Source organism: Macrotis lagotis, chromosome 4 (assembly GCF_037893015.1).
Source record: "Macrotis lagotis isolate mMagLag1 chromosome 4, bilby.v1.9.chrom.fasta, whole genome shotgun sequence".
Classification (NCBI taxonomy): domain Eukaryota; kingdom Metazoa; phylum Chordata; class Mammalia; order Peramelemorphia; family Peramelidae; genus Macrotis; species Macrotis lagotis.
In genome coordinates, this window is record NC_133661.1 from 266,184,749 (window position 1) to 267,227,313 (window position 1,042,565).

The following is a 1,042,565-nucleotide window of genomic DNA, read 5'->3' on the forward strand; positions in this document are numbered from 1 at the left end:
TCATTTTTATGAATTAGAAATGTAAAGGAAAATTATATTTCAGACCTATGAATATCTATGATCAAACAAGATAGAGAAGATGAAGATAAATTTAACTTATTTAATTACATAAAATTTAAAAGGTTTTTCACAAACAAAATTGGTGTAGCAGAGATTTGAAGGGAAATAACAGGTGGAGATAAACATTTTAGGAAGTTACTCTGATAAAATGTCTAATTTAACATGTGAGACTAATTCATATACATCATCATAATATTTCCAATTTATTAATGATGAAAAGACATGAATAGGCATTTATTAAGGGAAAATATCCAGCATATTAAATGGCACATTTTATTTGTTTATGTTTTCATCCATTTGCATGTGTATATTTTTAAGTTGCAAAATTCCCTTCCTCTCTCCCTTCCCACTCCCCTACCCCAGTGGCAAACTGTAAAGTTAGCATTATACATACATATTTTTGATAAATAGGTTTACATATTAGTTATTTTCAGTATGAAGAATTAGGATTTAGGGGAAAAGATACTTAAGAGATAATCTCTATAAAATGTTCATCAGATTTTTGAACGTTATTTTTTTTGCATTTTTCTTTGTTTTATTTTTCTTCCTCTGGATGGGGATAACATTGTTCTTACTCAATTACAGTTGTCCTAGGTCTCTGAACTGCTGAGAGGTGCTGCTTCCATCATGGTTGATCATCTCACTATGTTGTTAATGTGTACATTGTTCTCTTGCTCAGCATCAAATCACATAAGTCATTCCATGCTTCTCTAGAGTCCAACCATTTCTGGTTTTTAATAGAATAATAATAGTCCATAGTATTCATGTACCAAAACTTGTTTAGCTAAGTCTCCAATTGATGGGCAGCCCTTCTATTTCCCGTTCTTTGCCACTACAAAAATTACTATGAATATTTTAGAACATGTGGGACTTTTACCATTTTTTATGATTTATTCTAGATAAAGGCCTAGAAAAGGAATTGCAGGGTCAAAGAGAAGGAATATTTTTGTTTCTCTTTGGGCATAGTTCCATATTGCTCTCCAGAAAGCTTAGATTCATTCACAACTCCACCAGAAATGCATCAATGTCCTAACTTCTCCAACATTGATCATTTTCCCTTTGTCATCTCGACCAATATTATAGGTGTGATGTGATACTTCATTGCTGTTTTAATTTGCATTTCTCTAATCAATACATATTTGGAACATTTTTTAATATGATTGTATATAGTTTTAATTTCTTCATTTGAAAACTATTTATTCATATCCTTTGACCATTTGTCAACTGGGGGATGACTTGAAACTTTATAAATTTGATGCAATTCTCCATATATTTTAGAAATGGGACCTTTATCAGGACTCCTAGTTGTGAAGATTGTTTCCCAGTTTTCTACTTTCCTTCTAATTTTGGCAGCATTGATTTTTATTAGTGAAAAATCTTTTTAATTTAATGCAGTCATAATCATTCATTTTGCAGTTTATAATGTACTCTAATTGTTGTTTGATCATAAATTTATCACCTTTCCATAAATCTGATATATAATTTCTTATTCTATTAATTTATCTATGGTATCTCACTTTGTGTCTAAATCATGTGCCCATTTTGCCCTAATTTTGGTAATGGTGTGATTGAATGGCACATGAAAAAAGCTCCAAATCACTAATAATTGGGGAAATGTAATTTAATATAATTCTGAAGTTTAATCTAATATTCATCAGATAGATAAAGTTGACTGAAGTGGAAAATGATGAATTCTGAATGGACTGTGAGAAAGCAGGGCATGTATTCAGCAAAGATGTGAATATTTATAAATATTTTAAGAAAGCAATTTGGAAGTATAACAATACTAGGCATAATCTTTGTTTCAGAAATATTGCTCTTAGGCCTTTTTAAGTTGAAAGCAAGCAAAGAAATAGGAAAATAACCATTTTCGTATTTCAAAATTTCTATAAATCAAAAGTATTTTCACCAGCCATGCATGGGAGAACTTTATTTATTAAATGTCCATTTCATGCCCTGTGGAATTATGTTCAGTTTTTTATGGATAAATTATTAATTTTTTTTAATTTACAGATCTCTATACTTTGCCTTGTATAATAGCATATTCCTTGCTCCCTCTCTACTTCTTCATTAAAGTAACTGCTAAATCTTGTATGATCCTGAATATAGTTCCTTTGTTCTTAACTACCAAGTGCTGAGTATGTATTTAAAATCTTTCTTCACACTTGCCATATTTTGTCTCTTCTAGACAGTTTTGTCTACAATAATTCCAGGAGTTTTCGTTTGGAAGTTTCTTTTGGGAGATAACTTGTGAATTTCTTTTTGCTTGTTTGTCTTCATTTTTTTACCTCTATTTCTATGAGTTCTGCTCAGTTTTCTTTACTGATTCTTTGAAATGTGATCTTTTTTTTGTTTTGTAGGAGAACAAATTTGGATTTGGAATACTTTGTATTGTTTCTACTTCTTTAAATGTTTTAACTTTTAAAATATATTTCCTTTTCCTTCATAGAGCTATTAGTTTCTACTATTAGTCCTGAGTGCAAGATAAACTTTGGGCACTCTTGTGTTGTAAGTCTAGTTCAGAGTTCTTGGTATTATATGAATTACTACTGAAAGAGGTCTCCTTGTTGGCTTATGTCTGGGGCTGAGAAATCAGAACAATTATTTGGAAATTTGTGGTGCTGTTTTCATGCTCCTCACTTGAGATGTTAACCTGATCAATGATTGTCTACAATCTTCTCTGGGCTAGCCTGCCTTGGAACTATGCATGCCCCATTGAATGAGAAACTATTTGATTTTGACTTAGGTCAAGATCTTTTATCTTTGATCACTTAGGGGTATATTGAAGCTATGAATTTACATAAGACCTCTGGAATCTGAGACCATGATCCTGGCCTACTTCAGTTAGAAAGTTTCTGCCCTGGTAATTTGACAGTATTTATGATCTTGACCTGGAAAGATGACTGGGTAGTTTCTTCTTCAATTTCATATTTACTATCCAGTATAGAGTTTTTCTAAGATTATCATTAGAGTAGTTATGGAGGAGCTGGTATCTAAAGCTTCTTCCTACTCTGCCGTCTTAGCTTGTCAAAACTAAAAAACACATTGTGAATATAAATAAATTGGACATACTTAAATAATTTGATCATTTGAATGGAAAACCATGATTCGAGAGGACCAATGAAGAAGACAATCACATACTTCCTGCCAATTCATAGGAGTTCAGCAGAACCAATACCTAATTTTATGTTGAGTTCAGTCAGTGTGAACTGGTTGTTAAAATGGTACTTGTAATCAAGGCTCTCTCTAAGGTGGGCACCTGGGTAGCTGCCCAATGTGGAAATCACAAATTTACATTTCTTATGCTTTTGTCATGGTCATCTGCAAAACAGCATTTTCTAAGCACCCATAATAATTTTTATTTCTTCCATAGGAAAATAAGATTGACAGTACTATGCTTGTAATATTTATTCATTTATTTAGTTTTCACATTACTACAATAGTCTTGTAAAAATATACAATCCCTCCTCCTTCCATAAAGATAGAGAAACCTCAAGAAAAATAGAGTGAGAGAAAAAAGAAAAAAATGAACTTCAGTCTGAGTTCAGATGCCATTGACTCTGTGTCTGGGATAGATTCCATTCTTTATCATAAGTCCCTCAGAGAAATTACATCAATATTTTTTCCCACAGTTGCTATTGCTAATTATATTTCTCTCCATTCTATTCCTCTCCACCCCCATTTACTATATTCTCTCTCTTCCTTTCACTTTGTCCCTCCTGAAAAAGTCTTATATTTGCTTACCTTCTCCCACAATTTTCCCTCTCTTTTGTCATCTACACTTTAGACCCCTCCCCCTTCCCTTTCTCCCATCCCTTCCCTCTCCTTTTTCCTCTAGGGTAAAATAGATTTCATTGCCTTATTGAGTGTGTATGTTGTTTCCTCTTTAAGTCATTTCTTTTTTTTTAAGAGTTTTCAAGGCAATGGAGGTTAAGTGGCTTGCCCAAGGCCACACAGCTAGGTAATTATTAAATGTCTGAGACCGGATTTGAACCCAGGTACTCCTGACTCCAGGGCCGGTACTTTATTCACTGTGCCACTTAGCTGTCCCTCTTTAAGTCATTTCTGATGATAATGAAGTCTCATTCATTCCCCTCACCTTCCACCCTTCTACTCCATTGCAAAAGCCTTTTCTTGACTCATTTGTGTAAATTATCTTCAGCTACTTTACCTTTCCTTTCCCTTTCTCCCAATATATTCCTTTTTGTCCATTGATTTGATCTTTTTAATATCCCTTCATAATCAGATCTCTCCTGTACCTTGTCTATATATACTCCTTCTAATTGCCCTAATAAATGAGAAATTTCATATGAGTTATCAGTATCATCTTCCCATTGTAGGTTTACAAATAGTTCAATTTCATTACATCCCTAATAATCTGCCCTTCCCATCCACCCTCTCTATGCTTTGCCTGAGTCCTGTACTCGGAGATCAAACTTTCTGTTTGTTTCTGGTTATTTCAAAAGGAAAGTTTGTAAGTCCACCATTACATTGAATGTCCATCTTTCCCCTGAAGTAAGATACTCAGTTTTTCTGGGTGGTTGCCTTCTGGAATATCATATTCCAAGCTCTTTAAGTCCTTAATGTCAACATTGGTAAATCCTGTGCAATCCTGATTGTAGTACAGTGATATTTGAGGGTTTTTCCACTTTTGGATGCTTGTAGTATTTTCTCTTTGAACTGGTCATTCTGGAATTTCTCTATAATATTCCTGGGAATTTTTTTTGGGGGTAATATCTTTCAGGAGATGATCAGTGAATTCCTTCATTTCAATTTTACACTCTGCATCTAGGATATCAGAGTATTTATCCTGGATATAATATATTTTTTAGTTTTTTTTTCAAGACAATGTGATTAAGTGGTTTGTCCAAGGCCACACAGATAGGTAATTATCAAGAATCTGAGGCCAGATTTGAACTCAGGTACTCCTGACTCTAGGGCCAGTAGTCTATCCACTGCACAACCTAGCCGCCCCCTGGATAATTTTTTAAATGAAATCTAAGCTTTTTACTGGTCACTATTTTCAGGGAGTCTAATTACTTTTAATTCATCTCTTCTAGATCTGTTTTTCCAAGTCAATTGTTTTTACAATGAGATATTTCACATTTTCTTCCAGGTTTTTCATTCTTTTGGTTTTATTTTATTGTTTTCTTGATTTCTTACAAAGTCATATTTCCAATGACTCCATTCTACATTTGAAGGAATAATTTTCTTCAGAGAACTTTCTTATCTTTTTTTCCCTCTGGTTAATTCTTCTTTTTAAGGTGTACCATTTGACCTAAACTGGATTTTAACATATTTTTTAATTTTCTTTTGTGTTTCCTTCATGAAACTGCTGATTTGGTTTGCATGATTTTCCTGTATTGATCTCTTGTCTATTTTTCCCCTACCTCCCTTATTTGAATTTCAAGATCTTTTTTGAGCTCTTTCATGGCCTGTGACCAGCTTTTCTTTTTCTTGCTGGTTTTAGATATAGAAACATTGACTCTGTCATCATCTGAGTGTGTCTTTTGATCTCCATGGGACCAAAGTATTTATCTATGGTCATATTCTTTTTCTTTTGTTGTTAACACATTTCCTCAGCCTATGAACTGGTTTTAATGCTCTTCCCAAGTTTTTGAGTGCTTTGGGGATAGCTTCCCCAAGACCTTAATTCCTTTAAGGTCTTCTGAGAGGTTCTGACTTCTCTCCTGGCATGTGGACAACTATAGGGTCTTCCCTCTGCCTTGGAGCCGTGAGGAGGATTCCTGCTTGGCTATGACAATATGCAATCCCAGACTATGACCTGGATTTGAGTATGGACAAAGAAACAAAGTCCTACTCCAGAGATAGTGGAGATATCTCAACAATCTCCCCAGACTCTTTTACTGTCTGTGGGATGAGCAATCCAGAGGCATTTTGCTTCCAGTTACTGGGGTGGGGCTGATTTGAGGCCTGAGCTACACTGGGATCCACATTCACTATGGTGCAGCAGAGTTTCCCAGGTGACTTTCCAAGTTGTCCTTGGAAATCCCTGGATTAAGAGGTCTGGAAACCACTACTGCTGCCACAAACCCTAGAGTCCTGCTGGATGTTCATGGAAGGCTGGAGCTCATTTACTCAAGCTTGGCAGGGCCAGGGCTGCACTGGGACCACTTCTAGTCCTGGTGGAACAGAACCCTCTCACAGATCTCCCAAGTTGTCTTGGGACAGAAATTTGTTTCACTTAGTCTTTCTGTGGGTTCTGCCACTCAAGAATTTGGTTAGAGTCATAATTTTAAGATATTTGGACTGTTTTGGAAGAGAACTTCTGGGGATTCCTGCTTCCATGCCATCTTGATTCTGCCCCAATATGTTTTCATTTCTTAAATCTTCTCATACTTTTGATGAAATACTACATTTTAATTTCCTTATTTTGTTATTTCAGTAAAAAAAATATTTAATGGTAAGAGAAAAATATCAAATAATCAGGGGTTGACATGATATCAATTTTTCCACTTTATGTTGCAGTCAAAATTCACCTGAGATATTATGTTCCCTAATGTTCACTGAATGGTGAAGCTAATAGGAAGTTTGGATACAGCAGACTAATAGAAATATTAATTTCAAGGACTATATTATTGCCCATTTTGGAAACCATGCAAGTAAAAGAAAAACAGAGTTAGAATAGATAGAATGAGTTTTGGTTCTGCATATACTTTAGCTGCTGTTGTCACATGACTGCTTTTGCTCCATAAGGATATGTTTAGCTACTGTGAGTAATATAATACAATCTAGTTTTGTGTAACTTCTTTATTCCTCTTATATGAATAGAAAATTCATGAAATATTAACCTAAATTTATTTATATTTTTTTGTAAATTTAAAATGGTCATTAGGACAGAGAACCAGTTGTCAATTCATTTGAAGCCTAACACTGCTCTTGACAAAGAAATAAAGGGATAAATATTCAGAATGAAAAATACATTTTTGGACATGCCAAAGTCTGTATTTGTTTTATGTAGTTATGTGTGTTTTAATAAGTTTTAGTTTTTATTTCTTATCTCTTATAAGGAGATAGATATAAAAGGGGAAAATTAATTCTCCTTAACTGAAATAAAATTTATTTTAAAAATAAAACAAGGTTAGGGATGATTTCATGACATCTGTCAACTTCATCTCTTAATCTTTAAATTCTTTTTATTCTTCATGTATAAGGGGGTAAGATGAATAATTTTTCTATATTCTTGACTTTTATTAAAATATTAATACTTTAAATGAACAAAAATAAAGGATTAAGGACTTCAAGGGCTGAAAATGATCTAAAGACTTATTTTGTCTTGGCCCATCATTTTACAAATGAAAAAAACTGAGGTCCAAAGAATTTAATTTACTCTTAAACAAGATATTTTAGTAATGTGTAAATAAATTAAAGAAATTTTTTAAGGATTTTGCAAGGCAAATGGGGTTAAGTGGCTTTCCCAAGGCCACACAGCTAGGTAAAAGAAATTTTTTTTTAAAAAAGTGAATGTAGTGAGTCTTCAGATTCTGAATGGATTTTCTTTTGTTTGGTTTTGTTTGGTTTTCTTCCTCTGGATGGGGATAGTGTTGTCCAGAGCCTATCTAATAGGGTTGTCCTAGCTCTCTGAACTGCTTAGAGAATTCTTCCTGGGTTTTTATTGTATCTTTAATCATTCTAGAACTATGAACTGTGGCAGTCATGGGATTCAAATAAATCAACAACTGGTTTTCTGAAGTTAACATAAAATTAGGTATTGGTTCTATGAAGTGACTGAATCCCACCACTGAATTGTGGGTGAATCTCAAAACTCTGTCTTGAGACTTCTTTTTGATCCATTGCCTCTTATTTGGTGTTCTCATCAATGCCCATTCTTAACAACTATATCTATGCAAATAACTAAAATATCAAAATATTCAATTCTCTCCTAAGTTCTAGACCCATACTATAAGCTGCCAGTTGGTTATTTTGATTTAATTGTCTCATGGGGATCTCAAATTCAACATGTCCCAAGTTAAGTTCAGTCTCTTTTTTATTCCTCCTTGATACTTCCTTTTTTACATTTCAATACTTCAAAATATTACTAAAGGTACTATCATTCTTCTAATCCCTAAGGTTCATTAACCCAATGTGAACCTTAACTCCTCACCTCTCACTCCACATTTCCAGTCAGTACTCAAATCTTGACATTTTTGACTCTAAAACCTTTCTAATGAACTTCCCCTTTATTCCCACTGTTTCCATGATAAGTCAGGTTTTGACCACTTGAAATATTGTAATAACTCATGATTGATATCCCTACCTCAAATCTCACTCCATTATAATCAATCCTCTGTAAAAATACCAAAATGATTTTCCTAATACTTAAGTTTATCATCATGTTCTGATAATTACCTACCCCTAAATAAACTTCTATCTTTCTATTATCTCTAGGATCAAGTATAAATTATACTGTTTGTCTTTCAAAATTTTTTTCATCCTGTCCCCTTCTTAATTTTGAGTATTTTCCACATTACTGTCCTTCATAAATTATATAAGCCATCCATTTTGACCTGTTTGTTTTTCTTCCATATACCATCTCTTTGCCTTTATATTGTTTATCCCTCATTCTTATAATGTTTATCATCCTCATTTCCACTTTTTTGAATCCCTGGATTTTTTCAAGGCTCAGCTCAATAATTATGTTGTGCAGGATTCTGTTTCTAGTCCCCCTATCAAGAATTGCCAGCCCCTCCAGGGTGACCTTGTAGTTACTTTAGTTTTTGCAAGGCAATGGGGTTAAGTGGCTTGCCCAAGGCCACACAGCTAGGTAATTATTAAGTGTCTGAGGTTGGATTTGAACCCAGGTACTCCTGACTCCAGGGCCAGTGCTCTATCCACTGTGTCACCTAGCCACCCTTTGTAGTTACTTTATATGTACTTTATAGACAATCCTAGATCTATAAACTATCTCCCTACAGTGCTTGGCAGGCTATGATCATTTTTGTTTTCACTCTGTATCCCTAGTTTTTAGAGAGGATCTGCTTTCAATATATCTTTGTTGGCTAATTGATTTACTTAAAATGCTGGTGCTTCCCTCTCCCTCCTCACCATAAGTGGTATGTTTATATCTATCTATATAGATATTCACATACACAGAACTAGGTCAGTGCTGGTCTTGGAAATCTGACTTCAGAAATTACTAGCTATGTGAACCTGGAAAAGTCACTTAATGTTGTTTACCTCAGTTTTATCATCTGTAAAATGCCAGAGAAGGAAATAGCAAACCATTCCAAAATCTTTGCCAAGGAAATCCCAAATGGGGTCAACAAAGAATCAGATATGAATGGAAAATGTATACATATATACAAAAATATTTCATGGATATGAGATTGATTCTGATTATATCCCTCTAAAATTCCTTAAAACTGTGCTTTAAAAACAGCTAAATAGTGGATTTCATGTGCTGTAAAGCTTCTATTTAATTCTTCTAACATGTAATAAGAAAACCATTGATCTAATAAATAAAACTAAAAGTTGGTTTTATGAAAAAACTAAAATAGATAAACGTTAGTCTAATTTTAAAAGGAAAGAAGAAAACCAAATTCTCAATATCAAAAATGAAAAGAATGAACTTAGCACCAATAAGGAAGAAATTAAAGTGATAATTTTAAGTTATTTTGTTCAAATGTTGGCCAATAAATTTGACAATCTAAGTGGAATTGGATGAATATTTTCAAAAATATTTTCCAGATTAACAGGAAAGAAAATAAAATACTTAAATAATCCTATTTAAGAAAAAAGAAATTGAAGAAACTATGAAAATACTTCCTAAAAAATCCAAAGCCAGATGGATTTACAAATGAATTCTACCAAACTTGTAAGGAACAATTCATTCCAATTGTATATAAAAAGGAGGAGTTCTGCCAATGAAACCAATATAGTGCTGATAAATAAACCAGGAAGAGCCAGAATAAGCAAAGGGAAATTATAGGCCAATCCCCCTAATGATTGATTACAAACTTGATGCAACAATCTTAAATAAAATTATAGCAAAGTAATTATAAAAAGTTATTGTTATGACTGTGATCAGGTAAGAATTATACCCACTACTCAGGGTTGATTCAATATTAGAAAACAATCAGCATAATTGAATATATCAATAAGAAATAAAAAGAGAAACTCTAAGATTATCTCAACAGAAGCTGAAAAAGCATTTGAAAATATATCCATTTTTAAAAACACTATTAAAAACACTAGAGAGTATAGAAATAAACGAGTTTTCCTTATAATAATGAGTATCTATCTAAAACATCAAGAAATATTATATGTAAGAGGAATAAACTAGGAACATTTCCAATAAGATCAGGGATGAAACAAGGATGCCTATTATCATCACTACTATTCAATATAGTATTAGAAATGTTAGCTATAACAACAGAAGAAAAAAAGACTTTGAAGGAATTAGAATTGGCAATGAGGAAGCAAAACTTTCACTCTTTGCAAACTATATAATGTTACACTTAGAGATCCTTAGAAAGCAAACCCAAAATCTTCTTGGAAACAATTAAAAAATTGAGCAAAATAGCAAGATAAACACACATTAATCATTAGCTTTTCCATATATGAACAATAAAATCAAAGGGCAAGAGATAGAAAGTTAAATTTCATTAAGAGTAATTATAGACAACATGAAGAAGTAGATAATCTACCTCCCAGAACAAATTGAGCAACTATGTGAGCATTATAACAAAATGCATTTCACACAAAAAACCTGATCTAACCAATGGAAAAAACATCATTGCTAATGATTAGACTGAGATAATATAATAAAAATGATGAATCTATCCAAATTAAATTACTTATTCAGTGCTTTACCAATCAAATACCAAAAAAATCTATTTTACCGAGGTAGAAAAAATAGTAAAAAAAATTCACCTGAAGGAATAAAAGTCAAGAATATCAAGAGAATTTTAGGGAAAAAAGCAAAGGAAGGTTTTCTAGCTATATCAGATCTAAAACTATATTGTAAAATTGTTGTTATATAAATTGCCTGGTACTGGTTAAGAAATAGAGGAATAGACGAATAGATTAGAGCAAGTACAAAAGAAACTATAGTAAATGACTATAGAAATCTACTGCTTGATAAACCAAAGACATTAGATTATGAGAAAGAACTCATTATTCAACAAAAACTCATGGGAAAACTTGAAATAGTATGGCTAATACTATATACACCTATATCTCATACCCTATGACAAATAAGGTCAAAATGAGTAAAAGATTTTGAAAAAATAATATAAGATTTAGACGAAGAAAACATAGACTAGTTAAGAGGTCAAGAAATCCTCTATCTCTCAGATCTATGGAAATTTATGACTGAACAAAAATTGAGAACATTATAAATTACAAAATGGATGATTTTGACTATATTAAAGTAAAATTTGCCTTAATAAAACCAAGGAAGCCAAGGTTAAAAGGAAAACAGAAAGCTGAGTAACAATTTTCACACCTGATGTTTCTAATTAAACACTCATTTCTAAAAGAAATTGAGAATTAAATCAAATGTTTAAGATTTCAAGTTATTCTCCAGTTGATAAATGATTGAAAAATATGAAGAGGCTGTTTTGAGATAAAGAAATTAAAGCTATATATAATCATACTAAAAATTTTCTAAATCATTATTGATTAAAGAAACATAAATGAAAAACGTCTATGATGTTCTTCTACCTCACAGTTATCAGATTGGTTAAGATGACAAAAAATAAAAGGATCAGTGTTGGAGACCATGTGGGAAAATTGAGACATTAATATATTGTTTGTGGAGTTGTGAATTGATATGGCCATTTTGGAGAGCAATCTGAAACTATGCCCAAAGAGCAATAAAACTGATACTTGACCTTTATTCAAAAGAAATCATAAAAATAGAAAATGTCTCATGTTTGTTCAAAAATATTCATAGAAGTTCTTTTTGTGCTGGCAGAAATTGGAAATTGAGGGGATGCCCATCAATTTGGGAATGACTGAAAAAGTTACGGTATATGAATGCCATGAATACTATTGTTGAGTAGCATGAAAACATTACATAAACTGGTCCTGAATGAAGGGAGCAGAACCAAAATCACACTGTATACATTAATGTGAGATTATCAGCTATGATGGATACAGCTCTTCTCAGCAGTTCGGAGTCAAGGACAACCCTGAGAAACATGCTATGGTCAATGCCATACAGAATCAGAGAAAAAAAGCTCAGACTCTGAATGCATTTCATGTTCACCTTTTTAAAACTACTTTTATGGTTTTCATTCCTATCTCATGGTTTTCTTTCTTTCCCTTTAGTTCTAATTTCTCATACATAGAATGAATATTAGGTAAATAGGTTAAACAAAAGTATACCCATACAGCTTTTACCAGACTGCCACCATGGGAAAGGGGAGGAAAGGAAAGGTGGTAGTAAAATGTGTCACTCATAAATTTGCAATTGGATAAATGTCAAAAGACTACCATAGTATGTAACTGGAGAAATAAAATAAAATTTGATTAAAAAAATGACTGAGAAAGATCTGTTGAAAGAAGCTAGGAGGGGAGAGCGTTCCACCACTGGAATGGAGCTATTGGAAATTCAAGAAGTCAGTTTCACTGACTTGCAGAATATATTAGACATCAATAAAGAAAAGAAGGCTTGAAAGGTAGGAGGGCCCCAGGTTAAGTAGGACTTCAAAAGTTAAAAAAAATTATTTATTTCATTTTAAATTTATAAAATAAAACAAGTATTTCAATAGCATAGCAGAATAAAACAATGATTAAAAATGAAAATGCAAATCTATTTTTCACAACTTTGCTTTCTTTTTAAATATTTAATAAAGTTTACACGTAGCTATTCTTTTTTCTTTTGCTTTTTTCTTCTCTACCCCACTCTACTACCCTGGAGATGGCTAGTATTAGACACAGAAGTGTATATATGTGTAAAATCATTTTGTGCACACTTCTATTTATGAGTTCTTTATATGATTTTTAAAAAAATTAATCCTAGAGGTATTATAAATCTGCTGGAGTTTATTGAGTAGTGGATGACATAGTGAGATTTTGATAGGTGAGTAGAGAATGAATTAGAGTAAACAGAGACTTGAGGGAGGGAAACTAACTAGAAATTATCATTCACTCTTTTTTTGATAACCACTAGAAATAGGGAAATCACCACATCCTGATACAGCTTATTATATTTTCAGATCACTCTATTTAGCAATTTTTTTCTCTTCATTGGTTTAATAGCATTATAATATCAATTAAAAGTCATAGAACATATAAAGTCCTATTAATTATATATAATAGTAAGCTCTTTTCTATTTTTAGTGACCTTTTTTTTTTTAGGTTTTTCTTTGGCAAATGGGGTTAAGTGGCTTGCCCAAGGTCACACAGCTAGGTAATTATTAAGTGTCTGATGCCGGATTTGAACTCAGGTACTCCTGACTGCAGGGCCGGTGCTCTATCCACTGCACCACCTAGCCACCCCTTAGTGACCTTTTATTTTTGTTACTTTACCCCACTAAACTCCTCATCATTAAAACTAAATTTTTTAAAGATTTCTTTTCAGCATGAATTCTAGAGAAAGGCATTGTATTCACTTTTAATAATTTTAACAAACATAAAGTTTATAGTAAAGGACAATATAATTGGATCCAATGGTAAAGAGAAAAAGACCAACTTGTTTTCTTATCCTTAAAATATTTTTGGATCCTCCACAGGTGAATAAATTTAGCTTTTCTTTTGGCTAATGAAGCATCTGTTTATCCTCCTATCCTTAAATGACCTTTATACAGCCTCTTTTCTATGAGAGGTTTTATGGCTGGCAGCTTGTTCAAGTGGAAATAAGAATTAATCTGGAATTAGTATTATACCTATTTGAAAGTCTTACAAATCTCCATACTCTGTCTGTCAAAGAAAAAAATCCACAAGTGAAATATAAAAGATCAGATAGGGACAAACAAAATAACAGAAAGCCACAGTGGATCAACTGGATGTGTTAAAAAAAAGTTGTTCATTATCCAAATCTGTCTTTTGTGTTCAATGAGGTAATAAAGAAACAATTAACATTAATAGAAATTTCCTGTAGCTCTATCAACTTACTAGTTAGGGAGAGCATATGCTACAACTTATATTTGCTAAGTCCTTAAAAAATACTTGCTGTTGAATTGACTTTACTTCCACTGGTGAAAAGCACGCTAAAGAGTATGGCAATAAGTAGTTTGCATGGACCCCACTAGTCCTTCATGGCTATCATTCAAAGATTGAGAGAAACAGGTTCTCATAAACAAGCATAAACCTTTTGAAACTATCCTATCTACTTTGCCAGAGGTAGAATGAATTAATCTTAAATATGTCCTAGACTAATAGCATCTAAAGTAGGGTAGAAATGAGCTGAAAATTAAATTAAAATTATTTTGGGGGACATTCCTTTTATTTATTGGGAAACCTGTTTTTTAAAATAATTACTTCATATGAATCATCAAAGTTTCAATTCATGAAAATCCAAAGTTCTTTAAAAATGATAAATGCACTGTTAAAGTAGGCTAACATGCTTCTAGTCTAGAACAGCAGGAAAACTGCTTAATACGTACACCTTGCCTGGGGCATGAACATGCCCTTTACTGATTCTGTTCTAACTTAAAATAAGGCTCGTAAAAAAGAGTCAAACCAACTGGGAACTTATTTCTCTGCCTTTCTCAGTCATTGAAGCAAATTTCCCAACTATCTGGACTTTTATAAGCACCTGGGTAAACAGGGATTATTAATACAGAGTCACAGAGTATTTTTAAATTTTATTTTGCTATTTGTATTTCAGTATAACTGATTTCCTTTATAATTCTATGTATTTTATTTTGTGAATTTAAAAACATTATTCTGAGGAGTTCATTAACTTACTTAAACTGACATCACAAAGAAAGTTTAAGAAACCCTTATCTAATGTGTTCATTGTTTTCTTTAAGAAGTTATTTACACACTAATAAATAGTAACTCTTTTCTGATGATTAATAGTCTTCATTCACCTGATTTGCCCGTCAATTCCACCTGACTTGAATTTTTTCTTTCTTTTTAGTTTATTTATTTCATTTTTAATTTTTTTTCCCTCAGCTACATTGGAAAAGCAAGTTTCAACATTTACTTCCAAAACTGAGTTCCAAATTCTCTCCCTTCCTCCTACCTCACCCCCCCCCCATTGAGAAAGCAAGTTACTTGGTGTAAGCTAAAAATGTGTAGCTATGAAAAACATCACTGCAAATAATCACGTTGTAAAAGTAAATATTCCCCCTACATCCACAAAGAAAGAGAAAGATCAAGAAAATAAAGTGAGGGGAAAAAAGTATGCATCAGTTTGTATTCAGCCATTATCAGTTCTATTTTGGGGATGGATAGCATCCTTTATCATTATGTCCATCAGAAAACTTGCCTCAATATTTTTCCCCACAATTACTATTGCTAGCTGTATTTCCCTCCATCTTATTCCCCTCCCCAATTTATTCTATTATCTCTCTGCGTTCACCTTGTCCTCCTCAAAAATATGTTACATCTGACTGCCCTCTCTCAAAATCTTCCCTGTCTTCTATCACCTGAACTTCCCACCCTCTGTCCTCTTTGTCCCATTCCTTTTCCTTTCCTAAGTTCCTCTAGGGTAAGATAGATTTCTGTACCCAATTGAATGTGTATGTTATTTCCCCTCTGAGCCACTTCCAAAAAGTGTAAAGTTTCACTCACTCCTTCTCACCTTCCCCCTTTTCCACTCCACTGCAGAAACTATTCCTTGCCTCTTTTAATGGAAATAATGTAGTCCATTCTATTTCTCCCTTCACTTTCTCCCAGTACATTCCTTTCTTACCCATTAACTCCATATTTCTAATATATTATACCTTCAAATTCAGCTCCCTCCTGTTCCTTATCCATATGTTTTCCTTCTCACAGCCCTAATAAATGATAAAGTTCAAATGATTTATCAGTATCATCTTCCCATGCAGGAATACAAACAATTTAATATTGAAGCCCCTTATAATTTTCCCTTCCTGTCCATTCTCTGGATGCTTCAGTTGAGTCCTTTACTTGAATAACAAATTTTCTGTTCAACTCTGTCATTTCATCAGGAAAATTTGAAAGTTCCCTATTTAATTGACTGTTCATCTTTTCTCCTAAGAAAGCATGTTCAGGTTTAATGGGTAGTTGATTTGTTTTTTTAAATTTATTTTTATTAACGATATTATTTGAGTTTTAGAATTCCCCCCCCAATCTTACTACCCTCTCCCTAACCCCCACAATTGAAAGCAATCTGTCAGTCATTACTTTGTTTCCATGTTGTACCTTCATCAAAATTGGGTGTGATGAGAGAGAAATCATATCCTTAAAGAAAAGACAAGAAGTCTAAGAGGGAACAGGATCAGACAATAATATTTCTATTTTTTCTAAATTAAAGGAAATAGTCCTTCAACTTTGTTGAAACTCCACATCTCCTTATCAGGATACAGATGGCACTCTCCTTTGCAGACAGCACCAAATTATTCCTGATTGTTGCACTGATGGAATGAGCGAGTCCTTCAAGGTTGATCATCACTCCCAAGTTGCTGTGTGGGTATACAGTGTTTTTCTGGTTCTGCTCATCTCACTCAGCATCAGTTCATGAAAATTTCTCCAGGCTTCCCTGATATCCCATCCCTCCTGGTTTCTAATAGAACAATAGTGTCCCATGACATACATAAACCACAGTTTGCTAAGCCATTCCCCAATTGAAGGACATTTGCTTGATTTCCAATTCTTTGCCAGCACAAACAGGGCCACTATATATATTTTTGTACCAGTGATGTTTTTACCCTTTTTCATAATCTCTTCAGGATATAGACCCAGTAGTGGTGTTGTTCAGTCAAAGGGTATGAACATATTTGTTGCCCTTTGGGCTTAGTTCCAAATAGCTCTCCAGAAGGGTTGGATGAGTCCACAGCTCCACGAACAGTGTAATAGTGTCCCAGATTTCCCACAAACCTTCCAACAATGATCATTATCCTTTCTGGTCATATGGCCAATCTGAGAGGTGTGAGGTGGTACCTCAGAGAAGCTTTAATTTGCATTTCACTAATAATGAATGATTTAGGGATTTTTTTCATATGGATTGCTTTGATCTCCTCATCTGAAAATTGCCTTTGCATATCCTTTGACCATTTTTCAATTGGGGAATGGCTTTTTGTTTTAAAAATATGACTCAGTTCTCTGTATACCTTAGAAATGAGTTCTTTGTCAGATTCATTACTTCTAAAGGTTGTTTCCCAATTTATTACATTTCTTTTGATCTTGGTTACAGTGGTTTTATCTGTGCAAAAGCTTTTTAATTTAATGTAATCGAAATCATCTAATTGGTTTTTGGTGATGTTCTCCAACTCTTCCTTAGACATAAACTGCTCCTCTTTCTATAGATCTGACAGGTAAACAACTCCTTGATCTTCTAATTTGCTTATAGTATTGTTATTTATGTCTAAGTCCTGTAAACATTTGGATCTTATCTTGGTAAAGGGTGTTAGGTGTTGGTCTAATCTAACTTTCTTCATACTAACTTCCAATTGTCCCAGCAGTTTTTATCAAAGAGGGAGTTTTTATCCCAATGGCTGGACTCTTTGGGTTTATCAAACAGCAGATTACTGTAATCATCTCCTGCTTTTACACCTAGTCTATTCCACTGGTCCATAACTCTATTTCTTAGCGAATGCCAAACAATACCTTAGTGTAATGAGATTTACCCCATTCAATCCCCTCCCTCCTCCCTTCTCTTTCTTGTCCCCCTTTTTAAGGATGTAGTTTTTTTAGATAATTCTGAGTCATAGAAAATTCTGAGTGTCTGCCACTTCTAGTTCAGTATATTCTACCTAATACAGTTAAAATTCCGGAGAGTTATTAGAGTCTTTTCCCCAAGTGGGGTTAAAGCCAGTTACATCCCTTTAGATAGCAGTCTCATGAATAGGTCATGAATATCCATCATTTTCAAGCTAGGTATATTCTCTTTGTTAGAGTAACAATTCTCAAGATTTATGAGAATCTTTTTCCCCATGCTGGGATATAGCTAGTTTCAACTTACTGGATACCAGTTTTTCCCTTTTACCACCCCCCTTTTTTTTTTACCTTTTCATTTGTCTCTTGAACCTCCTGTTTGATGTCCAAATTTTCTATTTAGCTCTGGTCTTTTCATCAGGAATTTTTGGAATTCTTCCATTTCATTAAAAGTCCATCTTTTTCCCTGGAAGAGAAGGCTCGGCTTTGCAGGAAAGTAGATTCATGGCTGCATCCCAAGCTCCCTTGCTCTTTGAAATATCTTATTCCAGGCACTCGATCCCTTAATGTTGATGCAGCCAGGTCCTGAGTGATCCTTATTCTTGCTGTGGCTCCTTGATATTTAAATTGTTTCTTTCTGGCTGCTTGCAGGATTTTCTCTTTTATCTGATAGTTCTGGAATTTGGCCACAACATTCCTTGGTGTTTTCATTTTAGGATCTTTTTTGCAGAGGGGATCGAGGTATTCTTTCAATAACTACTTTACCCTCCAATTCCATAATATCAGGGCAGTTTTCCATCACTAGATCCTGTAATATTAAGTCCAGGCTTTTTTTCCGCTTCAATGTTTTCAGGAAGTCCTATAATTCTCAGGTTCCCCCTCCTCATTCTAGTCTAGAGGTCAGTGGTTTTGTTGATGAGGTATTTTACATTTTTTTTTCTATTTTTTTCTGGTTTTTGACTTTGTTTAACTGACTCTTGCTGTTTCATGGAGTCATTAGTTTATGCAGACTCCATTCTTTTTTGGGGGGAGTAGTTTTCTTCATTAAACTTTTGCAACTCCTTTTCCAATTTGGTCAATTCTACTTTTGAAAGAGCTTTCCATTTGACCAATTGAGGTTTTGAGAGAATTATTTTCTTTTTGCATTTGCCCAATTGAGGATCTGAGAGAATTATTCTCATTTAGTATTTGTCCAATTGATGATGTGAGAGATTTGTTCTCATATTGTAATTGTCCAATTGATGATCTGAGAGATTTATTCTCCTTTTGTATTTGTCCAATTGTACTTTCTAAGTTGTTGTTTTCTTGTTGCAAGGTATTAATTGTCACTCCTAAATTTTCCAGTTGATTTTTAAGCTCCTTTCTTATTTCTTCATGGAAGTCTTTCTGTGCTGAAGAGTAGATCATATTCTCCTCATAGGTTCTAAGTCTTTCAGAGTTAGGGTCTTTCCCTTCCAAGAATTTTTCTATGGATCCACCTTTCCACTGACCCTTCTTCATTTTGCTAAGACCTTGAGTTGGGGAGGGGTTGGTTCACGGGGCCTTGGGATCACTAGAGGCTTTACTCACTGAGTGCAATTTCTCTGACTGGCCAGTAGGAGGTGTTGTTTGCTTTCTCTGGTGTGTCTGTGACCTTGATTGAGGCCTTCTCCCTTTGCTTGAAGGGAGGAGTTGGAGCTATTGAATTCTTTTGCCTTCAATCAATAGTGCTCTTTACCCTGGCCTGAGGTCATTCCTCTCTCTTTTGTCAGGTGGGCTGGTTCTTCTGCTCACACACTTGGGCCTGGAGCAGAGTTAGTCTGCAAAATTGTGTTCTGGGAAGAGGCCTCAGTAGCAATGGAGGAGTGGACTCTTGAGTTCCTCAGACCAGAGGAGCCCAGGGATGGTGTCCACTGCTCTACTGCACTGGAACTCTCCCTGCAGCCCTGTCCGCAAGCTCCTGGTGGACAGCACCAACACCAGTGCCTTTGCTCCCTAGTGGACTCAAGCCTCTGCCATCTAGCCCCATCTCTGATCCAGCAGGCTCTTGGACCCTCAGACTCCTGGCTTCAATTCAGCTACTAATCTGGTTGATCCAGGGCTGATCCTCCCTCTGAGCCCAGACTCACCCGCCTGAATTAATCCAGTGCTGCTGGGGGAGACAAATCCTGAGGTAGATGTTCTTTCTCCTTGCTTTTCTTTCTGGGTTTTGTGGGTCAGATTTCTTTTAATAGGTTTGTTTCATATGATAGATGGGGAAAGATCAGGAGACTTCAGAACTGGGCCTGTCTTCTCTCTGCCATCTTGGTTGGAATTCGGTAGTTGATTCTTGGTTGTAATCCAAGATCTTTTTGCCATTCAAAATATCATATCCCAAACCCTATGAGCTCTTAATGTTGAAGCTGCTAAATCTATAGTTCCACAATATTTGGATTGTTTCTTTCTGGTTGCTTTAATAATTTATCCTTAACTTGGAGATTCTGGAATTTAGTTATAATTTTCCCAGCAGTTTTTATTTTAGAGTCTCAGGAGGGCATTGGTAGATTCTTTCAATTTCTATTTTACCCTCACTTTCTAAGACAGCAGAGCAGTTTTCCTGTATTATTTCTTTATTTTTTGCAAGGCAATGGGGTTAAGTGGCTTGCCCAAAACCACACAGCTAGGTAATTATTAAGTGTCTGAGGCTGGATTTGAACTCAGGTACTCATGACTGCAGGGCCAGTGCTCTATCCACTGTGGCACTAGCCGCCCCCAATTATTTCTCAAAAAATGACATCTAGACTCTTCTTCTTTTGATCATGACTCTCAGGTAGTATAATAATTTTTAAATTATCTCTCTTGGATGTCTTTTCAGGTCAATTGTTTTTTCAATGAGATATTTCACATTTTCTTCTAGTTTTTCATTCTTTTGGTTTTGTTTTACTGTTTCTTGATTTCTCACAAAGTCATAAACTTCCCTTAGCCTCCATTCAACATTTGAAGGAATTATTTTCTTCAGAGAGATTTTATATCTCCATATCTCCTTTTCTACCTGGCTAGTACTGATTTCTAAGGCATTCTTTTCCTCATTGGTCTCTTGGACTGTTTTTTCCATTTGACACAAACTGACTTTTAATATGTTATTTTCTTCAATATTTTTGTTATGTCCTTTCAAAATCTTCATTGAGCTCTTCCATAGCCTGAGATCAATTCATTTTTCTTGGAGGATTTGAATTCAGAAGATTTGGCTTTGTTATGTTCTTAATATGTAGCTAGATCCTCAATAAGATCAAAGTAATTGTCAGATTTTTTCTTCTATTGTTTGCTCATATCCCTTTGACTTGATTTTAACTCTTTGTTTAGATAGGACAATGTTTCCAGGGTATAGGACATAGTGTCGCCAGCTTTTGAGGTTTTTTGCAACTGTGTTTAGGGACTCTTCCCAGAATCTTGCAAGCTCTGTATTCCACGAGGCTCTTAGGAGACTACTTTCCTAGCCTGTACTCTGATCTGTGGATGACCATAAGCACTTCCATCTGCTCTGGAACCCTGGTATTCTCCATTGCAGACAGCCCCAAATTGTCACTGATTATTGCACTGATGAAATAAGCATGTCCATTCTTCTTTAAGAATATGCCATACATATACCCCAGTTTGCTAACCCATTCCCCAAATGAAGGACATTTATTCGATTTCCAATTCTTTGCCACCACAAATAGGGCTGCTATGAATATTTTTGTACAAGTGATGATTTTACCCTTTTTCATCATCTCTTCAGGGTATATACCCAGTAGTGGTATTGCTGGATCAAAGGCTATGCACATTTTTGTTTCCTGCTAACTTTCTAAGTTGCTCTTGGCAATCCTTGGGATGAGAGATCTGGAAACTGACACTGCTGCCATGGACCAGGTGTTCTCATGGACCCAGGGACCTGGATGACTGGAGCCCTTTGCTCTGGCAAGGCACTGGCTGTGCTGCAAGCCTTTTCTAATCTAATCTAAATATACCCTTCCTGTAGATTTTCCAAGTTGTCTTGGTCTGGAAAATTGTTTCACTCAGTCTTTTTATGGGTTCTGCTACATTAGAATTTCATTACAGTCATTACTTAAATATATTTGGAGTGGTTTGGGGGAGAGCTCACAGGGGTTCCTGCCTTTACTGCATCATCTTGGCTCTACCTTCCCTTATACAGAATTGTTGAAAATCACCTGACCAGTTGCTTTGAAGGTAAAGTCCCATTTCTGTAACCCTATATCATTTACAAAGGATTTGTCCATAGGAAAACTTGAGGCAGTGCAAATATTATTTTCCTCTTTTATAAAGATAAGAATACTGAGGCTCAGATCTATATCAGATTGAGACCCTGACAAACTTCATACTTTCAGTCATGAATGCTATCATTTTGGCTTTGATGTTTTGCTTTTGGAGCAATAGAAAGGAATATGCACTTATATAATATACAATTTTATATGATGGACACCATGCTAAGCACTTTACCAATCTCATTTAATTCTATGAGGCAAACAATGTTAAATGATTTGCCCAGAGTTCTACAGCTAGTGTCTGAGGTCAAATTTGAGCTAAGGTCTTCTTGATTTCAGGCCTGGTGCTTTATTCACTGAGACATCTAGAGTTGGATGATTATTCTCATTTTACAGTTGAGGAAACTGAGCTATCTCAGGTTTAAATGACATATTTTAGGTTTACACATCAGTTTGACTTCATCCCCCAAGCTGGTGTCAGTCAAAGGCACAAATTTTACTTATGAATCTGGTCTTTATCACAACAAAATCCAGTTCTTAGTTTTCTTCTTTTGCAGTTCATTGACTCTTAATAGATATCTAGAATCTCTTAGCCCTAATGATGTTCCAATGACAGCTGTGAGTTGTTAGTTTGTAGACTTGCCTGAGGTCTGCAAAACATAGTGCCATGATGGTCTGATTAATTCCAAAATTGTAAGATTGAACTTCTGAATTTTAAATAGAGTTCTGAGCTGAAATTAATAGTCTTCCTCCCTCCGCTCCCCCATCCCTTCTAAGTCATTGATAAAGAGAATCTGAGGCAGTCTTTTTTGTTCCAGGAGTGGTAAGAGGACATAAGTGGTTTCTTGACTGGTGAATTAAAATGTATAAACTTTTCTTTGGCATATGCTCAGCACAATATAGTATCACAGAATTTCTGAATATCATAATCTCCATCAAAGGATGGTATGCTTAAAGAACAGTTAGGAGTAGAGAGGGGGAAGATTATGCTAACTGCACAAGTTCCTCCCAGCTACCTTGAAGTTGTTTCTTCAAGGCTATATATTCCTTATAAAGCTTTTGTGTCCCAATAACATACTTAGGTTCCAGTGAAGTATTAGAATTTGAGAAAGTAACAATATTCTCAGAATCTCTTGACTAGAGAGGGAGTTTACCTTCAGGCAGAGAAGCATTCACTCCCAAGGTGTTAAGCTGATGTTTCACGCATCATCTAAATAGGTGTAAATACCATTTGCAGGGTTAAAATTTAATTCCTGAATTTTGCTTTTCCAGGGCAAGATTTCTTTGAATAAGGTCTTTTTTTTAGGTTTTTGCAAGGCAAATGGGATTAAGTGGCTTGCCCAAGGCCACACAGCTAGGTAATTATTAAGTGTCTGAGACCAGATTTGAATCCAGGTACTCCTGACTCCAGGACCAGTGCTTTATCCACTACGCCACCTAGCTGCCCCTGAATAAGGTCTTAATTAATGCTTTCAATTTTTTTTCAATCTGTTCAGTTTATCCTTCAGTAACAAACTCCGTAATGAATGAGGCAATTTGTATTTGATTTTTGGCTGTTTATAAACAGAACAAAGAGTAGTGTGTAGTAGAGGATAGCAAGTCAGAATACTTGGGTTTAAGTTCCATTTCTGTTAAGTGATTTTATGAGGTTCTATAAGACACCCCTTCTTGAGGACCCAGGCAATTTACTAAATTTAAAAATTGCAGAGCAGGTGAGGATTTACATTACTAAAGCATTTAGCATTGGTGCAGCTGTATGGCAATGAAATCATAGGGTTGGCTTAAAAAAACATGGAATAAAACTTTGTACAAGACAGTTATTAGGGATAGAATTAGTATAAGGACACTTTTGAACTCACCTCTCTCTGGATAATGGTATCCATAAAGCTTCTGGGAGTGGGAATCTCTAACAAGATTAGTACTTGAGGAGGAGAATCGAAAAGTCTGGGCAAAGTCTTGGAATGACAGCTGATGAACCTAGGGCATAGAAATAAACCCTGTTGGGTATTGCATCCTTTGGATACCATATTTGTATAAGCCTTGATTCCCTCTATCTATCATCGTCATTGTCTTTTCAAAGAGCTAGTTTATAAGAAGAAAGTCCTGGATTTTCTACACAATGCTAAATTTTGAATGAGAGATAGATTTTAAGTAATACATGATCTTTTCAGTTAATTTATATATCTATAAAATAAAAGAAAGTGTCATGAAGAAACTACCAGAAATTGAAAACGCATGTGCTGTTTGGCAACAGAACAATATTTTTCTGTGGACTTCTTTGTTCTTTCTTCCTAGTACATGTTTTTATGGAATTGCATATAGAAATGAGATGTATTACCAATTTTGTATCCCTGATACATGACAAAGCATCCTGCTGTCTTTTTTCAGGTTAATAATCACAACAAAATGTGTAAGAACATTTGGCATGCTAATTAGGTGCCATCAAGGTTAGAGAGAAGCCTGGTCCATTCATGAGCCTCTGGTATTAACCCAGGGGTACTCATCTTCTATGGGATGGATCCAACTGGAAATATCTCTGATTTATAATTACGTTAGGAAATCCTTCTGGGTCTGAACCCAAACGTGGATTTCTTTGACCCTAAGTTCAAACATATCTACTAAATTAATTTGTTTTACTGATAATTGAGTATTTCCTAAATGTAAGTCAGCCATCAAAATACAGTTATAGTTACCCTTTGTGAAAAGAACTTCTATGAATATATAGGGAAAAACTACAAAATATCATTTGACTAAAATTTTGCTGGTCCATGTTTTTTTAACACAATAACTAAGATTTAAGTTTAAATCTTTTCCATTTCTAAATAACTTCTGACCTAGTAATTCTGGATTTCAGCAGTTGCAGTATTCTACCATGGATATTGTGAAGCTTTTCTCTATTAGGGGAAGTTATATAGGAAAGGATGAGAATTCTGCAGAGCTAATTCATGATCACAACAGACACAGGAGACAGGGATAAAACCCTGTGGAGGATAATGAAAACAATATGGTTACTGCTTCAGTTTATTAGCTAAAGATCCTGAAAACTGAAAAGTGGAGTGTGACAAATTACATTTTGGATAGGTTTTTGCAAGGTAGATGGGGTTAAGTGGCTTGCCTAAGGCCACACAGCTAGGTAACTATTAAGTGTCTGAGGCCAGACTTGAACTCAGGTACTCCTGACTCCTGTGCCAGTACTTGATCCACTGAGCCACCTAGCCACCCCCATTTCATTTCCATTTTGACACAAAATATTAAGCACTGTGAATAAAGGGGAAAAAATTCAGTGTAAAAGACTTAAGGTGAACTTATTGTTCAAATTAAAGAAGGCAATCTCATAATTAAATGTACTTTCTTTTAAAGAAAGTCAACACTTCTTCAAACTTTATTAAATAACTTGATTGAAAAAATTAAGACATTTGTTGAGACAATCATAAAAACCTTTTCAATAAAGCAACTAGGAGGGTTTAATGACAACAAAGAATGCTAGCAGGACAATCTAAGAAAAACTGCTTAAAGAAGAGAATTAGGCTCAATTTGTGCTTTAATATCTCTGAGTTTCAAGCATTATCTCTTGTAGTTATTTCTGTTTAACTTCCATTGAGAGATAAGGGTCCAGTCTGAACATAAAATTTTTCAGAAGAGCAGTACTTCTCAAAGGGAAACAGAAATAAACAGACATGGGGCACATATGGAGTGTGAAAGAAGATAATGTGACATAATGGATAGTGAGTATCCTTGGTTTTAAGATTCTGCTTGTGGAAAGCTCTAAGTAAAGTATCTGGGCTCTCAGTATTCAGAAATTGCAGCCCATATCAGAAATTCTCTCTACTTGTGAGCAGAGATCTGGATTTTAGGGAGAAGGCAGATTCTGCCTCCAACTTCCTAACAGTACTTTTCCTATCCCAAAACTAGATGATTTGTTGTCCAGGGTGTTGCTAAGCTATGTTTTCTTTCTTTTCCACAAACACCCTAATATGTTCATTCTCAGTTTTTTTTTGCATGAGAATTCTAATTCTTCTAGAATGAGAATGGCATCAAAAAAGTCTAGCATCTTGTAATCCTGCTATCTGCTCATCTTTCTCCATTTTTAAATAGATGGTTAGTTGGGCAAAAAGTTAGACAAAATAACTCCTAAGAATTGCTTCATTGGTGGTACATATGCTATTTTTATTTCTAGTGCTAGCAATTTGGTTTTCTTCTTGTTTTTAACCAAGTTAAACAATGGTGTATCTCTTTAATATATTTCTTAACAATGACAGATCATAGTTGTCTTTGTTAGTCCTACAGATTTTTTGCTCTCAATTTTAATCTCTCCTTTGAAATTCTTTATTTCTATTTTGATTTTTAATAAGGGATTTTAATTTGTTCTTTTGTTCTAGTAAGTTGAATATCCAAATCATTTATCAACACTTCATTTCATTGAAAATCACATTTACAGATATGCAATTTTCCCCTAAGTATTGCTTTTTCTGCATTCCATAAATTTTGTCAGTTTCATTGTTGCCATTCTCTTTAATGAATTATTTTATTTTTGCCAGTTCCATTTCTTCCTTTCTTCCTTCCTTCTTTCCTTCCTTCCATTCTCTCTCTCTCTCTCTCTCTCTCTCTCTCTCTCTCTCTCTCTCTCTCTCTCTCCTTCTTTATTTTTTTCCAATTACATGCAAAGATAGTTTTCAACATTCATCCTTTCCTCAAGCTTTCAATTTCCATATTGTTCTTCCACCTTCCCTTCCCTGTCCTCTTCCCATGGAAACAAAAAATCTGATATAGGTTACTGTACACATAAAATCGTGTTTAACATATTAACATATTAGTCATGTTGTGAAAGAAGAATTAGACCATGAGGAAAAAAGAGATCCTAAGAGAGAAAGAAAAAAAACAAAAGAAGTTTTGAAAAGTGAACATAGTATGCTTTGCTCTGCAACTGAAGTTTTGTCTCTAGATGAGGATTGCATTTTCCATAACAAGTCTCTCAGCATTGTACTTGACCACTGAACTGCTGAGAGAAGCTCATTCATCACAGCTGATCATCTCACAATGTTGATATTAACGTGTACAATGTTCTCCTGGATCTACACACCACACTTGGGATCAATTCATACAATTCTTTCCAGATTTCAAAAAAATATATATAAATATTTTATTTGTTTTCAAATTATATAAGCAATTGTAGTTCCTACCTATCATTTTGTAAGGTTTAAAATTTTACAATTTTCCCCCTATCATCCCTTCCTTCTGTCCCCCCCACACACAGACGGCAATCTGATACTCATTACATTGTTTCCATACGATGCATTGATAAAAATTGAGTGTCTTGAGAGAAAAAAAATAGCCTTGAGGAAGAAATAAGATATTAGAGATAACAAAATTTTTTAGTATATAAAACATTTTTTTTTTAAATTTGAAGGTAATAATCTTTAGTCTTTGTTTAAACTCCACAGTTCTTTCTCTGGTTTCAGATGGTATTCTCCATCACAGATACCCTAAAATTGTGCCTGATTATTTTACTGAGGGAAAGAGCATGTACATTAAGATTGACCATCACATGCTGTTAGGATGTACAAAGTTCTTCTGGTTCTGCTCATCTCACTCAGCATCAATTCATGCAAGTCTTTCTAGGCTTCTCTGAAATCCCATTCCCTCCTGGTTTCTAATAGAACAAAGCATTCCATCACATACATATACCACAATTTGTTAGCCATTCCTCAATTGATGGACATCCCCTCAATTTCCAATTTTTTGCCACCATAAACAAAGCTGCTATGAATAATTTTGCACAAGTGATGTTTTTTTTTCTTTTTCATGACCTCTTTAGGGTATAGACCCAGTAGTGGTATTATGGGATCAAAGGCTATGTACATTTTTATTGCCTTTTGGGCATAATTCCAAATTACTCTCCAGAAAAACTGAATCAGTTCACAGCTTTGCCAACAATACATTAGTGTCTCAGATTTCTCACATCCCTTCCACCACTGATCATTGTCCTTTATGGTCATTTTGGCCCATCAGAGAGATGTGACGTGGTACCTCAAAGATGCTTTAATTTGCATTTCTCTAATCAGTGAAGATTTAGAGCAATTTTTCACATGACTGTGGATAGCTATGATTTCCACATATGCAAATCATCTTTGCATCTCCTTTGACCATTTGTCAATTGGGGAGTTTGTTTTTTTATAAATTTGACCCATCTCTATATATATATTTTAGAAGTAAACCCTTTGACAGTAATGCTAGATGTAAAAACTGTTTCCCAATTTAATACCTCTCTTTTGATCTTGGTTACAGTAGATTTGTTTGTGCAAAAAGCTTTTTAATTTAATACAATCAAAATTATCCAGTTTGTTTATAATGATCTTTCCATCTTTTCCTTGGTCACAAGCTGCTTCCCTTTACATAGAACTGACAGGTAAACAATTCCTTGTTCTCCAAGATGGCTTACAATATTGTCTTTTATGTCTAAATCCTGCACCCATTTTGATCTTATCTTGGTATGGGGAGTGAGATGTAGATCTAATCATAGTTTCAGTCATGTTATCTTAGAGTTTTCAAACAGATTTTAATCAAAGAGAGAGTTGTCATCCCAGAAACTGGGCTCAAATAGCAGATTACTATAATCATTCCCTGCTGCCTCTGTTGCATGTAGTCTATTCCGCTGATTCACCACTCTATTTCTTATCCAATACCAGATAGTTTTGATGACTGATGCTTTATATTATAATTTTAGATATGGTAAGGCTAAGCCACCATTTTTACACTTCTTTTTTTCATTTAATCATTTGATATTCTTGATGATTTGCTCCTCCACATACATTTAGTTACAATGTTTTTTTTATCTCATTAAAGTAATTTTTTTGCAAGTTTGATTGATAAGGCACTAAATAAGTAGTTTAATTTAGGTAAAATTGGCGTTTTCTATTATTTGAGCCTGGTCACTCCATGAGCAGTTGATATTGGCCCAGTTGTGAGAAAAGTGTTTTATCGTTGTTTACACAGAGTTTCTGAGTCTTCCTTGGCAAGTAGTCTCCTAAGTATTCTATATTGTCTGAAATTATTTTAAATGGAATTTCTCTTTCTACCTCTTTCTGCTCTATCTTGCTTAGTTATATAGAAATTCTGAGGATTTATAAGAGTTTATTTTATATCTTTAGAAACTGCTAAATTTGTTGTTTCTATAGCTTTTAGATGATTTTTTAGGGTTCTCTAAGTACACCATCATGTCATTAGCAAAGAGTGAGTGTTTCGTTAACTTCTTTCTCAATTCTAATTCCTTCAATTTCTTTTTCTTTTCTTATTGCTGAAATTAACATATCTAATACAATATTGAATAATAGTGGTGATAACGGACATCCTTCTTTGACACTGATCTTATTGGGAATGTCTCTAGCTTATCCCCATTGCATATAATGCTTGTTGATGGTTTCAGATAGATACCAATTATCATCATAAGAAACAATCCATTAATTCATATGATTGCTAGTGTTTTTGGTAGTAATGGGTGCTATATTTTGTGAAGGGGTTTTTTCAGCATCTATTGAGATAACCCTATGATTTCTGTTAAATTTGTTATTGATATAGTCAATTATAATAACAGTTTTCCTAATATTGAACCAACCCTGCATTCCTGGGATATGTCCTGCTTGGCAATAGTGTATTATCCAAGTGATAACCTTCTGTAATTATTTTGCTAAGGTTTTAGTTAAGATTTTTGGATCCATATTCATTAAGGAAATTGGTCAATAAATTTCTTTTTCTTCTTGATTTAGGTATCAGTACCATATTGGTGTCATGGAAGGAAACAGGCAGAGTTATGTCTTTGTCTATTTTTCCAAAGAGTTTATATAGAATTGAAAAGAATTGTTTGATAGAATTCACTATTGCATCCATCTGGACCTGGAGATATTTTCTTAGAGAGTTCAAGAATTACTTGCTGTGGGGCGGCTAGGTGGCGCAGTGGATAGAACACTGGCCTTGGAGTCAGGAGTACCTGAGTTCAAATCCGGCCTCAGACCCTTAATAATTACCCAGCCATGTGGCCTTGAGCAAGCCACTTAACCCCATTGCCTTGCAAAAAATAAAAAAAAATAATGACTTGCTGAATTTCTTTTTTCTGAGATACGGTTACTTAATTATTTAATTTCCTCTTTATTTAACAAGGGCAACTTTTATTTTTTGCAAATATTCATCCATTTCACTTAGATTATCAAATTTATTGATATACAGTTGGTCAAAGTAGTTCTTATTTATTGGTTTAATTTCCTCTTCAATAGTGTGCTCACCTTTCAGTCATGATAATAGTAATTTGATTATCTTCTTTCTTTTTTTAATCAAATTAACCAAAGTTTTATCAATATTGTTTTTTTCATAAAACCAACTCTTTTTTATTAGTTTAATAGTTTTCTTGCTTTAATTTTTATTAATTTGTCCTTTAATTTTGAAAATTTCTAATTTGATATTTAATTGGGGGGTTTTTAAATTGGTCTTTCTCTATTTTTTTAGTTGCATGCCTAGTTCATTGATTTTCTCTTTCTTTTATTCATATTAACATTTAAATATATAATATATTCCCTAATAACTGTCTTGGCTTTATTCTAAAAGTTTTGGTATGTTGTCTCATTATTGTGATTGTCATTAATTCCATAATTTGTTGTTTAATATACTTATTCTTTTAGAATGAGGTTATTTAGTTTCCAATTACTTTTAGGTTTATCTCTCCATGGCCCACTATTGCACATGATTTTTATTGCATAATAGTCAGAAAAGGAACTATTCACTATTTCTGCTTTTCTGCATTTGATAATGAAGTTTTTATGCTCTAGTACATGGTCAATTTTTGTGTACGTGTCATGTCCTGCAGAAAAAGAGTGTATTCCTTTCTATTGCAATTCAATTTTCTTGAAAGGTCTATCATGTGTAGGTTTTGAAACATTCTATTTACCTCCTTAACTTCCTTCTTGCTTCTTTTATGGTTAAATTTACCTTATTCTGTGAGAGTGAGGTTGAAGTTGAGTTTTGCTGTCTATATATATATATATATATATATATATATATATATATATATATATCACTTGGTGCATACATAGTTACTATTGAGATTGCTTTATTGTCTATTGTACATTTAGGAGGATATAATTTCCTTCCTTATCTCTTTTGATAAGATCTGTTTTTGCAGCTGCTTTTCTGAGATAAGAATTGCTACTTATTTTTACTCCAAACTTTTATCTTTATATGTATCTTTCTGCTTCAAATTAGTGTCTTGTAAGCAGCATTTTGTAAGATTCTGGTTTTAATCGACTCTGCTTATATTTTATGGGAGAGTTCATTCCATTCACATTCAGAGTTATATTTCTGAACTCTTTATTGCCCTCCATGCAATGTTTCCCTCTATGTCTATTTTCCCCATTTTTCACTTTATCCATATTTCCCAGCATTTTGCTTCTGAATACCACCTCATTAAGTGTGCTTGTCCCCTTATAACCAACCTCCTTCCTTTACTTCTCTTTTCCCATTATCACTTCTTCTTTCCCTTCCTTCTATGTGTTCCTCTTTGCCTACTCTCTCCCCCTTTTCCCTCTTAATTATTGAAAAGTATGATGCTTCTGTGCTCACTTTGGCAGCAAATATAATAAAATTGGAATAATACAGAGAAGATTAGTATGGCCCCTGCGCAAGGATGATAAAGTAATTTCAATATTGAATATATATGCACCCAGTGGGACAGCACCCACATTCTTAGAGGAGAAGCTGAAAGAACTACAGGAAGACATAGAGAGCAAAACGCTACTAGTGGGAGACCTCAACCTCCCACTATCAGATCTACATAAATTGAATCATAAAATAAACAAGAAAGAAGTTAAGGAGGTAAATAGATTGTTAGAAAAATTAGATATGGTAGACTTATGGAGGAAACTGAATGGGGATAGAAAGGAATATACCTTTTTCTCTGAAGTACATGGAACTTATACAATAATTGACCATGTACTAGGACACAAAAACCTAATAATCAACTGCAGAAAGGAGGAAATAGTCAATGCATTTTTCTCAGATCACAATGCAATAAAAGTCATATGCAATACTGGGCCAGGGAGATATAAACCCAGAACAAATTGGAAACTGAATAACCTCATTTTAAAAAATGAGTGGACCAAAAAACAAATTATAGAAAGAATTAACAATTTTATCCTAGAAAATGATAATAATGAAACAACATACCAAAACCTATGGGATTCATTCAAAGCAAATCTCAGGGGATATATTATAGCTCTAAATGCTTACATGAATAAATTGGAGAAAGAGGAAATCAATGAACCAAATATGCAACTAAAAAAAATTAGAGAAAGAACAAATCAAAAATCCCCAAATAAATACCAAATTAGAAATGATGTTGCCTATGCAGTCCAGGCCTTGCTTTTGCAGAGGTTTATTTCCCATTTTGTGTATAGGTTATTACTTAGCATCTTGGCTTCATCCGAGAAGACTAATTCCCTTGAAAGTCTTGACCTTTTGTTTCTCCACATGAATTTAGTTACTATTTTTTCTAACTCATTAAAGTAGCAATTTGATTTGGGTATGTTGTCATTTGGGCAATTGACATTTGCCTAGTCATTTAGTTTTGATTTTATTTGTGTGAAAAGTGTTTTATAGTTGTTTACATAAAGTTTCTGAGTCTGCCTTGGTAGATAGACTCCCAGGTATTTTATATTGTCTGAAGCTATTTTAAATGGGATTTCTTTTTGTGATCCCCTAACCAGCAGGGGATCCATTTAGCTCAGGAGAGAACAGAAACACATATTCACCTGGGTGGGGAATACCAGAAGGACAACTGGCAGAGTTGGTTTATTGAAAACAGACAGCAGATCTTATAGAAGAAAAACACAAAATTAGCATACAGGATAAAAACAATGATGTAACTTTGATATGGGCAGGAATTAACCCATCAGGTTGTGACCCAAGAAGTTCAGAAACAGAGTTTATAGAATAGTGATGGCATGAATGATGCAGTTGTGTTATCAAATCAGAGTTCCATGGAAGCTTTCAGTTCAAGGCTTACCAGAGCTTATGTTTTCCGGTTATAACTGGCCTCTTGACACCAAACTCACATGAGCAGACTCTACACTTCCCTCTTTTCTGTTTACAGAACAAAGTCACAAATCCCCAACCTGATGCTCAACCTGTGTAACACGATCTTGAATTCTATTTTTAATTTTTTCCCACTTTATTATATTTATTTTTATTTTTGTACAAGTGATGATTTTTATACATTAATAAAAATATTCTTATTTAAGAGTAAACATCACACCCCCTCCCCAAAAATATATACCCTCATGAGCAATACATGAAAGAGAAAAAAGTTAAAATTATAATTAAAAAATAATAATAGGGCAGTGAGGTGGCGCAGAGGACAATGCACCAGCCCTGGAATCAGCAGCATCTGAGCTCAAATCTGGCCACAGACAGCCAACAATCACCCAGCTGTGTGACCCTGGGCAATTCACCCAAACCACATTGCCCTGCAAAAACCAAAAATAAAATATAATAATAATAATAATAATAATAATAATAATAATAATAATAATAATAAATGTGCTTCAGTCTGAGTTCCAACACCACCAGCTCTGTTCTGGGTGTATCACATTCTTTATGATAAGTCCGTCAGAAAACCTACTTCCACATTTTTCCACAGTTGCCATTGCTGATCGCAACTCCCTCCATTCATACTTCCCCACTACCATACACTATATTTTCTCTCTCCTTTCACTCTGTCCCTCTTCTTAAATGTGCTATAGGGTGGCTGATTGGTGCAGCAGACTGATCACCAGCCCGGGGGCCAAGAGGCCCCAAGCCCTCCTACAATCCCTAAAGCCCAGCAACCACCCTGCCCTATGGTGCCAGAGAGGCCATCCAATCCCAGTCCCTTGCAACAAGTAAAAAAGAAAATGTGTTATATCTGACCACTCTCCCCCATGGTCCACTCTCTCCTCCATCACACACATCACCCCCTTCCCCCTGTCCCCCTTCTCTCCTTCTTATTCTAGATGCCTATACCCCATTGAGTATATATGCAGTTTCCTCTCCAAGCCACCTCTGATGAGAGCAAAGGTTCCCTAATTCCCCCCTTGCCTTCTCCTTTCCATATCATTGCAATAGCTCATTGTAATAAAAAAATCTTATTATATTAAATATCTTAGAGTATTCTACCTCTCCTTTTAGTCATTGACTCCATTTTTACAATATATTATATATCTTCAAATTCAGCTCTCTCCTGTTCTTCATCTATAAAAGCTCCTTCTACCTGCTCTATTAAATGAGAAGCTTCTTATGAGTATTATCAGTAACATTTCTCTATGCTGGAATACATGCAGTTCATATTCATTAAGTCCCTCATATTTTACCCTTCTCCTCCACTTTTTATACTTCACCTGAGTCCTGTATTTGAAAATCAAACTTTCTTTTCAGCTCTGGCCATTTTAACAAGAACATTTGAAATTCCCTGGGTTCACTGAAAGTTCATCTTTTTCCCTCAAAGAGGATGTTCAGTTTTTCTGGGTAGTTGATTCTCATTAGCATTCCCGAGCTCTTTTGCTTTCTGGAATATTATATTCCAAGCCCTACTTAATGTAGTGTACTGCTTAGTCCTGTGTGATCCTGACTGCAGCTCGAAACAAAAGAGAAGCATAAAGAATCAATATAAGACATAATTGTATAATACTCCAGGCCCAATGCCCCAAAAGAATGCAATGATGAAAACACTCAATTATCTTATTGGCTGTCTTTTCAGGAATCAAATGGCATTGGGAGGTTATTTGGATGTCTTTAGCCAATTTACACAAATCTTCAAAACCAAAATAAAGTTTTTGAAATGAGAGAAAAACAACAAATGTTCAATATAATAATTACAACAAAGCTGAAACCAGAGATAATATCATGTAACTATGCACCAATTATAGGTAGAAAATACAACTAATCATACAATTTGTTGCTCAAATCTATATATTCTTCCCTAAAACAAATTGTTTATTACAGAAGTTTGTAATGCATTAATCAAATGATAAAGATTTTCATAAAGTTTTCTGCTGAGCCTTAAATGTTCTAGTAATGTTTTCTGACAAATCTTGAGTAAATTTTGCTTCTATCTAATCCTTATTCATAACTTCTTTATATACACTTGCTCAAATAATGCAATTGTAGCAGTTAATATTATTTCCCTCTTTTTCTCAGTAACGATCATAAATTCTTCTATATGGGGTGAGATACTATTTAAGTCAGAAAAATTATATCTAATTTCTCAGCAGCTTTTCTTTTATATTTCCAATAGTAACTTTGTTATATCCCAAATAAATTTTCAGCTTCCCCTATCAAAAAAACTTCAGTCATGCTTTTCTATCCATAGTATAGTTGTTACCCATGGAAGGTTTTGCACATAAGTCGAATATTCAGTTCCTTTTGTGGTTCCCAAATTGGCTTTCCTCTTACATGTTCTGTTCTTCTGTCTCTTGCTACTGTATCTTATTAGTGATATATAGAAATGCTGAGGTTTTATGTGAGTTTATCTTATATCCTGCAACATTGCTAAAGTTGCTGATTGTTTCAAGTAGTTTTTTGTGGTTCATTTTCTAGGATTCTCTAAGTATAACATCATATTTTCTGCAATGAGTGAGAATTTTGTTTCTTAATTAGCAATTCTCATTCCTTCAATAACTTTTTCCCTCTAATATTGCTGAAGCTAATTTTCTAATACAATATTGAATCATAGTGGTGATAATGGGCATCTTTGTCCATCTCTGATCTTATTGGGAATGCTTCAAACTTACCCCCAATAAATAAATAAACAAACAAATAAATAAATAAATTATATATATATATATATATGTATGATGCTTATTAATGCTTTTAGATAGATACTGTTTATCATTTTAAGGTACACTCCATTTATTTCTATGCTATTTAGTGTTTTAGTAGGAATGGGTGGTCTATTTTATTGAAAGTTTTTACAGCATTTATGAGATAATCATCTGATTTCTGTTAGTTTTGTCACTGATATGATAAATTATGCTGATAGTCTTTCTAATATAAAACCAAGCATGCATTCTTGGAATAATGGTAATGAATTCACCTTTTTCATTTTTGATAATAGTAATTTGGTTTTCCTCTTCCTTTTTTTAAAATCAAATTATGCAAAAGTTTATCTATTTTATTGGTTTATTTTTATAAAATCATCTTTTACAATTTTCTTGCTTTTGATTCTATTAATTTCACCTTTGATTTTCAGAATTTCTAATTTGGTATTTAATTGAGCATTTAAAATTTTTTTTCAGTTGCAAGCTGTGTTCATTTATGTTCTTTTTCTCTATTTCATTCATGTAAGCTTTTAGAAATATAATATTTTCCCTAATAACTGCTTTGGTTGTATCCTATAAAGTTTGGTAAATTGGCTTGTTATTGTCATTGTATTCTATGAAATCATTAATTCTTTCTATGATTTGTTGTTTGAATCAATCTAGGGTCATCTCCAGTCATCCTGATTCATATCTTGCTACTGGAACTAGATGATTCTGCAGCAGAAAGTGAGTCTGGTGACTTAACACAGTTTCTCCCTCACTCAAATCCAGTTCACATGCTTGTCATGGCATCACCTGCCTGATGTCTTGGTCTTCTTCAAAAATAAAAGACAAACATTATTCATTCTGTCTCTTCAAGATTCATTATTGCACAGGATTTTTGTTCCATTATGGTCTGAACTGGCTGCACTGAAAATTTCTGCCTTTCTGCATTTCATTATGAGGATTTTATGCCCTGATACATGATATACTTTTTTTGTAGGTACCATGAACTGCACAAAAAGCAAAAGGTATATACCTTTCTATCCCCATTCAATTGTCTCTAGAGGTCTATCATATCTGTTTTCTAACATTCTATTCACCTCCTTAACTTCTTGTTTTTTTCCAACTTACCTAATTCTGATAGAGGGAGATTGAGGCTCCCTACGAGTATTCTTTTACCTCATTTAGCTTCTCCTCTAATAATTTGGATGCTATATGAATTGGTACATACACATTTAGTATTGAAATTACTTCATTGTCTAAGTTACATTTTAGGAGTTTATTATTTCCTTCCTTATCTCTTTTAATGAGATCTATTTTTGCAATTGCTTTGTCTGAAATAAGGACTGTTGACCCTGTTTGTTTCACATCAACTGAAATATAATATATTCTGCTCTAGCCTTTTATCTTTACTCTGTGTACATCTCTCTGCTTCAAATGTGTTTCTTCTGAGCAGCATATTGTATAATTCTGGCTTTTATTCCAGTCTGTTATGTGGTTCCATTTTATGGGAAAATTCATCTCATTCAAATTCACATTTATAATTACTAACTCTTTATTGTCCTCCATGCTATCATTTCCCCAATTGTTTTTCCCCTTCTTTCTTTTTTTCCATTGTTTTGCTTCTGAATATTGCCTTTGTCAGTGTTTTTCACCCCTTCTATCCCTTTTCATTCCTTTTTGCCTTTTTCACTTATTCCTTCCTTCTCTTCTATTATTCCCTCCTACCCTTCACACTTTCACCTCCTAATTCTTGAAATGTAAAATTAATTTCTAAGCTCAACTTAGTCTGCATGTTAAGGCTGTTTTGAGCCACATCCAATGAGAGTAAGGTTCAATTGTTTCTCCATTATTTGTTTTATTCCATCTATTGCAATAGGTCCTTTGCATCTCTTCAAGTGATATAATTTACCTCATTCCACTTCCCTTTTCCTCCCATCTCTTTACAGTCTCCCTTTTTTAAAAATATTTTTAAATCAATCCATCAAAGTCATGGACATACATGAATGTTCATACCTTCAGTTTAAATATATCCCCTATAACAGCATTACAGTTCTCAAGAGTTATGAGAATCTTCTTCCCAGGTGGGGATATTACCAGTTTAATCTTATTAGATTAGGTTTTTTTTCCTGTTTATTTTTCATGTATCTCTTGAATCTCCTGTTGAAGATCAAATATCCTTTCATCTCTGGTCTTTTCACCAGGAAAGTTTGAAAGTCACCTATTTCATTAAATGTTCATCTTTTACCCTGAAAAAGAAATCTCAGTTTTTTCACATCAAATTATAATATTTTATACCTTACCCCCTTTTCAAGTTCTCTCCATGGACACACAATCCCCTTGAACCAAAGCATCATGCAAAGTCAATTCATTTCATGAAGCATTTGTAAAACTTCCATCAAGTATACACTCTCCCACAATCCCCCCCCCCCTTAACTCTATGGTACTTAAACCCTCCTTACCTAAAGTATATATTAAAATGTAATCTCTTCCTAATCTCTTTTTTAAAGAAAAATTTATTTAAGAAAATAGGGTGAAGTGACTTCCCAAGTACACAGAGCTAAGCAATTATTAAATGTCCAGGGTTGAATTGGCCTCAAGCCCTCCTGACTCCAGGGCCAGTGCTCTATCCACTGTGCTATCTAGGGGCTCCATTCTTCCTAATCTCTTTATGTTCAGTCCTTTCAAATAATTTCCCACCCAATAACCATGGTACTACAAAGTTCTAAGTAGTTCAGAGAGACCTAGAACCTCTGAGGAGAATATAATTTGGTTTCCTGGCACAGGAATATATCCTTGAAGAAATCAGGAAGGAGTTTAAAAATCAATTGGAAAATTTGGGAGAGAAAATTAACACAGTGCAATAAGAAAACAAATCCTTGGAAAATACAATTGGACAAATGCAAAAAAAAATAATTCTCTCTGAATCTCATTTGGTCAAATGGAAAACTCTTTCAAAAATAGAATTGACCAATTGGAAAAGGAGTTGCAAAAGGTACATAAAGAAAATTCTTCTCTACAAAAAAAGAATGTAGTCTGTGGAAACTAATGACTTCATGAGGCAACAAGTGTCTGTAAAACAAAACCAAAAAATTCAAAAAAAGAAACTGTAAAATACCTCATCAGCAAAACCACTGACATCAAAAATAGATCAAGGGAAGTAGAATTCATGCCAGAAATGCAAAGTTTGTTCAATATTAGGAAAACTGTTAGTATAAAAAATTATATCAATAACAAACCTATCAGAAATTAAATGATCATATCAATAGATGCTGAAAAAGCTTTTGACAAAATACAACACCCATTCCTACTAAGAGAATATTGGAATAAATGGACTGTACCTTAGATTAATAAGCAGTATTTATCAGAAACCATCAACAAGCATTATATGCAATGAGGAGAGGCTAGAGGAATTCCCATTAAGAAAAAAGGTGAAACAAGGATGTTCATTCTCACCATTACTAATCAATATTTTATTAGAAATGTTAGCTTCAGAAATTAGAGAAGAAAAAGAAATATAAGGAATTAGAATTGGAAAGGAAGAGACAAAACTCTCACTCTTTGAAGATGACATAATCGTAAACCTAGAGAATCCCAAGAAATCATCCAAAAAACTACTGGAAACAATTAACAATTTCAGCAAAGTTGCAGGATATAAAATAAACCCTCATAAAGCCTCAACATTTCTGTATATGACTAGGAAGATGCAGCAGAAAGAACTAGAAAGAGAAATCCCATCCAAAGTAACCTTCGACAAAATAAAATACCTGGGAGTCTACTTGCCAAGGCAGACTCCAAAGCTTTTTGACAACAATTCCAAAAATATTCTCACACTAATAAAATCAGATTTAAATAATTGGGCAAACATCAATTGTACATGGATAGGTAGAACTAGTATAATAAAAATTACAATTCAAACAAAACTAAACTAATTCTTTAATGCCCTAAAAATCAAATTTCCAATAAATTACATTAATGAATTATAAAAATTGTAATAAAATTCATATGGAGAAATTAAAAATTGATAATCTCCAGGGATTTAATGGAAAAAAAGAGAAAAATATGGTGGATTAGCCCTAGCAGATTTAAAATGATATTATAAAGCATTAGTCCCAATATTGTCTGGTATTCACAAGAATACCAGTGGTGGATCTGTAGAATAGACTAGGTGGAAAAGCAGGAAATGGTTATAGTAATCTGCTGTTTGATAAACACAAAGAGTCCAGCTATTGGGATAAAAGTTCTCTGTTTGATAAAAACTACTGGAAAAATTGAAGTTAGTATGAAAGAAACTTGGATTAGACCAATACCTCACACCATATACCAAGATAAGATCAAAATGGATACAGGATTTAGACTCAAAAAACAATATTATAAGCAAACTAGGAGATCAAAGAATAGTTAACCTATCAGATCTATGGAAAGGGAAACAATTTATGATCAAGGAAGAGATGGAGAACACCATTAAGAACAAACTATATAATTTTGATTACATTAAATTAAAAAGCTTTTGCACAGACAAAAACGTAATTAAGATCAAAAGAAATGCAGTAAATTGGGAAATAATTTTTCAACTAATATTTCTAACAAAGGACTCATTTCTAAAATATACAGAGAACTGAGTCAAATTGTTATAAAGACAAGCCATTCCTCTATTGACAAATTGTTAGCAAATGACAAATTTCCATTTTTTTGCCATCACAAATAGGGCTGCTATAATTAATGTACAAGTGATGCTCCCTTTTTTTTAAATCTCTTCAGGGTATATAGACCCAGTAGTGGTATAGGGTCAAAGGGTATGCACATTTTTATGGCCCTTTGGGCATAATCCCAAATTGCTCTTCAGTAAGGTTGGATGAACTCACAGCTACACTAACAATATATTAGTGTCCCAGATTTTCCGCATCCCTGCCAACATTGATCATTGTCCTTTCTGTTCATATTAGCCAGTCAGAGAGGTGTGACGTGTTATCCCAGAGATGCTTTAATTTGCATTTATCTAATAAGTAATTATTTGGAGTAATTTGTCTTAAGACTATGGATTGCTTTGATTTCCTCAGCTGTAAATTGCCTTTGCATGTCCTTTGACCATTTGTCAATTGGTGAATGGCTTGTCTTTATAACAATTTGACTCAGTTCTCTGTATATTTTAGAAATTAGTCCTTTGTCAGAAATACTAATTGCAAAAATTGTTTCCAAATTTACTGCATTTCTTTTGATCTTTGTTACAGTGGCTTTGTCTGTGGAAAAAAAAAACTTTTTAATTTAATGTAATTAAAATTATCTAGGTTGTTTTTAATGATGTTCTTTATCTATCCTTTGGTTATAAACTGTTTCACTTTCCATAGATCTGACAGATAAACTACTCCTTGATCACCTAGTTTGCTTATAATATTGCTTTTTATGTCTAAATCCTGTGTCCATTTTTCTTACATTGGTATAGGGTGTAAGATATGGGTCCAATCGAAGTTTCTTCCCTACTAATTTTCATTTTTCCCAAGAGTTTTTATTGAAGAGAGAGTTTTTATCCCAATAGCTGGATTCTTTGGGTTTATCAAGCAGATTATTACTGTAAACATTTCCTGCTATTGCATTTAGTCTATTTCACTGATCCATGATTCTGTTTCTTAGCCATTACCAGACAGTTTTGATGACTAATTCTTTATAATATAATTTGAGATATGGTAAGGCTAAGTCACCTTCTTTTGCACTTTTTTTTATTTCTCTATAGAAATTACTTGCAACTCTTTCTAACTCATTAAAGAAATTTTTTGGAATTTTGATTGGTAGGGCACTAAACAGGTAGTTTAGTTTTGGTAGTATTGTCATTTTTAGTATATTAGCTTGACCTATCCATGAACAGTTGATGTTTGCCCAGGTATTTAAATTTGATTTTATTTGGTTGGGAAGAGTTTTGGAATTGTTGTCAAAAAGCTTTTGAGTCTGCCTTGGCAGATAGACTCCCAGGTATTTTATTTTGTCTGAGGTTACTCTGAATGGGATTTCTCTTTCTAGCTCTTCTTGCTATATCTTGCTATTCATATATAGAAATGTTGAGGTTTTATGTGCATTTATTTTATATCCTGCTACTTTGCTAAAATTGGTAAGCTTTTCTAGTAGATTTTTAGATGATTTTTTAGATGATAGTTTTTTTGGGATTCTCTAGGTATGCCACCAAATTATCTGCAAAGAGTGAGAGGTTTGTCTCTTCCTTCCCTATTCTAATTCCTTCAAATCCTTTTTCTTCTCTTATTGCTGAAGCTAACATTTCTAATACGATATTGAATAGTAGTGGTGATAATGGACACCCTTGTTTCAACACTTGATCTTATTGTGAATGCCTCTAGCCTTTCTCCATTGAATATAATGCTTCTTGATGGTTTCAGATTGATTCTGCTTATTATTCTAAGGAACAGTCCTTTTATTCTTACAATATCTTGTGTTTTTAAGAAGAATGGGTGCTGTATTTTGTCAAAAGCTTTATCAGCATCTATTGATATGATCATATAATTTCTGATAGGTTTATTGTTGATATAATTGAATATAATAACAGTTTTCCTAATATTTAACCAACCCTGCATTCCTGGGATGAATCCTACTTGGTCTACATGTATTATCCTAGTGAAAACTTGTTGTAATCATTTTGCTAAAATTTTATTTAAGATTTTTGCATCTATATTCATCAGGGAGATAGGTCTATAATTTTCTTTCTCTGTTTTAACTCTTCCTGGTTTATGTATCAGAACCATATTGGTTTCATAGAAAGAGTTAGGGAGAGTTCCACCTTCCCCTATTTTTCCAAAGAATTTATATGGAATTGGAACCAATTGTTCCTATATAAATTCATTTGTGAATCCATAAGGTCCTGTAGACTTTCTCTTAGGGATTTAATTGAAGGATTTTTGAATATCTTTTTTCTGTGATAGAGTTATTTAGGTAATTAATCTCCTCTTCATTTAACCTGGGCAACTTATATTTTTGTAAATATTCATCCATTTCACTTAGATTGTCAAATTTATTGGCATAGAGTTAGGCAAAATAATTCTGAAATATTACTTTAGCTTCTTCCTCATTGATGGTGAGTTCACCTTTTTAATTTATGATACTAGCAATTTTGTTTTCTTCTTTCTATTTTTAATCATATTGATCATAGGTTTATTAATTTTATTGTTTTTTTCATAAAACCAACTTTTAATTTTATTTATTAATTCAATAGTTTTTTGCTTTTGATTTCATTAATTTCTCCTTTAATTTTTAGAATTTCTAATTTGGTATTTAATTAGGTATTTTTAATTTATTCTTTCTCTAACTTTTTTAGCTGCATATTTAGTTCATTGATTTCCTCTTCCTCTAATTTATTCATGTAAGCATTTAGAGACATAATATAGCCCCTAACTGCCACTTGGTGTGAATTCCATAGTGAATTCCATTATTGTCATTATCTAGGATAAAATAATAAATTATTTCTATAATTTTTTGTTTGAGTCACTCATTCTTTAAATGAGGTTATTCAGTTTCCAGTTCATTCTGGGTCTATATCTCCCTCACCCAATATTGCATATGACTTTTATTGCATTGTGATCTGAGAAAAATGTATTCACTATTTCTGCCTTTCTGCAGTTGATCAAGTTTTATGCCCTAGTACATGGTCTATATTTGTATAAGTGCCATGTACTGCCAAGAAAAAGGTATATATTCCTTTGTATCCCCATTCCATTTCCTCCATAAGTCTATAATATCTAGTTTTTCTAAAAATCTATTTACTTCCTTATCTTTTTTCTTGTTTATTTTATGATACAATTTATCTAGATCTGAGAGCAGGAGGTTGAGGTCTCCAACTAGTAGAATTTTGCTGTCTATTTCTTCCGTAGTTCTTTCAGCTTCTCCTCTAAGATTTTGGATGTTATCCCATTTGGTGCATACATATTCATTATTGAAATCACTTTATTATTCATGGTACCTTTTAGGAGGATTTAGTTTCCTTCCTTATCTCTTTTAATGAGATCTATTTTTGCAGCTGCTTTGTTTGAGATAAGGATTACTATCCCTGCTTTTTGGACTTTAGCTGAAGCAAAATACATTTTGTTCCAAACTTTTACATTTACTCTATATGTATCTATCTACTTCAAATGAGTTTCTTGTAAGCAGCATATTGTAGGATTCTGGTTTTTAATCTACTCACCAAAGACTATGGAAGACAAATCTTGAGGTAGATGTTCTTTCTCCTGGCTTTTCTTTCTTGGTTTTATGGATCAGATTTCTAAGAGGGTTGTTTTATATCATAGAAGGGGAAACTTCAGGAGACTTTAGAACTGTGCCTGTCTTCTCTCCACCATCTTGGCTGCAAAAAAAAAAGATGCAAAACATCTTAAATAAAATCTTAGCAAAACAATTACAACAAGTTATCACTATTATATGATCATATGATTTCTGATAATTATGGTATGGATATAATTAATTATACTAACAGTTTTCCTAATATTGGGATATTAGGGATAAATCCCACTAAATCATAATGTATTATCCTAGTGATAACTTGCTTCCCCATAAGTCATATTTTTTTTAAAATAACCATTCCCCAACTGACAAATGCTCAAAGTATATGCAAAGACATTTTATAGATGAGGAGATCAAAGCAATACATATTCATATGAAACATTGCATTAAATCATTACTTATTAGAGAAATACAAATTAAACCTTCTCTGAGGTACCACTTCAAACCTCTCAGACTGGCCAATATGAAGAGAAAGGATAATGATCATTTTTGGATGGGTTGTGGGAAATCTTGGACATTATTACATTGTTGTTGGAGCTGTGAACTCATCCAACCTTTCTGGAGATAAATTTGGAACTATGCTCAAAGAGCAATAAAAATGTGCATACTCTTTAATCCAGCAATACCACTACTGGGTCTACACCCCAAAGAGATGATGAAAAAGAGTAAAAACATCACTTGTACAAAAATATTCATAGCAGTCCTGTTTGTATTGCCAAAGAATTGGAAATTAAGTAAATATCCTTCAATTTGGTAATGGCTTAGCAAAATGTGTCATATGTATGTCATACAACATTATTATTTCATTAGAAATCAGGAGGGATGGGAATTCAGGGAAGCCTGGAGGGATTTGCATGTACTGATGCTGAGTGAGATGAGCAGAACCAGAAAAAAACTGTACACCCTAACATCAACATGGGGGCTATGATCAAACTTGATGGATTTGCTCATTCCATCAGTGTAACAAACAGGGGAAATGTGAGGCTCCCTGCAATGGAGAATACCATCTGTATCCAGAGAAACAGCTGTGGAGTTTGAACAAAGACCAAGGAGGACTATTATCTTAAATTTAGAAAAAAATTGATATCTTATTGTCTGATCTTGCTATCTCTTATACTTTATGTTTCTTCCTTAAGGATATGATGTCTTTCTCATCACACTCAATTTGGATAAATGTATATCATGGAAACAATGTAAAGACTGACAAATTGCCTTCTGTGGGAGGTGGGGGGAGGGAATTTAGATTTGGGGAAAAATTGTAAAACTCAAAATAAATAACACCTTAAAATTAAAAAAAAGATTTTTACTTCTATATTAATCAGGGAGATAGGTCCATACTTTTTTTCTCTGTTTAACTCTTCCTGGTTTAGGTTTCAGAACCATATTGGTGTCATAGAAAGAGTTAGGCAGAATTCCAGCTTCACTTATTTTTCCAAAGCATTTATGTAGAAATGGAACTAATTGTTCCTTAAATGTTTGGTAGAATTCACTTGTGAATCTATCTGGTTCTGGAAATTTTGTTCTTAGTGAGCTCAATAATATTTTGTTTTATATATTTTTCTGAGAGAGTGTCAATTAGGTTTTTAATTTCCTCTTCATTTAATCTGGGCAACTTATATTTTTGTAAGTATTCATCCACTTCACTTAGATTGTCAAATTTATTGGGTTATATTTGGGCAAAATAATTCTGAAGTATTACTTTAATTTCCTCCTCATTGATGGTGAATTCATGATACTAGCAATTTGGTTTTCTCCTTTCTTTTAATAAAAATTGACCAGAGATTTATCAATTTTACTTGTTTTTTGATAAAACCAACTCTTGGTTTTATTTATTACTTCCATAGTTTTCTTGCTTTTGATTTTATTAATTTCTCCTTTAATTTTTAGAATGTTTAATTTGGTATTTAATTTAGGATTTTTAATTTGCTCTTTCTCTAATTTTTAGTTGCATATTTAGTTTGTTGATTTATTTCTCTAATTTATTCATGTAAGCGTTTAAAGATATGATATGTTCCCTGACATCTGCCTTGAAAGTATCCCATAAGTTTTGGTATGTTGTATCATTATTGTCATTATCTAGGTTGAAATAATTAATTGTTCATATAATTTGTTGCTTGATCCACACATTCTTTAAAATGAGTTTATTTAGTTTCCAATTAGTTCTGGGTCTGTATCTCCCTGGCACAGACTTGTGCATGATTTTTATTGCATTATGATCTGAGAAAGATGTACTGACTATTTCTGCCTTCCTGCAAATATCAATAGGTTTTTTATGTTCTAGTACATGGTCAATTTTTGTGTTAGTGCCATGTACTGCAGGGAAAAAAGTATATTCCTTTCTATCTCCATTCAATTTCCTCTATAGGTCTATCACATCTAGGTTTTCTAATAATCTATTTACCTCCTTAACTTCCTTCTTGTTTATTTTATGATTCTATTTATCTAAATCTGAGAGCTGAATATTGAGGTCCAACACTAGTAGAGTTTTGCTATCTATGTCTTCTTGTAGCTCTTTCAGTGTCTTGTATAAGTATTTGGGTGTTGTCCCATTGGGTGCAAGCACATTTAGTATTGAAAGCTCTTTATTGTCTATGGTACGTTTTAGGAAGACATAGTTTCCTTCTTTATCTTTTATGACAATATCTATTTTTGCAGCTGCTTTGTCTAAAATAAGGATTGCTACCCCTGCTTTTTTCCCTTTAGCTGAAGCAAAGTATACTTTGCTCCTACCTTTTACCTTTTCTCCATATGTATTTCTCTACTTCAAATGAGTTTCTTGTAAGCAGCATATTTTAGGATTCTAGTTTTTAATACACTCTACTATTTGCTTATGTTTTAAGGGAGATTTCATCCCATTCTCATTCAAGGTAATAATTTTTAACTCTGTATTGCCCTCAGTGATATCTTCTTCTGTTTGTATTTCCCCCCTTTATTCCCTTTTTCCATATTCCCCAATGTTTTGTTTCTGAATACCACCACTTTTAGTGTTTTTGCCCTCTTATATACCAACCCCCTCCTCTTTTTCTCCTTTCCCTTTTCACCATCTTCCCTTCCTTCTGTTAGTTTCCACTTTTATCCCCATCCCCATCCCCCCTCCCCTTTTCCCCTTTCAATGCTTGAAAGGCAAGATAAATTTCTTAACTTGAATAAGTGTGTCTAAGTTATCTTTTAGCCAAGTCTGATGAGATGAAGATTAAAGTGTTCTTACCTCCTCCCTTCTTCCCCTCAATTACCCCATTCAGTCTCCCTCCAACCTCTCTTCTTTTTACTGCCCCCTTTTTAAGGAGGTATTGTTTTTAAATTATTCTGAGTCATAGAAATGTTATGAGTGTCCATCACTTCTGGTTGTATATATTCTTTTTAATACAGTTACAGTTCTCAAGAATTATGAGACTTTTTCTCCCAAGTAAGTATAGAGCCAGTTTCATCATATTAGATAACAGTTTTTTTAACCTTTTCATGTGTCTCTTGGGCCTCCTGTTTGATGTCAGAATTTTCTATTTAGCACTGATCTTTTCATCATGAAATCTTGGAAGTCTCTCATTTCATTAAATATCCATCTTTTACCCTGGAAGAAAAGGCTCAGCTTTGCCAGGTAGTGGATTCTTGGTTGCAGTCCAAGCTCCCTTGCTCTCCAGAATGTCTCATTCCAGTCCCTTTGATCCCTTAATTTTGTAGTGGTCAGGTCCTGCATAATCCTTACTGTGGCTCCTTGATATTTAATTTTTTTTTCTTTCTGGCTTCTTGTAGGATTTTTTCTTTTATTTGATAATTCTCGAATTTCACCACAACATTCCCTGGTGTTTTCACTTTTGGAAATCTTTCCAGAGGGGATCTATGTACTCTTTCAATAACTACTTTGCCCTCTTTTTCCATGACATTAGCCTATTTTCAAACACTAAATCCTGTAATATTATGTCCAGGCTTTTTTCTCTTCAATGTTTTCAGGAAGATTGATAATTCTCAGGTTCTCACATCTTGATCTGTTCTCAAGGTCAGTGATTTTGCTGATTAGGTATTCTATATTTAATTCCCTATTTTTTCAATGTTTTGTTTTTGTTTAACAAAATCTTATTGTCTCATGAAGTCATTAGTTTCCACTGATTCCATTCATTTTTTGAGCTTTTTCTTCATTTATCTTTTGCACCTTCTTTTCTTGAACGACTTTTCTATTTGCCCGAGTGTAGTTTTGGGAGAATCATTTTCTTTTTGCATTTACCCAATTGAAGATGTGAGAGATTTATTCTTGTCTTGTATTTGTCCAATTGTATTTTCCAAGGAATTGTTTTCTTCTTGCGAGACATTAATTTTCTCTTGCAAGGTGTTGATTTTTCTCTTGAATTACTTTTCTCAATTTTTTCCCATTGATTTTTAAACTCATTCCTTATATCTTCTAGGAAATCTTTCCACATTGGAAACCAATTCATATTCTCCCCAACAGTGCTAGATCTCTCTGGGTTAGAATCTGTCTCTTCTGAGTATTTCTGCATGGGCCTATCCTTTTCTCTGGCTTTTTTTCATTTTGCATTGGCGGGGGTGGACTGTCTCTCAGAGGTTTGCTTTTGAAGATCCTAGAGGTTGTGTTCACTTGGCTTAGTAATTCCAAGGGCTGGTCAGTAGGGGGTGGTGTTTTCTTTCTCTAGAGTGTTTGAGGTCCTCAGCAGCATGGTCTGCATGGCCCTTGAACCCTGGACTGGGCCTTGGGGGAGGGAGGTAATCTCTGTTGAGTGAACTCTGTTACTCTGAGGGGGTGGGGGGTTGTTTTTTGTTTGTTCTGTGAAAAGAGCTCTGCTGAAAGTATGGAGCTCAGGCCCCTAGCCCAGCTGGTTCTTCTCCAGGTGTGCTCTGAGACTCTGTGCTGGAACTCACTCTCCCATAGCTCCTTTTCCCCCAGCCAAAGACTTTGCAGCTAAAGTTGTTGCTTGCACTTGCCACTCACTGAAGTCTCTATGGCTGAGGCTAGCCCTCTGTCTTCCCTCATCTGCTGTCCTCTGCTCTTGTCTCTTGGTTCACCCATGGTCCCCTGAGACAGACCTTTTTGGTAGGTGTTCTTCTCCTAGCTTCTCTTTCTGGGTTTTGTTGATCAAATTTCTGTTAAGAGGTTTCTCTCATGTTATTTTTGAAAGGAAAGAGGAGCACTTATCACAGTTCCTGTCATTTTTCTGCCTTCTTGGCTGGAAGTTAATTTACTTTTTTTCATTCCTTTTCCAGCTGGTCAATTTTGTTCTTTTGAAGAGCTATATTCTTTTTACAGCTGATTTTTTTTTTTTACTTTTTATGGAACTGATTTCTTTGTTCAATTTTTCATAATTTTCCTGCATTTCTTTTTTCCATTTTTCTTCCTCTCTTCTTTGGTTTTTAAATTCTTTTTTTATGCTCTTGTATGAGGCTTTGGATTTGAATCCAATTCATTAATTTCTTTGAAGCATCCCATGTAGGAGTCATTCGCCTACTGATAAAATAATAAAAGGATATGAATAGACAGTTTTCAAATGAAGAAATTAAAGCTATATGAAATTATGTGAAAAATGTTCCAAATCATTTTTGTTTAGAAAAATGAAAATTAAAACAACTATGAAGCATCACCTCACAGTTATCAGATTGTCTAAGATGAAGAAAAGGGGAAATGATCAATGTTAGAAAGGTTGTGGGAGGATTGGAACTTTAATGCTTTGCTGGTGGAGTAGTGATATGATCCAACCATTCTGGGGAGCAATATGTAACTATGCTCTAAAAGCAATAAAACTGATCATATCCTTTGACACCAGCAATTCCTATATTAGACCTATATCCAGAGCAAATCATAAATAATGTGAATAGTCCCACATCTTCCAAAATAATCATAGCAGCTCTTTTTGGAATGACAAAGAAATGGAAATTGAGGCAATGTCAATCAATTTGGGAATGGTTGAACAAGTTATGATACATTAATCTTGTCCTTTTTTGGTGGGACCTATAGTTTTAATGTAGGTGTTAGAGGCTTCATTTAACATTGTGTAGGGAAAAGCTATGGGAGCATACTAACTTCAAGCCACCATCTTCACTCTGACCTGGAAGTCCTGAAAACTCAGGTTTTTTGGATAGTTGATTCTTTTTTGTAATCTCCTCTGCTGAATATCATATTTCCAGCCCTTTGATATTTAATGTTGATGCAGCCAGATTCTGTTTTATCCTGACTGTGGCACCTTTGTGTTTGAATCACTTCTTTCTGTTCACTTGCAGGATTTTCTCCTTGAGCTGATTATTCTTGAGTTTGAGCTCAATATACCTTTTAATTTTTAGATCCCTTTCAGGAGGCCATCAATGGATTTTATTTTTTAATGATCTATTTATTTATTTTCACATTTCTTCAATAATCTTGTTGTGAAAGTAAAAATAATCCCTCCCTCCTGGAAAAGACAGAAAAATCTCAAGAGAAAGTGAGAGGAAAAATGAAGTGAGCTTTAGTCTGTGTTCCAACACCATTGATTCTATCTCTGGGATTTGTTTCATCCTTTCTCATGAGTCCATAAGAGAAGTTGCTTCAATATCTTTTCTCAAAGTAGCTATTGTTAAATCTGTATTTCACTCCTTTCTATTTCTCCTCATTCATTTTATTCTCTCTTTCCTTTCACCCCATTCCTCCTCAGAATTGTGTTGTTTTTGACTACCCCTCCCATAATCTTTCCTCTCTTCTATCACCCACACCCCCTTCCCCCATCCCCTTTCTCCCATCCCTTTCCTCTCCTTTTTCCTCTAGGGTAAGATAGATTTCTATACCCTATATTTCTATAACATCTATTGAGTAATGTTAGGGACTGTTGTGTGTGGGGATACTGTGAATCTTCATCACCTGCTGCCCTTGAGCACCAGAACTTTTTGTTACTAAGTGTCACAGGAGTGGGAGTGGATTAGGTACTGGAGGGGATATTTAAGCACCTGTATTTTGGCAAATAAATGAAGACCTTGATGTACAAAGGGAGAATTTGTCTTCCTTGTCTTCCACCCCTTCAGTGCTCACCTGGGGAAGATTGAGGGAGTCCAGAAAGGGACTCAACATATGACATCCAGAAAGAGACTCAACAGAGTGGAATTGTTATTTCTTCTGTGACCCAAATCTAATGAGAGTGAAGACTCACTCATTCTCCCTCAGCTTCTCCCTCACTTCACTCCATTCAAAAAGCTTGTTCTTGACTCTTTTACATGACATATCTTCATCTATTCTACCTCTCCTTTCCCTATCTTCCATCATTCCTTTTTCACCTATTGACTCCATCTGTATAATATATTGTACCATTATATTCAGTTCCCTCCTGTGCTTTGTCTATATATTCTCTTTCTAACTGCTCTTATAATTGAGACAGTCCATAAAAGTTACCATTATCTTCTTCCCATGCAGGAATACAAACAGTGCAATATTATTAAATCCCTCATAATTAGTTCTTCCTGTCCACCCTCTCTATGTTTCACCTGAGTTCTGGTGATCAAACTTTCTGTTCAGCTCTGGCCATTTCAACAGGAAAATTTGAAAGTCCCCTATTTCCTTGAATTTCCATCTTTTCCCCTGAAAGAGGATGTTCAGTTTTATTGTGAGATTTATTCTTGGTGGCAATCATAGTTCTTTAGACTTCCAGAATATCATATTCCAAGTCCTATGATCCCTTGATGAAGATGCTGCCAAATCCATTGTAATCCTGAATGTTTCACCATGGTAACTGAATTGTTTCTTTCTGGCTATTTATAGTATTTCCTCTTTGACTTGGGAGTACTGGAATTTGATAATAAATTCCTGGGAGTTATTTGGGGGGATCTTTTCCAGGAGGTGATCAATGGATTCCCTCAATTTATATTTTACACTATGATTCTAGGATATCAGGGCAATTTTCCTGTAGAAATGCTGTAAAAATGAAGTCAAGGCTCTTTTCCTGGTCTTGACTTTCAGGTAGCCCACTAATTTTCATATCATATATGAGGGAAGATCAGGAGATGTTTAGCACTGTGCCTGTCTTCTCTCCACCATCTTGGCCAGAGCCCAATAATTTTAAAATTGTCTCCTGGATCTATTTTCCTGGTCAGGTGTTTTTCCAACAAGAGATTACACGTATTTTCTAGATTTTTAATTTTTTAAATTTTGTTTTATTGTTTCTTGACTCCTCACAAAGGCATTAGCTTCCCTTAGCTCCATTCTACATTTGAAGGAGTTGCTTTCTTCAAAGAGCTTTCTCATTTCCTTTTCTATCCAGTCAATTCTGCTCTGCAAGGCATTAATCTCCTCATTTTGTACCGCTTTTTTCCATTTGACTTTGACTCTGCCTCCAATGGATTCTTTCAAAGACTATTTTGCCCTCTGGTTCCAGGTATTCAGGGCAGTTATCCTGGAGGATTTCATGAAAAATAGAAGCCAAGTTCATTTTTTAAAGAATTTTTCAGATAGTTCTATAATTCTTAAATTGTGCCTCCTGGATCTATTTGCAAGAGCAATTGTTTTACCAATGATATATTTTACATTTTCTTCTATTTATTTCCATTTAAACTTTTTAAATAGATTCTTGATGTTTCATGATTTCAATAGCACCCAGATATCCCAATCTATTTTTCAAAGAGGAATTTTCTACATTTAGGTTTTGAATTGCCTTTTACATTCAGTCATTCTATTTGTCCAATTGTGTTTTTGAGGGTGTTATTTCCCTTATGCATTTATACAATTGTTCTTTTAAAGGATTTGTTTTCTTCTGTCATATATTTTTGTTGTAAAGATACCAATTTTCTCTTGCATTTTTCCAAATTTTCCATTTGATTTTTAAACTCTTCTGATCTCTCTTCAAAAAAGTCTTTCTGGACTGGAGACCAGTTCACATTCTCCTTTGAAGCTTCACATATAGCATCTCTTCTGACCTCCTTTTCTGAGTTAGTATCCTTTCTCCAAGATAACATTCAATAGGCCATACTTTTTCTTTGTCTTTTTTCATTTTGGGATGCTAGCTTTCCCTATGACCTTGTGTTGGAGGAAGGGTTGGTTAGCAGACATTTAGTTTTGATATTCCTAGAGGCCTTGCTTACTGGGGTTAGGAACTCCAGGGAGTTACGCAGTGGACCAAACAGTAAGGAAAGTCAGAAGTTTTCTCTGGATTGCCTGTGTTAGGAGAATCAAAGACAGACTCCCTTGTCCTGGGACTGGATCTGGGGTGTCCTCATGCAACCCAGTCACTGGACCAGGCCATAAAGCCTAGAAACAACATAGAAACACACCAGAGGGTCTCTCTAGAAATTCAGCACTTTTGCCCACACTGGGACCTTGGGGAAAGGTATGAACACCCAGGGCTGTTTCTGTGTTTGTAATAGATCCTCCCACAGATATGCTGGGGGCTCACTTGGGAAAACCAGGGGCTCTAGGCCCAACTATCCAGACCAACCAGGCTGTCCAAATTAGTGTCCTGGGCAGCTGTGCTGGAGTCTACCCAACCTGTCCTGGAGCACTCCCAGTCTTCCCACCCCACATGCTGTTGCCTTTCTCAGGTTAGTACCCTACCTCACCCTGCCACCTGTGCACTGAATCTCTGCTCTCTACCTGGGGCATTCCCATGCTCTCCCCATGACAGGCTTTTCTGTAGGAGGTTCCCCTCTGTTCTTTTTTTGCTTCTGTTGATCTAAAATATTTTAAATGACTTAACTCACGTTGGTTCTGAGGGAAATCCAGGATAGCTTATAACAGTGCCTGGATTCTCTTCACCATTCTTTCTCTTCATATTTCTTGATTGTTATTCAGTATGGTACCCCATTTAGTTCTTTGCTGGAGTATATATCATGGAGCTGGGTTCCACTATTATCATTTACACCTCTAACTTAACCAAAAATCTAAAGTTACTGGTAAATCATACTATCAAGTTAATCGTTCACTCTTTTTCTCTCTCTGTGCATGATGTTTTACTGAACAATTGATCGTTAATATTTCAATTATGTATAAAATGTACAAAATACGTATGGACTATTATGTTGTCAATGCATTGGTTATTTGAAAGACTCAAGCAAAACTCCCAGGCACTGCAAATAACAGTTCAGAAAATGAAACTTTAATGGAAATTAAAATATCCTTTAACAATTATAACCATGTTACTCATACCTATAAATAAATATATTAATTGTTAGATTCAACCTGCAATTCAATATTTAAAAATCTAAATATGTACACACACACACACACACACACACACACACACACACACACACATATATATATATATATATATATATATATATATATATATATATATATATATAAAACAACACTATATATGTATTTGGAATATGTGTTTTTTACTCAATATATATGTGCATGTTTATACAAATATTTACATTTATATACAAATGTATGTTTGTACACACTTATATGCGTGTTTTCATTTTGCAAATGTGTTACAAATGAACAGGAGCCTTGAAGCCAGAGTGGAATGGAAGATTGACTTCAAAACTTGCAGTGCTTGCAATGACATCAAACTCTTTACTATGATAAATATATTTTTTTCACTGATATTCTCTTGTTCTGTATAGTTTTGAAGCAATATTTTAAAAGAGTAAAAACCTAAAGCACAATGGAAACTTATATGTATCATTATAAGTAGACTGCAGAGTACACCAGCACTATATGAAATATACTATTAAGGTGTTGTGATATCCAAAAAAGAAATTGGACTACTCATGGAATGAAAGTGAAAGTTGATTTATATGTGGCCTAAGTGGTTAGGTTATTAAAAGGACAAAAAGAAAAATCACCTCAGCATGTTGTATAGAACCTCTATGAAAAATTCATTGCATAGTATAGTAAAGAACTACATGGACTGAAATGGTGAGGAGAAATTGTTCACAGCAATGAAATCCAAAAACAAAACAATATACCAAAGCAATACTACAAAGAGGAAAAAAGACTTTTGAGATCACAGAAAGGAGGAATCACTTCAAAATACCATCATTTATAAAAAGATTTATGAAGGATTAGGCTTTTAAGAATATTAAGAATATTAATATAAGATAGGAAGATAAAACCAAGATGGTTCTATAAAGGCAGGAAGCCACCTAAGCTCTTGCCCAAACCTCTGCAAATACCTCTAAATAGTTACCCTAAATTCTTTAGTGGAAGAACCCACAAAAAAGATGGAGTGAAACAATTTTCTACAAGACAACTTTAAAGATCTGCCAGACTGGTCTGTTACACTGTGGTTAGAAAGGACCCATAGCACAGCCCAGACATTGCTGAAGCAAACTGGCTCAGTCATCTAGGTGCCATGGAATCCTTGGAGATGCCTGGTCCATGGCAGCAGTGTTGCTTTTCACACCTCTCAACCCAGTGATTGCCAATTATCAGGGAACCACAGTCAGGCTAACACAAGATTTAAAAGTGTATACATTAAAGTATTGTATTGTTTGAAATATGATATTCCAGAAAGTAAAAGAGCTTGGATTACAACTAACAACCAACTAACAACAAAACTGAGCATACTCTTTCAGAGAGAAAGATGGAATTCAATGAAATATAGTACTTTCAAACTTTCCTGTCTAATAGATCAGAGCTGAATAGAAAATTTGATTCTTAAATTCAAGACTCAAGTGAAGCATAAAAAGGTAAACATGAAAGAGAAATCATAAGGGACTTAATGATTGTCAAACAGTTTGTGTTTTGGCATGGAAGATGATACTGATAACTCATATGAACTTTCTCATTTGTTAGGACAATTAGAAGGAGCATATATAGACAAGGCACAGGAGGTGAGTTAAATATAAAGAGATCGTATATTTATAAAATGGAGTTAAGGGATGAAAGAGGAAGGTACTTGGACAAAGGGAAAGGGGGAGGTAGAATGGGGCAACATTTCATATTAAAAAGGAAAGAAAAAGCTTTTGCAGTGGAGAGGAAGAAGGGAGAGTTGAGGAGGAGTGAACTAACCTTACTTTCATTGGAATTGACTCACAGATGGAATAACATAAACACTCAATTGGGTATAAAAATCAATCTTACCCTATAGGAAAATAGGAGGGAAAGGAATGGGGGAAAGGGGGAAGGTGATAATAGGAGAGAGGGCAGATTGTGTGAGCAGGTAGTCTGAAGAAAAAACTTTTGAGAAGGGACAGGAACAAGGTGAAAGGAGAGAGGGAATAAAATAAAAGAATGAAGGGAAATACGGTTATCAATAGTATTGTGGGGAAAGCATATTGAAACATTTCTCTAAGAAAGGTCTCATTTATCAAACATAGAGAACTGAGTCAAATATATTTTTAAATGTTTTTATTATATATATATATATATAAAATATATATATATAATATATATATGTGTGTGTGTGTGTGTGTGTGTGTGTATACAAATTATACATATATAATTGGTTTTCCAACTACATACAGTTGTAGTTTCTACCAATCATTTTTTGCAAGTTTTTGAGTTTTACAATTTTTCTCCCTCCTTCCCTTACTGACAGAGAGACATCTAATATAGGCTTTACATTTGTAACCATCATAAACATAGATCAAAATTGAACCTCTTGTGAGAGAAGAATTGATTCCAAAAGAAAAAAAGAAAACATTAGCGATAACAAAATTACGTAATATATAAAACTCTTAAAAATTGAAGATAATAAGCTTTGGTCCTCAGTTAAACACCACAGTTGCTTCTCTGGATATGGATGGTGTTATCCCATCACAAGTCTTTTAAAATTGTCTTTTTACTGCTGAAATGAACAAGTCCATCATAGCTGATCGTCACCTCATGTTGTTCAGTTTAACTTATTTCACTCAGCATCAATTCAATGCAAGTCTTTCCAGGCTTTTCTGAAATACAGTCCCTCATGATTTCTTATAGAACAATGGTATATATATATATATATATATATATGTATATATATATATATATATATATACATATATATATATATCTATATAATTATTTGTTCAGTCATTACCTCATTGATGTACATCCCCTCAATTTCCAATTCTTTGCCACTAAAAACATGATTATTTTTTCATGATCTGAGTCAAATTTGCAAAAAAAAAAATGAGTCATTCCCCAATTGATAAGTGATCAAAAGATATAGGCAGTTTTGGGATGAGGGTGTCATTATTATCTATGGCAATATTTTTAAGAAATTTTCTAAGTCACTGTAGCTTGAAAAATGCAAATTAGAATAATTCTAAGGTACTACCTTATCCCTATTGTATTGTCTAATAGGACAGAAAGAGAAAATGACAAATGGTGGAACTATGTCTAAAGGGCTATAAAACCAAGTATCCTTTGACCTACCAATGACACTACTAGGTCTGTATTCCAGAACAGATGAAAAATGGAAGGAAATGGACCTGTATGTATAAGGATATTTATAGCAGTTCTGGTCTGGTGGCAAGGAACTGGAAATTGAGAGAATACCCTCAGTTGGGGAATGACTGAATAAATCATGGTCTGTGATTATCATGAAATGTTATTCTGCTATAAGAAGTGATGAGCAGGTTGCTCCCAGAAAAACCTGGAAAGTATTACCTGAGTAGATGCAATGTGAAATGTACAATATACAAAGTAACAGCAATATTGTAAGGTGAATGATTATGAATGATTTAGCTTTTTTCAGTAGTACTGTGACACAAGACAACTTTATAATAAAGAATGCTTTCCATCCATAGAGAGAAAATGCATGGTATCTGAATACAGATTGAAGCACATTTTTTAAACTTTATTTTTCTTGAGATTTTTTTGGGGGGTCTATGTTTTCTTTCACAACATGTCTATTATGGAAATGTTTTGCATGACTGCACATATTTACCTGTAATAAATGACTTCTCTTCTCAATGAGGGGGATTGAAATGGAAATAAGGGAGAAAATTCTGGACTCAACATTTTAAAAATGAATATTAAAACTTGTTTTTACATGTAACTGGGGGAAATAAAATAAAATTTTAAAAAATATTAAGAGGTAGAAAGGTATTTCCAAAATAACTTCTCTTCTTTCCATAATCTTTACCTTTTTTTCCTTGTAGGATAACATTATTTAGATTTGATATTGGTCCAAATTCTCCACTTTATAGATAAAGAAACTAATTGCATTGAAAGTGATGCTAATTGCTCAAGGTCACAAGAGAAGAAAGTTTCAGAATTGTTTTGAACCTCTGTGATATCCAACATTCACTCCATCACCCCCTTCCCAACCTGAAGATAGTTTGAAACTCCTCATTTTCTTAATTCTTATTTTCCTCCATTTTGCTTCAAAGTCTAAGTTCAATCCAGTAATCATTATTAATCACTTAATTAATAACTCAATTATGTACAGGATTGCAACCTGCCTTCAAGCAGAAACTTTGCTTGCACAGTTTGTATTTAACATCATCTTGGACTTTATTATAGTTAGAATTCAATTTGTTCATAATTATTGATATATATTTATGTCTAGAATGATCTCCATGCTTCCTATATTATTTATATATCTGATAATTAAGTTTCCAACACATCATATTGGAATGCACACTTTTTTAAAATAGAAGCATTACTGTACTTAAATACTTTAACCTTGTAGAGATAGTCACATGCTTAGAATAGGTAGTGATTTTTGGTGCTTCTAGACTGTAAAAAAGATGCTGATTATTCAATATCATGTGGTAGGCAAAATTAGTAGTAAGACGATGGAGGAAAAGAAAGAAGTGTGGCAATGGCTTAGAACTCATCATTTCATTTTGACAGGTTTTTTTGTACTTATATGCTAGGCAAGATTACATGACAGCCCAAACTCATCTCCTTGAGCAGAAATGTGTTGTAATTTGAATTTTCCACAGAATAGAGCTTAAATTGATTCATTTTCTTCAAGAGATTTTCCCATTTTTAACATTATCAGTAAAGTGCAACATTGTTGTGCTGCCTGTACAGAAAGCAGCTAGAGCATTAGGAATACTGATATCCAGTTAATTTTTTCTATGGTGTTTTATGTTGGACAAATTGTGTTCTCTAGTCAGGCTAGCTTCATTAAATGGATTACTCTTTCCCATTCCTTATATCTCCCCTAGCCCTATCTTTGGCTCCACATCAGTATACTTTCAAAGTTTAGCTTCCTTTTGGCTATGCACTTAGATTCATGGCAAGAAAAAAGGAGAGATAATCTTAACAATATTTCCAGGGATATATATCAAATAACAATTTGAACTCTGTTGTGTTTATCTATTTTTGTTCATTCTTTCATGTATTAGTTTTATCAAGAGCTGATAAATTTGAACTTCCAGCTGACAGTTCAGGACAGATTTATTTTTAGGTTTTTTTGTAAGGCAAACGGGGTTAAGTGGCTTGCCCAAGGCCACACAGCTAGGTAATTATTAAATGTCTGAGACCGGATTTGAACCCAGGTACTCCTGACTCCAGGGCCGGTGCATTATCCACTACACCACCTAGCCGCCCCTCCAGAACAGATTTTTAATGGGTTCCAGATGCTAATCCTTTATGAGAAAAAAAATTCCTATAGGATTCACTTAGAACATGACTCCCTTCTTATGAATTAACATTTTTAAAGGACTAATTTATTCAACAACCAAAAAAAGGCAAAATGTTCTTAATCCAAATTTGCCCAAGATTTTATACAAATTTAATGCTACTTTTAACATCTGTATTCCTGTAGTCCCTATAGCTGGGGAGTCAGATATTTATGGTTAAGTTTGGTATTCTGATCTTTTTTAAGCCTAAAGTAAATATGGTATCTGCACTAAATCTGGCATCAGTATGGTAAGATCTCTAGAAAAGAAGTGCACACTAAATTGGTTAAGAAAGACAAAACTGACCCAAAGTTTTTAATGTGTTGATCAGTATTAGGCTCAGACTTGTGCCTGCTTCTTGAATCCTTGACAAGTTGGGAGATCCAGTCTCAACAAAAGCAAAAAATACCAACAACTCAAAAAACAAAGACTAATACCAACAAAACCCTCTTTTCTCTAGCCAGTTATAGGACATTTTTAATATTAAGTTTTGTATAATTTATATTAAGAAATTGCATTTGTTTGTAAAATAGGCTAGAATCATGGTTATGTTAGCTGTAGAAGAGACAATGCAGACTGTCTAATCCGGTCTTTAATCTCTCAGGTTAATTTCTTTTTTTTTGCTTTCTTATGAAAAAGTCAGGGACAGGCCAATCCCAACTATTAAGAAATGTGCATTATGTAAATATAATAGAATGATACTGTATTTTATATCTTCAGAATTCTATGTGGTAGGATTGTCTGAGAGAGAGAGAGAGAGAGAGAGAGAGAGAGAGAGAGGCTTTTTGTTACATAAGAAGCCATTCTTCTTAGACAGAATATCAAAGAATCATAGCATTAAATTCAACCAATCATTTCACATATTAAAAACCTGAGTCCCAGGGAGGTGATGTGACCCACAGCAATAGAGCTAAGAGCTGAAGTCATGTTATTGCAAATGTAGTGCCCTTTCTGTATGATACATTAAAACTCTTTTACACTTAAATAAGGAATATTCTCATATTGTGAATCTGTTGGTAATTTTCATTTGACATAACAGTTTCTCAATTTATATAATTTCACAGAATTTATGCCCCTTCTTACCTAAAAAAATAATTCTTGATATAATAGACTTGACTCTTCCAAATTTTTATTTTAATAGGGTTCTATCTAGGTTTTTAAGAAGATCAAAAAATAGAAAGCCATAGTGAAAACCAGATTGTATCTCTATGAACTTAGGATATTTCTTAGGCCTTGTATGAATTGACTTATTCTTAAAAAGAATTTTTTTTTTACCACTCAATTCAATATTGTCATCCATTAATTCAAGATTAATATATATATAGATATAATTAACTAAACTAATAACTATTTAATAAAGATGTACCCTCATTTTATTTAGTTTTTGCAAGGCAAATGGGGTTAAGTGGCTTGCCCAAGGCCAGACAACTAGGTAATTATTACGTGTCTGAGGCTGGGTTTGAACTGAGGTACTCCTGACTCCAGGGCCAAGGCTCTATCCACTGCATCCCCTAGCCACCCCTGCACTCTCATTTTCAATGGTTTTCCATAGTTTGACATTCTTACCATTATGACTTAAATCATTTTTGAAATAAAATTTTTCTTTCATTAATAAAATACAATTATATAAATTTATAAATTTTATGTCAAGGGGGCAGAATTGGGGAGGTGTATCTGTTCATTAAGTTCATTGTTTTTCACCATTTATTCAAAGTCCATTGATAAAAGAAAGTCTAATTCCAATTATGAATAACAACCCATAGTTCAGCAATTTAAAAACAGTGATGCTAGAAAGTGGATTCAATGAATGATGTTTATTTGTTCAAGAGAAGATTATTAAAGACTGCTTATCTCAATGTTTACCTGGAAGTTTAATGTCAAGTTCATAAATTTCCAAAAGAAAAAGACTGAAGGGGAAGGTAGGCAAAAAATAAATCAATGAACAACAGATATCATGGCTTTCTTTTAGCTAAAGTTCATAAACAATGCTGAGTTTCCTCAGGGAGTGCTTAACCACTGTGCTTTTATTGTTTTAGAAAATTTGTTCTCAAGAACTTTCAGGTGGAACTTTTAGAACACTTTCACAAAGTAATTCAAAATGCTCTGTAGTGCTTTGGATTTCTTTACAAATAGTATCTTACTAGGAATTCTTCCACTTTTAAATAAAGATCATTGATAATGTATTAGAGTTTGATCAATCTAGAATAAGCTAGAAAACTTTTAAATAACATCAAGGGTAAAATTAGAATGTCTATTTTTCACAACTATTATCTAATAGGGTTCTATAAATGATAACTAGAAATAAAGCAAGAAAAAAATAAAATATGGGCAAAGAGGAACAAAATTATCATATTTTGCAGTAATTTGATAGTAAATCTAGAAAAACTAGAGAGTAAACTCAAGATTAATTGAAACCTATTAGAAAATCAAGCAAAATGGCAGGCAACCAAAAAATTCATGTAAATCATTAGCACTTCTGCATGTTACCAACAAAATTCATCAGAAAGATGTAGTAAGAATTCATTAAAAAAAATCCCTACAAAATGTAAAAACAACAACACAAGATTAAAGGACCAAGATTACTCTTCCATAATGCTATTAATTCACACTTCTAGTCATTCCTCTGCAACCTTATTTTTTCCATTCCTTTTCTATAGAGCTTCCATTTTATTTACAATATTAACTTTTACCCTTGCTTCCTTTTTTTCCAGGTATTTTAGCTGACTTTTGAGTCTAAACTACTAAATCTTATTTTGATTTGTTTGTTGATATTTTTTTTTAATTTTACCTGTAGATGTTATATAGTAATTCCCTTCTTTTAGATTTGTGTCTTGAGAGTGACTGTTTCTCATATTTTTCTTTGTTATCATTGTCTTTGCTTCCTCATTTATCTAGTATTGAAATAAGACTTTGTATTAGGGCCATGTTTAACACACTTCTGGAATGAATGTTGAGGACTTGTTTGGTTTTCATCAGTATTTTCTCAAGTCTTGCTACTACTTTGTTTACTAAATACTGTGTTTTTCAAGGACTTCGGGTCAAGAAATACAAACTTTTGATATTTCTTAAGTTGTTTGATCTAGGGTGATGCTTGATTACTTCTTAATGGTCTAAGCTACAAAGTTTCTCAACTGTATTTTGAGCCTGGACTATACAAGTACAGGTTTGTCTTTGATTGAAGCTGCAGAAGATGACTATCAGACCTATCATCTATTTTCTAATGGAAAGTATCTCAGGTTTAGAAGACCAGGGTTATAGGTTGCCCTTTGTCAGTATTCTCTGCACTGTATATACATATATATATATATATGTATGTATACATATATGTATACATGTATGTATACATATATATACATATATATGTGTATATATATATATATATATATATATATATGCATGTATATGTATATATAGTACAAATCAATCTCGGTGGATTGAATTTGCAGATCTGTACTGAAATTGTAGCAATAGAACCAAGATTTCACTGCAGTTCTTGCTGCCTGTTCAGCCCAGGTTTTATCCATATTGGATCTGAAATTCTACTGTTCATCCTGTTTTGCAGTCATAGACTCCAATCCAGTCCTCAAACTTGTAAGCTCTGTGTATATCTTGTAAGATGGTCTCATTCCAAATACTTTACAGGTGTCTGATTGTCTCTTTATGTAGACCAGCACTGTTTAAATGACACAATATGATTTCTTAGATTTCTGATGACTACTCAATGAGATATTCCTCCTTGTTCTTTGTTGCAGAAATTGTGGATGACAGCTAGGCTTTACTACTTTTTCTTTGCCATCTTTGCTGAAGTGGAGATGCTCCCTGAACATTATGTTACAAATAATGTGTCCAAAATGACAAAACAAGAAATACAACTATCAAACAATCTATTATCTGATTTAGAAATTGAATAACCAATCAATAAATTGCTAAGCAAAGAAAGAAAAATAGTGAATTCTCTCAAACATTTAAAGATCAACTAATACCTATGCCCCAAAGAATACTCAAAAATATAGATTAAAAACAAACTCATTTTGTGAGATGAAATGATATTCAAATCATAGAAAGAAAATTTTCACAAGGAGACTACAGAAATGGGGCTTAGAAATAATAGTTGACATTTTATTGATTTTAATATTTTTAAAGTTCTTTAAATTATCACATTTCTATCTCCACAAAACCCCTGGGAAATGGGTGCTATTATCATCCTCCTTTTATGCAAATAATGTAGATTAACTTGTTGCATACACAGAGACTTTCTCTTAGCCCCTTGCCCTCCTTCTTCTCTACTCTCCAATAACTAATTGTAGTATGTGAGTATACAAATACACACATTTATGTATATACATATACATATGTCATCTATAATCCCTCTCCACTGTAAAATATTTTCTTTGTTTTTCTTTATGCGAGATAATATTCCCCATTCTTAAAAATATTTCACAGGGCAGCTAGGTGGTGCAGTGGATAGAGCCCTGGTGTCAGGAAGACCTGAGTGCAAACCCAGGATCAGATAATTAATAATTGCCTAGCTATGTCACCTTGGGCAAGTCACTTAGCCCCATTACCTTTAACATATATATATATATATATATATATATACACATATATATATATTTTAAAAATGATATTTCACATATTCTTTTTTTATTCTTTTCATTTTTAGTGCTTCTTGATATCTCATATTCATTAACTTCCATTAGCCTAATTCTAATTTTTAAGAAAGATTCTCTTCTGTGAGCTTTTTTATTTCCTTTCAATTTGGTCAAATCTGCTTTTTAAGGCATTCTTTTTAAAATTTTTTGACTCTTTTACCAGTTGACTTATTATTTTATTAGATTATTATTTTCTTCTACATATTTGTGTATTTTTTTAATGAACTGTTGATTCTTTTTTCATGACTTTCTTGCATCACCCTCATTCCCCATATTTTTCTTTCACCTTTTGGACTTGATTTTTTAAAATTCTCTTTGAACTTTTCCATTTCCTAAGATCAATACACATTTTTTTCTTTGATGCTTTGGGGATAGCACTTTCCAATTAGTTGTCTTCTTCTGATCTTTGAACTTCCCTGTTGCCATAGTAACTTTCTCTGTTCAAATTTTTTTCTATGTGTCTTTCTTTGGTCATTTTCCAGTTATTTCTTTACTTTTAAATTTTTATTAAAGTTGAAATTTGTTGCCAGATTCATTTAACCTGGAAGAATATTTCTCCTCCAACCTTTTATGTGTTCTGCCATTTAGAATTTGTCTTAGAGGTATTATTTGAAGTTATTCGCAGGGGAATTTGAGAAAGTTCAGATAAATCCTTGTCTTTTCTTCTGCCATTTTGCCTCTGCTTCCCCCCAGGTCCCAGCATAGACATAGACATAGACATAGACATAGACATAGACACAGACACAGACACAGACACAGACATATACACAGACAGAGACACACACACACATATATATACATATATATATATATATATATATATATATATATACAAATATATATATACACATATACAAATGTATACACATACACACATATATATGTATACACATACACACATATATATATACACATATACTAATATATACATATATATATACATATATATATATATATATATATATGTCTTAGATCCTAAGTGAATTTTTGCAAGAGCTTAAATAGGTCTTGTTTTAATTTTATTTTAATTTTCTAATTGTATGTTTTGGTTGTTGTAGAACACTGACCTATTTGCAAATTTATGTTATGCATTTTTTACCACCCTCCCTTTCCTCATCCCTTACTTGGTAGTAAACAGTATGGTAAAATGTTTTCAAGTACACTTCTGTTTAATATATTTGGATGTTAGTCATTTTGTTTATGAGAAATTAGAACTAAAGGGAAAGAAAGAAAACCATGAAATCAGAAAGAAAACATAAGAAAAGTTTTTTAAAAGTGAAGATAGTATGCATTCAGATTCCATGGTGTTTTTTTTTCTCTAGATAGGATGGCATTATCCATAGCAAGTCTCTCAGGATTGTCTTTCATCTCTGAACTATTGCTAGAAGCTGTATTCTTCATAACTGATCATCTCAAAAAGCTATTGCTCATGTACTTTTGGTTCTATTCCCTTCACTCAGCATCAGTTTATATAATTTTTTCATAATATTCATGATTTCTTATAGAACAATAGTAATACATAGCATTCATAAACCATACCTTGTTCAACCATTCCACGCATGATGGACATGCTCTCAATTTCCATTTTTGCCACTATAAAAATAGTTATTATAAATATTTTTGAACATGTGGGACTATTCCCACTTTTATGATTTCTTTTGGTTATAGACCTTTCATTGGCATTTTGCTCCTTAAATGTTTGTTAAAATTCAGTTGGGAATTCATCTGGGCCTGAGGATTTTTTCTTAAGAACTTTATTGATAGGTGTTTCAAAGTCTCTTTTCGGGGGAAATGGGGTTAAGTATTTTATTTTGTCTTCTGTTAATCGGGGTAGTTTATATTTTTTCAAATATTCATTCATTTCACGCAGATTTTCAAAGATTTTTGGCATACAGCTGGGCAAAATAGTTCCAAATTAGCTCTTTAATTTCTTCCTCCTTGGTGCTGAATTCACCCTTTTAATTTTTGATTCTGGTAATTCCTCTATCTTTTTTAGTCAAATTAATCAAAGGTTTGTCTATTTTTATTTCTTCATAGAACCAGCTCTTAGTTTTATGTATTAGGTCAATGGTTTTCTTGCTTTCAATTTTAATAATTTCTCCATTAACTTTTAAGAATTGGATTCTTGGATTTAATTGGAGATATTTTTAGTTGTTCTTTTTCTAGCTCCTTTACTTGCATGCGCAATTTATTTATTTATTTTTTAAGGTATATTTCAGTTTTGAGTCTTACAACTTTTCTCCCAATCTTACCCCCCCCCCCCCATGGAAAGCAATCTGTCAGTCTCTATTTTGTTTCCATCTGTACACAAATTGAGTGTGAAGAGAGAGAAATCACATCCTTAAGGAAGAAATAAAAAGTATAAGAGATAACAAGATCAGACAATAAGATATCTGTTTTCTTTCTAAATTAAAGGCAATAGTCCTTGAAATTTGTTCAAACTCTGTGGCTCTTTATCTGTATATAGATGATATTCTCCATTGCAGTTGTTGCGCTGATGGAATGAGCAAGTCCATCAAAGTTGAACATCACCCCCGATGTTGCTGACAGGTTGTATAGTGTTTTTCTGCTTCTGCTCATTTCACTCAGGATCAGTTCATGCAAATCCCTCCAGGCTTCCCTGAATTCCCATCTCTCCTGGTTTCTAATAGAACAATAGTGTTACATGACATACATAAACCACACTTTGCTAAGCCATTCCCCAATTGAATGACATTTATTTGAATTCCAATTCTTTGCCACCACAAATAGGGCTGCTAAAAATATTTTTTTGTACAATCCATGTTTTCACCCTTTTTCATTATCTCTTCAGGGTATAGCCCCAGCAGTGGGATTGTTGGGTCAAAGGGTATGCACATTTTTGTTGCCCTTTGGACATAGTTCCAATTAGCTCTCCAGAAAGGCTGGATGAGTTTAGAACTCCACTAACAGTGTAATAGTGTCCCAGATTTCCCACAACCCTTCCAACAATGGTCATTATCCTTTCTGGTAATGTTGGCCAGTCTGAGAGATGTGAGGTGTGGTACCTCAGAGAAGCTTTGATTTGCATTTCTCTAATAATTAATGATTTAGAGCTATTTTCATATGGCTATGGATTGCTTTGATCTCCTCATCTGTAAATTGCCTTTTCATATCCTTTGACCATTTGTCAAATGTGGAGTGGCTTTTTGTTTTAAAAATATGACTCAGTTCTCTGTATATTTTAGAAATGAGTTCTTTGTCAGAATCATTAGTTATAAAGATTGTTTCCCAATTTACTACATTTCTTTTGATCTTGGTTACAGTGGTTTTATCTGTGTAAAAGCTTTTTAATTCAATGTAATCGAAATCATCTAGTTGGTTTTTGGTGATGTTCTACAATGTTTCCTTAGTCATAAACTGCTCCCCTTTTGATAGATCTGATGGGTAAACTAGTCCTTGATCTTCTAATTTGCTTACAGTATTGTTTTTATGGCTAAATCCTGTAACCATTTAGATTATATCTTGGTAAACAGTGTTAGGTGTTGGTCTAATCTGAGTTTCTTCCATAACAAATTCCAATTATCCCAGCAGGTTTTATCAAAGAAGCAGTTTTTATTCCAATAGCTGGACTCTTTGGGTTTATCAAACAGCAGATTACTATAATTGTCTCCTGCTTTTGCACCTAGTCTATTCCACTGGTCTACCTCTCTATTTCTTAGCCAATAACAAACAGTTTTGATGACTGATGCTTTATATAATATAATTTTAGATGAGGTAGGGCTAAGCCACCTTCTTTTGCACTTTTTTCATTAGCCTCCTGGACATTCTTTACTTTTTATTTCTCCATATGAATTTACTTACAATTTCTTCTTACTCATTAAAGTAATTTTTTTTCAGAATTTTGATTGGTAGGGTACTAAAAAGATAGTTTAGTTTTGGTAGAATTGTCATTTTTATTATATTAGCTCTACCTCTCCATGAACAGTTGATATTTGCCCAGTTATTTAAATCTGATTCAATTTCTGTGAGAAGTGTTCTATAATTGTTTTCAAAAAGTTTCTGAGTCTTTCTTGGTAAACAGACTCCCAGGTATTTTATATTGTCTGAGGTTACTTTGAATGGGATCTCTCTTTCTAGCTCTTCCTGATGTATTTTGCTATATATATGTATATATATATATATATATATATATATATAAAAGTTGAGGATTTATGAAGGTTTATTTTATAATCTGCAACTTTTCTAAAATTGCTAATTTTTCCAGTAGTTTTTTGGATGATTTCTTGGGATTCTCTAGTTATACCATCAAGTCATCTGCAAAAAGTGAGAGTTTTGTCTCTTTCTTTCTAATTCTAATTCCTTCTATTTCTTTTTTTTTCTAATTGCTGAAACTAACATTTTTAATACAATATTGAATAGTAGTGGTGAAAATGGGCACCCTTGTTTCACCCCTGATCTTATTGGTAATGCTAATTATTTTCAGGGACAGTCCATTTATTCCTACACTCTCTAGTGTTTTTAGTAGGAATGGATGCTGTATTTTGTCAAAAGCTTTTTCAGCATCTACTGATATGATCATATAAATTCTGATAGGTTTGGTTTTGATATAATTGAGTATAGTAACAATTTTCCTAATATTAAACCAGCCCTGCATTCCTGGGATAAAACCTACTTGATCATAATGTATTATCCTAGTGATAATTTGTTGAAATCATTTTGCTAAGATTTTATTTAAGATTTTTGCATCTATATTCATCATGGAGATAGGTCTATAATCTTCTTTCTCTGCTTTAACTCTTCCTGGTTTAGGTAACAGTACCATATTGGTTTCATAGAGTTAGGCAGAGTTCCATCTTTCCCTATTTTTCCAAAGAGTTTATATAGAATTGGAACCAATTGTTCCTTAAATGGTTGGTAGAATTTACTTGTGAATCCAGCAGGCCCTGGAGACTTTTTCTTGGGGAGTTCAATGATGGCTTGTTGAATTTCTTTTTTCTGAGATAAGGATGTGTAAGTATTTAATCTCCTCTTCATTTAACCTGGGCAAACTTATATTTTTGTAAATATTCATCCATTTAAATTAGATTATCAAATTTATTGGCATAGAGTTCGGCAAAATAATTTCTAATTATTACTTAAATTTCTTCCTCATTGGTGGTGAGTTCACCTTTTTCATTTTTGATACTAGCAATTTGATTTTCTACTTTATTTTTTTAATCAAATTGACCAGAGGTTTATCAATTTTATTGGCTTTTTTCAAAATACCAAATTTTGGTTTTATTATTAATTCAATAGTTTTTTGCTTGCAATTTTATTAATTTATCCTTTAATTTTTGGAATTTATAATTTGGTACTTAATTGTTTTTTTTTTAATTTGTTCTTTCTCTATTTTTTTAGTTGCAGCTTTAGTTCATTGATTTCCTCTTTCTCTAATTTATTCATGTAAGCATTCAAAGATATAATATATCCCCTGAGAGCCACTTTGAGAGATTCCAATAGGCTTTGATATGTTGTTTCATTATTGTCATTATCTAGGATAAAACGGTTAATTCTTTCCATAATTTGTTTTTTGTTCCACTCATTCTTTAAAATGAGGTTATTCAGTTTCCAGATGTTTCTGGGCCTATATCTCCTTGAACCAATATCGCATATGACTTTTATTGCTTTGAAATCTCTATTTCTACCTTTTTGCAGTTGTTCATTAAGTTTTTATGTCCTAGTACATTGTCAATTTTTGTGTAAGTTCCATGTACTACAGAGAAAATGGTACATTCCTTTCTATCCCCATTCAATTTCCACCATAGTTCTACCATATCTTGTTTTTCTAACAATCTATTTACCTCCTTAACTTCTTTCTTGTTTATTTCATGATTCCATTTATCTCGATCTGAGAGCTGGAGGTTGAGGTCTCCCACTAATAGAGTTTTGCTGTCTATGTCTTCCTGTAGTTCTTTCAGCTTCTCATCTAAGAATTTGGATGCTATCACATTGGGTGCATATATATTCAATATTGAAATAACTTTATTGTCTTTGGTACCTTTTAGGAGGATAAAGTTTCCTTCTTTATCTCTTTTTATGCTGTCTATTTTTGCTGCTGCTTTGTCTGAGATAAGGATTGCTACCCCTGCTTTTTCACTTCACCTGAAGCAAAATATATTTTGCTCCAACCTGTTACCTTTATTCTATATGTATCTCTTTGCTTCAAATGGGTTTCTTGTAAGCATCATATTGTAGTATTCTGGTTGTTAATCAACTGTGCTTTTTGCTTACATTTTAAGGGAGAGTTCATCCCACTCACATTCAAAGTTATGGTTACTATATCTTTATTTTCCTCCATTGTATCATCCCTCTGTTTGTATTTTCCCCCTTCCCCCCTTATCCGTATTCCCCAGTATTTTGTTTATGAACATCACCCCCTTCAGTGTGTTTGCCATCCTATATCACCCCTACCCTTTCTTTCCCCTTTCCCTTTCCTTTTCCTTCTTTTTGTTAGTTCTATTTATCCCCCCATTCCCCCTCCCTTTCTCTATCCCCCTCCCCTTTTCCCCTTTTAATAATTGACAGGTTAGATACTTTTTAAGTTAACTAAGTATGTGTAAATTGACTTTAAGCCAATTCTGATGAAAAGAAAATTCAGGTGTTTCTCATCCCCTCCCTTATTCCTGTCTATTACCATAGGTATTTTGTACCTCTTAGTGTGATGAGATTTACCCCATGCAATCCCCTCCCTCCTCCCATCTCCTTCTTAAGGAGGTAGTGTTTTTTCTATCATTCTATTTGAGTCATATAAAATTCTAAGTATCTGTCACTTCTAGCTAAGTACATTCTATCTAATATAGTTAAAATTCTTGAGAGCTATTAGAGTCTTTTTCCCAAGTGGAATTAAAGCCAGTTACATCCCATTGGATAGCAGTCTCATGGATAGGTCATGAATTTCCATCACTTCTGGTTAGGTATATTCTCTGTGTTAGAGTTACAATTTTCAAGATTTATGAGAATCTTTTCCCCCATACTGGGATATGGCCAGTTCCAACTTATTGGATAGCAGCTTTCTTTCTTTTACTCCCACTTTTTTTTAACCTTTTCATGTGTCTCTTGAACCTCCTGTTTGATGTCCAAATTTCCTATTTAGCTCTGGTCTTTTCATCAGGAAATTTTGGAATGGTTCTATTTTGTGAAATGTCCATCTTTTTCTCTGGAAGCAAATGCTCAGCTTTGCAGGATAATGGATTCTTGACTGCATTCCAAGCTCCCTTGCTCTTCAAAATATCTTTTTCCAGGCCTTTTGATCCCTTAATGTTGATGGAGCCAGTTCCTGTGTAATCCTTACTGTGGCTCCTTGATATTTAAATTGTTTCTTTCTGGCTGCTGGCAGGATTTACTCTTTTATGTGATAGTTCTGGAATTTGGTCACAATATTCCTTGGCCTTTTCATTTTAGGAACTTTTTCTGGAGGGGATCAATGTATTCTTTCATTAACTGCTTTGCCTTCTGATTCCATGATATTAGGGCAATTTTCTATCACTACATCCTGTAATAGTAAGTCCAGGCTTTTTTTTTCTCTTCAATGTTTTCAGGAAGTCCAATAATTCTCAGATTGCCCCACCTTGACCTATTCTTGAGGTCAGTATTTTTGCTGATGAGGGTTTTACATTTTCTTCTATTTTTTTCTATTTTTTTGACTTTCTTTAACTGGCTCTTGCTGTCTCATGAAGTAGTTAGTTTCTGCAGACTTCATTCTTTTATTTAGGGAGTAGTTTCTTCATTAACTTTTTGCAACTCCTTTTCCAAATCGTCAGTTCTACTTTTGAAAGAGCTTTCCATTTAATCAATTGAGGTTTTCAGATAATTATTTTCTTTTTGCATTTGCCCAATTGAGGATCTGATAGAATTTTTCTCATTTTGTGCTTGTCCAATTGAGGATCTGAGAGATTTGTTCTCATTTTGTATTTATCCAATTGTATTTTCTAAGGATTTGTTTTCTTGTTACATGGTATTAATTGTCTCTCCCAAATTTTCCAGTTGATTTTTAAACTCCTTCCTTATTTCTTCAACTAAGTCTTTCTGTGTGGAAAACTAGATAATATTCTCCTCAGAGGATCTAGATCTCTCTTAGTTAAGGTCTTTTCCTTCTGAGATTTTTTTCTATGGATTCATCTTTTTGCTAACCTTTCTTCATTTTGCTAAGACCTTGAGTTTGGGAGGGGCTGGTTCGCAGGGACTTGTGATGGCTAGAGGCTTTACTCACTGAGTGTAATTTCCCTGGCTGGGCAGTAGGAGGTGTTGGTTGCTATCTCTTGAGTATCTGTGACATTGATTGATGCCTGCTCCCTTAGCTTGAAGGGAGCAATTGAAGCTATTGAATCTTTTTTTCCTTCAAACAATAGTGGACTTTAATTGGGGTGAGGTCATTCCTCTCCCTTTTGTCAGTTGGGCTGGTTCTTCTGCTCATACCCTGTGCCTGAGGGAGAAGTAACCTGTCTTTGTGTTTGTTTTGGGAAGAGGCTTCGGCTGCAATGGAGGTGTGGACTTAGAGTTCCTCAGACCAGAGTAGACCAGGGATGCTGTCAGCAGCTCTCCTGCACCACCATAACTCTCCCCTCAGCCATGTCGGAAAGCTCCTGAGGGTGAGCACCAACGTAAGTGCTTCTATTCCCTAGTTGACCCAAGCCCCTGTGGTCTAGCCCGACCACTGATCCAGCAGGGCTGTCTCTCAGGCTCTCAGACTCTTCAGCTTCAATTCAGGAGAAAATCTGGCTGATTCAGGGCTGATCCTCCCTCTGAGCCAGGATTCACCCACCTGTAATTGCCCAAGACAAATCCTGAGGTAGATGTTCTTTTTCCTGGCTTTTCTTTCTGGGTTTTTTGGGTTGGTTTTCTGTTAAGATGTTTGTTACATATGATAGATGGGGAAAGATCAGGAGACTTTAGAACTGTGCCAGTCTTCTCTCCACCATCTTGGCCAGAAGTCCTCTGATACTTTAAGGTTGTAATGGATAAATACTGTGTAATTTGGATTGTGCTTCCTTGCTATTTAAATTGCTTCTTGGGGTGGCGCAGTGAATACAGCACCGGCCTTGGAGTCAGAAGTACCTGGGTTCAAATCCTACCTCAGACACTTACTAATTACCTAGCCATGTGGCCTTGGGCAAGCCACTTAAACCAATTTCCTTGAAAAGTCTAAAAAAAAATAAGAATAAATTGCTTCTTTTTGGCCACTGGCAGTATCTTCTTCAGTTGAGAATTCTGTAATTTGACTACAGTGTTTATTGGAATTTTCAATGTGGAATCTCTATCTAGAGGTGTTATATATCTTCTTTCAAGGATTATTATGTGTTCTTTATCTTGAATATTAGGGTCATTTCCCCTGATGATTTCCTGAAAGATATTTTCCACACTCTTTTTTTTAAATCTAGTAGACCAATATTTTCATAAATTATCTTTCTTGGATTTTTCACATAATTTGTTCTTCCCAAAAGGTATTATACATTTTCTTCTATTTTTTTCAGCCTTTTGATTTAGTTTGATGGAATCTTGATTTCTCAAAGACTCATTGATTTCCCTTTGTCCAGTTCTAATTTTTAGTGTTTTATTTTCTTTGGTTAGCTTTTGTATTTCCTTTTTTAGTTAATTGCACTTTTCAAATGAGTCCTTTCCTTTTTCCATTGATTAACTTTGCCTTTTGATGAGCCGTATTCCTTTTCCAGTTGGTCAATTTTACTTTTTGATGTGCTAATTCTTTTTTTTTTTTCAATTGGTGATTTTCATTTTTAAAGGAGTTGCTTTCTTCAGTCATTTTTTTTCATAATTCTTATTCATGATTCTCATTTATTTTTTACATTTTTCTTCTTCTTCACTTCTTTGGTTTTTGAAATCTTTTTTAAGCTCTTCCATGGGGTTTTGGATTTGAGTTTCTTTCATAAATTCTTTTGATACTACCCATGTGGGGAAGTTTCCAATACTTTCTTCTTCTGAGATGGCATTTGATCATCTCAGTCTGAATAGTATCTTTCTATGTTTAGTATTCTTTTTTGGTCTTTGTGCTCATTTTCATAGTTTTTGTCCTGGGATTGGGATCTGGTCCCTGGTTTATTGCTTACCAAAATGTGGCTTATTAGCCCAGGTGTTACCTACAAAGAGATCTTTTTTTTATTTTGTTTTGCTCAGTGTAGTGAATTGTTGTTAACCCAGTTCTGTCAGTTTCCCCAGTGTTTCCAGAGCTTTGAGACCCACTCTGCTTGCCTGCTGTCTAGTTGAGCAGGGACTCAGGCTGCTATGTAGGTGAGTCAAGACCTGGGATGCTATCTAGTTACCAAACCTTTGCTGGTATCTACCTGTCAAGACTTGAGCAACAATCTAGCAGCACCTGTTTCTTGGCATGTGCAGTGACTACTGCTGCCTTTCCTCCTCTTCCCACCTATGCTGGGCTATATTTCTCCTTTATACTCAAAGAGACAGACCTTTACTGAAGACCAGACTATACTAGTGTGTGACCTCCAACTTTTGAGTTCTTATAGCTAGATAAATCTAACTGCAAAATAAATAAAAAAGAAGTCAAGGACATAAATAAAATCTTAGAAAATTAGATATAATAAAATTATGAAGAAAATCGAATGAGCATAGAAAGCAATATGCTATTTTATTAGTATTGCATGGCACATTCCAGAAATCAACCATGCATTAGGGCATTAAAACCTCAATCAAAAGCAAAAATATTAAGTTCAACTATTTCAGACCACAGTGAAAAAAATGGAATTTAATACATAGCCATAGAAGCAAAGATTAAAATGTAATTGTAGGGACTGCTAAGTTGTGCAGTGGATAGAGCACAGGCCCCAGAGTCAGGAGTACCCGAGTTCAAATCCTGCCTCAGACACCAAATAATTACCCTAGTTGTGCCTTGGGCAAGCCACTTAACCCTATTAACTTGTAAAAACCTAAAAAAATGTAATTGTAATCTAATTGGTCTAATTCTATGGAATAAAAGTTTCAGATAACAAAATATAAAAACAATCAAGAATTTTATTTAAAAGAATGACAACATTGTGAAATTTGAGAAATCTATGGCACTTTTCCTAAAATTATAAGTAGCATTAATATAAAACCAAGAACAAACAATATCTGTAATGAAAATATATTGAAATATTCCCAGTAAGATTAGGATTTTTAAAAGGATGTTTTTTAATCACTGTTATTATTCAATATTTTATTATAAATCTAGCTATATCAATGACAAGAAAAAGAAATTGAAGAAATAAGCATCGGCAACGAGGAAACAAAATTATCACTCTTTGTAGATGATAAGATATTGTACTTAGAAAACTCTAGAGGATCAATTTAAAAACCAGTTGAGAAGACTGGGGGGGGGTGGCAGAGCCAAGATGGCTGTGTGAAGGCAGGAATTCCCAGAAACTGATTCCCCCCAAAAACTTCAAAAGCCTTCAAATTATGACTCTTGCCAAAATTTAGAGGGACAGAACCCATATAAGATTGAATGATACAATTTCCCAGTACAAGACAACTTAGAAGTTGTGCAGGAAAGGTCTGTTTTACCAGGACTAGAGGTTGCAAAAAGCTGCAGCGCAGCTACACCTGCAGTGCACCACAGCAGGGCTGGGAGCCTGGGTCTGTGGCAGAAGGGGTGTTTTCCAGACCTCTTGGCCCAGGGATCATTGGGGACAGCCAGAGGGGTGGTGAGAGAACCCTGCCACACCAGAATGAGTGCAGAGAAGAGCTCCAAACTTAGAGCAGCCCCGTGGTGAGAACTTGTTAGAGTCAGCAGAGCCACTCAGCACTTCCAGAGATTTCAGTCCATAGATAGTAAGGGAGTTGGGGAAGACTGCAGAGGTTTATCTGCTGTCCCTGGGTCAGGACTCACATATTTGTCCACATTCATATCCAATTAGCAGTCTGGGCTCCCACAACACCATCCTTTCTTAACACCACTACTGGGTCTGTACCCTGAAGATATGAGGAAAAAGGATAAAAACATCACTTGTATAAAAATATTTATAGCAGCCATGTTTGTGGTGGCAAAGAATTGGAAATCCAGTAAATGTCCTTCAATTGGAGAACAGCTTAGCAAACTGTGGTATATGTATGTCATGGAACACTATTCTTCTATTAGAAACCAGGAGGGATGGGATTTCAGGGTAACCTGGAGGGATTTGAATGAACTGATGCTGAGTGAGATGAGCAGAACCAGAAAAAACAGAAAAACACTGTACACCCTAACAGCAACATGGGAGTGATGTTCAACCTTGAGGGACTTGCTCATTCCATCAGTGCAACAATCAGGAACAATGTTGGGCTGTCTGCAAAGGAGAGTACCATCTGTATCCAGATAAGGAGCTGTGGAGTTTGAACAAAGTGCAAGGACTATTCCCTTTAATTAAAAAAAAAACAAACAGATAGCTTATTGTCTGATCTTGTTACCTCTTAGACTTCTCTTCTCTTTAAGGATATGATTTCTCTCTCATCACACCCAATTTGGATCAAGGTACAACATGTAAACAAAGTAAAGACTGACAGAGTGCTTTCTGTGGGCCGGTGGGGGGGAAGGGAAGCAAGATTGGGGGAAAATTGTAAAACTCAAATAATATCTTTAATAAAAACAAATTTAAATAAATAAATAAATAAATCTAAATAAGTAAATAAATCTAAATAAATAAATAAATAGATAAATAAATAAATAATCACGTAAGTAAGTGAAACTGGAATAAGATCTGCACATGTCAAGCTAATATAGAGGACACTGATGAGAATTTTGTCAGCAAGTGGATCAAGGGCACTTCCCAATGCTGATTTCTGGTTGGCCCAATTTCTAACAACAAATCCATCCAACAAATCAGTTAGGCCAGCTAAAGCAAAATCTCTAGTGCAACATTAAAATCTTCTTCAATAATCAAATAACCCAAAACTGGGTCCAAGGCAGTTCTTGTCATTGACAATAAATTTGGGATTGCCCATGAGTTTTTATACAGGCTGCGGGGAGGCCGCTCAGGCGCCGAGTCCAAGGCCCCGCTCTCGCCCGCGGCTCCCGGCCTGTGTCCCGGGGCCCCCGGCCCCCGTCTGGAGCTGTGTCCCCTCTGGCTGCACCCCACCAGCCGCAAGGCGGCCGCGACGACCCCACCGGCCCAGGGGCGCGGCCGGGAGCAGCCCCCAGTGTCCTGGCGGGAGGCTCCAGCCCCAGCAGGAGGCGGCGGGGCCAGCGACCAGGACGGGTTGGAGCCGGCCGCGGGCGCCAGCCATCAGTTCCTCTAGCCTGCCTGCCCCGGGCGAGGCCCCTTGCTCCACACACAGGGCGCCGTGGGCTCGGGGGGGCCAGTGAGAGGCTGCGGCCGGCGCCCCGGAGCAACCCCAGGGACCCCCGGCTCAGCCAGGTGGGCAGCATGGCCCCGGAGGCGGCGGCTGCCTGGCCGGGCAGCGAGCCTGGAAGTCGGCTCAGCGGCGGCAGCGAATACAGGCGTGGGGGAGAAGCTACTCCATGAAGGCGCAGCGCCCAGCGCCCTCTTGCCCCGCTAGCCCCGGGGCGAGGATGCGGGCTTGTGGGCTTCGGACCACCCCTGCCTCGGGCCGGGCAGCCTCGAGAGTAGCTATGTAATTATTAAGTGTCTGAGGCTGGATTTGAACTCAGGTACTCCTGACTCTAAGGTCAGTTGCTCTATCCACTGTGCTACCTATCTGCCTCAAATATATTTCTTATAGCAACATAATGTGGTATTCTGGTTTTTAATTCATTTTACTATCTACTTCCATTTTATAGAAGAATTCATATCATTCATATTTACAGTTACCAAATCTTTATTTCCCTCCATGTTAATTTTCTCCATTGGTACCTTTCTCTTTCCTTTCCCCTTATTCTTCGTCACCAATGTTTTACTCCTTCTCCCCTTTAACTTTTCTTTTAAATTTTAACTTTCAGTTTATTTTCACTTATAACTTCATCTTCCCTTATATTAGTTCCTTCTTCCCATTTATTCCCCAGTCCCAACTTCCTTAAAGCATAGGATAGCTTTTTAAACTCATTTGTAAATGTATGCTAGTCTGTCTGGGCCAGATCTATTGAATAGGATTTATTCAATGTTCACAACTTCCCTTCTTTCCCTTTATTATAGTAGGTCTTTGTGTTCTTCATCTTCACTGATACCTAGCCTTCTTCTCTTTATGTTTTTTTGGTTTTAACCCAGTCATGTTCTTTCATCCCCTTTGTCACAATAAACTCCTTTTATCTGACCTGATAGAAATACTATCAGTTAAAGTGCTATCAGACAAACAACAACCAATCCAGGGTTGATTGATCTATTGATTGATTGATTGATAAGCAGCATTGCCTCATAGGCACTAAGTACCCCTCTCTTATATCTCATTTGAAGTACTCTTTTCAATCACATCAAATTATAATCACTTTATACCTCACACCCTTTCCAAGTACCCTTCATGGACACACAATCCTCATTAGACAAAGTATCATGCATAATAATATTATTTCATAAATCATTTATAACCACCATTCCCCCCAAAAGCACACTCCAATTGTAGCCAAAATGTCAAGGTAAAAAACTCTTTTCATGATGTTTTCATTTCCATTCCCTCTGAATACACTTTCTCCTTCTGTATCTATTGTACTCCTACCATAGTCCATAGCCCTCCCCAACCAAAACATTAGGTACATTCTCTCCCAAACTCTCCCCTTTAGCTAACCCAGTGTGGTACTTAAAACCTCCTTTAAGACCAACCCTTCTTAGTAGGTTTCCACCCTCTTCCCTATGGTACTACAGACCACTATCTAGTAAAGTTACTTCTGATTTAATTAAATATAGATTCTCTAAGCACTGTAAATACTGGGACAGCCTGAAGGTATTTCTTGAGAAGTTTCCATTTGATTGTAAGGTATGAGAGACATTTGCACAGGACAGACCAGCATAGGATGCCCTCATCAGAGAAATTGCTCAACTGAGTAAGATAGAATTAAAGTAGTTCAAAAGATAAACAAGTCTCATTAAGTTTAGAGTAAAGACACCAGCTTTTCACCTATGCACAGCCTGTGGTAGAATATTCTGAGCTCATATTAATCTGATGAGTCACAATCTAATGCATTGTAATTTGTCTCAAACATAGTCGGGTAATTTTGTTCTTCCATAGAAGGGCAAGAACCAACCATACCCAAATCCTTGAAGTACAATCTTTTCAACTATATTCAACCCTTTAACTATCCTAAGAGAAATACAATTCTCAAGAGTTACAAGTATTATCTTCCCTTGTAGGACTGTGATCAAATTAATTTTCTTCCCTAACTTTTTTTCCCCTTTCCATTTAACTTTTTATGCATCTCTTGAATCTTGAATTTGAAGATCAAATTTTCTGTTCAGTTCTGGTCTTTCTATCAGGAAATTTTGCATTTCATTTAACAACCTTCTTTTCCACTGACAGAATATGCTGGATTTTGCAGGGTAGCAAACGTTTGGTTGTAGTTCAAGGTCCTTTGACCTCCTAAATAAAGTATTCCAGGCCCTCTGAACCTTCCCTATTGAATCTGATAAGTCCTATGTAATTCTGATTGTGTTTCTTTTGTATTTAAATTGTTCATTTTTTCTTATTGCAGTACATTATCCTTTATTTGAGAATTATGGAATTTGGTTTATAATAGTCCTTAAAGTTTTTATCATGGGGTCTCTTTCTGGAGGTGTTCTGCTTATTCTTTCAAGGAGAATTTTGTCTTCTTGATCTAGTATATTGCATTGGTTTTCCCTGATAACTTTCTAAAAGATATTTTCCAGGTTCTTTTTTTTTGAATCTAGGTTTTCTGATAGGCACATAATTCATTAATTACCTCTAATTACCTCTTCTGGATCTATTTTCCAGGTGGGTTTATTTTTCCTAAAAGGTACCATATGTTTTCTTCAATTTTTCAGCCTTTAGAGTTTGATTGATGGAATCTTGGTGTCTCATAGATTCATTGTTTCAATTTGTTCAATGAAAATTGTTAGAGTTTTGTTTTCTTTAATTAGCTTTTGTGTTTCCTTTTCCACTTCCTTGCTTGATTTTACTTTATGATGTGTTGCATTCCCTTTCCAGCTTGTTGATTTTATTTTTTGAAGAGTTACATTATTGTTCCAGTTGGTTATTTTTACTTTTAAAGGAGTTGATTTCTTTAGTTCGTTTTGCATAATTTTCTTGCATAGCTTTCATTTTTTCCCCATTTTTCTTCTACTCTTCTTTGTTTTTTAAGGCCAATTTATATGTTCTTTTGAAACTTCCTATGTCGGTAAGCTTTCACTGCTTTCTTCTTCTGAAGTGGCATTCTTTTCACCTCTATCTACATAGTAATTTTCTATGGTTAAACCTCTTTTAGTTATTTTGGTTGATTATTTGAGCTCTGCTCCCAGTGTTCAGGGAGTATAGACCCAAACGTTTTGTACTTGGGCTGGGATCTGATCCCTGGCTCATCACTTGTCAATATGTTGGCTATGCAGTCCAAGCATTGCCTATAGGTTTCGTCCTTTAAATCCAGGCTCTGACTGTTCATTAGTTTGTTCCCAAGGCAATCCTGTCTTTTGCCTCAGTATTCTCAGGATTCAAATTTTGCTTGGGGTTGTGAACCTCCCTTCTGGCTTCCTATCGAGCTACCAGGACCTGTGCTGGTGTCTAGCTTCCAGGACCTGGACTGCACTGTGACTAAAAGCCTCCTGCTGGCTTTCTTGCTCTCCTGCCTAGCTGGGCTTTACTTCCTCTTCCCCTCCCCACTAAGAGACAGACCTTTACTGAAGATCCTCCAAGGAGTCTACTGTGGAAAACTTGTTTCAATCTTTTTTTTTTTTGGTGGGATCTGTAGCTTTAATGATTGTAGAGGAAAAGATCTGGGAGCATGCTAGTTTCAAGCTGTCATCTTGGATCCACTTCAGAAGTCTTGGTTAATTTTACTTTTTAAGTAATTGGCCCAGTTGAACCAATTTTAAGGGAATTGATTTCTTTTTCCATTTGACCGATTTCACTTTTAAAGGCATTGTTTTCTTTCACCATTTTTCATAATTCTTTTGCATGACACATTTCTTTTCTCCATTTTTCTTCTTCCTCTCTTCTTTGGTTTTCAAATTTTTGAACTTTTACAATATATCATTTTGAATTTGAAACCAATTCAAAATCCCCTTTGAAGTTTCACATGTAGGTATTTTCTCACTGTTTTCCTCTTCTGAGATAGCATTTTTATCATCCCTTTCAGAATATTAGCTTTCTACAATTTGTACTTTTTTTTCCTGCTCATTTGGATAGTTGAATTCTGCTCCTGGGGTAAAGGGGGCACAGTCTCAAGCTTTTTGTGCTGGGATTGGGATCTGGCCTCTGATTTACCCTTTCCTTATGATGTTACCTATGGTGCTTCAGATGCTAGTGGTTTATTCTCTGCTTTAATGCATCCTAATGCAGTCCTACTAGTTGCCCCAGTGTTCATGGGGTTTGAATTTTAACTTCCACTCTGTGATTAGGACCCTCACTGTTGGCCTGCTTCATTGCTTGCTTATTGAGCCAGACCTGAACTGCATTGTAGTTAAAAGACAACTCTGTTTCCCCCCCCCACACACACCATTTCCAATTCTCCCATCTCTGCTGAGCATACTTCTCTTTTATCTAAATGAGACAGACCTTTATTGAAGTTTCTCCACAATATTTTGAGTGTAGAACTTCCTTCACTATTTTTTGTGAGTTCCGTTACTTTAAGGTCTGTTTAGAGACTTCATCTAAAATTACTTTGGGAAAATCTCCAGGAACCTTGTGTTGCCATCTTGACTCTACCCTTAGAATGAACAATTTCTACCAAAATTCCATTTAAAAGAAGATAAAGAGAATTTGTAGTATTCTAGCATATTGTAATCCCATATTTAATTCATTTAATTCTGGATTTTTCCAGTCCTGTTTGGTATAGTCTTTTGAATCTAAGTAGGTTTGTCAATAACAAAGAAACTCTCAAACAATTTATAATTTTTGTGTACCGGCAGCACATTTAGTTTCTTATGGGAAAGACTTTATGGATGCCCTAATAATAAACCATAAAATTCTTGTAAGCCATAGCTATATTATACAAATCAATTGTTTAATTTTCCAACTTTCTAACTTTATCCAAAGAGCACAATTAAAACTACCCAGTAATTTTCCAGTGAAAAATGTTCCTGTTCATTCCATGGGCATGGGTAATTTATTTTAGTCCTATTGATTCCTTTTGCCTCCTAAAAAGCTAGATTGAAACAACAACCATTAAAGCTTCCAGAGCTTTTTAACATCTGGTTATGATTGCAGGCAATTGCTCTATTCCTTATTCCCAAGGCTGCTTACACCATCACTGAGAGTACCTTCATTAGCCACCTACTACTCTCTATTCAGGCAGCACCTGGGGAATGGTAGGCAAAAAAGATAAGAAAATATCTGCAGGCAAAGCCATGATTATTGGCATTAAATTACTTATATCATTTAGCCACAGTGTCTACTCCCTAGTGAAGTGTGAGGGAACATAGACAGTTGCACTATTTATTACTTGGGATAGTCATGTCTCTCCATATTTGGTGAATTAGTTTCATTCATTTTATAAAAGTCAACCAGCATACAGGCCTCTTTTGGTCTGAAAACTTTATAAACATAAACCTTCTCTAATAATAGAGACAAATATTTGAGTAATAGGAGAAATTTGCTGGTCTCCAACTTTCTCTTGAATTCAATTTCTCCAAACCATTCCATGTTTGCAGGTTACAAATTATTGACTACATATCCCTTTGCTTCTATAATTATCTTAGTTTCCTGAAGTTGAAAACACACTTTTGCCCTTATTTTCGGAATCAGGCTAGGGACTGAACTTGAGATATTATTGACATGGAGAACTCCTGGATAAGAAAACTTCCTTTGCCAGTGTAGGCTGGAATCTACCATATTTCCACATGTATAAGATGCACCTTAATTTGGGGACCTGAAATTTGAAAAAATCAAACAAACAAACTATTATGTAAAGTTATTGAACTCAAGTTTATTCATCATGAAATTCACAGACCTTTTGCTCATAGCTTTCAAGCATCTTTTGGGCAAGTCTAGTGCATGAATTCATGCTCAGTCCATTCTGATTAATGAACCTGAAGCCCCAATTGTGTCCTTCTTTGAAATCAGTCACTTCTTTTTCATCAGAAATTCTTCTTTTCTCCTGTTGAACCATTTTATGGACACAGGAATTCCACTGGCCCTTTGTTCTTCTATCTATCTCTTCACTTCCCTCTCTAACTCAGGCCATTTGCCTACTTTGCCTCTCATGGTCTTCTTCTGCCAAGGAGTTTTCAGGAGGGTTTCTTCTTCTCAGAGCCCTGCTTGATTGTTTTCTCAATTGGAGGAGGACCAAACTGACTTTCAGAAGCATGATTTCCATTCACTTTTGCAAACTGGATCACTTTGAACTTAAACTCAGCACTGTACAAAAATCTTTTCTGAACCATTTCTGGGGAGAACATGGCAAAATGTAACCTAATATATCAATAACAAATGGGAAACAATGAATGTAAAGATAATAAGTGCAAAAAAGTGAGAACTGCAAGTAAAAAAAAAATCTACAACTACTGTATAAGATGCTCTCAGTTTTTAGCCCCAAAATTTTTTGAAAAGAGGTTAGTCTTATACATGGGCAAATACGGAATTTAGTAACATAATCTCAGAGAGTTAACTCCAGGCATGGCAAGTGATTGCCTAAGGTCAGACAGTTAGTATGTGTCAGAGATGAGACCCATATTTTTCTGTCCCTGTAATATGCTAATAATTTTTCCTTTGATTTTTTCTTTTTTAAATAATATTTCATTTTTTCCTAATTACATGTAAAGATGTATATACATTAAATATAAACATTATGAATCAATATACATTAAATATAAACACTGAAGAATGTTTAATACATTTTTTAAAAAATTTGAGTTCCTATTGTTTTCTGTTCCTCTCATATCTCGCCCTCCCTGAGATGGTAAGCACTTTGATATGGGTTTTAAAACACACACACACACATACACACAAATATATATATAAAGCAAAATAAATCTAAATATTAGTAATGAAAGAAGATAAAAGCCCAAAGAAGAAAAAGCACAAAAAAGTGAAAAATAGTATGTTTTGATTTTCATTCAGACTCTATAAGTCCTTTCTTTGAAAGTGGGTAATATTTTTCATCATGAGCCTGTTGAAATTGTCTTAGATCATTGTACTGCTGAGAATAAATAAATCATTCACAGTTGCTCTTAATGTAATATGACTATTACCGTGTTCAATATTCTCCTAGTTTTGCACACTTCACTGTACATGAGTTCATATAAGCTTTTCTAGATCTTTCTGACATATCTACTCATTATTTTTTACAGCACAATGCATTTCATTCTTCTTTCTTTTTTTAATTTAAGGCAATGGAATTAAGCAACTTGCCCAAGGTCATACAGCTAGGCAGTTATTAAGTGTCTGAGACCAGATTTAAACTCAGATCCTCCTGACTTCAGGGCCGGTGCTCTGTCCACTGTGCCACCTAGTTGCCACAGTGCATTTCATTCTAATCACAACTTTTATAATCATTGACTGATTGATGGACATCGCCAAAATTTCCAATTCTTTGCCATTACAAAAAGAATTGCTATATATGCATACAAATACAAACACAAATACATATATATATATATATATATATATGCATATAAATACATACATATATTTGTATAAATAGGCCCTTTTTGTTATAATAGCAAATGTGAGAGATGTAAAGAGTACACCAGATTTGTTTTAGTTTCATATCAATAGTAATTTAGAGTCTTTTTTATGACTAAAGATAGATTTGATTCTTCATCTGAAAACTGCCTGTGTCCTTTGATGATTTATCAATTTAGGAATGGCTTGAATGCCTATAAATTTAACTCAGTTTTCTATATATTTGAGAAGTAAAGTCTTTTTTCCCAAAGCTATTTCTTTAAAAGTTATTTTCCAACTTTTTGTTTTCCTTCTAATCTAGACTGCATCAGTTTTGATTGTGCAAAAACAATTTAATATAACTAAAATTATCCATTTTATATTTCATGATGCTTTCTAGCTCTTGTTGATCATAAATTCCTTCCTTATCCATAGCTCTGACAAGAAAACTATTCCTTTTTCTCATAGTTTTATTATATAATCACTCTTTATGTCTAAATCATGTACATATTTTGACCTCTTTTTGGTTTACAGTGTAAAATATGAATCAATATCTACTTTCTGCCAATTTTCCAGGTTTCCCAGCAGTTCTTATTATTTAATAAGTGAATTCTTCTTCTGGACAGCAGAGCCAAGATGATGTCATGAAGGAAGGAATTCCTGGAAACTTGTTCCCCCCAAAACTCCCAAACTATCAACATTTAGTGGGGCAGAACCCACAGAAAGATTGAGTGATACGATTTCCCAGTCCAAGACAACTTAGAAATTCTGCAGGAAAGTTGTTTCACCAGGACTAGTGTTGGAAAGAGCCACAGTGCAGATGCAGTGCAGCACAGCTAGGCAGGAGAAAACTAGCTCCAGCCTTCCAGACAAGCTGCAGGGTGCCTGGGCCCATGAAAGAGGGGGCAGTTTCTGACCTCTTTGCCCAGGGATCACCAGAGACAGCCTAAAGGGGTGGTAAGAGAACTCTGCTGCACCAGTGTGAGTGTGGAGCCAAGTACCAACCTCAGAGCAGCCCTACAGTGAGAATCTGCAGCAGGAATTCATGAAGCCACCCAGCAACTCCAGAGTTCCCAGTCCACAGGTGGTAAGTGGGTCAGGGAGACTACAGAGGTCTCTCTGTTCTCCCTGGGGCAGGACTCTACTGTTCACCCACACTCAGATCCAGGTTGCAGTTTAGGTCCCCATAGAGGAGCAGGGATACTCCTCACAGCTTCAGGGAAGAAGGCAGGATCTGTGGTCATCCACATACCAGAGCACAGGCCAAGAGAGTGGTTAGAGATTCTCATAAGACCTTGGAGGAATTATGGTCCCTGTGAGGTGTCCCAAAACCCCCCCAAAGATTTTTAAGTGTGGTAAATCTGACATAGACTAAGTTAAGGAGAAAACAACAGAAAAAGAAGAATCTGACTATGGAAAATTAATTTGGTCCCAGGGAAGATCAAAATATACACTCAGACAATGACAAATTTGAAGTTTCTTTGTCCAAAGCCTCCAAGAGAAATAGAAAATGGGTTCCACCAATAGATGAACTCAAAAAAGACTTTGAAAAACAAGGGAGGTAGAGGGAAAAATTAGGAGGAGAAATAAAAGTGATGCATGTAAACCATGCAAACCATATCAGCAGCTTGGTGAAAGAAATACAAAAAAAAATACTGAAGAAAATATCATGTTAAAAACCAGTCTAGGCCAAATAGGAAAAGGCAAATGAGGAGGAAAATGACTTAAAAGCAGAATTGGCCAGCTGGAAAAGGAGATTAAAAAAAACTCTCTGAAGAAAATAACTCCTTCAGATGTAGAATGGAGCTAAAGGAAGCTCATGGATTTGCAAGAAATCAGGAAGAAATAAAACAATACCAAAAGAAAAAAATTAGAAGAAAATGTGAAATATCTCATTGGAAAAACAACTGACCTCAAAAACAGATCTAGAGGAGATAAATGTAAAATTATTGGGCTACCTGAAACTAATGACTACCAAAAGAGCTATGACTTCATTTTTCAAGAAATAATATAGCTAAATGACCCTGATATTTTATAAGAGAGGGTAAAAATAGAAATTGAGAGAATTCACTGATCACTTCCTGAAAGAAATCAGAAAAAGAAAAACTCCCAGGAACATTACAGCCAAATTCCAAAACTCCCAAGTCAAAGGGAAAATACTAAAAGCTGCCAGAAACAAACAATTTACTACAACTTGTAGTAGCACTACAGTCAGGATTACATAGGGTTTGGCAGTGTGTATATTTAGGGCTCATTGGATATTCCATAAGACAAAAGAGCTTAGATTAAACCAAGAATCAACTACACAGCAAAACTGAACATCCTCTTTTAGGGGAAAAATATGGACTTTCAATGTAACAAGGAACTTTCAAACTTTCCTATTTGAAACAACCAGAGCTGAACAGAGAGTTTGATCTCCAAAGCAGGACTCAGGGGTACCATAGAGGAGGTGGACAAGAAGGACTAATTATGAGGAATTTAATGATGCTGAACTGCTTGCATTCCTGCATGGGAAGAAGATACTGATACCTCATATGAATCTTTCCATTTATAAGAGTAATTAGAAGGAGCACATATAGGCAAGGCTCAGTAGGAAGTTGATTAAAATGGTATAATATTGTATAAAGATGGAGGAAATACTGGGAGAAAGGGAATGGGGTGGAAGAAAGGGCTAAGATATTTCACATAAAAGAGTCAAGAAAAAGCTTTTGCAAAGGAGTGGAATGGGGAAAGGTGAGGGAGAATGAGGGAACTTCTATTCTCATTGTACATGGCTCAGAGAGGAAATAACATACACACTTAATAGGCTTTAGAAATCTATTTTACCTTAGAGGAAAAATGAGAGGAAAGGGATGAGATAAAGGGGAATGGGGGTAGGGGAAGGGGAAGGGGAATAGGTGATAGAAGAGAGAGAAGATCCTGGGAGAAGGTACTCAGACACAATACACTTCTAAGCAGAGACAGGGTGAAAGGAGAGAGAGAATAGAATAAACGAGAGTGGGGAGAAATAGAGTGGAGGTAAATACTGCTAGTAATAGCAACTGTGGGAAAAATATTTAATCAACTCCTCTAGTTGACTTATGATAAAGAAGACAACTTCTCCCAGGGAAAGAGCTATTGGAATCTGAACACAGACTGAAATACACTTTATTTTCTCTCTTACTATTCTTGAGGTTTCTCTATCTTTTTTTGGAGGGAGGGGAGTTAATGTTTACTCTTACAAAAAGATTTTTGTAATAATATAAATACATATTGTAATAATTTAAAATACATAAGCCAAATTGTCACTCAATAAAAATAGCAAGTTCTTGTCCCAGAAGCAAGCATCTTTAGGTTTATCAGATATTAGATTACTATGGTAATTTGTGTCTTGTGTGCCTAATATATTCTACTGATATTTCTTGGATTACCTGTTATTTTTAATGTTTTGTATTTTTTTTTATTATTACAGAGATCCATGGTTTGGAAACAAAAGAATTTAAAATAATTAATTGGTAATGATTTTGTGTCTTTAAGATTTAATGTGAACAAGTATGCCCTTGTTTTCAATAATGTTAAAAATGGAATTAAACCTTAGTAATCACTGAGACTTATCATAGCACAATGCTGTGAGCTAAATATATCAAGTGCTATTATCTCCAGTGTTCAGAAAGATTAAGTTACTTACCTTAATTTTCCTATGACCAATGTAATGGGAACAAAACTAATTTCAATTATCACTTTTTTCCTGTGGAACAACAAGTTTTAGCTTTTCTCATTAGCATATTTAGTGAGCCTTATTCCTCTCAGGGATTGGGAATCATTACAAATTTATATGCCTGATATACATTTGAGTTTACAAGAATGCTAGGGTTCTCAGATAATTTTAGAATCTGTTCCCAGATCTATATATCTAGCATTAATTTCCTTCTCCTTTGATCCAACCTAACATCACCAAGTGGGCCTTGGAAATCTCAAACTGGATGCCCCATATACATGTCAAACTCACTATAACCAAACATAACTCATTATCTTTCCCCACAAATCCTCCCTCTTCCTATCTTTCTTTTTACTGTCAAGAGAATTGCTGTATTTCTAGTCATCTATGTTCTCAAGACTATTGTTACCCCTGACTCATCACTTTAACTCAACCCTAATCCATTGCCAAATTTTATTGTTATTACTTTCAAAATGTCTTGCTTATTTATTCCCTTCTATGTACTCACAAAATCACTATCACTGTTTAGATTCTTACTACTTTTCTCTGGATTATTACAGTAGATTTCTAATTAGTCACCTTGTATAAAATCTTTTCTCACTAGAACCTAGCCTCTACTGAAATGTCAAAGTGATTTTCCTAAAGTATGTTATCCATCTAATTCGTAAAATCAAGGGATTTTCTATTCAAAGACAAATATAAACTATGTTATCTGACTTTTAAATTACTTCATAATCTGATGCCTTCCTTTACTTTTAATTTTTAAAGAATATTTCTTTCCCCTAAAATTATTCTGTGATCTAATCATATTGGCATATTTGTTATTCTGCATCCATTACTCTCCATTTCCCCCACATTATAAATTTGTATTAGCCTCCAATTTATTTAATCTTGACACCTTAAATGAGATCTCAATCAATCAATCATAGGCTTTACATGTGAGAGATACTTCCAAACGGAATGACATCAAATATATGTATAGTCAGGTCAAGAAAATTTGGTCATATTCCATAGGTCATTTTCATACTGATTGAAATCAGAATCGTTATAGAAATTTTTAGCAAGATTGGCCAGAGAAAGTCTTTGTAAGGCCCTAAGAAGGTTGAATGTCCCTTCATTCCATCAATATCTTATGGCCATTCTTTGATAAGTTGACAATAATGTTTGCATTGACAGCTAGGGATGAATTAGAGGTAGATTTGTCATGCTTAAGGGGAACTTCTTAAATACTGCAGGAATGAAGAATTTAACTTTTTGACAAAATGAGCTCTCTAAACTAGAACCTGGACAAGTGACTTAACCTCAAATGCTTCCCCAAATTAATAAAATTAATTATTCAAAAAAATTCCTTAAGTGTGACTGATAGTTTCTCAATTGATAATCACAAGGTAGAAAACATGGTGGTGGTGATTTGAGTCATTGGTATTAGAGAATCTCTCCTGACTCCTTACGGACTCCTGAGAAGAGATTTAGCTTTGCTCTAGGACCCTAGATTCATCCCTGACAAAGACAATTAGGAGAAAGGTCCTTTGAAATTATATGGATTATACCTGGAATATTCTCCCTTTACAATCTGTTTTATTTTTCCCCAACTTCCCTCAAAATGTAATTCAAATTCTCCCTTCTACAGGAGGTCTTTCCCTAGTTCCCTCTTCCCAAACCTTATCCAACATCCTACCCTTCAGTACCCTAAATTTCTCCTTGTTTACCCAGTCCTTTTAGCATAAGACTTAGTTTATTGAATGGAATTCAAATAGCACAAGACTTTGAATCAAAATACCTGGATTCAGTCTCCTTTAACATTCTCTAGCTGTGAGTCACCAAATAAATTATATCGACCCTTTCTCTATCTCTTTTCTTTAATCTATAGAATGTGAAGAATAATATAGCCCTACCTTACTCACAGGGTTGCCACAAAAGATGCCCTTTGAAAACTAAAAAGTAAGAATGGCAAATTGAGGGGATGCCCATCAATTGGGGAATAGCTAAACAAGTTATGAATGCTATAGAATATTATTGTTCTATAAGAACCCATAAATGGTCAGACTCTAGAGAAGCATGGAATAACTTATGGGATCTGATGCTGAATGAAGGAAATAGAGTCAAGAGAACAATGTATTCATTAGCAACAACATTGTGATATGATGAACCTTGACGGAATCAGCTCCTCTTAGCAGTCCAAAGAGCTAGGATAATTGTATCTGAATGATTATGGACTATATTATCCACAACCAGAGAAGAAAAACAAAACAAAACAAAACAAAAACAAAACACACTGGGGAAAAAAACAACCCTTCTGAATCTGATGAAAGTTTTATAAAAATTATGTCTTATGTATCTCTTTCCCTTAATCCTGATCCCTCATGCCAAAAATTATTAATTTGCAAACTTGTTTAACTCTCTCATATATATACATATATATATATATATATGTACATACATATACATATATATATATATATATATATATATATATATATATATATATATGTATGTATACTAACCTATCTATTCCCTGCTGAGGGGAAGAGAGTGGAAGGGAGGGTGAAGGGAAATTTTGTAACTTGAAAATATGCATGAACATATGAATGAAAATAAATGAATATATTTTTAAAAAAGAAAACTATAAAGTACCAATTAGTAGTCTGGCAGGACTTGAACTATGGTCTTCCCAACTCAAACACCAGCAGTGAAAAGTTTACTGAATTTGGAGTCAGAGAATTTCCAAAATACTGTGTGACCCTAGATCAATTACTCACCCTCTCTGAGTCTTAGTTTTCCAACATATAAAATGATAGAGCTTAGATAAAATGGCCTCTAAATTTGTTCCCAGCTCTAAATTTGCAGTTCCATATTTCTCTTTCTACAATGCTATTCTCTGTATCCACAGAGGTGGAATTTTAAATTTTAAATCAAATTTTCAAGTAACTCAGATTTTTTAAAGCAATATTAAGCCAACTCCATTATTTTCAACAGTGTTAGATAATCAGTATTGCTCTATTATTCCTTGGATAAGAATGGACACAACTATCTGGGCACAAATTGTTAGGTACTTATGCAGGGAAAGATTCACTGCTTTTAAAGTTTGGCTGAATAGTTAGGAAAATGGAAAACACTATTATGTACTGCACCACAGTATATCCAATATTCAATATAGAAGCATTTCATCCTAAGGGCAAGGAAGCATAAAAGACACTTTAATTCTCCATTTATGGTAAGATTGGATTAAAAATGCAAGAGACTGATCTAAAAACTAGCAAGAATGGAAAATAACCAAGTGAATTTAGTTGAGTATTTATAGAACCAAGCATATTTTATTCTTAATAGTTAGAAGTTTAATGCATTTCAGAGTCTGAACACAGACCTACACAGAGAGAATCAAATACCTGATTGACAAGATGCCAACACATTATGACAGTTCCTGAGCCACCTGACCTGAAACATTTATACAATTTTTAAAAGTGCACAAATAGCAAATTTCTTCAATGCTTCCAGCGTGGCAGCCTTGAACTTTCAAATTTGTCACCCATAATCCCACTGGACTCTGCTACAGTACCAAACGAGTGCATTAGTTAGCAATTTTTTTAAATGGGAAAAGTTTAAACATCCCCAGGTGCTCCGATTGTAGAAACTTTAATTTGTGTGCCAAGCAGCAGAAAAGTCATCAGCCATGAAAAGACAGGTCTAAACCACTATTATTAAGAACAATGAAAACCACCCACAACCTAACATGTTCCAACTATTTCGAAACAGTGATAATATCCCATGATTTCCCAAATGTGTGGACATGGAAAGCAGCTGGTGTTTTTTTTTTCCAAAGATGCAGATGGTAATATTTGGTGATTATGTCTAAGGGTACTTAAACAGTATGAACATTCCTCTGAAATCTAATAAGAAATTATCCACATGTCATCAGTGGTTTGGCAAGTAGTCCCTGGTATCAGTGATAATGCAGACAGTCCTAAATTTTTTTCCTTATCTTCACAAGGTATTATGAACTAGTTTGGGATGAGATATCTCCTTGCAAGGGACTGAGGAAGGTCTTGATAGATTTAGTCAAGGCTGTGAAAGGATGTCCTAGGAAAGAGGGATTTGGTGTCAGAGGGATAACCTGAGAGTCAAGTTTCAGGGTCATAGACTTATTTGTTCCATTTAAACAACAATAAAACCATTTCCTAATAAGTAGGGCTTTATAGAAATGGAATGGACTTTCTCAAAGCCCCTTATCCAATTTTGCAAATGGAAGCTGTACCATCACTTTTCAGATATCTTGTGAACACAAATGCTTTTAAGTCACAGATTTAATTAGTTGATGTCTGAGGATACTTCCAACTCTGCGATGCTGTGATTCTGGACACTGAGGCAAAATTAATTTTTTATATGCTAGGAGAAGACTTTTGAGAATTTCAAAAGCAATCTCTTTGTACTTGTTTCCTCACTAGTAAAATTTAGATAACAATATAGCCCTATCTTCCTTTCTGAAATTTCATTTTGTCATGCCTAGAATATGCATAACAATAAAACCCTGCCTTCAAACAGAGTTGCTTTGAGTGAAATACTTTCCAAATGTAAGGTGCTGGTATTTATTTTCCCAATGGTGTCCATAGGGAAAGTAGAGAATTTTAAAGAGTTGAATTTTCAAATACTCAAGAAGTTATGAATTCTTAGAAATCCCCCCTACAAAGGAAATACAAAACATATTTATAAATAGGCAATTTCATAAGAGAACATTAAGCAAGAACTTTTGAGAAAAGGGGTTCAAATTTGAAGATTAATTTATAGTAATTGGAATTCTAAACTGGGAGAGTGACATCATGAATGAATGGACAGAGTTCTCAACTGAAAGAGCAGTGCCTTATTTTTCACCATGTTGAATAATACATTTAAGCATAATAATTTTTCTATCATAGACCATAGAAAAGGGAACAGATGAAACTTTTCTCACTATTTTTATAGAGTGACCAGCTGCCAGTCAGAAACATGCATATGAGAGGGGGAGGTGAGGTGGAGGGCAGTTAGGTGCCACAGTATATAGAGCAATGTCTCTCAGGTTTAAGGACCTGAGTTCAAATTTGTCCTTAGACATTTGACACATACTAGCTGTGGGACCTTGAGAAAGTCACTTAATCTCACGAAAAACAAAACAATGAAATAAACTTTCCATACTCCTAAATAACCCACATCTTTGTTAGAAGACACCATGCAATCACTATAGACCTCCCCAAAGAAGTCTTATAGTGCCTGTGTTCCCTAAACAGAAAATCAGTTGTATTCTGGTCACAACTCTTTGACAGATTCACTTTAGAATCTTGTCTTAGATTTTTAATACACAAAAAGGTAAGTTAATACTTCTTTACCTAGGAAACAGGGGAAGAGTAGATGAAAAAAATATTTGTGAATACATTCAATATCATAAAGTTCCATGTACATAAAAAGGTAGTAATTAGTATTATCATTTATAATGGAAATAATAGTAATTAAATCTCAAATGTAACAAAAGTCTGATATGACTGTAATATTGAGATCAACCAGAGAATGGCTCCCACAGGGAGCCCTGTCTGCTCCCAGCGTGGCCTAATGGCAGTTGCCTGGAGGCTGTGCTGGGGTTTGTAAAAGTTGGTAAGAGTAAGGACTACTTCAAGAGGTAGCAAATGAAATTCTGGAGAAGGAGAAAGGGAAATGCAGATTATTATACATGAAAATATTTAGTAATCCAGGACAAAAACAAATACAAAACACAAAATACAGGATGATCATCCAAGTCACCAACCAAGATATCTTCCAGATTGCTTATGCCCATATAGCAGGGGTTATGATGGTCTGTGCAGCCGATGCTCATGATCTACCAAAGTATGGTATGAAGGTTGGCCTGAAAAATTATGCTTCTGCTTACTGTACAGGCCTGCTGCTGGCCTTCAGGCCTCTTAACAGACTTGGTGTATATAAGATTAATGAGGGCCAGAAGGAGGTGACTGGAGATGAGTACAAATGTGGAAAGCATTGATGATCAACCTGATGCTTTTTACATACTACCTGGACATAGATTGCCAGAACTACACCTGGAAACAGCTTCGGGGCCCTTAAGGGAGTAGTGAATGGTGGTTTGTCTATTCTTCACAATACCAAAGTAGGATTTAGAAAGCAAGGAATTCAATGCTGAAGTACATCAAAAACATATCATGGGCCAAACTGTTGTAGATGATATCTGTTATCTTATGGAAGATGAAGATGCTTATAAAAAACAATCCTCACAGTATGTAAAGAACAACATAACTCCCTACATAGTGGAGGAGATGTACAAGAAACCTGATGCTGACATCCCAGAGAATCCAGTGTATGAAAAGAAACACGAGGGAAGTTAAAAAAGAAAATATGGTATCACCCCAAAATGTCCCTTGCCCAGAAGACAGACAGAGTTGTTCAGAAGAAGACGAGTTTTCTCAGACCCCAAGAGCATGCAGCTGATGGTTAAAACATCAAAATCTGTCATTTTCTATGAAGACTTTCAAATTAAGCCAATAAACTTATTGAACAACAACAACAAAAGATCAACCAGGAAGAGAAAACAATATGCCCATATTTCATTACCATGTATTTTCATATCTCTCATAAATGGGGGATGGAAAGATATATGTAATGAAAATATTGTATATACATAATACTGTGTATAAGAATACTTTTACAGAGTCTAGGATAATTCCTGAGAAAAGCTGATTCTTATTTGTTTGAGGGGATTTAAGTGATATAAAACAGTATTTGAAGAAACTACTCTGGTAAACTATTATGGAATATGCAGGGACAAATTGAACTGCTCTATTATAGAGCTCTTTCTGAACCACATGATAAATGATTTTGTGGGACTGACATGAATGATATTATTTTCTTTCTAGATACTTCAGATGCAATTTCCATCAGATAAACATTATAATTTTCAATTTTTTTTTACCAGAAACTCTTCCAAATATCTACAGATAAGAGTAAAGTCAAAATAAAACTATCAAATTCATGGGCTACATTTAAATATACAAAAAATAGACAATTTGAACAAGATTTATATAAAGAGAATAAAGGTGAATTGATTTAAAAATAAGTACATCAATTCTGGGATTTCCTGGGTAGGGCCAAAATGGTGGAGAGAAGCTAGGAAAGCTTCCAAAGCTTTTCCCAAAATAACTTTAAATGAAGCCTCTAAATAGACTCTAAAGCAAAAGTGTACAAAAAGACAGATTGAAACAGTTTTTTAGCTCAAGATATCTTGGAGGAACTTAAGGAAAGATCTGTCTCACATGGCTAAAAGGGGCATTCAGTCCAACATAGAAGGAGGAATTGGGAAGTCAGTGGGTGGCTCTTAGCCTTAGTACAGATCAGTAACTAAAATACCTTATCCAACTTCAGCAGGCCAATGGTTCAGCAAGACAGGAGTAAGGATCTCAGTCTCAGGATGGAAGGCAAATTTTGAGCCCTGGAACACTGGTGCAACAGGTAGGACAGGGTCAGGCTATTCTAATGCAAGGAGTAAGCCATGAACAAATGAAATGCCAGTGTGGAAAGCTAGGCACAAGAACAATGGTACCTAATACAAAAATGCTAGGAATTGTACACCCTGTGACCCAGGAGCAAAGCTCAACTTTCAAAATGAGCAAAAACCAAAAAGGGCACATAGAAAGCTATTATGGTGAAAGGGAAGACTGGAAGAAAAAAGTAGTGACAAAATGTCTGCAGGTGAAGCCTCAAAAGGGATTAGGAATTGGTCTCAAATCCAAAGGTCTTCTTGGAAAAGCTTAAAATGGATTTTAAAATTTAAAGAATGGAGGAAGAAGAAAAATTGAGAAAAGGAAAGAGAGTCAAGCAGGAAAATTATGAAAAGTTAATGGAAGAAAACTCCTTTAAAAGTAAAATTGACCAACTGGAAAAATAAAAATTCCTTTAAATATAAAAATAACAAACTTGTAAATAAAACACAAAATTAATTAAAGAAAATAAAATCCTCAAAACTAGAATTGGACAATTAGAAATTATTGACTTTATGAGACATCAACAATCTATCCATCAAAACCAAAAGACTTGAAAAACAGAAGACAATATAAAGTACCTCTCAGGAAAAATGACCAACCTAGAATACATTCCCCTTCAGGACACTTTAGGTCAATTTTCTTCAATTATTTCTTCATGGTTTTTATGATCATAGCTTTCATAAAAGTCCAGTTCTTCTTGTGTTTTCTTTTCTAGGTCTCTTCTCTGGATTGCCTGTTTTTCTTTTGAGGTGTTTCACATTCTATTTTATCTTTTCATTCTGTATATTTTGTTTTATTTCTCGGACACTCATAACTTCAGTGATTTCTCCTTGCCCAATTCTTCTTCCTCATAATTAGTTCTTCTCATCCATCTCCTCCAAGGTTCACCAGAGTCCTGTATTTGAAGATCAAACTTTCTGTTCAGCTCTGGTTGTTTTAAAAGGAAAGTTTGAAAGTCCCCAGTTTCATTGAAAGTCCATCTTTTCCCCTGAAAAAGGATGTTCATTTTTGCTGATTCTCTGTTGTAAACCAAGATCTTTGGCCTTCTAGAATATCATATTCCAATCCCTACAAGCCCTTAATGAAGAGGCTGTCAGATTCTGTGTATTCCTGACTATTGAGGCAGGGTAGTTGAATTGTTTGTTTCTGGCAGCTTTTAGTATTTTCTCTTTGACTTGGGAGTTTTGGAATTTGGCTATAACATTTCAGGAAGTTTTTCTTTTGGGATCTCTTTCAGGAAGTGACTGGTGAATTCCCTCAATTTCTATTTTACCCTCCACTTTTAGGATCTCAGGGCAATTTTGTTGTATTATTTTTTGAAAAATGAATTCTAGGCTTTTTTCCTGGTCATGACTTTCAGATAGCCCAATAATATTGAAATTATTTCTCCATGGATCTGTTTTTGAGGTTGTTTGTTTTTCCAATGAGATATTTCACATTTTCATCTAATTTTTGGCTTTTTGAAAGTTTTATTTCTTCCTGATGTCTCTCAAAGTCAACAGCTTCCTTTAGTTCCATTCTGCATTTGAAGGAGTTATTTTCTTCAGAAAGCTTTTTATTAATCTCCTTTTCCAGCTGCTCAATTCTGCTTTTTAAGGCATTCTTCTCCTCATCTGTCTTTTGTTTGGCTTTTTTCCATTTGGCCTCAACTGGTTTTTAATATATTATTTTCTATAGTTTTTTTGTATTTCTTTCATCAAAATGCTGATTTGGTTTTCATGATTTATCTGCATTGCTCTCATTTATCCTCCCAATTTTTCCACCATCTCCCTTAATTGCTTTTCAGAGTCATTTTTTTCTTTGAGCTCATCCATAAACTGAGCCCACTTTCTATTTTTCTTGGAGGCTTTGGCTACAGAGGCTTCATAGAAAATTACTCTGAATTTTCCATGGGAGCAAAGTAATTTTCTATGATCAAATTCTTATTTTTCTTTTGTTTGTTCATTTTCTCAGCCCAAGAATAATTTACCACACTTCCAAGGTTTGGAGGGGGGGGGGGGTTGGGGATACCCTGCTGAGACCCTTATTCCTCCAAGGTCTTATACTCTCTTTACTGTGCTTTGATATATAGATGACCACAGGCCCACTCCCCTGGAACTGTGAGGAGGGTCCCTGTGCAGCTATTTTAGTACTGAAGCCCAAACTTCAACCTGGATCTGAGTGTGGGAAAACAGCAGAGTCCTGCCCCAGGGAGAGCTGAAAGATTTCTGCAATCTCCCCCTACCCCCTTACCATCTGTGGGCTGTAGGCTGACTTCCCCGATTCCTGCTGCAGGTTCTCACTACAAGGCTGTTCTGAGGCCAGTGCTCCCACACTATGTTGTAGCAGCGTTCTCTCACCTCCCCTTCAGACTTTCCCGATGATCTTTGGGATGTGCTGTGCTGTAGTCATGGCTTTTGTCCAACCCTTGGTCACAGTGAAACACACCTTTCCCATGGAACTTCTAAGTTGTCTTAGACTGGAAAATTGTATTACTCCATCTTTCTGTGGGTTCTGCCCCTCTAAATTTTGGGTAGAGTTTTAATTTGATGGCTTTTGGATTTTGGGGGAGGGAACAAATTTCAGGAAAATCCTGCCATTACACCACCATCTTGACTCTGCCACCCCATTTCTCATTTTCAACGAGTTATTTTCTTCCTTAAGGTTCTGAATCTTCTTTTCCAAATGGTTTACTTGTTTTTTACAATCTTGTTTTTCTTGTATTGTTCTCATTTTCTTTTTGTTTTTCCTCAGTTTCTTTTACTTGATCTCAAAAGATATTTTTGAGTTCTTCCCTAAATTGTTTTGAGCAGGTTGACATTTAATGCTATTCTTTGAGATAGGAGAGGCTTTTTTCTTTTTTTGTTGAGAGGCTTTTTTTTTCTTTCAGGTTCTTCATCTGAACACAAACCCTAGTCTTCTCTATTTCCATAGTAAATGTCTGTGGTTTGGTTCTTTCTCCTTTCTCTGTTCATTTAAAATGTTTTTAAACTTAAAAAAAAATTAAAAATTATCTGTTTATTGGTATATTTACCTCTAGTCCTGCAGTTTGAGGGATGGTGCCTCTGGCCCCAGTAGCTTTGTCCTGGGTCCAATCTCTGCACTCTTCTCACCCCAAGTCATAGCTGTTGCTCACCCCACCCCCTTCCTTGTACTGTTCTGGAAATTATCTTACTCCCTGAGAACCTTCCAATGACTATAATCTTTAGTTCTCCTCTCTGGTCTAGAATCAAGACCAGTAACTCAGTTCTTTTTTATGTGTCCACAGCCAACAGTGTCCCTGTACAACTTCCACACTCACTGGCCATGTGTTGGTTCCTTCTTGTCTAGGACTTTGGCTCAGCAACACAGCTTGATCTGGCATCCATTAGCGATAAGGGTTCCCTCCCACTCATCAACCTAAATTCCTACACTGTCCAAGAGGTGAGAATTCCTGTGACTGAGAACAAAAAGGCTACCTACCCCACTGTCCTTAGGGCTCTTTCAGCCTGGAATTGTTTACCTGCAGAAAGAATCTCTCAGTGATCTTTCTTCAGACCTTCTCCAGTTTCTCAGGAGGACCACTGTTCTGCTCCAACTCTTTTCTGTCCTGAAACTATGCCCAGGGTTCCTATTTCCTTACAGTTGCATTCTGGTGTGCTAATACTCCTCATCTCACTGACCTAGGAATAAGATTAAATTCAACCTCCATACTACAGGTGGACTGAAGCTTCAGAAACCTCTGCTGCCATTTCAGTTGCCCCCAAGGTCTGCTGATGAACTGAACTGAACTCTAGTCTCACCTCTAATGGGACAGACCTTTCTTCCTAACCTTCTAAGTTGTTTTGAGCTAGAAAATTTTTTCCACCCTGTCGTTTTGTGAGTTCTGCTTCAAATTCATTTTGAGGCATTATTTAAAGTTCTTTGGAGGGGAATTTTGGAGGATTCAGACAATTGCCTGCATTTTCTCCACTCTCTTAGTTCCCTCATTCTTGATAGGATAATAGACTGGGCTCCCTGAACAGTCTCTAATAAGCAAAGTTTGGGACAGGATGTATTAATAAAAGTGACAGTTCCCAAATTGTGAATGTGTTGGAATACCTTTGTTCTATAAGAAATCAGCAGCAGGGTGATTTCAGGAAAACCTAGAAAAACTTACAAGAACTTACATGAAGTTGAGTGAAGTGAGCAGAACCAGGAGAATATTGTACACATTAACAGAAGCATTGTGTGATGAACAAGTATGATAGAACTGGCTCTTCTCAGCAGAACACTGATCAACAATAAAATGAAAATATTTGTGAATGCCATCCACATCCTGAAAAGGGTCTATGGAGTCTGAATGAAGACAAAAGCATAGTTATTTCACTTTTAAAAATTTGTTATTGCTTTTAACTTTCTCATAGTCCCCCCCACCTTTCTCTGATTCTTCTTTCACAACATGACTAATATGGAAATAGGTTAAACATAACTGTATATGCATAACCTATTTCAAATAGCTCATTGTTATGGGGGGAGGGTAGAAAAATGTGAAACTTAAAATCTTAGGAAAAATGAATGTTCAACAGTCAATTGGATTCTTGATCAAAGTGAAAATGGTGACAAAAAGCTAGGAAGCTCCTGGAGATTTCACAAAATAACTTTTATTCAAGACTCAAAAATTCTTAAAGTAAGAATCCACTAAAAAACAGTGAAGACCTTTTTTAGCTATATATTTTAAAGGAATTTCAGAAAATGGTCTGTCTCACCTGCATAAATGATATACAGTCCAGTATAGACTGCAGCTTATCAGGATAGAGGTACAGCAGGCCAGAAGTGAGGATACCAAGCTTAGATCAGAGAGCAAGGTTCAAGCCTTGGAATTCTAATGAAGCATTGGGCTAACCTAGCACAGAGAGCAAACCATGAACAACAGAAATGTCAGAGTGGAAAGCCAGATTTCTGGTCTTGAAACTATACACGCTATGTAACAGGAGCCGAACTCAACTATCAAAATGAGCAAAAAATAAAAACAAAAAAAAGTGCTAACTATTGACAGCTATTATTCTGATAAGGACAATAAAAATGCCATCTTAGACAAGGAAAGCAGTAACAAAATGCCTAAAAGTGAAACTTCAAAGTGGTTAATCAATTAGTCTCAAATCCAAAAAGACCTCATGGAGCAGCTCAAAAAAAAGATTTTAAAAACCAAGAAGAGAGGAAGAAGAAAAATGGAGAAAAGAGTCATGTAATACAATTAAGAAAAATTCATTGAATGAAATAATATTGCTAAAAGTAAAATTGACCAGCTGGAAAATAAAAATACAACTGGAAAAGTAAAACAATTCTTTTAAAATTAAAATTAATCAACTGAAAAAGAAAACACAAAAACTAACTATAGAAAAAAAACTTTAAAAATAATAGCTGGGCAAATGAATACAAACAAATTGAGTCAATAAGATTCCATCAGACATAAAAAAAACACCGACAAAGTAGTAACAAATATAAAGTACCTCTTTGGAAAAATGTTCAACCTACAAAATAGATCCAGGTGAGAAAATTTATGAATTATTGATCTATCTAAAAGCAACAATCAGAAAAAGGGCTAGACAATATCTTTCAGGAAATTATCATGGAAAACTGCCCTAATATCCTATAACAATAAGACAAAATTATCCTTGAAAGACTTTATTGATCACCTCCAGAATGAAATCCAAAAACTAAAATGCCAAATTCAGAATACTTAGCTAAAAGAGAAAGTTCTGCAAGTAGTCAAAAAAAGGAATTATTTTAAACTCCATTGAACCACAGTCAAGATTGCACAAGACTTATTAGCTTCATCATTAAAGGATAATCTGGAATATGATATTCTGAAGGGCAAAGGAGCTTGGATTACAAACAAGAATCAATCACCTTCCAAGGGTAATTGGAAGTGGAAAGCTAAGTGGAATAAAAACCAAAATCCTTTAATATGTCATATAACATGGATCACTAATAACAACACTGTAAGATGATCAACTATGATGGATGTAACTCCTCTCAGCAGTTAGTGATCAAGGACAATTTAGAAAGGATTAAGGAAAATGCCAACCTGCATCCAGTGGGGTGGGGGGTAAGGGGAGGGGGGAGGGAGGGGGACTATGGATTCTAAATACGGAGCAAAGTATACTATGTTTACTTTAAAAACAGTTATATTTTTCATTTCTCATATTTTTCCTCTTAATTCTAATTCTTCTTCCACAACATGACTAATATGGAAATATAGTAAACATGATTATACATGTACAAACTAAATCAGATCATTTGCTGACCTAGGAAGGGTTTGGGGAATGGAGGATAGCAGGAAAATGTGAAATTCAAAAACTTGAAGTAGGATAAATGTCATAAACTATCCTTTCATATAACTTTGAAAATAAATAAATTTTAAAAATAAATAGTTGAAGTCATATTTACTATAATTATAAAAGTATAAAAGTAAAATAAAAGAAAATACCAGTTCCTATAACTATTCTTTTTGTTTTAATTTTTATTAAAGATATTATTTGAGTTTTACAGTTTTCCCCCAATCTTGCTTCCCTCCCCCCTCCCCCCCCACAGAGAGCACTCTGTCAGTCTTTCTGTTGTTTCCATGTTGTACCATGATCCAAATTGGATTTGATGAGAGAGAAATCATATCCTTAAAGAGAACAGAATTCTCAGAGGTAACCAGAACAAATCATAAGACATCTGGGTTTTTTTTTTCTGAATTGAAGGGAATAGTCCTTGTACTTTGTTCAAACTCCACAGCTCCTTATCTGGATACAGATGGTACTCTCCTTTGCAGACAGCCAAAAATTGTTCCCAATTGTTGCGATGATGGAATGAGCAAGTCCTTCAAGGTTGAACATCACTCCCATGTTGCTGTTAGGATGTACAGTGTTTTTCTGGTTCTGCTCATCTCACTCAGCATCACTTCATGCAAATCCCTCCAGGTTTCCCTGAAATCCCGTCCCTCCTGGTTTCTAATAGAACAATAGCGTTCCATGACATACATATACCACAGTTTGCTAAACCATTTCCCCAATTGAAGGACATTTACTGGATTTCCAATTCTTTGCCACCACAAACAGGGCTGCTATAAATATTTTTGTACAAGTAATATTTTTACCCTTTTTCCTCATCTCTTCAGGGTATAGACTCAGTGGTGGTATTGCTGGGTCAAAGAGTATGCACATTTTTGTTGCCCTTTGGTCATAGTTCCAAATAGCTCTCCAGAAGGGTTGGATGAGTTCACAGCTCCACCAACAGTGTAATAGTGTCCCAGATTTCCCACAACCCTTCCAACAATGGTCATTATCCTTTCTGGTAATGTTGGCCAATCTGAGAGCTGTGAGGTGGTACCTCAGTGAAGCTTTAATTTGCATTTCTCTAATAATTAATGATTTAGAGCATTTTTTCATATGGCTATGGATTGCTTTGGTCTCCTCATTTGTAAATTGCCTTTGTATATCCTTTGACCATTTGTCAATTGGGGAATGGCTTTTTGTTTTAAAAATATGACTCAGTTCTCTGTATATTTTAGAAATGAGTCCTTTGTCAGAATCATTAGTTGTAAAGATTGTTTCCCCATTTACTACTTTTCTTTTGATCTTGATTACATTGGTTTTATCTGTGCAAAACCTTTTTAATTTAATGTAATCGAAATCATCTAATTGGTTTTTAGTGATGTTTTCCAACTCTTCCTTAGTCATAAACCATTCCCCTTTCCATAGATCTGACAGGTAGACTAGTCCTTGATCTTCTAATTTGCTTATAGTATTGATTTTTATGTCTATGTCCTGTAACCATTTGGATCTTATCTTGGTAAAGGGTGTGAGGTGTTGGTCTAATCTAAGTTTCTTCCATACTAACTTCCAATTATCCCAGCAGATTTTATCAAAGAGGAAGTTTTTATCCTGGTGGCCTGACTCTTTGGGTTTATCAAACAGCAGATTACTATAATCCTCTCCTGCTTTTACACCTAGTCTATTCCACTGTTCCACCACTCTATTTCTTAGCCAATACCAAACAGTTTTAATGACTGATGCTTTATAATATAATTTTAGATCGGGTAGTGCTAAGCCACCTTCGTTTGCATTTTTTTTCATTAAGCTCCTGGCAATTCTTGACTTTTTATTTCTCCATATGAATTTACTTACAATTTTTTCTAGCTCATTAAAGTAATTTTTTGGAATTTTGATTGGTAGGGCACTAAACAGATAGTTTAGTTTTGGTAGAATTGTCATTTTTATTATATTAGCTCTACCTATCCATGAGCAGTTGATATTTGCCCAGTTATTTAAATCTGATTTAATTTGTGTGAGAAGTGTTTTATAATTGTTTTCAAAAAGATTCTGAGTCTGTCTTGGCAAATAGACTCCCAAGTATTTTACACTGTCTGAGGTTATTTTGAATGGAATTTCTCTTTCTAGGTCTTCCTGTTGTTTCTTGCTAGTCATATATAGGAAAGTTGAGGATTTATGGGGGTTTATTTTATAACCTGCAACTTTACTAAAATTGCTAATTGTTTCCAGTAGTTTTTTTAGATGATTTCTTGGGATTCTCTAGGTAGACCATCATGTCATCTGCGAATAGTGAAAGTTTTGTCTCTTCCTTCACAATTCTAATTCCTTTAATTTCTTTTTCTTCTCTAATTGCTGATGCTAACATTTCGAATACAATATTGAATAGTAGTGGTGATAATGGGCACCCTTGTTTAACCCCTGATCTTATTGGGAATGCCTCTCGCCTCTCCCCATTGAGTATAATGCTTGTTGATGGTTTCAGATAGATACTGCTAATTATTTTAAGGAACAGTCCATTTATTCCTACACTCTCTAGTGTTTTTATTAGTAATGGATGCTGTATTTTGTCAAAAGCTATTTCAGCATCTATTGATATAATCATATGGTTTCTGATAGGTTTGTTATTGATATAATTGAGTATACTAACAGTTTTCCTAATATTGAACTAACCCTGCATTCCTGGAATAATTCCTACTTGATCATAATGTATTATCCTAGTGATGACTTGTTGTAGTCATTTTGCTAAGATTATATTTAGGATTTTTGCATCTATATTCATGAAGGAGATAGGTCTATAATTTTCTTTCTCTGTTTTAACTCTTCCTGGATTAGGTAACAGTACCATATTGGTTTCATAGAAAGAGTTAGGCAGAGTTCCATCTTTCCCTATTTTTCCAAAAGAGTTTATATAGGATTGGAAGCAATTGTTCCTTAAATGTTTGGTAGAAGTCACTCGTGAATCCATCAGGCCCTGGAGATTTTTTTTTAGGGAGTTCACTAATGGCTTGTTGAATTTCTTTTTCTGAGGTAGTGTTGTTCAGGAATTTAATCTCTTCTTCATTTAACCTGGGAAACTTATATTTTTGTAAATATTCATCCATTTCACTTAGATTATCAAATTTATTGGCATAAAGTTGGGCAAAATAATTTTGAATTATTACTTTAATTTCCTCCTCATTGGTGCTGAGTTCACCTTTTTCTTTATAATGCTATCAATTTGGTTTTCTTCTTTCTTTTTTTTAATCAAATTGACCAGAGGTTTATCAATTTTATTGGTTTTTTCATAATACCAACTTTTGGTTTTATTTGGTAATTCAATAGTTTTTTTGCTTCCAATTTTATTAATTTCTCCTTTGATTTTTAAAATTTCTAATTTGGTATTTGATTGGGGATTTTTGATTTGTTCTTTCTCTAATTTTTTTAGTTGCATGTTTTGTTCATTGATTTCCTCTTTCTCCAATTTATTCATATAAGCATTTAGAGCTATAATATATCCCCTGAGAGTTGCTTTGAATGAATCCCATAGGTTTTGGTATGTTGTTTCATTATTATCATTATCTAGGATAAAATGGTTAATTCTTTCTATAATTTGTTTGTTGGTCCACTCATTTTTTAAGATGAGGTTATTCAGTTTCCAATTTGCTCTGGGTCTATATCTCCTTGGCCCAGTATTGCATATGACTTTTATTGCATTGTGATCTGAGAAAGATGTATTCACTATTTCTGCCTTTCTGCAGTTGATCATTAGGTTTTTATGTCCTAGTACATGGTCAATTTTTGTATAAGTTCCATGTACTGCAGAGAAAAAGGTATATTCCTTCCTCTCCCCATTCAGTTTCCTCCATAAGTCTACCATATCTAATTTTTCTAACAATCTATTTACCTCCCTAATTTCTTTCTTGTTTGTTTTATGATTCGCTTTATCTACATCTGATAGCAGGAAGTTGAGGTCTCCCACTATTAGAGTATTGTTGTCTATGTCTTCCTGTAATTCTTTCAGCTTCTCCTCTAAGAATTTGGGTGCTGTCCCACTGGGTGCATATATATTCAATATTGAAATGACTTCATTGTCTATGGTACCTTTTAGGAGGATAAAGTTTCCTTCCTTATCTCTTTTAACACTATGTATTTTTGCTGCTGCTTTGTCTGAGATAAGGATTGCTACCCCTGCTTTTTTTACTTCAGCTGAAGAAAAATATATTTTGCTCCAACCTTTTACCTTTACTCTATATGTATCTTTCTGTTTCAAATGAGTTTCTTATAAGCAGCATATTCTAGGATTCTGGTTTTTAATCCACTCTGCTATTTGCTTACGTTTTAAGGGACAGTTCATCCCATTCACATTCAAGGTTATGATTACTAATTCTTTATTGCCCTCTGTGCTATCTTCCCTCTGTTTGTATTTTTCCCCCTTTTATCCATATTCCCCAGTATTTTGCTTTTGAATACCACCCCCTTTAGTGTGTTTGCCCTCCTATATCACACCCTCCCCTTTCTTTCCCCTTTCCCTGTTCCCTTCCCTTCCTTTTATTATTTCCCCTTATTTCCTCCACTCCCCTTCCCTTTCTCTGTCCCCCTCCCCTTTTCCCCTTTTACTTCTTGAAAGGTTAGATGTTTTATAAGTTAACTGAGTATGTGTAGATTGACTTTAAGCCAAGTCTGATGAGAAGAAGATTCAGGTGTTTCTCCTCTACTCCCTTCTTCCCCACTATTAGCATAGGTTTTTTGTACCTCTTAGTGTAATGAGATTTGTCCCATTCAATCCCCTCCCTCCTCCCATCTCTTTCCTGTCCCCCTTTTTAGGGAGGTAGTGTATTTTTTTAGATCATTCTATCTAAGTCACTGAAAATTCTGACTGTCTGTCCCTTCTAGTTCAGTATATTCTGTTGAATAGAGTCCAAATTCCTGAGAGTTATTAGAGTCTTTCTCCCCTGTGGAGTTAAAGCCAGTTACATCCCATTAGATATCAGTCTCATGGATAGGTCATGGATGTCCATCATTTCTGGCTAGGTATATTCTCTCTATTAGAGTTACATTTCTCAGGATTTATGAGTGTCTCTATCCACCCCCCATGCTGGGATATAGCCAGTTTCAACTTGCTGGATTGCATTTTTTTCCTTTTACTGCCCCCCCCCTTTTTTTACCTTTTCATGTGTCTCTTGAACCTCCTGTTTGATATCCAAATTTTCTGTTTAGCTCTAGTCTTTTCACCAGAAATTTTTGGAATTCTTCCATTTCGTTAAATGTCCATCTTTTTTCCCTGGAAGAGAAGGCTCAGCTTTGCAGGAAAGTAGATTCTTGGCTGCAGTCCAAGCTCCCGTGCTCTTTGAAATATCTCGTTCCAGGCCCTTTGATCCCTTAAAGTTGATGTAGCCAGGTCCTGCGTGATCCTTACTGTGGCTCCTTGATATTTAAATTGTTTCTTTCTGGCTGCTTGCAGGATTTTCTCTTTTATCTGATAGTTCTAGAGTTTGGCCACAACATTCCTTGGTGTTTTCCTTTTAGGATTTTTTTCTGGTGGGGATCGATGTACTCTTTCAATAAGTACTTTGCCCTCCAATTCCATGATGTTAGGGCAGTTTTCCATCACTGGATCCTGTAATATTAAGTCCAGGCTTTTTTTCTCTTCAATGTTTTCAGGAAGTCCTATAATTTTCAGGTTTCCCCTCCTCGATCTATTCTCAAGGTCAGTGGTTTTGTTGATGAGGTATTTCACATTTGCTTCTATTTTTTGATTTTGTCTTACTGACTCTTGCTGTCTCGTGGAGTCATTAGTTTCTGTAGACTCCATTCTTTTTGGGGGGGAGGAGTTTTCTTCATTAACCTTTTCCAGTTGGTCAATTCTACTTTTGAAAGAGCTTTCCATTTGACCAGTTGAGGTTTTGAGAGAATTAATTTCTTTTTGCATTTGCTCATTTGAGGATCTGAGAGAATTATTTTCATTTTGTAATTGTCCAATTGATGATCTGAGAGATTTATTCTCCTTTTGTGCTTGTCCAATTGCACTTTCTAAGGTTTTTTTTTCTTGTTGCAAGGTATTAATTGTCTCCCCCAAATTTTCCAGTTGATTTTTAAACTCCTTCCTTATTTCTTCAATGAAGTCTTTCTGTGCTGGAGACCAGATTGTATTCTCCTCAGATATTCCATGTCTCTCTGGGTTGGGGTCTTTCCCTTCCAGGAATTTTTCTATGGATCCACCTTTCCCCTGACCCTTCTTCATTATGCTAAGACCTTGAGTTGGGTGGGGCTGGTTCACCTGGGCTTGGGATCTCTAAAGGCTTTACTGAGTGCATTTTCTCTGGCTGGCCAGTAGGAGGTGCTGGTTGCCCTCTCTGGAGTGTCTGTGACCTTGGTTGTGAGGCCTTCTCCCGTTGCTTGAGGGAGGGAATTGGAGCTATTGAATTCTTTTGTTTTCAATCAATGTTGGGCTTTACCTTGGCCTGAGGTGATTCCTCTGCTGGGCTGGTTCTTTTGCTCACACACCTGGGCCTGAGGCAGAAGTAATTTGCATTTGTTTGGGAGGAGGCCTCAGTGCAATGGAGGCGTGGGCTCAGAGTTTCTCACACCTGAGGAGCCCAAGGATGGTGTCCACAGCTTCCTGCACCAGACCTCTCCCAGCAGCCCCTTCCCCAAGCTCCAGGGGGACAGCACCAACACCAGCGCCTCTGCTTCCCTGCAGACCCAAGCCCCCTTCATCCAGCCCCACTGCTGATCCAGCAGGTCTGGCTCTCAGGCCCTCAGACTCCGGGTTCCGATTCAGCTGTTGGTCTGGCTGATCTTCCCTGGGAGCTCAGACTCACCTGTGGGTAGTGAGCCAAGGCTGCTGCGGGAGACAAATCCTGAGGTAGATTTTCCTCTCCTGGCTTTTCTTTCTGGGTTTCCTGGTTTAGATTTCTTTTAAGAGGTTTGTTTCATGTGATAAATGGGGAAGAGATCAGGAGACTTTAGAACTGTGCCTGTCTTCTCTCCGCCATCTTGGCCGGAAGTCCCTTTAACTATTTCATGGTTTATCAGACTTTATATCCTTATATCCTTACATGGAAGCATTCTCATCTCTCTTGTGTTCAGCCAAACCTTGAAATAACATAACCATTTTTCTATTATAATATAGAAAATAAGCCAAATAGACAAATAAGAACCAGATCGATTTTAAAAAAAAAGCTAAGCAAGAGGTTCAAAGTACAAAACACAATGAGAAATCAATAAATCTTCCATAGTTAAAGGGAAAATTAAAAAATAGCTAAAAATTCAAATGGTGTATAGAATTTGAAGAAGCAAAATACAGGGCAAATCAGAGAATGAATCCAAGACATTAGTGAAATACTGTTGCTTTTCATTTTCACAGCCCACAATATCAAGGAGATGATGCCATGACAAGCACATGGATTAGATTTGAGTGAAGGAATGCTCTGCTAAGTAACTGGCCTCATTTTCTTCTTGGCTATCTGGCTATGAATAAGGATGATTGAAGATGTCCCTGGATGCAAGGAAATTAAGTGTAAATGACTTGCCCAAGGTCACACAGCTAGGTAATTATTAAGTATCTGAGGTCAAATTTGAAGTCAGATCCTCCTGACTCCAGAGACGATGCCCTATTCACTGTGCCACCTAGCTGCCCAACATCCTGTTTTTTTTGCTCCTCCTTTTCTGTAGGAAATTTATTTACTTTGTCTCTTTTTTGTAAAGTCATCTTTTAATCTGTTGCAATCTGCTTTCAGTTACCATGAAAGTGTCTATTACCTGAGTGATACCTGTCTTAATGCTTTGGAGATGAGTGTTCCATTATAGTCATAAAATAATGTTAGTATTATATTGGTATTAAATGTAGGGAGCTTCATTTTGGATGGAACATCAGACAGTAAGAAAGCATAGTAATTTCCCAAAGACAATCCACAATATAAAGAATATAGAGAGAGATAGAGAAGCTTGACTGTAGGAAGGCAGAGTGAAGGAGGGAAAGTCAAAAATATCCTCTGCACAATGATTTCCACAACATAAGTGATATCAATAAAATTACAGGTCAGGTCCAATGGACAGTGTCTATAATATTCCACCAAAGTTAAATCATACTTCCTCTTCCTTCTGTTAAACATTAGCAAATGGCAGATGTGGAAAGTGATATACCATAACTCTCAATTCTGCCATTCTGTTATTTTACCTCAATGTCTTCCAAGAAATTCACTATTTAGAGATGAATATTTAGATCTTTTTGTGGAAATGTCTGTTTTATCAAAGCAAAATGAATAATCCATATTCTCTTTGTCTACCTCCCTCTCTGTTTCTCTCACTTTTCCTCTTTCCTCAGATTTGTATACACATATATTAGAGAATGTGGATATGTATATATTTCCCATATATGTGCATATATATGTTTATTTCTGCCTATCAATGAATCTATCTAGCTATCTATGCATCTATCTATCTATCTATCTATATATCTATCTATCCATCTATCTGCCTACCTATCTATCTACCTATTTACCTGTTATGTGTTTCTGTCAGTCTGTCTGTCATAAGGGAGATGAGGAAGAGAAAGAAGTTAAGCAGTAACCTCTAACAGGCATATCTTAACAAAGAGAAAGAAAATTCTCTAAAATTTGGGAATAGTTTGAGAATTTCTTCTGTTTTCTGTAGCAACTCAGTCAATCAAGGCCTCCTCATAAACTCCTTCTAGAGGATAAGTATTTAAAAGGTACATATAGCCCAGAATAACTACTTGTGCTAAAAGCTGCTTGGGAAGATTTTTGGTTCTGGGACACTGTCGTCCCATTTCCTTCTTATAAAGCTGAAGTGTTAAACCTTCGGGAATACTTGTAACATGCAATTCAAAGTTTCTTTTCATACACCATTAAAAAAATCAAATTTAGTATCTACTGACCTCTTTCTGTAGTAAACTGAGTTTTCCAGAGCTTTGAGCTTAAGTATAATGCTATGGGTGCTAGCCAGATGGAATCAATCTTTCCACTAACTTCACACTTTACACTTTTTTTTATCATTTTTCATTCTGATAGTGATATATTACTTATAATAATGGGAATCTAAAATTAAATTAAAATGGAAATATATTATAGAAAGTCATCTTTTTAGCACCTCAATATCAGAACCAGGCTGATGATTTTCTGAAGACCATGAAATCAGGGAGGTTACAACTGCCTTATTTGGATTTGAGTGAGGGGAGGCTTAGCAGCCTCACTTTCTCCTCCAGAGTCATCAGGGTTCAGTGGCCAGATATGAATCAGGACAACAGGAGATAGTTCTGGATATACAATCATAGTTAAGTGACTTGCCAAAAATCACACAGCTAGTAAGTGTCTGAGGCTGAATTTGAACTCAGATCCTCTGACTTAAGGACCAATGTTCTATCCATTGTGCACCTAGCTGACCCAGAACCAGGAAGATCTGGGTTAAAGTCCCAAATCTGAAACATACTATGTTACCATAGGAAAGTCATTTAATCTCTCAATCATATTAGGTAACTTTAAAATGATGTTTCCAATTTGTGTACTTATAAAGAAAATTCTTACCAGGAATTTTCTCTGTCAATGTAAACACAACTCCAATAGCTATCCTTAGCTCTTTATTTTCAAATACACATAGGTCCTGATTTGTATGACTAACAAATCTTCTGAAGTTATCTCATTATTTGAATTTGAAAAATTCAAAAAAGATTGCATTTTGATAATGGGGATGATAATAATAATAATAATAGCATTTATATGTTGCTTTAATGTTTACAAAATGATTTAAAATATTAACTAATGTTTTCCTCACAAATAGTCTGGAAGGTAGGTTCTGCAATTATTCCCCATATTAGAGATGAGGTACCTGAGGCATAAAGAAGTTAAGGGTCAAGTATACATCTGAGGTAATTTGAGTCTGGTTATTATCTATCAATTATGCCACCTAGAATTGCATATTTCTTTTGCCTATTTTATATAAATATAATTTCTAATAATATTTATTTTACTAAATACAGTCAATTCAGGGGGTTCATTGTTCTATATAATGTGTAGTATTAAATTATTTGTGCTCTATGTTATTATCAATGCCAACTCATGTTAGCAGTAAATAAAGGATATTGAGCAAATTCAAAATTATGCTTCTGTTTGGTTCTATTGCTAAATTAATTAATATATTCTGAATTAGTTTTAAGAATTAGTCATGGGTGGGCAGAGACAAGATGGTGCATGAAGTCAGAATTTCCCAGGAATTCCTTCCCCTCCAAACTCCAAAAGCTATCAAATTATGACTCTAGTCAAAATTTGGAGGGGCAGGACCCACAGAAAGACTGAGTGATACATTTTCCCAGTCCAAGATAACTTAGAAGTTCCGAGGAAAGGTGTGTTTCACCAGGACTAGGGTTTGGGAACAAAACCTGTGGCCACAGCACAGCACAGTTCCAGCCCAGCACAGTCCAGCCCAGCCCAGTCCAGTCCAGAGATCACCGGCAACAGTTTGAAGGGGCAGTGATAGAACTCTGCTACACCAGAATGAGTGTGGAGTGAAGAGCACTAGCCACAAAATCTGCAATGGAAATCTGGAGAAAGCAGCCTGCACCCACAGAGACTGTAAGGGGTTCAAGGAAGACTACAGAGATTTCTCTGCTCTCCCTCAAGTTAGGACTCTGATACTAGCCTACACTCAGATCCAAGTTGGAGTTTGGGCTTCCATACTAAATAGCAAACTGGATCTCTCCTTATAGTTCCAGGGTAGAGGCAAGTATGGGGGGAGGAATCTACACATCAAAGCCCAGGCAAGAGAGCATAAGACCTCGGAGGAATAAAGGTCCCAGTGGAGTGTCCCCAAAAATCCCCCAAAGACTTAGAAGTGCTGTCTTGGGCTGAGGAAATGAGCATACAACAGAAAAAGAAGACTTTGACCATAGAGCATTACTTTAGTCCCATGGAAGATCAAAACATATACACAGATGACAACAAAATCAAAGCTTCCATATCTAAAACCTCCAAGAGAAACAGAAAAAGAGCTCAGACTATAGATGAGCTCAAAAAAGACTTTGAAAAGTAATTAAGGGAGATAGAGGAAAAATTGGGAGGAGAAATGAGAACAATGCAAATAAATTGTGAAAACCAAATCAAAACCTTGGTGAAACATATACAAAAAAATACTGAATAAAATAATATGTTAAAAAGCAGTTTTGGCCTAAGGGAAAAAAGGAAAACAAAAGGTAAATGAGGAGAATAATGCATTAAAAAGCAGAATTGACCAGGTGGAAAAGAAGATATAAAAACTCTCTGAAGAAAATAACTCCTTCAAATGCAGAATGGAACTAAAAGGAAGCTGATGACTTTGAGAGAAATCAGAAAGAAATAAAACTCTTCCAAAAGAGCTGAAAATTATAAGAAAATGTGAAATATCTTATTGGGAAAAAACCAACCTTTCAAAAAACATCCAGGAGAAATAATTTAAAAAGTATTGGGGTCTCTGAAAGCTCCAATCAGTAAAAGACCTTAGATTTAATTTCTCAAGAAATAATTCAGCAAAATTGCCCTGAGATCCTGGAAGCAGGGGGTAAAGTAGAAATTGAAAGAATTCACCGGTCACCTCCTGAAAGAGATCCCAAAAGAAAAACTTCCAGGATTATAGCCAAATTCCAAAACTCCCACATCAAAGATAAAATTCTAAAAGCTGTCAATTCAACTACCATGATTCCATAGTCAGGATTGCACAGGATCTGGCAGTTTCTACATTATGGACTCATCGGGACTGGAATATGATATTCTGGAAGGCAAAAGATCTTGGTTTACAACTGAGAATCACCTACTCAGGAAAACTGAACATCCTTTTTCACGGGAATAGATGGACTTTCATTGAAACTGGGGACTTTCAGACTTTCCTATTGAAACAAGCAGAGCTGAATATAATGTTTGATCTCCAAGTACAGGACCCTGGTGAACCATAGAGCGAGTGGAAGAAAAGGACTAACTATGAGGAACTTAATGATATTAAACTATTTGTATTCCTGCATGGGAAGAATATATTGAAAACTCATATGAACTTTCTCATTTATAAGAGCTCTTAGAAGGAGCATATATAGACAGGACATAGGAAGGAGTGTCATATAATGGTATAATATAGTAAAATGATGGAGTCAATGGGTGATAAATGAAAGTACTGGGAGGAAGGGAAAGAAGATGAAGAAGAAACTAAGAAATTTCAAAAAGAGTCAAGAAAAAGCTTTTTTAATGGAGTGGAAAGGGGTAAGACAGGAGGGAATGAGTGAACCTTTATTTTCATCAGAAATGGCTCAGAGGGGAAAAGCATACACACTTACTAGGGTGAAGAAATCTATCTTACCCCAGAGAAAAATGAGAAGAAAGGGATGGGATAAGGGGAAAATGGCAGGAGGGAAGGTGGGAATAGGTGATAGAAGAGAGAGAGAGAGAGAGAGAGAGAGAGAGAGAGAGAGAGAGAGAGAGAGAGAGAGAGAGAGAAATGAATAAGTGAGAGTGGGGAGGAATAGAGTGGAGGTACAGCTAGTAACAACTGTAGAAAAAATATTGAAGCAACTTCTCTGGTGGACTTATGATAAAGAAAGCAACTCACCCCAGAGACAGAGCCATTGGAATCTGAACACAGACTGAAGTACATTTTTTTTCCTCTCTTTCTATTCTTGAGGTTTCTCATCTTCAGGGGAGGAGGGTTTATGTTTACTCTTATAACACATTCAATTTCGAACAATGTATAGCATGAAAACAATGTAAAGACTATAAGACAGCCTTCTGGGGGGAGGGGAAGGGGGGGGAAATTGTAAAATTCAAAGCCTTACCAAAAAATGATAGGTAGATACTACTATTGTATATAATTGGAAAACAAACAAGATGTTAATAATAAAAAAGAATTAGTCACTGAAATTCATTTCAAATGAGTGCCACAAATCTAACAATTATAAATGGTATTGTAATTCAATTACTTTGCAGGCTACTGGAAAGAGGAACCACATTTTATTTCTCTTTATATCTTAACATTAAGCATAATAACTTTCACTGGAGCATGTACCAAAAACTTGAGTTTCCCTATTGGAATGGAATAGGACTTTCAAACTCTTGATAAAAGATATGTACAATTTCATATTTCTCTCCCTGCACTCTGATGGGTCATTGTCAAAGAAGTTTGTTCACTGAGCCAGGAAGAGAAGTTTATTCAAGTAGATTTTTTTAAAGTGACTGTCCTTACATGGTCTCTATTTCCACGTCTCTTCCCATGGAGCACGTAGGTATGTCTCTACAAGCTTTTCTCATGGACTTCATGTGATAGGTTTGGAGAAAGGAGAATTCTTCTCTTTGACACACAGTTATAGAAGCTACTCCCATATCAGTGAGCATATATGATATGAAACTGAACCCTGAGATTCTCTTGGTCTTTTCTGCTTTTCTCTTCCTTTCTCTAAACATAAATGATTGAATAGAAATTTTGATTTAGGTACATTTGAGATGTTGGAAGCTTCTGTATCTCTCAGTTGGCACCACCTGCAGTGCTCAAGGGACTTCCTGCAGATACTACAAGAGAAGATGGGTATTAACAAGTGAATGAAGACATGTGAGTACTTAGCTTTCTGAAGATATATTCTTTAAGGGAGTTCATATAATGCAGATAGAGATGAAATAGCTTTTCAGCAATGCCACTTCTTGTTTTAATGGGATCAAACTGAGCTGTCTTGATTCCATATCTAGTGGACTTATCACTCTAACAGTATATAGCAATTTTTATTTCAGGTATTTTTTCATACTTGAACTAAAATAACTCAGTTCAAGTATTAACTTTTCCATTCCATTTCAAAAATATCAGATGAAATAAATATAAGAGGGATCAGAAAGATACTCAATATGCAATGGAAATTAGATATAGGCCTGCTATTTTTTCCCCTATGGAAAATGAAGTTTTAAAACAAAAAAAAGATGTTTTCATATGTAGCTCATAGGATAATTCCTTAATGCAATGAATTGGATAAAAATTTGAAACTTTAAAAAAGTGAGTCAAAATGCAGTGTGGAATATATAATGTCATTTGTGATTTTCCAAATCAATATGCTGATCCATACATTTCTCACTGCTATCAAGCACAGTCCCAGATGTAAAAATAAAATATCCTCAAGTTTGAGTCCCAGGCTCCATGAATTCTTTGGATCATTAATCTTTGTTCCAAGGTTGGAACTCTTGGGATTTAGGGGGATTTTAACCATCCCTGCCCATATATCCCTACTCACATGTAACTGCTTTGAGTATAAAACTTCTGGGAGGATATAATAGAAGTTATGGGTTACTGTTTCAAGTTTTTGTCAATGTAGAGTAGACCTAGGAGTCTTTCAGTTTTAAAATTTTATTTTTTTTAAGAAGGAAACAAATAGCAGTCCTATATCTGGTCTCCATAATATATTGTGTGTCTTTCTGATCCATTTTGAAGATATTAGGCTAGAAACAAACATAAGTTTTAAGTGATCCCCACCCTCCTCTCTCCTTCTGCCCCTCATCCTAGACTTTAGGGTGAGATAATTACAATGACATTAAAGATTAAATTGAAATATAATTCAGCAATTTAGTAACAGTTTATTCCCAATTGGATAAGTAATTTTGAACTCCTGATATAATCCATTTCAACATTGTTATAGAACACAGTCCAAATCCAAAACCCCTCTCAGGCTCCCATCACCAGGCTGCCTGGCTTTTATAGATTTTTGTTCCAACATTAGAAACACTTGGGATATGTGGGCATCTCATCTGGCACTTAAAACTGAGAGGGAAAAGTAGCACAGAAAAGAAACAACCACTACAGGCCCAAATTGAATGAACTGTGATCTTCACCTCCTAGGTACAACAGAAAAGAGAATACAAACCAGAAAGAGAGCAAGTATCTCAGCCTCACTAGGTTTAAAGTCTCATTTTGTTCTCTTACTACAATTGAAAAAGGGTAAACTCTCATCCACAGGGAGCCAGTTGATGGAGTAGAGTAGTAGGGCTGGAGTCAGGAAGACCTGAATTCAAGTCTGGTATCGGTTATTTACTATGTGAGCCTGGAAAATTCACTTAACTGATTGCCTCAAATTCATTATTTATAAAATGAACTGGAGAAGGAATTGACAAACTGCTCTAATGTCTTTGCCAAAAAAATCCCACAAAACCCTAGACAGGATAAATGACTTGCTTAAACTCATATATATAGCTAGCAAATGTCAGAAAATGGGCTCAAACTGAGTTTTTCTGATTCCATTTCTTTTTTTAAGAAAGATTTTATTTATTTTGGGTTTTACAAATTTTCTCCCATTCTTGCTTCCCTCCCCCACCCCCACAGAAGTCATTTTGTTAGTCTTTACATTGGTTCCATGTTATAAATTAATCTCAGTTGAATGTGATGGCAGAGAAATCTGATTCCATTTCTAATGGATTTAACACTCTAATAGTCTATGGCAATTAATTATTAATTTTTTTCATGCTTTAACTGAAGCTGCTCAATTCAAGTATCACCTTTTCTCTCCTACTTCAATTATATCAGATTAAGTAGTTAAATCTAATCAGTTTTGTCTATGTCTTTCTGCTTTCATCCTCTGAATTCCTGTTCACATGTAGGTTCATGTGCCTTCCCAAGTCAATGAAACTTGTTGAGCTCTTCTTGAAATAAATTGTATTTTGACTTTGAAAGGTTCACTGAATATGTAGCTCTCACATTTTTTAAATTTTCACTTTTTGATTTCAGGAGCTGCTTTTGAAGCCCACCTCATCTTATAAACTCAGCCCCCTCACATCATACACTACACATTCACTGGAATGAAATAAAATGCAATGCCTAAATGTATAAACAGTGAGAAAGATTATTATGATATCCTCAAAGTCATTTCTCTAACATTAACAATTTTCATGTCCAAGAACATCCATTCTTAATAATTCAATCCAGTCTCAGAAAAAAGAATATTTCCATTCACTAGAAATTAATAAAGAGTATTTAATGTTGGCCTCAGAGTCAGGGAAAATCTGGGGTCAAATCTTACCTCTGTCATACTGGCAAGTCATTTAACATCCCAATGCTCTTGGCAACTCTCTATCAACAGCAGAGAGAGTGCGTAGAAACTTTGGTTGAGGGAACTTTTCACCAATTAAATCAAAGATGTCATGTTGATCCTTTATTTTTTACTAGTGATAAGTCTATAAATATGATGTTCATGCATGTGTTTTTTTCAATCATTTTTTCCCCTGCTAGCAGTAACTATTTTAAAATGAATAATAGATCATTAAACTTTCTGCTGTATGCCATCTGTACATTTTCATTCCCAGACAGAAAAATCTATTTTCTGGTTGAAACCATAAGGAAAGTGAAATCTCCCTGTGCAAGTACTTAGTTCAAAGACACAGCATAGAACAAGTAGTTGGGTTAAGCTGATTTCTAGAAGACATCACAAAACAACTGGGATTAATTTCATGCTGAAAGTTTGACAGAATTTGCTAATGAAAAATTATGATCCACACACACACACACACACACACACACACACACACACACACACACATATTTGCATAACTTTTTGAATCAAGTTTTTTTAAAGGGGATAAAAGAAGACATTGCCCCTTCAAAGAACAATAGAATATGATTTATAATGCTAAGGTCCTCTGTCTGAAACTACTATGTAATTTCTTACTTTTCATTTGTTCTATGTTTATTCTAACCATAAATATTCCTGTGTGTGAAATGTAATATACATGAAATGAACTTTAAAATTAATGTTAGAACACTAAATTTCCAACTATTTCTACCTTCAAATCCAGACAAAGAAGTCATGCTTTGGCAAATAACTATAATTAAAGAAATATCCCTGTGTGAGAACATATTTTAGCTATAGTCATGTATAATTTATATCTAAATACCATTTATAAGTATTTCTACTCTAAAGGGCTATTGATATCTTATCTACAGAGATGAATTATAAATTAAAATCAATATTGATAAAGATAAAGTTCCCTGAAGAGAGAAACTGCCTTAATTATAGGATGAATTTTCTATCAGATCTGAATATATTCAAATTACCAATAGCAGAAAGTTTAATTTTCTAAAATCCTTTTAAAATATTATATATAATACATATATATACATATATTATATTATATGAAGATTTACATGTATATTTGGAATAATATAAAGACAACAAATGCAAAGTAATTACAAAGGAAAATATAAAAAATTAAAATAAATAATAGCTTTTGAGATGTATAGAGAGATATTTACAGATACAGATAGAAATATAGATATGCTTTTAAATGAGATATAGAAACAAAATAGATTTGTAGATATAAAACCTTAATAGCAAAATTGCATCAAGGTTTTTTGAGACATGTATATACATTATAAAAGTGTGCATATATATATAATATATATAGGTATATACATATGCACACATTTGTTTATACACACATGTATAAATGTATATTTATGTGTACACATAGAAACTTCTTGACTCCCCCATTAGAAAATAAATTCCATGTGAGTAAGAATTGTTGCATTCTTCATACTTTCATCTCCAGCTGCTAGTACATTACCAGGAATTAGCAAGAAATGCTCACCAATTGATTAATAGATTCATAGAATATTAGTAGTGGAAAGGAGTTGAAAAGTCATCATATACTATATTATTTTATAGAAGATAAAACTGTGACTCACAGAAAGGAAAAATTTCGTGTATTCGCACAAAATTATTAAAGTATTTCTAAAAATCTTAATGGGAATAGGAATTTTTATGGGATTATAAATTTAGAGTTAGAAGAGACCTGAAATGTCATGTAACCCAACCTGCTAATTGAAGTTTCTGAGCCCAATACAGTGCAGATAGATTCAGTGACTTGCCCAAGGTTATATAAATGACAGACTCAGAATTAGAACTGAAGTGATCTGATTTGGAATCCATTAATTAATCAACAAGTATAATAAACACTGGGCTCAACTCAACATTTATTCTTGGATCCAGGGTCTATAGGATCCAGTTAAAGGGTTCTTTCCCAATAGAGAGACATATTGTTCTTAGAGACACAAGGAGACTCTGAATCTGCAGGACAGTTAAGTGGTTACCTGATGATCTTTACAAGATATTTTCTATTTTGAGCACTTTGCCACAATGGAGAACTGTAGTAACCCGTGACTACTAGATACTGCCTTAAGGGTTTGTCTGCAATGAAGTGCACATGACTTGCTTTGTGAAGGTCACTCACTATGACATGTTGATGCCAGGAAGTTGAAATGTATAATAGCATTCTTTGCAGTGGTTCTATTTTGAACATAAAGATGGTGTCACTAATGGATGCTAAGTGATGAATATATTCACTTTGATTGCTTTTTTTTAATGAAATTTTTCAAAGTAATTTTCATAAACAAAACAAATTATGTTAATAACTATTTGACAACTAATTTCTGAAAACCTACTGCTTTCATTTAATTGCTGAAGAATAATGACTAGATTCAATATAGAAGCATGTAATATGAAAGATGTAACCTCAGGGAAAAATTCAGAAGTTAAAATTTTTGCACAATATTAATTTTATAATTATAGTTATTTAATCTTCTTGATTATATATTCTCATAGAAGGGGTCAGTAATATGGATAGAATGCTTGGCTTTGTAATTTATTCATCAAGTGTAATATTAATAAAGATAAATAATAATAATGATAGACTTCCAGTCAAGATAGTGGAGAGAAGACAGGCCATAAGTTAAGATCTCCTGATCTTCCCTCATAAACAATATGAAACAAACCTCTTAATGGAAGTCCTATTGATGAAACCCAGAAAGAAAAGCTAGGAAAAGAACACTTACATCAATAAATGTCTTCAGGGATCTGGGGTATGGCAAGTGCAGAGTTCCAAAAACCAGTGGGAGAGACAAGAGCCAGACTAATCTAAGATCAGCCCCAAGGGCTTTCTCTGTGGGAACCACTTCTCTAGGAGAAACAACCAGAGAGTGGAGGTATGGCCATGGGATTAAGGATCTGGCACTTACAGGAAGGACTAGAGGGTAGGTTCTAGCATCTAGCACCCCCAACTGGTTGCGATAAGATATTACATTCAGTGAAAAGATACACCAAAACCCCCTACTAGCCAGTTACAAATAATACACTCAGTGAGCAAAGCGTCCAGCACCCTTTACAGGAAAGCTGGTGATATTACACACAGTGAGTAAAGCCTCTAGGGATCTCCACACCAAACCATTGTGAAGTAGCCCCTCCCTCAACACAAAATTTTAAGAAAATGAAGACAGGACAACAGAAAGTGGGGAACCAGAGAAAACTTTCTAGAAGGAAAAGAACCTAATTCAGAGAGAGGCATAGAACATCTGACAAGAATATGATTTTATTTCTAGCACAGAAAGATTTCATTGAAGAAATCTGGAAGGAGTTTAAAAATCAATTGTAAAATTTGGGTAAACAAACCCAAGAGAAGATTAACATCTTTCAACAAGAAAACACATCCTTGGAAAATATAATTGGTCAAATGAAAAAAAAGGAAAAATAATTCTCTCAAAACCTCAAATGATCAAAGGGAAAACTCTTACAAAAATAGAATTGATCAATTGGAAAAGGAGTTGCAGAAGGTAAATAAAGAAAATTCTTCCCTAAAAAATAGAATGTAGTCTATGGAAACCAATGATTTCATGAGACAACAATAATTTGTTTAAAAAAATGAAAAAATAGAAGAAAATTTTAAATACCTCATTAGCAAAACCACTGACCTTGAGATTAGATTGAGGAAAGAAAACCAAAAAATTATTGGTCTTCCTGAAAACATTGAAGATAATAAAAGCCTGAACTCAATATTATAGGATTTAGTGATGGAAAACTGCCCTGATATCATGGTACCAGAGGGCAAAAATACTTATTGAAAGAATACAGTGATCCACTCCAGAAAGAGATCCTAAAATGAAAACACAAAGGAATGTTGAGGTCAAATTCCAGAACTATCAGATAAAAGAGAAAATCCTTCAAGTAGCCAGAAGGAAACAATTTAGATACCAAGGAGCCACAGTAAGGATTATACAGGACCTGGCTGCATCAGTATTGAAGCATCAAAGGGCCTGGAATGCAATATTCCAAAAAGCAATGGAGCTTGAAATGCAGCCAAGAGTACATTATCTGGCAAAACTGAGCCTTCTTTTCCAGGGCAAAAGTAGGAGACTTCCAACTTTTCCTGATGAAAAGACCAGAGCTTAATAGAAAATTTGTACTTCAAACAGGAGACTCAAGAGACACATGAAAAGGTAAATTTTTTTAAAAGGGGGGAGGGGAAAAACTGTTATCAAATAATTTGAAACTGGCAAACCGCTATGGAAAGAAAGACTTTAATAACTATTGAGAATTCTAACTTTAGTAGAGAGAATTTAATTATGCAGAAGAAATGGACACACACGACTTATTCTAGAAATTGTTCAATAAGATGAAGCTGGATATATCCTTCCCTGGGAGAAAGACTCTAATAACTTTCAATAATTGTAATTTTAGTAGATAGAATAACCAGAAGTGATGGACACACACAGGACCTTGCTGCAACTCAGATAGAATGATTTAAAAACAATACCTCCTTAAAAAGGAGGACAGTAAAGAGATGGGAGGATAGAGGAGACTAAATGGGGGTAAATCTCATTGCATTAAGAAGTACAAAGAATTTAGTACAAGAGAGGGGAAGAAGGGAGAAGGTGAGAAGTCCCTGAAACTTACTGTCATCAGATTGGTTTAAACTTAATATATACTCACTCAGTCAAGTCAGTAAAATTATCTTACCTTTAAAGTGTTGAAAGGGAAATAGAGGAGGGGGAGGAAAGGGGGAAGAAGGAAGGGAAAGATGAAGGTGTAAAGGAAAAGGCATAAAAAGGGGAGGGGGTTGGATATAGGAGGGAAAACACACTGAAGGAGGTGGTATTCAGAAACAAAATACTGGGGAAAATGGCTAAATGGAAAAAAATGAAAAAATATAAAGAAAGGAAAGATAACATGGAGGGAAAAAAAAGAGTTACTAATTGTAACTTTGAATGTGAATGGTATGAAATCTCCCTTAAAACATAAGCAAATAACAGAGCGAATTAAAACCCAGAATCCTACAATATGCAGCTTACAAGAAACTCATCTTAAGCAGAGAGATACATAGAGAATAAAGGTAAAAGGTTGGAGCAAAATATATTTTGCTTCAGCTGAAGTGAAAAGAGGAGGGGTAGCAATCCTCTCAGACATAGCAGCTGCAAAAATAGATACTATTAAAAGAGATAAGGAAGGAAAGTACATCCTCCTAAAAGGATTATAGACAACAAAGTAATTTCAATATTAAATATGTATGCACCCAAAGGTATAGCATCAAAATTCTTCGAGAAGTTGAAGGGGTCACAGGAAGACATAGAGAGAAAACACTACTAGTCGGAGACCTCAAAGTCCAGCTTTCAGCTTCTGATAAATCTAACTATAAAGTAAACAAGCAGGAAGTTAAGGAGGTATATGCACTGTTAGAAAACCTAGACATGATAGACTGATGGAGGAAATTGAAGAGGGATAGAAAGGAATGTACTTTCTTTTCTGTAGGTCATGACACACAAAAACTGACCATGTACTAGGGTATAAAAACCTAATAATCAATTGCAGAAAGACAAAAATAGTGAATATATCTTTCTCATATCATAATGCAATAAAAATCACATACAATATTGGACCAGGGAGATATAGAACCAAAACTAATTGGAAAATAAATTACCTCCTTTTAAAGAATGAGTGGGTAAAACAACAAATTATACAAAGAATTAGTTATTTAATCCTAGATAATAACAATAATGAAACAAAATACCAAAACCTATGGGATACACTCAAGGTGGCTATCAGGAGATATATTTTATCTTTAAATTATCATATGAAAAAATCAGAGAAAGAGGAAATCAATGAATTAAATATGCAACCAAAAAAATTAGAGAAAGAACAAATTAAAAACTTGCAACTGCAAGTTTTCCAATACCAAATTAGAAATTCTAAAAATTAAAGGAGAAATTAATAAAATAGAAATCTATTGAACTAATAAATAAAACCAAGATCTGGTTTTATGAAAAAAAAATCAATAAAATTGATAAACCTCTGGTCCATTTGATTAAAACAAAAGAAAGAAGAAAATAAAATTGGTAGTATCATAAATGAACGAGATGAACTCACCACCAATGGGGAGGAAATTAAAGTAATAATTCAGAGTTATTTTGCCCAACTCTATGATAAGAAATTTGATAATCTAAATGAAATGGATAAATATTTACAAAAATATAAGTTGCCCAGGTTAAATTAAGAGGAAATTAAATAGCTAAATAACCCTATATTAGAAAAAGAAATTCAACAAGTCATTATTGAATTCCCTAAGAAAAATTCTGCAGGGGTAGATGGATTCACAAGTGAATTCTCTCAATCACCGAAGGAAGAATTGGTTCCAATTCTATACAAACTCTCTGCAAAAATAGGTGAAGACAGTACTCTGCTTAATTCTTGCTATGACACCAATATGGTGTTGTTATCTAAACTAGGAAGAGTTAAAACAGAGAAAGAGAATTATAGACCTATCTTCCTAATGAATATGGATGCAAAAATCTTAAATAAAATGTTAGCAAAATGACTACAACAAATTATCACTAGGATAATACATTATTACCAAGTAAGATTTATCCCAAGAATGCAGTGTTGGTTCAATATTATGAAAACTGTCAGTATAATTACTTATATAAATAAAAAAAACCTATCAGAAATCACATGATCATATCAACTGATACTGAAAATCTTTTGAAAAAATATAGTACCTATTCCTACTAAAAACCCTAGAGAGGGTAGGAATAAATGGATTCTTCCTTAGAATAATAAACAGTATCTATCTGAAACCATCAACAAGTGTTATATGCAATGTGGATTGCCAGAAGCATTCCCAATAAGATCAGGGATGAAACAAAGATGCCCACTCTCACTACTACTATTCAAAATAATATTAGAAAAGTTAGCTTCATCAAAAAGAGAAGAAAATGAAATCAAAGGAATTAAAATAGGGAAGGAAGAGACAAGACTGTCACTCTTTGCAGATGACATGATGATATGTCTAGAGAATCTCAAAAAGTTTATCTAAAAACTACTAGAAATAATTAGCAAATTTAGCAGTTTCAGGATATAAAATAAATCCTTATAAATTCACAATATTTTGATATATGACTAGCAAGATTCAGCAGAAAGAGCTAGATGGAGAATGTGATGGAGAATGCCAACTCTATTGTAAGAAAGAATCATGGAGTTTGAACAATGAACAAAGACTATTACAAATAATTTAAAAAAAATATTGTTTTACTTAAACCTGCTAATTCTGCTATATTTTAAACTATATGTTTCTTCCTCATTACATTCAGCTTAGATCAATGCATACTATAGGAATAACATAAAGATTAACAAACTGCCTTCTGTAGAGATGGGGGAAGGGAAGCAAGATTGGGGGAAAAGTTGTAAAACTCAAAATACATAAAACCTTTCTAAAATGTAAAGAAAATAATAATAATAATAGTGATAACTATCTCTTTTTCTGCATCTGGATCTTTCCCCCTTTTTATGATCTTGTTTCTTTTTTTTTATTTACACACTACTAAAATGGTCTCGTAAGAATAAACATAACCCCTCCTCTTCCCATAAAAATAAAAATCCTCATGAGAAACAAAGTGAAGAAAAGTGCTTCAGTCTGTGTCCCGATACCTTCAGCTCTGTCTCTGGGGTGGATTGCATTCTTTTATCATAAGTCCATAATAGAAGGTTCTTCCATATTTTTTCACAGTTGCTATTGCTGATTGTCATTCCCTCCATCATTTCTCCCTAATGCCATTTATTATATTTTCTCTCTCCATTCACTCTGTTCCTCTTGCTATGGGACAGCTGAGAGGCACAGTGGACAGAGCATTGGGCCTGGGGCCAAGAGGCCCCAAGCCTACATCCCCCCCAAGACCTAGCACCCATCCATTCCTGTGTTCCCAGACAGACCATCCAATCCCACCACCTTGCAAAAAAGTAACAAAGAAAACATATTATGTCTATTATATCCTCTTCCATTATCTACCCCTTCCTCTATCGCCTACATCCCCACTTCCCTCAATCTGTTTCTCCAATCCCCTTACTCTACTTTTTCTTCTAGATTTGCATGCCCTATTAAGCATAAATATATATATATGTGTGTGTGTGTGTGTGTGTGTGTGTGTGTGTGTATGTATGTGTATATATATGTGTATATATGTGTGTGTGTATGTATATATATGTGTATATATATATATATATATATATATATATATATATATATATATATGTAGTTTTCTTGTAGTTTTCTTTGCGAGCCATTTCTGATGAGAATGAAGGCTCTCTCTCAATCCCCTCACTTTCTCTCCTTCCATACCACTGCAAAAGTTATTTCTTGACTCTTTTACAAGAAATATCTTAGTCTATTTTACCTCTCCTTTCCTTTCTCCCAGTACATTTCATTCTCACCCATTGACTCCATTTAAAAAATATATTATTCCTTCATATTCAGCTCCCACGTGTGCCTTGTCTATATGAGCTCCATCTTACATCTCTAATAAATGAGAAGGTTCATGAGTATTATCAGTTTCATCTTTCCATGCAGGAATACATGCAGTTCAGCATCATTTAATCCCTCATTATTTACCCTTCTCATCCACCCTCTCTATAATGAACCTGAGTCCTGTTCTTGAAGATCAAAGATCAAACTTCCTGTTCAGCTCTGGTCATTTCAACAGAAACATTTGAAATCCCCCAGTTTCATTGAAAGTCCATCTTTTCCCTGGGAAGAGAATGTTCAGTTTTGCTAGGTAGTTGATTCAAAATAACTTCAGATAATATAAAATACTTGGGAGTCTACCTGCCAAGGCAGACTCAGAAACTCTATGTAAACTTCAAAACACCTCTCACAAATAGAATCAAATTTTAAAAACTGGGCAAGTATCCATTGCTCATGTATAGGCTGAGCTAATGAAATAAAAATGACAATTCTAACCAAATTGAACTACTTATTGACATGCATACCAAAAATGGTATAACATACTATACAGACATGTTTGACTGCAAAAGGAGATTGCTTGCTCATGCAAAGAAAATCCCAGAAAATAGAATGCCTGTTTGCATATTCTTTTTTAATATCCTAAGAAATATAAAAGAAATATTAAATGCCTTAATTCTAAATATGGAATGAACTTACTCTATAGAGTATATGTGAAAATACATGCAAAGACCTGCACTGGATGAAAAGACATGGAAAGAGTGAGATTTTCATTCAAAAAAGAAGCATATGCACTGATGAAATTAAGTATTTATCTTAGCATATATTCTGAAAGTTGAATCACCTCTAATTACTTATGAATACCACCAATAAATTCAAATTTTTGTCTCTATTCCATTCCATACTATTAGCAAACTTTTGGGTTTAAATGAAACAAGGGCACAGAGGAGTTAGGAAAAACTACAATAATAAATTGGCACTGCCCTAGAAAATAATATACAAAGGAAACAATATGACAAGAGAATGATGTAAAAAAGATAACAAAGATTCTCCTCTGGTCACTGCAGGGATAATTATCTTTCTTCCACTTCAAATCAGCAGGTTCCCAAGAGATCATTCCTATATGGGTAGGCTCTTTCCTTTAGTGAAAATGAAGGGGGAAAAAACTTCACATTCAAGATTTAGAGACATTTCTAGGGAAAGAACTTGACTTATTATGTTCATGTTTTAATTTTGTCATATTCAATTACTGTAGATTATGAGTCATGACAGAAAATTAGAGGTTCCTCTGAAAGCTTTGAGATATTCCCCATCTTTTTTTCCTGTGTTTATTTCTTCTTTGCCCAGATTTTTAGCATTAAGTCAACTCAGCAGGAAATGTGCATCATTATTTTATACACAGAACTTAACACAATGTTGGTGCTCAATTAATTATAATGAATGTTCTCTATCAGTGTATAGGATACACATGAAGCTCATAACCTACCAACACATCACTACTGTGTTCTATTGTTTTCCTCTCAGCAGCTTCAAACCATATTCCTGGTTCTTTTCTTCTGCTTCCCATTGATCTCAATCTCAGATACTTTCTCCCTGATTCCTCCCTTGACTTTACTTACTTATTTATTTGTTTGTTTGTTTATTTATTTATTTTAGGTTTTTGAAAGGCAAATGGAGTTAAGTGGCTTGCCCAAGGCCACAGAGCTAGGTGATTTAATAGTGTCTGAGGCCTGATTTGAACTCAGGTACTCCTGACTCCAGGGCCAGTGCTTTATCCACTAGGCCACCTAGCCACCCCTCCCTTGACTTTAAATTAGAGTTTGTGTTTTCTTTGAGTGTCATATATATTTGATCTCTGTCAAAGTGGGATAGGGAGATATATGGATATTTAGAGTAACAGAAAATGCACAAAGGTTGAACTTCCAAATATCATACCTCGCTCACCCAGGTCCAAGTTAAGTCATGATAAATACCTTTCTAGAGAGATGTACAATAATGATTTTCTAACCTACAACTTACCTCAGTGTGTTATTAATATAGTGTAAAAGAAACTAATGCATAAAAATTAACAATTAAATTCCACGAGTCTTCAGAGCTGATAAACTTGGGAATTTGGCAATTAATGCAGAATGGATGAACTCTTAGCTTCTTTAAATGTACCAATAGTAGAAATGTGATTCAGTGGAAAAATAATGAATCAAACTACTTAGGTAAAGATAAAAAAAAACTTAAATATTATGGATCTTAGTTTCTGTGCTTTAAAAGTAAGAGTTAGATCAAATGAGTTTCAATTTACACTGTGATCCTATTACCACAGATTCCAAGATTCAACTTTGCTTAGAGGTTTTGAATAAAACAGAGAATTTATCCTGTCTCAAATGGGGTGCAGGGTGTTTTCAAGGGAGACTAGAAGTTTGGTGTGAGGGCTGCTGAGCCCTTTTCAGAGCTGCTTTCCAAGTTTGATGACCACCTGAGCCACCTAACTCTTACCTGTGGCTCCAAAAAGTTATAGCATGTACAACATCCACATCCTGGGCAAAGCATTTCAGCCGGCAGGCTAAACAAGGTTCAGGGTAACATAGAGAGTCTCAAGCTCCTTAGGGAGTAGTGGGGAGTGTCTACTCCAAGTATGCAAAGTCTTTCACTGGTGGAATGGGCAGATGAGACCAGTTCATTCCAATAACCATGAAGCCAGTTAAAGTAGGTACTGTGGAGCACTTAGAGCTTAGAAAGACATCGAAGATGCCAAGACCATCCACTGTAGCTGCCATTACCAGTTTTGACTCTGCCTTGCTATACTGGATCATGATGACTTTGTACAGCCCTAACTCACGTAAATCCTATTTACCCATCCAACAAAAGACATAACCATTCCCTGCAAGTGATGAAGCAGCAGGTGCAGATATACTGGGAGTTGTAATCACAACCACTCAAGTGGCCCAGGTCATAGGTTGTTTCCCCACTGAAAGCAACAGTGAGATTCGTCTGCTCCCTTGGGAGACTGAGCAGCCTTTTTAAGGATCACACTGCTCATCTGCTGATATGAGGAATGGAGCAGAAAGAATGCCCTATGTTATACTTAGAGAACCTGAGAAAATCATCTAAAAACCTACTTGAAACAATCAACAAATTCAGCAATGTAGCAGGCTATAAAATAAACCCACATAAATCTTCAGTATTTCTATATATAAACAACAAAGCCTAAGAGTAAGAGATAAAAAGAGAAATTCCAATTAAAGTAATTGTAGAAGAATTGACAGAATAGTTAGAAAGATACTGTACTGGCAGGTGAGAAATGATGAGAGATTGAACCAACATTCTGACTGTGTGAGTGGAAAAAATGGGATATATATGAGAAAATTTGTGAAGTTATAACTGTCAAAATTCAGAAATAAATTTGAGTTTGAGAGTTAGGAATTGAGGATGACACTGAGGTTATGAGCTTCAATAATTGGGATGATGCCATTATCTGCAACAGGTAAATTTGGAACTTCATCTTGATTTTTTCTTTTATTTTAATCTTTTCTTTAAGTGGGTTTAACTATTTTTTAGAAAGATTTTAATTATTTTCTATTTACATATCACTAAGCTATTCTTGTTTAAGAGTAAATATAATACCCCCTCCCCCACAAAAAATAAACTTACACGAGAAATACATTTTTTAAAAAAGAGAAAAAAATATAGACAACATTAAATACTTATGAATCTACCTCTCAAAGGAAACCTAGAAACTGAATGAAAACAATTGCAAAGCACTTCTCATCCAAATTAAAGCAGATCTCAACAAGTGGAAAAATGTCAATTGCTCATAGTTTGGTTTGAGCTAATATAATAAAAATGACAATTCTACCCAAATTAAATTACTTATTCTGTGCCATACCAATCAAACTATCAAATAAACTATTTTACCGAGCTAGAAAAAAATAGTATAAAATTCATTCAAAAGGTTAAGAATAGCAAGGGAACTTATGAAAAAAAAAGTAAAGGAAGGTAACCTAGCTATACCAGATCAAAAACTTTACTATAGAGCAACAGTCATCAAAACTCCCTGGTACTGGTTTAGAAATAGAGTAATGAATCAATGTATTAGGATAGGTTCAAAAGAAATAGTAGTAACCAACTGTTTAACAAATCTAAAGGCATTAGTTTCTGGGATAAGAACTCACTATTTGACAAAAATTGTTGGGAAAATTGGAAAATAGTACAGCAAATATTAGGCACAGATCCATATCTCATACCCTGTACCAAAATAAAGTCAACAGGATTTATATATAAAGTGCAACACCACAGATAAATTAATAGATCAAGAAATAATCTATCAGATCTTTGGAAAGGGTAGAAATTTATGAACAATCAAGAAATAGAGTACATTATAAATTGCAAAATGAATGATTTTTATTATTTTAAATTAAAAAGGTTGTGCATTAATAAAAATCAATACTGCCAAAATTAGGAGGAAAACAGAAAGCTGGGAAGAAATTTTCGTAGACAGTAGCTCCAATAAACGTCTCATTTCAAAATATATAGAGAAATGCATCAAATTTGTAAGGTTACAAGTCATTTTTCAATTGAGAAATGGTCAAAGAATATAAACAGACAGTTTTCAAATGAAGAAATTAAAGCTATATATAATCATATGAAAAAATTCTCCAAATCATTATTGATTAGAGAAATGCAAATTCAAAAAGCTATGAGATATCATCTCACATCTATCAGATTGGTTAAAATGACAAAAAGAGAAAATGATCAATGTTGGAAAGGTTGTAGGAAGATTGGGACTTTAATATATTGCTGATGGAATTGTGAACAGATCCAACCATTCTGGAGACCAATATAGAACTATGCCCAAAGAGCAATGAAACTGTTCATACCCTTTGTTCTAGCAATTCCAATACTAGGCATATATCCAGAAGAAATCATAAAAATGGGAAAAATCCTACATGGTCAAAAATATTCATAGCAGCTCTTTTTGTAGTGGCAAAGAATTGGAAATTGAGGGAATGCCATAAATTGGGGAATGGTTGAACGAGTTATGGTATATGAATGTTAAGGAATACTATTGTTCTATAAGAAACCATAAATATTCAGACTCTAGAGAAGCATGGAATGAATTACAGGATTCTATACATTCTATACATTAACAACAATATTGTGAATTGATCAACTTTGATGGATGCAGGTGTTCTCAGCAGTTCAGAGAACTAGGACAACCCAATTAGACCATCTATAAACAATGCTATCCCCATTCAGAGGAAAAACAAAACAAAACAAACAAAAATCCCTTCAGAATCTAATGAACACTTCATTCACTTTAAAAAAATTCTCTTATTCATTTCTTTCCCTTACTCCTAATTCCTCATATTGAAAATGACTAATCTGTAACCATGCTTAATACAAATGTATATTCACTTGACTGTCAGGCAAAGGAGGGGTTAGGAAAGGAGGGTGGAAGGAAATTATGTAACTTAAAAATATATATGCATATGGATAATTATAGAAAAACTTTGACAATATAATTTTGAAAAAATAAAATATCAATAAAAAAGAATAAATACTTTCAGATAAAAGAAAGAAAGAAAAGGTACCTTAAAAATTTTCTGCTTACCCAACTCTGGTAACAGATGGAGATCTCACAGTGCAGTAAAGGTACAAAATAATCTACAAAAATTTCTTCAAGGAAGATTTCACACAACATAGGTGCATGGAATGTGCACACACTCATAGACAACACAAGATCCAATAGACCTGAAAGATGAACAGTTCTTGTTGCAAGAGAACTCAGCAGCACAAGTGAAACAAGGTCAACAAATGAAGGCCAGTTTAGTGAAGTCAAAGCTGGATACACATTTTTCTGAAGTGGCCGAATTGAAGGGTATCACTGTAAAGCTGGGGAAGGTTTTTCAATCAAAACTAGTGTAGCCAATTCTTGAGTACCTACCAAAAGGAGTGAATGACAGGCTCATGACAATTTGATTGCTGCTTCCAGGAAAACCTCATGACACCAACATCAGCACCTATGCTCCCATTATGATGAACACTGAAGAAGTTAAAGAAAAAATTTTATGAAGACCTGGAGACCCTTATTATGTGTCAAAAGAGAACAAGCTTATAATTCAAGGTAACTTTAATGTGAGAGAAGGTTCAGATTACCAGACATGGCAGGGAGTCCTTGGGAGGAATGGAGCTGGAAACAGCAATAGCAATGGTCACCTACTACAGAAGACTTGCACATCTCATGATCTCCTCATTACAAACACTGTCTTCCACTTACCTAAACATAATAAAGTTTCCTGAATGCACCTCATAGCAAACATTAGCATCTATTAGATCATGTGACTATAACAAAAGACAGATAGGATATGAGAGTGACAAAGGCAATGTGTGGTACAGATTGCTGGATTGATCACAGACTCATCCTCTCTAATATTCACATTCAATCAAAGCAGGATCTTAAGGCAAGATGAATACTAGAAGATTAATGTCAAGAGATTAGAGTGTCTCTGAGTGGGAGCAGTTTAGTGCTAACTTGAAGAAAAATTGAGTCAACACACAGCTGGTAACTGGAGCAGAAAAAGAGTGGGCAGTTTTCAGGGGTTTGGTGTACAGCCCTGCATTTGTTCATCTTGCCCAGAACACTGGGCCCAAACACCAAGATTGACTTCTCTTGAAAATAATGGTGAAATACAGAAGCTGCTAAATAGAAAACAATTCCACAGGGTTTGCCAGCAGGATAGTTCATCCATTTCTAATAAGGCAGCATTTAATTTCATCAAAAGCAAAGTACAAGTGACACTTAGAGAGATGCAGGCCTCTTGGTTCAGTAAAAAGGTAGGTGAAATTAAATTTATTTAGATAGGAACAAACCAAAATGCTTTTTTGATGGCCTGAAGGCTATTTTATGAACCAAAGACATATGGTACATCTCAACTACACAATCCTGATGAAAGCACATTGATTAACAATAAAGACATGATCCTAGAGCGATGGGCTGAATACTTTCATAGTGTTTTTAATGGATCATCATCAATCAATGCAGAAGCCACTGACCATTTAATTCAAGTTAAAGTCAATCAGTTCCTAGCTGAAGTTCCACTGAAGAAGAGGTTTTTAAGGCAATTAGATTGCTTTCAAGTGGCAAATCACCTGGTTCTGATTCTATTGCAGTTGAGATCTACAAAATGGGGGCTCCATTGCTCATCCAAAAACTGATTGAAATTTCCCAGATTTTATGGCATGAAGAGATTCTGCCCTAAGACTTCAAGGATGCCTCCATTGTCCATCTCTAAAGGTAATGGAAATAAATTTTCCTATGACAATCACAGGGGTATTTCTCTTTTAGTCACTGCTGATATGATAATTGTCAGAGTCCTCAAAAGCCTGATCCTTCACCTAGAAGATGGTCATGTCCCTGAGAGAAAATTTGACTTCAGAAAGGTTAAGGAACAGTTGATATGTTGTTTGCTGTGCAATAACTCCTAGAAAAATGTTAGGAACAGAACTGAGGTTTGTATTCAATATTTATAGATCTGACCCCATCAATCATGAGGGCTTATAAAAAATTGTCAAAACTTGGTTACCTGGAGAAGTTCATAATCATTAGATGTCAGTTTCATGATGGCATACATCCCTGGATTCTGAATAGTGGACAATGCTCTTGAAATTTCCCAGTCACCAATGGAGTGAAACAAAGATGTGTCCTTGCTCCCATATTTTTAGAATGATATTTTCAGTCATGTTACCAAACACCTTCACTGAGGATGAACTTGGCCTCAAGGTCAGGTACCATACAAGATGGCAAATTCTTCAACCTGAAAAAGACTACAAGCCAAAATGGAAGAAGTATTGGTTCATGATCTTCTGTTTGAAGATGATGGTGCACTCAATGAATCCTTTGAAACTGATATGCAACAAAATGTGATTCTGCTACTTGTGCTAAGTTTAGTCTAATAATTAATACCAAGAAAACACAGGTGCTCCATCGGTCAACACCACACTACCCATATGTGTAACCATCCATTAAAGCAAATGGAGAAGTTCTAAGAACTGTTCACTTATCTTGGCAGTGTCCTTTTCAAGAAGGTACACATTGACAGTGAGATTGACACAAGCATTGCTAGAGTTAGTTTAGTATTTTGGAGGTTCCAAAAGAAAGTGTAGGAGAGAAGATATATTAGACTGACTACCAAATAGAAGGTGTACAGAACTGTTGTGCTGACCACAAAGTTATATGCCTGTTAAATTTAGATAGTCTACCAGCACCATGCCAGGAATTTGAATTGTTTCCATTTAAATTGTCTTAGGAAGATTCTGAAGATGATCTGGAAGGACAAGATACCAGACACTGAGGTCCTTTCTTGAGCTAAACTACCTAGAATTCCAACATTACCACAGAGAGTGCAACTGCAATGGGTTGCACACATTATTTGAATGCCTGATAAATGCTAGCCCCCAAAAAATTATTTATAGAGAACTCACAAAGGACAAGCTCTCACAATGAGATCAGAAGAAGCAATACTGAAACACCTTGAAGGTCTCATTGAAGAACTTTAGAATTTATTGTAATGCATGGGAGATGCTGGCACAGGACTGCCCAGCATGGTGTACCCCTCATCAGTGAGGGGGCTGCATTCTATGAAGAAAACAGAATTGAAGTGCCTCAAAGTAAACATGACGTATGTAAGTCTATAGTACCCACCCCAAGTGTTCACATGGACTATTTGGACCCAACCTCTGGTGGAACATTGTGAGATCATATTCATCTGATCATCCACAGTGAGAAATATTGCAATTTGTCTCAAATATAGTGATGTTATTTTGATCTTTTTCGATGACATAGGACAAGAACCAACAAACTATTTTTGAGACAGTCCTTTTATCCTTTAAATCCTTTCTAAATGTTGACTTATCTTGAACCATGTTTGCACATTGAATTATATAACATGTGTTATAATTTGAAATGTAAAAATGTAAATGTAAACTGTAAAAGAGCAGTTTAGCTTATGATTTTGTCCTTTGATAGAGAAAACTAGTCTTTTCTGAATTACATTAATTTAGCTTTCAAAATGTAAAAATTATTTAAAAGGAAAAGTATACAGGTTGCGATTTTTTAAGAAATGCAACAAAATATATAATACACAAGGAACTGAACCTTTATAGGTGCATTTGAAAAAGGAGATGGGAAGTCTTGAAGCATTAGGCAGAAATATTGTGTAAAGCAAAAAGTCATCTCTGACATGAAGAATCTAGCCTATAGTGACTCTCCGTATCAATAATTCCACAGAAAAACAAAAGCAGACTGTCACAATATGGGGATTGTCTTTCATTTAAGCCAAAGTAGGTGGCCACCTAAGTGATGTGATCTCAGTTTTCTGGAAAACTTTTATTTCCTTCCCCACCCTCTGATGTTCTCACTGATGTTTAAAATATCTCCTAAGATTTTTTTTTAGCAATTAATGTCAAATTTACCTAACTTCCAGAATTTTCTTTTGACTTTCTCAAATTTAGGAATTATTTTTGCACATTTCTAGTCTTCTGATACTTTTTCCCCTTTTAAAATGCTTTCTCAAAGATTACTAAGAGAAATTGTAAATCATATCTGAAGGTTTTTCAGTATCATGGAATATAATTTGATTAGGGGTTGAGAAATAAATTTATTCTAAATAGATTCTATCACTTACTATCATTTTTATGGACTAAAAAGGATTTTTACTTCTTTCCCTTGTTAAGATTATTTTCTTCTGCAAAGGTGGGAACAAAATACTTAATGTTTCAAGAATCTTTAATCTTGTGATTGTAGATACTCCTTCTATCATAATTTTTCATTCTTATACAAATATTTGTTTTCCAAATATATACAATAGTGATTTCTGTCTATAATTTTTGTAAGGTTTTGAATTTTATAATTTTCACCCAGCCTTCCTTCCTCCCCCTTTCCCCCATAGAAGGCAATCTGATAATCTTTACAATTGTTTCCATGCTATGCATATATATCAAAATTGAATGTGTTGAGAGAAAAAAAAAAACATATCCTTGAGGAAGAAATAAAATATTAGAGAAAGAAAACTTATTTAGTATATAAGACAATTTATTATTTAAAAAATTGAAGGTAATAATCTTTGGTCTTTTTTAAAACTCCATAGTTCTTTCACTGAATGCAGATGGTATTCTCCATCACAGATGAGTTCATTAAGGTTGATCATCCCTACAACATTAGGGGGTACACTGTTCTTCTGGTTCTGCTCATCTCACTCAGCATTAATTCATACAAGTCCTTCAAGGCTTCTCTAAAATCCCATCCCTCCTGATGTCTAATAGAACTATAGTGTTCCATAACAAATTGTGACATATATACATATATATATATATATATATATATGTCACAATTTGTTTAGCTATTCCCCAGTTAATAGGCATCCTCTCAATGTCCTATTCTTTGCCACCACAGAGGGGATATAAATATTTTTGTACAAGTGATATTTTACCATTTTCTATGATCTCTTCAGGGTATAGACCCAATAGTGGAATTGGTTGATCAAATGGAATGCATATTTTATTGCCCTTTGGGGATAATTTTAAACTGCTCTCCAAAAAGGTTGGATCAATTCACAGATCCACTAACAATGCATTAGAGTCCCAGATTTCCCATATCCCTTCTAACATTGATTATTGTCCTTTCTGGTCATATTGGAGAATCTGAGAAGTGTGAGATGGTACCTCAGAGATGCTTTAATTTACATTTCTCTAATCATTCATGATTTAGAGCAATTTTTCATATAACTATAGATAGCTTTGATTTCCTCATCTGCAAATTGACTTTGCATATATCCCTTGAAAATTTGTCAACTGGGGAATGACATATTGTAATCTTTCTAAGTAAATGTTCATGAAATACTATGGCTAAAATCCATCACTTTGTGTTTAAACCCTTATGAACTTCTCCACACACCTAAGTTGGTCTTTGAACAACACATAAATAATTAATTGCAGGAATCAAAAAGAAAATCTTTTCAGTTTGATATGATGAGTCAGAGTTTTTATTAACTGTAATTATTTTTAGTAACCAGTGTAACAAAAAAATCATGAAAGATATAAAGGTAGAACACAGAGGTAAATGGAAAATATGAGTGGAACTTTATATATTCAAAGAATTGAAACAAAATTTGGAGGTCACCAAGTCTAGCCAATATTTCAACAAGAATATCTTCTATAATAATATTTCTCAAAGCTTTGTCTGTGGACTTGGTGGTTCCTGAGTTAATTTCAGGGGTTCTTTGAGGTCAAAATTATTTCAAATTAATATGAAAAAAAATTTAATATTTACTAAAGTAAATATCAATAGATATAACCCTAAACTTTGAGATCAATCAGTTTTAAGCATGTAAAGGGATGCTTGATATGTTGAGAACTAACATGACCATCAAAGTTTAATCAAACTTCCCCTTAAAGTTTCCAATGATCACAGCCCACTAATTTAAGAGCTGCCAATTCAACTTCTGCAGATCTCTCATTGTTAAGAATAATTTAATTATCAGTTATTGCTTTTTATTATCATTATTATTGTAATTACTTTTTCACCAGGTGAGAAATTTCTTTTGATACAAAACGCAACTTTACACTAGCACAAAGTCTTAAAGAGCTTCTTGGGAAACTGAGAGGTTAAGTAACTTTTCCTGGGCTCACTCCACCAGTAGGTGTCAGAAGTAGAATTTAAAACCAAATCTTCATGACTCTGGGACTAATTCTTTATCTACAATTCCTTCCTTCATATTTAATTATTTTCCTTACATTGTACCTACATTTCTTGGCATCTTCCCATTCACATCTATTAGTTCTGCCTCTGCAGCCAAACAGGAGAGCTCTATTTTCTCTCTTTCTTCTGTAAATGCTAACCCATCTGCTCTAAGCAGTGGTTCTAACTCTCTCTTGTTCATTCTTGCTCTAAATAGAGCTACAGTGCTTTGTTCATTTTCAGTTTTCTCAAAAACAAGTTTTCGTAGGATGAATTGGAAATAAGACATAAAAGTGCTGACTGCTTTAAGAGGTAGAAAGAGAAGAGAAAATGAATGAGAAGGAAATATATAAAATATGGAAAAGTTTAACAACTTTGTGGAGTGTTTCCTCTAGTTATAATCTTGTCATATAACATGTATAAGAATGGTACTTCACTAATCATGATCTTTGACAAAGATTTCATTTTGGCACAAAGCAAGCTTTTCTCATTATGATATTAAGCACTTTTAGCAGAAGCTATGAACCAATTTCTCTCAATGACCCACTTGTTTATCAGAGTATAACTAATGTTTTTCAACAGACCATTGCTATTTCAGAATGCTTTCTTCAGCATAAATATTTGGAACACAAAATTCTGATAAAGAAACTTTGGCAAACTTCAGACTTTAAGATGTTTATAACATTTATCTCCTGAAAAATTATTGTAGTTGAAGGCTATAGCCACAAGTTGGTCTTATGGGTATGTGTTGTAGTAAGGGCTTTTAATTGGATATTGATCTTTCCAGCCACATCCATAAATCCACATACAACATTAACCATCAGCAGCATCTTCATAAATGAGTGACAGGAATGAAGGTAAAATTTGTATCCTTGCCCACATTTAGTAAAATATCATTAACTAAGTCTTGAATAATCATCCTGATTTTATTATGTCTTTTTGGACTTTGCACAATAACATTAAAAACATTTCCAGGCAAATTCCAGGCAAATATAAATAAGAAGTCATGAGAAGTATTAAATCATACCAGTAAAACACACTTTAGCTAAATATAAAAGATGCATCATTAACATACTAGTTATATGTAGATGCTGTCAATTTTAGTAAAGAAACACTCATACTTTTTTAGCAGTTAAAATGATATAACTTTTAAATATTCCATGACACAGAATTTTACTGAATAAAGAATGGTATTTCTCCTGATTAATTTGATTACTATGATTTCTTCTTAATTCTCTGCAGTTTGGACTTAGTCCTTATCATAAAACTAACACTGCTCTTCCAAAAGTATCAATCATCTCTCTCAATTGTTAATTCTAATAGTTTATTTTAAATCTTCATTTTTTTTAGGTTTTTGCAAGGCAAATGGGTTTAAGTGGCTTGCCCAAGGCCACACAGCTAGGTAATTATTGTCTGAGGCTGGATTTGAAATCAGACACTCCTCACTCCAGAGCCAATACTATAATAACTGCCCCCTTTTTTTAAATCTTCATTTTTCTTGATCTTTCTACAGTCTTTGATACTAACATCCCCCATATACTGTCATTCTTTAGTTTTTAATAATACAATTTTCTCCTAGTTCTCTTCTTATCTGTATGAACACTCCACCTCATTTTCCTTTAGGAGGTCTTTAATTAGTTCATATCTGCTAACATGAGTGTCCATCAAGTCTATGTCTTAGACAGGTTACTACCTTCTCACTTTATTATTTTGCTAGATGATCTCATCAATTTTCCTGCATTCAATTATATCTCTATTCAGATGGTTCTGAGTTTTATATACATAGCACTAACCCAATTTTCCAGGCCCTCATCTCCAGCTCCCTATTGGACATTTAAAAAAAATCTTAAATTCAATTTATCAAAAACTGAATTCATTTTCTTTCCCCCAAAGTCTTCCTTTCTTCCTAATTTTCCTAACAACCATAATAATCAACCCCTGAATTACCCGACCTTCCTATCCAAGTGTCATCCTTAGCTTCTCATTCTCACTCTCCATATATAAACAGTGGTCAAGTCCTGTCAATTCTACCTTTGCAGCATCTCTACATGATCATTTCTTTCTTCTGATACTGCTACCACACTAGTGAAAGGTTTTATCATTGCATACTTATACTATTGCATTGGCTTAACAATTCCTTTTCCTATTTTAATCTTCTTTCCCTTCCGGTCCAACCATCATTCAACTGTCAAAGTTATCTTCCTAAGTACAGATATGACCATAACATCCTCCTATTTAGTCAATCACAACGGTTCCATGTTACCTATGGGATTAAACATAAACCATCTTTGTTGTTTTTAAAATCTTTCTTCTGTGGTTTTCTATAACACAATCTCTCCTTTATAGGGTTCTTACACCTTACTCTCATCTATGAATTGGTCCAAAATCATTGATCTGGTAACAGTGACTTCCTTGCTTTTCCTTGCCCACAAAGATCTATATGTCCTAGCCACAGAGTTGGTCACAGTGAACACAAACTCAAACAGAGTGTCTTTTTTTCAAAATTAGTCATATGCATGGAGCCACTACTATCCCAGAACATAAAGTGCTAGGGGATAAATTAAGAGATCTGAATCTACAATCAGACAATTGTGAATTTGAGTCAAGGGAAGGGTACAAGGAGATTGAACAATAGATTGACCACAGGAGACAAATAACCACCTGGAAATAATTTCTGTAATGCAGTGAACTGAAATGAGTCAAAGCTATTTCTACAAGGCTTCAAAAAGATAGCAAGATAGCAAGAATAAGTGACTTTTTAAAAAAAATAACTATCTTCCATTCTTATTACAGAGACAACAATATTGCTTTTAAATCATATTATATTAGGTGAATAAAATGCTGATGTTTGTCCTTCATTTGCAAAGATGGTCATGACATCAGGGAGGTGATGTAATGACAAGGAAAAGGAATGGATTTGAGTGAAGGGTTGCTGTGCTAAGTCAACAGCCTCACTTTTTCCTCAAGAGCCAGCTGAATCCAGTGGCCAAGAATCAGGACAATTAAAGATTGCCCTGGATGTGAGGCAATCAGGGTTAAGTTACTTGCCCAAGGTCACACAACTGGTAAGTAACAAATTCCTGAGATTGAATTCAAAGTCCCATCCTCCTGACTCCAATTATTCTATCTACTCTAGCTACCTATTCTATATCAAAGACATGTGATACTATAGAAAAGTGGTAACTACTGTTATCCCATATGTTACACAGTTCCTCTCTTGTTAATGTCAATAGAAATGGAAACTCCCCAACGTACTATATTATGCACTCTGAGTGAAGAATATATTGGTAAAGACACTATGTTCTTCTTAGGAACTAAATCTCTGAAAATGCTGTGAATGTATCGTGCATGAACCCAGAAAATAAGAAATCTATCATAGTGTGGACTCCAATGTTGCACTTTTTGCTCCCAATTTAAAATTTTAATTGATATTTTATTGTTTTCCAAATACCTGTTTTGAAGATTTTTCAACATTCATCCATATGCATATGTATATTTTTGTTACAAAATTTCTTTCCCCCCTCACTTCCCAACCTCTCCATCAGCAGGGAAGAATCAGATTATTGTTGTACATACACATTTGTGTTAAGCATGTTTAGAAATTAGTCGGTTTTTGGTATAAGGAATTAGGATTAAGGGAAAGAATTATATAAGAGATTTTTGTTTAAAAAAATGAATGTGGCACACATCAGATTATGAAGGATTTTTTGTTTTGTTTTGTTTTATTTTGTTTTGCTTCCTCTGGATGGGAACATTGTCCATAGCTTGTCTAATGGGGATCTACTATCTCTCTGATCTGCTGAGAGGAAGTGCATCCATCAGGAATGATCATCACACAGTGTTGTTGTATAATGTGTACATTGTTCTCTTGGTTCTCCCTTCTCTCATTTTCAGATCTTGCAATTCATTACATGCTTCTATAGAGTCCAACCATGTATGGTTTCTTATAGAACAGTAGTATGGCATAATATTCATGTATCATAACTTGTTTAACCATTCCCCTCAATTTCCAATTCTTTGCTAATTCATAAACAGCTGCTATGAATATTTTGTAACATATGCAACTTTTCTCACTTTTTTATGGTTCCTTCTGGATATAGGTCTTGAATTTGAATTGCTGGGTCAACGGGTAAATTTAAAATTTTTTATTGATGTCTCTGGAGGACCTGTATATAGACTTGAAGACAACATTAAAGTCCTAAATAGAAAGAGGGGAGGAACTGTATCTGAATCATATTGGGACTAGACTTCCTGAAGAAAGTAGGGAGTTGCGTTTTCTCCCAAGATGAAGCAATGAGACTTTCAGAAATTCTAGATGTTTTTGAAACCAGGAGACCTTGATATTCCTGTGGTGAGAAGTACTATATTCAACATATGGCCCTTCCACCATTTATTCAGTTGGTAAATCTCTAATACCCTTTTCATTCCCCTAGCCTGTAGAACCTTATTAAGAAACCAACAGACTTCCAGTCAAGATGTAAGGTCTCTTGGCTTTCCCTCAGAAATAATATGAATCAAGCCTCTTAACAGAAATTCAATTGACAAAACCTAGATAAAAGAAGCTAGGAGAAGAACATCTACCAACAAGGTCTGTTTCAGGGGACCATGGGTGAGATGGGATCAGAGAGCAGAGAGCTGGGGGCTGGAGTGAGACTCAGACTAACCTAAGATCAGCTGTGGAGGTTTTGACTGTAGGAGCCACTTTCTGAGAACCAACTAAACTGCAGAAGCCTTGGCTGTGGAAGTGGTGGTGTGGGGAGCTGCAGCCAGGCTAGAGGGCAAGTTCCAGCACAGAGAGTTATAGAGTGTGACTGGACTCTGATTTGCTGGGTTCGGCTAGTCTGGAGGACCAGAGGCTCCATACTTTTATTTCAGAACAAACAGTTAACAACCCACCCAGGCTCAGCTTTTGGGCAACAGAGCTCCCTCAGCAGAATAGTGAGATTAACTACCTCACTCCAGGGTGCAGCCCACATTGTTGAAGGATAAAAGTATCCAGCTGCACCACCCACCCCATCCAGGCCTAGGGAGAGGGCCTCAAATTGAGGTCAAACACACTCCAGAGAAAGCAATGATTACCCCCCAATGGTCAGCCCATTTGAAATTACTAAAACAAATAAGCAAAGCCTCTAGCACTCCCTACTGACTGGCCCCCTTGGTGATACTAAACCTAATTAGAAAAGCCTCTAAGGATCTCAACTTCAACCTTCTTCACCAACACAAGTTCTTAGGAAAATGAAGAAAGGCCATCGGAAAAGGGGGGCGGTCCATAGAAGTCTACATAGAAGTCAAAGACCCTAAATAAGAGAAATATAGCATGTATGAGGAGAATATTATTTGGTCTCCAGTCCAGAAAGACTTCCTTGAAGAAATCAGGAAGGAGTTTAAAAATCAATTGGAAAATGTGGGGAAAGAAGCCCAAGAGAAAACTGATACCCTGCAACAAGAAAACAAATCCTTGGGAAATACAATTGGACAAATACCAAAAGAAAATAATTTTTTCTAAACCTCAGCTGGACAAATGGAAAACTCATTCAAAAATAGACTTGACCAATGGGAAAAGGAGTTGCAAAAGGTAAATGAAGAAAATTTTTCTCTAAAAAAAAGAATGGAGTCTGTGGAAATTAATTACTTCATGAGACAACAAGAATCTGTTAAATAAAACCAAAAAATGGGTGGATAGGTGGCACAGAGGATAGAGCTTCAGCCCTGGAATCAGGAGTACCTGAGTTCAAATCTGGCCTCATACACTTAATAATTACCTAGCTGTGTAGCCTTGGGCAATCCACTTAACCCCATTGCCTAGTAAAAACTAAAAACAAAAAACCAAAGAATATCAAAAAAATAGAAGAAAATGTAAAATACCTCATCGGCACAAGCACTGACATGGAGAATAGATCTAGAAGACACAAATTAGGAATCATTGGGATCCCTGAAATTATTGAAGAGGAAAAAAGCCTAGACTCAATATTGCAGGATTTAGTGATGGGAAATTAAACATGGTATCATGGAAAAGAGTTATTGAAAGGGTAAGAATACATCAATCCCCATATCAATAGATGCCGAAAAGCTTTTGACAAAATGCAGCACCCATTCCTGTTAAAAACACTAGAGAGTGTAGGAATAAATGGATTCTTCCTTAGAATAATTAGCAGTATCCATCTGAAACCATCAACAAGCATTATATTAAATGGGGAGAGGTTAGAGGCATTCCCAATAAGATCAGGGGTGAAAAAAGAATGCCCATTATCACCACTACTATTCAATATCATATTAAAAATGTTAGCTTCACTAATCAGAGAAGAAAAAGAAATTGAAGGAATTAGAATTGGGAAGGAAAAGAAAAACTCTCACTATTTGCAGATGACATGATGGTCTACCTAGAGAATCTCAAGAAATCATCCAAAAAACTACTGGGAAAAAATAGCAATTTTAGCAAAGTTTCAGGTTATAAAATAAACCCTAATAAATACTGAACTTTTACATATATATATATATATATATATATATATATATATATATATATATATATATATATAAAACAAGATACAGCAAGAAGAGCTAGAAAGAGAAATCCCATTCAAAGTAAACTCAGACAGTATAAAATTATAAAATATCTGGGAGATTATTTGCCAAGACAGACTCAGAAACTTTTTGAAAACAATTACAAAAGATTTGTCACACAAATTAAATCAGATTTAAATAACTGGGCAAATATCAACTGCTCATGGAGAGATAGAGCTAATATAATAAAAATGACAATTCTACCAAAATTAAATGCATGTTTAGTTCCCTACCAATTAAAATTCCAAAAAAGTATTTTATTGAGTTAGAAAAAGTTGTATGTAAATTCATATGGAGAAATAAAAAGTAAAGATTTTCCAGGAATTTAATGAAAAAAAGTGCAAAAGATGGTGGCTTAGCCCTACCTTACCTAAAACTATATTATAAAGCATCAGTCATCAAAAGTGCTTGGTATTGGCTACGAAATAGAGTGGTGGACCAGTGGAATACACTAGCTGCAATTAGCGGGAAATGATTATAGTAATCTTCTATTTGACAAAGCAAAAGAGTAGAGCTATTGGGATAAAACTCTCTCTTTGATAAAGACTGCTGGGAAAATTGGACGTTAGTATGGAAGAAACTTAGATTAGACCAACACCTCACACCAACATTGATCCTCATATCAATAGATGCTGTAAAAGCTAGATAAGATCCAAATGGTTATAGGATTTAGAAATAAAAAAAATACTATAAGCAAATTAGAAGATCAAGGACTAGTTTACAATTCAGATCTATGGAAAGGGGATCAGTTTATGACCAAGGAAGAGATGGAGAACATCACCAAAAACAAAGTAGATAATGACTTTTGCATTAAATTTAAAAGCTTTTGCACTGATAAAACCACTGTAACCATATTCAAAAGAAATATAGTAAATTGGGAATCAATCTTTACAACTAAAGATTCTGACAAAGGACTCATTTCTAAAATATACAGAGAACTGAGTCATATTTTTTTAAAAAAAGCCATTCCCCAGTTGACACACAGTCAAAGGAAATGCAAAGGCAATTTACAGATAAGATCAAAGCAATCTATAGCCATATGAAAAATTGCTCTAAATCATTAATTATTAGAGAAGTGCAAATTAAAGCTTCTCTGAGGTACCACCTCACACCTCTCAGACTGGCAGATAAGACCAGAAAGGATAATGATCATTGTTGGAAAGGTTGTGGGAAATCTGGGACACTATTACACTGTTGGTGGAGCTGTGAACTCATCCAACCTTTCTGGAGAGAAATTTGGTACTATGTGCAAAGGACAACAAAAATGAGCACACCCTTTTATCCAGCAATACCACTACTGTTTCTATACCCTGAAGAGATGATGAAAAAGGATAAAAACATTACTTGTACAAAAATATTCATAGCAGCCCTGTTTGTGGTGACAAAGAATTGGAAATCAAGTAAATTTCTTTCAATTGGGGAATGGCTTAGCAAACTGTGGTATATGTATGTCATGGAACACTATTGTTCTATTAGAAACCAGGAGTGATGGCAATTCAGGGAAGCCTGGAGGGATTTGCATGAATTGATGCTGAGTGAGATGAACAGAACCAGAAAAACACTGTGCACCTTAACAGCAACATTGGGGTGATGTTCAGCCTTGATAGACTTGCTTGTTCCATTGATGCAATGATCAGGGACAATTTTGGGCTGTCTGCAATGGAGAATACTATCTGTATCCAGATACAAAGTCACGGAGTTTGAACAAAGTTTATGGACTATTCCTTTTAATTAAGAAAAAGTAGATATCTTATTGTCTGATCTTTTTATCTTGTATATTTTTGTTTCTTCCTTAAGGATATGATTTCTCTTTCATCATACTCAATTTGGATCAATGTACAACATGGAAACAAAGTAAAGACTGACAGATTGCTTTCCATGGGGGGTGGGGGGGAAATTAAATTTGAGGAAAAATTGTAAAACTCAAATTAATTCTTTAATAATATAAAAACTGTCCTCAGGGGAAAAAAAGAATGCATTGATCCCCTCTGGAAAGGGATCCTAAAATGAAAACACCAAGGAATATTGTGACCACATTACAGAACCATCAGATGAAAGAGAAAATCCTGCAAGCAGCCAGAAAAAAATAATTTATATACCAAGGAGCCACAGTAAGGATTATAGTTGGATCTGACTGTATCAATATGAAGGGATTTAAGGACCTGGAATTCAATATTCTGAAGAGCAAGAGAACTTGGAATTCAGCCAACAATTTACTATCTGGCAAAGCCTTCTCTCCAGGGGAATGTTAGACATTTAATGAAATAGGACACTTCCAACTTTTGCTGATGAAAATACGAGAGCTAAATAGAAAATTTGGGATTCAAACAGGAGACTCAAGAGACACATGAAAAGGTTAAAAAAAGGGTAAAGAAAATAACTGCTATACAATAAGATGAAACTGGCTATATCTTCACGTAGGAGAAAGATTCTAACAACTCCTGAGAATTATAACTCTATGAGAGAGAATATACTTAACCAGAAATAATAGTCACTCATGACTTAATCGTGACTCTGATTGAATTATTTATAAACACTATCTCCTTAAAAAGGGGGACAGTAAAGAGATGGGAGGATGGAGGAGACTGAATGGGGTAAATTACATTATATAAAGAGGTACAAGGGAACTATTGCAATAGAGGGGAAGAAGGGAGGAGGTGAGAACTGCCAGAATCTTACTCTCATCTGACTTGGCTTAAAGTTAACATACACACACTCAGTTAAATTAAGCAACTTATGTTTCCTTTCAAGTATTAAACAGGGAAAGGGGGAAGGGGGAGGAAAAGAGGAACTAACAGAAGAAAGGGAAGGGAGAAGGGGTAAAGGGAAACGGGAAAGAAAGGAGAGGGGGTTGTATATAAAGGGCTAAACACACTGGTGGTCGTATTCAGAAACAAAATACTGGGGAACAAAGATAAATGGAAAAGGGGAAAAATACAAACAGAGGAAAGATAACATGGAGGGCAATAAAGAGTAATTATAACTTTGAATGTGAATAGAGTGAACTCTCCTATAAAATATAAGGGAATAGTAGAGCAGATGAAATACCAGAATCCTACAGGATGCTGCTTTCAAGAAACTCCTTTGAAGTAGAGAGAGACATATAGAGTAAGGTAAAAGAATGGAGTAAAATATATTTTGCTTCAGGTGAAGTGAAAAAAGCAGGGGTAGTAATCCTTATCTCCGACAAAGCAGCTGCAAAAATAGATCTCATTAAAAGAGATAAAGAAGAAAACTACATCCTCCAGAAGGTACCATAGACAATGAAGCAATTTCAATACTAAATATGAATGTATCAAGTGGAGTAGCAAACAAATTCTTAGAGGAGAAGTTGAATGAGTAAGAGGAAGACATAGACAGAAAAACTCTACTGGTGGGAGGCCTCAACCTCCCACTCTCAGATTTAGATAAATCTAACCATAGCGTCAACAAAAGTAATTTGAGCAGTTAAATAGTAGAAATGTTAGATTCAGCAGTAAGAGAAGAAAAAGAAATTTAAGGAAGTAAGAACTGGGGAGGAAAAGACAAAACTCTCACTTTTTGCAGATGACATGTTGGTACACCTAGAGAATCCTAAAAATCATCTAAAAAACTACTAGAAAAAATTACAAACTTTAGCAAGGTCACAGGACATAAAATACACTCTCATAAATACACACCATTTCTATATATGACTAGCAAGTTAAAACAGCAAGAGCTAGAAAGTCAAATCCCATTCAGAGTAACTTCAGACAATATAATATACTTGGGAGTCTACCTGCCAAGGTAGAATTAGAAAATTTATGAAAACAATTACAAAACACTTCACACACAAAATAAGATTTAAATAACTAGGCAAATATCAACTACTCATGGTTAGGCCAAGCTAATATAATAAAAATGAGAATTCTTAAACTACTTATTTACTTATTTACAATCAAAATTGCAAAAAAAAGTACTTTAATGAGTTAGAAAAAATTGTAAGTAAATCCCTATGGAGAAAGAAAAGGTCAAGAATTTCCAGGGATTTAATGAAAAATTTGGAAAAGAAGGTAGCTTAGTGCTACCAGATCTAAAATTATATTATAAAGCATCAGTCATCAAAACAGTCTGGTATAGGCTAAGAAACAGAGTGGTGGATCAGTGGAATAGAGCAAGTGCATAAGAGATAGTAGAATATGATGATAGTACTCTGCTGTTTGATAAACTGAAAGACTTCAGCTTCTGGGATAAAAATGCTCGTTTCAATAAAAACTAATGGAAAAATTGGAAGTTAGTATGGCAAAAATTTGGATTAGACAAACACCTCACACCCTATGCCAAGATAAGATCAAAATGGATTCAGGATTTACACATAAAAGACAATATAATAAGCAAACTAGACGATCAAGGAATGGTTTACTTTTCAGATCTATGGAAAGGGAAGCAGTTTATGACCAAAGAAGAGATGGAGAACATCATCAAAAAAAATCTAAATAATTTTGCTTACATTAAATTAAAAAATTTTTTGCACAGACAAAACTAATATAATCAAGATCAAAAGAAATGTAAATTGGGAAACAATTTTTGCAACTAGTATTTCTGGCAAAGGCCTCATATCTAAAATATACAGAGAACTGAGTCAAATTTAGAAAACAACGAGCTATTCCCAATTGACAAATGGTCAAAGGATATGTGGAGGCAATTTACAGATGAGGAAATCAAAGAGATCCATAGTCTTATGAAAAGTTACTCTAAATCATTATTGAGTAGAGAAATTCAAATTAAAGCAGTTCTGAGGTACCATTTCACACCAAACAGATTGGCCAATATGACCAGAAAGGGGAATGATCAGTGTTGGAATGTATTTGGAAAATCTTTGACATGAATACATTCTTGGCAGAGCTGTGAACTCATCCAACCTTTCTGGAGAGAAATTTGGAATTGCACCAAAAAGGGCAATCAAATGTGTGCACCCTTCCATCCAACAATACCACTATTGGGTTTATACCCTGAAGAGACCATGAAAAAAGAGTGAAGACATCACTTGAACAAAAATATTCATAGCAGCTCTGTTTGTGGTGACAAAGAATTGGAAATTGAATGAATGTCCACAATTGGGGAACGGCTGAACAAATTGTGGTATATGAATGTTATTGAGCACTATTGTTCTATTAGAAACCAGGAGGGATAGAAATTCAGAGGAACCTGGAAGAATTTACATAAATTATGGTGAGATGAGAAGAAACAGAAGAATATTTTATAGCATAACAGCAACATGGGGCTGATAATCAATTGTAATGGACTTGTTCATTCCATCAGTGCAATAGTAAGGAATAATTCTGGGATATCTGTGATAGAGAATATTATCTGTATCCAGAGAAAGAATTGTGGAATTTTAACAAAGACCAAAGACTATTACCTTTAATTTCTTTAAAAAAAAGTTATCTTATAAAATTTTGTTATCTCTTTCATTTTAATTTTTTACCTTAATGATATGATTTGTTTCACACACATTCAATTTACATTAATGTATAGCATGGAAAAAATGCAAAGACTATCAGACTGCCTATTTTGGGGGTGTGGTAAGGACAGCAAGATTGTGAGAAAAATTTCAAAATTCCAAAACAAATAAATAAGGAAATAAAGTAAAAAGAATCAGCATTCCAATAAAATCAACTGTTAACTTACTTTACTTTTTTTTCCTCTTCAATATTTCCAGGAAGTCCTATAATTCTCAGGTTATCCCTTCTTGATCTGTTCTCAGGTCAGTGGTTTTGTTGATGAGGTATTTTACATTTTCTTCTATTTTTTTCAATCTTTTGGTTTTGCTCAATATAATTTTTTTATCTCATGAAGTCATTTGTTTCCACAGATTTTGTTCTTTTTTTTAAGAGATGAATTTTCTTCATTTACCTTTTGCAACTCCTTTTCCAATTGGTTAATTCTATTTTGGAAGGAGTTTTCCATTTGCCCAAGTGTGGTTTTGAAAGAATCACTTTCTCTTTGCATTTGCCCAAATGAGGATTTGAGAGAATTATTTTCTTTTCGCATTTGCCCAATTGAAGATCTGAGATACTTATTCTCATTTTGTATTTGTCCATTTGTATTTTCCAATGATTTTCTTTCTTATTGAGAGATGTTAATTGTCTCTTTCATTGCATTAATTTTCTCGAGTTTGTTTTCCCAACTTTTCCAATTCATTTTTAAACTCTTTCCTAACTTTTTCCCAGGAAGTCTTTCTGGGACAGAGATTCATATTCTCCTCAGAAGTGCTAGATGTCTCTGGGTTAGAATCTGGTCTTTCTAAGTATTTCTCCGTGGGTCCCCCTTTTACTGGTTTTTCTTCATTTTTCTAGGATCTTATATTGGGGGAGGGGCTGGCTCACAGAGGATTGCTTTTGAGTATCCTAGAGCCTTTGTTCACTTGGCTAAGTAATTTCAAAGGCCAGTCAGTAGGGGGTGCTGGTTTCTTTCTCTGAAGTGATTGAAGCCCTCTCATAATCCTGGAGGGATTGAGGAGGGAGGGAGGAAGGGCAGCAGGGTCTGAGTTGATCTTGAACAATGGGCTGGAACCCAATCTCCCTTTCAGCTGAGTGAGCTCTTTAGTCCACACCTGTGCCTGAGGAGGTGGGGTTGGGGGGCTGGCTACCATTTTTCCTGGAATGCTCCAAAAACTATGGAGCTCAGGTCTTGCACTAAACTGGATTATTTCCAGGCATACAGACCTCTCCTTCTCCTGGACAAAGTCTCTGCTGTTAAAATTGGTTCTCAGTCAGACTCTTAACCAAAATCTCTGTGGCTTTCCCACCTCTCCCTTCCTCTCACCCCCACACCCCCATCCCTGTGCTGACCCTATGGTCTCCTCTCCCAGTTCACCCATCGTCCCCTGAGACAGACCTTGTTGGTAGGTTCTTTTCCTAGATTCTTTTCTGGGTTTTATTGATCCAGTTTCTGTTAAGAGGTTTCCTTATTTTTGAGGGGACCCTGGGAGCACTTGACACATTGCCTGTCTTGTCTCTGCCATCTTGGCCAGAAGTCCTTACTTTACTTTTTAACTGCCTCAAAAATGAGTAAAGATATCTTAGTCCTTGTCTTTTGTTAAATATATGGAATAAGGAGGAGAAGTAGACTCTCAATCTCTTGGACCTGAAGGCATGGTAGAATTCATCTTTAACATTAAGTAGAGAAAGCATATGTTGTTTTATTTAATTTCTTGTTATTTATTTACAATTCATTTAAGTAAATTTCTTTTTCTTTATTTCAATGTCTTGTGTTTTATTCTGACAGTCAGAGACATTGAAGGAAACTGGGAATTTTTGAGCTATAGATTGTTATAAATTAATATTATACCTGACTGTAATGCTTCTGGGACCAAACAGGAGTGTTACACACCATACTACTTCTAAGACCCCATTAAGGGAAGAGTTTTAGTTTGCTGATTCATATTCTAAGAATTTTGAACCTTCATGTTATTTCAATCTTGATAATAATGAAAATAATATTCTAATTGACAAGCACAAACATGGCCAGAACGAATGTTTATTTTATTTTATTTTATTTCATTTTGTCTTTTAAAGATTCTATTCTAAGTTTGGTAATGGTGATATTAGGGAGAAGTGTTATGTCATCCCTGGGGGCAGGAAGGGACTGGAAATAACATAGAGAAGAGAGGCATCAGAAACTGCAAGTATGCAGCTAAAAATCTAGGTTAGATAACTTTAAATGTCATAAAGTGACTGCTGCTCAGCTATGGAGAATAAAATCTTCAGTCAGCAAATATATATCCTAACAAAACACCTTTTAAATATCAGTAACCAATGTCTAAGGTAAATCAAGTAACAATATCTATTCCTGTTAAAAGGAAAGCATGGTCATAAACCAACCTTTGTTTTTTCCTATTTTAAATTAACAGGTGAGGAAAGTTGGCATTGCTTTTGCAACTACATATGAATGGAGAGTAGAGAATAGCCATGTTTTTGGATTTTTTTCCTTTAATGAGATTTTCTGCTATGATAAAAGGACCCATCTAATGTAGATTATAGTAACATCGGGAAAATGGTTTTCTGTTCTTCCCCAACTTTTAGCTATCAAATTCATCTATACCAAAAGGATATAGTTTTATAATCATCATTTTATGATTCCTGTATCAAAATGATTTTTCCATTGTAAATTATCTTTTGATATAATACTTTTTAAAAAATTAACTAATTTTCAGGTCTTTAAAATAGGATATTCCCCCCTTTTTGAGCAAAAATTATTTATAAGAAAATGATATTCCTTTCCAAAAGAAGTTAGTGTTGACTTTTAATTATTTCAAGAATTAAAATGTGAAAAAGTCAGGAAATTATTCTAAGTCATGTTATTATCCAAATGTAATAAGTAACACTCACCTGTTCACATTGATGAAAACCTTTCTCTATGATACTAATTTAAATTATAGAAAGTGAAAATAATCCTGAAAACCTGGTTGTCATGGCAACAAAATCCCATAAGAAATGATGCACATCTGCATCTCAGGGAAACTTCATGACATGATTTCACAGACTCTTCAACCGCCCACTAAAGCCCCATTTTTCAGATTGCCTTTCATTTGGTTATTTTAAAAAAATCCACTTGATGTAGGTCTTCAACAAATATGCTAATCTGAGCAGGTAACTTGTTACAAATTCTCCAGTCCTAACAAACCTTCTTCCATGCCTTTAATGACTACTTAGTATTTTAGTGAGAGCAAATTATTGAGTCGTTTGATCTGTTATTCTTTACAAAAGTTTAACACAATTTTAATTTATTCATACAATTGTAGTTATAGCAGAAATATTAAAGTTTAATTTGCATAGTATTCTCATTTCACATTTTAGAAAAATGAAGAATAATGTCCAAGGGTTCATAGGAATTTGATGATGTCAGAAGTGGCATTTGAACTCAGATTCTCTAACTCCAGAATCACTGCTTCTGTAGATTTGTACTCACTTTTGCAAGTAACAAGAAAACTGTTTTCTGAGTAAGTCCTGAATATTTGTCAAAGTAAAGTTTTCAGAGTGTTTTTTGGTAGGAAGAAATAACCAGAACATATTCTTTATATTTTAGTGTGTTATAATGAACCAGTGGATTTCAAGTCTTAGGTTGTCACTAAAGTATGTTGCAGTGTTTATTTGTGTGACTTGTTAGTGTCCTTAGTTTTGCTGCTTATGTTGGAAACAGGAAGGGAGAAGGAGGAACCCAAAGAGCATGTGATTGAGGAATCTATTATCAGGATCAGGTTACAACTGGAAACCACTGGACTTACTACAGTCCTTTTCCCAGTTCTTAAAAAAGCAAAGTATTCCTGATGTTGGGTCATGAGTCTTGGTTTCCCAGCCCTTGGTCTCTAGGTTCCTTAAGAAAACTTGTTAGTAGATGCAATTATAGAAAATACTCTACCCATTCCTGGACAATAGCTGATAGTCTAAATCAAGGTTTCTTGCCAGTTCAGGTTTGGATTTTAACAAGAAGAGGAATAAAGAAAAACATACAAAGAAGCTTGAAAATGAAGTTTGGTGCTTTTTTTAAAAATTAGCAATATTCACAGTTCAGGGAGCTATAGGAATATGGTATCACCGAACCTGGGCTTGAGCAATGACTGGATTTATACTTTTTTGTTGTTCAATTTTTTCCATTATATTTAACTTTCATGTACCCATTTGGAATTTTCTTGACAAAGGCACAGGAATGGTTTGCCATTTTGTTTTCCAGCTCACTTTATGATGAGGAAACTGAAGTAAATAGGGATAAGCGTAAGGTGTTTGAGACTGAATTTGAGCTCCTGCAGGAAGATGAATCTTTCTGAGTCCAGATCCAAGACTCTACTTTTTTTACCACCTAAAAATCCTTGCTGTACCTTTATCTATATCAAGAAGAATGTGAATTTTCTCTGAGGAAGATTTAAAATGACTCAGAGGACTATAATTGGGGCATGGTAAACCTTGAGCTCTCCTACCTATTCATAATGATTTGGTATTCTTTTTTATTTTCTTTTGAAATTTTATTTTAATTTTTCCAATTATATGGCAAGATAATTTCCAACATTTCTTTATTGCAAGTTTATGAATTCCACATTTTTCTGCCTCCCTTCCCTCTCCTCTTCCCATGGTAGTGAACAAGCTAGTAAAAGTTGTACTTGTATAATTGTGCTTAAAATCATTCGATATTAGTCATGCTGTGAAAGAGAAATTAGAATAAAGGGGGAATACCATGAGAAAGGAAGGAAAACTATAATAGAAGTTTTTAAAAAGTGAACATAGTATACATTACTTTGCTTTCAGAATTCATAGTTTGTTCTCTGGATGTGGAAGGCATTTTCCTTGGCAGTTCGCTGAAAATTATCCTTGATCACTGAACTGCTGAGAAGAGCTGCATCCATCATAATTGATGAGCTCACAATGTGGTTAATGTGGGCAATGTTCTTTTGATTCTGCTCACTTCATTCATCATCATTTCATGCAATCTTTCCATACTTCTTTAGATGACTTGGTATTGTTGTGATATAGAGGGGAAATGGAATATTATTAACTCCTATATAAATCGTTAGCTGTATAACAACCAAAGACAGGACAATTAAGCTTTCTTGGAAATTTATTTTTCTGTAATCTAAGGACAACAGTACTTCCATTGTGAGGAGATTACATTTTAAATCTCAAGATACTAAATAAATATTAGCTACTCTCAATGAAACCAAAAACAGCTAAAAGGTAAGAGACAGAATGAAAAAATAATGCTTTGTTGTGAGGTTTTCTTTGTTGTTTAGTTTAATACTTTGCTTTTTCTAATAAAATTAAATCATAAGACCATCTGAAAATGAAACTTTTTGTTATTTATATAAAAAAGTAGATCCTAAAGTCTGATATTTTAAATTGCATCTCAACAAGTTATTGAGTGAGAAATACTGCTGGTAACTTTCAATGAGAGAAAGAAGGAAATAGAGCTTCATGAAAAGATTAATAATAAATGAAAATTATTTAGTGCTTTAAAGTTTGCAAATTACTTCGATGTTTCTTGATTCTTTTAAAAAGTTTGATCTTCATCATTATCCTTATTGTATAGATGAAGAAAATGCATCTCAAGAAAGGTCAGTAATTTTCTCATTAACATACCTCTAGTCAGTATTAGAAGATTTGAACTTGGATTTTCTTGGTTCCATCACAACACATTTTCCAATTTTAATATAAATGATCTGTGCTTTGGGCAATATCCTGAAATAATAAAGTCAAACATTATTTCTAGTGCTAGAAATATCCTCTAAGATCACAATTGAATTAAATAAAGTCTATTGACCAGAAATCCTAATGAAAGTATTGGTTAGAGGGACCAGAGCCAAGATGGTGGTGTGAAGGCAGGAATTCCTGGAAATTCCTGGAAACTCCTGGAAACTCTAGACAAAATTTAAAGGGAGCAGAACGCATAGAAAGACTGAGTGATACATTTCCCAATCCAAGACAACTTAGAAGTTCCACAGGAAAGGTCTGTTTCACTGGGATTTGGGGTTGGAAAGAATTGCAGTGCAACTGCAGTGCAGTCATAGCACAGCTCAGCTGGGCCAGAGCAAACCAGCTCCAGCATTCCAGGAGCAGCCTGTGGGGCACCAGGTCCCTGGGCTTGCCTCAGAAAGTGGAAAAGGGGGCAGTTTCCAGACCTCTTGGCCCAGGGCTCACCCAGGACAGCTTGAAGGGGGTGGTGAGAGAACTCTGCCACTCCAGAGAGGAGCAACAGCCTCAGAGCAGCCCTGTGATGAGAATCTGCAGAGGGAATCAGTGGAGCCACCCAGCTCTATCAGAATTCCCAGCCTACAGATGATAACGGGTTAGAGGAGACTGCAGAGTTCTCTCTGCTATCCCTGAGGCAGAACCCTGCTGTTTGCCCACACTGAGATCCGGGTTATAGTCTGGGCCCCCATACTACCAAAGTTGAACAAGATCCCTTCTTATAGCTTCAGGGAAGAGGGGAGGGCCTGTGGAATTCTACAGACCAGAATACAAGCAAGAGAGCAGTCAGTGCCTCTCATAAGATCTTGGAGGAATTAAAGTCCTTGTAGGTTATCCCAAAAAGCACCCAAAGCTTGAAGTGTGGCAAATGAGTCATAGGCTGAGGAAATGAGCAAACAACAGAAAAAGAAGAATCTGATCATAGAAAATTATTTTGGTCACATGGAGGATTAAAACACACACTCAGAAGATGATAAAGTCAAAGCTTCCGAATCCAAAACCTTCAAGAGAAATAGAAAATGGGTCCAGGGTATGGATAAGCTCAAAAAATATTTGAAAAACAATTAAGGGAGGTAGATGGAAAAAATGGGCAGAGAAATGAGAGCAATGAAGATAAATCATGAAAACCAAATTAACAGCTTAGTGAAAGAAATACAAAAAAATACTGTAGAAAATAATGTTAAAAGGCAGTTTTGGGCCAAATGGAAAAAGCAATCCAAAAGGAAAATGAGGAAAATAATACCTTAAAAAGTATAACTGGCCAGGGGGCAGCTAGGTGGAGCAGTGTATAAAGCACCGGCCCTGGAGTCACCTATATCTGGGTTCAAATCCAGTCTCAGACATTTAATAATTACTTAGCTGTGTGGCCTTGGGCAAGCCACTTAAACCCATTGCCTTGCAAAAAAAATGCAATTGGCCATCTGGAAAAGGAGGCATAAAAGCTCTCTGAAAAACTAACTGCTTCAAATGTAGAATGGAACTAAAGGAAGCTGATGACTTTGTAAGAAATCAAGAAACAATAAAGCAATACCAAAGGAACCAAAATTTAGAAGACATTGTGAAATATCTCATTGGAAAAACAACTGACCTCAAAAACAGATCCAGGAGAGATAATTTTAAAATTATTGGGTTACATCAAAGTCATGACCAGGAAAAGAGTCTAGACTTCATTTTTCAAGAAATAATACAGCAAAATTGTTCTGAGATCCTAGAAGCAGAGGGCAATAAAGAAATTGAGGGTATTCACCAGTTACCTCCTGAAAGAGATCCCAAAAGAAAAACTTCCAGGAATATTATAGCCAAATTCCAAAACTCCCAAGTCAAAGAGAAAATACTAAAAGCTGACAAAACAAGTAATTGAACTACCATGGCTCTATAGTCAGGATTACATAGGGATTTGGCAGCATCTACATTAAGGGCTTGTAGGGCTTGGAATGTGATATTCTGGAAGGTAACATGTCTTGGTTTAAAACCTAGAATCAACTACTCAGCAAAACTGAACATTCTCTATCAGGAGAAAAGGTGGACTTTCAATGAAATGGGGATTTCAAACTTTCCTATTGAAATGACCAGAACTGAACAGAACATTTGATCTCCAAAACAGGATTCAGGTGAAGCACAGAGGTGGTGAACAAGAAGGACTAATTATGAGGAACTTAATGATGAGGAGGGAATTGATTATAATGGTATAATATAGTTTAAAGATGGAGTCAATGGGTGATAAAGGAAAGTACTGGGAGGAAATTAAAGGGGAGGAAGAAGGGGCTAAGATATTTCACATAAAAGAGTCAGGAAAAAGCTTTTGCTTTGGAAGTGGAATGGGGAAAGGTGAGGGGGAATGAGTGAGTCTTAATTCTCATCAGAAATGGCTCATAGAAGAAATAACATACCCACTCAATAAGGTATAGGAATGCATCTTATCCTAGAGGAAAAGTGAGAGGAAAGGGATGGGATAAAGGGTAAATGGGGGGGAAGTAAGAGGGGAGTAAGTTACAGAAGAGAGGTGGGAGGATACTCAGATACAACATACTTCTGAGCAGGTACAGAAAAAATAGTATAAATGAGAGTAGGGAGGAATAAAGTGGAGGGAAATACAGCTAGTTATAGCAACTGTGGGAAAAATATTGAAGCAATGTCTCTGGTGGACTTATGATAAAGAAGGCAACTCATCCCAGAGACAGAGCTGTTAGAATCTGAATACAGACTGAAGTACACTTCCTTCTCTCTCAAAAAGAATAAAGAAAGTATTGGTTAATTGAATAGCATATTGCTTCTTAGTCTTTTCTGAATCTTCATGACTCTAAGGAAAATACTGTTCATGGGGCTTTTTTTTTTTAGTTTTGGCTTTTTTTTACTTTTGCTTGACAAAGGAACAATAGTATTTTGCCATTTCCTTTTCCAGTGGATTGTCAAACAGAGGTTAAGTGATTTTACCCAAGGTCACACAGCTAATAAATGTCTGAATCTCAATTTGAACTCCGGTTTTCTTGATTGCAGGACTAAGCCACATGTTGTCTTCTTAGAGGATTATATGGTCAAAACAAAAAGAAGTTTGGAATAATTTGGACATTCTTTCTTTTAAGTTTTTCCCTGAAATGTTGATATTTGGATTTAGACATTCAACTTAAGAAAGATGAATGAAGCTCCTCTTCCTCTCTCTCTCTCTCTCTCTCTCTCTCTCTCTCTCTCTCTCTCTCTCTCATCAGACTTATGATTTCATTGTTATGTACAGAACTCCCACTGAAGAAAATTTCTCTATCAATGCATATCAACCCTTGCTCTACCACTTAAAAGAGATTATTGCTTAGAGCACAGATTGAACACTTTGCTTAGTCGTACACTTACACTTCCATTCTATGTCAATTTGAATTCAGGTCTTCCTGACTATAATGCCAGTTTTTTTATCACCAAAATTATACCACTTCTTGAGAAATAGATTCCATTCTTAAATATTTATGCATTTTCTCAATTTTTGGATAGAGACAGAGGTTAAAATATCAAAAACTTATTTGTGTCATAAGGGGAATTATGTAGGACTCCATTTATATCTATTTTAAATAACTTATAGAATTAAGATTACTTATTCCTTAAATATTTGATAGAATTCCCTTGTAAATCCATCTGGTGCTGGAGATTTTTTCTCAGGGAGCTCTTTCATTGTTTGTTCATTTTTTTTTTAATAAGCCATGGCTAATCTTTGATTTTCTCTTCTATTAATCTGGGCAATTTATAGATTTTGTAAATATTCATCCATTTCATTTAGCAATCTAATTTCATATTTGAGCAAAATACCTCCTAATAAAAGTTTTTATTTCCTTTTCATTAGTGAGGCATTTCATTTTTAATAATAGTAATTCTTCTTTTGAAAATAAAATTAGGGGCAGTTCCGGCCAAGATGGCAGAGAGAAGACAGGCAAAGTTCTAAAGTCTCTTGATCTCTTCCCCATCTATCACATGAAACAAACCTCTTAAAAGAATTCCGATCTAGAAAACCCAAAAAGAAAAGCCAGAAGAACAGCTACCTCAGGATTTGTCTCCCGCAGCAGCCTTGGACCAATGCGGGCGGGTGAGTCTGGGCTCCAAGGGAGGATCTGCCCCGGATCATCCAGATGAACAGCTGAATTGGAACTGGGAGTCTGAGGGCAAGGGAGCAGACCTGCTGGATCAGCGGTGGGGCTGGAAGAAAGGGGCTTGGGTCCGCGGGGAAGCAGAGGCGCTGGTGTTGGTGCTGTCCCCCTGGAGCTCCGGGACCAAGCTGGGGGAAGTATTCTGGTGCAGGAGAACAGAAGACACCATCCCTAGGCTTCTGGGGTCTGAAAAACTCTGAGCGCATGTCTCCATTGCACAGAGGCTTCTCCTCAAACAAAGGCAACTTACTTCTGCCTCAGGCCCAGGTGTGTGAGCAAAAGAACCAGCCCAGCTGAGGAATGACCTCAGGCCAGGGTAAAGCCCACCATTGATTGAAGGAAAAAGAATTCAATAGTTCCAACTCCTGCCTCCTGGCCTCCCAAGCAAGGACACAGACACTCCAGAGAGGACAACCAGCACCTCCTACTGGCCAGCCAGAGAAACTGCACTCAGTAAAGCCTTCAGCGATCTCAAGCTCAGGTGAACCAGCCCCCCCCCGCCCCAACTCAAGGTCTTAGCATAATGAAGAAGGGTCAGCGGAAAGGAGGAGCCATAGAAAAATTCCTGGAAGGGAAAAACCCCAACTCAGAGAGACCTGGAAGCTCTGAGGAGAATAAAATCTGGTCTCCAGCACAGAAAGACTTCCTTGAAGAAATAGGAAAGGAGCTTAAAAATTTGAGGGAGACAATTAATACCTTAGAAAGTACAATTGGACAAACACAAAAGGAGAATAAATCTCTCAGATCATCAATTGCACAACTACAAAATGAGAATAATTCTCTCAGATCCTCAAATGAGCAAATGCAAAAAGAAATTAATTTTCTCAAAACCTCAATTGGTCAAATGGAAAGCTCTTTCAAAAGTAGAATTGACCAATTGGAAAAGGAGTTGCTAAAAGTTAATGAAGAAAACTCCTCCCCCCCAAAAATAATGTAGTCTACAGAAACTAATGATTCTATGAGACAGCAAGAGTCAGTTAAACAAAATGAAAAAATAGAAAGAATAGAAGCAAATGTAAAATACCTCATAAACAAAACCACTGACCTTGAGAATAGATCAAGGAGGGGAAACCTGAAAATTATAAGACTTCTTGTAAACATTGAAGAGAAAAAAAGCCTGGACTTAATATTACAGGATCTAGTGATAGAAAACTGCCCTGATATCATGGAATCGGAGGGCAAAGTAGTTGTTGAAAGAGTAAATCGATCCCCACCAGAAAAAGATCCTAAATTGAAAACACCAAGGAATGTTGTGGCCAAACTGCAGAACTATCAAATACAAGAGAAAATCCTGCAAGCAGCCAGAAAGAAACAATTTAATTATCAAGGAGTCACAGTAAGGATCACGCAGGACCTGGCTGCATCAACTTTAAGGGATCCAAGTGCCTGGAACGAGATATTTCAAAGAACACATGAGCTTGGAATGCAGCCAAAAATCTACTTTCCTGCAGAGCTGAGCCTTCTCTCCCAGGGAAAAAGATGGACATTTAAGGAAATGGAAGAATTCCAAAAATTTCTGATGAAAAGACCAGAGCAAAACAGAAAATTTGGACATCAAACAGGAGGCTCAAGAGATGCATGGAAAGGTAAAAAAAAGGGGGGGGTGGCAGTAAAAGAAAAAAATGCATTCCAGTAAGTGTAAATTGGCTAAACCCCAGCATGGGGGTAAAAGAAAAAAAGATTCTCATAAAACTTGAGAAATGTAACTCTAACAGAGAGAATACACCTAGTCAGAAATGATGGATATTCATGACCTATCCATGAGACTACTATCCAATGGGATGTAACTGACTTTAACCCCACTTGGGAGAAAGACTCTAATAACTCTCAGAAATTTTGACTCTATTCGACAGAATGTACAGAACTAGAAGGGAAACTCAGAATTTTCTATGACTTAGACAGAAGGATCTAAATAAAAAACACTACCGCCCTAAAAAGGGGGACAGGAAAGAGACAGGAGGAGAGAGGGGATTGAATGGGGTAAATCTCATTACATTAAGAGGTACAAAAAACCTATGGTAATAGAGAGGGAAGAAGGGAGCAGAGGAGAAACACCTGAATCTTCTTCTCATCAGATTTGGCTTAAAGTCAATCTACACAAACTCAGTCAACTTATAAAACATCTAACCTTTCAAGTATTAAAAGGGGAAAAGGGGAGGGCGGATGGAGAAAGGGAAGGGGAGTGGGTGAAATAAGGGGAAATATCAAAAGGAAGGGAAGGGAAAAGGGAAAAAGGGAAAGGGGAAAGAAAGGGGAGGGTGTGATATAGGAGGGCAAAAACACTGAAGGGGGTGGTTTTCAGAAACAAAAGACTGGGGAATATGGATAAAAGGGGGAGAAAGGGGGAAAAATACAAACAGAGGGAAGATAGCACAGAGGGCAATAAAGAATTAGTAATCATAACCTTGAATGTGAATGGGATGAACTCTCCCTTAAAACGTAAGCAAATAGCAGAGTGGATTAAAAACCAGAATCCTAGAATATGCTGCTTATAAGAAACTCATTTGAAGCAGAGAGATACATATAGAGTAAAGGTAAAAGGCTGGAGCAAAATATATTTTGCTTCAGCTGAAGTAAATAAACAGGAGTATCAATCCTTATCTCAGACAAAGCAGTAGCAAAAATAGATAGCGTTAAAAGAGATTAGGAAGGAAACTTTATCCTCCTAAAAGGTACGATAGACAATAAAGTCATTTCAATATTGAATATATATGCACCCAGTGGGACAGCACCCAAATTCTTAGAGGAGGAGCTGAAAGAATTACAGGAAGACATAGACAGCAAAACTCTAATAGTGGGAGACCTCAACCTCCTGCTATCAGATCTAGATAAAGCGAATCATAAAACAAACAAGAAAGAAATTAGGGAAGTAAATAGATTGTTAGAAAAATTAGATATGGTAGACTTATGGAGGAAACTGAATGGGGATAGGAAGGAATATACCTTTTTCTCTGCAGTACATGGAACTTATACAAAAATTGACCATGTACTAGGACATAAAAACCTAATGATCAACTGCAGAAAGGCAGAAATAGTGAATACATCTTTCTCAGATCACAATGCAATAAAAGTCATATGCAATACTGGGCCAAGGAGATATAGACCCAGAGCAAATTGGAAACTGAATAACCTCATTTTAAAAAATGAGTGGACCAAAAAACAAATTATGGAAAGAATTAACCATTTTATCCTAGATAATGATAATAATGAAACAACATACCAAAACCTATGGGATTCATTCAAAGCAACTATCAGAGGAATATATTATAGCTCTAAATGCTTATATGAATAAATTGGAGAAAGAGGAAATCAATGAACTAAACATGCAAGTAAAAAATTTAGAGAAAGAACAAATCAAAAATCCCCAATTAATTACCAAATTAGAAAATCTAAAAATTTAAGGAGAAATTAATAAAATTGAAAGCAAAAAAACTATTGAATTAATAAATAAAACCAAAAGTTGGTATTATGAAAAAACCAATAAAATTGATAAACCTCTAGTCAATTTGATTAAAAAAAAGAAAGAAGAAAACCAAATTGCTAATATCATAAATGAAAAAGGTGAACTCACCACCAATGAGGAGGAAATTAAATTAATAATTCGAAACTATTTTGCCCAACTCTATGCCTATAAATTTGATAATCTAAGTGAAATGGATGAATATTTACAAAAATATAAGTTGCCCAGGTTAAATGAAAAAGGAATTAAATACCTAAACAACCCTATCTCAGAAAAAGAAATTCAGCAAGCCATTACTGAACTCCCTAAAAAAAAATCTTCAGGGCCTGATAGATTCACTAGTGAATTTGACCAAACATTTAAGGAACAATTGGTTCCAATCCTATATAAAGTCTTTGTAAAAATAGGGAAAGATGGAACTCTGCCTAACTCTTTCTATGAAACCAATATGGTACTGTTACCTAAACCAGGAAGAGTTAAAACAGAGAAAGAAACTTATAGACCTATCTCCCTTATGAATATAGATGCAAAAATACTAAATAAAATCTTAGCAAAATGATTACAAGTCATCACTAGGATAATACATTATGATCAAGTAGGATTTATTCCAGAAATGCAGGGTTGGTTCAATATTAGGAAAACTGTTAGTATACTCAATTATATCAACAACAAACCTATCAGGAATCATATGATCATATCAATAAATGCTGAAAAAGCTTTTGACAAAACACAGCATCCATTCCTATTAAAAACACTAGAGAGTGTAGGAATAAATGGACTGTTCATTAAAATAATTAGCCATATCTATCTGAAACCATCATCAAGCATTATATTCAATGGGGAGAGGCTAGAGCCATTCCCAATAATATCAGGGGTGAAACAAGGATGCCCATTATCACCACTACTATTTAATGTTATATTAGAAATGTTAGCAGCAGCAATTAGAGAAGATAAAGAAATTAAATTAATTAGAATTGGGAAGGAAGAGACAAAACTCTCACTCTTTGCAGATGACATGATGGTCTACCTAGAGAATCCCAAGAAATCATCTAATAAACTACTGGAAACAATTAGCAATTTTAGCAAAGTTGCAGGTTATAAAATAAACCCTCATAAATCCTCAACTTTTCTATATATGTCTAGCAAGAAACAGCAGGAAGAGCTAGAAAGAGAAATCCCATTCAAAGTAACCTCAGACAATATAAAATATTTGGCAGTCTATTTGCCAAGACATACTCACAATCTTTTTGAAAACAATTATAAAACACTACTCACACAGATTAAATTAGATTTAAATAACTGGACAAATATCAACTGCTCATGGGTTAGGTAGGTAGAGCTAATATAATAAAAATGACAATTCTACCAAAACTAAACTATCTGTTTAGTGCCCTACCAATCAAAATTCCAAAATATTACTTTAATGAGTTAGAAAAAATTGTAAGTAAATTCATATGGAGAAATAAAAAGTCAAGAATTTCCAGGAGCTTAATGAAAAAAAAAGTGCAAAAGAAGGTGGTTTATCCCTACCCAATCTAAAATTGTATTATAAAGCATCAGTCATAAAAAACTGTTTGGTATTGGCTAAGAAATAGAGTGGTGGACCAGTGGAATAGACTAGGTGTAAAAGCAGGAGAGGATTATAGTAATCTGCTGTTTGATAAACCCAAAGCAGGAGAGGATTATAGTAATCTGCTGTTTGATAAACCCAAAGAGTCAGGCCACCAGGATAAAAACTCTCTCTTTGATAAAAATTGCTGGGAAAATTGGATGTTAGTATGGAAGAAACTTAGATTACACCAACACCTCACAAGCTTTACCAAGATATGATCCAAATGGTTACAGGACATAGACATAAAAAACAATACTATAAGCAAATTAGAAGATCAAGGACTAGTCTACCTGTGAGATCTATGGAAAGGGGAGCAGTTTATGACTAAGGAAGAGTTGGAGAACATCACCAAAATCCAATTAGATGATTTCGATTACATTAAATTAAAAAGTTTTTGCACAGATAAAACCAATGTAACCAAGATCAAAAGAAATGTAGTAAATTGGGAAACAATCTTTACAACTGATTCTGACAAAGGACTGATTTCTAAAATATACAGAGAACTGAGTCATATTTTTAAAACAAAAAGCCACTCCCCAATTGACAAATGGTCAAAGGATATGCAAAGGCAATTTACAGATGAGGAGATCAAAGTAATCTATAGCCATATGAAAAAATGCTCTAAATCATTAATTATTAGAGAAATACAAATTAAGGCTTCTCTGAGGTACCACCTCACACCTGTCAGATTGGCCAATATGACCAAGAAGGATAATGATCATTGTTGGAAGGGATGTGGGAAATCTGGGACACTATTACATTGTTGGTGGAGCTGTGAACTCATCCAACCCTTCTGGAGAGCTATTTGGAACTATGCCCAAAGGGCAACAAAAATGTGCATACCCTTTGGCCCAGCAGTACCACTACTGGGTCTATACCCTGAAGAGGTGAGGAAAAAGGGTAAAAACATTACTTGTATAAAAATATTTATACAGCCCTGTTTGTGGTGGCAAAGAATTGGAAATCCAGTAAATGTCCTTCAATTGGGGAATGGCTTAGCAAACTGTGGTATATGTATCTCATGGAACACTATTGTTCTGTTAGAAACCAGGAGGGATGGGATTTCAGGGAAACCTGGGGGGATTTGCATGAACTGATGCTGAGTGAGATGAGCAGAACCAGAAAAACACCATACACCCTAACAGCAACATGGGAGTGATGTTCAACCTTGAAGGACTTGCTCCTTCCATCAGGGCAACAATCGGGAACAATTTTAGGCTGTCTGCAAAGGAGAATACCATCTGTATCGAGATAAGGAGCTGTGGAGTTTGAACAAAGTGCAAGGACTATTCCTTTTAATTTAGGAAAAAAAGCAGATAGCTTATTGTCTGATCTTGTTACCTCTTAGACTTCTCTTCTCTTTAAGGATATGATTTCTCTCTCATCACACCCAATTTGGATCAAGGTACAACATGGAAACAAAGTAAAGACTGACAGAGTGCTCTCTGTGGGGGGGGGGAGGGGGAGGGAAGCAAGATTGGAGGAAAATGTTAAACTCAAATAATATCTTTAATAAAAATAAATTTAAATTAAAAAAATAAAATTATCCGATTGTTTTTTCTATGTTAATGTGTTTTTTTTACAAAACAAAATCCTAACTTTATTAGTTCAATGTTTGTTTAACTTTCAATTTTAAGCATCTCTTCTTTGATTTTAAGGGTTTTTATTTTGGTTCTGAAAAGGAAATTACTAACTTGTTCTTTTTCTATTTTTAGGTGCATGCCAATTTGAATAGTTTCCTTTTGGCTGCTTGAAATATTTTTTTTTCTTTCAACAAAGAGCTCTGGAATTTTGCTATAACATTTCTGAAAGTTTTCATTTTGTTATGTTTTGATGGTGATCATCAAATTCTTTCAACTTCTATTTTTGCCCTCTGATTCTAGGATATTGGGATGGTTTTCCAAATTGATAATGTTTTGAAATATGTTGTATAGGCTTTTTCTTTAATCATGCCTTTTAGGTAGTTCAATCATACTTAAATTCTTTCTCCTCAATCTATTGTCCAAGTCAGTTGAATTTTCAATGAGACATTTCATATTTTCTTCTTTTTTCTTCTTCTTTTGACTTTGTCCTATTATTTCTTGATGTGTCATGAAGTAATTTCCAGTTACCTAATTCTAATTTTCTTAGAATAATTTTATTCAGTGAGATTTTGTGCTACTTTTTTTCATTTGGCTAATTTTAATGTATTATTTTCTTCAGTTTCTGTGCCCCAATTTTCTATATCAAGCTGTTGATTGTCTTTCCACAATTTTATTTCATTCTCATTTCTTTACTTAATTTTTCCTCTTCTACTCTTATTTTGAAAATAATTTTTAGATCTTTCAATATTTTTGTTGGATTTGACTCAATTTACCTTTTTGGAGGGTAGGAAAGGTGCTTATAGCTATTTGAGTTTGTGTCTTAATCTTCCCTACTACACTGTAGTTTTTTTATGCTCGAGTTCTTTTTATTTGTTATTGTGGTTTGTTTATTTTTTCAAATTTATTTCTTGGCTTAGAACATTATGTTAAAGTTGAATTCTTTTCCTAGCAAAAGGGGTTGAGGAGTACTGTCCCAAGATTCATATTTTTCTGCACTACTATTATCAGAGCTATTTCTGGGGCTTTGGAAGTTTTGGGTGATTCAAAGTGATCTGACCTGGGTGGAGATTTGGTCACTATTCTCCTAATCAGTGCTCTAGTTGTTATTCAGGAAGAGCTCCTGATCCTTTGTCATTATAAGAACTGCTCTTCAGGGTCTAATTCTCCTTTGGCATTGCAAGCAACTTTACTCCTCATGTCCACTACTGTCTCTTGACAAAAAGTGCTCCTCTCTATCTTTGAACTGTGACTTAGTGCCAATCTGAGTCTAGTTCTGCTTCCAGTGCTAGCACAGAGGTCCACTCTAATCTGTTTTTGACCAATTGTCGGGTCCTCTTACCATCTTTGACTTGAGACCCCAGAAACTGCTGCTGATTCTGTCACTAGCACATAGTTCTATCACTGGTCTTGCATCCATATGAATTCTGAGCAGGCTTCCACTCCATGTCACAGATCTCTCCTTCCAACTTTCTAAATTGTCTTAGCCTGGAGGAATATTTTACCCTCACCTTTTGTTGACTCTGCCACTCTAAAATTTTATTTGAAGTAATATTGTAAGGTTGTTTGGGGGGGGAAATGATGGGAAAGTTCAGCTGAGTCCTTCCTCTGCTCTCAGAAACTTTTTTTAGGTATTTTGCAAGGCAAATGGGGTTAAGTGGCTTGCTCAAGGCCGCACAGCTAGGTAATTATTTGTTAAATGTTTGAGACTGGATTTGAGCCCAGGTACTCCTGACTCCAGGGCAGGTGTTTTATCCACTGTGCCATCTAGCCGCCCCAAAATGTAGGATCAGAATCTTTTAAGAAAAGGAATTATTCTATATGTTAGGGAGTCTGGTTGATATTTCTCCTACCACACAGGACTTTGTTTAAGCTAATTTTATTTTATTTTATGAGACAATTGTACACATAAAAGCCAATCATCTTTCTTTCTATATATCTTAGAAAACAGTTTATATTTTGTAATTACATCTTCTAATACTAATGATAAGAATTTGAAAAATAAAAAAATTGTCAATTTTTTATTAGCATCAGTTGTTCAAGATGAAGAAGCGAAATTATATGAAATATTTATTAGGCCCTCCAAGTTAAGCCTGCAAGCATTTTGATATTTGATTGTAATGCAAAGGTAAAAAAAAAAAGATTAAGATGGGATAAAATATATGTGAAAAATCAGAGTTGAAGAAAAAAGTGAGAATGAGGATTTGTAAAACGGAAGCTTCATTGTTTGTTTGTATGTCTATGTTTGTGTGTGTGTGTGTGTGTGTGTGTGTGTGTGTGTGTGTGTGTGTGTGTTTGCGAAGCTTGTGCTTAAGGATATTTACTCTGAAGATATAAACAAAAGCAAAGTACAGCTATTTCCCCTAATATCTCAGGAGAATACTCTCCCCTCTAGCACCCTGATCTCTGTGGGGAATGGATTTAACTTAGTTCAGTTCTTACAGAGCATTGATACTAAAGAAGACACTGCTGCTGAAGTACATCTGAATGCAGCTATCACTGAGCTGGGTCATCCTGAAGGTCATTCCTTACTTCCTAATCCTTGATTATAAAATCTGCCTGGAATGCTGGTGAATTTGAGTCTTCTCCTAATCATTTGGAAATTAAAAGGCTGTAGGATTCAGTTCTTCACTTAAAATTTTGGGAGTGAAGGGAACCAACATAAAGAATAAAGCCCAACCAAGATCTCTTTCTTAAGATCAAGTTCTCTTCACCCTTGTGCCATGTATTTCTATTTTGGTTTTGTTTGTTAGTTTATGGTTTTTTTGCAATGCAGTGGGGTTAAATGACTTGCCCAAGGTCACACAGATAAGTAATTATTGTGTCTCAGGCCCTATTTGAACTCAGACCCTCCTGAAACCAGCTTTCGTACTCTATCCACTGTGAATCATGGTATTTCATTGAATTCCATGAGTGAATGAGTTGTCATGCCTCCAGAAATGTAGAAACTATATGATGAGGCAAGCTAATACTCATTTTTTTTCTCATTGTGTAAACTTTTTGAGAAAATAATTGTAAGATTATAGTCAATGAAAAGAAATTCATGTGCATGATCACACAAAACAAAATGCATTCTGTTTTAAAATAAAAATTTGTTATTTATGAGTCATTTATTATTCATGATGGTAAATACTTAATAAATTTTATATGTATAATATGTATGACATAATCATGTGCTTATATAGTATATTATCTCAGAACTGATTGGAACTAGTAAAAATCAAGAAGAAAGTATAATAATGGAAAAATAGGGTGTATTTAAACAGGTATTTGAAAATCAAACTAAGAAATACACTGAAAATTGACTTTGACATTAGTTATAATTTTTTGCAAAAATGTTTAACCAATGTAATGTCCATCAGAAAGAGACCAAAAGAACACAGCAAGTATTTCAGTAAACAAACATCTTTTCCAGAGATGGCTACCAAAGACAACAACATATGTTACAAAATGCAGGCATGCTTAATAATAGCTAACTTTTTTATAGTACTTACCATGTGCCAGGAGCTGTCCTAAGTACTTTGAAATTGGAGGTGGGTGCCACTATAATCTCTATTATATATGTATATATATATATATATATATATATATATATATATATATATATGAACTGAAGCATGTAAAGGTTAAGTGACTTGCCTAGAGTCATAAAACTAAAAAATGTCTGAGGTTAGTGTTGAACTTAGTTCTCTCTGACTCCAAACTCCACTCTAATCCATTAATATGCAAGATACTCCAATGAGTTTTAAAAAACTTATTATCTTTCAGTAGCTACGTGCTTATGGTTGTACTTGAACAGCAGTCTACAAAATATTTTTGCTATTAACTCTTTACTATTACTATATAATAACTTATCACAATCAGTATGATCACAATGTCCACCAAGAATGAGATCTGTTAAAGGCCAGAAATGCTCACATAGAAATTAATTACATTGATTTTTTAGTTTTCCCTAGGGTTTAGTTCAGAGACAGAGTTCCTTAATGGAGTATTTCTTAATCCCCTTAATGTTATTGATTTTCTATAGCCCTCATTTCAAATTACCTTATATTTGTTTATATATATTTTTTATATTCTTCAGTTGTGCCCATCTCTTAGTGTCCCCATTTGAGGCTTTCTTGGCAAAGATACTGGAGCAATTTGCTGTTTTCTCCTTCAATTTATTTGAAAGATGAAGAAACAGAGGCAAATTAGGTTAAGTGACTTTCCCAGAGTGACATATCTAATGTATCTAAGGTAGGATTTGAAGTGACTCTAGCACCAGTGCGCTATCCACTGTGACACCTAGCTACTCTAACTTATGTATGTACATATTTTATATCCAAATTGAATGTAAACTCTTTCTCTTGAGTCCAAAAGGTTAGCATAGTGTCTTACTCACAATAGGTGCTTTGTTAATTTTTATTGAATTGTTATACTTCAGAACCAGATCCATTGAAATATAAAATCAGATACTAGATGATATCACGTAACTCCCCTGGAGAGAGAACTTATTCATCTAATAAACTGAATTTGAGTGCAGAATACACATAGTTATATTTTAAAACTGTTTAGAAGAAACACATTCTCAATTTCTAATTTGTAGCCCTTGTAACATGGGATCAAAGAAAAAAGTTGAATTGTGAACAAAACAATTTGGTTTTGAATCATGATTTTGTCTTACTTGCTGCTTGACACTGAACAAATCATTTTATTTTTCTCTGTTTTCTGTGGGGTTTTTTACTTCTCAGTTTCCTAATATCTAAAATGGATATGACAAAATTTATATTACCTAACATGAGCTGTTATTGTAAAAATAACATTATAAATAATAAATAGATAAATTCATGTTATTATTAAAACATACCTTCTCTAACTAGCTAACTTTGAAAGAAGATTGGATGATACAGTGAAAAGATTTCTGGAAAGAATGTCAGGAGATTTGCATTCTTATCCTATCTTTCACTATCTATCTGACTTTGAAATCATAATTCACTGCTCTGAGCCTCGGTTATCTTATTTCTAAGTGAAGGCATTTGGATAGATAATCTACAATATCCTGCTAGCACCAAGATTCTAGGGTCTGCCCTCCAAAAGAGGTGACAATTTTTGCAAAGTGAATAAAATATTACATATGGAGTCAATATGATATGGGTTCAAATTTGCCCTCAAAAACTTACTAGCTTCATAACCCTGGGCAAGTTGATTAACATATATTTGACTCAGTTACCTCAATTGTAAAAGAAGATAATAATAGCACTTACTTGATAGAGTTGTAGTGAGGAACAAAGAAAAAAATATTCGCAAAGTACTTAAGCACAATGCCTAGCACAAAGTAAATGCTTAATAAATGCTTGTCTCTCAATTTTCATTCCATTTCTGTTGACATCTTTCATACTTAATTGTACTTCAAATTCCACATTGAGTCCTTAGGTGACCTAAGAGTTTTATTGCAAAGTGTCTTAAAGAATCACTATCTCTATACACTTTACAAATTCATTATTAATATATTTAAAAATTTTTTACTCCCAAACTTGTCAGTCAGCTGACAGCCTGTGAAATGTAAGACAAATCTGGCAGCAAGAGGTAAAAGCATGTTGAGAGATTGAAGTCTTCTCCCCAAAGGCAATAGAGGTCTTCATAATAAAGCATTCAGGAACAGATCAGCACCTGACATCTGGATTCTATGACAACTGAAAACTCATTCCTCCCTCAATTAAGAGAGGTAAGTTTACTTGGATTAAAATAAAATCAATTAATCTACTGCTCATACAGAAATGGCTGTAGGCATTTCTCAATAATCTTTATTAATCGGTTTAGAATGAAAGCACCTTTCATTCACATCAAAGCATACTTTTTCTGAGGTGTTTTTCACTCATTTCCCATCCACAAATACTTTAGGCAAAAAAGAAGGGTACTTTTATCTCAAGTACCAACATTTGAGTATTCCATACGTTTTTCATCTTTAAACTCTCCTTATCCACTGATGTTTTTCCCCACAGTACATAAAATTATTTTCTTTCTCATCCTTGAAAAAACAAAACAAAAACCAAAAACTTAATTTGACCCTGCTTCTTTCACAACATTGTGCTATATCTCATTTCTCCATCATAGCCAAACTACTAGAATTCACTTTTTTCATCCACATAACCTTTTTGAACCACCCATCTCTTTCTTCATCCAGGGAAAGGGAAAAGTAGGTCAACTAATGACATCTACAGATGAGCTATAAACAATCTTGATAATATTTGTTTAAAGATATTGGTTCATAGAAGGAATTCTGAGATGATGGTGTATTTACACTGAGACTGCTTGAGAAAGCAGAACTATGATATAGGTTTCCTCATCAAAATAAGAAAAATAGATCGCAGTACAAAATTCAGAATAACCAATTTAAGCATGGTATAACAACTGTCTTTCTCTCCTAATAATACATTGGGATAAATATTGGTATTTCTCGGAGTCATCAACTCTGAAAGTCAGCAAGTTAATTAGTAAAAATGTCAGCTCCATTAGCAAAGGGAATTTCATTTAAACTCCTCTGAGTTTCTGAAAAGAACAGAGTACACATTGGTCCTGAAAGATTTCCCAAAAGCTCACAGATTTGAACAAATAGAATTCTGTGATCAGTGTTATCAATTTAATAGCACCAACATGTCTCACCATCTAGCCTACTTATTTTTTCAATCTTCTCACAATGTCTTTTTGGTTGTAATCTAAACAGGACTCGTTGGTTAAATTATTTTCTGTATGTAGATGACTCATTATGTAGGTGCCTCATATAGCTCTATGTGTCTAATCACATTTCCTTTCCCAATCTTGACTTGCTCATCACTAACTATAAATTGAAAATTTGTAACTAGATGTTACATAAATATTGCAAACTCAACTAACAGAAATCATTATTTTCTTCCAAAATTACCTGTTTTCCAAACTTACCCCCTTTTTTTGAGGTTAAACCATTCTTCTAGTCACCTGGTTTACAGAATTGGAATTATCCATAATTTTTATTCCCCCTCAATTAATATTAACCAATCTGGTACAAAGTCTTATCAGTTCTGTGCCCAGGACACCATTCAAATCTATTCCCATCTTTACACTGATATACCCACTATCCTAGTTCAGGTCTCCATCACTTTGATTTTTAGGAAAAAAAATAATTGATATATTTTTCTTTCACATTATTTTTTTCTGATTTTCTTCCTTCCCTTCTCCCCTATTATGTGAACTGTTCATTGTACAAGAATAAAAAAGAAAAAATAGCTTTGCAAGATCAACCACAGATTAACTTTATATGAAAGTATTTACAGTATGTCCATCTCTGGAAAGAAGAGAGATAAGTATTTTCTTAAGCCTTTTCTGAGGCCATACTTAGTCCTAATAATTGAATTATTCAACTTCATTTTGTTAATTTTGCTCTTTTTATTTACATTTTCAGTCACTTTCTTACACTTTTTGCTTACTCTCTAAGTCTTTCAATGTTTCTCTGGATTCATTTTTTTTTGTTTTCATAATAAATATTTCATTTATATTTCCAGCTACTAACAATCTTATTACCAATCATGTTTCTTTACAAGATTTTGAGTTTTACAATTTTTCTCCCTCCTTCCCTTCCCTCCCCCTTCCCCTGACAGAAAGCTAACTACACTAAACGTAGATCAAAATTGAACATGTTGAGAGAGAAGAATCAGATCCAAATGGTAGAAAGAAAGCATTAGAAACAACAAAATTACATAATTCATAACACAACTTTTAAAAATTGAAGGTAATAAGCTTTGGTCTTCATTTACACACAGTTTCTTCTCTGGATATAGATGGTATTTTTCCATCACAAGTCTTTTAAAATTGTCTTTTTACTGCTGAAATGAACAAGTCCCTTATATTTGATCATCACCTCACCTTGTTGTTTGTGCGTATAATGTTCTTCTGGTTCTGCTCACTTAATTCAGCATCAATTCATGGAAGTCTTTCCAGGCTTTTCTGAAATTCCATACCTCATGACTTCTTATAGAACAATACTCTTCCATCACATACATATTCCACAATTTGTTCAGCCATTCCCCAATTGATGGGCATTTCCTCAGTTTCCAGTTCTTTGCCACCACAAAAAGAGCTGCTTTGAATATTTACTACATATGGGATTTTTACCCATTTTCATGATCTCTTCAGGACACAGACCCAGTAGTGGTATTGTTGGATTATAGGGTATGCAAAGTTTTATTGCCCTTTGCACACAATTCCAGTTGCTCTCCAGAAAGGTTAGATCAGTTCACAACTCCACCAACAATGCATTAGTGCCCCAGTTTTCTGACATCCCTTCCAATATTAATCATTATCCTTTCTAGCCATATCGGCCAATCTGAAAGATATGAAGTAATAGTTTATAGATGCTTTATGTTTCTTTAATCAATAATTTAGAGCAATTTTTCATATGACTATAGATGGCATTTATTTCTTTGTCTGAGAATTGCCTTTCCAAACCCTTTGATCATTTGATCAATTGGGGAATGACTTCGTTTTTGTTTTGTTTTGTTTTGATTTTTTTTTATAAATTTGACACAATTCTCTCTATATTTTAGAAATGAGTCCTTTGTCAGAAACATTAGTTATAAAAATTGTTTACCAATTTTGATTTACCATTCCTTTGGATCTTGGTTGCAATGGTTTTGTTTGTGCAAAACCCTTTATAATTTAATGTAAACAAAATTATACAGTTTGTTTTATACAATAGTCTCTTTCTCTTCTTTGGTCATGAAGTGAACCCCTTTCCATAGATCTACCAGGTAAACTATTTCTTCTACTCCTAATTTGCTTATAATATTGTCTTTCATGTCTAAATCCTACACACATTTTGGTATAGGGTGTGAGATTTTGGTCTAATTGTTGTTTCTGCCAAACTTGCAGTTTTCCCAGCAGTTTTTTTCTAAGAATGAGTTCCTATCCCTGAATCTAGGTTTATCAAATAGTAAATACTATATTCATTTACTGCTATTTCTTTTGCACCTAATCTGTTCCACTGATCCAACACTCTATTTCTTAGCCAATACCAGACAGTTTTGATGACTGACCCTTTGTAATATTATTTTAGATCTGGTATGGCTAGGTCACTTTTCTGTGCATTTTTCCCATTAATTGTTTCATTAGTTTCTTTAACATTATTGACCTTTTTTTCCTCAATATGAATTTAGCTATTTTTTCTAATTCACTATTTTTTTGGAAATTTAATTGGTATGGCATGAAATAAATAATTTAATTTAGGTAGAATTGTCATGTTTATTGTATTAGTTCAACCTACCCATGACCAACTGATATTTGCTCAATTATTTAGATCTGATTTTATTTGTGTGAAGTGTTTTATAGTTGTTTTAATGGAGTTTCTGAGTCTGCCTTGGTAGGTAGACTCCCAAGTATTTTATGTTGTCTGAAGTTATTTTAAATGGGATTTTTCTTTCTATCTCTTGATACTTTATCTTGTTAGTAATATGTATGGAAATGCTGAGGATTCATGTGAGTTTATTTTATATACTGAGACCTTGCTAAAGTTGCTAATTGTTTCCAGTAGTTTTTTAAATGATTTTTCTAGGGATCAATACCATCATCCAATCTGCAAAAAGTGAGAACTTTGTTTCTTCATTATAGATTCTAATTCCTTAAATTTCTTTTTCTTCTCCTACTGCTAAAGCTAGCATTTCTAATACAATTTTGAATAATAGTGGTGATAATGGGCATCCTTGTTTTGCCCCTGCTCTTATTGGGAATGCTTCTAGAATGTCCCCAGAACATAAAATGATTGGTGATGGCATCAGATAAATACTGCTTTTAATTTTAATGAGCAATTCATTTATTCCTGTGCTTTCTAGTGTTTTGAGTAGGAATGGGTGCCATAATTTATCAAAAGGTTTTTCACCATCTCTTGAGATAATCATATGATTTCTGTGAGGTTTCTTATTGATATGGTCAATAATGATGATAGTTTTCCTAATATTGAACCAACCTGCATTCCTGGAATAAATTCTGCTTAACCATAGTGTATTATACTAGTAATAACATGCTGAAATTGCCTTGCTAATATTTTACTTAAAATTCTTGCATCCATATTCATAAAAGAAATTCGGCTATAAGTTTCTTTCTCTATTTTGACTCTTCCTGGTTTAGATATCAGAACCATATTGCTACCATAGAAGAACTTTAACAGAGTTGCTTCACCTATTTTTTTCAAATAATTTATATAGAATTGGAACAAATTGTTCCTTGATTGCTTGAAAGAATGCACTTATGAATCCATCTGGCCCTGGAGATTTTTTCTTAGGGAGTTCAGAGATGGCTTGATGAATTTCTTTTTCTGAAAGAGGGTTATTTAAGGATTTAGTTTCCTTTTCTTTTAACTTGGGCAATGTATATTTTTGCAAATATTCATTTCACTTAGATTATCAAATTTATTGGCATATATTTGGGCAAAATAGTTCCTAATTATTGCTTTTATTTCCTCCTCATTGGTGGTGAATTTAACTTTTATATTTTTGATATTAATAATTTGGTTTTCTTCTTTTTTAATCAAATTAATCAAAGGTTTATTCTTAATTAGTTTTTTCATAAAACTAACTTTTGCTTTTTATTAGTTCCATAGTTTACTTACTTTTGATTTATCAAATTCACCTTTAATTATCAGAATTTCTAATTTGATATTTAGTTGTGGATTTTTAATTTGCACTTTCCCTAAACTTTTTTAGTTGGATGCTCAGTTCATTTTTGCCTCTTTATCTATTTTATGCATGTAAGCATTTAGCAATATAACATATCACCTAATAACTGATTTTGCTGTATCACATAAGGTTTGGTATGTTATTTCATTACAGTCATTGTCTTGGATGAAATCATTACTTCATTCAACGATTTGTTGTTTGATTCACTCATTCTTTAAAATGAGATTATTTAGTTTCCAATCAGTTTTAATTCTCTCTCTCAAGGCCCTTTGTTACACATGATTTTTACTGCATTATGACCTGATAACTGTGCATCAATATTTCTGCTTCTCAGCATTTGATTATAAGGTTTTATGCCCTAATATGTGACAATTTTGCATAGGTTCCATGTGCCATGGGAAAAAAAATGATTATTCCTTTCTCTCCCCATTCAATTTTCTCCATAGATTTATCATATCTAAGTTTTCCAACATTCTATTCACCTCCTTAATTTCTTTATTTTTATTTTATGGTTGGATTTATTCTGAAAGAGGGACATTGAGGTTTGCAAGAATTAGAGTGTTGCTGTCTATATCATTCTGCAATTCATTAAGTTTCTCCTCTAAGACTTTGGATGCTATACTGCTTGGTGTATACATATTAAGCATTGAAATTACTTCATTTTCTATGGTACCTTTTAGGAGGATATAATTTTCTTCCTTATCTCTTTTAATATGTATTATTTCTTAAGATGCCATAATATATTACATACTAAAATTTAGTTAGTCATTCTGCAATTTAATTGGTTATCTAATTTCTTTTTCAGTTCTTTTTGTTCATAAAAAAAAGAAATATTTGGAAAAGTTAGTTGGTGCAGTGGATAGAGCAAAGGAGGACCTGAGTTCAAATCTGACCTCATACTAGCTGTGTGACCCTGGGCAAGTTGTGATTAATCCTTATTGCTTCATCTTCACCCCCCCCCATGAAAATTAAATACTTAAGATGCATATGACCTTAGTTTCAATTTTGGAGCATATTCCAGAATCAGAATATCTTGGTTATGTATGATTATTTTAATCACTATTAAGAATAATTTTCTGAGGTGGCTAGGTGGCACAATGGATAAAGAACCAGCCCTGGAGTCAGGAGTGCCTGGGTTCAAATCACATCTCAAACACTTAATAATCACCTAGCTGTGTGGCCTTGGGCAAGCCACTTAACCCAATTTGCCTTGCAAAAAAAAAAAAGAATAATTTTCTAATCTCCAATCCCTTCCAATATATTGACTCTTCCCTTTGTGCTTACAAATATGTCTGAGTCATCCTCACCTCCTGTATCTACTTAAATATATATATATATATATATATATATTATATATGTATATTTGTAATCTACATTCAGTACCTCTATATCTTCTTCTATTCTAAGATTAACTCTCTGAAATCTGATTCTGATCTCATCACTCAAATGAAACTGCTTTTGTAAAAGTCACCATTGTTCTCTAAATCACCAAATATAATGGTCTGTTCTCAGTTTTCACACTTGTTTTCTATAGCACCGATTATTTATCACCCTCTTACATAAGTTCTCCTCTAGTTTTAGGAATATTTCATCCTTTTGATTTTCCTTCTCTTATCTTTCTGACCTTTCTCAGTCTCCTTTCTTAGTTCATCAACCTTATCATGCTTACTTCCAGCTGCAATGCAGTATCCTAGTCTGCATCTTTTTTCTTACTTTTCTTTCACTTATTGACCTCACAAGCTCCTATGGACTCAATTATTATCTTAAGGCAGCTGGTTCCCAAATCTGTGTATCTGGTCTTAGTCTCTCTCCAGATCTCCAATCCCATATGAGCAATTGCCTTTTAGACATTTTGAACTGAATGGCATATAGGCATTGCAAGCTCAGTATCTTCAAAACAGAAGTGATTATCTCCCCATACCCCCTCTTCCAATCTCACTATTTCAGAGCCTAAGTGTCATACTTTACTCCTCATCCTGACCCACCCCACAAATTGATCTTACTTCTTCATAAGCTCTATGACTTAATTTTTTCTCCCTTCAGACAACTATGGTAGATCAGGCCCTAAATCCTCTCTCATCTGGATTATTATCATAATCTACTATTTGGTCTCCCCAATTCTAGTTCCTCTCTATTCCCATCTATCATTCACCAATATGGTCTTGTAAAAGTTTGATGATATCATCCAGTCTATCCAAAAATTTCTAATGTCTCTTTCCTACTTATTAAATCGCATATAAATTTTCTTATTTTCTGTTTAAACTTCTTTTCTACCTTTCCAGTGTGATCGCCACTCAGTAAGTTGTACAATCCAACCATACTGCCATATTTTCTTTCCCATACATACAGCACTTCTCTTATCTTGATGCTTTTGCACTAACTGTCCACATCTCTGGAGTGCTCAAGTCACATCTTATGCAGGAGGTCTTTCCTGGGCTCCTCAGCTATTAGTGCTTGTCTTTACTTTTGCATGAAGTTAAGGGAGCAGAACTAGGAGAAGATTGTTCATCAGGTTTTTTATTTTTATTTTTTTATTCTTCAAACAATATTGTTTACTGTATATAATGTTTTATTGATTCTGCACAATTTACTCTTTATTATTTTTATTTTTAATTGATATTTTATTTTTCCAAATCATCCAAATACATTCCAAATACATGGAAGATTTTCAACATTCATTCATGTGCATATGTATATTTTTAAGTTATATAATTTCCTTCCCACTCTCCCTTCCCACCTCCCTCCCTTCAGGGGCAAACAAGTGAATATTGTACATGCACATTTTTGTTGAACATGTTTATAATTTAGTCCTTTTCTATTGAGGAATTAGAATTAAGGGAAAGAAATACATAAGAGAAAATTTTTTTTTTTAAAAAGTGAATGTAGTGTTCATCAGATTTTGAAGTTTTTTTTGGTTTTGATTTGTTTTGTTTTTTTTTTCTTCCTCTGGATGGGGATAGCAGTGTCTGGTCAAAGAGGATTGTTCTAGCTCTCACTGAACTTCTGAGAGAAGCTACATTCATCAAAGTTGATCAGTTCATAATGTTATTGTTCATGTGTAGAATGTTCTTTTGTTTCTGTCTGCCCTCTTTGTTCAACATCAGATTCTGTGATTCATTCCTTACTTCTCTTGAGCCCAACCATTTATGGTTTCTTATGGAAAAATAGTATTCTATAACATTCATGTACCACAACTTGTTCAACCATTCACCAATTGATGGGTATTCCCTCAATTGCCAATTCTTTGCCACTACAAGGACTGCTATGAATAGTTTAGAACATGTGGAACTTTTTCCATTGTTTTTATGATTTCTTCTGGATATAGACCTAGTATTGGAATTACTGAGCCAAAGAATATGAAAAAAATTATTTCTTTTGGTGCAGAGCTCCATTTTTCTCTCCAAAATGGTTGGATCAGTTCACAACTCCAACAATGTATTACAGTCCCAATCCTCCCACAACTTCTTCAACATTGATCATTTTCCCTTTTTCTCATCTTAACCGATCTGATAGATATGAGGTGACACCTCACAGATGTTTTAAATATGCATTTCTCTAATCAATAATTAATTGGAGCATTTTTAATCTGAATATATATACATATATATATATATATATATATATATATATATATATATATATATAAATTTCCTCATTTGAAAACTGTCTTTGGCCATTTATCAGTTGAGGAATGTCTTGTATCCTTATAAATTTGATGCAATTCAATTTATATTTTAGAAATTAGAACTTTGTCAAAACTCCTGGCTGTTAAAGTTGTTTCCTAGTTTTCTATTTTCCAATTTTGGCAGCATTGATTTTATTAGTGCAAAAAGTTTTTAATTTAATATAGTCAAAATCATTCATTTTGTAATTTATAATGTACTTTTTCTTGTTTTATCATAGATCTGATAGAATATTTCTTTGGTCTATCAATTTATCTATGGTGTCACATTTTATGTCTAAATTCTATACAGATCTTTGGCTTACAGGGGGAATTTGTGTACTAGAAAGATACATGAAAAGAGGGTAAGGTAAAAAATAATTATAATTATAATTTGATGAAATTTGAGTCAACACTGCTTATCAAGAAATCAAGTAAACAATCTGTGAATTTTTTTTAGGTTTTTTCAAGGCCAATCGGGTTGTGACTTGCCCAAGGCAACACAGCTAGATAATTATTAAGTGTCTGAGGTCAGATTTGAACTCAGGACCAGTGCCCTATCCACTGTGCAACCCAGCCACCCCATGCAATTATATCTTGATAACAACAGGAACTTATCAAGAAATCAAATAATCAAGTTGTGATTGATACCTAATTAATAATTTTAGAGTGATAAATAACACCAAGGAAAGAAGCACAACAATTTATAATTTTAGAGGGAAAGAAGGGAAATGTGAAGGCTGAGTAAATTGTATTCGATGTATTTAGCCCAGTGAGGGAATAAGATACATTCTTGCTTGGATTTAAAAATATTACTTAATGTTCAGGGAAGGGGGAAACTGGGAAAGGGAAAGATAAAGGAAAAAGGGACTGTTATACAAAAGGAAAGTAAGGTATAAATTAATAAACTGAAAGTTAAATTTTTAAAAGAAAAATCAAACTGGGAAGGTAGTAAAATTTTTGTGAAGAGGAATAAGAGAAAAGGAAAGTGATAAATGTGAATGGAGAAAGATAGCATGGAGGGAAATACAGAATTAGTAATCTTAACTGTAAGTGTGAATGGGATGAACTCTCCAATAAAATGGAAGTGGATAGCAGAATGTATCAAAACCCAGAATCCTACAATATGTTGTTTACAAGAAACAAATATGAAACAGAGAGATACACACAGTGTAAAGATAAAAGGTTGGAGCAAAATATATTATGCCTCTACTGAAGAAAAAAAAATTAGGGGTAGTAATCCTAATCTCAGATAAAGTAAAAAAAATCAATCCCATTAAAAGGAATAAGGAAGGAAACTACATATTCTTAAAAGGTACTATATCATTGCTAAACATGTATGTACCTAGTGGTATAACATCCATATTCCTAGAGGAAAAGCTGAGTGAATTAAAAGGAGACATAGACAACAAAACTTTAATAATGGAAGGCATCAATCTACCTCTATCAAAACTATATAAATCTAACAACAAAATAAACAAGGAATAAATTAAGAAGGTGAATTAAATCTTAGAAAACTAAGATATGATAGACCTCTGGAGAAAACTTAATGGGGATAGAAATATTATACTTTTATCATCAGTACCTGGTACCTTCACCAAAATTGACCATGTACTATGGCCCCAAAACCTTATAATCAAATGTAGAAAGGCAGAAATAATGAATACACACTTCTCAGCCCATGATACAATAAAAATTGCATGCAATAAAGGGTCAGAGAAAGATAAACCAAGAACTGATTGGAAATTAGGTGACTTAATCTTAAATAATGGGAGGACCAAAGAACAAGTAATAGAAATAAGCAATAATTTTATCCAAGAAGATGATAATAAAGAGACATCATACCAAAATTTATGGGATGCAGCCAAGGCAGTTTTGATGGGAAACTTCATAACTCTGAATGACTATATGAATAAAATAAAGAAAGAGAAGGTAAATGAATTAGATATGCAAATAAAAAACCTAGAAAAAGAACAAATTAAACATACCCAATTAAATACCAAATTAAAAAATTCTGAAAAATCAAGGGAAAATTAATAAAATTGAAAGCAACAAAACTATTAATCTCATAGATAAAACTAAGAGTTGGTTTTGTGAAAAAAAAAACAATAAAATAGACAAATATTTGGTTAATCTGATAAAAAAAAGAAAGAAGATAACCAAATTACAAAAATTAAAGGTGGGAACTAACTACCAAAGAGGAGTATATTAAAGAGACAATTCCTGGCTACTTTGCCAAATTGTATGCCAATAAATTAGATGACTTGAATGAAATGGATGAATATTTACAAAAATGTAAACTGCCCAGATTAACAGAAGAGGAAATAAATTACTTAAATAATTTCAGAAAAAAAGAAATTGAAGAAACCATAAATAAACCCTCTAAGAAAAAGTCTCCAGGTCCAGATGGATTTACAAGTGAATTTCAAGGAACATTTAAGGAACAATTAATTCCTGTTCTACATAAACTATTTAAAAATAGGATAGAAAGGAGTTCTGCCAACTTTTTTTATGACACTGATATGGTGCTAATGCCTAAACCAGGTAGAACAAAAATGGACAAAGAAAATTATAGACCAATCTCCCAAATGAATATTGATGCAAAAATCTTAAATAAAATTTTCACAATGAGACTTCAGCAAGTTATTGTCAGGATAATACACCATGATCAAGTTAGATTTAAACTAAGCAGGCAGGGATGATTCAACATTAGGAAAACCCTCAACATAATTAAAAATGTCAATAGCAAAACCAACAGAAATCATTTGATTATCTCAATAGATGCTTTTGATATGGGATTTAAAAACACTAGAAAGTTTAGGAATATATGGATTTTCCTTTAAAATAATCAAAGGTATCCATCTAAAACCATCAACAAATATTATATTTAATGGGAATAAACTCAGAGTATTTCCAATAAAATCAGGGTGAAACAAGGAGGTCCATTATCACCAATACCACTCAATATAGTATTAGAAATGCTATCAATAGCAATAAGAGTAAAAAAAAAAGAAATTGAAGTAATCAGAATTGGCAATGAGGAAGCAAAACTTTTACTCTTTGCAGATGATATGATGGTATGTTTAGATAACCTGAGAAAATCATTTAAAAAACTTGAAACAATTAAAGAATTCAGCAAATAGCAGGATATAAAATAAACTCACATAAAGCATCAGCATTTGTATATATGAACAATAAAGCCCAAGAGCAAGAGAGCAAAAGAGGAATTCCATTTAACATAATTCTCAAAAACATTATATACTTGGGAACCCACATCCCAAGACAAACCCAGAAACCATATGAACAAAATTATAAAGACCTCCCCACCCAAATAAAGTCAGATCTAAATAATGGGAAAAAATGTCAAATGTTCATGGTTAGGTCTAGCTAATATATAATAAGAAAAATTACAATTCTACCCAAATTAAATTATTTATTCAGTGCCATAGCAATCAAACTACCAAATAACTACTTTACCAAGCTAGAAAAGCTAATAACAAAAATCATCTGGAGCAACAAAAGGAAAAGAACAGCAAGGGAACTGATGAAAAAAATGTAAAGGAAGGTGGTCTAGCTCTACCAGATCTAAAATTATACTATAGAGCAGCAGTCATCCAAACTGCCTGGTACTGGTTAAGAAATAGAATAATGGATTAGTGTATCAGGATAATTTCAAAAGAAACTGCAGCAAATGCCTACCATAATCTACTATTTGACAAACCCAATGACATCAGCCTCTGGGATAAGAACTCACTTTTTGACTAAAATTGTTGGGACAACTGGAAAATAATATGGCAAAAGTTAGGCATAAGTCAGCGTCTCACACCCTATACCAAAATAAGGTCAAAATGGTACAGGATTTTGACATAAAGAGCAATACCATAGATAAATTAATATACAAAAAATACTCTATCTGATCTATGGAAAAGGTATAAATTTGTGTCAAAACAAGAATTTGAGCTCATTATAAACTGCAAAATGAATTATTTTGACTATATTAAATTGAGAAGTTTTTGCATTAATAAACTCAATGCTGCCAAAATTAGAAGGAAAACAGAAAACTAGGAAACAATCTGCATAACCATGAATTCTGATAAAGGTCTCATTTCAAAAATATATAGAGAATGGCATCAAATTTATAAGATCACAAATCATTCCCCAATTGAGTAAATGGTCAAAGGATATGAACAAATACTTGTCAAATGAAGAAATTAAATATATATATATGTGTGTGTGTGTGTGTGTGTGTGTGTGTGTGTGTGTGTGTGTGTGTATAATCATATGGAAAGATGCTCCACATCACTATTGACTAGAGATATGCAAATGAAAGCAACAATGAGGAATCATCTCGCAACTATTAGATTGGCCAAGATGAGAAAAAGGTTGTGGGAGGATTGGGGCATTGATGCATTGCTGGTGGAGTTGTGAAAAGATCCAACCTTTCTGGAGAAGAACATAGATCTATGCCCAAAGAGCAATGAAACTGTTCATTTCCAATTCTGATTCTAGGTCTATATCCAGAAACTTTAAAGAAATGAGAAAATCCTACATGTTCCCAAATATTCATAACAGCTCTTTTTGTAGTATCAAAGAATTGGAAACTGAGGAGATGACCATCAGTTGAGGAATGGTGGTCAGACTCTAGAGAATAGAATGACTTAGAGAATCCAATGCTGAGAGAAGGAAGTAGAACCAAGAGGACAATGTACACATCAACAACATTTTGAGATGAACAACCTTTATGGAAGCAGCTCCTCTTGGCAGTTGAGAGAGATAGGACAACTGCATTTGACTGGTTATGGACTATATCATCTCTATCAGAGGAAGACAATCAAAAACAAAACAAAACACACAGAAAAAACCCTTCTGAATCTGATGAACACTTTAAAAGATTATCTCATGTATCTTTCCTTTATCTTAATTTCTCATGTCAAAAATTACTAATTTGTATACATGTTTAACAAAATATGTATGTAAAATGCTAACCCTACTGTTACTTGCTGAGGGAAGTGGGTAGGGAAGGGAGGTTGAAGGGAATTTTATAACTTGGAAATATGCATATACTATGTGGATGAAAATAAATAAATCAAAAAATAATTTCTGTACCATTTTGACCTTATTTTGGTATGGAGTGTGAGATGTAGGATATGCCTAGTTTTTTCATACTATTTTCTGAAACTGGATTAGAACTCCAATATTCCTGATTACAAGAATTTTGTGTCAAATAGTGGGTTCTTGTCCCAGAAGGTAATGTCCTTGGGTTTGTCAAACAATAAATTACTGTAGCCATTCATTTCTTTTGAACCTATCCTAATCCACTGATTTAACTCTATTTCTTAACCAGTACCAGGCAGTTTTGATGACTGCTGCTTTATATTATAGTTTTAGATCTGGTAGAGTTAAGCTATTACCTTCCTTCACACTTTTGTAAATCAGCTTCCTTGATATTCTTGACCTTTTGTTGCTCCAGATGAATGTTGTTACTACTTTTTCTAACTCTGTAAAATATTTGATAGTTGGTTTGGTGTGGCACTAAAAATGTGATTTAATTTGGGTAGAACTGTCATTTTTATTTAATTAGTTGGACCTGTTCATGAACAATTGACAGTTTTTTCCAGTTGTTTAGATTTGACTTTATCTGGGTGACAAATGATTTGTAATTGTGTTCATACAATTTCTGGGTTTGCCTTGATAAATAGATTCCCAAGTATTTAATGTTGTCTACAGTTACTTTAAATGGAATTTCTCTTTCTATCTCTTGCTGTTGGGTTTTGTTGTACATATATCTATATCTATATCTATATTAAGGATTTATATTAATTTATTTTCTATCCTGCTACTATGCTGAATTTGTTAATTGATTCAAGTAATTTTTTAGATGATTGTCTCAGGCTTTCTAAGTATACCATCAAATCATCTGCAAAGAGTGAAAACTTTGCTTCTTCACTGTCAATTCTGATTCCTTCAATTTCTTTTTCTTCCCTTATTGCTAGTTCTAATTCTAATATTCTAATATTTCTAACAGTTCTAATACAATATTGAGTAGTAATGGTGATAATGGGCATCCTTGTTTCAATCCTGATCTTATTGGAAATGCTCTTAATTTATTGCCATTATATATAATATCTTTGATGGTTTTAGATAAATACTACTTATTATTTTAAGGAAGACTCCATATATTACCATAATTTCTAATTTTTTCAATAAGACTTAATGTTGTATTTTTATCAATCATATAATTTCTGTTGGGTTTGCTACTAGTGCTTGTCTCACTGACATTCATATAATTCTTTGTTTAAAAAATACTTCAGATATATTATCTCATTTTATCCTCATAGAAACTCTTGGAGGTAGATGCTTGGAGGAGTTAAGTGATTTGCTCAGGGTCACACAACTAGTAAATATTTAAGGCTAGATTTAAACTCAGTTCTTCCTAACTCCAAATTAAACACTCTTGTCCACAGCACCACCTAGCTTTCTCTGTATCTCTCTCTCTCTCTCTCTCTCTCTCTCTCTCTCTCTCTCTCTCTCACAGATGTGCATGTGTGTGTATATTTTTATAGAGACATGTATGTGTGTATAAATATATATATATATCTATATATATATATATATATATAGTCTATATATAATCTATAGTTACATTTGTCTCTTCATTAGAATGTAGACTTCTTGAAAGAATAACTGTTTTGCTTTTGACTTTTTATCCTCTGGACTTTTATATAGTGCCTACTACATATTGATGTGATGTGATGTTTAACTTTCATTCTTGAAAAAGACCATGAGGTAATGCCATGACAAGTACATGAAATGGATTTGAGTGGAGAGGGGTGCTATGCTAAGTCACCAGGCACACTGTCTCCTCCAGACATCTGGGTCCAGTGGCCAGATATGAAATAGGACAACAGAAGATGACCCTGGATGTAAGACAATCAGGGCCAAGTGACTTGCACAAAGTTGGTATCAAGGGTCTGAGACTGGATTGGAACTCCCATCTTCCTGACTACAAGGCCAATGCATTAATTACTTTTTGTTTTAAGACATTCATTATTGGTTGGTACTGCAACTAATTTGATTATATCTTTCTATTGTCCTTTGGATCATTTGTAATTTTGACTTTTATGAAATATTTTTCCATATGCATAATTTGGAATATTCTGATATTAAAATAGTATTTTTTGGGGGGCTTTGTTGCAGGCAGCAGAATACCATCCATAAGCTGGGATATCTAGAGAATCTTTTTATATATAGGGAATTCCTATCACACACTACAATCTATGTAGAATATCCTCTACTTCATAGTGAACACCTTTGGTAACTATATGTTTTTTTCTGCTTCATACCTTATTTGATATTGGTATCAATGTCATAACAGAGGAATGGAAAAAAGGTGATTTCTGTAAATGCACATATTAAGAGATTGCATACAATCTTAATATATAATTGTGAGACACTTTGTGATAAAAGGACTTTTATTTCTGCATTTTCCTCATCTGGAATAAGTAATGTTCTTTTTATCTTGGAGCAGATTAAAAATGGAGAGCAACAAAAAATAAATGAACCCTGTAGTGTTTTGTATTTCATACAAATCTTTTTAAAAATATATTTTTGTTTATTTAAGGCAATGGAATTGAGTGACTTACCCAAGGTCACACAACTAGGCAAGGATTTGACCTCAGGTCCTCTTGAATCCAGGGCTGGTACTTTATCCACTGTGCCACCTAGCTGTCCCCTATTTCATACAAATCTAATCATGTAATTTTGTAGAGAGTTATATTTTACATAACATCAGTAAAAACCACCTGTTATTTTCTTGAAAGACAAACTTGAAAGATACATAGGTAACTGATAAAAATTTTAATGGTATAGAAACTAAATATAATTGACAATAGTTACTAGAGACTATCAATTGCCCTTCCAGCAAACTCTAATTCTCACTATCCAACTGTTCCCCCAAGGAATCTTAGCATCCACCCTACCTCCAGACATGGTAACTTATACTCTACTATCTACTTTCTACTTCCTGCTCTGGGCATAGTAATCGAATCAATACCACTACTGCTTCTGGAATCAATATGAATTGACTGCCTTATGAACCAACTCTCCATGAATTTTGATTCCTCAAACCAAAACTCTTTTCCCTGGTCAAGAATCCTCTCTCTGCATGTTATATTTTCTTAGTTGACTATAAGTTCCTTGAGGGCAGGGACTATTTCATTTTTATATTTGCATTTTCAGCACTTGGTGAAAAATATCACTTTAATAAATAATTTTTCACACATAGAAATAACCTTTGGGTTGACTATGTCTACATGTCAGGGATATGGTTTATTAGAGAAGAAAATGAAGTCCTGGTTTTAGTGGCTTTGAATTATCTGCATGCCATTTTCCCACTCATTGTCTATGGGAGGGGGTTTAAGAGATTTAGTGTTTAGTGGTTGAAATAGCCAAATCCTTAGTCTACTTGATAGTTATTGAGCAAATGACTATTTACTGACTTATCAAATATTCTTTAGAGAATAAAATTGGGAGGTACATAAAATGCTTAGTGTGAAAAAGGATTAGGTATCTGACAGGGGGTTGAAGCTCCTGGATGAAGAAGTGGAGTCCAAAAAAGAAAAATTTCTGAAAGCCTTAATTAATTAGGAGAAGGATCTTGCTCTAGGTTCTAAAATGTTTGATGCCTAAGACTGAATAATGTTAGAAAGATTAAAGACTGTTAAGAACAAGTAGACAAGACAGGAGTATCTAAAGGTGTATTTTTACTAGTCCCAAATGGAGGTCTTTTCTGAAAGAATTGGAAGAATAGATTTCTTTTTTTTCTAGTTTTTGCAAGGCAATGAGTTTAAGTGATTTGCTGAAGGTCACACAGTTAGGCAATTATTAAGTGTCTGAAATCGGATTTGAACTCAGGTCCTCCTGACTCTAAGGGCCATTGCTCTATCCACTCTGCCACCTAGCTGCCCCCAAGAATAGATTTCCATAGAGATGAGGAGGAAGTACATTCGAAGTAAAGAGGGCATACTGCCTGAATATGACAGAATGATCAGTGCAATTATACTCCAGGGAAATGTCACAGCTCTGACAAACAGTAAAGTTTTGTCTTCTCTGCAATAACAGAGTTACTGGGAAATAAACTGGCTTGGTAAACAGACACAAAGCAAGCCCTTCTCCTATTAGCCCTTCCTCAATTCCAACAAAACAAAACAAAAAAAATAGAAACTTCTCCTAGTTTCCCACATTAAAGATATTTCCATTTTGAAGAGTTGGTTTTGCCTATAACAAGTTATGGGAAGTAATAATGCTTCTATTAGTCATAACAAAGTAATTTCTTTAATTTGCTAAATTTTAGAAGGTTGTAGGAACACTTTCTGACAAAATATTAGGCTATATACTACATATGTGAAGTTCTGACATAACAATTCTCAAACACACTTAGAAATGTCCATTAAGATCTTAAGTTTATAAAGTTTTATTTTTCAAAAGAAAGGAAAATAATTAAGAAAACATATTGTATTCTTGTATCTTTTCATCTTCCAAACTTTCATTAACTAGATTTAATAAATTCATTCCTTGGGGAAGGGCATAGATATTTTGAAAAATCTTAAGAATATTTCTCCTAAATTTTTTTTCTGTTTTCCCAAAGTACAGAGGTCTATTATTTCAAAAGGCTTAACAACAGCTTGAAGTTCAGGCTCATTATACAGAAACATTTGAGAAAGACCCATAGAGCACACTGTAAGTTTATAAAAAAAATGAATACCAATATAAGGGAGGTTAAATGTTGTTTGAAGGGAATTCTATGGGAGGCAAGATTTTCATTAATTCAGTTCTCCTTATAGTGTCTTGCCTCATCCCCATTCTGATTTTCCTGGACCTGAATCTGTACTGTTTACTCAGGCATATTAAAACTTGCTTAGGGGCAGAGCCAAGATGGTGGAGAAAAAGTAGTGACTGACAAGAGCTCTTCCCCAAACCATTCACAATATCTTAAATAATAAGTCTAACCAAATTATAGAGTGGCGGAAATCCAGAGTGCCTGAAAAAATTTTCCAGGTCAAGACATCTAGGAACAGACCCTTGGGTCTGTGGTCTGGTCCAAGGCAGCAGTGGAAGTTCCTAGACCTCTCAGTCTAAGGATTGCCATGTATAACTTGCAAGGTCAGCAGGAAAATGCTGCAATAAAATAAGAACAGAGCATGGCCCAGTCCAGACCTTATCTCATCCTTGGCCCTAGGAGACCAGGAGCAGGACTCTGAAGTCACTGGACAGTTGCTACTACCATACTCAGTTCAGGGAAGGTGAGGGGATCAGAGTAGATTGCAGGTGTTTCTTTGCTATCCCTGAGGTAGGATTCTGTTGTTTTACCCATATTCAGATCTAGGTCAAAGTCTGGGACCCCAGTCCCAGGAAGAAGAGCAGAAACACAACAAAGCATGCTTGGACTTTTCTAAGAGTTCTAGGGAAGAAAGGATCGTTAGTTGTCATACATAGACCAGAGCACAGACAGGAGCATTTATCAAAGACACTCATAAGACCTTGGAGGAATTGAAAATTTTCAGGTCCCTAGAGGTATCTCTGAAAACAGCTTTGAAAACCATCAAAAGCTTCTACCCTGGAAGCATAGCCCCAATTTAAGAAAGAGTTAAAATTAAATCATAGTCTGGGGAAATGAGTAAAAAATAAAAGAAAAAATCCAACCATAAATAATTATTTTCTTCATATGGGAGTTCAAAATACATGCTCAGAAGAAGATAACAAAGCTAAAGCTTCTGCATCCAAAGTCTCCAAGAAAAATATGCAATGGTCTTAGGCCATGGAAGAACTCAAAAAAGATTTTGGAAATCAAGTAGGGAAGTAGAGGAAAATTTGGAAAGAGAAATGAGAGTTATGCAGGAAAATCATGAAAACAAGTCAGCAGCTTGGTGAAAGGTACTGAAGTAAATAACATCTTAAAAACCAGTTTGGGCCAAATGGAAAAAAGTGGTCCAACAGGCCAAAGAGGAGAAGAATGCCTTAAAAAGTAGAATTGACCAAATGGAAAAGGAGATACAAAAGCTGCCTGAAGAAAATAATTCCTTCAAATGTAGAATGGAACTAAGGGAAGATTATGACTTTCTGAGAAATCAAAAAAAACCCAATAAAACAAAACCCAAAGAATGAAAAATCTAGAATAAAATGTGAAATACCCCATTGGAAAAAGAACTGATCTGGAAAACAGATCTAGGAGAGATAATTTTAAAAATTATTGGATTTGGGAAGCTAGGTGGCACAGTGGATAGAGCACTGGTTCTGGAGTCAGGAGGACCTGAGTTCAAATCTGACATCAGACACTTAATATTATCTAGCTGTGTAACCTTGGGCATGTAACTTAATCCCATTTCCTTACAAAAAAAAACCCTAAAATTATTGGATTATCTGAAAGTCAAGACCAAAAAAAAAAGTCTACACATCATTTTTTCAAGAATTTATCCAGAATCAAGTAAATGTCCTTCAATTGGGGAATGGCTTATCAACCTGTGGTATATGTATGTCATGGAACACTACTGTTCTATTAGGAACCAGAAGGCATGGGAATTCCGGGAAGCCTGGAGTGATTTGCATGAACTGATACTGAGCAAGATGAACAGAACTAGAAAAACATTGTATACCCTAACAGCAACATGGGGATGATGATTTAATGGACTTGCTCATCCCATCAGTGCAATAATCAGGGACAATTTGGGGCTGCCTGTGATGGAGAATAACATTTGTATCCAGAAAAAGAACTGTGGAATTTGAAAAAAGATCAATGACTATTACTTTTAATTTAGTAAAAAAAAACTGATATCTTATTGTCTGAGCTTGCTATCTCTTTTACTTTGTGTTTCTTCCTTAAGGATATGATTTCTTTTTCATCACATTTCAATTTGGATCAATGTATACTATGGAAACAATGTAAGGACTAGCAAATTTCCTTCTGTGGGGGTGGGGTGGGGGAGGGAAATAAGATTAGGGGGAAAATTGTAAAACTCAAAATAAATAAAATATTTTTTAAAAAAGAATTTATCAAGGAAAACTTCCCTCATAGCCTAGAGAAAGAGAATAGAATAGAAATTGAAAGAATTCACTAATCTCCTCCAGAAAGAGATCCCACAATGAAAACTACCAGAAATATCATAACCAAGTCAAGGAGAAAATATTACGAGCGGCCAGAAAGAAACAATTCAGATATCGTAGAGCCAGAGTCCGGATAACACAAGATTTAGCAGCTTCTACATTAAGAGGTAGTAGGTTTTGGAATATGATATTATGGAAGGCAAAAGAGTTTGGTTTACAACGAAGAATCAACTACTCAGCAAAACTGAATGTAAATTTTTAGGGGAAAATATATATTTAGTAAAATAGGGGAATATTTCCTGTTGAAATGACCAGTGTTGAACAGAAAATATATTTTTCAAATCCAATACTTAAGTGAAACATAGAAAAGGTAAACAGGAAAGGCAAATCAAAAGGGACTTAATAATACTGAACTACTCATATTGCTGCATGGGAAGATGATACTGGTAACATGTAAACACTCTCATTTATTAGGGCAGTTAGAAGGAGTATATATAGATAAGGTACAAATGGGAAGTGAATTTGGAATGATAATATATTAAAAAAGATGGAGTTAATGGGTGAAAGAGGAATTTACTAGGAGAAGAAAAAATGAGAGGAAGTTATTTAACATAAAAGCGTCAAGAAAAAGCTTTCACGGGGAAGTGGAAGAAGGGAAAGAAGAGGGGGATGGAGTGAGTGAGCCTTATTCTCATCAGAATTGGCTCAAAGAAGGGATAATATACACCCTCAATTGGGTATGGAAATCTATCTTACCTTACCCTAGAATAGGAGAGGAAAGGTATGAGAGAAAGGGGATAGGGGGGAGAGGTGTAGGTGATAGAAGGGGGGAAGATTATGGGAGGTGATAGTCAGATGCAACAGAATTCTGAGTAGGGACAAGGTGAAAGGAGAGAGAGAGAGAGAGAGAGAGAGAGAGAGAGAGAGAGAGAGAGAGAGAGAGAGAGAGAGAATAGAATAAATTGGGTGAGGAGGAATAGGATGGAGGGAAATAGAGTTAGCAATAACAACTGTGGGAAAAAATTGAAATAAGTTTCTCTGTTAAAGACATCATTCCTCAAACATAGAGAACTGAATCAAATTTATAAAAATTAGAACTATTCCCCAATTGATTAATGATCAAGAGATATGAATAGTTTTCAAATGAGATTATCAATGCAATCTATTAGGTCATTTTTTAAAAGTTTCACTCTCACTATTGATAGGAAAAATGTTTGTGGGAACAGTTCTGAAATATTACCTTATATCTATCAGATTGGCTAATAGAACAGAAGGATAAAATGACAAATGTTGGAAGAGACAATGATGCATTATTGAAGGAGTCAACAATTCTGTTGAGCAATCTGGAGCTAAGTCCATAAGCTATAAATCTAATGTTCTAGGAATGTTCCTACTAGGTCTATATTCCAGAAGAGATTAAATATGGGAAGAAAAATCTTCATGTAAAGGGATATTTATAGCAACACTATTTTGGTGAGGGGATGTCCAGCAGTGGGAATGGCTGAACAAATTGTGGTATGTGACTGAAATGAAATTCTATTCTGTTATGGAAAATATTAACAGGATGCTCTCAGTAACCTTACATGAGCAAAGGCAATGGCAAAGTACTTTATACAAGGTAACAGCAATACTGCATGATAAGCTGTGAATGAACTACCTTTTCTCAGCAATGCTGTGACCCAAAAGAACTCTGAAGGACTTGTGATACAGAATGCTATCCATACCAGACAGAGTTGATGTTGTCTAAATACAGACAGAAACATGCTTTTTTCTCATTTCATTTTTTCTTGAGGTTTCTCATTTTGGGGTGGGGGCAGAGGATGTTTATCACTCTTAGAACATGGCTGTTGTAGTAATGTTTTTTCATGACCACACATTTTTAATCTATGCAATGTTCCTTGCTTTCTCAATGAGGGGTAGTGCAGTGAAAGGAAGGGAGAAAATTTGGATCTCCAAGTTTTGGAAGTGAATGAGGACGTTTGCAGGTAACCAAGGGAAAAATTAAATTAAATTTTTAAAAAAGCTTCAGCTGCCCCAGGGTTTTATGAATGATTTTTTCTTTGTCTTTCTTTCTGATTCTCTCTCTGCCTCTCTGTCTTTCTATCTCTCTCTGTCTCTGTCGGTCTGTCTGGCTCTCTCTCTCTCTCTCTCTCTGACTCTTTTACACTCTCCATGTCTCTCCCCTCTCCTCTCCCTCTTTCTCTGACTTCCCCTTCTACACTCTTGATTCTCCAACAATTCAAAATAATTTTCATGCTAAGAACTATCTCCCAGTTCTGTCTCTATTATGAATTCCTAATTCCTAAATACAATGATTGGTTCTGGAGTTATTGTTCCAAAATTTTGTTATTTGATTTTAAAATTTTTATTTCAATTGACTGGTAGTAAGCTATGCTCCTCAGAAGAAAGACATTACAAAAATATGTACTAATATGTATCTCAGAGGAAAAATCCTTATAATTTAACATATTCCTCAAAGAATAAGTATTATGAAAGTATAAAACAGCAATAGCTAAAATAATCTGTCCAATAGCAATTGAAAATAAATCTTGTCCTTCATTAAACCTATGACAATTTTATACTGGGGGATGATCATAAATTTAATATGAATTGACAAAAAAAGACTCAGTTTCACACACACTCAATAAAATGCACTTTTTATTTTGTATCAATGAAAAAATATCAACATTTAAATAAAATGTGGAAAAAAATCAAAGTTGATCCTCCCTGATAAATTATTTGTGCTAAAACCCAGAATCCTTTTGGGTTAGAAATTTCTACCTTCCAATTCTTTTTCAAAGTAACTCTTTTTCTTGCTTACAAATTTTAATAGAATGATCACTGCAACAAACTTCCTAGAAGTGATCTTGTGTGGATCATATATTTCCCATATTAGTAAACCACAATCACACTAAGTTAAAATGTCACATTCCTTCAGCAACCTGTGACAGGTCAACAGAGCACAGAAAAATTTTGTAACACATTAAGATAGCATTTTGAGTAGAAAAATAGTCAGTTTAGTCCTAGTCAATATTCATTCACAAACTTTTGAACAAAACATAAACAGACTTCAAGCACAGCAATCATAAAAATATCTTAGATGGGAACCTCATATTCTTCCACTGGTCAGAATATAAGAAAATTGTTACTCTGGAAATAGCCTCTTAGAGGCAGGGACACATATAACAACATTCCCAAGTTTCCACTAAGTAGTAGCAATGACAAAACATTTCTGGAATTTGCAAAAGTCTCTAAGGTAGCATTAATGCCATACCCAGGTTTTTGCCCTAAAATATACAAAAGGTAGTAACTTGTAAAAATCAAAAAACACAATTATCAAGTTCTCAAAAACTGGATTTTTAGATTCACCGCAAATGCCCTATCCTTCACTGCAGTAGCTGAGAATCAGGTATTTAGACCATCACTGCATATTCTATAATCTGCATTTTAATTTAAATGTTTGAAAATATTCCATACTGTGGTATCTTTCAAATATTAGTGGAATGGTATTTGTTTCTAGAATCTAACTTCTTATCATGTAATGCATGCTCTGTCTTATTCAAATATCTCTGCAGGCATTTGAGGGTTGAAGTAGGTTAGTTCTGTGATTCTAATGCCACCAATCCCAATATAATAGGATCTCTCCCATCATTGTACACATTCTGTTAGTAAACCAAACTGTAGAAAAGACATATGAAAGCATTCCCTAATATTGTCAAATTAAGAGCAAGCTTAGTAAAATCAATTTTACATCTTTGTTCAATTGGGTTATAAAATATTTTACATTAAACTCTTTGTTAAAATTGAAAATTAATTGGATCTGCCACTCTGATGGCTTACTATCTGAACTTCAGGTCTTTCTGCCTGGATGAATCAAGCCTTCTCTGATAATGAATTCCAAATTATTTATGTAAGAATTTTTTATATGTGATATCCATACTTCTTGTTCACCAAATATCATGAATGCTCCCATTTGATTAGCAATAATTTGGTTGATAAAGTTTCAGAAGTAGAAAATATAACATGAGACTTTGAGTAGATCTAATCTAAAAGAAAAAGGGGAAAAAAACCCTCAAACCTTTATGACATTAGAAATTTTGGATAAAGGGAACTGAGAAATAATGAGGATAGTTTATCATGGATTCTGCACAAAATTTGGCAATTATCCAACTTTTTTTTTATAATTGAACAATTATTTGCTTAAGTTGTAAGAAGAAATCAGCCTTGTTAATTCAGATTCCAGATTGGAGCTTGAATTTAGCCCCTACACATTAATTAAATACACTTACTTTAATTATACAAGTGACAAATTTCTCCTCTCTGTGTTGTATAACTTCAATCAGAAGGAACAGATGATACAGTTGGACTTTTCATTGCATCCCTATGTTAGTAGTTACCATAGGTGTTCTATGACTTCATTAATGCCTTCACAAATATTGACAGAATGTAAAAGTGGCCTTTTAAACCTGAACAGAATGTTTAGGATAATCTGTCCAAAGTCCCTTATTTTACAGGTTAAGGAAGCAGACTACCAGAAAAGTTTATTGAATTGCCTAAAGGAATAAATGTCAGAGCTGAGATTCAAACTTAGGTACTATGGCTGTCTCCAAGGCTTTGTAGAATTGTGCTAGAAACAGAACACACACACACACACACACACACACACACACACACACACACACATTAGACCTCCTTCTAGTCTTTTTTTTTCTTTTTAAAGTAGGTAGAAATAATGGAGATTTTTGGTTGTTGTTATCTAGTGGACTAACTAATGTTATCACAATCTAATTTAAGTTAAAGATATCACATAGCTACATTGAAATTTTAAGTGATCCCACCCTATTCACATACACATATATACAAGTACATATTTTTATAATCACAAAGGATGGAGAAGAAATTCAATAATTTCTAAAACTGAACATTTTTTAATTTGGGAAAATTTATTTGGACATAAAGATATTAGTAAAAAAGTCGTCCATTTTATTTTGGAAATAAGACCTGTGATTTGCCATTCTAAACAAAGCTATTTCAATTAAAGTGCAGGTTTCATAGTTGTTTGGCAAATGTAATGGCATTATTGATATCAATAAAAATGGGAGAATAATACTTAATTGATCAAAATTGAAATCTGAAATAAATAAATGTAGCATTATGGTCTCTAAGTTCCAAAGCTTGACCTAATTAAAACTTTGCCTCCATTCAATATCTGGTTTTTACACTAAATACTTAGTGACCTACATGACCCTTTAAGTCCTCTCCCTTAGAAACCAAGAGGATAGGAACCAGTACTAGAATCTAGGCATCAACACAAATTTCTCTTAATTACTTGTTTTTCTATGTTCAGTAAAGTTCAATAATATGTCAATGATAAAGTGGCTATCATGGGGATGTAGACTTAGGTCTTTATAAGGAGTTCCTTACATGGTTCCTTCCTCTTCTCCAAAAAACCCAAATCTTTATGAAAAAAAAGTGTTTTTTCTTCAAAGTACTAGAGATGTTTAAGTGGATTTTTTTCAATTAAAAACAAAGTATTGTTCATGATTTCAACTGTCAATATTAAATTCTGGCATTAGCTAATCCACATAGTTTTTCTCATTAGTAAAATAGGACTATTTTGTCCTAGTGGGTAATACTAGCCTTGCTTGCAGGAAAATTAAGAATCAAATCCCACCTCTGGTCTATGTGGCAAATCAAAAGAAGTCCAGAAAACTATGGGGAGGAAGACAGACAGTTGTTGGCCTATTTTTAAGGGAGCTCCTTACACAGATAAAATAAAAGGACAAGGTTTTACAAAGATCAGGTATCCATATTTTCCACAGCATATAGTGGAAAAAGAGAAGAGTTTTGTTGTTTGGTGGCTGAAGGACTAAAAGGATGAGAAAGGACTAGGTTAAGAAAATAAGAGAATTTAGTACTAGATCTCATACTCATAAGGACATCTAGATGAGACCTTGGATAGAATGCTAGGCCTAGAGTCAGGAAACTTACCTCCTTGAGTGTCTCAGACACTTGTTAGCCATGTGATCCTGGGAAAGTCACTTAACCTGGTTTCTTCAGTTTCCTCATCTATAAAATGAGTTGGAGAAGGAAATAATAGAACACTTTGGTATCTTTCCCCCCAAAAAAATCCTATATGGAGTCTTGAGTCACATAAGATTTAATAACAAAAGCAAGTGGACTTATAGAAGGATGCTTTATTTCCTCTGCTAATGACTAAAATGTTAATTATTCTGTATAAAATATTTTTCTGATTGAAATTACTAATGATTAACACTGGCACCATTATGACAAATTAATTTGCTCAATCTAATTATATCTCATTATTTTGTTATTAAAAGATTCATAGAATTTTAACATTTTTCATCTAAACACTTGTAACCACAATTCTTTGATATGTGTATATATGTATATGCATGTATGTGCACATGTATGTACACATGTATACACACAAACATATATACATGTGCAGACAAATTGATAAATTAATAATCTTGGGACTATAATCAATAATTGAAATAGAAGCACAATTGATAAATTCTAAATTCTAGTCCTAACTACATTGGCTGGTCCAGTGTTCTGTATATAATAGGTGCTTAATAGGCATTGACTGATTGATTAGTTGCTCTGTAAAATAATTTCAATATCTGAAATCTTTGAGATTGAAAAAATAATGCAAAACAAGTTTTTAGTAAAATTATATTAAGTAACTTCTTAAAAATCTATTTGTTTTAAAACACCTATTAACCATATGCAATAATGAAAGTTCTGTTCCTATTCTTCATTGTGATATGTAGATGAGTTCTCCAAGGTTAAGTCAAATGGAATTAAAGTTATATCAATTTCTACCAAGCTGGAAGCAATTCTAATGTAGACCCAGTGATGGGCAGTATATCTGTCATGCAAGGATCAGACTAGTTAAGTTCAAAATTTGTGATTATCTTGAAGGGATTCACAAAATAATCCATTCTCCCTGACTCCAATTCTATAGTAATGGAGATGGGTAGGTATGGAGAACTTTTGGAGATATAATACTTTTCTGAGAAATATATGGTGAAATTAAAACCTGGCAATGGTGAGGACACTATTGAAATAAGCATTTATTATATAACTGACTTGAAAAAGGAATTTTAAAGAAGCAAAAAACTTCAAAGGAAAGGAACATAAGCATGGATTGGATCCAGTTGATAGAAGGATGACCATTTAGAAAAATAATGGTTGGTAGAACATTTCATTTTGAGTGACTCTTTTTAGAAGAAACAGGAATAGAAAGCCTGAACATGTGTTTCTTTTTGTGTGGGTGGTCCTACAGCATCATTATTAAGAATTGAAGCTGCCTTGCATTTTAATGAGTTAATTTGGGGGAACATCTCACATATGGGATATTTTTAAGAAGTAGGTTGAATAAGGGTGGGTGAAGACAAGGTTAGAGATAAACTTATGCAATCAAGTTATACTGTGCTTTGATATTTGTTTTGGAAGTCCTGTAACTTTTCCAGACTGAATAAACCTAGAAAGAAATTTCCTCAATTTAAGATTACTGCAACCTTTGAATAAAATATGGAACCATCCAGCAGAGGAATGCATTCTCTGTGTTTAATTTTTGTTTCATATAAATGCACCATTTCTTTGAAGGCCAATGCCAAGTCTTCACTCTAGTTGATATTTTTTACTCTCCCTTTCCCCAAATCATGTACAAACTAGTTTGAGTGTTAGGATGGTTATCAGATTCTTCCCTTCCTCTTCACTTTTATAACTCTTCTACGATAACACTTATAGGTATAATAAAACATGTGGTTGTATATACATGGGCCTATTTTGGTGTTCTTCCACAGTTGACTATATGAAGCCAAAACTTTGTCTTTAATTTGATGGCCAGTTAAGTGACTGCATTATTTATGTATTTAAATAACAAATGTAATTGTTTGGGGCAATTATTTGACAGTAGATAGGGGCATAAATATTATTAATTCAGAAATAAATTTAACAGTTTTATGATAGCTTAAAGAAACACTGTCAAGGAATCCTTAGAGACTTAAACTTTACTCCCTTTAAATATGATGATTCCAATATTAGTTTTTTTATCAGCTCTAGATTTTTCATCAAATTCAAAATGATATAACCATAATTCATCCATTTATGCATTCCATTTTGAAAGATGCTACATTAAAATGATCCAATAAGAGTTTTAACTATCCATTCTAATGTATATAGGCTTTCACTGTGGTTTTTTTTGTATATTGTCTTTTGTTCTTTAAGTAAAAATTTCATGACTCTAGACTTACTAGTCTCCCTCTTAAGACAATTGAGTTACCCTATTAATTATAAAAAACACAGTTAATTTTTCAGCAGAAATACTGCACACTATTCAAATGAATTTCATTTAATGTACTATACTATACTTTACGTGTGTAACTTACATTGCTGTACTAATCACATCTTTATATTTCTTAGCTTTTGCTGGGTTATCTTAAAGTTCTTCCTCATTATGCATGCATACATACATTCACATTTGAGTCTGTGAAACACATTTACTTTTAAAAAGAGTAATTTTTCAGTGAGGAGTTAATAGACTCATTTTATTTTTTAATGAGATCACTACTTTGTAACTACTCCTGGAACCTAATTTACTTTAATTCATTTGACAAAAATATAGGAACAAATTCAATGGTTTGAGGATGAGGACGTTTTTAAGAAAGTGATTTTATTGTAGCGATAAATGCATAGACAAATTTGCGTATTTTTAAGTTTTCAGAATCATCTTGGTATTGAAACACCTAAAGAAACTACCTGCTTAATCCATAGTAAGCACTCAAGGAAGGCTGAAACACAAACTTGTGAGAATATAAAGTAAAAATACTAAGAAATATAACTCTGTGAGAAAGCAGATTATCCTTCCCTGAACACATACAAAAAGTTAGTATATATATATATATATATATATATATATATATATATATATATATATATATATACATATATATGTACCATTGAATAATTTGATCATATGGAGGAACAAAACACAAATATTCATTTGGCTTTCTTAAAGGACCACCATACCTTTCCCTCATCTTTATTATGTATTGCAAATTCAAAAACCCAAATATTTTTTGTCTTATGAAACTCTTCACTTGGCAATTTCTGTTCATCATTAATTTCTCATTAGAGATTTGAGTGAATTTAAATTAAATTGAACTCTTCCATCTACTCATAATAAGTATTACTCATTATGCATCCGCAAAATGGAAAAAAAATTGTATTGCTGTCTCTGGTCTTGGAATATATAGATAACTCCCACTATTTTCTAAATCAATTTCTAAAAAAATAAAACATTTTAAAATTATAATTCTTATATGTGATGATACAAGGAGAAAGAGGGCATCAGTTTCATTTTAATTTTCACTGATAGGGAATTTGAATTAAAAAGACATAAAGTAGCATCCAAAGTGATACTTGTCAATTTGAGACTAAGTGTGAGTGGTTCAATTGTCTTTCTCAACTTCCTTCCAAAAGGGAAAAACACTCTCCCAGCTCTCAAGAGTGGGTCCAGAAACAACCGAGATATTATATCCCCCAAATACTAACATTATCTTTTAAAATCAATATTCATGCATTATGTAAATATTTTAGGCAAATGTTCTCTTTTCCTACATGAAATTTTAGAAAAGAAAATCAGAAAAAATACATCATAAATATGTCAGGTAATGCTGTTAAACTGAAAACCCATCATTTCAACAATGACCAGTCTCTGAGCTCTGCAAAAGCAGTGTCTGCCCTATGGCTTAGGGCAGAAAAATGACTAAAGAGATTACTTTGTATTTTTAATTTTAAGAATCAAATGTCCCAGATCTCACAGATAAATAAACTACTCCTTGATTTTAAATTAAGCATTTGGTTTAAATATACCTTACATCTAGATCTCTAGGGGAGAATTAATTTATAAAATGATAGTCAAGTTGGTAAAGTTAATATTTCACATTAATTTTTGTATAATCAAGGACTAATTTAATCTTTTCCTGCACAAACTGGGCAAGGGAAAATACAAAACTTTGAAATTTTCATTTCTTCTTGCCTTAATCTCCAAAAACATTATAGATAACATAAACATACATTTGAACAATAGGTTTGATTATACCATACAATCTTTTTTTTTAAGAAAGTCTTTATAAAATGAAATTCATGTTTTGATGGATCTTTTGCACTTCTTGCATTAAATGCAGCTCTGACTGATTGCTTATCTATCTTCTTTGTATCTCTCTTTAGACCACATTTTCACAATATATTCTCCTACAGACAGAGGATACTTGCCTATTTATGATAACTTAGCTCATATTTTCATGTTTTAAAAATATCACTATTATATTTTAGCTACTCATTCAGGTTATAGTAAATGATAATATACATTATAATAGAAAAATATTGAAGATGTATAAGTTACTTTGGAAAAGTTGGAATTTTCGGTACACAGATTAACTCATATTAGTGTGCTGGTCAGAAAGATATAGATAAATAAACATATATGTATATCTTTTAAAAAATTTTCTTTATGCACCAAGAGCATTTGTAGAATAAACCATGCAGTCATTTGGTACCCCTGAAAGAGAAGTTACCACTTATGTGCTGATTGAGGCAACACAGAAAATGTTTTCTATCATTATTGCACTTAAATATGTTTGTGTTAAAGCAATAGGCAGGAACTGTCCTTCCTGGAAACCTAAAGGAAAACTTTATATACAGTGTTCAGTGAACACATGCGGTCAGCACCATGACCAGGTCATGCAAAGAAAGGAGATGACTGGGAAGAAACACCCAAGGGTTCACTGAAGAGCAACTGATGCTACCTTTTCTGCATGAAACCCCAGAAGGCTCCAGTACCATGATGTTCCTTCTACTCAAGGACAGAGAATGTTTTCTCATACTCTCCTTCCTGATGTTAATCAACTATCTAATCCTGGAAATAATTTGTAAAGTTGAACATTTCATGGACTTCAATTTAGGCTTTTGAGCCAGTATACATGGTAAAAAAAAAAAAAAAACAGGAAACAGGAAGGAACACATTTTTTGGACTCAGATTATATTTTCTACTTTTTCCCCCTATTAAAATTTCAACTCTGTCTCATACATAGTTGAAATCCACACATGTGTACACAAAAACTCTCTGTCTCTTTCTCTGACTCTGTCTGTCTGTCTGTCTCTCTCTGTCTCTCTGTCTCTGTCTCTGTCTCTCTCTCTCTCTTTCTGTCACATACATACACACACTCCATACTCACAGATCATGAAAGAATTATAGATTCACAAAATGTTAGCACATGAAGGAACCTTTGAGACCATCTACTACATTCCCTTTCCTTTGCTGATGACAAAGCAAACGATTGGATATGATTAAGTTATAATATGGGAACAAACCAAATCATACAAGCAAAGGAAAATTATTATTTTCTATGTTAGAATTAACTCCTTCTATCATGCCTATAGTATATATTGTATATCATATATTAAATACTATAGCCATAATATAACTTAATATTTCACCTAAAGACCTTCTTATATCAATGGAAGTTGTGTGTATAAAGAAATGGGAATATTACCTACAAACTTTAACCTTGCAAACTTAATGAAACTTTTGGGATAGATAGGCACATATTAAACATACAAAGGAATGGATTGGCTTGTTGAGATGCATGCCAATTTTATTTGTAGATTTCTTTGCTTCATAGAAGACATGCAACAAGAGTAAGCTAGGAAGTAGAGAAAAAATGTATAAAATATTAATCTATTATCCCAAACACCTCATGTCATTAGCGGTATAATATTAACTTTTTAGTACTGCTTTACAGTTCTCAAGTCAGACTGATTTTATTTGAATATTCTTCCTGTAGATCTTAACAGATTTGCTTGGATTGGAGGAGAGGGAAGGTAGAGATTGATCATAAAAATTTGAGTACTGCCATCTTTGGTTCCACTGTCAGCTTTTCTGTGCTATAAAATGGGTATGGAATATAGATGTGTATATGTATGTATATATACATTCTATGTATATTCTACACATGCCATATACACACATGTGTATATTCATATACATATGTATGTATATTAATGCCACACATCAAAAGCACATACCATTTACATGCATTAATGCAGAATATTTTCCCCTTGATACATACATCTAACTGACACTAATATCACTTAGAAAACTCAGCTATGCACTAAAGGTAAACACACTCCAAAGACCTATGTAAAATACATTGTTTACCTCATCAAAAAGAAATTAATTTATTCCTTTGTGTCCTTGCAGTGAATATGTATTTTGGTGCTAATTATAAATATATATTTCATTTAGTGATTGACTATATGCAGCTCCTTGTGAATTTTTTTTTGTAGTTATAATAGGCACTTTCTAAGAAGAAGATTTTTTGACCAAAAAACAAAAGAGAATTAAAAATTTTTACCTTTCCACTAGCGCATCTTTATAACACTGTGGTCAACTAGCAGCAGAATCAAGTTTGTGTAAAAAGAAGAATCTTTAGAAAATTTTGACTGGGAAAAATGTTTACAGGAAAGCAGTTCTCTGATTTGAACTACCTTTGATTTCTAAGCCTCTACTTTGAGCTAGGTTGTTTCCTTTTGTTTGTTTTCGAATCACTTACCTATAGACATTTTCCAAACTAATAGGACTTTCCACAGGTGCTTCATGCTAAATTCTTATCCTTTGTAAATTACAATTATACTTTTAAAGCACAACCAAGAGCTTACATTCATTGTAATATCCTCATACCTAAATCTGAGATGCAAATATTTTATTTTCATTTAGTGTCATCATGTTCAAATTTTGGAAAGCAATATTCAGAACTATTCATATCCTTAGAAAAATCAGATTATCTAATGTAAATGCTAATAAACCCTTACATAACATAGTACAGTATTTCTATAATGACCTATGCTATATTCATAGTTTAATACTCTGGTTGTGGGTAAGTAAGTTTAGAAGAAGATAAGTATTCTCTAAGAAAGGCAGTGGTAGCCCTCTCTTATGAAACTATCTGTGATTACTGTAATAAGGGGAAAAGGGGGAAAAAAGAGAGGAGTAGCTAAAAGAAATACAGTCCATGTATTAGACCACTCATAAGGTCTTCCAACATGGACTAAATGATTGACTAATGGGGAAAAGAAATTATAAAATGAGATGAACAGTTTGAAAAAGTTAACTTTCTCATTGGAATTACTGTATAAATCAAACTCAAAAGAATACTGAATAAATGAGAACTTATCCTATGCCAGCCTGAGGTCAAAATACTCATGATAATCCTAGCAGGTTGGACCCTGATTTTTTTAATAGTACATTGCCTCTGTTAAACAAACAAAAATCATCCTTTTTATTGTATAATAGATTATAAATAACTGTCAAGTGTGCATGCAGTCAACTGCATATTATACAAGCAATATCTAAGTTATCAATAGTCATCTTCTTTGGCAGGCCAGAATCCAGCTGGACATGCAATATTTACATATCAAAATCCTTGTTATATTCAAGTCGTTGTGAAAGCAAGTGAAAATATATATGTATATACTATATATACACACGTATATAACTGTATATACTGTTTCAATATATTAACAAATATATATGTATATATAATATTAAAAATGAATTTCATCTTTTTCAGATTCTGGTGACTCAGGCCTTGAAACACTAAAAATATCCTGACAGGGTATTTGGGAAGATGCCTGGGGTGGTACTTGGGATTTGGGAGAAGAGGTCTGGGGCATATTCTTTTCAGAGAGTAGTTTCAAAATTTCTGCCACCTGCTTTTCCAGGGCAGTCATTCTGCAGCTTAGCAGGTGAATGTCATCTTTGAGTTCATGTTTGACTTCCTGCAATGTGGTCTGTAAGGCCTGCTCGGGAATGGGATAAAAGGGATGTTTTGCATCAGCCTGAATAGGACTGTGCTCCAGTGGGCTCCTAGTTTCACCAGCTTTATCCAAACGGAGATCACTTTTTGTTATTCCACTGTCACAAGAATCTGTTTTCCTTAATGGGTTTTTGGTCACACTGGTCTCCGAGTCGCGACATTTAGGGTCATCTGACAATAAACCCATAGATTCAGCCTTTGTGACATTATTCCAGTCTTCCTTTTTCTCTTCATGGACACCCACATTATTCTTCAATCGCAGCCACCCTTTCCCATTTCCATTTTTCATTCTCATGGGACTGTTGACTTTGAGACACTTTGGATCAGTACTACCATTTGGTTTTAGTTCCATTGCATCTCGGTTGTTCTGTTTTAGGGACTCACTGGTTTTCACATAAGCCAGAGAAGTCTGGATAGGTGTGATCTGAGAAACTGTGACCACACTGGTGCCAGTGATGGAAGCCCCATTCTGTAAAGAGCGGCTCTCCACCTGAAGTTGGTTCCTTTCTGGATCACTCTGAGTTGATCCTTGATTTCTTAGCTCCTTCTGCTGTTTGAACTTCTGGAATAGCTTCCTGACAGGGTGGTCCACTGGAATACTGAGGGTTACCTCATTTTTCTGTCGCAGACGCTCCTCTTCTTCCTTTTTCACATCACTGATTTTACGGAAAATAATCTGTCAAGGAAAGGGGGGAATAGAAAAGTTGATTTTAAGAATTAAGTTAACATATAATTGAGTAATAATCATAATATAATTAGATATTGTTTGGAAAGGAAAGATCCTAAATATATAATAATGGTATTCTTTGCAACATTTTTTAAATCAATCTACAGAATATAATTAAGTGGAAAATTCAAGATAATTTAAACTTTAAAATGGGAGAAGCAGTGATTATGTTCAACACCTTTATATTTGAGAATGGAAAATATTCACAGTATATTCATTATATTTAATTCGTGTTATACTTATATTCACATTTTATATATACATATATATATACATATATATATATACATATATATATACATATATATATGTATATATATATATATTCTCTTTAAAATTGCCTGGAAACAGGGGCGGAGCCAAGATGGCGACAAGAGAGGAAAGTCTCTTAGGCACTCTCTCGTAAAAACTTTGAAACTAAGGACTTTAACTAAATTTTCAAGAGACAGAACCCACAGAGGGACCCAGTGAGGAAGTTCTCCTACTCAAGGTAACCTGGAAAAGAGCAGAAAGGCTCTGCTTCCCGGGGTCGGAGGGGTGAACCACCAGAGGGGTGGCCCACCAGAGCAGAAGAACTTCAGCCTCCCAGAGGCAGCCCCAGGGCACTGGGAGCTATGGCTCCCAGCAGTGGGGAAGTTTACTGAGTTACACCCCTGGGGAGCACTGGGTACAAATTGGGGTAACAGTGGTGGACCTTTGCCAGAGTGAGCACAAGAAGCCCAGCCCTCAGGGCACAGAGAGAGCAGCTTGGTGTTGCTGCATCCCAGATCCAGGAAACAGAAGTAGGTTGTGCCAGTAAGCAGGAGCCCCCAGGGCATGAGCCCATTGAACCTAGGGAGGGGAGTGAAGAGAGAGACTACTGAGCTCTGTCCTCTGTCCCTGGAAGAGGACTCTGGGGCTCTGAACACATTCAGATCATGATTACAGTCCAGGCCCCCCCCATAGAACATCAGGGCCACCCCCACCTCAGCTCCGTGGCAGGGTGGGGCACATATGGTCATTCACAGACCAGGAAGGAGGACAGAGCCTCACACACTGAGACCCTTTTAGGAGTGTCCCAAAAGCTGAGGAAGCACCCCCAAAACAGGCTTAGGCTGGGAAAATGAGCAAGCAGAGAAACAAGAGGAACACCATTGAGAAATATTTCGCATATGAGCCTAAGAAGGATCAAAACACTCAGTCTGAAGATGAGGAAGCACAAGCTCCGACATCTAAAGACTCCAAGAAAAACAGAAATAGGGCTCAGGCTATGACAAAGCTCAAAAAAGACTTTGAAAATCAAATTAGGGATTTAGAAGAAAAACTGGGAAAAGAAATGAGAGAGATAACAGAAAAACATGAAAATGAAGTCAGCAGCTTAGTCAAGGAAAGCCAAAAAAATGCTGAAGAAAATAGCATGCTAAAAACCAGCTTAGGTCAAATAGATAAAACAGTTCAAAAAGTTATTGAGGAGAAGAATGCTTTAAAAAGTAAAATTGGCCAGATGGATAAAGAGATAAGAAAGCTCTCTGAAGAAAACAAATCCTTCAGACAAAGAATAGAACTCAGAAAGATTGATGAATTTAGGAATCAGGAATCAATACTTCAAAACAAAAAAAAAATGAAAAATGTTAAGAAAATGTGAAACATCTCATTGAAAAAACAACTGATATGGAAAACAGATTTAGGAAAGATAATTTAAAAATTATTGGAATACCTGAAAGTCATAATCAGGAAAAGAGCCTTGACATCATTTTCAAAGAATTACTACAGGAAAACTGCCCTGATATCCTAGAAGCAGAGGGCAAAATAGAAATGGAGAGAATCTACCGATCCCCCTGAGAAAGAGATCCCCAAAAAACCAACCCCCAGGAATATTATAGCCAAGTTCCAGAACTCCCAAGTCAAAGAGAAAATATTACATGCAGCCAGAAAGTCACAATTCAAATATGGTGGAGCTGCAGTCAGGATCACACAGGACTTAGCAGCAACTACATTAAAAGCTCATAGGGCTTGGAATATAATATACTGGAAGACAAAAGAGCTTGGAATGCAATCAAGAATCAACTATCCAGCAAAAATGAATGTCTTCTTTCAGGGAAAAAGATGGATTTTAAATGAATCAGGGGAATTTCAAATGTTCCTTTTGGAATGGCCAGAGCTGAACAGAAGGGTTGATCTTCAAATACAGGACTTAGGTGAAGCATAGAGATTGGAGGAGAAGGGGAAAATATGAGGGACTTGATGATGATGAACTACATGTATTCCTGTATAGAAAAATGACACTGATCATACTCATATGAACCTTCTCATTTAATAGAGCAGGTAGAGGGAGCTTTTATAGTTGAAGCACAGGAGAAAGCTGAATTTGAAGATAAAATATGGTGTAAAATGGAGTCAACAGGAAAAAGGGAAATGTAATGGGAAAAAGAAAAAAGAGAGGGGGAATAGGCCAAGATATTTCATATAATGAGATGTTTCTTTATCACAATGAACTATTGCAATGTTATGGAAGTGGGGAAGCCAAGGGGGAATGAGGGAATCTTCACTCTCATTAGAGGTGGCTAGGAGAGGAAACAGCTTGTATACTAAGTGGGTTATAGACATATGGAGTAAGAAGGGGGGGTGGGATAGTGGAAGGGGGGGGGATGTGAGTGAGAAGAGGATGGACCATGGGGGGAGAGTGGTCAGATATAACATGTTTTCTCTTTTACTTCTTGCAAGGGGATGGGATCGGATTACCTGTCTGGGAACATAGGGCCAAGTTTATGCTGGGCTTAAGGGGTGGTAGTGGGGCTCGGGGGCTCTTGGCCCCAGGTCCAGAGATTTTTCTGCTGTGCCACTCAGCTATGCTACAGCAGAGTCAGAGTGAAAGGAGAGAGAAAATATAGTACATGGTAGTGGAGAAATATGAAAGGAGGGAGTTGCGATCAGCAATGGCAATTATGGAAATATATGGAATTAACTTTTGCGATGGACTTATCATAAAGAATATGATCCACCCATGACAGAGTTCTTGGTGTTGGAACAAAGACTGAAGCACATTTTTTTATTATTATTACTTTTTGGAGGGTGCAGGGCAAATGGGGCTAGGTGGCCCACCTGGGGCTGCATAGCAGGGTGATTGTTGGTTGTCTGAGGCCAGATTGGGACCCAGGTGCTCCTGGCTCAAGGGCCAATGCTCTGTCTGCCACCCAGCCACCCCTACTATTATTGATTTTTTTTTTATTTTGGGTTTTTTTTCCTTTTTTGTTTTTTGCAGGGCAGTGGTCTTGGGGTGGCTTGTATGTCACACAGCTGAATGATTATTTGGTATATTGGGCTGGATATGGGCTCAGGTGCTACTGGCTCCAGGGCTGGTGCTCCATCCATAGGTCCACCTGGCCATACCTACAATTATTACTATTTTTTTAATTTTAATTTTTTTCTCTCCCCTTTACTTTATCGCTCAAGTGAGTCTATATTTTTGGGGGGAGGGGGTATTTTATTTACTCTTGAAAAAGAATATTTTATTAATGTATAAAAAATATTATTTATACAAAATGAGAATAAATAAACATTGAAAAAATAAAATAAAATTTCCTGGAAACACACTAATGTATTTTAGCTAGTATAATGTGGTATCATGCACAACTGAACCACCAGACACCTGAAATCTCTCATTGTAAGGGTCCTGTAGAATCTACAATATATAACAACTAAGAAGATAAAGAACTCAAGGTTTTCTCAAAAATGTTTGAGTTTTTTGACTTTCTTGAAAGAAGCATCAAAAGGATGTCATTGTGTAGCAGATGAAGCTTTAAACTCAATCTCAGGATTGAGATTTCTACCCTACCTTCAGCAGTTACAACCTGGATAATAAACTTCTTTGAGCATCAGTTTTCATATCTATAAAACAGGTTACAATATCCATAGACAATGTGACATTGTATATATATATATATATATATATATATATATATATATATATATATATATATATATGAACTATTTCAAAATATTTGGCACCATATCAATATTGCCTTTACTTTTACTACTGATTTTTTATTGTTATGAGTCCTTTTATATGTTTTTATACCATAAACAACAGCAAAATACAGTTTTCCCAGAAAAAATGCACAAGACAAAGGAAAACAAAACACACCACACACACACACACACACACACACACTCATGTGTGCATGCTGAAACTAAGAATATCAGTCTGCCAGAACTAAGCAATACTGTAAAAAAGATTTCTTATCTCCTGATTCACTTATTGCATATTGCAATTGTTACCCCCATATATGGTCAGTTTCTACAAGAGTCACCAGAATTTTACTCTTCTTAAATTTTATGTGCTACCTTCAAGCAACCTCATGTGAGAGAAAGATTAAATTCCCTATTAGGATTATTTATGGGATCTTCCTCAATACCTTCCCCTCAAAGAAAAAAAATACCCTGCAACAATTCTATTAAAAGGATAAAATGGAAAACATTACAATGCAGAAGTTATTAATCTTTTTGACCCTTTGGAAAAACTGCTATAGTCTTATAGAGTAATGATTTTGATGCTTACGATTAATACACACACACACACACACACACACACACACACACACACACACACACACATATATATATATATATATGTATATATACATACATATATATATAGTAATAATTTTTTACCCCAAAATAAGTTCATGGATTCCCAACTTAAAGACAATATTTCTAATGGGTGTGAAGATGAATAGATCTGAATCAACAGCAACTTTTATACTCTTCCTAAACCAACTCTCTATAAAAATTGAACACTGCACCCTGAAAAGTGATACTCTCCTTGTCTCTAAGAGTATCCATATATGATCCACATAAAGAGTTGAAGCAATTTTCCAACTTTGCTTCTAAAACAAGTTTGATTCCTCAGGAACATCCTGACAACATTAAGAATCTTAACCAATAAACTTCTATGTGGTCAAAGTAGCAAAACTCAATTCAGGGCACATCTAGGCTAATGTTATCTATCCTCTGCAAGGCAACTGACCAATTCTGGTCCTCAATGAATCTTTATAAGAAATTTCATTGGCTAGAATAATGAGAGGTAGTAATTAGAATAAAGAGGAGGGGAAGGAATGATAATTACCTTTAGAGATCTTGGTGATATGAACATAATATAGTGAGATCCAATTTTTACTCAATCAATTCTATACATCTCTGAATATATTGTTTATTTGTCAATTCTGTGCAGCTTATTTTGTAACAATATTTTATAATACATAAACATGTCATGTGAAAGAGAAATTAGACATATTATGTTACACTGGAAGGGTGAACCAAGACAAAAAGGTAGAAGTTACATAGAATTCAATTTGGGAAAAATCTTTGAATAATTATATCAGTTCATATGTAGAATGACCTTTTTCAAAACATGTCTTTGTTTAGACAGACAGACAGAGAGATGCTCAAATGATTTTATCTACAAGAAATGGAATAATTAATTAAATGAACAGAAGACTAAATCAGAGACTTCAGTTAAATAGTGCAGAATACAGCAGACTCATGTGATCCCTGAAAGAAAAACTGAAAAGGAAGGATATTCCAGAAATAGCTTTCATTTTTTTCAAAGTTTCAGCAGCTTGTGTACTTGATATAATTTTGTTCTAAAAAAACATTTTCCTTCATTGTATGGAAAATGAAAAATAGTACATAGCATATATTAAACAAATCACAACTTCTCATACTTTAAAATAGTTTGCTAATCTTTTTGGAATCTTTTCTTTTTTTGCAGCCAGCATCATTATAAGATGGGACTTTTTTTTTAGGTTTTTGCAAGGCAATGGGGTTAAATGGCTTGCCCAAGGCCATACAGCTAGGTAATTAAGTGTCTGAGGATGGATTTGAACTCAGGTACTCCAGGACCCGTGCTCTATCCACTGTGCCACCTAGCTGCCCCCAAGATGGGACATTTTTGAGCATTTTGGAAAATACATTTATAGTGACAGCAGCAACCAAACAATGATAATGGACATTACCAAACAGAGGAAAGTTAGTGATGCTTTAATCCTTGCCTCCAACTCTATAAGTGAACATTTTCTAAATTAAGATAGATGGGCAAAACATAGCTTGTCAAGTGGTAATAATAATAAGGTACTTTAAAAAAATTCTCTACATTAATAATTATCTTTAAAGGGAGGCATCTTTCCATTCAGGTGACACATGAAAATGAGTCTTTTAAAGATATAATATTAATCTCCAAGTCTGACATCAAAGCTCTCACCCTTTAATTATGGGCCTTTCAGAGGACTGACATATCTCTCAGTCTTCCTAAGTAAACATTATTTGTACTAACCCTCCAGAATGTTAACACCTCATGACAGGCCAGTTATAAACATAGAAACACTTTTTTTCATGGGGGGGGGCAGGGAGTAAGGGGAGCAAAGCAAAAGAAGGATATGTTCAGAAACATCACAATTCCCAACTTGAAGAATACCCAGGCCTAATAAATGGTTATAACTTGGAAATTTATCTAATCATAAAAATTTATGAATTTTTTGGCAAATTAACCTAATTTCTGACAGATGTTGAACTCAAACAGATACAGCTTATGATCATGACTGTACTGAAAAGTGATTTTTAACAGACTTATTTTTATTATTTTATTTAATTTTCAAGTTAAACCATTTTTTTCAATACTAAATAAGATTTTTTAAATGCAACCTAAATAATAACAGTAACTGCTGAGTATAGCCTACCTTCTCAGTTCTATAAAATGCTTACTTTTTTAAATTTTAAATTATTTTCTTATTTATTTTTCCAGTTACTTGTAAAGATATTTTTCACCATTTATTTTTTTTCCAAAATTTTCTTCTTGTCACCCTGCCCTCCTCCCCCAGTATAGCAAATAATCTGAGGTAGCTTATACACAAACAATTGTCTTACATATATTTTCACAGTAATCAAGTTATGAAAGAAGAATCTAAACAAAAAGGGGGAAAGCACGGAAGGAAAAAGTAGAAAATAAATTTCAAAAAATGAAAATAGTATGCTATGATCTGCATTCAGATTCCATACTTCTTTGGAATTGGATGGCATTTTCCAACACAGATCTTTTAGAATTTCCAATTCTCTGTCACCATCAAAGGAAAAAAAGAAGAGCTGCTATGAATATTCTTATAAATGTTAATTTTTCCCATTTTGTGATCTCTAGTAGTGATATTGCTGGATCAAAGCTTATGCAGAATTTTTTTGCCTTTTGGGCATAGTTCCAAATAATTCCCAAAAATGGTTGGATCAGTTCACAATTCCACCAAGACTGTATTAATGTCCCCCTTTTCTCACATCCCCTCAAACACTTACCATTTCCCATTTCTATCATGTTAGTTAATTTAAAAGGTATGAGGTGGTACCCAAGAGTTGTTTTAATTTGTATTTCTCTAATTAATAGTGATTTAGATAATTTTTTTCATATGACTATAGATAGCTTTTATTTCTTCATCTGAAAATAGTCTATTAATAGCCTTTGATCTGAAAAAGAAAAGGAATACATTGTAACCTTATAAATTTTACACAGTTCTCTATATTATAGAAATGAGATCTTTTTTCAGAAACACTGACTATAAAAATTGGTTCTTTTCTATCTTATCTTGGTTGCATTTTCTTTGTTTATACAAAAAAACTACAATTTAATGCAATCAAAATGATCTATTTTTGCATTTTATGTTCTCTATCTCTTCTTTAGTCATAAATTTTCTTTATCTCCATAGATTTGACAGGTAAACAATTCTTTGTTCTTCTAATTGAGTTATGGTGTTACCATTTATATATAAATTCAGTACCCATTTTGACATTATCACGATATAGAATGTTGCCATACTATTTTACAGCTTTCCCAATAGTTTTTGCTAAATGGGGAGGTCTTGTCCCAGAAACTGGAGTCTTTGAGTATATGAAACAGTAGATTAGTATAGTTATTTACTACTATGTTTTATGACCTAACTTTCTCTAATAATCTTAGCCAATCCCAAACAGTTCTGATGATTAGGCCAACTTTCTTTGCATTTTTTCATTAATTCCCTTGATATTCTTGATCTGTTGTTCCAATTAACTTTTATTATATTTTCTAGCTCTATAAAATAATTTTTGGTTGTTTGATTACTATGGCATTAAATAAATAGATAAATTTAGGTAAACTTATTTTTATTACAATAACTTGTCCTACCCAGGAGCAAGTAACATTTTCCCAGATATTTACATCTGACTATATTTGTGTGAAAAATGTTTTGCAATTATATTCAAATCACATCTGGGAATATATTGTCACATAGATTTCCAAGTTTTGAATGGAATTTCTTTTTATATCTGTTGCTGATGGATTTTGTAAGTATTGCCTAGAAGTGCTGATTATTTATTTGAGTCTATTTTATATCCTGCAACTTTGCTAAAGCTCTTAATTGTTTGATGCAGTTTTTAAAGTGGATTCTCTTAATTATATCATCATTTCATCTGCAAGGAGTTGTTTAAATTTATTTTCTTCTCATTACTAAGGTCAACATCTCTAGAACAATTTTAAATAATAGTGCTGATATCCAGCATCCTTGTATCACCCTTGATCTTATTAGGAAGGTTTCTAGTTTATTCCCATTGCATATTATGTTTGTTTATGGTTTTAGATAGATACTGCTTATTAATTTGAGGAAAAGTCATTTATTTCTATGTTCTTATAGCAATGAATGCTGTATTTTGTGAAAAAAACCTTTTTAACATTTATTGAGATAAATGATTTCTGATAGTTTTATCATTGCTATGATTGATTATGCTGATATTGAATGGAACCCTAATATTGAAACAGTGTGCATTACTGTTCAAAGTCTCACCTGGTCATAGTATATTATCCTGGTGATAGTTTGCTGCAATCTCTTTGCTAATATTTCATTTAAATTTTTTCCATCGATATTCATTAGGGAAATGGATTTATAATTTTCTTTTGCTGTTTTAGCTCTTCCTGGTTTAGTAAGCACCATTTTGGCATCATAAAAAGAATTTGGCAGAACTTCTCTTATTTTTATAAATAGTTTATATAGAATTGAAATTAATTGTTCTTTAAATGTTTGGCAGAATTCACTTGTAAATCCATCTGACAAAAAAATCTGGAGATTTTTTTTCCTTAGTAGTTCATTGATGGTTTTTTCAACTACTTTTTTTCAAAAATGGAGTTTTTAAGTATTCTGTTTTCTCTTCCACCAATATGTGCAATTTATATTTTTGTAAATATTTACCCATTTCACCTACATTGTCAGATTTATTGACATATAGTTGGGCAACAATTTTTATTTTACCTCTCTTATTTGGTTTTTAAAATCGATTTTGAGCTCTTTCAAGAGGACTTTTTAGACATGAGACCAATTCATTTCCACTTCACATTTAGACATTTTGTCACTGCTTTTTTCTTCCCTCTCACCATAGTAACTGTTTTGGTTAGGACACTTTTTGATTTTTGCTCATTTTAAAAGTGAGTGCTGACTGTCTAAGAGGGATCATATTACCAAGTTTTTTGTGCTAGAGGCCAGAGGTCTGGGCACTGGTTTTCCTCACTGGGGTCTCAGGTGCTGGAGGCTTGCTTCTTGTGTTAGGGTCAATGAACCCAATCCTGCTGGTTACATAGGCATTCTGAAGTTCATAGTAAGCCTTCTGTGATATGACTGGGGCTCTCACTGCTGGCCTGCTGTACCACTGACCTGCTGAGTCTGATCCTATGGTCCTTGGTTACTGATCTGCAATATGGCTAAGAGTTTCCAGTCCCAGCCTGAGCTGCACACCCCCTTTTTTCCCAAGTGAGACAGACTTTTCCTGGCATCCCTTCAATATATCATGAGCTGAAAAGTTATTTTAGTCTGTCTTTATGTGGGTTCTGTTATTTCCAGGGTATGTTTAGAGGCTTCATTTAAAGTTCTTTCAGAGGGAAACTGGGAAAAGCTCAGGAATGTTCCTTGCCTCTCTCCACCATCTTGGCTCTGCCCAAGAAGTTCCTACAAGTGTTGTTCAAAAGATGTTTAAAAAATAACCACAATAAGATAAGCATCTTTCTGTACAGTAACACTGATTTAAACTTTATTATTTCTGGGAAATGGTAGCTATCATAGTAAATCTAAATATAAAGCACAAAAATACAAATTTATAAAACAGGCAAATGAGGTTGTGATGATTCACATTGCCAAAGGGATTCTTACTTTACAGAGGGATTCACTGCATACTTCAAACCCTCCTGGTGAAATTTTAAAAATGATATGATTTATAGAATTTCAACTAACAACTTTTCAGGAACATATCTTTTATCAAGGTAAATACACTTTCAGTATATTAAACTTTTGTCATATTTAGAGAAAATGGTTGAATGAATTCCCTTAGTAATCTGCAGTGATTGTTTTTGTCACATTGCCAACTCCTGATGTAGATTAATAAAATATGAAGTCTTCAAAGCATCAATAATATAAACAAGGAATGAATTTTATGTATTACTTTTTTGCCAATGAAATGAGTTATTATTTGTTTTCAATTTGGACCTCTGCTACTAGAAAAATAAGTCATAACTATTCTATCATCAACAATATTACCATCAATTCCTATGGGTTTGAATTCTATTTCAGATATTTATTTGCTGAATGCTTCATTTAATGTTTTTCAGTCTCAGTTTCCTAATTTGTAAAATGAAGACAATTACTTTATAACACTTACAAAAAAGGATTGCTATAATCATCAACTAAAATTACATAAATTGAATGCAAAAATTTGAAAGTATTACATAGATGTAAGACATTATCATTTTCATCATCACTCTTACATCTTGCTGTTCTCCTAAAGCATCTCAGTCCAATGTAATGATTGAAACAACTATAGTGATACACAATGTCCATTTGTCACTGGTAACAGTGTCAAATAGGCACTCAAATATATTGTTTCTTTTTTTTTAAGGATGGGCATCTCTCTTGAAACCTATGTTGCATTTTGGGCTCCTTCATGTGATAAAGGCTCTGATTTTTATCCAAAACAAAGAGAAGAGGAAACAGGAAGTATTTCTTCTGAAATATTGTAGCATTAGAGTGTATCCAATAGAAATTAAAATATTTTGAATTATGTCCTAGGCAAAGTATCAACAAGAGAGGATTACATTTGAACCTGTGAATATAGGATATATAGTTTGACATATATAAGTATCTGCACATGTGTGTATTTAAAGACAAATAAACAGATTATATATAAGCATATATATTTCTATGTACATACATTTACATATAATGAGATGGTGGTGATGTTTCCTGTTTGTCACAATCTCCTTTTAACTTCCTTTTGCTCTCTATGTAATTTTAAAGTTTCCTTTCTGATTTAATCTTTGTTTTCTTTTTCCATCACTACTACCTTACGTCCACCCCACAAACTCTGCTCCCTCTCTTCTAATTAAAGTTCTACTTTATCAGAAATGAGAAGAATCAAGCAAAAGGTATTTGTATTTTATTGATTGTATCATAAAATATGTCTCATTTTGTACCTACAGTCCATCTAAGATGTGGAACATGGAAACATGTTCCATTATGTGTTCTGATGTGATTATTATTGGTCAGTTCTTAAATTTATCAAACTAAACCTACAAATTCTGTAATCATTGTAGAAACAATCCTCCTGATTCTGCTCACTTCACTCCATATCAGATCATACAAGCTTTTCTAGAATCTCTAAATCCATCCCTTTTGCCATCTCCCATAGTATGAAAAATTCCATTACTTGCATATATCCTAATTTTTTTAGTTATGCTACAATTGATAGCTATCTAGTTTTTTTCTAATTTTTTCCTTTAATAAAAAGACAACAGTAAAATTATCAGGCCCTTTCTTTTTGTCTTCGCTGTCTTTGTTCTATAGTACTAGAAAAAGTATTTCTGAATCAAAGAATAGGTAGTGACTTTTTGGTATTGTTCCAAATTGCTCTCCAGAACAGCTGAAAATATTCAATACTTTACTAAGTGCATCATTGAACTTTTTCATTGTAGCTCTTCCAACAATTATCTTCATTTATAATTAGGAGAATTTACTCATAAGATTGCTGATAATATGAATTTCTGTCCTTGAATATTTTTGACCATTTGTCTATAAAGAAATTTTTTGTTCTCATTTATTCAGATCAATTTTACAAATATTAAGGGTATCCTAATTTTATCAGAGAAATTTCTTGCAAAAAAAGATTTTTTTCCTCCCTCAACTATTTCCCTTCTAATTTTATCTCTTTCTTTTGTCTAAGAGCACTCCTACACATAATTGGAAAAGACATCTTCCATTCTCCTCTGATTTACTTATATACTTTTTTTTAATTTAGATTTATATGTAATCTTATAGATGATGAATTGGGCGATTTATGGATGAAAATGGAAAGGAGATTATAAACATAAAAAAGTAATTCCACAAAAACATTTCAATAAACTGTTTTCTCCATCAAAATAGAGGAACCACCATACTTGAGTTCTAACATCACAGTCCTTGAGATGTTTATAGACAAAGTAGAAATAGAACTACAATTAGCTCATATATATTTAGAGGAAATCATCCCTAAAGGTAATCCAGTGAGAGAACTGAGAGTCTAATATGCAAAGTATCTGAAGTTTGGAAAGATACCAAAGGTGAGATATAGGATGAGAAGTCTCAGATCTTATTAACAGTAATCAAATAATAAATAATAATGAGTATGATAGCATCATTAATTTCCAACCTATATGGCTTCTTTCCATCTATAACAAATTCAACGAGAGTATTTCTAGGAAACAAGCAGATTTTCATAAGCAATAATCATTGATTTACTATGTTTACATTTCACAATTTAAAATGTTCAAGATATAATATTGTATTGAGTTCATTATTTGATAGGTTAAAAAATCCTTATGCAATATATCATATATCATATATCAAGATCATTCAAGACTCTTTGAAAGATATAATAACAAAAAAAATCTCTGTTCGATGATCCTCTGATAAGAAACCTCAGCTGAGTCATAAAACAGGAAAACCTATAATCTAAAGAGTATATAATACAATGAAGGAGGCAATCAAGTCCAAGTGAAAGAGAAATTCCCTGAAGATTATGAAGTATTCCCAATGTTCTTATTTGTGAATGACATTAAATTGATTATAATAAGCCTCAAGACAATAGTCTCCTGGAAGAGATCAATAAAGGTTCAAAGAAATTTGAACTGTACATCTAGACAGAATTGGCCAAGTGGATGAAGAATATCATTTGACTATATTTCAAGATGGATGAAGAAAAAACCTGGAGAGCTTACCCAATACCTTGTAATAGAGAGTACAGATGAACAATGAACTATGTCCAGAGTTGAAAAGGAGGAAAAAAACAGGCTAAATTACTATGGGGAAAATTCAAAGTTCTAAGGAATTTTGGTTAGTGTGGGGATTTGTTTTGTTTACTAGATATACATATATGTGTACATAAATTTGTATATATATGTGTGTGTGTGTGTGTGTGTGTGTGTATAACCTTATGAAAATAAAGGCTGATCATTTCAGTACTATCAAGCCATAATTTCTCAAGTATGTCAAATAATAGTGTTAACAATGGAATCTACACTTTGCAATTGTTTTTTACTTGCTCTTGAAATGGTTTTGAAGAAAATAATAGGTTTCAGATTTTAGGTAGATAATATGTAACATTTTGGACAATTTAGGTGGCACAGTGGATAGAGTGCTGGACATCCAGTCAAGAAGACCTTAATTCAAATTTGACCTCAGCCTCTTCCTAGCTATGTGATCCTGGGCAAGTCACTTAAACTTATTTGCCTCAGTTTCCTCATCTGTGAAATGAGCTGGAGAAGGAAATGGTAAACTATTCCAACATGTTTGCCAAGAAAGCTCCAAATGGGATCATGGAGAGTAGGAAATGACTGAACAACAAGAAAAATATTAAGATAAAGGCACACTTTACCCATGCTGGTGCTTTTAATCAAAAATATTTTTAATCAAAAGATTTTCTACATCTATTGATATAATAATGTTATTTTAACAATAATGATTATTATGATGATGATAACAATAATCTCTACCATCTATAATGCATTTACTATTTGTTAGGCACTGTAATAAATACTTTACAAATATTAACATATTTAATCCTCACAACATCTCTGAGAGGTAGGTGCTATTTCAGTTGAGAGACTTAAAGAAAATAGAGATTGAATTAATCCCTTCCTAACCTCTCCATGATTGAGATGGTATAGAGGGCCATGTTGCCTCCATGGAGTTGGGAGAAATATCTGTCAAGTAAATGTCACTTTATAAAAGCTAATAGACTTTAAGAGGTTACATATAACTGAAGTCTGAGTTGGAGACGTTAAGATGGGATTAGTTCAAATCCTTTAGAACCTTTATCACACCAAATTTCAATCCAGAGACAGCACTGCCCACTTCTTTTAGGATGGATCCAGGGATCCTTGCTCCACATGCTGACTGCAATGTCTAGCCAGGATTGCTGCTCAAATCATATGCTCATTTACCAATTAGAGACTACATGAACCTAGATAGAAAATGCAGGGGTAAAATCCCCAAACCATTTCTCCCATAGACTCAGAGAAGGAAGAAAGACACCCTAATGAGCCTTTCTCCTCTCACATGATCTAACCAACAGTAAGTAAAGCAGACCCTTCCTCCAACAGATTTGAGTGCTGTGAACCCAGCATTGGTGCTATCAAGCTATTTTGAAGACACCAAAATTTCCAGCAGCATAGCCAATAAAATATAAGGCTGCCCCCAACTATGTGATATGTATCCAATAATGTTCCAGTTTTCTAGTTTCCTGGAAGCAGCTCTCTGGAGACCAGGTAGAAGATGTAATCTTATATCACATGTGTTTCAGCTACCGCAGCTCCACTACAAACATAATAAAATTTCACAGGTAACTTTCTAAACTATCTTCCTTGCCTGTGATTCCTTCTGGCTTCCCTTTTGTTATTTTTCTCTTTTGTAGAGAGCAGGGGTTGCCTTTTCCAGGTTACCATCTCACTCTTGTTCCCCTCAAATTGAAAAATAAAAAAGTTATAACAAATTTATATACATATATATATATATAGATAGATAGATAGATAGATAAATATAAATATGAAACAAAACAAATCCCCACACTAACCAAGTTCAAAAATATGTTTCTCATAGGTCTCCTGAATCTATAACCTCTTTGTCAGGATTTAGGCAGTAGTTACTAGTCATTTCATTGATAAGAGTTCCTAAGTCTTTCAAAGTCTCTTCTACTTAATTTCATGTTCTCTTTGTCTTTCCCCTTGTTAGTAATTAGTATATATATATATATCCAAAAATTTACTAAACCACATTCCTAATCATTTCTAACACTCCCAAATTCTCTATTTCCACAGATGGCACCCTCATTCACTCACCTATTAATTTCAATCAGTTGATGAGTTGTCTAAAATCTTTTAAATCTATTCTCTTTGATATATTTTCCTGTGAGAACAACCTTAGTACAGTCCTCCTAACTAGGACTCTTGTCTCTTATCTAAACCTTTTCTAATCTATCCTTTATACTGTTCCCCAAGTAACATTAGTAATATACTATTCTGATTACTTGATATTTTTCTCAGAAAACTTTCTGGTTCCCTGTTGTCTACTTAACGCAATGTAATGGGGGTGAGGGAGGTCTATTGCATGCATAGAATGCTAGAAGAGATGGCATCTCTAGATGAAAGATTTTAGGGAAAAGATGGAGTCTCTTCGCATGAAGGAGTCTAGGTAGGGAGCTTCTATCAGGATAACTGAGATTATATGTAAGGAAAGTACTTGAAGAAATTGGAACATACATAGATATTATATAACTGGTTCTACCCAGTTAACACATGATGAAAAAATGATCTTTTATTGACTTCAAAGTCATTCAAAAAACCTTTCAGCTTCTGCCTTCTTTTCCTGGACTTAGCCCATGATCTTGTGAAATTTGAAAGATTGTTCTCCACATCTGGAATGCCTCATGTCCTAATCTCTAATTGTTCAAATCTAATTTCAGGTGATATCATATAGCAGTTGTGCATTTTCTCTCTGTCTCTCTCTGTCTCTATCTCTCTTTCTCTGTCTCTCTGTCTCTCTCTGTCTCTGTCTCTCTCTCTCTCTCATATCTCTGCCTCTTTATCTCTGTTACTTTCTCTCTATGTCTTTCTCTGCCTTCCTCTGTCTCTCTGTTCTCTGTTTCTCTGTGTGTGTGTGTCTTTCTGTCTATCTTGTTCCCCATCCATCTCTGTATTTCTTAATCTTCTCTTTTCCTGTCTCTTTTTCCCTCTGTTTCTCTCTCATCCTCTGTGTCTCTGTCTTTTTTCTCTGTCTCTGTCTCTTTCTGTCTTTGCCTTTTTCCTCTTTCTTTCTGACTGTCTCTGTACATACCTACATATGTAAGATTTAATTCAATAGGCTAAACTGTAAAAATCAAGTAAATTGCCACCAATGGTACTACACTTTATAAAAATTCAATTGGTAGTGTTAGAAATGAAAAAAAAATTATTTTAAAACATAGGAAATATATGCAAAATTTATCCACTTAGTGCAAATACCACAGAGTGCATTTTAAAACACAAAATGAAAGATTGATTTTAAAGTGCTTATTATTTCTAAGATATTTATATTAACTAAACTCTAAAATGGCTTGCCCATGATTTGTTATTATTACATCATATGAATATACCTTACAAGTTTTCTTCTATTGCAAAAAGTTAGGATTATAATAGCCATTATTTCATGCCAACCTTTTTAATGATTCTGAAACATATTTTGTTTACTTCTTTATTGAGAAAGAACAACCTATGAGAAAGCAATCTTTGACCTATTAAATATTGAATGATTTCCACAGAAGACAACTTCTAGATTTCACTATGTAACAAAAATGACTGGTAAATGGGTAATTAGTGAAAATTTTTAAAAATAATAGAAATGAAATAGTTGCTGGGTTTTTGTTGAAAGGGGGGAAAAGAAAAATATTTACTACTTTTTTGGCTACAAAAAGAAGTTGAACATTATACAATTATACTTCATTCTATCTTACTTTTATGTATTAAATAGCCTCTTGCCATTTGCATCTATATACATATATATATATTATATATATATTTCTTAAATTATTATAAAATCTCTTTTTAATACATTATGGGTTTTCTGGAGTTCACAAAACACATGACTTTTAGGCTTTTTGTTTGTTTGTTTTTTAGAAATCTGCAATTACAAAAGGAGAGAATCTATGTGTGGTTCTCAAAGGTAGGTTTCATGAGTGAGAATAAAATGAAAGGGGTGACCTTCAAGTTTCTACTGAATAGCTTTTCTCTTGGCAATAACAGCCCGGTGACACATGTATTTGACTGCTCACCAGGTACTTAAGGGTTGAGGATTTTTTTTGTCTTGTGCCCAGTGGGTGACTGAATTTCCATTGCACATCTTCAGCATTAGGGAGAAGGAGGAAAAAGGAATCAGACTGTGATTTCTGTTCTTGCTGCACATTCAGTGTTGCCATGTGTAACCATCAGCATCATTTCCTGGCAGCAAGGAGGTCCACTTAAGCTTTCCTCTCCTGTACTTCATTACATTCTGCAGTGCCCACATTAAGAGGTTTAATTTATTTAAACAATAAAAGCTTCTTATACTTAACAGGGTAAGTACCGGTTAAGCTTTCCATTTCAGAAGTAGGACATTAGATGATCAAAATGATATCAGAAACTAAGGGATGTGTGCACATTGAAATTTAGTGAAGAGAAGGAAAAAGCCATTTGTTTAATGGTAAGGATTTAGAGTTACACATTTTACAGGGCATGGTTTTCCCCTAGATGACCCTCACTTTCCAGATTTGTTCATCTAGGGATTTTTTTTACCCAAACATGTAATTTCATTAGAGCAGGCTATTCTTAGTACACAAACTCTCTCTACCTTTGCACATTGTTCATTCATCTGTAATTTACAGTCTTAAAGTTATTCTTGAGGACAGTGGGGAAAAAAACAATCATTTAGTAAACACCCACTAGGTGGAAAGCAAAATATTTTACAAATATTATTTCATTTGACAATCATGTAATTGTGATTTACTTGTAGTTATATAGAAAATGATTTGTCAGAGGCAGGGCCCAGATTTTTCTGATAGTGAAAGATTGTTAGATTTTGTCAGAGAATGGATTGAAATCCTGGCTCTACAAATCACTATCTAAGTTATGTTGAACAAGTGTATGAGTCTCACCTAAGTAAAGAAAATTCACAAGCTAGATCAGTTCAGTGGTATCATAGTAAAATAGAAATGAGGCCAGTAATCCAAGCACAAGAATCCCTGGGGGTCACATATAAGTTTTTGATATTTAAGTTTTAAAATGTAATATCTATATTTTATTATATTTTCATTTATTTTGTTAAATAATTCCATTAGAAAATCACTTGGAAGTGTTGGGTGTGGTCATATAGCTACATATTTGACACCACAGGACCTCCTTTTGTATCTAATACAAAAAAGCCAAAGTTATTCAAAATTCATGGTAGCAAGTTAGTTAGTCTACGTCATTTCACTCCTTTGGGTCCATCTGGTATAGCTCTTTTTTGTACTTTCTTTTTCAGCCTCAGCTACAACTTCTCAGATCAACCCTTTAATTCTAGTACAATATAATCTACTTGTATATATTGACCACCTACTATGTGTCAGGCTCTATTAGTATGTTCTAACACAAAGAGATGATACCTTTCCTGATATATTTCTTAACATAGATGATACCAGTTGCTGTGGAAGTTGGCATTTCCATAATTTAATTTATAAAACAATTTAGGTTTGCAAAGTGCTTTAGAAATATTATCTCATTTTTTCTTCATATCAATCCTGGAAAGTGAATTCTTTCATTACAGTTGAGAAAACTAAGGCAGACAGAGAAGTTAAGTCACTTGTCTAAGGTCAATCACACAGCTAGTAGGTGTTTGAGGCCAGATGTGATCTCAAGTGATCCTGGGTGCCTCTCTTAATGCTATCTAAAGTTCAGATTGGTTATAATATTAATAAATTTGTCTACATGTTTTAAAATGCACAAGTGAATTTCTTCAAACAATGTCATGAAATCATTATTCACTTTATTATGGTCCTGACCAATGATTTCATAAGTTTCGGGAACTCCTGGTATGGAAGTTCCCTCTATTAATGTGGACCAAAAATTATAGTATCAAAGAAATATTTACACTCACTGAGAGGTTAAATGACTAATTCCTGGTCTTTTTTCAGTATGTATTTGAGGTAAGACATTTAAACTTAAATCTTCCTATCTCAAAAGTTGTTCTTCTGCCCATCATATCACTGTGCTTCTCATTAAGGCATGCAAGTATCATCATTCCCCTTGTGTAGATGAAGAAAATCAGAATTAAAGAATAGTTTGAATAAAGGTACATAGCTTAGAGAGTATCAGAGCTAGGGTTTGAACCCCAGCCTCTTTCTCTGAATCCAGGACTTTTTTCTTGCCATACCACAATATATTTAGAAATTGATCCTGGGGGCAGCTAGGTGGCACATTAGATAGAGCACTGGCCCTGGAGTCATGAGGATCTGAGTTTAAATTCAGTCTCATACATTTAATAATTACCTAGCTGTATGACCTTGGGCAAGTCACTCTTAACCTCATTGACTTAAATAAATAAAAATTTTAAAAAATTTATCCTGGTGTTGCATCCTGTAATGCCAACTAACAGGGAGTCTGATGATGGAAAATCTGAGTCTCATTGGCTTAGATCAATCAGCTATCTGTACTAATTTTAGAATTCCTATGATGGGTCTCCAGAAACTGAGGTTATTTTTGTAGGGGCAAAGTGGTCCAAGTCAAAAATAAAGCAGATCAAAGGCCCCATTCTGTTAAGTAGGAAGATCAGCTCTGTGATTAGCCTCTGTACTTTCAGCCTGCAAGAGATGTGAAGATCAGTCTTGTCTACAAGAAGTACATAAACATCTGTACATGTACACACTTGCACATACATTCATATTTATAATATATATGTGTATATATATATATATATATATATATATGATCCAGTGTATATGATCCAAACTTATTTATATTTGTTAATAAAATATATGTCTCTATATGCTCAAGGATGTGCAGTGTGAAAAATCAACTTTATTAGGAATGTGTTTAACTTTTAATGTTTTCATAATTTAAACTCAGAAATCTTTATCTCCCTAAGACACAATTTTAAAAGCTGCTGCCCTCTAAGTTAAATATCAAAGCCCCTTATTTTATGTTCTAATAGATTAGTGATTCATGGAATAGGGATGAGAAAGCTGAACAAGCTGTGGTTGGTCAAGGTAAATTTCACACACTTGATCCTCTTGCAGATTTTACTTTAGCATCTCCACATTTCATTTTCTGCTGGGTTGTTTTGTTTTGCTTTTAATAAAGGAAAAGTTTATTAAGCACCAAATATATTCCAAGAACTGTTCCAGATGCTCCACAACTATTATCTCATTTAATTCTTACCCTGGAAGTAGATAGTATTATTATCCCTACTTTACAGTTGAGGAAAATGAGGATGATACAGATTAAGTGACTTGTCCAGGGTATCTGAAGCTGAATTTGAACTCAAATCTTTCCAAATCCAGATCTAGAGTTCTGTTCATTGTGTCAACTACCTACTTCATCTTATTTGACCTATTTGCTTAATGGTTCAGTTTGTAATCACAATAATTAGGAGTTATTAAATTCTAAGTCACAACATGTCCACAAACATATATTACAAATTATATTAGACATTGTATTAAGGGTTGATAATACAAAGGATTTTCAGGGAACGAATGGAGGATACAACATGAAAAACAACTGTGTCCAATAAGCAAAGCACAAGGCAACTTAGAGATAATAAGCATAGGAAAGTCACTACCACTAAGTGGACCTAGGAAAAGATTTTTGTTATACTTTAAACATTCCAGTGTAATACAAATCCATGGCACTCAGAAATATTGACTTTTTTTCATTTTATGTTAAGTACCTCAATGTCAGACAAGTTTTCTTATAAGATTTAAGCAAGATCTAATAATTCAGTTGAACAAAGACAAAACCAAATTTATATATGTACTCCTTTGTTCAGAAGCTAGTCACTACATTAGTTAATGTTATCAGCCTTGAGGTGTCTGAATTATATTTAAAAAGCCTTTCCCAGTCCCACTTAGTGCTAGTGTGTTTCCTCTGCTGATTATCTAAAGTTATCATGTACATTGTTTATTGAACTACAAAACACAAAATGGGACTGTCTCAAACTACCTTTAGAACAGGTCACAAAATTTTGAATGCAGTTTCCATACACTTCGTGCTAAGTTGGGCTATTAACTAACTTTGTTTACCTAATTAAAAAAAATATTTCATCTAATAAATCTAATCTTTTATCTAAGAAATGAACTATATTTTAAAATAACATATTTAATTAGAATTATGGTCTTTCAGTATTTCACAGTGCTTTCAAGGGATGTTCTATGACAGGATGCTAATTATCGTTCCCTGAATGTGTCCTACCTCCTTCCCACTAGCTGTTGAATCCCTCTCTTCCTTCAATTCTCTACATGGAATGTTTTCTGATGTTTTTCCCCAAAATCTACCCTCCCTCCCTAACTTCCTTGTATTTAACTATCTTGTCATGCATGAACACATACATTCACTTACTGTCTCCAATGACTGAGTGCAGATTCCTTGAGAGATAGGGATTATTTCACTCTTCATATTAATATTCTCAGTGTCTAGCCCAATAACTAGAACATAGTAGTAATTAGAACTTAATGATTGCTTATTGATTTAGTTGAAATCATACATATTTAAATGTTCACATAGTAGGTACTTATATGTTCATTTAATGAATGCAATTAGGAAAACTGGATTTTAATTTTGCTCACATTGTTTTTTCATATTTCTACTTAAGGAAAATTAAGGCCAATTCATTATCTTTCTATATTCTTAAGAACAACTGAGGTTTAGTGGTCTATGAACAGAATTAGAATAGGAAAATTAAGAGCACTTCATTCCATTCTTTTTTTTTTTTTTGGTCTGAACTGGTAATTTTATTTCTATAAGGAACTTCAAGTCTGCAAACTCTCTCCACCAATGAAAATACATATGAGGACATGCTCATGGAAAGTTGCCTGAAGCAATAAAGAGTTTGATAACATAGATAGCTTGTGATAGAGGTACACCTCAAGATTTAAAGCCGGGACTTTATAACTCTAAGTCTGGCTATTATTACACTTTAAAAATCTCTCTAAAAAGAGTGTGGAAAAAATTAGGCATAGATCAATATTTTATACCATTTACAAGAAAAGGAGAAAATGAATATATAACCTACATATAAAAAAGATTTTATAAGAAAATTAGAAAACACAGAACATGTTACTTATAAAACATACGGATAAGTGATCAACATAGAAAGTAAAGTTAGATATAAAATGGAAAAATCATAAATCATAATATAATATAAAATAATTATATAATAATTATAATATAACATATAATATAAATTATAAAATGTTTGTACAAATGAAACAAATGTAGATAAGATCAAAAGGATAGAAGAAAATTGGGAGAAGTGCCTAAAGAAAATGTATAAGATAAAGCTATCATATCTAAAATATATAAAGGATGTTGTCAAATCTATATGAATATGAGTCATTCCTCAATTGGTCAATGAATGGTTATAGGATGTGAACAGGCACGGTTTCCCAATGAAGAAATCAAAATTTATAGCAATATGAAAAATGCTCTAAATTATATTATTGATTAGAGAAACGCAAATTTAAAAACCTTGAACATATTATACCTGCTAGATTGGCTAAAATAATAGAAAAGTAATAAACTTTGAAGGGGATGTGGAAAAATTGGAACACATTCAATGTTGGTGGAATTCTGAACTGATTTAACCATTTTGTAGAGTAATCTGGAATTAAGTCAAAAGAGATATTGAACTATCTTATAGCCCTTGATAAATTTGGGCAAATTTGATCTATTCCCAAAGATAATTAGAGGAAATCAAAAAGAACATAAATATCAATGCTAAGATGTTTATAACAACTCTTTTTGTGGTTGCAGAAAAACTGGAAATTCCCCATGAATTGAGGAATGGTTGAACAAGTTGTGATATATGATTGTGATAGAATACTACTGTGCTAAGAGAAATGATGAACTCTATGATTTTAGAAGATGGGAAGACTTACATGAAATAATGAAGAGCAAAATGAACAGTAATATTGTTGTAACTGTGAGTGAATAAGTTAATTTGACTAGCACAAATAGTCAAATTAACTTTAAAGAACATATAAAGAAAAATTTTATTTGCAGCCAGAAAGAATTGATAAATAGTAGTATGTATAGAATAATTTTACATATTATATATATATTTTTGTCTAATTGAAGTTTGCATTTGAATATTTGCATATTGTTGTATATTTGAAAGAAACATCAAGGTGTACAGAGTAGATTTACAGTATCAAATGTAATCATCTTTTTATTCCTGTCTTATGGAAAAACTTGTTTTATTAAATAATTTTGAATAATTTTTAAAATCTCTTTATAATATAGAGTAAAATAGATTAAAGTATTTGAGAAATGCAAAAAAAGATATCTTCAAGAAAGTAATGACTTCAAATTAGAAACCAGCATTTTAGAATTAATGATACCTAAACATATAATTATCTAACTTAGTCTGATAAAAAGCCATTTATACCAAAGCAAATCAACAATTATGATGGCTCTATTAATACAAACAATGGCATATTAAAAATCATTGGATCTATTAATCTTTTCTTAATTATTTTCCTTATTCTTCACTGTACTAAGCAAAAAGAAACATCTTTATTTAATTTCTATTCTTATTATATTAACATTGAAACAAAAGAAATCATGAAAAGAGAAGAGTAAATAACCTTGAAACTTGATTTACTTCTCTCAGGGATACAGTGTGATTAGGTAGGAGGAAAGTTAAATTTAGAATCCAAAACCATGAGTTTGAACCCTGATAATACTGCTAAATGACCTCTGTGATTTTCACTTCTATGGATCTCAAATATTTGTCAAGTGATTAGACAAGATGATCAAACTCTAAAGTACCTTTTTGAACTATTATATGTTTACTTGTTAGACTATGAGAATGAAATTAATAAACAAGCACTCAATAAGCATCTACTGTGTGCTAGACATTGGAAATAGAATTTAAAATAATACATATTCTCTGGAACTTTTCATCCTTTGAAATCACTCAGTCCACTCAGGTGACAGTATTCACAGTCAAATTATTTCATTTGACAGTTTTTTTATATATTCAACATTTACCTCAAAGTTATTATAACTACAATAGAACAACAACTCTGGGTTTCACTTGGTTGTATTTCAAATACTTCATGATGCTTAATCATTAAGCTGGCTCTTACACTGACTTCTTTTGTCATGGTCTGTCATATTTCCATGGAGTACCCCTATATAACAAGTTTCTGGAATGAATAAATTTTTCTGATCCCAACCTTCTGACCTCAAAAATAAAATTCCAAAGAGAAAAAAAAAGAAAAACTCAAAGAAAAGAATGTAGATTTATTATTAAATATGATACTCCATGGAAGTATATCAAATTTTTATTTAATTATTTTTACATAAATACCAGTTGTATTTTAGTTGTATCTAACATTTTGTGATGCCATTTGAAGCTTTTTTGGCAAAGATATTGTAGCAGTTTGCCATTTTCTTCTATAGTTCATTTTACAAATCAAGAAACTGAGACAAATAAAATGAGTTGCCCAGGGTCACATAACTAGTAAGTTTTTGAAACCAGATAAGAATTAAGGAAGATGAGTCTTTCTGACTCCTATCATTGCACCTCCTCTCTTACCTACATATAATAGCTAATATATTGACATATATTTTGTTGTAATTAATTATATACTAAATATTCTACATCATATCATAAATAGAATGGATATGCAGCTAGATATGTAACATGTATATTTAAATTTAAATCATATATATATACATACATATATATATATGTATATATATATATATATATATATATATATATATATATATATATATATACACATGTACCAAATGTGGGAAGAAATTCGCCCATTTACCTTCCTTTAAATTTGAGTATTAATATACTTTATTTCTAATGATAAATACTCCCTTTGAGCCTCTGACTCTTAGTACTTGTGAGATAAAGGCCAAGTCACTTAAGAAAGGAAGGAAAAAACAATTTGTTAAACACCTACTCTGTGATAGGCATTATACTAAATGATTTTACAAACATTATTTCATTTGATGCTCACAATAAATCTGGGCAATACGTATTATTTTAATTCTCATTTGATAGTTGAGGATACTGAAACAGAGGCTACATGATTTGCCCAAGGGTCACTGAAGTAGTGAATGAGGTCAAATCTGAACTCAGCTCTTCTCTACTCCAGATGGTCGAGCTGCCTCTTAAACTCCCTGGACTTCAGTTTTCTCATTTATAAAATTAGAGGCTTGAATTGAATTACTCAATTAACATTTATTAAGGATCTTTTAGGTACCAGATCCTCCACAAGCATCTGAGGATCCTTTTAGCTCTAAATCCATGATCTTAAGACTTATTTGGCTGTTAATTACAGTTTTCAAAAGTGTTTAACTAAAATGTAGGAAATAATTCCAAAAGCTTTGATATGGGGGTGGCTAGGGGGTGCAGTGCATAGAGCACTGACCCTGGTGTCAGGAGTACCTGAGTTCAAATCTGGACTCAGACACTTAATAATTACCTAGCTGTGTGGCCTTGGGCAAGGCACTTAACCCCAATGCCTTGCAAAAACTAAAAAAAAGCTTTGATATGGAGTTAAAAGGCTTACTGTTGAAATTAATTCCCAAAGACATAGATGAATATGATTCCAAGTACAGAGTATGCACCTTGAGATGTAATCAACACAGATATTTTTTTTCTAAATAGCATTACTTTATCTTTGAGATAGCCAAAAGAAAAAAACTTACTTAGAAAAAGTGAGTCAAGAGCTAGTAATTATTTTAATTATTCAAGACCAATCAGTCAGAATCCACCATGGACAGATTAGGGAATTTCAAATCTTCTATGAAAATTAATATTCAAATATTATAATATTGAGCTTTTTCCCTCAGCTGTTTTCCCCCTAAACTCAGAATCATGCATACTATAGTGGTGGTCATGATTGTTTTCTCAATTGACATTTACTTTTCAAATACCCTCTAATACATCCCATCATTTGATGATCCAATCTCTAGTTTGAAGATTAATAATAAGCTACAAATTTCCACTACCAACAGGAAGAATTTTTTTAATATAACCCCTTCCTAGATGTTGCTATAGAATCTATCTTTGTCCTACTTATTCCAATTTGAAAGTAAGTAAAAACAAAACCTTACAAAAATGTAGTTCTCCCCATTAGGAGGGTACTTTTGCTCAAATTCTCTCTTCTCACTATATTCCATCTCTATCTACTCACTGAATTGGTCTCTTTGTCTCTGTCTCTGTCTCTCTCTCACACACACATACACACTCATAACAACATACACACGTACATAACTATGTACACATACATCATAACACATACACATGTATACAAATATAAGCATTTGTAAGCACCTTATGTACATACAGAATCAAAGAGCCTTGATCACTATTTCCTTTCCCAGAATAAATTCATTAGTCCCTGGAAGCATAAAGGGAGGTTTGCATTTAATTTAAGATGAAATTTACCTCTCTGCAACCTTTGCCCATTTCTGTAGTTCTTTCTCCTCCTCTTCTTTCTCCTCCTTCTACTCCATTTTCTCCTTTTCCTCCTCTTTCTTTTCTTTAAGTTTTGTTTTCTGTGGCAAAGCATGTTTTTTTTTATAGACCAACCCTTCAAATACTTGAATATAGCTTTCATTTGATTGCTCATATTTTGTTCACCCTGGTAACAATTCATCAGTTTGCTTCCAAAAGAATGTTACCCAGAACTGAAACAAAATTTCAGATCTATCCTAACCTATCACCTTCTGTCTAGATACCATATTTTTGAATGAAGTTTAGTATTTTTGCTTTCTATAATAAGATTCTGAATCATTTAATACATAATTTTTCTATGTTGTATTCTAGAATAAAGTGTTGGTTCTTTGAAAGAAGGAGTGACTTTAAGCCTTCTTTGTAATGGCCATCATTTAGCATAATGCCTAGTATATGTTAGAAACCTGCTAAATATTGAATGCTTTGCTCTTTGCTGAATTTGAAATCAATTAAACAACCAGATTTTTAAAAATTTAATTAACGGCCCAACTTCTACGAGATTGTACTTGTGGACTTGAGTAGGAAATAAGAATCATTAGGAAGAATAGACTATTATGACACATAGATGTGTTATTCTTAGATTATTTTCTTTTATCATTTCTTTTTTTATTAAAGATTTTATCTATTTTGAGTTTTACATTTTCAACTAATCTTACCTCCCTCCCCCACCCCCAGATGGTAATTTGTCAGTCTTTACATTGTTTCCATGGTATACATTGATTTTTCATTTCTTTAAACTTGATTCACTTTTTCTAGGAGAGCAATTTCCTTTTTAAGTGGATTAAGGCAAATGAATTAAATTACTAGAATAAAAAGAGGGGACAGAATAGAGGGAAATGCATTTAACAATCATAATTGTGAATTTGTTTTGTTTCTCTGATAAAGGCCTCATTTCTCAAATATATAGAAAACAGTCAAATTCATTTATAAAAATAGAAGTCATTTCTCAAATGATGAGTGATCAAGAGATACGATGTTTTCAGATGTAATCAGTTTTCTGTAGCTAAATGAAAAGGTGTTCTAAGTCAGTATAGGCTAGAAGAATATAATCAAAACAATTATGAGATACTTCCTCATTCCTGTTAGATGGGGGCAGGGAATGAAATATTGATTAGTGGGGTTGTGAACTAATTCATTACTTAGAGCAAGTTGAAGCTATGCCAACAAAGGGTTTTTGGGCCATGCATACTTTTTGACCAAGCAATGTCATAATCGCCATCCAAAAAAGAGATAAAAACAATTGGAATAAGGACCTTTATGCTCTTAAATATTTGTAACTTCTTTTCTGGTGACAGGAAGTTGAAAATTGGGGTGGGTTGCCCATTAATGGCTGAACAAAGTGTGCCATGTGATTGTGATGGAATACTATTGTGCAATAAGAAATCATGAGCAGGATGTTTTCAGAAAAATCTGGAAAGACATACATGATCTGATGCAAAGTGAAATGTACCATGTAAAAAGTAACAGCAACATTGTAAGAATATATGCTGTGAAAAATGTAGCTATTCTCAGTTATACAGGATAATTATAAAGGACTTAAGATGAAAAATGTAATCCATCCCCAGAAAATGAACTGATTGAAGTATACTTCTTTTACTTTAATATTCTTAAGGGTTTTTGGAGGGTTGCATGATTTTCACAATATGACTAATATCAAAATAAGTTTTCCATGACTATACATATATTACCATTATCAAATAGCTTGCTTCTTCTCAAAGAGTGAATGAGGGGAAAGGAAAAGAGAAAATTTGGAACTAAAAATTTTGAAAACTAATGTTAAAAATTGCTTCTCTATGTAATTGATGGGGAAACTAAATACTAAAAATTTAAAATGCAATTTGTTTTATATTTTAAAGGGGGATGGAGCCAAGGTGGCAGTGTGATGGCAGGAATTCCCAGAAGTTCTCTTTCAAAGTACTTCAATAACCTTAAAATTATAAGTCTAACAAAATTTTAGAGAGGCAGAATGCACAGAAAGACCCAATGAAACAATCTTTCAGGATAAGATAACTTAGAAGATCTGTGAGAAGACTATGTTCTACCATGGTCAAAAGAAGTAGTAACCCAGCAAGGGTCATGTTGACCAGAAAGAAGGAGTTCCAGCTTTCCAGGGACAACACAAAGGGGACCTGGGTCTCTAGGGGCACCTGGGCCTGTAGCAGCAGAAGCAATATCCATAACTCCCAACCCAGAGATCCCTAAGCACAACTTGGAAGATCAAGGGGAATAGTTTGCGAGAGTGAATATGGAGGCCAGGCCAGTGCAGTCCCATCCTCCAGAAACCAAAGAAGATCTGTAGAACCACCCAGGAGGGATCTGCCTGGTAGCTGCTTCCTGAGCACTCAATCCATAGATGGTAAGGGGGAGGGAGGAGTCTAAGATAGGACTGTGCTGTTTTAACCCTATTCAGACCCTAGTGGAAGTCTTGGGCCCTCCTATTGTCACAGAAGAGAGGGGACCCTCTTCATGGCTCCAAGGAAGAAGGGAGTACTTGTAGTTATCACACACCAGCACATAGGCAGAAGAGCACTCAACGCCTCTCATAAGATGTTGAAGGGACGGAAGACCTTGGGGAATGGTCCCAATAACACTCAAAAACATGGGAAGGGACTTCCAGACAAGATGGCATAGAGAAGACAAGCACTGTGTTAAGTGCTTCTCTTTCCCCTCAAAAACAACATTAAATAAACCTCTTAACAGAAATTTGATTGATAAAACCCATAAAGAGAAGCTAGGAGAAGAACACCGACCAAGAAGATCTGTCGAAGGGAACTCTGGGTGAACTGGAAGACAAGAGGAGAGGGTTAGTGAAGGGACAGTAGCTGGGGGAATCCAGAGGGCCAGCCTCAGTTATAGAGACTTTGGTGAGTGGTGGAGTGCCAGATGCAACTTTGGCTGTAGAGTCTTTGATGGGGGAAATAGGAGCTAAGGGAGGGTGACTTCCAGCACAGAATTTCAAAGCATGCTTGGAGAACAACCAATTGGACTGGGAATCTGAGCTCCATACGTTCAGCAGAGCCCTTTGCCCAGAACAAGCAATAAACAACTCTCCCCTCCTTCAGGCTAAGGGGAAACAAGAGAGTCCACTCAAGGGAAAGAGATTAATTCATTCCCCCAAGGCTCAGAAAATTATTCAAGGTCACCTCTGACCCTGCTGCTGAGGACCCCAAACACTGCAGAGAAAGCAACCAGTACTCCCTACAGGTCAGCCCATGGAATTACTAAGCCAAGTGAACAAATCCCCTAGGATCTTCAAAGGCAAAGCTCTGAGAGCCACCCCCACAACATGAGATCCTAGAAATATGAAGAAAGGCCAATGAAAAGGGGGCCCATGGAGAAGTAGATTCTAACACAGAGAGATCTAGAGCTTCTGAGGAAAATATGAATTGGTCTTGAGCCCGAAATATTTCCTTGAAGAAATCAGGAAGGAGTTGAAAAATCAATTGGAAAAATAGGGAAAAGAAACTCATGAGAAAATTAATACCTTGCAACAAGAAAACAAAACCCTGGAAAATACAATTGGACAAATACAAAATGAGAATAACTCTCTCAGATCTACAACTGGGCAAATGCAAAAAAGAAAATGATTCTCTCAAAACTACACTTGGGCAAATGGAAAACTCCTTCAAAACTAGATTTGACCAACTGGAAAAGGAGTTACAAAAGATAAATGAAGAAAATTATTCTCTAAAAAAAGAATGGAATTAGTGGAAACTAATGACTTCATGAGAGAAAGTTCTACTAAACAAAACTAAAAGATAGAAAAAAATAGAAAATACCTCATCAGAAAAACCATTGATGCTGAGAACAGATCAGGAAGGGACAACCTGAGAATTACATGCCTTCATGGAAACAATGAAGAGAAAAAAATCCTGGACGTAATACTACAGGATTTAGTGATGTAAAATTGCCCTGATATCATGCAACCCGAGGGAAAAAAATAGTTAGTGAAATAATACACTGATCCCTTCCAGAAAGAGATCCTAAAATGAAAACAGCAAGGAATGCTGTGGCCAAATTCCATAACTATCAGAAAAATAAAAAAATCCTGGAAGTAGCCAGAAAGAAAAAATTTAAATACCAAGGAGCCACAGTAAGGATTTTTGCAGGATCTAGCCACATCAACTTTAAGGGATTGAAGGGCCTGGAATGAGATTTTCTGAAGAGCAAGGGAGCTTGAAATGCAGCCAGGAATCCACTATCTGGCAATCCTAAACCTTCTCTTCCAAGGAAAATGACAGACATTTAATGAAATGGGAGACTTCCAAAGTTTACTGATCAAAAGACCAGAGCTAAAAAAAATTTGAACATTAAACAGGAGACTTAAGAGACACATGAAAAAAGTTTTAAAAAAGGTAAAGATAAAGAAAAACTGCTTTCCAATAATATGAAACTGGCTATATATGCACTTTGGAGAAAGAGTCTCATAACTCTTCATAATTGTAACTCTATTAGAGAGAATATCCTTAGAAGTGATGGACACTCATAATTTTTCTGTGACTCATATATAATGATTCAAAACCCATATCTCCTTTAAAAGGGGGACAGTAAGGAGATGGGAGGATGGAGGAGACTGAATTACATCAAGAGGAACAAAAGACATATTGAAATGGAGGGGAAGAAGGGAGGAGGTGAGAACTACCTGAATCTTCATCTCATCATATCTGGCTTAAAGTTAACTTAGACATATTCACTTAAGTTTATAAACTTATCTTACTTTTCAAGCATTAAAAGAGCAAAAGGGGAGGGGGCAGGGGGTGGGAGAAAAGGGGAACTAACAGAAGGAAGGGAAGAAGTGGAAAAGGGAAAGTGGAAAGAAAGGGGAAGGGGTTGATAAAAGATGGCAAATACACTGAAGGTAGCAGTATTCAGAAACAAAACAATGAGGAATATTCATAAAGGGAAAAAGAAGAAAACTACAAACAGAGGGAAGATATCATGGAGGGCAATAAAGAGTTAGTAACTGTAACTTTGAATGTGAATGGGACAAATTCTCCCTTAAAACATAAGTGATTAGCAGAGTGGATTAAAAAACATAATCCTGCAATATGCTGCTTACAAGAAACTCATCTGAAGCAGAGAGATACGCGTAGAGTAAAAATGGAAGTCTGGAACAAAATATATTTTGCTTCAACTGAAATGAAAAAAGTAGCTGCAAAAATAGAGAGCATTAAAAGAGATAAGGAATGAAACTCCAGCCTCATGAAAGGTACCATAGACAATATAGTAATTTCAGTACTAAATATGTATGCACCCAATGGTATAGCATCAAAATTGTTAAAGGAGAAGTTGAAAGAGCTACAAAAAGGCATAGACATAACTCTACTAGTGGAAGCCCTCAAACTCCTGCTCTCAGATTTAGATAAATCTAATCATAAAATAAACAAAAGGACATTAAGGAGGTAAATAATGTCTTAGAAAATCTAGATATAATAGACCTATGGAGGAAATTGGATGGGGATAGAAAGGAATGTACTTCTTTCTCCTGTAGTACATGGCACTTAAACAAAAACTGACCATGTAGTAGGACATAAAAGCCCAATGATCATGTTTATCAGATCACAATGCAATAAAAATCATATGCAATATTGGGCCAGGGAGATATAGACCCAGAACTAATTGGAAACTAAATAACCTCATCTTAAAGAATGAGTGGATCAAGCAATAAATTAGAGAAAGAATTAATCATTCCATCATAGATAATGACCAAAAATGAAACAACATACCAAAACCTATGGGATACACTCAAGGCATCCGGCAGGGGATATATTATATCTTTAAATTCTTACATGGATAAATTAGAGAAAGAATAAATCAATGCACTAAATATATAACTAAAAATTTTACAGAAAGACTAAATTAAAAATCCCCAATTAAATACCAAATTAGAAATTATAAAAATTAAAGGAGAAAATAAAGAAATCAAAAACAAGAAAACTACTGAACTAATAAATAAAACCAAGAGCTGGTTTTATGGAAAAAACAATAAAATTGATAAACCTCTGGTCAATTCGATTAGAAAAGAAAGAAGAAAATAACATTGCTAGTACCATTAATTCAGAATTATTTTGCCCAACTCTATGCCAATAAATTTGACAATCTAAGTGAAATGGATGAATATTTACAAAACCATAAGTTGCCCAGGTTAAATGAAGAGAAAATTAGAAACCCCAATAACCCTACCTCAGAAAAAGAAATTCAACAAGCCATTATTGAATTCCCTAAGAAAAAAATCTTCAGGGCCAAATGGATTCACAAGTGAATTCTACCAAACATTTAAAGAGCAATTTGTTCCAATTCTATCTAAACTCTTTGAAAAAAAATAGGTAAATACTCTTTCTATGTCATCAATGTGGTGTTGATACCTAAACTAGGATGAGTTAAAACAGAGAAAGAAAATTATAGACCTATCAGCATGATGAATATAGATGCAAAAATATTAAATAAAATCATAGCAAAACAATTACAACAAGCTATCACTAGGATAATATATTATAATCAAGTAGGATTTATCCCAGGAATGCAGGGTTGATTCAATATTAGAAAAACTGTTAACATAATAAAATATCAATAATAAACCTATCAGAAATCATATGATCATATCAATGGATGCTGAAAAAGCTTTTGACATAATACAGTACAAACTCCTATTAAAGACACTAGAGAATATAGGAATGAATGGATTGTTCCTCAGAAAAATAAGCAGTATCTATCTGAAACCATCAATAAGCATTATATGCCAAGGGAAAGGCTAAAGGCATTCCCAATATGATCAAGGGTTGAAACAAGAAGGCCCATTATCACCACTACTATTGAATGTTATATTGGAAATGCTAGCTTCAGCAATAAGAGAAGAAAAAGAAATTGAAGGATTTAGAATTGGGAAGGAAGATACAAAACTCTCATTTTTTGCAGATGACAAGATGCAATACCTAGAGAATTCTAAAAAATCATCTAAAAAAGCTCGTAGAAATAATTAGAAACTTTATCAAGGCATCAGGATACAAAATAAACCCCCATAAATACTCAACATTTCTACATATGACTAGCAAGATACAGAAGAAAAAGCTAGAAAGAGAAATCCCATTCAAAGTAATCTCAAACAATATAAAATACCTGAGAGTCTACCAGCCAACCAGACTCAAAAACTTTTTGAAAACAATTACAAAACATTTCTCACACAAATAAAATCAGATTTAAACAACTGAAAAATATCAACTGCTCATGGATAGGTAAAGCTACTATAATAAAAATGACAATTCTACTAAAACTAAAATACCTGTTTAGTGTCCTACCAATCAAAATTTGAAAAAAAAATTACTTTAATGAGTTAGAAAAATTTGTAAGTAAATTTATAAGGAGAAATAAAATTAAAGACTTTCCAGTCATTTAATAAAAAAGTGCAAAAGAAGGTGGCTTAGCCTTACCAGATCTAAAATTATACTATAAAGCATCAGTCATCAAAATTGTCTGGTATTGGCTAAGAAATAGAGTGGTGAATCAGCAGAATAGATTAGGTGTGATAGCATAAATTGATTATAGTAATCTGCTGTTTGATAAACCCAAAGAATCCAACTATTAGGATTGAAACACTCTTCTCAATAAAAACTGTTGGAGCAATTGGAAGTTAGTATGGAAGAACCATAGGTTAGACCAACACCTCACAACCTATACCAAAATAAGATCAAAATGGATACAGCATCTAGACATAAAAAACAAATTGTAAGCATGTTAGAAGATGAAGAAGTAGTTTACCTGTCAGATCTATGGAAAGGGAAGCAGTTTATGACAAATGAAGAGATGGAGAACATCTTTTAAAAAGTTAGATAATTTTGATTACATAAAATTGAAAGGCTTTTGTACAGACAAAACCACTCTGACCAAGACCAAAAGAAATGTAGTAAATTGGAAAACAAAGGTCTCATTTCTAAAACATACAGAGAACTGAGTCAAATTTTCAAAAAAACAAGCCCCAATTTACAAATGGTCAAAGGATATGCAAAGGCAATTTGCAGCTGAGGAAATCAAAACAATCCATAGTGATAAGAAAAATTGCTCTAAATCATTACTTATTAAAGAAATGAAAATTAAAGCATCCCTGAGATACTACTTCACTCCTCTCAGACTGGCCAATGTGACCAGAAAGGAAAATGATCAATGTTGGAAGGGATGTGGGAAATGTGGGACACTAATACATTTTTGGTGGAGCTGTGAGCTCATCCAACATTTCTGGAGATCAATTTGAAATAACACCCAAAGGGCAATAAAAATGTGCATAGCCTTTGATCCAGCAATACCAATACTGTATCTATACCTTGAAGAGATTATGAAAAAGGTCAAAAATATCATTTGTGCAAAAATATTCATAGAAGCCCTGTTTGTGGTAGCAAAGAATTGGAAATTGAGTTAATGTCCTTTAATTGGGAAAAGACTTAAATAAACTGTGGTACATTTGTGTTATGGAACACCTTTGTTCTTTTAAAAACCAAGAGGGATGGGAATTCAAGGAAGCCTGGAAGGATTTGCATGGACTGATGCTGAGCAAGATGGGCAGAACCAGAAAAACATTGATACCTTAACAGTAACATGGAGGTGATGATCAACCTAGATGGACTTGCTCATTCCATCAGTACAACAACCAGGGACAATTCTGGACTATCTGCAAAGGAGAATAATATCTGTATCCAGAGAAAGAATTGTGGAGTTTGAAAAAAGACCAAAGACTAGTACCTTCAATTTTGGGAAAAAATTATCTTATTATGTAATTTTGTTATCTCTTATACTTCATTTTTCTTCCTTAAGGATATGATTTCTCTTTCATAACATTCAACTGAGATCAATGTATACCATAGAAACAATGTAAAGACATAGCCTTCTGTGGGGGTGGGGGAAGGGGAAAGAAAGCCAGAATGGGGGAAAATTTGTAAAACTCAAAATAAATAAATAAACTCTTTCAAAAAAAGAAGGAAAAAAACATGGGAAATACCTCAAAAAACAGGGCTTGGAATGTGGAAATGAGTTAACAGAATAAAAGAACCTGTCCATAGATAAGTACTTTGGTTCCATGGAGGATTAAAACACACACTCAGAAGATGACAAAGCTCAAGCTTCTTTATAGAAACCTTCAAGAAAAATAAGAATTGGAGGATGGAGCCAAGATGTCAACAAGAACTGATCGTGTCTTGGGAGCTTTCTCATAAAACTCATAAGCTAAGGACTCTAACTAAATTTTCAAGAGACAGAACCCACAGAGGGACCCAGTGAAGCGGTTCTCCTACTCAAATTAACCTGGAAAAGAGCAGAAAGGCTCTGTTCCCTGGGGTTGGAGGGGCGGCCTACTAGAGGGGTGGCCTGCCAGAGCAAAAGAAATTCAGCCTCCTGGAGGCAGCCCCAGGGTGCTGGGAGCCCTGGCTCACAGCAGCAGGGGAGTTTCCTGAGCTACTCCCCGGGGGAGCACAGGGCACAAATTGGGGGAAGAGTGGAGGGGCCTCTTCCAGAGGGAGCATGCAAAGTCCAGCCCTCAGGGCACACAGAGAGGTGGCCAGTGCAGCCCACTTGCAGGAACCAGAAGCAAGCGAAGCCCATAAGCAGGAGCCCCCAGGGCATGAGCCCAGCTCTGCCCCTGGAATAGAACTCTGGGGCTCTGACCACATTCAGATCCTGATAGCAGTCCAGCCCCCCCCCCCCATAGAACAGCAGGGCCCTCCTCCATCTCAGCCCCGTGGCAGAGGGGGGGAACATATGGTCATTTACAGACCAGGATGGAGGACAGAGCCTCACACACTTGTGGGAGTGTCCCAAAAGCTCAGGAAGCACACCAAAATCAGGCTCAGTCTGGGAAAATGAGCAAGCAGAGAAACAAGAGGAACACCATTGAGAAATATTTCTCATATGAGCCCAGGAAGGATCAAAATACTCAGTCTGAAGATGAGGAAACACAAGCTCCTGCATCTAAAGACTGCAAGAAAAATAGAAATTGGGCTCAGGCTATGACAGAACACAGGAGAAAGCTGTATTTGAAGATAAAATATGGTATAAAAATGGAGTCAATAGAAAAAAGGGAAATATAATGGGAGAAAGAAAAAGGAGAGGGGGAATAGGCCAAGATATTTCAGATGAGATTTTTCTTTATTACAATGAGCTATTGCAATGATAAAGAAGGGGGGAAGGCAAGGGGCAATGAGGGAATCTTCGCTCTCATCAGAGGTGGTTAGGAGAGGAAACAGCATATATACTCAATGGGGTATACGCATCTGGAGTAAGAAGGAGGGGGGAGACAGGAGGAAGAGGGGTGATGTGAGATGGAGGAGAGGATGGACCATGGTGGGGAGAGTGGTCAGATATAACACATTTTCTTTTTTACTTCTTGCAATGTGATGGGATTGGAAGGCCTGTCCAGCATCATAGGGACAGGTGGATGCTGGGCCTAAGGAGTGGTATGGGGTCTCAGGGCCTCTTGGCCCCAGAGCCAGGGATCTGTCTGCTATGCTACTCAGCTGCCCTACAGCAAAGTCAGACTGAAAGGAGAGAGAAAATGTAGTACATGATACTGGAGAAATACAAAAGGAGGGAGTAGTGATCAACAATGGAAATGGTGGAAAAATATGGAAGTAACTTTTGTGATGGACTTATCATAAAGAATGTGATCCACCCGTGACAGAGTTGTTGGTGTTGGAACAAAGACTCAAGCACATTTTATTATTATTATTATTATTATTATTATTATTATTATTATTTTGGTGGGGGTGCAGGGCAAATGGGGTTGGCTGGCCTGCCTGGGGCCACATAGCAGGGTGATCATTGGGTGTCTGAGGCCAGATTTGGACCCGGGTGCTCCTGGATCAAGGGCCAATGCTCTGTCCACCACCCAGCCACCCCTATTATTATTATTACTATTCTATTTTATTTTGGGTCTTTTTTTTCGTTTTTTGGTTTTTACAGGGCAATGGAGTTCAGCTGGCTTGCATGTCACATGGCTCGGTGATTGTTGAATGCACAGGGCCAGATGTGGGCTCAGGTGCTCATGACTCTAGGACTGGTGCCTCATCCATTGCGCCACCTGTCCATACCTACAATTATTACTATTATTGTCTTTAATTTTAATTTTTTTCTCTCCCCTTTACTCTATTGCTCAAGCAAATCTATATTTATGGGGGGAGGGGGTATTTTGTTTACTCTTAAACAAGAATGTTTTATTAATGTATAAAAAATTTATTTGTACAAAATGAGAATAAATAATAAATTAAAAAGATAGGAAACTATGGATATGGAACACTGCATATACTGACAGATTTGACTGATATGTTGGTGGGTTTTGCTGAATTGCTTTCCTCCTTTCTCTTTATTATTCTCTGTTATTTTGCTCTTAGTGGGGAAAAGGGAAATGAGAAAAAGGAAGACATCTTTTCTATTAGAAAAGACTGTGATTCAAAAATAAAATATATCAATTAAAAATAAAAAAAATTTAAAAATTAAAAGAAAAATAAGAATTTGTCTCAGGCTATGGAAAAGAGACCTGGGAGAAGAGGGAATGTGTAGATGATAGAAGAGAGGGAAAATTGTGGGAGAGACTAGTCAGATACAACATATTTTTTTTTCGGTGGCCTTCCCAGGATGGTGCAGCTTGGTAGTCATTGGATATCTGGGGTGGAATTTGGGTTTGGGCCCTTCTGGTTCCAGGGCACTGGGCTCCACTGCACCTACGACTTGGCTGTGACACAACACAATTTTAAGGAGGGACAAAGTGAAAGGAGAGAGAGAATAGATAATGTGAGAGGGGAGAAATGGATGGAAGAAAATACAATTAGCAATAACTGTGGAAAAAATATTGAAACAACTTCTCTGATGGGCTTTTGACAAAGATGTGATCCATCAAATACTCCATCAGATCTATGGAAAGGGGATAAATTTATGACCAAAGAAGAATTAGAGCAAATTATAACAACTCCAAAATGAATGATTTCAACTATAATAAATTAAAAATATTTTGCACTAATAAAATCAATGCTGCCAAAATTAGAAGGAAAGCAAAAAAGCTGGGAAACAATCTTCACAGCTAGGAGTTCTGATAAAGACTCATTTCTGAAATATGTAAAGAATTACATCAAATTTATAAGGTTATACATCATTCTCCAGTTGATAAAAATGTCAAAGGATATGGAAAAACAGCTTTTCAAATGAAGAAATTAAAGCTATATATAGTCATGTGAAAAATGCTCCAAATCATTATTGATTAGGGAAATGCAAATTAAAACAACTACAAGGTATTACCTCAACCTATCAGATTGACCTAGATGAGTAAAAGGGAAAATGATCAATGTTGGAGAGGTTGTGGGAGGATTGGGACATTGATGCATTGCTAGTGAAGTTTTGAATGGATCCAACCATTTTGGAAAGGAATATGGAACTATGTCCAAAGAGCAATAAAACTGTTCATACCCTTTGACCCAGTAATTCCAAATCTAGGTCTCTATCCAAGAAGAAATCATAAAAAATAGGAAAAGTCCCACATGTTCTAAAATATTCATAGCAGCTTTTTTTGTAATGGCAAAGAATTGGAAATTGAGGGGGGGATATCCATCAATTGGTGAATAGCTAAAGAAGTTATGGCACACGAATTCGATGGAATATCATTGTTCTATAAGAAATCATGAATAGTCAGACTCTAAAGAAGCATGGAATGAGGTACAGGATCTGATGCTGAGCAAAGGGAGTAGAACCAAGAGAACAATATACACATCAACAAAAACATTGTGAGATGATCAGCCTTGATGGAAATAGTTCATCTCAGCATTTCAGAGAGCTAGGACAACTGTAGACCAGTTATAGACAATGTTATCCCCATCCTGAGGAAGAAAAACAAAAGAAAACAAAAGAACAAAAACAAAAACAAATACAAAAACTGAATCTAATGAATACTTTATAAAATTCATCTCTTATGTATCTCTTTCCCTTATTCCTAATTCCTCATACCAAAAAATTACTAAGTGATAAACATGTTTATATAAAATGTGTATATACAGTGCGGACCTGATTATTCACTGCTTACAGGAGGTTGGGAAGGGAGGTTGAAAGAAAATTTTGTAACTTAAAAATATGCATATACATATGAATGAAAAAAATAAAAAATAAATGACCAAAAAAATAATGTGATTCATCCTAGCAAAAGAGCTGATAGTTATTTGAATACAGATTGATGTAAAATTTTCTTTTTCTTTTTCTCTCACTTGATTTTATGTGAGTTTTTCTATTTTTGCGTGGGGAGGGGAGATTATGCCTATTCTTACAACAAGACTATTTTAGTAATGTATTAATAAATAAATAAATCTTTTAAAAAATATTAAAAAGTTTGTAATCTCTTTAAGAGGTACTTAGTATATTACCTAGTACAACAGTTGGTGCTTAATAAAAGTTTACTGAATAATTGAACCCATACTTGAACAATTTATCCAAGTAGTTGTTGAATTTTTCCTAAAAACCTCCAAAAATGATTAATCCCCCATTTTCCCACGTTACTGAATATACACTCAGGTAGCTTTAATTAGTATAAAGTTTTTTTTTTTCGCTAGCTTCAAATTTGCCTCCTTATAGTTTTCTACATTTGCTACTTGTGTTTCCATTTCAAGAAAAACAGAAAGGGTCTAATCTCTCTGCAATATAAGAATCTCTGAATCATGTAGTCCTTTAGAATTTTTCAGAAGTAATAAAAAAGCAGAACCTAGGAATAGCTTAGCAAACTAAAGGCATGATCAGAAATGATGAAATGATCACTATCAACACATAGTCATATGCACACACACACACACACACACACACACACAAACACACAACACTGATGCTAATGGGGCCTTAATTATCCCCTCTATAATCCCATTGAATTTTGAAAATCAAAGGTAAAGAGATAACAATAATTGCCTCAGATTTCCCCATTTTAGAAATATCAATCCTAATACCCTTAGTTGGGAATGGGGAAATAATGTAGGGTGGAAGAAGAAGCACATTCTCACTTGTGATGTCATGAATTCTAATAGTAACTAATTATTCTCACTAAGTGCTAAACTATATTGTTTTCTACCACTGAAATACTCCAAGAGCTGTAGACCTAGATGAAACTTCAGTACTTTCTCAATTTGGAACACTGGTTAAAACCCTGGTTGCCCCATCTTCATTATGTTTCTCTGTGTAAACAAAACACAAATTTAATCATTTACAAGAATGAAATAAAGAGTAATGAAAATTATAGACAAGGGTGTTAGACTTTAATTTCTTGAAAAAACTCATTATTTAGGAGGATGTTATGTGAGTATTACAAAGAATCAAAGAATAGACAAAGTACCTAATGACAGTTTGGATTAATTAAGAAAAAATGTTTTGTTTTGTTTTTTTGACATAGTTACTAGACCAGTAGTTAAGGGGAATACTAAAGACATATCGTTATGAATTACACTTGAATAAAGAAGTTGATATAGTCTCAATCTTTGTTTGTAGATATACTAGAAGGCATGAGTCAAATGATTATAGATTTATAGTATGTAGATGTGGAACTGGATTGATGACTACACTAAAAAATGGTCATTAATAAATTTACACTGATAAAGGGAATGGTATCTAAAGAATTTTCCCCCTGGGTTCTTTGGTGGTCCCCAAGACACTCAACCTTCTTATTAATGTCTTGGATGAAGACTTTGATGGCATGCTTATTAAAAAAGTAAAGTCAAAAGTGAAAAAATAAAATATGAATAACCATAAAAAAGCCTTATACCTAGGTTCAAGAAATCAACTACGCAGCCCAAGATGGAGGAAGTCTTTCCTGGTTTTTAGAATCTGAGATTCTCTAATAGGTATGCTACTTTAAGATCTACCAAAGTATTAATGGCAATTACAGAATCATAAATTTAGAGTCTGAAGGGATTTCAGAGACAATTTATTCTTTATTATATAGTTGAGGAAACTGGGTCTCAGTGAAGTTAAGTGACTTGATCAAAGTTACACACATTTTTCTTTCTTTCTTTCTTTCTTTCTTTCTTTCTTTCTTTCTTTCTTTCTTTCTTTCTTTCTTTCTTTCTTTCTTTCTAAGCAATGGGATTAAGTGGCTTGTCCAAGGCCACACAGCTAGTGTAAGTATCTGAGGCTGGATTTGAACTCAGGTACTCCTGACTCTAGGGCCAGTGCTAGATCCACTGTGCCACCTAGCCGCCTCACATATTTTAGACCTCAATTAGGGTTTATTTTTTTTACTCACCCTCTGATTCCATAGTCAATAGTCTTTCCATTGTAGCATTTTGAGTCACCTGTGTATATTTTTCACATGAAGAAATGGAAGCTTAAAGAGATTAAGAGATTTTCCATGGTAACCAGATAAAAGTAATACTGCTGTTCAGTCATTTCTGACTCGTCATAATCTCATTTGGGGTTTCCTTAGCAAAAATACTGGATTACTTTGCCATTTCTTTCTTGAGTTCATTTTATAAGTGGGAAACTGAGATAAAGAGGGTTAAGTGACTTACCCAGGGTCACACTACTAGCAAGTATCTGAGACCAAATTTAAACTCAGTAAGATGCATCTTCCTGACTCCAGGCCTGGTACTCTATCTATTGTGTCATCTAGCTGCCAATAGAAAGTATTAGAGACTTTAATAATATATAGATTATCTGAAATGGTCTATCCTTGCTTTCCTATATCATATTCCTAAATTTGCTACAGAATTTAATGCTTAAGTCATAGGGGCCAATTTATCCCAGACATTTTAAATAAAGCACTTGAACAAATGGATAGCCTTAAGAAGAATTTAGATAAATTTGTGAAAGATTCATAACTCCTGAAGGGAAGTCATAGACATTTAGGGGAGTATATCACTAATATCAGGTTGATCTTAAAAAGGACAACCATTTTCTACTTTGACTAATTTTATAGTCTTAAAACAGTTGTGACTGTGTCTTTGTGTCTGTGTGTGTGTGTGTGTGTGTGTGTGTGTGTGTGTCTGTCTGTATGTCTTTTATACCTATGGGAGTTATAGGAAGCAGGGATTCATGGGATTACAAGATTAGTAAACTGGTACAAGAACTTCTATGGTGACATGGAGAATTGGAATAATACACAGGACTTGGAATCCCAAAGATCTAGGTTTGAATCTCTGCTCTGCCATTTACTGGCTATGGAACTCTGAAAAAGGTCACTTTAACCATATTGAGCCTCAGTTACTTCACCTGTAAAATGGGGATAGGAATACCTACTTCAAGAACTATTGTAAAAAAGTATATATTTTTGTAAAGTTTGAAGCACCATAAAATATAAATTATTAATATAAATTTTTCCTTTTAATAAATATTAATGGGGGGCAGTTAGGTGGTGCAGGGGGTACTGGCCCTGCAATCAGGAGTACCTGAGTTCAAATACAGCCTCAGACATTTAATAATTATTTTTGACATGTCACTCAACCCCATTGCCTTAAAAAACAAAAATTTAAAAAAAATAGTAATTGGGTTCACAGTCATAGATGTTCCTGAAATGGAATATGCATGCATGTGTATATAATGTATCTATAAACACATACACATACATACATATGAGGGAGTGTGTTATTATTTGGCATATAAGAGAGCATTTAATGAATTGAGAGGAAGAGAAAATTTGCTATAGTACTCTATAACTGCCAATGGAACATTACTTTTGATTTGTGTTCTCAGTGTAATGGTATTATGTAGCTAGAGCATAAACACAAAATTTAATCAAAGGAAAACCTTTTAGCGGAATAGGAGTTTTAGTGACTTTTGTATGTGGGGTGTTAGTGTGTTTTACTATCATCATCAGACCAATAGAAGCTCATTTTCCTTGACAGACCCATAGAGATGATATGAATGTTAATCTTGTTTTATATCTCCAAGCATCACTTCCTCAATTAAGTCAGATCAGGTCAATCCAAAAAGACAAAATTAACATTAAGAAGGAAGAGTATAGTCCATGAAGGCATATATCTGTAATAATCCCAATGTTTGAAAATCTGTCTTCCAATGTACATTCACTTAATATCATTATGTCTCAATTTCCTTATCTGTAAAATGAGATTAGGATAGAAAACCTATAATATCCCTTCCAGCTCTAAATCTATGCTATAGATGCTATGTCAATAAAGTAATCACAATGGTGAAGAACTACTTGTCAGAATAATAGTAATATAATTAATTTTTTTCATAACACTTGAATGCTTTCAAAATTCTTTACATACAAATCTCATTTGATAAATGTAAGCAGCATCTAAATTTTTACAATGCTTTTTTCCTAAAGCAAAGGCTATATGGTATAGTAGTAAATTGAAGAGCAGCATAAGAAAAAAGAAGATCTGGATTCAATGACTACCTTGGATATATGCTCTAGAGCACTGAATATGGCACCTCTCAGTGCCTAAAAGTCATATTACAATTTCAACATGGTTAATTCTTATTATGATGCTACTGTTTCCATTTGGGACTATTTAGCCTACTCCCTATGTTCACTCTTGCTATTTTTCCCAAATTTCTTCACTAAAAATGACTTTTTTTTTATCCAAACACAGCATTAGACCTCTTCTGCCTTCTGTTTAGACTATGCAGGTAGTTCATAGTACAGTATTTTATAGATAAAGTCACAACAAAAGACCTAATTCCTTGTTTTTCGTTCCTTTACAGGATTTTCTTTTCTTTTTCCTAAGCACATTTCCACATTTGTATATTCTTACAAATTCCAAGTGTAATGAAGGATCTAACATGAATGTTTATACTTAAGTGTGTCATCTGTCCAGTACATCTGAGAATACTTTAAGTCAAAAAATCATTTATGAAGAATAATTAGAGTGACTGAAATTAATATTCATTTAATAGCAAAGCCTTCTCCCTTTGTCTCTTTAGAATAATACATAGTTTAAAATAGCAATTTAAAATAAAGAACTCATGGGAAAGGTTTAATAATTTTATTTCTGATTTCTATTATTTACTTAACTGAATTTAATCTGCTAATTTTCACACCCATTTTTATTAAATAGGTATTATCTCAGCATGTTCATTTATAGATTCATGAAATAAGGAAACTTTTAAATGGGTATAGCATGAAATTGTTCTCTGCCTCTTCTATGTCAAAAATTATAATCTTAAAAACTAAAAATTTGGTTTGTCCTAAGGAAATTCGATGATAGATGAAATAGTATCCACTCCTTAAAACTCTTACAAGTATCTTCAAGTGCCAAAAGGGAGAGCAAGAAAAAAGTCTTGCACTACATTTTCAGACTACAGGATGATTGGCTGTAAGAGACTATTCTATCATTTACTAGGAGAGGGAGAAGAAAAATGTGTTCAGTAAAAGCTCATTAAAATACAAGTTTGGAAAGACCTTCATCACACTATGTTATAGGTTACCTGTGATATATTGACCTTTGTTCACATACCATGGCTCACTCTTTTAATAAATTAGGTCTCCCAAACCAGCTGTCAATTATAACCAGGACTGGCTTATCCTGCCTTTGAATTAAAAAAAACAACTTTCCTATCCCTTCTACTACCTGACTTTTTGTCATTTTGTTACCTCCTCATACCCCTACCACCTCTGAGAATAGCTCACTATATTGTAGAGTTGACTACTCAGTAACAGCTCTACATAAAAGTTTTGTAAAAAATAAGGCGAAAAGCTTGGATAATAGGATTTCATCCTATTTAATATTATTAAGATTTTTTTTAAAGATTTCCTGAGCATTTCTGTTACTATCTCATAATTCTTCCCTATGTGCACCAAAAAAATACAGTCTAGAAATGTACATTTTTTTTCTCCAACAGTTTAAATAGATAGAGTGAAATTGGGACTAAAGATACCCTAAAGGAAAACAGAAGAATTTTTCACTTAATTCTGTAAAATCTCTCCACAGTGATTCATTTAATTCATTGGCTTTTTTTTGACACGACTATTAACCAGCTTTAAAAACCATACAAATTGGCAGCTTGATAGAATATCCTTTCTCTCTCAGAAGCCATGAGACAATTATTATTGATTTATATCTTCATGACAAAGAGTTTTGTTACTTAGAATATGTTTTTAGTTAAATCATTAAATCGACAGTAGGAAAAGAACATTTTCGAAATCTGTGGGTTTAAGATTTTGAAGAAATATTTTTAGAAGCAATTTTCATTGTTAAGTCATTTCAGTCATGTCCAACTTTTTGTGACCTCATTTGGGGTTTTCCTGGCAAAGATACTGGAGTGGCTTGTCATTTCTTTCTCCGATTCATTTTACATATAGGAAAACTGAGACAAACAGAGTCAAGTGACTTGACTAGAGTCACGCAATTTGGAAGTATCTGAGGCCATTTCTAGAGGTTATCAGGACAATGAGTATTACTGATTCCATGTCCAGTGTTCTATCTAGCTGCCATGGATTCCTTATGAGTCATGTTCTTTTATTAAAGACCATGATGGTCATATATTCTCATAGTCAGTTTTGTGTGTTGAAAAAGAAAGAAGAAACAAGGATTGGCAAAGAATTCTTGATACCCCAGGGAGGTTGAATTTTGCTATTCCCTTTAAATAATTAAAAATATCTTCCCCTACAGCTAAGATAAATTTAAAAAAATGACAAAGTATGTTGGAAATTCGACTCTCTCTTTCAAGCTTTAAGGGTAGTAGAGATAGGGAAAGGCAGTTAAATATTCAGCTAAATTTGTTGATGTTGACATTCACACAGCAGAATAGAAGTTAAATGCTATAACACAAACTAATATGGAGAAATGTTCTTGGGAAGATGAAATTCTGCTGAAGAAACTGAATCTTTTGGGATGTCATGATATCCAGGATGAAGAGGAATTGAAGAAGGAAATGACAAACTCATTTTAGACCTCTCAAGAAAATTCCAAATGGAGTCATGAAAAGTCAGACATGACTGAAATAACTGAAATTGCAAAAGAAGGGGATAAATTGACACATTATTTGGGAGGAAAAAAGTAAACAGAAAGCACAGACCCTTTATACCTGATCTGCCCCTCCCCTCCCCTTGAGATAATCATTTGGGAGCTCAGGAACTGAATGAGAATCTTATTGATACTGAGATTCTTTTTTTTCTCTTTATTCATTGCCCCCCCACCTCCCCGAGGAATCGAAAAATAGAAAGGATAGCAAATATTAGTAAGTTGCTTAAAAAAGAACAGTAACTAGATATAGCTTGTCTTGCACAATTCCTACAGGATAAATAGACCTCCCTTCTTGTAGTAGTAGTTCAGCAGGTTATTTTATTTAACTTTGTCCTTACAAACATACCAACTTTTAGATGGAAGATATATCTATTTCCATACCTTACAGGAAACATTGCCTGAGGAAACTTAGTCTCAGGGAAAATGACAATATCATTTAGTAGTATTCTTTGGATGTGAATTTCTATTTTCATAGAACATTGAGGTCTGTCACTTCCAGTTACCATTGTAAACTCTCTAAAATTAGATACTGTTTCATTTTTTGTCTTTGTGTTCACAGTGCCTTCGACATATTTAGCACTTAATAATAAAATACAATTTATTTAAGTAGATACCCAAGTTCAATACTTAAAATAATTTTCACCATTTCAAGTCCAACATCTTCATTTTGTAGATAAAGAAACTGAAGTGCTGTGACATTAATTGACTTGCACTGGATCATAAAGCTAGGAAGAAACTGAGGCAAAATTTGAACTTGGATCTTCCTCTAAGTCCTATCCTCTTTGTCATCTTCAAAGAGGTGGGATGTATCTATCTATATGTGTGTGTGTTTAGACCTTTCTTTTGAATATATTATGGTCTACTAATGTGTTATATTTCTTATCTTCTTTTCTAGGTTGAACTCTTTGAACATGAAAACTATATCTTCTTTCATCTTTGTATTTCCAGAACCTAATATAGCACTTTAAATATTTTTAAATACATAGTTTTCAGGGACATTTTCTCTGCCCAGGTAGATTGCAACCTCATCCGTATCTTAGACAACTTTATTCATATTAATTTGACTAAATCTTAAAGTTATCTGGTGTACAACACTCTAATGATGATTATTAATCACCAGATATGTATTTGAAGTCATTTTTACTTTGGTAAGACCTGCTTGTCCTCCACATGCATAGTGTTTGAGAATCCTGGAGCAATCTGCTTATGATATTGATATTGATGAGATCATAGATAAGACAACCCCCTCAAGCAATGTAGATTGGCAACTGTTAAAACCCAATGATATGTCTAGGGCTATGGAGAGCTGATAAGACTTCCCCAGGATCAAGCAACCAGTATGTGTTAGAGCAGGGACTACAACTCACAGTTTCCTCACTTTGAGAATACCTCTGCCTCTCCATATTGTATTTAGCACATTCTTACTAATGCATTGCCAAGTTGGAGTTTTAACTGAATTACCTTAAAAAACAGATTGATCAAAAAATAACTCAAGTTATCTACTAAAGGGCAAATGGACGGCACAAATGGATAGAGCTCTGGACTTGGAATCAAGTATACTCATTTTTTTGAGTTCAAATCAATCCTTATACAAATCATTTTACCCTGTTTCCCTCAGTATTCTGTTCTATAAAATGGAAGAAGGAAATGGCAAACCACTTCTGTATCTTTACCAGGGAAAACCCTCAAATGGGGCTGGTTACAAATAGAACATGATGAAAATGTCTGAACAACAGGCAAAACAGAGTTTTCTATAATTTATTTAAAGTCTTTTTTTTTGGACTGCCTGTTGAAGCTTTTAGCCACCCAAAAAGTAGAATCATAGTTATAGAAAGAGCTTTAGCCTTGTCTTTGAAAGACTTAGTCAATGAAATAATTTCAATTATGGGGAAAAAAAGTTTGCACTGAAATCCAGGGATTTATTCTTCTTTTTTAATTTATTTATTCTTTTTCCCACAGCAATGCATAGTTTCTGTCTCATACTGGGCCCTCAAATGCAATGTACACATAAGCACAGACTCTTTAAAAGGCCCTTTCAAGTCAGGAAGAATTTATTTAAGAATCCATCAGCCAAGTCCTAACAATCTAATTGTTCCTTTCCTGTATCTGTTAGTGAGTCATAGTAAAAAGGATAGTTTTCCTTCAGTGTTTTATTTTATGTTCTCTCTGCTTACATATGGAAACCATGTTCTTAAATGTATAACATAAAATACATACTTACAAAAAAACTAATTTAATCTAATACATTTATAAAAATATATATTTATTAAAGTCCAAGGACCCAAAATTAAGAATCTCAGTAATGCAGATATTATTGCATAGAGAATTGAATTCAGTGCTTGGATTAAAGAACTGAGTTTAAAGCTAGGTTTTGACATTTACTAGTTTTGTAAAAAAAAGTCACAATCTCTATGTGCCTCAGGCTAAAGGACTTTTCTTTGTCCTTATTCCCTCTGCCTGGATTGCCCTCTATCTTGTCTTTGCTATTGAATTCCTATTTCCTTTAAAGTCCAACTGAAATGACACCTCCTTTGTGAAATCTTCCCTGATTCCCCATCAGTCAGAACCTTTAGCCTCAGACATGACATAGAACTGCTGAAGGAAATTTCGATACCGAAAGTTGCTCACTCTCAGAAATTCATAGATCCTCCCTATTTTCTCATTTTAAACATATTTCCTATGGGCATTTAAGTTGTAAAGTGGACAGAACACTGGTCTTGGAGAAACGAAGACAGGAGTTTGAATCCAGCCTCAGACACTTGACACTTAAACTGACTGTATAAGCTCCAGATTCAGACATTTCATATTTTTGCCTCCTTAAACATTCTATGGTGCCATCAAATTGGCCTCATTCCTGTTTCCTGACCTCAAAATTCTATTAACTATCTCTATGGCCTCCATTCCTAGAATTCAATCTGCCCCCCCCCCCCAATGTCTTAGAATCCCTGGCTACCTTCAAAGTTATAATACTTATATAAAATAATTTCAAGACCTCCCCTATTTTTAGTGTTCACTCCTTCCTAAATTGTCTTGAATCTATTTACCCCCCCCATTAGAATGTATAGAATGTAACTTTCTATGTCCCTAGCACTTAGGACACAATCAAACCATATAGACATTTCAATAAATAATTGCTGAAATGAATTTACTTTACAAGACTCAATAAATAATAAAGAGCAAAGTGGTCTTTGGAACTAAACAGGCATTTTACCAGATCCATGAATAAGCAAGGATAATCTGACAGTGGTATAAGAAATAAATTACAGATGGAAAAAGTGTGAAAGCAGGAATAATTGTGACAGAAAATTATTAATATAATTAATATAATGATGAATTATTAATATCAAATATAATATGGACTTTCACTTCCTTGATGATCGTATTAGTTTCAGAATTTCAGTAAGGGCTTTACATTCCTACTTTAAGGATATTTACTCTTGATTAAGTTGAATTATACCACACCCTAATTCCCTCTCAGAGATTTGTAAAGAAGCCTAGCTCAAACTAGGAAATGAAGAACCATCCTGAGTTCAGGAAAAGGCACTCACCAGAAGGAATTGTGATAACTATTAAAGCAGCTTTATCAGTCCTGACTTGTGATTTGTTCAATTCTATAAATGTGTTTTTCCAAAATTCTACCTTGGATGGAATTTCTAATCTGTCCCCCCGCTAAGAGAACCCTTGAAAATAAAAAAATTACTTGACAACTTTCAGCAAACTTTAGCAACTTTGACAAATTAACATTAGCAAGTAAACAGAATATAAATTAAAGCGACATAAATAATTAGCATTTTTATATGAACAATAAAGTCCAAGTGCAAGAGATAGAGAAATTGCATTTAAAATAAGTGTAGACAAGACAAAATACTTAAGAATCTACCTCCTTAAACAAATCCAGAAACTACAGGATCATAATTACAAAATACTTTAGACACAATTAAAGTCCGATCTAAATAACTGGAAAAACATCAACTGCTCATGGTTAGGTAGAACTAAAATAATAAAAATGACAAATCTACCCAAATTAAGTCATTTACTCTGTGCTATACCAATCAAACTATCAAAAACACTCCTTCACAGAACGAGGAAAATAGCAACAAAATTCATCTGAGCAAAAAATGGTCAAGAATATCAAAGGAATGGGGGGGGGGAGGCAAAGGAAGGTAGCCTAGCCATACGAGATCTAAAGCTATATTATAAAATCTCAATCAACAGCATTGCCTGGCACTGGTTAAGAAATAAGTGAGTGGGTTAGAGTAGGTACAAAAGAAACAGTAGTAAATGTCTATGGTAATCTACTACTTGGCAAACGCAAAGACATTTGCTTCTGGGATATGAATTCACTATTAAACAAAAACTTCTAAGAAATCTGGAAATAGTATGGCAAAAATTTATCATAGCACCACATCTCAAACCCTATAGCAAAATAAAGTCAAATTAGGTATAGGATTAAAGGGTAATACCATAGACCAATTAAGAGATCAAGAAATACTCTATGTGTTGGATCTATAGAAAGAAGGGAAATTTATGACCAAACAAAAAATAAAGAACATTATAAATTGCAAAATGGATGATTTTAACTATATGCAATTAAAAAATGTTTTGCACTAATAAAACCAATGCAGCAAAGATCAGAAGAAAAACAGAAAACTGGGGAAAATTATCACAGCTGGTGTTCTTGATAAAGGACACATTTCTAAAATATATAGAGAACTGAATCAAATTTATAAAATTACAAGTCATTTCCCAATTGATAAACAATCAAAGATATAAACAGGGAGTTTTCAGATGAAGAAATTAAAGCTATACATAGGCAAAAGAAAAATTGCTCCATATCACAATTAGAGAAATGCAAATTAGAAGAACCATGAGGTAACAACCCACACTTATCAGATTGGCTAAGATGATGACAAAAGGAAAATGATCAATGCTGGAGAGGATGTAAGAACAATGAGACATTAATGAATTGTTGGTGGAATTTTGAACTATCTAACAATTTTGGAGAGCAATCTGGAGCTATGCCCAAAGAGCAATGAAACTGATCATAGCCTTCGACCCAGAAATACCAATACTAAGCCTCTAATCAAGAAAAAAAAATATTAAAAAAACAGCATATCTTACAGGTTTTAAAATATTTATAGCAGCTCTTTTTATAGTATCAAAGAACTGGAAATTGAGGGGATGCCCCTCAATTGAGGAATGGTTGAGCAATTTATGGAATATGAATGTTATGGAGTATTATAATCTCAAATTATAAATAAATTATAAAACTTCAAAACAACATGTCATGACTTTGGGTAAAGGTTTTGAATGATGGAGAATCAGGGAAGGCTTCATGGAGGATGTTATCACTAAAGATGTTTTTTAAAGGATGAACAGGAATGAAATATCAACAATGTATAAGGTAAATGTGCTAGCTTATTTTTATATGAATTTTGAAAAAGCAAAGCATACTTTTTTTGAGAAAATCTGATGAGGAAACAGTCTGTTGCATCAATATTTCTCCCTACTCCCACAATTAGTAACTATTTTATTATATCACTTCATACACATGCACATATTTTGTACATCCATGTGCATATATGTATGCATGCTCATGAAAACACATTCAACTATTATTGAAAAAAGGAGTATGTTTCAGATTGAAAGTAAAATCACAGATGGGTAGAACTGAATAAGCTAAAGGAAGCTGTTACGTTATTAAAAAATCAATTCAAATTGAATTTGAAACACTAAAGATTAAGTTAGGATGCAAAGTTAGTTTTTTCCTTAGCTTGTTGGTTTAACATTTACCAGAGACTTGGATTGTGGTGGTGGGTTTATGTCTTTCTTATTTTCCCAAAGTTTCCCTAAGTGTTCACCAATAATGGTAAAATAAAAATACTATGTGGGCATGAAATTTAAGCAGATTAAGTGTCTAGACTGTCAAATCTAATGGTTAAAATGATCCAGGATAAGTCTCTACTAAGTAGAATTCTTAAAGTGTAGTTAGTAAAATAAAGTTAATCTTAACATTGGAGAAAATGATGAAATCAAGATTATCAAAGTATTTAATTTTTACTTAATTTTATTCATATCAGCTGGAGCACAATGGGTAGAGCTCTGTATCTGGACTTAGGATATTTTGGGTAGAAATCCAACATTAGATATTTACTATCTGTATGACTCTGGGCAAGTTACTTACCTGTTTTAGTTTCTTCATATGTAAAATGGAGCACATGTAAAATAGTATCTACATACCAGGTCTGGTCTGAAGATCAAATGAAATAATATTTACAAAACATTTAGCACAATCCCTGATATATAGTAGGTATTTTATAAATGTTTATTCCCTTGCCCTAATATTTCATACACACTTTGAATGTGCTGACAATCACTTGACATAAAGTTGCAAAATTGAGTTTATTACTCTAGGATTTAATTTGATCCAGAGGTTATTCTTTAATATCAAGAATCATTTTGGATTTTAGATATAAAATATTACCTCCTTTACCCTATAATTCTGTCATTTGGACTTGTCCAGTTGATGAGATGAATGTCATCATTGAATTTTATGCCAGTGCATAATAGTCTGCCTGGTGAATCATTTTTGCATAGTTTCATTTGTTTAAAGTCTGTGGGTGAAGATGACAAGCTTCTTCAGTCCCAACAAACAAATTCACCCAAAATGTATCACTATTTAAAGGGAATATTTACTTTGTTCTAATTTACAACATATATTTAATCAAATGAGTACACTGACCATCCCCATCTGATCTTTGAAGCAATACTTTATTTTTCTTCAATTATCTGGAGAGGCAATTTTATATGAATTCAGAAAGTGAAAAATCAGACTCCATCAGATTTTTCTCTGGAAGTAGACAACATTTTCTGTTATGAGTTTTTTCAGAATTGTCTTGAATTAATGTAATGTTAAGAATAATTTAATAACTCAGAGATGATCTTTATACAGTATCATTGTTATTATACAGTGTTCTGGTTTTGTTCACTTCATATCAGTTAATATAACTCTTTCCAAGTTTTTCTGAAATCATCGTGTGCATGTCTTGTAGCCCAGTAATATTTCATTAGTCATATGTCAACACTTGTTCAGTCATTCCCCAATTGATAGGAATCCTCTCAATTTTCTATTCTTTGCCATAGCAAATATAGCTACTATAAATATTTTTGTGCAAATAAGTCCTTCTTCCCTCTTCTTAAAATATTTTTGGGATAATGACCTAATAGTGGTATTGTTGGATGAAAGTCTGATTGCCCTTTGGACCTAATTTCAAATTGCTTTGCAGAATGATTGAAAGAGTTTACATTACTGCCCTTATTTTCCTATATCACTTCACAAATTTGCCATTTTCTTTTTTATTTCATATTAACCAGTTTGATAGATTTAAGGTGGTACTTCAAAATTGTTTTAATTTGCACTTCTTCAAGCAATAGTAATTTGAACATTTTCCCCCTTATCTTTTTAATTAGATATATTTTTTGCTTTTGCTTTGTCTGAGATCATGGTTCCTGCTTCTGTTTGTTTCCTTGGTATTTTATGTTTGTTTCCTTGGTATTTTATGCTTCAGTAGAGGCATAATAGATTCTGCTTCAACCTTTTACCTTCACTCTATATATGCCTCTTTTCCTTAAATGTATTTCTTATAAATATCATACTGTAGATTCTGGTTTTTAATCCATTTTGTTATCCACTTTCTTTCTATGGGTGATTCACCCCATTACCATTCACAGTTATTATTACTCTCATCCGACTTTTCCCCTGTTTATACTTTTATACTTTCTCTCTCTCTCTCTCTCCCCTCTCTCTCTCTCTCCTTTTACCCTATTCTATCCCTCCTCAGCAGGCTTTTTCTTCTGACCACTGTTCTTTAATCTGCCCTCCCTCCTATAATCTTTCCTTTTCATTGCCTCCTCCTCACTATAGGGTAAGATAGATGTCTATAATTAACTGAGAATGTATGTTATCCCTCACAGAGTCAAATCTGATGAGAATAAGGTCCAAGTGATGTTCACCTCTCTCCTTTACCTCCAATGTAATAGTCTTTCATGCCTCTTCATGTGAGATAATTTATCTCATTGTACTTCTACCTTCCCTCTTCTACAATTGCAATCCTCTTTCTCATGTCTTAATTTTTTATATCATCCTATCAAAGTCAACTTATACCCATAGCCTTTGTCTATTTTTACATCTTCTAACAGCTTTAATAATATTACAATCCTTAAGAGTTATTGTCATAGCAAGTAGGAATACAAACCATTTACATTTATTGAATCCCTAATATTTTACCTTTCTGGTTTACCTTTTTATACTTCTTTTGAATCTTGAATTTGAAAATCAAATATTCACTTTGGCTCTTATCTTTTCATCAGGAATTTTTAAAGTCCTCTGTTTCATTGAATACCCATTTCCCTTTGGAAAAATTATGCTCAGATTCACTGGGTAGTGGATTCTTGTTTGTAATCCAAACTCCTTTGCATTATGGAATATTATGTTCCAAGCACTCTAGTCCTTTCATGTAGAAGCTGCTAAATTTTGTGTGATTCTGACTGTGGCATTATTATATTTGAATTTTTTTCTGATTACAGTATTTTGTTCTTGAGAGTTCTGAAATTTGGTTAAAATATATTCATGGGAGTTTTAATTTTAGAAACTTTCAGGAGGTGAAAAGTGGGGACTTTTTTTAAGAAAGACTTTATTTTTAGTTTTACAATTTTTCCCCCATTTTGCTTCCCTTCCCCCCCCACAGAAGGTAGTTTCTTAGTCTTTACATTGTTTCCATGATAAACATTGATCTCAGTTGAATGTGACGAGAGAGAAATAATATCCTTAATTAAGGAAAATAAAGTATAAGAGATAGGAAAATTACACAATAAGGTAACCATTTTTTTCCAAATTGAAGGCAATAGTCTTTGGTCTTTGTTCAAACTCCACAATTCTTTGTCTGGATACAGATGATATTCTCGATTTTAGATAGTACAAAATTGTCCCTGGTTGTTGCACTGGTGGAATGAGCAATGCCATCAAGGTTGATCATCACCCCCGTGTTGCTGTTAGGGTGAACAATATTTCTCTGGTTTTTCCCATCTTGCTCAGCACCAGTCCATGCAAATCCTTCCAGGCTTCCCTGAATTCTCTTCCCTCCTGGTTTCTAAGAGAACTAGTGTTCCATGACATACATATACCACAGTTTGTTAAGCCATTCCCCAATTGAAGGACATTCACTTAATTTCCCATTCTTTGCAACAAAAACAGGGCTGCTATGAATATTTTTATACAACTGATGTGTTTACCCTTTATCATAATCTCTTCAAGTTATAGACCTAGTAGTGGTATTGCTGGATCAAAGGGTATGCACATTTTTGTTGCCCTTTGGGCATAATTCCAAATTGCTCTCCAGAATGGCTGGATGAGTTCATAGCACCACCAACAATGTATTAGTGTCCCAGATTTCCCACATCCATTCCAACATTGATCATTGTCCTTTTTGGTCTTATTGGTCAATCTGAGAGGTGTGAAGTGTTATCTCAGAGATGCTTTAATTTGCATTTCTCTAATAAGTAATGTTTTAGAGCAATTTTTCAGATGACTATGGATTGCTTTGATCTCCTCACCTGTAAACTGCCAATGGATATCCTTTGACCATTTGTCAGTTGGGGAATGCCTTGCTTTTTTGAAAATTTGACTCAGTTCTCTGTATATTTTAGGAATGAGTCCTTTGTCAGAAGCACTAGATGTAAAAATCATTTCCCCATTTACTACATTTCTTTTGCTCTTGGTTACAGTGGTTTTGACTGTGCAAAAGCTTTTCAATTTAATGTAATCAAAATTATCTAGTTTGTTTTTAATGATATTTTCCATCTCTTTCTGGGTCATAAACTGCTTCCCTTTCCATAGATCTGACAGGTAAACAACTCCTTAATCTTCTAGTTTGCTTATAATATTGTTTTTTATGTCTAGATCCTGTAGCCATTTTGATCTTATCTTGGTATAGGGTGTGAGGTATTGGTGTAATCTAAGTTTCTTCCATACTGACTTCCAATTTCCCCACAAGATTTCATTGAAAAAAGAGTTTTTATTCCAATAGTTGGATTCTTTGGGTTTATCAAACAGCAGATTACTATAATCAATTTCTGCTATTACACTTAGTCTATTCCACTGATCCACCAATCTATTTCTTAGCCAATACTAGACAGTTTTGATGACTGATGCTTTATAATATAATTTTAGATCAGGTAAAGCTAAGTAACCTTCCTTTCCAATTTTTTCCTTGAATCCCTAGATATCCTTTACTTTTTATTTCTCCATATAGATTTACTTACAAATTTTCTAACTCATTAAAGTAATTTTTTGGAATTTTGATGCATATGTCACTAAACAACTAGTTTAGTTTTGATAGAATTGTCATTTGTATTATATTAGCTCAACTTATCCATGAGCAGTTGATGTTTCCCATTATTTAAATATGATTTCAATTGTGTGAGAATTTTTTCATAATTATTTTCAAAATGTTTTTGAGTCTGCCTTGACAGGTAGACTCCCAGGTATTTTTTCTTGTCAGAGGTTACTTTGAATGGGATTTCTCTTTCTAGCTCTTTCTGCTGTATATTGCTAGTTATATATAGAAATATGCAACTAAAAAGTTAGAGAAAGAGCAAATTAAAAACCCCCTATTAAATACAAAATTAGAAATTATAAACATTAAATGAGAAATTAATAAAATCAAAAGCAAGAAAACTATTGAAATGATAAATAAAACCAAGAGCTTGTTTTATGAAAAAAAAATTGATTAACCTTTGGTCAATTTGATTAATAAAAGAAAGAAGAAAACCAAATTGCTAGTATCATTAATGAAAAAGGTGAACTCATAAACAATGAGGAAGAAATTAAAGTAATAATTCAGAATTCTCTTCCCCAACTCTATGCCAAAAAATTTGACAAACTGAGTTGAAATGGACAAATGTTTACAAAAATATAAATTGCCCAGATTTAAATGAAGAGGAAATTAAAAACCTAAATAACCCTATCTCAAAAAACAAATTTCAACAAGTCATTATTGAACTCCCTAAGAAAAAATCTTCAGGACCAGATGAATTCACAAGTGAATTCTACCAAACATTTAGGAACAATTGGTTCAAATTCTATGTAAACTCTTTTGAAAAATAGCTGAACTCTGCCTAACTCTTTCTATGACACCAATATGGACACCTAAACCAGAAAGAGTTAAAACAGAGAAAGAAAATTATAGACCTATCTACTTGATGAATATAGATGCAAAAATTTTAAATAAAGTCTTAGAAAAATAATTACAAGTTATCACTAGGATAATACATTATGATCAAGTAGGATTTATTCCAGGAATGAAGGGTTGGTTCAATATAAGGAAAACTGTATATTTATTTGTATCAATAACAAACCTATCAGAAATCATATGATCATATCGATACTCAAAATGTTTTTGACAAAATACAGCACACAGTCCTACTAAAAACACTAGAGAGTGGAGGAATAAATGGATTGTTCCTATGATAATAAACTGTATCTATCTGAAACCATCAACAAGCATTATATGCAACCTGTTTAGGCTACAGGCATTCCCAGCAAGATCAGGAGCAAAACGAGGATGCCAATTATCATCACTACTATTCAATATTGTATTAGAAATGTTACCTTCAGCAATAAGAGAAGAAAATAAAATTGAAGGAATTAGAATTGGAAAGGAAGAGTCAAAACTCCTACTCTTTTCAGATAACATGATGGTATACCCAGAGAATCCCAAAAATCATCTAAAAAGCTACCAGAAATAATCAGCAACTTTACAAAGTTGCAGGATATAAAATAAACCCTCATAAATCCAGTGGGGACTTTTAATTACTATTTTACTTTCTGGCACCATAATGTCTAGGATATCTACATTCTTGATAACTTCTAGAAAGTTGATATCCAGATTCCTTTTTAATCATGATTTTCAAGTAGTCTAAATGATTCTTAAATTACTCCCCCTAGATCTATTTTCTTAGGTTAGTTATTTTTATAATGAAATATTTCACATTTTCTTCTTTTTTCTTCTTTTTATTAAATTTAATTGATTTTTGATGAGTCAGGTAGTCATTACATTCCATTTATTCACTTCCAGATTTTAAGGAATTATTTTCTTTAAATAGCTTTTGTCTCACCTTTCCCAAAATACTAATTCTATTTAAGGAGTTGTTTTCTTCAGTAAATTTCTGTACATCTTTACAACTTCCTTTATAGCTTGTTGCCTTTTTCTATATGACTCCCACTTTTCTTAAATTTAAGTATTTTATTTATTTATTTTTCCAACTATATGCAATGGTAATTTCCATCAATCAGTTTTTGAAAGGTTTTGAATTTTATGCTTTTTTCGCTTTCTCTTCCCCCTGACAGAAGGCAATCTAATCTAGAGTATACATATAAATGATTCTCTTGCTTCTTCATTTCTTTTTCCACTTTTCTTATAGCTCTCTGATATATTAAATCTTTATGGCCTGAGATCAATTAATATTTCTCTTTGAGAATTTTCATGTATTTTAGCAAATTCTCTTTTGAGTTTATGTTTTGATCTACCCTGTTACCATAGTAGCTTTCTAAGATGAAGGGGATTTTTTTGGTTGCTTTTTACTCATTTTCCAAACTATTTTGTCACTTAAAATGACTCCTAGCGATACAGGGGCAATGTTGTAAGCTTCTTGTGCTTGAGGTCCAGGGCCTGGTTTCTAATCTGTTGTGCCAGGGACACTGTGTCTACTTATATCTACTACAATGGGGCTGTGGGCTGACTACCTACCTGGGGCTCTGGAGAGTTAAGGCCTTACAGTTTGCCCAGTGTGGTCTACTATGTCAAGACCATAGGATATCAGTTGCTGATCTGTGTGGGGGCTACTAGCCTCAACACTGGTGTGACTGGATTTCATAGCTCTCTCTTTTTACTTGATTGAGAATTTATCTGAAGTTCTTCTAAGGTGTGTTGGGTTGGAAAATTGTTTCACCTTGTCCTATTGTGGGATTTGGCACTCTAGAATTCATTTTGAGACAATATTTAAAGTTGTTTGCCAGGTAATTTGAATGCACTTGATCAAATTTCTATCTTTTCTCTGTCCTCTTGACACTGTCCCCAGTGATTATTTTTTATGTAATATAAACATTCTCAGCTTTTATCTTCACTACTGCATTCCATCATGAAGGCATGTCCTTTTCTAACAAGGTTTGTAATCATTTTTGACACAATTTAATTAAAATTGATGATGACCTGATAAAAAAGTTCCAAATAGAGTAATATTTTTTCTAAATTTATCAGGTTCCCCTCTGATTTATTTTAAATAATGGAAAATATTCAAGTGATTTTAGATATTATAGAAGAATAACAACAGAAATGACAAGATTTAATTTGAGTTTTTAAAAATTCTTAGTTACTGATATTTTCTTACCCGATAAACAGACACTTTTTGGTATTTAAAACACAAACACACATACACAAGTCAAAATTTGTTTTTAAACTTTACCAAAAAGCTATTTTTATTCTTACATTTCAGTAAATGAGTTACAAAATCATAGCATTTATGATATGAGGAAGTACATTTGAACTAGATTAGGGAGGATGGATTGGAGATGGGAGAATGGAGGCAGTTAGAAAACTAAAGTTATCATCCAGGTGAGGGTTAATGAGAAGTTGAACTAGAGTGTTTGGAGTGGAAGTTAGAAGAAGGCACTGAATGTCACCCACAGGTCCACTTTAGGTAATTTCACAATGGCCCAGAGACATTCTAATATAATTAGACCAATTACTAGTGTGTTCTATTGCCACAGATATTTTGATTCAAGGAGTTGCTGTTTGTTTAAGCCTCCTCAGAATCCCTTCTCTACAATTAACAATATCTTCTAGTAAATAAACTGCTAGGAAGAATGGTAAGACAGCTTTTGTAGTGATACATCTTTGACAGTATATTTAAAGATCTTATTTAATTCTCTTACTTCATTGGAACAAATGTCCACCGGCAGACCTTACTTTGCTTTTTCCTTCAGGGAAATCAGCTATCTTATAATGAAAGAAGCTGTTGGGTTTAGGACAGGAAAGTTTCCACCCTAACCCTTTTACCCCATATACAATCCACAATAAAAGAAAGTATTGTTGTGATTTCAAGTTATCCCACTTTATTATTTTTAGCTGTAGAGGTGGAGTTAAAACTGAACAATCAGAACTATTTTAGAGTTAGAAATTCAGTACTATAGATTCATAAAAGCAAATATACATACTTACATCCCCTTTGCTAGGCAACAGCACACTCCATGTAGGTCACCCTACTTAAATACTTACAAAATCAAGTCTCTGATTTGGATTTGGAGGAATAGTAGTAGGAGGGGATGAAGAAACCATGAGCAAACATTTTCCCACCTGAAATGCACACTGAGTGGCAGTATGACTATTTTATCCATATAAACTATCTAATTTCCATGAAATTTAAGGATCAGACTTTAGTATTTTTCAAGGCTTTTCAAGGTGATATGTAGAAATTTGAAGATATATTCCTTGACTTTAGTCCATGAAAATAAAGATTTCTACCATCATATATCCTCGTATGTATCTACAGCAGAAATGTATTTTTCTACTAAGGTGTGTCATCGTTGGAAAATATGTTATTCAACAGTTTTCATCTTAGACTTTGTTTGCTAAGGCACTGAGCTCTTCCTAACTTTTTTTGTGGATTACAGCCTTTATTTGAGAAGCATGTACAAAAGGATGACTTGAACACTTGAAATCAAATTTCAGGGGCGGCTAGGTGGCACAATGGATAAAGCACCGGCCCTGGAGTCAGGAGTACCTGGGTTCAAATCCGGTCTCAGACACTTAACAATTACCTAGCTGTGTGGTCTTGGGTAAGCCACTTAACCCCATTGCCTTGCAAAAATGAAATCAAATTTCAGATACTAAAAGAGTAAAGTGAATTTAGTGTGCAATTTTTTTGTGTGTTAGCAGAAACAGGAAATGATGAGATTTATACTAGGAAAAATCCTTTGTCCAATCATTCAACAGTTTTCAGACCCTACGTAACTTTGTCTATTTTTACGAATATTGGATTTGATTGGGGAGAGGGGAGATAATGCATTCCACTGTCATGACTGAAAAAAGTGAATTGTACCTTCTAAAAAGAACAACAACATAAAAAGAGAAAATTCTAAGGATGCAGTAATAACTGAGTTTTACATGTGGTCTTAAAGTTGTTTGCTTTTTTTTGTTTCCTTTTGCTTTGAAAATGAATATTCCTATTTTGCCCAACTTGTAAGTGCATTGACAATTCATGGGTCCAAATCCCAATACTGATCATCATAAAAATTTTACTGAGGCTTAGAAAGGTTATGAACTTAGTTCAAGTTCACCTCTCTATCAACTATGTCACATTCCTTCACACTGTCAAGAGAGATAGAGCAACTATATTATGCCCAAAGGTAGCAATGAAAAAAAATCAACATTAATTTGGATAAATCAAAGGGCATAATAATTTAATAACAAGAAAAAGTTAATTTAATTATAACATAATAGTTATGTGGAATTTGTATGTTCTCTTCTCACAGTTAGATAAATATAACAGAAAAACACATGAAAAGGAAAATATAAAACTTCAAAAACTTTTGAAGAAACCTGAGCTAAAAGACATATGGTGCTTTCTGAATGAGACCAAAAAAGAATGTACATATTTTTCAGCATGACATGTTGTATCTTTACAGTAGAAATAACAGTAAATAAATACAAAAGAGCAAATATACTAAGTACTTTTTAAATAGAGTATTAAGAGAAAGTCACTAAATTATACAGGAACACAAACAAAAGAAACATTTTAATAATGGCATCTTGCCTACAGAACAGATAAAAGAGCAAACCAATGGAGCAATTATTCATTGTGCAAAAGAGAATGATAATAATATCATATACTAGAATTCTAAAGGTGTAGTCAATAAACATTTATTTTAGTATAACTATACTGTTCCAAACACTGATGTAATAATAGTGTCTGTACCAACAATACATATATATATAAATATATATATATATATATATATATACATATATATATATGTAGGATATATTGAAAATTTAAGCAACAGAGTGAAGATTGCTATGGAATCTACAGAGATTAGAAAAGATTTCTTATAGCTGGAGTTTAAAGCAAGCCAAGAAAGCTAGGAGGTGGAGATAAAGACAGAGAGAATAGCAGGCAGTATAAATAGTCAGTAGAAATGCCAGCAGTCAGAAGATAATAGATTATCTTATTTGAGGAACAATAAGGAGGCCAGTTTCACTTAATCTCAAAATATATTGTGAAATTTAAGGTGTAAAATGACTAGAAAATTTATGAGATTGAAGAAGTTATAAAAAACTTTGAGAACCAAAAAGAGGATTTTATATTTGATTTTGAAGATGATAAGAAACCACTTAAGTTTAAAGAATACATGGTTAGATCTGTTTTAGGAAGATTGGCTTTGCCTGTTAAAAAAAAAAAAGAATGGATAGAAGTTTAAAAAAAGACTTACTGAAAAACCAACCAGAATACTATTACAATGGACCAAGTCTGAGGGAAGCACAAGAAAAGTGGCAATATCAGAAGGTAGAATATGCAAGATTTATTACAAAGATAGAATCAATAATCCTTGGAAAGTGATTGGATGTGGCTGCTGAAAGAGAGTGAGGAACTGAGTTTGACATTTAGATTTTGAGAATAGGTGACTGGGAGAATGATAGTTTTCTCAGCGTTATTAAGGAAATTTAGAAAGGAACAGATGTCTAATAGGCAACTGGAGAAGAGATTAAAGATCATGAGAGAGGTTAGATCTGGATAAGTAGACTTAAGAATCATAAGCTTAGAGATGATAATTGAATCCACAGGAGATGATGAAATAACTAAGAAAAATAGTATATAAAGAGAAAAAGGCAAAGGACAGAATTCTGTGGGAAATCCATAGTTAATAGGCGTGACTTCAAGCCTTGGGTGGTGAAAAAAATAGGTTGAGAACTAGGAGAGAGAGAGAGAGAGAAGTTTAATGAAAATCTAAAGAAAAACATTAAAAAGGAAACGACAGTAATTTACATTGTCAAATACTGAAGAGAAGTCATGATAGAAGAGGACTGAGGAAAACAATCATTAGATTTGGAAGTTAAGAGATAAAAGAAGGTTCAGCTTTCTGTTGAGTTTGGAACACATACTGTATGTAGGTAGTTAAAAAGAAAGTGAGAGAAAAGGAAGTAGAGGTACCATTTGCAAATAGACTTTTCCAGAAGTTGAGCCAAGAGGCTGGAGAAATATGGGACATCATTCTTGGTAAAGATGTGAGGAGTTTTTGAGGATGAGAGAGGTATGGAAATGTTTTTGGCAGTAGGGACTTAGCTAATAGATAGAGAGAGAGATTGAAGATAAATCAGAGGAATTAATCTAGTAGAAAAGACAGAATGGAATGGAATAAGTAGTTGCATGTAGATGGGTTAAGCTTGACAATAAGAAAGGCTCTCCTTTAATGTGAAACATTACTGAAAGAGAACTTAATTGATGAAGGCCTCTCAGTATTGTGTGATGAGAGGAGTAGGGAGAGCTCTCAGCAGTTGGGTTCAATGTTTTCTATAAAAACATGCTGTGTTTAGAAGTGTAAGGCAGGGGTGGCTAGGTGGTGTAGTGGATAAAGCACCGGTGCTGGAGTCAGGAGTACCTGGGTTCAAATCCAGTCTCAGACACTTAACAATTACCTAGCTGTGTGGCCTTGGGCAAGCCACTTAACCCCATTTGCCTTACAAAAAAGAAAAAAACTTAAAAAAAAAGAAGTATAAGGCAATTAAGTATCAAATTAGAAATTCTAAAAAATCAAAGGAAAAATTAAAAAAATTGAAAGCATGAAAACTATTGATCTAATAAATAAAACTGAGTTGTATTATGAAAAATAATAAAAAAGAAAAACCTTTAGTTAATCTGATTTAAAAAAGAAAGAAAACCAAATTGCCAGTATCAAAAAGTAGTGAACTCACTACTAATGTGGAGGAAATTAAAGTGATAATTCAGAGCTCTTTTGCCCAACTGTAGGACAATAAATTTTACAATTTGAGTGAAATGTATGAATATTATCAAAATATAAATTACTCGGATTATCAGAAGAATAAATAAAATACTTGAGACATTTCAGAAAATGAAATGTAGGAAACTATATCTTATTCTCCAATATTCCCCTTTAAATGCTCCAAGAAAAAATCATTAGACCCAGATGGATTTAGAAGTGAATTCATCCAAACATTAAGGAAAAATTAGTTCCAATTCTATATAAAATATTTTTAAAAATAGAAGAAATTCTGCCAGACTACTTTTATCACCCCAATATGGTGTTGATACTTAAACAATAAAGAGTAAAAAACAAAGAAAATTACAAATCTATCTCCTTTGTAAATTTTAAATAAAATTTTAGCAAAGATATTAGAAGAAGTTATTACCAGGATAATACGCCATGATCAAGTAGGATTTATATCAGATAGTAAGAGATGGTTTACTATTAAGAATATAATAAACATAATTGAATATATCAATGACAAAACCAACAGAAATCATCTCAATAGATGCCGAAAAAGCTTTTGACAAAATATGACACTTGTTTCCTATTAAAAATACTGGGAATAGGGATCAGCTAAGTGGGGCAGTGGATAGAGCACCACCCTGGAGTCAGGAGGACCCGAGTTCAAATTTGACTCCAGACACTTAATAATTACCTAGTTATGTGACCTTGGGCAAGTCATTTAACCCTACTGTCTTGCATAACAAAAAAAAAATTGGAAATTTCCCTTAAGATTATAAGTCTTATTATTACATTATAATGTAATAGGGATAATTCAGGAACATTTCCAATATGATCAAGGGATGAAACAAGAATGCCTATTATCAATACTATTATTTAATATAGTTGTAGAAATATTGACTTTAGCAATAGGAGAAGGAAAATATATTGAAGGAGTTAGAATTGGCAATTGTCTTTGCAGATGGTATGATGATGAACCTAGAGAACCCTAGAAAATCAACTAAAGAACTCCTTGAAACAAGTAACAACTTTAGCAAACTAGCAGGATATAAAATAAATGTTCATAAATCCATCAACAATTCTATATATGCACATCAAAGCCCAAGGACAAGAAATAGAAAAAGAAACTCCATTTAAAAGAACTATAGAAAACACAAAATACATGGGATTGTACCTCCCAAGAAAAAGCCAGAAACTATAGGAACACAATTACAAAATATTTTTCACAAAAAAGTCCAATCCAAACAATTTGAAAAATGTCAATTGCTCATGATTGGGTTTAATTAACAAATTAAAATGACAATTCTTTCCAAATTAAATTATTTATTCAGTATCATACCAATGAAACTAACAAAAACTATTCTGCAGAACTAGAAAAAATAGTAGCAAAATTCATCTGGAGCAAAAAAACAGTCAGGAATATCAAGGGAACTGATGAAGAAAAATACAAAAGAAGGTGGCCTAGCTGTACCAGATCTAAAACTGTAGTATAAAGTGACAGTAAACAAGCCTTACTGGTACTGGTTAAGGAATAGAATAATAGATCAGTAGATTAGAGTAGGATCAAAAGAAACAGTAGTAAATGATCAAGGTAATCTACTATTTGACAAACCCAAGGACATTAGCTTCTGGTATAAGAACTCAGTGTTTGACAAAAACTCCTAGGAAAACTGGAAATAGTATGGCAAAACTTGGCATAGACCCACATCTCACACTGTACATCAAAATAAGGTCAAATTGGGTGCAGAATTTAGACATATAGGTCAATACTATAGATCAATTAAGAGATCAAGGAATATTCTATCTGTTGGATCTATGGAAAAGTAAGAAATGTATAACCAAACAAGAAAAAGAGAACATCATAAATTGAAAATTGGATGAATTTAAAAGTTTTTGCACTAATAAAACCAATGCAGTCAAGATTAGAAGGAAAACAAAGCTAGGAAACAATTTTCACAACTAGTGTTCCTGATAAGGGACTCATTTCTAAAATATATAGAGAATAGAATCAAATTTATAAGATTACAAGTCATTCCCCAATTGATAAATGACCAAAACATATGAACAGGCATTTTTCAAAGGAAGAAAAGATATATATATATATATATATATATATATATATATATATATACACATATATGTATATATATTTATATATACATATATATAGTCAGAAAAGATATGTATAGTCATATAAAAAGATATATATATATATATATATATATATATTCACATAAAATGATTAGAGAAATACAAATTAAAACAACTATGAGGTACCACTTCACATCTAGGAGATTGGCTAGTATGACATAAACGGAAAATGATCAGTTTTGGAAAGATTGCAGGAATATTGGGGCATTAATGCTCTATTTGTGGAGTTATGAATTGAGCTAATAATTCTGGAGAGCAATTTGGAATTATGTCCAAAGAAAACTGATTATACCTATTGACCCAACAATACCAATACTAGTTTTATATCCAAAAGAAATCATAAAAATGAGAAAAGTCTCAAATTTTCAAAAAATATTTATAGTAATTCTTTTTATAGCAGCAAAGAATTGGAAATTGGTGGAGAAAGAAAATGGCTTGAGGATAGCCTCATAAGAAAAATTATATTTTGAAAACATATATATTAATAAAATTTTCAAAAGACTACTAATTCAGTATGCATTTTTCCAAATAAAAAGAAAATCAATCAACAAACTAAAATAAGTACAAAATAAAAAGTTTTGAAAATTTAGAGTAAAAATATAAAAGTATGGAAATGATAAACAAACCTAAAAATTGGTTCTTTGAAAAAAATTAGAAAAATCATTAAATTTTTGGCAAATGGTTAAAAAAAGATGAGAAAAACAAATTACTCAAAAATCACAACAAATATAAGAGATATAAAAATAATTATTCTAATATGCTAAACAAAATTTTAAGTTAGCCAGATTGAGAATTTAAAAGATATGGAAGATTCTTTATTTTTTAAAGGTTTCCAAAACCTGTTCTTTTTTTGTCCTCCAACTCTCTGCAATTGCAGGAGAGAGAGGAGCAGAGGGGTGGAGCAGGGGCTTGAGGTTCTAGTCTCCTATTTCCCCCATCCTAAGGGCCTCTTCTCAAGGCTCCAGCCAGCATTTCAGTTTCCTTCCAGGAGTGGCTCAGACAGGAGACCAGGCCCCCCAGGTCATCCGCTCAGTCTGAAAGCCAGGACAGAAGGAACCAGTCTATGCCCTTGGACATGGCTCAGTCTCAAGTAAAGGGGTAGTTGAGAGCAAGGCCTATCTTCCAGGGGAAAGTGAGTGGAGTAAGGAGGCTGTCCTCAAGGCAGGAGATTATTTAAATTGCCAAAAAACAGAGATACTAAACAATTCAGTTTTATAAAGTGAAATTGAGTGAGCCATAATTATCAAAGAGTTGGTTCACATTAGTGGTACATTTTATCACATATTTGAAGACTAATTAACTAGGTTATAAGTATTCTTTTAAAATGAGATAAAATGCATGCTACAATACACATCATTATGATATAAATATCACCTGAATACATCTGGTAAAGAGGAATAAAGTGAAGAAAAATTCTAGATGCCAATTTCACTTGTGAATATTGATATAAATTTAACTAAAATCTTGTTTCCCCCAAAAAAGATGACATCATATTTTTTAAATTATTCTGTGACCAATTTGTACTTCAAATAGAAATTCAAGACAATTTAACATTAACAAAACAATGTAATTAGTTATGTTAAAAATAAGAAAATATGATTATATCACCAAATGAAAGCTGTTGATAAAGAGAACATTGATAGAAGGGACATTTTTAAAATATGATTAATTTTTTTCTAAAATCTAAAACTAGCATTATTTGAGCTGAGAAAATAATGGAAGCCTCCACAATAGAGGAATTTTTTTTTAAAAAGAGGCTCAGGACAGCTAGGTTGCCCAGTGGATAGAGCACCAGCTCTGGAGTCAGGAGTACCTGAGCTCAAATGTAGACTCAGACACTTAATAATTGACTAGCTCTATGACCTTGGGCAAGTCACTTAACCCCATTGCCTTAAATTTTAAAAAAATGTTAAAAAGAGGTTCCCTGACCCTACTAGAAATACTCAATAAACAATACAATTTAAGAAAAAGCATAAACTGGAACAATGAAGAGGTGAAATTAGCAACTTTTTGCAGATGACAAGATTTACTTAGACAACTAGAGAATCAGGAAAGTTAATTAACTTAAAGCTATAGCAAAGCAGCCAATTAAATCCAGAAAAATAATTAGCTTTGTTATTTAACAGTAACAAAATCCATGAAAAAAACTAGAAAAAAAGAAATTCCTTCAAAACATCTTAAAAATGAAGAAAATAAACAAAGTCCATCTACCAAGACACAATCAAGATAGACATAAATAAACAAATTACAAAAAAATTTAAAAAACAAAAAATAAATAAATTACAAAACTTCAAAAGAAATAGAATTTAATAATTATAGAAATTTTTGATGTTCATGATAGAGCTCTGTTGGTATCACAGAAATGATGATGCTACTAAATTAATATAATTTATGAATTTAGTGATATAACAATGAAGGCTTCAAATGATTACTTCATAGGACTCAACAAAATATTCAATAAATATTCATGGGGGGGTGGGCAGTGCAGCTAAGATGGAAGCATGAAGACAGCATTTTCTGGGAATTCTTTCCCCAAAAAACTCCAAAAGCTGTCAAATTATGACTCTAGCGAAAATTTAGAGGGGCAGAACCCACAGAAAGATTGAGTGATACATTTCATTTTCCCAGTCCAAGATAACTTAGAAGTTCCACAGGAAAGCTGTGTTTCACCAGGACCAGGAGTTGGAAAAAGCCCCTGGTTGCAGCACAGCCCAGGAACAGCTTGAAGGGGCAGGGAGAGAATTCTGCTACACTAGAATGATTGTGGAGTGAGGAGCACTGGCCACAGAACCTGCAGTGAGAATCAGGAGAAACCAGCCTGCACCTCCAGAACACAGCCCACAGATGATAAGGGGGTCAGGTGAGACTGCAGAAATATCTCTGCTCTCCCCTGGGGCAGGACTCTGCTGTTTGCCCACACTCAGATCCAGGTTGCAGTTTGGGCTTCCATACTAAGATAGTCAAGCAGGACTCCTCCTTACAGTTCCAGGGCAGAGGGCAGTGCTGGGGTCATCTACATATCGAAGCACAGGCAAGAGAGCATAAGAAATTGGAGGAATAAAAGTCCCAGTAGGGTGTCCCCCCCCCAAAAAAAAACCCCAATGCCTTGTAAATTAGTCTTGGGCTGAGGAAATGAGTAAACAACAGGAAAAAGAAGAATCTGACTATAGAGAATTACTGTAGTCCCATGGAAGATGGAAACACATCCTCAGATGATGACCAAAAAAAAAAAAGATTTTGAAAAGCAATTAAGGGAAGTAGAAGAAAAATTGGGAGGAGAAATGAGAAAGATGCAGAAAAATCATTAAAACCAAATGAACAGCTTGGTGAAAGAAATACCAAAAAATTACTGAAGAAAATAATGCTAAAAACCAGTTTAGGCCAAATGGAAAAAGCAAAACAAAGGGCAAATGAGGAGAAGAATGCCTTAAAAAGCAGAATTGGTCAGCTGGAAAAAGGAGATAAAAAAAGTTCTTTGAAGATAATAACTCCTTCAAATGCTGAATGGAATTAAAAGAAGTTAATTACTTCACAAGAAATCAGGAAGAAATAAACTCTTCCAAAAGTCAAAAAATTAGAAGAAAATGTGAAATATCTCATTGAAAAAACAACTTACCTTGAAAACAGATGCAGAAGAAATTATTTAAAAAATTATTGGGCTATTTGAAAGCCATGACCAGGAAAAGAGCCTAGATTTCATTTTTCAAAGAAATAATACAGCAAAATTGTCTTGAGATCCTAGAAGCAGAGGGTAAAATAGAAATTGAGAGAATTCGTTGATCACCTCCTGAGAGAGATCCCTAAAGGAAAAGTTCCATCAATATTATAGCCAAATTCCAAAACTCCCAAATTGAAGAGAAAATTCTAAAAGCTGCAGGAAACAAATAATTCAACTACCGAGGCTCCATAGTCAGGATTACACAGGATCTGGCAGCATCTACATTAAGGGCTCATAGGGGTTGGAATATGATATTCTGGTAGGCAAAAAATATTGGTTTACAACCGAGAATCAACTACCCAGCAAAACTGTACACCCTCTTTCAGGGGAAAAGATGGACTTTCAATGAAACGGGGGACTTTCAAACTTTCCTATTGAAACAACCAGAGCTGAACAGAAAGTTTGATCTCCAAGTATAGGACTGGCAAACCATAGAGGGGGTGGATGAGAAGGACTTACTATGAGGAATCTAATGATATTGATCTGTTTGTATTCCTGCGTGGGAAGAAGATATTAATAATTCATATGAATGTTCTCATGTATAAGAGCTATTAGAAGGAGCATATATAGACAGGGCACAGGAAGGAACAGAACATAATGATAAAATATAATAAAAAAGATGGAGTCAATGGAGTCAATAAAGGAAAATACTGGGAGGAAGGGAAAGGAGATGAAGAAGAAGCTAAGAAATTTCACATAAGAGTCAAGAAAAATCTTTTTCAATGGAGTGGAAAGGGGGAAGGCAAGGGGAGGAATGAGTTAACCTTCATTCTCATCAGAAAGGCTCAGAGAGGAAATAACATACACACTTAATATGGTATAGAAATCTATCTTATCCTAGAGAAAAAAATGAGAAGAAAGGGATGGGATAAGGGAGGATGGGGGAGGGAAGGGGAGGAATAGGTGATAGAAGAGAGGAAAGATGGAGGGAGAGGGTACTCAGATACAATGCACTTTTGGACAGGGCCAGCATGAAAGGAGAGAGAGAGAGAACAGAATAAACGAGAGTGGGGAGGAATTCTCTGGTGGACTTATGATAAAGGAAACAAATCACCTCAGAGACAGAGCCATTGGAATCTGAACAAAGATTGAAGTACATTTTCTTTTCTCTCTCTCACTATTCCTGAGGTTTCTCATCTTCTTGGGGCTGAGGGGGTTTATGTTTACTCTTATAGAAAAATTATTGCAATAATAGTAATAATAAATTAAAGTTCACTAGAAAAAAGAAACCAAGAGGGATGAGATTTCAGAGAAGCCTGAAATGACTTGCATGAACTGATGTTGAGCAAGATGAGCAGAACAAGAAGAACATTTTATACACTAACAGCAACAAGAGGTTGATGATCAACCTTAATGAACTTTCTCATCCCATCAATGCAACAATAAGGGACAATTTTAAAGTACCTGTGACAGAGAAAGAATTGCGGAGTTTAAACAAAGACCAAAGTCTATTAGCTTCAGTTTTTTTAAAAAAAATGTGTCTTATGACCTACATAATTTTGTTATCTCTAATATTTTACTTCCTCCTCAAGGATATAATTTCTCTCTCAACACATTCAATTTCAATCAGTAGCATGGAAACAATATAAAGATTATCATATTAGCTTCTGTGGGGAGATCAGGGGAGGGAAGGGAGGGGTAGGGAAATAATTCAAAACCTTACAAAAAACTACTACTGTATATAAATGGAAAACAAATAAAATATTAATAAAAGGAAAAAAATTAATAAATATTAACTGATGATGATTATATATGATTATATATATATATATGCTTCATGCAGTTGAAGAGAAATAAACAGTTAAGTGACTGTAAAAATACCACAAATTTCAGTATTGCATTATACTTTATAAGAAAAAATGCATGATTTAAGTGACCCATGAAATAACTTTTCCTATAACCATTTTCTTATAGTTCAGAAACAGTTAGCTTCTTCTATATTTTTCTCTGTTTTCATGCCACTAGTTACATATCTGGAAAACACAGAAGCCTGTCTTTCTAAGAACACTGGAGAATTTTCAGTCTCCTGATACAGAGGGAAATAGACTTTCCTTTCTTTTTTGAGCACACAGAGGTCTTAGAGGGAAATAGACTTTCCTTTCTTTTTTGAGCCCACAGAGGTCTTAGTTTAAAAAAAATGTCATTTTTGTTGGTATTACCTATAAATATTTTCTGACCACTTAAATAAACAGGAGAATCTTTCCTAAAAGTGCTATTAATATATAATAATATGAGCTTGTAAAAGAGATCATTTCTCTATGCAACAAGAATAATTAAAGATCATCTTATTAAACTGGCATTATACCAGTAATTTCCTATTATTGACAAACATGACTATTTTATATATAAAACACATAGTAATCTCACATTATAAATAAAGTATGGATTTCTAAACTTTTTGTGCATCATGGACCCCTTTGGAAACCTGATGAAGCCCATTCAATAATATTTTATTTTTATTTTATATATTTATGTATTATATTATTTTAAAATGCATAGAATAAAATATTATATGAAAACAAAGGAAGAAAAATTATACTGAAGAACAATTTATCTTCATCTTCATCACTGTCATCTCTCAAACCAAGTTCAGGGATAACAAGATTAAGAATCCTTGCTCTAGAGTATGTTCAAGGTCATCAAAACTGAGTAGGTAACTGAGAGTTCCTGACAGTTATATTCATTGTATATGTAGTCCTTCAAGACTGACATTAGGAGCTGATACAATACTTTATGTTCAGATGTTGAACCAGCTTGCATTTTTGTTCATTGACTCTTTCTGCAGGAAGCTTTTGACTTGGCCATCACTAGCAAGTGATGTTTTTTGAAGGTCAAGAGGCAAGCTAATTAACAGCATTTCTAGTTCCAAACTCTACAGCCTTTATCGTTTACTCAGAGTGCTTTGCTCATTATATCTTCACTATAATCCCTTACTTAATTTTCTCCCTTTTCAAATTTCCTTGTACTATATTTATGTTCATGTTAGTTATCTCCCTCTCCAGTAGAAAGTAGGCTCCTGGAGGACAGGGTCTATCACAAACTTCTTCTTTTGTTAATTATCTGTGCACAGTAAGCAAAGTACTCATGCTCCAAAAATGTTTGTTGAATTGCAAATTGACCTAAAAAGTAATATGTGTTTCTCTTAAAAGGCTATTACCAGAATGATACTCCTGTTGGGAAAGACTACAGAATGAAAGCCAAAATTGGAATTTTGTAGGTTTGTTATTAGTTTTGGGGACCTGTGTGTGCTGAGCCAGATGATCCCTAAGGTCCTTCCAACTTCAAAATCCTAAGATACTTTCCCATAATAATGTGACCCAAAAAGAACTAATATATTCTTGGCACATAAAACAAATATATGCCCCATTATTTTCTATGTTGCATCTTCTGGTGAAAAGAATATATAAAGATATTTCTATGTCTCATATGTAGATAGATACATTCATATATATATATATATATATATGTATGTATGTATATATACATATATATGTGCTGCATCTATCTCTGTCTCTAGTCTAGCTCTATCTCTATCTCATCTCTATACATATATATGTGTGTGTGTGTGTGTGTGTGTGTGTGTATTTGCACAGTCATCCAATTATGTCCAATTCTTTGTAACTCCATAAAAAATGTGTGTGCAGAAAGCTAGAGACTGGTAGATCTAAAATTATTTCTATATAACTGGGTAAATTAACATTCCTTTAAAACTTTAATGAACATCCTAACCCAAGAAGTTGGGCTGGGATATGTATATCCTTCCTCTCTACAAATTCCCAAAGCTTTTACTACATGGCTGGGTACCTTGAGGACACTTTAATCAATTTTAAATCAAGGAGTCATTTTCCTCCCTTGCCTTTCCTCTCAGAATTCTCAGTGTGTCTAATCTTATTGGAAATCAATGAAATTTTTTGCTGTTCTTTGTGAAATACTCTGATGTATGACTTTACTTTTAGCATCATTTTATAATGTATACTTCTATATAATAAACAGTTATGGAATTGATGGTAGATGTAATAGAAATACTGGGATTATTTAAATTTACATCAATTTCATTTCCCATTTTTCTCATTGATATCTGAACCAATTAGGAATGCCTAACTGTTCTCTTTAAACTAACCATAACATTCAATCCCCATTTTCTCTCTTTGAACCTTAAGAATTTAATTATACTTCATTCCTTCTTCAAATCCATTAATAGACTGACCTGAGTTTAAATTCCACCTCTGACATTTAATAGCTATGTGACCTTGGACAAGTCTGTTTGCCTCAGTTTCTACATTTATAAAATGAGGAAATCAATAACATCTGCCTCCCTGAGTTGTGAGGATACAATGTAAGTCACTTTGCACAAATAATAATTATTACTGTTATTATAATTTGTGGCCTGCTAATTTCTGCTGTTTCTTTTATTCTGTAATAGTATCTATACCAATGTGTCTCATACAACTCCTTCCACATTTGTTTACCACTAATAGTGAAGGGTTTTTTGTTTTTATTTTTATTTTGAACTATAATTCTTGATTGTGAAGGAAATTCTTGTATGAAAACTTTTTTATCTAATATAGATCACCAACTCAATGGGAACTCAGAGAAATGACTGTGACCATGATGATTGAGCAGCTTTGTATCTGAAAGCTAGTCTTGATAAAAGTCTTCCTGTCTCTAAGACTAATCCTTTCTCTACTTAGACTTATTTCTCCTGACCTGGTTTTAGCTGTTTGAAAATGCATCACAAGAGAGGAAATAACTTCTGATGAAATTCTTAAAGTGCAGTTTAAACAAAAATGTACTATATTATTAACCATAAACATCAGAACCATACTGTGGGCTGTAAGTCAGAACTAGAGGATCCCTTCATATAAATCAAATTTCTGTCACATTCTTCAATAAAAGACAAATGTGGGACAAAGTAATGAAGACTAAGCCCTCAACTGCAATGCAAATTAAAACTTCTTTAAACCTACACTACTTGTAAGATATGTCCATATAGTTGATTAATTTTTGAGATTAAATTTTGAGATGAGTATTCTTTTAAAGTACAAAAGGAAAATAAGCTCTTTGAATTGATTATAAAATGAGTAGAAGGATTTAGAGAAATCCAAGAATGCCATGACTTCAGCAAGTTTTATTTACCCTTCTATTAAAAAAAATATATATATATATATATACATCTTTACACACACATATATATGTATATACATCCATAAAGATGTATAGCTACTGAAAATGTAAGATATTGGTTTTCAATTAATTGTATTTTTATATTAGAAATAATCTTGAGAAATTATTAATTTTAATATAGTCCATTAATTTATCCTGAGGTTTTTTAATAACATACTTATCTTAGGAGGCCATTAAAATTCATATTTAAAATAATACATAGTAAATTTTCCTACTTTTTTTCCTCTAAGAAACTAAAAAGGAAGCTTATCCTTAAAATGATGTAGCTCTGCAAAGATAAATCACATTTCTATCTTTATCCTCTATGTTGTGACTGGTTATTACCATTATTACTAGCAGTGAGAATGTAATACTACATACCCTTTTCCTTAGATTGCAAGTAAGAGTGAGGTTCCTTGAGAAGGAGTTTGCAAAAGCTGTGTAGAAGTCCAGGACTTTGAGCAAGGCTTCCCGCTTGATGATATGTAAGTCACAGTAAGTCAGTGCCCGGACATTGGCACAAGCATGGGCAAGGGTAGTTTCCTTCCAGAAAATATCTCCAAACACATCACCTTTCCCTGGAGAACAATACAAAGGAATTATTTAGTTTTTTTAGGGTTTTTTTTTTTTTTGTAAGGCAAACGGGTTAAGTGGCTTGTCCAAGGCCACACAGCTAGGTAATTATTAAGTGTCTGAGGCCGAATTTGAACCCAGGTACTACTGACTCCAAGGCCAGTGCTTTATCCACTATGCCACCTAGTCACTCCAGTACAAAGAAATTATTAAAGTAACCCATATCTACTCCCATCTGTGTCCTAATTATCATCTACTAGTTAGTCTTTTATATTCTACCTTCAAAGAAAATTTAGAAGCTGAAAGTCTGCTATATTTAAACATATAGCTTTAGACTATTTAAGTACAAACCAATAAGGATCAACAATCATTGACAAGAAGATCCACAGATAACTTAAAAAACAAAACACAGCTTATTTTACCAGACAATGGATAACCTTACTAAATTAAACATCTTTCAACTTGCTCAGAAAATTTAAATTCTGCTCAGGGAAATGTTGTGTAGTAGATAGTCTTAGAGCCAACAATCTAAGGCTATGTTTGATATGCAGTGGCTATGTCACTTAACCATAGCAAACCAAGAAAAAATTTTAGAGTTCGAAATTTGAGTTTTCAATCTGCACTTTTAGTGGGAGGTGAGGAAGAGGGTAAGTTTCCTACTCTGAATCATAGGTTCTGATCTCCAAATGAAAAAGACATATGGCCCACGAGGGGGAGGAGAAAGCGTGGCGGCAGCGGTGTTGATCCGGCTCCCGGGCCTGTCCGAGCGCCGCCCTGCTCCGGCCCCCCATGAGCCAGGGCGCTGCCGCCGCCCCCCGCCCCCCGCGCCGGCGTCTATGGAAGTGATGGACGGGCCCCTCAACCTGGCTCATCAGCAGAGCTGGAAGGCAGACCGGGCATTAGCGGCAGGGAAATACGAAGAGGCCATTTTGTGTCACCAAAAGGAAGCCGCATATCTTTCTGAAGCCATGAAGCTGACACAGTCTGAGCAGGCTCAGGTATCACTGTTATTACAAAGGGATAGCCACATGAAACAACTCCTGCTTATTCAGGAGAGGTGGAAGAGGGCGAAGCGGGAGGAAAAGTGGAAAGCCCAGCAGACTCCTGACGGAGCCCCCCATCTTCTGGCAGCCTGCAAGCCACTGATGGAGGATGGGCCTGAGGGCCAGAGTGCGCCCAGGGTGCAGCAGGCTCATCCCGCCCCGGTGCCAGCCGTGCTGGACAGGGATCCAGACACTCTCCTTTTTCTCCTTCAGAAGAGGAAAGACCCCACAGAACCGTGTCCTGGCAGCAAAGTCCCAAAAGATGACAAAACCACCATAGAAGAGCAGACAACCAAGATCGCCGACCCGAAGCGACACGTGGAGTTTCTTGTGGCCGACAACGAAAGGTTGAGAAGAGAGAACAAGCAGCCCTGCGCAGAGAAGGCCGGACCCCAGAAGACCCCCCTCGAGAAAGAGCTGGAGGCTGACGCCGACTTTGTGGAGAAATCTGAGCTGTGGAGCCCCACGGAGACTGCCTCCGGCCCCTCCACCTGGCTTCCGAACCCTTGAAAAGCCAAGGACATTCCCATCCCCAACCTTCCTCCCTTGGACTTTCCATCCCCCGAGCTCCCGCTTCTGGAACTCCCCGAAGATATTCTGAAAGGAATCATGAGTAGTTAAGTGGATGGCCACAAAGGGGCTCAAAAGGTGGTGGTGAGGGAGAGGCGATCAGACAACCAGAGGGACACCACGAGGCTCTAGGGGGTCCACTCCAGGTGGAGGGTCACCAGATGGACCCCTGGGGGAGAAGAGGCCTGGCCGGCCACGGCATGGAGAAGAGTCACGGGGAGGCCCACGCCATCTGGGGTGTGGCCGGAGTTGTGGGAGCTGGGGCGACTGCATGGACCCCTCCGGTTCTTCCCATTCCAATCAGGCTGCCCCCAGAAGAACTTTGCAAGCAGCAGTTGATTTTCCTTCTCTTCACTTCAGGGTTATGCTCTACGTAATAATTGATCCACAATGCAATAAAGGATAATGTGGCCTGGTCTGGGAGGAGGCTCCTGTCCTGCCTGGATGCATGCCCGGCTTACAGGGGTGAGTCCTCCACGGGCCACGCTGTGCACTCCTCCTAGCGTGGCGCCAACCTCCAGACTATCAAGAGAAACATTTCAACTTCCACTTTATGAAGAAAGGAACCAAATTATTAGTTCTGCTTTTTTTAATTATCAGTTTACATAATTAATCAGGGTGCATCTTAAGTTTTAACTTTGAGTTTGCTGTATTAAAATGTTATGCATCATTTACAAAACACCCAAGGAATCCTCCCTTTGTTCTGAATGGTGCATGAATGGAAGCAATGCTAGTTGGCAGTATTTGATTGCAAGAAATCAATAAAATAATTGTTTTATTAAAAAAAGAAAGAAAAAGACATATGCTAGATACTGAAGATATAAAGATAAAATTAAAAAAAAAAAACAAATGAACAAAAGACAAAAGAGTAGTACCAGAGAAGTACCAAGGTTTTAAATTGAGTAGCTGATAAAATTCTTATCCTTATCCTCTTCTTAATCCTTATCCTTATCCTTCTTATCCTCTATCCTTAAATTCTGATGGAGATGATACTGAGTATAGCTATACCTTGTTTAACATAAATTCAATATAGATAAGAACTCAGGTCTTCCTGACATCAAATCCCATATGATATTCACTGTGCTACCTAACTGCACTCACTAAAAATTTGATACAGTAATGAAATTCATCTTAATAGGAGAAGCAGTCATTTTTCTTTTCTACAATTGATAAAATCAAAATGTTTGCCATTTTACTTTATAATTTTTTTAATCTAAGGGAGAAATAGATTGAATTATAGAGGCATCAGCATAACATGGAAGCTAAAGTGTGTTGGGAATCAGTAGACCATCATTCTCAGCAAGGTTCTGGCAATTAATAATGTGACCATATAAAACCCTTACAATGAGGGGGGCAAGATTAAGAGAATAGAATGAGAGTCAGCTTTTTTTACCTAGTTTATAAAACTTACATCCTCCAAAAACAGCTTAATATTGTGATAGAATAAATTTTCAGTGAGAAAGTCAAGGTAGAGTTACTGGGAATTAATTTTCTAGCCCATTACTTTATGAAGCTAGAGAAGTCTATAGACCCTGGGGAGGGCACTGACTAGAAAATCATAAATTTGGGAACAGTAGCAGCAATAGAAGGAATAGTCTAGAATGAAGTGATGGTAAGGAGGCTCAGACTGTATATCAGCATTGGAAGCACTGGGGCAGGAAAAAACCTCTGAAAATTTCTTAATCAATTATGAGAGATGGAACAAATATTAGTAGGCAACTCAGTCATCAATTACTAAATTCTGGGCTGAAATTCTAGAGGGGAAATGAGCATATTTACAAAGTGTGAAATGAGTTCCCAAAATTTAGCTCTATGTCTGTGATTCTGATGGCAAAGTGAGGACTATGTTTGAAATTTAGCCATGCATATTAACCTTCAGTGGAATAATTAGGCCAATATTCAAAACAAAGATCGAGCCAGGAGGTCAGTTTCTCTTAGCATGAAGAACCTCCCTTTTGACTAACTGCATCTAACAGCAATCTTCTGAAATCCAAGCACACAAAAACCAATATACCTAAATCTAGGGTAGGAATTTGCAGAACTCTGACTAGTCTCTCCCTGGATCATATCACTTTAGAAGCACCAGAAACTTGCAGGCATCCTGACAGAATTATGAAAATATCAAAAGATTAAAAAAAGACAAACTCTGGGTCAGACATCACTTTTTAGAAATAGAGACCTAAACTAACATATAAACAAATAAACAAAACTTCCCAAGTAAATTATTTAGAAGAATGAATGAACAAACACACACACACAAAAAATCCAATCATAAAGAGCTACTACAATGTCAGGGAAGCTCAAGATACAAACACAAATAAAAACAATGATTTGAAAGCTTCACAGAAAAGATTCAAATCAAAATTCTGATTGGACACAAGACCAATAGGAATTCTTAGAAGAATTACAGCAAGAGATTAAAAATGAGCAAAAATATATTTTGTAGACTAAATAGGAGCAATAGAAAAAAATAAAAGGAGGAAAAGAAATGAGTCTTAACTAAGAAAGTAATGAAAAGAGAATTAACAACTTAGAAGAGGTAAAAAAAATCAGTGAAAAAGTAACACCTAAAAATTAGATTTGGACAAATGCCATAAGACAGAAAAAAAGAAAATGTGAAATATCAAATAGGATAAATAACTGACCTGGAAAGTATATTGAGGAAAGATAATTCAACAATCACTGGGCTACCTGAAAGCCATGAACACAAAATGGAGTTTAGAAATAATATTTCAAAAAATTATAAAGGAAAACTGCCCAGATATTTTAGAACCATGAAGGAAAGCAAAAATTAAAAGAATTCTTTATAGAAATGAGTAACCTCTTGAATGAAATCCCAAAGTAAAATCTCTCAGGAGGTCACTATTAGAACAACTCAAGATTTAGTAGCTACCACTTCAAAAGAACAAGGAGTGGGGAGCTGGAGCATGCTATTCCAAAGGCAAAAGAGCTAGGAATACAACCAAGAAAAACTTACCCAGCAAAACTTAATATAATCCTACAGGAAATAAATAGGCAATCAATGAAATGCAGATTTTTTTTTTTATCCTGACTTATGAAAAAATAAGAGTTGAATAGAAAATATTCAAACAAGGGACTCAAGATAAGTACTTAAAAGGTAAACTGAACAAGATATCCCAAGGGAATAAATAAGGATAAATTATTGACACTCATATTGTTAGGGCTTAAGATGCAAACCCCCAGAATCTTAGAGTCCAATTAGGCAGAGGACTGGTGTCATTTGATTATGTTGGGATAAACTAAAAAGATAAGGATGAGAAATAAACATGGTCTAGGAGAGAGGATAAGAGAAAAAAGAGAAAAATATTTAGCATAAATAGGGTAGGAAGGAAGAGCCAAGATGGTGGAGTGAAGGCAGAAAATTCTGGCAGCTTTCCCGCAGACCACTCCAAACACCTGTAAATAATGACTCTATCCAAATCCTAGAGTGACAGAACTCCCAGAAAGACTGAATGAAATGATTTTCCAAACCAAGAAAACTTGGAAGATCTACAGAAAAGGGCTGTTACACCAGGGTTAGAAAAGGTTGCCAGAGCAAACTGGCTCCTGTATTTGGATAGCAGCCAATGGAACATCTGGGTCCCTGGGGGAACCTGGATCTGTGGCAGTGGGAGCAGTTTCTTGACCTCTCACTCCAGGGACTGCCAAGGGCAACTTGGAAGCTCAGCAGGAAAACTCTGCCCAACCAAAGCGAGAGCAGAACCCAGTCCAACCCAGGCCCCTATGCAGCCCAGGTCCCAGGAACCAAGAATAGGCTTGTAGAGCCATGCAGCAAGGGATCCACCTGCTTCAAGAGTGTTTAGCCCACAGATGATAAGGGGGTTGGGGGAGAATGAAGAGGTCTCTCTGCCGTCCCTGAGGCAGGACTCTGTTGCTTTGCCCATACCGAAATCCAGGTCATAGTCTGGGACCCAGTCTCAGGAAAAAGAAGCTTTACTGTCACAGCAAAGCAAGAACACTCCTCACAGTTCCAGAACAGAGAGGAAAGCTTTTGGTCATTCATAGATCAGAACACAGGTCAGGAGAACAGGCCAAGTCTCTCATAAGACCTTGAAGGAAGTGAGGTCCCTGGGGGTAGCCCTGAAAACAGCTGCAAAAACAATCAAAAGCTTGAAAAAGTGTGTCCTGCACCCTACTAATAGAAACTCACCTTAACAAAGATTTAAAATCCAGTCATAGATAGGGAAATGGGCAAACAACAGAAGAAAAAAATATGACCATAGAAAATTGCTTTGGTCCTATGGAGTGTCAAAATATACATTCAGAAGTTGACAAGGTCAAAGTTTCTGTGTCCAAATCCTCCAAGAAAAATATAAATTAGTCTCAGGCTATGGAAGAACCGAAAAAAGACTTTGAAAATCAGGTAAAGGAGGTGGAAGAAAAATTACAAAGAAAAATTACAGCAATGTGGTAAAATCATGAATACTAATTAAACAGTTTACTGAAAGAGGTACAAAAATTACTGAAGAAAACAACATCTTAAAAACCAGTTTAGGTCAAATGGAGAAAGCAGTCCAAAAAGTCTTTGAGGAGAAGAATTAGCCAGATGGAAAAGGAGATATAAAAGTTCTCTGGAGAAATTAATTCTTTCAAATGTAGAATGGAGCAAAGGGAAGCTGATAACTTTGTGAGAAATCAAGAAACAATAAAAACAACTGGAACTGGAAAAACAACTGGCCTGGAAAACAGATCCAGAAGAGACAATTTAAAAATTATTGGGATACCTGAAACTCATGACTAGAAAAAGAGCCTAGATATCATTTTCCAAGGAAATAATCCAGGAAAGTTGCCCTGATATCCTAGAAAGCAGAGGGAAAAACAGAAATTGAGGTCATCCACTGATCATCTACTGAAAGAGACTCCAAAATAAAAACTCCCAAGAATGTTACAGCCAAATTCCAGAACCTGCAAGTCAAGGAAAAAATAATGCATGCAGTCAGAAAGAAATACTTCAAATGTTGTGGAGCTACAGTCAGGATAACACAAGATTTAGCAGCTTCTAGATTAAAGGCTCATAGGACTTGGAATATGAAATTCCAGAAGGTCAAATAGTTTGAATTAAAGCAGAGAATATTCCCAGAAAAATTGAAATACTCTTTTGGGGTTAAAGATAGATATTCAATGAAATACTGAACTTTCAATGAACAGAGCTGAATAGAAAATTTCATCTTCAAATAGAGGACTCAAGTGAGGCTTTGAGAGGGAGGACAGGAAGAGCAAATTATGAGAGACTTAATAATGTTGAACTGCTTGTATTCCTGCATGGAAAAATGATATTGATAACTTAGATGAACCTTCTCATTTAATAGGGCAATTAGAAGGAACATATATAAACAAGACACAGGAAGGTGTTGAATATGAAGATATAATATATTATAAAGATGGACTTAATCGGTGAAAAATGAATATCCTAGGAGAAAGGGAGAGATGGAATGGGCTACGTTATTTCATTTCAAAGAGGCAAGGAAAACTTTAGTAATGTATTAGAAGAGGGGACGATGAAAGGGAATGTATGAGCCTTCACACTCATTGGAAGTATCTCAGAGAGGAAAAAACATACACAACCAAATAGGTACAGAAATCTATCTTACTCTAGAGGAAAAATAGAAGACCAAAGGGATGGGAGAAAAGAGACTGGGAGGGGGCCAGTGTAGATGAAAGAAAGTGGAAAAATCATGGGAGAGGGTAGTCAGTATAATATGCTTTTGAGGAGCAACAGGGAGAAAGGAGAGAGAGAGAACAGAATAAAGGGGGGGTGGGGAAAAAGAGGACGAAGGGAAATACAACTAGCAATAGCATATTGCTATTACATAGAGGGGAAAAATATAGAATAAATTTCTCTGATGGACTTGTGATAAAGAATGTTATTCATCCCAAAGACAAAATTGATTGTATCTGAACAAAGACTGAAGCACCAGTTTTTCTCTCTCAGTTTATTTTTCTTGAGGTTTCTCTTTTGTTGTGGGGTGTTATATTTACTTTCACAATATGACTATTGTAGTAATGTGAAAAAATAAAAGCAAAATGCTTTAACAAATAAATAGGGCACACAAGGAAAAGTTTAGAAAAATAGAAAGAGCAGAGGCAGCTAGGTGGCATAGTGGATAAAGCACCAGCCCAGAAATCAGGAGTACCTGGGCTCAAATCCGGTCTCAGACACTTAATAATTACCTAGCTGTGTGGCCTTAGGCAAGCCACTTAACCCAGTTTGCCTTACAAAAAAACCCTAAAAAATAAAATAAAATAGAAAGAGCAGGGAGGAGGGTAGAAATCAAAACAATCCCATTCCCATATAAACTAGTACAAAAGTGGAAGGATACCATATTCTGGCAATTGGGTGCAGAAATTAATCTTGCCCAGCAGAAAAGTAGAAGGCCATTAAAAGAAAGTTATTAAAGAGGAGGAACAAGGGTGAATAAGAGGACAATGAATAAGAGAGACAGTGGTTAAACTTTTGTGGAGGAGACAGGGTAAAATAGAGAAGGAAAAGTATAAGAGAATCAGATTTAAAGAAAGAAACCATAATGGAAAGTATGAAGGGAATTCATTCCACAAAACATAAGAAGACATCAAAACAGATTAGAAACCAGGATCCAGGAATATGCTGTTTATAAGAAACGACTTGAAATAGAAAGAAACAAATAAAGTTAAGGGGTTGGGACAGAATCTATTAACGTCTTCTGAAGAAAGTAAAGGCAGGGGTACTAATTATGATCTTAGACAAAGCAAAAGCAAAAAAATAACCTCATTAAAAAGAGATAATCAAGGAAAATAGATTTTGATGAAAAGTGAAATTAGAATGAATTAATGTCAATATGGAACTTATTTTCATTAAATGATGTAGTATCCAAGTTCTTAATGAAATGTTATGTTAAATGAGTTACAAAAATAGACAATAAAACTGCACTAGTAATAGAATTCAACATTCCCTTCCAGACTTGGATGCATCCAACCACCAAATAAAATTTAAAGAGACTAGAATAGAATTTTAGGTATAGTAACTCTCAACTAATAATAAGTGGGAATAGAAAGGAATATAACACAGTCATGCATGACACCTCAAAAAATATCACCATTAAAACTTCACAAAGCAAATACAGAAATTCAGAAACTTGAAGTATATCTATTTTAGTAGATTTTATTTATTTTGAGTTTTACAATTTTCCCCCTAATCTTGATTCCCTCCCCCACCCCCTACAGAAGGAAGTCTGTTAGTCTTTAAATTGGTAAACATTGGTATACATTGATCTCAGTAAAATGTGATGAGAGAGAAATCATATCCTCAAGGAAGAAAAATAAATTATAAAAGAGAGCAAAATTACATAATATTTTTTAAATTAAAGGTAATAGCATTTGGTTTTTGTTCAAACTCCACAATTCTTTCTCTGGATATAGATGGTATTCTCCATCAAAGATACTCCAAAATTTTCCCTGACTGTAGAACTGATGAGATGAACAAGTCTATCAAGTTTGATCATCACCGTCATGTTGCTATTAGGGTGTACAATGTTTTTCTGGTTCTGATCAAATGCAAATCCTTCCAGACTTCCCTGAATTCCTGTCTCTCCTGGTTTCTAATAGAACAATATTGTTCCATGACATAATATACCACAGTTTGCTAAGCCATTCCCCAATTGAAGGACATTTACTTAATTTCCAATTCTTTGCCACCACAAACAAAGCTGCTATGAATATTTTTGTACAAGTGATATTTTTACCCTTTTGCATAATCTCTTTAGGGTACAGACCCAATAGTGGTATTGCTGGATCAAAGGTTATGCACATTTTTGTTGCTCTTTGGGTATAATTCCAAATAGGTTTGAGAAGTGTTAGATGGTATCTCAGAGATGTTTTAATTTGTATTTTTCTAATATGTAATGAGTTAGAGCAATTTTTCATATAACTATGGATTGCTTTAATTTCTTCATATGGAAATTTTTTTAGTTTTTTTTTTCAAGGCAATGGGGTTAAGTGGCTTGCCCAAGGTCACACAGCTAGGTAATTACTGCTGAGGCCAGATTTGAACTCAGGTACTCCTGACTCTAGGGCTGCCTCCTCTGTAAATTTAAGTGTATCTTTTTCTGACTATAATGAAATAAAAATTGTGTTCAAAAAGAAGGGTTAAAAGCATAGCTTAAAAGTTAACTGGGCAAGCCACTTAACCCTGTTTGCCTTGCAAAAACCTAAAAAAAAAAGTTAACTGGAAACTAGATAAGCTATTCCAAAAGAATGAGGATGCCAAAGAATAAATAAGAAAAACAATCAATGACTTCATTAAAGATGATGAGATAAAAAATACAGTCAAAGCAATACTTAGGCAAATGTTATCTCTTGATTTTATAAATAAAAGAGGGAAAGATAGGAATTGATTAGGCAACTAAATAAAATTATAATAATAATAAATTAAAAATCCCTGAACAAAAGTCAAAAGTACTACAAAAGAGAGATATTTGCAAAGTAAAAATCAACAACTATTGAACCAAAAAATAAAACTGAGTTGGTTAAAAAGAACAATAAGACAATATATAAACCATTGCAAAATCTGATTTTTTTTAAAACAGAAAACTAAATTATCACTTTCAAAAATTAAAAGGCAATAAAAAAATTAATTATTTGTCTAAGAATATGCCAATAAACTGATAGTCCACTGATAGTTACATGCCCAAATGGATAAATATAAAAATGTAAGTTGTTCAGATTAACAGAAAGTTTTCAGGAAAGGAAATTGAACAAGTTATCAGTGAACTCCTGAGGAAGAAAAAAAAAATGCCAGCAAGAACAGACCAATTTTTGTCTTGTTATCTAAATCAATGATATTCAATACAGAGAAAGAACATTATAAATGTACTTTCCTAATGAATATTCATGCAAAGATTTTAGATAAACTATTTTCAAGGAGATTACCATAATATATTACAAAGAACATACATTATGACCCATACTAGAGTCATACCAGAAATGCAGGACTGACTCAATATAAACAAAACTCCAAGCATAATTGACAATAATAATAAAAAAAATCATATGGCTATGTCAGTGGATGCAGAAAAGGCTTTTAACAGAATACTAAATCCATCTCTGTTAAAATGTATTAAAAAAGCACAGTAATAAACAACTTTCCTTGAAATGAAAAATAGTAAGAATCATCTCTATTAGGAATAAATAGAAACCTTCCCAATAAAATCAAGGGCAAAACAAAGATGCTCATTCTCACCATTAGAGATGTAGTAGAGCTACAAGGCATATCAATAACCCTGAAAAGGAAATTATAGGAATAAACATAGGCAAGGAGGAAACAATACTTCCACCTTTTGCAAATAATATCATGATTTAGAAAACACTAGAAAGTCAAATAAAAAAAACTAATCAATGCAATTAACACTTCAATAAAGTTGAAAATGTTTAAAAGAACCCCCCCCAAAAAATCAATATATCTGTACATTTTCAACAAAATCCAGCAGGAAGCATTAAAAAAAAGAAATTCCATTTAAAATACTGATAGTATAAACTACCTAAGATACTACCTGTCGGCATACACAGGAAATTGCCTGAACAGAATGACAATAATACCTAAGGTAATGTATTTATTTAGTGCCATATTAATGAAAATGCCAAAGAATTACTTTGTAGAGCTAGAAAAATAATAACAAAATTGATCTGGAGAATCCAGAGCAAGACTAATGGAAAGGGATTTTTTTTTTGCATTGTGAAAGAATGGTGTCTAGTTATAACAAATCTCACACTATACTTCACAGCTGTAATCATGAAAATAATTTTTCACTCAGGTAAGAAATGGAAAGACTGATCAGTAGATCAGATTAGGTATAAAATATACAGAAACAAATGAGTAAAATAATTTTGCATTTGATATACCAAAAATCCTAGTAACTGAAGCAAAAATTAACTATTGATCAAAATTGTTGGGAAAACTTTCAATAATTCTAGCAGAAATTAGACATGAAAAATGTCTCATAATATATACAGAGATAAGTCAAAATGGATGTGATTTTAACATAAAATTAAGCAAATTTGTGTAAAGAAGAAATAACCTGTAAGATATATGGATATGGGAGAAGTTTAAAATCAAGTAAAAGGACAAAAAGGTCCATGGGATCAAATAATAAAATTTTGATCATTTAAAATTTAAATGTTTTTACAAAAATAATTTAAAATTAGAAGAGAGTAATCTTAGCAGCAAATTTCTTTAATAAAGATACAATCTCTAAAGTATATAAGGAACTGAGTCAATTATACAGGAAGAAAGTCATTTCATAATGGATAAATGATCAATAGGCAGTTTTCAGATAAAGAAATCCAAGTTATCAATAGTTATGTGTAAAAAATATGCTAAGATGGCAGAGTGGTTCTAAGCAAATTCAAGCATAGCAGAACCCAGAAAAAGACAGAATATAACAACTTCCCTTTCTAAGACAACTTAGAAGATTGTCAGGAGGAGTCTGTTGCAACAGGCTGAGAGAAAAGCAGTCCAAAACAGGCTACCTAGCACAGACCAGGAACCAGCAAACTGACTTGAGGATAGCAACGATCATTTCCAGACCTCTCAGCCCACAGAAGTTAAGGGGATCTGACAAGTCAAAGACAAGATTTTTGCATTGCCTATATTTGTTCTGGGCCACAGTCCTGGCTCTTAATCCTGGGTCTCTTGCACAGCTTAGTTTATGGCTACAAAGGATCAGGGACCCTGGTCACAGTTTTTAGGTTGGAAAGAGTGCTTGTGGATGATCGCACATAATCCAGTGCACCCTACAGATGATAGTAAACACACCTCTCCCTAGATCTTTCAAACTTGGAAGAGTCAAAAACTTACAAGTCCCAAGAATTACCTCTGAAAACATTTGCCAAAAAATTTAAAGCTTGGGACTGGGCCCCTTCCACTTTGGAAGTACAGTCCCACTTTAGTACAGAGTTAAAAATCAAGAAATAGAGTGAAAAACAATTGAAAAAATTAAGACCATAGAAAATTACTATGGTGATAAGGAAGGACAAAAGAAGATCAAAACACCAACTCAGGGAAGACAACAAAGTCAAAATTTCTGCATCCAAAGCCTCAAAAATATGAATTAGTCTCACACCATGGAAAAACTCAAAAAGACATCACAAGAGGGACATTTTGACTTGCTTGTGACTTGGATTTAAATGCACAAAGTCATCAGCCTCACCCTCTCCTCCAGAATCATCCAAGCCCAGGGGCAAGATAAAAGTCAATGTGACTGGCAAAGGCACAATAAAAATAATTTGGAGCTTTTAGCCCCGCTCTAAAAAAATTACTAAAATGTATTTATCCTTCAATCCAATGACACTGCTATTTTCTATATTCCAAAGAGATAAAATGAAGAGGAAAGGAATCTTTAAACATAAAAATAATTTATAGCAGCTCTTTTTTGTAGTGGTAAAATGTACTATGCATGAATTTGAGAATAACATCAAATTATGGTATTTGAATGTGACATAATATATATTGTACTTTAAGAAACTGTAAAAATAATGCTTTCATAACAACCTGTAAAGAGCCATATGAAATGATGAGGTGAGTAGAACAAGGAGAAATATCCATACAGAAATAACAATATTATAAAGAAAATCAACTTTGAAAGACTTATAAACTCTGATCAGTATAATTATCAACTACAATTCTAAAGAATTCATGATGAATCATCCTATCCAACACCAGATTGAGAAATATGAGCACAGAATGAAAATTGAGGCATGTGTATCTTTAATTGAAAATATTTAATGCAGATATTTGCTTTGCATGACTATAGATATTTTAAGCAGTTTTATTTTTCTTACTTTCTCAATGGATGGAGGACTTTGGAAAAAGAGAAAGTTTGGAACTTAAAAAAAATCAAAAGTCTATGTACTATTAAAAATAGAAAGAAATATATTTTTAAAGCTACTAAGCCTCTTCTTTCTCAATTCAATATAAATGAATTGAAACTGATGACTTCTTAAGATCTTTTTAGTCAAAGAACTAATTCTATGGTACCTTCTACAAGTTACTGACTGCAATTAGATTTATCAAAAATTATTTGCATGGTTTTCATTTTTAAGAGAAAATTAAATCCAAGGCTCTCACTTATATCACAATGAAACCCTTTCTTCCATGTGCTGCTATAACACTAAAAAAATTAAAAATTAGATTTGTCTCTACCAAAATAAGTTATCCTCTAACCTAGTCACCAAATTTTATAAAATTTACATAATATTTACCTAGTATAGATTCATGTTTAGCCTATAGGGTTGCATAAAACATGATCTGGTTAAGATTTATGTTGAAATTGTACTTATGTATATATTTTCACATTCTTTATTTTGTTATTCAATTAATAGTCAACTTCTGAGATACTGGGAATTAGACTGTCATTAAATTATTCAATATATCTAACTAGCTTACTTCTTCCAGGCAGGTAGAACACACTTATGCTGAATAATCTGTTGATCTTGTATGAACTTGTAAATGTACATAGGTTTCATACATCAAAGGCAAATTTGAACCCTTTCATTCATACTGAAAGGTCTGCCCTTGTATTTCAGACATTTAGAGAATCAGATACTAGTTTTTAGGTCAGCTCCTACTATGACCAAATACTCTTTGCTATAACTATTTGAAGAAAAAAGAGAATTAATTTCTTTCTATAAATCTAAAATTAGTATTAAGTATAGCACTCAGCATGAAAGATGTTGTTTGTTCTATTTATATATTTCTCGGTTCCTTGCATCAAGTCTTATGATATATATCACCGTACGATCATAAGGAACAGGACAGCAAGGTAGAAGTAATTTCAAAATGTTCAAAAATGGTAAGGAACTGAAAAGTACTGAAAATATAGAACAATTCTTCCATCATTATTAGAACACTACTTTAAAGATGTCTGTTTGTCATAATACCAGAAGTGACAATTATAAATTATTCATTGAGGTAAACATTTAAAAAGCAAAATTAAGCAGGAAATTACCTTTGGTGCCAATAGCTAACCAGTAATATCAGTGAACTATTGACTCTATAGCATTTGAATCCAGTTAACATATGTAAAGTGCTTTGTAATCCTTAAAGTACCATAAAATTCTATATTATAGATGATATATCATAAATCATAGATGTTAGATATCCTATTACATATTATATATCACAGTTATTCAGATAAATTGTTAAGGATTCAAGAAAGATGTTTAATGATATATTGCTTAGATAAAATTCAAATTTATGAGAAGTATTTCTCATATTAATAACAATTGCCTGTTTTCCTATCAATGAATCCATTTTGCTTAATAATTCTGCCATAGCACATCATTAAAGATTGTGATTTCATTAATTCTGCTACTTCTTTTGATATCATTCCCTTTGTGTCTTCATGAGACTTGATAGAAATTTGCTATAGTCAACAAACTCATCTAATGATCTAAAAAATAGACTTGCACATACATAAAACTGTACTGACCAGAAAAATAACAAATTGAGCAAATTTTCTTAGTATCTCATATTAACTGGGAAGGAATATTCATTGTGTGACATGTGTAGGGCAACAGGATCATAAGTTTACAAGTACAAGGACTTTTCATAGATAATTTTGTTCAACTTCCTTACTCTACCTATGAGAAAAATGAATCTCAGAGAAAAGTGACATTGAAAAATGTCATACAAGCAATAATTGACAGTTGAAATTCAAATCCAAGTCCTCTGACTACTAGTTCAGCATTCTGATACTACTGATAGTACTACTTTTCAAATGTCACTAATTAAATTAATTTTAAAAATATTCTCAGATTAAGTTCATAAAAGCACCTACCTTCAAGCATGTCATAGTGTTTTGAATATGAACTTAAAATCAACACAAAATTATTTTATTGAAAACACAATTATGTGTACAGTACTGGGAAAAAAAATCACCAAGCATGCTAGGAATATACTGCTTCGAAAACATTTATCTTTCTAAAAAAACAAAACAAAACAATTCCAGACTAGGTTAACTCAAAGAGCTTAAAATATGTGCACTGTTATTGTTGTTGACGTTTATTTCCTTTGAACAAGAAAACAATAGATAATGCAACCTTATCTAAAGCTCATCATATTACTGCTGAGGTCTAGGAAAAATCATAGTAGCTGTTACATTTCAAAATCCTTTCCTCAGTAAAATGAGGAAAATAATGCCTCCCTATCTAATTCTAGGACTATCAAATGAAATGATAAATATGAAGGTACTCTGAGGAATATATAAAATTCTATATAATTGTAAGCTACTATTATTATCATTGTTATTACAATAAGAGGTGTATGACTAGACATATAGGAGAAATAATTTGATTAATTATGCAACAAAATTCACTGAAACATGAATCACTTCAAAAATTACTTTTGAATATTATATCTTTCAAGGGACAGAGTCAAGATGGCAGAGTTCAGACAGGACTCTTCCCCAGACCACTCCAAATACTTTTAAATAATGATTCTAACCAAATTCTAGAGTGTTAGACCTCACAGAAAAACTGAGTGAAACAATTTTATATCCCAAAACAACCTGGAGGATCTTCAGGAAGATTTGTTGAACAAGGGTTAGAAAGGGCCTGCAGTCTCTGAGGTACCACCTCACACCTCTCATTGTCAAAAAGGACAATGATCAATGTTGGAAGGGATGTGGGAAATCTGGGATACTAATATATTGTTGGTGGAGTTGTGAACTCATCCAACCTTTCTGGAGATCAATCTGGAATTACACCCAAAGAACAATAAAAATGTGCATACCCTTTGATCCAACAATACCACTACTGGGTCTATTCCCTGAAGAGATCGTGATAAAAGGTAAAAAAAAAAAATCACTTGTATAAGAATATTCATAGCAGCCCTGTTTGTGGTGGAAAAGAATTGGAAATTGAGTGAATCAATTGGGGGATGGCTGAACAAATTGTGATATACGTGTTTTATGGAATATTACTGTTCTATTAGAAACCAGGAGGGATGGGAATTCAGGGAAGCCTGGAAGGATTTTTATGGATTGATGCTGATCAAGATGACAAAAACCAGAAAAACACTGTACACCCTAACAGCAGCATGTGGGTGATGAACAACCTTGATGGACTTTCTCATTCTATCAATGCAATAATCAGGGACAATTTGGGGGGACTCTGCAATGGAGAATACCATCTCTATACAGAGAAACAATTGTGGAGTTTGAACAATGACCAAAAAAGACAGTTCCTTTAATTTTTTTTTTTAAAAAAAAGCCTGTTACCTTATGATTTAATTTTGCTATCTCTTATATTTTATTTTTTCATTAAGGATATGATTTCTCTCTCATCTTCAATTTATACAATGTACAGCATGGAGACAATGTAAAGACAAACAGACGGCCTTCTGTTGATGGTTGGAGGGAGGGAAGTGAGATTAGGAGAAAAATTGTAAAATTCAAAAATAAATAAATAAATATTTTTTCTTAAAAAAAGAAAGAACCTGCAGCATAGCTTGGGCTGTGCCAGAACTAACTGGCTCCAGTCATCCAGGAACAGGATGTCAGATCCCTGGGTCCATGGCAGCAGTGATGGTTTCCAGATCTGGCTATTTGGGAAGGTCAACAGGAAAACTCTGTTACACCAGGGTAAGAGGGGATTTCAGTCCAACTCAGATCTCAGTGCAGACCTGGCCCCAGGGACCTAGCCATCTGGCAGCTTCCTCCAGACTGCTGAGTCCATCAAAAGTAAGGGGGTTGGAGGAGACTGCAGAGGTCTCTTTGCTATAGCTTTGGCTAGACTCCATTGCTTTATTCATATTCATATCCAGTAGCAGTCTGGGGCCCCAGTGTCAGGAAAAGAAGCTGAAGCACATCAGAGCTAACTGCCTGGAGCTCAGCAGGGACCCTCCTCAAAGCTCCAAGGCAGAGGGGAATATTTGTGGTCAGCCACAGACTAGAGCACAGGCCAGAAGAGAATTTGGAGCTTCTCAAAGGAACTTGGAGGAATTGACAACTTCTGGGTCTCTGGGGGGGGGGGGGTAGGGGTGGGGAAGGGGATACAGTGTCACAGAAAATAGCTGCAAAAATCATCAAAAGCTTGGAAGTGGGCCTCCACCCTGGAAGCAGAAGCCCACCTTAACAAAGAGTTCAAATCAAATCATAGGCTGGGGAAATGAACAAACAGAAGAAGTAAAAGTCCAACCATGAACAGCTACTTTGTCATATGGATGATCAAAGTACACACTCAGAAGATAATAAAGTCAAAGACTCTTCATTCAAAACCTCCAAGAAAAATATAAATTGGTCTCAAACTTTGAAAATCAACTAAGGGAGGTAGAGGAAAAAATGGTAACAGAAATGAGAGTGATGCAGGAAAATCATGAAAGCCATTCACAGCTTGGTGAAGGACATAAAAAAAAATGCTGAAGAAAGTAACATCTTAAAAAGCAGTTGGGTCAAATGGAAAAGGCAGTCCAAAAGACCACTAAGGATAAGTGTACCTTAAAAAGCATAATTGACCAAATGGAAAAGAAGATACAAAAGCTCTCTGAAGAAAATAATTTCTTAAAATGTAAAATGGAACTAAGGGAAGCTGATGACTTTGTGAGAAATCAAGAAACAAAACAAAACCAAAGGAATGAAAAACCAGAAGAAAATGTAAAATATCTCATTAGCAAACAACTGCCCTGAAAAATAGAACCAGAAAAGATAATTTAAAAATTACTGGATTACCTGAAAATCATTAGCCAAAAAGTGTATCTGGACATCATTTTTTCAAGAAATTGTCCAAGGAAAATGCCCTGATATCCATGAAGCAGAGGGTAAAATAGAGGTGGAAAGGATCACCTTTGGAAAGAATCCTGCAATGAAAACTGCCAAGAATATTATAGCAAAATTTCAAAATTTCAAAGTCAAGGAAAAATACTGCAAGCAGCCAGAAAGAAACAATTCAAATCTCATGGAGCCACAGACAGGATAACACAAGATTTAGTGGCTTCTACATTAAAGGATTGTAGGACTTGAAATATGATATTCCAGAAGGCAAAAAAGCTTGGTTTATAGCCAAAAATCAACTACCCAGAGAAACTCAACATGACAAGAACTAAACAGAAAGTTTGTTCTTCAAGTATGGGACTCAGGTGAAGCATAGAGAGCATGGATTGGAGGGGCGAATTATAAGGGATTTAATGATGTTGAACTACTTATATTCCTTCATGGGAATGTTGATAACTCAAATGAACCATCTCAATTAATAGAGAAATTATAAGGAGCATATATAGACAAGGCACAGGAGAGAGCTAAATATGAAAGTATGATACATTATAAAGATGGAGTTAATGGGGGAGAAAGGAATATAGTGGGAGAAAGGGAAAGTAGAGGGAGAATGAATAAGTCATTTCACATGAAATTAACAAGAAAAACCTTTGCAGTGCAATAGAAGAGTGGAAAGATAAGGAAAAGTGAGTGAGCCTTACTCTCTTTGGATTTAACTTAGAGAGAAAATAACATACACACTTAACTGAGTATAGAAGTCTATCTTTTCCTAAAAGAAGATAGAAGAGGAAAGGGATGGGAAAGGGGATGGGTTCAAGAGCTATGAAGAGTTTTAGATGAGGTTATCAATGCAATCTATTTAAAATACATTTTAGAAAAGAGCTCTGCCTCACTATTGATAGGAGATTGGAACAATTCTGGGTACTTTCTGAGGTACTGCCTTTTGGATTGAGAAATGGGACAGAATGAAAAAAAATGACAAGTATTGGAAGGGATGTAAGGAAATTCAAACACTGTTGCAGGAGTTGTGAAATGATTCAATAATTCTGTAGAACTTTGGAACTATTGCCAAGAGGCTATAAAACCATACCTACCCTTCACTATAGCAGTGACATTGCTAGGTCTATATTCTAGAGGAGATGAAATACTGGAAGATAAGAATCTATATGTATAGGGATATTTATAGCAGCTCTCTTCTGGTGGTGGGGAGCTGGATACTGAGGGGATCCCCAGTGGTTGGGGAATGACTGATCAAATTGTGGTATGTGATTAAGATAAAATGAAGTTATGTTATAGGAAATGATGAATAGGATGTTCTCATTAAAAACTTACATGAGCAGATGCAATGGGAAATGTACCTTACACAAAATAACAGCAATATTGCAGGATGATCAGTTATGAATGACCCTCCTTTTCTCAACAATGCTGTGACCTGAACTTTATCTTATGATAAAGAATGCTATACATCCCAAAGACAGAGCTAATAGTGTCTAAATATAGACTGAAGCACTTTGTTTTTTCATTGTATTTTTTCTTGAAAATTCTCTTTTTTTGTGTGGGGGGGTACTTTATGTTTACTTTTATAATATGACAATTGTGTCTTTCATGGCCACACATTTTTAAAATACATCAAGTGACTTGATTTCTCAATGAGGAAGACTGGGATGGGAGTAAGGAAGAGAATTTGCAACTCAAGCTTTTGGAAGTAAATGTTGAAACTTGTTTTTGCATGTAGCTGGAGGAAATTTTTAAAAATAAAAACAAAAACTATGTTTCATCTCCTCAGGTATATGAATAGAGCTTTCATTAAGCACTGAGTAACGATTTCAACATTGACAAACCTTCTAGATCTATGACACAGGTCAATTAGTTGATTAAGTAACTCCTCAATTGGCAAACAAGAACCCTCTGCTAAGCACTTTGCTTAGCTTTGGAGATATGAAGACAAAACTAAAATAGTTCCAGTCTCCAAGGAACATATATTCTATTGTGGAAGCAACATCTTCATATAAGAAAATACACCCAAAATAAAATGTAATGAAGGAACATTAGCAGCTAGGAAGAATCAGGAAAGGCTCCATGAGAAGATGGGCTTTGACTGGAATGCAAAATGCAAAAAGGCCACGGAAATGTTACTGTTATTGCTATTCTACATTTGAGGAAACTGAGGCAGACAACAGTTATATGATGTACCCAAGGTCTCAGAGATAGTAAGTGTTTGAGGCCAGGTTTGAATTTAGGTCTAAGGAAGTCATAACACTAAGAGTGTGTCAATATGCTTTTTCAAAGAATGCAGAAAAGGGATCAAATAGCCAGTCTGTCCCTTTAATTTGTGAGTGAATTAGCTAAGTGTAAAATGCTGCATAAACTTAATTTATATCTATCATGTTTCAGCAGTAAAGACACAGGAAGGGTACAAAGAAAAAAAATCACTGAAGGAGGGCTTGGGAAAACCCTTTTAGATCTTGAAAGTGTGAGTCACTTGACTGTTAACAATGAGGAATGAAGGGAGACAAGTATTTATGATAGCAGTGGTCACATTTTCACAGATTCTCAAAATAGCAAAATATTATTCATTCCCATCCAATTCCTTCAGAGTGAAAGTAAAGGGCAGACTTCAAAATATAAGAATTATCAGTTTTCTGAGAAATTAGAAAATATTTACTATATATTGAAATTTTTTCTCAATAAAATCTCTCCTGAATGAAATTCACTTTATGCAATTACAAATAGATACTTCGAATCCATTATTTATATCTTATAATTTCCATCTTTTAATTTTTATGACATTCCTTCCATTAACCTATGGATGAGTTCAGACAAGAATTTCATACAAAACAGCAAAAACCAATAAAAATCAAAATAAAAAGTCAAAACTATTTCTTACTTACAAAGTTTCCTAAGTTACTCTAATGGCCAATATACATTAAAGAAAGAAAAGGAACACTTGTAAAAATATGAAAAAACATCTTGGGAGTAAGGTTCTATTGTTCCTGGAAAATATAGGGCACTTCTATGTTCTCCGTTATAGCACAATATACTTGTCAAGGCAATGAAATACCCTGGCTATTTCTGCTACGCAGATGGATCTTTTCATATTAGCTAATTACAGGGAAGGAATTAAAAAAGACTGGAAGTCATTAAAACATATTACATATTATGCATAATTAATTTATTTCTGTACTCAGTGCTTTATAAGAGAAAGATTTTTTAAATGATAACATTGTAAGAGAAAGGAACTTCAAATGGGGAAAAAAATTGAAGTACCATGGGCATAATGACATAGACAGAACAAGCTCTTAAATTATACTTCAGACTAATAGATAGACCTATTTAACTGTCTAAGTTATTCAGTTCCCATTTATATATATATATATATATATATATATATATATATATATATATATAAATATATATATAAATATATATATATATACTGCCTCAGGACTTCAAGTTGATATTTATTCATCTTGGTCAAAATTGATTTTATACAATTCAAATAATAACTTTGCTTTCTCATGGTACCCAAAGTTTCCAGTATTTTATATATATGTATGTATGTATCAGTATGAATGAATTACTTGAGGCAGGGTCATAAGTAGATGGTTACTGCAACACAAAAAGCTCAGGCAAGAGGTTATGATTCCCTATACAAGAGTGATGGCCGGGTGAATAAAGAGAAGACACCAATGACAGAAGTTGTGTAGGTAGAAATGAAAAGATCTGAGAAAAGATTTATTATATGGGATGAGTAAGTCTATGTGAGGAGATGAGTGACACTGAAATTAACAGCCTGGGTGACAGAGAAAAATTATCTTTTTAGTTCTAGAAAAGCTGAGAAAACAGGAAGCTTGGTGGGGTGGTAAAAATAATGAATTTTGGTAAAAATTAGAGTTTTATATAATATATATATATATGTGCATATTTATATATCTGGGAACCAGCTACATAGAGATGATATTTGAAGCCATGGAAGTTGATGAGATCACCAAAAGACAGTATAGATGGAAAAGGGAAGCTGTACAAAGACATAGCTTTGGGAGTTGTCTAGGATTTGGGGGCATGGCCTAGATGAATATCCAAGAAAGGAACTAAGATGAGTAGTCAAATGAATGGAAGGAAAATGCAAAATACATTCCTTTAAAAAAACTCTAGAAAGGAGAGAATTAGCAAATTGATTTTTAAAACTCTAATTTCAGGACCATAGTATTGGAAGAGATAGAAATAATCAAATCTAAACCCTTCAGGGTTTACATTCATTCTATGAAACTTCAACATGTGACTGTCTGACATTTTCACAAGAATAAAGTTTCAAAGAAACAGAAAAGTGAAGTGAGCATCTGGACCTAGTAGTCTCCATTACAGTTTTACCTTCCCAAGCACAATAGCTACCTCAATAACCACTGATTTTCTCTAATCACCCCCTTTATCTGTCTTTTCTCTGTCATCTTGACTCTGTCCCTGGTGAATTATTTTCCTATGTAATATAAACATTCTTCATTATGTTCATTACTACTACTATTTTCTTAATTCATGTGATTATGTATTGTCACATGCTGAGAAGAAGCAAAATATAATGGATCAATAATTATGCCTTAGGGGCAGCTAGGTGGTGCAGTGGATAGAGCACTGGCCTTGGAGTCAGGAGTACTTGAGTTCAAATACGGCCTCAGACACTTAATAATTACCTAGCTGTGTGGCCTTGGGCAAGTCATTTAACCCTGTTGCCTTGCAAAAACCTAAAAAATAGAAAGACTAATGCCTTAAAGTAAGGACAACATAGATTCAACATTTATCTCTGATATATTCTTTTTATGTGATAGTGGGAAAAATAAAGAGAAAAGAATTGATTTATATTGGTAGAGGGAATCTCTTCACCTGAGATTTCCCTAAACCAATGGAATTGTATGTTTAATTCCTATCCTATCCATGTCATTTGATCAGGTAAAAGCCCCTTTTTATTCCTGCTTCTCTCCATGAATTCAATCAAGTTCAGTTATGCCATCTCCATCTCTTTATATCCCTTTCTCCTATCATCTTAAATGTTCTTTCAATTCTAACATTCTATGAAAACAATAAAAAAATCTTTTTGACATTTAGAAAGAAAAAAGTGATCTGAAAAAGTATTAAAAATATATTAGCAAATAATGGAGTTTCGGCATTACAACGACTTAGAGGGTAGAGTGTCACTTGTATTCATCAAATAGGACAAATTTGCACAAAGCCAAAATCAGGCAAAATGTGAAGGCAATTGCAAACTTCTGCTACTGCCTTTCAAAATGAACCCAGAAACCATTTCAGTCAACAAATACTTGATATTACTGCCAAATGGAGAATCATACTGCCCATGAGCAACACCAGTTTAGAATATAAAACATTTAGAAAAGACTATAGAGAAGAATGATGAAAGATGATTAGCTGTATCAACTTAAAAGAGGATAAGAAGGAATGGAAATAAAAATAAATCTCTAGAAATGTTGATATCAGCTATTCATAAACCACATCAGCCCCTTGTCCATGCATGGATGAAATGGATCCACTAGATTTGAACTCAGATATCTTAGTTCTTGATTTATGAGAAAAAGTAAATATGGAGTATAAGAAGCAGTTGAGTGGAATATCTGGATCATCTCTAACATTCACCAAGTACATTAATCTCAAAGATAAACAGGTTTCAAAGCACTGTTTTTTAATAAGATATTTCAGAATGGGGATAATTCCAAAAGAATGGAATAAATTCAAAAAACATTCTTGTTCTACCCCTTCCCACCCAGGAAAGATGAAACAGAGAATGTCAATAGTTGGTTACCAGAGGTCTCCTATCTGACTTTATGATTTTAGTCTTTATGAGAATCATCATTCTTCATGAATTATAAGAAGGAACTATTTCAGCTTTTGCTAATGATTTTCCACAATAGATCACTTCATTCTAGTCATACAGATGATAGAAATCAATATTGAATTTAAGATCCTCTGCATTCATGTTGATTACAAAGAAGCATTTGAGAAGTAGACTGATACATAGCATATTATTATAGTATTCTATGATGCATGTACATATATCACAAGTGTTTGCTTTTGTCTTGGAGGATATCCTGCACAAAGTTTCAATGGTTTTCCAGATGCTGTGACTTATAGCCTACAGACTATTATGTTCCATATTTGTCAATTACTCCATCTTCAGTACTGATTTTGATGAATAGATTCAAATAAGTTAATTATTTTTCAAATGCAAGTGTTTTTTATTTTTGCAAGGCAACAGGGTTAAATGACTTGCCAAAGTTCACACAGCTAGGTAATTATTAAGGGTCTGAGGTTGGATTTAAACTCAGGTACTCCTGATACCAGAGCCAATGCTCTATCTACTGTACCATCTAGTTGTCCCATTATCGTTTTAATAAAATATATGTATAATATAATATAATGATAATTTATATAATGTAATGATCATATAATACATAATGATAACTATCATTATAATATATAATTATCAAGGAAATAAAATAACATTTCTCTGCTACATTTGACCATAAAACAAAATTCATTTCATAAATTTGTCCTAATATTTCCTTCTTCAAGGAACAGAAGTCATCTTTTCACATAGCCACACCTCACTTTATTCTTGAGGTTTCATTTATAAGAAAGAATGATATGATTCCGGTTCCATCAACAGTGTGTCCTCTAGTCTCTTGACAAGGATGGCAATATATAGCACAAATTACCAAACAAAGTTTGCCCATGATATAAAAACTATATGAATCTTAGTGCCTTCTCTCCTCTTTCCCCACTACTTTATTAACATCATGACAGAACTGAAAAGAGAAGATGACATAGAAGTGAGATTCACATTTTATTTTTCTTAATTATTATGGCCAATAATACTTCATAGCCAGTTGGTCAGCCTGTGGGTAATGTGCCTTTCAGTAACAAGGTAAGTTGGTCTCAAAAACACATAAAGAATTTAAGTAACTGGGCAAACATCAACTGCTCATGGATAGGTAGAGCTAATATAATTAAAAATGACAATTCTACCAAAACTAAACTACCCGTTTAGTGCCCTATGAAACAACATTCCAAAAATCTACTTTAATGAGTTAGAAAATGTTGTAAGTAAATTCATATGAAGAAATAAAAAGTCAAGAATTTCCAAGGATTCAATGAAAAAAAGTGCAAAAGTAGGTTGCTTAGCCCTACCTGATCTAAAATTATATTATAAAGCATCATTCATCAAAATTCTCTGGTATTGGCTAAGAAATAGAGTGGTAAACCAGTGGAATAGACTAGGTTCAATAGCAGGAAATGAGTATAGAAATATGCTGTTTGATAAACCCAAAGAATCCAGCTATTGGGATAAAAACTCTTTCTTTGATAAAAACTTCTGGGAAAATTGGAAGTTAGTATGGAAGAAACTTATATTAGACCAACACCTCACACCCTATATGAAGATAAGATCCAAATGGATACAGGATTTAGACATAAAAACAATACTATAAGCAAAGTAGATCAGGGACTAGTATATCTGTTAGATCTTTGGAAAGGGAAGTAGTTTATGACTAAGGAAGAGATGGACAACATCACTAAAAACAAACTAGATGATTTCAATTACATTAAATTAAAAAGCTTTTGCACAGACAAAACCACTGTAACCAAGATCAAAAGAAATGTAGCAAACTGGTGAACAATCTTTACAACTAATGTTTCTGACAAAGGACTCATTTCAAAAATATGCAGAGAACTGAGTCATATTTTTAAAAAAGCTATTCCCCAATTGACAAATGGTCAAAGGATATGCAAAGGAAATTTACAGATGAGGAGATCAAAGCAATCCATAGTCATATGACAAATTGCTCCAAATCATTACTTATTAGAGAAATGCAAATTAAAGCATCACCTCACACCTCTCAGACTGGCCAATATGACCAGAAAGGATCACTGTTGGAAGGGCTGTGGGAAATCAGGGACCCTATTACATTGTTGGTAGAACTGTGAACTCATCCAACCTTTCTGGAGAGAAATTTGGTAACTACGCCCAAAGGGCAGCAAAAATGTGTATACCCTTTGATCCAGCAATACCACTACTAGGTATGTACCCTGAAGAGATGATGAAAAGGGTAAAAACATCACATGTACAAAAATATTCATAGCAGTCCCTGTTTGTGGTGCCAAAGAATTGGAAATCAAGCAAATGTCCTTCAATTAGGGAATGGCTTAGCAAACTGTGGTATATGTATGTCATGGAACACTATTGTTCTATTAGAAAGCAGGAGGGATGGGAATTCAGGGAAGTCTGGAGGGATTTGTATGAACTGATGCTGAGTGAGATGAGCAGAACCAGAAAAACACTGTGAACACTAACAGCAACTTGGGGGCGATGATCAACCTTGATGAACTCACTCATTCCATCAGTGCAACAATCAGGGACAATTTGGGGCTCTCTGCAATAGAAAATACCATCTGTATCCAGAGAAACTACTGTGGAGTTTGAACAAAAACTAAGGACTATTACATTTAATTTAGAAAAAAACTGATTATCTTATTGTCTGATCTTGCTATCTCTTATACTTTATGTTTCTTCCTTAAGGATACCATTTCTCTCTCATCACATTCAGTTTGGATCAATGTATACCGTGGAAACAATGTAAAGACTGACAAATTGCCTTCTGTGGGGTGGGGGAGGGAAGTAATATTAGGGGAAAATTATAAAACTTGAAATAAATAAAATCTTCATAAAAAGGAAAACACATACAGAAGCATAGTTAAAACTTTACCAAAATGGTAGAAACTACCAGTGCTTGTACTTCACTTGCATAATATAACAACTAAATGTCACCTTCACACCATGATGAAGAATGAGAGTAAAAGTTTACTTGGCATATCAATAATAATAATAATAAGTAATGTTTATGTAATTCCTTAAAGACTACAAAACGTTTTCAATTTCTATCACTTTTGATCCTTTTTTTAAGGTGAGGAAACTGAAGCAGAAATACATTTTATAGATGAGGAAACTGAAGTGGAAAAATTAATTGATTTGCTCAGGGTCACACAGATAATAAATGTATGCAGCAGAATTTGAACACAGATCTTCCTAATTTCAACGCCAGCACTCTATCCATTAGTACATGTTACCAACAATAACTATATCTGGGACAAACATTGTAAATAACAAATTAGTTTGATCCAGAAGTTCCTATCAAGATGAGAGAAAACATTTTGGGAATTTGTGCTTTTAATAATTTAAATTAATCATCTGTGCAAAAACCAAACAAATAAAACCCCTTTTAAATGCAAATGTTCTTCTACTGATAGTATGATTGTGAATCTTAGAGCATTATTATCTCAAAAAATAAGCATGTCATCTGAAAGGCAATGGAGAGATGGATAATAGGCATATAGAGGCCTCAATATTTCTATTGATAATATATGGACAAGCAGTGGAAAATGAGTCATTTATGTAGCAAAGTCAAATGATTGCCTAAATTCTTACCTTGTAATCATAAATTATAAAAGAATAGAGGTATGGGTCTCCAGAAGTTTAAATAGATATTTACATGGAGCATCTAATATAAAAAGTGTATAAATAATTGAACAAGATAAAAAATGTAGGTATGTGACTACCTACACCAATGAAAAAAGTACTAAGGACATCACATAACTATTAAAATACTATGCAAAAAGTTCCATTATCCCATAGACCACTGGACATATGCCTGATTGCCTGGAATAATTAATTTTTTCCAGAGAGAAATAGTGAACAAGAGAATAGTGAGATGGGTGATTTCCATGCATTTCATTTATTAGGTGCCAAGATAACTCTATATTTCATTTTGATACTTCTGAGTGAAAAGAATTGAATGCCTCTTAGAAAACAAATTGTGATAGATTTGTGATGAAAATAATCTGATATCCTAAGGTATCTTCGTGTGTCTTCATTGTATCACAGCAGTATATAGGAACTATTTTATTTTTATATAAAAAGAAATGTTTATCTCTTATGCTTCACTGAGCAAGTAATTGTCCAGCAGAGATAACTACTCTGGGAACACTAAACCTAGAGTTGTCTCCTCATATTCAGAATAAAGTTGTTGAGTTAAGGCTGTAATTAATAAAATAACCAACAAAACTAACAATATGTGAACATTTAGTTACAGTAATTCATTCTATTGGTATTTCACCAAGCTTTAGATTTGAGATTATCTTCCTCCTTTGTTAGATAGAATAAAAATGAAAAGCCAAATCCTATTTTGACCTGTGACAGTGGATATTTGTTTATTTTCTTCCCATGTCTTTAAGTAGCCCCAGAGTGCTTTTTGTCTTAATGTATTCCCTTTCATCCAAAAGAATTTTCCTAGGTAAATATGAATCTTTTATAAGGAATTAAATAGAACTACTATACTGCAGTAAACAAAACAAAAAATAGGAACTGGACATTTCACATTCCCAAGTACCAGCTCTGAAAGACTATGAGTGTTGATATAATAAAAACTAAAGCAAACCAATCTCTGAAAAACATTTAGATACAACAAAAATATACGTTTTAGACAATTAGGGGACAGTTTTCAAACTCTTTTCCTGGATATTTTTGTAATTCTTCCTCTCTTAAAAATTTTGAATAGTCTCTGCAGTACCTGATTTTCTCATTAAGACTCATTTTTTTTCTTTCAACAATGAGTTTAGTGTAGTTCTTTGCTTATTTCAGGTAGATTGAAAGTTGTTGTTATTGTTGTTTTGAAAGTTCATTTCTAATATTTTCTATTCCTAAAACACACAAGTTAAACTCTAATAACTAGAAATAAAAATGTATTTTATAGAAGTTTGTATATTTGTTATAGTCATTCAAACATTTCTGACTTTTTGTGACTCCATGGACCATATCACACTAATATTGTCCACAAAGCTTTTTTGGCAGATACGGGAGTAAATTATTCTCTCTCCAGTACATTAAGGCAAATAGAGCTTTCCCTGGGTGCCATATCTAGGAAGTTTCTGAGGCTACATATGAACTCTTCCCAAGTCTTCCCAGCTCCAGGCCCAGTGCTCCATTCACTGTGCTACCTAGTTACCAGTTTACAGATTTTGTACATTGCCCTTATTGACAAATGTTTAATGGTTTAAGGCCAGATACATTTTGATGAAATTTATGCATTAGAAATATTTGTTAAAATGTAATTGACATTTTGGGGTTCTAGCTATGTATATAACAAATGATTAGGCTAATTATCAGGGGAAAAATCACAGAATTTTGGAATTATAAGGGGTCTTAAAGTTATTTGGTGTAACCTAGTGGCAGTTCAATGCTAGACCAGGAGTCAGGAAGGACCAAATTCAAATCTAGTCTCAGTGAATTAGCAATTATGTGTTCCTGGACAGGATATAACCTCTATCTCCATTTAATTAATAAAAATCCTATAATTATTAATAGTACCTAACTCCCAGGATCTTGGCAAAGACAAAGTGAGAAACATTTTGAAAACTGCTTTGCAAACATAAAAGAGCCTATGCTAACTATTGTTATTTTTGTTACTGTTGATATTAACTTTTAACCCTTCTATTTGTCATCTAACAAATTATTATTCAACTTCTTGACTACTCTCTGAGACAGTCAAGTTTCATTGTTAATTCACTGTTAAAAAATTTTTGAAGTTAAATTCTATATCCTGATAATTTCCACCTGATGTCCTATTTATTTCCATTAAAGATTTGCCTATCACCCCATTTTTACCTTTTTAAAAAAAATATCTACATCAAATTCAATATCTTATTACAGATTTTATATTTAAGATTACATATAATTTTTTTTAAAAAAAGACTACATGTACCTTTCACAGAGAATCAACTGAATATGAAATAGTAGGAAGAAGAGAGGATTCAAAATTTGGTTTCAAGTCCTGGCTCTGATACTTACTGTATAATATGGGGTCAGTCATTTAATCACTCTGGGTCTCAATTATCTTATTTATGTGAAATAGAGATAAGAGTACCTTCACCATAAAGTCATTGTGAAGAAATAGTTTATAAATATAAAGATTATACAGATAATTAATTATATATTATATATAATTATATACAGATAATAGATAATAATATAATATCTGTATATAGATAATAATAGATAATAATGTTATAATGATATAAATAAACATACATTTCCCTTTCATTTAGTTTATTTTATTCAAAACAAATTTCCTTTATCCCTTTTCTTTTAGTAATAAAAATACTAAATGTCTTTATTATTGTCTATATGCTCATTAGTGTGTTCTTTATTTCAGCAAATCACTTTTTCCTAGTTGATATTCAGAGGATGAAATTAGTTTTCAAAGATGTTCCAGGAAAAAAAATACTATCATCTCATCTAAAATGAATGTAATTATCTTGTGATCACTCTTTTATAGCAGCTCCCCATAATTATCTCCTTCCTACTTTACCACTCAGGTCCAAGTCCAGTTTATTTCCTTTTTATGTGAGTATTAGGGAGACTACAAACATGATAAAAATTTTTTAAAAAGACTGAGAAAAGAAACCTGGCCATATCTGTCATTATCCACCTTTGTATCTTTAGACCTCTACTTCCTTATCTGTAAAATGCAAAGGTTAGACTGGATCACTCCACAACTCTCTTATTTCACTAATCCTTCCTAAAATTAAGCAATAATTGTGGTGATAAAGTATTTCCATATTACAAGTATCAGTAGCCTGATAATGTGCATTCTCACAAACCTGTAAAAACCATATTTAAGCATTTTTCTTGTTCTAAAACCTGCTTTATCAAGTTATTTGACCCTTGATTAATAGTAATTTTCTTGATTCAAGACTCTTATCTGTGTTCCAATAAAATCTATCCTTCAGGGGGGCGGCTAGATGGTGCAGTGGATAGAGCACTGGCCTTGGAGTCAGGAGTACCTGAGTTCAAGTCTGGCCTCAGACACTTAATAATTACCTCACTGTGTGGCCTTGGGCAAGCCACTTAACCCCATTGCCTTGCAAAAAAAGAAAAACTTAAAAAAAATCTATCCTTGATCAAGAATTCAGTTTCCCAAGTCACCAAAGGCAAATTCTCCTTTTAGCAAAATTGAGACACAAAATACTAATTATATTAGAAAATAATACTCTATTATATCAGGAAAGCTCACAGTACCTAAAATAGCCACCACCTCATCATCCTGTATAACTTCGAGGGATCCTGATACCACAAAGCAGAGGGCATCCACACTTTCTCCAGCATGGTAGATGAGGTCTCCTGGAGCACAGTGAATTGTTTGGAATTCCACTGCCAAGGCGCGAAGGCATCCATCACTGGCCAGTCGGAAGGCAGGATGCTCATTAAAAACCTTTCGATTCAGATGCACACAGATATCTGCTCTCATGTCCTTTGGACAAATGGAGAGGACCTGAAGATAGTGAAATATGAAAGAGAAAGAGACAGAGGAAAGAGACAGACAGAGTCAGAAACAGAAACAAAGAGAGGCATAGATCAGAGACAAGAGAGAGAAGCAGAGACATACAGATAAAGTTTTGAGGTGGGAGGAGAGAGAGAGAGAGAGAGAGAGAGAGAGAGAGAGAGAGAGAGAGAAAGGGAGAAAGGCAAACAGACATAGGGAGAGAAACAGAGAGAAACAAAGGGAGATATAGATAGAAAAGGGAGAGAGGAAAGGAAATAAAAGAAGAGAAGAGAAAGAGAAGAGTGGAGAGAAGAGAGGAAAGGAGGGGAGGGGAGAGGAGAGGAGAGGAGAGGAGAGGAGAGGAGAGGAGAGGAGAGGAGAGGAGAGGAGAGGAGAGGAGAGGAGAGGAGAGGAGAGGAGAGGAGAGGAGAAGAAGAAATGGCCACATCACAAATACAGATAAATATGTAAATATCATAAACATTTTAGAAGTACCACCACCAAATATTATTTTTTGTTAATGTTTTAAAAAATATTTGTAGTTGAATATATATTCAAATATATTAATTTTAATCCATATTAGAGGTGAATTCATATTACCTAACTAAACAAGGACAGTATACAGCCAAAGTAATTTGGCATGCTGACACTGCTGACATTGTATGACTACCTATATGCTTCCTGCTATGTACAAGAATTTTTCCCCTAGAAGATGAATTCCTGTCTAGGGAATAAAATGGTATTTAAAAGCACCATGGAGGGCTTAGGCAGCTGGAAATGTCAGCAAGATAGGCAAATCTTTTTTGCAATCTAAGCTGAGAACATTGTATTCTCTGGCTGTAAAGGACTGCCAAGGGCCTATGCTTAGAAAACTGAGCGACTGAGAAGCAGGCCTTTATTGTTTATAGCTCTCAGGCAGGAAATTAGATAACAGATAAAAATGGAGATCATATATAATTATAGTCATAAGAATATAAGGAAAATGGAGGGTCTATTCAAAAATCCCCTTCAGATAGAATTGCACAAATCCAATTTGAAATCCTCCCTCAATGAATTATTCCTCTTATGAAATATCTTTACAGTTAATTTTTACATCTTTATATCTAAATCTATTATTTATTTGTTTTAACATTCTTTTCTTTTTAAATTTTGAGTTCTAGGTTCTTTTCCAACCTCCCATCACTACCTTACTCACTGAGAAGGCAAACAATATAATGCCTGTGAAATCATGTAAAATATATTCAATATTATATAAATCACAAAAAGAAATAAAGCAAAGTGAATACTTTAATTCACACTTAGTCTTCAATATCTGTCTTTCTGGAGCTAGCATTTTTTTTCAAGTCCTTTGGAATTTTCTTGATATACTGTCTTTCACAATTGACAAAATTACATACAACACTAATGCTACTGGGAACAATGATCTCCTAGCTCTTTTTACATTACCTTGCATCAGTTCATACAGTTTTTATCATTTTTTATGACACTACCCCTTTTACATTTCTTATAGTACAAGAATACTCCATCACAATAATATGACATAACTCATTCCCCAATTGATGAACTTCTCAATTTCCAATTTTTTTACCACCACAAGAAAGAGCTACTATAAATATTTTGATGCATATAGGTTCTTTTCCTTTTTCTCTCATCTTCTGTGGGAAAATTACTCTTCATATCCTTTGACCATTATCAACTGGAGAATGACATTTTTTTATAAATTTCACTGAATTTCCATATATTTGATAAATGAGAATATTATTGAAAAAAACTTGCTGTAAAATGTTTTGATATTACTTCATTATGGTTGCACTGGATAGAGCACTGGACTTAGAATCAGGGAGACTCATCTTCATTTGTTCAAATCTAATCTCAGAAACTAATTGTGTGACTTTGGGCACATCACAACACTCATTGTCTCAGTTTCTCATCTGTAAAATGAGTTGGAGATGGAAACATCAAACCACTCCAAAATGGGTACATGTAGAGTCAGACCAAATCTGCAACAATAGAAACAACTTTCCATGATTATCTCTTTCAATTAGGTGTAGTTTTTTTTTAATTGCTTTAAGATCATGATTGTCACTCCTGCCCTCTTCACTTCAACTGAAGCATAATAGACTACTCTCACCTTTCACTTCAACTCTGGATCTGACTTTCTGTCTCAAGTATGTCTCTTGCCCTGGACATATTGTTAGATTCTAGTTTCCAATATATTCTTCTGTCTGCTTCCATTCTATAGCTTAATTGATACCATTCATATTCACAGTTATCAGCACTAAGTATTCATTTATATCTATTATATTTTCTTTTGTTTCTTTTCTCTTTATCCTGTCCCTCCTCAAAAGTTTATTTTGGTTTTGGCCACTGACTCTTCCAATTCACCCTCTCATTATTATTTCCTCTTTATCTCTTATCTCCCTCCCCTTCTATTTCCATACTGAATAAGACCAGTTTCTATACCCAACTGAGAGTATGTAGATATATTCTTCCATCTTTGAACCAGTTCTGATTGAGAGTGAGGTTCAAGCATTACTGCTCATCCATCATCATCTTCCCCTCCACTATAAAATCTCCTTCTTTATGTGTCTTTTCCTTGTGAGAAAATTTATCTCATTCTCCCTTTCCTCTTCTTCCAATGTGTCTCTTTTCACCCCTATATTCACTTTTTAAAGATCATCCCAACTCAATCAGCTCAGACCTATGTCCACCCACATTTGACATATTTGACTGTCAATTTGTCTATTAATCTTAGGTTTTTCCATCGGGAATCCTTGGAAGTAGTCTATTTCATTAAACATTCATTCCCCCCCCCAAAGGATTATACTCAGTTTTGATGGGGAAGTAATTCTTGATTGTAATCCTAGCTCCTTTATCCTCTAAAATATCACATTCAAAATCTTCTCTTCCTTTAACATGGAAGCTGTTAAAACTGACTGTGGCTCCAAGATATCTAAATCTTTTTTTTTCTGGTTGCATACAATATTTTCCCCTTGAGCTATGAGATGTGGAATTTTCCCTTTAAACTGTGAGCTCTGGAAGCTTTAATTTATGAATTTCTTTCAACTAGTGATCAGTAATTGTTTCCATCATTATTTTACCCCCTGGACTTAAGATATTGGGACAGTTTTCCTTAAGATATTGGGTTATAGGTAGGGCCAACCTGCCTCTGCTTTCCTGCTTCATGGGCATGGCCCTCTGAGGCTCCCAGTGCCCCAGCTGGGGTGGGGAGCCCACCAGCAGCCACAGCGGGTGGCCCTGAAAGCTGGAAAGCACCAGCACCCTGAAACAGAAAAGCATTGCTGTGGAGCTCTGAGAGACTCATTAGGGCCCTTCCTCTTCCTCCTCTCCTAGGCTGCAGGGACCCCAATGGGCAAGTGGGGCTTTGCATATGGGAAACAACTTAAAGCAGCTTCAGACTGACCTATTCCATGGATACTGTTGATGCTGAAAATGCAAAATGAATGTCCTGCAAAATTTCACAAAGGTAATTCCAGCCTAACGTCTTTCACCTAGATGATTCTCAGTCCAACTTGTCCATCTACAATGTCTGTCACAGGTTTATCAACTGATGTCCTGATTCAATTGCCTGGCCATCCAACAGCTCTTCCTATTCTGGCCAATAGGCATTTTTCCATCCCTTTTTTCCCATTTGGAAGTTTCATGATGTTCTGGGCTTGATGTAATGAACACAATATTATCCACAAACAGGAACATCAGAGCACCCCATTGTCCACTTTTATTCTCTATGTGACATCTTCCATGACATCTACATGGACCTTTTGTGAGCATCCTTCTTAAATTTTATGCTTTGTTTGATGTTAGTAATTGAAGTATTATCAGCAGAATCTCTGCATTCATCAAGGAATATTGTAGTATCTTAATGTACTTGCAAGAGACTCCTTTTTGGAAGAAACCATTAAGTGGTGATGTTCTAATCTCTGAAATCAGAAGCTTCTTTATTGACCAAAAGACACTAAATATAGTGGAATCTTATCTTCTTTGTATCTTTTGGACAATTGGGTGACTGTAAAGATATATGATGTGCTGTAGGAAATCTTTTGTGATTGCAGATGGGTTCATTGTTTTCAAGTTCCCATGATAAGTGTAGAGCATTCCTGCAAAAACCTCATACTTCCTCTTTTGTTTCATTTCATTTTGTCCTTTTGTGTGACTTGAATTAGATTTTTTTTGGCATTAAGGAACCTAAGGGTCCAGGTGTACTTTGAGGTGAAGGTGTTAGTCATGGAGTCTAGACAGAGTGAGGGCAACACAGAGGGTGAAGAAGTGAGGAAAGATGGACACCCAGCCTCTGAAGCCAAAGTCCACTTCAAAGTGACATGATTCAACATGGAGGCCAGTGTCAAGCTAGGGATGCAATCCATTCCAATTGTCACAGCTTGCACCATTTACCATAATTTTTTTTTCTGTGACACCAAATTAGATACATATGACCCTTACCTCATAGCCATGCCAACCATTTACTTGGCAGGTAAAGTGGAGGAGCCACACCTCTGAACAAGAGACATCATCAATGTCTCTCATAGGTATTTAAATCCCAAGTGTAAACCTTTGGAGTTAGACTTTTGATTCTGGGAACTGAGGGAAAGCATTGTTCAGTGTGAATTACTCATGTTGAGAGGTTTGCATTTCCAGATCTCCATCCAACATCCCCACAAATATCTGCTCCACTACCTTATATCTTTAAAGAATTGGATGAACCATCATAGCTGGGAGAGGACTCCCGTCTCTTTGACAGCCTGGGCTTTGCTGCAGGATAGCTATCACAGAGCATTGTGCCTTCAGTACCCTGCTCAACAAATAGCTGTAGTGGTGCTCAATCTTGCTTTGCAGTGCTATGGAGTGGAGGTGCCTGCTGATTCCGAGGCAGAAAAGTCCTGGTGGCAGGTTTTTAGTGAAGACCTTACCAAGGCAGTCATTGGTAACATTATGTCTGACCTGATTCAGATTTACACAATGGACACAGAAATCCCTTAATTCATCCAAGGAGAAATACACATTTGCTTTGTTGGAAGGTTGGATTTGACCAACTCAAAAGGTTCCCAACTTCAAAAAGTAAATAAGTCACAGGGAGCAGCTTTGCATTAGTAAAGCGGGAAGAACTGAACTTGAATTGCTTTCTGATCATTCTTCAATTTTTATGTGGTGGTGCAGTGGTTGGCTGATAATAAGCATTCCCCCCTGCACAGGTTTGGACCTTGTTGTGTTTGGATATGAATAGGTCCCTGTTGAAAAAAGAATGTATTGTGTTCAGTTGCCTTTTCAGTTGCACCTTAGGAATTTTTGAAGATGAAACTTTTGAATTTGACATCTCTTCAATAAAACAAAGACAAAATAGAATACTTGATTGTGTCCTTTGGGATATATTTTCAGTCATACCTAAATTTAATCTTGTAAAATAAGTGAACAGTATTTTATTTTACATAATAAAAGATGAAATTTTTTTTTAAAAAAAAAGATATTGGGATATAAGTCCATGAAATATGCCTAGGCTCTTTTTTCTGTCTATTTTTGATTAGCACATTCACATAGTAAATTTGGGGGGGGGGGTTGTGAGGCAATGGGTTTAAATGACTTGCCCAAGGTCCCACAGTTTATCTGAGGCTTATCAGATTTGAACTCAGATTCTCCTGACTCCAGGGCCAGTGCTCTATCCACTGCATACCTAGTTGCCCCTAGTCTAATATTTTTTTCCTCTCCTCAAACTATTTTATGCTTTACCTGCTTTTCTAGTGAGGTATTTCACATTTCCTTTATTTTACTTTCATTCTTTTGACTTTGTTGATTGTTTCATTAGTTTCCATTACCTAATTCCAATTTAAGAAATTATTTTCTTCAATCAATTTTTGTACCTCTTTTTTTTATTTGAGCCAATAAAGCTTTTTAAGAAATTATTTTCTTTGGTGAATTTTAGGTTTGTTTGGGGTTTTTTAGAGGGTATTTTCTTCAGAATTTGTTGCCCTCCTTTTGTCAAGTTATTAATTATCTTCTCATAATTTCTTGCATCATTCATTTATTTTCTCAATTTTTCATCTTCCATTCATAGCTTTCTTTAACTCTTCCAGGAATTCTTTCTGGCCCTGGGTCCAATTGACATTTTTCTTTGAGGCTTATAGTTGTTTTCATATTCATGTCTTCTAAGCTTATATTTTGGTCTTCTCTGTCACTTTAGCAGCTTTATATGGTCAAATTTCTTTGTTATTGATGATGTTTATTCATTTATCAGTCTATTTCTTCACATTGAACTTCATTTTATGATTGGGGAGATACTATCTCATGCTTCAGGTTTTTACATGGTATTGGTTTCAGTGCTAATTCAGGGGACCTGCATATTTTCAGTACTTCCAAGATCACACCTGGGAAAGGTGTGATCACTTTTTTTCTGGTATGCCCTCTGACTTTTATCCAAAAAGGGCCTTGATTCCTGTAGTTATAAATAATCATGTTTCTCTTGACCCCAGAACTATGACCAGGTTCCCTGTTCACATGCTACTGACCACAGACACTGTTCCTACCCTAGAATTGCAGCCTAGAACTATACATGGACAGAAATGCTGCCAATCAATGCAAGCTGCCTCCAGTGCCAGGAAAAGATCCCCTGTAATATCTGTCTGATCATTTGCATAAGTTCTTTACTATTTCTGGGTTGAGACTTCCCAAAACTGCTGTTATTGGAATAGTAACTACCTCCAAGCCTACCCTGGTGCTCCTGTCATATACTCTGAACCTTTGCAAACTCTATTGTTACAGACCTTTCTTGTGGACCTCTTCAGTTTTCTTTGGCTGAAAAAAAAAGTTTTCCTCTGACATTTTGTTGATGCCCTACAAAACTTGATGTAGGATGATATTTCAAAGTTATTTGGAAGGGAATGTTGGGAGAATCCAGCTGATTCTCTATTATACCATCTTAGCCCACTTACATCTAATTTAAATCCCTTGTTCTACTACTTGTATTCTACTGCTCTTTTTCTTCTTTTGACAAAGAAAAAGGAATTAAACATCAACATCCCATACAGATTTCACAGCTAATATTGCAATCATTATTCTATTCTAGTATTACCCCATTTCTCTGTCATGTGGGAAGTAATAATTCATTAGCTTTTTTCATTGGCTTTTCCATTAGAATTCAATGTTCTTTATTTTAGTGATCTTTTAATTCATCTTATTGCAGTAATTGTGTTCACCGTCCTGTATCTTTTTTAATATAAGTATTTTATTTGTTCTCCAATTATATACAATAGTAGTTTCTATCAATAATTTTTGCAAGGTTTTGAATTTTACAATTTTCCCTCCTCTGATAGTCTTTACATTTGTTTTCATGGTATACATATAGCAAGATTGAATGTATTGGGAGACAAAACAGACACATAAGAAAGAAAATATTAGAGATAGCAAAATAAAAATTGAAGATAATTGAAGAAAAAATTGAAGATAAAAATCTTTATAAACTCCACAGTTCTTTCTCTGGATACAGATGGTATTCTCCAATGCAGATCCCCTAAAATTATCCCTGATCATTGCAATAATGGAGTGGGCAAGTCCATCAAGGTTGATCATCACTTCATCTTATTGTTACAACTAATAAAATTTTGTATTTTATGTTGCCTCTTCTGTCTGGGGATCAAACTCCATAAAAGAAAGGCCTTGGAGACCAGGGGCTATGTCAGATTGTGAAGAAGTTCTGAGATCTACTTCATTAGAGAGGTCCATGGACCCTTTAATAAAATGCTTCTAGCTTAGATTTCTTAGTGGTTTTTCTTGCAGATTGGACCATTTTAGACCCCACATTATCCAACCTGTACCTAAGATATAGGGACCTGCTCCTCTACCATGAGACAGATCAACCTCTACCTCTGACAATCCCCAGTTTCCTTCATGGCTCAGTTCAGGTGCCTTCTCCTATATGAGACTGTCTTGAATTCCTCTTTCCAAGAAAAATGCTTTGTATTTATTTGTCAAGCTGTGTTCTCCAAATAGAACATAAGCTCCCAGAGGACAGACACAGTTTCACTTTTGTAATTTAGCATGGTACCTTTTGTAAGGGTAACTATCTCTATTGACTTGAAATTGAATTGTTTCTTCTTTAAGTATAGACTGGAGCAGATGGCCTCTGATTTCTTTCAACTGTTATTCTGTGAAAAAAGTGTATCTATACTTGCATATGTGTATGTGTGTGGTTTTGTGTGTGTGTGTGTGTGTGTGTGTGTGTGTGTGTGTGTGTATGAGGTTAGTGTGCATAGTAGACAGTGACCTATAAAACTTCTTTTCGGTACTTCTTATTCACAAACCAGAGTGACTTAAGGTCTCAGTAGATTTAGGCCAAATCTTTCAACATTTATGACATTTCACAAGTCCCTTTACCCCTGAAGCTTCAAGTTCCTCATTTATAAAATCTATAAAAATTCTTGACTTTGTGAGCAATAATTATAATTTTCTTCCTCCTAAATCTTCTACCTTCCCCTCCATCCACACACTAGATGGAGGATTTTGAAGCTGATGTCTCAGAAGACCTAGGTTCCCTTCTGAATGTCAAATTTCTAAAATTTATCTTCTGCTGAAGGATGCTCTGTTTCTGCAACCACATAACTGTTTGAGTCTTTGAGCAGAGCATGAAGGCAGAGGAAGAGGAGGAGAAAGTGTGCCCCTGTCATGACTAGGTGCAAGGGGATGGCCTGCCTGCCTGAGACCTCTGATGAGAAGGGGCAAGGGCAGGGCAGAGGAAGGTCGATTAGGGATTATCCAAATTAATATCATCATTTTAAAGAAAATGAAACTGAGGGGAACTAAAGGAATGTGCCTTGCCCAAAGGTGTGGTGATGCTGGACTTAAAGTGAAAGACTAGAAGGGAGTGGTTCAGGAAAAGATCAGAAGGAAGGAGGAGACATAAGGAAGGGAAGGCACAAAGAGGCAGAGGGGACAGGAGGTGGAAGTAGAGGGAGCTGGAAAAAAGTTATGTGATTGTTTCATAACAAAGCAGTAGCTCTACCTGGGAAAGGCTGGGGAAATGAGGAGTGAGCCGGATCCAGGAAATAGGAAGCAGTATGGATTGGTAGAAACTACTACCATTTATACATACATATATATATATATATATATATATATGTATATATATATATATATATATACATATATGCATATATATATGAAAACAAATAAAACATTTATATTAAAAATTGAGATGAAGCAGATAAGTGAGACCTTGTCTTCATGTCTCCTGGAAATGACTTCTAAGGTCTATTTCAGAAATACCAAGAAGAAGAACTAGAGGAGAAAAGGATATTCTTGGTTATATTCCTAATTTGGGATCTCTCAGTAACTTAGTTCTGACTCTGGAGGACTATCTCATTTAAACTGTGACCCTTCATCCTTTAGTGGTCTCTAATCTCCACTAACCCCTGATTTTTAACCTTTCACTGACTTTTAACTTTTGATTTCATGGACCTCCAAGTAGAAGTTTGGAGAAAGGGTTGCCCTTATCAGTGTCTGCAGTATCAGAGAAAGACTTGTCCCTGGTTATGAGATTCCATGAAGAGAAGAAGATTGACTGTGAAGGGACACTTGTTGCAGGATAGGAGTGAGACTGGAAACATCTCAGCACAACCTTGGGACCAGGTCCTAAGAAGTATTGCTCCTTGTGATGACCCAGGGAAACCATGTCTGGCTGGGTCTGGCTTAGCAACCATACACCAACCATCTAGATACAAGACTGATACATGTTGGGCAATGTGGCCATCTCTATTTCTAATGGGACATCCTTTGTGGGAGCGGGTGGCTGCCTCATAATGCATGGAGCACTAGGAGCCCAGGCATACCAGTTCAGCTGTCCCTGATTAACAACTGAGTGTTGGATTTTGCATGCAAAGATGCACATGGTAACGAAGTGGCAGAGCTCAGCACAGAACTGGAAGGAGACAGAAACCCTCATTCCTGGACCCCACACAGCCAAATCTCAGTGATCTCTGCACCAAGCCTGTAGCTCATGGTCATTTTGCACAACCTCATCTGAATAATAGAGATAGACTATTCCTTGCACATATCGGAAGATAATAACCCAGAACCTAAGAATATCCTGAGCATAAAGATATGATTGAATCCCCAGAAGCCCTAGATCAGCCAAGTCATAGGGAAGACAGAGGGATCAAATAGGTCAGACAGTTTGCTACCCTTCAGAGAACACCCAGGTGATCCCCCACCAGTGTTCAGAGCCTGGTCAAAAATTCCCCCATCATTGATAAGTTTGCTCTGGGCACTGGTGTTGATCTCCATAGTATAGCAAATATAAGGGACCAGCAGCTTAAACATAGGGCAAATCCCTGATAGACACCTCATGGTGATTGCAGCAAACATGACAGCCACCAAATGGGCCCTCAGTAGATGTGCTTGCAGCTCATGCAGCTGAGTGAGAATTTGTGACCCAGGCCTTGGCCAGGAGCCAAATGAGGGAGGGATCTGAGGGCAGGAAAAGTGGTGGGACTGGAGAGTCAGAGAGGAAGGCTGGAACTGAATGATCATAGGTAGCAGTTTCTCATCAGGTTCCATCTTTAACATAACTAGGGGCACAGTCAGATCTTGCCTCTCTACCTGTATCACACTGGCCTGGATTCCAGCCAGCAAGGAAAAATCAGCTTTAAACAGGCAGCCCTCCTGGAGGACATATATTAATCTGAAGTCAAGATTCAAAGCTTAATGTAGAACAACATTTTTAATACCAGAGACAATCAAAGAATCAACATAAAGAACTTAAAGAGGAGTCCAGATTCTAAACTTTACCCAGACCCACAAAATATGAAGCCTGGAAGGCATCTTAGAGATCATCTAGTTCAACCTCCTCATTTTACAGTGAAAGAAACTAAGTCTCAGAAAAGCAAAATGACTTATTCCTGTCTCCATCTGCTGCTTCTTCTTTCTTGTTTATCTTATTATTCTCCTTGCTCCTCAAGAAAAAGAATAGTAGGTTCATTTTATTGTTATGTTCTTTCTTGTGTTTGATAGCTCCTCAAGATTCCCCCACAATGTGGTTCTGCATAAAGGCTGACTGTTGAATTACTATGGTTTACGTCTTTTCCAGTTGAGAAAAATGTTTATTTTTCCATTATATTAAAAAAAAAAGGACATTTGTATTTTGGACCCACAGTTTCTCTTTTTGCATGCTCATTCAGAGACCTGTTTCTTAAAGACATTTCTGAGTTGGCTTCCATTGTACTGTATCTTGACATTGTTTATTTCTCTCCATATACATTTGTACAATTCTTCCCAGGTTTTCCTGAATTTTCATGGTGGCCATTTGTTATTACACAATAATATTGTGCTAAAATAACTTGAAATCATTTTTCCACCATCTCCCCAATTGATAATCTTTCCTTCTTTGTTTCAAGTTTTTGCTACAATAAAGATTGTTGCTATAAATATTTTGGCATGTATTCAACTTTCTATCTTTGATTGTCTTTGAATATATGCCTACTAGTGAGATGTCTAGGGAAAGAGATATGGACAATCTAGACTTTTTTGCATAAGACAATACTAAAATCCAGAATAATTGTACCACTTTTTAGCATAGAGTCAGATCAAGTATTTTAAGAATCTACTACATTTTGTTAATCTCTGGCAATATGCAGAAAAGAAAAAAAATATTCCTGTCCATAAAAAGATTATAATCTAATGGAGGAGATAACATGCAAACTAGGAACAAACAAGATATGTAAAGCATAAAATAGAGTTAACCCCAGGGGGAAAGTACCAGCATTAAGGGAGATTTGGAAAGTTTCTTGCTGCAGATGGAAATTCAGTTTAGAAGCTTGAACTGAAGAAAGACTCATAAATCAGGACACAGAGATGAGAAACATTCTAGGAACAAGTGACCCTCAGTGAAAATGTAAGTAGTTCAGAAGATAGAGTGTATTTGAGAGGAACATAAAGGATTTCAATCTCATTGGATTACAGAATACATAGCAGAAGGAAAGTAAGATGCAAAAAGCCTAGAAAAGTAGTAAAATGGTAGGTTATGAAAGACTTTAAAAGGCAGAATGCCATCACTATGCCTGCTTTTCCACAGATCCTCCAATATTAGATGTTGCCATCATTTTGTATCTTTATCAATTTTCTTGTTGATGCATGAAACTTCATAGTTGTTTATTTTTAATTTTTTCTTCCTAAAGTCCATTATTATTGCTAGGCCTTCAGTATAGATGAAAAGTTAGCATCTTTAATCTATACAAAAAAATGAATTAATTTAATTTAAGGGCCACATGTTAAATTTCCCTTAAGATTCCCTGTCTCAAACTGAATCACGTAATCAATGATCTATACCTGAAAAAGAATGTCTATCCCAACATATCTATTCAATGATCATATAGCCTCTGCTTGGAGAACTCTATATGGGCAAACTCACTTCTTCCTGAAGCCATGTATTCTAATTTAGGCAGTTCAAATTGCTAATAATTCAAGTTTAAAGTTGCCTCTTTTTATCTTTTAATCAATGTTCATTAGTTCTGTCCTCTGAGTCAAACAAAATATGTCTGAACACCATTTAACATGACAGACTTGCAAATGATTGAAGAATTATCATGTAACTACAGGGTCCTCTTTTTTCAAACTTAACATTCCCAGTTTTTACAGTTCATCTCCATATATTCAAAATCCTTAATCATCATGGTTGCAGTCTAGATGCTCTTCGGTTTATCAATAAATTACAGTGGTAGGCTGGAATTAGTCCAAAGGCCAGAGAGAAGATGCCCTAAATGATCTCAGGGACAGGCAGAGAAGCTTCAGTCAGGGGATATCAGGTGGGGAAGAATTGAGTATTTAAGAAGTGACCTGCCTGCTCCTTAGGAAGTTCTTAGGACACAAGGAAACAAATATGCAAGCTGCTTTAACCAAGGCTACACAGACTTGGGAAGGTCACAAGGAACCATGTTAAACAAATGTAACTATCTTGACAATATATATTAGTTAATCAATGAACATTTATTAAGTATCCCCTTGTGCCAGGTACTATATTAAGTTCTAGGATGCAAAGAAAGATAATTCTTGCTTCTCAAGGAACTCACAATCTAATGGGGGAGGTGACATGCAAAATAACTATGAACAAAGAAGGTATATATACTTTATATTGGAAATCACCATCAGAGAGCAGTCACTTAAATGAAGAGGGAACAGAAAAGGCTTTATGCAGCTATGGGATGGCCCCATCCAAAAATCACAATTTAGGACATTTCTAGAGTTCTCACCTGTGGCTTCAAGAAGTTTTGCAGCAGCAACACCATAATAAAACTGTCTCTGCAGACAAACTAAACCAGGTTGAGGGGAACCAACAGACTTCAGACCATGGGTGAGTTAGTTGGGCAGTTAATTGTTGCAATAATTAGAGTGATAGACCTGGAGTCAGAAAGATTGATCTTCCTCCTTTCAAATCTGGTCTGACACTTACTAGATTTTTTACCCTGGACAAGGGTCAAGCCTGTTTGTCTTAGTTGTGTCATCTGTAAAATGAGTTGAAGTAGGAAATGTCAAATCACTTGAGTATATCTACCAAAAAGAACAACAACAAACAAACAACCAAACAAAAACCAAATGGGGCAATGACAAACTGTATACAACCAGAAACAACTGAATAACAACGATAAAGTGTTTTTTAGGGGGTTTTTTGCAAGGCAAACAGGGTTAAGTGGCTTGCCCAAGGCCACACAGCTAGGTAATTATTAAGTGTCTGAGACTGGAATTGGACCCAGGTACTCCTGACTCCAGGGCCGGTACTTTATCCAGTACGCCACCTAGCCACCCCAACGATAAAGTTTTAAAGCCTAAAGGATTTCTTTAAACTGAGACTTACAGATATGATCTGATATTAATATCCATATGTGGTCAGACAGATGGAGATTACAATGGGACTCTTGCCTCCCTTTTAATTAAAGTTATGACTCTCCTTGGAGTACAAATCTCATTTTTTTAACTTTGTAGTTTACTGAGACCCCTAGATTCTGAAAATGAGCACAATCCATTCAATATTTCCTCATCCTGCATACTTTGTTTTAATTTTATTTAATCATCTCTGTGGTTCTTTATTAAGGATATCCTTGAGTAGTTTCAGTCAGATGAAATCCTAAAGGCAAAAGTTTTATTTATGTCTGTGGAAAAAACATTTATCTTTTGGGGAAAAAAAAGTGCTCTAAATTCTCATGAAAGATTTTAACATGTGGTATCCTATCCACAACCCCATTATGTGTTTTCCTGTCTTCTCTCAAGGTGTCATAGTTTCTATTCCTGTGTAATGATTTTTCTGCTTCTAATATCTTGTTGGAAATTAGTCTTAGAGTCTGAATAGTATAGGAAATAACTTTTAGTTACTCTAGTTTTTAAAAAAAGTGATTTTACTTCAGTTCCATTCCATTACCTGCAGTATGTTTCATTTTAACTTAACACTATGGCTTTCTAATGGGCTCAGAGAACAGTTATAAGACATTAGTATTGGGTGGCATAGAAGATAGGGAAGGTAGTGAAAAAAGAATAGTACAAAGCACATTTAAAACCTTAGCTAAAAGTAGATATTTATGTTGAACTTTTTAAAATTGAAAATACAAACAGCATTGGAAAGGGAAAATATTCACAGTAAAATATGGCATAGAATAATTTAATGGAGATATGGATAGCCCTGTTACTATATATTCACCTTGTGAAATTTAGTTGTTTTAAGATTCATTTTTGTAATAGAACCATTTTATTCCCTTTTAATTCCCACTTTTAGGATTCATGTTGTAAATGAAATCTCTGAGTGTTGTAATTTCTGCTTCTTAATAACACACCAAAAGGGAGTTTATATTACTTAAGTTCAAGAATTTTTCTTTTGACTCTACCTTACCAAACAAATGAACTCGTTTATTATTTTGATTGATGGGAAGTACTTGCTGTCTGGATGCCATAAAATAACACATTAAACCCAAGTGATGAAATATAACAAGCAAATGCACATATAGTAATCACTAGTAAAATCCCCTTCTAGCCCCAGAATCATGGCAGGTGTTTTAAATCATCCTGCCTTTGCCTGAAATGTAAATGTCCTTTGAGCATGTGGGTTTGCTACATTCCTCTTGGAAAATGAGTTAAGGATTGTAGTAGTTCATAAAAGCTTAAATAAAATGGAAAAAATCCTGGTTAAAAACAAGAATAACAGGATACTTTGTGTCACTGGTCCCAAGTTCAATATTGACTCTTGAATAATTCAATTGATCATAGTTATATTACTATGAGAAGCAGTGTGTGATAGTGCAAAAGTAGTGAACTTGAAGTGTGAATGTATTGGTTCGAATTTGGCTTGGCCACTTAACAATTCTATGATCATGAACAACTCATTAGCCACTGGTTTTTCATCTATAAAATGGAACAGTAATATTTGTGCTACCTATTTCAAAGGGCATTTGTGAGAACAACAGTACTTTTCAGACTGTTATATAAATGTGAAGTACTTGGATATGGATAAAATCAGATATTTGTCATTTACTACCTATGTGATTTTGTCCTCCCTTTCTGCATCTGCAAAATGAAAGTTGGGCCAAATACACTTTACAATCCACTCAGCAATAAATCAAGTTACTAATTTGAATGTAAAATTACTCCATTAGTAGGAAAAAAATTCTGCATTGATTTTACCTTTTAATTGAAATGAGCAAAGTGATACAACGTGGATAATGATTTAGACATTTAGAAATATTGATTTAGAAATTAGAAAATTATATTCAAACTTCTGAATTCAAAAGCTAAAATTCGTCTAAAGTCCATTAAAGGTTGATCTAAAGTCTAAAAAGAGTTTTTTGCATAAACAGGCAAGAATGATTACTGGGCAGAGGGAAATAGTAATTTTGCTAAACAGGATTTCTTGTTTTTCAGTGTCTTTCCTCTTCTCATTCATGACCAAAAGAGAAAGAATAAAGGGAGGTTTGGAAATGAGGAGCTAAGAAATTCACTCCCCCCCAAATCATAAGCTGGTTGTTTAGAAAAGTAATGAAAAAGTTAATAATGATCACAGGTACTTTAGGTGTTAGAAATTAAGTAGAGAGCAACAAAGTTATGAGACAGATAGGGGTCACAATGGAAGGCTCATCTTCCTGAATCCAGATTTAGCCTCAGATACATACTAACACATGACCTTGGGCAAATCACCTAATCCTGTTTGTCTCAGTTTCCTCTTTTGTAAAATGAGCTAGAGAAGGAAATGGCAAACCAATCCAAATATCTTTGCCAAGAAAATCTCAAATGGATTCAGGAAGAGTCAAACACAACTGAAACAACTGAACAACAGCAACATGGATTTGCAAGTCCTTAAACAAAAGGGCATTCTCTATTGGAAACTCTGTTTAAAAATCAATTAAGTAATCAAAAATTAAATTGTGTTCTAGACATTGACATTGTAAAAAACATTTCTTTCTTTAGAGAAAGTGCTCTTCTGTCCAAGGTTCAGAAAGAAGATAAATTTTCCCTTTTTCTTTTGTTTCCTTATTAGTTTGACTTCTGTGGGGGTGTTAATAGTTTTTGCTTTCTAAATAAGAAAAGCTATAGAAAGTTTCAGGAATGGTTTCATCATACTTTGAGGAAGAAGCAACACCTCAGTTAGGAATTCCAGTTGAAGTCAAAAGTTGGAATTATGAATAAGGGAATGTTCTCTGCATCAACCATGAGATCTAAGATTAACATCTGGAATAGATCACATCTCAGTATAGACTAATTTTTCAGTAGAGACTACAAAAGAATGGGGAATAAATCCAATAATAGCAGTATGATGAAATTTCAGACGTTTTCTCTAGAAACACAGAAAATGTGACTTGCCCTTCCACAAAAAACTGGTGTTGCATTTGTTCCTAATGGTTGTGCTCCTATAAACACATGTAGCAAACACATGCATTTCATATGCAGCTGTTCTATGCTTCTTGTATAGGCAGGGTTTAAAAAAGTATTCAGCAGACAGTAGGTGTTTAATAAATATTCATTTTGATCAACTGATTCTTGCTGAAAGTATTAATTTCTAGGACATTCTCTCCAGGTGTGTGGAAGAAAGGATTGGTGGTTACTTTTCTTACAGTTATGATTTTTTTAAAATGTTTTGCTTTATTTTAATTCATTCTTTAATTTTTTAGTTGCTAATTTTCTCCCCTGTCTCTCCCCTGTCCTCACAGTGTTGTTGTTGATGTGTACACTGTTCTCTTGGCCAAAACTATTTACTTACAGACTTTATTCCAATTTGTCTTCTGAGATGGTGTTTTGATCTTCTTTATCAGCACAATAGCTTTCTATAGTTAGAGTTTTCCTCTGTTTCTTCCTCATATTTGACCTAGTTTGTAGATTTTAAGACAGAGCTCTACTGCTAGACCATGGGGCAGGCACTGCCCAAAGTGGATTTGGGGTCAAAGGTCTATGCATTTCCAAGCATTTGGAACCTCTGTTCTGGTGTTAGGGGCTTCCCTGGTCTAGTTGTGCTGCTATGTTGGGGTTCAGGGTCTCACAATTTGTAAATTGCTAATCTGATTGTTTGTTCCCACTGAAGGGAGGGGGGGTGGGAAGGGAACATGGAAGGAAATTTTGTAACCTAAAATAATTTAGATAAGAGTGAAGTTTAAACATTCCTATTCCTCTTACTTGTCCATTTTAAAAGATCTTCCTTGCATGTCTCTTGTGTGAGATAATTTCCCTATTCTTCCTCTTCCTTTCCACTTCTCCAAAGGCATCCCTCTTCATCTTCTTCTTTTTAAATCATTCAAACATAGTCAACTCAACTTCATGCCCTCTAAGTAGATTCTTACCTACCCTAGATTTGACAAAATTCTTAAGTGTTACATATATCAGCTTCCCATAGAGGTATGTTAACAGTTCAATCTTTTTAAATCCCTTATGATTTTTCTTCTATGTTTATTTTATACTTCTTTCTTAAGTCTTGTGTTTAAAGGTTAAATATTCTACTCAGTTCCAAATTTTTCATCAGGAATGCTTGAAAGTTCTCTTGTTTTTATTGTTTTTTTCCTAAAGGATTATATTCAGTTTTGATGGGAAGATTACAATTCTAGCTCTCTTGCCTTTCAGAATATTATATTCCAAGACCTCTACTGGGGTAAAACTTGTTAAAACTTTCATGATTCTGACTATAACTCCATAAATGGTTTCTTTCTTGTTGATTGCAGTATTCTCTCCTTGACCTTTAAGACCTGAAATTGTCTATCATGTTTCTGGGAGTTTTCATTCTGGTATCTCATTCAGAGTTGAGCTGTGAATTCTTTCACTTGATAATTTTCCTTGATAATTTCTTGAAATGTGATATTTTTTTAAAGAAAAACTTTCTTTATTTTGAGTTTTACAATTTCTCCCCTATTCTTGCTTTCCTCCCCCCGCCCCCCACAGAAGGCAGTCAGCAAGTCCATTAAGGTTGATCATCACCCCCATGTGAAATGTGATTTTGTCCAAGCTCTTTCTTTGATCATATCTTTCAACCAGTTCAATAATTTTTAAATTATCTCTCCTCAAACTAATTTACAAAGTAGTTGTTCCACTGAGATATTTCACATATTCTATCTTTTTTCGTTTTTTTATTTTGTTTTACTTTTTATTTTTTCTTAACAGTATATTATGAAGTCATTAGTTTTCAATTGCCGAATTCTAAATTTTAAGGAATTATTTTCTTCAGGGAGATTTTGTATCACTATTTCCACCTGACCAAACTTGTTTTTAAAAAGTCATTGCTGACTTTTGGTCAATTATTTTTAACCTTTTTTTGGGTGAGCTCCCACACTAGTGCCATAGATTTTTCCTTCCTACTTCCTAAATTGTCTTGGACAGGGGAAAAAAAGATCACTTTTGGGGGACTGTGCTGCTCCAAAATAGGATGTGAGTTTATTTTAAAGTTGTTTAAAAGGGAATTATTGCCAGAGCTTTGATCTAGTGCTTCCCCTACTCTATCATTCTGGTCCCTTCTAAAAACATCTTTATAACTGTATTTCAAAGATTGCTTTGAAATAATTGTGTCCTCTGGTTGACCAGAAAATATAAAAATGGAAACTTAGCTCTGGTTTTGATTGTCCTATAGAGCATTTCAATGGAATATATTCCATTAAGTTGAATTCTATTATTCCTAAAATCATATTTCCCTAATAGATAACCCTCAAAGAACTTAATTGTCAAATAAGGAGAAATGATCTAATAAAGAATCCACTTCTTTTTTTATAAATGATTCTTTGTTCAAGTAATCAAACCATGTTTATTAAGCACAAATTATGTACCAGGAACTATATTAAAAACTGGTAATACAAAGCAAAGGAAAAATTACATGTTTGTTGATATGAAATTTAAAATATTCTTTAAATATATACAGAGATGTGGTCTATTCCAGATATTAATCTTAGGCCTCATGACCTAATATCTTTTCCAACATACCTTATTAGAGAGTGATCAGGGTAAGGAAGACAAAATATACACAAAGAATAGTGAAAAAAAGCAAGTACTGTGTAGCTGCAATAATAGATATTGACCCTAATCCTCCCCACCCCCATTTATGTTTACTTTAAAAGTGAAGAACTATCAATCTTTTTGATGAATGCATAATTTGGATTAAAGTGAGATAGAGTGTCATAAAATCCTCAGCCTTACTCTTTCTTCAGTTGTCTTTTTGTTATGTTTGACTCTTATTGAGCCAGTTTGGGGTTTTCTAGGCAAATATATGGTTTGCCATTTATTCTACATCTCATTTTACAAATAAGAAAGTTGAGGCAAATAGTTAAGAGACATTTATCCAGGATCACACAGTTAATAAATGTTTGAGTCTGGATTTGAACCTAAGTCTTCCTAACTTAATTGTCAATGCAATATTTACCATGCCACCTAGTTGCTCCCTACTCAACATAGTCCTCTACAAAATTCCTATTCTGATACCCTCTTTTGATAAAGGAAAGACCATGGGTTCTAAGTCCATATTGAAAGAGACTATTTACCATTGAGAAAAGATTTGACAATGACCTTGATGAGGGACAGTTTGTGCTGTATGATTACCAACCTAGCTAGTTTCTGAGAGGGTCATCATCAAAAGGCTAACCCCAAAGTGACAAATATATCTTTATTTCCTTAATGACAATGAATCATAGAGGATAAGATAGTAAGGAGATCAAATACCAATGACTAAAATTATAAATATTTTAAGAAGAGATTCAGAGTTTTCATAAGTCATTTATAAGCATTTTACACAGCAAAATATTTTTAAACATTATCTCATCTGACCCTCAAAACAAGACTTTAAAATAGGTAGCATCTGCATTTTAGGGATGAGATCACTAAAGATCAATGAGATTAATTAGGAAGCTTGACCAAGGCTGTCCACATAATGTGAGGTGAGAGCCAATATTCAGACCTAGATTTTAAATATCAAGAATATGTCATTTTTACTTTTTTTGCAAATTCAGTTGCTATCTTTTAACATCATAGTAATTCTAAAAGTACCATCTCTTTTCAGACCTAATAATCTTGGTTTTAAACAAACAAAATAATAGTAAAAGTTAAACAAAACCACTGCCAAACAGATCATTTGTGAAATAGAGGAGAAGTAACTTAGGGAGAGCTCTCCCCAAATTATATCAAATAGAAAATCAAAATTTACCAAACTCAGCAATGATATCAGGATGATAATTGAAAAAACTCATCTCAAGTTAATTCCAACAGAAAAAAAATAAGACCAACTCATTCACTATCCTCCCATAACCACATGACTAATACATCCCTTCTGACTGTTAAAGTTTTAGTGTATTATTTGTAGTTGATTTTTTGGCAGCAGGGGGCAGTCAGGTAGAGGTCTTAGTTGTCTTAAAGCTCCATTGACTGAATTTTGTATTAGCGTAAGGCATTACTGATTCTATTTTTATATGTAAGGTTTTAGGCATAAACTTTTTTTTAAATTATCCAGTAGGCAGTATCTCAGACAAGGGATAAATTGCACCACAAGCAAGTTGATGCACCTGCATCATATAAGCCCCAAAAATTCAAGAAGAAAATATATAGTTATATCAGACTTTGAAACTGGTTATGAGAAAACTGAAGAGGAAGGAACAGATCAGGAGGGCAGTCCTTGGTCCAACTGTTTAATGTTTCATTAAAGGAAACACTTGAAAGCAGGAAAGAAGAAAGGTGTAGGAGAGACTTAATTTTAAAGAATTTTTTTAGAGTTCCCCCTTCCTTGTCTCAATAAACATTGTCCTGAAGAACACTCCAGCAATGAGTGATCATCCTTCTGGGGTCAGCTTAGAAACTAAAGAAAGTCAGGTTCACATTAAAAAAAAATCAATGTTATAAAATGACAGGTAGAGAATAGACTTCATTACTGAAACCTCATGGAAAATTACTGTAGCTTTGTCTCAATTAAGCAATCTCCCTGCTCCAAAGACACAAATATTATACATCTCTATTGATATCAGAGAAGAAAGAGAAGGCAGTAAGGGTTTGATGAGGAGTGTGACAGTAAGGAGATTTCAGAAGAAAGGCGATTGACAGTAAGAAGTATACTTACAGCAAGGACATTATAGAAAAAAATCAAGCTAGAGAAAAATGGCAGAGAAGTGAATAAGAATTCAAAGAATACAATAACAACCTCCTAATCTCCTCAAAAACTGAGTGAAAATTTTCAGAGGAAAGTGAATATAGCATAATTAATTCTGTATGGTCTCTTGAAATGACAATTGAGAAACTCTTAAGAATTTCTGAAATCATTCAGAAAATTGCTCAAAGAATGAGATGGGAGACACTAGAGCCTTTAAGGAAGAAATGGGGAAGAAGCACAGTGAAGAGAGTGCTGGATTTGGAGTCAGGAGGATCTAAGTTCAATATGCCCTGGGAAAATCTATTAATCCTATTTGCCTCGGTTATTTTATCTGTAAAATGAGCTGGAGATGGAAATGGCAAACCACTCTAGTTGCTTTGCCAAGAAACCCTAAAAAGGGTCATAAAGAAATGGATATACCAGAAGACAACAAAGAAGAAATGGGCAAATCTAACTTGAGATTTGTAAATTCTGAGCAAAAACATATACTCTACAACATACTATATTCTATGGAAAAGAGAAGGAAAATTTGAAATGGAAAAATATCCAAATAAGAGGGAAATTATTTGAATAAAATCAAAAGACAGCGATTGGAAAAGCACATGAAAGTCCCATACGACAAGAACTGCAGATAGAATAAGCAAAGGTTAAAAAGTTTCCTAGAAAAAATATTAACAAAGAAAAATGAATACTTTATTTCCAGAAATCATACTATAAAATTAAGCAGAAAAAATATGAAATTAATATCAAAGGATAGAGAACATTTACAGCACAACAATAAAAATTTATTTGGGGTTCAGGATAAACAGATAGATAGAGATAACAAATTCTTTCAAGTGTTTACTATGTGCTAGGCAAATTTTTAGTCAGACTTCAAAACCACAATGTTAAAGAAAAGAAAATATTTCCAAAAATAAAAAAAACAAATCTTTGAGATACAAGGAAAAGTAATAAGATAAGCATAGAATTATTCCATGTTTGTAAGCAATCAAAGGAGAATTGGAATTTTTGTGAGAAAAGAATGTTGGTACCCTCAAAACTTATAAAATTTTTACCCTAAGGGCAATAAATGAGAAAAATTTGAATCATTAATTTAAAAGAACCCAGACTATAGGCAAAATATTAAATATGCAAATTCACAAAAGAAAAGAAAGCTAAACATTTCTGGATAATAATGAAAGAATAAAAAATGCAATGTCTATTATCCTGTGATCAAGATTAGACGGGATAGGGAAGTCTTTTTGCTTATTGCTTGATTCGTCTCTCAGTTGAAGGATGCCTATCAACTGGGGTACAGCTGAATATATTGTGGTATATGAATGTGAAGGAGAACTGCTGTTTTGCAATGAGAGACAAGCCTTCAGAAAAGCATGGAAGGACTTGCATGAACTGATGCTTGGAGAAGAGAATAGAGCACTGTACACATAAACAGCAACATTGTGTGATAGTCTACTATGATGAATTTGTTCATCTCAGCAATACAATAATCAAAGCAATTCTAAAGGACTTGTGATGGAAGATACAGAAAAGGTACCATTTAATTTGAAGGCAAACCAAAGCTTACTATTTTCAATTTTTAAAATTTGCTTTATGTTTCATGGTTTTCTCCAATCATGTTTCTTTTCCTTATGTTCTGATTTTTCTTTCACAAAATCACAAATTGATTAATATGGAAATATGTTTAACATAGTTATACATACATAAACTATATTAGAGTATTCTCTATCAGAGGGAAGGGAGAAGGAAAGGAGGGAGGGGAAAGTGAAACTCAAAACCTTTCAAAAATGATTGCTGAAAAATATCTTTTCATGTTTTTGGAAAAAAAATTAATTATTTTAAAAGCACTTCTTAGGGATGGCTAGGTGACGCAGTGGATAGAGCACCAGACCTGGATTCAGGGGTACCTGAGTTCAAATACAGCCTCAGACACTTAATAATTACCTAGCTGTGTGTGGCCTTGGGCAAGCCACTTAACCCCATTGCCTTTCAACAAAAATACTAAAAAGAAAAATTAAAAGCGCTAGTTGAATGATATTAAGAAAGCATCAAAATATCTAAGAAAAATTAAAAAATAAAAATGAGAAATCATGTGGAAGAAAATAATATTTTAAAGGAAATAACACTACCTGATATATAAATCAATATTTCATTGGGATATAGTAGTGAGGTAATACAGAATAGTTGGGACAAGTAGAGGAGAGAACAATGAATAAGCATGTATTAAGTACCTCCTATGTATCAAACATTTGGCTAAATGATTTTTTACAAATATTATCTCATTTGATTCTCACAACAGTCCTCTGAGGAAGGTGATATTATGATTCCCAATTTACAGCTGAAGAAACAAACTGAAAAAGGCTCAGTCCCTTTATCCAAAGTCGCATAGCTAATAAATATCAGGACTTTCTGACATTTACCTCAGAGCTCAAGCCATTGTGCCACCTAGCTTTCTCTAAAGAAGAGATTGGGATGTGAGCAGGGAAGAAGGAAAGAGAGTAGGTGCATAAAAGGACTGGTTAGAACTTGAACAGAGATAAATGAGAAATTTTAACTTCTTCCCTTGTATTTGGGATGGGGAAAAAATAAGACTATAACATTCTATTGCAGAAAGAGTTGTGTATAGCCAAAAGAAAAAAGGATAATCTATAGCTGGATAGATCAGCAAAATTGGAAAAATGAGTCAAAGTTGTTGCAGCAAATTCTACTGGTTTAGTTTGGCCAATTTAGGAGGTTAGCTTCTAAATACTACTATTACTTTTTTTGTCTAGTCTTTTCAGTCAACTCATTACCCTATTTGGGGTTTTCTTGGCAGAGAGACTGTAGTGATTTGTCATTTACTCCTGCAAGTCATTTTATAAATGAGGAAACTGAGGCAAACAGAATTAATTGACTTTTCCAGGGTCACAGAGTTAATAAGTGTCTGAAGTCAATTTGAATTTAAGAAGATGAGTTTTCTTGACTCTAGGCTTGATTCATTGCAACATATAGGCGCCCTTGCTTTGTTTAGTAATTTTCTTTTCATTTTTTTTAGGTTTTTGCAAGGCAAATGAGGTTAAGTGGCTTGTCCAAGGCCACACAGCTAGGTAATTATTAATTGTCTGAGACTGGATTTGAACCCAGGTACACCTGACTCCAGGGCTGGTGCTTTATCCACTGTGCCACCTAGGCATCCTGTTTAGTAATTTTCTATCAAGTCCAACTCTTTGTGACCCCTTATGCACTTTTCTTGGCAAAGATACTGGAGTGGAGTAGTAAACAGTTGGGAACCATTAATGGTTAGGCATAAAGAGACTAGAACAGAATAGCATAGCTTCAAAGAAAGGATTATGATCAAAAGTGATAACCAATGAGGGAAAAGATATCTAAGAATGATAAACTGATGCTCTGAATCTTATCAAATTGAATAAGAGGTAGAAGATTGATTCTACCCAATCATGGGAAAGAAGATGAAAACAACTGGTGGGAAAAGAGAGAGAGAGAAGATGATAGCACAGAACTGGCTCACAAAAAAATTCTAAAGGTTTCTATGTACAAGGAAAAGTAGAATAGATACCCAACTGCAGCCAGTCTTTTCCCTTTGGAATTTATTCTAGACCAGAAGTCAGTTAGATCCTATAGCCTCCAATATAAGAAAACTCAGCATAAACAGATTTACAAGGACTGTACTGAAGTAAAATAGGAGGTACAAAAAGTGAGAAATAAAATCAGAAACAAGCTACTGAGATTACAAGAAAAAGGTATAAAACCCAACATTGAAAGACTAGGTTAGAGCCTAGTTTTCAATTCGATAAAGCCATATAGAGATGAATTTTGGGAAGTCAGATATAAAATATTTATAACATCTGCTGCCTGGGAATGTAAAAGAGTATTCATGTCTTTCAGCAGTAAACTTCACACAGCATATATATATATATATATATATATATATACATATATATATATGTATGTATGTATATATATATAGATCATCATTCAAAGAAAAGAAATTATACACAATTGTAAAAAAAAGTAGGAATATCCTTTCTTCTCTTACTATTATTTGAATTAGTTCTAGGAATACAAGTTATTAGCAATAAGATAGGCAAAAGAAATTGAAGATATAAAAAGGAGTCAAAATTATCCCTATTTGCAGATGAAATTATGATTTACTAAGAAAACCCAGGAAAATCTCCAATGAATGAGACAATCGTTTCAATAAAATAGACTATAAAATAAATCCATAAAAATTGTTAGCATTACTATACCAAAAGTGGTTAAATAACAGAAAGAGAAATTTCTTTCAAAAGAAATATAAAAAACATGAACCAAAAATCAATGTGCAGAGGCCCATTGAAGATACATGATTTAAATTCATTGTTACTATGAAGGAATTCTCAATAAAATAAAAATGGTTACATTGATGAAATTAATTTATAACTAAATGCCAAACTAATCAAATGCCCAAAGGATTACTTTAAAGAGCTGCTGTAGGGTAACAAAATTTTTTCATAAATTAAGAGTTGGAAGATATTTTAAAATTCTTCAAGAAGAACCCCCCTCATTTTGTGGATGAGAAAATTGAGGTCCAGAGAGGTTAAGTGACTTGAGTTACATGACTAAAAAAGGTCAGAAGATTTAAACCCAGGTCTTTCTCATTTCGAACACTCTCTTTCAAAATCTGTCCCTCACAATACTTTTTTAAAAATCATAACTCACTATACCAACCTACCTCCTACCCTCTATATCCAGTCACTGAAATTAAATAAAATATGTCATTATCCAATTGGAAGTGAACTTACAGCCTGGGTTCCAATCCTTAACCTGTCATTTAATAGGTTGGCTATTTTGGCAAATTATTTCTCCTCTCTAGATCTCATTTTCCTCAAACACAAATTGAAGAGGTTGGAGATGGAGTAGTTATTTCTACAATGCTTTCCACCTCTAACCTTTTCTGATTCTGACACTTCAAACAATTACGGGCTTAATGCTTTTGGACAATGAGAATTATAACGAATTTTCCTTTTTATATGAACATCAGCAAATAGCACCATGAAGAAGCACAATGCCCTCAGAGCATCATCCTGGGATTGATGAAATTTAATAGCAATTTTCCAAATTGTTTAAATAATGGCCAAAATGTTGTTAAGCATCTGAATCATGAGAAGTCTTTATTTATTTACTTAAGATTTTTCTATGGGAGGGGGTTAGGGCTACAGACTGTAACTATAATTTCATTAATAAGGGGATCCTAAATAAGGAAACTCTTTCAAATGTTACAGATTGATACCCTCTCTGAAACTTCAAGTCATAGGGAGAGGGCTAGAGGTTAAATGACTTCCCATACAGCCACAAACTGTCAGAGGTGGGAACTGAAGCTCATCATAATCTTTCAATTATCAAAAAAGAAACAAAACCCTGCATGGTGAGGTTTCTATGTCAACCCATGACAATAAAATTTCTGGAATAATTAAGTTCACAAAAATATTATAACCAACTCTGTTATTACTGGATGAGAGCAGAGATTAAAATTCCTAAAGATAATGGACTAAGCTTGCTGTTTTCAGACAGTTAAAGAAATAAAAAAATTAAAATTCAGATGCCAATAGAGATTTTAAACATAAGTATCAGAAGAGCAAATTTAGTTAACACATTTAAAATTAAAAATGTATACTGATTGTCTCCTTGAGGCAGGAGGAGGGAGGGGATTGAATGGGGTAAATCTCATTACATTAAGAGGTATAAATTACCTACTATAATAGAGGGGAAGAAGGGAGGAGAAGAGAAACACCTGAATCTTCTTCTCAACAGACTTGGCTTAAAGTTAACTTACACACATACTTAACTTAAAAAACATCTAACCTTTCAAGCATTAAAAGGGGAAAAGGGGAGGGGGAATGGAGAAAGGGAGGGGGAGAAAAAAGGGAAACTAATAGAAGGAAAGGAAGGGAAAAGGGGAAAAAGGGAAAGGGGAAAGAAAGGTGAGGGGGTGGATATAGGAGTGCAAACACAATGAAGGGGTGGTATTCAGAAAAAATACTGGGGAATACAGATGGGAGGGAAAGGGGAAAAAATACAAACAGAAGGAAGATGGCATGGGGGGGCAATAAAGAGTTAGTAATAATAAATTTGAACGTGAATGGAATGAACTCTCCCTTAAAACATAAGCAAATGGCAGAGTGGATTAAAAACCAGAATCCTACAATATGCTGCTTACAAGAAATTCATTTGAAGCAGAGAGATATATATTGAGTAAAGGTAAAAGGTTGGAGCAAAATATATTTTGCTTCAGCTGAAGTGAAAAAAGCAGTGGTAGCAATCCTTATCTCAGAAAAAGCAGTTGAAAAAATAGATAGCATTAAAAGAGATAAGGAAGGAAATTATATCCTCCAAAAAGGTAGCATAGACAATCAAATGATTTCAGTACTGTATATATATGCACCCAATGTTATAGCATCCAAATCCTTAGAGAAAGAACAACAGAAAGACAAAGACAGCAAAATTCTACTAGTGGGAGACCTCAACCTCCTGCTCTCAGATCTAGATTAATAGAATCATAAAATAACCAAGAAAGAATTAAGGAGGTAAATAGATTGTTAGAAAAACTAGATATTATAGACTTAGGGAGGAAATTGATTGGGGATAGAAAGAAATATACCTTTTTCTCTGCGGTACATAACACTTATACAAAAATTAATCATGTACTAGGGCATAAAAACCTAATGATCAACTGCAGAAAGGCAGAAATAGTGAATATATCTTTCTCAAATCACAATGCAATAAAAGTCATATGAAATATTGGGCTAGGGAGATATAGACCGAGACTAATAGGAAACTGAATAACCTCATTTTAAAGAATGAGTGGATAAAACAACAAATAAAAGAAAGAATTAACTATTTTATCCTAGATAATGACAACAATAAAACAAATATGCCAAAACCTATAGGATTCACTCAAAGAGGCTGTCAGGGGATACATTATATCTTTAAATGCTTACATGAATAAATTAGAGAAAGAAGAAATCAATAAACTAAATATGCAACTAAAAATAGAGAAAGAACAAATTAAAAATCCCCAATTAAACACCAAATTAGAAATTCTAAAAATTAAAGGAGAAATTAATAAAATTGAAAGCAAAAAACCTATTGAATTAATAAATAAAACCAAAAGTTGGTTTTATGAGAAAAAACAATAAAATTGATAAACCTCTGGTCAATTTGATTAAAAAAAGAAAGATTGCTAGTATCATAAATGAAAAAGGTGAACACAGCACCATTGAGGAAGTAATTAAAGTAATAATTGGAAATTATTTTGCCCAATTTTATACTAATAAATTTGACAATCTAAGTGAAATGGATGGATATTTACACAAGTATAAGGTGCCCAGGTTAAATAAAGAGGAGATTAAATACCTAAACAACCCTATCTCAAAAAAAGAAATTCAACAATGCATCATTGAACTCCCTAAGAAAAACTCTCCAGAGACTGATGGATTCACAAGTGAATTCTAGAAAACATTTAAGGAACAATTGGTTCCAATTCTATGAACTCTTTGCAAAAATAGGGGAAGACAGAACTCTGCCTAACTCTTTCTATGAAACCAATATGGTGCTGATACCTAAACCAAGAAGAGTTAAAACAGAGAAAGAGAATTATAGACCTATCTCCCTGATGAGTATAGATACAAAAATCTTAAATAAAATCTTAGCGAAATGATTACAAGAAGTTATCACTAGGATAATACATTATGATTAATTATTATTCATCCCAGGAATGCAGGGTTCATTCAATATTAGGAAAATTGTTAGTATAATCAATTATATCAACAACAAAGCTATCAGAAATTATATGATCATATCAATAGATCCTGAAAAAGCTTTTGACAAAATACAGCACCCATTCCTACTAAAAACACTAGAAAGTGTAGGAATAAAATGGACTGTTCCTCAGAGTAATAAGCAGTACTATCTAAAACCATCAACAAGCATTATATTCAATGGGGAGAGGCTAGAGGCATTCCCAATCAGATCAGGGGTGAAACAAGGGTGCCCATTATCACCACTACTATTCAATATCATGTTAAAAATGTTAGCTTCAGCAATTAGAAAAGAAAAAGCAATTGAAGGAATGAGAATTGGAGAGGAAGAAACAAAACTCTCACTCTTTGCAGATGACATGATGGTATACCTAGAGAATCCCAAGAAATCATCCAAAAAACTACTGGAAACAATTAACAATTTTAGCAAAGTTGCAGGATATAAAATAAACCCTCATAAATCCTCAACTTTTCTATATTTGACTAGCATGATACAGCAGGAAGAACTAGAAAGAGAAATCCCATTCAAAGTGACCTCAGACAATATAAAATACTTGGGAGTTTATTTGCCAAGGGAGACTCTGAATTTTTTTTAAAACAATTATAAAATACTTCTCACACAAATTAAATCAGATTTAAATAACTGGGCAAACATCAACTGCTAATGGATAGGCAGAGCTAATATATAATAAAAATGACAATTCTATCATAACTAAATTAACTGTTTAGTCCATAACAATCAAAATTCCAAAAAATTACTTTAATGAGTTAGAAAAGGTTGTAAGTAAATTCATATGGAGAAAGAAAAAGTCAAAAATTTCTAGAGATTCAATGAAAAAAGTGCAAAAGAAGGGAGCTTACCCCTACCTGATCTAAAAATATAATGTAAAGCATCAGTCATCAAAACTGTCTGGTATTGGCTAAGAAATAGAGAATGGACCAGTGGAATACACTAGGTGCAATAGTAGGAAATGATTATAGTAATCTGATTTTTGATAAACCCAGAATCAGCCATTGGGATAAAAACTCTCTTTGATAAAAACTGCTGGGAAAATTGGAAGTTAGTATGGAAGTAACTTAGATTAGACCAACATCTCACACCCTACACCAAGATAAGCTCCAAATGGATACAGGATTTAGACATAAAAAATAATACTTTTAGCAAATTAGAAAATCAAAGACTATGTCAGATCTATGGAAAGGGAAGCAGTTTATGACTAAGGAAGAGATGTAGAACATCACTAAAAACAAACTAGAAGATTTTGATTACATTAAATTAAGAAGCTTTTGCACAGGCAAAACCACTGTAACCAAGATCAAAAGAAAAGTACTAAACTGGGAAACAATCTTTACAACTAATGTTTCTGACAAAGGACACATTTCTAAAATATACAGAGAACTGAGTCATATTTTTTAGAATAAAGGGCCATTCTTCAATTGACAAATGGTCAAAGGATATGCAAAGGCAATTTACAGATGAGATCAAAGCAATCCATAGTCATATGACAAATTGTTCTAAATTATTACTTATTGGAGAAATGCAAATTAAAGCCTCTCTGAGGTACCACATCACACCTCTCAGACTGGCCAATATGACCAGAAAGGACAATGATCAATGTTGGATGGGATGTGAGAAATCTGGGACACTATTACATTGTTGGTGGAGCTGTGAACTCATCCAAAGGGAAACAAAAATGTGCAATAACCTTTGATCCAGCAATACTACTACTAGGTCTATACCCTGAAGAGACGATGAAAAAAAGGTAAAAACATCACTTGTACAAAAATATTCATAGCAGCCCTGTTTGTGGTGCCAAAGAATTGGAAATCAAGTAAATATCCTTCAACTGGGGAATGGCTTAGCAAACTGTGGTATATGTATGTCATAGAAAACTGTTGTTCTATTAGAAACCAGGAGGGATGGCAATTCAGGGAAGCCTGGAGGGATTTGCATGAACTGATGCTGAATGAGATAAGCAGAACCCGAAAAACACTGTACACCATAACAACAGCATGGGGGCGATGATCAACATTGATGGACTTGCTCATTCCATCAGTGCAACAATCAGGGCTAATTTGGGGCTCTCTGCAATGGAGAATACCATCTGTATCCAGAGAAAGAACTGTGGAGTTTGAACAAAGACCAAGAACTATTACCTTAAATTTAGAAACAAAAACTGATATCTTATTGTTTCATCTTGCTGTCTCTTATAGTTTATTTTTCTTCCTTAAGGATATGATTTTTCTCACATCAACCTCAGTTTGGATTGATGTATATCATGGAAACAATGTAGGGACTGACAGATTGCCTTCTGTGGGGGTGGGGTTGAGGGAAGTAAGATTAGGGGAAAAATTGTAAAACTCAAAATAAATAAAATCTTTAATAAAAAAAACAAAAATAAGGATGTCTCCTTGAAAATTTTTAACTTCTTGATACTTTAAAGATTGACATATCCTTTTTCAGATGGAACATAAATGAAATTCAGAAAACAACATCATGTAGACAAATAATATAATTAGTAAATATTTTCATCAGTCCTATATAATAGTGCCATTGGATGCTCCAATGTGTGAAACTATACATATATCTATTAGTATTATGTATTAATACATATTATATACTTATAATGTAGGTTAAACAAAAGTATATTTTTGTTCTTCAGTAGCTGCAATCCTGGTCAACTCTTGGTGACCCTATTTGGGATTTTCTTAGCAAATATAACAGAGTGCTTTGTAATTTCCTTCTCTAGGTCATTTTACAAATGAAGAAAACAAAGCAAACAGTGTTAAGTGACTTGCTTAGTATCACAGAGCTTGTGAGTGTACAGATCTGGATTTCAACTCAGGAAGATGAATCCTCCTGACTTCAGGTCTGGTATTCCATCCATTGAACCACCTAAGGGCTCACAGAATTGTATAACAGTATACAATAGTATATGAAAATTTAACAATACATGAGATATATTTTACATATATTATATATATGCATATATATATTATATACATATGCTAGAAAGGTAAATTGGAAACCATCCCAGTATGTTTTCCAAGAAAACACCAGATGAGATTATAAAGTGTCAGATCCAACTGAAATGACTGAGCAACAAAAAATGAACTCATATATGACTATTAGCTGAAATGAAGACTATGTAAAATAGCATGGTATATGTCAAAAACATTATAATTATACAAACAAAAGGAATCCACCAAAACTTTCAACTCCCTACAAAAGTCTCCAATACTCTATAGTTTTCAGACAACTGCGTATCTCCATTTTGGGAGGAAGTTTCTATGCTTGTAGTTCACTATGCAAATGAAATGATAGGTCAGGACCTAAATCCCTAATGACTGAAATGTTAGAAATATTTTTTGAAAACACCCTGAATGAAAAAATGAACAAACAAATGAATAAATTAATGCCTAAATATTTACCATCTCCCAGGGTATGCAAATAGAAGTAATCAAGCAATCACTTACTCTCAAGAGTTTACAATATAATGCAAGAAGGAAACATTAGGGGCAACTAGAAAGAGAGGGGGGGAAAGGGGAGGAAAGGTTTCATGTTCAGGGTTTGAAGATTGTCAGGAAGTGATGTGGAGTCCTGGTTTTGGGCAAGGTAAGGGGGAAGGTCACCTATTAGAGAAGAGGAAGAAGAGGGAGAGCTAGTTGTGAGGTTTGCAAAATTCAAAGTTCTAATGGAAGAAGGATCAGATGTTTCTTAGAACTTGGTTTGACCAGGCTAGATGAAACCAAATCATTATTATCTTTAAATAAGAGAGCAATATTACTTTGAGTTTTGCATAAATTTGTTGTCTCAATTTATCTTTCTCAAACAAAAAAGGTACTATTTTGAATGGTTGCATGAAAAAAGTATAGTTCCTAGGATTTTATAAGATAATCATCCATTATATATTACAAAGTTATTAGACATAATTTTCTGTAATAAAATGCTGCATTGGCAAATGATCATCAGCATGACTACAACCACAACAAAAATATGTGTTTAACATTATTTTGATGACTGTGGGACAACCTCCATAAAGAAAGGTTAAGTCTTCTTAATGCTATATAGTCTCAGTGTTACAGCATACTCAAATTGTGTAACACTGAAGCTTTTTTTATTTAATCCAACACATATTTATTTTATGACCAGGCCAGATCTTATGGAAGAGAAATTTGTCAAGCTCATACAGCCAGATAACAGCATTGTTAAGAGTTATAAAGTCATGGTAGTTCAGAGTTGGAAGAGAACTTTTCTATATATCCCAACCGGGCAACAAACATTTTATCAGTCATCTCTTAGGACTAGACACAGGACAAAGAAGTGAGAATACTGTGTGTTAAGTTGAAGGTATGCTTAAAGAGAAGGCTCTACAACTAAAAATGATCAGTAAAGGGTTCTTTCAGAACATGAAATAATTAAAGGAAACAAAGGAAGACTGGAGGCGGAAATATGGAGAGAGATAGAGTTTCAAGCACAGATGAAAGTCTTTGAAAATGCCAACAGTCTGGAGATGGAGTATCTTTTGAAAGGAACAACAAAGAACCAGGGTCATTGGATCACAGAATACTTGGAGAGATGCAAAGTATAAGAAGACCAGAAAAGTAGAAAGGGGGCAGGTTTTGAATGGTTTTAAAAGGCCAAAAGAAGATTTTACATTTGATCTTGGAAGTAATATGGGGATCTACCAGAGATTACTAAAAAGAAAAAGTCAAATCTTTGCTTTAGTAAGATTAATTTGACACCTGAGTGAATAATATACTGGAATGGGGAGAAGTGAGGAAAAGAGACCAACCAGTAAATTATTACAACAGTCCAAGCATGAGATGCTGAAGGTCTTGCACTAGATAACAGAATTGTCAGAGGAGAACATGGGGCAGATAAGATGCCTTTTACAAAGGCAGAAAAGACACAAGTAAGTTAGTTGGCAAAGCGTAGACTACTCATCTACTGAATTCAAATCTAATCTCAGGCACATGCTAGTTATGTCAACCCCAGACCCAAGTCACTTTACCTTGTTTGCCTCAGTTCTTCATATATAAAATGAGGTGGAGAAGGAAATGACAAATCACTCCAGGATCTTTGCAAAGAAAACCCCAAAAGGCCTGTACAACTGAAAAACAACTGAACAAACAAAAAAAAATGATAGGACTTGGCAACTGATTGGTTATGAGGGAGTAGAAAGAATAAGGACCAGGAAATACATGTGGATAGGTTGAACAACTTAGGGAAGAAATAAGGTTTTTGGGGAAAATATAGTATTTGGTTTTGAGATACCCAATGTTGTGGTGTTTAGTTGTTTAGCTGATTAGTTGTATACAACTCTTCATGGCTTCATTTGGGATTTTCATGGTAAATATACTAAAGTGGTTTCTTCTGCAACTCATTTTATATAGAAGAAACTGAGGCAAACTGATCAAATGACTTACCCAGGGACACACAGCTTATAAATGTATAAGACTAGATTTGAAATCAGGAAGCTCTATCTACTGTGACACTCTATCTACTGTGTCTCCTATCTACCCAAACTACAGAATAAACACTTGAAAATGCAAGAAAAGAGGTTTGGTAGAGATGGTAGTAATAGTCAAATGATCTAATAATTATAGATAATAATGATAGATAAATGATCTGCATCGAATTCAATCTAAACCTAAACAAGAATCCCCCATAGAACATATCCAAAAGGGTCATAATAGTTTCCTTATTCTTAATTTCTAAAACAGTATCTTGTTCTTCTATATAAATACTCAGACACTTTTAAAAGCTCAATAGAGGGGGAAGCTAGGTGGCACAGTGGATAGAGCACTGGCCCTGGAGTCAGGAGTACCTGAATTCAAATCCAGCCTCAGACACTTAATAATTACCTAGTTGTGTGGCCTTGGGCAAGCCATTTAACCTTGTTTGCCTTGCAAAAACCTAAAAAAAAAAATAAAAAATAAAAAAATCTGAATAGAAAACTAAAAAGTGCTCAGTTTTTTATTTATTTTCAATTTTTTTGCATTAGTACTCATCTACCACTTTGTTGATTCTACCTTGCTATTGGAATTAATGAGAGCAGCAACCTGGTACTTCTTCAAATTCAGGTAAAACAGAAAAGCCTAACCAACACAAAAACTTTAAAATACATGTTTCCTGAGATAAATGACTATAAAGAATAATAACAATCTTCCTAAATTGATTTAAATATGTTGTATATGCAATACTAAAATTTTGATTCCTGAATCTGTCATGCTTACTCCCTTCCCATTTGATTGTTATTTTCTACTGCCTATACGAAAAAATACAAACTCTTTTGCTTCATATTTAAAGAAAGTCTTTTACAATTTGCTCCAGTCATTTTCCAGATTTATCATAGAAATGATGGTATTGAAAGGGAACTTTATTCATAATCAATCACAACATAATTACAAAAGCAATCAGTTCTGATCTAGATACCTTTTTCCTGGAAGAGAACATGTCTATTGAATAACTTCAAAGATTAGGATTGGTGCGAAAGTTCTTAATCTTTTTGAAAAGAGTGAATGTCATTGGATGAAATGAAATGTTGTTGCACAGAAAATGCATAGGGATAAGCTGAATAGACAGAGTCTTGCCCTGAAGGATATATGTTAAATAGAAAATTAATTTGGAAAACAGCATTTGAGTATTGGTCCAACCCAGTGGTAGAATCAGTTTCATCCAAGCTTGTGAAATGGAATTGCTTGGAGGGCAGGGAAGAAGAGAGCATCTATTCTACATCTTCAACCAGAAGATGACCTAATTTACTTATGATATCATTCTTTATATCTAAAATCATGTATACATCATGTATACATTTTCACTTTATCTTGTCATACAATGTTGTGCCATACACTGTTGTGGCACAAAATGTATATTTTTGAAGTCAAAAGACTTGGGACTTCCCACGGAAGTCCCAGCTGTGCCCAGAGAACAGTGTCTGAAAGCACTATCTGTATCAGTAATAGAAGATAAACTAGACATATCAAAAAGCAACAAAAACAAAAAAGAAAAGGTAGGAAAGGCAGTGTGACAACTCTATGGAGTCAAGCAGTAAACTGTACAAATCCTAAGAGAAAGATTATAAGGACCCTGTAAATAGGAATCAAGGACTTTCAGCAAATAAGAACTGAAGATTACTCATTTGCCATATTTGTTTTTTGTTTTTAGGCTTGAGCGCTTTTCCCTTTTATCATATATATACATATATGCATATATATGTATATACACACACACACACACACACACACACACATATTTGTGGACCAAAACAACAGCAATTAATTCATTCTGCATCATTTCACATAAAGTTTTACAGGCTTCTTTATATTTATTAACTTTCTTAAGAAATGGAAAATTATTTTTTTATTATTTAAAAATATTAAATCTAAATTTAAATTTTAAATTCTCTTTCTTATCCCCTCACTCAGCCAATGAAATGACAAGCAATATGTTTTCAATTACGTGAAATCATATAAAACCTATTTCCATATTAGCCATGTTATAAAAAAATAGGAAAAATAAAGTGAGAAAACTATACTTTGATTTGCAAGAGTTAATCAGTCCTTTCTCAGGAGGTTGCTAACATTTTTTTCAGCATAAATCCTTTGGAATTGTCTTGGTTCATTGTATTAATTGAGAGTAGTTAAGATTGTCACAGTTGATCATCAATATAATATTGCCACTACTGTACCAAATGATTGCCCAGTTTTTCTCACTTCATTTTGCATCAGTTCAAATGCTATATCATTTTTTAAAATCCACTTTTTTAGGTTTTTGCAAGGCAAACGGGGGTTAAGTGGCTTGCCCGAGGCCACACAGCTAGGTAATCACTAAATGTCTGAAACCACATTTGAACCCAGCTACTCCTGACTCCAGGGCCGGTGCTTTATCCACTATGCCACCTAGCTGCCCCCCATCTCTCATCATTTCTTATAACACATTAGTCTTCCCTCAAAATCTTGTCACAACTTGCTCAACTATTCCTTCATTGAAAGGCATTCCCTCAATTTCTATTTTTTACCACAACAAAAGAGCTGCTGAATATTTTTGTACACGTAGATCTGTTTCCCATTTTTTGTGATCTAAATTGAATAGATCTAGTACTGGTATTGTTGGATCAAAGGGTATGTACAATTTGATGGACTTTGGTGCATAGCATATTTCTCTATAGAGTGGTAGGATCAAATGTCTCAATTTTTCCACAATTTCCTCAACATTTATCATTTTTTTTTCATTTCTGTCATATTAGCCAATGTGTTAGCTGTGAGGTGGTATCTCATAGTTGTTTTAATTCACATTTTTTCTAGACAAAAGTGATTTAGAGCATTTTTATATAACTTTATGGCTTTGATTTCTTCAAAGCAAAATTGACCATTCACATCTTTGATCATTTATCAATTGAGGAATGACTTGAATGCTTATATATTTTAATCAGTTTTCTATAAATTTGAGAAAAAGAGACACTTGGTCTTCCTTCATATTTTGATTGCATTGGTTTTATATGTGCAAAATCTTTTTAATTTAATATAACCAAATTTTTCCATTTCACACCTTGTAATGCATTCTATCTCATCTTTAATCAAAAATTCTTCCCTTCTCATAGATCTAACAGATAAATTATTCCTTGCCTCCCTAATTTACTTATGATATTGTACTTTACATCTAAATCATGTATACATTTTGACCTTATCTTGGCATGCAATGTATGCTGTTGTCTCTACCTAGGTTTTTATAATACTATATTCATTAGTTACTTCTTATACTGGAAACTAGGGTTTTAGGGTTCATCAAACACTAGATTACTATAGTCACTTATTACTCTAGCTTGTGCACATAAGCTATTCTCCTGATTTGCCATTCGAATTCTTCTCTAATACCAGAAAGTTTTGATGATTGCTGCTTTAAAATATAGTATAAAATCTAGTAATGCTAGATCACCTTACTTTGCATTTTTTTCATTAATTCCCTTGATATTCTTGACCATTTTTCCAGATAAATTTTGTTCTTGTTGTTTTTGTTATTATTATTATTATTATTATTATTATCATTCTCTACCTCTATAAAATATATTTGTGTAGTTTGATTGAATAAGTAATTAATTTAGGTAGAATCTTCATTTTTATCATATTGTTTCAGTCTATCCATGGTTAATAAATATTTTTCAGTTACTTAAAACTGATTTTATTAATTGAAAAAAATTGTAATTGCATTCATATAGTTCCCATGTTTGCATTGGAAGTAAACTCCCAAAAATTTATATTGTATATCTTTATTTTAAATGGAATTTCTCTTACTGCTGGAATTTGTTGGTAATACATTGAAATGCTAATAATTTGTGTAAGTTAATTATATATCCTGTGACTTGGTTAAATCTGTTAATTATTTCAATAATTTTTAGTTCATTCTCTAGGATTATCTAAGTATACTATTATATCATATGCAAAGTAGAATAGTTTTATTTTCTGATTCCCCTTTCTAAACCTTAAATTTCTATTTTTCTCTTATGATCATAACTTCCATTTCTAATATAATATTGAAGAATAATAGAGATAATGGAAATTCTTGCTTTTTTATCCTTGCTGTTATCAGGAATATTTCTAGCTTAATTTCCATTACAAATAATGCTTATTTATGGTTTTAGTTGGTTATACCACATTCTAAGCCCACAAAACCTTTAATATGGAAGGTGTTAAATTTTTGTGTCACTCTAATTGGGGATCCATGAAATTTTTATGACCTTTTTCTGGATTCTTTTATTATTTTCTCCTTGATCTCAAAGCTCTGGAATTTGACTATAATATTCCTAGGAGTTTCATTCCAAGATCTCCTTCAGGAAATATCTAGTGGATTCTTTCCTGTCACTTACTACATATCATTTGATGGAAAATTCCACTTTTTCCTATTCACTCTAATGTTTTTAATAGTGTACTGACCATATTTTGTCAAAAGATTTTTCTAGATCTATTGAGATAGCTATGTGATTTCTGTTGGTTCTGTTATTGATATAGTCAATTGTGCTGAACAATATACCTAATATTGAACAAGCCCTGCACTCTTGGTGTAAATTCCATCTGGGCATTGTATATGATCCTTTTGAAATATTACTGTAATCTCTTTGCTAGCATTTTATTTATTATCAATATTCAATAGTTAAATTTATCCAGAGGTTTCCTGTAGTTGACAAGAAGATATAGACTCTAGAACTTCATGGTATTCCTTCCTATAACCTCAAAAAAAGTGTCCTAAATATTTATTGACAGAGGACAGATTTTGTCTAATAAGCTAGCTCCCTCAGAAGACATAGGAACCAAAAAACAAGAAGACATACATCTGAAGAGTGGAGGTATAGATTCTATACCAGGAATGAAGAAGAGCACCCTGAGGAACTATGGAGAGAAATCTTGAGCCATGGGATTTTCACTGCTGAACTACAGAAGGGGGGTTTATTAAAAGCAGTTATATAAAAGTGACAAAAAACTGCTGAGTTAATAGAACTTTTTTAAAATTAGAGGTATATGGATAAACCAGATTAAAACATGATTATGCATTTAAAACTACAACATAAATAATGTTAGTCTATGGCTTTCTAAGTCAATATGCAACCTATAGGAATCATTTATATTTGAATTTGGCACCAACAGTTTAAACTATTGAGCACAAAGATGGTGAAATTTCACTCTTCTCTTACTTTTATCCGCTTTATCTCAGCTAATGGAATAGGTGTATTTATTCCAGTAATATTTGTTTCTAAAGGGGTTTTTTTGCTTTCTGCTTACTTTTGCCTTTGAAGTATAATAAATATAGATAACCATTCAAGTACTCACCCACCATGCATGACAATATGAAAATGCAAGAGACAAGAGGGAAACTTGATAGCCTATGAACCACTCAGGAAGACCAAGATTTTTCTTTTCATTTATTTATTTTTATTAAAGATATTATTTGAGTTTTACAATTTTCCCCCCAATCTTACTTCCCTCCCCCCACCCCAGCCCCATGGAAAGCAATCTGTCAGTTTTTACTTTGTTTCAGTGTTGTACCTTGATCCAAATTGGGTGTGATGAGAGAAAAATCATATCCTTAAAGAAGAGACGAGAAGTCTAAGAGGTAACAAGATCAGACAGTAAGCTATCTGTTTTTCTAAATTAAAGGGAATAGTCCTGGAACTTTGTTCAAACTCCACAGCTCCTTATCTGGATACAGATGGCACTTTCCTTTCTTTCCTTTGCAGACAGCCCAAAATTGTTCCCGATTGTTGGACTGATGGAATGAGCAAATCCTTCAAGGTTGAACATCAATCCCATGTTGCTGCTAGGGTATACAGTGTTTTTCTGCTTCTGTTCATCTCACTCAGCATCAGTTCATGGAAATCCCTCCAGGCTTCCCTGAAATCCCGTCCCTCGTGGTTTCTAATAGAACAATAGTTTTCCATGACATACATATACCACAGTTTGCTAAGCCATTCCCCAATTGAAGGACATTTACTGGATTTCCAATTCTTTGGACCACAAACAGGGCTATTATAAATATTTTTGTACAGGCAATGTTTTTACCCTTTTTCCTCATCTCTTCAGGGTATAAACCCAGTAGTGGTGTTGCTGGGTCAAAGGATATGCACATTTTTGTTGCCCTTTGGGCATAGCTCCAAATAGCTCTCCAGAAGGGTTGGATGAGTTCACAGCTCCACCAAGAGTGTAATAGTGTCCCAGATTTCCCACAACCCTCCAACAATGATCATTAGCCTTCCTGGTCATATTGGCCAATCTGAGAGGTGTGATGTGGTACCTCAGAGAAGTTTTAATTTGCATTTCTCTAAAAATTAATGATTTAGAGCATTTTTACATATGGTTATGGATTGCTTTGATCTCCTCATCTGTAAATTTCCTTTTCATATCCTTTGACCATTTGTCAATTGGGGAATGGCTTTTTGTTTTAAAAATATGACTCAGTTCTCTTTATATTTTAGAAATGAGTCCTTTGTCAGAATCATTAGTTGTAAAGATTGTTTCCCAATTTACTACATTTCTTTTGCTCTTTGTTACAGTGGTTTTATTTGTGAAAAAGCTTTTTAATTTAATGTAATTGAAATCATCTAATTGGTTTTTGGTGATGTTCTCCAACTCTTCCTTAGTCATAAACTGCTCCCCTTTCCATAGATCTGACAGGTAAAGCAGTCCTTGATCTTCTAATTTGCTTATAGTATTGTTTTTTTTATGTCTAACTCCTGTAACCATTTGGATCTTATCTTGATAAAGGGTGTGAGGTGTTGGTCTAATCTAAGTTTCTTCCATACTAACTTCCAATTATCCCAGCAGGGTTTATCAAAGAGGGAGTTTTTATCCCAATAGCTGGACCCTTTTCGTTTATCAAACAGCAGATTCCTATAATTGTCTACTGCTTTTATACCTAGTCTCTTCCACTGGGCCACTGCTCTATTTCTTACCCAACATGAAACAGTTTTGATGACTGATGCTTTATAATATAATTTTAGATCAGATAGGGTTCAGCCACCTTCTTTCACACTTTTTTTCATTAAGCTCCTGGCAATTCTTGACTGTTTATTTCTCCGTATGAATTTACTTACAATTTTTTCTAACTCATTAAATAATTTTTCGGAATTTTGATTTGGAAGACACTAAACAGATACTTTAGTTTTGGTAGAATTGTCATTTTTATTATATTAGCTCTACGTCTCCATGAGCAGTTGATATTTGCCCAGTTATTTAAGTCTGATTTAATTTGTGTGAGAAGTATTTTATAATTGTTTTAAAAAAGATTCTGAGTCTGTCTTGGTAAATAGACTCCTAAGTATCTTACATTGTTTGAGGTTACTTTGAATGGGATTTCTCTATCTAGCTCTTCCTGTTGTATCTTGCTAGATATATATAGAAAAGTTGAGGATTTATGAACGTTTATTTTATAACCTTCAACTTTGCTAAAATTGTTAATTGTTTCCAGTAGTTTTTTGGATGATTTCTTGGGATTCTCTAGGTAGACCATCATGTCATCTGCGAAGAGTGAGAGTTTTGTCTCTTCCTTCCCAATTCGAATTCCTTCAATTTCTTTTTCTTCTCCAATTGCTGATGCTAACATTTCTAATACAATATTGAATAGTAGTGGTTATAATGGGCACCCTTATTTCACCCCTGATCTGATTGGGAATGCCTCTAGCTTCTCCCCATTGAATATAATGCTTATTGATGGTTTCAGATGGATAATGTTAATTATTTTAAGGAACAATCCATTTATTCCTACATTCTCTAGTGTTTTTAATAGAAATGGATGCTGTATTTTGTCAAAAGCTTTTTCAGCATCTACTGATATGATCATATGATTTTTGATAGGTTTGTTGTTGATATAATTGAGTAGACTAACAGTTTTCCTAATATTGAAACAATCCTACATTCCTGGAATAAATCCTACTTGATCATAATGTATTATCCTGGTGATAACATGTTGTAAAGGTATATTCCTTCTTATCCCTGTTCAGTTTCCTCCATAAGTCTACTATATCTAATTTTTCTAAGAATCTGTTTTCCTCCTTAACTTCTTTCTTGTTTATTTTATGATTCAATTTATCTAGATCTGAGACCAGGAGGTTGAGGTCTCTCACTAGTAGAGTTTTGCTGTCTATGTCTTGCTGTAGTTCTTTCAGCTTCTCCTCTAACAGTTTGGATGCTGCCCCATTTGGGTGTATATATATTCAGTATTGAAATGACTTTAGTGTCTATGGTACCATTTAGAAGGGTAAAGTTTCCTTCCTTATCTCTTTTAATGCTATCTATTTTTACTGCTGCTTTGTCTGAGATAAGGATCGCTACCCCTGCTTTTTTTTTACTTCAGCTGAAGCAAAATACATTTTTCTCCAACCTTTTACCTTTACTCTATATGTATCTCTCTGCTTCAAATGAGTTTCTTGTAAGCAACATATTGTAGGATTCTGGTTTTTAATCCACTCTGCTATTTGCTTATGGTTTAAGGGAGAGTTCATCCCATTCACATTCACAGTTATGATTACTAATTCTTTATTGCCCTCCATGCTATCTTCCCTCTGTTTGTATTTTTCCCCTTCCCCCCATTAACCATATTCCCCAGTATTTTGTTTCTGAATACCACCCCATTCAGTGTGTTTGCCCTCCTATATCATACCCTCTTTCCCCTTTCCCTTTTTCCCTTTTCCCTTCCCTTCCTTTTGTTATTTCCCCTTACCCCCCACCCTTTCTCCATGCCCCCCTATCCTTTTCCCCTTTTAATACTTGAAATGTTACATGTATTATAAGTTAACTGAGTATTATGTGGGTTGACTTTAAGCCAAGTCTGATGAGAAGAAGATTCAGGTGTTTCTCATCTGCTCTCTTCTTCCCCTCATTTGAACGAAAAGTATCCCAAAGAGTTTAGTGATCTATTTTGTTAAAGTTAAATACATTTTTCTTTAGGTACAAAAATATATGTCTAGTATTACTTTTAAAAAAATTAAACACCATCCCAATAAAAATTTTAAAAGAAAGGAAGACTGGAGACAGATTTACTCGGAGGTTATAAGGTTGGTCTAAAGTGTCACATTTTTCAACCATAGCAACTGTTGAGGAAGACCAGAAATGTGTGGATAGAGTTTGATTGATATTGATGGAAGGAGAAACAAAGAAGATAAACTTTGTTATATTTCATTGTAACTTGAAAACCGGCAAAGATCATAAAATCACAAGCCATATTCAAAGTATGAATATATTATTTTGTACCTGGTATCTGCCCAAATATTCACTTTAAAATAAATTAATCATCAAATATTGAGAAACAAGCATCAGATGACATTTCAGACACATGGTTAACAACAGACCAATCAGATAGAATGTTGCATTAATATCAGAAAGTTAAACAAATTAGTCTGAGAAGTCAAAAATGAAAAGTGTTTTCAGACAATTCTCAGATAATAATTAATTCTTTGTACTTAAAGTAATTCAAATAACATTAGTTCTTTATGATCTCTGGACAGGTAATAGGAAATGAAACTATTAAGTGAAACTATTAAGTCTTGCTAAGGTCCATCACTTTGTGATTCTTATTTTAACATCAATATATAACTGCATATTACTCTCATATTTCCTAAAAGTTCCACTAAACCATTCTCTTACAAAAATAAGGACATTCATTTTAAAAAGATTTTTTCCATGTGATATCTAACTACATATTGCAGCATTTTAAATTTCACATTATTGTGTTAATTTTTAAATTCCCGAATTATGAAGTAAAAAATTCAGTGATGGCAATCAAATGATAGTCTAAATTGCGAAGATTTTTTTCTTAACATAATGAAGGTGGAATTATGTCACTGTGATTATAGTGAGATTAAATTTATAAATGTTCTATGCCTAAGTGAACAGGGCTCTACAATCTACTGAATACTATGGTTCATTAAAGACATACAAAGAATGATATGGCCATTGATTTCACTGCTTTACAAGGAGCTCTGAAGTCAATAATAAAATAGCAGGTTGAGGAAAAGGGGGGCTCTTTAGCTATATTGATTTTTCAAAATTGTACTATTAGAAAAGTGGGACATTAATTGAAATAACTGGACATAAGTGAGCAATTGTATGGTTTTTTTTTTGGCTTGTAATTATGATCTATTTCCTGCAGGAGGACAGCAGTCTATTAATTTTTCACCTGCTGTCATTTGATCAGTTTTATGATATAAGGTTAAAATAAAACATGGACTTGATATGGATTCATGGTTCTTAATTTTGTTTATTGTGTTTAAGAAAATTTACTACTGGTTACTAGTAATATCTAGGGACCCTGGAATTGATCCAATATAGCTCATTTACTTTATACATGAAGGGAACAGAGCCCCAGGGAAGTTCAGTGATTTTTCCAAGGTCTCACAGCTAGTAGGAAGCAAAAATTGACTTCAGCAGCATAGTAATAAGAATTTTATTATGTAAGTTCTTCTCTTTGCTCTGCTACTATTGAGATGCATGACTGTAAACAGAAAACTGTCTTTCTGGACCACAATATCTTTAATCTGTACCAAAAAATGGATTGGGCTAAATTGTCTTTAAGGCCTTAAAACTCCAAAATACATTAATGCTGTTTTCCCACTCCACAGTAATACTATTTCACATAATCACTGTTAGTAGCTGTTGAACATCTTCCAAGATTTGAGAGGAAAGTAATTTGGAAAGATGATTAGAATCAAGATAAAAGACCTGGTATCAAGTACAATGAACAGATACTAGACTTGGAGTCCAAATCAGTGTTTGAAGTCTAGTTTTTCTCCTTAATAGCTGTGTGACTTAGGAAAGTTACTTATTTCTGAACACAATTTTCTTCATCTTTATAAATATTGAATTAGATAACTAAGATGGCCCCTTCCAGTTCTAAGTCTTTGACTGGTTCTAATAGCTAGTACTGGCTGATATGGTGCTGGCATTTCATATATATATATATATATCCCAAATGTCACTTGGTGAATTACACTTGAATGGCATATAAAATAATTTCTGAAAGCCTATAAAACAGATGTTCTCAACTTTGGGGGGGGCAAAGTATTTTTGTTAGTCTAAAGAAGATTACAGACCCTTCACAGAAGGTTTTGTTGCCTACATGTTACTTACATAATTGAAGGAAAACTCTGTTTCAGTAAGAAGTTTTTCCCATTCAAAATAACAGATTTCTTGAAATCTATCTACACACACCTTTAAGCAAGAGGTTTGCTGGTAAATGTTTAACAACCAAATCTCCAGGGGGGAGAAAATGTACCCAGAGTACCTTTCTAAATTTAATCTATATTGTTAGTATTTTGCCATCACTGTCTAAAGTCTAGACTATCAATAAAATAATAAATATTTTATGTTTGCTGATTTCACACTGAACTTTTAACAATCAAGTCTCCTTGGTGAGTACAATCTGATTCCAGTTCATCTCTGCCTTTCAGAATCTCTTCTATAGAAAAATAGATTATCACTTTGCTATTAAGCAAGTGTTGCTAGAGCAGTAGGGGTGAAGAAATCCCAGAGGGATAGCCGCAGTTCATTTTGGGTGACAAAATCACCAAACTCACTTAGGGAGGTAAGAAATTCACAGGTTGCACTAAAGATTTACAAGTTACTATAGAAAGTTCTCATTAGGTTCTTTGTTGAAGCAACAAGATAGTGAGGTTTCAGTACTGCTGGGAGTTAAAGGAAAGGGAAACTATTAGGCAAGTTGTAGGAGACACTGAGGTAAAGAAAGACTAAAATGAAGGCAGGACAGAACTGATCCCTAATGAGGAAGAGTAGGTATGTGGGAATCATGTTTTAGTTCTTTAAGGAGATAAAGAAGGTGAGTTTCTAAACAGATAAACAAAGAAGAGACAGCTGAGAAGAATAGCAAAGAAGGTAGTCAGGTACAAGGTAAGATAAAGAAATTGAATTTTTAAGAAGATAGGATCAAACCACATAGGTCTACATGGAGCTGGGACCACATGGGTCCAGCCTAGAGAAAGGAAGGGGAAAAGTGGCTAATACCAGACTTAAAATAGTATCTACTGCCCATGAGTGGCATTTTAACAGTCGTGCTGGGCATGATAAACCAAAATGTATGATCAAGGTCAGTCCTACTATAAGGTTCAGAACGGAATGGGACTTACAGCAAGCAATACAGAAAAAAATTTCAAGATTCGTTTGGTACAAAAAGAAATTACAATAGTTCTCTGCCCAGAATCCCCCTGCTTCACAAGGGAGTGTAATTTATAATTTCCTCTACATGTATTAAGATAGATCAATGATCCCTTCAGTTTTGATGAACTCTATATGCATGGGTCTGATCTATCAAGTCATTGTCAGATTCAGAGACAGACAAAGAAAGTCTTTATTGACTGGGTTCTAATATAGCCCATAATTATTAAAAGATTACAGTCTCTACCATTTGATCCCCCTCTATCTTGAAAATTTTCTGTTCTCTCAAATCCTCTAAATGAATAATATGCAGAAAATTAGCATTTATTTTGAACCAGGATTTCACTGAGCTACAAAACTCCTAATTTTACCTCAGCCCATATAGATGAGTACCTATTCTACATTGTATTTCCTTGGAGAGTTCCCTGGGGTACTGAGACGTAATATGTTAAAGGTCACAAAGTCAGTATAGGTTAGAGGAAACACTTAAAAAAATCTCCAATTTGAGACCAGTTCTCTACCCACTCCAATATTTTTAATGTAGTAAAGTTAAATTTCAAAGTAATTATTCAGTAAAATTCACTCTTATGGAATGGAATTATCCTGGGAAGAAAAAAAATACCCAAACCTATTATCTCTGGAGGTGCAGGGAAAACAAGGACAGGCGTGTCAGGTGTTTGGAAAATTTCCTAGACTTTTCACCTGTTACCAAGGTTTTTGGAAATCCAATCCAAATTTTTTTCTTGTACATTGGTTTCCAAATGCCTTTTCCACATCTTCATTCAATACAGCTCTCCTGTTCCTTGTTCCCAATGTTCTCAGAAAAGTCCTATTGACAATACAAAGATTTTGGAGTTTCATCATTTATTCTGTAGAGTTATTCTATAAATCTCAACTCCTCTAATTAATTGCTAGTGAAATCTTGGACAAGTCATTTAACCTTGCTTAGGCTTCAGTTTCCTCATTTGATGCATAGAAGAGTAGACTAGGCAATCTAATTTAAATTCTTGGTTGAATAGCCTAGAAGCTTCAATATCAAATTAAGAATAATTTTATAACTCTGGATGTCTCCCAGGTAGTTATTCTAGTCTCTGGTCTCTCTAGTACTCTGTGAAGCAATCTGAACAAAATTAACAAATAACATTTTCTGCAAGTCACAATTACCTGAAATATATCTTCAAATTCTATGTAATAAGTGACTTGACCTGAGAAAAGATGGATATAGAGTTTAGTACTATTCTACTCATGTTTTTTCCAAATTTTTTTTTAAAATAAAAATACTGGGGCAGCTAGGTGTCACAGTGGATAGAGCACCAGCCCTGGAGTTAAGAGGACCTGAGTTCAAATCCAGACTCAGACACATAATAATTTCCTAGCTGTGTGATCTTGAGCAAGTCACTTAAGCCCATTGTCTTAAATAAAAAAAATGAAAAACTAAAAATTAAAAATAAATATACTAGGAATTCAAAACATGTTATGCAAAATACAATAGAGTAGGATTCTCCTATAGTAACCCTCAAGAAATAAGGTGAGTTTCTCTACTATCATTGCTCTCAAGCTCCTTTCTCAAATATTTTTTTCTTTTGATTATCAGTTAGCCATCTAAAGCTTTTAGAAAGGGGTGTTTACTAAGCAGGTATAGCAAAGAGGATTATAAGAATATCTCTTTGAATCTACAGAATACTCCCTCTTTGGAAACAAAATATCCGATTTCTGGCCAAGATGTTGAAGTCAGGCACTGTTTTAAGCTCTCCTGATTTTTCCTTAGAACTAACATAAACTAAGCCTCTTAACAGATTTTGGATCGACAGAACCCAGAGAAGAATCAAGGAGAACATCTACCAACAAGATCTGTCACAGAGGAGTGTAGAGAGCAGAGATCCAGTGCAGGGAGGTGGGGTGAGCCTGGGGGACTAACCTGAGAACAGTGGTGGAAACATTTACTGTGTGCATAGCAAACAGAGGAGAGCTCCAACTCAGTACTCAAACGTCTATCTATCTGACCACTTCAGCTAGTCTGGAAGATCTAGGTTAGAAGTCCCATGTTTCCAGCTGAAGCCCCCACCCCACCCCCATCCTGTGAGAGGGTCTGACTTTCTCTTGAACAAACAGAAACAGTCACAGGTGCTTGCACAGTTGCCCCAAGTCCTAGGTATGGACCTAGATCTCCCCCAGTACTGATTGCTGATTAAGTGAATTAACTTTTTAACCTGAAGGCCTAGCCCAGATTGTGTGAGGACAGGTTTATGGAGTGGGTCACAGACAACAACAACACAGATAATCCAGAGAAAGCTTCTGGCATTCCTTACTGATCAGCACACCAAGAAACCCCCCTGGGGTTCCTAACACCGAGGAGAAAGGTCTCTAGGGATCTCAACACCAATGTTCTGTGAACAAGCCCCTCCCCCAACACAAAATCCTAGAGAAAGGGTCCAAAATAAAGAAAGGGCAGCCCAAATGGAGTCCATTGAATGTTACCTGGAAGACAAGGATATTGGCTCAGATGGGGTAGAGTCTCAAATGAAAATATAAATTGGCAATCCAGAAAGACTTCTTAGAATAGATCAGGAAAGGAATTAAAATATCAAATGAAAAAATGGGAAAAGAAATGCAAGAGAAAATTAACAAATTACAACAAGAAAACAAATCTTTTAAAAAATATAATTAGGCAAATAGAAAAAGACAACTTCAAAAATAGAATTGATCAATTGTAAAAGGAGATGAAAAACATAAAATAAGAAAACTCTTCTCTAAAAATAGAGAATAGAATCTGGGGAAACTAATGACTTCAGGAGACACCAAATTTATTAAACAAAATCCAAAAAATGAAAAAATAGAAGAAAATGTAAAATTCCTCACCGACACAATAACTGACCTGGAATATAGATTGAGAAGAGACAATTTAAGAATCACAGGACTTCCTGAAAACTTTAAAGAAATAAAAAGTCTGGACTCCATACTTCAGGATATAGTAAAAGAGAACTGCCCTAATATCCTGGAAGCAGAGGGCAACATATTCTTTGAAAGAATACATCAATCTCCCCTTGAAAGGGATCCCAAAATAAAAACACCAAGGAATAGGGTGATCAAACTCCAGAACTATCAGATAAAGGAGAAAATTCCACAAGGTGCCAGAAAAGAACAATTCAAATACCAATTAGACACATTCAGGATTACAAAGGACCTGGCTATATCACATTAATGGATCAAAGAGCCTGGAATATGATATTCCAGAGAGCAAGTGAGCTTGGATTACAGCCAAGAATTCATTCTCCAGCAAAACTGAACCTTCTCTTTCAGGGGAGAAGATGGACATTTAATGAAATAGGAGACTTTCAATGAAAAGCCCAAAGCTAAAAAGAAAATGTGGTCTTCAAAGAGGAAACTCAAGTGATACATGGAAAGGTAAACCAGGGAAAAAGAGGGAAAAAAACTGTTATCAAATAAGATTAAAATAATTATATCCCCATCTTGGTGGAAGATTCTTATAACTCTTAAGAATTGTACCCCTTTAGAGGAAAAGACTTAGCCAGAGGTAATGGACATTCATGACTTGTCCATGAATCTGATGGGATGTTTTAAAAATAATATCTCATTAAAAAGGGGGATGACAGTAAAGAAACAGGATGAATGGGGAGATTGAATAGGGTAAATTTCATCACATAAGGAGGTACAAAGGACCTATTGCAATAGAGGGGAAGAAGGGAGGAGGTGAGAACCTCCTGAATCTTACTTTCATCAGATTTGGCTCAAAGAGGGATTAACCCACATACTAAGTTGCCTTTGTTATCTTACCTTTCATGTATTAAGAGGGGGAAATGTGGGTGTGGTGAAGGAAATAAGAGACTGACAGAAGGAAGGAAAGGAAGAAGGGATAAAGGGAAGGAGGAAAGCAAAAGGAGGGGATTAGATAGCAATTCAATTGATAATAATATTCTCTCCAAATACCATGTATTAATAAGTGTGATATAAATCAAAGCATATTTTATATGCTGAAATATCATCTTACATCCATCAAATTACTGAAGTAAATGATAGAAATACTCAACATTGAAGGAATTATTAGATGACAATCACATTGATTCATTTGTAAAACTATGAAGTGGTTCAAATATTCTGGAAAACAATGTGGAATTATTTGAGAAAATTTGCTAAACTCTTCATACTTTTTGATTTTATTTTCCCAATGCAAGATGTATTCCAAGAACATCATGATAATAAAAAATCACATACAAAAAATATTTTCCCCAAAATAGAAACAAAAGATATGCTTATTATTAGGACAACTACTGAACAAACTGTGATGTCCTGTATAAATGCAAAGGAATATTGTTTTACCATAAAGAATTATAAATGAGTACTTCAAGGAAAAGTCAGCAGATATATGAAATAATTTAGAGGAAGAAAAAAGAATCAGAATTACATTAACAATGGCTAAAATAACAGAAATTAATACAAAACTAAAAAAACAACAGAAATCAGCTGAGCTAACAATCATTTATTAACCATCTTCTAGGTGCCAGGCCTGTCGTGGGCAGCTAGGTCAAACACTGAATAGAGCACTGGGCATGAAGTCAGGAAGACCTGAGTTCAAATCCAGTATCAGATATTTACTAGCTATGTGACCCTGAGCATGTCATATAACATTTATTTGTTTCAGTTCTTCATTTATAAAATGAGATCACACTAGTGGAGGAAATGGCAAAACATTTCAGTATCTCTGCCAAGAAAACTCTACAGACTTCATGAGGTTATAAGATATGTACAGCTATGACTGTACAAATGAACAACAATATGTGCCAACATTTTTCAGTGCTAGGGATACTAAGAAAGTAAAAAAAAGTTTGTTTTTTAAGGATGTTAAATTCTAATGGGGGAAATAATATCTAAATAACTATGTACAATATAAATGGAAGGTAATATATCAACTACCAGACCAATATTGATTTCAGATAATTAAAAAAATATACACTTCTATTCTTTGTTAAGGAATGATACATTTTTTAAAAATGTGTTCCTAGTCAAATTCACTTCATAAAAATTTTCTTAATTCATTTTTTATTTGTTTTTTGGTTTGTTTAGTTTTTAAGCAAGTTATTGGGGGCAGAGTATGGTGAAGTGAATCTTCTGTCAAAATAACATGTACTAATTCTGTACTTGAAAAATTAAAATTAGAAACCCCAAAATAAAGTCAATAAAGGAGTTACATAATAGATTGAAAGGATCTCAAGATTTGGGTCAAAGTATCTAGGTTTAAAGTCAGGCTCCTCTATCCACTGCTGTGCTGACTTTGAAATTGATGACACATCAGTTTCCTCATTTGTAAAATAAGGGGATCAAATTCGTCCAAAAACTAAAGCTTTTTTCCTTCCTTATATGATCCTGAAAGGCATTGCATGATGAATTCAGAATATATCGGATTTCTATGGCTTCTGACTTCGGTAAATAGACATATAGTTAGACAGATAGAGATTGAAGTATATAGTACACTTAAATACCATTAGTATTTTAGCATAATCTAGGAAAGTTTGTGTATTTGAGTGCATTTATCATAAATACATTAAAAAGTTCTCAGCATGAATTTTATTTCCATATTATCACTATATATATACATATATATATATGTATATACATACATATATTCATTTTGTATATTAAAAAAATCTATATTTAGTAATGTATTTTGCCTGTGGATCTATTTTTGGAATGCAGGGATACAATTGTTTATCACCATAGGAACCTGCTGCAGGATTTAAATATATAAACAAGGCTATATTTTCTTGTATTATGATTTTTTTCTTTGTGTTTGGCTTTGAGGAAGAAATAATAATCTTTAAACCTGCTGCACCAAATGACAAAACAAAAAGATGAACAGCTTAAAAAAATAAACTGCATATCTTCAATATAAACATTATACCATCATTTTCCTATATTCAAATTACAAAGAGTGCTACATTGTTTATTTGGTTATTTTTAAAAAAACACCTCTGAGATACTAAAAGATTCCATATCAGTATTTTGCTTAAAATTCTGAATATAGCTTTATTTTAAATTATAACTACTTTCAACCCTCCATTTTCTCTCACTCATCAAATTCAAAAGCTATTCCATGACTTAAGAAAGAATGTTAGTACAATATGCCTTGAATACTATGATTTCCCTGCACTGGTGTTAATATAGGTACAGATCTTGATGGAGGTAGAAAATAAGGCCAGAACAAGAAAGATTACTTCTAACATAGTTCTACAGAAAAGACAACAAAGAAAAGTGCTTGGGCTTTGAGTCTGGAAAAGCAAAGTTCAAATCCTATTCATGAGACTAACTAGCTACAGGCAATAGTCAAGTTCCTGAATATCTATGCTTCAGGGACACTACTTAGGTCTCACCTACAGCCTCCACATGACTGTATTATATATATATATATATATATATATATATATATATATATATATATATATATATACACACATATATATATGTGTATATATATATATATATATGTAATTGTTATTATTATTATTGGCCAAAGAAGCTCCCTCTCATTGACAATACTGTATTTTCATATTCTTATGTAAGTCCTGAAGTATATTGTTCACATAACAATAGTCATAAAACAAGAGACGAGGATAATTATTGAAAGCATTTTGGAATTGTGCAAATAAAATGGTATTATTTGGGGTTTCTACTATATAATTCATATGCCTAAGACCCATAACTTTGAGATTCCTTTGCTGAAAATTTGCCCTAGGAAGTCAATGAAAAAAAAACTGCCCCCAAAAGCACAAAAATATTTATGGCAATGTTTTTTCTGGTTTTTGTTTTGTTTTGCTTTTTTACAGTAAAGAACTGAAATAAAGTAGATTGTCAACAGTTACATAGTAATGGAATATTACTGTGCTATTAGAAAAGAGAAATGATAAATATAGGCAAATATGGAAAGACTTACATGACCTTAATGACAAGTGAAATAAACAGTGCCAATGAGAAAACACTATAATAATGAAAAACAAGAAGAATCAGAAAAAATGGAAAATGAATTCTGCAAAACCATAAAGAACAAACATGGTGCCAAAGCGATATAAGAAAACATACCTGTCTACTCCTTTTTAGAGGTGGAAGATTCTAACATCAAGAAAAATGCATAAAATATAAAAATATTTTAAATGTATTGAATAGTTTTATTGATTTTTTCTTCCTACTCTTCCTCTTTTTCTTTAAAAAAGAATCTTTGTTATAAAGACAGCTCTCCACAAGAGAGAAAGAGCAGGCAGGTAAGAAATTTAGACAATATCTAAAGAAGAGTACTTTATTCTATAAATAAATTTCCATGTCTTTTTAAAGTAACAGAGAATATTCAATTTGAAAATGTTCTAAAACTTCTGAAATGATCTAGAAAAGACAAATTTTATATATATAATTATCATATTATATAAAAAATATAAATTATATATCTTACAGATCCATTTTCCACCAGGTCCCCAAAGTATAGCTTTGTCTGGTATATCCACAAGACAGTGGATTAGGCAAATTTTTATCCCTTCAGGCATAAAACAATACAGTTTAGCAACAGATTAAGAATTCCAAATTTAAGTAGATTAGCTTCATCAGGGACTGGGGACAAGTCCAAGTTGGGCCAAGTAGCCACAGTGATTTATGCTGCAATTGATAAGGATAGAAATCATTTCAGGGAAGTCTTGACTGACAGAATTTCTGCTAAGAGAACAATCTTCTATACAGAGGCACATGAAGACTAAATTAAGTCACAGTGATTAATATGCTTGTGGAATAAAACCACATTTCAAAATCTATAAAACTAAACATGTGGAAATTGTGGAAGGAAATCTCAGTAATTAAGGCAAAGATTTTTCTCTAATTAGCTGCAATGCATCATTAAATCCTATTATAAATGTGATTGAAGAATATAGTTTCTTTAATCTGCCTACTGAGAAGATGAATGTGAGTAAAAAACTGAATTTTCTACAAACATTTATCTTTATATATTCCCATCCATTTGAAGCATATAATCTTAGCGTACAGCTTCTGGCAAACTGTATCTACATCTTTGGAAACTAGATCAACAACAAAAAATGATATAATAAACACTTAAAATTTTAAAGAATTTGATATACTGAGGTACAAGAAGCCTAATTAAAAGATGCTTACCATTAGCAAGCTCATGCAAAACCTATGCTTAATACTGATAAAGAATAAACTATTTCTCAGATAGCATTTAATTAATTTGATAGTTATCTTTTTAATGTGGTGATTGTAGCTACCTATTTGAAACAATTATCATCAATATCCTTTTATTTTCTTCTTCAAAAACTCCCATTTTGACAGACTTCAATCATTTCAAATCTCATTAAAAACAGCTTCCTTGATAGTCTCTACGACTTAAATAAGACAATATATGACTGAACAGTATGCATAATATTCACACATTAGCCTAGTTAGAATAAAGGCAATCATAGAAATATGAACACTTCCTTTTCAAAAAGGAGGAAGATTGGAAAGATATTCTTAGACTACACAATACATTTTATAAATATTATATATATATATATATATACATATATATATATATATATATATATATATACAGCAATTCATAGAACAATTGAAAAGATTGGCATTATATACCATTGGACCTAAACGATAACATTGATATCAACAGATACAGAAGACTATGGAAAAGTTAAAATTCAAAACTGGAAACAAAAGGTCCTACATGAAAAACATCAATACATACTCATTCACCTGATAAGAAAGCAGTAGACAACTGGCTAAATCAAATAAATTTGTGTAGAGAAATGAAGAGGTTAGGGTACTACTACTAACTGCTAAAAGAAACTATAGAAACTTTATTCTTAAGGAGCCTGAATTTACAGATCAATACAGTTTTTATAAAGAAATGATGGAAACTATGTAAAACGTCATTGTGTATTGAATATATTTAAGATCTAATTAATACCTAGAAAGATTATATCTCAGAAACTCACTGATGTTTCATAAATAAGAGATGATAAATTTCCCTACTATAAATACAAATTCTAAAATATTAAGAATTCAACAAAGTAATTATAGTGGAATCTGATTATTGTTATTACAAATAAAACAATAACCTATATTTGTCTGGACATAATATTGACCCACAAAAATTGAAGATGTGCTACAATATTGTTTATCAGAGAAAAAGAAGCTTAGGATATTCTCTTAGAAAGAATGTCAGAGTACAAGACTGAAAGACCATTTCTTTGCTAAATCTGCATTCCAACAGTGGCATCAATCCCACAGAACTGATTTAGCTTCTAAGACTATGGAGTAGAGGCACTCAGATTCATAGCTTATTCCAGATTGGTAGGCTATATCACTTTGAGGAGGATTAACTACTTCTTTGTATCTACCCAGGAGGCTTTTATTAGCTACTATATCTGCTCACTGTATTTATTAGAATGCTTGAATTCTCATTGACTATTTGAGTATCAGACTGACAAGCGTGGAAAGAGATGTATTTTATTCTATAACTCCAAAGGATCACTGCACTAAACCCTCACAAAGAAAGCCAATCTTTTCAACCCTTTCTTCCCCTCTAAGGTCTTTTCTCATTTCTCTTTGACTCTTTCAAAAAATCATAATCTTTCCCACATATGTATAATTTCATATATATGTATATATATATGTGTGTATGTGTGTGTATATAATTTTCATAAATAAAGAATTTTCTTTATTCATCAATTTTACTTTCATCGGTGTGGGTCTTACTGGTTCCAATAAAATCAGCATTATTAAATAACGCACAATCTAGTCAATGAAAATCTAGAAAGAAATTCTCTTCTTTTCTCAATGTTTTCCTTATGTTAATCACATTCTTCTTTTAAGCAGAATACTCCCCTCTACCTCTTATATACCGTTCAATACCATTAGCAGATTTCCTTCTCCAGTTACATTTTTCTTTTAAAACTTCCTAATTCCTCTAACCAAATCATTTCTCCATTCCCTTTGACAGAAAAAACAAATCCTGAGTAAGAATTGTCTTCGAAAGAATGAAAGCCAAAGTCATTGCGATAAAAGCTAAAGTTTGTGGAAATAAATTCCTTGATAGTAACCAACAAATGTACATTATAACAGAGATATGCTGGAGATTGACTAAAGAAAATCAATTGTCAAAAGTTCAGTGATAGAATTTATACCTGGGAAATAGGCAAAAACTACAAATCAGAACTTGATTTTTTATTAATTTCTAGACAAGAATGTGGTGGATAAAATGTTATTATTGCAAACTAAACTTCCTGACTCCAGGGCCAATGCTCTATCCACTGTGCAACCTAGATGTTTCACTTAAGGCAATGGGGTTAAGTGGCTTGCCCAAAGTTGGATTTGAACTGAGGTCCTCTTGCAAACTAATCTTAAAAAATATGTCATGCAGGGTGGCTAAGTGGCATAGTGGATAAAGCACTGGCCCTGGAGTCAGGAGTACCTGGGTTCAAATCTGGTCTCAGACACTTAATGATTACCTAGCTGTGTGGCCTTGGGCAAGACACTTAACCCTGTTTGCCTTGCAAAAACCTAAAAAAGAAAGTATGTTATGCCTATTGAGAGAGTCTATTATTAAAAATTTAATTAGGCCAACTCATAGATAGATATAGATATAGATATAGATATAGATATAGATATAGATATAGATATGCATATGCATATACATAGATATAGATTATATAGATCATATATATATAGATGTAGATGTAGATAGAGATAGAGATAGATATAGATGATATAGATATAAATGATATAGATATAGATGATATAGATATAGATATAGGTATACATATACGTATACGTATACATCATATACAACTTTCTTCTTTTAATTTTTGAATTACTAGTTAATGCAATTTTTTTCAAATGTGACACAAAAAATATGAATTGAAAAATTCTTCCTTTTTAGCATTCCTTCCAAGATGGTTTTTTGTCATTGAATATGCTTTATCTCCTGTATTTTTTAAATTTTGGATGAGAATCAAGTACATGTCCACAGCTGGTTTTGCTTATTCATTATAAATTTTCAATGTTTGTTATTTACAAAGGATATGTTGTCAAATTTATAATAATGTGATTGAGAGAAATTTGAGTTGATTATTTTATCTGGATGTTGAAAAAAGATTTGAGGTTTGGATAAGGACTATAGAATATGACCTTTGAGATCTCTTTTAACTTTTAACTTAGATTCAATTAAGTGGATAAGAGATTGGGGCAAAAATCAAAACAGACAGGTAGCAGAGTTAATAACCTGAGAGCTTTAAAAAAATTGTCATGAGGGGGTGGCTAGGTGGTGCAGTGGATAAAGCACCAGCCCTGGGGTCAGGAGTACCTGGGTTCAAATCCAGTCTCAGACACTTAATAATTACCTAGCTGTGTGGCCTTGGGCAAGCCACTTAACCCCATTTGCCTTGCAAAAAAAAAAAAAACCCTAAAAAAAATTGTCATGAGTATATGCATGTCAGTGAAGGTGTTAAGGGGAACTGCAGCTCAGCCTTGGCTGGAAATAAATGATTGTCACTCAATAGATTGATTAAATTGATTGATATACTAACCTATATCATAAGATTGATTAAAATAAAGAAAAATGTATGAAATGTAGATATATTAGCCTATATTATAAAATAGAAATGCCAGTAATAAATTATGAATGCATTAAATGAGTGTAATAACTAGGGAAATAATTGCTTAATTTCATACCTTCTCTGTGTCAATGCCTTTTGACATGGACCATGTGGAGACGATATAATCCATAACTCGTTCACTAAGGCCTTTAGGGACTTGGTATAGTTTTAGGAAGTCCCGAACATTGTTCAGCATCTCATGGTAGCGATTGGTATTGGCATACATTTGCTGGAAAATTGTAGTAACATTTCCAAAAATAGTTGCATATAGGAGAGCTGAAAGAGAATAAGCAATGACAAAAAAGTAAATATCCTTGGGGTAAAAGAAAGCACAAAGACCATGCCAATGAATATCATCAATTTCAGTAGGATATATATGAACCCCCAAAATGAATTTTGACCCAATTTCTTTAGTTAGAAAAATAAAGCAATTTGTGACAAATAATACTATGTGTGAGATATCATAATCCAGGATCTTGTGAGAACAACTTTCTTTGCAAAATATTCCAAAAAGTATATTTATAGATCCAATATCTCTCTTTTGAACTTTCAAACTCAGCATACCTAAATTAGGATTCATTATACCACCCCCAAAGACTCCTGACTTCTTAACTTCCCTATTAGATTTGAGTAAACTATCATACTTCCTGTTACTAAATATGGCATTCTCTTTGACTCTTCACTCTCAATTGTCATACCTTTGAAAGTTGTCAGTGTTTTTATGTATTTCTCCACAATGTCTCTCATACCCATCCCCTTCTCTTTATTCACATGATCACCTCCACAGTTTGCCTCTCAACTGGATTACTGTAACAGTCTCCTAATTAGTCTTCCTGCCTCTGTATCTCTTCTCCCCAACCCATCCTCCCAAGAGCATCCAAAGTGATTTTACTAAAGCATAATTCTAATTGAGGACCCAGTTTCTGTTATTTAATAAAGTCTGTTCCCCATGTTACCCATGAGAACAAAGGTATAGTAAATTCATCAGTTTATCTTTTAAAACTCTTCAGGTGATTACAATCATTTTTCTGATATTATTATACATTGCACTCCTTACCATATTCTATGATTCAGCACAAATCACTTTTTTTGGTATTGCTCACACATAACACTCTATCTCTAGTCTACACTCTCTTGTACTAGACATTCCTTGAATAGACTCCAAAAGTGCATCTACCTTTTGGAATTCCTCTTTTTCCCTTCAAAGCTCCATTCACTTTCTAAAGGAAGGCTCAACTTAATCCCCAAATGTTAATTTCATTCCTCCAACCAAACATTTAAGGAACAATTAATTCCTATTTGACATAAACTATTTTAAAAAATGGGAGGAGTTCCATCAAACTCCTTTTATAACACCAATTTGCTGCTTATACCTAAACGAGGAAGAACCAAAACAAAGAAAATTATAGACCAATCTCCCTAAAGTATATTGATGAAAAAAAATCTTAAATAAAATTTTAGCAATGAGACTACAGCAAGTTCTTACCATATACACCATAATGAGGTAGGCTTTCTACCCAGTAGGCAGAGATGATTCAATATTAGGAAAACACTCAACATGTCAATATCAAAACCAACAGAACTCATATGATTATTTCAATAGATGCTTAAAAAGCCTTTGATAAAATACAACATCTATTCCTATGAAAGCAATAGAAAGTTTAGGAATAAATGGAGTTTCCCTTAAAATAATATAGTATCAATCTTAAACATCAATAAATATTATATATAATAGGAATAAGCTTGAAGCATCTCCAATAAAAACAAGATGCACATCATCACCATTACTCTTCAATATAGTATTAGAAATGCTAGCTGGAGCAATAAGACAAGAAAAGGAAACTGAAGGAATCAAAATTGGCAATGAGGAAGCAAAATTTCACTCCTTGCAGATGATGTGATGGTATACTTACAGAACATGAGAAAAATATCTTGAAAACTCCTTGAAACAATTAACGAATTCAGCAAAGGAGCAGGATATAAAATAAACCCACATAAATCAACAGCATTTCTATATATGAACAACAAAGCCAAAGAGCAAGAGATAGAAAGAGAAATTCCATTTAAAGTAACTATAGACAACATTAAATACTTGGGAATCTACCTCCTAAGCCAAACCCAGAAACTGCATGAACACAATTATAAAGCACTTCTCACCCAAATAAAGTCAGCTCTAAATAATTGGGAAAATGTCAAATGCTCATGGTTAAGTCTAGCTAATAAAATAAAAATGACAATTCTACCCAAATTAAATTATTTGTTCATTGCCATGCCAATCAAACTACCAAATAACTACTTTAGCAAGCTAGAAAAAAAAAGTAACAAAATTCATCTAGAGCAACAAAAGGTTAAGAATAGCAAGTTAACTGATGAAAAAATGTAAAGGAAGGTGATCTAGCTCTACCAGATTTAAAGCTATACTGTAAAGTGGGAGTCATCAAAACTGCCTGGTACTGGTTAAGAAATAGAAAATTGCATCAGTGGATTAGGATAGGTTCAAGAGAAATTGCAGTAAATGACTACAGCAATCTACTACTATTTGACAAACCCAAAGACATAAACTTCTGAGATAAGAACTCACGATTTGACAAAAATTGTTGGGAAAAATTGACATAAACCCACATTTCATACCTATATCAAAATAAGGTCAAAATGGGTACAGGATTTAGACATAAAGGGCAATACCAAAGATAAATTAATAGACTAAGAAATTATTTATCAGATCTATATAAAGGGGATCAATTTATGAACAAATAAGAATTAGAGTACATTATAAACTGCAAAAGGAATGATTTTGACATTATTAAATTAACAAGTTTTTCACTATGACAATCATTGCTGCCAAAATTAGAAGGAAAGCAGAGAGCTGGGAAAGAATCTTTACAACTAGGAGTTATCATAAGGGACTCATTTCTAAGACATAGATAATTGCATCAAATTTATAAGGTTACAAGTCATTAGCCAATTGGTAAATGGTCAAAGGATATGAATAGACAGTTTTCACATGAAGAAATTAAAGCTATATATAATCATATGGAAAAAATTCTCCAAATCATCATTGATTAGAAAAATGCAAATTAAAACAACAATGAGGTAGTACCTCACACCCGTCAGATTGTCCAAGATGGGAAAAAGGGAAAATGATCAGTATTGGAGAAGTTGTGGAAGGACTGGGACATTGATCCATTGCTGGTGAAATTGTGAAAGGATCCAAACATTGGAGAGCATTATGGAACTATGCCCAAAGAGCAAAAATACTGTTCCCAGTCTTTGATGCAGCAATTCCAATTCTAGGTTTATATCCAGAAGAAATTATAAAAAATGGAAAAGTCCTACATGTTCCAAAATATTTCTGGCAGGTCTTTTTGTAGTGGCAAAGAACTGGAAATTGAGGGGATGCCTATCAATGGGGGAAAGGCTAAACAAGTAAGACATGATTATTATAGAATATTTTTCTTCTATAAGAAACCATAAATGATCAGACTCTAGAGAATCATGGAATGACTTACAGGATCTGATGCTGAATGAAGGGAGCAGAACCAAGAGAACGATGTACACATTAACAACAAAAGTGTGACATGAACAACCTTGATGGATGCAGCTCCTCTCAGCAGTTCAGAGAGATAGGACATAGACAATGATTTCCCCATCCAGAGGAAGAAAAATAGGACAAAACAAAACAAACAACAACCTAACCCTTCAGAATACGATGAACACTATATAAAATTATCTCTTGTATATCTCTTTCCCTTAATTCTAATTCCTCATGCAGAAAATGACTAATCTGCTAAATATATTTATCAAAACTATGTATGTACAATATTAATCTGACTGTTCACTACTGAGGGGAGGAGTGTGGGAAGGGAAGGGTAGAAGGAAATTTTGTAAGTTAAAAATATATGTGTGCATATGTATAATAAATAAATAAATAAATAAATAAATAAATAAATAAATAAAAATTTATTTTCTCCAAAATTTTTGCCTTCACTTCAAATATACTTTGCATGTATTTATGTATGTGCATTTTATGTCCATGATGGATTATAAGTTACTTAACATCCTTGTACAATCATATAAGACCTGGAGCAAGATTGGTTATAAATTGCATTCTCATTTAACATTTCCATATCCCTGAGCTTCCTCATCATTCACCCCCAATCTTGGCTTTCTATTTGCTTCTGATAATATTTCGTTGTGGTAATTTGTACATAAAAGTGATCAATTTTACTTGATTATTTTGAAAGTGAGAAATTGTCAATTGTGTTTCTTGTTAATAGCTTTGTAAAAATGGATCTAGTAGGAAAGAAATAGAAATAAATGGTTAAAATATGACCTGGGAATCCCTTGTCAGCTTATTTTTGTGATAGTTCATGTTTTTAAAGTATAAAGTTTTTAAAGCATAAAGAGATGATATCATTCTGACATGGATAGCTTAGGGTTGATTGCAAACATTTATTTACCAATAGTTTAGAGTATCTTCTCCATCTCCACTCCCATTTTTAAAGAATATCAAAAAAGTTTCATTCTTTTTCAATAATAGAGGAATGTGATACCAAAGTAGCACAAAAACCAAACTATTAATGACACAGTATATTGACTTTTTTAAGGGGGGAATGATCTAATTTTAAATGGAAAATGATCTATTTTCCTTTGTCTCTAACAATTTTCCCCTATGAAAACAATGCATTTATAATATTTAATAGAAAAGTGTTAGTATTTCATATTAATTTGTTCCATGACTTTCATTTGTGGATTCTGAAGCAAGGATAAGGTAAATTTTAAGACACTGAATTTTATTAGACCTGAATAGGAAAAAAAAATAATGCTGACATTTCTTAATTTTGTTTCCAAATTTTTGAATATTTAAACATAAAAAATGAAGATTTTGCAACTTGAGCATATTTCTGTCAGTATTAAACTATATAATCATAAGGAAATATGTGCATAAGGTAAGGTTGCTGAGGAAACAAATTAATTCCATTAAGTCTCAAGATTTCAATGAGAATAAATGACAAGAATTATTCATTTCTTGGGAAAAAATGCAGTCAACATATTGCTGCAGTAATAATTGTGTCATAATGTAATAAAAACACCTCACTTGGCTACCTAAGATACTTGCTTACAAAATAAATTGCCATGATATCTTATCTACACTATCCCCAGCTGAAAGAATTATCTTATGATAGACCTTCCTGTTACTTAGATGTAACAAATAACAGGTAATTTCTTTTTTTTTCATTTTTTTTCCATATAACTTCTTTTTTTTTTTAGGTTTTTTTTTTTTGCAAGGCAAATGGGGTTAAGTGGCTTGCCCAATGCCACACACCTAGGTAATTATTAAGTGTCTGAGACTGTATTTGAACCCAGGTACTCCTGACTCCAGGGCCGGTGCTTTATCCACTAGGCCACCTAGCCACCCTTCCATATAACTTCTTAGTAGAAAGCTTATAAATCAAGACCATTTGAGGCAGTATCATACAAGATAAAGTAATTTTATAGAAACTCTTTCTTTTTGTATCTTCAATCTTTATCTGAACTTTATGCTATTCATTAATGCTGTCTCGTTACACTGGGCTCATAGTTTACATATTATAAGAGTTGTTTTAAGGCTCAAAGAGGAAAAAAAGTGCTATCTTGGAACTTGAAATAAAAAATGAAAAACATTCCTCACTATTGGATTCTCAAAAAAAGTACAATTTATAGAACAATAAATTTGCCTCATTATCACCAGTCATAAACAGTGTTTCATACCTATTTTCAAGAAAATACAAGATCAAACTAAGGAAATGCAGGATGAAAATATTTTTGCTAGAAAAAGCCTTCATGACCGTGGAAATAAAGAAAAATAATCTACTTGAACCCTTAAAAAAAGTTTTTTTAAGTCAGTTCTTTACCCCAAGTCCATTTATTAATCATTGTGACAGAAGAAAGTGTCATGTTCCTCTTCTGCGGGATAGTGGATTACATGCAACATTTAGATCTGATCATAATTAAGCAAGCAATGAATTAATTAAGGAAATATAAATTTCATTTCTATGAAATATTCATACACACGTTTGGTGGATACCAGTTCAGTTGAGATTTATTAAATGATTCTGCACATAGAATTCAAATGTTCAATCTGCTATCAGCAAGAATATTGCACGCATTAGTAGGTCATTAAAATGAGCTACAGAAAAATTTATAAATGACTTTTTTCTTGCAAATTTTCAGACTATAACACCTAATTTTGTCATCATTCCACATTTGAATGCTCTTCAATATAAGGAACTTCTGACATGAACATAGCTGCTGATGCCTACACTTAAAAGATCTCATGTGATTTTTTTGTCCACTTTTTTTCAGCATACTATTCAGATGACTCCCATATATACATATATATATATGTGTGTGTGTGTGTGTGTGTGTGTGTATATATATATATATATATGTGTGTGTGTATATATATACATATATATATGTACATATATATATGTATATATATATGTAACTCTAGTCTTCCTTCTGAACTCCAGTTCCACATTCTCAATTACATTTTGGATATTGCGAACTGGATGTCTCATAGCTATTTCAAATTCAATATGTCCAAAACCAAATCATTATTCCCAGCCTTTTCTTCCCAACTTTCCTTTTACTGCTGAGGACACCACCATCTTCCCATACATTTATGTTCACAATTGCCAAATGTTCATTTCTTCATTCTAACTCATCCCACATATTGAGTCATATACCAAGTATTATATTTAACTTCATAACTTTTTTGCACGTATTCCCTTTTTTCCATTTATTCAACCTCTGCTCACCTTTACACTCGTATCACTTCATGTATAGATTATTGCAGCACTATTGTAATTGTTACTGACTCAAAACTCTTCTCACTCCAATCTATCCTTCACATATCTTCTAAAGTTATATTCCTAAAACACAGGTTTGACCTTCTATTTAAGAAAGGCTCTCTATTGACTTCAGGATGAAATATGTCTTCGGAAGCAGCTAGCTTGAGTAATAGATGAAGTGTTGTCCATGTAGTCAGAAAAATCTGAGTTAAATCTGATCTCAGACATTTATTCCATATGTGACCATGGTTAAGTCACTTAGCTCATTTCTGCCTCAATGGTAAAAGAGGAAAAGTAATAGTACCTATCTCCCAGAGATTCTGTGAAGTTCAAATAAAATATTTATAAAGTACTTTGTTCCATTGCCTAGAACATGTTAAATGTTTGTTCCCTTCTCTCTGTCCTCCTTCTGCTCTTTTCAATTTTCTTTACAATCTTCTAATATTTCCAATTTTTTACACTTTATTGCACTTTATGCATTCTATACTCCATACACACTCACCATTTTATTCTTCCTTGAACACAAAATCCTATTATTTCCCATCTTGATAGTTTCATATTGGTTGTTGCCAAGAACTAAGAATATTTTCCATCTTCATTTCTCCTATTTCTTTCCAAATTCAACACAACTATCATTTTATAAGAATTTTTCTGGCCACCCCTCTTCTTTTTTCCCAACCAAGCTAGCCTTCCCAATTATATTGAATATATCTTGCATGTATTTAGTTATTTTAATGTTTGACTCTCAATTCTCTCTAGTGTCTTAAAGGCAGAGACTGTTTGCCCCTCTCTGTGTATCCACAATACTTCACATAAGATTAATAGTAAAAAACTAATATTAATCTAAAATGGTTAATAATAATAATAATAATAATAATAATAATAATAATAATATAAACTGGAACTGCATGAGGATACAATGTCATGTGACATAATTGAACATACCATTTCAGTATTACATTGCTTTTCATATGTTGACTTTTTCCAAGTCTAAAGCCAGATTGTGCAAAACTGACATGCAAACACATTTTTTCTCCAATCTATTACTGTGTCTCTTTCTCCCCTAAATGGTCTATTTTCTCCATCTCACACAGACCCTTCTAAATAACTCCCCTCTACCTTTATAAAAACTGGTCTTAAGAATTTGGAACTCATTCACACTAAAATATAAATGATTGATATGAACAGAAGACCTAAGTTAAAGAATTAGAACCTTTGTAATAAAATTTCAGGTATCAGTTATCAATCAGATGATGTTTTTCTCGATTAAGCAACTATTACTAAAGAGGTACACATCTTTTCCATTTACATATGAGCTTATAATTAATATAAATCATCTGCTATACAAGTTGAACATTCAAAGTAAGATTCAGGTAAGTTCATGTAGACCACTCTTCAGTTCCCCATTCCAGTGGCCCAACTGAGCTCCACCTCATATCACTCTCTCTTCCAAGAATCAGATGTTGCTTTCCCAGATTAAGGAATATGACACTCTGGCCCAAGGTTTAAAATGATTTCAATTTAAAATTATTCCATATCTATACTTTTCCAATATGATCAGAATTTTGGCACAGTTTCTTCATCCCCTCTAAGTTGCCTTTGATTATGTAATAAAATACTTAAAAACATAACACTGGTACAGTATTATATAATAACAAGCAGAAAATAGATCTGTAATATCAGATTAGATAGGAATGGACAGAGAAAGGAAGCTAAAGAAGATGGAAGTATAATAAAATAAGAAAAAAGAACTAAATAAGATAGATATATTTCAAGTACTTTGATTTTGATGACTCAGAAACACCCTAAATTGAGACAATTTCCTTGCCAACATTTATCAAGCAGAGTGTTACTTGTGATAACAAATATAACCCAACAGGAATCTGTATAAATGTATTCATTATTATTGTTTCTCTTCTTTTTTAAACCACTAAAAGGAGGTAAACAAAATGGATAATATTGTCAACCAAATTAATCATAATGAAGGTTCTTAGCCTCATAAAAAGAGGTTTCTTGTTTTGGATTTTTTCCCTACTAGATCATATATATGAGTTTAAAGCTAGGAAAAGAATTTTTAGAAGGCAACTTATTCACTCATCTACAGATGAGGAATCTAAAATCCAGAAATAAATGGCACATAGAATATATTAAGGTTAAATTAAATGTATTTAAGTCTGACCTAAGTTTCTTCGTTTGTTCTAAGTCCTTTCAAGATCTAAATCCATGATCTAACTCAACAACAGTAAAACAACAATTTAAAAAACTGCTCTGTACATGGGACAACTAGGCATTAATTCTGATCAATCTGATTTACTGAAAACAACCCCATCATTATGACTTCCTCTCCTTTTCTTTTTTTTTTGAATTAATAACAATAAACCATTAAATGCACTTATGGAGATTCCAGGGAGTATACCAAATACCTCTTGTCTCTGGGGAATAAGAGGATTAAAAAATTAGCAGAAAGTCTTGCATAAAATACATGTGCTTAATTAGATATAGTCGTGTCTTTTATCTGTTGAGAACTTCAGTGAAAATAGATAAGATTATGCTATACAGACTTTTGGAGAAATTGTCTTCTCTAGTCTGTTCATTTTGCTTGCCCATTAGGTCAAACTGTATTCATTCATCCCCTTATTAATGCTGTTCATTTATCAGACTTTTTATCATTTATTCATGCTGACATCTAACATTTACTTTTCTTAATTATCTTCCTTTTAGAAATCTTGGTCAGTCTATATTAAGATTTCACCAGAGCAATTTAAAATAATGATATGATAACTTTCCCTCTAACCCTTAAAGCTACCTAGATGATTTAACTATCATTTCCCTTTCTATTTATATTCACTAAAGTAGAATTTTAATCATAAGTATTTTCTAAAAATATTTTGGGAAGGAAAATTCTCCATCAATTATGGTTGAATATAGCATCCTCTTATTTGTTGGTAAACTATCTGCAGGATAATAATGTAGAATTGGTGGAACTGATCCAATCTTTCTGGACAAAAAGTAGGAATTATTGCTCAAAAGTCACTAAATTGAAAATACCGTACATCCCAGTGATGCCATTGCTACACAAATACCTCAAGGTAATGAAACTCAAAGGGAAAGGTTCAATATCTGCAAAAATATATTGATAGTGCTACTTCATAGTAATAAGAATAAAGAACAAAAATATTGCCAATCATTAGGGCACTAGCTGAACAAGCTGTGATATATTAATCTAAATGGAATTTTATTGTAAATAAGAAATGATAAATAGGAATAATAAAGAGAAGCTTGGGATCTGTATGAAATGATGCCGAGTCAAATAAACAGAATCAGAACAACTTACAAATGTAAAGGAAAACAACAATGTAAGACTTCAAAAACTCCAAACAACAGTGGCCAGTAATAAGTGATTTAGAGGGATAAAATGAAACATATATTTTCAGTCATACCCATTCATTTCCACTTTTATGCTTGATTAAATTTATTTGTTTTTGAAAAAGGAGGAATATAAAATATCAGGATTTGGTCATTAGTACATTGAGAATATTTCTATTCTAAGAGACCCATATGTATTAGAATATGCATTTCCTATTTCAGAAACTTCTTATTTCCTCCAGCCATTACTTAAAACTGATGTCTTGTGTCTATATCTCAAATTCAGTTAGAAAGTAATCTCATATATGGAATTTGGATGAAATTAAGTTAGAGAGTTATCACATGAATGGAATTCGCATGAAAAAATTAATGATCTAAAATAGCTTACTATTATACTAGCAATAAAAATTCACATTAAAATAATCCTTTTTTCCCCTTTGTTTTTTGCAAGGCAGTGGGGTTAGGTGAATTGCCCAAGGTCACACAGCTTTTAAGTGTTTGAAGCCAGATTTGAAATCAGGTCTTGGGGTGGTTAGGTAGCACAGTGAACAGAGCACCAGCCTTGAAGTCAGGAGTACCTGGGTTCAAATCCAACCTCAGAAACTTAATAATTACCTAGCCCTGTGGCCTTGGGCAAGCCAATTAACCTCATTGTCCTGAAAAATCTAAAAAAAACCCCAAAAAATAAAAAATAAAAATGAAATCAGGTCTCCCTGATTTCAGGGGCAGTGCTCTATCTACTGTGCCACCTAGCTTCCCCTAAAATAATTCTATCAAGCAGACTCACATAAGACCTATGAAGTAAGTAGTATACATATCATCATCATCATCATTAATTATTATTTATATTTTTACATGAGAATTTAAGACTTCAAGAACTTGGAACTTGATCAATATCAAGAATTTAGGAACTATCTCATTCCCCAATTGATAAATGTTTAAAGTATATGAATAGGCAGTTTTCAAATGAAGAAATTAAAGTTATATATAATCATATAAAATGATACAAATGGACAATCATTACTGATTGGAGAAATTCAAATTAAAACAACTATAAGATCACCTCAAACCTATCAGATTATCTAAGATGATAAAAATAGAAAACAATTAATACTGGAGAGATTGTGGGAGGATTGATTTTGATTGACATTTTATTTTTTTTTACTTGAATATTTTAAATAAATCAATGCATTGTTGGTGGAGTTGTGAGCTTATCCCAACCACTTTGAAGAGCAGTTTAAAACTTCTCAAAGAGCAAGAAACATGATAATACCCTTTGATCCAGCAAAACCAGTATGTCTATATCCAGAAGAAATCATAAAAAAGTGACATTTCACATGTTCTAAAATATTTGTAGCAGCTCTTTTTGTATTGGCAAAGAATTGGAAATAGAGGAGATGATCATCAATTGGGGAAATGACTGAACAAGTTCTGGTATATGATTGTTATGGAGTACTCTTGCTCTATAAGAAACCATGAATGGTTGGATTCTAGAGAAGCATGAAAAGAATTACAAAAACTGATCCTAAATGAAGGGAGTAGAACCAAGAGAATATTGTACACATTAACAACAACATTTCAAGTTTATCAACTATGATGAATGCGACTCCTCCCAGCTGAGACAAACTTGGAAGACCTGCTATAGACAAGATGATCCAGATTTTTCAAAAAACAAAACAAAAACTTAAAATGAAAAAATATAGAAGGTGAATGAACAGTACATTCACTTTTTTAAAAAGTCTTTTATGTTTTTCCTTCCTAATTCATGGTTTTCTTTCTTTTTCCTTAGTCCAAATTCCTCATGGACAAAATGATTAATATGCAAATTAATATGCAAAAATTTGTGTTTAACAAATGCACATGTAGAATGTTCACTAGAATGTTCTCCACTGAAAGGAAGGGAATGGGAAGGGAGGATGGAAAAAATAGTGTAATATAAATTTACAAGTGAATGGATGTTGAAAAACTTTCATAACATGTAGTGGAAAAAATAAAATATCAATCAAAACCAAAAAAAAATTAGCAACTGAAAATAAATCTTCTCATCTTTCACTTTCCTGAAATAGTTGTATTTAAATGAAAGTCCAATTTCTGCAACAATATCACAACCTGAAGTTAAAGATCACTAATAGAATTTCAAGTATCCTATGAAATTAGTAGAGGAAAATATATGGGAGTATATAGAATCTTTTGCAGGATCCCTCCATTTGAGCTGAATGTTTGACATCAACCTAGACAAAAGTTTGTCACTGGATCTGTCTAAACAAAATCTCTGATAATTTCAAGAATTTCATGCTTGGGATCAATAGCTATGTATTCAGTGGGCAGAAGGAATCATCTAAGTTAGTCGTGGCTATTATTAACTTAATGCAAAAATGGTATTGATAAAGAGCAAGAAAGAAGCAGTGCAGGAAGGAGCAAATGAGAGAAAAGGAAGGGAAAAGAGGAACAAAGGAAAAGAGGAAGGCATTTTTATCCATTTTGCTTTTCATCAAAAGGAATTCATATGCTTATAATGCTGAGGTCTTTAGCAGAATATAATAGCAAAACAACTTTTTTTCACAGAAAGTGACTTTAGAAACACTTTTAGTTGAAATTAATTTTAATGACACTCATAATTACAGATAAGCGTAGTACTATTTAATACTTCAAGAATTCACATTTTCATTGTGAGTGTTTAGCTTCCTCATCAGCACACACTGAAATCCTTATAATATTTAGTACACTGTCTTTACCTCTCCTTTTCCAACCCCTCCATAATCTGACCTCTGATCTCATCATTCAACTAAAATTATGCTCTCCAGAGTTAACTCTCCACAATCAAGAAATCTCTTCATTGCCAATTTTTGAGCCTAATTATTTAGTTCTTGACCCTTGTCACTGATTATCTTCTATGCTTCAATACTATCTTCTTTCATGATTTTCATGACACTGCTCTTTCTTGGTTCACCTTCTAGCTATCTGATAATTTTGTTAGTCTCCTTTGTTGAATATCTTTATCCATGTCCACTGACTGTGATTTTTCCATAAGCCTCTGTCCTGGGTTTTCTTTTCTTTTACACCCTCTCACTTGGTGTTCTCATTATCTCCCACTAGTTCAATGATCATCTCTTTGCAAAAGTTTCCAAAATTTATTTATTCAGTCCTAATTTTTCTCTTGAGCTACATTCTGCCATCCTGAGAGCCTAATGGACATTTCAAATTGGATATGCTGATTGTATTTAAAATATATATCCAAAACTGAACTCATTGTTTATTTTCAAGGGCACTGTGATTCTTCTGATCACTCAGATTCACAACTAAAATGCATCCTCATCTTCCCACTATAACTTACTACATATTTCAAATCTATAACCAAAGTTTGTTAACTCTCACTTCACAACATGTTTGTTTTATGTATACCTTCTTTTAGCTCATATAGATAGCATCCTAATTTAGGGCCACAACTCTTCGCACTTTAACTATTACAACTATTTCCTAATTGATCTCCCTGTCTTATTTTTCTCTTATCCAATTCATCTTTAACAGAGATGAAAGAGAGAGAAAAGAAGGGAAGAGAGGGTTGAAGGGAAGGAAGAAAGAAATTGACAGAAACAGAGATATAAAGAAAGAGAAATGAAGATAGAGAGAAAGAAATCTAACACTTTGGCAGAGTACTAACACTGACAGAAAGTTCATCTAAATGCTGTAATACAAAAAAGTATGGATTAGAGATCAGAAGACTTGAATCGTTCTTTAATTCTGTCATACCAGTTGAAGTCATGACAGGTCACTTAACCTCTCAGATTCCTATTTTTCCCATTCATAAGATACACTTAAACAATAGTTTTATTCTTTATCTGTGAGACTTATTGTGAAGAAAGTATTTAACAAATCTAAATAGTTTATATAGGTTATTCCAAAAGTCAAAATGTAGGGTTTTCTTAAGTTTTAGTTGCTGAAATAGCTCAAAATTCACAAAGTCTTTTGGCGAATTGGATAAAAATTAACAATTGTTCAGAATAATATTGCTAGGAAAGTATGGAAAAGGGACTCAACAGAATAACTGTTTATATTAAAATAAATGTATGATAAAAATTTATGAATAAAATATGTTTGTCATAGATAAGAGCAACAGAAAACTGAGAATACAGTAATACAGCCCATATAATCTATTGCTGTCTTCATGATGTGAACTTAAAGAACATAATGGTGAATTTATAGGACATAATGAGTCACAAAGATTGGCCAGGCATGTATATCTTACAATTTGTAACTGGAAAAAAGGTTTATATAAATGAATTCACAAATTAATTTCAATATTTTACAATATAGTAGTTGATATTCATAAGATCCTTTAAAGTTTGCAAAGGCTTATATAATTACCTTCACTTGATTCTCAGAATTGACATTGAGATCATTATTCTTATTTAACAGACAAAGAAGCTGAAATTGATGGACATTTTGCTCTTACCAAGTTCAAATAGGTTTTAAATGTCTTATGAAGAATTTAGATCCCAATCTTCTTTATTCTGAGTTCAGAAATGTAATCATTATGCTATGCTGCTCCTCAGCAGTTATTATAGTTCTAGTGGTTTTGTTTTCTACTATCCTACTTGACCCTCACTATAGCTCCCTCACCCATGTGTCAAATTCCAACAATATCCATGTCAAACAAATTTCATATCAATGATAAATTTAGTATTTTTCTTTAAAATTAACCCTTGATAATACAGTTATTTCATTTTAAAGTAAAAATAGAACTCAAATTATCCAATGAAATAAAGGTGAGAAAGACCTCTAGCACATATTTAATGGAATATTTATGGATGGACATGGTGATGATCTGCTTTGATAAAAGGAGTACCTATGTTCATGAAATAATTAATCCATAAAAATATCTATCTATAAAAATAGTCAAGGAAATATAAATTGATCATGACTTAGGTTGTTTTTCTTTTTGCAAATGAAAAAATCTCCTTCTATATTAACATAGATTTAAGGATTTCTTAGAGACTAAGATGCAACCTCGAAATAAAAAATTTTAACAAAGGGATATAAAATATAAATATAACACAAAGACATTTTGATTGGAAAGATTAAAGGTTTTCCTGAAATAGAGCAAAAGTCTATAAAATCATATGAGTCTGCTTCATCAAAGTTTATAATTTGGAGTCTTTGTGGTACAATGCAAAAAGAATCAGAGAATTTGGATTCAAATCTTGGACATATTCCATACCATCAGTTTGATTTTTGAGCAGGGAAGGGGAAGTCTGCAGAGAGCTAGTAATTAAGCACATTAACCACTTAGACACTGCACTAAATACACTACAATATCATTTGATCTTCACCACAATTCTAGAAGGTAGGTGCTACAATTATCCCCATTTGATAGTTGAAAAAACCGAGGCAGAGAAATTAAAATCTCTTACCCAGAGTCATAACTGCCAGAGGCCAAATTTGAGTTCATATATTCCTAATTAACAGGACTATACCATGTCATATATCTGGGTCTCGATTTTCTCATTTTAAAATAAAGAGATTGATCTTGATGACTTAGAGATTTTTTTGCCTCTAAATTTTTAATCTTATGAATTGGAAGCCGCTCTTAATGAAAGCAGTCTTAAAATCAATACAAATATATACTACTTTCAAATGTGGTTTGTAGAATTATAAATGGAGATTATATAAAAACTTTACAAGTTGTCACCACTATTGCTATCAGTTGAGGTGAAACAGGGCAAAACTGACTACCTCAGTACTAAGTTGGTGGATAGTGCCAAGTCCTTAACAGTTGAGTAAATTGCTCCTAGCATAGGATACGTAAAGAGGAAAAAGGGATGTTGCCAAGGGCATAAATTTAAATAGCCTGGGCAATTTTTTTAAGATATTATGGTTGTCTAGATTTATTACTGAACAAGAATCCATGAGCTCTTTAGGTCATATAAAAGACTCTACTACTTTGTATGAGTCTTTTCTAAGGTATGAGAGCAGTCAGTCAGCTAGCATTTATTAAGCATGTGCTAAGGAATGGAAAGAAGAAATTAAAGGAGAGTAAGTGCTCTCTTCCTGTACCTGCTGGAAAGTAGTAATGTTTATTATAATCCAATTTGAAACTATCACATACTTTGGTAAGAGAGTAACTGGGTGAGGAATCTGCTCAGAGACAACTCCAGCATCTTTTGTGATATGGTACAATTTGGTACTATCATTTCACCTGAGAGGTGTGATTGTAGGCAATACATAACAAAAATGAGATAGCCTGAAAACACATTTAAAGATTATTTAGCAAAAAATCTGTATTCCATTACATTCTAGTCCCTAAGGAAATTTTTGGTTTATGTGGATGTTAAGAGCAAAGAGGATATCCATTAATAAGTCAAGCTAAGTCATCACCTACCTAAAAACCTTCCTTAATTCTACTTTCAGGGATAGAGTTCAAAGTTAGATTAATACTTCACTATAACATTTCCAGTGTTTTTAACTCTGAATTTTCTGGTCTGAAGAAAGCCAAAAATCTTCCCAGAATGCAAGATCAGACAGTCCATAAATTATATGTATTCAGAATATTTTCTACCATCCCAAGTCATTTAAGCAGGTGCCCAGTGGGGCTTATGTATTTAGTACCACATTGTTAAATCACTCACTAGAGCAATAAAAAAGATCATATACTTATTTGTAACTATTCTGGATGAGTTAGTGTGCCTTTAGAAGAAATACTTTAATAATGTTCAAAGAACACTTTAGTACAACATAAAATTAGATTCAATAACTCTAATCATATATTTTATTTTAAATTTGTGAAATAAGAAAAAAATTTCCATTATATAGCATAAGAAAAAGATGAATACACATGAAACTGCAAGTCTATTGTGCATTGCTTACTAATCCTTTTAAATATACAACAATTTTATCTTGTAAATTTTATTCTTTTTTCCTTCCCTACCTCCTCAGAGATAACCACCATTAGATACAAAGAGATATGTTTGTGTGTGTATATGTGTGTGTGTGTGGGGGGGTATTTTTCTATGTGTATATACATATATATATATATAATTTTTATATACATACTTCTATTAATCTATTCTTCCTTGGAATTCAGATAGTATCTTTCTTCATATATCCTTTATAATTAATTTTGGTATTTATAATATTCAAAATCATTTGCTCACTCAAAATCATTGTTAAAGTAATATTGCTATTACCATATAAAATTTTATCTTGGTTCGGCTCATCTTGCTCTTTATTAATTAGTGCAACTCTTTCCATGTTTTACTAATATTTTAGAGCATTTTTCTATCACGATCATATACCATAACTTGTTTAACCATTCCCCAATTGATGGACATCCCCACAGTTCATCATCTTTGGAAATGGTACCGCTTAGTAGTACCATAAAATTCAGTAAAATAGCATTCTTTCTCTTATTTATCAGTCATTCTCATTATGGTAAGTCTCTAGGAATCCAGGAAGTCCAAAATGTCTTGTACCAGACTGAGATTTTAAATTTAAAAAATAGTCATTTGGTTCTGAAACATTATTTGATTTAAAATCTTAGTCTCCACTTAGGAAATAAATTTAGAGCAACAGGGAGAAGGGAGATGTGAATGTTGAGAGGTAGGGGAAAACTAGTGGAAGATGGAGGAAATTGAATTCAGAAGGTATAAAGATGTATTAAATTAAAGGTTTTGAGAATTAAAAAAAACTTTCACTTCAGAAACTAGGGAAGGCAAAAGAACATACTCAACAGAGATCTAATAGGCATTACAATGGATGATGGAATGTTTTTACCCTAATTTCACTGAAAGCTGCCTGCTTTTAAATTATACCTCAAGGTCAAATGTCCTTCATGAGTTTAATGGAGCAACAGATGCCATAGAAACAAATTCTAACCCTGTGATCTACTTAATGGATATAAATTTAAATATAATTCATTAAAGTCCCTCCTTTTCCACTGACTTCTCAGAATTTTTTCCATCATGAAGTAAAAACGAAAAACAACAACAAAAAAACTTTGCTTAATCTCACTGTCCCCAATAACTACCCTAGTTAATGAGTTTTGTTTGTTTCCAAATTACTCCAGATAAAATTTTGAACCTAAATATCTATTAAAATATTGTAATCTAGGAAGCAGCTAGATGACACAGTAGATTGAGTACCCATCTTGGAGCCAAGAGGACCTGAGTTCAAATCCAGCCTCAAACACTTAATAATTACCTAGTTGTGTGACCTTGGGCAAAGTCACTTAACCCCATTGCTTTGTAAAAAAAAACAACAATCAAATATCATAGATGGTTGAAATCTAATTAATCTCTGATTCTTTTATTCTTCTTCATGTTGGTAAAGGTCATCACCATTCTCAATCAATTTCCAATCTTCAATTTTTTTTAATGTCTTGATTTTTAACAAATATACACATATCCTCTCAGGTTGAATCATCAATACCTTAACATGGCATAGGTTCAAAGTCAAACAATTAGAAGTTCATATTATATACTATAAAGCATAATTATACTAAAAAGGTAATCAATTTTATTTTGTTTAAGTTTTTGCAAGGCAAGTGGTTTGCCCAAGGCCACACAGCTAGGTAATTATTATTAAGTGTCTGAAGCTGGATTTGAACCCAGGTACTCCTGAATCCAGGGCCGGTGCTTTATCCACTATGCCACCTAGCCGTCTCAAGGTAATCAATTTTAAACCAACAGAAATGAGCAGATTCAATTCTAATCATGTAAGAGTTTAAAAGGATTTATTATTCACTCTCATTATCCTTTTTTTCCCTCAAAGAGAACCCTAGCCTGGCATGTTATCTTCTCACAAACTACTAAGTGCTTTCTAACCATCCCCTATACTTCCAAATTTTCTTCTCTTTCTGATCTTTCTCATACTGTACTACTGGATCCTTCTTCCTCCTCCTCCTAACCCTTTTCCTCCTCCTCCTCCTCCTCCTCATCTTCTCATTCTGATTTTGAGGGGAGGGTTCAAATAAAGAATAGTCCCGGGGAAAGTCACTATTTAATTATTATTATTATTATTTAATATTTATGAATAATTATAAAAGGAAATAAAGTTAGTGTTTAGTTGATTTTAAGTATTAAGTGTGTAATCTCATCTATAAATTATCTATACACATCATTGGTAAAACTCAAGCAACACATAAATAACAGTAATGTTATGCATTTTACTTAATTTCCATTTTTTAATCTTCTTTACTTCATATTTTGAAAGATTTTTACTTCATGTAGACTAAAGATTTTAAGTATTTTGCATGATGACATCTTTTAAAACTTTTATATCTATAAAAGAAATAGTATTTCTTCCTCAACACAATCATTTCATTAATTTTATTATCATTTTGTTGTATGATATATTATTTCCTCAGTCTGAACAATTGCCAACATTGCAAATTTCCTCCACTGATAAAGATTGGCTACTCATCTGTAATTTATAGTATTAGAAAATGGCCTGGGGCATTGAAAGCTAAATGATTTGCTTTTAGACATAGCCAATCCTTTTAACAGACAGGTCTCAAACTCAAATCTTCCTTATGCAGGATTGGTCCTCTATTTACCATGTCATGCTGCTTCTCACCACCATTTTAGTCTCTTAAACCACTGATTTCATCATGTCCTTCTCCCTTAATGACCTTCAGTGACTCTCATGGCCTGCAGGACAGAAGCCAGACCCCTCAGCCTGATATTTTACAACCTCTAGAGTCCTAGCATGAATATTCTATTCCAGCTAGATCACTGTTTTTTTTTTCATTCTCCCTTAATGATTCCAAGGTGAGTTGCAAGTTCAAGGTTTTTTCTCATGCTTTTCCTCTTCCCACTTTTAATACATTTTTTCTTCTGCAATTCAGACAAGTTAAGTGACTTTGGAGTCAGATAAACCAGATTTAAAGACTGGTTTTTGTCACTTTTTATGAATTTGCCTCCTCCCCAAGTAAATCACTTTGATGCTCATTTTCTCATCTGCAAAATGATAAAATTGTACTGAATAATCCCTAATATTCCTTCTATTTACAAATATATAATCCTAGAACTCTGACCCCTTAGTTATTTAACTCCAACTATCTATATAGAATTTTTACTTAGATGTAGGAGTCACCTAAATTTTGCCATTATGAAAGCCCAATTCATTTCTTTTCCCCCACAAAATAGCATTTCTTTATATTATTTCAATTTTCCCCACATCACCATAATTCAAGTAAAAATAAAACCTAACCCTAAAGATCTTAGGATATTATCTTAATGTCAGCAAACAGACTGACTTGGTCATAAGTGGAATTGATGAATTGAAAATTGAAAAACACTTGGAAGAATCATGAACTTGATTTTTTTTTTAAATTTTACAACAAGCAATAAGGAGCCAGGTTTTAAATTCAGCTGAAAGGAGTTTCATGTTAAATATAAAGCAAGTCTTGTCAAATTGGAAAAAATAGCATTTATCATTCCATGTGCAATATTGATGATGTATCCTAATAACGATTCTATATTTTAATCCAATCTGTGTTATTTTACTACCTACTAGACAAATGGTTTCTTTCTCTTCTGATAAGAACTAATACACAATGCTCAAATTTCAGTTTTATTTCTGACCAGGTCTGATATCCATGGATTAAAAGAATATGTGATTTCTTCTACTGAATGATCACTTTGTCAGAAATGTCAACTATAATATGTACAAGATGAAAAAGATTGCAGGAATGCTGTAAAGAAGCATGAAACCTGACAAGTAGGTTGTGACTGGTCATTTACATGAAGAGTTTGGGTGAACAAAGTTGGCAGCTGTCATTAACGCTATCAAAGATACTTAGCATTCATTACCAGGATTCTGAATTTTGGTTCCTGATTTTCTTTATCTATAGGGAAAAATAAAAAATAAGCATCAAATAATAGATATTTGCTTAAGGTAAAGTTACCTAAACAGTAATCTTCTTTTTTGCTTTGTCAAACCCACATGGGAATAGTAGAGTCATTTTCTGATTACATGTTACATTGATTTGGCTATTTTACTTGATTCTGATTATTTATCTGAAAGTACTTTTTCCAAAAAGCATTTTTAAATTTCAAAATAAATTTATATGATTTTGTTATTTTTTTCAGTTGTATCTGACTTTTTGTAACCCCACTCATTTTTTTGTACTGTTTTGGGGATTTTGTTTGGGCAAAGATAAAAGAGGGCTTTGCCATTTCCTTTACCAGCTCATTTTTTAAAGGAAACTAAGGCAAACAGGGTCAAGTGATTTGGTCAGAGTAATGTAGCTAGAAAATGCCAGAGGTCAGAATTGAAGTCAGGAAGATGAGGTTTTTTTTTCCTTGAATTCCAGATCCAGCACTCTATCCATTATGGTTCCCAGCTACCTAATTTATGTGAAATTTGCAACTTTAAGAAACAAATTGTTGCTATTGATAGTCTATTTATTGAAGATGCACTAGATTTCACTCTGTAAAAATTCAGAGAAATTTTCTGAATCTTAAAATCTTTCTAAATTAAATCTTCCAAAAATATTATGTATTTAAGCAGAGAAAATTGTTTGGTTTTGGGAATTAATGTAGACTGTCAGGATAAAATTATGTTTTATTATAAAATATCTGAAAAGCATCAGATAAAAAGTTATTGGGCCCGTAATAAAATGGACTATTTAAAAATATTGTCTGTACTTCTATTATTACCACTACTGCCACTCCTCCTACTACTACTATTAATAAAGATACCAACAAAAATAGAAGTAATAAAAATAACCAACATTTATAAAGTTCCTACTATTTGCAAGGCACCATACTAAGTGTTTTTAAAAAGTTATCATATTGTAATCCATGTAATTATGATAGCATTTGATATCTGAAGAAATTGAGGCAAATAGAGTTAAGTGACTTATCTAAGACCACACAACTATTAAGTATCTAAGGTGAGATTTGTACTCAGGTCTTACAGATTCCAGGTCCAACAGTATTCACCATAACGATGTCAAATAAATTCTTGATTTACTAACTTTAATCCTAGCATAATAGTTTGCCTTCATTACACCTATGTGAAAAGGCATAAGCAAAGGATTTTATGTTTTGAATTTTATGCCCAAATTGGTACCTTCAATCAATCAATCAAACAAACAATGATTTATCAAGCATCCAGCAGTTGCCAGGAATTGCACTAATTGCTGGAAATATAAAGAAAAATTCTCTGTCACTGAGTAGTTTTTATTTTATTAGTAGAAATAATATTTATGGATATGTTCAAAGAAAATGTGAAGTAATTGTAAGCTTGGAGTAAGCATCAAATATTAGAAGGATGAGGGAAGAACTCTTCTAGGATGCCTTAATTAAACATTCCACATGAAAGATGTACATTCTAGGTATAGGAAACAGAGTAATTGTAGCAATTCACATGGATTCAAATATTTATGCATTTGTTTGTTTACTTTTTAAATCCCTGATGTTTAACAAATCTTAAATGTTTATTGAGTTATTAATGTTAACTAAATGAATACAAAGAAAACAAAGTTGAGGGGCAACTAGGTGGCATAGTGGATAGAGCACTGGCTCTGGAGTCAGGAGGACCTGAGTTCAAATCTGACCTCAGACACTTAATGATTACCTGACTGTGTGGCCTTGGGCAAGCCACTTAACCCCATTGCCTTGCCAAAAAAAAAACCAAACAAACCAAAAAACTAAGAATACAAAGATGAAAGCAGAGCCAAGATGGAGTGGAATGGAGATAGGAATTCCCAGAAGCTCTCTCCCAGACCACTTCAAATGCCTTAAAATTAGGACTCTAAATTCCAGAGTGGCAGAACTCACAGAAAGATCGAGTGAAACAAATTTCCAGCCCAAGACAAACCCACGGGAAGGGTCTGTTCCACCCAGGTTGGAAGGGGCCATAGCACAACAGTGCTGAGTCAGAGCAAAGCTCCAGTCTTCCAGGAATAGTCCATGGGTCCAGGGGGGTGTTGGGTCCATGGAAGCAGGGGTAGTGTTCCATACCTCTCAGTCCAGGCATTGTCAAGGACAACTTGGAAGATCAGCAAGAACACTCTACCAGAGTGATCTCAAAGCCCACACCAGCACAGGTCTCAGTGCAGCCCTATCCCAGGAACTAGAAGCAGGCCTCTGGAGTCATCCAGCAGCTGTTTCCAGAGTGCTCAGTTTCCATATGTAAGGGGGTCAAGGAAGACAGGACTCTGTCACTTTGCCCATACTCAGATCCGGGTCATAGTCTGGGGCCCCATATTACCATAGTGGAGCAGGGACCCTCTTCACAGCTCAAGGGCAGAGGGGAGAGACCAGAGCACAGGCAGGAGAGCTGTCAGAGCCTCTCTTAAGAACTTGAAGGAACTGAGGCCCCTGGGGGGTTGTACCACCTAAAAAAACCTCAAAAGCTTGGTAAAGTTCATCTTCCACCTTCTAAGCAGAGCCCCAACTTAAGAGTTAAAATCAAGTCATGGCTAGAGAAGCATGGAATGACTTAAAGGAACAGAGGACACTGAACACATTAACAACAACACTGTGAGTTGCTCAACCTTGATAGATACAGCTCCTCTCAGCAGTTCAGAGAGCTAGGACCACCATATTAGATCCTATGGATAATGTTATACCCATCCAGAGGATGAAAAAGAAAAGAAAACAAAAACAGAATCTTATGAACACTACATTCACTTTAAAAAAAAACTCAGTATTTCTCTCCTTAATCTTAATTCCTCTTATCAAAAATAATTAATGTGTAAATGTTTAACACATCTGTGTATGTGCAATATTAACCTGATTATATGCTGCTGAGGGGAGGATGGTATGAAGGGATTATGGAAGGAAATTTTATAACTTAAAAATATAAATAGTCATATGGATGAAAGTTGAAAAACTTTCTTAACATGTATTTGGAAAAATAAAATATCAATAAAATTTTTAAAAATGAAAATAAAAAATAAAATAAAGTCATAGACTGGGGAAATGAGCAAACAAAAGAAGGAAAAGAATCTGACCATAGACAATAACTTTTGTGCCATGGAAGATCAAAACACTCAGAAGATGACAGAGTCTAAACTTCTGCATCCAAAGCTTACCAGAAAAATAGGAATTCAGGACATGGAAGAGCTCAAAAAGATTTTGAAAATCAAGTAAGTGAGGTAGAGCAAAAACTGGAAAGAGAAATGAGAGCAATGCAGGAAAATCATGAAAACCAAGTCAGCACATTGGTGAAGGAGATACAAAAAGCACTGGTAAAAGTGGTACAAAAGGTTAATGAGGAGAAGAATAATTTTTTTTGTTTTTTGTATTTTTTTGAGAAGATGATATTAAAAATCAGAATTTGCTAGATGAAAGAGGAAATTTAAAAAGCTCTTTGGAGAAAACATTTCCTTCAACTGTAGAATGGTGCAAAGGAAAGCTGATGTCTCTGAGAGAAATCCAAGAAACAATACAAATGAAACCAAAGAATGAAAAGCTAGAATAAATATGAACTATCTCATTGGAAAACAACTGATCTGGAAAACAGATCCAGAAGAGATCATTTAAAAGTTATTGGGCTACCTAAAAGTCATCACCAGGAGAAGATCCCAAACTTCATTTTTCAAGAACTTCTCCAGGAAAACTGCACTAATATCTTAGAAGCAGAGGGTAAAATAGAAATTGAGGGAATCTACTGATGATCTCCTGAAAGAGATCCCCCAAATAAAAAAATCTCCCAGGAATATTATAGTCAAATTTCAGAACTACCAAGTCAAAGAGAAAATATTACAAGCAGTCAGAAAGAAACAATTTAAATATCATAGAACCACAGTCAGAATTACATGGGATTTAGCAACAGTATTAAGGGCTCATAGGGCTTGGAATATGATATTCCAGAAGGCAAAAGCTTGGATTACAACTGAGAATTAATTACCCAGTAAAACTCAATCCTCTTCCAGGGGACAAGGTGGGCATTCAATGAAATATGGGAATTTCAGGCTTTCCTATTGAAAGGACCAAAGATGAACAGAAAATTTGATTTTCAAGTACAGGACTCAGGTGACATATAGAGAAGGTGGATGAGAAGGGTAAATTATGAGAGATTTAATGATGATTGTGTGTATTCCTGCATGGGAAGATGATTCTATTAACTCATATGAACCTTCTAATTTACTAGAGCAGTTACAAGGAGTATATACATATAGTCATGGCACCAGAAGGAGCTGAAAAGGAAGGCATAACACATTATAAAGATTGAGTTAATGGGCAAGAAAGGAATGTACTGGAGAATAGGGAAAGTAGAGTTATAATGGGATAAGCTATTTCACATAAAAGAGGCAAGAAAAACTTTTGGTAATAGAGTGGAAGGTGAGAATGTGAGGGGAAATGAGTGAGCCTTCATTATCATCTGAATTAGCTCAGAGAGTAAATAACAAACACTCTCAATAAGGTATAAAAATTTGTCTTATCTTAGGGGAAAATAGGAGAGGAAAAGGATGGGAGAAAGGGAGCAAGGGGAGGGGAGGGGGTGCAAGTGACAGAGGAGAGGGTAGAACATAGGAGACAATAGTCAGATATAATTCACTTTTGAGGAGAGACAGAAGAGAGAGAATAGAAGAGGGACAGCAACTGTGGGGAAAAAATATTGAAGCAACTTCTCTGATGTACTCATGATAAAGATTGCAATCCATTTAAGAGACAGAGCTGATGGTATCTGAACTGAGACAGAAGTACACTTTTTTTTCCCTCTTACTTTATTTCTCTTGAGGTTTTTCTATTTTAGTGGGGGGGGAATTATGTTTACTGTTATAATAAGGCTATTGTAGTAATGTAAAAATAAATAAATTGATTAAATGATATTTCAAAAGGAAAACAAGGCTGAGAATATACTATATATGTTACATGATATAATATATGTGCATATCTAAATATTATATATGTGTATATATACACACAAAAATGCACACAACAAATTTGAACAGTTTTACAAGCAGCTGATATAATACAAAAGATAATAAAAGACTACTACCTAAACAACTTAACTTGTAGCCACCCTTTTCCCCTCTGCTCTTTCTTCTCTCAGGGTCAGCAACCTAGTTTGAATGTTCATCCCCTCTTACTTAAATCATTGAAATAGCTTTGCCTTTGACTCAAGTGTATTCATTTTTCAAACCTATTTTCTATATAGCTGCCAAAGTTATATCTCCAAAGAATGGGTCTGACTATGTCACTACCTTGTTCAAGAAATACCTGTGGTTTTTCTTATTTCTATAGCAAAGATAAAGATATAGATAGAAAGATAATAAAATAAAAGCATTTGTCTTAATATTAACCTACCCTGAAGCTGCTATGTATAGCTCAAGTTCTGGGTATGAAGTCAGGAAAGCCTTAGTTTGAGACTGGTCTCAGACACTTCTAGCTGTGTGACTCTGGGCAAGTCATTTGACTCCTAATTGCCTTAAATCACTGGAAAAGGAAATGGCAAACCACATCAGTATTTTTGCCAATAAAACCACATATAGGGTCATAAGGAGTTGAATATGACTAGACATCAACAACAGCTACCCTTAACCAATAATTAAAACAACATAAATAAAATTTCAAAAATTAAAATAAGGTAAAACACAAAATCCTTAGTATAAGTGAATGTGTGTTATACACTAAATATATGACTTTTTTTTTTTCTTTTATGGATTGTCATGGCAAAAAAAAAAAAAAAGAAAAAGAAATTGCCAGGAAGCAAGGCAAGCAAGTTTGTTAGTGATATATAGGTTGTTCCTTTGAAAATAGACTTACTCTGTGACCAGGTCATCCTCAAAGACTTTAGCTCAATAGATCTTTCATTTCAGGATTATAGTCTTAGAGAATCCAAGGTTTCCTCTACATAATGGTAAGGAATGGAAGAAGGAAGCTATTTTCTAAGATTATTGTGAATGTAAGACAAGGTAGTAGATACAAAGGCACTTAATGTATCAAAGTTTCATACAAATGCAAGGCATCATGGCTTACTAAAATACTTTAGGTGCATAAAAATAGCTTTTATTCATTTCAAATATGAGATAGTATGCATAATTCTATTTTCCATGGATGCTTTCCTATATTTCAAAAAGAAAAGGTGCATTTAACTTCAAATACATCTCTTAAAATTCACAATGATAATTCTGTTAGTTTTGCTTAACCAAGCTTTGTTGGAATGATTTCATAGTGTTACTTCTAGACTCATGAAACCTTTTTTTTTTTCATTTTGTACTGGACCATGGATAAGATTATTTTCCACTTAATTCTATTACCTTGCTCAAGCTATTCCCTAAGGCATTACAAGTACATCTACAGCCTTTGTTGTTTGTACAGCCTCTCAGCAAATGTTTCCAAATTACCCCACTCACTTCTTTACATCCCAGATGATAATAATAATAATAAAAAAGGAATATAAGATGTAATTGTTCCTTTTGGGCAGATATTTTGACTCTAGATGAGTGGTATATATTACATTGTCCAGCATGTGGATATTCAGAAAATAAAATTTCACAATGGTTTATGACAAATAAAAGTCATAATTTACTTCTTTCCTATGGCAGTGTTACAAACATATGGAGACTATGTCTATTCAAAGAAACGAGGGTAACTTATTTTTTGAAATATTATCAAATTAGACTTTCTCATCCTGGATACTTTTGTTAACATGTGGTAGAAAAGAAGCATTTGCTTTTTGAAAGAAAATGTGTTTGCTCCTTTGAGGATTATAGAATCTCATTCTTTTGAATTTGAAAATGACATGTATGATTATATTACATTTGGATAATTCAAAATTAGTTGCTTTAAAAGGCCTAAATGTGACAGTCTTCCAAAAGTAATAAACAGATGCAGTTGATGATTTCTAGGAAAAGAATTGACTCAAGCAAGAAATCATTTAACTTGACAATATTTGCAAGACATTACTTATAAGTTATTATCAATTTATATGTGTGCGGTATGACTTTGATGAAAACTGATGCCTTTTGTAATTACTTTGGTTTTTACATTATGCATATATGTGTAAAATATATATTTCTTAAATTGGAAAAATTATAAAATCAAAAATTCAAACTATTTACTTTATGGACATTCAATAAAATTCACTGACTGGCTTAATCAACAAAAATCATATTTGATAGCTATGACTAATTAAATTTATGTCACTGTAGTGTTAAGTCTAGCTTGCATGTATTAAAGATTAATGAGGGATCAAAGTTATTTTTCCATTTCAAAACTGATTTTGCACAAAGACGGAAAATAACAAAATTCCTTAATCAGGTTTTCTTACCAATCTATATGAAACATCCCACAATTAACTTTAAAAAAAATAAATAGTTCAGGACTACTAGAAGGAAGCAGGGCAGGCTAGGATTAATAGATGGGTGGATGTACGATAGGTAACTTAGGAAGGGCTAGTGTTCTTCACCTCCTGCTGACCACCACAGAGGAGAATTAAATGAGTAAAAAGGACATTTGATGTACTGCCTTCCTGAGGCCAGTCTGACTCTAGGCATTTCTATTTTTATTTCTATGCATCTAAGTACTTAATATGGCACTAAGTACCCTTTGGGTGCTCAATATTTACTGACTCCAATGCACACAGGAGGGCTTCTATGAATATTTTATGATGTAGCTACTGATGATAATAATGACAGTAATGTTTATTTAAACAAAGAGACCCCTTTTATAGGGAAAAGGAAGGAAGTTTAGCCTTAAGATTTATATTCATGCTTAAAATACTGGAATTATAATAGGGTTCACCCCCCCCCTTATTTTTTTTGTCATGGCAGAGATGATTTGTTTCAAAGCTATGGTAATAAGCAATTTAAAAGAACAAACAAAAAGTACTGGTACCCAGAACCAAGAGAAATAAAAAGACTTTTTTTCTTGTCTTGCAAATACTAAATGTTTTCAATACAGAAAAATAAATCAAAATAGAATTTCTTATCTTTCCTCCCAAGCATTCCCCTTATCTCAACTCATTCATCAGAGTTGAAAGAACCACTATCTTGGAAGAAATGTGGTACAGTAGAAAGCTCTGGATTTAGATACAGCAGATCTGAGTTCAAATTGCTGCTTTGCCATTTACTATCTGTATAATAATGACCAGACAATTCAGTTTCTATAGTGTCTCAGTTATTTCTCTGTAAAAATCAAGATGTTAGACCATATAGCCTATAAGGTCCCTTTGAGATTTAAATTTCTCACCTTGTGCTCTTTCTTATCACCCAATCTCTTAGAATTTGTCCTTGTTCACTCTTCATTTCTAATCAGATATCAAATTTTCATAAGATTTATTGCATTCATTACTTTCTCTCTATACTTCATAAAGCTAGCTCAGGTCCTCATCATCTATCATCAGGTCTGCCTAAGTGACACCTGAAGTCTGGATGATGTGAGTTCAAATCCATCAACTTCAGTTTCCTCATCTGTAAAATGGTGATAATAAGTGCACCTACCTTCAAGAGTTACTGTGAGGATAGAAGGACATAGTATTTATAAAGCATTTTGCAGATTTCAGAGCACTATATAAAGGTTATCCATTAAGAATCACAATTCTGGTGGATCTTTGCTTTTGGCCTTTCCCTTCTCCAATCCATCTTTTGCACAGCTTATAGATTAATATTTTTAAAGCATAGGCCTCAGGGAATGGAGCCAAGATGATGGCATGGGGGCAGGATTTCTCAGAAGGTTTCTTCCAGAATATTCCCAAATCCTTAAAATTATGACTCTAACTAAATTTTAGAGGGATAGAATCCACAGAAAACCCAAGGTAACTTGAAAATCCAGGGGAAGGCCCTGTTCCACAGGGTCAGAAGGCATGGAAGCACAACCAGATTCACACTTGATTGAGTGAACAGCTCCAGTCTTCCAAGAGCAACCTGTGGGGTACCTGTGTCCCTGGGCAGACTGGCTCCTGGCAGTAGAAGCAATATCCAGACTTTCCAAACCAGAGATCACCAAGCACAATTTGGAAGATGAATGGGGAAACCTCTGCCAGAGTGAGCTCAGAGCCCAGGCCAGCACGGTCCTCAGTGCAACCTCTATCAGGGAAAACAGAAACAGGCCTGTATAGACATCCAGTAGAGAGGTACCCCATAGCTGCTTCCAGAAGGTGAAGGGTCCAGGGGAGATTGTCAATGTCTCTCCATTATCCCTGGGGCAGGACTCTGTTGTGTCATCCATATTCAGACCCTGGTCACAGTCTGGGGCCCCCTATTGCAACAGCAGAACAGTTCCAGGGCAGAGGAGAGGGGAGTGCTTAAGGTCATCCACAGACCAGAGCAGAGACCAGAGAGTGGTAAGAGCCTTTCACAAGACACTGAAGAAACTGAAGTCCTTGCAGGGGGTGCCCCATAACACCCAAAAGTTTAGGAAACATGGGCCGGCTAGGTGGCATAGTGGATAAAGCACCAGACTTGGAGTCAGGAGTACCTGGGTTCAAATCCAGTCTCAGACACTTAATAATTACCTAGCGGTGTGGCCTTGGGCAAGCCACTTAACCCCATTTGCCTTGCAAAAACCTAAAAAAAGTTTAGGAAGCACCCCAAAATTAGGGCACAGGCTGGGGAAATTAGTAAAAAAAATGAATCTGACCATAGATAATTACTTTGGTCCCATGGAGTATCAAAACACACACTCAACATGACAAGGTCACAGCTTCTGTATCCAAAGCCTCCAAGAAAAATAAGAATTGGCCTCAGGCTATAGAAGAGCTCAGAAAAGATTTTGAAAATCAAGTAAAGGAGAGAGAGGAAAAATTGGGAAGAGAAATGAGAGCAATGTAGGAAAAACATGAAAATTAAGTCAGCAGTTTGGTGAAGGAGATATAAAAAAGTCAAAGAAGTCCAAAAAGTTAATGAGCCAAATGCCCTAAAAAGTAGAATTGGCCAGATGGAAAAGGAGATAAGAAAATTCTCTGAAGAAAATAACTCCTTCAGATGTAGAATGGTGCTAAAGGTAGCTGCTGACTGCAAGATTTCAAGAAATAATAAAAGAAAAACAATGAAAAAGTAGAAGAAAATGTGAAATATTACATTAGCAAAACAACTGACCTGGAAAACAGATCCCGGAGAGAGTACTGAAAATTGTTGAGCTACCTGAAAGTCATGATTAGGTAATTAGCCTTGACTACATTTTTAAAGAATTTCTCCAGGAAAATTGCCCTGTTATCCTAGAGACAGAGGGTAAAATAGAAATTGAAAGAATCCACCAATCACCTCCTGAAAGAAATCCAAAAATAATAAATAACTCCCCAAGACAAAGAGAAAGTATTACAAGCAACAAGAGCTACAGTCAGTACTACCTAGGATTTAGTAGCATCTACAGTAAGGGCTCATAGGGCTTGGAATATAATATTCCAGAAGACAAAAGAGCTTGTAATGCAACTGAGACTCAACTACCCAACAAAACTGAACATCCTCTTCCAGGGGAAAAAGATGGATATTCAATGAAATAGGGGAATTTCAAACTTTCCTGTTGAAATGATCAGAGCTAAACAGGAAGTTTGATCTTCAAGTATAGGATTCAGGTAAAGTGTAGAAAGGGTGAATGGGAAGGGCAAATTATGATGGATTTAATGATGATGAACTGCATGTATTCCTGTATGGGAAGATGATACTGATAACTCATATGAACCTTCTCAATTAATAGAGCAGTTAGGAGGAGCATACATAGTCAAAGCACAGGAGGGAGCTTAATATGAAGTATAATAAAACATAAGGATGGGTGAAAAAAGGAATGTAATGTGAGAATGGGAAAGGAGAGATAGAATGGCTAAGATATAAAAAAGTTAAGGAAAAGCTTTTGCAATAGAGGGTAAGTGGGGAGGGTGAGGGGGAATTATGAGCCTTCATTCTCTTCATAAATGACTCAGAGAGGAAACAACATACATACTTAATAGAAAGCACTTATCCTAGAGGAAAAGGGAGAAGAAGAAGATGGGAGAAAGGGGACATGGGGAGGGTGTAGGTGATAAAGGAGAGGGTAGATCATGGGAGAGGGTTGTCAGACACTTTTGTTATTTTTTGTCAAGGTGGTGGGATTCGGTGACCTGCCTAAGACCACATAGTTAGGTTGTTGTTGGGTGTCTGGGGTGGGATTTGGAATTGGGTCCTCCTGGCTCCAATGCTCTTTCTGTTGTACTTCTCAGCTGTCCCATAGCACACTTTTAAGGAGGTATGTAATGAAAGGAGAGATAAAATAGAACAAATGGGAGTGGGGAGGAATGGATGGAGGGAGCTGTCCCATAGCACACTTTTAAGGAGGTATGTAATGAAAGGAGAGATAAAATAGAACAAATGGGAGTGGGGAGGAATGGATGGAGGGAAATACAATTAGCAATAGCAACTGTGAGGAAAAAAATATGGAAGAAACTTCTCTGATGGACTTATGAGAAATAATGTGATCTACCCCAGAGACAGAGCTGGTGGTATTGGGACACAGACTGAAGCACTTTTTTCTCCCTTTCTTTCCCTTGTTTTTTCCTTAGGGCTTTTCTATTTTTGAGGTGGGGGAAGGGGACTATCTTAGTAAAGTGTAAATAAAGAAAAATGTAAGCATTTAAAAAAATTGAAAGAGCTATTAAAAATAAAATAAAATTGGCTTCATTTATTTCATATAAAAACGCAGGTCTGACTATTCACTACTCTGCAAAATAATTTCAAATCTCTCTGTCTTGCCTCTAAGATAAAATACAAACAATTCTGTTTGACTTCAAAAGTCTTCATAATTGGCTTTAGTTAACTGGCTGTTGCTTTTCCTCACACCTCTTTGTTGAGACCAAAATGGCCTACTAATGTAGGACATTCCATCTCCCTTTCCTGAAACTTCCCCCCATGCCTAGAATGCATTACATTTTCATGTCCTCCTTCAAGGCTCATTTGAGCGTCCCCTCTGAAATAATGCCTATCTGGTTGACCAGAATTATACACAGACTCAGACAGAGAACAATTACTTTATATTTACTTATGATTGTGTATCTAAAGAAAGGATGGAAAAGACCTCAAAAGTCACCCAATTGCATTACTTATCTTATACATGGGGAAATTGAGGCTAAGAGAGTTTGCGACTCACTCAAGGTAACACAGATGGTAAACATCAAAAGTAGAATTTGAACATTTGGGGTGGCTAGGTGGCGTAGTGGATAAAGCACTGGCCTTGGAGTCAGGAGTACCTGGGTTCAAATCTGGTCTCAGACACTTAATAATTACCTAGCTGTGTGGCCTTTGGCAAGCCACTTAACCTCGTTTGCCTTGAAAAAAAAAAACCTAAAAAAAAAAAAGAATTTGAACATTTGGAGGCAAAGCTAAATTGGCAGATTAGCAACAGTCATCCTAGTAAAATTTCCCAACTTTCCCCTCAAAACAACTGGAAAATAATTCTCCAAATTAAATTTTGGAGCAGCAGAATCAGTAAAAGGTCAGAGGGAGACATTTTTCCCAGTCTAAGAAAACTTAAGAAGTCCACAGGAAAAGTCTATGAAGCTGAAGCGGAGGCTGTCTGGAGTCCACACATGCAGTGGCGGCAGCAGTGATCACAAAACAGAAGCAGTTTTGGAAGCTCTTGGTTCAAAATTAGTAAGGAGGCTGGCCAACTACTCAGAAAGAGATCACATGGAACCCTTTGCTGCTACTGGATGCAGCTGGCACTGATATACAACTTTATTGGCCACACACAAATTTGGGTCCACAGTATAAAGGCAAAGACCAGTGCTGGCCTTTTTTGCTGTAGGAGACAATACAAAGACCAGAATACAAATCAGGAGAGCAGTGGCATAGCTCTCCTAGAATCACACCACCTTGAAAGCATCAAAAACTGACCTCTAGAACTAGGTCAGAAAATAAAAACTCACAAAAGTCTTAAGCCTGGGAAAGTACATCCCCATTCCTATGTCCTTAAAATAGAATAGGTCAAATGGAAAAAAGAAAGACAAAAATTCACCAAAAAATTAAAAATTATAATTAAAACAAAATTTAGGCTTGAATAATTGAAATCTAATTATTTCTTGAGATATCAAGAAATAATAAAACAAAGTTAGAAGAATAAAAAATAGATAAAGACTTAAACATCTCCTTGGAAAAACAACTGACCTAGAAAATAAATCCAGGAGAGTTGATTTAAGAATTCTTGAACTACCTAAAATACATTTAAAAGTATGGATTATCATATTTCAAGAAATTATAAAGGAAATCTATGCTGATGTATTGGATCCAGAGAGTGAAATAAAAATTGAAAGAATTCACCTATCATCTCATGAAAGAGATTCCAAACTGAAAACTTCCAGAAATATTCCAGAAATCCCAAGTCAAAAAGAAAATAATGCAATCAGATAGAAAGAGACATTTCAAATATTGTGGAGCCATAGTCAATATTCCACAAGATTTAATAGCTTCCATTTTTTAAAGAGGAGAGTTGATATGTTATTCCAGAAGGCAAAGGAGCTGGATTACATTAAAGAATAATCTACCCAGAAAAAATTTTCAAAGGAAAAAATAAAAATTTAATGAAATAAAGTTCTCCCAAGTGTTTCTGATGGAAAAAGTAAGCTTTAGAATATAGCCAAGTAGAAAATTTGACATTCAGACATAAGAATAGAGAAGCAAAAAAAAGTAAACATTAAAGAAGAATCATAAGGAACTAAATAAAATTAAACTTTTACTTCTAAATGGGAAGATGAGACATTTAACTACTAAGAATGTTATTATTATTATTATTATTATTATTATTAGATCAGCTAAAATGAGTTTTCATAGACATGGGGCAGGAATGTGAGTCATTATGTTGGAATGATCTCCCAAAAAAATGAAGGGGTGAGAAAAAACGATGCACAAAGGAAAAATTTCTGACATAAAAGAGACACAATGAAGAGCTTTTCCAATGGAAGAGAAAGGGGGTTTGTAATCCTTGAATTTCATTCTCATCAGAATTGATTCAAAGAGAGAAACTTTACATTTATGTGTGTGCTTATATACATACAGACTGAGTTGTATATAAAAGTATAACTTACATAGTAGGGAAATAGGAAGAGAAAAGAATAAAAGGAATGGAAGTGTCTGGAAAGATTAAAAAAGAAAGGGTCTAAAGAAAAACAGTTCTTAGAAACAAAATAAAAAGAGAAAGAAGAAGAAACAAAATAATATGAGATAGAGGTAAATACATAATTATTAATCATAATTATGTACGTGAATGAGGTGAATTCATTCTAAAAATGGAGACAGATAGCAGTATGGATTAGAAACCAGAATCCAACAATGTGTTGTTTATAAGAGATATGTATGAAACAGAAAGACACATAAAGGACTGGAACAAAATCTAATATGCTTTAGCTGAAGGATAATAAAGGGAAGAAGTAGCAATCATGAACTCAAAGCAAAAACAAAAATAGAACTATTTGAAAGAGATAATCAGGGAAACTGTATTATGCTAAAAGTACAATGAATAATTTCAAAAAATTACATCAAGTTTCTCTTAGAAAGTTCTTATTTTTCAAATATGTAGTATGTCCAAAATAGAGTAAAAAATGAAAGCTATTCGCCAATTGATAAATGGTCATAGGATATAAAAAGAGATTTTTAGAAGAAATAAAAGCTATACATAATCATTTGAAAAATTTCCTAAATCACTATTCATTCAAAAATGGAAATTAGAACAACTCTGAGTTACCACCTGAGATCCATTAAAAATGACAGTTGCTGGAGAGGAGTTGGGAAAAATAAGGACACTTATGTACCGTTCATGAAGTAGTGCTGGTACAATTATTCTGGAGAACAATTTGGAACAATATCCAAAGGGCTATAAAATAATGAATACCCTTTGATTCAGCCATACCAAAGAGATCAAAGGAAAAGTGAAAGGACATTTTTGAACAAAAACATTCAGAGCTCTTTTTGTAGCTGCAAAGAATTAGAAACTGAGGGAATGTTCTTCAATTGGGGAATAATTATAGCATATAATTATGATGGCATACTATTGTGCTATAAGATGAGTGGGCTGATTCAAAGTAAAGTGAGAAGCTGAAGATCCTTGTGTACAATACAAGCAATATTGTAATAGATTGTGAAAGACTTCATAGAGAAAGAACTGAATAACTACAAACACAACTTTCTCACTTTCTTTTTCTCAGGTTTTTCTTGAAATATGGCTAAATCAAAATATATTTTGCATGATGACAAATAATTAATATATTGCTTGCCTTCTTAGTGAGGGGGATGGTTAGGAGGGAAAGAGAACATTTAGAGCTCAAAATTTAAAAGAATTCAGAAGGAAGAGGAGGGGAAGGAGAAGAAGATCATCATCAGGATGATGATGATGATGATGATGATGATAGATCCAAGTGTCTTTCAACTTCTACTTCATTTGTTTACAATGTTATTTCCTCTCAATAGAATATAGTCTCCTCAAGGCAGAAGACAATTTCATTTTGTCTTTGTTTCTCCAGAACTTAGCATAGTGACTAGGACATAGGAACCATGTGTGTCAAATAAATGTTATTATTCATCTGACTGCAGTAGTTTTAGGATTGTAACTTTAAGGTCATAAGTACAAATTGTAGATTTAAAGTTAGAAATAATCAAATCATTTTAAATAGTTTTTAATTTTTATATAGTTTGTTGTTATTGTGTTGAATTATTTTTCAATCATTTCTGACTCTTCCTGACTCCTTTTGGGGTTTTCTTGGCAAATATACTGAAGTGGCTTGCCATTTCCTTCTCCAGCACATTTTGCAGATAAGGAAACTCAGACAAACAGGGTTAAAAAACTCGCCCAGGGTCACACAGCTTGAAAATGTGAGAGGTCAAATTTGAACTCAGAAAGAGTTCCTAACACCCTACTCTATCCACTGGATTAGCTAGCTGCATTTTACATATATACCATCTTCATAAGTATTGAACCTGAAGATCAGAAAGATTTAATAAGCTCCCAAACTTAATGGCTAATAAATGGTAAAGATTAGGATCCAGGCCTCTGACTCTAATTGTACCCTCTTTCAACTATACCCTGATTCCTCAGCTATGACTTAAGAAACTGAGAAAACAGAAAGCATCTTCACAATGAAGAAATGCCCCAGACTAATATCCAAGCTTCAGATTCCAAAATTAATTATAAAAGAATTTCATCCGGAAAGAACAATTTAAGCAGAAGGCATTTTATATGTTATCTCCCCTGAGTTTCATAATAATTCTGTGAGTTAGATGCTACTATGAATCTAATTCTTTGGTAAAGAAACTAAAAGCTTGGAGATGTTAAGTGTCTTATCCAAGATCACTTAAAGAAATGAGTTGTAATTCACAGTTATTATTATCCATTATGTCACATAGTCACTCTGTCTACCATTCTGTTTTTCCTAATAGTGGGAGTTTGTTCCACAAATTTCTTAATAAAATAAATTTCAATAAATAAATAAAATTAAATAAAATAAAATAAACCCTTATTAAAATAAATTTATTCCACAAACTTCTTGAATCATCTATTCTCCTAACTCCACAAAATTATGAAATATTGAAATAATTCAAAATTATTACAATTTGAAAGAGTCAATGCTGTTTTAGTTTGGGGTTAGGAAAGGGATTACTTTACTTGTTTCATTTCTACAGACTCAGATGAGGTTTTTTTCCAAGGTGTCAACATTTACAGGATGCCAGCAGCACTTACCCTTCTTAAAAAAGTATAAACAATAGCATTTAGTACCTAGTTAGTATGCATAATTAAACAGTAAAAAATAAACAGGCACAGTCTCTCACCCTCATAGAGCATGTCAGATGAGTTCCTCCTCTCTGGCTCAGTCCCAGACAATTCTTTCCCTTGTGATGCACTTTCAAGCAGGGTCATTCCATTGTCTCTATTGAGACCCAGAGTCATTGGGACTGGAAGCCTTTTCCTGTGATATTGAATATTATGGGCCAACCTTTCTCCTCTTCCCCTGTTTTTAGACTTTATATATAAACCTCAATTTCCGGGATCCTTTCAGGATGTTTCCCAAGTGCAATTAGGAGTGCTTACCTGAGGCACTGGCTTTGCCATTTATAGCCACACTATCTTATATTCTGCTACCTCCTGAGTTTTGATGAAAATCTACAGATAGATCTTGTTCCAAAAATAAGAATATGGAGAAAATAGTAGATGACTTTAAATGTACTTCATATGTTTTATTGATGATTTTTGTCCTTACAACACAGGCATTTCTGAGGGGGCTAGGAATCTCTTCTAGATTAAGTCCTTAAGACAAAATAATCTTACCCATATATCCAATGCAGTGACTTTAACATTTTGCTGTATCAGTAGACCACTCTACCTCCACCCCCATCACACCACAAGGAGGAAGCTACAGTTTATTATCTGTTTTCAGGAACCTTTTTAATTTTGTTTTGGTATTTTTCAATCAACAAGGACTTCTTAAGAGGCTAAAATTCTAGGACAATGCTGGACACTAAGGAGAGAAGTACCAAGAATGAAACAATCCCTACTCATAAGTCATTAATATTCCAACAGGGAAGACAAATATGTCTGTGTGAACATTATATAAATATAAGCTAAAATAAAGATAATATCAATAGTAATATGACTATAGGCAAAGTAATTAAATACATGGGTATTTAGAAGGGAAAACGCTGGTAGTTGAGGAATCAGGAAAGTTTTTGTGGAGAAGATGCTGTTAAAGGTGCAAATTAGAGGAGAGAGAGACTTCAAGGAGGAAGAGAGAGACTATGGGAGAAAAGTGAGGAGCGAACACATTCCAGAAATAGAGATCAAACAGTAAATAAATGGAATTGGGAGGTGGAAGATGGGATGCTATGTGTGAGGAATATAGAAGACAGTTTGGCTAAATCACATAGTGCATGTGGGCAAGTTATGTACAATAAGATTGGACAGATTGGTGGGGCCAGATTGTGTCAGACCAAATTGTATTAGACCTTAAAAGGTAAACACAAATTATATTCAGACTTTAAAGGGTAAACATGGGAGTTTGCATTTTATCTTAGGGGAAATGAGAAACCATGGGAGTTGATTAAACAGAGGAATGGGATGATCATATTTTCCCTTAAAGAAAATTACTTGAATAGCAGTGTGAAAGACAGAGTGGAATAGGGAGAAATTTGAGGTATGGAACTAGACTAAAGGTTGTTCCAATAAGCTAGGCAAGATATAAACTAAGCTGGTAGTTGTCTTAGAAGAGAGAAGGGGTCAGATGCCAGAGATAGTATGCATTTATATGAATTAAACATATATGTACATATATGCTTTACAAACATCTCATTTTATCTTCACAATAAACCTGGGAGGTTGATACCATTATCATCCTAAATTTATAAATGAAGAAACTGAAGCAAAGTTAAATAATTTGCTAGAGTTATATATCTATTAAATATCTATTACTTGATTTGAACTAAGAACTTTCTAAGTCCAGTTCCCTCACTCTATCCATAGTACTGCAGTTCTATTGTGAAAGTAGAAAGAGTAAATTTTGACAATCATTGGCTATGTGGGGTACAAGACATCATTAAGGTGATCAATCTTGAATACTAAAATAATTATTGCACTTTTAACAGAAATAAAGAAATTTGGAAGAAGTGGAAGGTTTGGGATATAAGAAAATGAGTTCAGTTTTTGATATGTCGTATCAAATATCTATCTAGGATACCCAGTTTGCAATGTCTAGTAGACAGTATTATGGGAGGAAAACTCATAGGAGAGAACAATATTGTAAATAGATACATACATATATACAAATACACCAGAAGAAAGTTATACTAAAAATGTAGAGCACTGAGAATAAAATACATCAAAGATTGGTCACATTTATAGTAATATATTAAAAAATATTAAATGACTAGTCAAAATGTTTTTTGTTTAATTTTAATAAACCTCCTCAGTTAGGGTGATGAGACAATTCTAAAAGAGTGTTCTATAAGCCTGAAGGAAAGGCAAAGGCTACATTTAACTTCATAAAAAATTGTTACTGAATGAATCATTTTGTGCTTGCAATTTAAATAGATGGAGAATATCTGTGTTTAGCAATGTGGAGGTCAAGGAAGGAATGAATAAGAAAATAGATTAAGGTTGTAACAAGAAATGAGTGTCTCCTATTACACTGTTGGTGGAGCTATGAACTCATCCAACCCTTCTGGAGAGCTATTTGGAACTATGCCCAAAGGGCAACAAAAATGTGCATACCCTTTGACCCAGCAATACCACTACTGGGTCTATACCCTGAAGAGATGAGGAAAAAAGGGTAAAAACATTACTTGTACAAAAATATTTATAGCAGCCCTGTTTGTGGTGGCAAAGAATTGGAAATCCAGTAAATGTCCTTTAATTGGGGAATGGCTTAGCAAACTGTGGTATATGTATATCATGGAACACTATTGTTTTATTAGAAATCAGGAGGGACGGGATTTCATGGAAACCTGGAGGGATTTGCATGAACTGATGCTGAGTGAGATGAGCAGAACCAGAAAAACACTGTACACCCTAACAGCAACATGGGAGGGAAGTTCAACCTTGAAGGACTTGCTCATTCCATCAGTGCAACAATCGGGAACAATTTTTGGCTGTCTGCAAAGGAGAGAACCATCTGTATCCAGATAAGGAGCTGTGGAGTTTGAACAAAGTGCAAGGACTATTTCCTTTAAGTTAGAAAAAAAAACAGATATTGTCTGATCTTGTTACCTCTTAGACTTCTCTTCTCTTTAAGGATATAATTTCTCTCTCATCACACCCAATTTGGATCAAGGTACAACATGGAAACAAAGTAAAGACTGACAGATTGCTTTCTGTGGGGGGGGGGGAGGGAAGCAAGATTGGGGGAAGATTGTAACACTCAAATAATATCTTTAATAACAATAAATTTAAAAAAAAAGAAATGAGTGTCTCATATTCTATGATTAGAGGCAACTTCATCTTGGTGCTCAGTTTTTATGGAGCAGGAACACACATATTTGAAATGACTATAAATTGGGGTTAGCATTTTATTTACCTGAAAACATCCCAACAATCTGTATATAGAGGAAGATTTTTTTAAGAGGCCTTCATAGTATAAAGCTGACAGTGAAGGAAGAATCCAAGAAGCAGCCAAAAGTCAACTGAAACATGACAAATGAATCCCTATAATTGACACAGTGGGGAAAAGGCAGCAATTGAAAATGTAATATGGATTTGCTCTGGCTTCATTATCTGACAGCTAGGTTTTATTTTTTATATTTTATCACTCCCAGTTCCCGTTGATTGAGCTAACTAAATTTTAGTGGTCAAGGTCTTTGACTTCATTTAACTATTTATATTAGATTAGTTTACATAAAGGATTATTTATTTCAAAGACTTAAGAAAAATACAGACATTTGACCCAACAAATTTATTTTACCATATGATTGATTTGTAAACTCCATTTGGGCCGGGATCATATATTCTTTATATTCCCTGAAGTGTCTAACATAGCAATATTGTATGTAGAAGTAGCCAAAATGATATAAAATTAAAATAGGCACTACTCAAGAATCCATTGGAAGATGATCATGGGTAGAATACTGGGCATGGAGTCGGGAAGCCATGAGTTCAAATCTAACTTTAGATAGTTTAATAGCTGTGTGACTATTGACAAGTCATTTAACCTGTTTGAATTAGTTTCCTCAAATGTTATACGGGGTTAATAACAACACATATGTACCAGGTTTGTTGTGAGGTTTTAATGAGATTATAACATGTTGGGTTGGGTAGAAAAATAATTTCCCCTCTAACACCTTGGTATATGGGAAAGGGAAGTGTTTAGGCTCATTGTTTAGCTAAATTTCTATATAGCATTATTAGTCCCACCAAGTTCAAGTCCAAGGCATAATCTCCCCTGCCCTCAATAATCCCAAGGAACCTTGATATCTCAGGACTTTTCTGCTGAGCTGGTGGTGATCTCCAGCCTGAAATTCTGTGCTCAAAATTACCCATGGCTTAATACTATATACCAGGCACTGCTAAGTGTTTTATAAATGTAATCTCATTAGAACCTCACAAAAACCCTGGTACATATGTGTTGTTATTAGCCCCATATGACATTTGAGGAAACTAATTCAAACAGGTTAAATGACTTGTCAATAGTCACACAGCTATTAAACTATCTAAAGTTAGATTTGAACTCATGGCTTCCCGACTCCATGCCCAGTATTCTACCCATGATCATCTTCCAATGGATTCTTGAGTAGTGCCTATTTTAATTTTATATCATTTTGGCTACTTCTAAGTTAAACACTTCAGGGAAGGTAAAAAATATATGATCCCGGCCCAAATGGAGTTTACAATTCAATCATATGGTAAAATAAATTTGAAATGGAACAAATACCAAAACAATTTGATTTATATAGAATAATCATAAATAGCACAGACTACTTGCCAAATAGACAAGTTCTTTTATTTTATTTTTCTCTTCTCTGGGTAGTCATGGGCATGCTGCTGGAATACAGTTACTGCAAAGTTTAACTCAAACATTTATTGAATGCTTAATATGTACAAGCACTGCCTTAGGTGCTATGGGTTCACAAATGAAAGACAATATATTTCTTACCTTCAAGAAAATCACAATTAGGTAGGTGAAATACATATGCAAATATCATTAATATAAATTGGAATTTTTAATTTTAAAATTTATTTTCCAATAAAGAAATCAGCACAACTTATAATAATATAAAATTATCTAAATCATTACTGATCAGAGAAATGCAGATTAAAACAACCTTGAAATATTAATTCATAACTACAAAATTGGCTAAAATAATGGAAGGGGAAATGTTAGAGAAGATGCGGAAAAATTGGGATACAAATTCATTATTGGTAAAATCCATAAAATGATCCAATCATCTTGGAGAGCAATCAGGAATTATGCCCAAAGAGTTACTAAATTCTTTGATGTAAAAAAAATTGATCCAGCAATACCATTACTTGGTCTATTTTCAATGATGATTAGGGGGAAAAAGAAAAGAATCTATATGTTCTAAAAATGTTTATAGCTTACAGGGGTGACTGTCAATTGGGTAATAACTGAACAAGTAATGTTATATTATTGTAATGGAATATTACTTTGCTATAAGAAATTATAAGGTCAATGACTTTAGCATAATATGAAAATGCTTGTATGAAATAATGAAGAGTGAAATGAGCAGAACAATGAGAACATTGTATACAGCAAAATTGATATTGTTTTAAGAACAACTTTGGAGGGGGCAGATCTAAAATGCTGAGAGAAGTCAGGAATTTCCCTGAGCTCTTTCCAATCCCTTAGAAACAACTCCTTTAAAAATACAATTGGGTAAATGAACAAGGAAAATAACGTTTTTAAAAATTATGATTGGATAACTCGGGAAAAGAAAACAGCTCCTTCAAAAATACAAAACAGTCCCTTTAAAAATAGAATTGACCAAATGAAAAAAGAAAGCAATTCCTTTAAAAATAGTAATGGCCAAGTGGAAAAGGAGATAGAAAAGCTTACTAAAGGTAATAATTGCTTGAAAATTAGATTTGGGCAAGTAGAAGCTAATGATTTATGAAAAATCAAGAATCAGTCAAGTAAAGTTTTTAAAAATGAAACAATGGAATAAAATATAAAATACCTCATTGGAAAAACAACTGACCTGGAAAATAGATCTAGAAGAAATAATTTAAGAATTATTGGACTACCTGAAATCTGTGATTAAAAAACTAGAACCTGATCGACATCTTTCAAGAAATCATGGAGGAAAATTACCTTGATATCCTAAAATCATAGGGTAAAATAGTCACTGAAAGAATCCACCAATCACCTCCTTTAAGGGATCCAAATATGAAAATATCAAGGAAGATTATAGCCAAATTTCAGAATTATCAGATCAAAGAGAACCTACTGCAGGCAGCCAGAGGCAAGCTAAGAGTTGGTTTTATAAAAAAGGAGAAAAAAGAACACAATAAAATAGATGTAAACCTTTGGTTAATTTGATTTCAAAAAAGAAGAAAATAATTCTAGGATCAAATATGAAAAGAATGAATTCATAACTATTGAGGAGGAAACTAAATAATAAATCAGAGTTATTTTTTCAACTCTTACCAATAAATCTAACAATGTAAGTGATATCAGTGAATATTCACAAAATAAATGAATTGGCCAGGTTAACAGAAAAACAAATAAAATACTTAAACAATCCCATTTCAACAAAAGAAACTGAATAAGCCATCAATGAACTCCCTAAGAAAAAATCTCCAGGACCAGATGGATTCACATGTCAATTCTACCAAACATCATAAGCCAAAAGCAAAGAATATTATACATCTATCTCACTGATGAATACTAATGCAAAAATTTGTATTATAATATGAAAATGAGATTATAGTAAGTTATCATCAGCATATAAATTTAATCAGTTAGGATTTATGTCAGGAATTTAGGGATGATTTAATATTAGGAAATAAATCAATATAATTGACCATATCAATAGCAGAACTAACAGAAATAATATGATTATCTCAATAGAGGCTGAGAAAGATTTTAACCAAAATACAACACCCATTCCTATTAAAAACACTAGAGAGCATAGGAATAAATGAAATTTTTCTTAAAAACGATAAAAAGTATCTAACTAAAACCATCAGCAAGCATTATATGCAATGGGGATAAGCTAGAAGCATTCCCAAAAAGAACAGGGGTAAAACAAGGAAGACCATTATCAGCACTATTATTCAATATTTCATTAGAAATGTTAGTTTTAGCAAAAAGAGAATAAAAATAAATTAAAGAAATTAGAATAAGCAATGAGGAAATAAAACTTCACTCTTTGCAGATGATATAATGATATACTTAGGGAATCCTAGATAATCAACTAAAAACTACATGAAAAAATAAACAACTTTAGCAGAGTAGAAAGATATAAAATAAACACACAAAAGAATCAGTATTTCTTTATATGACCAACAAAGCTCATAGCCAAGAGATAGAAAGAGAAATTCTTTTTAAAGTAACTGTAGTTTTTTGTTGTTGTTGTTGTTTTGTAGTGGCAAAGAATTAGAAATAAAGGGAATGCCCTCAATAGGAAAATAGCTAACCAAATATGTTGTATGAATATGATGGAGTACTATTGTTCTATAAGAAATCAAGAGCAGGCAGACTTCAGAAAAGCCTGGAAAGAATCACCTGAAGTGATGCAGTTAAGTGGGCAGAACCAGGAGAGCATTTTGCACATTAACAGCAATATTGTGAAGACTTAGCTCCTCTCAGCAGTTCAGTGATCAAGGACAATTTTAAATACTTGTAATGGAAACTACCATCCACATCCAGAGAAAAAACTGTGGATTCTGAATGTAGACCATAGTTATTTCACTTTTGAAAACTTGACATTTTTTTTTCTCATATTTTTTCCATTAGTTCTGATTCTTCTTTTGTAACAGGACTAATATGGAAATATGTTAAACATGGTTGTACATGTTGTACATGATATAATCTATATCACATTTCTTGCTGTCAGTGGCAGAGAGCAGCAAAGGGAGGGAGGTAGAAAAACATGGAACTCAAAAGCATACAAAAAAATGAATTTGAAATCTATCTTTGTAAGTAATTGGAAAAAGTAAAATAACATTCAATAAAAGAATTTTGAATAAATGATTTTGTCAATGTAAATACTGGTAGAAATATAGCCAACTCCAAAGGAAACAACTGGGGATAGGGAAAGGAATGAGGGGACTTAAAATTAACTATAAAGAATATATGGGGGCGGCTAAGTGGTGCAGTGGATAGACCACCAGCCCTGGAGTCAGGAGTATCTGAGTTCAAATCCGGCCTCAGACACTTAATAATTACCTAGCTGTGGAGAGTTGGGCAAGCCACTTAACCCCATTGCCTTGCAAAAAACAAACAGACAAACAAACCTAAAAAATATATGAACACAAACTATCTGTATCTAGAGAAAGAAGTAGAAGTATGTATAGAATAATTTATATATATATATATATATATATATATATATATAAATGTGTATGCATGTGAATGTAAATACTTATTTGTGGCTAAAGGTAAATATTACTAGGGTGGCAAAGAAGAAAAATTGACATTTGCATGATAATTTTGCTGGTTTTTTTAAAGTAATAGCAAGTTTTACACAATAGATATGCACTTTCATTTGCAATTATCTTTTTTATTTTACTATGTTATGGGAATACTTATTTTACTCTGCAAATAAAAAATAAAATAAAACAAAAATACAGGAGATAACCAGAGTAGGAAGAGGACTGAGAAAAGACCATTAGATACTACAATTTTAAGAAGACAACTTTAGAATGAACATAAGGAAAAGCAAGTAAATGCACTAAGTGGTCAATCTTTTTTAAAGTTATAGGTGGAAAAATGAAAATGGAACAATTGAAAAGAAATGAGAGCAGAGAGTAGAATATAAGTTAGGAGGTTATTACCAGAGTCCCATAAAGAAGTGCTGCTGACTTTAACATGAATCTGTAATTTCAATGGAAGAGATGCATGAGAAGGAAGAATTTATAGGACTTGAAAAATGATTTGACATGTTTTGAGCCCCAGTAACTAGAAGAAAGCTGTCAACAACAAAATTGAAGAAGAGATAGTTCAGAAGAAATGTGATGAGTTCATTTTTGGATAAATCAAGGTTGAATTACTAGTGATAGCTCCTGCTCCATGTGGATGTAGTAAGAATGCATCTGGAAATACAGAACTGTAGCAGCTCTGAGGAAAAATCTGGAAATAGAAATATCAATTTGAGACTTAAATTATTGAATTCATGGGAGGAAAATATACTTAACCAAAAGAAGAAAACAAAAGAAGAGAAAAGTTCTGAGGAGAGAACTTCATGATATTTTCAAGTCGGGGGACAATGAAGAGGGAAAAACAGAAGGGAAAAAAAGATGAAGTTGATAGAGAAATAGAAAAATATGAATTAGAATTCATGGGACAAGAGATAATCAAACATGTCAAATGATAGGGATTAAGGAAGATGAGGATGAATGTGAATATTGGATTTATGAATAAAATCAATTTAAGAGCAATTTCCATGAGCGGCTAGGTGGCACAGTGGATAGAGTACCGGCCCTGCATTCAGAAGAACCTGAATTCAAATCTGGCCTTAGACACTTAATAATTACCTAGCTGTGTGACCTTGGGCAAGTCACTTAACCCCATTGCCTTGCAAAAACAAACAAAACAAGAGAGACAATTTCTAGTAGAATGATGGAGGCAGAAGTCAGACTGCAAAGTGTGGAAGAAGATACTTCAGGTGAAGACTATTCCATGGTCTCTATTAATATCTTCATGTGCTGAATTCAGGGTAAGAGAAATGAAATCAGCAAACTAAAATAATGTGCTTTATGGAAAGGAAAACATTATAATGTTTTATTTCCAGATTCTAGGAGATCCAAGGAAGAGTTCAATATTTAATTATCAAAGTATAAGATCTTTCTGTTATTGAAGAGTTGATTAACAATAAAGGAAATATGACATTTTTCATTATTTATTTGCTATTCAACATAACTTTTAAAATATTCATACTGATGGCATAGTCAGCGAAGTGCTGGACTTGGAGTCAGAAATATCTGCTTTCAGATACTACCTATGTCACCATGAATGATCATCATTTAACCTCTGAATGTCACAGGCAACTCCCTTGGCCTCCAAGATTATCAGCACATACTTAGACAAAGTGGACACTAGAATTCAGAATTAGTGAAATTATTGGTATGTGAATGATTGGTATGGAAAAATGTATATGGGGTGAGGATGTATGCCTGTTTTTAATGGGAAATGAGGGAGGCCTTTATCATTGCTCATTAAAGCCCAGTGTATTGATTCAGGGCCTGATTTTTTATCTTGAATCCTTGAAGAAGGGATTGAAGGAATAGACTCAGGATATTACTCACATTGACCTGTATGTATGAGTGTGTGTATAAGCAAGGAGCACATTATGTTATTATCACCTATCACCCATCCAAACGCTTTTGTTAAGGGGCAATGATACCTAGACTCACGAAACAGTAATATATATAGTTTAATTACATTCGGCCCCATTTGGGTAAAGACTAAAAGACTGGACTGCAATTGGTTAAATGTGTCACATTTTTAATAATCCTTCTCTTTCAACTGAAAGTAAAAAAAACATGCTTCAACAGATATTTGTTGGGAATAGCCTTTTGAAAATTGCTAATTAGGGAATAATAGGATATTATCATTCTATATTTGTAGCTGCAATCTTGGACTTGAAATTATATGATAATGGAATCCTAGACCTAGGGTTGAAGCGGCCTCAGAGCTCATCTAGTCCAATGCTTTCATTTTATAGATAGAGATACTGTAAACCAAGGAAATTAAAGTGACTAGCCAGCATCATGTAGGTAAAGTGTCCAAGGCAAGATTTGAACTCTGGTCCTCTGATTCCAGAGCAAGTGTTCTTTCTCTTGAAATGCAAATTCCAACTTTGCTCTTTATGACCCTTTTGATTTTGGGCAAATCAATTTCCTTCCTTGAGATTGAGTTTTCTTATCTGTAAAGGAAGTGGGTTGGATAAAATATTCCTTCTACCACTTAATCTAATTGTCTATATACCAAATATATTTGGTATCTATATACCAAATGACAGTGGTCATTGTAAAATGAGAGAGTTGAATTTGGGAACCTTCTAAATGTAAACTTATCTTCTTATGACATCTTCTAAGTTATTGACATGATCTACTTGGTAGAGGGAGTTCCCATATTTATGGAATAATATTTTTCATGTATTTGCATATTATTTTACATACTCAAAATCTTCAAGTTCAATGTTCTTTCTACTTCTCTACACTGCCTCTCCTAAATGCATTTAAGACTTCTATATTTTAGTTTGTGAGAATAATACTTATATAATCATTTATATAAAATCAAGGGAGGAAAGACCTTGGCATTTTTGAGAATAGTAGTAATAGTAATAATAATAATAATAGCCTTCATTTAGAAAATACTTCAAAATTTGCAAAGTACTTTGCAAATATTATTTCATGTAATTCTCAAAACAACACTGGGAGATAGGTACTATTATTATCCCTATTTTATGAATCAAGTAACTGAGGCAAGGAAAGGTATCTGAGACTGAATTTTAACACAGGTTCTTCTGACTCCAGACCTAGTATTCTCATAATATCATAATGATAAAGATATATAAGACTGAGTCAAAGGAACTAAGATAATCTGTCCCCTTTCATTCACTCTCTAGCTTGTGAAGTATAATGAAAGAAAACACAGATGCACATTAGAATTTTCAGGAAACTTGTCTAGTATGGCCTAGAAATAGGGTATTCTAGATGATCAAATAGCCTGGTTAGCAGAGAGATAAATATTGACTACCAATTCACAAAAAATTTAAATACAATAAAATGTATTCATCATCAAGGATATAATGAACTCAATGCAATCTTTCTTTGGTGATTTAGAAAGTCTTGAAGCATCTTCTGGCACCTTGGGTCAGCATGATGAATATCATAATTAGTTTATTATATTGATGTGAACAAATACCATTTAACATAATGTAAGTTAATGAGGAGTTTACTACCTATGAATAATCTATATAATGATAAAGCAATTTAACAAATTAAACAATGCTTCAACTGAGAAAAGACATAGGAGGGTAGAAAGAAGGGATAGGATTGTAGAAAAAACATGTTTCTCTAGCCCTGAGCACTCTGACAAAACTATAATTCCTGCTTCAGAATCTGTACTGTCACCACTTGTCTGTTTGCAAATAAACATTGAGCAATTATGTTCCCAACTGCTGAATATTTCCCTCCTTGAAAACTGAGCACCTGCAGAGAAAGAAAAACAACAACAATAATAATGGGAATCCTATTTTTCTGGGCATCTGCCAAGTTCCAGTTTTTACAGAGCTGTGCCCAAAATGCCACTAGCTACACAGCTGGCTTATGCTAGAACTCATCAATCCACATGGTAACAAACATGATTAGAACCCATTTCCAGAACTCCGTAATTTCTATGATCAAAAAAAGCAGTATGTTGTCTTGATTTCTTTATCAAGGCTATTTGTCCCTCACTGCAAATTAATAGCTAACAAAAGCCTGGTGGTTGTGTGTGAACTAGTGCATGGCCAGGTAACCTCTTCCTCCTCTCCCTTCTTTCCCCCTTTATGGTGGTATTGGCTATGCCAGAACCAGTTTTCATACTACTTAAATAGGGACTGTAGTAAGATTACATTTGGGATCCATAAATACTTCTGTGGTTGTTCAATATTTAAATAAGATATTTCCTGTTTTCATTAACTCCAAGTTTCTCACTGAAATAAGAGCCAAGTTTATTTAATAGTGAGTACTTAGAGTTACGCCATAAATTTCTGTCACTGTAGGTCATGATGTACAAAGAATTAAAGGTGAAGTTTTCACTATCTGCCCCCCAAAAAATACGAGTCACATGGTAGGCATGAGCAAAATGCAATACAGTAGTAAGGAAGGCATGCTCAGGAGAAGTAGGATCAAGGAAATCATCAAAGAGTGCTTGATCAGGAAAAAAAATATGAAGTGAAAAGTGCTGGGCATGGCTAGGAAAGCAAGAGAAGAACTGGTAATAAAGCAAGAAGGTTTTACTAGTGACAAAATGTACAATAGTTGGATTTAAATAGCATTTAGAAAGTAGCTTGGGGAAAGAGCAGAGTTCCTTTTTCAGAACTATCAAAGATTATCTAAAGATAGACCAGAAGGAAGAAAAGAAGAAAAGTCATGATAAGCTAGCAACATGATCCAGGCAGTCTTGTCTCTGACAGTGTTAGAAGGGTTTTGTTCAAGAAAAGTATATAATAAGTAATTTTGCCCCATGGTAATATACTTACAGAAAATACACAATGTCCCTTTAATACCACTTTATCTCAGTCTGACTTAGTTTGAAGATCTGTGTGCTCAGGTCCTGTTGAGGAACTGTAGGGAAGGTAGAGGGAAAAGAGAGAGCAGGAGTGCAGATTCGCGATGGAAGAGGGCAAACTTGAGCCTTGTCAGGTGGTTGAAGAATTTAAAGAAAAGAGAACAAAGGAAGGAAAAGACTAAGTGTAATTTGGAACTCAATTGGATTTTCATCCTGAAGAGGGAGCCAGAAATCATGTGGAAATATCTGCTCTTCCTTCAAAGGATACAGCAGAGCCACAAAAAAAAAAATCAAGGTAAAAATCATGTTAAAAGAGACCAGTGACTTACTGTCTGTCCCCCCCAGTCACAGAATTCTCTCACTTCTGCTTTTTTGGTTCCAACTAAAATCATATGTTCCACAAAGAAGTCTTTTTTTTAACCTTTTCCATACTTAATATTGGTTCCTTCCATTTATGATTATCTCCAAATTATCTTGTATCTACCACCTTCCCTAGTACATAGTATGCAACGATTGTTGACTATCCAGTGACCTGATATAAAAACACCTGGCAAAACAACAATAAATATATACCTCTTCTTGAGGCACTTATCCAAGATATAACAGAAAACTTCTCCAGGTTTGCCAAAATGAAGGATCACTACCCACCATGATATATTCACCTAAGACACAAATGATATTGCCAGAAAGAAACTTAAAGTTTTACTAAAGATTAAGAAGTTTTTAACAAGAAACTAAAATCAATAGGAATCTAGGTTTCATTTTTTTCATTGCTGTTCATTAAAATTTAAAAGGGATACAAAAGAGAAAAAAATTATTTGGGAAGGATGCCTTTGAAGATTGTGTCTTTGAAAGTAATTTAAATAACAGATTCCTGGACAGGGATTAAATGATAGTCTAATCCAAAGGACTTTAAACTAATAAGGATGAGGGGGACAAAAAGACAATTTTCTAAGAACATACTCCAAACTAGATGTAATAAAGTAGCCATAATTAGGGGAGAATAACAGTCAAGACATGCAGAAGTTCACAAGAAACAAGATTTAAGAAAAAAGTCAGAAATAAGAGATTAGGTCTTAAAGATAAGAGCAAAAAAACTTAAACTAGGCAGTTTAATATAAGGAGATGAAGTTATCACAGTTATCACTGAGATTTAGTTAAAGGAAATCTATGATTACCTCATTCAAAGAAAAAAGGGGTAAAGAGGGGATGGGCAACAAGGTATTACTTAATGTGAGAAAATCTGAGGACCTGAAAGGGAAAGTATGGTAGAGAATACATGGATGCAGAACAATCTAGGAAGAAGCAATTTTTTCATCAGAATATCCTACAGACCACCTGGACAGAGAAGTGTTCAAGGTGGCCCAGAGATATGAAATAGTAACAGGGGCTCAGTTCATTTTTTCTTGGTAAAGATACTGAAGCAGTTTGCCATTTCCTTCTCCAGCTCATTTTGCATTTGGGAAAATTAAGATAAACAGAGTTAAATGACATGCCATGGATCACATAGCTAGTAAGTGTCTGACACCAGATTTGAACTCGGGAAGAGGAGTCTTTCTGATTCCAGGTCTTCTACTCTATCTACTATGCCATCTATATGCCCCTGTTAATAACAGGAGATTTCAAATATTCAGAATCTCTGTCTCTCTGTCTCTCTGTGTCTCTTTCTACTATGCCATCTAGATGCCCCTGTTAATAAAGATTTCAATTATTCAGAATCTGTCTCTGTCTGTCTGTCTCTCTTTCTCTGTCTCTCTGTGTCTGTCTCTCTGTCTTTGTGTGTCTCTCTCTCCCTCTCTCCCCCATCTCTTTCTCTGTGTCTCTCTGTCTCTTTTCTGTCTGTCTCTCTCTCTCTCTACCATTTGCCTAATGATAAATTAATTGTCCAAAAGAAAGAAGAAACAAGCAAGAAAATAATCTATACTGGCTTTGATCATTTTTATGAATTTTTAAATTTATTTTTCCAACTTTATGCAAAGATAGTTTCCAGCATTTATTTTTTTGTAAGATTTTGAGTTCTATATTTTTCTCCCTCTCTCCCCCCAACTCCCTGACAGAAAGTAATCTGATGTAAATTATACATGTATAATCATATTAAACATTATTTCCATATTAGGAAGGGAAAACATGAAAGAAAAAATAAAACAAAGCCTAAAAAAATTTTTTAAAATGAAAATAGTTTTCTTTAGTCTATATAGTTCTTTCTTTGCATGTGGATGATATTTTTCCACCATAGGTCTTTTAGAATAATCTTTGATCATTGTACTGCTGAGAAGAGCTAAGTCTATCATAGTTGATCACACATTATTGCTGTTAATGTGTACAATGTTTTCTTTGTTCTGCTCACTTAAGTCATTTAACTCAGCTTGTATTTAACATGTAACTCTTTCTAGGCTTTTCTGAAGTATATCCATTCATGACTTCTTATAGAACTTCAGTACTTCATCACATTCATATACCACAATTTGTTCAGTTATTCCCCTGATGGACATTGATGGAATCTCCTCAATTTCCAATTTTATAACACTACAGAAAGAAACTGCTCTAAATGTTTTTTGCACACGTGGCTCTTTTCCCCTTTTTATTGATTCATATTTTTTGATATTTTTATTTATTTATATTTTCCCATATAAACTCCATCCTTTTGGGATACAGACCTAGTAGTGGTATTGCTGGCATAGTATGCACAGTTTGCTATCCCTTTAGGGGTAATCCCAAATTGCTCTCAGAAATGGTTGGATCAGTTCACAACTCCCCCAGGAATACATTAGTGACCCAGATTTCCCACATGTTCTCCAATATTGATCATTTTCCATTTTTGTCATATTGGTCAACCTGATAGATATGAGATGGTACCTCAGACTTGTTTTAATTTGCATTTCTCTAATCAATAATGAATAAGAGATTTTTTTCATATGACTAAAGATAGCTTTAACTTCTTCATTTGAAAATTGATTCTTGATAATAGGAAGGAAGTAGTTGCTGGGTGGAAATGATAAGATCTATGAGGGGAGTGGCCATTCTAGATGTTCTGAGGAACTAAATATCTATAGGAAACAATCTCAGAAAGGATGGGAGGCACTCAAGAACAGAATTCTGAAGAAAAACAAAACAAAAAAAGGGAAACAATTCTAGTGAGGGAAAAAATTCATGGAAACTGTCTGAAGAGATTGATTTAGATACACAAGTAACTCATCAATCAACTTAGAGTTGAAAAAGATATATACTGAAGATAGAAACAAGGATCTTTAATAGGATGAATAAAAGTGTGGTTTGGTCCTGCAAGGACAATTAAAAGAATGGTTATTCATGTTTTGTTTTGTTTTGTTTTGTTTTGATTTGTTTTTGTTTTGTTTGGGGTAGGGATGGGGGGGCATAACTTTATTGAATAAAGAAAGAGAATCCAAAAGGGACAAGTCATATGCTTATAATGGATGGGACCAAATTGATGATAGAGAAAAGGAATTCAATACTTAGACTGCTTGAGTTTCATTTCCCAAAGAGAATGACCTTTACACTGGAAATGGCAGAACACAAATGGAAGATAAGTAAGAAGTAATAAGAACACCTCATTTCTCTTGATGAATTCAAGTCAGATGACCCATAGAAACTCCATCCTTGAGGACTGAATGAACTGGAAAATGTGACTGTCAGTAATATTTGAAAACTCATTAGCCTATGGAGACTATAATCCAAACTGCAAATTGTAAGCCAGTTAGTTTTAATTCAATTTCTGGGGAACTTCCACAATTGATCAGGAGAGAAAGAACTAGTGAATATCTCAAGAAACAGGCAGTTATTTGCAAATAAGAAAAACAGCTTCAACAAGAACAGCTAATGCCAGAATAATTTTATTTTCAGGGTGACCAGTAGACGAGGGCAAGACTAAAGCTAAAGAGTGTGTATACATACATACATATATACACAGATACATATATGCACAAATATGTAGATGCATAAATATAAAGATACAAGAATGCACAATTAAGCACCTAATAGAGTATCTGAAAGTTAAATAGTATACTAGATAAAGCAGAGGACCAGAGGTCAAATCTGGCCTCTGACACTTATTAGCTGTATGAACTTGGACAAGTGGATGAACCCTTCTTTGCCTCAGTTTCCTCATCTGTAAAATGAGCTGGAGAAGGAAATGACAAAACATTCCAGTAGCTTTGCCAAGAAAACCCCAAAATGGGATCACAAAATTTGGACATTTCTAAAAGAACTGTATGACCAAAAATATCTTTGAGCATTTCTTTTAGAAAATATAGAGAGAATTTGGAATAGGAAGATTATAAGAACGGTAATCTTCTTTATGACTCCAGTATTGGACCCTGGGGATTAGTACATGTACTGTACTATTTAATATTTTGTATCAGTGACTTAGATAAAAACACATTGTGATGCTATTCTTATCAAATTTGAAGGGTAGCTAACACAGTGAATGAGAGAATCAGTGTCAAATAAAATTTTTCTTCCCCAGATCTTTATGGTCTTTACCAACTCTTCCCTTTCTCACCTGTACTGGCTGAGGGTATTTTTTCTGATTAAAATGGCTCCCTAGTCTCAATCACCATCTTTCAAAGGGCTCAGTCAACCTTATTTTACTCTCAAATTGGTTCATTACTCTTGTCATCAACCACTTTGATCCTGCCCAACCAAGTGCCTTCCCCCCCCACTCCCTACTTTCCCATTCCCCTTTTCTATTTGAATATAAATTTTGTGAGGGTAGGGATTCTCTTGTTCTTTTTGAATTTGCAGCCTTAGAATTTAGCATATTAAACACAAAATAAGTTCTTAATAAATCATTTAAACTATCTAAATACCTGTCTCAGACTGCCTGTTAAGACATAATTTGAACCAAAAAGGTGAAATTCAGTAGAAAAAGGGTAAAATTTTAAACTTGGATTCAAAAAATCAATAGCACAAGAACAAGACATTTAAATAAGTCTAGGAAAAATAAAACAATAGTTTTTAGTGAACTGCAGGGTCCATTGGAACCATCAGTGTGATATAATAGCTTTTCAAGTCATGGTAGACACTGGTAAATGACTAGCCAGCATAGTATCCCCACATTAAAGCAGGTGCTATGCTCAATGAACAAAATAAAATTACAGTAATCCAAAGGAAATGTAGGCTGGGAAAATCTAGAGACATTTCCATCCCAAATTTTCAAATGGTCTATTTGTGTTGACCTATGGTACAGTCTTCAGAGCTTATATTAGTCTGATCAATCACAGTCAAATATACTGTACTTTGATCCACTAACACTACCATTACCATTGCCATTAATTACCATTACCATTACCATTACCATTACCATTACCATTACCATTACCATTATCACTACCATTACCACTACCACTACCACTACCACTACCACTACCACTACCACTACCACTACCACTACCACTACCACTACCACTACCATTACTACTATTACTACTACCACTACTACTACTACTACTACTACTACTACTACTACTACTACTACTACTACTACTACTGCTAGGACCACAGACATTTAATTTACTTTATCAAAATTTTGATATATACTGTTGTTTAGTCATGACCAATTATCCAACTCCTCATGATACCATTGGTTGTTTTTGAATATGAAGAATAAACAAAACTAACAGTAGCCCACATTAAGAGGGGCATAACTTTGAAGAATGAAGAGATGATAGTTCCTGTGCACTTGCCCTTGTCAGGTCCCATCTGGAACAGTAGGTTCAGTTTGGAACATCATTATTTGAGAAGTACATTGGTTAGGTAGAGAATGTCCAGAGAAGGGTAACCAGAATGGTGAAGGGCCTTGAGGCAGTCTCTCGCTATGAGGATCACAAGAAGAAACTAGAACAGTTTAGCTAGGAGAGAAGATTTGAGAGAGGCATAATATCTGTCTTCAAGTATTTGAAGAGTTGTCAGTTGGGAGAGGAATTAGTCCTGCTCTATTTGACCATAGAGATCAGAATCAGGAGAAATGAATAGAGGTTGTAAATAGGCAAAGTTTGGCTATCTATAAAGGAAAAATTCCCTGAGAAAAAGAATGCCCAAAAGTGGCTGCCTCCAGAAATAGTAAATTCTTCCTTAGAGTTCTTCAAGCAAAGAATAGATGATCACTAGTCTATAAAGGGGGGACTGGGTTGGTTCAGACAGTTATAGTTTCTGCCAATTCTCAAATTCTGGGAATTTATGAAAAGAATTCTGCTTGGATCTGGAACAAAAGAAAGCACGATTAATTTAAGAAAATTTACTGATGATAATGATGTTTTGCTTTCCTTCTACTTTGCTTTGGTAGGTACTGCAATTAATTTTAGAGGACAAAATAGTATATATGGAAAGAACACTGGAATTATACAGAGAACATATGAATTTAAATGTTACTTATTATGTAATATGAGGCAAGTCATTTTACTCTCTTATCTGGAACATGAAGGATGGATCTTTAGCCTTCTTTCTAGTTCTATCTTTTTGATATTTTTGGAACCTCAAATCTAACAAGGATTATTGGGAGGAATAAGTGAGATAACACATTATATCAAAAGGCATCTAGTGGATAGAGTGGATAGAGATGCAGTGGATAGAATGTCAGGCTTAGGGTCACCTTCCTGAGTTCAAATCTGGCCTCAGATAATTACTAGCTGCGTGATCCTGGACAAATGACTTTACCCCGTTTGCCTCAGTTTCCCCATCTATAAATTGAGCTGGAGAAAGAAATGGCAAACAACTCCATTATATTGGCTAAAGGAAAATTCCAGTGGAGGGTCATGACAAGTTGGAAGAGTTCACCATGTCTAAACAACAATATATATATCAAAATTTTGGCAAAGCAAGTTCAAATATTTGTAGAGGGGAGTGGAAGTGATAGTAGTAAGGGTAGTGGTAATAGCAGTGGTAGTAGTAGTTTGTGGTATTATTAGTGGTAGTAGTAGTTCGTGGTATTGGCAGTGATAGAGGTAATGGTATTATATTGGTAATGGTAGTGGTAATAGTAGTAGTAGTGGTAAGTGGTAGTATTTTTCATGGTAGTAATAATGGTAATGATAGTGGTAGTAGTAATAGGTGGTGGTATTGGCAATAACAGAGGTAATGGTAATGTAGTGGTAGTGGTAGTGGGAATGGTAGTGGTAATTATAGTGATGGCAGTAGTGGTTGGTATTAGTAGTGGTAATTATAATGGTAGTGGTGATAATAGTGGTAGTGGCAATGCTAATGGTAGAGGTAGTTGGTGATAGTGGTAATTGTAAAGGTAGTGGTGATAGTAGTGGTTGTGCTAATGGTAGTACTAGTGTAGAGATAGTGGTGACGGTAATGATAATGATAGTGGTAGAGGTGGTGATGGTGGTGATAGTGATGGTTTAGTGGTAGTGGCAGTGGTGGAGGTAGTTGGTGATATTGGTGAAATTGGTGTTTTTGTTGTTCATTTTTATGTTTGGAAATGCCAGAATGAACTTTTCTAGAAATGTGAGGATAGAACACAAAAGAGTAAGAAGGCAAAATAAGTTATTATTTTATCTCTTACTATTGATTCCATCATCTCTCAGGAAATAAAAAGCTGAAAATGCAAGCCTGTTTAATACAGTATTTTGTGGAAGAGAGGTTGTTTAATTATTTGATAAACATTTATTATTAATCTACTATCAGGCTTTGTGTTCCGAAGCCTGGAGATGCAAAAAGGGGGGTAAAAAGACAATCCCAGATTACAAGAAACTCAAAACCTAATTTTTGTTATTTTAATTCTTTTAGTTTGTACTTTCATGACCTACCTCTTTAGGAAGAAATCCAGGAAAATCCAGTGATTGCTGATTCTAAAATAAAAAAGAGAATTCTGATTGACAGTAAAGAAACTCTAGCCTCTAATGGTCTTAGTGTGCAAAAGTAGAAAAAGGGGGTTCAGTCTACCTGAAATTTTATTTCCAGTCAGAAAGGCATGTGTAGGATTTGCAAATTCAGAAAAGCCACCATCAAATAAAGGACTTGAAAGGACAGATAGAATGAGCCTTCATGGTATATATGAAAGAAATGATTATTTCACCAATGGCTAAACTAAGAGTGAAAAGATAGATACAAGACAAATTAAATTGAGTCAGTAGACAGGAAGCTCTCAACCAAATCCAGACTCTTGAAGATGCCTCAGGTTACTAAAGTCTATGAAGGACAATTTTGAGTTCCTTGAAATTAGAAGTGAATTTCAACAAGAAAAGAAGCATTTCAGACTGGAGAAAGAATTTTAAAAGTGGTAAATGCCATGTAATTATCAGAGGGCCAGAATCAAAACAGAAGAACATATGCAAACATTGAACTATTTATCTTTGTGTTCTGTAACTGAAGATGCCATTCTTCCCTATTTATATGTTGCCATTACCTTTGGTGGCATAGTAAATCCTCTGTAAGTAGAGAAGAGACCAGTGCATGGCTTGTAAGGAAGAGAGTAACAAAGGAAAAAAATAATGACTATTTAAATAGCACTTTAAGATTTACATTTGCAAAGCCCCTTCCTTCCATGGGCTATTAGGGCTAAAGAACAGAAAAGATAACTGACTTGCCCATAATTGTTTACCTAGTGTAGGCCAAGATTCCAAACTTATCTCCTAACCTCAAGACCAGCACATCCTGTGATTTTTTTCCCCTCAAAGTTTGAAACTTGAAGGGGATATTTGTGAATCAATACCTGAGGCACTGATAGGAAAAATAATTAGCTTATAGGAAACTTAATGAACTCCATGGTATTATAAGATGGGAAAATAATAGAAAAGAATACAATTTGAGATACAAGGATACAGTGTTAAGTACTTGTTGAGCACTAAAAATATTGACACCTCCATAATGGTTATAAATACTATTGTTCAGGACTTGCAGTCAATGAAATACTTATTTTGGTTGATATGCTTCAAGGGAATTAATTTTCTTTTAAAACTACAACAGAAAAAACATTCCATTAATCCCCAAGAGTTTAACCTCTGTTCTATCTCATGGGACACTACACCTTGGGTTTAGTCACTCTGGTTTTTGCCAGCAAAACAAACAAAACTTTGACAAGTTGACATGTTGCAAGCTACCCTCCCACATCAATCAGTTATTCAACTGAATAACTAATAATTTCTTAAATTATTACCATGTGTCTCCTACTACTGTAGAGGATGGGATGTACTCAGATTGCTGACACATATTTTAAAGGGAAGCTAGTTGGGCCTGGAAAATCCAGACCTTGACTGAAAGACCCACACATGTTTGGAGAAGATGTTTTTTATGACAGGATCATCAATTCTATAGTCACACTGGCAATAGGCTTTTAATGGAGAGATTATGGGCACAGATCTGCCTTGATTTGCTACAGTCTTGTATATGAAATCTGACTTGTCTATGTGATCTTTCAAAAGTCACTTAACTTATTGCCTTTCAGTTGTTTCATCTATAAAAGAATAAGCATCTCTTTTCTCTTTTTGTTGATGGGACTATCCCCTCCTATGAGTTCTCTCCACCTTGAGTTTCAACCACACTGATTTAATCTAAGGTAATAACTTCATTCAATTATAACTTGAAGAAAGCTTCAATTCAGTTTTTGTCAGGAATGTCCCTGAAACTTTTTCAACTTAACAGACTTGAACAAGTTTAAATTTTTCTGGCATACTCTTTAAAAAATTCAGGTTCACAGCTAAGTGGCCTTAAAGATATACTTTTTTCTGCAAGGCAATGGGGTTAAGTGACTTGCCCAAGGCCACACAGCTAGGTTATTATTAAATGTCTGGGGTCACATTTGAACTCAGGTCCTCCTGACTCCAGGGCGGGTGCTCTATCCACTCTGCCACCTAGCCACCCTAAAGATATACTTTTAAGTAAAAACTGGGAGAGATCAAGTTATCCTGTAATTTGCCCCCAAAAATCTGGAGGCTGTAGAGGGATTGTCAGTTCAATGTAATTCAGCAGTGGCAATCCAAAAAAATATAATGTGCTTTTGGACTGCATTGAGAAGCTAGCATTGCCAGGAATATGGTTATGATTGACTCAATTTACTAAGTCCTCCTGGAAAAGTTTCATTTGGAGTGTAGTATTTATTTCTGGATGCTAAATTTAAGTTCCACCAAAAGCAATGGTGCAAAGTCATAAAGAGGCAAGTTTCAAGGTTGACATCTGGAAAAACTTCATAATAAAGAGTTGTCGAAAAGTTTTAAGAGTTGCAATAAGAGGAAATAGGTTATTTCCTGGAGGCCTTCAAGTAGAGACCAAATGATCACTTGCCTAATATTTTATAGTAGGTACTGCTTTCAGTAATGAGTTAGATGAGATTTGTCAGTACTCAAATTAACTCTCAAATTTTGTGATTTAATGATTATAGTTGCTGGAGATTAATTACCATGCAGAGTTAGATGTATGTATATACACCAATACATAGTTACATTGCACATAGATGTATGGATATGCATACAACTGAAATATAGGAATGCATGTACAGATACATGTATGTATGAATATAAATATATAAAATGCATATATGCATACATAGGAGAGGTCACTATTGGATGTGGGAATATCTGGGTAGAAATCCTGCCTTTGGCAAATACTAATTAAATAAACATGGAACCATGTAACTTTTTAGTTCTCCAAGAAACATACCAGGGAAAACATACAAATTTGTTGCCCAGATTCCCAATCTCACAATCATCCTCCTCTACTCTTCATTTTCCATCTCCTCCTCCCTAGCTCTCTCTTTTTGTTATAATTTCCAAAAAAAAATGAATTATTTATTTATTTTAATCATTGCTGTCTTTGTAAATTCTGAGTTTCAGATTATTTCTCTTTCTCCCACCTCCCTTCTCCCCACCTGAGAAGGCATATATCAATTATATATGTGAAATCCTGCAATTAGCCATTTCACAAAAAAAGGAAAAAGGAAAAAAGTGAGAAAATTATACATCAGCTTACACTCAGAGTTTGTCAGTGCTCTCTCTCTCTCTCTCTCTCTCTCTCTCTCTCTCTCTCTCTCTCTCTCTGGAAGTGCATAATGTTTTGTCATCAGAGGTCCATTGGAATTGACCTGGATCACTACATTGATCAAGATAGCCAAACCTTTCACAGTTCATCATTATAACATTGCTGTTACTGTTCACCCCCTGGATTTTTCTCACTTCACTTTCATCAGTTCATATGTCTTGCCATATTTTTCTGAAACAACCTCTCCTGTCATTTTTTATTACATGATAGTATTCCATCACAATTGTGTGCCATAATATTTTCAGTCATTCCCCTATTGATAAGCATCTCCTCAGTTTCCAATTCTTTACTATTACAAAAAGAACTGCTATATATATCTTTGTATATCTGAGACCTTTTTTTCTTTTCCTTTAATCTCTTCATGATACTGGGTCAAAGGGCATGCCCAATTTTATAGACTTTTGACATAGTTCCAATTAATTCTCCTGAATGATTGGACTACTTTATCACTATACCAACAGTTCATTATAGCACACGTTAACCCTCATATCCTCCAGCATTTATCATTTCTGATAGGTATGAGATGGTACCTCAGAATTGTTTTAATTTGCCTTTTTTAATCAATAGTGGCTTAAAACATTTTTATATGACTATAGATAGCTTTGAGTTTTTCTTCTGAAGATTTTCTGTTTATATCCTTTGACTATTTATGAATTGAGGAATGGCTCCTACTTTGATAAATTTAGCTCTATTCCCCTATATATTTTAGAAAATGATACTTTTTGGTGGGGCAGCTGGGTGGTGCAGTGGATAGAGCACTGGCCCCGGAGTGGGTAGTGCCTAAGTTCAAATCTGACCTCAGACACTTAATAATTACCTAGCAAAAACCTAAGAAAAGAAAATGATAACTTTTATCAGTGAAGCTTATTAAAAGTTTTTTATATTACTTCATTGGTTATGGTACCTTTTAACAAAATGTGATTTCACTGATGATCTCTTTTAATTGGGTGTATTTTTGCTTTTCCTTTGTCTGAGATTATCATTGATATTACTGATTTTTTTTATTTCAGCTGAAGCATAATAGATTCTGTTCTAAACCTTTATTTTAATTCTGTCTGTGTGTGTCTTTTGCAAGTGTGTCTCTTGTTAACCACATATTTTTGGTTTCTAATAATAATCTGGTTCATAATCTGACCACTATCCATTTCCATTTTATTGGTTAGCTCATCTCATTCACATGCATAGTTATGATCACCTTGAATTATCTGCCACCATTTTTCTTCTGTTTATCTTTTTTCCCCTCTTTCTTTCTTTCCCATCCTTTCTCAAAAGTCTGTTTTGCTTCTGATCTCCCCTAATCAACTTTTCCTTTTATCATCCCTGTCCCTCCAATTTCTCATTATACCCTTCCCATCCTATTTCTTTTTTGGGGTAAGACAGATTTCTACACACACACACACACACACATACACACACACACACGCGCGTATATAATCTTTCTTTTGAACCAATTCTGATGAGTGAGATTCATGCATTACCTGTTATCTCTCCCTTTTAACCTTTACTATAAAAATTCTTCATTCCATGTTTCTTTTATGTAAAAAAAATTCCCCATTCTATCTCTCTTCTCTATCCTCCCATTGCATCCTTCTTTCTAACCCCTATTTTTTCTATTAAAATCATCTCAACATAAATGGCTCACATCCATACCCCCATCTATATAGACTCCATTTAACTGACACAATAATGATAAAATTCTTAGGAGTTATATGCATCATTTACACATATTTGAATGTAAACAGTTGAAATTTATTGGAGCTCCTTAGGATTATTTTTTAATGCTTAACTTTATATTATTCTCTTGAGGCTTGTGCTTAAATGTCAAATTTAAAATTTCAATTCAGCTTTAGTCCTTTCATCAAGAATACTGGGAATTCTGCTATTTTAATAAATTGTCATTTTTTCACTTGAAGTTTTATATCCACTTTTTCTAGGTACATTATTCTTAGTTTTATAATCCTAGCTTCTTTGTCTTCTGGAATATCATATCCCAAGTCCTTCTCTCATTTGATGTGGAAGCTGCTAAATCTTTTGTAATCATGATTTTGGCTTCAAAATATTTAAATTGTCTCTTTCTGGCTGCTTACAATATTTTCTCTTTGACCCAGAAACTATGAAATTTGGCTAAAATGTTCCAGGGAGTTTTCATTTTGGAATCTCTTTTAGGAAATGATTGATAGAATCTTTCAATTTCTATTTTATCCTCTCATCTAATTTATCAGAGTAGATTTCCTTGAAATTATAAAAGCTCATTTCTCTCCAGAATAGTTGTTTTTCAGTTGAGAAATTCCACATTTTCTTCATTTAATTTTTCCTTTTTTTTGTATTTTTTTGTATTTTGAAGTTTTGTGGAGTCATTATTATCCAGTTGCTCAAGTCTAATTTAAAAAATTTCATTAGCTTTTGTAAATTTTTTTTTTCCATTTGATCAATTCTGCCTTTTAATGAATTATTTCCTTTGGTGAATTTTTCATTTTCCATTAAAATCAGCTCTTTTTTTTAAGTTTTAATTTCTTCAGCATGTTTTTCTCTTTTACCAAACAATTAATTCTCTTTTTCATAATTTTCTTGCCTCACTCATTTCTCTTCCCACTTTTTTCTTTATCACTCATCTCTTTCTTTAACTTTCCCAGAAATTCTTGTTGGGTTTGTGTCCAATTAGCATTTTTGTTGGAGACTTTGCTTGTATCTGTTTCCTACATTTCTGTGCTCTTTGTTTTAGTCTTCCCTGTTACTACATTCTTTTTATATTTTGTTGCTGTTGTTGCTTGCTCATTTTCCCAGACTATTTCTTTACTTTGAACTTCATGTTAAACTTGAGCTCTACTCACCTTTGACTGGGAAGGTACTTTGCCAGGCTAGATACTTTTTGTGCTGCTTTCTTTCCATGCTATTTCTGGGGATCTGCAAGTTTTCAGTGCTTCCAAGGTGCTGTTATCTTAAGAGAGGTGTGGTAGCTGCTCTCCTGGTCTGGTCCCCACCTTGTTCTCCTGAAGCCACAACTGCTAACACTTCTCTTCACCCTGGAACTGTAACCCAGAACTGCCTATGGGCAATAGATTTGCCAAATAGCATCAATTGCATGCATTACCACAAAGTGATCCCTGTAAACTCTTTATGAACATCTGTTTGTATTCCTTATCTGAACTGAGAGTACTGCAACTATAGTTGCTCTCATAGTCACCTCCAAGACCCTACTGAAAGCTTGCAATCATCCCACTGTCACAGTCTTCTCTTGCAAACCTCCTAAGTTATTGTGGCTAAAAAAAAAAATGGCTTCCGCTATATTTTGGTTGGTTCTGTCTCTTCAAAATTTGATCTGAGGTGTTAAAGATTTTGGAAGACAAAATTAGGAGAACTAAGCTGAGTCCCAGTCAGTACTATGCCATCTTGGTCCTAAACTCCAAAGGCCATATCTTGTTAATCCTACCTTAAAGACCTACCTCCAATCATCTGCTTTTCTACATTTGCATTACTTGGAATGCAGTCTTACAATAGTCTATTCATTCCCAGTGCTTCCCTTTTCAAAACATTAGTCAAATCGTTATTACATTGACATTTCTGAAGCAAAGATCTGTCTATATAGTATACTCTCAAGAAGATTCACTGAATCTCTATTACATCTAGGATAAAATACAAACATTTCCTTTTGGTGTTTAAAAACCTTCACAATATGGTTTCAACTTTTTCTAGACTAACTTCTCATTTTTCCCTCTTACTCCAAGTTCCAGACAAAAGTATTCCATCTGTTAACTCTAAATCTTTATACAGACTTTATCCATGATCTCCGCACTTGGGTATGTAGGAAAATAAGGACACTAATACACTGTTAGAATTGCTGGATATATTCAGTCATTCTGAAAAACAACTTGAATTGATGCCCAAATAACTATAAAATTTCAAATATCTTTTGACCCAGAAACACCATTAGTACTAAATGTTAGAGGAACTATATGTAAAAAATATTTGTAGTAGCTTTTTTTTTGAGGTGGCAAAGAATTGGAAATGGGAGGGGGGGTTCTCATCAGTTCTCATCAAATTGTGGCATATAATTTTGATGGAATACAATTGTACATTTTGAAGGAGAGAAAAGTTTGGAAAAACTTGAGAAGCCATATAAAAATTGGTTCAAAGTGAAGTGACCAAAACCAGATGATGATCAACTGTGAAAGATTTAGTTGCTCTATTCAAGACAATGATCCAAGACAGTTACAAAGGACCCTTGAAGAAAAATGCTATCCACCTCCAGAAGGAAAACTGATGAAACTCTGAAAGTAAATAAAAACATGTTTCCCTTTATTTATTTTTCTTCTTTTTTTTGCAACATGGTCAATAAAGAAATATGTTCTATATAATTTCATGTATATAATGGCTATTATATTTCTTTCCCTTCTCAATGGTGGGGGGAGGCATTAGAGGAAGAGAATTTGGAATTAAAAATTAAAATAATGCCACAGTTGAAGAAATAGATAGTGTCACTAGAGAGGCAAATTCCTGAGTGGCCTCTTCTGCCAGATACCTTGGAGAGCAAAAGCAGACTAGTGAGAAGGAGGTAGGGGTACCTAATCTTTGCTTTTCTATTTAAACTCTGAGGTCCCACAACCATGGGAAGTTGGGAATGCTTAGCAGAAGTAGAATTGAGCTTTAGAGAACACAATTAATAAGGTACTCTAACAGAGAGTAATATTTATTAGATTTTTTGACAATTTTGTTTCATAATATTTAATAAAATATGTAGCCAGGTCTACCTTGAATCTAAGTAAAACTGCTGCTAGCATATAAAATTGCTTGAAGTAGTAGATAAAGTTGTCTAAGAGCCTAAAGATTAAGTACCATATGATGAGAAATGGGATATTTCAGCCTTTAACTAAGTTCATATGTGCACACATAAGAAAAGAAGTCCATTAAGTGAATAAACCGAATCCCATGTAAATATACTAAGACAAACTCTACCAAAACCTACTTGCATGATTGACTGATTGAATGTAACACCACTTGGTGAAAAAATTATGCAGACTTTTCCAGCTTTATATAAATGGATCATTCCTCAGTAAAGTAACATTTATGTAATTTAAATTTGACACTACTCACGCACTTCAGTTAGTCTAAATAACAAAGGCATAAACAAAATAATACCCTTACACAAGTCAAAAAATATACTAAAATGCAGACATACTAAATACTATACCATGATGATAGACACAATTATGAAATAAAAGGTAAAGTTAATAATATAAGCAAAGTACTGTATACTAAAGTAACATACATATGTTGTTTATTTTATACTCACTGAACCTTGCCTTTATCACTGGCAGTTGGTTATACAACTATTTTTAGGAAGTTATGGAAAGATGTTTGGATGGTGACTCTTTTTTCCCTTAACATATAAGATGATAACAAGTAATATGGAAATATGTTTATATGATTTAATATATATAATGGGTATGATTTTTTCTTTCCCTTCTTAATGTTGAGGTAAGGGTTGGACTTTTAAAAGTCTTTAAAGTATTTGAATCCATCTTTTTAATATGAGGAAAAAATTCTCTCAAAGATTGAAATGTTTCTGCAACCTTTTGCATATTGAACCTTTTTGATTCATATTCAAGTTCTGAAGCTTCCTTTTTTTAAATTCTGACTTCTTTACAGCCAGCAATTAAATCAGATGCTCATTTGAAAATTCTACTCCATGACAGAACTCCTCCACATGATTTTCATCCAGTTCTAGCTTCATTTCTTGTACTAATTTTACAAGTTTGTTATTCATTTCTTCAAATGTTTCATCTTTGTTAATCCACAAAAATTGGGAACACTTTTTTTCCAAACTTTTTTCATATGTGTTTCTGTTACATCTTCCCTTCTGTTACATGGCCTTCTGAATTCTTTCTAGAAAGTCAAATTTGCATTTACATGAAGTAAGAACTCTGTATATTAAATCCCTTTCCATTTAATAATAAAGTGACATCTCTCTTTCTACGAACTTAAAAACAGTAGTAGTACATGAGCTGAGGGTCATCTTGCTGATACAGTGGATAGAGTGCAGGACCTAGACTCAAGAATTGAGTTCAAATCTGAACTCAGACACTTGTTTTCTGTGGGCAAGTCATTTAACCCTACTTGCCTCAGTGTCTTCTTAATGGTATTCAAATTTCCAAAGCCAGGCTCACCTTGAATCCTTGTACAACTGATGGCACATAAAATTACATGAAGTACAGGAGAAAGGTTGTCTAAGAGTCTGAAGATTAAATACCATCTGATGAGAAATGGAATGTTTCATCTTTTAAGGAAGTTCATATGTACACACAAGAAAAGAAGTATATTAAGTAAATAAATCAAATCCCATGCAACTATATTAAGATATACTCTACCAAATCTACTTCCATGATTGTTTGAATGTAACATCACCTGGTGAAAAAATTAGTTCCTCATCTGTAAAGAGAGATGGAGAAGGAAATGGTACACCACTTCAGTAGCTTTGTCAAGAAAATTTTACAAAGGGTCATGAAATGCCAGATAGCACTAAAACACTGAAAACAGCATTATGGAAGGAGCACTTATACTATAATATTCCTACATCAATGAATTCACAGATCCGGACAAAATATTCACTCAAAAATGTATATATAAAAATATATAGTATATGCACATGTATACATATGTATATGTTATATTTGTGTGCATATCATCATATAGTTATATGATTATGGCAATATATTTCATTGATTAAGGGAAAATCTAGAGTAGAAATTTCCTTTACTGATGAAGATAAGAAAGTGATTTAGATTTATGAAAAGGAAAATAAACAATCAGGAAAACAATACATATAAGACTAACATCTGCAAATGAAAACAACAACAATAAAAATTAAAACTTAATGTTATGAAATGAGAAAGAAAATATAAATCTCCAAGGAGAAATATGAGACTACCCCACCTCACCACACAGTCTTTTGCAAAGGTTTGGCAGGGGTGGGGTCATGAGTTTAGAACATTGCATATAATACAATTTTTTTCCACATATAGATTGACTTTACTGAATTCTTTTCTCTTCATCCTCTTTTTTCTTTTTTTTAAATCTTTGTTGTGAGATATAACTCTGGGTTAAGGGAAGAAATAAAAGAAAATCTAGGCAATAAAACAAGAAAAGATGTGAATAAAATATTTAGAATATTTTTTTTAACTTTCATTTTTGTTCAAGGCAATGAGGTTAAGTGACTTGCCCAAGGTCATACAACTAGGCCATTATTAAATGTCTGAGGCTGAATTTGAACTCAGGTCCTCCTGATTTCAGGGCTAATGCTCTATCCACTGTGCCACCTAATTGCACTATAGAATATTTTTTTAAAGTGCTCTGAAACTTATAGTTTTAGAAATTCTGATTCTTCATTCCCCTCAAACCCTCACTTCTTCCAAATTTTGCTATTAATGTCAACGACAGCACCATCCTCATAATCATCTAAAACTAGTTGTATCAACCATGACTGTTCACTTGCACTAATCTCACTATAAAACTGCCAATTTCATGTTTACTACCTTCACAGTTTATCTAGACCCTTCCTAACATACCCACCACCCTGGTCATATTTGGATTATTCCAAGCATTCCGCTAATTGATTTCCTTTTCTCAAATCTCTCCATCTTATCCTGCACTCAGCTATCAAAATGATCTTTCTAAAATGGTGGTCTAACAATATAAGTCTACTATTCATTAAACTCCAGTGTCCCATTATGTCTCTAGAACCAAATATAAAACTCTCTGTCTAGCTTTTAAAGTCCTACATAATCTTATGCTTTCCTATATTTCATTTTTTTGTCAATCACCATCACTTATTAAATCAATTACTATTTTTCTAGTTGTACCTTGACTTGAAAAAAAAGGAACTTCTACTTTGATATTATCACCCAATCCTAAATCCTTCTCTTTTCTCCCTCAAGTTCCCTTCCTCCTCAAAATATCTTTATTTTAAAAATCCCATTTTAATTTTAAATTCCAAATTCTCTCCCAACATCCCCCTCCAACTAAGTCAAGAAAAAATCCATCAGAAATATATATAGTCCTGCAAAATACATTCTCACAGTAGCCATGTCAGAAAAGAAATAAAAGAAAACATGCTTCAGATTTTACTCTAAGTTGATCAATTCTCTACCTGAAGGTAGATAGAATCATGAGTTCTTTGAAATTGTGTTTGATCATTATGTTGATCAGAGTAGCTAAGTCTTTTAATGTTCCTTATCTGGACAATATTGTGTAGATTTGTTATTGTGTAGATTTTCTCCTGGTTCTGTTTACATCACTTTGCAAAAGTATTCAGGATATGGAGATTAGCAAACACTAGATCACTGCATTAATTTTATTAGGATATTATTGCATGCCTAATTTATTCCACTGATCAACCTCTTTATTCCTTACCTAGTACCACATTATTTCCATTTCTATAGCTTATAATATGAGATCTGGTATTGCTAAGTCCTCTTCTTTCCTATCTTTCCCATTGATTCCTTGCATATTCTTGACTATTTTCTCTCAATGAATTTTATTTTTCCCCTAGGGATTAATATATACCACTGTAAAAATTAATCAATTAATATAGGTAGCATTACTATTTTTTAAAAAATTAACTCATTCAAAATTTTTTGGCCAAATTATCAAACAAATTTGTTCAAATTATTGAACCCAAAATATTTGCTCAGCCATGAACAATTAATGTGGGCATATCTTCTAGGGAATTTTTATGTGTTAATAGGGAATATTTTGATGTAAAAGGGGTCATGGCACTTAAAAATCAGGAAAAGCCTTCCTACCAAAATACTTCTATAGAAGAAATTTGATCCAGATAACTAAGACAAGTAAAACCAAATCAATAATTTAATAATGAATACATGCCAAAATCAAAAGGTTTTACACTATTATCAGGCTATATTTATACTAAAAATTCAAGGTTAGTTCAATTAGAAATTGGTTGAAGAAAACATAACATAATAAAGTATATTTAAAAGAATGGATAAAGAAATATTGTTATACCAATTAGATGCAGGAAAGTCTTTTAGCAAAAAAAAATTTCTGTTGAAAAAAGAGAATACAGAAGAATTCATGAATTTTTCTTAATATGGAAAACTGTGTCTACCTAAAACCCCAAGTCAGCCTTATATATCATAGAGTTTAATTAGACACTTTCCTAATAAGAGCAAAGTTAAAGGAAGGATAGCTATTATCACTATTTGATAAAATAACAGAAGTACCAATTTTAGCAATAACGCAAGAAAATGAAATTAAAGAAATGAACATAGGCTAAGGAAACAAAATGGTTACTATTTTTGCAAATCATATGATGGCTTACTTTGAGAAACTTAGAGGAACAACCAAAAATTATTTAAAACAATAAGTTTAGCACACTTAATAGAATATAAAATAAATTCACACAGATCATCAGTATTTCTCTTTATCACCAACAAAAACCAAGAAGAAGAAATGGTAAGAGAAAGTTAAATAACTACAGATTAAAACACTTACATGTCTATTTAATACCTGTACTATTTAAAGAAATAAAGACGGAGCTAAATAATTATAGATTTATTGGTTGTTTATAGACCAAGCCAAGCCAATATCTATCTAAATGCTATCTAAAATTATTTTTTCAGTATCATGCCAATCAAATAACCAAAATATTACTTTTTGAAGTAAGGAAAAAAAGGTAAAATCCAAAAGTCAAGAATCTCAGAGGAAATATGTCTTAAGTAGAAAAAGGGTTCCTTGCTGAACCAAATTTCAAACTGTACAACAAATCTCTAATCATTAAAATTTTAATGAGTGGAAAAATTCAGATAAAATGTACTAAATTACACCATGTTCTAATGTATGATAAACTCAAAGACATCAGCTATTTAAGTAAATACTATTAAAAAGAAAATTACAAGTGGATAGAGCACTGGCCTTGGAGTCAGGAGTACCTGAATTCAAATCTAACCTCAGACACTTAATAATTACCATAATTATATAGCTGTGTGGCCTTGGGCAAGCCACTTTACCCCATTACCTTGCAAAAAAAACTAAAAAAAAATTTAGAAATTGAGTAGCAGAAAATAAGTATAGACCAAGAAAATCTCTTTCCATATATAAAGTCCAAATGATTATGTGGACTATACTTAAAAGGTCACATCATGATCAAAATTATTTTTCATATTCAGAGATGGCAAATATTTCATGACCAAATGAGTGGTAGATAGGGCCATATTATTATAAAGTATATTATTGATATTATATAAAATTAAATGCAAAATTAATGCAGCTAAAACTAGAAAGCAAACAAATAGAAGAAATGTTTGCAGGAAGTTTCCCTGATAAAAGTTTCATTTCTAAGATATATAAAGATTAAGACCTATTCTCCAATCAATACTTATTCAAAGGATATGAAAAGGAACTTTTCAAAGGAAAAAATTAAACAATTAATAGATATGTTTTTTAAATGTTCCAAATCACTAATAATTATTTTTTAAAAATCAATTTGAAGTATCTCACACTTAAAATATTGGAAGACTTAAAAGATGAAAATTCTAAATGTTGATGAAACTATGGAAAAATGGCACATCAATTCATGGTAGAGCTGGGAATTGGTCCAGACATTCTGGAAAGCAATTTGCAAATATTCAAAAAGATACTAAATTCTCTTCTCCTTTGAGTCAGCAATACTAGACTAACTCCACCACCACCAAAAAGAGATCAAATAACCATCAAACATCTTGCTAATTGGAGATACATGATTACCAAAGAAACACCATGTTACAATGTAATCTCTTTTGGAAAATCTTGTGAAGGACTCACAAGCACAAAAAGGTAAAACCATTTAAGAAAATGTTGGTGAGACATTTAATTGAACAAGTCATATTGAAGGATATTCAAGAATAAAATGAAAAGAGAATGGAGTGGAAGAAAAATGGAAACTTTTTACAAGGAAATCATTTTTGTAGGCTGATTTTTCCTTTCAAGAATAGAAATAGAACTAAAAAATAGAACTAAAACATAATTTCTGACACACTTAGGAGGCAGAAATAGCACTGAAGAGAACAAAGACTCATAATGAAAATAGATTACATCAAATACATACAAAGGAGAACTGAGTTTGAAGTGATAAAATAGTAAAGATATTTGGGGATCGATATGCAAAGTATCTCAATGACAAGATAACAAATATTTGGGTAAAACCTCAGACCTTTTTTTAGTATTATAAAAGGTGTTCGGGGCGGCTAGGTTGCACAGTGGATAGAGCACCAGCCCTGGAGTCAGGAGTACCTGAGTTCAAATCCAGTCTCAGACACTTAATAATTACCTGGCTGTGTGGCCTTGGGCAAGCCATTTAACCCATTTGCCTTGCAAAAACCTAAAAAAAAAAAAAAAAAAAAAAAAAAAAAAAAAAACCCAACAACAACAAAAACATCGAACAACAAAAAAAAAAAAAGGTGATCAAAAGAACATCATTAACTACTGACCAATGTCCACACTCGGATATACAAAAGCTCTATAAATTTCAACTGTACATGGGTCAAGGGCATCACTGATAAGGGTATTGGTATTGCTGTATCACCTGGGATGGAGGAATCTGAAGGGGACAATTGTGCTTCATTTGCAGGTGAAAAAAAATCACCAAACTTTCTGACTCAGAGAGGTAAGAAAAGCTTAGACTTTAATTCACAGGTTGATAATGGTTTATAAGTTACTACAAAAGTTCACAAGTTAGATTCTTGTGAAGCAGCAAGATAATGAGTTTCCCCATTTCTGGGAGCTAACAGGTTGTGATTAGCAGAAACAAAGGCTAAAGTAAAAGCAAGAAACCACTAATCCCTACTGAGAGACAGTAAACATGAGGAATCATGTTTAGGTACTTTAACAAGGTAAAGAAGGTGAGTTTCTAAAAAGGTAGTGGAGTTAAGCAGAGACATCTGAAGGAGAATAGCAAAGAGAATAATTAAGTTTAGCAAAGAAGAGACAGCTGGAGAAAATAGCAAAGACAATTAAGATAGGAAAAATAAAAGGGAAAGGAGGCAGCTGCAAGACAGTGACTGGGCTTAGATCAGCCTAGGTCCAGATACAAAGAACTGGGACCACATGGGTCCAGCAGTCTGGAATTGGCATCTCATGGATTCAGCCTAGAGAAAGGGAGGGAGAAAGGAAACTGCTGCCCTATCACTTATATAAAGAGAGCTAGCCAGGGCAGAACTTAGCATAAATGTTTTTCTGTGATGGGATGAGAAAGGATAATGCTTGAGGAGTGGCTTAACACCTGGCTTCAGGAAATCTCTTAATGCCCATGCCACAGGGGTGATCCTTAAGAAGTGACTAATACCTGACTAGTGTTCAAAGTGCATGAGAAGCATTTGTTAGTACTGTGAATGAGTGATGTCTATTGGTACTGCACATACTCCTGCCCCCAGGGCATGACCAAGGTCAGGTTATTGCTAAAGTTCAAAATGGCTTAGGTGGGGTTCACAAAAGCCAGCAGAGAATGGAGAATACCCCCCCTCATAGTACAGAAAAAAATACAAGATTTGTTTCCAATACAAAAAGTTTACAACTTTTGCCCAGAGTTTCCCTGTTTCACTAATATGGAACAAGCAGTATTCTTCAAGCAATATTCAATGATGTGCTACAATTTTGTTATTTAATGATTGTTTGAAAAATAGAAAAAATAAAAAAGCAAAAAATGAAATCAATCCTCTGGAATCACTATCGTTCATTATTTGTCAAATTGTTCTCACTTTACTCTATATCAGTTTATATAAGACTTCCAAAGATGCTTTACTCAATCATTGCTATTATTGTTGCTCACTTCAGTTGTGACTACATTTGAGATTTTCTTAGCAAAGATTTCATAATGGTTTGCTCTTTTCTTCTCTAGCAAATTTTATAGATGAAGAAACTGAGGCAAACAGGGTTAAATGATACAACTACTAAATGTCTGAAATTGATTTTGAACTCAGGTCTTTTTGACTCCGAGTCAGGCACTCTATCTTCAGCATCATCAAGTTGCCAACTGCTATCACGAAAAGTTTCTGCATTTTTTTTTTGCAGGAGTCACTGATGATGAATTATCTTAAATGAAACATTTATTTTTAAACTTCCTGTAGATAAGATAGATAAAGCAAAAGAAAGGTTTAACTGTTCTGGAACTAAGTCAAGAAAATGAAATTTAATACTAAATATGAGTATTCAATATGTACCATAAAATGATCAATATTTATCAATGAGATTGGATGATCATTGGAAAGGAGGAACCTATCTTAACACTTAAGAGAGGGAAAAAAAGTTTAAGATGCTAACATTACCATGGTCTTCCTAGACACAAGCCAAAAACAATGCTAAAATGGGATTTTAAGCAAATAGATTCTTAGTGAATAGAACATAGGATCTGAAGTGAGGAAAACTCATCTTCCTCAGTTCAAATCTGGCCTGAGAGATTTAGTGCCCCTGGGAAAAATCACTTAACCCTTTTTGCCTCTTACCTCTTTTTGCCTCAGTCCCTCATCTGTAAAAAGACCTAGGGAAGGAAATGACAAACCCTCCAATATCTTTGCAAAGAATACTTCAAATGGGTCCCTAGAGTCAGATATGACTGAAACAACTCAACAGGAATAGCAACAGTAAAATAGGACTGCTATATACTTTCCCTGTTTCAAAGAATATTATAGAGGGGACTCAGAGAGGATGGTGACTAAAAGGAGGAAAAGTATTTAGAGAAAGCTACAAAGGAGATATTGGATCCATTTTATTGGAGTTCTTAAAGGTGCCAAAATTTAAAAATCACTCAATTTTAAGAGTTTGAAGAGTTCCCCATCAGTCAACTAGAACTTTTACACATACCTCCTGTCCAAATATCCACACCATACATGTATTCAACACACACATATGTGCATATGTACCCAGATACACATCCCAAATCCTCACTACAGCATACTACATGATGATCATTCACTCTCTTCTTCAAGACCAGAGTTAATGGGGAATTCTCTTTCTCCCAAAACAGCTCATATCACTTTTAAACCATTCTAATTGTCATGGCTTTTTTCTTAATATTTAGTTTTTGCAGTTTTTCATCTATTTCTCCTTGTTCTGCCCTCTCAGGTCAAACAGAACAAGTCTAATGCCTTTTCCACTTAGCCCTTTAAACACTTCAAAAAAGATATCATGTTTCTGTTCAGTCTTCCAGAATTTAAAATAAAAATGAAACTTAGGAGTTTATTTCTTTTATCATAGAAGTTTTAAACCCCTAAAATAATGAGATTGTTGTGAAATTGATTTATACATTTATCAACTGGTAAGAGTTGAAAGGTACTCAGAAACCATCCAGTTCAACTAATACCTGAACTACAATCTCCTTTATAGTATAACTGAAATGATCGCTATCATTTACCTGCTGAGACAACTTATTCCACTCTGGGAGAACTTTGATTATTACACAAGTTTTCCAAAATTGACACTTAGAAACTTCTATTCATTGCTCCCAATTATTTCCTCTGGAGTCAAATGAGAAAATTCTTTTGTATGATTCAGATATGTGAAGATAACAATCATGTCTCACATATACCTCATCTTCCCCAATCTTTACTTTCTCACTTCTCTCACACTATACATATGATGTTAAGACCTCCTTCTTCAAACAACATTCCATCTCTAGATTCTGGACATTTCCATTGCCTTTCCTTCATACTTGGAACTTTCTCCTTCCTCACCTCTGCCTCCTACCACCCCTAATTTCCTTCAAGACTCAAATAATGAAACAAACTCTTCAAGAATCTTTCTTAGTCCTCATTAGCCTTAGGGCTTTCTGAGATTATCCCCCAATTTTCCTGTATATGGCTTGCTTGTACATAGCTATTTGTATTTTATCTTCCCCATTAACCTATAAGCTCCTAGAATTCAGGGTCTATTTTCCTTTGTATCCCCGGCAACTATGCATATTGCCTAGTGTATTAGTGGGCACTTAATAAATACTTATTGACTTCCTATAGCTTGAGTCCCTTCTCTGGTCACTTTCCAGGTTATCAATGTCCTTCTGAAAATATGACCCAGAGCCAAATGTGCTACTTCAGATGTGGTCTGAGTAAGGTAAAATAAGACTCTCATCTTTATATTCTTGGACACTGCACCCCATAATGAGGCCACAATCATAATAACTTTCTTGGTAGCTACATAAATGACTATCTCAAATGAGATTATAGTTCAATAAAGCTGGAATCATATTCTTTTATCCATGATCTTGGATTTTAAAAGTTGATTTTTCTGGATGCAGAGTAAGACTTTATATATTTTTTTCACATCTACATTTATTTCCACTTCTTTCTCACCTCCCACTCAGTTTTCAACTGCTGAAAAATCTGTCTTCTCACTCTGCCACTTGCCTAAAATCCATTGGTCTATCCCTAGTCTTCACCCTTCTTGACTTCCGAAGCTTTTGATCCAGTTATATACATCCTCCTAAATGTTCTCTCCTCCCTAATTTTTCATTAAATGTTCTTCCTAGATTCATCTAATACTTTTTCAGCCCTATTTGGGCATGGATGTTCTCATTACCCTTAATTTTTTTGCCTCTGTCCCTTTCTCTGTTTTCACATAGCCACCACTCTATTTCAGGCTCTTTCTTTGACTATTTAAGTATACTCCACATTTGTTTCCTACCCTACAATTATTACCCTCTCATTATTTGATTCTTTCTTTTTTTCTTTCTTTCTTCCTTTCTCTCTATCTTTATAGTGTCATCACATTGTGCTATTGTTATTGTTCTTCAGTCTTCAGTAGTATCTGAATCTTCATGACCCAATTTGGCATTTTCTTGGCAAAGATTGTGACGTGGTTTTACATTTCCATCCCCTGCTCATTTTACAGATGAAGAACAGAGGCAAACAGGGCTAAGTGACTTGCCCAGGGTCACAAACCAGTAAATGCCTGAGACCAAATTTGAACTCATGAGTCTTCCTGACTTTCAGTCTGGTATACTGTCTACTTTGCCACCTAGTTGCCCCAAGTATGCCACCAACATGGCTATTCCTAAATCACTGGTGCAACTATATTAATTGTTTGTCTGTGAAGCTTTAGGAATCACCTGTTGGCTGTGGAGAAAAAAACCTACAAACTCCTAATCTTGGCATTTAAATTTCTTCACTGTCTGAGATTCCAATCTATTGAGTAAATATTATTCTATGTCACATATTATATTCTAATCAAAATAGCCTAAATTAAGGTCTTTATCATATTCTATATATAACAGTGCCTTTTGGGGGTGGCTAGGTGGCGCAGTGGATAGAGCACAGGTCCTGGAGTCAGGAGTACCTGAGTTCAAATCCCCACCTTAGACACTTAATAATTACCCAGCTGTATGACCTTGGGCAAGTCACTTAAGCCGATTACCTTGCCAAAAAAGAAAAAACAAACAGTGCCTTTTCATAGGCTTTCCCTCTTCTACCCTTCAAAACCCTAATTCTCTTCAAGGTTTAACTTGCATCAAATTCTTTAAGTTTTTTCATGATTGCCAAAATTGTTCATGTATATATAAATATATTTATGCATGTATATATGGGTCTGTATATATGCACATATATATGCGCATTTATGTATGTGTATGCATATATTTATTTACCAAAAACCAGATGATCTTCACTGGGCTAAAAAAATCATGGGGAAAAGTTTTCAGTGTATGAACTTCCTTCCAGGATCCATTGAGACTAGGGAAGGCATTTTGAAACTGCAGTTTGCTTGGCATTAAGAAGTCTAGAATACCTTACCACTTTGAGCAAGACCCATAAACTGAATATTGCAATGATATTCTGATAAACATATTTAAGATTCTGAAACCAAAAAAAAAAAAATCTCACTGAATTCAAAGGTTGGCTTTTTCATGAATATAATTCCACCAGAATTGATTTCATTAGCTTTATACCCGACTTGATGATGTTTAAATTTTAGCCATGCCTATCTGTTAATGTGCTTTGAAATTGCTGAGAATGGAGAGATTGCAAATGTAATCAGAATGTATTTCAACTGAGGAAAAAAAATTGAAAGAAACTTATAAATCAGCTATATCTTCAAGTCAGGAAGATGACTGAAAGAAATTAAAGGAGATATGATGCTTGTGATCTTTTAAAGGTGGCAAAGTCATACTGAGAAATCTTGGTGTTCATGAGACATACAGGTTAGCCAATTAATGGAAAGCCATCCCATATTGAGTTATAGAGGGACTAGATTAAATGCTCCCTTAGACTAGAAAGGGCTTAATAAAAACAATTGTAATTATTTATTATCAACTGGTGAGACGGTTGGTCTCCCAAATGAACAAACTGAGACTGCAAAATTCACTTAAGCAGAGAAAATTATCTTCTAGTCTTGCAAAGACTTTGATCCAGACAATGAATTTAAAATGATATTTTGGGTTATTGTACCTCAATAGTGAATTTAAATGATAGGGAAGGACTGAATCAAGACAAAACCTTTTCTATTTACTGCAGAGCAACCTAGCAAAAAAATACTATCTTCAGAATATTTTAATGTTGTCAGCCAATCTGAGAAATATATATATAGTCAGATTTTGACCAAGTAGAATATTTAGACCAGCCCATATCATCTACTACCATAATCATAGATAAAGACAGGTTAGGAAATCTCAGAATGATTAGAACTATCTGCTCAGGGACAAGATTAAGTTGCAATATTCCAGATAAAAATGGGGAAATAATAAAGCATAGGCAAATGATAATGGTAATGTTTTCTCATCTATATGTGCCTTCTATATCTAATAGATGCACAAATAGTTTAAGTGTGATTCTCTTTATCATGTATTCATACTGTGATTTTTATAATATATTGATAATATACCTTTTATTAGCTCTACTTCTCTCTGCATCTTATTTAGTTTTGTTGGTTATGTGAATATACTTATGTCCTTTGGCCTATATATACTATATTGTTGTTTGCTTGGTTGTTGTTATTATTATTATTGTGCTGGCTTTTATTTAATAGAATTAAATGTACCACCATGAAATGTGCATGTGATATAAGTTGAATACAATTTAAGCATATGTTCACAGAAGAAACCTGACAAGTAATGCCTTGAAATTTTCTGTATCTGTTTAATGTTTTGGTGGATTTTGTTATATAAATTATATGTTACTTTACTTTTTACTTAATAATCAAGTGATAGTGTGGTCCTTGTTGTTCTTAGGAAAATATACTCTAAATCACAATTCCATACATTTTCTGTGCATGGCTCCTATGCCTGAAATTCTTTCCCTCTTTATGTGTATCTTCTGGCTTCCATGATTTCCTTCAAGTCCCAGCTAAAATCCTATTTTCTACAAGAAACAAGTCCCAATGCTTCTTAGCATTAATGCTTTCCATCAGTTAATTATCTTTAATTTTTCTTCCATTTATCTTCTCCTATACATTATTTCAACCATTACACTATAAGCTCCTTGATAACAGGAACTGTCTTTTGCATTTATTTGTGTCCCCAGAGCTTAGCACAGTGTCTGGCACATAATAGATTTTTAATAAATGCTTGTAGACTGACTGACCTGCAAAATTTTAATGAATGAAATCCTCTCTAGGCTTTCTCTGAAACATGTGAAATCTGTTTTACCTAAATCTAGGTAGTATGTTGGATTACTCTTGTTCTACTTTCCTCCTCTTTTTTGGGTTTTTTGGTTTTTGGTTTTTGTTTTTTTGCAAGGCAAATGGGGTTAAGTGGCTTACCCAAGGCCATACAGCTAGGTAATTATTAAGTGTCTGAGACAGAATTTGAGCCCAGGTACTCCTGACTCCAGGGCCAGTGCTTTATCCACTACCCCACCTAGCTGCCCTACTTTCCTCCTCTTAAAAAATCCTTGAAAAGTTTTGCTTATCAATTATAGTCACTTCCAGATGTAAAAGAAACCCATCTTCCCATCTATTCCCTATTACATACTTTGTATCAAATTCTTCTCAGAATTATATGTTTCTCTGAATTTCTCATGCATTATTTCTTATGAAACAATAATATTCTGCTTTATTCATAAGTCACAGTTTATTCATCCATTCCCCATTCAATGGGCACTCACTTTATTTATAATTCTTTACTGCACAAAAATACTATTGCAAATATCTCCAGTGTACATATATCTTTTGATTTCCTTTGTTTTTCTACTCAACAGTGGGATCATTAGGTCAAACTGTATGACTATTTTTGTCATTTTTTTTGCATTAAATTCCCAATTGATTTCCAGAACTCTTTATCCATAGCACAGTTCTTCCAGTGGTTCATTACTGTGTCTATCTTCTCATAACCCATCCAATATAAAATACTTCACCACTCAGATTTTTGTTCTTTGTCATCTTTGTCAATTTGATGAGTACAAGGTTCCCTTTCCTTCTCAGTCACAAATTCAAAAATTGAGTTGTCACTCCAACCCAAGAGTTTTTCATTGTTTTAATTTCAGCAATGAACTTTTCTCTATTGGTAAGAACCATGGCCCTTTTATTGCCTGCTCAATCTTCTGAAGGATGAAATTATTGTTAAAGCTCACTGAGAATTTATTAAGTCACCCTTTCAGGTGTCTGGATAATAGAAGTACATATCATCATTAAATTGTTCCTTTACCAAATTTGAGATTCATGCTCCAAACTGCTCTTCTATCAGAACAGTGTTATCCTGTGAGAATAATTATTATTTTGCTTTATTATTTAATTACCAATATTTCCCTTTGATTCATCCTTTTTCCTCATTTTGATAGACCCTACTTCTGGAGGGTAGGCAATTTCTGAAGGATAAGATCAAGTAAGGTCATCACTCCCTGGCCCCAAGGCATAGAAGTTCCTCAATCAGTTTGGGTTGGATCCTCCCAAGTGGACTCCCATTTCTATTTACATCATAAACAGAAACCTACTAGACCCTCCCCATGGGACATTGTCTTTGCTTTTCTTTTTTATGGAAGTTAAGAGCCACTTGATCTATAACAGAGAGACCAATCAGAGGAGATCCTGATTGGAATGATTTTGTTTGCTGTTAAGATGATAGAGGCAGATGAGTCTCATGAAGCAACTATCATATCTAAAGGCCAGACCCCTTTCTTAACTTTAGATCAATCTTTTCATATTAGGCTTGATATTTCCCCTCTCCCACTGCTCCCCAGTGATGAAGTGATGGAGAGGAGTTGGGAACTATTATTCCCTCATTAAAATATCCACCAACTGGGATTAACTTGCCTTTGACAAGAGAAATCCAAATGATAGTATATCAGACCAATCAGAAGGAAGAATCATCTAGGTTTAAAAACCCTGTGAGTCCTTACTCCCAATTTTTGACACAAATGGAGGCAGATCACAGTCCTTTGTCAATAGGTTCAGTCCAATATTAATAAATATTGTGATCAAAGAATTTCCTCAGTTTACCATTATATTAAATTTCACTCACAATATCCTATCCAAGTACTCAGGCACTAAAGAGAGAGAAGGATATTGGAGAGCATTTGGATGAAATTCAGTGTAGTGGAAATGAAGAAATTTTACCATTAGAGTAGGTTACAAAGCACCTACATAAAATTAGACAAATATATTTTATCATTTTTTTTATGTACACTACATTACTGATAAGGAACCTGGTATGTTAATATTTTATCATGGTCCAAAAATCTAAATCCCATTCTAAAACAGATATAGACTTTTCAAATGTGACTTTTTCTCCTTTTGATGAGTAGCAATGATGAAAACATTATCTGTGCCCCTTAGGTTTTCAAATATTTTTGCCTGATAACTTGATAATCTTTAGCATTCTTTTCTAGATCATTTCTGAATGGATCACTTATGCCCATGTCAATCTCTGTAAGTGTATAATAATCATCTTATTTAACATGCTGTCACATTTTTGATGTATATCCCAGAATGACAGCAGGACTCACATTTTCAGCCTGACAATCAGGTGCTCCAGTATTTCTCAACAGAGAAACACTGTCACTGTTTAACTCTTCTTCCTCTGATGATTACTAATTAATTTCTCAGCTCACACCACTGTGGGATAACAGTATTATTTTTTAGATGACAAATCAATGCTTCTACCTCCAAGTTTTAAAATTCTATGTTTTCATAAGGATACATTTGTCCTTAAGAGAAAGTCAGGGACTAGTTTCCCAATTAGAGTTAAAGAGAGGAGGGAGGAACCATGAAAAGAAACATAAAGAAATGTCAAAAGATTTGGCTCAGGTGCTCTATAAACTCTCTACAATTCTCTGATCTACAATACAGCAATGGGCATGATCATATATTGAAAGAGTATTGAGACCAGATATTAGGTCATTAGAAAAAAGAAATCTTGTAAGACTCTGTGTGTGTGTGTGTGTGTGTGTGTGTGTTTGGGGGGGAGGGAGATTTCTCTGAAAATTATGCCAGGAATTCAGTGAAAGATGAATGGAAGGACTGCCAACCTGTGGAATGGTCCAAGATGAAGTTTTTAGCTATTTCTACAAAATCCCATGAGCTTCTAGAATTAAAGAAGGATTGTGATGTAGTGGAAAGAGCAATGATTTCTGGGTCAGAAGACCAAAAAATCTTTGTTAGGTAATTACAAATTATATGAACTAGGAAACGACTTATCTGGGAACCAGTTTCATGCTTATAAAATGAAGAAGTTGGAATAGCTGATCTCTAAAGTCTGTTCTAAATGTTACATAACTATGAAAAAGTTTACTTTTATTAACACTTAATACCAGGAAATACTGAGAAGATGACCTATATATACTAAAGGTATTTCTTCTCCCCATCACATTAAAGAATGACAAAAAATGGAAAGCAATGCAATGACAGAAAGAGGAAATATACATAAATCTGCCACAAGGTAATCCTTACAGAAAAAAAATAAATAAAATAACTGAAGACCAACTCTCCAGTCCTTCATTCTTAGTGACTCAAGGATATATTCCTATAGTTGCATACATTTATTTAATTTTTAAAATATAGGCATAGAATGATCCTTCTTTAATATGTTCATAAACATATACCTAATCCTAAAAATTAGCATAAGCTATGAATAAATGCTACAAATTTGCCCAGGAAAAATGAGGTAAAATAAGGATGATTTATTTCCCCTATTAATATTTGACACAGTTATAGAAATGCTACCAATAGCAGTAAAACAAAAGAATAAAATTTAACACAAAACATTGGCAAGGAAAAGAAAAGAAATTATCCCTATTTGCATAAGGAATGATAGTATACTTAGAAAACACCAGAGAAATCCAAAGATATTCTTTCAAAAGATTCACAGTAATTGGCAGTTATTTCTATGCAGTACTAGCAAAATCCAAGAATAAATTTAAAAAGAAATAGTTAATATTATATACATATATATATATATATATATAGATTATATAGATATATCTTAGAGTTAAAGAACCAAGCATATGCAAGATTTATAAAAATACCATAAAATTAACAAAAATAATGGGAGACAAATTATTGGAGAGATATTTGTTGATCATGTGGTGCTATGGCAATATAATGAAAATTACAATTATATAAACAAAGCTTTAGTGCTAAATAAATCACATTGTTAAGGCAATATATTATAGAACCAGAAAAATAATCTTCAAAACTATTTTGTAGTGGTTTAAAAAGAAAGAAAAGCAGATCAGTAGAAGTGTCTAGTAAAAGCAATATAAGAGCAACTAAAAATGGCATCATAATGTTTGATTATTCCAAGAATAATAATTAATTGGGGGGTGGCTCCCTTTTTAACTATGGCTGTGGGAAGACTGAGAAGAACCTTGAAAGAAACTAGATTTATACCATAATCTTACAGCACATATTCAAACTTAAAATGGATGTAAGCTAAATATAAGGTAATAGCTTTTAAAAAAGAACTTAGAAGAGAATAAGTTTAGTCTAGTAAAGCAAAGGGAAGACTCTCTAATTAACCAAGAGATAGAAAAGATCATTAAAAATAAAATAACCATTTTTACTATAAATAGGATAAAAAGATTGCCTGCTAGCCAAAAAATGAAACATTGAAAGTATGAGCTATTTCTCATTTCAAATATTATGAAAAAGATTTTGAAAGAGTTTGAAATTGTAAGTGACCACACAAATTATCATTAATTTTACTTGACCTACAAATTACAAAAATTCTGAAATTTTATATCACAGCTCTCACAGAAACCTGACAAAAGAGGGAAATAGGCTATTCTTTGTTGGTAAAGCTATGAAAGAATAAAACTACTCAGAATAACATCATGTAATTATATAAGAAAAGTCATACTCTTATTGCCAAAATACTACTACTACTACTACTACTACTACTACTACTAATAATAATAATAATAATAATAATAATAATAATAATGATAAACAATCCTTAGCATTTAATGTAACTGTATACCAGTACTATGTTAAGCATTTTACAAATTGTACAAAATTACAAATTTACAGATTACAAACTTTCAAAATCTTATTTGATGCTCAAAACCCCAGGAAATAGGTGTTATTTTTATCGTCATTTTACACTTGAGGAAATTGAAGTAAACAGAGGCTAAGTGACTTGCCCAAGTCCCATAGCTAGGACATTTGTCCAAGAACTAAATAGAATTCAGGTTTTCCTGACTTCAGGTGCAGCACTCTATTCTCTGTGCTACCTGGGCAAATACCTCAGCAATGTCCAAGACCAAAGAAAAGTTTCAATATATACCAAGATATTAATTGGGTCACTCTTTATAGCAGGGAAGTATTAGAAATGAAGAAGGTGCTCATTGATTGGGGAAAAGAATAGGGGAAAACCTATGATTTGAATGTTATAGAATATTATTGTTCAATAAGAAATGATTAGTGTGTACTAGAACAGGTAGATAGAGGAATAAAAATGCATAATAACAAATTATTTCATCTAATATCTACTGTTCAATAATTTTTAGTGCATTAGACATAAAAATTTATTGTTTTCAGAAAATTTTGCTAAGAATAACACTGATAATTGAATGACAAATAGAAAAAAAAATTAACCATTCACTTTAATTTCCTGATCAAGTGTAACTTCTGCTAGATATTAGACCAGTGCTGCTGTCCTTCATTCCATTAGAAGCAATGGCATCTCCAATGACAATAAAAACAATAAAAATATTACTATATATCTCTCTGTATTTCTAACATATATAATAAAATTCATTTCCTTATAAGAGAAAGGAACTACCACAGATACTGTACTAAGCACTAATATATATATATGTATGTATATACATATATATGTTCAAATAATATTCATTAGAAATAAACCTAAATTAGAACATATTCACTTATATTGGCACATATCTCACAAACCTCAAAAAAGGTATATCAAGCCAAAAAATACCCAGAAAATTATCTCCTAATTATTACATTTGTATTTGTGCATACACATACACACACATATATGTATATATGTAAAATTAGGCATGAATCTTTCCCATTAATATAGAAGTAAAATAAAAAGTTCCATAATGAATACAGTGCAGGATACTAGAAGGAGCTCTAGGAGTTGGGAGAGATCTGGGTTTGAATTTTACTCAGATATTTAAAATCTGTCTGAAATTCCTTAAACCTCTCTGAGTCTTGGTGTTCTGATCTATAAAACTGGAATTGTTTGCTTATCGTTCATTTTCAAAAAGGATCAATGACATCATAATTGATATTTTGATTTGTACATGAGTTGGATTTAAGTAAGAGAGCTGAACAAAGTCATTGGCCTCATTCTCTGTCCCAGTCGTTAGAGCCAGTGGCATGACACTTGTCTTGATGACAAGTGATGACCCAGGAGGCATCTTTGATGTCTGAGTACTATCTACCTCTCAAAGATGTGATGAAAGTGTTTTGCCAACTTTAAAGTGTGAGCTATATTACCTATTAATGCTTGAATACATGCTATATTTGTACTCTTATTACTTAATGGAAAAGCACATAAAAGTGATACAAATCAGCCAAGCTAATCTAGTCTAGTCTAATTAGGGTGCCTGAATTTTCAATCAAAATCAAATGATCTTTTCAACTTTAGAATATACCCCCATGGTTCTTAATTGTTTCATCACAATTCCTTGCTGTGTGAAAGCTTCACAGTTTTAGTTTTCCCCCTTAGGGATTTAGATTCTGTTTAACTATAAAAAGAAACACATTTTATTCCCACTTGTGATGTTTTTAAATTATCTAGTCACAAAAGACATATTGCAGCTTTAAATGACTGCTAATGGTGGACACTGAAGAGCTTTCTCTTGATAATATTTACATTTTGGTGGATCATACAGAAGTCCCAACCATGAAATTTTGCTCTTGCTGCATAAATTACACCATCTTCTTTTTTTTATCTTATTTAAAATCACTGATTCTATTTTGCTTTGTAATTCCTTTCTGTGACCAGCTCACACTTTTCATGTGCCCCTCCATTGCCCTTTTAGTGATACCCATTTTCATTTATTTAGTGATTTTGTTACTTGACGTAAAATACTGGTATTAAAAAGTAAATCTTTGTTTTTTGAAGAAAGGAATTCTGCAGTTTCCCACAGGTTACCTAGCCCACTCTACTGTTATTTATCTGGACTCAACTTATTGTCCTTTTGCCTTGTATATGCTTATGATGAATAAGTTCTACAGGCTATCTGTATAACTGTATGTCTTCATAAAGAATAGGCATTTTTATCCTCTTGATTTTTCTTGTGTGGATAGTGAGACCAAACTCATTTGAGTGTTTACAGATCTCTTGCAGAGTATTCTACAGTGTTCTGAAATTTGATACAGGAAATACAAAATCAGTCAAAGAGGAGCCATCATCCATAGGGAATCTTTGATTTGAGTGACAAATAAATACCTTTGGTAATGGTGCAACTCCCTGTGTTATGTTTGCCAGATATTATTGATCAGAGAGTTGTTGAAAGACATTAAATCCGTTATATCTTTTTAGGAAAGAAACTTTGGTGAACTAAAAAAAAGTATACATTTATATACAGATTTAGAGAATTCAATTATTACTTTCAACATTGCTGCTACTCCAGTTTGGATATCTAGTAGTTCAATTAAATTCAATAAAGATTTATTAAGATTCTTATATAGAGTACTGAGAACACAATGACAAAAAAAAAAACCTTGTCTTACAGGATCTTACATTTTATCATTGGTACCAGTAAGTGGCAATATATTTTTCTTTTATTAGATTAGAAACATTCTAAGAATCAAAGGAACCTGACAAAGTCCAAAAAATCCATTCTACCTTTCAGGTGGCAGACTTCCATTCAACAAAAAGCAGAAACAGAAGCTTGTCTCCTTTGGAAAAACACTCAAAGAATAATCTTGAACTTCTTTATAACTCAGCCCTACTGAAATTTTTTGCATCCAATCTCTTATGTCAAAGCTAAATCCCTTAAACTGTAGATTAAGCCAATTCTGTCTTGTTCGGGCTTTGATCTGAAAGAACAACATCTGATGCTTTTTTGTATAATGATACTTAATCTGAGAGCATTGTTTCTACTGTACTATTGTAATAGGATCAATGGAACACATACTGAAGAGTTTTTGAAAGGAAAGAAGGTGCATATGTATTCAGATATGCATAAATTTCTATGCACCTGGATCTGCCTGTTCAAATTCTGACTCAGAAATATACTAGTTTTGTGGCTCTGGGCAAGTCATTTAACTTCTCTCAGTCTGTCCCCTCCTCTATAAATGGGATGATAATTATAGCACTTCACAAGAATTTTGAAAAAATATATAAAATACTTTGCATACTTCAAAGTCTATGTTATTGTAATGATAAAACTGAATGAAATCAGAATATAAAGTAAAAAATTCATTGGGAGGGTTTTTTTAAACACTTATAAATGTGTCCAGTTTGCATGAAATTTCTCATTTCTTTTTCTACTAAATCAAATTACCTGCACAGTGAACTACTGGCTGACACAAGGAAGTGAAGATATGTAACTTTAGTTATTATGAAGTGAACAAAAGATTTCCACGGTCCTCCTAGGACTTTGATCACAGACACTTTCATATATCAAAAGGATATGTGTGGCCTTTAAAATGTGTGTCTCACCTAGTTTGATAAAAATATGCTCAGTTAGAGCAAGAGTTACTGAAATCAGACTCCCTTACAAGCAAAAAAAATTAAAAGAAAAGAAAGGGAAGTCAATGCTTATTTATCTGCTGCTATCTACCTTGCACCCCCACTTGAGCAATCTCCACTACTTAGATGGCAGCCTCCTCAATAATTGCATACTATATTTTTTATCAACTATGAAGAAAACACTCTGGGAAACAATATACTTATTCATAAAATGATTCATGTGACTCAAAAATGATTCAAAGATATAAGCAGAATCCAAAATTTCATGTCTGTATATTTTTCCCCTTCTTTCCTCTCACCCTCTATATATTTTTTCCTTCTTTCCTCTCACCCTCTTTACTTCCTTCTATCCTTCCTTTCTTTCTTCATTTCTCCCCCTCCTGTCAACAACACTGTTCAGTTTCATACAGCAGTATCTTTAATATTGTAAAGGACCTTAGAGACAATCTAATACAACCAATTCATTGGAGGCAACTAGGAGGTTCAATGGTTAGAGTTCCAGGCCTGGAGTGAGTTTTACATTTTCCTGAGTTTTATTCAAGTCTTAGATACTTACTAGCCATGGGATCCTGGACAAATCACTTAACCCTGTTTGTCTCAGTTTCCTCATTCTGGAGAAGGAAATGGAAAATCACCTCAATATCTCTGCCAAGAAAGCCCCAAATGTGATCACAAAGAGTCTGAAATGATTGAAAGCCACTGAAATGAAATTTAAGTTCACACTTCCCAAGAACACAAAGGAGATAAGTGGCAGGACTAAGATTCAAACTCAGATATGTTCTCTGATTAAATCCAACAAGTGTTTTTTAAATGACAATTTCATTTTCCATTGTGTATTTTGGTGATCTCAAATTTGTTAATAATATTAATCCTTTAAATTAGCTGAGATTTGACTTTAGAGAGGAAAATGGATTAACCTCATCATAACTAGTGACAAAAATCTTCAACTTCTAAACTAAAATACTGTCCAATTAGACTTAGAATATTTCAAGATTGATTTTAAAGATTTAGACATAAACATATTAGGTTTTTTGTTCCCTCTCTATTTATGAAGTCTATCATTCTGCAATAGAAGAAAATTAAACAAATTTGGCATGAATGCTCTTCAGGGCACCAGACTTACTGTTCTTCAGGATTCCGATTTATTTTTTAATATATTTTGTCTTATATCATGGTTTTACTGACTCCCTGAAAAAAAAATAGAGTTATAATACAAAGATGTTTTATCCCAAAGAAAATAATTTGGTAACTGTGTGTTCAATTAGAATTTTATTATAAAAATGTTGGTTTTTCATCTACATCATTACCCCACCTGAATACTAAAAGCCTTCAACAAGAAAAAAAATGAATTTAAATAAAAACCGGAGAGGTTACTTGAAGAAATCTTAACAAAAATTCTAGGATAGTCCATAAATAAAGATGTTACAGAATCATTCAAACTGAAGACATTTTAGAAATTTAGATTTTATCTACAAGGATGTGGACAGAAAAAAGTCTTGGATAAAACTACAATAGGATATGATATCATGTGAAAGCTGAATATTCACTTTTTTATTTTTCTAGAGTAATTGAGAGTTGAATAGGTCATGGACAAAACTGCTCTTTCTGATCCCATTCATTCACATGGGCTAACTCAGTCCTTTTAGGATGATGAAATTTCTGAATACTCCTGTCTTTTGTGTCTCACCACTTGAGCACATTGGGGTCGATGAACTCCCTTACTACTTTTAACCAATTATGTGGGTCTCAGAAGAGGAGAAATGATGATGAAATTTCCTACTTGGTTATTAAACAAGAAGAGCCAATAATAATCCAGAGAATCTCTACAGGAAGTGACCTACTGTCAGTCATTCCTCCCTTTTCTTGTTTTCATGGTGCATGAGTACTCTGTGCATCTTAACCTGAAGTAGAGTCAGGACTAGTACCTTCTACCACCGTGGCATCATGGTTACTACTTTCACAATTTAGTTAAAGTAGGTGGTTGTAGGTGGTTTCTAATGCATGAGATAGTACTTGGACTTCTAGTTGACTTTACATCTCTTTTACTGAATAGGTGACCACACAACAATCTTGAGATGTCATGTGTGAGCTTGGATGTTTGACTCAAACTTTGACAGTTTTAGAGATTCAGAAATACTGGGTCCATTTAGAGATATATCATTAGATGATGCAGAAATTTCTATATCAGAAAAAAAAATGGTTACAAGGAGAGGCTAAATTTTCTCCTGACCAATAGGTATGCAGTTTGAGGGAACAGTGCAGAGGCAAGGTGAAATGTAACAATGGTTATTCAGTAAGCTGGAAAAATGTCTTGTTCTGATGAGATTTAAGTATTAATTTCTCAGGGAGGTATAACAGCAGTTATAAGTTAAATTACAGAATCCTGTTTTAAGGTTTTTCTGACAATGCTCCTCTGTATTTTATGTTTAGCATTTCTTTTGGGTATACTAGGAGACTTCAATAAGAAGTTGTTATTATAGTTCAGACATTTTCAGTTATATCAGACTCTTTGTAATCTATTTGGGGTTTTCTTGGCAAAGAAACTAGAGTGGTTTGCCCTTTCCTTCTCCAGAACATTTTACAGATGAAAAACTGAGCAAATAGGGTTAAGTGACTTGCCCAGGGTCTCACAGCTAGTAATATCTGGGGTTTTTTTTAGGTTTTTGCAAGGCAGTGGGGTTAAGTGTCTTGCCCAAGGCCACACAGCTAGGTAATTATTAAGTGTCTGAGGCCGGATTTGAACTCAGGTACTCCTAACTCCAGGGCCGGTGCTCTATCCACTGTGCCACCTAGTTGCCCCTAGAGCTAGTAATATCTGAAGCCAGATTTAAACTCAAGCAGATACATCTTCTTGACCCCAAGTCCAGCTCACTATTCACTGTGCCACCTAGTTACCTTCAACAAGAAAAGATAACTTTAAATCAAAGCAGAACAGATTTTAATTAGAAATAATCACCAAAAATGTACTATGTTTATCTATTAAAAGGCAGGTTTCAAAATCTTTTACACTGAAGTTATTTGAGAAATGAATTTGGACATTTAACTAACAGTGAATGGCTGGAGACGAGTATAATAACTTAATTCATTGCACAATTAAATATTTTTCCATTCCCTCTTTTTGGGAAAATTTATACATGAATCAAAATCTAAGCCTCAATCAAATTTCCTCCAATTGCCATTGAGTGCATGTAATGAACCAAAGAGAATAGTGCTATTCCAGAGAGCCTGACCATATACTCCAAAGAGATCAAAGGAAAAAAAAACACATATATGAAAATTTATCAGCTCTATTTGTAGTATCAAAGAACTGAAAATTAAAGAGATGTCCATTGATTAGGAAATGGCTAAACAAACTATGAATGTAATAAAAATTACTGTATAATCAACCATCAAAATAAATTTATTAAGAACCTATTATGAGCCAGGAATGATGCTAAATGTTGAGTGTACAAAGAAGAGCAAAAGACAATCCCTGGGGGAAAAAAAGAAAAACAATCCCTATTCTTTTTTAAATTTATTTATATTTGAATTTTACAATTTTTCCCCCTAATCTTGCTCCCCTCCCCCCATGGCAAAGTGATAGTCTTTCATTGTTTCTGTGCTATACATTGATTTATATTGAATGTGTTGAGAAAGAAATCATATCCTTAAGGGAAAAAACATATAAGGGATTGCAAAATTACATAATAAGATAACAGGGCTTTTTTTTTTAAATTAAAGGTAATAGTCTTTGGTCTTTGTTCAAATTCCACAATTCTTTCTTTGGATACAGATGGTATTCTGCATCACAGATACCCCAAAATTGGCCCTGATTGTTGAACTGATGGAATGTCCAAGTCCATTAAGATTGATCATCAACCCCATGTTGCTATTAGGGTGTACAATGCTCTTCTGGTTCTGCTAATCTTGTTCAGCATCAGTTCATGTAAATCCTTCTAGGCTTCTCTGAATTTCCATCCCTCCTGGTTTCTAATAGAACAATAGTGTTCCATAATGTATATATACCACAATTTGTTCAGTCATTCTCTAATTAATGGACATTCACTCAGTTTCCAATTCTTTGCCACAACAAACAGGGTTGTTATGAATATGTTTGTAGAAGAAATGTTGTTACCCTTTTACATGATCTCTTCAGGGTATAAACCCAGTAGTGGTATTGCTGGATCAAAGGGTATATACATTTTTGTAATCCTTTGGGTATAATTCCAAATTGTTCTCCAGAAAGGTTGGTTAAGTTCACAGCTCTACCAACAATGTAGTAGTGTCCTACATTTCCCACATCCCTTCCAACATTGATCATGATCCTTTCTGGTGATATTGGCCAGACTGAGAGGGGTAAGGTGGTATCTTGGAGATGCTTTAATTTGCATTTCTCTAATAAGTAATGACTCAGAACAATTTTTCATATGACTGTGAATGGCTTTGATTTCCTCATCTGTAAATTGCCTCTGCATATCATTAATCATTTGTCAATTGGGGAACAATCCCTATTCTTTTTTTAAATTTTATTTACTTAAGGCATTGGGGTTAAGTGACTTGCCCAAGGTCACACAGCTAGACAATTATTAAGTGTCTATGGCCAGATTTGAACTCTGAGACCCCTCCAAGGCTGGTGTTCTATCCATTGTACCACCCTGCCCCACCAATCCCTATTCTTAAGGAGTTCCCAGTCTAAATAGATTGTTTCAGCAAAACCTATAAAGACTAAAATGAACTGATTCAGAGTGAAGTTAGCAGAAACCAGGAAAACAATTTATACATCTATTATTCATGATAAAAGATGCAGCCCATCTCTTTTTGATAATGTTTTTTTCAAGACATTGGGGTTAAGTGGCTTGACCAAGGTCACACAGCTAGGTAATTATTAAGTGTCTGAGGCCAGATTTGAACTCAGGTACTCCTCAATCCAGGGCCAGTGCTCTATCCACTGTGCAACCTAGCTGCCCCTGCAGCCCATCACTTGACAAAGATGTGATGTACTGAAAATACATCATGAGACATATAGATAGATAGATAGATAGATAAATAGATAGATAGATAGATAGATAGATAGAAAGATAGATAGATAGATGATAGATAAAGCAATGTGAGATTTTGTTTTGCTTAACTATGGATATTTGTTAAAAGACCATTTTCCCTTTTGTTCATCAAACTGATATTGATGGAGTTTGGTGGGAAATTTGATTGAGGCTTAGATTTTTGGTTCATCCATAAAGGATAACAGCAAAAAAAGATGGAAGGAAGGAAAGGAGAAAGGAAGGTAGGAAAAGGAGGAAGGGAGAGAGAGAAGGAAAGGAAGAAAAGAGAAAAGAGGATCATTTGTGCATAACTTTTAAATGTAGGGACTAGAACAGAAGGAAGGTCAGAAACAAACAGATAAACAATAGATTTGAAATTTACAGGTTAAATGTACTTCCTTAAAATAGGAAGCATCTTGTAAATTTGCAACTTCATGTGCAATCCTCTTTTTTTGTTCTACTACTAGGAATTTTGTTCTACAACTAGGAATTAAAGTGGCTAGATCATGGGATTTGAAGCCAGAAAGACCTAGGTTTGAATCCTACCTCTAACACTTACCAGTTGTTAAGCCCTGTAAAAATAAATTAACTTCTTTAAGCCTCAGTTTTATCATCTATAAAATGGAAAAAATAGCACCTACCTAACAGAACTGTTGAGAAGATGAAATAAAATTGCATATAAATATATATGTATGAATATATGTATATCATATAAAATGTATATGTGTGTTTGTGCATATGTTCTCATCTACAGAAATAGACATGCATTCATATATATATATATATATATATATGGAGACCCCAATGTCTTGAAAAAAACATTATCAAAAAGAGATGGGCTGCATCTTTTATCATGAATAATAGATGTATAAATTGTTTTCCTGGTTTCTGCTAACTTCACTCTGAATCAGTTCATTTTAGTCTTTATAGGTTTTGCTGAAACAATCTATTTAGACTGGGAACTCCTTAAGAATAGGGATTGGTGGGGCAGGGTGGTACAATGGATAGAACACCAGCCTTGGAGGGGTCTCAGAGTTCAAATCTGGCCATAGACACTTAATAATTGTCTAGCTGTGTGACCTTGGGCAAGTCACTTAAACCCCAATGCCTTAAGTAAATAAAATTTAAAAAAAGAATAGGGATTGTTCCCCAATTGACAAATGATTAATGATATGCAGAGCAATACCACTATATATATATATATATGGAGAGAGAGAGAGAGAGAGAGAGAGAGAGAGAGAGAGAGAGAGAGAATACTTTGAAACCTTAAAATGTTAGCTAAAGGCTAAGCTTAATCATCATCATTATATTATATGGCAATGTCTAATTTTTGGTTTGTTGCTAGATTTACAATTTTTAATTATTAAGAAATAAAAGGGAACGTAACCCCTTTCATTAGACTTCCAAGTACCTGTAGAACTGAACCTAGTTCAGGCCAACAACACAGGTCCAGAATAGTCCTAGCCCCTTTGTTCAATCAGAGTTGTTATATTTGTCTATATCATACTTACTAATAAAAATCATCCATCCTATCTAAATGTTAAATTCCTCTTGAATTTATATTTCCAACCTGTGTAATGTCCTGGTGCAAATACCATATATCTACTTCCAGCTGTACTTTTAAAAATTCCTGGGGCAGCTAGAGGGCACCCCAAAGATTTTTCATTTTATAGACTGCAACTGAGATGGAGTGGTCTAAGGCCACTAATATAGTCAGATTAGCATCAGAAACTGATTAAAATGCTAGTCCTAAAACTTTCAGAGCAAGGCTCTTGAGTCAGAGAGAAGGAAGATTAAATCGGTCTCTGATGTCTCTGTACTATCCTATTATTGCTGATCAATTGTTTCAGACATAGTCAACTCCTTATAATCCCATTTGGGTTTTTCTTTCAGCAAAAATATTGAAGCTGATTTGCCATTTCCTTTTTCAGTTCATTTTACAAATGAAACTGAGGCAAACAAGTTTAAATGACTTGCCCAGAGTCACATAGCTAGTAAATGTGTGAAGCCAGATTTGAACTCAAGATGATGTGTCTTCCTGACTCCAGACCTGGAACTCTATCCACTGTACTACCTAGCTACCCCTTAAAAGTATCCTAGGATCTTGTAAATACCTTCATGTTCATCCTATCATACTGTAACATACCTGGTCAGACTATGACTTCTAGACTTGAATAAATGTTAACCATGTTGAGTTCTACTCTGTACCCAAGGAAGAAAATTTTAAATTTTTGGAAAAATACAGAAGATGATGACTTCTAATTTTTTTTATAAATTTGAGTTAAGTGAGACAGAGTTACACAGAGTTATCAGTCTCACTCTCTCTGCAAGAGTTATCATAGTCCAATGGCAAGACAAAAGTTAAGATGGTTGAAAATGGCTCAGGATGCAGTGGATGACCTTGGCTTATTTGTTGTCTATTCAAGCTCTAAGTCTTCCACAGCATGTGCTTCAGCTGTCTTCATGGGCCATTGGAACAAATTCTTCTCATCTACCCATTCCCCCATTCATTGATGGGTTTGAGACCACCTACATGCATGCATGTGCACACACACAGACAGACAGTTACCTGGGTTAGTTGCCAAAATGGAACATTAATGAACAAAAAGAACATAATTGATAATGAAGTTCAAGTCCAAGTCTTTCCTCAGGAAATAAAATGTTGCAAATGTGCTTGTTACAGTTTCTTGGAGACACAGGTTAAGAGCTGGGTGGATCAGGTGGAGAACAAAGGTGGATAAGTAGTCCTAAAAAAGCACTTGGCAGTCCTCTCACTGAAGGTGCCAATGAGGTTTGTCCTTCATTCTCAAAGAAGACCATGACATTAGGGAAGTGATACCATGACAAGCAAGTGAATTCCGTTTAAGTGAGTGGATGCTGTACTAAGTAACCTCACTTTCTCTTCTGGAGCCATCTGGTTCCAGTGGTCAGATATGAATGAGGATGACTGGAGAGGGACCTGGATATGAGGTAATCAAGGTTAAGTAACCTGTCCAAGATCACTCAACTAGTAAGCATCTGAAGCTGTATTTGAACTCAGGTCCTCCTGACTTCAGGGTAGGTGTTCTGGCCACAAAGTCATCTAGCTAAAGTGATAGTCCTCCCTGGACATACCCTATAGCCCACAAAAAAAAAAAAAAAGGTAAGCAGAGAAGAAAGCAAGCATTAAATTCCTACAGTGTACCAAACAACCTGCTAAGTATTTTACAAATGTTATCTCATTGCCCTCACAATAACCCTAGAAGACAGGTACTATTATTATTTAGTTGAGGAAAACTGAAACAGAGGTTTAGTGACTTGTCTAGGACAACATAGCTAGTAAATGGTTGAGGATGGATCTGATTAACCCCAGATCCTATACTCTCTCCATTGTACACCCAGCTACCAGGGTTGAGTAATCCTGAAGAACAAAAAAGAACATAATTGATAACAAAGTCAAAATCAAAATCTTTCCCCAGGAAATTGATTCATATCATCGGGGGGAGGGGAGAATAAACTAAGTGCAAAAGAGGATTAGTTAAAAACAGGAGTGTAAAACAATTAGATAAGTGATACACAGAAAATCAGTGGAACTGGGAAAGTTATTAACTAGCAGAAGAAAAATACTATGTATACTCCTAGAGCATTGAGCAGCTGGTTTTCTATCCTTAGCAGATTGGCAAATGAATAACAGCTGGTACAGATAGCATCCTTCTTGATGTTACAGGCTTTGATCAGATCACTACACCATCTCTCATCCCTGAAATTATCTTTATAGACTGAAAGTTCTATTCTTTAACCTGTCCTCCTGTAGAAGCTACTCTACTTTTTTTCATGTTCAGTAACCTTCTCTGTGTCTTTTATGCTTCCACTATTTATAAATCAAATTAACTACATATATCCAATGTTCAGAAACCTCATGATGTCAAATAAGACTAATATAAAGGGTTCTTTGGAGCTTACAATACATGAATTAGAAGGTGAGAGTACAGAAAGTGAAAAGTTGAAGATAAAATGATCTTTAAGATGAAAGCAATTTTCACATGACAAGGTGTATTTCCTTAAAAATCTCACAGGGTTACATTAACACTATGCAATTGCCTGAGTCTATTTAAAATGAAACTCCATCTGGGAACATAAATGACTACAAAAACACACTAGTAAACTAGACTTTTTTCTTAAATCACATGCAATGCCTACCAGGCTTATCTGTATCCTAAAATAACAATATCAGGAATAGCTCTAGAGTTCCCTGTCTCATGAAAGAGACTGAAGACTAATAATGAAGCTAAAACCAAAACTAAGATCTGTATTAATTGAGAGAAACAGTGGTACAATTAAACTTTAAAAGCTATATAAGCCCAAATTTATATAATATATATATATGTATATATATGTATGTATGTATGTGTGTGTGTGTGTGTGTGTGTGTGTGTGCAGATACAGATGAAGGAAAATAGGAGTGGTAGACTAAGCAAAGGGAAGAACAAGAAGTAAATAGATAAACCAAATTTTTCAGTCTTACATGCTACATAATCAATGAGGAAAGCTAGGTAACCCAGTGGAGAGTTGTACTGGCCCTGGAGCCAGAAAAACCCGGGTTCAAATTTGGCCTCAGGTATTCATTAGCTGTGTGAACCTGGGCAAATCACTTTAACCTCTGTTTGCCTTAACCAACTGCAGAAAGAAGAGGCAAACCAGTTCCATACCTTTGCCAAGCTGAATATGACTGAACAACAAGGAGCCAAAATCAAGAAAAGATTATATAATTGAGGAATTAATTTTAATTGGAGAAATTGATTCAGTTTGTAGGTAACTTAAAAGTAATATATCTCAGAGGAGAAACATACATAAGAAAAAAAGGTAAGGATTGAGATTCAAATTCCACTTGTGATTTATACTAGCTATAGAAGCTGAGCATTTATTTCCATTTATAAGACAATTCTACAGGACTTATCAACTGAGTCATAGGGTTTGTTTTTGGGGGTTTTTGTTTTGTTTTGTTTTAGGATAGAAATCATTCCCACACTCTGAATTTCCTATTCTGCACATCACAAATTCTTTTTGTATTTACATTGTAATTTGTAACTAGATAGGACTTGTGTCTAACCACTTACCATATACAATGTTAGGTGATTTACATAAGTTAAAAATTAATATCAACAATAACTTTAAATAAAAAAAAATGTGAAATAAGCCATTTTCTTATATACTAAAAGCTCAATTGGGTTTATTTTATTTCCCACAACTAGGACATGATTCCTCAAAGAAAATATAACTAATCATTCAGGAAAATAAATATAGTTTTTTATAATCCTAGAATAAAAGAAATTAGCTTTGCTCTGTCATAATTTTATTTTGGAGAAATCAGCAACTATTTTACATATATACACACACAACTACAATTTAAACAAAATAAACATTTAAACTAACATAATGAAAAGGAGATCTATATATGTAAAAATAAAAATAAAATGTTGCCAAGACACAATAAATAAAATTTTGCTACTGTCTATGTTCAAGAATAGAACAAATTGGGGACATCTAGGTGGCATAGAGCACTGGCTCTAGAGTCAGGAGTACCTGAGTTCAAATCCAGCCTCAGACACTTAATAATTACCTAGCTGTGTGGCCTTGGGCAAGTCACGTAACCTAATTTGCCTTGCAAAAATCTAAAAAGAAAAGAACAAATCAGAGACTACCCACTATTTTAAGTGACAGAGCAAGTATAATGATAGTGAAATAGGAAGAAATAGTAAAAATAAATAATATAAAAGCAAAAAAACCCAGTTTTAGTGGAAATTTAATAAAAATAGCAATAATAAGAATGATAGTTTTTAGCCCTATAAAATATTTCACGAATATTAACTTAGTTTATCCTCTAAACATGTCCAAAAATGGTTTTGGTAATATTGGAAGTTTTGGTTGTACATCCAGTTGGATAATGAATATATCCCATAGAAAATTGGAACGATGAGACTAAAGTTCAAAATAGGAATTGGAGCTTGAGAGAGAGAAGTGGGAGTCACATGCATAGAAGTGATAGTCAAAACCATGAGGATGAAGAAAATTGCCAACAGAGAAAAATAAAGAGGTTAGAAAAGAGATAATAGGTCAGAGCCTAGAAGAACACTCGAAAGATTGGTAAAAGTACAGCAAACAAATGAAGAAAACAGAACAATATTTAGAAATGATTAGGGAAACCATGGGAATATACCAATTCTGAAACCAAGGGAAAAGGAAATCACACAGTAAAAGATGACCAATATGTCAAAAAAAATTATGCACCTGAGGGCCATAGTTTTAAAGAACAGAAACCAAGAACAGGATCTGAGAGGGTATGAAGGTCAGTTTGAGATCTTCCACAAAATGGTGGCTCTAGGAGAAACTCACCAATGGAAAAAAGGAGAAGATTTTACAAAGGGATGTCTCATATTGAGAAGACCCCAGGGATGGTTAGCTGTACTAGGATGAGGAGGTCTCCATTTTGTGGGGAGTTTTCAGTGAGGTGTGGAAGTGCAGGAGCCAGGAAGAGAACAAGAGGAGATGACAGGGTGGGGACAGAGATGAAAAGAAAAGATATGGACATACAATTATAGAGGAATTTTCTCTGTGGCAATAAAAATTCAGACCTTTTTCCCCCTACTAAATAATAAGATGATTTTATATATTAAATACATATATATGTATATATATATATATAAATATATATATATATATTTATATATTAGTTTATAATTTTGAAAATAAGCCAATTCATCCAATTCAAAATGTTGGAATATTAACTTGGAGATGTAGGCTTGGAGGTCAGCATTGATATAGTAATTAAATGATGAGATCACCAATTAAAGTTACATAAAGGAAGAAAGCAAGAGGGTCTAGGATAGAACCCTATGGGACTCTGCACTGGGTGTGAACACAACTAAGGAGACTGAGAAGGAGCAGTCAGCCCAGAGTCAGGTCAGGAGAGAGTGGTATCCTGATAACCTAGAGAGAAGAGAGTATGAGAGAAGATAGTGTACAGAGAGTGCAGAGTGAGGACTGAAAGAAGACCTTTGGATCAGGCAACTAAGAGATCACAGATAAATTTTAAAATAGCAGTTTCAGTGGAGTGATAAGTTTAGAAGTCTGATTGTAAAGTTTTAAGAAGGAAGTCAGAGTAAAGAAAGTAAAGACATCTCTTATAGACTGGCTTTCAAAGTTCAGCCACAAAAAACAGGAGTTATAATTAGTGAGGATAGAGGAATCAAGTGAGGGTTTTTTTCAGGATAGATCATGAAAGAGGTAGCATAATAGGAGACTGTGGTTGAAAATAGAAATTCTAAGTTTCAGATTTTGAAGTTTAAAAATTTTGAAAGGGTGATCAAAATACAAAGTGCTAACAATAAAATTAGGAAAGAGATCATTGGAATGAAGGATGCTGAAGAGTTGTGTGATCAGGTTGTTAGGAGAATGACAAAGACTAACATTGAAGTCCTTCAGGATAATGGCAAGGCATGCCTGGAGAGAAAGATGACCATGAGTTGAGTACCAAAATCACAGAAAAAAGCTGGAAGAAGGGTCTAGAGGTTGGTAGATAATAATCAGCAGGAAGAATGGTTGTATAAATAAATGTAACACAAAGATTTCAAAAGTGTATAAGCCTTTGGTCAGAGATTTTTTTTCCCCATGGCTCAGAGATAGCACTGTTGTATTTTGAGGAAATTTTTACCTCTACTCATTAGTCTCATCCAACACAACCCAATGTGTTGGCCACCAACTATCTTTGCAAATATTCACCTTATAAAACTCGAAGAAGAAATATGTTATTTTCAGGTGAAGAAAAGAAATAGAACTAATGATAGAGTTAATGGAAAATTAATTAATGACTACCAACAAACAGGTCTTCCTCTATAGAACTGTATTAAAAGCCTTAATCCCTTTTAGTCTTTCATTAGATAGAATCTTCAGCTAATAGATCAGACTGTAGTTCTAGGAAGCTACCAGATAATGGAATCATTCCCATTTCAGAACCATCCAGGAGGGGGTTACTGAGACTGCTTCACATTCTGGTTTGTTCTAATTGGTTCCCCTTTTCTCATTTTTCTGTTCTTTCTGTATAGTATAGCCCTTTAGACATCACTGACCCTATGTCAAAAGAAAAAATTCTCTGTGAGGATGCTCATATAGACACTACAGATCTAAATATTTCAGTTTCCTTGTCTTGGAAGAAGACACAGTTCTCAATGTGTTATAGCTCTGATACAAATGTCAAGACAAGGACCTTCCTAATGAAGTTACCTGATCTCTGTCTCACAGAAAGTCACCCAGATATCATGAATATATCAATCCAGAACCAAACTAACATAAACTGCGATTTAGTCATTTTAAAACTTGTTTTTTTTTCCCTTTTATTTTGTTCTTTGCCTGTCTCTGTCTCTGTCTGGCTGTCTTTCTCTTTCTGTCCCTCTCTATTCTTTCTTTGTCTCCTTGTTGTTCTCTACATTGTTCTCTGTCTCTGTGTATCTCTGTCTGCCTGCCTCTAATTCTCTGGCCCTATTGTCTATGTTTTTCTCTATGTCTCTCTCTGTTTCTGTTTTTGTATGTCTATCTTTGTCTCTGTCTCTCCTCAACTTCTACATGCAGATTTTCTCTTTCCTCAGTGAATCTCTGAAAAAGAGGTCAAGATGGGAAGAAAAGCAAGCAGATGGAGAGCAGAAAAGGAAGGGGGAACAGTAAACATTCTTACCAACAGCAGTGTTGAAGGCAGAAGAATGAAAGTAGTAATAGTGAGCAAAGGGCATACCCCTTCGAATGGATTTGAGTGTCAGAGAGTGAAGATGGAATGATGTCTTGAAAAATTTGAAGAGATGGGATATTCTGTTTAAGAGGAATGGGGTAATCACTTCCCAGTGAAAATGAGGAGGTGGAAGGAAAGAACGTTGGTTTACAATTTCAAGAAAATAGGGATATTTTTTGAGAATAGAATAGATATCCTGAAATTAAGAATGGAATGGTCAAAGAGATGGGCAAATTGAGTAAAAGTGGGCTTAGGTAGAGGTAAGACTTATTAAAATAAAGATGTATGTTTGGAAGATTGCTAATATGGGTATGACAGTAGCGAAAGTAGAAGAGCAGAACTGGGGTTGTAAAACAATATAACACATGTTGGCCAATAGATTCATGTGATGTACTGCATCTACAGAATTTAAATAAAGAATTTGCACAGCTAATTTCCCACAGAGTTTGAAATAAAAATGCACTTCAATTTAAGAAAATCTTGCCCCCATTTAATTTCTGCTTCACAATGGCAGGATTATGTGTGTGCTCTGAGCATGGGTAGCAACACCAATCAGAGATGCAAAACATGAAACATTTATATAGCTTTGAACAAAGAATATTATTCTTTGTAATGGATAAATGAATATGAAAAACAAGTACTGATTTTTCCAAGCACAAATGAACACCTATTTTTTCCCTTAAAACTGAGAAGCATATAAAAGATCATGAAAATCATATTTGCTATTAAAATTTCTCATCTGTATCTGTATCTCATTTCCAAAAGTAGATAACTGTTAATCATAGTGAATTATCATTTATGTTGGTGTAGCATTACAGAATGATAGTGTGCCATAAGAGTTTCACTTACAGTTATTCTCTGTAGGTGCCCAAAACTCTTATTTTAAAATTCAAATCATTTCTTTAAGAATTAAAGCCAGCCCTGGAGTCAGGAGTACCTGGGTTCAAATCCAGTCTCAGACACTTGATAATTACCTAGCTGTGTGACCTTAGGCAAGCCACTTAACCCCATTTGCCTTGCAAAAAAAAAAAGAATTAAGACCTAGGGAAAGTCTTGGACTTGATCTATACAAATCAGTTTATGCAAATAACTTAGTGAACCATTGTGAATATCAGGAAGAGACATAAAAACATCACTAAGGTTACAGATAAACATTTAACCACACAGATAAATAAAATATAGATGGGGGAACAAGAGCCAAATATTTATAATTCAAATTAGTTAGGTGATGTATATTCATTGGAAATAGGTCACTGGAGAAAGCACTTTTTTCCTATTTACACACAAAATGAAAAGAATTTTTAAAAAGGTGATAAAGGAAGATATGCTTCAAGAAATAATAAATAATAGCAATAATAGTATTTATTATCTTAAGATTGGTGAAAAGCTTTACAAATTTTAACTCATGAGAGACAAGAACATAGGAGACATTCAATAAATACTTATTGAATTAATTTGAATAGAGAAAATATCAAGAATTTTAAAACTTCTAGCAACAAAAATAAAGGGAACACCTGCAGTAGACATCATTGTGATGTCAGAAAACACTAAAATGATCTCTTTCTCCTGCCTTTTCTATGTCAAGAGTAAGTTAGATTAAGGAAAACATAAATTAGCCAAAGGCTTCTAAAGTCTCCCTAGTGAATTCTATGAGTAGGTAAATGAGCTTTAATGAATTGTATCAGTCTTTCAGGAGGCAACTAGGTGGCTGAATGGATAGAGCACTGAGGAAAAACTGAGTTTAAGTCCAACAATACAAGCTGTGTGATCTTGGATAAGTCACTTAATTCTGTTTGTCTTAACCCATTGGAGAAGAAAATCTCATGAACAGGAGTAGAGTGCTATGGATCACAAGATTAAGAAGAGAGAAGAGTTAGCCATGACTGTACAACTAAATAAAAAAAAATCATTCAATACATGCACAAAAAAATTTTTTTTAAATCATAAAGTCTCAGTTTGTTCTTTTAGTCATTCAACAAAAATTTATTTTGGCTTCTTCGATGTCTGACCAAGCCTTAATGGCTTGTTCTCATCCTTCTGTTCTGCCATTATCACATGCTTGAAGTTAAACATTCCCTTGATTCACCAATGGGTTTGAGGTCTGTTGAATAGTCTCAACCTGAATTAGCTAGTCTGTTAAGATGATATTGGGGTATGTGTCCACTGTGCATGCTACAGCTTCATGGTGTTATAGGTGAGATTTAAGTGACAACTGGACAGCAAAGGAGGATGAACATCCTTGAAAAAGATTCAGAAAGCCCTTATCCCAGAGGTTCCAGTCCTCCTGAACAACCCATACCCCCCCCCAAAGGATGGGTAGAATTAAATAGATGAGAAAAGAGAAGAATATTCCAGGAATAAGTAAATGAGAAAGCATAGATAGAGCCAGGAAAATATATTCAAGGGACAGAAAATATAGTGTGCCTAATACTTAGAGAGTATAATGAAACTAAAAAAAGTGGTAGCCTCTGATTACAGAAAACTTTGAATTACAGAAAAAGAATTTGAAATCTCTTTGTAGGTAATAGGGAATCACTGAGTATTGCAGGGGTGGAGGGTGGGATGGCAACCAGATCTATGAATTAAAAAAAATAGATTGGCAGCACAATGAAGGAAACATCAGAAGAGGGACTAGGGGGACTTTTAAGGAAACATGCTATAGTCTAAGGAGGTTGTTATAAGAATTTATACCAAGATAATAAATTTGGGAATAGATAACTGGGAGAAATTGTTAGAGGTCTTAAAGAGGTGTAATCTATGAGATTTGATAATTTATCGTATATAATAACAGAGAGAGAGAAAGAAAGAGAGAGAGAGAGAGAGAGAGAGAGAGAGAGAGAGAGAGGAGTCATGATTTATATTGTTATTGAGTCATTTCTTGTTATGTCCAATTTCTAATGATTTTATATGGAGTTTTCTTGGCAAAGATATTGGAGTGGATTCATAATTTCCTGTTTCAACTCATTTTTATATGAGGAAACTGAGGTGAACAGGATTAAATGACTTGCCCAGGTAGTAAATGTCTCAGACCAGATTTTAACTCCAGAAGATGAGTCTTCCTGTCTCCGGGATTGACACTCTACATGAGAGTTAATGAAACTACAATTGAAATCAAAAGGAAGAATAGGATAAGGAAAGAGATAATGTTTTATCAGCATCATGCTACTTTATAGGTACTAAAGACCTCAGTTTCCACTTCAAAGGTTGCATATTTGAAACTAACATACAATTAGCATTTTTTTCACTAACCTAGAATCATCCAGCTCACTTCCAAGAATGAGGAAAAATTATATACTAAGGGTTTATTATGTACAATACTCTATCTCCCTGGAGGAGATAACAAGATCGATTAACACATGATCTTTGTTCTCACAATCTAGAAATGGGATAAGAAATCTATACAGAAAAATATCCTACAAAATAAGTGCATCTGTAATGAATGTCCAACTCAATTGTGAAATTTGCTCTGATACTCAAATTCAATATTAGAGCCTAATCACTGTCTCAAGCTCTCATCCAAAGAATTTTTTAACCAACAGCCCAGACAAAAATCATAAATCAAAAAAGCAATTAGCATTTAATTAGCACAGAAAAGCAAAATATATAAAAGAGACAATCACATGATCAAATCATTCATAGTCCCCCCTCTCCCATAAATAAATGCAAATCATTTTCCACAGACACTGATGCTCAGGGGGAAAAGAACATCTCCTTGAGAAACTCATGCTCTGAGATGAAGAAGAGTTGTGTTGTGTGAGGAATACTTCTCTGGCCTGAGTTTCCATGCCTCCCTCTTCTAGGTGGCTCTTTCTCTCACAACTATTTTGGCCAGAATTCTCTTAGCACTGACATTGCTGCTTCATTCTTCCTCCACAAACTTCACCAGCTCCCCACACTGATGCTTTCCACATTCCCATCATTCTCTACTGCTTTTTAACCAAGCACTGCTATTATCCACTGAAGTTATCATCAGCTGCTTTAATCAATCAGACCACCCAAGATCAAAAGGACTCATAGCTAATTAGCATAAGTATCAGTATTTTCGTTAGCCAGACCAAATTCATATTTTACTAACATACAAAAGGGTCACTCTGGCTGCTATTGAAAATGTGCTTATTTACCACCCATGAAGAAATCTCCCCAGCCTTCATTCATAATTAGGGTAGGGAAAATGAATTCCTTTCACCTCTTCTCCTCCCTATAGAGGCTGTGTATCCCACATATAATCTTCACCTCCTAATGAATCTTTCAGAGACTGAGGAAAAAACATATTGAGACACAACACCCATAATATAATTTATTTTTCTTTTCTCTTTCAATTTCCATCATGCCCTCAGCATATGAACCATACAAATTATCTTGAAACTCTGATAAGCCTGAAGGAGACACAGCAATAGGAAAAAAGAGAAGGCAGAAATCGATCTGGAAACTTTAGGACTGCATTCTTGCCACTGAGTAAAGGACCCCATTACCATGACACCTACAGGGGAGTATAGAAAAGGATATTCAAAGTTCAGAGGAAGAAGGCCTATTTCTGACTGGAAGAAAACAGGGAATTTTTCATATAAGATGAAGTTTCTTATTTGGGTGTTGAAGGTTAAAGGCATTGTAAGCATAGGGAAGGGAAGAAATTATAAGACATAACACCTAAAAAGAAATTCATTTTAAAACTAACAACGTAGTTAATATTTTAAACAAATGTATAAAGTTATTCACAAAATAATCCACATCCCCTTTAGGGGACAATAATTGAAAAATAAATATCTTCCCTGAGGATCTCTGCTCTCCTAATCTGAACTATTATTAAGCAATTTATTCAAACTTTACTGCTACATCCTCAACTGTCCATACCTTTAGGCTCAGAGATCTCTCTTCTGGACATATCTAAAACAGTTCAAACACAAAAAATGAAATGTCTCAAACATACCAAAATATTCATAGTACCATTTTTATAATAGCAAAAAAAAAAAAAAAAAAGATTGAAAAGAAAATGGTGCCCATTAGTTAATTAAGAAAGGGTGGTAGGGACAGCTAGGTGGCGCAGTGGTTATTAAAGCACTGGCCCTGGAATCAGGAGTACCTGAGTTCAAATGTGACCTCAGACACTTAATAATTTCCTAGCTGTGTGGCCTTGGGCAAGCCACTTAACCCCATTGCCTTGCAAAAAAATAAAAGATGGAATATGAATTTAATAGGTAATATTATTCCACAAGAAAGTACAGCTGTGAGAAATTTAGAAATATGGGAAGACTTGTACAAACTGATACAGAGTAAGCAAAACCAGTAAAAGAAAAAGCCCAATGACTACAATAATACTAACAAAAAAGGACAATAAAACAAAACTCAGAGACTTACACAAGATTTTCAAATAGGTAAAATATTAAAGACATAGGAAATAAACTTCTAATTTATTTTGTAGACTTTACAACACCATAAAGTGATTTTTATAAAGTACCTAAGTGGCTCAAACTACTAGACTCAGGATCACATAAGTTCAAAGCCTGTCACAGACACTAACCTTGGACAAGTCACTTACCCTATCCCTGCCTCAGTTTCCTTATCTGTAAAATGGGAATAATAATAATAATAATAATAATAATAATAATAATAGCAGCAATCTTACAGGGTTTTTGTGAGGATTGAATGAGATATTTGTAAAGCATTTTGCAAAACTTAAAAGTGCCTATAATAAGTGCTAGCTATTATCATGGTATTGTTGGTAGGCAGACACAACATGGCACAGTGAATAGATATTATCCAAAAAGGTCTGGCTTCAAGACATATTGACAATGCATATTGGCTGTGGGACTCTGAGCAATTCACTTCAGGTGTTCTAGATGACACATGTAAGTTAAGTCATGGGAATTTTCTTCTCTGGGCGTTTCCTGATAACCAATAAAATTACAGATCCAATTCTTTTCCCCTATTTTCATTATGACCAAGTAATATTCAAACAAGTTCAAGGGAAAAACATGAACACAACTGAAAAATTTTAAAACATAATTTGTAATTGGACAAAATTCAGTAAACAGCTCAGAGAGCAGTACCAAAAGTCATACAACTGAAAGTAATGGCTACAAAAATGTGGGGCTCATGGGTAAACTTGAATCCCTTACTCTCGCTGCTCAAAAACTATTTCTTCTTAATGTCCTTGATTTATAAGCAGGCATCTGATGTGAGAAGAAATAAACTACAAAGAGAAAGCCCCTGGCAGTGAACAAACATAATTTTTTTGCATTTATTACTTTGAAAAATTGTGCCACTATGATGCCTTTTAAAGCTTTACTGACAGATGAAATGCATTTCCCCAATTCTGCATTAGCATTGAATTTAGTACTAAATGGTACAGATGGACGTTTGGAAAACAAGAAGGATTATGAATTGAAATGCTTTCATTTAATAGGAAACATGGAAAGGAGTAAATTATGACTAGGAAAAGATGAAATATGGGAGTGAAATGTCCTTTTAGCATAAAATCACCAAATTATAGAGCTGGAAAGAACCATGGAGTTCATGCAATAAAACCTCCTCATTTCATACATGAGAAGTGCATTTTCAAAGTCATAGAACAAACAAATAGCAAATACAACCCAAACTCATATATCATTGATTTGGATAGTAGGGAAAATTAGTCATCGATGTTTCCCTTATAGTCCAATGACACCTATGAAGGATAAAAATGCTATGACTGAAAAAAATATTCCTAATTTCTAAAAATATCAAATTACTACAAATGAATACTTTTAACTGAAAGGGGAAATTAGCATGTTGAGTTTAAAATAGAAGTTCCCTAAATCACAATATAGGAGGCAGCAATGTGGCCCAATAGAAAGAATGCTCACAGTTCAAAAAAATCTCATCATCATGACATTGGTCCCCTTTGAGAATAAAGGACGAATAACCAAAACCCCAAGTTCAGCCTGCCTCACTTTTTAATTTTTTTCTTTATTGCCTTTTCTCCTCCAAATGTCTCTGTATTTAAGGTAGAGAAGAGGAAATAAACATTTACTTCCTAGGTTTATTGTGAGGATAAAATGAGATATTTTTGTTGTTTCAAAATAGCACTTTTACAAATATTATCTCATTTTATCCTCACAACAATTCTAGGGGAGTTTTAATTTATAATCATTCACATTACAATTGTCAAAACTGAGGACATAGAGGTTAAGAGATGAGGCCACAAAGTTTCATAAGTGTCTGAGGACAGATTTGAATTCAAGTCTTCGTGACTCCAGGCTTAGTGGTCTATCCACTGTACCATCAATGGGGGTAACACCAACTTCTCTGACAACTGTTAGGTTAATAACATCTGAGTAATCTTTGACTTTTGCTTTTTCCTGACCTTTCTCTCCCACCTGCCACCATGTTATATTCTGTCAATTCCATTTGCACAGTCAGCTTCCTTTATTCATTCATTCACTCATACTGTCCCTATCCTAGGTCAGTTCCTCATCACTACCTCCCAATTGATCTCCCTGCCTTAAATTCATTAAATTTTCGCTCTCTCCATTGCATCCCTTACACATGTGCCAAAATTATCTTCCTAAGACACCGACCTGACTATGTCAATGCTATTCTTAAAAATCTTCTATGTCTTCCTCCTTCTTCAAGGATATAATATAAACTCTTTACACTAACATTTATTATTCTTCTCAAACTCTAGTTTAATCTTCCAATCTTATTATTCTTATTTTCTCCCTTATGTGCTCCATATACTACTCAAAATGAGGTATTCTATAATTTCAAATATCTGCAATCCACCACACCTCCTCTTTCAGATTACTTACCTTCCTTTAAGTATCAGTTCATCTTAGCTTTTCCATTTGGGCTTACACACACACACACACACACACACACACACACACACACACACACACACGGTGTTCATACTCTCTCATTTTTCATATATTTCTGTAGTACTTCATTTTAATCCCTCCTTTGATTCACTCCCTATCTAGCAATTATACTATCCTATATCCATGTCATACTTCCCATCCCTCAAATGTCTAATTTTTGTATTTATCAATGCAGTATTTAGCATAGTGACTTTCACATAGTATAGACTTAATAAATGTTTGCTGAATTGAATTGTCATACAGAGTTCCCCCTCACCCCCGTACAGAGAAGTGTTCTTAGAATAATTAATATAAGAAACAAATGATCCCACTGAGGAGGGAGAGAGCTATCTGGTTATTCCCTTAATTTGACTAGCATAGAATTCAATGCCCATAGATAGTCTTATATTCCCAATAAGTTACTCAAAGATGACATGTGAAAAGCTCTGAGGACTCATTTGAATAGTAAATCTATCAAACTAATATTTAATTTTGAAGGTCCAAAATCAACTTATGAGGAGAAAAAGTCATGATAATATTTTGCAATTTGAGTGAGATATGTCTACAAATTAGGTTTTAAAATTTTACAGTTGAGTGTGATGTCAGCAATAATCCAACACCATCAAAGAATAAAAAAAAAGAATCTCAGCTTAAGGGATGTCAGAGTTTACCTAATTAATCTCATGCTTGAACAATAATCCTTTCTACAGTATATCTATCTAGTAGTCATATAGCCATTGCTTGACAACTTCTAGTAAAGGAAAATGCACTCTTTGTTTAGATAAACTAATATTTAAACACATTTTCCCCATTACGTACTGATGAAATAGGTTTTTTTAACCCAAATGTAAGATTTTTCACTTACCACTACTAAATTTCATCTTATTAGATAGTCTAATTTTCTAAGTTTTCAAAATTTTCAGATTTTTGCTATCATACGTGTTATGTATCCCTCCCAGTTTTGTGCCATTTGTAAATTTGATAAGCAGACTATTTATGCCTTTATTCAAGTCCATCTACATTTGTATACACTAGGAACAAATATCTGGAAATTCCACTAGACAAATCACTCTATTCCATTGAGCTTGGCCATTCATAAGTTCCAAATTAATCTAACTGTAATGTTGAATAAACTACAATATCTCTCCTATTTCCCAAGAATAGCATGAGAATCTTTGAAAAATATTTGTCAAACTGTAGATAAACTACATTTATAGCCTCAGTATCTATCAGTCTAATGACCCTGTCAAAAAGGAATATTCAAATTAGTCTGATAAAAATCTGTTTCAATGAAGATCACTTCTTTCTTTTCTAGATAGCTAATAAACCTCCATTTAATAATATAAAACAGAACTTTGTCTATATTTGATGTAAAGCAAACTTATCTATTGATTGCAAATTGTATTCTCCTCCCTTTCATGAAAAATCAGATTATTTCTCATTCTTTCATATCACTGTCTGCCTTACATTTGCCATAATATTTTAATCATCAATGATAGTAACTCAAAAATCACCTCTGCCAATTGTCTCAACACCAAAGAGGTAGTTTGATCCCATTGACTCAAATTCATCTTGAGGGCAAGAGAAATTAAAATACCTGCCCAAGGTAATACTACAAATTAGTAGAAAGTACCTAGAATCAAAAACCTCATAGTTCCATGACCTTCCTACTATAACTTTTCACTGTAATTCAATGAGCAGAGTGAAGCTAGCAATTTTAACTCATTTTTTCTTCAAAGAAAAGAAGAGCTAAATGTTCAAATTGAAATATGAGAATAAAAGTCTTTTAGAGATGGTTCATTTATAATATTTTACTTGGAAAGTAAACATTGTCCAGTCAGTATGTTTTCTTTCTGGGAATTAAAAATCTTGGTCCTAAAAGCAAATATTGCATATTTAATCATTAGATTTGTTTCAACAATAAGCAACAAGATTCAAGAGAAGACTTTTATAACGTCTCTTATAACTCTTTCAATTAGCTTTCAGAACTCGATCTACAATGATAATAGAAAAATATCCTTTCAAAATATCAAAAGAACTTACCTAGCTTTAATAAATCATGGGCAATACTTTAATATGCATTATTTATGAAATTTATTCTCATTACACAAAGAAATTATGCAAACTGCCATAGAGCTTGTTATTCAAGCAAGGCAAATCATTTTAATTGCTCTATCACCTATGATAATATAATTAATTTTTTATTGCTGCAAATGCTTGTATGCACTTGTACTATACTATATTTTAAACCCTCATGGCGTCTATATAGAAATATTTCATTTTATGCCCTTGTTTCATCCTTTTTCTTTCGTTTTTAAGACTGGTCTTCCCTTGCATGTTATCTAACCTATCACTCCACTGAAAATGCAAATGGCAAGATTTGTTTCAGTGTAGAAAAGAGTCACATTCAAGGTAGGAACATGAGATTAACTGTTCCTGCTTTGAATAATCTGATAAATTTTACAAGAAAAATTAAGTAACATAAATCTACATTTTTTTCTGAATAAATGGAAAAGAAATTTACTGGAATGCAGAAAAACAACTGAAATTTGCAAATTTTTATGGAAGAGCTCTCAGTCATAATCCTAACAATCTATGTGTCTGTCAAATCACTAAAGTTCAAGGAAAAAAAATAGCTCAGAAATTTCTCCTTTTCCTCCTCATCTCTTCTTTGCTCAATCACCTCACTCTATCCAGAGGCTAGATTGGTTCTGACACAAACATGGATATTTAAGAGTAAATGAGGAAGAAATGACCACATTCTAGATAATCTTCCTTCCAGAATCAGATAAGTTCAAAGGCCATTAGGGCTGGTAATTTCTAGATAAAGTATCTCAAATTAAACTACTTTATTCATTCCTAACTCTTATCTTGCTCCCTCAACATATGACCTAAAAATGATTGAGACTTCCTAGGAATCCTCCAGATTAGATCTAACATGAGATCAATCTAAATAATACTAGTTTACAATGTTGGTCAAGTCTGCCTATATCATGGAAATCAGGATAATTGAACAAGATACTTTATGTAAAAAACAGTTTAAAAACTATGAAGGATCCAAAACATTAGAATGAATAATTATTAAGTGTTATTATTCTGTATTTTGTTAAAATGGCTTCTCCTTTCCTTTAAAGATGGCTACATTTCAAAAGTGAAGGAATATTATTTTATAACTGCTTTACGAAGTTAAAAACACATTTTGGGACCCTTAGGGACAATAGGAATTTTGTGAAGTACAAAGTATGGTGTTAGCTTTTTAATATTTTCCTAAATATATCAAAACTTGCCATTTTTTCTCCTAACTTGAACTTTTCCATGTATAAGCCAGAGAAAAGTCTCTTTTGCAATAAAAACCTGGAAATAAAATATTTTGATCAGAATGAAAGTGGAAGTGTATTTTAACAATGAGTCTAAGAATCTAGTTCAATCATCTCAACAATCATTCATTGTGTAGAAAACGCTATCCTAGCTACTAAGGGTACAATTATGTTCTTAAGGAGTTTACCCTATCACTTGAAGAGGGAATAAAGTAATATATAATTTTACAATCTGAAGGAAGGTTATATAACATCTCATATGGAAAAAGAAAATATCTGTTCTAAGGGCTCTTAGAAATATGGGAAGAGAAAGGTCACTTTTAGTTGGAGATCTCAAAATGCTCCATAAAGCAAGTAGAACCTGAGTAGCATTGAGTAAGTAAAGAATTTCAACATATCTTAGGTATATGAGAGGAAATACAGGAACATATGGAGAAAGTTCAGTCCACACAGTGGAAGAGAACTTGTACTAAAAATGGAAACCATATAGTGCAAAAAAAGAATGTACCAATTTTAGCTCAGTTTACCAAAATGCAGATATTTAAAGGGAATAGAAAGAAATCTGAAATATATTGAATCTATACAGTAGAAGGGCTAAAATGATAGATTAAAGAGTTTATATTCTGCTATAAAGAAGAGGTATTAACTGGTGATTTCTGAGGAGGGAAATTACATGGTCATCCCTGAGCATTAAAAATAACTGATTTGAGGGGCAGCTAGATAGCGTAGTGGATAAAGCACCGGCCCTAGAGTCAGGAGTACCTGGGTTCAAATCTGGTCTCAGACACTTAATAATTACGTAGCTGTGTGGCCTTGAGCAAGCCACTTAACCCTGTTTGCCTTGCAAAAACCTAAAAAAAAAGGCTGGTTTGGAATTTTTATGAAAAGTGGATTGAAATTAGAAGGTACTATTGTCAGGAAAATAAATCAGGAGGTTATTTTAACAGTTCCAAAAAATGGTACAAAATAGTATAAGTAGAGAAGAGTAAAGAGAAATAGCTTAAAGACAACTTAATGTGATTAATAACTGATTAAATATAGGAGAAAAGAATGAAATAAAAGATGATGCAGATGTTTGAAGTTGAGAGGATAAAGAGATCACTGGATTTGGCACCCAAAAACTTGCAAATACTTATTCTGCCACTCATTAATTCATTATTTCAATAAACATTTAACAAGTACCTAGTATGTGCCAGGCACTACTTCTGTGATCTTGGACAAATTACTTAAGTTTTGTGATTTTTCTCACATAAAAATGAGAGGACTGAAACAGATCCCTTTTGGCTAAGATCCCTTTTAACTCTAAGTTCTGTGATCCATCATGAAAGGCAACCTCCTGTGAAAGAGCATAGTGGGTCAGCCTCAAGGTCAAGATCACCTAAGTTTTAAGTCTAACTACTGGCCCATAATGACTCTATGAGTCTGGGCAAGTTACTTAACCTCTAAGTACCCAAATTAATTCTCTAAGAGTCTTAAAGGACAGTTTTATATCTGTAATAACCCACATTGGTGAAAAAGTTTACTCACTTTCAACAAAGGCTCTTGTGCCAATGAAATTACATAGGGAAGCTAGGTGGTTCAATGGTTAGAGTGCCAGTCCTGGACTTTAAAAGGATCACATTAAAATCTGGCATCAGATACTTATTTGCTTTGAGAGGAACTTGGATTAGTCACTTGAACCTATTTGCCTCAGTTCTTCATTTGTAAAATGTGTTGGAAAAGGAAATGGCAAACCACTCTAGTATCTTTGCCATGAAAACCCCAAGTAGAGTCACAAAGAGTCAGAAATGACTAAATTGATATAACAACAACCAATGAAATGAGAAAAAAAGATTTTCCACATTCTTCAAATCTTCAGATTGAAATGACAGATAATTTTTAAAATATTTCAGATCCTGAAATTCATGAAGGAGCAAGAAAATCTTGATCTAATCTCAAAAAAACAGGATTAAACCAGGTGATCTCAAATCCAGTCCCTAACATGTATGGTTCTATAATAATAATAAGAGGCAGCCAGGACAAGAGGGGGGCATCAAATAGAAGGTTACTCTATTCTATTTCATTTCTGACCCAGTCCCAAATAAAATGGTGAAATATAAAACCATTTTTAGGAGTTCCTCTAATTACCTCTCTGTCCCATTTACTCCCCTTTGATGCTACTCACCCAATCTACTTGTAGGCAACTTTCAAGTCCCCACATAAGAGGAAAGTCATCTGATTTCACATCTTCCAGAGAAATATATATCAGTATTGATTAAAAGAATAAAAAAAATGGAATGGAACCTCAAATACTAAACCTGTTAGGTAGATTATGAGATAAGGGCGCTTTCTGGTGATTCTGAGATAACATTGACTAAGTAAATCATTTTTCTCCATGTTAAAAGAACTGTAATCTTGTCAGTTAATACATTACTCTCGGTGGGCTTCTATAGTTTCAGTATGATGCAATGTATCTATAATTTTAAAATGCATAGTCTTTGTCATTATATTGTGTGTCTGAGTGCACTTATATGATACTTACTGAATAAGTTGGATGGAATATTTTTTTTTATTTCCTAACCAATTATTCCTCAACAAAAATAACTCTATAATGGGGACAGAGCCTCCAACCATTATTCAGAAGTACAGCTCTAAAAAACATCTTCATTTCTTTACCCTAACCTAAATGGTTTACATCAGGTTACATCTCTCAGTTTCCATATTTTTATTTGCAGTAGGCAAAATTCTGTCTGACAAGAGAAAATATTCAGGTATTCAAAAGTCAAAATATCATTTTCACCTTGAATCATCATTTTATCCTGCAAAACATTTAAATGACTCAAAACAATGGTATTAAAAGACCAAGAGTTAACATGGCACTCAAAAGACAGATTCTCAGTAATTTCAGTAACATTTTACAAAAATTGAAAAAATTAAGCAACAAAGAAGCTTCTATTAGATGCTCTACTCCTGCACAAACTGCCTCAAGAAAACAGACAGTAAATTCAACCCATACATAGAGACAATATGTACAACATGCCTACAGCATGTTCTGTCAGAAAAATACAATACCCAAGGTATTGTGACTTCAACTATTTCAGGCTTCATTACTTTGAATGAAGCCAATTTCACTGAGAAGTTTTCCTTCTCTTCTATAATATCAGTCATTTTAAGTAATATGTCTAACTCTATCTCCCCTGGGCATAAAAGAATTCTGCCCATAAGAAATTGAAATATTTAGATCCCATTGCATTCTGAAATCTTCACAGAATCCATGTAATTCCTTTGCTTGCTTCAAATGAAAAATTGCACATAAAAATGGCCTGCAATGGGATGATATAACTAAACCTAATGTAATACACATGCAATATTTGACAGATTTACATACAATAATCTAATATGTGTATTGTAGGCACTGAAGCTCACATACTTTTGCTAGACTACAGTAGAGTTGATTTGAACATATAAAAAGCACATCATTCCATCTGGATTTTATATAAAGTGAATTATTTTGAGAATTTGTAAGTCAAGCAAAAACTTTATAAGACAAACCAAGCAATGAATTATGTGGGGGAACAAAGCACCAACTATGTGCTAAGCACTTCAGAAATATCACTACAAATCTATGATCCAGGTGCTATTATTATCTATTTTATAGATGAAAAAATTGAGGCAACAAAGTGCCTTGCAGGGTCATAAAGCTAAGCAATTTTCTGGGACCAAATGTAAATTCAGTCTTTCTGATTCCACTTGCCATGCTCTAGCATTGTGTTGGGTTTTATGGAGAATATAGTTGAAATATTGACCTAATGCCTGACCTAATACAACTTAGTTAACTGGACAGTGATAACTAAATAACTTGAAATAGCAACATGCAATAAAAAATGACATGCAATTAAACACTAAATTTTGTGTTGCAAAGGCATTTATATGACTATAGAATGGTATACCTGATAAAGCACTACAGTTATCCCTTCTACATCATACAGGATGAGAAGTGAGGTACTTATCACAAACTGGAAAAGCAATATACATTTTTGGCTCTCCCTTTATAACAAATTATTATGGTATTAAAATATGATGATAAAATACTATATACATATTTAATACATTTCAGAGTTCCTAAATTTACTGTGACATGCCTTTGCATGTCATCTGCAGCTTCCGTAAAATTCCCAAAAAATTCCCACTTAATTTCTTATTCTGACCTGTGCTATATCAAAACTGTGATGAAGAAAGTCATGATATGGAAGGGATAGACTATATATTTAGAGCCCATAGACCTAGATTTAAATCCTAGCCATTTAGTTGTATCTATACAACCTTGAAATGTTATTTAATTTCTCTACACTGCATTTTCTTCATTTGTAAAATGAAGGGCTTGGACCAGATAATCTATTATCTATAAAACTATGATTCAATGAAGTCAATGAGTGCTAGAAATGAAAATATTCCTAGAGGAGTCAGGAATTAAACTGGGTCTTGAAGTATGGGAAAGAATAAGATATGGAGAAGGAAAAAACAAAAGAATTCAAAGCAAGCATAACATCAAAAGAAAAAACACAGTCAGGGATTCTTTAGCATCTTTTTAATAATAGTAGGGAAAATAGTCCATCTAGAGTACAAAGTACTTGTTGCAGAACTGAGAGAAATATAATTGAATGGGTAGAGTAGGCCCAAATTTTGGAGAACCTTGAAAATCCAGCATGGGAGATTAGGTTTGATACAAAGTGAAAAAAGAGAGTCATTGAAAAATGTTTGGGCAGGAGACTTATATGATTGATGTTAGCCATTGGAACTCAACATACAGAGGAAATCTATGGTTAAAAGTAAGAGACTATGAAAATTCTCTTCTATTGCTCCTTCATTCTGAAAGTTATCTCTATCAGTCAAATGGATCTATTAAAATGGCCTTCTTATGGCAAGTGATTGAACAAACTAGTTAAAGCAGTATTTTTTTCTATAAAGATCTTAAGCAACTTCAGTCCTATGACTAACTCTTCACTTCTTTCCCATTCCCAAGTAGAGATATTTGCTGCCTGTAAAGTAAGTTGAGCTGATACTGACATTAGAATATGCTATAAAGAACAGAAAGAGGGAATTTTGACAGAAAATTTAGTTAAAACATTCACTATTCCATCTGCCAAAGTTTAAAATCTTTTTTTAAACAGGGTTATCTTTTTTTTATTTTATTTATTTAGAACAGGGGGGTGAAGAGACTTACCCAAGATAACACAGTCTGGGTAATTATTAAGTGGCTGGGGTTGGATTTGAACTTAGGTCCACTGTGCCACCTGGCTGCCCCTAACAGGGTTATCTTAATACATCAAATATGCGTTGCATGTCATTTTAGACAAGGTTCATTATGTGATCCATTTTCTAGTAAGTCATGCTCTTTTTTTTCCTCCTATATTGGGCTCAACAGAAAACAAAAATATTTAACCATGTTACCAATAAGAAATAGAATCAGTGTGGAGTAATCAGAGCTTTCTCCAAGGTACTGAAATTTCAGACAACAAAAATTAGTTCCTTTAATGTAGATGGGCCTAAAGGAACTAATTCTCTCTATTTCTCAATTGCATTTTCCTGGGTTTCGTTAAACACAGTGAAATATAATGGGTAGATAGCTGGCCTCAAATCCAGAATTGCCTGAAATCAAATCTTAACTGAAAGATATTAGCTATGTGACCTTGGTCCAGACATTTAATCTTTCAGTGCTCTAAATAATTCTCTAAGTCCAAATTAGTACTAAAGAGAAAGTACTACATAAGTAGTGGGGAAATATACATGATCAAATAGTAATTTCATCCAAGAATTCCTTAAATCACAGCTCCTATATTACATTTATTTATTTGCATAAGATGAATTACTCAGTTTATTTGAAGTCTGCCTCTCACAGTCATATTTTGTGTTGCTGTGATCCTTCTTCCAAAGTCAATGCTTTTCCCTATTCTTTAGATCCCCTCCAGTCTTCTCCTACACATTGCTCCTATGATCATCCTCTTTCTTTAATCTTTCATTTTTCCTATCTATTGATTTCTTCTCTTCTGCTTACAAATATGTCCATCTATTTGTAAAATAGATGTCCGTCTATTTGTAAAAGAATATTGGAAACTATCATTTGACCCTTCTCCACCCTCAAGCTATCGTTCTCTAGTAAATATTCCCTACATTTTGTAGTCCAACTTTCTAGGAGAAAAAAACCATCTACTCTTATTGCCTCCACTTCTCACTCACTTCTCAGCCCTTTGTAATAACTGATCTCCTTAAAGTAATCAACAATCTCTTAGCTTCCAAATCCAATGAGTGTTTCTCAATTCTGAAACACTTTTTTTGCCTCTCTGAAGAATTTGACCCTGCTTATCAACCACTTCTCCTGGATATTCTTGTCTCCAGATTTTCAGGACACTAATTTCTATTGTTTTGTTTTGGTTTTTTTTAACTTATAAATTTGATCTTTTCCAGTCTTCCTTGCTGAATCCATCTTATACCCTTAACTATAGGTGGAGCACAGAACCCTGTTCTGTGTCTTTTTTTTGCAATACATTTTCCTATGGGTTGAATTATCTCTACACAAATAACTCCCAGATCTATATATATAGCCCTGGCCTCTTTCTTAATCTTTAATACTACATTGATTATTAGATGCTTTAAATTAGATATACAGAATTCACCTGAAACTTAAAATGTCTAAAACATTATTTTTCCCAAAATCCACTTCTGTTCTGAATTTTCTGATTTCTTTTGAGTACATCATCATCACAATCTTGGAATCATCCTTAATTCCTAATTCTTTCTCACCTCCCTACCCAAAATCTAAACAATTGCCTTTTCTTAAGATTATTTCCATAACATCTCTCATATTCATTCATTCTCTCTACTCATAAGGCCATCCTCTTAGTTCAGGTCTACATCACTTCTTGTCTGAATTGCTGAAAATTCTTCTGGTTGGTCCCTTTTCCAGATGTATGTTTTCTCTCTAAACCATTCTCTACACAGCTGTCAAAATGATATCCATAAAGTGTAAGTCTAACCATATCAATAGCATGTTTAATAATCTCTTGGATTCCACTCACCTATTTGTTCTTATTTTCTCAGTGATTAAATATAATCTCTTTTGTTCAATTATCTAATTCCAGTTCTTTTCCAAACATGTAATACATTACTCCCCTTCACACACTCTACAAGGTAGATGAAATATCATTCTCACTGTTCCTCACAAATAATACTCTCATCTCTTGTCTCATTGTCTAATGTACACTCTCTCTCTCTCTCTCTCTCTCTCTCTCTCTCTCTCTCTCTCTCTCCTCACATCTGTCTTCCTAAAATTAAAATTGATAGTTTCCTTCCAAACTCAGTCAAAGTACAAGCTTCTATTAAGAGAAATTATTATTAATAATTAAAATCTTGGGAAAGATTCAGAGTTCTCTCCTTCTAAATTCCCGTTTTAAAAAATTCTGTCTCTTGAAAAATTACTGATAATGAAACTGAATTATTTCTCCTGATTTTGGTCAGACCATACCCAATATTACTAGGAATTTAATGTAAGGTGAGGAAGTACATTGTATTCTACTCAAGCTTGGGTAGAGATGGATCCTTTTGTCTAGATAGCACAAGGCTGGGAGTGGTCTAGTGTAAAAATAGTTTCTCCATGAGGGTCATGATGTCACCCTCAGCCCCTCATTAAACACCTACTATTCCAATATCATAATAATTATCTTAGGTCTAAGAGAGAAGGTCAAATAACCATACTTTTACTAATAATCTGCTGGTCTTATTAATAAAATGATTGTTACCAACCTCTTCTCTTGTAAACTCTTGCCTAGATCTCATATAATAAAAGTACCCTTAGATCTTGAGTACTTCAAACCCCTGCCCACTTCATCCCTTTTGCTTGACTGTTTCCTCCTAGAGCTCCATTTTAAGGAGGATGCTCAGATCACTCCTTTCTCCATTTCGCTCTGGTCTGCACTCCTGACTCTCCTGAACTATTTTTTATAATGTCCCATTTTTACAATGCCTTAATTTTTCACCACATCTCCTAATTTATAGTTCCTTTACCCATTAGAATTTCTTTCTTGAGAACAAAGATCATATATTTTTGCTAACCATGTATTTTAAGTTTGAGCCCTCTTTCCCAAAAAATCTTATATGTTTAAGGGAAGATTATATCCTTATGGGGGAAAGAGAATTTTCTACCAACTGGCCTTATAACACATTTTTGGTAATTTTTCCAATTCTTAATGGAGTCAGAAGGGTGATTGTTGATGAGGAGAACACCAGTGGGAACTTCAGCAATAGTATTAGGTCCACAGAATCTCTAGAGGGCCCAACCTGTGAGTGTAAATGCTTAGTTGAAAGTGTGTGCCCTCAGGATGCTTTACATCTGTACCTGGAAATATTATATAGTGTATTTTGTATTTTAGGTGGAATCTAAATTGTTTTAGTCTTCTACAAAACTTGGATCTTTTTATTTCATAAATTAGTAAATAAAATCTTAGTGAGATCTTGAAGATTCTTTCAGTTAACCAGTGCTTCACTTAACAAGGTTTTAAGTACCCTGGTTGATAAGGGAGGGAGGTAAAGTGTGAAAGAAAATAGGCCTGGGAGGAGGGGAACAAATAGTTCAAGAAATGATTTGTCTTTGGATGATAACTTTAGCTTGTGAGGAGTATTGTGTGGGACTTCAAAGATATTTGAAAAGTGGATAAGATAAAAATTGATTATAATTATAAATTGATGCAATTTGAATCAATGCTGCTTATCAAGCAAATACACAATCTAGTGATGGTATCTTGATAACAATAGGAGCTTATCAAGCAATCAAATAATCAAACTATGATCAGTGATACCTGATAAATAATATTAGAAAGATAAATAACACCAAGGGAAGAGGCACAAAGATTTATCATTTTAGAGAAAAGGAAGGGAGAATGTGCATGCTGAGTAAATTACATTCAAAAATTTATCCCAGTGAGGGAATAAGATACATTCCTACTTGGGTTTAAAAATCTAACAATCTACAGGGAAGGGGGAAACTGGGAAAGGGAAAGATAAGGGAAGAAAGGACTGATAAAAGAAAGGGGAAAGTATAAGCAAAAATAAAATGACAGTAAATAAATAAATAATAAATTAATAAAGGAAATTTAAAGAAAAGTCAAAGGGAAAAGGTAGTAAAATTTTGGTGAGGAGGAATTAGAGAAAAGGAAAGTGACAAATATAAATGGAGAAAGAGAGCATGGAGGGAAATACAGAATTAGTAATCTTTACTGTAACTGTGAATGGGATAAACTGTTCCATAAAACAGAAGTGCATAGCAGAATGGATTAAAAACCAGAATGTTATAACATGTTTTTTACAAGAAACATATTTGAAGCAGAAAGATACACGTAGGGCAAGGGTAAAAAGGTGCAGCAAAATATATTATACTTCAGCTGAAGGAAAAAAAATCAGGGGGTAGTAATCCTGATCTCAAATAAAGCAAAGTAAAACTAGATATCATTAAAATGGATAAGGAAGGAACTACATCGTCTTAAAAGGCACCATAGGTAATGAAGTCATATCATTATGAAATATCTAAGCACCTAGTGGCATAGCATCCAAATTCCTAGAGGAAAAACTGAATGAATTACAAGGAGGCTGGACAGCAAAATTTTAATTATGGGGAAACTCAACCTCCCACTCTCATAACTAGATAAATATAACCAAAAATAAACAAGAAGGAAGTTAAGAAGGTGAATGAAATCTTAGAAAACATAGATATGATAGATCTCTGGAGAAAATATAATGGGTATAGAAAAGAATAACCTTTTCCTCAGCAGTACATGTCACCTATACCAAAATTGGCCATATACTAGGACATTAAAAACCTATAATCAAATGCAAAAAGGCAGAAATAATAAATACACACTTCTCAGACCATGATGCAATAAAAATTTCATGTTATAAAGGGTCATAGGAAGATAACCCAAAAATTAATTGGAAACCAAATAATTTAATAATAAATGAGTGGATCAAACAGAAAATCATAGAAATAGTCAATAATTATATCTAAGAAAAATGATAATAATGAGATATCATACCAAAATATATGGGATGCAGCCAAGGTAGTTTTGAGGGAAAATGTTTTATCTTTGCATTCTTATATGAATAAAATAAAGAGGAGATCAATGAATTGAGTATGTAACTAAAAAAGCTAGAAAAATAACAAATTAAAAATCTCAAATTAAATAACAAATTAGAAATTCTGAAAAAATCAAGGGAGAGATTAATAATATTGAACACAAGAAAATCATTGATCTCATAAATAAAACTGAGTTGATTATATGAAAAAAGCCTATAAAATAGATAAACCTTTGGTTAATCTGATTTTAAAAAAAAACAAAAACAAAAACCAAATTACCAGTATCTTAAATGTAAAGGGTGAATTAACCAACAATGAGGAGGAAATTAAAGAGATAATTCAGAGTTACTTTACCAAACTGTACGTTAATAAATTTGAAAACCAGGATACAAATTGCCCAGATTAACAGAAGAGGAAATAACATACTTAAAAAATCCATTTCAGAAAAAGAAATTGAAGAAAACATCAATTAAACTCCCTAAGAAAAAGTCTCCAGATCCCGATGGATTTACAAAGTGAATTCTATCAAACATTTAAGGAAAAATTAATTCCTATTCTATATAAATTTTTTTTTAAAATAGTAGAAGGAGGAGTTCTGACAAATTTCTTTTATGATACCAATATTATACTGATACCTAAAATAGGAAGAACCAAAACAGACAAGAAAATTATAGACCAATCTTCCTAATGAACGTTGATGCAAAAATCTTAAACACAATTTTAGCAATGAGATTAGCAAGTTATTGCTAGAATAATATACTATGATCAGGTAGGATTTATATCAGGTAGTCAGGGATGGTTCAATATTAAGAAACACTTCATATAATTGAACATATCAATAATAAAACCAACAAAAATCATAAGGTTACCTCAATACATGCTGAAGAAAACCTTTGATAAAATACATCAATTCCTATTAAAAAAAACTAGAAAGTTAAGGAATAAATGATTTTTTCCTTAAAATAATAGGTATTATGTATATAAAACCATCAACAAATATTATATACAATTGGGGATAAACTGAGAGCATATCCAATAAGGTCAAGGGTAAAACAAGGAGGCCCATTATCACCATCATTATTCAATATACTATTAGAAATGTTATTTTTAGTAAGAAGAGAAGAAAAATAAACAGAATTGGCAATGAGGAAGCAAAGCTTTCACTCTTTGCAGATGATATAATGGTATACTTAGAGAACCCAAGAAAATCATCTAAAAATATTCCTTGAAAAAATTAACATATTCAGCCAAGTAGCAGGATATAAAATAAACCCACATAATTCATCAGCATGTATACATATATATGTAAATATATATATATATATATATGTATAAATATGAGCAAAGGCCATCAACAAGAGTTAAAAAGAAGAGTTCCATTTAAAGTAACTGTAGGCAAAATTAAATGCTTGGGAATCTACCTCCCAAGACAAACTAAGAAACTATATGAACAAAATTATAAAGCACTACTCACCCAAATAAAGTCAGATCTAAATAATTGTAAAAATGTCAATTACTCATGGTTAGGTTGAGCTAATATAATAAAAATGACATTCCTACCCAAATTAAATTACTTATTCAGTTCTATACCAATCAAAATACCAAATTATTATTTTACTGAGCTGGGAAAATATAGTAACAAAATTCATCTGAAGAAACAAAAGGTCAAGAGTAGCAAGGAAACTGATGGGGAAAAAAAATCAAAGGAAGGTGACTTAAGTTTACCAGATCTAAAACTATACTAAAAAAGTAGTAGACATCAAAACTACCTACTGGTTAATATTTGAAGTAATAGCTCAGTAGATTGGGATAGGTTCAAAAGAAACTGCAGTAGCTTATAGCAATTTGACAAACACAAAGACATTAGCTTCTGGGATAAGAACCCACTATTTGACAAAAATTGTTGGGAAGACTAGAAAATAGTGTGACAAAACCTAGGCATAGAACCACATCTCACAGCCTATACCAAAATAAGGTCAAAATGGGTACAGGCTTTAGCCATAAAGGGTGATACCATAGATAAATTAACAGACTAAGAAATACTCTATCAGATCTATGGAAAGAGGACAAATTTATGACCAAACAAAAAATGGTGTAATTTATAAACTGAAAAAATGAATTATATTGACAATATTAAATTAAGAAATTTTTGCACTAATAAAATCAATGCTGCCAAGATTAGAAGAAAAGCAGAAAGCTGGGAAACAATCTTCACAACTGAGGCAGTGTGAGGGTAGGAATTCCTGGAAACTCATCCTCCCAAACCTCCAAAAGCCATCATATTATGACTTTAGCCAAGATGTAGAAGGGCAGAGCCCACAGAAAGACAGAAAGTCCAAGACAACTTAGAAGATATATGGGAAAGATCTGTTTCACCCAGATCTGGGGATTGGAAAGAATCACAGTGTAGCTAGGTCACAGTCAATATTTAAAGATTTGGTAATTCCAATCAAGGTTAGGGTTAGGGCTAGAGTTAGAAAATCAGGAAGTCAGGAGTCCAGAAGAGACAGATTACCCTAGCAGTATTACCTTAGGCAAGTCATTTAACTTTGTTTATCTCAATTTTCTTATCTATTAAAAAACTAGAGAAGAAAATGACAACTCATTCCAATAGTTATGCTAAGAAAACTCCAAAAAGGTCAAAAAGAGTCAGAACATTAATAAGCAACAACTGTTTATGTACTCTAATTATTTATTTATATGATATCACTAAGATGGTAGCACCTGGTAAAGTTGATTCTATTTTCTATAGACAGAAATCAGGTTTTGATGCTGAGAATAATAATAATAATAATAATAATAATAATAATAATAATAATTCATTTCTATAGCCTTTCAAAGTTTATAAATAATCTTCAACTATTACCTCCCCAAACCCTGAAAGTAGAAAATGAAGAATATAATTATTATAATTTAATTATAATATTAACATTATAATTTAACAGATTAAAAACTAAGGGTAGCAGTGGTAGTATCTAATGTTGATTTTGAACTTATGTGTCTCTGATTTCTGGCTCATATCTAACCCTTACACAAGTTATATACCTTGAGCTTATAGCATGACAAGGCAAGCTAAAATCTTTAGAAGTTCCAAGGTATAAAACAACAGTGAAAAGAATTCAGATTAGTCAAAAGACAATTCAAGAAACAGTCTTTCTCCCTATATTAAATTCTAAAGCATAGCCAATTTCATTTATGAAATAATGCCTGGACCAAAGCGTAGGACCAAGTCACCCTCAGAAGTAATATATGGAAAATGTATTGCTCTTTATAACTGTGAGTTTTATCATTATTATCATTTTTCTCATTATTATAGTTGAAAACATTTCTACATAACATTCATTGTATTTCATGAGCACAGTATATCATACACACTTTCTGAAATCCAAAAATATAATCATATGCACTAAAGATGCCAATCACCCTATACTGAAGACTCACAGAGACCTATTTCTAACAAGGACACTCACAGCTTTTTTTTTTCTAAATTACAGGCCAAGGTATATCAAATGTGAACAGCTGACCCAGTTTCCAAAATAAACATCCGGCTTCAGACTTTTGCCAGCTGACTAAAACTAAATCCAGGAAAAGAAGGAAGCATATTCCCACTCCATTTCTTACTACACTGTCTCCACACCTGAACAGAAGAAGTAGCACATCAAGAGATAACTTTAAAATGGAAGTCAGTTATATAACTGTGAGTTTCTGATTTGCAGATTAAGTGTTTTGCATGATAGCTGGAATGATTCCAAGAAATTCCATTACTATCATCAAACCTTGAAAAAAAGGATAACAGCTCATTTAAAAAGGAAAAAAAATGTACCTTCTACAGATAGCAAAAACCACTCTCATTTACCCTTATCCAAGGTACTTTATCCATAAAACAAATCTCTAATCCTGGAAGAAGCTATCTCATTCCATAATATCCTTTCTTGTCTAGCAAAGAGGACAGACTGCATTCCAAGTAGGATTCCTATATTTTAAAATGAATACCTTTCACTCTTACCTAACCTCAATAACAGAATTCTCATTTCTGGAGAGACCTCTTCAATGATAATGCATTTCTTCCTCCCCTAAATATTATATACCAGATTATTTTCTCAAATCTTCAATGGAAAGCACACAAACAACTATACTTTTTAATTCTTTTTTGTTTCCCATTTTCTAAAATTTAAAAAAGGTATAAAAGATTCTAAACCCAAACATGTGAAATTATAAGGAAAATATGGTCTACCTTGCAAGTGAAAAACATACCTTTTTCCCCATTTTCTCCTAGTCTCTTAATCACAGTGATATAATTTCAAGTCAACACAGAATAATAGAAAACTGAATCTGGCAGGTACTTCTGAGATCTTTCAGTTCAGTAGTTTTTAACCTGTGATACACAGATCCCAAGAGATCCATAAAGAGATTTCAGTGGTTCTGTGAAACTAAGATGGAAAAAAAATACATGTATTTATTTTCACTAACAACTAGCTGAAATTTATCATTTCCTTTCAACTTCTGGAAAAAAAGAGATCCATAATGATTGTGATATTGTCAGTTGTATCCAGGATAGGAAAAACAAGGTTACCCCCCACCACTGTTATACTATGGATAAGGGAAGAATTTAGGAACAAATAAAATATACAAAACAGTATGAAATGTTAAATAGATAATTTTGATTATGTAAAATTGAAAAGGTTTTGCATAAACAAAATAAATGCAACTAGAATTAAAAGGAAAGCAAAGAATAATAAAAATTTTGCAAGATGCGTCTTTGATAAAAGGCCTCATTTCTCAAACATATAAAGAATTGAATTAAATTTATAAAAATACACAAGTCATTCCCAAATTGCTAAATGGTCAAAGGATATGATCAGGAAATTTTCAAAGAAATCAAAGCTCTTTATAGATGTATAAAAACATAGTCTAAAAAAGCTACTGTTCAAAGAAATGCAAATTAAAACAATTCTGTGGTACCAATTCACATCTATCAGATTAATAAGACAGAAATGAAAAATGATGAATGCTGAAGGGGATGTGGGAAACTAGGACATTAATGTGCTGCTGGAAGAATTGTTCTAGAGAACAATTTAGAATTATGTCCAAAGGACTATAAAACTGTGTATATTTTTTGATTCAGCAGTATCACTCCTAGATCTATATATACCAAAAATATGCCTGAAGAAAATGGAGAAGGATTTATTAATAGCAGTTCTTTTTTTGGTGATTAAAAATTAGAAAGTAAGGAAATGCCATTCAATTGAAGAATGACTAAAATTGTAGTATACAATTGTGAGCAAATATTTACTATGCTATAAGAAATGACAAGCAGGATGATTTCCAAAAAACTTGGAAAGGCTTTATATAAACTGATACAAAATGAAGTGAACAGAAACAGGAGAAATTTTATACAGTAACAATGTTATATAATGAAGAATTGTGTATAACAGCTATTCTCAGCAATACATTGATCCAAGACAATTACAAATGTTTAATAATGAAGTATACTATCTACCTTTAGAGGAAGAATGGATGTTGGTTGAATACATACTGAAGCAAGCTATTTTTCACTTTCCTTTAATTTGAGTCTTATTTAGTGACTAAAATGGAAATATTTTACATTATTGCATATGTATAACGTATCTTATTGCTTACTGTTCTCAGGGAGGGTAGGAAAAGAAGGAGGAAGGGACAGATTTTACAACTCAAAACAAGAAAAAAATGTTACAAAGTTGTTTTAACATATAATTGGGGGGAAATAAAATATATTTTTTAAAAAACCTTATCTAGTCCAACTTGACAACTGTTTAAGTGAGAATACTGAGGCCCAGAGAGTTTACCTGTCTTGCCCAATGTCATATTTGCTGTTTTCTGTATTCTAAACTATTATAACATTGAAAATTCCTGCTCACCTTTCACTGATTTCTATTTCCTGTGGGGGTATGGTCAATATAACATGAGAGAGTGATAATAGTTCTTAATCACATTTAAAAGTGCTAAGTGAATTGATGAAATGGAAAAAAATACATTGCATTTTTTTATAAAATGTACAGGAGCCAATGTGTAACTAAATATAGTACTCTCACTTCAGTTTAAGTAGCCACATGAAAATTCACATGGAAAAATGTCTTATGCTTAAAATGCTAGACAATTCTCCTAGTATATTATAAAACATACTATATACTAAAGGAAGTTACAGGATGATTTGACTGTCAATTATATTCTATTTGTAAATTATCTGATATGATGTGTTGTTTTTCCTTCCAGATTATTTATGGTAAATCTTTATTTCTACAAATTCCTGTCTATCATTTTTTTATAATCATAGGCAATAATTGTCCAGTCAAGAAGTAATAGAAAAGGAGGGTCACACGATTTACAAGATTACAAGGCAGTTCTTTTCCATATATTTTTCCTCAGCTTAACAACTTCAAAAGAAAGAAAATAAGTACCAATGCAGATCAATTAGTTAGATCTAGAAAATTAGACAGAAATAACTTATGAAGTAAAAGCCTCATTAAATACTATAGAACAACTGACAATCTTAGAGTTGTTTCTCAGCATCTATTTCTATCCAAAGTCAATTATCAGACATAATCAATGCAAAGGATATCACATATTTTTGTTTGAGGGCTCAGTTATGATGACCCTTCTTGAATTTCCTCAGCTAGGTGATACAGTGACTAGAGAAACAGACTTGATGTCAGGAAGAGCAGAGTTCAAATCTGACCTAAGATACTAGCTGTGTGATCCTGGGCAAGTCACTTAACTTTTTGCCTCAGTTTACTCATCTGTAAAATAAGCTGGGGATGGAAATGGCAAACTCTCCAGTATTTTTGCCAAGAAATCTCTAAATGAAGTCATGAAAAGTCAAATGTGAATGAAATGATTGAACAATGACAACTTGAGTTTCCTCAACTGGTGTTTGTCCTTTTTTTTTTTAATCCTCTACAGTTATTCCCCAAGGAATATTTAATTCATTTATTTTTCCAACTGCATGTAGTGGTAGTTTTCAAAACCATTTCTTTTGCTAGGTTTCTACATTTTTCTTCCTTCCTCCCCTCTGCCTGTCAGAAAGAAATCTAATATATTTGTCCTTTGTGTTTTAAGGGAAGCAAGAGCGGCTTGGTGGCACAGTAGATAGAGCACCAGCCCTGGAGTCAGGAGTAACTGAGTTCAAATCCAGCCTCAGATACTTAATAATTATCTAGTTGTGTGGCCTTGGGCAAGCCACTTAATCCCATTGCCTTGCAAAATGAGAGAGAGAGAGAGAGAGAGAGAGAGAGAGAGAGAGAGAGAACGAACCAAGAGGTCTATGGGTCTATCATAATTTGTACATGAATTAAGTTTAAATGAGGCAGAGCTGCAAACAATGGCCAACCTCACTCTTTCTTCCAGAGTCATCAAAGTTCAGTGGCAAAACAAAAGTCATAATGATTAGATGTTGGTGTCTTTGCCATTTGACCAAGCTAATTGGTCTATTTCAACTGCTTCAGAAGCAAGAAATTGTTCTTATACACCGATTCCAATGGGAGAAATCTTCACATTCTTGATCTTGACATCCCCCTAATTCACCAATGTGGCCCATTGATAACACCTCAACCTGGTTTAGTCTGTCTGCTAAGAGAGTTTTATGTGGGTGTGGTCACTCTGCCAATTGGATGACAAGTGAACACCAAAGATGGGTCAGCAACCCTAAAAGAGCTCAGCAAGCCCTGACACAAGAAAGGGTAGTCCTCCCTTAACATCTCATATACCCCAGTCGTAATAAACTGAATTCCTCAAACCCACAAAATGTGGAAGACACTAATTCTGCTCAGCTACATGAAAAAAGGGAAATACAAGGAGAAGTCAAGGTATTGGGTAGACAAAAGTGAAAGTCCTAAGTAGTCAATTGCTACTCCAAATATTTCCATATTTTAAGTATAATATGCATTATTAATTATTCCTGATTTGTTAATTTTGTTAGTTTCCAAGGTACAAATGCTTACACAGAAAATTTGCCAAACAGTACACAGTTTGAACTGACTCCAACACACCTCTGATTTTAATAGATTCTATACCTAAAGGAAGAGTGACCAAAATCAGACCTAGATTTAATCCTTTCCACAAAGCTTGCTCTGTAGGTAATGAAATAATCAGATCTACCAACAACCTCAATTTTAGAAGATGTTAAGAGAATTGCTCAGATCTTTCAGAGAGCAATCAGAATTTGAACAAAGGCCCTTTGATTACAAATAGAACACTCTCTCCATTTTACTGAGACTAAGACTTTCTCTGTCCCAATGCCGCTCTTTACTTCATGTACTTAATGTACCTTGGCTAGCTACAGTACTCTTCTACTAGACATAGCTGAGCTGTTTCCCTTGACTGGACACAGAGATAGAGATAGCTTGACAGAGATAGCTGAAATGGTAACTGAAAAACTTTTGTGATGTGGTCTACAAAACCAACAAATCAGTTAATAGGAATGAGCAAGTCTTTGAAGAACTGCAGCCAAAAGACTGGGATGCATAATATGGAAGACAATTTGTAGTGTTCATCAATCATTTGTCACAATTAATAATAATAATGTGTCGGTATTCATTTAAGCTCTCTTTTGTGATACTAACTTTGCCTTCTTTGGGTTTTTTTTTTTTACCTACAAGACAGTATGGTACAGTAAAAAGAACATAAACCTTGAAGGCATGGGTCCCAGGTTAAAATCCTGTCTAATTTTAGACAAATCACAACTTCTCAGTCCCTCAAGTCCCTCATTTCCTTATCAAGAAAATTGAAGGAGATGGTTGCTGAGGTTTTCTTCCAACTTGAACATCTACAATCCTTTGGTTGGGGATGAATTTTCACTGAAATAGCTCCTACTCCCTGGAGTGCTTTCCATATGGAAAATGATTGAATCTGAGCAATGGAAAATAATAGCATCACTACAGTAACACACAAACATACACACACATGCACACTCACATACACACTCACACACGCTCACAAAACTGGATTTTCTAACTGCACTGTTATAGGGAATTACTTAGGTCTATAGTCTTTAGCTCTGAACTAAAAAAGAAGTTAATTATCTGATAAGGGAGGGGCAGAAGAGAACATGGTAACATTGGTTACATGGAAATCATGTAATCAGTTTTTAAAATTTATATTTTCTATTTTTTTTAAATTGGGGGGGGGGGTTGAAGGGCAATGGGATTAAGTGACTTGCCCAAGGCCACACACCTAGGTAATTATTAACTGTCTGAGGCCAGATTTGAACTCAGATACTCCTGACTCCAAGGCCAGTGCTCTTTCCACTGCACCACCTAGCCACCTTTAAAATTTATATTTTCTGCTTAACATATTTTCTTTCATATAGTTATCAGAGCGTTAACAGTTCTATCCTTTCCCTTCCTTGACCCCTTATGATAATGATAATGATGATGATATTTATACTTTGTTCTTAAAGACCATGACATCAGGGAGGTGATACCATGGCAATCATATGAATTGGATTTGAATGAGAAGGTGCTGTGCTAAGTCACCTGCCTCACTTTCTTCTCCAGTCATCTTGGTCCAGTAGCTAGATATCTGGAGATGACTCTGGATGTAAGGCAATCAGGGTTAAGTGACTTGACCAAGATCATACAGTCAGTAAGTGTAAAGTTGACTGAAGTCCAATTTGAATTTTGGTCCCCTGACTCCCAGAGCTCCTGGGTGAGCTAGATGGTGTAGTGGATAGAGCACTGAGCCTGAAGTCAGAAAGACTGAACTTCCTGAGTTCAAATCTGGCCTCAAACACTTACTAGCTACAATAGTAGTACACTACTAGTTGTAGTATCTTTGCCAAGAAAACCCCAAATGGGGTTACAAAGAATAGGACATGATTGAAAAATGACTCCACCCCAACAATGCTAGGTCTCAAAAGAATATAAGTACACTAAAAGCAGAATCTGTTTCACTTCTATCTGTGTATCCCTGATCCCTAACAAGATGAATGAAAGCTTTTTACAATCGCTTTGGGAGTTCAATAAAATTGATACCAAGTTCAGTTCAAATAAAATTATATACATAAAAGAAAAAATATGTACAAATCAAAGTTTTTAGTTAGAGTTAATTATACCTTTTTAGGACCAAATTCATTACTCGAAAGTGAAACACATCAACATTAAAATTAATTTTATTTCCTGATCACATAGCAAATGGTAGAAAAGAGGTGACCAGGAATTCATACTGTTATTTCAAACAATCAATCATTTGGAATAATTTACTTGTCAGTAATGTAGAGCCTACAAGGCTCTGGACATGGAAGGTGCCCAGTAAATATGTTATGTTACAGTGATTATTATGATGATGAGCACATAGTGACTAAAGAAATGTGAGTATGAGGTTATTAATTATATATGCTTCTACCAAGCTCTACCCCTTATCACATCTATAACTTGACCTATATAACATCTGTGACTATTAATATTCTAAATACCCTGTAAAATACAGTTCAAATATTGTTTTCTCAAAGCTTTCCCTGAGCTCCTCATTAGGAAATGATTTCTCTCTTTTCTAATCTCATTTGGTACTTCCTTTAAGAATTTATCTTTTTCTAATTTGTATCAGCTGTTCCCAAGTATTAATCTGTCACAATACCACTTGGGATGGAGGGAGAAAGGAAAAAGTAGAGGTGAGAAAGAAGAGGAAGAGCCTGAGGAGGATAGGCAAAGAGAGAGAAAAATGAAGGCAGACAGAGAAGGAAAGAACAATGAAAGATATTTTAAAATATTACTTTTAATGGCAAGAAATTCTTTTAATGCCAAGAAGTTGACAAAAATTAAGTTGTATTTAGGAAATTCAAAATGTTCAATGAACAATAATAACATAAAAAGACACAAAGCTTAGACCTTTCCTAGGGCACACACACATTTAGTCCCAATCAGATAAATAATAAGGAATTTTAAAATCAATTATTTCCCAAGGATATTTCATAAAGTATTTATCAAATAAATTAACAAAGAGACTAAATTAATCTTTATTGAAAGAAAAAAGAAAAATTTTTCACAACTGGCAGGCAATTAGTTTTAAAAAATTGCCTTCCTCAAAGGATATTTATATGTTAGAATATCATACAAGTAAATCCTAATTATAGCACATTTGATTACTCAATATCCCTCCAGTTTTGTGGTCAAAAGATCACACAGAAATTCATACTTTATATGAAATCAGGTTATACTTTTATAATTTCATTTTAAGATCATTTAACTAAAGCTGCTGAGCAGAGAGAAAAGGGAGAGTAAGCATGTTGATGAAAAACATTAGACTTGGAAATAATATCTAGGTTCAAGTACAATATAACTCAGTCACTTCTTAACTAAGACACTTAAAGAAAGTCTTTCACCCCTATAGTTCCCAATTTCATTTGCCAAGTTAAGATTGGAATAGGTGAACTTGAAGGTTCAATGAACCTTAACTTCATATAAATTTAGATAAGAAGTAGATAAATACATATCAATAAATGTTCATTAATGTATATATCATGTATATAGAATATATTCTATGACTAAACAAAGGTAAAATATTCAGTAAAATCAATATTACTTTGCCATCATTGTTAATAAATGGTAAACTGCTTAAAATAGATTTTCTTTGTTAAAGAGTAAATTATCAAACAATCTTTCCTTTCCAAAATCAAAGAATAAGAGTTGAGAGGTCATCCAATCCAATCTGCATCTATATGGGAATCCCCTCAACAACATCCCTGATAAATGGTAGTCTCTCCTTCTTAGAGGCAGCTAAATGTCATGGTTAATAGACAGAGTGCTGCTGGATCTAAAGTCAGGAAGACCTGAGTTCAAATGTTGATTCAGATACTTATTAACTATATATTCATGGATCAGTCATTTAACTGTTGTGTCTCAATTTTCTCATCTTTAAATTGAGGGCATAGGACTGAGAGACCTCTCAGCCCATCCCAAAAATAAATCTATGATCATATAACTTACAAATGATAAGAAACACTGGTTTCTGAGAAGGTGAATGTTCTATTTTTGGATAGCACTAGATATTTTTTAAAAAGTTCTTTTTCCTCCTTGCAAAAATATACATGTTAACAATTTCAACTACGGCTCTTACTTTTTATCTGTCCTTTAGAGCCAAACAGAATAAGGCTAAACCTTCCACATGAAAGAACTTTAAATCTTTAAAGGGAACTCTGTTCCCCTAAGTTTTATTTATAGGAACTCTTTGTTTATCCAGTATTAGACAGCTTTACAAAATGAAGAAGGTAGTCGAAAAAAGATCTTTGTTTTACTAGTAATGAGGATATCATCATCATCACTGATTATAAATTATTATGATGTTTTTAAAAGTTTAATCATATTGTTTTTGAGATATACTTAAATATAAACATGCATTTATGTCTTTCTTTCTTTTTAACAAATCGTGACTGCTGTTTACAACATTCCTGACAAAATGGCTATCCAATCTCATAATAAATCAATAATAGTACATGTCCACAGGTCAAATTAACAAACCATATTAAGTGCTAACTAAGTATGAGGTACCTATACTCCTAATATCTGTCCCCTTCTCTGCCCTCACTCAGTCAATGCCCTAGCTCTGGCCCTCACTATCTGTTTCTTGAATTGGTGTCATAGCCTCCTAATTGATCAATTGGCCTTAAGTCTTTCTCTTCTCCAATTCAGCATTTGCACAGCTACCAAATTGGTTTTCCTGCTATGAACATATTATCTATTAATAAATTTCACTGGTTCCTTATTCCCTCCAGTATTAAATATAAATCCTCTGTTAATCATTAAAATCCTTCATAATCTGGCCCCCAACTACAGTACCTTTCCAGGCTTATTGAAGATAGCATACCTCCATACTCATTGTGATTCAGACAAACCAGGCTGCTTTCTGCTCCTCCCACACAATATTGCAAGTTGTAACTGCAGTTCTATTGTTTTCCGTGCTTAGAATGCATTCTATCATCATTTCTAGTTCTCAAAATATTCTAAGGTTCTTACCTCAAATGCCTTTCCTAATTATCTCCTTCCACTACCATGCAACTGTGGGTGTTACCCCCCAAAATCACATTGTATCTCTTTAGCCTATACCAGTATATGTATGCTGACACCCTTCGCTCTATGTTCTGAAGGGCAGGCAATTCACTTTTAGTTTTTGAATCTCCAGAACTTAGCTTAGTGCTGATACAAAGGAGGAGCTTAGTAAATGTTTGCTGATACCTATAATATTCATAAAATACAACAATATTATGAGATAAGTATTGTCCATTTCACAAATGGGAAAAAACAGAATTAATGAGATTATATTATATAACAAGTGGCAGAGGTTAGGTTCAAGCCCAGGTATCCTCCTTTAACTGCATTCTTTTCTTTATACTATATTTCTTTAAACCGATGGTGTCAAATTTAAATAGAATTTATACCTAAAAATTCTTATGGGTTGTATATTGATTTAATTTTGATATATTATTTGTTCTTTGTATTTTTACTTATTTTATTAAAAATTTCCCAATCATATTGATTATATCTGATCCAGACCACACTCGGAAATACTGATGAAAAATTTGATCAACAGTCCATAAATACAATTGTTTAAACAATTCCAGTGACAGGATGTCCAGGGAGCCATTAACATTTTGGGACACCTTAATATTTTCCTCCTTATTATGTACTGAAATATTTTCCTATAACTTCCACCTATTAGCTATATCCCTAAGGGTCAAGAATACATCGAATGCCCTATCATATGAAAAGCTTTCAAATATTTAAAGACTGCTATATCACTTATTTCATAAATCTTTTCTGCTTTCCAAATAATCCTTAAATGTTATAATGAGAGAATTTTACTCTGCCAGCCATCATCTTCTAGAAATAGTTCAAGCTTTTTTCTGAAACAAGACAAGGTAACCCAGGTTGAGACTTTTTGCCAATATCACTATGCAATGTGCCTCTCTTATTGCATCCTAGAATTACATGCATTTTTTGATTTTCCCCCACCAAAATACCACATCATACTGATCTTGTCTGCTTAGAACCATTATACTAAACATGAACTGATTTCTATACATATCTTACCTAACATACACATTCTTTTACTTGTGCAATTGATTATTTGAATCCAGTTATAGGACTACACTTATCCCTATTAAGTTTATACTCTTGAGTTTCACCCTACTGTATTTCTGAATCTTAATTCTGTCAAGTAATGTATTCATTTTCTTTTCCAGAAAAGAACCATCTACAAATTTGGTTCAGTATGCCATCTATGTTTTTTTTCATAGTGATGACAGTATAATATTAAATTATAGAACTGGTAGGTATTTACTACATATCTACTTTTATAGTACATTTTAAAATAAGTTTTCATTATATGCACACATATTTATGTGTATGTATCTTAGAATTTTTTTTAATCAGACCTTTGATTTCACTGGTATGGGATAATATCCATAAGGAAACTACCTCTGCCAATGCCAATAAGCAATTGTCCTGAATCTTAAAGTTTTTCAGTACTATCCAGGAAACTGAGAAATCAGTCTGGACCACATAATATGTGCTGGGGGAGAATTTGAATCCAGGTCATCTTGACTCTCTTTTTGAACTTCTGTAGTTGAAGAAGTTAACTAACCAGAGTATAAAAGTAACCAAAAGAAAACTTTTTCAGGAGAAAGTGACAGTGACAACACACCAAAGTCTTAAAATTACTTAAAAGTGTGAGCAGCTTTATTTTAACATCTTAAGAATTGTGATTAAGGGTTTTCACAATGGAAAATAAAACTACTTACAGCCAACCATCATCATGGCCACTGAAAACATCTTCTCCACATCAGTGGTTGGAGCTATATTTCCAAATCCTATCGTGGTAAGGCTTGTCATGGTAAAGTAGAGCGAGGATACATACAACGAGTCCTTGCTGGGTCCTCCTTCCCATGCCCCTGTACTGGTATTGTACTGATAAGGTGTCCCAATACTCATGGCCAACTGATAAAGCCAGCTGTCATTTTGGATGCGATTTGTAACTTCATCAATGACTTCATAATCCCCGATGCTGTACCAAATGCAGGCTAGCCAGTGAGCCACTAGTCCAAACACACACACCAACAGCACCAATACAGCAGCACCATATTCCAAGTAATGGTCCAACTTCCTCGCAACACGGCCCAAGCGTAAAAGTCGCACCACTTTCAAAGAACTGAAGAGGCTGCTGATCCCCTGAAAAGAAAGAAATGATAGAAGGGCTTCTAAAAACTTGATGCACATGATACATTGACTCACCTTGAATGTCAAGATCCATTTATAGTATGACAACGACACACAAAATGCACCTTTAACTTTCCATGAAGTAAAGAACCTGAAAAATAAAAGGGTATTCTAAAATAGGTATATTTTTAAAAATAAATTAGTGTTTTGTGCATTAGCTGGCACAGCAAATGTTTGTTAGTAAAGGAAAAAAGATGACTTTTTTTTTCAGAAAAGCAAAGAGCTTTAGAAGGGCAAAAGATCTTGTCTTAACTAAAATTTGATTCTGACTCACAGCAGCCAGGTCCAGTTCAAGACTCTGAGTCAGAATGTTATTGCTATTTAGTCATTCAATTGTATCCAACTTTGCTTTTCTTCTCAAAAATACTAGAGCAATTCATTATTTCTTTCTCCATTCTGTCATATTTTACAGATGAGGAACTGAAGTAATAGAGGTTAAGTAACTTGCCCAGGGACAGAAACTAGTAGATATCTGCAACTGGATTTGAACTCAGATCTTTGTGACTCTCTGTGTTCAAATCATTGTATCGCGCTTGGAATCAGACAACCTGAGTTCAAATCCTACTTACTAAATGTGGGTTCCTGGGAAAAGTCACATAATTTTTCTCAGATTCTATTTCTTCATCTTTAATATGGGAATAATAATAACACCAACCTCACAGGGTTATTAGTAGTTCAAATGAGTTTATATGTATAAAGTGTTTTGCACACCTTAAGTAATACACAAATTATTATTATTATTATTATTTTATCATTATTTCCTATTTCCTGGCACTGAGTTTAAATAAATGAAAAACAGAATAGACCAGGAGAAATGTCATTACAGGAGGCTCTTGGAAGAATTTAAAACTCATCAGTAATTAAATCCACACATTTTTTCTCTATTTCTTATAAAGCTTGTCCTCTAAATAACCTATTTTCGTTATCTTGTGCCAAGAGAGAACAATAACAACATAGTTGGAAAGGCAAACACAATAGTTTGTCCCAAGGAAACTATTCTTTGCCTATTTAACTTAGTATCTTCATCCATGACTTAAAGTCAAAGATGGCATGTTTTCCAAATTTGCATATAATACAAAGCTAGAAGGATGGGATGGGTCTGTCAGGATAGTACATTATTATCCTCATTTTGTACATGAGGATACTGAAGCAGATGGAGATTTACTTGTCCAAAAATATGTAGGTAGTAAGAGACTCAGGTTGTATTTGAACATGGGTTTTCCTGGCACCAGGTCAGTATTCAAACCACTAAGCCAACAGCCTAAAGAAAGCTAGAATTTACTTATAACCTATTCCATCTTATCACAAGCAGGAATTTTGTCTGTTTAATTAACAAGCAGAAAAATGAATGCTTTTATTAAAATGTAAGATCCTTGATGATATGTTTTTGTTTTTGCATCCCTAGCCACTATTAATGTTCTGTACAGAGTAGGGATATATATTAATTGTGTATTAAATTATATATTAAAATGTGTATTAAATTGAACTGAATTGACTATTAAACACTGTCCTTTTAAAAGTATCATGAATATCCACTTAATCCAAAAATTGCTAATAATTTAGCTGATGTTTAGATGAGTGGCTCAGTATCACTAAATTTGTTTAAATTTGTTTTCATGACTAATTTAGTCTTCCCACAAATATAAGCCACAAGAACAAAGGACAATTTTCCGTTGATATTATACAATCCATCGTTTAATTTACACTCATTGAAGTAAAAAGAAAATACATAACTCAAAAAGTCTATAAAACACAAATAGACTAAAAGTAAATTTGCTAGTGTCGTACAGTTTCTGGACTCACTCTCATAACTCCTATAGGAATTGGTGGGTTAGGTCCTCAGGAAATGACTTCTATTTTCTAACTCTAGGCGTTCAAAGGGTAACCCTTAGGGACTTGGGATGACTTTTCTAGTACTTTTGCTCTATAATTCCACCAATTTGCTTTCAACTAACTACCAGTTTATATTAATTAGCCAACTAAAGCTTATTTACTTTGAGTTTGGGGCATTTACTAAATAAAATGGCAAAAACAAAAACATGCCTCTAAAGTATGGTTCAAGTGGGCTCAAACTTAGAAAGTACATATGGCAAAAAAAAGTACCCTCACAGCTCCTGATTACTGATAGTCATTTTTCCTTTGGTGGAGTCTTCATAGGGTAGAGCTATAGCTAAAGTTCTTCATAAGTATAGCTTTCCAATAGATTCTTTTGGATAACTGAAAGTACCTTTCCTCGGACAATTTATTTTGAACTTAACTCCCACCTGCCACTACTGTGGTATTTGATAACATGCCAGACTTGAAGTTAGGAAAATCTGAATTTGAAGACTTCTTCAAATATATACTAGATGTTTGGTCTATCTGCAAGTCAATAAACCTCTCTCAACCTTCAGTTTCCTTATTTGTAAAATTAACCACAGGGGACATATGAAGGAAGTTGCTATCTACATCCAGAGAAAGAACTGATAAATAAAAGTAAATAAATATATATATATATATATATATATATATATAGAGAGAGAGAGAGAGAGAGAGAGAGAGAGAGAGAGAGAATTCTTTTTTATATCTGCGCATGCATATATGTGTGTATTGAATATAAATACACACAGATATTTGTCCAATGGTAGCCATCGCAAATGGGTAAGAGAAAAAGGGGAAAAAGAAATGTACATTTCTTTATTATATATTTAAAAGGAAGAGCAAGCTGTACATAATAGAGCTGCAGTTTCATGTATAATCATCTTTTTTTATTCTACTGCTTATTTTATTTCATAAATTAAAAATAAAATTAATATTTTTTTCAAAATAAAATAAAGCAATAAGGTGAGAGGTAAATTTTATGGACTCTAAGATCCTTTCTAGTTTCAAATCTATAATCCTATGATACTATAACACTATGTTCTGGAGACTCTGGGAGGACAGTGATAAGAAATCCAAATCTTCTGATCTTTTGTTTGTCTATTTGTCCAACCTTAATATCTCTGCTGACTTCCAGACTTGTATGTTCAATTGCCTTGTGGACATCTCAAACTGGATGTCCCATAGATATCTTAAACTGGACAAGTTTACTCCCAAATTATCCCTTCATCCTTTCTTCCTGCTATGTTGAAGGTACTACTGTATTCCACCCCTAGTTACCCAGGTTTGCAACTTTACACCTCTCTCTCTCTCTCTCTCTCTCTCTCTCTCTCTCTCTCTCTCTCTCTCTCACACACACACACACACACACACACACACACACACCATGGTCCAATCTCTCATTGCCTTATGTCTGGATTTTTGACTCTCCTTTAGGTGTCTTGGTCTCCCTGCTTCAAGTCTTTCCCATTTCTAATGCAGTTCAGCTGTCAAATTGATTTTCCTAAAGGCATAAGCCCCCTTCCCCTATTCAATCAATCCTGAGGCTACCCTTCATCTCTAGAACCAAATATAAAATCCTATTTGACTTTTTAAGCCCTTTATTAATCTTACTCCTTTCTAGCTTTCCAAACTTCTTATAAATTTTTATCCTTCTCCCACAAATTCTGTGATCCAATGACGCTAGTCTCTTTATCCTTGGAATTCTCTTCTGCATCTACTATATTCATTGCCTTTCCTGTCTTCCTTCCTGTTTCAATTAAAATTTCATATTCTGCAAGTTTTTTCCCAGGTTTCTTTAATCTTAATGTGCTCCATCTGAAATTATCTACTCTATATCCTGTAAACAGGAATGTCTATATCCAAAGGTCTTAGTGGAATATTAAACTATTAAAATTTATAAGTACCAAAGCAAAAAGTTGCACTAAGACATTCAGGACACCCTGTATATCTTTTGTACATAGTTTGCCTGTTGTTCTTCTATCAGACTATAAGTTCCTTGAGAGCATGGAAAAATTATTTTCTAGCTGTATTTTGGGGGGAAGGGAGAGATTTGGGGGGGGGGGCAGAAGGGTGTTTGCTTTAAATGACTTTATATCCTAGGGACTTAAGACAATGAATCTCAATGACTGATTAATAAGGGCTTACTGATTGAGCTTTGAAGGTCACTAGATTTTCTGCTGGGGAGTGGGCAAAGGAGGAAGACCATAGATAATCTCTCTCTTCATCCTCCTCTCCCATAAGCAATTCCATTTCAAAGACTTATCTCTAGGTGCTCTACTACTACTTTGGCCTGTTATCCAAGCCCCACAAGGATTTGACTGAGTCATTTCAACCAATAGCCATCTTAAAATATTTTAAAATATTTAAAATATTTCACTCTTTCCAAATTACTTAAGAAATTTTGTTCACTAGTTTATGCCTTTGAGTGAGTCAGTAGGGATATCTAGGAATTGTCCACAGCTTGTTTACAATATGATTCAATGGCTGATTCATTGAGAAATCTGAGCCTTCTGTGCTCTATTGAGATAGGGTGGACTCTCAACCTTATAATAGAAATAAGTAAAGTTTTGAAACTGTTCAGAATACTATCTTCTCCAAAAACAATGGAGATAGATATTAGCTAGGGATCTAGGGAGTATTTTAGTGGATTCTTTTATGAAAAATGTTATTTTACAATAAGCAGTAGCATCACCTCTGAAGGTAGCTCAATTAAGTAGTCTCCATTATATAGCTGTGATAACAATGATATTATAATAATAACACTAAGTACCTATATTTAACACTAAACTACTTATATTTACTTCTTTTGTCATTTTAGAATAGTTGAAAGATCATTTAAGATGTTTCCAAGTCAGTGATATTACTTGCTTTTGTTATTAGCTCTACAAATGACACAATAAAGCTTCCCTCAGAAACTTTTCTATTTCACATACACACACATACACACACACACACACACACACACACACACACACACACACACACTTAGCATTTCAGTGTCATTAGAGGTTTCATTAATTTAGTCAATTATATCTTAGACAAAGAATCAATAAACTCAAATAACATGGGCAATATTTTAAACTATAAATCTATTAACTAAATCAAGCAAATCTGGGATGCAATAATATTCTACATTTAATATTATGATGTTTGCACTATGTATTTAGCATAGCATCTGCCTCATAGTAGGCACTTAAATGTTTATTAATTAATTGAAATCATCTAAACAATTTCTCAAAATGTAAAAGTTTGGTTTGAAGCATTAATACTATATATCCTAGTCTTACAAACTGAGGAATATTTTAAAAATGCCGAAATGTTTGCTTTATGACAATTTTGCCAATGCTAAATATATTTAAAAAGTATAAAATAGCCTCTTAACCAGATAAAGTATTTTATTTACCTAGTTTTAAAAGATAAAGATCTGACCCTATCATTCTCCTATTTAAATAGGAAAGTGGCTTTCTCTTTCCTAGAGCATAAAATACAAATCTGAGGCAGGCATTTAAATAATTTTAACTGACATTTCTATAATACCTGAAAGTTTGCAAAATCTTTACCTCACTGGACCCCAAACACAACTGTATATTATTGCCCCCATTTTACAGATGAAGAAAAATGAGATTTATAAAATTAATACGATTCACTCAAGACCATACAGCTCCCAATATCTGGGTCAGGTACAAATCTAGATGTTCTAAAATCAAATGATAAACATGTACTTAACTACTATTCCTCATGTTCTTCCATCAATAATATCATTAACCTGGTATTTAAGTACCTCCATATTCTTCATTTACCTTTCCTGCCAGATTTAATTCCCCATTCAAAATTCAATTTAATAATTTAATAAACATTTATAAAGTACCTACTATATGCCAGTCAATGTGCTAGGTACTGGGAGATACAAAAAGAGACAAAAGAAAGTCCTTGCCTTCAAGAAACTTACAATCTAATGGAGGAGACTACATACAAATATATTCAAGCAAGCTATATAGAGAATAAATAAGAAATAACTAAGAGAGAAAAGCCATTAGAATAAAAAAAGAGTTATGGAAGGCTTCCTATTGAAGTTGGGATATTATTTAAGACTTAAAGGAAGCCACAAATTGTATGCAGCAGAGAAACTCAGCTATTATTTCTGTTTCCTAAAATCAACCTCCATCTTCCACCTCTGCCCATTGACACAAGCCATCAACCATTCTCCAAGCTTGAAATGTACCCTTCTCATTTCTGTTTTCTATGATACATACTTTCCTTTATGGATCAACTTTCCCTGATTCTTTCCACTTCCACTCCAGTTGTCAAGGCTCTCAGTCTCCACATTTTTTCTTGAGCTATAATCAATCTGTGTATATAATTATAACTTACCTCCCAATTCCCAACAGAATGTAAGTGGACTGTTTCATTTGAGTTTTCCATATGTAAAATACTTAGTACAGTGTTTTATTATATACCTAATAAGTAATTGAAAAGTGCTGAACAAAATTTAATGATGTGAATAATTAAAAGTGTGCAAGTTGCTTCTGAAATATAATAGTTTCATTCAAACACTATTGAGCAAGAATAGAGATATGTGGCTAACTCTAAAAGATGTTTTAAAAGAATTCCATAAAGGATATTTATATTGAAACAGAATTCAGTTAGAGGTTTATGACCTAAGAGATAGAGTATCAGTTTTCTTGTGTATCACAGCTATTTGAAGAGAGTAAGTTCTAGAATATAGACTGGCACATCCAAGACTGGGTGATTAACAAATGAGAAGAGATAATATCTGGAGAAATGGGCATGATTCAAGCATAAGTGCCCCATTCTAGAATTCAAAAAGAGCTAAAATTAACAATACAATAATAGTTGGAAGTTATTAGCAATTTTCCAGAATGAGACTGAGGAAACTAGAATGAAGGGTGTGATCTATGTTCAAGGGTGATGAATTCAGATATCTGTTAGAGGAGGAGGAATGGAGAGAAAGTGAGACACAGTACACAGTAAGATCAGAAAAACAACTTGAAGCAGTATAGGTCACTAATTCATATTGATTAGTACTACATAAAATGAGAGATGAAATGATATAAAGAATAGAGAGATTGTCTTTGACTAAGAATATGTGTGTTGAAGTTCTGCTCGGATACATACCCACCTTGTAATCCTGGGTAAGAAAATTAACCTCTTAATGTTCTAGGCAGCTACTTAAAATTATAAGTTTATAGAAAGTTCTAAGTTAGACTGGCAAATAAACTTCCATAGTAGTGCTATTATCACAGGTCTAGTTTGTAAAAATTATAAAAATCATCTTGAAGTAGCATCCTTTTATGAAGCCACATTCACACCTCACATGTCCCCCAACTCAATTAAAAGCAGTACAGCTAACATTCCATTTCTTATGATACTTCCCCAAAACTCAAAACTGTAACTTAGAAGAATATCTAGGAAAACATCTGACCTATCCAAGAGCAGGCATGCAGTTTATGCATGTTTCCATGTTGCTTCCACAAACATTAATGCATGACATTATCAGGTACTTAGTATGGCCTTATCATCTTTATAGAATTACCTGAGTAACAATATCCTCTTATTTACACATAGTTAGTTGAGGATCAATAAGGGCTTAATAAATGTTACAGATTGTTATTGATTGATTCAAGGGGTGTGATGGCCATCAACTTCCAAGGAAGAAGCAGTTCTGTAATGCCTATCCTGTGTTACAAGTTGGCCTGAATACACTAGCTTCCCTCATTCTTTATTAGTAAGTATAACTGCAGTGAAAAATATAAATGTGAGGGTGAGTTGGAGTGAAAACTATAGTTAGTGGGAAAGGGCATTTTGGATCAATGAGTAAAGTGAGTTCTGTAGTGATGTAGGATTTAAGACTCAAAGGGACCTTAGAAACAATCTGTTTCTGGAATTCTTAACCTGGGGTTCATGGATCCTCTTTACCCCTAGCATTCATAGTTAAATTTCAGGGAGTTCATAATTTTTTTAAAAAACTGATAATTATGTCAATAAATACTATTTCCTTTACAATTTGTACACATTCATATGTATATAATTTGTATACATTTAATATATAAAATTTGTATACATTCATATAATGTATATAATTATATATATATTTTTTTTTAAAATATTTTTTCTGAGAAGAGGTTCATAGTTTTCTCTAGCCTGCCAAGGGGATTAACCCCACTTAAAAAAAAGGTAAAGAACCACTAGTGTATTCCAATCCTATCATTTTTAGGGTGAAGATACCAGCCCAGAAAAATGAAACAGTAAGGCTAAAGTTACAGAGAGCATAAATGTCAAAACTGGGATTTGAATTCATTTCTTCTGACTCCAAATATCACTCTTTTCATTATACCATGATGCTTCTAATGTGCAGGATCTGTCATGGTGTTTGAATACCCCATTTTATACTCTATTTAGGTCACTGTCTTCCAGGATCTAGCAAACCTTTGAGACAGTCATCCCCTAAAACACAGGGAAAGGCTCAAAAGGTATTGTTGAGAATGCACTTGTCACTGACCTTGACACAGGCATCATTGCCCTGTCCTTTGCTCTATTCTACACTTAAAACCCTTAAGCAGCTTAGAGCATAACTTAGTGGGCAATATTTCCACCAGGGACATGTACAAAAGGATAGCAATAAAGGTTCCCATAGTCCAGTTAAGCAGACCCTCCAGAGCTGAATGATAACCCCAGAGAGTTCTTCCTGGTCTCTCTTATTCCCCTTCCTTACAAACATACTACTATAGCACCATGGTACAAAACGCAGTCCCATGAAGATTAGTCTCTCCCTTCTGTTGTCCACTGTCTACATTCAGTGTATTAGGGTTATTGACAGTAGTTGCTATCTTCTTACCCAGAAAAATCATCTGCCTTGCCTTCCTAATTATAGTGGGAATCTGTGGGTCTAAGCATATGTGATAAATAATAGGCACATATAAATTTTATCTGTAGTGTTGTCAAAAATTCCTGAGCTGAATTGTAGACCCTGATTAAAAATGAAGAGACAGGAGATAACATGGAAACTAAAAAGTAATTGAAGGAGGAAGCAAGACACCTCAATTTTGGAATGCATGAACAGAAGAAAACATCACCCGTTTCCTCAAAGTGTGAACTACTAAGATGATGTCTTATCTCTGGAATGGGGGTAAACTTTTTGGAAAAAAAATCCAGTATCCTCCCACCTTTAGATGGAAAGTCAATAGAAGTTCAAGCAAATCTGTCAGTTTCTCCCTAGAGCCATGTCCTAGTAAGTGGCAAACAAAACTACAGTTAGAAATTCTAAAGTTTCCAACAGGTCCATTTAGTATCTGGAACCCTAGTAGTCAAGGTGAGGAGGAGCCCATTAATTCTCTCCAGGGAACATATGCAAATATAAGTGGAGGTAGAATAGTGCAGAAATATACCTTTCTTCAGGAATCAATGTGTGCCATCTTGGAATTTGGACAATGGTGTTTGAACAGATATTCCCTAGCTGCTGTCAGTTGATGAGATCTAGTAAGTACAGCCAGTGTTGAATTGAGCCAAGTTCTGGCTCTTCTATTTACAAACCTATGTGAATCTCAATTTCCTCATCTAGAATATGGGGATAATGATAATTAAGTATTATCTCCCTCACAGGGTTGTTTCTGGGATCAAATGAAATAATATATAAACTGCTTTGTAAATACTAAATCATGTAAATTTAAATTGGTAGGTTCTGCATGAATAACTTCTATGACTCTCATTAGATTGTGATCTCCTCAAGAATGGAAATGTACTTTCTTTGTATCTCTAGGGTTTAACACAATGCCTCACACAAAGGAGGTCCTTATTAATTTTTAGTGACTGATTATGTGAATCAGTCACATTTAGTGACTGATTCACTGGCTGTCCAAATTCTAGTTTCTGTAAAAGTACATTTGTCTGTTGTTTTTTTACAAAGGAAGGATAAGACATTGTTATATGTTTTGTTTTTTTGTTTGTTAAATAGCATCTGGTGAATTTTACATATATCAAATTAATGGTCAGAGTTCTCTTGATTCCTAAAATCAACATGAACAACAATACTAAGCTCTCCCCAAATAATGTTTCCATTCCATTTGAATGCATCAATTATTTTTCCTCCAATATCATATAATTTCTTCCTACTGAGATCAATCTGAGAAAATCAGGACTATGACATAAAGCATGGCTACCACTGGGTATGTTGTTTTTTAATTATGAACTCTTTCAAAAGATGAGGGCAGATCAACATAGGAACCAAGATAAAATGTGATTCAACTTCACTAAATTTACTCTGTAGGAGATATCCAATTGCATACTGTCACCTTTCTACAGCTAGACCATACTATATGCTCCCTTGAGATTAAATTTAATGACTATCAGTCTAAGAATATGGAGATTAGGAGCATAAGATAACAGTTCCAAAAGTTTATAGTGCAATAATAATAGAGTCACAACTTCCTGATTATCTTTTTTTGGGGGGTGGGTAATGAGGTTAAGTGACCTTCCCAAAATATCACAGCTAGTAAGTATCAAGTATCTTAGGCCAGATTTGAACTTCAGTGCTCCTGACTCCAGGGCTTGTCCTCTGTGCTACCTAACTGCCCCAATCTTCTTCTTCAAAATAAATAGTATTAGAGTCAGTAGCAACAGCAACATTAAGTGACGTGCCCAGGACAATACAAATTTGAGATCAAATTTGTGCTCAATTCTTCCCAGCTCCAAGATTAAATGCATTATCCACCATGCCAACCAGCTGCCAACTAGCTATAAAGACTATGGATAGCTTATGTAAATACTATAGAAATGAAATTCTACAGAAATGAGACCCTTAAATAAATTAGCTTCATTTCAAATTGTTATTAAAATACTATTGAACTCATCTTGCATATTATTTTATTTTTTTATTTTAAATTCATCTAATCTATTACTGCCTTTGTAGTAAAAATTTGGATTGGTAGCATTGGTCTGTGTATTCATTTAACAAATGAATCTTCCTACTCAACCTATAAATAAATCACAATGTGAATTCTATTTTGTTAAATTGTGCAAAGTGCATACAAATAGACATAAAAACAGTTTAATAGTTTACAGGCTTATTGTATACTTTATGAAAAGCTACTTCTGCTCCAATACTCCAATGAACCTCTCATCTCACTGATCAAAGTTTTCCTTCCAGAAAAGATTGCTTTCACTGTGGTCTATAAATTCATCAAGAATTTTTCATCACAGAAAATTTCTTCACATTTTGAAGATAACAATAGAAATATATATTCTGTCCCTTTCCTCTGTTTTTCCTATCTGCATTTTAGTGACATAAATAATTCAAAAATTAAAATAAAATCATAACTTGTGTATTGATTGGAATTACACACACAACAGTTTTGAAAAAAGACTCTGAAGTGTTGGGGGGAGGGGTGAAGGGCAGGGGCATTGAAGTTATTTTGCAATGAGAGAAAAAGACACCCAAAAGTGAGGTAGTAGGTACCAAAGAAAACCCAATTATTTCAATAATATTTCACAAGATCTTAACCATGCCTATCTCTTACCACTTTTTCTTTTACTTTACCTGACTGACAGAAATACTCTTCCACAATCAGCAGAAGATTCCTTCAGTTTTAAGTGACCTTGGTAACAATACTCTCAGGAACAGTATCTATAATACTGTGACTTTTTTTGTTAGATTTGACTTGTCTAAAGTACATTTTAATTCTCCTTCTCTTATTCCTCCTTATAAATATAGTACCTAAATATAGGAACCAACAAATGCTGTTCTCAACATCATCTTGAAATTCCTGTTCATTAGTGACCTTGAGCTATTAAAAGCAGAGATGAGCTAGGTACTTCAAAGTTAAAAATACATGCTAAAATTTTCAACCCTAATGCAAACACATTAAGATTAAACATTAAAATAAAAGAAATAAGATACATATAAATGGCAGCTATATAAACTGGAACAATTTTATTCAGAAATGAAATTCTAAAATTGTACAATTTTTCAGAATGGAAAGGACCTAAAAAGTGATTAAATTATAAATGATAGGTATGGGCAAGATTATATCAAAAGTCATTTTCTCCAGTTGAATTTTCTGACTTTTAATCTAATCCCTTCATTATAAAACCAAAGAAATAGAGAATGAGAGAATCAAAGTGGCAGAGCCAAAATAATATCTTGGGTCTCCTGTGTCCAGTGGTCTTTCCACTACATCATGATAAGTTGAACAAACAACAATTAAATGATTAGAATGATTCAAGGCTCTTCATTTATATGTTTATATATATATATATATATATATATTAGATATAGATTAGATATCAATATAGTTAGATATCAATATAGATTTATATATGTTATAATATGAAATAGATAAAAATGAAGATTTGGGGGATTAATGCAGATGAAAAGCTGACACTGAGAACCAAAATTAAGATTTTACCAATAATCTAACATACTTCAGTATTCCAGTGGTTCTGTGATCTCACTGATAAGATATATTTCCTCCAACAATATAGAATACAATTTAATCTGTATTAATACTTGTCTGCACAAATTCTCCCAATTGGGGGTACATACAAGGTTATGGCCTCTAACTTTTCTGACATAAAGATAACAATGGACATCAGTTATTTCTCACTCTCACTTCTGGTCTGTTCCATTTTATTTTTTATTGTACATTTATTTTGTTATTTTTTGCTACTTCTATATAATTCCTTGCTTGTAATCTGTTGTAGCCTGCTTACCTTTCTTTTTTATTTTGAAACTCAATTTCACATTTATATATAGATAGATAGATAGATAGATAGATAGATAGATAGATAGATAGATCCTGATGGATTACATGGATAACTTGCATTTATTAGCTATAATTCATAGGCAATAAGGAGTTATTTAAGGGCCTTGAGTTCAGAAGTGTCATGACCACATTTCAGCATAAAAAAGATTAGATTAGCTGATATAAAGGATAGATCATAGAAGCATTGATATTTACACTATAATAGTGTATATTCTGATGGATTGCTTTGATAACTGTATAGTTGAATTTACTGATACTTTTTTCCCAGAATTATTTCTCATTCAGTAGCACTATTCAGTCTATGAAGAATTTTATCTTGATGTTATCCTTAAATCTTCCTTCTCTCTTCTCTTTCATATGTATTCATTTCCCAAGAATTTTTGATTCAGTATTTCTAACATTCAATTCTCTTTTTATTATGATTCTATCATTATTATACAAATCCTCCTTCCTTATCATTTTACTAGACTATTTAAATTCTTCCTACATATTCTTCTCACCTGGGTAGCTAGGTAGTACAATGGATAGAGTGTCAGGTGCAGAAAGTCAGAAAGGTTCAAAGTTGTATGACCCTGGGCATGTCATTTAACCCTGTTTGCCTCAGTTTTCTTTTCTGCAAAAAAAAAAAGCTGGAAAAGGAAATGGCAAACCACTCTAGTGTTTTTGCCTAGAACCTCAAAAAGGGGATATGGAGAGTTGTACAAGACTGAAAAACTACTGAACAACACCTTTTCCCACCTACACAATTAAGTAAAGCAATTGAAATTTCATCTTACTGAATTCTGGTCTCAAACAGTAATCAACTGTATGACCCTGAGAAAGTCACTTAATCCTTCAGTTTCTTCATCTATAAAATGATCTGGAGAAGGAAAAGATACTATTCCAGTGCCTTTACCAAAAAAACTATATTCCCCAATTGGATCACGAAGAGTTGGGGACAGTTAAAAACAACTAAATAACAACAAGGTTATTCCCACCTCTTCTTTCTTGATTCTATGATCCATCCTCTTTAACAACTAATCTATTATTCTTTATGTTGAAATATGGTCATATCACTTCTGAATTCAAGACCCTTAAATAGCTTCTTCTTGCCTATAAAATGTATATTATATATATATATATATATATATATATATATACATATATATATATATATATAAATTCTGCTTTTGCAACTTGGCTCTACTATTCCATCAACTAAGCAGTATTTTCTTTCTTTTCCCTTCCACACAAATGTCTTTGCAAAGATGATGTGGGTTACTTATTGCTCCAAGTATAAGGCCTATGCTTCCCCAAATTTATGGTTTAATTCTTATCATTCCCTGTGTCTCAAATGCTATTTCTCCTTTCCCAGATAACTGAATTCCTCTTAAACAATTAAAGCCCAGTTCCAATTTCATCCAATTAGTTGGAATGATTATTTCTTCTTTCAGCCTTTTGTAGGACTTTGTTCTCTTCTTATGCATTATTCTGCATTACTAAAATTTGTGTTAGTGTCATTTGCACCCATTATAGTGTAAGCATCAAGAACACAGGAATTGTTGGTCATCCAGTCCCAATCAGATGCCCTAATGGACTTCTGATCTTTCTGCTTCTGTTAGTGTCTAACAGTTCTCTAATACAATACTCACTTAATAAATGTCATTGATCTTTTTTAAATTGAAACTAGAGCTCAAAACACAAGAAAAAAATGACATTCTATGGGTAAATAATGTGAAATGTTTGTCACTTAAGATTTACTGCTTTACAAGTCTTTAGAAGCTATTAGTTCAGAGGACCATTTAAAAGGAATGCTTCAACTATTAAAATATTCACTATTTTATAATTCATACCATTCACTGAAGTGATTTTAATTATAACCTGAATTTAAATGCATTGGTGACTTAAAAATCTTAAAGACTGAGGAGGCCTTGCCAGATATTCAAATGAATATATTAATTACACTCATTTAGTATTCTTCTATTTCAACATGATGTGGACATGGCTCTGAAGGCAATGTCACTGAGCACAATTTCTACCAGGTGTATGCAGTCTGGAAAATCTTCAAATATAAACCAATGATCAGCCTTATATTTACTATCTGACTGTTAGCCTAAGTTCCTCAAGGCAATGAACATTTTCAGATGATTGACTTCAGATGATAAATGTTTTAGGCTAGAGATACACATAATAGTAAGTTATGAAAGGCAATAAGGTTTGCTATTTGAGTTAGAAGAGGCAGAACCCCTACCAATGACATAGGAATTGTTTATAGAAGTCACAAATTAAATTATGATTTACTTTTAGGATATGATTCATGTTTAATGGTGTCATCATCTTACTCTATTTCTGAGGGGGGAAAGAAAAAATTAACATTATATCTCATTAACAGATTTTTCTCTGCTGGCTGATACAGTGTAGTTGAGAGAATACTGGCTCTGGAGTCAGGATGATCTGAGGTTAAAACCAGTCTCAGATTCTTAATAGCTGAATGTCACTTAATCTTTGTCTCAGTTTCCTCATTAATAGTACCCACCTCCCAGGATTTTTTGAGGATTAAATGAGATAACATTTTTAAATACTGTGCAAAATTTAGAGTTATCATTAAATGGGGATTTTCATTATTGTAGCTAATGTTACATACTTCAAATGTTGGTCAACATCTTCAGCCTATCTTTTGTCTAATTAGTTCATTTGACAGGATGATCTTCATGAAATACCATCCTATTCATTTTCAGTAGTCTTTATACACTTTCTTCCATTCTTACTATTTCACTCATTTCACTTTTTTACTCTATCTTCCCACATCTTCCTTTTTCATCTATGTTCTACAATGATTTCTATCACTACCACTACCTTGCCTCTCATCCTAACCAGAGTTACCAACAAACCCTCATTGCTAGTAACAAACATGAATTTGATAGCATCAAACACCTTAATGGTGAATTAAGATGTGATCAGAATATAAGCAATTCAGAAATTTTAGCAGCCTCTCACTGCTTCTTTCAGTCTTGTCTACTTGAAAACTCTGTAAATCTTTGTGACTAGACATATGAAGAAAAAAATGTATCTAAGGACCTATTGAACTATATATGAACACATATTCTTGTGTCTTTAGATCACTTTCTACCATACTCACCCCTAATGAAATAAAGGAGAGGTTCTATTTGATAAGAGTTTACATCTGTAGAGTAGTTTGAAACATGTAAGCAGACTCTGTGTGTGTTAACTTATTCCAGCCTCAAAACCCTAAGTTTTGCTGCCCAATATTTCATCCTCAAAGAGGTTATATTACTTGACCATAAATAAAGTATATGAGACTGAAGCATGCTATTTTTCACTTCTTTCTTTCTGTCTCTATTTCTCTCTTCCTTTCTGTCTCTCTCTTCATTTCTGTCTGTCTTTCTGTCTGTCTCTCTCTCCTTTTCTTTCTGTCTCTTTCTTCCTTCTATCCTTTCTTCGATTTTTTCTCTCTATCTGTTTCTCTGTTTCTCTATTTCTTTCTGTCTGGCTGTCCTTCTTTCTGTCTGTATCTCTTTCTCTGTTTCTTTTTCTCTTTCTCACTTTCTTCTCTCTCTCTCTCTCTCTCTCTCTCTCTCTCTCTCTCTCTCTCTCTCTCTCTCTCTTTCTTCCTCTCTTTGTCTCTTTCTCCCCCTTCCTTCCTCCTTTCTTTCTTTCTTCCTTCCTTCCTTCCTTCCTTCCTTCCTTCCTTTCTTTCTTTCTTTCTTTCTTTCTTTCTTTCTTTCTTTCTTTCTTTCTCTCTTTCTCTTTCCAAAATGCCTAATACATACAGGTTTTGCATGAATCCATAAGTATAATCTATTCTAGATTGCTTACCATCTCAGGGAGAGGAGAGGGAAAAAAGTTGTTGAGAAAAGGATATAATTTGTAACTCAAAGCTTTTTTTAAGTCTTTTAAAAATTGTTTTAACATGTAATTGGGGAAATAATAATACTACAATAATAATAATAATAAAGCATAAGTGACAAATCTTAGACTAGGATCCAGATTTTCTGATGCCTAATCCAATGTTGTCCTCCATGCAAGATGTAGATCAAAGATATATGTTTTATTACAGTAGAATGTAAGTTTCTTGAGGGCAGAGATGGTTTGTTTTGTCTCCCCAGTGCCTTGCACAGTGCTTTGGAGTTGTTTAGTAATTGTTAAATTAAACACGCTGCTATATGTGTTTATCCCCACAAACATGTTACAACTTCATGTCTTTAGGTTGAAAAACATTTTACATGAGAAAATCTGCTAAAATTATCAATAGCTCCAAATCATACCAGCCTCTATTCTGGGCATTACTACACTTCTTCCCCACTGAAAAGATGGACTCTGCCCCAGAATCACCCTAGGGTCTAATAGGTAAATTTTCTCCCTAAATTTCTGTAACTCCTATGTGACCACCAGCTCTAAATTCTAATGCCATGCACATTGTATTCCACTAGTTCCCTTCTATGGCTTATCTCCACCAATTAGAATTGCAAGTTCCTTTAAGGCAGAGACTGTCTTACTTATGTTTAAATCCCTAGTTCTTAGCACAGTGACTGGCACATAATGAACACTCTGTAAATTATCTAGCTATTTATTTCTCTATCACCTATCTAATCTCTCTGTCTCTTCATGTATCTGAGTTTCACAAGATTCCATATTATCTTTGGGACTGACTATAGGAAGGAGAAAGAAAGGGATTTGCCTATATCTGTATAGTAGGAGGTAGCTCTTCAACAAGCCCCTGGTTTCCACCTTGTCTCTGTATAGTTTCTGGAGAATTTCCCCTTAGATGAGATATACTCATGACTGAGTATATCTTCCTTTCAGAAGGTGAGTTCATTCACTCTTGTGTATTTTCTGGTATATTCAAATCTATATAATTTCTCCAATTTCTGTTTACTATTAGGTATGATAAATATTTATTTCCTATTCACCATTCATGATTTTTCTATAACCTGAAAAGTCTGGCATGAAAGTGTAGACCAGTTAATGCAAAATTAGAATATTCTCCCCTGTAAGAGATGGTGGCAAGAAAAGTAGTCTTTTGTTCACTTGTGCCCCTAGATAAACAACATTTAAGGGAAAAATGGAGATATATTCTAATGTCTACCTGTCTTTCAAAGGAAAAAAATGAGTCCATATAGATATATATATATATATATAAATATATACACACAAACATATATGTATGTATATATATATTTATATATATATATATATATATATATAATAAAGAGAGAGTCCAATTATGAATCTGTACACAACTTTATGTTTTTCACTCATTATGCCCTTTTTAAACTCCTCTGCTTTCCCATTTCCTTTTAAGTATATAACTTTGGTACTCTCCCAAATCTCTCTTTGAATTCAATCAAATTCTTCCTTTGCCTCCCCAAAGAGTAATGGTGGCTACTATTGAAGAAAGTAGAATCAAGAACATGTGCTTGACTAGGTGAATTTAGATGGAATATCAAGTTTATGGTAGCCTTTCCTGCTTTGTATTTCTTCCCTGGACATAGAGCATTGAATGATTCTAAGAAATGTGTTTCACTCTACTGGCTATCAAATGAGTTTGAGATATCTGAATTCCTGATTCATTTTTGGGTTGTCCAACAAGAGATACTACCTGCAACTATAATCCTTCTCAGAAGAAAAGATGCATGACCCATCAGAAGAAACTGCCAGAAGGATACTGACTCCAAAAAAACTCAAAATCTCAAACTATCCCCTGGCTGGATAGTTTCACAGATATTGTTCAGAAATATACATTCAACAGTCCCACAAAGAGTCTTTTTGTTTAGGAGAATTGATATAATATGTTCTCATTTTAGGTTTCAAGCATTCAATAATGAGTGTATATGAGTATTTTGCATTTTAGACATTTATAGATAGATAGATAAATGGATGTATGGATAAAAAAGGATGAAACATTCTCCCATATCTGATATTTATTTTGAATATTTATTACCTTTCCTTTTTTATTGAAGCTCCTAGACATGATGAATATCTAAACATTATTTCATGAATTTTCTCCAGAACACTGAGACCGGAACAATGAGTCAGAGGCTACAGAAGAAGCTTGACTCTCTTCCTTTAGGAGTCAGATTCCCTGATGAGTCTACCCAGTCTTAGACTAGTTCCAGAGCTATTTTCTGAGAAGCATACCTCCCTCACCACTATTTGTTCAAAGATAATATATGCATATATAGAATGCTCAATAAATATTCATGAATGTTATCACAAATTAAATTCTAATTTTTTTACAATTTCCTGATTCCTATACACCTATCTTATCACTATCCATGATAGTGCTTATGGAACATTTCACTTTGAGGCAGCTCAATATAATCTACCTAATGATAACCAAGCAAACTTTTAAAGATGATTGCATTTTATCCATAAGGAATTTTGTGTGCTCACTCTCTATTTCCAACAATAATAATTTGTTGCATTTTATCTTGATATGCAACAGATAAAAGCCTCAATTGTTTTCAGCCCACTTCTCCACATTATGCTATCAACAAATCTATGAAGAATTGATCCCCTAATAGATGATACATTACTTAATATATTCCAGTAAGAAAATCTGATTTTAAATGGCTTGTACTTAATATCTTTTCCCCCCTTGCAATATACATAGTACATTAAGTTTTAAATACTCCGTTGTGAGGGAAGTATTTTTCACTCTGAATATCAATGATGTCCACAGTCAATAAAAATGCAAACAAATTAAAATATTCCAGAAAATTTTAGTAGGCACTATTTCAGTATAAATGATTTTTAATCCTTTAACTATGACATTTAATGTACTGTCAGTTTTTCTAGGTACTCAGAAAAAAAATACAGATTTCTTACTTTTAAATAGCTGATAAAAAATGGCCATCTATCCAAGAATTTAAAGCTAAAAGAGTCACAAGAATTCATCTTGTCCAAACCTTACATTTTTCACAAAAGGAAAGTGAGATTGGAAAAAAGTGACATATTTCAAATATTTCACAATTTTGAAAAAAATATAGCCAGGTCTCCCATAGCCAAATCCAGTAGACTTTTCATAGCAATATACTGAGTCTGTTCAGAAATGCATCCAGGTCAGTGAAAATATCCTAAAACATAAAAAAACAATAATGATGTTTTGTAGGTTTCCTTGCCAATCACTTGTGAAAAACAGCAAGACTATCATTAAAAAATATCACTTAGCAGTAATGATGAATTTATTAAATATACAAATATTCTGCTGTTGTTTTTTAAGCATTAAACATTTCCTCTGCTTAGAAACTAGATTTCATAAGATCTCTTTTTGGTGGAATGGGAAACAGGGTAATTTAAGTAATTTTTTTATAGAAATTTAGGCTATGAATAGTCTTCCCAGGCTTAGTTTCTTCAGTCACATTTTCCTGTCTACAGAATCCTACTAACTTAGTACCAACAAGATGTTCCAAGTATACAGAACCATTATGTTAGCATGAAGTCTTAAGTAGTCCTTTTAAATCTCATTTTGAACTAAATATATGACCTTTAACAAGACCAATTCTTCACATACAGTCTCAAAAATATTTCCAAAATGGAGAGTATAACAGATCATAAAGTACATACTCTGTAAAGCAATATACTAAGTGTTGTTTCTTCAAAATTTTCCTATAAAAATGATAAGAGGAACAATTGAAATTTTAGCTACTTCTCTCATCATAAAAATGTACTTTAGTGACATCTTCATTGCAAAAAATATGCTTTGAAACATTTTCAAATTCCTCAGATCTATATTGTATGGAATTCATTTTATAATTTAAAACTGCAAATTGGATATTAATTTAGCATAAGCTCTTATAATGGAATCAATTGCATTTATTTAGCTCTCTCTTGCTCTATCTATACTTAATGTGGTATTTTAGATTTTGTCCTTTAAAATGTTATATGTAACAGCTACAAGAGCAAAAATTATGAATTGAGCATTTGTTTTTCCATCAAAATACATTTTGATTTGGTTTAATATTTAGATTTACAGTGCTTATTTCCTACATGTACAGATGTATCATTTTATAAGCATCATTCTTATATAAGGCATATGAATGTATAACTAGATAGATAGAAAGTTAGATAGATAAACCAACATAAGTTAAAAAGGGACAGCTGCCTCATAGTTTAAAAATTCAAGATTCCTTCTTTTTGCTATGTCAGTTGAATTTATTTTTGTATGACCCCAAAATTCTTATGGCTTGAGCATAGATAAATTGTCATAAGTATTTTACTACTATTAAAAAAGAGCTAGGTAGCTAGGTAGTTCAGTGGATAGGTAGTACAAGCCTCAAGTTAGAAAGATTCAAATCTGGCCTCAGATCTTACCTCTGGGCAAATCATTTAACCCTGTTTTCTTCATGTGATCATCTGTAAAATGATCTGGAGAAGGAAATGGTAAACCATTGCAGTATCTCAGCTAAGGAAACACCAAAGGGATCACAAAATTGGACATGACCAAAATGAATGAACAACTACAAATAACAAAGAAAGCATACCCTTGACTAAGTCAAGTCTACATAATACAAATGACACTATCTATATTAATATACTTTTACACTTTCATGTCGATCAATCTTCCAAAAGATTACTTCATAGAGTTTGTAAAAAAAATGAGGAAAAGATCAAAAATAACAAGGAAATTTTTTTTAAGTGGGGAGGAAAGGGGTCCAGTAGTACCAGATCTTATACTATTGTGAAAGCAATAATCATGAAAATGATTTGGTAAAGATTAAAAAAAACAAAGATATTATGAAAAGGAAATTAAAGCAATAACTCAGGGCTATTTTGCACAACAGTGTGATAATAAATTTGATGATCTAAGCAAAATGAATGAATATTTATAAAAATATATAAATTACATAGACAAATAGAAGAGGAAATAAAATACTTAAATAATACTATTTTTTAAAAAAGGAACAAGCCATCAGTGAACTAGCTAAGAAAAACATCTCAAAGGTTAGATGAATTCCCTAGCAAATTCTACCAAACATTAAGGAACAATTAATTCTAATATTATATAGACTATTTGGGAAAATAGATGGAGTCCCACCAAATTCTTTTTCTGATACAAATATGGTGCTAATAGCTGAACCAGGAAGAGTCAAAACCAAGAATAAATATTAATGCAAAAATTTTAAATAAAACATTAGCAAAGAAATTTCAGAAATTTAATACCAGGATAATATATGATAAATAGCTTGGACTTATACCAGCAATACAGGATTGGCTCAATATTAGGAAAAATCAAAATAATCCACTATATCAATTATAAAGCTAACAGAAGTCATATGATTATCTCAAGAGAGTCCCCAAAATTTCCTGAAAAAATAGAGGATTCACTCCTATTAAAAACACAAAAGAGGAAGGTAGAGCCAAGATGATGAGAGGAGAAGAGCCTCTCCTTGGTGTTCTCTCTATATTTCAAAAATCAAAAAATTATGACTCCAAATTTTTGAGAGACAGAACCCACAGAGGGATCCAGTGAGGCAATTCTCCAGACCAGGTAAACTGGAAAATAGTGGAAAGGCCCTGCTCCATGGGCTTAGAGGTGTGGCCCACCAGAGTGAAGGAACTTCAGCCTACCAGAGGCAGCCCCATGGTACCTGGGATCCCCAGCTCATGGCAGCAGGAGCAGTTTCCTGATCCACACTCCAGGGAGCACCAGGCACAACTTGAAAGATAAGGGAAGGGGCCTCTGCCAGAGCTAGCTCCTGAAGCCCAGCCCTCAGGGTCCTCAGCAAGCAGCTTGGCTGCACCCAGATCCAGGAACCAGAAGCTGGTGGAGCCAATAAGCAGGATCCCTCAGGCAAGGGAGCCTTGAATACTCAGCCTAGGTAGGGGAGTGGAGAGTGACTTCTGAGGTCTGTCCTCTGTACCTGGAACAGGACTCTGGGATTCTGATCATATTCAGATGCTGATAACAGTCTAGGCCCCCCAGTAGTACAGGGCCCCTCCCACCTCAGTCCCATGGCAGAGGGGAGCACTTGCGGTCATTCACAGAGAAGGAGAGAAGACAGACCTTCACACACACTGAGATCTTTATGGGGGAGGTGTCCCAATAATACTCCAAAGCTCAGAAAGCACCCCAAGACCAGGCACAGGCTGGGGAAATGAGGAAACAGAAAAAAGAGGAACACCATTGAGGAATACATTGTCTATGATCCCAACAAGGATCAAAATACTCAATCTGAAGATGAGGAAGTACAAGTTCCTGCATCTAAAGACTGCAAGAAAAACAGCAATTGGGCTCAGTCTATGACAGAGCTCAAAAAAGATTTTGAAAATCAAGTAAGGGAGATAGAAGAAAAAGTGGGAAAGAAATGAGAAAAATGACAGGAAAAACATGAAAATGTCAGCAGCTTTGACAAGGAGATAAAAAAAATGCTGAAGAAAATAACATGTTAAAAACCAGCATAAGTCAAATGGATAAAATAGTTCAAAAAGTTATTGAGGAGAAGAATGCTTTAAAAAGCAAAACTGGCCAGATGGAAAAAAGAAATAAGAAAGTTCTCTGAGGAAAACAAATCCTTCAGATATAGAATGGAGCTAAAGGAAGCTGCTGACTTTATGAGAAGTCAAGACACAATACTTCAACACCAAAAGAATGAAAAATTAGAAGAAAATGTGAAACATCTCATTTAAAAAAATGATCTGGAAAACAGATGCAGGAAAGAAAATTTGAAAATTATTGGGATACCTGAAAGTCATGATCAGGAAAAGAGCCTTGACCTCATTTTTAAAGAATTCCTACAGGAAAATTGCCCTGATATCCTAGAAGCAGAGGACAATATAGAAATTGAGAGAATTCACTGATCTACCCAGGAAAGAGAGCCAAAAAAAAAAAAAAACCACCAAGAATATTATAGCCAAGTTCTAGAACTCCTGAGTCAAAGAGAAAATATTACAAGCAGTCAGAAGGACAAAATTCAAATATCATGGAGCTGCAGTCAAGATCACACAAGACTTAGCAGTAACTACATTAAGGACCTGTAGGGCTCGGAATATAGTATTTTGGAAGGCAAAAGAGCTCAGAATGCAACTGAGAATCATCTACTCAACAAAACTGAATATCCTCTTCCAGGGAAAAAGATGGACTTTCAATGAACCAGGGGAATTTCAATTGTTCCTGTTGAAATAACCAGAGCTGAACAGAAAGTTTGATCTTCAAATATAGGACTCAGGTGAAGCATAGAGAGTGGAGGAGAAGGGTAAAAATGACAGACTTAATGATGATGACCTGCTTGTATTCCTGCATAGAAAAATTATACTAATAATACTCATATGAAACTTCTCATTTAATAGAGCAGGTAGAAAGAGATATTATAGATGAAGCACAGAAGGGAGTTGAATTTGAAGATATAATATATTGTAAAAATGGTGTCAATGGCTAAAAGGTTAATGTAATGGGAGTAAGAGAAAGGAGAGGTGGAATAGGCCAAGATATTTCATATAGTAAGATTTTTTATTATTGCAATGAGCTATTGTAATGATATGGAAGGGGGAAGGAGAGGGGAAATGAAGAAACCTTTGCTCTCATCAAATATGGCTTGGAGAGGAAATAGCATGTATACTCAATGGGGTATAGACATCTAGAGTAAAAAGGAGAGAAGGGGGAAAGGGGGGGTGTGAGTGATGGAGGAGAGGGTGGACCATGGGGGAGAGTGTTCAGATATAACACATTTTCTTTTTTACTTCTTGCAAGGGGCTGGGATTGGATGTCCTGTCCAGGACCAAAGGCCAGGTGGTTGCTGGGCCTTAAGGGTGGTGTGTGGGCTTGGGACCTCTTGGCCCCAGGGCTGGTGATCAGTCTGCTGCATCACCCAGCTACCCTATAGCACATTTAAGAAGAGGGACAGAGTGAAAGGAGAGAGAAAATATAGTATATGGTAGTGGTGAGGTATGAATGGAAGGAGTTGCGATCAGCAATGGTAACAGTTGAAAAATATGGAAGTAACTTATGTGATGTACTTATCATAAAGAATGTGATCCACCCATGACAGAGCTGGTGGTATTAAAACAGACTGAAGCACATTTATTAAATTTGTTTTCTCTTTCCTTTACTTTATTGCTCATGAGGGTCTATATTTTGGGGGGGTATTATGTTTCCTCTTAAACAACAATATTTAAGTAATGTATAAAAACATCATTTGTACAAAAATTTATATATATATATACATATAAAACAAAGAGCATAACAATAAAAGAATTTTTCTTGAAAATGATAAGCAATATCTATCTAAAAACATCATCAAGGATTTTATTCAATGGCAATAAGCTAAAAGAAGTACCAAGAAGAATTAGTTAGAAGAATTACCAATAAGCCAGAATTACTAATAATTTACCAATTAGGATTACCAATAATTATCAATAAGCTAGAAGAATTACCAAGAAGATCAGGGGTGTAATATGGATGCCCATTATCATCAATATAGTTTAATATGTACTATATAGTTTAATATATATACTATATATGCTCTATATATATATTAATTAATATATGCTATATATTATATAAAATATACTAAAAATATTAGCTTTAGCAATAAGAGAAGAAAAATAAATTTATATATAACTATATACTACTATATACTATATACCATACAATATTAATTATATACTATATACTATATAATATTAATTAATATATACTAAATATATATACAATATACTATAAATATTAGCTTTAGCAATAAGAGAAGAAAAATAAATTAAAAGAATTAGAAAAGGCAATGAGGGAACAAAATTATCTGTCTTTGTAGATGGTTTGATGGTATACTTAGAGAATCCACTATAAAAAACAAACTTTTTGAAACAATTAGTAATCTTAGCAAAGCTGCACAATATAAACACATAAATAATCTGTATTTCTATATATTATCAAAAAAGTCCAACACCAAAAAATAGAAAGAGAAATTACGTTCAAAATAATTGTAGACCTTATAAAATATTTGAGTCTATCTACCAAGAGAAAACCAGGAACTGTAAGAAAACAATTACATTTTTAAAATCTAAACATAATAGAGTCTTATTTATAGAATGTGTCAATCTCCAATTGATAAATGGTTAAAGGCTATGAAAAGGTGGTTTTCAGATGAAGAAATTAAAGCTATCTATAGTCATATGAAAAAAGGCTCTCTGTCATTATTATTTAGAGAAGTACAAATTAAAACAATTTTGAGGTACCATCTCACACCTATCCATGATGGAGGGGATGTGGGCAAATGGACACAATGCATTGTTGGTGGAATTGTGAACTGATCCACTTTTCAAATTCTGCCTCAAGGGCAATAAAACTATACATACGATTCCATCTAACAATACCACTATTAAATCTATATTCCAAAGAAATGATAAAAAAGAAAAGACTCACATATATAAGAATATTTATAGCAGCTCTTTTCAAAGTGGCAAAGAATTAGAAATTGAGGGAATGTCCATCAATTGGGGAATGGCTGAACAAGTTTTAGTATATGGAGAAAATGAAATATTATTGTTCTATAAGAAATGATTAGAAGGCAGATTTTAGAAAAACCTGGAAAGGTTTAAATGAACTGATGCTGTATGAAGTGAACAGAAACAGGAGAATATTGTACACAGTAACAACATGTGATGATCAACCAGGATAGACTTTGCCCTTCTCAGCAAAATGGTAATCAAAGATAATTTTAAAAGGATTATGATGGAAAATGCCATCCACACCAGGAGAGATAACTATGGAGTCTGAATGCAAATCAAAGCATAGAAATTTCACTTATTTTTTTTTCTTTCTCAGTTTTTCCCTTTTGTTCTGATTCTTCTTTCATGGTATGATTAATATGGAAATATATGTAATATGGAAATATGTGCTTATATAACCTATATCAGATTACTTGCTATCCTAGGGGAAGAAGGAAGGGTAGTAAGAAGAAAACATTTTTTTAAAAAATGAATGTTAAAAATTAATCTTTACATATAATTGGAAAAATTACTAATAACTTTTACAAATAAAAATTGGTAAGTGGAAAATATTAAGTATATAACATACTATACTGTAGCAATCAAATGTGGCAGCCTAATTTTGAATAAACCCATTATCTCTATGCTAAGGATTCCCAGATCTACTTATCTAGCCCTGACCTCTGTGGAGGAATAATTAGAAGCATATTATGCAAGGAACATAAAGTAGATTGGTTTATCCACTGTTGTCACAATTACTTGCTGCCCTTAAAAATAACCCCTACAGTTTTGTCTAAAAGCACATGTAAAATTATTTGGTCATTTATTTGTCTTCCCGTGAACAGGAATTTTTTTTTGTAATTTTGGTAATAAACCATACCACTTGCATTTCAAATACTTTTCTTTTCTTCATTGATGGATCCTCCTCTTTTGTTATACTCTTCTTTGAATCAGTTAATATCCACAGAACAGGAATATAAAAAATAAGAGAGTCTCAATCATATTTTTGCAATCTATTTGATAAAAAATATATGAATGAAATAATAGTAATGATCATTAGAATAGAATTGAAGGCTCATATTTGCAAAGCACAATCCCATGCACACATAAGGTCCTTAATAAAAGTTAGTTGAGTTTATGTTTTTCAAAGTGAATTTGTAGTTCTTTTCCCATTAAGACCAACCTTATAAGATTAAAAAGACAAAGTAAAAAAAATTAACTCCATTTTACATATGAGAAAACTAAAGTCCAAAGGATAAAATTAATGGTAGAGAAATAGAAACTGTTTTCTTATAGATTGTATTCTTAAATATTTAAAAAATCAACTACTTTGTACTACATTAATTTAGGAATATGTGACTGCTGAGAGAAAATAATGAAAGGGGAACCGGAATTAAGAATATTTCCTGAATAGGGTGCTAAGACCAGACTAGGTAGAAGTAATTATAATGAATCTAATAGAGTAGAAGAGAGAGACCATTTTACTAATGCTAATGTCTTGATTACAGGGCCAAGAAAGCAACAAGAACTGGAACCAAAGTCAGTGCCCATCAATTACAGAATGGCTTAATAAGTTGTAATGCATAAATGTAATAGGTTGCTTTTTAATTACTAGAAGTGACCAATATATTAAAGGAAATGAACAGTTTCCCCAAAAAAGCATTGCAAACTAATAATCATATGAAAGAATGGTCCAAATCCTTAATAAAATATAAAATAATAAAATAAAAGCAATTCTGAGATTTCACCTTATACTTAGAAAATTAACAATGAAGAAAAAAGATGGAAAAATAAAATGTTGGAAAGAATGTGAGAAAATTGACACATTAATGACTTGCTGGTACAACTATGAATCACTACAATCATTTCCGAAACCAAATTTTAAATTATTAAATAAAGTGACTAAAATATCAGTACTCTCATAAAGAAATACCACTTTGAGGTATATGTTCCAAGGAGATCCTTGAAAACAAAAGCAAGCCTTCAACTACACCAAAATATTTGTAGCAGTACTATGATAGCAAAGAACTGGATACAAAGTAAATGCCCATTAATTGGGATATGACTGAACAAATTGTAGTGCATGAATGCAATTGAATATTATTTCCATACAGCATGAAATGACAAATATACTAAATTCAAACAAGAATGGGAATACTTCCATGAAGTATGCAAAGGAAGGAAAGAAAACAATATACATAATATCTATAACAATGGCAATGGACAGGCCAATCACAGGGCAGCTGGGTGGTGCCATTGGTGGAGTGTTGGACCTGGAGCAGGAAAAGGAGTTCAAATTAGGCCTCACACCTAAAGGGTGTGTGACCCTAGTTAAGCCCCTTGGCCCTGTTATCTCAGGTTCCTCATCAGTAAAATAAGATGGAAAATGAAATGGCAAACTATACTAGTGGTTTCTGCCAGAAAACCACAAATGGGGTCACAAAGATTTGTACATTATATTTAAAATGACTGAACAACAAGGTCAACCACAAAACAAACATAAATTACCATTATAAAATTACAAAAAACAAGCATGATCCCAAAGAACGAATATAATAAAACACCATGACCTTACTCATATGCATAAGTGAAAGATCTATAGGTATGGTCTATTCAATACATTTTCATAATTCTTAAATGTATTGATTGGTTTTATTGATTGTGCTCTTTTTCTTTTATCTTTCTTTTAGAATATTGCCTCTTATATTGGATGGTTCTCTGGAACAGGAGAGGATGGGATACTGGGGAACATTTTAGTTATGTGAAAATAAAAGAATCAATACAAAAGATGTTTTTAAAGTTAAATCAACAATGCAATGCTGAAAGGAAGAAAGGATAATTATAGTAACTATGTCCTATAGTTATTGTGAAGATAAAATGAGATAATATTTGTAAAGTATTTGGCACATAGTAGGCACATAATAAACACACACTTGTTCCCTTCCTTTCCTGGTTCAAAGTGACTCTCTAGATTAAAATTTTCTCTTTGTTCTATAGGCTAGTATAATCCTAATTAATTCCAAGTACTTTGTAGACCTTACATTTTAATCATTTATATTTTACATTAAGAAAAGTTTATTCAAACCAAAGGTATAGAATTTCAAGAATGATTAAGTAGTAGTATTTAATAATAGACTTGAGGTTGAGGACATTTTATGCACAAGTTAATTTATTCTTAAAAATACACTGGTTCTTATATTATCTTATATTATGATCTTATATTAATATGAGATTACTAACCCTGATCATGGGGGAACATTAGCTGAAAGGTTTCCCAAAACACTAATGAACATAATCACATCTGCATGGTCTACTGAAACAGAGAAGGTCCTATAGGGAAATTAAGTTAGTAACAATATCATTATGAACACAATTTAATAATAGGTTTTACCTACACTGAATCATTTATATGTTATTAGCTATGATTATTGGTTGTTTCTTCTTTGCTAATTCTGGCAAGATGAAATTTTAGGTTTTTAAGTAAAAGGTTAAGATGTTCAGAATTTTTAGTGGCTTTTTAAAGATTTACCCTTAAGTATTAGAGGCAATTAGAGGGCTCTTCAAATATAACACTAGGCTTGGAGTCAGGAAGATTGGAGTTGAAATTTTGACTCATGTACTTACTACATATATATGTGTGTGTGTGTGTGTGTGTGTGGCTTGACAAGCCACTTAATCTCTATTTTTCCTTAATTCATTGGAAAAGGAAATGACAAACCACTCTGTGATCTTTGCCAAGAAAATCCCATGGACAATAGAATCCTTGGAGGCACCAAGAAACAAACACAACTAAACAACTGCATCAATTTATAATTCCATAATATAGACACTATTAGAATCAAATAATTGAAAAATGCCTTAGGGGCTATCTAGTTCAACCTTCCATTGACAAATATGTTTAACTACATACCATTGTAAGTAGAATTAAAAATTATATTTAAAAAGCTAATTAAAGATCAGACCAAAAATGACCAGCATTCAAATAGAACTTCATTCTCGCAGATGAAGCAAAAAACCTCTGATTATCTTTGTTAGGTATATAATACAATTTTTGGAGATGGGGTTAGAAGAAAAAAGAGAGAAAGAGGTAGATTCATAGATGTCACTTCTCCATTTTCATGATCTCTTAACCAAGTTGTCACTAAACATGTAAAATTCAATTGCAATTGAATTCAATTACAAAAGGAAAATATTTCTGCAAACTAATTCAATAATTTAGTTTGTGGATTATACACGACCTAGCTTCTTCTCCTTTCTTTTATGGACAGCCAGATGGTTCAGTGAACAAAGTGATAGGCCACTGATCAAAAAGACCTGCGTTCAAATCTGGCCTCTGATGGTTACTAATTAGGTTTTGAGTAAATTACTAAATCTTTGACAACCTCAGTTTCCAAATATGAAAAGTGAGGATAAGAATAGTAACCACCTCCTAGGGTTGTTAGAATAAAAAGGATAGTATTCATGCTTCTTAAACCTTAATATGGGCAGTATATATAAATATATATTATATATTTATATACATATAAATATATATGTATATACTAGCACTCAGTATTTTGTTGCATGATTTCTAGATATTTCTCTACTTAAAATCATAGGATCTTAGTGTTACATGGGAATTAGAGTTCATCTAGTATAGGCCTTCCTAATTAATATGCCTATGAAGATTTATTCATTAAAAAAGAGAAGCTCATTTGTTAAATATAATAGTTAATTTAGAGGAGGAAATTGGTAGAGAACAATTGAAACTAATAATAGCTAATATTTACAAAGAGCTTTAAGGTTTACAAAATGCTTAACAAATATTATCTCATTTGATTCTGACAACAAACATCAGAGAGAGGTGCTATTATTATCCCCATTTTCGATTTAGAAACTGAGGTAGATCGAGATTAATAGCACAGACTCATATAGCTAATGTACCAAATCTAAACCCCAGTTTTCCTGAATACAGATCCAATTCTCTATCCATTTTGCTATTTAGTTGTTTAAAATAAATGTTTTACCACTATAACCAAGATCAAAAGAAATGTAGTAAATTGGGAAACAATCTTTACAACTAATGATTCTGACAAAGGACTAATTTCTAAAATATACAGAGAACTGAGTCATATATTTCAAAAAAAAGCCATTCCTCAGTTGACAAATGGTCAAAGGATATGCAAAGGCAATTTACAGATGAGGATATCAAAGTAATCCATAGTCATATGAAAAATTGCTCTAAATTATTAATTATTAGAGAAATACAAATTAAAGCTTCTCTGAGGCACCACCTCACACCTCTCAGACTGGCCAATATGACCAGAAAGGATAATGATCATTGTTGGAAGGGTTGTGAGAAATCAGAGACACTATTACACTGTTGGTGGAGCTGTGAATTCATTCATCATTCTTTCTGGAGAGAAATTTGGAACTATGCCCAAAAGGGAAACAAAAATGTGCATACTCTTTGATCCAGCAATACCACTACTGGGTCCATACCCGGAAGAGATAATGAAAAAAGGGTAAAGACATCACTTGAACAAAAATATTCATAGCAGCCCTGTTTGTGTTGCCAAAGAATTGGAAATCAAGTAAATGTCCTTCAATTGGGGAATTGCTTAGCAAACTGTGGTATATGTATGTCATGGAACACTGTTGTTCTATTAGAAACCAGGAGGGACAGGAATTCAGGGAAGCCTGGAGAGATTTGCATGAACTGATGCTGAGTGAGAGGAGCAGAACCAGAAAAACACTGTACACCCTAACAGCAACATGGGACTGATGATCAACCTTGATGGACTTGCTCATTCCATCAGTGCAACAATCAGGGACAATTTTGGGCTGTCTTCAATGGAGAAAACCATCTGTACCCAGATAAAGAACCATGGAGTTTAAACAAAATTCAAGGACTATTCCCTTTAATTTAGAAAAAACATATATCTTATTGTCTGATCTTGTTATCTCTTAGACTTTTTGTTTCTTCCTTAAGGATATGATTTCTCAGGGACAGCTAGGTGGTACAGTGGATAGAGCACCGGCCCTGGAGTCAGGAGTACCTGAGTTCAAATCCAGCCTCAGATAATAATTACCTAGCTGTGTGGCCTTGGGCAAGCCACTTAACCCCATTGCCTTGAACAAACCAACAAGAAAAAAAAAAAAAGAAGGATATGATTTCTCTCTCATCACAATCAATTTAGATCAATGTGTAACATGGAAACAAAGTAAAGACTGACAAATTGCTTTCTGTGGGGGGGAGGGAAGTAAGATTGGGGGGAAATTGTAGCACTCAAAATAAATAAAATAAAAACTTAAAATAAAATAAGTGTTTTAGATAAGCTCTGGATTCCATTTAACTAAGAACAGAGTTAATTGAAAGTTGGGTGTTCCAAGTTTCCTACATATAGAGATAGCTTACCTCATCCACATTTTCAAAGGCATTGATGATGTCATAAGGTAAACAAGACAGAAGATCTATCACAAACCAAGTTTTCAGGTAGTTCATCCTTATGAGCTTGGGGTCAGAAATGACCTCTCCACCAGGACCAACAAAAGTCGTGTGGAAATTTAAAACAATGTCTACAAGAAAAATAACATCCACCACGCTATCCAGCACCAGCCAGGCTATGTTGTTCTGTTTTGTTTTGAAGGAAACATTGTAAGGGACCATAATAGCGGTGTAGAAAGTAAGAATTAAAATCACCCAATCCCAGGTTGTTTTAAAAGCACAATAGTGTAAAATGATGTGCGGTGGAGTCTTTGGAGCTTCTTGTTTATATTGAGGAAGAATGTCTGATCCCAGCTGCAGAACCTAAAAGAGAGAAAATATGTTATCTAAATGCACATTCAACTATAGTCTGATGATTCCACACAAAATATCTGCCAATTATTTCAACAACTATTGGAAGATAACCATATTATATTTGGTCATTACTGTATGGAAGAAAAGCATACATGTTTAATGACCTGTGTTGAAGAAGAAAGTAATTTTCAGAAGTAAGCATATTATGTAACTCTTCCAATTTGCTGATGCTGCTGGTTATATTTATAAGTATCATTGCAATGTGAACATGATGCACTTTCTTCAACATGCAAATTTGGCATTTGATTATTATGGCCAGGTCCTTTCCCTCCATCCCCTCCTAAAAAAGATCTCTGTTCACAGGTCATGTGCCATACCAAGATTTTGCTCAAATTGACCTGCCCCAACCTCACTGCTGCACAAATTGATTTGCCATCTTCTTGTGTTCTCTAATAGTCATGGCTATCCAATCTGTGTGAAGATTTTGCTTCAGAGAAAGCAGGAAACCTTTCCTTTACAAGTCATGCCAATGGTCAAGCTACCTCCACTTAACAGACATTCATGCCTTGTAATTTGAAACAGTTCCAATGACATAGGCTGTAGATAGACCTAGGATCTCAATGGTAGTGATCTTGCATTTTCATTTCCTTTTGACTAAGTCAAAGAACACTACTAAAACTTCTTCAGAGGCAAAGTGAACAAAAATATTATAGGAAGCTTTATTTTTTTCTCCCCTAAACCAAGGGCCTACATAATCACATTGCTGTTCCATCAATACAACTTGCCCAGTGTAAAATATTATATCTTCCTACATTTCTATGTCAGCTCATCCATTTGTTATTTAAGCCATTGTCCATTGCAGAAAGATTTCAGACATATGAGTGACTATATTAAATTTTTTAGTATCAAATCACCTCCTACTCCAAGCTCATACTATAAATTCTTCAAGATCAGGTACTATGTCTCATAATTTTCTGTATTCTGGTTCCTAGTATGATGTCTCAGTTCAACACATATAAGATCCTTGAGGACAGGGACTATTTCATATTATGTCTTTGTATCCCCCCAAGTCTAATTTATGGTGAACATTCAATAAATACATGTTGAATTTAATTTAATTGAAATTATTGTGACTGATGCTGTTGGTGCTTCCCTAGATCAAAGGTTCTCAAATATTTTGGTCAAAGGACACCTTTTCACTCTTAAAAATTAACACAGGAGTCCAAAGGGTTTTTGCTAATATGGGTTATATCTATCAATATTTTCTTTTTTTTGAGGTTTTTTTTGCAAGGAAAATGGGATTAAGTGGCTTGCCCAAGGCCACACGGCTAGATAATTATTAAGAGTCTGAGACTGGATTTGAACCCAGGTACTCCTGACTCCAGGGCCAGTGCTTTATTCACTGTGTCACCTAGCCACCCCTCAATATTTTCTATGTTGGAAATTAAAACTGACAATTAAAAATTTATACATCAATTCACTTTAAAATAATATTAAAATCCCTAGTATGTAGATATATTTATTTTTTAAAATAGAAAGAAGATATTCTATAAATAATAATGACATTTTATGTAATTCTGAAATTTTCTTTTACATTTGATTTACTAGATAGTTGGATTTTCCTATATGCTTCCATATTTAGTATGTTGGAATATGGTGTTTTAGTTAAAGTATATATAGAAAATCTAGTCTTATCTAGAAATATGGTTGAAAAGGGGATCAAGTAGTATGAAAATAGTTTTGAATTTGTAGAGCCTGTTAAAAAGGTCTTGGGAATTTCCAGAGGTCCCTGAATCACACTTTGAGAACCACTGATGATCTACTGTTGCAGAACTTCTTAATTTGTTTAATTTTTGATTTATTTCACAGTGGCTCACATGAATTTTAACTATATTCTTGAAAGCATTAGTTTTTCTCTTTCATTAAATTTTATTCACACAATGAAAAAAACTTATTTTTTAAATCATCATAAGAAGCAATTTTTACTCATAGAGATAATACTCCTAAAATTTGTGACTCTTAAAGGAGCCAGAACCCATGAAATTTAAGGAGATATAGTCCAATCAAAAATTAAACACTTAAAGCAGACATAGAGCTCATCAAAAACTAAAGAGCTGTCAATAAAGAGACTCTAATCCTTAAAATTAACAAGTGACTCAGAAATTTGAGCATATATGACTTTAAATACAAATATGCTTGTTCAGCTTTTAGAATGAATAGATAGCAACTGTACAGCACATCTAATACCCTTAGCTGACTAAAACATGCCAAATGAGGTATCATGAGAATTTTTTCTACTCTAACACAAGTATTATTTCCCTACAATAAGGTAACTATATAAATATTGTAGCATTTTTTGTGTTATGTTGCATTATGGATTCAATTTTCTGTAACTTCACATGTTTTCAAAAATTAGTTTCATATCTGAAATTGACACCATTCATAATATCTTATGTTTGAACATGCCAACAACATACAACTCCCTAACTCCAACAGCTCTGGAGAACTGAAGTTTTCCTGATGTCAACACAAATGGGGGAGAAATGGTAACATATTTAAGACCAAAGTTTTATGTGAAAATGCATCAAAATTAAAGAAATCTCCAAATGTATTAAATGTTGCTATGAGTCTTTACACTGAAATTCTTCACAAAAGTTTCCAGGTATAGACTGAATAGGGAATGATATTTCAATTAAGTAAAATCAAGTATTCAATAATTGTCTACCATATCCTTTATATATGGTATGCATGAAGGGCATCTTTTATAACATAGGATGTCAAGTGTGAATACATGAGTTTTTCCTACCTCATTTCTCCTTACTCAAAGGAGTTTTCTCACCTGAGCATGTATAATTCATAAAAGAACTGATTTGCTATTTCAAGAGCAATAGGGGATAAAAGTAATTTCTTGTCAAGGAAACATACTCTTCCGGAAGAAGAAAAAATGTTAGCAAATTAACTACATTTGGAAAACAGTGCCTTTTGAAGACAGACTCTCACCCTTCAATGCTCACTGGGTTGGGAGCTCAAAATTAAAATGACACACTTACTTCTGCTAATCTTGAATGTTTGTGGACCACCTCTGTTTTGTTCATTGGAGTAAGCTGCTGCAAAACACTTCGGCTATTTGTCAAAGCCCGGGTCAATCGGGCAAACTTTGTCCAACCTTCAAAAGGGAAGGAAATAAATCTCAGTGCCTCGCAGAATAGTAATTATAAACTAATTCTTGGTTCTCAGTGACCATACATCGCCAAATCTGACTCCAAAGTATTTCAAAATGTAAACATAAGAAATATTATTGACCAATAGTTATTGACATAAGAAAAGGCAGTGATTTGTATGGACCTGGCTCTGTTACTTACCTTTGTGATCATGGAGAAAATCCCTTCACCTCTCTATGTCTCACTTTCCTCATATAAAAGATGGAGGAATTTGACTAAATTATTTCTAACTTCCTTGTCACCTCTAGATTCTTAGAAGAATTGGTAGAGTATCAGCAAGGGAAGGAAAAGTGGGTAAATTTAAGAGAAAAAAATCTTTTGTCATACCATTTAATTACATTATTATGATTGTCATCTTTCAGATGAGAGTAAATAATGTAAAAAGTTAGAGTAGGATGCTACTCCCATTTTCTCATGTATTACCACTTTTCTCCATCTTCACCTTAATTAAATATCAATACATCAAACTAGCTCCTTCCTATTTGTACTTTTATTTATCAATTTTCCTATCCTTCCCAAGGAAAACAAAATTGATTGTAGGAAGAAGAAACCAAATCTTCTTGATTCTTGACATTTTGGTTTGGTTAATTCATGGTATAATCAATCATCTTGTGTCAGGATCTATTGCAATATTATACATGCCTAAAGAACAATAGCATGAACTAGTAAATAGTGAGCTGGCTTTGAAGTCAGGAAAACCTAGTTTCAAATCTTGCCTATGTGAACATGGGCAAGTCATTTATTTTCTCAGAAACAAGGCAAATATTTAAGACTATCATTTGCAACCAAGTTGCTGATCTACTTTGGTTAAGAACTCTTTCATTATATATGTTTCCTATAACAATGAAATCGTAGATCATGTTCCTTAAAGGAAAAAGAAAGAAAAATAAAATGTTAACTAGAGCTTGGGAAGTGAAGGGAAAGGAAGAAAGAGAAGGGGAGGAGGGGAGGAGAGGAGAGATTTCATTTCCTGGTTGTTCAAGTGCATGATAAAGTGGCTGCAACTTTTGTTGATTAATAATTTAAATCAGATAGAATCAGATAAATATGCTCTGTCTTAAAAGAAAACCACTTATTTGACTAAGAATAGAATCCATTTTGCTCTTTGAATTTATCCCCCTTTTTAGTCTCATTCAGTAAATGGCAAGCTAGATTACTCACTCTTGGTTATGAAGTTGTCTCATCCTGTCATCTTACTTTAGGTATACTATAGAAAGGAGGATCCATTATATTTAGATCATGAAATCTCCATGTTTTAATGGAATGTTGTAACATGGAAAAAATCTGATAGGAGCATTATTGTTTTCTAAAATGATCATTATATGTATATAAATAAAATAGGTTTCTGTATATATATATGTGCATATTCATATTCATATAATAATATAGGTAATAAAAGTAGCTGATATGTATAGATAGTTAAGGTGTGTAACCACATCTATTATCTGAAATGATCCTTATAATAATACTAACCATCTATGGACAATTAGTAAGACTTGCTGGTAGTTTATATTGTAGTTAATATACATTAGTTCATTGAATTTCACAATAATTCTGCTTTGAAAGTGATGAAAAAATGACTCAGAAAGTTTAAATCACTCAAAATCACACAGCTAATAAGTATCCAATCTTCCTGCTCTCTCTTGATTCTCCTGTCTAACTGCTTCTTCTAGGTCTGCTTTGCTGAATCATCACCTAGATCATGGCCCCTAACTATAGATGTACCACAAATTTCTTTCCAAGTGCCTTTTCTCTCTTTTCTCTTTTGCTCTTAACTTTCCTAATAATCTAATCTTCTCTCATGAATTTAACTATTCTTCACTTATCTTTGTGAAAATGAATCCCAGATCTACATAATCAGTTCTAGTCTTTCTCTATTTCTAGGATAACTAAGTGACTCAAGGAATGGAGCACCAGGCCTGGAATCAGAAAGACTTCTCTTACTGAGTTCAAATCATGACTAACACATATTCTAGCTGTATGATCCTGTTTACTTCAGTTTCTTATCTGTAAAATGAGCAGGAGAAGGAAATGGCAAATCACTACAGTATCTTTGCCAAGAAAACCTCAAATGGGGTCACAAAGTTAGAAATAATTGAACAATGGTTTCTCTCCTGTGATCTCCCCTGCTAGATTCTGAGTTCCTTGAGAATAGATACTATATTATTTTTGTCTTCATATAACCCAGTGCTTAGCACAATGTCTGAAACAAAACAGAGACTTAAAGGCTTATTGGTAGGTAGGGTAACACAATGTAAAGAATGTTGGACTTGGAGTCAAGAGGAGCTGAGTTCAAATTCTACCACATTCTGTTACTTGCATGACCCAGGACAAGTCATCTCCCTCAATCTCAACTTCTTTATCTATAAAATGTGGATAATAGTAGCACACACCTCACAGGATTGCTGTGAAAATCAAATAAGTTAATATATATAAAGTATTTTGAAAAACTATAAGCACTATATAAATTCTTGCTATTATTGGTTCATTGATTGATTGACTCCTGATCCCAATGATTACCATAATACATACTACACAAAGGCATGTGGGGCAGATCTACAGTTATTTCTATGTAGATGAGAAGGTTTAATTATATAGATCAATCACATTATCATTTTTTTACCAGTATAATTTCTAGTTCTATTAAAAATCATTAATATGAGATCAAAGTTCTTGCTGATTTTGTCTGTGATTCTGTGTGAGTGTGTGTGTGTGTATGTGTGTGTGTGTTGTGAAGACAAAGAGAGACAAGAAAATGAGATAGAAAAACAGAGACAGAAATAGATAACCACTAGTAAGAGCATCACCAATAGAAATGAAAACAAACTTTCTCTTCTACTTCCTTGGTAGGAGGTTAATTCCTATATAGAAAAGAACTGAGGAAAATACCTCCATCATATTCCATCATGGAAGTAAAACTACCATAAGCACAACCTCCCCTATAATTTCATGATCATGATTTCTTGTCCTCCCAAGGTTGGTTACAACATAGGTACAAGAACCAGAGAGTCTGCAAATAAGAATGGTGATTATATCTCTATCAGAAAAAAACAGTTGTAGCTGGAGTTTACTTTTCTTACTAGGAAACCTACTCATTCTTTAAGAAAAAATCTCTCCAAGTCAAAAGTTTAAAAAATATTTTGGTTATTTTCTTTATTTTATGGTATGATACAGTAGGATTTGGGGGGGGACTATATTGTTAAGTATTTGATTATACAGAATTAAAAAATGATTTATATCCCTCCCCAAAAAAGAAAAATAATTCATGGTCATTTATAAACAGTGCCTGACATATAGTAGGCTCCTGATTAATGTTTATTGACTGACTAATAAATATAAAATATGATTTTGCAATTAGTTTAAGTGATGTCTATTATTATTATTATTATTTGAGTAATCTAGTCTCTTAACATGCAAAAAGGCAATTTCTATTCATTTCAGTAGGATCACCATAAACATAAGCCAAGTTGACAGCTGAATTAAGTGTATTTGACATTTGGAAATGAATGATAGATTAAGAATAATTTAAGCTATTATGTCACTGAAGAAAAAAATGATTAACTACATGATTACTAGGGTTTCATCCTAGGCCCAATAATGCATTTTATTGAATTGATTTAGGAAGGAATCATAACTGTTAAGATTAGTCTTGCCTCCCTATACACACAACTGTCTGGTTGATCCTCTTAAAACATTGATGCAATCTTGTCAAAAATCTTTAGTGATTTCCTATCATGACTTAGATGAAATACAAAAATCAGCAAATACCATTAATATGTCTCCCTTTCTGATCTTATTTCATATAATTCTCCTTTATGTACTCTCCCTTCCAGGCTACAGGGTGCAGTAGAAAATACAGGATTTGAAGTCAGAAGACCCGAGTTTAAATCCCATGTCTATTACTTTCTCAACCTCTGTGACCTTGACATTAGTTTTCTTCCCAGGCCTTAATTAAACAGTTATAAAATAAATGGATTAGAGATGGTTTCTAATGTCCCTGTCCACTCTAAAACTAGGATTCCTAGAGTCAAAGTGACCGTCTTGCTGTTTTCCTATACATAAAGTTAAATTTCACGTCTCTGTGCTTTTGAACAATTTCCTCCTCATACATTTTCTCCTACCCCTACCTTTTAAAATTTCTATCTACCTTGAAAGGTGCAGAGAGGAGGGGCAGAGAGGTTATGCAGTTGTTAAAGCACAGGATTTGTAATTTGGAAGGCTCATTTTCATGAGTTCAAATTTGACCTCAGATCCTTACTAGCTGTAAGACTCTTGACAGATCAATTATCCCTATTTGCCTCAGTTTCCTCATCTATAAAATGAAGTGGAGAAGAAAACCATTCCCATAACTTTGCCAAGGAAACCCCAAGTGAGGTCAAGAAAAGTTGGACATGACAAAATTAGCTGAACAACAATGAAGTTCAAGTGCTCATTCCAAAGAAAAAGCTTTCTCTAACTTATGTAATTGCTAGCCCCTTTCTTCTTGAAATTATTTCAAATAAATTTGTATCTATCTGTTATTGTTTTTCTGGATATACCTTTCATACTCCCACATGTTCCACTTTCCTTAGAATATAAACTTTGTGAGGCAAGAATATAAATAAATGCAAAATTGATCTATGTATATATGTGTGTGTGTGTGTGTGTGTGTGTATGCAAACACACATATATGTTTGCCTATTTGTGTGGTGATGGTTTGCCTTTTGTTTTCTAAGGGGATCATGACATCAGAAATGTGATGCCATAAAATACACATATATGTTTATGTGTGTGTATGTTTGCATGTGTAGACATGAATGCATTTTTGTGGACAAAGAGAGAGACAGAAAGACAGATGGATGGACAGCAGGCCATAGCACTTCAACACAATACTTCCACATTTTAATAAGTTCTCAAATCCAAGAAGGATGAAAAATAGTATTATTTCAGGCAATGTGGCAGTTACAATAAACTTCTCCTTGAAATTGATTAATCTCTATCCCTCCTTCAGAGCTCAACTCAAATTCATCTCCTTTAAATCTTCTGATTCCACAAATCAGGAATTATCCCCCCTACTCCTACTTATACATACACACACACACACACACACACACACGGACAAACCACAAACCCTTGGGTTTCATTTATAACTTTGTTTTGAAACTATCTAGTGCACTTATTGTGTAATACTGTGTGTTACAATTATCTTTGGTTTAGTCATTCCTTCTTTATCAAACTATAAACTCTATGAGACATGGTACCATATCTTATCTAAATAGTGGGTCTTCTTCAGAACCTATCTAGCACAGTATTCAGCACACATCAAATCCTTAAAAAATTATTTGTTTCTTTTTAATGAAGGAAGAATGCTTACCAAATTTGCAGATGACAAAAGTGACAAAAAAATGGAGTATAACTAATAAAATGGATGACAGAATAAGAATCCAAAAAGATTTTGACAAGCTGGAAAGAAGAGCAGAACATATGCTACAGGACCAGAGGACAGAAAAATGTTGCTATTTTCCAAAAAGGAAATAGTAGTTTTTCCAGAGCATAAGTCAGTTAGTTGGATTTTGATGCCTGGTGAAAATCAAAAATATATTATTAAAGGGAAAATGTATAAACACTTAGAAAGAGATCATTAAGAAACAGCCTGGTTTCATAAAGTTCATATTGTGTCATGTCTTTTCCTTGACAAAATGATTAGAATGATAGATTAGATGAATGCCATAGAAGTACATCTAGAGCTAGGAAAATTCTAGCTCATATCCTTCCACAGATGATAGATGATAACAAAACCAGGCTAAACTCCTGGATAAATGATCAGATATAAAGAGAGATGCATGGATTTATGCCAACTTGAGGAGAGGGTTATATTGAAATGCTACAAAATTCTATCTTTATTCATTCAAGATAGTTATCAGTAATTTAGAGGAAACAGATGGAATATTTATCAATAAACAAATAACACAAAGCTGAGAAAGATACATATATTAGAAAACAGTCAGCATCCAAAAATTTCTTTAAATGGCTCAAACAGTAGACTTAATCTAATAATTGAAATTTACTATAAAGAATGACTTCATATAGTACTTAAAACACTTGAGCTTAAAAATAAAGTAGTTGCATATATTCAGAAGACCTGCTTTTTTTTAATGATGGCCTCAATATGAGTCAACAGTGTATCAGAGCAGTCACAAAAGGTAATCAAAAAAGTTAATGTAACAATAGTTTCCATAAATGGAGACAAAGTATGTAGAACTAAAAAAGTGACAGTCTAACCTGCTCTGTACTGATCTTGGAAGAATCTAGTTTTAGATGATTTTTCTCTGAGGAAGAGAACAAACACACTCTGGAGAGAATTACAGTCGTATATGACCAGGACAGTGAGTGATCTGAAAATCATTTAGTAAGAGCATCAAGTGAAGATCTTAAGCTATATAGACTAGATGATTGAGAATTAGGTGATAACATGAGAGTAATCAAGTTTATGAAGAATAGTTATCTTGAAAAGGAATTAGATAGTTCTACTTGACCCTAGAGGGAAGAATACAAATCAATGGGTAGAAGTAACAAAAAAAGATTTATACTGAGTAAAAGAAAAAAGCTTTCTAACTATAAAAGTTGCTGAAGAGTGGAGAGGGCTATTTTGAGAGGTAATGAGATCCTCATCCCTAGAGGTCTTCAAGCAAAGGACTGATAAGTAGATAATTTGTATTTGCAGGTATAACTTGAACTAGATGGGCTTCCAACTATATGATCCTATGGTTCTGTGAAGTTATAAGGTGAGAAAATCATGTTAAATTAAAAATAATTAAGTTCCACAAACAAGATTCTGCTAAGGAAGAACACTAACAATCAGAGTTTTTCAACAATGGAATAAGATGCTTCCTGATGTTCCTTTCCCTGTAACAAATTATTCTAAGGCTGGGTGATTACTTGTCAAGGATAATGAAGACAAAGTATTACACAAATGTCAGTTATTAATATCCAGTGATTAGCACAATGCTCTGTATTCACTAAGATAATAATTTGCACAGAAATGATTGGCCTGCATTGATAAAGAAGACCCTCATACAAAATGAAACTATTTGTTCTGTCAATTCAGTCAAGTCCTACTCGCTGTGACCCCATTTTGGATTTGTTTGCTTTTTTGGCAAATATACTGGAATGATTTGTCATTTCCTTCTCTAATTCATTTTACAGATGAGGAACTGAAACAAACAGGGTTAAGTGACATGCCCAAGGCCACAAAACTATTAAGTACCTGAGGGCAGATTTGAACACATGGAGAGAAATCCCCCTGATTCCAAGAATAGTCCTCTATCTACTGCACTGCCTACTCATCCAATGAAATCATATGTCATATGGGGAAAATATTACAACAGTTTCTATGATAGCAAAGAAATGGAAACAAAGTAAATGACCATTGATAGGGGAATGATTAAATAAATATGGTATATGAATGCAATATAATATTGTTTTATAAGAAATGAAGCATGAGAAGCATGGAAAGAATTATATGAACTCATACAAAGAAAAATAAGCAAAATTAAGGGAACAATATACATAATACCTACAACAATATAAATGTAAAAAACAAAAATTAAATTGAATTGAATACCATGTATTTACAAAGGTGAAATTTAGCCCTGTAAAAGAACTTTGAAAACTCACCTCCTTTTCTCACTAGAAAGGTTAGAAACTATACTCAAAAACTCTAAGACCTCATCTATTTGAGACTTCTATCGAATGATAAAGGTCATAATCCATGTCTACCCATGTCTCTTGTCATCCTTGTATAGGTCCCAAAAGTTCACTACAGGTGTTCTACCCAATGTTCTAGAGATTTTTTTCATTTCTCTTGATCTCAGAAGAACATTCTAACTATCTGCCTATCATCTCTCATACCATAAAACTAGTATATCTTTTCTTTCTGTTATATGATTCCTTGGCAACATCTTTAATTTTTCTTCAGAGCTCTTCATTATTTATGTGTTGCAACATGTTCACATCTACTACACAGTCCTCCATTGACCTCTATGTGATACTGAATTTTTGTTTACAGTGATAATGGTGTTCCACATCTCACTGTCATGTATGTTAATATTGAAAATATAGCAATTTGTTTTCAAGGAAAACAGAGATAGTAAAATACTGGGGGGAAAAAAAAACTTTTAAAGCAATGTGATTTCTCAAAAGCCATCTACCTATTCTCCTCCTTTTCAATTTGCCCAAGGTGTGCATACTTTTGACAAGAACTATCATATATTCATTCAAATGAATATCCACTTGGTCATTCCTTTGTATATGATCATACCAAACACCTTTAAGTAATTATAGATCCCTTGTGTAGTGCTGTAGTGTCCTGGGGTTTTGTCAAGTGTAGAGGGCCAGCCCCTGGGAGTGATATTCACATATCCTTGGTGACTTTTTCCATCAAAGATACATATATGGATTAATGCTCATTGTATTTATCCATCAGCTCACCAGTGAACTCTGACCTAGGATAATCTGTGACTCTGGAGGTGGTTGTAAAAAGGTTTTTCTGATAGAGAAATATAGTATGCAAATTTCTAAGAACAAATATTGTAAATTTACTCAGGAATTTGTGAAACTGGATCTCCTTTAACCAGCCATTCCTGAGATAAGTTTTTGCTATAAAAAGTCTGAGTTTCCAGAAATAAAATTGGTAGATTTTCACTTCCCAATCTTGGATATGTTTTACTTTTTTTTACAAGGCAAATAGAGTTAAGTGGCTTGCCCAAGGCCACACAGCTAGGTAATTATGAAGTGTCTGAGCCAGATTTGAACTCAGGTACTCCTGACTCCAGGGTTGGTGCTCTATCCATTGCACCACCTCGCCACCCCTGGATATGTTTTTCTACCCAACCTGACTCTCAGAAGTTCATGTGCAAACTCACACCAGAACTATGGCAGGCTATAGTCAAGATCCACAAACATTAGCATCCAGAAGATTTCAATTCATATGGGAAACTATGATTGTGGTATATAATACATATTGTCAGACACAGTTGATGTGCTGGTTGGTTTTCTGAACTGTTGTGGGGTTTTTGGCTCCTCTTTCTTTTTTAGCTTTGTTACAAAGGCAGACTTGCTGGGAAGTGGAGGAGTAGGGATATGTCTCAAAACAAAGACCAATGAAAGTAGATTTTTTAACAAGCATCTTTAAAAAGTTTAAGAAATAAGAAATTTTAATAAAGCAAATATTTATTAAGCATCTACTATGTGCCAGGCATAAGAGGTACAAAAATAAAAATAGAATATACTTTGCCAACAAGGAGTTTACATTGTTTTAGGGTACAAAAACATGTACATAGATGATAAAAACTGAAATACAGTATTCCCTCTAACATGAAATACTATTCTTAGGAATGGAATAATGTGATTTCCCTTAGTACTTATGCTTTAGTTTTAATCTAATGAATGCAAGTTATTTAGCTTTGACTAATCCTGCAGGCTAGGAAATAGAGGAGCATAATATGGCTGAAAGAACAGTGGATTCTTGTTCAGAGAGAGAGAGAGAGGTTAAATCTACCTGGGTTCAGAGAAACTGATTTGAATTCCCTTTTTTGAAACTATATGTATGATCTTGGGTTAGTCAAATTAATTTATTCATGTATAAAGTAAAAGGAATTTAACAAAATAGTCTCTGAAAGCCCCTTATACTTCTAAATTTATGATCCTATAATAGTTTATAAGATAACATGATTCTTGAGGTTGATTGCATATGAACTAGGATTTCAATAGCTTGCAAATTTAAGTTCTTAATATTCAGAACTCTTACTAATTCATCATAATGAAAAATGGATACCTGCTATTCCATACTGTTAGAAGGGCAAAGAGCATTATAGAATCAAATATAAGTATATAGGGTTTCTCTTCTCCCAAAATGATTTCCATTACTAGGTAATTGCTCAGAAAAGGAAAATGAACATCACCAGGGATGCCAAAATTATTAGCATAGCTACAGTCAAGAATTAGAGTTCTTTATGTTATTCCTTCACTTGTCAGACTTTTCTGAATCTATTCAATTACTTAGAATTTTCTGAGGACAAATAATCAATAATTTATTCTACTTCCAGAAGTTTAGGCTATAAATCTGAATAGTTATCTGAAGAAGAAATGATTTGCCTGCTATGAATATGGTTTTGCTTTGTTTTCCAGACAGTGTAGTTCTTTGATCATGTAAAAATGCAGAGATTTTATCTAATGACTACTTCACTGACCTGTTACAAGACAAACTAAAGACAACAGTAACAAATTCAATTAGTTTGTAATTCCAGTTCTGTAGGACTCATATAGAAATCACAGCTTCCCAAAGTAAATGTATGCAATCAAAGGAAAAGAGAAATTATTTCCTGCTAGTGTAAAGATTTATAGGAACCTCAAAGGCCATTGTAGTTTTAACCTCTATCTTAACAAAAATCTTCTCTACATAATATTTTACATCATCTAGCCTTGATTTAAAGATCACTAAGAAGAGAAAGTCTATCATCTTCTACAGTAGCCCATTTTACTCTTGGATAGTTGTAATTAGTAAGATTGGATTTTCCTCTGTCAAATCCAAATGTATATCTTTGAAATTTTAATACATTGTTCGTAATTCTGCAATTCAAGGCCAAGAAAATATCTAATCACTCTTTTATATTCTTCAAATATTTAAATATAACTGCTCTACCTAAGTTTTCTCTAATTTCTAAAGCATCATTAGTTCATTCACTAGTATTAACTCTGTTTTATCATCTATTTGTCTTCCTTTGGATATTTTAGGCTGTTATCAACATTCATTCCAAAATGTGGTATCCAGAAACAGATTATTATAGTCTGACTCGGAGACAGTACAGTGAGATATTCCCCAAAACTGTAACTTTCATTCTAATGAGGGGATGCAAACAACTATAATCTAAAGGATGAATTGGATATCATCTCAGAGGAAAGCTAGCAAGGTTAAAAATAAACACAAGATTTCTTGCAGAAGATGAGACATTAAGAATGCCTTAGAAGATAGAGATGAGGAAGGAAAACCTTCCAAGTATGGGGAACAGATAGGGCAGAGTCCAAAGATGGAGAGTCATGTGTAAGGAATAGAAAGGATGTCAGGGTCAATGGATCACAGAGTGTGAATAGGGGAGTAAAGTACTAGAAGAGTAGAAAGATGGAAAAAGCTCAGGTTATGCAGGACCTTCTTAACTTTACTTAATCTAGAAATACAATAAGTGTACCAACTACATCATTACCCAATTCATTGAAAAAAAAACAATTGCATAGGACCAAACATAGACTCCTGGAGTACAATAGACTAAGAGGAAACAATAAAGGGTTATTGAACTTTATCATTCAACCTGAGACTACCTAATATTCAATGATATGACACATGTTTCTACCATGTTCTCCACATGTATCATGAGAGATATCAGATGGTATTAAAGTTGAGCTAAAATGCATCTAAAATATTACAATATTCCTCTGATCTACTGGTCAAAATAATAATTGAGGTTTGTCTGACATAAACTGTTCTTGATGATTTACACAAGCCACAGGGCTTTTACCATGCCTGTTTTTGTTTGACAATTTTATCAATGACACTGAGTATAACATAGAAATCATTCGTATCAAATATTCATATGCACAGATAGAGGAAAGACAACTAAAATGATAGATGAAAGTATTACAATCCAAAACTACTCCAACATGTTCAATGGACTAAAATAAATTTTAAAAAGTGAAGTATTATATTGGGGTTTAAAAAATCAGCAATTGCATAAATTGGAAAGAAACAAGTTTGGGAGGAAATTAGATAAAACTGATTAACCACTTTAATAGATTCCAACAGTAAAATGGCAACATACAGGAAGAGATAAAATCATGAGGCAGAATAGGTCTGAGAAACAATGTATTAAATGCAGTATCGTCATCAACTCAGAATAAATTTAAGGGTTAAAATAAAATTATGCATCAAATTTTATTCCAGTTTCTTCATTCTTTAAACAGAGGAGATAAAGATGAAAAAATGAAAGCACGACAAATAAAAGATGGTTCAAAAAAATGAAAGACACCAAAGATAAAAGTCATACTTCATCATTTTCCCAGTTCCATGCCAAGAAAATTAAGCTGATTTCCATCATTTCCCTGCATAAAGGCAAGTTTAAATGTTGAATTATATTAAATAGCTCTGAAAGCCAGGAATTACTGAAACTTTTTCCAGGCATACCTCTATACTGTCTTCAAAAATATCTCAAAATGTCCAGATCCTTTATGGCAAAATCAAATAATAATAGCTACCATTTATACTATATACCTTAAGGTTTACAAAGCACTTTATAAATATAATAATAACTAGGACTTGGCACATGTAGTCTGTGCCAAGAATTTTATTAGTGCTCATGACAGCCTTAGGAGGTAAGTACTACATTATCCTTATTTTATGATTTAAGGAACTGAAGCAACAGAAATTAAATGACTTGCTCAAGGACACATGATTAGTAAATGTCTGAGGCTAAATTTGAACTTCTGTCTTATGACCCCAGACCTAGTGTTCTAGTCATTATGCAACACTACTCTCAAAATCTTAGCACTCTGTTAAGAATGATGTATGTCAACAATCCTCCACTAGATTCCCCCAATGTTTCATCATAATATGAATGTTGGAGTTTGCAAAGAATATATCAACAGATTTCAACTCTACCATGACAGAAAGACTTGGAATTATCCTAGGACCAACTAATTACACTTTTGAAGTTCATTTATATGAAGGCTGACCATGAGACAATGTAGTTGGGAGGCCTAGTAAAATGTGAAATTCTCTTTTTAGTCATAGAGTTGTTGCAATTTTATTTCAGTGGAAAGAATGCCTACTGAAGTCATTCATAATCTGAAATTTTAAATTAAGTAGTGCACACTCATCTAATTTTCAGCTAAATTTGCTTATTTGTTCTCACTCTCCAGCATTACACAGGAAAAAAAAAAACTTAAAAGAAAGCTGAGCAGCCAGGCTGTCTAAGTCAGAAGAAAGAGAAGCATCAGCAATTCTAACTTTTCCCAGTGATGCTTTTACTGATATCACCTTTGCAGAAACCTAACTTCTGTGACTGATTATTCAGCATGGTTCACTAATGTTATTTAGGCTTGGTCAGTATAGGGAAAAAAGTGAATAGACAGTTAAATGTCTATTGCAGAGCAACCTAATACTTGCTCTGCAAGCTGCTTGTGTTTTATTATTGGAACATTTGTTTTGCTCAAAGTGCAGGATTCCTTCTCCTTCTTAATAAAACATTAGTTTAGCTCTACTGGGTTGCAATTAACCTCTTTATCATGGAGGGTCTGTTCTTAAAAGCAAAAGCAAATAATAAAGGCATTTAAAGCCATGTAACAGAGTAAAAACCAAGATCTTAATCTATAACAAAAATGTTTAGGTAAATAATGATCCTTTTAGGCAAAGAGGCTACACACTATAATTGCTTTTATATTATGGTTGCTTCCTGTCTAAAGGAGGACTGCTCTGAGTTCCCAAGATAAGACAAGGTTCTATTTTCATTCTTTTGTTTTTGGTTTTAGTTTGGTTGATTAAGGATGGGGGGAACTGGTGGGGGAGATGTTTGTTTGTTTGTTTGTTTTTTCCTTAGATGATGCCACAAAGCTATTATAAAAACTGGACAAAGTTTCTTATAAGGTACATCCAATTTAGGAATGCATCAGCCTGAGAACACATCATTCTGTTACAGTATAAATGAGCAAGACTTTAGGCTAATGTCTTCAGAGTCTGTCACCTAAATCACAGCACATATAACAATAAAAAGTGGCAAGAATGTGACGGCTGCATCTTGATTTCTTCCTATGTTATTTTAGATATCTTGTTCTACTGAAGTCAGGAGCAAAGGAAACTCAGAATACTCTCAATCCCACCACCCTGATTGGTATCAGAAGAAACAGAGACAGCAGACAAGATAAGACAAATAGATAAGGCAGGTAGCTAGACAGACAAGATGAGATGAGATAGACTGACCAAGAAAGACAGATTCAAAGGGACAGACAAGATAAGATAGATAGACAAGATAAATAGATGAGGCAAAGACAGAAAGACAAACAAGACAGAAGCAGCAGACAGACAAGACAGAAAGATAGGGAGAGACAATCTGAGAGAGAGAAGGGTGGGGGGGAGAGGGAAATAAAGCATTTATTGAAAACTTGTAGTGTGCCAGGGACTGTTCTAAGTACTGGGATACACAAACAAAGAAACAAAATTAGCTGTTACCCTAAAGGAAATTATACTCTAGTGAAGAGAGATAGGAAGGAGAGGAAGAGGAAATTCACCAGAGGACTTGAGGGAAGTGAATTCTGGGGAGATTACAGGTGAGATAATAGGATCACAGATTTGAACTGAAATGGAACTTAGGAGTCATATAGAGAAATTGAGACCCAGAAAATAAAGGGATTTGCTCAAAATCCAGCTTAATCCCAGCATAGTTGGGTTTCATCACTAAAGAATTTAGGCTTTACATAGCAACTATTTTATAATATAACTGTCAAAATCTTTGTGTTTTCAACAGCTAGAAGAGGCAACTTGTATAAATTTCAAATTCCAAGCCCAAACTTGATGCCCTTCCCATTTACTAATAGAATCTTCCTCTTCTTCTTCTACCCTCTACCTCCCCTCCTCCTCTCCTTTATTCTCATTTGAACTCTCTTCATGCTCCTGTTTCTTCCTTTCACTTCTCAAGTTATACTTCCTCCTCCCCCACTTCTAACTCTCCTTTCCATGTGTTCCCCAACTAGAATGTAAGCTTGTTAAGGGAAGAGACTATCTTGCTTGCTTATGTTTATGTATGTGGAAATAAAGATATAGATATAATATCAATTGCTTGCTTATATTCATATATAAGCTATTATATGTTATAATATGTATGTAACATATACATATATATTATATGTATATTCATATATAAGCTATATATAAAAACCCCTTTTGGAGGGTTTTCTTGGTAAAGATAATGGAGTGACTTGTCATTTCTTTCTACAATTCATTTTATGGATAAGGAAACTGAGGCAAAGAGGTTTTAGTGATTTGCCCAGAATCTCACAGCTAGTAAGGGTTTGAGATAGAATTTGAACTCAGGAAGAAGAGTCTTCCTGATTCTAAGCCCAATCAGTGTTCTATCCACTCCTCTACCATTTTAAATGCTTCATAAACACCTTCTCTCCTCTTCTTTCTCACTCCCTGATATCTACCATTCTCTTCCCTCCCTTCCTTTCACAATCTAGTTTGAAGAATACCATGTAAGAGTGAGTGATCTGACATCAGGAGTGACCTGGATTAAATTCAGACACTTATTCATTTCACCTCTTGACCCTCAGTTTCTTTGTCTGTAAAACTAGGCTAATAATACCTGGAGCATTTACCTCATAGAGCTGTAAGGCTATAGTAAAGCATTTTGCAAACTATAAAGACATATAAATGGGAGTAATCATTATCAATGCAGTTCCACTTATTTGGACTCTGAAACTTGCTGTCATACTTGTTTAGCCAAGTAACCCAGTTTCTAAGCAACTAGAGATGTGGAGTCAGGAAGTCCTGAGTTCAAATCCAATCACAGATAATTACTAGCTCTGTAATATTAACCCTGTCAGCTTCACTTTCCTCAACTGTAAAATGAGGATAACATTTGTACCTAACTTCCAAATTTATTGTAAGGATCAAATGAAATAACATTTGTAATATTATTGTAATATTAATTAGCTGAGTCTGACTTCAGCCTTGCCCTCAGGACTCACAGTAATTTTATATACTGTGGCTATGCAAATTTATATACTTGATCACCAGTGTGACTTAAATGGGCCTTTGATCATCCTTTCTATTTCCCTATATTCAATCTCCCCCCCCCAGTTCCCAATCTTATTGTTTCTTCCTAATCCAGCCACATTTAACTAATGCTAACTTCCATATCTGGGTTTTTAGTTTACCAGATAGTACCCTGGAATCAGAAAATTTATTAAACTCAATGAATTGAACTGTCCATAAATTAAACTGTTACATCATCTAGTTGGCCTTCCTAGAACAGCACTATGCAATACATATTTTTGACCCTATATAGTGAAAAATCAACTATAAGACTTTCATTGGAATCCACATAAAAGAAAATATATGATTGTAGGCTGCTGTTTGTCCTTCATCCTTGAAAAGGACCATGACATCATGATGTAAGCTACTAAGTTTCTGACATTACAAATATATATTATAGCACAAAGGACACTATATTATTTGACTAGATAGATAATAAAAACAGTAACTAACAGAAACTTTATTTGTTTACCTTTCTCTAGGAGGAAGATAGGTATGAGTTTGACCAATTAAACTCAGCATTTTTTTTATTACCTGACCAAAATAGTTTTTAACCCTATTACATGGGGCACTTATAAAATGATAGTTTTATATCAAGCATCTGAGATACATAAACGTTTTAAAAATATTTTATAATATTTCAGTATAATTGATTTCCTTTGTAACTCTAAAATTATGCATTTAAATACATTACAGTCAGAAGGGCTCATTACACACAAAAAAGGTTATTAATTCCTAATAAGCAGTGATCTTGTGATATACAAAATATATATGAATTTAAGAACATTATTACTAAAGGACAGTAGGTTTCATTGTTGTACATTTGCATAGTCAACTGCTATCATAGAGTATGAAGGTCTGCCATTTTTTATGCTAAAAAAGTCCTCATTTTCAAAAAAACTTTACTGTTTAAGAAACAGGTAACTATCACAATTTAATATAAGGTGTTAGATGCATTTTAATATAGATTAAATAATTAATAGAGATTAAAATGTGAGATTTCAAACATCACCTAAAAGATATAGAAGAGTTAGGGGCTACATGGATCATCCTAGACTTTGAAGAATTAGTCCTAAGAGTAAATATATATGCTCAGTCTGCTTATAAAGTCAACCTAATTTAATAAACAGAATACTGACTTGAAAGTTGAAGCACCTGTATTCTAGCTTCTAAAATACTAATTATCTGTTATAACCTTAGTCAAGCATCTTATAATCTCTGACTCAGTTTCTTGATCTTTACAAAGAAGAGAACAACAATTCCTATCTACCTCATAAAAAAATTCACAAAGATAAATTACAATGCATATCAAATGCTTAGTCCTTTTCATCTAGAATGAGTGAATTAAATACAAAGGAACTCTTGCATATATGAAATATTTCTGAAACTAGAAAATTCCCCAAATTATTAATATTGGGTTTTTACATTCTTTATTTTAAATTTTGTCATTTTTTTGTTTTTACATTACCTTCATGTTTTTAATATGTCCCTCCCCTTCCATGAAAAGGTGCCACTCTTTTCACAGCCACAACAAATGAAAAAAAAAGAAAAAATGTTCAGCAAAAATAATCAATATGTTAACTGAGTCTAATAGTACAGTATATGAAATCAGTCATACAGTCCCCCACCTCTTCAATGAAGAAAGAGAAATTCATGTTCTCATTTCTTTTTCATAGAGAGCGTTATAACTATACAGCATTGTTTTAGAGTAGTTTTTTTATTTATATTGCTTTATTCATTATATATATTATTTTCTTGGATCTGCATCAATGCATATACATACTTGTCTGAATTCTTCATTTTTACTCTTTCTTATTGTAACAAAAACATTGTTATATTCATGTACCTGAAATACTGCATCACCTTACATTCAGATGCCACAGTACAGTGTCTGGTACATTGTAAGTGCTTAAGGAATGCAATTTCCATCCAAAAATCACATCTATTAAATCACCTATTTATTGATATGACATATCAAAATTGGTTTAGCTAGCTCCAAATTGATGGACATTTGTTTTGTATCCAGTTCTATGCTATAAAAAGCACTGCTGGAAATAGAAATATATAGTTATATTTTGCTTTATATGAATATAAATACGTATATCTATATACATAAATTCATGTTTATGTGCATATACATGAACATAGACATAGACATAAACATTCCTTGTTTCTTTCTTTGACCTGTTCAAGTACAATCAAGTTCAGGGTTGGGATATTTTAGTCACTTTCTTAGCATTGTTCTGAATTGCTTTCCAGATTGACTACAAAACTTCACTGGCCCATCAACATGTATTAATAAGCTTGATTTTCTGCAGCCCCTCCAAAACTAACTCACTTTCATTTTAAAAAAAAACAAATATTTTATTCAAATGAATGAGACCATAAAAAGCATTGTATCATATGGTTAAAGAGAATTAAGAGGACTGGTGAGTAGACTTTGATTTTTAGAAGAGTGGAATAGTTAGCCCTTCCAAGAAACCAAGGCTTCCTCCTTTTCCATGCTATGGAGAGGGTCATGGAAAGCAAATTCAGGTTTCTTTACTTTCCTCAGCATATGTCTTTGTCCCAGGCTCATCCTCAGGAGCATCTTAGGAAACAATATGTCAATAGCATAAGAAGATAGTGAGCTACCAGGAGGCACTGGCCTAAAATGTGGAGAAATGTGTACTCTCTGTAAGATAGATGGCTGCTCTGCTAAAAATAAACCTGAGAACTGAAAGGACTCTAACCATCTCAAGTCTCTAGCAGAAAATAGAAAAATCAGAGAATTCTCTTTCCTAGTGCTAAAACTTTCTCTTTGGAAATTCTACCCCTTTATAGGACATCATCTAATTAATCCTCAGTATGTTAATTAACTCCATTTTACATGTACATAAACTGAGACTGTCAATGAAAGTAAAGAGAGGCTGAGGGAAAAGTAGAGAATAAGGATACCATTCTTTTTATCTACAATGATATAAAATACTGTTCAGAGTTAATGACTATTCTCAGATAATTACCTCTAGAGTATTTTCTCCAAATGCTTTAACTATTTTTTTAATTCTATAACACCATTTCCTCTTATTTTATTCTAAAATGAATCTGTGATACTCTTCATAGATGCAATTCATAACTCATCTATAATTGCCTAGTCTATGTGACTCTTGTCTATGACCTTTCATAAGTTCACCACAGAAAACCCACCCAAAGTCCTAAGGGAATTCCTAGTTTTCCCTCTGCTTTTAGAGACATACAAATGAAATATACAGCAGTCATTCCTTGCTTCTGCCAAGTTAGCAGCCAATCTTCTTTATAGCACATATATTATTTTGATGACATCCTCTATTCTCTTTCACAATTCCTTCTACATAAAGCATTTCAGTTAATAAATTATTCTTTCCTATACTGTCAGCTGTAGTAGTATAACAATATGTAAACTCATTATTATTATTATAAATATTATAATAAATAATGGTTTTAAAACATTTTTCTCATAACAAGCCTGTGAGGTATTATAATTATTCCCATTTTTACAGATAAGGAAACAGGCTAAAAGAAATAAATTCCTCACAATTCTACAACCAGTATTTATTAGATCCAGGACTAAAATCCATTCCTTTTTAGCCCAAAGCTCTTTCCAATTAATGCCAGTGTCCCATCTATAACAGCCCCAAGCCACAACTCCTTCTTTCTTAGCTATTTTTAAGGATTATTATCCTTAAATATCCTTGGTATTGCAGTCAATTTAAATTCATCAATTAGAGCAGAGGAAAAGGACAATTGAATTCTTTCCCCAGAAAAACCAAGCATTTTTTTTCACTTTAACCAGCTTCCTCTTTGGGAGGGGTTAAGGGTTCAGGCCTCTATTTGTGTGTGTGTGTGTGTGTGTGTGTGTGTGTGTGTGTGTGTGTGTGTGTGTGTCCTTCCTGTGTTATTACCACAGTGCTAACTACCAGAAAACATTTTGGTACTTGTTTTTTTTTCAAACTAAGCTGTATGACTTCACTTGGGGATTATAGACTGCTCTAAAATAAAAGAATCATAAAATGTTGGACTAAAAGAGATGTTTGAGGTTATCTAACCCACAGCAGAGGAAGTGACCTGTCCACAGACACATAGTGGGAACCAGAACTCATGATTATATAATGGCATAAATAATTTATTTCTATTGAATTTTTCATAGAACATTTATAATACCCATGAATAATAGAAAGTAATCCATAGAATCTATCCACAGTTACCTTATGAAATGTTTTTTAGCATGTATTATATATTTTGAAGGTCTGACAGAATCTCAAAATAAATCACTATTTAAAAACCATCCCTTTCTCTACAAATTTTTATATTGGAAAAAATATATTTTATTCTAATATTTTTCTCAATGGTGTCTAATTTTCCTGATATGCTGTAATTTATATGTTTGTCCAACCAATAATTCAAAAATAAAGTCACCTAAGTATGTGGAGCTTATTACAATATTATTTTGAGGAAGAATGAATTATAAATGGCCTAAGCAATCATGGCTGACAAAATGATGTGATTCTGATTTATAAGGAAAAGGCAGGAATATTAATTTTAGAAATAAAAATAAACTTTAAGGAAGATTTATATCATTTCTCCTATCCTGTAAGGCAAAGTCTGGGAAGAAAATAATCTATTGCAACATTACTATGGGCAAAACCTTGTGCTAAGTGTTAAGGATACATATTCAAGCAAAAAATTTGAAAGACAGTCCCTGTATTCAAGGAACCGACATTTTATTGGAGCAGATACACATTCAAAAGGAAACTGAGAAGATATTGGTATGGGAAAACAAAAATACCTGCATTAGGAAATGACAACAAAGTCTAAAAATCAGTAGCAGAGACAACAAGGGATATCAAGGGTGGCCAACCTGATTCCTTCCCCAAAATTGAGGTACTACTCACAAAATAATGGTGTCAACATTCTTTTTTCTATAAAGAGATTATATAATTAGCTAAATTTAGTTGGAAGGTTAATACTTTGAGAAAGTACTATTCCAGGCTATACTCAACTGTAATATTGAATGCATCACAATAAAGATACTATAATGTTGCCCCACTTGTGGAAATATAGTATTTCTATAAAAATTTTCTTTGTAAAGAAAAATAGGGGACTTTCAGCTCCAAAATGTCAGATTAAGGAAGCAACCTTTGAAGTCTTTTTAAATTCCCCTCCAAACACCTAGAAAACTGCCTCAGAATTGATCTAGGAGCAGGAAAGCAACTTAGCAAGCCAGTAGGAAAAGTCTGTCTCACTGGGGTGGGAAGGGAGAGGTCCAAAAACAGCAGCAGCATCCTGACAGTAGGAAGCCTGCAACTAACCTCCAAGTCTGGAGCATTCTGCCAGTGAGTCCCCACCCTCCTGAAAGTCAGTAGATTTCTAGGCAAGTGAGCAATCTGATTAAGATCAGCACAGCCCTATCCTCAGTCCCAGAGATTCTATCACCAGCATAAGGCATCCGCCTGACCCTGACCCCATTGCTTATCATTACTGAAACCCCATCCTGGGGCTGATCAACAGTGAGATCCCAACCCCCAGATCCTGTTAGCAAAGAGATCCTGTTTCCAGAGCAACCTAGTAACTGAGAATCATCTCTTGAGCAGTTCAGCAAAAAATTCCTCCTACAAGACCAGCCACCAGAAATACTCTCTTGCCATAATAGCCCAGCACCAAAAGTTCACACTTGGAACAGGCCAATAGCTAATCCACATACCCAGGGAAGGTCAACAAGAAGGCCCTAACCCCCCAATATAAGCAAGAAGGGGAAGCCTACACTCCAGAAAAAACAAACAACTAAGTTCTGAAGCCAAGTGAAAGCCAGCAGTGAGACCCACATATTTAACACAAAAAACTTGGGGTAGTGCAGGATTGGAACCCACCTTTCACACCGAAAAAGGCAAAGAAAAATGTGTAAAAACAAAAAAACAAAAATGGATTTCCAGCCAAGATGGCAGAGAGAAGACAGGTACAGTTCTAAAGACTCCTGATCCTTCCCCCTCTATGATATGAAACAAATCTCTTAATAGAAATCTGACCCACAAAACCCATAAAGAAAAGCCAGGAGATATAGCATATACCTCAGGATTTGTCTTCCACAGTTGTGGGTGAGTCCAGGTACAGAGGGTGGATTAGTCAACATCAGCCTGATTAGGGGCTGGATTGGAGTCCCAGGAGCCTGAGGTCCTTAGTGCCAGACCTGCTTGATCAGCAGTGGGGCTGGACTGTGGGGGAGGGGGAGGCTTGGGTCTACTAGGGAGTAGAAGCACTGGTGCTGGTGCTGACCCTCTGGAGCTTGCCGACACGGGCTAGGGGGAGAGTGCCACTACAGGAAAGCTGTGGACACCTGGGCTCCTCTGCTCTGAGGAACTGCAATTCCAAGCCTCCATTGCTGCTGAGGCCTCTTCCCAGAACAAACACAATTACAGATTACTTCTGCCCCAGGCACAGGTGTGTGAGTAGAAGAACCAGCCCAGCTGACAATAGGGAGAGGAATGATCTCACCCCAGACTAGAGCACACCATTGATTGAAGGCAAAAGTATTTAACTGCTTCAATCACTCCCTTCAGGCTAAAGGAGAAGGCCTCAATCAAAGTCACAGACACTCCAGAGAAAGCAACCAGCACCTCCTACTGACCAGCCAGAGAAATTGCACTCAGTGAGCAAATCTTCTAGGGATCCCAACACCAAATCTCTGTGAACCAGTCACTCCCCAACTCAAGGTCTTAGCAAAATGAAGAAAGGTCAGCAGAAAGTTGGATCAATAGAAAAACTCTTGGAAGGAAAAGACCCTAACTCAGAGAGACCTAGAACCTCTGAGGAATATATGATCTGGACTCCAGCACAGAAAGACTTCCTTGAAGAAATAAGGAAGGAGTTTAAAAATCAATTGGAAAATTTGGGAGAGAAAATTAACACCTTGCAACAAGAAAACAAACTATTGGAAAATACAATTGGACAAATACAAAATGAGAATAATTCTCTCAGAACCTCAATTGGGCAAATGCAAAAAGAAAATAATTCTCTCACAATCTCAATTATCAAATGGAAAGCTCTTTCAAAAGTAGAATTGACAAATTGGAAAAGGAGTTGCAAAAGGTAAATGATGCAGAAAACTCATCCCTAAAAAAAGAATGAAGTCTGTGGAAACTAATGACTTCATGAGGCATCAAGAGCCTGTTAAACAAAATCAAAAAATAGAAAAAATAGAAGAGAATGTAAAATAACTCATCAGCAAAGCCACAGACATCGAGGATAGGTCGAGGAGGAACAACCTGAGAATTATTGGACTTCCTGAAGAGAAAAAAGCCTAGATTTAATATTACAGGAACTAGTGATGGAAAATTCCCATGATATCAGGGAAACAGATGGCAAAGTAGTGATTGAAAGACCACATTGATCCCCTCCAGAAAGAGATCGTAAAATGACAACACCAAGGAATGTTGTGGCCAAATTGCAGAACTATCAGATAAAGAAAAAATCCTGCAAGCAGCCAGAAAGAAACAATTTAAATATCAAGGAGCCACAGTAAGGATTACTTAGGACCTGGCTGCATCAACATTAATGGATCAAAGGGCCTGGAACAAGATATTCCAAAGAGCAAGAGAGCTTAAAATGCAGCCAAGAATCCAATATCCCACAAAGTTGAGCCTTCTTTTTCAGGGGAAAAGAGGAACATTTAACAAAAACAAAGAACTCCAAAAATTTCTAATGAAAAGACCAGAGCTAAATATAAATTTTAGATATCAAACAGGAGGTTCAAGAGTCACATGAAAAGGTAAAAAAAGGGGGGGGGGAGAAAAAAATTTCTATCCAAAAAGTTTAAACTGGCTATATCCCATCATGGGGGAAAAAGATTCTCATAACTCTTGAAAATTATAACTCTAATGGAGAGAATATACATAACCAGAAGTGATGGACACTCATGACTTATCAATGAGACTGCAATTCAATGGGAAGAAACTGGTTATAACCCTGCTCGGGAGAAAGACTTTAATAACTCTCAAAAATTGTAACTCTGTTAGATAGAATGTACTTAGCTAGTAGTGATGGAAACTCAGAATTTTCTATGACTCAGATAGAATGATATTAAAAACACTACCTCCTTAATAAGGGGGACAGGAAGGAGATGGGAGGAGGGAGGGGATTGAATGGGGGTAAATATCATTACACCAAGAGGTACAAAATACCTATGGTAATAGAGGGGAAGAAGGGAGGAGATGGGAATCTTCTCATCAGACTTGGCTTAAAGTCAATTTACACACATACTCAGTTAACTTTAAAAAAATCTAACTTTTCAAGTATTAAAAGGGGAAAAGAGGAGGGGGACAGAGAAAGGGAAGGGGGGAAAGGAGAACTAACAAAAAGAAGGGAAGGGAAAAGGGAAAAAAGGGAAAGGGGAAAGAAAGGGGAAGGGTTGATATAGGAGGGTGAACACACTGAAGGGGCAGTATTCAGAAACAAAAATACTGGGGAATACAGATAAGGGAGAAAGGGGGAAAAACAAACAGAGGGAAGATGGCATGGAGGGCAATAAAGAATTAGTAATCATAACTTTGAATGTGAATGGGATGAACTCTCCATTAAAACATGAGCAAATAACAGAGTAGATTAAAAACCAGAATCCTACAATATGCTTTTTACAAGAAACTAATTTGAAGCAGAGAGGTACATATAGAATAAAGGTAAAAGGTTGGAGCAAAATATATTTTGTTTCAGCTGAAGTGAAAAAAGCAGTGGGTAGCAATCCTTATCTCAGACAAAGCAGCTGCAAAAATAGATAGTGTTAAAAGAGATAAGGAAGGAAACTATATTCTTCTAAAAGGTACTATAGACAATAAAGTGATTTCAATACAGAATACATAAGCACCCAATGGGATAGCATCCAAATTCTTAGAGGAGAAGTTGAAAGAACTACAGGAAGACACAGACAGAAAAAGTCTATTAGTGGGAGACCTCCCACTCTCAGATCTAAATAAATCGAATCATAAAATAAACAAGAAAGAAGTTAAGGAGGTAAATAGATTGTTACAAAAACTAGATAGGGTAGACTTATGAAGGAAATTGAATGGGGACATAAAGAATATAACTTTTTCTCTGCAGTACATGGAACTTATTCAAAAATTGACCATATACTAGGACATTAAAACCTAAAGATCAACTGCAGAAAGGCAGAAATAGTGAATACATCTTTCTCAGAACACAGTGCAATAAAAGTCATATGCAATAATGGGTCAGGGAGATATAGACCCAGAACCAAATAGAAATTGAATAACCTCATTTTAAAGAATGAGTGGATCAAAAAAATTGCAGGAAAAAATTAATCATTTTATCCTAGATAATGACAATAATGAAACAACATACCAAAAGCCATGGGAGTCACTCAAAGCAACTGTCAGGGGATATATTATATCTTTAAATGCTTACATGAATAAATTAGACAAAGAGGAAATCAATGAACTAAATATGCAACTAAAAAATTAGGGAAAGAACAAATTAAAAATCCCCAATTAAATAGCAAATTAGAAATTCTAAAAATTAAAGGAGAAATCAATAAAATTGAAAGCAAAAAACCTATTGAATTAATAAAAAATACCAAGAGTTGGTTTTATGAAAAAACCAATAATATTGATAAAACTCTGGTTACTTTGATTTAAAAAAGAAAGAAGAAAAACAAATTTCTAGTATCAGAAACAGGAAAGGTGAACTCACCACCAATGAGGAGGAAATTAAAGCAATAATTCGAAATTATTTTGCCCAACTCTATGCCAATAAATTTGGCAATCTAAGTGAAATGGATGAACATTCACAAAAATATAAGTTGCCCACGTTAAATGAAGAGGAGAATAAATACCTAAACAAACCTAATTCAGAAAAAGAAATTCAACAAGGCATCATTGAACTCCCTAAGAAAAAATCTCCAGGGCCTGATGGATTTACAAGTGAATTCTAACAAGCAGTTAAGGAACAATTGGCTCCAATTCAATATAAATTCTTTGGAAAAATAGGGGAAGTTGGAACTATGCCTAGCTCTTTCTATGGAACCAATGTGGTGCTGATACCTAAACCAGAAAGAGTTACAACAGAAAAAAAATTATAGACCTATCTTCCTGAAGAATATAGATGCAAAAATCTTAAATAAAATCTTAACAAAATGATTAAAACAAGTTATCATTGGGGTAATACGTTATGATTGAGTGGGATTTATCCCAGGAATGCAGGGTTGGTTCAATATTGGGTAAATTATATCAACAACAAACCTATCAGATAGTATATGATCATATAAATAGATGCTGAAAAAGCTTTTGATAAAATACAGTACCCATTCCTTTTAAAAAAACACTAGAGAGTGGAGGAATAAATGGACTGTTCCTCAGAATAATTAGCAGTATCTATCTGAAACCATCAATGGGGAGAGGCTAGAGGCACTCCCAGTAAGATCAGGGGTGAAACAAGGATGCCCATTATCACCAGTACTATTCAATATCGTATTAAAAATGTTAGCTTCAGCAATAAGAGAAGAAAAAGAAATTGAAAAAATTAGAATTGTGAAGGAAGAGACAAAACTCTTTGCAGATGACATGATTGTATACCTAAAGAATCCCAAAAAATCATCCAAAAACCTACTGGAAACAGTTAACAAGTTTTGCAAAGTTGCAGGATATAAAATAAACCCTCATAAAACCTCACCATTTCTATATATGACTAGCAAGATACAGCAGAAAGAGCGAGGAAGAGAAATCCCATTCAAAGTAACCTCAGACAATATAGAATACCTGGGAGTCTATTTGCCAAGGGAGACTCAGAAATTTATTGAAAACAATTATAAAATACTTCTCACACAAATTAAATCAGATTTAAATAAATGGGCAAGCATCAACTGCTCATGGATAGGTAGAGCTAATATATAATAAAAATGACAATTCTATCAAAACTAAACTACCTGCTTAGTCCATACCAATCAAAATTCCAAAAAATTACTTTAATGAGTTAGAAAAAGTTGTAAGTAAATTCATATGGAGAAATAAAAAATCAAGAATTTCCAGGGATTTAATGAAAAAAGTGCAAAAGAAGGGGGCTTAGCCCTACCTGATCTAAAATTATATTATGAAGCATCAGTCATCAAAACTGTCTGATACTGGCTAAGAAATAGAGTAGTAGAACAGTGGAATAGACTAGGTGCAATAGCAGGAAACAATTATAGTAATCTGCTGTTTGGTAAACCCAAAGATTCCAGTTATTGGGATTAAAACTCTCTCTTTGATAAAAACTGCTGGGAAAATTGGAAGTTAGTATGGAAGAAACTTAGATTAGACCAACACCTCACACCCTATTCCAAAAAAAGATCCAAGTGGATACAGAATTTAGACATAACAAACAATAATATAAGCAAATTAGAAGATCAAGGACTAGTTTACCTGTCAGATTTATGGAAAAGGGAGCCGTTTATGTCTAAGGAAAAGATGGAGAACATCACTAAAAACAAACTAGATGATTTCGATTACATTAAATTAAAAATGTTTTGCACAGATAAAATCATTGCAACCAAGATCAAAAGAAATATAGTAAACTGGGAAACAATCTTTAAAACTAATGTTTCTGACAAAGGACTCATTTCTAAAATATACAGAAAACTACTAAGTCATATTTTTTTTAAAAAAAAAAAGCCATTCCCCAGTTGACAAATGGTCAAAGGATATGCAAAGGCAATTTACAGATGAGGAGATCAAAGCAATCCATAGTTATATGAAAAATTGCTCTAAATCATTAATTACTAAAGAAATTCAAATTTAAACTTCTCTGAGGTACCACCTCATACCTCTCAGACTGGCCAATATGACCAGAAAGAATAACTATCATTGTTGGAAGGGTTATGGGAAATCTGGGACACTATTACATTGATGGTGGAACTGTGAACTCATCCAACCTTTCTGTATAGAAATTTGGAACTATGACCAAAGGGCAACAAAAATGTGCATACCCTTTGATCCAGTAATACCACTACTGAGTCTATACCCTGAAGAGATGATGAAAAAGGGTAAAAACATCACTTGAACAAAAATATTCAAAGCAGCCCTGTTTGTGGCAGCAAAAAAATTGGAAATCAAGTAAACATCCTTCAATTGGGGAATGGCTTAACAAACTGTGGTACATGTATGTCATGGAACACTATTGTTCTATTCGAAACCAGGAGCAATGGGAATTCAGGGAAGCCTGGAGGGATTTGCATGAACTGAAGCTGATTGAGATGAGCAGAACCAGAAAAGCATTGTACATCCTAACAGCAACATGGGGGTGATCATTATCCTTGATGGACACAATTATTTCATCAGTACACCAATCAGGGACAATTTGGGGCTGTCTGCAATGTATCTGTATCCAAATAAAAAACCATGGAGTTTGAACAAAGTTCAAGAACTATTCCCTTTAATTTAGGAAAAAAACTGCTATCTTATTGTTTCATCTTGTTATTTATTATACTTTATGTTTCTTCTTTAAGGATTTAATTTCTCTCTCATCACACTCAATTTGGATCAATGTACAACATGGAAACAATGTAAAGACTGCCAAATTGCTTTCTGTGGTGGGGGGTGAGGGGAGGGAAGTAAGATTGGGAAAAAACTGTAAAACTCAAAATAAAAAAAATAATTAGAAAAAAAGAGTTTCACTTTAGAAAGTTACTATAGTGATAGAGAGGATCAAGACAAAAACTTAGAAGAGGACAATAGTTTCAAAATAGTTACAGGTAAAACCTCAAAAAAAATTAATTTAGTCTCAGGCCCAGAAAGAATTCTTGGAACATCTTTAGAAAGAATTTTTAAAGCAAATTAGAAAAGAAAAAGAAAAATTGGGAAATAAATAAGATGAATGTAATGAAAATTATGACAAAGTACTCAATGGGGGCAGCTACGTGTCGCAGTGGATAGAGCACCAGCTCTGGAGTCAAGAGGACCTGAGTTCATAGCTGGCCTCATACACTTAATAATTGCCTAGCTGTGTGATCTTAGGCAAGGCTCTAAACCCCATCGACTAAAAGAAAAAAGAAAAAAGAAAAGGGAGTCAATAAAATGGGAAAAGATATACCCCAAAATTTACTAAACAATTCCCTAAAAATAGAATTGGCCAAAAGAAAAGAAAGCACAAAATCTCATAACAAAACTTATTCCTTAAAAATTAGAATTGATTAAATAGAAGACAATAACTCTATGAGGCATCAAGATACAATAAAACAAAAGTAAAAAAGATAAGAAAAATAGAAAAAATGTGAAATTTCATACTGGGAAAAGCAATTGTCCTAGAAAATAGATTCAGGAGAGCTAATATAAGAATTATTTGACTTCCTGAATGCTATGATTAAAAAAATTCCCAGATAACATCTTTCAAGAAATTATTGAACAAAACTGCCCTGATGTATTACAAATAGAGGGCAAAAACAGAAGTTCAATTATGATAAGTGAAAAATAGCTAGAAGAAAAGACACAGTTAGTTGTCATAACTATAAATGTGAATGGGATGAACTCATCCATAAAATGGACACAGATGGCAGGATGGATTAAAAAAACAGAATCCTTCTCTCGAGAGAGAGAGAGAGAGAGAGAGAGAGAGAGAGAGAGAGAGAGATAGATGTTTTTGAAAGGCAAATGGGGTTAAGTGGCTTGCCCAAGACCACACAGCTAGGTAAGTGTCTGAGTGAGACCGGATTTGAACCCAGGTACTCCTGACTTCATGGCCTGTGCTTTATCCACTGCACCACCTAGCTGCCCTTAGGCCACCTAGCCGCCCTCTACAATATATTTTTACAAGAAATATATTTGAAGCAGAGAAACAGTTACAGGATAAAGGTAAGATCTTAGAGCAGAATAGAATATACTTCAGCTGCAAAAAAGGAAATCACAATCTCAGGCCAAACAAAAGGAGATATTAAAAGAGATAAAGCAAACTATATCTTCTTAAAAGCAGCCATCGAAAATGAAGTCATATCAATATTAAACTTATAAGTATCAAATAGTATAGCATCTGAAGTTTTAAAAAAGAAGTTGAATGAATTACAAGAGTAAATAAATAATAAAACTATGCTGATGTGGGATCTCCATATTCCCCTCTCAGAATTTAATTTTTAAAAGTGAGGAAAGGAGTCCTACCAAATGCCTTTTATGACATAAATATGGTATTGATGCTAAAATCAAAATGAACCAAAACAGAGAGAGAGAGAGAAAAGTATAGGCCAATTTAAATATTTTAATGCAGAAATTTTAAATAAAACACTAGCAAAGAGATTACAGCAGTGTATCACAAGAATCATACATTATAACCAAGTGGGACTTATATGAGTGTTGCAGAGCTAGTTCAGTTTTAGGAAACCTATTAGCATAATTGACCATATCAATAACAAAACCAACAGAAATCATATGGTAATATGGAGATGCAGAAAAAGTTTTTCTTAAAATATAACATCCATTCCTATTAAAAACACAAGATAGTAAAGGAATAATTGGAGCTTATTTTAAAATATTAAGCAATATTTATCTAAAAACTATCAGCAAGCATTATCTTTAATAAAAGCCTTCCCAATAAATCAGAAGCGAAGTAAGGATGCTCGTCACCTCTGTTATTTAATATCATACTAGAAATGCTAGCTATAGAATTAAGAAGAAAAATAAATTAAAATAAATATAATAGGCAATGAAGAAACTATCACTCTTTGCAAATGATAGGTTATACTTAGAAAAGGTAAGAGAATCAACTAAAAGCACTCCTTGAAATTGTTAACAACTTTAGCAAAGTTGTGGGTTACAAAAGAAACCCACATAAATCAACAATATTCTATATGTTACCAACAAAATTTCAGGAGCAAGAGATAATAAAGGACATCCATTTAAAATAATTGTAGACAATATAAAATGCTGGGGAGGCTACCTGCCATGACAAACCCAGGAATTACATGAATGTAACTTAAAACATATTTTACACAAATCAAGTCAGATCAACACAGCTGGAAAAATATTAATTGCTCATGGAAAGGCTGAGCCAATGTTATAAAAATAATAATTCTACCTAAATTGGTCTATTTCTTCAATATCATATTAATCAAACTATAAAGAATTATAGAGCAGAAAAATACTAACAAAATTAATTTGGAAGAACAAAAATTCAAGAGTAACAAAGGGCTAAATGGGGAAAAAAAGTAAAAGAAGATGTTCTAGTCTCACCAGATCTCAAACTGGATTGTAAAGTGGTAATTATACAAACAGCCTAGTTCTGGCTAAGAAATAGAGGGCTGGATCAGTGGAATAGATTAGGTGCAAATTGTATTATAGTAAATGATCATAGTACTCTAGTATATGATAAAACCACAAGTTCTAGGTTTTTGAAATAAAAACTCATTATTTGACGAAAACTTCTAGGAAAACTGTAAGTCAGTATGTCAGAAACTATGTGTAGACTAACATCTTACACAATAAACTAAGAAAAAGTCAAAATGGGTACATGTTCTACACATATAGAATGATATTATAAGCAAATTAAGAGAGCATGGAATAGTTTGTCAGATTTACGGATAATGAAGAATTTACAAACACAGAAGATATAGAGAGGATTACAAAATGTAAAATAAAATTAAAGTTTTTTTCACAAAGAAAACCAATGCAAGCAAAAATATAGGAAAGCAGAAAATTGGGTCTTGGGGGAAATTTGCAATGCATACTTCTGATAAAAGCTTCATTTCTCAAATATATAGAAAACAGAATCAAATTTATTTTTAATTTTTGCAAGGCAAATGGGGTTAAGTGGCTTGACCAAGGCCACACAACTAGGTAATTATTAAGTGTCTGAGGCCAGATTTGAACCCATGTACTCCTGACTCCAGGGCCAGTGCTCTATCCATTATGCCACCTAGTTAACTCCAGAATCAAATTTATAAAAAAAATAACAAGTCCTTCCCCAATTGATCAATGGTCAAAGCAAATGAACAGAAAGTTTTCAGGAAAAAGAAACCAAAATTATCAATATTTATATGAAAAATGCTCTAAGTCATTATTGATCAATGAAAATTAAAATAAATGAGGTATCACCTCACATGTTGGAGGGAACGTGGGAAAACTAGGACATCAACGCCCTTCTGGTGAAGTTATGAACTGATCCAACCCTTCCGAAGAGAAATTCAGAAGTATGTACAAAGGGCTACAATATGATTACTAGGTCTATATCCCAAAAACATTCAAAAAAGGGGAATAGAACCTACTGGACAAAATATTTATAGCAATTCTTTTTAGTGTCTAATAATTGGAAGTCAAATTATATGGTATTTTAATAATATCATTGTGCTATAAGATATAAGATTGAAGAAGATATATGCCTGCTTAATATAAAGAAAAGAACCTTGAGTCCTATGCTAGTACTGAAAAACCCTAACCCTTTTTAGATACAGACTTTTTGTAACTTTAAATATCTAATGTTATAAATCCTTTTGTCTCTCTTATTTTCAAATATCATTGAGACTAACAAGGAAAAGTAACCTGAAGAGAAATACAGATTGAGTTTTGTAGTCAAAATGAGGAATATATGCTTTGTTCTCTCCATCTGGGGACTGGAGCAGTAATAAATTAATACTTTCCCATATATAACTCATTCGGCTTTTAAAAAAGAAAGAAAGAATAAAAGAGATGGAAGGACATAATTAGAACTTCCCTGGCCCTCTTCCCACACATTGGTTCACACCTCAAAAAAAATTCAAGTACTAGGGTTTTATATCTTTTTCCTCCTTTATTAATGTAATTATTAATAATATCATTAATATAAAATTATGACTATATGATTACAGATATCTTCATGTATTTTATACATGCTTGTTTCCTACAGGCCACAGTTTATGGCTTTCATTTCCACTCAAGACATCCACAGTTTGGGATGGAAAACACTCCCAGGAAGAAATCAGTATATTGTCCATAAATGTAGTATGACATTTAATAAGAGGATAGCTAGGGGGTGGAGTGCATAGAGAACTGGCCTTGGAGTTAGGAGGATAGGAGTTCAAATCCAGACTCAGACATTTGATCCTTACTAGCTGTGCGACACTGGGCAAGTTACTTAACCCTGATTGCCTTGCATCCAGGACCATTTTCAGTTGTCCTGATTCATATCTGGTCACTCGATCCAGATGACTCTGGAGGAGAAAGTGAGGCTGGTGACTTAGCGCAGCACCCCCTCACTAAAATCCAATTCATGTGCTTGTCATGGCATCACCTCCCTGATATTGTGATCTTCTTTGAAAATGAAGGACAGACATTATTATGGCAAGCAGGATGGTTTCAGAAAAGCATAATGAATTGAACCAAGAAAATAATTGTTCAATGAAAAACTGTGAATGACTTAACTATTCTCAACAATAGTTGAGATCTAACAATTCAGAGCAATCCTAAAAAACTAATGATGAAACAACTATCCACCCCCAGAAAAAGAAAATTGATTGAATCATGCTATTTTTCAACTTCTTTAATTTTTTTTTACTTTTCTTGTACAAAGTTACTAATATGGAAATATTTTACATAATTTCACATGTATAACTTATGTCTGATTGCTTACCATCTGGGGGGGGTCTGAGGGTAGAGAGTGACAGAATTTGAAACTCAAAATATTAAATAAAAATTTCAAACAATGGAGAAAATAAAGAAAACCATATTCAATTGTGATATATATGACTAATGACTGATAAGCAAAAGCTACCTGTATTTAAAATAAACAATCAATCAGTTGCTTACAAACATTGAGAGTAATGCTCCTCTTTATTTGTATGCTACCAATTCAGTGGGATAAATATCTCACCAACTATTTAACCCTAATTGATATAATCAAATTAATGTTATAATATACATGCTTGAAAATCATCTGGAAAGTTGTGGCAGACCACGATTTGAGAACCATTGATTAAGAAATGGTTTGCAAACTAATTAATGTCTTATATTTATATATGCAAATCACAAAGTACTTTAGGCCCTTATGATGTTCTCATAGTCTAATTGATGCTATATTTATTGGTATATATAGCTTATCACTCCTAATAAAGTAGCTCAATTTTAAGAAGCTCAAAAATAAGCATTTTATCTCATCCCTTTAATTGTACTCCCCTAGTGCCTACCACAGGTATCGTGCATGTCATTTAATAAATTTTGAATTAATGTACAGAGAAATAGAAGACACAATTATAATTCAGTAAATTGCTTCTTTTCAATGCAGACACAAACCAGATATTCCAAGGTTGTGTCTACAACTTTGAAAGTTTTGATGTCTTTCTTTTTTTACATTTCATTCATGTTCATTCATATAGTACATTGATTCCATGTCATAATAATATCTCTTTTGGTCTTTCAAAGTACAATTCATTATGAGATTAAAAGACCAAATCCATACCAATTATTAACAAAGCCCCCAAAGAAAAAGCTACCTTTCATTTCTTCTTATAAAAAGCAATCTCCTGTTGATATAATAGTAACAATTAAACTATGATTGACAATAATCAAACATAAATTACACATGATCATTTCAAACTCCTAAAAGGCTCAGAAAAAAAAACTACTGTCCAATATTTCCTCAAGGTTTAAATGTGAAAACAAAAAAGAATTTGAATATTCTATTTATAAGTATAAGGGTGTAAATTCAGGAACAATGGGAAAGAGGGGAAAGTGTCATCTCAAAACACGTATAATGATAGCATCATTAAAATTGAAGTAAGATAAAATGGTTGGCTCTATTATATTTTCTTTGTTGTTTTGTTGAGAGTGGATTTTGAATATTTTTCTTCTGTTTTCTAGGCAAGAGCAATAGAATTCCAATACAGAATAAGAGAGAATTAAACTATGATAAACTATTATTTTTAGTTTTGAGATTTCTCATGATCTCTGAGTTTTATATTAGTAGAATTCCATACAATTGAAACATTTACCAAGTGGAAGATATGGCAATAAATTTGCAAACTAAAATTATTTGAGTTCACTATGCTAAAATTCTGTTCTCCAAGAACTGACAGAAAGATACATTTTAATCTATGTGTGGAATATACATTCATAATTTCATTGCTATGTAACAGTTTACAAACTATATTTTTAATTCATATGCATTAGAAGAACTGAGAATATTCCTGATATATAGGTTCTGAAAATGCAGAATATTCACATTAACCTTTATCAGTAGACTTACTGAATTATGCTACTATTGTTGTTCAATCATCTAAAGTCATGTTCAACTCTTCAGGAGTTTTCTTGGTAAAGGTACTAGAGAAGTTTATCATTTCCTTTTCCAACTCATTTTACAGATGAGGAAACTCAGGCAAAAAGAATTAAATAATTTACCCAGAGTCATATATCTTGTTAGTGTGTGAGGTCATATTTGAATTCAGGAAAATAGGTCTTTTTGACTCTAGGTCTGATGTTCTAAATACTGAACAACCAAGCTTCTCCTTACTGAAGGTAATATGATTGAAATGTTGGTTCTTAGAAACCTTGAGATTCTTCATGCAATCATTTATAACTGTAATTCCACATTTGATCTGACTGAGTTTGTCCTAAACAAATTTGTAGTGCAGTCTCTTATAAAATTGTAATCAGTCCTTTCCCCCAACTTTGTTGCAGATAACATCTTGGTTCTCATCATAACTTTTGGCATCATCATCTTCAGCAGCCTGCAATACAGGTGGGAATGAAGAAACACACAAAGGAGTCTTTAGAGACTTCAAATTAACCTTGAATAATTTGAACTGGGAGTTCAATGAATTCTTCATCAAAACTACATTGATATCACTTGAACACACATGGCCAGATCTTGGGCCAGAAGAAAGCATTATTTTTAGTTTGATTTCTTGATTAACTCTGTCTCCTATACTTTCTGTCCCATTTTCAAAAAGTATTTAATTCTTCCTATGGATTCTTAGGTATTAGCTTCATCATAGCTTCCATCTTCCAGCTTGAAGTATAGGGCAATCACTTTGTATTCCTTTTTCCCTAGGAAAAAAGCATGTCCTAATAGGAGTTTGAGTCAGGAGCACAAATGCAACTAGAATCTAGACTTTTAGCAGAGACTTCTCTTCTGATAAATTATTAAGCTAAATAAAGAGAATTCTATCAAACTTATAAATAAATAAATAAATACACACAGAGACACACAGACATACTATACATAAATTGATAGGCAATATAGCATAGTGGCTAGAAATCTGGCTTCAGAGACAAAAAGATCTAAGAACCTAGTTCAAGTCTGTCTCTGAAACCTACTGCCTAGGTAAGTACTCCCATGGCAAGTCATTTAACATCTAGATCACTCTCTAACAAGACTATTAAACTGATGAGTTATTACCTATACAAGCAGAGGAAATTTCCAAATCCTGCATTCCCAATTCCAATTAAATGACCCATCCAATCTCTGATCCCTCCTTCATGATTTATTTTCAAAAACTGAGAAAAAAGAGAGTATATAAATTCACAAAATCAGATAATTGTTAGCCATAATATGAAATCAGAGTAAGTTATTATAATTAATGATTCCTTATTAGGTAGTTTTTGTGGGTGAAAATAAGACAAAGGAATACAGGTTCTAGTCCATCAGTATTCCCTCTATATATGATAGGGAAACTGAAAAAAAAGGATAGACCTAAATAATAAATCAACATTTTAATAGCAGAAAGTAATCCATATCTCACCCTTAAAAAAATTCTCCTTCAAGGCAGCATAATAATTCAAATTTATATAGTGCTTTATAACTACAACATCCCATTTGATTCTCATAATGACCCTGTGGATTAAGCAATTTGTGTATTGATTTGGATAATAAGGTTTTTTATTTTACTTGATTTGTCAGTGAATTGGTGCTATATCATGAATTTGAGCCCAATTCTTTCATCTCTTAATCTAGTACTATTTACATTGTATTGCAGCCATTGAATCAAGTAAATACAATTTACAGCATAACCAATGGTGTACAAACCACATTTTCTCATTTTATGGTACAGGGTGCAGAGAAAATGTTCAATTTTATTGGTTGGGTTATATGCTGAAATCACATATAATGTTCTCACTGTGGAAATTCTCCAAAGGACTCACTCATTTGCATTCTAATTTATCAACTAGAGAATTCACTTTTCTTAATACTTTAAAACTTTGAATGAGATGAAGTACAGCACAAAGATCACTGGATTTGGCATCAGAAAATATGGGTTTGAATCACAGCACTGCCATTTAGTATCTGTGTTACCTTGAACAAACCTCTGAACTTCTTTGGCATCATTTTTTTATATATAAAATGAGGAGATCATACCAAATGACTTCTAAGGCCCTTTCTGCTATGACCACATGAAGAATATTTCACTATAGAGGGACTTCTGTTCTTTCCAAGAAAATTTCTGGTTTTCTTCCCAGGTCTCTCACACAAAAAAGTTATTGGCTTAGGATTAAAAGTAAAGGAATCAAATATAATTTCTGAGTTTAAAAGAAGGTAAAATAAAGGTTAATTAAATTTCTATTGGGTCCATGCTAAAAGTGAACTACTCCATTAGAAGAGGAACTTTGCCCTGCTCCACTGGTCTGACCACAAGTTACATTCTAAAGTGAACTTGTCTTAAATCTACTATAAGGTCTAGCCTCAAGCAATTGACCTGAACGCCACATTAAAAACCCATTTATAAAAGAGGAGGAGGTAAATATAGTTAAGTTTTTAGGAGGTGCCAGTAGCAGCACATTCCCAGAATTAAGATTTTTCTACTATAAAAGAAAATATAAGTAACATCGGTGCCTTAGAAATACGTTGATTAAATTGGATCTTTATTATACTTGTATAGGAATCTTTACCAAAAAAGTCCAGTAACAAGATATAGAAATTTATTTAAAATAACTGCAGACAAAAAAAAAATATTGTCTACTTGCAATAACAAACTCAGTGTCTATATAAACACAATTACAGACTTTCCCCACAAAATAAAATAAGTACCGTATCAATCAAATTGCTATATATTTATATATGTACATCAAATTACTATGTTGGAAAAATAATAACAGAATTCACTGGAAGAACAAAGGGCCAATAACATCAGGGAAACCAGTGGGACAAATTGTGAAGGAAGGTAGATCAGTAATACCAGATCTCAATCTTCATTTTATAAAATAATATTCAAAACAATCTGCTAACAGCTAAGAAATATATTTTGCAAGGCAATTGGATTAAGTGACTTGCCTAAGGTCACACAGCTAGGTAATTATTAAGTGTCCGAGGCTGGATTTGAACTCAGTTCCTCATGACTGCAGGGCCAGTGCTCTATCCACTGTGCCACTTAGCTGCCCCTTCCAGCTAAGAAATATAATGATGAATCAGTAAAATATATTGGGTAAATGGTATAGAGTAGCAAATGTCCAAAGTAATTTAGTATTTGATAAATACAAAGATCTAAGAGTTGGGGACAAGTAATCACCATCTAACAAAAATTGCTATGAAAACTGGGAAGCAGCTTGGCAGAAACTAGGTGTGACTAACATCTCATACTGCATACTGAGATGAAGACAAAATGTGCAAATGATTTATAGATAAAGGATGATAATGTAAGCAAATTAGGGAAGTATCAAATAGTTTACCTGTTATATTTATGAATAAGGGAAGAATTTACAACCAAATGAGATAATGAACATTTGGGGTTATAAGATGGATAATTTTTATTACATCAAATTAAAAAGGGTTTGTATAAACAAAACCATTGCAGCCAAGATTAGAAGGAAAGTCAGAATCTAGGAGGGGGAAAGTATTTTACAATAAGTTTCTCTGTTAAAGACTTCATTTCTTAAATACAGAAAGAATTGGGTCAAATTTTTAAGAATACAAATCATCTCTCAATTGATAAACTCAGTTTTCTGAAGAAAAATTCAAAGTTTTCTGTAGTCAAAGTTTTCTGTAGTCAAATAAACTTCTCCAAATTACTATTAATTAAATAGTCAAAAATTAAAGCAATTCTGAGCAATATGACAGAAAATAATTGAGTTGATATAGAAAACATGGACACTAATATATTTTTGTTAGAATTGTGAACTGTTCCAGCTATTTTTGGAGAGCATTCTGGAACTATGCCTAAAGGGCTATAAAACTATATATAAAGCTATATACCATTACTAGATCAATACCCCAAAAGATCAAAAAATGACATATATGTATTTATGTATTATATATATATATATATAATATGACCATATATATGTAGGTATAAGATATATACTATAATATATATTATATAAATATTAATTCTTTTTGTAGTGCCAAAAATTGGAAATTGAAGGAATGACAAACCATTTGGGAATGTATAAATAAGTTGTGGTATATGATTGTGATGGAATACTATTATGCTACAAGAAATGATGAACAGAATGCTTTCAGAAAACCTGAGAAGACGTTCATAAACTGATGCAAAGTGAAATGAGCCATACCAGGCCAGAAGAATACAATGAGAGCAATACTATCTGATGAGTAGCTGTGAATGACTTAGCTATTCTCAACAATTCAGGGTTTGAAGACAATTCCAAAGAATTTATAATGAAAAAAGTACTATCCATATCCTGGCAAAAAGCTGATAGAGTCTGAAGGTAAATTGAAGCATACTTTTTTTACTTTCCTTATTATTATTATTATTATTAAAGGGTTTTTGGTCTGTGTTTTCTTTGGCAACATGGATAATAAAGAAGTTTTTTAATGACTTTGCAAGTAAAATCTATATTAAATTGGTTGCATGAGAAAGGAAAGGTAAGGGAGAGAGAGAGAATTTGGATCTCAAAATAATTTAAGTGAACTTTAAAATTTTTGTTTCACTGTGACTGAAAAAAGAAAAAAAGAATGAAAGAAATACAAGGAGTTCTTAGGCAATGGCAGTTTGGGGGTTGTGTCTTTGGCAACCCTGAGTTAAAGAAATAGGGTACGCAGTCTTCTGGAAAGAGAACAATTACTAAGTGTTGTCAGCCTCTTAGAGAGAAAACATTCCAGAATTCAATCTTCTAATGAGAAAGTGTGGGAATGTTCTTGGGCAGCACCAACCTCTTAGGGAGAGTATGATCACATGCATTTCCCTAGGAAATAGAAATTCAAAAAGAGAATACAATGGTACAAGGCAGGAAAAAAACAAACAGGTTTTTGCCTTTATTTACTGTTTGGATGATGTAAGTCTAATCAGAAAGGTGCTACCTCTATATAACCCCAAGTTCATTTTATTTGGAAAAAGGGAGAAACATTCAGGCCTTTACAATAAGGTCTCTTTGGTGAAACTGAGACTCACTAGAATTTCAGGGACTTGTCTAGTTAATATTCCCAAGCTTGTTTGCCTTTCAAAGGGAATTCAAATAATAGAATGGTGCTGTAATTCTGGAGGCTTATAAAGAGACCTTTATGCATTTTCTATGAGGTGAAATAAAGACTATTCTATACCCAACATGCATTCTTGCCCTAAATACTTGCATCAAACTGAGGGTTCTTTTATTCATAACCTTGGAGACCTAGGTAAGAACTCTAATCTGAGATTTCCCACAAGCAATTCTGGATGGGGCACACTAATTCAAAAAGAGTAATTAGAGGACAAGGAAGAAATACCAAAATCTGACCTATTCACATAAACCTTGAGTTTGGGGGATTTGGTCATGTGTCAGATGATAAACTACAATATATTATAAATTAAATAAAGAGATAAAATAATGAGCTATGTGAAAATGGGGGGTGTCATACGGAGACATCATCTACTGTGAATGTCTTAGAATGTTTTGGAATTATTACAAATCTATCCTCTCTACAACACCACCTGTTTTTCAAAGGAAAAAGTAAACTACTTATAGTCCTTGAACTCTAATAGCTTTTAAATTCATAGTCTGGGTCCATATTCTAAAGATAAATTATAGAAAACCAAAGAAAGAAATCATGAAATTCTACAGAGTTAACATTGGATTTTCAGCATTTTAAGGAGCACAAAAATTAATTGTCATACAAAATGACTTTGTAATGACCAATGATGTGAGACATTTTTCTTCTCTTAGCTATTTATTACCACAGTTTAAATCAGACTAGACTAGTATCTCTGTTAAATGGTATAAATGCTATGTCACATCTAAGGCAGGGGGGAAGGCAATTGCAACATTCTTAACTGAAATTTCAGTATAAAACTAAATCAATGCTTTGGTTCCAAACTGGAGGCAGGAGGAACAAAAGAAAGAAGTGAAGAAGCTTAGGAGATGGGAGGTAGCAAGAAAAGACAATGTTTGTCAAATGCAAAACAAATTTGCTGGAGAAAGTCATTTCATTTTCAATCTCCTAAGAGGTTATTAAAAGAAATATATCGTAAAAACTACTTTTATAAGTATTTGACTGTGTCCTTTTATGTAACACCCATTTCTAATCTAAGCACAAGCCAGAGAGAAATGAGAATGAAAATGAGATGGGAAAAGGAAAAAAAAAGCTTTTGTACTAACTGTTGAAGTCCTGCAACTGGTGTTCTCTAGTGTTTTCATTGAATGATATTGGTAACTCAATTTTATACTCCAGAACAAGAAGAGTGGGGGCGTCACAATTTTTGTATTTTTCATCTTATATTTTTAATGATAAAAATATCTTTTTAACCTGTTCAGGCTAAATCTAACATTTTTCACTTCACGAAGCCACACATATACAGAATAAAGTAAGAATGGATTAGAGGGTATCATGAAATCAATATATAACCTAAATGACTGTATGGGTTATGAAGTATATTCTTAAATTTTTTCTAGAAGGAGCTTTTGAAATGTTATAATATCCATCTGAATTTTATCAATCCTTGCAGTCAAGAAGTCCTTTAAATCTTATCTCAACCCTTTCTCTGATTATTGAATATTTTTTTATTGTTCAATATTTGGCATGATTTCAAATGCTAATTATAATCAGGCATGGCTTTGGGTAAATGAAAATATGAATTTGGGTCACTATTATTACCACTACCATGATTATATTTCTTTGGCCCTTCAGAAAATAGATTTCATGATAAACATTAAGCAGGTAATTAAGTAGAAGTCCCCATCTTAAAAGCAATAAATCTATTACAAGTTACCTTTTGTAGAATCATCTTCTATTGGCTGCTTGAACAAGGTAATATCTTTAAAAGTACACAGGAACAAGACCACCTTTTCATGTTCATTTCTTATTGGTGCTATTTGCATATAGAACCAAACCGGGGTTCCTGTAACAAAAATAAAGTTGACAAATGATAGATAGAATAGAATAGATAGATACACAGACTAATTAAATGATGGAGATAGAAAGGTGGGGATATAGTATAGATAGACAGATAACAATATATAAAGATAGCTAGAGAGAGAGAAAACAGAGAACTATATAATTTATAATTTCCTAAATGCTAATGTTTACTTTCTTCTCTTTTTTTTCCTTTAAAGGAAAAAGATCATTGAAATAACAGCATTTTTAATGCTTCAAAGAAACCACAAGTATACATCTTTTTTGTATCAAATTTAACCAACAATCAAGAACTATTTATGAAGAATATATCTGTGCTTGAAACATTGAAAAAGAGTCCCACATGGGAAAACAGGCTATATATGCACCCTACTATACATTTTTCAAATAAGAAATACCCAAACTCTAAACTCAGACAATGAAGGCCATTCTAGTTCCATACCAAAATCCACCACACTCTACTATTTTTGACATACTTATTACTGCTTTTTAATCTTTCTTCCTATAAAAAAGTAATATTTATTTCCCTTGATATTTGTCTCATTTCTTGCTTTTCAGCCCTTCTTCCCTCCATTCTTATTTTATTTATTTTTTATTTCCCCTTCTAACTTAGTTTATGCTGATTTAAATTAACTATAAGTCCAAGATGGGTTAAGACAAGAAAAGGATTTGGTTTGAAAATTGAGGAAAAATCTATTACAGGAAAAAATAACTCAAGAAATATAGTGATAATAGGAAAGGGGTACAATAATTTCCAAAAAAGTTTGCCTGAAGATTGAGATGGATTTAGATCAGGGGAAGTAATGAGAGGTAATATGGAAGGAGATATGCTTGAGAACTTTAAAACTAAAGATAATTAGAAGTTAATATAGAAAGCAAAAAGGAAACAATGGAAAAACTTTGAAACAACAGTGAAGTAGTCAAAGAGATATATAAAGTAAACTGTTTTTGTTTCCACATATTAGATTCACATGCACATGATCGATATGTGAGATGAATGAGAACTGAACCAAATATTTGATGGTAAGTGGGATCATGAGGAGTTGAGGACAAGAGGAGACAACAAGAGGTTGTGAAAAGAATTCCAATATAAATCAAGGTACCTTAGAGATATAGCACTCAAAAGAGAGAATCAAAAAGATACAGCACTGGGGAAAAGCTTCAGGAAGGAAACTGGAATGGAATTTTTACCATATTTCATTTGATTTGATAGCAAGACATTTAAATATCTGTTCATTAACTAAGAAATAGAAAATGGAGGGAAGAAATATTGGCAGTAGATATGGAAAAATCTTTTAAATAAAAATGGATACTAAAACAATAGAGGGGATGAGATATACTAGGGAAAATGAAAGATATGCTCATAGTCTATAGTGGGGATAAAGCTAATAATGAGAAGGTACCTTTGAAGATATTCCTTCCTAACTGTACAACCAAACAATTGGATTTGCTTCCTTAGTAGAACAGGATTTCAATCAGAATGTAATGGAATTAAGTACCTCTAACAACTCTCTCCTCTCATCTCTCTTCATCATCATCTATCCAAATATATACCTCTCATATTTTTTGAGAGTCACCTCAAAAGTCTAAAAATCTCCTTTTATAAGCCCTGGTTCTCTTCTATTCCCTACACATCCAGTCTAGGACTTTTATTATGTCATTCTAAGTAAATAAGGTATATTTAATTTTTAACAGTTTCACTTATTACTTTCCCATTTCAATTATAATTGCATACATTGAGTATTTGATGTGTTACTATTTCTTCCTTCAGCTTATTTATATTTTATTGATTTTTTTACATCATCTGATAAACATCTTTGCACTAGACCTGTGATTTCATTATTAGTGTATATTCATCATTAGCAGATAGGTGGTACAGTGACCAGAGTGCTATGACTGGGGTCTGGAAGACCTTAGTTCAAATTAGGACTCATACCTTACCTAAGTGACCCTGAAAAAGTTTCTTAAATCTTTGTTTCATTGCTTTTTATAGAATGAGAATAATAATAGCACCCACCTTCTAGGGTTAGTGTAAGGATTCAGTCAGATAATCTTAATGAAGTGTTTTGCAAACTTTAAAGCACTCTACAAATGGTAACTACTATTATTGTAATATTAATTAGCATTGATATTATAAAAGTAATTCTGACAAGGAAATTTCCTCTGTCAACAAACTTCAGCATCTACCCTGGGATCTGAGAGTTAACATTTTTTTTAACAGTTTAGCAGTTTTGAATCAGAAGTAATTGAACCCAAGATTTTTTTTACTCCAAAATCAACTCTGTTCAATATTCTCTGCTACCTCTCTGAAGTGTTATATTAAGCTTCAAATAGTCATGAATATGTGGGCATTTTACCAGATTTAAGCTATAAACACATTTTGATTTTCTATAACTTGCTCTCATAAAAACAATTCTTATTCTCAATGCAGAAACTCAAATCAAAATGACATCCTTTTTTAGGATTTTTGAAAGGCAATGGGGTTAAGGCCACAAAGTTACTTATTAAGTGTCTGAGTTCGGGTTTGAGCTCAGGTCCTCCTGACTCCAGGGCCAATTCCCTATTCACTGCACCACCTAGCTGCCCTCAAAATAACAGATTTTACATGACAACTGGCTTCCTCTAATGAAGTTATTCTTTTTACATTTGACAGTTTGATCTTTCTAAAGTTTCCAAGATTATTATGAAGGAAAGTCAGATTCACCACCACATTGAGTAGCAAGGATCAACTGGACAAATTCTCCAGCTAATGACTAACTTTTCTATCACTGAATATCACTTCCAGGTTCACCACAACTGTATGATCTCTAGTAGTGTCCTGTCAATTTATCCTATATATGTACAATACTGGATTATAGAGTTCTGAATTGGAGCCAGAAATACCTGAATTTGATTCCTGATTCAAATATCTTACTAGCTGTGACTTGGAAGCAGACACTCACATTAAAAATCCCATCTCAAACACTGATCAGGGTAAATATGACCCTGAATAAGTCACTGAACCTCTCTTAGTCTCAATTTCCTTATCTGTAAAACCAGGATAAAAATGATAACCATTTCGCAGTGTTGTGAGGATCAAATGAGATGGTACTAAAAGTACTAAAGTACAACAAAATGCTAATTATTATTAAATATTTTATTACATATATTCTAACACAACCATCCACAAGAATAATTTCCCTAACCTCTTCTTCACACAGACAGGCTACTTATTCCATTTCCTTGTGAGAAGTTCTATATTAAATACTAATAGCATGAGTGTCAGAAAATCATTTTCCCCCATCCTGAATTTCATTTTGCTCTTCTAAAAATAGTTGGATTATATGATCTCTAAAATCACTTTCAGCTATAAAGTCACATGATTCCATGAAACAAAATTTAGATAACTTAAACATTGAGATTCCTGATGCCAAGAATGAAAATATGTAAGGAGTTAGGGAGTGATTTCTGAAAAGCTGTTTTCTAAAGCTCACCAGCTGGTAAGTTGGAGTTAACATGACTTCTATCACAGGAACACTTCTAGCACATTACTCACACAGGAGAGATTAGTTGCCTTCATACGATGGGTAAGATAGGTACCTAGGACAGCAACCCCAAGACTATATAAATAGTATGCTTACTATTTATGCACTATAATAATTAGATACTATGTCAACAGAGTTTAAATATGCAATCATATATGAGGTATGCTGAGGAGTTACAAAAGAATGAAGTATTTATATTGTTACCAGTGTTCCTCAAATCAGTAAAGGAGGTTTGAGTATCAAACTCTTTCATCTAAGTATTGTGACCCATGCCTATGATTCCTACTAGTGGGGAGGCTGAGGCTAATGAATAACTTGTATAGGAATTTTGAAATGCAATAGGGAAAAAGTCAACCATGTATCTTTATCAAATATGACATTAATACTATGAACATCCAGGAGAGGGGTTCCCTGATTACCTAAAGGAAGCAGGTCAAAGCTTTTGCATCAATCAGCAGTAGGATTTGGCTCATAAGAACCAATGTACTTTAAATATGGGTGAGAGAAACATACAAGCTAACCAGGGGTTTAAAAGAGTAATTTGTGCAAAACTCAGGAAAAAATGGAATTTGAAATAACTTAATAAGAATTCAGTTCAGTTTTGCCAAATGATGGACAAATCAAAGAATGAAAAAATCAAACAATAAATATTTTGAAAAATGGTTCAATAAAGCTCAAAATATGCATGGAATGGCCCTGCCCACTTCATTATAAAACTTCCTTTTCCCCCTTCATTTTTTTTAACTGAATATACTATGAATTCCCGTCCTTTAAAAGTATTTTAGTGAAGAAAGGTTTAGGTCCATCTGCTTTTGAGACAAATTAATGGTATTTATAAATAATAATAATGTGAAATGGCTCAGAAATTCTTTCAAATGAGAGCCAAGAGGCAGTATTTTATGAATTAATTCCAGGTTAAAATAACATATTTAGTCACAACAAAGGAAAATATACCATCAAGACCACCTAAGTTGTTTCTATTTATATTTTTAAGAGAAAAGATAGCTGGTTATTGAGGCTCTCTCTGTGAGTTCTTTGACTCTAATATTCAGTTTATTTTTAATACAACAAGTAGCCCTAGAAATTTTTAGGTATGAATACACAACATTACCATTCCCAAGAATAGTCAAAGATAAGAAAAATATATTGAAAATGAAGGCAATAGTGAATTGTATCATTGTGAAGCTGCTTGTATATCAATTTATTTTGTTTTGTTTCAAACTTAATATAAAGTATCTGAGAAGAGACTGAGTGGTGTACGCTTTTTGACAGATCAACAAACATGGGAGCTGTATTAATACATAGGTTATTTCTTTTCCAACACAGTGAAGTTTGAGGGGAAGCTAGGTGGCTCAGTGGATAGACACCAGTCCTGGAGTCAGGAGTTCTTGAGTTCAAATCCAAACTCAGACACTTAATAATTACCTAGCTTTGTGGCCTTGGGCAAGCCACTTAACTCCATTGCCTTGCCAAAAAAAAAAAAAACTAAAAACAAACAAACAAAAAAAAAAATCATTAGCTTCCCCAACACAGTGAGTTTGTCAATGTCAATGAAAGTTGAAGAGCTTATAATGCACATCAGTTCCCTCAGGTCCTTTACAAACCTAGTTAAAGGTACATTTTGAATTTTTATATGTGAATCTCTTGAGAAATTCAGGAAATTTATACTTTGGAAGAAAAATATAAAATAACAAAACATGAAGAGAGAGTAGCATGGAAGCTACCCAGAAACTCAGCCATGTGACCTGGTATAATTAGCAAATAATAAGCAACCACTTTCCTTCTGGAGACATATGAAAGAATTGGGAAGACATAGATGTATGTTGGAGAGACCCCTGAACTAAGAGAAAACAAGCATAACTTCCTTGAGGGCAAGAACTATGGGTTATTCATCTTTTATACTATGAAGGATTTACCTCAAAGTCTTGCCCACTTTATAGGCTGGTTGAAAAAAGATTCTAATTTTGCTATAATTCTATATGCTATTTTAATCAGATGCCTCCCTGTGCCTCAACATCTCTATATGTGAAATGGTTAAGGAACTATGATGCATGTGTATTTTTATCATGAATATATTTCACATATGCCAATAACACTTACTTCAATATATCAATATTTCTTTTATTTTTTAAAATGAAAGTGACTTGATAAAGTGTCCTGAGTTCCTAGATAGATATATGGATTTGCAATAAAGCACAACTAGCTAGGCTCGTATTTGAGACACAAAGTTCCTCATTGATGTGATATTCATTATTTGATTTTGTTTTAATTGCTGGGGAAATTCAAAGCAGAATAAGAAATTTAATTCAGATAAATATTTCAGATCATAAACCAAGAAAAGATACAAACGGATATCCATAATTTATCAGAAAAAGGATCATTCCTTAATTGATAAAATGGCTAAGAATATTAAAAGTTATTTCTAAAGGAAAGAAATTCAATCTATATATAAATATATGGGGGAAATGCTCCAAATCACTGCTATAGAAATTCAAAAAATTCCTAAGATTCTGCTTAACATCCTATACTTCATTGGCATAGATGATTAAAAAAAGAAAATGACAAATATTAAAGTGTCTATGAAAAAAACAAGCATATTGGGTCACTAGTAATAGAATAGTCGATGAATTACATTGAAAATTATATGGAATTATATGCAAAAAGTTGTTAAATATTGAATGTCCTTTGATTCAGTTGGACCTTTTCTAGAGTAAAACTAGAACCTGAAAGGATGCTTATCAGCTTAAAAACAGTTGGATAGACTGTGATATTATGAATGTGATGAAATACTATTGTGCTCAAAGAAATGAGGACATAGATGATTTCAACAAGATATGAAAGGATTTGTATGAACTGATGAAGAAATAAGCAGAACTAGAAGAATAATTTGTTATATCATCATTATTATAAAAATGAATAATTTTGAAGGATTTTAGAACCTGAAATAGCTTGAAATAGACAGGAGCACAATTCATGCAATAGCAACAGTACAATTAAGCCAAATAGTTTCAAAATCTGTAAGAACCACAATCAGTGCAATTATCATCCAAGATTCCAAAGGACTGCTGAGAAAATCTAATCTTTACCTCCTGACAGAGATATGATGGATTTAGAATGGAAACTGAAATCAATATTTTTGAACAAAGCCAATGAGGGAATTTTTTTTACTTGACTGTATGTATGTATATATATATATATATATATATATATATATATATTATATATATGTATATATATGCCATAAGGAATTTTATCTTTTCCCTCGACAGAATGGGAGCAAGAAAGGAGGGAAAGTAGATTTCTGTTCATTAAAAAACAAAGTTCTTGTATATATAGAATTCAAAGAGACTACAGATTTGTAATGTTGCATATACTTTCAGGTAGAAATTTACTTGGCTGTTTTACTTCCCAAAACAATTCTAGTAATCTGAAAATCTTTGTAATGTAAATATATATATATATCAATAAAACAAAAAAGCAATGAATTTGATTAATCTTTCCTTAGGAGAGTAAGTTGGGAAAACTCAGTGGTTGGAAAATTTTTTCAGAGTTGTTTTGAGATAATAGATGATGTTATTTCAGGATAAAAGGATGAAACCTATATTTTTATTTTTTTGCATTACCATAAAGAAAACATCAGAGATTAAATGTGCATGAAAAGAAAATAAGAGATGACCCAGAATATAATTGTCTATGGAAAAGCCAAGTTTTCTGTTATGGAATTTTTAATACTGTTATTACAGACTATATGCAGAGATAAATCCTTTTATATATCAATATGACACCTGAGAACTGCTTAAGTCTAGAAAATGATTTCATCTCATTCAAAATCAACTGAAGTGCCAAACACTTTTCTAAAACAATCCATTAGTTGATTTAATTACTCATTTGTTCAATTTTGTCGGCTCATTTATTTTTTGATACTGTGTCTCCCTATGCCACTGAGACTGGAAGTGTGATATCCATCCCCAATATTAAGCAATACTAAGGTTTTAACCCACTCTATGAACTGGGTCAACTACTTCATTCTTGAGAAATCTAGTCATTCCCAATCCAGCCCCTTCCTTGAGAACCACCACACTGTTACTAGATTTAATGTGGACACCTGATGGCTTTGAGTTCTACTGCAGCTCAAAACTCTTGAGCTCAAGCAATCAACTAGCTTCAGCCTCCACAGTAGTGAACCATTCCTGTATACTTTGGGGAAAAAGCTAAGAAAAATGCAATACATCTTTGAGCATTTGTATTTTTAACTGTAAAATAAAGGCTTAAATTAAATGCCTTTTAAAGATATTCCTGGTTCTAAATACTAAGATTTTATAAGTTGCCCAATTCAATTAATAGGGATATGTACCCTATGTATTTCTTTAGTGAAGAAACCCATGAAGGACTAGGAATATTGCAAAGAACTTTATCTCTCTGGTATAGAGCATTACTACCCAGCTAATCCTTCTCTTTTTCTAACTTTTATTGATTTCATTTTTTATTTGTGGAATAAAACAAATATTTTCATAACATTAATAACAAAGATGATTGGACATGAAACTGCAAATCTATTATTTGCAACTTGCTATTGTTTTTAAATATATATGAATGTTACACATAAATTTCTTTTCTTTCTCCCCCCACAACCCTAGAAATAACTACCATTAGACACAAATGAGTGTGTGCAAAAAAATCATTCTGTATATACTTTTTATCAGTTCTTCATCTGGATGCAGATATCATCTTCCATCACATATCTTTTGTTAATTTGTGTATTTATGATTCTCAAAATTACTTTTTCACTCAAGCTGTCCTCAAACGGATATTGTTACAATATACAATGTTTTCTTGGTTCTGCTCATTTCACTCTTCATTATTTTATGCAGGTCTATCCATTTTTTCCTAAGATCATCGAGTTTACCATTTCTTATAGCACAATAGTATTCCATTACAATCATAAACCATAATTTGTTCAGCCAATCTCCCAGTGACAGGTACCCCCAACTGGTCTTTCTATGTAAGTTTAAATGTCACCCTCTGGGCAAAGAAACTAACTGTTTCAACAAAAATCAAAGGATAATAGGTTTAGAGACAGAAGGAACCCCTGAAATCACCTAATCCAATCTCCTTATTTCATAGAAGAGAAAGTAAAGCCCAGAGAAATTAAGCAATTTCTCCAAGGTCACACAGTGACCCACAGAAGTAGGATTCAAAATATAGTCCCATGATTCTAAATTTAGCACTGTTTCCACTCTATTATATTGCTTTTCTTTGACTTTTAAAAAATGGAAGTCTAGATCTGTCTTCAAAGGTAGGGGCACCCATGAAAGCAGATGGTGTGACTATTATGCGGCAGATGTTAATTAATAAGAGTCAGTCTCATACTATCTATTTTTACCAAGGAAGAATACCGTTCAAAGAAAGAAAAATCCCTTCCTGGTTTCAAACCTTGGGACCATATTGATTTCAGTCTCATGGTTTCTCTTACTGATTCAGGGTCTACCTGTTCACTAATTTGAAAATGGGAAGTTTCCTACATATGATCTGTAATGTCAATCTAAAATATGGCATTATAGTCTTGTCAATTATTCAGTGATAAATCACGTCTGACTAAAACAATGAATACACACCAATCTTTCCTGTTTTCTCTGTCAATCACTCAAAATGGATCACCTTCCTAGAACTCAATGCAAACTAACACTTAGCCATAGTCTTCAAAGCATATTCTGTCTTCAGTCATAACTTTTAAATAAAAGTGATGATGATGAGGCAGAAGATGAAAGGTAAAAATATTTATATTCTAGGTATGGCAACACCTGAGATATTACTTACTTTTTCTTGAACAGCAAATTTAATTGAAATTACTCCTGGTCTCCAAAGAATAAATATGAGGTAGAGAGGCACATAAAATAACTCATTATACACAGTCATTATCCATATAGGAAATAAGAATGTGATATCATTGTCAAAGGTCTTCTTTTATGTGATGATACACGGAATTCAATATCAATCTGCCATGAAATCCTAATGGATTGTGCCATTGTTTCTAATTGTAAAAAGAAAACAACATCGCAATACAAATGAAACTATCCTGAGCCAGATGCTGAAATGTTTACTACTGCCAGAAATGAAGGATGGGGGGGGGAAGGAATAAGAGATAAAATTAAATCAAACAAAGCAAATGGATCAAAATAAAAATGAGTTGCTAAGGGTTTTCTTCTTTAAGAGATTCTTCAAAACTTTAGAAAAGACAGTGAATGCGAGCAGAACCAGGAGAAAAATATGTATAGATATATAGATTATAGATATATTGATATAGATGTAGATGTAAATATAGATTAGATATAGATGTATATGTAGATGTAGATATCGATGTAGATATAGATATAGATGTAGGTAGATGTAGAGATAGAGAAAGAGATACAGATATGTATACATATATATATATATATATATATATATATATATAGCTACTAGAAACCTTGTGTGATGATCACCCATGATACTTAGTTCTCAGCAGTATAGTGATCAAATGCAATTCTAAAAGAATTAAGATCGAAAATAACATTCACATCCAAACAAATAATTATGGAGTCTGAATGTAGACCAAAGCATACTATTTGCACTTTTTAAAATTCCATTCTTATTTTTTTCTTTCTCATGTTTTTTTTTCCCTTTTTGGTCTGATTCTTCTTTCACAACATGACTAATATGGAAATGTGTTTTCTCTTTAAAAGAGACTCCGCCACACTCTAAGAAGGACATATAGTACTATGCCTTATATAAAGTTATGTAACAGATACCTGAAGCCCCCATTCTTCTCTACACATCTGATCCCAAGATAGAGCATACTCTATGATCTGGACTGGAAATGACTGGAAATTCAGGGATGCTATTACCAAGTCAGAAAATATTGAAGAGAGTTTGTATCAGCCCGTTGATTTATGTGTTCTATAAAGTATTAGCACAGCACACCCTCAGGAGTTAAGGATCTGATCTCAGGACATGTATGTATATATATATATATATATATATATATATATATATATATATATATATATATATATATATATATATATATATATACAGAAAGACCTACATATGAATTATAACAAGAAATACTTTGTATTACAGATTTCCCTTAATCAGTTTTTATTAGAATCCTTCTCAACTGTTCAAGAAGCTTTGTAAAGAAGATCATTTAGGCTACATGCCAGGAAAACCTTCCCAAAAACTAGATTTATCTAAAAATAAAATGCAATATTCTGAGTATTTCTCCCCATTAGAAGCCTTGTAACAAAAGTGAAAAGTTATTTGTTAGACATGCTTTATTTTGGTAATGGATTGGATTAGATGGTCAATGAGGTCTTTTCCAATGCTAAAATTATATTATTCTATCAGCAATATTATCAATAAATATTTTTATTATTACTTAAATACTTATATATCTGGCATTGAGTCAATGGACCTTTAAAATTTATCTATATTTCTCCAGGTTTCTAGGCTTATATGATACTCTGTTTTTGGTGATCTTTCTCCTTCAGTATCAGAGTTTATCAGCATCCTATCAGATGTTAGAGAAGAAGTCAAATACTCAAATTCCCCATTTGTTAGGAGTCAATTAAAGCCAAATCAAATATGCTATTGATAAAGGAAATGGTATGTTTTGTTGAAAGGTATACAGTTTATACATACTGATAATACATACTGTTTTTCTTGTACAGAAGAACTTCAAAGCAGTTTGACTCATAGTTGTCAAAAGTTTGCCTGACTTTCTCAATGGTCTTCTTGTCTGTTAGTTCCCCATACATAAAACTGGAAAATAAAATAAAATCCATTTCAGCTTCATTTTTTACTTGTTTTCATATACTATATAGTCATAGATTAGTTTTATGTATCCATATTCTGAACAGTCCATAACATGTTTGAAACCCCCACCAAAGAAACTAAAATGATTAAATTTCATTTTTTGTATATAACTTAATACTATTCTAATACTTAGAAAAATTGCCTCTCTTCTTTTTTATAAAAAGGAACAGTAATGCCCATACTCCTTAACTCCCCTACCAAGCCCTCCCTCTTCTTAACTTTTCTATTAATGGCAAGGACAGCCTCATCCTCCCAGTCACCCAAACTTAGAACCTGGGCATCATCTTTGAATCCTCACTTTCTCTCCCTTTCTACCCCCATACAATAAGTTGACATATTCTATCAATTCTACCTTCAAAATATTTTTTCAAATTGTGCCACCATTCTGGTGTATTATTACTTAATTTCTATACAATTGCATTAGTCTACTACTTGGTCTCCCTATCTCAATTTTCTCCCCATTCCAATCCATCCTCCACAGATCTATTTTAAGACCCTGATTAATAAATTCCAGTTCTTCCCTTTTACTTCCAGGATCAAATAATAAGTCCCACTTTTTTACATCTCACTATTAACACAGTGACAGTGGCTTCCTTGTAGTTCCTCACACAAGGCTCTGTATCTTCTGACTCTACCTAGACAGCTATATGATACAATGCACATTGTTGGGGGTGGGGTCAAGGAGATGAATTCAAATTTAACTTCAGACACTTACATGCTGTGTGATCATGGACAAGTCATTTAGACTCTGCCTGCCTCAGTTTCCTCAACTGGAAAATGGGAATAATAACACCTACCTCCCAGGGTTGCTTGAGGTTATATAGATTCAAAGCATTTAGTACAGTGTTTGACACAAAATAATTACTTAATAAATGCATGTTTCCCCTTACCCTGACTCCAAATATTTACATTCATGATTCCATGCCTCAAATTGTCTTTCCTCATCTCTATCTTCAGGCTCCCATGATTTCCTGAAGTCTCCATGAAAATTCTACCTTCTGTAGGAAAATTTCCCCAAATACCCTTAATTCCAAAGTCTTCCTTTTATAGGCCATCTGAAACTTAACCTGTTTAATCTTGTTTGTTCATAGTTGTTAGGTTTGGGGGGAGGGTGTCAGTAACCCTGATGCTTAGCACTTAGTGCATAATAGATGCTTAATGAATGTCTATTTCCTTGAGTTGAATTGCCATTATGGGCATGTGAAATGCCATTATGGGCATTTTCTTAGTTTAAATACAAATTAAAAATCGTGGAAGGAAAAGGGTAAAATCTAAATTCAGACATGCTGCAAAGAGAACATGCGATACCAAGCACAAATTAAAGGCTAAGTGGAAACACTGAACAAAAACCTTACCATTTGCTAATTTTCCAAGAGAACCTCAATAAAATCTTAATTATTAGCAGATCAGGAGCTAAAATATAGTCTTTTACACCTCACTAAAATATTTAAATATCTCTCCAATATTAAGACTCTTACTTTCTAAAGTATATTTTCTTATTATCGGCACATGGTACCACCAAAAATGAACAGAGGTATATTCCAAAATAAAAGGATCTCTGTTCTTAGAAGCAAATATGTTAACTTATAGTGCTTTGCACATAAGAGGCACTAACGATTTTTTCCTGAATTGACCTGAATTGAATTTAATCTTATGCCTATTATGTAAAGTCAATAGTTTCCTTTTATATGAAGTATGAGCTATGGACAATAAGAGACTATATTAGCTTTCACTGCTTTTTTTCAAAGGGCAAGTGAAAATGTTTTCTACTCTATGAGGAAGAAGAGAGAGGAAAGGGAAGGGAGAAAAGTAGAAGGAGGAGATAGAGAAGGTGGAAAGGAGGAAGAGGGGGGAAAAGGAAGAGCAAGGAAGAAAAAAAAGGAGGAGGAAAAAGAGAAGAGGAGGAAGAGGGAAAAGAAAGAAGTGAGAAAGAATACACAGAAGAAGGAAGAAAAAGGGAAGAGCAAGAGGGAACACAGAAAAGAGGGGGGGGAGGAGACAGAAGAAGGTGGAAGAAGAGACAGGAAGAGAGAGTAGAAAAGGGAGGAGTAAGAGGAAGAGAAAAAAGGAGGAAGACAGAGGATGAAGCAGAAAGAAGAAAAGGAAGGAAAGGGATAAAAGAGCAAGGAAGAAAACAGAAGGAAGAGAGGAGAAATAAGAAGTAAGAAAAGAGAGAAGAGGGAGAAGAAAGAAAAGGAGAGGGAGGAGGGTGTGGAGCAAGGAATAAAAGGGAGGAGGAACATAGAAAAGGAAGAGGGAGCAGGAGGAAGAAGGGAGAAGAAAAGTAAGGAGGTTGGAGGAAGAGTAGAAGGAAAAGGGAGATAATGGTAATGATTGTGGTACAGTGATGTAGGTAAGAAAATGCTTTACTGTAGATGTACTATTCATGTGTTTCAGTCAATTAATAGTTATAAGTGAATTAATTAATGAAAGCTATTTCCTTCTAAAAGTGATTACAGGGAAATAATGAAATCACTGTAAAAATTTCTCAATAAGAAAAAAGAAAAATAATTAGAAGAGGCAGAAAAGCATTCTAACTAGTAAAGTCATACTGTGAAGAAATATGATACATAGAAGGAAAGACAGGATTATAGCAGAATTGAAGTTATATAGAATGTGGTTGGACTAGGATTTTCTAATGAGATAGCAACTTCCTGTGCTCCCAAAAGATAGCATTTATAAGAAAAAAAGAAAAACCATGATGCTTAATAACTTCCTACCCAGGGATACAGAATTATTACTGTGGCAAATTGACATGCACAATAAGGAAACATGCTGCTTTTCTCAGGCATAATCTGAGTCGTGGCAGAAAAAGCACTGAGAATTATCAAACATGGTAGCCTGTACACACTTCTGACAATCCATGTGGACACTAGCAATAAAATCTCATTTATGCTATAAAAGATCTTTAAGCATTAAAAAGTGCTGGTAAAGAAATTGAAAGCCATACAGGAAGTAAAATGATGCTGTCATCACTTAGTATAAATTAACAAAGAAATATTAAGACACTTCTGGCCAAGATGCAGAAAGAAAACAGGCACTGTACTAAGGTCTCCTGGTTCCCCTCAAAAATAACCTGAAAGAAACCCCTTAACAGAAATTTGATCGACAAAACCCAGAAAGACAAGCTATGAGAAGAACACCTACCCCAAGGTCTGTTTCAAGGGACCATGGGTGAATCAGGAGCAGAGAGCAGAGAACAGAGAGCCAGCAGGGGCAGGAGGCTTTGATGAGTAGTGAGTCCAAGGACAAACTTTAGCTGTGGAATCTTTGGTTGGAGGAGTGGAGGTCTGGTGAGTCCTAGCTGTGCAGAAAGGTGAGTTCCAACACAGAGTTGCAGAGCATGGCTGGACATCGACCAGCTGGGCTGGGGTCTTAAGCTCCATACTTATAGAGGAGCTCTCTTACCAGAACAAACAGTAACCACCCCTCTACCACCTCAGGCTCAGGCATGGGCAGCAGAATTCCCTCAGCTGGAAGGTCCAACTGGGCCCAGTCCACATAGTTCAAGGACAATTCAGACCCTACCCCTACCCCTTACTCCCTCCAGTCCTAGGAAAAAGCTTCAAACAATTCAGAGAAAGCAATCAGTACCACCTACTGGCCAGCCCACTTGGAGTCACTAAGCAAGTGAACAAAGTCTCTAGGGTTTTAAAAAATAAACCACTGAGAGCCAGCCCCTCCTCCAACACAGGATCCTAGGAAAAAGAAGAAACAGCAGCAGAAAGGGGGAGGCCATTGAAAATAACTTTGAAATAACAGATCCTAACCCAGAGAGATCTAGAACTTCTGAGGAGAATATGTATTGATCTCCATCCTAGAAAGACTTCCTTGAAGAAATCAGGAAGGAGTTTAAAAATGAATTGGAAAAATTGGAAAAAGAAACTCAAGAGAAAATTAACACCTTGCAAGAGAAAATTAACATCTCCTAACAAGAAAACAAATCCTTGGAAAATACAATTGGGCAAAAACAGAAAGAAAATAATTCTCTCAAAACCTCAATTGGGAAAATGCAAAAAGAAAATAACTCTCATCAGCAAAACAACTGACCTCGAGAATAGATCAAGAATTATTGGTCTTCCTGAAAACATTGAAGAGGAAAAAAAGCCTGGAATTAATATTATAGTATTTAGTGATGGGAAACTGCTCCAATATCATGAAACCAGTGGGAAAATAGTTATTGAAAGAGTATATCGATCCCCTCCAGAAAGGGATCCCAAAATGAAAATACCAAGGAAGATTGTGGCCAAATTCCAGAGCTATCTGTTAAAAGAGAAAATCCTGCAAGTAGCCAGAAAGAAACAATTTAAATACCAAGGAGCCACAGTAAGGATTACACAGGACCTTACTGCATCAACATTAAAGGACTGAAGGGCCTGGAATGAGATATTCCAAAGAGCAAGGGAGTTTGGAATGCAGTCAGAAATCCACAATCCAGCAAAACTGAGCCTTCTCTACCAGGGGAAAAGATGGACATTTAATGAAATGGGACATTTCCAATATTTCCTGATGAAAAGACCAGAGCAAAATAGAAAATTGGGACATCAAAAAAGAGACCCAAGAGACACATGAAAAGGTTTAAAAAAGGGGATTAAAGGGGAAAAAACTGCTATCCAATAAGATGAAACTGGTTATATTCCCCACCTAGGAGAGTTATTCTTGTAATGCTTAAGAATTGTAGCTCCATTAAAGAGAGTACACTTAGCCAGAAATTATAGACACTCATGACTTGTCCATGAAAATCCAATAAGATTAAACTGGCTATATCCTTACCTAGGAGAAAGACACAAATAACTCTCGAAAAGTATAACTCTATTAGAGAGAATATACTAAGCCAGAAGTGATGTACACTCATGATTTAGATAGAATGATATAAAAACAATACCTCCTTAAAAGTGGGGACAGTAAGGAGACAGGAGGATGGAGGAGATTGAATGGGATAAATTTCATTACATTAAGAGTCACAAAAGACCTCTTGCAATAGAAGGGGAAGAAAGGAGGAGGTGTGAACCACCTGAAACTTACTCTCATCAGAAGGGGCAAAGGGAAAGGGGAAAAAGGGGAGGGGAGTTGGACATAGGAGGGCAAACATACTGAAGGTGGTGGTATTTGGAAACAAAATACTGGGGAATATGGATAAATGGAAAAGTGGAAAATACAAACACCCCAAGATAACATGGAGGGCAATAAAGAGTTAGTAATTATAACTTTGAATGTGAATGGGATGCATTCACCCACAAAATATAAGCAAAAAGCTTATTGGATTAAAAGCCAGAATCTTACAATATGCTGCTTAACAAGAAACTCAACTGAAGCAGAGAGATACATATAAAGTAAAGGTAAAAGGTTGGAGCAAAATATGTTTTGCTTCAGCTGAAGTGAAAAAGCCAGGGGTAGCAAACCTTATCTCAGACAAAGCAAATAGATAGCATTAAAAGAGATAAGGAAGGAAAATATATCCTCCTAAAAGGTACCATAGACATTAAAGTAATTTTAATACAAAATATGTATATACCCAATGATACATCATCCAGATTCTTAGAGTAGAAGTTGAAGGAGTTACAGGAAGACATAGATAGCAAAACTCTACTAGTGGTAGACCTCAACCTCCCACTCTCAGATTTAGATAAATCTAACCATAAAAAAGTAAGTTAAGAGGTAGATTGTTAGAAAACTTACACATGATAGAATTATGGAGGACATTGAATGGGGATATAAAGGACTATATACCTGTTTTTCTGCAAGACACGGCACTTAAACAAAAATAGACCATGTACTAGGGCAAAAAAAAAACCTAATAATCAATTGAAGAAAGCCAGAAATAATGAATATATCTTTGTTGATCATATTACAATAAAAATCACATCCAATATTGGGCCAGGCGGATATAGATCCACTAATTGGAAACTAAATAAACTCATTTTAAAGAATGAGTAAATCAAAAAACAAATTAGAATTCATTATTTCATCCTAGATAATAACAATAATGATGCAACATACCAAAACCTATAGGATACAGCCAAGGCAGTTGTCAGGGGGTATATTATATCTTTAAATGCCTACATAAATAAATTAGAGAAAGGGAAAATCAATGAATTAAAAAATAGAGAAAGAACAAAGTAAAAATGCCCAATTAAATATCAAACTAGAAATTCTAAAAATTAAAGGAGAAATTAATAAAATAGAAAGCAAGAAAACTATTAAACTGATAGATAAAACCAAAAGTTGTTTTTTTGAAAAATAAAATAAAATCAACAAACTTCTTGTTAATTTGATTTAAAAAAAAGAAAGAAGAAAACCAAAATGCTATTATCATTAATGAATAAAATGAACTCACCACCGATGAGGAAGAAATTAAAGTAAAAATTTGGAATTATTTTGACCAGCTGTATGCCAATAAATTTGATTAAGTAAAATGGATGAATATTTACAATAAGTTGTCCAGGTTAAATGAAGAGGAAATTAAATACCTGAATGACCTTATCTCAGAAAAAGAAATTCAACAAGCCATTATTGAACTCCTTAAGAAAAATTCTTCAGGGACGGCTACATGGTACAGTGCATAAAGCACCAGCCCTGGAGTCAGGAGTACCTGGGTTCAAATCCGGTCTCAGACACTTAATAATTACCTAGCTGTGTGGCCTTGGGCAAGCCACTTAACCCCATTTACCTTACAAAAACTAAAAAAAAAATCTTCAGGGCCAAATGGATTCACAAGTGAATTCTATCAAACATTTAAGGAAAAATTGATTCCAATTCTATGTAAACTCTTTGGAAAAACAGGTGAAAACAGAACTCTGCCTATTTCTATGACATAAATATGATGCTGATACCTAAACCAGGAAGAATTAAAACAGAGAAAGAAAATTACAGACATATCTCCCTGATGATTATGGATGCAAAAGTCTGAAATAAAATCTTAGCAAAATGATTACAAGTTTACCTGTCAGATTTATGGAAAGGGAAGAGATGGAGAACATCATTAAAAACAAAGTAGACAATTTTGATTACATTAAATTAAAAGGCTTTTGCACAGACAAAACCACTGTAACCAAGATCAAAAGAAATGTAGTAAATTGGGAAATAATTTTTACATATAGTATTTCTGACAGAAGACTCATTTCTAAAATATACAGAGAGGGCAGCTAGGTGGTGTAGTGGATAAAGCACTGGCCTTGGAGTCAGGAGTACCTGGGTTCAAATCCGGTCTCAGACACTTAATAATTACCTAGATGTGTGGCCTTTGGCAAGCCTTGCAAAAAAAAACATAAAATATACAGAGAACTGAGTCAAATTTTCAAAAAAACAAGCCATTCCCCAATTGACAAAAGGTCAAAGGATGTGCAAAGGCAATTTACAGCTGAGGAAATCAAAGCAATCCAGAGTCATATGAAAAATTGCTCTAAATCACTACTTATTAAAGAAATGAAAATTAAAGCAACTCTGAGGTACCACCTCACACCTCTCAGACTGGCCAATATGACCAGAAAGGACAATGATCAATGTTGAAAAAGACTAATACGTTGTTGCTAGAAATGTAAACTCATCCAACTTTTCTGGAGAGCAATTTGAAATTATCCCTGAAGGGCAACAAATGTGCTTACCCTTTGAACCAGCAATACCACTACTGGGTCTATACCCTGAACAGATTATGAAAAAAAGGTAAAAACATCACTTGTACAAAAATATTCATAGCAGCCCTGTTTGTGATGGCAAAGAATTGGAAATTAAGTGAAGGTCTTTCAATTGGGGAATGGCTTAACAAACTGTGGTATATGTATGTCACGGAACACTTTTTTTTTCTATTAGAAACCAGGAGGGATGGGAATTCAGGGAAGCCTGGAAGAATTTGCATTAACTGATGCTGAGTGAGATGAGCAGAAACAGAAGATCATTGTACACCCTCACAGCAACATGGGGGTGATGATCAACCTTGATGGACCTGCTCATACCATCAGTGCAACAATCAGGCATAATTTTGAAATGTCTGTGATGGAGAATAACATCTGTATCCAGAGAAAGAATTGTGGAGTTTGATCTATTACCATTAATATAAAAAACCCATTATCTTATGTAATTTTGCTATCTCTTATACTTTATTCTCCTTTCTTAAGGATATGATTTCTCTCTCATCACATTAAACTTAGATCAATGTATACCAGGTAAACAATGGAAAGACTAGCAGACTGCCTTCTGGGGGGGGAGCAAGAATAGGGGGAAATTGTAAAATTCAAAATAAATAAAATCTTTCTTTTATTAAAAAAATTAATTAAGGTGAATAGTCAGAAAAAATATTGTCAGAGAACAACATTTGCAGTTCTGAGTATCTAACTAGAGCCAGGAAAATATATTTGATCAGAGACCTTGCAGAGAAGAGTAATAGGCATTTATTAAATAACTACTATGCTCTGGGTATTGTGCAAGAAAAGTGAAAGACAATTCTTTCATTGCAGGTGAATGGGAAGAGAATAGATGAACAATTATGTACAAAGTTGATATGAGCAAGATAAACTGGAAATAATCATTTGAACAAAGACTAGTATGAAGGGGTAATAGTTAAAGTTTCTTGAAGGAGATGGATTTTAAACTGAAAATTAAAGAGGAGAAAGAAAACTGCCCAGTTAAATAGTTATATTAGCTATCACCAGGAGTACTAAGCATGAAATAAGAACAATGGATACACTCAGAAATTCACAGAAGGGAAGATATAATAATTACACCTATAATTCTATATTTCTATGCATGAAACTACAAAATTTAACAAAAGGAAATGAACTTAAAATCTTAATATAAGGAGTTAAATAGGGCAGATAGGTAGATAAAGTGCCAGACCTGTCAGGAAGACCTAAGTTCAAATTTGGCTCTGACACTAGCTGTATAATTCTGGGCAAATCACTTAGCCATATTTGCCTCTCCCTTGTAGCAATATTGTCCAAAAAAAAGACAATAAAGATAAGGTGAAAAAAAATTGTGTTTCAATATGCACTTACACTTCATCAGTTTTCTCTGGAAATCAATAGCATTTTTCATGATAAGTCTTTCAAAATTGCCTTGGATCATTGTATTGCAAAGAATAGCTAAATCATTCATAATTGATCATCATACAATATTACTGTTACTATTCTATAATGGTCTTGTTCTGTTCACTATACTTTGAATCCACTCAGATAAGTACATTATTTTATAAAAAATATATTGGGATAACAGAGAAATAGAAGTGATGATAATTATATTCTAGTTCATTAAAAACAGTTCAAGCTATCATACCATTTAACCTCATTTCCTTTTTAGAGTTACTCTAAGCTGACTGGGGCATCAAAGCTTTATAGTAGATAGAGTCCTGGGCCTGAAGTCAGGAAGATTCATATTACGTACTGGGCAAGACACTTAACCCTGTTTGCTTCAGTTTTCTCATCTGTAAAATGAACTGGAGAAGAAAATGGCAAACCATTGCAGTATCTTTTCCAAGAAAACCCCAAATGGGATTATAAAGAGTCAGAAACAACTGAAATGACTGAACTGTCAGATCCCAGAAATACCATATATACAAAAAAGGTGAACTACATAATAACATAATCAAATCTCTCAGAATATCCTTGTGGAAGATGGAAAAGTGTGAAATGGATTGAAATATGGTTGTTTACTCATATACAATGCCTTGATGGAAATCTGAAAGGAAGTCTCTTAGTGGAGACTTCTGGACCATTCAACTATTTTTATCAATGACTCAGATGAAAACATGAATAATCAGGATTATCAAATTTGTTATTATTCAAAAGTGAGAGGAAGAGCTACCTTTCTTAACAAAAAAACTTGGATCCAATGAACCCAGAGAAACTAAAAGGATAGGTCAAATCCAATGTGAGGCATCAAATAAGGATAAATGGAAAATCTGACATTTGCATTAGGACAATCAGCTTTGCAAGTCTATAGAGAAGGGAAAATATTAGATGATAATGAATGTGCAAAGAACTTTTCTTATTGAATTGCAACTTAATGTGAGTAAACAGCAGTGTCCCCTCCAAAAAATATAATATCATATAAGACTTCATTAACAGAAGATGTATGGTGTCCAGAATGAAAGAAATAATGGATTCTTGGTACTCTGCCCTGAATAGATCAGTGCAAAGCACTATATTTAATTCTGGACATCTCATTCTAAGAAATATATTTACAACCTGGAGCATATTCAGACACAGTAAACAGAATAGTGAAGGGAATAGAAACCAACTTGAAGGAAATAGAGATAGTTAGCAGAAGGAAAAACATGACAACCACCTTCAAATATTTAAAGGAATGTTGGATTCATTTCAGTTGGTCTCAGAGGAACAAACCAGAGACAAATTATTCATGAATACAGAGACAGACTTCTTAACAATTAGAGTATCCAAAACTAGAAGAATCAGAGAAATATCTTCCACGCCTCAATAAAAGAATCCTCCTGACTTTTTAGCAAAATAATAATAATAATAATAATAATAATAATAATAATAATATAATGTGGGGCAGCTAGGTGGCGCAGTGGATAGAGCACCAACCCTGAAGTCAGGAGGACCTGAGTTCAAATCCGACCTCAGACACTTAATTACCTAGCTCTGTGGCCTTGGGCAAACCACTTAACCCCATTGCCTTGCAAAATAAAACTAAAAAAAATAATAATGATATAATGATAATTTGATGTGTGAAATGAAGAATTATTAATTGGCCTAATAAGCAAATATTTTTTCTCAATTTCATCAAAATAATGATAAAAATTTGTTGAATATTATTAATTTGTATGATATTTTAAAAAGATAATCACTTGAAGTTTTAACATTTTTGAAAATGATGAGGAGAGGGAAAAGAGCATAAGCTTTTTTTTCTAAAACAACTACAATGGCATATGAATATATTTCTAAATTTAGATCTTTCCAAATTAAGATAATCAGTTATGGAATATTCATATAGATCTTTTAGATAAATCTAGGTCAGGAGTTCAGTGTACTTTTAAAAATTTTTTTTGTTTTTTTTTGCAAGACAATGGAATTAAGTGACTTGCTCAAAGTCACACAGCTGGGTAACTATTAAATGTCTGAGGTCAGATTTGAACTCAGGTCCGCCTGACTTCAGGTTTGGTGCTCTATCCACTGTGCCACCTAGTTGCCCTCTCAGTGTAATTTTTAATTATTTTTCATCCCTTCAAAGTTCAGTTCATATTTCTTATCTTGTGAGATAACATCAAATGGTTGAGGTTTATCATTGAACTCACTATTTACCAGTCCTCTTCTAGGCAATGCTTGAAAAAAAAATTTACGAAAAACAGAGCATCTAAAATAGCATGTATAATTTAGCAGACCTTACTTTGCAACTGAACCCTTCATTTGACATTATTATTCCCTTCTATTGTGCCTGGTTTCTCTCCTCTATATTACAAAGTAAGAGTTATTTTCTATAGCAGTTGTAAGGGACTTCTTATATAGAGTTTAAGATTATAGCAATTTATGTACATTTGATCACCCCAGATAGATTATAATCTCCTAGAGTGCAGAAAATATGCCTTGTAAATATGTGAATTCCCCAGAGATGAATCACAAAGTCAATAGAAAAGTGAACATTAGGGGCGGCTAGGTGGCACAGTGGATAGAGCACCAGCCCTGGAGTCAGGAGTACCTGGGTTCAAATCCAGTCTCAGACACTTAATAATTACCTAGCTGTGTGGCTTTGGGCAAGCCACTTAACCCCGTTTGCCTTACAAAAAAAAACTAAAAAAAAAAAAGAAAAGAAAAGTGAACATTGACTAAACTACCTCATTTACTTTATGTCTCTTTCTGAATATTTCCAAGGCAGGATTGGTTTAATTTGAAAGTGAAAAAGAAAAAAAAGATTCAGAACCTCAGTTTGTTTTGTTTTGTTTTGTTTTTAACAGGAAAGAAGTCACATTACCCTTTAATTTGACTTGTAAAAAACAGTTGTAAAAGCTTTAGATCTGATCAAGAAGACCTGAGTTCAAAATTTGCCTCAAACAATACTGTGTGGCCTTGAGCAAGACACTTGACTTATCCAAGACTTTATTTTCTCATCCATAAAATTAGGGTAGTTATAGCACCTACTTCTCTGGATTGTTATAAACATAAAATGTAACTATAAAGTATTTTGTAAACCAAAAAGTATTATATAATTGTGAGCAATCATTATTTTTTTTGTGAAAAAGTCAGTAAAACTATCTTATTAACCAAGCTAGTCTATCTAATAAAAAACAGAATAGCTAATCTCTAGGAATGGATCATACTAGTATAGATATTACCCTGCTACACTTATAAGAATACTCTAAACCTGAAATTACAATTTGTTTCCTCTCTGTTGTATCCGATAATTTTGGTTCTCAAACTGTGGTCCTTGGATCCTTGATGGTCTCCTGAAAACCCTTTCAAAGGGGGTCCATGAGTAAGACAACAAAATTATTTTAAATTATACTAATAAGTCACTTTCTCATTAAAATATTCCTTTCTTGTTCATTTATGTAATTGCATGAAAACAGATTTTCTTCATATACTTTAACCGAAACAAATAAAATCATAATAATTTGAAAATAGAAGTAGATAGAAGAAACCAACTGACTTCTATTAAATCAGATTGCTTGCAAATATATTAAAAGTTTTGTAAAAATATTAAAATAAACCAATTCACATTAATTTTTTGGATTTGGGAAAATTTTTGATTTGCATAAAACTATGCTATTTATGTTGATATGCAATGGATTTTTATTATTTTAAATAATTTTTAAAGTTATTAGCTTTAATTTCTAATATTATGTTCTGTTGTTCTATTATTCAGCTATGTCTGACAGTTCATGAACCCATGAAACAAACTTTCCTATCTTCCTATCTCTCAAAGTCTGTCCAAGTAAATGTTCATTGTTTCCATGATACTATTTATCCATCTCATCAATTTCCATTCTCTTCTCTTTTTGCCTCCAATCATTTCAACAATGAGCCCCATTTTCTCATTAAGTGACCAAAGCATTTAAGCTTCATTTTCAGTATTTAACAATCCAGTGAATAGTCTTATTTTATCTCCTTGCTGTCCAAAAGACTTTCAAAGTCATCTCCAGCATTACAATTCAAAAGCAATGAATCTGTAACATTCAGTTGCCATAACTGTATATTGCTACTGAAAAAATGACAACTTTGACTGTACAAACCCTTGTTGGAAAGGTGATATCTCTACTTTTTAGTATGCTGACCAGATTTGCTATGGCTTTCCTCCCAAGGAACAAGCAGGGCAGCTAGGTGGTTCAGTGGATAGAGCACTGGCCCTGGAGTCAGGAGGACCTGACTTCAAATTTGGCCTCAGATATGAAATAATTTCCTAGCTGTGTGACCTTGGTAAAGTCACTTAACCCAACTGCCTTGTGAAAACCAAATAGATAGATTATAGATATAGATAGATATAGATGTAGATAGATATAGATGATATAGATGTAGATGTAGATGTAGATGCATACGCATACGCATATACATAGAGAGATGATAGAGATAGAGAGATAGCGAGAGACAGAGACAGAGATAGAGACAGAGACAGAAACAGAGACAGAGATAGATACACACACACACAGAACAAACATCTTTTAACTTTTTGGCTGCTTGCCATCTTTGATCTTTGAGCCTAAGAATAAAAAATTCTAACTCCGCTTCTATTTCTTTTCTCTCTATTTTTTTGATGTTAAACTTCAAATCAGTTTTTATACTCTCCTCTTTCACTCTTCATCAAGAAATTTCTTACTTTCTCTTCACTTTCTTCCACAAGAATGGTATTATCTCCATTTGTGAAATGTTGATATTTCTCCCAGCAACTTTCATTACAGCTTTTGATTCATCCAGATTGACCTTTCACATGATGTACTCTGAATATAAGTTAAATATAAAAGGTGACAATATAAATCATTGTCATACTTCTTTTCCTAATGTAAAGCAGTTGTTCCATGTTCAGTTCTAACTGTAGCTTCTTGCTGCAAGGAAACTAACCCTCAGGAGACAAGAAATAAAATTTGATATTCCCATCTCTGAAGATTTGCAACATTTTGTTGTTATCCACATGATGAAAGCAAATGAAGCAGAAGTAGATGGTTTCTTTTTTTCTGGAACTCTTTTGCTTTCTCCATAATCCAAGAAATGTTGGCCATTTCATCTCTAATTCCTCAGACACTTTAAAAACCAGTTTGCTCTTCTGGTAATTCTCAGGTCACATATTGTTAAAGCCTGCCTTGTAGAATTATAAGTGTAACCTGAAATTAGTGGAACTGTTCAGTAATTTAAACATTTCTTAGCATTACTCTTCTTTAAGATTCAGATATGAATTTCTTGACATATTTAGTTCAGTACTTTAGCTCAACTAGAATTGCATCATCTACACTAGTCTTGACTTCATTTTCTAGGATACCTGGCACTGAATCTAAGGGTTACCTAAGATAGACAGGTCATAGTGGAGAATTCTGACAAAAGGTAATTCACTGAAGCAGGAAATGATTTTCTAGCACAGAAAAATATCTATCTATCTATCTATCTATCTATCTATCTATCTATCTATCTATCTATAACCTAAATAAGCAAAAGTATATTGAAGCAACTTCCCTAATGGCTATGATGGGGAAGGCAACTCATCCTAGAGACAGAGCCATTGGAATCTGAACACAGACTGAAGTATATTTTTTTCTCTCTCACTATTCTTGAGGTTTCTCATCTTTTTGGGGGGGAATGGGTTTATGATTAATCTCACAACAAGATTTTTGTAATGATATAAAATAAATAAAACAAACAAAAACAAAAAAATGCTAGAAAATACAATCATTAAAAAATTGGGTCAATTTAGTTTTTCAATCCCTAGATTTTTTTACTCTACAATAGACACAGCTTTTGCAAATCTTCAAATTAATTTAAATGTCTTAATCTCATAACAAGGCAAATTAAATGTTCTACTTTACTTTTTAATAAAGCAAATCACTTATGAATAAAAAACAAAATGGGGCATATAATGTTTTATCCAGTACCCATGTTAATCTTCTTTACTTTAATCTATCTAATGCAAGTTTTATATCAAGTAATTCTATTTTTGACATATATAATGTAGTAATCTGTCTTTCTAAATCCAAAATGAAAAATTTATTGATATTGAAACTCTCAAACTTTAATGTTGGTCAAAAATGTCAGTGTGATTAAAATAAGAGAGATCATTTAAGTCAAGTACCGTACTTGCCTCAATACCAGATGACATCTTTTCCCTTGAGAAAATCCTTATGCAGGATAATGAATTATGAAATGCCTATTTATTTCAATATTTTTAAATTGTTATATTGTCTCTTAAACTCAAAGTTCTTAACATATTGAAACATTTTTCCCTTCATATCTATAAGAAATAGGATGGTTCTGTCTCTAATTTTTCACTGTTACTTGCCATAGTTACTTAATCTTTCTGAGTCAGTTTTTTTTTCCATCTGTGAAAAGAAAGACTTGGATTAAAATGGTCTTCAAGTCTCTTCTTGCCTCCTAATATTCCATAGCTCTAACATAGTATCTATACTCTATAAATGGTAAATAAAAATTAATAGAATTTAAGGGGCTTGACCAAGAGTCAGACAAGCTAATCAGGTCTCCAAACTGAGCTAAGTCTCCATACTTTCATTCTAGGGTACTCATCCTTAACATCGCCTCTTTTACTGATTGTCATTTATTGAAAATAATCTTCCAAAATGCTTAAGTTTAAAAGATATTTTGTTTATATGTGAAAATCAAGATAAATCTTCCCTAATCTCTCTACTCTATACACTGGTATATTCCTATTAGATAGAGTACCATATCCCATAATTGACATATGACTGTTTTTGGAGGTTTCAGAAATCCTAAAGATGGCACCACTGATTGAAGCCATGAAAAAAAGAAAATAGGAAGATTTTAAATGAATTTAGAACAATAGCTTATATAGTAACCTCCATAAAGATATATATGCATATGTGAATGTATGTATGTATGTATGTATATGCATATGTACATGTGCATGAATGTGGTATGTATGTACCTAAATATTAAAGTATCTACTATATGCCAAGCATTAACTGTTTACAAATATTATTTCTTTTGATTCTCACAACAACCCTAGGGGGTAGAGGCTATTACAATTCTCCATTTTACAGTTCAGGGAACCAATGCAAAAATTAAGTGACATGCCCAGGTTTGTATCTTGGGCTGGATTTGAATTTAGGTCAGTGGTGCCAAACTCAAATAGAAAGGAAACTCTATAGGATCCATATTGACTTAGGAAACCACAAATTAACATTATCTAGATTGTGTTTTAATTTATTTTTGATAAACATTTCCCAATTCCATTTTAGTATGGTTCAATCCTATTTTTGAGCTTTGTGGCCATCTTCTAACCCAGGGACTTCAGGCACAGTACTCTATTCACTGTGCCACCTCACTATACCAATGATATTAACAGATCTTCTATATTTTCTTTATACCAGTGATATTAACTGATAGTCTATATCTTCTTTATTTTCCTTTCCCCCCTCCTCCTTTTTTATTTCTCCTCCCTTTACTCCTTTTTTTTCAAGGCAATGAGGTTAAGTGGCTTTCCCAAGGCCACACAGCTAGGTGTGTCTGTGGCCGGAATTGAACCCATGTACTCCTGACTCCAGGGCCAGTGCTGTATCCACTGTGCCACCTATCCGCCTCCTTTACTCCTTCTTATTAGCTCCCTATTATCCTAACTTCTTTTCCACTGACCACTCTCTTTTAGGTTCTCTTTAGGTCTGTAAATTAAAGGTCTTATTGACTTTTTAATGGCTTAAACATGGTCAATGAATTGCTTAGGCTAGGAATAACCAACAAATTGGGTAAATGACATCTCTCAAAGACTAAAGGCCTTGAGAAAGGGCTCACCAAGAAATATAATTTTTGAGAGCACAGAATTCAATGAGTGGGAAATAATTTATGATTGATTAAAACAGCTCAATATCATGAATAGCAAAATCAATATGATTTGTTAACAGAGCTGAGACCTGAAGGACATTATGAATGGTTGAAAATTGGGAACAAGGATCTAAACAACAATCTCCTTTTTCCTTCCTATAACTAAGAAATGTTCATTGTTTGAGTCCACCTTCAAGATAAAGATACTATACCAGTCTTTTTGGATTATGTACCAGACTTCCTTACAAGATAGATTGGTGGTATAAGGATACTATATTGGAATCCCTAGTACCTACCCACATCCATCAAGGATAACAGATCTTCTTGAGACAATCATAAGATTAGCAGAAGTATTTCTAAACTTAACTCATTACAGGTCAGTTGAATTTCTGAACTAAATTCAGAGACAATAAACATGATTTAAGCAGTTATAGGACAAAATCAATTAACTTGTAAATAAGATCAATTAAGAGAAGGTACAGAATCAATCTGATTATTGTAGTTGCATATCCAAAGTTCTAAAAATGTCCCAGAGACAAAATAGAGTTTCTAGATAGGGAAAGAAATAAGAAAAATGTGTGATTTTTTTTATTCCTTTAAACTGCAAGTTTCTTGTATGCTATAGTAACAATAAATAATAGTGGATAAAGTAACAGACATATTATTTCACTCAACTAAAAAAGACCATCTTTATCTCCATATGATGAACAAGCTTGAGCACTTAATGAGTATGACCAGACTCACCACATCCATTCTGGTTATCAAGAAAACTCACAAGCTAGTGAAATATCTTCCCAAACAGTTGGTTAAATAGACAATAGGGAATTCTTTCTGTTCTGGTGACTAGCTGCAATCAAAATCCCACACTTAATCATGATCTCCCTTCTTCAGTACTCCATGACCATATATGTTCTCTCAAATTCAATCTCAAGGACACCTGGACATTCTTCTTCTTTTATAGACCCATAAGAAGTCTATATATAGAATCAAATGCCAATTCTTGAGTCTTCAGTACATCCCCTGTGGGTGTAGTAAATTATTGTTGAGTGGAAGGACTTGGAATCAGATGACCTAGTTTTGAATCCTGGTCCTAGAAGTTACAAACTATGTGAAATCTGGTAATTCATTTAATATCTCTGAACCTTAGTTTCCAAATAAAATGGGGGGACTATAGAAAGTTCAGTAGTGAATTTTTGATCCTGTGATCCTGTAATCTAACTTGGAGCTAAAAAAGAGTTCCAATAAATACTTGTTCTTGTCACTTTAATTCAGCTGTATACAAGGTATCCTAAAAATCTTTATAAAGTTTAAACTTTAATACATCCTATAAGGAAGCAAGAGAGCATATTCAATATTGTCTCAATATTAATCTTTGAGCATATAGTAGGATTTTACTATTATCAGACAAGGCATCAAGTTAGAAAAGGAAAAGTGAGATGATCTCTATTGTTGTGGAACTTAATTCTTCTAGATGATATCTACTGTCTCATCTTATCCTAATAATAGTTCTGTGAAGTTGGTAGTCTCTCCTTTACAGAAGACGCAGAGAGTCTTCTTACCAAGACTCAGAGAGAGAAAATAGCTTACCCAGGGTCACTTGGCTAAAAAATAGTGAAGCAAGAGTTCAAACCAAGACCTTTGAACCATATTTCTTGGGCTCTTTTATTTGTTGCATGATTTCTTCTATAGAGAAATATGCCCATATTTTTATAAGGGTTAACTGTAGATATTATTGCCTTTTAACAGGAACCATGTTAAAGCAGCTTCACTGTCAGTGAGCCAAGTCAAAAAACAAATTCAATAAAAACAAAAGATTAGAGTGGGAGTACATCACAGGGATTCCGCCTAGAAGAGAACCTGACAGAGCTTTAATATAGTTTGGTATTGTTTCAGATGCTAATTTTCTTCCCTCTGTGAGGGTATCAAACTGATTTCTATTTCTAGATTAATAAATCACATAAGGCATTTTTGTGCAAGTCCATAATAATTGTTTATGTTAATAATGCATGCCTGCTTGCTTTGAGAATAACATTTGATGATATATGAAGATGCAGAGAAGTCTTAGGGGAAAGGTAATCATTTGCATTCTTGCTCCTGCAAGAATGAGAAACCCCAGAAGAATCTGAATAGTCTCTGGTGCTTCAAATATAGAAATATCTCTACATTCCCTTCCATCCTTCCCCAGGAAAAAACACAATGTGATCTACTTTAAGGTTCTCCACAAAGTAAGGGGAAAATGAGGGAAAGAGATTGGACTAGAAGTCACTTAAGCCCTCTTCTATCTTGGGAAACTTAGCATTCCAATACTGTTTTGGATTGAGGTCTTCTTAGCCAAATTAAGATTTTTTTTAAAAAAGTCCTATCCATAGCTAAAGAATTTTCTGTATGAAAAAGATGTCTCCCTCAAAAACATTTTAAAACTTGCTTTCTATTCCCTAACCATTTTTTCTTTTTAGTAATTCCAATGGTACACTAATAAAAATGTTTAAGATGGGTTAGCTTTTCATTGGAATGTCCCTTGAACATCAACACTTTCTTTCCTGAAGGATTTGACAATGTACTCTATGTGTGATTCTGTCATACCTCTGCTGAGATGAAGTCATAGCTAGGTGGCAGACTTGTTCTGAGGATTTGTTTGTGTACTCTCAATGTACATATCTTAAGAAATGTGTGCTGGGGCGGCTAGGTGGCACAGTGGATAAAGCATTGGCCTTGGAGTCAGGAGTACCTGGGTTCAAATCCAACCTTAGACACTTAATAATTACCTAGTCATGTGGCCTTGGGCAAGCCACTTAACCCCATTGCCTTGCAAAATCTAAAAAAAAAATGTGTGCTTTGTATCCTGCATGGAAGCTAGATTTTGTACCCTGTGCAAAGGTTTCCTACACTGCTTTCAACATTTTTCTCTTCTGTCCTTTGTATCCAAACTCGTTGAAAAGGCCAGCTACATAGGTAAATGTTCTCACTTTCTTCTTAACCCTTTATAATCTGGTTTCTGACATTATTCAAGTGAAATTGGCCTCTCTAAAACTACTAATAATCTCATAGCTTCTGAATCCAATGATTTCACCTAAAATCTCATTCTTTTTAACATGTACTCAGTCTTTAACATTACTGAACACTCTCTGATCCTTGATATTGTCTTCTTTTAGGTTTTCAGGGACATCACTCTCACTTTATTTTCCTTCTACCTATCTGACTATCCATCTTTGTCCCCTTTACTGGATCCTCCTCCACAATTGCATCCTCTAATCACAGATATCCTTCAGGTTCTGTCCTGGGTCCTTTTCACTTTTCCCTCTACTTCATTTAGTGATCTCATCATCTCCCATGAGTTTCATTATCATCTTGATACTGATGATTCTCAAAGTTACCCATCCTATTTCAATCTCTCTGTTAACCTCCAATATTGCAACATTAACTGCCCTTCAGATATCTCAAACTGAACATCCCGTAGATTTCTAAAACTAGTATGATCAAAGCAGAACTCATTTTCTTTCCACCTGTCCCCTTCCCCTGCATTCTTCATTGCTGTGGAGAGTAATGCTACTTTTCTAGTCCTTTAGGTTCAAAACCTAGGGGTAATTCTGGATTTATCACTATGTCTCACCTTCCATATCCAAGATATTGCCAATCCCTACTAGTTACCTCCTTTTCTTCTCTGACACTACTACCACTTTAACTTTCATCCCTCATGCCTAGGAGCACTTGGTGATACAGTGGATAGAGCATGGCCTTGAAATTCAAGAGGACTGGAGTTCAAATCTAGCCTCAGACACTTGATACTTAATAGCTGTGTGACTTTGGGCAAGTCAATCCTGATTGTCTCACATCCAGGGACATCCTTTCCAGTCATCCTGATTTATACCTGGTTAATGGATCAGATGGATTTGGAGGAGAAATTCATGATCTTCTTCAAGAAAGAAGGATACATAGCTCATTCCTAGATTATTGCAAAAATCTGGTGGTGGATCTGCCTGCCCTAGTCCAATTCCATTTGGTCACTAAAGTGATTTTCCTAAAATGCAGGTCTGATCATGACCCTCCTCAATAAACTACAATGGCTTTCTATTACCTTCAGATATAAATTCAATATACCTCAATATTCATTGGCTTCATAACTCATATAACATTAATATCACATTTTGATAAGGAAAAAATATTTTAGAACTCCGTGCTTGATGAAGATTTATCATACTCGATTGAACTTGTATGAGCCAAAATGCTACTCCACAAAAGAAAATGCTTTCTCACTTGTTTGCTTGTTAGCCATTAAGGCATACCTCTCTCTTGATGAAACAGAGATCTACTATCAGTCTCAAGGAAGCTCAGGAACAATGTAGAACTCCAGGTTAAGTCCACATTGTTCAAGGATAACAGTATCCATCTGCACATCTCACTACAAGAAAACAAATCCTTGGAAAAAGACAATTGGACAAATACAAAAAGAAAATGATTCTCTCAACATCTAAATTGGGCAAATGGTAAACTTCAAAAATAGATTTGACCAACTGGAAAAGGAGTTGCAAAAGGTAAATAAAGAAAATTCTTCTCTTAAAAAAAGAATGGAATCTGTGGAAACTAATGACTTCATGAGAAACAAGAATCTGTGAAATAAAACATTGAGCATCCTGAAAACATTGAAGAGGAAAAAAAAACCTGGACTTAATATTACAGGATTTAATGATGAAAACTACCCTGATATCATGGAAACAGAGGGCAAAATAATGAAAGAATACATCGATCCCTTCTTGGAAAGGGGTCCTAAAATGAAAATACCAAGGAATATTTGGCCAAATTCCAGAACTATAGGGTAAAAGAGAAAATCCTGCAAGCAGCTAGAAACAATTTAGATTCCAAGGAGCTACAGTAATGATCACGCAGGACCTGATTGTATTAACATTAAGGGATCAAAGGGCCTGGAATGTGAGATTCCAAAGAGCAAAGGAGCTTGGAATGCAGTCAAGAATTTACCATCCAGTAAAACTAAGCCTTCTCTTCCAGGGGAAAAGATAGATATTTAAGAAAATAGAAGACTTCCTTCCACCTTTTCCTGATGAAAAGACTAGAACTAAATAGAAAATTGGACTTCAAACAGGAGACTCAAGAGACACATGAAAAGGTAAAAAAAAGGTAAAGAAAACCAGTAATATCCAATAAAATGAAGCTGGCTATATCCCCACCTGGAGAAAGATTCTCATAACTCTCAAGAATTTTAACTCTCGGGGTGGCTAGGTGGCGCAGTGGATAAAGCACCGGCCTTGGAGTCAGGTGTACCTGGGTTCAAATCCGGTCTCAGACACTTAATAATTACTTAGCTGTGTGGCCTTGGGCAAGCCACTTTACCCCATTTGCCTTGCAAAAGCCTAAAAAAAAAAAAGAATTTTAACTCTATTATACAGAATATATTTAGCCAGAAGTAATGGACATACATGACTTATCCATGACTCTGATAGAATGATTTAAAAACAATGTTTCCTTAAAAGGGGGGGGGACAGTAAAGACAAGCGAAGATGGAGGGAACTGAATGGGGTAAATCACATTACATAAAGAGGTACAAAGGATATTGCAATACAGGGGAATAAGAGAGGATGTGAGAACCTCCTGAATCTTACTCTCATCAGATTTGGCTTAAAGTCAACATACACACCCTCAGTTAAGATAGGAAATGTATCTTACATTTCAAGTATTAAAAGGGGAAAGGGAGAGGGGAAGAGGAAAAGAAGAGTTAACAGTAAGAAAAAGGGGCAAAGGGAAAGGGGAAAGAAAGGTGAGGGGGTTGGATACAAGGGCAAAAACACACTGAAGGTGGTGGTTTTCAGAAACAAATTATTAGGAATTGGACAAAATGAAAAAAATGGGGAAAATACAAACAGAGGGAAGCTAGCATGGAGGGCAATAAAAAGGTAGAAATTATAACTTTGAATGTGAATGGGATGAACTCTCCCATATAACAAAAGCAAAAAGCAGATTGGATTAAAAATCAGAATTTTACAATATGCTTCTTACAAGAAATTCATTTGAAGCAGAGAGATACATACAGAATAAAAGTAAAAGGTTAAAGCAAACTATATTTTGCCTCAACTAAAGTGAAAAAAAGCTGGGGTAGCAATCTTTATCTCAAACAAAGTAGCTGCAAATATTGATCTCATTAAAAGAGATAAGGAAGGAAACTATATACTCCTCAAAGGTACCATAGACAATGAAGCAATTTAAATACTAAATATCTATGCACAAAGTGGTATAGTATCCAAATTCTTAGAGGAGAATTTGAAGGAGTTATAGGAAGACATAGAAAGCAAAACTCTACTGGTGGGAGACCTCAACCTCCAACTCTCAGATTTAGATAAATCTAACATTTTAGAACGAAAAGGAAGTTAGGGAGGTAAATAGAATTTTAGAAAACCTAGACATGATATACCTTTGGAGAAAGTTGAATAGGGATACAAAAAAATATACTTTTTTTTCTGCAGTACATGGCACTTACACAAAAATTGACCTTCCACAAGGTCATAAAAACCTAATTATCAAATGCAGAAAGGCAGAAATAGTGAATACATCCTTCTCAGATCATAATACAATAAGAATCATATGCAATAATGGGCCAGGAAGAGAGAGATGTAAAACTAATTGGAAACAAAATAACCTAATTTTAAAGAATGAGTGGAACAAATAACAAATTACAGATAGAATTAATGATTTCCATCCTAGATAATGACAATAACAAAACAAAAAACCAAAACTTATGGAGTACAGCCAAGGCAGTTGTCAGGGTGTATATTATATCTTTTTTTTTAGGGTTTTTTTTTGAAAGGCAGTGGGGTTAAGTGGCTTGCCCAAGGCCACACAGCTAGGTCATTACTAAGTGTCTTATTCCAGATTTGAACTCAGGTCCTCCTGACTCCAAGGCCGGTGCTCTAACTACTGTGCAACCTAGCTGCCCCAGATATATTATATCTTTAAATGCTTTCATGAATAAATTAGAGAAAGAGGAAATCAATGAACTAAACATACAACTAAAAAAAGTTAGAGAAAGAACAAATTAAAAACCCCCAATTAAATATCAAATTAGAAATTCTAAAAATTATCAAATTAGAAATTCTAAAAATTAAAGGAAAAATTAATAAAATCAAAAGCAAGAAAATTATTGAACTAATAGATAAAACCAAGAGTTGGCTTTTTTGAAAAAATGATAAAATAGACAAACTTCTTGTTAATTTTATTTAAAAAAAAAGAAAGAAAAAATCAAATTGCTAGTATCATTAATGAAAAAATAAACACCACCAATGAGGAAGAAATTAAAGTAAAAATTTGGAATTATTTTGCCCAACTGTATGTCAATAAATTTGATTAAGTGAAAAGGGTGAATATTTACAAATATATGAGTTGCCCAGATTAAATGAAGAAGAAATTAAATAGCTAAATAACCCTATCTCAGTAAAAGGAATTCAACAAGTCTTTATTGAACTCCCTAAGAAAAAATCTCCAGGGCCAGATGAATTCACAAGTTAATTCTATCAAACATTTAAGGAAAAATTGATTCCAATTCTATATAAACTCTTTGGAAAAATAGGTGAAAATGGAACTCTACCCAACTCTTTCTATGATACCAATATGGTGCTTATACCTAAACCAGGAATAATCAAAACTAAAAAGAGAAAGAAAATTATAGGCCTATCTCCCTGATGAATATAGATGCAAAAATCTTAAATAAAATCTTAGCAAAATGATTACAAGTTGTCACTAGGATAATACAATGCAACTAAGTAGGATTTATCCCAGAAATGCAGGGGTGGTTCAATATGAGGAAAACTGTCAGTATAATTAATTATATCAATAACAAAGCTATCAGAAATCATATGATTATACCAATAGATACTGAAAACCTTTTCACAAAATACAGCATCCATTCCTACTAAAAAAAACACTAGGAATAAATAGATTGTTCCTTAGAATATTAAGCAGTATCTATCTGAAACCATCAACAAGCATTATATGCAATGGGTCTAGGCTGGAGGAATTCCCAATAAGATCAGGGGTGAAACAAGCATACCCATTATCACCACTACTCTTCAATATTGTATTAGAAATATTAACTTCAGCAATAGAACAAGAAAAAGAAATTGAAGGAATTAGAATGGGGAAAGAAGAAACAAAACTCTCTCTCTCTCTCTCTCTCTCTCTCTCTCTCTCTCTCTCTCTCTCTCTCTCTCTCTCTCTCTCTCTCCAGATGACATGTTGCTATACCTAGAGAATTCCAAAAAAATCATCTACAAAAACTACTAGAAATAATTAGCAAATTTAGAACAATTTCAGCATATAAAATAAAACCTCATAAATCCTCAACATTTCTATAAGTGACTAGCAAGATACAGCAGGAAGAGCTAGGAAAGCAAAATCCCATTCAAAGTAACTTTAGACAATATATAATACTTGGGAGTCTACCTGCCAAGGCAGACTCAGAAACTTTATGAAAACAATTACAAAACACTACTCACACAAATAAAATCAGATTTAAATAACTGAGCAAATATCAATTGTTCATTGATAGGCCAAACTAATATAATAAAACTGACAGTTCTACCTAAATGAAACTACTCATTTAGTGCCCTACCAATCAAAATTCCAAAAATTGCTTTAATGAGTTACAACAAAATTATAGATAAATTCATATGGAGAAATAAAAAGTCCCGAATTTATAGGATTTTAATGAAAGAAGTGAAAAGTTAGGTGCCTTAGCCCTCCCAGATCTCAAATTAGATTATAAAGCATCAGTCATCAAAACTCTCTGGTATTAGCTCAAAAATGGAGTAGTGGATCAATGGAATAGGCTAGGTGCAAAAGAGATATCAGGAAATCATTTTAGAAATCTGCTATTTGATAAACCCAAAGAGTCCAGCTACTGGAATAAAAACTCTCTTCGATAAAAACTGTTGGGAAGGGGTGGTTAGGTGGTGCAGTGGATAGAGCAACAGCCTGGAGTCAGGACTACCTGAGTTCAAATCTGGCCTCAGATACTTAATAATTACCTAGCTGTGTGGCCTTGGGCAAGCCACTTAACCCCATTGCCTTGCCAAAAAAAACCTTAAAAAACTGTTGGGAAAATTACAAGTTAGTATGGCAGAAATTTGTACTGGACCAACACCTCACACCCTATACCAAGAAAAGATTAAAATGGATATGGGATTTAGACATAAAAGATAGTATTATAAGCAAACTAGGAGATCAAGGAATAGTTTGCCTGTCAGACCTATGGAAGGGAAATGGTTTATGACCAAGGAAGAGATGGAGAACATCATTAAAAGCAAACTAGACAATTTTGAACATTAAATTAAAAAACGTTTGCACAGACAAAATAGTTGTAACCAGGATAAAAAGAAATGTAGTAAATTGGGAAACAATTTTTACAACTAGTATTTCTGACAAAGGACTCATTTCTAAAATATACAGAGAACTGAGTCAAATTTATAAAAAAAAAAAAGCCATTCCCCAACTGATAAATGGTCAAAGGATATGCAGAGGCAATTTACAGATGAGGAAATCAAAGCAATCCATAGTCATATGAAAAATTGTTCTAAATCATTACTTATTAGAGAAATGCAAGTTAAAGCATCTCTGAGGTACCACCTCATACCAATCAGATTGGCCAACATGACCAGAAAGGACAGTGATTGATGTTGGAAGGGATATGGGAAAACTGGGACACTAATACATTGTTGGAGCTGTGAACTCATCCATCCTTTCTGGAGAGCAATTTGGAATTATGCCCAAAGGGTAATAAAAATGGGTATACCTTTTGATCCCGCAATACCACTACTGGGTCTATACCCTGATGAGAAATGAAAAAGGGTAAAAACAGCACTTGTGCAAAAATATTCATAGTAGCCCTCTTTGTGGTGGCAAAGAATTGGAAATTGAGTGAACATTCATCAATTGGAGAACAGCTGAACAAACTGTGGTATATGTAATATGTACATTATGGAACACTATTGTTCTATTAGAAAGCAGGAGGAATGGGAATTCAGAGAAGCCTGGAAGGCTTTACATGAACTGATGCTGAGCAAGATGAGCAGAACCAAAAGATCATTGTGTACCCTAACAGCAACATGGGGTTGATGATCAATCTTAATGGACTTGCTCATTTCATCAGTGCAACAATCAGGGACAATTTGGGGGTATACGTGATGGAAAATGCCATCAGTATCCTGAGAAAGAATTGTGAAGTTTGAACAAAAACCAAAGATTTTACATCCTTTCATTTAAAAAAAACTGTTATTATACAATTTTTGCTATCTCTTATATTTTATTTCTTTTCCTTAAGGATATGATTTTTCTCCCAACACATTCACCTTAGATCAATGTATAGCAAAGAAATGATGTAAAGACTAGCAGACTGCCTTCTGTGAGTGGGTGGGGGAGGGAAGCGAGATAAGGGGGGAAATAGCAAAATTTATAAATAAATTATTTCATTCAAGATTTAAAAAAAAGAAAAGATAAAAAAGAAGAAGAAGAAGAATGCTTTCTTCCTCCACCCTGACTACAGAACCCCCTGGTATCCTTTAAGTTTCAGATAAACATCTCAACACATACAGGAAGCTTTTCTTAGTCTCTGTTAATTCTAGTGCTTTCCTTTTGCTAATTATTTCCTAATTTTTCTGTATATATAGCTAACTTTGTATTTATTTCTTTACATATTTTCTCCCCCATTAGACTGTGAGTTCCCTCAGGGACAAGAACTAATTTTTGTATCTTTTTGTGTCCCTAGCATTTAGAACATAGGCATAGAATAAATTTTTATTGAATTATACGAACTATAAGGGAATCATCAGAACCTGGCATTTTACTCCCTTACTCTCTTCTCCTGATAATATTGGTAAAGTACTGCTGCTGTTACTACTGGTGGTCATGGGTGGTCTTTGCTGGTCCAATCAAAACAAAGATAGAAACAAAAATGAAAACTGCTGCAAAAGGAAAATGATAACTGGTGAGAACTCTGTCCCTGCAGAGATGGTAGGGATGGAAGACCTGCCATTAACAGCCCCATTTCTCTGGCTTTTGCCTCTCATGAGGAGCAAGAGCCTAAAGCATGAATCTAAAGATGTCTTGGTGTTAACTTCTTTATGTATAAGCTGTACCCCTCCTATTCTCTGAGCTTTTATTGTTATCATTTACTCCCTTTTTCTATGAAGAAAACTAGTGATCACTAATTCTTTCTGCATAATAAATAAGTATTAATCATGTAATATCAAGTGAAACAATAAAATGGCTAAATCTTATTAGAAAGTAGGCGACATATATCACAGGGACAGGGTAAAGAAAGTTAGTAATCCTCCACCCTTATCCAGGGAATGACAAATACTTTGGAATCATTCTGTAATAATATTTTTAGTCAGTTTAAGTTCAAAAGCAATAGAAGCCAGAAGCAGAAAGAAAATAAGAACCTAAAGTGAATCAAAAGCCTTTTGATATAGAAGAATAACTTTGCAAGTCAAGGATCTGAGAATGGGGGGAGAAGGTAGAGAAAGGTAAGCACTTCACCAAATGTACATATGATTGCTTCACATTTTAAATACTTTCTGATTTAACCATGGGTGAAGATTATAATCATAGATCATCCCATATTTTTGTCTTCACCTATAATAACCTTAATGTGCTTTAGTCCCTCTGAGATTAATCAGATTTACAGAGGAGTCCTTTACCACCTCTGCAGCACTGTCCTTCAGTCATTTAACAGTTACATATGCATATATGAATACATATGCAAATATGCATGAAAATATATTCTGTGCACGTATATGTATTTGTTTATATATATATATATATATATATATATATATATATATATATATATATTTATATCTGTGTAAGCATGTGTAGCTTATTATGAAGGCAACTTAGTTAATAGAGTCTTGGGCTTGGAATCAGTAAGACTTGAGTTCAAATCCAACTGCAGAAATTTACTAGTTCTATAATCCTGGGCAAGTCACCTAACTTTTGTTTACCTTAATCTACTGGAGAAAGAAATAGAAACTACTCAAGCTATTTGCCCTCCCCCCTTTAAAAAACCCATACAGATCACAAAAGGTCAGACATAATTGAATGACTGAACCATACCTGTGTATATGCATGTAAATATATATGTGTGTGTATTTTATATATGTTGTACATATGTGCATGTGTATATGTGTTTGTATAGTGAGATACATGTTGGGAAAGACTTTGACTGCTTCAAAAAATAGCTGAACTGGTTCCAATAGATTGATGTTTGTTTCTTTTCTTTGTTCAAGTCAGAACTAGTCAACCAAATGGCAGGGTCTATATAGCCATTATCAGATAGGTAGAAATGTCCATTTTTTTAAAAGTTTGCTAAGCCTCTTGTACAATATTTTATTAGAATTTTTCTAATTATCTAAGCTGTGAACTTCTCAGTATAAGTACTTTATTAAAATTTCATAACAATTTCATTAATTAACAAAAAGATTTTCTAAAAAATTACCTACCTGCAGGTGCTACTTTTCTGCATAACGTCAGCTCGATGATATCCAGAAAGTTTACAAAAACCGTCATTACTATAAACTATAGGCCAGTCCACGATCTGGGCATTTCCCAGTAAAAAACTTGATTCTAAAGAGGAAATAAAAAAAGAGAAAATTATTTGACTTCATACTTTGAAAATGGAGTCAGTCTTTGGTTCAAATCCTGATCTTCCATTTATTATCTGTATGATTTTGAGAAAGTAACAATCTTATGGGCCCTCAGTTTCCTCATCTGCAAAAGGAGAGGAATGACCTAGATGATACTGGTTTCCCTTGTTTTACTGCATCTAAGATCCTGTAATCTATAAAATAACTTTAAGAGGTTATTTGAAAAAAAAAGACCAAGACCATTTGCAGTGTACTTTTATTCATCATTCAGAGTTGTATACAACTTAGATTTTAAAACCATATTATCAGTCAAGTTTCAACATTTAAATAAGACAAAAAGTAAATGATTGCTTTGTATACATAAGAATCCATTTTAGTGTTCAAAGTCTATGTGCACTCAATAATATCAATTCACTATTAAATTAAAGCATATGTGTTAGTCAGATGGGTAATAAATGGATAGAGTACAGGACTTGAATTTGTCCTAGGAAAGTTACATTATCATTTCTACATTATTAAGAAGACCAAAAGAGCTAGGATTAAAATCAAGGAGCACCTATTCAGCAAAACCTCCCTTTGGGAGGGAAAAATAAATATTCGATGAAGTAGATTTTCAAGCACTCCTAGCGAAAAGATCAGAGCTAAATAGAAATTAATTTTTACTTTCAAACACAAGACTCAAGAGAAGCATAAAAAGATAAAGAGGAAAAATAAATCATAAGGGATTCAATAAAGCTAAACTGTTTACATTCTTACTGGGAAAATTATTCTAGTATCACCTAAAAACTCTCTAAAAATCTTGTCATTGTTAGGGCAATTAGAAGGAATATATATATATATATATATACATATATATATATATATATAATTACAAAACAGGTTTGAGATGAATATGAATAAATAATTATTTTTAAAAATTAAATTGAGGGAAAAGAAAGAGAAATATATTGAGAGAAGTGAAATAGGTTGAATTATTTGTCAAGAAAGAGGCACAAAAGAGTTTTTCAGTGAAAGGGAAGTTGGGGAACACTTATTGAAATTGATTCAAAGAAAAGAAACATAAACACTCAGTTGGACATAGAAATCTATCTTACCCTACAGAGAAGTATGAAATAAGGAAATAAGAGAAATGGAAAGCTGGTATTCAGGAGGGTAGCTTGGGGAAAGCAATAGTCAGAAATAAAGCATTTTTGAGGACTGATATTTGGAGGTGAAAGAAGCCAGACAATTAAGGATAAAGTGGGAAAACAGAATGGAGGGAGATATATAATTAGTAAAAAAATAGTGAAAGAATTTAGAGTAAATTTACCTGTTAAAGATCTCATTTCTCAAATATTTAGAAATCTACCAAATTTATTGAAATAAGAGCTATTCCTCAACTGATAAATGGTCAAAGGATATGAACAGAAAGTTTTAATACTATAAACAAAGCTATTGATAGACATGAAAAAATGCTCTAAACCACTACTGATGAAAATTAAAACAACTCTGAGCTACCACACCACATCAATCAAATAAGGTAATATCACAGAAAAAGGTAAACAACAATTGTTGGAGACGATGTGGAAAAATTCAGACATTAATGCACTATGAGTGAAGTGGTACTCTGATTCAAACTTTCTATAGAACAATTTAGAACTATGCCCAATGGGCTATTAAAATAATGTTGGTAGAGATAAAAATTGATGCAATCATTCTATAAAATGATCTTTAAGTCAATAAAGTTAACAAAATGTTGATAATCATTAAGCCACAGAACTTACTGCTAAGCATATACTCCCCAAAAGGTCAAAAAAGAAAGATTCTACATATACCAAAATATTTGTAACAGCACATTTGTAGTGGCAAATAACTAGAAACAAAGTAGATGCCCTTCATTTGAAGAATGACAAAGAAGTTATGATGCATAAATGTAATAAAATATGACACTGTAATGTTGAAATATTGAAAATGAAGGAGTCAGAGAAAATATACTTAAACTAATATGAAATGAAATGAAATAAAATAGACAGAACCAGGAAAAATATATACACAATGACTTCAGCAATGTAAAGAAGAAAACATGGAAGGAAGGGAAGAAAAGCATGTTAATAAAGCAATCAAAACTGTAAAATTATGTCAAAGGGTCTCCTCCAAAAAAAAGAGATAAGAAAATATATCTCCCACTTTTCTTTGTATAGATTGAGGATTATGCATATATGTACTGGGTTTTGTCCAGGGCCTACTTTAATCACTACTTATATATGTACCATCAAGGTAGTGAGCATAATAAGAATTTAAGTGGGAACAAAAGAAATTAAAATTTAAAATAGTTCTCTATTTTAAAGGGAAAAGAGTTAGAAAGGCAAAGTTGTGAAATATAAAACAAATATGCTTCAAATTATATAGACCCTGTCTTGGCTATTACTAGAATAACTCCTAGGACTGATATGGCATCAGTGATAAAACCATTGGAAGGAAAGGGATCATTGCTCCTCTGACCAAGTGGGACTTTCACTTCTCAGGGGAAATCAAAGCCTGAGTCTCATGCTGAGGGAAAAGAAAGAGACAGAGGTAGACTTGGGTAGTTTTTCCTGACTGTAAATGTTATTGTGCCCAAAACTGCAGTAGCACATCCTTGTATTGTGTTTGACAGTTGTTCCTTATGCCCCTTCCTGTTATTAAATTGGTCATTTTCACTACCTCTATATCTGAGATTAGAACAACTTCCTCAGATTTAGAATAGTATGGAACAATGCTTATGTCAGACTTCATTGATCAGTTGGTTAGTTTTGCTGAACTGCTTTCAAACCTCTTTTTTTATTCTTTGTCAATAATGAAAATTTTCAGAAAGTAGAAGGGACATATTGGAAAACATAAGTAGAGTAAAAAAATATGTCAATTGAAAGTGTTTTTAAAAGGCAGAGAGAAATCATGAGAAAGGAAAAAAGAAAAAGATGTGTAAATGCAAGAGTTCTCTGAGGGAAAAAAAAAAGACTGCCTTAAGTTGACTAATCTACTGCTGAGCTCATTTATACTTCCGTTAAGTAAGGATTCAAGTCAATTCCAAAACCATATTTGTGTTAATGATAGCCAAATGGTAATGTTCAATGAAAATGTAGTACTTTTAAGGATATTTATACTTGGATGAAATTTAAATCTTCTAAGAGTAATTTCTTCCATTAGAATGATTTAATCCAATTAATTTATTAACTTCCCATGTAGATGGCTAAAAGTCATTTACTAAGCTTTTACTTGGACACAGGACTCAGAATTCCTTATATAGATTTACAGAGTCAAATGTAAAGATAATTATGAGTGAAAATGGATAGAGATGTGCCAGATAAGTACTACCAGAAACCAGAAACTTCTTAACCTCTCAATCTCATTAATCCCCTCTTCAGTTGGTTCTGAAATTCATCAAAGAATACAAATGACACTACTTATGTGTGTGCATAAGTATACGAGTATAGATACACAAATTACAGAATGCATACATATATACATATATAATGTAGAAATACATACAAAGAAAACCAAATGGAATCATTTCTCTTATCAATAAAAATGTCCTTGAATGTAACTTTAAGTAAAGTTATCCTTTAAAGATTGGTCAGAGCTAACAATATTTGCAATTAGAATTTAGTCAAATGAAGTTTAATCCAATTTGTTGGATGTATTCTAATAAGATTCAGAGATTTCATCAGTAGAGTGACAGGAGAGGTAAAACTTACTCCTAGGTAGAATTCTGATTTTAAAAAAAATCAAGTGTAAAGACTTAAGATTTGGGGATAAGAATTATTTGGTAAAAATTTTCAGGAAAACTGAAATACAGTATGGAAGAATAAGGGCATGGATTGATATCTCACATCATTTACCAAGATAGGGTCAAAAAAGGATACATAACCTAAATTAAATAGAGATTTTTACAAGAAAATTAGAATATGAATATATTATTTATCAGACTTATGGACAAGTGAACAGCTTATAAATTAATAAGAGATAGAGAGAAATGTTTGTATCAAATGGATAATTTCAAAATTAAATTAAAGCTTTTATCCAAATACAAAAAAAAAGATCAGAAGGAAAGCAAAAACTTGGGTGAAAATTTTATGAATATTTTAACAGATATGGTTCTCATATCAAAAATACATAAAGAGGGGTGGCTAGGTGGTGCAGTGAATAGAGCACCAGCCCTGGAGTCAGGAGTACCTGAGTTCAAATCTGGCCTCAGACACTTAATAATTACCTAGCTGTGTGGCCTTGGGCAAGCCACTTAACTCCATTGCCTTGCAAAAACTAAAAAAAATAAATACATAAAGAAGTTTGTCAAATGTATAAGAATGAGTTATTCTTCAATTAGTAAAAGGTAAAAGTATATAAGTAAATTATTCCAATGAACAAATCAAAACATTATAGTCATATGGAAAAATGCTCTAAATCATTATCAATTAGAGAAATGCAAATTAAGACAACCTTGAGACATCATTTTAGGCTTAATAAATTGGTTAAAATGATAGGAGAAAGTGACAAATTTTGGAGAGCATGTGGAAAAATTGGGACACATTCATTGTTGGTAGAATTGTTAACTGATTCAACCATGTTGAGAAACAATCTGCAATCATGCCCAATGAGTTATTAAACTATGTGTGCATTTTGACCAAGCAATGTGACTATTCCCAAAAGAAAAATAAAGGAAAAAGGAAAAGAGTCTTTATGTTCTAAAATGTTTATAGTAACTCCCATTGTGGTGACAAAGAACTGAAAATTGCAAGGATGCTCATCAATTAAGGAATGGTTGAACAAGTTCCAGTATAGGATTGTAACAGAATATTACAGTGCCATAAGAAATAATGAATTCAATGATTTTAGAAGAATAAGAACTTACAAAAAATTATAAAGAGCAAAATGAGCAGAACAAAGAAAATTTTGTATATAGTGAAAGCAATATTGCTTTAAGAACAACTTTGAATGAATAAACTATTTTGTCTATTAAAAATATCCAACACAACTATAAAAGACATATGAAGAAAGATGCTATTTGCATTTAGAAAAATAACTAATAGAAGTCTATATAGAATAATTTTACTTTTATGTACCTATTTATGTCTAATGGTAGCTACCCCTAGAATGTGAAGGTGGAGAGGAAAGAAATAAAGAAAAAAATGAATTTACATGACTTGAAAGGAATAGCAAGTTGGGCATAGTAGATTTGCAGCTTCATATACAATCATCTTTTGTTAAGCTATTTTATGGAAATGCTTATTTTATTCAATAAATCAAAATAAAATAAAAATACCCAAAAACTGCCACTAAACACTCATATTATTATCTCCCTACCCTGAAAAAAAACATTGTATTGCTAAGTGTCTAGAACTTAAAATTACAAAAGCAAGAAAAATTTTATTTTAAAGAATTGCTTTTTTTATTTCTTTGTTCCACAACTTGCCATGGTCTAAGAATTTATTTCATAAGAGTATAAGTATCTAGGTGGACTCCACATATATAAAAATATTTGTAGAAAATAGACCTGGTCTATCACTAGAAGTAGTCAAAGTATATTCCATATTGTCAAATCCTGTCATAATAGCCTTTAAAAATCACCTCTATGCCAATATGAACTACTGAAATAAAATTTCATGGATAAGTTTTGGCTAGGTTGTAATCTGCTTCAATGCAAGTAATATCTACATTAAAGAGTCATGGATAAGTATTGAATTATAAGTATATTTTATGTTATGATCAAGAAAAGTATTTTAAGGGAAAAAAACATTGCTTATAGTACTGTTATAACAGGTAGTTCAACTGAGCTTGAAGCTTCTATAGTTGTTGAAGTGATTACCACTCATTGTTTAGTAAAATAAATATTTGAAAAGAAACTCAGTATCCAAGACAGGGAAGGATATCTCATTCAAAGTCAATTATCTAGTGGCACAGTGGATAATGTGTTGGATCTAAAGTCAAGAGGACAGGGCGGTTAGGTGGCACAGTGAATAGAGTACCAACCCTGGAGTCAGGAGTACCTGAGTTCAAATCTGCCTCAGACACTTAATAATTACCTAGCCGTGTGGCCTTGGACAAGCCACCATTTACCTTGCAAAAAAAATAAAAAATAAATAAAGTCAATAAAATTCCTCCTCCTAAGTTCAAATCTGTACTGAGACATTATGTGACTCTGGGCAAGTCACATAATCCAGTTTGCCTGAGTTTCCTCTTCTATTAAAATAAGCAGTATAAGGAAATGGCAGAAGACTACAGTATCTCTGCCAAGAAAACTTCAAATGGGGGTCTCAAAAATTTAGACATGACTGAAAGCGATTGAACAATACCAAAAAGTTCTAAAGCACTTTAAAGATAATATTATGGGGTGGCTAGGTGGTGTAGTGGATAAAGCACCTGCGCTGGAGTCAGGAGTACCTGGGTTCAAATCCGGCCTCAGACATTTAATAATTACCTAGCTGTGTGGCCTTGGGCAAGCCACTTAACCCCATTTGTCTTGCAAAAAATCCTAAGGAAAAAAGAAAGATAATGAAAAATATAATGTTATTATTTGACTGTCTGGTCTGTAATCCTCCCTACAATATCTCTGACAAGTGCTTACCCAGTTTCCACCTAAAAGATTAGTTGAAAGAGAAATCTATATCTTCCAAATCAATAATTCTTCTTTTTAAACAATTGCTATACAATTTTATATTAAATTTGAACAATGTATTATACCAAATAGAAATCTGTATCCTTATCTCCCAACATTTATTTTGCATTCCATCACAATAAGTTTCATCCTTCTTTATCTTGCTCAAAATGTTAGCTCAGATCATAGAAATATAAGATGTCGGAGGGGAAAGGAGATTTATTTGTCCCCTAAGGGTTAACTTCTCCCAGGAAGTTAAAGTATAGGAAGCTCCTTCTGAATAACTAAAAATGAGTGCTCAGTAGTCCAAAAGTCCTAAAGGGAGAAAGGTAATGTTTTCACTTTTGGTCACAGAATGAAAGTGGTTGGGAAGTGCTAAGGTTCCAATTTCTCTCGCTTTCCATATGACAATCCTTCAAATTTTTGAAGTTATTCATTATATCTTCATAGTACCATACACCACAAGCTTTTTCTTCTCTAAGCTAAATTCCTAATCTAGAATAATTTTGAATCCTTCACCATATTGGTGATCAGTCTCTGAAAAAATCCCAATATGTCAATGTTCCTCATGCAGTACAGTGTCTAAAACAAAACAATATATTCCTCCAGATGCAATTTCTTTAATGCAAAATACAGAGGGACTATCTTTTCTGGACACTAGGATGCTATTAGAAGCTTCAGATGGCATTGTGGCAGGGAATTCTGGATACAGAACTGGAATGTAGGTGGAGTTCAAACTCCATTACTTTTGCTCACATCCTTTGGAGCAGGAGAAGAAGCCATAGGTAGACAGGTGCAGTGAGTGCTGTTTTAGTCACTCCTTGGGGACAACCCCTGTGGCATGTGCATTGGAGAATACCTAGAACCAGGTGCTAAACCACTCCTCAAGTAACATCCTAGTCCTATCAACCATAGAAATTCATGTAAGCAAAAATGTGATGAGGCAGAACTCTTCTCTTCTGGACTCCTGGTCTGGCTGCTGCTCTCTTGCTTTCTCTGGGCTGGAACCATGTGATCTGGCCCATGCAGCTGGAATATGGTCCCCAGCTCCATGTGGCTGGATCTAAGCTGATCCAAGTTTCTTTCTTTTCTTTTCTTTTGCTTTTAAGCATTTTAACCTTTAAACCCCAACTTTGGCTAATAAGCCTATCCTTTAAGAAACTCACTATCTTGCTGCTTCTCCAAAGAACCTAATCTATGAACTTTTATTATAACCTGTGAATTTAAACAGTAATCTGTGAATTAAATTTTAAGCCTTTCTTGCCTCCCTGAGTCAGAGATTGGTGAGTTCTTCATAAAAATCAAGTCTCATATAATGCATCTTTAAGCCCCCTATCCCCCTAATCCCATTTCCTCCCATCTACCTCTTTAGCTTACTTGATGCTATATCAAATAGTTGATTCTTTGAGTTAGAATCATTGAAAACCTCCAAGTCTTTTTTATAATGAACTGCTTGATACTTATAGTATTGTAAGAGTGAGAACTGTAGGAGACAGTAAAGGTCATACCCTTATTTTATACATCAAAAAACTGAGACTGAGTGTTGAGTGCCATTCCCAAAGTTCCATTGGATCTAAATTAGAAAGTCAAGATTTAAGATGAAGAACTTCTAATTGCTTTTCAATATACTATAATTCTTCCTTTGCCTAACATTGTGCATTTTAACAAAACAGCTTAAAATTTGGCATTCATTTCTACTACATTTCATCTTGTTCAATTCAGTCAACTGTTGCAGTATGTTAAGATCCCAAATCAGTATGCAGTATGTTATCTATTCAAGTTTTGTGTTTGTAAAGTGCTTTACAAATATCTCATTTTATCCTCACAATAGCCCACTTTACAGATAAAGAACCTAAGGGAGAGGGGTTAAGTCAAACAGCTATTAATTAGTATCTGATGTTGGATTTGACTTCAGATATTCCTGAATCTTAGTCCAGCCCTCTCATCAACTATATAGCAGGCATGGCAATTTGATTCAATTGGACATTTACAACATATTACACTATATAAAGCTTTATCTTGGGTACTGGGGAAATGAAAAACAAAGGGGGAAAAACTTTCCCTCTCCTCAAAGAGTTACATACTACTGGATGAAATTATTAGGGACCACTTTACAAGTTGACACTATAATTCAATTCAATTGTTGAAATAATAATCAGGGGTGGAACCAAGATGGTGACAAGAGAAGATCATCTCTTAGGTGCTCTCTCTTAAAACTTATAAGCTAAGAACTCTAACTAAATTTTTGAGAGACAGAATCCACAGAGGGATCCAGTGAGGCAGTTCTCCAACCCAGGGTAACCTGGAAAAGAGTGGAAAGGCTCAATTCCACGGGGTTGCAAGGGGAAGCCCACCTGAATGAAGAAACTTAAGCCTCCCAGAGGCAGCCCCAGGGCACTGGGAGCCATGGCTCACAGCAGCGGGGGCAGTTTCCTGACCTACAGCCTGGGGGAGCACTGGGCACAACTTGGGAGATCCGTGGAGGGACCTCTGCCAAAGCAAGCATGTGAAGCTCAGTCCTCAGGGCACACAGCAAGCAGCTTGGCCACAGCAGCCCAGATCCAGGAACCTGAAGCATGCAGAGCCAGTAAGCAGGAGCCAATAGGTAAGCAAGAGCCCCCAGAGCATGAGTGTTGAGCCTAGGGAGGGGAGTGGAGAGAGACTACCAAGCTCTGTCCTTTGTCCATGGAACAGGACTCTGGGGTTCTGACCACATCCAGATCTTGATCGTAGTCTAGGCTCCCCATAGAACAGCAGGGCCCCTCCACTTCAGCCCCGTGGCAGAGGTGGGGGGGGGGCACATATGGTCATTCACAGACAAGGAGGGAGGACAGAGCCTCACACACTGAGACCCTTGTGGTAGTGTCCCAAAAGCTCAGGAAGCACTCCCAAAAAACAGGCTTAGGCTGGGAAAATGAACAAAGAAACAAGAGGAAGACCATTGAGAAATATTTTGCAAATGAGCCCAAGAAGGAAGTCTGAAGATGAGGAAGCACAAGCTCCTGCATCTAAAGACTCCAAGAAAAACAGAAATTGGGCTCAGGCTATGACAGAGCTCAAAAAAGACTTTGAAAATCAAATGAGGGAGTTGGAAGAAAAACTGGGAAAAGAAAGGAGAGAGATGCAGGAAAAACATGAAAATGAAGTCAGCAGCTTAGTCAAGGAAATCCAAAAAAATGCTGAAGAAAATAGCAGGCTAAAAACCAGCTTAGGTCAAATGGATAAAACAGTTCAAAAAGTTATTGAGGAGAAGAATGCTTTTAAAAGCAGAATTGGCCAGATGGAAAAAGAGATAAGAAAGCTCTCTGAGGAAAGCAAATCCTTCAGACAAAGAATGGAGGAACTGAGGGAGGTTCTTGATTTTACAAGAAATCAGGACACAATACTTCAAAACCAAAAGAATGAAAAATTAAAAGAAAATGTGAAACATCTCATTGAAAAAACAACTGATATGGAAAACAGATTTAGGAAAAATAATTTTAAAATTATTGGAATACCTAGAAGTCATGATCAAAAAAGAGCCTTGACATCACTTTCAAAGAATTACTACAGGAAAATTGCCCTGATATCCTAGAAGCAGAGGGCAAAATAGAAATGGAGAGAATCCACCGATCTCCCCAAGAAAGAGATCCAAAAAAAAACAACCACCAAGAATATTATAGCCAAGTTCCAGAACTCCCAAGTCAATGACAAAATATTACAAGCAGCCAAAAGGACATAATTCAAATGTCGAGGAGCTGCAGTCAGAATCACACAGGACTTAGAACCAACTACATTGGAAGCTTGTAGGGCTTGGAATATAATATTCCGGAAGGCAAAAGAGCTTAGAATGCAACTGAGAATCAACTACCCAGCAAAACTGAATGTCCTCTTCCAGGGAAAAAGATGGACTCTCAAGGAACCAGGGGAATTTCAAATGTTCCTGTTGGAATGGCCAGAGCTGAACAGAAGGTTTGATCTTCAAATACAGGACTCAGGTGCAGCATAGAGAGTGGAGGAGAAGGGGAAAATATGAGGGACTTAATGATAATGAACTATATGTATTCCTGTATAGAAAAATGATACTGATAATACTCTTATGAACCTTCTCATTTAATAGAGCAGGTAGAAGGAGCTTTTATAGATGAAGCACAGGAGAAAGCTGAATTTGAAGATATAATGTGGTGTAAAAATGGAGTCAATAGATAAAAGGGAAATGTAATGGGAGAAAGAAAAGGAAAGGAGGAATAGGCTAGGATATTACATATAATAAGACTTTTCTTTATTACAATGAGCTATTGCAATGATATGGAAGGGGGAAGGCAAGGAGGAATAAGGGAATCTTCACTCTCATCATAGGTGGCTAGGAGAGGAAACAGCATATATACTCAATGGGGTATATGTATCTGGAGTAAGAAGGAGAGAAGGGGGGACAGGCAGAAGGGGGGGGGTGTGAGTGATGGAGGAGAGGATGCACCATGGGGGGAGAGTGGTCAGATATAACACATTTTCTTTTTTACATCTTGCAAGGGGCTCGGATTGGATGGCCTGTCTAGGCCCATAGGTCTGGGTGGATGATGGGCCTAAGGGGTGGTATGTGGGCTTGGGGCCTCTTGGCCCCAGGACTGGAGATCTGTCTGCTGCACCACTCAGCTACCCTACAGCAGAGACAGAGTGAAAGGAGAGAGTAAATATCGTACATGTTAGTGGAGAAATACGAATGGAGGGAGTTGTGATCAGCAATGGCAACAGTGGAAAAATATGGAAGTAACTTTCGTGATGGACTTATCATAAAGAATGTGGTCCACCTGCAACAGAGCTGGTGGTGTTGGAACACAGACTGAAGCACATTTATTATTATTATTATTATTATTATTATTATTATTATTATTATTATTATTATTATTATTGGGGGTTGCAAGGCAAATGGGGCTGGGTGGTCTGCCTGGGGCCACATAGCTGGGTGATTGTTGGGTGTGTGAGACTGGATTTGGGCTCAGGTGCTCCTGGCTCCAGGGCCAGTGCTCCATCCACTGCACCACCTGGCCATACCTACAATTTTTACTATTATTTTTTTTATTTTAATTTTTTTCTCTCCCCTTTACTTTATCACTCATGCGGGTCTATATTTTTTGGGGGGAGGGAGTATTATGTTTACTCTTAAACAAGAATATTTTATTAATGTATAAAAAACATTATTTGTACAAAATAAGAATAAATAAATAAATTTTAAAAAAAGAAATAGTAATCAAAGTTGGTCTTGAAAATAACTTAAAGGTTTGCAAAGACCTTTATAATGTAACCCTTATCCCAAAGACCATTGATATGAAGGACTCTATTAGTGGAAATGAATGCCCTGCCCTGCATGAAGGACAGAGTTGGTAAGAAAATAAGAGAGCTTCAGTTCTCCTCCAGTCCTCCTTGGTATTCTTCAAACTTGCAGTCCTCTTCAAGGATCTTCAAGCATCAAGGTTTCTTTGGTTCTGTCCAAGTGCTGAGTGATTTTAAGTACTTCTTGCTTCCAATTTTGAGAATGAAGATAGTAGTCGTCAACCTCCACTTCAGATTACTGAAGGAAAAAGCTCTGGGAAAATGTGAGAGAAACTGGCAGTCTTTATCATGTATCCATCTCCATTTCATTTGGTACAGACTTTGGGGAGTCTCCCTTGGGTGAAATCCAGCTCTCTCTCTCTCTTTCTCTCTCTCTCTCTCTCTCTCTCTCTCTCTCTCTCTCTCTCTCTCTCTCTCTCTTTCTCACTCTCTCTCGCTCTCTCCCACTTGATTATACTGAATTATCTCTGAGTAAATAGTTCCCTCCCTCTATGTTTTGTGTGTGTGTGTGTGTGTGTGTATTCTCCTAAATTCTCTGATTTGTTTTGCCAAATAATTTTGAATTATGCTTTTCAGATAAATGGATGTCCTTGATATTCACTATGTGCATTCATTGAGAAATTGAATTTGATAGGAAAGTGGAATCAAGCCTTGGATATAAAGCTTGGGGTGCCCCTTCCCTCAGCTCCCAATAATGACATAGGCTGAACTCAGTCATAATCCCCAAACTAACAATATTCAAAGGAGCAAAAACATGTATTTCTAGCCCTCTTTCTCTGATGAGATGACTGGTTCAGTTTCTGGACTCAGTGTCTTGATTCCACTACTAGCAGAAAAGAAGTCTACCCTGGAGAAGGGTGGGTGGAAAAAAGGCTAAGAATGTTTATTCTGTCTCCTTTTGAGCTAGATGAAGGTTTACATGTTATCTCATTTGCTCCCAAAATCTCATCTTATTTTAATCTCCAGAAATAACTATGCTACTATTATTCCCATTTTACGGATGTGGAAACTGAAGCCCAGAAAGATTTAGTGACTTACTCAACGTCATATAGTAGCAAGCAGAGGAAGTAATATTTAAATCTACCTACACTGTGACTCCAGAGCCAATACACTTTCCATTCTAATATGCTGCCTCACTAAAGTTTCCCTGAGCTGTTGAAAATAGATGAATGAATGAATGAATGTATAGATTATAGGTAGACAAATAGTTAGATAGACAGATAGATAGACAGATAAGCAAATAAATAGAACTCAAACATCTCCTTGTCTTCTCAGCAGCTTCTGAATCCTTCAAGGGAGGAATGCCCAAGTTTCTGTCCTTAGTTCTATTTTATTTAGCCTCTTGTCAATCTCATTCAGGCCTATGGTCTTAACTAATATTCCTAATTATATAACTCAAAAATCAAAATTTCATATCTCTGCCCTGACCTTTTTCTCTGTCTCTCTGTCTGTCTCTCTTTCTCTGTCTATCCTTCTCTGTCTCCTTCTGTCTCTGTGTTTCTCTGTAACTCATTGTCTCTATCTCTCACTGTTTCTCTTTTTCTGTTTTCCATTGTCTTAGTCTGTGTCTTTCTGTCTCTCTCATTCTCTCTTTTAATCTCTTTTCAATTTCTGTCTCTTCCTGTCTCTGATTCTCTGACTCTCTCTCTCTCTCTCTCTCTCTCTCTCACACACACACACACACACACACACACACAGAGAGAGAGAGAGAGAGAGAGAGAGAGAGAGAGAGAGATTCAGAGAGAGACTAGTGTCTTCAGTTGCCTACAAAATATCATGGGCACTATTGCTATCTTGTCCTGCTGCTCTTCCCCTTTAGTCTCAGAACTAACATTCTAGCATCTGTTCTGGAGCCTTATGCTCATCACTGATGAGAGTTCATCATTATTTAAACAGCTTCAGACCTCTTTCCTGCCCCCTTTCCACATCTTACTCTGGGAGTAATAATCAAACAAATATGAACATTCCTAGAAAGGACATGACAATCAATTGTACTCTGAGTCTACTCACAATTCCTGTGCCTTCCCTACCAAAATAGTCTTCCCCAGTCATCATCCTGCTATGGGCTATTATCTTCCCCTAGAGAAAGTAGGAGGAATTGTCTTGCTTTTTTATATTTACATTCCCATTACTTAGCACAGTCCCTGAAAAATATGCTTAGTAAATGCTTTTTCACTCATGCATTCATTCACCTGGCTATCTTACCAGCACCCCAAACTCATTTGCAAAACTGAGCATGATCTTTTACTCCCAAAATCTCTTCCATGTGACTTCATTATTTATGAACGTAGCATTTCAAATGTTCAAAATCTGAATCACTGTTCTTCCTCTCTCCTTTCAAATCAGCTGCCAAGTTTTATTGATTCTATAACCACAATATCTCAAGTGTCTGTTTTCTTTCTATTCTCACTGATACTACCTTACTATAGACTATTTTGAATACTACTAGCAATAAAAATATTAATAATGGCCTAAATTGATATAATGCTTTAAGGATTGCAAATGATTTTACATATATTATCTCATGTATTTTACACAATAGCTCTTTGAGGTAAATATTATTATTTATTGCAATTTTACAGATGAAGTTAAAAATACTGAGGCTGAGAGTGGTTAAGTGGTTTGGCCAGGGTCACATAGATGCTAAATATCTAAAGTAGGTTTCAAATTCAGGTCTTTCTAGGTTTTTCTAGATTAAAAATCCAGTACTCTAACCACTGTAACAACTAATTACCTAATAAATTATCCTATCTCTACTCTCCCTTCCCTCTAATCTATCCTACAACTGTTAGATGTATACCTATATCTATTCATTTCTTTGCTTAAAACTGTATGTTTATTTTCTTTGAAACCTTTGATAAACTTCTTAGACTTGAATTCAAGATCACACATAACCTTTTTCTGGTAGATAAATGCAGTCAAACTTCCCTTCCCTCTGTCCCTTGTACATGTGTTATCTATACCTCACTCCTTTCCTTTACTGGTTAAATTATTTCCCATGGGGAAAGGAGAGGCAAGTGGTGCAGTGGATGATGCACCAGGTCTTGGACAATGCCCTAACAGATAAATAGACAAAGGGAATAATCAGACAATTTTTCAAAGGAAGAAATTCAAGCAATCAGTTTGAAAGTATTTTGAAAATATGTTCCAAATAATTAATATAAAGCATCAGTCATCAAAACTGTTTAGTATTGGCTAAGAAACAGAGTGGTGGACTAGTGGAATACACTAGGTGCAAAAGCAGGAGACGATAATAGTAATCTGCTGTTTGTTAAACACAAAGAGTCCAGCTTTTGGAATAAAAACTCTCTCTTTGATTAAAAAAAAAATTGCTGGAAAAATTGTAAGTAAGTATGGAAGCAACTTAGATTGGACCAACATCTCACACCCTTTACCAAGAAAAGATCCAAAAGGTTACAGAATTTAGACATAAAAAACAATACTATAAGAAAATTAGAAGATCAAGGACTAGTTTACCTGTCAGAACTATGGAAAAGGGAACAGTTTATAACTAAAGAAGAGAGGGAGACTTCCGGCCAAGATGGCGGAGAGAAGACAGGCACAGTTCTAAAGTCTCCTGATCTCTTCCCCATCTATCACATGAAACAAACCTTTTAAAAGAAATCCGAACCAGGAAACCCAGAAAGAAAAGCCAGAAGAGGAAAATCTACCTCAGGATTTGTCTCCCGCAGCAGCCTTGGCTGAGTACCCACAGGTGAGTCTGAGCTCCCAGGGAAGATCAGCCAGACCAACAGCTGAATCGGAACCCGGAGTCTGAGGGCCTGAGAGCCAGACCTGCTGGATCAGCGGTGGGGCTGGACAAAGGGGGCTTGGGTCCGCGGGGAAGCAGAGGCGCTGGTGTTGGGGTTGTCCCCCTGGAGCTTGGGGAAGGGGCTGCGGGGAGAGGTCTGGTGCAAGAGAGCTGCAGAGGCCATCCCTGGGCTCCTCAGGTCTGAGAAACTCTGAGCCCAGGCCTCCATTGCACTGAGGCCTCATCCCAAACAAATGCAAATTATTTCTGCCTCAGGCCCAGGTGTGTGAGCAAAAGAACCAGCCCAGCTGAGGAATCATCTCAGGCCAGGGTAAAGCCCACCATTGATTGAAGGCAAAAGAATTCAATAGCTCCAATTCCCTCCCTCAAGCAAAGGGAGAAGGCCTCCCAACCAAGGTCACAGACACCCCAGAGAGGGCAACCAGCTCCTCCTACTGGCCAGCCAGAGAAACTGCACTCAGTAAAGCCTTTAGCAATCCCAAGCCCAGGTGAACCAGCCCCACCCAACTCAAGGTCTTAGCATAATGAAGAAGGGTCAGCGGAAAGGTGGATCCATAGAAAAATTCCTGGAAGGGAAAGACCCCAACCCAGAGAGACCTGGAACCTCTGAACAGAATACAATCTGGTCTCCAGCACAGAAAGACTTCCTTGAAGAAATAAGGAAGGAGTTTAAAAATCAACTGGAAAATTTGGGGGAGACAATACCTTGCAACAAGAAAACGAAACCTTAGAAAGTACAATTGGACAAACACAAAAGGAGAATAAATCTCTCAGATCAACAATCGGACTATTACAGAATGAGAATAATTTTCTCAGATCCTCAAATGAGTAAATGCAAAAAGAAATTAATTCTCTTAAAACCTCAATTGGTCAAATGGAAAGCTCTTTCAAAAGTAGAATTGACCAATTGGAAAAGGTTAATGAAGAAAACTCCTCCCCCCAAAAAAAAATGGAGTCTACAGAAACTAATGACTCCACGAGACAGCAAGAGTCAGTTAAACAAAATCAAAAAATAGAAAAAATAGAAGCAAATGTGAAATACCTCATCAACAAAACCACTGACCTCGAGAATAGATTGAGGAGGGGAAACCTGAAAATTATAGGACTTACTGAAAACATTGAAGAGAAAAAAAGCCTGGACTTAATATTACAGGACCTAGTGATGGAAAACTGCCCTGACATCATGGAATTGGAGGGCAAAGTAGTTATTGAAAGAGTACATCAATCCCCACCAGAAAAAGATCCTAAAAGGAAAACACCAAGGAATGTTGTGGCCAAACTCCAGAACTATCAGATAAAAGAGAAAATCCTGCAAGCAGCCAGAAAGAAACAATTTAAATATCAAGGAGCCACAGTAAGGATCACGCAGCACCTGGCTGCATCAACTTTAAGGGATCGAAGGGCCTGGAATGAGATATTTCAAAGAGCATGAGAGCTTGGAATGCAGCCAAGAATCTACTTTCCTGCAAAGCTGAGCCTTCTCTAACAGGGAAAAAGATGGACATTTAATGAAATGGAAGAATTCCAAAAATTTCTGATGAGAAGACCAGAGCTAAACAGAAAATTTGGATATCAAACAGGAGGTTCAAGAGACACATGAAAAGGTAAAAAAAAAAGGGGGGGGCAGTAAAAGGAAAAAAATGCAATCCAGCAAGTTGAAACTGGCTATATCCCAGCATGGGGGGGGGGGGGGGGTAGAGACTCTCATAAATCCTGAGAAATGTAACTCTAACAGAGAGAATATACCTAGACAGAAATGATGGACATCCATGACCTATCCATGAGACTGATATCTAATGGGATGTAACTGGCTTTAACTCCACTGGGGAGAAAGACTCTAATAACACTCAGGAATTTAGACTCTATTCAACAGAATATACTGAACTAGAAGGGACAGACACTCAGAATTTTCTATGACTTAGATAGAATGATCTAAAAAAAAATACACTACCTCCCTAAAAAGGGGGACAGGAAAGAGACGGGAGAAGGAAGGGGATCTCATTACACTAAGAGGTACAAAAAACCTATGGTAATAGAGGGGAAGAAGGGAGTAGAGGAGAAACACCTGAATCTTCTTCTCATCAGACTTGGCTTAAAGTCAACCTACACATACTCAGTTAACTTATAAAACATCTAACCTTTCAAGAAGTAAAAGGGGAAAAGGGGAGGGGGGACAGAGAAAGGGAAGGGGAGTGGAGGAAATAAGGGGAAATAACAAAAGGAAGGGAAGTTAACAGGGAAAGGGGAAAGAAAGGGGAGGGTGTGATATAGGAGGGCAAACACACTGAAGGGGGTGGTATTCAAAAACAAAATACTGGGGAATATGGATAAAAGGGGGAGAAAGGGGGGAAAATACAAGCAGAGGGAAGATAACACAGAGGGCAATAAAGAATTAGTAATCATAACCTTGAATGTGAATGGGATGAACTCTCCCTTAAAATGTAAGCAAATAGCAGAGTGGATTAAAAACCAGAATCCTACAATATGCTGCTTAAAAGAAACTCATTTGAAGCAGAGAGATACATATAGAGTAAAGGTAAAAGGTTGGAGCAAAATATATTTTGCTTCAGCTGAAGTAAAAAAAGCAGGGGTAGCAATCCTTATCTCAGACAAAGCAGCAGCAAAAATAGATAGCATTAAAAGAGATAAGAAAGGAAACTTTATCCTCCTAAAAGGTACCATAGACAATAAAGTCATTTCAATATTGAATATATATGCACCCAGTGGGAAAGCACCCAAATTCTTAGAGGAGAAGATGAAAGAATTACAGGAAGACATAGACAGCAAAACTCTACTAGTAGGAGACCTCAACCTCCCACTATCAGATCTAGATAAATCAAATCCTAAAACAAACAAGAAAGAAATTAGGGAGGTAAATAGATTGTTAGAAAAACAAGATATGGTAGACTTATGGAGGAAACTGAATGGGGATAGGAAGGAATATACCTTTTTCTCTGCAGTACATGGAACTTATACAAAAATTGACCATGTACTATGACATAAAAACCTAATGATCAACTGCAGAAAGGCAGCAATAGTGAATACATCTTTCTCAGATCACAACACAATAAAAGTGATATGCAATACTGGGCCAAGGAGATATAGACCCAGAGCAAATTGGAAACTGAATAACCTCATCTTAAAAAATGAGTGGACCAAAAAACAAGTTATAGAAAGAATTAACAATTTTATCCTAGATAATGATAAAAATGAAACAACATACCAAAACCTATCGGATTCATTCAAAGCAACTCTCAGGGGATATGTTATAGCTCTAAATGCTTATATGAATAAATTGGAGAAACAGGAAATCAATGAACTAAACATGCAACTAAAAAAATTAGAGAAAAACAAATCAAAAATCCCCAATCAAATACCAAATTAGAAACTTTAAAAATCAAAGGAGAAATTAATAAAATTGAAAGCAAAAAACTATTGAATTTAATAAATAAAACCAAAAGTTGGTATTATGAAAAAAACAATAAAATTGATAAACCTCTGATCAATTTGATTAAAAAAAAGAAAGAAGAAAACCAAATTGCTAGTATTATAAATGAAAAAGGTGAACTCACCACCAATGAGGAGGAAATTAAAGTAATAATTTGAAATTATTTTGCCCAACTTTATGCCAATAAATTTGATAATCTAAGTGAAATGGATGAATATTTAGAAAAATATAGGTTGCCCAGGTTAAATGAAGAAGAGATTAAATACCTGAACAACCATATCTCGGAAAAAGAAATTCAACAAGCCATTAGTGAACTCCCTAAAAAAAAATCTCCAGGGCCTGATGGATTCACAAGTGAATTCTACCAAACATTTAAGGAACAATTGGTTCCAATCCTATATAAACTCTTTGGAAAAATAGGGAAAGATGGAACTCTGCCTAATTCTTTCTATGACACCAATATGGTACTGCTACCTAAACCAGGAAGAGTTAAAACAGAGAAAGAAAATTATAGACCTATTTCCCTGATGAATATAGATGCAAAAATCCTAAATAAAATCTTAGCAAAATGACTACAACAAGTCATCACTAGGATAATACATTATGATCAAGTAGGATTTATTCCAGGAATGCAGGGTTGGTTCAATATTAGGAAAACTGCTAGTATACTCAATTATATCAATAGCAAACCTATCAGAAACCATATGATCATATCAATAGATGCTGAAAAAGCTTTTGACAAAATACAGCATCCATTCCTATTAAATACACTAGAGAGTGTAGGAATAAATGGACTGTTCCTTAAAATAATTACCAGTATCTATCTGAATCCATCAACAAGCATTATACTCAATGCGGAGAGGCTAGAGGCATTCCCAATAAGACCAGGGGTTAAACAAGGGTGCCCATTATCACCACTACTATTCAATATTGTATTAGAAATCAGCAATTAGAGAAGAAAAAGAAATTCAAGGAATTAGAATTGTGAAAGAAGAGACAAAACTCTCACTCTTCACAGATGACATGATGGTCTACCTAGAAATTCCCAAGAAATTATCTAAAAAACTACTGGAAACAATTAGCAATTTTAGCAAAGTTGCAGGTTATAAAATAAACCCCAATAAATCCTCAACTTTCCTATATATGACTAGCAAGAAACAGCAGGAAGAGCTAGAAAGAGAAATTCCATTCAAAGTAACCTCAGACAGTGTAAAATACTTGGGAGTCTATTTGCCAAGACAGACTCAGAATCTTTTTGAAAACAATTATAAAACACTTCTCACACAAATTAAATCAGATTTAAATAACTGGGCAAATATCAACTGCTCATGGATAGGTAGAGCTAATATAATAAAAACGACAATTCTACCAAAACTAAACTATCTGTTTAGTGCCCTACCAATCAAAATTCCAAAAAATTACTTTAATGAGCTAGAAAAAATTGTAAGTAAATTCATATGGAGAAATAAAAAGTCAAGAATTGCCAGGAGCTTAATGAAAAAAAATGCAAACAAAGGTGGCTTAGCACTACCCAATCTAAAATTATATTATAAAGCATCAGTCATCAGAACTGTTTGGTATTGGCTAAGAAATAGAGTGGTGGACCAGTGGAATAGACTAGGTGCAAAAGCAGGAGAGTATTATAGTAATCTGCTGTTTGATAAACCCAAAGAGTCAGGCCACTGGGATAAAAACTCCCTCTTTGATAAAAACTGCTGGGAAAATTGGAAGTTAGTATGGAAGAAACTTAGATTAAACCAACACCTCACACCCTTTACCAAGATAAGATCCAAATGGTTACAGGATATAGACATAAAAAACAATACTATAAGCAAATTAGAAGACCAAGGACTAGTCTACCTGTCAGATCTATGGAAAGGGGAACAGTTTATGACTAAGGAAGAGTTGGAGAACATCACTAAAAACCAATTAGATGATTTCGATTACATTAAATTAAAAAGTTTTTGCACAGATGAAACCAATGTAATCAAGATCAAAAGAAATATAGTAAATTGGGAAAAAATCTTTACAACTAATGATTCTGACAAAGGACTCATTTCTAAAATATACAGAGAACTGAGTCATATTTTTAAAACAAAAAGCCATTCCCCAATTGACAAATGGTCAAAGGATATGCAAAGGCAATTTACAGATGAGGAGATCAAAGCAATCCATAGCCATATGAAAAATGCTCTAAATCATTAATTATTAGAGAAATGCAAATTAAAGCTTCACTGAGGTACCACCTCACACCTCTCAGATTGGCCAGTATGACCAAGAAGGATAATGATCATTGTTGGAAGGGATGTGGGAAATCTGGGACACTATTACACTGTTGGTGGAGCTGTGAACTCATCCAACCCTTCTGGAGAGCTATTTGGAACTATGCCCAAAGGGCAACAAAAATGTGCATACCCTTTGACCCAGCAATACCACTATTGGGTCTATACCCTGAAGAGATGAGGAAAAAGGGTAAAAACATTACTTGCACAAAAATATTTATAGCAGCCCTGTTTGTGGTGGCACAGAATTGGAAATCCAGTAAATGTCCTTCAATTGGGGAATGGTTTAGCAAACTGTGGTATATGTATGTCATGGAACACTATTGTACTATTGGAAACCAGGAGGGAAGGGATTTCAGGGAAACCTGGAGGGATTTGCATGAACTGATGCTGAGTGAGATGAGCAGAACCAGAAAAACACTGTACACCCTAACAGCAACATGGGAGTGATGTTCAACCTTGAAAGACTTGCTCATTGCATCAGTGCAACAATTGGGAACAATTTTTGGCTGTCTGCAAAGGAGAGTACCATCTGTATCCAGATAAGGAGCTGTGGAGTTTGAACAAAGTACAAGGACTATTCCCTTTAATTCGGAAAAAAAAACAGATGTCTTATGGTTTGATCTGGTTACCTCTGAGAATTCTGTTCTCTTTAAGGATATGATTTCTCTCTCATCACACCCAATTTGGATCCAGGTACAACATGGAAATAAAGTAAAGACTGAGGGAGTGCTATCTGTGGGGTGGGGGTGGGGGTGGGGGGAGGGAAGCAAGATTGGGGGAAAACTGTAAAACTCAAATAATATCTTTAATAAAAATTTTAAAAAATAAAAAAATAAAAAACAAAAAAAGTAGAGATGGAAAACATCACCAAAAACAAACCAGATGATTTTGATTTCATTAAATTAAAAAGGTTTTGCACAGATAAAACCACTGCAACCAAGATCAAAAGAAATGTAGTAAATTGGGAAACAATCTTTACAACTAATGATTCTGACAAAGGACTCATTTCTAAAATATACAGAGAACTGAGTCATGTTTTTAAAAAAAAGTCATTTAACAATTGACAAATGATCAAAGGATATGCAAGGGCAATATACAGATGAGGAGATCAAAGCAATCCATAGCCATATGAAAATTGCTCTAAATCATTAATTATTAGAGAAATGCAAATCAAAGCTTCTCTGAGGTACCACCTCACACCTCTCAGACTGGCCAATATGACCAGAAAAGATAATGATCATTGTTGGAAGAGTTGTGGGAAATCTGGGACACTATTACACTGTTGGTGCAACTGTGTACTCATCCAGCCTTTCCAAAGAGAAATTTGGAACTACGCCCAAAGGGCAACAAAAGTGAGCATACCCTTTGATCCAGCAATACCTCTACTGGGTCTATACCCTGAAAAGATTATGAAAAAGAGCAAAAACATCACTTTTGCAAAAATATTCATAGCAGCCCTGTTTGTGGTGTCAAAGAATTGAAAGTCAATTAAATGTCCTTCAATTGGGGAATGGCTTAGTAAACTGTGGTATATGTATGTCATGGAACACTATTGTTCTATTAGAAACCAGGAGGGATGGGAATTCAGGGAAAGCTGGAGGGATTTGCATGAACTGATGCTGAATGAGATTAGCAGAACCAGAAAAACATTGTACACCCTAACAGCAACATGGGGGTGATGTTCAACCTTGATGGGCTTGCTCGTTCCATCAGTGCAACAACCAGGGACAATTTTGGGCCGTCTGCAATGGAGAATACTATCTGTATCCAGATAAAGAGCAGTGGAGTTTGAACAAAGTTCAAGAACTATTCCCTTTAATTTAGGGGAAAAAAACAGATATCTTATTGTCTGATCTTGTTATCTCTTATACTTTTTGTTTCTTCCTTAAGGATGTGATTTCTCTCTCATCATACTCAATTTGGATCAATGTACAATGTGGAAACGAAATAAAGGATGACAGATTGCTTTCCATGGTGGGGGGGGGGGGGGTGAGTGAAGCAAGACAGGGAGAAAAGTTGTAAAACTCAAATAAAATCTTTAAAAAAATTTTAAAAAAGATAAATGTTGACAAGTAAAAAAAAGGAAAGAAAGAAAGAATCCCTTCCTGCCCCAATCCCAGCTCTACCCCAAACTTTCTTTCAAACTACCCAATTACTAAAAACAATTTTGAACATATGATTTGCATTTCTACATATAAATAGTAAACAATTTGCCCTTATTGAGTCCCTTATAATCTTTAATTTTACTATTGTTTGTCTTTGTTCGTTTATAAAATTTTCTATTAAAGTCTTTTTGCATCACTCTTGAAAGTCTGGAAGTTCATTGAATTTCTGGGAGTTCATTGAATTTCCTATTTTTTTACATTCAGAATTATGCTCAGCTTTGCTAGATATGATGTTTTTCAGCCACAATACCAGTTCTTTTGCTCTTCAATATGTAGGATCTTTTAAAGTAGTCACTGGCAAGTCTTGTGTCCTTCTAATTGTGGCTCTACCATGTTTGAAGTAGTTTTTTGCTTGTTGTTGTTCTTAATATTTTCTGGGGGTTTGGAATTTAGCTATGATATTCCTGTCAGTTTTCCTCCAAAGATCCCTTTCAGGTGGTGATTAGTGATTTTTTTCTATTTCTACTTTTACTCTTATTGTAACACTTCAGCATATGTTTCTCCAATTTTTTTGTATTATTATGTCAAAATTATTTTTTGATCCTAATTTTCAAGTAGTCCAGTTATATTTTGTTGCCTTTTCTTGATCTAATCTCCAGATTGGTTATTTTTCTTATGAGGTGTTTCACATTCTCTTCTTTTTTTCATTCCTTATTATTTTGCTTTATCATTTCTTAGTTTCTTATAACTTCAGTGGCTTCCTCTTGCCCCAATTCTAATCTTCTTTAAGCTTCTGGAATTTCTTTTCCATTTGGTTTACTTTCTTTTCAAAAATCTTATTTTCTTGGATTATTCTTATTTTCTTTTTTAGTTTTTCTTCAATCTATCTTTTTTATTTTAAACTTTTTGGGTTTTTTATGAATTCCTTTTTATGAGGTAATCATTTGACTATAACTTTAGAGTAGGAGAGGCTCTTTTTGCTTCAGCACCTTCCTCTGAAGACAAACCCTGATCTTTTCTATTCCCATAGAATTAAATCCATAGGTTGGGTTATTTCTACTTTGCCTGTTTATTTTAAAAATAGCAGTTACTGTTATGTTCACCTTTAGCCCTGTGGTTTGGGAGATGGTACCTCTGGTCTCAGAAGCTTTGTCCTCAATCCAACTTCTGCAAACCTCCAAACTACAACTGGGGCCCATCTGCACACTGAAAATGATCGTACACTCTGAGAAATCTCCAGGAGCTATAACCTTCAGCTCTCTGCCCTGGCCTGGAACCAAGAGTGAGAACTCAGTTCTCCTCTAAGTGTCCATAGCTAGCAGTGTCTCCCACATTACTACACTCCTTGGGGCTTCTACTGGTTCCTTCTTGCCCAGGATTGTGTCTTGATAGCACAGCTGGACCTGAGATCCCTTATCAGCAGTGTTTTCCTCTCTTCACTTTCCCTTACCCCATATTCTTCATAGTACCCAAGAGGTGAGAGTTCCTGAAGTTGAACCAAGCCTAGAGCCAGCCTGGAGTTTCCAATAGAACCCAACGCTGGGATATTTTCAGATCTCGGGTGGTCCTGGGAGAACCACTGTTCTGCCCCAATACTTGTTTATTTCTTCCACTCTACATTCACCCTGAAGTGCTTTTTCTTTTACTTGCTTGAGGAGAAAATTTAGAGAGTTTGGAATTTTCTGACCTAATCTACCATCTTCCAAGAATCCTCTCTGGTGCTTCTATTATGTATTTTAACAATTATTTGGGTATATGTTATATTGTTCTACCAAATCATTATGAGACTAGCAATGACATCTTCTCCAAATTTTATATCTTTCCTATAATTCCTACAGTTCTCTATACAGAACAGACATTAAAAAAAAGTTCTATTACATGGAGTTGAGTACAACCTCCCCATTCACTAGAAGCTGCCTAAATTAGAACACATAAGATTAATATCTGTCTGAGTTCAAATGCAAGGGGGAAATTATCCCTATGGCAAACAATGTATGTTTTCTATTATAAGAAAAACTATGTTGTCCTCTCTGGATATATCCTCCTCAGGATACTTGGAATCAAATTTACCTAAATGTTATCATTTACAGTAGTGTCATATTCAAATAGTAACAAAATCTCTTGTCACATATTGACTCAGAAAATTATAAAATAGGATCATCTGTGCCTTACTCTATTTTTATTAAACATTTCCCAATTATATTTTAATCTGGTGAACCAAACCTCCTAATTGACTAGCTTGAGACAGTTGTCCCAAATTGCACATCTCTATTCAGTTCCAGTATCTAAAAATACTTAATTCTTCTGCTTATTTTAGGAAGGATTTCACTTGTTCAAATTCTCTCATAATATTATGGTATTTCTTGTTGTTGTTAGGTCATTTCAGTCATGTCTAACTCTTCATGATCCCATTTAATGCTTTCTTGGCAAAGGTACTAGAATGATTTACCCATTTCCTTCTCCAACTCATTTTACAGATGAAGAAACTGTGATAAGCAAGGTTAAATGACTTGCCCAGGGTCACCCAGCTAGTAAGTATTTAAGGCCAGATTTGAATTCAGATCTTCCTGGCTCTGCTCTTATCCATTTTGTCACCTAACTGCCCTTGGAAATCAATTAATTCAAATTCATAATTTTACAAATGATGAAATGGAGTTCTACAAATATTCACAAACTTGGACAAGGTTATATAACCTAAACATATCTTCCAACTCCACTCAGTCTTTCTTATAATGATCCATAATAGAACTTTGGAATTATAAAGGCTATAAAGTATATATATATATATATATATATATATATATATATATGTATATATATATATATTATATATATATGTAAAATATATGAGGTACTGTTTCCATTAATAAATGTTGGTTAATTAGTTGAAGTGTATGTACAAGTATGTATACATTCAAACAAACACATAAAATAGTCAGCATTCTAGAGTACAAATCAAAGTTGAAGGAAAACTAGGAGTAGTGCAGAGCAGGATAAGATAAAGAAGTAAAGAACTAAGTTAGAAAGGGTATGCTGAGTTTTAGGTATTGAATATCTACAATCTTTTTAAGTATCTACCTTAATTAGAAGTTTAAAATGGCAGGGCACATCTATAATCTCTGCCTCAGTGAAGGCTGAGGTTGACAACCCTTGAGCTTGGGGTTATGAGTTGTAATCAGGCTGAAGTCAATCAAGGGATCACAAAGTCAAAAATCAATATGGTGAGCCCTTGGGAGTGGGCCCTGAAAGCTGACTAAGTGTGTGTGGAGGGAAGTGACTGGCTAAAATCACAAACTGAACTCATAAAAAGTGTCCATGCTAATAAGCAATGAAACCAGCTCTGTGAGACATTACTATACTTCCAACCTGAATACAATAGAGATCTAGTGTTAAGGGAGGGCAGAAGAGATAAGGGAAGAAAAATGCAGCTTTTGTGCCCAGTAAATACTGAATAATTTTACCATTGGATTGTAGATCCCACAACAATCTCTCAAATGACAATAATAGTTGAGATAATTAGTAAATATTACTATCAGAAAGACATACCTAGAATGAAATTATTCTTCAGAAAATTGTAAATTTCCTTTAATTCAAAAAATGAATCAGTTTACTAATAAAGTAGTAGCAAAGGGGATGAATTTTAATCTTAGACTACAAGACAATAGCAATCTAGCACACGACTTTAAATAATTTTTCAGAATACTGCCTATACTGTGGTTAAAGGTTACAATAAGGTGAGATTATTAGAGGAATTCTCTGTTACAATCACTGCTTCCTTCCACTAATTCTGAGGAAAATATTCCAATACGTCTTCCTAGGCTGTTATATTGATATTTGATGATGAATAATTTATTTCATATATTGTTGGGTTTTTTAAGGTTTGAATCTCTAGGCAAAAGGATATTTAAAGATATTTCATGCACAAAAAAAAAGATTTGCTAACCACTCTAGTAAGAAATCAAATCACTGTACATTTTCAGTGGTAAAAATCCATGGAAAGTCAGTGTCGTGGTACTTTCCTGTAGATCCTGCTGCTGAGGAAGCAGTGGCTCATGGAATCACTCAGTTTGGGATTTTTGAGTTGCATTAGGATTAGAGCTGCTCATTTAATCATTTAATTATTTAATAAGTAGAATACCAATATGCTGAGCACTCTGGGAGCAGGAGTGGCACTAAACTATCTAAGATTAATTCTTAAGAAGGTGTAAATTGCCCTATAGTAATAATAATAATAATAATAATAATAATAATAATAATAATAATAATAAATCAAGTCAATACTTCCATACTAATTAATACTGGAATTGGAGGCAGCTAGGTGGTGCAGTGGATAGAGCACTGGCCCTGGAGTCAGGAGTACATGAGTTCAAATCCGACCTTGGACACTTAATAAATACCTAGCTGTGTGGCCTTGGGCAAGCCACTTAACCCCACTGCCTTACAAAAAAAAACCCTTAAAAAAAAGAAATTTGAAAACAATGCCAAGATGCCTGTTAATTTCTTCAAATGTTTTCAGCCATTATCAAAGATAAAATTACGTCTTCACTTTTCATTTCCAAAAAGTTCAAAGGCAATTTTAAAATTTCTATGTTTCTTTTAGTTTTGCTTGTCATTTTTCCACCAGTGGAAGTCTTTCAGATAGAATATAATGATTTAGAATGTCCATTAAGCATTTAATTACAATATTCTAAAACTGATAGTAAAAAAATCAATATTTAATATGTATAATATATAAATAATGCAACAGCTTTTCTAGGATACTAAACATTTCAAATTCTTTTACTCCTATAGTTGATGTTTTTAGTGAAGTAACAACTTCTAGATTTACTACAGTAATTAAAATCAAAATATTAATGGGTTACACAGATATAGTAATACTTGGGTTTGTACATCAACATGCATTTGTTCACTCTATTATTTCAAACTTTTCCAGTCTCTAAAATGTTATAGTGAGTAGAGAACTGACCTTGTTACCAGGAAATTCAAATGGAATTCAAATCAGTCCTCTGACACATCTTGGTTGTGTGAACCTGGAGAACTCTAATGTTCAATACTAGATCTGTGGTATCAAAACTCAAATTTAAATGGAGGGATATTAAATCATATCAAAAGATTTTAGTGAACCACATTCTGATTTAGAATACTATATATTAATATGATCTATGTTTTATTGTATTCTTATTTATCTTGTAAAATGCATCCTAACTACATTTCTGGTTCAGGCAATAACTCAAGATTATTGTGGGTCACATACCACCTGCAGTTGAGAATTTAACACCTCTGCACTGGACAACTCTCTAAGATTATAAAGTTTAGAGAAGCTGTTGACCTGAAATACTGGATGGAATTTCTCTTTTTGGGAGTTCTCTATATCAGTGAATTCCCAGGTCAAATCAATATCACTAAGCAATGTATGTGTGTTTACACATATACACTTATGCATATATAAATCATTCAAGATCATGTGTTTACACAAGTAAAAAACATAATTTAATCATCTACAAGTTATTGTAAACCTTGTAAATTAATGTCTTTTTCTGAAAGGAATATGCATTTTCTTGTGGTCAAACTTTTTAAAGTAATCAGATTTTGATGTGACAATAATTCCATTTAAGATATATATATATATACATATATATATAAATTTTAAATGGAATATGACTCACACATGCACAAATTAAAAGGATGGAAAAGAAGATTTTTATTTTACATTTAGAACTCAATTTTCTAAAGGTGCATTATACTGAAAAACATTATATTGTATTGACTTGTGCAGTGATACACATCTATAATCCTTGGGCTAGGCATGCAGCAGGGCTAAAACCAATCAGGTATCCTCACCAAGTCTGGCACCCATGGGGTAAGCCCTCAGGAGTTAGGGGAATGAGTACCAGCAGGCTACCTAAGAAAGGGCAAAGTAGCTCCAGTCAGAAACAGCAAGTTGAAGCTTCAGTGCCAATCAGCAGCAAGATTAGAACCATGGGTGGCCACAACAATTTTAGTTAAGGTGATTTTATATATACATACACACACACATATGCAAATATATATATACAATCACACACATACACATACACACATATATATATATATATATATACATAGATACTTATACATATATGCATAGGTGTGTGTGTATCTACATGCACATGTATATAAAATTAACCAGCCAAAAAGAATTTGATTAAACTTCCTGCTGACTAATGTAAAACTTTTAACATGAAAACTTACAAAAGAAGTGTTTGTTTCTGCAATCTCTCTTACCTCCTCTAAGAAACGTCAAGAAGTATGATTGGAAGACCTCAATTGAGAAATGGACCAAGGATATGAAAGGGAAAGGTAACAAATATTTTTATTAGGGATTTAATATATGCCAGCTATTATGATTTCATTTGATATATGATTTAATTTGCTATATAAATAGGCAGTCTTCTAATGAAGAAATTCAAGATATTAATAGTTATAAATAAGCTCAAAAATACCAGTAATTTAAGAAATGCAAATTAAAGCTTTGCTGAGATTCATTCTCACACATCAAATTGCTCAAGTTGATCAAAAAAGGGAAATGATAAATGTTGCATGGGCTATGGGAAAACAGGCAAACTAATATATTATGGGTACATTTTTAAATTGGTCCAGCCATTCTGGATACTGATTTGGAGCTATGTAACAAACTGTGCATACTCTTGGACACAGCAATATCAGTATAAGACCACATCCCAGAGATTAAAGGATGAGGAAAAATATATTACAAAAATATTTATAACAGTTCTTTATGTGGTAAAGAAAAGAAAACTAGGGCGACATCCTCTTATTGATAGATGGCTGGACAAATAATGATATCTAAAAATAATGGAAGGCTAATGTGCTATAAGAAATGATGAAGGTTGGGGCGGTTAGGTGGTGTAGTGGATAAAGTACCAGCCCTGGAGTCAAGAGTACCTGGGTTCAAATCTGGTCTCAGACACTTAATAATTACCTAGCTGTGTGGCCTTGGGCAAGCCACTTAACCCCATTTGCCTTGCAAAAAACTAAAAAAAAAAAGAAATGTAAAAAAAGAAATGATGAAGGAGATTCAAGCAGAAAAACCTGGAAAGACTCATATGAACACATGAAATATGTAGTAAGATGAACAAAATAAAAATTTATAAATAACAACAGATTTTAAAGACAACTTTGAATGATGAAGAAATCTAATCAATGCAAAGACCAGCTCTAATCCAGAAGATCAGTGATGAAGCATGATACTGACCTCTAAATTCAAGGTATAGAATGAGACATATTTTTCTGAAATATGATCAATATGGGAATTTGTTTTGCTTGACTACATATATTTGTTCCAAGAGATTTATTAGGATTTTTTTCCTTTTCTTACCAACAGCAAAAAGAAGTGAAAAGGAAATAAAGTAGATTTTTGTTAATTAAAAAAATTAAATACTCTAAAGCAGGAGAAAAACCACTTCTCTTTCTCAAAAAAAGTACCATTTTTTCAAGGAAGCATTTTGAGAAGGAACAAGAGTTGGTTCTATTGTTTTTTGAGCAATGCAGATTATTCCATTTGATTACCATGTTTGAGGACCATGATCTAATAGATAATCTGAAGGAAATTAAAGAATCATAGACTCTCAGAGTTTAAAGGTTCTTAAGCAATCATTTAGCCTATCCTATCCCTGAATAGGAAACCTCTTACATCACCTCCAAACCAAGTAAGCATCCACCTACTTTTTTGGAAATCCCTAGTGATAAAAAAATGAGCCTAATACATCCCAACACTGCCCATTATGTCTTTGCAAAGATATATTTATTTTAAAAGTTTTTTTAAAAACTTTTCTTTTAATTAAAATCCATTCAACTCATTAAAATATTTATTAAGTACCTTCTATGTGCTAGATAATGTGCTAAGTGCTGGAAATACATAAAACAAAAAAAAAATCTTCAAGGAGCTCACAATTTAATGGGAGGAAGGCAACACAAAAAAGCAGTTGAAAAGAGGGAAGGGAGAACCACCAGGGTTTACCTAGTGTGAAGTCATGAGGTCTGTGGAATTGAAATGAAGCAGAGCTACTGATAGAAAAGGAAGAGTTACATGGAAACCTCTAGAATTTCTGAATTCCTCTATGAAGGAAGGCTTTGAGGAAGCTTTATTGTTCTACCCTTCATTCCTCCTCCAATTAAAAAGATGAGAAAACTAAGGAAAGAGATAAGGTGTTTAGTGTCAAAAACTATATCAACTGAAGAATTCATAACCACATGTAGAGTAATAATTAACTTCAGTTCTACAAATCATTTTAGATGGAATGTTGATCACTGACAATTGATGAGAACAGGAGAATCATGAAAGGGGTCTAAAGATCATGCCATGTGAGCATCATTTAAAGAACTAGGGATATTTGGCCAAGAGAAGACACTGAGCATGGTAGCTGCCTTCAGATATATGAAAGGTTATCAAGTGGAAGAGAAAAAGTATCTCTTCTACTTGACCTCATTCTCTGGAACTAGAAGCAATGAGTAGAAGTTGTAATGAGATGGAGTTAGGATTGAAAAAAAATTTACTAACAGCCATCTAAACATAGAATAGGCTATCTCATGGGGCAGTGACTTCCCCCTCAATGAAGGGCTTCAAGCATGCAGGCAAGGAAAAGGTCTTTTGGATGACAATTAGTTCAAAGAAGGAGTTGTGGAATTTGATTTGGAGATGGCAAGACATACTTGGTGACCTCATCAGTTCCCATGGGTTCAACTATCATATCCTTATGGGTTCAGATATATAAATGCAGCTCTAATTTCTCCTGAGATTCAGTCTATCATTACCACCTGTCTATTGGACACCCTTAATGGATGTCCTTTGCACTCCTCAAAAACATGTACAAAAAAGAATTCATCAAATGTCCCCATAAATTTTCCCATTTTCTCAAGTTTTTTCTATTTCTCTTAAGGATGTTACAATCCTTCCAGTCACCTAGGTCTGCAGCATAGGTTTCATCCTCAATCCCTCACTCTCTTTTACCTCCCATATTCTAGCAGTGGTTAAGTCTTGTTATTTCTACCTTTGTAATCTCTTTTCTGGTCTCTGACACTGCAACTATCTCATTACAGGCTTTCAGCCTTACCACCAGGACTATTGTAATAGCCTAAGATATGTACTCCGATTCATCCTCCACTTGACTGCCAAATCGATTTTCCTAAAGTGCAGGTCTGATCAAATCATCCACTATTCAATAATTTCTAATAGATCCCTACTATCTCTAGGATCAAATAAAAAAACCTCCTGTTTGATTTTTAATGCCTTCCACAGCCTGGATCCTGCTTACCTCTTCAGTTTTCTTACACATTTCTCCCCTCTACAAACTGAGCTCAGACCTACTTGCTGTTGTTAAAATAAGACATTATTTTAACAGTCTGTTTTGCTGCTTTTCATCCATTGCTGAAATGCCCTCTCTCCTCACCTCTGAATTCTAACTGCCCTAGTTTCCCCTCAAGATTCAGCTCAAATCCTATTTTCTTCAAGAGGCCTTCCATACCCCTCATTCCATCATACCCAAACTAGGGCTTTCCATCTGATTCTACTATGTGAATAAATGTTTGTGTACATATCTAAGTATATATACTTTATAAATATATCTATGCATATATGTATGTTTTATAAATATATCTATGCATATTGTATGTATATAGACTTTTGTGTATTATATATACTATACTGTATATAGTCTTTACTATATGCATATATATATATATGTGTGTGTGTCATCTTCATATTTTCGTGCCTGCACTATAATTTGCAATTTGTTAACTTATTAGTACAAAGACTAAATTTTTCCATTTTTTTAATATCTCCAGCACTTAACACACTGCCAGGAATTTGGGATTGTTTAGTCATTTCGGTCCTGTTTTTGGGACCCATTTTTGAAGTTTTTCTGGCAGCAATGTAGGATTAATCTGCCATTTTCTTCTCTAGCTCATTTTACTGGTGAGGAAAGTGATATAAATAGAGTCAAATAACTTTTCCAGATTCAAACAGTATCTGAGGCTAGATTTGAATTGAAGTCTTCCTGACTCCAGGCCTGGTATTGTATCCATTATGTCACCTGACTGTCTTAGTGATTGAAATAGTTCTTGTAAATACTTGCTGACTAGAAAATTAAATAACAGGGATAAAAGACAAGAGCTTGGGGGTGGCTAGGTGGTGGAGTGGATAAAGCACCGGCCCTGGATTCAGGAGTACCTGGGTTCAAATCCGGTCTCAGACACTTCAAAATTACCTAATTACCGAGCTATGTGGCCTTGGGCAAGCCACTTAACCCCGTTTGCCTTGCAAAAAAAAACCTAAAAAATAAAAAAGACAAGAGCTTGTACAGCTCCACTTAGGCTCAATATGGCTGTTGTTGATGGGCTTCAGGATGACATAAAAGAGACATTTGTAATGATTCTTATACCATGTTCAGATAAGATAAAAGTCCTTCCCTGGAGTTATCAATTGGAGTAGCCAATTAGTTTCTCCATTTTGTACATGATCGATGATGTCTATATTATAGCACCTGCTTTTTCTCTTACCTACTGCATGATTTTCCAGGAACTTGTCAAGATTAGGATTCTAGACAATCACTTTATCTTTTTAGCCTCATCTGTAAAATAGGGCCTCACCTATAAAATGAAGCTAATAATACTTGTCTTGTATCTTTGTAAGAGCTGATGTAAAATCAAATAAATAAATGTAGGAAAAAGATCCAAAACCCAAAATATCAAGTGCAATACTTGGTGAAAGAACAGAGGATGAATCAGAGGGGAAATTATCCATATAATACAGGAAACCTAGGATCAACCTTAGGAGGAGACAAAGCAATACCATCAAATATTAAATTTCAATCATGCCCTGACTTAAACACTTCCAGTGATGAGGATCCTACATTATAATATGACTGTTTCACTTTTGACAGCTTAACTTAAAAATCACACAAGGCTTTGCAATTGCAAAATATGCCTTAGCTGTTTTCATCCTAAGTCCTTATTTATATTGAGCCCAAAGCTTTTCAAGTAATTTTTTCATTGCTATTAATTTTCCCCAATGGAAGTACTGTAAACAAGCTTATTCCTTCACTGTGACACTCCTTGAATTATTCTAAGACAGTGATTATGTCCAGTCTAAGTTACAAAACTGGATTCACTTCCAAACCCATCATGCCAGTTGACTCCTTAACTTTTTTTAAGGTTAAGTTTCTCTGTGATACCTTTCTTCATCCCCTACTCTCACCCTAAAGCTCAAAAGACCCTCTCCACAAATTTCCCATAACATTTTACCTGGACTCCTCCTTTTCTCTTATTCCACTCTTTTCTCAGTGTTTAAGGTCTTCCAATCTAAGCTTCTGGAGAGTGTAATCTCTTCTTATCTACCTTTGCATATCTAACTCCTATCACAATGGCTTGCCACTGTCTCTTCATTTATCCTTTTATTGATTTATTTCTTCCTTCCTTCGTTTGTAGAGCTATGATTTTATTGATGTAGGAATTGCCTAGTGAAAAATATGCCTCTACCACTGTGAACCAGAGAACATTCTACCACTAAGCATTCTATGTGTCTGCCTTTGTATGTTAGAGAAGAATCTTGAATCTAGCTCTTCTAAGATTCCAAAGTCAGCACTCTCCATCACATAATGCTATCTCTCTTGAACATAGTCTCTAAATAAATATTTCAGATTTTCAAACTTAGGACTTGTTGAGTTTGAATTAACAGCAGGAATGGAAGTGGTACTGTCCTGAAATGAGTTATAAATATTGGAGTAAAGCATAGATGTGGTATTGGATTGAGAAATGTAGACTTTAAATTCAAAAGCATAAAGTGTATACAATTAAATTCAAAATAACAGACAACCCTACACAAGAAGTGAGTATAGAAAAAAAGAACAAAAAGCTTAGCATGCAAACTTCAGAGGGAAATCATACTCTGAGTACTAGGAAGGAAGACAAGAAACTAGAAAATGAAAGAGAAAGGACAGTCAAGGAAGTAGAAATTAAAGTATTACAATTACATGGAAGCAGCATAATACTTGGTGCTGGCTTTGGAAGCAAACAACCATGTTTCAAATCCCAGTTCTTCTTGCTATCTACTTCACATTTCTCCGAGCCTCAATTTTCTTGATTGTAAAATAGATTGGAGGACATTGAAAACCTTTTCTAATTCTAAATCTGTGGTATAATTTCTGTGTGGTCATAGTATCAAATGCCACAAAGTGATCAAGAAGGCTAAGAAAGTCCTTAAAGTTTCTTGGTAGTAGAAATGGAAAGATAGTGAACTCCTAGTCAAATCCATAGCCAGAAAAAGGTCCTCTCAACAATATGACTAAGGTTGTTGTTAGTTCTTTATTCTTGAAGAAGACCATGACATCAGAGAAGTGATACCATGTCATACAAGTAAATTGGATTTAAGGAGGGCTGTGGAAAGTAACCAGCCTCACTTTCTCCTCCAAAGCCATATGATGCAACAACTAGATACAACAACACACCTGAAGAGTGATCTTTAAGAATAAGGAATCTATTACTTTGAGGTAACTTTTTACAGCTTTAACTGTTGGTACATTTTTCTTAATTCTTAAATCTACCACTTTGTAAATTCCATCTACTTTATCCTTTAAGACAAAACAAATCTAATCCTTTTTCCATGTGATAGCCCTTCAAGTAATATGCTGTCATGTCTTCCTTTAGCCTTTTCTTCTCCGTGATAAGTATCAATCCTCATATGATCATTTTTCACAATCCTGGATGGTGAAAGCCTTTGGAATCTCTTTAGCTTAGCAATATCTATTTCTAAAATATGCTATCTCAAACTGAGCACAATACTTCAAATGTAACAAGCTAGAGTAAAATACAATGAGAATATAACCTCCTTAAGTCCTGAAAACTATGTCTCTCACTGCAAACTCAACTCACATTAGCTTTTTTATTGACTGTCCAGTAAAAAAAGGAACTGACAATAGAAAAATGAAAGCAATAAACACATTGACTCTCTTCAAGACATCTCAGATTCTTTATTTTCCTTTGGCCTTTCTTGCTCCTATAACTATCACCCAGACTTTGCCATTGCTAATGCCTTCCCTCTGAAAAGACCTTCAATTTACCCCTCACATGCATCTTGTATATATATATATATAACTGTTTGTATGTTGTCTCCCTCCTTAGCAAGTAAGATTGCTGAGAAGGGAGGATATTTGTGCCTTTTTTGTATTCCCAGCATTTTAACACACTCCTTGTACATAGAAGATGATTAATAATAAATGTTTGCTACCTTGGCTTGACTAGAATGAGTATTTGAGTAGTTTGGAAACAAAAGTATTTAGAAATAGTTAGAATGGGAGTCAAGGACAATTTGTTTTTTTTTTTAAATATAATTCTGTGGCTTCATATGTGTGACCTACATACAGCAATGTCTCCATTTTTTAACAATGAATCCACAAAAGAAACAATCTTGGAAAGGTTTATTTTTCCCAAGAGGAAACATATGTGATCAGTTAAGGCTTACATCTCTGCTTCATGGTGTACAGAGAATAGTTTGGTCCTTCAATCACAAGGAAATTGTTCACTTCCTATAACTGAGGCTTATGACAGGTCCCTAGGTTCTCCACAATGACAAGAATACATTTTTCATCCTCCATTTAATCATATAAACAGACTGTAAACCTCTTTCTGCGACAAAATGTGACCCAGTTATTTATCACTAATTTATTTTTAAAGCTAAATCATGTCTCTTTCTGCTAATATGAATTCTATTATGGAGCTAAATTTTAACCTAAATGACTACCAAGTGCAGCTTTTTATTTTTGTAATTATGAAAGATATCCATAGACTTTAACCCAAGCTTATACCTACTATGCCAAGGTCTTAAGCATTGCTAAAGTGTTTTCTTATACATTTTTCTCTATTCAAAATATTTCAAAAGACTATTCAAATAAATACTATATATACACAAATGTATCATACATTATCTTAATGTATTGTTAGTTTTCCATATGTTCCATTGACTTTGCCTAAACAGAGCACTTCCCAGTTCAGATCTTCAATAAGAGAATATCTTTTCCCATCCCACATTCCCCTCTCCTCTAATTCCAATGTCTGCCTTCCTTCTGAGATTGTGCCCTTTATATTACCTATATCTTATATATGCCCTAATTATATATTGTCTCTTTCACTAGAAAGTGAGCTCCTTGAAGGCAAAACTATATATTTATCTTCATTAATATTGATAGTGGCTGATCCATAGTAAAGAAATGTTTGCTGAAAGATTGATTAAATATTTCTAATTGCATAATAAACTTACTCCTGCTTTGAGAGATCTAAACTGCATCATCTTTGAAACAATTCATTCTGACATGAATCATTTAGGAGATAATATATTATTTTTGCCATAAGTTTTGCCATAAATCTCTCTAGTAGATAATTAGAGCCATATATATAAATATATAGATGACCCAAAAATGGAAAAGAAACTCTATTTCAGTGCAATGTGACAATAACTTTTTTGCTTTATAATCTTGCTTTATCAATTAAGTCAATTTGAGCTAATAAGTTTTATCAGTTGCAGTTTATTTTAACTCATAGAAATAAAGTAAAAATTAAGAAATTTCACTAATACTTATTCCCAATAGTTTAAAACTTATACACAGCTAATCTTTGTACCCATATCTGTAATGCCAATAAAAATGCAATTAGGGCTTAAGATAGTTATTGCTATCCCTCTAATGTTATTAAATGTCTTTGAAAACTCAGTTTCCAATATTACATTCTGGATTGCTTAAAATGATAATGTTTAAGTATGTGTTCTTTAAAAGGTGTGAAAAGCATTTTAATTCTTAGTTGAAAAAACTAAATATCATATATATATTTTTTTAGGATTAGCCTTTCTTCCTTCTTCCCCACCCCCCAACCTGTGGTCCATAATTGTAGGACATTTAAAATGTACTGGCTCCTTTCACTGGTTCTGATTAGCAATTTCAGTGAAATTATTTATACTTTTTAAAGATGACTGAGACACTGAGAGACTAAGTGACTGACCCTCCATGGTCAGTTTATGTATCAAAGACAGGAGAGAATCTTGTTTTCATGACTACATGACTACATGCCACAGAAAGCACTATAAAATAACATGTAATATTTGACTTCTGATTTCAAAAATATAAATATTATTTTCATTAATGCTACTGTTTAAAAATGATTCTCAATTCTTGTATTACTATCAATATTTGTTAGGTTTTTTAATCCCTCTTTTCCTGAACAAGGATGGTTTGAATTTTTTTTAAATTAAAAGTGATTTAAAATTAACTTTGCATTCTAAATTAACTTTACATTTAACTAAATTAACTTTACATTCTAAAATGTAATTACTATCCTTGAAATTATTAAAGTTCCAAGATTTGGATCTGTTAAACACCTTAGAGAACAATTCATCCAGTTCCTCAGTTTTATCAGATGAAAAAACTGAGGTTCAAAGAGATTATTACCCAAAGTCACATAGGTAGTGACAGATTCAATATCTGAACTCAGGTCTTCTTCTAGACTCAGTATTCTTTCCCTTAAAGTATGTTAAAACCATTCAAATCTCTGTGATACCAAACAAACAAACAAAACAGGGTCAGATATTACTCATTCATGGCAAGTGTTATAGGAAAAGATGTGATCCTAAGTTTTTTTAGAGTTTAAAAAGCTTAGATAATGTATTATGGTTTATTCTTTTAAAATGTTTTATTTAATAAAAGTGAATATTCCAACATAGATTGAATACTTGTGTTTTTTCAACATAAATTGCATAACACCTTAATATCCTTCTCAATCTCATTTCATTTCATTTTTAACTCTTGTATTTTCAGAAGGTTATAAGAAAGAAACAAGTGATAAAAGAAAAAACACATATAGATAGTAATACTCAGAATCAGAAATGTGAAAAAACAATATCATCACCTTTAAATTTTTTCTAGTAAAATTGAAACCATCATATTAATTGAGGTTTTTATTTAATTATATCAAAACATCTGGTAAAAGAAGAATAAAATCATTAATAATCATAAAATATAATTTCAACCTTCCAAATCTAATCATGGTTTAACTGGCACTTATTGTGTAAAATATAATCAATTCATATAAATTAGTCACCACATCAAAAAAAGTATAAATGTAAATCAAAACCATAATTCACTTGCCAAAATAAATATAATATATATAAAAAATTACTAATACAAAATATATCAAATCATAAAATCTCTTCTATGGAATTTGTGTAAATTTTGTTTTTTTATTTACTAAATGCTAATTCAACAGTAATATTTTGATAATAAAAAGAAATCATCTGTGTTTCTATTTTATTTCACTTTCTTCCACGAGTCTTCCATTAGGAGTCTTCAACAGCATTGGCAAACCAGATATTATTTCCAACAGCCTATAATTTAATTTAACAGGTTTCATGCTTCCCCCACTCCTAAAACCCAGTAAAACGTTAGCAATTCAATTCACCTCTGACAAAACTTAGAGTGACCTCTTGTGGTAACTGTTAACTAAAGTCAGCTACAACATTCTTTTTCAGAATTGGAAATCAAAATATCTCTACATGAACGCACATGTGCTATTAGCAATAAAAGACAAATTAAACATTTACATATCCAAGTTATAGCTCTGTGGAAATTCATTTAGTCAAATATTAACAAAAATATGGCTATTTCCTCCTACAAAAACCTAGGTTTTTTTTAAAGCCCCCCCCCCCATAGGATAATTCTAGGAAAGCTAGTATATGTATCTCTTCTACATTCTACTTCTGATATAAAAAAGGCAGAAAAAGAAGAGAGATTTGTAGGGAAGAGGGGGATATCCTGGGATGAAGAACTCTCTGCTCAGCAATGTACTGCAGTCATTATATAATGCAGTGGAGTCTCAGAACCAAGAATCAATCTCCTACTGATTTATAAGTAAAATCTAGTGAGTGGGTCAGTTCAATTCCAATTACTATGATAGTTTTTGAATTTTAAAAGTAATATACATGAACTTTCCTGATGAAGAACTCAAAAAAACTACATCTACCTATATATTTTCACACAGCTTTCTTCTCTAGTTGCTTATATTTTAAGAAAGTCCATTGTGTCAAAGAAAATAATCATATTAAACTAAGGCACACACATTTGATTATAACCATTTCTCTTAAAAAAGTTGGTCATGATTTCCTAAAAATTGATTATAATTATATCTGAACATACACACACACACACACACACACACACACACACACATACATCCTCTACCCTAAATGTGTATTTTTGGAAAATTAAATTTATTTTTTAAAAATAAATCCACAAGAAAATATTTAAGATTTCACTCTAAATAATACAGTAAAGCATGACTGGATATGGAAAGCCCTGAAAAAAAATTAAATATTCCTAATATCAGTAAATATTATATCTGCTTCAAAAGCAAAAGCAACATGAGATACTATGTTCTATCTCTTTTCTGATTTTGTTGTTCATTTAAAACATATCTTGACCATCCTAAGAAAAAAATTATTTTTGATCTTTAACAATAATTGAATTTATGATTTTAGACTATTAAGGATCACTAATTAATTATTAGTAACATAAAGAAAAAAGATAATTTTATAAACTTTTCTAACTGTGGGACTTTTATTATTATTATTATTATTATTATTAATTATTTTGCCTATAAATCAAGAAATTTTTAAACAACTTAAGTCAAAACTTACGTGCAGAGTAAAATTTTTTTATTGCAGAAGCCCACTTTAAAGTTCCAACAGAAATTCAGAATTCTATTGAATTTTTCAATGTTTACAGAACTATTGCACAAAAATCTACAATACAAAAAGAGATTTTTTTTAATTTTAGTTGTTTTGTTTTTTTAGTTTTTTCAAGGCAATGGAGTTAAGCGGCTTGCCCAAGGCCACACAGCTAGGTAATTATTAAGTGTCTGAGGCCGGATTTGAACTCAGGTACACCTGACTCCAAGGCCAGTGCTCTATCCACTGCACAAAAAGAGATTTTACAAATAATTTGTAATTTAGGGGGAAATGCCATATTGGGTTTAGGTCAATGATTCAACCAGTCAATTATTTTTGGTTTCTAGCAATGATACCAAGAAACATTTTGTGAAAGAATATGACAGCTACCTTCTAGAACATTTTCTCAAAGGCAACTCTATATGAACTCTACTTCCTTGCCATACTTATGTTTCTTTTATTAGCAAAAGTATCTGAACCTTTTCTGAATGTCTTCATATGATGGCCTAAAAAACCTCTTTAGGAAAAGGAGTCCTATATGTTTTCTATCCACTGTGTTACATATTGTACCTCAGGTGGGGGGGTGTCTTAAAACATAGCTCTAACTTTCTACAATTTAGTGAAAAAAAAAAATCTGCCTTTAATATCCTTTGTTATGACATAGACTCTTAGTTTGACCTCACTGAAAGAAAATAGATCACTAGGGGCAACTAGGTGGTGGGTAGATAGAGCATTAGCTCTGGAGTGAAGAAGACCTGAGTTCAAATCTGCCCTCAGACACTTAATAATTACCTAGCCATATGACCTTGGTCAAGTAACTTATCTCCATTGATTTAATAAATAAATTTTTTTTAAAAGAAAATAGATCTCTAGTAACTTTTAATCTTTAAGGAATAAGGATCTGAATTTAAGTGAAGAGAGATAGTAAAGAATCATTAAGAATAAATTACCACAACACATAAGCAATAGTGACTCTCTAGTATAAAATACTACAGAATAATAAGCTGGAGTTGAGGCAGGGGGAAGGGATAATATAGATTGAATATTTTTAAAAACCTCAGCTCTTACATTCTATACATCAAACTCAATCTCATTTCTTTTTCATTATTTTTATCATTTGAGTTCTTGTATTTTAGGTAGATATAAGAAAGAAACAAGTGGTGAGTAGAGGAAGCACATGTCTAGATACTAAACCTATTACTCCACTTCTAAAATATCTCTCATTTTTATTTCTTTACCTTTGCTAACAATGGATCATAAATTCTTGAGTTATGTTTCTGTGACAAATAACTATTCACTAAGATAAAGAAGAGAATTTTCCTTGAGCTATATTACACCACTTATAAAAATAATGAATGTTCATATTCCTTTGATATATCATTTAGAAACTGCTGTCAACTGGGGGGCACTGTCACATGGAATGAACACTATGATTTAATGTGATTGTCAATTTTGCACTATCAGAAGACTTATTCAGCTAGATAAAATTTTGTCCAGTTTGTCTAAAATAATATTTATGTATAATTATCTCAAAATTACTAGACAATCACAGAAGCTTGGAATAGTATGGAAGTTATGGGCTACCAAAGCATTAGCAACACCAGGAGAACACTTTTTACTAAATAAAATATTTATCTAGCATTTGGTTCTCCTTTAAAAGTAATATGAAATACGCCCAAAGAAATACTGGCCAGCATGTAGAAAAAGGAAACCTTCAATAAAATAGATACCAAATATGACTCCAAGAGAGTAAATATACTAATATGCAAGTCATGCAATTATTTAGAGTCTATTTTAAGTTAATCTTAATTTTACAGTTTGACTAAATCAGAGGATAGTAGGAATAATTAATCATGTGGTTACCCCAAGTTCTCTGTTGGGAACAAAAAAAAAATCTTAACCAGGGATTCTAGAATATTATTATAAGCCTGAATCAGGAAAGTTCCCATAATATCTTTCTTGGCCATGCAAAGGAAAAAGAATATTTTTAAAGTGTTAAGGATCCTTTAATGGGCTTAACAACATGGTGACCAGTTATTCTAACGGGGGAAAAGTAGCTAAGCTGATATTTCCAGGACTGAATGTCTAATTCCAGTGCATGCTGATGTTAGCCTTAGTATTTCCAAGCATTGTATGGTTATTTATGTCAGTACAAAATAATATTTACATAATGTCAAAAAACAGAGATTATCTTAGAGAATTTCTCTTGTCATGCTATTTTAAAAAAACATAATGAATTTGAAATCATTTCAAAGTAATTTGTTATACAACTAATTCTGATATTATATAAATATTTTCTGTAGTCAATTCTGTGTTGATATCAACTATTTTATTCAAGCTATCCAATAAATAATGGTTTGACATTGTTTCTGTATTCTTTAAGGTTCTAGACTCTTTCATAGAGATTAGTGCTGAAATCAACTTGAGCTCAATTTTTACCTATATGCTATCTTTGTACACTGAGAGCATTAAAGAACACATTTCCCTGAAGTCAATAAATTAACATCAATAATTCAATAAATGAAGTCAATGATTCCATGATCATGGAACTCAGAAGAAACCTAAGTTTCAGAATTACTAACCTAACTATGAGTCCTGTCCTGATGAAATTGTTTAATTGTTTCTTTGGTTGGGATTGCCATAGTGTTCTAGACAGAGCTTCAGTTACTTCATGTTGTCCACATCCATAATAGTCCTTTCCATAATAACGTAAAGAAAATTGAAAATAGAATTAAAATGACTAGTCCCTGATGAAAAACTTTCAAAAATACAAAATTTTCTACCTATGCTTTGGAGATGATGTAAAGGTAAGAAAATTAGCACTAAAATTTTAATAGATTGTCTTTACACATGATTTAAACAAAGTTTACAAATTTAAAGTCAAGTCTGTTACATCCGGTATCATTTGGGAAAATATCACCTCATCTGAGAACATTCATAAAGATGCCTAAAAGCAGGAAAGCCTTAAGAAATCAGTGGCAAAAGTGGAACACCACATCTTTAGGTTTTCATTCTCCAGATGAATCAAAAGCAATGCTGCTTTACTTTAGCTCTATATTTCTCCAGTTTATGTCCCAATATTCTCTATGAATAAAAAGAAGACTTTTAAAACAAGATTTGTTTTAAAGAGATTTTTAAAAAAGAAAACACATACTGCCTATCTCATTCAAGATTCAACTCAGTAGACACACAAATAATCACAAAATTCTTTCGAGGTATGCCCACTGGAGTTTAAAGTCATTCTCGATTCCTAAATTTCATTAAACAGCCTTGACTTTAGCTACTATGGACCTGAGGGAAACCCTTTTTTACAGAAATTTAGTCAATTCCTAAAACTTACCGGGGGGGAAAAGCAGAGGAAGTTTTTTAAAGTGACTCAGAATTACTAACAGGAATTCCTTTCTCCAGATATCACTTAGCTGCAGATAGGTGCTAAAGTACAAGTCAATTGTCAACTTCCCTAGCTCTTCGCCCTCACTCAATCCCTCCCAGGTCCTGCGGGAGCTCTTGACAAGTGGAGGTGGGGGTGGGTAAGTGGTGGAAAGTGGGGATGGCAATTGCCCTGAAGCAACTTTCTTCTCCTTCCCAGATTCCACACAGAAAACATTGTAGAGGCATGAGGGTCTCTGTATCAACCCCCCCCCCCCCCGAGAGAAAGTTCTGGGAACAGCTTATACAAATAGGGATGTGGACAGGCACAGGTCTGGGGGATGAAAAGAGCAACTCTCCTTACCACTAGAGCGTCTGACGATATTCTCCAAAAATGTGTTCTGCGGTGCCACCAGCCCTCTCTTGCCCCCCGGCATCCTGGGTCTGGGGAGCAGCGACCAGGATCCGCAGCAGGGGAGGGGGAGGAGGAGGAGGAGGAGGAGGAGGAGGAGGAGGAGGAGGAGGAGGAGGAGGAGGAGGAGGAGGAGGAGGAGGAGGAGGCAGAAAAGAGAGAGGAAAAAAAGGAGGGGGCGCGGCGACCGGGTCCCCTGACTGCTTCTGGAGCCCGACCCGGATGAGCAGCTGTGGGGAGGAGGACCAGGCAGTTCATGGTAGTAGCGCTCCCCTGGCTGCTGCTGCCCAAACTGTGGCGATGCCGCACACGGGGCTTGGGAACTGCAGGCTCCGGCGGGCACAGTGCGCCTGCGCCGCCCCCGCTGTCGCTGTCCCACGGCGGCGGCGGCTGCTGCCGCCTTGACAAGGGTTCATCAAATCTGCTCTTACTCCGGGGAGCCCCAAACCGGGGAGCCGGAGAGGGGGCTGGGCGGGGAAGGGACAGGGGAATGGAAGAAGCAGGCTCAAATCATCGCCCTCCCCATTTCTCTTAGCCGGAGACGAGCTAGACTTCGTCAGTCCTTTTTTTTCCTCTTCTCGCCCCCACCTCACCCCACCCCGCCTCTCAGGCAACGAAACCCATTCTGCCCAGCTGTGTGCCAACTTCTTGGGGGATGGGGGGTAGTGGTTGCTCCAATCTTCTCTGGCGAAGGAAAATGAAGATCTTACAACCCAGTAAGACCATGGTTTGGGAAGGCAAGAGGAGGAAAGGGTTTTTTTTGGGGGGGAGGGGGTCGTGAGGGGTGAGGGGAGAGAGAGAGAGAGAGAGAGAGAGAGAGAGAGAGAGAGAGAGAGAGAGAGAGAGAGAGAGAGAGAGAGAGAGTTTTAATTGCTATTAGCTATTAGCCTACGGGTAAAGAAAGGTCTCAATCATATCTCCTGATTATCTGTCCCAGGACAGTGCCTATTCCTTGTGAAACCGCCGTGGTTCCGGTAAAAGCGTTTTCTCGAACCTGATAGAAGAGCAGGGGCTAAAGTTGAGAAGAGCTGATGTGAGCAATTTCGTCATTCCAGGCAGACAAATCAACAAGCATTTATTTAGTTCCTACTGTGTGCCAGGCACTGCCACCCGAAGCTGCTACTACCCTCCAGCTGCGGGAGCCTGAGTCTTCTGAATTGTCCAAGATGAAAGGAAGCATGGGGCGGGCTTTGGTAGGAAGTGCCCTAATGAGACGGTCTCCATATCTGTTCAGTCCTGTGAAGAGAAAAGGGTAAGAAGCGCAGGAAGATGCTGAAGGGTCAGCGAGTAGTAGGTTGACAGGTGAGAGTGGAAGACAGGCTCTGAAACAAGAAGTCGCTGCTAAGGATGCCGTTTATTAAGATGGGAGAAGACATAGGCGATTTGCTAATCCACCAAAAGTTATCAGAAAGGTGTTTGTTCTAGGAGATGTTGGGGGGAGGGGGGTTGAATAATTTCTGACTGCTAAGGGAAAAGTATAGGAGATGTGGGTACAGGGTGATTAGGTGTTAAACTTTATGAAATTGTGGGAGAAGGTACAGTGCACTTAAGGAAGAATTTAGAGACTCAAAGAAAGAACTGCCTGGATACATGACTACTTTTCGTCTTGATACCCCAGGGAGTAAAATTGTTGTGCTAAGGCCCTGAATCTGCGTGACAAGGACAGAGGGGGGAAATGAAGGAAGAATTTGATAACTGAACACCAACTATAGGAGTTAGGACTGTTCACTCTCCCCAAACCAGAGACCCAGGACAGCTCCAGTTAAGTGTTCTCGAATCTTGCTGAGCCACTTCTCGGCAGTATGAAAATAGGTGATCCCCGAGACTTAGAGAAGGAAGAGGGGGCGGGAGAAATGAAGCATCCCTGAGCCGGACTGGCTCCCACCCCTGCAAAAGGGAGCAATAGAAGCCGATCAGGCAGATGTAAAAAAAATTAAAACAGGAGAGTAACATGGGGATGTTCTCTAGAGCTCTTAGGAAAAGGTTTATTGGAAGAAAAAAAAAGATTCCTCTTGCCATACAAGGTAAACCTTGCCAAGAGCTGATGGCGTCTCTTTTATCATTGCGAGGACTTGGGGCTCATCTTGGGGTTCACCTCCAACTGTAAAGAAAAGGAAAAAGACCCCTTCTAAAGCTGTTCAGAGAAAGGATTTCTCACCAGCCTCGAAATCTCCAGTAGCGACCAGAGATCATCCCTCCCATTGCTGGCAACCCAGTTCAATGCCATCGCTTATTATTGGGGGCGGGAATGGGAACAATTGTTACACATCCGAGATCCTGCTTGGGTTTATCATTTTCCCTCCTCCCAGCTCCATCCCCCAAGGCTTCCTTTCACGTTGCGTGCAAGCAGTTTGTTCTGAACCGGATCTTTGCAGCAAAAAATAAAAAATAAATAAAAATCTTGCTAAACAGTAAGGAATCTGACCAATTTACACTTTAAAATCTCAGACCTACCTCAAACAAGGAAAAATACCTATGTATATCTTTTCTTAAATAAAGATGGATATTTCATATACATAGCGGTTTGTGTTTTAATAACAGATGCTGTGGGCACTGTGGTATTCCTGAAGCACACCTGCTAACAGAAGCAGGAGATGAAAGGGGCGGGAGCTTCTTTGCAGTTAAGGCCAGGCAGGTAGCCAGTAACTTACTCTAGCAATCCTCTATAGTGAGCTGGCTAAGGCCAGATTGCCCCCTCCTGGTGGTTTCTCAACCTTCTTTCTGGGCAGGCCCATATAGGATTAGGACCCAGCCATTTGTAGGATTAGTCAATCCGAAAAGGAAGAAACAGAAGAAGAAGAATTTCACATTATAGAAAAGATTTTAAAAATGCTTGAAACTAAGGAACTGTTTTACTTGAAGCTTACATTTAAGTATATAAAATATTCAAAATAATACTTTCAAAGCTATGCCACTCTGTTTCCCTCTAAACTTGCTGCTTTTCCTTTCTGTTAAGTTTTAAGATGCTTCAGTGACCCTCATTAATTACTTTTCTCTTTTAAAAATTTGGTAAAGCAATCTCTAGCTCTCCCTTCTTCTTCCATAAAAATAAAAATAAAAATACCATCTTTATGTAACAAATAAGTATAGTCAAGTAAAACAAATCAAATTTGCTAATATTTGCCAATGTATGTTATCGTTCTGAACCTTAGAACTATTACCCCTCTGTCAGGATATGAATGTTCTCGCTTCTGCATGCATCCTCTAGAGTCTTGGTTGGTCATTGCATTAATTAGAGTTCTTAAATCCTTAAAAGTTGCTTTCCTTTATAATGTTTTGTTATTTTGAAATACTGTTTGCTTCACTCTATATTAATCAGATAATTCTTAGATTTTCCTAAAATCATCCCTTTCCTCACTTCTCATGGCTCAGTAATTCCACTATATATTTTAATTTGTTCAAGTTATTCCTCATTTTATTGACACCTCCTTTGTTTTTGTGTCTGCTACAATAAAAGGAACTGCTATAAATATTTTTGTATATTTAGTCATTTTCCTCTTTCTTTGATCTATTTGGGTAATATAGTGTTATTTCTAGGTCACAGGTATATATGTAGTTAAGCAACTTTTTAAAATCTATTTCAACATGCTTTCCAGAAGTCTGGATCAGTTAATAGCTCCAAAAACAGTAAACTAATGTGCCAATATTCCTGACACCCTTCCAATAATTTTCATTTTCTTTTTTTTGTAATCTTTGTCAATATTATAGTTGTGAGGTAGAACCTCAGTTATTTTTATTCTCATTTCAAAATTATTAGTGACTTGAGACTTTTTAAATAGTAATTGATCTCTTGGATCACTTCCTTTGGAAAATATTCATATCTTTTGATGATATATCTAATGGGGAATGATTGTCACACATATTTGAATCAGTTCTTGATATGCCCATCATTTTTATCAGAGAAGCTTGCTATATTTTCCCAAATTGCATTTATTTTTGTGTAAAAAATATTTACATTTTATATTATCAAATTATACATTTTATAGTCTATGATCCTCTCTATCCCTTATCTACTCAAATCTTCCCCTATCTAATTGCAAAAGACCTTTTTCTTCCTTGCTCTTCTCGTTTGCTTATAATTTACCCTTTTAAATCCAGGACATATCCATTTGGAGCTTACTATAGTTTATGTCTTAAGATTTTGTTCTAAATATAATTTATATCTGAATACTTTCCAGAAGATTTTTGTCACATTGTGAGTCCTTACCCCAGAAGTTTTGATACTTCAAATTACTCTTGAAAATCTAACTTCTAGGATTTAAAATTAGAGGTTAAATGAGAGATGTTTTTCAGAAGCAGTCACACGCATGGGAAAAGGATCAAATAAGATAGTGTATGTAGAAGCAAATTCAACATAGATAACACAAAAGAATAAGATGCCTATGCATGCTATTCACCTCTAGGTTTTTCTTAACTTTAACTGCCCACTATTTCATAATGCATCTCCAGGAAGTCATTTGCATATGGTTGAACACCTGTTGAATTGCTGAAGGAGAAAACAGGACTCTGATCTCCCTCCTTTGTACCTGCCTTTAGAATGTGGACATTCTAGTCTTTCCCAAAAACTCTCTTTCTCTCATCAGCCAAATCTAATCTTTAGTTCCCACCCTGTGTGAATTTACAGAGAGCAATCTGTTAGCATTAAAGTAGGATTATGAAAAAGGGAATGTGACTCCATATGTGTACCTAGTTCACTAACCAGGCAATAAATGATATGGCTTTTTGACAGGAGCTAAAAGGAAGTGTATTCATACTTTAAAATCAAAAAGATTCATTGTGATTAAGTTTACAAAATATCCAATCAAGGAATCAGGAATCCCAAGCCAGAGCTAAATCCTAACAATTTTCCAAAGGTCTATTTTTCTTTAACCCTTTATTTTTCTCTCTGCAAGCCCTGCTGGTCATTGCCCTTTCCATTGGCTTTCCATTCACAATAATGAAACACACAAAGCAGAATAACATACTGAGCATTTCTATTCAAGTCACAAATGACTCTGTCCAAGACTCTACCCTTGCTTTCTTCTTGCTCCTCCCAAGATTTCTACTCTGTCTGAAGTAGGGAAAGCAGACTGTCTTTTCCCAGGATAATCACTTCAGTACTATACCCAGAAACACACGCACAAATATTAGACTTTATTTAGGCTACCACAAAGTGGCCTCCAATACCTTGCTACACCAGTGTTTCCCATCTATTGCAAATAGTTTTCTATTCCTCATCATTCTTTTCTGAGTATATTAGATCACTCTTCCCAAAGAGGATGCTCTTTTGGTATATTCAAGTCATATTTTATTTCTTCTTCAAATAAAACTAAAGTAATATTTCTCCATCTTCTGTACTTATATTAATCATCACCTAAGCTAATTTTAATAGCTTATTAAACATTACAAAAGTCCTTCAAGATCATATGTATTTTATGTTAAAATTATAAACTTTTAAAAGGAGTTTAGAAATTATCTAGTTTAACCCAGGGATAGTATAGAATAACTACTAGAGCACTGGACTAGGAGTCAGGAAGACCTGGGTTCAAATCCTGTCTCAGACAGTAACAATGTGACCCATAAAAGCTTATTATCTTCTCTATGTCCACGCCTCAATTTCTTCATCTGCAAAATGGGATAGGGAGATTTATGACCTAGAAAGTCCCTTCTAGTTCTTAAACTCATGTACTGTCTCTTTTTAACATATGAATTATGCTATGAGCCCTCTCCTCCTTTCTCTTTTATCTCCCACAAAATCAACTATCATCTCTATGCAGGTAATTCTCATCTACATATAAAACAACAATCTCTCTCCTGAGTTCCAGTCTTATATCCAAATGTCTATTCAACATATTCCACTGTAATGCCCAACAGGCATCTCAAACTCAACCTACAATCAGAGAATTATAAAGAGAGCTGGAAAAGACTCAGAGGTCATCTAGCCTAATTCTCTCCTTTTAAAGATAAGGAAACAGCGGTCACAATAAGGAATGATTATGAGAAGTAGGACTTGAACTCAAGTGCTCTGACAAGAGATCCATTGTCCTTTTCATTATACTAAAAAAAAGTTTATTATCTTTCTCCCTGACTCATTTTGATTCCAAACTTCCCTATATTATACCAGTCACTTAAGTGTTATCCTTGAATTTTCACTTATGCTCCCCTGATATTGCCAATAAGTCTTAAAGTCCTGTGAGTTCCATTTCCTCCTCAAAAGTCCTGTGAGTTCCATTTCCTCCTCAAAATTCAACACTTATTCCCTTCTCTCTACCTCACACCATAACCATCTTGGTCTTTTACTAACTGGGATCCTTAACATCTCTAGTTTCTTGTCCAGTTCAAACCATGTTTCATATAGCTGTCACAGCAAATTTCCTAAAGTATGAGTGTGTTAGATGATACCATTCCTTTGCTCAAGAAGCTTCAATAATTCAACATTACCTTTAGAATAGAATATTTAGTCATTTTGTATTTAAACTCCTTTCTACTCCAATCCTGGGCTATATTGACTGGTGGCACATTACTCCTTTTTCCTGCACTTTTAACTTCAACCAAACCAGTCAACTGTTCTTCATCTCCAACATTCTAGCTCCTCATCCCTCTATGCTTTTTAACGAACTGCTTCTCGTGCCTATGATGCTCTAGCTCCTCATCTCCATCTCTTAGAAATCTTAGTTGCCAGCAAGACTCAATGCAAGTACTAGCTCATTCAAAATATCTTTCCTTATTCCTGTACTTGTCAGTGTTTAAACTTTCCCCTCTCACTGTTTATTTATTTTGTACATTTGCTTTATTTGCTTAATGTTACCATATAAGGTTAGTTTCTTAAAACATTTATCTCACTTTTATCTTTATTATCCCAGGGCTTTGTTTTCATTCAATCATTTTCAGTTGTGCCCCAGTATTCATGACTCCATTTGGAGTTTTCTTGGAAAAGATTCCTTCTACAGCTTATTTTACACATGAGGAAATTGAGGCAAACAAGATTAAGTGACTTGCCCAGAGTCACATAACTAATAAGTATTGCTAGACTTGAACTCAGAGAGATGACTCTTCCTGATTCCAGGGCTTTATGCCCTGCACAAAAGGGGGTAAATATAAGGTAAATTGGTAAAGATAACAGGACTAAAATCTGAGTCTTTTAATTCACAGAATAACATTTTTCTAAATACCATAAGTTTTAGACCTAGAAAGCACCTTAGTAATCATCTCATCCAATTCATCATCATTTTCACAACACTTAACTGACAATTTATTCTGGATTTTTAAAAGTTATAGATCAAGTTAGCAGTGGGTAGAGTACTGAAGTGAGTCAGGAAGATTTGATTCTAAATTCAGTCCCAAATCATATATGAGAGTCATTTGCTCACTTCCTGCTTCACTTTCCTCATTTATAAAATGGGAATATTAAGAATCTGATTCCCAGAGTTTTTGTGAGGATAAAGTGCTCTGCAAACTAAAAAGGGCTGGCTATTTTATTTATTTATTAAGTACCTACATGTTATATTTTCTAATGCCTTTAATTCTAGTAACCCCATATAAATAAGATTCTACTATGCTAGTAGAACATTTTATAGAACTAGATATCTTCTACTAGTGCAAAATGAAACAGCAAACACCAGAGAAACTCAGTATGCATCATTTATTTTTCAACACTATTGAAAAGGACAGCAGGAGCAAAATCTGAAAAGAATTTTGAAACTCATAAATTAAATCAGAGTTAAATATAGAAAACCCTAACTAGTCCTGAGGAATAGATTGGTATATTGTAGGAAGGTTCTAAAACAGAAATTCTACAGTGCTTTGTCATCAACCACCACATGCTGTAGACAAACCACTGAATTCTTCAAACGGGATGATAGGAAGGGAACAAGTATGTTTTTAAGCACCTACTAGTATGTATCAAGCATTTTTAATAAATATTTCCTATGTGATCTTCACAACAGCCCTATGAGAAAGATGCTATTATTATTGGTCTCATTTTACATATGAGGAAACTGAGGCAGAGAAGGTTAAATGACGTGGCCAGGATCACACAGGCAGTAAGTGGCTAAGGATAGATTTGAACTGAGGTCTTTCTGACTCCAGTACTAGAGTTTAATGCACTGTACCATCAATATGGAAGAAATAAGAATTAGAAAGAATTGGTTATTTGGTTATAAAAAAGGAGAAGTTAGAGTGGGAAGGGATTCATTATAAAAATTTAATACTTAAGTAAAATTTTTTTCCCTTGTGATAGGAATAGTAATGAACACCTGGAAGTGATTATAATTCCTAGGACACAATAGAATAAAAGTTAATTAAACTGCAGGTTTAAACAAAGAGCTTATGTGAAAGTATAGACTTATGAACATAGTGATGATGATGATGATGATGATGATGATGTTTGTCCTTCATTATCAAAGAAGACCATGGCATCAGGGAGGTGATGTCATGACAAGTCATGAATTGGATTTGAGTGAGGGGATGCTGTGCTAAGTCACTAACCTCACTTTCTGCTCCAGAATCATCTGGGTTTAGTGGCTAGATATGAATCAGAATTCCTGGAGATGGCCCTGGATGTGACTTGCCCAAGGTCACACAGATAGTGAGTTTCAAGTCTGAGGCTGGATTCAAACTCTTGTTCTGATTCTAAGTCCTATACTCTATCCACCATGCCACCTAGCTGCCTTCTATGAACATAGTAACTTAGGAGGCAATTATTTGCATTAGCAATAGAATTCCATCCTAGAATGTTAGTGTTGAAGGGAATATTGGAGAACATTTTAAATACCCTAATTTCACAAGTGAGGAAATTAAAGGTCCAGAGAAGTTGTGATTTACCTGAGGTGATACAACTGAGTAATGAAGAACAGGAATTTCCCTAATATATTTCATCTTTATCTCATTTATAGAAGTTTTATTCATATAAAATTTTTAAGAAATATATATGACTTTGATTATATATTTTTTTGCACAGAAAGCTAAAAGTAAATATGAAATCATCTGGGATGTCCACTAAAGAGAAACAAAAGAACTGAGCCACACAAATTCAAAAGTTGAAATATTCAAATTGTCAAGGAAAGTGTATGTTTTGTTGATTAATTAATAGCTTTTTCCAACACTAACATAAAAAGAAAAATGGTCATATTTTAGAAACTGATGGCATTATCAGGTAATCTATCAGCCTAGGAAGAATCTTGTTGCCCTAAAATGACTCTTTTCTTGGATACTTAAACTTAACTTTTAGTTTAAAAATCTTTCAACACCTTGTAGTAAATGAAAGTTTGGATCAAAGATTCATTCTCTTCTTGTTATAGTCATTCAACCTGTCAACAAGCAAATGCCTTTTTTAAATTAAGCATCTTCTGGGTTCCAGGATATGCTATATTCTGGGGCTACAAAGAAAGGCAAAAAAATAGATCATGAACCCTGCATTTAAGGAACTCAGTCTAACTCACATATACCAACAACTATGTACAAATAAGATATAGACAGGATAAATCTGAGATAATCAGAGGGAAGATTTTAGCAATTCACCAGCATTCCATCTTCTGACACATAAGCCAGGCACCATGCTAAGCACTTTTTACAAATATCTTCCTTATCAGGGACAGAAAATACTTCTTGGAGAAGCTAATATGTTAATTGAAATTTGGGAGAAGCTAAGGAAAACCAGAAGTCAGATACAGTAGGGAGAGAGTTCCAAACATGGGGAAATAGCTAGTGAAACTGCCCAATCAAGTAATGATGGTGTCATAGAACATAAAAGGAGCATGCTCCTGGATAGATTATCCACTTTTACATCTTTCATTCTCAGTGAATTCCAGGCCATCATTAGTCCGCTTGACATTTTTTTTGGCCATTGGACTTCGATGACTCTAGAAGAGAGAGTGAGGCTGACAACTTTGTGCATCTCTGCCTCACAAATCCAATTCATGCACAAATCAAGACAACTCCCATCACATCATGATGTCATCAGTCCTCTGAAATCAAAGTATCAACAACAACAACAATGAATTAGAACCCCCAAAACAGGTTTATCTCTTTGAAGGAAATAAGGGAGAGATTTTTATAACATTTTAATATCATGTTCCACTGGTGATTTATTTTAAAATAGGTAAGTACCCATTTTTAGTTGTTTTGGGGTAGCTATAGGCAGTTAGATAGCATAGTAAAATGTTGAAGTTGAAATCAGGAAGGTTTAAGTTCAAATTCTGACTTATATACTTACTAGTGCTCTGGGCAAATCACTGAATATATCTGAGCATATTTATAAAATAAGAATAATAATAGTACCTTCTTACAAGGTTGTTGTAAAGACCAAATAGGAAGATATCTGTAAAAAGGGGGCTTAGCAAACAGCCTTAGCAAACAACAGTCTCCTAACATCAAGGGTCTACTTTATGTTTGACTGTTTGTCTTGTTTGGGGAACAGCAAGTGGGTTAGTGCCTCTGAATCATTAACTACATGAAAGAAAATGAGGTGTTAAAAGTAATGGAAATGTAATAAGAGTCCAGAGTATGATTGAAAGCCAAGAGGATTTTTATATGTGATTCTCAAGGTGGTTTAGAGCCACTGGAGTGACATGGTTAGATTCAAGTTTTAGGAAACATTTTGATAGCTGAGCACTAGGTGGACTATAGTAAAGAGATACTTGAAGAGGAGAGATCAACCAATAGGCTATCGCAATAGTCTAGGTATAAGGAGATAAGGTACTGTACCTTGGTGTTGGCAGTATAAAAGATGAAAAGGGGACACAGAAGAGATGCTAGAAATGAAAAGTCTCAGCAATATGCAGAATATGTGAATAAGGGAGAGGTTGACCATGATATTACAAACCTAAGTGACTATAAAGTGATGTTCTCAATGTTATAATCAATCAATCAATTAATCAATTAGAAAAATAAATAAATGGGAAGATATAAGGGGTTTGGTGGAAAGATAGTTTCTTTTTTTGAACAGGATTAAATATCAACAAACTAAAGGATATGCAGAGACAATTTACAGATGAGAAAATCAAAGCAATCTATAGTCATATGAAAAATTGCTTCAAATCATTACTTATTAGAGAAATGCAAATTAAAGCATCTCTGAGATACCACCTCACACCTTTCAGACTGGCCAATATAACCAGAAAAGACAATGATCAATGTTGGAAGGGATGTGGGAAATCTGGGACACTAATACATTGTTGGTGGAGCTATGAACTCATCCAGCCTTTCTGGAGAGCAATTTGGAATTATGCCCAAAGGGCAATAAAAATGTGAATACCCTTTGATCCATCAATACCATTACTGGGTCTATACCCTGAAGAGACCATGAAAAAGGGTAAAAACAGCACCTTACAAAAATATTCATAGCAGCCCTGTTTGTTGTGGAAAAGAATTGGAAATTGAGTGAATTTCCATCAATTGGGGAATGACTGAATAAATTGTGGTATATGTATGTTATGGAACACTATTGTTCTATCAGAAACCAGGAGGGATGGTAATTCAGTGAAGTTTGGAAGGATTTGCATGAACTGGTGCTGAGCGAGATGAGTAGAACCAGAAGAACATTGTACACCCTAACAGCAACATGGGAATGATGATCATTTTTAATGGATTTGCTCATTTCATCAGTGCAATAATCAGGGACAATTTTGGGATATCTGTGATGGAGAATATCATGTGTATCCAAAAAAAGAATTGTGGAGTTTAAAAAAAGACCAAAGACTATTACCTTTAATTTAAAAAAAAGTTTTTATGTAATTTTGCTATCTGTTACATTTTATTTTTTCCTTAAGGATATGATTTCTCTCTCAACATATTCAATTTTGATCACTATATAGCATGGAAACAATGAAAAGACTACCAGACTGACTTCGGTGGGGGATAGGGAGAGAAGGAAGCTAGATTGGGGGAAAACTGTAAAATTCAAAAAAAAATTTTAAAGATATCGACAAACATCCAGTTTGAGATGTCTAATGATAAGTTAGAGATGTAGAACTGAAGGTCAGGAGAGACTAGGGTTGAAGAAAACTAAGAATTGTTTTGAAAAATATTGTTCAGTATCAAGAAATGAAAGAGGCAAAAGACCTGGTACTATTCAGAAGCTTCAGTCTTATATATAATAAACATTTTCTTCAATAAATGAATTAGAAGACATGACATAGGATAAATCATAGTGTGAAAGAAATTAAATTGACTACCTTGACAGTCAGGAACTACTGGCCACCATCATAGTAAGTAATTTTAGAATTAACCTGTGCATAGCTAAATCATTGACAAACTATAACAAAAGTAAAAATCAATGTCAAATTCATAATCAAAATCACAAAGTCCCAGATATTAAAACCAGAAAAGTTGTCAGAAGCCAAGTTCAAGTAGTACCTGAACAAGCATTTTTCCAAAATAATAGACAAGTGCTCATCCAGTTTTTGATTACAGACCCCTAGTGAGAGAAATACCCATGATTTATCTTTTCTGAATACACACTACCTTTTTTCTAAAATGAACAATAAATAAATAAATAAATAAATAACTATGAATAGATATTAATAAAGTCCATGAAAGCTTATTTTAAATATCTGTTGTCTAGCTAATTGTCTTTATCACTGAATGAGTACTTGGGAGTTACTGTTTTCAACTCAAATGTAAACCTCGACATTTGTCTCTTTTAATTTCATCTTATTTTCTTGGATGTATTTTTTCAAATAATAGCAACTAACATTTATATAGTGTTTTAAGATTTTCAGAGCAATTAGCAGATTTTACTTCATTTAAATCTCACAATAATCCTAGGAGGTAAGTACTATGGGCATCTTTTCATTGCAAACAGAGGATCATAGACACTGATGTGCCTTTGAACACATTTACTTATAAATCCCAAATTCCTTCCAAAATGTTATTTTGCAATAATAACCTATTACAATCTTTGTGAATCCTAACTCTATTATCCATTGTTTTAGGTATCATTATAAGCTTCATGTCATTTGCAATTGCACAAGCATACTATCTGTATCTTTATTGGAGTCATCGATGAATATCAATATTATTTGACAAAATACGATATAGTCTGTGGACTATTACAGCAGTGTATAAAATAACTTTTCTATAATTAAATAAAAATATTTAGATGCAAGCATATCTTCGTTAGCCTCCTTGAAAGCATAATTCAGTAGCAGACAGGAAAATAGGAATAATATGTATTATCTTGGTACTGCATTATTGTGATTTTTTTCCTAGTTTATTATACAGGATATCTCAAAATTTAAATGCTATAAGAGTTTAACACTGCAATAAAACTATTGAGACAATTGATATTTTGAAAACTGTTTAGCTAGCATATTGTGTATGTTTAGTACAGTAATAACTATTTAAAATGCAAAATTTTTTAGGGATCAATGTAATGTCTGTATGATTTTAGACAATAGTTTTGTCTGTGGTAATGCTCTGGCTCTGCTATTGTTTATTAGTTGAATGCTGCAGGATATTTTGAGGTATATTTTATAATCTGGATTACATCTCCAGATTATAAAATATACCTCAAATATATATATAAAATATACCTATATATATATATATATATATATATATATATATATATATATATATATATATATATAAGATAGTTATTGGGATATAATTCTAACCAAAATGTTATGTCTTGCTAGATATGTATTTGACAGATGTTGGAATTTTGCCAACTATACTCATGTTACAGTTTCTAACATTTCTCTGAATCATCTACATTAATCATTAAGTCTAAATTCCTTAAGGATAGCTATTCTATAAGCTCCTTAATTGCCTCAAAATCTTTCCATTTCCAGAAATAAATTATGATAGCTATTTGTTTGATGTTTTTTGACATATTGTTATCTGGGTTCATGTAGCTGTACTGTTGTCTACGTTCATTAGATCTAAAATCCTTAGGACCCTTTTGATTTCATTTTTAAGTCTCATTTTGAGTTTCATTTGAGTCTCATTTTGCAGATTCTACACACAGTGAATCATTTATTGTTATTTATTATCATTATTTCATTTTACAAAATAATGGCGTGTACTGTATCTGTTAGCAATCTATTATCAGGGAGTGAAATTGTTTCAAGAGTATTTGTAGGGTTTTTAATCTGTGTATCATGAATGTTTATCAATATATTTCTTTTATGGGCATATTGGCATTTAGAATTATGGGTTCCCTATGTTTCATTAATATTGTATAAGCTATTAATGCAACCCCACATCTATCCATGTCTGGGACAACTTCCTTAAGCATCAGTCCTCTAACACTACACTTATAAATACTGTTAAGTGCCAGGACTCCTGACTGACTGAATGTTGATCCTAGACGGTGTGTACTTAGGTTACAGGAGGAGTAGATGACTGGAGAACTTCCTGACTTTTAAATACAACCAGCAGCACTCATTACAGAAATATAGGGAGAATTCCCCCTTCCTCAATATTTCCTACAACTCTAGAGATTTCTGACATCGTACTCACTCCTAATTTGAACTGAGCAAGTTAATGTTCCCATCCAAAGAGATCATTTATTCTTGTATGTTATTTGGTCTTTCTAATCTGCATAATTGGAGAAGGAAATGACAAACCACTCCAGTATCTTTGCCAAGAAAACCCCAAATGAGGTCATGAAGAGTCTGACACAATTGAAATAACTGAACAAAAAAATCAGGATAACTTCCTTGGTTTCTATTTATTGCTTGTTTTGATAAGGATGTTTGTGATCATCTTTTGGTGGGAGGAACTGGCAAAATGTAAGCTAAGGTTTATCTTGCCTTTGAGAACAGTCAGGAAAAATACAATTTATTCTAAATCTATTATATCCCTACACTACCAATATTTGTGAAAAGAAATAATTCTAGCTTAATATCCTTTTTGAAGATAGATGAGAGAAGTAAATGGACAGCTAAGTATGCCTCCTGATCTGTTCAAAGGTAAAAGTCACAGTTTCCCTTGGAACAGAGTGTGCCAAATCTTGATCAGATATTGCTCCATGATATATTCAATCCACCTGTCTTTATGTGTTAACACTGCCCACAAATATATATCTTACAAATAGCTCCTTTCCAAATCTATTATGGCACATTTTACAGTTATGAAAGTTTACAGTAAGATAATTGTTAATCTAAGTGTTGGTTTTCTTTTTTCCAATTTGGTTTCTATTTCAGGATACCAATAAGTTTTACCATGTTTGATAATGACTTTCTCCTTGAATTGTGATTTTATTATGAGAGAAATTATTATTAAAAACCAATTTGGGGGGATATTCAGATTTCTTCCCTCCCCTATTTTCTTGTTCAAAGCCCAGTCTTTGAAGGACATTACTGGTTGCCAAAATTTTACCCCATTTGGACCATCTTATCTAAGGTGAATTCCTGCCCCTGGTGTTCCACTCAAGCAAGTTTGGTGCAATTAGATCCGTTGTCTAGTTTACCCAAGATTGGGGGTGGTCTGGATGCAGTTAGTCTCTTTGCCCAAGTGTGACATGATGTCACTCTTTCAAACCCTTTTTGAAGTGAACCAACTTCTACCTTCAGGAATATCCATTCTTTCAAGGGTATATAAACTATGAGCCCACCGTCATAAAAGATCTTTGGCATTTGAGAGTGTCATTACTAATAATGCTAGCGTGATTAATAAAATGATTAATTACCCAGAAACAATCTCTTAAACTTTTTAAACATCACTAATGGTTCTTACTTAGAAGAGATCAACATATTTGTAGGCATTGCTTTCGTCCTGTAGTTCAGTGTGACCTCCAAATTCAAGCTAAAAATATGTTTCTATTCTTCCTTATTGTATGTGAAGAAAGATTACTTACTGAATCCAAGTGACATTTTGTTACCATTGGTGAAAGATTCCACAAGATGAAGGAGAAGTTAATTTGCTTTTCATTGGAGGCATGTAGCTTACTATTATCCATGAATATAAAGTGATTACTGATTCAACTCCCTCTTTAATACTTATTTCTTTTTCTTGGAGATAATGATGTTAAGACTAATCAGAAACATAAATAGAATAAAAAATTATCTTCCATGTGGACTTCAAATACTCCTGAATTATCACCCTACTTGGGTCTGTTGTTTTTATTTGCAATATGAGACCAAGTTCCTTATCTCAAAGAGCTCAATATTTAATGATAATAATAAAATTTAATATGCAAACAACTATGAATGAATTATAGATAATTTTAGAGGGAAAGTACTAAGGTTAAGAAGAACCCAGAAATGCTTCTTTTATAAGGTGGATGCTAACTGAGATTTGAAGGCAGCCATGGAAGCTAGGTGACAGAAATGACAGATAGAGGGAGCAGCTAGTGAAAAAGAAGTATGGAGATAGAACATCCGATGTAAGTGTAAGAAACAGGAAAGAATCAGGTGTCTTTGGATCATAAAATATGGAGGGGAGTAAGATGTAAAAAAATTGGAAAAGTAGAAATGGAACAGTCTATAAAAGACTTTGAAAGTCAGGGGATTTTATAGTTGATCCTTGAGTTAGATAAAAGCCAACAGTATATATATATATATATATATATATATATATATATATATGCAAATGATCAGATCTGCATTTTGGGAAGCAGTTGAGTGAAAGATGGGTTAAAGTGAGGCAAAGAGTCCAATCAGAAGGCTACAGCAATAAGCCAGGTATGAAGTAATAAGGACACATACCAGGGTGGTGGCAGAGAAGAGAAAGATATTGCAAGGGTGGAAATGTCAAGACTTGATCACTAAGTATATATGAGAAGTGAGAAATAGCAAGAAGTCATGTAGGCTAAAAATTGAAAAATATGATTTCCTCAACAGTAATAGGGAAATTGGAAAGAAGCACTTGGAGGGAAAGAATAAGTTCAGTTTTCAGTATGTTGAATTTAAGATGTTTATGAAAATCCAATTAGATGTCTAATAGGCAGTTAGAAATGTGAAACTGGAGGTCAAGAAAGATTCTATCTGCATGAGACCATCTGAGATAAAAAAGTAATAATAGAAACCATGGGAGCTAATTAACTATAAAATATATACAATGGAAATGGAAAATTAATCTCAGTGGGAAGGGACAAGCTGGATATTAGAAAATATCCCTACTGAGGGTAGCATTTGAGCTATGTCATGAAGAGAATCTAAGAATCAGAGATGAGGAGGAAAACCATTTCAGGTATGAGCAAAAGCTAATGTAAATGAATAGAGTTGGGGCATGATGTATTATACCATGTTCAAAATAACAAGTAAACCAGAATAATTAGATTATAGAGAATGTGGAGGAGAGTAAAATATAGGAAGATTGAAAAGGCAGTAATTAACCAGGTTTTAAATGGTTTTAAATGTCAAACAGAGGATCTTACATTTTTATACTGGGGATAATGGGAAACCATTGGAGTTTGTTGAATAAAGTATTGACAAGCATACGTTTCAGAATTGACATGTGCTTTAGCAAAATTTTATGCAGCTGACTAGCATAAGAGATTAGAGTGGGAAAAGATTTAAAGCAGAAAGCCAATTAAAAGGTTCTAGCAATAGTCCAGGAAAGAGGTGACAAGGGACCCAAAAATGGTGATGGCTATGTGAATGGAAAAAAGGAGACATAAGTGAGAGATATTGTATAAATAAAAATAGTGAGATTTGGCAATAGCTTGGATATGGGGACTGGATTTCAAAATGAGGAATCAAGGTTGACAGTAACATTAGTGAGCCTATGATTAGAAAGATACAACAATAATAGGAAAATTAGAAAATTAGAAAGAGAAAGGATTTGAAGGAAAAGATAATGAATGGTTTTGGACAGGTTGAGCTTGAGATGCCTATGAAACATCAAATTTGAAATGTCATAAAAGCAACTGTGAGATGGGATTAGAGTTTAGCAGAGAAAGTAGGGCCAAATACATAGATCTGAGAATTATCAATATAGAGATGATAGTTGACTCCCTGAGAGTTGATGTGATCACCAAGAGAAATCATTTAAAGTGAAAAGAGAAGAATGTCTTAAACAGAGCAGAACTACCAAAGGACATATAGAGGCAGGACAGTTATGCCTAATTTATTTAATGCCAAGAGGCAGCAGGATTTGTGTTCAATAGAATTTATATTGTATCCTTAATGAATATACACTCTATGCTATTGTTATGTAAATTTCAGCTTGTTAAATGTTAAATAATTTACCTATTTCTCATCTTTTTTTCCAAATCTGAATCAGAACCCATAGATCAGCCTAAGTTAGACCTTGCCCAGGACACAAATTCTGAAAAGTCTTTTTAATTCTTCCCCACTGTGATTCTCTCATTAATTTTAGACATACAATTTTCCTCCTTTTCATTCCTGATCAAGTTAACTAAAGGTTTATCATTCTTAGAATATGATTTCAAAATAGATGAGTATTCATTTATTAAATAGCTTTATAATCTATTTTTAACTTTTTTTAACTCACTTTGTTCTATGGGTAACAAAGTGAACAAGGCTCAAAAAGAACTATTTGGGTATTAAGTTAAATCCACCCACATGGATTCAAAAATATTTTTCCATATGTCATATTCATAGAATCAACTCATTTTATTCAGGAATGAACTCAACCCATATTCTATTCAAATGACAGAAACGTCAAGGATCTGTGATTTTGTTAGTTAGGTGTGTACTCCCTCCATGGATCCAAATTGTTATCCCTCTATGGGGCTTGGTAGATAATTATTATCTGTTGTAGTTAAACATTTACCCTATAACTATCATGATCATCTATTTAAACAATGTTATATTAGAAAAAGTGAAAATAAAGTTAAAACAAATCACTAAGTTAACTTTGGTAAAAGAAATGCAATGGGGAGTGGGAAGGGGAAGCACTGCAAATGAAAGTGATAACATTTTTGATTCTTAAATCTCCACAAAGATGCTAGCTCCAAAGATACTTTTCCCTTGGGTCCCCCCTGCTGGATTCTCTTCTTTGTCCAGAATGAAAGTTTAAGAGAAACAACGTGTCAAGAAAAGAACAATTCCATGTTACTTCAGAAACACCTTAACCAGCATGAATGCACATAAGTAAGGTGACTGAAAAAAAGTCCTAGATAGTGGTTGCCCACCCCTCAGTGAGACCCAAGAAATGCATTCTCGGGGTGGCTAGGTGGCGCAGTGGATAGAGCACTGGCCCTGGAGTCAGGAGTACCTGAGTTCAAATCCGACCTCAGACACTTAATAATTACCTAGCTGTGTGGCCTTGGGCAAGCCACTTAACCCAGTTTGCCTTGCAAAAACCTAAGAAAAAAAATGCATTCATCCAAGTAAAGGTAGAGTAGAAGACGGAATGATCTTCCACCATTTAGAGGTGTCAAACATAGCTGTGCAAACCTGATGGGTCTGCAGGGGAAGAGTAGCTAACACACTCCTAGTGAATGTGGTAGCCAAGGAGCAGGGCCTGCTGGCTGTGGGAAGAGTTCCTGGCTTCAGTTCCATGGCAGAGAGGATAACTGTAGTTTACAGTTATTAGAGGGACCTCAGGGAGCAAAAGCATTTGATGGACAAAATGGCTGGGGTCCCTGTGACCTAGGGGTAGAGAACAGTGACCAAGACTGGACCCTGGGACAGATTCCAGAAAAATGATAGTAAGAAGGACCTAAGGCATAGGGCACACCTTAGGACTCGAATTTAATTATATGAACAGCTACTAAAAAGAAAGTAAAAATGAATAAGCAAATAGAGTGCTGCCATGAGTACAGAGAAGATCTGAATTCATATTCAGAGAAAGACAATGTAAATAAAAAGACTCCTTTTCCAATGAGAAACATCAAATAGTACCAAGCACAAAAAGAGTTTTTGTAAGAACTTTAAAAATCAAATGAGAAGGAAGCAGCTAGGTGGTACACTGGATAGAGTACTGGGCTTGGAGTCAGGAGGACCTTGGACAAGTCACTTAATTCCATTGCTTTGCCAAAAAAGAACAGCAAATAAGGAAGGTAGAAGAAAAAATTGGGGGGAAAAATAAGAGCAATCTGACAATATTATGAAAATAAAAGTCAACCAATTGGAAGTAGAGAATCAATAACTTAAGGAAGAAAATAATTCCCTGAAAATTAGAATTGGGCAAGGGAAAGCTAATGTTATAAGACATCAAGAAATAATAAAATAAAAGCAAAAAATGTGAAACATCTCATCAGAAAAACAACTGATCTGTAGACATATAGACCAGAGACAATATAAAAATAGTCACATTACCTGAAAACTATGATTTAAAAAAAAGAATTTTGTTAAAATATTACAAAAAAATGAGGAAAGTTATCAAGAACAAGAAGACAAACCAGAAATAGAAAAAAAAAAAGTCCACCTAGCACCATCTAAAAGAGAACCTAATAGGAAAACTTACAGGAATGTCATAGTCATGTTTCAGAGCTCTCAATTAAAAAGAAAATATTCCAAACAACACACACACACACACACACACACACACACACACACACACACACACACATACATACACACATACACCCCAATTTAAAGTTATGAAACTACAATAAAGATTACATAAGACCTAGCAGTTACATTAGTTCTTCCCTACTTTTTTTTTGAGGAGGAAATTTTGGAGAATCCAAACTCTGTTTGATTGTTAATCAAATGTGCATAAAGAAAAGTTGTCAAACTAGGTGGCACAGTGGATAGAGCACAGATCCTGGAGTCAGGAAGACCTGAGTTCAAATTCAACCTCAGACATGTAATAATTACCTAGGTTGTGACCTTGGGCAAGTCACTTAACCCCATTGCCTTGCAAATTAATTTTTTTAAAAAGATAAGGAGTCAAAAATCTGCTTCTTAGGGCAGTGAAAACAAGGTGTACTCTATATCTGCCTCTGCTTCCTTAGCATCTTCCTTCCTTCCATCCTTCCTTCTTTCCTTCCTTCCTTCTTTCTTTCTTTCTCTTTCTTTCTTTCTTTTCTTTCTTTTTTTCTTTTTCTTGTCCTATTCCCTTCTCTCTATTCACATAGGATATCATATCCTTTCCTATGGGTGCACTACCCAATTTTACAAATTTTCAAGAACTGTAGATCTTAAAATACTATATGCTATAGAGCAAAGGGCCTGGGGTTATGACCAAGGTAGCAGTAAAAAAAAAAGTTAAGTATAATTTTTAATGGGGAAAAAAGGACATTTAACAAGCTGAATTTGTGACAAAAGCAACTGAACTCAATGGAAAATTCAGCTTATAAGATTCATGCAAAATATAAGATAAACATTAAAGTCCAATTGTAAGAAACTCAATAAGGTCAAATTGTTTACATATTATGTGTGAAAATGTTGTAAGTACTCTTATGACTGTCATTATTATTTGGATAGTTTGAAAGAAAACCTTACACTGAGCTGTGTATAATGGGATGATTCTAAAAAAAATAAAACTGTAGGGAGAGATAAAAAAGGAGTAATTATCTCATACAAATGAGGCATGAAAGGAAGAACGATACAAAAGAAGTAAGTTAGGGGTGGGCGGGAAGTGCTGGAACCTTTTTCTCATGGGGAACAACATATATCTAGAAGGGTATAAAAGTCGTCTAAATTCAGAAAGAAATAATAGGGTTAGATGATAGAGTGGGAGAGGGACTCTTAAAAGGGTGGGTAGGTTAAAGAATCGGAAAGTAAGGTAGAAAGTAGAAGTAAATTAGAGGATGAAGAAGAATAAACTATTTATAGTTTAAAAAAGGATAGTGAGGAAATATGGGTGGGGGGGATACTTAACAAGTAACTGTAACTTAGAATATGAAACAAGGGGATGAATTTACTCATAAAACTGAATAGCAGTTTAAAAAATTGAATTCAGTAATATGTTGCTTTCAGAAAACCCAATAAAAATGAGAGATACACATAAAGATAAAAATAAAAGACAAGTTCAATTTATTCTGTAAAAATAAAGCAAGAGTAGTAATCATGATCTTAGCAAAATTAAAGGTAAGGTAGATATAATTAAAGGAGAAAAAAATAGGAAAGTTACACTATGTGTTACCAACATGTTTCATAATTGTTTTAGATCCTTTAAAATAACTAAACAGTATAAAATACCTGATAGTATAAGTAACAAAATACATAATGAAACTATATGAACATAAAAATAAAAATTTTATATGAATAAAGTAATATTTAAATATATGGAATAAAATTTATACATGGGTAAGTAAAACCAATATAATAAAAATTACAATTTTACCTAAAGAGGCTATTTATTCAATCACATCACAATTAAATTACTTAAAAAATTCTCCTTGAGTTAGAAAAAAATAATAAAATTATTTGAAAGAACAAAATTTTCAAAGAAATTCAAAGAAACCAGAGGTGTGGGGGGGGGGGGGAATGTAGAGGAAGGAGATTCAGCAGATCTTAAACTATATTATAATATAAGAATATTGTTGAAGTATAAAATGGATAATTTTGATTATTTTAACTTAATTTTCTTGTATAGGAGCAGCTAGGCGATACAGTGGATAGAGTATTGATGCTGGAGTGAGGAGGATCTGAGTTCAAATTCAGCCTCAGACATTTAATAATTACCCAAACTTGTGACCTTGGGAAAGTCATAGGAAATGATGCCCTGGTTGACTTAGAAAAACATGGAAAGACTTGGACCAATGAGGGAAAATGTTATCCATTCCAGAGAAAAAGATGACAAGAGGAAATATGCCTAATACAATTTTACATATATGTATATGAGTATATATTTGTATATGTGTGTATGCTTATAGGTATCTAGGTATATGCATATGCATATGTGTGTGTGTGTGTGTGTGTGTGTGTGTGTGTGTGTGTGTGTGTGTGTGTGTTTAATTGTAGCCTTCTTTAGGGCAGAGTAGGAGAGAGGGAGGAGAAAAATTGAAGTAAAAAATGCACAGCAGAGAACAGAAGAAAAGCCTAGAAGGAAGCAAAGAAAAATTGGGTAGCTTTGAAAACAATGTGTAGTAATTATTATATAGGTTTTCTTGAAATGGAAGCTTATTTTTTTATTAAATTCTCTCCTATGTTCTGCTGTGTATATGGAAAAAAATTTTTCATTATGCATTGGAGTTTAAAATAAATTTTAACAATATATAAAATAAATGAAAAATTAAATTGAAAAAGAAAAAAGAAATTAGCAAATACTACTCACATTAAAACAACCCTCAATAACTCATATATGGCTATTTCACTCTGTGTATTACTAAATGAAAATTTTTAGTGCTGATATCCTCCTCTCTCTCAGTCCACCTACAACTTTGGGTCTGCCTGTGCCATCAGTCATTTAATGTGGGTGTGTGACAATTTAGTATCTACCCACACAGTGGATAATCATTTATATAGCTGGTATTGATGTCCCCAATTATTAAAGGAACAGGAACCATTCTCCCTCCCATTATTCTGCATGAACTCCCACTAGGAGATTTATTGGAGGTTATGGTCAAGAGGAGGAAAGATAATTTGCAAATGGCAGAATTTGAAGGAGTACTCACATTGATTAGGTGACAGATCTATATCCAAGTGTCTAGGCATTAGGAAAGCAAGTTTATTCTCTATTAGTCCAAAAAGAGAATTATCTAAATAATAATATTAGTATGGGAGAGGAAGAAATGTGATTACCATTCTTCTTCAGTGGATGTACTCAAAAGATCCTGAATGTAATAGTAAGATGTTAATGTGGTGTTACACTAACTGTAAAAGATGTGTCTCTGTCCTGATCCCTTTTTGAGGTCACCTCTCTGATTAACTCTAGAAGAAAATAAGATTGACTGAGCAAACAAATTAGTCATGCCTCTGGGGTGCTTTAGATACTTAAGTCCTCCATGAATTTCAGAATTTCAGCAGTTCTGGAGGCCTAGGAGATACCTGTGGAGAAATACCCTGCAGGGAAGAGAATCTCTCTCTTCCTCCATCCTCTCATTTTCCCATAGCTTTGAAAGGGAATTACTGGACCAGAAGAAAATAGTGAATCCATTTGGAATCAGAGACACACACTTCAGACAGTCACAAATGCAGAGACAGTGACTCAAGAGGAGAAGCAGGTCTGAGACTCAATAACCCTTGTAATCAAGAGTCAGGCTCTTAAGCAGAGAACCCATGTGGGAACCCATGAATGAAGACCTACATCACTTTTTCTTAAAAGGCCTTCTAAACCCTAAAGTTCCAGAAATTTTTAGTTGCTTCGGGAATATGTATTTTATCAATGTGCCACAATGGTACTTGGAAAAAAGTCCCCTTTTCCCCTGTCATTGAGTTATTTGCAGTCGAGTGTCATAGATTTTGGGAGGAGGAGTTATTGAAACTTTTTGTTCTTCCTGTGACATTTGAGTAAGAGCTGTTAGAAAGAGCAATTTGTGTCATATGGCATGGCCTTTGATGGGAAACATACCAGTAGGGGCTCAAGAGATAAAGTTTTAGGAGTGAACATTCAAAGAGTTATTCCTAACTCTAGAGTACTCATCCCCTCCTGGGCCACCCAGTCTAATAGTTAATGCATGTAATAGTTCTGTGAAGTATAGATAACACTTGAAACAATCAGTGAAGATACACAATTTTATTCTCTTCCAATTATTTCAAAATGATTGGCTGATACATAAATTAACTTTTAGATACATCTTGATATTCTTTTGCATTTTACCAAATTTGTTCAAAATATATATATATATATATATATATATATATATATCTTTTTCAATATTAACATAGAACAGATGTTCTATGGTAAATAACATATGAACAAAGTGAATTAGTCATCACTTTATGCAGTCAATTTCTGCTCTCTGCCCTCACCCAAAAATGCCCAGCCAAGATATATTCTTCAAAATATCACCTAATGCAAAATAGGAATGGTTTTTGTAACTATCCTTTGTTTTGACTTTTCTGTAATTTTGCTTTTCCTAGCATGAATAATGAGAAAGGTACATGAATAATCCCATTGACAAGATGGTATTTTTAACCCTTTGTCTTGTTAAATTCATACAAGGTATATAATTATGTCAGGAAAAAGATCTGAAATTTTTAGTCAAACATTTCAAAGAATAACTTCAAACAAATCAACATCTTAAGTTATAGTTAGAGCTATCATCTTAGGAATGCTAGTTCATAAGTATTTAAAATTACTTCTCTTTCTCAAATTTTCAGGACAATAAGATAATAATTTCCTTTAGAACATTTTTTCATGGGAAAACATATGGTCTAACTATTTTGAGGTTTTGGCATTTTTTCTTTTGTTTTTAGTTGATTTCACCTAGATTCTGATGGAGTGTGGTGGGGCAGTAAAAGAAAGGTAATAAAGAAGACACAGAGATTGCAATTTTAGATACTACTTATTTTTTGAGCAACAATGTTTATTATCTAATTTCATAATAGCAGGAAAAATAATGCTGAATTCTGATTCAGGAATAATTTGTATATGTATACAACAGCTAGATGTCACAATGGATAGAATTCCAGGTTTGAAGTTAGAAAGACCTGAGTCTAAATATAGGTTCAGCTGTGTAGTAACAAATTTTTTGCCTCAGTTTCCACATTTATAAAATTGAAACAATACTAACACATACTTCCCAGGATTCTTGTGAGAATCAAAGGAAATAATAATTATAATAATAATGTTTGTCCTTCATTCTTGATGACCTTAAAATTTTTAGAATAGTTCATGGCTTATAGTAATTTCTTTATAGATATTAGGTATAAAGAAGACCATGACATCTGGGATCTTGCATTAGATTTGAGTGAAGGGGTGCTTGCTATGCTAAGTCACCAGCCTCACTTTCTCTTCCAGAGTCATCTGCGTCCAGTGGGCAGATATGAATCAGGATGACTGGAGATGGCCCAAGATGTGAGTCAATAAGTTAAATGACTTGCCCAAGGTCACACAGCTAATGTCAAGTTGTCTCCACTGTACCACCTGACTTCCCACTGATATTAGATTGTAATCATATGTGTAAATAGTCATAGATAGTGGAAGGGGTGAACTTCCCAAGGTAAAATAATGGCATTTTGTTTGACAATTTTTTCTTTAAGGAGTTAAAAAAAAACTGGTATTACTCTTCTCCCAACAATAGGATATTATGGTAGCTGAGTGTAAAAATGGGGAAAGAGGGAGACAAGATGGCGACAAGAAGGGATCGACTCTTAGGCGCTTTCTGTTAAAACTTGAAACTAAGGACTCTAACTAAACTTTCGAGAGACAGAACCCACAGAGGGACCCAGTGAGGCAGTTCTCCAACTCAAGGTAACCTGGAAAAGAGCAGAAAGGCTCTGCTCCCTGGGGTCAGAGGGGCGGTCCACCAGAGGGGTGGCCTGCCAGAGCGAAAGAACTTCAGCCTCCCGGATGCAGCCCCAGGGCGCTGGGAGCCACGGCTCACAGCAGCGGGGGAGTCTCCTGAGCTGCACCCCGGGGGCACTGGGCACAAAGTGGGGGAACATTGGGGGACCTCTGCCAGAGCAAGCACGTGGATCCCAGCCCGCAGGGCACACAGCCAGCAGCTTGGTCTTTCTGCAGCCCAGATCCTGAAACAGAAGCAGGCAGAGCCGGTAAGCAGGAGCCTCCAGGGCATGAGCCCATTGAGCTGAGGGAGGGGAGTGAAGAGAGAGAGACTGCAGAGCTCTGTCCTCTGCCTCTGGAAAAGGACACTTGGGTTCTGACCACATTCAGAGCCTGATCCCAGTCTAGGCCCCACCACAGAACAGCAGGGGCCCCCCCACCTCAGCCCCATGGCAGAGGAGGGCACATATGGTCATTCACAGACCAGGAGGGAGGACAGAGCCTCACACACTGAGACCCTTGTGGGAGTGTCCCAAAAGCTCAGGAAGCACCCCAAAACCAGGCCCAGGATGGGAAAATGAGCAAGCAGAGAAACAAGAGGAAGACCATTGAGAAATATTTTGCATATGAGCCCAAGAAGGATCAAAATACTCAGTCTGAAGATGAGGAAGCACAAGCTCCTGCATCTAAAGACTCCAAGAAAAACAGAAATTGGGCTCAGGCTATGACAGAGATCAAAAAAGACTTTGAAAATCAAATGAGGGAGTTGGAAGAAAAACTGGGAAAAGAAAGGAGAGAGATGAAGGAAAAACATGAAAATGAAGTCAGCAGCTTAGTCAAGGAAATCCAAAAAAAATGCTGAAGAAAATAGCATGCTAAAAAGCAGTTTAGGTCAAATGGATAAAACAGTTCAAAAAGTTATTGAGGAGAAGAATGCCTTAAAAAGCAAAATTGGCCAAATGGAAAAAGAGATAAGAAAACTCTCTGAGGAGAACAAATCCTTCAGACAAAGAATAGAATTATGGGAGATTGATGAATTTACCAGAAATCAGGAATCAATACTTCAAAACCAAAAAAATGAAAAATTAGAAGAAAATGTGAAATATCTCATTGAAAAAACAACTGATATGGAAAACAGACTTAGGAAAGATAATTTAAAATTATTGGAATACCTGAAAGTCATGATCAGGAAAAGAGCCTTGACATCATTTTCAAAGAATTACTACAGGAAAATTGCCTTGATATTCTAGAAACAGAGGGCAAAATAGAAATGGAGAGAATCCACCGATCCCCCCGAGAAAGAGATCCCAAAAAACCAACCCCTAGGAATATTATAGCCAAGTTCCAGAATTCTCAAGTCAACGACAAAATATTACAAGCAGCCAAAAGGACATAATTCAAACATCGTGGAGCTGCAGTCAGGATCACACAGGACTTAGCAGCAACTACATTGGAAGCTCGTAGGGCTTGGAATATAATATACCAGAAGGCAAAAGAGCTTAGAATGCAGCCAAGAATGAACTACCCAGCAAGGCTGAATGTCCTCTTCCAGGGAAAAAGATGGACTTTCAATGAACCAGGGAAATTTCAAATGTTCCTGTTGGAATGGCCAGAGCTGAACAGAAGGTATGATCTTCAGATACAGGATTCAGGTGAAGCATAGAGAGTGGAGAAGAAGTGGAAAATATGAGGGACTTAATGATGATGAACTGCATGTATTCCTGCATAGAAAAATGACACTGATAATACTCATATGAACCTTCTCAGTTAATAGAGCAGGTAGAGGGAGATTTTTTAGTTGAAGCACAGGAGAAAGCTGAATTCAAAGATAAAATATGGTGTAAAAATGGAGTCAATAGAAAAAAAAGGAAAATGTAATGGGAGAAAGAAAAAGGAGAGGGGGGAATAGGCCAAAATATTTCATATAATAAGTTTTTTCTTTATTAAAATGAGCTATTGCAATGATATGGAAGGGGGGAGGCAAGGGGGAATGAGGGAACCTTTGATCTCATCAGAGGTAACTAGGAGAGGAAACAGCCTATATACTCAATGGGGTATAGACATCTGGAGTAAGAAGGAGGGGGGAACAGGGGGAAGGGGTGGGGATATGAATAAAGGAGGAGAGGATGGACCATGGGGGGAGAGTGGTCAGATATAACACATTTTCTTTTTTCTTTCAAGGGGCTGGGATTGGATGGCCTGCCCAGGACCATAGGGCCAGGTGGATTCTGGGTCTAAAGGGTGGTATGGGGGCTCAGGGCTTCTTGGCCCCAGGACCAGGACTCTGTCTGCTGCACCACTCAGCGACCCCTACAGCAGAGTCAGAGTGAAAGGAGAGAGAAAATATAGTACATGGTAGTGGAGAAATAAGAAAGGAGGGAGTTGTGATCAGCAATGGCAATGTTGGAAAAATATGGAAGCAACTTTTGCAATAGACTTATCATAAAGAATGTGATCCACCCAAAAAAATGGGGAAAGAAAGCTTGAATTTTTTTATAAAGCATATTGCAAAATTTTACAATCTACATATATATCTATAGAGTATAAGGATTTTGACGCCTGGGGAGAAATAGGACAAAGATCAGTCTTGCTCTTAAATTAATTTTCGTGGCAGCCATGAACATTATCCACAGAGCTATGTTTCACTTTGCAAAATAGAATCCCTAAGGTAATTTAAAATAGACATGAAATAGTGACCTGAGGACACAATAGAGTTTGAATTTCAAACTGAGATATTAGGGATATGAGTACTTGCGTGGCAGCAGGAGAAAAAGCACTTAGAGAGACTCAACTCATTTGTCATTTGTCATTTACTTCTGGGGAAAATTACCTGGGATTTGCAACGTGAACAACTTAAAGATTTTCTTTTAGCATCCAGAAAGCAAAAGAAGGAAGCGGGGGGGGGGGGGGGGGGGGGGGGAATGGGTGAAATTACTGAAGGAATTTTAAATATTTTAAATTTGAGATAAAAAACATTTCCTTACAATTTGTGTTTTGTTTTGGTTTGTTCAGTCATTCTCAGTAATGTCCAACTCTTCATGACCCCTTTGGGGTTACCTTGGAAAAGATAATGTAGTGATTTGCCTTTTTTCTCCAGTTCATTTAAAGATGAGGAAACTGAGGCCTACTAGGTTAAGTTACTTGACCAGGGTTATTGTTAGTAAGTATCTGAGACAGAATTGGAACTCAGGTCTTCCTGACTCCAAGCCCAGTCCTCTATCCACTGTGCCCCTAGCTGCCTTCCTAACAATTAGAGCTATTCAAAAATAGAAAGGACAGACTTAGGAGTAATGCCGGTCCCCCTTACTGGAGGTTATGAAACAAAGATTAGATAATCACTTATTTAGGCAAAGACTAGACTAAGTGGCTCTAAGATCTTTTCCAAATTTGAAATTTTTTGATTACCTAAAACAGCCAATTACCAAGAGGGGATGGAGAGGAAAGCTGAGAGAAGGATATTTATATTCCAGTCCAGACCTTTTTACCTTACCACATAAAATAATATACACCACTATAAATAAGATACTTCATATATTTAGCTGAAACATAATTCTACAGATTTCTGCCATTTTAGGTTTGTACTGGTCTCACAACCAGTTGTCTAAGGTGGGGGGGGGGGAATATATGTATGAAATACTTAGTAGTTTAACAGGAATTATTAGAATTTTTCCATCACTTTCTCAAGTCCAAATATTTGCAAGATCTAAATGTTCACACTGATTTGATAGTTGGCTCTCTCGAGTCTAGGTATGCTGGCTCTAACACACCACTGGCATTATTTATATTCAAAGGCAAGCTGTGTTCCTTTTGATATCTTATCTTCTTGTCTAAAGTTGAGTTCAAAGGATCATAGAATCATAGATCTTGTATTCCTCTTGTTTTTCCTGAGATATAACATAAAAAGGATTAAGTTAGGCAAGAGGCAAAGTCTTTATGTTGTAATTTTGTAATCCTTGGTCCAATTCCTTTGGCCAGAAGCATATAAGAAGGGGTTGAAAGATGTCTTCTGCTACTTTCCATATTTCTGCCCATTTCAGGTGGTATTATATTTAAGTCTCTTTCCTCCTTTCTATCTCTTTATAAAATGTCATTTTTATTTCTAACCTGTCTTTAGATTTTTGTGATGATTTTTCTTCTAATATCATCTTCCATTTTCCTCCTCAATCTTTTAACACTTGACTTTTTAGTAACCACATCAAAAAACAAATGTCCTTTCCCTATCCAATCACTCTTACTTTCTCAGTTTCTACATCCAAGGTTAAACAGAAGTCATTTCTTTCCCATTCAAGTAAAAGATAAAATACTTATCTTGCAATTATAATTAATTTTTTAATTCCACTTTATCAAGGAACCACTCGAGAACTGAAACAACTAAAACAGGTTAATTTCATTTTAATAACAATTACTCATATTTATGTATTGCTATTATTTTTAAATTGTCATTTACTCAATTTTCATATTCTCTTTTTAAATTTTAAATTCTAAATTCTCTCCACTCCCTCCTGCATCCATCCCAATTTCCAGTTCTTTTTCACCTCAAAAATAACTCTAATATATATGTGTGTGTATAGATAGATAGATAGATAGATAGATAGATAGATAGATAGATAGATAGATAGATAGATAGATATTGTTTTGTAGGACTTTTCCAGAGAGTTTTCATTTTGGGATCTTTTTCAGAAAGTAATCATTGAATTCTTTCCATTTTTATTTTACTCTCTGGATCTCAGACATTGTAACAGTTTTCTCGATAATTTCTTGAAATATGCTGTCTAGGCCATTTTAAAAATCATCTCAGGTAATTCAAAAATGCTCTTAAATTTTCTTCTCCTTAATCTATTTTCCAGATCAGTTGCTTTTCTAATGAACCATTTTCATTCTTTTGATTATTTCATTGTGTTTTGATGTCTCATGGAATCATTAGTTTCTATTTGCCTAGTTTAATTTTTAAGGAATTATTTTCTTCAGTGAATTTTTGTACCTTTTTTCTATTTGTTCTTTTCTGCTTTTTAAAGAGTTCTTTTCTTCAGTGAATTTTTGTGTCTTTTTTAATACTAGGTAAATTCTGTTTCTTAAGGTGTTACTTTCTTCAGTGTTTTTTGGTGCCTAATTTATCAAAATATTGATTCTGTTTTCATAATTTCCTCATATCATTCTCATTTCATTTCTCAATTTTTTCCTCTCCATTCTTGTTCTTTCTTTAACTTTTCTAGGAATTCTTTCTGGGTTCAGGTCTAATTGCTTAATTTTTTTTTGAGATTTAGATTGTAGCTGTTTTCATATTGTTGTCTTTTAGTGGGATTTATGTCTTGCTCTTTTCTGCCACCATATTAGTTTTTTAGGTTCTTGCTCATTTGCTCATTTTTGTAGCCTATTTCTTGATCTTGAATTTTATGTTAAAGTTAAGCTCTTAGGACTTTTTTTTTCCTTATCTTCTGTTTCAGAGCTATTCCTGGGGATCTGTAAGTTTTCAGTGCTTCCAATATGGTGGGATCAGGGAAGAAGTGTGGTCACTGCTGTCCTGGTCTGTATTGTAGTCCTTATCCAGTAAAACTCTCTGCAACCACAAGCTCTGGAATTCCTTTTGGTCTTGGAACTATGAGCAGGTTTCCACAAGTACAAGCAATTCTCTCTGACTTAGAACTGCAATTACAGTCCTTCCCTAGTGATGGTCAAGTTCTTCTCTCTACCTGTGACCTCTAACTGTGACCCAGAAATGGGCAAAAGAGCTATCAATAGTTGCCAGCTGAAGCCAATGACAGTAAAGTGTCCCCTTTCTGACCAGTTGTCCAAACTCTTTTTATTACCCTTGAACTGAGAGCTTCAAAAGCTGCTACTGATTCTGCCACTGTCACCATTACCTCTAAGTACCTCCTACAATGCTACCACAGCATGTGCTCCAGGTGAGCCCTCACCCAATGTTACAGGTCTTTCCTGACAATTTCTTAAATAGTCTTGGGCTGGAAAAATGTGTATCTCCCTAAACTTTTGTTGATTCTATTACTCCAAAATTTGATTTGAGACATTTAAAGTTTTTTTGAAGAATACTGAGAGAGTTCAATGCAGTTCTTGCCTCTACTTTGTCATACTGGTTCCACCCTACATGACTATACTGTTTGTTTATTAGGTTTGCAAGACAATGGGGTTAAGTGACTTGCCCAAGGTCACATAGCCAGGTAATTATTAAGTGTCTGAGGTCAAATTTGAACTCAGGTCCTCCTGACTCCAGCATCTGTGTTCTATTCACTGTGCCATCTAGCTGCACCACTCCCCATTACTCTTTATAATCCCAGACTGAAGTAGAAGTGCAAGTATTATTACCCTGCTTTTAATAGATGAGGAAACTGAAAGGTTTAAATGGATTCCCATAGATGAGATGGAATTTGTTACCACACAGCCTCGCTGAAATTTGAACATGGGGTTTCTGATTCTAAATCTATTATAATTTCCCCTATGCCAGCCTAGTTTTTGTTTTCTTGGTTGTTCTGAGAATTCATCATTTCTAACTGTGAATAACTTCCCTCTTTGCATGATGCAAATTTGATCTGCATATTTTAATTGCTGCAAATAATGTATCCTAAAACTTTATCAGCAACCTGTTGTATTTAGAGAGACTTCTAAGAATTATTCTTCCATCTACTCTTGCTGAATAATTATGAATACTTGATTAATCATTAAATCCTAGTATCAGAAGTTTAGATTTGAATCATTATTGCTGAACTCCCTAAATTTACTAGTAAACTTCCAAAGATCTTGAGTGAGCTGACGAGAATTATATAGTTGGTAGGACTAGATTAATATCCCAAATATCTTGATGTCTACTTTTGACACATTTCTACTCATGGTCCCTTTTTTCATTCACATTTATTTCAAAACAAAATTACATATTATATAATATAAAGTGCATACTTAGCCATAAGTTGTATATAGTAGTAAATAGTAAGTAGTAGTAATTGAGAGACATTTTTGTGTTTTCTTGACTTCGCTAACATTAATATTTTAAATACTAAATAATTCCTTACTACTTACATACACCGCTCTCACTCTCTGTCTCTTTCTCTTTTACACACACACACACACACACACACACACACTGAACATACTTGCTGGATTCACATGGGTAGGAAAAAATAATTCTTGCTTTCAAGGAGTTCACCATCTATTGTGTATTGAGTTGTTCAGGTTTGTGATTAGCTTTCAAAGGTGAATGGAGGCAACTTCTTATACAGATGGCCCTATAAAAGCTGCTAACCATCTCTGAAACTTTTACATTGCCCAAATATTTATATTTAAGTAAAATTTGCCTCAACCACAAAAGGCCAAGAATTAATTAGCTATAAATATTTATTTAAATTTAAATATAAATATAAGGTGAGGCAAAGAGCCCAACTTCTCTGCCTAACATTAAAAATTTTCCTAACAGGGGTATTGGAGTGAATGTGATGGAACTCATAATAATTTTCACATAAACAAATTTAGGGATCAGTATATTGACTCCACTTTTAAAATTAGCTAATTATTGTAATAGGGTTGCATTATATCAGGCCTATACTTTTTCTTTTTTTTTAAGTTGGTTTTTTTTTTGGCAAGGCAATGGGGTTAAGTGGTTTGCCTAAGGTCACACAGCTAGGTAATTATTAAGTGTCTGAGGTCACATTTGAACTCAAGTCATAGTGACTCCAGGGTGAGTGCTCGATCCACAGTGCCACCCAGCTGCCCTGCCTATACTCTTTCTTGAGTTCTGATTTTGTAAAACCAATCTCTTTCTAGGATATTTGTCAAATTGTCCTTTAAGTATCTCAAGTTCAACATATTCACCATAATTTTTACAGTTAGCCAGATTTTCAATCTCAGAGTCATCCTTCACTCTTCATTCCTCTCATTGTTATAGAGGAAAAGCAATTTTGAAGGACTTCAGAACTCTGAACAATGCAATAAAGAATGATGATTCCAACAGATATAAAACTTGAGACCACTTCTTGACAGAGTTGATAGACTAGCAGTGTGGAGTAAGTCAAATATTTATGGTCAGGGACACTGTGCACATTTGTTTTGCCAGACTGTACTTTTTAATGACAACAGTGAAAAAGTTGGGAGAGAAAAAGTTGGGGGAGAGAGAGGAGTGATAGTAATGTTTAAAAAAAAGTAAAACTTTTCTGAAAGATAATTCAGAAGGAGATAGACATAAGCAGGACAGCTTCAGGAAGAGGATGTATTATATACTTTAAAAAAGCATAATACTCATGATTTTATACAGGATGTCCCCAAAGTGTTAGTGAAGTTTTAAGCTTGAATAACTTTTAGATACCTTGCTTACAATAATTTTTTCTCTTCCTTATATATGGAAATTTTTGTTAGAATTTGTCAGATTCAGAATAACAAGAAATTAAAACTAAACAGAAAAGAAAAAACAAAACTCTGAGGCAGCTAGGTGGCACAGTGGATATAGCACCAGCCCTGAAGTCTGGAGGACCTGAGTTCAAATTTGACCTTAGATACTTTAATAACTACTTAGCTGTGTGACCTTGGGCAAGTCACTTAACCCTCAGAGAAAAACCAAAACACCGTCTTTCACCTTTGCTATTTTCATCTGCTATTCATGACCCAACTTGGGTCACCTTTATTAACTTTCTTCTCTGCTCCTCTTTGAGAGATGTGGAATACTATTTCATTATAACCAACACAATTTTTTTCTTATGCAACCTCAATTAGATCCTCAGCACTTTACAATAATATATTTATTTGGTTTCAGCTGACTATCTTAACAGCTATTAGAAATATGGCCTTTGTTCTCAAGTCCCTAAATCCAGCCTCTCTCCCCATAGTGGAAGACCTTTACTTCTCCTTATTGGAAGATCAAGATCATTCATCATGAGATCTTCAACATCATCTCTTCAAAACCTCTCCCCATCTTTAACATACAAACACTAAAGTGTTCTTTGTTTTACGCTTAAAGGACAAGGCAATTTTTCCTTATTACCAAGACTAATTCTTCTTTTTGTGCCATTGTACTTTTGATCTCATCCCCTTCTTTTGCCCTTCAGGAGATGGTTTCTCAATTGTTGTCTATCTATGTCTTTCTCAGTCTCTGTTTCTGTGTCTTCTTCTGACACTCTCTCTCTGGCTCTTTATCCTTTTTGTTGCCTTTCTGTCTCTCATTTTGTCTGTCTGTCCCTCTATCTCCATCTGTCCTCATCTCTGTCTCTCTCTCCCTCTCTCAGACTCTATGTCTCTGTCTCTCTGTCTTTATCTCTCATACACAAGCACACATATACACACATGTATACACACACACACATATTCCTCTCTTCCTGCTTGCTTATACATATGTTCATGACTTCTTACAACTGAGAAAATTTTCTGAATCCTTCACTAAAGGTATTGTTCCCTATTTCTCCTGTCACTTACTAATAAACATCATGAAAGAATAATCTAAACTTGATGCTTACACTTCTCATGATCTTTTTATTTCATTTTTTTCAAGGAACTCAGTCCATCTCCTGTCAGTATTTTATTTGAAGCAACTACCCTGTTTTCTTGGAATCAGGAAAAGAAATAAGCTAAGATTGGCTTCTTGCTTACTCCCAGAATCCATAACAATGGAAATCTAGTCCATAAAATGCAATAAATCCCAGTGACCTAACCTTCCTACCCACCATGGGAAGTCACTTGTGCCACTGAATTAGTTAAGGTTTTGAGTTAGGATCACCATTGTTATGGAGATGATTCCTTTTGGTATGCACAGGCTAGGATTATTTTGTGTTGGTTATAATGAAATAGCATTTCTCAGGCTGATTTTTATACCAAAGTCTTCCCAGAAATCTTGGTAGATTTTATAGAATTGTTTTTTGTAGAGTTGGGAGAAACTTTAAAAGTCAATGAAAAATAAAATATCTAGAATATCAAAGGAAATGGTAAAAATAGGGAATAGCACTTCTAAATCTCAAATTATATAATAAAGCAGCAATCATAAAATTGGTGTTAGTTTAAAAACAGAAAGGTAGATCAATGGAATGGGTTAGAAAAGAGTGAATCAGAAAGAATATGGCTCAGTAATCTAGTATTTGATAAAGTGGAAAATAAAAATTTCTTTAGAAAAAAACTACCTTGTTTGATTAAAAAAAAATCTATTGTGAAAATTCAAAAGTAATCTAGCAGAAAATAGGTTTAGATCTTGCAATATATCCCACAATGTATTCTAAAAGGATGGGTAGCAATATTAGAAGTCATATTAGTAAAAAATGAGAAGAGAAACAGATACCTTTTCTAGTGAAAGTAGAGACATATTTTTCTTTTTTCTACTTGATAGTATTTTTTTCTAATTACATGTAGAGATATATTTCAACATTCATTTGTATGAGATTTTGAGTGCCAATTTTTCTCCCTCCTTTTTTCTTCCCCCACCCAAGTGAGCAAGCAATTGATATAGATTATATAAGTTCAATCATTTAAAAATATTTCCACGTTAGCCATTTTGTGAAAGAAGAATTAGAACAAAAGGGGAAAACTACGAGAAAGGAAAAAGGTTAAAATAGTAGGCATCAATCTGCATTCAGACTTCATAGTTCTTTCTCTGGGTGTAAACAACATTTCCATCATGCCTTTTTTGGAATTGACTGGGATCATTATATGGTTCAGAATTGTTTGTGTTAAAACTTTTTAATTTAATATAATCAAAATTATCCATTTTGTATTGCATAATGTTCTTTATCTCTTGTTGTCATATCTAACCCTGAAAAGAGAACATTAAAGTATCCTGCTACTTTATCCTGTTACTATCTGTGTCTTTTTGCACTTTAGCTAATTTTTCTTTTTATCACTTTAGATTCCATGAAAGATATAAATTTAATACTGATATTATTTTGTTCTATAATTCTTTTGATTTCTAGATATTATAATTCTCTTGCTTTCCAGATATTAATATTGTAGGGCTTTGTTTTCTTATTAAATATCACTCATTTATTAGGTTGTTTAATGCATTTATCTTTGAAGTTATGAGTTGCATTTGAATTTTCCTTTATTTGTGTCTCTAGTATTTATATTTATTTCTTTTTTAGTTCCCTCACTCTTTTAAACCTTTCCTTTGTCCCTCTGAAAAGTTTTATTTAATTTATTTTGATACAAACATATTCTGACAGGCTATATGCACTACCTCCCTTAACTAATTTGTCAATCAACCCATTATATTCTTTTGGAGTTTGCTTAATTAATTGATATACTTTTCTTTTATTTTCAGTTCTGGTTGAGAGATAGAATTAAAATTTACATATTATACAAAAAGGAAAAAATCTGAAATGATTTAAGGTGAAAAATTATGCCTTTCTCTTTTATTATTTTTTCTTTTTGACCTATCAGTTAAATGGTTAGATTCTCCCCTCTGCTCTTTTAATCAATTTTGTTTTTCTTTTATATACATATATATAAGCATTTTTTTTTGCTTTTTTGTTTGTTTCCTTATTGCTTTGAGACTGGATTTCTTTATCTCATCCAGGTTAAAAGTATAATAATTATTCCTGGACCCAACTACTGATGAACACAGAAGATTTGACCTTTGTTTCTGACCTGGGCTTCTCCCTAGGTAGTCCAATGGTCCCCCACTCCTGGAAGCTTACATATGTCTGCCAGACTTAGTACAGCAACATGATTGATTTTACTCCTACTTGGCTCAGAATTCCTAAATTCAAGTGATCCACTTGCCTCAAGTCTCCCCATTAGCAGATATTGGAGGTTTGTGTTTCCACATCAACATCTGCCACTTTGACAAAGTGAACTTCTCTTCTTTGTTCTTCTTATTAATTTCATTTCTACTTTTCAAGTCTATACCAAAAATCCTTAACATTTTTGTGTGTCAAAGAGGCTTCTGGCATTTGGATATAAAGTCTAATATTCTTTTGATTTGTCACCTGCATTCACAATTAAGGAAATGTTAAATTTCTTTTTGTAAAAATTTTATTTTTATTTAAGAGAATGGGATTAAGTGACTTGCCCAAGGTCACCCAGCTAGGTAATTATTAAGTGTCTGAGACTGCATTTGGACTCAGGTGCGCTTGACTGCAGGGCCAATGCTCTATCCACTGCACCACGTAGCTGTTCCTATGTTAAATTTCAATAAGAACTTATGAAAATAAACATATTTTTTACCATCAAACTTTATCGACTCATGAAATCTATCAATAAATCCCTTAACATAGCTGTGGATCCTAGGTTAAGAATCTCTGATCTACAGTCCTTTAACTTCCATTATTCATGAGAATAAATCTTCTGAAATACCAAATTATAACTCTTTCTTATTCAAATTTTTTTGTTCAATGTACCTTTGTACACCTCACTCCTTGGAAGCAGCTTGGAGGCATAGTGGATAGAGAGTCTCAGAGTTAGGAATACTTGAGTCTTTCTAATGACCATTCTCTTTTTTCACTTGTCATATAATCTCTTCTTTGGTTCTATGTCCTACTGCTCATCTGGGTGCTGGTTGTAGAGCTAGGAGTTTCAACTTCCCTCCTCCTGAAGCAGAATATTATTTATGGAGGAACAACACTTTTACAGGGGCAAAGCAGCCTTTTACTTTAGGAGCAAACTCCTGCCATATTAGATTCTTTGCTAGGTCCCTATCTCCCATAAAAGATACACAACCCTTCTATGGAAACTTCCATGGGTCTTCAATGGAATTCCCTCTTCTCATTCAATTTAGACCTCCCTATTTTATTTCCCCTTTTTTAATCCCTACCTTCTTCTACCTCTCCAACTATTCTTTAATTCTTCTTCTTGCTGAGCAACTAGCTGTTGAAATTTAACTGTCAAATATCACAATGGTGGTTTCATTACCAGTACTTCATTATTACAGTCCTATAGTCATTCAACAAATAGCTATTAGACACTGTCTATTTTCCAGGCACTGTGTTGGGTGCTGAGGATATGAATAAAGGCAAAAATACAATTCCATCCTTTAAGGAGCTCACACTCTAATGGAGAAAAAAAATTGCTTTCAAAGATAAAAAAAATACCATAGATGGTCATTATTACCAGTGACCCTGCAAGTGTAAAGAAATCCCTGTAGAAGCATATTTTAGAGCATTCTAGTATACTAGAGTATACGGCATCAACTTTAGAGTACTTTCAGTCTCATTAATGATGTAAAATGTAGATGAATAATGCAGAAAACACCAATAAGAATGTCACAAGAAAAAAGTTGCATAAACTTTATATAAGAAGTAAAAAAAAAAGTGACTTTTAAAGTATTGAGGTTAATGATAAGTTCAACATGCCCTCAGAAAAGCTCTAAAAGTTAGCTATGGTATCAAAAGTTGATCGACCATTAGTATTCTTTACCAATATCACAAAGGTGGCTATGAAGATAACATGAAATATTGCTATTTGAAAACAAAAATATGTGTTGAATGTAGTATTATTGATTTTAAAGAAAATTATTCATTCTATGGGGATATTTTGTTTGCAATATATATATATATATATATGATTTTCAAAAACCAAGGTTTTGTCATTATCAACAGCCATAAATGAATAAGTTAAATATAGATATCTGCTATTCTTTTAAAATTCACTCTCTTTGCTTAGCCCAGTAATTATTTTGAAGTTGCCTAGCATTTGAAGGTTGACTTAGTTTATAAGATGATTTAAAATGCTCTTCCATTGTTTCTTATTTTAAAACCATGATTTAGAGTTACAGTGTTTGTCTTTATATCATGCTTTCAGATATTCAAATTCTGGTTCCAGGAAAAAAAGCAAGGTCTTAGCCCATTACCAATAATCCTTTGCTTTCTTTTCAATGCAATTGAAGTGTATATTGAGAAAAACATTCCCCACTCTCAACTCTTCTTGGTGCATTGATGACTCTCAAATACATTCTTCTGAATTTGGAATAAAATAATAATACTAACAATAATCTAACATTTCTATTACTAAAACTTCAACACATTAGAGTTGACTTGTAAACATGATAGATTTTTAGGGCTTGGCACTTTAAGAAGAGGAATGGGGGGTCATTATGTCACTTCTTATGAAGGATGATCTTATTGGAGTCTTCTAATCTGGACCCCAGAACTACCACTGACAACCTGTAGGTATAAACATGACTCAGAGCTAAAGGGATTGATGATTTGGGATAATGTAGAAAATCTTGAGAGGAGTAGATGGCTCTGTAGACCTTAGAGAATGTCAATCTTCCCTCTGGCCATCTCTTCCCTATTCTTTCCAGGTCGTCAAGATTTCTTCTCTCTCCTATTCCCCTGGGTATAGAAACACAAATATTTGCCAATAAATAAATATGTGTGTGTGTGTGTGTGTGTGTGTGTGTATGTATATATGGTGATATTTTTTCAGTGCACAACAAATTGGGAATTTTTTCATTTGCTTATTTAACACTGGTTTTCCTCATCTATTAAATGAGGATAAGAAATAATTAATTAAATGAGGATAAGAAATCTTCTTTCTACTTTGAGGGATCCTTAATATCATTCCTGGACTGGAGGTTGAGTAAATATTGATATAAAAGCACTTGAAGCATTTTGAAAGAAAAGTACTACAGTAGTCCAAGATTATGATTTCATTATGTTAAACTGTATGATATAAAATAAATCATACCATATTAGTTTGTATTATACCATATTGTGTTATATTATTTAATAATGTATTATATTATATTACTTGAGTTAATTCTTTGCCAAAAAGAACTTCGGAGACTAAATTTAGGAGTAAAAATGTTGATTAGTGTCTTTCCTCTATTTAACATTGTGATAACAACAGATAGAGGTTTGAAGGCTATGGTATTTTAAGTAGATACAGACAGAGAAAAACAGAAATTAAGTCAAAGTGGGGAGTAATTCCACACAATTTCCTATCCAAGAATAAAGGGCTACCAGTTGGATAAGGAGGATGAGACTCAGGCCAGAAACAGCAGGAATAAATTCCTAGGCAGTTCAATAGTTGTATTGAGTCACTATTTCAGCCTGAGTAAGATGAGAGAGCCAGTCCTTAAAAAATAGTAATACCTTTTCTTGGCAATGCACATCTGAAGATATTCCTTCTCTTTAAAACAAGAAAAATATTTTACATAGGTGCAATTTTGGTGATTCCCAGAAATTTTATGCCTGAGTTTTGTTTTCAAAAATGATGTCTCTTAACATTTTCTGAAATCTCAGCACTAAAGATGAATGTGTGCCAGAAGCTACAGAATTTGTTAAAATATTTCATGTAATCCACTCTGATTTATTCTGCCATGAGGCATGCTGATGATTCTAATCCTCATATGTAGTCCATTGTGACTGTTCTGCCCATAAAGATAAGAAGAGGATTCCACAAATCCTTTTGTAAGATTGAGAAGCTCAAAAAATCCAATTTAACAAAAGCTTAAAAAGATCCATGTGAGGTAGTATATCATGTATCCAACAGCCTTCTGTGGACTAATAGAATCAAAAGGGATCCAGAGAGAAAAAACATTTTGGGAAAGGTGAGTTGATCCTCAGGAAAATCTTCAAGGACTAGTTTGCTTTAATCTTTGTCCTCCTTTTTCAATTGAATATCAACCTAGGAAATAGGAATTTTTTTCTTTTTTCTGTCACTTAAGTAATCACACAATTTTGTGTACTAGAATTCTTTGATTCCAACAAGCTTCTTAATAATTTTCTCTACTATTTATCCTTGGCCACCATTTCCCAAGCAAGGAGAAAATCTGAGATAGCATCATGCCTCAGCCACTAGCTCTGTGATCCTGAGCCTCAGCTTCCTCTTCTATAAAATGGAGCTAATAATAGTACTTAGCTCACAAAATTATTGAGTGGATCAAGTGAAAATTATACATGAAACATGTTTTACAAATCTAAAACTGCTACATAAATATGTATTATTATTATTATTATTATTGTCAAGTTGTAGTCATATTTACCATTTGAAGACTACTCTAATAATTTTCGGCTTTTCAGCTTACTGCTTTATGCTTACAGCCTTATCCAGATTTGATGGGGAATTTTTCTCAAATGTAATGGTTTGCTGACATCTGAATAGATAAAAGCAGTGTATTCTCTGGTTGGCAAATTTTAACCAACATTATTTTAATGAGATGTTATAAAGCAAGGTAATCATTTTGTTCTAAATATGACACCCAACTATTTGTGCCTACCATTAATCTCTTTTTATTACATATACTTTTGCTTTATATGTAGCTCAGTTGCTTTGGGGTTAAAGCACTTACAGATTTCAGTAAATGAAGATTAAACAGTCCTAGGAGGTAGCATACCATGCTATTCACAAATGACTTCTACCATAAGCAGAGTTGTATTGGGCTTATCCCTACTAGGTATATACCTGAAGATTCCCCAGATTATAAAACCATATTATTTAGAGCTTGAAAGGAACTTGGAGGACTCCTACAATATTCACTTGTTTCATAAATAAGGAAACTGAGTCCTAAAGTCACACAGGTAGAAAACAGAAAAGCCAAGTCTTTAGCCTCTTAAATATAGAGTTCTAGTAGGAGCAAAGGTGTTAATTATAGTACTTACCTTCCCAGGTTAAAGCTTTATGACAAATTTGTGGTGCCAATAGTTGGAGTACTGGGACAGGGTAAGCAGCTCTCACCTGTACCACTTCTACACTTGGGGTTCTAGATCCAATTATTTCTTAAGGCCAGGGGAGGGAATGGTGACCACAGTGGGATCAGAGAAAGCTAAACTGATATTTCTCGATAAATTAAAGAACTAAAATAAGGAGGAAAATGGGATAAAAGTTCAGACAGAAAATTCACATTTTCTTATCTCATAATACATTCCTAGATACTTTTATAATCTTAAATATAAATTTATAATGCAAATAAATTTCCTAGATTAAAGAAAAATAATATGTAATATGCTCTCATTTTACAAGATTGAGCATTGAATTCATAAGATTTTCACAAGTGCATGACCCATGTTTTAATTTTTCATTGGGAAACCACACCACATTGAATATTCAACACACTTTTGAACAACAAACCATTTGTCCTTGATTATGTACTAAAGACTTTCTTTACTTGTCTTTTTTCTTTTTAAAAAAAATTTAGAAAGGTTTTATTTATTTTGAGTTTTATAATTTTTCCCCAATCTCACTTGCCTCCCCCCACTCCCCACAGAAGGCAGTTTGCTAGTCTTTTCATCATTCCCACAGTATGCATTGACCTAAGTTGAATGTGATGAGAGAGAAATAATATCCTTAAAGAAGAAACATATAGTATGAGATATAGTAGAATTACATAAGACAACATTTTTTTAATTAAAAGTAATAGTCCTTGTTCTTTCTTCAAACTCCACAATTCTTTCTCAAGATACAGATGGCATTATCTGTCAAGGATACCCCAAAATTGTGCCTGATTGTTGCCCTGTAGGTATGAGCAAGTCTATCAAGGTTGATCATCACTCCCATGTTGCTGTTAGGGTGTACAATGTTCTTCTGGTTCTGCTCATCTCTCTCAGCATCAGTTCATGCAAATCCTTCCAAACTTCTCTGAATTCCCATCCCTCCTGGTTTCTAATAGAACAGTGTTACATAACATACATATACCACAGTTTGTTAAGCCATTCCCCAATTGATGGACATACCCTCAGGTTCCATTTCTTTGTCACCAAAAAGAGAGCTGCTATGAACATTTTTGTACAGGTGATGTTTTTATCCTTTTTCATAATCTGTTCAGGGTATAGACCCAGTAGTTGTATTGCTGGATCAATGGGTATGCACATTTTTATTGCCCTTTGGGCATAATTCCAAATTGTTCTCCAGAAAAGTTGGATGAGTTCACAGCTCCACCAGCAATGTATTAGTGTCCAGATTTCCCACATCCCTTCCAACATTGATCATTGTCGTTTCTGGTCATATTGGCCAGTTTAAGAGATGTGAGTTGGTACCTCAGAAATGTTTTAATTTGCATTTCTCTAATAATTAGTGATTTAGAGCAATTTTTCATATGATTATGGATTGCTTTGATTTCCTCGTCTGTAAATTGTCTATTGGGGAATGGCTTGTATTTTTTTGAAACATTTGACTCAGTTCTCTGTATATTTTAGAAATGAGTCCTTTGTCAGAAACATTAGTCGTAAAGATTGTTTCCCAGTATACTACATTTCTTTTGATCTTGGTTACAGTGGTTTTGTCTGTGCAAAAGCTTTTTTAATTTAATGTAATCAAAATTATCTAGTTTGTTTTTAATGATGTTCTCCATCTCTTCCTTAGCCATAAACTGCTTCCCTTTCCATAGATCTGACAGGTAAACTACTCCTTGATCTTCTAGTTTGCTTATAATATTGTTTTTATGTCTAGCTCCTGTATCCATTTTGATCTTATCTTGATATAGGATGTGAGGTGTTGGTCTAATCCAAGTTTCTTCCATACTAACTTCCAATTTTCCCAACAGTTTTTATCAAAGGGAGAGTTGTTATACCAGTATCTGGACTCTTAGGATTGATCAAACAGCAGATTACTGTAATCATTTCCTGCTACTGCACTTAGTCTATTCCACTGATCCACCACTTTGTTTCTTAGCCAGCACCAGACAATTTTGATGACTGATGCTTTATAACATAATTTTAGATCTGCTAGGGCTAAGCCATCTTCTTTTGCACTTTTTTTCCCATTAAATCCCTGGAGATTCTCAACTTTTTATTACTCCATATGAATTTACTTACTTTTTTTCTAACTCATTGAAACAATTTTTTTTGGAATTTTGATTGATAGGGCACTAAACAAGTAGTTTAATTTTGGTAGAATTGTAATTTTTATTATATTTGTCTTTTTCTTTCTCTCTTCCTTGCTTTATCCTTCCTTCTTTCCATCCTCCCTTTCTACGAGATCTCTCTATCTTGCCTAGGCTAGAAGTACAGGGACTGTCCACAGATCCAGTCCCCATCTGACTGACTTGGGAACTTTTACATACTCCATTTCTGATCCAGGCTGGTTTGTTCCTACTTAAGAAAATATGGTGATTCCTTGCTTCTAGGGGGATCACCATACTGGTGCCAGTTTATAAAGCAGCTAAGCAGATACAGGTTCATTTTTGTCCACCACAACTAAGAACTGAATTCAAGTGATTTACTAGCCTTGGTTTTCTCAGTAGCAAGGGATTACAAGCATATGCGATTGTGCTCTATATATTCCACAGATTTCTCAATATTAGGTTTAAATTTGTCTAGATCTCAGTCCAATGGATAAGGTTCATCTCCAGTACATGAGGAAATTCTTGGTAATTTCTGTAATTCTGAAACTTTTTGGTATCTTGATGTATCAATATATCTATTGGAGATCTTTGTTTTCTCAATAGAGATAAGATTTTCCCATTAGAAGTAAAAAAAACAGATAAAACTTTTGAGAGTATGTATTTTACAATTTTATAAGATGTCTTGATTTTTATATACTCACTTGTTGTTCCTTCACTTTTTTCAGTTGTGACCAACTCTTTAGGACCCCATTTGGGGTTTTCTTGGCAAAAATATTGGAGTGATTTTCCACTTCCTTCTCTAGCTCATTTTACAGATTAAGAAACTGAGGCAAACAGGATTAAGTGACTTGCCCAGGGTTACACAGCTTTTGTGGGGCCCAATTTGAATTGAATATAGTACTCTATTCACTATATCACCTACCTAACTCTAGATTTAATATAAAGTCTTGAAAAAAATTTATTTCCATCAGTAAAAATAATTTTTTTCGGTCTTCATTACTTTACTATTTGTTGTCTTGCCCCATGACAACCATGTTTTCATTCTAATAAGCAATGGTTAGAAGCTTCTGCTTTTTTTTCCACTATTATTCTTGCCATTCTTACAACTTTAAGAAGTTTATAATGTATAATTAAAGGAAACCATAATAACTACTATACTTACTTCAAGTTTTTCTTGTTTTCTGAGCATTAATTGGGCAATTGAGTGGCAATATGCTCCATCATGGCCATTCATAAATGTTATTTTTTTCATTTTCTAACAATTTTTGTTTTGTGCTTTGGTAAGACTAATCTGTTTCATTGTGGTTTGAATAATCCTTGAAATACTTGACTTCCCCATATCAGAAAGTTATGCAACAGCCCTAACAATCATTGAAATTTATGCTCCTTATGATTATTAACTTGCTTCAAGTAATCCACATATGACTATTATGTGTTTTAGAAAATTATAAACAGAATATATTTTTGCATTTGAGTTATTTTAATACCCTCCTAATTGACTTGTCTGTTGTAAGTCTCTTTCCTCTTTAGAGTTGCCAAAATAATCTTTCCAAGACACAAATCTAATAAAGCCTCTTTCATAAACAAAAACCTTCTCTGGCTCCCTATTGCCTATAGTGTTAAATACAAATTCCTTATCTTGTAATTTTATAAGATCATAAATTTAGAGCTAGTAGAAATTTTAACAGCTATAAATCTAACTCCTCCTTTTTATGGATGAGGAAACTGAGGCCCAGAAAAGTTACTGAATTGCTCAAGGTTATATAGTTATTAGGTGGCAAAGACAGTATTTAAACTCAGATCCTTCATTGCTCTAAATTCAGAATAATTTTCACTGTACCAAATGTTTCCATAATCTGGTTCTCATATATCTTTCTTGGCTTATTTTATATTAACCCCTTTCTACACTCTAGAGATATTCTCAAACTTGGTACCACATTTCTCAACCACAAAAATGAAAACAAGACATACTCTTTACCTGAAACATACTCTTTACCTTTTAGAATTCTAATTTTATCAAGTTTCAGTTGAAATATCACATCTTCCATATTTCCCAAAGTATCAACACTTTTTTCTTCTCATATATTACTAGGGACCAACAATTTTTTGACTCTCTCCATTCCTTATTTTTTATTATACTTAATCTGTTTTATATGGTATGGCCTATTAGAATATGAATTTCTCAAAGGCAAAGACTATTAAGATTTTTGTCCTAGTATCCCTAGCATCTTGCATAAAGTAAATTCCCAACAAACATTTTGTTTATTTTATTTGACCTAATCAGTAGGTCCTCTAATGAGGTAGCTAGGTGGCATAGAGGATAGCATGCTAGGACTGGATTCAGGAAGATCTCAGTTCAAATCAGACCTAGACCTATGTTGCCCTGGTTTCCTCATTTGCAAAATGGGGGTAATATGGGTTCCTACCACCTAGAGTTATTGAGAGAATCAAATAGTTGTAAAAATAAAAAAGTACACAGTGCTAAGCATATAGTAACTTATATTTCTCTACAGATATTTTTACTGTAATAATTATTATTGTTGGCTTCTATAAAGCACTCTAAAATTTGCAAAGTATTTAACAAAAATTATCACATAATGTCCATTATGAAAATAATTGGAGGACAATTGAACAAGATATGAAAGCATGAAAGTATTGTGATTTGTATTGATGGAGAGAAAACAACCAGACCAAAGAAATCAAACTCCATTTAAATATTGAATTAAGAAATAATTTACAAACTATATCTTCAAGATTCAACCATAGCACTTTTAAAAATGCAAGTGATGAAAACAGATTGCCTAAAATCTTGTTTTTGAGGAGACTCAGGGATCTAAATTGCCAAAAGCATTAACTGGACCTTGCTTAATGAGATAGCTGTTTTCACAAGGAGGTGTCATAAATTGAATATATATGTGTATGTATATTATATATGTTGTATTTTAAATTTATTACTCAATACTTAGAACAGTATAGTGCAAAATACTTTCACAAAGCTTTATAAACTTTCACAAAGTTTATAAAACAATTATTCATCTTCTAATTTATCTATTTTAATGTTTGATTTCTTTTTTTAACAGTGAACAACTGCAGGTTTAATCCTTCTAAGACCACCTAGTTTCATTCATTTCTTATTTTCAACATATTATTTCTTCACTGTCTCAGACCTCTCCCCCCCTTCAATCTCTCCCTCTCTCCCCCCTCCTCTCCCTCTCCCCCTTTTTCTTTATTTCTGCCTCACCAAAATAACCAGACTCTATCTGGCTTTATAAGAGCTATTTTCTATATTATTTAATAAAAACATAATTAAAGTCATAAGATCTTAGATAAGGACCAGGAAGAAAATGGTCATCTAGTTCAAGTCTGTCATTTTACAGAAAATTGATGCCCAGAAAGGGCAAATCACTTAAGATACTCCAGGTCACCTAAGTAACCAAACTAGATTTTGACTGCTGAATCCTCTGGATCCAAATACAATGTTCTTTCCACCCTGCCATGCTACTGATGCATCTCCATTCTACCTACTCCCTGACTTAGTTGCCTTCCTGTATAGAACAGGAGTTTGGGAGGGAGGAAGATTAGTTGTAGGTGTTTTTTTTTTGTTTTGTTTTTGCAAGGCAATGGGGTTAAGTGGCTTGCCCAAGGCCCCACAGCTAAGTAATTATTAAGTGTCTGAGGCCGGATTTGAACTCAGGTACTCCTGACTCCAGGACAGGTGCCCTATCCAGTGCACCACCTAGCTGCCCCTGCTGCTCTAGTTTTAAACATGATCACCTGTTTCTTTCCCTACATACCTCATAGCCTCCCCTGACCCTCCTCTTCCATTCAATTCTAATGTGGCATCAATTGTTTCTGAAACTTATGAAGCTTCATAAGGCTCTCCTTGGAATTAAAAGACTTTGGAAAACCACAAAATTAGAATATTTGGGACATATAGGAGAAACTTAGATTCTTTTCCTTTCTGATGGTCTGGTGCAAAAATTGCTATAAGGAGGCATAGAGTCCTGGGTCTGAAGTCAGGAAGAATTGAGTTCATAGCTGGCCTTGGACATTAGCTATATGACCCTGGCCAACTCACTTAATTTCTCCTCACTCAGTTTTCTTGATTATAAAATGGGGATACTCTGCAGATTTGTTGTGATGATCAAATTAGATGCTGTTTATAAAGTACCTAGCACAGAGTTTGACACTTATTTGTGAAGACTTATTCCTTACTCTTTTTGCTAATAAAAAAAAAACCACACATGATGGGCCCAAACTAGAGAAAGGAGGACAGCAGCTCCAGGAATCCATATTGTTCATGATTCCTTTCTAAGAGATATGAGTAGGAGCAGAGTAATGGCAGCTTGGGACCAATCTCCTGGTGGTTGTAAGCAGAGAATAATCAGAGTGATCAGACTGGGAAGAGAAGCAAGGTGTTGATAGAGAGGGCAAAGGCATAAAGCGGAGAGATAGGCAGGATCAACTGAGGTGAGCCAGAGAGGCAGGTCATAGAGAACCAGCAGCAGATGGAGAGAGCAAAGGGCAAGGCTCCATTACCTTTCCAGAGTGCAATTGTAAGAAATTTTCCTCCTAGATTTTAAATTTCATATTTTTTCCTTCAACCTCTCAGAACAACTGAAAAGAATTGTGGGGATGAAAGAGTCCAGTCCTATCATAAGCTTTCTTCCTTTTTTGTTTAGCCAATAGGCTATTTGATACTGTTGATCAATTAACAAAAATTCTTTCTTAGCCTGAGAGCTCATAATTTGAGGTTGAGAGAGGAAACCAAACCATAGGAAAAAAGGCTTCCCAATTTTATTTGGAGATAAAGATATTAAAAAGAGTAAGGATAAGAGAGAGAGGGAGAGAGAGACAGAGACAGAGACAGAGAGAGATAGAGACAGAGAGAGAATTTATTTTTTGTAATTTCTAAACATATTTCTTCTTTTTTGTGAGACAATCAAGTTAAGTGATTCACCCCAGGTCATAAACTAGGAAGTGTCTGAGAATTTGAACTCAGGTTCGCTTGACTCCAGGGTTGATGCTCTATCCACAGTGCCACCTAGTTGTCCCCAAGCATGCTGGCTAGACTCCATTTGAATCTGGAGAGAGTTAATTAGAAGAGCTCTGATCAGAAAAGGATAGAAGTTATTGAATGCTTTTTGTTATTCCAATCTGAACTGAAAATGACAAATCAAACTGAATCACATCACAGCAAATGTCCCATATATGTATAATAGCCTCCCAAGACCTAGTTGAGGGGTACATACTTTAGAATTTCCTCTTCCTTTTTGCTATCCAGATACTTCATGCTGCAGAAAAGAAAAGATTTACATGTTTTCCATTCTTGGAGTCTGTGTCTCTTAGGTTAGATTCCATTAGGGAATTATTAGGGACAAACAGATGAGAGTAACATTTCTGAATCACTCTAGACTGACAGCTCTTTGATCCTTTCTCTTAGGTTTTGATTAATTCATGGTGTCTCCAATCAAAATGGTTCACTAAGATTGTTTACTTTATTAAAAATCATTACAACAATCTATATTGGGAAATTCACCTTTTCTTAAAATGGAGAGATGAGAAGGGGACCTGAGATATGCCTTCTTCACAGGTAATCTTTCTCTGAGAGCTCTACTGGAAATTTCTCCCAAGTCAATTCTTACCTTTCTTAATTTCATCAATGACATTTACATTTTAAGTAGACCATGAACAAACACTGTTGGGTAATTTCCAGATGAGTGTCTGGCATATTTCATTGCCTGTTAACTTAGGTGAGGCAAGCTTTCAGACAAATAATGAAGTTAATTTGTGTACAAAAGGTGTCAAACTCATATCTGCCCAGGTAAACAAGATTATAGTGAAATTGGGAATCATTTAACAAAATAAATTGAAATACAACATAAATAATGTTGATTTGTGGTTTTCTAGGTCAACATGTAGCCCATAGAGATTTATTTCTATTTGACATCACTAGTGTAGAGCATTGACCAACACTCCCTTCCATAAATAAGTTGTTATCCCTAATATCTTATAAATGAATTTATGTCCTTAGTTATAGGGCAGATTAAGACAGTGAGGATAAATACATAATAGGATATGGAATTAATTTCTTCTCAGTCTTATCTCATAATACTTTATACTCTTAAACACATATCAAATTCTAATTTGTAATATACTAATTTGCATACATGATGCCTCTCTTAGAATGTAAATATCTTGAGAGATATAATCTCATTTCATTTATCTTTATCTTGTTCCTAATGCTCAGTACAGTGCATTTCACATAGTAATAATAACAAAACTCACATTTAAATAGTCCTTGATGGCTTATTATATGCTAGATCCAAAGGCAGTCTTGAAGGCTCTCCTTTTAAAAAAGTTTTCCCCATGCATATATAAGATTAAACAAGATTCTTAAATATATTCAAAAACATAGATAACTTTGTTCAATTATCATCTTACCACCCAGTTCAGTGCAAATACAGGGAGACATTTGTTAAATAAAATATTTGCCATTTTCATGAAGAATTGCCTATAGATGGTAAAGATTCTGTATTAATTGTTTAAAACTCTGATCTGCACAGGGTAATTATAAGTCTATAAGCAAAGAGTCCAAACAGAAAAACATAGACAGGGAACACAGCTCACAAAACTTTGCAGCTCAGAGATCAGTGACAAAGCAGGGAAACCTAAAATTTTAAACTGTATTAAAGATTTGGGAAAGGAAAGCTGACCTGAATCTAACTAAGAACATTTGGAGACTACAATTATGTTTTTTTATCCCAAACCAGGGTTCAGAAGCCTATAGACTCAATCTGGGATGGCAATGCTCAGGAAATGACCTATATCAAGCCACCCAAAGAGCAGTGCCCAGGAGCAACATTCATCAACTACTCCTAAATTCCATGAAGAACGTGGTGTTCAATTCTCTAAACCCTTTGGTTTTATCCTTCATAATCAAAGAATCCCAAAATGACATCATAATGTTTAGGGTCAAGGTACAGTGTTTTTGATTGTGACTGATCAAACCAATATAAGTTCAGAAGGCTCTACCATTGGAAAGGAGATGTTTCTAAATTTGTACATCTCACTTTTCTTTTGAACTCCTGCAATTCTACTTGACCTATAGAGCACAGTGCTTTCTTTGATGTGGGCACATAGTACTGGACTATCCTGTGCCAGAGTCTACCATGTCTCACAATCAGTTCAAAAGTTCTTCTGAGAGGCCTTGAGAATATTCTTGTACTGCTTCATGTGACTTTTATGTGATTACTTGCTTTGTGTGAGTTTTCCATAAACTAGACTTTTATGCAAATGTACACTTGACATTCCAACAATTTGGCCATCAGAGTTGCATTCTCTGTAGTAGAATTTGAATGCTTGCCAATTCAGTTCGAGAAAGGACCTCAGTATTTCATCTTGACAGTTGATCTTCAGAATCTTCCTAAGAAAATTCAACAGAAATGGTTCAATTTTTTTGACATGATAGACCATTTCTTCCAGAAGAGCACAGATCCTAGTCTTGATATAAAGTTCAAATTCAGGAAATATGACTAGAAAAATGAGTAAAACCCCCCACCCATCCTCCCCACACACAAATCAATAATGCTAGAATGATGCTAGAAATGTTCAATCAATTCACAATAAACCAAGAAGAGAATAATGCCATATAAACAATAAATAAGGCCTCAAGGAAAATCACAGTTCTGGCACATGGATTTTTAGAAAAAAATGAAGTAAAAGTTCTATATTGTTCACATAAATGAAATAAGAACTCCAGAGGAAAAAAAATAAGAATGGAAAGGGAACTATAAAAGAAGAGAACAAAAAAAAGAATACATATAGTATGGGATACACAAAACCTTATTCCTGGAAAAAAAACCATGAAAATCATATTGGACAGGAATCAATTATTCCATGATATAATTAATAATATTAGTACCAAAGTGAAAGACTAAAAATTTCAAAAGGCATAAGGTATCAAGTATTACAAGCAACTGGTCCCCAAAAAGAGTCAAGGGAAAGTAATCTACAAATCATCAGACTTAACATAGAATGTAAAAAACAAACAAGCAAAAAAACTTTAACCATCATATTTCAAGAACCAAGGATTAAAACTGACCAAATCTATTAGAACCAGGGAGCAAGGTGAAAATGAAAATAATCAACCAGAGACTTTTTTAATTCCAAAATGAAATCTCCCAGGAATGTGATAACCAAAATGCAATTTCTAAGTCAAAGAACAAGTCTTGAAAGTAGCTACAAAGAAATTGCTCAAGGACCAATCTGCCATAATCACTATCATCCAAGACCTGTCACCTGCAGCAATAAGGAGAAGAAAACTTGGAAAGCAATATCCCAATAGGCAAAAGATAAAGATTTGCAATCAAGAATAACTTTTGTATATTATTATTATATACACTAATATAAGGTGAAAATACCTTTAATGAGGGTGGCTAGGTGGCACCGCCCTGGAGTCAGGAGTACCTGGGTTCAAATCCAGTCTCAGACACTTAATAATTACCTAACTGTGTGGCCTTGGGCAAGCCATTTAACCCCATTTGCCTTGCAAAAAAAACCTAAAAAAATACCTTTAATGAAATAGTAAGCAACCAGGTGCATTCCTAATGAAAAGACCAGAGCTGATTAGATATTTGAAATGCAATCAATAAGTGAAGGGAAGTGTAGAAACATAAGTACACTTAACAAGTGGAATGTACCATATAAGGATGATGTATTTATTTTCTAAGAGAAAGAATAATAATATATCCCCTTGTAACTCTTAGGTTTCAAGGATCATAGAAGGATTAAATAACAGATTCATGAAAGCAGTTTTGTTATATATAAGCAAAAAAAAAGGAAATTTAAAAAAAGAAATAAACTAGGAAAGAAAAATAGAATGTGTAGGAAGATTATATAAACATGGAAAAAGAAGTAATGAAGTGAAGTAAGATACACAAACTCGTTTTCATCTTGATTGTAAAAGGAGAATTGGACACATACACAAAAGCTGGGGATAAAAATGCATTAAACTCGAAGCAATCAGGAATAGGGAAAGGAAACAGAGGGAATAAGAGGAGGAAGATACAAAGAAGGATCAAGCATGAACAAAACAGATTCCATCTTTGGAAGGTAGAGTGTGAATAGCAGAAGAAGTTTAAAACAATAATAATTTGTAATCTGGCACTATGCCAGAAGAGAAGTAGTTGAACAGAAACCTGTTACAGCAATTAAAAATCACTATTGTTGGGCCGGCTAGGTGGCGTGGTGGATAGAGCACCGGCCCTGGAGTCAGGAGTACCTGAGTTCAAATCCAGTCTCAGACACTTAATTACCTAGCTGTGTGGCCTTGGGCAAGCCACTTAACCCCATTGCTTTGCAAAAACTAAAAATATTAAAAAAATAAAAAATAAATCACTATTGTTGAGCAGACTCCTTTTCTGTCTGCATCTCCTTTATTTATCCTAGATCCTTTTATCTATCACAATACAATAAAAATTAAGAAATTTTCAACTTAAAAATTAATTAGAAACAAAATGATCCATTTCCAAATAGTGGGTCAAAAAATAAATAATAGAAACCATAGAAAATGTCATAACCACAAATATAACAATGAAAAAATGTTTTAAAAAACCTTTAGAATATAGACAAAATAATCATGAGGGGAATGAATGTACATTTCTTTTTTTTTTTTTTTTTAGATTTTTCAAGGCAATGAATGGGGTTAAGTGGCTTGCCCAAGGCCACACAGCTAGGTAATTATTAAGTGTTTGAGGTTGGATTTGAACCCAGGTACTCCTGACTCCAAGGCCAGTGCTCTATTCACTGCGCCACCTAGCTGCCACTGGGAATGTACATTTCTACAAGCTTTCATCAACATTGGAAAACAAAGAATATATCAGTGAATCACACCTATACACAATTAGGAAAAAAAGAAAATTAATAACTTTATAAACTCTAAATACCAAAATAGAAATTCAGAAAATCAAATTGAAAGCGAAAAAAAAAAAATGAGGACAAAAATACTAAAAACTATTTTGGTGGGGGTGTCTAGTTGGCTCAGTGGATAGAGCACCACCCTGGAGTCAGGAGTGCTTGAGTTCAAATCTGACCTTGATAATTGTCTAGCTGTGTGACCTTGGGCAAGCCACGTAACCCCATTTGCCTTGCAAAAAAAACTATTTTAGGAAAACGTAAAATAACAAAATAGGTAAACCATTCAATGATTTGATTTTTTAAAGGAAGAAATCCAAATTACCTATATTAAAAATAAAGGATAAAGCACAATGGATACAGAATAAAGGAGATTTTTTACAAACTATTTTGTCAATTAGATCAAGAAAATTGGCCATTTAGATGAAATGGATGATGATATTTGTTCTTTATTTTTGAAGAAGACCATGACATCAGGGAGGTGATGCCATGATAAATTCATGATTTGGATATGAGTGGGACACTGTGCTGTCACCAACCTCACTTTCTCCTCCAGAGACATCTGGGTCCAGTGGTCAAATATGAAACAGGATGAAAATACCAAAATTAAAAGAACATGAACTGGAAAAATTAAGAAATACAGTCTCAGAAAGAGAAATTGACTGAGTCATAAACAAACTCCCAAAGGCAAAAAAACTTCAAAACCCAATGAATTTATGATTGAATTCTAGCATTCAAAATCCAGTTATTTTTTTGTTGTTGTTTTTTTGCAAGGTGAATGGAGTTAAGTGGCTTGCCCAAGGCCACACAGCTAGGTAATTATTAAATGTCTGAGGTCAAATTTGAACCCAGGTCCTCCTGACTCCAGGGCCAGTGCTCTATCCACTGTGCCACCTAGCCACCAAAATCCAGTTATTTTCAATATGAACTGCTTACAAAGACAAAGAAGAAATCTTATTTTCTATTAAATGAACATGGTCTTGATAGAAAAGATTTTGTTTATTTTATTTTATTTAAAAAAATAAAATGAACCTCCTTAATGAACATCAATGAGAAAATATTGAATGAAATATTATAAAATGGGCTACATCAATATATAAAAATATTACACATACTATTTCCATGTAAAGTTCATACCAGCAATGCAAAGTGGCTCCAATCCTCAAAACACAATTTTGACCACATTATAAACAAAAGTAATAAAAATCACATTATTATTCCAATAGATGAAGAAAGAGAAAATGAAAACATTTATTACATGCCTTCATTGTGCTAGGTACTTTGAAAAATTACTTGTTCTTCATCCTTACAACAGCCCAATGAAGAATATACACTATTATTAGCCCAATGAAGAATATACTATTATTCCCCATTTTACAATTTTTGAAACTGAGGAAGAAAGAGATTGTGTCTTATGCAGAATTCTACAGCTAGTAAGGGTCTGAGACTTTTGACAAAATACCCCATTTATTTTCATTGAAAAACACTTAAAAATATAGGAGTAAAGGGATATTTCCTTAATATGGTACACCCTGTTTATTTAAATCCATTAACCAAGTTTGTATATGATGGAAATTAACTAGAAACCTTTCCAATAAGATCAGTGCAAAAATAAGAAGGCCCATCATCACTAATATTATTCAACATAATGTTTGAAAGGTTAATTAAAACAATAAGAAAAATAAATTGAGGGAATAAACATAGGGAAATGAGAAATAAAATGATCATTTTACAGATGACAAAATAGTCTTCATAAAAACCCACAGATATGCAATTAAAAATTAATTGAAATAATAACTATACTGTAGTGAAGTAGCAGGATATAAAATAAACCCACATAGATCATCAATCTTTCTGATGTTACCAATAAAGCCTAATGAAGAAGAGATAGAAAGAAAAAATTCCATTCAAATTATCCACAGGAAGTAAAATATTCTGAAATCCACCTAAGAAACAAACAGGGACTATAAACTGCATTAATCCAACTTTTTAAAAACACTATTACAGAAACAAAGACAAATCTAAATAATTGTAGAAATATTAATTGCTCATGATTGAGTTATGCCAATAGAATAAAAATAACAATGCTACCTAATGTACAAAATTTATAGCTTTTATAGTTTTTGTTTTTAGAAATTTAATTTTTGTTATTCATTAAAGTCAGAAGGAAAACAAAATAAAACTATGAAAAATATTAGAAAATATGTAACATGGTTTCTGAAATAACCTCCTGTCAGAAAACTGTAATATCAGCCCATGTTTATTTTTCACTATGTTATCAATAACAGGTACATTATAAAGACAAATCCACATTTTGTTCAGTTAATAGGATTACAAAGTCTCTAGATCTATGATATTAAATTAAAAGTTCACAGAGCAATTGAGTGACTTTCAAAATGCACTTGCTTTCCAAATTAACTACATAATAGCCAGCTTTTACTATTATTGTTTGTTAGTAGATTTCAAATGACTTGATTTATCATTGAATATCAGTGCTATCCTGTGTATTAACTCTGCATACAAGAAAAAAATGGTATGGTAGAATTAATGTATTTGACATTTGCTCAGGAAAATGGGACTCCAAGGATTCTAATGTTAATATTTTTTCTATTTCAATGAATATTACTAGGAGTTTCCCTTGTTGTTTAGCTCAGTGGCTTAGAGGGATTAGTCATGAGTTTAATTCTTGTGTAGATTAACTTTATTTCTTCCATAGACACAGATAATGGCTCTGGCAGTGTTCTTACAAATATGTCATTGGTTTATCCGAAAGGACTGAGTGTATTATTACATGTGGATTAAATTGTACAAATATGGTTTAAACATGGTTTAAATATAAGATATCATGTATCCTCCAGAGATAGACAAAAAATAAAATATTCCCTGACATCAAAGTACTTCAAACCAACTGGAAGGACAACATGTGACTAAATATATCTATGTGTGTGTGTGCGCGCGCGTGTGTGTGTGTATTCATATGTATACAATTCAAGGAAAATTGTAATGATGCTAGTGCCAACTGCTCAATAAATAAGAGGAGACTTCACAAATGTGACACCTGAATTGATTCATACAAGCAAAGATTGTTAGAGAAAGAAATAAAGAATATTCCAAGTGTAAGGATAAATTAATATAAATATTTGGCTTTTGAGTCACGAGATGTCAAATTTATGGAAGAACTAAAAAAGACAGTAGAGTGGTACTCAATGTACAATATGAGTCAAGTATAGATTAGTATTTATTTTTACATGCAAAAGAAATGCCTAACATATTTTTTAAAAAGCATCAATTGACAAAAAAGATGTATCAAACAGTAATAGTCATTACTGTTGAATTCTTCTGGAAGTTGATCCATAAGTATGAAGCAGTTTTCATTGATAACTGGATATTTTGCATCTCTCTTCAGTTCTTCACTGTCTCCTTCAAAGTCCATATGTTCTGATAAGTCAGGCCAGGGACCAGGTTCATCCTATGGATGGTGATCATCTCCAAGGAGAACTCCACTATTGTTCCTTGAGGCCTTAGTCAAAAACTGGAGGATATCTGAATTCACAAGGTAGGTTCCACGCTTGGGCATGTTCATTTCTATATTCATAGCTATTCACCTAAGAAGAGGAAAAAATATGCAGAGCAGAACAGAACAGAAATCCTCCAAAACCAGAATTAGGCTCACATATAGACTTTAACTGACACTGGAAGATGAGTTTCTCCTCTCTTACCCTCCTCATAAGAAGTCCCAGAATCAGTAAGTTAGTCAACTAGAACTGTTAAGACCTACTCCCTGCCAGATACTGTGCTAAGTACTGGAATTACTCCAGAGATACTAGAGGGCCAAAAATAAATAAATAAATAATCCTTGTTCTCAAAAAATCACATTCTAATGGAAGATTAACTGGATATGAGGGATCTTGTGAAGGAGATAACAAGACTTGGCAATTGATTGAATTTAAGGCATGGGAGAATGAAGAGCTAGTTATAACTAAAACTAGCCTCCTGGATGTTCCTCACACAAGACAGTTCTTGCCATCCCACATTTTCATTAAATGATTCCCAGGTTGAGAACTCTGTCTCTTCCTCTGTCTCCCTCTCTCTGTCTCTGTCTGTCTGTCTGTCTGTCTCTCTCTGTCTGTCTCTCTCTCTCTCTCTCTCTCTCTCTCTCTCTCTCTCTCTCTCTCTCCCCCCTTCCTGATCTCTCTAGTTTCCTTAAGATCTCAGCTAAAGTCTTCATCTTCTGTTAGAAACTCTTTCCAATCTTCCCTTAATGTTAATGCCTTCCTCTGAGATTATCTCCAATTTATCCTGTATTTAGGTTGTTTGTATATAACTGTTTGCATATTGTTTCTCCCATCAGACTGTGAACTCCTTGAAAACAGGCACTATTTTATTTACTTTTCATTGTATTCCCAGCACTTAGAACAGTGTCTGGTACTGTAATAGGCATTTAAATGCTCATTGACTTGACTTGAATTGGTTTTCTTAAAGAAAGATATATTCAGTCCAAAAGCAGTTTTTGACCTCTTATGCAGTTACAACAAAGTTTATCTACACACCCACACACAGATCCATTAGTGCTTATGAACTCTATCTTCTTTTCCGGGGAAGATGAGAACTTCAAAGTTCCTCACTGAAATGGGCACCCTAATGAAATGCCTCAAAAACATTTGTGGATTTGCACGATGTCCATCTTATTAGGTTGTGTACTTATTTCAATGCACTGTGATTCTCTAGTCTCTGAAAGTGCTCTCTTTAAAATGAACTCATTAGAATAAACTAAAATTTGCAATTAGCTCCCTTGAAGACATGAGAGGCAGCAGGATCCTCTAAAACCTTGGACAGAGGAAATTGGACATGCTCTACCAGCTCAGTAAAACAATTGTCCCAGCTTGCTTTGCCAGTTTTTTTAAATTTATTTTATTCTTAAGTTAACAAAGACTAAATAAGATGAACATTTCCATAGCAATGTAGAATAGAAAAACAATATTGTACAAGAAACGTCAAGTCACTGTTAAAGTAGAAATTGCATTTCTTTTTAAGGATATAATAAATTTAACATATAACTTTCAAAACTGTCCTGCTTGTTTGTGCTTCCTTTCCTTTTGTTGCTTCAGTGATTAACCTTTCTTTCTTTTTTTTTTGTTTTCTTCCTTTTACTTTCATTTTTTTCGAAAAGGAGTTTTCAGAACTGATTTGTATAAATGGAGTAGTTTTTAGCTACTCTATTTCTACGAATGAGTTCTGTACGCTCCTTTTGGAAAAAAAAATGAAAGAAAAAAGAAAAATCTTCTAATACATATGTACATATATATATATATATATATATAGAGAGAGAGAGAGAGAGAGAGAGAGAGAGAGAGAGAGAGAGAGTCAAATGTAAAGCAGATTTTTCACATACTCATGTCTGAAAATGTATTATTCATTATGTACCTTGAACCCATCATTCTCTGTCAGGAGGTAGGTTGCATGAATTATCTTTCATCCTTTAGAATCATGGTTACTAATTAACATTGGTCAGAATTCTTAAGTCTACTAATATTGTTTTTCTTTACAATCTAATTGTTGCTTTATAAAGCATTTTCCTGATTCATCTCATAGTCTTCTCATGTTTCTCTGAAACTGTCCCTTATATATCCTGCAACCACAATTATATTTGATTACATTAATATAGCATAACTTTTCATCAATTCTTCAAACAAAGGGTACTACGTTAACTTCCAGTTCTTTGCTGTAACAAAATATAATGATATAAATATTTTCAGTGCTTTTTGTTCCTTGATCTCTTTGGGTAAATGTCTAGTAATAAATCTCTTGCTTCAGCATATTGTATTATAAAATACTAAGTCCCCATCTACTCTAAAATAAAATATAGCATTCCTGGGAAATAGTCTTCTTAAACCTTGACTTGAAAGTACTAGGATGCACCAAAAGAAATATTATATGACAGTAGATACAGGTCCACCCACCCCCATGGTCAATATTGTTCAATTATTAAGTCATGTCCAAAAATCTTCAAGACCCCCTGGGCCCTACTTTCCATGGAGTTTTCTTAGCAAAGATACTGAAGAGGTTTGTCATTTCCTTCTCTGGTGGATTAAGACAAATAGATGTTAATTAACTTGCATAGGGCTATACAGCTAGTAAGAATCTGAAGTCAAACTCCAACTCATGTCTCCTTGACTACAGGCCCAGCTGAGCCATCTCCCTGCCTTTATGGTCAATGAACACCTATGCTAACTTTGCTTTAATAGAAAATTGACCATCATTATTGTGATGGTACCAAACATGCCCCTGGCTCCCAAAATGTAGTCGCTGCTGTTGTTACAGTGCTTGATCTTTTCATGTTTGACTCTTTAACCTCATTTGGGTTTTTCTTGACAAAAGCACTGGAGTAGTTGCCATTTCCTTCTCTGGGTAATTTCAGAGATGAGGAAGCTGAGACGAACAGGGTTAAGTGACATCCAAAGTCACAAAGTCAGTCTTGACTTCAGGTCCAGCACTTTATCCACTGTGCCATTAGCTGCCCATTAGAAAAATTCTAAACTTTACTATTAAAATGAGTTTGTATCTATGAGAAAGCAGATTTCTACTTAGAGCAGGCAATGCTATACTAACTTAATTTTCTGTCCTGGCAGGATTATTTGACTGGTTGATAATGGGAATTCCAAAGTCCATTAAACAAATGACTTGTGTTATTAATTAGTATGGTCAATAGAAGGTTATGATTTAGAGCGGGGATATAAAAAGTTAATTCTGAAGAATAGACATTGACATAGGAAACCACGAATAAGCACTATCTATATTGTATTGTTGGGTCTTTTTTTCATCAAACCTATCCCAATTACATTTAATTCTTGTTTGGGACCCACTTATGGGGTCTGCTACACTGTACCTCAAGATTGGCACCTCTGGTCTAGATAATATTAAGGTTAGACAGATTTGGAACAGATGTATAAACTGGAATCAAAGAGCATTCATTAATAAGTCAATATCAAATTGGAAGGAGTCCTCTAGAGATTTGTTCTTTCCCATTGTTGTTCAACATTTTTTGAAGGTTAGTTAGATGAAAGCATAGAAAGAATGTTTCTCAAATTTGCAGACATATGAAACTGAAAACGGGTAAGGGTAATGCATTATATGATAAAGTTAAGATCCAAAAATGGTTAAATGAGTTAGAATTATAGCAAGAATCTGACAAGAAAATAGCTAATAAAGGCAAGTTTAAAATCATATGGATACTTGTGTTCAACAGGATTTATCTAAATAGCATTTCATGTGAAAAAAAAAAATCTAAGGCAGTTGTTTTCAAATACTTTTTTTGTTCCCAACACACACTATTCTTTGGCATGAGGAATTACAGCACACTGAACATTTACACCAGTAACAAAAAACATTCTTAGACAATCAGGCCTCTAGATCCATTAACAAGGTCTTGGGATTTCCTTAACTCTCCTTTCTCTCCCTAATGCCTCAATCTCTTCTTTCTTACTTCATCCAGACTCACAGAGAAGTTGGATTTTTACACCTATGGACAAAACTTCTGAGAACAAGTCTAGAATAAAAGAAGGGGACTGGAAATTGATAGTATATCAAGTATGTTGTAGCAGATTCTTTGAGACCCACTGATCTAAGGGTTTTAGTGGATCACAAGGTCTATGAGCCAATAATGTAACATGGAACCCCAAAACAGCTGATTTAATCTTCCTTTGCATTAAAAGAGGCATGGGAGAAAGTTGGGTGGAAAGATGAAAGTGATAAATCCACTAAACTTTACCTTGGTCAGGCATCATTTTTATTTGGAGGTTACTGCAACAACTAGGTTCTCCTGGAGGAGCATCATCAGGATTGTGAAAGGAACAGAGACCATCCCATGCAAGGTTTAGTTGAAAGAAATGGATTTCATTAGGCATGAGAAGAAGCAACTTAAAAGAGATATGGCAATAGTCCTTAAGTATTTGAAGATTATCATGCAAAGGAGGGATCAGATTAGTTCTGCTTGGCCCATTAGGGCAAAATTTAGTACAATCGGTAGAAGTTACAGAAAGTAGATTTCAGATATATATATATTTAAAAGAAAAACCTTGCTAACAATTTCTCATAGTTGTTCGCATCTCTGCACTCACCCAATCACCAGGTCCTCATCACTTCTCACCTAGACTGTTAGAATTACCTTAGAATTCAGTCTCTCTGCCTTAGGTCTCTTAAATCCATCCTCAAGCTGCCTAATTGTTTTTCCAAAAATAAAACTGATTGTGTCATTCTCCTTTTCAATAAGCTCCACTGATTTTCTATTACTTCTAGTATCAAACAAAAAATCTTTTATTTTATCTTTAAAGTCTTTCAGATTCTGGCCCCAACTTCCCTTTCAAGTTTTACTGCACATCATACCAAGGGGTGTGTTAATAAGTATTTAACAACCAGTTTCCTAATGGAAAAATAACTTATGTTCAAAACGCTTTCCTTTTTTTTTTTAGGATTTTGTAAGGCAAATGGGGTTAAGTGGCTTGCCCAAGGTCACACAGCTAGGTTATTATTAAGTGTCTGAGGCTGTATTTGAATTCAGGTACTCCTGACTCCAGGGCCAGTGTTCTATCCACTGAGCAACATAGCTGCCCCAACTTTCCTTTTATTTTAAGAAAGATTTTATTCATTTTGAGTTTTACAATTTTTCCCTCATTCTTGCTTCCCTCCCCCCACCCCCCCACAGAAGGTATTTACATTGGTTCCATGTTATACATTGATCTCAGTTGCATGTGATGACAGAGAAATCATATCCTTAAGGAAGAAATATAAAGTATGAGATAGTAAAATTACATAATAATATAATGGGGTTTTTTCCTAATTTGACAGTAATAGTCTTTTGTCTTTGTCTGGATACAGATGGTATTCTCCATTGCAGATAGTCCAAAATTGTCCCTGGTTGTTGCACTGAAGGGATGAACAAGTTCATCAAAGTGATTGCCATTCCCATGTGCTTTAAGGGTGTACAATGTTTTTCTGGTGCTGCTCATCTCACTCAGCATCAGTTCATGCAAATCCTTCCAGGCTTCCCTGAATTCCCATCCCTCCTGGTTTCTAATAGAACAATAGTGTTCCATGACATACATATACCACAGTTTGTTAAGCCATTCCCCAATTGAACGATATTAACTTAATTTCCAATTTTTTGCCACCACAAACAGGGCTGCTATAAATATTTTTGTACAACTGATGTCAGAATACTTTCTTAACATTTTCTCTGTCACTTTCTTAGGTCTAGAAATCAACAAAATCATGAAGTCCTGATTTGTAGCATTTGTTGATTTCAAAAGTTTAAATGTTCACATGGAAAATTTAACAATCAGCTCTGGTAAATCAATACAAACTGGCTTCAGTATCCCCCTGATTATATCCCTCCCCACAGTCAAACCAAAAAGATCTTACTGTTCTTTACACATAACCCTCCATGTCTAATTCTCCTAATTTCTATTTCTCAACATTCCTAGAGAAGTAGAACACTGGACATCAATGCCTACTAGTAGACAGGTTCCCTAATGTCTTTCTATTTGAGCCCAGGGGAACTGTGAGACTGTGCTTGCTGAGAAGGCCTTCTCCCAATTCCATGGGACATATAAAGCAGAAATCTTGTGAGAAATTATAAAAAACACTAAAAAGTTGCTGTGAGAAATTAGTGGTGTTGTTGTAGGAAGATTTAAGGTCTTTGTAACTAGCAAGCAGAAGAAACAGTACAAAGAACCACTCTAGAAGATTCTGCCACAATATCCCATCATAAAAAGAAAGAGAGGCACTGAATCTTGTATATTGGTACTCTGTGCTGCTGAGTTGAAGCCAGATGGACAGATTTCTATAGTCCTGGTATCATGGACACAAAACATGTTGAATTTTATCTTCCCAACTTCTACCCCTCATTCTCTTTTTCTCTTTCTAGGGAAACAAATCTGTTTTTAACAATCCTTATTCATTAAGTTTGTTGGCTTTCTGTTTTGTCATTTGTTCTTTGAAGATATTTTTATAAGACATGAATTTATTGAATTATTGGTTGATGTATGCTTTTGGGAGTTAAATTCAGTTGGTAAGGCAATCAATTGGGATGAGATATCTATAGTGAGAAAGAAACATTTTAGTCATTTCTGGGAAAATTCACAGCATGGGAAGTTCAGAGATTGATTGGAAAGAGATTTTATTGATTCATTTCATTATAACAAATGCAAAGAAAGACACAGTGAATCTGGACCAAAATGAGCTTGACTTTACCTGATTTTATCCTAGTACATATGTCAGGAAGGATAAATAAAAGAGTCATTTATTTTTGGAATAATTGGCTTTGATAACTCTTATATCACTGATGTTCCTTTGATATTCCCTAATTAGATAGAGCCTAAAGAAAACCATTAGATTTATCCACAAAACCAAGACCAATATTTAATTCTTACCAAGTATTCTGCTACTATCCCATTTGGTTCTAGAAATATATACTAAGAAAGAGAAAGTATAAGAGAAGTTTCCTTTAAAGTTCATCTCAAGACCTACTTTCCTTTCTGGATGCCCCAGTTTTAGTGCCTCTTTCCCAAATCATCAATATATTATTGATTATTTGATAACTGACTATATATTCATTTATGTTGCTTCCTCTGACAAGGTTATTGCAAGCTCATTTAGATTAGTGACTGTTTTTTTACTCTGGTCTTTGCATCCTCTGGCACATGAGAAATATTTAATAAATGGGAATGGCCTACTGAAGGAAGCAGTAAGTGATCCTTCACCAAATATCTTGACAAGAGGCTTTCAGGGATATTGTGGAAGGGATTTCATTTAAAGTATGAGTTGAACTAAAACTGTAAGATCTATTCTGTAAGGTCTGTCATTTTGTGACCCATTTCTATTTGTGTGATGAGATACTACCCATTCCTTTAAGGGGGAAAATAAACATGCTTATCCTCAAATTATATAAAATTAGAATCTAGTCCTAGAAAAATTAATCTAATTTGAAGATCCAAGGTAACAGAACCCTGGAGATGTGTAATATTCAAATGAGGTCTTTTAGAACAATATAACATATTTCCTTAATTACTAAAATCTATAACAGCCAATATGTATGCCAGAAGGCACCATCTGGAAAATGATACTCATTCTCATTGACTTCAGTTTCTTACATGTAATAGATAAAATGTGTTCTATGTAGAAGAAATATAGAAATCCATTAACTTTTGACTCAAGCATTGTTATATGCTTAAGGGTTTTGCCACTTATTCCCCAAAGTTCTATTCTTTTGGGTCATAAAGCCAGAGCCAGAAGGGAACTGGGAAATTACTGAGTCCAATTTCTTCATGTTTTGGAGACCAAGGGCCAAAGATTAAATCAGTTTGCTCAAAGTCATACAGATAGTAAATAGTAGAGCCAGGACATGAGCCTAAATGTTCTGACTCCAAATGCAGTGTTCTTTCCCCTACATCACATCTATCTCTTATAAACAAAATGTCCTTAACTTTCAATTTCATCAACTATCTAGAACAGATAAAACTAATAAAAAGAAGTTATAATTAATTCCATCAGTGGTATTACTGAGACACAGATCTATAATTTCAGACCCAGTCTACATATTGACACAATGGATAGAACATTGGCTCTGAAGTCAAGAGGACCTGAGTTCAAATACAGCCTCAGACACTTGACACTTACTGTGTGACCTTGTGGACAAGTCACTTAACCCTCATTTGCCTTGCATCCTATGTAATCACCAGTCATTCTGATTCATAAGTGGTCATTGGACCCAGATGACTCTGGAGAAAAAAATGAGTCTGGTGACATTGCACAGAACCCCCTCACTCAAATCCAATTCACATGCATGTCATGGTATCACTTCCCTGATGTCATGGTCTTCTTCAACAATGAAGAATAAACAACAATATATAGAAAAGTAACCATCCCTGCCTCCCAAGAGATGATTTAAAATCTTAAGATTCTTTTTTCCCCATTCTGCTCTCTTATACCAGTTTATCACATTATGGGGTAGTTTTGATAAAAGGGATACTCAGAGAGGACTAGAATCTCCAGGTCAATGGCTTGCTGAGTCCTTTCCTAGGCAACTCATCTACCTTTGGTACCCACCTGTCACCCAAGTCTCACCTATGGTTTCAAGAAACTCTGCTCTTCAGAGTGGCCACACCTTGCCAATACCATCTTGGCAGATGGACTAAACTAACATGAGTGTAACCAACAGGTCTTAAAGTCATCAGTGAGTTAGAGGGATGTCTACCCAAAACATGTGAAGACTTTCTCTGATGGACTGGGTGGATGAGAATAATTTTTCCATGTGGTTGAAGCAGGTGCTTTGGAGTGCTTAGAGCTTAGTCAGATTTCAGAGATTTCAAAGATCATCTACAGCAACCTGGGTCATCACCAATCATCTTGACTTTTGTCCTGACACTGGATTTCTATGACTCTGAAAAGGAAAGTGAAGCTAACAACTTTATGGAACTCTGACTCACTTAAATCCAATTCATTAGCAAGTCAAGACATCACTCCATGATGTCATTGTCTTCTTCTAAAATTAAAGACAAACAAAAACTATAACAAACTACTAATGTTTTGAATTGCTTCCTTTCAGATTGCAAATTTTTCCTTCACTTAGTTCAATTAAAATCAAATGTGTCATACAAGAGGTGGTATTACACAAAGTACACAGCCACAATCATTTTAGCATAGATTAGTTGTCAGACTTGCCTAAAAAGCAAAGATCATGACCCAAAGGAAACAGGTCATGGAGCAAGGACATTTGGATGAATGATTAGAAAGTGGGATACTATTTAAAAAGAGAAGCCAGTAACTGACCTGCCAGTAACAATATTAGGGTACTAGGTATCTGGTAAGAGGTTGTCAGAGAAAAGATAAAGCACCAGAAATCAAAATTTGACTAATTAACCAACTGAACCCCTTAAAGACCTCTATCTTGGTAAGCTTAAAAGAACTAGATCTTGAGTCAGGTAAATATTAGTTTATATCCTGCCTCAGACATTTAATAGCTATATAACTGTAACCAAATCTTAATTTCTATGTGCCTGTTTCCTTTTCAGTAAAATTAAATGTGCTGGTGTTGGGAAAGCATGGTATATATTCTAGCTTGATGTTCTATTCCTCTAACCAAAATCCAAAATAAGTGATATATATGCGCACACACGTGCACACACACACACACACACACACACACACTCACAAACACACACACACACAACCTTGTCAGCCTTCAGACTTGACACCTTCATTCCTAATATTATATGACTATTTAGCTAACTAGGAAAAAATATTTATTGAATATAGAATACTATTATAGAAAAGACAATCAGCCTGGGAAGTTGTATCATAGAAGACATAAAACTGCTACAAATTTCCCCAAAGTATGAGTAGATACTTAAGAGCAGCAGCTTTGGCTTGAGGATCTACAGCCAAACAATATGGGATGAGCTGAAGGGAGTTTGTTGGTACCAGAACTATGTAGAGCAAGAGAGAGAGAGAGAGAGAGAGAGAGAGAGAGAGAGAGAGAGAGAGAGAGCAAGTCAGACAGACACAGAGACAGAGACAGACAGAGACACAGAGAAACAGAGACAGAGATATCAGATTGCCCTGTGAAGGAGATATGAAGATACTAACTGTATTGAGTAGCAGAGCACTGAGCATGCGGTGTGTTTTAAAGGAAGGTGTATTCATGCAGACCCAGAGACACAAGGAGCAAATGGAAAACAAGGCAATGGATGAGTGAGCTCTGATCTTGCCCTTTTTAAAGGTCCTATCCAAAACAATATAGAGAATTATAGGGAATGTGCGAGAGAAGGAAAAACCTAATAGATGGAGGAACATATTTTCTTAACTATCTTTGGGACCAGAAGCAAAGAATTTTCATTATTGTATAAATAAAATATGTCCAATATTTGATACTCATGTTAGCTTGAATGCTTTTGCTGATGACTATATTTTTGGAAGGTAACAAGAACAAGATATTTTCAAAGTTCCCCAGCTTTTTCTCCAGGGTGGAGGGAAATAGGCAAAGAGAAAAAGGAGCTTCCAAAGTCTTCCTAGGCCTTCATGCAAACTGATATATTGTGGATGAGGAGTACACACCAATAAAGACTTGGCAGAAATGGTACTAAGAGGGTTACACCATAGAACCCTGGAAAAGCACACCAGAAAAAGAGGTCCTATAAGTATTTTTATATAAGTCCCTTGTGCTTTTTCTTTTAACTCTTTTAACTCTTTAACTCTTTTAACTCTAGGCTCACAGTAGTGTAGGAGGTCAACAGGCAACCACTAAGTAAATCACTTAGTACTTTGTAATTGAAAAAATTTTCAGTTTTCAAATTTCTTTCCATATTAGTTATGCCCATTTGTTGATCCACCAGCAATATATCAATGTGCCTGCCTCTTTTCCACAGGTCCTCCAACTTTTTTGTCTCCTTTTCTACTCTGATGAATATGAGGTAGAGCCCAGGAGTCAGTTTATTCTCAGGAAATTCCAATAATCGATCAAAACTCAAAAAATGTTCATGAAAAGTTAGAAAGAATAGAAAAAAGCCTACTGAAGTAGATACAAGTCCTTAAGAGCTCTAATTTTAGGCTATGAATATAAATGTTTGAGCACTCTAGGACAAAGTACAATAAAGAACTCTGGAAAGACTAAGCAGAGCTCAAAGTCTCCATCTTCAAGGACCTCCCTGTCTATAAAAGTCAGGAGAAAAGGAGTATATTTTAGAGAGTAGCAGATAAACAAGCACAAATGAGCCTAAAACAAGATGTATTAACATTCAAGTAGTAAGTAAAGGCAAAGGATTTGAGTTGTGTCTTCAAGGAAACCAGAAAAGCCAAGAGATGGCAATGAAGAGAGAAAGTACTCCAGATTTCAGAAATAGCCAATGAATAGGTATAATGCATACATAAATAATATTAATAATAGAAACAATAACAATAACTAAAATGCTTTGTGTCAAGCACTCTTATAGTTATCTCATTTTATTCTCACAATAACCTAGAGAAGTAAATTCTATTTTTATCATCATTCTTATTATCTCACAAAACCCCAAGAGATAGGAGTCATTGTTATCCTCATTTTACAAATGAAGAAACAGGTAATTTGAGTTATCCAGAGTCACACATTGTCTGAAGCTGGATATTAACTCAAGTCTTCCTGACTATAGGGTTAGTGCTTTATCCACTGTACCACTTAGCTGTCCATATATTTTTCACATATAACCACATACTTCCTTAAGACTGTCCTCCATCACCTCCTTAATATTGTAATATTTTATTTAAAGTGTTACAAGTGTCATGGACTAGGTTTGAGCTTCTGAAGACCAACATTTTAAAGATTGTTGATGGGAGATTTTTTTTAAATAGAGAAGTGGCCTTGATACAATGGAAATAAAGAAAAAAGATTGTATTTGGAAAATAGTACTTGAATTAGAATCCTGGCTCTGCCACTCACTATCTTTGAGACTTTGAGAAAGTCATTTGATCTTTCCAGGCCTCAGTTTCCTTATCTGTAAAATGTAATGGTTGGAATAAATGGCTTCCTAGGTCCTTTCAAGTTCTAAATCTATGATTCTACAATACTGTCTCCAAAAGCAATACACTTTCAGAAGTCTTTTGCTATAACTTTCTCTAGAATGGAAAATGGTCATTACCAAAAAGCAAGCCAATGTCCAACTATCTCAGAATATTGTACAAGATGTTGCTAAAAATATTCTCTCCATCCAAGGTACCCACCCTTCAAAGAGGTTTACATTGCTTTTTGTCTTTCTCTTTCCTCTAATTTTCTTTTTCTTTTACCTGCACCAAACGCCTCCTCTGGTGCCATCTCTATTTCCTGTATGCCCTAAATCAAGATTATCAAAATGAATGCCCTAAAAAGTCAATTAAGAAATAAAGGGTTCTCTAGAAAACTTTTAGAACCTTGCCAAAAAGGGGGTGGATGAAGGAGGAGCACCATCTATCTATAAAGGTTCCTACCATGGAGTCTAAGCCACTTCTTTTCTAAAAGACAAGCAACCAAACCATCTTCAAGACTTAATTATTGCAAAAGACTAAGGCTTTAACAATTGACACAGCTTTCTGTTCATCTGAATATAAAAGTCCTACATATAAGCATGTGTCAAAATCCTTGAGTTTAATAGATTTTTGGGGCCAGACATGTGCCATCATGGCAAATATGGAATAGAAAAACTAAGTCAATGCCCTGACTTTGATGAATATTTCTCCTATGATATCATCAAGTAAATCACCTTTTGTAAAAAAAATAGTTCAATGGTTTCTGAATGTCTTAATGTTTTAATCATCAACTTTAACCACTGGACCTTAGGCTTAGTTCAAAACATAAGGATTCATTTATTTTTATCAGTTTTAAGATTCTTTCAAATATTTTTAAAATTTTTTTTTGTCCTTTTGATAAACAAATGCTCAAATTCTTATATAAAATTTCTTTTAGTTTTAATACCATTTTATTTAGATGTATCTTTGCAAACTTCATAATCATAAAGTATTGCTTTTTTATGTTTCTGTTAGAATGCAAGGCATGTCATTTGAACAAAGAAAACTACACAAGGCAAACTTATTATTAATACTTCCACTGCCTTTTTCACCCTTAGGTTTAAATATCAACATTCCAGTACTCTAGGGCCATATATTGCAAAACCTCATTTGCCCAATTGCCATAATGTCCTATTGTCTCACAGTCTAGTTGACCAATGTTTTAGTCACTAGGTGGTAAAAAGGCCATTCTGGCAAAGGCCTGAATTGAATTTTTAGTCCTTCAGATTATCTTAATACCCTTTCTGTTTGAATTAACTATAATCAGGAACAAAAGAAATCCCTGTGTATGAATTCTCCAAATATTTCATGTATTTGGGGATTGATCTCTATTTTCCCTGGAATTTATGTTTTCATTTTCCAAGAATGAGCTCCTTACATGTTCTTCTGACCATTGGGATAACCACTGGAATTTCAATTAATGAGGCATTATTGTTCTGAATGATGACCTATAGACTTCAGTAAGCCCAATGACTTCCAGCTTTTATTCACTATAACTTTAAAGTCAGCAAATTTGAAATCTTCTCAGCTCCCTCTTTCAGACTCCTCTTTTCTCCATAAAAATGTTAACTATCACATATTTATAGATAATATTTTAAAGTACCTTAAATAGGCAAATGAGTTTATTTCCAAGTGTTGAATTTCAGAATGTTTGGAAAATGATGAAAAAAAGTGTTTTCAGACTAAGGGTGCTTTCCCAAAGCACAAAACCCAAATCAGGAATTCTTGTACCTCAGGCAAATTCAGTTAATTTGGGAGAGGAGAGAGAAAGAAAGGATAGAGAGGTGGTAATCTAATTATGGTTAAAGTCATTCTAGGTGAAGGGATTGCCACCCAAGATAAGTAGCAAAGTATTAGAACCCTGGAGCAGTTGGTCCACATACTCCATGGTGGCATAGACTCCTAGGAGGTACTCTTGGTGAGGAAACCTGCTCCTATCCTAAAATATTATTCTGAAGTAAATCTTTGTTAATCTTGCACTTTGTTCTAACAATGCCTTTCAAAATTTCCCAGGTAGATACTTATGACCCTTGTTGTTGTAATAGTTGTAGTTATTCAGGGTGGCTAGGTGGCATAGTGGATAAAGCACCAGCCTTGGAGTCTGGAGTACCTGGGTTCAAATCCGGTCTCAGACACTTAATAATTACCTAGCTGTGTGGCCTTGGACAAGCCACTTAACCCTGTTTGCCTTGCAAAAACCTAAAAAAAATAGTTGTTGTTATTCATGCTTTGTTTTCAAAGAGGATCAATGACATCACAACTAAAGGGAAATGTCTTGACTTGCTTTTGAACTGGATTGAAGTGAAGCAGAGTTACAGTCATCAGCCTCACTTTCACATTATCTTTATAATTCTGGGCAAGACAAAAGTCAGGATGCCTGGCAATGACCTGGATGATCTCACAGTGGATGACTTTGGTGTCTTCACTATCTGATCAAGCTCTAAGAGCTTGACAGAGCTTATTTCAGTGGCTTTCATAGCCATTGGAATAAATTGTTCTCATCTGCCCATTCTACCTGGGAAGTCTTTACATGTTTGAGGTAACCCTCCCCAATTCACTCTTGTTTACCCTCAATTTGGTTTAACCTGTCTTCCCCGATAGTATGTATGTTTGTGTGTTTTTTGCCCATATGGTTTTAATACTATGTGTCCACTATACATGCAACAGCTTCTTGGAACCACAGGTGAGAGTTAGGTGACAGGCAAACACTAAAAGTCTATAATTAGCCCTAAAAAGAGTTCAGGAAGCTCTAACACCAGAGTACTACTAGTCCTCCCTGAAAACCTCGTACAACCATCTAACAATCTAATAATGTAGCAATAGGAAGGAATCTCAATAGTTAGAAGAAAAGTCTTTCCTGCCACCACCTGTATTAACTGCAACTGCATGAGGGTTAGGTAAACCATTCCAAACATCTACTTGAAGTTTGTACTAAAGGCAAAGAAGAATAAAGGACCACATACCACAAACATATCTACACCTGTAATTTTTCATCTATTTGCCTTATTTCCCTATCAAAAAAAAACAGCGAATGCTGAGTCATTTTATGATTCTACCTATAAAGCTGTCAACATTTTCCCTTTGAAAGTAAATAACAAGGGGCGGCTAGGTGGCAAAGTGGATAGAGAACCAGCCTTGGAGTCAGGAGTACCTGGGTTCAAATCTGACCTCAGACACTTAATAATTACCTAGTCATGTGGCCTTGGGCAAGCCACTTAACCCCATTGCCTTGAAAAAAATCTAAAAAAAAAAGTAAATAATATACAAAAGTTAAGGTTATGTAAATTTATTTACAGGTCAAAGAAAACAAATAGATGTCTTTTCAGAACTCATGGAAAATATTAACATTCATTAACAAGAAAATCTTCTGGGAAATTTGTACAGAGACACTCAAAGAAAATGCATAGGTAGAAGAAACCTCCAGAAGGCATTGCCCCCCTGGGTCCATTAAGTGAAGCCTGCTGCAGCTCCCCAAAACTCCCAGAAGGTGTCACCCTCATCACTCCTTTGTGGTTTTCCACAGTTCCCCACAATATTTAGTAACCTCCAAGCCTTACAATGTGGTCATCACTCTCTTGTAGTTTACCAACTGTAGTATCATCAAGCAAGATAATGAATGCAAAAAGACTCACAAACCTTAAAAACACTACACAAATACCAGCTATTGTTATTATTATTATTTTAATTACAATTTCTGCAGAGAAAATTCTGTCTGTCTTAAAAAGTGAGCCCACTCATTAAAAAATGTTTCCCCAGCTTTCAGGATATACCTGACCCCTTTATATCCAAGTTCTCTTCATTTTAGCAGCAGATTAGGACAGGTTAATTCACAATTTGAATCCTTCATCCCAGCATCTGGGTCTAGATCATATTTTATACATGCAGCAGCAAGTCTAGATGCTTGATAAAATATCTGTTTAAGATTCTAGTTCTGTGAGTCCTCTATGGTTCATTCACTAAGTGGAGTAAATTCTTCCTTTTCATTAGCAATCTAGGGGCTAGCAATATGGTAGAGAGAAGACTGCGAGTAACTTGCCAATGCATTTCCCATAATTCTATGGGAAAAGTTGTCACTATTAAAGGTATGTTCTTAAATGTTGAGATTGAGAAGAAGGTAAATAACCAGTTGTACTCTCCCTCAGAAAACAAAACAAAATAAACCCCCCCAAAAACACATCTCTGATGCCATTACTGGAGAGAGAACTCTGGGATGTATGAACCACTATCTCATTTCAGATGGCATAAATTGTATCAGTTCTGTAGTTCTTTTGTTAATCTGATCAATATATTCTCAAATATTATTGTAGGGAGAGGTCTTAACAACCAGGAGATAAAGAAAAGTCTCATATTAGAAGAGGCATTTGAGTTATTTTTAAAGAAAACTAGAGATGCTAAGAAAAAGAGGAGGAGGGAGTGATTTCAGGCATGAGGGACATCTGTACAAAGACACTGAGATGGGAGTTGGTGTATCTTGGGAGAGGATGAGGAAGCAGTCTAAGTTGGTTGGACTATAGAGCATAGAAAAGTTGGCAATATGTAATCAACCTGGAAAAATAGTCTGCATCCATACAACGAAGAGATTTAAATGCCAAACAAAAGAGTTTCAATTTAGTCCTAGGAATTATAAATGTGGAACCATGGGAGCTTACTGTACAGCAGGGACATAGATTGGTGATTGTGGAACAGACACTTAGGTGGCTGAAAAAAGGATTAGAGTGGTAAGAGATTTGAGGAACTGGTTCCAATTAAGAGGTTTTTTTCCAATGTGCTAAGAAAGAGAGGTTGTGAGAGTATAAATGAGGGTGGTGCCTGTGTAAATGTAAAGAAATTTTACATTATGTGATTTATATGAGAGGTAATGTAAGAGTTGGTGGTACAGTGGATGGAACATTGCCTTTGGTCTCAGGAGAATGGGAGGTAATTTAGAAGCAGAACTGACAAGTTTGGAGACTAAATGGTTAAGTGGGTAGAGACAGTGAGGGTCAAGGATAATTCTGATATTCAAACCCAGGTGACTGGAAGATGACCCTAACACAAGTAAGAAAGCTGAAAGGGGGTAAAGGTAAATTTAGGGGTAAAGTCTGAGCAAAGACAAGTTGAGTTTGAGATGACCACAGAGCATCAGGGCAGCTAAGTGGTGCCATGATACCTAAAGCCTGGGTCTGGAGTCAGAAAGACATCCTCCTGAGTTCAAATCCGACCTCAAACACTTACTAGCAATATCACTTAATCCTTAAGGCAGTCACTTAATCCTGTTTTCTTCAGTCCCTCATCTGTAAAATGGGTTGTAGAAGGAAATGGCAAATTTCTCCCATAACCTTGCCAGGAAAACCCCAAATGGGATCATGAAGAGTCAGGCATGACTAAAGAAAAACAGCATAGTTCATCCAGTTAGAAATGTTCAATCAGCAGCTGACTGGAGCACAGAGAAGATAAAGCTATATAGATTTAAGATTTATATTCATAGAGCTGATTACTAAAACCAGGGAAGATGATAAAGTCAACAAGAAAAGATAAAAAGGAACAGGACTGAGCATAGTATATATCCATTGCTTTAGGGCTATTTGGGATGTATAGATGGTGAAAGTTCAGAAGAGGAGAAAATTCAAGAAAGGGATCAATGTCTGACACTTCAACAGGGAAAGATCAATAATGTCTATTATCAAGATCAATAAGGATAAGAGTTTGGCAAAAATTTCCAGATTTAGCAATATCAAATTAAATCTGATGACACTTTCACATACTAGCCCTTTTTAAATATGTGAACGTAGTTCCTAGTCCTTGTTCTTGGTGAGAATCAGATTTCTTGTGAATTCTCAAAACCTCTACTTCATTCATTGTAGCAACTCTCAACAGTCTCTTCCTTTTTATTTTAAGGCCCCACAGATTATATTTGCATGACTCCAGGGAAATATATTCTTATCAGTGTACCTTTAACAGTGCTAACTTGTCCTTTAGAATTATAAGTTTATGAGTCACATAGCAATGGTTGGTAATGGTTGGCATTGCATCTTAGAAAGGTATCACAAGTCTCATCTGCAGCACCTTCCTCACTTTTTCAACATATACCCAAGAAACCAAAAACCAAATTCTATTCTTCCTTCTATTCTCATAGGAAAATTAAAGAATTATTGCTTTCCTCAAGATATTCTCAAGTGCTTTAGTTATATCAAAAAGTGTTAAAGACAATAATTTCTTGGACTACTACTCAGAAGTGAACCTATACAAAATTGTAGTCTACCTTAAATTCAATACCTCTAAATATCTCCTTTTTATAAGACCTTGTCTCCCACTTTGCACCTTTATCCTATTATAGATCCCTTTGCTCAGAAAATTAAGTAATTTTATTAACAAATTCACATGAAGATATTAACAACTCCCTATGCATATTTTCAATTTTAAATGGATACCTGCAAATGAAAGTGTTTAATACAAAAGAATAAATACCTGTCAGAATTTTGTGCCAACTTGGCACCTATTATAAAAATATTTTGATTAAGAAAAGTCAGATCTGTAAAATTAAAGCCACTTATTCTTTGATCACAATGATCACTTACAAAAAAATTGCTTCTGCTGCTAGATAAATGGATTTTTCTCCTTAAAACCAATGAGAGTTTTAATTCCAAGTTAGATTTTGGATTAAGGATAAAATAACTATTTTCTTTCTTTCTCCTGAAATTCAATTAGAAAATTTAGTATTTTAATTTTTTATTTAGTATTTTTATAGAGTTTAGTATTTTTATGAGATTAGTAACTCTATTATTCTATACATGAAAGAGAGAAATACAGTATTAAAATAACAAGTTAAGAATACTTTGAAATATAGTTGCTTTTGGCCAAAACCTAAGTATGATTGCCAGATCACTGACTTACAGGAAAAGTCTTTAGTCCATGTTAAAAGCACTTTATGTGAAGAGGAAATAACATACACCCTCAATGGAGTATAGAAATCTATCTTATCATAGAGGAAAAATGAGAAGAAAGGGATGGGAGAGGGAGAATGGTGGGAGGGTAGGTATAGGTGATAGAAGAGAGGGAAGATCATGGAAAAGGGTAATCAGATACAACACACTTCTGAGGAAGGACAGGGTGAAAGGAGAGAGAGAGAGAGAGAGAGAGAGAGAGAGAGAGAGAGAGAGAGAGAGAATAGAATAAATGGAAGTGTGGAGGAATTGAATGGAAGGTAATACAGTTAACAATAGCAACTGTGGAGAAAAATATTGAAGCAACTTCTCTGATGGTCTTATGATCAAGAAGGCAACCCATCCCAGAGAGAGAACCAATGGTATCTGAACACAGACTGAAGTACACTTTTTCCCCTTTCATTTCATTTCTCTTGAGGTTTCTCTATTGGGGGGGGGGGATTTATGATTATTTTCACAACAAATTATTGCAATAATGTGAAAATAAGTAAATCATTAAAAGAAAGTACTCTGTGGGTCCAAATACACTAAAACTATAATTTTTTGAATCACCATTAATGTATTTAACTTTAATAATCAACCATAGAATATAAAACAAACTCATTTAATGAAATACCATAGAAACAAAAATATTAATAAAATAAATCTTCCATAAGCTGGGGAATACTCTTCCACAAATATATGTATCATCAGGGGAAAGAGTAGTCACAAATTATGAACATACATTAAGGGCACCTATGTAGAGCAGAACACAAATAAATGCACATGTAGCAAAAGCTCATATGTAGAGGAGTAGCTCACATCTTCAAAAATGCAGAGCTATCAATGTCTCCTGGTGAGGTACCACTTTGTTCCCACTGGATTTGTTCTGCCCTTATTCTCCTTCAGACATTCAATCTCTACCAGATTCCCCTGGATTGTGTTTTGTGAGGCACAGTCTCTAACAGACCTTGTAGCCCTGAATTATGTTCTGCTGGACATCCCTCTCAACCAGACCCAGGCCCACTCCTGGATATATGACCAGGCATCAACACTCTTCCTCTGACTTCTGGCCTTAGTTGATGTCCTTGATTATCTCTTCTTGAAAATAGGCTTAGTCCACCAAAGAATAAGATTTTAACTGAGACATGAAAGAAGCCAAAAAGGGCAGAAGACAGAGACAAATACAAAGAAATTCTGTGCACAAAAGATAGTCAGTGAAAATGCAGAAAAATGGGAAATGGAGGTTCCTGTACAAGAAATAGCAAAAAGAACAGTGTCATTAGATGGTAGAGAATATGGGGGTAGGGGTAGAGAGCAGAGTATAAGAAAACTGAAAAGGTAGGAATGGGCAAGTTATGCAGGGATTTAGAAAACAAACCAGTTATAATTGATTCTTGAGATGATAAACACTGAAATTTATTAAATTAGGAGAGGGGAGCAGGATAGATGAAGGAGGAGAAGGCTGACATGATCAGAGCTATGTGAGGTAATAGAAACCTACAATAGGGTGGTAGCCATGTCAGAGGAGATAAAGGGAATAATAAAAGAGATGTTTTGAAAGTGAAATCTATAGGACTTGACATCTGATTGGATGTGGTGGGTGAGAAAGTGTGAGGAATCAAAGATGACACCTAGGATATAAACCTGGGTAACTGGAAGAATGGTGATGGTCTCTACAGTAAAAGAGAAATTGGAAAGAGGAAAGCATTATGGGCAAAAGATAATTTGAAATGTTAGGTTGGCTTGGAGATGTCCAATAGACAGTAGGAGATACAAACCTGAATATCAAGAAAGAGGCTATGGTTGGATAAGTAATTCTGAAAATCATCATATTAGAGATTAATTATTGAATCTAAAGAGGTGACCAGAACTCCAAGTGAAATATTATAGAGAGAAGAGAAGAAAGATAAGACTAGACCATAAGAAGACACCCATTAACAGGAGAGGCCTAGAGCCAGCAAGGATGCTAAAGAATGATCAAACAGGAAGGAGAAAAACCAGGAAAGAGCAGGGTTACATAAAAATGGAAAGAAGAGACTATCAGAAGAGAAGAATGTCAGAAAGTATCAAAGGTTAAAGAGAGGCAATGGAAGATGGAGGCTGAGAAAAGACCCTTAGATTTGGCAGGTAACTGGAGAGAGAAGCTTCAATTAAATCATGAGGTCAGAGTCAGACTGAAGTGTTAAAAAGAAAGTGAGAGAAAGAGAAGAAGAGACATTGACTATAGATGTCTATTTTTCTGGGAGTTTAGGGAAGGAAGAAAGGAAAGAAGGGAGGGAGGAAGAGAGGGAGAGAGGGAGGGAGTGAGGAAGGAAGGAAGGAAGGAAGGAAGAAAGGAAGAAAGAAAGGAAAGAAGGAAGGAAGGAAGGAAGGAAGGAAGGAAGGAAGGAAGGAAGGAAGGAAGGAAGGAAGGAAAGGAGGGAGGGAGGAAGGAGGGAAAGAGGGTGGGAGGAAGAGAGGGAGGGAGGAAAGATTTATTAAGTGCCTAATTTGTGGCATGGCATCTGCTGAACAGGGGGACAAAAATACAAGAAAAAAAGAAAGATGGATGTTGCTCTCAAGGAAAGAGCTTACATTCTACACAGGGTTAGCATATAAAATGGAGCTGAATAACTGAGATGGGGTTTAGGGATGGAGTGGAACAAGGTTTTTGTTGTGGAGGCCAGGCACAGAATGAAGATAGACTTACTTGGACTTTTCCACACAATGAAGATCCCAGACACCAGGATGATGTCATGGATACTCCTCAAAAATAATGGGCAAACAACTAATAGGGATACAGTCAGTAACAGACAGATGGGGAAGAGAGAGAGGGGGAGATACTGAAGGTAAGTGAATGGGAAAGATAAAGAGGTCAACCTACTAAAGTAGAATTGAAGGGAAAAGATCACTCACTTTGGCAAGGGCACAGGTTATCTCTTCATGTGAGACAAAGGTAAAGGAGGCAATAGTGCCAGAAAGTACCTTATTAATGTGAATCAAGGAGGAAGGGATAAGAGGAAGCTCTCAGTGAAACGCCTTGAAATTTTTTTCAGTGAAATATGAGGCAAGGTTTTTCGACTGAGAAAGCAGGAGGAGGAGGTGCCATGGGAAGTTTGAAGGGGAAAGAAAATTTTGGAACATCACTGTGGTAAATAGGATGATGAATTGATTAGGAAGGTATAAAAAGATGGCCTTGCTTTAGTGAGGGATCAGTTTAGATTTGTAGTGGACCCGAACAGCACAGTTTTGTAATATTCTATGACTTCCGTCAACAGTACTTCCTTCAACAGTAATCCAAAGCTGATGTCTCTCAGGACAAGATCAGTATTAGGATAAAGGAACAAGGAATTCAAGAGAAAAGGAAAAGAGAATTGAACTTGTTCACCACCAATCAAGATGGAGAAGTGGGGAGTATGGCTAGGACAGGGGTGATGTCCTGGGAAAGAACTGAAGGGTAGAGAGATTGGAAATTATGAAATGAATGAAGAACAAGGTTAGGGGTTACAAAGAAGAGGGAAATGTGGAATGAAAACAAATTATGATCATATAATGATTATAGCAACTAGGTAGCATAGTTTGTATAGAGTGTGAGGCATATATATAGTGTGAATTCAAATCTTGCCTTGGATATTTGTCCTTCCTCTTCAAAGAAGACCATGACATCATAGAAGTGATGGCATTACAAGCACTTGAACTGGATATGAGTGGGGGTGGGATGGGGTGAGGATGCTGTGCTAAGTCACAAGCTTCACGTTCTCCTTCACAGTCATCTGGGTCCAATGACCAGATATGAATCAGGACAACTGGAGATGGCCCCAGATGTGAGGCAGTCAGGGTTAAGTGATTGGCCCAAAGTCACACAACTAATAAGGCCAGATTCAAATCCTGTCCTCCTGACTTCAAGACCAGTGCTCTATCTACTGTGTCATCTAGCTGTCCTAAAATCTTGCCTTAGGTGCTTACTAACTGGGTATACCTGGACAAATCACTTAACTTCTACCTCAATTTCCTCACCTGTAAAATGCAGATGATAATAGTACCTACTTCACTGAGTTATTTTAGGGATTAAATGACAAATCTATAAAATTCTTTGCAAACATTAAAATGCCACATAAATTACATATATTAAACAAAATAAATTAAATATTATATTAAAATTAAACATATTGTAATAAAAATAGAAGCATTTTAAAGTTCATAAGCAAAGAAGTGGAACATATGTGGGTGATCTCAAGATCAAGGGTAGGTAGCTGGGGTGAAATAGAGGAACAGAAGTTTTGTAAATGAAACTCAGAAACTGGGAGTTTATGATGTTTGAGAAAGTATTAATAAATATGTTTAAATATGATGGAAAGAGATGGGGAGAAGAGAAAGAACTGTGAGATAGGGATTGAACTTAAAGAAAAAGGAAAATGAGTACCCTTGAAGCTGGTAGCAGTTAAGAGCTTTCAGAATCCTGACTGGAAATAAATATGGATTAAGCAAAATTTGAAGAAAAAGAGAATATTGAGTGATAGTGATTGAGATTCTGCAAGTGGTCATGGGGAGCAAGGCATGTTCTAACCTTCCCATAATGGCCAATGATTTGGGAATATGAGCAAAAGTGCAAGCAACAAGGGGCGGCTAGATGGTGCAGTGGATAAAGCACCAGCCCTGGAGTCAGGAGTACCTGGGTTCAAATCCGATCTCAGACACTTAATAATTACCTAGCTGTGTGGCCTTGGGCAAGCCACTTAACCCCATTTACCTTGCAAAAACCTAAAAAAGAAAAATGCAAGCAACAATGAAAAGAGTGGCCAAGAAAGTGAGAGAGAGTCAGATTTCAGTAATGTAAGATAGAGTCATGATTTGTAACATAATGAGAGTTGTGATTGCAAGACTTCTCATTTCTAGGAATTGTCACAAAGTTAAATAAAGAATAGACTTACTTCTAACTAAGTAATTAGTGCCCTCAAAATAAGCCTCTTCTTTCAACTAGAATTTCTGGTCCAGAGACTTGAATTGTGCTATCATTTACATTTTACCTTTAGTTATAGTTAGCACTCCCTCTACCTCTTAAATTTGTTATCTAAAATTTAGACTACTCCTTGGTCAATATTAATATAAAGATTGTTCATCAAACTGTTTTGGGGTTCAGGGTTCTCCAGTTATTAAAATTAAAAACACTTCAGTTCATCCATGCAATGAGTGAGCACAGAAAGGGCACAGAATCAAAGCTTGGCAAAGAGGGCAAGATTATTGTCTCTTTAACCTATCTAGTAGCTTTCCAGTCTTTTGTATTTAGATACAATCAACAAATACTCAATCATGAGTTTTTCTTGACTTTCTTTTTAGTTAAATTTTGTCCTTTTTCCCTCCTAAAGTTATCCTAGAAAAGCCATGAAATCTGTGACTGATACAAGACAAACTGGACAGATGCATCATTTAGAAGCCAAATTCAGAGTAGCATTCCATTCTCCACCTCTATTCCCCTTCTCCCCCTCTCAAACATGACATCTGGTTCTAAAGCCTTGTCCTTAATGACTCAACTGCTGTGTATGTGGCTGGCTGACTTATTTCCCTGACAGCTGTACAGCTGTAGCCATATCCACTTCTTGACATTAGTCACTGCTGTAAAACATCTGGCTTTTCCCCCTAACATGCACTCCCCCCACATTTGTTGTGTGGGACAGACCCTGAAGGAATTAAGGCATGATTCTGGGAGAAAAAAAAATCTTTGCTGTCATGGAGATATTATATTTGGGGTCAGCCTTTAGAACAGAAGCTTTCTTATCTAAAGCTTAGGGCTCTCTCTTAAGGCAAGAAAAACTTCCCACCAATAGGCAATATGTGGGAAAGCAAAAACAAAGCATAGATTACAGAAGAGATTGGAAGGGATCATATTAACAGAAAAGGAAAAAATCAGAAGAGAAAAAAATTGGATCTGAAAACATGGGGGCAAATGCTTATACTAAAGGCACAATCTATCCAGAGAATGAATATTACTTGTCTAAGTTGCACCAGAGGAACTCAACAATTACTTGCTGAATTAAACTAAATTAAATTTTTTTAATTATTTTTATTTCATCAAATCTTCCCCAATCACATGTGAAAAAATTAACAAATTTTTTAAACTTTGAGGTAAAAATTCTCTTCCTCCATCCTGCTACTCCTCCCTCTTTAATAAGGCGAGCAATCTGATATTGATTATGCATGCAAAGTCATGAAAAACATATTTCATATTAGGCATATTGCAAAAGAGAACACAAACAAAGCAGAGTAAAGATGTTATGCTTCAATCTGTGCTCAGAGTTCATCAGTTCTCTCTTTGGAGGTGAATACCATTATTTTCATCATGGGTCCTTTGAAACTGCCTTGGGTAGTTGTCTTGATCAGAATTCTAAGGATTTAATGGTGGATTATTGTTACAATATTGCTAATACTGTGTACAATGTTCTCCTGGTTCTTTTTCCTTCACTTTGCATGAGTTTGTATAAGGTTTCCCAGATTTTTCTGAGAGCCTACATTTCTTGTAGAATAATCATATTCCATCACAATAATATTCTACAGTTTGTTCAGTCATTCCCCAATTGATGGGTATCCTCTTGATTTCCAATTCTTTGTCAATACACACACACACACACACACACACACACACACACACACACACACACACACAAAACTGACTGCTATTAATTTTTCTTTTCTTTCCCTTTTTCTTAATTCTTTGGGATACTGATCTAGTAGTAATATTGCTGGGTGGAAAATATCCACCATTTTCATAGCTTTGGGGACAGAACTACACTAAATTAAATTATTGTTAACAATTTTGCTAAGAAGGGAGGGAGAGAGAGAGAGAGAGAAGGGAGAGAGAGGAAGGACAGGAAGGAGAAAGAGAGAGAGGAAGGGAGGCTAGGAAGGAAGAAGGGAGAGAAGGAACAAAGGAGGGAAGAAGGACATAAATTTTTATTAAGTTTAAGTGCCAGGCACTGTGCTATGCCCTTTATAAATCTCATTTGATCTTAATCACAATCTTGTGACATTGATATTATTATTGTCATATACTCATTTTAGCATTCAGAAAACTGAGGAATTATTCTGGAATGGGGTAAGGAACAAGAGAGAATAGAAAGATAACTCCTTCTTTGGGATTATTCCTCCTCACAATGATTTGAGTTCAAATAAGACCAAACCATCTTCTCTTATTAAGGTATACTTCTGGTAGGTCTATATTTAAAGAGATAGAAGACAGAGGAAAAGAACCTTTGTGTACCAAATATTTATAACCATTTATTTTGTGGTGGCAAAAAAACATGGAAATAACCAAAAGTTGTGATTGAATAATGTGTGTTTTAAGAAAAAAAAAGGTAACTTCAAAAAACATGAATTGATGTTGAGTTAAGTGAGCAGAAACAGAAAAAATTTGGAGGATTTTTATAAATTAATGAATAATGAAATGAACAGAATCAGGAGAAAAATTTATACAATATACTTAGAAAAGCTAAAAAAAAGATCAATTATCCAATCATTCATTATTTCAGAGGACTAATGATGATTCAAGCCATCCATTACAGAAACCCAAGAGAATTGTGGTACAGAATAAGAATATGTGAATTATGTGTATTATGTACATATATAAACATATACATGTATGAATATTTTAAATGCAAAATTTTTATTATACATATATAAACATAATTGTATACAACCTTTGGGAGAATTTGTTTTTCTCTACTATGTATATTTGCTACAATGATTTCCCCTTTTTTCTTATTTTTTAAAAAATAAAGAGGAAAAAACATAATTCTATTCAGAATTTTCAAATGAAGTTAGCTGAATTATAAATTTTCACATTTTACTTTGTTACAAAAGAATTCTCCTGAATCAGGAGTAATTTATGAATGCAATAATTTTTAAAAGTTCATTAATAAAAATAAAAGCATAAATTTTTTAAATGAAAAAGTTCTTCAGTTGCCAGATTAGCTGCTGGTGGTATGGTCATCTCTTGGAGACCATCAGGCATTTTTACAGACTGATAGGTCTTGTATATTTCTCAATTCAAATAAAAGTAGATTAAATGTATAAAATATTTTGTAAGCCTTAAAGAACTAACAAATTTATGCCATGATGATAATTAGTTAGCATAATTGTTAATAATAATTTTATTTGAGAGGCAGGGTCAAAATGGCAGAGGAAAGGCAGGAATTCCCACAACCTCTCCCTCAGACCACTCCAAATATTTTTAAATAATGACTCTGACCAAATTCTAGAGTAGCAGAACTCACAAAATGACTGAGTGAAATAATTTTCCAGTCTAAGACAACTTGAAAGATCCATGAGAAGGTTGGGTTGCACTAGGGATAGAAAGGGCTCGCTGGAGTAAACCATTTCCAGTCATTCAGGAAGAGACTGCAGGAAACCTGGGTCCCTGGGGACACCTAGGTTCATGACAGTGGTGGCTATTTCCAGAACTCTCAATCCAGGATTTGCCAAGCCCAATTGGAAAACTCAGCAAGAAATCTCTGCCACACCAGAGTTAGTGCAGAGCCCAGTTAGGAACTAAGAGTAGACCTGGGGAGTCACCCAGAAGGGAGTCACTTAGCAGCTGCTCCAAAATGTTCAGCCCTGGATGGCAAGAGAGTTAGGGGGAGATCATAGACATCTCTCCTCTATCCCTGAGGCAGGACTCTATGCTTTGTGCCTACTCAGATCCAGACTGCAGTCTGGGCCCCAGTCTCAGGAAAAGGAGCTTTTCTGACATAGTGGAGCAAAGATCTTCCTCATAGTTCCAGGGTAAAGGGGAGTACTTATGGTCATCCACAGACCAGAGCACAGGCCAGGAGAGCATACAGAGCCTCTCTCATAGGACCTTGGAGGAATTGAGATCTAGAAGGGGGGACTGTCCCTGAAAACAGTTGCAAAAGTCTTCAAAAGCTTGGGACAGTGTGTCCTCCACCCTGGAAGCAGAGCCCTACCTTAATAAGAAGTTAAATCAAGTCATAGGCTGGCAAAATGAGTAATAGAAGAAAAAAAAATTGAACATAGACAATTACTATGGTCTTATGGAGAATCAAAATATATACTCAGAAGACAACAAGGTCAAAGTTTCTGTATCCAAAGCCTCCAAGAAAAATAGGAATTGATCTCAGGCTATAGAAGAGCTCAAAAATGATTTTGAAAATGAAGTAAGGGAAATGGAGCAAACATTGGGAAGAGAAATGAGAGTGATGCAGGTAAATCATGAAAACCAAGTCAGCAGCTTGGTGAAGGAAACACCAAAAAATACTGAAGAAAAAAACACCTTAAAAACTAGTTTGGATCAAATAGAAAAAAACAGTCAAAAAAGCCAACGAGGAGAAGAATGCCTTATTCCTTAAAATGTAGAATGGAGCAATGGGAAGCTGATTACTTTGTGATAAATCAAGAAATGATAAAACAAAACTTAAAAAATGAAAAACTAGAAAAAAAGTGAAATACCTCATTGGAAAAACAACAGACTGGAAAACAGATCCAAAAAAAGAAAATTTAAAAATTATTAGGCTACCTGAAAGTCATTACCAAAAAAAAAAAAAGACTCTAGACTTCATTTTGCAAGAATTTCTTCAGGAAAGTTACCCTGATGTCCTAGAAGCAGATGGTAAAATAGAAATTGAAAGAATCAACCCATCATCTCCTGAAAGAAGTACCAAAATAAAAATTCCCAAGAATATTATAGCCAAATTTCAGAACTCCCAAGTCAAAGAGAAAATATTACAAGCAGCCAGAAAGAAACAATTCAAATATTGTGGAGCCACAGTCAGGACTGAGCAGCATCTATATTAAGGGCTCATAAGGCTGGAATATAACATTCTGGAAGGTAAAAGAGTTTGGTTTAAAACCAGGAATCAGCTACCCACCAAAACTGAACATTCTCTTTCAAGGACAAAGATGGACATTTAATAAAATAAGGGACTTAAACTTTCCTGATTAAAAAAACAGAGCTGAACAGAAAGTTTGATCTCCAAGTACAGAACCCAGTTGAACCATAGAGAGGGTGAATAGGAAGGACTAATTATGAGGGATAATGATGTTGAACTGTGTGAATTCCTGCATGAGAAGATGATACTGATAATTCATATGAATCATCTCAATTAATAAAGAAGTCAGTAGGAGTATATATAGACGAGGCACAGAAGGGAGCTGAATTTGAAGGTATAACAAGGTAAAGATGGAGTTAATGGACAAGAAAGGAATGTACTGGGTGAAAGGGAAAGGAGAGGTTAAATGGGGTAAGTTATTTCACATAAGAAGGATAAAGAAAAGCTTTTGCAATGGAATGGATAGGGGGAAGGTGGGGTGGGGGGGAATGAGTAAGCTTTTATGCTCATTGGACTCAGAGAGTACATAACATACCCACTCAATTGGATACAAAATATCTTACCTTAGAGGAAAATAGGAGAGGAAAGGGATGGGGGAAAGAGGACAGGAGGACAGGAGAGAGGTATTAGTGATAGAAGCAAGGTAAGATAGTGGGAGAGAGTAATCAGATACAACACACTTTTGAGAAAGGACAAATGAAAGGAGAAAGCGAGAATAGAATAAATGGGGGGATAGGATGAAGGGAAATACAGCTAGCAATAGCAACTGTGGGGAAAAAAATATTGAAGCAATTTCTTTGTTGGACTTATGATAAAGAATGCTCTTCATCCCAAAGAAAGAACTGATGGTTTCTGAATACAGACTGAAGCACTTTTTTTCTCACTTTATTTTTCTTGAGATTTCTCTTTCTTTGGGGAGGGGTAGTTATTTTACTTTTGCAACATAATTATTGTAGAAATATGTTTCATGTTAACCAACACCAAATAACTTGATTTCTCAATGGCAAGAGAGAATTTGAAACTACAGGTTTTGGAAGTAAATGTTGAAACTTGTTTTTGCATGTAGCTGAAGTAAAAAATAAATTAAATAAAATAACAATAACTTAATTTAATTTAGTTCTGCCCCCAAAGCTATAACAATGTGCATATATTTTGACCCAGAAATATCACATTAGGTCAGTATCCAAAAAAATTAAAAAAAGGAAAAAGTACCTCCCAAGTGGATAGCTCTCATATGACTTAGAAATTCTTAAATTCTTTGCATTACTATAGTACAGATCTCATCCTTTTTTTCAACTAAACTCTTAGGGAAAAAAACTGTCTGTACTCATCTCATTGATTTCCACCTTCATTGTTCAATTGGATCAGCATTCCTTTTTTGTTGAAACAGCTAAATGACACAAAACACCTAAAAGCTTGAAGACTAAGAAACTGACTTAGATAATTAAAAGCTGTGTGAACCTGGACAAAGCACTTAACTTGATGCAAAAATGGGAATAATAATAATAATATATTTAATAAGGCTTTTGTGAGGAACAAATGAAACTCTTGTAAAGTACTTAGCACCTAGTAGGTGCTCTATAGATTTCCTTTCCCTCCTTTTGTAATCACTTACAATAACATCAATCAATTGAAATTGCTCCCTCCTAAATTACCAATGATCTTTTCCTTGCCAAACCTGAATTCATCCTTCCAGACTATTTGCTTCATTTGACACTATTGTTCAGCCTCTCCACTTAGATATTTTCCTACTCTCTGGGCTTTTGTAATAATACTTTTTTCTTGGCACCCCTCTTACCTGTGTGTCTGCTCTTGCTGACTGACTCTCAGTGACCCATAGGTTCTGTCCTAGACCATGTTCTTTCTCTATACTCTTTCTTTCGGCAACCTCATCATTTTCTGTGAGTTTGATATCATCTCCATGCAGATAAATAACAATTTCTATCCAACAATAGTCTCTCTCCTGAGTTTCAGTCCTTCATCACAATTGTATATTAGACAATTCAATCTCTATATCTTGAAGATATCTCAAATTTTTGTCCAAAAGAGAACTTGTTATCTTCTCTCTCCCAAAATACCCCCTCCTCTAATCTTCCAACTTTCATATTTCTTTTAAAGACACCACCATCCTTCAAGTCTCCCACAGTGGAAACCTCAACCTTATCCTGGACTCACTCCATATAATTAATTAGTTGGCAGATCTTTCTACTTATACTTCCAAAAAGTTTCTCACATCTCAGCCCTTCTCTCTCTAGTCTTTGTTATCTCTTACCTAGATTATTTCACTATCTTCCTAATTGGTTTCCCTGTCTCAAGTCTCTTACCCTTCTAGTCCATCCTACACACTCTTGCCAAAGTGATTTTCCTTAAGTAAATATCTAACATGTGCATCTCCTCCTCAATCAATTTCAGTCACTCCTAAGTGTCTCTAAGATGAAATATTACCTCCTCTGCTAAACCTTAAAAAGGTTATAAATCCTTCATAATCCAATTCTAATAAATGCCTGATGAGTGTTGAATAACTCACTATCTTTCCAGTCTCATTGAATATGACTTCCTTCCTCACTTACTCTCCCTCCCCTTGATATTTAATCAAACTGGAATTATCACTGTTCCCAAAGAAGTTACTTCACCATTAGTCTTTGTACCAGGTGTTTCACATGCCTACGCTTGCTTCATAGAATGCTTCTCTTCTTTTAAAATATGTCTCAAGCACTACATTCTACATGAAGTCTTTCCTGGCCTCCATCAGTCCTCGCTCCCTCAAATGCTAATGACACCCATTCTAAACTACTTTGTTTATAACTATATATATATATATGTATATATATATATATACATATATATATATATACTAATTCTCTTTATATCTGTGCTAGGTATGCATATATAAGAACCTTTTCCCTTTATTAGAACATAAAATCCTTGTGGGTAGGTACTATTTCATTCTTTGTATTTGCATCCTCAGTATCTAGCACAGTTCCTGGTTCTTGATAAATACTTATTGGTTGATTGAGTAATCAACAAAGCACTGATTGTGTCACTAACCTATGCATAGGAAAAGATAAAGAAAGCAGAAGGCAATCCAGAACATGGTTTTACCTAAGCAAAACAAATATTCCTTCAGCCATTGTAGCCTAGTAACCATCAAAGCCACTGGTCAAAGCCACTTTAAATCCAGTGGGAGAAATGAATATATGCTAAGAGAAGAGTACCACTTACACAGCTTTATAGCCCAATTAGATGCTATAGTCTTAGTCCACAATTGTCTCTACTCCTTACTTTTAGTTGCAAATCATCTTTGACCTCATCCCCCATCCACTGAGGACCAATCAGATGTTTCTTGAGAGAAGCTGGTGATTTTCAAAAGAGGTCACAGTTTGCATACATTTCCTAAGGATAGGGTCCAGGTCTAGTAAGTCAGGAGTTCCCTTGTTTGCTTCTGCTTCACAGAAGCTCTTTAAAAAAGCAAAATGCTACTGTCAAGGATCTCCTCCAATCAGGGATCTCTCATTTCCAAACTCTGCAAGACTCTTTGGAAGTTATAACAGAAATACTCTTGTTTAGTAACCTTGATATCTGCTCAACAAAGATGTTCACCATTGTTATGGAGGTAACAGCAGACACACAGGTAAGGGAATTCCCTATATCATAAATGACAAGCTCTTTTATATGCAATTGTTTTTAGATGGCATGCTGATCATGTCAATTCCCAAGTACTATGGAATACCCTCTATGAGTTTCATAACCTTATAAAAGAGGTCAAAGGCATTAAAGAGTCTATTATCAGATAACAACATACAATTAATTAGATAATTATTAGAACCTATCCATTCATACATATATCTTCATCAAACATTGCAAATGAATAGTGATTTGAACCCCAAAACTAAACAAGAAAGAGAATAAATTGAAAATGATACCTACATGTTAATCAAATCATTGACTTCAGTTAGTGAGCTTTGCTCAGCTCTCATTAGCCTGTGATTGTTTCAAATGAAGATTGAGGTCACAAAGACACAAATCCATCATCCCTCATGGGGATCATCATGGGACCTACTTCTGAGGATTGTTGTGAGAATCAAATGGTATCATACAAATAAAGAGCTCTACCAATCTTAAAATGCAATAAAAATTCTTGTTATTATTATTATTATCACCTCTGGAATGTCATACAAGCCAAGGCCAGACATTTGTCTGATTAGTAGTAATCTTAATTAGACAAGCAACTTTCTATCCAACTAAACCAATGCTTGAACAGTACAGAGTCAGCAAGATTGCTTAAATTTCCATTTGAACTAGGGAGAGATTCAGTGAAATTCAAAGAGGTATCCATTGACTTTCCCTGTGTGCAATGGGAGTAGGGAGACTTGAATTCAGAAAAGAATCTTCTGATTCTTTCAAACTACAATGGGAACCAATAAAAAAGGGAAAACTGATATGGTCACCTCTTCTGTATTGCACATTTCTGTTTCTTAAATTTTATTACCTTTTCATTATATCCAATTAACTGTTTACTAATGTAAATGTCTCTCAAATCGATGTTTCATTAGCATACTATCTATATTGGAAAGACATGAAGAAACATAGCCAAGCACTAAGGTGGAGGGAAAGAATACAGAGCTGGAATTAAGTAAGTTATATTCCTAGGTAAGAAAGGATAGGGGCAGCAAGGTGGTTTGGAATTTGGTATGACTGATAGTTCAATTCATGATTTTAACTGATACTGATGATAAAGGATCAGAAAGACTTGTTACCATATGCATAGTTATACTTTCTATTCTTCCTTCTTCTAAACTTCACCTCTCTTACATCTCCTCCAAGATTCATCCTCCCTTCAACAAGCTTATTTCCCATTTACCCTACTACATATAATCACACTCATTCTGTTAAAGTTTGAATCATGCCTTATCATACCTATTTTCATCTCTGTAAACTTAAATATTAAAATATTTTCTTGATTTTCATACCTGTTCTATATCTCCCTCCTACCTTACTCATTCTAGCAGTTCCAACCTTCCCATTCCTGATAAACATAATTCTATTTTTCATGATCTGAAAAGTTTCTTCTGTCTCTTTTAAATACCCTACTTTGTTCCATTTTATTTCCTTTAGTCATTCCTCTTAATTCTGTCCCCTGACTAGTCTATTCTGACTCTTTCAAGTTTCTCTTCCTGTTCCCTACCTAACTCAGTGGCAGTCTTTCTCATCTTATTATTTCCTCTTTTCACTAAATTTGCCTCCCTTCTAATATCCATGTAATGATTCCTATAATATATCAGCCAAACAGGAAGAAGAAAGAATGAAAATGTCAGCCTTTGAACCATGACTTTTGCATTTGATTCAGTCTTTTTTCTTTTTTTCTAAACAAGCTTCTGTTAAGAATTTGAAAATAAGAAAATCAAAACACCATTTTTCCTGAATTAGTAGGAATATCTGAAACAATAGAAAAAATAATATTTTCAGGGTTTTTAAAAAAACATTAAAATAAAACACAAGCAGTTAAAAAATAACATATGGAGGAGGATGAACTCAAGATCCAGGGCATTTAACATTTAATTCCAAATTCCATTAAACCTATACTTATTAAGGATGTACTACAAGAAGTGTGATGAGAGGCAGAGCCAAGTTGGCAGCATTAAAGGCAGGAAATTCCAGATGTCTCTTCCAAAATACTCCAAAAAACCTTAATATTATGACTCAAATCAAATTTTAGAGAGGCAGAATCCACAGAAAAACCTAGTGAATCAATTCTCCAGACCAAGGTAATTTGGAAAATGCATGGGGAAGGCTCTGTTCCATTGGGGTCAAAAGGGACAGCAGTGCAGCTACGGTCATGCCACACCAGAGCAAATGAGCTCCAGCCTTCCAGGAACAGCTGGGGGACACCTGGGACCTGGGGGGGGGGGCTGTGCTCAGGATAGTAGAAGCAGTTCCAGACCTCCCAACCCAGGGATCACCAAGCACAACTTAGAAGATCAGTGAGAAACCTCTGCCAGAATGATCACATAGCCCCATCCAGTATGGCCTTCAGACTAACCCCTGTCTGGAAAACTGAAGCAAGGCCACAAAGCCACCTAGAAGGGAGCCACCTATCAGCTACTTCCAGAGCACTCAGCCCAATTGAGATCTCTCTTGTCTCTGGAGCAGGAATCTGGTGCTCTGTCCAGACCACAGTCACAATATGCAGCCCCCTACTGCCACAGCAGAACAGGGACCCTCCTCACAGCTCCAGGGCAGAGGGATGGCTTGTGGCCATCCACAGACCAAAGCACAGGCTAGGAGAGCAGTCAGAGCTTCTCATAAGATGTTGAAGGAACTGAGGTCCTAGCAAGGGTGTTCCAATAACACTCAAAAACTTGAGAAGCACCTCAAAGCCAAGACATAGACTGGGGGGGGGGGGGAAGAAATAAACAAAAAAAAAGAACCCAACCATAGATAATTACTTTGACCCCGTGGAGGATCAAAATACACAGTCAGAAGATGACAAAGACCACACTTTTATATCCAAAGTCTCCTAAAAAAATAGGAATTGGTCTCAGGCTTTGGAAGAGCTCAAAAAAGATTTTGAAAATCAAGTAAGGGAGGTAGAGAAAAAATTGGGAAGAGAAATGAGAGAAATGCAGGAAAATCATGAAATCCAAGTCAACAGCTTGGTCAAAGAGATACAAAAAATATCAAAGAAAATAACTTGTAAAAACCAGTTAAGGTCAAATGAAAAAAGCAGTCCATAAGGTTAATGAGGAGAAGAATGCCTTAAAAAGCACAATTAATCTGATGGAAAAAGAGTTAAGAAAATTCTCTGAAGAAAACAACTCCTTCAAATGTAGAATGGAGATAAAGGAAGCTGATGACTGTGAGAAAGCAAGAAACAATAAAGCAAAACCAAAATAGTGAAAAATTAGAAGAAAATTGAAATATCTCATTAGAAAAACAACTGACCTGGAAAACAGAACCAGGAGAGATAATTTAAAGGCAATTTATTGGGCTACTGAAAGTCATGACCAGGAAAAGAGTCCTGACTTCATTTTTAAAGATTTCTACAGTAAAATTGCCCTGATATCCTAGAAACAGAGGACAAAATAGAAATTGAAAGAAATTCATCAATCACCTCCTGAAGGTGATCTCCAAAAAAACAGTCAAATTCCAGAACTCCAAAGTCAAAGAGAAAATATTACAAGCAACCATAAAGAAACCATTCAAATATCATGCCACTACAGTCAGGATTACACAGGATCTACATTAAGGGTTCATAAGGCTTGGAATATGATATTTCCTAAAGCAAAAGAGCTTGTAATGCAACCTATAATCAACTACTACCTAGCAAAACATAACAACATCTTCTGGGGGAAAGTTGGACATTCAATGAAATAGGAGTGTGTGTACATATATATATATATATATATATATATATATATATATATATATACATACATATATATATATATGTGTATATATATATATATATATATATATATACAGAGGAGAAAGCTGAATATGAAAGTATAATATATTATAAAGATGGTGTCAATGAGTGAAAAAGGAATGTACTAAGAGAAAGGGAAATGAGAGGAAGAATAGGCTAAGAAGTTTTGTGTAAAAGAGTCAAGAAAAAGCTTTTGCAATGAAGTGGAGGGGGGAAGGTTATGGGAAATGAGTGAGCCTTCATTCTCATCAGAACTGGCTCAGAGAGGAAACCATATACACACTTATATTAGGATATAGAAATCTATCTTACCCCAGAGAAAAAAGGAGAGGAAAGGGATGGGAGAAGGAGTCAGGGGAGGGGAGGTGGTGTGTAGGTAAGAATGAAGAGATAAAGGGAGAGAGTAGTCAGATACAACACATTTTTTTTGTTTTTTGCAAGATGGTAGGTTTGAGTGACCTGCCCAGGTCCATTTGACTGGGTGGTTTTGGGTGTCTGGGGCAGGATTTGGGCTTGTATCTTCCTGCTCCAGTTCTGGTGCTCTGTCTGCTACACCACTCAGCTGCCCCATGGCACACTTTTAAGGAGGGATGAAGTGAAAAGAGGAAAAAATAGAATAAATGGGAGTGGGGAGGAATGGATGGAGGGAAATGCAGTTAATAATAGCAACTGTGGGAAAAAAATTGAAGCAACTTTTTTGTTGGACTTATGATAGAGAATGTAATTCATCCCAGAAACAGAGCTGATGGTTTTTTTTAATTTTGGGGGGTGTGGGAAGGATAATGTTTACTCTTACAACAAGACTTTTTTAATACTATGTGAATAAATAAATTAATAAAATTGTAAAAAAGAAGTGTGATCAAAAATAATCTATAAATCAGAATTAATCAAATGAAATATGTGATGTCATTTTAATTTATGTTTATTTTCTTGTTCAGACAAGCTTAAATCTGTATCAAACCAGGATCCTAATTTTTGAGATCAACACATCATTTACTGCATTACAGTCTAAATGCTTCAGAGAATTTTTCCAAATTCAGCTCAAAGACTTGTTTCTGGTTCATTTACTACCAATTCATATACTTATTCACTAATATCCAGGAGCTCCTGAATTCATCCTGAATATATGAATTTCTGCCATATTGAATCTCTTCTATGTGATCAAGATTTCTTAAATACCAGCCATTATATATCAGAAGTAAGAGATGACAAATAGCCAAAGAAGCTTCATAGAGCCCTGCAGGCAACTGGAATTTGCTTTCAAAATAACCTCAGTTACAAGGAAAATAAGTTTGGAAACTTATTCAAACTTATTAAACAAGAAAGTTGAAATGATAGTCTTAAACTAAAGAAAGAAGAACTTAAAAACTTATGTGAATAATTTAAAAATACCTTTTGAAGATTGCAAAACAGATTCAAGAGGGAAAAGCTCAAGTCTTTATAGATTGACTAGTGGTAATCCAGAATAGCTGAAAATACATATGTCCCAGGTCAGGAATTTTTCAGAATAGAAAAGTCCTATTGTGAATTCCTCTGTGAAATCATAATTTTGCTTGTTTCTGTGGAATAAATCATGTTTCACACATATTCCCTGATATACACATATATCATTCTTTTTTATAACATAGAAAGTCCAATTAGTGGAAGTTAATTTCAGACCCAAATATGTTCTGCCATATTTAGAAATATAACCCTGAAAAGGATCTATTTGTACAAAAATATCTATAGCAGCTCTTTTTTTTGTAGTGGCTAAGATTTGGAAATCAAAGAGGATGTCCATCAATTGAGGAATGTCTAAACAAGCTATTGTATATGATAGTGATGGAATCTTATTATGCTATAAGAAATGACGAGCAGAATGGTTTCAGAAAAACCTGGAAAAGACTTACAAGAACTGATGCAAAGTGAAGTGAATGGAAATAGGAGAATGTTATACATAATAGCAGCAATATTGTTTGATGAAGAACCATGAATGACTTAGCTATTCTCAACAATACACTGATTCCAGACAATGTCAAAGGGCTAAAACATACCATATGCCTCCAGAGATAGAATTGATATTGTTTGAATACAGACTGAAGCATGCTATTTTCCACTTTCTTTTATAGGATTCTTTTTGTATATATTGACTAATAGAGAAATGTTATAACCTATATCTAATTGCTTACTATCTCAGGGACGGGGAAAGGGAGGCATAGAATTTTGAATTCAAACTTTTTAAAAAGATGTTTTAACATGTAATTGAGGGAAAATAATATATATGTATACTTTTTAAAAGAATAAAAAGAAATATAACCCTCACCTAGAATCTGGGCACTTCTCCTCAAGCCTTGACTAAACAGGGGAAACCCCAGAACCAATACTACATATGTTTCAAGCCTTGAGAAGAGCCCACCAAAAATCCACAATTTTTTCAGATCGAGATATAGTTCTGGGTAGGTCTGTGAGCTCTTTGAACCTACTTCTAGGCAAGGCAGATTAACTTTATATTTTGGTATAGTTCTACATCCCATCGGTCTATAGCTATTATGTCCCAGCCATGGGAAATAATATTTCAACATATTTAGCAAGCCCCAGATGATCACATGATCATGGGATTAATTTAGTCTTCAGGTATCATGGGATTAGTTTAGTCTTCAGATGTGTCATGAAGCTAGAAAATACATACATACATACATACATACATACATACATATGTGTGTATGCACATTATAAAGAAAATGAAGCAGAAGAAAGTGCAAAGAAAAGTGATAAGTAGGACAGAAATAAGGAAAATGAGAAAGTGGGTCAAGGGGCTGCCAAATAAGCAGAAAGAATTAAAAGGACTTAGAGGGAAACATAAAAGTCCATGGGACCTCAGCAAGAAAGTCCCTATGTTATTCTTCTTAAGAGGTTAATAAGTACTATCCAAAATCTCTCATTAATTTAACTTTACTTTGATATACCAGTTTTGAAAATCCTAATCCAATTCTACTTGCAAGACTTGGAAAAGTGCTAAAATGAATATTAAAATGAACAATCCACCTTTCTGAGTCTCAGGTTTCTTATCTCTGAAATGGGGGGTGGGGAGGTTGTATTCCTATCCTACTAAGAGAGTATCTAAGCTAAAATAAAATTTGACATTTAATTCAGCAATAGCTTCACTTTAAGATAGGAAAAAATATCTTAGGTGTGCTGACTTATATGATCATCACAGTTATTTTTTACATTAAGCATTGTTTTCCCCATTTCACAGATGAGAAAACTGAAGTTCAAAAAGATAACTCACTCATGAACTTGAGGGTAATAACTGTTTTAAGTATGATGAATCTCAGTCTATCCTAACTTATGATCTTTCTACTCTATAATACCTGCCTCTCTGAAGAGGTACATTCATACACTTTAAAAAAAAGCTTTGCAAATTTCTCCTATTTTTCTACAAAATAATTTTTGAATGCAATCATCAAAACTTGTTCTGGGATGTCTTAAATCATTTTGAAATTGGTCAATGTTCTCCTCACAAAATGAAAATAAAGGAAAAAATTTCAAATTACTGAAGCAATTCAGCACTTCCACGGTGACAAGTTCGTGTTACTTGGTCCACAGGAAGATGGTTCAGGATACTGCACATTCCAAGTTATTATCTTGCTAACTCATTACAAAAGGTGTTTTCAAGGTTTCCAACATCCTTCTTTGGGGAATGAGTTCTAAATGCATAAAATCACATAAAAATGATTTAAGTTGCTGTTTTGTATAGGTCTATTGTTATTTAAACATACCATTATTAAAATTCCCAAAATAAATATTTTATCAAGAAAGAAAAATCTATTCAGTGATTTTAACAGCTACTAATTTTTTCTGTTTGTTCTAAGATAACTTTAATAGTGAACAGTTTTGACCAAATTTGCTACAGAATCGAACAGCATCAAAATGCATCTTAAATTTAACTTGTGATTCATTCTTCCCCTTGAAATAAAATAGATTATGGAAAATTTTCTGTAATTTAAAAGAATTTTGCAGAAATTTTTCAGGTGAATGTGGGTTATGGTGATAAATATTTTCTTTATACAAAGAAATTATTTAGCCTATGAATTTTAAATAAAATATATATTCAATTACATGCCACCTTTTCATTAAGTGAAAAAATAAAATATAAAAAGCATTTTACTATATGTTGAGGAAGAATCAATGCCTAAATAGAATATTCTTCTTGCCCTCAAAAAGCCTATAATATAGTAAGCAGATGTGACACAGCTATGATACAGAAGAATATAGAGTAAGTGCAGAGGAGTTACAATAAAAGTGCTATGTGAAGTCCAAGGGGGTAGATAAGCATTACCAAATGAGAGCATAAAAGAACACTCCATAGAGGAGGTATCCTTTGAATTGAGCTTTAAAAAGGTCAATAGATAAACAACAGGAGGAGAAAAGGTCAGGCATCTCCAGGCTTAAGGAGCAATATGAGCAAAGAAATGGAAGTACAGTGACTCAAAAGAACTCTGAAGGACTTATTCTAAAGAATAATATCCATTTCCGGAGAGAGTGCTGATGTCTGAATATAGATTGAAGCATACCTTTTTTTTTAACTTTATTTTTCTTGAGATTTCTCTTTTTGGTGGGGGGGGGGGAACAGTTTGTGTTTTCTTTCATAACATGACTTTTATGAAAATTTTTGCATGACTACACATTTTTAATATATCTAATTATTTGCTTCCTCAATGAGGGGTAGGAAGAAGGGAGAGAATTTGGAACTCAAAGTCTTAAAAATTAATGTTAAAATTTGTTTTTATATGTAACTGGGGAAAAGTAAATAAAATAAAAAATAAAAGAGCTATGGAAGCAGAAAAGTATAAAGTGTGCATAAGGAAGAGTAACTAGTCCAGGCAAAAAAGGGAATAGTGTGAGATTAGACAGGACAGATAAATTGGTTCCAGATAGTAGAGGACCTTGAATGACAAGAACTTTCTTTAAGAGAACAATGGTATTTTAAGTAAGTATGCCCAGACTAAAAAAATGCATGTGTTATATACTTTTTATTCTGTTTATCATTACATTCATACAAAATAAGATATTCAGCTATTCCCCATTTGATGAGTACCCCTTTAGTTTTCAGTTCTTTGCCACCATAAAAAGAGCTATATTTTGTAGCAATAAAACTCTGGAAATGCCATAGATATTCATCAGTTAAACAAATTTGATACTCAAATGTAATAGAATATTCCCAAGCCATAAGAATCAATGAACATGGGGCGGCTAGGTGGCGCAGTGGATAAAGCACCGGCCCTGGAGTCAGGAGTACCTGGGTTCAAATCCAGTCTCAAACACTTAATAATAATTACCTAGCCGTGTGGCCTTGGGCAAGCCACTTTTTAACCCCATTTGCCTTGCCAAAATCTAAAAAAAAAAAGAATCAATGAACATGAAGAATTACAAAAAAACTTAGGATGACTCATATAAACTGATGCACAGTAAAGTAAGAAGAAGCAAGAAAACAATATTCAGTGACTACAACAGTGAAAATGGAAAGTACAACAAAAAGGGAATTGAATTCTGTATGATTAAAATAACAAAGACTAAAAAGAGATTAAAATTGTATGTCTTTTCCTTCTTTGCAGACATGGGGACTGTGGTTAGGACACTGGTATCAAATACAAATAGAAAATGGGGCCATTAATCCATTGGTAGAATCCCCAGGGGGCACATATTAACTTAGTTTTAAAAGGCAATGTTATCTATGTTTATTGTATTTTTATTGATTTGATAAGTATTTCCCAACTTTTTGGTTTTGGGCTACTACAAATGAGAATGTTGATTGCTGCATGGCGCACACTGCATACCAGTCATGAATTTGACATCTCTAGTTTAGAACATTAAATATCTTGACATATTTGATAGTTAGTTCTGAACTTTTTTTACACTTTATTTTAAAGGATTGCTCACTGGGTGGAAGAAATATACTCAGAAATGAAGATGATATAAAAACAAAAGATAAAATAAAAATGTTTAAAAATCCAACATCTAGATCAACTATAATGGATGCAGTACCTCTTAGCAGTCCAAAGATTAAGGACAGTCCTGAGAGATCTGCTATGAACAATGTCATTCACATTTAGAGAAAAAATTGTGAAGTCTGAATGCAGAGCAAATCATACTATGTTCACTTTTTTTAAAGCTTCCATATATTTTTCCTTTCTTTCTCATGTTTTTTTCTTTCCTCTTAGTTCTAATTCCTCTTTTGCAACATGACTAATATGGAAATACATTAAACAGAATTGTACATATACAACTTTTGTAGAATTATTTGCCACCATGGGGAGGGGGGAGAGAAGGGAGGGTAGTAGAAAAATTTGGAACTCATAAATTTGCAAATGTATGAATATTGTGTTGCCTTTGCATGTAACTGGAACAGTAAAATAAAATTTCAATTTAAAAAATCAAAGATCTATAATATCTTCAATGTGCATTTTGATGTTGAATCATTTCAGTCATGTCCAACTCTTTGTGACCTATTTGAGGTATACTTCCAAAGACACCAAAGTGGTTTGTCATTTCCTTCTCTAGCTCATTTTACATATGAGGAACTGAAGCAAACATGGTTATGAGACTTACCCAGGGTCACATAGCTAGTTTGTGTCTCAGGCCAGATATGAACTCATAAACATAAGTCTTCTTGATTCCATGTCCAGAGTTCTAGTCACTGTTCCACCTAGTTCCCCCATTAATATAAGAACTTACATTGAGAGATGTTATTATGGTAGGAGAAGGAACAAGTCATTGCACATCTGACTTCTAAAGTTAATGAGTCTACTGTACAGATACATAGTCAATGGTCAGGCATTCCAATAAGACAAGTTCTTTTCATGCTTACATTCCACAAGCATGATTTTCAAGAACTTGGGGTTACTTCTATGATACAGTGAAGTGTCAGATTGTAACTTAAGTAGAAGAATAAAAGTGAAAAATAGAAAAATATTAATGAAAACCAAATGCATGAACTTGCTCTATTCTCATGATAACTATAGTACTTACTAATGCTACAACTAATCTTGGCATTACTCAATGTCTAGATTGATAAAAAGAAATGTTAATTTCTTTGCTATATGCCATGCTGATTAATTGTCTTCTTTATTTGTGGCATCAATATGATATGCCTGGGGAGAGCTGGAGGAGGCCAATTGCATAAGCAGGAGCAGACCAGCTCAGGTCAGAAATACACCAGGTCAAAGCTTCTATGGAAGAAATGAGTAGTCATTTCAGTTCCAGACTGAACAAGATGAGAAAGTTCAGTATTTTTTTGTTTAATACTAATTTGATCTAAGTTGTCCGTGTTATATGGATAAATCTTTAATGCTACAAGGCCAACTTCAGTGTTCTGAAACAAGAGCACATATTCCAATATAAATGCAATTATTTCTGAGGAACATAGAATTCCTAGAAAGAAGGGCATAGCAACTTCTTATCCATTGTATATATTTTGATGTGGACTGGAGCTAAAAGTAATGTACTTCGAATGCATATCATTGAATGATGACATAAAATCTTCTTTACTTTATTCTGTTACCCTGAAAAATAAGCTAGAACTATCTGGGTTCAAAAAGCACTAGGGAAGTTTTTGAATGATTACTCTTCCAAATCAACCCAATCCTCTGTGAAATTTCTGCCATGGTATAAGTAGGAGTTTTATAGAAGAACAAACCAAAAGTTTGACAGATTTCTAAACTGCTTTCTGCAGACTCAATCAACCTTATTGGCTTCTCTATGTTTCCTTCCTGTGTTCAAAATGCAATTAGCCAATTGGAAAACTTCTAACCATCTGATGAGACTATGGAAACTCTTTTTTTATGGAGACAATTTGATGAATAAGTGAATGGAAAAAGTATCTATTAAGCATGAATCATGTATCATATTCACATAATGTCTTTAAATATAGTTTAATGGAGGAGATACAAATAGAAAAAAGCAAGACATTTCCTCCTCTAAAGCAGCTCACACAAACTGGGGGAGACATTTATAAGAGTTTATCTGGAAAGGAGAAAGCAAGTATCAGAAGTCCTAAGGATGCATTAGAAGGTCAGATGATAGTATCCAGGAGTCTAGAAGGTTTAGCAAAGGTATAGTTGGTAAGTCCTAGAAAATTCAAGATGTCAAAGGGTCAATGGAAAGAAAGTCTGGTGATCTTTCATCTCACCAAGCAGATTGCAGTTGATGAGTCCTAGTTCATCAAGTGCAGACATGTCCCTCCTCCCACCCAGCCATCCCAATGAGGTCTGAATTGCTCAGGAATTGGGGCAAGGACAAAGAAAAGGCAAAGGGGAAAGGTGTCTCAAAAGCAGTTCTTCCTGTCTGTTGGACTTCATGGGAATGAGTCTTTAATTATAAGGGCACTCCTTAATACATGAGACAATCAATAATCAAAATTTAAAATGGAAGGTCAAGAAATGGTTGGCATTGATTTGACTTTCCCCTTCCTGACCTAATAACAATGGTTGGGGGGGGGGATAGTTCTGCTATGCCAATAAAATAAAATCACAAAGAATTAAAGCTGGAAGCTTAATCAAATAGTAATTATTTCAGGCACCAAGCAGGAATGATTAATCTTCTAGAAGTGTGCTTTAGGGGAATATTTTGGAGAAATTTTTTTTATTTGTTGTTTTGGTTTTTTAGTTTGAATTTCATTTGTTTTAACAGGGGTTTTTCTGTGGGGAAAGCTAGGGAATGACATTTTTAGTTCCTCTTTGTTATATTTTTTTCATGCTCTTTTATCTCACTTGAACAATAAACTAGAACTTTTTTAAAAAGTAAGTTTACAGTTATTGATATTTTCCTTTAAACTCATACTAGAGTGAAGAGAATACAGAATTTGGATCAGTTTGAAACTGACTCTATCATTATGCTACCTATTTAACCAGAATTAAGTCCCTTAATCTCTTGGGGCTTTGGCTTCTTTATATATAAAATGTGGGCATTGAACTGGATCCAGCTCATACAAATGTTGAGCCTGGAGAGAAAAGTTTCACAAGGAGAGTAATCAATTGATGCATTATTCCTTAATAATAATTGTAAAAATCTGTGTTCTGACCAGATCATCATAGTAAAGGTAAGTGATTTATTCTCCTCTATAATAAAAATTGGGCAACTAGATGGCACAGTGGATACAGCTCTGGGACTGGAGTCAGGAAGATTCATCTTTCTGAGGTCAAATCCAACCTCAGACACTTATTCTCTGAGCAAGTCACTTAACATATTATAAAATGAATTGGAGAAGAAAATGGCAAGTCACTCCATTATCTTTGCCAAAAAAATCCCAAACTGAGTCACAAAGAGTCAGACACAATGGAAATAAATAACAACGAAATAATGAAATTTGAAATTATCAATCCCCTTTGGACCTTGGAAAAATCATTACCACCACCACCCCTCCAGACACAATTCATTTAACTTTTCAGAAATAAATTGGAAGAATTGAACTTTATACCACAGAAAAGAATGACATTATTTCTGAAGATAGCAAAACAGCTTAAGGAAAGACAGAATAAAATGTATTTTTCACTGAGTCTTATCAAATGAATGGAAGTATTACTACATTTGAGAAAGGATGTTTCTTCCAGAGAGCACATCTGTTTAGCCTAAGACTACAGGATAAAAAGATAAAAGTAAAAATAATGCCCCTTTCCAAATAACTTGCAATCTTGCCAGTGGATAACTATACACTACACACACACACACACACACACACACACACACACACACAAATATATATTCAAATATATATATATATATATATATATATATATATATATATACATATATATGGCAATTGCAAGTAAGAGGGGAAAGGAAGTGGAAGACTTTGAGATGGTGGAAAGAAATAACTATTTAATAAAATGTAGTATTTGAGTTATGTCTTGAAGGAACCTAAGAATTCTGAGAAATAGGTGAGATTAGTATGCATCAGAGGTATTTGTGTGCTCTGTATGAGGAACAGCAAGGAGAATGGTTTAGTTAAACCCTAGGGTATGTGTAAAAGAGAGAATTATAAAAAAAAGAAAAGTAGGGAAACATGTTATGAAGGGCTTTAACAGAGTTAAAACGGAAGAGTTTCTATTGGATACTATAGATAATTGGGAGTCCCCTAGATATGCTACGTAAATAAATTAGTATGACACAAAGTAGAATGTGTTGTGGGCAAGTAATAATATCAAATACTCTAGGAAAATGTGAATAAATGTGAGGGAGATTTTATGAGACACCAAGAACAAGCTGAGAGACCCCTATAAGAAACGAGGAGGATTCCTCCTCATTTGTTATAGGGGCCTCTCAGCTGGCGAAAAATAATAAAGGGCATTCAAGACATTAGAGATGGAATATGAAAGTGATCAGAAGAATAAAAACATATATCACGATTAGAGATTATTTAGTCCAACAGTTTCACCAGATTGTCAAGTTCATCAATGAGAAGAGTATGAAATCAAGTTGTTAAAGTAGTTTGAACAGAAATTGTGGACTGAGCCTAAAAGGCAAGGCTGGGATCTCTGTAATCTATCCTTTAAAGAATAAGGAGTCACTGGATTTTTTGAGCAATAGTTAATAGGATTACACATTGTTTCAATAGAATAAAGGTAAAGATATGTCTAGCCATTTAGTGGAAGAAGAAAGAAATTATAGATGATATCCCATATTTATGATATCATGCTGGTCATCACATTCATTTGGTCATTTACCAATGTGTTTAAGATAACATGACAGTTCTTATGTTTTATTTTCATTTAGTTCCAAAAACTCAATTTCATGAAGTAAAAGATATGGAAAAACAAGACTAGAAGGAAGTTAATCTATAAAAGTATTTATAGCACTTCAAGCATAACATGAATTAACAATGTGATGTAGCAACCCAAAAAAAAAGTTAATATAATCTTGGGCTTCATTAGAAAAGACTTGCTATCCAGAAATGGGTTGGATTACATAACAGGATATGCTGGTAAATGTTTGACAACTTAGCCTCTGGAAATGCAGGATGCATTTTTTAAGCTTATTCTATATCACTAACATTTTTTATTTCATTTTCTTAAGTCTACACAACCAACAAAAGTCACAAATTGAATTGTGTGTTAGTTTCTGAGTACAAATGCTCATAATGAAAATTTGGCAATCAGCTTTCCAGAATCACACCATGATATATCATTTCAAAAATGTCTTCTATCACTGACATTCTTTGAATTTATGCATCTAAATGAGCCTACATTTGTTTCTTCTGCTGAATCCTCATTTGATTGGTCAGAATTAACTTTGAATACCAGGAAGAATTAAGAAGATAATGATTATCTGTCTTGTTCTTCCTTTTGAGCCAGTGGGATTTGATTTGGGATCAGATGAGAGAGGGAACCCACTGGACATGGTCATCTCCTATCAATTCCTGCAGAGAGAGAGAGAGAGAGAGAGAGAGAGAGAGAGAGAGAGAGAGAGAGAGAGAGAGAGATTAGAAAAGCTTCAAGGAAATTAGCTGAAATGGAACAATTAAGAAATTTATAGATGTCAGAATGATGTGAAAAGGCACAGTAAACAGTTTTAAGGAGCTGACCAAGGAGAAACATTTGTGGGGAACAGAACTAAGAAGAAAGCAACAATATGTATGCTACTACAAATACTAAAGGAAAGGCTGAAGGAATGAGTTTATCTTAAACTAGAATAGTTACCTGGGCGTTTAAGTTAAAAAGAATGAATATATTTTATTTAATGAATAAAGCAAGTAAACAGGAGAGAACTTGCATAAAAAATTGATGATGATGATGATGATGATGATGATGATGATGATGATGATGATGATGATGATGATGATGAAGAAACATGTAGATTCTCTCATGCTCTGGATGATCCCCAGTTGTCTCTGTTTTTTGTCTAATCATTTGTGAAAATCACAACTGAGCTCCTATTAGTGGACCATGTAAGAGCCAGAAACCAAAGGACAAAATAACTATGACAGTTGTAGGTCATAAAATTTCTGAACGTTGGAATTATTTTTAGTTCCTTAAACCCAAATGGGTACAATCTCCTACAATCTCACATGATAAAAAAAAAAGTGACCTTAACAACTCAAACACTACAGAGTGTAAGTTCAAATAGATCCTATGTCTACTTTCTGAGAAACATCCTAGATAAATATAGAGATTTAGCACTGCAAAGTTGTCCCTTAAATGATGAATCTTTTGTAATATAATGTGTCCATACTTAATACTCAAAAATGTAATTTCATCACTGTAGATATTCCCTATAATGATGGTCAAAGGGGCGGCTAGGTGGCACAGTGGATAAACCACTGGCCTTGGAGTCAGGAGTACCTGAGTTCAAATCCGGCCTCAGACATTTAATAATTACCTAGCCATGTGGCCTTGGGCAAGCCACTTAACCCCATTGCCTTGAAAAATATAAAAAAAAAAAAAAAAAACGATGGCCAAAAATAATCTTTGCCTGCCAATCCTGGCCAATTCTTGTTCATATTCATCCCATAAGTTTGCCACAAAGCATTCATCCAATATACTAGGGATATTTGTCATTTCCCCATTTCTTGCTTTCTCTTGTCTACCTAAGAATTAATATTGGAGTATAGAGACTACATATCTCTTTCTCTCTTCGGTTATCAACCCTTCTTCCTTTCTGCTCAAACATTTCATAGATGAGATTTTTTTTCTCCAATTGTAATCTACCTATCCCCATATGGCCTTATCTGTACATTGTCTTTTAATTACAAAATTCAGAGTGAGGGTGGAAAGGAGAGGGCAAGAATGGACAAGGTCATGGCAGTGACTATACTCATTCACTCTCAGGATCTTAGTAGTAATACTGATGAGAGAAGATACATTTTTACAAATCATCATTATAGTTCCTGAGTCCCCTTTAAAATGTTTCCATTTATACAAAATTAGTTACAATGACAACATTAAATCTTAAACATTAAATCATTTGTTAAAAGAGGAGGTAAAAGCAAAAATAGCAACATTTACTGAGTCAAAGGCAAAAATAAGAAATTTGAAATTTAAGAGTCCACTAAAACACTAAGTCATACATTGTCATCAATATAAGCCATGTCTGGAAGGAAGAGTGGACACACAATTGTAGAAACCTGTACACATGAATAAGGGAACCCATGTATTTGAGACCACTCATAATCTTTGACGGTAGATCTGTATTTCAATTATCTCTTTAGAAAATAATATGCACCATAGGGGAAAATTATCTCCTGTCCACTGCCCTGTTCTTCATATTTCCACTAGGAAAAGTCAATTTTCTGCCACTTTCAGGCTGCTGAAAACAATGTCATTTTGGCCTTCTTCTTAAGCTATAAAAAAAGAGCTAAAAGGCAATAAGCCTTTTAAATAGCCAAAAAAAATTATTTTTTCCTCCAATCAGCAGCTAAAGTTTTCTAATACAAGCAAACCATTCCTTGTATCAACTACAAGTCTGTCTGTCAGTGGTGCTCAGGTCCTCTCAGTTTCTTTTGTCAATCTTCTACACTTATTTTCATTATACATTTTGTGCCTTCAGTACCTGGATTCTGCTAATGTCTTCTGGGATCAGCTTTTCTCCAGCTTCTTCATTCATTCTACAACCACAAATGCTTCAAATTAGAGCTTCTAACTCCTAACAGGATGAAAAACATCAAAAGCTACAGTTCTATAAGGTATATCATAAATACATTATATATGTATATTTTTTCCTACAGTCCACAATTAGCTCTGAGTTTTTTAGTTTATCAGTCAAATCAGACCTTGAAAACAATTATATGTATGTCATGCACCTATCCTTAACTTAAATCAGGGTTTTTGTTTCTTAGAGAAAGCTTTCTGTTCTGCTCTTCTGAGAATAATTTGCATCTCTCCTGAACCACTTTTATCTGATAGTCTGTGTTTCTTTTCAAGCCAATTCTATCAATGTTTTAGTCACAAGCATTTTATTCACAGTCCACTTATCAAAAGGGCAATATTTTTATTAAGATACCAAAAATAACTCCTCAGACTTTCCATTTGTTATTCCTCAGACTTATTATTTCTCACTAATTGGTTCACCTTTTAGAACCATCTACATCTTCACAAAAATCTTATTCTGATGCTTATTGAGGAATAGAAATGGCCCTGAATTCTCAATGACTATGCCAGTACTGTGCAAACTGTCATTGGAAAATATTTTAATAAATCCAGTGAGGGGGCAGCTAGGTGATGCAGTGAATAGAGCACCAGCCTTGAAGTCAGTAGTACCTAGGTTCAAATCTGACTTCAGACACTTACTAATTACCTAGTGGTGTGACCTTGGGCAAACTGCTTAACCCCATTGCCTTGAAAAATCTAAAAACAATAAATAAATCCAGTGAGAAACTTAGCATATAGCCCAAGAATGACCTAAATTTAGAAAAACATTATCACCAACATGCTGATGGTTATTCATTCAACATATTAATGCATTGGTTATAGTGAACTACAAAGTAGATTGTCAGAAAGATAGATATTTAGATAGATAGATAGATAGATAGATAGATAGATAGATAGATAGATAGATAGATAGATAGATGATAGAGTGATAGATATATGATGGATGGATGGATGGATGGATGGATGGATGGATGGATGGATAGATACAAGCAGGAGAAAAATCATGTAATTGAGACATAATAGATAGTCCAATACCTAGAAAGTATTGAAAGAATCAGAGAGAAGAATCTAGTAAATTACATTGATAAACTATGGAGGACTTGTAAAAAAGACATAAATAAGAATTAAAATGAAAAGACATAGATAAGTAGAGATCTTCACTGATAAAGGGACCATTCATTCCATTGTCTCATCAGTTCATTAGCAAATAGAAGTGTTCAGTTGAACATCATACTGAATAAAAAAATAAAAATAGAGTACAATTGAAGTAATTCTTTGGGAACCAAAAAATGAGCAGATATTTCCAGTGAAACTTTCCATTCAGTATTATACATAATGAGGAGTGCTTAGGTTGACATGGATTATAAATTCTTCATTAATGTTTTATATATGTGGGCATTTTAGAAGACTTATCTTCCTTTCAAATTGCAAAGGAAAAGTGAAATAACAGTCATTGTAATAATACTGCCAATTTATTTTTCTTTCTGAAGTTATTAGGAGATAGTTTTGTTGTTTTTAATGCAAATTTCAAGAATAGACTTTCATAATAGAGAAATCATATCCACATAACTGTTTAAAATTCTGCACCAAAATGAGACAATTTTTTTACCATATCTAACATTGTTTGTATAGTCACAATGTTTTCTACTTCTATCAAGTTGACAAACTAAAGCCTGAGTAAGGAAAAATAACATGAAGAAACATCAGGAAGTGATACAAACCCACAAAAAGGAAAAAAAAGAAACAGTTCCAAAGGAGACGTGGATGCAGATTTCCATCTTGCCAGTAAAATGAAGAATCTTTCTTCAGCCATCAGACCGGGAAGACATGAGAAACAAAAAGTTTTTATCCTTTCGTAAAGGATTTTCCCCTTCATATTGTCACACACTTTAAAATGTGGGAAAAGTATAAATCTTTGCTTCCAAATCTATTTAATAGAGAAATGTGTCAAGTTGAGAGCCCTATGTACCTAGGCTAGAATATCAGTTCTTCCACTTAGTATCTCTATGATCTTGGGTTAGTGTTTACATCTTAGCTGCCTTTTCTGAAAAATATGGGTCCATTCTGACTGTAAATCCAAATGCATTTGAATTTAAGCTTCTCAGTCCTTTTTCACAATCCATTCTACCATTTGTGGACACCATAACTTAGATTTAGAGAGATGTTCTTTCTTATTCACTTTCTTCTAAGACTTGTAAGATGTAATTTAATTAGCAAATAGGATGCTGTTCAAATAGTAGCAGTGAACTAATTAGCAGATAGGAGTTAAATTAAGTTGCCTTCATCTTTTATAGCATTTCACTGCCAGGGAGTTGTTTCTTAATCCCTTTGCTCCCTGGGACTCAAATTTATACCTAAGATAACCATTATGGCTACCTGCCACAATAGCTCTCTCCAATGGAGCATGGGTCCTTGCTGCTATAATCCTGATCTGTTTTTCTGTCAAGTAACCCAATTTATGAGCGCAACTTTCTAGATATGATGATTCTAGCCCTGATATCAACTCTCAGTAAAGCATCTCTTTAGTGAGTTTTTCCTAGAAGTAAATGATGCATTTAGAAAGATCTTATTTAAAGATTTTGTGGTTTTACTCTCCATGGCATCTTGAAATCACTCTTTAAGCTCTTTATATAATCATCTATTTTAGATTTAATATTAAGGGATACTATGAACATTCAGAACTATACTCTACCTAATGCTGTACCCCATTGCAAGCTGAATCACTTTCAGTTTTCCCTTCACCCTTTCCTGGTAAATAAAACTGGCATACATAGACAGGACCCAAGGGAGTTCATGATAAGTGGACTCTGAATCAAAAAAAAAAACCTTATAACTTGAACCCTTATTGGGCCGTACTTTCAAGTTCTCCTCCAAATACTGGGTCCATGCTAGCAGAGTGCTCCCAACTTTCCTCTCTCTCACCTTGAGCCCCTCCCTGCCATAAATGTTCTATTGTGTATGTAAAGCTGATCTGGTACATCTGCCTGACTTATTCCGATGCATCAACAAACCAGGAGAGTGTTATTCCCCCTCCCAGATGGACACTATGAATTGGATTAAGCCTACCTTAGATATGAATTGGAACCAAGTTCCTAACTATACTCCCAAAGCATACACACCTATATGGCCAGCTGGTCCAAGACATGATAGAAAGCAAAGACCAAGGGATCAAAGATAAACCATATGATCCCCCCTCACAGGCAGGATTTTCTTAAGAATTAGAAGAGAATTTAAATATTTGAGTTGATATGGGCTCATTTATGAGGTCACTTGTGGTGCCATCTTTGATGGTGGAATAGAATTAGGCTATATCAAGTGCAAATTCAAAATCTTAATATCATTAGCACAGCTATCTAGCTAAGAAAGCAACTGTGGTGCCTGCAAAAGGGAGATAGAATGATGCAGTGAAAACAGCATAGGTCTTAAGGTCCTAACAAAACAGCATGAGAACTCTTGTAGTTCTAAATCTTCCATCAATCCAAATGGCACTTGATTTGAGAAAAGAGCACTTGTATTCAAATTCAAACTCTGTCCTTTGCCAATTATAACTTTAGGCAACTCATTTAACCTGTCAGTTTCAGTTTTCTCAAAAGTTAAATGGCAATAATAGTATTCCATGTTTTATGGTTATTCTGAGGCTCAAATTAAATAATGAATTCAAAACTATTATTGTAGTGATGGGGTAATGAGTTGTTGTTTGATCCTGTATAAATGTTCCTTCTCTTCCCTTGGATGTTATAACACAAGGATCTATTATTTTCTCTCTTTCTCTCTCTTTTTTTTGTTGTTGTTGTTGCTGCTCTGAGTTCCCACTTAAAGACAGTGCTCTGGCAAAAAAAAAAAGGCACTTGAGAGTTGAAGGTGCTTCCCATCAATTACCTCCTCCCAGTTGCATGTCCAGTAAGTACATTCAGACTAAGAAATGCTTTATGGTTAACGTTGTTTTTTTTAATGCAACTGTTTAAAACAAAGATATGTAAAGAAATTTTCACAATGCCCAGAGAAAAAGACTTCAAGTTTCCATGGGTAAAGTTTCCATACAGTTATCATTTTGGGATTCTGTGATCAAGGATAGAAGAATTTTAGCAATGCAGTATCTGTCTCAATACTCCTCAGGCCTGATTGATCCATTAAACTGTCCTAGTCTCATTCCTTATGGTAGCCATCTCTTCCTGTGTTGTGTTTCTATTTTCTGAACTTCATGCAGCTTCTTGCAAACTTCCCTTCTCCAACTGTATTCGTTTCTTTGGAAGCTGCACTTCACCTTAGACTCACTAATTGACTCATTATCCAAAGATCTGTCCATCCTTTGCTTAAATGGTGTCATTTCTAAGCCGTTCAACTGAATTTTTGTACTCCCAAAAAGTACCTGATATGCATGGCTGCAGTTTTAATATAAAACCTTGGACCTCTTTTCTGTGATTGGGTCTGTGAAAGACTAACTCCTTTACATTCTTCTACTAGTTAAGTATTTTCTCTCCCAGAAAATCAGCTATAGTTTGTGCACAGTTAACTCAAATCCTGGATATCTCTCTAAGTCTAAATTACATGGAAGATATATATTACATGGACATGTCACAGCAGTACATAGATATCCATATCATAAAATGTACATTAAAAGCAAATAAATGACATATTTATATAATATCTGAACATACAGAAACAATAATGTACATGAATATGGATGAAATATTATGCATATATAGCTATGAACACACATAGCTATGGTATACAAATATACAGTAATTATCACATGATTCATTGAATAGATAAAATAATATATGAAGCACATCTTACATAAGTAAACACAAACTTTGTTATTTGGATGTTTGTTTAAGCACTTCTCCAGCTTCCCCTGAATGGGGGATGGACCACATGTCAAATTGATTTAAGCCTTTAACATTTTCATAGGTTCTGTATCTCTCTGTCTCTCTCTCTCTCTCTTTCTCTCTGTCTCTCTCTCTCTCTCTGTCTCTCTCTCTCTCTCTCACACACACACACACACACACACACACACATAGACACACACACACACACACACACACACACACACACACACACACACACATTGACATTCTCCTTCAGTCAGCAGGAATGGTGATAGCTCTTGCAAATGCCCAAAACTGAGAACCATTGGCCACCTCATAGAGAGCACTTTGAACTCTTGCCACAATATGAGTCTATTTTGAATATTTTTTAACTTAGCAATATTCATATCAATATTACTAGAAAACCCTGCTTAAAAGAAATATGACAATAGAAATAAAATAACAATCAAACTCTCAAAACAGAGGGAAGAAGAATATCCCTTATGGCATTGATGAAGTCATGTAATGGGGACTCTACCCCTCTCAAAACACATACATACATGCACACACACAAAATTCATTACTGATGGAAGTCTTTTAGAAACCAATTAAGGCATTTTATTCAACATTTCTTTCAAAATAAGGAAGTTCTGCTGGGCAAGTATGGTTTAAGTAGAAGTCTTAAATAAACAGTCATGTTTGTAATAATAATAACGATTATATATACATATAAATATATACATATACATTTTTATATTTATATGTATATATATACACATATATGCCATGTGCCAGGCATCAGGTTGAGAGTTTTACAATTATTAATTCATTTGACCTCATTTGATAAGGATTTTTCCCTGGTAATATTCAAATAATAGTCACTACTAGAGCCAAAATTAATGGAGACACTTTGTTCACCTGCTCTTTCTAAAACTTCCCAGGTCTTCTTTTCTTCAAAATTAGCACCACTCCTAGTCTTTCTTCACCTCTTTCTTCTCTCAAAGTTGATAAGAGAAGCTAGGGACTAGTTAGTCCTCCAAGGAAGAAGGAAATGGTGACTACTAAGTTAATTATAAAGTAGTCTCAGTCAAGAAAATAAGGAAGGACTTGTAAAAAGTTAGAGACTTGAGCACAAGTAATCAGATGCCACAAAAAAAAAATATGTTAGAGTGAAATTTGCTCTCATGAAAATGAGTTACTTCCAACTTAGGTCTCCCATTTTTTGTTTTAAAAAATAATCACAGCTAAACGAGTTTCAGGCCTAGATTGGGGAAGACTAATGGACCTATGGAGTACAGCAAAGATCACCCATTCACATGGGAGACCTTAAATTTTCTCATTTTCATCATATTGCTCGATCCAAATCTACCTCTCTGTGATACCTATCTTTTTAATAACTAGAAATGGGCTAATATCACTGGATCTGAACCCAAGGCAGCCCTTTGAAGAGAAAAAAATGAAAAAAGAATGTGAGCAGAACCACGGGAGCATTGTACACATTAAGAAGAGCATTGTGAGATGATCAACTATGATGGATGCGGCTCCCCTGAGCAGTTCAGAGATCAAGGACGGCCCTGAGAAACCTGCTATGGACAGTGCCATCCACAGCCAGAGAAAAAAGCCACAGAGTTTGAATTCAAACTGAGTTCACTTTTTTAAAACTTCTTTTATTTCTTTCCTTTTTTCTTTTGTTTTTCTTTTTGTTTTTCTTTCCTTTTTTCTTTTGTTTTTCTTTTCTTTTCCATTCTCTTTCACAACATGACTAATGTAAATATGGTAAACACAAATGTCCCTGTAGAACTCTTACCAGACTGTTCACCACCATGGGGGCGGGGAGGGAGGGTGGCACAAAAATGTAGAACTCATAAATTTGTAAATGGATGAATGTTGAAAAATCATCATTGCATGTAATTGAAAAAATTAAAAAAAAATTTCAATTAGAAAAAAAAAAGACTATGAAACACTCCAGTTCTCTTACTTTTTTATTAGACTTTTAGATGCAAGTATAGAAGCAAAAGAAAAAAGGTAGTATGTCACCTCTAGTGGTAAACTATCAAAATAAGAATCTATGACAGGAACCAGTATTCCAGGTAAAAACATATGATTTGTGTTTGGGGAAGTTCAAAATGAAGCCAAAACTCAGAGAGAGAGACAGAGAGAGACAGAGACAGAGACAGAGACAGAGACAGAGACAGAGACAGAGACAGATATATTAACAAGTATATATAAAATGCTTTGCCATGTTTAATAGTTTCTGTCACAGTATGATGGTAAGACCAGAAAAAATATGACAGTATTTATAATTATTAATAAGAACACATATGCATAAATATGTATATATAATATATAAAAAGTTCAAAGAAAATCTAAATTAAAAATTAAATGTCAAAGAAAAGTTCAGAAGACTAAAAGGATCAGAACCCTTTTCTGATACAATTCCCTGAGTTCTATTTATTTTCTCACATGAGATCAACTTCATTAACTACATGTAGAGAGAAAAGAGGTATCATTTAAGTTACTCCTACAGATCTTCAAATTAGTTTACAGACTTGACCAGAACTAGTTAGAGGCCCAGGTTGACCTGAAAAGAAGAGGATTAAATCCCTGTAATTTGACTTCCAACTTCACCATTTGACTGAAACAGCTTTCTCAAAGTTACCAATGGTCTTTAATTGTCAAATACAATTGCCTTTCATTAGTCCACTTCTTTCTTGATCTCTCTGTAGCCCTATCGGGGCAGCTAGGTGGCACAGTGGATGGAGCGATGGCCCTGGAGTCAGGGGTGCCTGGGTTCCGATCCAGTCTCAGACACTTGGTGATTGCCTAGCTGTGTGGCCTTGGGAAAGCCACTTGGCCCCATTTGCCTTGCAAAAACCTAAAAAAAAAAAATCCTCTATCTCTGTAGCCCTATCTAAAGCTGGTCTCTTTTTTCCAGGATACTCCTTCCTGGGATGTAATAACTGCTCAATTCCAGTTCTCCTCTGACCACAGCTGATCAGTATTCCTTGCTGAATATTTATCTAAATCTGGACAGCTATGCATAGGCTCTCTCTCTCTCTCTCTCTCTCTCTCTCTCTCTCTCTCTCTCTGTGTGTGTGTGTGTGTGTGTGTGTGTGTGTGTGTGTGTACACACTCCATGGATTCAATTATCATCTCTATGCATCTTCAAAATTTACATATCCTGCCCTAGTCTTTCTCCTGAGCTTCAGGCTCTTATCACTGACTCTCTGTTGGTGATAGGAGCCATCCAATCCAAGATGTCCAAAACATTATTCACCCCCTAAATTCCCTGTTTCTGTTAAGGATACAACTCTCCTTCCACGCAATGAGGTTAACAGCCCTGAAGTCATCCTAAAACCTTCTTTCTTGCCCACTTCCTCACAAACATATTGGTATTACCTTCACTGCATTTCACACATTTGTTCCCTTTTTCTCCATTTGGTTGACTCCTCTTCACCTCTCACAATATCTTCCTTACTGGTCTTCTTGTATTCAGTCTCTTCTTTCTCTAATCCTTCTTTCATGTGGTTGCTACGCTGACAATCCTAAAACATGTATCACGCCCCCTGCTTAGGAAGTTCCAGTGTCTCCCTATTTGTTTCAGACTCAAATGCAAACTCTTTTTGTTTAGTATTTAAAGTTATTTCACTCTCCACTGTCAATCTGTCTTTCCAAAATGATTTCATACTAGTTCCCTCATGAACTCTCTGTTCCAGTAAGTGGCCAATTCATAGTTCCCTAAATGAAACATTCCATCTGCTGACTATCCATTACATTGATTGTTTCCCATGGCCAAAATGCTCTTCCTATTCATCTCCAACCTTTGGCCCTGTCAATTATCAATTAACATCTATAAAATGTCGAGTGATAGGGGCAGCTAGGTGGCACAGTGGATAGAGCACAGGCCCTGGAGTCAGAAGTACCTGAGTTCAAATTTGGCCTCAGACACTTAATAATTACCTAGATGTGGGGCCTTGGGCAAGCCATGTAACCCCATTTGCCTTGCAAAAACCAAAAACAAAATGTCTAGTGATGATCATGATGATGATGATGATGATGTTTGTCCTTCATGCAAGAAGTAGACCATGAATGATGTCAGGAAGATGATGCCAGGTATAAACACATGAATTGGATTTGAGTGAAGGGGTGCTAAGTCTGCCTCACTTTCTTCTCTAGAGCCATCTGGATTCAGCATCCAGATAAAAATCTGGATGACTGGAGATTACCTAGTATGTACTAAGCAAATGCAGATTCCTAAGAGGCCTTTCCTGATCCCTCACCTCCCCCTCAGTTATTAGTGTTACTATCCCCAAAAATAATTTTGTATTTATTTTGCAATTATCAATATAAATCTCCTCTTTCCATCACTGTATTCCCTAAATAAATGCTTTATTGTATGGAACTGTATCCAAAAGCAATGTGCCAAAGCAAAATCTTAACATTTGAAATTTGAAATAGTTCAAAACCTAATTTCCAAATGGGTTAAATAGGTGACACACATGTTCATTATTCACTAACAAGGAGAAGCAAATATTTTTTGTCAACTGAATGATCAATTTCATCAATTTTCATACACATAAGCGTAATCATCATAAAATTTTATATGTAGAAGAAGTTCTAATTTTGAATGCAAATGTGGCAATTTATGAAACTGGTACACACACACACACACACACACACACACACACCGCAGCTATGATGCTTTGGGGGAAAATGAAGTTTTCCTTCAAAACAATAAATTCCTGAGTTGAGTGCCTAAAGAACGGCCCCTCTTTAGTTTGCCAACATTTTCAGGCTGAGTGGGTCCCATGGTGACGTCACCGTTATCTCCTCCTGGATGGCGTGGTCCCCTCCCGCTTCAGCTCAAGGTTGAGCCGAGCCCCTTGTTTTCCTCCCAGCCGGCTTCCCCCCGGTCCGGTCGGCCCTCAGCTCAGGGAGCAGTCAGCCCTCTTCCAGCCCTGGAAGAGAGGAAGTGTCTCCAGTTCTGGCCGCGGTGGGACCTCTAGTGTTGACTCTCCGTCCTGGCGCAGTTCCTTGAAGTACAAACACACACAGACTGCTCATTGTTTGGAACCCTTCACCAGCCCACTCATCCTAATATGGAATGCAGCAGGAAACCCATGATTTCCTGACACTTAGCAAGCTGGAGAAAGAAAGGAAAAACTCCATTAAAAAAATCCCGGCTTTCCTCCATGTTAGATGTGAAATGGAAAATGGGAAGGATTTAGAAGAAATCCCTGGTGTCTCCAGCCAAGTTGGAGAAAGGGAGGAAAGAGAGAAAGCTTCAGGCTGCTGTTATCTTTCCAGATCACAGTAAACACCCAGATCTCTTGGGAAATGAGGGTGTCTTGATTCAAACGGACAGAGGGAAAGACAAACTATTTTAGTTTTTTTTTTCTTTCAAGGTGGACTTTGCCTTTTGTTTTGTTTTGTTTTGTTTTTTTACCAGCATGGTAAAGTGAGAGGACAAACAGCAGCCACCTGGAAAATGTTAAGTCTGAGCCAAGAGTACCCAGCTAAGTGAGGATAAGCCCAACCTGGGAGCCTCCTCGGGTTTTCTTATGCACTCCTAGAAGAACTTGGAGAATAAGAAATAGCCCCAGGAAGAATGAACTGCAAAGAAGAAGACCGAGAGCAAAGCGGCTTCCCCAAGGAGGATGTGAAGAAACCACTCAAGTGTGTGGTGGTGGGAGACGGTGCAGTGGGGAAAACCTGCTTACTGATGAGTTACGCTAATGATGCCTTCCCTGAGGAGTACGTCCCTACCGTGTTTGATCACTATGCAGGTAAGGACAACTTTTTGTGGCTTGCGGAAAATCTGCAATGCCCCATCGCAGCGCTCAAATAATCGAAAAGGAAAAAGAAGTCCCATCTTCAAACAAGTGTATTTCGGTCACTGTTCTGTAATTGTCAAATAACTGATGATATAAGATTAATGAAGAGTAGGAAGGAGAGACAAACAAATTATCAAAGTAGAGTTCAAAGACCCCAGTCTTAACTTTTTGGGTTGTAATGAGTTTCAGGACAGGAAGTAAACCAGATCCTGATAAACCAAGAAGAACTAGTAAATCAATTTATGTCACAATAGGTTTTCCTACTGTGAAAAACGGTTTTTTTGGAAATGAAAAAATGTCATTGACTCCTGTTAAAGAAATTAAAGTTAGGTAGACACCTTATTTTTTTAAAACTTTTAATCAACTATTTAGTGTTGGAAAAATAACCTAAATTTTCATAAAAACGATTTAATGGAAAAAATGGAAATAGCTTCTGTAAAGAAATTAAAGTTAGGTAAACACAATATTTTTTAGAACTTTTAATCAACTATTTAGTGTTGGAAAAAATAACCTAGTCATAAATTTGAAGGATGATCTATTTAAAAATGCACACACACACACACACACACACACACACACACACACACACACACAGACACACTTCCCCCAAAGGTTTTATCCACATGTTTTGCATAAAAATATTCACCCTGAAACTTTTTCTCAAGTGATATTATGTGTAGAATTCTTTTCTCACATTAAACTATAATATAAATTAATATTCACAATATATCATTCCAATGTTTATTCATGGATGTTAAGCAAAAATTTATAAACACTATCACTGAATACATGTCTCTATCACAGTCATCAGCAACTCGAAATATTCATTTTGCCATGTGATTTGGTATATATTAAGAATAAAAATATATATAGTTAACATTTAGTTGCCATATATCCTGAAGCAAAAGAAATTATTTCATTATTTCATTTTTTATTAGTGGTCACTTGGCATAGTAGACAGAGCACTACTTTTCAGGTCAGAGGACTTGAGTTCAAATCTTGCTCCTGCTCTTTATTCCCCAAGGTGACTTGGTCAGTCCTCTTAACTCTGGAACATAATTTCCTCTTTTGAGCGGTTTAAATGTCCTTAAAGTCCCTTCGAAACCTAAATCTATGGTCCTATGATAAAAGCCTAGACTGTCCAATCAGAAAAACAGAGCAGATCAATTCAATTCAAAATTAATGGAAGATCTGCTAAGCCCAAGACACTATATAGGGCAAACAAAAAATGCAAAGCAGTCATTTGCAAGGTTGTATAATGGGAAAAGTGCTGGTTTAGAACCTATAATTCTGAGTTCGGATTTTGGTCTGCCACTTAATTCCTTTGTGCCCTTGGCAAGTAATTCAATTTCTCTAGGCCTCCAATCTCTAAATGAAACCATAAAGACACCCTCTCTAAAACCCCTTCCACTTCAGAATCTATCTTCTAGAAGTATATGAGTAGAATGTCATTCTTTTAATTGATTTATGCTTTCCAGGATGTTCTGAAGTATGAGTATGAAAAGTCCATTGAATTAGAATAACTACTATGTTATTTAACTTTTACATTCAGATGTTTATTTTTCATTATGATATAGGATTCCACAGCAGATCATGGGTTTTAAGATTTCAGAGCTTCAAGAAAGCTTAGATTATATTAGAACCTTCAAAAACAGATGAGTAAAAAAAATTCTTTAAACTGCATCCTTTAGGGTACTTCTAAACAGTATTCTCATGACAACATCTTTTCAGAAATTTAGCTATTTTCAATAGGGAAAATTTATCTATGTACACCTTGGCTTTGGGTCAGGTTTAGCAAAAGGGAAATAGCCAACAGGAAACCTGAGTAATTGTTTGGTTTGCTCCAATGACCAACTGAAACCCTCTTTCCATAGGAAGTAGCCTCTTTTCTAGAAATAAACAATCACCTAAGTCACCTCCTCCACCTCCATTTATGTGATGTATGGTCTGTATTATGCAAAAGATTAAAACAATACATTCCTCTCCAATCCCATCTCCCCAGTGAAAAATAACTGGTCATTTCCCAATAGAACTCTTGCTATATTTGCAAAAACCTAAAAAACAAAACTTTGTTCATGATTCTTCTAAGCCCTTTCTGAAAGTACTATTTCCTTTCATGAAACTCCCAAGAATATTTTAACATAAATAGCATGCAGAAAATATTAGGTAGGTCATCATCTTGACCATATAAGTAATTTTTATAAATTGAATACCTAAACTTTGCCATGTGCCTACAGAAATTTATTAGAAGTCCAGACCCCTCTAAGCTTAAGAAAACTTTTTTATTGCTGCAAAGAAGACCCAAAATGATTAGATTTTTTTTTCAGAAAACTACAAAATGAGGAAAAATTCAAACACTGAGGAAATAGACATCAATTATAAACAAGTCATAACTAAAGGTCAATTTACTATCTCAACCATATTTCAAAACAAATAGGGACTGTGAGATTTGAAAAGTGGAAATGGCCAAAGAAACATGAGATTGCATATCATTAGGATATAGTAATTCTATGACTTATCTATAAAATATGTGATGATTTAAAATATAAATATATAAATTTAAAAATCTATAAACTCTGGGTCTGGAGTCAGGGTGATCAAAGTTAAAATCTAACCTCAAATACTAGTTGTATGAGCAAATCACTTTGCCTCTTTCTGCTACTATTTCCATATCTGCAAAATGGGGACAATAATAGCAACTATGAAGATAGATGAGATAATATGTGATCAAGGATTTATAAACTATAAAGTAGGGGCAGCTAGATGGCACAGTGGATAAAGCACCAGCCCTGGAGTCAGGAGTACCTGGGTTCAAATTCAGCCTCAGACACTTAATAATTACCTAGCTGTGTGGCCTTGGGCAAGCCACCTAACCCCATTTGCCTTGCAAAAACCTAAAAAAATATATAAAATGGTATATAAATTAATTAATAATAATACCATTATGCCTGGCATGTTCAGATTAGGCTTTATGAAGAGGTTTGGTTATTGTTTGGTTCACCTATCTATAAAATATGTCCATCTTTGAAATGAACTATAGCATCTAGCACAGTCTCTTACACAGAGCTTTTGTTGTTGCTTAGTCATTTTCAGTCACATTCAAATCTTTATGATCCCTTTTGGGATTTCATTGGCAAAAATAGTAGAATGATTTGCATTTCCTTCTGCATCTCGTTTTACAGAAAATGAAACTGAGGTAAATGGGATTAAATGGCTTCTCCAAGGTAACACAATTAGGAAATATCTGAAGCTGGACTTGAGCTCAGACCCTCCTGACTCCAGGTTCAGCACTCTAATCACTATACCACCTAGCTGTTCCTTTATGCATAGTAAATGCTCAACAAAGATGTGTTTCCTTTAAAATACATTAGCTTTTTAAGCATATGTGTGAACAGATGGTACTAACTCAAGTAAAAAGAGTTAACAACTTTGAAGTATAAAAGATGACTTCAAATCCCACATCTCACTATCCTGCCATCTTGGGAAAGCTAATGACTTATTTCATACTTTGATTCAATTTGAGGAAACAACTTTTAGTTCAAATGTTCAGTGTATTGAAAAGTTAATGACTTCATCCATAAAATAAGAGTTTGTACTAGGTGTCCCTAAGGTTCCTTCCAACTCTACATCTTTAATTTATGATGATAATTATTGGAAAGGAAATACAGTATACAGTTGTAAAGAGAGTCTCATACTTCAGAAAGACCATTGGAAACTATTTGCCAATCCTAGACTGTAAACTTTATGGCAGCAAAGACTGTTTTCATCTTTGAAAATCAACTACTTTCACGGAATATTATCTTCACTTTAAATTGTAAAGCAAAATTCCAGACAACACTTGGAAGTGAAGAAAGAGATATTGCAAAATCAGAAAACAATAGGGTAACACAACTCCAAAAGAATTTGGAACCTTTGTTCTAGGGATAAGATAATAATTCTATGAGTGTTATCATTAAAACGTAATCATCCCTGTTTGATAGAATGGAAAAGTTTCTTTCACTACTACCCCTATGTCTTCATTTTAGAATGTAAGTTGGAAGAGCCTGTGTGATTTTGAAATAGACTTTAAAGTGTAACACCAGGGTGTCAGTCATTAGAAATATTTTACTACTGATCATTAGACCTGGAAATGGGTGAAAAGGGAAATAGAGAAGTCTATGGAATCTCCAATTCAGGCGACTTAAAAAATAGATTTTGAAGGATATTTTAGTTATAGAACTGTCTGTTGGCAATGGAAATATCTCCCAATGCCTCTTCTCAAGCTGAGGCCAAAACTACCCCTTTCTCTAAAGAGTATTCTTATTTTCTAAGGAGACTCTCCAAATATAGGATTTCTATTTTTATAACTGAGTCAAACATGAATTAGTTCCTTGATTATAAGGTATAGGTATCTAGAAAATGATTGCAGGCCAAGATATATAAGCAATTCTATAAACAATATGTCTAGAATTTATTAATTACCCACACATTACATCTACATATCCACAATATAATAAAAGGTAAAATAAATATAAGATGAAATAAATTTCCAAAATCAATTTCTAATTCATATATTGCCCCACATTTAATTGTGCTTAATGAATGCTTCCAGATTCTTCAAAGAATAATAGTCACTATTATCCAGAAAAATTCTTCATTCCTCTCACTCCCCATTCCCACCTACCCATGCATGATCTAATTGAGCATGAATCTTTATCCAAAGTCACATAAAATTTTACACCTCATCAGAGGTTAATGTCAGCCTTTTCAGTTACTTAGAAGCAACATCCTCTCTCTGGTTGTGATAAACTTGATTCAATTTGAGGAAACAACTTTTAGTTCAAATGTTCAGTGTATTGAAAACTTATAATTCAGTAAGAAAGGAATCACTCAAAAAGAATCACTCTTCTAAATTTTATTAGCACTTAGGTAAATTAAAATGTTGACAGAGTGGGTTACATGCTAGGTGTAGGGCCCTTAGTCATATAGATATCTCTAGCAGGATCTAAGTTAAGAGAAAACATAGGGGGTGGCTAGGTGGTGCAGTGGATAAAGCACCGGCCTTGGAGTCATGAGTACCTGGGTTCAAATCCGGTCTCAGACACTTAATAATTACCTAGCTGTGTGGCCTTGGACAAGCCACTTAACCCCATTTGCCTTGAAAAAACCTAAAAAAAAAAGGAGAAAACATAATTCCTTTAATATTTCCCACAGGAGATATAAACAAGTGCATGTAAAGTATGAAATAAGTTGATAGCCAACACATCTGTTCTGTCTTCAAAGAATCAGTAAGAATTTTAATTGGACAATATATGAGTTCTGCATAGAAACACTCTATAGATATCAACACTTAAGTAGGCTAAAAATAAGCAAGAGAAATCTTATGAGCCCTTTCTTGTCTCTCTACATGTCTTTATAAGTTTTCATCCATCAACTAGTTCATATGTTATATAAATTTATAATTTAATTTCTCATAAAATAATGATAAATTTGGAAAGATGGTTCAAAAGTAACTTCAACAATTAAACTATTTTAGATTTTACCTTAAAAGACAATATTATCTCTTTTCTACCCAGTGGCCCCACTGACTCTTCTGAACCCATTACTGCAGTGAAAAATCTAAATAATGACTCTGCTGTGAATGGAAGCAAGCAATAGAAGGCATCCCCAAGAATACACCAGAATCCACCAAATTTTTATTAAAAGCAAACTCATTTCAAAGTCAAAACCTATTTGCCAAAGTACTAGACAATTTAAACCTTTAGATTCAAATTTAAAAGAAAAAAAACTTCTAGTTTTCACTTGAGTGCCACAACTCAGAATAATTTTCTGATCTCAGAATAATTTTCTGATTGGATTTCTAACCAGAACACGTCTTAGAATGAAACACTGAGTACAAATGAATTGATGTGGAGAGTGTGTTCCATATGGTCTCCAAGTGTGATTTCATTATGAATCTCTGACTCCAACTCTCTATGTACTTCCAAGATGTCCATAATAAACTTCAAAGTATTATGTAGTGTTTTATCAAGGCCATATTTCTTTTCACATTCTAACCTAGCTTTGAATTTCTCAGAAGATATTTCACTATTGAAGAATGCTCATCCATTAATGTCAGACATGATACAAACCTCATATGGTTTCACTTCTGCTTTTGAGTGTAAATTTTGCTAATTTCTGTCAAGTAACCTAACTTCTTACTGACCAAAATTCGAATGGACATATCCATTGATCTGCATTTTAGAACTGACTTTACCTCAAAGGCTGCCTTCTACAATTGACTCCTCTCTCTAAACAACATGCACTTGAGATTTTCTGGCAAATCATCTAATTTTTAGAAACATTATAAGTACGGATTTGACCAACTCAAGCTTCCTCTCTGTAACACAAATGTTATATTTTATTCATTTAAGTCTAATCTTTGGTCCTTGCTGCTGGGAAGGCTGAGATCACTAGAGAGTAGTAATTCTGAGAAACAGGAAGAATAAAGACAAGTGGTGCCTTTTCTAATTCCAGTTTTAAAATGATAAACCCTAGCAAGCAGAGGGCCATCATATTGCCTAAAGAGGAGCAAAGTGGTTTAGATAAGAAATAGGGCAAGCTATAGCGTATGGGAGGCTGATGTACTTCCAGACTGGGCAAAAGAGGGAGAGTGTTTTTGTTAAGTTGTTTTCGTTGTTTTTTTTTCAGTCCTGTCCAATTGTTCATGACTCCAGTTGGGGTTTTCTTGGCAAAGGTATTGGAATGGTTTGCCATTGTCTTCTCTAGCTTATTTTACATATGAGGAAACTGAGGCAAACAGGGTTAAGTGACTTGCCCGGGATCACAAAACTAGTAGATGTCTGAAGCCAAATTTGAACTCAAGGAGATGAACCTTTCAAATCCCAGGCTTGACACTTTATCCACTGAGCCACCTAGGAGAGAGGGAGACAATCTCAAAAATCAAAAAAATAAAGCATAAAATTTAGTCACATTACCAGAGAAGAAAACAGGAGAGGATTTCAGTTTCTCATCCAACTTTGACCTCATCTATACAGTAACTCTCCCTACCAACCAAATGAAACCCATTCACACTTTCTCTTGTACCATTCTTTTCAGTGTCCTTCTATAAACTATCTGCCCAATGAATTTGATAATCATACCTCTCAGTTAATACTTTCCAGTGCTAAAATCTCATTTGTCTAACTCTTTTCACCTACAATTAAGTGGTGGTATCATGGTAGATTCAGTAGCAGCTTCAATTTACCTATCACAGCATCATGATCAAATGGCAATCAAAACCCACAAGAAGAAAATAAAATATTCAAACAATTAGTATTAGTATAAGGAGTTTTGTGGTAAAGTGGATAGATCATCACACCTGGAAAGAGCTGATTTTTAATGCTAGTTCAGATACTTATTAGCCAAGTAACTGGGCAATCACATCACTGTTATCTTCCTCAATTTCTCCATTTGTAAAATAAGAATATTAATAGTACCTACACCCTCAGGATTTCTGTGAAAATCAAAGTAAAGGGGCAGCTAGGTGGCATAATGGATAAAGCACCAGCCCTGGAGTCAGGAGTACCTGGGTTCAAATCCATTCTCAGACACTTAATAATTACCTAGCTGTGTGGCCTTGGGCAAGCCACTTAACCCCATTTGCCTTGCAAAAAAAAGAAAATCAAAGTAAATAATATTTGTAAAGTATTTTGCAAACACCAAAACATCATAAAAATGCTAGCTATTATTACCATTTAGGGAACATTTCTATTAGAGTTTCACTTCTGATTTACCTGAATCTACCTATTAAAGTCTTTTGTAACCTGGCAGTCTAACATTTGTATGATGATGATTTGAACTGTTTTTCATTTTCATCAAAAGTATGTGATTTTTGTGGTGAAGGAAGAGGCTCTCCCTTCAATAAAAGTCTCTCCTTTCAATCAGTTTCTTGAAAATACAGTGATTTTGGAAAAAACAATTTTCAGAAGGGGAAATACTCAATGTCTCTGAGGCATGTTTTCTGTGGTTGCTGGTTTTGTTGGGCTTAAGTAGTGGTGTACAGTGGTGGGCAGCTGCCGTAGGAATCATATTGACAATTTCTGCCACACTGGATACCCAGCCTCCTGTGAGGACAGTTTCGAGGAAAAAGGAAACTTAGGAGGCCAAACCACATTGTGTTTGTGGTAATGCTGAAGAGTAATTCTTTTCGTGTGGGAATATGGCAAGAAAGAGCAAAGAGGAGGGCAGAAAAATAAAATTTCTGCTACCAGAATGGCACTTTACAGAAGATGTTAAAAAAAAAAAGTCAAATTCCCAAAGTTAGAAATTGTTTCTGGAGTTCATGAACTGACAACGTTCTAGTTTTTGGCTTGGCAGTAAGCCAATACTAAGATTAATTCAATCCTAAAAGGATAGGTTCTCAGCAAACAAGTTCTACATAGTCCCACTTGCATTGCTCCTCCCCATAAGAAATCTCCCTTAAATTTTATTATATAACAACACTCTATATTGGGGTTTCAGATAAATAACATTCAAATAAATAACTAATATTTTTGCAAACAAAATTTAAACACCCTTCTTTTCCCTTTTTCCTTCTTTCTTTCCCTATTCTCCATCTCTTTCATTCACTCACTACTTGTCTCTCTGTCTATTGTCTCTCCATCTCTCCCTCCCCTCCTCTTTCTTGCTGTTTGTAGTTTTTTCTTTCTCCTTCCTCTTTCTTCCTCTCTCTCTCTCTCTCTCTCTCTCTCTCTCTCTCTCTCTCTCTCTCTCCCTCCCTCCCTCCCTCCCTCCCTCTGTAATTCAGTGAGAAAAAAAAGTAGACATTAAAACAATAGGTAAGACAGACCTAGGAAAATTGTGTTTATCAAGACAAAGTATATGTCACAATTGTGGGTCATAGATGAATGTCAGAAAAAAAGATTAGAAGAGACAGTTTGGAATTTCAATTGTCCTAGACAGAAAATGTTTGGGGTCTCTTGAATTAATACAACTGAATTTAATTAGATTTCTTTGATTAACAAAGAAATGATGGAAGATACTGAATTTTGGATTTGAAAATAGTCTATTCTAACACACTCCACAACAAAACATCATTCTTAAAAATACTTCATGAATATGCCAATTTGAACTTAAAAAATGTAACCAATTCAAAGATCAATGCATATTCATCTATATCCTTTAGCACTTTGATCTGTCTACTGTTTTTGTTTAGACTGATAAAATAAACTTTAAACTACAATAGCTCTTAAGAAACATAAAAGAACTTCATTCTTCCAGTTTGAAATTCCCTCTGTTCATATCACACATTCATATTCAAATGTATTTATTATTCAATGTGTATATTCAATAATATTCAATTTATAACAGTCAATGAGTATTTCTTAAACACCTGAGCAGAACTCTCTACTAAAAAGACCTCATGAAAATATATCTCTCCCCTCATGGTACATACCATGTAGAAGATTGTGATGCCTTATAAATCAGAAGTGCCACTATTAGAATTTGAACTCCAGTCCATGAAAAAAGAAAATAATTCAAAGACCAATACAGGTCTTCCTTGGGTTTATGAAGTCTCATTCCTAAGGTGAACTGATATGAGCTAATTCTTATTTTCTCATCATAATTAAATTATAAAGAGAGTTACATTCTGAACCAAAGACCTGATGTTCAGTTGTTTCTAGAAGTGACCACAAGTTTTAATCAATTATTTAATCAACTATAAATAATATTTATAGTGTAAGATATAAATAATAATTAAAGGGAGAAAATACAATAATAAATCATACCTACATACATTTTTTATTTGAATAAAAGAAGTCCCTAAGTTCCTGAGCATCACATGGTACTTTTATCTTTTTTTTCCTTAGGTTTTTGCAAGGCAAATGGGGTTAAGTGGCTTGCCCAAGGCCACACAGCTAGGTAATTATTAAGTGTCTGAGACTGGATTTGAACCCAGGTACTCCTGACTCCAGGGTAGGTGCTTTATCCACTGTGCCACCTAGCCTCCCCCACATGGTACTTTTAAAAAACTTGATTATGTACTAGGTTACAGAGAAATAATAAATAACTATAAAGAGCAAAACTAATAAGCCCATCCTTTACTGACCATAATGCATTGAAAAAATAAGGGCTAATATAGGAAACACAAGTATGATTCAGATGGGGATTTAATTATGTCATACTAAATAATTAGTGGATCAAAGAATAAAACATAAAAGTAATTATTAACTACTTGAAAGAGAATAATAATGAGAAAACATAGCAAAATTTCTCAGATGTAACCTAAGACAATTTTCAGAGGGGAAAATTATACCTCTGATAATATTTACAAAAAGAAACAGAGAAACTTAATGACCTGAGTATCCAATTTTTAAAAATTAGAAAATCTACAAAATAACCTGATTTAAGTTCAAAAGAGGAAAATTGAGAATTAGCATAGAAATAAAAAATAAGAAATTATAAATAAGATTAACCAAATAGAGGAAAATGGAATTACTGAAATAAGACAAAATCACAAAGGAAAAAAAATATCAGAACATACTCATATAATTAAATGTTATTGAAATGGATAATTTAAAAGAAATAAATTATTATTTTTAAAAATGCACAAATTATTACAATAATTACTTCATCTTAAGCCTAGGGCAATATATTAATATCATGTGGTTCCTCATGTCATATTTTACAAAGTTTATTTTAGACAAGAATATATAACAATAGGGGCAGCTAGGTGGCACAGTGGATAAAGCACCGGCCCTGGAGTCAGGAGTACCTGGGTTCAAATCCTGTCTCAGACACTTAATAATTACTTAGCTGTGTGGCCTTGGGCAAGCCATTTAACCCCGTCTGCCTAACAAAAAAAAAGAATATATAACAATTATAATATCTCTGACCTCTCAGGAAAATTCATAACATACAGACAGAGATTTGACTCTTTTTAAATTACATTTATACCTCTTTGTTGTCACAGCAAGATTTGCTTTCCAGAAATGTTTAGGTAATGAAGCAGATTATTTTATAGTGTCCACCTAGAGAATAAGTTGGAAAAAGAAACAAAGCTTTTCTCAGTCCTTAGGTAGATATGTAAAATTGCTAATTGCTCTTAAGTCTTCTTCTATTCCTGTAGGACTAATGGCACTCCTTAACATATTTTCCTTCCCTACCACAGATCAGTCCTATCATTTCTTTCTCCTATTGTCCCTGGACTTCCCATCCTTTCTAGCTCTATATAATGCCTTCCCTTTCTCCCTGATTCTGGACTCTAGTATTCGCTGAGATAGCTTCCTTTTCTACAAGTTCCTTAGGGTATATGACTCAGTGAGGAGTACAGATCCAGTTGCATATAGCTTTGGTTGAATTATTCACTCATAAACTATTCTTTCCTATCAATTGTAATTACTTGTCAGTGAAATAAAATAATAAATGGAGCCCTTACACACTCTTTTACAGACTCAAATTAATAGAACATAAAATACAGATCTCAAAATGAAATTAAATAAGCCAGAAAGCAACTACCAAAGGAAAAAAGTTCCTCAACCAGATGGATTTCCTGAACCCTTTCCACAGTCCTAAATAGCAATTAATAGCTATGCCACATTGATTATTCTCAAAAGTTCAGAAAGAAAATACCCTGTCAAATTTCTTTTTTTGAGACAATTATGATCCAAATGCCTGAACTAGGTAGAGATAAAGAAAATAAAAAGAGCCACAGGTCAATATGACTCAAAATTTGAAAATAAATCCCAGTATAGTCATACTCCAAAGTATGACAGGATAAAATGAATTTTTCTCCAAGTAAAAATTACCCATGTTATCCTTTTAAACTAAAATCATTAAAGCTCCATATAAACATTTTCTAGAATCTAATTACACTACCAAAAAGCCTTTAGCAAAATATTCCTAAAATTATTCATTATGTTTTGTTTTTGTTCAGTCTTAAGTGATTTTTTATGACTCTATTTGGGGTTTTCTTGGCAAAGATACTTAAGTGATTTGTCATTTCCTTCTCCAGCTCATTTCACAGATAAGAAAACTGAGACAAACAGGGTTAAGTTACTTGCCTAGGTTCACATATCTATTAAGTGAGATCAGATCTGAACTCAGGATGATGTCCTCTTGTCTCTGGGTCTAGCATTCTATCCAATCACCTGTTCCCAAATAAACTAATTATAATTATATCAGAGATGCAAGGATGATACAACATTGGTCATATAATTAACATATTTAATCATATTGAAAACAAAAATACTTCAAACTACATAATTATATGACTAGATGTTAAAAAGAAAGTAAACAGCTTTTAACAAATATATCATTTATTTATACTTTAAAAAACTATAAATCATAGGCAAAGGGGGAATAATGTAACATGATGAAAAAAATATACCCCCAAACCCAAAACTAGCACTTTGTACAATGAGGAAATACTAAAACCTTTGCAAATTAATATAGAAATAAAGTATGGATGCCTCTTCCCCTACTGTTATTTGACACAGTTTTTTAAATCCTAGCAATGTCTATATGGAGGGATAAATTAAAGGTTAAAATATTAACAAAGGACAGAAATTCATTACTATTTTTCAGATGACATAATGGTTTACATTGAAAATGCTAGAGAATAATAAGGAAAATAATTGCAATAACAGAAATAGGTACAAGTCATGTGATTTCATTAGTATGAGGAATTCCCAGGGGAGGACATTCCATCCAATAGTTCAGGGCGGCCCATTTCTCTGAGCAATATTTAGAGCTGTATAGAGTCATGAGAAATTAAAGAATTTGTCAGGGTCACACAGCCAAAATGCAAGAGGCAGGACTTGAGCCCCAATCTTCGTAGCATGAGACAGTTCTCTTTCAATTATATTATACTGCTTCTCATGATAGTTAATAGGTTCTATAAAGTAGCAGGATAAAAAAATCATCAGTACTTCTATATATAATAAAAAATTCAGGTGAAAATAAAAGAAAAGGAAATGTCATAAAATAGCTTCAAAATACGTAAAATATTTGGGAATCAACTTATAAAAAATACTTTAAAAATTATAAATCATTTTAGAATTAAAGAATGACTTGAAGAATCATTGCTAATGGTTGGGCCACATAAATAGGATAAAACATATGATCTTATTTAAATTATTATACAGATTTGGGGCAATACCCAAACAAACTACTAGTCAAATAAAGGTGTTACATGAAATAATGTCAAAATTCATTTGGAAAGAAAAAAAGGTCAAAAATCTCAAAGGAAATAATGAAAACAAAAGGTAAGAATGAATGAGAAATAAATAAATTATGTTGTAAAGCAGTATTTATCAAAATTATTTAATCTGGTTAAAAAAAGAAAAGTAGACCAATGGGACAAATTCGAGAATCAAGAAAAGAAATAATCAACCAACCAACATTTAATAAAACTGGGAGTCCCATTGGAGACCTGCATCAGTAAAAACAGGTTCACGACATTGATGAATTCTGTTGTCACTGGACCTTCGGAAGAATTTGAATGTGAAGTGTACAAAATTGAATAATGCTTCTTTAGCAAAGTACCATAATATCTCTTATACTTCCCAATAACATTTATCTTGGTAAGTACCACATAATAAGCCATTTCTCCAAAATAGCTGTAATTCTTTAATTTATTTATTAGTTTTTATTGATGTTTTATTTTTATATTAGAAATATTTGCAATTTACTCCAAATCCAAGAGGATTATCATGTAAAAAAAATAAAAACAATTAGCAAAACAACATTCCACATCTGTAGCATTACCCCCAACTTTCTGTTTTTAATTATTTTATTACCAAAAATTTATTTTCTCACCCTTCCACCTCCAATTCCATTGGGGAAAAAAGGAAAAAAGCAAATTCCTTACAAAAACTTATTAATAATTGAGCAAAAAACATGTTCCCTCATTGCCTGTATACAGAAATATTTTTCTCAATCTACCACCTCCCTGTCAGGAGGTGTATAAAGTTTACTCACTGGTCCTCTGGAATCATGTATGGTCATTATATTGACCATAGTTTTTACAGCTTTCAAAGTTATTTGACTTTACACAGTGTTGTTATTGTATAAGATATACCACAAAACTGATGGACATTTCTTTAGCTTCCTGCTTGGGTCATCAAAATTTATGTAAATTTTGTTGTATATACAAAACCTTTTCTTATTTCTTTTTGGCTAGAACTAGGTCCACCAGTGGTATAGCTGGGTCAAAGGATATGCATTTTTAAGTAGCTTTTTTGTGTATTATTCTGATTGCTTTCCACAATGATTGTATCCATTCATAGGTCCACCAACCATGTATCATCATGCTTGTTTTCCCATAGACCCTGCAGCTTTTGTCATTTTCATCTTTGTCAATTTGATAAGTAGGAAGTGGAATCTCAGAATCACATTAATTAACATTCTCTACATAGTACTAATTTGTGGCATTCTTATGCAAATCTTGCTTGGTGAACTCCCAAATATCTTATATATTCTGTAGTTATTTTAAATGAAATATAGTTCTATCTCTTTTTTACTGGATTTCATTAGAGGGAAAAGGTAGAGATTGCAGGAGAAAGAGAGAACTTAGCCAGTTTTGGAGGAAAAGCACATTAACAATAAAATCAGGAATGAAACTAAACATAATATTGATAGATAGATAGATAGATATTTTATTTAGAGAGGATAAGCATTTATGAAGTTGTCAGACAATATGTTAACTACTTCACATCTAGAAATAGACATTTCCTTAAAATGATAAATCATATCTATTTGAAACCAAGAGCTATTTATATATAACAAATATACTAAAATCCTTTCTGAAATCAGAGGTGAAACTAGAATGACCATTATCACCACTTCTACTTGACAAAGTACTTAAAATGCTAGCTCTCTCAATAAGACAATGTAAAAACATTGAGGGAATATATATATAGGTAAGTATATAGGTAAAGAAGAAGCAAATAACATTTTGTCAATGACATGATAATATTAATATTAAATATTCATGGGAAGTTTCAAAGGATATTTCAATTTTTAAAAAAATAAGATAATATAAATGACAATTAGACTAATTTTATTCTGAAAATTATAAAAATTTTCTATACTGATAAGTAAGCTATTGTATCATTGACCAAATTTTATTTGCTTCTTCTTTACCTATAGATTTATTTATTTTTAATCTCTCCCCAAAACTCCAGAGAAATTTACTTAAAACTTTGATTTTGGCTCATATTTTGGGTCTCAGAAAATGAGTGAAAGTAAAAAGATATTGAATATAAAATATAAATCAGGTATAGGACAATTATTTCCTTCCTCCACACAAAAGAAATGACTCTGAAAAGAATTTACAAAGACTTAAAACATGAACCTCACCTACAACTACTATTATCATCTTTCAGAAGGTTGAATCTGAAACATCAGAATATGAAACAATTTGTAGGACTATCGAATGGATATTTTCATTTCATATGGGCTCTGCATAGTCTGAAAAATTCTTTCCCTAATCTTCATGGTAAAGTGGTGTTAGATTATGGATCCAGAATCCCTTGACCTTTCAAAATCAAAAACAGATCTCTTAGATTGAATGTGATCATCTTAGAACTTTTAGTTTAGTTTTTTTAGTCATGTTTTCTTAGGAAAGAAACAATTCAGATGAAATATCAAGGACTCTGAGATCCAGTCTCATGATAATTTAGGCAAGATATGGAATTTTAGTTTCCATATTCTCACTAATACCATGAGGCCAAAGTAGAAAAAGTGCACCAACCCACTTCATTGTCCTTCACCTTGAATAGGACTGACATCATTTATGGATGGAAAGAAGAGGCCAAGTTTACTCTTTTTTGAAAGTCCACAGAGTCAGTGACTCTCATCATCTCAAAGAATGGAACTATTTTAATATTGATACCCAGGTGTTCCAAGGGAGCTCTAGCACATATCCCATAGAATGGTCCCTAAAAGTTCATTACATGAGATATAAACTCTGCAACATATAAAAATAAATAACCAGTTTGAAAAGACACTAATTTTATGACAAAAGGCAAGTCACTTAATTCTCTGTGCCTTGGTTTTTTCATCTGTAAAATGAGCTGGAGAAGGAAATGGCAAACCATTCCAATATCTTTGCCAGGAAAACCCCAAATTGAGTCAAAAATAATTAGATAGATTGAAAATTAAAAGAATATATTGACAAGCAAGATAGAATTTTTCAAGATGAAATCAGAAAATCTAATCCCAAGCAAAAGCAAACTTAAGAAAAATACAATAAACCATCAAAAAAGATTGCTTGCCAACATAATGAGGTTAACTGCAAAACAACTAAGCATAAATGTCTTATTTTATAGGAGGAATACTGAATCAACAATTGGTATGGTTAAAAAATGTCCAGAGACAATCACTTATAGACTCTGTATTGTATATAGAAAGATTAATGAGAAGCTGCATACAATTTTTCAAGTAGCTTCAAAATTCAAAAGTAATTAACTTTATTAAAAATAATTAAGAAAAAAGATCTCTGCAAAGTTGTGCAATGATATGGTGGCAAAGCATAAAAAACGACTATATTATTGTGAGCGGGTTGGGTTGGGTTTTTTTCTTTTGCCAAAGTACTTCAAAGATGTTTAAGTTCAAAGAAGAATTGCCATTTATCTTCATCATAATAATAGAAGGAAAACAAATGCATTATATATCAGCAATTTTTCTTACAGAAACTTTTTATAGTTGAGAGATATTTTTTGAAAAACTCTAAATCCTTAAAATCCTGATCTGGAAAGATAAAGTAACTACAGAGATAAATATTTTCTATGTTTCTCAATCTAAAAAAGAAAACTTGTCCAACAAATGAAATATGACAATGATTATTAATCAATCAGTTTTGCATCATTAGGTTATCATTAAGTGATTGTTGATTATTAATTATCAAAAGGGTTTCTAAAAAACATATTCTACTTAATTGTTAAAAAAGAATTATGAGTAGAAATATCATCTGATAATATAATTTAAAAGTATTATGAAAAAACAACAACCCATCACATCAATAATAATAATAATTTATTAGTTACATTATATTATAAACATGAATAACAAATAATTTTATTAATACAAAGTATGCATATTAATGCTGTTTTAATTCTAAGATTTGTGTTATTACATAAAGTGTAACAACCTCATTATTTAAATAAATATTAAATAAGAAAATTAATTGCATAATTTTTTGGTGAAATTTACTGGGGCATGACTTTTTTTAAGGAGGATCATTAATAAATAAACTTTTGAGGTGCCTGACTTTACAAGGGTGAAATTGGCAGAATGCTGTGAATGTGATCCATTATTTAAGTCTAATACTGTACTGTAGGAAAAGTAGTCATCAGGATCAATAACCATAGCAGTGGCTTACTAAAGGAGGTTTATAATCAACTACTCTGCGTAAGAACCAATTACCCTTGACATTTGCAAGCCTTTATATTAGGGCTTTTCTCCACACACATGCATTTGGAAACATACAAAACCAAAACCTACCTACTGCACATATGTATTAATTTTCCAGTTGGATTTTCTACACTGTCTTAATACTAAAATGGTAAAAACAGAAATCAGAATGTGGTGGTCAAAGGTCACCAAAATTATATGAGTCTCATGTAGAATAAGACTCAATAGACTAATATAGTTTGTTGAAGTAAGATTAAGAATCTACAGAACTCTCTATTTGACCTTCAATAATAATAATAATAATAATAATAATAACAATAATTGCTAATATTTATGTAACATATATATTACATGCACATATATAATAATATATTAAGGTTTGCAAAGTACTTGACAAATATTGTCTCATTTTATTCTTACAAATATAGAATATGGGTACTATTTTATCACTGTTTTATATGTACAGTTATATACATACACCTAATTAGAAAGTGTCAGGTCAAATCTGAATTCAGGTGTTACTAGCCCCAAGTCCAGTGCTCTGATTGCCTAGACAAATATTTGTCATTTCTGCTATTAAGTGAACTACTTTTAATGGACTTTGGCATGTTGGATGAGTGAGGAGAGTATCCTTTTTTGAAAAACACATCTGTATTTTGATCATCAGAACAATAAATAAAATTGGCTTCCATTAAAAAATTGTGTAAAATCATAGTATCTCAGTATTAAAAGGATCTCACAGACCATTGATTTATATCTGAGAAAAAATTTCCTTCTACATTTCTGAAAAGCAGTAATTCAGCTGCTATTATTGAGTTTTGCTGAATTTAAAGTGGCATTTTAAAGGGAAAACAAATTATTCACCAAAGACTTGTGTTTTCTTGCTAAATTTCATGTCTATAAATTTGAAGGAACTCCTAAATTTGGTCAAAAAAATGTAAGATATTTTCCCCAATTATTTGATTTGTGTAGGACATAAGGGAGGCATTGTACTTGGGTACCTTGGGAAGCTTAAAGATTTCATCACTGTGATTTACTTTTTCTATTGATATAGGATATAATCATTATTCCTCTTCCAACCTAGCTGCACTCCTCCAGATCTCTCCATCAGGGCCCCTTTACTGCCCCCTCCATATCTTCCCCCCTTCCCCCAAGTCTTCCCCCTTCAGCTTCCTTTGCTGAGTTGCCTTCCCCATTCGATTGTAATCTCCTTGAGAGAATGGCTTATCTTTCTTTTTTTGTACTTAATACCTTGCATGGCAGGTTGTAGGTGCTTAATAAATGTCTATTGACCAACTATTAACATATACAATTTTACCCAAAGCATGGATTTTTCCCATATTTCCCCATAAATCCTCTGTAGAAAATATACCCAAAGCATTGAGTGATTTCTTGTTTTGTTTTTGTATATGTCAGTGTTTTTTTAGTATTTTGAAGGAATTTAGATTGTAGTAATATGTATTCTATGTAACTTTTTACAGTCAATTCATCATTGATAACATGACCACATTTTGTTTTATCAAATCAAGTGCTTTCTTAAAATCAATCAACAATCATTCAAATGCTATTAATGGTTTAGTGAGGTGATGTGTTTTTGAAGAATATGCAGAACTCTCTATTTGGCCTTCAATTTTGTAAATGAGTTTAAACTGATGTCACCCCTAGATATATTTCCTCACTTGGCAAGGAGATTAAAGAGCTGCTGGTTTGAGTTCTCTCTTCTTTCTAGCAGTTTCATAACTATTTTTTTGTCCTCTATAGTCACTTCATTGAGATCATTACTTTTATAAAATCAATAACTTTACTTTTGTCCATTTTCATTTTTTCAGAATTGTCAAGCTTGTTTAAATAGATTGGATTGGAGTTGATGTTTTGTGATGCTTACTCACTTTAATAAATTCCTGAAATATGATTTTTACTTCAACTTTTAACAAACTAGTGATCTGATTTCATTATAATAAGTAGCTTCTTCTGAAATAACTACTTATCTGTTATTGGGCAATTCCTCTCTAAAGATATAATAAATTTCATTTTTATTCTAGCTTTCTTCAAATCAATGAATGCCTTCTTCATTTCTTGAATAAAATATTGTGTCTAAGCATAAAGCTACTTAATAGTTCATACTTTTGTCTTTTTTTCATTTGTTGATTCTCACTCCATATTTCTGAACATAATTATTGCCATCTTCCCTAATGTTTATTTTCTGATTGAAATCATATACTATCAAAGTATATATTGATTTTCTTAGATTGATGTATAGTATCAAGTTCCTCATAAGACTTAACTGCTTCATCCTCTGCTATGATGTGGCTATATCTGATACCATTACCCTCAAAGGTTTCTTATGCTCTTCATAAACACTGAAAGGTAAGATAGTCACCATTTACATGAAATGATGGCCCTTGTTTCCCTTTGAAGCTATGAATCATCTCTTAGAGAACCTGAAAATGGTTCTGCCTTTGATTTCATTATTTTAAGTCTATATACAATGAGCATGATTATGGTCATGGTGTTGGAATTTGTTATCTTTAAAAAAATATCACTATCAATTCTGAGAATTGAGTGACTCATAAAATCCTCTACCACCACCCTTTTTTGCCACTCTATCTTTATCATAGCAAAGGAAACTATAGTAAACTAGGAATCATTTTGTGCTTTGGATCATTTAATGAGTTCCCATGGCCAAAAAATTCATTACCTGATGGTCAAATATTCAGGTGATGAATTCCTTGGCATTTTGCTAAACTGATCTTCATGTACCAGATATGATCTATTGCCAGATTTGGGCTAAGAGGTATTGCCTAGACCTACTTCACTACACTCACATAGCCTTCAAGAACATACAGTCACCTTCTCAACATCAGAAAAAAACAGTAGAGGTAGAGAGTCATCATATAGTGTGTTCTTTAAAATAATATCTTTCATAATATACATTAACTTCAATAGCAAGATCGGTGAAGGGGAAAAGAGGGAAGCAAGTAATTTATATTAAAACTCAGAGATAACCCACTAAGAAGTGTTAGTAATGTTGATAATAAAGTACAATAATCTATTTATCAACAAAGTCACAAGTTATTCAGCTGGTGTGCTCACAGGAGATGCAATGAACATGTCTGTATATACTAATAATGGGAAATTTACATTTGTCAAAGTAAGAATTATGTTAGTAAAATATATACTTTCATTTCAAATCTTTTGATCTTCTATTACTAGATTAATGTAATTTCACTGCCACCATCCTGGAATGCTATTTAATATATTATTGGCAAGATATTTAAATTGCCAAATGAATATCACAAATGTGGAATTCTCATATAACTTCTCAAACCAAACTTTCTCAAGAGAATTGAAAGATATATTTGAAAAGCATAAATATAATTTTAATTTTGATTTATCCTATAAATTCATAAGCTCAGAAGAAATATGTAAAATATATCTTAAACCATATTTTCTCATGCACTCAGATGGATTTATATGATGTCAATAATTTGAGAACTTCTTCCTATCATGTAAACTGAAATCCATTCATACTTGCCATTTTGTCTATAACTTCTGTCCATGACCTCCAAAACTTTGTCTGAGGTCCATCCATGTTTTGAAGGCTTTCCTTGATTTTCCTGACATGGTAAAGTAAAAGTAAAACATCTGACTTTCCACCATCCATTCCTTGCTCTTGACATTTAATTAGTCCATCTTCTCTTCTTGTCATACAATTCCCTGACTATATCTTTTCCCCTGTTCTTCTTTTTTTTTTTAGTTTTTTTAGTTTGTTTGTTTTTTTGCTAGGCAATGGGGTTAAGTGGCTTGCCCAAGACCACACAGCTAGGTAATTATTAAGTGTCTGAGACCAGATTTGAACCCAGGTACACTTCTGACTCCAAGGCCGGTGCTTTATACACTGTGCCACCTAGCTGCCCCTCCTCTGTTCTTCTTTGGAGTTCCTAGCCATATTTCAGTCTGCAGTCTCTGTTGCATTTTGTGTGACAATCAATTATGGTTCTTAGAAAACAGTGCTAATAGATCCCTAAATGCCATATAGAAATTTAATAAAATGATCCTGTTAGAAAAAATAGACTTTTGTCTTCAAGAGAAGATGGGGTTGGTAAAAGAGTTCTAATTTCCCAAAAGCAATGCAGTCAACTCATTTCCTTTTCAAGTCTGAGTACAATTCATTGTCCATCTATACCGTCTGTACTATAGATACATGCATATTGTTGATCAAATTTAACAGATTAGCCATACAAATATTGAAATCAGTTTTTCATTCATTTGGTCATTTCATGTGGATAGCCAGACCATACTCCTTTAAGTAATTATACAGATCCTTTCCAGAAGGTTCTATAATTATCTGAGGCTTGAAGTTAACAGAACAATGTCACCCATGAATAGGAATCCATATGAAGGACTTCTCTTTCCCTAGGGAATCCTCTTCAATCTAAACTCTATGCTGGATCTCCTCCATCATAGCAGTGAATACTTTAGGCAAGCACAATTCTATCTTTTCTCATTTAATATTTCTTATCAGAGAATCCCTAAGCAGTATTACTTCTGTTGTTAAATTCTGTAGTAAAATTGAATGATTTTATATGTGTGTGTGCATATATATATATATATATATGTACATATGTATATATATATATATATGAAAACATCTTTCTATAAAAAGCTTGTGGAGTTTTGTTCTACTACATCAATTTTTTTCATCAAAAATGAGTGCAATGGGATTATTTATTCTGTACATCTGAGATGTGGTCCATTGTTGAATATCATTTGTGAAAACCCCTTTGTTCCCTATTAATGTTCTCACTGAGGATGTCTTCTGTCCATGTGTAGCTGACCCTCAAACAGGTGTTTCATATATATGTGTATGTGTATGTGTATGTGTATGTGTGTGTGTGTGTGTGAAGAAAATATATGGGACAATAGTTACCAATGTCACTGTATTAAAATGTCCATATTAATACATAATATTAATATTATTTAAGGCCAAGATTATTTTAAATTATTTTGGTATCACCCTTTCACTCAGACACCAGAACAGAATTAGAATTTCTTTTGCCCAATTTAATTATTCTTATAGAATTTTGGCTTCCTCTAAAGGTACATTGGGAACTCTGATGATATAGTGGTAGTCCAATACCTTTTTGGGAGAAAATTGTATATTAAAATGACTTTTAGAAAATCTTTTCTACTTTTGTTCTGTTGAAGTCCTCCTTTCCTTAACATCCTTGAATATCTGTGGGAGAACTTTATTTAGTTTAATACTTTGCTACACTTTCTTTAAATTGATTTTACCATTCAATACTGCTTTCAGGTTTATAAAATAATATTACTCATAATCATCCATCCTCCTTCTTCATAAAATTGTATAGACTAGCTAGTATTTTAACCTAGTGTTGCCTTTGGAAATTATCTGCCTCTGGCAAGTAAACTAGATATTTGCTAGCCAAGAGACCTTCTAGGCTCTTTTGCTCACCTTGCTATGGCAATTAATTCATACTGGCTAATCTTCTAAACATTACAGTTGGCATCAATGTCAATTCTGTTGTCTATTTCTCATTTTTGATTCTCAATTACTTGTTCAAATTGTTCAGAATTCACTTATTTAATTGTGTTCCATATCTTTTTATTGTTATTATTTTTTCCTTTTCTTTTTTAAACAAACTCTGATGTACTGATGACCAGACACACACAGACATACACTGACAACCAACTCAGGGATCACTCCCACATCAATATCAAGTTTCCATATATGTGACATTCTATACTGACAAGAACTATTTTTCAAATCTACAAAAGCCTCTAAAGATGGTTTATTTTATTATCTCTCAATACCATAAAATTCTTTCTTTTAACTACATATCTAATTACATTTTTTCTTATTCAAGCCTCAGAAAAGCCCAGAGACAACTTATCATCATCTTCTGAACTTTTCGTGAACTTGATGCTTTAGTTATTTTTCATATTTTTTACTTTAGATTAAATAAAGTTTCTTTCAAATTTACATCATGGAAAACTCTGTTTTCTGATCAGTTCTCCAACTTGGAAACTCCCTTATGGATCTCATGTATCATTAAAGGACTCTTTTATTACAGAATTATTATATTAAAGACAAGAGTGGCAGTGTGACTCAGGGTACATGGTGCTAACCTGAAAGGAAGACCATAAGTCCTGCCTTTGGCATATGCTAGCATGTGATCCTGAACAAGTCACTTAATTTTTCAATGCCCCAAACAACTATTAAAAGCAGTTATGTTGTCCCAGGAAATTTGTAAAATATTATAAGATACAGAAGCATTGATCTGCATTAGGAGAAGGAATTTCAAGGTGGCTAGGTGGCACAGTGCATAGAGCACTGGCCCTGGAGTCAGGAGTACCTGAGTTCAAATCCAGCCTCAGACACTTAATAATTACCTAGCTGTATGGCCTTGCCTTGCAAAAAAAACCTAAAAGAAAAAAAAAAAGAAGGAATTTCCTTACTTGGAATTTCCCAAACTAATGAAGTCACATATTCAAACTAATAATAAAAATGGAATAAAAGGTCCTCCATAAGCTTTAAATTTACATGAATTTAATTAATTGGTTTAAAATTAATTTAATTAGTTTAATCAATAATAAATCACAAATGACAGAATTGTGAGAACTTCTTATAACAGGGCTGTCCAACCTTACTTTTAAAAATTTTTATTGAAACAATAGGCAATACAGTTTGGTTTGTCATTTTAGTGAGAGCTCTGAGGTAGCTAGGCTTCATTTACTAAAGCATTTAAAAAACTCATAGGCAAACCCACAGACCTCATTTTGGACAGCCCTGGCTTATACAATAGAGTGGCCTATGGAGTCAGTTCAAGATCAAATAAATGATATTGGAAATAACAGATGGATCACACTTAAGGACCCAGGATCTAGTCATTAACATAGATTATGCAGAGAGGCAGCTAGATGGTTCAGTGACTAGAGTGCAACAATTAGAGTTAGACATACTTGAGACTTACCAGCTGTATTACCCTGAGCAAGTCACTTAACCCTATTTGCCTCAGTTTCCTTATCTGTAAAATGAATTGGAGAAGGAAATGTTAAACCACTCCAGTAGAAGAAACTACAAATGGGGTCACAAAGAGTCAATCTTTTTAATGACTGAAAAAGATTAAACAAGGGAATGATAGAAACTTATTTACCTAGAGAGACCAGAACCAGCAACTAGAGTGAAGCAAAAGTTTATTACCTTTCAAAAGCTAATTACACATTAAATCCACATGCTACAAATTTAAAACCTTATAATCCCATGAGAATTCTATTGAATTCTATCTATTGATAACTTGTATTGAAACCGGACCATTATTACAAACAGAAATGTTGCTCACAATTGCCCCAGCTTAACATTGAACTGTAAAAATTCAATAAATGCATCTTAACAAATAGTCCTCCAAATTAAGTAAAAAAATGAAAAACATTTAAAATATAAAAAAAATTAAATATAGAGAGATCTGGCAGAAAAAAATAAAATTTGCATAGAACAATATGAGGCACATTTTATTTGTACCATCGTACTGCTACTAGATCTGTCTCGAAGGTACTTTCCATGAGCCTACAGAAAATAACTTAAGATCTAATACTTCCCTCTAATTACCAAAAACAAACAAAAACACAGCCACTTTAACCACAGAATATCAAAAATAAAAATGCTTTGTCCTTCATTTTTGAAGATGCCCATGACATCAGGGAGGTGATGCCATGACCAGCATGTAAATTGGATTTGAGTGAGGGGTGCTGTGCTAAGTCACCAGCTTTACTTTCTCCTCCAGAACCATCTGGGTCCAGTGCCAGATATGGATCAGGACGACATGGTCCTTGATGTGAGGCAATCAGGGTTAAGTGACTTGCCCATGGTCTCACACAGCTAGTACAGTCAAGTGTCTGAGGCCAGATTCGAATTCCTGTCCTCCTAACTCCAAGTGCTCTATTCACCGCCCCTCCCAAGAACAAAAGCAAGATAATGACTTGTCCCAGAACTATCTTTTTATCATTCATTCATTCATTCATTCAGTTCAGTAGTGTCCAACTCTCCATGATGCCATTTGGGATTGTCATTCACAGAGGTACTGGACTATTTTTCTGTTTTTCCAGCTCATTTTGTGGAGGAGAAAACTGAGGTAGACAGGGTTAAATGACATCCCCAGGGTCACACAAGTTAGTTATATGGCTGAATCTGAATTTAGGAAAATGAGTCTTCCTGCCTTCAGGCCCAGCATGCAACCAACTGTATCATCTAACTGCTCTAGCTATTTCTATCTAAATCAAACTAAAAAGAGATAACAGTAATGATCCTGTTCATGTATATAATGCTTCAAGATGGTAAAGTACTTTATCTATGCAATGGAGCTTGTGGCCACCCCCAAGGAGTTAAGATCTTTATGTAAATTGAGTCCAGTCCAGATCACTGCTATTTTAAGGACACTGCCATTATAGAGATGCCCCAACAAAGACCAAATGAGAATTCTCTCACCAATTAGACTAGAAGAACATCCCTATTTTAATCTCATAGTTCAATTTTATCCCACTCTAAGATCTTCCCAAAGCTTACAGGTGTCATAGGTTACTACCACTATTTTCGTAACTTCAAATTCTGAAATTTGAGATCAGTTGTCTCAACCCAGCTTGCCCTTTCTTGCCATATGATGTAGTAGGTCCCTGTAAGACACTGAACCACAAAACTCAAACACCCAAAACAAATCAGTTTGTACATTAAACATGCCATAAGGCAGGCCCAGGGTATGATTTAATTAGTTGCAGGGTACAGTATTGGTATAGAACCAAAAATATCCCTTTTTTCCCAACATAGCATACTTCTAAGAGCACATTTAATTGGTACTCTTCCCATCACACATTCATAAGCAGCATGAGTGCATGGGTGCCAAAAATAGAGCTCAGGGTTAGTCTATGCTTCATGGACTCTGTAACACTTACACAGGGCTTACTCTTCAATAAACAGAAATGCCTTAGAATTCTGCCCCTGCTGACCCTGGCAGAGCAGCAGCAGCTGCTTTGGGGAAGAAAGGGGGAGGGGGCAAGTAGTTCTCAGCAGCACTCATTTTCCTGGCTCAGACCAAAAGAATTGTTTCTAATATGCACAGAAATTTATTTTTATGACCTTAAAAAGACTCATAATTTTTGAAGTGTGGTTATTAGAGCACTCCATTCTAATGACATAATTGTTTTTACACAATGAAAGTATGATAATATGGTTAGACTAACAATATCTGGTGGAAAATCTAGGCCTCTTCAAGATCCCTTCAGAAAAGTAGTACATATATGATCAGCTAGGAAGGGTCTGTGGCCTTTATTCTTGTTTCAGTTTTTGCTTTTTACTAGATGCTTCTGGAAGTAATATTTCCCTATCATCTAATTATTTTTCTCAGGCTATCACCACCATTTCTCTTTAGATATGACCACATCAACTTCATCACAAGTCATAGTCACAATCTTTTTTCAATTGATTACTCATTACTGTGGGTAATCTAAACATGGTCATAATTACTCAAAAGAGTTCAATCTAATGATACAGAGTAAAATTCAAATAAATGAGCAATTCCAACTGTCCAGACTCTGCTATACAGTTGAATGGAACTAAAAATTTGGTGAATCAATATATATGCTTTGGAAAATAAACAATGGATGGAATCTAGAATTGAACAGGTCAAAGAATGCCTAGTGCTAACATTTTTAATAATCATAACAAAGCCCTATATTTTAATACGATATTCTTCTGATGTCATTAAAGGACTCCAAATCAAGCAGAGGTTAAGTGAATCTGAGGCCAAATTTGAACAGAGGTCTTTCTGATTCCAGACCTAACACTCCATCCATTGTGCCACCTGTCTCCAATGTCTGAAGAATTAAAGTTAAAGGTGGCCCAAGCATCAATGGAAGGATACATAGTGGGAGTCTACAATATATCACAAAGTATATACTACCAGATTCCACTTTCAAGATACTATCAATAGTATTTATAACATGAAAAAGAGGTGAGCACTCTTGCAGAAAGAGGGGAGTGATCAATAAACAGCCCTGTAGGGATTCATATAATATTAGATAATCTTCTGGAAGACCCCTAACACATTGTGTGGATCTCCCTTAGTGGCTTTCTGAGAGGACACAGAGTCATACAGGATGAGAAGAATGGTTTGTCATACACACTGTTCAGGAAAATACCTTCTTTGATGAAATCATGAATCCATCAACATGTCCTATATGAAACCTTGCATATTTAATTGAGTGAAACAAGACTTTAGGGGAACAAACTCTTTCTTAAAGGTCAACCTCCACTTCATGCTCTGCTATATATCATGTGACCTTACACAATTCATCTAAATGCTCTCAATTTCATTTTCCTCATCTGTTAAATAAGGTTTTATGAGATAATCTCCAAGGCCTTTCTCAGGTCTAAGTTCTATTATTGCACTACATTTTTTCAAAAAGAACTAAAGATCTATCCCAGAGATCTATTCTTCCTTCCTAAGTTGAATAATTTATCACTTTTATTTCAGTTATTTTGATTTGGATCTTCTTTTGTCTTCTGTTTTTGTGTAGACTTGTGATTTCACTTGGAGAAGGGAGACCTTTCTCCACTGAACCAAACACTTGATTTGCATCTTAGAGTCTAGAGAGTTCCTTGAGGCAGTGAAAGATTTAGTGACTGCTAGTGGTCATATAGTCAGTTTTTATCAGAGTTGGCATAAAATCTAGCTCTTACTTTATACTAAGGCTGTTTGTCTATCTTTAATGATTCACTGTCTCCTTGTCTTGTTATTGTAACTTTATAAAATAAAAATTCCATTGTAAAAATAACTTTTATATGACTTTGAGAAAATGAACCATTTTCTTTCAGTTTTGTTGTTGTCTTTTCCAGTCATAACTGACTTGCCATGATCCCATTTGGGTTTTCTTGGCAAAGATACTGGAATGGTTTTCCATTTCCTTCTCCAAATCAATTTGTAGATGAGGAAACTGAGGCAAGCAAAGTTAAGTGACTTGCCTAGGCTTACCTAGCTAGGAAGTATCTGAGGCTAAATTTGAACTCAGGTCTTGCTGATTCTAAGTCTGGTGCTCTAGCCACTGCATCACCTCATTGCCCCTTTCTTACATATGTGAACTATAAAATGGTGTTTTCTTAGGCTATTTCAAAAATTAAACTGCAAGTGTATTCAGCAAGTATTTATTAAACCCCCATATGCTATATGAAGAGGCAATGTGATAACAATTATGTTCTAAATGCAAAAGAGATTTCAAAACAAAGTACTATGAAAAATTTGATAATGGAGAGGTGGAAGGGGATGGATCATCATATGCATGGTGACATATAAGCTGAACTTTAAAAGAAAATAAGGAGTTTGAAAGTTAAAGATATGAAATATATATGCATCCAAAGGATCAGAGACAGCTTGTATGAACTCACTAAAGATGGCAGGGACCCAAAAAAGATCAGAGAAAACTCAATAGTCCAGGTTGTCTAGTATGTAGATAGAGCATGCCAACTGAAGTAAAGTCAAATAGGTTTTGAAAAATTAGGCTACAGCTATGTTGTGGAAGTCTTTGAATGTCTGGTTGAAGTATATTTTCTCTTCTACTTAAACTGCTGAAAGTTTTGGAGCAGACAAGTTGGCAGCATGAGCATAGCTGTGTAAGGTTACTATGTATTATAATGTGTTGTGCATGATTACTGTAATTGTAACATATATGTATATATATATGCATAAAGAATGTATTCAAAAGTAGTAAGAGGAAATGGAAGTATTCCAGTTTATTTCAGTGCTAGATAGGATATAATAAAGGCAAACTAGATTACCGGTGATTACTTTCACTTGCTTCTATCTTCATTTCACTTTGACTGTAGATATGTAGCTTCATTTACAACTGCTCTACAATAGTAATGGTTTTCTTTTCTGTCCCTTTCTTCTTTTATTCTCTCACTTCTTGGGATTCAGAGTTATAGAATTTCTATTTCTAAGGAATAACTCAACAACTCTTAAAGAAAAATTGGGAGAGGAACAGAGGAGGAAATGTGCTGACAAACAGAAGAACATACCAACAGGAAAACTATGTCAATGAAAGGAAGAGGGAAGGGAGGAACCAAGCCATAAATAGGAATTTTTATGTGTGCAGCAAGGAAGGTAGAAATAGCTTTGGAAATGTGGAGAAAAATCATGATGCTATCTCTGGAAAGATCATGGTCATACTGAGGCAAAGTACAGGAAAACATTGGGGTGCTACATCTTTGACATAATGGTATTCACTATCATCATGCCACCAGAAACTTTCCTATGATCTCCACTCAAGGTATGGTATAATTACCCTGGATAAAGACCAAATCATCATAAGAAGTCTTCCCCAAATAACTGACTTCCCTCAATTTCCCAACTCTCCACTGATGGGATGAAGGATGTGGAATTAATCTCCCTTGTTCTTGGATGTGACAAATAAATATTTTAGAGTATAAAGATTCTTTTCTTCTTTCCCTAATCACCTTTGGGAAAAAAAAGCCTACAAGTGGTTTTGTTGGGCTAAAGAGCACAGGCAATTTAGTAACTCTTTGAACATAATTCCAGATTGCTCTCCAAAATGGTTGGATCAGTTTACAGCTCTACCAATAGTGAATTAATGTCCCAATTTTTCCACATTCCTTCCAACATTTATCACTTTCCCCTTTAATTGCTTTAACCAATCCAATGAGTGTAATATGAGCTATTAGTCATGAAGGGCAAATCAAGTAAGGGAACCCCATGGTCATTTTTATGGACAGCAGAAATTGTAGTACTGGGAATGGTATGGTAGAGCCATCAGCAACTTGAAAGATGTCTTAATTTCCACTCTAATTCCTCAGTCCCCTCAACATCTCTCCCCTGAACTCAGAATTCCTCTATTTTGAGTTGTTATGGTAATTCTCTTCTCCCCAAAGTATCTTGGACAGATTGCTGATACTGAAGCTTTCAAAACAATTCTGGAAATCTTCCCCCTCAACCTGCCTTCCTTGTTTAGAAATTGAGTAAATAGGAGTCCTTTTGTTCCAGAAACATGTGCCTTTCCTAGGATTTGCCAAGAGTTAAAGGAATGGATAGGGACTAAATCTGTAATCTCATTGCTCATCAGGTAATTCCTATGTGACTACACAAATGCAGGTCACCATTTTGGGAACTTATAGTATTAGAGAGTACTGCAGATCCTTGAGAGATAAAATTACTTACCCAGGGTCATGCAACCAATATATCAGAGGTAGGAAGGAAGGAAACAAACATTTATTTTTTTAAAAAGCATATACTATGTGCTAAACACTTTAGAAATATCATGTCTTCATAAAAAAGGGGAAAAGACCCACCATGTAAAATCATCTTTATAGTAGTTCTTTTTTATAGTGACAAAGAAATGGAAATTGAGGAGGATACCCACCAACTGGGTACTGGCTGAATAAATTGTGGTATATGAATGTGATAGAGTACTAAGAAATCATGAATGGCAGTAGCTAAAGCTCCGGCCCTGGATCTAGGAGGACCTAAGTTCAAATCCACCTCAGGCACTTAATAACTACCTAGCTGTAGCATTCTGGACAAGTCACTTAACTCTATTGTCCTGAAAAAAACCAAAAAATTAAAAAATAAAAAGAAATCATGAGTGGGTAAACTTCAGAAAAACCTGGAAAGATTTGCATGAACTGATGCTGAGAGAAGTAAACAGAACCAGAAGACAATAGTACACATTAACAGCAACATTGTATGATGATAAAATATGATGGCCTTAGCAGTATAATAATCAAAGAGAATTCTAAAAGACTTGTGATAGAAAATACCATCTACATCTAGAGAGAGAACTATAGAGTCTGAATTCAGATCAAAGTATACTATTTTCCATATAAAAATTTTGTTTTATGAATTTTTTTACTCTCTTATGGTTTTTTTGGTACCTTTTGTTCTGATTCATCTTTCACAACATAACTAATATGGAAATACATTTAACACAGTTATCCATGTATCACCTATATTAAATTGCTCACTATCAAAGGGAAGGAAGAAGGAAAGGAGAGAGAGAGAAATTTGTGGAACTCAAAATCTTACAAAAAGGTGAATGTTAAAAGCTATCTTTGCATGCAGTTGGAAGAATAAATAAATTTATGTTTATATTTTAAAAAAAGAAATATCATCTCATTTGATTCTCACAGCAACCCTAGGTACTTTTATTGCCACCATTCTATAGTTGAGGAAATTGAGGTAGAGCAAGGTTAAGTGACTTACTCAGGGTCACATAGCTATTAGGTGTCTACAACTATTAAAGGGGAAAGTACTTTATAGTGAAAATGGTTTTCATACCTTAATTCAGATCAGTTCATTTGCAAAAGTTTAGTTGATGAAATGAGTAGGACTCTTAACTTTGGCCACCTTATATCTATGATTCTAAGCTTATATTTTTCAAGGTTTTGCCTCCTAAAGGCATTTCTGGGAGATTTAGGTATAAAAGGGGAAAGTTGTTTTTTTCTTTTTTAATGTTATCCTAGAAGACAATCATGCTAAGCATATTCAAAGCTATTTCCAAGTAAACAGAGTCCCTCCCCCCCACTAAATTGGGCCCTTGGTTTAAAAAACAAGATATGTTGGTCTGGTTATTATATATATATGTATATATATATATATATGTGTGTGTATATATATATATATGGATATATATATCCATATATATATATATATATATATATATATATATATATATATATATATATATATATATCAGCCACTAAATGATTAGGGGATCACCTGTGGAAGGTGAAATCTGTGATCTTCTAAATTTCAGTGCCTAGGGATAATCCATGTTTAGTTCCAGCTTTGAAGGAAAGAGGAGAATAAAGTAGTATGAGCAATAGAAATAATTACCTCTAATCTGGATAACTAATTCCACATTCATGGATAACATCTTCTTTCCCACCAAATTGTTTCTTTCTTTTTTCATTTCCAATTTAATATTATTATTTCTGTTCTCTGTTAATTTCTCCTTGAAGTGTCTTCATTGTCTTAGTTTAAATGGTCTAATCCCTGTTCAATGGTCCCATCAAATAATGTTGCCAATTTGGAGCTGTTTAAATCTTCCATAAGTTTTCACATTTCCTTATCTATTTTACTCATCATTATTTTTTCTAGTGTTTTGTCTATTCATCATCATAGAACAATTTAACTTACCTTTTTAAAAAATTGAAAATAATCAATCCCTGTTACTTTCCAAACAAAAACTCAATTTTATGGCCACTATATGTACTTCCCTATATCTATTGCCTCTTCTCATTAGAATGTAAGATCATACATCATGCATTACACATAAGTCCTTAATGAATGTTATTTTATTTCTTCATTAATGCAAATGCCAGGAATGCTTTTAGTCTAATATATAATTTGCCCTCCTATTCCATATTCACAATCCTAGAGAAAAAGATAGCTGTCTCAAGGTATTTAATTTTTTTAATAAGATGAATACTTGTGTATTATTCTCTAAGCCCTTAAAAGACAAAACAAAAAGAAATAGACTCAGCTGAGGTGGGATAATCTGAGTCTTGAAAAAGGAAGAATGTCATCATCCTTAGGGTAAGGAAATATTAGAATGGGTTACCATTGGAAAATTTGTAGATCTTGAAAAGAAATGAACAACCATCTTCCTAGGCAGTTTAAATACTAATAGATAAATTAGGTGACAGGGTTGGCAGGGAACTGACCTTAAAGTCAGGAAGATCTGAGTTCAAATCAGAGCTCAGATACTTACTAGCTGTGACTCTGGGCAAGTCATTTCACCTCAGTCTGCTTCAGTGTCATCAAATGGAAAATTGGCATAATTGCATCTACAATCTTCCAATCAATCAATCAATCAATCAATCCATATTTAAATACCTACTATATATCAAGCACTATTTTAAGTACTGTGGATAAAAAAAGAGATATACAGTCACTGCCCTTAAGAAGATTACACTTTAATGGGGGGAGATAGTATTCAAACAAATATATATATATATATATATATATATATATATATATATATATATATATATATAAAGATATAGAGCTAGATAAATAGGTGGATGGTTAGATAGATGGCAAGCTATATACAAGATAAATAGGAAATAATTAATGAGGTAAGGCATTATAATTAAGAGGGCTTGGGAGAAGCTTTTTATAAAATTTTAGTTGAGAGTTAAAGCAATCCCAGAAAATCAGTAGATAGAGATGAGGATGAAAAACATTTCAGACATAGGGGAGAGGGAATGTGAGGACAAAATGAGATCATAAAATATGTCTCCAAAAGTCTTTTTGCAGTTTTAAGCCTTAATGCCTTCAAAAATATGAATGCTAGAAATTCACAAAAAAATTTGAAATTTTAATTAAAATTTTAAAATATTGATGTTTTTAACAAAATTTAATATACCCACCACCTTATGCTATCATCATATTTTTTTAACTTTGTAAAAATTTTCATCTTCTGATGCTCCATATCTAAATGGATTGCATTTGCATTTTGATGTATACATGAGAATTTTACTGTGATCCCACAAGAAAAAGTCTAGGTCATGTGCAAAGGTACTCAAGGTTAGAGGTCTTTCTCTACCAATCCACCAGTCAGAGAAAGTGTCATTCAGCAATTGTGGTACTTGCAATACATGGCATAATAGGGTGTCCTATCTTATTAAAATTTCTAATGTATTATTCAAAATTCACAAAACTAAATATGTAAAAGAAATTTAAATAATAAAACTTTCGAATGATTTTTTGTAATATTCCTGAAGTAATTAAAGCTTAAAACTGCCCTAAGACATGCCATGGTTATAAAATACTTTGTGAATTCTAAAATGCTATATAAATACGGGGTATTATTATTATTACACTAAAGTTAGATGATAGATGAGTACCTTTTGAGATTCTTTCCAGCTCAATTATTTGACTATCCATATTGTTGGTTTCCCAGTTTTCAACTAGTGATAGACTTTGGGGTTTTTGCCAAACCAAGCAAATTTTCATGTCCTTAGTCAAAGGACCAGAATAACTTTCCTCATAGCTTCTTGAGGCAGGTAGTCTAAGTTACAGGTAAGGACACTGAAGTTCAGAAAAAAGTTAAGTGACTTATTCACATTGCTATAAAGATGTCAGAGAGCCAAGTGTCAGAGCCAACCTCAGAGTCAGGAGGAACACTCGGTGCTCTGATTCCAAGACCAGAGATCATTCAATCACACCATACATTCTTCCCTCTACATATTTTTTCTTCCTGAAATTCAGGGGTCTTTCTATTCACAAGGACTTTAGATCTGAGAAACTTGAATTAAAAAAAAATATTTTCCCAGAATCCATTTGTCAATCCAAAATAATCACAAAAAAAGACCAGGGCAAGGACCAAATAGTGAGTTTGGTAAGTGGGCAACAAGGAAATGGTGTAAATTATTTATCTTTGATTTAAAAATTTACTTTTTGAGGAAGTTTTCCAGCATATCTGGGAACCTATATAACTGAGGCATTTTTAATCGAATGTATGTGTTTCTCTGCAACTCTGAAACTCTGCAATGAGAGTGATTAAGTAAATCAGTTTGACTTTTGAAATATCTTGTAAACAAATTCCAGAGAAGAGTGACCTATTTCTGGAGATCAAAAACAATATTTAAATAAGACGCTGTCAACAGGAGGATACCAAATTCCCAGGTATTCTGTCATAAAGTCTAGTCATCATTTCTAAAACAAATAGGGAAAGAAAAAGTAATAAGCATATATTTGGTAACTTCTCTGGGCCAGGCACTGTGCTAAGCCTTTTTTATAGATATATCATTTTTCAGGTATGCAATATAACAAGAAGTCTTACAAATTATCCAAATGATTTTGTGATGAATTAGCTGGTACTTTCTGATCTGCTTTTCAGAATATATTTAGATGGATCTTTCTCCTTTGGCTTTGACTTTTCCCAATATGTTTGGTAGAAGTGGGATTTTAGTGTTTATTTTCTCTTTAAGAAATGATCCTGCTAATGCTTCAAAAGCTAGAGGGCATCCATTAAATTCATTCTTCATATGATGAAACATAATGAAGCAGTTCCATTCTAAGTGGTAATAGGAGTAGCAAATACAACCTTTAAGAAAGGGAGAATCAATAAAGTAACTAATTGAGACAATTAATGAAGATGGGGACTTGGTCTGTGATTTCCTTGATGTGAGGAAATCTCAAGTAAGGCAACTTCCAATTCAATTGAATCAAAATGATTTCCTTAATCACCCTTTTGTTGTTTTAGATATGTCTTTGTTTTGATCTCATTTCGAGTTTTCTTGGAAGAAATATATACAACTATATTTCAATATGATTGATTTACTTAAGTAAGACTTAAAGAATTACAAAGGAAACCAAACATAAAGTAAAACATAAAGAATTACAAAGGAAACCCGTTCTCTGATTAAGGATTCATAGACTTCACTAAACTGCCAAAGGGGTCATTTCCCCTGAATAGCCTGGCAAAATCTAACTTTTTGAAAGGCTGGCACTTCCAGGAGCCCTCTGAAATGATATAATTAACTTGGACAGAAGTCTTTTTCTAGGAAATTTACTAGTGTGAATCAGCTGGGGTAGTTTAGCCCAATGAATGACTTTAAAGATATTCTTTCCAAAAATCCCTATGTGGTATGGAATGTTTTCTAATAGTCACTCAGAAGAAAACAGATTATTTCCCTGGAGTAAAGTCAGAATTCACTCCCCATGGAAATTGGCTGTTGAAAACAATTTTTAAAAAAAGTGAATTGTGTTAGACTTTAATTAAAGAGTAAACAAAAGAACATCTTTAAAGCTTTCATGGCATGTAACCCAAGAGCTGAAAAGATAAGGGAGAACCAAAAGGAAATCTGGTCTAATTCTCATTTTAAGAAAGAAAGAAAGAAAGAGAGAGAGAGAGATTGAGAGAGAGAGAGAGAGAAGGAAGGAGGGAGGGAGGGAAAAAGAAGGGAAGGAAAAAGAAGGAAAGGAAATGGAAAGGAAGAAAAGAGAATAGGGAGGGAGGGGAAAATAATTTATTAAGTACCTACTATTTCAGGCACTGTGTTAAGTCCTTTACAAATACTATCTCATTTAAACCTCAAAACAACTATTTGAGCAACCCTCTAATTGCCATCATTATTCCCATTTTATAATTGAAACAAACTGAGGTATGAGCTGCCTTACTTTCTTCAGGTCAATCCCCCACCAAAAAAAACTTAAAGGAATAAATTAATTTCTAAAATATTCCACCTAGCCCTTAACACAAGATAAATATGAAATAAAAATTAGTCCATGAAAAATCTAAATTTAAGAAATAAAACTTAGTTCATTTGATTCATGAGTTCTATTTTAATCTCATCATTTACCTTCTTAACCCTGTAACAAATTAGTAATATGGTCCATGCCATCTTTAGCCCATAGTAGGACTCTGCTTGCAAATTTTCAAAAACCAAAAGATACTGCATAAAATTTCTTCAAACTTTAGTGAGAATGTTTATTCCTCCATTATTCATATTTATATCTATGATAAAAGACATTTGATGCCAACAAAATTTTTGTCCATAAGACAAAAAAAACCAACAGACCAGTCTGTCCAAATAGAAAAGTTAAGATAGAGAATTACACCCGAAGTGTTTTCTAAGGCTTCTTTCTCAATTATTTTAAGTGGAGATATTCCTAATTAATATCGTCTTCCCCAGGGTCAAACCTAGGCAACCTTGTGAAATGAATGTTTTTTCTTCAATTACTAAACAGTTAAGCAATGGGATTTTTCTATGTAGATAAGCACTTTTCTTGTGATATTTCTGTAATCAACTCAGTTAGAAAAGAAAAAGCCCTACTTAAAGCTAAACCTTTTGAAATTTTTATTTGAAACTTTTTAATGAAAAACCCCATTTTAAGAAAAAAACTTTGTATTAGTTTTCAACCTATCATCAATTATTTATAAAGTATCTATCTGTCCTATACACCAGGAATACAGATACAAAGAATGAAACAATCTTTACTTATAAGGAGTTTATATCCACCAATTCAAGAATTGCAGTTCAGAATGCAAGTTGCTTAAGAGCAAACACTATTTTTATTTTCTCCAGATTATTAAATCTTGAGTTCACATTTGAACCCAGGTCCTACTGACTACAGGGCTGGTGCTCTATCCACTGCGCCACCTAGTGGCCCACAATGTACTATATTTTAATGCTTAATTGGTTGTTGGCTTTTGTGCTTGAAGAGGACCAAAATATTATCATTATGTTAGGGACAAGGTGTGTGCCTGACTTTGGCTGATCAAAACAATATAAGCTCAGAAGATTTTACAACACCTCAGGAACAAATGGTTCATATGAACATTTGTAGTAGAGATGTCTCTAAATTTGCTCATCTCATGTTTCATTTGAACTACTACAATTCTGCTTTTTGATATAGACACATCATGCTGAGCAATCCTATGCCAGTGTCTCCCATGTCTCTAACGCCTATTAAATATTGAAGGAATAAATAATTTTTACTTTAAAATAATTTTAAAACACTGATGGTTTCCTAAGTTAACTTTCATTTCCAGATCAACATAATAGGATCATTGTTCATAGGCAAAATGCTTTTTAAAAATTGTAACTTAATTATAAACTATCAGTTGTAACTAACTAGTTGTATCTAACTAGTTCTTCAAAAATATCCCTTAATTTGTTTGTGTTTTAGACTCAAGGATGAAACCATTATCTTAAAAAATACTATAAAGTTATCCCTCATAGTTCCAAGGCTATGGGTTGAAACTATAAAAAAAATGGATTGCTGCCTACTTAAATGTTGATCACAGTATTTGTGATATGGTGCATGTTTTATTTTGATGGATTCATGAGATATTTCTCATATTCATGAGATTATTTCTCCATTCTATGTGGTTTTAATCTAAGTTTTTCTATAATTCCTACAAAGAGGAATGACCCAAGTTGCTTAATAGCTTTCCTCTTGCTCTTTTTATATCATAGTAGTGCCAATATTTGGATAGGTCCATTAAGGAACCTATTCCTTAAGGAAATTATCCATTTATTGTTTCATTCTCATTATTTGATCAGCTTGCCTACTTTTTTCTGAATTCTTTGCAGAAACTTTTACATTTGGTTAAATTTCTCTAAGAAATGATGGTAGGCAAAATCACTTTCTATATTTTTGTTCTTTACCCACTTTTAAAAGCCAGTGATTGTTTAAATGGGCTAGGTGAGAGTTGCTTCAAGCAATATAATATAATCTTTATTTTTCTTCTAATTTGGTATTTACTTTGACCTTTCCTCCTATAAGTCAATTGCATAAGTACATCTGACACTTGATTTTGAAATAACTACTATCTATCAATCAGCATCACAAAATCTCAGAGTTGCAAGAGACTTCAGAGGCAATCAGATCCAAAACTAAATGAAAATTCATTATTATATGCCCAACAAATGGTCATCCAGTCTTTTCTTGAACACCTTCAAAAAGAGAGAACCTACTAACTCACTGTCCCCCCCACAAGGTCAATATGAAGTCGACCCATTCCTCTTTCATTATATTTATTTATATTCATATCAGGGCAGCTAGGTGTTGCAGTGGATAGAGTGCTGGATTTGGAGTCAGAAAGATGCTTTTGTTGTTGTTCAATTGTTCTTTGATGTTGAGCTTGTTTGTTGTTGTATCTGACTTAGTGATCCCATGAACTATAACATGTCAAGTCCAAGTCCTTCTATACTCTATCTCTCAAAGTCTGACCAAATTTGTGTTCATTGTTTCCATGACACTATCTATCCATCTCATCCACATCCCTTTTTCCTTTTCTCTTTAGTCTTTCCCAACATCAGGGTCTTTTCTAATGACTGCCAACTTCTCATCATGTGGTCAAAATATTTAAGCCTCAGCTTCAGTATTTTGGTGAATAGTTTGAATTGATTTCCTTAGCTATTGATTGATTAATATAAGGATGTATTGAAATTTCACTCTTATATATGAATATAATGTATGTAATTGGTTCCTTTTGTATTTATTTCACAATTATTTCTTATTCAGATTGAACCATTCTTTGTGATAAATGAAAATCATTAATTAAATGCACCTAATACTGAGACAATGTGGAACAAATCTATTCTATTCTATCCTAGTAGCACACCTTCTGTCTTCTATGAGGGCTGAAAAGAAAAAGTCATATTGATGATTAATCCAACAAGAGACAGGTTTTATACAAAGTTGTCACATTCATCAACAGAAACCACATTCTGGTGCTTGCTCAGCATTGATGGTATGCCAAGATGCCTAGCTAATACAGGAGAAGGAGAAACCAATTCAAAGACAAACCCAATTCAAGAGACTCCCCGAGCTTCCAAACTATCACCAGTAATCTGCTTCCTATTATTACATCAGGTTATAGAGTGAAATGGTTCTAAAAAAGGTAAGTGTGAAGGATGGTTGCACAGCATACCCCTCACTATAATAAACATAATTGTGCAAGTCACACTACCAATTACTTGGTGATATGGTCCCCTTTGTTACCAAAGGACAACTACAGGATCTTCAATGATTTTTCCATTACTCAGAATTCAACTTCCTTTTAATGATCTTTTCATTTACACTGTTCACAATGGAGATTGTTCTCTTGGTTCTTATCGTTTCATGCTTCATAAGTTTATACAAGCTTCTCCTTATTTCTCATATTTGTAGTTCATTACTGTACAATAATATTTTATTACATTCATGAGGGCATTTCAGGCAAAAGTAAGATATAGAGGTAAAAATTCATGGGCTATGTTTATTGTCAAGAGAATTTAGAAGGATGTAGAAAGAACTAAAGATAGAAATATAAGTTAGTGACAAATCATGGAGAATTTTAAATATCAAACCAAAGAGTATGAATTTTATCTTTTAAGCAATAAAGAATCTTTGACAGATATTTTAATATTCTTCACTACATAAGTTCCATATTGTTGCCAGTTAAAAGCAAGAGGTATAGGGGTATAGGGGGAAAAGAAAGAAAAAAGAAAGTAGAGAATAAAAAGAGCTAGAAGGAGAAACCTATTATCCAGAATTTGGACAACTAGAGAAATGGGAGGGAGAAGATAGTAGAGAGGGAGGAGGCAGAATTCAAGGATCTAAATTCAAAGTCTAGATCTGCCAGATTTAAATATGTGATATTAGAAAAGTCATTTAAACTCTCTGAGCATGCAGTTTCTTCATCTACAAAATTGGGGGAGGGGTTGGGCCAGATGACCTCTAGGGTTTCTTGCATTATTCTGTGATCCCCATCTAGAAATTACCTATTATTCAGTAAACTATATTAGTACAGTGGTGATTAGAATTGATGCCTGACTTGGAGAAGAAGTTTTTGTGTTAAAAAAAAAACTTATTTAAAGCTATTTATCATAGTTAATCACTTTAAATTTGACTTTGGTTGTCATAATTGTCCATGTCCATGACTAACGACTTTCAAGCATTTCTAAACATCATGACAGAAGAGTAGGCACATATTAATACTATGAGGAATATCTCTGTGAATTTTCTTCTCTTTTTATCATGTGACCTCATTTAGTTATGTGACTCTGAGCAAATTACTATATCTTTGTCATTTCCCAAAATGAAAAATATTTTTTAGGCTTTTTTTGCCAGGCAAATGGGATTAAGAGGTTTGCCCAAGGCCACACAGTTAGGTAATTATTAAGTGCCTGAGGCCAAATTAGAACTCAGGTACTCTTGACTCCAGGTCCTGTGCTGTATCCACTGCACCACCTAGCCGCCCCTAAAGTGAAAAATATTAATGAAAAGGTTGCTATCTTTTTTAAAATGTACCTGTCTTGTGTTCAAAATGAGCTAACTCCATCAATTCCCTCTCTAATGTGCTATGGGGTTGGCAGCAACCCTATTACTCCTACTTCTATTACCAGCCAATAGAAATTTGAATACTATATTCCTTGCATTCAGAGATTTTTCTGTGTGAATCCTTGACAAATGATATTTATATAAAGAAAGAAATTTTTCTTGCCACTTAAGTTTGGCTGTTCTAACTGCCTTGCTTTGCCCTGCTGTCAACACAGATGTTAGCCATTGGCAAGCTGTATTTCAGATCAGTTTCATGCATGGTTTAGGCATTTACTCCAGTGGGGATCATCTGTTGTTGCCTTGCCTTCTACCAGTAATTTATCACACTGTTATAGAGAAAATCCTTCATGGAAGGACAAAAGTTGGTCTTATTCATTTATAGAAAATAAGAAAGGAATTGCATTGCTCATATATTTTGAGTTTCAGAAAACTGATTTCAAATGAACTTTGGGATTGTATGAAAGAATCTGAAAATAGGTAATGAAATCAACTATTCTCCTCAACCCTATAAAGAAATATGGATTTAAGTCAAAGAGAATTTATTTGAACATGTGGGAAAAAACAAATTCATGAAAATAGAACAGAGGCCAAGAAATCACCTTCCTTTTGAATCTTTACTCCAGTAGGTAATTTGTTTGTCTTGAATAATTTGCTGGGAAGTAGAGGATGGGACCTCAAGGTCCAATTTATATTATTTTATTATCTTAAGTTCTTAATATTCTCTGTTATCTAAAACTATTGTTGTCAGTCGTGTCTGATTCTTTGTGACCCCATTTGGGGTTTTCTTGGCAGAGATACTGAAATAGTTTACTATTTCCTTATTCAGCTCATTTAACAGAGGAGGAACTGAGGCAAACGGGTTTAAGTAACTTGCCCAGGGTCATAGAGGTAATGTGTCTGAGGTCAGATTTTTAACTCAGATTTTCCTGACTTCATTCTTGGTGCTGTATCCAGTATACCACATAGCTGCCATATAAATTACTAATCAAAAAAATTTAATCTGATCTTTGACAGAATCACAGAATTTTGGTATTAGAAGAGACCTTAAAGATCACCCATCTTGTCAATCACATATATGAAATGAATCCCTGCTATAACACACCTAATAACTGGTTATGTAACCTGTGCTTTAAGTAACAGGAAACCTAGCCCCTCTCTAGATAGCCCATCACATTTTTGGACAACTAAAAATTAAGGTCTTTTTTTCCCTGATATCAAGCTTAAATTTGCTTCTTTGCAATTCCTACCCATTAATACTAGTTCTTCCCTCTGGGACCAAACATAAATCTTTTTTTTTTAGGTTTTTGCAAGGCAAACGGGGTTAAGTGGCTTGCCCAAGGCCACACAGCTAGGTAATTATTAAGTTTCTGAAGCCAGATTTGAACCCAGGTACTCCTGACTCCAGGGCTGGTGCTTTATCCACTACACCACCTAGCCACCCCTGACCAAACACAAATCTAATCGCTCCTTCATATTCTAGCTTTTCAGACATGAGAACTGTTATCATTTTTCTCCATTCCTATTTGCACATTCAAGTCAATTCTTCTCTAGGCTATGCTTAGTTCCTTCAACTTTCATGGATTCAACATCCTTAACCCTGTGGCTGACTGCCTCCTAATTTTATTTGTTTACCTTGATAACATTTAACATCACAAACCCTTATACAATTGGCTCCATATATAATGTTGATATTGTCAATCAAGCAATTTCTTAACTACCTGCTGAATTTTTCTCTTCTTCACATCTCAACTAATTATGATCAGATTCCTGAATCCATCATTCTCTCCAATGCTATTCAGTATTACCCTAAATCTACAAGGAATCTCTGAAGTAAGTCATATGGTTCAATTCCTCATTTTTACAGATGAAGAAATTGAGACTGAAATTCTTTGGCCTTTCCTCAGCCCATATCATCTTCCTTGATCTAACTGTTTTAACATTATTTTTCCTTCCCTTGACAATTCTCTCTCCTGGTCCTTTTCCTGTTTGTCTGATAATCAGAGAGATCAAGGAAGGTGATAAGGGTTGATTTCATCTGTGGTATGTTGAGTCCCAGTTCTGGACTCCTTCAATCTTCCCCAGGTGAGTGTTGGAGGGGCAGGAGACAAGGATGACAAGGGAGACAAGTTCTCCATCAAGATCTCCAAGTGTTCTGCTTATTGAACCAAATACCAATGCTTAAATCCCTTCCCAGTTTCTAATCCACTCCCACTCCTGTGGCTCTTAGTAAGACAAGACTCTAGTGCTCAAGGACACCAGGTGAAGATAATTTACAATGCTCCCACACACAATAGTCCATAAACAGTGGTATATACAATTCCATCTAAACAGGTCATGTTATAAAAGGATTCTTTTAAAGTATTCAAATTTTTTAAAATAGTGTCACGATATGGCCAGCACTACATTAAATGATATTGCTGGTGAAAGGCTTGTTCAAACAACCATCAGTTTTATAAGAATTAGAGTCTGAAACCCAGGTCCAATTCCTGCCTCAAATTCTTACTAGCTGTATGACCATGAACAAGTCACTTGGCCTCTATTTGCCTCAGTTTCTTCATCTGTCAAGTGGGAATAACAATAGTACCTACCCCACAAAATTGTTGTAAGGATCAAATAAAATGAATTGTAAAGGACCTTGCAAACCTTAAAGGATTACAGAAATACCAGCTATTATTAGTATTAGTATTATTATAATTATCATTTAATCTCAAAATGATGTGCAGAAAAAAGTCAATAAAAGAAAAAGAAGACCATTACATGGTCACTAGGGCTACACACTAAATAAAAGCTGTTAAATGCTGAGTCAAGGAATTGTCAACAAAAGACTCTTGATCTTCCCCATCTTAAGCTTTCTGTGAATGCCTGAAGTGAAAATCATTCCCTCTTAAGTCTTTCAGATGACCTGAAGTGCCTAAGTGAGGTACTGGACAAAAAAGAGAAGTGACAGAAGAACTGAGATTTCTAAACCTATTATTACACTATGCCAATTTCATTTGTCCAAATTCTAAAAAAAAGAGAAGTCCTTTTTGCCCTGTCTCTGTGCATGGGTATGAAAGAATGACTGCTGGCAACTTATAGCAAGGCACAGTCTAGAATTTATTGATGCAAAGAAGAGAACAGCCTAATTCAGGCATGTTATCTAACTATGAGTTTTCAGCTGTTTTTCAAATGACAGGGACATCAACATTCAGTGAGTTTTACAGAGTAATTAGTCATATTCCTAAGAACTATACAGAAAGGAGAACCAGACACCAAGGACCAGCTGATGAACCATAAACTGATGGTTGTTCATCTGCAGATTCACTGGCATATGAAGTGAAATGCCAAGCTAATTCTTAAAATATAGGCAGATCCATGAATTAAAGAGTAAAATAATCATGCTAGACCAAAGTGATCGAAGGACCAAAGATTTTCTAACAAGTATGGAAACCTTAATTTTTTTCCTGTATGTTTCTATATGTAATTCTGTGTAATGACTAAACAATTCATAAAATTTGACCCAGTGATCACACTATATATTTCAAGAAGGTCAATAAAAAGTTTGATATATAAAAGAATATTCATAGCAACACTTTTTGGTTGTAAAAAAATATTGGGGGGATTTTTTTTTGGAAGTAACATTTTATGTTTTCCAATTACAAGTAAAGATAGTTTTCAACATTGACTTTTTATAAGTTTTGAGTTTCAAATTTTTCTCCTTCTCTCCCTCTCCTTATTTCTCCCCAATACAACAAGCAATCTGATATAGATTATGCATGTGCTAGCATATTGAACATATTTCTACATTAGTCATGTGAAAGAAGGAAAAGAAAAAGAAAGAAAAATCATGAAAAAAGCAAAAATAGTGTGCTTCTGGATGTGGATAGCATTTTCCATCATGAATCTTTTGGAATTGTTTTACATCATTGTATTTCTGAGAAGAGCTAAGTCTATCATAGCTGTTCATCACACAGTGTTGCTTTTTACTGTGCACAATATTTTCCTGGTGCTGCTCACTTCACTAAACATCAACTCATGCATAACTTTTCAGATTTTTCTGAAATTCACCTGCTCATCATTTCTTATAATACAATAATATTACATTACATTCATATATCACAATATGTTTAGCCATAGGGAAAACATTTTAAAAAGAAATCATTTTCCAAAGTAGTAAATAAATACATTGTTTTATCTTTAAAAAGTCAATTGAAATCCAAACATTTGTTTTATTTATAAATCTTATGACCAAAAACACTTGAAGGCAGAAACTATCTCATTATCATGTATGAAGATTCTCTAAGTATTATCTTGAGTACTGAAAGCTTATAGTAAGTATTCAAAGCAGTGTCAACAAGCACAGTTTGAGCATAGAAATCTTTAAAATGGAAAAGAAAATGCTACGTTAATGATTTGTGATTAGAGGAATTGATTACTGAGGGATTTCTCTCAAAGAAAATGATTTTTTAAATGTTTTCCAGACATCACCAACAGCAATCAACACTCCTATCTAAAAACAAAGAAAGAACATGCAGCATTTTTCATATTGTTAGGGGTTTCCCAGCTGGCAGCTATTTTTTAAACTCATTTCAATTGAAATAAGCTCACAAGAACCTGGGGAGGTTGATCCTATTCATCTTGTTCTTTGTAAGGAAGCATTGACATAGAATTTGGGGAGTTTGCTGTGACCCTGAGGAGCAATATCCCTCTCTGCCTGAAAGAGAGTTTTAATTTAGAATGTTATATGATGGCATTAATTTCCAACTAGCAGCACACTTTGGAAATGCTTAAGAAGAAAGCCTTTTAGGGAGAATATATTAACTGTCCCAGATGTCTAGGAAGTTTTGGCCTTTGTTTATTCCTTTAGACCAGGACTTCTTCACCTGGGGTCCACAGACCCCCCTCCCAAAGGATTTGTTGAAAAAATTCAAGAGGTCTGTGAATTTGGGGGATACAGCAATTATTAATTCTTTATTTTCACCATTCTTGTTTTATTTTTATTTTTCCTCATTTACAAACATCATTCTGAGAAAGAATCCTTAAACTTCAGCAAAGTGCCAAAGGAGTCCATGACACAAAAAATGTCAGGTTCTATGAGCCATGAATCTTGAAGTAATGACTTTCATTTAGTACCTCCTATGGGCAGTCATTTTGTTAGAAAATTCAAAAGTTTCCATCAAGAGTTAAAAAGAGGAATGTTGCAGGGCATTACATCAAATGTAGATCTATTAAAAAAAATTAAATATCTTATATTTGCTATCTGTCATACCTTATTTTCTGCAAGAGGCTAAGTGTGATAATTGATAACTAAGTGGTATAGTAGATAGAGTGTTTCAAATTTAACCTCAGACTCTACCTTGTGACCCTGGGCAAGTCATTTAACTTGTCTGCCTCAGTTTCCCAAAATGTAAAATAGGGATGATATTAACACCTACCTTCCAGGGTTATTGGAAGAATCAAATGAGATATTTGTAAAGTGCTTAGTAAGGGCAGAGCATCTCTTTAATTGCTCATTCCCCACTTCCTCCATGCAAGCTAAAATTTAGCTTGGTGAGTACTGGATATAGCATTAGATAACCTGGATTCAAATCCTATTTTCACTACTATCTATATGAAATTGAGAATTCATTTCCCTCAGATCTAAAATGATTGGACTGAATTTAATGATTTCTCAAGTTCTTTCCAGCTCTTTATTCTACAAAAGTTAGTACCTATGAGGACATCTAGAGACTTAGTTATTAAAAAACATTAAATAATGTCAAGTACTGAGTTCAGTACTAAGGGAAATATGAAGTTTAGATAATACTTGGTCCCTAAATTTAGCCAGTGTATATCTAATGGTAAAAGAATGAGGAGATTATCTCTCCAGATTGTCTCTCCAGTTTCCCTGAGAAAAACCTTAACCACAGGGTAATACAATACATCTGGAAGACTTTAGAACCCTGGAGGGAAGTGGATATTACAAAAGATGGAAAGGTGTATTGATTATTTATGGGTTTCAACAAGCTATTTGCCTTTGCTACATTTCCTGTGTAAATGACTAAAGACTGTCCCATCCCCCATAAATATTACCTTGAGTATTTATATAGGAGTTGAAACCCTGTTGCTCACATCTATGGAGACCTAAACATGAACTATATTTAGAGATTTCCCAGAGCTTGGGTTATAATGAGCCAAAAAGGGAAATGATTGAGATGGGGGAGGGTGTCAGTCCCCCAAAATTGGACCCAGTCCATGTAAACCAAAAGTTAGGAATGTTGACTCATAAGTTATATATACATGGGAATACAGATAGGTTGGACCTATGAATTCACTGATAAATGGAACTACCAAATGAAGAAATTCCCTCTACAAATGTAGGTCACAAATGTAGGCACTTTCTCTATAGTCTTAGCAAGGATTCTGACCCCTGATTGATTGATCACTGATAGTTCTGATCTCTCTTAATTCTAGTGCCTTCCTTCTCTTGATTATTTTCACTTTATCCTGTTATTTAGCTTATTTGCATATTGTCTATCTCATACCTTATTCTTATTATTCTCAATCAATAGTCTTGGAAGACAGAAGGATAGCAATGTTTCCCATTTGCCATAATAAAAGTATATCATTATCAGTTTAATATATTATGTACTAAATCTTCATAAAAACAAAGAGCATTAATTCACTGGTTGCTCCATAGAGTTGTTGAAAATGGATAATGTACAAAATGTAGGAAATCTTCATTCCCAACAAAATAGAAAACCATAGAACTGAGAATCTTACAATGCAAAATAATTCCATGCCAATCTAAAGGATTCTTTTGCTCATTTCCCTCACCTATATTGGCATTAGCAGTTAGTGTCCCCTGAAAGTTGGTGGATATTACTCAGGGTTCTAGCCATCTATGTGCTTCCTCTTAACAAACTCAGCTCTTTAGCAAAAGCATTTAGTAAAATAGCACAGCAAGAATAGTAGTTACCAGGCATTTTACCCAAATCCAAGATCATTTGCTCATCAGCACACACAGAAACCATGGAAAAAAGAAACAGATACTTTTGCTAAAATTTAGACAAACTATATCATTTAATCTACCAAGTTAGCAACTGTATAAAAAGAAATAAGGAAGTAATGGGAACATTTTTATTTTTTTCTTCCAAATATCCTATATATTATTCATTGACTCTCTAGCTTTAATACACTGTTAAATTCCATATGACCATTTTCATATAACTGATTTTCTTTATAATCCTGTGTAATTTATTTTATGCATTTAAATACATTGTTCTGAAAAGTACTTCACCAGACTGCCCTGAGGGGGTCTATGACACAATAAAATTTTAAGAGCTCTAGAAAAATCCAATCAGAACTTCTCCCCTAATCCTTACCTGCCTCCCTAGTATTAATCTCATCAGATAAGGATCTAATAGTCATTGGATTTTCTTTTACCAAAAGAGGAATAAAATGATAGTAAGGAAAGGTCAATGAGCAAGAAGGGGGAAAAGAGAGGAAAGGAAAAAGGTAAGTAAATTGTAACAATCTGACAACTCATGTAACCAGCCACAGCAACAGAATCAGTTTCTTCTCACTGTATCTTCTTCTGTGGTAAGGAAGGGAAAACAGAATCCACACAACTTTGGCTGTTGTTGAGAAGCTGCTCTTTCACCCAGACTGGACTGGCTCACCAACCATCATTCTCAGCTCTTGGCAATATCTCAGGTACTTCACAAATCTAAATCATTCCATCCAGCAACAACATCCCTCTAAAGTTTCAGAAATTGAAGGAAGGAAGGGGAGATCAGATCAGATGTGCCACTCAATCCTTGCTACCCATATGGCACAAGAGAAGAAACAAACTCTTCTGTTTTTTTCCCTCCCAGAATTCTCAGGGGGGAAAAAAAACCTTTATGTCTCTCATCCCCATAGTACCATAGGATTTCAATTATTTGGTGTGTTAAAACTATCATGGATTAACCTAAAGGCAAAAGTATTCAAAGGTCCAAAAGGCAACTTCCAAACCAACCTTTGGAAGACAACCCAACTTTGAGGATCACCTACTTAAATTGATATGTAGGCTGGAACTTCAAAAGTCACAGCTGAAAACTGAAACTCAGCTGCACTTAAGAATTTACTGAGGGGGCAGCTAGGTAGCGTAGTGGATAAAGCACTGGCCCTGGAGTCAGGAGTACCTGGGTTCAAATCTGGTCTTAGACACTTAATAATTACCTAGCTGTGTGGCCTTGGGCAAGCCACTTCAGCCCGTTTGCCTTACAAAAAAAAAAAAAAGAATTTACTGAATGGCAGTCACTCACTAGATTAGACTTGATTAGATTAAACGTGGGTGGGTGTTGAAGAGGGAAGAGTTGCCAAAGAATTAAACAATACAAGTTCTTAGGAAATATGAATAATTATAGACAATGGGTTTAAGTAGATAAGACATTGCTCTTGGTCTTGCACTTGCCCTCAACAAGCCATGTTGGAGACCCATGTGGATCTATTATGAGGAGGCTTTGGTTTGGCTGCTATAGCTATATAGACCATCAAGTAGCACCTGGAACTTGAGCTATGCTAGCTTGTGCAAAATTAAAAACAAAAAAAACTATAGTCAGTTGAACCCCTAATTTTTCCATTTATACATGTGGAGGTATAGATAGTATATGCAACTGGGTAGTAGAGTGGATAGAATGCTGGATTTGCAATCAGGAAGATTTATCTTCCTGATTTCAAATTGGTCTCAGACCTATAGGGTCCTAAGCAAGTCACTTAACTCTATTTCCCTCAGTTTCTTCATCTATAAGATAATTTGGAAAAGGAAATGGCAAGCCACTCTAGTATCTCTGCCAAGAAAATTCCAAATGGGATCATGAAGAGTTGGCCAACAAATAGATTAATTTCTAAAATTAATTTCTAAAACTGACTGATACCTTTCTTGTCTATGTGTCCCCAAACACTTGTTTACAAATGTTCTTATTACTTTATTTTTTTTATTTTCTCCTCACAGTAGAAACTGTTATTGCCCCCATTTTACAGATTAGGAAACTGAAGCAAAGGTTTAGTGACTTGCCCAGGACTACATAATGGTAAGTGTCTGAGGCAGATTTAAATTCAGATGTTCCTAATTCTAGGTCTAGCACTCTATCCACTGTGTCTGTCTTTTAATATTATTTTTCTTCCCAGCACTCTCAAAAGAATCCATTGACTTAGACTCTCTCATCTAAATGGATTTTACTAACAACTGAAAACAAAACATGTTAACATACTAACTCAAGTCTGGTGCTCTATCTATTGTGCCACCTTCTCCTATTCTCTATATCTGTAATATTATTAAATGATGACTTTGAGTAGGCAAAATTGTCCTTACATGTGTCAGACCTCAGAACTCTAGGGGTGCCTTAGATTTCTAGATCAAAACTTCCAAAAGAATCATCTACTCAGCTTTGCACAGTGGCAGTATCGTAGTCAATTAGGTTTATCTGAGGCGCAATTATTGCTAATTGAAAACTTTTCCCAATACCCCGCCATGACAACTTGAAATATAGTCAACATTGGCAATTTTTGACAGTCTCTATGGAGACTGAATTATTCTTGTATAAAAAATAGTATTCATAAAAAAAAGAATCGTCTACTCACAATCATTCCATGAATTTTCAGAGCTTAAACATCTATCACTGAATTCTTCATTTTATGAGAACAGTAGATTGGTGCTTCTTTGCTATACTGGTTTCTGTCCTTACTTCCCACTTTCCTATAGGGAAATATTAACTAACTCTAGTCAGAGTCAATCAGCTCAAATTCTTCTTCTGTTATTTAATATTTGGGACCTGAGTTTCCTCATCTTCAAAATAAAGGGTTTGAACTAAATATCCTCTAAAGTCCCTTCCAGTTCTAAATCTATGAACTCCTTCCTGTCCCTGTGTGTTTAACTAAAGTATTATTAGTGTCACTAATATACTATAATATTTTTGAGTCTCTCAGGTAGCTGTTTTGGAATCTCCTGGATGTATGAAAACATATGTAGATATTTTCTTTTGGTAATAGAGTTATTCCAAAAACATGAATTTATGACAAGGTAAGAAGGATTCAAAGCAGTAGAATGTTTGGAAAGCTAAAGAAAAAATAAAGTCCTGCAGTTTTGAGAACTCGCTGTCTTACATTCCTTAAGTCTGAGTCAGCTTCCCCTGACACTTTAGTGTTATGGAAAATATGAATTTGCTACATCCCATACATTTTAAGACCAGATTAATTTCTTGCTCTTTCCATTCTAGCTGCTATCCTCCTGCCCTCTGCTTTTGTCATACAAAGTTACAAAAGCATGTGCTCTTTTTGTGATTTCATATATATGGGAGTGTTGGACCATAGACTTTACTTCTGAAACAACATAATATCAGTATCAATTTTTAACACTGCTCTCTTTTCTCCAACCCGTGATAGATAGAGAACAAGAATTGAATTCAAAGTGACCTGGATTCTAATCCTTCCTCAGAGGATTAAATAGTTGTCTAGATCCAAGCATATTATAAACTGTTCAAAGTCTAAGTTTCTGTGTCTGTAAAATAAGGATGATAATATCTATAACATTCTGTTCATAGCATTGTGGACATAAGCAATTGGGAAATAATTGAAAACTTCCTCAAGACATTCAGGTCCTAAGAATTCCTCCTTTTTTATGAAATTAATAATGTAAGAACAACTTGGACCACACTTTAGAATATAAATGTTATTAGCAATCTCACATTTTCATCATTTTAACATTTGCTTGACCTTCCCATGAAACCATTTTTATCTCATTCAAGCCTGATATTGTAAGGAATATGCATTGTATAACTCATTTCCCACTATCTGAAGTATTGTAATTTAAAAGAAATGATAGAAAATTTCCTTAAAGAAAATAACAGTGAAACCACATATAAACATTTTGAGAAACAGCCAAAGTAGCCCTTGAAAAATTTACAACATTAAACATTTTCAACAACAAAAGAGAGAAAATTGGTATGCAACTAAAAAAAAATCAGAAAAGTAAGAAATAAAAAAGCTAAATAAAAAGGATTATCTGAAAATCAGAAAGTAATCCAACAAAATTAAAATTAAAAATTATTAAATTAATAATAATACTATGATAATTAAGAACTAACAAAATAGGGAGCAACAAGGTGGTGCAGTGGATAGAGCACCAACCCTGGACTCAGGAGGACCTCAATTCAAATCCGACCTCAGACACTTAATAATTACCTAGCTGTATGACCTTGGGCAAGTCACTTAACCCCATTGCCCTGAATAAAAAAGGACAAACAAAATAGTTTTGTAAAGTAAATAGACAAACTATTAGTTAATCTGATTTTTTCAAAGGCAAACCAAATTACTGATATAAAAAAATGAAAAAGGTAACTCAAAAAAATAAGAAAGTAAGAATTACTTCAAAATATTTTGCCAATTCATGTCAACAAAAATGATTACTCAAAGGAAATGGATAGATATTTACAACTATAACAAAAAATAATTTAAATAACAATCTCAGAAAAAAGAAATTGAATAAGTCAGAAATGAACTCTCAAAGGAAAATAAGAAAGTTATAGATTATTCACAAGTGGAAAATAATATAATATTTTTACAATGACAAGGATAGTCTTTGTCACTACTATTTTTGTGTAGTTTCAAGAGAAACTAATAGCTAATAAATGGGTCATGCTAATAAATAAAAATTATGACATTGCTTAACTTATCTATTCAAGCTAAGCAATAAAACTTTCAAACCATAAAAAATAATAACAAAATTTATCTGAAGGAACAAAAGATCAAGAATCTTCTTTTTTCAAAATTAGCAAAAGAATAAAGACTAGCAAAACTAGATTTCATGCTATTATATGAATTTTATAGTGGCTAAAAAGATAGGAAAGTTGATAAAAATGAAGTATACAAAATAAAGAAATAATCGAACTCTTCAGCATCTGATGAATAATTTATAAAAATTATCTCTTATGTATCTCTATTCCATAATTCTAATTCCTCATACCAAAAATGACTAATCTGGAAACATGTTTACCAAAAATAAGTACATACAATGTTAACCTTACTGCTCACTGCTGAGAGGAGGGGAGATGGGAAGGAAGAAGAAAATTTTGTAACATAAAAATATACATAAATATATGGATGAATACTGAAAAAACTTTCATAACTTGTATTTGGAAAAATAAAATATCAATTAAAAAATTAGAATTGAAAAAAAGTAATTGAAGAGTGTTAAGTAAACAGTGTTTTATATTTTTTTATTTTTTCAATTATATGTAAAGACAATTTATTACATTTGCATTTTAAAATTGTGAGTTCCAGTCTCTCTCTCTCTCTCTCTCTCTCTCTCTCTCTCTTCCCCTCTTCCCTTCATTGATAAGGCAAGCAATTTAATATGTTATATGTGTATATATGTGGAGTCATGAATAACAATTCCACATTAATCATGATTTTCAAGAAAAAAAACAGACCAAAAGACAAAAAAATAAAGTGTTTTTTAAAAAAGTTAGGTTTGGATCTAAATTCAGATTCCATCAAGTCTTTCTCTGGAGACGAATAGGATTTTTCATCATGAATCCTTCAGAATTGTCTTGAATTATTGTTTTTACCAAGAATAGCTAAAGTGATTCATAGATGATCATCAAACAATATTGCTGTTATTGTGTACATTATTTTCCTGGTTCTGCTCATTTCATTTTGAATCAGTTTAAGTCTTTCTGGGATTTTCTAAGTATATCCTGGTCATCATTTCTTATAGCACAATAGTATTCCATCACAATCATAGACCTTAACTTGTTCAGTCATTCTTTAATTGGTAGGCATCCCCTCAATTTCAATTCTTTGCCCCCACTAAAAGGGTTGCTATAAATATTTTTGAATATATATAGATGCTTTCCCCTTTTTTTAATCTCTTTGCAATACAGACCTGATAGTAATATTGCTGAATGGAAAGGGCATGGTGTAGTTTTATAGCCTTTTGGGCATAGTTCCAAATTATTCTGTAGAATAGTTGAACCAGTGTACAACTCTGTGCATTTGACTAAATTTTCCAACATCCCTTACAATATTTTTCATTTTCCTTTTCTGCCATATTTTTATAGTTTATTTGTTTATTTCCATAATATTACAATTATCTTGTTGTGAAAGTAAACTTAAAATCCCCTCCCCAAAAGGAGAGAGAAACTTCAAGAGAAATGAAGTGAGAGAAAAAAATATATATATACTTCAGTCTGTGCTCAGAAACCATAGTCTCTGTCTCTGGAATCAGTTGCCTTCTTTATCATAAGTCCATCAGAGAAGTTGCTCCAGTATCTGTCCCCACAGTTGCTACTACTAGCTGTATTTCCCTCCATTCTATTCACTCCTATTTATTCTGTTCTTTCTCTCCTTTCACCCCATCCCTCCTCAGAAGTTTGTTGTATCTGATTACCCTCTTTCATTATTTTCCCTCTCTTCTATCACCTACTTCCCCCTCCCCCATTCCCCTTATCTCATTCCTTTCCTCATATTTTTTCTAGGGTAAGATAGATTTCTATACCCTATTGAGTGTGTATATTATTTCTTCACTGAGCTATTTCTGAGAATGAAAGCTCACTCACTCCTGCTTGCCTTCCCCCTTTCCATTCCATTCCAAAAGCTTTTTCTTGACTCTTCTATGTAAAATATCTTAACCCATTCTACCTCTCCTTTCCTTTTCTCCCAGTACTTTCCTTTATCATCCATTGACTTCAACTTTATATTATACCATTATGTTCAACTCCCTACTGTGCCTTGTCTATATATGCTTCTTCTAACTGCTCTTATAATGAAAAGTTTCATGAGTTATCAATATCTTCTTCCCATGCAGGAATACATACAGTTCAATATCATTAAATTCCTTATAATTAGTCCTTCCCATTCACTCTATGCTTCATCTGAGTCCTGTACTTGGAGATCAAACTTTCTGTTCAGCTCTGGTCATTTCAACAGGAGAGTTTTAAAGTCCCCTGTTTCATTGAAAAATCCATCTTTTCCTCTGAAGGAAGGTGTTCAGTTCCACTGGTAATTGATTCTTGGTTTAATCCAAACCCTTTTGCTTTCTAGAATATCATATTACTGCCAAATCCTGTGTAATCCTGACTGTAGTGTCATGGTAATTGAATTGTTTCTGGCAGCCTGTTGTATTTTCTCTTTGGCTTGGGAGTTTTGGAATTTGACTATAATATTCCTGGGATTTTGGGGGGGGGGAGGGGAATCTCAGAAAGTAATTGGTAGATTCCCTCAATTTGTATTTTACCCTCTGCTTCTAAGATCTCAGGGCAATTTTGCTGGACTATTTCTTGAAAAATGAAGTCAAAGTTCTTATCCTGTTTGTGACTTTCATGTAGCCCAATAATTTTTTAAATTATCCCTTCTAGATCTGTTTTCCAGGTCAGTTGTTTTCCCCATGAGATATTTCATATTTTCTTTTAGTTTTCCATTCTTTTGGGTTTGTTTTATTAGTTCTAGATTTCTTGTAAAATCATCAGCTTCCTCTAGCCCCATTCTACATTGGAAGAAGTTATTTCCTTCAGAGAACTTCTTTATCTCCTTTTCCAACTGACCAGTTCTGTTTTTTAAGACATTCTTCTCATTTGACTTTTGGGTTGTTTTTTTTCCATTTAATCTAAACTGGTTTTTAACATTATTTTCTTCAGTTTTTTTCTTTGTATCTTCGGCACCAAGTTGCTGACTTGATTATCATGATTTACCTGCATTGCTCTCATTTCTCTTCCCAACTTTTCCTCTATCTTTCTTGCTTGCTTTTCATAGTCTTTTTTGAGCTTGTCCATAGGCTTGGATACAAAAGCTTGGACTTTGTCATCTGAGTGTATTTTGATTCTCCATGGGACCAAAGTAATTTTGTATGTCAGGTTCTTTTTTTTCTGTTGTTTGCTCATTTCTTCAGTCTATTATTGATTTACTGCACTTCCAAAGCTTTGGGGTTTTTTGGGGATACCCTCCCCGCTCAATTTCTTTAAGGTCTTATAAGAGGCTCTGACTGCTCTCCTAGTCTCTCTGGTCTATGGAGGACCACAAGTATTCCCCTGTACCCTGGAGCTGTAAGAAGCATCCCTGCTCCTCTATGGTAGCATGGGGGTGGGGGGGCAGACTTCAACCAGGATCTGAGTATGGGCAAAGCAGCATAGTCCTGCCCAGAGATAGCAGAGAGACTTTTGCAGTCTCTCCTCACCCTCTTACCATCTGTGGACTGAGCACTCTAGAAGCAGTTGTTGGGTAGCTCTGCAAGTTCCCACCAAAAGCTCCTCCAAGAATGATGCCAACCCTGGCTCTGTTATCACTCTGGTGTGGTGGAGTTCTTTCACTGACCCTTCCAGCCATCCAGGTGAACCCTGGGCCAAAAGTACCTGGACCCAGATACCCCATGGTCTGTTCCTGGAAGGCTGGAACTGGTTTGATCTGGCTCAGTGTGTCTGCTGCCCAACTGCATCATAGCTCTTTCCATTCCCCAGTCCAGTGAAACAGAACTTTCCCACAGAACTTCCAAGTTATCTTGGAGTGAAATTGTTTTGCTCAGTCTTTCTAAATTTTGTCTAGAGCCATAATTTTATGACTTTTGGAGCTTTGGAGGGATGAATTTCTGGGAATTCCTTCCCTCTCACCACCATCTTGGCTCTGCCCCCCTTTTTTGCCATATTAACCAATCTGAAAGATGTGGAGTGGTACCTCAGAGTTCTTTATATTTCTCTAATCAATAGTGATTTAGAGCATGTTTTTGACTGTAGATAATTTTGGTTACTTCATCTGAAAACTGCCTGTTCATATCCCTTGACCATTTATCAGCTGAGAAATGACTTGTTTTCTTATAAATTTGACTTACTTCTGTATATGTGTGTGTGAGAAATGAAATCTTTACCTGCAAAACTACTGTTTTTTTTTAATTTTAGAAAGGTTTTATTTATTTTGAGTTTTACAGTTTTTCCCCCAGTCTTGCTTCCCTCCCCCTACCCCCCACAGAAGGGAGTTTGTTAGTCTTTACATCATTCCCATAGTATGCATTGATCTAAGTTGAATGTGATGAGAGAGAAATCATTTCCTTAATGAAGAAACACATAGTATGTGATATATCAGAATTACATAATAAGATAACATTTTTTTAATTATAGGTTATAATCTTCGGTCTTTGTTCAAATTCCACAATTCTTTCTCAGAATACAGATGGCATTCTCCATCACAGATATCCCAAAATTGTGCCTGATTGTTGCCCTGTTTTCACAGTTCTGATTACTATGAATTTCTGTCCATACTATTTTTTACCTACTTTATCCTATAATCACTCTTCTTTCACCCTATCCTCAAGTATTTTGTTTCTGAATAGTACTTATCCTAATCTGCCCTCCCTTCTATGAGCATTCTCCTTTTTCTTTTCCTCTTCCTCTTTTATTTCTGCAGGCCAAGATATTTTTTATGCCCAAATTGAGTGATTTATTCCCTCTTTGATTCTGATGACAATAAAGTCCAAGGGTTCCCACCCACCTCTCTCATCTTCCTTACCACTGTAAAAGCTCTTTCATGCTTCTTTTATGTCAGATATTTTATCCCATTCTAGTTATTCTCTCCCTATTCCCCATTTCTCCTCTTTCTCACCCCTAACTTTTTTTAATATATCACACAATATTCAACTCATATTCAGTTTTCTCCCTATGTATACTCTTTCTAGCTGTCCTAATAATGGGAAAGTTCACAAGAGTCACAAGTATATTGTTCCCTTATAAGAATGTAAACAGTTTAACCTTATTGAATTCTTTACTATTTACCTTTTTGATGCTTCTCTTGTCAAATTTTCTATTCAGCCTTTGCCTTTTCATCAAGAATACTTGAATGTCCTCTATTTATTAAATATCATTTTTTTCCTTCTGAAGGATTAAACTCTATTCTAGTTCTTTCCCCTCCAGTATATCATATGTTGAGTCCTCCTCATTTAATGTTGAATGTGTTTTCCTGACTGGGGCTCCATGATATTTGAATTGTTTCTTTCTGGCTGCTTTCAATATTTTCTCGAGTTGAGAGCTCTGGAATTTGTCTATGACATCCGTGGGAGTTTTCATTTTGGGATCTTTTTCAGGAGGTGATTGATACATGCTTTCAATTTCTCTTTCTTCTTTTGATTTCAAGTATATCATGGAAGTTTTAAGTGATAATTTCTTTTTTTTCTTTTTGGTTGTTGATAGGCAATGGAATTAAGTGACTTGCCCAAGGTCACACAGCTAGGTAATTAGTAAGTGTCTAAGGCTGGATTTGAACTCAGGTTCTCCTGACTCCAGGGCTGGTGCTCTATCCACTGCATCACCTAGCCACCCTAAATTGATAATTTCTTGAAAGGTGATACCTAGGATTTTTTTTTAAATCATAACTTTCAAGTGTTCCAATAGTTCTTAAATTATCTCTCTTCAATCTGTTTTCTAGGTCAGTTGCTTTTTCAATGAGTTAGTTCATATTTTCTTCTATTTTTTCATTCTTTTGATTTTGTTTTATTATTCCTTGTGTTAAAATTGGACTCTGCTTCATGATGGGACATTGTCTCAAGATTCAGGGTTTGGGGGCATTTGCTTTCAGAACTAGTTCTAGGGGGGTTTTCAGTTCTTTCAAGCTAATATGATATAAGGAGAGATCTATTTACCACTCTCGTAGCCTGTGTTATGGAATGTGAATGATCATAAGCAATCTTTTCCACCCTGGCACTGTGACCACTGTGCATCCTGAAACTCTGCTATGATAATGCTCCTCCTCTCCCTCGAGACCCCCACCAAGGACTTTGACCCAGTTCTATGTATGGGCAATACAGCGGAGTCCTGCACTCAATGGCTACAAAGAGGCCCATATGACCTCCTTCTTACCAGTTGTTGACTTCTTTACCATCTGTGGGCTGAGAATTCCAGAAGACATGACTGCCAATTCATGTGCCCTCCCAAGGCTACTGCTTGCTGGCTTGTCAATATTTTCTGCAGTAAACTGTGTGCTCCATTTTCACTCAGGTACAACAGAACTTTTCCTTTCAATCTTCTAAGTTGTCTTGAGCTAGAAAATTGCTTTATCCCATACTTTTGTGAGTCCTGCTGTTCCAGAATTCATCTTGAGGCATTATTTTAAAATTGTTTGGAGGGAAACTTGGGAGAGCTCAGGAGAGTCCTTGCCTTTTCTTCACTATCTTGGCTTTGCTTCCACCCCAAGCTGTTATATAAATGTGTTACATAAATTCAAAAATTAGAAATGGTGGGGTAAAGATCCATTATTTGACATCCCTCTCCCATTATAAGTCTGCTTATAGGAAGCAGATTTTTCAGAGACCAAAACTCATTCCTATGTTCCCTACACTGGTCTTTGCTCAGTGACTGAATTGCTTATTGTGTTGGAAAGAGGATAAATAAGAGGGCCAAATGAGATCTTGTGGGAAAACAAAAGGGAAAACTGGTCCAGTACTAAGACCTGTTGCCAAACAAGAATATACTGATATTGTCTTGAATCGGTTTAAAAAAGCCAATTGTTAAATTTTCAGTGTGATCATTTATACCTCAGAAATCAACAATCACTTTAAATTAGAACTTGATTTGTCATTTTGCTGATGGTCTAAACTTAAAAAAGTTAATAAGTCAAATTAAACTTAAGTATATGTGCATACATTTTTTTTCCTGGAATACTGGTTGTTAAACATTTAACCTCTGCCTATTCCACATGGCACAGCTATGTGAGATGTTATTAATGCAATAAGAGAAACTTCCATTGCTTTTTTTGACTATGGTTCTGATTTATTTCTCCTTGTCAGAATTGGCTTGAAACTCATTTAGCTGATCCATCCACATTTAAATTAATCTTGAACTATTTACCTATCCTTCTAGCTACCTAATGGCCATCAGGCCCTAAGCCTACTCATGCATTGCCCCACCCTCCAGCATTCAGGAACCATTGTTTCTCTTTTCCTGTTCTAGTATCTATATAGGAATTCCCACTAAATTGTATTTTCCACTTGCTGGTAATGAGTAGGGATAGTTACTCTAGTCATCACCTTACTGGCAGAGCCCAGATGAATACTATGTCCTGTGTCCACTAAAATGTTCAATGTCCTTCCTGAGTCAGGTTAGCAACCTCACCCAGTTGCTCATGTTATCTTTTCTGACTCATCCTTGGAAACTCCTAGGGGAGTGGTCTTTTTCCACAATTCCATTGTACAATTTTCTAATATCACAAATAATTTAAGCATGCAGTGAAAAACAGAATGTGGGATTTAGAACTAGAAGGTACATTAAAAATCAATTAGTCCAACCCTTTTATTTCCCAGATGTAGAAACTGAGACCCAGAAAGGTTGGGACTTGCCTAAAACCATTAGAATGCATATCATATCCACCCACAGTAAGAGAAGACACATCACAGATGGTTTGAAAGATATTTCTTTGTAACTGATGATGACCATCTGGCTTTCATTTATCTTTATGTACTAAATACTAATTCCTTTATCAGCCAAAAATTTTTTAAAAAATTAAACAAGTCTCTTGCTTGAATAATTAAAGTGTAACAATTTTAAATCAATGATGGAACTGTGTATTTCGTTTTAATAATACCTTTACAATAAAGTTCAATATCATCTCCCCCCACCTCACAAGATTACCCATCAAATCTTTTTTTTCCTCTAATCACTTCTGTTTTAGGAAAGTCAGCTAATTGCCCTTATTTATTTGTAAGATAGACTCCATCCAGACAATTACTGAGATAAGGTACACAATGAAACACAATGATATACAGGATAAGGTTGCCCCAGTCAAGGTCATTCCATAATAACTTCATTTATACATTATAATCAAATAAACCCCAGCATAAAATCATGGACTCTGGTTTTTATGTTGTTTGAATAGTTTCCATTTTGTAACTTTGTCCTGTGGAAACAATTGCTCCTTGTGATTTCTCCTAATATTTATTTACATAAGACCAATTAACCACATAAGGTAAAATTTGCCCAATACTGCCTATATATGGGATATAGAATTAAAAAATTAGAAAGGAACCTTAGAAATCCTCCAGTCTAACTCCTAAGCAAAAAAAAATTATTTTTCTCAAGTCTAGGATAATAGAAAGGTATGGTAGAGAGGAATTTGAAACAATTAATTAAAAATTAGTCTGTTAGTTTCACTATATAAATAATTGCCTCTCTCTTTGCATCTTAGATGGCTGTCAGAATGTGAATGAATGACATAGACTTCAGTGGGATGCTGTCTAAGGTTATAGAATTGTTATTCTGAGTTCTGATTTTGATTTTTCTGATTATGATTTTTCATTGAGCTGGTGAGGAGGAAGCTGAAATGAGATGTTAATATAAAACCAATTTCTGATATACTGTTTTCCAGCTTTACAAGAAGATTCATCAGCCAGGAAGTCTTTTGCCAAGGATATCCTTGGATTTATCAATACCTAACTCCCAGGGTTTATTGCTCTTAGATCTTGTTTGCTTAATAGGCTCCATTGATAAACATTTAAACCACTACCAGATAGTTTTCACTTTACCTAAAAGCTGGTATTACTAGGTTATCTTTCTCTTTATTTTTTTTCATTATTGCCAAGGTAAATTCCCCCAAGGGCATTATTTGTCCAGTTCTATATAACAATCTATAGTAAGTCTACTGGTTTGGTTCTAATTATTTAAATTAGATTAGGTGTTATTTTTATATTTATTATATTAGCCAGATCCTGCAGGCCATGAGCAATTAGTATTTCTCTAATTATTTGTCTTCTTTTCTTTCTGTAAAGAGCATTTATAGCCATATTCATATGCCTTGAATATATTTTGGTAGGAGAAATTACAAATATTTTATGAATTTATAGTTATTTTTGATTTAAAATTTTTGAAAGATATAATACTGTTTTTCTAGTAATACAGCAAAATAGTGATTATTTTGTGAATTTATTTTATATCCCATTACTTTGTTGAAATTATTGATGGTTTCAATTAATTTTTCAGTTAAATATCTAGAGTTCTCTAAGCAAATCACCACATTGCCTGAAAAAGTTTTAATTTTTGTTTCTCCTTTGCTTGTAATTATTCCTTTCAATCTTTTATCTTACAATAGCTAGCATTTCTAGAATTATAATAGTTGTTCATTGAATCATATCTTCCACAAGTATTGGTGATGACAATAGACAACTTTGCTTTGCAATGGATTATATGGGAAAGGTTCCTAGTTTTTCTTCCTTACAAATATTACTGGCTCTTAATTTGAGATAGATACAGTTTGCTATATTAAAGTTCATTTTATTCTTGTGCTTTTTAGTATTAAAAAAAAACATCCATTAAAGTTCCATTAAAGTTCCTTTTACCCCCTGAATGAATATATTAAGTTTTTCAAGGTGTTGTTTTTGGTTGTTAGCCTCTTTATTTTCCCTTTTGGCTTAGCATATTCAAAGATTTTCTCTCTTTTATCATACTCCTTGTATAGTCTTATGTGATCCAGACTGTGATTCTTATATATTTGAACTATTTTTAATACTATTTTTTCTATTCTGGAAGCCCAAGATTTTGGTTTTGACATTTCTAAATGTTTTCAATTTGGAGTTTCTTTCCAGAGGAAATCCATTGGTTCTTAGAATTTTCATTTTGCCTTCTGATCCTAAGAATTATGGTAGATCTCTTTTATGATTTCTTGAAATGTGTTAATGTTTTTAATTTAGTCTTGTTTTTTAAGGCAACTAATCATTTAAAAATTTCCTCTCCTTATCTTATTTTCCAAGTAAGTTGGTTTTGGTAATAGATATCTTACATACTCTAATTTTTCCATTTGCTATTTTCTTCTACTATTTCTTGTGGAATTATTTAGTTCTTTTTGTTGCATTCTATTTTTCAGGAAGTTCATTGCTTAAATCATCTTTTCCACCTTTCATTTTAAATAGTTTATGCTCCTTCTGATTTTCATGGCAACTTTTTTAATCTTTTATTTTATTTCTTTCATATATCCTTGGAGTCCTTGTGGTCAGATCATTCTTTTTTTTTTGAGTTTCATTTTCTGCAGAATTTAAATATTGTCTCATCTCTTGAGTTTATCTTAACTGGCAGTATTTCTTCCTTGTATTAGTAGCTTTCTTTAACTTACTCATGTCTTTAGCCTCAATGCATGAACTAGGAATTTTTCCAGGTCCATTCCCCCCACAAGGATCTAGTTTTTAAACATTTGCTGAACTAATTTTGCATTCATTTTTGAGGCTGTCATAAAAATCACATACTCATACTGAATTTATATTATGCTAAAATCTGCATCCCATTTTCAGATGAACAGTTATCTAAATCCCTCTCAATCTAATGTTAGTGAAGTTGATTTTTAACTCGTGTAAGATTCAACATTTAACTCTGTTAAACACTATCATATTTGATCAAGCTCATTATTTTAATCAGAAAATATCTTTTGGGGATCTTGGCACTTTAATCTAACATGTAAACTAATCCCTCCTTGTTCTATATCATCTTCAGAATTGATGGTCATGAAAGTTATGCCTTTATTCACATTATTAATTAAATGCAGAACAGCTCAGGATGAAGGAGAACTGCCAGGGGCACCCCATTCAAGGCCATTCTTCAGGCAAACAATAACCAATTAATCATTACTCTTTATTTCTAGTCATTCAAATTGCTCAAAAAACACCAGCATTTGGCCAAAATCTGACCCATTCACACATTTTCATCCAAAATGACCATGAGAAATTGTCAAATATTTTACTGAAATTGAAGTATAATCTGCTTCTATATTTCCTTGATCTTTCCATTCTAGAAAACCTGTCAAAAAAGGAAATTATAGTCTGGCAGGTTCTTTTTCTGACATATTGGATCACATCTTCCTTTTAATAGTGTTAACAAAGCATCCCATCAGCAATATATCAGTACATCTAGAGAAAAGAGGGAAAAAATATTGAATAATTCTGCTTCTTCTATGTCATTGTGGATGGAGGGATATTTGACTTCTGGACATCCAACTCTAATATGAAATAAATGTAGGCAGAATTTGAAAACAACAGTATAGTGTCTAAGTCAGTTTGTGAAATATTACAAACCACTTTTCAATAATAAATTCTGTGTGGGGTAATTAGTTGCTAAGTGACATGAGGCTTATGGAAAATCCACAGATGCATCACAAAACATTATGCAATATACAGGAGGAAAGAAGAGTGGTTAGGATGAAGTGTTGCCTAGTAGACATAAATTTAACTGTTTAAATGAGACATTCTGCTGTTTCGGGGGGATCTACTTATCTCAGACCAACAGGAATTGAGCTCAGCTCAGGAAAAGAAATGCATCCACAAGGGAACTGACAAGTTTTATTTTCAAATGTTGTTCTGGAGAAGTGAAGGCTTAAATTGTCACATCAAAGGGCAAATTTTACCAAAAAAAAATAGCAAACATCTGTTACCCAAAGACCCCTTGCAAGGAAGAAAAGTCTTACATTCAAATGTTGACATAGGTCAGAGAGAAAGAAAGCATATGGAAAAAGAGAATTTGTGAGAGGATTAACTCCTACCATTGGGAGCACACACCATTCCTCCTAGAGAAGCTAATCATCATCTTTCTTTTCACATCAAGACTGAAACCAAATCTTTCTTTTAAGTTAGACTTGGGAAAAAGAGGACTGATGTTTCCATCCACAAGGCTGCAGGGTTCATTCATTCCATTTAGCAAATGCCTTCTAAAGGTCTGTCCTTCAAAAAACATAGGGTTGGGGCAGTGGATAGAATACTGGCCCTGAAGTCAGAAGGACCTGTGTTCAAATCTGATCTCAGACACTTAATAATTACCTAGCTGTGTGACCTTGGGTAAGTCATGTAACCCCACTTCCTTGCAAAAAGATTAAGAAAATATCTTATTCTGAATCTCAAAGGGATCAAATTAAGGAGGGACTGAGTCTGTTGGGGATAAAGAGGTTAACTAAAATAATTAGCATTTGAGCTAGATCTGGAAGGACAGACAGTATTTTGGTTGGCAGAATAAGTGAATAAGGTATTTGGATGAAGGAATAACATGGGCAATGGTTCAGAAAACATATTCATGTTGTGATTTGTGATCCATTTTGGCTGAGGTATAGAATATATTGAGAGATGAAGAACATGACTCATTATTCCCTCTAATCCCTTTTCTCTTCCAATTTTCCCTATTTCTGATGACCATCACCACAGTTCTTCTAGTCTTCTAAATTTATTTGTGATCTCAACATAACCCTTGATTCTCTCCAATCTATCACTCAATATATTCAATATTAGATGTTACATCTATCTGTTTCTACCTCAACAACATTTTTTTTAACATCTGGAGTAGTTTGCCATTTCCTTCTCCAGTTCCTATAAATGAGGAACTGAAGTAATCAGGATTAAGTGATTTGCCGAGTCACACAGCTAGTAAATGTCTGAGGCTGGATTTGAACTCACCAAGAGGGGTATTGAAAATTCCAAGGTCAGTGTTGGATCCACTGAGCCACCTAACTGCCTGCCTCTTCTCACACAGACTTAGCTTAGGCCTTCATCTCTTCTCACCTAAGAATATTACAAAAGCTTCCTAATTAATCTCCTAGCCTCGAATTTCTTCTTTTTCCTGTTCTTTAGATGTACTGTTCCCAAACTGACATTCCTTAAATGCAGATCTGATAATGTCACTCCACTATTCAATCAGCTCCAGTGGCTCCCCTCCCTACCATCCCTAAAATCAAAAATAGTCTTCTGTTTCACTTTTAATTCTCTTGACAAATTTTCTGAAATCAATGTTTCTACTCACATTATACATTCCCCCCATCCTGTACATTCTACTCAAATTCTCCCCTCCTTTTCTGACATTGCATTACATTCCTACTCTTATACTTCTGCACTGTCCTTTGTGCTTGAAATATACTACCTCCTTACCTCTACCTCATAGAATTCCTCTTCTTCAAGACAAAGCTCAAATACCACTTTCTGCATGAATTCTTTCCTCCTCAAATGCTAATGCCTTCCCTCCCAAATGATCTTATACTTAACTATTTTCCATTTATTATCTTTATAATGATTCTGCATGTAATTATATAGGTATATGTGTGAGACATATATGTATATATGAGATATATGTATAAATCTCTATATGTTCTTTCCTCCAGAATGGAAATTCCCTGAGAACAGAAATTGTTTCATTCTAGCATAATGTTGGTTCATAATGGAGCTTAATAAATGTCTATTGTTTAACTGAGACAAAGTTTGAAATGAAAATTAGGGTCTTGTCCTAAAGGACCTTCTGCACCAGGTAAAAGAGATTTTCCTTTATTCAGTAGATACTGGGAAGTCATGAAGGCTGATGAGTAGAGTAAGTGATACAATCAGAGTAAATGAATATGCAAGCATTATATAGGTCAATGATGTTAGACTTAAATAGAAACAGAGGCCACTAAGTCATACAGATGCTATTGACTTAGAAAATCATATATTACATTATCTATGGTTTACTGTATTTTTATTTATTTTGTCAGTATTTCCCAATTACATTTTAGGAATTTCAGGAACATATGGGAGTGTTGCTGGCCCACATCTGTGTTATGGTATATTTCAAAACAAGAAGAATCAAAAAAGGAGACCTGCGAATAAGGAGATGAGAATGACAAGAATGAGTGGGTGGAATTTGGGATGGAAAAGATAGGTACAAAGGAATATTGCAAAGGCAAGATTGTTGAGACTAGTCAACTAAATTAATTTGGTGATTAAAAAAGGTTTACTGAGGTTTCTAGCCTAGGAGATTAAGCCTTAACAGAAATAGGGAAATCAGGATATAAAATTGGTTTGACACTGATGCTTGTTTTAGTACTAAAGATATTGGCAAGACAGTCAAATGGATCGGGTAACTAGAAATGTGATACTTGGAAAATGGAGGAGGGAATAAGGATTTATATCCAAGTGTCCCAGAATTGAGATTGTATTTCCAGAAATAAGAGTAAAGGACTTTTCCAGTGGATTGTAGAGTAAGGTTGAGAGGTAAGCCTTGAAGAGCACCTAAATTTAGGGGACAATGGAAGTGGGGAAAGAGCTGGTGAAGAAGATGAAGAAATGACCAGGAAGGTGGGAAAAGGAGAGTGCAGTTCAAAGGAGAAAAATCTTTTATAAAATGTAAGGTATTCGGGGGCGGCTAGGTGGCGCAGTGGATAAAGCACCAGCCCTGGAGTCAGGACTACCTGGGTTCAAATCTGGGCTCAGACACTTAATAATTACCTAGCTGTGTGGCCTTGGGCAAGCCACTTAACCCCATTTGCCTTACAAAATCCTAAAAAAATGAAAATTAAAAAAAATAAAATAAAATAAAATGTAAGGTATTTGAAGGTAGGAACAGGGTTGTTTTGCCTCTGTATTCCTAACACTATTATGGTACTTTGCACATAGCAGACCTCAATAAATCTTTCACTGAAGCATTTCCCTTTATATACTACACACTCCAGGAAAATTAGAATACTTCTTGTTCTCACATCTTATATAGCTCTCTCCACCTTTGTGCATACCATCCTTCATGGCTAGACTATCTCTTTCCCTCCATCTTCACTTTCTGGAATCTTTCCCCATGCAAGATTGCATATGTATAATCTTTATCAAAGTGTTTGCCTTGTCAAGGGAGAGGGGAGGAAGGGAATTGAAAAATTATTTTAAAAATGTCAAAAACTATTTTATATGTATTTGATAAAATAAAAACATTCCTTTTAAAATATTAAACCTGGAAAAAACCTTGAGGTCCAACACAATCATTTTATAGATTTAGCTTAGTGATTATAAAGAATATTATCATTGGCAACATGGACCAAGCAACTAAGCTAAACACTCTGTCTACTGGATGAAATACTAGTAAACACACAGAACTAAAAGAGAAACAGAAGGAAAGATGGGGTTTAATGGAATGAAAGGAAAACTTATATTTTACAAACTTAACAGATCCTAGACAATGTTTCACACTTTGTTACAAGCATCATTACTACCATTAGTAGGCTATTAGAGTGCCTCAGTTCAAAACCTCCTTGAGCAAGAAAATAACTTTAATAGCTCTAAGAGCCTAGGGCTCTTAGATTGCAATCTGTCTACTGCCTGCCAGCTCTGTCTGCTCCTCTGATTTCTTCAAAGTCAATGTGCCAGATTACTCAAATTTCATTTCACTATAATCTGATGCTGCTTCTTCTGCCTGACTAGGCTTGGAGTGCTTTCTTGCCATTGGACCATAAGTAGACCCTAAGGATGAAAACAGTGAGGTTTCATACAACATTATAAAAATTCACATTTCTAAAGTAGCTTAAAATTTGTAAATCACTTTCCTTACAGCTATCCTGTGTGGCATGTAGTACAAGTATTAGCATCCGCATTTTACAAATGACAAAACTGAGGCACAAGGCAACTAATTGAATTACCCATGCTAACATAGCTAGTAAAGATATGAAATAGGATTCAGCTTTGGTGTCATGAATCTGTCACTTTATCCTCCATAATAGTCTAACCCTTCTGAAGCTGAGAATCAAGTGTCATAACCCTTTGGTTGTAAGGCTATGTGGGGCTCTAGGAGTTCATATAGTCTTAGACTAGGTCCAAGTCTAGGTTGGGTTTCATTTCCCCATCTCTAAAAAGATTTTAATCATAGTGCATCATCACATGGGGTATTATGAGAGATCTCTTATGTGAAAATACTCCAACCAATAAAGTTCTATGAAAATATAAGGGATTGTTTTGTAGAATCATGAAATCACAGACTATTAGAGCTGGAAGGATGCATCTGGTACAACTGCCTCATCTGAATCCAAGAGAGATGAAGTGATTATTCCAAGGTTATGTGGCAAATAAGTGACAGAACAGAATTAGTATTCTATTTTTCCATGGCATTACAATGGTTCTTAACCTTTTTTGTGTCATGAACCCTTTTTACAATCTGCTGAAACCTGTGGACCCCTTCCCAGAATAACATTTTTAAAATAATTGAAGGAAATACTAAATTTCAGTTAGAGGTTAATAAAAATAATGATGTAATCTTTTTTAACCATCCAAGTTCACAGACCTTCTGAAATCTATTCACAGACCCTAAAGAATCACTCTATTTTGACATTATGAATGATTCTATGGAAAATGGCTTTGATCTAGAACTAAAGACATGGGGTTTTTTGTGTGTAGCATTTTGATCTGAAAATGTTTCATATTGAACCCATGCCAATAACACCAAAGGGTAGGAAAAGCATTACTGTTAAAATGCTAAGGTAAATTTGTTCAAAAATCCAGCAGTAAGGAAGAAAAAAATAGTAGAGCATTTGAAGAGCAACTACAAGATCTTCCTGATAATGCAAATTCCTCCACAAGTGCCCTTGATCATATCCTCTCCCATCCTTGAAATTAGTTCTCTCAAGCCTTCCCTCCCTTTTTCCCCCCTTCTTTTCAGTCTCTTCCAGTCTAATTACCCCCTTCCCAGTTGTCTACAACAATCTCAATTCTCCACCATTCACAAAGAAAACTTTGAGCCTTGCATTCCTTTAAACTATAGTTCTGTATCAGTGTTTCTTTTGAAAGACTTCTAGAGTTTGACCAGCACCACTAGTTATCACCAACTCACTTCTCATTCCCCTAAAATTTGACTTTCTCCTCTTTCCCTCATCATATGACCTTTTCTTAGTCTCATCATCCTTGATACACCTTTCCAACAGTACAAACACACACACACACATACACACACACACACACACACACACACACACACACACACACACACACACACACACAATCCTTCCTGGATCTCCTATCCTCCCTTTGAATCCATGGCATTCCAAACTTACCAACCACTCCCAAATTTCCTTTGTAGGATCATCTTCTATCTTCTACCCACCAAGCAAGTTTCTAATCCAAGGACCTATCTTAGGCCTTCTTCCCTCCATATATTCTATTCTCTCTGAGGACAGGGGTTGGGGGCACATCAATTCCAAAGAATAAATTTATCTATTTTGTACAAATGACTCCTATTTACATATTCAATCATGATCTTTCTCCCAAATTAGACTTTACAATACCTTCAGTCATCTCCACTTAGATAATTTAGCAGCTTTTCCCACCTTTTTTCTCCAATCCCACACACACACACTTTTATCCTGGGCACTGCCATCCTTTCAAACACACTGGTTCTTATACTCAGCAACATCCTTGACTCTTCCCCTTATCCCCAGATAAGCCAAATTTGTAGCCTTATAGTTAAAACTGCTATCATCAAACAATCTTCCTTGGCATGCTAAAAAATTTATTTTCCTATCAATTTGACTGTTCATTTCATTTGGTCTCCAGTCTTGAGGAACTACTGGCAGATGATATTCTCTCTAACTTCTTCAAGGAACCCAGACTGAGAAATTCCCCCAATAAAGATATAGGAGTATTTACTTCACTTTTTTTTTATTCCCAATATTTGAACAGTGCCTTATGCTTAAGGAGGAACTTAATAAATATTTCTTGAATTGAACTGTTAACTTTATAGTGTGGCACAAGTGGTTACTATTAGGACTATCTAGTTTTTAATAGAATCTCCAAAGCCAAGCAGTAAGCTAGTGAGGTGGTTACAGTTCACAGTCTCCAAGAAAATGTAAATAGACTTAAGAACAACTGCCCCTTCCTAGTCTGCATAGGACTCCCTTAAATCTGGTTTCCATATTTCATTCTGATCAATGGAACTAACACTCAAAAAGTGTTTCTGGATTTCTGTCTTTAATCTCCAGTTCCCAAACAATGCAGAACAGGACTTTAAAGAGGAGCTATTTCAGCACACATTAGGAATAGAGGTAGGGGGGCACAATGAATAGTGTTGACCTAGATCAGGAAGATCTAGGTTCAAATGTGATTCTAATGCCTCTTCTCTCAACATTCAGAGATCAAGGACAACCTTGGGAGAACTGTTATGGACAATGTTATCCATATCCATAAAGGGAAAACAACCACAGAATATGAATGTATACCATGTTCACTTTTGTAGAACTTTTCTTGTTTTTTCTTCCTATCTAATGGTTTTCTTTCTTCCCCCTTAGTCTTAATTCCTCTTTCACAAAATGACTAATATGTAAATATGTTAAACACAAATGTGCATGTACAACTTTTACCAGACTATTTACTGCCAAGGGAAGGGGATTGGGAAGGGAGGGTGGTAGAAAAATGTGTAACATATGAATTTTCAAATGAATGAATGTTGAAAAACTACCATAGTATATAATTAAGAAAATAAAATATAATATCAATTAAAAAAACAACTAAATATGTCTCCAGTCACTCACTGTGTAACCCTGGGCAAGTCATTTAACTTCTGTTTGTCCCATTTCTTCTTCAATAAAATGGAATAGTAGTAGTACCTTCTTCCCAGGAGGATTTGAATGAGATAATAATTGCACAGTGTTTAGTACAGTATGTGGTACATACCAACTGCTATATAAATGTAAGTTATTATTAGTTAACGACAAAGAGGGAGGAGGGGTTGAAATGAGAGAAAGAAAGTCTTGTACTCCCCCATTAACTTCCATTCCTAATTAGCCCTTGACAGAGGGGTAGGTAGAGATCTCTTCTCTTTATCACCTTTGCACTTCAGATAAAGACTGAGTTGGGTTAGTAGTGCCTTCAAACAAACTGACAGACTGTGTTATCGTTCTCAAGGTTAATTGATCTCATTGGATCATAGCTCCCAATGCAAAGTGCCATCCCTTTTAAACAAACCCTTAAGTTGATTTTAAATGAAGTTTTTAAAAGTATATTTCTACTTCTCACCCCAAACCTAAATAAATAAATAACATCAAAGTCAACACTTAATGCCCATCATCCCAATCATCAGACTTGAAAACGTAGCCAAGAAATGTTAGAACTTCAGGCCAGAGGAGAGTTATTCTATTTATCATTCTGAAGTCAACTGCCTTAGCTGTGCAGGAAATCAATCTCTGTGTGGGTCAAGTCTGCATTTATTCTTTATTCAATTAGCAGAGCATATTGTCTGAGCATTTCAGAATCTTCAGAGTTCAACTGGTCTGGGAGGCAAATGAGGTATAATGGAAAGTTCCCCAAAAGACCTGAATTCTAGTGACCTGGGACAAATGGCTTCAACTCTCCTGCCTTGGTTTCCTGATCTGTAAAATGGGCAGACTGTATTCCAGAGGTTGTTTCTGATTCTAGATCATGTGATCTAAAGAAAAGTGAAACTCAAAGTTACAGTGAGAAACAGATCAATAATCTACAATCCTATGCTACCTCCCTGACCTTTAACCTTTTTGGTTAACCATTTGTCACCCTTCAATCTCCTTTTTCCAACTAGTCGCTATTCACTCGATCTATATAACAATGGAATCAAGCTTTTCCTTGCTTTTGTTTGCTTTTGATCTATTAAATCTAGAATCAATTTCAACCAGGGGATTCATTCTATTTCTAGGTACATATATTTTGCCTGATTTTTCTAAAGTCCTTCTCTAGGCACTTCAGAACACAAAACTGCTTTGCAAAATAGTCTCCCTGATGGGTAAATCAACCCATCTAACCCGTCACCAGATAAACACACTCCCCTTTAAACATGGGAAACTAAAACCGTACAGAACAGATCTGGGGGTCCTGACCATGCTCCTCTCTCTCCAGTCCTTGAGCTAATGATAATAGGAGTAGATTGCTGTGCTTGAATACAGACTAATTGAATAACTGAGTTTAATTTTATAAGAGGGGAATGACCCTTAATTATTTTCTTTTCTTTATAGGCTGGAAGATACACAGGTGGGCTCTTTTTCTAAAGGTTGTATTATCATTTCAAAACCTCACAAAAAAGCAAGAAAGACTTGTAACAGACAGAAATATTGCTTACTCCACTTCATATTCTGAAAGGGTTAGTCTCCCCCCAAGGTTATACCTCTGATAGCATGCTGAGAGGAATCCTACTCCAAATTATTTTCAGGAGTTATTCTTGTTTTCTTGAACTAGACTAATGAAACAAAACAAAAGAAAAGAAAAAAGCCATCAATATAAACCTTTCAGGATCCAAAAGTCTTCCCTGCAGGAAGTCTGGTATTTCTAAGTGACTAATAAGGATTAGGCAGTCAGTGGCCTCCTGAGCATCCCTAGATGGCTGGCAGCACCACCAAAATTCATCTCCCTCAGTTGAGAAGTTTGGATTTTCTAGGACCATCTGCTCTCACTTGTAGTTCAAGTATGTCTTCCATTTGAGAGTACTGCCGTCAGCTCAGTTTAAAATATATATAGTAAAGTATATGCTTATCTTGCCTACCTGGGAAGATGTTGGCAAGAAGAAGCATTGTCTCCTAGTAGATGCTTTAATTTTACAAATTCTTTCTTCTCTTTTTCTTTAGTTACTGTGACGGTGGGAGGCAAACAGCACTTGCTTGGACTATATGACACAGCAGGACAGGTATATTTTAATTATCCTGATTCTTTATAGGGTTTGGGGGAGGAAGGCTGGATTCTGTCATTGTTGGACACTACAAATAGCCCTTAACAAGGAAAATAAGAGAGTAGATACTACCTTTCTTTTTGCCAGTTTGCTACTTACATATTGACATCTTTGCTGTTTTGCAACTAGACATTCCAACTCTTATTTCAGTGCCTTTGCAATGGCTGTCCACCATGGCTGGAATGCATTCCCACCTACCCACCACATCTTGGAATCCCTATCTCCCTCCAAGCCTCATTTCATGTGCCATCTCTTTTGGGAAGCATTTCTCATATGACAGCTAGGCAGCACAGTGAGTAGAGCACTGGGACCCTAATCAGGAAGACCTGAGTTCCAATCCAACTGCAAACATATTAACTGATTAAGTCCCTAAATTCTCTTTGCTTCAGTTTTTTTTCCTCTCTAAAATGGGGATAATAATAGTTTATATTGTGAGAATAAGATGAAATATTTGTTTGTAAAGAGCTTTGTGAACTTAAGAGCACTAAAAAGTATATCAACTATCATTATCATCATTATTGTTATGATTATTATTTGTATTTCCTGATTCCTTTAATTGTTAGTGCCCTTTCCCATCACTTTATTTTATATTATGGTATTTGGTATAACGGTATCTGATCAGTCACATTCAGTCACACTAACTTGACTCTAACAAAATGATGTCATTTTGGTCCTTATCTTTTTACAGTAGAGTACAAACTCCTTGAAGTCGGGGATTGATTTTCATTTTGCCTTTATATCCCCAACACCTACTGAAGTATTTTGTACGTAGTACATAATTAAAAAATTAGATAGGACAATGATAGTTCATATTCACAAAGGATGTTTGAAATTTATAGTATTTTTTAGTTGATTAAATTGTTTTTATTAACAAATGACATTTTCGAGGCCACTACAATGAGATTGGGAGTAGGAAATTGGATGAAGAGGGCTATTTGCTGCTAATGCTATATACAAATGAAAGCAAGGTAGGGATGATGGGTGGTGAGCCTTATTCCCCTCTCCCCATCAAGGAGGAACATTAGAGGAAAAGAAAGGAGGGCTTCAATTGGGAGTGGGGATGAATATTTTGGTTGGCAATCTCTCTCCTCATGCCCTGGAGGAGGAGGGAGATGATGAAAGTGCTTTCAGAGAGTGGTGAGGATACCCATGGTCCATTCACCTCTTCCCCTAGACTGATGTGTGACACCTCCTCCCCCATCACTATGCTACCCTCTAATGCAAATGTGTCCAACCCATAGCCCATGGACCACCTGAAGCCCTCAAAGCTTATTCATGTAACCCATGTACATTGTGTGACTGGAAAATAAAGGAACAAGTGAGCACATGTGCCAATGTTGCAACATTACAGACCAGCTTAACTAACATAGCTGGACTTTTTCACACAGCTAAAATTTTGTGATCCCACAGAACTCTGGAGGGTTTTTTAAAACAAATAAAATGTTATAGAATTGTAATTACATATTCAACTTAAAGAAATATTTAGACAAGTTTCTTCATTAGACTTTTATAAGTTGTACCTGCTTAAAGAAAAATATCCAGCATTTCATGAACATATCTTGTTCATGGCATCTCTTTTGGGGACTAAGTATATTTGCAAGCAACAATTTCCCTTAATAAGCATCTACAAAGTAAAAAGAGAACAAAAATTTCAGATGAGCATCTTGAAAATATTCTTTGCATCACTACAACCTCTATCAAATAAGATATAGATGCACTGATATTGAAAAAATCAGGGTCAGTATTCACATTAAAAATATCTTGTTCTTATTTTTGTTTAAAAAGTAAATGTTTTATTATTATACTCATTCTTTTTACTATTGTGCTTTATTATATTTTATTATACTTTATTACATTATTATATGTATTATTATATTCATTGATAATATTGTAGCCATAAATAAATATTAAACTATATGAAGTCCTTGACAAGTTTTTGTTGGTCAGTGCAGCCCAGAAGAGCTAAAAGACTAGACACCCATGCTCTAGGATTTGGCACATTCACTATTCGCTAAGGAATCAATTCCCTGGCCATGCCTCTATGAGGTAAATGTTGCAAATATTATTATCTCTATTTTATAGATAAGGAAACTGAGAGGAATTACTTTTCCAAGATCAAAAACTAGGCAATATATCTAGGACTCAAATCAAGGTTCTTTAAAGGCAAAATCAAATCCACTTTCACTATATTATTATAGTCTCCAAGGAAAGCATTCTCTTCATGAAAGAATATCCTTTTATCAAAAAGAAATGAGCAACTAATACTATTTTGTAATCTGATCTGCATAATTCTGCATCATTCCATATATTAATTGGTAAATTAGTATCTTTGGCTAAAGGGCAGGAATAGAATGAATAATTGAAATTTGGTAATATTTGGTAATAGGCTTCTGCTATCAAAACTTTTCCCAGAAGAACAAAGAATGAACTTGATTGATTTTTATTATCTTCCTTTTTTTCCTACTGCTCATTTTGTATATCGTGCTATCTCCTCCTTAATCTTTGTCTCATATGAAAAGATGACCTTTTCCTTGACAAGGCATACCTCTTCATACACAAATAATCCCATACTATCTGCTCTGCTCCAGTATATTGCCTTATCATTCCCTACTAATCCTCAATCTTTCTTTGTCTACTAGCTGCTTTCATATTGCCTACAAACACCCCATATCTTGCCTCCTCAAAAAACTCTCACTTGCTCCATCCATTCTACTAACAATAGTCCTATATCTCTTCTCCTTATTTGGCTAAACTCCTTGGAAGGTTGTCTTCAATTAGTATTTCCACTCTCTTCCCTTCATTCTCTTCTTAACTAACTCTTATTCTTTACTTAGCTAATGTTGGTTTCTAAATTCATCCTTCAACTGAAACTGCTCTTTCCAAAATTAACAATTATTTCTTAATCAAAAAATCTAACGATCTTTTCTCATCTTTAACCTTCTAGTCTTCTCTACAATCCTTGATATTCTTGATATTTTTTTCTTCTCTCCAAGTTTCCATAACACTCTTCTCTCCTGTTTCTATTTATCAGACTACTCCTCAGCTTCTTTTGCTGGATTTTTATCCAAGGGGATTTATCCACGGAATATTCACTGAGATTCTCTTCTCTTCTCCCTATATACCATATACTGTTTCACTTTGTACTCATCAGTTCCTATCAGTTCAATTATCATCTTTCTACAGATAATTCTCAGTTCTACTTATCTGGACCTAACCTATCTTATAACATCCATTCTCATCTTCTCAACTGCTTTTTTGATATCTTTAACTGTATGTTCTACTCATCTGAAACTCAGAAACAAAAATTGAATCATCATCTGACTGCCCCATCCACCCCACTCCACCCTACCACCAGTTGCCTTCTCCCTCGTTTTCCTTTTACTACAATAAGAGAGTAACACAATACTCCCAGTCATCCAAGCTTGTAACCTACATGTCATTCTTGACTCCTCAGTCTCCTCCCCAAATCTATATCCAATCTGTTGCCAACTACTGTAGATTTTATTCTCATTACATCCCTGACACGTATGCCTCCTTCTCTTCTATGAAACTGCCATCACCCTTTTGCAGAACCTTATCAACATTTGCCTGAATTATTGCAATAATCTGCAGGTTGGTCTTTCTGCCTCAAATTTCTCCCCACTCTGGTTCATCCTCCACTCAGTTATCAAATAGATCTTCCTAAAGAAGAGATCCAAGGGGTGGCTAGGCGGCACAGTGGATAGAGCACCATCCCTGGAGTCAGGAGGACCTGAGTTCAAATACGACCTCAGATACTTAATAATTACCTAGCTGTGTGGCCTTGGGCAAAGCCATTTAACCCCATTTGCCTTGCAAAATCCTAAAAAAAATTAAAAGAAGAGATCTGATACCCTCTCTCCATTCAGTAAACTCCCATGACTCTCTATCACCTCCAAGATCAAATATAAAATTCTCTGACTTCACAAAGTCCTTTCTAACCTTCTCCCTTTACCTCTGTACTCCTTCTTATACCACATACCCCCTCTACATACTCTTCAATTCAGTGACCTGAATTACGTGCTTTTCCTCACACAACCCCCTCTCCCCCAACTTCAAGCATTTTCACTGGCTGTCACCCAAGCCTGGAAGTTTATCTCAACTCATCTGTTTCTCTTAGCTTCTCTGATTTTTTAAAAAATATTATCTAAAATCTCATTTTTTATAAGAAACTCTTCTAAATCCCCTCTATTGCTAGAATTCATTGAGTCTCTCAAATTTAATATATGATATATGTGTGTGTGTGTGTATAGGTGTGTCTATGGAATTCATGTGTATATATGTATATGTGCATATATAGGTATATATGTAAATCATATATGTATGTAAATATAGAGATTGATGTTTGTATATATATGGTCTGATTTGTTTATATCTTTATATGTGTGTATACATATATAACTTGCTTGCTCATAGATATTTTTATATTGTCTCCCTCCTTGGACAGTGAGCACCTTGAGAAAGCAGGATCTGCTTTTGTACCCTTTACATCCCTTTGTATCCCAGACACTTAATACAAAGTAGGCACTTAATATTGATCTGATTTCCTTTTCCCACTATTTACTAATCCCCCTTTTATATTTCAGACACTGAGGATGTAAATATAATGAATGAAACAATCCGTATAAGAAGCTTATAGTCTAAGGAGGTGGGAGGAATACTAAGGAGTTGGGCCATGACCCAAAAAGAGACAGGACAAGGAAAATTCGAAAAGAAACCAAGATTCTGGATAGAACATCATCCAAAAGTCAGCCTTTGAATAACCTTGGGCTGAGTCTGAGTTCTTTAAGAATGTTCATACCTTCCTGCTACATTTGGAGAAAATACAAACTATCAATTCCTAGAAAAGCTTTGAGGTCAACCTCTTCCAAAACACAGGGAAAAGTGAAGGCAATACAGTATAGTAGAATTAAGACAAGCCATTTCACATCTCTAGGTTTCAAGATCTAGGTCTATTAAATAGTTAGGGGGAAGAGAGGTTTAAAAGAGGCAATGATGGGATTGGACTAGATGATCTCCAAAGTTCCTTCTGGGGCGGGTAGGAGGTGTAGTGGATAAAGCACCGGCCTTGGAGTCAGGAGTACCTGGGTTCAAATCCGATCTCAGACACTTAATAATTACCTAGCTGTGTGGCCTTGGGCAAGCCACTTAACCCCATTGCCTTGCGAAAACTTAAAAAAAATAAAAAAATAAAAAACAAAGTTCCTTCTGGTTCTTGATCCTAAGGATTACAGTGAACCAGAAAGAATAAGCAAACAGTTAGGTGGTACAGTGGATATATTGGCCCTGGAGTCAGGAGTTGCTGAGTTCAAATGTGACTTGGACTCTTACTAGCTGTGGGACCCTGGGCAATTTACTTAACTCCAATTGCCTCTTCCCCATCCCCCCTACCAAATATATATATATATATGTATATATATATATATGTATATATATATACATATATATATATACATACATACATATGTATATATGTGTGTATATATATGTATATATATACATATATGTATATAGTATGTATGTATGTATAAGCACTTAGCTTTCACATTCAAAAAGTGCCTCCTTATTTTTCATTTTCTTTTAACTACTTTTGAAATCTTGCCTCAGACTCCCTTTAAAAAATGCTTTTTTTCCTTAAAAATTTGAAGGAGAATAGGGAAGGAGGTACCAGGGAGGAAGTAAAGGAGAAAAAACAGAGAAGAATTTAATTGAGTTAAAGCAGTTTATGGCTCTGGTCCAATTCCTAGCTTAGATTTTTTTTAAACCATATGTCCTGGGTCACTTATTTAGGTCAGAATCAGCCGGCTATTTAGTCTGTCCAAATTCATACATCTTAAGTCCTTTGGAGTAAGTGCTTAGCCAAGCCTTTCAACCACTGGGATTTGTTATTTGCAGTCTTCAACACTCATCTCAGTCTTTTTTTCTACAATTAACTAGAATTGTGCCTTTCCACTTTCACTTGAAAGTCCTTTAGGAGAAAAAGAAGGAAGAGACATCAATTAAAGCCTATGTATCCATTCTGTGAAAAAAGCTGTACCAAGGGGAATCATGAATGGTTAAAAGAGTGGGAAACTGAACAAAAAATGCACAAATCCAAACAATGATCAAACAAACCTTAGAATCTTTGAGGTGAGAAAGGACCTTAGAGTTCATCTCATCTTAAGTGCTTCATTTTATAGATGATGCCATAGATGGGTAGCTAGGTAGTGTAATGGATAGAGAACCAGTCCTGGAGTCAGAAAGACTTGAGTTCAAATTTAGCCTCAAATATTTGATCTTACTGTGTGACCTTGGGCAAATTCCTTAACCCTGATTGCCTCTCATCCAGGATCATCTCCAATTGTCCTGATTCATATCTAGCCACTGGACCCAATGGCTCTGAAGGGAAAAGTGAGATTGGTGACTTAGCACAGCATTTTCTCACTCAAATATTATTCACTTGCTTGCCCTGGCATCACCTCCCTAATGTCATAGTCTTCTTTGATAATGGGCAAACATCATCAATCAATCAATCAATAGATAAACAGAAGTGACTTGCCTAAAATTACAAAATTAAAATAAGGCATCCAACCTAGTTCTTCTGAATTTAAGTACAATTATTTTCCCAAGGCATCAGTCTCCACAGTAGTGAGTGACTCTCATGGAAGAAGACAGCAAAGAGAATGGAGAAGATAAAGGATAAGAGAATTCCCCCAGATCAGCTGTAATAAGTGCATATAAGCCCTAAAGAACAATGGGGACAACAGTGTGTCTTCCCCTTTAGTCACAAAGTTCATATACTTTGCAGAAAATAGAACAATATTTAGTTACTTCTTTAAAATGGGAGCTCTTTGCTTCTTTGGATGGAAGAACAATGACTCCAACTCAAAAGAGCAGCTATTAAGGAAATGAAAACTAAACAATTCCCATTATGGTACCCAATAGATACATTTTTAAATTTCATCATTATTCATCTTTTCTCCATTTTAAGTCTAAAAAATCTATAAAACAATGAAAAGAGCCCTGATTTAAGCCTTTGCTGATTTCCAAGGTGTAAATAATGGCAGTGTATAGAATGCTGGTCCTGGAGTCAGGAAGATCTGAGTTCAAATTATGCCTCAGCTACTAGCTGTGTCCTCATGAGCAAGTCATTTATCCTTATTTGCCTCAGTTTCTGCATCTATAAAGGAAATGAAAAATGTTAAGAAATGTCCAAATGGAGTATGGAGTCAGACATGACTGAAATGACTCAACAACAAAAATGCTCACACTGAAATTTTAATAAAGAGTTCTCTTGATATATATAAGCCAGTTCCAGCATTACTCATTAGAGGTAATTACAAGAATACTAGATTTAGAAGCAAAGGATAGGGGTTCAAGCCTGTTACTTTGAACCTGTCCTTAGAGCAATTCATAAAATGAAAGGATTAGATGAACTACAAAATCTATTTCAGTTCTTTAAAAAAATTCCTGAAGCATAATTATGAAAAAAAATAGAACTATAGGGCCTTGGAGTCAGGAAGATCTGGGTTCAGTCCTAACTCTGACATAAATTGGCTAGGAGACAGCATCCACATCACATAAACTCTTAGTGCCCCTAGGCAATTGTGTAAGGCTACAACTAGCAGAGTTACTCTGTATTGATAGAGGGAATTTCCTCACTGTCATACTGTCCTCACTAGTCAAGAAAAAAGAAAGAAAGAAAGAAAGAAAAGAAAACTACAACTATACTACATGGGTCAATAAATATTTATAAGTGTCAACTATATAATAGGAATTGGATTAAGTTCTGGGAATACAAAGAAAGGCAGAGATATCCCCTAGTCTCATATCTAATAGAAGAGGTACCCTGCAAACAATTATGTATAAGTAAGCTGTACATAAGATAAAACCCAAAGAATGTATCTGTCAGTCTTAAGAATATTCTATTAAAAACTAGTTTAAAAGTCATAATTACAAGGCATAATTACAGTCACAATCACTTTGTATTTCTTTCTTCTTCATCTCGTGTCCCCAATCCTTCTAAATTGTTTTATCCTTAAAATTATACATGTGCTAGTTCTCATCTTCCTCTTTCCTTTAAGTCTTCTATCATTTTTTAATCATTTTTCTCAACACAGTTGTTTTCTATATTCTTCCCTAGGAATTGACTTAATTTTGAACTTTCTAATTAAAAATTCTTGGAGAGTTTCAACATATTTTCCAACAACTGAGTGCTATTTTTGTCTGTCTGTCTCGCTGTCTGTTTTTTTTCTCTGTCTCTCTGACTCTATCTCTGTCTCTGTTTCTCTTTATCTCTGTGTCTGTGGGTATGTGTCTCTGTCTTTGTCGCTATCTTTCCCTTTGTCTCTGTGTCTCTCTCTCTCTCCATTTCTGTGTATGTGTGTCTGTCTCTGTTTCTCTCTGTCTCTGTCTCTCTTTGTCTCTCTCTGTCTCTCTGTCTCTGTGTGTTTCCCTCTCTGTCTCTGTGTGTATCTCTCTCTGTCTCTCCATCACTGTCTGTCTCTCTGTCTCTCTCTGTCTCTCTCTCCCCCCCCACTACTGCTCTACTCCTGCCAGCGTATGTTGATATGTTGTGGCAACTCTCAGCTTGACCCAATAACACCTCATTATTCCATTTCTTCTGTTCTTATAGGTACATAGCTCCCATCTCCTAGAAAGTCACATGATTATTGAGAGCAATTTATAGATAAGAAAGTCTTGTTCCAGGGTTGTTGTTGTTCAGTCATTCAGTCATATCTGACTCTTCATGATCCCCTGGACCATAGAATTCCAAGCCCTTGTATCTTTCTCTATCTCTCAAAGGCTATTCAAGTTCATTTTCATTTTTTCCATGATACCATCTATCCATCTTACCCCTCTGCCATCCTCTTTTCCTTTGATCTTCAATCTTTTTCATTATTAGTGTCTTTTCTAATGAGTCCTGTCTTTTTATTATGTGACCAAAATCAGTTTCAGTATTTATCCTTCCAATGAATAATCTGAATTAATTTCTTAATAATCTGAATTAATTTCTTTAAATACTAATTGTATCTCTTTGCTGCCCAAGGATTTTCAAAAGTTTTCTCCAGAACCACTTCAATTCAATTCAATTCAAAAGTGTTAATTCTGTAACTTTACTTGTGTCCAACTCTCACAGCCCTCCAGGGAAATGAATTTGTATTTCTATGCTCACCTCATCTTTCTCTGTTCTTAGTTTTCTCCCTAGTTTTCAGACTCTTTTTAAAAGGTATGTCATAGGTGCATGAAAAAGTTAAGTCATTATTTGTATGGTATCCATGTGATTAAAAGTATATAGAACAAAGCAAAAAAAAAAGTATACTTTATCAGTAGGACAATACCAACTCCAGAATAAAGTTTTCATTAGTAAAAATATTAAAGCTCTGAAACCTGATTTAAGGATAATCAATTCCAAAACAAAAGACCATGGAAATGTAGCTACAATGACCTGAGACCATACACCATACATAAAAATCCTGAAAACCATAAAGCTTTTTTTTAATGCCTTCACATAAGCTATTATTGCAAGAATAGTTTTAAATTCTAAATAAAGAAAGTAGTATCCTCTGAGTATGATCAGGCCTCTCTATCAGCTGCCTTATCTAAACATCTGGCACCAAAAGCAAGTGGCTGAACATTGGTTTAAAATTTAAAAAAAGAATAAGAAAGTTTGTGGAAATTTTGTCTTATTGTCTATCACCACAAGCTTACAAACTTCCAAAATCCATCTCTGACTCCTCAAGTGCAGAGAAAAGCAGAAATCTCAGACATGGTCCAAAGGAGTGCCTCATGGAGGGTGATGAATCAGATGAAAACAGAATAAGAGAAATGAACACAATTACAGCTGGTGGGCCTGAGGCTAGCAGCAAGGGGCTATTAAAATGTTCAGTGGATTGATGAAAGAAGGTATGGGATAATTCTCTAGAAGTCTAACAATGGGATTAAATGTGATCTCGCCTTAAGGAAAGGGATATGGAAGACAAATTTCTCTTGGTCCCTGATCACCTCCAGTGCTTTATTACCAATGTTTATGACCCAAAATTTTCTAAAACAGTTTGACTTTCAAATAGTCTGGCCTACTGTCATCAAATACTGTCTTGTGTTCCAGAAATGACAATGTTTTGGCAAATAATGACTGAGTGAATCAGGTCTTACAATACTCATATGTATATTATTAATCAGTTGACTTTGATATTTATCTTCATGTTATTTAGCACATTAATATTTTCAAACTACTTTTCTCACAATAATCTATGAGGTAGGTAGTATGAATAGTCTTGTACCCAATTTAAAGATGAGGAAACTGAGGGTAGAGAATTTAGATGACATGTCTTGAGTCCAGATGATACCTATAATTCAAAGATAAAGAAATCACTGTAATAACCTGTTTGACATAGTGACCTTGGAATCAGACAGAAATGCACTTAAGACCTAACTCTTATTAGTGTATCATGATCCTAGCCAAGTAATGTTTTTTCATTTTTTTGCAAGGCAAAAGTGACTTGCCCAAAATCACACAGCTAGGTAATTATTACGTGTCTGAGGCCAGATTTGAACTAAGGTTCTTCTGACTCCAGAGCAAGTACTCTATCTACTATACCTAGTCAAGTAATTTAACCTCTCAATGACCCTAGGCATCTCTAAAATTATAAATTAAACATTGTAATTATACCTTATAATTATAAATTACAATTGGTGATGGGAGCTTCTATGCTATCTTGACCACCAACCTCCCCTTGGGCCTTCATAGGGAAAGCCCAGGGCCCTGAACCCTAAACACATAAAGGGCCTACTTTCTACCGCCTCCACCAGCTGTCATCATTAGTCAGGTAAAACAAGATCCTGAAGAGTTGGCAGCATCTCCTAGATCACTAGCCTTGCTTCCAGCCCAGACTCTGAAGCCAGTCATTCCAGAAAATATCTCCTGTGGAAATGTTATCTGACAGCTGCTTCTGTGGATTCTAGAACCCCTGCCTTCTCAATAATCAAAACTACAGAAGATCTGAAAAAATTCTTACAAAACAATTTCCTTTTCTATCTTTAGCTATTAATGCTTTACAAGTAGTAAGTGTATAATAAATGCTTTTTAAAATTCTTTCCTTCATTGCTTTTTTCCTTTCTTCCTTTCTGTCTCCCTCTCTGTGTTCTTCCCTTTTGGATTCAGAGTCCTGGGCTTTCACCATCAAATCTGAGGGGAGGTGGTAATTAAGATAGTGATAATAATATTAAATGACTAACAAATGCAACTTTCTGTCATTTCTTCAGGGACCCTTTCTCCTTCATCTCCAAGGAGTACATGCCCTGATGAAGGGCTTTAGGCCTTTTCCATTAAGTTCTCATTCCAAATGAAGTGTGAATTATTAGTCAGATGCTAATTCTAATAATAGGTATGGGGGATTGTAGATTTGCAGCATCAGTAAGGAATCCAACAGTCCTCCTTAATTAAAAGGTCCAAACATAGTTCATAAGAAGAAACTGAGACAGTCTAAAAATCAAAATAAAGAATATCTTCTAGAGTGGAAATCAGTAAACCCTAAACCTGGTTATAGGGCTTTGTCTGTAGAAATTTTTAAAAAATGAACAAACCAAGTTTTAGAGCTAGATCAATTAATCAAAGAATTTCCTCCTCTTAATCTTGGGGTATTTAGACTTCAAAGGCAACTATAATAACATGTCCTAAAACCTAGTTACATAAAAATGGCAAATTGGATCCAGACAAAATAGAATCATGAACTCAGAGCTGGAAGAGACCTTAGAATCTATCTAGTTCAATCCCCTATGTTATAGATGAGGAAATTGAGGCCCAAGTAGGTAGAGTGACTTGCCAGGAGTCACACAAGTAATATAACTATCAGTTAGAATTTGAACCTAATTCCACAGGCTTCATCTTTCCATAACATCACAATGCCTTTGACTAGAACTACATAGGTAGTAGAGTAATTAACAGTATAGTTGTTGTATATTCTTTGTACTCAAAAAGGACCAACGACATCATAATGTTGGAGTCGAGGTAACTTTACCTACCCAGATTTCAGTTTCTTCATCTGTAAAATGAGGAGACTGAACTATACAGATTCTAAGGTCTCTTCCAGCTCTGAGTTCTTGATTCTATTTTGTCTGAACCCAATTTTCCATTTTATGGAACTAAGTTTTAGGACATGTTATTAAAGTTCTTCCAAACCCATTTCTGAACAAGAATGCTCTATACACCAGGGTAACTAGGTGGCACAGTGGATAGAGCACCAGTCCTGGAGTCAGGAGGACCTAAGTTCAAATCCAACCTCAGACATTTAATAATTACCTTGCTTTGTGACCTTAAGCAAGTCTCTTAGCCCCCATTTGCCTTGCAAAAAAAAAAAGAAAGCTCTATACAGAATATTCAAATAGATTTTGTTTCAACATCTCCATTGAGGTAGAACATCTACTTTTAGTAATCTAAATCAAACTGTAAGGGCATCTAGATAGTGCAATAGATAGAGATCCAGACCTGGAATCAGGAAGACTACTCTTTCTGAATTCAAATCCAGCCTCAGATACTGAGTGACCATGGACAAATAATTCTGTGTGCCTCAGTTTCCTTATCTATAAAATAAATTGAAGAAGATAATGACAAACCACTCCAGTATCTTTGCCAAGAAAACCCATAAGGGATCATAAAGAGTTAAAAATGACTTAAAAAATGACTAACCTTCAGCAAGAAAAATATGAGGAATTTTTCTTGCATTTACCCCCAAATCTGTTTCTCTTTAACTCCTAGTTCTGTCCTCTGAGCCAAGCAAAGTAAATCTAATCTCTCTTTTACATGATGGCCTTCCAATATTTGATGATATCTCCCTACTTCAAATCTTTCTTGACTCCAGTCCATCCTCCACTTAACTGCCAAATTAGTTTCCTATAACATGAGTCTGACTATGTCATCCCCTTATTCAATCAGCAATGACTCCCTATTGTCTCCAGAATCAAATATAAAAATCTTTTGACTTTTAAAGTTTTCCATAATGTGATCTTCCAACTTTTCTAGTTTTCTTATGCTTTATACTTTTCTCATACATATTTTATGATCTAGCAACACTGGGCTCCTTTACTATTGCTCACTATACATTACTTCTAATCACTATGAGGTGAAGTGGATAAAGTGCTGGACATGGAATCAGGAAGAACTGAGTTCAAAGTCTCAGACTCTTAATAGCCACATGACCTTTGGCTAGTCACTTAATCTGTTTGCCTCAGTTTCCTACCTACTTCCCAAGATTGTAGAGGCAACCTTAGGTGGAGCAATGAATAGAGTACAAGGTCTGGAGTCAGTAAGTCTTCAGTTCAAACCTGCTCAGACACTTTCCAGCTTTGTGACCCTGAGTAAGTCATTTTACCCTATTTGCTTTAGTATCTTTATCTTTAAAATGAGCTTGATAAGAAAATAACATATCCCTCTAGTATCTTCCAAGAAAACCCCAAATGGAGTCTTGAAGAGTCAAACACAACTGAAACAACCCAAGATTGTTGTTTGGATCAAATGAGATAGCATTTATAAAATGCTTAATACATAGGAGGTAATATATAAATAAATGTTGGTTATTATTGTTGCTGTGGCTATTACTGTTATTATTTTATCCTGACTCTGGACTTTTTCACTAAATGTTGCCCACCTAGTGCCTTGAACTCTCTTTTCTTTAATGTCTGCCTCAGTTTCCCTGGCTTCCTTTTTATCAAAGCTAAAATTCTGCCTTCTGTAATCCCCCTTAAAACTCGTGCCATTCGCCTATTGATTATCTCCTCACTGCAGAGCAGTGACTTGGGAGTCAGGAGGACAGGAGTTTGAATCTAGCCTCATACTGTTGACTCTTCCTAGCTATGTGAACTTGGGCAACTCACTTAACCCCAATCACCTCACATCCAAGTTCATCTCCAGTCGTCCTGACCCATATCTGGCCACTGGACTCAGATGGCTCAGGAGGAGAAAGTGATGCTGGTGACTTAGCACAACCCCAAAATCCAATTCACATGCTTGTCATGGCAACACCTCCCTGATGTCATGGTCTTTGAAAATGAAGGACAAAAAAAAAAGACTATAAACTCCTTGAGAGCAGGGGATGACTTTTACCTTTCTTTTTATCCCCAGTGCTTAGCATATTGCCCAGCACATAACAGGTTTTTATTGACTGAGTTAATATTTCTTCACTGAGTTTTTTTTCCCTTTTCCAGGCTAAACTTATTTAGTTCCTTTGATCCATTCCTATATGGCATGGTAGCATGATTGTGAGGCTTTTCACTATAGGAATACATGCCAGCAAGATCATAGATCCTTCAAGAATTGAATTATTCTTATAATATATGATCTATAATATATAATAATTATTAAATTATTCTCAAAGGCAGACAATGATACAAGATTCCAATTTACTTCTGTGTTACCAGAAGTACCACAAAAGTGGGTTCACCCTTACCATAGCCACACTTTTTCCCAATAGATATTCCAGACATACTTGCCTTCTGTTTTTGGTGCCTTTGCTATGATTCCTCCTTCAGTCCCTAACTCTTCTTCCCCAGATTTCCTACAGGGATTTTCACAGATTTCCATCTTTTCCCCTATATTTCTGTTTCTGGAACAAGCATGTAACCTTACTTTGAGATTGACAAAGGTGACTGAGGTCGTAATGTGATTTTAGTGCTATTACATGATTTTGAGGTGCAGTACAAGGAAGGATGGAACAGTACAAGACAGAAGTCAGTATGAGATGGGAATCTGCTGAGAGTAAAATGAATCAGCTTTCTTGGGGGAGGGAGGAGGTGAGGCAGTTAGTCAGCTCCTGCTGAGAGTTCCAATGGAAGGAAGGTTAGGTGAGTTTTTGTTTTAGGTTTTCTTTCTTTTTTTTTTTTTTTTTTTTTGGCAAGGCAATGGGGTTAAGGTCACACAGCTACGTAATTGTTAGCTAGGTGAGTTTTTATAGTGTTCTTATCTGGGACAAATAGACATTGAGGGAAGAGAACAGGAACCTGATCTGGAACATAAACTCTACAGGCAAAACCCTAGGCAACTGGCAGCTCATGGATATTCAAACCTCCCTCCACTAGGAAAAGAGGCTATCAACTATTATGCAGGCTTCACTTTGGTGGAATGATTCAGGAGATTTGAACTTTCGTTCTGGCTTCTTCATTTGGCAGGGTCGAGGCTCCTGAAGTCCTCACAGGATGCTTGTTTGTTGTTGCTATTATGGCTGTTTACTGTTAGTAATGCCAAAAAAACAGACAGATAAATAGACTAAAGGGGAAAAGAGGTAACATGGGAAGGTGTCAATCAATACATTGAGCCAGACTCAAACCCCAAAACTGGGGTTCAACTTCTCCCCTGACATATATAGGGTATGAATCTATTTAGACAAATCATATAACCTCTAAGGCTCTAACACAGAGTAGTTGCTGATTTACATTGGTGGAGGGCATTTCCCCCCCCCCCGAATTCTTTATCTTGATCATATCTCAGATTTGAACCATGCAGGGAAAAAAATGACAGGGAAGGGGTGACAATGGAAGAGAGTAGAGGGATTACAAAATTACAGAGGGGGAGACAGAGACAGAGATGACAGTTTTAGTCTTAAGTGCCTCTGCAAACAGATTGCTGTTTTCTCAGTTTCCATACTTTAGTAAAACATTCTTGCCAGAGACAGTCTAGTTCAAGGTTATTGATTCCTTTTGTTTCCCTTGTGTTAAAATTGTGAGACTTTCATCCTATACTTTGCAGATGAAAAAATCCCATCTTGGGTTCAGATACACAAACCTCCTAGTAACCATTATACATAGGGCTCTTACTGCCTCTCCAAAGTCAATTATTAAATTTTCAGTGCGAGCACTTATACCTCAGAAATGAGGAAACACTACAAATCAGAGCTTGTTTTATTGTTGATTATCTCTAGCTTTAAAAAAGTGATGGAGGAAATATTGATAAAGTAGATTAAAACTTAAAAGTGTGTCCTACCTTTCTGGAAAGCTGATTGTTAAAAGTTTACCAGCAGGATCTAATTAGGAGGGCCACCTAAGATTGGGTCCTTATTTTTCATAAGGACTCTAAAAAGAGTGTGTGTGTGTGTGTGTGTGTTGTGTGTGTGTGTGTGTGTGTGTGTGTATTTCAAAGAGAAGCAGAACTGTCCGTCAATCCCAAACATGTCCCTCTGTTTTCCCCTAATGTTATTTGAAATCATTAACTCAGTTTCCAGTAATGAAAATTCTGGGTTAACATGAATGTTCCAGAGACATTTTCCTGTCAAGGAATGATTATCTCCCACAAATGACATCAGAATTCTAGTTGATTAAAGGAAAATGTTTGACATGCATTTTCTCATTTTAGCCTACCAGCAGCCCTATATATAGATATTATTGTCATCATCATTTTACAATGAAGAAAATAAAACTCAGAGAGTCTCAGTGACTTCTCCAGAATTACGCAACTAATATCTGGAAGTAAGTCTTTCTGACTCCCAGTCCATTCCTCCAGCCACTGAATCAGTCCTTTGGAACTATCCAAGCCCCTGAGAGTGGTCTGCAGAATTTCCCAGAGCACCACTCTTTGGCTTAGGTACAGAAAGAGTTTCCTAAATTGACTTTTCCATGACGTACTTAAAGTCAGATTTGTTTAGAGTTTGTCATGGGACATACAATGGCATGCTAGAAAAGAGAGAAGAGTAGATTAGGTGGGGGTGGAATAGACCAGGAAGGACAGAGATGGTTGGTCCTTTAGTGGCTAAAAACCAAAGAATTATAAACAAGGGAGAGCTGGATCCAGCACAGAGACAAACTATTACTGACCCCATAGAATTGAAAAATCCAATGGACCAAAGAACAAAAAACAACTATGCTCATTTAATCCAGTACCTCCAGTAGTTCCTGCTACCTTTTTTTTTCTTTAGGGAATATTCTAGGGCCAGTAGGACAAGCCAAACCCTCCCAATATGATATCTCAAATAATGTGGCATGATGAGAAATCATCAGAAGAACCAAGCTTACATCCTAACTCTTCCACTGCTTAGCTGAAGGAACTTATCTAATTTTTCTGAGTCTCCTTCCTTCACCTATAAGAATCATGATCACTTTTGGACCTTTGATTTCATGCTCATTTCCCAGTGAGGAAAGTCCTTTAACCAAGGTAGAACAGCATCTGCTCTGCAACTTAGAGTTTACTAACAGGATAAGGGACTTGCCCACAATCACACAGACAATATGTGGGACTTGAGCCCAGGTCTTTCTGCCTCAGAGCCTACCTCTTGATAATAACTGTAATTATTGTCGATAATAATTGTCATTTGTTATCATTGTTATAGGAAATTTATTCTCATTTGATGGATTTCAGATATAAATAGTCCTGGGACAAGTCATTACCCTGCTAATATTCTTTAGTAGATAATATTCTGAGCAGCAGCATGATATAATAACAATAATATAGTTAATAATAATACCTGACATTCATACGGCACTTGCCATGTTTTAGGCACTATGTTAATTAGGCACTCTGAAAATATCTCATTCTGATCCTCACAGCTCTGAGGGGAGGTATTATTATCCTCATTTTACAGTTGAGGAAACTAAGTCAACAGTTAAGTGAGTTGCCTAAGGTCATATAACTAGTAAATGCCTGAGGTCAGATTTTAACTCCCATCTTCCTGACGCCAAACCCAGAATTCTATCCACTGTGCTACCTAACTGTCCCAGTGGAAAAAGAGTTGACCTTGTAACTGGGAAGACATGAATTCAAGTCTTGCCTCTAACACAAACATGCCTGTGTGCCTCTAGGCAAGTCACCTAAGTTCTCAACATTCAGAACCATTTTTTATGACCATAAACTAGCAAGAAGATTTTCCTCATCCAGGAGTTTTCAATATGCATGAAAGGATAGAACCAATACCTATCCCTATTTAATGTTCTGTGGGTTATCATCAAGTAGATAAAATAACTTTTTTGTATTTGAAAAAGTAGGAAAATCTTTATCCATCTTTTATAGGTTCCTGCTTCTAATAATATCCTCATTGTAATCCCAGTAGAGAATGAATGAGAAGGCTGATATATTTATCTTTCTGATATAAAATAATTGTTTTATTCTGGGGGTTTTATATTTTAGGAGCTTTAAACTGCATGCAACTTGGTCATTATTAATATTTTATATTGGCACATCTATATGAATTAATGTCCTATTATAAGGATCCAGTTTATTCTATTGGTTTTCATCAAGGAAATTCTGAAGTCCATATTTGTAGCATAAGAATTTGTTGTCTGTCAGTCAATAAAAGATATCAGATTTCTTACTTGTAATTATAGCCACTAGATCACATCTAGCTAGGTGTTCAAAATGTGCTAAATTTTTACAACCTGCAATAATGTGTTACAGTCAGCACTATTGTTTTACATAACATTCACTGATCACTTAATCTGGGCTTCTAATTCTAACTGAATTGCCCATAAATCCCTTCATTTCTATTTGAATATCTGCATGACAGTCTTTTGCTCAATGATTCTTGGAGAAGATATTATTTGCTGAATTTATGTGGATATCACTCATTTTTGATTCCATTCTTGGATCTTAGCTAATTCACAGGCTGCATCTGGAGGTAAATTACAACTTATTACATTAGAAAAATGCATCATCGCAAACATATCAGCTTATATTAAAGTTTGTTGAAGTGATGCCTCAAAGGTATTCCTGTAAAAAAGAATTTATGAATTTGTCAAATGTTTTGAAAGTATCTGTCAATCTTCTTCCTCCCTTTAGTGATCAAATTCTAGGCTTTCTATAGGGTGATGGCCCTAAATTTTGTTAATAATCTCTAGGTTTAGGAAACTTTTCAAATCTGTTTTGCTATAAGTTTTATAGTTCCAAAGATGTACAGTAAGACTGATATTGCTTGTATGCTAAATGCTTTAAATATGCTTTTCCCATTAGCTTTTATTTCAGGATGTCAATATATCTCAACATATTTAGTCATTGTTTCTTCTTTAAGAGCCTCGTGTTTGGTATATCTTAGCTGGAGGAGACCAAGGTTTATATAAATTACCTTGATTCGCTGATTGAATTTGTATTTCAGTTTGAAGTCTTTAGTCTCTATCTTTCCTCAGCATATGTTAATAATTTAGATTTATTCTGTCCAGTACCATTTTGATATCATTGGAGAAAGATTCCAGAAGTTGAAGATGTTTAATGTGTTTTTCAGTGAAGTCATATGACTTGATATCATCCAAGTGATTAAGAATATGTTTTGGTACAACTACCTCTTGAAAATAGAAGTCATGATAAATTCTATTTAGGAGAGATGACATCAAGGATTAGGGACATATAATCTCCCTCCATACTTCAATCTCTGGGAAAGGAAGGAAATTAGGGTTGCTCAACTCCACCTGGGCAGGGTATTAGCCAGTTGCATGGCACCTAGAGCCCCCCACCCCACAAATACACTTGGAGACCCCAGAATATTTGCAGGATTCTGAACCAAGGAGCCCCCAGAATACTTTGCAAGGTTCTGAACCAAGGAATTCTAGATGCTCTATGCATCCCCCTCCACTGAAAACCAATTCAAGTGGCCATAGCCTGTGAACTTTTTCTCTAGTCAACTATAGAACACAGTTCAAAGCAAAAGGAGTTAACAAAACAGCATGGTCAGAAAAGCTGCAAAAGAATATTCTATGAACCTAAAGCATTCTTCTCCACAAACACAAATACCCCCAGCAAAGAGAGAGGACAAAGGGAGGGCTCACCTCTGAGAGGCATACACAGAAAGCTCATGGACACTTGTGATGAGATGATGTCTGTCCAATACTTCAGGATCTAGTGTTGTCTTTGCTCTTAGTGGACCTGCTCCCCTATAGGCATTATCATCCCACTGGACCCTCTTGCCTGCTAGGTCTAGGCTTATACTCTCAGATGAGTATAGCTCTGCTGATCTTGTGGTGGCTGAGGAGATGGGTAGTCTTTTTTGGACCCTTTGCCCAGTGTCTGAGCTTATCTCTTTTGAAGCACTTCCATTGCAGGTTAAAAATCAAGAGTGTACTGACAAAAACTTCTCCCTGATAAAGACAGGCTGACACCATGTCTAGCTAACAAAAATTAAGCAGAGTACCCCCCACCCCAGGCTAAAGTTCTTCTTTACAACCCCCATGTCTGGGCATAGTAGCAGATCTTGTAAATAACTACCTAAGATTTTCATGTTTTATATAAGGGGATTGCCCTACACCCCATTCTCAGTATAATCTAATCAGTGTAAGGGACAGGTAAAGTTTTAAATGTGTAAGCATAAAGATTTACACACTGTGATATCTTTAGTCTCTTTGAAGGAAATAATCAAGCCGACTGAACAAGCTTCTGAGGGCTTTAAAAGAACTGGAGGAATTTTCACCAAAAGACCATAATCTAGCAGTGAGGAGTATCAGGCTTTAGAGGACTCCAATAGTTTTTAAGGAACCCCCCTTGTTCCCATCCCAAAGGGCAGCAAGAGAGATGGAGAAGAATGAGCCCAGAGGGAGTATTTTACTTTCCTTCCTCATTGACTAAATTATTAGAGAAAGCAAATACAAGACATCCATCTAGGAGCAGTGATAAACACATTAAAAAAAATATGGCCACAAACAGATACAAAAGGAAAGCCACCTGAGGGAGAAATGATCCTTTGTAATAGAGCGATTGCTGGCTACCCACCCTAGAAAGGCCAGGGGGTTCTGCCTAAGGAAGACTTTGTCAGAACTCTATAAAGGGATAAAAAGACTTCCAGTACCCAGGAGTTATGATGTTTGTTCTTCATTCTCAAAGATTGCCACATTAGGGAAATGATGCCATGACAGGCACATGGAGTGGATTTGGGTGAGGGGGTGCTGTGCTAAGCCACCAGCCTCACTTTCTCCTCCAGTCCAGTGGCCAGATATGAATCAGGGAGACTGGAGATGGCCCTGGCAAGGCAAACAAGATTGAGTGACTTGACCAAGGTTATTACACCACTATTGTCTGAGGCTTAATTTGAACTCAGGTCCTCCTGATTCCAGAGCTGGTGCTCCATCCACTGGACCGCCTAGATGCCATCAAGGTTAATGAACCTTTTGTTATATGTGTACTCTATAATGCACCTCCCTACATTTATGTTTTTAAGTGTGAACCCATTCTTTCTAGGAATCTTATGCAGGCAGAGAGTGCCCCCCCTAATCTGAAAGGTGGGTAATTATTGTTCTTTTGATACTCCCTTAGTAACTGCCCTTTGCTAAAAGTTCACTAGTCTGTCATTTAAAGGAAATATACGAGGGCTCACAAATACTAGAAATCCCAATCCCTCAGTGCCACCTCTAGAACTCTGAAAAGAAAAGTGGTCAACCAACACTCTAGGAAACCCAACCAGTGAATACAAAGGTAGCTTGGGAGGGTGGTTCCAGAAGACCTAATAGACTTAGCATGCAAATGAATAACTGCTAAACAGTAAAGGAAGCTAAGAAGGCAAAGTCATTGTTTACTACCAACTTCATCTGAATTCCTACTCTTATTGTGCATCTTGTTTCAGAAGGAAAAGCCTTGTTTTTTTGGCTGTTTTTCAGCTAGAAACCTATCTGCCTCCATATGGAAAGCTTTGAGCAGAATCTCCCACCAGAACATCCCCATCCCAACAGCCTGCAGTAGTTCAGCTGCTACCAAAGACCGTGGGAGCTTAGAGTTAGAGATTTCCATTGGGCCAGGCCCTCTGCCCAGTTCAATGGCACCCCAAGGTTTAATGCCTTCCTTGATTTCCAAGTCCCTTCTAACTTCCAAGAGATGCAGAGGCATAAGGCCAAGCCTAAAGGCAAGTACAGCTGGGCCTTATTAATAGCAACCCTAAGTCAAGTTGGAAGGCAATGAGCCCTTCCCTCTTCTGTTGGCTCAACCATACAAGCCATCTGGAGCAAGAAATCTGACTTCAAACTTCACATGGAAACTCCTTAAAATCCTAGAACACCAGTTTTCCCGCAGCTAGCAATGTGGACTTCCTCACTGTCTTTGTGATTTACAAACTGTGAAATCAGGAAAGTTAGGGCTTTTATGTGTGTTAAGCAGCCTCCATCACCTTAAAAGGCACGATCTTGCTTCCTCAACTGTGAGAAAATAAAGATCTGTGAGATTCTGATTTGGTGTTTGAGGACTAAGTTTGTAAAAAACACTCCTATAATCACATCATTGGCTCTGGGTTCAGATGATTCTTCTATTCTATTTAGTTATGACAAAACCTACTTTCAAATCTGGCCCTGCTATTTCCTGGGCATGGGGTAATAGAGTTGGAAACTACATCCATAGCTGGCATGGGGAGGAAGAGGGATGGAGAAAGAAAACATTTTATGTGACCCCTGAAGCCTTGAATTGGGATCTGGAGGAACTCCAAAGCAAAGTGTTGTTGTTTCCAAGCTGAAGCCTTTTATTATTTTTTCATTTACAGGAGAGGCAAGCATCAGAGTAGCTTGGGAAAAATACACTATATTCAGATCTCCAAATGGTGTTCATGTTTAAAAGCAAAGTCAAATGGGCTTTACTTGCCCTCTCCTCTTCCCCATCCCCCAGTTCAACAGTTCCACCCTCTGCTGTTTTCATTCACATTATGATTCTTTTCCAAAAGTGGTTCTGGGTCCTGTGAGTTTGATGACCCTGAAGCTCTTCTCTGTGAACTTTGGGTTCACACTCATGAAGGCCACCCAAAAAAGCCAGCCCCACCCATAGTCAGACTCTGCATGCTATGATTTAAGGGGCACATAAATCCTTCCCTCTATGGGTCCCTTCACTTTTCTTCTCAAGTTCCCATCATTCAGGTCTCTCACTATTTTGGTTTCAGTAATTGGATTACTAGAAAACCTCAGCCAAAATGCATTTATCTAGTCTCAATTGTAAAGGGACTGTATTTAATGAGCACCATTAAAAAAAAGATTTTTAAGCTGACACAAGACCAAGTTCTCCCTGCAGGCTCCATAATGTCTCCACCCTTTTCCTCATCCCATATCCCTTCAGATATAACAGCAACCAAGTGATAAGACATTACTAGTGGGGGGAGAGGGTAGACCCAGAGACTGAGTCACAGGGTGGATAGAGGGTTAGTAATCTGGAAAGCTCCAAGCCCTTTCCAAGCACTAATTTAATATGTACCCTCTGGTGAAGGGGGGAAAGACTGGGAGTCATCAGACTGGCTCCCACCCAAAATTACAGGCTGATGACATATCATTCCCCCCATACACCCCATGCTCCAATTTGCTGGTCTCCATGTCTCTCTTTATATAAGCTATTTCCCAGACCTAAAATGTTCTGCTCTTCACCATTACCTCTTGGAATCCCTAGTTCCCTTCAGGCCTGTACTTCTTCCCTTAAGGTACCTTTCCCAATTCCCATGGTCTTAAGCATACTCTAACCTCCCCAATGCTAGATCTATTTTTTTAATGTATCTAGCATGCATTTATTTGTGATTATGCAGAACCCCCAATAATGTAGCTCCTTGAGGGCAGACACTATCTTATATTTGTAACCCCAGGGCCTAACATTGTATAATTACTACTTATTAAATGACTTGTTGTTCTGGTCTTGACTCCTATGATTGGTGACTGTGGACAAGTCATTCTTCTTGACTCTGTGCCTCTGTAGTTGGATTGTATCAGTGGTGTTGAACTCAGAGAGAAATGGGGGCCATTGAACCACATGTAAATATCCCTGATGATAGCAGATTGACTTTGAAAATGGTATATTAACATTATCTATGTCCTATTGTATTTTTTTATCTTGTTAAATATTTTACAATTACATTTTAATTTGGTTCTGGCTGTACTCAAGAGTCTTGCCAAATTTCAATCCTATGTTTGAGTCTCTGGACTAAAATCACCTTCCATCCCTGAAGTTTAGTGGTTCTCTCCAATTTGATTGTTAAAACATTATCAGTCAGATTACCTAGTGAACTCAAAACACCTACAGCCTCACCTACATAAGCATCATACTTTTAACTCATTATCATCCATCCTCTAACTTCTTAGACCACTTCATTCCAGTATGTCACTATTTTAGTTTCAGTCATTGTATTGCTAGAAAACCCCAACTAAACTGCATCTATACTATCCAGTCTCAATTGTATAGGCTGAGAACAATCTTCAAAAAAGGCTCTCGTAAAATCTATTAAATTGATCAAGGCAGGTAAATGTCAAAGAGAGAAAAGAATCACATCAGAGAATGGTATCTCAGGGTTGGGAGGAGACAAGGTCATTGAGTAGCCTGTCAGGAAACTGGGAAAGAAAAGGAACTTTTCTTCTTTCATAATGTTCCCTGCTGCCTAAAGTATGCTAAACCCCCATATATTCTCTTTGTATGTCATTAATAATATGAAACATGTCTTAGATCAGGAATCTTTTTGCACAATTGTTGGATGAAAAACCAAGTAAACATAAACTTTTCAAAGGCTCTGTTATCCTGTTTCATCATTTGTAGGATTTCCACCCAAAGCTTCCACTTTTTGAATCCACAATACATAGATCCCACAGTTCCTTTTCTGGTATGAAATTAACATTTTACAGTATCTGCTGCCATCTTGTGATCATCCTTAGCAGTTCCATTCCAAAGAATAGAATTCAAATGGGTCTATTTAATAAGTTTGCTTCTATTTAGTTTCATGAGAAATTATTAAACTACATTAAGATTTTGGGTTACTTATATTTTCAAAAGAAATTTAATATTTAAGCCATGCTGACTCTAATTACAACCTGATAGTATATGGTCCTGAGAAACCAATTAGGTCACAATTGACTCTGTCTTCTAGCTAGTCAGTCCAATCAACAACCATATTGAATTTTCACAATGACCTGAAGTGTTGTAAAGAATTGAAAAGACTGGATAGTATAGATGCACCTTATCTTTGCAGCTATCCTCTTAAAGTAGGGATTCTTAACCTTTTTTATATCACAGACCTTTCTGGCAGTCCAGTGAAATGTATGGACCACTTTTTAGAATCATGTTTTTAAATAATTCAAGAAAATAGCCCATTGCCTTTGGAGGTTAGTAATAATAAAGATGAAATTTTTCCCCATTCAAGGTCATAGACTCCTTGACATCTATCCATGGACCCATTGAGAGTCCTTGAATCCCAGGTTAGGAACCCTTTTCTTAGAGGGAGATTGAAAGGATAGGATGCTAAAAAAAAAAAGTTCAAGGCTACAGAAGATTTAGCTGGTATATGGGCAGAGCTACCATGAAGAGAAAGGAGTGCATCTTTATCCAACAAAATGAGCTGAGATCTAGCTCTACTGCCAAATGTGACCACAAGTATCTCTTCCCCCAAAAAAACTGTGAAGATCATCCAAAACAGACAATCCAAAAATCTTATTTATCTGACTCAAAAAATATATCACTACATTTTACTTGACAATGTGTTTTCTATTCTCCAAAAGGTCCATTTGGCACATGGGCTGGAATACTTTTATCTTGAGACCAGAAAGATATGGGTTGAAAAATTTCCTCTGATACCATATAAATATAGGAAAGTCATTTAACTTGCCACTTTTCAGAGCTTCAATGAACTTTTCTTAAAATGGGGGTGATAATATCTGTACCATCTACTAGAGTACTGTGTGTAACCCTGCACAAATCTATAAATCTCTGTCTCTATATAATTGCCCAAGAAACTATAAGACTATAGAGTTTTTACCAATCAGCAGTGGTCAAAAAGGCTTCCTCACCAAGCTTTCCTATATCATTGAAACCACAAAATGAAGTACCCATCTTACAAAGTTGTTGGGAGACTCAAATGAAACAACATATATTTGTATATATGTATGTATATATATAAATATATATATATATATATATATAAAACTACAAACTTTAAAAAATTATATACCTGTCTTCTTCATTTCCTCCTTGTTTGTTTGTTTTGCCCCCAAACTAATATTGAAAATAGTTTGTCATCACTTGCACAAAAATATTCATAGCAGCTGTTTGTGGTGGCAAAGAATTGGAAATTGAGTGAAAGTCTATCAATTGGGGAATGGCTGAACAAATTATGGTAGGTTTTGTTTGGTTGGTTGGTTTTTTAGTTTTTGCAAGGCAATGGGGTTAAGTGACTTGCCCAAGATCTCACAGCTAGGTAATTATTAAGTGTGAAGTCGGATTTGAACTCAGGTCCTCCTGACTCCAGGGCCAGTGCTCTAGCTACTGCACCACCTAGTTACTCCTATATGTATGCTATGGAACACTATTGTTCTATTAGAAATCAGGACGGAAGGGAATTCAGAGAAGCCTGGAAATACTTGTATGAATTTATGCTGAGAGAGATGAGCAGAACCAAGAATGTTGTACACCTTAACACTAATATGGGGTGGGGCGGCTAGGTGGCACAGGGGATAGAGCACTGGCCCTGGAGTCAGGAGGACCTGAGTTCAAATCCGACTTCCGACACTTAATAATTACCTAGCTGTGTGGCCTTGGGCAAGCCACTTAACCCCATTTGCCTTGCAAAAACCTAAAAAGAAAAAAAAAAAAACAGTAACATGGGGCTAATGATCAACTTTGATGGACTTGTTCATTCCATCAGTGCAACAATCAGGGACAATTTTAGGGTATCTGTGATGGAGAACACCTTCTGTATCCAGAGAAAGAATTGTGGAGTTTAAACAAAGACCAAAGATTATTACTTGGAGTTTAAAAAAAAAAAGTTGTCTTACGTATTACATAATTTTGCTACCTCTAATATTTTATTTCTTCCTCAAGGATATGTTTTTTTTTTCTCTCAACACATTCAGTTTTGATCAATGCATAGTATGGAAACAATGTAAAGATTATCAGATTGCCTTCTGTTGGGGGGAGAGGGAGAGAAGGGAGAGTGGGAGAAAAATAGTAAAATTCAAAACCTTACCAAAAAATAAGTAGAAACTGCTATTGTATATAATTGGAAAACAAATAAGATATTTCTATAAAAAAGAAAATAGTTTGCAGTCTCCTGGTATATGTCAGCTGATGGAAATTAATGGATTTTCTATTTATTTTGTTTAAATTGATTTGTTTTGATTACAGAATTTTAGGACAATATTAAAGTAATTAAAGTGATTTTGGAGGTAAGAATTAGTAAAATAGAAATCTTATTTCACCTGAAGTACAAGGTTATTACCACCACCATACCATATCACACCACACCACCCTAGTCTAAGAAAAAACACTTCTGAGCCTGAGTTAAAGTAAACTCTTTTCATCTTAAGAGATTTTTCTCAGATTCTCTGGCTCACTGTTCTTGTGCCAGAATTCCAAGGAAAATCCCTGAAACAGAACTAATGTCTAGGACATCTCTCAAAAAAATTAATATTGTTCTTTTGTATTCTTCAAAGCAGTTTGCATCAGATATGGAACCACAATTTATTTTATCACAAAAAAGGATGTCTGATATAAACAAATATACATTTTTGTTATTGTTCAGTGGTATTCTTAGCAAAGATACCAGAATGGTTTGCATTTCCTTCTCCAGATCATTTTATAGATGAACTGAGGCAGAGTTAAGTGACTTTCCCAAGGTCATACAGCTAGTATGAATCTGAGACCAAATCTGTACTCAGGAAGATGAGTCTTCCTGATTCCCAGCCCAGTGTTCTATCCACTGAACCACCTGGTAGCTGAAGTGTATAAAACAAATTCTTAAGTAATTCCTGGCGCCTGTTAGGAGGTAAAGACAATTCTTTTTTTTTCTTTTGGATTTGCAAAGCAATAGGGTTAAGTGACTTGCCCAAGGTCACACAGATAGGTAATTATTAAATATTTGATGTCAGATTTGAACTCAGGTCCTTGTGATTCCAGGGCCAGTGCTCTATCCACTGCACCACCTAGCTGCCCCAAAGTAAAGACAACTCTGTAGAATAGTACTCTAAGAAAATATTTTCATATCCATTATCTCATTAAAATCCAAGAACATCACTATGAGGTAATTTGTTTGTTATTTAGTCATTTCAGTCATGTCTGACCCCATTTGGAGTTTATTTGGTAAAGATACTAGAGTGGTTTGCCATTTCCTTCTCAAACTCATTTTACAGATGAGAAAACTGAGACAAACAGGATTAAGTAACCTGCCCAGAGTCACACAGCTAATAAGTATCTGAAGTTGGATTTAAACTCATGAAGATGAGGATTCCTAATTCCAACCCTTATAGGGACCATTTTAATTGTGAAGTTCAATGACTTCATCAAAGGCACCAAGATAGCAAACCGATTAAGTCTAACTCAAAACTCACCTCTTGATTCCAAATTTAGTGTTTTCCCTGCCCTACCAGTTGTCCCAACAAGTCAGAACCTCTCCAAGTCTCAGTGACCTTCTCCATAAATTGAGGGAGAGTCTCTTCCAACTATAATTCTCTTATCTAGTCCTGAAGGCTCTTCTGAATTTCATGTGCCATGAAAACACACTTAAAAATATGAAGCATCTTTTGCCCCCATGGATACTAAACAACTTTATACAAAGCTTTTTGACCATGCCTAATGGAAACTTTCTGACCCTAGTTTTATTTTATTCTAATGAGCTCATATCAAAAAATCAAATCCCATTTCAACAAATATTTCCATATAAGAAAATGAGTTTCTCATCCCACTAATTCAAGCAATATGCAATATAACAAAGGTCCTGTATGTCAGAATAATAGATTTTTAGTTGAAAGGGACTTTAGAGTCAACTAATAAAACACTCAAATTTTATAACTCCCCTATGACCAAACGAGCAACAAAACTGAAATACAAAATCCAGTTCCTCTAACTTCAAATCCAATATTCTTTCTGCCATACCACACTGCTTCATGAGAATTTGGACAATTACTTGAAATACATCTTAATAGGATTGGACGTATACAGTAAAAATCTCTGTAAAACCAAAAAAGGTTCAGTTTATGGCAGAATCCTAGGATTTTGCAACTGGAAGGCTTCTCAGATGTTATCAAATCTAATTCAACATGGCTTCATTATTTAGAGCAATATTTCACTAAAAATTCTAATACAATAATGGAATTATCTGTATTTACATTCTGCTATTAAGTCAGTATTTGCCAGCAAAGAATACAACCCTTTCTTTTTTTTTTTTCCACAGGAGGATTACAACCAGCTGAGACCACTCTCCTACCCCAATACTGATGTGTTTCTGATATGTTTTTCTGTGGTAAACCCTGCTTCTTATCACAATGTCCAGGAAGAATGGGTACCTGAACTGAAAGGCTGTATGCCCCATGTCCCTTTCGTCCTCATAGGAACACAGGTTAAAACCTAAGATGCAGATGTGTGTGTTTGTGTGTTAAGAAAAGTCAAAGGATCCTTTCAAAATCCTTGAAAGCCAATTAACTTATGAATCTAATAACTATTGTATAGAAACCTGGAATATTTTATTGGGATTGCATGAACAAAATGGTAGTCATAGAATTCTTTTAAGTTATTTATAAACTAACCAGGTTTTATATATATTTTATATAAAATATAAGAAATATTTTATAAACAATAGTGTTGGGGTGGCATAGTGGCATAGTGGATAAAGGACCGGCCCTGGAGTCAGGAGTACCTGGGTTCAAATCTGGGCTCAGACACTTAATAATTACCTAGCTGTGTGGCCTTGGGCAAGCCACTTAACCCCTTTTGCCTTGCAAAAACCTTAAAAAAAAAACAATAGTGTTAACCATGCCCCTATCTATCTAAAAACTTTAACATTTTGATTTTATTTTGCAATGTTGCCTAATCCTAGGTGTTTACTCCAAAATTAAAAGACATGAAATTCAAATACCCTATGTAATTTAATCCACTACTGCACATTGATATTGTTGATCAAGGCAGAAAATACACACTTGGTTAGAGATAAATAATGCAAGTATAATCAGATTTGGAATTAACAATTGTGCTTATTGCTTTTGTGTTCTTCAGGTTAAAAAACTGTGAAAACTCAGACTTTTCCTTGTCACCATGCATATGTACAACCATACTGATATGGCCGACATCGCTTAACACAAATGTCCAGATTTATCCATCCAAAAGAACTTTATTCACCTTAGTCATCTAGGAACACCACTTATTTCACTGTTCTTGCTATAATTGAGTTCAGATACTTTTAGAATTGTCTTCTTTTGCATAAGCTTGATAGCGGCAAATATTTATCCTATAAGTGTTTGTCATATGTTTTCTTTCTTGCTAGATCGATCTTCGTGATGACCCCAAAACATTGGCTCGATTGTTCTATATGAAAGAGAAGCCCCTCACTTATGAGCACGGAGTGAAGCTTGCTAAGACGGTATTGTAAAACTAGAGTGAAATGTTCAACTTTATTCTAGGAGAACAATTTGGAATGTTAGATATAAGTACTTTCGAACTAGCAAGAAGGGAGAGACTACCACACTTGTTAATATTCATTTCAATATTTGTTAATATTCATTTCAAATAAATTTAGAAATGGGTACTGAAAATACAAAGATAAAACTCAAATAGCAGCCTCATAAAGCTTACATTCTACTGAGGTAAATAAGTAAATCTATAAGTAAGGAAATCATGACTTTCCCATCATGATTTCCAGTTAGCATAAGAAAATAAATGGGAATTTTTTTAGGGGGGGCACGGAGATGATATGATACAGTGGACAACACAGAGAAAGTTTATAAGCTTAGAAATGCATAAAATATATATATATATATATATATTAGTATTATATAATACCAATCCCCATTTTACAATAAGGTACTGTAAATAACCTACTAAAAAAGGAAAAAAATTCATATTTTTTCTCTGGTATGAAGGACAGAAAAATTTTATGCATATTTTCCAGATTGTGGAGGGCACTGCACCCCTAAACAATATTCCTATGGAAGGATAACTACGCAAAGTAGGATAGTACTAATAACTCAGGGGAGAAGAAGGAATAAGAAAATAACTTGAGTTGCGGGTGGGGGGGGCTGTTTGTAGCATTTGAGCTGATCCTTGAATAGAAGAGAATTCAAAGAGCTGAAAGTGAGGAGGGAAAGTATTCCAGGGGGAGAGGAATGCAGAAAGGAAAAGGGAGAACAGTTTGAGCAGCAACTCAAAGGAAACAACAGAATTTTCTGAACAAGGAATGACTGTGGAATCTAAAGAGTTTGAAAGGGAGAGTGGTAAAATCAGTTTTAAAAGACAAACTTGAACTATATAATGAAATATTTTAAAATCCAAAGTAGTTTGTTATTTATCCTAGAGGGGATAGAGAGTCACTGAAATTTCTGAAGAGACATGATTCAGGATCTATAATCGAACTATGGATATGAGGATGAGAAGAAACTGTGGGGCAGAGGGGCCAGTTAGTAGGTTACTGCTGTAGTGAATTAAGGAGTTGGTGCGGGGAGAGGAGATAGATGTGAGATGATTTAACTTCTCTCCTGTAGCTGGTGGGGATAGTTCTTTAATTAATTTGTGGAGCAGGATTGACTGTTCCCTAAAAAGAAGGAAATTTGGTTAGTTAAAACATCTGAAGTTCTTTTGTTTGATTTAACAACCTCCATGATTACCGTTTACTGCATTTTATGATAATAAAATCACTCATCCAGTCTATTTATTTGTAAATCTCAAAGTATATTATAGGTGACATTTAAATTAGCCTCTAGAGGCATTTTGTGGTTGTCTTGGGAAAAACTTAAGATTCTCTTCTAGTAAGTTAATGTGTGCTTAATAATTTAAAATCTTGACAATAATTAATACAATGGAATGAGTCCTAGATCTGAATTCATGGGATCTGGATTCAAATTCCAGTTCTATCACTATTTATGTAACAAGGAACATGTCACTTCAAATCTCCAGGCCTCATTTTCTTCACCTGTAAAAGAACTAGGTGACCTTGAAAATCCCTTAGGTCTCTAAATCTATGATCCCACTACTCCCTGGACCTCAGTTTCCTGTTTGTACTAGACATTGTCTAAGAATCTTGATCTCCTTGGAGAATCTATTCTGTCAGGAAATTTTTAAAGAGTAAGGCAGACAATGGGGGTGATGATCAACCTTGATGGACTTGTTCATTCCATCAGTGCAACAACCAGGGACAATTTTGGTCTGTCTGCAATGGAGAATACCATCTGTATCCAGATAAAGAGTTTGAACAAAGTCCAAGGACTATTTCCTTTAATTTAGGGGGAAAAAACTGATATCTTATTGTCTGATCTTGTTATCTCCTATACTTTATGTTTCTTCCTTAAAGATATGATTTCTCTCTCATCACACTCAATTTGGATTAATGTACAGCATGGAAACAACATAAACTCTGATAAATTGCTTTCTGTGGGGGTGGGGGGAGAGAAGTAAGATTAGGGGGAAAATTGTAAAACTCAAAATAAATAAAATGTTTAATAAAAAAAAAATTTAGTCCCAAAGAAATGACGTTAAAAAAAAGAGTAAGGCAGACAAAAAAATAACCACAACAGGAATTTACAACATACTCAAAGCTGAATTTATTTTTTAAATGTCCTTTCTTGGCAGCAAAAGTTCTTTGGTTTTGAAAGCATTTGAGAAAGTATTTGCTAAATTCTAAATTCTGCTCATGTCCACTGTGACTCCTTGTTACTGCAAACATCTGTCTAAAATTGATAGTAATATTCACATATTGAAGAGAAACTTCATTTTATGCAGTGAACATGATTTTGAAAAGTTTTCTGCAAATCAAATCATACTTCCCATTGACATTTCACAAAACTGTCAGCTCTGTGATAACTACTCCAAAACTATAGAAATTCACAAAATATAACTAATAGGTCTGTTTTAAATTTATATTGCTCTTCAATGATCCTGTTAATTATCATAGATCATTGCTTTCACAAGTATTAATTTGAACCTTTTCCACTTTCCTCAAACTTCACTTACCCCTCATGATGTCTTGCTTCTTATTCCTAGAGATCAAAACCAACTTAAGTGATTTCTCTCAGTTTCCTTCTTCATACCTCAAAACTCTTATGCCTTCACCCATCCTTTCCTCTTTTCCCTCTGATAAAAGGAAGAAAGAAAAAAAAATCTCTTTATCATTCATCCCCTCGGCCTTTTTCCAAATCTTTGCACTATCCCATCTCTTTTTTCTTTAATATCTCCCGCTACAATAGCTCTTTCCATTTATTTTGTTTATTATTGTTTTATTTTGTTTTATTTTAGATTGGGTCCCTCTCTCTCACCTGGGCTGGAAGTACAGTAGCCACTCATGAACTGGATTCCCATACTAATCTGCATGGAAATATTAAGTTGCTCCATTTTTGCCACCTGAACAAATTTACCCCTCCCTAACCAGTCTGGTGGCCCTCAACTGCTGGGGACCCACCATATTGTTGCCAACCAATCAGCTTTAACTCAGATTTTCCAAATTCAGGCTATCCAACATTCTCTTTTAATTTACTGTTCCATCCCTCTCCTCTTTTATACGGTCAAACTTTTAGAAATGTCATAATGCTTCTACTATCTAATCTATTTTCTCCTCAAGCCTTGTAAACTTGTTTTCATCATCCATCACAATTGAAAAATCACCAGATCCAATGGTCTTTTTTTTGTCTTCATCCTCCTTGACTTCTCCTTAGTGACATACTCTCTTTTGTTGTCTTCCTTCAGACATGTCTTAACTCTCCAGCTATTCCTTCTTTGTCTCTTTTGATAGTTACTTTTCCCATTCTCAATATTCAGAAATTCTCCATAGTTCTTTCCTGGAATTATATCCTCTTTTCCTTTCCTTTGCTCCCTCTCAGTGAATGAAAACTAGATCACTTAGCCCACTATATCTACCACCAAACCATTTCATTTCATCCAGCCATCAAACTAAGCGAACTCACATGCACCAAGTCTGCCCTGCCCTCTTTTGTACCCCTCCAGACTAGTAACCACTCCCATATATATATGGGAGTGGTTACTAGTCTATATATATATATAGTCTCTCCCTGTTAGAATGTAAATTCTTTGAGAGGAGGGGCTATTTCTTTTTTAAAAAACATTTATATATCCAACACTTAGAAATGTACCTGATATATATATATATATATATATATATATATATATATATATATAGTAAATACTTAATAAATGTTTTTTCATTCATTTTTTTCATTATTCATTCAGAGTAGGCAGCCTTAGTATACTCCAGGGAAAAGTTAGGAATTGTCCAATAGGCAGTAATCCTTTTTCTCCTCAATCCAGGCTCCTAGATGTGTCATTTTACTCCTTGGAATTTACTACAAATATAATACTTGTATTCATCCCAATTTAAGGAATCCCTATCACATAATCCTTTGCAGAGAACCTATCTTTGTCCTTGTGTAGGGAATTCTCACCACAGACTTTTTTCCTTCAAGATATCTTTCCTCTGCCTTCTTGTCCTCACATCTTCATTTATCCTTACTTCTTCTTTTCTTGCTACTCCTCTTTTCTCCTCTTATAATACATATAAAAAGAAAAACAGTCAAAATTCAGATATTTTCCTTCTTTATGTTTTTCCCTCTGGCCTTCCAATCTTTTTTCTTTCCCTCTTGTTCTCAATTTTTCAAAATTTTTAGCTTGATTCCATTTTCAGTCTTCAGGATTTTCATGTGCAATTGACACTCATTGTTCTCCTGGCTAAAGTCAACCTTGAAGAGAAGCTTAAGTTCAATACCTCTAGACTTTCAAGATTCTACAATCCTGTCAATCCTTTGATTATTTTTCTCTACCAGATTTCTTAGGAATTGTACCTATAGCTGTTCTGGACAGAAATTCTGAGTATCTTCCCCTCTCAGACTGATTCTTTTGTAAAGGCAATGTAGGTCATCATTTACCTCAGTTCCTATTCACTGAATGGGTAATGCCTCAGAGAGACCAATCTTTACCTCTATCTTGTCATTGGGCTTCAATGACTTGGAGGAGACAGGCTGATCACTTTGAACAGCTCGGCTTCACTTAAATCCAATTCCTTTTTAAGTCAAGCTATCACCCACCTTCTTCAAGGTCTTCTTCAAGAATGAAAGATGAGCAACAATCTATAAATGGTAGTAGCTGCCTCACTGGGGTACCCAACAGGCCAGTTTCAATTGGGCAATGCTGCTATTTCCCCATATTTCTCCTTCTTCTCCTCCTCTTCTTCCTCTTCCTCTGTCCATTTGGTGAATCATATCCTTTACATGTGAGGGTTCTGTTCAAGGAATATAAATTTTGAACATTTAAATTTTTTTAGTTTAGCAAGGTATCTTAGGGTTTGGGGGCTAGTTTTTTTCTTCCCTACTTATTTCATCATTTAAAAAATGAGATTAATACTTTTGCCTCATGTAATTTTAATTTATGATTTCTTGAAATATAGCTCTAGAAAACCATGCTTTGATAAAGCTCATTGGGATCCAAATGGAGCTAACTGACTGCCTTTAAACCCTAATCACCTTAGCTCTCACTGACTGGCCAGTAAGCCCCAGTCCAAGCCTCACTTGCTCAATGTTTGGTTTTGATGGCTCAGAGTGAATGTAAAAAGCAATTGTTTCTGTTCTGGCCTGAATGATTCTTTTGTGAAGGAAAAGTAGGCCATCTTTTACCTCATTTCTTATCTAGCCTTAATCACGGAATGAATGCCTGAGATTTTGGCTTAAAAAGGCCAAGGTCTCCAACTGTATCCAGTACATCTTGCTACTGGATTCTGATGTCTTTGGAAGAGAGAATAAGGCTGATGACTTTGCATAGATCTGTCTCACTTAAATTCAATTTACTTGCAAGTTAAGACATCACCCTCCTGAAAGTCATTAGTCCTCTTTGAGAATGAAGGATGAACAACAATAGTTTTCTTCCACTTTTTTGCTAACTTTAATTGCTATCATATCACCTCCATCAGCTCACTCTCTTTCACCCTCATTTTCTGTTGGTATCTTCCCAGTATGTATCATTTAAACTTAGAAACTCATTTATAGAGTCATGAATTTAGAGATAATCTAACCCTATAATCTAATCCATAAGTAAGCTTAAGAAAATTTTAATACAACCACCTCATGTTATAGTTAAGGAAAATAAGAAGGATACAGTGATTTACCCAAGGCCACACAAAGAGCTAGTAAAAGGATTAAGAACAGAAGCTGGGTCTTTTCATGAAAGGCATTAAAGTTTCTTTTAAGACTCTACATGTGTAATTATGCTAAACATAGATCCATTTAATCATGTTGTGAAAGAAGAATTAAATCCAGAAGGAAAGAAAAAAATAGGAAAAAATTGACATAATACATAAGACAACCTTTAAAAATTGAAGATAGTAAACTTTGGTCTACATTTAAACTCCACAGTTCCCTCTCTGGTGTTGGATAGTATTTTCCATCACAAGTCTTTTAGAACTGTCTTTGATTATTATACTGCTGAAAAGAACATGTCCATCATAGTTGATTATCACCCAATGCTGTTGTCAGTGTGTACAATGTTCCTCCAGTTCTGCTCATTTCAATTCATGCAAGTCTTTCCAAGTTTTTTTTAGTCCCATCCCTCAAGGTTTCTTACAGAACAATAATGCTCCATCACATTCATATAACACAATTTGTTCAACCATTCCCCAATTGATAGGCATCTCCTCAATTTCCGATTCTTTGCCACCACGAAAAGAACTGCTATGAATATTTTTGTATATGTGGGTTTTTTACCCTTTTTCGTGATCTCTTTGGGATACAGACCTACTGGTGGTGTTGCTGAATCAAAAGGTATGCAGTTTTGTTGCCTTTTGGGCATAATTGCAAATTGCTCTCCAAAAAGGTTGAATCAATTCACAAATCCACCAACAATGCATTAGTGTCCCAGTTTTCCCACATTCCCTCCAACATTGATCATTTTCCTTTTTAGTCATATTGCCTAATCTGATAGTGTGAGGTGGTACCTCAGAGTTGTTTTAATTTGCATTCCCCTAATCAATAATGATTTAAAACAATTTTTCATATGACTATAGATAGCTTTAATTTCTTCATCTGAGAATTGCAAAAGGCATTGAGACTTGCTAGAATGTATATTGGCTTTGGAGTCAGAGAAGTTAGGCTCAAATTCTGTTTCTGCTGTTTTATTTTGTATATTACTTTGGGCAAGCTATATCCTCTCTGAGTCTTGGTGTCCTCATGTGTACAAGGCTGGCCTAATTGACCACTGAGCACTCTTCTACTCTATGACCCTATACTCTATAGCTAGTTTTCTAACCCTTAAGTTTAAATGGGGCTGATATTCTTATTTTCTTTTTATTAATAGATTAACCAAGAAGATGTCTAAGTCTTGTCCCAGGTCATATAAGTAACTGGACCAAAGATCTCATGCTTCTGATGTACAGTCTATAGTAACCTGAGGAATCCATTAACATTTTCATCTAGTCTAGTTTTTTTTAACCCAGCGTCTTTGAACTTGAATTTTAAAAATATTTTTTGTTTATCATAATTTTTTCTTTTTTGATCTTATTTATTTTAGCATAATTGGTTTCCTTTTCAGTCCTATGTATTTTATTTCAGTCCTATGTATTTTTTATTTTATTCAAAAACTAAAAAAGGTTAAGAACTCCTCACCTAAAAGTTATTTCTACTCCAAAAAAATTTCACCTTCCTTTTTCTATATGATACACTACAATATACATAGATTTCCAGGTATTTTCATTTGCATTTCCAACTGAATTGAAAGCCCAGAAATCCTGGGCTTTTCCCCAGTCTGTACAAAAGCAAGTTCTGGCAAGTTGCCATTCAAAATAAAGACAGAGGGAATATCCCCAAGCCTGGATTGTTGGAAGAGTCTCCTGGTTGATCTCCCTGCCTGAAGTCTTTCCTCACTCCAGTCCAACCTCCTCTATGGTGTCAAACTGATCTTTCTAAAACATTTTCACACTCCTCCCATCATTCAATAAACCATCATTTCCAGAATCAAATGTAAAATTTTCTGTCTGGCTCCATGACCTTCATGAACTGAACCTTTCCTACCTTTCCATTCTTCATATACCTTAGTCTTTTCCATATATTCTATAATGCAATGATTAGTCTCCCTGCTACTTGTATCACAAGATTCTCCTATCTCCTGACTGAGAAATTTTACAAACTGTCCTCCATGCTAGTCTTCATCCTCCTGGCTTCCTTGGCATCCTTAAAGTTTCAATTAAAGTCCCGCCTTTTGAAAGAAGACTTCCTTTGTTCTCTCTAATCCTTCTGAGACCATTTGACCATTTCCAGCTTAACTTGTCTATATCTTGTTTGGACATAGCTGTTTGTGTGTTGCATTCCCCACTAGACTAAGAACAGACTGAGACCACTAGACTGTTATTTGCTTTTCTTTGTATCCACCGTGTTTAGTCAATACTAGATACTTAATGCTTTTTGACTTGATTAAATAGCACCAAACTCCCTAAATGATGAATTTCTAAATCCTCAGAGTCTTCAAATGACTTCACTCACCCCATATAATTTCTGAAATAACAGCAACTTGAAGGTTTTTAATCATTGATAAAATATATTACAACCCATTATACACACTAACTATAAAATAACTAGAAATGTCTTTTAGTATTTTCCAAGATGACTATTAGGAATAGCTAAATGGCAAATAGTCATTAGACTGAAATGTTAATTAGATTATCATGCTTTGAAGATTTGATAAAAATCAAACAAAATAAACTTGGGCAAAATCCAAAAACAAATGGATAACATATTTTATGATATAATTAGGGGATTTATGGCTCTGCCTTTTATCTCTCTCCCTTGTATCCAACTGTGTTCTTTAATTACAAAGTAGCTATGTGCAAAGACCAAACAGTGGAAAAATGAAAGTCCTTTTAAAAATAGCCTTAACCTTTAACTTCTAACATCCTTTCCTTTGGTATTTTTCTACCATGAAGCAACATTTTTTCACAGCTAGTAAATCAGGGTAACTTTCATGAAAAATTTACAGAAAATATTATCAATAATGTTTTCCCTGGCACATAATGTGATTATTCCCCAAGGCTCTAATTTTTGTATTCTGAATCCCCCATTAAAATATAAGCTCCCCAGGGCAAAAAATGTCAAGCTTTAAATTTTTATCCCCAGTGCCTAGAATGGCCAATGATACATAGAAAGCACTTCATTCATGTATCTAATATCCAGATGTTCTCCATTTACTACCTTAGTATTACCATAGCTTCAACAATCACCTCTTGGCAGATTATCTCTCTTCAGAGACCCAGAGGACCATCTCCACCCACAGTGCCATCCTCCTACAAGGTCGCTAGACTCAACATGTCCAAAAATGAACTTATCTTTCCCTTTATACCTTTCTTTCCTTCTGACTGTACTATTTCTGTCAGTAGTGCTGCTCTTCACAGATCTCCTCTGCTCAAACCTTTACTGACACTTTCCTCTCCATCACTTCTTATATCTAATTATCATGTCCCATTGATTCTATTTCATATCTCTCTTATCTATGTTATCATTGTTTGTTGTTTGTTTGATTCAATTGTGTCCAACTGTTCATGGCCCCCATTAACCATACTGTCCATTGGGATTTTTTGGCAAAGACATTGGAGTAGTTTGCCACATCTTTCTCCAATGGATTAAGACAAATAAGGTTAAGTGACTTGCCCAGGATCACATAACTAGTAAATATATGGAGCCAGATTTGAACTCAGGAAGGCTCATCTGGCTAACTCCAGGCCCAACACTCTAACCACTGAGACATGTAGCTACCTCCTATCTAATTATTTATCTCTTATTTATACCTTGTTCTCTATTCTTGCTGGTATTACAATAGTACAGGTCCTTATTCCCATTAAAAAATGGGAATGTAATGTTTTCCCAGGAGATCTTCCTACCTTCACTTCTCTTCTATAATCCTAGCTTCAAATCATTGCCAGATTAATCTTTTTTCTCCTACATAGATTTGGTCATGCCATATTTATGTTCAGAAATTATTTATGATTCCCTTAAACATACTAAGTAAAGTCAAAAAAAAGTCTTTACCAGGTATCCAGGTAATCCAGGCATCATTGCATGAGATTATTTGTATTACTATTCCAACAACTCACAGGAGTGAGGACACCATTCTATCTTGAAGCTCCTATACACCCTTAGAGGGACTACATGGCCTCAGCAAGAATTTACTCCAATCTGTGAGACTTCATATTAGCCAAATAATCATTTCTTCCATAATCTGGTATCACCATATCTCCTAATACCTTATTATTATTTTCCTCTATGCTCCAATCAAACTAATCTCCTCTCTGCAACTCAGAGAAATGTTGTACTCTCCTTTTTTCTAAACCTTCATCTTATTCCCCAGAACTCTAGTGTCCTCCCTCCTCTTTATATCTTGGATCACCTACCCTTTAAAAACCCAACTAAAATGCCACTCTACTTCATGAAGTTGTCCGTAAATTCCCCCGTTGGTAATGATTTTGCCAGTCAGTACTTACATCACATTTTCTAGACCTAGATGAATCTGTAGATAGAGGGTTGAGCCTGGATTTAGGATGACCTGAGTTCAAATGTGACCTCAGACACTTAACTTTGTGACCATCATAAAGTCACAACTTCTATTTACTATAATTCATTGGAAAAGGAAATTCCAGTATCCTTGCTAAGAAAATCCCGTAGACAGTATAGTCTATAGGATGAAAAGTCAGTCATAACTGAACAACAAGAAAAATAGCAGCAATAATTGGTATAACACTCTGTATTATATACATATATATATATGATATAAAGGTTCTTATCTAGTATAATTATTATTTTTATTATTATTATTATCATGTTAGGTTAACTGGTTACTTAAGTATCTATTTCAGTAATCCCTCAGGGGTTTATATCCATGGTTGCTCATTTGATATTTTAATTTTTTATATACTTAAAATTAGGTATAGGAGATATGTCCATGAACTATCCAGCTCCCACAATGCCTAGGGCCAAGAAAGTAACAAACAAAAAGGAACATTTTTAGCAAAAAAAAATGGCTTCAGAACTCCAAAAATAAGACAAATAAATTTCTCCCTAGCCCCTTCTATGTGCCTCAATAGCTGGGACAGATAGCAGAAAAATGTTATCCGGAGTCAGCAAATCCAGCACTTAAGCAGACCTTTGGTGGGATTTCAAATCTTTTTTTTTCTCTTTTATGTTTCAGATTGGAGCACAATGCTACTTGGAATGCTCAGCCCTGACACAGAAAGGCCTTAAAACAGTCTTTGATGAAGCAATTCTTGCCATTTTCCACCCCAAAAAGAAGAAGCAGCACTGTTCCAGGTGTTGCCACAGCTGCTGCACCATTGCATGAGATTATTTGAGTTACTGTTCCAACAACCCACAGGAGTGAGGACACGATTCTATCTTAGAGCTCCTATATACCCTTAGAGGGACTACATGGCCACTGCAAGAATTTACTTCAAACCACGTCTTCCTCCAAACTGTGAGACTTCATATTAATAAAATAATCATTTCTTCCTCATATCCCATAGTCTTAAAAAAATGCACTGAGCCAGTATTGAAATCAGGACAGCTGTTGATGATGCTGAAAACAAAATAAAAGGCATCGTGCATCTTTATATCTTCACCTCCAGTGAATGTGAAGATATGGGGAATTTTCTCCAGACTCTGTATCAGACCCTAAAGTCAGACTCAGTTACAGTTTGACAGCTTTAACAGATGCCTGTAACAGAATACACAAATCCAATGCAAATTTATCAGTCAAATTATTTCTTTGAACTAATATCCTATCCACATTTGTCTTACACAGATTTGCAATTTTTCAAGAACTTTATTTTGTCCTGATTTATCCCACTAAATTAGCCTGTACAGCGTCTGTTTTATGAACATTTTACATTTTCAATGTTCACACCAAAGACTTCAGAACCAACATTTACCTCCACTCTCACTTCTGAATATAAGAAGCCAAAGAAAACTTTGAGACTCTATCAGAATATCTAGACAGAGTCATGCTTAACCCAAGGCTAACCAAGAGAGAAAGCCATGGGAATTTCTACAGACTTCAACCAAAAAAAAAATGGTATCCTTGTTTTTTGCCGGAAGTCCTTAAAACATGAATCAAGGTATAATGGAGTCTCTATGGGTTGCCTGATTGCCAGTGTTTAAGCATTACAGCCTATTTAATGATGGAATTTTACAGATAAGAGAATTCTTAGAGATCATTTAATGCAAACTCTTCATTTTACAGAAGAGGAAAATGAGGCTCAGAGAGGTTTTAGAGTCTTACCTGAAGTGATTCATAGATCTGTTTCTCACTCAATTGTCGGAATGGGACAGTTCCAGGAAATATCTGGAAGTAGGCAGAATTGGTCTTCTCAGTCTCCTTTCTCCTTTTCTGCCACAGTGGCACCTCTTCATCCTTCCACTTGTCAAAGCCTGCTCCAAAGAAAGAATTTGAAAATCATCACCCTGAAGTGGAAAGGTCTGATTTAATGAAATTAAATTCAATAAGCATTTTTTAAGGACCTACACAAAACCTTGTCAAATATTATATATCCTCCCTAGGCTATTGTACTGTAATAGGATGCAGAGCCATAAGTAGGAAAGTGCAACCATGATGTTGTCTCAAATTTAGATGGTGCAAAAAAATTAACAAATACACTTCTTATGAGCAATTGAATGTAGCAGCTAGTTCTCTAAAATAATTACTTAAAATGAAGAGCTACTAGATAAACAGCACTCCATCTGGGAGCATTATAGTTACTAGTTCCCTTTCCTGATCAAACTGAGTTCCTTTCCCAGAACTGTTGAACAGTAAGTTTCAGAAAGTGTCTTAAGATCAATCATATTTGAGTAGAATGATTTTATCTCTTACTACTAATTGTCTAACTTGCAGTAGCTTCTCCTGGCTGTTGCACAATGCATGAGTAGTTTTCCTCAGTGTGGATTACTTAGGGTAATATGCATTTTTACATTGCTGGTTCTCCCCTCTCCCTTTACTGCTCATCACAGATAACATTTTAGGAAATATGTCAGTACCATATTCAGAAATTATTCTTTACTCAAGTTATAGACTAAGATAGAAAGTTTATAGGGAACAAAATTGGCCTGGAATAATGGGGAATCAAGTGAAATCTTAACCTTTTCTCTAAGACTGGAAACAAGTCTTTTTTTCTCATAGAGCAAGTTACTGCTATGCTCTTAATTAGAAATAAAAAGAATTTACTAATCCATTTTACAGAAACCCATGGAAATGCTTTATTTGTTTTATCTTTTACTATTTTTCAAAAGTTCTATTCCTGGGCACAGAATAACAATATTTATACTTCTGAACACTGCCAGACTCAAATATATAAGATGAAGATCCATCTATAAGGCAGCTACAGGACGAGAGAAACTTGGAATAAAATTACATGAAAAGGACAGAAACAAACTTCAGGGGATAGGATTATCTGTTCCTTGGGAGTTTCCCTAGGAAGTTGGTCTATTTTGCGCATTATCACCCCCAGATATGTAGGAAGTACCTAATATTGTCATATCCCTTCCATCTCATCCTTTCCCTCTTTCATCCCTTCTTTCTTTTATTATTTTATCTTCCCTTCTTCTCTGTTCCCTTCTCTAATATAGACATTTATTAAAACAAAAATAGGAAACCTGTAAGTGGAACTTTCATAGTGAGAGGGAACAACATACATTCAGCTTTTGCAACTAGAAAGCCATAGGCTATAAAATATGACTCTATGGAGACCAACAATTTTATCTTGTTCATGCAGTAATGATCATTTAGCAGAGTTACAAATAAGTTATCATTGATCAATTTTGCTATGACATTGCACACTAGCTTCTTGCTAAATGGTGTCTAGTTAGCACTTACTGGTGTGATTCAAAAATGTGACATTCAGTAGCTACACTAAATAAAGTTTTCAGGATTTATACATAGCCCTGCCATGCTTCTTTCTGGGTTTGCACCTACCTGCTGGGTGATAGGGATTACCTTGTTTATTGTGGAAATGGTTACTCTTTCAAACCCTGAAATGAAATTTAGTGTTCTATAAAAAGGAATTAGTCAGTCATAGGGTTTGGAATTGGAAAAATTCCAACTCACCTAGTTCCATAAGACTAAACTCTACATGAAGCCAGGATAAAGGAAAGCTCAAACTCATTGGGATTGTAAATAGAAAAGATAGAATTTAAACTGAAACCTGCTCATTGTAATTTTTCTCAATCACACTTCTTGTTAAATCCAGAGAAGGAATGAAAAGATATATTTGACCTAATGTCCCCAAATTAAATCGATTTAGGATGGGCAGTTAAGGTCTCCCAGTGAATAGTATACTTGCCCAGGAGTCAGGAGGACCTGAGTTCAAATCCCATCCCAGACACTTGATACTAGCCATGTGACCTTGGACAAGTCACTTAACTCCATTGCAAAAAAAAATGCTGATAGGAACTAATCCATTCATCCCAAAATCAATCACTTATTCCCTAACTAATGACAGAAACAGGTTCATTGTGCTTCATTGTACATATATGCACAAAAACCATTTATAATCAAAGTACTTCATTCTACAAATGAAGAGATTGAGACCTAGAGAGGTTAGGTGATTTTTGCCAAGTTCCCACAGCTAATTAGTGGCAGAACCTGAACCCCTGATTCCCAAACTAATGGCAAATGAGTATTTAGCTCAAAAACACAGCCTTCCAAAATTAGTTGAATGAATGAAGAGATGAATGAATTAAAAGCTTCACAAGGCATGGGAATCAAAGTTTGGTCAACCTGAAGATGGTAGCTTTTGAATACATTGGGGAAAAAAATCTATTTGCTTGACCATCTTGCAAACTCTTGTTAAATTATCAAAATTATCATATTAAATGTACTTGATAAATGCTAACAAAGTCCAGAAATACAATGAAAGCACAAGCCATGTCTAGTGGCATTTTCATCTTTTGTTGCTTATCCAGTCTTATTTGGAGAAAATTTATTTAAGAAATCTGTCAAGGAGATTCTTGCTCACTTGTGAAAAACTAGGACACAAGTACACTCTAGCATTCTGGTTTTAAATTTTCACTGCAGTAAATCGCAAGGAAACTCAAATGAATAATCCTAATCACTTCTTTTTTTGTTCTCTCATTGAGACAGATGTCAAAACTAGACCTTTTTTTCCCCTTTTAATCAGGTTCTCCTCTGGCAAGTCTGTACTATGTGATTTAAATTTAATGGTGATTCAAGGCAGAGTAATGTTCAAGCTGGAGCCATTTAGTTTTATTTTTAGCCACAGTTTCCCCAACCATTCTTGCATGGGAGGTCAGTACTGTGTTGAACAGAGGTCGAGAGAAGTAACTGCCCAGGAAATTACTTATATGGGACATGAGGTGATATGAACAGAAAAGGAAGAGTGGCTAAGCACCCGGTCTAAGGGTCAATGCCTCGACAAACAATATATGTCTTGAGTCTCTCAGTTTCTAAATGATTCTTCTTCTGATAGAATTCTATCAGAGCAGGAAGTATTAGTTTACTGAAGCATTGTTTTAAAAAATATGTTTGTGTGTGTGTGTGTGTGTGTGTGTATAATCATAAACTTAGAGCTTTAAGGGATCTTAGAGGTCATCTAATCAAATCCCTTCATTTTACAGAAGAAGAAATGGAGACCCAGAGAGATTAAAGGACTTCCCCAAATTCACACATTTTACTAGTCAACCAGTTCTTATCATCAAAAAATGGATTTAACCAGTTAGATTTTCCCTCAAGGACATATTATTTACTTTAAGACCTATAACTTAATCCATGTAGACATTCTCTACATAATAATAGATATGCAATCTATTATTGGGCATATACTCAGAGATTTTCAGTTTGCAGTCTACTGATAGTCTTTAAGGATCCACAGTTGCCTTCATTCCACAACAAGACATCAAAGGAGATTACTTGTCTAGGGAGAAAAATAAAAAGAATTTGGCATTCTTTTGGTGGTTTTTGAATGCATTCTAAGATTAGTTAGTCAAGGGGTGGCTTGTTTTATTACAACAATACTTCCTCCTCATGATTACATTGGCATGAGTGAATTCTTATGCTTTCTTGGTTTTTCTCATGTGTAAGATGAGACAGTTGCACTAGATGACCTCTATGTTTCCTTACAGTTCTAAATCCCTTGACCTGGTTCCCTTCTGGAGTATCATATGCTCTTTTTTTCTCAGGAAGTCATAAACTGTGAGCCAGTCTGAAGAGTTCATCCTTCTCTTCATTGTCAGATTAGTCATTAAAAAGAAAGTCACTGTATCAACTCTCAGTGAGACTCAGGCAGTGGTATCTTGAAAATATTCCCTAGACTGATACTCAAATTAACTACATAAGCCAGCCAATTTAAAAGACTGCTGCTCTCTTTTATTTTATTTGTCCCTGGGGTTCTTGCTAAGCTAGATTCCCATCTAACAGTGGCAAGTGAATGACCAAGTCTCCCATGGACCATTACACCAAATAAGGGAAAAGTGAAATCTATTTTGACAGAAGGCAAGTCTGAAGAATCCTAGGTCAGAGGTGCCATTGAGTTTCTTTGATGTTTAAAAGGAAAGAAAACAATTATCAAGCTAAAAACAAATTATTTCTCATCCAGAATACAATAAATTCTTTTCATTGGAAAAAATGAGACTGCTGCCAATCTTATAGAGAGCCTTGATAAAATTCAAATGTAAAAACAAAATAAATCATATGAGTAAAAGATACTGAATAAAGTTGCTCCTCTCATGGCTCAGGAGAGTCTACATTCTAGAATGACAAGATAATGACAGTTTGGAGCATGACAACTCCTGAACTATGCATTACAGTTATTTTTTGCCTGAAGGAAATCCAAATCATGACAGTTTATTCATTCATTCAACAAATAATTATTTTTAAGTATGATTGAGTACTAATCAGACCCTCCAACATAAGGCATCATGCCCTTTTATTAAAATTTTTGTGAATAAGGAACATTTGGAGGGCAAAACATAATCATCTATCTCAAGACTTACCTATAGTGGTCATAATTCTTTCCACTGGATTCCAAAGACCTCTAGAAATTTGTCTTGATCATTAGTGGTCAAAATCTTAATATCTCTACTCTAAGAGCCTCAGCTATCCTGATTCATATGGCAAGGCATTCACTGGGATTCCATACATTCTTTGGAGATGCTATTCCTTCTTACAAGAGTTTCCATTATACTTACTCTCTCCAAGTACTAATACTAGATACCATTTGGTAGTGGGTATGAAGTTTACCTACAACATGAATGCCTGTGCTCAGTAAGTTGCAGGTCCAGAAAAAAATAAAACAGCTTCTTAGAGGGGCAGCTAAGTAGCACAGTGGATAGAGCACCAGCCCTGGAGTCAGAAGGACCTGAGTTCAAATCTGAATTCAGACACTTAATCTTTAACTAGCTGTGTGACATCCAGCAAGTCACTTAACCCCATTGCTTTGCAAAATCTAAAACAAAAAAAAAAAAAAAACCCAGCTTCTTAGAGAAGCCCTAAGCTTTCTTTCATAATGTGTTTTTCTATTTTCAGTCAATAAACATTTATTAAGCACCTTCTACTTTTACAACCTAAAGTTCAGATCCTATGGAAAGATTGCAAACTCCTTTGAAAATTTCCATTAAGTCACAATAGCATACTCTAAGGAGTCTTGATCATGGAATCCAGAGGACCTGCATGTTAAATACTGCTTTGGACCCTTACTAATTATGAAACTCTGGATGAGTCATTTAACCTACTTGAGCCTCAGTCTCCTCAGCATGTAAAAAAGAAATAATAATATCACCTCAGGGCTATGAAATTCAGAAAAAGGATGAAATTCAGAAAAAGGAAGCATCTTGCTATATATGGAAGCACTGTACAAACATCAAATATCATTTTTGAATCCAAAAATGGACCTTTACCCAAGGTTGATTATGAATAGGACACATTTATCACAATTTCCTTTTCCTTATAAGCATTCATAGGGGGTACTGGGAGACTATCATGAATTTCATAGCAGTCTCCCAAATAGAATTGTATCTATTTACCTTCTGACTTTCACCACAAGCTCACCTAATTACTTCCTTTCCTAATCCACAAAATGATTATTTTTACTTGTTTTCATTTTAGGACTTTATGAATATCAGAATGAAAAAGGGGGAAGAGAGAGAGAAGGTAAATTTGGGGTATAGTGTTGTTTTATGTCATAGATCACTCTATTTGCCTACTCCATGGATTTTATTCCCAAGTCTTTTACTTGCCTTTCCATTCAAAATGACATTGCAGTTTTGAGATGATCTGATGAGATCCACCATTACAAAATGAACATTTTCCCCCTGCATTAAGCATATCTATGTCTTATGCCCAAAGACTGAGACTTTGACTTCAGTTCAATTATTCCATAATTCTCAACCAGCAAATTGGATAGAGTTGTGTGATAAATTCACCCTTATTGCAAAGGGGTGTCTAACTTCATAAGCCTCTGTCCTGGAGCTCTGATTCAAAATTGACTATAATGGAATTTGCACTGGGATATGTCCAAAGGCAAATCGTCTGCTTGTTTAAACTGAGGAAATGCCTAGTTATACCGACTTCTTGATCTGGTACCAAAATGATCAAAATGTCATAATTTAAAACATTCCACAAAATGTAGGCAGCTTCTATTTAGTATAATCATTCTGGAGAGCATTTTGGAATTATAATTTTAAAAACTAAAATGTTGAAACTCTTTCATGCACAAATTTCCTCATTAGGGTTTATACCACCAGGAGATCATTGTCAAAATGAAAGGCTCTATACCAAAATATTCATAGTAGCATTTTTACTGGGTATAAAGAACAAGAAATAAAATAAATATTAAATTATTGAGGAATGGTGACTAAATAATGAATGTTATGAACTTTTATTACTATGTTGTGAGAGAAGACAAAGATGATTGCTACAGAGAAGCATAAACTTACATGAACTGATATAAAAAATAGTAGTAGAGCTAAGAAAACAGTATCTACAATGATTACAGAAATCTAAATGGAAAAAAGAACTATGACAACAATCAAAAATTACAAAGGCAAGGTTAGTCCCAAAGAAAAAATAAAACACCTTACCCACTCCTTTGCAGAAATGTGGAATATTGTATATAATGTCAATATTTTCAATGTATTAATTATTTTTGCTAAGTTTTTTGTCTTCCCATTTTTCTTTAAATATTTCTTTTGTTATAAAGGAGGATTCTCTGGGAGAAGGGAAGGATTCAGAGGGAAATGTAGGTATTATAAAATTAAAAGCTATCAATAAAAGTTTATTTTTAAAAAAAGAGAGAGAGGAAAAAATCTATAACAAACCAGGTCACTATGTTATTATTTTTAATTGGAAAGAGAACAGATTTTTCCTTTTTTAAAGAAACTAGGTTTTTAAATTTCACTGAGTCAAATAGATTCCAAACTATCCTCAGTGTAAATCTGAAAGGGACAAAGAAGTATGAGTTATAAGACATATGTTAAAAATAGCCCAAGTGAACATAGGTTAGCAATTTAGGTCACTTTATTTTGATTCTGATATTCACAATGCTGTATAAGTTCTCTGAAGTCTAAGGAAAAGCAATATATGAAAAACAAGAAAAAAAGTGATGTTCAATCATTTTATTTTATATGGGGAAAAATCTTCAAGTTAACAAGATTAACTCTCTATTTTAAATACATAATCCTATGGCTCTATTTCCTTGATATAATGATTATTAACAATTCATCAATATTCTTTATTATATGTACATAGTATATTTTAAGAAAATAAATATCCTTTCAAATGACAAAAAGCATTTAATGTTGCCAGCTGGGGCAGGAGGGAACATAAGTGGGGAGGGGCAAAAGGCATTTTTTTCCTTTCAATAAACAATCCAGTTTTCACAATTGAAAATGTTCTGGGAAATTTCTGTTTTGTTGTTATGCAGTCATTTCAGTCATGTCTCTTTGTGACTCCATTTGGGGCTTTCTTGGTAAAGATACTATAATATGAGGGGTGCTAGGTGGCATCAGTCCTAGAGTCAGGAGGATCTGAGTTCAAATTCAGCCTCAGACACTTAATAATTACCTAGCTGTATGACCTTGCATAAGTCACTTAACCCCATTGCCTTGAAAAAACGAAGGGGGGGGGAAGATGCTGAGTAGTTTCCATTTCCTTCTCCAGTTCATTTTCAACTGAAGAAACTGAGGCAAACTGGGCAACGTGACTTGCCCAGGATCATACAGCTAATAAGTTTCTGAGATCAGATTTCAACTCTGAAAGATCAGTCTTCCTGACCCCAGGTCCAGCACTACCAGCACTACTGTGCCACCTAGCTGCCAGAAATCTCTGTAGGTAATTATAGAAATGAAAGTATTCAAGATCACTGATACACACACACACACACACACACACACACACACACACACACTCACACACACATACACATATACGCAGACACACATATACATATACACATATATAGGCACACATACATATACATATACAAATATATGTGTGTATATATATTATACATGTAGATAAAGATATAAATATAAAACAATAGAATCAGGAGGGATCATGTCAAAAAGTTTGAGATTATATTGAAATGTTAGAGTAAGTTGGGAGAGGAGGAGAGAGTATAAATAGCTGATAAAAGAAGACCAAAGCTTTAAGGAAATGGGTTATCATACATATACTCAGTTCCTATAGCAATTTCTATATCTTTTGATCCAGTTCTGATATCCAATCTGTATCTCTGCTACTTCATTTCTAACCATGTCACTCATCTCCTAGACAAACTGGTGATTCAATATTTCCTCTAGTATATAATAAGGTAAACTCCTTAACTTGCTACTTGAAATCCTTCCTCGTCTGATGTCAACCTCCCATGCTTTATACCTTGTGTATAATTCTATGTTCATGAAGTTTTAATTGTGGTTGAACTGGCCTAACTTGTTATTTCCCCCAAAAAATGGGAGTTCATCTTCTATATTGATACCTTTATATAAGTCATTCCCCCATGCCCAATCAGCCTCACTGTAGAGTACTTATGATATCTATAATAACCCTTCAAGGCCCAGCTTACAGACCTTTTCCTATGAAATAACATTGCCTGATCCCTTAGTTGAAAAGATTTGCCCACTCTCCTCAAATTGTGTATGCAGTTATATTCATATAGTTTATTTCTTTAGTAAAAATATACACTTCATTAAGTCATGAGCTTTTATTTTATTTTATTTTATTGCTTTCCTCTTCATTTAAACTAAATTTCATGGATATTATTATTTTTTCATCACCTATATATTTCTCACTGTATCTATTCCTGCCTCCCCCCTCAGAGAGAGAAAAAGTAAGGGAAGAGGGGAAAGTACAGTAAAAAATAATCAACCAAAAAAGACTGATGTTATACACAAAGATCCACACCTCTGGTGCCCCATGTCTGTAAAGAAGAAAGGGAATTATTTCTTCCTTGGTGATAAGCATTACCATAAATCCATTATATTTTAAATGTTTTGTTGTCTTTCTGTTTACATTACTTTATTTCATTTTGTATATTGTTGTTCTGGTTCAACTCTCTTTGCTTTGGTTCACTTCAGTGTTTCTGCATAATTATTTCTTATAACATAATAATATTCAATTACATTCTTACACCACATTTTTGTTTAACAATTTCCCAATTAATGGACATCTACTTTATTCCAATTATTTGCTACCATAAAAAGGGTTACTATAAATATTTTGTCATATGTGGGGCCTTTCTTATTCTTACCAATCTTCTTGGATTATATGCAAAGAGGGGATCTTTGGGATCTCTGGGCACGAACAGTTTGTTTATGCTTTTTATACAATTCCAAATTTCTTTTCAGAATTATTGGACCAATTCACAGCTCCATGAACAATGCATTAGTGTGTCTTTTCTACAATCTCTTCAGTGTTGACTATTCTCTTGTTTTGTTATCTTTTCCAGTTTACTAGAAAATAACCACAGGGTTAATTTGTTTGTGTTTCTCTTATTATTAATGAACTGAGATATTCTTTCATACACTTGTTATCAGTATACAATTCTTCTTGAGAGAAATTGTTCATATCCTTTCATCAAGTCTATTGGGGATATAGATTTTGGTCTTACATATTTCTCTTTTGTTGGTTATATACCTTATCTATCAGATCCTTAGCAGATACATTTCAACAAGTTTTTCTCCCAGTTGATTTTTCTCTTTTCATTCTAGGTGCATTAATCATGCCTATGCAAAATCATCTCTATCCTTTTCTTCTAATTTTATATGTCATAATCTTTAATATTTGGATCACATATCCATTTCAAATTTATTATAATGTAAGGGAAAACATTTTCATTTGAACCTACTTTCTTCTAGACTTCTTTCTCAGTAGGTCTTGTTAAATCAAGTTCTTTCCTAGGAAATTTATACTTTCTAATTTCTCAAACACTGGATTATTGAGTTCAATTATTTTTTGTTTCTTCTTTCTCTAGTTTTCTCCATTGATCTACTTTGAAAATTGTTACTAGTAGTAAATGGTTTTTAATAATTATTGCTTTATAGTATTCTTTCTCTCCTTCATTTCTACCTTTTTCCAATGCTTCCTTTTGCTTTCTAGATGTTCTCATCCAAGTGATATTTTAAATTGTTCTTTTGTCATTTACAAAGTATACCTTTGATAGTTTAAAACTAAATCTATAAATATACTTCATTAATATTTTCATTTTTATTTTATTGGGAATACCTAGCCATGAGCACCAATATCTTCTTACTAATTTTAGTTGTCCTTCATTTCTTTAAGGAACATTTTTAACTGTACCCATACAAGTATTGAGTTTGGTAGATTGGCAGATTAACTCCCAGATATTTCATGCATTCTATATGAATGATATTTCCCTTTTTTATTGCTTCCTGAATTTTGTTATCACTATATAGAAATGCTGGTAATTTTGTAGGTTTATTCTTTAATCAATAAATTTATTAAAATTTTCAATTATCTTTATTGCTTTTCTTTATTTAGAAAAGTAGATTCTTTTCTAGTTTACTTAGAAAATGTGATTTTCATAGTACATTATACATTAGTAAATAAATAAAATTTACTCTTCTTTTTCATTGTTTTTAATATTTTTAATTTCTCTCTTCTCTTTTTGCCACGTCTGGAATTCCAGGAATTGACAAATAATAGAATAGAATAGAATGGGGGGCAACTTACTCCTGTATTTACTGGGAAAGGCACTATTTCTCCATCACATATAATACTAGAATTTTCCTTTTAGACAGATATTTTCATCATATTAAATCTTTCTATCATTATACTTTGCATTTTTAGCATTCATTAGAGTTGTACTTTCTCGGGTCTTTTCTGCATCATATGTTTTTTGGTGGTTTTTGTTCTTATAATGATTAATTATATTTCTTTTCCTCATGTTGAACTATCATAGCATCCTTGTATAAATCTAACTTAATCATAGTGAGTGATTGTTTTTATAAATTACTAAACTTGTCAAGATTTTATTCTAAGTTTTGAATTTATATTACTGGTTATATTGGCCCAGAGTTACCTTTCTTTGCATTATCTTTCCTTTGCTTAGGTATTAGCATTATTTTTTGGTCCCATATATGGAATTTGGTAGAGTGTTCCTTCTTAATTATTTTGAATAATTAAAACAGTATATGCTAATTATTCCTTAAAAGCTTAATAGAGGGGGAGCAGGGCCAAGATGGCAATGTGAAAGCAGCATTTCTCAGGAACTTCTTCCCCCACAAAACTCCAAAAGCCAACAAATTACAACATTAGTCAAAATGTAGAGAGGCAGAACCCACAGAAAGACTGAGTGATACATTTTTCCAATCCAAGATAACTTAGAAGTTCCACAGGAAAGGTGTGTTTCACCAGGAGCAGGGCTTGGAAAAAAGCTACAGTCCCAGAGCAGCCCAGCCCAGCCCAGTCCAGAGATCACCAGCAACAGCTTGAAAGGGCAGTGAGAGAACTCTGCTGCATCAGAATGAGTGTACAGTGAGGAGCACAAGCTGCAGAATCTGCAATGAGAATCAGGAGAAAGCAGCCTGCACCCCCAGAGACAGCAAGGGAAGTCTGTAGTGATTTCTCTGCTCTCCTTCAGAGTAGGACTCTGCTGCTAGCCTACACGCAGATCCAGGTTGCAATTTGGGCTTCCATACTAAGTGGTCAAGCTAGATCCCTCCCTATAGCTCCAGAGCAGAGGGAAGTACAGGGGCCAACTACATATCAAAGCACAGACAGGAGAGCATAAGATCTTGCAGGAATAAAGGTCCTAATGTGGTGTCCCCAAAAAATACCCCCAAAGCCTTGGAAGCACTGTCTTGGGCTGAGGAAATGAGTAAACAACAGAAAAAGAAGAATCTGACCACAGAGAATTACTTTAGTCCCATGGAAGATCAAAACACACACTCAGACAATGACAAAAACAAAGTTTCCATATCCAAAACCTCCAAGAAAAATAGAAAATGATCTCAGACTAAGAATGAGCTCAAAAAAGACTTTGAAAAGCAATTAAGGGAGGTGGAGGAAAAATTGGGAGGAGAAATGAGAGTAATGAAGAAAAATCATGAAAACCAAATCAAAAGCTTGGTGGAAAGATATACAAAAAAAATACTGAAGAAAATAATATGTTAATAACCAGTTTAGGCCTAATGGAAAAAGCAAAACAAAAGGCAAATGAGGAGAAGAATGCCTTAAAAAGCAGAATTGGCCAGCTGGAAAAGGAGATAAAAAAGCTCTCTGAAGAAAATAACTCCTTCCAATGCAGAATGGAACTAAAGGAAGCTGATGCCTTTGCAAGAAATTAGGAAGAAATAAAACTCTTCCCAAAAAACCAAAAATTAGAAGAAAATGTGAAATATCTCATTGGAAAAACAACTGACCTCGAAAACAGATCCAAAAGAAATAATTGGAAAATTATTGGGCTACCTGAAAGTCACAACCAGGAAAAGGGCCTAGACTTCATTTTTCAAGAAATAATACAGCAGGGGCGGCTAGGTGGCACAGTGGATAAAGCACCAGCCCTGGAGTCAGGAGTACCTGGGTTCAAATCTGGTCTCAGACAATAATTACCTAGTTGTGTGGCCTTGGGCAAGCCACTTAACCTCATTTGCCTTGCAAAACTCTAAAAGAAAAAAAGAAATAATACAGCAAAATTGCCTTGAGCTCCTAGAAGCTGAGGGTAAAATAGAAATCGAGAGAATTCACTGGTCACCTCCTGAAAGAAATCCCAAAAGAAAAACTTCCAGGAATATTATAGCCAAATTCCCAAACTCCCAAATCAAAGAGAAAAATCTAAAAATTTCCAGAAACAAACAATTCAACTACTGAGGCTCCACAGTCAGGATTACACAAGATCTGGAAGCATCTATATTAAGGGCTTGTAGGGATTGGAATATGATGTTCTGGAAGGCAAAAGATCTTGATTTACAACTGAGAATCAACTGCCCAAAACTGAACATCCTCTTTCAGAGGAAAAGATGGACTTTCAATGAAACAGGGGACTTTCAAACTTTCCTATTGAAACAATCAGAGCTGAACAGAAAATTTGATTCCCCAAATACAGGACTCTGGTGAATAATAGAGGGGGTGGCTGAGAAGGACTGACTATAAGTAACTTAATGATATTGAATTGCTTGTATTCCTGCATGGGAAGAAGATGTTGATAACTCATATGAACTTTCTCATTCATAAGAGCTATTAGAAGGAGCATATATAGACAGGGAACAGGAAGGCGTGGAATATAACAGTATAATATAGTAAAGATGGAGTCAATGGATGATAAAGGAAAGTACTGGGAGGAAGGGAAAGGATATGAAGAAGAAGCTAAGAAATTTCACATAAGAGTCAAGAAAAAGCTTTTTCAATGGAGTGGAAAGGGGGAAGGCAAGTGGGGAATGAGTCAGCCTTCATTCTCATCAGAAATGGCGCAGAGAGGAAATATACACATTTAATAGAGTGAGGAAATCTATCTTACCCTAGAGAAAAGTGAGAAGAAAGGAATGGGATGAGGGGGAATGGGGGGGAAGGGGGGAGTAGGTGATAGAAGAGAGGGAAGATCAAGGGAGAGGGTACTCAGATTCAACACACTTTTGGACAGGGCCAGGATGAAAGAAGAGAGAAAATAAAATAAATGAGAGTGGGGAAAAATAGAGTGGAGGTACAGCTAGTAATAGCAACTGTGGGAAAACTATTGAAGCAACTTCTCTGGTGGACTTATGATAAAGAAAGCAACTCACCCCAGAGACAAAGCCATTGGAATCGAACACAAACTGAAATAGATTTTTTTTCTCTATTTTTGAGGTTTCTCATCTTCTCGTTTACTCTTATAACACATTCAATTTTGATCAATGTATAGCATGGAAGCAATGTAAAGACTATCAGACAGCCTTCTGGGGGGGAAGGGGGGGAAATTGTAAAATTCAAAACCTTACAAAAATGATAGGTAGATACTACTATTGTATATAATTTGAAAACAAAGAAAATGTCAACAAAGAAAAAAAAACAAAAAACTTAATAGAATTCTCTTATAAATTAATCTAGATCACCCCCAGACAAATCTATCCCCTTTGGTTGTTCTTTTATGACTAGTTCAATCTCCTTTTATGAGACTGGATTATCTAAGTTTCTAGTTGGTGTTTTGTGACCTGAATATTTAATATTTTCTAAACAATCTATTTCTTTTGAATGTTCGGTTTGCTTGGTTTGTAACTATATAGTAGATTCTAATAATTCTATTTGTTTCCTTTAAATTTGCTGTAATTTGACTGATCATTTTTAATTTTAGTTCTTTGAATTTCCTCTCTTCAAAGAGCTAACTTTTAGTTTTATTTAGCAACTCTATAGCCTTTTGTTTCAATTTATCTATTTCTTTTCTAATTTTCAAATTTTTCTTTCATGCTTATTCTGGAGTTTATTTTTTTAGCTTTCTAATTATTTAATTCAATGGTCATTTATTTTTCCTTTTTATTACATATTAATGTATAATTATTTTTTCATACTGTCTTTGTATTCCTAGCACCTAGCACCAGGTCTTTTGCTTAATAGGCATTTAATAAATGCTTTTGAGATTGGATTGGATTGCAACTGGCTTTCCTGTTTACTAGTCTTAATCCTTTGTGAATTTGGTGCTTTTTAAAATCCAATCTGCCTCTCTCCACCTGGGTAGGGATTGTCCTACCCCCAAATTAAGATTTACTTAATCATTAACAGGTATTGACTCTGCCCTAGTGTGGCAGAATATAAGCAAACCATCAATGTAAACTTCTTACATTTAGAGAACTGTATTCCCCTGCTCCTCCTGGTTTTCGCATTCTCTGTCATCTCTCTCTCTTTTTTTTTTTTTTTTTTTTGCTTTTGACCCATAGTCTTTTGTTGTTCATTATTCTCTCCAATTTCTTTATATCTTCCACTACTGGAATAACCAAAAGCATTTAATATGCTGAGAACATCTCCTATATGTCTATACCAAAATGAATCCCAATTTACCAATCCTCCCCATTAAGCGCTCCTAGGAGAAACTAGAAAATTTCCTAACCATATTGGAGTTGCCATATAAAATAATCATCCTTATGATTAATTTTTTACCAGTGTTGTGGTTCAATAATTCTAAGAGTCAAAATTTTATTAATTTACTGACCTAACCAATATTTTTCACCAATTTAAACTTTCTGGATTAAAAAGACTGTCTTTGAAAAGATATAGTTGTTATAAAAGTGACTACTTAATAGTTGATTAAGAGAAGCTCAAAGGAAAAGCAATGCATATCATTTTGATGAAAGACTTTTCTGGATTAATGAGAAGTCATGCTGTACAGCTGGAAAACAATGGAATACATTTTGTTTTATACATACTTTATTATTTTCAGTTAAGTACTCTCAGTTCATTTGTTTCACCTCTAAGATACATGAAAAGATTACATGAAAAACCTAATTAAATTTGAGTAATAAGTAGGACCTTGTTATGAGATTGCATAAATTGTATGTCATTCAGAGAGAAGGGTGTAAATCAAGAGAAGGGACCCTAGGATATATTAATTTTCAATAACGAGCCTGACACCAACTCACAAACAGGGTTCTGACTTAAGAGTTAAAATAAAATTGGAGAATTCATCTTTCTCATCTTTTGAAGACAAAGATTACTAAGAAGCTAATATATGAATTCACAAAAACAAATATCAGAAAAAGTCCTCTTGCTCTTTATTAATTGCAAAATAAACAAATCTCAGCAGAAAGTGGTTTTAGAGAGAGCTGTTTAGAGAGAGCTGTTCATTGCACTGTGACAAAGGGTACATTTTCATAGAAATCCAACTATGTTCTATATCCCCATGTGGTCTTACCCCAAAATTGTCTCTAACGTTGCCTTTGCCTTCTGAGTCTTGACTTTTTTCAGTAATTCTAAACTTTGATTTTGGATCATTGATATAAAGCTTGAAGGAACCTTGGAGACTATTTTGTCCAGTCCCCTTACTTTATAGGTCAAGGCAGTTGAGATCTAACGTTACCACACTTGCCAAGTCATACAGTTGAACTTCTGTTGCCAAATAACTCATATTTGGGTTTTCTCAAATGTGGATAAAAAGGGTGCTACATTTAGATTTGAAGAACTTTTAGTATTTTAGTATTTTAATGCATTAATTTATGTCAGGAATGTCCCCTTTTTCTCCCAACAGGAAAATTCCTTAAATGAAAATTACTTAAGGAAGTCTATAGATTTAAAAAAAAAAAGAAATACATAGTCATAGAGTATTCAAATTTTCCCCCAAATAGTGAACTAGACTTGAGACTGGCATAAACAGTCACCATCCTTTAGCATTCTAATGAGTCTCTTCCCCAGATATTTATATATCCCTAAATTCATGGTTCCCCCCCCCCCCAGGGAGCAATCTCCTTCCCTTTAGAGCTGCACCATCTGCTTTACTCTTCAAGTAGGACAATGGACAGGATCTTTGTAAACTTTTGCTGTCCAAGAAATCCTTCTTTGGTTGGAAGACTAGATTATGGAATCATGTTATGTAGAGATTTCAAAATTCTTCCTTACCCATCAGGAGTTGGGGTTCACAAATACTGCTCATTATATCCCTTCTCAGATCACATACAAGCACATGTACCTCTGTCAAGTGTCTCTACCATAAAGCCCCAACAATTTCTCTGAGGTTGGAGAAGAAAACTGTTTATGGGAATAGGTCCACTCAACAGCATGTCAGTTTGTCTTTTCAAAGTCCTAGAATGAAAGAGAAAAAATAATAGATTTGATCTCAATCTTATATAACACAGGAAAGAGTATCTCCTAAATTAAGAGATCATCATTAAATCAATCATCTTGTGATTCTGATTTCTTTTCATTCAAGTCCCAATAGTCATGCCCACATACCATGGAGCCTTTTAGATGTCTCCAAAGGGCCGTACCTTATAACCTCATTATGCTGACTGAGGAAGCCATTAAATTGAAAGATCAGTGACTCCCTAATCACCCCAACCCATTTTGTTACAGACAAAACTATTTATTAGAAGTTAGAAAAAGGGGCGGCTAGGTTGCATAGTGGATAGAGCACCGGCCCTGGAGTCAGGAGCACCTGAGTTCAAATCCGGCCTTAGACACTTAATAATTACCTAGCTGTGTGGCCCTGGGCAAGCCACTTAACCCCAATGCCTTGAAAAAAAAAAAGTTAGAAAAAAAGTAAGAATCAATTCACTTTTCACTGTTTTTATCTTTACATCTTTTGTAAATGCAAAAGGTATTTTTCTTTCAAAATAGTACTAGAATTCCAAAGGTGACTCAGTTTTTATAGTGGTCAAAGCCAAAGCCAAAGTACAATACTTATTCTATGAACAAGGAGATCTCATCTTCTTTGATATTAATTATTAAACATGCTAAGAAAATCAGCCGGCAACAACAGACTGATTCAGTTACTTTGAGCTGAAGTTGAAGTTACTTTGAAAAATTTAAGTAGTTAATTCTGATAATGGAGCTTTGGAGGAAGAAATAGGATTATCACATTTAAAAATCTAGAAAACAGGAACTATTTCTCTGTAGCTTGCCAATTATGGAGCTGTGCACCTGCACCTCACCAAAGGATGAGTGTGTATCCTATTTTAATAAGGTGACATGCACTTCTACTGGACAATTTGATGTAAAACAGTTTGCTTTATACCTGAATTTTCCAGATAGTTAATAGCTTATCCCTTTAAATGTCAAAACCTCACTTTAATTATTTCTGAAGGAAACCTTTCTAAAATATATTATACACTTCTTTTCCCTGTTTGACACTGTGCTGAATCTAAATTACTCTTTTCTTGGTGAATTGGAGTTATAAATATTAACAGATCTTAGATTAACTGGAAACAATACTGGATTCAGAATAAAAGAGATCAAATTCAAAAATCTTAATCTACCACTTACAATTTATGTGAGGAAGTCACTTAACTGCTTTAGGCATTCAGACAGTGTAAATTTGCTGGTTAAGAAACTTTTAAATCCCTTTCTAGATCCTATAGTATGCTGTAATACCATCTGACCCCAAAGGCTATTGAGGCCCATCTAGCCATTTGCCTGTAGATATTAGTGTGTCCAATTAGCATGAATATTAATGTGAATCCCATAACTGGTCACATGTATTTTAATTTGTACACTTTGAAGGTATAATTGTATAAAATTATGGTCATCGGTCTAGCCTATTAAAAATATGCACTGCAAATTCAAATAATTCAACTACTTCACGGGATTTCTCATTCACACTAATCAGGACCTAGTTATAAAAGGTTGCTGTCAGTTTGCTGCTCTGTTGCACACGTAATTATATGAGAAGGGGTTGAAGGCAGTTCTTGGTTTTCCTATACATAAAATGAAAGGGCTGTGTCTGTGATTTTCTCAGCTATGATTACAATGCCTTTAGCAAGTGATTTCAATTCTGCATATCTGTTTCCTCAGCTACAAAATAGACAGACTAGAAAATTTCTATTCCCTCCAACCTCTAATACTGTAATTATATTATTCTTCCCTCTCAGGGAAGAATTTTAAATTTATTTTCAGTTTTGGGGTGATGTTCCATTGTGGGTGAGGTTACCAGAAATTTAATTGTTTAATAAATTAGGACTTTTTCAACTTCACATAAGAATTACACTTATTGCTTGGATGGATTCTATGAGGGCTAGGACTTTAATATATGCCTCCAGAGGCCTTGTAGAATGCTATGCACTTGTAACTGCTTAATAAATATTTTTCAATGATTAATGCAGATTCTCTTAACAATAATAGATTATGCCATCTGAATGTAGGCTGTTATAAATATTATAACTTCCAGGTCTTTGGCTATCCTCTCCTTTTTCTCTCTCGTTTAGTGTTATTTTTGGTCTTTAAAATTCTTTAAAGACCTGAAAATTCTTTTCAGTCACTCTCATTCTGTTTCCTCTTGCCCATTTCATTTCTTATTTTCTTTTAATCAACAGCATGATCACTAACTCATGTCACAACCCCTTCTTTCCTCCCCAAGGATATATTTATGATTTATCTCCCTGCTCCAAGTCTCTCTCCCTTTCCAATCCATTCTCTACTCAGCTGTTAAGTTGACCTTCCTAAGTCTAATCCTCTCACACATATATCCCCAACACAATAAACTCTAGTGATTCCTTATTATGTCCAGGATCAAATATAAAATCTTCTGTTTGTTTTTTAAAGTCCTTTATAACTTGAGCCCTTCCTACCTTTCTGGTCTTGCTATGCATTCACCCTTCCTGCCATCCTCAGATACTCTGTGATCTAGGGGTAGCCTTGCTGTCCCTCAGATAAGATAATCCATCTTTGAACCTTGAGCATTTTAATTCACTCTTCCCCATGCCTGTTACACTCTCCTCTTTTATTACTCCTAATTTCCCTGGCTTCCTTCAGGTCTCAGCTTAATTTATACTTTCTAAAAAGCACCCTTTCCCAATGCCCTTTCTTTCATAACAGCACTTTCCCTCTCTGATGTTTATGTCTGATTTATCTTGTATGTATTTTATTTGTATATTATTATTTATATGTTATGTTCCTATCACTTAAGACTGTAAGTTTCCTTGAGAACAGAAATCAGTTTTTGTCTTTCTTTTCACCCCCATGCATAGCAGTAAACACTTAATAAAGGCTAGGTGACTGACTGACAAATGTTTCCTATAATTTCCACACCTATGTTAGTATCTAGAGAACTAGGAAACAGACCTCCATCATATTGGGTGGTCATAGGCTAAAATCACACAAAGAAGAGCAGATATGGTTCAATTGTGGTCTCTGTTGCCAAAGGAATTATCCACATTAATGAACTCATAAATTTATCAAAATATCAGTCAGTGGTAAGAATGAGGAGTGATACATTTGCAGCAAATGTAGGTATTTACATTTAAGAAAATATCCCAGTCATATTCCCTTTTATGAAGAAAGGCAATTCTGTTCTCACTCTTATCTAAAGGTCCTTTTTGAGGGAGTGTGGGGAGGAGAAAATGAAACATAAACAGAGATACAAAATGTCTACATTTCCTATCATACTGTTTTTGTACCAGATCTGTGGTTTTCCTGGTGTAAAAAATTCCTTTTTATCTATAACTATTTGTATTATATAATCTTAAAGAATTCTAGGGCACTAAAAGCTTAAGTGTCCAAATATATATTAAAGGCAGAAAATGAAATCAGTTCTTCTTGATTCCAAGAATGACTCTGTATACATTATACTATACTGTTTCTCACATTTCTTATATAAAATGCTTAAATGATTTAAAACATAACCAACAACATGGTAAAAATTAACATGGAAAAATTTTGAAAGTACTCACTACAAGCTCAATTTTATTAAGAACTAAAAAATATGGATCTGTGGGCTATCATTGCATTAAATTTCAAAAGGCAGAGTACAAGTTCTATAAACCTCAAAATATATTGTCTTTAGGCAAGTTATTGAAAAACAGCAAGGTTAAATGAAAGACAACAAATTCCCAAAGTATCTCAAGATATATATACATATATATATATATATATATATATATATATATATCATTAACAGTAGAAAAGGTAGCAGAAAATTAACTGTTTTTTGAGTTGAGATAGAAAACTACATATCACAGACCATTCCTGTGTTAACAGGCTATTCCTATGTAACTGGCAATACAGTTTTACAAATATATCCAAAATTAAAGAATTTTAATAATTAAAATTTAAATTAATGAGATGTTTAATAGAGAATAATTCCAGTGATTGGATCAAGGACACCTTCTGGAGAGCTTTGATGTATGCATTGTCTGATAGAGGCTTGGGAAACAGTGGTTGAGTTTCATGAATTTTTTTTTTGCCCAAATAAGGCCAGAATCCAAAACTGCATATATTTTACAACTATATATAACATCAGAGGGATCATTTTTATGGAGGTTTTTGTTCATGGAATTCACTCAAGTCCAACCAATTGAGTTTTTAGAATATTTTTAAAAACTCATTTTTAAAATGCATCTTTTCTCCATATATAAGGTAAATAATTGTTTAATAAAAGCATTTTCTTCTACTAAAAAACATGTGGCATTCCTAGAGTCAGAAAGAAAGCTTAATGGACAGGTCATGTTCCCTTCCAGTCATTTCTAGAAGCCATTATCTCTAAATCCTATCTATTTGAAGGCCAAGGATTAAATAGTATACTAGATTTAATTCAGACTTCATCAAAATTCTGAAAGCAAAGGCTAGATGGCCATCTGTCATGTAGTGGGGATTTCTTTTGGGTAGCAATTGGACTAAATGATTCCTGTAGTCCCTTCCAAACTTAAAAATTATGTGATTCTATCATTTAAACCCATTATGGTTCAATTGTCTCAATATATTCAATGCATTTTAAATATTGGCAGATTAGAAATTTAAGAAGTAGGAGGTTTCAGAAGCTTGATGTAAATAAGTGTCAATTATGAGAAATATGAACTGAACCAATTATTATTATTATTATTATGAAGGCATAAATGGCATTTTCTGCATTGGAAGTAGATGATTCATTCTCTTCATAACCTGAAATACCTTTCACAATAGGAGGCCAGTCAATATCTAATCTATGATATGCTCAATTGTACTGAAATAGTTCTGGAATCAAAGGGATGCAAGGGATGGATCTGGAAGTACTGCCTATGTAACCCCTAGTTTCTCAGGAGCAGCTATATAAGCCATTGATAATTTCAGACTGTCTCACATTCAGTTGTTGCAGTAGAACATGCCCCACAGTCACAACTTATGGCCATAGGGTATGTGTAGAAAGGGTCAACACCTGGGGCACAGCTGGGCAACTTGATAGTGACCTGTTTGGTCTCGTTGTAGGTGCAGACTCGATGATGAGCTTCGATGTAGGGAGGATCCAGGATAGGTTTCTTCTCATAAGGGGAAAAAAAACAAGGAAGGTATCAGACAACTATGCCTGGAAAATCTCTGAGTTATTAAACTCTGAAGACAATTCAGAAGACAATAAGGAGTATTTTTGAGTTTACTTCCAGATTAGAGGTAGCTGGTAGAGCAGTGGCTAGAGCACCAGCCCTGGAGTCAAGAGGACCTGATTCAAGTTTCTTAACTATGATGGGGGGGGGGGGGGGGGGGAGTCTTCCATATAAGGAAAATTTTGATGAAAAAAAACTACCAGAGTTATAGGTGAAAGCCCCCAAACAATCATTCCTTCACCACATAAAAGGATCCTTCTGTTGTATTAGGCTAATTATCCCCAGTATATTGTTACAGGAGAAACAGTGGATTGGAATGGACAAGAAGTTGACCATGAAGCCAGGAAGATGTGCATTCATGTACTGTCTCTGAAACATAATAGTTGTGTGATCCTGAGTAAGTCATTTAACTTTCTGTTCTCTGGGAAGTTTTCTAAGACTGTGAATTACAGCAAAAGTATCTATCTATATTGGTAGAGTTTTTTTTTTAACTTTGCCAATGAAATCAAAAGTCTAGTCCTCATACCTTATATTGTTACATATAAGAAGAAGGGGAAAAAAAGGAAAATGAGAATGAAATTTTGCCCACAGATGTGAGTAGGTTAAAATTCAGTTGACTTTGCAAAAGCCATTTCCAATAGTGGAATTAGACTTGTCTTTTAGGTGTCACACACACACACACACAGACAAAGACACAAAGAGTCCACAGTTTAACATGAACAACTTGCTTCACGTTCTCATGTCCCGGACACTATAGCTGCCCATGTCACAAGCAATCATTATTTGGTGTCAACTTCTAAAAAGTATATCTAAGTATCACTAAAATCTGAGCTTTAACCACAGTTTTTTCCCCAGGGCACTGAAAGCAGTGTGTTTTGGGGGGTTTTGTTTCTGTTTCTGTCTTTGTTTTTTAGTAACATAGAAACAACAGCTTAATATTTACTTAGCAAAAATAATTGGTTAATTTTTTTTAACTATCAGTTATTGTGATGGGGTTGGCTATTCTCCAACATTATCCTGTCCCTCAACATTCTGTCTCTGGTGGCATCCCCAGCAGGATATTCAGGATAGAGTGTGAGGGTCTCTATCGACTTCTTCCCAGAAGGATGTACCTCAGATTATCACTTTCCCCAGGTGTGGTTTCTGTAAATCCTTGTTCCAGTTGTAAAAATGCCTGGTTGTGGCTCCAAATAAAATCTTTATCAAACCTGTTCTACCTTGCAAATTTTCAAATCACAAAACAAACAGACCTAAATGTCTTCATTCATTAACAAATTATCTGAAAATTGACTACAAAGAATGGCAAACTTGCTCTATGGTAGGCATAGGACTTGAATCTCTTCAAAGCCAGGATCAGGCTTTCCATGCAATGATTGAGGTCAAGTGATGTATTCCAAGAGTGAAAGAAAATGAATTTTTAGGAACAATGACTTTAAATGAAAATGTTCCAGCGTTCTCACTAAATACAAAGAGTCCTGGAGGCCAAGTAAAAAAATAAGCTTGAAAATGATGATCTCTGACAGACCCAGTTGTGTAGAAAAGAAGGTCATAAATCATCTCAGTAGTTTGACAATTAATGACGTTCATGGTATTATTATTAGCAGGTTAGTTTCTTCTACCTACATTTGACAAATGTACTCTTATTCCCCTGAGAAATTTGAAAATAAAAAAAGCCAATTTGGCAATGTACTTTAATCCAATTTTTTATGCTGATCCACCAAAACCCAGTTCAGTAACAGATTTTTGTTTGGTTTTAGTTTTGTTCTCCTAGTTTCTTGCACAATGGGAGTATTTTTTCTCAATGGCATTGACTTCCCAAAATGTACCTATAATCCTTCTAGATATTACATTAGGGCTCCACCAAAGAGTTCCTAAAAGGATAATCATGTCCCAAGTTTGTCATCGATGCCAAACCTGGTGGAATGAACAACTTTCTAAATGCTGTTTCCAGAGATTCTAAGAAGTGCCTCCTTCTCACCCTATACCTCTCCCCAAAAAAAACCCTACCTTTCTATTACCTGACATTTCAAAGAGATTTATTCCTTTATCTTAAGGTTTTGGTCCCCACAAGGTTATGTAAATAACCTTGGAAAGGAATCACCACCAGACTTCATCAACGATTTACACCTTTCATTAAAGAGTTTTTTCCAGAAGCTTTCTGACAATAGATTGTTCAAGAGGAGAAAAATGGGGGAGGGGGAGAATAATATGGACATTGAATACTTAAGGAGGAGGTGGGAAGGCACCATAAGAAAGGCAAAGGTTAAAAAAAAAAAAGGTTGAGTATGCCCAGACACAAACTTCATCAGATTCATAATTTTGTGTTGTCTTTGCCTGGTTTGTATTAATTTATCTTTATCTCAAATAGTGAAAACAAACTGGAGATGGGTTATAAAACTAGGCTAAGAACAAAACCAGTTTTGTTACTAGACTCACTGCATGATTTTGAAATAATTGGTTTTGCCTTGATTTTTTTCAGTTGTAGGAGAACAATAATAACTCTTACCCTCCCTTCAAGGTATAGTGACAAAGCCTAAGATGAAATTCGAAGTACTACCATATTGCAAACTACCATGTGTGAACATCATTCTGTTTCTCCAGTGTAATACTTGGTGGATTTCCAAAAATCATACCACGGAAGAGAGAGCATTCATCTTTCTTCTCACTTCATTTAATCAAAAAGCAAGCATCGGGGCAGCTAGGTGGCTCAGTGGATAGAGCACCAGTCCTGGAGTCAGGAGGACCTGAGTTCAAATCTGGCCTCATACACTTCATAATTACCTAGCTGTGTGGCCTTGGGCAAGTCACTTAACCCCATTTGCCTTGCAAAAATCTTAAAAAAAAAAAAAAAGCAAGCATCAACCAAGTGAGAGCCAAGAATCTGATCCAGATTCCTAGTCTTCTATAGCATAGTATAATGAGTAGAACATTACAGTTGGGGTTAGGAAAAATCCCGGGTTCAAATTCATTCACTGGCATTTACTATCTCTCTGTGACTATGGACAGATACTTAACATCTTGGGATCCTTATCTGCAAAATGAGAATATTTGCATGTGTCATACCTACCTAAGAGCACTGATGGGTTTATCAAGGGAAACAATGCATTTTGGTAAAGTAAGCACTTTGTAAACTTTTAAACTGCTACATAGTTTAGTAGTAGTAGTAGTAGTAGTAGTAGTAGTAGTAGTAGTAGTAGTAGTAGTAGTAGTACTCCTGGTGCCCAGGCATAATCAGGGAATAACTCACCTCCCAAGTCTCACAGCGACCCCAGCAGGCATCTGTGGTAATCCGTAATCCCTTACAGCCTGGCTTCTTGGCCAAAAAAGTGAATTCCCTCACAGCACAGCCAACAAACTTTCGGAGGTCCCCTTTGGAGGTGTTGAAGGCCCAAATGCAGTGAATCAGGATCAGGAGGGGCACTGAGCCCAGGAAAAGATGCCCAAATTTCATGTTGGCCCTTCAAAGGAAAACAGAAGGGGAGTAATAGATTAATTAAAAGGTGAAACTGCATTCTTGCTCTATTCTTCTTCCCCATGAGATTCATAAGAGTATATGTCTAAGCTGTGCATCTCAGAAAGAAAGGAAATTCTGTATCAATAATGTCTATTCATCAGACAATTTGGAAATAGCCTAGAATTGATCCAGTGAGATAATGTATGGATCCTACCTTCATGTTACATAGACACCAATAATCCCCAGAATGTCCCCAACCATTTCCCCACAGTGACTCACCTGTATTATGAATTAGAGAGATGCCTGTTATAATTGGCTTGTAAAGAAATGGAAAACACACTGGATTTGAAGTTGGAAGAACTGGGCTCAAATCTCCTTACTACTATCTAATGCCTTCATGATCTTGGTCAAGTTACTATCTGCAAAATGAGGGAGTTATATGACCAGAATCTTCAAGTGTGATGACTAATACTAGCAAGAAGAAATTCAATTTCAAACATTGAACTCTTCTAGGAATGAATGCACACCCTTTTTAAAAAAAGTTTCAAGAATAGGATAACTTAATAGAATCGTGACATATAACAATTGCATCTGCTTTACATATTGCGAATAACTCTTACATGCATCTGAAACTTAACACCTTTCAGGTGTTCTCAGTGTAACCCTTCTATTTTGACTTTCTTTGGCCTCTTATGCCACTTTGTCACCAATAAATCACAATGATATGAAACAAGCATATTTAAAACAGAATACAAGAAGTTTGAAAATTTCCTCCTTCATAGTTTTTGGTTTATTCCCTATGTCCCATCTAAGAATGTGAGTCAAACCTTTGTGTCTTGGCTGATAGGCAGAGCAAGATTAAATCCAGTCCCAAGTTTTCTACAGCACCCCATGCCCCAGGACAACTTTCTAGCTTTAACTTCGAAGCACTCACCTTATCTCACCTTGTCAGTTTTCTCTCTTCTTTGGAAATAAAAATTTCACTCAAGAGTTTTAGAGCAGCAAAGTAAATGGTAGAAGACTTGTAAAGCACTTTCACATTTGCTTCTGAACATCTATCTACTGCTACTGGACTGGCTGCTTAATTGCTCAAATATATAGGGGAAAGTCTTGTCAATCAAAATAAAAGAAGAAAAAGACAGATTCTTTCATGAACCATGAAGGACATCAAAGCCATGGAACATAAAGGAAGTCTCTCTCTTTTCTAATACTGATTACAACTTAAAGGGTGTTGTCTTGTTTCTTAACAATACTTACAGAAAATTACCTTTGTGGCTGACATAATCCTGGAAAACAGGCAGAAATGTATCTCATCCTGCTCTCCAGGGAACAAATGCACTGAGGCAAGGTGGATTAGAGTTTCCTTCATGGTAACCACACGTTTCCATTAGAACAGAAGTCAGTCCCTCACCTTCAACAACAAACTTTTTCCCCCTGGTCTCCAAAACATATTTCAATACAACAAAAAGATAATAAAAGGCACTCACTGGAAAGAACACTAGATCGTGAACTGAAGAAATGGAAAAGATCTTGTAAAAGAATATTTGGGGAGTCTTAAAACTAATAAATTCTAGATTATGTTCATTTTCGTAAATAGGCATTGTGCTACATGCAATGAATGTCATGGGAAGTAAAAGTATGTTTTCATTGGAATTTAGGGTCTTAAAGATCAAATGGGAAGACTTGCAGTCTTTGTATTTAGGAGCATGTGATACAGGTTTAGATTCCCAGTTCCACTGTCAGCACCAAGAGCAACAGCAACATCAAAAGCATAAGAATTTAATTACATGGTTCTTTATTTTTCCTTTATTAAAAAAAAGCTATTCTTCAACAGATCCTAATATGACAAAACCCAGTGACTTAATCATCCTGCATGTCCTCCTCTGGTCCTTTCCAGTTAATCAATCAATGCCCTTCCTAAAGTATGGGCCCCAGAATTGAATGCAGTGGTCCTCTTGAGTCTACCAGGGTAAGGTGAAATAAAACTATCATTTTTCTAGTTCTAAACATTATGCCTCTCTTAAAGCATTCTGATATCATGTTGGCTTTCCCGAGCACCATATCATATTTTCAATTCATGTGGAACTTATAGTCCACTTGAGTCTCCAGATCTTTCTCCAACAAACTGCTGCCTTTCATCTGGTGAGTTCAAAAGGAAGCTGCCCAAAGGTTGCTGCTTTAATTGCCATTTTTGGGTTTGTAATAAAGGATACTCAACCCTTTTCCAGTTTGAAATTCATTTTCTTAACTTTGGCATCATGGCAAGACAAGAAGAAAAGGTCAAAACTTGACTTGGGTCACTACTTATCAGGACCCTCCAGCTCAAAGAGCATATTTCTACAACTCCTAGAACAAGTTATAATGGTACAAAGTAACTTAACGAAGTGCTAGAACACACATGTATTATAAATGGTGCCATCAACATCACTTTAAATGGCTTTAGACAAAGAAGGCACCACAGTGAAATTGGAGAAAAAAGTAAATTACCTGCCCTAAAATATCTTCCTTTTTTAGCCTTCCATGCCACCACCTTTCCAAATACCTAGTCTGAAATGATTTTGGGTAATTTTCCCTAAGTCAATTAGTAAAGATTCAAGAACACTATTAAAATACTCATTATGTGGAAAAGAAGAAATGGTTTAACTGGGAGAATGTAAAAATTGAAATGAACCTCTAAAATATAGTAAAACCCATAAATAAACAGGAATCAACCTTGGCAAGTGGTTATTTATTTTTTCTTAAAAGGTCTCCAGTAACATATAAATAACTCTCCCTTTTAATGAATTCACTCAAGTTTTGAATATCTCTAATTCAAGGGCTCTTTACCTCTTTCATGTGTCATAGACTTCTTTGACAGTCTAATGAAATACTTTCACCCCTTCTCAGAATAATGTTTATTGTATTCAATCATAATTGAAGGGAATGCTGAGTTTCATTTGGAAGTTTGTGAAAATAAAGATGTATTTTCCCTGCTCCAATTTTATAGATCCCCTAAAATCTATTCAAGGACTTTTTAGCGATTTGTGAACCCCAAATGCCCTGCTTAATTGTTAGGAGATTTTTCTTTTTATCCATTCTTCATGCATTTATAAATAGATCATCTTATTCATTTATTAGATAATTAATTATTTTCTATTGAAGCCCTGATATAATTAGAATGTAGGGATGATCATTGGATCTCAGAAGTTATGCTATTTAGTGGGCATTGAATGTGGCTAGGTCATACCATATTTGAAAAGTGTAGGATATTGATCCAACGAAAGACTCTAAGTCATTCATATAAGAACCAATCAAGCTAAGTGTGAAAAGGTTCATCTATAGAGAGTTGATCAACAGGTGATGCATTTTTACAGCCACAGTCCATTATCACACTCCCCCCAGTTCCTGGGTACACAAAACTTCAGTATTTCTTCCTCAGGTTCAAGATATTCTGTGATCTAGATCAACTCAAAACTCCCCATTCAAGGGGCGGCTAGGTGGTGCAGTGGATGGAGCACTGACCCTGGAGTCAGGAGTACCTTAGTTCAAATCCGGCCTCAGACACTTAATGATCACCTTGTTGTGTGATCTTAGGCAAGTCACTTAGCCCCATTGCCTTAAATAAAAAAAATTTTAAAAAAAGAAATGTTACAATAGCATATTTCCTCCTCAACCAAGGAGAGACTTTGCCATAAATATACTCCACCACTCAGTAGGGATTATACTTGTAGGAAGACATTGGAAATTAGTAACAACTAGTGGATAATACCTATGTGACCACTTGGGAGCCATGGGAATATGTCTGTGTCTGGGGAACAAAAAGACTCCCTTCATTCTAGAAGGGAAGGGGTAACCGAAATCTCGTGGTAAAAAAATGAGCAATATTCTTTGGAATGGATAGAGTAGCTCTCCAGCAAAACCTTGAAATAAATAGTAAGAGTCCTTAGCCATCAGTACCACCTCTGCTGAAACTTTTATCTCTACTGACACTACCATGATTGGAGATGAAGTATGTAGATACTATATGGGGTTCAATGCCCAGAACAGTTATGATGATGTTTCCCCATTCATCTTTGCTGTCTCAGAAAGAGTATTTGTTCCAAAATTTATCTGTTTCTTTAAAGTTTAAATTTCACATTTCTATACAGCTAGTCACTACTGGCCAGTACTAAAATAAAATTATGGTCATTCCAAGGAAATTCTGCATATTGATTTCATTTTCTCAAGACCACTTAAAGGGAAGATTATGATCAACTGTATAGAGTAAAGAAAAGTATTTTTCTAAATGGGGGGAGGGAAATTCTCTGTCTAGAGACCTAAAACAAAAAACATTTTATTGATAAATAGCATTATAAATGCCTCAAAGTAGGGGAAAGATTTAAACTATGTGAATCCAGACTCTCCTAGATTCCCTGGGCAAAAGATGAAAGAAAGCTAGAGTGAATTCCCTCAGAAATAGTTGCCTTAAAGGACTATGAAAAATTTTCTTCTTCTTTATCCCAAAAGACCCCATGAAATTTGGAAAAGAATTCCCATTACAATATACACAAGAAATGAGTATCCTATCTCTACTTGAAGACCTTGAGGAAGGAGTGACTCACTACCTTTTAAGGTACTGCATTTTTGACCTACTCTAATTGATAATTTTTTCTTTATATCAAATCTAAATTTGTTTTTTACAGCACCCATTTTTACCCTCTTGGACCAAACTGATCAAGTAAAATATCTCTTCCAAATGATAACCTTCCAAACACTTGAAGATAGTTAATATATGTCCCTCAATCCTCTCTTTTCTCAGTTAAAAATTTCCAGATCCTTCAACTAATGTTCATGTATTTTGGTCTTATACAGCAATCCATAATTCTGGTTACTAACCTCTGAATAGTCTCCAGTTTATCAATATTCTTCCTAAACTATAGCACCCAAAGCTAATTATAATGTGGTACATCAGGAGAATTTTGCTGTAATTTTAAGTCAAGTCTATATTTTTAGGAGTCCACTAGCTTCCCTTTTTTCTACATTGTGCCAAATGCTGCCATTCTTCATGACTTTTTTTATTGCAAGGCAATGGGGTTAAGTGGCTTGCCCAAGGCCACACAGGTAATTATTAAATGTCTGAGGCCGGATTTGAACTCAGGTACTCTTGACTCCAGGGCCAGTGCTCCATCCACTGCACCACCTAGCCGCCCCCATTCTTCATGACTTTTCAAAGATTTCCCAGTGGACAATTTGTGGAAGGATATGGACAAGAGACAGAGAGTGAATGGCAATCTACATAATTATAGAGAATATTCACAAATCACAAATGTAGTTGAGTAAGCAATAGAACTCATTATTTAGGGACTATATTTTCAATTAGGAAAAACTCTCATGAGAGTTACCTACTAAGGTTCAGAGGGGTGTTACTCTGCATCAGTACAAGTCTACACAGAGATGAAATTAAAAAAATAATCTTCAGATGTTGAAACTTAAACATGGAACACAAATTTGAAAGGGAGTTGGGAACCAGGGTAGAAATTTTAGCAGAAAACTAAAACTAGCTAGGAGAAGCATGGTCCCTTTAAAATGCTTTACCAGATCCTGTAGGAAGCCGACATGACAGTAAGTCAGAAGGATAGCTTCAAATAATGGCACCCAGTCAACACAATTCTTCCAGAAGTAGCCTCCCCAGTTTGTTCCACATGAGGAATTGCATCAGCAATCCTGTGCATGTTCATAAGGACCAGACTGCTCCAAAAGAAATAGAAGCTTAGGGTTTTGATGAAATAAACCCACATTAAAACTTTTGGCTAATGATATGAGCAGTAAGAGGAGAAGAGGTGATCAGTTTTCTAAGAGCTAGTATGACTTTGATGTCACCCCAGAGAAGCCTCTGTTGGTGGGTAGAAGGAAAGAAGATTTCAAGAAAAGCTTAGTCAACAAAAAGATGTCAAACCAAGAGAAGGGACTGATGACTACTGAATTCAATTCTTAGGTTAATGATATGAGCAGTGCTACCCAATAAGAGAAGAGCATAATCAGTTTTCCTGAGAAGCCTCTAGTGTTAGATGGAGTATATTATCAGTGAGGAGTGTTTGCTGCTCATAATTATTGAACAGGTTCAGGAAATTGATCAGTAATTAAATGCGTTCTACATGTTTTGACAAAAGGCCACTTAACTTCATCAAGCAGATTTAATTAAAATACATGTCAATCAAAACTCATACTTTAGTTTCTCTTCTCAGCTACAAATTCAGTGAGAATAGAAAATATTAAATAAATCTGGATAACAAATATGGTGTTTTTCAATATCAGTTTTGTTTTTTCTCTATAATTTTGTTATCACTAAACAATTGTTCTGGTTCTAGCTCACTTCACTCTCTAAAAGTTCATAAAACTCATCCTGGTATCCCCTGAAACTGTCCATTTCATCAGTTCTTATGGAACAATAATATTTTATTACATTCTTATTCCACAATTTGTTTAACTATTCCTCAATTTTTGGCTTCTTCAAAAAGAGCACTATAAATGCTTTAAACAGATAGATCCCTTTTCTATTTCTTTCTAGTAGTAGAAAAGGCCCTAATTTTTCACTGTTTTATAGTTAGATTCATATAGTCCCTGAGTAAACCATGATAAATATACTTCCAAATATCATAACTTTAGTAGTTATTTTGAATGAATTTTTCACTTTGTAGCTCTTCCTGTTGAGTTTTGATGTTTATAATAGGAATGGATTTATTTTATATACTGCAACATTGTTAAGATTTCAATTAATTTTACAGTTGACTCACCAGAATTCTTGATAAGTATATTATCATATATATAATCTGCAAAAAAGTGATCATTTTATTTCTTCCTTTTCCTACTTATTCACTTAATTTCTTTTTCATATATATTAATCCAAGAAGTAGTATCTCTAGGACTATGTTAAATAGTAGGATTGATATGGGATATTTTTGCTTTATTCCTGATCTCCATAGAAAGATCTCCATCTTTTCTCTATTACATATATTTGCTTTTGAAATTAGATAAAAATTATTTCTACATTAAGGAAAGACTCATTTATTCTCATAATTTCCTTCTAATTTCCAATATCCTTTCTCTACCTTCTTTAAACCCCACCCCCCATACCTTTTCTGTGTCCCATTCCTTTAGGGTCTAGTTTTCAGCGACCTTTTGATAACATTAAGATGTAATTCTCCCAGTAATTCTCCCAGTATTTACAATATAATCCAGACTTATTTAAATAAAAAGTCTCTGACCCAAAGTAATGAAGCTTCAAAGATATAATGAGAGAGATAACTCAGATACCCTTAAAATAATATTTTATCTGTGGCCACCAATATCCCTAATCTGGTCAAGCATACTTCAAACTAGAAATTCTCTTCTGACATTTTTTATCAAGAGGGCCATTTTAAAGGGTAGGATTTCTTAATTTGCTGGAGGATAAAGAGGTGAGAGAACATGTCAAAATAGCTGTAAATGATACTTTTTTCTTACTTGAGGTTTCTCTTGGGGGGGGAGGTTATGCTTACTTTTACAACATGATTATTGTGGTAATGTTTGCATGACTACACATTTTTAATCTATATCAAGTAATTTGCTTTCTCAATGTGGGGGTATGTGGGGAAAAGGGAGAGAATTTAGAACTCAAGGTTTTAGAGGTGAATATTAATACTTGGGGGGGGTTGCATGTAACCAAGGGGAAAAAATAAAACAAAATAAATTTAAAAGAAAATAGTTGCAAATGACAAAATAAACTATCCTAAATTTGAAATTCCTGAATAATTTCATTTCTGGTTGAAATAAAAATCAAGTCAAGGATTATTGAATTGAGCACATACAAGTTATCTAGTCTGCCTTAGCTAGACTTTGGTCTGTATACTTTTTATACTTCATTAAATGAGAACAAGTCTTCATATATATATACTCTGCCTGCTTCCAAGGACCAAATATCTAGTCTGCCGTTAAAAAAAAAACTTCTATAGAGGCTCTATTTTTAGAAATAATAGAATTATACAAGACTTTGTTAATAGGTCCAGAAGAAAATATAAATTACTAAACTTGTAATTTGCAAGATAATTTGGTAACCATTGGGGAGAAATCAGGTGTTATTGAAAAAAAACCTCTTCCCTCTCAAAGCACTGGGTACTTAAAGCATATCTTCTACTACAGCATATTTTATAGATGTAATTATCAATCCTCTGAGATAATATTCATATTATAGGATGAGGTAACCACTATGATAATTTTTATCACTATGGAGTATTTGAATTAGTGCTGTATGTTAAACTTTTTCCCAATTGTCTTAATTTATTTAAGATTAAGGAGTATATAATTTAACCTCTGAAATATAAATTTTTTATTTTTCAACCAATTCTTGTATGACTAGGAGTAAGGAAAAGAGAGATGTAAACATCTATTTCTTTAAAATATAACCCCTCTCCCTCTCCCCCTCCCCCCTCCCCTTCCCCTCCCCCTCCTCCTCCCTCTCCCCTCCCTCATCCCCCTCCCTCATCCCCCTCCCTCCCCCTCTCCCTCAATCTTAACCTCTGATTAATCCACACATTGCAACCTTGGAAAAGTCATTGAGTCTCTCAGTATTCTAAACAACTCTCTAATACTATAAATTTTAATTTTAGGGATCTGACCTGCATTGGTAGAGGGACTTTCCTTATCTAGAAGTTTCTTAAACCAATGAAATAGTACATCTAGTCCCTATCCCTATCCCTTCTCTTTAACTGAAATGAATCCTGGATTCCCAACTCTTTCCTTTTCCCAGTCTCAAGCAGAATGAATGAATGACAATATTTTGATAGCCAAGCATCAACACAACAAGCCTATCTTCTCCTTTGCTACTTCACTGGAAAAATATTGAATTATGGAATCCAATCCCAGGTTTGGGCGGGGAGAGATTGTAATGTTCTCTATAGCCTTAATGGTTTGGTTTCGTAAATAATAATGGTAGTAATGGGGTGGCATAGTGGATAAAGCACTGGCCTTGGAGTCAGGAGTTCCTGGGTTCAAATCTTGTCTCAGACACTTAATCATTACCTAGCTGTGTGGCCTTGGGCAAGCCACTTAACCCCATTTGCCTTGCAAAAACCTAAAAAAAAATAATAATAATGGTAGTAAGATATTTAGTGCAGTCAAAGATCCATTAGACCACTCTTTCTGATTGCATCAGATCCTGGAAATCCCCCCTCAAATCAAAGGTGTTACTTGTCTGTCTTACTATTGTTGTTCACCCTTTGTTTTAGAAGACCAGTGACACCAGTGATTCTTGACTTGCAGATGAATTTTATTTGAGGCAGATTACTCAGATTTGCATCAGTATTGCTCTCTCTTCCAGTCATAAAGTCCAGTGTCCAGACAAATGTCAAGATGACTAGCAATGGCCTGGAATGTAGTGGATGATCTTGGTGTCTTCAGTATCTGACCAAACTCTAAGTACTGCACAACACCTGCTTCAACTGTTTTTATGGCCATTGAAACAAAATCTTTTCATCCACTCATTCCTTCATCACAAAGAGGAAAGAACTGCTAAGGATCTATGAAATATTCCTTTCTGGACCATGGATGAGAGAAAGATGGTCCCCAGGACTACAGTGGCACCAACACAGATGACTAAAGAGGAAGAAATTCTGGCATACAATCATCATAATAGAACAGTATAAGACAGACGTTTTGAAAAAGGCAAACCATAATTTGCTGAAGCCTTGGGCTATTATGTCCATAGTGTTTCCTGACCCTCTCCCCCATACTCCTTAGCTCAACCCTAACATAGGATTCTCTTTACACTTTGGGATCACTTTTCCTCCAAGCCTAGAAATTGCCCATAGCTTGCAACTCCTCTCTCTCTCTCTCTCTCTCTCTCTCTCTCTCTGTATGTGTGTCTTTCTGTCTGACTCTGACTCTGTCTCTGTCTAACTCTCTCCTTTCTTTCCTCTCTATCTCCTTCTTTCTATTTCCTCTCACTTTCTCTAGCTCTCATCTGTCACATAATCACCAAAGAGAGTCTTCTAAAGTATAGGTTTTACAGTTTCATTTCCCAGTTGAGTTTTCAAAACCTCCCTATTACCTAAAGGATCAATCACAAACTCCTTTGCATGTCATTTATAACCTATTTCAACCTCCATTTCTAGCTTTATTATACACTTGTCTCTTTCATATACCCTATGATTCTTCCAGACTTACTTCCAGCTAGCATGCCATCCCCCCTGCCTTCAAAACATCTGTTCCCCAAACTTACAATGAACCCCCTCCCTCCGCAATTCCACCTCAGGGAGTCACTAGTTTTCATCAAAGCTCAATGCAAACAACATAAGAATGAAAATAACAGCACTCAACTTGTGCTTTAAGGTTTACAAAGGGATTTATATATTTTAGCTTATTTATACTCACAATAATCCTGTGACTATCCCAATATAGATGGGGCAACTAAGCATAAGAGTGGTTAAGTAACTTGCCCATAATCACACAGCTAGTTGCATATGAGGCAGAATTTAAACTCAGATTTTCTAGCCTCCAAGTTCAGCAATCTATCCATTGTACAACTTAGTTACCTGATAGATGAAACTTTTTCCTGATTCCCACTGCCTTCCCCACCAGCTATTATTACCTTCCCCCTCAACTTGATAGATATCTTTTATTGATTTTAATAAAGATATTGTTTCCCCTGTTGGAATAAAAGCTCCTTAAGATAAGTAGCTTTCATATGTGTCTTGGTATCCCAAGTGTCCACAAAAAGTTGCAGTGAGTATTAATAAATGCTTGTTGATTATTTGGCTGATGGATAAGTAACATTGCTACTTTCCCCTATCTCCTCTCAGAGTCGTGAATCACCAACTTATAATAACCTCATCCCAAGGTGATAAATCCATTGAGGTTATTACAACTGGTAGAACAGACATATCTGTGTTAACAATCTAATTGAAGCTAAAAGTATAAAAAAGTTGAAGCTAAATTAAAGAATAGCTCATAAGTTTTGAGAATACATTTTTGTTTTTAGCTTTAACAAAGGGATACTTCAAGGTACAACAAAAACAGAAATACAAACATCCTTCCCTCACAAGGTGGGTTAAGGGGAGTTGGTCACTTCATCGATCAATTAGTAAATATTTATTAAATGCCCTACTATGTACTGTGATACAAAATGAGGCAAAAGGCAGCCCCTGTCCTCAAGGAATTTACAGTCTAATGGGGGGAGAGAACATGTAAAGCAATCTATCTGTATAATATATAAGATAGAAGGTAATGGAATTGTGGGTTGAGAAGGCTTCCTGTAAATGTAGAATTTTAATTGGAACTTAAAGGAAGAAGGAGATCAATAGTCCAAGCAGAGGAGAAAGAGCATTCCAGACATGGGAACAGCCAGAGATAAATGCCTGGAACCAAAAGATGTAGTACCTTATTCCTGGAACAACCAGGAGGTCAATGTCACTGAATCAAAGGAAAAGAAGAAGGAAGCTAGGGAGAGAGGAAAGTTATTGTTACACCACAGGAAATAAATTTATAAAACTCATTCTCCTAAGAATTTATGGAGGCTGAAAATTAAATTATTTTTTTAAAAAAAAAGGATTTTTAAAAGGTAAGTTCATGGTTAATCAATAGAGAATACTTAATTAGGAATGATATAAAACATCTTTTGCCTTTGGAAATTGAAATCCTAAAGGATAATTATGCCATTCTTCAAAATGTCCCTGACCATCACTATCAGAACCCATATCTTAGGGAAAATGGACTGCATTCTATTCATATTTTTTATATTATTAGAAATATGGGGGTGGCTAGGTGGTATAGTGGATAAAGCACCGGCCTTGGAGTCAGGAGTACCTGGGTTCAAATCCGGTCTCAGACAATTAATAATTACCTAGCTGTGTGGCCTTGGGCAAGCCACTTAACCCCATTTGCCTTGCAAAAAAAAAAAACCTAAAAAAAAAGAAATATGTGTTGGGGCAGCTAGGTGGCACAGTGGATAAAGCACCAGCCCTGGAGTCAGGAGTACCTGGGTTCAAATCTGGCCTCAGACACTTAATAATTACCTAGCTGTGTGGTCTTGGGCAAGCCACTTAACCCCATTGCCTTTTGAAAACCTTAAAAAAATATATGGGTTGTTATAGCCAGCAAACAAATAGGCATTCTATTTCACTTGCAGGGAGGGTTTACAGAGCAGAATAAGTATACCATTCTTTTTTATACTGTTGCTTGTCATTGACCTAGCATCACCATGACATCTATTTGAGATTTTTCCCCAACTGATGATACAGGGTCATGCTTATACTGTTGAAGTCCTACACTTAGTTTTCCTTGAACACAATAGCATATATATTCACAAAATTGTAAGAAAAATTAGGGGTATATTCTGAGACCATGACTTTTAGTAAAAACTAAGTGGACCATCAAGAGATTGAATCCATAAATCTGACCTAAATCACACTGGGCTCAAACCAATAGAGCTCAAAGTAACCTCATGTAGAAAGCAAAATGGTCTGAAAATAGAAAGTTGAAACAAATATATAAACTATCCAAACTGACTACACAGGAAAAATGATCCATACTTCCATTTTTTCCTGTTTAGAATTTCTCCTGAGTTTCAGATAATGTTAGCAAACCATTTCTGCAGTCATAGCAAATCCACAAAGAATGTCTCACCATGAATAGTGACACGTTTCCAGGTGGTAATCCTGGCTCTCTGTAGCCTGAGGCTGACAGCAATATTGAACTCAAGAATTTCTGAGCTGCAGTGGGCTGTTCAAGTATCCACACTAAATTTGATAATTGGGAATAGAAGCTTGGGGAAGGGTGACAACTTAGGTTGCCTAAAAAGGAGTGAGCTAGCCCAGATAAAAAATGAAGCAGGCCAAAACTTCTGTGTTGAATAATAAAAGGATCAGGTCCATGGGTAGCCCCTATATTTCCAGTAGAGGAGAACCTATCTTTTTTCTTTAACTTAAAATTAAAATTAAAAATGCAAAGAACTATCTTCAACTGTTCTGGAAAACTTTGAAACAAAAAATATCATGAAAGTATTCATATCCTTCAACCCAGTCATGCCACTGCTGCTTATATATTCTTAGGACATATATATACTCTGAGACAGAAAGTGGAATTACTTGTATACCAGAGTATTCATATATTCATAGCATCCATTTTTATTGTTGAAAAGAACTGGAAACAAAACAGGTGAATACTGATTAGAGAATAAACCAATGGTGATATTTAAATATAATTTAATAATGTTATACAATAAGAATTGATATTATATATATATATATATATATATGAAAAATTCAGAAGAACTTGAGTGCCATTTCAAGGTATTACAGATGATAAAACATTCTTGCCTCTTCTCAGGAGCATGATGGGGGACTGTGAAGGCACAAAATTGTATATACTGCTAAACACAGTATTTCCAACAGTCACTGTTTTTCTTTACTACAAATACAGGTACAATTTAAGAGTGATAGAGGCAATATATGGGAAATGATTGTAGTCTTAAAAACTAAAATAAAACTTTTTTTAAATATTGATTTTACTATATTCAAAATCAACAGAAGATAAAAACTCATCCAACCTGAGGAGGCTTCATTTTAGTAGACCAAGAGTCTGATATTGATGAAGGGTCTCCCAAAGGATATTGTCTTCCATAATGGCCCCCTTTGACTTACTCTAAATTACCAGACTTGAGGGAATAAAAGGACTTTAGAAAGACCAGGCGAGCTCCATTAATTTCTTAGTTTCATCTTTTTCATACAGGAATTTAAAGTGAAATCCTTCCTTGCCAAACCAGATGCAACAATATGAACAATCAATCTACATTCAGTTGACCCACTCATTCCCACTCCATCTCACCTGTTTGTGTAGCCCTATACCTTCTGAGGCCCAAATACTATCCTTGCTTTAAAGACTAACTTTAAGGGGCAGCTTGGTGGTGCAGTGGATAGAGTACCAGCCCTGGAGTCAGGAGGACCTGAGTTCAAAAGTAGACTCAGACACTTAATAATTACCTAGTTGTGTGACCTTAGGCAAGTCACTTAACCCCATTACCTTGCCAAAAAAAGAAAAAATTAACTTTAAATAGCTACCTGGAAAACACTATTATCTTTTCATTGTAAATAATAGTATGACATCAAATAATATAAGTAAATATAAGTAAAAAATAAGTAAATCACACTGGACTAAATTGCTAATTCAATGTAAATCATTTCTGCTATTCTATAGTATAGATCTCCCTAATGTTTTCTTGAAAAGAGAGTATAGGTTTCTGTGGGCAAAGATATAACTAATTATTTTTTCCTCTCAGTTGTAAAATTTAGGAATGAAAAAAACTATCAGATTGAAAGATGCATTAGCTGGATTTGCTCATATTTCCTCCCATTGAATATGTCTAGTCCTCTGGAAAAAGGACATGTATTTCTGGCATGCATCATGATCATTGTTAATGCTCTATTTTTCAGATCTCCTTGGTGACAGGGAAACTAACAACAAAGTGCAGAGGGAATAACTTTGGAAATAAAATACATAACCCCTCTCCTCAAGACAACCCACTAATCTCACTGAAATATGAATCAAAATCTTAAGAAAAGTTAAACTTTGTGTTTCATTTATTTTTATAACCAGATGGTTAAGTCATATAGGTTCATTTAGAATCTTAGACTAAAATAATCCAATTCCCTAGGAGTTTTTATAGATTTCCATAGACAAAAAAAAGTAAAATAAAATTCACAACTAGTGACCAAGGCCTTCTGATGATGAGTCTCTCACCAGATTTGGCAATCATATTCAAAATCTTTTTCAGTTTCATAAGGCCTGTATCTTCTACCACAGGCCCAGTGTCAACTCTATACCACAGTGAAGAAGCATCAAAATGGGGGGATTTTTCAAATGGCCTCTAACTTAATCTCTTCCTTTAGATTTTAAATTTTAGAATATTTCTTCAGACAAGATGATTTACAAGTTTTTATACAAGCATATCTGTTTCCTAATTAGCAAATCAAATCATAAGTGGTTAGGTAAATGTTATAAAATTGGTGTAACTGACCTTAGGGAATTAAAAGGAAGAAATCATCCTAGGTCAATGTTATTTGTTAAACAGGATGGCATAGAGGAAAGCATGCTGATACTGGACCAAAAGGAACTGGTGTTATTCATAGTTGTTCTTATAGACCTAGTGTTGGACATCTTCTCTCTTTTGGTACTGCCATCCTCCTTATACAGGTCCTTATCCTCTCATGCCTAGACATTAAAATATCTTGCTGGTAAATCTCTCTGCCTCAAGACTCTACTCTCTCTAGCCCATCCTCCAATCATATTATCTAAAGTATAGATATGACTATATCACCCCTCTTCAATAAACCCAGTGGCTCCCCATTACCTCCATAGAAAATCCTCTGTTTAGCAATAAAAACCCATCATAACTCCAACTTTTAAAGTATTCTTTCATTTTACTTCCCTTCATGTATTCTCCAATCCAGGGTCTTTGGCCTCCTTGCTGCACCTTACATAAGACATTTCATCTCCTAACTCCAAGCATTTATTCACACTAATGATGTATTGAATGCTTTACCTCCTCATCTCTCCTTTCTGACTTCCTTGGCTTCACTCAAGGAAAAAAACCCACCTTCAATGAGGAGTCTTTAATTAAGAAATATTAAGAGAAGCTAATTAATACTTAACACCAATAAAATGTCTTTCTTCCATTGATCATCTCCAATTTATCCTGTAAATAGATGGTTTATACATAAGTCTTTTTAATGTTATCTACCCTACTATGCTGTGACCTCCTTGAGAGAAAGGACTATTTACTTGTTTTCCCTTTTTTGTATCCTTTGCAACCTGTTACAAAGCAGGCACTTAATAAATGGTTGTTCACTTTGTTAATACTACCTATTCACATTACAGATGTGGAAACTAAGATCCAGAATGTTAAGTCAAATAGGTTGTATAGGATAAAAATAAATTTTGTCTTACTTTTTATCATCACTATATCCATTAGTATTCCCCTGCATATGGGGAGCAATGGGTCCAAGCCCAAACTTAAAAGTAGTCTCTGACAATGTAGGACTCACTCTCATTTTCCTACATTCATTGATTTAAATAACTCTTCATTTTCCAATGTCACTGGTTACCCCCTCAGTGTTCAAATTCCTTACAACACATTATCCAAAGCATTTTCACCACAGACACTAGTTCTCTATCCACATTCCTATAATCATCACTCTCACAATGCTTTCTAACCATTCATTCAACTTAGCACTTGTTTTTTTTTTGGGGGGGGGGGGGTTTAGGTTTTTGCAAGGCAAACGGGGTTAAGTAGTTTGCCCAAGGCCACACAGCTAGATAATTATTGTCTGAGACTGGATTTGAACCCAGGTACTCCTGACTCCAGGGCTGGTGCTTTATCCACCACGCCACCTAGCTGCCCCTAACTTAGCACTTGTTAAAACTATCTGGACAATCTTAAAGAGGATAGTGGAAAGAAACCGGGAATTTTCTCCTGCTTTAAATCAGGAGAACTGTATTCCTGTCCTAACTCTGTCATTAACTAGCTCAGGACCCTGGAAAAGTCACTTTATGCTTCTCATCTTCAGCTTTCATGTCTTTAAAATGGACTAATGGATTGGACTGATAAGATCCCTTTCAGTTCTGTTACTCTAAGATTCCATGTTTCTAGTTTTCTCCTGCAAAGTTTAAAAAGAGTATCTTCTTCCTGACAGAATTTAAAGTGCCCTCATCATCCTGGTTGTCCTTCTCTGGTCACAATCTATTTTGTTGATATCTCTCTGAAAAGGTAGTTTTCAGACCTAGACATACTCCAGATGCGGTCCAGCCAAATCCTAAATGCTACTGATCCCACATCAGTTGGTTAGAGGCAAAGCCTTGGCTCATGGCTCCAAATCCAAGGTATCTCACTCTTTAACTGGTGGGATATTAAATCAACCACTTATCCTTGCTGATCCTCAGTTTCCATATCTGTAAAATTAGTTCATTGGACCAAGTAATGGTTAACTTCCTTTCCAGTTCCAGTTCTCTCATTAGGAAACTTTACATTTATTAATGCAGTGTAAGATTGCATTTGGCATTTTTAGAAATCTTATCACGCTGCTAGCTTATGTTGAATTTATCATTTCTCAGATCTTTTTCACATGAACTGCTGTGATCCATACCTCTATATTCCCTTTCCTTCCCTCCTTGACTGCCCAATCTGTTATGGATGATGTTTTCTACCCATTTATATCATTCTTATTAAATTTCATCTTATTTGTTTTGCTTTCCATTCCAACCTATCACCACTGTCATCTAGCATTCAGCTTTGGGGCAACTGTATTTCTGACCACTGTAAATTTGCTTTCATTCAAGCTACTCATACAAATGCTAAACAACAGAGGTGAAGTTTAGAACCTTTGGGTATGTCACTGGAGACAATCTTCTGGGTTAGTGTGCCCTTATTTAGGCCTAGTTTTCAACCAGAAAGATAAGTAAAGGCTTTTTTAAAAATAGCAACAACAACAGCAACAACCCTCTTACTGAGAAAAGTTAAAGGAATTGGGTTTATTTAGCTCATGGGCAAAAAAATAATAATAATGTGAAGGGCCTGGGGGAACTTAATAGCAGTCTTCATTCTTAGAATCATAGAGTTCTTGGATAGAAGGAGATTTGAATAATTATATAATCCAGGATTCTTAACCTTTTTTGTGTCATGAGTACCTTTGACAGTCTGGTGAAGTCTATGAGCCCCTTCTCCAAAATCTATTTTTAGATGTTTATAACAAAATATATAGGATTAATAAAGAAAACAATTATATTCAAATATAGTTACCAAAAAAAATTTAAACAGGATCATGGAATCTGGGTTTTAAGAATTGAAGTTCAACCTGTTCATTTTAAAGACAAGGAAATTTAATGGCAGTGATGAAATTAAAATCCAGGTAACTTGAATGCTAATCCAGTGACCTTACCAATTCAACACATTCTATGAAAGGATGGCCTTTAGGGGTCATTTCCAACAAGAAAGGTAAAGGTAATAGCAATAAAAAGGATGTCATTTAGACATATTGACAGGGATATTATAAGGCTCAGATGAAATAATGGATATAAATTTAAAGCACTATATAAATGTCAGCTATTATTATTATCCTACTATCACCAGGCCTCTAGTCTGATGATGACTTCATTCCCATTGCCATGTATTATACTCTTTCTGAGTTCAAACAATATTTATAAAGCAAAACAAGGGTATACTGGTAAAAGTTTAACAACAAGGCTCTCTTGTAAAGAAACTGCACACTAACTTTTTTAGTCTAATTTATATTATTAGCACCTTCTTAAGTCTATGCAATAAACAAAACAATAAATCAAGCCTAGATTTATAGAGATTATTCATTTCTGAGATGATAAATGCTTCCCCCACCACCACCTACCTTTTCAGAATTCTAACATCTTACTCTCTGCCTCAAATCAATACAGGGACACTTGCTCCTTCCTGTCTCACAAATAAGACCCTCCATCTCTCAATTCTAGGAACCCTATGTCCCTCCTCATTTCCACCTGTAAACTTCCAGGACTTCCTTTAAGTTCTAATAAAAATTGCAGCTTCAACAAGAAGGCATTCTCAACCCCTTTAAATTCTAATGCCTTGGGGTAGCTAGGTGGTGCAGTGAGTGGATAAAGCACCAGCCCTTCAGTCAGGAGGACCTGAGTTCAGATCTGACCTCAGACACTTAATAATTTCCTAGCTGTGTCACTTAAAACCCTTGCCTTAAAATAAAAAATTTAAAAATATATAAAAAATCTTGTTTCTCATATATATATATATATATATACATACATATATATCTTGTTTGTATTTGTATATTTTTGTTTGAGGCAGTCAAGTAGCTCAGTGAATAAAATGACATTCCTGCAATCAGCTAATTTCATACACTTACTAGCTAGCTCTGTGAATCTGGGTAAGTCATTTAACTCTGTCTTTCTCAGTTTCCTCATTTGTAAAAATGAACTAAAGAAGGAAATGAGAAACCACTCCACCTTTTTTGCCAAGAAAATCTCCAATGGGAGCATGAAGAGTCAGACACAACTGAAATGGAATAACAACTTTTGTTAGATTATGAGCACCTTAAGATCAGGGACATCCTTTAACTCTTTTTATACCGCTAGTACTTAACACAGTTTCTGATATATATTGGGTATTTTATAAATACTTACTGGCTAAATGCTCACAATGAAAATTTCATAATCAACTCTCCCAAACAGGTTAAAACTGGCTGCAGCCTACCTCTGCTTTTGGAAGAACTTTATGAATATAAGGTTAAGGAAATTCTATAAAGTGTTACTTAGGGCAATATTTGTTTTGTTTTCCTTAGAAAAGATTGCCAAATGCTTTTTTAAATTTTTTTGCATTAAGGAAAAAAAAATCCTCCTTTGAGGATGGAAATTTCTATCTGAAGGCAAAAGGATGGACAAAATGAGCCCTAAGAGATTCCTCCCAGCCCTGGAGGCATTTTCTGGGGAAAATTTTCAGAAAGGCTAGGCCTCCAAAACAAAGTAGATTTTTGCACAGGGATGTTAATATATTTTATTATGAGACATGGTTTTTGAGTTCATATTCTAGAAGGGGAATGTGATGCAGACAGGAAGTTAAATAGAAAAGGCTTGATATCTTAATAGATTGAGGCAGATATATATACTTTCTCTTCAGTTCTCCAGTTTCTATCTCTTCACCATCATTTGCATTCAGCTTTAAGCACACCTTCTGGGCTCTAGCCTCTGCCTTCTTGGCATCTCTTACCAAAGTTACAGAAAAGGAATTCCTAACATAAAGCATATTTTCTCTTTTTCTCTTTGTATGAACGCTTCCCTGATTCCTCACCCTCCCCACTACCATCACCACCACAGAATCAGTAATGACCTTTTCCACCTTGAATTTCACATAACACTTTTGTTACCCATCTCTAATGTACTTTTCAAGTCAAGTTTACAAGTACTTATTCAGAGGTTATGGGGCAGCTAGATGGTATAGAAGATAGAGCACCAACCTTGGAGTCAGGATAACCTGAGTCAAATCTGGCTTCAGATACATACTACCTTACAATCCTTGGGCAAGTCACTTAACTCCAATTGCTTCCCCTTCCAAAAAAAAAAGATTACTATATGCCAAACTAAGCACTGGTAATACAAATATGAATAAACAAATATATATATATATATAAACATATATAGTTCCTATCTTCAAAGAGTTTATTATATTCAATGGAAGAAAACACTCCACCTAAAAGGAATGGAGAGGAAAGAAGAAGGAACCTGCATGGAAGCATTGTGAAGAAAGAAGTATAGAGAGTCAAGAGCAAAGAAGGAAGAAGTGACCACAACTAATGAGGGCACTTCCTCAAAATAGAAATTCTGAAAGATCTGAAATCAAAGGAAGGGGTCACAAAGATGGAAGAGTGAGACTGCTCCAATGACAGAAGCATTTTCCAGGATAAGAAGACTGCGAGGAGATGGTAGAGAAAGGAGTCCAGAAGAAGAGATTTTTCATGTATGATTTTGTCTTATAAATATTTGTGTATGCATCACATTCCTCTCCTAGAATATGAAATCAAGAATTATGTCCCATAATAAACTATATTCATCCCTCTGTGTAAAAAATATATTTTATCTTGGAAGCTTCAGCTTCCCTATTATAACCTTCTTCCACTCTAGACATGATTCTTCTTCCTACATGGTACTCTTTTCTGGTATCTTCTATATCCTTAAAAAATAAATAAAAATCTTTGCCTTCTTGAAAACTTTGGTACTCCTTAGCTTCTTTCCTATAACATTAGAATGGAAAACCAATCAGTCCATCTACTAGCAATCCTTTCCCTCCTCATAAAACATCTGCCTTTATAGGCATTGAAAACATGAAAACAACATATCCTGAAAGACCCAGGCATGTCAATGCCAAAGTGGGAAGGATGAGGGGATTCTGTTGTATTCTGAACCCAAGACCTAGAAGCATCCTTCTCTAAAATCATTGATCTTTTTCCTTTTTTGTGGCTTAAATATTATCTCACCCAAAATCCAATTCTCCACTGGCTGAGTGGCAGGTATTCTCTGTCCTGTCTGGGGATCTAGTTGTATTTTTGACCTGCTATTAACGACAATCTTAATATATCACCTGGCCTGAACCTTTCTTCCCTTGTCCCTCTCCTCATACAACTGAGTATCTCAAGGGAAGCCTTTTCTGACATGGATTGAAATGTGCCCATAATCAAGACCTATTGTTTTTAACATTATTAGGTTTTCTTTTCTGTGAAACCCTCTATATATTTCAACTGGTTAAAACAAAACTAGGACAACCTCATTCTTATGTAGCACATAAGGGCCAATTCAGCAAATATGCTTATTACCATAATTTCTGTACTATCTGATTATACAAAAATAAAAACTTAGCAACTTCTATTCTCCACAAAATGCTATTGTCAGCTGGGATCTACATGAAGCAAAAATCATACAAAGTAGGGTTTGATCTATTCAAAAGAAGAATCCATATAAAATGCTTTAGAGATAGATAAGGAAGGAGAGAGAGAGAACGCATATTCATCTGAGGGCATCAGGGATATATGGCTTGAAGGAAAAATTGAATTCTATCAATGAATTGGGAGTAGTGGATGATGCTCTAGAGATTTCCCAGTCACCAATGAAGTAAAAACAAGGATGTGACCTTGCTCCCATACTTTTTAGCATGTCATTTCCAGCCAATTTATCAAGTGCCTTTAATGAGGATCAACACAGTCTCAGGGTCAGTTACTGCATTGAAGGTAAATTCTTCAACTTGAAAATGCTTCAAGCCAAGACCAAAGTGGAGGGTGTACATGATCTCTTTGCAGGTGATTGTGCCCTCAATTCAGCCTCTGAAGCTGAGGTGCAATAGAGTGTAGATCAATTCTCTGCTGCTTTTGCTAATTTGGTTGTTAGACCAATTAGCACCAAGAAAACCCACCCAGAACCACACCATCCTTATGTGGAACCCCATCAATTATAGCAAATGGAGAAATTTTGAGCACTGTGGACAAGTTAACTTACCTTGGCAGAAACATTTCCACGTAGTTACATATTGATCATGAGGTTGACACATGCATTGCCAGAGCTAGCTCAGTGTTTGGGAGGCTCTGAAAGAAAATATGAGAGAGAAGAGGTATTAGACAAACTACCAAACTGAAGGTCTATAGAGTCATTGTGCTGACCTCATTGTTATTTGTCTATGAAACCTGGACAGTCTACCAGCACCACATCAGGAAACAGAATCGTTTCCATTTGAATTATCTAGGGAAGATTCTGAAGATCACCTGGCAGGAGAAGATACCAGACACTAAGGTTGTTTCTTGAGTTAACTGCTGAGCATTCCAACATTACAAGAGAGAGTGCAATTATGATGGACTGGTCATGCTGTTAGAATGACAGACATACACTTGCCAGAAAGATTATTTTATGGAGAACCTACATAGGGCAAGCTCTCACAAGGGGGTCAGGAGAAACAATACTGAGACACCCTGAAGTTCTCATTGGAGAACTGCAGAATTGATTGTACAGCAAGGGAGACACTGGCACAGGACCACCCAGCATGGTGTGCCCTCATCAGTGAGGATGCTGCACCCTCTTAAAAGGACAGAATTGAAGCAGCTCAAAGGAAACATGACATCTGTAAGTTTAGAATAACTACCCCAAGTGTTCACATGGACTGCTTGTGCCCATCCTATGGTAGAGCATTCCAAGTTCATATTGGTCTGATCAGCCACAATTGGACACACTGTAATTGTCTCAAACATAGGGATGTCATTTTGGTCTTTTTCAATAACAAAGGACAAGAACCAATGTTGAGGCATGAAACCTATATGGAATGAACACAGCCCCAAAACTGCATGTTGGGTTTGGGGAATCATTTGTAATCCATTTGGATGACATCATAGAATATGGGTAGGTGAGCGATATTAAGGGATAAAAGGGAGATTGGAGCCAGAAAGCTAGGTGGTACAGTGAATAAAACACTGACCTTGGAGTCAGGAGGATGGAAGTTTGAATCCGGCCCCAGACACTTGCCTCTTATTAGCTATGTGACCTTGAGCAAGTCACTTAACCCTGATTGCCTCACATCCAGGGCCATGTCCAGTTGTCCTAATTCAAATCTGTCCCAGATAACTCTGAAGGAGAAAGTGAAACTGATGACTTAGCACAGCTCTCATTCAAATTCAATTCACATGCTTGTCAGGGCATCATTTCCCTGATGTCATGGTATTCTTCAAAAATTAAGGACAAGTAGGAGCGGCTAGGTGGCACAGTGGATGGAGCACTGGCCCTGGAGTCAGGAGTACCTGAGTTCATATCTGGCCTCAGAAACTAATTACCTAGTTGTGTGTCCTTGGGCAAGCTACTTAACCCCATTGCCTTGCAAAAAACTAAAAAAAAAAAAAATGAAGGACAAGGTCAACTTTGTGGTTCAGTGGATAGAGTACCAGCCCTGGAGTCAGGAGGACCTGAGTTTAAATCCAGACTCAGTCACATAATAATTACCTTGCTGTGTGACCTTGGGAAAGTCACTTAACCCAACTGCCTTGTAAAAAACTTTTCAAAAAACTGAAGAAAAAATATTATGAGGGTGTTCAATGCCAGGGCAAGAATTTGTGAGCATTGAAGTTGGAGAACTTTAGATTTGCCATCATAATACTTGTGTAACCTTAGATAAGTCATTTATTATGCCAGGGATTCAGTATCCTCACCTGTAAAATGAGGAGGATGGAGACCTATGATACATGTTCCAAGGTCATTTTCATCTCAAAAGGAAGCTGAGGCGCATAGCCAAACTGAAGTCCAGGGTTACATAGCCAATAAATTTCAGGGCCAAGATTAAAACATGTTTTCTAATTACAGTTTTGACACTCTTTCTTCTCCTTCTTTTACTTAGACCTCATATTTGTTCCAAGCAAAAAATCCAGATGTTTAAAAAAGCGACCTCAGGGATCATCTGGTCCAACCTATATCTAAAAGAAATCTCCACGATAACATATATTATAAATGGTTATAAATAGTTTCCAACAAAGAGAAATTCAAACCTTCCTAGGAAGTCCATTCCACTTGTAGACTTCTCTAATTATTAGTATGCTTTCAAGTTTACCTCTTTGTGTTTTCCATGTAATGCATCTAAATGCTCTCAAAAAGAGCAAGTCTAATCTATATTTCCAGTGACAATTTTTCAAATACTTGAAAGCAATTGCTATGTCCCCGCTGAGATTTTATTTCATCAGACTAAACATCCTCTTGTTCTTCAACTGATTTAGGGTCCAAGTTTCCCTGTTCTAGATGTTCTCCATATTGTGGATTGTCCTTCTTAAATCCAAGGTTCCCAGAACTATAAACAATATTCCACATAGTCTAGAGGAACTATCACCTCTTTATTACTGGAAGCAATGCCTCTATTTGTTGCTATTGTTAAGTCATTTCAGTCAGGTCCAAATCTTTATGACCTCATTTGGGGTTCTTGGGAAAAATACTGGAGTGATTTGCCATTTCCTTCTTTGGCTCATTTTATAGATGAGGAAACTGAGGCAGATAGGGTGAATGACTTACCCTTAACTCACACAGTTGGTTAATGTCTGAGGCTAGATTTGAACTCAGGAAGATGAGTCTTCCTGGTTCCAAGCCAATTGCTCTATCTGTTATACCACCCATGGCTCTTTTTATAGTAGCCCAATATTATATTACTTTTTAAAACCACAACTTGTTGTTAACTCATATTGAATTTGCTGTCCAATAAAACCCTCAATTCCTCTTCAGAGGAATTATCTCCTACTTTATCCCCCCCATCTCATATTTTTACAGTTGACTTTTGACTTTACATTTATCCCCTACTGAATATTATCTCATTAGACTGCCCAATACCTATCAAAAATTTTTGTATCCCAATTCTGTCTTCCAGTGTATTATCCTTCCTAGCTTTGTATCATCTGTATTTAGCCCCTATGTAAATCATAGTTGAAAATGTGAAACAGCAAAAGCCAATTATAGATCCCTGAGACATTTTACTACAGCTCTCCTGTCAAGTCACATAAAACCATTAATGATTACTCTTGAATCTGAACATTCAACCAATCCAAAATCCATCTGATTATATTAGACTGGAAAAGATAATAAAGAGGTCATCAAGTCTAATCAATACCTGAAGAAGAAGAAAAAAGCTTCATTTATAAAATACATGGTAAGTGGTCATTTAGCTCACACCTTAAGGTCCCCAGTGAAAGGTAAATCAATACCTTGTAAGACAACCAATTTTACTTTGTTGCAATTATAATCTTTAGGAAGATTTTTAGTAAGACTTGAATTCAAGTCCTACCTCTGACATATAGTAGCTAGGTGACCCTGGATAAGTCATTTAACCTCTTAATGCTCTGGACAACTCTCTAAGACTCTAAGTTATAAATTATATGTTTAAGGCTGATAAAGGAACTTTCCTTATGCAAGAGTTGTCAATATCAATGAATTAGCCTTTCCCCTTAAACTCCCCCAAACCCTAACCCTGTTTTGCATGAGCCTCCATCTGTTTTTCTATTTTTGCCCATTCTCTTGGTTCTGCCCTCCGGGTCTAAGCAAAACAAATATATCCCCTCTTTCACCTCACAGTCTTTCAGCTACTTGTTGACAGCTAGAATAAAACTCAATAAGGATTTTTTTAGCCAGATTTGACATTCTCTGTTCTTTCATTTGATCTTGATATGATAGAATCCTCTATTCCTATCCTGATTATCTTTTCTTACACCTGTTCCAATTTGTTTTGTTATTTAATCTATTAGTCTAATCTGACTCTTTGTGACTCCACTTAGGATTTTCTTAGCAAAGTAGCCTTCTTCAATTAATTTATAAAAGACCAAACTAAGTTAAGTGACTTGCTCAGGGTCAAAAAGCTAGTAAGCGTCTGAGGTCACGTTTGAACTCGGGTCCTTCTGACACCAAGACCAGAGTTCTATACACTGCACCACCTAGCTACCCTTGTACCACCCAGTTCCAATTTCCCATAGTAATATGTACACTGTAGGTGCTTAATAAGTCTTTGTTGAAATGAATTTTCCAATTTATCCCAGTTTTTTCTTTAAACAGAATGAAGGATGGAAATTACCATTTCTCCCCTTTCAGTTTGCACTGAAACCTTTAACAGATCCTATGAGATCATTCCCCAAAGAGTTCTACGTGCAGCCACTCCCAAAGCAGTCAGTCACCTGTATGATAACTCCAGGATGACAAGATAAAACAGTTATTCTGTGACTGATTTTTATAAATAGAACCACTCCCTGAGGGCAAACTTTACCACCATTGAAAATTTGTCATGGTTACAAAGTAGCTTTGACTTCACAAAAATAAGAGAACTTTTTTTACCCAGAGCTCAAGTAGGAAATAGTGTTTTGTTTTCTACAGATTAGCCAGACATGAACCACAGGTTCTTGACTCTTCCTTCTTGATTCTTCCTTCCCATTCCCCCCCCTTGAAAAAGTCAATTATCTCCTTAATACTTTGCAATTTATATATAAAATCTTTCACATTAGGAAGACAAGATCTGGTTAATACAAAGCACTTTTGTCATTGAAGGAAGGAGATTCTGAGCAGATGAGTGTACAAAGTATAAGCTTTTTTCAGAACCCTTTATTTCATGCTTCATCTGGTTTTATGGTTTCCTAGGTTTACATAGGTATTTCTGCTCCATTGTATCTTGCTCAGTGAAAATAAATGAATGCAATTAAGAAGATGACCTGTCCAAAGTACAGGCCTTTGCTGGGATTTGTACCATGGGAACATAGATCCATCATTGTCTATTTCTTCTTTTCTCAGTCAAACTCCTAGGAAAAAACACTCACTCTTTTTCTAATTCTTCTTCTTTCCTCAACCTTTTGAGAAGTGTCAAACCTCATCACTCAACAGAAATTTCTCCCCGCAAAACAAATTGTCAAATCTAATGGCCTTTTCTCTATCATCTCTTTACCTTACTGAAATATTTAACTCTGTTGACCGCCCCCCCCCCAGATGCTCTTTCCCTTGTGAGTCCACAGAAATACTTGTTTCCATTAGGAGTTTCAGTGGAGAGACCACAAAGGAAAGGAACATTCTTATTTGGGTAAAGAAGGCTGGAAGACCCCTGAGTCACAATTGCAGCAACTAAACATGGTGAGTGCATGTGGATCTTATGAACTCTTGAGAACTGATGCTGCTCATACTCATGACAACCTTTATTACCAGTTATTATGAATAGGGTCAAAGGGAACCCTTGGAATTGCCTCATTAATAGTATTTCATTCTAAACAATATTGAATATGGGGTAAGAAAAAAAAAGAAAATATTCCCTCATTCATGGTTAAAATGGAGACTAGCTAAATCAATTCCCCTTATAAAAAAAATATGCGAGATCTGGGGGGGGGGGGCAGCTAGGTGGCGCAGTGGATAGAGCAACGGCCCTGGAGTTGAAGTACAACATCAATGTTTGTGAAATTCCTGTATAGAAAGGGGTCCCTGACATCCTTCTGGGCCCTGAGAAATTCCTTAGAAATATAACTTTGGCTGGGAGCCTTTGGGTCTGAAAATAGTCTGATAGGACCCAAGGGGTCATGAATATACATCAAATTGTCTAAAGATTTACAAAGCACCCTTGTTAGTCTAATTATCTTGCTATATCTGCTAAATTCCAGGACTGCCTCCCCCTTCCCCAGATGTGGCTGGAATCATAAGATAGTAAATTCCTGATTCCCTCCATCTCAGAAAATATGTTCAAACATTAAACAAAGACCCTGGCCCCTTCTCACCCCTATCTATACAGAACCCTATGTTTACATATACATATGTCAACATAATATATCTAACTGCTGCCTTTGCTTCTGTATCTTGCTTGCTCTCAGTACCTCCCCCCTCAAAATACTATAAAAACCCTATCCCCTGAACACTCAGGTACTATCTGATTTGGGTACTCAATCCCCAGACAGAACCTGGGAATAAAGATCTCCAACCTTATCAAATTCTGGTCTCTGTCTCCCACTTTGGGTACAACATTTGGAGGCCCCAGCGAGATCTTGGTGTTTTTGTGTCACCAAATGAGGCCACAGGAGCCTCGAGTTTAGGTTCGAATGGACTGTCTCTCCCTTTCCTAGGGGAGCTAGCCCCTGATGATGTTCCAGAGCCCCAGGACTAGGTAGACATAGTCTTAGTATGGACCTCTCCTCAACTGCCATCCCCCATTTGGCCTAAGTGGAGATCCTGTTACACCTCCTGAGGTAAGCTTGTTCTGGTTCTGGGTCTAGACATTTGATTGCAGAGGAATTCTGTACCAGACATGATGTCCAGGTCCCCTCTTTTGGGTGCTCCTTGCGATAGCAGGGAACACATTTGGTCAGCCTTTAGGAGGGCAAGATGGTTGGACTTAACACTGAAAATCTCCCCTCATGGCATTCCTGAGACATCAGGAATTTGCCATTGGCCTGTGTTTGTGGATATGTGTTGAGATTGTCAGTTTGGAAAATTCTGTTGTGTTTGTGTGTTCTGTGCTTGTGCCTCATCTGTCTTTATGTGTTCAGATTGTCTATTTATGTGTGTGTTTGGGTTCTTCTATTGATTTGTTAGATGGGGAGAAAAGTTCCCCTAAAATTGTCCTTGGGTTGCCTCATTTAAATTGCTGCTCTTTGTTAAATAACAAAGTACTGGGCACCTAGATTTTTAGGCATCTAATGCCCTCACTGGCTCTCCCCTTGAGCCTGCTTTCTGCATGTGTTACAATGGGTAATATGATCCCTCCCCCCTCACCCCTGCATTGTCTCTTGAGCACTTCCAAGAGGGATTTTTTTTTATTTTTATTTAAAAAAAGGAATGGATTTTGGTGTTAAATTGACTGAGGCCAAACTACTCACCCTGTTATTTTACTATTATGAGAAGGGCCCCCACATTTCTTGTTTATATTCCCTTCTCTTTCCTGTTCTCCTTGATTCTGTGCCGCCAGAGTGTTTCCCCCTCCCTCCCCCTTTCAGGAGAGAAAGTTACTTCAGGAAGTATTAGTAAAGTGTTAAAAGGGACTTTATTTTGAAGTTAAAGAAACTGCAAATATTACCAAATATTTTAAACAAAGAAATCATAGAAAGAAATGCTATTTTAATTTGAAAATAGGGAAAATAAATTTCAGAAAGACAAGAGAATCAGTTTTATCCTAAAGTGCATAATGTGGTTACCAATATATACCTGTATAGGGAAAACTAAATAATTAATCTTTTTCTAGAATGATATGGCATCATTAGAGCTTCAGGAGTTTATCAATATAGGTTCAGATATTGTTAGTTATACAGAAAATTATGGGACATGTAAGGGTTGAAGAATAGAAGACCAACCAGAAAGAATCTAGGATGGTCTCTATAAAAGTTATTCGGTTTACTCTATTTGAAGAAGGGGGGCAGGGAATATTCTAATTAGGCTAAAGAATTTTTGAACGACTGCCTTCTCCAGGATTTTAGCAGTTATAATCAAGAAATGTTAAATATTAAAATCTTGGAATGGAAAATGCATTGTGAAAAATGAAATCATATCTGTGGTTTATATGTATAAGCTATGTGATTCTAGTTCAGAATAGTATGAATTAAAGTCAAGAAGAGCTAATGAAAAGGAATGGTGGAAAATGTGAGTTGTATAGTTTGAGTAAGAGATTCTGAAAGAACTGGAAAGAAAATCCAGACATAGAGACAATTGGGGTTTCTTGTTAAGTATGTTTGTTAAGTATGGAAAGTGGTAAAAGTATGTAGACAGAAGGTTTGAGCAGGTTTGACTTTGTACACCAAAGATGGATTTTGGGAACTTTGGAAAATGGTTTACAAATCATTATAAGAAAAGAAGAAAGTATAGAACTATAAGTTTATAGGTAGATATGTGTTTAGATGAGGTTGGGGTGATTTAAAAATTGAATTAAATTGGTACTTTTTGCAATGTTTGGCAATTAATTGATTGGAAAAATAATAAACCCCATAAAGTGAAAAGTTTGATATGAAAGTAATTGCTAGGTAAATGTTAATTTTATTATGTTATTATTGATCCTATAATGTGCTAATCTAAAGATACATGTAAATTGAATTAAGGGGTTTGTAAAGAATATGTTTGAGTTTGGATTCTGATGTTTTATGGCCCCTCCAGAATCATGGGAGTCAGAACAGACTTGTGAGTTATGTGTTCTAAAGCTTTAGAATAACTAAACAAGGAGAAGGTAATATTTTACACTGATTGGAATGTAGAGCATGTATTTGAGGAAAATATGGAGTGAATCAGTAATGATAAACAGTAAAGGTAATTAATTAGTACATATTACTTTGATATCTTAAATTGTGGGGAATCTCCAATTTCCAGAACATAGAATGTTCTAATATTAAGAAATGTTGGTCAGTGAGGATAGAAAGCTCTTATAAGTGAGAGCATTGAGAAGTTAGAATTGCACTGATAAAGATAAAAAGAATTTACAAACTTTTTAGGCTTTTGAAAAGAAAATGATTTAAGGCTAATTTGAATATGACTTTTGGAATTTAAGAGAAGTATGAAGAAAATCTTGTAGTCATAAGAAGGGATTTGTTAGCACAATTGGTCTTAAGAATTCTTTGTATTTTAAAGTTTTAGGGAGTAAAGAAAACATACATGTAATTGAAATATGCTGTGTACAATTAGTAAACTTTGTATAAGAACAATTTAAGCTGTACTTTTTGAGATTTTAAAATTGTTTTGTAATAACAAATGAATTGAAATTTCACCTAAAGATTTTATGAAAAAAACTAGAGAATACCTTGCCAATGGGTTATAATTCTCAAGGTCTTTTTTGGCCCAGAGAATTTATGAAAGGCTTTGTTTTTCACCTCATGTTTATGAAAGGGAATATTGATATGTGAGATCAATGTAGTTTATTATCTGTTAAAAAAAGGAAATCATACATATAACTGTAACACTGTCATAGGTAATAAGTATACATTGGGCTCCTGAAATTATTGTATAAAATTAACATTGATAGAGGGTCTTATTTTCTTTGAAAATAGAAGTGTATTTGGGAAGAAGAGATAGCATAAGTTATAAAGCAAAAATTCAGAAGTTTGCATGTAAAAGATATTTAATTATAAGGTTAACTTTAAGAGAACCTGTTTTATGTTGCTTTAAGAGAATGAGATGTCAGCATGTTATGTTTAACGTAGGTTAAGAATTTAATGTTTAGGGGCGGCTAGGTGCAGTGGACAAAGCACCAGCCCTGGAGTCAGGAATACCTGGGTTCAAATTCGGCCTCAGACACTTAATAATTACCTAGCTGTGTGGCCTTGGGCAAGCCACTTAACCCCATTTGCCTTGCAAAAACCTAAAAAAAAAAAAAAGAATTTAATGTTTACATTCTATCCTAACTGCCAGATACCCTTTCCAATGATACTGAATAAACCTGAGGGGATTTGGTAAATGATTAGGAAATTAAAAATTATGTAACCCTAATTAGATGACTTTTCAATAAGTAAGATTGAAAGGTGTTGTCAAACATGTGATCTGCTTTTGAAAATATAAATTATTTTACTGTAATGATGTCAAAGCTGGAATTAATGATTGTTAATGAGGGAAATAATCAAAGCATGACCCTCTGGGTTCCCTGAAAATTTTAAATGATGTGTTGGATTTTGCTCTAGATCTGTAGGTCCAGGTATAAATGTAATAATGGAAAGATTATTTTGTGAAATCTAGTTCTTAATGTGTTACACTTTTTACTGTTTTGATAAATTTAGAGCCCTCAGTCCCTGAATTTCCAAACCCCATCCCCCCATCCATCACCATGTGGCCTGAGTGATGACTTTCATTGGTTTTTTTTAGGTTGTTTTTTTTTTGTAAGGCAATGGGGTTAAGTGGCTTGCCCAAGGACACACAGCTAGGTAATTATTAAGTGCCTGAGGCCGGATTTGAACTCAGGTACTCCTAACTCCAGGGCCGGTGCTCTACCCACTGTGCCACCTAGCTGCCCCTCTCATTGTTTTTTAAAGTTTCTGAACTAGAGTTTTGGGAAGCATGCTGGGGGTTTTAAAAGAGGGATAGTAGTGTTGTAACATTCTGACAAAATTTGTACAGAATGGGAGGAATTAAATAACCTAGATTGTTATATTAGTTTGGGATTAAACTATTTTAACACTATTGTAACTTTTGCAAGGGATTATATAGTTTCAGATTTTAAACTATTGTAACAACTTTGGGTTAAAGAAAAGTGGTATTGGGTTACTAAGAAGAGAAATACCTAGGTTATCAGGGATGTTTACTGATGTCTTTTGGGGAAAAGCACTAATTGGTTTCAATGTTAAGTTGAATAATGCTAACAATTGCATTTTTATTTTGGATAGAGCATTTTGAATGTGAGTGCTGGATTCTCTGTATAAGGTACTCTAAAGTTTTTATCAAACAACTGTTGGGAAGTTAGTTGAATTGTAATTACATTGGGGTTTTAAATGTGTCATATGTATGAGATTGGATTCTGAGAATTTGGGTAGAGACAAAAGTGTAAAGAACATGGGATATTCATTCTGCTTTTGTTCTAAGGGAAATGAGATGTTTAAATAAGAATCTTAATGTTTAATGTATATTAACAACACATGTTTAAAGAAGTCAAGAATGTGGACTTCTTTCTTGGTAACTGCAGGCAGCTGATAGAGGGCACTCTGAACAAGGTGCAATTGTGGGCCCTTATTGTAAGGTAACTTATTGATGAATAAGGTGTTTTTATCAGTTATGTGATGTTCTTTTGTAACTGCAAAGAGATAATATTTACAATATTTAGCTATCTATTGTGAATATGTTTTTTAAATACTGTATTGTTAAAGCCTGGGATTAATGTGATTGCTTTGAAGAACAATAAGGAAAATATGAAAAAGTATGACCCTTTCTGGGATAGATCTGTGGGTTGATGAATAATGTAATAATGGAGGAATTGCTTTGTACAATCTAGTAATTTGTGTGTTACTTTGTTGCTCACAAAAATTAATAACGCATGTTGGAAATTTAAAGCTACCTAAGATGTTTTAATGGTTTTAAAGAATTCTGAAAAGTAATTTGTATGTTGAGGGGCAGCCAGGTGGGGCAGAGGATAGAGCACTAGGCCCAGGAGTCAGCACACCTGAGTTCAAGTCAGGCTTCACTTAGTGATTGTCTGGCTGTGTGACCTTGGGCAAGTCACTTAACCCCAATTGCCTTGCCAAAACAAAAATAACTATTTGTATGCTGAGGATGGCTAGTAGGTAAACAAGTTTATGTATAGTTTGTTTTGAAGCAAAAGCATGTAATATGAGAAAGATAAACACAAGATAATTCAAGATTTTTCTATGCAATCTCCTGGACAAAGGCAGCATTTATTTGTTGTAAGATAACAACAGACTAGAAGGAGGTTTCTCTAGCCAAGGGGAATATACAGATAGAGTAGATATGATTTCAGACAAAGGGATGTCTCTAGTAAGAGGTAGGAGACAGGCCTGTAGGACCAGTCATAATTAGAATACCTGGTTTTAGGCAAAGACCCAGGAAGGACAATTCGAGCTTCAGGTAGGGAGTTTCATTAATAGGGACTCCATTAAGATTATAATTGGAATTTAGTGAATTTGTATTCACTGGAAGTTCTAACTAGGTAAAACAACCATTTTAGATCACGGGACTTTTAATCAGTTTTCTTTTTATATCAGATACCAGATGGTCAGCAAAAGGAAATGCTACTGGGTAAATGTCATGTTCTTGCAGTCAAGGAAGTCAAGATGTCAGGTGACTGGGATGGGCAGCCAAAGGGGCAACTTCTCAGTATGACTGAGGTTAGACCCCTTCGACTTGATTTCTGCAAAATAACATTTGGATAATATCTCACCTGGAAGAATAAATCTGGCCTAAAACATTTGACTTACCCATGTGACCTCTGCCTGGACACTGACATTCAATGCTTATATCTGTAGAGGAATTTTCCTTTAATGTCCTGGATCTTTATAGTTACTAAGCAAACTAGAAAAAGAAATTTTGGATGAATTGGATCTAATATCCAGAGATAGGTTAGGTGTGCTAGGTGTGTGGCTCTGACACCTCCTAACAGCTACATGTTAAGATAGGAATTAAGTTTCTTTAATTTTTAGAAGGGATATTTAGTTAATAAAAAGAATGGGAAATTCTTAGGATAATTACAGTTTTAAGGCCTAGCTTAAGGAAAGGAATGTGAGTCAGATAAGCATATCAGGAAGAGGAAAATCAATGATATATTTGAGAATATTTTGAAAAATTTCATTTTTGGTTAAGGATGTTTGAGACATTATTGTAATAAGAGCAAAGGCTAAGATTGTTTTATTTTTAAACCATACTCTGGGTACTCTGAACTAAGATGATTGTTGAATGTATGTTACAAGCTTAAGACAGTATGACAATTCTCATTGGGAGTTCACTCATATAGTAAAATACTAATGAAGGTTTATTATGTTAAAATTAAGCGTGTGCATCAATATGGCAATAAGGCAAAATGTAAATTGCAATAAGCTCCAAAATCTCATTGTCTTGTGAAGAAAATATGTATTTTGATCTGAGTAAAATGTTAAGTAATTTCTTTACTAGAAGACAAAGACTTTTTGGAATAGATTCAGGAGATGCAGAAGGACATCTGAGGTCTCCAGGAGAGAAGAGAAGAGAGGAGAGACACTGGACCAGTTCATCTCTACCATTTCTCACCTATGTATACATTGTATAGTCAAGGGATCTATTTTTGTAAGCTCCCTTGATAATGTAGGTGTAACCCCCCCCCCCCCCCCCCCCGCTTATGCCCTTCTCCCTATGAATAGGAGGAGAGGCAGGGTGCAAATGTTCTCCAGTGAAAGAAAAGGAGGAAGACTATTGGGTGGTATGTTTATATCCTATCTGAGGAGAGTCTTATCTCTGATGTAGTTGGCCTGTACAACTTAAAGAGATAGGTGGATTGAGATGTAATGATGATACCTGGATCCTTTGTAAAGATGTTTGTAGTTCATGCTTATCCAGGTTATGAAGATAACTCAAAGGTTTGAGTTATTTTGAAAAAAAAAGTGGGGAATGAAGTACAATATCAATGTTTATGAAATTCTTGTATAGAAAGGGGTCCCTGACATCTTTCTGGGCCCTGAGAAATTCCTTAGAAATATAACTTTGGCCGGGTGCCTTTAGGTCTGAAGATAGTCTGATAGGACCCAAGGGGTCATGGATATACCATAAAATTGTCTAAAGATTTACAAAGCATCCTTATTAGCCTAATTATCTTGCTGTATCTGTTAAATTCCAGGACTGCCTCCCCCTTCCCCAGATGCAGCTGGGGATAGCAAATTCCTGACTCCCTCCATCTCAGAAAATATGTTCAAACATTACACAAAGACCCTGGCCCCTTCTCACCCCATCTATACAGAACCCTATGTTTATATATGCATATGTCAACATAATATATCTAACTGCTGTCTTTGCTTCTGTATCTTGCTTGCTCTCAGTACCTCCCCCTCAAAACACTATAAAAACCCTATCCCCTGAATAATCAGATACTGTCTGATTTGGGTACTCAATCCCCAGACAGTCCCCAGGAATAAAGATCTCCAACCTTCAAATTCTGGTCTCAGTCTCACTCTTTGGTACAACAGAGTCAGGAGTACCCGAGTTCAAATCTGTCCTTAGACACTTAATAATTACCTAGCTGTGTGGCCTTGGGCAAGCCACTTAACCCCATTGCCTTGCAAAAACTAAAATATGTGTGTGTGTGTGTGTGTGTGTGTGTGTGTGTGTAAGATCTGTAAGGAAGACAAGTGATACATAAAGACCAACAACTAATTATAGGGAGCAAAATAAAGTTGTCATTCTTGAATGTAGTAGACCAAGGAGCCAGCCCTGGGAAAGTGCTATGGGGTTTTTAATTTAATACCTTTTTCTCTTTTCCAATGGTGAAATTAGTCAAAAATAGGTCAGTCTCAAAAAATAAAAAATTTTTAAAAAATTTTAAAACCTAAAAAATAGGTCAGTCTCACCTAGGAAAGAACCCATTTTATCTTCAACATCCTTCTATAGGACTATTTGAATCATCCCTTATACTGCCACAATCTGGTGGCAAGACTTATAAGAGAAGTACTTCCTAAAGGTGTTGGTGTCCACCCTTACATTAATGACATAATATTGATCAGATTACCCAAAGTTATGGTGGAGAAAATTTTAAGAATTATAATTGAATCCAAATTGAAATTATACCTTTTCTACAGCTTACTAGATTTCCCCTCATTTGCAATTTTTCAGCAGAAATTAAATACAGTATTTCCCCTTTTTTGAAAAATTTGGGGTCTAAAAATTAGGAGCATCCAATAGAGTGGTTATAGATTATTTTTACTTGCATTTCCACTTTTTCGTGCTTGTTGTCTATGCACTCATTGTTTCACATTTGTTACATCTGTCCAGAAATGGCTCAGAAAAGATTTTTGTCCAGTGCTGAATTCAAGTTCAAAGTGATCCAATCTGCAAAAGTGAATGGAAATCGTGCTGCTGAAGGTCAATTTGGGCCTCCTCCAACTGAGAAAACAATTGGAGCCTGGCTCAGGGAAGAAGAAGCCCAACTGAAAACGCCCTGGCAGAAGGAGGCCAGGAGAGGCAAGGCAGCCAAATGGCCTGAGTTAGAAAGGGAAGTAAAGAGAGGGATTGAAGAGCAAAGGGCCAGTGGAATTCCTGTGTCCACAAAGAGCAGGAGGCAAAAATTCTGATGAACAAGAAGTGATTGATTTCAAAAAGAGAATACAACTTGTGATTCAGGTTTATGAAATGGAATGGACTGAGCATGCCTCTATGCACCAGCTTTGCCCAAAAGATGCCTAAAAGCTATGAGCAGAAGGTTCTTGAATTTCATGATGAATAAGATGAGTTCAATAACTTTATGTAATACATTTTTTTTTCAAATTTTGGGCCCCTCTTATACATGGGGAAACATGGTAACTATGGGTCTGGCATGTTGTAAAGAATATTACTTTCCTGATATGATTTTGACTAGATGATCTCTGAAGTCCCTTCCAATTCTCTAATTCGGTAAGTGTAGTGCCCCCTCACTCTGTTTGTCAGACATAGCAACAGAGCTTTGATCATAGATGGGAACACAAGAGGAAAAGGTTGCAATAGAAAGTGACAAAGTGGAGCAGACAAAGGAGATGCAATGAAGATGCAGCAGACAAGGTGACTAAACAATGAAAACTGAACTAGAAGGAAAACTACCTGGGAAATGAGTTTTTACCACTGGCTCTCCACTTTACCAGTTCACATGAAATAAGTTCACTATTGCAAGAAGCAGTCAAAGGTCTGTGCCAACTTTATGATGTGGAAGAAAAATAACCAGTTTCTAAGATCATTCTCATGGTTCTGAAGAGGAGACAATATACTGGGACTGAAATTCTGAGTCTTTAAAGTTTGGCCACATGGAGTTTATGAATGGAATATTAATTGCAATCTGTAGCTATACTCCTTTGCCTATTTGTGGGAGAAAGGGACAAAAGGACTAGTAAAATGAGCTGTTCACTTCTTAGAATTTCTAAATTCCAAGTGATCTATGGACTATCTAGGTCAGGAATATGTGATTAGAGGAGATAGAAAAGGCAGAGCCTCCTCTGATATCATGAAAAGAAAAATATATAAAATAAAAACACTTATCTGTTATATATGTAATTTTCATATGAATCTACTCATTTTCATAAAAACAGCTGAATTTGTATGCTTTAGCCTCAAAAATAGAGAAAGATATGAAGTGAGAGAGTGATGAACTGTACCTCACCTCAGATTGAACAATCTCTCAAAACTGGGTTGAGTGCATATAATAAGCACATGCCTGTTGCTATTTCTCTGTAAGTCACTATGGTAATTTTTAAAAACCCTTTTATTATATATGTTAATTTTCCAACATCTAGATGATGTATTTCACATACGTGAAATCTTGATCTTAATTTTAACTTCAAAAAAAATCTACTGAGACAATAGGAAGATAGGTCTCACTGAAGGGGTGTGTGCTACCTCTATTAGATTCATACAGTACAAATTCTGACTCTGTTACTGTTCTTGTCCCCTCAGTCATAGACCCCATCACAAATCACTGATATAGGGTATAGGAGGAAACATTGCATGCTTGTTATGGTTGGTATTTTATTATCTTTATTGTTTCTATGTCAAAAGAAAAATAAAGTTTACAATATCTCAGCATGCCTATCTGTTATCATAAAAGAGTTAATTCCATTCCACTAAGATCACGTAATGAGGAATCAGTGATAGCAAAACTGGGGAGAAGGGAAAGTTTGCCTAGGATTTGGACTCAGGTCTGTTTTGATTAAGTAAACTCTAAAATACAATGCTAGATAACAAATCAGTATTAAAAAGGCAGAGGTTGGGAATGGAAGATTGTTCACTCTCTAAGAACCATAGTATCACCAGTTCTTCCATTCAGCTAATGTGAGCTTGGGACTTGCCCAAAGTTAAAAAAAAATCAAGATACTGACTATTAACATCACTGCGCGATTAATACATGCCCAACAAAATCTAAAATGTCTTCAAAAATTCTCAGTTTTACTAGATTTCTCAATCAAACCCAGCAGCCGAATAGCTATGAAGAGGCCACAATCACTTAAAGTTAGATGTGATTATTGTCATCCTGGGGTCACCCTAGGATTAAATGCAAGTTGACAGCATTTAATTTATTCAATCTAAAGCCTGGATTTAGAGCAATTCTTTCCCTGGGATGGCTATGCACTCTTGCAATGAGTAATCTTCATTTTGGGATTGTAACAAAAGACTCTAGCCCCCATTGCCTAGGGGCCAGATAGGTTAAATATTATTCTTCCCCCCAGAGTTCTCTAGTACCCTTACAGGGACTGGGGTAAAAGGGATATCTAGGCTCTCTACAAATGGTTCCAGCCCCCACCAATGATATTTCCTCAGTTGTAGAGAGGTAGGTCCCATAGACCCCAGTTCCCCTTAGTTACTGTCAACCTAGCTTTGACACAGAAATATTTACATCAGAAGGCAAAATCATAAATACATAAACTTCCTTCCTTCCCTAACATGTAAGAATTATAATCCTCCTCTCCTGTACTACCTCAGTCTCTAGTGAGGGGAAGACAATTAGATTCATGCTAGCTTGACTGGGTTCCCATAGAGCATAATCCTATTTCCAAGTCTAACCTGATCCATCTGCCTTGGGCTTGAGTCCCAGGCATGTTGACTTTTCAGGGCTTCCATGTTAAGATAGATGGCAGCCCCATTCCTCCTACAATCCTGGCTCCAAGCTCATCATGGCTTGAACTCCTTCTCCAGTCCCATGAGGAACCCTTCTGAGACCTGAAACTGAGGAGACAAATAACTCAGAAACGGAGACAAACACAGTCAGGTCCATTTATCAAAGAAGGAATAAAAGAGAGGGAACAGGGAAAGTTCCTTGGTGGGTCAGTTCATTGTGTGTGAACTGGGATTTTCATCTACTGGACACAACTGATAACAGTGAACAGGGTCAGTCTGGCCAGTTTTAAAGTTACAGATAGTCAAAGTGGGCTATCCCCTCTCATGTTGTAGGGGATAGTGAGGCCTCTATTTGATGCTCCAAAGGCCCCTCAGAAGTGCTTCTGAAGTGGGCACCAGGGAATTCTCAAATCAGTCCCCATTATAGGATTCTTGAAATCACTTAACTTCTATCTGCTTCAATTTCCTCAGGTGTAAAATGGGGGGGGGGGGGGTGATAACAGTGCAGGGCTGTCTTGTGAATCATAGAAGAAAATTACTTGAAAAGCTTTTACAAAAGCTTTGTCTATAATGTGAGTTTAATAAATGTTTTCTTCCTTTCATCATAGATTAACCTAAGTTCAATTTAGTTCTGGAAGGGACATTAGAGGTCATTAAGTTCATTCCCTTCATTCTATAGATGAGGAATCTGAGGCCCAGAGATGGGAAATAAGTTGCCCAAGGTTATGTTGGCAGTCAGTAGTAGAGCCAGAATTCAAATTTATGTCTTTGGACTCCAAATGCATTACTCTTTACACCTTTCCACCTTGACTTTTGTGATGTTTCTTGAACCAAACAGTGTAAATAACAAGTATGGCCCTGCCAGACAAAAACTGCTTCCAGGATGCTGAAAGAAAATAAGATAGCCTAGAAAAGAAAAGGAAATATAAAGTTTATTGCAGAATGTTTCCCCAGAGAGCATTTTCCCAAATAGATTTTAAAACATAAAAAGTCTAAGCAAGTACATTTTATCCCCAAGGAATTGCAGGATCATTTAATTCATATTCAGACAAAGTAAATAAGGCAGCAGTAGTGCAATAAAGAAAATATTTTATCACCAGAATTAACAAGACTGTAAAATAAAGGACATAAACCATCAGCTGAACATCCTGAACTGTTCAACAAATAATTTTGCCAAGAAAGAAATTAACTAACTTAGAAATTAGTCTGGAACTAGCAATCCCTCTATGGTGATTTACTGATAAACATCCATAAAAGATAACCTTAAAGAAAGTTAATTCTGGGGGTGGAGTCAAGATGGCAGAGTAAAGGCAGAAAAGCCTATTGTTCGGGGCGGGGGGGGGGGGGGGGGGGGGGTTCACAATTAACACTCCCATTGCTGCTACAAAAATTCAAAATGTCTTTTGATGGTTACAATAGTCTAAAAATTCTTTTTTATTACCTCCCATGTGGCAGGCAACCTTTGCTCTGGACAAGCTGCCTCCTTCTGCCTAACACCCTGGTCCTTTTTTAGGATTCATCTTCCTGAATTCAAATCTAACCTCAGACACTTACTAGTTGTGTGATTTGGGGTAAGTCACTTAACCTTGATTGCCTCCAAATAAATGAAAATAAAATAAAATTCAATTCTCAAAGATTGGTACATTAAAATTATTACATTTTTTAACATTTACCACCACCCCCAGAATACTGGGGCTTCACAATGGAGCAAGGACAGGGTCTTGTTTTCTGTGCTGAAAAGGACTAGCTTTTCATCTATGAAGAAGTTCCTATTATTGACCTTCAGTTATTCCTGCTTTTTCTGGCATCTATCAAAAGCATAGGATTTATTAATAAACTTCTTCCTGGATGATCCATATACCTTTGTGGCTAAGTCACTTAACGATAATGAATGTTATGGAGATATCTACAGCTCTAGAGCTGGTATTCAAAGAGATACAGAGAGGCATTGAAAATTAGAGCTGAAAGAATTTTGAAACTATTTAATACAATCTCCCATTTTCGATAAGTAGAAACCTAGGCTCAGATAGATTTAAGTGTTTTGCCTAAGATTAAAAAACATTTAATGCTAAAAGCTAATTGTCCTGATTTCCAATCCAGTTCTTAATCTATTACATTATGCAGCAGTCTGCATAGGGTTAGACCAAAGGGGGAAAATTATAAAAGGGAAATTTGTCTTTAGTAAGCATTTCCCTTGAGTATAGTCTTCCACTTTCAACAATATCTGTCTTTGGCTCAGATTTATTGTGGGCCTGCACTCAGGAAACAGAGACCTAGGAAAGTTGTGAAGGGGAGCAGGAAGAGAGAAGAGGAGGAGGAGGAGGAGGAGGAGGAGGAGGAGGAGGAGGAGGAGGAGGAGTTATTCTTTGGAGGAGTTATTCTTTTTTAGACTCAGAAACAAGTGTAACAGTTCCAATTAGTTTGACTCTCATTTTACAAACAAAGAAGTTGAGACTTCAGTGACTTGCCCAAGGTCACCCTGGTCATGAGTGACAATTGTAAAGCCTAAATCCAAGCTGTCTCCACAGCATCAAGTTGCTTGCCCAATTCAATTTAATTACAAAACAAAACTAGTTTAGGGGCTCCCGAATACTATTTGCACAGAAATAAATGTGAAGTAAATTTATTCAAGATTAAATTCATGAACCAATTGCCTATCCAGATTGCTCATGGCCAGGGAAGTTATAAACTCTCTGAGAGTAGATGCCAAATATTAATTATATTCATATCTTGCCAAGCCCCCAGAAATGTACTTTGTACATAGGATGTATTTGATAAATGATTCCTATCATTGTACAAAGGTCTCAGCTAAAGAAATAGAAAACTATTAGTTTGACCTAGGTACATAGTACTTCCATCTTATTACATTTATCTGTTTATCTCTTTTCCCTCCTTCTTACTCATATATTTCCAGTCAGTCATACATTTTATGATGTTTTCATAGTTTCTCACAGTAATTTATCTTAAAGCAGCAAAGTGATATAATGGCTATGAGTGCTAGAGTTGAAGACAATGACCATGGACAAGTCATTTAACTTTTGTCTGTCTCACTTTCCTCCACTGTAAAATGGGAATAATAATATCTGTATCCCAAGATGTTGTATGAATCAAATGATATAAAGCTCTCAACTTGTATTTTATAAAATGTTATATGAATGATTGTTGTTATATGCAACAATTTATCTTTCTAGTTTTAATTATTCCAAGATAATAATCTTATATGATTCACAGTCTTGTAGCATTAAAATGGAAATATACATATATAGTGAAAAAAAATTATTTTTACAACAACTTGAAATTAAGTTCTATGCAATATCCCCAATTTAGGCCAACCAATTTGGAGCTCATATTACTATTTTTCTGCAGGGTCTGTACTAACTCAGTGCTCATCCAACTGCTTGCCATGATATGAACATACATTCTTGGGTTTTGCTGTATGAAGTACTAGGATGATCTTTTTTTGAATGACCAAGAATCTCTTTAATGAAGCCCTATTCCTCCCCAGGGCTCAAAGCAATCTATATAATATTATCTATGACTAGGGATATTTGGAGAATATCATTATCCATAACATTAATTCTCAAATCTTTTTGGTCTCAGAACCTCTTTATGTTCTTATAAATTATTGAGGATCTCAAAGATCTTTTGTTTGTTGGTTTAGTATATATATATATATATATATATATATATATATATATATATATATATGTCATATTAAAAACAAAAACTAATAAATTATATTATAAATTAATTGCTTCTAAAATAATAATAAATCTATAAATTACTGATATATAACATTTTATTTAAAATCATTATATTTTTCCAAAACCAAAAAAATTAATAAGAAAAGCAGCATTGTTTTACATATTTCTGTAAATTTCTTTAATGATTAACTTAATTGAAGATAGCTGGATTTTCAGATCTGCTTCTGAATTCAATCTGCTGCAGCATTATTTTGGTTGAAATATATGAAGAAAATCTTGACCTCACATAACCATGCAGTTGAATAAAGGGATGAGTATTTTAATATACAAATAGCATTTTAAATATTATTAAAATAGTTTGTTTATTTCAAATACTCTCCTCAGTAGGTCTCAGGGGATCTCCAGGGTCTATATACCATATTTTAGGTATAGCAGTTCTACAAGGAATCCGTTCATCATTTGGATTTTGTGGAGGAAAACTTTTGTAATAATGACAAACATCTTCAGGGAACAAATATCTCTCTGCTTTATGCCTTGTTTGCTAAGAACACTAGTGAGATTATTGTAAAAAACTTTCTCTGATTATGTTTATCAAGGAATCATATCTATCTTAACATGTAAATAGGAGACATTTTGTTGGAGAACATTAAGAGATCTTGCTCTACTAAGTCAGATTTTGTTGGTTTGGGGTTTTGGATTTGGAGGTTTTTTGTGTGTTTTGTTTAATTTTTTCAATTAACAAACCATAAATGCAATATGATCTCATAATCTCTACAACTATCAGTTGATTGCATGACATTATAAAAAAGTGGTCTGCTATAGAATACTATCTTCATGGGATAGCTAGGTGATGCAGTGAATACAGCACCAGCCCCAGAGACAGGAGGACCTGAGTTCTAAAACCAGCCTCAGACACAATGCCTATATAGCTATATGACCTTAGGTAAATCACTTAATCCTATTGCCTTGCAAAAACAAAAAAAAATACAAAAACAAATATCATCTTAGAGAATCTATCTCTCCTCTTCTCACATTTTACACCAAATATATTCTTAACTCAAGAATAGGCTATTCCTGAAAAAGATTTCAGAGATGAAAAAATAAGCATCTGTGTCAGAAGTCATTGATGTTTTTTCATGAAACCAAGAGGAACATTTTTCATTTCTTTGTAACATTCATAGGATCATATATTTAGAGTTGAATTGAACTTTAGACCATCTTAAAATCCCATGTCCTCATTTTACAGATAAGAAAATTGAAATAAAGAGAGATGAAGGGCCACACTTCATGGCACACATCTCATAATTGTCTAAAGCAGCACTTACACCTAAGTTAGTAACCATGTTGGGATAGTTCAAAAAATAATTCTTGAACTCCTTTAAAATTATGTCACTTCCAGCGCAAAATATTTTACAATATTTTTCACAGAACTTCCCTTTGTGTTGAAGTCACCAGACATCAAGGCATGTGTAAATTTACAAGATGTTTAAAAGATCTTTTCAAGTTTTTTTTGGGGGGGAGGGATATTTTGAGGATAGATTCAAACTTTTAAAACAAAATCTTCTATATCCTCACTGTGTATCTTGCATAAGACCAAATCTCTTCATATGACTGTCTATCCACAAGTTAGATATCAAACCTCTAGATGACCTGAGATTCAGAACTTTAACTCTGGTCTCACCAAGTACCACATTTGATCTTCAAGGCTTATAGAAAATAACTCTATGACTCATTTTACCTTCACCCAAGAAAGTTCTAAGAAAATCTGAACTTGGCAAATTCATAACTTTCCACAAAGAGTCTTTAGCTCCCTAGCAAACACTAAATTAATTATAGAATGATCTCATTAAAAAGAATACAATTATAATGGAGTTGGGTATTCTAAGGATTGCAGATCAATTGATTGAACTCCACCAAATTTGGAACTTATTCATTTCTTATTCGTGAACATCCAGGTGGTGATGTAGATAGAACTGAGTTGGGAAGACCTAGCTCATAGCTTCTACAAAACATTAGGCAGTAACCAACTGAGTCTCTGCCTTGTATATTGGGATCCAGCACCAGTCAAGCGTCAGCTACGGCCTTCCTTCTCTCAAGGTCCATTACCTTGATAGTGTTAGCTGCTATTCCATTTCTCAGCTGGTCCCATACTGTAATACTGATGGCACTGCTGAATAAAACTTTCCCTGTGATTGTGTTTATCAAGGAATCATATATATCTTAACTTGTAAATACATCTTGTTGGAGAACATTAAGGTTATTTTGCTCTACTGAGACAGATTTTGGTTGGTTGGGATTTGAGGGTTTGGGGGTTTTTGTTTTGTTTGCAATCAATAAACCCCTATTACAACATGATCTGGTAACTTCTATGAGCTAGACCCAGGAACTCATTGGCACTTGTTGAGCCACCACTGCTTCAACAACTGCCAGCTCCCTCTCTTGTGACTATTCAATCTAAAACCCATTTTTCCTCACATTGCTATGAAAGCACCTTGGGTCTGTTACATCATGCAGAAAAATCCATTTGACTCCCCCTCAGGTCCCTGCAGCCTTGGGTTCACAGTATCATGGAAAAAATCCAGCTCTTTTGGATTAGCTTGCTACATTTATAAAACAGAACAGATGGTGTGATGGTTCATGTGATGGTTCTTGCCTGTCCCAAACTTAAGTGCTATTATTACTAGAACACTGGAATGGGAGTCACAAAGACCTAAATTCAAATTTGTGCTCACTTACTAGCTGTATGACCCTGGGTAAGCCTCTCAGCCTCTATTTGCCTCAGTTTCCTCAACTATAAAATGGGGATAATAATAATAATAATGGGGATAATAATAATAACACTCTCATCCCAGAGTATTGTATGGTTCAATTGAGATAATATTTGTAAAGTACTTGGCATTTTTATAAATACTTAATAAATGTGTCTTTCCTTCCTATCAAAAGAAGAAAGACAGACTATCCCTAACCTGGGAAGATTTTGCATCTCCACTGACCAGAATGAAAGCAAGTCAATGAGCATGTAAGTTAAATTGTACAAAAACTATCATGTCCATTTAAAAGATAAGAAGATAGACTTAGGAATGTGTCATGACTTCTAAGTGCATCTCTAAGATTTCAACTCTAGTGCCCAATATGACACTCAAATACTCTTCATCGTGGTCATTTAATTCTCTACTTCACATGGACTATGGAGACATAAGAATGTATCCCAAGGATATGAAGGAAATCAATGGCAGAACCAGAAACAGAATCCTGTATTTACTGCTAATCAAAGATAAAGTCCCTGAAACATGGTGAATCAAAGCTGTTTGATTTAAATTAGTACCTTAAACACACACACACACACACACACACACACACACACACACACACACACACACAGGAAAACAAAAAATAGTTACTCTTGGTTTGAACCGCTTTGTGAGTCCATATGCACTCAGAACCATAGATTACCCATGTGTTTATTTGTTCTCTAGTCATTCAAGGCAAAGGCATTTAATGAAGTAGTCTGGTAAATTTAAAAAAAAAGTCACAATAAAAAATTCCCCCATAAACTTAAGGCACAATCTCCCAAAAACAAACCTATAATGGGATGATATATATAAGGAACAAAATATAAGTAGAGCATATAAGTGGCCAGGCCTTTCATTCCTGAGGGACAATGGATACCTTCTGGTGATGTCCTCATGCTACTCTTACTGACCTTGCTAAGTGTAGTGTCTTTGCTGAGCTCATTTACCTTTTGGTCTTGGTGTCATGGTCAATGCTGGACTTTGCTCCTTGATACCAACTTCTGCCTTCATGTCTTCAGGGTCCTAATAAAGGCATGTTTATAAATTTTTAATATTAACCTGCACATTAACCTACACAAAAGCAAGCCAGGGTACTTACAAACTTAAACCTCATCATTTCCCTCCTGAAGACTCAAGACATCCCTGATCTTTCTCTCTGGTCTAAAGTGAACTTTATCTCATCCCTAACCACACACTGGGTCAAAAGAAATTAAAAAGGCTTATTTATTGCTCCTCTCTGACACATACAGCCCACACTTTCACCATCATCAGCAACCTCTCCTTCTTTAAGAATTTTTTCCCAACATTAGGTCTAAACCCTTCTACTGGCCTTCCAGCTTCCTTTCTCAAAAATCTCCTTGAGGTTGAGGACTTTTTTTAAATCTTTCTTTGTATCCCTAGCACTTAGCACCCTGCCTAGAACATAGTAGATTCTTAATAAATGTTTGTTGGCTAATCCCTGTGTGCTAAGCACTGTATTGGCAATGTTGATATAGGTACAAAGAACAAAACAATTCCTTTTTATGAGTTTATATTTTAATAGAGTAAATAACAAGAAGTTATGTGTATACATATATACATGCTTGTGTATGTATAAAATATTATAAATATAGTGTGTATATGTAGCTAAATGTATATATATGTACCTGTATGTATTTACATACATACCTATATGTGACCCTCAGTATTATATATATATATACATGAACATACATACCTATATCATCTATTTAAGTTCATAAATATATACAAAGTAGTTTGGGAGAGAGGGCATTGGTAGTTGCAGAACAGTGGAGAAGATCAGGAAGATGGTGCTTGAGTTTCAACTTACAAAGGAAGACTTTATGAGACAGAATAAGAAAGGAGGGTATATTAAAACCTGAAATTCCTCTGATAATTGCTGCTAAGATTTCCATCACTCCCTTTGCCTTCTCCTCAGTTAAATATCAAAGTGAACTTCAGGCACTTCTTTTCATGCTGCTCTCCCAATTACATCACCCCTGTTCTGGTCTTTCTTCCCTCAAAATCATGATACAATGCCTTGTTCAGTTATACATCATTCTTGGTCCCCTATCCTATTGCTGCTCATGCATAGCCATAGCCAAACCCCATGTTACTCCCACAACCACTATCTTTACTCCCACTTGAAAGTCTTAGAATAAAGCTGGAGGAAGAAATCACACAGCTCTGATGACTGAATTCAATAAAAATTTGTGTAACCTAATCTCAAGGATCTTCATTGATTCAAAGCAACTATCTGATCAAACCACCGACAGAATTACAGTAACTTAACTAGATCCAAGGATACCTGTTTTCTAGGGCTATGGCTCCAAGACAGCTGTTACTAAGTATATTGACTTATTTGGTGTTAAGATAATTAAGAAATCATTTTCACCAGATTAATTTTAAATATAATAGTGAACAAAGTAATTCACAGACTAAAAAGACTGAATCAGCCTAGGTCAGAAATGGAACAGGTCAAAGCAATGAATGACCACTGCATTTCCAGCCTGGGAGAAACAAAAACAAAAGCAAAATAAGCAAAACAAAATCAACAAAACCAGTAAAATCAAGCAAAATAAATTCATACCCTGGAAAAACTATATGTCTCATTCTGCATTGTTCATTATATCTATCAGGAAGTAAACAACATGCTTCAAACTAGGTGGGGTAGTAAATAGAGTGCTGGGCCTGCAGTCCAGAAGACCTAAGGTCAAATGCAACCTCAGAACCTTACTAGCTGTGTGACCCTCAGTAAATTACTAAACCTCAGTTTCTTCATTTGTAAAATGAAGATAATAATAGTATCTACCTCCCAGTGAATATAAATTGATATCCTTGTAAAGCACCTGGCACATAGTTAGCATTATATAAACATTAGCTATTACCATTCAAACCAGGTTCTCTGGAGACATAATTGATAATTGCAAAGATCAGAGTTCTTTCAAGTTTTTTTCTTTATAATGTTATTGTCCTTATATAAGGTGTTCTCTTTTTTCCATTCTGAATCAGTTCATATTACCTAAATATTCTGAAATTATCTCTTTAATTATTTCTTATGATGCATAATATTCCATTACATTCGTGAACCATAATTGGTTCAACCATTTCCCAACTGATAGGCAACCCCAACTCTGCTTAGATTTGAGATCTTTTATTTATTTATTTTTTCCTTATAAATGTCATCTTAAGGATAGGGAAGTTTGTTTCGTTTGCAACTGTCCTTTCCATAGTATTAGCCTCCCTTTTCACACACACACACACACACACACACACACACACACACACACACACACACACAGAGTCCTTTTCTCCATTTGTTTCCCTGTTGAACTTGGTGTATTTTTCTAAGAGTTTATGGTATTTTTTTCCATTTCAAACAAGATTAAGGTCCATCTAATTCCCCTGCTCCACTCCTTCCTTTATGATTGCAGCCTTTATATATCCTAATTATGAAGAAGACCAAGTTTTATTTCATTTCTCCTTCTTTCTCCCTCTTCAAGTCCTTATCTACCAATAAGATACCCTGGATTTCTTATTTAACTCTAAGAATATCTTTAGAAGGCATCAAAGTTTTGAAGAGATATTTGTTTCTTCTCACTTATCCAAAATAATTTAGACCTTTCTATTGTTCAAATAAATTTATCATTCTAGGTTTCTCTAGGCTCTTGTGTTTACGTTTCAGAGTTCCTACTCTGCTCAGGTCTTTTCATCAGAAATGTTTAAAGTGAGCTACTCTATTAAAGGTCTCTTTTCCCCCATAGGATTATATTCAGCATGACAAAATAGGTTGTTGCTTTTTAAATTTTTATTTGTTTAAGGCAATGGGGTTAAGTAACTTACCCAAGGTCACACAGCTAAATTTTTTGTTGTAACCTTTCTCTTTTGCCATGTGGAATACTGAATTACTCTCCATTAGAGAAGAAGCTGCCAGGTTTTCTAAGCTGTGATAACTGAGCACTTGAATGATTTTCTTGGATTTTTGTTTTGGATTTTGACTGTAACATTCCTGGAAGTTTTATTTGCAAGGTTTCTTTCCAGAGGTGATAGATTCTTTGGATCTTCAACTCTGATTCTAATGGATCTGGGCAATGTTCTTTTTTGTTTTATCTCTTAAAACATAGTGCTCGGGATTTTTTTCTTGGTCATGGCTTTGAGGGGATTCTAATTATTTTTATATTTTTTCTTTGCTCTGACCTAAAAATGAATTAGTATTGATATCATATATTCTATTTTTAGAAAATATGGGAAAATAAGAATGATATTTCACAAATATAGGCAAGTGCTATTATTTGGTCTCTACCCATACAAAACCTGCCTCATATTTCTCTTGGATAAGGAAACTGATAGACAAATCATGTGGAAGTCACACTCCCTTCCTATAAATATTGAAGCTCCAAAGCACATCATTGTGAAACTCTAAAGATTCCGAGATCAACATGTAATCCAGCTATTAACTTTTGCATTGATGACAACAGATCTGAGACCAAAAGATTCTTGATCTGGAGGAACATTTTGAACTGAAAGCACTCTGGCTCCCATCATGTAGCCTCCTTCCTGCTAGTCTGAGATCAAGAATCATCCAACTGTCCCCCAAAATGTCCCTCAATAAATTTGATTTCAGAAACATGTTTTGTGTAGATTATCTTTCATTTTTTATATGATCACTGACTAACAACAAAAGGCACTTAAACAAAAAGCATTTTCTTTGATTGTAGTCCAGTCCTAGAATGCTTTCTCTTCCTATCTCTACCTCCTGACTTCCCTAGCTTCCTTCAAATCCCAGTTAAACTCTCTTTGAACTTGTTGTCATTTCTGTTGCTTGTCCTTCATTCCCAAAGAGGACCATTGACATCAGGAGAGTCTTGACTGGCAAGTGAATTGAATTTAAGTGAAGCAGAGCTATCCAAAGTCCTCAGATGCACTTTCTCCTCCAGAGTCGGAAGAATTCAGTGGCAAGAAGCTTTTCCCAGTGCTAATGTCTTCCTTCTGAGCAGAGGAAGATGGAAAGGAAGGGTGATAAAAAAAATGTGTAACATAAATATGCAAAGTGGGTGATTGCTGAAAAACTTTCATCACATGTAACTGGAAAAATAAAATAAAATGTCAATAAAAGAATTTTTTTTGCAAGGCAAACAGGGTTAAGTGGCTTGCCCAAGGCCACACAGCTAGGTAATTATTAAGTGTCTGAGACCAGATTCGAACCCAGGTACTCCTGACTCCAAGGCCGGTGTTTTATCCACTACACCACCTAGCTGCCCCACAATAAAAGAAATTTTAAAAAAAAAAACTAAAACTAAAAAAAGAGAGAAATTTGTCCACTTTGCTAACTTCCCTCACCTCAGATCCCAATTTAGTTAGATCCCAATTCTCAATTGTAGACTGTGACTCTGGGACTCACAGACATACCAAACCACTTGAAGAATTTGTAAAATCAAAGGGTAGCCCTTAATAGACTGACATTCACTTGGAAGTAGGTCACCAGTGAATTACTCCATGAATTTGTACCTGGTCCTGTCCTGTTTCTCATTTTTATCTATGACTTGGATAAAAGCATAGATGATCAAAATCTCCAGTAAAGAAAAGAGACCAGGCTGATCATTTCTTCATGGTCCACTCTTTGCAATTTCTTTGGACCTCTCCCCTTCATGCCCCTCCAAAAAGTTACCTTCTTCCCCACCTTCTAGCTTTATTTTAGTGCCATCTTTGCCAATTAGATTTTAAGCTCCCTGATGACAAGAATTATCATCCTTTTTGTACCTATATTTGTATCCCAGTACTTAGCACAGGGCCTATCACCTTCTAGATGCTTAAATGTTTAAAGACCAATTGAATAGCAGAAGTTAAACTCATCCAAATCATATATAAAACAAAATTGGAAGAGACTACTAATATTCAGGTCAGGATCAAAAAATAATCTTGCCTGGCTGGAACATCGGTCTATATCTAATATGACAAAATTTAATAAGGATAAATCTAACTGAAATGTAAATTAGATTGTGTCTACTACAATCATCTCATTTTTCAGCTGCAAAAATTAAAGTCTTTAAATATTATATGATTCATCTAAAGTCATATCAGGTAGCAAGTGGCAGAGCTAGGATTGGTATCCATTTCCTTTAACTACAATACATCAAACTTTCCTAAGTTCTAATGGATGGGAAAATTCTTACAACTTGGGAAACAACTGAACAGAAAAAGCAAAATCTATACCTTTCTCTTTCCTAATCAGATGGGCAACATCAGATTTGAGTCCTATCTCACTTCTGATATACCATTATTAGGACACACTACTCTTGGAACTGAAAATAAGAGTAGTTCCCACCATACAAATTAGCAGCTACTAAACTGAAGTTGATAATACAGCTACCATCACTGCTTGCTTCCCAACTATTTTATAAAGTGCTGGTGGTACCATCAAACTATGCAAGCTGATCAAGAAAAACACCTATCACCACACATAAACTGAAACAAATGACACAGAGGAAGGAAAATAAGTCAGATTGCTGCTACTAACATATTTCAATCACTCAATAAGTATTTATTAAGTGCGTACTATGTTCCCTGTGTTTTACTGTTCCTTCTCTCTGTTCATTCACTTGCAGGTCAAGAGGCCCCCAGTTTGTCAATACAAACACTGATTCCTATATTATTCTAACTGGGTTTTCTGACCAGTGCTGGTCTAAGTCATCCAATTTTCCATATTATCAGCATTTTGCCTAAGTGCCTTGCTCATAAACTCTCTCTCTCTCTCTCTCTGTCTCTCTCTCTCCCTGTCTCTCTCTCTCTCTCTCTCTGTCTCTCTCTCTCTCTCTCTCTCTCTCTCTCTCTCTCTCTCTCTCTCTCTCTCTCTCTCTCTCTCTCTCTCTCTCTCTCTCCTCCTTTCTTCCCATGGTGAAAGCTACAGTAGGAACTTTCCCTTACTTCAAACGACATCACTTGCATGTATTTCTTTCCTACCCTCACTGCATCCATCATTTCCCTAAATTTGGCCACTCTTAGTCTTACAACTAAACTAGCATTTCAAACTTTAGTGACTAATGTGATCAAAGGATTACTTAACATGGTTGTATGTGGTTCATTTCTTCAGCACATTTTCCCTGGTGACTAAACCAAACATACATTTCAAATACCAGGTTTTTAATCCAAATAATGAGCTGCACAGTTTCACAATTTTGATGTCAAGGCCAAAGATTTTTGTGTTGCTATTGTTGCAAAGGCCTGTATTTTTAGTCTGAGAAGCAGAAAACAACTGAAATATTTGTGGATTTATAAGAGACAACATGAAAAGGAAACAAAAAAGAAAAAGATTAAAGAGGATTTTTGTTATAAATTAAGAAATTTCCTAATCTCTCCTCCTAGAAACTTGTCACTCACAATCAAGGAGGTCTCTGGATACCTTTGAGACATGGGAAGGTTATAGTCAATTTTTCCAGCTCTCTGAGTAATGATGTTCTGTATAGATGTCCATAATATTTTCTTTTTAGAAAATATGAATTAGTTTAGTAATTAATTGCAACTAGGCTCCTTAATGAAACTCTGGAATCTCTCATGAAAAATATCTAAAATGAAGCTTCTGTGAAATTTTTATAGGGAGTGACAGAGTGACTGAAGTCACTGGATTAGACACAATCCAAGGTTAGCAAATTCAACTAACAATTTTAAAATATCCACTATGTTTCAGTAATTATGCTAAAACCTGACCATATCAAAGACAAAAAAGTAGCATCTGCCCTTAAGAAGCATTTTCATTGGGAGCAGCCAATATGTCAGCATGAGGGCAGGAATCCCCAGAAACTCATCCCCCAAAAATCTACCAAAGCCATCAAATTATAACTCCAATCAAAATTTAGAAAGGCAGAACCCACAGAAGACTAACTGATACAGTTTCCCAGTTCAAGACAACTTAGAAGATCCATGGGAGAGATCTGTTTCACTGAGTCGGGGATTGGAAAGAGCCACGGCACAGGTGGGTCACAGCCAGGGGTTCTTGATCTAAGTCATCCACTTTGCAGAGGGGGTGGTTCCAGACCTCTTGACCCAGTGGTGGCCTAGGATGGCTTGAAGGGGTGGTGAGAGAACTCTGCCAAAAGAATGAGGGTGAAGCCCTGGCCAGCACCAGCCTCAGAGCAATCCTGCGGAGGGAACCTATGGAGCCACCCAGAAGCTGCTTCCAGAGCATTCAGCCCACAGATGGTAAAGGGATGGGAAGAGACTGCAGATGTCTCTCTGCTATCCCTGGGGCAGGACTCTGCAGTTTGCCGACACTCAGATCTAGGTAGAGGAATAGGAACTCTACTCATAGTTCCAGGGAAGAGGGGAGGATTTGTGGTCATCATAGACCAGAGTACAGGCCAGGAAACAATCAGAACCTCTCATAAGACCTTGGAGGAATTAAGGTCTCTTTGGGGTGTCCCCCCCAAAACCCCACATAAAAGTCTTGGAACTGTGGAAAATCAGTCAAAGGCTGAGGAAATGAGTAAACAACAGAAAAAGAAGGTCCTAACCATAGAAATTACTTTAGTCCCATGGAGGACCAAAATGCACAGAAGATGACAAAGTCAGAGTTTCTGTATTCTAAACCTCCAAGAGAAATAGGAAATGGGCTGAAGTTATGCACAAGCTCAGGAAAAAACTCTGAAAAGCAAGTAAAGGAGGTAGAGGAAAAATTGTAAAGAGACATGAGACTGATGCAGGTAAAACATGAAAACCAAGTAAGAAGCTTGGTGAAAGAAATACAAAAAAAAAAAATACTGAAGAAAATAACAGGTTAAAAACCAGTTTAAGTCAAATGGAAAAGCAACCCAAAAGGCAAATGAGGAGCATAACTTAAAAAAACAGAACTGGTCAGTTGGAAAAGGAAATAAAAAAGCTCTCTGAAGAAAACACCTCCTTCAAATGTAGGATGGAACTAAGGGAAGCTGATTTCTTTATGAGAAATCAAAAAAATAAAACCATAAGAATTAAAAGCTAGAAGAAAATGTGAAATACCTCATTGGAAAAACAACTGACCTAGAAAATAGATCCAGAAGAGATCATTTAAAAATTATTGGACTACCTGAAAGTCATGACCAGGAAAAAGAGTCCAGGCTTCATTTTTCAAGAAATAATATAGCAAAACTGCCTTGAGATCCTAGAAGCAGAGGATAAAAATAGAAATTGAGGGAATACACCTATCACCTCCTGAAAGTAATCCCCCCCAAAAAAAAAACTTCCAGGAATATTATAGCCAAATTCCAAAACTCCCAAGTCAAAGAGAAAATACTACAAGCTGCCAGAAAGAAACAATTCAACTACCATGGCACTACAGTCAGGATTATACAGGACCTGGCAGGATCTACATTAAGGGCTCATAGGGCTTGGAATATGATATTCTGGAAGACAAAAGATCTTGGCTCACAACTGAGAATCAACTACCTAGAAAAACTGAACATCCTCTTTTAAGGAGAAAAGAAGGACTTTCAACAAAACAGGAAACTTTCAAACTTTCCTGTTGAAACTTCCTGAGCTGAAGAGAAAGTTTGATCTCCAAGTACAGGACTCAGGTAGAGAATGCAGGTATTCCTGTCTGGGAAGAAAATACTGATAAGTTATATGAACCTTCTCATTTATAAGAGCAGTTAGAAGGAGCATTTTTGACAAGGCACAGGAAAGAGCTGAATATAATGGTATAATATAGTAAAAAGATGGAGTTGGGGCAGCTAAGTGGTGCAGTGAGCACCAGCCCTGGAGTCAGGAGGACCTGAGTTCAAATCCCAGCCTCAGACACTTAATAATTACCTAGCTGTGTGACCTTGGAGAAGTCACTTAACCCCACTGCCTTGCAAACCAAACATATATATATATATACATATATATATATACATATATATGTATATATATATATGTATATATATATATATATGAAAAGATGGAGTCAATGGGTAATAAAGGAATGTATTGGGAGGAGGAGAAAAGAGAGGAAGAAGGGGCTAAGATATTTCATGTAAAAAGAGTCATGAAAAAGCATTTGCATTGGGAATGGGGAAGGTGAGAGGGAATGAATGAACCTTCATACTCATCAGAAATGGCTCAGAGAGGAAACAACTCACATACTTAATAGGGTATAGAAATCTATCTTACCCTACATAAAACTGAGAGGAAAGGGATGGGATAAGGAGGATGGGAAGGTGGGGGAGAATAGGTGATAGATGAGAGGGAAGATCATGGGAAAGGGTAGTCAGATACAACACACTTCTGAGCAGAGACAGGATGAAAGGAGAGAGAGAATAGAATAAATGGGAGTGGAGAGGGAAACAATGGAGGGAAATACAACTACTAATAGCGACTGCAGGAAAAGAAATTGTAATAGCTTCTCTGATAGTCTTATGATAAAGAAGGCAACTCATCCCAGAGACAGAGTCGTTGGAATCTGAACACAGACTGAAGTATACTTTTTTTCCTCTCGCTTCATGTCTCAAAGTTTCTCTGTCTTTTTTGGGAGGCAGGGGAGTTTATGTTTGCTTTGACAACAAGATTATTATAATAATATGAAAATAAGTAAATAATGAAAATTTTAAAAATTTAAAATTTTGAAAAAGAAACATCCTCATCATTATCATAATGACAATAATATATTTATATATTCATATATTTAAAGCATGCTATATTTTTTACATTTCCTTTTGGGCCTCATAAACAACCTTACAAGGTAGGCATTATAGGAATTATCCTCATGGAAGTTCAGATAGGTTTAGCAATTTGTTTGAACTCATACAACTAGTAATTGTTGAAGACAATGTTTGAATCCCAGTCTTTTTGAATCCTAATCTAGCACACTCAAGAAAGGAATAAGTATTTATTAAGTACTATGGCCACTATGTCATACTGTGACTACAATAGAAGACTTACCTTGAAGTGGGGAAAACTTTATATGTACACAGACAAGAAAACATAAATTAAGATTGGAAGAGAGTGTTGTGCTCTAATTGAAGCATCCCACAAAGGCTGCAGATAAGATGCTTCATCATATGTCCACCAAGAAATATGAAAGCTGGACAGAGTCAAGATGGCAGAGCGAAGGTAGGAGCTCCTGGGAGCTCACCCCCAGACCACTCCAAATACCTCTAAATAATGACTAATCATATTCCAGAATGGCAGGACCCACAAAAAAGACTGAGTGAAACAATTCAATTTTCTAGCCCAAAATAGCTTGGAAGATCCATGGGAAGCATCCATTACACTGGGGTTAGAAATGGCCATGGTACAAACCAGGCCACATCAGAGCAAACTGGATTCAACCATCCAGGAACAGCCTTCAGGTCACCTGGTTCTAATGGGAGTGGGGATTAGTCTGAGGCAGAGGAGGTGATTTCCAGACCTGTCGGCCCAGGGGTCACCGAGGATAACTTGATAGGTCTATAGGAAAACTCTGCCACACCAGAGTAATGGAGACCCCAGTCCAGCACAGACCTCACCGCAGACCCAGACCCAGGGGCCCAGGAGTAGGCCTGGGGAGTCACCCAGTGCAGAGCCACCTAGCAGCTGCTTCCAGATGCTCAGCCCACTGAAGGGAAGGAGGTTGGGGAGATTCTAGAGGTCTCTTTACTATCTCTGAGGCAGGACTCCGTGATTTCACCCATACTCAGATCCAGGATGCAGTCTAGAGTCCCAGTCTCAGGAAAAAATGCTATACTGTCATAGGGGAACAGGGTTTCTCTTCAGGGTTCCAGGGCAGAGAGGTGTGCTTGTGGTCATCCAAAGACCAGAGCACAGACCAGGAGAGCAGTCAGAGCTTCTCATAAGACCTTGGAGGAATTGAGTCCCTGGTGGGAAGAAGGGGTAATCCCTGAAAACAGATGCAAAAAATCCTCAAACGCTTGAAAAAGTCCATGGAAGCAGAGCCCTACCTTAACAAAGAGTTAAAATCAAGTCATAGGTTGGGGAAATGAACAAGCAGGGGAAAAAAATCCAACCATAGACAAATGACTTTGGTCAAAATACATACTCAGAAAATGACAAAGTCAAAGCTTCTATATCCAAAGCATCCAAGAAAAATATGAATTGGCCTTGGGCTACAGAAGAGCTCAAAAAATATTTTAAAAATCAATTAAGAGAGGTAGAGAAAAAATTGGGAAGAAAAATCAGAGTGATGCAGGAAAATCATGAAAACCAAGTCAGCAGCTTGGTGAAGAAGATACCAAAAAGAAAAAAATTCTCATTTAGGTCAAATGGAAAAAGCAGTCCAAAAGGCCAATGAGGAGAATGCCTTAAAAACCATAATTGGCCAGATGGAAAAGGAGATACAAAAGCTCTATGAAAAAAATATTTCATTATAATATATAATGGAGCTAAGGGAAGCAGATGGCTTTGTAGGAAATCAAGAAACAAAACAAAACCAAAATAAATGAAAAACTAGAAGAAAATTTGAATTATCTCTTTAGAAAAACAACTTACCTGGAAAACAGATCCAGAAAATAATTTTTAAAAATAATTTTAAAATTATTAGGCTACCTGAAAGTCATGACCAAGAAAACCCTTGACTTCATTTTTCAAGAAATAATCCAGGGAAAATTGCCCTGATGTCCTAGAAGCAGAAGATAAAAATAGAAATTGAGGAAATATACTGATCACCTCCTGAAAAATATCCTAAAATGAAACCTGACAGGAATATTATAGCCAAATTTCAGAACTACCAAGTCAAGGAGAAAATATTACATGCAACCAGAAAGAAACAATTCAAATATCATGAAACCACAGTCAGAATAACACAAGATTTAGCAGCATCTACATTAAGGGTTAATAAGGTTTGGAAAATGATGTTCTAGAAGGCAAATGAGCTTGGATTATAACCAAAAATCAGCTACCCCCAAAAAAATGAACTCACTTTTTCAGGGGAAGAGATGAACATTCAGTGAAATAGTGGACTTTCAAACTTTCCTGATAAAACAATCAGGCCTGAACAGAAATCTTCAAGTAGAAGATTAAGGTAAAGCCTTGAGAAGATGGATAGGAAGGGCAAATTATAAGGTCATTAATGATGTTAAACTACTATTTCTGCATGGGAAGATGATACTGTTAACTTATATGAACTTTTTCATTTATTAAGGCAGTTAGAAAGAGCATATATAGGTAAGGCAAAGGAGGGAACTTAATGTGAAGTTATAATATATTAAGAAGATGGAGTTAATAGGCAAGAAAGGAATATACTATAAGAAAGTAAAATGAGAGGTAGAATAGGGTAAGTTATTTCACATAAAAGAGGCAAGAAAAAGATTTTGCAATGGAGTGGAAGAGAAGGAAGAGGAGGGGAAGTGGGTGAGCCTTTATTGTCATCAGAAGTGTCTTTGAAAGGAAATAACAAACACACTCAATTGGATTTCCCTAGAGGAAAATAAGAGAGGAAAGGAATGGGGAAAGGGGGACAGGGGGAGGGGAGAAGGGGGGAATAGGAGATAGAAGAGAGGACAGTCAGATACAACATACTTTTCATGAGGAATAGGGTGAAAAGAGAAAAAGAGAATAGAATAAATGAGTTGTGGGGGGGATATGATAGAGGGGAAATACAGCTACCAATGGCAATTTCTCTGATGGACTTATGATAAAGAATGCAATCCAATCCAAAGACAGAATTGATAGTGTCTTGAATCATGGTGTATTGAATGCAGACTGAAGCACACTTTTTTTTCTCTCACTTTATTTTACTTGAGGTTTCTCTTTCTTTGTGACTGGGGTGGGAAGGGATTATGTTTACTTTTACAACATGAATATTGTAGTAATGTGTTTCATAGGTACACATTTTCAACCTACACCAAATAACTTGCTTTCTCAATGGGAGGAATGGGGTAGGAAGAAGGGATAGAATTTGAAACTCAAGATTTTAGAAGTAAATTTTGAAACTTGCTTTTGTGTAAAACTGGATAAAAAATTAAAAATTAAATTTAAGAAAACCAGAAAGCGGGCAGCTAGGTGGCACAGTGGATAGAGCATCGGCCCTGGAGTCAGGAGTACCTGAGTTCAAATCCGGTCTCAGACATTTAATAAGACACTAGCTGTGTGGCCTTGGGCAAGCCACTTAACCCCATTTGCCTTGCAAAAACCTAAAAAAAAATCAGAAAGCTAAATGTATTCATTAAGTAAAAGTAATAAATTCCATTATAAACTATTCAAGAAACTTTCAATCTCCTGAATCATAATATTTTAGAGTTAGATGAGACATTAGAGATCATAATGTTTCATAAGTGAGTAAATAAATGAATGAAAAAAACATTCAGCGCTTACTGTGATAAGTGGGAATATACATTGAAAAACAAAACAATATCTATTCTCCAAGAGCTCAGATTATAATAGTGGGAGATTAAAAAAAAAGAGGAGGTACCAGCTGCCTGTCAGATTGTAAGACTTCATTATTTCTAGAGTTCAGCAGCAAAGCAGATGGTAATATATCTTCTTTAGAGTAATTTTTTCTTATCAAACCATATTCATTTAGGATGTTGAAACATTTGACAGCACTTTGGTGACCTTCACCTTTCTTTTCTGGGTCACTAATCAATAGTTGTGGCAGTTAAGGAGGTAGAGGTTGCAGGAATTGTAGAAACTGTTGCAAGAAAAGAAGAAATGAGAAAGGGGGACTACCACTTTTAAGCTTTAATTATATTATAAAGCAATAGTAGATCAATTGAACAGACTAGAGAAGGGAAAATAAGAAAAAAATTAAAACCTAAAATTCAGTATTCCATAAACTGAAAACCATAAATTACTTAGGAAAAAAATATCTGATTGATAAAAACTTTCAGAAAAACTGGGAAAAGTCTGGCAAAAATTAGACTTAGTCCAGTGTTTTGTATCATATTCCAGACTACACTCTGATTGGATACATTTAATAGGTAATATAAAATATATTCTTAATGAAACAAGGCATAGAGGCAATTATAGAAGTTCAAATTATAAGTTTTATTTCATAAAACTGAAAAGTATCTGCACAAACAAAATCAATGCACCTAGCCTAAAAAAGGGGAAAGTCAAATAGGAAAAAGACATTTGTATCCATTTTTCCTGACAAAGATTTCTTTTGTGGGGAGGAGGAAGTGTACACACATATATACATATGTATAGAAACTTGTGTATGCATATATAATTATCAGATATGATGATTTATTGATATTATTGTTGCTGCCATTGCTTGTCCTTCATTTTCTTTTTTTTAGTTTTTTTTTTGTAAGGCAATGGGGTTAAGTGGCTTGCCCAAGGCCATACAGCTAGGTAATTACTAAGTGTCTGAGGGCAGATTTGAACTCAGGTCCTCCTGACTCCAGGGCCAGTGCTCTATCCACTGCTCCACCTAGCTGCCCCTTCTCCTTCATTTTCAAAGAAAACTAATGACATCATGGGATAAAGTCTTGACCTGCAAGTGAATTGGATTTGTCTTCTTCAAGAACGAACATCATCATCATCATCATCATCATCATCATCATCATCATCATCATCATCAAGTGGGTCAGAATTGCACAGAGTCATCAAAGTCTACTGGCAAGATAAAACTTAAGACAACTGGCAGTGGCCTGAGATACAGTGAATGACTTTGGTGTCTTCAATACCTAAGTTCGGTGTACTCCACAGTATCTGCTTCAGACACTTGCATGGTTATTGGAATAAATTGTTCTAACCAATTCTACAAGTGGAAGTCTACAAATGCTCAGGTAGATAGCCTCCTAACTCATACAAGTTTGAGTCCTGGTGCCAGAATGATTTTACAGGGTGTGGCCGATATGTATGCTACAACTTCTTGTAGCCACGGGTAATAATTGGATGATAGGTGCTTTGCAGGGCCCTCATATCAGAGATGCTAGTCCTTTCTGAAAACCCCATATACCCCACAGTTATAGATATATAAATATATTGGTACATATCTAAATATATATGTGTGTGTGTGTATTTTTATATATAAATATATACTCCAAATCCATTTTTCAATAGGTCAATAGATTTGAAGAGTTCTCAAAATTGAAATTATTAGCAACCATAAAATGAATATCAAAACAACCTTGAGATTTTATCTCACACTGTGCAAACTGGAAAAGATGACATAAAATGAAAATAGTTGATGTTGGGGTGGGTTGTGGGAAGTTAGGCACGTTTTTGGTAAAACTGACTCAAAGTAATATAATTTAATCAATAAACATTTATTAAGCAATTACTATGCTACTATGCTTAGTGTTAGAGGCATATTTTTATAGACAATACAAGAACTCTAAAGGGGAAGACAACACAAAAAAAGAAAGAGGGAAAAATTGGGGAAAAGAGGTAGCAAGTAATGTCTTGTTTAGTGGAGTTGAAACTAGGTAGAATAGCAGAATCAAAATGAATGTTTTACTTTGAAGATTCTAAAGCAATATCGAATTTTGAAAATAAAGTGACTAAAACACATTTTGACTCCCAGATTCCATTACTGAGCTTCTATCCAAAGGAAGTTATTGAAGAAGAAAGTCCCCACATCAAAATATTTATAGCGACTTTTTTTTTTACTATAACAAAGAACAAAGTTGATGCCTATCAATTGGGAAAAGACTAAAGAAACTATGCTCCATGAATGTAATGGAACATTACTTTGCTATAAAAAATTATGAATTTGATGAATGTAGAAAAGCATGGAAAGACTTTCTACATGAACTGATACAGAGTGAATAAAGAGACAAGAAATCACTATACATAATAATTACAACAATGTAAATGGACAGAACCACTCAAAAAATCAAAAGGGAATGTTGTAAAATTATAAAGAACAAGCATAGCTCAGAAAAAGGAACTTATGAAGACACCCCCTCTTCTTTGCAGAAGGAAGAAGTACAAAGATATTGCATTTTGAGCATCTTTACTTTTTTGTGATGCATTGACCAGTCCTGCTGATTTTTTCCATTTTTTTTTATTTTTCTTTAAAATTACCATTTGTTATGATCAATTGTTTGCTAAGAAGGGGAAAGGAAATAAGAAAATTATGGTGATAGAGAAAAACAAGAGACAACAAAAATTAATTTTTTAAAAAAGTCATAGAGGTTAAAGAAGACACCAAAAACAAACCTCAAAATCTGAGATAGTTTCAGAAAGAAATTTATTAGTTTATATGGTTGAGGGGAACAATCTGTAAAGGAGGTTCCCTCTCATTCGGGCTCTGGATTTAGACATAAGTATACACACAAACAACATGTACCCTGTTAAGCAACTTTGCCAAAGGGGCAGCTTGAAAACAAGGTACATTGCGATAATATGAGTAAATGTGAACATTCAATAAAATTTAGGTAAAACCAAAGCACAAAGGGAACCCAAAATACTAGCTTAACTGGATTCAAATTAAGAATGTTTGGGGTGGACCCAGGCCCTGGAGAAATCCAAAATTTCTTTTAGTCATATTTAGCATTGCTGAAGAGGTAAGGGCAATATTCTGATTTCAAAAATCTCTCATCACATAAAACTGGATTTAAACCATAATATAAATAAGTTTTCCAAAAAATATAATTAATTTTAAAAATAGTCCACAATCTATATGTGTCTGTGTTTATTCAGTTCTGTTATAATATTTGTTTTGAAAATGTGAATTTGTTCCAATATATTTAATATAGCAAGGAACAACATGAGGATAACAGGATTTTTGCTTTGCTAATGTGATTTTTCAACACTGACATCCACTTCCACAAATAAATTTCAGATCTTTTTGAAGGCAAAATATCATATCTTTTGTATGTCCTGTGAAGCATTGGACAGAGGAGAGTTGATCTGGACCACTTACTCTATCACTACCACCCGACTTCCTCCCACCCAGTACTCCTCATCCAGGAATAGAGGTCCACCAAGGTCACCCTCTCACCTGTAGTTAACTTTATCAGGTTCCCATGGGAACTGGGATAAAGACTTAGCAGCTACCCAAGGCTAAAGAGGCTACTACTGTTCATTATAATACTTTTGCATTTTTAAAGCATTTAATATATATAAAACTGTGCTACTATTATTATTAGGGTCCTATCTCTTTTTTTATCATGTATCACTGATGAAGTTGTGTTGTGCCCCAATCCCATTTTTTCCATAAAAGCTCTATGTTTTTATTATATGATTTTATGAAGTTTGATGATTTTGAGGAATCTATATATTACAGCAGAACTGACTGTATCTATATCAGTATGTTTATAGATCTTAAACACTTGCTGAGGATGAACAATGTGCTGGGTCCAGAACTTCAGAGAACTAACATTAGGAATGTGCACAATGCTTTAAATAATTCCTAGCCTCTATCCTAAAAGCCCATGAGTGATTTCCCAGTGGTGCTATATAATAATTGTTTTAATAATAGCTAGAATTTCTAAGGTGCTTTAAGGTTTGCAAAGTGTTTTCCAAATGTTATCTCCTGGACAATGGTGGATAGAGTATTGACCCTGAGTCAGGAGGATCAGAGTTCAAATCTGGTCTCAGACATGCAATACTTAGCTATGTGACTTCGGGCAAGTTATTGCCTTGCAAAAAAAAAAAGTTATCTCCTTTGCTTCTCACAGTATCCACGTGGGGCAATTAAGTTGACAAGTATCTATGAAATACACACTTTGTGCTAAACACTGGAAATGCTAATACAAGCAAAAAGAAAGACAGCCTCTTGCCCTCAAGGAATTTCCATTTTAGTAGAAGACAACACTTCAAAGGAAACTGAAAAGATGGTGGAGAAAAACACATCTATTGTGGGCTCATTGTAGAGAAAGGCTGGAGGGTAACCTGAAGAGGAGTGGCTGGCCAGGGCCACATCCTTATTGGTCCTTTTTTAATCTTCTAAACTAAATCGGCTGAATTTTTTAAAATATACATTGGGTGTGGTATCAATCTTATGGCTATATATGGTTAGACCCTATAAAAACCTAACAAAACTTGAAAGCACTTAACCAAAACAAATGATGTTGGTATCTGATCAGAGTATGAAGGAGTTCTGATTAGTAGAAAGTTCCCTCTAGAAGCAGAAATTTTTTCTTTAATTAATTTTTTCATTATTTTATAAGTATTTTAATTTTCTAATGTATTTTGTTTTTACATCACCTTCATTTCTGAATTTAGCCCTCTCCCTCCCCTATTCAGGGAGTTACTCCCATTATCAAAGAACAAAAAAGAAAGAAAGAAATTCAATTCAGTAAATACTAACCAACACATCAATTGGTTCTGACATCACATGCAATGTTCCACAGTCAGCATCCCCAGTGACATGTATTTTCTCAACTTTTCTCCAGAACAAAGCCTGGTCATTATAATTACACAGTGTTCCATTTTTATGAACTATTTTCAAAGAATTAAAAACACAATAACATACTTAAGAAATTATTGAGAACACAATTAATTATTTCTTTGATGATTCAGAAGGAATTTCATGTCCTTTCAAGAGCTTCCAGACATTATCATCATTAATATCAATGATCATTATAGTGTGGAGAACTTGGTACAGGGGAAAGAACATTAGCTGTAGTATCACAGAGCTGGCTTTGCTACTTACCATCTGTGCAATCTGAAACAATTAAATTAATCTCTGATTTCCTTCTCTGTAAAAAGGGGGAGGGGTTGTACTTAGGGCATCTTTAAGATAGCTCCTGCTTTTGAATTTCTGATCCTGTTATAAAACAGGTAGGGGAAAAATTACTTTTGTGAAATTTTAACTAGTTTCAAGAAATTATAGACTCTTATAAAAGAACTCAGAAAGAAACCTAGCCCTTTCCTATATCTCTACACTGAATTTTACAGTAAACTTATGGTCTATGTTACATCTAAATCTTGACATGACAGGAAATCTACTAGCAAGGAGTTAATCAAGAAAAAATCAATCATCTTTCTGACTTCTTGTAAAGAAATCATGAGAAATCAGCATTTAGCTTTTAGTTCCCAAGCTATTTGTTACTGATGGAAGCACAAATTATCTTTGCTTACATCACTAGGAGCCTTACTTACTGCCTAGAAACAGTTGGAAACTAATCTGGCCCCTACTGATGTTCTCATCAAGGATACTCTCAGTCACTGAAACATTTTTTAAATACAAAGAAGATATAAGAAAGAAATAAAAACAAGCAAGACAAATTAAAAAGTTTAATATTGAATTTAATATATACTTGAAAAGAAAAAACTAGTTGCGGTTTCGAGGACAATCCTCTTTTCTGTTCTATTTTGTTATATGGAACTGCCCATTTTATTTGGTGTTTAAGGTCAGACTTTTAAAAAATAACTGTTTAAGGGATGTTCTCGGTGTGTGAAGATTATTCTCATAATTATATTCTTATCTTAATTATTATATTGTCATCCCAATAATTATTTAATAATTATTCTCATAATCAAATATTTAACATATTAAAGCACTTGCAGATCTTAAACACTATATAAATGGTAACTATTATTATTATTATTATATACATATAGATGGGAAAGTAGACATAGTTGATTATTAATGTTCTCTTGAATATCTTTTTCTGATATTAATAAATGTCTGTGATTCTTTTCTCTTGCTTTTAGCAGTTACTTCTTATACACAACTTATTAATCCCGCCAACTATAACAATTAGGTCACTTCTTGCCTAGCTCTCCTTATGTGCACTTGGTCCTATCCAGCTATTTTCCCAATCTGTTCCCTTTAACTTACATGTTGGTATATTTAATGGAAGAGCTTGATTCAATGAGCAGTGGAGACATTACTAAAGAGACAGATGAAATGTAGCAATCTTTATGTTTACTATAAATGAAAACAGAAGTAGCAAGGGAGTTGTAGCTAACTGGAAAAGAAAGGATATCCTTGGAGAGACAAAGAGTTGAAAGTATTTATTTTACAATGTATCCAAAGGCAAAAAGAAATATCATTTCATAGGGTTTTTGGTAATCTTATATAATATAGTACTTATAAATATTTGCAAAAAATAACTATGATGTCCTTCAATTGGGGAATGGCTTAGCAAATTGTGGTATATGTATGTCATGGAATACTATTATTCTATTAGAAACTAGGAGGGATGGTATTTCAGGGAAGCCTGGAGGGATTTGCATGAACTGATGCTGAGTGAGATGAGCAGAAGTAGAAAAACACTGTACACCCTAACAGCAACATGGGGTTGATGATCAACCTTGAAGGACTCACTCATTCCATCAGTGCAACAATCGGGAACAATTTTGGTCTGTCTGCAAAGGAGAGTGCCAATCTGTATCCAGATAAGGAGATGTGGAGTTTGAACAAAGTTCAAGGACTATTCCCTTTAATTTAGGAAAAAACATATCTTATTGTCTGATCTTGTTATGTCTTAGACTTCTTGTCTCTTCTTTAAGGATATGATTTCTCTCTCATCACACCCAATTTTGATCAAGGTACAACATGGAAACAAAGTAAACACTGACAGATTGCTTTCGGGGGGGGGTAGGGGGAAGCGAAGTAAGATTGGGGGGAAAATTGTAAAACTCAAATAATATCTTTAATAAAAATACATTTAAAAAGAGAGCTATATCTTATTTACTACTGCTAATTTTAATCCTCACTCCACCATCAGCACTAAGCAACCTTTCTCTTCTTAAATGTTTACCCCGATCAAACCCAGATACTAACAACATTATTTATTACAGCCAAATCTCTCAAATTTGTCTCCTTGTCTTCATTTACACAACTACCACCCCTGTACAGGCCATCATCACCTCCAACCTGAACTTCTATAATGCCCTTGTGATTTTGAGTCTCTCTCCATTTCAATCAATCCTCCACTAAGCTGACAAAGTCATTTTCTTGAAGTATAGATCTGATCATGTCACTCCACTACTGCATAAGCTAATCTAGAGTCTCCCCATGACAGGATCAAATATAAAAATCCTCTGTTTGGTTTTTAAACTCTTCATAGGGGCACCTAGGTGGCACAGTGTATCAATTACTGGCCAGGAATCAGAAGGGCCTGAGTTCGATCTGACCTCAGACACTTAATAATTATCTAACTGTGTGATCTTGGCCAAGTCACTTAACCCCACTGCCTTGCAAAAACCAAAAAATAAAATTAAAAAAACCTCTTCATGCACCAGACCCTTTCCCATCTTTCTAGTCTTCCTAAATAATCCCCTTTTCAAACAACCCAAATGGCCTGTTTTTTGCTTCTCCTACCTCTTGACTCAGTACAGTGACCATCCCCCCATGTTTAGAATCTTTTCCCCTCATCTTCACAAAATGGAAGTGAAGCTTCCTTCAAGATTAAACTGAAATCCTCTCTTCTTCAGGAGACCTTATCTGGTCTTCCTTACTGTGAATGCCTTCCCTTTAAAATGATCTTTCATTTATACTATTCATATCTTGTACTTACAAAGTTTCTGTCACATTATCTCCTCCATTAGAATGTGAACTTCCTGGTGGTAGAGAGCCTTTCTTTGTATCCCCAGTACATTGTACAGAAAATTTAACAAATGGGGTTTTTTTTGACCTACTAAGGGAACAGTTATTAAGTGTACAGACTTACATCTGTTCAGCCTTTATTATTCATGGTGCTTTTGTGGTGGCTTATGTGTGGCTTATACATCAGCTCTGAAAACAGAGCCAAGGAGACGGAGACAAGAGAGAGAAATTCTAAAATAATTAACATTAAACAATGAAAAAACTTCAGTCCAACTGGCAGATGAAAATAATATGCTAGGACCCAAGCTGGAAAACTACACAGGGACAAAAGCTGGACTAAAAAATCCCTTAATGAGATTGGAATCTATGCAATTTATTCAGCCCATGGGATGATGCTGTACCCAAAGTTTTCCCTTTAATCTTGAAGCACTATCAATTCTTTCCAACTGGCTGAACTCGACAATCATTCTGTAAAGCAATCCCATATTACCAAGAAATGAAAAGATATCTGCTGTAAAGGATTTTCATATTTTGTTTTAGGAGGCAATCTAGGTTAATTAACATAATTCCTTATTCTTTTTCTCTATTGCCTCTAAGATAAAATTCAAAGTCCTCAGTGTGGCATTGAAAACTCTCCACAGTCTGATTTCTTCTTTTCTATTATTTTCCTATATTCCTATATACTTTCCTATTATTATTTTAAATTACTCTTCTTTTAAAGACAATGAGGTGAATAGAATGGAGCAAGGGACTGGAGTCAAAGAGTTCAATTTCAAATTCAACATGAAAAATTTACTAGCTGTATGACCCTGAATAAGTCATTTATCCTAAATCTGCCTTTGTTTCTTCAACTATAAAATGAGGTATTATTAGGACCTACTTCAAAGGGTTGTCGTAAGGATTAAATGAGACAATGTCTATAAAGTGCTTGGCACAGTGCTTAGCTGTGGTAGAACTATAAATGCTTGCTTGTTCACTTCCCTTTGTTCTTCTTTTTGAATATTACCTTTAAGGCAAAAAGAGATCCTCCCATATGTGGAATGCACTTCCTCTCTACCACTGCCTCATAAAAACCTTCAAAGTAAGAGTTTAGGTAGTACTTCTTCCACTGGAGGTCTTTCCTGATCAACCTAGAGATAAACCCTTTTACCCACTTAAAATTCTTTTTATTACTTACAACTTTGAATTCAATTTAAAAAATATTATATTAAATTTTTTACCTTTGTGTATATATATATATATATATATATATATGTATGTATGTATTTAGTCCTTCCTTATCAAAGGTATTTTCCTTTTTTTCTTTGTATCCCTTCCACCAAAGAACCACCAAAGAAACCATAGTATGCTCGTTGCATTTATTAAATTAAATCCTCAAGTCCCCTCTGCTTCTCCATCCCTTCTCTTTTAGCAAATGATTATATCTAGCAATCTATTTAAAAAACTGATAAAAATGCCCTCATCTTCCTACTCCATATTTCAAAGATCTACAACAGCTCTCTCTCCTCCTTTGCCCCCACTCTCCAAAGAAGGACAACTTCCATTTCTATCACTAATTCCATACTTTCTAGTCAAGGCTCTGTCTTCTATCGTCCCCTCCCAACATGCTTAAACTCTCCTTATTTCATGGTTCCTATACTGCTGCCTAAAACTACATACCAATTTTTCTTATCCTTTAAAAAAAAAACAACCCTCAATTGACTTTGCCATCCCCTCCAAATACCATCATGTATCTCTCATTTTCACTGCCTAGAAAATTTCCTAGAAATAGTTTTCTTGCTTCTTCTACTTTTTCCCTACTCAGACAAACCCTTACAATCTATCTTCTGACTCTACTGAAAATGTTCTTTCTAAAGTTACCAGTTCTTCCTTCTTTACCTTTATACTGCTTTCAATGCCTCTGACCACTCTAGCTTCATGGATTGCCTTGTTTCCTTCCTCTCCTTAGTTTCTTTCCTAAGTCATCAACAGTAAAAAGACTTCAATACTGCTGGCACTCTACTTTCCCTTCTCTATTCCTCATTAGGAACATTTCCCCAGTCCTGTGAGCTCAATGAGTATCTCTAAGCATGATTGTCAAATCTATTTGCCTGGCTCTAATTTCTCTCCTGAATCCCTCTTCCAAAATTTCCTGTCTCTATTAATGACACTACTATATGAAATTTCAAAGCCATCCTTGATGTTTTCTCTATCATTTCTACTAGTCAATTGTTATTGAAAAGGACCACACCAACCAACCAAGTGATTAATCTTGTGAGTTGCACAATTATGTTTATTTTAATGAAGAATATACTGTACAATGCATCCTTCCCACTTTCATTTACCAGAATTGTTCCACCCCCTTGTCTGATTTATGGAAAATAGAACTACTGGAGTTGGTCTGACTACCATGGGAGTCTCTTAGCCTTAAATTGGTTTAGCTTCTTCAGCAAGACACCACTACACTTCAACAATCCTTGATAACTACTAGTATATGTTATTTGGCAACAGAATACGATAACCCACTAATTCCTAATCTGTGTCTCAATGGCCTAATCATTAGTATGGCCTTTTCTCTCAAACCTTCCACCTTTGAGAGTTCAAGTATACATCAGACACTGCCAGACCCCGATGCTATCCGAGGTGTCCTTGCCAGAATCTCTGGATTTGTAGCATTATCTCACTGGACACCTCCTGGGGTTCATCTCCACCACTCTAGATTTAGGGATCTGAACCTGACTCCCTTTAGATCTGCTGAGGCAACAGAGGCTGAATCTAATTCCCTTTAGAGTAACTGAGGAGGCCATCACCTTCTCTTTGGAACTGGACTTGTCTTTCTCAGACCAAATGACCTGTGTCCAGCTGTTGTTCATATGGAACTCTCTGAGGTCTCCCTGAAACCTCTCATCTATCCAATCAGGTCAAGAATTGGAAATTCTCTTATAGACTTCCCAATTCTCAACCCTTTGTCCCTGTATCCCATTCTGTCCTTTCTTAGATCTCAATGTTCCTTTCCCTATATGCATTCCTCTTTTGGTCCTTCTCACATTTTCCATTTATAATTTCCCTTCTATAAAAGCAATAGATTCAAGTCCTCCCACTACTATTGAGGATACACTTCTCTTAAAGGAGTCATGATTAAGGGACAGTATTATTTCACAATCTTAGCAAGAAGTACTTTTTTTAATCTTTGTAAGTCTAAGAACTTTATTTGAGGGCACAATTTCAGGACTCTTGGAATCACTCATGTGTGAATCAATTACTTTATGAGGAATTTGAGACTTCAAGTGTACTGGGGAAAAGCAATAATATTCTTTTGAGTTCATCAATGAGTCTATGAACTACTAATTAACACAATGCAAATTTTGTATTTCCTCATTCAAGCAAATTCAAAGAATATTTCAGCAAGTTATCAGTCATCTTTAGTGAACAGTAAGTTATACACTTCCTAGTCACCATGCTTTAAAAAGTGAGGAAATAGTGGTATGTATTTCTTTGGAAGAAAATCAAGCTTTTGTTGATGCTTTCCTGAAGTTTCCACTTACATAAGTAAATATATAAATTGTACTCAATAACCTCTAAAGTAATTTCTTTATCCTATAATCTTATGTAGATTATTCTATATTAGTGATGTTGAGTATTATAAATAGTACTTTATGTATAAATATTCTGTCCTTATATAAGGCTAATTTCACTAAACTAGCAAACTTATTTATTCTTTTGGTCTCTATTTTTTTAATGATTTATATATGTAAAGTAAATTTCATAAATGAAAAAGGTAAGCCTAGATAAAGAATTAAAAAACATTCCCTTTTATCCTTTTTTGTTCCCTTTCCCCTCTTCCAGAGATGCTAGAAATTATCTAGACTCACAGATGCAGTTTCAGCATGGGAATGGCACTTTTGTCCACAAAGTTCAAGCATATAGATAAAATCACTGTCAGTAATGATTCCTGGTGTGAATTATTCTTCTATGTCCTTCTCCTTGGCTCCAATTACTAGTTTAACTCCCAGAAAGTTCCCCTTCATCTAAGAATAGGAAGATCTCTGAACCGATACACTCCACTACAGCACTCCTTGAAGGAGGTGACCACCAACACAGGAACATGAATTCATGTTCTGCCTTGAGTGGCCAGAAGAATTAGTCCTTCAGGTTAAAGGGAAAAGGTGCAATGTCAAATTGAAAATGAAATGCTAATTCAGTAGTCCCATAAAATGTTTCCTTGTTTTAAATATTAGCCTCCTAGAATAGTATGAGAATATTTATCATTACTATGTTTAAATATTCTTTGCCAATGGGCATGTTATAAAGTTTTATGATCTACCACACTCACCAATATGGAGTGGTCATTTCTCAAGGCCTGTTACTTGAATACTAACATATTCATTCCCATCAGTCTTAGTTCTAGAGTCCAGGAGTATGTCTGGATATTTTCTTATTAAATGTTAAAATTGTAACAACTTATTAATCAATTAGCTTAGAGCTCTCACCTCAATTAAATTAAATTAAGAATTTAATTAAATTGGAGAAATCTCTTTTCCTATAAGCAATTGATCTTCTATGAAGAACCTCCTTTTTTTTGCAATATCCCTAGTGAGTTAGCATACAACCTCTGATTGATGCCTTTAGTGACAGGACAATACAACCTTGAGAGACAAACCATTGCATTTTTGGATAGCTCAGGCTCTGTCCCTAAGAGCAAATTTTTCACTGCACTTTTATATATATTCTTTAAAACTTATGTCATATTGAAATACTCCATCTTAAGAAAACAATTGGTTTAAAGCAGTATATTATCAGGCTTTTGGCTCATAACTATTTTACCATGTAGAATTCTACTTTCTCTGCATTGTCATTGTAAAATGTTGGGCTGCCTGCCTGATACTTGAATATTTCTCTTCCTGTTCTGATAGAGAAGAGCTGATATTCCCAACTGAGACTGCATTCTCCCTGAGAGGTACATTAAGGGACATTAAGTCGTTGCCTTCTTTCTTGGGAGGTACAGAGCAGTGGAGCTGGAGTTAAGACAATCTGAGTTCAAATTCAGCCTCAGATTCTTACTAGCTATGTAACCTGGGGGAAGTCACTTAGTTTCTGTTTGTCACAGTTTCTTCATCTGTGGATTAATAATAGCATTTACTTTGCAAGGCTATTGTGAGATCACAAATGAGATCACATTTGTAAAAAAAAAATGCTTACCATAGTACCTGGAATATAGTAGGAGCTGTGTAAATACTTATTGCCTTCTTTTTCATTCCCTTTCTTTTTTTCTGTCAACGTTTAATCAACCTCTGGTTGTTATAACAATAAGCCTGCTTTTAGACTATGGACTATGGATGGTACTCAGGTCTATGTGATTCCCCCCCACACTCTGCCATTTTATGGAGTTTATATCAAATAAACAGCTAGATGTACAATAACAATATCTCAGAGTCTTCACAATTAGGAAAATTCCTAATATTCAAACTAAAATTTGCCTCTCTGCCATAATTTAAATTTATGTTTATCTCTAACTAATCCCTGACCTATTTATATTTCAGGCAAAAATAAGATCCAGAAAACATTTGGGCAGAAGAAGAGGGTAAAGTATAATTCATTGTCTGTTTCTTGGCAAGCACAGGGAGGTAAAGTTGAGTTTGTTTATTTCTTTGTTTTTCTTGGAATATGCCTTAATCTTTAAAGAAATTGTTACTACTGGTAACTTTAGCTTGTCTTCTACCCCAGATGTCTTTGGAAGCCACTTGACCTTCTGTGATCTTTCGATTTTCTTTTACAAATCAGCCCTCCTTTCACTCTCTCCTTTCAGTCTCTACTTTTGGTTTCTCCTTTTGTCTATTGCCATTTTGCCAGTGATTCTTTCCAGTTTAGTTTAAGTCCAGGATGGGTTTGAAATAGGTGTTTCCCAACTGTGAACGTTTATCTCTTAATTTCTAACTGGGGGTTGCTGGTAAATCTTTAACAATCTCCTCTTGAGGGATGAACACACTGCACCTTTAAAATTTCATTTCCATTATCAACATTTTCTCCAGAACTTTCTTAAGTCTACATGATCAACAAAATAATAAAAGTCATGATTTGTAGCATTTGCTGATTTTCAGTTTATAAATACTCACACTGAAAATTTAACAATACACTTTCCCAAGCTTTCAGAGTTGACTCCAGGATTGTCCTTATTCTTTTCTTTCAAATATCTTGTAGATTTTGTGTATCCTTTAAAGAATTCCCAATTGTGATGCAAATCTGCCTTCTTGTTCAAATCCCAAATCACTCTCAAGACTGAAAGGGATTGCTTATCTCTCTGAACTACAAATCTTAGAATGCTGGCATTTTTTAAAGCCCTATCACATTTCCAATACAATTCCAACACTTTTATTCCTGATGGATGAAGTTCACTTTCCAACTAGAGCCTTCAATCCTTTTACCTTCCCACACTCACTAAACATATTCTGCTTCTACTTTTTCTTTAATTTCTTGTCCCATCCCTATTCTCCTACCTTGTCTTCCCAATCCTAATTTCACTTGCCATTTTTAAGAAAAAGTATATATAATATATATATACATATATGTATTTCATTGTAAAACATTTTCATATATATGAGGAATATATACATATAAGTACTTTATTGTTTGGAAAGTATATTCCTGTTTTTTTATTTCTTTTTAAGTTTTGCTAAAAAAAAAAAATGAGTAAATATATAAGCCAAGCAGTAAGGACTCTTCCCCAAAACAATTAATACTACTCAAAGGTTTTAGGATCAATCATAAACACTTGTAGGCTTTTGGGGTGGTCACTACTCTGACTGATACTTGACTTGCTATTATATTTCTTATCATCCCAATTACATAGGTCAACAATCATCATCTATCCCAAAATTTAGAGTCATCAATGATATGTTTGAATATTTCCTAATTAACTTCTAAAATCAATAAGTTCTTTTTATCAAATTCCTTGGCACTGCCAAATGACTTAACATCAGAAACCAATATGGTTCTGTCCCTGAAAATGACATCAAAGAAGAGGCAATACCTTCTCTCTTGCCTCTGTCCTCTCCATCTGCCCTGCAGCTGCACCTCTTATAACATGAAAGGAGATGAGCTCCTTGAGAACTAAAGAGGCTAAACTTGGAATGATCTTGCTAATTTTCTTCTATTCCTAGTGCTTGACAAAGTGTTTTGCACATGTGTTCTTGATTTTGGCAAGTCCATGGGGTTTTCTTGGCAAAGATACTAGAGTGATTTGCCATTTCCTTCTCTAGGCTTTGTACATAGTAAGTGCTTAATTAAAGTTTTTTTCATTTTTTTCCATTCATTTCTTGCAACCTATTGTACACACTTTGTAATTTGCTGATGTCAGGTTTCCCTTTCAGGAAAGTCTTTTTCAATGCACATCGAAGAGATTTTTTATTTTTTCCATATATCTATTTGTCTTTGTTTTCCATTTAGTATCTAATGAAAGTGAATGACTAACCATTATTCAATTAATCATCCCCAACTGTAACAGTAATGGGATTGTTCATACTGCATAGAGACATCTTCATGGTAAGGACAAAATCCTCTTGAGTAATGAGGACCAGTGCCTGGGGAACCCTCCTCCCCTATTCCCCAACCTTCACTTCATTTGACACATGTGAGCTTTTTCAAGGTGATTTTGATGAGTTGTTCTTAATCAAGACCTCTCATTTAGTTAGTTTGCCAGAACTCTACTTTCCCTAGCTAGAAACCCTTGCTTCCCTGACCCTCTATCATTTCAGTCCTACTAAGCTTCTTCTTTGGTCAAATCTCAAAATCCATATTCCCTATTCTGATTCTTCTACTTGAGGACCTCTGAAGAACATCTCAAAACAGTTGATTTCATTCTCTGCAAACTGAGGGTTCAGAATATCTTTCTCTTCTTGACTTTCTTCAGAGCTCATTCACCAAAGTAACTGTTTCCAATGTCTTCTTCTATCCACCATCAATCACAATTGCCTCCTATTTCATTGAGAAAGTTAAGGTAACCTAATTTTCCTTAGCACTTTTCCTCCATTCTTCAAAATTTCTTTGCCTCATCCTCCATTATTCTCTCTTCTTTTTCTCTAGCCTTGAGTCTTTTCACTATACTAGATGCCCTCTTTTGGACATTATTTAGCTTATCGTTGTCCTTAAAATGTGGCACCCAAGCAAATCACTCCAGATGTCTCATCATGGCAGAGCATAACAGAATGGTCACTTCTCCATCTCAAAACAGTAATTCCTTTCTTACTAAAGCTGATCATCACATTATAGTTTGGTTGCCATTTTAGATATCATGGTATGTTTTTGATTCATTTGGAGCTTAAAGCACACTTGAATGCTTAGATCTTTTTCTTAACTGCTGTCTCCAGCTCTTGACTCAACATCTAAACAAAGCTACTCACCTTTGTGATAATTGTAAATTTGATACACGTTCTAACTATACTTTCAATCAAGTAATGAACTAAAAATTTTGTTCAAACCAGAACCAAGTACAGATTCTTAGAATATTTCACTGTAGAACTCCCTCCAAGTTGCTATCTATTCATTAATGACTAATTGTAAGGTCCATACCTTAAAATTTTGGGTAGGAATTGGGACCCTACTTCATCTTATTGGACCAGAAAGAGATCAATGACTCTCCTAAGGAAAGGTATCTAGTATTACCAGATTTCAAATTATATGTCAAAGTAGTATCCATAAAAACTAGTTGGTGTTGACTAAAACATAAAGATTAGGCACAAAGCATACAAAAGCAAATGAACATAGCTGCATAGTACTAATAAGCCAAAAGACCCCAATTATAATGGTAAGAACTCAATGTTATTCAAAAACTACTCTGGGAATTAGTCTGTCAAAAATTAGAGTTAAATTAACATTTCACATCATACCTTTCACAGCTATCAATAAAGGAAGAATTCTTGACTAAATAGGAGCTCATAAGAGATAAAATTTTGTTACCTAAAATTGAAAAGTTTTTGCACAAACAAAATCAATGCAAGAGAAACAATTAATGGAGGAGAGGGGTGGGAATCTTTGCTGCAAGTTTCACTGATAAAGATCTCAGATTCAAGATATAGATGAAACTGATTCAAGTATATAAGAATAACAACCATTCTTAAACAGATAATCAAAAAATTTGAACAGGTAGTTCTCAAAAGGAAGTAATTCAATCTAACAGCATGCATGAAAAAAGAGTTCTGAAATAAGGGTTGGAAAACTATAGCATGAAGACCAAATCAAACTGGCAGGCTATTTTTATATAATCTGGAGCTAATTTTCACATTTTTAAATACAATAAAAATCTTATTTTAAATGTAAAAAACATTTTTAGCTAATGGGCAATATGAAAACAAATGATGAGCTGTAGTTTTCCAATCTATATTTTAAATCACTAATAATTTAAAGAAAAATTTTAAAAATTCAGAGCTTCCACTTTAGATTGACAAAGATGACAAAAAATGTACAACAATTATTGGAAGGACTTCAGGAGGATATATATATACTTGTATACTATTAACGCACATGCACATTGGTTTGGAGTTTCTAGAATTTAATTTGGAACTGCTTCCCAAAAGTCCCTACAATGTGCATATCATTTGACTCACCACTAAACCTATTCCTCAAAGACATTAAAAAGAAAAAAAAAGCCAAGTAAAACATAGTTACAGCAACTCTTGAAGTGGCAAATAAGGGAAGTTAAGGGAATAATCATCAATTGTGTAATGACTACAAATCATGGTATGAGAATGTAATAATAGGCTTATGGAATAACAAGGTGAAAAGATTCATTTCAGAAAAACTTGGGAAGACTTCTATGGACTGATACAGAGTAAGTTGAAAAGAACCAGGAGAACAATTACACAATTGGAACAATCTTTTGAAGGAAAACAACTGAAAGATTTAGGAACTCTACTCAGTGCAATAACCAATCACAATTCTACAGGACTAATCATAATGTATGGTACCCACTCTTATCAAAATGGTGATAAAACTAAGGTATAGACAGAGACAGAATTTTTTGGACAAGATAAATGTATGGATTTTTTTTTATTGAGTATGATTTATCTTGAATGAATGTTATGGGGGGGCAGAGCCAAGATGGTGACATGAATGCAGCATTTCCCAGGAAATCCTTCCTCAGGGAATTCCAAAAGCCATCAAATTATGACTCTAGCCAAAATTTAGAGGGACCAAACCCATAGAAAGACTAAGTGAGGGGGGTGGAGACAAGCTGGTGACAGAAGAGCCTCTCTTAGGTGCTTTTGCCATAATATTTCAAAAATCACAAAATTATGACTCTAAATTTTCAAGAGACAGAACCCATGGAGGAATCCAGTGAGACAATTCTCCAGAACAAGGTAACCTGGAAAATAGTGTAAAAGCTCTGCTCCACAGGGTTAGGGGGTCAGCCCACCAGAGTGAAGGAAGTTCAGCCTCCCAGAGGCAGCCCCAGGGCTCCTGGGGCAACTCACGGCAGCAGGGGCAGTTTCCTGACCTACACTCAGGGGAGGACTGGGCACGACTTGGAAGATCAGCAGAGGGACATTGGCCAGAGCAAGTGTGAAGCCAAGCCCTCAGGGCACTCAGTGAGCAGCCCAGATCCAGGAAACAGGTGGAGTCTGTTAAACAGGAGCCCCCAGACAACTGAGGCTTGAGAGTCCAGCCTACCAAAGGTAGGGGAGTGGAGAGAGACTTCTGAGGGCTGTCTTCTGTACCTGGAACAGTACTCTGGGACTCTGACCACATTCAGATCCTGATCTAGGTGCTCCATAGAACAGCAGGGCCCCTCCCCCATCTCAGCCTTGTGGCAGAGGGGTGTGCTTGTTGTCATTCACAGACCAGAAGAGAAGACAGAGCTTCACACACTGAGATCCTTGTTGGGGGCGGGGTGTCCCAATAATACTCAAAAGTTCAGGAAGTACCCCAAAAACCAGGCACAGGCTGGGGAAATGAGTAAACAGAAAAAAGAGGAATACCATTGAGAAATACATTGTCTGTGATTCCAAGAAGGATCAAAATACTCGATTTGAAAATGAGGAAGTATAAGCTTCTGCAACTAAAGACTCCAAGAAAAGCAGAAATGGGGTTCAGGCTATGACAGAGCTCAAAATAGATTTTGAAAATCAAGTAAGGGAGATAGAAGAAAAATTGGGAAAAGAAATGAGAGAGATGCAAGAAAAACATGAAAAAGAAGTCAGCAGTTTAGTCAAGGAGACCCTTAAAAATGCTGACGAAAATAACACATTAAGAACCAGCATAAGTCAAATGGATAAAGCAGTTCAAAAAGTTATTGAGGAGAAGAATGCTTTAAAAAGCAGAATTGGCCAGATGGGAAAAGAGATAAGAAAGCTCTCTGAGGAAAACAAAACTTTCAGATCTAGAATGGGGCTTAAAGAAAGCTGCTGACTTTATGGGAAGTCAAGACAATATCTCAACACCAAAAGAATGAAAAATTTGAATAAAATGTCATTGAAAAAAAGAACTGATTTGGAAAACAGATTGAGAAAAGATAATTTAAAAATTATTGGGGTACCTGAAAGTCATGATCAGGAAAAGAGCCTTGACATCATTTTCAAAGAATTACTGCAGGAAAATTGCCATGATATTCTAGAAGCAGAGGGCAAAATAGAAATGGAGAGAATCCACCTATCTCCCCGAGAAAGAGATCCCAAAAAACCAACCCCCAGGAATATTATAGCCAAGTTCCAGAACTCCCAAGTCAAAGAGAAAATATTACAAGTAGCCAGAAGGACACAATTCAAATATCGTGGAGCTGCAGTCCGGATCACACAGTACTTAGCAGCAACTACATTAAGGGCTCATCGGGCTTGGAATTTAATAATCCTGAAGGCAAAAGAGCTCGGAATGCAACTGAAAATCAACTACCCAGCAAAACTGAACATACTCTTCAAGGGGAAAAGATAGACTTTCAATGAAACAGGGGAATTTCAATTGTTCCTGTTGAAACAACCAGAGTTGAACAGAAAGTTTGATCTTCAAATACAGTACTCAGGTGAAGCAAAGAAAGTGGAGGAGAAGTGTAAAATATGAGGGATTAATAATGATGAACTACATGTATTCCTGCATGGAAAAATGATACTGATAATACTCATATGAAACTTCTCATTTAATAGAGCAGGTAGAAGGAGCTTTTATAGATGAAGCACAGAAGAGAGCTGAATTTGAAGATATAATATATTGTAAAAATGGAATCAATGGCTAAAAGGGAAATGTAATGGGAGTAAGAGAAAGGAAAGGTGGAATAGGCTAAGATATTTCATATAATAAGATTTTTTTTAATATTGCAATGAGCTATTACAATGATATGGAAGGGAGGAAGCCGAGGTGGCTTGGAGAGGTAACAGCATATATACTCAATGGGGTATAGACATCTAGAGTAAAAAGGAGAGAAGGGGGACAAAGGGAAAGGGAGGGATGTGAGTGATGGAGGAGAGGATGGACCATGGGGGGAGAGTAGTCAGATATAACACATTTTCTTTTTTACTTCTTGCAAGGGGCTGGGATTGGATGACCTGTCTAGGACCACAGGGCTGGGTGGTTGCTGGTGCTACATGGGCCCAGGGCTTCTTGGCCCCAAGGCTGGTGATCAGTCTGCTGCACCACTCAGCTTCCCTACAGCACATTTGAGAAGAGGGAATAGAGTGAAAGGAGAGAGAAAATATAGTATATGGTAGTGGGGAAGTATGAATGGAGGGAGTTGTGATCAGCAATGGCAACTGTGGAAAAATATGCAAGTAGCTTTTAAGATGGACTTTTCATTAAAGAATGTGATCTACCTGCAATACAGCTGGTGGCATTAAAATACAAACTGAAGCACATTTTTCACATTTTTTTTATTTTTATTTTTTCTTTCCTTTATTGCTCATGTGGGTCTAGATTTGGGGGGGGGGGGGTATTATGTTTACACTTAAACAATACTTTACTAATGTATAAGAAAATCATTTGTACAAAAATAAAAAAAGAAATATGTAAAGAAAAAGAACAAATGAGTGATACGTTTTCCCAGTCCAAGATAACTCAGAAGTCCCATGGAAAGGTGTGTTTCACCAGGACTGGGAATTGGAAAAATCCCTGGTCACAACACAGCTTTGGAACAGCTTGAAGGGGCAGGGAGAGAATTCAGCTAGACCAGAACAAGTGTGGAGTGAAGAGCATCGGGTGCAGAACCTCCAGTGACAATTGGGAGAAACCAGCCTGTACCTCCAGAGCACAGCCCACAGACAATAAGAGGACCAAGGGAGAAGACAGAAACATCTCTGCTCTCCCTGGGAGCAGGACTTTGCTGTTTGCCCACACTCAGATCCAGGTTGCAGTTTGGCCTTCCATACTAAAATAGCCCAGCAGGGTTCCTCCTTACAGCTCCAGGGCAGAGGGAAGTGCTGTGGTCATCTACATATCAAAGCACAGGCAAGAGAGTATAATATCTTGGAGAAATAAAGGTCCCAGTGGAATGTCCCCCCCAAAAAAAACCCCAAAGCCTAGAAAGTGCTGTAAATTAGTCCTGGGCAGAGGAAATGAGTAAACACAGAAAAAAAAGAATCTGACCACAGAGAATTACTTTAGTTCCATGGAAGATCAAAACACATACTCATACGGTGACAAAACCAAAACTTCTGTATCCAAAACCTCCAAGAGAAATAGAAAATGGGCTCAGACTATGGATGAGCTCAAAAAACTTTGAAAAGTAATTAAGGGAGATGGAAGAAAAATTGGGAGGAGAAATGAGAGCGATGAAGAAAAATCATAAAAACCAAATCATCACTACAAGATCTAGGGACTTCCGGCCAAGACTGCAGAGAGAGAAGACAGGCACAGTTCTAAAGTCTCCTGATCTCTTCCCCATCTATCACATGAAACAAACCCCTTAAAAGAAATCCGACTCAAAAAAACCCAGAAAGAAAAGCCAGAAGAAAGAACATGTACCTCGGGATTTGTCTCCAGCAAGAGCTGTGGCTGAATTCCGGCGGGTGAGTCTGGGCCCAGAGGGAAGATCAGCCCTGATCAACCAGACTAGCAGCTGAACTGGAACCGGGAGTCTGAGGGTCTGAGAGCTGGGCCTGCTGGATCAGAGGTTGGGCTGGACCATGGGGGCGTGAGTCTGCGGGGGGGGGGGGGGGAGCAGAGGCGCTGGTGTTGGAGCTGTCCCCCTTGAGATCCCGGACAGGGCTGGGGGGAGAATTCTGGAGCAGGGGAGCGGTGGACACCATCCCTGGGCTCCTGTGGTCTGAGTCCCATTACAACTCAGACTTCTCCCCTAACAAACAAATGCAAACTACTTCTACCTCAGGCCCAGGTGTGTGAGCAGAAGAACCAGCCCATCTGAGGAATGACCTCAGGGCAGGGTAAAGCCCACCATTGATTGAAGGCAAAAGAATTCAACACCTCCAACACCTCCCTTCAAGGAAAAGGAGAGGGCCTCAACCAAGGTCACAGACACTCCAGAGAAAGCAACCAGAACCTCCTACTGGCCAGCCAGAGAAACCGCACTCAGTGAGTAAAGCCTTTAGCAATCCCAAGCCCCTGCGAACTAGCCCCTCCAAAACTCAGGTCTCAGCAAAATGAAGAAGGGTCAGCGGAAAGGTGGATCCATAGAAAAATTCTTGGAAGGGAAAGACACTAACTCAGAGACCTGGAACCTCTGAGGAGAATACAATCTGGTCTTCAGCACAGAAAGACTTCCTTGAAGAAATAAGGAAGGAGTTTAAAAATCAACTAGAAAATTTGGGGGAGACAATTAATACCTTGCAACAAGAACACAAATCTCTCAGATCTTCAAATGGGCAAATGCAAAAATAAATTAATTCTCTCAAAACCTCAATTGGTCAAATTGAAAGCTCTTTCAAAAGTAGAATTGACCAATTAGAAAAGGAGTTGCAAAAGGTTAACGAAGAAAACTCCTCCCCCCAAAAAAGAATGGAGTCTACAGAAACTAATGACTCCAAGAGACAGCAAGAGTCAGTTAAACAAAATCAAAAAATAGAAAAAATAGAAGCAAATGTAAAATACCTCATCAACAAAACCACTGACTTCAAGAATAGATCGAGGAGGGGCAACCTGAAAATTATAGGATTTCCTGAAAACATTGAAGAGAAAAAAAGCCTGGACTTAATATTACAGGATCTAGTGATGGAAAACTGCCCTCATATCATGGAATCGGAGGGCAAAGTAGTTATTGAAAGAGTACATCAATCCCCACCAGAAAAAGATCCTAAAATGAAAACACCAAGGAATGTTGTGGCCAAACTGCAGAACTATCAGATAAAAGAGAAAATCCTGCAAGCAGCCAGAAAGAAACAATTTAAATATCAAGGAGTCACAGTAAGGATCACGCAGGACCTGGCTGCATCAACTTTAAGGGATCAAAGGGCCTGGAACGAGATATTTCGAAGAGCACAGGAGCTTGGAATGCAGCCAAGAATCTACTTTTCTGCAAAGCTGAGCCTTCTCTTCCAGGGAAAAAGATGGACATTTAAGGAAATGGAAGAATTCCAAAAATTTCTGATGAAAAGACCAGAGCTAAACAGAAAATTTGGGCATCAAACAGGAGGTTCAAGAGACACATGAAAATGTAAAAAAAAAAACGGGGGGGGCTGTAAAAGAAAAAAAATTGCAATCCAGTAAGTTGAAACTGGCTATATCCCAGCATGGGGGTAAAAAAAAAAAAAGATTCTCATAAACCTTGAGAAATGTAACTCTAACAGAGAGAATACACCTAGCCAGAAATGATGGACATTCATGACCTATCCATGAGACTACTATCTAATGGGAGGTAACTGGCTTTAACCCCACTTGGGAGAAAGACTCTAATAACTCTCAGGAATTTTGATTATATTCGATAGAATATACAGAACTAAAAGGGACACTTAGAATTTTCTATGACTTAGATAGAATGTTCTAAAAAAAAACACTACTTCCCTAAAAAGGGGGACAGGAAAGAGATGGGAGGAGGGAGGGGATTGAATGGGGTAAATCTCATTACATTAAGAGGTACAAAAAAATCCTATGGTAATAGTGGGGAAGAAGGGAGCAGAGGAGAAACACCTGAATCTTCTTCTCATCAGACTTGGCTTAAAGTCAACCTACACATACTCAGTTAACTTATAAAGCATCTAACCTTTCAAGTATTAAAAGGGGAAAGGGGAGGGGGGACAGAGAAAGGGAAGGGGAGCGGGGGAAATAAGGGGAAATAACAAAAGGAAGGGAAGGGAAAATGGGAAAGGGGAAAGAAAGGGGAGGGTGTGATATAGGAGGGCAAACACACTGAAGGGGTGGTTTTCAGAAACAAAAGACTGGGGAATATGGATAAAAGGGGGGGAAATGGGGAAAATACAAACAGAGGGAAGATAGCATAGAGGGCAATAAAGAATTAGTAATCATAACCTTGAATGTGAATGGGATGAACTCTCCCTTAAAACATAAGCAAATAGCAGAGTGGATTAAAAACCAGAATCCTACAATATGCTGCTTACAAGAAACTCACTTGAAGCAGAGAGATACATATAGAGTAAAGGTAAAAGGCTGGAGCAAAATATATTTTGCTTCAGCTGAAGTAAAAAAAGCAGGGGTAGCAATCCTTATCTCAGACAAAGCAGCAGCAAAAATAGATAGCGTTAAAAGAGATAAGGAAGGAAACTTTATCCTCCTAAAAGGTACCATAGACAATAAAGTCATCTCAATAGTGAATATATATGCACCCAGTGGGACAGCACCCAAATTCTTAGAGGAGAAGCTGAAAGAACTACAGGAAGACATAGACAGGAAAACTCTCCTAGTGGGAGACCTCAACCTCCCGCTATCAGATCTAGATAAATCGAATCATAAAACAAACAAGAAAGAAATTATGGAGGTAAATAGATTGTTAGAAAAATTAGATATGGTAGACTTATTGAGGAAACTGAATGGGGATAGAGAGGAATATACCTTTTTTCTCTGCAGTACATGGAACTTATACAAAAATTGACCATATACTAGGACATAAAAACCTAAGGATCAACTGCAGAAAGGCAGAAATAGTGAATACATCTTTCTGAGATCACAATGCAATAAAAGCCATATCAATACTGGGGCAAGGAGATATAGACCCAGAGCAAATTGGAAACTGAATAACCTCATTGTAAAAAATGAGTGGACCAAAAAACAAATTATAAAAATAATTAACCATTTTATCCTTGATAATGATAATAATGAAACAACATACCAAAACCTATGGGATCCATTCAAAGCAACTCTCAGGGGATATATTATAGCTCTAAATGCTTATATGAATAAATTGGAGAAAGAGGAAATCAATGAACTAAACATACAACTAAAAAAATTAGAGAAAGAACAAATCAAAAATCCCCAATTAAGTACCAAATTAGAAATTCTAAAAATTAAAGGAGAAATTAATAAAATTGAAAGCAAAAAAACTATTGAATTAATAAATAAAACCAAAAGTTGATATTATGAAAAAACCAATAAAATTGATAAACCTCTGGTCAATTTGATTAAAAAAAGAAAGAAGAAACCCAAATTGCTAGTATCATAAATGAAAAAGGTGAACTCACCACCAATGAGGAGGAAATTAAAGTAATAATTCAAAATTATTTTGTCCAACTCTATGCCAATAAATTTGATAATATAAGTGAAATGGATGAATATTTACAAAAATATAAGTTGCCCGGGTTAAATGAAGAAGAGATTAAATACCTAAACAACCCTATCTCAGAAAAAAGAAATTCAACAAGCCATTACTGAACTCCCTAAAAAAAAATCTCCACGGCCTGATGGATTCACAAGTGAATTCTACCAAACATTTAAGAAACAATTGGTTCCAATCCTATATAAACTCTTTGGAAAAATAGGAAAAGATGGAACTCTGCCTAACTTTTTCTATGAAACCAATATGGTACTGTTACCTAAACCAGAAAGTGTTAAAACAGAGAAAGAAAATTACAGACCTATCTCCCTGATGAATATAGATGCAAAAATCCTAAATAAAATCTTAGCAAAACAATTACAACAAGTCATCACTAGGATAATACATTATGATCAAGTAGGATTTATTCCAGGAATGCAGGGTTGGTTCAATATTAGGAAAACTGTTAGTATACTCAATTATATCAACAATAAACCTATCAGAAATCATGTCAATAGATGCTGAAAAAGCTTTTGACAAAATAAACCATCCATTCCTATTAAAAACACTAGAGAGTGTAGGAATAAATGGACTGTTCCTTAAAATAATTAGCAGTATCTATCTGAAACCATCAACAAGCATTACATTCAATGGGGAGAGGCTAGAGGCATTCCCAACAAGATCAGGGGTGAAACAAGGGTGCCCATTATCACCACTACTATTCAATATTGTATTAGAAATGTTAGCATCAGCAATTAGAGAAGAAAAAGAAATTAAAGGAATTAGAATTGGGAAGGAAGAGACAAAACTCTCACTCTTTGCAGATGACATGATGGTCTACCTAGAGAATCCCAAGAAATCATCTAAAAAACTACTGGAAACAATTAGCAATTTTAGCAAAGTTGCAGGTTATAAAATAAACCCTCATAAATCCTCAACTTTTCTATATATGTCTAACAAGAAACAGCAAGAAGAGCTAGAAAGAGAAATCCCATTCAAAGTAACCTCAGACAATATAAAATATTTGGGAGTCTATTTGCCAAGACAGACTCAGAATCTTTTTGAAAACAATTATAAAACACTTCTCACACAAATTAAATTAGATTTAAATAACTGGGCAAATATCAACTGCTCATGGATAGGTAGAGCTAATATAATAAAAATGACAATTCTACCAAAACTAAACTATCTGTTTAGTGCCCTAACAATCAAAATTCCAAAAAATTACTTTAACGAGTTAGAAAAAAATTGTAAGTGAATTCATATGGAGAAATAAAATATCAAGAATTGCCAGGAGCTTAAAGAAAAAAGTGCAAAAAAAAGGTGGCTTAGTCCTACCAGATCTAAAAATTATATTATAAAGTATCAGTCATCAAAACTGTTTGGTATTGGCTAAGAAATAGAGTGGTGGACCAGTGGAATAGACTAGGTGTAAAAGCAGGAGAGGATTATAGTAATCTGCTGTTTGATAAACCCAAAGAGTTTGGCCATTGGGATAAAAACTCCCTCTTTGATAAAAATTGCTGGGAAAATTGGAAGTTAGTATGGAAGAAACTTAGATTAGACCAACACCTCACACCCTTTACCAAGATAAGATCCAAATGGTTACAGGACATAGACATAAAAAAAAACAATACTATAAGCAAATTAGAAGATCAAGGACTAGTTTACCTGTCAGATCTATGGAAAGCAGAACAGTTTATGACTAAGGAAGAGTTGGAGAACATCACCAAAAACCAATTAGATGATTTCGATTACATTAAATTAAAAAGCTTTTGCACAGATAAAACCAATGTAACCAAGATCAAAAGAAATGTAGTAAATTGGGAAAAGATCTTTACAAGTAATGATTCTGACAAAGGACTCATTTCTAAAATATACAGAGAATTGAGTCATATTTTTAAAGCAAAAAGTCATTCCCCAATTGACAAATGGTCAAAGGATATGCAAAGGCAATTTACAGATGAGGAGATCAAAGTAATCCATAGCCATGTGAAAAAATGCTCTAAATCATTATTAGAGAAATGCAAATTAAAGCTTCCCTGAGGTACCACCTCACACCTCTCAGATTGGCCAGTATGACCAGGAAGGAAAATGATCATTGTTGGAAGGGATGTGGGAAATCTGGGACACTATTACACTGTTGGTGGAGCTGTGAACTCATCCAACCCTTCTGGAGAGCTATTTGGAACTATGCCCAAAGGGCAACAAAAATGTACATACCCTTTGACCCAGCAAAACCACTACTGGGTCTATACCCTGAAGAGATGAGGGAAAAGGGTAAAAACATTATTTGTACAAAAATATTTATATCAGCCCTGTTTGTGGTGGCAAAGAATTGGAAATCCAGTAAATGTCCTTCAATTGGGGGATGGCTTAGCAAACTGTGGCATATGTATGTCATGGAACACTATTGTTCTATTAGAAACCAGGAGGGATGGGATTTCAGGGAAACCTGGAGGGATTTGCATGAACTGATGCTGAGTGAGATGAGCAGAACCAGAAAAACACTGTACACCCTAACAGCAACCTGGGAGTGATGTTCAAGCTTGAAGGACTTGCTCATTCCATCAGTGCAACAATCGGGAACAATTTTGGGCTATCTGAAAAGGAGAGTACCATCTGTATCCAGATAAGGAGCTGTGGAGTTTGAACAAAGTACAAGGACTATTCCCTTTAACTTAGAAAAAAACAGATAGCTTATTGTCTGATCTTGTTACCTCTTAGACTTCTCTTTAAGGATATGATTTCTCTTTCATCACATCCAATTTGGATCAAGGTACAACATGGAAACAAAGTAAAGACTGACAGAGTGCATTCTGGGGGGGGGGGAAGCAAGATTGGGGGGAAAATGTGAAACTCAAATAATATCTTTAATAAAAAATAAATTTAAATTAAAAAAAACCAAATCATCACCTTGGTGAAAGAAATACAAAAAAAAATACTGAAGAAAATAATATGTTAAAAACCAGTTTAGGTCAAATGGAAAAAGCAAAAACAAAAGGCAAATGAGGAGAAGAATGCCTTAAAAAGCAGAATTGGCCAGTTGGAAAAGGAGATAAAAAAGTTCTCAAGAAAATAACTCCTTCAAATACAGAATGGAACTAAAGGAAGCTGATGACTTTGCAAGAAATTAGGAAGAAATAAAGCTCTTCCAAAAAAGCAAAAACTTAGAAGAAAATGTGAAATATCTCATTGGAAAAACAACCAACCTCGAAAACAGGTCCAGAAGAAATAATTTGAAAATCATTGGGCTACCTGAAAGTCATGACCAGGAAAAGAGCCTAGACTTCATTTTTCAAAAAATAATGCAGCAAAATTGCCCTGAGATCCTAGAAGCAGAAAGTAAAATAGAAATTGAGGGAATTCACCAGTCACCTCCTGAAAGAGATCCCAAAAGAAAAACTTCAAGGAATATTATAGCCAAATTCCAAAACTCCCAAATCAAAAAACTGACAGAAACAAATAATTCAACTACAGAAGCTCCATAGTCAGGATTACACAGGATCTGGCAGCATCTACATTAAGGGCTCATAGGGATTGGAATATGATATTCCAGAAGGCAAAAGATCTTGGTTTACAACTGAGAATCAACTACCCAGTAAAACTGAACATACTCTTTCAGGGGAAAAGATGGATTTTCAATGAAACAGGGGACTTTCAAACTTTCCTATTGAAACAACCAGAGTTGATCAGAAAGTTTGATCCCCAAGTACAGGACTCTGGTGAACTATGGAAGGGGTGAATGAGAAGTACTAAATATGAGGAACTTAATGATATTGAACTATTTATATCCCTGCATATTATTGTTGATAACTCTCAAAGAACTTTCTCATTTATAAGAGCTGTTAGAAGGAGTGGAATATAATGGTATAATATAGGAAAAAGATGGAGTCAGTGGGTGATAAAGGAAAGTACTGGGAGGAAGGGAAAGGAAATGAAGAAGCTAAGAAATTTCACATAAAAATCAAGAAAAAGCTTTTTTCAATGGAGTGGAAAGGGGGAAGGCAAGGGGGGGGAAATAAGTGAGCCTTTATTCTCATCAGAAATGGCTCAGAGAGGAAATAACATATGCACTTAATAGGGTGAGGAAATCTATCTTACCCTAAAGAAAAATGAAAAGAAAGGGATGGGATAAGGGGAAATGGGGGGAGGGAAGGGGGGGGGATAGGAGATAGAAGAGAGGAAAGATTGTGGGAGAGGGTGATCAGATACAACACACTTTTGGACAGCACCAGGATGAAAGGAGAGAGAGAGAATAGAATAAATGAGAGTGGGGAGGAATAGGGTGGAGGGAAATAAAACTAGTAATAGCAAGTTTGGGAAAAATATTGAAGCAACTTCTCTGGTGGACTTATGATAAAGAAAGCCAACTCACTCCAGTGACAGAGCCATTGGAATCTGAACACAGTCTGAAGTACTTTTTTTCTCTCTCTCTCTCACACTATTCTTGAGGTTTCTCATTTTCTTGGGGGTGGGGTTATGTCTACTCTTATAACAAAATTATTTTAACAATATAAAATAAATCATGAACAGGAAAAAAAAAGAACAAATGTTATGGTTTCCATTTTATGGTGGAGGGAAGCAATTTGAAGAAGAGAGAGAGAGACTAACAATGTTTCCTCATCCTTCACCCAGGAAAGAAGAAAAACAAGTCATCAAAGCATTTTTTAAATATACAGAAAACAACAGAAGGAAAATCAGAGAGATGCACAGATAAGTAGAGCAGTTTTGAAAGTAACATGATGAATTTATTACTTTTTTAAAAAAAGAAAGCAATATGTATTAGAAAAAATCATAGTTTCATATTAAAGAGATTGTTGTCTAATTGTTAGCCCTACGTTCCCCTAGATTTCTATTTTATTTCCCTTAAGATTTTTTTACTTTTTTCCCACCTAGTTGAATTTTGTAATTATTTTTTGTCTGTCTACAAATTTGAGACAACCTAACTATCTGTTAGTCATTGTTTGTGTTTTGTTGGTTCAGAGTGAATGTAAATAGTAATTGTTTCTGTTCTGGCCAGAAACCCTGAGGATCTTCCACTCCCAGATTGATTTCTTTTAAGTAGATAAAAGAAGCCAGGTTTTTTTGTTGCCTCATTTCTTACCTAGCCTTAATCACTGAATACTTATTGCCTCAGACAAACTGAGACCTGGGAAAGAGCTTAAAAAGCTTTAAAAGGATTAAAAAGACCAAGGCCTCCCACTACATCTGGAACCATCTCTAGTTATCCTGATCTATGTCTTGATGCTGGATCCAGATGGCTCTGGAGAAGCAAAACTAAATCCAATTCACTTGCTAGTAAAGATATCACTTTCCAGATGTCATCAGTCCTCTTAGAGAACCAATGACAACCAACAATAACTTGGGGCTGCTAGGTGTCTCATGGAAAGAGCACCAGACCTAGTCAGAAGATCTGACTATATCTGGCCTCAAATATTTACTGTGGTTGTGTGATCCTGGGCTAGTCATTTAGCCCCATTTGTCTCAGTTTCCTCATCTGTAAAATGAACTGAAGAAGGAAATGGGAAAGCACTCCAGTATCTTTGCTAAGAAAATCCCCAAAAGAGCAGCTAGGTGGTGCAGTGAATAGAGCACTGACTTCAGGGTCAGGAGGACCTGAGTTCAAATTTGGTCTCAAACACTTAATAATTGCCTAGCTATGTGACCTTGGGCAAGTCACTCAACCCCATTGCCTTGCAAAAAGTAAAAAAAAAATCCCCAAATGAACCAAAAAATGTTAGACACAACTGAAAACAGTTAAACAACAAGCAAATAACTCTTGGATTCTTGGAAGTAAAAAACTCAGATTTTTTAATTCATAACCTTGCAAAATTCATAGAATAAACTTTTTCTGAAGGGACAGTAAATTACTTAAAGATAGGCTGAAAAACAAAGGTCTAAGGTGAGAATACCTGAGGGATACAGGGAAAAGAAAACAGCCATATCAAGTGACTGAGCTTAGACTCAAGCCAGTGAATCTGGTCTGGAGGGGAATGTAGACCAAACTTTTATAGTCTTGCCTATTTGCTGTGCAGGGAAGAGTCAGGAAAAAAGTGGGTTAAAGGGAGACCCCATCCCCTTACATTACTGCAGTCAGGTACTCACTTTGGAAGACTGAGGGCAAGGAAGCAGGAGAGGAGGTAAATGGATGAGCTAAGCTTGCTCTTATCTTAGTGAATTTACATTTAACAATGAAATTACATTGAACAATTGAAGGGAATTTGCAAGTGATTAGGGCTTATGCTGCAAAGGGAGCCCTCAGAAAATTTCAGACAGGCACAATTAAAAAACTTTTTCTGTGCTACTGATTTAATATACTTTTGACTGTTTAGACTTTTAATATTATTATACTCTACCAAAATGTAGCCATTTGGATTAATTCTGCTGGATAGGGCAGTTTCAGTTTGTTTTTGATCAGCCAACTAAACAGGAATTAACCCTTAAAAGACGATGTTAACATTTTCCCCTTGTGCCAGAGAATGAGAGGTGAAATGTTCATAGGTGTTTTGGTAAATTGGGACAGGCAGAATGATATAAATAGGCCCACGGCTGCTACAAGAACTCTCAGAAGTCAAGTTGAGAAGTGTTTCTAGGTGGGTAGGCATTTGCTGATTTGGGGATTGAATTAAATTGAAGGGAGTCAGGTAGTACAATAGATAAAAATTCAGGCAGACCAAAGCTCAAATCCAGTTTAGGACACTTACTAGCTGTGTAACTCTAAGAAGTCATTCAAGTTCTTTTAGGTTTTCATTTCCCTCATCTGTAAAATGGGTATGAATATAATTACTTCTTCCCAAGTTTGTTAGGGAGATAACATGAAGTAATGTTTAAAAAATGAAGACTAAATTAGTAGGATGCCACTTCTGTCAGTATCTAACAATACTGGAAAGCTTTTGGGTCCAAGTCTTTATTTTTTAACTGAGAATCAGCCAAGCTAAGACTGCAGAGGCTTATCACCAATGACAAAGGACAATGAAACCTTAATGAAATCAGGTGCTTGGGGAAAAGGATGTTCTTTTAATTAGGATTTTTTAATTAACTTTTTAAAATGGCAATTTTGTTTAATAAGAGAATTCCTATAATAAACATAATTCAATCTTTGTTTGATGATTGAAGATATTGTAGTGCCTCAGGGTCATCATTCTGAATATCAACTCTTATCCTATATAACTCAATAAGTTGATTTTAACTATTGTATCTTCTTGTCATCACTTGTCTCTTTTTCTCAGAAGTGGAGTGTAGAGGGTAAAACCCAATGTAAATGAATTTTGCAGCAATATGAGTGCTGTTGAAATTATCTTTTCATAGAATTCTTTAAAATTTAATGAAAACCAACCATTTAAATGAATAAACTTTCTACTAGGTATTTGCTATAAGACTGAAATGCTGTCTTTATGTAGGACATTGAGTAGTAATTACTGGGTCTTATTTTTTTTAAATATGAAAAAGGTGATACTCTGCCCCAGGGTTGCCTGAATGAACAGTATTCAAATATTCACCTTTACCACTAAAAGAACAGTTCTTAGTATTGTCAGTGTTGTTAAGGAGATCAGGAGGCAATGCCCACAAATGGGGTGAATGGCACTCTCCTAGTTTTCCTCTTCTCAATTCTCCTTCCTTCCTCCCTTCCCCATACATCATCTCCCCACCCCCCATTTGTTCTTGGCACCCCTGTGACAAGAGGGATTTGACTGAATGATAAACTACACCCTCCTATCCTAAGAGATTATAGAGAGGGAAAGGTGGAGAACTAGATGGAGTTACAAAATGTAGCTGTCCTAAGCAATAAGATCATACATGATGCACATTAGAGGATGCTGTGCTGCTGAAGTTCCTTCCACTCACCACTGCAGATGCCAAGATGGTGTTTCTTTTTTTATTATTATTCTAAATTTATGGAATAAAACAAGCATCTCCATATAAAAGCATAATGAAAAATAGAATTACATAAGAACCTGCAATTTTATTATGTATAACTTGCTAAATAAATAATAAAATTATAGTGTAAATTTCTTTTTGCCCTCACCATCCTCTCTAAAGGTTACCATTAGATATAAATATATGTATATATAATATAAAATTATTCTTACATACTTCCATTTATCAATTCTTTGTCGGATGCAGATAGCATCTTTATATGCCTTTACAGTTAATTTGGGTATTTATAATAGTCAAAGTGATTTATTCTGCCCAAAGTCATTCTTAAAACAATATTTCTCTTATTTTATATTCTCTTAGCTCTGTTCATTTCATTCTTTATTATTTCATGAAAATCTTTACTTGCATAATTCTAAAATGCTCTCCAAAATGGTTAGATCAGCAACCAATTCTACCAACAATGAATATCCCAATTTCTCCATTAAATATGTTTCTTCATCTCTTCCCTAATCTGCCTCTCCTCTCCTCTCCTCTCCATACAGAGATGAGGCTTATACCTTTTCCTTTGAGTGTGGGGAAAAGTCTATTTCTAAGAATTTTCTCTATGTTTCTTTAAATTCTCTTAAATGTATTTCTTTGTCTCTTAAACTAGCAATTGTGAGAAACTGCTATCACAGGCTTTAAGAAAGAAGTATTTCTTGCAAATTAAAGCTTCTCTGAGGTACCACCTCACACCTCTCAGATTGGCCAATATGACCAGAAAGGATAATGATCATTGTTGGAAGGGTTGTGGGAAATCTGGGACACTATTACACTGTTGGTGGAGCTGTGAACTCATCCAACCTTTATGGAAAGAAATTTGGAACTATGCCCAAAGGACAACAAAAATGTGCATACACTTTGATCCAGCAATACCACTACTGGGTCTATACCCTGAAGAGATGATGAAAAAGGGTAAAAACATCACTTGTACAAAAATACTCAATTGGGGAATGGCTTAGCAAACTGTGGTATATGCATGCCATGGAACACTATTGTTCTATTAAAAACCTAGAGAGATGGGAATTCAGGGAAGCCTGGAGGGATTTGCATGAACTGATGCTGAATGAGATAAGCAGAACCAGAAAAACACTGTACACCACAGCAACATGGGGGCAATGATCAACCTTGATGGACTCACTCGTTTCATCAGAGCAACAATCAGGGACAATTTGGGGCTGTCTTCAATGGAGAATACCATCTGTATCCAGATAAAGAACCATGGAGTTTGAACAAAGTCCAAGGACTATTTCCTTTAATTTAGAAAAAAACTGATATCTTATTGTCTGATCTTGTTACCTCTTATACTTTATGTTTCTTCCTTAAAGATATGATTTCTCTCTCATCACATTCAAATTGGATCAATGGAAACAATGTAAAGACTGATAAATTGCCTTCTGTGGGGGGTGGGGGAGGTAAGTAAGATTAGGGGGGAAATTGTAAAACTCAAAATAAATAAAATCTTTAATGGGAAAAAAAGAAAGAAGCATTTCTGCTAGCAATCCACTGATTGAGGACTCTGAGATGAAAATAAAGGATGTAGATTCATTTTTAAAGCTTCTAAGGACAAAGAAAGAACATTTATATCAGAATCCCTCCAGTTAATGAAGATTATTAGATACTAGGAGGGTTATTAGTAACCATGATAGTTCTGAGATAGGGATTCTACCATTTTTGTCACAGGCTTGGTTTGAGAAGAACATCTAACTCAGAAAAGAGACCAGGGAACAGCATAGTCCAGTTCCCTTGGTAATATCATCATCAACCTTTCTCAGAGAGAAACCCAAGGGACCAATTTTGGGAGCCAGAGTTAATGTGGTACCAACTTCCCCATCACTGTACCTTAAAACATGACTCTAATTAGGTTGAGCAATATGGTGGTGATAAAGTTGGAGGCTAGGCTTGTACAGGGTAGCTGCTAGTGTTGAAGGAACTTAGATTCGGGATGACTCAAAGAAGTTGCACCTTCACCACCATGAGCTGAGAGTCAAAAGTCCAGTCCTCTATTCTTAAAAATTTTAAGTTTTTTTCTATCTGTTTATGTTCTCTGTTTCTATTCTATTTATATTCTTCATCTAATTTGCCTAATTTGATTATCAAAGTATCCCTAAAAATGAATTATTATTATGGTTATATGCAAGAGGTTATCATCAGAGATGGAATGGCTTAGTATTTTTAAAGATACTATCCAAAACTCTCATTTTATATTGTTTAACTTCTTGAGATATCAGCATGAAAGTTCATAGAAGTACCTAGCTCTCCCACATAAGCTCTAGTAATGATCTACATAGGGTACCGGATTGAATAATGAATAAGATATCCAGAGTGAAACACCAGTAAGCAACGTAATCTAACCCACAACCAAGAGTCAGAAGCTTCAAGCATTGAAAGAGGGCCACTGCCATGAATACTAACATGAATTCAGGTAAGAGTCTAGAAATTCCTAGTAATATTCCCAATCAGAACCACCCTAAAGGAAAAGGAAGATCATAGTTAGCACACAAAACAGGGATGTCCCAAGAACAACAGGAAGTCACAGTAGTTCCCTAATGAGTAAAGCTGCATCTGTCTCAGATGTTTATAGCAGTGCCTCAACTAAGGTGTTCCAAAGAGGGAACTGGAGAACAACAGAGGTCTAACTGGGGGCACAAAACCTGTTTTTTAGCACAAAATCATCGAAGAAAATTGAAGCCAGCATCAAGATACTAGTAAATTACAGTCAGGATCAAGTAATACCTGATACTCTACTCCACTGTATGAAAAGAGGTGGAGCTTTGTCTAAGCATAAAGTCCCAAACCCATAACTTTGCCTGCGGATATGAGTAAACAAAAGAATACACTGAACACTATGAAGAAATATTAAAAATCAAGAGACTCTCAAGAAATAAACCCAGAAAAAGACAGAAACTCCACAACAACTACAAAAGATCCACATATGGAAAAAAACATGACAGGGTCACAAAGAATATGAGCATCTAAAAGAAATGAAGAAAGTGATGAGTTCTACAGGAAATAGAAGAACAAATAGTTTAGCACCAAAGATGAAAAACTAAACCCAAGTAGTAGACTTCTAAAAAGTTGGAATAGAACAAATAGCACTTAATGAACATCAAAAGTCTGAAAATTTAGGAGAAATAACTGATTAAGAAATATAATAAAGAAAAGAGAATTTCTCACTGAACTCACTGAAATCCAAGACTAAAAAAAAACAAAAACAAAAACCACAACCCACAGACTGGTCAGAAGATTTCTTCTATCCGATTTTCAAACAAGAGGGCAAAGTAAAAGAGGAAAGTATGGGTCATCTCTCAAAAGAAATCCCAAAATACAAATTCTCAAGAATATTATAGACAAAATTGAGAGCTTCCTACATAAAAGAAAAAATACTACCAGAAACCAAAAAGAATTCAAGTACCCACAAACTATATTATTTTAACTACTAGTAAGCTCTAGCTAAAATAATGTAGTTTGTGGGTAGATGCATTCAGGGAGGACTAGTACCTCTGGGTAAGAGCTTGCCAAACCTCAGGGCTGCTTCTCCATCTTTTGTGTCCACCTTTCATCAACTCTCACCAGTGACTCAAAGAAGCTGTCAGATGTTCAGTGACCACACATACCCTGGAAAAAACCATTTTGGCAGATGAACTAAACCAGGCATACCTCAAATTCATAGGTGAGTTGGGAGATGTCCACCCTAAGCAGATGAAGACTTCCTCTGGTGAAATGAGTCAATGAGAACAATTTGCTGCAACAGCCATGAAGGTGGAAGAAGAAAGTACTGTGGAGTATTACACCTCAGCAGACTTCAAAGATTTGGAAGTCATCTATCACATCTCAAGCCATTACCAGGCATCCTGATTTTTGTCTTGCCACTGGACTTCGATAATTTTGGAATAAAGACTGAGACTGATGCCTTTGTGCATCCCTATTTCACTTAAATCCTATTTATGTGCTCGTTCCAGATATCACCCCACGATTATTACTGGTCCTCTTTGAAACAAAAGAACAATAACCAGAGGTTATGATGTTCCTTCTCTTTTACTATCATGTTCATTCCCCTTCCAAATGTGCTTCTGACTTTTTCTAGTCTTTTCAAACATATTTCAGCTGTCCTCATAGTCTGGAACATCTCTAAGCTCCTGTGGTTTTCCCATTTTGGAATATTCTTCCACCTGCCAGCTCCCTTCTCCCATTGCTGATTATTCCACCGCCACCTCCATTTTGGGGAGGGGCTTTCTGATGTTTAATAAATATTATCATAAAAGAATAGACAAATTTCTCAAAGGTGTAAAAAGTTTTACAAAAATTAATCATATGCCGAGACATAAAAATCTCAGAAAAATGCAGAAATATTAAATATGTCATTAACTACCCACCAGATAATAGAAATTACAATCAATAAAAAGCATTTGAAGAAATAAGTCAAACATAATTCAAGACTAATTCAATCTTAAAGAATTAATGCCACATCATATGAACAACAGATGATTTCATCAAGAGAAAATGACAACATATCAAAACTGTCGAGAAAACAATTCTTCAGGGAATATTTCTACTACCAAACACTTCATTCAACAAAAGACAGAAAAAAAGTTATCAATTATTTGAGTCCACAACTAAAACAACTAGAAAAATAACAAATCAAAAAACTGCAATTGAGTATCAAAATAGAAATGGCAAAAATCAATGAAAATATTAACAAAAAGAAGCAAAGGGGATTGATGGAAACACAGTGACTCTGGACTGTGCCAACCCAGCCTTTGGAGACTGTAGTGGCTGACAGTAATGGTTGTGGTGGCTTCAGTTGGTCAAGGAGGTGGTAAAGGAAGGTAAGGGGACTTTGGAGGTCCAGATGATTTCCTAGGAGCCTGAGGACAAGGGGACAAGCCTCAAGGAAAGAAGACAAAGTTTAAATAGCTTTTCCTCATTTTTTTTCTCAGCTATTTGAACAGACTGTGGGCTTTATCCTATTGCATAATCATTGGTTGAGGCTTCTGAGGATATTACAGGACAAACATGCAGTCCAGAGACAAACCTCTTAGAAAAACCTGGATGGGGTGGCTAGGTGACACAGAGCATAGAGTACCGACCCTGGAGTCAGGAGTACCCTGAGTTCAAATCCGGCCTCAGATACTTAATAATTACCTAGCTATGTGGCCTTGGACAAGGCACTTAACCCCATTTGCCTTGCAAAAACCTAAAAAACCCCAAAAAACTTGGATGACCTTTCAAGGAATGTAACATGTTGGTTTTGATTGAATGGACATTCCATGTAAATTTTTTGCAGACTGATGATTTAAAAACAAAAAGGCCCTATTCAAGAGTGAGCACTGTATTAAAGAATTAGGTCTAACTTAAAGAATTAGATTTTTGAAATGTGAGGAACCAACTAACTTGGTTTATTCAAATCTTCCTTCAGACTTTCCTCCAGACTAATTATATTCTTTTCATATGTGAAGAGGTATCTTGACTGGGATAGAGAACAACTCTCCCAACTGAAGCTACCCTAAAGAGACAATTTGGGGGATGTGGTATTTTAAGTAATGCAAACTTTCATCAAAATTTTCATTTAGAAAATTTTTTTTTACGATTAAAGATTTTTGTTCAGATAGTTCTATAGGACTTGCCCATGGGAAGAAGGCGGCTAGGATTTAGTGTGTGGGCAAGGAGAAACAGAGAGAGAAACCTGACTAAACTTTTGAGAACCCTTCCAATTTTAATAGGCAGGAAGTTAATTTTTTTTACTTACCAGACTAAATTCCTCTTGCAACAACCTTGTGAGGTTAATGCTGTTAATCCCCATTTTGCAGATGAGAAAACCAAAACAAAAGAGGTTAGTTGACCAAGACCAGCATTTTTATCAACTACAGTACCTTGTTTGTTGTTCAGTTGGATCTGCTTCTTCATACCCAGTTGGGGTCCTCATGGGTGACTTACCTTGCCTCTTTCCATTTATGTGTTGCTTTCCTCCATTAGAATATAAGCTCCTTGAGAACATAGGATTTTTTATCCATTTTATATTTCTATCCCCAGCACTTCAGAATGCTTGGCACATGGTGATTAAGAAGTTATTTATCCCCTAAGTACTTTAGCTCTGTAAAACCTACTGCAAACTATCCCACTGGGCATCAAAGGTTTTCCACATACCAAGAAAGTAAGAATCTGGGTCTGGAACTTTCACTTGCATGACAGTAATTACAATTATCTACTGGAGAAAGTGAAGAAACCAAGAGCCATCTTTCAGTTGACTTTTAAAGTATCTTCTGAGTAAGCAGCAGATGCTTCCCCTCCAGACATATGGCAGACTCAATTTTAAAGAGTTTTGTAGCCAGCACATATAAAAACATGGGAACTTGGCCCAAGATGCTCTCTATCCCTGACCCCACTGTCATGCCTTAGCACATTACAGCATATGTATTTAAAAAACTGAATATCCCTTCCAACCCTGAAAATAAATCTGTGTTGCTGTGATATTTAGAACTGCAAAGGACCTCCAAGGTCAACTAGAATAACCTCTTCCTTTTTCAGATGAGGACATAGGGACCCAGGAAGGGGAAATCACTTGAACAAGGTCAGACAGGTGATAAGTAGCAGTTAGGATGAGTTCAGTTCCTCTAGCACACCTTTCACCAGACCATGGTGACTTTACTGAATTAACTTGTCCTTATATAAACAGTCTCTACTTTTAAATCACTAAGCTGTTATCTTTGAACAGCACAAACAATGAAGTCTGAAAACTAATACTTAGTGCTTTAGAAAGGAACACAAAAACAGCTTCATTGCTAAAGGGTTTTCTCCTCCCAAATGATAGAACACAACACACAAAAATATGAAATAGGATTAATCCTAACAAGTGTCTATTGGAGTTCAGGTACAATTCAAAATTGGCCAAGGCTGTCATGATCACCCTAAATTGGGAAAGAGCAGCATTTTTACATGGGTTTTCTCCTGTAATCCTCCCATGGTCATGCATTAAGCACCTACTGCATTGGCCAGAATTGCACTAAGCACTTTTATAAATGTCATCACATCCAATCCTCCCAAGAGTGTATGAGGTCATTTCCCTCTCATTTTACAACTTGGGGAAACTGAGGTGGATTGTAAATTCACAATTCCTCATACCAGTCCCAAGCTCTTCTTATTCACCATGCCACCAGCTGCCTTGATGTCCCAAAGACAGGACATGAGCTGAGCCCAACATTCCCCATCTGGGTCTTGACTCCAGAGCAACCACCTAAACCAAATCACTATGTCCTGCCACAAGGGCTCCCACTCCCGCCACCACCCCTGACCTGGCCACGCAGGAACAAAATCAGCTGAGCAGTTGGAAACTCGTCATTGCTTCTTTATTTCGATGCACCCACAGTACAGAGCCCTCCACACACGCGTGAAAGGAGAAGGTTACATTGATTATTTGGGAGCACCAGTCATTTTGTCCTTGTTACCACCTTGAAGAAAGTAAATCACTTCCAAAGAATGACATTTTGGAATACCACGGGTTTCAACACTCAGCTTGCCCTTGGTTGTCAGTCTCAGGAGGAAGTAGCATATATACTTTAGCTGGAGCTGGAAGATTGTTCTGTGGCGTTTTCTTTTAAAGTTTGAGGAGGAACAGAAGATTTTTGCTGTCTGGTCAGGCCAGTCTCGATTTTCAGATGCAACTTTTTCATATCAAAAAAAGTTTCATTTTATTTCTACCCACAAAAAGATGAAGTTAAAAAAAAAAAGAAAAATCCTAATGGACCACAGCATTTCTAAGGGGGAAAAATGAACTTTTGCTGCCCTCTCCTGCTGAAACAATGAAATGCTAACATACCAAAAAGATAAAGCTAATGCTAAATCCTTTAACCAAAGCATGAACATGTCATTCTTACTACAATCAAAAATAGGACAACAAGAAATTTATTGATAATATTTATATTTGAAAACTCCTCATTGGTACATGAGGCTTGGATTACAACTTATTTACAGTAAGCAATCAAAAAAAGGAAACCTATATTCATACAAATCATGATATAGGATGTTTGTTTCTAAACAGATAATTGCTGCTTCAGTGGACAAAGAAACAGCCTGTGAATTGACATTCTGCTAAATCAAAATTTGCTCAATTTTGCCTCCACGTTGCACAGTCCTTTTAGACTTTCAAAACTAAATATTGAGGAATATAAAATTCATTGCCAATACCTACTAGAAAAATCCTTTGTGGCTCACTTCCTATCTCCATTAGGAGAACTGGTTGAACCAGAATATAAAAATAAAAATATCCATGTGCAAATAAAACATCATTTGATCATGTCTAGCTGTCACCTTCTTTTTACTATCAGGTGACTGTCACTTTGTGATGACATTGGTAATAGCATTGAAAGAGAGATAACTCTACTTTCTGGGACAAGTTGGTGCACCCAATTTGGAAAATAAAAATTTAAAATAGAAAAAAATTTAACCTGAACCAAACATGTTTTTACATGCTAATAAACGTCCATACATCTTCCCTTGGCCCCACCCCCCCACAAAAAAATAAAAAAGCTTTTAAAGCTCTAAATATACTTTTTTTTTCTTTCCATAGTGTGATTGAGCCTGCTCTATACTCAACAGGTACAGCAGGTACAAATGCAAGCAATTCCTGGCTCGGCATCCTGAACTAATTCCACAGATAGAAGGAGGTACAAAATAAATTAAATCCTTCTATTTATGCAAACAAGTCCAAGATGATCTGAGTGTAACCCTGCTCATGAGTATCCAGCGGCATTAAGAGTATTTTTAATTCATTTATTTTTAAATTTTTATTTTATTTTTTACAAAAAAAAAAAACAACCCACTCAAATGTATGGGAGACCAAAAAACAAACAAAAAAATCCCATAAAAACAAAACCCCCAAAATAATAGGAATACAACTGGGAAGAATTGCAAGATGTGAAAAGGAATGCATGCTTGATTTAAAGTGTGAGATGGGAATATTCACGGGTATGGTTATTCTATGCCCACAACCTAATGCCTTTTTATCTAGGTCACAGATCTCTTCTGAAGATACTCTAAACCCTCACCCTGAAACCAATATGGTAGGAACAAGGGAGTGAGTGACCATTCACTAACTACAATATTTGCTCTTTAAAAAATATATTTATATATAGTTCTGGAAATTATGAAGCAAACAAAAGGATGAGATGCGTTCATCACAACTGAGTTGCAGCAAAGATCAGGATTGTGGGAAGGGACGAGGAGGGCTGCTGCAAATGCAGCAAGTACGTCCTTAAGTATGTCACATAGTGCAACAGTCGGGTTACCTCAGTTATTCTGCGCCATTGGACACAACATGACAACATGTCACATTGTCTCTTTCAGTTTAAAAAAAAAGTGAAAAGATAGTGTTTCTTCTCAGAAATTGCCCTAGGAGTTTTAGACATACTACCACTTAAAGGCAGCAGATCAATGTGACCAACTCTTCATCATATAGGTCTAAAATTCAGTTCCATTTTTCTCAATGTGGATGTCAACATATAAAATTGACACTGAGAATAATTTGTATAAAGTCATCACCCAAGGTACAAGAAAGGTTCCTTGCCTTTTAAAATTTTAAATGACTGCATTTCATTTCACTGGGCAGAGATTATTAGTTCATCCATCCATGAATTTAACATCCTCAGTCTTCAAAGGCATGTTAACTGCAACTATAAAATTACACTACTAAAATAACCATAATGCATAGTAGAAATCAAAGGCTATTCAAATCAAGGGAGTTAAGGGAGATTGTTATAAATTTATTTTTATCTTTAGTATTTGAGCTTGCACCTTTTCTCCAGTATTTTAAAAGAATTTGTATAATCTTTGGCAGCCTCTGCCAAGTTTCTATCAATCTCCCAACAATTCTTTTTTTAAAAGCATCTCTAGTAATCCCATTAAACTATATTATTTTTGGTGTTGCATATGACTAGTTTACCGTTATTTCATTTTCAGAATTAACATTGTCAACAAAGTTGTTGAGATGACAATATTCATATGTGGCTGACATGTATAAACTATGACCTGATAATCCTGAAACATTTAACCTGGGAGGGAGGACAGGGTTGTCCTGTCTATCCATCCTCACACTTTTTTCTTTCCTTTTTTTTTGATTGGAAACAAAAAAACTATCTTCTACTACATACTGAAATGGAGGGAGGAAAATATACAAGCCCATATTTATACTGTGTCCTAACAAAGGGCAACAGTTCATGTGTTCATGTTTGCAACTATCACAATTAGAGGCATGAACACAGAATCTGTTCTATATC

The 1,042,565-nt window shown here is 34.5% G+C and overlaps 3 protein-coding genes, 2 non-coding genes and 5 pseudogenes across 6 annotated transcripts; 6 read left to right on the top strand and 4 right to left on the bottom strand.

Moving 5' to 3' along the window:
• Positions 1–31,632: 31,632 nt before the first annotated feature.
• Positions 31,633–31,736, top strand: LOC141523122 (U6 spliceosomal RNA). The gene has a single exon (XR_012478337.1). It is a non-coding gene; the product is annotated as a U6 spliceosomal RNA (small nuclear RNA).
• Positions 31,737–76,098: 44,362 nt separating this feature from the next.
• LOC141522914 (cardiolipin synthase (CMP-forming) pseudogene) lies at positions 76,099–77,599 on the bottom strand (annotated as a pseudogene).
• Positions 77,598–95,060, top strand: LOC141522916 (large ribosomal subunit protein uL18-like; annotated as a pseudogene).
• A 112,184-nt stretch (positions 95,061–207,244) lies between these two features.
• On the bottom strand, positions 207,245–678,599 carry KCNH5 (potassium voltage-gated channel subfamily H member 5). Its single transcript, XM_074232080.1, has 11 exons — positions 678,527–678,599; positions 633,362–633,485; positions 603,758–603,864; positions 592,398–592,526; positions 550,309–550,424; positions 546,875–547,267; positions 513,943–514,369; positions 375,155–375,354; positions 316,150–316,402; positions 284,450–284,646; positions 207,245–208,192 (listed from the first exon to the last, which is right to left on the bottom strand). Exons 1-11 carry the CDS (start codon positions 678,597–678,599, stop codon positions 207,245–207,247), a joined length of 2,967 nt encoding a protein of 988 aa, XP_074088181.1.
• On the top strand, positions 285,399–286,194 carry LOC141520408 (nuclear receptor-binding factor 2 pseudogene; annotated as a pseudogene).
• Positions 320,639–321,391, top strand: LOC141520410 (cyclin-Q-like; annotated as a pseudogene).
• Positions 325,848–328,818, bottom strand: LOC141520507 (polyunsaturated fatty acid lipoxygenase ALOX12 pseudogene; annotated as a pseudogene).
• Positions 678,600–796,584: 117,985 nt separating the features above from the next.
• On the top strand, positions 796,585–921,235 carry RHOJ (ras homolog family member J). Of its 2 annotated transcripts, XR_012478222.1 has the most exons (6): positions 796,585–797,290; positions 870,874–870,932; positions 900,032–900,196; positions 901,118–901,213; positions 912,010–912,931; positions 918,928–921,235. XR_012478222.1 is itself a non-coding variant. In XM_074235960.1 (5 exons), exons 1-5 carry the CDS (start codon positions 797,113–797,115, stop codon positions 912,157–912,159), a joined length of 648 nt encoding a protein of 215 aa, XP_074092061.1. In that variant the 5' UTR covers positions 796,585–797,112; the 3' UTR covers positions 912,160–921,235. The 2 variants fall into 2 exon arrangements, 1 of the variants encoding a protein (XP_074092061.1); XM_074235960.1 differs by having other exon boundaries at positions 912,010–921,235.
• LOC141523141 (U4 spliceosomal RNA) lies at positions 847,964–848,104 on the top strand. The gene has a single exon (XR_012478351.1). It is a non-coding gene; the product is annotated as a U4 spliceosomal RNA (small nuclear RNA).
• A 13,754-nt stretch (positions 921,236–934,989) lies between the features above and the next one.
• On the bottom strand, positions 934,990–938,694 carry GPHB5 (glycoprotein hormone subunit beta 5). Its single transcript, XM_074235961.1, has 2 exons — positions 938,491–938,694; positions 934,990–935,180 (listed from the first exon to the last, which is right to left on the bottom strand). The coding sequence occupies exons 1-2, from the start codon at positions 938,692–938,694 to the stop codon at positions 934,992–934,994; spliced, it is 393 nt and encodes a 130-aa protein (XP_074092062.1). The 3' UTR covers positions 934,990–934,991.
• Between the last annotated feature and the right edge of the window lie 103,871 nt (positions 938,695–1,042,565).

Coding starts and splice junctions, on each gene's coding strand:
- KCNH5 (XM_074232080.1), bottom strand. CDS start 678,599: ATGCCGGGGGGCAAGAGAGGGCTGGTGGCACCGCAGAACACATTTTTG. Junction 592,527..603,757: donor TCTTCTGTACAAGAAAAACA/GTATGTATTATC, acceptor TTTTTGTTACAG/GAACCCCGGTTTGGTTCTAT. Junction 208,193..284,449: donor CTTGCAATCTAAGGAAAAGG/GTATGTAGTATT, acceptor TTTCCTTGACAG/ATTATTTTCCGTAAAATCAG.
- RHOJ (XM_074235960.1), top strand. CDS start 797,113: ATGAACTGCAAAGAAGAAGACCGAGAGCAAAGCGGCTTCCCCAAGGAG. Junction 797,291..870,873: donor CGTGTTTGATCACTATGCAG/GTAAGGACAACT, acceptor CTTTTTCTTTAG/TTACTGTGACGGTGGGAGGC. Junction 900,197..901,117: donor TCGTCCTCATAGGAACACAG/GTTAAAACCTAA, acceptor CTTTCTTGCTAG/ATCGATCTTCGTGATGACCC.
- GPHB5 (XM_074235961.1), bottom strand. CDS start 938,694: ATGAAATTTGGGCATCTTTTCCTGGGCTCAGTGCCCCTCCTGATCCTG. Junction 935,181..938,490: donor GTCGCTGTGAGACTTGGGAG/GTGAGTTATTCC, acceptor CCTTATGAGAAG/AAACCTATCCTGGATCCTCC.